We start from the raw sequence: 1,153,433 nt of genomic DNA on the forward strand, positions 1-1,153,433 counted from the left end.
TCCTGCCTGAGCCTCCCGAGTAGCTGGGATTACAGACGTGCACCACCAGGGCCAGCTAATTTTTGTATTTTTAGTAGAGATGGGGTTTCACCATATTGGCCAGCCTGGTCTCAAACTCCTGACCTCAAGTGATCTGCCCATTTTGGCCTCCCAAAGTGCTGGGATTACAGGCGTGAGCCACTGTGCCCAGCCACAATAGCCATTTTGCCTAAGTTTTATTTTAGAATCCTGAGTAAAAGCTGTGACCTTCTAGCTTCATCTACTCTCTGACATTACCTGAAACCTTAGCCTGTGTGGCAAGTTCTATTACAGGATTCACATTTCCTGATTTCAAAATTACTACACAGCAGTGGTAAACAAGACATTGTGGTAGCGCCATAAATAGCGTGATGGTTTGAATGTTTGTGTCCCTTCCAGAATTCATATTGGAAGTTATTCCCCAATGCAGCAGTTTAAGAGGTGAGGCCTTCAGGGGTGATTCGGGCATGCGGGTTCTGCCCTCATGGATGGCATATGGGGAAATAGGCTAGGCCCTTTTTTTTGTGCTTCCGGTCTTCCACCATATGAGGTCACAGCAGGAAGGTACCACCCTGGAAGCAGAGAGCAGCCCTCGCCAGACACCAACTCTACTGGCACCTTGATCTTGTACTTCTTAGTCTCTAGAACTGTGCAGAAATACATTTCTGGTCTTTATTAATTACCCAGTCTCATGCATTTTGTTATAGGTGTCTGAATGGACTAAGATAGATGGACATGTAGACCAATGGAATAGATTTGAGAGCCTAGAAATAAACCCATATGTCTGTGGTCAAGTGACTTTTGACAAGGGTATCAAAACCATTCAGTGGGGAAAGAATAGCCTTTTGACAAATGATACTGGGACAACAGGATAGCCACCTGCAAAGGATGACATTGAACCCTCACCTTACACAATTTAAAGAAATTAATTCAAAATGAACCAGAAACCTAAATGTAAGAGCTGAAACTAAAAAATTTTAAAAATAAAACATAGGTCTAAATCTTCTCAACCTCAGAGTTGGCAATGATACGACAGCAAAAGCACAAACAAAAGAAAAAATAAATTAGACTTCATCAAAGTTAAAAACTTTTCCTTTTTAAAGGACCACTTTATTTATTTACTTATTTTTTTGAGACAGGATCTCACTCCGTCGCCCAGACTGGAGTGCAGTGGCGCGATTTCCGCTCCAGGTTCAAGCAATTCTCCTGCCTTAGCCTCCCAAGTAACTGGGATTACATGCATGCGCCATCACATCCGGCTAATTTTTGTATTTTTGTAGACACAGGGTTTCACCATGTTGGCCAGGCCCATCTTGAACTCCTGGCCTCAAGTGATCCGCCCGCCTCAGCCTCCCAAAGTTCTGGGATTACAGGCAGGAGCCACTGCTCCCGGATAAAGGACCATTTAAAAATGTAAAAGGACAACCTCCCCCCACCACCCCCCCGTTGAGAGAAAATCATTCTAAATCAAATATCTGATAAGGGACTTGCATCTATAATATACAAAGAACCCATACATTCAATAATAAAATGATTACTAACTCAAACAGTAGACAAAGGATCTGGACAGGCATTTTGCCAACAAAGATATACAAATGGCCAAAAACACATTTAAAAAAGCTCAACATAATTAGCCATCATGGAATTGCAAATCGAAATCGCAACAAAATATGCTACTTTACATCTACTAGGGTGGCTGGACTCAAAAATTCAGATGATACCACGGTTGTCAAGGATGTGGAGAAATCAGACCCCTCATACGCTGGTGTTGGGAATGTAAAATGGTTCAGCCACTTTGGGGAACAATCCAGAAGTCCTTCCAAATGTGAAACTTTGAGTTAACACATGACTTAGCAATTCCACTTCCAGGTATGCCCAAAAGAAATGAACATATGTCCACAACAAAAGTTGTACACGATGTTCGTAACATATTATTCATAATAGCCAAAAGGTGGAAACAACCCAAATGCCCATAAACTGATGAATGGATACACAGGTGGTATCTCTACACAATGCAATATTCTTCAGCCATGAAAAGGAAAGTAGTGGCCGGGCACGGTAGCTCATGCCTGTAATTCCAGCACTTTGGAAAGCTGAGGTGGGTGGATCACTTGAGGTTGGGAGTTCGAGGCCAGCCTGACCACCATGGAGAAACTCTGTCTCTACTAAAAATACAAAAAATTAGCCGGGCATTGGCCAGGAGTGGTGGCTCACGCATGTAATCTTAGCACTTTGGGAGACCGAGGCGGGCGGATCACGAGGTCAGGAGATCGAGACCATCCTGGCTAACATGGTGAAACCCAGTCTCTACTAAAAATACAAAAAAAATTAGCCAGGCATGGTGGCGGGTGCACACCTGTAGTCCCAGCTACTCAGGAGGCTGAGGTGGGAGAGTGGCATGAACCCGGGAGGTGGAGCTTGCAGTGAGCCAAGATCCCACCACTGCACTACAGCCTGGGTGACAGGGCGAGACTCCGTCTCAAAAAAAAAAAAAAAAAATTAGCCAGGCATAGTGGCACATGCCTGTAATCCCAGCTACTCGGGAGGCTGAGGTAGGAGAATCCCTTGAACCTGGGAGGTGGAGGTTGCAGTGAGCCAAGATCCCGCAACAACACCACAACGGGAACAATAACAAAAAAAAGAAAAAAAAAAAAAAAAAAAAAAGGAAAGTAGTATGACACATGCTAAAATATAGATATATTTTGAAAACATTATGGTAAGAAAGAAGCCAGTCACAAAAGACTACATATTATGTGATGTTATTTATATGAAATATCAAGATTAGGGAAAGCTACAGAGACCAAAAATAGTTCAGTAGTTCCTGAAGACTGGGGTAATGGGGTGGAGGATGGGGATGGGATAGGAGGATGACAGCTAAAGGGTACAGGTGATTAAAGTAGACAAGGACAGCCACTGAGAGAGCTGGTATCCAAGCAGCTTGGAGGTGAAGTCCTGGCCCCAGAAGGCACTGCTATGGAAGCCACACGTCTCCCTTGAGGGTGCATCTGGAGATCTCAGTATGTGATGCGCTCTCGAAGGGCATATTTCCCACCAGCCATGCACAGCAGAGCACCCCAGTGCCCCACAGATCCACCTTCTCATTGTGTGTTCTCCCTGCCATCATTTCTGGGGACATGGAGTTGTCTGATTAGGCTGTCTCCACATCTTAAATTTTTTGAGATGGAGTCTTGCTCTGTTGCCCAGGCAGGAGTGCAGTGGCATGATCTCGGCTCACTGCAACCACCGCCTCCCAGGTTCAAGCAATTCTCCTGCCTCAGCCTCCCGAGCAGCTAGGACTACAGGTGTGCGCCATCACACCTAGCTAATTTTTGTATTTTTAGTAGAGACGGGGTTTCACCATGTTGGCCAGGCTCATCTCGAACTCTTGACCTCAGGTGATCCACCTGCCTTGTCCTCCCAAAGTTCTGGGATTGCAGGTATGAGCCACCGCGCCCAGCACACATCTTAAATTTCTATTCATGCTGCAATCCACTACAACATGGTATCTGCCTTCTCTGTTACACACAAATGAACCTTTTCAAGAGCACCCACTTCCATGTTGCCAAGTCCAGTGACATTGTGTGTTCTTATAGCACTTCGCTGTGACCTCTTGTTGGCACTGACTTGGTCCTTATTCCCTAGCTCCTTATACACACTTCTCTTTTGTTATCTTTCAAATGTTTCTCTCCTGATTTCCCCTGCACCCAGTCCCTCTCAACTCTCTTTGCTGGGTTTTCCTCTCCAACTCAACCTTTATAGGGGTACCTCAGGGCTAGATCCTAGACCCCTTTCTTTTCTTTACTTACATCTTTCCCTAGATAATCCCATCTGTTTTCCATTGATTTCAATGCCATCTAATGCTAATGATTTTCAAAGCAAAGTCATCATACCTCCCAAGAAGTCTTTTCTTAATTTTGGTCTTACATCAAATTGTTGACTTAATATTTCTATTCAAATGTCTCAAAAGTGGCTGGGCACGGTGGCTCACGCCTGTAATCCCAGCACTTTGGGAGGCCAAGGCGGGCAGATCACCTGAGGTCAGGAGTTCGAGACCAGCCTGGCCAACATGGTGAAACCACGTCTCTATTAAGAATACAAAAATTAGCTGGGTGTGGTGGCACATGCCTATAGTCCCAGCTACTTGGGAGGGTGAGGCAGGAAAATTGCTTGAACCTGTGAGGTGGAGGTTATAGTGAGCCGAGATCGTGCCACTGCACTCCAGCCTGGGCAATAGAAGGAGACTCCATCTCAAAAAAACCAAACCAAACCAAACCAAACCAAACTCACAAATGTTTCAAAAGTGTCTTAAGTCTAATATGTTCAAAATAGAATTCTTGAAACTGTTCTAGCTAACTAAATGGCAGCCCGTCTTCCCAAGTCAGAAAATTAGAATTTATTTATCATTCCTTTTTTCTCCCTATCCCACATTCAATCCTCAACAAGGTCTTAAGAATTCTACCCTCCCATTCCACTCCTTCCTCAATATAAATCCATGTACTTCTTTTCCCAGCTGCTATCACCTCAGTCTAGGCCATGATTTTCTTTTTCCTGGACAACTGCAACAGCTTCCTAACTAGGGACCCTACTTTGATCTTTTGATAACTTCCAACTTTTTTGTGTGTGCGGTAGAAAAATTTTAACTTAAAAAAATTTTTTTGAGAGATGGGGTTTCACTATGTTGTCCAGGTTGGTCTTGAACTCCTGGATCAAGCAATCAGCCTGCCTCAGCCTCCCAAAGTGCTCTGGGATTACAGGTGTGAGCCATTGCATCCGGCCGACATTCTTAAAATACAAATATAACTATTTCATTTCCTGACTAAAGAATCATCAAAGGCCGCCCACTGCCCTGAGAATAAAACCCAAATTCTTCATTCTGACTTGCAAGGCAAGTATAATCCCTGCCTATCTCTCTGATGTTGCCTGACTTCTTGATATAGTCTTAGGTCATTTCCCTTGAGCTTATTAATCCTCACCTCTTTGATTTTTTTTTTTTTTTTTTTTTTTTTTAGTAGAGATGGGGTCTCGGTATGTTGCCCAGGCTGGTCTCGAACTCCTGAGCTCACATAATCCTCTCACCTTTGCCTCCCAGAGTACTGGGATTACAGGCATGAGCCACTGCATCCAGCAGCCTCCCTGATTTTTATTCTTTGCACTCAACAAGCTCTTTTCTGCCTTTGGCTTTTACACGTGTTATTTCCTTTTCCTGAAAAGCTTCTCCCCCACATTTTATATATCCAACTCCTTTTTGTTCGTTAGATAATAAAATGAATATCACTTCTTCAGAGAGATCTCCACTGATTATTATTTTTTTCTTCTTTTTACCTAAATTTTATCCTTGTTTTTCTTTTAAAACTTTTTAAAAGCACATATAAAATGCTTATTAGGTGTGTGATACTATTCTATTCACAACAATCTCAGAATTAGATTATATTATTATCTCCTTTTTGGATACGAGGCAACTGAGAAACACACAGCTAGTAAGTGGCAAAGTTGGATCTGACCCAAGTAGAGTAGCTTGTGCTTTTTTTTTTTTTTCTTTTGATGAGTCTTGCTTTGTCACCAGGTTAGAGCACAGTGGCACAATCAGTTCATTGCAGCCTTAATCTCTTGGGTTCAAGCCATCATCCTGTCTCCGCCTCCTAAGTAGTGCGGACCACAGGCATGTACTACCATGCCCAGCTAATATTTTTTAGTTTTTTGTAGCCATGAAGTCTCTCTATGTTGCCCAGGCTGGTCTTGAACTCCTGGCCTCATGTGACCTCCTGCCTCAGCTTCCCAAAGTGCTAGGATTACTAGTATGAGCCACCACACCCAGCCTAAGAATGCTTTAAGAAATTATTTTCTATATTCCTGTCATTGATATATATATGCAATACATATGGCATATACGAAAAAAGAGGGGAATGCCGCACTGGAACAGCATGGTATATAGGAAATAAATTTGGCTGGGCATGGTGGCTCACATCTGTAATCCCAGAACTTTGGGAGGCTGGGGTGGGAGGATCCCTTGATCCCAAGAGTTCGAGACCAGCCTGGGCAACATAGGCAGACCTCGTCTCTACAAAAATTTAAAAAATTAGCTGAGTGTGGTAGCATACATCTGTAGTCCCAGCTACTCAGGAGGCTGAGGTGGGAGGATCGCTTGAGCCCAGGAGGTTGAGGCTGCAGGGAGTCATGATCACGCTACTGCACTCCAGCCTAAGTGATGGAGACCCTGTCTCAGGAAAAAAAAAAAAAAAAACAAGAAAATAAGTTTATCTTCTTTACGTTAAATACCAACATTTAAGGATCAAAGTTCAACTAAGCAACATCTTAAAGTGTGAGAGTGTGCAAGACATGCCTGAAATCAGACAAAAGTGACAAGTGACAAAAGTGTATCAATCAGAAAAATGGGGCAGGATAGAGCATAGGGGCTGGGCCACAATGGAAATTTAGAAAAAAGGAAAGTCACAGAGGCAAACTCTGTTCTTAGTCTGATCCAAAGGAGAGGGAAGTGCAGGCAATCTAGTCCAAGTCTTATGATCCCTTTGGAAGGACTATGCTTACAGTTCATACAGTGAGGAATGGCCAGGGGCTTCCTGGAAAGGCAGGTTAGCAACCTGCAGTTGCAGGTTCCATCTCTTTTCTCTTCAGCAGTTCATCATCATTCATCAACGTGTCAGAGGTCAGATGCCACAGGAGCACACAGAAGGGGCTTCCCACCTGGAGTGTGAGATAAGGAAAGATAGGTCGGATGTTGTAGTCATTATCATCCGCTTCTCTACAAAGCTGGAATTTATGGTAGCTGCACATTTGGAGTGTTTTCTCCTTTTATTTATTTATTTTTAGATCAGACAATCACAAGGGAATATTCTTTTGTTTTATTTTCAGATCAGACAATCACATGAGAATATGCTGTTGTGATCATTGGCGTTTAGAAGGAACCTTGTCTGGTTTGTGAAGCAATGGAAAACACATCCAGACAGCCTGTTAGTGGAAGTTTTGGAAGGGCACTGTCATTTGCTTTTCCTCCCACGCCATCAACAAGTGTCTTTTTTTTTTTTTTTTTTTTTGAAATGGAGTCTCTGTTGCCCAGGCTGGAATGCAGTGGCTGCACCCTCTATCTCCTGGGTTTAAGCAATTCTCCTGCCTCAGCCTCCCAAGTAGCTTGGATAACAGGTGTGCACCACCACGCCTGGCTAATTTTTGTATTTTTTTGTAGAGATGGAGTTTCACCATGTGGGCCAGGCTAATCTTGAACTCCTGACCTCAAATGATCCACCTGCTTCGGCCTCCCAAAGTGCTGGGATTATAGGCTTGAGCCACTGTGCCCGGTCAACAATTGTCTTTTTTTTTTTTTCTTAACCAGGTACACAATGATGAGAGAGTTGAGTCCTGCTTTCTAACTTAGAAAACGCATGTGTGTTGAACACCTGGCCACGGAGAAACAGTTCCGGAAGAGGTGCCATGCAGAAGAAGAGAGGGAAGGAACTGGAAAGACCCACCGATCTGCGGGTCTCACCGCCTCCCGCTACACAGAAATCGCTTCTTTTCTCTTCTATTGCGTTCTTTCCTCTTGATTCTCCACCCTTCTCCGCTCTTTCATTTCCTCCACTCTTACTTTGCTTTCACCTCCTTTTGCAACCGTTCATCATCACTCTTTATGTAGATGAATGTGATTATCTTACAAGCATGTAATATTTAGTTGCTGGGTTTGTATGAGTAATGAGTGAACCTGAAGCCAACATGATGAATCCCGTTTAGTGCTCCAGAGTTAAGATTCCAGAGTTGCCTGACTTTGGGAAAATCACCCCATCTCCCTTTGCCTTTCTTTCACCCCCTGTAAACTGTGGATAATGGCTCCTACCTCAAAGCATTGTTAGGATTGGAGACAATGCATGTTACATACTTAGAAGAATGCTTGGCACGGGTCTCAAGAACTCTTAGCTCTTAGTGCTTAAAAAATGCTTATTGTAGGGCATCGCTGGTATCTTATATAGGGCATTTCATGCAGTTTTCCTTTATTGAAGACACAGAGCAAGGTGCTTTGGTGGAAACTATTGGGGCAAGATATACAGTACCTGGAGAGGTTTCCTGGGTGCATGTATTATGGAGATTTTTTTTCTGAGCGGATAGCGCTCTTGTGATACGCTGGGCGAGAGCGAGCAATATTTAGCGGACTGTCCTGAGAGGATGATAAGGTTATTTGGTGAGAGTGTTAGATGGCCCAGGCCAGACTCGGGAGAGGCAGGGAGAGAGGGGGACGACGGACGAAGGCTCCTTGGGGGTGTGTCTTGAAGGCTTTGGAAACCCAGCGTTCTTTTGGGGGCAGGTGGCCCAGAGAGCCTTCTGCGCGCCCAGGGGACGAGGAGGATGCGCGGGCCGCGACCGCGAGAGTTTTGTTTGCTTTTCTCGGGAGAAAGCGTTCCAGGCAGTTTTCTGAGCTTCGGCCCTCTACGTAGCAAAAGAGCCCGGGCGCCCACGCCGCTCTCAGGGTCTTCTACCGCCACCGGGACAAAGCCCTAGGAGGAGCTCCCGCCCCCGCGAGCCGGACAGGGAGGAGGCTCTCCCGCCGCGCGAGCCCCACCGCTTCCCAGTCCCGGGCCCGTCGCCTGCGCCTCCGCTTGGCGCGCCTCGCGGTGCAGCGGGCGGTGGCCCCGCGCGCCCGGCGGGAGGCGCCTCGGGATGTTTCCGTCTGGTCCTTCCCTCCTCCCCCCGCGCTGACTCCATCCGCTCCCCGCCCCCTGCTCGGAGCCGCCGCCACGCGGGAAGGGAGGGAGCCGGCCCCGAGACTGCATCATTCCGCACCGGCTGCTGCAGGGCCAGAGGGAGCAGGTGGAACGAGCGAGCGAGCCGGAGCGCGCCAGACCCAGGGCGAGACTGCAGTGACGCGGCCCGGGAGACATGGCGGCCGGGCGTCTCTGAATAAGCAGAATCCGGAGCCCCTCGCTGCCCCCGGCCGCCGCATCCCGGGCCATGCCGCACGGCTGCTGACCGCACGCAGGGGCCGGCCCCGAGGACACATGCGGCGGCCTCTGCCGCCTCGCCCCTGACCCTCTGGCCTGTTCTCCATGTTGCATTTCTCGTCAGTTTCTCGGGCGGTGTAGCTGCCGCTGCCACCAGAGCCGGCGGGGTATCGCGCTGCTCATTCATCCAGAGTACTTTCTTTTCCATTTCCACCCCTCCCTTCCCATTTCCTTCTGCCTTTCCCCGCCAGCTTTGCATCCATCTCCCCGACCCCGTCACCCTCTCCTGCTTCCATCCACCGGGGCTATGGCCGCAGAAGAGGTATTGCAGACGGTGGACCATTATAAGACTGAGATAGAGAGGCTGACCAAGGAGCTCACGGAGACCACCCACGAGAAGATCCAGGCTGCCGAGTATGGGCTGGTGGTGCTGGAGGAGAAGCTGACCCTCAAACAGCAGTATGACGAGCTGGAGGCTGAGTACGACAGCCTCAAACAGGAGCTGGAGCAGCTCAAAGAGGTGAGTTGCCTGTCACCTCTCCCCTTCCTGGCCGCACTCCCCCCACCCGCAAGGCCCACTCATCATGATCAAGAAGTCATGAAGGAGGTGATTGAAAGGGCTGTTTCTTCTTCTAGGGCCCTTTGTTGATAAGAGAAGATTGAAAGATTCCATTGTTTTCTCCCCCAAGAGAAAAATTGCCAAAGAAATGAATATATAAGCTGGAATTTGGGAGGCAATGGCTGTTTGGCCTGCGGGGGAGGGAGATTCGTAAGAGTCTTCAAGTCTCAGCACTCTAAGGCGACATTCAAGTGGGTTGGAATGTATAAATCAAACTTCTCAAAACCGCTGTTATCTCAAACCCAGGTTTCAGCGACAATTTCATAGTCCACAGAAGTGATGAGGTTTGTGCCTGAGGACCCACAATTTCAGGATGTAGACTGTATGGTACCTCAGCTTTCCTCTAGATGTAACCGCTCCTTGGTGAGAGAGGGAACTCCGCACCAATCCCATTTGACAAAGGCTAGGCAATCTTCATTCTGCTTGGCTTTAGTCATTCTTGTCATTGGGCTGCAGGAGAAAAACAACTTTGCTGGGTGATCCCATTGCCTTGATTTCACCTCGGAGGAGGCTGGGCCATGCCCAAGTCTTATGAGGTCACCCTGACTAGAAAAAATTGAACTCACCTACAAATAGTCTGAAAGAGTGGTGTATATGAAATACGTGGGTAGTGTTGCATTTCAAATGAGGCTCTTCTGTGGTTGAAATGATATATTTATAAAACCAGAATATCATAAATGGGTGATGTATAATGTCTGTCTTCAGTTTTTTTGTATTTGGCCTCTTTTAAAGCCTGTCGCATGTATGGGAGAAAACAATGAACGTGCTTTGATTTCCTATCAAGCACTCTTAAGAACATACATATTGTTTAAGTAACTCGGTCTATTTTACCTGATTCTTGAGGCACTATGGGTAGCAAGTAGCCGCTTATAAATTTAAATGTAATATACACTCCTTTTCTATGCGTCAAGTCCTTATTTTTAGGTGCATATTGACATTTAAATGTTAATTATTGTTTGGCATATAATATCACAAATCTATTTCTTATGAGTTTGGTTTTTCTTGGGAGGGGTCTTATTTTATGCTGTTACAGTTAAAAAAATGTGATTTATGACATAATGAATCAACTTGCCTTCCAATTTAGCATGTAATATGGTAAGCATTTATACTTGTAGATATGTCTTATTTTATTTGGATGCCTGTCTACCAAAAAATAAATGTACCGCCTATGATTAAAAATCCCAGCTAGGAATCTAATTTTTGTGTGTGTCAGGCTGTACATTTCTAGTTCATGTTTTACTTACCATGTACCTGTCTGGTCTTAACAAGAGCTGGAGTTGTTTATATTTTCCAACTTAGATTAGGCTGACATATTTAAATGCAGTGATGCTAAACCTCATGAAGTGAGGAAGCAGGATGATGACTGTAATTCTCAGAGATGTTTTGATGCTGTCTATACCTATCAACACTGCTTTGCCAAGACAGGGAAGTGCAAACCAGAAAGTGGTAAGCCATCACCTTCTTGATAAAGGAGATGGACTTAATTTAATGAAATGTACCTGTTACTGACTTTCCTGCTTGATTTAAACAATCCTTCTAGGGATATTTCTGTCATTGCACTTACCTTGCATAGCAAACCTTAATGCAAGTGTGTTTTGCCTTTGCTACACTGTGAGCTTTGCATCCAAAGTCTTTAACACAAAAGCTAGCACATGGTGGGCATGAAATATTTTATGAAAGAATCAGTTTGTACCAGAAGAAGGCACACTTTTGTCAAGCGTTCAGTAGTCAATATTGGTTAGTGTTAGAGAAATACTAAGAAAATTAGGATGTATAGGAAGTGACAGATGTTAATAAAACTACCTGTATTAGTTTCACCAGCAGTAATTAGAAAAATGTGAAAAAAATGTTTTTTAGGAATAATGTAACTGCGTTTTCTTAATACAGAATGATGCAAATACCAGCTAAAATTTTTTCTATAAATATTTTAATGTGTATTTTGTTCTGTATAGCAGGAGGTTAATAAAAATTTATCAGCATTATTTTTACTAAATGATTATTTTAATATATTTATTTTCAGTTGCATTTAGCATAAGTGAAATTCAAGATTCCTAAAAAACTGGTTTATACAGTTATATAAAAATGTATTTTAGGTAATTATTATAGTTGATTATTTGATAGTGAGGCCTATTATTTTTATTCTTTAAACATGGAATATACTTTAGTTGGAAATATAACTTAAATTAGTTAAATCGATTTCAAGTAATATTTCTTGTATGAAAAGTAAATCCAAAATAATTGTGCAAACTGAGGTGTTCCAACACTAATATTATATAGAAGTCAGTTTTGAAAAATATATTTTGTGAGTGTTTTGATTTTTCAAAAGGAAGTTTTGCTCATTATCAGGTGTATATAGTAAATGATGTTGCATTGTATCTATAAAGCCAAGCATAAAATAAATCTGGCTTATTTCTGGGATCTTTGAACAAATATGATTTATTTAAAAATAATTGAACCAGTTTATGGGAATGTCAACAGAAAACTACTGTATTAAGTCCAAGTTGGACATTAGTAATTTGCAATGTAGCAACATGGCTCAGTCTTTGCAGGTCATTTTGTTTTCCAGAGTCAGTACCCACCAATGTTGCCACCTTCCTTCCCAGGCTAGGTACTGCTGTGACAATAATGCAAGTGGGCAGTGTTGCCTGAAGATGTGCAAAATCAAGAAGATGAAATTCATTAAATTTTTTTCCTAGTTATTTCTTCTCTTAACTCAATTGTTTTTTGACCTGGCCTGATGTTGTTTAGTGCTCTGCATGGACTACTGTAATTCAGCTCACAAAAGAACACACTTGAAAGAAAAACACTAAGGATTTGAAAAAAGGATGACTTCTGACATCATCAGAATGTTCTCCTTTTCATGATTCTTTGGGCAGCTGGACAGAGCAGTATGTCCACTGGAATACTTGAGTCTGGTTTTGTGATTTCACAAATAACACTTGCTCTTCAGTGACCTGAGTGAGGGTCACCCACATCCAGTTATGCTCAGGGCCTGGCTGATTATATGTTTGGGATGTACGTAAATCAGCACTGTGAGCCTGTCACCCAGGCCAGAATAGTGTTTGAAGAAGAGTCATAGCTCCAAAATAACCTGAAAACTAAAAATATACATATATAAAAATACCCTAGATCTGAAACTTAAGAGTTTTTTTGAACTTAAAAATGGTTGAAATTTAAAATGTTGTAAAGTTGAAAAAGAGCCCCTTTAGAAAGGAATGATTCAGCATTACTGGTGGCATTTTAAAAAGGAAATGTATCTGTGAGACAGCTTTAGAAAAGTTTTGCAGCTTGGATACCGTAAACTATGCACTAATGAGCTTCAACCCATTTTCTTGCTCATTTTGTCAACCCTGACACCAAGGATAGTTACCAGCTGCTGAAGAAGCACTTTCTGGACATTGGGCAGCTTTTCCTTTTGTAGCCAACTCTATGCTTTTTCAGGGTTATAGTTAAATCATTCAACACAAAAATATGTACTTATACAGTTTCAGAGCCTGTCACATTGGTGACCTGATGAATGCCATTTAATTACCTAGATTCATCTTTAAGCAGAATCGTTTTCCCTTCAGATGCTTAGAAAGATTGTTAGTTTCTTTTACATCTTTAAGTTCTAAATCACGAAATCATATGGCAAGAAAAACCCCAGATTTCTTTTCCAATCTATAAATAAACATAAAGAGAAAGTTAATACTTAATTGACCTGAACTATGATTTTTAACTTCTCTCATTGTTTTTATTTTTTTATTTTATTTTATTTTATTTTTGAGATGGAGTCTCGCACTTTCACCCAGGCTGGAGTGCAGTGGCACAATCTCGGCTCACTGCAAGCTCCACCTCCCGGATTCACACCATTCTCCTGCCTCAGCCTCCCAAGCAGCTGGGACTATAGGCGCCCGCCACCATGCCCAGCTAATTTTTTGTGTTTTAAGTAGAGATGGGGTTTCACTGTGTTAGCCAGGATGGTCTCGATGTTTTAAAAGAAAATATATTTACATTTATCATCAAATTAATCTTAAAATCTAAAATACATTAAGATATGCTTTTGGAAACTGTTACAAACAACCTCAACAAACAAACATCATCGCTTTCAATCACATCTCTTTTTTTCTGGACCCAGTTGCTCTAACTTGCACTACCGCTTCTTTTTTTTTTTTTTTCTTTGAGATGGAGTTTCACTCTTGTTGCCCAGGCTAGAGTGCAATGGTGTGATATCGGCTCACTGCAACTTCTACCTCCCAGGTTCAAGTGATTCTCCTGCTTCAGCCTCCTGAGTAGCTGGGATTACAGGCATGTGCCACCACACCTGGCCAATTTTGTATTTTTAGTAGAGACGGGGTTTCTCCATGTGGGTTGGGTTGATCTTGAACTCCCGACCTCAGGTGATCCACCTGCCTCAGCCTCTCAAAGTGCTGGGATTACAGGCAACTGTGCCTGTCCCGTTCTTTTTATTTCAAATCAAGATTTCGTCTCTGGCAAAGTTATTTCTCAGATATAACTTAGCAAGAATTTATCATCTTTTATCACATTCCCCATGTTTATGTGAGTATGTATGACAGCAATGGCTTGAAGATTTCTTCAGAACTTTTTGCTTGCAAATATTTTGCCCTATCATCCCCTTAAATATACTTGTACTCATGGATATTGCTTTCCAAATTTGAAAATAAGGTAATTAATTACTTGCATGTTGAAATATACATAAAGGACTTGCCCACACATAAGATTCCACCTGTAATTATGGCTTTGAGGAGAGGAGGGCATGAAGGGCTTCATAGTCTTAGTATTAAATAATTCATTATGCTAAAGGAGAATGCATGTAAAGTCAAGTGGCAGGAGATGCAATTGGGAAAGGGCCATGGCCACATTTTGTCTTTGTCTTGGGGATGTAGAGCCATTGAAAATAAATGAAACAGTCACTGTGTTTAATTTTACCAGTCTTCAAAACAATTCAGAGGGCTTACTACTCATTTTTACTGATAAAAAGATAATAAAAATAATAAAGCATTGACTTAACGTACAAGGCTTCATTTAGAACTAGGTTCTTTACAAGCCTTGCCTGTAATTCATGCAGCAATCCTTACACAAGGTAAGTGTTGCTTGCATTATACAGAAGAGGAAACTGAGTCTTAGAGAGGTTTAGGTCTCTTCCCAGGGCCACAAGACCAAGTGATGAAACTTGGAAGAAGCCCACTTTTTTTTGCACTGCGTCGTACTGCCTTAGAGTGTGAAACATCTCTGCCTAGTCTACAAACGCAATATAGAAGGTTATGGTGATGGTCGTAATGGGTGGATTGAGGCTGTGCAGTGGGATAGGCAGTGGCAGTAGGGATCGTGAGGAGGGGGCACATCTAAGAGCTATTTGGGAGGTAGGGTGGAACAGGCATTGGATGTTACTATAGGTGGAAAGTGAGGAAGACAGTGGAGTTGAGAATCTTCTCAGGCTGGATAGGAGGTGGTTCTATTTACAAAGGAAGGTATTATGGGGCAGAGCAGTTTTAGAGGGTGAAACTGATGCTCAAGTTACATGAGTTTTAGTTGTTTTTGACACAGGGTGTCTCTCTGTCACCCATGCTGGAGTGCGGTGGTGCTGTCACAGCTTACTGCAACCTCAACCATCCTGGCTCAAGTGATCCTCCCACCTCAGCCTCCCAAGGAGCTGGGACTGCAGACCCATGCCACCATGCCTAATTTTTTTTTTTTTTTTTTTTTTTTTTTTTGAGACTGAGTCTCACTCTGTTTCCCTAGGTTGGAGTGCAGTGGCAGAATGATCTCAGCTCACTGCACCTTCCTGAGTTCAAGCGGCGATTCTCCTGCCTCAGCCTCCCAAGTAACTGGTACTACAGGAGCATACCACCACGCTTGGATAAATTTTTTGTTTTTGAGATGGAATCTTGCTCTATCACTCAGGCTGAAGTGCAGTGGCCTTATCTCAGCTCACTGCAACCTCCACCTTTCAGGTTCAAGTGATTCTCCCGCCTTAGCCTCCTGAGTAGCTGGGACTACAGGTGCCTGCCACCATGCCTGAATAATTTTTTTTTTTTTTTTTCTCGAGACAGTCTCGCTCTGTTGCCTAGGCTGGAGCACAGTGGCACAATCTCGGCTCACTGCAACCTCTGCCTCCCGGGTTCAAGTGACTTTCCTGCCTCAGCCACCACCACGCCCGGCTAGTTTTTGTATTTTTTTTAGTAGAGATGGGGTTTTACCTTGTGGGCCAGAGTGGTCTCGATCTTCTGACCTCGTGATCCACCCACCTTGGCCTCCGAAAGTGCTGGGATTATAGGCGTGAGCCACCGCGACCAGCCTAATTTTTGTACTTTTAGCAGACAGAGGATTTCACCATGTTGCCCGGGCTGGTCTCAAATTCCTGAGCTTGAGCGATCTGCCTGCCTTGCCCTCGTAAAGTGTTGGGATTACAGACGTGTGCCACCGTGCCCAGCCACATAAGTCCTTTTAGTTCATGTTTTCTTTGCTGGGGAAGCACGCATTGCATGATAGAGTCAGATACTCAACTTTCTTTTTTTTTCTTTTTTTGAGATGGGGTCTCATTTTGACACCCAGGCTGGAGTGCAGTGGTGTGATTGTGGCTTACTGCAGCCTTGACCTCCTGGGCTCAAGCAGTCCTTGTGCCTCAGCCACCAAGTAGCTGGGACTACAGGCGCACACCGCCATGCCTGACTAATTTTTGTTTTTTTTTTTGTAGACACGGGGTTTTGCCATGTGGGCCAGGTTGGTCTAGAACTCTTGAGCTAAAACAATCTGCCTGTCTTGGCCTCCCAAAGTGCTAGGATTACAGGCTAACTTTCAATTTAATAAAAAAATTAATTTGTGCAATTGGTTGTTATTTTATAGAAGCCTAATTTCTAGAGTATGGGATATAAACAATTTAATAATGTTTTCACCAGTTAGTTTGATTGCTTTCTAAATTAGGAAAAATGAAAACAAACAATGGGCAAAGAAGCTGACTGGGGACAGTGAGGTCTAAGAAGGCAGTCTCTACTCACCCTTTAGGGTTATGGGGGCTGGGAGCAACAGTCCTCACTGCTCACTGACTAATCTTTATTAATCTTATTTAATCTTTACTGAAGATGCGTTAGCATTTTTAATTTAAATGGTTTTTTTTCCCCTCTTTTCTTTTGGTGAGGGGTGTGGGAGGTAGGGGAGTCTCGATGTGTTGACCAGGCTGATCTTGAACTCCTGGCCTCAAGCGATTCTCCCTCCTCGGCCTCCCAAAGTGCTGGGATTACAGGCAGGAGCCATTGCACCCAGCCTTTTCCATTTTTCATTTCAAGAGTTTGCTTTTTAAGAATTACAATTGTGTAATCATGACAGTTTTTATTGCAGTACTCCAAGCTAGAGAAAAGCATATATAAATTAATAGTTTTCCCTTCTTCTCCCACAGTTCTGTCTGTGTTGTTAACACTTTGCTGAGTATTCTTCTGTACTTGTTTTAAATGTCTTTAAACATATAGTCAGGGTTTTTGTGTGTGTGGTGTTTTTTTTTTTTTTTTCTTTTCTTTTCTTTTTTTGCTGTTTTCTTCCTTTGTTTTTATAAAAACAGGATCTTGCAGCCTGGTGTTTTAAATTTAGTAGTATGTCCTTTCAAAAGGCAGGTATTTCTGAGACAAGCCTGCATTTTTAAAGCACTGGTGAAGTGCGAAGAAAATGAGACCGATTAGGGAAGAAAACCAGAGAAGCTTAGAGTTTGGGTGACCCTGGGGATGTGGGAAGGTGGTGCAAATGGTACCCTGAGGGTAGCATGGATGGTAAGTGAAAGAGAAAAAGGTGTAGGTTTGCGTAAAAGAAACTGATGGAATTTGGTTGCCCTATAGCAGACCCATGCAATGGTACCAGGGGAAAAGACGGACAGTTTTGTGGGTGAATTAGCAGTGATTTTGATTCCTTGTCTTGTTGGCTGCTGATGGAGATACGTGTATCAGCAGAATACCTGGCTGGTTTCCATGGCCAGCAAGAGCCAGTCCTGCAGTGTGACCACATCCTGTCCATTCTGGGTCTTGGTGGCAAGCCAGGATGATTCAGGCAGTTGGGCTTTATTACGTTATCCCTTCTTTGCCCTCTGAAAGCTGAGTTTTGAAATAGTTAGGATCTTATACAACATCTCAGATTCAGCATGCTGTGCACGAGGTGGGGAGAAAGGGGTACAAAAGAGGAAAATGTTCAGTGAAGGTGTTCTTATTACAATGGAGGGAAATATGAAAATGGAAATTGATACCTTTTCCTCTTGGGATTTAATTATGTCTATAAAATTAAGGTGTTGCAATACATAATCTCTATGATTTTTTTTTTTACCAGCTCTAAATCTCTGAGATGGCTGTATTTTAGAGCTGTCTGTTCTGCTTATTTACTATCTGTCCTTTACATTTCAAATTCATTCAATATTTTTCCAAAGTACAGAATAGTTTTGCCTAGTTGCAGTAATTTTCACCTAGGCCTCAGGGATCTTCCATCATCTGTTTTACATATTTTTTCTCCTTTCTTTTTCCACTCTGGTCACTCAGTTCTAGCCAAGATAATCCACCTTATTTTAGCACTTGTGCTATGTCCCTCTCTCTCTCTCTCTCTCTATATATATATATATATATACACACACACATATATAATTTTGAGATGGAGTCTCATTCTGTCACCCTGGCTGAAGTGCAGTGGTGCGATTACGGCTCACTGTGGCCTCAACCTCACAGGTTCAAGTGATCCTCCCACCTCAGCCTCCAGAGTAGCTGGGACCATGGGTGCACACCACCATACTGGCTTTTTTTTTTTTTTTTTTTTCACCTGATTTTGTTTTTACTGGAGGCTCAGGTGGCCCAACTAATTTTTAGAAATTATTATTTGCAGAGATGAGGTTTTGCTGTGTTGCTCAGGCTGGTCTCGAACTTCTGGGCTCAAGTGATTCTCCCACCTCAGCCTCCCAAAGTGTTGGGATTGTAGGTGTGAACTACTGCGCCTGACCTTCTCTCTCTATATATATTTTAACCACTTTATAGTTCCCTTTGTCTTTGAACACTTGGTCCACACTCACTTTTCTTCTGGATTCATGTTTTCTGATCTCACCTATTATGTTGTAGAACTGATATGTTAGGTTTGTTTTCATTGACCCATTTGTGCTTGGCTTCAGAGAGGAGAACAAGACCCTGTGAGTCACTGGGAGCCAGATTTTGGATCAAAATAAGTCAGTTTCTGACAAGTATTGTTGTAAAGTAATGGAATGAGGCAGACTTCTTAGGAAGTAATGAATTCCCTGTCACCAAAAGGGAGAAGCTAGTGAGCCACTTGCTGAGAATACTCTATGGGGGGTTATCCTTGGGAAGGGTATATCTGGAATGATCTCTAAGATTCCTTCTTATTCAGATTTCTTTGATTTTATCATTCCAGGTGTTCCAAATACTTTCATAAGTTTATGTTTTTTATACTCCTTTTCCCACCACCAGAGCACGGTGTTTCTGACTTGGTTAGATTTTTCTGCTTTAATGTTTGGCATTTCACACTATTTGATGACTGTAAACATTTGGAATGTTTTCAGAATGTCTCAAAACTTTATTTTGATTTATGTTTTTGCTTTATTTTCAGAAGAAAACTAATGGGTAATATAAAGCTTTAAGATGAGGGTATCTCTAAATTTGGAGAGCTTTCAGTGCAACTGTGCATTTTGAAGCTACATGGTTGCATTGAGGGAGGTCTACAGCCTCCAGAATCTTCCTTTTCACACACACCTGGGCACATGTACATGCACATGATTTTATATTTTGTCATTTACACTTAGCCCTGTGTGTGTGTGTGTGTATATATATATGTATATATATATATTTTTTATAGACCGTGTTTTGCTCTTGTTGCCCAGGCTGGAGTGCAATGGCACGATCTCAGCTCACTGCAACCTCCACCTCCCAGTTTCAAGCAATTCATCTGTCTCAGGCTCCTGAGTAGCTGGGATTACAGGCATGCTGGGATTACAACCACGCCTGGCTGATTTTGTATTTTTAACAGAGACAGGGTTTCTCCATGTTGGTCAGGCTGGTTGCGAACTCCTGACCTCAGGTGATCTGCTCGCCTCGGCCTCCCAAAGTGCTGGGATTACAGGCATGAGCCATCGCACTGGCCTGCTTAGTCCAACATTTTATAATCTGCATTGTCAACTAGTCAGTCCCCAGAATCTGTGGGTTCAGCATCCTTGGATTCTGCATCCTTGGATTCAATGAACCTTGGATTGAAAATATTTGGAAAAAAATTGCATCTGTACTAAACGTATACAGGCTTTTGTTGGTCATTGTTCCCTGAATAATTCAGTATAACAGCTACTTCCATGGCATTTACATCGTATTAGGTATTATAAGTAATCTGGAGATGATTTAATGTATACTGGAGGATGTGTGTAGGTTACATGCAAATATTACACTATTTTATCTCAGGGACTTGAGCATCTGTGGATTTTGATATCTACAGGGGGTCCTGGAACACCCATACCCTCACAAGACTGAGGGATGACTGTGTTTACATTATATACCACTCCGATACTTTCTTTTTGCTTTAGATTGCCCATTACCTCTTCATCTGTTTCATTTATTCATTCAAAAATTTGTATTGAGTGGCTACTGTGTCGGGCGTGGTTCCACTTGCTGGAGATACAGCGTTAAACAAGACAGACCCGATGGAGCTGCCTGGGTGGAGCTTATGTTTCAGACTGGGAAGAGAGTCAACGAACGAACATCCACACATATTTCAGTTGTGAGAGGTGCCATGAGGGAAGAGACAGACTGGCTGGGGAAAGCGTGATCAGGCAGTCTTCCCCAGGAGGTGAGACTTGAGCCCAGACCTGAATGATGACAAGGAGCCAGTCATGTGGAGACTGGGGAATGTGATTTTTAAGAAGAGGACAAGTGCCAAGATCTGCGAACTCCGTTGTAGTTGTTAGGGGAAGTGATGGGTTACCATGCTCTGTAAAAATGACCATTCATATCTGAAATAATGACCATTCTGTAACATAGTGTATTGCTTATTAGATTTTTCTAATGAGGTATTGGGTCTCAACATTGGAAATGTTTGAGCAGAGCCCGGATATCTTCCTGAGGTCTTCTCTGAGAAGAGGTGGGTGGGAACCAGTGACTTTCAATACAGACTGTATGTTAGAATCACCTGGGTGATTTATAAAACTACTGCTGCCTGGACGCCACTCCGGGAGAGTTAAATCACTCCTTGGGAGTGGAGCCTGGCTTCAGCATGTGAATCCCTCTTCCCTTAGAGATACAGCCAGGGTGAAGAACCCCTCTTCTATATTTCCAACTTGAGGACTAAATGACCCTATGGGCGTAGAAGTGTTTAGTAAGAAAATCTGGTTCCAGGCACAGTGGCTCATGCCTGTAATCCCAGCACTTAGGGAAGCCAAGGCGGATGGATCATACAAGGCCAGGAGTTTGAGACCAGCCTGACCAACATGGCGAAACCCCATCTCTATTAAAAATACAGAATTAGCTGGGCCTGCTGGCATGCGCTTGTAATCCCAGCTACTCGGGAGACTGAGGCATGAGAATCGCTTGAACCCAGGAGGTGGAGGTTGCATTGAGCTGAGATCGTGCCACTTCACTCCAGCTTGGGCGACAGAGCAAGACTCTGTCTCAAAACAAAACAAAACAAAAAACTGGGAAGTTTTGAGCTAATATATAAACCTTCATTGTATAGTCTTTTAAAATTTGTTGTTTCTACTTTCTGAAAATGAAGACATTAAATCCTTTCTGAAAACCAGAAAATATCAAAAACTTAACTGCATTAGACAGAGATATATGTTAAATTTGAGTGCATTTAATTTTCTATTCTTGAGGACTGCTTAAAGTTTCTTTTAAAAGTTCTCTCTTATTATGTCTATTTATTTTATTCTGTTTGCAGTTTTTATGCCAACTTTACACATTTGTAAATAGAATATTTAAAAAGGATTTTTTTTGAGGGATTGATGTCTAACTTCTGGGTGACTTTTAGTTCTTCTTTTGGTTATATATCTTTACTGTTTTCCAATATTTTAAGGAGAAAAAGCCTACTCTAAAATGTGATATTTAACTGCTGTGTTTCTGTCTTTAAATTTAGAATTGAAAATGATAACCTATTTACATTTATGGGAACAATAACAATATGTGTACAATAATAGTAGCAATTTCCTTAAGAATGTTTTGTTGCAGTTTGGCGTGGGTCTATAATAGAAGGTTCAGAATGATGGGTCTTTGTTTTTCTCTTGCATACTGCAGAGTAATGTGGAATCAAATGCCACTATTGAAGAGCTCTTAGTCATCAATTTTTGAAATTGAAAGAGGTTTATATTGTAAGAAGGATGGGCCCTGTTGATAAGCCTCACTGATTGCTATTTTGTAGATGGTTTTAGGGGATACTTTGAAGTTGACCTTGAGTGAGGTTACTGGATGGAAACAGGATGAGTTTAATCTTGTGCATGACTTCTTTTGTTGAGCTGGAGATACTATTATCTTGCAGATTATCTCTTCGGCACGCACGACCATTTTTTTTTTTTGTCCTTTAAATCACAAACTGGCTTTCTTTTTGCTAATGTTGGTGTGCTTAGATTCTTTAAGCTCCAAATCTCAAGAAAATATAGGAAGGAAAATTGACCATTAGAAAGAGAGAGAAAAAAAAAGAAAAAATATAATGTGCTCCAAACCAATTATAAATAGCTTTTGAATTGTTGGCTCCATAGATAATTTTTTTTTTTTTTTGAGACAGAGTCTTGCCCTGTTGCCCAGACTGGAGTGCAGTGACGTGATCTCGGCTCACTGCACCCACCACCTCCTGGGTTCAAGTGATTCTCCTGCCTCAGCCTCCCAAAGATTACAGATGTGTGCCACCATGCTGGCTAATTTTTTGTGTCTTTGGTAGAGATGGGGTTTCACCATGTTGGTCAGGCTGGTCTCGAGCCTCTGACCTCGTGATCCACCCACCTCAGCCTTCTAAAGTGCTGAGATTACAGGCATGAGCCAGGGCGCCTGGCCTCCATAGATAATTTTTAAAAGTCATACCAGATCTTAATTAATGTTGGCATTAAAAACTAATGGTGGCTCACGCCTGTAATCCTAGCATTTTGGGAGGCCAAGACGGGTAGATCACTTGAGGTCAAGAGTTCAAGACCAACCTGGCCAACGTGGTGAAACCCCGTCTCAACTAAAAATACAAAAATTAGCTAAATGTGGTGGTGCGTGCCTGTAATCCCAGCTACTTGGGAGGCTGAGGCAGGAGAATCTCTTGAACCTGGGAGGCGGAGGTTGCAGTGAGCCGAGATCACTCCATTACATTCCAGCCTGGGCGAGAGTCTCATTCTGTCTCAAAAAAAAAAAAAAAAAAAAAGGCTGAGGTGGGAGGATGGCTTGAGCCCAGAGGGCAGAGGCTGCAGAGAGCCAAGATCGCAATACTGCACTCCAGCCTGGGTGACAGAACAAGACTCCATCTCAAACAAACGAACAAATAAATGAAAACTAACTATTATCTTGCAGATTATGATCTAGTGATCTCAACAACAGAAGATCTCAGTTTGTCAATTATTTTTGTTTTTTTTTTTGAGACAGGGTCTCGCTCTCTTGCCCAGGCTTGAGTGCAGTGGTGTGATCTCAGCTCATTGCAGCCTTGACTTCCCAGGCTCAAGTGATCCTCCTGCCTCAGCCTCCTGAGTAGCTGGGACTACAGATGTGAGTCACCATGCCCAGCTAATTTTTTTGTATTTTTTGTAGAGACAGTGTCTCACAATGTTGCACAGGCTCGTCTCAAACTGTTGGACTCAAGCCATTTACCTGCCTCGGGCTCCAAAGGTGCTGGGATTACAGGTGTGTACCACTGCACCCAGCCTCAGTTTGTTAATATTTTACAATAATTTAGAAGTAGAACCCTTTCTTAAGAGCATTCTCAGGTCTTCTACCTTAATTACTGTAGTTATTTCCAGTCATGTTTTATAATCAACTGCTATTTTTCATTGTGGCAAAATAAGTAATATATTTTTGTAAATCATGTTGAAGTGCTTGGGACAATACAAACACTTACTTGCTAAAATTTAGACCAGGGTCTCAAAACAATTACATTTTTAGATAATGGTCACAGTAAGTCTTCTCGGGAAAAAGCAATGAAGAAAACTCTAGACGAATGAGATTTTAGTCATCATTAATCAATGCCAAGCGAAAAAATCTTAAGATGTATTTAAATTTGTGATGCCAGTGTGATTCAGAAATTTGAAAAATGGATTTCAAAGTAATGCTGTGAGCAGATAGGTCATTGCGTAAACATAACTAATGGTTCATTCATTCATTCCTACAATAATAATTCAATGTCAGATTTGGGTGTTGAGAATACAGCAGAGAACAAACACAACAGAAGGTCCATATTCATGGAGCCTACGTTTTGTGGGGGAAGAGAGATGATAAACAAAATGAATGAGTAAAGCAGATAGCATGTTAGATCGTCCAAAATGCTATGGCGGGAAAAAACCCTGGGAATAGGGAGATAGCATGTGAAGTGGAAGAGGGTTATGATTTTCAATAGAGTGGTCAGATAAAGGCTCATTGAGAAGACACAATATGGAGACTATGTGGCTGGAGGGGACTGAGCTAGGGGGTGAATAGTAGGTGAGACCAGAGGGGGCCACATGATGTAGCAGCTTCTAGATTATTAGGACTTTGGCTTTTACTCTGAGTGAGATGGGAAACTTTCAGAGAGCTTTGAGCAAAAAAGTCACAATGTTCTGTGCTTTTTCCCTGATTGAGATAACTTCTGCATACATTCAAGCAAGACTAAAACCCCCTTCCGGGAAAAGGAGTTTTCATTAACTAAGTGTCCCATGAGGTATACGGCATTCTCTTCCTTCCCACCATAGCAGGTGTTTAATAGATGGTTATGGTATTGCACTGATTTAGATTGGGAAAAAAATAAAGATGAAGTTATTAAGACAGTCAGTTCTGGTCGGGCACGGTGGCTCACGCCGGTAATCTCAGCAGTTTGGGAGGCTGAGGCGGGCAAATCACCTGAGGTCAGGAGTTCAGGACCAGCCTGGCCAACATAGTGAAACAAAAAATAAGCCGGGCGTGGTGGCAGGTGCCTGTAATCCCAGCTACCCCGGGGTTGAGCCAGGAGAATCGCTTGAACCTGGGAGACGGAGATTGCAGTGAGCCGAGAATGCACCACTGCACTCCATGCTGGACAACAGAGCAAGACTCCATCTCAAAATAAAAAGACAGCGAGTTATTTTAAAAGAGGTTGGAGTAGACCACTTGTTTTAAAAATAACCATTTGTGTGCCTAGATTAAACCCATTTATTCAAAAGACACTGTGCTGACTTGCCTGGTTCCTTGTACCTGAATCTTTACCTAAGTGTCTTGAACTCTCTGTCCTTTATTCTCCATAATATGAGCCATCCAGTAGACCCTAGCCAAAGGGGGCATACAGACAGTCTCAACATTGTATTACTGGTTCTGTGCTACAGCTGTCATTCAGATTCCTGAGAAAATGGATTGAATGCTTGTTATTCATTTATTTATCTATTAAGTCTTTAGAGAGCATCATCTATATGCCAGGTATTATGCAGGCTACACAAAAGTTAGGAAGACATGATCTTTATTTTTAAGTTACTTATTTGTTGTTGGAGGCAACAGAGATAAACAAATTGTGATATTTTACTGGAAAGAATATGGGTTTTTGAGTTAAGAACAGACTATGTTTGAAATCCCTTTAGCAGCTCTGTGTCCTCAGGCCAATACTTGAAATGATGTGAACGTTGGTTTCCTCCTCAGTAAGATGGAGAACGATAATAACTACAAGTGGTAAGGAAAAATGCACGTGAAGGATTTAATATGGTACCTGACACATGACAAGCACTTAATAAATGATGGATGTGATGGTGACAATAATAGTAATAATAATAAAATAATAATGTGTTGATTGTGCTTGATAGGAGTGGAGGGTAGCAAACCCAGTTTGAATCAGAGTAATCTGTCTGATCAGGCAACATTTGAAGGGGCTTTGAAGAATGAGTAGGGATTTTCCGGGGAGAGAAGAGGGGCAAAGTCGTTCAGGAAGATGAAACAGCTTGTAGAAGAGGGAAGGCTGGAGAAGGTGCTGCTCGTCAGTGTCTGTGTTGTTGCAGTAGGAGGGTAGATGGAATTGGGTGAGAGGGGAGGTGAGCCTGGAGAGATGGTTTGGGGCCAGATGGGGAAAGCTGTGTGATGGGGCTTGTGAGTTTCTGCCAGCCAACACTTCAGCATAGCTGACTGTAACAAAGTTGGGAAGGCCTTGCTTTAGAGAGCCAGGCCCGGAGTACCTCTGACTAACAAGGAGTCTGGGAGGATCTGCTGCTCCCATGCCATCGTTTGTGTGTTTTAGAGTCTGTTTGAACCTTCTGGGCTCCCGTGAATTAGGGAGTGGCAGCTCCTCAGTCTAACTCCTATTGTGAACAGGTTGCCTAATTGGCCCTTTGGTTTGGGCGCCCACTGTCCTTCCGCGTGGTTGGATAGATGTTGCTCCCAATGACCCTGATCTCTTACAGACCCCTCTGATTCTTCACTCTTGGCTTTGAGAGCCCCTGATGCCCTGCTGTCTTGACTGAGCTTCTAATGGTTGATCAGACCCTTGAACGTTGAGTTCTTTCCATACTGGACTTGAATATTCTCCTGCCCATTTGATGTGTTAATTAGGATTCATTGGCTGTTTCCCTGCTCTGGTCTTTTCTCTCTGTTGCAGCTGGTTCAAGTTTAATCTCCATTTTCCTTCTCCTCTGGGAAGTTTCCCTTATGCCTCTTGAACAGGGTCGAGAGCACTTAGGAGCTCAAATTTACACTGTATATCATGAGAAAAGCATTGAAAGTTTCAAAGCAGGAGAGTGACATAATTAGGTTTATGTTTTAAAACGAATTTTTGACTTTAGATTCTGGCAATACAGTGGTCCTGTGATCTAAGACCTCTGACTAACCTTCCTGCTGGCAACAATTAAACATGCTGAGTGAAATAAAAAAGTAGCCCTTAAATGGAATGAATGAGTTGACTACTTGGTGAGGATGCTCAGAGGCTAAAACTGAATTAAAGCAGGAACTCTTAGAAGTAAGCAGTGTGTTGACTGGGCACAGTGGCTCAGCCTGTAATCCCAACACTTTGGGAGGCCGAGGCGGGTGGATCACTTCAGCTCAGGAGTTTGAGACCAGCCTGGGCAACATGACAAGACCCTGTCTCCACAAAAAAAAAAAAAAAAAAAAAAAAAGTCAAAATTAGGCAGGCATGGTCGCACACACCTGTAGTCCCAGCTACTTGGGAGCCTGAGGTGGGAGAATCGCTTGAGCCCAGGAGGTGGAGGTTGCAGTTAGCTGAGATTGTGCCACTGCACTCCAGCCTGGGCAACAGAGCGAGATTCCATCTCAAAAAACAAAAACAAAACAAACAAACAAACAAGTAAGCAATGCATCAAATCTGACTTTTGCCTTGAATGCATTTGCTGAATCAGTATTGGTTCAATACTGAGCATTAGTTTTCTGGCCACTTAGAGTAGAGGAAATAGGAGATAAAGCCTAGAATCTCCCCAGATTTGGGCTCCAGAGGACCCTACAACCATTGTGGGGGAAATTGGATGTGGTGGGAAAAACTGTATACGTCTTCTCAGACTTCATACCCCACCTGTGGGCTCTCACTACGGTTTGCAGACTGTTCACACCAAGTGTGTGTAGGAGGGAAGAAATCTTAGGGTTAGAATGAGAGTGAATGCAGGTTGGTCATGCCTGCAGCTCTCTTTGAAGACACTTGCTATCATGGCAGGCTAGAAATAGTCACCATAGATAGTATTCTAAAAAAAAAAAAAGGAGGCAGCGGGGCATGGTGGCTCACACCTGTAATCTTAGCATTTGGGGAGGCCGAAGTGGGTGGATCACTTGAGGCCGGGAGTTCGAGACCAGCCTGGCCAGCATAGTGAAACCTTGTTTCTACTAAAAATACAAAAATTAGCTTGGGATGGTGATGCAAGCCTGTAATCCCAGCTACTTGGGAGGCTGAGGCGGGAGAATAACTTGAACCCGGGAGGTGAAGGTTCCAGTGAGCCAAGATCATACCACTGCACTCCAGCCTGGGTGACAGAGTGAGACTTTGTTAAAAAAAAAAAATACCCTGCAGAAAATAAAATTGCAAAAATATAAATATACAAGGAACAGACACCGTTGTCTCCACATCCTTGTCATCACTTCGTACCTTGTGACTTTAGTTTGCATTTTTGTGGCTGCTTATGAGGTCATGCCTCTTAAGTATTTACAGGCATTTATGACTATCCTGCACTGAAATGCATTTCATGTCTTTGCTCATTTACCATTGGATTGTTTATATTTTTCTTACTGATTTGTAAGAGTATACACCTATACTCATATTCTGTATACTAAGCCTTTGTAGTTATTTAGATATGTAGGAAATATCTTTTCCTAGTCCATGGGCTGTCTTTTCACTCTTTCTGTGGTGTCCTTTGACGAGAGAAGTTTATAATTTTAATTTAGTTGATTTATCACTCTTTTGTGTTTCTAGGTTGTGTTTTCCTATTCTTAAGAAATCCTTTCCATGAAGTCATAAAAACATGCACCTATATTGTCTTCTGAATATCTCATGGTTTGCCTTTTATATTTAAATCTTTAATTCTTCCTGGAATTGATTTTTGCATTTGGTGTGAGGTAGAAATCTAATTAAATTTTTTCCTATGATTCTGCCCCACCCCCCAATAGAATTAGCTTATGATCTCAGTACCACAGGTTACTGAACAATCCATCTTTCCTGCACTAATTTTCAGTATCTGCTTTGTGATAAATTAAGTTTTTATATATGCATGGGTCTATTTTTGGACTATTCTGTTACATTGGTTTGTTGGTCTGTTCTTGTGCAAATGCCACACTGTCTTACTCTTACCATTTTAATATAAGTTGTTGGTAGCTGATGGAATAATTCTTCTTATTTTGTTCTTTCCCTGGAGTCACTGGCTTTGGAAACCTTCCTTGCTGTCATAGGCTCTTTGCTTTGGAAAGCTCTCAACATTTACAAGGAAGTGACAAGTGTGAACGAAGGCAGATCACACTGTTTATTTCCATTTCCCCAATAAACATTAAGGAGGAGGATGTTGAGGGTCTGGTTGTGGTTGTCTTAGACTTTGCACATGATTTTATAAGCAAAGCAGACAAGCTCCAGCAAGGGAACTCAATTGTCTAATTAGATGTTACTAGAAATCTTACTGGGGCTGTGATCTAATTCTTTTTTTTTTTTTTTTTTTGAGACAGACTCTTGCTCTGTTGTCCAGGCTGAAGTGCAGTGGCGCGATCTCAGTTCACTGCAGCCTCTGCCTCCGAGGTTCCAGCGATTCTCCTGCCTCAGCCTCTTGGGTAGCTGGGATTACAGCATGCCACACGCCCGGCTAATTTTTGTATTTTTAGTAGAGACGGGGTTTCACCGTGTTGGCCAGGCTGGTCTCAAACTCCTGACCTCAGGTGATCTGCCCGCCTCCGCCTCCCAAAGTGTTGGGATTACAGGCGTGAGCCACCACGCCCAACCTGATCTAATTCTTAAGAAGTCACTTTGGAGAAAAATATTATTTAAGGGCTTTTCAGAAAGTATTAAAAAAGGTACAAGTTCTAATCTAACATCGCTCTTTGTGATTTTTGAGCAAGCATATGTGTATTTCTACTTAAGCATCTGAAATATTGCCTATAGTGTTGAACAGATTCTTCCTTTGGTTATTTTCCTCTTATCTCAGTCACTGGAAGAACAAATGCCTGTACTAATTCTCTATATACTTAAATGGTCTCTTTAGGTATAAATAACCTCATAATCACATAAAAGTTAAACTTTTAATGGAAAAGGCTCAGATGAAATATTACCTAAATAGGAATTAATTGCTTTTTATCACTTTACATTATTTCATTTTTAGTATTATGAAAAATATAATTGTTCCTTTTCCTTAAAAAAATTCAACATAATTTGTGCTCAGTTTTAAACCAATAATTTTCCCCATATGTTTATAGTTTATATTTTCAAGCCACAATACTTGAGTTTTTTTCCTGTCATAATATTGTCAATATGAGAAATGTATTGTTAAAAGTCTTTTAAAACTTCTTTTTATTCCTTTTTTTGTTTTGTTTTTTGAGACAGGGTATTGTTTTGTTGCCCAGGCTGGAATGCAAGGGCATGATCTTGGCTTACTGTAGCCTCAACCTCCCAGGCTCAAGCAACCCTCCCACCTCAGCCATACAAGCAGCCAGGACTACAGGCATGCACCACCATGTCCAACTCTTTTTTTTTTTTTTTTGGGACAGAGTCTTGCTCTGTTGCCCAGGCTGGAGTGCAGTGGCATGATCTTGACTCACTGCAACCTCTGCCTCCCGGGTTTAAGAGATTCTCCTGCCTCAGCCTCCCCAGTAGCTGGGATTATGTGCCATTGTGCGTGGCTAATTTTTGTATTTTTAGTATAGACGGGGTTTCACCATGTTGTCCAGGCTGGTCTTGAACTCCTGACCTCAAGTGATCTGCCCGCCTCAGCCCTGCAAAGTGCTGAGGTTAGAGGCCCAACTAATTTTTTAAAAAATTTTTGTAGGCCGGGCATGGTGGCTCACGCCTGTAATCCCAACACTTTGGGAGGCCAGGTAGGCAGATGACCTGAGGTCAGGAGTTCGAGACCAGCCTGACCAATGTAGTGAAACCCTGTCTCTACTAAAAATAAAAAAAATAGCCAGGCATGGTGACACGCATCTATAGTCCCAGCTAACTGAGAGGCTGAGGGAGGACAATTGCTTTAACCCAGGAGGCAGAGGTTGCAGTGAGCTGAGATGGCGCCACTGCACTCCAGCCTGGGCGACAGAGCGAGACTCCGTCTCAAAAAAAGAAAAAAAAAAAAAAAGCAAGGTGGAGGAATAATAGGACTGGCAGGGGTGCTGGTTGGGGTGGCTATTTGAGAAATGATGGCCAGGCATGGCCTTTCAGAGGAGATGATGTTGGAGCTGACTCCCAAGTGGTCACAAGGAGCAAGGTGGGGAACTATTTCAGTTCCTGGGTCAAGAGTAACAGTAAGTGTAAAGATCTTGAGACAGGGGCCGAGCACTGTGGCTTATGCCTGTAATCCCAGCACTTTGGGAGGCCAAGGTGGGCAGATCATGAGGTCAGGAGTTCGAGACCAGCTTGACCAATATGGTGAAAACCTGTCTCTACTAAAAATACAAAAATTAGCTGGGTGTACACTTGTAATCCCAGCTACTCAGTAGGTTGAGGCAGGAGAATTGCTTGAACTCAGGAGGCGGAGGTTGCAGTGAGCCGAGATCGTGCCACTGCACTCCAGCCTGGGCGACAGAGCGAGACTCTGTCTCAAAAAAAAAAAAAAAAAAAAAGAGATCTTGAGATGGGAATGAACTAGGTTTTTGTGAAAATGGCAAATGGCATTTTGGGTACTGCGAGCCTTTGCAGCGTGGAACCGTGCTGTGCACTGTGGGACTGTGTGGCTCAATGCAGGACGGTTAACATCCCTAGTCATTGTAATTACAAAAACATAGTCACACATTCTAGACACCCGCTCCCTGCCCTGACGCCAGGGGGGCAGTACTGTCTTCAACCAGGACTCCAAAAGACTCCAGTGTGGCAGTTGTTGGGGAGGGGGAATGTGAGAGGGGCAGTGGAGAGGGAGTCAGCAAGCAGGTTCTCTGAGCCCTGGCAAGAAGTCTGGATTTTATTTTAAGCTGCCTGAGTGATGTGATTTCATACATGTTTTTAAAAGATCACTCTGGTTATTCCTTGCAGACAGTGGAAGATTGAACCAAGTTAGGAGGCTATTGCAGTAGTTCAGGTAAGAGATGATGGTGGCTTGGACTGAGTGAGAATCTACTTGAGGGTAAGAAGTGATCTGATTCAGGGTATATGTTGAAAGATTTGCTAATTAATTAAATATGGGAGGCAAAAGAAGGTGGAGAAATCAGGATGGCTCCTAGGTTTCTTATAAGGAGCTAGGAAGAATGTAAAGAAATCATATGATAAGATATAAAAATGAAGGAATCGCACAATATTTCACACTTAAATTTACGAGATGAAATATTGCTTATTTGAATTTGAAAATTCTTATGGATACCAATATTGATACTTTGAAAAATAATTTTAAGATGAGTCTCCTGGCCAGGTGGGGTGGCTCATGCCTGTAATCCCAGCACTTTGGGAGGCTGCGGCAGGTGGATCATTTGAGGTCAGGCATTTGAGACCAGCCTGGCCAACATGGTGAAACCCTATCTCTACTAAAAATGCAAAAATTAGCTGGGTATGGTGGTGCACACCTGTAATCCCAGCTACTCAGGAGGTTGAGGCACAAGAATCACTTGAACCTGGGAGGTGGAGGTTGCAGTGAGCCAAGATCGTGCCACTGCAAGTCAGCCTGTGCGACAGAGCAAGACTCCATCTGGGGGGGGAAAAAAAAAAAAAAGATGAGTCTGCCAAAATGTTTCTCATTTGGAAGGGATTCATGACTTTGCCAGAAAAACAAGCAGCATTCTATAGTTATAATGCTCTATGATGTAATTTACTGGACCTAAGTTGGCTACCTTTCATGATGCATATTAAGTGTGGAGCCATATTTCTTAGTTTCTGTTATAAAGCTAAAATGTTAAGTCATTTTTATTCCTATAAAGTCAAACAAACTAGCCACGGATACTTTTTAACATTCTGTGAAACCAACTTCATCCAGTTACTGAAATGGATGCCAGTACTTTTTAAACCAGAGTTAAAATAATTATTTATAGGGAGCAATTATGCACTGTAGATTAGGAACATGGAGACTGGGGCATAAATATATTCTTGAGCTAGAATTAAAGTAAAACATGTGACTGATGGAAATAACAGCTTTCCCTGTGCCCTACCGTGGAACTTGGTAAGCCTTTGTTGACTCACTCGCACTGCTAGATCATGCTGTAGTGTCCGAGGGCCAGGGAGGCAAGTGTGCTAGTCCAAGTAAAAAGCTGACATGATCTTTGTCTGCATGAACAGAAACACTGTTTGTCATGTGATGATAATGTTGGCTTCTTGCTCCTGGAATATTGTGTTCCAGGTAAAGTGGTCCAGAGACCAATGGGTGGCAGGTACAGGGATACAGAGCTCAACTTAATATAAAAAAAGACCTTCTCTAATGACTAAGAGCAGAGTGAAAGTGAGCAGGCCGTCTGAGGAGAGAGAGACTTCCCTGTTGGCTTATCATGATGGTTAAGCACAAGCCAAAAAGCTACTTTGTAGGGATGTCAAGGAAGTGAGTCAGTTGTTTTCAACATCATGACTCTGTCATTGTGTGCCTCTCTCCTTAATACCTCAGAAATAAAGTCTTGATAAGAGTAGTGGCACCAGTCCTGTGGTTTGTTTTGCAGTGACTGCTTGGTTGTTAAACTCTTTAAGTGAAACACCATAGTGACGGGAGCAATGCTGACAAGCCTGGCCACCTTTGGTCTACAGCAGATATTGCAAGCTGGTATCCCGTGGCCACAGTCAGGTCTGGTGATTGACAAACATTTTGATTTAGGGAGCTGCTTTTTTCAAGAAGGAGAATCATATAAACTGGATTTCAGGCCAGTCTCAAAAAATTGGAAGATTTCACAGAGCCTTGGGCCCACATTTCTGTGTGGCATGAGAGGGCTGGAGCTGAATGAGTCCTCCTCTCCTCTCTTCTCCTCTCCCCTCCCCTCCCCTCCATTCCCCTCCACTCCCCTCTGTTCCCCTCCATTCCCCTCCACCCCACTCCTCTGCTGTCCTCTCCCTCCCCTCTCCCCTCCTTTTTCTTTTTTTTTTTTTTTTTTTGAGACGGAGTCTCGCTATGTCACCCAGGCTGGAGTGCAGTGGCGTGGTCTTAGCTCATTGCAGCCTCCATCTCCCAGGTTCAAACCATTTTCCTGCCTCAGACTCCTGAGTAGCTGGGATTACAGGTGCATGCCACCATGCCTGGCTAATTTTATATTTTTGGTAGAGATGGGCTTTCACCATGTTGGCCAGGCTGGTCTTGAACTTGTGACCTTAGGTGATCCACCTGCCTCGGCTTCCCAAAGCGCTGGGATTACAGGTGTGAGCCACCATTCCTGGCTTTTTTTTTGAGACAGGGTCTTGCTCTGTCACCCAGGCTGGAGTGCAGTGAGACGAACACAGCTCACTGTAGCCTAGACCTCCTGGGTTTAAGTGATCCTTACATCTCAGCCTCTTGAGTACCTGGGACTACAGGTGTGCATCACCACACCTGGCTAATTTTTAAATTTTTTGTACAGACAACACTTCACTATATTGGCTGGCTCGGTCTCAAATTCCTGGGCTCAAGCGATCTTCTGCCGTAACCTCCCAAAGTGCTGGGATTACAGGCATGAACCACTGCACCTTCACCTTTCTTTTAGAAACAGCACGGATCTGTAATTCACCAGAGTCCCCACCATTCCATCTCATCCGCGTTATCTCACTGTCTGTGTTCTCCCTCATTTACATCATCTGTCACTTACCTGTTGACATATGAGTTCTGACTTTTGATCGAGATGCTGACCCTCTCCTTCCCTTCTAGGAAAGGAAAATAAAGGGGGAAGGAAAGTGGAGAGGGACAAAGGAGAGGTGTGAAGGAGGATGATAGTGCAGGACCTGCATTCTCAGTTCTGCTTCTTAAATCTTGGAGCCGGCTGGGCGCGGTGGCTCAAGCCTGTAATCCCAGCACTTTGGGAGGCCAAGACGGGTGGATCACGAGGTCAGGAGATCGAGACCATCCTGGCTAACACGGTGAAACCCCGTCTCTATTAAGAAATACAAAAAAAAAACTAGCCGGGCGAGGTGGCAGGCGCCTGTAGTCCCAGCTACTCGGGAGGCTGAGGCCGGAGAATGGCGTGAACCCGGGAGGCGGAGCTTGCAGTGAGCTGAGATCCGGCCACTGCACTCCAGCCTGGGCGACAGAGCGAGACTCCGTCTCAAAAAAAAAAAAAAAAAAAAAAATCTTGGAGCCTATTTTTTCAGCTAACAACCAGTATAGGACTGATGTTTATTTTTGCATTAGATCATATATATAGGAGTACCTGGCATATAACTTTGTCCAACGTACACATTCGTTAGCTGGTGCTCCTCTGTGTTCCCCTGTAAAGACTGAGGCAGCTATAATGTTCCAATGCTCTGTGATTATTGATTTTCAGGTCTGTTTTCTCCATCAGATTCTGTGTGTCTTATTCAACTTTGTATCACCAAGCACGTATGTGGCGTTTTTTCTTTTTTGAAGGTAGGGACCATGGCCTCCTCTTTCTTTATTGGGCACTGTATAGATGTCATGCAGGTCTGAATGTCACACTGTTAAATAATTACTTAACAACTGACCAGGACTAAGGCTCTGGTCTAGAACTCCAAATCAGAAGCAAAAAGGAATGGTGCTGGGCCGGGGCATTTTCCTCTAACATCACCCAAACCCGGAAAACGAGGATCGTAAGCCCCTTCATGGGCCCAATGCAGGGCTGGGGCCCTTGGGCTAACCCTTTAGTGCCTCTGGCTGCATCACTGTCAGGGTAAGGTAACCAGCAAGGGGCTGCAGGGAGCAGCCAGCCAGGTCCAGACATGGACAAACATAATTGGAAGGAAGATAGCAAATGGACAGGTCCTGTCCAGTGTGGATAAAATGACAGCCCCTAAGGCAGGTTGAGGGGCAGAGGAGAGGCTGGGGAATCGGTGTTGTAGCAATGCAGGAGTCCTGTCCTGAGTGGCTGCTCAGGGTATTGACATGCCATTTCGGTAAATACATGAATTAATCAGTGAATGTTGAGAGTAGGGGGAGAGAGAATAACAGGGCATCCCCTTCCATAGATCCTCAGTCTTCTAGTCTCATCTTTCTAGAAGGATATTCACTCATACTCACGTGGTCCCCTTTGTGCCAGAGTTGAACATTCTTAAGAAATTAAGAAGGTGATTCTTTGCCAACCATATTTCAGTTCATTATTTAGGAGCTATATTATCAGCTTGGCTTATGGCTCCAGAAGTGGCCATTAATACCTGGAGCTAAAACACTGTTTTGGTTAGCATGACTAGTTTTCACTGAATATTTACTATTTTTAAGTTAAGTTTTTGTTTTTTTTTTTTTTTTTTTGAGTCAATGTCTCGCTCTGTTGCCCAGACTGGATTGCAGTGGTGTGATTTCGGCTCACTGCAGCCTCCACTGCCCTGGTTCAAGCAATTCTTGTGCCTCAGCCACCTGAGTAGCTGGGATTACAGGCGTGCGCCACCACACCTGGCTAATTTTTTTATTTTCAGTAGAGACAGGATTTCACCATGTTGACCAGGCTGGTCTTGAACCCTTGTCCTCAAGTGATCAGCACACTTCGGCCTCCCAAAGTGCTGGGATTACAGGCATGAGCCAGCGCACCTGGCCTAAAGTTAATTATTTTTATAAGCAAATTATTTTGCTTTTGTGACCCAAAGCAGTACTCTCAGATATTTAGTGTAGCAATTTATTACTCAGATATATAATTTTTTACAAAGAGAATCATAGCACAAAAGAACAAGGTAACGTGTTGTGGGCCAGATGTTCTGAAGAAGCACCTGACCTTCTGACATCATGTAAACATTTTGGTGTTTAGTCTCATCATGTGCAACCATTGTTACTTTTTGCTACTGTATCATAATAATACTTAGTTGTATCAGTTTGATTAAATGCCTCCTTTGTATGGTTCCCAGCAGCATGGCTACAGAAAGTATTCTCAAATTTATCAGGAGACCCAAGTTTTAATTTGGATTCCTTTTTACTGGAGGCCAAATGTAAAAACTTTTTTTTTTTTTTTTGAGACAGAGTCTCCTTCTGTCTTCCAGGCTGGAGTGCAGTGGCGTGATCTCAGCTCACTGCAACCTCCGCCTCCCAGGTTCAAGTGATTCTCCTGCCTCAGCCTCCCAAGTAGCTGGGATTACAGGCACGCGTCACCATGCCTGGTTAATTTTTTGTATTTTTAGTAGAGACAGGGTATTGCCACGTTGGCCAAGCTGGTCTCAGACTCCTGAGCTCAGGCAATCTACCTGCCTTGGCCTCCCAAAGTGCTGAGATTACAGGCGTGAGCCACTGTGCCCAGCCAAATATATAAAGTTTAAAAATAGCTCGCTTGTGTTCATTGCTTACCACATACTGGGTATTGTGCTAGATATTTAATATGCCAGATAGCATATGCCTCATTAGCCTATGAAGTAGAGGCTTTTATTATTACTTCCACTTACATGGATGAGAAAATTGCGGCACAGATAAATTAATTTGTCTAGCGATGGAACCAAAATCTCAGGCAGTGTGACTTCAAAACGTGTATTGATAGAAGTTCTCCAAGTGCTTTAAATATATTAGCTCATTCAGACTCACCAAGCTATGCATTTTTACTTTACAGAGTTGATATCAGTATTAAATAGGAATATGTATGTGTATGTATTTATATATGTATGCCGATGGTCCCTGAATTAATGATGGTTCATCTTAATGATTTTTGACTTTACAATGGTATGAAAGCACCATGCTTTCAAAAGAAACCATATTTTGGTGCCCACCCATCTATTCTGTGTTTCAGTTTCAGTACACCAGTCAACAAATTACATGAGCTATTCAGCACTTTATTTTAAATAGGCTTTGTGTTAGGTGATTTTGCCCAAATGTAGGCTAATGTAAGTGTTTTGAGCATGTTTAAGGTAGGTGAGGCTAAGTAAGCTATATTTGATAGATTAGGTGTATTAAATGTATTTTTGACTTATGATAGTTTTTAAACTATGATGGGTTTATTAGGACATAAGGTCATCAGTTGAGGAGCATCTGTATATGTATGTATGTGTATAGGTAGATATACATTCTATGCTATGGAAATTGTAAGTTCTAAATTGCTTCGGGCATTATTGTACATTCTTACATAAGATTGAAGAATTTTGTGATTTTGATTAATTTATATCCTTCAAAGTGACCAGGAAGGTAGAGTTTGCATGCAGAAAATTTGCATGTTTTTTAATTCCATAAAACAGTATGACAGTAAAAGCTTAGTCCTTCTTTATAAGTTTGTAGTTAAATTTTCATTTTGTTTAAACATTTTTACAAGATAAGAATTTACTCAGTGCTGTTATTTAGCAGCTGTGTGTATGACTTCATAATTTGGGGGGCTGTCTGTTTTGGGTTCTAAGCCATGTGGCTGCTATGGTGACTGCTTTAGAAACTGAATTACCTTTGCTGTGAAACAGATTTCAGTGCGTCATCCCTGTGTATAAGGCCAGGTTTCTTATATGGACTCACTCTGTTTCTGTAAATTTGTCTCTGAGAATTTTCAAGGGAGTGCTTTCATGGCTTCTTCTCTAGTTTTGTGTGTGTGTGTGTGTGTGTGTGTGTGTGAGAGATGAAAAAGTCAAAAGCCCTAAAATTAAATCAGAGTTTAATCCATGTCCCTAAACTAGATAAGCTGCTTTAGACTTTTCCTTATCCCTTACACGTCGCTCAGTAAATACTTGCTGATTGACTTTCAAATTCAGATTACTTTTATACTGGCATAAGGTGGGCACAAAGGGTTTTTTGTTTGTTTGTTTGTTTGTTTTAGATGGAGTCTCGCTCTGTGGCCAGGCTGGGGGGCAGTGGTGCAATCTCAGCTCACTGCAACCTCCTCCTCCCGGGTTCGAGCGATTCTCGTGCCTCAGCCTCCCAAGTAGCTGGGATTACAGACACGTGCCACCACGCCCAGCTAATTTTTGTATTTTTAGTAGAGACGGGGTTTCACCGTGTTGGCCAGGATGCTCAAACTCCTGACCTCGCGATCCGCCCGCCTCGGCCTCCCAAAGCGCTGAGATTACAGGCATGAGCCACCGCGCCTGGCCTGGGCACAGAGTTAAAAAAAATTACTGGTAACAGAAAACTCGTTGGCGTGTTTCAGTTTTCAGAGTTCTCTAGAAGGTCTTATACCAGCCGAGAAGCAGCAGAACCATCTGTCCGTGTACTGAGGACGGATCTCAGCAGCTCTCTGTTCAGTGGCTCCTGCCTTTGTAGTGGCTTCCCTTGCTGCGCTGTAATTAAGTCAGCCGGCAGGAGTTCCTGTATTGAGGGGGCCTCTCCCTGCTGGAGAAGTACCACTGCCTTTGTGTTACCTGCCATGTTATTGTGGAGTGGATAATTTTTTTTCCTGCATGGGTCTTGATTTAACAGCAGGATCCTCTGGGCTTCTTCCAAGAAGCACCACATTTCCCTGAAAATAAATGGCAGATGAATTATTTCTTGAGATTATGAAAATCTCTTAGATGAAAGCTTGCCTTTTTCTCATGTTCAAAACAATGCTAAATGCTTATAATTATACTCCCAATGAATTACTTCTTTCACTGGCTTCCTTTGCTCTGGCAAAGGTGGATTTTTTTTTTCCATGGCAGAGAAATTTTATAAAAATGTAATATTTTAGAAAATGCCAAAATGTCAAGAATACAATATCTTTGTTGTTGTTGTTGTTTTGTTTGTTTGTTTTTTGAGACGGAGTCTTGCTCTGTCGCCCAGGCTGGAGTGCAGTGGCGCGATCTCAGCTCAATGCAACCTCCGCCTCCCGGGTTCAAGCAATTCGCTGCTTCAGCCTCCCGAGTAGCCTCCATTGAAGGAAGTGCGATAATGTGGAGGATCTTTTATTTTCTACGCGCTCCGTATTTGATTCTGTGTTTACAGGAACTGTGTCTGCAGACAAAAAGCAAAATGTTGGGTTTTAGTTTCTTCAAGTGAATAAAATACTGCTTGCATCTCCTCATTCTCACAGTGTTCATATTACATACTTCGTGTGTGTAGTTTTGGCATTTAAGGAAGCAGAGCTAAAAAATACAAAGGACAATAACTCCTTCAATAACATGATATACACCAGAGAAAATGTGGCGACTTAGATTCTGTGATGGGAAACCCGGGTTTTTTTGGTGTACTTGAAATCTTCCGTAGAACGTACATGTTTGCATGGCCCAGAAAGGAAAACACATTGGAGGACTTTGCACTAGTTCCATTCTAATTCTGCAAAATTCTCACAGATTCAGGCATCTGTTAACCCTTCGAGGGCATACAAGTTCAGAACCATGTTTTCTGTTTTGTGTCTTTCCCTTTGGCAGAGCGGTTACCTTTTCTGAGCCCTTGGCTGGCTTTCTGTGAACATAAGGCTCTCCATCTGCCGCTTTAAAGTGAAGATTTATAATTCAAACAAGACAGCCTTTCGATGTTGCACTCCTGTCTTATAAGATATCAACTTAAAGTTAAGAAAATGGAATTATTCAAGGCCTTGGTATCCAGTTTATAGCTTATTCAGAATTTATATTTCTGATTTATTTTTTTGTCCTGAAGACTGCCTGTGACTAATTTGTGTTTTTGTTATTAAGCTAAGATTATATGAAAAATATGGCAAAAACAAAATTCTATATTTCTAATGCCCCATGAGAAATCTGATTTAGAGGCCCTTCCTTTGGACACACTTTGGTTTTTTTTTGTTTTTTTGTTTTTGTTTTTGAGACGAAGTCTTGTTCTGTCACCCAGGCTGGAGTGCAGTGGCGCAATCTCGGCTCACTGCAAGTTCCGCCTCCTAGGTTCAAGCGATTCTCGTGTCTTAGCCTCCCAAGTAGCTGTGACTACAGGCGCCCGGCACTACACCTGGCTAATTTTTCTATTTTTAGTAGAGGTGGGGTTTCACCATGTTGGCCAGGCTGGTCTCAAACTTCTAACCTCAAATGATGCATCCGCCTCAGCCTCCCAAAGTGCTGGGATTACAGGCGTGAGCCACCGTCCCCGGCCTGGACACTCTTTTTGAATAGTACTCACCACAGATTCCTGAAGCCAGTGGTTTTCTAGCCTTTTTAGTCCCTGTTCGTTGTAAGCCTCTTGAGTCTTGGTGATTCTTGTTTCGTTTGTTTTTGTTTCTCCCCAGAGCCTAGCACGTAGTAGGTGATGAACAAACGTTTATCGAATGTGTGGGTTCAATCATAGTCTATTTTTTTAAAAAAGGTATAAATCTTATAAATGTTGTACATTTTGCTGAACAAAAGAGGAGAGAATGGATTCTTTTCAAATACGGAGGAAAAATTAGGGAAAAGAAAGATTGATTGAAACTCTATTAAAGTATGTCAACATAAAAACATATTGATAGCCTGGTGTGATGGCTCACGCCTGTAATCCAGGCATTTTGGGAGGCCAAAGTGGGTGGATCACTTGAGGCCCAGAGTTCGAGACCAGCCTGGCCAACATGGTGAAACCCTGTCTCTACTAAAAATACAAAAATTAGCCAGGCGTGGTGGCAGGCGCCTGTAATCCCAACTACTCTGGAGGCTGAGGCAGGAGAGTCGCTTGAACCCAGGAGGCAGAGGTTGCAGTGAGCTGAGACCATGCCACTGTACCTCTAGCCTGGGCAAAAGAGCGAGACTCTGCCTCAAAACAAACAAACAAAAAATAAATACACCCATCTATGTATCTATGTATCTATCTATCTAGATAAAAAGTCATCTAATTTTTCAAATTAAAAATGCTTTATTGTTATTTATAGCTTGATTGTTTTTCTACAAAAAAGGCAATTACAACAGCTTTCACTTCACATTTGACTCTTGCAGCATTCTTTTTTTTTTTGAGACGCAGTCTCACTCTGTCACCCAGGCTGGAGTGCAGTGGCACGATCTCAGCTCACTGCAAGCTCCACCTCCCAGGTTCACGCCATTCTCCTGCCTCGGCCTACCGAGTAGCTGGGATTACAGGCACGTGCCACCACGCCCAGCTAATTTTTTGTATTTTTAGTAGAGATGGAGTTTCACCGTGTTAGCCAGGATGGTCTCAATCTCCTGACCTCGTGATTCGCCCACCTCGGCCTCCCAAAGTGCTGGGATTACAGGTGTGAGCTACCGTGTCCAGCCGCAGCATTCTTGTAAAGAGATCTCACACCATATTTGAGGGCTTCATTAGTTTTTCTAAGCCTTAAAAAAAATTTCATCATTAAGATTATTCTCTCATGAAGCACCCAAATTATAGACAGCCTTTCTTATTTTCTTTTCTTCAATTGTTAGCAGTCTAATGCTACCAGATCTTTATCTGTCAGGGACTTTTGCTGTTATTGGAGTCATCTCTTGTGGACTTTATGAAACCTTGCATGCAGCACAATTTGAAACTTCATTGTGCATTCAATTTGCATTGCCTTTGCTGTGTTCACAGTGGCACTCCATGAGGCTTAACTATGGTGACACTGATGCTACAAGCTGTTAAATAGTTCTCTCTTCTCAACCTATTCCCCATCCTGCTTTTCTTTTCTTCATAGAACTAATCACCTCCTGATTATATTTTTTGTTTGCCTTTTGTCTATCTCCTGTCATTCTTTTACCAGACCATCTAGTCTTATATGTCTGTATAACTTTTCTGAAGAACATCTTGTGGGAAATATACCATATATACAGAAAAAGTGCACAAACATGAATGTACAGTTTAACAAATAATATAAAGCTGCTATTCATGTAGCCACCACCCAAAGGAAGGAAGTAGAATATCATAAGCACCGCACAATCTCCATTTGTGCCCTTCTCCATCGTAACTTTCTCTGTCCCAGACAGCCATTGTCCACAACTTGTCATAATAATTTATTTGATTTTCTTTTATAGTTTTATCACATATAATTTAGTTTTTGTCTGCTTTTTGAACTTTACATAAATGGAATAATATTGCATATATTACTTCTTGCTTTTTCTTTTATTTAACTTTTTTTGTGTGTGTGAGATTCTCCAGGTTGTTGTACACACTGTTAGTTATTTCATTTTGTTATGGTATAGTATCCCATTGTATGATTGTACCACAGTTTATCCATTTTTTAGTTGATGGGTTTTGACTTGCTTTCACTGGGCTATTATGAGTAGTGCTGCTCTGCAACTGTTGTGCATATAGCTGGTGAACATGTTTGTGAATTTCTATGAACGTGATCACTGTGGTGTAGAATTGCTAATCTTCAACCTTCCTGTATTTTCCAAAGCAATCATACCAATTTATTTACCTTTCAGCAGAGTATGAGAATTCTCTATCCTCACCATTATTGGATATTGTCAGATTTTAAGATTTGGCTGAACTGGTGGGTGTATAATATTATCCTGTGGTAGTTATAATTTGCATTTCCCTAGTTACTAATAAGGTTGAGCAATTTTTCATATTTTTATTTCGATTTCCTAATTTATGAAATGCCTGTTTAAGTCTTTAGCCATTTCAGATATTATCTGTGTTTTCAAAATTACCTATAGGAGTTCTTTGTATAATATATATTCTGGCCCCTAGTCCTTTATTATTTGTATGTGTTTCAGATATCTTCATCTATACAGTTTACTCTTTTTGTGGTGTCCTTTGATAAAATTCTTAATTTAATATAGTTAATGTAATTGAATTTATTAATTTTCTCTTTGTTATGTATTTTTTTGTCTTTAAGAAATTTTTCCCTGTGTAGGGAAGAAAGACAAAAATTGTCTTTCATAATTAGTTCTTTAACTCTTCATAATTTTAAGAGTATATAAATTATTGTGACCATCTTTGAATTTACAGTAGTTGAATTGCATATATAGAGGCTTGAGTTCTTAAATTATTCTTTCCAGGGTGAATATTAGCATATCACATTAGGACAGTGGGGACAGTGACTTTTTTGCTAGTGAAATCTAAGATTTCTCCTTTTCTGCTCATGAAAAATATTTCTGCTTAAATTGTAATGAGTGTACAAGAGGCATAAATCCACAGTGGGTACGAATGTCAAAGAGTATGGTTTAAACCAGCAAAATATACCTTCTTAGATATAAGAAACATTTTGTCAAATAGCCCCTGGCATCATCTGGGCTAAATGAAGAATCACTAGGACATATGATACAGTGAAACTATTCCACTTATAGTAACAGCACTTAGTAATTGCTTTCATTAATCCAGGCAGGTTAATATTCTATCTACTTGTGTAACAATGTCAAAAAATCTATTATCTACTGACACCTTTTATATAGCAAGTTAAGCTCCTGTTTCTTTCATAAAGATCGAGATTCAAATATTAATCCAAAGTACTCAGAATCACTTTCTCTTCCTCACTTTTCTGATACCCCCACTGGAGAGTGACTGATCAGTGGGTTATCTGTCACCTCAGAGCTCAGAGTGCCCCTCTTTTCTATTCAAATACAAAGTCATTCATTTGCTTTGATGAACAAATAGCTGTGGCATTAGTATGGGTGGGGGCAAGTGCTGTTGTCTCTTATCTAGGAAAGAGTTGGTTCTTTTCTGATGGTTGAATAATATACTTAGGTATAGAAAGAGACCTGAGTGTCTTGAAAGCAGCATTCTTTCATTTTTGTCAATGTTTTAATCAACACCCCTATGCATATATTATCTTCGCATATTTTAGTACTTTGTGTTAGACTTCTACTTTGCTTCTGACAAGGGACAGAATAAAGAGGAAGAAAGAATTTTGTAAAAGAGCCATAATGTTAAGTACATCCATTCCATGCCCACAGCCATACATCACGGAAGTCACAAGGAGGGCTGTCTGACATGAGATAATGATGTGGATGTGACAGAACATGGTGGAGGAAAAAGCCACAGACAGGTACAGAGTAGGAAGGATGAAAGAATTCATTGTGGCTGTCAAAATCCTGTGTTCGTGTTCCCAAATCCTATTTCTTTTTTCTTTTGACTTGTGATGTATTGACTGTCAATTAGTTATCAGGTACTATGTTCAGCCCAGTTATTGCACAAGAGATCCTGAAAATCTTTAAGTAGCTCCTGGACTTGGAAGAGGGAAGGAAGGAGGAGACACTAAAATAATTATAATATTTTACTATTATACACAATAATATGCAGAATGCATTTGGAACATAGAGAGCCAGTAGCTTTACACAGAGATAGCAACTTTTGAGCTGAATTTTAGAGGACCAAGTTGATAGGATGTGATGATCAGGTGAGGGGTTAGGGAAAGGAAGTTTTTTAGTTTGTTTATTTTAAGGCTGGAGTGAATATTATTTCTATAAATGCAGGATTTTAAGGAAAAGGACAAAGTGTCAGAAGGCAGCAGATTTCTATCTTCTGTATATTTGTATATCATGACAATACATTTATAGATACACTTATTCTTGTATGTAAATAATTCATAGAATGTTTGTCTTTATCAGTCTGAATTGTCAGCTTTGGTTATAGAGAATTGAAACCGAGTGTTTACTGAACATTTACTATATGTGAGGCCCTGTATTAGGTGCTGGGCATGCAGTGATGAGCAAAACAGGGGTGGGTCCAGCTCTTCTAGAACTTAGAGTTGAGTGGGAAAAACAGGATTAATCAGATTTCCATATTTATAATTAGAAATGACATATACATATGAATAAAGGCTCTCTCAGAATCCAATCATTCTTCCCTTTCACTCTTCTTCCTAATCATACTACCAGCATAGGCTGACAGTTATTTATCAGGCATAGTCAGCAGCCAGCCTTGCAGTGTTCTCTTGCATATTGTTAACAATTAGTGTCACACGGTCACTGTTACATATTGCCTCACATTCACTGTAGCTTCCAAACCCTGGGCTTGGGAGAGCAGGTGGATGGTGATATCATGAGCTCAGATAGAGATCATGGGAGAAAAGATTTGAGATGTTTTTAAAAAGTGTTTTGAGCAGATGAAGTTGAAGAGTTAAAGGGAACTATGGTCAAGTGGAGGTGCTGGGTAGGCAGGTGCAAATACACTTCTGAATCTCAGGATGACTAATGAAAAAGCAAGAAAACGAACAACGAGGAACTATTAATATGTGTTATGCTGTGCTTATGCATTTTGTCTCGTTTCAAATCATTGTATTTAAGTAGTTCTTAAAGTCATGGGAGTGAATGAGATTAAGTAGAGGAAGAAGGAAGAGAGGTACAGATGGAGACCTGGGGAGTGCCAGGCCTCAGAGCAGGCAGAGGAAGGGCATGCAGTGACAGAGCCCTCGAAGTGTGGCCAGAGAGCAGTGATGAGGAGAACTAGAGAGTAGCGCATGGAAACCAGCGTGGAAGCTTTCTTATTTCTTCTTCTCCTTCTGCTTCTCTTCCCTCCCTCCCTCCCTCCCTCCCTCCCTCCCTCCCTGCCTTCCTTCCTTCCTTCCTTCTCCTTCTTCTCCTCCCCCTTTCTCCTCTTCCTCCTCCTCTTCTTCTTTCTCTTCTTCTTCCTTCTTCCTCCTTCCTCCTTCTTCCTTTTTCTTTTTTAAGACAGTCTTGCTCCGTCATCCAGGCTGGAATGTAGTGGTATGATCATAGCTCACTGCAGCCTTGACCTCCCTAGGCTCAGGTGATCCTCTCACCTGAGCCTCCTGAGGAGCTAAGACCATAGGTGTGAGCTACCATGCCTAGCTAATGTTTTAATTTTTGTAGAGATGGGACCTCCCTATGTTGCCCAGGTTAATCTCAAACTCAAGTGATCCTCCTGCCTCAGCTTCCCAAAGTGCTGGGATTACATATATGAGCCACTGTGCCTGGCTGTGGGAAGCTTTCAAGAACGAGAGACCAATGTTGCCAGACAGGCTAAGTAATATTAGGACTGGAAAGCAGCTAGATGGAGAGACTCACAGGAAGAAGAACAGAGAATTCTGAATTCTAAAATCCACAACACTCATTTCACTGAAAGGGCATTCAGGTAATGGTGGTGGATTTTTTTTCCTTAGCCGTCATTTTGGGTATTTGATTAATTATCAGACCATTATATTTCCTTCTTCTTGTTAGTTATGATTTACTAAGAAGATTTTTTATGCTATTTAAAGTTAAATGATCTGTGATTATAACATCATTCATTATTTACCTCAACTGCTCACTCAATTTTTTAAAAACATCTTCAAGGCTCCTCTCTTCAGAGTTTTTATGTTGATAATTTAAAAAAATCTTTTTCAAGCTTTCTAGAAACATGAATAAGTACACAATAATTTAGTTAATGTGGGCAGTAAATACACAGGCGTGATAGTGAAATGTCTTCTATGAACTAGAAAATAAGGAATAAATAGACACTTAAAGGTCAGAGTAGAGAAGGAAACTCAAAGAGACAGAGTGGCTCCAGGGCAGCTTGATTTAACTGTACAGTACTCTTAAGAAAAGTATTCATATCTGTATCTATACTGCAGTAGGCCAGGTGCTGTGGCACATGTCTCAAATTGCAGCACTTTGGGAGGCTGAAGTGGGAGGATTGCTTGCGCCTAGGTGTTTGAGGCCAGCCCTAGCAATATAGGGAGACCCCCATCTCTACAAAAAATAAGAAAAATAAGTCAGTTGTGGTGGTACACACCTGTGGTCCCAGCTGCTTGGGAGGCTGAGGTGGGAGGATCACTTGAGTCTGGGAGGTTGAGGCTACAGTGAGCCATGATCACACCATCACACTCCAGCCTGGGTTACAGAGTGAGATCCTGTCTCACAAAAAAACAAAAACAAAAACAAAAAAACTGCAATAATCAGAGGTGAGGTTGTTTAAAAAGGGAAGCAGAGAAAAAAGAGAATCTGAGAAGCAGATACTGGCCATATTCACTGAGGTGCTAAGCAGGGGTGGGCACCCTGCCTGACTCTGTAGTGGTGATTTCTGATAGGCCTGTGTTGTGGAGACAGACACACCAGGTTTTCAGGGCCTGATGCAGTTACATTCGAATTAGGCAAATCTCATACTGATTCTGATTCCATGTTCCCCGCAACAGGCACCCAGTAAAATGGCTTTCTGGAGAGTGTGCCTTTGAGCAGAGAATGTGATTATCCCACTGTCCTTCTCTGACCTCTCGGCAGTTATATAATTCTTACTGTAAAATAAAGGTCTATTCTGGTTTTGTGCATCAGTCTCCTGTGGGTTTAATTCACATGCAAGAGCATCCTCGAGCCTGAATGAGCCTGGAATGGAATACAGTTCCCCAGCCCATGAATCATGATGTGAACCATGTCAAATTCACCAAGTTATGCTCCCTTTTAAGGTCACTTGGCAGACAGGCAGGTAGGAGCTTTCCTGGTGAACCCTCCCTGTATGACCATGCAGCTTTCCCCTGGGAACTTTTACAGGTTGCTGCTATTTTTAGAAAAATGATAGAATATAATGTTGCTGGGCACAGTGACTTATGCCGGTAATCACAGCAGTTTAGGAGGCTGAGGTGGGAGAACCACTTGAGGTCAGGAGTTTGAGACCAGCCTGGGCAACATGGTGAAACCCTGTCTTTACTAAAACTACAAAAATTAGCTGAACCTGGTGGTGCATGCCTGTAGTCCCAGTTCCTCAGGAGGCTGAGGCACAAGAATCACTTGAACCCAGGAGGTAGAGGTTGCAGTGAGCTGAGATCACATCACTGCACTCCACCCTGGGCGATAAAGTGAGGCTCTGTCTCAAAAAAAAAAAAAAAAGAGTTCTGTAATTGTAAAAATGTGACATACGCATTCTCTAATGTGCAATGAATAGTCATTTTTAAGCATTTCATACATTGTTCCTGTACTGCAGTGGGTCTCCTTGTGCTCAACTAGATGTGATAGGCCATTTCCATATAATCTCATCCTCTGAATAAGGAACCATGATGCTCCTAAACACATACTAAATATAGATCTTGGGTAATATTGGAGTCAGTGCTGGTCATCAATGAAAAGATTTTCTCTGTGATGATGGAGGAGGTCCACTATGAATGATAGCATTAATTTTGCTGTATGTTCTTGCATCATTTGTATATAATAATTCATAAACTTTATAAGTTGTTAATATATAAGTTACAGAATTTAATAATCTAACCCACCTTTTATATATTTTCATATACATTATGAGGAAACCATATTTTTTTGAAGTCGAGAAATGTATATTGCTTCATGTTGCAAAATTTGTATGCTTTGTCAAAGAAACCTTGCCAGAAAATAATCTGAAATGTAGAACAATAAAGTTGTGCTATAGATGTCTTAGGTGAACCAAGAGAAAAATTAGTGTCAGCGTTAAAAAGAGACAAGTCAAGAATTAAGGCAAAACATTGACCCTGTCTGACTTAGGAGAATTCTGGTCATGTGATCCTAAGAAGAGAGAGTAACTGACAGTTCTGGAGACTGGGAAGTCCAAATCAAGGCATCAGCAGATTCAGTGTCTGGTGGCAGCTTGCTCTCTGCTTCACAGATGGTGCCTTCTTGTGGCATCCTCACATGGTGAAAGGGAACAAACAGTCTCCCTCAAGCCTTTTTTGTAAGGGCACTAATCCCATTCATGAGGGCAGAGCCCCTACTTGTAATACTTTGTATTCGTTCATTCTCATGCTGCTAATAAAGACATACCCAAGACTGGGTAATTTATTTAATGGACTTACAGCTCCAGGTGGCTGGGGAGGCCTCACAGTCATGGCAGAAGGTGAAGGAAGACCAAAGACACGTTTTACATGGCAGCAGGCAGAGGGCGTGTACAAGAGAACTCTCCTTTATAAAACCATCAGATCTAGTGAGACTTACTCACTGTCACGAGAATGGCACAGGAAAGACCTGTCCCCATGATTCATTTACCTTCCACCGGGTCCCTCCTACAACACATGGGAATTATGGGAGCTACAATTTAAGATGAGATTTGGGCGAGGACACAGCCAATCTATATCAACTATCATACCTCTTAATACTATCACATTGGGTTTTAGGTTCCAACATACAAATTTTAGGGGGACATGAACATCTGGACAGTAGCAATGCTGGTCCATCATTTTGGTCTGTCTGAAGGTTTTATCTAGGCAGGGAAAAGTGTATATTTTCTCCTTGATCTTGAAAATTTAGCTTGGGCTTGCTTTGTACAAACATGAAGATCCTCGGAGAAGCCCAATCAATTTTAGAGAGGCAAGTGGATGAAGATAGGGATTAAAAGAATTGGGCTTGGCTGAGCAGAGAGACTGATGATCTGAAAGGACACCTAGGTAAAATGTTTCTTTTTAGCTTTACAAATGCCCTGCTTGTTAACATTTATGAATTCATGTACTTGCTTTTCCGTGCTATAGACAGGTAACTTCCAGGGCTGGTGTGCTGCACGAGTTTGGGGAGTAGGGATGGAAATGGTTATGCAGTGCAGACCTGCACAACCTGACACAGGGGCCTTGGGTCAGTCCATGACAGTGGTGAGTGTATGATACTCTGATATCTTAAAAAAATACATAAGAATATATAGGCTGTTGTTCAAAGATATTGCAGGGACAAGAACGCCTTCTGTAGGTAAAGAAGGCACATGAGACTCATGGCAAATTCATTGACTCTTCTGTCTGAGCATTTTCTTGTCATTTTCATTATAGCCCTCCTTGTAACCTTAATAGTACCATGCTTCTCAGCAATTTTGGTACACCTTTGTATTTCAGCAAATACTTGACAAAAATGTAGGATCCACTGGCTTATGTCTTCTGTGTAGGCATCAAAACAGATGGTAGTGGGGTTGTTGGGAAGATGGTAGCAGACAGGGTTGCTTAAAGATGTAAGACTTCAGGCTGGGCGCGGTGGCTCACGCCTGTAATCCCAGCGCTTTGGGACGCCGAGGCGGGCGGATCACGAGGTCAGGAGATCGAGACCACCCTGGCTAACACGGTGAAACCCCGTCTCTACTAAAAATACAAAAAATTAGCCGGGCGTGGTGGTAGGCGCCTGTAGTCCCAGCTACTCCGGAGGCTGAGGCAGGAGAATGGCGTAAACCCGGGAGGCGGAGCTTGCAGTGAGCCGAGATCGTGCCACTGCACTCCAGCCTGGGCGACAGAGTGAGACTGCGTCCCCCCCCACAAAACAACAACAACAACAACCACCACCACCACCAAAACAAAGATGTAAGACTTCTTTGATGTCCAAGAATACTGAGATTTATATGATTAGAAATTTACGTACGAAGCTGGAAAAAGTGGAGCATGTTCCCACATAGAAGCACAGGTTCCCTTGGCCAGGCGCAGTGGCTCACGCCTGTAATCCCAGCACTTTGGGAGGCCGAGGCGGGCGGATCACGAGGTCAGAAGATCGAGACCATCCTGGCGAACACGGTGAAACCCCGTCTCTACTGAAAATACAAAAAAATTAGCCGGGCGTGGTGGCGGGCACCTGTAGTCCCAGCTTCTAGGGAGGCTAGGGCAGCAGAATGGCGTGAACCCGGGAGGCGGCGGAGCTTGCAGTGAGCGGAGATTGCGCCACTGCACTCCAGCCTGGGCAACAGAGCGAGACTCCGTCTCAAAAAAAAAAAAAAAAAAAAAAAAAGAAGCATAAGTTCCCATCTCCCTCGGAGGCCCTCATACAGAACTGCAGCTGCCTGTGATGCAGCCTGCACAGATTCCTCCAGTAGATAGTCACTTTCCTTCTTTCTTGGCAGTATTGTGCCCTGACAGCCCTTCTGATGGCTCTGGAGCCTCTGGCTGCGTGCCTCCCTGCTCACCAGGTGCAACTTGTTAATTACTTGTATGCAATATGATCATTGGATTATGGTACAGCTTTGGCTAAGTCACTTACATTTTTCATTCATATTAATTTGGAGACATGCACGTGCCAACCCAAGTACAATAAATGGCACAGTATTTATTGCAAGCACTAAATAGATACATCGAAGGTTATGTTCTCAGGCATCCCTAGCTTATAAGTGTACATTATGTTGATTTCATATTGGGTGATGACCAAACACACTTGGTCAAATCCTCCCTCTGGGAGTTGGAGAGACATAGAAGGAAAGGAACAGAAATGCCAGTGGTGACAACAGAGACAACAGAAGAAAGAGGAGCAGGGACTGAGAGCAACTGAGTCAGAGTACACTGAGGCATACGAGCAATACCTGAGTGGAGTCTGTGGTTGCAGGGTATCCCTACCTCTGCCTGCACATCTGCTGCTTTCTTCCCTACCCCAGTCTCCCTTTTTCTCCTTCCATGTGGCCATAGTGGAAGATGGAGGCTACACAGTCCTGAGAATAGATGTCTTCAGTTCAAGCAGTCAGCAGAGATTTGTTTTTTGTTGTTGTTTTTCATTTTTGTTTTTTGAGACAGAGTCTCACTGTGTCTCCCAGGCTGGAGCGCAGTGGTGCGATCTCGGCTCACTGCAACCTCTGCCTCTCCCAGGTTCACGAGATTCTCCTGCCTCAGCCTCCTGACTAGCTGGGACTACAGGCACACGCTACCATGCCTGGCTAATTTTTGTATATTTAGTAGAGATGGGGTTTCGCCATGTTGGCCAGGCTGGTCTTGAACTCCTGACCTCAGGTGATGCACCTGCCTCGGCCTCCCAAAGTGCTGGGATTACAGGCAGAGACTACTTTTTTTTTTTTGAAACAGTCTTGCTCTGTCACATAGGCTGGTATGCAGTGGCATGATCATAGCTCACCTTAACCTTGAACTCCTGGGCTCAAGTGATCCTCCCGTCTTAGCCTCCCAAGTACCTAAGGCTACAGGTGCATGCCACCATGTCCATCTAATTTTCTTGCCATGATGCTCAGGCTAGTCTTGAACTTCTGGCCTCAAGTGATCCTCCTGCCTCAGCTTCTCAAAGTGTTGGATTACAGGCGTGAGCCAGTGCACCCGGCTGAGACTGGTATTTTCAAGTTTCAGTTCTAGCTGCCAGGGATAGAGAAATTGATTGGCCCACCAGGGACCAGGTGTTTGCTTTTGGTTGATTTTGCTATAACCAGGGAGACATTTGTGTATATAAACTTGGCTGCTGAGGCCCAACCCTGAAAACATAGAGATTTGAGCAACATTAGAATAAATTCTTTTATTTATGGAGTTATTTCTATAGGCATATGTCTTTTATTTTTCTTTTTAAGAACCTTTTATTTTTCTTTTTAAAAAATCAAGTCTACTTAATATAATAATAATACAGTCAAAGAAGTACATAACAATGTATGGCTGGATTTGATTTCTTATCCAATACCTGGATGTGAGAAAAGATTGTTCAGTTACATTCCAGAAGCTTCAGTAGCAAAACTGCTCTTTTTTTCCCCCAACTTTTACTTTGTATTCAGAGGGTACATGTGCAGGTTTTTTACTGATGTTTTTTACTGTCATGTCATGCTGAGGTTTTGGGTACGAATGATCCCATCACCCAGGTACTGAGCATAGTACGCAATAGTTTTTCAACCCTTGCTCTCCTCTCTCCCTCTCCCCTGTAGGCATCCCTAGTGCCTAGTGTTGCCATCTTTATGTCCATAAGTACCTGATGTGTAGCTCCCACTTATAAGTGAGAACATATGGTATTTGTTTTTCTTTTCCTGCATTAATTTGCTTAGAATAATGACCTCCAGCTGCATCTATGTTGCTGCAAAGGACATGATTTTGATTTTTTTTTTATGGCTGCATAGTATTCCATGGTGTTTATATACCACATTTTCTTTATCCAAGTCACTGTTGATGGGAACCTAAATTGATTCTATGTCTTTGCTATTGTGACTAGTGCTGTGATAAACATGTGAGTGCCCTTGTCTTTTTGGGCATTAATAGAGTGGTTTGTTTTCTTTTGGGTATATACCTGAATCTTTTCTTGTTAAGTGAGTCAACAAGGCCCACCTGGCGGAAGAGGAAACCCAAGAACATTAAATCAGTTAAGATGGAGGCCAAGGCGGGTGGATCACTGGAGCTCATGAATTCAAGACCAGCCTGGGTAACATGGTGAAACTTCATCTCTACAAAAAATGCAAAATTAGCCGGGCATGATGGCAAGCACCTGTAGTCACAGCTACTCAGGAGGCTGAGGTGGGAGGCTGGCTTGGACCTGGGGGCAGAGGTTGCAGTGAGCCAAGATAGTGCCTTTGCACTCCAGCTTGGGTGATAGGGCCAGACTTTGTGTGTGTGTGTGTGTGTATATGATGTTTATTAGCCCTCCAATGCTTGAAATCAGGGGTTAGAATCAAGGCTAATCAACTCTGGTCTGGTCACCATCACTGAATGCTTGGGGTAGCCATGTGAACATTGTTTATTATTGTATACTCCTGGGAGAGTCCCAGGGATGAGCTTTTATAAAATTGCAGACGGGAAGGGGACTCTCACCTTGGAGAGAATTAAGCATGTCACCCAGTTGCCTGACAAGTTATTGCTGTGCAGGCAAAAAACAGACAAAAGACTCACTCAACTCTAAGATTTTTTTGATGAAGTCAATATTATTATTTTTCCAGTACTCAATATTTTGGACCTAACTCTTTTTTTATTACTTAATGTATATGTTCTGGGCTTCGTAGACTCTCTGGAGTGACCAGAAAATCTTGAAAAATAAAAGACGAGGTCTACTGGGGAGCTGTTCCTGGATGATTCTGTTACATGCTCTTGGTTAAGAATCACTGCTCTGGTTTTCTTCGCAGTCCCTCTTACTCACCACTGTTAGATCAGTTCTTTAAACACCACTTAAACTCCCACTTTTGTCAGCAGCCTCCTCTTGACAGTCAAGCTCCTTAGTTTGGCATGTAGCACTCACCATTACTCTGTGTGAGTCCTGAATTATGAGCAGCCAGTGTCTCCTTATTTGTCACATTCGTACTCATTTTTATGACTTTACAGGTCTTGCTGAAAATTCTTCCTTAATTTGCCTTAAGAACCACCTTTTCCACCAAGCATTCCCAATGAATGTAGCTTGTGGTGTTCTTTCCTTCCCAAATTCCTGTTCTCTTATCTCTACTGCTTATAACCCAATACTTGATTGTATATTGTCTTGTATAAATGAAGTCTTTTCTGTCAAAGTAGATGTTCATTTTCTTAGGAGGAGGAATGTCTTTGGTGTCCTGTACAGAATCTAGCATAGCCTGGTACTCAAAGTCACCTTAATCATACACTAAATGGTATCTTTACTGATGGGTTGTGGCTAAACCTGCTGCTTTATCCTGTATCCAATTAAAATGATCCCTCGTCAGGTTCTCCTCTGATTCAAACATTTTACCCCACATTGTTTCTGCAATTAGGCAGAAAAATAAGCATCTGTGAAGTCAACCTTTTTGCTTTTCTTACTCTGAAATGTTGCTTTTTTTTCAGTAAGTTGTGGTTTTTAAAAAAACCCAGTTATTTGAATGACATTTATTATTTTTTCAGGTAATAAACATATTTTAAGTTTTTAAATCCACAGTGTAGATAAGGCCCTAGAAGCAAGTGTAGACTTCGTCCACAGCTGTACTCCATCAGCCACTGACAGTCTCATTGCATTATTTCAATGGCACAAGCAATCATTTACACTTGTTATTACCCAGGGGCATTTCAAACTGTTACTGAAATGCATCCATCCCTGGAGTAACCATCTGTGAATGGTAATGCCATAAGGTAGAGAGACGAAATCTAATTGATATGCAGAAAGGAGAATTTCAACTGTCCAGCTATGGAGATTCAAATTCAACCTTTAGTAGGCTGAGGATTTCAGCTAAATTTTTAAAATCATGATATCTAGTTCAGTCACTCATCTTTTAGGTTTCTCACAGATTAAAGTACAGCCCTCTTCATTGAAGTAAGAACATCTCAAAGTCAAAAACACGTTTATTGTAAAACAAAACGCTACAGAGAAAGGAAAGTTCTTGTAAAATACAAGGAGATTGCTTTTATTGCTATATAATAGCAAAGCAGCAGTACGTTTCCTTGGTTTTCACACTTGTTTGTGCCCCCAAATCCCTGAGAGATAAAAAGGGAAAATAAGAAAATGCTTTCATATTTCAGTTGCATTAAAACATAAAAAAAAATTGGGAGCAACATTTGTTAATATCTTAAGATACAGTCATTTACATTAAGTGGTTTTATAAAAGTGATTGATAATCTTTTAAAGTTATCTCCCCCTTTCTTATGACACGTAACCCTAAAAGAGGGTCTTTTAAATTAGCTGTCAGGCAGGATGTACCAGGCCTTTCCAGTGATCCCAGCTCACCTGGAAATATCTAGCAATTCTGCAGACCAGCACATAGGTCTGTGTGGACACATAACACCTTTACAATGGAGTAAGGTCTTGAAATAGCCCTGCTGTTGCTGCCATTGAGAGAGAAGTATTCTCCTGAGGTATTCCCCAACAGCTGGAAATGAAGTAGCAGCTCTTGTCAGTTTGTGACAGAAGCGGATTATCAGACATTTGTAAAGAGACAACAGCAGAATCAGGCCTTTTTGCAATAAAATTACACACTTAAATATGATTGCTCCTCCAGTGTGTCATATGCAGTGTCAAGGCACGCTGCAGTTCAGACAGCAGGCAGACCACTCTGTTTGAATGGCGGGACAAACATACCTTTGTGTGTGAGGTGCCTGCACTTGTCCTCTTTTTCAGGGACGACACAATGCCACTTTCTCTGCTCCTCAGCATAGCTCAATTCCAGCTCCCGGGATGAATTAATAAAGAGATATAGCCGAGGGCAGCCTTAGTTGGGGCTCAAGTTCCCAGCTGTCACATTACTGAAATCTCAGGATGTGCGTACAGTAATTGAAGGAAAGCACATTAGGGTTATATTGACTCGGAATGAGGCACTCTGGGATATCACTGTGAACAGCATTTTGGGAGCTATTTGGAATGGAAACCTAGATCATTTCCACTAAAATTCCAACATTTGCTTTTTGATCTTCTGGGCTCCAGGTACTTATTACTCTTTCCTGAAGAGCTGTTAACTGGCTGTCAAGTTTACATTTTGAAATAGTGCTGTGATGGCATCCCTATCCTTGGTATTATTTACCCCACGGAGGAGATGTGTGTATTGCAGAACACTGATGTTTAGATCAACCAAGAGAACTGCTTGAAACAATCCTAGAAGCAGTCAAAGCTACATTTTATGTTCTTCATATATTATTTGAAAATTACTAGTGGTCAAGAAACATTCCAACTGTTTGAATTCTCCTCTCCAAACAGGAAAATTCTGTAAAATTGTTTTTCGTATATATGCGTATAACACACACACATTTTACAACACACACATACACATATAAGCATATACTAAATGAGTTAGTAAATATACAACACTTTGAACTGTTGCCTGGGATATAATTACTGGTATATATGTGCTAGTTATTATTTTTCTAAATCAAAGGTCTGATTTTCGTAGGGTTAAAAAATAATAAAATTGGATGTTAATTGGTATAAGTTTTGAAAATATTTCATATTGATTCAGGAGATGAAACTGTCTAGAAACCACCCTTGTCTATTATATTAAGTCCAGAGTCTTATTTTCAGAGATAAGTACTTGATCCCTACTTTCGTGTGTCCATTTGAATTTCATTTTTTAATGCATATGTCTTTTAATACTACCCTTTATTATAGATGCAGATGTTAATAAAGAATACAGTCCCATTTGTACAAATGCCAAGGAGTTTACTTTCTCTTGAAGGGATGAAATGTTGGTAGAGCAAATGCAGGTGTATTGTTATGATTACTTTTGGATAGTTTGTATTAACAGATTTTCAGACACATTCCTAAAGATTCTGGGGGGCTGGAGCAAGCAGGCAAACAGAGGTCCACACACTCTATGTGTAAATAGTAAAAGTGATCAATCAAGGGTGCTCTCCACCCTTTCTGCTTCTTCTGGAAGCTACCAAGATTCCTGGGTGCCCAAGGATACCTGTTGGGTGGTTGCAGGGACCACCTAACCCCAAATCTCCTTGCCACCATTTCCTTCATCCTCTCAGCATGACAGCTTGTTTCCTACTTTTCCTCTTTTTCCCTCTTTTTTCTGTCTTTGGCCAAAGCTTAGTGAATTTTACCTTAGAGATTTTACTTTTAACCTGTTCTCATATTTTAAAGGTTTCCACGAATTCACTGCAGTGTGTTGATGGTTGGAGGTGGTGATACAGTTTCTTGGTTAAGGTGTGGTCTTTGGAATTTGACTTCCTGTTTAGGTCCTGGCTCCCCACTACTAGCTGTGAGACCTTGGACAAATTACTTAACTTCTCTGTGGCTGTTTCCAGATATAAAATGAAAAAAAGCAACACCTTAAAGTTTTCCTAAGAATTAAATGAGGCTGGGCTCAGTGGCTCACACCTGTAGTAACCCCAGCACTGTGGGAGGCTGACACAGGATGATGATTTGAGCCTAGGAGGTGGTTTTTTTTTTTTTTAGATGGAGTTTTGCTCTTGTCGCATAGGCTGGAGTGCAATGGCACAATCTCAGCTTACTGCAACCTCTGGCTCCTAAGTTCAGGCGATTCTCCTGCCTCAGCTTCCCGACTAGCTGGGATTACAGGCGCCCACCACCTTTCCCGGCTGAGTTTTGTATTTTTTAAGTAGAGATGGGGTTTCGCCATGTTGGCCAGGCTAGTCTTGAACTTCTGACCTCAGGTGATCTGCCCGCCTCGGCCTCCCAAAGTGCTGGAATTACAGGTGTCAGCCACCATGCCTGGCCCAAGCCCAGGAGTTGAGATCAGCCTGGGCAACACAGTGAGACCCTGCCTGTATAAAAAAGAAAAATTAAAAAATTTAAAATAAAAAAAATTAAGTGAGTTAATATGTGGAAAGAATACTTCTGGTATATAGGAAACACTCAACAAATATTAGCTATTCTTTTTCTTGGGACTCTGAAGGTGGCAGACTTGGTCCCTGTTCCTGTATGGAGAGAAGCCCATGTATTTTGTTTGTGGACAGTCATCTGTGATTCTCACAAATGGCTTTGCTTCCTTCTCGTGTGGCTTTCACACTTATGCAGAGCTTTTATAGAGCCTCTGGTGCATCCTGCAGTGTGAAGTTTACCTTCCCACCTCTCTATCTCCACTGGTTTATGAGCCCGTCAAAGATAAAAATTGTGTTCTTTGATTTTGTTTTCCTAGGGCCTTGCACAGTGCTTCCCACTCTTGATTAAGCATGCTTAAGAAATGCTTGTTGAATGAGTACATGAAAGGGGGGCCAATAACTTGTATGGTTATTTGTACGCCATCAAACTTTTTTTTTTTTTGAGATGGAGTCTCGCTCTGTTGCCCAGGCTTGAGTGCAGTGGCTCTTTCTTGGCGCACTGCAACCTCTGCTTCCCGGATTCAAGCAATACTCCTGCCTCAGCCTCTCGAGTAGCTGGAATTACAGTTGCGCACCACCATGCCCATCTAATATTTGTAGTTTTAGTAGAGATGGGGTTTCACTACCTTGGCCAGGCTGGTCTTGAACTTCTGACCTCAGGTGATCCACCCATGTTGGCCTTCCAAAGTGCTGGTTTATAGGTGTGAGCCACCGCGCCTGGCTCATCAAACATGTTTGATTTATCAGTTTCCCAGCATATAAACTAGCTGCCAAGATGTGTATTTTCTTCAGAAGCCATGTGGAGAGAGTAGGGGACACAGAATCTGCTCTTCAGGCATGTTGACAGCAAAAAGTGACTACTAGTAGGCCATGAGGGATGGAAGAGAGAAATACTATAAAAAGCACAGTGGTCTGGGGTTATTTAAGGACGGCACAGTAACACACTACACATCCCAGGACCCCTTTCAGGCATCACTATAATATCATGGTATAAGAACTGTGTCCTCTCAGTCCTGTTCAGCTTCAGCCACTACTCTTTGTCTATTAATGCAGCACCAACCACTTGGTCCCAAAGGAACGTTCTGGCGAGAAGTGTGCAGAGAGAATCAGTTCGCCAGCAAGTGCGATTCTGCAATTGTTTGGCTGCCAGAGACCAGATATTTGGTGTGTCCGTCATTACTGGGTGTCTGTGTCCCCAAGCCAGAGTCATCATGTTGACCCTCCCCCTGAACTGGGGCTCTGGTTGAACTCCCACCTGTTTACCTGGTGCCTTAATGTTCTTCTCCAGTGATCTTGCCATCCCCTTCCCGGAGAGGAAAGAAAGCCGTTAATTTCTACCTGTAGTTTGGGTTCTCCTTCAAGAGAAATTACAAAACTGCCTGCCCTGGACCCAGAGCTTTCCTTGTTTAGGATGAGTTGGCTTGACAGCCTGAGGTTTGAATCCAGTCTCCACCATTTCCTAGTTAATATTCACTCTCAGCAAATATTTAACTCTCTAAGCGTCAGATTTCTCACCCAAAAATAGGGATAATAATATCCTGTTGTTGTGCCCTTAGATAACGCATATGGCATCTAACAAATACTTAGCATGTGGTTTAGTCTGGCACATACTTAGTTTTCAGCAAATGGTAGCTGCTACCCCTCCCACGGCCACGGCCCAGCTACTGGAATAGCTCACTCTGGATACTGTTCACTTCTGGATCCAAGCCTACCTTTGCCAGGCGGCCTCATCTAATCCCTTAGAGATGTCCCCACAGCAAGGGAATCTCTCCTAGCATGCTTTCCATGGCCTGTTTTAACAAGATTTTTATAATTCTCCAGGTTGTTAAGAAAAGGTTTTATCTTTAAAATGTTAAGCCATTGTTAGCTAAGCTAGCTTAAAAATTCTATTGTATACTTTAGAAATATTTCCACAAATATGGCTAAAATAAATGTAACCACTCTTAGAGAGGCAATGTTCATTTTTCTTGAAATGGAAGTGCCTCACTTTTTTTTTTTTTTTTTTTGAGACGGAGTCTCGCTCTGTCACCCAGGCTGGAGCGCAGTGGCCGGATCTCAGCTCACTGCAAGCTCCGCCTCCTGGGTTCCTACCATTCTCCTGCCTCAGCCTCCCGAGTAGCTGGGACTACAGGCGCCTGCCATCTCACCCGGCTAGTTTTTTGTATTTTTTAGTAGAGACGGGGTTTCACCGGGTTAGCCAGGATGGTCTCGATCTCCTGACCTCGTGATCCACCTGTCTCGGCCTCCCAAAGTGCTGGGATTACAGGCTTGAGCCACCGCGCCTGGCCTCACTTTTTTTTTTTTTAAGGGAACCTCAATACAGTCTGAAAACCAGGTGGAAAGTGTGAGTTTTTCAGTATCAAGTGTGGTTAATAAGAGTTAACTGACTCAAATTACTTTTAATCCTTATCATCTGATATGAAAACCATGGTGCCCCTTAAAATTGCTTTTCTATCTTATATTCATTCATTCATGCAGCAGTTTAGGGTTTATTATATACAAGGTAGTAAGGTGGGTAGAGATTCCTACTTGTAACTGTTGAAACATTTTTTATTAAGTTTCAGGTATCATACACACATATACAGATACACACACATGTGTTTTGTTTTTTCCCCTCTTATTAAAACTTAACACATGAAGGTAGATAATATGTCAATTGTACTTAAGCGCTATCTAAATTTGTTTTATATGCAACAAGACTATGACATAACCTTGTAAATATCTAACTTCATTAAAAACACACATTTATACAGAATAGGTTAACTCTATGGCTCTCTGAGCAGTATCTTAACCTTTACTCTGGAAGCCTTAATGACACAATAATATCTAATATTGCCTATAACTTCTTTAGATCTGGAAAGAAAAGTGATATAAATGTCATTATGTCTTGAGACTCACCTGAATGCAATCTTTAACATGACTTACTGAGCCCCCAACATGGTAAAAGATCTGAGCCTGAAAACACTCCTTGTCGAATCATTGCTCATCATAGTGCTGAGTAGTAATCTCTCTGGGCTGAAAGATGGCATGCCGTATAACAAATGAAAGGGAGCTGACACTAGAAAGAACATTAGTGAAATCAATATGATTCAGCCAGAGACACAGACTCCATTAATGGTATGTCAATATGACCAATTATTTCCACAGCACTGACATCAGGACTGTGTTTTTTTTTTCTTCATCTTTAGGAGAGAATAATTTTACTTACCGTAATTGTTGAATTATAGCCATTGGCCGAGAAATTCTTGGATGTTTTACATTGTCATCGTTACCAGTTTCAATTTGTCTTTATTTGATATCTAAACTCCTGATCATAACTTACCTTAGTTTGAAGGTTAAGATCAATAAACTGGACCACACATTCAGTGAATTGTGAATTCTAGAAATTCCTATTGGTATCCACTGCCCAAGGAATAAGAAGTAATGGAGGCAGGCAGAACTTGAAGAGCAATCAGAGATTGTAAATATAATCAGAATTGAATTCGTATAGTTATTTTGTTAATTTCTGCTTCCTCAACTAGATGGTAAGCTTCTTAAGTGCAGGGAAGTGTATATTTTACTTGTCATTGTATTTGTCATCCTATGCCATGTCTATCACCTGGCATAGAAGGCACTGGATGAATATTTTTTGAATAATTTTCTAACTTTTCATGAATTTTTGTTCAATTTTCTCATATTGGGAAGCTGCCAGTTTTAGAGTTATACCAACACTGCCATAATAAAAAAAAGCCACCAAGATCAGGAAACTGCAGATATTTTTGCAGGTTCCAGAACCAGCAAATGAATGCCCCTTACCATACCCTTCAGTACCCATGAAGTAAGGGAATGGACACTGCAACTTCTGGTAGCACCATCACAGAGAAGGGAAGTGCCTTCATGACCAGGCTTGATGGCAGCAACAGCCATCCCTCAGTCTCACATCCCCCTTATCCACCCGCTTATCCACCCCCATGCCTGTGTCTGATTGGTGGATTCTAAACCACCCTCAGAAATGTAGCTGCAAAGGAGTCTGAAATGTGCAGGTTTTAATATTCCAGCCTCTGCTGGAGAGAAGGCTCATCAGAAGGAAGTTGGAATGGATGTTGAGTGCCAATCTACTGTATCTATTCTACTTCCTTAAAGCTTACATTCCATTAACAGTCTTTGGAAGAATGTAATATAGGCGAATATTTTTCGGTACCAAAAAATAACTGACATGGATAAGTGACATGGGGCAGTGATTAAGTATGGGCTCCAGAGTGATGCTGTCTGAAGTCAAATCGTCTTCTACCTCTATGGGAATCCATTTCCATATCTATAAAATGGGCATCATCTTTCCTCAAAATATGGCTTTGAGGAATAAATAAGAAAAACAGTATGATATGCCAAGCAGAGTGCCTGGCTAATGGTAATTAATCAATAGAGGTTAGCTATTATACTTCCAATCCTTATTCTTCAAATTTTTGTTTTCCTGGCAGGAAATGGAGATTCTTTAATTAAAATTTAAAATTTGAGGTTGGGTACGGTGGCTCACGCCTGTAAACCCCGCATTTTGGCAGGCCGAGGCAGGAGGATCGCTTGAACTCAGGAGTTTGAGACCAGCCTGGGCAACATAGCAAGACCTTGCTCTACTAAAAACAAACAAAAATTAGCCAGGTGTGGTGGTGTGTGCCTGTGGTCACAGCTACTCAGGAGGCTGAGACAGGAGGATTGTTTGAGTTTGGGAAGTGGAGGCTGCAGTGAGCTATGATTGTGCCATTGCACTCCAGCCTGGGAGACAAAGTGAGACTCTGTCTTAAAAAAGTAAAAAATAAAAAATTTGAAATGTCATAGTTTTAAATTATGGTTTTAACATACTCAGTTGAAAAGGACTCTTCCAAAGCCTCATGAATATCTCTTACACATGTGGAATGATAATGCAGGGGTCTTGAGTTCTGAGGATTGTTCCAGTATTTCTACTTGCTTCTTATTAGCTCCACACCTAATTGAGAATGATTTTCATTATAATAGATTTTCATATGAGTGTAATATTTTATTGTTTAATTCTTCCTGCCTTCTTTTCATTAATTTATGCAGCATTTGAGGGTTTATTAATGTACTAGGTACTGAGGTGGATACGTACTTCTGTTTTATTTGAATGGTATAAATTCTTATTTCTTTAATAATATTTTTATTATAAGACTAATACATGTTTATTGTGGAGAATTTGACAATAAACAAGTGTATAGAGAGTAACATTAAATCACCTATAATCATACTCTGCAGGGCCAACTGTTGCTAACAAAGTGATATTTTCCTCTAGTGTTTTTCCTGCATATCCTTACTTTTCAAAAAGACAGTATATATTCAGTTTGGTATCCTGCTTGTTCACTCAAGACTGTATTATGAGCATGTTTCTGTGCCATTAAATATTCTTGGAAAACATTTTAATGGCTTGATAATCTTTTATTATATAAAATATAAAAATTAAAAATTGCTGTTTCCAGTTTTCCAGTATTGTAGTCATGTCTTTGGAACATAGATTCTGGTGCTCACCACATATTCCATGTGGCCCTTTCTATTTCCCACCTTCCCGTTTTGTTGAGTTAGAATCATGAGACTGGTATGAGTCAGTGGCCCATGAACAGAATCCACTAGTACCACTCCCAGGCCAATGCTCAGAACCCAGGACCCCTGTGTTATCATTCCACATGTGTAAGAGATGTTCATGAAGCTTTGGACTAGTCTTTTTCAACTAAATATGCTAAAACCAAAATGTAAAACTATGAAATTTCAAATTTTATTTTTTTATTTTCCTTTTTTTAAGACAGAGTCTCACTTTGTCTTCCAGGCTGGAGTGCAGCAGCACAATCATAGCTCACTGCAGCCTCCACCTCCCGTGTGTTTCCTTTCTTCCTTTCTTCTCTTAGTGAAACGAACTTGGAAATGGCATATGGCAGATGGCACAGCTATAAGTTGGAGGAGGAACTACCAGTCTACTTGCAACTTTAGCTGGGCGAGAAATAGACTGATGTTGAGTTAAATCATTGAGACTTACGGATTTGTCCATTATAGCAGCTTGTGTTAATTATCCTGGTAATGTGTAGAATGTATCTTGTTTACCGATGGCATTGATTTACTGTTATATTTTTTAAGGAATCTTTGCGGTTTTAATGGCCATGCTATTATGCCGCAATTCTCATTAGTGCACTTAAAAATCAGTTCTTTCCACCCTGTAAACTGAAAATAAATTAGAATATATGGTTCAAAATTGAAAGACTAAAGAAAGTTTACTACCATGCAATCCTATCTTTGTCTCTTTTCTCTTTTTTATTGGCGTCAAACTATTCATTATTTTAGACTGCAAAATTTCCACTGCACTTAGGAAAGTGAATGGATTGGGATTATTTCCTGCAGGTAAATGAAACTTTATGGTATTTGTAAGAGAGGCAATTAGGATACTTAGAGAAAGCCAGATATAACCTGTCCCTCCGTATCTTTTCCTTAGTTGTGAGGGTCAAATGGGGCACATTGCAGTCTGGATTCAGAAACCCCTTTCAACGGCACATAGATAGTTAAAGAGAAAGCTTGTTCTTCAAGGGCCGCTAAGGACAAAAGTGAATCCATTAACACTCTAGGAAGCAATGTGACTACTGGAAGAAAAACATTCAAGAGGTAAAATGGATTTTAGAAGGTCACAGGAGCCAATTGTCAGTGTTTGTACTCTTCATCAAAATTATTTTTAATGAGCTCCCTGACAGCTGCGCGTCCTGACAGCACGGGTGAAGGGGCTCGTCTGGGGTCATGCCCATGCCTGACACTGCCCTAATTAGCTGAAGCACAGGGAGGTCTCTTGAGAAAGATCCAGAAGGGACCATGATAAATCGGGCAAAGTATTCCTTGAGAGCCTGAGGTTCACGTGAGAGCTCAGAGGAATTACAATAAAGATGGATTAGGAAAATGGAATATTAGGAGGGGAAAGACTAGAGTTACTAGAAGAGATACTTGAAAAGAGATTCTAGGATTTACTGGACAGGTTTGTTTAAAAGTATTTGAGTTGGCTGGGCGCGGTGGCTCATGCCTGTAATCCCAGCACTTTGGGAGGCCGAGGCGGGCGGATCACGAGGTCAGGAGATCGAGACCATCCTGGCTAACACGGTGAAACCCCGTCTCTACTAAAAATACAAAAAAATTAGCTGGGCGTGGTGGCGGGCGCCTGTAGTCCCAGCTACTCTGGAGGCTGAGCCAGGAGAATGGTGGGAACCCGGGAGGCTGAGCTTGCAGTGAGCTGAGATCGCACCACTGCACTCCAGCCTGGGCGACAGAGCAAGACTCCATCTCAAAACAATACAAAACAAAACAAAAATTAGCTGGACATGGTGGCACATGCCTATAGTTCCAGTTACTCGGGAGGCTGAGGCAGGAGAATCTCTTGAACCAGGGAGAAGGAGGTTGCAGTGAGCCGAGATTGCGCCACTGTACTACAGCCTGGTGACAGAGTGAGACTCTGTCTCAAACAAACAAACAAACAAAAAGTATTTGAGTTGATGTTCTGTCAAAACTCATTTATCAAGAGGATTTGGTTTGAGGCAACCAAACCTTGCCTCAAACTCATTTATAGCTCAGCGGGTTTGAGGATGTGCAAGGATTCATCTGTTCAAAAGCAACACACGATAAAAAAATGCAGAACACCTCAAAACCATCAAGAAGTACCTGCGGAACTGTTCAGGAGTCCTAAAGGGGCTCATTCTAAGTGGAAAATTATTGTTACTCTTAAATTGAGTTGTTTCTGTGAATTATGAAAAAGGCCTATCTCAGTGAACAGACCATGTTGATCATACTATGAAGCAGAGATTGCAGAGATTTTATTAAACTGCCCTACTTCTCAGTCCAGAGCTGCTTTACTCCTTCTCCCTGGGACATTTAGCGATGTCTGGAAACATTTATTTTTTTATTTTTATTTTTCATTTTTTTTTGGAGACGGAGTCTCGTTCTGTCACCTAGGCTGGAGTGCAGTGGCGCAATCTCGGCTCACTGCAGCCTCTGCTTCCTAGGTTCAGGCGATTCTCCTGCCTTAGTCTCCCGAGTAGCTGGGATTACAGGCACCTGCCACCACGCCTGGCTAATTTTTGTATTTTTAGTAAAGACGGAGTTTCACCACATTGGTCAGGCTGGTCTCGAACTCCTGACCTGAGGTGATCCACCTGCCTCTGCCTCCCAAAGTGCTGGGATTACAGGTGTGAGCCACCATGCCAGGCTATCTGGAGACATTTTTGATGGTCACAACTAGGGGGGATGCTTCTGGCGTCTAGTGGGTAGAAGCCAGGGGTGCTGCTAACCATCCTACACTGCACAGGACAGGAAAGAATCATCCAGCCTCAAATGTCAGTAGTGCCCGGGCTGAGAAAGCTTGAGTTAAAGTAAACCTGAGAGCCTGTATTCAAATGAAAAAAAGGGATAAGACTAGAGGAGAGTAAACCTGTCCACATTTGTAAGCCTCTACCAAGCGCAGTGCCTGATGTGGGATTATAGACAGGCGCCTGCCTCACTGAGATCACAGCATCAGTAATCCCTGTACTGTATGTAGTTCCGGATTGGAATCCTTGACTGAAGGCAAATTCTCAACCTCTCTAAACCTCAATTACAAAAAAGAGGGCATGATAGTGGCTCTTGCTTCATAGGTTTTTGTGAAAATTGAATAAGAAAACATCAGTAAGGATGTGGCATGGTGCCTGACAATCTTTAGATGCCCAATAAGTGGTAGCTGGTATCAACATAGAAATAAAATTGAAAAGATGTACACAAAATGTTTGCATTGGTTCTCTTTGGGTAATGGGTTTTAACTTTGTTTCTTAGATTTAAAATTTTTCCACCATAACATGTATTGCCTTTATAATAAGAACGTAAGGTTTTAAATTTTTCCGCCATAACATGTGTTGCCTTTATAATAAGAACATAATTAACTTGTTTTAAGTTGATTCAGGAAGCTTCTGATTCCATATCATAAATTATAAATGTTCTCTTCTATTTTCCAGAGTCAAGTTTAGACTATCTAGATCATGAAATCATCAGATATTTTCAGCTACTACCTAACGCATGAGTGTGTAGAATGCTGTGGCTTTCTGTTGTTAGAATGAAATGAAAGTGAAAAATATAATGCTTATCAATATTCTGAGGTAGCAAAAGCAATGATGCATTTATGATAGACTGGAGAGTGGATGATAAGATTTGTTTTTGCTGAACTTTTTCATACATATTTGTGTTTTGCTTAGACTTAAAAATTGTTTCTTTTTCTATGAGCACATAGCAATAACTGGGAAGTGGCTGAGAACCATTCTCTCTTTTTTTTTTTTTTTTTTTTTGAGACAGAGTGGCTCTCTGTCACCCAGGCTGGAGTGCAGTGGTGAGATCTCAGCTCACTGCAACCTCTGCTTCCTGGGTTCAACTGATTCTCTTGCCTCAGCCTCCCAAGTAGTTGGGACTACAGGTGCACACCACTATGCCTGGCTAATTTTTGTATTTTTGGTTGAAATGGGGCTTCATCATGTTGGCCAGGCTGGTCTCAAACTCCTGACCTCAGGTGATCTGCCCACCTCGGCCTCCAAAGTGCTGAGATTACAGGCGTGACCTACCGTGCCTGGCCTATCATTCTTATTTGACAGGAATTTCCCTATTGCTGGGTGCTATGTGATTGAGGGAAACCCAGAAACAGCTTTGTGTTGTGGTTAACAGCACAGATTCTGGAGCCAGGCTTCCTGGTACCAAATCTCAGCCCTACCACTTACTAGCTTTTTGACTTCAGTGAAGTTTCTTAACTTCCTTGTGATTACTTCCCTCATCTTTAAAAAAGGAATAATGTCCTCAATAGGTAACATGAAGGTTAAAAGGAGATGGCATGTGTGTATGTATATACCTGTGTGTGTGTATATACCTGTGTGTGTGTATGTGTGTGTACAGTTGTGTATCTCATTCCTAAACAAAACCTGGCTCATAGTAGGCCCTATATAAGTGCTTGCTACTATTAGTGAAAGTTGGATATATTTTTTAATTTCTATTTTTCAATCTTTTGCAAAGAAGGAAAACACAGCTTTGATAAAGGTAATTTTGGTAGACATTGGTAGACATTCTCTAACATGTAAACTGCTTGTGTAAACTGGGAAATACTAGATTGCTCTAAATTAACTAGTTCTATATTAATTTTTTCAATTATATTGGATTGTGTTCTGTGTTTTTATTTTGTTTTGTTTCTTGTTTTCTACTCACATGGTGAGACCTGGCTTGGGTAAGTCATTTCTTTGAAGAGCCTCAGTTCAGACTAAGGGGCAAAGGCAGATGAGGGTCCAGGGCAAGGCATGGAAGCCAACTGCTCAGTGGTTTCAACCCGGGCTTCATGGGAAAAGGATGGGAGGGTGGGGTGCGGTGTCCTTGAGGTTGAGGTGAGAACAGTTGCCTGAGAACAGGAACCAGAAAGTCCTAACAGTAGTCGATCACTGATAACATTTGTGATGAAAACATTTCAGGCCCAAACTGCCTCAGCCATGCTGAGCAAGGCAGGAACTTGGGACGTGAACCACTGTCTTAATCGGGTCCACTGTGGATCCAAAAGGGACCATTGAGGGCCAGGCACGGTGTCTCACTCCTGTAATTCCAGCACTTTGGAAGGCCGAGGTGGGTGGATCATCTGACGTCAGGAGTTCGAGTCCATCCTGCCAACATGGTGAAACCCTGACTCTACTAAAAATATAAAAAATTAGCCGAGTGTTTGTGGCGGGTACCTGTAATCCCAGCTACTCGGGGGGCTGAGACAGGAGAATGGCTTGAACCCAGGAGGCAGAGGTTGCATTGAGCCAAGATCACGCCATTGCACACTCCAGCCTGGGCAACAGGAGCGAAACTTCATCTCAAACGAACAAACAAACAAAAAAACACAAAATGGACCGTTGAGAAAAATCCTTGCTTTGTGCGCATCTGTTGTGAGGAGATGGGACAGCCTTGCCCCTGTGTGGATCCTGCTCAGGAGCTTTAGTTTCTGTAGCAGAAGGTGGCTCTGCGATTAACTCTGCGGAGTTTAAGGATCTGGGTTCAATGAGCACTCCAGGCTCTGATGGGGAATTGTACCTGGAACTGTTAATTATCTCGTAAAAAGATCAATGGAAAAATTATTTTCAAGAAAAATAATAGATAAAATTTACTCACTCTGATACTTAGTACAATAAATGTTTATTGAACTGTTGAATCTTTTCTAGGTATATGAAGTTTTATTTTCAGGCTAGTGGCTTTTGAATTCTGCCACAGGAGAATTCAATTCTCCTTCTGAGGTCTTCTGAGGAGGGGAGAGAGTGGAAGGAAGGAAGGGAAGAAGCAGCTTGGCCTGGACCCATTTTTTCCATTAATTTTTTTTTTTTCTTAGTAGAGACGAGCTCTCTACTATCTTGCCTAGGCTGGTCTCAGACTCCTGGGCTCAAACGATCCTCCCACCTCGGCCTCTCAAAGTGCTGGGATTACAGGCGTAAGACACTGCCCAGCCTGGACCCATTTTATATATTAGACTTTTCTAGAAGGTTCTCTTTGAAGAAAAGTTTTCTCTGCTAACCACACTTTGAAAAATTATTTCTGTAGGAAAATGATATATTATCTTTGGATCACCTAGGTCGCTGGACAGCTTTCATTAGAAAGTTCTACCCATGTGGCTTTAGCTTCCAAAGATACACTTCCTTTTTTTGAGACAGGGTCTCACTGTATTGCCCAGGCTGGTCTTGAACTCCTGGGCTCAAGTGATCCTCATGCCTCGGCCTCAGCCTCCCAAAGTGCTGGGATTACAGGCATGAGCCACTGCGCCTGGCCCCCAAGATACTTTCACCAAACTGTGTTTCAAAGTTACGCTTTTAAATTATATTTAAAGTTCATATAAGAACAGGCTTAGCTGTGACACTGTAGAGGCGAGAATATGGAATTGACATGGGTCCCTTTCACACTTGTTCCCCACACAGGGCCCACATGAAACCTGTCCCTGAGTTTAATCCTAAGAAAAACCTTGTTTCACTAGCAAATAATTCGCTTCTCTGAGAAGGCAAATTGATTATTTATTTCCAGCTTTCTCTTAGGCATCCTGAAATTCTGAGCTCAGTTTCATGCTCTGAAAAAGAAAAAATAGCTGCTAGAGTCACAGAAATGGTATTGACTTTTTGGATTGGCGTATTTGTTTTCTCTGTTCCTTACCTATTTCCCCCTATTTTTCTTACTTCCTTTCCATTTTATTTTGTATGCCTCTTTGTAAGCTGCCTTAAATGCTTTTTGGATTGAGGCAGGATATACATTCAATAAATAAAATATGTCTAAACCACTTATGAACAAAACCTTCTCGGGCTGGAGCCTAAACATTACTTATATAAAAAGACCCGATTCCCCACCTTCTCCAAGAATATTATTTAGTCATTTCTCTGCATTGTACTCAACTCTTTAAAGATTATAGAACTGTAGTTAGCGTATTAGAAGGCTTGTGGATCTAGATTCTATGTCCTCAGCAGGTGAAGTATTTTTTATGCAATGCCACGGTACGGATTCTAGAGTTCTTAGTTGGGCTGGCATAATTTTGTGTGACCAGAATTCGGCAGAGGGTCTTTATCAGTTTGGGGAGAGATTAGCGGAGCATTGAATTTCAGAGTTTGACATGACATTAGCGATTCTCTGGTCCAGTGATTCTCAACCAGGGAGACGTTTGGTTATTTCCGGAGATACTTTTGGTCACAACTGGGGTGGGTGCTGCTGGCCTCCAGGGATGGAGGCCAGGAATGCTGCCAAGAACGCTGCAGTGCACAGGACAGCCCCTACACCAGCATGTCACTACTGCTGAGGTTGAGAAGCCCTGATCTAGCCAATCCGGTCATGTTTCAGACCCCAGGGAGTTTAAGTGACCTGACCTTCAAATATAAGATTTAATAGTTAATTGCCCAAATTCATTCTTAAAATACAGCAAAACGATGAGAAATTTCCCTTCGAAACTGAGAACAAGACAAAGATGTCTGTTATGATAGACCGTTCTCAGAAGTTTACTGCTCCTCCTGGGGACGCCTCTCAATAGGCAAAATCTACATTCCTGCCTGTTGAAAGCAGACATGGTTACTTGACTTCTTTGGGCCTATGAAGTGTGAACAGAGGCGACACACATCACGTTCAGGCAGGAGACTTAGTAACACATGCCTGGTGTCCCATGCCCTTTTCCCTCTGCCAGTGTTCCAGGGAGTAGCCGGACTGCCAGCCTGGGTCTTGGAATCACGGCTGGGTCCCGATAGCGATGCTGTGGGAACTAGAAATAAAGCTTTGCTGTTGTTTTAAAAATGGAATCACATTGTAAATTAGGATCCTGGGGAGCGTGGCACTAGGTGTGCTTATGCAGAGCTAGATGGGGATGCTTTCCTTTCCTTATCACTTCAAGTCCGCAGACACAGCCTTCAGGGCATTCTTCTTCTGTGGTACCTCAGTTGGGGCACCTTGTCTGGAGTACACAGTAAGGCTATGCTACAGTCCTGCTATGACTGAAATGGCAATATGAGTGCTTTTCTTTTTTGGTGGTTTGTGTATTTATGTTTTAACAATTATAAACTAGGCTAGGCACAGTAGCTCACACGTATAATCTCAGCACTTTGGGAGGCTGAGGCGGCTGGATCACTTGAGGTCAGGAGCTGGAGACCAGCCTGGCCAACATGGTGAAACCCCATCTCTACTAAAAATATAAAAATTAGCTGGGCATGGTGGCGTGCACCTGTAGTCCCAGCTACTTGGGAGGCTGAGGCAGGAGAATTACTTGAACCCAGGAGGCGGCGGTTGCCTTGAGCTAAGATCATGCCACTGCACTTTGGGTAACAAAGCAAGACTTTGTCTCTCTCTCTCTATATATATGTGTGTGTGTGTATATGTGTGTGTGTGTGTGTGTGTATACATATGACATTGCTGATATATACATATATACATATCAACTGCTGACATTGAGCATTATACAGTAAGACAGATTTTCCTTCCTTGTTTCTTTGCATCAATTTTCTCTGCCTCTCCCTCCCTTCCTTTTATGTTTGCTTCAGTCGGGACCGGGCACGAATGCACACATTGCTCTCTGGCTTGTATCTATGTGGTAAGTCTAGAATGATCAGTTACCCAAAGAGGAGGGAATCAGTGCTAGTGAAGGATGTAGGCTGTGGTTAACTGGAGTTCCCAAGTAGCTGGATCTTTTGTGACAGGAACTGGCTAGTTTGGTTTTATACCGGATACTGGTTATATAGAGACGAAAAGACAAGATTCCTTCACTCAAAATAATCTTACCTTAGAGTCTTGCAGGGAAATTGATTCGCAAGCAAGCTGCTTTGCCCCCTTACTCTAAACTCACACTTGAATCTCTGATCTTAACACTTTGATGGTGAAGAAAAAGCCCTCCAGAGAAAAGGTAGTAAGAGATCCAGAATCTAGAGCCTTTCCCAAGGCTTCAGGTAGATGTGGTTGAATTCACCTTGTTCTCTCTTGTCCCCTATTCCCACAGCTTTAGGTGTTTTAAAGGAGTGGAAAACTCCCAAGACACAGGGCCACTCTGTCACTCCTGACGTGCACTTGTAGGGGAGTCCAGAGTGTTTACTAAACATAAAACCTCCAGGGTTTTTATGAATGGTCAATGTTACTCTCAGAAAGTGCTGACCTGGGTAGGACAGGTTGTTCATCCATTCCTTTGTGTGCTTACCATGTGCCAGGCACAGTTCCAGAACTGGGGATCCACTGCTAAATAAGACCGATAAGGTCTTTGTTCTTAAGGTGTTTCCATGCTAGACATTAATTATATTAATCTCAACTCCAGTTGATGCCCTAGGCCAAGCTATCCTCTATTCTCCTTCTTATCTTTAGGCATTTTTCAGTTGTTAAACCAACATCACCAGGATGACAGCATAACCCAACTAATACCAACAATATAAAGTGCCTGAGTTCACCACCCGGCTCAGCTCCCAGCTGACTGCCCCGGAGTCCCGCTCTGTTCAGGCAGAGGCAGAATTTCTTTTGTTTGTTTTTTCTTTGGAGACAGTGTCTCACTCTGTCACCAGGCTGGAGTGCAGTGGCACAATCTTGGATCACTGCAACCTCTGCCTCCCCGGTTCAAGTAATTCTCCTGCCTCAGCCTCCTGAGTAGCTGGAACTAAGGCTCACACTGTCACCCCTGGCTATTTTTATTTTTGTATTTTAGTAGAGACGGGGTTTCACCATGTTGCCCAGGCTGGTCTCAAACTCCTGAGCTCAGGCAGTCCGCCCGCCTTGGCCTCCTTGGGAGGGATTACAGGCCTGAGCCACCGCGCCCGGCCCAGGCAGAGTTTTAATTGACCACCATCTATTGTCCGACTCCTAGAAACTTTCACCTGGATTCCTTAAAGTGATGCCTTGCTGACCTGATTGGATAACTCAGTATTCATTGCTGAGTAGCTGAGGTAAGCGTAATGTTCACTTATTTCTCAGCTATCTATGAGAGCTGTAACTTACATTGTGATCATTCTGGCAAATGTTCTCTAAAAAAGAAAACAAAAAAATAACAGCTAGAGTCATGTTCACCTAGTTTTAACATCTTAAGAGTTTTGCTTCTTCTACGTTCAGTAGCTCAAAGACAGAAAAAAACACCCAAAGACAGCAATTCTTTACTCTAAACCCAATATTCTTCAACTTTCTAGAAATTATTAGCCACTTACTTTATTTTGATTTTCATCTCTGAAAAAGTATTCAGACTTATATATAGTTGCCAAATGTGTTCATCAAACACTTCTCTAAGAAATTTGTGTCTTTTTGGAATTCAGTCAACATTTTTTGGATAAATGAATGTGAACTCTTTAGGAATTACTTATTCCACAAATGATGTCTTACCAAGATTTCCAGAAACTATTTTCATATTGAAACAAAAACAAAACAAGACAGCACTCTGCTTCTTCCCACAGAGTTCTGAGACAGCTTTTACATAATAATCTCGAACATATTGTAATCTTGTTTATGACAGAAATAAAAAGGCATCATCACATTTTTGTTTTGGAGAGTTCATTGTTTTCCCTATGAATTCATAGGAGATCTTTGTCTATTGTAAATATTATCCCTTTGTCTTGAAAATAGCTTTCCCTTCTGTACTCTTTCTCTGTGGGCTTTATGTATCTTTTGTCTTATAAAATGTAGGATGGGTACAGAGTCAGATGTATCTAGTTTTTCCTTTTTAGTGTCATTATTTTTTGTTTTACACAAAAACATCTGCCTGTTGGTAAGTTATATAAATATTCTTAAATTTCTTCTAAAGTTTTAATATTGTATTTTTCAGTTAAAGTGTAATCCGCTGAGCCAGGTGTGGTGACATACACCTGTAGTCCCAACCACCTGGGAGGCCAAGGTGGGAGGATTGCTTGAGCCCAGGAGTTTGAGGCTGCAGTGCACAACGTTCACACTACTGCACTCAAGCCTGGACCACAGATCAAGACCCTGTCTCCAAAAAAAAGAGACAAAAGTTTAATCCATTGGATTACTCTTTGTTTTCTTCCAGTTAACCATTGTGTCAGCATAATCAAACTATTTTGCCCTATGAAATGAGTTGCTATCTCTTATCTATATTCACATCTTTTCCCAGATTTTCTGCTCTGTTCCACTGATGTATTTATAGGCCAGTATCATAATGTATGAAAGCATTGTCTTTAGTGGAAATTTTTAAATAGTAATTATTCCTTTCATTTTTTTATTCATAATTTTCTTAGTTATTTCCAGATCTTTACTTTTCAATAAATGTATTTTTAAATCACTTAAATAATTCAGCTCTAAAACCTCATTGGCAGTCTAATTGGAGTGAATCTTCTGATTCACAAGCATGAAATGTATGTATTTCCATTTATTCAAACCTTTTAGTATTTTAAATATGCGTTCTATTGTCTTTTTCATGTAGGATGTATACCTTTCCTAAATATTTTATAGTTTCTTATAAGTAGAATTTTAAAATTCCCCATTCTATGTGGTTATTGTTACCATAAGACAAAACTATTGATTTTTTCCTCTTTATTTTCTAGCATTTATTATTTGGAAGCATTTATTAGTTGACCTTTTGGGGTCTGTTTTCTCTTTTTAATGTGTAAGCACAAGGTAGATCATGCTTATTTTGTTTACTAGTTTATCCCCAGCATTCTGGCAGGACAAAGAATGAATGCATGAATGGATATCCGAAAAAGCATTTGAGGGGAGATTCAACAATGTACACTACTTTCCCTTTTCTTCTTACCTTGTGTTTCTAACACATACTAAGCTTTTTTTTTTTTTTTCTTCTTCCAAAATGGGGTTTTGCTCTGTCACCCAGGCTGGAGTGCAGTGTCACGATCTTGGTGCACTGCAACCTCTGCCTCCCAGGTTCAAGCGATTTTCCTGCTTCAGCCTCCTGAGTAGCTGGGATTACAGGTGCACGCCACCAAGCCCAGCTAATTCTTGTATTTTTAGTAGAGACGGGGTTTCGCCATGTTGGCCAGGCTGCTGTCCAACTGCTGACCTCAGGTGATCCACCCGCCTCGGCCTCCCCAAAGTGCTGAGACACAGGCATGAGCCACCAATCCCAGCCCATTCTAAGCTTTTAACATCCTTAGATTACTGTTCCAAATAAGTTGGAAAGATCCCCCAATTTTTTACTTAACTTTTTAAAAACAACTTTATTGAAATATATGTTATATGTCATAAAAATCACCTATTTCAAGATGATTTTAGTATTCAATAATTTTTAGTAGCTTTATTGAGTGATGCAACCGTAACATAATGATAAATGTTCAGGTTTAGAACATTTTCATCCTCCTAATAGGATCTCTCATGTCCATTTATAGTTAATCCCTGTTTGCACTTTTACCCCTATCCACAAGCAATCATTAATTTATTTCTTGTTTCAATGGATTTGCCTATTCTGGACATTTCATATAAATGAGATGGTACCATATGTGAACTTTTGCATCTGACTGCTTTCACTAAGCATAATGTTTTCAAGGTTCATCTATGTTGTCGCCTGTGTCAGTATTCTGTTACTCTGCTGCTGAATAATGTACCCTTGTATGCATGTACCACATTTTGTGTATCTGTTCATTAGTTTTGGGACATGTAGGTTGTTTCCACTTTTTGGTTATTATGAGTAATGCTCCAGTGAACTTCACATGTAAGTCTCTGTGTGGACATACGTTTTCATTTCTTTTCAGTAGGTACCTAGGAGTGGAATTGCTGGTTCATTTTATGGTTTTTGAGAAATTGTGAAACTATTTTCCAAAGTGGCCACACCATTTTATATTTCTAGCAGTAATGTATGAGGGTTCCTATTTCTCCTTTCTTAACGTTTTTCTCCAGGTTTAATGATTGAGGTATCATTTACATTGAGGTATAACTTACATATGATAAAATGCTCGGATCCTAAGTGTACAGTTCAATTGTTTTTGGACACATGTATACATGCATGTATACAACCACTGCGTCAATCAAGATATGAAACATTTCCATCACTCGAGAAAGTCCCTTGTTCCTTGCCCTCAGATTTTGATTTCTATCATTCTATCCTACTGTTTTGATTTCTATAATTGTAGATTAGTGTTTATTCCAGAATTTCATACAAATCAAATTATACAGTATGTACTCTTTTGTGTTGTCTTCTTTCACTCAGTGTAAAGGTTTTGAGTTTCATCAGTGTTATTGTGTTTATCTCCGTTGTTTGTTGCTTTTTATTGCTGAGAGCACTCTATTGTATGAATGTCCCACATTTTTGTTTATGCAGTTACCTGTTGATGGACATTTGAGTCATTTTTCATTTATAATTATTAGGAACAAAGGTACTATTAAACATTTGTATACCAGTCTTTTTGTGAACATTATTTCATTTTTCTTGGGTGAATTCCCAAGAGTGTAATTGCTGGGTCATAGGGTAGTTACATGTTACTTACTGTTTTTTATCTAGTATTAAATCACTTTACAAAATTCTTCAAGAATTACAGTTTTTTGGCCGGGCACGGTGGCTCATGCCTGTAATCCCAGCACTTTGGGAGGCCGAGGCAGGTGCATCCCTTGAGGCCAAGAGTTCAAGACCAGCCTGGCCAACATGATGAAACCCCATCTCTACTAGAAATACATAAATTAGCCGGGTGTGGTGGTGCGCACCTGTAATCCAAGCTACTTGGGGGACTGAGGCATGAGAATCTCTTGAACCCGGGAGGTGCAGAATGCAGTGAGCCAAGATCACACCATTGCACTCCAGCCTGGGCAACAGAGCTAGACTCAGTCTCAAAGAAAAAGAATTATAGTTTCTAAAATACCGTGTCTTTGATTTTCTAAATTATTTTACAATTTGCTGATAGGTATAATTTTGAGTTAGATCTTTATCTGTTGATCTGGAGGAGTTTCTGGGACTTTTTTTTTTTTTTTAAATGAAGCACATGAGTTGCCCAGAAATGTGTATAGTATAATCTAAATTTTGTAAGACAGGCAATAACATGTATGTACATGTTCACAACTCTATAGGCAAAGGAAAAGATGTGAAAGATGTTCACTGGGATGCTAACCATGGTTTCGTGGCTGGAGGGGTGGAGGTGGTTAAGGGGAGGTATAGAGGGTTGAGTTAAAAAAAAAAATGAAACAAGGATAAAGAAAACACATTATTAAAGCTAAGATGATTTAGTAGAATATAGATATTTATATAAAATATTTATTGCAAAAACTTTTTAATGATAAAAATATTGGAACCAGCGTAAAGATGAGCTTACCAAAGTTTTTGCAGCTGTTAAAAATAGTGATATACATGTGTTTAGAATGTATATTAAATTCAAATTCAGATTGCAAAGCAGTATGCATACTGTGGCCCTGACTATTTTGTGCTAATATGATTGTGATTATCGCGTTGTTTTTTTTTTTTTACTTTTTAAATCTTATGGGGGAAAAAGCAGGAAAAAAGCATATTTCTAGAAGTATGAATCACTGAAACACAGTAATATTCCTTAAATTATACTTTTCTTGGGATAGCTGTAATTATATAAGATTTAGTCAAATCTTTAATTAGATGGTAGGCTGACTGAGGGTAGGGATCCCTCAAGATTCTATGTGTCACCCTCAGAGCTCAGAGTCATTCTGACTCATTCATAACATGAAGAGATCACCGTTGAACACAGTCCGTAGGAAAGTAAGAGCACAGCATTAGAGAGATCCAGGTATGAGTGTTAAAGAAGAGCAGGCCCTGGTCAGAGTATTCTCCACTTGACATCAATCAATTCTCCACTTGATTGACCTGGAGAGTACTTTGACAGGGCCTGCTCTTCACTTACGTAGGCTTGGTGCCTACCTTTTGCAGCTGAACAGGCTTGGCTCCAGTTCTTGCTGGGACTTAAGCTACAGTTGCAGGGAAAACGCAGAAAGCCAAGATAGGTCAGGAATGGGATGAAAGGGGACTGGCCTGTTGGCTAGGTCAGCAAATTTGTCTGTGATTTACCGAACTAAGCTCAGGATTTCACTTGGTTAGAATTTGATTGCCTTTCATTTGATTCAAGTTGGAGCCACTGCTCCAGGCTATTCTATCTGGTGGATGGACCATAGAAGCAGGGATCTCATGACTTAGCAATATTAAAACCTCAGGCAGGTGGCTGCTTGTTGGTCTGAGCAGCCTCTAAATTTGTATAAAAGCCTGGTGGCTGGCTGGGTTGGTAAAAATGGCAGTTGTCCCGCACGCTGACATTGGGGGTTACTCTGCACTGCTGCAGGTTGTCCTGGCGCATTGCAGGCCGGGCATCATTTCTTGGTGGAGGACGTCACTCAGTTTGGAACCCTGAGCTGTGGCGCGTGAGGCTCTTGCGTCACATTTGTATTTAAGGAGTTCACACTTCATTTTAGGGAAAACATCTGTTCCTTGGTTAAAACAGCATTGCACTTTTAACAGAGCAGCCACCTTTTTCCACATACGATAAGACAGGTTTTGGACATTTGGAGTATTAAGCGAAAAGAGCACTATATATTTCATAGTTCTTTAAAGACCATTGACATGTAAATCAATGTGTAAGAAGATATCGTTTAAGAGGGGTTATTGCACATGGTGGAAGGAATGCTGCTCTGCATTTATCTGTGTGAAGTCATCTGCCTGTGCGTCTGAAGAAATAGCAGGCTCTGCTGCCGCAAGTGATGAAGCAGTTCTGTGGAGAAACACATTTACACCAGTTTCTGGATGCCATTCCACCAGAAATAATTCCAAGAATATGCTTATATTTTACATAAATGATAAAATCAATTTCCAGGTGAAGTATACATTACAAAGGAGAAACTTGGTATTATTATGTATTAATCCATATTAACTAAAGTTGAACCTGACATCAAAATATTGATCCCTTCTTAAAAGAGACAAAAACACTTGGAGTTAAATTGTTTTGCTTCCTCTTTGTGCTAGCCGGTGCTTTAAGTCTAATGATGTGATGATTGGATAGTAAGGGAGTCTAAATCTCGACTTTCTTGATTCCCAGTGTGCTAACTTTCCTAAAATTGTGGGAATAAGCGAAATATTTTTCATAGCAATAATAAGGATTTTTAAAAATTATGTGATGATTGTGTGTTAGACTGAAGTAATTAATACCTTTGTCATAGGGGCCGGGTGCAACGGCTCATGCCTGTTATCTTAGCACTTTGGGAGGCCGAGACAGGCAGATCACTTGAGGTCAGAAGTTTGAGACCAGCCTGGCCAGCATGGTGAAGCCCCATCTTACTAAAATTACAAAAATTAGCTGGGCATGGTGGTAGGCACCTGTAATCCCAGCTACTCAGGGGGCTGAGGCAGGAGAACTGCTTGAACCCGGGAGGTAGTGGTTGCAGTGAACCAACATTGCGCCACTGCACTCCATCTTGGGCAACAAAGCAAGACTCCCTCTCAAAAAAAAAAAAAAAAAAAAAATCTTTGTCATGAGGCTAAAGAAGATTTAAGGTGGAGGATTTTTCCCTCGCACTAGGTAAAGAAGCAAAGCCCTGCTTATTCAGAGCCGGAGCCCAGATTTGAATTTTTTAGACTTTCATTTTCTCCCTTTATGAAGTGGCAAAGCCAGTTAAGTATAGATGTGGCCTCCTATGTCCCTGAGCTTCTGGGTGCAATAATCAGCTCTGTGACTCCTCTCAAAGAATCCAGAGGATTTCCTGCCTGGACCTTGAAGTCACCTCCCTGCTACATATTTCCCAGCTCTGGTTTTTCACCTCCTCAGGATGAATGTCTTCTTGAATGTCCTCTGAAAGAGTCTCAGCTGCACTTAACCTTTCATCAAAAGAGGGACTCAGAGGCCTTAAAATAGGCATCAGGTACACACTGTATTTATGATTTGGGATTAGGCCTATTTTTTGGTGTTTCCCGTGGTCAAATTTTTAATTTCTCAACTTTATTGGATTTTCAAAGATACCCTCCCTTGGTTCTCTTCATTGTCTTCAAAGGATTTCCTCGGCAAAGTTACCCTAGTCTTAACTGGAAGAGCATGGCTTCCTTGAAGAGTCTAAAATAAGCCTTTTCCTTGAGTAACACCCAGCTCTGGTCTTGCTAAGTTACATTTTTCTCCTAACCTTTTCTTAAATCCTCTGCTCACTAGTTCAAAAATGTTATTCTGCCTTCCAGAACATCACACTTTGTAAACATTTTGTTAATAATAAAAGCCAGCATTTCTTGGATACTGGTTTTGTAACATACATTATCTCATTTAACCCTGTGATATTATTCATTAAGGAGCATTTGCTTTCTTAGGTCTGCAGCATCAGTCACTCCTCACCCATCTGTATCCCAGCTTTTAACAGTTTATTACTGCTCTTTCCTATCACATTCTCTTGTGGGCACCGGTTTTTTTTTTTTTTTTTTTTAAATTATATCTTTAGAGGAGTTTCAGGAGAGAATAAAAATAAATATATTTTTCAATCCATCTTTACCCAGAAATGGAAATATTACTTTTTACAATGGAACTAGAAATTAACTTAAGAATGTTTTTGGCGTTTGGAGACATGCATAAAAATACTAAAGAGGTGCTTATAAAAAAATTCCACTTTTGGCCAGGAGGAGTGGCTCACGCCTGTAATCCCAACAGTTTGGGAGGCCGAGGTGGGTGGACCACTTGAGGTCAGGAGTTCAAGACCAGCCTGCCCAACAATAGTGAAACCCTGTCTCTACTAAAAATACAAAAATTAGCTGAGAGTGGTGGCATGTGCCTGTAATCCTAGCTACTGGGGAGGCTGAGAGAGGAGAATCGCTTGAACCTGGGAGGCAGAGATTGCAGTGAGCCGAGATCATGCCACTACACTCCAGCCTGGGCAACAGAGCGAGACTCTGTCTCAAAAAAAATTTACTTTTTACTATAAATTTGTCATATTTAATGCCATGGTGTATTATAGTTCTGGCTACAAAATGAAAACAATTTATTTTTAAACTTGATTTTTTTTTCTCCAATTAACATTTGAAATCATTAAAAGTTACTAGCAGGAGCCTCTCATTTTATGCATATAAATGCAATAAAACAACTGGTTATCTTATGCTCTGTATGAAGGGTAATATTTTAAGTGCATTTTCAAATTCAGCTAAGCTAGTGATTCTATCAGAAAATATCATTTTTTCCCTCACTGGCTTTTGAAACATAATTAGATTTTCTGAGCAACTGTTGCTTATAATTGGAATTTGCTTATTATAATTTTAACAGAGAAAAACACTGACCTATGTAATTTTAGCGCAATTAAATTTTTCTCCTTATGCCTATGTGTACCTCATCAATTCAGCAAAAGCAAAACCTGATCTAGAAGTCCCTGTGCAGCAGATTGCAGGGAAAGAAGTAGTCAGCTGATTTGTCTGGGCCATAAAACCATGGTGTCTGGCAGAATTGTGATAGTAATTGCTCTAAGATGCATTCTGTTTACAAAGACTAATGTTGCAGCTGCTTTTAATTAGCTGCTAGAAATGAAAAACTGTCAGGGTATGCTTGTTAGATCTACCTGAATTTATTCCATTGCAAATAAAGCAGAATTTAAAGAATATCAACGTAAAACAGGAAACTGCTCATTGTAAACCAAGTTCAGAAAGGTAGTGGTAAATATCTGAATGTATCCTTTTGGTTTTATGGGAAGCAGAAAAACCTGATTTCCTATGGCACAGACCATTGCATTCTGTATTATATTGTATGGTTTTCTTTCTTTTTTTTTTTTTTTTTTGAGACAGAGTCTTGCTCTGTTGTCCAGGCTGGAGTACAATGGCACAATCTCAGCTCACTGCAACCTCCACCTCCCGGGTCCAGGCGTTCTCCTGCCTCAACCTCTCTAGTAGCTGGGATTACAGGTGGGCATCATCATGCCCAGGTAATTTTTGTATTTTTAGTAGAGATGGGCTTTCACCATGTTGGCCAGGTAGGCCTCAAACTCCTGACCTCAAGTGATCCGCCCACCTTGGTGTCCCAATGTACTGGGAAAATAGGCATGAGCCACCATGCCTGGCTGTTTTCTAAATTTTTTTTATATGTAAATTTCTGTCCTGAGCAGATGATTTACTTCCAGAGAAAAGGATCTTTGCATTCCCTACTGTCTGGCATTATGCATAATAAATATATACTGGCAAATACAGTATATACTGGTAGTATTTTTATTTATAAAAGTATGAGAAATTGCTTTGAGAAAATCAAAGGGTTAGAAATAAAAGAAAATTAAAAGCATTATTACAATTTATCATGAAATTTGGTGAATATTACAGAGCTTTGTTTGTCCACTGGATTAGAAAATTCAAGTTTCTTTTTTCTTTTTTTTCTTCTTTTTTAAGAGATAGTGTCTTGCTCTGTTGCCCAGGCTGGAGTGCAGTGATATGATCAGAGATCACTGCAACCTTGACCTTCTAGACTCAAGCAATCCTTCCACCTCAGCCTCCAGATTAGCTGGAACTACAGGTGTGCACCAGTGCACTCAGCTAAATTTTTTTATTTTTTAAATGTTTTGTAGAGACGGGGTCTTGCTTTGTTGCCCAGGCTGATCTCAAACTCCTGGTCTTAAGTGATCCTCCCTCTTTGGCCTCCCAAATCCTGGGATTACAGGCATGAGCCACGACACCTGGTCTTAGGTTTCTTAATTTTATTTCTCTGTGTTTCTATAGGCTTTTAGGCCATTTTACTAATAGTTATTTTTAAAACAAATTTTTTTTTGATACAGAGTCTTGCTGTGTCACCAGGCTGGATTGCAGTACAGTGGCACGATCTTGGCTCACTGCAACCTCTGGTTCAAGCGATTCTCCTACCTCAGCCTCCCTAGTAGCTGAGATTATAGGTGCATGTGCCATCATGCCCAGCTAATTTTTGTATTTTTAGTAGAGATGGGGTTTCACCATGTTGGCCAGGCTCGTCTCGAACTCCTGACCTTGTGATCTGCCCACCTTGGCCTTCCGAAGGGCTGGGATTACAGGCGTGAGCCACCGTTCCCAGCCTACTAATATTTTTTTTTTTTTTTTTTTTTTTTTTGAGATGGAGTCTCGCTCTGCCGCCCAGGCTGGAGTGCAGTGGCCGGATCTCAGCTCACTGCAAGCTCTGCCTCCCGGGTTCACGCCATTCTCCTGCCTTAGCCTCCCAAGTAGCTGGGACTACAGGCGCCCGCCACCGCGCCCGGCTAGTTTTTTGTATTTTTTAGTAGAGACGGGGTTTCACCGTGTTAGCCAGGATGGTCTCGATCTCCTGACCTCGTGATCCGCCCGTCTCGGCCTCCCAGAGTGCTGGGATTATAGGCTTGAGCCACCGTGCCCGGCCGCCTACTAATATTTTTAAAAAAGGAATATTGATTTTGTAGTTGTATGGCAGACACAGCTGACAGCACTAACTAACTTAAGCTTGCTCTGAGAATGACCTTGCATGGCAGATGCACCTGACAGCAAAATTTAAGCATAACCTGAGGATGACCGTGTAGCCTAAGAAGAATGTGTGTTCGGAGTTCCCAGCTAATAAATCCAGGAGTGGCCGATTGGGAGAGTCATTCCTTATCTATGAGTAACATCTGAACCCTCAGCCCATCCTGTGGAACACAGGCCATATAGGGGATTGAGGCCCTTTGTTTTTGGTTAGATAGAGGTTGCTACGAGGAGGGTGCTAAGCAAAAATGCTGTATAAACCGCATGCTTTTTACAAGCAGTTGCTGTTCTCTGGTCCAGCCCGTCACCACTGGACCACCCTGTATGTAAATCGTCTCAGTAAACCCTGTCTCATTTACTGACTCCAGGTCTCTTCTTTGGCCTCTCAAACATGGCACCATCCCTATTGTAGCCATTCTAGTCCAGCATGGCAGTGGTCAGTTGAAGAAGGCTGAGAATTTAGGGTGCTGTGAAGTGTTTAATCATCTATCATAGTATCTAATTTAGTGTCTCTCAAGGAAAAAACATATTTGTTGATTTGATTTCATGCCAACACTGATGTTTTTTGCTGCTCTATGGCCTTGAGTAGTCAGGCATTGCCTGTAACCAAAAGGATATATGGAAAATAATTGTTTTCTTTTTTTTGTTTTTGAGATGGAGTCTCACTCTGTCGTCAGGCTGGAGTGTAGTGGCATGATCTTGGCTCACTGCAACCTCCACCTTCTGGGTTCAAGCAATTCTCCTGCCTCAGCCTCCCGAGTAGCTGGGATTACTGATGCATGCGACCACACCCAGCTAATTTTTGTATTTTTATTAGAGACGGGGTTTCACCATGTTAGCCAGGCTGCTCTTGAACTCCTGACCTCGTGATCCACCCACCTCACCCTCCCAAAGTGCTGAGATTACAGGCATGAGCCACACCATGCCCAACCAAAATAATTGTTTTCTATCCTTAATGAAGACCTAATGAGAATTTGCCTAGAATAACGGCAAAGAAACTTAAAGTCTTCAAAAAAGCAAAGTGAGGATGATAGGACTCCTCTTGCCTGAAACTTTGGAAAAAGGTAGATGAATTACAACTAAGTCATCTTTTAGCTCTGCTTTCTTGATCTTCATTCAAAGTTTATGACACCTAAATTATCTTCAACTCATAAAATGTGCTTTATGATTTAATAGAAAAGCTATAAGCACATGTCAAAATTAGTTCTCATTAGCTATATGCCTATAGAACCAATTTTGTGATTTTCAATATGATATGTTCAATTCTAGAAGGTTATTTATAAATCGGTTGGTAGGAACCTGTTTTATGTATAAGCTGCGTCCAGGTGGATGGCTTTTCACCCTTTTATGTACCTGGACCAATAGTACCAGAGACCATGGGAGCATAACCACCCCATAAGAACTCCACCCCTGCCGCAGCCTTCACTATTTGGCAGGGGAAGCAGAGACTGCCATCTTTAAGCCACTGGTAGAGCCCCTTTCACATGACCTGGGAGGTAATTTCACAAGCAAAGAAGTCTAAAGTAAAGGTTGTATCTAATTTAAATTATTGCTTTTGTCATATTCTCTACCATTCACAGGAATGTTTTATTATTAATCAAAAATCATAAGCAATTTATACTCTTGATTATTTCGAAAGAGCCACATCCACTGCTATGGTTTTGAAACCTTATTAGTCAGCTTAGTTGTGCTGTGGTAACAAACCCCAAAATTTCAAGGGCTGACAACAATAAAGGTTTATCTTTCATGCTGTACATTCATTGCTGGTAACTAAGACACTATTCCATGTCACTGTCATTCTGAGATGTGGGCTGAAGGAACATCACCTCCCTGAGGTTTTGCTAGTGTTTTAGTAGACAGAAAAAGAACACAATGGGAACACACACAATGGTTCTTAAAGCTTCAGCTTCAAAGCAGCATATGTCATGGCACTCACACTTTACAAAGCAAGTCAGATGGCTGCTCTGGGGACACACAGTCCTGCAGGAGAGGGGCTCCCAAATCAGACAGCCACTCCTAGCATCAATGACACAGGGATCTATAGTCCTTTCATGCGGAGGGGTAGTGAATCCACCACAGTTACAAAATCTTGAGACTTGCCATAAACAAATTCTCATCTGTTTGTGTGATGAGGTCCGGGTGATGGCCCCGTTCAGTAGCAAAGACAGTGCACTGTGCTCAACACGCCATTTCATCTTCTCCCTGGGTTGATAGGAAGATGGTCTTCTCAACCCCTTTGCATCTGTGTGGGGCCAGGAGACTAAACACTGCCAACTGATTAGGGAGGAATGACATGTGGCACTTCCAGACCTAGCTCACAACTGGCAAAATCCACTCTCCCCCGACTCCTTGAGCCTGTCACTCCAAATCACTGCATAGAGGCAGTGTTTCCAGGAGAGCCTCGCCTGACCAGAAATGTCTGCTTTGAACATGGTTAGAACAAATGAAACTTTTTTGTGTTAAAACACTTGAGACTCTGTGGCTCTTCATGACTGTGTTACCCTATCCTGACCTTGCTTTGTGGTTTATTTAATGATGCACATTTACTAGAGTGATGTACATTCAACAGTGAGGTGGCCACATACAACATATCCCTAAAACATTGCTGAAAGTACACAGCTGTTTCTACTGTAAAAATATATGAGTGAAGAACTGAGTTTTGAATTTTGTTTTAATTCATTTAAATTTAAATGGTCACACGTGGCTAGTGGACCACAGAACCTTAAGCAGTAGGAAGGTTTTGGCTACGTGATGTGTGATCAATCTTTCCACTGTCTTAGCAATCTAAACATAAAACCAACATGTCTAAATTTCACACTTTCTAGATGATGAAGAGTCATAAAATGAACAGAAAGTCTTTATATGGTGTTTCAGGGGGACACTTATGACATTGGAGTGCTGGTCAAAGTTCTGCATTATTTTTTATTTGTTTCCAAATATGGAGTGCAGAAAACCAAATGGTGGAATGGACATTTTTACCAAAGTGATTGTGGTCTTTAACGATGTAAAATAAAAGACCATATTCATGTCTGGATTTCTTTCATTGCGAAGTATGTGAGATGTGACTTGACAGCTTTGCAAATGTCGTGCCTCTGCTTAAATCTCTGCATTGTATTTATGGAAATGTTTGAGATGCTGGAAACCATTTAGAGGTGTTATAAAAGACTATTTCTTGAGGTCCAAAAGACTTCAAAATAGGAGCTGAGTGGTATAATGGAAAGAACATTGGATTAGGAGCCAGAATATCTGGGTTATGTTGCCTACTCTCTCACTAACTGGCTCTGTGAATTTGGGCAGGTTATTTGAACTCTCTAGGTCTCTGTTTCTTCTATGCTGAGTTTATGGGCTTAGATTAATCACCCACCTCTAAAATTCCCTGGTTGAATTTAGGTCAGGTCTTCTTAATCATTTGTTATTCACACATGGAATGTGAAGTATTAAAACTGAGCCCACCCATGTCAATATAACTTAACTTTTTGTTCCAGGAAATTCGTGCCCAGGAAGATAAGACGGTAAATTAATAAATAAACTCACTGTTTGCTTTAGGAAAGTCTTGCAAATCAATTTATCAGGACAAACAGTTTGCTCATCTGGACAAACAGTTGTTTTATTAAAACAATATGTTGCTCACCTGGGCAAACAGCTTGACGAGTTTGTGAAAGAATGTCACTATGCAATGTGGTTTTGAAAATGAATGTATGGGCTGGGCGCGGTGGCTCACGTCTGTAATCCCAGCACTTTGGGGAGGCCAAGGCGGGCAGATCACAAGGTCAGGAGTTCGAGACCAGCCTGATCAACATGGTGAAACCCCATCTGTACTAAAAATACAAAAATTATTTGGGCATGGTGGCGCCCTCCTATAATCCCAGCTACTCAGGAGGCTGAGGCAGGAAAATTGCTTGAACCTGGGAGGCGGAGGTTGCAGTGAGCCGAGATCGTGCCATTGCACTCCAGCCTGGGCAACAGAGCGAGACTCCATCTCAAAAAAATAAACAAATAAAAGGGAAAAAAGATGAATCTATGGAAACAGTAGACACTGTTTCCAAACGAAGGGCAAGGATGTAAGAACTACCTATTGGGTACTATGTTTATTATTTGGGTGAGGGATTCAGTAGAAACCCAAACCTCAGCATCACACAATATATCCATCTAACAAACCTGCACATGTACCCCTGAATCTAAATTTTGTTGTTGTTGTTTTTTGAGACTGAGTCTCGCTCTGTCACGCAGGCTGGAATCTACTATAAATGCTTTTTTTTTTTTTGAGACAGTCTGTCTCTGTTACCCAGGCTGGAGTACAATGGCACGATCTCAGCTCACTGCAACCTCCGCCTCCTGGGTTCAAGCAATTATCCCACCTCAGCCTCCTGAATAGCTGGGATTACAGATACCTGCCATCATGCCCGGCTAATTTTTGTATTTTTGTAGAGACGGGGTTTCACCATGTTGGCCGGGCTGGTCTTGAACTCCTGACCTCACGTGATCCACCCACCTCGGCCTCTCAAAGTGCTGGGATTACAGGCATAAGCCACAGTGGCCGGCCAACTATAAATGCAATTTTATTTACTATTTAACTGGGAGTAAAATGTCTTCGTATGTAAGTCTAGGTATTTTTCCAACTAGCACGGGACTCTAGATAGTTTATATACTGGTGAGATTGATTACAAGATTAGTGAGCACATCATAGACATTGAGTTAATTATGACAAGAATGAATAAAACCAATTTTCTGTGTCAAACGTAGTTTACAACTTTATGTAAATATTTATCATATACATTGTAAGAAATTCAGTTTTCTGTAACAAAATACATAGTCTTAAGTTTACAGTTCAAAACCCATAGAGGTTCCGTGACATTACTTGCCAACATCTACGAGCTACTTACTAATTTGATGAGAGACAGAGTATGTGCACATTTAAACTTAAGGCAGAAATTTGTGTCTGTTGCCTAAGTGTTCTTTGTTCACTGGGCTTTGAAGACCATCAAATAAAAGTACTTCTTAACTTAGTGTTTTTGACACTGAATCTTGAATTCTTTTTTTTATTGAAACAGAATCTCACTCTGTTGCCCAGGATGGAGTGCAGTGGTGGGATCTCGGCTCACTGCAATCTCCGCCTTGTGGGCTCAAGTGATTCTCATGCCTCAGCCTCGGAGTAGCTGGGACTACAGGCGCCCACCACTATGCCTGGCTAATTTTTGTATGTTTTTAGTAGAGACGGGGTTTCACCATGTTGGCCATGCTGGTGCATCCTGAATTCTTAAATTACCAGTATCAAAGTTATTTTTCTTGAACCTTCTAAGTATCTTTATCACACGTGAGTTCTTTCTTTAATTTTAACTAAAGCCTAATTAAAACATTTTCAAGTTTATAATTTTTATTTTCTCATGAAGCCTGATAGGAAAAGCTTTGCCCTTAGGCTCATAGTTTTACCTGAGGAAATTCAACAATGGATCTGAAAGCAGCTTATTGAGGACATGCAGTTAGAACTTAAGAAGAATGTGCCTTTAAGGAGGAATAACCCTGAGAAATAGTTCCATGACATTTAAATTCTATTGCTCTGTCAGAGTCATTCTGACAGTTTTTTTTTTTTTTTTTTTGAGATGGAGTCTCGCTCTATCACCCAGGCTGAAGTGCAGCGGTGGGATCTCGGCTCACTGCAAGCTCCGCCTCCTGGGTTCACACCATTCTCCTGCCTCAGCCTCCCGTGTAGCTGGGACTACAGGCGCCCGCCACCAAGCCCGGCTAAGTTTTTGTATTTTTAGTAGAGACGGGGTTTCACCATGTTAGCCAGGATGGTCTCGATCTCCTGACCTCGTGATCCGCCCGCCTCGGCCTCCCAAAGTGCTGGGATTACAGGCGTGAGCCACCGCGCCCGGCCCCCTGACAGGCTTTAAGTTTCAAAGTTACCAGACAGTGTGCAAACAAACTCACCATCTGCTGAGCTTTACCTCACTGTTAACTAGCCTGTGGTAATGTCTTTCTCTTCTTCTCCTCCACTTCCTCCTACTCCCTTTCCTTGCCCTGTCAATATTGGATATAATGGCAGATCAGAAATGGGGTGAGACATAAGGTGAAAACCAAAGAGAATTGTGCAGAAGGTTAAGGGTTAAATAACATCAGGCAGACCAACCATGTATAACTAGACATTAGAAGTTTAGCTGTAGTATAAAAGTTAAAAGACAAAAGTATTAAAAATCGCTATACCTGCATAATTTGTTGATGAATACACAGTATAAAAAGGTGTAAAGTGTGACATCAACAGCATAGAATGGTGGGTGGGGGATAAGTAAAAGTGTAGTAATTTTTTTTTTTTTTTTTTTGAGACAGGGTATTGCTCTGTTACCCAGACTGGAGTGCAGTGGTGCAATCTCGGCTCACTGCAACCTCTGCCTCCTGGGTTCAAGAGATTTTCCTGCCTCATCCTCCCGAGTAGCTGGGACTACAGGTGCGCACCACCATGCCAGGCTAATTTTTGTATTTGTAGTAGAGACAGGGTTTCACCATGTTGGCCAGGTTGGTCTCCAACTCCTGACCTCGGGTGATCTGCTCACTTTGGCCTCCCAAAGTGCTGGGATTACAGGTGTGAGCCACTGCTCCCGGCAAGTGTAGAATTTTTGTTTGCAATTGAAGTTAAGTTGTTACCAGTTTAAACAGAATGTTATGTTTTATGTAAGGTCCATGGTAACCTCAAAGAACTTATCTTTAGTAGAAACACAGAAGATAAAGAAATGAATCAAAGCATACCCCTACAGAAAAAAATTTTAAGTCACGAAGGAAGACTGTAAGAGAGGAAGAAAGGAACAAATGAACTGCAAAACAGAACAGAATAGTTAAGTCATTAACTCTCAATAATTAGTTTAAATATAAATGGATTGAATTCCCCAACCAAAAGATAAAGAGTGGCCAAATGGATTAAAAGAAAACCCAAGATCTAACAATATCCTAAGAAATTTACTTTAGACTTAAGGACATACATATGCTGAAAGTAAAGGGATGGAAAAAAATATTCCATGCAAATAGTAATCAAAAGAGAGCAGGAGTGGCTTTATTTATATCAGACTAAATAGACTTTCAGTCAAAATCTGTCACAGAAGACAAAGAAGATCACTATATAATAATAAAGAGGCCAGTTCATCAAGAGGATATAACAATTATAAATATATATGCACCCAACATTGAAGCACCTTAATACATAAAGCAAATATTAACAGAGCTGAAGGGAAAAAACAGACAGCAATACAACAATAGCAGGATGCCTCAGTACCACTTTCAACAATGGATAGATCATCCAGACAGAAAATCAATGAGGAAACAGTGGCCTGAATAATATTATAGACCGAGTGGACCTAACAAACATACACAGAGCATCTCATCCAATAACAGCAGAATACACATTCTTCTCAAGGACACATGGAACATTTGCAAGGGCTAGATTATATGTTGGGCCACAAACAAGACTTAACAAATTTAAGAAGATTGGAATCATCTCCAGTACCTTTTCTGATTATAATGATATAAAATTAGAAATTAATAACAGGAATTATAATAACAGCAGTGCTGTGGAAGGAGAGTTTGATACTAGCAGAGACTGGTTCATGAGATTTAAGGAAAGAAGCCATCTCCATTACATAAAAGTGCAAATAAGCAGCAAATGCTGATCTAGGGGCTGCAGCAAGTTATCCAGAAGATCTAGCTAAGATTATTGGTAAAGATGGATGATTTTGAGGGGTTCAAGACTTCAGTGGAGGAAGGAACTGCAGATGTGGTGGAAAAAGCAAGAGAGCTAGAATTAGAAGTGAATTCTGAAGATGTGACTGAATTGCTTCAATCTGAGGACAAAACGTGAATGGATGAGTACTTGTTTCTTATGGATGAACATCTTTCTTTTTTTTTTTTTTTTTTTTTTTCTTTGAGACGGAGTCTCGTGCCGTCGCCCAGGCTGGAGTGCAGTGGAGCGATCTCAGCTCACTGCAAACTCCGCCTCCCGGGTTCACACCATTCTCCTGCCTCAGCCTCCCGAGTAGCTGGGACTACAGGCGCCCGCCACCTCGCCCAGCTAGTTTTTTTGTATTTTTTAGTAGAGACGGGGTTTCACTGTGTTTGGAAACTACTCCTGGTGAAGATGCTGTGGACATTGTTGAAGTGACAACAAAAGATGTAGAATATTTCACAAACTTAGTTGATAACCAGTGGCAGAGTTTGAGAGGATTGCCTCGAATTTTGAAAAAAGTTCTACTGTGGGTAAAATGCTGCCAGACAGTGTGGCCTACTACAGAGAAATCTTTCATGAAAGGAACAGCGGATCAATGCTCTAAACTTGTCGTCCTATTTTAAGAAATTGCCACAGCCACCCCACCCTTCAACAGCCACCAACCTGATCAGTCAGCAGGCATCAGTAATGAAACAAGACCTTCTACCAGCAAAAAAGATTGTGACTCACTGAAGACTTAGATGATCGTTATCATTTTTTAGCAATAAAGTATTTTTAAGGTATGTGCATTGTTGTTTTAGACGTAATGGTGTTGCACACTTACTAGACTACAATATAGTGTCAATATAACTTTCATGTGCACTGGGAAACCAAAAAATGGATATTACTTGTTTTATTGTGATATTTGCTCTGTTGTGGTGGTTTGAAACTGAACCTGCAATGTATCAGAGGTATACCTGTATTATAGCTAATACCAAATAAATAGAATCATAAGAGACTACTGTGAATAATTATATGCCTACAAATTGGATAACATAGAAGAAATGGATCAATTCCTAGAAACAAACAACCTACAAAGACTGAATCATAAAAAACTAGAAAATATAAATGACCAAATAAGTAAATAGATTAAATCAGTAATCAAAAACCTCCAGCAAAGAAAAACCCCAAACCAGATGGCTTCTTTGGTAAGTTCTACTATGCGTTTAAATAAGAATTAACACCAATCCTTCTCAAACTCTTCCAAGAAATTCGAGAGGAGGGAACACTTCCAAATTCATTTTATGAGGCCAGCAACACCCTCATACCAAAGCCAGATAAGGACACTACAAGAAAATTCCAGACCAATATCACTGATTAACATAGATGCAAAAGTTCTCAACAAAATACCAGCGAACCTAATTCAACAGCACACTGAAAACATTATACACCATAATCAATGAAATGTATCTCTGAGATACAAGGATGGTTCAAATATATGCAAATTAGTAAATGTGATATACCACATTAACAGGATGAGGGATAAAAATTGTGATCATCTCAATAGTTGCAGAAAAAGTATTTGACAAAATTCAACATCCTTTCATGATTAAAAACTATTAACAAATCAGATATAGAAAGAATATACCTCAACATAATAAAGGCCATTTATGACAAGCTCACAACTAACATCATACTCAATGGTGAAAAGCTAAAAGCTTTTCCTCTAAAACCAAGAACAAGGGAAGGATGCCTACACCCACCACTTCTGTTGTACATAGTACTAGAAGTCCTAGCTAGAGCAATTAGGCAAGAGAAAGAAACAAAAGACATCCAAATTAGGGAGAAGCTAAATAGTCTCTGTTTGCAGATGTCATGATCTTATGTATTAAAGAACCCTAAAGATTCCACAGTTAGAACTAAGAAATGAATTCAGTAAAGTTGCAGGATACAAAATTAACATACAAATATTAGTTGCATTTCTGTGTACTGACAACTAACTATCCAGAAATTAAGAAAACAATCCTATTTACAATAGCATCAAAAATAATAAAATAGGCTGGGCGCAGTGGCTTATGCCTGTAAACCCAACACTTTGGGAGGCCGATGGGGGCGGATCACATGAGGTTGGGATTTCGAGACCAGCCTGACCAACATGGAGAAACCCCATCTCTACTAGAAATACAAAAAAATAGCCAGGCGTGGTGGTGCATGCCTGTAATCCCAGCTACTCGGGAGGCTGAGGTAGGAGAATCACTTGAACCAGGAGGTGGAGGTTGTGGTCAGCCAAGATCATGCCATTGCACTCCCGCCTGGGCAGCAAGAGCAAAACTCCATCTCAAAAAATGAAATGAAATGAAATGAGCTCAGGAATACCAAGGAGGTGAAAGATCCGTACATTGAAAACTATTAATGAAAGAAATTGAAGGCTTGGGCAGAAGGATTGCCTGATTCCAGGAGTTTGAAGCTGCAGTAAGTCATGATTGTGCCACTGCACTGCAGCTGGTGTGACAAGAGTGAGACCAAAAAAAAAAAAAAAAAAAAAAAAAAATTAGAAATTGAAGAAGACAGAAATAAATGGAAAGGTATCCTCTGTTCAAAGAGTGGAATAATTAATATTGTTAAAATGTCCATACTACTGAAAGCAATATACAGATTCAATGCAATGGCTATCAAAATTTTAATGGCATTTTTCACAGATATCAGAAAAACAATCCTAATATTTGTATGGAATCGCAAAAGACCCCAAGTAACCAAAGCAATCTTGAGAAAGAAGGACAAAGCTGGAGGAACCACTTCCTGGTTTCAAACTACATTACAAAGCTCTAGTAATTAAAACAGTATGGAACTAGCCTAAAAAACAGCCACTAGGACCACTGGAACAGAATAGAAAGACTAGAAATAAACCCAAACATATATGGTCATCTAATCTTTGACAAGGGTGCCAAGAATACACAATGGGGAAAAGATCATCTCTTCAATAAATAGCATTGGGAAAACTGAGTATCTATATGCAAAAGATTGAAATTGGACCCTTGATTTACAACATATACAACAATTAACTTCAAGTGAATTAAAGACTTAATTAAATGTGAGATCTGAAATCATAAAACTCTTGGAAGAAAACATCAGTGAAAAGCTTGAGCTTGGTCTTGGCAATGATTTTTTTGGAAATGACAATAAAAGCACAGGCAACAAATGCAAAAATAATGAAATGGGACTATGTTAAACTAAAAAAACTTCTACACAGTAAAGGAAACAATCAGCAAAATTAAAAGCCTAAAGAATGGGACAAAATATTTGCAAATCATATGTTTGATAAGGAGTTAATATCCAAAATATATAAGGAATTCACATAAAGGATTTCACACAACTCATTAGCAAGAAAACAAAAAGCCCAATTAAAAAATGGGCAAAGGACTTGAATGGACGTTTTTCCAAAGAAGACATACAAATGGCTGACAGACATGTGAAAAGTTGCCCAAGATCACTAATTATGAGAGAAATGCAAGTCAAAACCACCATGAGATATCACCTTGCACTTGTTATAATGGCTTTTATCAAAATGACAAGAGATAGTAAGTGTTGGCAAGGATGTGGAGAAAAGAGAATCTTTGTATATTGTTGGTGGGAATATCAATTGGTACAGGAATTGTCAAAGAACAGTATGGAGGTTCTTCAAAAAGTTAAAAATACAGTTGCCATATGATTCAGCCATCCCACTTCTGGGATGAAATGAAATCTGTGTCTCAAAGAGATATCTGCACCCCATGTTCATAGCAGCACTATTCACAATAGCCAAGATATGGAAACAACCTAAGTATCTGTCAACCAATGAATGAATAAAGAAAATGTGGTGTGTATACACAATGGAATATTATTAGCCATAAAGAAGAGAGAAATTCTGCCATTTGCAAAAACAGGAATGAACCTGGAGGACATGATAGTAAGTAAAATAAGCCAAACACAGCAAGAAAATATTGTTTTGTCTTACTTATATGTGGAATCTAAAAAGTTGAATTCTTAGTAACAGAGTAGAATGGTGGTTGCCAGGGGCTGGGGGTTAAGGGATTTGGGGAGATATTAGTCAAAGTGTACAAACTTTTAGTTTTAAGATGAATAAGTTTAGTGGATCTAATGTTCTGTTGAACATGGTGAATATAGTTAACAATACTGTGTTTACTTGAAATTAGATAAGAAGATAGATTTTAAGTGTCATCACTGCAACCACACACAGATGATAACTCTGGGTGGTGATGGATATGTTAATTTGATTGTGGTAGTCAGTATACACTGTATATGTATATCAAATCATCATGTTGTACCCCTTGAATATGTACAACTTTTCTTTCTTAAATAAGAACTTTAAAATTGTACAAAAGACATTTACAAGCCACACTTACTCATCTTGGGAAAAGCCATCAGTCATTCAAAGCAAAGCATCCTTTCCTTTTCAAGATTTTACTTTTCTTTTCTTTTCTTTTTTTTTTTTTGAGACAGAGTCTCAGGCTAGAGTGCAGTGGCATGATCTCAGCTCACTGCAACCTCTGCCTCCCAGGTTCAAGTGATTCTCATGCCTCAGCCTCCCAAGTAGCTGGGATTACAGGCATGCTTCACCATGCCCAACTGATTTTTGTATTTTTGGTAGAGATGGGGTTTCACCATGTTGGCCAGGCTGGTCTTGAACTCCTGACCTCAGGTGATCTGCCCACCTTGGCCTCCCAAAGTGCTGGGATTACAGGCATAAGCCACTGCTCCTGGCCTCAAGATTTTACTTATATTTTAAATGTCTGCATCTTGAATTTCAATTCTTATTCTCCCTAGAAGCTAAAAGCATTGGCAGAGTTTTGGGTTGGGGTGGAAATATTTGGGCCTAAACAATATGAAGTTGGAAATAAATTCATATTGTTTGAAGAAAATAATCTGCTTATGATTATCAATTTATTATAATCAGGCCCAAAGAAGGAAACGAAAAGTCTTAATATTTTCTTAGTGAAAAAGTGGAGGAAGTAACTGACGAAGTAATTTTGGCTCTTTACCAGGGATGCTTCATATAAAAGAAGGGAAACAATTTCCTTGACAACCAATTAATATGTACAGCTTAAGGCTATGACTGTATTCCACAAGAAATAGATTACACTTCTGAAGTCCGCACATCTGAAGATAACTTATTATAAACTAGCTAGGAGATTTTTTGATGATATGATACAGATCAGCAATAAGTAAGACAGAAAGGGGGCTTCACCCAGCAAGAGTTAGGATTTATAGTCCCAGTATGCCCATTTTACATATTGTGAACTTTGCTAACCTTCACCTTTATGAACAAGCTGTGAGTGACTCTCCAGCACAAAGCTTTCAGTATCAAGCATGCATATATTAAAAAAAAAATATTGCCAGGCACGGTGGCTAATGCCTGTAATCCCAACATTTTGGGAGGCCAAGGTGGGCGGATCACCTGAGGTGGGGAATTCGAGACCAGCCTGACCAATATGGAGAAACCTCGTCTCTACTAAAAATACAAAATTAGCCGTGTGTGGTGGTACATGCCTGTAATCCCAGCTACTTGGGAGGCTGAGGCTGGAGAATCGCTTGAACCTGGGAGGCAGAGGTTGTGGTGAGCTGAGATAGTGCCATTGCTCTTGTTGCCTGGGCAAGAAGAGCAAAACTCCATCTGAAAAAAGAAAAAAAAAAAATTATACTGATGATTTGGAGGAGAGCACCAAATACCCTTAAAGTTTTTACGGCACAGACTTTCTAGTAAATCTTCTTATGAGGGGATGATTATGGGAATTATATATATATTCCAAAAATATTGGCAAAAATAATGAAGAACCTGAAAGTCCTCCATGGTCAGAGTTAAGGTTAGGGTCAGGGATGAATGTTGCATTAGTTGGCAATAAAAAGCAGCCATTGTACAGTTTGACAGGCCTGTGTGAATATCCTACTTTGTAGCTGAGTGTTCTTGCTTGTTAATCTGCTTCTCCTACCCCGACTCTTTTTTTTTTTTTTTTTTTAAACTGGTGGTTGAGAGACGCTTCCAAGCCTACCTATTTTATTTACCACTTCCTCATTAGTTTTTTGGGCTTCTTAAAATGGTCCTCCACTCTTACGGCTTCTGGCTGTTTGTACACAAGAACTGTCCACCTCTCTCCTCCCGTCAAGGGTGTTGCTAAACCTATCATCCTCAACCTGAAGCTCCTTCCACTTCCTTCTTGCCAGTTCACTATCAGTCATTTCCTGAGACTGACATCACAAAAGAGTCATTAGATTTAAGCCCTGGTTTCAGCAATTACTGGACCTGTTGTGATCCTAGACAGGGTTCTTAACTTTTAATTTTCCATGACCTTTTTTCCCTTTGACATCCCAGTCCGAGCTGTCGACTTTTGCATTTACTGCTCATTTCTTACCTTTATTAATATTCCATTTTCCCCTGTTAATAGTATATGCTGTGAAACCCAGGAGAAGTCAATATTACTATGGTCTTGGGTAGAACTGAGAGATAAAGACATGAATTTGAGGCCGTTGGGGGATGAGTTGCAGAGAGGCATAAATACGAGGCAGAAAATAAGTTACGAGTGAGAATACAACTTATTGATAGCTTTTGTAAATTTCTGGCAAAAAAAAGATATTGAGGATGATTAGAGTTGAAAAATTATATAAGACATCACTTAGGATTAGGATTCAGTCACATTTTATAGAAAACTCAAATGAGAGTTGCTTAAGCATGAAAGAAGTTCAGAGGTAAGTAGTTCAGGGCTTGTATGGCAACTCCGTGGTCACAGGGGCCCCAGGTTCCTTGTCACATTGTTTTCTCCCATCCTTGGCACTGGCTTACATACCAAATGTCTCCTCATGACCACAAGATTCTCCTGGTGTTCCCAGACCAAACTGAGGGTTGGGCTGCTATTTCTCGTGGCCCAATAACGAGATGTAGATGAACTGGGGAGAAAGAGAGTTTTTATTTCTGCAACCGGTTATAGGGGGAAGGCCTGAAATTATCACCAGACCAACTCAAAATTACGGTTTTCCAGAGCTTATATACCTTCTAAGCTGTATGTCTACGTGTAAGTGTGCATTCATCCAAAGACGTAAGAGATTAACTTATTTTAATATTTAACTAAGGTCTGAGTCCTGAAGACCTTCCTCTGGAACCTCAGTCAATTTACTTAATCTAAATGGGTCCAGGTGCTGGGGTGATTACCCTTATCACGTCTCCTGCTAAATCAGGGAGGTTTGGGGAGTTCCTTCAGACCCCCAATAAACTTGTTTTTGGAGGCCTGGGGAGTTTCTTCAGACACAAAATAAAACTCGTTTAATCCTAAATGGGTCTGGTTAAGAATTCCTTTGTTATTTTGTTATGCTTTAAGGCCCAGGAAAGGCCTAGGCAAAACTCTTGGTGGGCTTTTGTTACATTCCAGCCTTTGTATAAGGGCACTGGCTTTTTTAGCTTTTAATATTTAACTTCACCACTCAGTCAGTACTGAAACAGTTGTTATGGAGGCCTGCGTTAGTGAGGCCTGGCCTGCCACACTGGTGCTCTAGCTATTATGTCCACGTTCCAAGATGGAAGAAAGTATAATGGCAAAAGTACGTATGTCTCAGCTGAATCAGTTTGCTTTAAAGAGCTTCCCTGGCTTCCATCCACTTAACTTCTGCTTACATTTCCCTGAACACCTCTAGAAACCAAGGAGGTTGGGAAAGCTTTACGCTGAGGACGTTGTCACGGCAAATAACACATTTTAAAATCAGAAAGTGGGAAGAGTGGATATTGTGTAGGCAACTCACACTCCCTTCCACCACAGTCGACCAGGATAGAGATAACTGGATGATGATTTTGCTCTAGTTGAGCTTCAACAAGCTCGTGGCTCCCTCTCCTTAAACTACTTTTATATTTTCTAACTTTCTCTAAGTTCAGAGCCAAGGTTTCACATTATTTTATGAATGTTTCTTGACAAGCTCATCGTTTCTGGTGTTTTGCTGCAATTCTGCAGTAGATAGTGTGGTATCTTTGGTGGACAGATGGAGGGCCACCAGGCTTTGAATAGCAGCGGTGCTACTTAGAAGCTGACAGGTTATGAACCTTAAATGCTACCATAGGGAATAATGTGGTTATTATAAATGATTTTACTGAACCTTATATGCAACAGTAAATAATGTTATTATAAATAATGATTGTACTGAACCTTATATGCAACATAGGGAATAATGTTATTATAAATAATGATTATTAGACTGAGGTAGTTTTTAAAAAATTCAAGTGAAAGATCACATTACTTTACATGAGGACTAGAAGACACATTCAAAAGATACGGTTGATTCAGTTTGTTAACCAATAAGAATATAAGTGTCCAAATACAGAACAAAGGAAACAATATGTCCAAGAAACATTTTTCTTTTCTTAATACTAAAAGCCTCTTGATCTGTTTCCTATATCCTAGTCACAACTGAATTTTACGAAAATTCAGGTCATGTTGGTAGCTCCCTGTCAATACTGCTTTTTGCTACTAACTGCAAGATCAGGAATGGTCCCTCATTACTTTCATCTTGGCTTTCAAAAGAGCCTACTGTAATTTTTCTTCTGAAATAGTATGAAATAACTTTTTTCCTGAAAGAAAATCTCCTTTCTATGGTTCTTTCTTCTGAAACAAGGCTTTCCTTCTCTGAGCTTCCAGCTAGAATAATTTCCTCTGAGATACTCTTATCTGGGAGGATTGTAGGATGGTCACAATGCCTCAGCTGATTTCAGTTAATTTTCTTGAGCTGAATCAAATGAATGTCTTAACAAGTTGTCCTTTAAAAGGATAGATGTGCTTTTATACAAAACTTGCATTTAAATGAAACCACTTGACTTCTTCATACAATGTAATGAAGCCTTAGTGTTCCAGCAATTTGGCACCTAAATGCATAGGCCCTCAATAAATATTGAAGGGAAGGAGGATGGTAGAAAGAGAGAAAGTGGGAGCAGGGAAAATTAGGGGGAAAATTATTTTTTCTTCCTTGAGATAGGTTTCATTTTTAATTGGGAAATGGAATGTGAAATGTATTACTTTCAAACTTGAGGACCCAGAATATAACTTATGATGATTTAAGTTTTCTTCCTTTTATTTACATTTTAATGATAAAGATACTCATTGGCCAAGACCCAGAAAAAATAGTTTACCTATATTTTATTCGTATTTATTTAAAAAAAAAAAGCCAGAATCTATGGAAAATCTGGAGAATTTATTTCTGGTTATAATACTGAGAAAATGTGTGCATTTAAGTTTTGCTTCTGAACAGATATATTCTGCTAAGCAAGCAATCTCCACACATACTTTTCTTATGCTGATTCTTAAAGTCTCTGTATTTGGTTGGCGGCTTTAGTAATAAGAGACTAGCTTTTAACACAGCCAGAAGAAGCTGATGTGAACCACCAGAAATAACACTGATCATATATAATACTTATGGGACAGTGGTTGCCCACCATTTTTGAACCCAAGATTTCCTGACATTTATCACTGTGCCAACAAAAAGAAAAACTAGGAACCTCGGGAGGACTTAGGCAGAGGAAGCATGGACAGCTGCCAGCCTGGGCAGATGGCGTCTGTTTGGTTGAGCCAGGTTCAACAGGAAAGAAGATCAGGTCCTAGTTTGAGACCCAAAACCTGGTGAGTAAGAACAAGTGTTCAGGACTTCAGGGGGCCCAGTAGGCAATTGTGGGAAAAAATCTGGAGGTCCTGAACTTGCCCAAATTATAGGGGTAGGTGAGAAAAGGTAATCCAAGGGGTAATTTTTTTTTCTACTTTTTGGTATTACCTATATTTTCTTTAACAATTATATATATTACTTAAAGGAAAAAATTCTAGGTTTTATATATGTATTTGCTTCTTTTATACAAAGTAACATTGTTTTCATTTATAGATTGCCATTAGGATACCTTAGTAATGATGTCAGTTATGATGCAGATATTTCAAAGTTTATTGTTTATTTATTTATTTTTTTAGAGGCAGGGTCTTACTCTGTTGCCCAGACTGGAGTATAGTGGTGTGATCTTGGCTCACTGCAGCCTCGACCTTCCAGGCTCAAGCAGTCCTCCCATCTCAGCCTCCCAAGTAGCTGGAACAACAGGTGTGCACCACCATGCCTGGCTAATTTTTCTATTTTTTGTAGAGATGGGGTCTCGCCATGTTGCCCATGCTGGTCTTGAACTCCTGGGCTCAAGAGATCTGCCCACCTCAGCCTCCCCAAATGCTGGGATTACAGGCATGAGCCACTGCACCCTGCCCAAAGTTAGAATAACTTAATGAGTAAGGTTTAGATGATGTCAGATACCCCTTTTGTCTCAGGGGAACTGGCTCCTACTTAGATATCTTAGGACCATTAGTGGGACATTATAGGATAGCCTAGAAACAGAAACATTCATGTCAGTGTGATTTATGGCTAAGTTGGCACTCGACATCAGTGGGATAGGAGGGGTAATACATTAAATGGTGCACGGGAAATTGATTATTCATTCAGAAAATAATTGAAATGGATCTGTACTTCATACACAAAAATCAATTTCAGGGAGATTAAGGGACTTAAATTATAAAAGGCAAAACTTTGAAACTTTTGGAAATAGTACAGGAGAATAGCTTTATGACCTTGGAGGAGGGAAGGATTTACAAATAGTGTTAGCTATAAGGCAAAGGTTTGGTCATTGAACCATCTTAAAATCAAGGAAATTACTTCATCAAAAGACATTGCTAAAAGAGTAGGAGAGAAAATCCACACACTGGGAGAAATATGTGCCATACATATGTATGGCAGTCACACCTGACAGCAACAACCGAAGCATACCCTGAGAATGACCCTATGGTCTAAGACGAATGTGTGTTTGGAGTTCCGAGCTGAGGAACCTGGGAGTGGCCAACCCAGAGATTGATTCCTTATCTATGAGGAACATCTGAACCCCCGGCCCATTTTGGATTAAAGGAGGGTTGCCAGGTGAAGGTTGCAGGAGGGGAGCTAAGTAAAAATGCTATATAAACTGCATACTTTTTAGAAACAGTAGTGGTTCTCCCGTCCAGCATGCCACCACTGGGCCGCTGTGTATGTAAGTCCCCTCGAGAAGCCCTAGATCTCATTTGCCGGCTCTGGGTCTCTCCGGCCTCTCGAACCTGGTGCTATCCCTATCAAAGTCAATAGGGGTCTGGCACAATAACATGTAACTAACAAATCATTAAGAAACAGAAACCTGTCTTTTAGAACGTGGAACTTCTCTTCATCAAAAGCACTGTAAAATGAGTTAAGAAGCAACCCATAATACTCGAGGGAGATATTTGCCATACATGTAACTGACAAATTAATAAAGGAAAAAGGTACTCTGGAGAAAAATGAACAAAAGCCTTGAATAGAAACTACACAGAAGTGGAAATGTGAGGTTGGGTGTGGTGGCTCACATCTGTAATCCCAACACTTTGGGAGGCCTAGACAGGTGGATTGCTTGAGCCCAGGAGTTTGAGGCCAGCCTGGGCAACATGGTGAAACCCTATCTCTACAAAAAATACAAAAATTGGCTGGGTGTAGTGGCAGGCATCTGTGTTCCCAGCTACTTGGGAGGCTGAGGTGGGAGGATTGCCTGAGCCTGGGAGGTGGAGGTTGCAGTGAGCTGTGATCATGCCACTGCACTCTAGCCTGGGCAACAGAGAGACCCTGTCTTTAAAAAAAAAAAAAAAAAAAAGTGAAAATGTGAATGGTCAATAAAAATGTGAAACTACTTAACTTTATTAGTAGTCAGGGAAATGCAAATGAGAAGCACCAGGTGATACTGTTTCACACTCTCCAGGGTGGCCAAAATTTTTAAGTCTTAAAAAACAACCATAAGGATGTAGAGTCACAAACAGGAACCCTTAGACACCGCTGGTGGCAGTTGAATTAGTACAGCCACTTTGGAGAACTCTTCAGCCTTGTCAGGAAGAGTTGAAGCTGTGTGTAATCTACAACACTGCCCACATTCCAGAGCAATGCTTCTCAAGCCTGGCATCATATATTAGCCTCCCAAAATGAGCATGTCGGAAATACTTACACCTGGCCCTTACCCCAGACCTGTGATTCCCAAATGGTATGCCAAGATGCCCTGGGGAACCACAGCAAACTCACAGAAGACCATGGGATATCTTAAATGTTCAAGGGGAACACGGTGTTACTTGGCATCTGTTGAACACAATGTGAATTACTAGCTCAAGATAGTTCAGTTCAGTCTCAGTGTTACCCCACACAGCATCCCTTTCTATTATGCAAAGCTGGGTTTTCAGTGGTTGCTGTAACAAAAAGCAGGTATCATGAAAATCAATATGGAAGAGGAAATAAGGGTGGTAGACTCCAATATGATTCCAAAGTTTAAGAAGTTGTGTAGTGCCCAACGAGTGCACACATTCCATTAATAAGCAATTGAGGTTATTTAAGAATGAAATAAAACTTTTTTCTTTGGTATTTTCGTACAGATTTTTCAAACAGCTACTGCATTGTTAGGACAAAAAGACTTGTTGAGGTTTTTGGACCTAACTACTTAAATGAAATTGTTAGGAATTTGTTCTAGGGGTACCTAGAACCCTGAAAAAATTGAGCCACCTAGTAGTGTCCCTTGAACCAAGAATATTTAGGAATCTCTTTGCCAAATTAGTTAACTCAGAATATTTGGAGATGGAATCTCTATGTCTTTGTTTTTAAAAAGCTCCCCAAGTGATTCTAATGGGTTCCTAAGGTTGAGAACCACTGCTTGAGAAACTCTTGCACATGTGGCTTAGGATAATGCTACTCAAATTGTACCTGGGGGCCAGTGCTGGTTTGCAAATTATTTCCTACAGATCTGCAGCAAGATAAGTAGTTTATATGAATCATGCTTTCAGTGAATAATGGTACAGTTTTTGTAATCACTTGTCTTCTGATTAAATTTATTGAAATATAATTTCATGTCAAATTTTATGATGGAAATATTGAGGCTTGTATTTTGTGCTTTTTTCTCATATTTTTCTAATATTTATGATTTTACAGCTTTGTTGATGTATAATTGATCAAATTGCACTCTTTAAATTGTGCAATTTATTATATGTCAATTTTGACATATGTATATACTTGTGAAATCATCAACACAACCAAGATAATGAACATATCCGTCACTCTCTAAAATATTTTCTCGTCCTTTTGTAATCTCTCCCATATGCCCCTCCATATCCCTTCATAATCCTCCACTCCTGTCCCCTCCCCAGTGCAACCACTGATCTGCCTATTGTCACTATAGATTCGTTTGCATTCTCTAGAATTTCATGTAAATGGAATTTTACTGAATGTACTCTTGCTTTTGTCTGGCTTATTTTACTTAGCATAGTATTTTGCAATTCAGCCACGTTGTTGGATATAATAGTTTACTCCTTTTTATTGCTGATTAGTATTCCATTGTATGGATATGTCACAACTTGGTTTTTTATTCACCAATTGATGGATATTTCAGTTGTTTGCATTTTGGCTGCTGTGAAATTTGTGTATAAATCTTTATGTGATGACATGCTTTCTTGAATAAATAAATACCTAAGAGTGGAATGGTTGGATCACATGGTAGGAATATGCATATAGTAATTTATTTTTATTGTATTTCACAAATAAAAAGCATTAGCCCACAATGATTAGAAATAAAACTCTCCCAGGCTGGGAGCGGCAGCTCATGCCTGTAATCCCAGCTACTCAGGAGGCTGAGGTAGGAGAATCACTTGAACCTGGGAGGTGGAGGTTGCAGTGAGCGGAGATCACACCACTGCACTCCAGCCTGGGAGACAGAGCAAGACAACATCTCAAAAAAAAAAAAAAAAAAAAAAAAAAGAAAAGAAAGAAAGAAAACTCTTCCTTCAGCAAATGTATTTTGAAAAGTACTAACCTAAGTGATATGCCGAAGAGTGTTCATAGCTACATTGTTTATAATAGCAAAATACTGGAAACAATCCAATCATCCATTGTCAGGAGAATGGATTATTAATATGAGGTATATATCCAGTAGACTATAACAATGAAAACTACATTAACGTAGCTGCAGTTTATCTGCTACATTAATGTAACTGCTACTACATTAATCAGAATGAATACACGGAATTTAAAGTTGAGTTCCAAAAGCAAATTGCAAAAGAGTGCATATGGAAGGATTTCATCATATGAATTTTACAAACAGTATTTTACTACAATATTAAACAGCATTTTATTTATAGAAACATACATATATGGTTAACTATAAAGAAAATGGTAATACAAAATGCAGGATAGTGTTTCCTTGGGGAGTGGCCAAGGGTACAACGAGAGAGAGAGGACCGAGGAAGGACAGACAGAGGCCTTTGAGGCTAGTGGGTCTTGGTCCCTTTCTTAAACTACAGGAATTAATTTTTAATGTTACATTTTGTGCTTATATTTTGTCATACATTTTTTGTGCATATTCAATATATAACCACAAAATACAAAAAACTCTCTGAACAGTTGAAAAGGGAGTTTATTAAGCAAAGAGAGGTACAAATTACGAACCATCAGGGTTAGAAAAAAATCCAGGCTTTAAATAAATATATATCTAAATAATAGGCTATTGGGTATTATCTTAGAAAAACCTGGGGTATTAACACCAGGTTATCATAGAATATTTAGTTAAGAAGTATAGAAAATATGATATGCTATTTACTTGAATGATACTCAGTAGGCATGTAATGTGATGATTAAATCAGTTAAGAATATGTGATCGATTTAAAAAATAATCTCTTTTAAAATGCATGTCTTTTGTTTTTATGATTATTGAAAAATGGTTTTCAGAATACAAAATAAGAATCAAAAATTGGTAATTAGATATTCTGTGTTTCCCACATGGATGGAATTTATAATTGGATGGAAGTTAGGTTAAAAGCTAGAAAACACTGAGGAAGTTAAGAAAGAATTAAAAATTCCCGTTAAGAGAAAAAAACAAAAACAAAAAACTGCGTCCTTTGCTAATATAAACCGTAAGAGCCTATGCCAAGTTTCTCTGTGTTTGTCCTTGTACATTTTTAATGACTTAATGAGAAAGAAGATACGTCAGGACTCCTTTCCTAGCAGGAGGTTGAGTCTTTCACAAATGAGTAGGGAGCTGCTCTCGTAATGAGGTGAACGGCCACCTGAGTCTTGGATAAGTCCAAGGAAAACCTTTACACCAGAGGAAGCAACAACTTGCCCGTGTTCAATCTGAGACTTTCCAAGGTCGGAAGAGAAGAGGATTGGCATTGATATTTAATAAGCATTTACTGTGTCCGAGGCATTTTGGTACGAATTTTATATCTCTTATCTGATATCCTTGCCTTTTAGGACTAGGCTCTTCTTACCTTTAAGGTAGATGTTATTGTTCTCATTTTACGCATGAGATAACTGAAACATAGAACTTAAAAACCTTGCCAAAGATTTCAGAGGAGGCATTTGCATTAAACCCCAATGGATTTGATTCCAAAGCATGTCGTCTTTCTGCTAATAATAGCCAACAGTCATTGAGTACTTACTATATTTGTACCAAGGTCTGTTCCAAGTGATACATAGATTTTCTCTTTTAAGCCTCATGGCAGTATGAGGAAAGAAGCTATTATTATCCCCATTTTACAGATGACAAAATGGAGTCACAGAATGTTATGTAATTTGCCCAATGTCACACAGTAAGTGGCAGAGTTGGTCCAGCTCAGGAGCCCACACTCTTAACTTCTTTTGGCCTTTTATGAGTACATCTGCCCTTTCAAGGATCAGGCTTGCGTCTGTCAGGGAGACCTAATGTCTCCTATTAACTTTTGAGCCATCTGCAACATGGAAACTGGTTTCTCCTGGCTGGGCACTTCTGGGTCGCCTGGCCTCCTGTGAGCTCCTCTTTTCTAATTGAATCTACTCCCTAAGACTCTTTGCTGCTGGAATATGCAGCAGTAGTTTGAGAGACGCTTCTCAGTCAGTTCTAATATGTTTAGCTGGGTTCTTCCTATTTTTTGTGCTTCATCAGATCCTTTGGGCTCAGTGTTTTCTTTCTTTCTTTCTTTCTTTTTTTTTTTCTTTTTTGAGACAGAATCTCACTTTGTTGCCCAGGCTGCAGTGCAGTGGCACAATCTCGGCTCACTGCAACCTCTGCCTCCTGGGTTCAAGCGATTCTCCTGCCTCAGCCTTCAGAGTAGCTGGGACTACAAGCACCTGCCATCACACCCGGCTAATTTTTGTATTTTTAATAGAGATGGGGTTTCACTATGTTGGCCAGGTGGATCTTAGGTGATCCACCCGCCTCGGCCTACCAAACTGCTGGGATTACAGACGTGAGCCACCGCGCCCAGTCTGGGCTCAGTATTTTTCATGGAATAAGGATGAATCATTAGAAGAGCTTTCATACCTCTTAAACTCTCAAATTCCATGCCTTAATAAGGATTTTTATTAAGACTTCGTTTAAAACAAACAGTAATTAAGCATCATTTTAACCATTTGATGTGATTATAACTCATATGCTTTCTACTCCAAAAATGTTTGAAGTAGAAGAAACCAATACAATGGGATAAGCACAATAAAAATGCAGAACAATGTAGAGAAAACAGAGATAATTACACCAAAACCTTAAGGTATTTTCGTTATTGCTATTGAGCATTTAATGCTGAATTTCCTGTCTGCTGAGGCAACAGAAAGGTAATTGGTCAGATAATTTTTGTTATGTGTTCAAGTAAAGTAAACCAGTTCATTGGGGAGGGAGTACCATGTCAGGCCACTAGGCAACCTTTTTCTTCCTACAAGTTAGATTATGTCTGAATATCCTCTGGAGCACTCAGATCTTAAAATACTTCAGAAGAGACTATAAAGAATGGCCAGTGATTGTCTTTAAAGAGGCACCATAGCAGTGCTATAAGCACTGGGGGAAAGGCCAGGTTCGTTCTTCTCTGGGGGAAAGGCCAGGTTCTAGGTCACTCCCTCACTTTGTTCCAGTCTCTGCCCAAAGGTCACCTCTTCCCTGACTGCCCTTTCTATATGAGGTTCCCACTGAACACACCTGGGTTGCCCTCTATTCCTGTCCAACATAGTAGTCACTAGCCATATATGACAACTAAAATTAATTAAATGACATAAAATAAAAAATTCAGTACTTTGGTCATACCAGCCACATTTCAAAAGCTCAGTAGCCGCGTGTGGCTAATAGTTACCATATTGGACAACACAGATACATCATCACAGAAAGTTCCATTGGGTACTGCTAGCCTATGTTCTTATCTTGCCTCCATTTTCTTCTCAGAACTTTTTCAACACTATGCCACGCCATGCACCTAATGATTTGTTTATGTTCCACTAGAATACATGCTCTGGATCGCAGTTTTTTGTTTTTTGTTTTCCCAGAACATAGCTGAATCCTCCAGTGCCTAAAGCAGTGCCTGTCATAGTACAGTGCTTTGTAAATACTTGCCGAGTGAATGAATAACAAATGAACGAATGAATTTTAGTATTATTTTGCAGTTTCAAATCAAAAGTATTTTGTCTAATGTCATTGGGTGACCTAGTACACGTTCTGCCACAGTTCTTAAGATGAACGAATGAAAATTCTGTGACCAAAGAGAACATTTTAAAGATAAAGTGATATTAGATATACTAGTCAAATTTTTATTTCTTTTATCTTTCATATTATAAAGAATAATGGGTAAGAAATTTCTGTTTATTAGTTAACATATCATCCTGAATATGAACACATAAAATATCAATTTTCTTTGCATTAAGAAGTCATGTAAGTAGAAGGAGAAAACAAAGTACTTATTAAGTAGCTAACTGGACTTACAGTCACATCTAATTTAAAGCAAATTTGCTCCATGCAATGGAATATACTAAAAGTGATGTTGTGCAATTATAGCTACAGGCATGACAAGAAATCATAATACATTCTAAACGTATATAGAAAAATGTCAGTTTACTTCAACTTATTTTAAACAAAAATTACCCTTGAAATGATTGCAGTACCTAAAAGGAATTTGCGATCTGAACAAAATATAACTAGAAGCACGACTACCCTAAAGCTCCTATAAATACAGATTGAAGCTAGTTTTATGATTTCAGCCAAAAATGCAGCTTCAGTAACCTTGAAAAACATTGTTTCCCTTCTATCAGGCCTGGCTTTGTCAGGAGATACTCAGGAGGTGATGGAGGAAGGAGGTACCTGGTGGAGCCAGACAAGTCTGGTAAATCAACTTTAACAAGTAGCCAGATGATAGATATCAGTTGGGTGTCATGCCCAATTCTAGTTGCTGACAGTTAGGAATTAGATTAAAATAGGAGTGTTTCCTCCTTCCCCCTCCCTTTCTTAAAAGCAGCCATTTTCTGAGTAGTGTTCTTAGTTCTCAGTGGATTTTCAAATGCGGATCATGAGGCACCTTGAGCTTGTGCAGGATTGGTGTTATTTTGCTATTTCAAGTAAAAAACATGATGGTTAGTGTCCTTGGATAACCTCATATACTTTCATTGTTTTTCAAATCAGGTCCAGTGAAGGGCCAAGTTCTTCATAAATATCATGGCTAATTTTGGAAACCCATATGTTCAGTTAAGGTTTCTGAACTGGAATAAATATGAATGGAGGATTTATCAACATTTGGATATTTGCAATTTCAATTCTTGATTCTTTTTTGAAAATCTATTCTGGGTCTGTATCTGAAATGTTTATCTCCTTTGGTGCTAGATCCAGAGTACACTTTTTGAAAACTTTAAATCATGGGTGGAATAATAAAGTCACTTGCTCTTAAGACTTTAGGGGTTGTTTTAGCTGGCAAGAGAGCATTGCCTGTGTGCTGCAAAAAATACGAGAGCCACAGAATGGCCAAATTATTGCTTTTACTCTGGCAGAGTGAAGAAAATGGCCTTGTGACAGACATTTCCAGTTTCCTGTACGTAGAAATGGGGAAACAGTTGTGGAAAAAAAAAAAGCCAGCTGGGGTTCTTGACAGTTCATGCTAATTTTAAATTGTACTAATACTTGACTATATAGTGAGGAGTCCTGTGCAGGGTGATGATCTGTTGAAGACTCAGCAGGCCACAGTGGGGAGAGGGAGAGAGGCTATCAGACGCTTCCCCTCCAGAGGCCTTTTAATGGGTACTGAATTCAGAATTGACCTCAGAATCTGATCATTACTGATGCAAGCGCAAAGTCAACATCATCTGCAAAGATAATTTCTCATCTATTCATGAGTACCTGTGCTCATCACCACATCTGGAAATCTGACTACTCAAATAAGAATTTCTGTTGAGAGACTGAACAAGCCAGGCACCAGCAATATTTTACTCTGTATGTACAGATGGACATCGATACTGGAATATTTCTGTCTCATTGATGCTTAGGGACTATCTTTTGATTTTGATCCATGTCAAGATTCTAAGGTAGTTTAACTCAGACATGGGTTTTAAGTGCTTTTTATTTTTGTTTTTGTTTTTTTAAATTTCTGTTTCTGTGAGTGTAATTTAGGGAGGAGTACCAGATTGTTTTTATAAGTTGTTTCTTACATTGATTAACACGTATCTTTTCCGCCTTAAGGTTTATAACAAATATGAAACTAAGTTTCACAGGTTCATTCCAGCCTAATCTTTTTATAGATGATAGCATAGTCCAGAAGCAATATGCTGCGACATTTTATTTTATTTTATTTTATTTTATTTTTGAGACAGAGTCTCGCTGTGTTGCCCAGGCTGGAGTGCAGTGGCATGATCTCGGCTCACTGCAACCTCCATTTCCCAGGTTCAAGTGATTCTCCTGCCTCAGCCACCCAAGTAGCTGGGATTACAGGCATGCACAAACACGCCCAGCTAATTTTTGTATTTTAACAGAGACGGAGTTTTGTGATGTTGGCCAGGCTGGTCTCGAATGCCTGACTTCAAGTGATCTGCCACCTCGGCCTCCCAAAGTGCTAGAATTACAGGCATTAGCCACCGGGTCTAGCCTGCTATGACATTTTAAATTTCAAAATGTAATAAAATCACAAGTTATGCCAGAAAGCCACAGTACTTCTCATTGAATATAGTATCTCCTTGGTGTTCGTGTCCTTCTCTTCTTTCATAACTCTGTGTGCCAGTATTTCACCAAATCTATCAACTCTTTTAAGGCAGAGACTACATTTATTTATTTTTTAACTTTTTGTTTGAAATAACTTTAGACTTAGAAAAAAGTTGCCCCAAAATACTACACTGATTTTCATGTACCCTTGATGCAACTTCCCCAAATGTTACCATCTTACATAACCGTAGTACAGTGAAGGAAACAGAAATTGATGTTGGTACAATAGCATTACTAACTAACCTAAATAACTTATTTCAGTTTGCCGATTGTCCTACTAGTGTCCTTTTTAAAGCCCAGGATCCAGTCCAGAATCCCATACAACACTTAATTGTGATGTCTTGTTAGTTTCATCTAGTCTGGAGGAGTCTTTCTATAATTTTTGCAACTTAACTGCTTTTGAAGAGTCCTGACCAGTAATTTTGTACAACATCCCCAGTTTGAGTTTGTCTGATGTTTTCTTAGGATAAGAATTACCATTGAAGTTACGTTGTGCCCTTCCCAATGGTTTTTTGTTTTTTGTTTTTTTTGAGAAGGAGTCTCCCTCTGTTGCCTTGCTAGAGTGCAGTGGCACAATCTCGGCTCACTGCAACCTCCGTCTCCTGGGTTCAAGTGATTCTCCTGCCTCAGCCTCCTGTATACCTGGGACCACAGGCACACACCACCACACCTGGATAATTTTTGTATTTTTAGTAGAGACAGGGTTTTGCCATGTTGGCCAGGCTGGTCTCGAACTCCTGACCTCAGATGATCTGTCTCCCACCTCTGTCTCCCAAAGAGCAGGATTACAGACGCGAGCCACTGCCCCCGGCCCCCAAAGTATATCAGAGGGTAGATGATGTCAGTATGTCTCATTGCTGTTGATCTAAGTTTTGGTCACTTAGATAAGGTGGTGTCTACCAGGCTTCTCCACTGCAAAGTTACTATTTTTCCCATTAGAATTGATAAGTACCTTGGTGGGAGACGCTTTAAGACTCTGTAAACATCCTGTTTCTCATCATACTTTTGCCCATTAATTTTAGATTCTATTGATGATTCTTACCTGTAACGATTATTAATGTTTGCTAAATGCTGATACATTTTATTTCCATCATTCCTTCTATTTTATTAGAATTCTATTGTAAGGAAGAGCTGTTCTTTCTTCTGCCATTTATTCATTTATTGTGTTAATGTGGAGATATAATTACTATAATTTTTTTCTCAAAATATCTCAGATTTGGCCATTGGAAGCCCCATCAGACAGGCTCTTATCTCCTTTTGACACATCCCCGTCATCTTTTAAATGCATTTTGTAACTCTGGCATCACAAGATGTGTCAGTCCTAGAATCAGTAACTTCTCCAAAGACCCTAGTTCTTTGTACTGGAGATTGGTATTTAGAAACAAAATCTGGGTGCTGGATATGCTCATTGCTACTGGTATATCATTGCTTCTAGGCCCTCTCCTTACAGTGCTAGGAAATAATGTGTCTGTATATACACATACACGAACATGTTTCTCTCTCCCTCTCTCTCCATATCTGTATACCTATGAATATTTATCTACCTATTAAAAACAATAAGTTTATCCACTTACTGATACTTCCACTTACAACTCAATACCACTAGTTTCCTTTTAGATATCTCTTTTTCCTTACTCACGGCTTTTTCTCCAACAATTAGAAACCTGGCATTCATTACCTACAATATATTTACCTATTTGCTCAACCCTAGTATATATGTAAAGAAGTTTCAGAACTGTGATTTCCATAATCCCTATGAGAAACAAGTTTACCAGAAAGACTATATAGTGTTTGGGTACAGTCCTTTTTGTCTAGTCTTAAGGTATATAATAAAAGTACTGATTTCCAAAATTAGGTTAGATATTTTCTTTCTTACCTCTTTCATGGTGGCTGTTGTTTTTCATTTGTAATACAGCTAGGTTCTTTTGTTACTGTTTGTGTTCCATTTTGGGTTCCCTCAATACTGACAGGTTGGTTTTAATTATTATTTATTTGGGGGATGTGAAACATGACTATAGTTCTTAGAGTCTGAACTCTGTGAAAAGGGGCCGGGCACGGTGGCTCACGCCTGTAATCCCAGCACTTTGGGAGACCGAGGCGGTTGGATCACTTGAGGTCAGGAGTTTGAGACCAGCCTGGCCAACATGGTAAAACCCCTTCTCTACTAAAAGGACAAAAATTAGCTGGGCGTGGTGGTGGGCGCCTGTAGTCCCAGCATGGGAGGCTGAAGTAGGAGAATTGCTCGAACCCAGGAGACGGAGGTTGCAGTGAGCCGAGATCACACCACTGCACTCTATCCTGGGTGACAAGCTAGACTCCATCTCAAAAAGAAAGAAGAACTATGTGAAAAGGCATTTCAGAAAAGTGTCATCCCACCTATCCCTTCTGTCACATCTTGCTCTCCCATTCTTCCCACCCCATTCCCACCCACCCCATAAGTAACCCGTTTAGTTTCTACTTTTTTTCTCCTGTATTTCTTTTTGCACAAATAAACAGACACATATGTTTTCTTATACAGAGATGATATTCAGTGTCTTTTTTTGTGGTACTGGGCAATTTAAATGCTGTTTGGTAATTTTAACTTTTTTTTTTTTTTTTTTTTTTTTGAGACGCAGTCTCCGCCTCTGTCGCCCAGGCTGGAGTGCAGTGGCCGGACCTCAGCTCACTGCAAGCTCTGCCTCCCGGCTTTACGCATTCTCCTGCCTCACTCGGAGTAGCTGGGACTACAGGCACCCCACCGCCTAGCTTGTTTTTGTATTTTTTAGTAGAGACGGGTTTCACCTCCTGTGCCAGGGATGGTCTCGGGACTCCTGACCTCGTGGATCCGGGCCTGCCTCGCCCTCCCAAAGTGCTGGGATTACAGGCTTGAGCCACCGCTACCGGCCGGTAATTTTAACTCTTAAGGATACTGTTTATAATTGGACTGTCCTTACTGCCAATATATTAGAAAGCACACTAAATGATTGTTTTCTTTCTTGTAAAATATTTGTGGAATTTTTTAAAAAATGAAGATGACATGAATTTTGATGGGCTTATTAGCACTGAACTATTTCTTGATAAGAGTTGTCGAAAAAAATGAGAACATAAAGCAAGCAACTTTTTTCAAGTTATCTTTAATGCATTACATCTTTTTTCGCAAGGTATTTTAAAATTTTCTTTTTCCTTGTTGAGTGAATTGAATTATTTCAAGCATCAATGAGAGCTGCTAGACTGTTATATTTCGGGGGTCTTGCACAGTAGCTTTTCTTACACATAAAAGCAGAAGAAAACATTTTCCCAAGTCTGAAAAGAGGGCTAGGATGCATTTCATTGTGCACTCTGTTTCTTCCCACATACTCTGCAGGCATTTGGGCAGTCCTTCTCCATCCACCGGAAGGTTGCTGAAGATGGAGAGACTCGGGAGGAAACGCTTCTGCAGGAGTCAGCATCAAAGGAGGCTTATTATCTGGGAAAGATCTTGGAGATGCAGAATGAGCTGAAACAGAGCCGGGCTGTGGTCACTAATGTACAGGCAGAAAATGAAAGGCTCACCGCTGTCGTGCAGGATCTGAAAGAGGTAAACAAACGAATTCCCTATGAGAGATTTGTGAGAGGGAGAAATAAGAAAGTTCTCTCCATAGCAGAGAGGAATAACACTTTTGATTTAATCAGAGGAGCTGTATTAAGCACAAAACAACTAATACTGAGCTAGCAACTTTTCTGTATTTTTTAGTGAAATGATAGCTAGCTTGTTCTGAGATGAGCTTTTCTCTCTTTTATTGTTTATTGATAATTAAGTTTTGTATGTATTGTGGACTTGGGAATTGGCCTTACTATTTCTGCAAAGGTGTTTTCAAAATACAGTGACCTTAGCACTTCCTCCCTGCATTACCTGGTTTAATACAATGTGGAGAAGAACGGTTGGCTGTAATGCTCTGTATCAGCCCCAATTCCAACTGACGGTGGTGTTGGCTCAGGGCACTGCTCACAGGGAATGACAGCCTAGGCGAGTGTCCTGAGAAGTCTTCGAGTCTGGTGATGCAGATCCCCAAACTATTTTTCTGGTTATAGAGAAGGCAGCAAATTACGGCTGGAATGAATTAGGTCAGGGAGTCTCTCTCGGTCTGTGAGTGTTGGGCATCCACCGAACTCACTATTCCTTGTTAGATTTTCCAAGGCAGCATCACCTGCCATATCATTTTCAGACTGGCAGAGTCATCCTTTAGTGGATGATGTTGGAAACAGAGATAGCCAAAAGTAGCTTTATCCATCAAACCCTGTAAGAGCATTTTTGGAAACTATATTCAATCATTCACTCCGTATTTTGATATGAAAACTGTAGAAGAGACGCAGACGTCCTCTAACTCCTACACCAATGCAGTGGTGATTGACAGGTCCACAACCAAATGGGCTCACTAGTTGAGCATTTTAGTGATAGAAATATGTAGGATGAAAATATTCTTCAATATTGTAAACTATAAGAGAAGTAATCCACATTTGAAATAAGTGACATATTGCAAATAGGGTTTCACTTTTATAAGATATAAGTTGTCCGGAATTTATTGGAATTTTCTAGATAATTTACATTTACACATGTTCATATTACAATGAACTAATGAATACTGACAGCAAGGTTTCTGGTTTACTTATCTCATTATCTTTGGATATGCCCAAATATAGCAATATGACTTGTGAAGACAGAGAAAGGATCCAGTCAAGTGGAAGTTAGTGTTGAGTACTGAGAAGAACATGAGACAGTTTTCAGGATACCAGGGCCTCCTCATTTCCCTTCGACGTGAACAACTATTAAAACCCCAGCTACTCTTTGGTTCCTTCTTTCTGAGACAGGGTGTCACTCTGTTGCCCAATCTGGAGTGCAGTGGCACATTCCAGCATCCACTGCAGAAGTGGACAGAGGGTCATGTGGAGCCAAAGCCCACCATTCTGGATTAAGCAAGTCACTAAACATTTGCAGGGAGCAACCTCAGCAGCCATGAGCAGCAGGGTCACGTGCAAGTTGGCAGAGAGGGCGTGGCATAGGCAACATGAGGACCATGTGCACATGCATGTAGGTGGTTTATGGAGAAGAATGTGACCAATGAGTAGAGCAGTCTTGATGGCTAGTTGGGTGGATCCTCTGAAAGCTGCAATCCCCGTTGTGTAGCAGCTGCAGCTGAGCCAAGAACAGCCAAGGTTGAGGATGGGGCAGGGAATCCACAGATGCTTTTCTGGGTGAGTCAAGGTGGTGATGATTGATGGAGCATCCTCACTTACCCAGCCGCGCTTGAGGGCAGTTCCAATGAGTAGATTTATGATGAGTGGCAGAAGTTAATTAAGCATGAAGTTACAAGTTAGGAATGAATGGAGGCAGCAAAAGAAAAACAAATTGAAGAGCCTTTCATTCAGATCAGTTCTCAAACTTGAAGGAACATCTGAATCACCTGGAGAACTCATCAGCCCATGAACATGGGGCCCTCTCCCAGAGATTCTGATTCAGTAGATCGAGGTAGGACCCAATAATTTGCATCTCTAACAAGTTCCCAGGTGATGTGGGGGCTGCTGCTCTGGAAACCACATTTTAAGAACCACTAATTTAGATTTTTTGGCCTGTCAAAGTTGAGGAAGGCTCACAATTGGGACATTGCTATGAGCACCATGATCTCCTGAAGAAATCAATTGGTTGTGACCCTTCAATTTTTATGCATTTTCGATAGTAGATTTGCAGTAAGAGAATAACTTGTTATATCCACATTTAGGTATTTTTGATCTAAAACAGCTTGAGGCACTTTAGCCTATGAATGTGTTTCTTCAGATTTGTCAGGTAACTAAAAGAAAATAAAAAGTCTCGTGTTTCATGTGTGCCAACAATGTATTTGTTAATGTTCTTTCCGATGGGGTGAGAGCTGGTAATATTACTATAACCCTGAGTTTTTGTTTTTGTTTTTAATCCAGCAGATACATTTTATTTCGCTGTACCTAAAAGAATTATTATTAACATTTAGAGCTAACATAAAAGGAGAATAGGAATAAATTCTATTTTTTGGTGTATTGATACAGACTTTTAATGGTTGGTATTAAGTTGAAATCTCAGATTTGATTTCCTTGTAAGCTCAGTTTTATTTTTTGTACTATATGCATTAACTGATGTACAGCGATTGGAAGAGAGATCATGTAACTTAGAACAGTTATGACATAATGGACCATGAGAAATGTGCAAGGATAACCAACCCAAAATATAGTAAATGATCAGTTTGATAGAAGCTGTGTATTTAATAACTTAATTAATGGGATCATTTTTCTTTACTAAAGGGACTCATTTCCTGTTTCAGTAGTATTGTTGTCCTGGCAAAGGTGTGTGTGCATGCATATGTGTTGGATGCAGTGTGAAAGATTTACCTGTGTGTGTGTGTGTTTGTGTGTGATTACAATGTCAAATTCTCTTCCATAAATAGTAGTTACAGGATAGTATGGTGAAAAATGGAAAAATTACTGAATTAGGTTTTAGAAAATCAGTATTCTAGTCAGCTCTGCTGAAAGTTTTAGTATTAAATTCATGATGTTTGTAAAATTTATATTAAGATTATATTGATATAGAGTGAATACGTAATAAACATAAGCAATTATCATTAATAATGTTCTGCATCCTCCAAAAATATCATTGACAATATAACTCATTATGTAGATCTATATTCTTAGGGTAAGAGACATGAGATAAATATCTCTTTGAATTTATCACCTCAAAAATTCTTTCTATCATGATATGAATCAGGCAGTAGAATTACACATTTTTATTTCTGCCTTGACTGTTAAGAAGCTCTGGGGCTATGCTTAAGTATAAAACACTAACCTAGGTTTTTTTTAAAATCTATTTCTCACTTTTAAACATTTTTATTAGCCTTATTGTACATATGAATTTAGTGGTAAACTGCTTTAAATAATTTTACAGGCCGGGCGTGGTGGCTTATGCCTGTAATCCCAGCACTTTGGGAGGCCAAGGTGGGTAGATCACAAGGTCGTGAGCTCAAGATCAGCCTGGCCAAGGTGGTGAAACCCCATTTCTACTAAAAATTTAGCCAGGCGTGGTGGTGGGTGCCTGTCCCCAACTACTCAGGAGGCTGAGGCAGAGAATTGCTCGAACCCGGGAGGCAGAGATTGCATTGAACCGTGATTGTGCCACTGCACTCCAGCCTGGCGACACAGCGAGACTCTGTCTCAAAAATAATAACAACGATAATAATTTTATAAAATCCAGGGAGTATAAAGAAAAACTGGTCACCCAAATTGGAGAACCAAATTAATAGTTAAACTTAACCTAATTAGGAGTTAATCCTACAGGGCCAATCATAGACAGAGTGAAGAAATCTCTGAGTTCTCTTGACACAGCATTATTTTGGTAAGAGCATAAAGAAAGCAGATTGCTATAGGGTGTAAACAGATATTTAGTAAGTAAGTTTGAATTTCATTTTTTCTATCTTCAACCTGTGGGTATAATATACTAGAAGGTAGCCTAAAATTTGGGTAATATTTACTTTTATACTTATTTGTACTAAACTAAACTAAAATCCACATTTTAATGAAACCATAATGAAACCATAAAATAGGTTAATGAAACTTAATACAACTTAATGCTCCCAATTACCAGTTAATATCTCAAATACAAGATATGTTAGAATTGGCCGGGCGCGGTGGCTCAAGCCTGTAACCCCAGCACTTTGGAAGGCCGAGACGGGCGGATCACGAGGTCAGGAGATTGAGACCATCCTGGCTAACACGGTGAAACCCCGTCTCTACTAAAAAATACAAAAAACGAGCTGAGCGAGGTGGCGGGTGCCTGTAGTCCCAGCTACTCGGGAGGCTGAGGCAGGAGAATGGCGTAAACCCAGGAGGCAGAGCTTGCAGTGAGCTGAGATCTGGCCACTGCGCTCCAGCCTGGGCGACAGAGCGAGACTCCGTCTCAGAAAAAAAAAAAGATATGTTAGAATTAACTGCAATATTTACAAAGTATACAAAGCAGTTATGCAGTATTCCTAACCAGAATTGGCATATATGTGATAAAAAGATGTCACATAAGATAGGTGCCTTCAGGTGGAATGCAGAAGATTGGAGTTATCAAATGAATTATTGACCTTAGTAGAGATTAAACCTATAATTTAAAGTGAAAATAACAACATTTATTGAGTGCCAGACAGTGTTCTAAATACCTTACATGCCTTAACTGCTGAATCTTTCTAACAACCCTACTGAGGCAATTCCTTTTATATTCTACCCCTATTTTACTGATGGGGCACATGGATCAAAGAGAGGTCAGATCACTTGTCCAGAGCACATGGGTACCAAGTGACAGGCCATGATCTGAACTCAGGAACACTGGCTCTGATGTGCCATTCTTTGCCATGTCACCGTAGCTGCCAAGAGCACAGGTTTCCCTCTTCCGAACCCTGCCTCAAGCTAATGAAATTTCTAGAAAAGTATATGAAGTTTTAATACGATAGCTGCTATGGTCTGAATGTGCCCCTTTCAAATTCATGCACTGAAACTTAATCATCAATGTGATAATATTAAGAGGTCAGGCACTTAGTTGGTGAATGAGATTAGCGACTTTATATAAGGGCTGGAGGGAACTAGCTAGGCCTTTTGGCCCTTTTGTCCTTTCCAGCGTATGAGGACACAGCATTCATCCTCTCTGGAAGGCACAGCAACAAAGTGCCATCTTGGACAGAGAGAGCAGCCCTCACCAGACACTGAACCTGCCAGCACCTTAATCTTAGATCTTCAGCCTGCAGAACTATGATCAATAAATTTGTGTGTTTTTAAAAATTCTTCTTCTACAAGGTTTCTTCTATAAGGTTATTTTGTCTGTGTTGAAAATCTATTTTTTAGTTTAGTTTACCTTTATCAATGATCTTAGCTAGATCTGCTGGATCACTTACTGCATCAGTTAATGACATCAGCACTTGCTACTTCACCTTGCGCTTTATGTTATGGAGATGGCTTCTTTCCTTCAACCTCATAAACTAACCTCTGCTAGTATCAAACTTTTCTTTTGCAGCATGTTCACCTCTCTCAGCCTTCGTAGAATTGAAGAGAGGCATCCGGGTGCGGTGGCTCATGCCTGTAATCCCAGCCCTTTGGGAGGCTGAGGCGGGTAGATCATCTGAGGTCAAGAGTTTGAGGCCAGGCTGGCCAACATGACGAAACCCTGTCTCTACATTTTTAGTAAAATTAGCTGGGTGTGGTGGTACACGCCTGTAATCCCAGCTAGAGTCAGGAGAATCGCTTGAACCCAACAGTCAGCGGTTGCAGTGAACCGAGATCACACCACTGCACTCCAGCCTGAGTTACAGGAAGAGACTTTGTCTCAAAAAAAAAAAAAAGAATTAACGAGAGCCCTTGCTCTGGATTAGGCTTTGGCTGGTTTGATCTTCTATCCAGACTTTTCTTCATGTCAGAAATGAGGCTGTTTCGCTTTCTTATCATTCATGTGTCAATGGAGTAGCACTTTTAATTTTCTTCAAGAACTTTTCCTTTGCATTCACAATTTAGCTAACTTAGCTAACTTAACATGGCTAATTTGGCATATGCTTCATCATTTCTTCCTTTCCTTGAAAGTATGATTCTTTCACTTGGACACTTTGAGGCCACTGTGGGGTTATTAATTGGCCTAATTTCAATATTGTCTTATGTTAGGGAACAGGAAGGCCCAAGGAGAAAGAGATGGGGAATGGCCGGTCAGGGGGGCAGTCAGAACACACATGTTTATGGGTTAAGTTTGCTGTCTTATATGGATGTGGTTCATGTCAATATAACAGAGAAAATAATAATGAAAAAGCTTGAAACATTGCAAGAATTACCAAAATGTGCCACAGACACACAAAGTGAGCACAGGCTGTTGGAAAACTGGAGCCAATAGACATGCTCAATGCAGAGTTGTCACAAACCTTCAATTTGAAAAAAAAGAAAGAAAACCTTGCCAAGCTCGATAAAACTAATCACAATAATATAAGATGTGCCTGTATTTGATACATAGGAGATTTGGTAATAGTGTGGAATTAGAAATCAGGAACTCTGGGCTGGGCGTGGTGGCTCACGCCTGTAATCCCAGCACTTTGGGAGACCGAGGCAGGCGGATCATGAGGTCAAGAGATCGAGACCATTCTGGCCAACATGGGGAAACCCCGTCTCTCCTGAAAATACAAAAATTAGCTGGGCGTGGTAGCGTGTGCATGTAGTCCCAGCTACTCAGGAGACTGAGGCAGGAGAATTGCTTGAACCCAGGAGGCGGAGGTTGCAGTGAGCTGAGATTGTACCACTGTACTCCAGCCTGGCGACAAAGCGAGACTCTGTCTGAAAACAAAAACAAAAACAAACAAACAAAAAAACCCCAGAAATCAGGAACTCTGAGTTCAGGTCCTAGCTCAGCCATTTTACCGGTTGTGTGATTAAACTTCTCATTTCCTGTATAAACATTATCATACTAACACCTCTCCTACACCTCATGATTTTTATGCAGATAAAATGAGATGTTTTCCATGAAAGTGTCTTATAAGAAATAGAGGACTTTGTAAATGATATTTACTGTTTCAAAGTTTGGTTGTCAAACTTATTCACACATAGGAAAACAGAAGCTCTATTTGATTGGAGCAGCATAAGAGGCCTCAGCACCATCTGACAGTAGCAAGAAGTCATGGCTGACATCCTGACACCAAAAGAGGAAATGGAACACACATTTACAAAGAGGAGAGCCATCTAGGTATCTTCCTATCACTATAAACACCCTTTCATATCTGGCTAGTCCATGAAAAAATCCTTGCATTATTACCTAGTACAGCACTGGATGTTCTTGCCGATGACCTGAATCATAGGGAAAAGATTGAATTATTTAATGTATCCGGTAAAAACCAAAGTATTTCTTACAGTCTTTGATGGTCATTGGGAGCTGTGGTTACACATAGCTGAGTGAAGCTGACATTTCTGTGAAGGCATGGCTTGGCTCTAGCTGGAAAGTTTTCTGTTTCCTGGCCTGCCCCTGTCTCTCTCCTCCTCTCCATACTTGGTGGGAATGGACCTCGTACCTCTCTGGAATGATGCAGTGCACCAAACAGTGGAGAACTTTCGTTGTTTTTAACTGATTTACGTAACTGATTATAATATCATAGCTAACATTTATGGAGCTCACCATATGCCAGGTATGAAGCTTAGCACTTTACTACATTCATTATTGCATTTAATTCTCTCAACAAACTTGCAGCGCGTATGCGATTCCACAGGAGAGAGCTATATTTCTTTTGGTTGAAAAGTTCTTTCTAACACTTGCTGAGCTACAGTAAACAAATACGTCTATTAATGCCATTGGGAATTTGAAAGCAAAGTCTTAACAAAATATAGACAATTCATTTTTTAATAGTTGTGATTTGATTATGCTTTTGGGGAAAATCAGATAACAAAATGGGTTTGTTTGTAAGGATTAGTTTGCAATTTAGGCTCATAGAATTTTTGTGTGTGTGTATACAGTTCTATCAATTTTATTTTATTTTATTGAGATAGAGTCTTGCTCTGTCCCTCAGGCTGGAGTATAGTAGTGCAATCTTGGCTCACTGCAACATCCACCTCCCAGATTCAAGCGATTCTCCTGCCTCAGGCTCCTGAGTAGCTAGGATTACAGGTGTGCACCACCACACTTGGCTAAATTTTGTGTTTTTAGTAGAGATGGGGTTTCACTATGTTGGCCAGGCTGGTCTCGAACTCCTGACCTCAAGTGATCCACTCACCTCAGCCTCCTAAAGTGTTGGGGTTACAAGTGTGCGTCACTGCACCTGGCCAGTTCCATGAATTTTAACTCGTAAATAGATTCATATAGCCACAACCACTATCAGGAGGCAGACCAGTTTCACCACTTCAGAAACCTGTCTTGGTCAGTGCTACTCTTTGTAGTCAAAGCCACTCCTACCTCAGCCTCTGATAACCAGTGATCTATTCTCTATCACTACAGGTTTTTTTTTTTCTTTTTCTTTTCAGGAATGTCATGTAAGTGGAATAAAACAGTATGTAACCTTTTGAGATTGGTTCCTTTCTCTCAGCATAATGCCTTTGAGATTCATGTAAGTTGTTACATGTGTCAATAGTTTGTTCCTTTTTATTGCTGAGTATTATTCCACTTTATAGATATATTGTGGTTGCATTAATCAGTTCACCTACTGAAGAACAGTTGAGTAGTTTTTAGATTTTGGTGATTACGACTAGAGCTTCTATAAGCATTCACGTACACTTATGTTTTTGTGAAGTTTTCATTTTTCTAGAGTAAATACTTAGGAGAGTGGGAATGCTAGGTCATATGGTAAGTGTATGGTTAAGTTTTCCAGAGCAGCCGTACCATTTTGCTTTCCCACTACCAATGTGTAAAAGTTCCTGTTGCCCCTATTCTTTCCAACCCTTGGTATTGACAGATTTTTTTGTTGTTTTTGTTTTGTTTTGTTTTTGGTTTTGTTTATTTTTGCTTTTTTGAGATGGAGTTTTGCTCTTGTTGCCCAGACTGGAGTGCAATGGCGTGATCTCAGCTCACTGCAACCTCTGCCTCCGGGGTTCAAGTGATTTTCCTGCCTCAGCCTCCCAAGTAGCTGGGATTACAGGCACCCACCACCACACCTGGCTAATTTTTAAATATTTTTATAGAGATGGGATTTCACTGTGTTGACCAGGCTGGTCTCAAACTCCTGGCCTCAGGTGATCCACCCACCTCGGCCTCCCAAAATGCTGCGATTACAGGCGTGAGCCACCATGTCCGGCCCAGCCTTGACAGTATTTTTACAATTTTAGCAACTCTAATAGGTGTGTAGTGATACCTCATTATGGTTTTAATTTGCATTTCACTATTGACTAAGAATATTGAACATTTTTTGTGTGCTTGTTTGCCTTCCATGTATTCTCTTTGATATATTGTCTTTTCAAGATTTTTGCCCATTTTTAATTGGGTGTTTCTTTTCCTAGGTAAGTTTTTTGGTTTTGTTTTGTTTTGTTTGTTTGCTTTGAGACGGAGTCTCGCTCTGTTGCCCATGTTGGAATGCAGTGGCGCGATCTCGGCTCACCGTAGCCTCCACCTCCTGGGTTCAAGCGATTCTCCTGCCTCAGCCTCCTAAGCAGCTGGGACTACAGGCACATGCCACCATGCCTGGCTGATTTTTGTATTTTTAGTAGTGACAGGGTTTCACCATGTTGGTCAGCTGGTCTCAAACTCCTGACCTCAGGTGATCCACCTGTCTCGGCCTCCCAAAGTGCTGGGATTACAGGCGTGAGCCACTGCACCTGACCTATTTTTAAATTTTATATTAATATATTAACTGGATTTTTGTCAAATAATTAGAGAATTCTCTTTAAATAACCATCTTCTCACTTCACACTTGGTCTGGGAAAAAATGAGAGCAAATTTCCGTGCATCCAGGGAGCATATCACCAGCCAGGCATGAAGCTTAAAGGGAGAGTGCAGGCTGAGTGGCCAGCAGGCCATGGGCATCCCACAGGGCCAGGCCAGGCCCCAGGCCTCAGCGACCCTTCTCCCAGCCCACCTAGTGGCCCTCAAATTCCATGATGGGACAGACATGCATTCTCCTGTCCCAGCTGAGAAGACTCTTCTAGACGGAAGGGAGAGGAGAAAAGGCAGAGGAAAGAAATCCCAGAAGCACTAGCAGGGGAGTACAGGGGCTTCCTCCCCAGATGTGGTGGCCTTGCTCCTGACACCACCCAACCCCTGGAACTCTTCAAGGACGGGGAAGGCCAGTGTGCCTGGGGCTGGAGCCTGGCTGGGAAGGGAATGTGGGCTCACAGTTTCTGGATGGTGGCCTTCCACAGCTTGGCACAGACCAGGGGAAGGCATGTGAGGAGGGCCTGGGGAGGTCCTGGGGGAAGATACACAGCTCAGGAGGTTGAGTGTAAAGTGGCTGCCAGACCAAGGGAGCTGGATGGACTGTGAAGGAGGAGGTGGCTGGAGAACCTCCTCCATGTGAAGCTACTAGAGCAAAAATAGAACAAGGGGGACACCTGTGCCCCAGAAAAGAGCCCTAAAGATGGTAACAGGGAGCATGGCTGAGCAGCACCCTGGATTCTGAATTAGTGTGGGAAGCTGGGGGGCACCTCTCCAGAGGCCAGGGGCCTCTCTCTTCCTTCATCACCAGTTGCTGGTAACTTTACAGTCAGACTTGGAGGAGGAACAAGGCCCTCCGTCGCCTCCCCTCGCCTCTGATGCTGCCCCAAGGGGAGGGGTAGGAGCAGGCAAAGAGGCTGGGAAACGGAGGTGGGAGGGAGTCTACTGCGTCTTCTTATTTTCAGAGGAGGGAGCTGTAATAGTGTAGTGGCAGAGGCTGGTTCCTCAGTATGTAGGTGTTGTGTGGGTTGCCCAGCACTGACAGCTGCTTCTGCAGCTCTGACTTTAGCTGCCAGAGCAGAGGGGCCAGGGCCAATGGGGCCGCTGACCAGAGGTTCCATGAGCCCAGATAGGGCAGTGACAGGGAATGCAGGCATCCCATCGCTCCATCCACCATGGGAAGTCCTGGATAGAACTCAGATGGGGACTGTGGATTGGGGCAGCCAGAAGGGCAAAGGTATGTTCCATTGGTGATTGGCAGAGGAAAGACATAGGCTCTGTTGGGTATGTAAGAGTACCCATAGGGTCTGTTGGGGGCCTCACCCCTGGAGGCTTGAAATGCCACCTGTAGCATTCATTGTCCAAACTGCTATAAGGTTAACTTGTATGAAGCCCAGCCTTCCCAGCCATCTCCTGCTTCACCCTTCACTGTTCTTTTGAAGTAGTTTGCAGCAAAAAGGCTAGTTGATGTCACAGTCCTTCATCAGGTGGAAAGGCATCTCGAAGGCCATCATGGAGTTCTTCTTCTTGGACAGAAAGATGAGCGGTAAGGTGTAAGGTAGACGATGGCTTTCTTGGTCCCTTTGAAGGACTCTGGCAAATTGTTCATGTCATTGAACATAAGTTCCACATGGACATAGGACATTAGGATGCTCTTGGTGTTCTTGATCACTCTGCCACCCTTTGAGTGATTCTCATTGAGTGCCGTGGTCTCTTGGAAAGGGGTCCTAAGACTTTTAATGCAGGGCCTTGAGTTCAATTTTGCATAAAGGAGTCGGTTTAGATTGAGGTTCCTTTTTATGGCATATAAATGTCCAATTGTCCATTTGTTGAAAAGACTACTCTTTCTCTGTTGACTTACCTTTGCACTTTTGTCAAAATTTATTGGCCATGTTTGTGTAGGTCTATTTCTGGAGTCTGCATTCTGCTCTATTGTTCTGTGTGTCTATCCTTTCACCAATACACACTGTCATGAAGTCAGAGAGGTAACAGGAAGCCAGATCGTGTAAGGCCTTGTAGACCATTGAAAGGATTTAGGCTTTTATCTTAAGTGAAATGAGAAGATATAGGAAGGTGTTGAGCAAAGGAGTAACCTGACTTTATTGAGGCAAGGATAGGAATGTGAGGTTACTGCAGTCATCCAGATATGCAAAAATGGTGGTTTGGACCAGGATGATGGGCAGAAGTGGTGAAAAGTACTCATATTCTGAATAATTTTTGAGAGTGGCCCCAATGGGATTTTCTAATGGGTTGAATGTAGAGAATGAGAGATAGGTATGAGAAAAGAACTCTAGTCTGAGTAAACCCTCAGACTTGACCAACGTGAAAAATGGAGTTATCAACTGAGATGGGAAAACCTTCCAATGAAGCACATTTAAGGAAGGAAGGTCAGAAGTTCAGTTTTGAACATGTTAAGTTTTAAATTTCTATTAGAGGTCCACCTGTGGATGTTGAGTGAATAGTGGGTAATAAGGGCCAAGACTTTGGGAGAAAGGTCTGGGAATTGAGGTATACATTTTGGATCCTGGCCAGGCGCCTGGGATCACGCCTGTAATTCCAGCACTTTGGGAGGTCGAGGTGGGCAGATTAGCTGAGGCCAGGAGTTTGAGACAAGCCTGGCTAACGTGACAAAACCCCATCTGTACTAAAAATACAAAAAATTAGCCAGGCGTGGTGGTGTGCGCCTATAATCCCAGCCACTCAGGAGGCTGAGGCAAGAGAATTGCTTGAACCCAGGAGGTGGAGGTTGCAGTGAGCCGAGATTGTGCCACTGCACCCAGCCTTGGCAACAGAGTGAGACTCCATCTCAAAACAAAAACAAAAACAAAAAATTTTTGGATCCATCAGTAGATAGATGCTATGTAAGGCTGTGGCATTGGTGAAATCACCAAGGGCAGATATGTAGAGAGAAAAGGGCAAGCACTGAGCCCTGGGTCACTGCAGCATTGAGAGGTGAGGGGAAAAAAAAGAAACTGGTAGAGGAGACTGAAAACTAGTAGTGAGGTAGAAAGAAAGTAGAGAATGTTTTCTGAAATCCAAATAAGAAAATGGTATCCAGGAAGTAAATGATCAACAGTGTGGATGCTGCTAACAGGTCAAGCAAGATGAGGACATATATTGACCATTGTGTTTAGCAACAAAAGGTCATTGGTCACCTCAGTGAGAGAAGTTTCCATAGAGTGTTGGGAGAAGAAGCCCGAGGATGGTAGGTTTAAGAGAGAATAAAAGGAGAGGAATTGCAGACAGAGAATAGAAGTGTTTTTCATGGAGTTTGTTTGCAAATAGGACCAAAGAAATGAGGAGGTAGCTAGGGGACAGATGGGCTCACATGCAAGTTATTGGGTTTTGTTTCTTTTTAAGATGGAAGAAATAACATTTGTGAATGCTAATGGCCATGACCCCATAAAGTGGGAAATTTTAATGATGTAAGAAGAAAAGACAAGAAAGCCTAGAGCAATTGATTTCCTTGAGTAAAGGAGAAAGGGATGGAATCTAGTCAAAAATGGAGGATTGCCCTTAGAAGGAGCTAGAAAATTTAACGTAGGGGAATGCTTGGAGAAGCAGAATATGTGGATGCGGATGCCAGCACATGGGTAGATGTGAGTGAAGCGAGTCCTCTTCAGCCTGCTTCCATTTCCTCACTGCGGCGGAAGCAAGGTCAGCAGCTGAGAGGGAAGGTAGGGGCGGGACTGAGATTTGAAGGGACAAAAGTGGGCGATAATCACCCGGGAGAGTGAACCACGGGAGTCGTGGGAGTGAGTGCCTGCCGTGGGAGAGAAGATCCCTCGAAAAGAGGAATTCAGGGCTGGGTGCAGTGGCTCGTGCCTGTAATCCTAGCACTTTAGGACACTGAGATGGGAGGATCGCTTGAGCCCAGGAGGTTGGGGCCGCAGTGAGCCAAGGTCACACCACTGCACTCCAGTCTAGGCAACAGAATGAGACCCTGTCTCAAATAAATAAAGAAGCAAATAAATAAATAGGAATTCAAGAATTGAGATCATCTCTGTGGGTATTGAGACTGCCAGGAATTAAGACCAGAAATTCTAGAGATGATGGCAATGGCAATGAGAAATGAAGGGGAATGAGTTGGTGTTTGGTAGGTCACGGTAACAATGCTGGATAGTGGATGATAGAATCCGATGACATGAGGTTTAAAGCACAGGAGTTTTAGAGAGGAGAGAGGGAGAATGAAAGCAGCCACATGGAGCAAAAGGGGCATCTGTCTCAGGCCCAGTGGTATGGGAGTGAAATAGTCAGCACTTCAGAGGGCTGCGGGGAAACAGTGTCCTCAAGGGAGAGTCAGGTTTCCGTTAAAGGAAGGTGCAGTATACACATCTGTGAAATTATCATGCTGACTGCTGTTATCTCATCTGCTCATAGAACTAGTGAATATTGATTGGTCATAAAATGCATGCATTATTTTAAGGAGCATGGACATTTAATTTCTCTTTTAAGGACTTGGAAATATTTTTTTCCATGATTTGGAAAGTGGTATTATATTTGTCAATGAGAAAGAATACAATAGCTTTTTAATAGCTCACAAAATGATGTCAGTTGCTCTTTATTCAAAAATATCTTTAGCCTTTTTGAGGTTATTTTGGGGAGATAATAAAGACAGGATCTTCATAATCCCAAATATTTTGGAGAAAACTTCAAAAATTAAAGCGTATTTAGGCTGAGCATGGTGACTCATGCCTGTAATCCCAGCACTTTGGGAGGCCAAGGTGAGCGGATCACTTAAACCCAGGAGTTTGAGACCATCCTGGACAACATGGCAAAACCCTGTCTCTACAAAAAAATACAAAAACTAGCAGGGCATGGTGGTGTGTACCTGTAGTCCCAGATACTTGGGAGGTTGAGGCTGCAGTGAGCTGTGATCATACCACTGCACTCCAGCCTGAGTGACAGAACGAGACCCTGCCCCCCACCCCTCCTCCAAAGAAACCATATTTAAATATTTCTGGAATCCAAATGTTGAACATCATTTGGACACAGTTTCAAAATGGTACTAATTCTTTTAATTTGTGACTGCTTTATTTCTGCATTAGACAATGAGAAGGGGCCGAAACTTCTGGCCTGATATGACAGTGACATCAACCTCTTGTGTAATAGCCTGTCGTTAAGCCAGTGCCAAATGGAAAATTAAATGGGAAATGGCAGAGAGCATTACCCAGGACATACTGTAGAAATGGCAACTCTGGCACTGACATAGGTTTTAAAAAAATTATGTTTTAAAAGTAATCTTGTTGGGAGGCCAAGGCGGGCGTATCACTTGAGGTCAGAAATTTGAGACCAGCCTGGCCAATATGGTGAAACCCCATCTCTACTAAAAATACAAAAATTAGGTGGGCGTGGTGGCGGGCACATGTAACCCCAGCTACTCTGGAGACTGAGACAGGAGAATTGCTTGAACCTAGGAGGAGGAGGTTGCAGTAAGCTGAGATTGTGCCATTGCACTACAGCCTGGATGACAGAGAAAGACTCTGTCTTTAAAAAAAAAAAAAAGTAATCTTGCACATTCCCTTTACTGTTTTTCCAAGGTCATTACATTTTTATCTGTTATTGTTCACCATTTAAAACTAAGCAGTGAAAAGCAGCCTACTTTTTAAAATGTAGAACTGGTATGGTGTACTTAGCATATATATAAGGATGTCTGTCCTCTCTCTTGCCTCCCTCCCTCCCATTCTTCCCCCTTGCTCTTCCTTCCTTCCCTCCCTCCCTCCCCTTTCCTATCTTTTGAATAGGGTCAAAGACCAGTTTTTAACTTCTTGGTCCATAAGAATGAAGATCTGTGCACAATCCATTTTGTACATATTGATTCTTGGACTAAAAATAGCTTGATTTGGTTTCAAACTTTTTCTCCCACCCTAAGTTCAGGTTTTGTTCCCTGTGCAGCCTGGTAGGCGGAGAAGTGATGCATAGTCAGCATTTCATCTGAGATGCTTACTGGACAATTTTAATCTTTTTTTTTACATCTTGACCTCTATTTCCAAAGAACATCCCAGTTGGCAGGTCTAGCCTGATTAAGATTCCATTCAGGCATTTAATTCTCCTAAGGGAATTTACAGCTTAATCTAACAATCAAGGATACCAGAATCTACTCAGGAGTTAATTTCTTGAAGGTTATAGGAAACATATACTTGAGCAACCTAATGAATGAGCTTAGTGATATCATAATGAATTTTTATATATAGCTCAAATTACACTTTTTAATGCATATCCAACAAACATATTTTTAAAAACAAATACTGTAGACTGAACTGTATTAGCTGTATTAGTAGATCCAAATTTAACTTACAATTTGAATTAAGTTAGAACACTATGCATCTCATAAGACAGGCTATACATTGATTCTATTTAGCCAGCTTCCATATCACCACTTGTTCAGGAACATTAAAAGTACTTATTTAGAAACAGTTTTCTGATATAGTTTTGGTTTCACTAAGACAGCTTTTTAAACAGCAAAATTAGGCAAGATGTGGTGGCTCACGCCTGTAATCCCAGCACTTTGGGAGGCCAAGGCGGGTGGATCACCTGAGGTCGGGAGTTCGAGACCAGCCTGACCAACATGGAGAAACCCTGTCTCTACTAAAAATACAAAATTAGCTGGGTGTGGTGGCTCATGCCTGTAATCCCAGCTACTTGGGAGGCTGAGGCAAGAAATCACTTGAACCTGGGAGGCAGAGGTTGCAGTGAGCCAGGATCACGCCACTGCACTTCAGCCTGGGCAACAAGAGTGAAACTCTGTCTCAAAAAAAAAAAAAGCAGAATTATAACTAAACACCACTTTTTTTTTTTTTTCTCCCTGGAGTCAGAGTCTTTCACTCTGTTGCCCAGGCTGGAGTGCAGTGGCACAATTTTGGCAATCCTCCTGCCTCAGCTTCCTGAGTAGCTGGGACTACAGCCATGTGCCGTTACACCTGAATAATTTTTGTATTTTTTGTAGAGATCACCCCATGTTGCCCAGGCTGGTCTCAAACTCTTGGGCTCAAGCAGTCTGCCTGCCTCAGCCTCCCAAAGTGCTGGGATTACAGGTGTGAGCCATGGTTGCCAGCCTAAACATCTCTTCTGAGGCTATCACACTATATATTATTCTCACAGCCTACAGTAGATTATAGACATCTAGAATATAAAAATCTATTTCCTGATAGGCTTAACACACAATATTCCTACCGTTGTTTGAAAACATACATATTAACAGAGTGACAATATTTACAGGCAGAATTACTCATGTGTCTTATTGTAGCTTACACGAGAGTATGTCTGTCTAAGAATGGGATAGAGGTTGGTCTGTAAAAACAGGTGGCTCACAAGCTTTTTGGATAGTTAACTCAGTAGTTAGAATGAAGGATGTAAAAGAACCTGTCAGGATAACACCTGCTCTCTTGCCCTCAACAATTAATGATAATGAATCTAGGCCCGGAGTGGAACAAAAATCTTGTATCATCTTTGAATTAGTCTTTCGCTGGTAGTGCCTTCCAATGAAATGATGTTTCACAACCTTTTCTTCATTATCATCTCCGAAAAGAGCCTTCATGGCTATTTTTTTTTCCTAGTTGCCACAAAATTAAATACAGGCATACTGTGTCTTACTGTGCTTTGCTTTCTTCCTCTTGGCAGATACTGTGTGTTTTTTTTTTTTTTTTTTACAAATTGAAGGTTTGTGGCACCCCTACATTGAGCAAGTCTACTGGGACCATTTTCTTTTCAACAGCATATGCTCCTTTTATGTCTGGGTCACATTTTGGTAATTCTTGCAGTATTTCAAACTTTTTCTTTCTTTTTTTTTTTTTTTTTTTTTTGAGAGAGAGTCTCCATCAGCCACCTAGGCTAGAGTGCAGTGGCGCGATCTTGGCTCACTGCAACCTCCGCCTCCCAGGTTCAAGTGATTCTCCTGCCTCAGCCTCCCAAGTAGCTGGAACTATAGGTGTACGCCACCACACCTAGCTAATTTTTTTGTATTTTTAGTAGAGACGGGATTTCACCATGTTGGCCATACTGGTCTCAATCTCTTGACCTTGTGATCTGCCTGCCTTGGCCTCCCAAAGTGCTGGGATTACAGGCATGAGGCACCATGCCCGGCCCAAATGTTTTAATTATTGTTGTATCTGTTATGGTGATCTGTAATCACTGTCTTTGGTGTTACTACTATAATTGTTTTGGGATGGCATGAACTGCAGCCATATAAGACTTAATTGAGGCCAGGCACGGTGGCTCACGCCTGTAATCCCATCACTTTGGGAGGCTGAGGCGGGCAGATCACAAGGTCAGGAATTCGAGATCAACCTGACCAACATAGTGAAACCCTGTCTCTACTAAAAATAAAAAAAAAATTAGCTGGGTGTGGTGGTGGGTGCCTGTAGCTCAGCTACTTGGGAGACTGAGGCAGGAGAATTGCTTGAACCTGGGAGGCAGAGGTTGCAGTGAGCCAAGATCATGCCACTGCACTCCAGCCTCAGCGATAGAGCAAGACTCCATCTCAAATAATAATAATAATAATAAATACTTAATTGATATTTCATCCATAAACGTTGTATCTGTTCTGAGTTCTCCACCCACCGGCTATTTCCGATCTTTCTCCTCCTCCTCAGACCTCCCTATTCCATGAGACACAACAATATTGAAATTAGGCCAACTAATAACCCTACAATGGCTGCTACATGTTCAAGAGAAAGGAAGAGTGGCACGTCTCTCACTTTAAATCAAAACATAGAAATGATTATGCTTAGTGAGGAAGGCATGTTGAAAGCCTAGATAGGTCAAAAGCTAGGCCTATTGTGCCAAACAGCCAAATTATGAATGCAAAGGAAAAGTTCTTGAAGGAAATGAAAAGTGCTATTCCGTTGAACACACAAATGATAAGAAAGTGAAACAGCCTCATTGCCAATATGCAGAAAATTTGAGTGGTCTAGATAGAAGATCAAACCAGCCATAACATTCCTTTAAGCCAAAGCCTAATTCAGAGCAAGGCCCTAACTCTCTTCAATTCCCTGACGGCTGAGAAAGGTGAGGAACCTGCAGAAGAAAAGCTTGAAGTCAACAGGGGTTGGTTCATGAGGTTTAAGGAAAGGTAGCATCTTCATAACATAAAAGGGCGAGTAAACAGCAAGTGCTGATGGAGAAGCTGCAGCACATTATCCAGAAGATCTAGCTGAGATCATTAGTGAAGGTGGCTTCACCAAATAACAGATTTTCAAATGTAGGTGAAATAACTTTGTATTGGAAGAAGATGCCTTCAGGCTAGGACTTTCATAGCTGGAGAGGAGAAGTCAATGCTTTAGAGTTTCAAGGGACAGACTTTTGTCCCTTGGGCTCTTGTTAGAGGCTAATATAGCTTGTGACTTTGAGTTGAAGGGAATGGTCATTGAACATTCTAAAAATCCTAGGGCCCTTAAGAATGATACTAAATGTACTCTATCTGTACTCTATTAATGAAACAACAAAGCCTGAATGACAGCACATCTGTTTATAGAGTAGTTTATCAAACGTTTAAAGCCTGCTGTTGAGACCTACCACTCAGAAGCAAAGATTCCTTTCAAAATATTACTGTTAATTGACAGTGTACCTGGTCACCCAAGAGCTCTAATGGTATAAGGGGATGACTGTTGTTTTCATACCTGCTAACACAACATCCATTGGGCAGCCAATGGATCTAGGAGTCTATTATATAAGAAATACATTTTATAAGGACATAGCTGCTCTTGATAGTAATTCCTCTGATGGATCTGGGCAAGGTCTATCGAAAACCTTCTGGAAAGGATTCACCATTCTAGATACTATTGGGAGGAGGTCAGATTATCAACATGAACAGGAGTTTCAAAGAAGTTGATTCCAAACTTCATGGTGACTTTGAGGATTTTAAGACTTCAGTAGAGCAGGCTGGACATGGTGGCCTATAATTCTCAGCACTTTGGAAGGCTGAGGCAGGTGGATCACAAGCACAGGGTTTGACACCAGCCTGGGCAACATAGCAAGACTTGTCTCCTAAAAAAGAATTTTTTTTTTAAAGACTTCAGTAGAGGAAGTACTGGTAAATATGGTTGAAATAGCCAGAGAACTAGCATTAAAAGTGAAGCTTAAAAATGTGACTGAATTGCTATAAACTCATGATAAAACTTGAATGGATGAGGAGTTGCTTCTTATGGATGAGCAAAGGAAATGACTTCTTGAAAGGGAATCTATTCCTGGAGAAGACACTGTGAAGATTGTCAAAATGACACCATAGGATTTAGAAAATCCCATAAACTTAGTTGATAAAGCAGGGGCAGGGTTTGAGAGGATCAACTGCAATTTTGAAAGAAGTTGTACTTGAGTAAAATGCTATCAAACAGCATCGCATGCTTCAGAGAAATCTTTCTTCACAAAAGGAACAATCAGTGCAGCAAAATTAATTGTCTTATTTTAAGAAATTGTCAGCCGGGCGTGGTGGCTCACGCCTGTAATCCCAGCACTTTGAGAGGCCAAGGCGGGTGGATCACCTAAGGTCAGGAGTTCAAGACCAGCCTGGCTAACATGCTGAAACCCCATTTCTACTAAAAATAACAAAAAATTAGCCTGGCGTGGTGGCATGCCTGTAATCCCAGCTACTTGGGAGGCTGAGACAGGAGAATTGATTGAACTCGGGAGGCAGAGGTTGCCGTGAGCCGAGATCATGCCATTGCACTCCAGCTTGGGCAACAAGAGCAAAACTCTTGTCTCAAAAAAAAAAAAAGCTGGGCGCGGTGGCTCACGCCTGTAATCCCAGCACTTTGGGAGGCGAGGCGGGCAGATCATGAGGTCAGGAGATCGAAACCATCCTGGCTAACAAGGTGAAACCCCGTCTCCACTAAAAATATAAGAAAATTTACAGGGCATGGTGGCAGGCGCCTATAGTCCCAGATACTCGGGAGGCTGAGGCAGGAGAATGACGTGAACCTGGGAGGCGGAATTTGCGGTGAGCCGAGATTGTGCCACTGCACTCCAGCCTGGGCGACAGAGCAAAACTCCAGTTCAAAACAAAAAAAAGAAAAAGAAAAAAGAAAAGAAAGGAAGTTGTTGGCTGGGCGCTGTGGCTTACACCTATAATCCCAGCACTTTGGGAGGCTGAGGTGGGTGGATCATCTGAGGTCAGGAGTTTGAGACCAGCCTGACCAACACAGAGAAACCCTGTCTCTACTAAAAATACAAAATTATCTGGGCATGGTGGCACATGCCTGTAATCCCAGCTGCTCGAGAGGCTGAGGCAGGAGAATCAGTTGAACCCAGGAGGTGGAGGTTGCAGTGAGCCAAGATCACACCATTGCACTCCAACCTGGGCAACAAGAGCGGAACTCCTTCTCAAAAAAAGAAAAAAAGAAATTGTCGCAGCCACCCTGCAACCTTTAGCAACCACCACACTTATCAGTCCTGGCAGCCATCCACACTGAGCCAAGACCTGCAACCAGCAAAAAGATTATGACTCAGTGATGGCTCAGGTGATCGTTAGCATTTGTTTGTTTGTTTGTTTGTTTGCTTTGAGACGGAGTCTCGCTCTGTCGCCCAGGCTGGAGTGCAGTAGCGCGATCTTAGCTCACGATCATTAGCATTTTTTAATACTCAAGTGGTTTTTGGTTTCGTTTTGTTTTCTTTTTTTGAGAAGGAGTTACGCTCTTGTTGCCCAGGCTGGAGTGCAATGGCGTGATCTCAGCTCACTGCAACCTCCACCTCCTGGGTTCAAGCGATTCTCCTGCTCAGCCTCCTGAGTAGCTGAGATTACAGGCATGCACCACCACACCCGGCTAACTTTGGATTTTTAGTAGTGGTGGGGTTTCACCATGTTGGTCAGGCTGGTCTCAAACTCCCAACCTCAAGTGATCTGCCCACCTCCGCCTCCCAAAGTGCTGAGATTACAGGCGTGAGTCACCATGCCCGGCCCACTCAAGCATTTTTAAATTAAGGTATGTATATTTTATATATGGTATTGCACACTTAAGAGACTACAGTATAGTGTAAACATAACTTTTATATGCTCTAGAAAATAAAAAATTCCTGTGACTCACTTTATTGAGATACTTGCTTTATTGCAGTGGTCTGGTACCAAACCTGTAATATCTCCAAGATATGCCTGTACTGAAGAGTAAGATTTTGTCAGAGTTTAATCTTGAAAAGACTACAAACCACTGTAATAACCTAAGCATGTTTTGATTCCCCAAGGACCAATTTTCACCCATTTGGGAGCTATATTAATTTTCTATGGCAGCTATAACAAAGTACTGTGAATTTTGTGGCTTAAAACAACAAGAACGTATTCCCTTATAGTTCTAGAGGCCAGAGATGCAGTTCACTGGGGTAATGTCAAGGTGTAGGGTCATACCCCCTAGTAAGGCTCTAGGGAAGCGTACATTTCCTCTTCCAGCTTCCATCTTTTTGCGGCTTCCAGACTTGCATTCTGTGTATTCACTGACTCACGGCTGCTTCCTCCATCTTTCAAAGCCAGCGGCCGTGTAGCATCTTGTTTCAGTGTCACGTTGCCTTTTTCTTCTGTCAAGTCTCCCTCTGCCTGCCTCTCATGAGGACACTGTGATTACACTTAGGGTCTACCTTGCTAATCCTGGATAATCTCTCCATCTCAAAATCCTTAATTTAATCCCATCTGCAAAGCTTGTGTTACCATATAAGGTAAGAGTCACAGGTTTCCAGGATTAGGAACTGGATATCTTTGGGGACCAATACTCAGCCACAGAGGTGATGCCACTCCCCACCCATTAAAAATGCATGTTCTACAACACTAAGGAAGAAAGAAAATAGGAAAGAGGAGTAAAAGATAATAAATGTGTAACTTTGGCTACAAATCGATTATTTATTATATCTTTTTCTATTTGGGGCACTTGCTATTAGAACAAAGAGAGAAGATATATTTAAAATTAATAGGATTCAGAAGAGTAGAGTTGATGATGTTCACCTCATTGCGATGTACTCACCCATTCATTTATTTCGCATTACCCTTTCTGCCTGGGGCCAGTCAGCAGAGGAGGGCAGTGAGTCACTCCAAGGTCAGACAGTATTATTACCCTCTTATTGTGATGGGCAAATCCACCATTAAGCTTCAGATTGAGAGAAATACCATTGAGTTGGCAAATGCTTTCGATGTGTACGTGCAGAGAGTCATATGTATCTACGATTTTCCAGACACTGGCAAAGAGAAATGGAAACTCTGTGCTGTATTTTAATTGGCTGTAAAATGTTTCCTTCAGAAATTACCATTCCATTAAGCACCTACTCTGTGCAAATGCTTTGCCAAGCACTGCTGGAAATAGCTGCATGTATAAGGCCATGCCTGCCTTTATTAGACTCTACAGGGGAATAAAATGAAGTTACAATGTATTCTAATACTAAAATGCAGTTCTCTCCCCATGGACTGCACCTTTCAGGATAGTGGCCTGAATCAGAGCAGAAAACACCTGCTGGACATCCTCCAAGTACACAGCCTGATTAGCGCCCTCTGGGAAACATGGAGGCAGATACTACTTGGCTCTCCAGCCTAAGGGAAGTCTTATTAATTAAAGACTTAAAGCCAGGTTCTTCTGTGTATGGTTATGCCTGTCCTAGATGGCCTTGAAATTGATCTGTTCTCTATTACCAATCTGTGAGTTGTACTCCTGTTTGAAATGAGTAGAGGTCAGAGCTATGAAGGTTGAATTCAGCAAGAATTTTTATGAAGTATAACCAGAGTTAGTGCTCTGCTCTGACTGCTTTTGGAGACAGACTTTCCCCAGTATATCCCATCAAATCACAGACTAAAAGCAGTCTATTTTCCCTCATTCTTGGCCAGATAGGACCTGGGCACCTGAATTTTTTTAAACTAGATTTCCAGGAAATTTTATTGAAGCCTAACAGTATAACATTTCATGTTGGATAAAGAAGATGCACAAGGTGGGACGTGGTAAGACACACCTGTAATCCTAGCACTTTGGAAGGATGAGGCAGGTGGATCACTCGAGCTCAGGAGTTCAAGACCAACCTGGGCAACATGGTAAGATCCTGTCTCTCAAAAAAAAAAAAAAAATTAACTGGGCATGATGGTGTGCACCTTTAGCCCCAGCTACTCGGGAGGCTGAAGTGGGATGATCACCTGAGCCCAGGGAGGTCAAGGCTGCAATGAGCAGTGATTGCACCACTGCACTCCAGCCTAGGCTACAGAGTGAGACCCTGTCTCAAAAAAAAAAAAAAAAAAGAAAGCTATATGCCATATGCAGTGGCTCATGTCTGTAATCCCAGCACTTTGGGAGGCCAAGGCGGGTGGATCACTTGAGGTCAGGAGTTCGAGACCAGCCTGGCCAACACTGTGAAAACCCGTCTCTACTAAAATACAAAAAAAAAAAAAATTAGCTGGGCTTGGTGGCGGGCACCTGTAATCCCAGCTACGAGGGAGGCCAAGGCAGGAGAATTGTCTGACCCCAGGAGGCGGACGTTGCAGTGAGCCGAGATCATGCCACTGCACTCCAGCCTGGCTGACAGAGTGAGACTCCATCTCCAAAAAAGAAAAAAAAAAAGATTCACAAAAGAAAACTTATATTAAGTACAATTTAATAGAATTTCTTACAAGTTTATTACCTAAAACTTTGCAAATAATTGAAGTTAGAAGCTTTGGATTTTGCTTTTAGAGCTAAGTGCAGATTTTGCAAATGCATTCATTTTCTTATTTGCCAGGGTTTAACTCTGGTTACGTACATGTTAGCTGAATAACCTTAGGCAAGTAAATTATCCTCTCTGGGCCTCAATCTTGTTAGCTATTAAGTGGGAATAATGACAATTCCTAACTCAAGGATCTGTTGTGGGGATTAAATGAGTCCTTACATGTGATGTACTTGAAATAGTACCTGGTGCAGAGTTAGGGCTGGGTGAGTGTTAGCTATTGTATTATTATTTCATGCAGTTTGCATATATTTTTTAAGTGTATTTAGGGTTCCTTTTTTTTTTTTTTTCTTTTTTGAGACAGGATCTCACTCTGCCCAGGCCGGAGTGCAGTGGTACGATCTTGGCTCACTGCAACCTCCACCTCCCAGGCTCAAGAGATCCTCCCATCTCAGTCTCCCAAGTAGCTCGGATTACAGGCACGCCCCACCATGCCTGGCTAATTTTTTTTTTTTTTTTTTTTTGTATTTTTGGTAGAGACAGGGTTTTGCCATGTTGCCCAGGCTTGTCCCAAACTCCTGAGCTCAAGCAATCTGCCCGCTTTGGCCTCCCAAAGTGCTAGGATTACAGACATGAGCAACCGCGCCTGGCCAGGGTTATTTCTTAGGGAAAGCATTCCAGAAGTATAATTACTTGATCAACTGGTAGAAGACTTTTTAAATTTATATTTCATCAATTTTACACGTTTATTTATTAGGTTTTAATGTTTCTACTACTTGTGTGTGCCAAAAAATTACTGATTTTCTCAATCCTTTTCTATGAGTAGAAATCCTTTCCACTGATTTGTTATTTTCCTTTTGATTTTATTTTCCTTTTGACACCCTGAAGGTTTAGTGCTCCTGTTTTAAAATCTACTGATTGTTTCTTATGAGATTCCTTAGAGTGCCCTTAGGCAGATTATCTTTCCCACTCCCTCCTCTTCCCTTCACTCTTCTCAAAACTATAAAAATATAACGCTCATTTCTACCTGTTTTTGTGGCTTTTATGCTTTCAATGTATTCATCTACATGAGATTTAGTTTGATGTGTGGAACAGCAAGAGAGTTTAAATTAAGAATCTTCCTATAAATGGCTAAATGTCCTAATGCCATTTACAGTGTGGTACCCCTCCTGTGATAAGAATATTACATTCTTATCCATATTAATTATTTCTTATTCAAACTTACCAGTGGCATTTAAGAAATCAATAGTTCAGTTGTTTATAGGTAAGAAGAATCATTCGTTATCTGCTATTTCAAAATTAATTGACTTTCATAGATATTTTCTGAAATGAATATGGAAAACAATTATTTTTACAATGAGACTTGGAAAAAAATCAATACTAAGTTTCTTTTGTATATAGGATAGAGAGCCAATAATACCTATGCCTAAAACGTTCCAGTCTAGTTTTTTGTCTACTAATAGGTGCTCAGTATGACGGAGCTTTTCTTGAGGACCATTTGACCCTGTGTCTCTCTTTGCCCTTCCCCTTATGAAAATAAGCTGACCCCTACATCCAATCAAATCATCACAGCAGGGTGTTCCTCATTTTTAATGGAATGTCAGCCTTGCCTCCCGCTTGCCTGGTACCCAACACATACAATCTCTTTTCAGTCTGCAACACACAGTACTTGAGGCTGTCATTAAAGAGAGTTACCTCCAATTGCCTACTTGTTATTCTATTCCTATCAAAAACCCAGCTGACAGATATGCAAGGGGCATAGCCCAAGTGACATGTAATCCATCAATCTCTCCATTTTTTCTTAAGTCTTAGCTTTCTCTTGACATAGGCTTTTTATTTTTTTAAATTTATTTTATTTTATTATTATTATTTTTTGAAATGGAGTCTCGCTCTGTCACCAGTCTGGAGTGCAGTGGTGCGATCTTGGCTCACCACAACCTCCACCTCCTGGGTTCAAGCGATTCTCCTGCCTCAGCCTCCTGAGTAGCTGGGACTACAGGCACATGCCACCGTGCCCGGCTAATTTTTGTATTTTTAGTAGAAATAGGGTTTCACCATGTTGGCCAATATGGTCTCAATTTCTTGACCTCGTGATCCGCCCATCTCGGCCTCCCAAAGTGCTGGGATTACAGGCGTGAGCCACCGTGCCCGGCCAACATAGTCTGTTTTTTAAAATACAAGCTCGTCTGAACCATATAATGTGATGTTTTAAAATATGGACTCTGAAGACAAAGCGTGGGCTCACAATCAGGCCCCACCACTTATTTTCAATAGAATCTCGTCTGAATCTTGTGATCTTTCCAAGCCTCAGTTTTTTCACCTGTATAGTAGGGATAAAAATAATAGTAAACAAATAAATGTATTTCTTTTGAATATCTATTAGTATTTTAAAAATCAGATAACTAGCATTATATAATTCTATGTGCTTTATTTTTTACTTGTTTGCTGGGAATCAAAGAGCTTAGGTTTTTTTGTGTGTGTGTTTTTTTTTTTGAGACGGAGTCTCACTGTGTCCCCCAGGCTGGAGTGCAATGGTGCAATCTCGGCTCACTGCAAGCTCTGCCTCCTGGGTCCACACCATTCTCAAAGAGCTTAGTTTAAAGCTCAACTCAAGTGACTACTTGAGGGTTGGTCAGGATATCTGCTGTTATTTGGAACACAAGCTGTTTGCCCAGGACTAAGATCAATTGATTTTCCTAAAGCAAACAGTGAATTGAATGTAATCCAAATCATCAGCAGGAACAAAGGAGGCCGTATAGCTTAGCAGTTAAGGCATGGGATCTGAAGTCAAACAGACTTGGGTTTGAATCATGGCCCTGAACAAGTTATGTGCCTCTCTCTGCCTAAGTTTCTTCTGTTAGATGAGCATAATATTGCAATATAGTGTTACTTTGAGAATTAAATGAGGTAATGCAAAGCTCTTAGAGTAGTTACTAGGATAAGTGCCCAATTGGCCATAGTCTAAGAAAAAAGGATGAGCCGAGCGCGATGGCTCACGCCTATAATCCCAGCATTTTGGGAGGCTGAGGTGGGCAGATTGTTTGAGGTCAGGAGTTCGAGACCAGCCTGGCCAACATAGTGAAACCCCTTCTCTACTGAAAATACAAAAATTAGCTGGGTGTGGTGGCACATGCCTGTAGTCCCAGCTACTTGGGAGGCTGAGGTGGAAGAATCGCTTGAACCCAGGAGGCAGAGGTTGCGGTGAGCCGAGATCATGCCACTGCACTCCAGCCTGGGTGATAGAATGAGACTCTGTCTCAAAACAAAAGGAAAAAGGATAAAATCACAACTTGGAGCGGAAAAAGCCAAAGGCATATTTAAAGATTTGAGTATTGGGTTAAAACAAGTTTTAACATCTGGAAAGAAAAAGCATCCATCAACTTTTCTTATCAAGAAACATGAATTATAGCCAGGTCCAGTGGTGTGTGCCTGTAGTCTCAGCTGCTTGGGAGGTTGAGGCGGGAGGATCACTTGAGCCTGGGAGTTTGAGTACAGCCTGGGCAACATAGTGAGAACCCATCAGGAAGGAAAAAAAAAAAGTTGATTAAAAAAAGAAAAACAAAAAAGGCCAGACACGGTGGCTCACAATTGTAATCCCAGCATTTTGGGAGGCCAAGGTGGGAGGATCGTTTGAGGCCAGTAATTAAAGACAAGCCTGGACAACATAGTAGGACTCCATCTCTACAAAAATTTTAAAAATTAGCCAGGCATGGTGCCGGGTGCCTATAGTCTCAGCTACTTTGGAGGCTAAGGCAAGAGGAATGCTTGAGCCTAGGGGGTCGAGGCTGCAGTGAGCTGTGATGGTGTCAGTGCACTCTAGTCTGCAGTACAGAGTGAGACCTTGTCTCAAAAAAAAAAAAAAGAAATCGTCTTTACAGTTATTTGATTATTTGTAGCTTTTCAATGTTTATTGTTTTTACTTTCCTTGCCCCAATATTCTGCATTCATCATATATTCATTAGGCACTATCTTTTTGTCAGAGACTGCTGTAGGCACAGGAGATAGAGCAAGAAACAAGACAAAACCCTTGCTCACATGAAACTTACAGTCAAGTGTGTGAGATGGACATAAACATAATACTGTGCTATCATGTTGTAAAATGGGACCCCTCATTGAGAAACTGGGTTGGTTTGGGGGTGGGGTGTATGACATCAAGAGTTCTGGTTTGATCATGCCAGGCACCGTGGCTCACACCTGTAATCTAGAACTTTGGGAGACTGAGGCGGGTGGATCCCTTGAGTCCAGAAGTTTGAGACCAGCCTGGGCAACACAGCAAAACCTCGTTTCTACAAAAAGTACAAAAAGTAGCCCAGTATGGTGGTGTATGCCTGTAGTCCCAGCTACTGGGGAGGCTGAGGTGGGAGGATCACTTGAGTCATGGTGACAGACTCGCTCTGTCACCCAGAGCGAGACCCTGTCTCAAAAAGAAAAAAAAAAGATGTCTATTGACCTCCAAGTGGTGAAGAAGGTAATTGGATACACAAATCTGGGTTCAGGGTAGAGGCTGGTCTAGAGAAAGAAATTTGGGAGTCATCAGTGAATAGATGACATTTTAAGCCATGGGCTCAGAGGAGATAACCTAAGGAATGGCGAGAAGATGTCTAAGGATCCAGCTTCAGATACTGTGGTGTACAGAAGCAGGTAGAGAAAAGGAGAAACCATTAAAGAAGACCTCTGTTGGGCTGGGCATGGTGGCTCACGCCTGTAATCCCAGCACTTTGGGAGGCTGAGGTGGGCAGATCACTCAAGGTCAGGAGTTCGAGACCAGCCTGGACAGCATGGAAAAACCCTGTCTCTGCTAAAAATACAAAAATTAGCTGGGTGTGGTGGCGCACACTCACTTCACTCTAGGCCGTAGTCCCAGCTACTCAGGAGGCTGAGGCAGGAAAATTGGTTGAACCATGAGGCAGAGGTTGCAGTAAGCCGAGATTGCACCACTGCACACCAGCCTGGGCGACAGAGTGAGACTGTCTCAAAAAAACACAACAACAACAACAACAAAAAAAAAACAAAAAACAAGAAGCCTGAATTTGGTGGCTCACACCTGTAATCCCAGCACTTTGGGAGGCCGAATCGGGCAGATCACCTGAGATCAGGCATTAGAGACCAGCCTGACCAACATGGTGAAACCCCGTCTCTACTAAAAATACAAAAATTAGCCAGGCATGGTGGTATGCGCCTGTAATCCCAACTACTCAGGAGGCTGAGGCCGGAGAATTGCTTGAACCTGGGAGGTGGAGTTGCAGTGAGCCAAGATTGCACCACTGCACTCCAGCTTGAGGGACAGAGCAAGACTCCATCAAAAAACAAACAAAAAACGCCGAAAACCCAAGAAGACCTCTGTCTTCTAAAGCAGCCACCTAGAATCCTAGAGAAAAATGTCTTTCCAAAAGGAAGAAATACAGAACTGTGTGAGTAAAATGAAGCTAAGAATTAATTACTGGATTTGGCAAGATGGAGGTTACTGATGACTTGGCAGGAGAGTTTCCCTGAGGTGGTGGGAACCAAGGTCTGATGAGAGTAGGCTGAAGAGCAAATGTGGGGAAACAGATGGCAAGAATCAGCAGTTCATATCAGGATTTTGCTGTGAAAGGCAACAGAGGGACGGGGTACCATTATTTTCATTTTGTTTTGTTGTTGGTTTCTGCTGCAGTGGTAGTTGTGTTAATGGGAGATGTATATTTTAAACTGATGATCCTTAAAGAAGGAGAAATTGATGAAGGAGAGAGGTGGGAGGGATAATTGCAAAAATGAAGTCCTTGAGCAGTGAGATCTGCTTCCTTATTATGCATATAGATGAAACCTTAAAATATAAAACAGACTCTTGTGCTGATTTTAAGAACTCTAAGTTAGAAGAGGGTGTGGAGAACTGGGAAGCTGGGGAGCCCATGATGCAGGATTTTTGCACTTCAGCTCAGCTAGGTTCAGGCTCTTGTCCCACAACCAGGAAGAATTAGGCACGCGGACACCAGAGGGTTAGTAGAGTAGAATTTATTAAGAAAGAGGAAAGCTCTCAGCGGCTCCACCCCATCCTTCTAGTGCGCATGTGAGCCCTTAGGCTGAGCTGCTCCATACTGATTTATTTCCCTTACTGCACATATGTTAAGGAACGGAATTTTCCACTGTGGGCATGTTTAGGCAAGCCCCTTGTGCAAATTCCCATATCTGCACAAAATATCTGGTGTAAGCATTTGTGGGGCGGGTTGGAGGTTCTGTAGGGACCCTTCCCTTACTGTCTGCCTAAAGCAAGCTGGCTAACTTCTTACACCTTACAGCACCAGTCTTTAGGGAAAGGAACCTCAGGTGGATAGGGTAGAGTATAGCAACAGCTGGCGAGAAAAAAAAGATTTGAAGAAACAAACTCTGTGGTGCCCTAGGGAGCAGATGTGGGATGGAAAAGTGAGGCTGGGCCTTAACTCACAAGAAGCCCAAGGTGTACAGGGATCTCTTTATAACAGAAAGTGTTCCTATATATGAGTTATTTGAAATAGCTTAATTATACCACTATACTATCATTAACAATGGATAAATGTACTTCAAAGTAATTTATTAGTTCGTCTGTGAATATGTCTTTCCTTGTCTCTTTTCCCCCTCACCTAGAATATAAACAAGAGAGAAGAGAACTCCTGATCTGATTTTAGTGGAGGAAGGTGATACAGATCATTATGGCTGTAAGGGGAGGATTCCTGTATTCCCCAGGTGTCCTGAAACCATTCACATGGAGCCTGAGTTAAAATACTCTGCGTTTGGGAGTGTCTTCCTGGAGATCACTAAGGGCTTCAGGAGTCCTTCAGATGGAGTTTTCTTTTCTCTCTCTCTCTCTTTTTTTTTTTTTTTTTTTTTTTTTTTTTTTTTTAGTATTTTAAAATGTATTTGGTTAGTTAGCAGCAGTATGCCAAAGTTGTTCCATTTTATTTTGTTCATTCTTATGTGCAAGTGTCTTCCAATATGATTTGATAATGCCAACAATTTGCAAATGATTTTATTGCAGCATGACTTTGGTTCCCAGGAATGCTGAAGCACAGGTCCTAGAACAGAGGCTTGAAAAGGAAATAAAAGGGATTTGATCATAAATGCTTCTGAGGTTGGCATGCCAGACCATTTTGAGCTCAAATAGGAGACGAAAGAAAGGATGTTGGGAAATCCTGTATGGTGGAGAGGCTGAACTGTTGCAATGAAAAGACAAGAAGCATATTATTATGTTAATTCCACCACCCTAGATCTGCAGTGCTGGAAGGACTGCCAAAACTAAAGCTTGTCCTACACCACGTTAATCACAAAGAAATTCTGTTTAGACGTTGAGTTAAACTTTCTCAACTGTATTCAGTACAGGATTAAGGGTTGAGATGGGGCATTCTGCATTTATGCTGTTTCTGTTCCAATCTGGGTCTCCTCATGCATTAGCTTTGTGGAGCTTGGGCAGGTAAATCCTTTGTGCCTCAAAGAAATGGAGATGATGATAATACCTACCTCAGTGGGCTTATTGTGAGGATAAAATGCGATTAATAGAAAATAATTAGAATGATGCCTGGGATACATACTGTTCATTAAACATTGTATATTTTATTATTAGTGCACTGTTGTATAATAGGATGGCTATCTAGAAAACATCATGCAACTGGTAATGCACATTTATCATCTAGTTAATTGAAAGAGGTAGTGATGGGACAGTGATGGCAGACATCGAATGCTCAGGGATGAAAAATGAGACAGGTTTTATCTTGTTTTGTTTTATTTTTGCCTCTCAGGTATCCACCTACTTTTCAAAATTGTGTTATTTTAATCCTTATTACATACAGACATATTCTCGGTAAATTTAGACCACCATATGGAAGTATAAGGATGAAGCCAGGCGCAGTGGCTCATGCCTGTAATCCTAGCACTTTGGGAGGCCGAGGCAGGTGGATCATTTGAGCCTACGAGTTCAAGACTAGCCTAGACAACGTGGATAAATCCTGTCTCTACAAAAAAATAGAAAAATTAGCCAGATGTGGTGGCATGTGCCTCTAGCCCCAGCTACTTTGGAGGCTGAGATGGGAGGATCACCTGAGCCCAAGGAGGTCGAGGCTACAGTGAACTGTGATCATACCACTCACTTCACTCTAGCCAGGGTGACAGAGTGAGACCCTGTGTCAAAAAAAAGAAGTATAAGGATGAAATCATAAGCTTAGGTCCTAGTTCTTTTGAGTGAGTTAGAACTGATACAAAATTTTCTCCTTTTGGAATTTTATTTTTCTAATGTTTACCTCATTATTTTCTGACAATAATAGAAATTATCCTTAAGTTTATTGCCATTACAAAGGGAATCGTACTTCTTTAAAATGCCAATTAAGAATATCTTCTTGTGTTCTTATATATATTTTTAAGCTATATATGCATATGTTAAAATATTTAAGTGAAATGGGAATGACATAAAAATGAAATCTTCCTCCTCACTACCTCAACCTCCAGTCCCACGCTATAGAAGTAAGTACTTAAATTAGTTTGCTGTAACAAATTACCACAAACTTTGTGGCTTAAAGCAACACAAATCCATCTCATAGTTGTGTAGCTCAGCAGTCTGAAATACGTCTCACCGGGGGGAAAAGCAAGGCATCAGCAGGACCGGTTTCTTCCTGGAGGCTCTAGGGAAGAATCCTTTTCCTTGCCCTTCTCACATTCTAGACCCCACTATTAACACTCAAATATTGTTTCAGAAATGTTTAATGCTCCTTGATTTTTATCACTTAATTGTATATTTTCAAGAACCCTCCATTCTTTTATACACAGTTACATACTGTTCTACTGTATGGATACACCAGACATTATGTGTCCAGTTCCCTGTGTTAATGGAGTCTTGGTTTATTTTCAGGTTTTTATTTTCATAAATTATATCGTAATAATATCTTTATACTTTCATATTTATGCATTTTGGCAAACAGATCCATGGGATAAGTTGTTATTGGTGTAGTTTCCAGGTAAAGCAGGAGGTACATTTACACTTTTGATACTTTTTAAATTGCCTTCTCAAAAGACATCTATTATCCTTCCCTCCAATGATGAGTAAGAGTTCACATTTCCACACAGTCTTGCGGTGCTTGGGAGTTTGTTTTTTTACAAAACTTTTTAAACTTTACCACTGCTATATATATAACATATAGTATATCTTTTTATATACTATATATTATAAATGTATAATATATAATATATAACATAATATATAGGATATATATCTTATATATAATATATATACACCTTCTCTTTTTACTTTGTTTTACTTTAGTTATAAATTTGCCATGTTTGGAGGTTTTAGATGGTCTTAGCGAACCAGTTTCCCTAGAAGCAACATCCCTTCAGTCCGATTCACATAAAAAATGTGACTTAAACACCATCTGATGTTCAAGCAGTTTATTGTAGCAGTGCTCTTACAAGTCAGATAGTGGGAGCAGGTGGGTGGCATGGGCCAGATTCATTCAGAGGTCAGATGGCCGACCGCCTGTCCAGGATGGTCTCTATCTGGAGACTATCCTCAGAGTTTCAGAGATTCTTCCCCTTTCTTCTACCTGCGTTTAGTTCAGTCAATTACCAGACGTTTCTTTCATAAGAGGAGGTTAAGCTAGTCTTATAAGGGTAAGCTTTGTTAAAGGTTTACAAGAGTTGCATCCGTGATGAGGTGGCCTTATGTCCTGGAAATCCCTGGGCCAGGGTTGGAAATCCCCAGGCCAGGTGGCCTCACACTGCTAAGTGGCAGATAGTGTCAGTCCTGTGAGAGCTTGTGCATGCCTTATAGCTATCATTAATCTTGTAGTCATATGTCTCCTATAGGATGCTACGCAATTGGTTTTAGCATCTTACTATGGTTTTGTTGTTGTGTGATTATTTTTGTTTTCTTTTGTTTTTTGTTTTTGTTTTTGAGACAGGGTCTTACTCTGTTATCCAGGCGGGAGTGCAGTGGCATGATCAAGGCTCATTGCAAACTCCACCTCCCGGGTTCAAGTGGAAGGCAGAAGACCCTCCCACCTCAGCCTCCTGAGCAGCTGGGACTACAGTGCACACCACCGCACCCGAGTAATTTTTGCTTTTTTTATTTTTTGACACAGAGTCTCACTCTATCGCCCAGGCTGGAGTACAGTGGCCGGATCTCAGCTCACTGCAAGCTCCACCTCCCGGGTTTACGCCATTCTCCTGCCTCAGCCTCCCGAGTAGCTGGGACTACAGGCGCACGCCACCTGGCCTGGCTAGTTTTTTGTATTTTTTTTTTAGTAGAGACGGGGTTTCACCGTGTTAGCCAGGATGGTCTCGATCTCCTGACCTCGTGATCTGCCCGTCTCGGCCTCCCAAAGTGCTGGGATTACTGGCTTGACCCACCGCGCCCGGGCCAATTTTTGCATTTTTTTATACAGACTGGGTTTTGCCATGTTGCCCAGGCTGGTCTTGAACTCCTGGGCTCAAGCAATCAGTCTGCCTTGGCCTCCCAAAGTGTTGAGATTACAGGTGTGAGCCATCGTGCCTAGCCAGCATCTTATACTGTTTATTAGCTGTTTGGATTCCTTTTTGTTTGAATTGCTGCTTGTTAATATATTGGCCTTTTTTTCTGTTACATTATTAATAATGCCAGGAATTATGCTAGTTGCTATGCAAGATGCAGACTTGAGGGAAACCTGGTCCCTGCTTTCAAAATGCTTACTTTCCAAATCCGAACTCATTGTTTGACTTTAATGCCCCACTGGACTTGTCTAACAGCATTTTCCATTTTCCCTTTCAAAAGGACTCAAGATTTACAAATTTAATTTGATGATAAGAGCTCAAGAAAGACTGTGGATTCTTATTTTATTATTTTTATAGTAAAAAGGATCAGACTCTTTCCTCTTTTAAGAACAAAAAGAAAGCAGAAGTGAATATTAAGCTTCCAATTAATGTTTATTCATCACAAATAGTAAGTAAATAATGACAGAAGTAATTCCTTAGTCACTCTTTAGCACATTTCTGTTTTATTTTTAACATTTTTCATGATGTGAGATTTCCTAGATTTGTTTTATTTTCTGCTTCCCTCTAACTGCAATACAAGCTCCTTGTAGACAGGAACCACACCTGTCATAGTCACTGCCAAATCCCACCTGCCATAATCACTGCTGTATCCCACTTGTCATATTCACTGCCATATGTCATCTGCCATATTTACTGCTGTATCCCACCTGTCATATTCACTGCCAAACTCACCGCTATATCACCGTCAGACGCTTCACCTGCCACCTTTCCATCTCACCGCTATATTCACCGTCAATTCCCCACCTGCCATATTCACTTCCGCCGCACTCCCCACCTGCCAGCCCACTGCCGCACCTGCCAGCACCACCGCTTCTGCCCACCTGCCATAATCACTGCCGTGCCCCACCTGCCATATTCACCGTCACGTGTCTCCACCTGCCATAACAATCACCGCCGCGTCTCTACCCGCTGTTCACTCGCCGCGGCCCCACCTGCCATATTCACTACCGTGACGCCCCACTTCCGCTATAATCACCGCCGCATCTCCACCTGCCATAATCACTGCCGCACTTAACACTCCGCTATAATCACCGCCGCATCTCCCACCTGCCATAATTCACCGCCGTGACTTCACCTGCCGTAATCACTGCCGTACCCCACCTGCCGTAATCACTGCCGCCGCACTCCCCACCTGCCGCACCACGCTACATACCCCTGTTCCGCCGGATTCACCGCCATGTTTCACCCGTCGAGATTCACCGCCGCGGCTCCCCACCACCCGTCGTATTCACTTCGCCGCATCTCCACCCGTCGTATTCACTCTCCGCCGCATTCCCACCTGCCGATCTTCACCGCTATATACCCCACCTGCCGTATTCACCGCCGCACTTCACTCTGCCGTGATTCAGCATACCCCACCCGTCGATTCACCGCCGCACTTCACCCGTCATGTTCACCGCCGTTTCACCTGCCATATTCACTGCCATACCCCACCTGTCGTATTCACTGCCGTACCCCACCTGCCATATTCACTGCCGTACCCCACCTGCCACACTCACTGCCGTCCCACCTGGCTATATTCCCTGCCGTGCCCCACCTGCCATATTCACTGCCGTACCCCACCTGCCGTATTCACTGCCATGTTTCACCTGCCATATTCACTGCCGTACCCCACCTGCCATATCTACCGCCGCATTCTACCTGCTATATTCATGCTGTATCCTGGCCTAGGCTCCAGCATTCGTAGATGCTCAGTGAATGTTTGCTGAATAAGCAAAATAGAAAATTTAAATATCTTAACAGGTACCACGTTTTGACATAATCACGTATAACATCTATTTAGAAATCCCTAGGCAGCACAAGCACATAAATAAACCCTGATCTTCCCCAAGATCTTTCCTCCTCTGTTCAGCATGCTGTATCAAGAGCAGCACATTTGTGTGTGTCACAATCTCATTCAAGTGGGACAGTCACATCATCTGCCCCTTGCTGAATCGAGTCTTTGAATTAGATGAAGGAAATTTGGGCCAAGTCTTCTGGAATTTAGTGACTACTATTATCTAGTTTCCCTCTGGTACAATTAGAAATGAGCAATGAACCAATATATAACCTTGCTTAAAAAGCAATTTCCTTTACTATTCTCCTTGTTTAATTAGTCTGTTTTGTTCTCCCTGAGCTTGAGAGGCATTTTTTCTCCCAAAGCAGCAGCATTAAGTAAGATGCATTCAGTGTTTTGATGAGATTCATTCATTCTCCTTGGACTAGATCTTGGCCACTGTATTAACTTGGGCTGCCATAACAAAATATCACATATCACAGACCAGGTGGCCTAAACAACAGAAATTGATTTCTTACACTCCTGCAGTCTGGGAGGTCTAAGATCCAGGTCTCTGCTGATTGATTCCTGCTGAGGGCCCTCTTCCTGCTTGTGACAGCCGCCGCCTTGCTGCATCCTCACGTGACTTTTCCTCTGTGCTTGCATGGAGAGAAAGAGACAACAAGACAGATTCGCTGATGTCTCTTCATATAAAGGCACCGATTCCATCAGGCCACTGATCCCATCATCCCCCAGCCTCATGGCTTCATCCAATCCCATTTACTTCCCAAAGGCCCTATCTCCAATTACCATCACATTGGGAATTGGGGTTTCAACATAGGAGTTTGGGGGAACTCAAACATTCAGTTCATAACAGCCACCGTGTGCCAGTCATCTGGACAGAGTTTGAAAAAGCCCTATCCGTGCCAAAATCTTACCTCTTAAGGTAGTAGAGGCATAACTGCTAATGTGAACCTTTAAAAATGTTCATTTATTCTACACATATTCCTTGTTTATGCCATATTACTCACTGGCTTAAAAAGCTTCTAATGATGAGGCATGGAACTTGGAGAAAGCACCCAAATTTTCTACCGTGTTCTGCAAGGCTGTGATCAGACACCTGCTTACCTCTCACACTGCTCCAGCCACACTGGCCTGCGTGCTGCTGCTTTCTCTCTTAGGGCCTTTGCTCTGGCTGTTCACTCTCCTTGTGGTGCTTTGCCCCAGATGGCTAACTCGTTCTCATCATTCAGGTCTCAGCTAATTGTCATCTTTCATAGGACATCCCTGACACCCAATCAGAATTACTCCCTTGACCTGCTGGCCTGTGCCAGATACTTTGCTGGATATGAAGACACAAAGACCAGTAGTGTAGCCAGGTATATTAAATATTTACCCTTAATAAATGTTGACTTGTTATTAATAATAGAGCATATTAATATTATTAATTAGTAATTAATAATTTATTAATAGAGCATATATTGAACACCTAACTATTTGCAAGGCACTGTGCTAAGTCTTTGCCATTATTATTATTATCATTTTATTTTTTATTCTTTTAGAGACAGGGTCTCACTCTGTGGCCCAGGCTAGAGTGCAGTGGTACAATCATAGCTCACTGCAACCTTGACCCCCTGGGCTCAAGCAATCCTCCTGTCTCAGCCTCCTGAGTAGGCAGGACTACAGCATGCACTACCATGCCCAGCTAATTTTTTAATTTTTTGAGACAAGTTTTTGCTATGTTGCCCAGGCTGGTCTTGAACTTCTGGCTTCAAGCAGTCCTCCCGCCTCGACCTTCAAAAATGCTGAGATTACAGGCATGAGCCGCTACGCCTAGGCCTTTGCCATTATTTATCTAATTTAACCCTCACAGCTATCCTCTGATAAACATATGATTATCATCCCCACTTTGGGTCAGATCATAAAACTGAAACTTAAGGAGGTCAACGCACCTGCCAAAGGTCACACACAGGAAAGTAACAGAACTGAGATTTACCCAGTTTTGTTGAGCTTCAGGTTTTAAAGTCAGAAAGATTCCTCTTTTACAAAATGATAGAAAAGGTTTTTTATTTTGAAAAATTGAACAAATAATAGATAAGAAGGAAAACTGTAAAAAGAGACAGTGATGACTAATCAATGATAAAGTTGTTTTGTAATCACACAGACCTTGGTTTGAATTCTGACCCAGCCACCAATTGGCTGTGTCACTGTGGATTCAAGACTTCTCTTATCTTTTGTTTTTTATCTGTAAAAAGGAAGTTATGAGCATTACATGAAATAAATACTGACATGAACAGATTTTCATTCAATGTTAGTTTGATTTTATTGAATAATAATAACAAATTGCAGCATCTAATTATGCAGTTCATCATCAGATACAAATAAGCACTTAATTTATTTTTAATGATATAAAATCTTTTCTGGCCGGGTGTAGTGGCTCATGCCTGTAATCCCAGCACTTTGAGAGGCCAAGGCAGGCAGATCACAAGGTCAGGCAATTGAGACCATCCTGGCTACCATCCTGGCTAACATGGTGAAACCCCATCTCTACTAAAAATACAAAAATTAGCTGGGCATGGTAGCGTGCGCCTGTAGTCCCAGCTACTCGGGAGGCTGAGGCAGGAGAATCGCTTGAACCCGGGAGGTGGAGCTTGCAGTGAGCAGAGATGGCACCACTACACTCCAGCCTGGCAACAGAGTGAGACTCCACCTCAAAAAAAAAAAAAAAAATTTCTAAGCATCACTAGGATCATATATACAAATTTTTCAGAAATTTCAAAAATGTAGAGAAAAGGTTGGACATTTTGTAAGGGAAGTAAAAATATATACATGTAAAATTATATTTGTTCTGGAATATAAAATATGTTATTTGTATTGCTCACTATAGATCTAGTGATTGTAAGAACTTATGTAGCATTTTATCAAGCCTCCTTATCTCTTTAGAGACTTCAAAGACTTTAGAAAGGTATGGAGAACATCAAATGTTGGTCAAGATGGTAGTCAACAGGAACTCTCAAACATTGACATTAGGCATGTAATTTGGTACAACCATCTTGAAAAACTGGCCTTGTCTAATAAGGCTAAAGATGTATAGATCCTAAGATCTAGCAATTCCAATTATAGGTATGAACCCTAGAAAACCTTGCACTTTTGAGTCAGAAGATGTAGACAACAAAACTCACAGCAGCACTGTTTGTAACACAGAAAACTAAAAACAACTCAAATTACCATCTACAGTAAATAGAATGTATTACGGTAAATATGGTTACACAATGGAACCTTATGTTTGTGCAATTTATTCAAGTGGTTGCATGTGGCCACAGTTCATTTCATTCCCAATATATATGTTATAATATATAGATGATACATGCATGTGTGTATACATATATTTCATTGTGTGAATATACTACATTTAATTTTTCCATTCTGTTGTCATTTGACATTTAAGTTGTTTCAGATAGTTGACTATTATGAAAGAGCTCCTATGAACATCCTTGTTCATGTATTTTGGAGCATGTGTATGAGCATTTCTGTTTATTATACGCCTAGAGGTAGAATTACAGCAGAGTATGCTTGTTCAGCTTTAGTAGAGACTGCCAAACAAGTTTCCAAAGTGGTTGTACCAGTACACAGGCCCAATATATGAGGGTTTGCTTACTCCACAGCTTCACCAATATTTGGTATTTTTTCATTTCAGTACTTACTTTCATTTTCATTTCATATTTCAAGACTTTCAGTATTTTATTTCATTTTGATGTGTTTTCATTTTAGTCACTCTAGCGAGTGTATAGTGGTATTGTACTATGGTTTTGATGTGTATTTTCCTTATGACTAATGGAATTGAAGACCTCTTAGTATGTCTCTTGGTCATTTGATATGCTATTATTTTAAAGTAATAAATATAGGGTCCAGCCCTACGGTGCTTAGCGGGTATTCTCCCCGTGTGTGGAGACGAGAGACTGTAAGAAATAAAGACACAAGACAAAGAGATAAAGAGAAGACAGCTGGGCCTGGGGGACCACTACCACCAAGACGCAGAGACCATCAGTGGCCCCGAATGGTTTGGCATGCTGATATTTATTGTTTACAAGACAAGGGGGCAGGGTAAGGAGGGTGAGTCATCCAAGTGATTGATAAGGTCAAGCAAGTCACGTGATCATAGGACCGGGGCCCTTCCCATATAGGTAGCCGAAGCAGAGAGGGAAGACAGCATATGTCAGCATTTTCTTCTATGCACTTATCAGAAAGATCAAAGACTTTAAGACTTTCACTATTTCTTCTACCACTATTTTCTAAGAACTCCAAAGAGGAACCAGGAGTACGGGAGGAACATAAAAGTGGACAAGGAGCATGACCGCTGAAGCACAGCACCACAGGGAGGGGTTTAAGACTGTGGGCAGGCCTGGATAATATCCAGCCTCCCACAAGAAGCTGGTGGAGCAGTGTTCCCTGACTCCTCCAAGGAAAGGGAGACTCCTTTTCATGGTCTGCTAAGTAACATGTGCCTTCCCAGGCACTGGCATTACTGCCTGACCAAGGAGCCCTCAAGCAGCCCTTATGTGGGCATAACAGAGGGCTCACCTCTTGCCTTCTTGGCCACTTCTCACAATGTCCCTTCAGCACCTGACCCTATACCCGTTGGTTATTCCTTGGTTATATTAGTAATACAACAAAGAGTAATATTAAAAGCTAATGATTAATAATGTTTATACTAATTATTAATGTCCATGATCATCTCTATATCTAATTTGTATTATAACTATTCTTATTCTATTTTCTTTATTATACTGAAACAGTTTATGCCTTCAGTCTCTTGCCTTGCCCCCTGGATAATTCTCTGCCCACAAATAAAGGATTATTGGAAAAATTACTTAATAAGGTTGATTATGAACTATTGAGAGGTGACAACATGCTAGCAGCCCTTACTCTCAGCACCTCATGGGCATCCACTCTGGCAGTGCTTGAGGAGCCCTTCAGCCCACCACCGTAATGTGGGAGCCCCTCTCTGGGCTGGCCCAGGCTGGAGCCGGCTCCCTCTGCTTGTGGGGAGGTGTGGAGGGAGAGGCGTGGGCGGGAACCAGGACTGCCTAGCGCTCACAGGCCAGTACGAGTTCCGGTGGGCAGGGGCGCGGGCTCGGCGGGCCCCATACACTGAGCGGCTGGCCAGCACCCCCAGCCTAGGGCAGTGAGGGGCTTAGCACCCAGGCCAGCAGCTGCGGACGTTGCAGCCGGTTCCCCCAGCACTGCCGGCCTGCATGCACCTCTCTCAAATTCTCGCTGGGCCTCAACCACCTCCCCGGGACAGGGCTCGGGACCTGCAACCCGCCATGTCCAAGCCCCCCACTCCACGGTGGGCTCCTGCGCAGCTGAGCCTCCTCGAGGAGCACTGCCCCCTGCTCTGCAGCACCCAGTCCCTTCAACCACCCAAGGGCTGAGGAGTGTGGGTGCATGGCAGAGGACTGGCAGGCAGCTCCGCCCACAGCCCCACTGAGGGATCCACTAGGTGAAGCCAGCTGGGCTCCTGAGTCTAGCAGGGAAGTGGAGAACTTTTATGTCTAGCTAAGGGATCGTAAAGGCACCAATCAGCACTCTGTGTCTAGCTCAGGGTTTGTATACACCAATCAGCACTCTGTGTCTAGCTCAGGGTTTGTAAATACACCAATCAGTACTCTGTATCTAGCTAACCTAGTGGGGACTTGGAGAACTTTTCTGTCTGGCACTCTGTGTCTAGCTCAGGGATTGTAAATGCACCAATCAGCACCCTGTCAAAATGGACCAATCAGCGCTCTGTAAAATGGACCAATCAACTCTCTGTAAAATAGAGCACTCAGCAGGAAGTGGGTGGGGCCAGATAAGGGACTAAAAGCCAGCTGCCTGAGCTAGCAAACTGCAACCCGCTGGGGCGCATTCAACACTGTGGAGGCTGTTTTCTTTGGCTCTTTACAACAAATCTTGCTGCCACTTGGTCTTTGGGTCCACGTTGTCTTGAACAGCTGTAGAGGCGCTGCCTTTAAGAGCAACACTCACTGCGAAGGTCTGCAGCTTTACTCCTGACAGCAAGACCACGAACCAACCAGAAGAAAGAAGCTCCAGACACATCTGAACGTCTGAAGGAACGAATTTTGGACACACCATCTTTAAGAACTGTTAACACTGCAAGGGTCCACGGCTTCATTCTTGAAGTCAGCGAGACCAAGAACCCACCAGTTCCGGACACACTATGTAAAGCAATGTATCAGTGGACTGAGGCTTGGTCATCTTAATGGTGACACCATGACTTGAGAATTTCAGTAGCTGAGACGAGGTTTAACTCTTGTTCCTGCTGCATGTCTATTTCCAACAGTAAGTGGGTCTGCTCCACATCAGCATCATTCTGGCAGCTTCTATGAAGGGACAGCCTTAATATGGGGCATTGCTGGTCCTCAGGCAGAGATAAAACAGAGATGGCAGCGCAATGGACCACACACAAGTTCTTAGAACTTTGGCTCAGAAGTGGCAAACACTTCACTTACACTCACATTTCATTGGCCAGAGCAGATCAGACGTCCAGGACTGATGTTAATGAGTGGATTATATAATCTAAAGGCAAGGGCTTGTAGGAAGAGGCGGTCAATATTTGTGAACAAGAGAATGATCAGTGACATCTTTCTGCAGAGTAGGCTTATAAGAGTATTACTCTAGGATAGAGAAAACAAGCTGTATGTCTGTGGGCTGTTTTCAACACACATATATATACACACTACACTTTATTTTTGGTTTTTTGTTTGTTGATTTTTTTGAGACGGAGTTTTGCTCTTAATTGCCCAGGCTGGGGTGCAATGGCTTGATCTCGGCTCACCGCAGACTCTGCCTCCCGGGTTCAACTGATTCTTGTGCCTCAGCCTCCCGAGTAGCTGGAATTACAGGCATGTGCCACCACGCCCAGCTAATTTTTGTATTTTTAGTAGAGACGGGGTTTCTTCATGTTGGTCAGGCTGGTCTTGAACTCCCAACCTCAGGTGATCCACCCCCCTCGGCCTCCCAAAGTGCTGAGATTACAGGCGTGAGCCACCGCGGCCAGCCTCACTTTGTTTTGTTTCGTTGAACTGGCTGCCAACATTTAAAAATTATGACATTTAACAAAGATGCAGATTTCTGGCTTCTTTTGGAAATCCTAAGCTATAGCAAGAATCATCTGGAACTGAGTTGTAGCTGCCCTTCTGGTGGGATGTGCACTCTCTGGTTTTCCGTGACTGTATCTGCCTGTCTTCTCTGCAGCAGTGCCTTTCAAAGATTTTTTACGTAGCTCACAATAAACAATACATTTTACATTGCTACCCAGGACTCACATGCATGCATATATGTGTGTTTGCATTCATATTTAAGTATAGATATGCATATACATATACATTCCAAAGCAAAATACATCAAGGAAACAATGCTTACCATTACTCATTGCAATTGTCTGTTCTGTTCTATCCTACTGTATTCTAGTTTTTTTTTTTTTTTTTTAAATGCTGGAATCAACTCCCTGAATTGATTTCACAAACCACTTCTGGATCATAGCCCATAGGTTGAAAACCTTGTTGTCGATCATGTTACTTGTCTGTTTCTCCTCTAAATGCTATTGGTTAGTTTTCTAGCCTGGATTCCTGTCTAAGCCCTTTAGGGTTAGACAGGAATTCACCGTGTGGGTGAGCAGCATCTGCTTCCCTTCACTTAAACCTGGGCAATTACTGGTTTTGCCCAAGGGTCTTAAAACTTAAACTGCTTGAATATCTGGCAGTTTCCCCGCTGACTTTTCACTTGTCTGATTTCCTATTTCAATAAAAATAGCCTTGTAGGCAAATATGCCACTGGTTCAGAAAATCCCAGTTTCCTGACTGGGCTGAGGAATCAAGGGCAAATGAAAGTATTTTGCCCTTCCTATTTCTTCTTTTCTTCCCTTGACCCAGAAATTCACCAGTTGTCCTAGGGCTGTTCCGGCTTGGTGCTTGTTGGTCGCTTGGATGTTCCCTTCTGCTCAGATCTTTGTGGGCTCTCACTGGTGTTTGTATGCATATAGAATGGATATGTGCATCCCGTTGTAGGGACAGTGTATGGGGATGTAAAGACAATAAGTAAAAGTCTGCCGCCCACTAAGACACAAGCAGCACTGCTATAAACCCCAGTGGAAAAAGGTGGTATTATAGAGAAAGAAAACCGTGTTGTTATGTTTTCATGGAATTCAGTGAACTGCATTTTGGGGACCAGTGCCATTTTGATGCTAGAGCTTCCACCATCTTTGTGGTGGTGTTTCCTGGAAGAGATTCTACTACTGAAGTGGTGTTGGCACCAGGTTTACCCAGCAAAATCCGGCAGCAAGGCCTGGTGGAGCTTGGCAGAAAGGAACTCACTGGGACCATCAGAGACAGTAGTGAGGCCCCCTTGTGCCAGTTAGGGGGCATCAGAAACCCAAAAGTGGACTTTACCAGAAAGGGTCGGGGCAGACGAGGAAGGAAATGGCAAATGCCTTGATAGGCCATGTTTGTGCGTCCAGGAGGACAACTCATGGGGACTCTCAGAAATAATTGTCGGGGTGAGGTGAGTGCATACTTGGATAGAGATGTTAAAGTACCTAACAAGGGCAAGAGCCAGTAATATATGGGTTGTTATTGTTAAATGTGACCCCATTTTAAGTCCTGGGTTTATATAACAAGGTTATTTATGCTTGTTATATGCTTTATGTGCATTACCTATAAATGTCCTTAAACTTTTATCACTGTGCACATGCAGCTCATTACCAAGAATCCATGAGCACTGTCTTCAAACCCTCCCCATTGCCTTGACATTGGCTTTTTCTTAATTCTGTCTCTTTTTTTGGCCACTCTGCTCTTGATCTCATGTCTACATCTGAGCCTGAAATTGGAGAGTCCTTGGCTACTCTATAATCTGAGTTTTCTACTTCCTGCTTTCCCTACTCAGTCTCCCATTTCCTTCTCCAGCCCCATCCCTGGTACTAGCAAGTCCCTCCCTGATGTCTTTGCCATCCATTCCTTTCAGACATCTGCCACCCTTCACATTAGCAAAATGACAAAAAAATAAGAATAAGGTGAGTATAATAGATTGCATAGTGGCCCCCAGAAGATACACCACAGAGCTCCACACATACTAACCCTTGGTCCCTCAGAATGTGACTTATTTGGAATAAGGGTCTTTGCCAATGTAATTAAGATAAAGGTCTAGAGATAAGTCCGTCTCCTGGGTTACAGTGAGCCCTAAAGCCAATGACAAGTATCCTTATAAGAGACAGCAAAGGAGAAGGTGGCCGTGTGAAGACAGAGACAGAAGTTGGAGTTCCGCTGCCATAAGCCAAGGAATGCCAGGGGCACCAGAAGCAGGAAAAGGCAAGGAAGGAGCCTCCCCTAGAGCCTTCTGAAGGTGCATGGCCCTGCCAGCACCTTAATTTCAAGTGTCTGGCTTCCAGAGCTGTGAGAGAACAAATTCTGCCGGGAAGTAGTGACTCACGCCTGTAATCCCAGCACTTTGAAAGGCCAAGGCGGGCAGATCGCTTGAGCTTAGGAGTTTGAGACCGGCCTGGCCAACATGGTGAAATCTCATCTCTATTAAAAAAAAAAAAAAAAAAGAGTTAGCCAGGTGTGGTGGCGCACGCCTATAGTCCTAGCTACTTGGGAGGGAGGATCACCTGAGCCAGGCAGCCAAGGCTGTAGTGAGCTATGATCTGGCCACTGCTCTCCAGCCTGAGTGACAGAGTGAGAGCCGGTCTCAAAAACAAACAAAAAAGCCACTAAGTTTGTGGTAATTTATACCAGCAGCCCTAGGAAACTGAGACAATGGGTGACCATACAGCACCAAAGGACTTCCATTTCATGACTGGTGAACATTTTATAATCCCAGCACTTTGGGAGGCCAGGATGGGTGGATCACGAGGTCAGGAGTTTAAGATAAGCCTGGCCAAGAAGGTGAAACCCCGTCTCTACTAAAAATACAAAAATTGGCCAGGCGTGGTGGTGGACGCCTGTAATCCCAGCTACTCGGGAGGCTGAGGCAGAGAACCGCTTGAGCCGAGAGGCGGAGGTTGCAGTGAGCCGAGATCACGCCACTGCACTCCAGCCAGGGTGACAGAGAGAGACTCCATCCCAAAAAGAAAAAAAAAAAGTATTCCAGAAAAGAATGTGAGAACATGTTTCAAGTATTAACAAATAAAAGAATGCGTGCTAAATAATTATTTGCAACACATCATAGTGCCAGTTCTCACCTGGCAATAAAGTACTCCAAAAGCTAATTCGTAAGCAAATTGAGACTCAGAATGCATATTTTTCCTGCAGGAGTCATGTGATATATTATGGATGTTTTCCAATTTTAATCCATAATAACCATTTTAATATTAATCATATGCAGACTATAGTTTTCTTGAAGTGGGGGATTGTTCTATTCTTTTTAAATTTGTTTACCACAAGAAAACATCTGCAATTAGAGTAGTTCATTTTTTAAAGCACCATACACTAATATTTGATAGCAGCTGTTTTAGAGTCAGATTGCAAGGCTTCACATCCTGGCTCTGCCAGTTACAGAATGCAAATCATTAAGCAAATTTACATAATCTCTGTGTGCTTCAATTTATTTGTCTATAAAATTGTGATAATAATACCTGTCTCACAATGCTGTTGTGAGGAGTAAATGAATTATTATGTATTAAATAGTTAGAACATTACTTGCATGTAAGGATTCAATAAATCTTAAATATCGTTATTAGCTCTTAAGTATATCTCTTTAACTAAATTATAAACTCTGAGGAAGAGGCAATGTCCTATCTTTTTTAAAATCCTGGCATCTACACAATTTCTTGCATATTGTATGCATTCAGTGAGTATTTGTTGAACTACTAAAAGGAATGAATGAATGGCTATATGTTTACAATACCTTCTCCATAAAAAAATACATGTAGAATTGATAACATTCTAACATTTGTTACAGTAAAAAATATTTTTAGAAATTAGATGGAATTTTTTTTTTTTTAAGACAGGGTCTTGCTCTGTCGCCCAGGCTGGAGCAAAGTGGCGTGATGTCAGCTTACTGCAACCTCTGCCCCCTGGGTTCAAGGGATTCTCCTGCCTCAGCCTCCCGAGGAGCTGGGACTACAGGCACGTGCCACCACACCCAGCTAATTTTTGTGTTTTTAGTAGAGATGGGGTCTCACCATTGTTGGCCAGGCTGGTCTCAAACTCCTGACCTCAAGTGATCCATTCACCCACCTTGGCCTCCCAAAGTGCTGGGATTACAATGTGAGCCACCACACCTGGCCTAAATAGAATTTTTAAGATGTCAGAGCAAAAAGGAAATTATCACCAGTGTGAAATTCTTCACTGTATTTTAGCCCCTAGGAGGCAAAGACCTTGTCCTATGTTTCTTTGTAACTGCTGCATTTTGTGTGATGTTTTGCAGAATAGACATGTGCGGCCTTGTACACAGAAAGGGCTTAAGCAAATCCTTATGCAGATTCCTGGAGTTATTTTTCTGTGCTAGTTGCTCCTTTCCAGAATTCCACCCTGCATCTTCCAGCTGCCTCAGCCTCCTGAACTCAGAGCCCCCTCTCCTTACCTCCACTAGGCCTCTGAGGTCTCTGGGTTTCCTTCTTGCACCTGCAATGTATACATTGCCGCCCAGCAGAAGGCCCAGGTGTTTCTCACGCTCGTCTCATCTGTTTCCCCTCTGACAGAGATTAGTCTTACAAGGCCTCGTGTTCAGTCTGAAAACAGCTGTTTCATATACTGCGTTCAGTTTTCTAATTGCTCACAATAAAAAGCTAAGTCCTTTCTTACTTCATCATGGCTAGAAGCAGTTCCCATGCGAATGTCTTGGTTAAAAGAGAAAAATGTATGAGGTAACTATAAACTAAGACTTTCACATCAATTCAATTGTTTTTTTTTGTTAAGAATTACAGGGCTGGGCACGATGGCTCACACCTGTAATCCCAGAACTTTGGGGAGGCTGAGGCGAGAGGATCCCTTGAGGCCAAGAGTTTAAGATCAGCCTGGGAAACAGAGTGAGACCCCGTTTCTACAAAAAAAAAAAAGTAGAAATTAGCCAGGCACAGTGTCGCATGCCTGTAGTCTCAAGCTACTTGGGAAGCTGAGGCAGGACGATCAATCCCTTGAGCCCAAGGGTTCGAGGTTACAGTGAGCTATAATCGTGCCACTGCATTTAGCCTAGGTGACACAGTGACATCCTGTCTCAAAAAAAAAAAAAATGAAAAAAAGAAAAGAAAATTACAGTATAATTCTTCTGTGTTGAAGAGCTTCTGCTGGACAAATTTTCAGTCTTGGTCAGCAGTTTAACTCAAGAACAGACTCTTCTATCTTCACTTCCACCTTAAGTGAATTAGAATGGAGAAGAGAATTCTAAAGTATGAAGAATGTACGCTGTTCTCTGCCCCAATTACACATCTGTCTCACAGCTTGTTAGGCAGCATGATGAATAAGTGTGTCACTGCTCTCCATTGATTTGTGCCTCCATTTTTATATCCATAGTCTATAGAGATTTTCATTGCTTCTCACAAATTGGTTTAAACTTTTAATGGTGATGTATACAGATTTCCTTATCTAAGCACAGACATGATTTCTATTTAGGTCATTTCTGTGCAGTCATTTCCTCTTCCTAGGTCATAGCCCTGTAGTTCTATCATACATAAACTGTCTATTTTAATAGAAACCTGAAGCAGTGGTGGGAGGAGGGGAACGGGAGTCATTTTATCAGAAAGATGCATTGGATCTGCTGGAGAGTGTTCTTGTCTTAGAAACACTAGAAATTCTATTTTTTGGAAATTTCAAATTTTACTAAAATGTGGTCATTGTCAATTACGTAACAGGGGGTTTCGTTTTCAATATAGTGACTATCAGTAATAGTGCTGGAAATATGATAACAGGCCACATTCTAAAAATTCATTTCCTCTTTAATTAGGACCTAACTCTTGGAAGCTCCTTTATGTGAGCTGCCACAAAATCATCTTAAATCACATCATCTAAAAGATATTTTGGGAAAATGCATGGTCTCAAATGGAAGATAATGACAGCTGAGATAGAATTTAGAATGAGCCCCAGCACTTTGGGAGGCCAAGGAGGGTGGATCACTTGAGGTCAGGAGTTCGAGACCAGACTGGCCAACATAGTGAAACCCCGTCTCTACCAAAAATTTAAAAAGTTAGCCAGGTGTGGTGGGGCGCACCTGTAATCCCAGCTACTCAGGAGGCTGAGGCAGAAGAATCACTTGAACCCAGGAGATGGAGGTTGCAGTGAGCCGAGATCACGTCACTGCACTCTAGCCTGGGCAATAGAGTGAGACTCTGTCTCCAAAAAAAAAAAAAAATTAGAATGACCACGAAGTTGATGAATAATACCTCAGTCTCATTCTAGTAAGAAACCGTTCCTCCTTGTGGGAATTAGAGCCCTGCCCCAGAACCCTGACTCTGAGGTTTGAATTCCGTTATGTACTGACAGTCCCCAGTACACTCATGGTTCTATGGTGCCAGCACAGGAGTGGCTGATGACAGAGGCTGACATGTCATGCACATCATTCTGTCTATTTCATTGTTTAGTGTCTCTTCCTTGGTAAATGCTCTCTGATAGGTGTTACCAGGCAATACAAAGATCACACGCCTGATACTACTATGTGTCCATCCATTTGCCTCTTTCCTAGACATCTCGTCCGTAGCCTTTCAAACTTTCTCCTCCTGGATCCCTGCATATGTACACAGTGTATATAATGAACTGTAATTAAATCAACTACATAATTTACTTATTGATTAGGTCTCTTTTAAACTATTTCTTGTGAGTTCAAGAAAGCAGAGATCTTTGTAGTTCTTTTGTTTTGTATTTTAATTACTACTGTATCCCTAGCACTTATAATAGTGTGTGGCAGATAACAAGTACTCAGTAAATAGTTACTGGGTGAATCCATACTAAATATAAATCTTTGTCAATTATTATATGTGTGAGAAATATCTATTCCTAGTTAGAGGCTGGTCTTTTCATTTACTTTATTGTAAATGATGTTTGAATGAACAGAAGTATGGAATTTTAATGTAGTTAAATTTATCAATCCTTCCCTCTATATTAAGCTATTTTTTGTTTCTTATTTAAGAAATTCTCTGCTGCAAAGTGATAAATATGTTCTGGTATATTTTCTTCTAGCCCATCTTTCCCCCACTGATCTGCAATGACATTTTTGTTGTTAGTTAACTATTATTATCAGTGAGTCTGTTTCTAGTCTCTCTATTTTGTTTCATTGTCTGGCTATCCTTTTTAAAATAAATTTTTTTAGAGACAGGGTCTAACTCTGTTGCCCAGGCTGGAGTGCAGTGGCACAATCATGGCTCACTACACCCTCTAACTCCTGGGCTCAAGTGATCCGCCCCAGCCTCCTGAGTCACTGGAACTACAGGCATGGGCCATCACTTCTGGCTAATTAAAAAAGTTTTTTTTAAGAAATGGTGTCTTACTATATAGCCCAGGCTGCCCTCAAACTCCTGGCCTTCCTCCCACCTCAGTCTCCCAAAGCACTGGGATTACAGGTGTGAGCCACTGCACCCGGCCTATCTATTTATTTTTATTTACCACTATTTATTTTTAATTGCTGGACAGTTTGACAAGTCCGGTTTGAGCTAGTTATAATCACATCCCATTTGCAAGGGTTGTTTGTCTTGTTCAAAGGACAATGAGTACAGCCAATGTCAACAGAAGTTGTTTTTCTTTCTTCAAAGAGAAGGGATGTGCCAGGATGGAGAGTGCCTGCATTCCTGCCCGTCAGGGTACTATAGACACTGAGCCCCAGATATGAACAGATGTGCAACTTCTCTTGGAGAAAACAAAATAAAAAGTGTATCATTGGTCCATGTTCAACTGCCCATCATAAAAACAGAAATACATCATTGGATAGGCAACTTCATTCAAAAGTCAGTGCCACGGCAAGCAAGAAATTAGAAGCTTATTAAAATAAGATAGAATTTTGAGCTGGGCACAGTCGTTCATGCCTGTAATCCCAGCACTTTGGGAGGCCAAGGCGGGTGGATCACTTGAGGTCAGAAATTCAAGACCAGCTTAGCCAACGTGGCGAAACCCTGTCTCTACTAAAAATACAAAAATTAGCCAGATGAGGTGGGGGGTGCCTGTAATCCCAGCTACTTGGGAGGCTGAGGCAGAAGAATCACTTGAACCCAGGAGGCAGAGGTTGCAGTGATTTGGGATCATGCCACTGCACTCCAGCCTGGGTGACAGAGCAAGACTCCGTCTCGATAAAAATAAATAAATAAAATAAAAATAAAATAAGATGGAATTTTGACCCATTGAGAAAGAATTAATAATAATAATTACATCTAATTTCTGGACATTGAATAGCTAATAAGCCAACCTACTTACGAGCATCTGTTTTCTGGATGAGCTTCAACTGTTGCAAGTGGATTTTTTTTCCTTGGACTACTGGTTGTCAAACTGTCGTGTGAATCAGAAGAGTTTAATACAGATTGCTGAAGTTTTTGATTTGTAGGTCTGGGATGGGACTTGAGAATTTGCTTTTTACCAAGCGTCCGTGTGATGTTGATGCTGCTGGTTCTGGGACCACATTTTGAGAACCTTTGTTGTCAATAATGTGCCCACAGCTGCATTATTATTTTTTTATTTTCCCAAGAATTAATGCCATCAGATATAAATAGTATATATTAATACTGAATGACATATTAGAAAGATTTGTTTAAAACGTAATATTGGGAATAGAAACATGAATATTTTGAACTTAAAATAAATGTTGCAGTGATTTTTATTAAAGTAATATGAATATTGACCTCCAAAACTTTGATGATAGTGTTTGATTCTTTAACGTGAATTACTTTCTTACATTGTGAAAACTTAGAGCATATTCTTCCTCAGGCCTAAGTGCTGTATAGGAATTATTAAGTGAGTACTTTTAACAGTAATTCTCCATATGCAAAACAGCATTTTTACTAGTCTGTACTTACAACTTTCAAATTTGCTTTCATCCAAAAGGAAGAGAATTAGAGAAATGATTTTAGTAAGAAATACTAAAATCAAAAAGATAGGTAATATTTAAGCAATCATTGTAGTATTCCCAACAGTGTTATAGATGAAATTTTAAGTTCTCTGGGTTATAACTTGCTTTCTGATGCCATTATAAACCTGATGGCTGAGACACTGGTCTATCACCCATTAGGAATATATGCTGAAATTCTTGGCTTTCAGTTTTTAAAATACGGCTTAATTTTATGTTTGCTTAAAATTGGTTTGTTTTAGCCGGGTCATATCTTGGGTCCCACACATATGCTTACTCACAATGCTTATGTCAGGCTGAGCACGGTGGCTCACGCCTGTCATCCCAGCACTTTGGGAGGCCGGGGTGAGTTTGAGCCCAGCCTGGCCAACATATCAAAACCACATCTCTACTAACAATAAAAAAATTAGCCAGGCCCAGTGGCACTCACCTGTAGTCCCAGCTACTCGGGAGGTTGAGGCCCGAGAGGCAGGAGAATCGCTGAACCGAGGAGGCGGAGGTTGCAGTGACCGAGATGTCACCACTGCACTCCAGCCTGAGCGACAGAGCCGGACTCCCTCTTAAAAAAAAAAAAATTATTATTTAGTTTTATATTCTCTATCTGTTCATGAGAAAGACTAAAATAATGATGAAGAAAACATTTTAATATGGTATATGAATAGTAATAAAATAATATGGTATGTCTCCAAAATCGGAATCTAATGGTACCGTATTTGTATTATAGCTGATTCGTTACAAAAAGCAGTCCTGGCTTACTGGAAAATTCACATTTTAAAAGTCGATCAGTTGCATTGTTTCTGGAGAATGTTAGCTTTACTGAAAGTATAAAAGTTTCATTGTTGTAGACACCAGGCCCTAATAAAAACAAGTAAAAGAAGAAACAGTTTGTTACAGGTAGAACTGAATAAGTGAGGTACCACTGAAGAATTAAAGATATCTCACACATATTTTGATTAATTAAATGGTGAATAAGAACTTGTTTTATCTCATTATTCAAGTCACTAAAATGTTAAACAGGTAAAACAAAAAGGCAATTATTACAAGTTTTTACGTAAAACTGTAAGATTTTTTAAAAAGTAAAACACTACCCCATACGCACTGAGTTCATTTGGCTGGTATTGATTCTGAATATATATTTTATAAGATTTCTTTGGCCTTGACCTGCAAACTAAACACAGACATTTTCTCAATTAGTCATTTTCAGGTTTATTGCCTAAGATGCTAATTGAAATTCAGGGCAGGGAAAAATACATCATTGGCCTTTGTATATCTTTGAAAGGCCTCCTGATGGGACCCTGCTCCGTATAAAGACTTCTCTTCTCTGCAGACTGAAAGGGACCCTGTGTGTGAAGTGTGTTCAGTGGGGTCTTCAAGGAACAACATAGAGAGCAGCTGTTGGCCAGCCGGAAGCCACCATGCGCTGTCCTCAACAGAGCAACTCCAGGCTGTATGACCCCCGTGCAATTAGGCACCAAAAGAAGATGCTCACACTTTCCAAAATCCTTTCCCAGGGCTGGGGGAAGGGAGCCAGACTTGGAGCCCCTATGTGGAACTTAGTCTCCAAGGAAAGAAAGCATGTTTTCATCCTCCAAACACTCATTTTCTCCCTGAATTAGTGTCCTTTCTTTGAACCATATGAGACTTTGCTCAGAGCTGGAGGGTATGGCCCCTTGGTTCTGTTTCCACAGTGCTTCCAGCCCTATCCCGTTTGGACGCCCCCAAAATGAGGAGCTTATCTCTTTGATTTTGTGAAAGAAAATGCATAGGTCGTCTATTTGGGGCTTCTGAAAGTTGTTAGGCCCTGAAGAAGGTTGACTGGGAGACTGAGTGGGGAGTGACAGAGCATGACCTTAATTACTGACCTTTTGTTATAGATTAACTTCCTTCCTATTTTATTGTTCCTGGCTCAGACCAGATAGCACTTGAGATAAAAGACCCCTTGACTATTACATCCTTAATGTGGAATGTTAAACACTCCCTTCCTCAAAGGAATCACTGCCTAAAACCAGTCAGATTGCTGTAACTATGCACTAACCTTGTGTGGAAAATGCTGTCATCCTGTTAAGCTTCCCCAGACCTTGCCTGTGTAAACAACCCTCAAACCTCTCAGATTCAGAGCACTAACCCCATCTTTTTGAAGTCCTCCTGGGTGACCCTCCTCAAACTTTGTGCTCAGTACCTTAATCCTATTGCCTGGATCACGATTTAAAGTTGATAATTTTCAGAGAACTCTTCATTTTCTCCTTGCATATTTTATTGTTTCCTTTCTATCTGTTTTTCTTTTACTTACTGCCTGAAGCCAAGAGACAATGTCAAGGTTTCTTAGTGAAAGGAGCTCATACTTAGGGGTTCCTGGGTCAAAACCTACATCTCTCATTTCTTAGCTCTATGACCTACCCGTTTCCTTAATCTCTCTGGGCCTCAGTTTACCCATTATTGTAGTAAAATATGTACAAGTTACTTTTATTTAACTACTTATGCCATATTTAATTCCCAACCACTAATATTACATATTAGTTATATATTGTTAAATCGTAATGTTCTTTCACTATCTCTTTTATGACTGAGAAATTTCTTTCCAATGTATAAATCATATACATGTTGCTCCTGGACCAAACTGAGGGTCAGGCTACTATTTCTCCTGGCCCAATAATGAGATGCAGACAAACTGGTGAAGAAGAAAGTTTTTATTTTTGCATCTGGTTACAGGGAGAAGGCCTGGAAATTATCACCTCACCAACTCAAAATTACACAGTTTTCCAGAGCTTATAAACCTTCCAAGCTATGTGTCTACATATAAGTGTGCATTCATCTAAAGACATAAGTGATTAACTTCTTTCAATCTATAACTAAGGTCTGAGTCCTGAAGACCTTCCTCTGGAGCCTCAGTCAATTTACTTAATCTAAATGGGTCCAGCTGCTGGGGTGATTACCCTTATCTTGTCTCCTGCTAAATCACAGAGGTTTGGGGAGTTCCTTCAGACCCCCAATAAACTTGTTTGTGGAGGCCTGGGGAGTTTCTTCAGACCCACAATAAAACTTGTTTATTCCAGTCTGGCCAACATGGTGAAACCCCGTCTCTACTAAAAATACCAAAAAGTTAGCCGGGCGAGGTGGCATGCACCTGTAATCCCAGCTACTAGTGAGACCTGGCCTGCCACAATATGGTTAGGGAAACATATTAAAACATTTTTAAAAATCAAGATTTTTTCATTTCAATGGACTTGTAATTGATTGAAAAGTTTATTTTGAGTTCCATGGTCTTGTAGACTCTTGTAGAGGGTTTAGATTGGAAAATAAGTAATGACAGTGAAGCAGTTGTTATGTTCGTATAAAAGAAAGAAAAGAAAAACCCACAAGACTTTAGTTGGTTTTAAAAGTCTATCTGCAAAGATGTAGTTTATAGAAAAATTCAGTTCCAGATGTTTCTCATTGTTCTGGAGTGTGTGAAGAAGAGGCCTAAGAATATTCTTAGGAAGGCAAAAACTTTCAGATGCAGTCCATATACTTGACACCTCTGTTTCACTTTTGCTGACTTGTATAGTCTGATTTTTGGTCACTGACAGGCTCAGCATCATGAGTATGCAAGATGTAAGGGAGGCAGGACCTTGTCCTTTCGGTGGTGTCTTCCTGGGTGGCTGCCAGAGTTCATCATTATTGCACTCTACTCTCATAGCCTCAATTTCTGTTTTTGTTTGCTTTTACTGAAATTGGGGTAGTGACACAGAGTGAGATCACTGAAAAGACTCACAAGATTCCCAAGGGTATACTGGTAGAGTATAAACGGGAGGATAAGGTACAGCAGGAGAAAGCAAGCGCCAGCAGACACAGAAGGGGCTGAGACTTCTGCGAGCAGCGCCTTTCCTCAGGCTCACTGGGTGTGCTCTGTGTTCAGGTGTGAACCCCCAAGATGCGTGTTTTCAGGGAAGCCAAGATACAAGTATACAGAAAAGCCTTTATACCCCCGTCACATTGCTAAAACTGGATGATTAAACTACGTACCAAGCCATCTATAAATTTCAGTAATAATGACCAGCTAGCAGAGGGTGCCTCAAGGCAGTTTCAGACTTTAAATAACAGTAGAAAGCACTAGCTAGTCCATTTCATCCTTACCATTGTTGCAGAAATTTCTCCTTAGTTCAGCTAAAACCGGGTTCTTGTCACACAGCCGGAAAAGATTAGGCTCAGGGACACATAGAAGGGTGAGGGGCGAAAAGGAGAAAGAACTCTCAGCAAAGCGAGGGGGAGTCTTGCCAACAGGCGCTCCTCCTCACTGATTCAACACCAGGCCACCACACAGGAACTGAAGAGGCCAGGCTCCTCCCACTGAACGAGAGTGAACTTCTCTTGGCTCCACCCTCTTCCCCTAGTGTGCAGGTGGGCATTTTTCAGAGAGAATCAGCTGAGAAAGGGCAGGCTTCATCTGGGACCAGGACTCCAGTTGTTCAGCCTTCAGGCTGTTTTAGACTTGAAGGCAGGGTTTCATGGGGGACCTTGGTAAGGAGAGTTCTTTTCAACACTTCAATGTAGATTGTAAGAGGTAGAAAAAAAATTGATCACATTTAACATATAGTTACTTAAAACACACATCTTTGAGTTTTCTAGACTTCTAATATAGTTGTAGAAAATCGGAGTGGCAGCCAACTTAAGACGACAGATCAATACCTCGAAGTCTGTAACTTTAATAAGAACATTGGAAGTGAAATTCTGTATTAGTTACCCTATTGTACTCACATTCATGGAATACTGAAAGCCTTCATACAGGAAAGATTCTGGAAACACATTTTGATAGTCAGGGTCACAGATATTGCTCTGTCTCAGTAACCAGGTTTTCTACTTAAGAAAGTTATTTAAAAGGCAATGAGTGGCCGGGCACAATGGCTCAAACCTGTAATCCCAGCACTTTGGGAGTCCGAGGTGGGCAGATCACGAGGTCAGGAGATCGAGACCATCCTGGCTAACACGGTGAAACCCCGTCTCTACTGAAAATACAAAAAAATTAGCCGGGTGTGGTGGCAGGCACCTGTATTCCCAGCTGCTGGAGAGACTGAGGCAGAAGAATGGTGTGAACCCAGGACGCGGAGCTTGCAGTGAGCCGAGATCTCTCCACTGCGCTCCAACCTGGGCAACAGAGCATACTCCGTCTCAAAAAATAAAAAAATAAAAATAAAGGGAATGAGTATTCAAAATGTGAGCAGCTATTGCTACCATCAGCTCCAGAATCAGTTCTGAAGAATTTGTAGGAAGTCATCTTGAAAATAATAAAGCAATATGTTTTTCAGAAATAGCATTCACTAAATCATAATCTGAGGCCACTTTACTGAGGCATTTATATTTATATTATTAATTTGTTATTTACACAGAAAGGGAAACTATGACCTAAAGACAGAGGTACCAATAATCTGATTAGTATTAGCCATCCCATTCCAACAACAAATCACTTTAATAAGGCATTTTTAGAAGCAGCAAAGCATAGTGGTTAAGAACATATGTTCTAGAACTAGACAGTCTGGGTTTGACTCCTGATGCCACTTATTTTATTCCAAAACTTTGGGCAAATTATTACATAACCTACCCATGCCTCAATTGGCCTAACTGTAAAATGGGACTAATAATGGTGTCCAACTCATAGGATTGCTATGCAGGCTAAAAGGTTAAAAGAGTTTTATATTTCTAAAACAATGTGCTTGTAATAGTCTTGGCACATTGTAAACATTGTTTAAGTGTAAACATTGTGTAAGTGTTTAATAAAAACAAATAAATTCGTGCTTATAATTGAAGATTGCCATATAAGATACACATTCTAGTGATCTATATGTTTATCATTAGATATATGATGTATATACACACTCATATTTCAGTCCCCTGAGGGATTAACTTTTAATTCCTTGATTTGCAAATCAAGTTGTAAATTACATGTATAAATAAAGTACCTTTGTAGTGATTTGTTCATTATAAAATTATGCTAACTATGTTGGTTTTCATGTGGAATAAGCTAGCTTTATAAATAAAGTTTGAAAGTAAGTAAGGTATAAAGGAACCCTGAAGGGATAGATAAGATACTAGGAACAGTGGTTCGGGAGTGAGGATGAGAAGTAGACTGATGTGGAACAAGATGGGAGTTAGATTTTTTTTTACTCACCGTCTATATTTTTATAATTTCTGGGTCTAGAATCAGCATCTCCTCATCCTAACTTGTTGGTATGATGAGTTAGAGTCATATCTACCTGCTGTTAGTTTTTTCAAAGAATCTTCAAATGGCTCCTGATGCTAAAGGAAATTCTGAAGGAGCACTCTCCAATGCAGTTATTTCCTACAGAAGCTTTTAAGGGATTTTTTTTTTTTTAAACTGCCTCTTTTTAAAAAAAAAAAAAAATGTCAGCTTTTATTTTAGATATAGGGGTACATGTGTAGGTTGTTATATGGGTATATTGGACCCAGGTAGTGAGCATAGTAACCAATAGGTAAAAAAAAGACCTCTTAATCAAGAGGGTAGCTCATTACTATTTACAAAGTGCTTTTAAACATTCTTTTTCGTTTTTTTCTGACAACTCTGGAGTTGAAAAGAAAAGCTTCCCCCCTACTTTTAGAAGAAAACTGACAGTCCCAGAAATGTTTTGGTGTAAGTCAATCTAGGAACCCGGGTCCATGTCCAGAACTGTTTACCACTCACCTCTTTATAAAACAGTAACTGTGGCCAGGCACGGTGGCTCACTCCTGTAATCCCAGCACTTTGGGAGGCCAAGGGAGGTGGATCACTTGAGGCCAGGAGTTCGAGACCAGCCTGGCCAACCTGGTGAAACCCCATGTCTACTAAAAATACAAAAATTAGTTGGACATGGTGGCACACACCTGTAATCCCAGCTACTCAGGAGGCTGAGACAGGAAAATTGCTTGAACTGGGGAGGTGGGGATTGCAGTGAGCTGAGACCACGCCACTGCACTCCAGCCTGGGCGACAGAGTGAGACTCTGAGACTCCATCTTAAAAAACAAAAACAACGGTAACAGTTACTTCTCTGAAGCTGTTATTTTTTATCCTGTCACATATACCAAAGACTTCATTTGGGTAACTATATTCATGATTATTTTAAGCTTTCTTTTTCATTACCAATAGTTGGACTAACCTTTATTTTCTGGATGGTAAAGATGTTTTATAGTAACAAAAACAAACAGCTAAATCAGTCCATCCAGGTACCCTGTTAAAGCTTCAAAGACTCTGGATCAGAATAATCTCTACTATAAACACATACCTAAAGAATAAACAAAAATGCTATTGCTAATAACTCTCAGTCCCTTGAGGGATTAACTTTTAGTCCCTTGATTTGCAAATCAAGTTGTAAATTATATTAATACCCCCCTTTCTGTACCTTTCCTTTGGGATGATGCTTATCTAGCGTTTTGCTATCTTGAATACCTTCTCCTTTCTCATCCCTATATTTTTTCATTCTTTATTTGAATATAATTCCATTTTAACACATTACCTTAATGCATACCATTATCTACATTTTTGCTCACTTCTTTCCCTTTCACAGCACCTCTTCTCAATAAAAGTCTATATATAGTGTGTTCCCATGGTGATGGGAACTAAAATTACTTATAATCAATGGTTTCTATGTTGTTGCTGCTGCTTATCTCTTGGGTTAGGCCACTCTTTACAGCCAAGTCACAGTTAAGTCTGTGTAGGTGAGATGAAACCATATTTGCCAGAGATTGAACTACTTCTGGAATATTTGTGAATCCGGCCTTCACCATTATTGCACCATCTAGATTTCACATCTGTTTAGTGTATTACCAATATTTTCTTTTTCCATATAATGAATTCTTTTATTGCAGTAATTGTGGTATCAGGGCACCATGCATATTCATAGTTATAAGAAGATATTATCAGAGAAGAAAATTGTCATACCATCATTCATTATGGTGCTTTGCATCTTTAAATTTTAAACAGAGAAAGAGAAAGAACAATCAAGCTAGTAAGCAAGAGAGAACCAATCTACTTTGGGCAATGACCAATGGTTTCTTGATTTCAGGGTAGATTATAGAAAAGAGAAAAGATTGTAGCATTTTATATCTGCAAAAGCTTATTCCAAAACAAATCAGTAAATCCAAGTTACAATACCCAGGTCAGAAAGTCACATTTTTATTAATAAAAAATAACTTGCAGGCTGGGCGAGGTGGCTCACGCCTGTAATCCCAGCACTTTGGGAGGCTGAGACCAGTGGAACACGAGGTCAGGAGCTCGAGACCATCCTGGCTAACACAGTGAAACCGCATCTCTACTAAAAGTACAAAAAAAAAAAAAAAAAAAAGCCGGGCGCAGTGGCAGGCACCTGTAGTCCCAGCTACTCGGGAGCCTGAGGCAGGAGAATGGCGTGAACCCCGGAGGTGGAGCTTGCAGTGAGCTGAGAACACGCCACTGCACACCAGCCTGGGCAACAGAGCGAGACCCCGTCTCAGATAAATAAATAAATAAATAATAAAAAAATAACTTGCAGCCCATTGAGTGAACTTTAAATGATCATGCTACTTTGTGAAATAGAATATCACATTACTAGATCTGCTGTGTGCTGGACAAATGCCAGCACTATGCAGTACTTTGCTGATATAGTGTGGAATAGATTTTGTGCTGCAGCAAAGCTGTCTATAGTCTTCAAAAAACAAAGGTTATATGAGCATTAACCAAACTGTTTAAAATCTTACAGTTTCAAAGGACCATATGTTCTATGATTCCATTTGTATGAAATTTCCAAAATAGGCAAATCTATAAAGATAGAAAATAGATTAGTGGTTGCCTAGGACTTGCGGGGATAGAAGCATTACGGGGTCGGGGCAGCGGCCTTCCCTAAAAGATACAGAATTTATTTTCTAGGTGATAGAAATGTTCTAAATTGATTGCAGTGATGGTCACAACTATGTGACAATATTAAAAATCATTCAATTGTATACTTTAAATGAGAGAATTTTAAGTATATGAATTATATCTCGATAAAGTGATACTAAAAGAAAGATCTGCCCCAAAAAACTTTCCTGTAAAAATACATGTTCCACCCATTTAAAATGCAATGTCAGTATTTATTCATCTATTTTATTGCTTAAAATCATATGTGTTCTTTTACTATCCTTTTGCACAAAGAAGAAAAAATATAGATCAGAATATAAGAAGACAAGTCATTTATGATTGATTTTGCACCACTTATTTCAACTGTTTAAAATAAAAGGGCAGATTTTATGTTGCTGTCAAGGTTTTGCTTGTGATAAGTGTTTGAAGTGAGGCACTGAAATGTGAACTGGTTGTGAGATGGGCTCTCCTTGGCTTCTAATGGAGGCAGGTATCCCATGGGACAGATGCTTGTATTGCTTCAAATTCATTGTAGGAAAATTAACCCTTCATGGTGCCACTTTCTTCAGAGCAAGGTTTGCATATGAATTAAAGTGAAAATTGCCAGACTCGGTGGCTTACACCTGTAATCCCAGCACTTTGGGAGGCCAAGGCGGGTGGATCACCGGGGTCAGGAGTTCGAGACCAGCCTGACCAACATGGCGAAACCGCAACTCTACTGAAAATACAAAATTAGCCAGGCATGGTGGCGCATGCCTGTAATCCCAGCTACTTGGGAAGCTGAAGCAGGAGAATCGCTTAAACCCAGGAGGCGGAGACTGTGGTGAGCCAGAATCGTGCCATTGCACTCCAGCCTGGGCAACAAGAATGAAACTCTGTATCAAAATAAATAAACAGTGAAAATTATGCAGTATGGGTTTCATTGTAGTTTTACTACTCTTGTGTAGAGGAGGAAAAATTTCTCTACTACCTTCTTACAATCTCAGGCTAGGCCTAAGAATTAAATTTCTATAATATAGATTAACAGAAGAAAAGCATACAAGTTTTATTATAATTTTACATGTACATGAAAGTCCTCACAACACAATGAAGACCCAAAGAAGTGACCAGAAGTAGCAAACTTATATGTCTTTTAGACAAAGAAATGATAAATGTGTGAATAAGTGATAAGACAAAGCAGTTTGGATTAGAGGCAGTAAATTGTGAGGAAGTCACTAAAAGTATAGAGGGGGAAACTAATGGAAGATGAGGGATATTTTAGTAAGTTTGTACAGATCTATTTCAGAGGCAATTCCAAGTCTCTGGTGATAAAGATGTTCTTTTCTTCCTGGTACAGGGAGGGCACCCTTCTCCTGGAAATTTTAATGGTGTGTTTTTAAGTAGAAAGGGGGAGGTCAAAAGGCTTTCCTGCATCTGCTATTTCTCCATTGCTTTCAGCTCTAAATAATCAACATGCCAAAGTGGCATATTTTGGGGTGGCATGTCCTGAACTCCTTCACTTGTTTACTCACTTATTGCTAATCAGGACTTGATCATCTTTGTCTCACCCCTTTTTACAGCCGTGCAGCCCTATGCTTTTTATTTTATGCCATTATTTAAATCTGATATTCCATTGAGTTCTCTACAGTTGGAAGGGGTCTAGGTTGGGCTACCTTTGGATTGTTCAAAATGCCTTTTTAAAAGGGCAGAGGTCTTATGGTCAAATCAATTTAGCAAATGGTGCATACCACATCTTGCTCTTAGAAAGTCTCAGTGCTCACTAGCATATTAAAGGTTCTGAGAAATCCAGAAGAAGAAACAAGTATGTAACTTTATTTAACCTAATATTTCCCAAACTTATTTTTAGTGACTCATAGAAACACTCCGTAGAACTAGCCTCTGCGGAACACACTATGGGAAATAGTGTTCCGGAGTCATAAGTATCTCCCCCTTTATCACCTTACTACTCTTTCCCAGCTATGACAGATCTTTTTATATTTCTTTTTTTCTTGCCGAACATGTTTGTTTTAAGCCACAATTCAAACTTGCTACATTTACTTTTTCCTGGTTATTGCCCAGTTGTTAAGTCTGGATTGCCCTGGGAAGATGCTGATTACATGGTGCTCTGAATACCTTTCATTCTTCACCAGTAACTCTCCTAAAGATTTGTGATGCACACATTACTGCCCAGCAGAGAACTGAGCTTGCCTCGTTGCAGTCTCAGAAGACAACCCTTCTGTGTCCATCAGCTTGTTATTGGCTGGCACCACAGAGATGTATTTCTGTGTCCCTCATTAATTGTAACCAACCCTAAGAGAGACAAGGTGTATCAGGCATGTATATACCTTACAATGGATAAGTTTGTCAGATACTTTCCCTTAGTGCATATTTTTTAAAGAGTATATTTTTTAAAGTATAAATACACATGGAATGGATGTAATCAATAAGGGTTTTTAAACACTGGAGAATTTTACATGGGGCCTGCTTTGTAGACATCCTTTTTTTTTTTTCAATCTATGAACTCAAATATATGAAATCTATCTGTACCCTCCTTCTTTTGGCTGCCCAACTAAGCTCATCCCAACAACGCTTCCCAGCTTTCTTCAGGCCACCACCAATCCAATCCAGGCTGGAAGTGATGAGACTGAGCTGTGGAATACAAGGAGTGTGCATGGGGCACTCTTCTAGATCTTGGGGATATAGTAGTAAACCGTTACTGACAACATGCTCTCACGGCTCTTAGATCAAGTGGGGGAAAGATAGCCAATAAACACACAAAGAAATCAAATCTTGATAAACACTTTTCAGATCACTAAAATCAGATTATGTGAGTGTGACCAAGTGACTGCTATAGAAGGAATGGTCTTGGAAAGCTGCTTTTGGAGATGAGAGTTAGGTTGAGGATCCTAGTGAAAAGACTGTGAACAAGGAGAAAGAAATCCAGGCAGAGGAGACAGCTGCTGCAAAAACTCTAAAGCAAGACCCAGCTTCAGGTCTTCTTCTCCTTCTCCTTCTTTCTTTTCTTCTCCTTCTCCTTCTTCTTCCTCTTCTTCCTTCTTCCTTCTTTCTTCTTCTTTCTTCTCCTTCCTTCTTGCTTCATCTTCTTCTTCCTTCTTTCTTCTTCTTCTTTCTTCTTTCTTCTTTCCTTCTCCTCCTCCTCCTCCTCTTCCTCCTCCTTCTTCTCCTTCTTCTCCTCCTTCTTCTCCTCCTCCTTCTCCTCCTTCTTCTCCTCCTCCTTCTCCTCCTCCTTCTTCTCCTCCTTCTCCTCCTCCTCCTCCTCCTCCTCCTTCTTCTTCTTCTTCTTCCTCTTCCTTTTTTTTTTTTTTTTTGACACAGGGTCTCACTCTGTTGCCCAGACTGGAGTGCAGTGGCATGATCTCATCCCACTACAGCCTCCACCTCCTGGGCTCAAGTGATCCTCCCACTTCAGCCTCCCAAGTAGCTGGGACTATAGGCACACGCCACCATGCCCAGCTAATTTTCGTATTTCTTGTAGAGTCTGGGTTTTGCCATGTTGCCCCGGCTACACCTTGAAGTCCTTTGAACCAACAGAAGGCCAGGGAGGGGAGCAAAGTGGATGAGAGATGAGTGGGAAAAAGATACCTCCTGAGCTCTTTCAAGGAGGTCAGGGCAAGTCGCATAGGGTTTTGTTAACCCTGACATGGATTTGAGAATCATTAGCACACAAGTAGGTATCTAAAGCTGGAGGCCTGGATGAAGTTGCCTTTGGGAAGTGAGGAAACAGCAAAAGGAGAGGCTTGGTACAGACCTGGATGGCTCAGCCTTTAGAGGTTGAGCAGAGAAGAGGGGACTGCAAAGAAGCAGCCAGGCAGGTGAGAGTTCAGATGTCTGGGAAGCCATAGGAGAAAGTGTTTCCAAAAGTAGTGGCACATGCTGTTGAAGAAGTCCAGAGAGAGGAAGATACAGAGGTGGCCACCAATCCAATGACAGCGTGCAAGTTGTCAATGACTTTGACAAGCCCAAGTTCGGTGCTCTTTGGGAGGATTGGGGAGGAATGTGGTTTAAGAACAGACGTTCATGACCATAGAAGTGAAAATATGAATGTAAAGGTTAAGGTTTGTTTGTTTTAAGATGGGACTTACTGTCTTTAAACCGTCTGCAGTAGAATGGAAGAAACTATTGATATGAAGGTGGGGATAGAAGCCATATCTCCTTGGGGTTTTTTCCCCCTTAAGGAAATATGAGGCAAGGTTTTCAGGGAGGGAAGATGGACTGATTGTAGGAAGAGAGAGAAGTAAATAACTTGCTATCCTGTGAACACATATGACCACTAGACAGTATTTACAGCCTAGTAGAATTTGGGAGATTCAGGACTTTTTGATTTTTTTAAGTCCATCACTCATATCAGTGATTTTGACCAAATTTAGTTAATACCAAAGTCAGGATCTGAACCTGGGGATGTCTTGTTCAGAGTCTGGGCACTTTACCAGTCCACTCCACTACCTCTCCATGAGTTACAGCTGAAACCAGTCCCCAGTCAGCACAGATCTGTCATTTCTCCAGTTCTCCTCAGCTATGAGCATGCATAGAGAAGGCAGAGAGTTAGGTTTTATTACCAAAAGAGAGAGAAGAGACAGAATTAAATGTGTTTACAAGCCAGTAAGTATGCAATGATGGTGAAATCAAAGAAGTGAAGAATGAGTGTTGTAGATAATGAGCAAATTGGGAATCAAAGGATAGGAAACGATGAGGTGGAAGAGTGAGTGGTTTGATTGGAAGAACTGGAGAGCCTGATTTGGAAGAATCAGAGGTGCAGTTATTGGTGATAACATGACAAATGATATGGGTGTGAGTGGCTCATGTGGGTACAGGAGCAGATCACCTGTGTTGGGAAGGTGGCGGATTGAGAAGTCTGGGCCTGTCCCATGGATCTGACATCCAGGGGTCCCAGCCTTCTTGTTTTCTACAAAAGAGAAACTCAGAGCCTTGTGCCCCTGGAATTTTCAAATAAAGCATGTCCTTGTCCCAAGGTATAGAGAATAGCAGCCGTGCAACCAACAATGTCATTGGGCTCACTTGGGCTACAGTGGGTCGCCCTTCTCCTTCCCTGCCCTCCCTCTACCCCGAAACTTTCCTTACCTACTGAAGGTCTGGCCTTCTTGGCCCCAGCACAGAAATCCCTGTGGGATGGGGAGCAAGGGGAAGTGTTGTCCACTCCTGTCTGCAACAAAAGAAGAGTTCATTTTTGGCCCAATGAACGACACTGAATATTAGGGTCTTAGACTGCCAGAACTCCTGGCAGTGGCACTCCCTGGGAGAGAAGCGAGAAGGCCTGTTCCCACACCCCCCTCTCCAGCTTTCTCCACCTGGACCAGACCAGCTGTTCTCCTTTACTCCCCTCTAGGATCCAGAAATTCCTGGTTTGACTATTAAAAGTAACACTACTTACAATTATTTATAGGATACGTCGTTAACTCTCACATTCACTTTGTTATAAAATTTCTTTTTTCTATAACAACTCTAGGTACTTTTATTGTTATTAGGCCATTGTTCTTTACTCTTTGTTTTCTTGTATTATCACATCAGTCAGCTACCAAATCCTGTTCATTCTAACCGAGATGTTCCCTCATCTGTCCCCTCCGCAGCATTCTTTATGTCTTCTCTCATGTTGGGCCATCAGAGCAGCTGCTTAATTTGTTCTGTTTGACCTTTCTTGCTAAAGTCCACCCTCGCGACTCTCAACAGAGTCACTGGGCAAAACATAGGTCTGATCGTGTGGCTGCTTTGCTTAAAAGTCTTTGATGGTTCCCCAGATTCCTTTGTTTAAAGTAGAATTTCCTGCGGGATCTGTCTCAGGTTACTCTGCTCCAACCACACTAAACTGCACTGTTCCCTAAACCACAGCCTAGTTAAGAACTTTAGAGATTCCAAGCGCTGACTATACTTTGGTTCTTCCCACTACTTCAGAGGTTCACAACACTAGACTAATTTAACATTTTATTTTACAAAACAGCACCGAACTTAGGCATATGCGGAAAAAAGCTGTTTTCCAGATTTTTCTGAGTTTCTGTCTTCTCTTTTTCTTTTGATCACTGCCTCAGGTTCTCTGGGGCTCTAAGGAAATCCTCAGTCTGACTGGAGAATTTTAGCACTGCCTGCAACACAAATATAAGGCTACTTCTGTTTGAAGGTTTATCTCTGGCTGGAAAATCTGTCCTCCTCTATCTCCATTTAGTTAACCTTCACTTTTCCTTCAAGGTTCTACTCAATGGTAACTTCCTTTATAAAGCGTTCCCTGGCTCACCCAGGGGTAATCAATTGCTTAGGCTTTTGCGTGTGAACTTCTGCTTGTGTTATCATAAATTATCTGTATGTCTAGCATCCTTGCTCATTTTCCCATGTTATATCATTAAATCCTCACAGTTACGTAACATCTAATCTTAAGTATTAGGATTCCCATTTTGCAGATAGTAAACAGGGGTTTGTTCCCACCTAACCAAGCTATTATTAGTATCTAATGTGACAGTGGGTATAATTAATTTATAAAAGACTAAGAGCATTATAACTCAAGGCAGTGTTATTTTTAATATATGACTCTTTGTGTGGTGACAAGTGTTCATCTGTATTTTTTCTTCTTGCCAATAGTGAAGGAAATTTATGATTCCTAAAGAAATATTTTAATGTTAATTAAAATAAACTATAAGAACGCTGCTATACCCAGGTGCAATGCAAATAATGAGTTGAGTCTATCCCTGCCATCTCAAGCTAATCCCCTCTCCCCTGAGGAGCTGGGACTCAGCTCCCTGGAGGTGAAAAGCTGAAGCTTTCCCCTGTTGTGCCATTTTCTCCCCTTTCTCTCATGCATTATTTTTCTTACTCTGATTATTCTTGATGGGAGTTTTTAGCAGAGCTCAGCATCATCTTATCCCAGGAAGAAAAAAAAAAAAAAATTGTAGGAGAAAATGTATGATGAGTGGTGCAAAAAACAACAGTTGCAATCTTTTAAACTTATTGTGGAATTAGAGAACATGCCCCTAGAATATAATCACTGGCAATTCAAAAACCAAGGATTTTTAGCAAAATAAATAAGACCAGTTTTCTTCCTCTGGGCCTTGTTTCTGTTTATCTCAGTGAGTCTTTCACCTGAACCAGTCTTTGCAGCCCAAACTCTTCCTTTTCCTTAATTAGCATCAGGAGTTTTCATTAGTTATTTTACGAGTTGTTAGTGATCCTCATTAGCTTTGCTGTGGACTTAAATGTTCTTGACATTAACTGTTTCACTGCGTAAGATTTTATGGTTAATTCCCAGAGTATATAAGCCAGATTATTGGCTGTTATATTTTTTACAATGTATATATTCCCATTTCAGAATCTCTTGTATCTTAACATTTTTCTTTACAATTTTATATAAATGATTGGCATCCAGTTCCTTGGGTTCCTGATATCTTTTTTATACATGTTACATAAGGAAAAATAAGTAAATATATATATCAGTCGTTCAGTTTATAGATTTTTCAAGAAAGAAAAAAATTAAGATAATATGTTTCTACAAAAAAAGAATTTAATGAAATACTGCAATTTGACTTTATAGCCAAATTAGGGGAACACTACTGTTTTTCATTCTACACTTATTCCACACTGTGCTCCAAGTATTGCCCAAGGATCAGAAGACAGAAACCAAGTAACTTGATAATATACTGAAGAAGAATTATAACAGGTCATGTTATTTCAGAGATTTAGGTGTATTTTATTTCAAAGTGCATTGTTCTCCCTTTGTGCCTCCTTCTCAAATAACACAACACAGGAAGCTCTCATCTATGTAAAAATATTTTTGTGTGTGATTAACCACTTGTATACCTGTTTTATTATTCCTTCCATGGTCATCGGGGCCTAAAATGTGCCAGGTATTAGGGACATAGGATAACAAGACAGAAAAGGATCATTATATTCAGATGCAAAAAGAAATGTAAGAAATATAAAATGTATAAAAAGTAAGTAACCAGTTTCAAATAATAATCAGTGTCATTCTGTCAACACTTATTTTCTAAGTACATACTCTATGCTAAATACTGATCTATAAAGTAACTCTGATGGGAGAGTGGAGAGGGAGAGGAGCTATTTTATATTAGTTGCTCAGGAAGGTTTCTCTGAGGAGATGACATCTGAAATGAGACCTAAATAACAAGTAAAAGCAGAAGAGTTTTTCAGCTGAGGTTCTGGGAGTCTGTGGATAGATTTCAGTTCTGTAAACTTGGATGGGAAAAATAATTACATCTTTATTTTCATTAAACTCAGACTGAAATTTAGCATTTTCTTCTATTTGAATATAGACAAGAAACCTCAGTAGTAGCACTTGTTACTTTGTTACCAGTAGAAAGTATAGTTGTTTTTTTTTGAGACCAAGTGTCCCTCTGTCGCCCAGGCTGGAGTGCAGTGGTGCGATCTCCATTCACTGCAAGCTCAGCCTCCTGGGTTCACGCCATATTCCTGCCTCAGTCTCCCCAGCAACTGGGACTACGGGCGCATGCCGCCACGGCTGGCTAATTTTTGTATTTTTAGTAGAGATGGGGTTTCACCATGTTAACCAGGATGGTCTCGATCTCCTGACCTTGTGATCCGCCCGCCTCGGCCTCCCAAAGTGCTGGGATTACAGGCATGAGCCACCGTGCCCAGCCAAAAGTATAGTTTTTTAAAATTATATCTCAGTTTTCACAGGTGTCTTGGAATGTTATCATTGCTTTGAAATTATGAGATTTCTTAGATGTGACACTAGATCTGATTCTAATTGTGTTAATGAAGCACATGTATTACTGTATTGATTATATATTACTGGATAATGAATGACCCACAATTTGGGAGCTTTAAATAATAACCCATGATTCTGTTGGTCAGCAGTTTGGGCTGTGCTCAGCTAGGTGGTCATTTTGTTTCGTTTTGTTTGAGACGGAGTCTCACTCTGTCACCCAGGCTGGAGTGCAGTGGTGCAATCTCATCTCACTGCAAGCTCTGCCTTCCAGGTTCATGCCATTCTCCTGCCTCAGCCTCCTGAGTAACTGGGACTACAGGCGCCTGCCACCACACCCAGCTAATTTTTTGTATTTTTAGTAGAGACAGGGTTTCACTGTGTTAGCCAGGATGGTCTTGATCTCCTGACCTTGTGATCCGCCCGTCTCGGCCTCCCAAAGTGCTGGGATTACAGGCGTGAGCCACCGCGCCCAGCCGAAAGTATAGTTTTTTAAAATTATGTCTCAGTTTTCACAGGTGTCTTGAAATGCTATCATTGCTTTGAAATTATGAGATTTCTTAGATGTGACACTAGATCTGATTCTAATTGTGTTAATAAAGAAGCACATGTATTACTGTACTGATTATATATTACTGGTTAATAAATGACCCACAATTTGGGAGCTTTAAGCAATAACCCATGATTCTTTTGGTCAGCAGTTTGGGCTGTGCTCAGCTGGGTGGTTCTTTTGTTTTGTTTTGTTTTGTTTTGTTTTGTTTTGTTTGAGACGGAGTCTCACTCTGTCGCCCAGGCTGGAGTGCAGTGGCGCGATCTCGGCTCACTGCAAGCTCTGCCTCCCAGGTTCATGCCATTCTCCTGCTGCAGCCTCCTGAGTAGCTGGGACTACAGGCGCCCGCCACCACATCCAGCTGATTTTTTGTATTTTTAGTAGAGACGGGGTTTCACTGTGTTAGCCAGGGTGGTCTCGATCTCCTGACCTTGTGATCTGCCTGCCTCGGCCTCCCAAAGTGCTGGGATTACAGGCATGAGCCACCGCACCCGGCCCTCATCTGGGTGGTTTTTAAGGACTTGCCAGGATTGTTCATGTGGCTGCAGTCATCTGGCAGCCCCACTGGGCCAAATAGTCCAAGACGGCCTTCCTCCCATGCCCAGCACTGATGCTGGCTGCAGGCTGGGCCACATGACTCCAACAGGCTACCCTGGGGCTCTTCACATAGTCACAGTGTTACAAGACAGCAAGAACATGAGCCACAAAGCCCCTTGAGGCTCAGGCTCAGAACTCCCCAGCACTTCCACTATCTTCTGTGGGTCGAAACAAATCCAAAGGCCAGCTCAGTCAATTTGAGAGGCAATTCCATGGGTTGTGGCTTCAGGGAAGTGTGATTAATTGGAGGCCGTTACTATACTTATCTATCACCTACCAAGTTCTAATTTTTTTTTTTTTTTTTTTTTCCCCGAGACATGGTCTCACTCTGTCACCCAGGCTGGAGTGTAGTGACATGATCATGGCTCACTGTATCCTTGACCTTTGGGGCTCAAGCAGTCCTCCCACTTCAGCCCCCTGAGTAGCTGGGACTACAAGTGTGCACCACCATACCTGGCTAATTTTTGCATGTTCTTTTTTTGTACAAAATAATCTTCTGGATGGGGCTCCCCATGTTTCCCAGGCTGGTCTTGAACTCCTGGATTCAAGTGATCCTCTCATCTCAGCTTCCCAAAGTACGGGGGTTACAGGCATAAACCACTGTGCCCAGCATATGTCATAATTTTAAAAATTATTATAATAAGTTGGCCAGGCTTTGTGACTCACACCTGTAGTCCCAGCACTTTGGGAGGCCAAGGCAGGTGGATCACTTGAGGTCAGAAGTTCAAAACCAGCCTGGCCGACATGGCGAAATCCTGTCTCTACTAAAAATACAAAAAATTAGCCAGGTGTGGTGGCAGGCACCTGTAATCCTAGCTACTTGGGAGACTGAGGCACAAGAATCACGTGAACCTGGGAGACGGAGGTTGCAGTGAGCCAAGATCGTGCCACTGCTCTCCAGCCTAGGTGACACAGCAAGACTCTCTCTCAAAAAAAAAAATAATAATAATAATAAAATAATATATATAAAAAATAATTTTAATGTGATCAGTGTTTTTTATAATTTTGTCTTTTACACTTTTTAAAATATTATTCTGAGAAGAGGTTCATAGGCTTCAGCACTTTGTCAGAGAGGGTCATGGCACAATATGAGGTTAAGAGCCCTTGATCTAAAGTCAGGGAGTTCTGGAAAGAGGAATAAAGAAGCCTCAAGGCAGAAGCAAGCCGACATGTCCAATGGGATGGAGGAGCAGAAGGAAAGCTCCTGTGGCCAGAGCCAAAGATTGAGGGGCAGAGTGGTTGGAGACAGAGGTAGGACCAGATGTGACTTCGTTGAAAGCTTTTGAAACTTGCAGAGGGACCTTCACTTCCCCACTGCAACACACCACAGAGTGTGAAAAGTAGGTATTGCATGTAAATTGTATTTTGATTTTTTTGGGGTCATTGCTAACTTCTTTTAGTTATCTAGGCAGAAATAAGGAAACTCTTTTTTGCTATTCCATATATGTATTGTGATATCAGAGTCTGTTGTTTAGTTTTTTTGTTTGTTTGTTTGTTTGAGACAGTCTTGCTCTGTTGCCAGGCTGGAGTGCAGTGGTGCAATCTCAGCTCACTGCAGCCTCCACCTCCTGGGTTCAGTGATTCTCCTGCCTCAGCCTCCCGAGTAGCTGGGACTACAGCCTCCATGCCCGGCTAATTTTTGTATTTTTAGTAGAGACGGGGTTTCACCATTTTGGCCAGGATAGTCTCACTCTCGTCTCAATCTCCTGAACTCGTGATCTGCCCTCCTCGGCCTCCCAAAGTGTTGGGATTACAGGCGTGAGCCACTGTGCCCAGCCCCAGAGTCTGTTGTTTCTAAAGGATGATGACTGGGCAGTAGCTTTCTAGAGCTGGGAAAACCACATTTCAACAGGATTACATACCAATATTTACTATTTCATAAATCTAGGCATATTTGCTTAAAATAGTCTCCTTTAGAGAGGCAAGAAACAGAAGCCCATTTTTTGTTTGTTTGTTTTTAGGAAATTCATATAAGCCATTGGTAAGCTTCTTTTAAGTTGGCAAACTCTATTTTCAGAAGACTTCTATGTTGACACTTGTGACCTATAGTAGAACAGAATTGCTTTAAGAGATCAGCATTGATAAAAGCAGAGGGAAGCTGAAAAGGGAGGATTAGGCTAAAGTCAATTGGTGGAGTAGGCATATGTGAATTACTCAAGTGTTGAAGAAATGACTCTGTTGGAGTTACCAGTTTATTATAACGAGAGCTAAAGTGAGAAATGCCAGACTGTCTAGAAGCATTCTGACTAACAAGGAGCTCCAACCCCTTATATATAAATGAGGTTACATATAGCAGGTTGAAAGCAGGTTTCCAAAACAACCAGTTAGTTTGTATAGCTTCAGGATTGATGATTACATTCCATAGGATATTACATTAAATTGATGAAATCTGCACATCTCCAGGGAAGTCCTTACTAGATAGCCAGTGAGCTTTTATGATGATAAGATACATAATGGATAAAAATTTTCTGATGCCAGAAAAGCTTCGGCCCTGCTCTAGTTAGGATCTATATTCATATTATCACCAGGTCAAGTGTCTTGCAAACTTTCTTAGCTTTCGTTCTTATCAGACTACAGTTCATGATGTGAGGTATCAAAGACTCTCTCCTTAACCAAGCTTCAGTCATGCTCTGCTAATATCTCTTTTGGACCAGGCTTGAACCTTGCTCCACCCCCAGCTTTGGCCTGCCCAGCCCAGCCTTAGCAAGGAATTCTGCTAAGTCATCTCCAAACCCTAGCTATCTAATTACCCTTGATATCTGATCAAGTTCTTCATCCTCCACCTTTTTGATGTCTAAGTCCTTGGACTGCCTTTAGCAAGAGTCCTGTTAGGCCAGCTTAGCAAGAATTCCCCTGCCCTTGATGTGTCCTTTCAGCAATTTCCCATCCTTTGACCTCCTCACGCTGTTCTTGGCTGTAAATCTTCACTTGCTCTTGCTGTTTCAGAGTTGAACCCCTTCTTTTTCCCCTCCAGTTGCAATGGTCTTGAATGAAGTCTTCCTTTCCATTTTAACAAGGGTCAGAATAACTTTTTTAACATCTGTCTTCATACCACAGTCAACAACCGCTTATCCTCCCCAAAACTCTGAGCTAACATCACTACTTAGAGATTACAGTGTCTGCCTATTTTATTAGCTGGAACTGCATCAGTGATTTTGGAGCTGAATTTTTCATTTTTTACATGTAAGATTATGTGTTTATAATTTATTGTTTTCACATAAGCATAAACAGAACTAGGAAGAGCTGTACTCGGGAGTCAAGTTAGAAGAAAAAACATCACCATGTTCAAATAGGCAACTGAACATGCCTCTGAAAACCAGAGGCAAAGGCAGTTATTTATAGTTAACATCTGTAGAATATGGACCGGGTGTGGTGGCTCACGCTTATAATCCCAGCACTTTGGGAGGCCAAAGCAGGAGGATTGCTTGAACCCAGACATTCGAGACCAGCTTAGGCAACATGGCGAGACCCCACCTCTACAGAAAATTTAAAAATTAGCTGGGCGTGGTTGATGTGCACCTGTAGGCCCAGCTACTCAGGAGGCTGAGGTGGGAGGATCACTTAAGCCTGGGAGGTCAAGGCTACATCGAGCTGTGATCGAGGCACCTGGGCAACAGAGCAAGACCTTGCCTCTACCCCAAAAAAAAAAAAAAAAAAAAATTAAATTTGTAGAAGGCTGGGCACAGTGGCTCACACCTGTAATCCCAGCACTTTGGGGGCTGAGGCAGAAGGATTGCTCTCAGGAGTTTAAGACCAGCCTGGGCAACATGGTGAAATACCATCTCTACAAAAAAATACAAAAATTAGCCAGTCATGGTGGTGTACACCTGTAGTCCCAGCTACTTAGGAGGCTGAGGTGGGAGAATCGCTTGAGCCTGGGAGGTCAAGGCTGCAGTGAGCCGTGATCATGCCACTGCACTGTAGCGTGGGTGACAGAGTGAGACCATGTCTTTTTTAAAAAAAAAAAAAATCTGTAGAATATGAAGCAAGATGAGAGACATTTGAAAGCACATGTAGGAAAATCAGGTGTTCTTCTAGAGCTGGCTCTCTGTTACGATAGAGACCTTTAAAATGTTTCTTCTGGTGCTTGCAGATGTCACCCTACCCTCCCACAAAGATAACAATGCATTTACTTCTGTCACTAGAGATTAGTTTTGCGCATGTATTCTTTCCTTAGGGCTGCCGTAACAAAGTCTGGGAGGCTTTAAAACAATAGAAATTTATCGTCTCACAGTTCTGGAGGCCAGAAGTCAGAAATCATGGTGTCGGCAGGGCCATGGTCCCTCTGGCAGCTCTAGGGAAGGACCTTTCCTTGCCCTTCCTGGCTTCTGGTGTTTGCTGGCAATCCTTGGTGTTCCTTGGAGTGTAGATGGGTCACTTCAGTCTTTGCCTCCATGGTCATGTGGCCATCTTTTCCCTGTGTTTCTTCACATGGTCTTCCCACCCCACACGCAGAGGTATGTGTCAGCTTCTGTGTGGCTGAATTTCCCCTTTTTATAAAGACAGCAGCCCTATCGGATTGGGCCTATTCTAATGATCTCATTTTAATTTTTACCTTTGTAAAGACCCTGGGAGTTAGGACTTCAACATGTCTTTTTTGGGAGACAATGGAACCTACATAGCATGTTTTTGAACTTTACATGCAGAATCATTTTGTATGTAGTCATTTGCATCTGGCTTATTTCAGTCAATATATTAGTGAGAGTCATCCGTGTTGCCGTAGCAGTTTCTATTCATTGTCAGTCCTGCCCACCACTATATCAAGGCTCCGCAAATTATGGTGTGAAGGCCAAATGCATCATGACTCATTTTTTTCCCATATGGAGATCTAGGAATTACATAAGAAAATGTGGTTTTTGGTTTCTATGGTACTTTTTTGCATATTTCTCTTTGTTTGAATTGGAAACAAATCTAATTAATCCTTAATTAAAAGAAAACTTTTCTATCCCATCTTTCCATGACTATGAATATGTTACATGTATAAATGTTTATATCTACTATGTGGTCATTATACAGTTTGAACTAAAACATAGCTTATACTTGCCACGTAAGTTTATGGAAAAAGTTAAATATTTTTTTTAATTGATTGATTTCTATCCTGTAACTTTACACATAAGACCTGGTAATACAAGCTTGTTGTTAAAAAAATAATAATAATTGAAATTATCCAGAAGGACATAAAATCAAACTAATAGGCTCCTCTCCTTATCCCTGTGGCTTGCCCAGTCTAATCCTTTATAAATCACCACTATTGACAGTTTTCTGGATATTCTTACAAATATTTTTTCTGACATGGAAGTGTGCATGTATCTGTATATGTGTATGTTCCCTGTATTTCTAACATACCTGGGATCCTAATATGCATACTAATCTATAACTTGCTTTTTACATTTAATAATATATTATTATATTGTGTATATATATAATATATATATAATATATTATTATATAATAATATATTGTGACTACATTTCCATTTTAGTACAATAAAGTTTCTCTTCATTCTTTTTTTCTATTTTTGAGATGGAGTCTTGCTGTGTCACCCCGGCTGGAGTGAAGTGGCCTGATCTCGGCTCACTGCAACCTCTGCATCCTGGGTTCAAGCAGTTCTCCTGTCTCAGCCTCCCGAGTAGCTAGAATTATAGGTGTCCACCGCCACACCTAGCTAATTTTTTTTTTTTTTTTTGTATTTTCAGTAGAGACAGGGTTTCACCATGTTGGCCAGGTTGGTCTCGAACTCCTGACCTCAGGTGATCCACCTGCCTCAGCCTCCCAAAGTGCTGGGATTACAGGCATGAGCCACTGCACCCAGACTTTCTCATTTCTTAAAAATAATGTTATAATGTTCCATTCAATGGATGCATGATAATGTGTTTCCCAAATAGCAAACATTTATACTGTTTCCAATTTTTTGTGTAAGTATACATGGATTTATCTTTTTATTTACTTCTATGAAAACATTTAAGAATGATTTTTAGATGTTGAATTGCTGGATAATATATATGTGCTTTTAAGTTTTTGGCAGATATCACTAAATTGCCATTCGACTAAAAGGCAGTAACAATTTACACCCCATGAGGTGTTTTTATTATTATTTTTAATGACCAGGACTTTATACCTTGTAAAATCTGCAATAAGAGAGTTATGTATTAACTGTTTACTCTGTTGTTTCAGAACAATGAGATGGTGGAGCTACAGAGAATACGGATGAAGGATGAAATCCGAGAATATAAGTTCCGAGAGGCACGGCTCCTTCAGGACTATACTGAATTGGAAGAAGAAAATATCACGTTGCAGAAACTAGTGTCCACGTTGAAGCAGAACCAGGTAAGGTTTAAGAAATTTTTTGAGTTATACTGAAGATGAATCTATATCTTCTGACCACTAGGGTTAAATCTCCTCTTCATTTCTCAGGAAGGAACTTGTCAAAATTTATTGTTTACTCTTTAATCTTCTCTCTATAACATTTATGTACTGAAATGTCCCAACCCTCCTATTTCAGCTAAAATATAGAAAGAAAAAATGCAACTGTAAGTAGTATAGTGTACACTAAAGTTTTATTGAATAAGAAAAAGAATTTTAGTTTGTATTTTAGTTCTGCATTCATTTATTTCATAAGACAAATGTATTGTAACAAATTTAACCTGACAGCTTCTCATTAAAAGCCTGAGTCTTAGCCGGGCGTGGTGGTATATGCCTGTAATCCCAGCTACTTGGGAGGCTGAGGCAGGAGAATCACTTGAACCCGAGAGGTGGAGGTAGCAGTGAGCCCAGATTGTGCCACTGCCCTCCAGCCTTAGTGACAGAGTGAGACTCTGTCTTTAAAAAAAAAAAAAAAAGCCCAGGTCTCTACACTTGTCTACGAGCTTAAGGTCTTCCTACGATCACTGGTCTCTCACGCCCTAAAAATTTTTTCTGTAAATTGCTTTCAAATAATAGAGGGAAATGGATTATGAAGTATAAATCAAGAAGAGCAAAATGATAAGAAAAAGAGGCCAGGCATTGTGGGTCACACCAGTAATCCCAGCACTTTGGGAGGCCGAGGTGGGTGGATCACCTGAGGTCAGGAGTTTGAGACCAGTCTGGCCAATATGATGAAACCCTGTCTCTACTAAAAATACAAAAATTTGCCAGGCATGTTGGTGGGCGCCTATAATCTCAGCTACTCAGGAGACTAAGGCAGGAGAATTGCTTGAACCCGGGAGGCGGAGGTTGCAGTGAACCGAGGTTACACCACTGCACTCCAGCCTGGATGACAGAGTGAGACTCCATCTCAAAAAAAAAGAAAAAGAAAAAGAAAATGCCTGTTTTCTTTTTCAGCTGTAACCTGACTACAAAGTTACATTCGTACATTTAAATAATTTTTTTGCTGTAATGGGGCTTTGATAGCTTAATTTTCCTGATTGGTTTGCATTGTGGATTTTCAGAGCTATTAATAATGATTGAATCTGTAATTTTAGAAGAATTTATTTATGAATACAGTTGAATCAAGTAGTTAAGCAAAGGTGAATTGGATGTTCGAGTTCTTTTCAAGGTTCTTCCTCAGCGACACCTCTATTCTGGTTTAAACGCTGTTGCCACCTCTCAGTTCAGATCAACAGCCTATGTGCCAGGTGCTGTGCTAGGCTGGACAGACACAAGAATCTGTAGGGCATGATTCTTGTCCTGTGTAAACTTAGAAGCCAGCCCAGATGTATGCTTTTACCTCACTCCCTTCCTGAGTTGGTATCTACATGATACATTGATTGATTGATCAATTGATAGATAGAGATAATGTTTTGATAGATATAAGCGTTAAAAAGGAAAAGAAAAAAAATCTAGAAGAGAAAAATCCATGTAGTGGCACAATTAAAATTTGATTTCCTTTTTTTTTTTTTTTTTTTGTTTTTGCGACAGAGTCTTGCTCTGTTGCCCAGGCTGGAATGCAGTGGCGCAATCTCAGCTCGCTGCAGCCTCCACCTCCTGGTTCAAGCAATTCTCCTGCCTCAGCCTCCCGAGCAGCTGGGATTACTGGCATGAGCCACCACACCCAGCTAATTTTTGTAGTTTCAGTAAAGACAGGGTTGTACCATGTTGGCCAAGCTGGTCTGAACTCCTGAGCTTAAGCAGTCCGCCCGCCTCAGCCTCCCGAAGTGCTGGGATTACAAGCACGAGCCACAGCGCTTGGCCAAAATTTGATTTCTGATCATTGCCACTTCCCCCAGATTTGGAGTGCTGGGAGGAAGACATGTAGGGGGACAGTTTCAGTCCATCAAAAAAGGGCTACTGGAGTATCCCCATGTGTTTCTGCCTCATTCCTTCTGTAAGCTCTGAATCCTCATATGTGTGCTGAGGGGGGCCATTCCAGAGGCTCCCCAGGTCTTGATTTGGCTGGGAAAAGTGAGCACACAGTGGAGAAATGTAGACTTTGAAAAATACATTTGTAAAGATGCTTCTCGAATACTTTTTAAAATAAGAAGGGTTTTGTTTGTTCATTTGTTTGTTTTTGAGACGGAGTCTTGCTCTTTCACCAGGCGGGAGTGCAGTGGCGTGATCTTGGCTCACTGCAACCTCTGCCTCCCGGGATCAACCGATTCTCCTGCCTCAGCCTCCTGAGTAGCTGGGACTACATGCATGTGCCACCACACCTGGCTAATTTTTTATATTTTCAGTAGAGACGGGGTTTCACCGTGTTAGCAAGGATGGTCTCAATCTCCTGACCTCGTGATCCGCCCACCTCAGCCTCCCAGAGTGCTGAAATTACAGGTGTGAGCCACCGTGCCTGGCCTAAGAAGGGTATTTTTTGTGGTCCTTTTTTTGGTTATTGATGAAGCACATAGAGGATTTGAAACAAATTTACTTGAAGTGCAACTATTTGAAGTGGCCCTTCCTTCCCGATTCCTACACTCCTCCCTGCTCTCTAGAGCATGGTGAGAGCACCACCAGCAGCCTCCTTGGAGAGCCTTCCGTGACCGCATGTGTAGACTGAGGGACTCAGGAGGTTAATGAAGGCCAGTATTAGATATTCTTGAAAGACTGCCAAGGTATCCCTTGAGTATTCATTAACCCAGATGCCGTTTCTGGGAGAATTTGTACTGTCATTCCTGTTGTGAGTTTCCCCATGCCCTCCTTCCAGTAATTGAAACATGGGATCCAATGGTTAACTCAGAAGTTTTTTAAAAAGGAGGGGGAACTTACACATTTTTTACTTCCAACATGCCATATGCTAATTTTCCCAATTAAGTGTCCAATTAATTCATTCAAAATCATTTTCTACACAGAGCGCCATTCTGATTTATTCCCTGAAATTGGAGGAACTAAAATGCCACAAGTCTCTCCCAGCTAAGAAAATGCTGTGTTTGTTTCCCGTAGTAATTGATCTTTATTTATAGATGCTAGCATCTATCGTAAACTCTTTCTAATCAATAAAGGTTTTTGGTTTTTTGGGTTTTTTTGAGACAGGGTCTTGCTCTGTCACCCAGGCTGGAGTGCAGTGGCTTAATCTCGGCTCACTGCAACCTCTGCCTCCTGGTCTTGTGACTCAGCCTCCTGAGTAGCTGGGATTACAGGCGTGTGCCACCAGGCCCAGTTAATTTTTGTATTTTTAGTTGAGACAGGGTTTTGCCATGTTGGCCAGGCTGGTCTCAAGTGATCCGCCCACCTTGGCCTCCCAAAGTGCTGGGATTACAGGCATGAGCCACCATGCCTGGCCCTAATTAATGAAGTATTAAGTACAATGTTTTATGTACAAATGCCACAGAGTTTTTTAAAGAGGCGATAATGAGTAGCATTCAGTCACAAAATTGGGTTGTGTTACTTTGTACTGAGGTTCCCCATGCGTTGTATAGTGCTTCAGCCTGGTTTGATGTTTCTAAACAGCAAAGTTATTACCATTTTAAAATGCTTAGTTCAAAGAATTTTTCCTTCTGAAGTATTATTTTTCTTTTAGCTATTTATTGATTATTTTCTAAGTACGGTGTAATTATTAAGTAACACCTCTTTCTATAGTCTATTTATTCATTTGTTTACATTCCATTTCCTTCCACTAACATACAGCACCTGTGATAGAGCCTGATCCATAGTAGATATTAGATAAATACTTGTTGAAAGAATAAAAAAACTGGCCAGGCACTGTGGCTCAAGCCTGTAATCCCAGCACTTTGGGAGGCTGAGGAGGATCACTTGAGTCCAAAAGTTCGCATCCAGCAACATAGGGAGACCTCATCTCTACCAAAAGCAAAAAAAAAAATTAACCAAGTGTGATGATGGACACCTGTGGTCCCAGCTACTTGGGAGTCTGAGATGGAAGGATTGCCTGAGCCCGGGAGGTTGAGGCTGCAGTGAGCTATGACCAGACCTCTGTACTCCAGCCTAAGCGATAGAGTGAGTCCCTGTCTCCAAAAAAAAAAAGAAAAAGAAAAGCAACAATTCATTCACACTTCTATTATGAAACATTTCCTCCAATGTCAGGTAATAATATATAAGAATATCGCCCCGGGCGCAATGGCTCATGTCTGTAATCCCAGCACTTTGGGAGGCCGAGGTGGGCAGATCACAAGGTCAGGAGTTCGAGATTAATCTGGCCAACATAGTGAAACCCCGTTTCTACTAAAAATACCAAAAAAAAGTAGCCGGGCATAGTGGCGGGTGCCTGTAGTCCCAGCTACTCGGGAGATTGAGGCAGGAGAACCACTTGAACCTGGGAGGCAGAGGTTGCAGTGAGCTGAGATCACGCCACTGCACCCCAGCCTGGGTGACAGAGTGAGACGCCGATCCATCACCAAAAAAAAAAAAAAAAAAAAAAGGCCGGGTGCGGTGGCTCATACCTGTAATCCCAGCACTTTGGGAGGCTGAGGCGCATGGATCACCTGAGGTCGGGAGTTCAAGACCAGCCTGACCAACATGGAGAAACCCCATTTCTACTAAAAATACAAAATTAGCCAGGCGTGGTGGCACATGCCTGTAATCCCAGCTACTAGGGAGGCTGAGGCAGGAGAATCGCTTGAACTTGGGAGGTTGTGGTGAGCCAAGATCGTGCCATTGCACTCCAGCCTGGCCAATAAGAGTGAAACTCCGTGTCAAAAAAAAAAAAGAATATCATAAGGTAATATCATAAAAAACCTAGGAAATGTATTCAATTCAGTTTTATTTCATTTAACCAGTATTTCAGGGGTATCTCTCTATGAGATCATTTACTTTTTAGAGACAAAAGATATAGTCACTGGCTCAAAGAGCTTGTAGTCCCAATAGGGACTTGTAGCAATTTGTGTAAATGAATATTAAAGCCATATGTTAGGTTTCGCGACATAGGGATAGATTAAGATCTTTAGAGTTCCTAAGCTCTGAAAGGATTGTGATATCTAACCTTGACCCTCATGTAGTTAAAAATAAAGTTATTAAACTATGAAGTTGCTATAAGGAATGCTAATAAAGCACTTACTTTTCCTATGATGACTGCTTTGACGTTGTCTTTAAAATATCAAACACCAGTTTTAAGTCCCTTGTTCTGTTTCTTGCTTCCTCTGCCTTGCTGGGGCTCTAATCATATGGTGCAGCCTTGCAACAATGGCACAGAAAGGAGTGATGAGTTTGCCTCAGTGGGCACCAAAGACTTCACAGTTAGGATGAGATTCTTAACTTAGGTCTTAAAAGAGGAATAAGAGTTTTCCAGGTGACAGCCTTTTCCCAGGCGGAGAAACATGAAACAGCTGGGTGAATAGTAGGAGCTTGTACCACATTTGAGTGAGTGGTGTGAGTGAAGCTGCCCAGACAGAAAGAGATCAGGGCCGGGCGCAGTGGCTCACACCTGTAATCCCAACACTTTAGGAGGCCAAGTCACGAGGATCACTTCAGGAGTTTACAGAGACCAGCCTGGGCAACATAGTGAGGACTGTGTCCACAAGAATTTAAAATGAGGCAAGAGGATGGCTTGGAGTGCAGGAGGTTGAGGCTACAACGAGCCCGTGATTATGCCACTGGACTCCTGCCTGGGTGACATAGCAAGAGATCAGGTTTTCACGGGGGAAATCTAGGCCATCAATTGAATAAATACTACTGAATTTTTAAACTCTGCCATGCACCAAGCTAAATTAGTAATCTTCCAGGTCAAGCCCAGAGTTAGCAAACTTTTTTCTGTAAAGGGCCAAGATGAAGTAAGTATTTTAGGTTTTGCTGGCCATATGATCTCTCTTGCAACTACCCAGCTCTGCTCTGGTAAAAGCAGCTGTAGACAATATGTAAACAAATGAATGGGAGTGTGTCCCAATAGAACTTTCTACACAAAAATAGGTGGTGGGCTGGATTTGCTCCAGAGTACATACTATTGTTGGACAACCTCTGGTCTAGGCCATCAGTTTAACAAAGACTGCAGCATAACAGGTCTACAGTGCAAACTAATGTCTGCAAATATAAGCTTATCACATAATCTGGGGCAGTCAGAGGGTTGGTTGAAATACTAGGAAAGGTTGGAAAGAGGTGTCCTATGTTGTCCAGGGAAAAAAAAGGAAAGGTTGGGAGGAGGATGACTTTACAGTATGTGTGCGTATATATATATATGTGTGTGTGTGTGTGTGTGTGTATTTTTTTTTTTAGACAGAGGCTAGCTCTGTTGCCCAGGCTGGAGTGCAGTGGCACAATCCAGGCTCACTGCAAGCTCCGCCTCCCGGGTTCACGCCATTCTCCTGCCTCAGCCTCCCAAGTAGCTGGGACTACAGGCGCCTGCCATCACGCCCAGCTATTTTTTTTTTTTTTTTTGTATTTTTAGTAGAGACGGGGTTTCACCGTGTTAGCCAGGGTGGTCTCCATCTCCTGACCTTATGATCCGCCCGCCCCAGCCTCCCAAAGTGCTGGGATTACAGCCGTGAGCCACTGCACCCGGCCTGACTTTACAGTATTTAAGCAGGCCTGGAAGAAACCATGACATAAGAAAACACAGTTGTCCGAAGAATTTCCAAGTTGCCTTTCTTATAACCACACTGAGGGCAATCCTTGCTTCTCCTTTCATAAGGGGGTAAAGGCCCTTCTGATTTCCATACTTCTTAATCCCAAGTCACCTGCAAAACGGTTAATCATGTTGAGCGTGCTTTTATGGATGCCTCTCTTCCTCTACACTTCATCCTCAGTTTCCCCCTGCTTCCTTGCTAACAATTGAGATTCTATAATCAGAGAATGAACCGTTCATTTCACTGCCAGAGAGAGTGAAAAATGCACGTTTGTGCTTGAGGTAACAACCTAGTTGAAACGCAGTCAGTCAGCAAGTGTAAAGGAAAGGTGGCTGGATCCTGTAGTGTGGGAAAGGTTATTTGCTAGGTGGAAAAGGTTGAAGACAGCCAGTCACAGGGCAGGAGCGGCAAACTCAAATGACCACAAGCAGCTCATAAATAGCATTAAGTATAAGATGTAAAGAAAAAGTAGAGGCCAAATGCAGTGGTTCACGCCTATAATCCCAGCACTTTGGGAGGCTGAGGTGGAAGGATTGCTTCAGTCCAGGAGTTTGAGACCAGCCTGGGCAACATGGTAAAACCTTGTCTCTACAGAAAAAAGAAAAAAAAGAAAAAGAAAAGAAACGAAAAAAGCCAAGCATGGAGGTATGCGCCTGTAATCCCAGCTACCCAGGAGGCTGAGGTGGGAGGATTGATTGAGCCTGGGAGATCAAGGCTGTAGTGAGTTGTGATCAAGCTACTATACTCTAGCCTGGGCAACAGAGCAAGACCATGTCACAAACAAACAAACAAAAGAAAAAGTGGATGCAAAAGGAACAGCCACTGCTCACTTACAGGTGATTTTTGTCTTCTGTGAACGTAGGCCCGGTGTTGCCTGAATTTTTTATTTTTTAATTTTTATTTATTTATTTTTTTTGAGACAGAGTCTTGCTCAGTCGCCCAGGTTGGAGTGCACTGGCGCAGTCTCGGCTCACTGCCAGCTCCACCTCCTGGGTTCACGCCATTCTCCTGCCTCAGACTCCCGAGTAGCTGGGACTACAGGTGCCCGCCACCACGCCCCACTAATTTTTTTGTATTTTTAGTAGAGACAGGGTTTCATCATGTTAGCCAGGATGGTCTTGATCTCCTGACCTCGTGATCCGCCAGCCTCGCCTCTCAAAGTGCTGGGATTACAGGCGTGAGCCACGACGCCCAGCCCAAACTTTTGAATTTTTAAAAAAGAAGTTAGAAGTTTTCAAATGTTTGTGAAATCATCAGTTTTCTAAATATTGGCAATCAATTCCAAAAGTTTTGTAACGTGTTACAAGCCAAATAAAGCACATCCATAGGCTCGATGGTCTATGGGCACCACTTGTGATCTCTGCTCTAAAGCATCTGATATCTGAATTGGTGGAAGGGACATGGGAGCACACACCTGCTCGGGGAGCCCACTAGAGTACAGAATGCAAACACAGGGACACATGCCTTTGAGCAGGTCGCTGATAGCCAGGGGCTGTCAAGTTATTATGTGTCCCAGGCCAAGTAATAAGTTCTTGGACTTTTGAAAAGTTATTTCATTTCCCTGCCATCATGTTTGTAACATGCGTTTATAGTGCCCAGTTATCATTTTTCCCAAAGTGCAATTTTTCTCCCATGAAGTACTCATCATCTTAAGTAATGTAGTGGATATGAACCCAGAAATTCCTACTTGATTAGGAGGCAGTTATTGGTAGTATGCCATTGATAGATTTGTTAATTTTTTGTTATATTTATTCAAATGTATGTTCATGGTAGAACAATTAGCACTTTCTAGTTTTCATTCTAAATAATGGACATTATAAATAATGGTCTCCAATATTGTCTCTTTTGAGTAATTCTATCAGGGACATGTTGAAATTCCAATGACTTTTTTTTTTTTTTTTTTTTTTTTTTTTGCCTTAGAGGCATGTTTTGTACATAATGTATTTTTTTTTTTTCTTTTTTTCTCAAGACAGGGCCTCACTCTGCCACCCAGATTGGAGTGCAGTGACACCATCAGGTCTCACTGCAGCCTTGACCTCCCTGGGCTCAAGTGATCCTCCCACCTCATCCTCCCAAATAGCTGAGACTCTAGGTGCACGCCACCACACCTGGCTAATTTTCTTATTTTTTGTAGAGATGGGGTTTCATTATGTGGCCCAGGTTGGTCTCAAACTCCTGTGCTCAAGCAGTTCACCTGCCTTGGCCTCCCAAAGTGCTGAGATTACAGGCCTGAGCCACTGTGCCCAGCCCTCATAATTCATTTCACACACCATAGTGTGGTGAGCACATTCTTTCACTGAAATAACAGTATCCATAGTCACATATACAACTAGCATTGTTAGAAACATCTGCTATACGTATGTCTTTATGAGTTGCATTCTACTAGAGCACCACAGTGTTCCAGTGACCACTGAGTGCTAGTTTATCATCAGATTTCATTGTTCTCTTCTGACAGTGTATTTCTCAATTTTTACCTGGGCCCAGTGCTGCCCAGAGTAAAGGCTACATTCTTCACTCCTCCTGGCAACCAAATTGCATAAGACCAGTACCAGCCAATGGTATATAACAAGTGATGTGGGTAACTTTTAATGTCCTTAAAGGAAGAGAGTGTGCCCCTTATTTCGTCCCACCACTTAGAACATTATCAAATGGCAAGCCACCTTAGATAGTATGGTCTACACTAGAAGGCCATACAACAACAGAGAAAGAGCCTGGCTCCTGGATGACCTTATGGAGCAGAGATTCCCTACTAGTCCTTGACTGTCTACCTCCGTACTGTTACATAAGGGAAATACTTCTGGCCGGGCATGGTGGTTCACGCCTGTAATCCCAGCACTTTGGGAGGCTGAGGTGGGTGGATCACAAGGCCAGGAGATCAAAACCATCCTGGCTAACACAGTGAAACCCTGTCTCTACTAAAAATACAAAAAATTAGCTGGGCGTGGTGGCGGGCACCTGTAGTCCCAGCTACTCGGGAGACTGGGGCAGGAGAATGGCGTCAACCCAGAGGCACAGCTTGCAGTGAGCCGAGATTGCGCCACTGCCCTCCAGCCTGGGCAACAGAGAGAGACTCCATCCCCCCCAACAAAAAGAGGAAAACTTCCATCTTGACTAAGTCACTCTTGTTTAGGTGTCTGTTACATCAGCAAGCTTACATCCCAGCTAAATCTCTACCCTAATCTTTGCAAGACAAACCATTGCATTGAGATTATGTAAAGGGATGTGGGGAGAGAAAGAGAAATATATGATGATGATACTGGTCAATGTTCCCTATTCTTAAGTTTTTAAAGTATTTTTTAAAAATTCAAGTTCAAACTAATATATATGCTAAAATCAATATGAAACTAAGCACATAGTTTCTATGTGCATCTAATATCATGATTACTTTATTGTACTTTTTCTAGTTTATTTTTTCATTCCTCGTTGTTCTTTATTCAGCAAATACACACTGAACAGCAGACTTCTGTTTTAAACACCATGAGGGAACACTGAAGCACTATGAGGAGCAATGAGGTGGATAAAAAAATACTTCCTTTCTCTAAGAAGATTACAGTGTACTTGTGGAGATAAAATGTTTCTTAAAAGGTGGCATGTGATAAGTGCCATGGAAAAGATCCCAAGGAGGCATGTTGGCTCACAGAAGTCATCCCTGTCACCCGCGGGCCTTCATGAGGAAGGTGTTGTTTGAGCAGGTTTATTTTGATTACAATTCAAAAGAATATTACCTCACTAACAATATATGGCCAGGTGCAGTGGCTCACACATATAATCCTAGCACTTTGGGAGGCCAAGGCCGGAAGATTGCTTGAGCTCAGGAGTTCAAGAGCAGCCTGGGCAATACAGTGAGACCCGTCTCTGCAAAAAATAAAAAACAAAAAACAGTAAAATGGCCAGGCGTGGTGGCACATGCCTGTGATCCTAGCTACTTGAGGGGCTGAAATGCGAAGATCACTTGAGCCCGGGAGGTTGAGGCTGCAGTGAGCCATGATCGTATCATTGCACCCCAGTCTAGGCAATAGAGTGAAACCCTGTCTCAAAACAAACAAACAAAAACAACATTGGTATTTTTTGTTACTGGATAGTTTATGTAACTGTTCTTTGAGATTCTGTCTATCCTTTAAACACATAACCGTGATCTTTACATTTTCATCTTACTCTCAAACATTTTACTGAGATTATGTTATTATGATCGTTCAACAAATTTATCTCTGGATATAAAAATTTCTTCATTATTAATAAGGCACTAAAACAAAGTAATGGTGATGATAGTCTTTTCTTAGATTGCGAATATTCTCATAAATTGTTACAAAAAATATTCCCTATTTATTAGGCAAACAGTGCCCCCTTTTGACCACTGGATCCTATAAAAGAAATCCTAAGACAATAGACTTTTCATCTGTGCTAAAAATTGAATTACATAGAGAGTTATATAGATTTATATTATATCTAATTATATATAGCATATTTATGTTATGTCACTGTAATACATAATTATGTATTTTACATATAGTATATAATTTCTAAAGAAACTATCCTATATAACTTTAAGGATATACTGTGTGCTTTTTATTATTTATTTTTTAGACTCATGTTAAACGATTAGGTCCACTAGAGTGTTTAATGGCAGTTTTGTAAGATCCACATTTTAGTTTTATGAATCTTCTTTATCCCGTCTGATTCAGGTTGAATACGAAGGCTTAAAGCATGAGATTAAGCGATTTGAGGAGGAGACGGTACTGCTGAACAGCCAGCTGGAAGATGCCATCCGATTGAAAGAGATTGCTGAGCACCAACTAGAAGAAGCCCTCGAGACTTTAAAAAATGAAAGAGAGCAAAAGAACAACCTGCGGAAGGAGCTCTCGCAGTATATCAGCCTCAATGATAACCATATCAGCATCTCAGTAGATGGACTCAAATTTGCCGAGGATGGGAGTGAACCAAACAATGATGACAAAATGAACGGTCATATCCATGGGCCTCTTGTGAAACTGAATGGAGACTATCGGACTCCCACCTTAAGGAAAGGAGAGTCTCTGAACCCTGTCTCTGACTTATTCAGTGAGCTGAACATTTCAGAAATACAGAAATTGAAGCAGCAGCTTATGCAGGTAAGAACTTTGTTTGGGGCCACTAGAGTGAATTTCTTGTAGATTGTATGTAGCATGTTGTGGGACTCCTGATTCTCACATTTCACTTCCAGATTTCTTTTCTTTTCTTTTCTCTTTTCTTTTTTTATTTTATTTTCTGTTCTGTTCTTTTCAAGACAGAGTCTTGCTCTGTTGCCCAGGCTGGAGTACAGTGGTGCAATTTCAGCTCACTGCAACCTCCACCTCCTGGGTTCAAGCGATTCTCCTGCCTCGGCCTCCTGAGTAGCTGGGGCTGCAGGTGCCCGTCACCATGCCCGTCTAATTTTTTGTATTTTTAGTAGAGACAGGGTTTCACCATATTAGCCAGGATGGTCTTGATCTCCTGACCTCATGATCCGCCCGCCTCAGCCTCCCAAAGTGCTGGGATTACAGGCGTGAGCCACCATGCCCAGCCCCAGATTTCTTTTCTAATATTGCTTCTTCAATTAGAAACTTTGAAAGTGCAATATTTAAAAAAGACATGACAGAAGGGGTGTTAAAGAGAGATGCAATCTCTCATTTGCATCACTTCAAGAAATGAACTTCTGAGAGCCACAAATTGAGTTCCAATGAAGTCTGAGAAAAGACAGAAAAAAAAGGTTCCTTGGGCCAGGCACAGTGGCTCACACCTGTAATCCCAGCACTTTTGGAGGCTGAGGCTGGCGGATCACCTGAAGTCAGGAGTTCAAGACCAGCCTGGCCAACATGGTGAAACCCAACTCTACTAAAAATACAAAAAATTAGCTGGACGTGGTGGCGGGTGCCTATAATCCCAGCTACTCAGGAGGCTGAGGTAGGAGAATCACTTGAACCCAGGAGGCAGAGGTTGCAGTGAGCCGAGATGGCCATTGCACTCCAGCCTGGGCAACAAGAGTGAAACTTCATCTTAAAAAAAAAAGAAAAGAAAAAGAAAAAAGAAAAGACAGAGCCTTAATGCATTTCTGATTAACAAAAGAATTCAAAAGCTTTATATACAAGTAAAATGATGGAAACCATGCAGTTTTTCATCACAAGCAACTGTGTATATAGCTTCCAGATTTATGGCTACATTTCACAGGAATACTTGAAGCCTTAAAAGACATAAAGGACTTCCTATGTACAAATTATCCAGGATACCATATGATTAAAAATACAGAACAGGTATAATCTAAGACCAAAGGATTCTTATTGCAACATGAGTTAAACCTTAAATTTTTAGCATCTTCAAATCAAATGTCTTGTGAAGAATCCCAGCCTTTAACCTTATTTCCTTGTGAAATCGCTTTCTAGTTTCGAGTCTTGCCTTCCTGCCACACGTAATGGAAATGTTGTTTAAGGAACAGCAGCATGACCATCACCTGGGGGCTTATTTATACAAATTGTTGAGCTCCATGTAGATCTACTGAACTAGAAATCTGGTCTAACAAGCTTGTTAAGTGATTAAATTTGAGACTTAATCTTCAATCTCAATCTTATCCCTCCAAGGTTCTTCATGTATAGCTGATAATTAGAGGCTGTTAAGCCTTTGGCAGTCATCTGCCTCCACAGAAATAACTGGAAAAAGTGAAATTAACAGAAAAAAGTAAAAAGTAAGAGAATAGAGAGCCAATGATGTTGATTTGTTAACCCGTTTATTTTCTATGTCTTTTTGCTCAGTTTACACTAATACAACTAGATTGAAACAGAAAACATACTTCCTTGTGAAAAAGTTTTACATGACAGATATATTCATAAGAATTTGTGCCCCCCAGATTGAACAGCATTAAATAGAAGTTATATGAGTTTTTTTTAACTCTTACGTTGGTGGCTTTGAGATAAAAAGTTAGTGGGTTCAGACTTTTTGTTTCTTCTTTTTATTTTGGTGGCAGTGCAGAAGATACTAGGAAAAGAGACTTCTATGCATAAAACAGCACAACAGTTTTCAACCAGGTCTTCTGTTGGCTGAAAGCTCAGAGCTGTGCTCAGATTTAATTCTAAATGTGATCTGAATTGGGTAATACAAAAGTCTAAAAAGAGGAGAAGTTCAATAAAAAGAATGGTGGAAAACAAGTAAGTTCTCAGCAGGAGAGTGGCTCTCCTGAGTTCTCAATAGACTGTCGTTTTCATTTGGGTTGGGACAGTTCCTCACTGCCGGAGAATGTTTTCTTCCTTGAGAAGGTTTAGCGTCTCTGATCCCAACTCATGAGATGCTGGTTACATTTCCCCAGTTGAAGTGATGACCAGAAACTCCTCATGTATTTCAAATGCTCTGAGAGTCAGTCACTAGTTGATAGTCATTCTTAGAGGACAGCACTTTACTTTCCCATGGAATGGGATACATAATACCTTCCTCATTAGAGTGGCACGAGGGTTTATGAGTTATTATGCAGAGTGCTGAGAACAGGGACTAGCGCACAGTAAATGCTCAGTAATTAGAAACTGTTATCATTATTTCAACTCCCTCGGTCCTTTAATTTATTGGGCACTCACTTTATAATAATTTAGATAATTATTATTAACTATTCTTTTTGGGCAATTAGCTCAAGGATAATCATCCCAAAAGGGACTGATGTGGATACTGGCAGGAATATAGAAAAATAACAGTTAAGTCTCATGGTGCAAGAAGGTCTGAAAAAGCATATTCATTTAGCAAAATGTTAGGGTGAGGAAAACTTTGCTGGATAAACCCTTCCTCAGTCTACCAGAAAGCTGTGTCCCTTCAAATGTTTCATCAACCCTTAACTGATGTTGACAGTTTGCAAAGATGTAGAGGGGCGCAGGTAGGTCCTTATATCCCCAAGTTTGCTCCAGATTTAGTTGTGAAAACCAGGTTCAACACAGGAAGGGCTTTGCAGCTTCCAATCTCATACTAACAACACTAACTGTAATTTTTTTTTAGGTGGAATATCCATTTATCTTCTTGTAATCAGCATTTTTAAAAAGCATATCAGCTTTTCCTAAGAATATATTTCATTCAAATGAGTAAATTCATGAGAAGTATACCTTCTCATGAATTATTTCTTTGTAATACAGTTTTTTCCTTAGCCACACATCTTTTTGGGTTGAATTTATGTAAATAAACACATTTAAATAAACACATTACAAAAACATTACCGGATACGTTGCCTAGAATTCATTGTAATTGGCTTTGATGTTAATAAGGATTAACAATAATATGGCAATTCTGATCAATGAGAGTACTCTACACCTGAAATATATATGTGTCAGTACCATTGTTCTGGAAATTCTGAAGAGGAACCAGTCAAATGTACTTTAAGTATAGCTATCTGGAATGCTTGGGCCAGGTGTGTTTTAAATTTAAGTTTCAGATTATAGAAAGGCAATATACAGTATATACCATATAGATTGTGATATCTCCACTGGGATCAGATGCAGCATCCGATGACCAAGTAATATTAACATTTCTGCAGTGAAACATGAGTATTCACACTAAGAATAAGATGAGAACCATTAAAGGCCTCACACCAGTCAGGGGCAGCTTGGCTGCCCTGGGAGTTTAGGACTGTCTGAATATTGCCAAGTGAGTTTTATCATAACCACGTGAGTTTGATCAAACTTGATTTTGAGCTTTTTGGATTTTGGAGTTGCGGGTATTGTAGGAATAGCACTGTCCTGTTGGGCAGCTGTCAGTTTTGCGCACCTCAGCTTACAGTGTCGACATACTTGGGACGTGACAGTTTGTGTTTTCTCTTTTTTTATTATACTTTAAGTTGTAGGGTACATGTGCACAACGTGCAGGTTTGTTATGTATGTATACATGTGCCATGTTGGTGTGCTGCACCCATTAGCTTGTGATTTACATTAAGTGTATCTCCTAATGCTATCCCTGAGCAGTTTGTATGCTCATAGTTCCCTTATCTCTTAGGATTTCTCCTGGCCTGGATCCACAACACTGCACGGGAGAGAAGGCCTTGTGCCTCTAAATCCAACAGCTGCGCTTAGCTAACAGCTCGTGACCGTGTAGAGGGGCACAGGCAAGGCTATAACACCCTGATCCAGGTGATATGCAGCATTTCAGGTTTTCTTCCTTTTGATCAAGTCCCCCTTTGATAAAGTAAGTTGAAGAGATCTATAGTACAACATGGTGACTGTAGTTAATAACAGTGTATTGTATTGAAAATTAAAGAGTAGATTTTAAGTGTTCTCAGTGTTGTAGAACCCCCAAATGTAGGTCGGTGTGCTGGATGGGCAGTAAGCCAAATACTGACACATCAGTGCTTAGCAGTAGAGAAAGGTGTATTCATTTTGGCCAAAAATGACATTGTGGGAGAGACAATCTGTCAAATCCTACCTGCCTTTGAACGTAACTGGGGGTTTTTGTGAGTAAGGCAGCTTTGCAGGAGATGAAATCCCCCAAAGATCAAAGTTGTTTGCGTCCCTCAGCTCAGTCAAACTTCTGGATGCCGTCCAGGAGGTCTGCATGACCTAAGGATCATTGTTCTTTGAAAGGAAAACAAGTTCATTAATCTTACTGGCAGCCAGGGTTAGGATGCAAAGTTAGTCAATTATGAGTGACTACCGTCTACCGAATGACTATGTGCAAGCAGTCATGCATGGAGGAAGAAAAGGACAAAGAGAAAGGAAAATAAGTAAAACAAACGTTTAATGATTTTGATATTATAGGTTCAGTTACGTCACCAAAAACATGATAAGTATGTCAGGTCATGCATGTCACAATTAGCTCAATTTCCACTTTGCCTACATATTTCAAAACATCAAGTTGTACACAATAAATATGTACAATTTTTGTCAGTTAAAATAAATACTTTTTTTTTTTTTTAAAGAACTCCTTTGAAAACAGCATACCTAGTTCCATACCCTTTCGGCCTTTTCTTCTCCTATAAGGCTCAATTTATGCACATGAATTATGTTTTCCCATCCATAGATATTTATTTAAACTGGTTCCAGGGAAAAAACAATGCCTCTGTCAATGAAGAAAGTCAAACTCTGTAAAATATTTTAACAGACTTATTTTGAGCCAAATATGAGTGACCATGGCCCATGACACAGCCCTCAGGAGGTCCTGAGAACACGTGCCCAAGGTGGTCGGGGTACAGCTTGGTTTTATATATTTTAGGGAGGCATGAGACATCAATTAAATATATTTAAGAAATACAGGCGCCTGTAGTCCCAGCTACTCGGGAGGCTGAGGCAGGAGAATGGCGTAAACCTGGGAGGTGGAGCTTGCAGTGAGCCGAGATCCGGCCACTGCACTCCAGCCTGGGCGACAGAGCGAGACTCTGTCTCAAAAAAAAAAAAAAAAAAAAAAAAAAAAAAAAAAAGAAATACATTGGGCCTGGTGCGGTGGCTCACTCCTGTAATCCCAACAATTTGGGAGGCCAAGGTGGGTGGATCATGAAGTCAAGAGATTGAAACCATCCTGGCCAACATGGTGAAACCCTGTCTCTACTAAAAAAAACACAAAAATTAGCTGGGCATGGTGGTGCGTGCCTGTAGTCCCAGCTACTTGGGAGGCTGAGGCAGGAGAATCGCTTTAACCCAGGAGGCGGAGGTTGCAATGAGCCGAGATCATGCCACTGCACTCCAACCTGCGACAGATCAAGACTGTCTCTCAAAAAAAAAAAAAGAGAAAGAAGAAAGAAATACATTGGTTTGGTTCAGAAAGGTGGGACAGCTCAAAGCGGGGGCTTCTGGGCTATTGGTAAATTTAAACATTTTCTGGTTGACAATTGGTTGAGTTTATCTGAAGGCCTGGGATCAATGGAAAGAAAATGTTCAGGTTAAGATAAAGGATTGTGGAGACCAAGTTTTATTGTGCAGAGGAAGCTCTCAGCAGACTTCAGAGACAGCAGGTTGTAACATGTTTCTTATTGCACTTAGAAGGGTGCCTGCCTCTTAGCTGATTATCTCCTGGATCCGGAAAGGAAGGAAGGAAAACAAAGGGGGAAGGGGATTCTTTACGGAATGTGGATTTTTCCCACAAGAGGCTTTTCAGGGCAATTTCAAGGTATGGCAAGGAAATGTATTTTGGTTTTCTTCCTTTGCCAGTGTCAGATTGGAAAGTAAATGTTGATATACAGGGTTAAATAAAACCCATCCCATGAGAACTTATGGTTTGTAGGGCATGACTCCTCAGACCTCTTAAATAGGAATTTGGGCAATCTAAAAAAAAAACAGAGCTTAGTGCTCACCTCTGCCTTAATTATCAGGAATGTTGAGTGAGTTGTTTTGCTTCTCTGAGGCTCATTCAAAAGGGGAAGGTAATAAATTAGCCCCACCACTAGTCTCTGCCATGCCTTTGTTGGAGAAAACTATGGGAAAAAAAAAAAAAAAATCAGGTCTCCTTCTTCAAGCCATCATACTGCCATCTGCTGGGAAATGGTAATAACAAGTATGACAATTTATAGCGACTACAATTTAAATAGCGCCTCCTGGAGTTGTTTCCATGCAACCTGCAGACTTCTGCCTTGAAGCCCTGGTAATAATGCCATGCCTCTTCTGTAGAATTGTGAAGACCGAATGGGATGGTAAATATGAAACTGTGTATAAGTCATAACATTTTGTAAATTATTATTGTCCTGAAAACTGCCATCAGGTTCCAAGATGCCAAGAAGGTCCCCAGCATCACTTTGTATAAACAGTCAATACATAAATTATAAAATGTATGGGAAAGGCAAGTGATGGTAAACCTCTATCTAAATTAGGGAGAGCTTTTTCCCAGAACAAATTAGAGTGAATATTTTACTGAACTGTATGCCTTCCTAGGTTATGGAATAACATACAGGAATATTTTAAACTTAGCTACTCATGCTAAGTTTCACATAACACAGAAACATATACACAAAAAATACAGTAAGAAAACATTTTGATTAACCTCAAAGTCTCTATAAACTTGACAACAGTCTTTGATAGTGAGTAGCTCAATGAGTGTCATCCTTTATTCATGAGAGAAGTTTTTCAGCATATTATTGGATAAATTATTTTGGTGTTTTGGTGCCCTCAAGACCTCATTATTTCAAATAGGTTGTAATTGACATTTTCCAGTGACAGTCAAATACCTTAATTAGTTTCATTAGAATGAAAATAAGTAGATACTGTCTGGAAATACTAACTAAATTACTGAATCCATTTAAAGGAGTCCTGTATGCTTGTGCTGAAATTTCTGTCTTTGATAAATAGCCTCTAACTTTACATCTGCATAGAGTCAAACTAAGAAGGGGAAAACTCTGGATTTTTTTTTTTTTCAGTATTACATTGGATATGTAATTTCACATGTAGTGTGAGAAGACAGTAATGTTTCTGTAAAACTAAAATTAATATATTTTGTTGCATCTTCATGGATGTGGAAGAAATAGATTCCTATTATGTTTTGACCTAGTCTGTTAAAGGCAATTTTAATTTTTTCTATAATGATTGATGTTAAGTGGTGATGGTAATTTGTTATATGTCCCATAAGAGTTCAAAGCAATTTTTATATATTTGCTTAATTGGTTGCTGCTTATAACAACTGTATGGGGTAGAGGGTATTATTATCTTCATATTATAGATAAGGAAACTGAGGCACGACTGTGTTATGTCATTAGTTCAAGGTCAAAAATCTAGTAAGTGGAGTTGCTACACAGAGAGAGTTGAACAAGTCAAATATTATCTCTGCTTAAAGACTCACAGAATATTTATAGGATGATATTGATTAAAACAAGATTGGTCAGTTCTTGGGTTTTGAAATTTAAAGTGACAAGTATAATTATTTCCTAGTACAAAGTTGACAACTTAAGTGGTTAAACTATTACAGATTTTATAGTTAGAGGTTACCTTTACAAACTAGTTGGGCGCAGTGGCTCATACCTGTAATCCCAGCACTTTGGGAGGCCAAGGCAGGAGGATAGCTTGAGGCCAGGGGTTCGAGACCAGCCTGGACCACATGGCAAAACCCCATCTCTACCAAAAATACCAAAACAAATTAGCTGGGCATGGTGGTGTGTGCCTATAGTCCCAGCCACTGGGGAGGCTAAGGTGGGAGGATTGCTTGAGCCTGGGGGGTCAAGGCTGCAGTGAGCCATGACCATGCCACTGCACTCTAGCCTAGGTGAAAGAGCATGACCCTGTCTCAATAAATACATAAAATAAAAATAAATGGAATCATACAATGTGTGGCCTTTTGTGACTGGCTTCTTTCACTTAGCGTAACATTTTCAAGGTTCGTCCATGCTGTAATATATTAGCACTTCATTTTCATTTCTTTTTATTGTCAAATAATACTCCATGGTATGGATATACCACATTTCATGTAACCATTTATCAGTTGATGGACTTTTGAGTTGTTTCTATTTTTTTAGCTATTATCAGTAAAGCTGCTATGAACATTTATGTACAAGTTTTTGTGTGCACATATGTTTTAATTCCCAGAGGGAGTTAATTCTGGAGCTGGAAATGCTGGGTCATATGGTAATTCTATGTTTTACCTTCTGAGGAACTGCTAGTTTTGAAAACAAATTGAGTGTACCCTTTTATGTCCCCACCAGCAGTGTATGAGGGTTCAGATTTCTCCACATTCTCACTAACACTTGTTATTATGTGCCTTTTCAATCATAGCCATCTTGGTGGATGTGAAGTGGTATTTCATTATCATCTTGACTTGTATTTCCTTGTGAGCATCTTTTCATAAGCTTATTGGCTCTTTTATATCTTCTGTGGAAAAATGTCTATTCAGATTATTTTTTGACTGGGCTGTCTTTTTATTTCTGAGTTGAAACAGTTCTTTACAGATTTGGATACAAATCCCTTATCATAAAAGTGATTTATGATTTGCAAATATTTTCTCCCATTCTATGGATTGTCTTTTCACTTTCTTGATGGTGTCCTTTGATGTACATAGGAGTTTTTTTTTTTTTAAAGAGATGGGATCTCACTATGTTGCCCAGGCTGGAGTGCAGTGGCTATTCATAGGCACAATCATAGCACACTGCAGCCTCAAACTCCTGGACTCTCCTGGTCTCAAGCAATCCTCCCACCATAGCCTTCTGAGTAGCTGGGACTACAGGCGCATGCCACTATGCCCAGCTAAAAAAAACTTTTTAATTTTGATGTGTCTAGTTTATTTTTTTTCTCTTGTTGTTTGTGCTTTTGGTGTCATACAAAACTGTTGTCTAATCTAAGGTCATGAACATTCATAGCTAGGTTTTCCTCTAAGAATTTTATGTTTATCTCTTATATTTAGGTCGTTGATCCATTTTGACTTAATTTTTGAATATGATGTGAGGAAGAGATCAACATTACTATTTTACATGTGAGCATCCAGTTGTCCCAGCACCATTTGTTGAAAAGACTATTATTCTATTCTTTCCCCCATTGAATTATCTTTGCACCCTTGTCCAAAATCAGTTGGTCATAGATGTATATGTGGGCTTATTTCTAGACTTTCAATTCTGTTCCATTAATTTATATGTCTGTTCTTATGCCAATACTATAGTATCTTGATTATAGTTTTTTTGTAGCAATTTTTGAAATAGGAAAGTTTGCTAGTTCTTTCTCAAGAAGTGTCTTCAGGACTGTTTTGGCTATTCCAGGTTCTTTGCATTTCCATATAAATTTTTTGACCATCTTGTCAGTTTCTACAAAGAATCCATCTGAAATTTTGTTGGAGTTTGCATTGAATATGTAAATCAATTTAGGTAGTATTGCCATCTTAACTTTCAGTTTTTTACCCAAAAACAGAGGCTATTTATCCCTTTATTTAGGTCTTCTTTAATTTCTTTCAACAATGCTTTATAATTTTCAGAGTTCAGATGGTCCTTAACTTGTGATGGTTTGACTAAACTTTTTGACTTAACAATGGTGTTAAAGCAATACACATTTAGTAGAAACCATACTTTGAGTACCTATACAACTATTCTGTTTTTCATTTTCAGTACAGTAGTCAATAAATTAAATGAGATAGTCAGCATTTTATTATAAAATAGACTTTGAGAGGGGCTGGGCATGGTGGCTCACACCTGTAATTCCAGCACTTTGGGAGGTTGAGACAGGTGGATCATCTGAGGTTGGGAGTTCGAGACCAGCCTGGGCAGCAAGGTGAAACCCTGTATCTACTAAAAATACAAAAATTAGCCGGGCGTGGTGGTGTGCGCCTGTAGTCCCAGCTACTTGGGAGGCTGAGGCAGGAGAATCACTTGAACCAGGGAGGTGGAGGTTGCAGTGAGCTGAGATTGTGCCACTGCATTCCAGCCTGGGCAACAGAGTGAGACCCTGTCTTAAAAAAAACAAAAAACAAAAAAAACTTTGAGTTAGATTATTTTTGCCCAGCTGTAGGCTAACATAAGTGTTCTGGACACTTTTAAGGTAGGCTAGACTAAGCTATAATGTTTGGTAGGTTATGTGTATTAAATGCATTTTAGACTTATGATATTTTCTTTTTTTTTTTTTTTTTTTTTGAGATGGAGTCTCACTCTGTCGCGCAGGCTGTAGTGCAGTGGCACGATCTTGGCTCCCTGCAACCTCCACCTCCTGGGTTCAAGTGATTCTTGTGCCTCAGCCTCCTGAGTAGCTGAATACAGGCACGTGCCACCACACTCAGCTAATTTTAAAAAATTGTTTTCAGTAGAGACAGGGTTTCACCATGTCGGCCAGGCTGGTCTCAAACTCTTGATCAAACTCAGGTGATCTGCCCGCCTCATCCTCCCAAAGTGCTGGGATTACAGGCATGAGCCACTGTGCCTGGCCATACTCATGATATTTTCAGTTTACAATGGGTTTATTGAGATGTAACCCCATCACAAGTTGAGGCGCGTCTGTATACATTTTGCACTTCTTCTGTTAAATTTATTCCTGCCAGGTGCAGTGGCTCAGGCCTCCCAGCACTTTGGGAGGCTGAGGCAGGTGGATCACCTGAGGTCAGGAGTTTGAGACCAGCCTGACCAACATGGAGAAACCCCATCTCTACTAAAAATACAAAATTAGCCAGGCGTGATGGCGCATACCTGTAATCCCAGCTACTTGGGAGGCTGAGGCAGGAGAATCGCTTGAACCCGAGAGGTGGAGGTGGCAGTGAGCCGAGATTGTGCCATTGCACTCCAGCCTGGGCAACAAGAGTGAAATTCCATCTCAATAAAAGAAAAAAATTTGTTCTGAAGCATGTTATTTTTTGATAGTGCTATAAAAGCAATTATTTTATTCACTTTGTTTTTCATTGTTCATTGCTAATATATAGAAATACAACTGATGTTCATATATTGATCTTGTATCCTGCAACATTGCTATACTTGTTTATTAGTCCTAATAGTTGTTTTTTAGTGGATTCCTTAAGAATTTCTATTAATACATACAAGATCATGTCATCTGCAAATAAAGATCATTTTACTTTTTTCTTTCCTTAAAAGATATTTCCTCAATACCTTTTATTTCATTTTCTCACCTAAGTTCCCTGGCTAGAACTCCAGTACAATGATGAATAAAAATGGCAAGAGCAGCCATCCTTGTTTTGCTGTGGGTGTTTCACAGATGCCCTTTATCCGGGTGAGGGAGTTTTCTTCTGTTACTAGATTGTTGACTTTTTTTTAATTATCACAAATGGATATTAAATTTTGTCAAATGCTTTTCCTTCATACATTGAGATGATAATATGGTTTCATGTATTCTATTAGTATGGTATATTATATTTATTGACTCTCAAATGTTAAATCAACATTGTGTTTCTGTGATTGCATTTGGTTATGTTGCTGGATTCAGTTTGCTAGTATTTTGTTGAGGATTTTGTGTCTATATTCATAAGAGGTCTTGGTCTTTAGTTTTCTTTTCTTGTAATTTGTTTCTCTGGGATGGAGAGGTTGTTTGTTTTTTAGTTTTTTTTTTTTTTTTTTGAAACAGAGTCTTGGTCTGTTGCCCAGGCTGGAGTGCAGTGACATGATCTCAGCTCATTGCAACCTCTGCCTCCCAGGTTCAAGCAATTCTCCTGCCTCAGCCTTCCAAGTAGCTAGGATTACAGGTGCCCACCACCACATCAGGCTAATTTTTGTATTTTTAGTAGGGATGGGGTTTCACCATGTTGACCAGGCTGGTCTCAAACTCCTGACCTCAAGTGATCTGCCCGCCTTGGCCTCCCAAAGTGCTGTTTCTCAAGTTTTGGTATCAGAGTAGTACTCATCTCATAAGAGTTGGGAAGGGCCCCCTCTCCCTACATCTTTTTTAGTCTTCATCCAGTTGACTGACTTTTGTGTGTTCATGTGCATGAGAGAATTTTCTTTTCACCACACACTCTAAAGTAGACACTTTTCTTTTAACAACTGATGAATTCCCTCATATAGAGTTTCTTTGTTCTATCTCAATCTTTTTTCATAGAGTTCTCTTTCGTTGGGGCACAGACATGCATTATCAGAGTTGTTTCTCTTCAAGCAGAGAAGAACAAATTATTTATGAGTTCCATTTGTGCATATTGATGCTATGTATACTGTTACAAGAATCACATCATCATTTAAGTGTCAAATTGAGGGTCAAAAGACTTGGCTGGACAGAGTGGCTCTCACCTGTAATCCCAGCACTTGGGAAAGCCAGATTGGCAGGATTGCATGAGGCCAGGAATTCAAGATCAGTCTAGGCGACAAAAGGAGACCCCATCTCTACTTATAAAAAGTTATTGAGGCTGGGCACGGTGGCTTACGCCTGTAATCCCAACACTCTGGGAAGCCGAGGCAGGCAGATCACATGAGGTCAGGAGTTTGAGACCAGCCTGGCCGACATGGTGAAACCTCGTCTCTACTAAAAATACAAAAATTAGCTTGGTGTGGTGGCACGTGCCGGTAATCCCAGCTACTCGGGAGGCTGAGGCAGGAGAATTGCTTGAACCCGGGAGGCAGAGGTTGCCAAGATCATACCACTGCACTCCAGCCTGGGCAACAGAGTGAGACTCCATCTCAAAATAAATAAATAATAAAAGGTAAACACTCACTGAAGTAAAAAATAATTTCTATGGGATATAGTAACACCAATAATAATAGTAAACACATGTTTTATACTTACACTAGACCAAATAGTTTACAAATACTGAAGTCAGATTTTCTGGCAAAACAACCAACTCTACCGTGAAAAAACAAAATCTCCAGTTCCAGACAGAAAATGAAGATTGTAGGAAGAGAAATAAGACAACTATTCTCAATCACTACAGAAGATTATAATAAACCCCTCAACTCTCTCTCGGATAAATTCTTTACAAATGGAAATTAAAATAGTAACGCTTAAAATGTGGAGTAATTTTAAGCTTTAAAGTGCTTTGCATTTTATTCTTTCAAAGCACTAAATCTAAAACAATTTAGGCCAGGTGCAGTGGCTCACGCCTATAATCCCAGCACTTTCGGAGGCCAAGCCGGGTGGATCACCTGAGGTCAAGAGTTCGAGACCAGCCTGACCAACACGGTGAAACTCTGTCTCTACTAAAAATGCAAAAATTAGCCAGGCATGGTGGCAGACGCCTGTAATCCCAGCTACTTGAGAGGCTGAGGCAGGAGAATCGCTTGAACCTAGGAAGCAGAGGTTGCAGTGAGCCGAGATCGTACCATTGCACTCCAACCTGGGCGACAGAGTGAGACTCCATCTCAAAAGAATAAATTAAATAAATAAAGTAATTAATTTAAAAAACAGTTTAAGCATCTGCTCTTTGAAATCCAAATACAATTTAAGGTACTCTAAGCCTTAATAGCTAAGTGAAAATATAATGTTGGAGTTTTACAAAATTACCTGTATTTTAGTAATTTTTTTGTCAGACCAAACTTAATTATCTGGGAGAAATATATATAGACAGATAGATAGATATGATACATGTGTATAATATATATTTACATATGTGTGTAATATATGTGTAATTTGGATACAATTTCCTATTCAATTGATTTCAGCAGAAACGTATTAAATATAGAAAGCAGTACTGTATAGCAGCAGTCCCCAACCTTTTTGGACCAGTGATCTGTTTCATAGGAGACAATTTTTCCACAGATAGGGTGCAGGTGGTTGGAGGGCATTAGATTCTCATAAGGAGCATGCAACCTAGATCTCTCGCATGCGCAGTTCGCAATAGGGTTTGCACTTCTATGACAGTCTAACGCTGCCACTCATCTGACAGGAGGCAGAGCTCAGGCGGTAATGTTTGCTCACCTGCCACTCACCTCCTGCTATGTGGGCTGGTTCCTAACAGGCCACAACCCGGTACTGGTCAGAGGCCTGGGAGTTGAGGACCCCTGTTGTGTAGGGAGGAAGCATACATGCAAGAGACAGTGTTCTATTTGATGTTCTCTGGAGATGCTGTCATGAAGACACTGTAGACTTACCTTTTTTAGGCTTAGAAAATGTTTACATTCAATCTGAACTGTCAGAGTCCAGATTGAAGACTGTTCTAAAGGCATTACCTTATTCGTCTTAACACTTTTGCTGCTAAAACAAGCTTCAGACACATTCAGTACATTTTGTTTTGATCCAATGTTTATTTGATTCAGAGGCTTTTCCTTTTGAAGGGCGTTTTGGAAACAGTCTTATCTGTAATCATGTGTACTAATCGAGTAATGCTTACACTTTCCAGTGCAAAGTTGCTTAATTTTCAAGGGAAAAAAGGGAAAAACACTTCTGACATAATCAGTTTTCACTGAGATTGCATAGATTAGAGATTTTCCATCTCCTTTGTGAAAAATTCAAATGACATGGCTACTCATCAAATACCATATTACATAATTACCAGGTTTTTCACTGAAAACTATTACCCAAATAGTCTGGGTAAGCAAATTCATCATCACCTCTGGAGATACACTCTATTATAACTAATGAAATCCAGCTAAGATTTGTATTCAAATATTTCCTGACTCTGAAATGAAAGAGTTGCTTTTCTAAAATTTTCAAAATTGTGAAAACAGATGTGTTTGCCATGTAAAAACATTTTGGCTGTGGGAGGTGCACCACAGCTAAGCAATTGTTCACAATAGCTAACACTGTAGAACCTTCAGCATTAAATTCACTATCTCACTTCATCATCGAAATTTCCTATGAAGTGTTACTGTGCTCCTTGCATAGGTTACCAAACTGAAGCTTTCTCAGAGTCACATAGCTAAGTAAATGTCGGTCCCGAGATTTGACTCCAGTATTCTCTGATGCCACAGGCCCCGTTCTTTACCTGCAGTACTGTCATTTGTGAATAATTTGGTTTCTGCAGCCATAAAATGTAATTTGTGAGTTGCTTTCCTTTCATAGATATGGGCAAACACCATGTCATAAGATGAGAGCTATAACTTAAAAGCCTCTAAATAACAACTTGAGATAACAAAACCGTTATCTTAAGTTCTAATATATGTGATCATACTATACAGGCAGTCCCTGGAATGCATAGTAGTCCGGGACAGTAAAAAATGATCATGCAAACTGAAACCATGCAAAACAAACTTAATAATTAATGGGGAAATTTACAATTGTGTTGTGATCTTTAAATATTTTTGTGAAACATTAAAAAGTCTCTTACTGTTATTTATAAATACATATAGAAATGAAAATATAGTAAAATACTTAGTACTTCATAATTTAAAACATTAGGAACATTGAGAGTTAAACTTTTATTTCTTTGTAAACAGTTTATCAAGTGTATTTTGATCTTGCCTTCTTCTATAAAACTTAGGGTTCGATGCGGTGGCTCATGCCTGAAATCCCAGCACTTTGGGAGGCCAAGGTGGGCAGATCACGAGGTCAGGAGTTCGAGACCAGCCTGGCCAACATGGTGAAACCCTGTTTCTACTAAAAATACAAAAATTAGCTGGGCGTGGGGGCGAATGCCTATAGTCCCAGCTGCTTGGGAAGCTGAGGCAGGAGAATTGCTTGAACCCAGGAGGTGGAGGTTGCAGCAAGCAGAGATCATACCACTGCACTTCAGCCTGGCGACAGAGCTAGACTCCATCTCAAAAAAAAAAAAAAAACTTAGGACACTGAGCAAGAATCTTTTCTTTGCTTTGGCAAATTGTCCTCCTCATTTTTAAGTTTGGATCATCTTCCAACATTTTATCCTCTGCACTTTCAACATCTGGAAATATCTTTGCGAGTACCTTTAATGTGCCAGCATCACTTCCTCTTTGACATTTTCATCCTTTTTGCAACTACCGTACTGTACTTTTCTTTTTCTTTTTCTCTTTTTTTTTTAGACGGAGTCTCACTCTGTTGCCCAGGCTGGAGTGCAGTGGTGTGATCTCGGCTCACTGCAACCTCTGCCCCCCGGGTTCAGACAATTCTGCCTCAGCCTCCCTAGTAGCTGGGATTACAGGTGCATGCCACTATGCCCGGCCAATTTTTTAAAATATTTTTAATAGAGACGGGGTTTCACCATCTTGGCCAGGCTGGTCTTAAACTCCTGACCTCATGATCCACCCACCTCGGCCTCCCAAAGTGCTGGGCTTACAGGCACAAGCCACCGCACCCGGCCATACTGTACTTTTTCATTTAATAAATTGAAAAAATTGCCTCCACTAAGTTTCTTTGGGTGCACATCTAAAGTCCCTCAAACAGCATTAGTGTCAACATTTCCATATTCAGTTATTTCTTCTATAACTCCATTTAGGTAGTTTCGGGGATTTTTTTAGAGGCAGGGTTTCACTATGTTGCCTCAGCTCCTGGGCCCAGGCAATCCTCCTGCCTCAGCCCCTGGAGTAGCTAGGACTACAGGCACACCCCACTGCACCTGACTCCATTTATGGTTTTTTTTCAAATTTTACTTCCAGCATTGTCACTCTTTGTTTCTTTGCTGTGCTTTCTTTCTTGTTGTAATCCATTTTTGTAAAACATCACATGGATTTATCACTAGGAGACAAGACAAGGCAACTATATCCTTAGCCGTCTGTGAGTGAACTGAATAACAGACACATAGTAACCAATCACTGGTTGACTTTGAATGAAGTGGTGTCATTTGCCATAGGTCATGATGTTATGTAGTGATTTTATAGACTGAACAGCTGGCAGCGAAGATTGTGCATTATGCATGGCTCACAATCAATCTATTTGGTCATTGAAATTTGGACCATGGTTTGGGGAGTAGCTGGTGTTTTAACTAAAGCATAGTAACTGAAACTTATGCATATTAGAACCTTACCAAGAGAGGACTACCATGATAGTTAATGAGGGGCATCAGGTTCCACAAAGGATCATAAAAATACTACTCTACTGTATTATACATTTACATATATACATGTATATCCTAAAGTAATAAGCTAGTTTTAAAATATTAGCCATACTTAATGATTAATATTTATATATTCTAATTATAATAATTTTACTTGCCATTTAGGGATTTAATGTATGATCCAGGAAGTTTGAAAGTTTGAATTGGGCCGGGCGCGGTGGCTCATGCCTGTAATCCCAGCACTTTGGGAGGCTGAGGAGGGCAGATCACGAGGTCAGGAGATCGAGACCATCCTGGCTAACATGGTGAAACCCTGTCTCTACTAAAAATGCAAAAAAACTAGCCAGGCGTGGTGGTGGGCGCCTGTAGTCCCAGCTACTTGGGAGGCTGAAGCCGGAGAATGGCGTGAGCCTGGGAGGCGGAGCTTGCAGTGAGCCGAGATTGCACCACTGCAGTCCAGCCTGGACGACCGAGCGAGACTGTGTCTCAAAAAAAAATACAAAAAAAAAAAGAAAGTTTGAATTGATATCTTCCTTTAGATATAAAGACATTCAGCATCAATTCATTGCTCTTAAGGCAGATCTCATGATGGTTTATTTTTCAAAAAGAAGAAGAAAAGAAAACACAAGTGCAGAAGGATATGAACACCATGATACTTCTTATAGAACAATAATGTAAACAATATTATTTGGTTACTGAGAAACAGTTACATTATAAATGCAAAAACTCATAATTCATAATATTTACCCATATGGAAGGAGAGAAATGCTTTAAAATTTTTTCACGGTGCAATTTCTTATATACCTATGTTTAATGAGACAGTATTTTGTATGGACACCTGAGTGTTTTTCATCACGTGGTAATACTTCCTGTCTACATAAACATATCACATTATTCAAATTAATTGCTAATATTTACAGTTCCTATTTTGGACTGAAGGAATTGAATTGACTTATAAATTGTTCTTTGAGCTCTAAAATTCCGTATGTATTCTTTGACTTTTATATGAAAAACCATCAAAGCTGGGCATGGTGGCTCACGCCTGTAATTCCAGTACTTTGGGAGGCAGAGGCAGGGGGCTGGCATGCGCCTAGGAATTCAAGACCAGCCTGGACAACATAGCAAGACTCTGTCTCTACACACACACAAAATTAGCCAGGTGTGGTGGTGCGCACCTGTGGTCCTAGCTGCTCAGGACACTGAGGTGGAAGGATCACTTGAGCCTGAGAGGCAGAGGCTTCAGTAAGCCACAATTGTGCCACTGCACTCCAGTGTGGGTGACAGAGCGAGACCCTGTCTTAAAAAAAGATAAAAACTGTCAAATGTAGTGCATGTTTGTTTTGGGGACTAAATGCTTATTTTTAAGAGGATGGTTAAAGTACTCAGCAATATTTAGTAAGTTAAAGCCTTAGGTTTTAAACCTGATTTGGGGTTGAGCTCTGGGAAGGAAAGGATGATTGATTCATAGGCACCCTGATACAGTCACTTAATGATCTGAAAAACAGATGTACTATAAGGCACTCATAAAAATAACACCAGTCCTATGCTTATCTCTTAAAGTCATGTTGTTTTCTGCAAGGTGTTAAAAATGAAAATAAGATTGTTCTAATAACATTGAAGTTTCATGAGTATGTGTGTATGATACAAGTGAAATTGATGGGTAACTACTTGCAGTATAATTCTTTTAGAATTATGTACTTTTAGATTGACTTACCAGAACTGCTGAAATAAAAAACACTCCATTTTAATTTGAAATAGTGGGAACATTGGCTCTGCTGCAGTGATTTTTAAGTGTATACATGCCCGACTGTGAATGGATTAAGTTCATCATTGGTGCTGCATTGAGGTCATTCAGAGACTTTCTTTTGCCATTGCAGGTAGAGCGGGAAAAGGCCATTCTTTTGGCCAACCTACAGGAGTCACAGACACAGCTGGAACACACCAAGGGGGCACTGACGGAGCAGCATGAGCGCGTGCACCGGCTCACAGAGCACGTCAATGCCATGAGGGGCCTGCAAAGCAGCAAGGAGCTCAAGGCCGAGCTGGACGGGGAAAAGGGCCGGGACTCAGGGGAGGAGGCCCATGACTACGAGGTGGACATCAATGGCTTAGAGATCCTTGAATGCAAATATAGGGTGGCAGTAACTGAGGTGATTGATCTGAAAGCTGAAATTAAGGCCTTAAAGGAGAAATATAATAAATCTGTAGAAAACTACACTGATGAGAAGGCCAAATATGAGAGTAAAATCCAGATGTATGATGAGCAGGTGACAAGCCTTGAGAAGACCACCAAGGAGAGTGGTGAGAAGATGGCCCACATGGAGAAGGAGTTGCAAAAGATGACCAGCATAGCCAATGAAAATCACAATACTCTTAATACGGCCCAGGATGAGTTAGTGACATTCAGTGAGGAGTTAGCTCAGCTTTACCACCATGTGTGTCTATGTAATAATGAAACTCCCAACAGGGTCATGCTGGATTACTATAGGCAGAGCAGAGTCACCCGCAGTGGCAGCCTGAAAGGGCCTGATGATCCCAGAGGACTTTTGTCCCCACGATTAGCCAGGCGGGGTGTGTCATCCCCGGTAGAAACAAGGACCTCATCTGAACCAGTTGCAAAAGAAAGCACAGAGGCCAGCAAAGAACCAAGTCCAACTAAGACCCCCACAATCTCTCCTGTTATTACTGCCCCACCGTCATCTCCAGTATTGGATACAAGTGACATCCGCAAAGAGCCAATGAATATCTACAACCTTAATGCCATAATCCGGGACCAAATCAAGCATCTGCAGAAAGCTGTGGACCGGTCCTTGCAACTGTCTCGTCAAAGAGCAGCGGCTCGGGAGCTAGCCCCCATGATTGATAAAGACAAGGAAGCCTTAATGGAAGAGATCCTCAAGCTAAAGTCCCTGCTGAGCACCAAACGGGAGCAGATTGCCACATTGAGGGCGGTATTGAAAGCCAATAAGCAGGTAATCTCATTCTACTGGTGAAAGCATGCTAGTTAAAGCTTTCTTAACTAATTTATTCCCTAATTTATTGAGTATCCAGTATCATCAAGATGAGAGTTCAGATTCTTGGTCAGTGGAGAAATAAAACCATGTCCCAGTGTCAGATCAGAATGTCATAATAATTATTATTTTTAAATGAGTGAATGGATGAAATATCTGTGCCCAGCTAGGTGGAGGCAGAGGTGAGGAAGTTAAAAACACAGGAGAAGATCCAGATGCCTTTCCGCAGATGTAGAAAGGCAGCTCAGGCGGTGCTGGGCTGAAGCCTGGCAGTGAGTAGCTGTGGAAACAGGAGATGGAGGGTGGCAGAATAGGCTGGCAAGACAGGTTACACCAACCAGGGAGATACAGCAAGAAAGACAGACACCCAGCAGACAGCCGGAGCAAACAGAGGGAAATCTGGGTGCAGATCATGAAGAAGGTCTGATGGCCAATAACTGGACCCCGGCTCCAAGGTTGGAGCTGGAGGTTCAGATTCAAGACTCAATTTCTAGGGGTATAGCAAGAATTTTTTGTTTTTGTTTTTGTTTTTTGTTTGTTTGTTTTGAGACAGAGTCTCACTCTGTTGCCCAGGCTGGAGTGCAGTGGCGCCATCTCAGCTCACTGTAACCTCCGCCTCCTGGGTTCCAGCGATTCTCATGCCTCAGCCTCCCAAGCAGCTGGGATTACAGGCGTGTGCCACCATGCCTGGCTAATTTTTTGTATTTTCAAATAGACAGGATTTCACCATATTGTCTAGGCTGGTCTTGAACTGCTGACCTCAAGTGATCCGCCTGCCTCGACCTCCCAAAGTGCTGGGATTACAGACATGAGCCACCACACCCAGCCAAGTATAGCAAGATTAAAAGGAGTGTTTTGTCCTTCATCCCAAACCTAGAGAAACAAGAGTGCTAAATAAATGAACAAGTCAGGGATGAAAGGCAAGACAACTGTGAGGAACTGAGTTACAGAAACAAAGCCAGACAGATTGTTATCAACAAATTAAATAGTTTGGGGCCACTTTAGCAAGCAAATGAGAGAGAGTGTGCGTGTGAGAGAGTATGAGAATGATCTCTACCTGTGCTAGTGACCACGTATCTGAAATTTAGGTTCATATGGGATGTTAACTCACATGGGTCAGAGCTTAAGTAATAGGGAGCTTTTCCTAGCTATTGATCCTGTCCTTCTGGACAAGTAGTAATGTTACAACATGAACCTGTCTAATTCCCAGCCCTCTTTAATGACTGAAATTGTTTTCCACCCTTGAGTTTTACCTGGGTGGGAGTGCTGCGAAATATAAGCAGGAAAATTCTTTTCACCTTTATTTAGTTTATCTGAAAAGATAGCCTCAAAAGACACATATTTGAGAAAGGTGCTGAATAAGTGTTGGTGTTGATAAAGAGAAGCAACAAAGCACCAAATGCCCTCTTGCAAACGCAAGCAGTGCCAGTGAATAGTAGGTCAGGGGAGCTCTTGGTCTTTAGAGATTGAAGGTTAATTTCAGATTCAGAATGCCTTCTCCATTTGCCATTATCTGGGGAAAACCACGCCCTTATTGTGTCATCTACAGTGCAGCTTTCGAGTCCTCATCTCTAGTTCCCATAAATCTATTTATATAATTGACATCTATACCATAAGCTATAATACTGTTTGCACTATTAACATGTTTTATATAAACCTAAGGGCAAAATACGACTTTATTTTGTGTTGTCACTTTAGAAAAATAGAAAAGATTAGAGTGAATGAAGAGTTTGTGAGAGATCTGACTCCAATTTCAGGTCAGAATAAAGGAATTTATTATTATAACTCTGCTATAATTTAAAGACTCAATGATTCAGAGTGGTCATAAATAACCAATACCATATTAGATAAGGCTTACATAAACTTTATCAAGGACATGCTATCCTAGGGCATTCTTGGTCAAGCCATCCAAATAACTTCTCTGACTTCTTCCTAAAGGTTGAATATTAACAATTTAGGGCCGCGTGCAGTGGCTCACGCCTGTAATCCCAGCACTTGGGGAGGCCAAGGCGGGCGGATCACTTGAGGTCAGGAATTTGAGACCAGCCTGACCAACATGGAGACACCCCGTCTCTACTAAAAATACAAAATTAGCCAGGCGTGGTGGTGCGTGCCTGTAATCCCAGCTACTCGGGAGGCTGAGGCAGGAGAATCGCTTGAACCGGGGAGGCGGAAGTTGCAGTGAGCTGAGATTGAGCGATTGCACTCCAGCCTGGGCAACAAGAGTGAAAATCTGTCTTAAAAAAAAAAAAAAAAAAATCAAGATGCTTAACTGAAACAGAGGTATAGATAAGGACACTTGGCCCACCAACAGAGACTAATTTGTGAACCAGCATTCATTGATTACATATTTTCTGGGAGGCAGTAATAAAATAACATATTTTCAGGGATGCAAAAATAAATGACATACTCTAGTAGGAATTCCACAATTGCCTATAGCTATTTATAAGATAGGACTCATCAAGCGCTTTAGAGTGATGTAAACAGTACCACGGGAATTCAGAACAGAGCAAAGCATTCCTAGCTGAAGTTTTATTTTCACAATTTTTTGTGGTACAGGTTGAGTATCCCTTTTCCAAAATGTTCGGGATGAAAAATGTTTCAGATTTTGGATTTTGGACATTTGCATATATATATAATGAGATAACTTGGGGATGGGATCCAAGTCCAAACATGAAATTTCATGAGACAGGGAACAAGAAATTTCATGTATTCATATATACATAGCCTGATGGTAATTTTATACAATATTTTTAATAATTTTGTGGCTGAAACAAAATTTTGACTGTGACTCATTACATGAGGTCAAGTGTAGAATTTTATGGCATCATGTCAGCACTCAAAAGGTCTGAGATTTTGAAGCATTTTGGGTTTTGGATTAAGGATGCTCAACCTGTACCATTTGCATTACATTAGAGTTACAGTCTATATGGACTCAGTAAATTAAATGAAAACCCGTTTCTAGTGATGCATTTGGTCTACATGTTCATTATGTTGGGCCTGTTGCTGTGATGCTTATGTGCCATAAATAACTTTAAGTATTAACAGATGACATTCACTATATTTAGACATTGTGGAATGTTCATTTTTAAGGCTAAGGTGAGAATTCTAGGGTAAAAAGGAAATCTCCCTGTTTTAAAATAGGCATTCTACTATACAGCCATAAGAAAGAATGAGATCATGTCATTTGCAGGGACATAGTTGGAGCTGGAGACCATTATCCTTAGCAAACTAACACAGGGACAGAAAACCAGATACCGCGTATTCTCACTTATAAGTGGGAGCTACATGATGAGAGCAAATAGCCACATAGAGGGGAACAACACGCACTGGTCCCTATTGGAGGCTGAAGGATGAAAGGAAGGAGAGGATCAGGAAAAATAAAGAATGGATACTAGGCTTAATACCTGGGTGAAGAAATAATAGGTACAACAAACCCCCATGACACACATTTACCTAGGTAACAAACCTGCACATCCTGCACCTGTACCCCGAACTTAAAATAGAAGTTAAAAATAAATAAATAAAATAGGCATTCTGTAGTCTCTATGAATCTTCTCATTTACTTAAGGATTTTTTCATAGGCACAGTGCCTTCTGATGAAGTCAGTAAATGTTTATGAAGCACCATCCATCTAGCACTGTGCTACATGCTGAAGATTCAAAGACTAACACATGGTCCCTGCCTTCCAGAAGACTCAGCCTCCTGGGGATGTCAGGATAGAAACACAATGACAGTTCAGCATTACACGTGCTGTAATCCAAGTTATGAGAACAATGCAGAGGAAGCAACTAAGGTTTCCTAGAGGAGCGGAAAAGACTTCACAGAAGCAATTATACTTTAGTTTGTTCTTAAAGGGTAAGGAGTTGTTTTCCAGAGGAGGAGGAAGTAATTCCAGACAGAACAGTAGGTAGAGAGGCTTAGGAATGACAAAATAGAATGATATATTCAGGGAATGCTCACAAAGGTCTACGTGGCTGGAAATAAGACTTTTTTATTTAGAAAGTCAACTTTGGAGTGTGTGGAGAATGTGGTGAATGCAGACATCAGCAAATCCAATGAGTTATGGATACTTAAAATTACTTAATTCTGGAAAAACTTTGCACAGTCTATGGACAAACAAATCTACAAATAAAACTGAGGCTTTAGGGTATTTGTCACAAACAATAAATGAGTTTGTATTTCTATTTCAGGTCTAGCTCTTCTGTTATCCCCCTCTTTATTCCCCTTAGATACTGACCATGGGACTCTGTGCTTACAAATTTGTTACATCTACATTTTCACAACTTAAACATACTTTTCTGTTTTAAATGAATATGTGTCTAAGCTTTTTAAACACTAAACAACTGCCGTTTTTCCCTCGGTCAATTTCTGCATTGTGGATAATTTTCTGAATGTGTAATATTTCTGAAGATTCCTCCAAGTATTAACACTACAGAACATACAAAAGTATTTTATGAGTAAAGTCTCATTTTAATCTGAATTTAAATCCAATCAAAACTCGTAAGAAACTACTTCGAAACCAAAACAGTAACAAAGTACCCCATCCCAACATTGATTTAATTAAGAAAGAATTTATTTCTATAGATGTTGTCACTTTGCATATGAAGGTTTCAAGCTGCCCATTTCAAGCCCCAAAAGAAATGTTAAAAACCAGGGTAGTCTTCCTGGGAAATCCCATTAGTAATGGATTTCTCTACTCGTAATGGGGTTTTTCATTAGTATGGGGTATTTGTATACATTCTGAAAAGTTATAGTTTCCAGTTCATAAAAATAATGTGTTCCCAGTTTGGCTTCAACATGCAAACTATGTGCTATGCATCAAACGGGCAATCCCTAAGTATACACTGATTTTATGCATTGATTCAGTCAGTGTGTTTTTTTACTTATGTGTGTGCCAGGGTAGCTCTTGATTTGAAACACTATGCCCAAATCCTAGATTCAAACAAATGTTTTAACTCATTCAACATTTCGTAACCCCTACTTTTATGGAGATTTTTAAGGAATTATATTTGACTCTTTCATTGTTTGGACAAATTGTATGCAAATTAGAAAGTAATTAGTTCTCTATCACTTCTTTTCCTTAAACATATAACATGGATTTATAGTTTATCATATACTCATATTATAAATTACAATGGTGTATGTCTTTTATTCTATGTTTTGGCCCCACAGAGCACAAGTGACAAAATTTGAGTTCTAACATATTCCAATTTGATTATTCCAATAGAAGCTCTGCTTCTTTACGAAATAATTAGTAAAATTTTTCTTGTATAAAGTTTCATTTTGGCTCCCTCCTTGTCCTGAAATCCCATACTTTCAACAATCTGCATTAAATATTTATTAAACTACTGGCATTCTCTTAGCTCCTGATACTGACTCTGGCTCACAAAGGGCTTATAGGGCAATTTAACTACATTATGAATTCACAACACATTTTGACATTAAAGAAAAACTTTCCTCTGTCCGAAGCGCATACCTATGTTTATATAAAATGTAACCAAATCAATTTCACTTTCCTTTTATAAAAGAACATAATAGGCCCAGCATGAAGCAATCTGTGTGATGGATTTTCCTGATATGAAAATTGTAAGCAGTGTGATTTTCTGCTTTAGACAGCTGAGGTGGCACTAGCTAATCTCAAGAACAAATATGAAAATGAAAAAGCAATGGTGACTGAAACCATGACGAAGCTTAGAAATGAACTGAAGGCTTTGAAAGAAGATGCTGCAACCTTCTCCTCCCTGAGAGCAATGTTTGCAACAAGGTAACAGTATTTTCTTCCTACGACTGGGTGTGGTAGGTGGGGAAAAGGCTTTAAAATTCACAGCCCTGCCTTTGTGCATGTTGAGTGTATTCAGTGTGTAGTCTAGGATGGCTAAGTGTGAAGAAAATCTGTGGAAGTCCACTCTGATGTATCTAAAATTTTGCAAGCCTTCTGTGCTGTTTTCCAGAGCCCCCTACTGAACACTCTGGATCCAGAAATTCTATTACATAAAAATATTTTGTAAGTGAGTTAATATTAATAGATTGTTTCTAGAATTTATGCACCCCAAAGAGACTCGCCTTCCAAATAAAAAGCTTTCAATAAGGGGAAAAACCCCACTTCCTAGAATAGCTAAATATTATCACCTCTGAAATAGAGTTCTGTGAAGGAAGTACATGAAAGTATATAAGAGCACCTTACCTTTAGTACTGTGTGAGAAGATACTGTCATAATGAAGGTTAATAATCATCATACCAACTAATTACTTAGAATTTTTTTTTTTTTTTTTGAGACAGAGTCTCACACTGTCGCCCAGGCTGGAGGGCAGTGGCGCGATCTCAGCTCACTGCAAGCTCCACCTCCCGGGTTCACGCCATTCTCCTGCCTCACCCTCCCGAGTAGCTGGGACTACAGGCACCCGCCACCACGCCCGGCTAATTTTTTGTATTTTTACTAGAGACAGGGTCTCGATCTCCTGACCTCGTGATCCTCAGCCTCCCAAAGTGCTGGGATCAAAGGCATGAGCCACCGCACCCAGCTTTTTTTTTCTTTTTGAGACAGAGTCTTGCACTGTTGCCCAGGCTGGAGTGCAGTGGCGCGATCTCGGCTCACTGCAAGCTCTGCCTCCCGGGTTCACACCGTTCTCCTGCCTCAGCCTCCCAAGTAGCTGGGGCTACAGGCACCCGCCACCACACCTGGCTAATTCTTTGTACTTTTAGTAGAGACGGGGTTTCACCGTGTTAGCCAGGATGGTCTGGATCTCCTGACCTCATGATCCACCCGCCTTGGCCTCCCAAAGTGCTCGGATCATGGGCGTGAGCCACCGCACCCGGCCATATTTTGTTTTTAAATGTGAAGTGATTGTTAAGAATGTATTTGATTTGAAGTTTTCAGAATCTTGAGATTTTCAGTATACTGTTGAAATACATATTTTGCTGTCACAATGCAGTGTAAAAAAAAATTACTTTTTTTTTTGAGATAGGGTCTCTGTCACCCAGGCTGAAGTGCAGTGGTGCCATCTCGGTTCACTGCAGCCTGGACATCCTGGGCTCAAGCAATCCTCCCACCTCACCTCAGCCTCCCGAATAGCTGCGACTGCAGGCTTGCACCACCACTCCCGCTAATTTTTGTGGATTTTGTGGAGGCAGGGTCTTGCCATGTTGCCCAGGCTGGTCTCAAATTCCTAGGCTCAAGAGATCCGCCCACCTTGGCCTCCAAAAGTCCTGAGTTAGGGTATGAGCCACCATGCCCGACCAAATCCCACCAATTATATATCTTGTATGATGCAAACTTAGTGCAAAATTCACAAATAATTACTATGTCTTTACTGGCAGAATTCGTAAATAATTTACACATAGCTGATACATGTAAAAGTGTTAAAAACAAACAAAAAAAGATCTCTTGAGCTTTATAGGAGTCCCCCAGAAACTGTTCAGCTTTTTTTGTATGTTAGGAGAGTACAGGCTTAAGCTCAGACCTTGTGATTGAATCTCTTGGAGATGGCAGTGAGAAGGCTGAGTGCCTGAAAGCCCACAGGGGTGCAGAGGAACTGGAAGGAACTGGCTTCTGGGTCTCAGGGCATGACAGTGTTTGGGGAATAGAATGTGTTTACCTGGCTGCTATGGTAGACAGGATAGAGAATAGGAATAGGGCACAATGTCCCCCTCTTTGATGAAAGAATCAGGATTACATTTGGAATCACGAAAACATAAATTTCCTCTTTGAGAAGGAAACTTTTAAAAATGTCAAAGGACATTTCAAGTCTGAATCTGATTTATATAAGAATTATTATCCCCTAGCCAGGCACGGTGGCTCACACCTATAATCCCAGCACTTTGGGAGGCCAAGGCGGGTGGATCACCTGAAGTCAGGAGTTCGAGACCAGCGTGGCCAACATGGTGAAACCCCGTCTCTACTAAAAATACAAAAAGTAGCCGGGCATGGTGGCACACACCTGTAGTCCCAGCTACTCAGGAGGCTAAGGGAGGAGAATTGCTTGAACCTGGGAGGCGGAAGTTGCAGTGAGCTGAGATCATGCCACTGCACTCCAGCCTGGGTGATAGAGCAAGACTCCGTCTCAATAATAATAATAATAATAATAATAGTTTTTTATAAAAAGGAATTGTTATCCCCAAATTGTCCATTTTCATATACTTTTTTTTTTGGCGTGAACAATATTTATTATTCATATTTTAGTGGGTAAATAAATTCAGAAAAAAAAAAAAACTCAGAATGAGCTTTTTCCCCACGCCACCTCTATCTTCCAAATGTATATGTGCTCAGGTTTTGCCTTTGGTAAGGAAAAAAGATCACTAAGCTTATCTTCCTTCTTTGGCACAAGTATGAAATCTGAATAAAGATGTTTCGGACAGCCTGCTATATCTGTATCAAACCTTGCGCAATTCTTGGTTTTTGCAGGGTTTTCTGTTTTTTGTTTTTTTGACAACTCATTGCTCTGTCATCTGGTTGAGAAATCATTGAAAATACTCAGTTTTCTAATTCAGGCAAATCAGTCAAATTGACAAGAGCAACAGCTGCAATCTGTACTAAAACTAAAACGTGTAAATACAGATAAGGAAATGTTTTCTTTATAAACATTATTATTTTGGATATTATAGGCATAGCCTATAATAAACTTGTTACATTCCTCCAAAGAATAAAATGTTATACAGTAAAAAGAGCTACTGTAAGACACTTCAGGTACTGTGGACATTGTGGGAGACTTGACCGTTACTCTGCTGTTACACGGCAGCCCCACAATAACTCTGTCCCTGGGGTTTAAGACATTGCCTATTAAGACTGTCTCCATATGGGCTGGGTGCAGTGGCTGATACCTGTAATCCCAGCACTTTGGGAGACTGAGGCAGGAAGATCACTCGAGGCCAGGAGTTCGAGACCAGTCTGGGCAACATAGTGAGACCCTGTCTCTTTAAAAAATGATCATCACTGGGCATGGTGACTCATACCAGTAATCCCAGCACTTTGGGAGGCCAGGGTGGGAGGATCACTTAAGGTCAGGAGTTCGAGACCAGCCTGGCCAACATGGTGAAACCCCGTCTCTACTAAAAAATACAAAAATTAGCTGGGCATGGTGGCACACTCCTGTAATTCCAACTACTTGGGAGGCTGAGGCATGAGAATTGCTTGAACCTGGGAGGCAGAGGTTGCAGTGAGCCAAGATCACGCCACTGCACTACAGCCTGGGCAATACAGCAAGACTCAGTCTTAAAAAACAAACAAAACAACAAGAAAATAATAATAAATTTTTTTAAATGTCCTGTCTATCCTTCATTGTATGGATGAACATACATTCCAATTTTCTGCTATTATAGGTTATCTACATTCTATTGCTAGATCTTTAAACCAGTCTTCTAAATTTCTAAATTTCGGTCAAATTTATTACTTTTCAACTTAAGTCCAAATTCAGTTTCACCAAGATTTTCCCCTGACCCCTTCTCCGTTTTGGTTGCAGATGTGATGAATATGTCACCCAGTTGGATGAGATGCAGAGACAGTTAGCAGCCGCAGAGGATGAGAAGAAGACTCTAAACACTTTGTTACGAATGGCTATCCAGCAAAAACTCGCCCTGACCCAGAGGCTGGAGGACTTAGAGTTTGACCATGAGCAGTCCCGACGCAGCAAAGGCAAACTTGGAAAGAGCAAGATCGGCAGCCCTAAAGTAAGTGGGGAGGCATCAGTCACCGTGCCCACCATAGACACTTACCTCCTGCATAGTCAGGGCCCACAGACACCCAACATTCGGGTCAGCAGTGGCACTCAGAGGAAAAGGTATGCATGCAGCGATCTTCATAGTACGGTGCAGTGGCCAGATTTTAGTTAACTGCAAAAATGAATGTGCTCTTGCTGTGGAGGATGGAGGAGGGGAAGGAAAAGAAAAAATGGGAGCTGGCATATAAATGATCCTTGCTAATGTGGGTCTTTCCCGATCAAAACCTTTTTGATAATTGTGTTTATGTAGTCCTTTCTAACCCCCTGCCCAATCCCTCCTCTTGGTTAATCGTAATATAATTTTCAAGTGTCTGTTAATATTTTTGCTACTCTTTGTATGTGTAAATGTGCCTCTCCCTTCCCTCCAACCTAAGAATTAGTAGATAAAGGTGGATATTAAGAATGAAGCGTGTTCTACCTGGGTTATAATTTTAAAAGTTGTTGTACCTTTGGAAATGGTGCTGTTTATCAGCTTCTCTTTAACGGGGCAAGGATATGAATATGTTCTCTTAGGGTAACTTTTGTCCATATGACCAAAATTGATGACGGACTGAAAGGGCATGTCTATATCTAGATAAAATGGGGTGGAATACGCACAGTCCTTTTCTTGACAGTGGTTTTTGTGCTTTTTCATTTGGCATGGGAATATTGCCCGGAGAAACCACTTGTAAGGTTTTTAGGGGCTTGATTGTGTGACCTTTTTCCAGAGTCCTGGCTGTTGAGTTACTTACCATGTATTTTCGGTTAATGGTAACATTTTTATTTTAGGAGCTTTCATTAAAGACTCAAATAATATATTTTCTATTTGTGGTTCAAGCTGACTAACTGTAATAAATCTCTTTTCCAGTATCCAGAACAGTTTCCAAATAGGGTTGTATCCTGATGTGGAAACTTAAAAAAAAAAAAAATAGCAAAAATATTGATTTACATATTTAAACAATGAAATGCCAATATAAATAATGTTGTCACTGGTGAGGCGTTGAAAGGTAATTAAAGTAAAACTTTTTTGTTTCCTATATGTATTTTTCTTGGATCTCCTGCAAGACAATTTTCACCTTCCCTTTGTGATCAGAGCCGTCCCAGGACTTCAGGGGCTTCCTACCTACAGAATTTATTAAGAGTTCCCCCTGATCCCACCTCCACAGAATCATTTCTTCTGAAGGGCCCCCCCTCCATGAGTGAATTCATCCAAGGGCACCGGCTCAGCAAGGAAAAAAGGTTAACCGTGGCTCCACCAGGTAAACATTTTTTCCTTGGGTGCATGTGATGCAAATGATTAGTTGAGTAGACTCTCCCCTTCCTTCCAGTCACTCAGGCCCACCCATCCGCAGAGTCTACCTTTGATGATGTGTAAATTCCTATATGTCAAGTAAAAACTTCCTTACACTTAGCTTCCCATTTCCTCCTTTACTCATATTCCTTAGAATGACAGACCTCCATTTAACAGCCAAAGATGGCAAATGAGAGTTGGAAGGACTGGGATAGGAAAAGGGAAATGAGCAACAAGCACAATACATACACACTTGGATCCTGTTTGCAGTTTGGTAGCTCATGGCGATTCCATCTTGGTCAGATTTGGCCAGTTCTCTCTTATCATTTTTAATGTAATTTCCGTAAAGGGAGCCATATGTATAACAAGGCTTTTGGGCTGATTTCCTTTTGTAGTGACTCAGAATGTCTCCTCAATCATTATATTGAGAATAAAAGTAAAACCCTCTAAGATTTTGCTCCTCAAGAACATTTAGGTCTTAGTATAATGTTCTTGTAGATTGCAAGCCCCCGTTGGTTAATGCTTACCAACATGCTCACACTTAGCTTCACTATTTTGCATTTTTCTTCCTTCCTTCCTTCCTTCCTTCCTTCCTTTCTTTTTACTTGTTCTATGAAGAGGCCTAAATTGAAAATGTGACATATGGCAAATAGAGAAAATGTGACTTCTTGCAAATAAAAATCATCCTTTTGAGGAATCCCTGCATGTGAGTATAGGGCAGAAGTGGCAAACAAGGAGCCCATAAACCAAAGTAAGCTTAAGGGCAGCTGTTATTTGACTATTGCCAGAAAATAAAAAATAAAACTAATTCAAGTTAGTTATCGACAGTTAAAAATTCAAGAGATTTTGTATGAGCATCAGTATTTCTGGCCTCTTTTGGAAGATTTTGAATATCTGGCAGCCCTAGGTCTGCATTCACGCATGTCAACACCTGTTGGAGCTCTGTAGTGGCTGTTGCTGTTAGGGCAAGCTCTGCACTTTGCCACAGTCCCCACTCCTTATTACTTATACCCAGCCTGCTATCCTCATTTCTATTCTCTCCTGGCCCCTCCTGTAGTCTTTGAGTTTGCCACCGCTGAAATAGAATTTATTTTTTCATTTTACCTTAATTCCTTTTTGCAAACCTCAGCCTTTGAATCTCTAATACTTTCCTTATCTGATTCATGGAATCAGCCTACTGATTGGGATTAAAAGATGTGGTGTAGAAACTGATAGTGCATTTCATGTTCTAAAGGTGTTTGAGGAAATTGGTAGTGATAATGCGTTGGAATGGTGTAATAGCCAAAATATACACCTAAGAAGAAAAAAAGTAAAAACTGCTTGGTGTTTTTAATTTCATAACTGATTTCCTATTGTTTTAGACCTCCTTGGAAGGTACCTTGACGTATTCTGTGAATCACCAAAGTGGTAATGATTTATCAGGATACCTAACTCGGATAAAACCCACAAAAGTCTTCTTTTTAGTGTTCCAAATGGATTTAGTAGAACTATCTACTGGAACTTAGAAAAGAAATTGGTATGATTAATAAATAACTCCTATTGTTGTTTAATTAAAAAGATAACATCTCAGTAAGGTTAAAAATAATCAATGTTAACAACTTTTCATTTTTGTATGACTGGTTTTTGTTTACATGGATATATATTTTATATTGTTATCATTACATTGTTTAAGCCATGAACATTATATCACAAGCTTTTCCATGTTGCTATCTAGTCTTTTATTTGTTAAAGTCATTGTATCATAGATTTTGTTTCAGATGCTGTTACCACATTAATCACTACTTCCCCTCGTCCACTGAGGTCGTTTTTCATTGTTTGTTATATTACAGAGTACTGCCGGGAATACCCTCATGCACTCAGCTTCTCATCTATTAAACGTTTCTCAGGAGTGAGATCACTCAGTTAAAAGTTGAACATCTTTATGTTTTTGGCTCCATTCTGATGTTGCTGTCAAGAAGGGTATATCAATGTACTAAGAGCCCATAAAACACTTTCCCGTTTTCCCAGATTGGGAATCTTTCTGCTACTTTATACACCCTGTACGCATCTTACAACTCTAAAGTCAGTTAGCATACACGAATAAGAGTACCAGTATATTGTCTTAAACTCTTTAGTTTTGAACAACCAGAAAATACCTTAGAAATTGACCTTAGAAATGATTACTATTTATGAGATTCGAGGCTGAGTGTGGTGGTTCACACCTGTAATCCCAGCACTTTGGGAGGCCGAGGCAGGTGAATCACTTGGGCTCAGGAGTTTTAGACTAGCCTAGGCAACATGGTGAAACCCCATCTCTACAAAAAATACAAAAATTAGCCAGGTGTGGTAGTGGGCGCCTGTAGTCCCAGATACTCAGGAGGCTAAGGTAGGATCCCTTGAGCCAGGGAGGCGAAAGTTTCAGTGAACCGAGATGGCACCACTACACTCCAGCCTGGGTGACAGAGTGAGACACCGTCTCAAAAAAAAAAAAAAGAGTAGAGATATAAGGAATGTGGAATTCAGAATCACCACCAGACCGGAAGATCACGCTGACAGCTTAACATATTGATAACCTTTATAATTCTCACCATTTATGTAAAGTTAAAATAATAAAAGAGGAAAGGAAGTAAAGCTGTTATTATAGCCTTAGGAATTTTTAATTATGTATCATGGAATCAACCAGATTAACGCTTAATAAATTCTTATGAGTCTTAGCAACATTTTCTAAAAGGTCCTAGTTCAATGAATTACTATAGAAAGTGACCGACCATCCACACCAAATAAATTGTAGCTTCTATAAATATCTGCATTATTACCAATATATGTTATTTTCCCTCAACTGAACTATATAGGGTAAAACATATCAAACATTCATTATGATGCTTTTACTATATAAAATCTTTTCATTAAGCCAAGAAAGATAAAATATGCCATATATGACCAGTCTCATGTTCTATATAAGAAATATCATAAGCCTATGGGAAATAATAGATTTTATGAGTATTTTTAAATTCATGAGTTTAACCATTATAAAATTTGCTAGCTAGTAACAGTATCTATTAGTCATTTTAAACAGAAAGTTCTCTATTAATTTGTCAGAATGTTTTTGATAAGCTAAAAACTAAAATATATTTCTAAAATATATTTTTAATACATGTTTTTAGGTGATTTTTAAATCACCTAAAAATATTTTTATAATATATTTTTAATACATGTTTTTAGGTGATTTTTAATTATTCTAATAAGCAAATATGGGCTTTATTTTTATATTGAGGACCGTTGAAGCAATTATCTCAACTAAAAATGAAATTAGTTTAATTTGTTCTTAATCCTTCAGTTGAGGAATTGAGAGAGGTATGTCTCATTTAAAAATTTAAGACACAGAACATAAAATGTTATTTATTCTATATAAGAGATACTTTCAAATAGATTTTATTTCTATGAGATGGTAAACGGAAAACCTCATCTCCTCAAGTACACAATTTCTCAATTCTAGAGAATCAACTATAGGGTAGGCCATTGATTTTCAACATTAGTAGAATGTTTTATACTAATTAATGCATTACCTGATTGATTTGCTGCATTAGTACAACCTTTTAAGGGAAAATTCTGGCGTTTCCCTCTGGGTGGCTCAGCTTCTGCAACCTCAGCCCTTGCAATTCCAGTGCTTCTGGTCATGGCTTGCTTGTTGATTTTCTTGCTCTTGACGTTATCCTTATGCTGGCACACAAATTCCAGTGTCCTTCCACATGCTTATCTTAGTTTTCACAGTTTCATTTACCAGCTGATCTGAGAAGTGCCTATCAACCTTGATGACCTTGACTCAAAAGGGACCCTCTTGTCATCAAGGAGTTTGTAATTAGGCAGCAGATTGTATGTCTTCACAAAATTGTTGCCTATTTTTTAGTCAGCATTTTATCTTGATTCCTTAACTACCTAGGCCTATATCCTTCTCTTCCTCCTTCTTCTCTTCCTCCTCCTCCTCATTTTCTTCATCATGATCTTACCATTTAATCAATAATTACAATCAGCCTGTCAGAATATGTAAAAGGAATCCGTGTAATTCACAGGCAGGAGTTGTTATTTCTGTAGTAAAGACCTGACTGCAGCATTTACACAAGATAAGTAGGAAATGGCAAACCTAGAGAAGCAAGTTTGAACTCAGTCTGGAAGTAATAGCCTAAGCAGCTTGCTCTTCACACTGTGTTTCCCATGTCACGCTTTTCCTCTTAGATATCTTGCTTCTCCCTATCATTTCAATCTCCTCCCTTCCTCTGTTCCTCCCTCCTTCATCCCTCCCTCCCTCTCTTTCTCTGACACAGTGACTCAGCTAGTTTAAGAGAATGGTATTATTTTGAAGTCTGAAAATGTTTCTGTGACATTTTACACTTTACTGTTTTTTTAAAGCAACTCACAGAAGTGTATTAGCCTTAGATAATCGCCCCTTGAGATACATAGTCAACCATACACACCGACATGTTCGTAGTAAAAACTGCCTTTATGTTTCACTGCATTCAAACAAGTAGATATTTGTTTGTTTCATGTATTGCAAAGCCTGTGTTCTTAAGCATGTACCAAAATCACATTTATTTCATTAATCCATTTACTCATTCACCAGAATTTAACAAAATTTAGTGAATATCTACTATGTGTCAGGCACTTTTCTTGGCTCTTGATATACAATGATATTCAAATAAAACTCATAGTCTGGTAGGGGAGGTAGGAGACAAAGATGTACTGATGTTAATAGATATTCCTGGAATAAATAAAGGAATTAGGGCGGTTAGGAACATCCTTCCAGAAGAAATGCAACGCTGGCCATGAAAGGTGGCTATACCGTAATAGGTAGAAGGTAACCGCGCAGGTTTGGGTCATGAGAAGAACCTTATAGGAAAGGAGGTCAACTTGCCCCAGTGCCAATGAGCTCAGCACTACAACCTGGTGCAGGACTTGGAAGTAATAGAAAGCGAGGCTGCGAAGGTGGACAGGGATCTGAAGACAGAGAGCCAGGTTAGTGAGAGCAGACCTTACCATGGGCATAGCTTAGCAGTTTTAAGAATAGGATCAGATTTTCATTTGCTAAAATCACCCTGATGACAAGGTGGAGAATGGATTAGATGTGGGTAACATCTAAGATAAAGAAGCAGGTACAGAGACTCATAAAATATGCAGATGAGAGATAGTGGAGACCAATCAAAACTGTGAGGAACAGGAATGTTTAAATATATCCCAACTTACAATTCAACTATATATTTCATCAGCCAGCATGTCCTGTGCACACACGACCTGCTCTTACTGCTTTCCATGTTCTGTGTGTGGAAGGAGCTCAGTCAATCTTGTTTGAACTAATGGCCTCAGTGTTTTGTACTTTATAAATTATATTTTTTCCTATAGAGGCTTTTCTATTTATGTGTGTTCCACTTCCCATATCACTATACTTTCTTTTTCCACAGGATTCAATTATCGAAGTAGTAGGAGTGAAGGGGTAGTCTGTTGAAACCTGTAATCTTTTAGGCTTGTATTTTCTTTGAACATAGTTTCCACAGAATTCTTCCCTGTAGGGGAAGGCCCAGGCACTTCTTGATGTCAGAATATGTTGTCTTTAGTTTGGAATCTGCCAAAACAAAAGTTAAATCAAAAATGTTAATTCCTGTCACCCCAGCATTTCGAGAAGCCAAAGCAGGACGATTGCTTGAGCCCAGGAGTCCGAGACTGGCCTGGGTAACATAGCAAGACCTCGTCTCTCCATTAAAATTTAAAAATTAGCTGGATGTGCTGGCATGCACTCATAGTCCCAGCTGCTCAGGAGGCTAAGGCGGGAGGATTGCTTGAGTCGGGGAGGTCAAGGCTGCAGTGAGCCACTGCACTCCAACGAGTGACAGAGTAAAAAGAAGAAGAAAAAATATATTAATTCACAAAATTGTCAACCACATGTTGAGAAATATATTTTTAAACTTGCTGTATATTTTTCAATAGGTAATGGTTCAAAAATGTTTAAGTACAAAGTATACAGTAGATGGTAGATTTCTGCCACAACTGTGCCCTCCCAACCAACCTTGTGTATTTTTCCAGAAACATTCTATACATATATAAAGAAATGCATATAAATATATACATATATAAAAACAAATATGCATTTTACATATGTATCAATACCATTGGCACAACCACAGACACTATGCTTGCCGGGTTTTTTTGAATTGCTGTATCTGGGTTCTTCTTTCCTATCCATTCATCTTTTTGTTTCTTTTGAGTCAGAAGAAGTTACGAAGGGGAAGGAAGACATGCTTGAGCTCTTTAAGAAAGCTTGGAATGTTTCTATGTGTACAGTAGAAATATTTCTTGCCAAATGATAAAATGACAGCTACAAGAATGTTTGTATTCAGAAGTATTCAATAGAAATATGATATAAACCACATATGTAAATTTAAATTCTCTAGTAGTCTAGTAGTCATGTTAGAAAAAGTAAAAAGAAGTCAGGCGCCATGGCTCATGCCTATAATCCCAGCACTTTGGGAGGCCAAAATGGAGGATCACCTGAGCCCAGGAGTTCAAGACCAGCCTGGGCAACATGGCAAAACCATGTCTCTACCAAAAATAAAAAGATTATCCAGGCGTAGTGGCATGTGCCTGTAGTCTCAGCTACTCAGGAGGCTGAGATGGGAGGATTGCTTGAGCCCAGAAGATGGAGGCTGCAGTGAGCCGTGATCGTGCAACTGCACTCCAGGCTGGGTGACAGAGCAAGACCCTGTTTCAAAAAATAAATAAAATAAAAAGAAACAGGTGAACTTAATTTTAGTAATAGATTTGAACTGATACACTATATCCATAATGTTATCATTTCAACATGGAATTCATAGGTGGCTAACACCTATAATTCCACTTTGGGAGGCTGAGGTGGGTGGATCCCTTGAGGCCAAGAGTTCAAGACCAGCCTGAGCATCATGGTGAAACCCTGTCTCTACAAAAACTACAAAAATTAGCCAGTCATGGTGGTGCATGCCTGTAGTTCCAGCTACTCAGGAGGCCAAGGTGTGGGGATCCCTTGAGCCCAGGAAGCAGAGGTTGCAGTGAGCCAAGATTGTGCTAGTTCTCTCCAGCCTGGGTGACAGAGTGAGACCCTGTCAAAAAATATATATATATATATACACACACACACACACACATATATACATACATACACATTCTGTTTTTCTTATTCAGCCTTTGAAATTCAGTATTAGGCACTTACAGCATATCTTGATTTGAACTAGCCACATTTCAAATGCTCAACGGCCACATTTGGCTAAGGGCTACTGTATTGGATGGTGCAGTTCTAGAACTTCTTACCAATAGTTTTTACTAGATAGAATTTCCACACAGAAATCTAAATTTGAATAACAACTGATTTTAAAATAAAATTTAAGATAGCATGTATTTCATTTTTCTTTTTTCTTTCTTTTTTTTTTTTTAGACAGAGTCTCCCTCTTGTTGCCCAGGCTGGAGTGCAGTGGCGCAATATTGGCTCACTGCAACCTCTGCCTTCCAGGTTCAAACAATTCTTCTGCCCCAGCCTCCCAACTAGCTAGGATTACAGGCATGTGCCACCATGCCCAGCTAATTTTGTATTTTTAGTAGAGACGGGGTTTCTCCATGTTGGTAAGACTGGTCTCAAACTCCTGACCTCAGGTGATCCTCTCGCCACGGCCTCCCAAAGTGCTGGGATTACAGGCATGAGCCACCGCGCCCGGCCCTCATTTTTCTTTTAAACTGAAATATTGGAGCAAACATTTGCTATTTTGCTGATTATGCTTTGTCTCTGATTGCTGGCAATGCTTTTTAAAATAGATATATATTAAATGTTTGAGCCAGGCGTGGTGGCTCATGCCTGTAATCCCAGCACTTTGGGAGACCGAGGCAGGCAGATCACGAGGTCAAGAGATTGAGACCATCCTGGCCAACATGGTGAAACCCCGTCTCTGCTAAAAATACAAAAATTAGGCTGGTCGTGGTAGCACGCGCCTGTAGTCCCAGCTACTCGGGAGGCTGAGGCAGGAGAATCGCTTGAACCCAGGACGTGGAGGTTTCAGTGAGCCGAGAGCACACCATTGCACTCCAGCCAGGGCAACAAGAGCGAAATTCTGTCTCAATAAAACAAAACAAAAAAAAGTTTGTACCTGTATACCTTTTTCATACATCTCTTATTTGTTACTAGATTTCTTTGTCGGTATAAGAACGTAACTACTTAGATATATCCTAACAAAACATATTCCTTAAACATTCTTAAAACAGTATAATGACTTTTTTAATTACTGTAATCAAGTTGTGAAAGCCCTTGTTTCTTATGTTAAGCAGAGAGTGCCTTAAAAAGGTTTAAAATACATCCTGCCAGTTTTAAATAGCAGAATTTATCGACACCGTATATAGACTGAAAACACATCAAAGTCTTTCAAGATTAATTATTTCATGTATCTTCCTTCTTCCCACAGTAAGAGAGAAGATAAAGATAATACTGAGTAAACCATTCTATGCTACAAATTGGACCCAGTCAACAAAAATGCAATACTTAGTAGAACATCTATGACCACGGTCCTGTTCGTGTTTTTGTTTTGTTTTATTTTTGTTATTGTTTACTGTTCTCTCCTCTGTCAGGTATTCCTGCCCAGAAATTATGTTTCCTTAAAAGATTTCATATTCAAAACCTGAGCGTTGTAAGCAAAATAAGCTATGATGAAAGGATGAAACTTTTTAATTACTGAAGAGATCAATATGAAAAACTCTGTAGCAAGAAAGTGTATATTATATTAGATCATACTTTTCAATCCATGTTGACTATTTTAGTATCATTATGTAATTTTAAAGTCTTTTAGATTTTGTTAAAATTTTATTAAATCCATGGAAATTGTAAGTTCCTAATACATTTAAATCCTTAGGAGGAAAAACTACAATTTTTCTCTAATATATCCATAAAGGAAAGAAGTACTTATTTGATATTCTTAATTGTTACATATTTAAGAGCAAGAGTAATTAGTTCGTACTTATGTTCACCTAAGTCCACCCATACAGTGCTAAAGATAGCGGCCTCCAGAAGGTGACTGTGTCCAGACGAGTAACAGGGAAGAAAGGGTGGGCTGAGACATACATGAGGCCCAGGACATTCCAGGCAAAAACTGTCTGCCTCTCTTGACTCTGCCCAAACCCCAAATGATGCTTTCTAGCTCATATATATATATCTCAGCAGGCAGATACTCAAGCTGAAAGAGACATTTCCAGGATTCGTTTCTAGATCACAGATACTGCCTCAGACTCACTGAAGTGACCAGCCTCCACCCAGTAATAACAAACTAGTCTAAATCCAGAATAAAACAATTATACATTTTAATCTCACCACCTTCTACCTGTGTGTGCTCTCCATGCTCAAGACAGAGAATAGCCTTTATTCTACCAACCAGCAGTCACTAGCCTACAACACCAAATCCACAGTTTCTTTGGTATCTTCCCAGGGAGTTGGGTGCTGAACAATCTACCTATAACATTGCCTCGCCTTCATATCCCAAAGCTCTGCAAGCAAAGAAGAGTTCTGTTGGGCAGCTAGGGCCATTTGTTGTAGTCCAGAGGAAGAGAGGCATCAGTATCTTCTATGCTGTCCTCATACCTATTTAATCCCATCTGCTGACATCAGTCTATTATATTCTACTATTTACCCCCACTGTACCTACATAACAACCACCTCTATTACAACAAACCCTCTGATTATAAGGCATTAGCTGAGATGGTATATCCAAACTATACCTTACAAAGGGACTTCTCCTATCTGCAAAGAATACTAAGAAAACATATTAAGAGAAAGTCACAGTAGGTACCCAGGGAAGCCAGTCTCTAGGTTAACCAACTACTTATCTGTCCATTTCTCCTCATAAATGTAAAAGGAGAGCCTACAGTGAAGAAATCCCGGAAGGGCATCTCCCAGGTCTGCGACTCTCTGATGCTATGAATTCAAGTTATTCTGTCCATGACTGGCTCCGGAGGTCACTGTGTAAAATCTGTGCTTCTAAATAAATGTTATGATATTTCAGCACCATATAGTATAGTTCCCAAGAAAAGGGAATGTTTTTTCAAAAAAAAAGGAAAACTCCCATTAATATGTAAAACAAACTTTTTGATGATTTAAAGTGACTATGTGTTGTGAACTGAGTAGACAAGGCAGGAAGGAGTAGTGATGTTCCTGAGTTCTTGCTGAATTCTGACAACGTGCCAGCACTTTGATTTCTCTCTCAAAATGGGCAGGATTTGATATCTAAAAGTATACCGATATTGTTACATGGCATATGGAAGCCACTGATTTAATTCCGGAATGTCCGTCAACATGACAGCCACCTAAAGTGCTCTGAGGCATTGTAAATGGTTAGGAAAATTGACCTTTCTACACACTGAATCTGGCCTCAGTGGTTCTCCTGAGCTCTGAGGGAGCTGGGCAGGGCAGCCTGAGCTCCAGCTGTGAGCATAGCTCAACTGATGTGCAGTTAGAATGTTCATGGAACGCCCAGGCTTGCTCCTTCCCGTTCCTTTACTTTAAATGATGTAGTGAGCTGGGCGCCGTGGCTCCGCCTATAATCCCAGCACTTTGGGAGGCCGAGGTGGGTGGATCACTTGAACCCAGGAGTTCGAGACCAACCTGGGCAACATGGTGAAACCCTGTCTCTACAAAAAATACAAAAATTAGCTGCCTATAGTTTCAGAGGAGGCTGAGGTGGGAAAATTGCTTGAGCCCAGGAGGTGGGGGCTGCAGTGAGCTGTGATCACACCACTGCACTCTAGCCTGGGTGACAGTGCCTAAATAAATAAATAGAAAGAAAGAAATGATGTAGTGAAAATATAGTTTCATAGCACTTATACCTACACTACTTAAAGTGACCTAGTAATTAAACTTATATAGCTCATCAACCAGCAAAGATTCCTGGTGCACCACACTCATTATAGAGCAGGGAAGTATTGCTGCCACCCTCTGGGATTCCTCTTGCATAACTCTGTGTTCTGTCCTTCACACACCCATCTCTTTAGTCGTCTATTGATCTTATTCAGTTTTCCTGGCAGTTTCCCTAGTGTATTTTGCCGGAAAGGTACAAGAGGAAAAAGGAAAAGCACAACTCAAAATGGTTGACTATTCCATTCTTTGTTTTCTTCAAAAAGTGTAAAGTCATAAAGATGCCATGGAACTACTAAATTCATTGTCCTTTGTCACCTCTCAGCCAATAATAGTCATTGATATACTCTCCATACCACAAATTTAAAGTTTTTTTGTGAACTGTACATGCAATAGCCAAGTTTATTTTAACTTTAGTCTTACTGGATCTCCCAGATTTTCTTTTTCTTTTTTGGCATATAGATGATTTATGTCACTTCAGTGTGCCCAGTCCACACATGAGATCTTCTGAGGGACCGCTTCTGGTGCTGGCCCTCTTGTGTGACTGAATTAGTCAGTGATGATTCTCAGGGCTAGATTAGATTGTTACTCTTAAAATAATTACTTAAAAAAAAAAAAAAATTCTATAACTTGAAAATTTTGTGGCTGGGTGTGGTGGCTCACGCCTGTAATCCCAGCACTTTGAGAAGCCAAGGTGGGTGGATCGCTTAAAGTCAGGAATTCGAGAGCAGCCTGGCCAACATGGTGAAACCCTGTCTCTACTAAAAATACAAAAATTAGCCAGGCATGGTGGCGCAGGCCTGTAATTTCAGCTACTCAGGAGGCTGAGGCGGGAGAATTCGCTTGAACCTGGGAGGTGGAGGCTGCAGTGAGCGGAGATGGCACCCACTGCACTTCAGCCTGGTCAACAGAGCAAGACTCTGTCTCAAAAAAAAGAAAGAAAAAAGAAAAGAAAAATTTGCATTTAAGACTTATATAAAAATACATATATTTGTTTTGCAGAATAATGATCTAGAGCAGGACTGTCATTTTAACTAAAGTTATTTTTGGCCAGGCGTGGTGGCTCATGCCTGTAATCCCAGCACTTTGGGAGGCCGAGGCAGGCGGATCATGAGGTCAGGAGTGCAAGACCAGCCTGGCCAATATGGTGAAACCCTGTCACTACTAAAAATACAAAAATTATCTGGGCATGGTGGTGCGTTCCTGTAATCCCAGCTACTCAGAAGGCTGAGGCAGGAGAATTGCTTGAACAAGGACGCGGGAGGCGGAGGTTGCAATGAGCCAAGATGGCGCCGCTGCACTGCAGCCTGTACTACAGAGCCAGACTCCGTCTTAAAAACAAAAACAAAAGTTGGCCAGGCGCAGTGGCTCACGCCTGTAATCCCAGCACTCTGGGAGGCCAAAGCGGGTGGATCACAAGATCAGGAGTTCGAGACCAGCCTGGCCAAGATGGTGAAACGCCGTCTCTACTAAAAATACAAAAATTAGCCAGGCGCACTGGCGGGCGCCTGTTATCCCAGCTACTCAGGAGGCTGAGGCAGGAGAATCGCTTGAACCTGGGAGGTGGAGGTTACAGTGAGCCAAGATCATGCCACTGCACTCTAGCCTGGGTGACAGAGCAAGACTCTGACTCAAAAAAAAAAAAAAAAAAGGTTGTTCTTAGTGAATATAAAAATTGGTGTTTTTGGCCAGGCGCGGTAGCTCACGTCTGTAATCCCAGCCCTTTGGGAGGCCGAGGTAGGTGGATCACGAGGTCAAGAGATGGAGACCATTCTGGCCAACATGGTGAAACCCCATCTCTACTAAAAATACAAAAAAATTAGCCAGGCATGGTGGCACGTGCCTGTAATCCCAGCTACTTGGGAAGCTGAGGCAGGAGAATCATTTGAACCCAGGAAGCTGAGGTTGCAGTGAGCTGAGATTGCAACACTGCACTCCAGCCTGGCGACAGAGTAAGACTCCGTCTCAAAAAAAAAAAAAAAATTGGTGGTTTTTTGTTTGTTTGTTTTGTTTTTTAGTTTAAGGAGACACATTTCCTCATCTTAAGGACCTTTTTGCTGCTCTGATGCTGATCATCTAGTCCATATCTAGTCCATTCTTTTGCTGTAAACTGAGCCTTGCCTCCCAGTTCTTCATTGCACTTCAGATTGTGTCTTACTACAAAGAGAAAATTAGTCTGTAATCAGCTTGGATCATAAGAACTGGAATTGTACATTTAGAATAGAAGCCAGGGATGTGAGGCACACCCATGATCCCAGCTACTCAGGAGGCTGAGGTGGGAGGATCACTTGAGCCTGGGAGTCAGAGGCTGCAGTGAGCTGAGATCGTGCCACTGCTTTCCAGCCTGGGTGACAGAACAAGACCCAGTCTCTAAAAAATAAAAAGAAGAAAAGAAAGAAATTTAAAGTAGGAAGGGCTACCGTTTGCTTCTGGCCAAGCTTCACCTCTAACCATAGGGTCTTTTAAAAGACTAGTTCTGAGGTCCTTTACTCTGAGAAGGTATTTATGGAATAAGCCGTTATGTATTGACATTAGAATCAGTTAAACATAAATTTTTTTCTCTTTTTATGCACTACTTGACATCAAAAGCAAAAAGAGGTAAGTTGGCTATAAACCTGAAGGTGAACCTTATTTTTCTTAATAGATTTGTTCCTGAGTAGCTTTGCTTCAGTTAAATTTCTACGAATCAAATACTTTTACATTAGGAAGATGGTCATTGGAAATTCTTATTCTTTTCTTTGAAAATGAATAAGCATCTTCTGTAAACTTAGATTTTCAAGATATCTAGTATTTAAACATTTTGCTTTTCCTTTAACCAAGTTATACTTATGGTTTAATTTGCTTGTGAAGACAAGGCATTTTGAAACTTGAGATAACTGAATTGTTTCTCCCACCAAAAATGTGGATTACATGTTATAAGTATTTCCTGTTTCCTTAAAAATGAAAAAAAAAAAAAGCCAAGAAACAACTGACATTGGTGAAAGTCTATAATTTTCAGATCCATTGATTTACGGAAGAAGATGCCCTGAAACTCTCAGAATATTTTCTAGCGTAATTTTTTTAATGATTAAAAGAAATGAAGAAAATATTAAACAAGAAGATCAAACACATTTCATTGAGTGGTGTCTCATGTTTTCCTTGTTTGGGATCTATTTTTATAATTGATCTTTTTAGTGAATTATTGGTTGTAGTTTAACTTATTTCTCTTTTCTTTTTGATGATGCATCAATTCTGACATTTCAGAGGTACAGCTGGTCTTCATTAGATATGTGCTGTTACTGACTTTGCTTAACAAGAACAGACCATCGTACCACCTTGAGTTAACTCTGTGCCAGCTGGCGTTGCTCTTGAGAAGGTCATTTCTAAACAAAAGGTTATTTTTTGAAGGTTTTTAATTGGTGTAAGAATCTGGCAGCAAAATGTACTTTTACCTCTTGGTGCCACTGTATTTAATTACCCTCACCCCATTTATCCTCCATGTATTTCCTACCATAGGCTATTGATAACACACATGCTCACGATTTAATTGTAAGTTGTTCAGAAACAGAAAGCTGACTGTACTGCAGGGCATTTTTATATTTCTCTTTTGCAAGATTTGAAATAAAAATAGATTTTTGCATGAATATTGCTTTGTTTTATCAGCTAGTCATCCGATATTCATCAGGACAGCAAATGGGAAGATGGGTGAAAAGTTTTGTCAAATCTATAACCACTGAAAAATCTAAAAATGCTCCCTCTCTACTTAGCAAGGCATGCTGTCATTCTACATTGTTGAAGACGACTTTCATGCTTGTCACTGCAGTGTGATGAACTATATGCAGTTGTTATTTATGTGAAGGAAGAGCCAGATGCTTTTTAAGATTTGTCACCAGGTCTTATTTTTGCATTGTCTATATTGAAACTTTTTGATGTGTTTCAACAATTCCTCCTTTTTGTTCTCTGGAAATTTATTAATGAAGAATGATTGTTTCTGACTATCAAGAGCATACGCTATCATAGACTTTGCTGTGTTAAAGACTGATGTAAATATGTCTGAAGTGTTTGGTGATATAAATTAGCAGATTTCACCCCTGAGAAGTCAGAAATTACACTATCATCTGTGGGTACTTTCAGAATAACTAATGTTTTAACGGGATGTAATACGTTTGGTGAAAAGGGATGAGATAGCCAACTTTATGTGTTTGATTATAAAATGCTGACAGTGCTTCACAGCTCTCCATTTTTATTCATATCAGTGTACCATTAAATTCATCATTAGATTTCTGAAAGTAGTTATTTTCTAGCTACTGTTAATATTTATGTAAATGTTTCTATCTCATGCTCTTCTTCTTTTATATATAATATTTCCTTCTCAGTTTTTTTTATTATTTCTAAACTCTCTATATGTGCGTTTTTTAGTTTATTTGTTTAGGAATACATAGGACTGTTTAAATGTTCAAGTTGTTACTACAAGGAGAATGTACTTTGATGCTTCTTTCCATTAACCTTTCTGTTAATTCACTAACATTATTAATCATTTTGTAGATTTAGTGAGGAATAATTTACTGTTTATGTTATCTGGCACATCTTAAATGATGGCAATTTAAAAATTATTTTCAAGGTTTATATATCAAAGTCTTACAGTTACCAAAGAAGAAGAATTGATCATCTGATAACACTAAATTCACCTTAAAATCTTTATCAGATAATATTTATCCATTCTTATTCCTTTTGTTAGAAAGATGTTGTTACAATGACAGGAATGTCTAAATTGTAAACTCTCCCTTCAAGTGAATTAATTAAACAATGACATTGATGATACTAATAAATAAATCCAAGGATTTTTTTAAGGGAGGTGGTTTGCACCACATAAATTCCCTAGCAAAGTGTTGTGGGGAATTGAAGAATTATAAGGCAGGGTCCTGCCTGCTCTCAAGGAGCTGCACGGTGTGGCTAGGGAGAATAGATATACTGCAAGGGAAGCAGGGGTCTAGAGTTCTATAAGAAATGCCAAAGGAAGCTGGGCACAGTGGCTCACGCTTGTAATCCCAGCACTCTGGGAGGCTGAGGCAGGCGGATTGCTTGAGGTCAGGAGTACAAGACCAGCCTGGGCAACATGGTGAAACTTCGTCTCTACTAAAAATACAAAAATTAGCTGGGTGTGGTAGCGTGCACGTGTAATCCCAGCAACTCAGGAGGCTGAGGCATAAGAATCACTTGAACCTGGGAGGTGAAGATTGCAGTGAGCTGAGATGGAGATCACGCCACTGCACTCCTGGGTGACAGAGCAAGACTCTGTCTCAAAAAAAAAAAAAGAAAGAAAGAAAGAAAGAAATGCCGAAGGAGATGAGAGAAGTGCTAAAGGAGTCTGCAAGAAGCAGACACCTCCTTTTGGGGTGACCAGAAATAATGACTGAAATTTGACTTTGCATGGTCTGATAGACAAGAGCATTTCCGATGAATATAATGATAGGAGGAATAGCTTGTTGAAATGAATTTCTCCTATGATCCATTTTGACCTTTCTTATTTCATCATTGTTAATAGCATTTACTTTGTTTCTTGAAGCTGAAAACCTTAAGGGCATTCGATTCCTCCCTTTCCTTTGTCCATCATGTCTAATGGATGGACTCAGGGCTGCATGCTTTCACAAACATTCTCTCACCTGATGTTCACGTGAACCCTGCAGGATTGGTGTTTAATGTTCTCACTTAACAGAAAAACTGAGGCTCAGAACAGTTAAGTCACTTCTTCAGTGTCCCTAGCTACTGGTTGTTGGAGCTGGAATCTAACAGAGAGACAGAGGTCTTTCTGATGGACTCTAAATTTCATGCTGAAATGGAGAAGAGCTGAGGAGCACAGAGGAGAGAGAATAGAGAATAAAGAGGGCTAGGTGCGGTGGCTCATGCCTGTAATCCTAGCGCTTTGGGAAACTAAGGTAAGCGAATCGTTTGAGCGCAGGAGTTCAAGAGCAGCCTTGGCAACATGGCAAAACCCTGTCTCTACAAAAAGTTAAAAATAATAAGCTGGGCGTAGTGGCACTGGGGAGGCTGAGGTGGGAGGATTGCCTGAACCCGGGAGGCAGAGGTTGCAGTGAGCCGAGAGCACACTACTGCAGGCTAGCCTGGGTGACAGAGTGAGACTCCATCTCAAAAAATAAAAGAAGAAAGCTGAGAGGCCATAGGAAATGGCTGCAGAAGTATCATTGGCAAATGCAAGGAAATTATTGTGGTGTACCCTCACTTAAGACCCCAGTGCATGTAAGCGTGTTAGTAACTGATTATGGAGAGCACCTTTGTGCTATTTTCAGAATTCCTGGGTGTGGGAGACTTTTATAACTGTGCAACTTTTCTATCTCCACATCAGTGCACAGTATATGGACATTTATGTTTTCTGCTAACACAACTCTTCACATTCCGCTCCCGTCAGTTTAGTTTTCCCCAGTACCACTGTTTTGACCACTTTCACACTTCTGTCTACAGTGCTTTTGCTAAGAAGGAATCGGCTAAATTCGAATGCAGATTCTCCTTCTTTTTTTTTTTTTGAGACGGAGTTTCGCTCTTGTTGCCCAAGCTGGAGTGTGATGGCGCCATCTCGGCTCACTGCAACCTCCACCTCCCGGGTTCAAGCAATTCTCCTGCCTCAGCCTCCCGAGTAGCTGGGATTACAGGCGCATGCCACCACGCCCGGCTAATTTTTTGTATTTTTAGTAGAAATGGGGTTTCACCATGTCAGCCAGGCTGGTCTCGAACTCCTGACCTCAGGTGGTCCACCTGCCTTGGCCTCCTAAAGTGCTGGGATTACAGGCGTGAGCCACCACGCCCGGCCCCAGATTATCCTTCGTAATTTGTGCTTCCTGCCTTTTGTATACATCTTTTTCACTTTGAGTTTCCTTGAATTAAAACTTTTTAATTCAACTCTTGGATTGCTTAGTTTTGAATAATTTGAGAGAATTTGGGCTGTTCTTGGTTTATTTAGACCGAAGAAGTACTCTCGGCAGAGTAAAAAGGAGCACTAACTGCTTCTACTTTGCAGCAAGAATCAAAGACTGTGTTAGTATGCAGGGGCTTCCATCACATGACCACAGACTGGATGCCTTAAACAACAGAAGTTTATTTTCTCACAGTTCTGGAGGCCCGAAGTTCAAAATTGAGGTGTCTGCAGGTCTGTTTTCTCCTGAGGTCTCCCTCCTTGGATTGCAGAAGGCCACTTCTCACTGTCCTCACGTGGTCTTTCGTCTGTGCACTGCATCCCTGGTGTCTCTCTGTATGTATTAATCCTCTCTCCTTTACAAGGACACCAATCAGATTGGATTAGGGCCAGCTCTAACAGTGTCACTTTAAGCACCTCTTGTAAAGGTCCTGTGTTCAAATACAGTTGCATTCTAAGGTTCTGAGAGTTAAGGCTTCAGTATATGAATTTAGGGGAACACAATTCAGTCTATAACATCATGGGCCACTCCACTGAAAGGGCGTGTATGGACAGCCAGAAACCTGGGCACAAGTTCTCACTCTGCCACTCTCTCCATGGGACCTAAGAAAATCACATAACCCTTCTGATCCTCAGTGTTCTAGTCTGTAAAATGGGGATTATGGCTACCAATCTCAGTTGAATTTTGTTTGTTTGTTTTTGTTTTTTGTTTTTTGTTTTGAGACAGAGTCTCGCTCTGTCGCTCAGGCTGGAGTGCGGTGGTGCAATCTCGGCTCACTGCAGCCTCCACCTCCTGGGTTCACGCCATTCTCCTGCCTCAGCCTCCCGAGTAGCTGGGATTACAAGCAAGCACCACCATGGCCAGAATTTTTGTTATTTTAGTAGAGATGAGGTTTCACCATGTTGGCCAGGCTGGTCTTGAACTCCTGAACTGAAGCTATCTGCCAGCCTCAGTTTCCCAAAGTGCTGGGATTACAGGCATGAACCACTGCTCCTGGCCTCAATTGAGTTTTCTAGGCACTAAAAAGCTTTTGTTCATTATAAAAGTCATACAGAGGCCAGGTGCATTGGCTCACACCTGAAGTCAAGAGTTGTAGACCATCCTGGCCAACATGGCAAAACCCTGTCTCTACTAAAAATACAAAAATTAACTGGGCATGGTGCTGTGCACCTATAGTCCCAGCTACTCACGAGGCTGAGGCAGGAGAATCGCTTGAACCCAGGACGTGGAGGTTGCAGTGAGCCGAGATTGCACCACTGCACTCCAACCTGGCAACAGAGTGAGACTCCATCTCAAAAAAAAAAAGGTAATACAGAAAGTGACCTTGCATAAACTTAGTTTCTCATTTCTAAACAAAAATAAAATATATCTCAGAGTTTTTACAAGGATTCAAGAGCTTTTGCATGCAAATTGTCTGCAAATATATATATATAGCACTTTTTATAAGCATTACATATTACCATTATTTCTCATCCATTCTTCTTTCTTCTACATTTCTTCTGCCTGCTCTCCCTTTTTTGTCATTGCCTAAAATTTCAATTAATGAATAGTTTGGGAGAACATGGCCAGATTTGGAAAAAGAAGGAAGAGAGGTATCTTTTCCTTCCCATAAGGACTAAAAGAGGATGTCTCTGTGCTTTGATCATAACTATGGAGTGTTAATTTTAGGACAATCTATAACGCTCTGTCAATTTCCTAGTTAACGCTTTCAAAATTAAATGTTCTTGCTTTTCTACTGTTAATCATCTGTTCTTATTGAAAGGTCTTTAATGAATATTGACTGTTTTCTCCAAGTTTATAAGATTTTTGGTCTAAAGTGGTTGTCTTAGTCCATTTTCTGTTGCTTATAACAGAATACTTGAAACTGGGTGATTTATAAAGAAAAGGAATTTGTAATTTGCAATTATGGAGGCTGAGAAGTCCAAGGTCACGGCAAGAGCCTTCTTGCTGGTGGGGACTCTGCAGAGTCCCAAAGTGGTGCAGGGCATCACACGGCAAGGGGGCTGGACGTGCTAAGTCAGGTCTGTCATCCTCTTATAAAGCCACCAATTCCACTCCCATCATAATCCATCAGTCCATTAACCCATTAATCCATTAATTCACGAATGGATTTATCTATTCATGAGGGCAGACCCATATGATCCAATCACCTCTTAAAAAGTTCCACCTCTCAATACTGCCACATTGGAGATTAAGCGTCAACATGAATTTTGGAGGGGATATTCAAACCATAGCAGTGGTATCTATTTGAATGTATTTACTTTCAAATAGATAGTAGCAGCAATGTTCTATGATAGCAGTTGTTCAAATAAATGTATTAAACCTTTTTTATAAACAGTCTTGGAAAGAGCACACCAAGTTAGCAAAGATAATAACTAAGAGTCTCATCAAGAGGCATGCGTGTTCCTTGTATCATCAACTTCCATTTCTCCTGCCTATTTTTAAGAATATAAGGCCGGGTGTAGTGGCTCACCCCTGTAATCCCAGCACTTAGGGAGGCCGAGGTGGGTGGATCACAAGGTCAGGAGTTTGAGACCAGTCTGGCCAATATGGTGAAACCCCATCTCTACCAAAAAAATATAAAAAAGTAGCCAGGTGTAGTAGCGCATGCCTGTAATCCCAACTACTCGGGAGGCTGATGCGGGAGAATTGCTTGAACCCAGGAGGCGGAGGTTACAGTGAGCCGAGATCACGACACTGCACTTCAGCCTGGGTGACAGAGTGAGACTCCGTCTCAAAAAAAAAAAACAAAAAACAAAAAAACAATATAAGTATATGAATTGCCCATTTTCAAAACAGGAAAGGAAAAGAAGAAAGCACACATCCCTTTTTTTCTCACTTTTCTTGTTGAAGGAAAGAGACTGAAAAATCATGAACTTACGAAAGATAGAGGAAGAGGTGCCTGAGGAGAAATAGAATATTTTTAAGTAAGAGGATTAGTACCTATATATGTCAGAAGAAGAAATGTAGAAATACAGTTTTTTACACAGTGGAAAAGAAAAGTTTCTCTAAACTGTAGACCAACAAACTTGAGCCTCATCCTGGGCAAATTTCTGGAAATGGATGAGTTACAAATGCTCTCCATAGAATGGGGATTGTTAAAAGCCAGTGTGAGTTCGTCAAGAATGACTTGAACTGGACTACCCACATTCTCTATCTCATAAGACCAGGGAAATGGTAAAATAATGTGTCTGAACTTGGGCAAGCAACTAACCAGACATTTTTTAAAAAATATTCTTGAGACAAATGAGAAATCAATTCTAGAGGATAATATAATTGTGTAGACTCATAACTAAGTGAATGATATATGCAAAGGGTCCAAATTCATTGACTTATATTTATGAAATATGATCTTCACATAGCGTGACCTTATTATTAATTGCTAATCTTACATAAAGTTATCAAGGTCATGATTCTCACATTTTCTGATTTGAGAGAGAAAAAAATGCTAAATGACGGAATAGGATCCAAAATATTCATCAGATAGGAAGAGGTGAAATATTTCACATGTATTTTAAACATAAAGTTTAAATGGATACGAAATATTGTGCTAGAATTCCAAGCATTATAAGATGGAGGAAGAATGACTTGATAGCACTATCTGTAAACAAAGCCAGCTCAATGGAAATAGCAGTGTGATATGGCTGTCCAAAAATGCCATGAGGTTTCTGCTGTTTTAATAGAACTGGGATGTCTCAGATGAGACAAAACAGTGCCACTGTACTTTTCACCAGGCATATCTTACCACACAGGATTTCCTTTCTTATCACCGCATTTTTAGAAGGATGTGCACAAACTGGAACAAGGTCAGAGAGCAAAAGAAGATTGAGGGAAATTGACATCACATCTTAAAAGGAAGAAATGGGGTTGGGCCTGATGGCTCACACCTATAATCCCAGCACTTTCAGAGGCCGAGGCGGGTAGATCATTTGAGGCCAGGAGTTTGAGACCAGCCTGGCCAACATGGTGAAACCCCATCTCTACTAAACATACAAAAATTAGCCAGGCATGGCAGCACATGCCTGTAATCCCAGCTACTCTGGAGGCTGAAACACAAGAATCACTTGAACCTGGGAAGCGGAGTTTGCAATGAGCCAAGATCGCGTCACTTCACTCCAGCCTGGGCAACAGAGCGAGACTCCACTCCAAAAAAAAAAAAAAAAAAAGAAAGAAAAGAAAAGAACTTGGATACTTGGCCTGAGGAAAACTCAGAGGACAGAGATAGTTTTCATGGGAATATGTGGAGCACCCGGAAGTGTTTGTGGTCATGAGGGAAAGAGATGTGGTGTAGAAAGTACGATCTCATGAAAAAGTAGGGATGCATTAGTTCTCAAGTCAGGAAAACGAGGAGGTGGGCTCAAGCAATGCTACAGGAGACTGTTTGCCACAAATAACTGCTGCTGTGCCTGCCCCAGAGCACTTAGGCCCCAAAGAAGCCACCTCTGCAGCCTCACTACTCATCCTGGCTTGGTTTGGTCTCCACAGATGGGCTTTCACCCACATGGTGCTCACCAGTGCCCACTACTGCCATCTGGGCCAGGTGTGAAGCCAAAACATGAAAGTGTTCCCTGTCTCCTACATGAGCTGCTCCTTCCCATCCCAAACAGCCACCAGTGGGCTCCTGGACTCCCTAAAGCATTGACTTTTAGAAAATTTGGTAGTTTGGCTGGGCGCAGTGGCTCACGCCTGTAATCCCAACACTTGGGGAGGTCGAGGCAGGTGGATCACCTGAGGTCAGGAGTTCAAGACCAGCCTGGCCAACATGGCGATACCCCGTCTCTACTAAAATTATAAAAATTAGCCAGGCATGGCGGTGTGTGCCTGTAATCCCAGCTACTCGAGAGGCTGAGGCAGGAGAATCACTTGAACCCGGGAGGCGGAGGTTGCAGAGAGCCGAGATTATGCCATTACACTCCAGCCTGGGCGACAAGAGCGAAACTCTGTCTCAAAGAAAACAAAAGAAAATTGGTTAGTTTTCTAAATTACATTGAAAATTTTATAAATAATAGAAGCCCGAGAGAAAACCACACAGCAAAACTTTCTCTCCCTGCCAATGAAATGTAATATCTTCAGCCACCTCTTTTTAAAAACTGAATATTATCTTCATTCGTCTACCCTTCATTTTGCTTTGTGTTTTTGAGAGCGTTGGTTGCCTTAAAATCAGTATCTCAAATCTCTGGCGAAGTTCCTTCTGTTTCTTTGACTCTATGACCCTGATATTTTCTAGAAGTAGCTGGTGTCAACTTGAGAAGCATCCAGAGGAGTGAACAGAAAAGCAGCCTTAGCATTAAAGACGCTAAATTTAAATCCTTGTTCTGCCACTTCCTAACTGTGTGACCTTGGGCAAGTTAATACACATAGTGATCTTGGATTAATCAGTGGAGGCTTGTAGAGCACCTACTGTGATGGCAAATTCTGTGTTTGTTTCTGGCAGGAGAGATTATAAAAAGAAGTTAAATAAAAATATATATATATATATGTGAGACTATGATATACTCCCATATTATCAAAAACACTTATTTTCCTCAATGTAGGAATAGTGCGAGCCTGTCGACCCAGCTGTTTTAGAGGCTGAAGTGAGAGCATCACATGAACCCAGGAGTTCAAGACCAGGCTGGGCAACATAGCAAGACCCTGTCTTAAAACAGATAACAACTGTAAAGTCTATAGGAAAGATTACATCACGTTGATTCAGAAAATAGTTTCCTCTCTTGTTTCTCCCTTTCTTTTCTATCTTCCTTCTACATGAGGCCCTTGTTTATGGAGGAATGTCATACAAGGGTACTTTTCTTGTGCATATCAAGACAGACCTATAGATGCTTTGAGCTATAGTATTCCATATTCATCCCTGCCCTTGAGGCATTAGTAATCTCTTGAGCTGGGCACGGTGGTACACACTTGTAGTCCCATCTACTCACGAGATTGAGGCAGGAGGATTGCTTGAACTCATTGCACTACAGCCTGGGCGACACAGCAAGAGCTTGTCTCTAAAAAAATACATAATCTCTTAAGTATGCTATGACATTTCTCAAGCCTGTGGCCTTATATAAATGTACAGCATTTTCTAATTCCATTCTGATCATTTCAAATAAACACTTTAATTTTATGAAAAAATGTCTTATTACTGTTACTAAAGACCATAGAAAGTTTGTAGTTACAAAGAAGTTACTTGACTAACTCATTTTGTTAGATGCCAGCCTAGATATCACAACCTCCAGGAAGTACTCCCTTATCTCTTAGATTTAGTTATGTTAATTAGATTTAGTTGTGTATGGTTAGTTAGATTCAGTCTAATTTAATTTAATTAACTTCCGCTATGAGGTCCTGTAACACCCTACACTTTCCCTATCATAGGAGGCAATACAGTGATAACTCTGCAAGTTCAACTCGGCCCTTGGACCATACAGTCCTGGATTCAAATTGTACCTCTACCTCCTAGTAGAGTTTGTCAAGTTACTTAACCTAAGTTCCCCTTTCCTTATACGTAAAGTGAGATTAATAAAACAGGGTTATAGAAGAGAATGTATATTAAGTGCCTATACAGTGCCTGACACATCGTAAGCAATAAATAAGTACTAGATGCTGTCATCATCACCATCACCATCATCATCACCATCACCATCATGACACTTCATTGTAGTTGCTTATTAAATATGCTTATCTTCCTCCATGAAGCAGAGACCACATTTTCTCTGTTCACCTTTTTCCCCCTGCTGCCTAACACAGTTTCTGACACAAAAATAGAAGTTTAGTAACTTGACTGTTGAATGGTTTAGACAAACCCTGGTGGCCAAACACCAATGGCTTTGTGGGTTCTACAATGCCTGCTGCTCCTTAATGCACATAGCTGTCATCTTTTATGCCTCCCAAAGCAACAAGTTCCTTCAAGAGTGGCCTAGTTCCTTCAAGAATGAGCCTAGCAGAATAGATCCTAGATGGAGCAGGGGAGATCACTCAGAGCCAGCAGCATCTCAGAGCTACAAGGGGCTTCCTCAGCCTCCCAACCTACCTCCTTCATTTTACAAAGTACGTGCTAAGACACATCCGTGACTCAGCCAGGCTACAATTGACACAATGGAGGGCTGTAGACCTGAGAACAGGGATTTAGAAGACAATTGAGTCAGAGCAATGTAGCTACATTTTAGTTTAATTTTTTAAATCTATCACCATTTTATCTATGAAATTTGTTTTTTATTCTTTAAGGATAACATGTAGCTAAGTGCTTATAAATAATAAATGCAAAATCATAATAATTAGCTTGGCTAGGAGCAGTGGCTCACACCTGCAATCCCCACATTTTGGGAGGCCGAGGCAGGAAGACTGCTTGAGGCCAGGAGTTCAAGATCAGCCTAGGTAAAATAGCGTGACCCTATCTCTACAAAAATTTTAAAAATTAGCAGGGTGTGGTGGTGTGTGCCTGTAGTCCCAGCCACTCAAGAGGCTGAGGCAGGAGGATCACTTGAGCCCAGGTATTGGATGCTGAAGTGAGCTATGATAGCCACCTAGGCAACAGCATGACATCCTGTCTCAAAAACTAAATAAATAGGCCGAGTGCAGTGGCTCACAGCTGTAATCCCAGCACTCTGGGAGGCCAAGGCGGGTGGATCACCTGAGGTCAGGAGTTAGAGACCAGCCTGGCTAACGTGGTGAGACCCCATCTCTACTAAAAACACGAAAAATTAGCTGGGCATGGTGGTGCATGCTTGTAATCCCAGCTACTCGGGAGGCTGAGGCAGGAGAATTGCATGAACCCAGGAGGTGGAGATTGCAGTGAGCCGAGATTGCACTATTGCACTCCAGCCTGGGCAACAAGAGCGAAACTCTTGTCTCAAAACTAAAATAAAATAAAAAATAAATATTAGCCAGAGATGATGTTACTTCTAACGAAGGAAAAAGTAATATTCACTACAAATATGAAGAATGTCTACCACCTCTCTAGCATTTCATTAAGGGAGTACACTGTGGTTCTGATCACCTGCTTTCTGAATTTTATCATAAATTATATTTTGAATGAATAATAATCTGTGACTGTATTGGCAAAAATAGTCAAATATGAGATATTTTTAAAAGATGTAAGCCATTTGAATACTCTAGTTACTCTAATTCTAAGGATCGCTATTCCACAGAGGCCACTACTCTGCTTTAGAAGAGTTTCATTATACTTCCCTAGCAATGTAAGACATGAGGAATCCAGAGTGGTTTTTACATCCCTTGCATTTACCCAAATACACCATCAGAGGGCAGCGCACACCTGGTTAACTTAAAAACTGCCTGTGGTGGCCTTATCAAAATAGTTGTCAAATTAGTCTAAGACATTCCTAAATTACCACTCAGATAGGCAGGAAAGCTGTTGGAAAAGACAAAAGGAGCAAAGATTTTTAAAAAGACAAAAGAATGCATTCCTTAAGACTCTGAGTTTCTACAAAAGGGAATCTGGAGCTAATCAATGCTGCAAAATGGGATAATAGAGTTAAAAAAGGAATTTTCTCAATCTGAGAAAACAGATTTGTTACATTTGAAAGACTTTTACTGCATATGATCATCTGAACACCAGCTACTAAACAAAAATCAGATCTCCTTGTTCCTGTTAAGATGTGCTAATTAGTAAGATGGCAACAAAGCCCACCATATAAAAGGGTCCCTTCAGTAATGTTTTCTTGAGTGAACAAAAATCAAGCCTGCCTTATATTGTATTCTGCTTTGCATCACAAACAGTTTTAGCGTATTTCTGGAAAAGCATCAGCAGTTTTTTTGAATTTTAAATTCTGGAATTATATAACTATATAGGCAGGCTTTTTTATAATAGAATATATTAGCTTTAAAACAGGTGATATTTAAACAGAAGACTTTAAATGTAAAAATCAGTAGAGCCTCGTTAAGGCTGTAAATCCAGAATTTGTGATAATGTGGATTAAATATTATTTACATAACATATAAGGAGGCTGGGCGCAGGGGCTCGCGCCTGTAATCCCGGCACTTTGGGAGGCCGAGGCAGGTGGATTACCTGAGGTCAGGAGTTCGAGACCAGCCTGACCAATATGGTGAAACCCCATCTCTACTAAAAATATAAAATTAGCCAGGCGTGGTGGCACATGCCTGTAATCCCTGCTCCTGTGGAGGCTGAGGCAGGAGAATCGCCTGAACCCAGGAGGCGGAGGTTGCAGTGAGCTAAGATTAAGCCATTGCACTCCAGCCTGGGCAACAAGAGCAAAACTCTGTCTCAAATAAACAAACAAACACATATAAGGAAAGGGATTTGCTAAGCAAATGCATAGTCTAAGCAGTGGGCAAGAGGAAATGCTTCAATTATTTAAGAATTTTTAAGTTTAATTCTAATCTTGTTTGCAAAAGAAATATGATGTATATGCATTTCTAACCAGCTTCTTGCATGATTCTAATATAGTCACCTAGTACCAGTAAACAGACTGCTCTTTGATTTTTTTTAGAACACCAGGCACTGCTTTCTTGGAGTAGATGATTAACCCAGCTAAAGCTTGATTTTTACTAGCTAGCACTTTGTTAACCTAGTGTGTTATATTGTGTGACTTTAAAATGATAAAAACAAAATAAAGTGGAGTTCTTATTCAGGTTAGTGCTCTAGTCCAAGTCACTAACAATTTACTATGTAATAGACATTCTAAGATTTCTGCCAACGATTCTACTTTCAATATATGAAATCAATTTTCAGAAAACTGTAAAGATGATTTCCTCGTTCAATTAAGATTCTACTAATTATAGAAAAGATTATATTGCACACTTTTCTCAAGTTACCTATGGGACTGACTATATGTCCATGTGTCCTGACAGTAAAGTCAGTTATCTGAATACGTTCCATTTTGGAGTAACAGATCTAAGTGCTAAACAATTCACCACCACCACATTCAAGTTTAGAACTGGAAGATCTTTCATTATATTAATAGACCCTTTATTTTTAGATATAACAAAATACCAAAGATAAATGACCACATATGTCCTAATGTACTTGAGAAATCTCGCTACTAATGCTGTGTCACTAATTTTTTAGTACTGTATTTAAGAAAAAACAAAAAAAAACCCTGTCTTTTCTATTGGCATCATTCAAGAAAAAAAAAAAAAAAGCTGAATCAGGATGTTTCTGTGTGAATGCACATTCCTCACTAAATCTCTCAGGCAGCTGCTTTAGTCACTGTTACTAACACCTTGCTCTGTCATCTCTTTGTATACATGTCTAATTTATCAGTTTCTTGTAGATTGTCAGCAGCCTGCTGCCTCCGTACCGCCACAGTGCTCACAACTAGCCGGGAGGCAAGACTGCCCGACTGTCAGGTAAATTCAGATGTCCTTTCCCTTCCCACCCAGCTGCATGTCAGATCCATAGACCCCAGCTCCACTTTCCAACACCTGAACTGCCTAGGCATCTTTATGTTTTGCTATATTTTATTTCAAGTGTGGGTTACATAGACACACATTGGACACCTGTAGTCCCTGTGTTCCCAATGGGAATACAAGAGAGCTGGGGTTTATTTTGCTGGCTGCCAGCTGGTAGTCTACAGGCTGCGTTCAGCCCCTTTGTCTGTGTAAATACTTGGATTAGTCCACTGTTTCATTCCTTTCCAAAAAATAAAAGCTGGAATTGTTATGATGTTTGTCCTACTTTTCATTTTCTTTTGTCTTTAAAATATATTTATTTTCCTATAGAATCCAAGGGACACCAATATACTAATTGACTTGCTTTGATTCCTATACATTATATGTATTAAAACATCACTCTATACTCCATGAATATGTACAATTATTATTTGTCAATTTAAAAAAATAAAATCCCCGCTACTCAGGAGGCTGAGGTAGGAGGATCAATCGCTTGAGCCTGGGAGTTCAAGGCTGCAGCGAGCTATGATCACACCACTGCACACCTGCCTGGTGAGTAAGATCCTGTCGCTAAAAAACAAAACAAAACAAAAACCACAGTAAAATAAAATGTTTAAATAGGCCAGGCGTGATGATTCACACCTGTAATCCCAGCACTTCGGAAGGCTAAGGCAGAGGGATTACCTGAGGTCAGGAGTCTGAGACCAGCCTGGGCAACATGGTGAAACCCCGTCTCTACTAAAAATACAAAAATTAGCCAGACGTGGTGGCACATGCCTGCAATCCCAGCTACTCAGGAGGCTGAGACAAGAGAATCACTTGAACCCGGGAGGTGGAGGTTGCAGTGAGCTAAGATGGTGCCACTGCACTCCAACCTAGATGACAAAGAGAGAGTCCATCTAAAAAAAAAAAAAATTAAAAAATTAAAAAGATATGTATCTCAGGCCAACAAACAGGAAGATAGGAAGAATACAAAGGATTAGATACAAAGGCTGGGTGCAGTGCCTCACGCCTGTAATCTCAGCACTTTTGGGAGGCTGAGGCAGGAGGATTGCTTGAGTTCATGGATTTGCAGTTACAGTGAGTAAAATCACATCACTGCACTCCAGTCTGGGTGACAGAGCAAGACCCTGTCGATAGATAGATAGACAGACAGACAAAACAGCTGTGTAACAGTGTTTCTGTGTTTCTGTTCTCTGTCCACGCAGTAGCCTTGGTAAAAACTAAATTTGAAAGGTAGAGGAAAACATTGTAGTCAGCATTCAAAAGAAAATATTTGCTGTGACAGTGAACTTTATGTGAGATTACTTGAAAAATTGTAAAAGCAGGTTTGCACAGTCCCTGAACACTAACTGGAGAGTTTGCTGACAATTCCGATTCCAAAGGAAAGCTTTCCGAATCAGTCATGAATTGCCCTCCATCCTGGTGAACCTCCACATAGCATCTCAGCATTCCATCAGGACCTCGCCTCCATCCTGGAATCTTCAGCCACCTGGCCTCTGATGGTGCCAGACTTTAGTAGTCTGGTTGTGGTTTTCATTGTCTGCTCAGTGTTGTCTCCTTATCACAGCTGTTGCCCTTCTACCAGCGGAAGGCTTCTTTTGAGCAGGGGCAGGCCCAAACACTTTCCATGTGTGTCTGAGGAGTAGATGTCAGTAGCAGGCTACACGTGGTCGGGGTCAGAGCCAGGGGAGCTGGGGTGCCACAAGTGTGGAAGCACAGTGGCAGCTGAAGCCCAAGTGTCACATGGTCTCAGAGCCGATTGTGCAGCCAGTTTTATCAGTGGAACGTTGAGTTAGCACAGAAAGGTACATTACTGGCCAGGTGTCGTGGCTAACGCCTGTAATCCCAGCACTTTGGGAGGCTGAGGTGGGAGGAGGGCTTGAACCCAGAACTTCGAGACCAGTCTGGGCAACACAGGGAGACCGCCCCCCACCCCAACCTCTACAAACATTTTTTTAAAAATCAGCCAGGTGTAATGGCACATGCCTGTAGTCCCAGCTATTTAGGAAGCTGAGGTGGGAGGATCGCTTGAGCTGGTGAGGTCAAGGCTGCAGCGAGCTGTGATTGCACCACTGCGCTCCAGCCTCGGTAACAGAGCGAAACCTTGTCTCAAAAAACAAATAAATAAATAAAAAGAAAAATACATTATAAAATAGGTTACTAGCCAGCAGTTTCCAATTGGTGTCTTTTAGTCGATTGTTCCCACCACCTTCAGCAACAGGGCTTTAAGAAAGATTCTTCGCGGCCGGGTGCGGTGGCTCATGCCTGTAATCCCAGCACTTTCGGAGGCCGAGGTGGGCGGATCACGAGGTCAAGAGATCGAGACCATCCTGGCTAACATGGTGAAACCCTGTCTCTACTTAGCGGGGCATGGTGGCGTGTGCCTATAGTCGCAGCTATTCAGGAGGCTGAGGCAGAATAATCACTTGAACCCGGGAGGCGGAGGTTGCAGTGAACCAAGATGGTGCCACTGCACTCCAGCCTGGTGACAGAGCGAGACTCTGTCCCAAAAAAGGAAAAAAAAAAGAAATAATGATAGTATAATTATAGATTTATCTCAGTTATGTAAGTAACTGAATGTAAATATTCAAACTCGTCTCAGTGGGATTCTACATGTGTCGCGGTTAAGAACATAGGCTCTTCACCTACAGTCCATTCTCTACCAAGCACCCCCAGCCCTTACCCAGGGCCTGGGTCAGTGCTGGGCACATGACAGCTGTTCACTGAATATTGATTATACCCGAATGAGTGAATGAGCTCTGGAATCAGGTTGCTTGGGTTGAAATCCCACCTCTAATACCCACTAGTTGTTTAATTTTGGAAAATTTCTTGTGCTGGCTAAGATTCCATTTCTTCACTTGTAAAGTTCAAGTGACAGTAGTTATTGGGGGAATTCAGTGAGGCACACTCCTGGCTTGGAGTGTCTGCTCGGGAACTGTTATCAATACTCTTTTAGTATCTTCCCATTCCTCAAGACAAAGATCTGCAATCTCTCAACCTCTCTAATTTGCTTGAAGAAAGCATGGAGCAGGCTACTGTTTCGTTTGCTTGTTTGTTTCAGATTGGGTCTGGCTAGGTTGCCCAAACTGGACTTGAACCCTGGGCTCAAGCAATCCTCCTGCCTCAGAAGACTACTGCTTTAAGTGTTTCCATTAAGTAGGAAATTGAAAGGCTAGCAGGAGATTTTTTTAACTTTTTTTTTTTTCCACCTTGCTTGTTTTTTGAGAACCAGTTTGACTAAACAATTATGTAGTCTAGTTCCATCTGTTCTGAGATTAATGAATTTAGGTTGCTTACTACTGCCACAGGGATGATTTACTTCAAAGAAAAGCAATTTAATGAATTGCAAATATTTCCAGCTTCTCAAATGTTTCCAGTTTCTACCCGCATGAATACAGCCTGATCTAGAGCCCAATTCTACTGTTCCCCATCGTGGTCTGCATAAAGAAATGATTAAATGCATATAGATCTGAAAAGGCTCCTTTTCAAAGTTGCTGGGATGATGACTGACTCTCTTCCCACCCATAACCCACTGCTAAATGGGTCAATGTTAGTATTTCATTGCCCTTTTTACTCCTTCTTGGCAGAAAAGTTAACCCATAGCCAACATTCAAATTCTTAGTATAAACCAGACAAGGTTTCAGTTCTTTTTTTTTTTTTTTTTTTTTTTTTTGAGACAGAGTCTCCCTCTGTCACCCAGGCTGGAGTGCAGTGGCACGATCTCGGCTCACTGCAAGTTCCACCTCCCGAGTTCACACCATTCTCCTGCCTCAGCCTCCTGAGTAGCTGGGACTGCAGGCGTCCCCACCACGCCCATTTAATTTTTTTGTATTTTTTAGTAGAAGGCGGGGTTTTACCATGTTAGCCAGGATGGTCGATCTCCTGACCTCGCTGATCCACCAGCCTCAGCCTCCCAGTGCTGGGGATTTAGAGGCATGTAACCTCCCGTAAGGGGTGAGCCAGTTATTACACCCATTTTTTTGTTGTTTTTGTTTGGTTTAGTTTTTTGGCTTTTGTTTTTGTTTTTGTTTTGAGACAGAGTCTCCCTCTGTTGCCCAGGCTGGAGTGCAGTGGCATGACCTTGACTCACAGGAACCTCCACCTCCTGGGTTCAAGCGATTCTCCTGCCTCAACCACCCAAGTAGCTGGAATTTCAGGTGTGCGCCACCACACCCAGCTGATTTTTGTATTTTTAGTAGAGACAGGGTTTCACCATGTTGGCCAGGCTGCTCTTGAACTCCTGACCTCCAGTGATCTGCGCGCCTCAGCCTCCCAAAGTACTGGGGTTACAAGCATGAGCCACCACCCCTGGCCTTACACCCATTTTTATGTGATGAATTCAAGGTTTGGGAAGGTAAAATGACTTGTTCAAGGTCACATATCCTGAACACAACTGAGCCCAGTGACTCCTACCTACCACCACAGGTGGCTGCACTGCAGAGGAGAAATCTGTTTCAGTTACACTGTGAGGAACAAAGTGAGAGTATGTAAATCACCCACCATGATTCCTTTTCCCTCAAACGAAAAGGAATATGTGTTTAATGGGAAATAGAAGATGTGCTAAGAATGTTGAGTTATTTCACATCAGGTGTTCTGTTTCTCATTTTGAAAAATGATTTTCAGTGCTGGGTGTGGTGGCTCATGCCTGTAATCCCAGTACTTTGGGAGGCCAAGGTGGGCGGATCACCTGAGGTCAGGAGTTTGAGACCAGCCTTGCCAACATTGTGAAACCCCATCTCTTCTAAAAAGACACAAATTAGCTGGGCATGGTGGCAGGCAACTGTAATCCCAGCTCCTTGGGAGGCTGAGGCAGGAGAATCACTTGGACCAGGGAGGCGGAGGTTGCAGTGAACCAAGCACTCCAACTTGGGCGACAGAGTGAGACTCTATCTTAAAAAAAAAATTATTTTGTACTTCCCTCAGTTTATACATATATTCAAACAGCTTTTAAGGTGAATGAATTTTTCAATAAAAGAGCATTTTCTCGCATTTAATAATGTAGAACTTTTCAGTTGGGCACAGTGACTCACCTCTGTAGTCCCAGCACATTGGGAGGCCAAAGTGGGAAGATGACTGGAGCCCAGGATTTCCAGACCAGCCTAGGCAACTTGGTGAAACCCTGTCCTTTAAAAAAAATACAAAAATTAGGCATAGTGGGCTGCATCTGTAGTCCCAGCTAGTCAGGAGGCTGCGGTTGGGGGATCGTTTGAGCCTAGGAGTTCAAGGCAGCAGTGAGCCGAGATTGTGCCACTGTGTTCCAGCTTGGGTGGCAGAAGAGGACCCTGTCTCCAAAAAAAGAAAAAAAGTAGAACATTTTCATGTATACTTTGTACAGGCTGATTCCATTGTAGAGCTAAATTATCAAAACTGTTTATAGATAATAGATATTATAATATGAAAGGAATGCCCAAGGTTTATAGCCTTGGATATAATATTGAAATATATAAAGTTGTTTAGTATTTAACACTTTCCTTCTATCAAGTAGTTTTCCACTTGGGAAAAAAAAAAAGAAACTTCCTGAAGAGGTATCCAATTTTCTATCTTAGTAACAGTTTCCTAAACTTGCTGTTTACAACGTGATCTACCTATGTAAAGTAAAATCAATGGTAAATGTTGAATAACAAGTGGACTCTTGAAAATATTTAGCAATCACAACTGAAACTGAATTCATTCTATGACTTAAATGATTATAATTTATCAAATATTTATATCCAAGAAATAGTATCTTAACCTGTAAGCCAAGAACGTGTGTTTTACAGGTTAATTTACACATAATATACACCATGGGATTGCAGCATTTTATGCAAATTAAAAATATAATACTATAGATAATAACTCACTTTATATGAGAAATCTATCTAAAGGAGTGAAAAAATGTTTAAATCATCACGAATGATGTAAGGTCAAGATGTGAGGCAAAGAGAGTTGTAACCCATATTTAAGCTATTGTTACACACTTCAGCTGGTCAAGCAGAAATATTTGTCCTCCTTTATCAAAAAGAGTACCGAGGCCAGGCGCAGTGGCTCACGCCTGTAATCCCAACACTTTGAGAGGCCAAGGCGGGCAGATCCCAAGGTCAAGAGTTCGAGACTATCCTGGCTAACACAGCGAAACCCTGTCTCTACTTAAAAAAAAAAAAAAATACAAAAAATTAGCCGGGTGTGGTGGCATGTGCCTGTAGTCCCAGCTACTCGGGAGGCTGAAGCAGGAGAATCGCTTGAACCTGGGAGGTGGAGGTTGCAGTGAGCCCAGATTGTGCCACTGCACTCCAGGCCGGGCGACAGATTGAGACTCTGTCTCAAAAAAAAAAGAGTATTGGATTACACAAGGTCTTCAAAAACATATCTTTCTTGGGCGGACATGGTGGCTCATGCCTGTAATCCTAGCACTTTGGGAAGTTGAGGCAGGCTGATCACTTGAGGTTCGAGTTCAAGACCAGCCTGGGCAACATGGTGAAACTCCGTCTCTACTAAAAATACAAATTAGCCAGGTGTGGTGGCACAGGCCTGTAATCCCAGCTACTCAGGAGGCTGAGGCACTAGAATTGCTTGAACCCAGGAGGCAGAGGTTGTAGTGAGCTGAGATCGCGCCACTGCATTCCAGCCTGGGCGACAAAGTGAGATTCTGCTCAAAAGAAAAGAAAAGATAAAAACCAACCCCATATCTTTCTTGTGTAATGTGACCATTCTGTGTTACTTGCCATAAATCACATTGCATAATATGTTTAATTCCCTAAAAAGAAATTAGTTCTGGTGCTGACTTCCACAGCACATACAGTAAAATTGGAATGATACAGAGACTAGCATGACCCCTACACGAGGATGACACAAATTAGTGAAGCGTTCCATATTAAAATAAAGTGAAAAGAAGAAATAAAACACTTAAAAAAAAGAAATTAGCTCTAAGTCATGCATATTTACAGAAAGAAACTGTTAGGTCCGTGGGAAAGTCTGACCTGTAACCTGCTGTTTCCCAGGCCGTCAAACTCCATTTGGAGGGTCAAGCATGAATCTTGCCATACATTATTTTCTGTTTTCTTTTTTAAAGATTTTCTTTTCTGTTTTTGAGACGGAGTTTTGCTATTGTTAACCAGGCTGGAGTGCAATGGCATGGTCTCGGCTCACCACAACCTCCACCTCCCGGGTTCAAGCGATTCTCCTGCCTCAGCCTCCGGAGTAGCTGAGATTACAGGCATGTGTCACGACGCCCGGCTTATTATTATTATTATTATTATTATTATTATCATTATTATTATTATTTGTATTTTTAGTGGAGACAGGGTTTCTCCATGTTGGTCAGGCTGGTCTTGAACTCCCAACCTCAGGTGATTCGCCTGCCCCGGCCTCCCAAAGTGCTGGGATTACAGGCGAGAGCCACTGCGCCAGGCCTAAGATTTTCTTAATTTATTTATTTATTTATTTTTTATTTTTTATTTTTGAGATAGAGTCTCACTCTGTCACCCTCAGGCTGGAGTGCATTGGCGCAATCTCGGCTCACTGCAAGCTCCGCCTCCTGGGTTGACGCCATTCTCAGTAGAGACGGGGTTTCACCATGTTAGCCAGGATGGTCTCTATCTCCTGACCTCGTGATATGCCCGCCTGGGCCTCCCAAAGTGCTGGGATTACAGGCGTGAGGCACCGCGCCCGGCCTTATTTTCCAATTTATAAATGAGGCCAGGCACGGTGGCTTGTGTGTAATCCCAGCACTTTGGGAGGCCGAGGTGGGCAGATCACTTGAAGTCAGGAGTTCGAGACCAGCCTGGCCAACATGGTGAAACCTCGTCTCTACTAAAAACATAAAAAAATTAGCCAGACGCGGTGGTGGGCACCTGTAATCCCAGCTACTCGGGAGGCTAAAGCAGAAGAATTGCTTGAACCCAGGACGGGAAGGTTGCAGTGAGCCGAGATCGTGCCACTACACTCCTGCCTGGGGGACAGAGTGAGACTTTATCAAAAAATTTTACAAATGAAACTATGCACTATTTTCTTAGGCTTTTTGTTGAAGCTCCAGTTCTCCCATGTTTACTTACCACATTTTAAAAATAGGTAGGAAAAATAATTTTTATCAGTGCTTGTCTTTTTTGTTGTTGTTGTTGTTGTTGTTGTTGTTGAGACAGAGTCTCGCTCTGTCACCCAGGCTGGAGTGCAATGGCGCGATCTCAGCTCACTGCCAACCTCTGCCTCCTGGGTTCACGCCATTCTCCTGCCTCAGCCTCCCGACTAGCTGGGACTACAGGCGCCCGCCACCAAGCCCGGCTAATTTTTATTGTATTTCTAGTAGAGACAGGGTGTCACCATGTTAGCCAGAATGGTCTCAATCTCCTGACCTCGTGATCCGCCCATCTCGGCCTCCCAAAGTGCTGGGATTACAGGCGTGAGCCACCGTGCCGGGCAATCAGTGCTTGTCTTAACCAGTACAGAACAGCAAATCTTCTTTTAAACTAAACTTACAGCACTTTAAAAAGTTTGGGAAGTAAGAATAACCTCAAGCCAATCAGATATTTTACATAATTGCGATTTTGTATTAAAATGTAAGAGATATAAAGGATAATTTCAATACCAAAGATAAAAATTATTTGTTTAATACTAATTTTAATGACTCCAACAATATTAGCTTTAAAAAGCTATGCTTAAATAGTAATAATGAGCCTTGAATCATTCTCTCAAACATCACTTCTGGCAGAAACGAATTATATAGTACTGACTTTCATAGTTTAAGGGAAAATAAGAGTTTTAGAAAAATACTCATCTTTTCTAATTAAAAAAAAAAAAAATCCCATGTTGTGATTCCCCCACTGCTAGTCTCATTTTTTTGTTTGTTTGTTTGAGAGGGAGTCTCGCCCTGTCGCGAGGCTGCTGGAGTGCAGTGACACCATCTTGGTTCACTGCAATCTCTGCCTCCTGGATTCAAGCAGTTCTCCTGCCTCAGCCTCCCAAGTAGCTGGGACTGCAGGCACACACCACCATGACCAGCTAATTTTTTTTTTGTATTTTTAGTAGAGACAGGGTTTCACCATGTTGGTCAGGATGGTCTCGATCTCTTGACCTCATGATCCACCCGCCCCGGCCTCCCAAAGTGCTGGGATTACAGGTGTGAGCCACTGTGCCCGGCCACTAATCACATTTTAGAAGGCCCAAACCCAAATGTGTTTTGTCATTTTATACTAGGAAACTCAAATGATTTTGCTTCTTTATTCTTCAAGATTATTCATCCAGACACTGATAGGCCTGAGCACGGGTTCATTCAAACTAGAGGTTATCATAGGCGGTCATTTGGAAAGCTACTATATACTTAACAAATGTGAAATGTTAGGCTGGACTCAGTGGCTCATGCCTATAATCCCAACACTTTGGGAGGCTGAGGCAGGTGGATCACCTGAGGTCAGGAGTTTGAGACCAGTCTGGCCAATATGGCAAAACCCCGTCGCTACTAAAAATACAAAAATTGGCCGGGCATGGTGGTGCGTGCCTGAAATCCCAGCTGCTTGGGAGGCTGAGGCAGGAGAATCGCTTGAACCCGGGAGGTGGAGGCTGCAGTGATCTGCCTGGGTAAAAGAGCGAGACTCATCTTAAAAAAAAAAAAAAAAAAGGTGAAATATAAAACTCTTCTGTATTTTTTATACCTCCAAGCCCAAGCAGGAATCCTTAGAGCAAATTAGACTTCCACAGGCAAATTCTTTATCCTAGTGAATCTGGATCTACCAGATAACTATAGAATCCTCTAAACTCCAAAGCCTTGTCAACCTACCAGTACCACCAGCATCAGTGGGAGCTCATTAAAAATGCAGAATCTCAGGTCCCACCCCACACCTAATGAATCCAAATCTGCCCTTTATACTGAGATCCCCAGGTAATTTGAATGCATATTAAAGTTTGAAAAGAACTGATCTCATGAAATCTTACAGCTAACGCAGAGACCTAGGAGAACAACACTGTGCAAAAATTGAAAAGAACTTCTGTAAAATGCTGGGGGCAAGAAAAGAGAAAAAAAAAAGAGTGCCTTTCATATATCATTTCCTTAATACATTTCATTTTTCTTTTTTATGCCTTGTTTTGAAAAGCCACCATTATCTTGGCATGCTTTAGATGGAAACCATTTACTGTGCAAGATTTCTGTTCATGTTCTTAAATGTATGCAAAAATAACTTGTCTAACCCCTACTACTGTGCCTGGCCCTTTGAAATGTGTTTCTTGCTGACGTGCTTGTTTCTCCTTTCCAGTCCTGACACAGCTCTCCCCGAGGAGCAGCCACATTCCAGCTCCCAGTGCGCCCCTCTCCACTGTCTCTCCAAGCCTCCTCACCCCTAGTCTTCATCTCCTGTGGACGAACATCTGGGGTGGAAGTTTTGTAGCCACACACAGGATACTGCCCAAGATTCAGCGGGTGTTTTCTTCTCAGTTGTTAGATGTACAATTGGATTAATGTCCGTCATTTTGGAAGACGAGAGAAAGTTGAGAAGAACACGAAGCACAGACCCTGATGTGATAAAACATTTGTGGTTTCTCTGAGTCACAGATAAACTTCTGCCATCAAATGGCTACAGTTCATTTAAGTTTAAAAAAAAGAAAAGAGAAACAGGAAACATGTCTCAGATGGCTGGCTTTACCTCGATAGCATAAGAGAGACCTAAGACATGTAAAATACATGTATTGTAATATCTTTCCTCACACTCCAAATTCAGCTAGGGAAGTTGATTCCAATATTTTTGTCATTGATATTTATTTTGTACTTTGTTTGCCACATGATTTATGTCTATAAAAATAATTTCTCTGAAGTGAATTTACTTCATTTATTTTCAAATAAGCATAATTTGCTCAATTAAGTATGAGTTTGAATTTAGTTTGAAATCTGGAATTGGCCAGACTGTGGTCATTTTTCTTGCACAAAATGATAAATGAGGTGCATCAGAATGTTAACAATAACTGTATTTTGCTGCTACGCTGGTATTGTTTATGCACTTATTTTCTAATCAGTAGCTTATTAACTGCTGGGTTTTGTTTTTGTATTTTTAACTAGAGTTCTTCACTGGACATTACTAAGTAAATCTAAGAAAGAGACTAAGTTATGATTTATTGACTTATTCAAGTTTTGATGGCATCTTTAATTTTATTTTTTCATCGCAGTTGAGTAGATGTACTGGTGCTGCTCCTTTGTATGTGTGTATGTGTGTGATAACGTTAAAGAAGGCTCAATAACTTGAAGGGAAAAAAATGGTGTGTTTATTTAACGACCAGGATTTTTTTTACTTCTCCCAAAATCAGGGTCCTACTGAGTCTTTCCTGATAAAAGGTATCAAGTACAAATAGGAGAATATATACATACATAGATGTAAGATAGCCTTTAATTAATTAATTTACCCAGAGAGTGTTCAAAGTTTGATTAAAATTGTATGTTTTGTTGTTGTTAGGTTTTTTCATAACGAATCTTCCTTGCCAAAAAACAATAGATAATAAACCTTAGCTCATTGTCTACTTTTGACAAACACTCAGGTGCCTACAAACATTCTATTATCTTGAGATAATACATGTTCCTGGTTAATTTACAGATTCTGCTGGGTAACTTTTATGACTTGATTTAAGGCAGTGGATTTTCATAGCAAAATTTATTTTGCACATAATCTGACAAACAAGGAAAACAGCTAACTGAGCTGAAAGGTCTAACACTCTTGGGCTCCTTAACCATCAAGTGCTGCCCACACAATTGCTCCTAGCCCTGATTCCTTGTCTTTGTCAGGTAGCCTTAACTTATTTAAAACCATAAGGGTTTACCTTTTCATGTAAAGACATCTGTAACTTCTCTTCAAAACAAAAATGACCCTCACTGTTAACACAAAGGACAGTTACCAGTGTAGGGCACTGAAAAAGGAGATCCAGGAGCCACTCAGCTCACTGAGCGGACATGGGTGGCACAGAAATGCAGTGGTCCATCAGAGACCAAATGGTAAGTCATAAAGCACATTGCAGGAGCTTTTGTCAGTCATACACCTATTAAGTAGTGGTCGCTGTTACCAAAGCAACCAGGACGTTTTGTGTTCTTTATATGAGTGCTATTTTCCACAGTGTCATTTATTATGCAACGTGGAGTAAAGAGTTGAATTCTTCACCAAAATAGGGATTCAGGTTAAAGTACAGAAACAAACAGAAACAAAACGATTCGACACGAAGGTCCTAACCATAGCAGCCTAACCTTCCGCTCTTTTCTACCTGCATGGCCTTGCTGTTCCTAAACATTGTCTTCATTTCACTGGTGGTGTGTCTGTCTGGTACCAGTATTGGTGTGACTGTGGATTTTATCAGAGTTCAATGAAAGAAAGCTTACCCCTGCCCTCACTTTTTGTTTTTTTATTTTTCCCCCTTTGTCAAGCACCATGTATTTGGACCTGACAAGTGGCATAGCTGCTAAGCTGACTTTTAATAAAAACTGTTTGTGCCTGAGGGAAATATATGCCTTTTTAAAACGTACCTCAGAACATGTTCCTATATCACTGCATCGGTTTTGTCTGGGGGACTGGGAGTTCAGCAGGAAGTACTGTCTGTGTGTGAGGACGGGGCAGTACTGCTGGTCGGCGATGTTGTATTTGCATTCTTTATCCCTAACTCTGGATCTAGGACTCCATGAAAAGCCGGGTCACACACAAAACATGTATTTCTTCCAATACAAAGTGTATTATTACGTCTATTATAAACTAGTTTCATTTCAGTTATTTATCTTCATAGAGTGGGAAAGGCTTGTTCTGAAATACTAATTCTATGAAAATAATAATTTTAGTGAATCTTTGCCAAGAAGTTATAGAAACTTGGAAATACATTTCTCATTTTCAGCACAAAATTAAGTGATAGTCCCTAAGAAGTAAGAGAGAATAACATGTATTTACACTGTGGCATCATTTAGTATAGTTTAAACTGAGCCATATCTCTATTTATTTAGAGGCATTTAAAATGAATCAATATGTGTAGTGTTGATAAAAATCAGTATCTGTAAAGATAACATCAGGAATTCAAAAGGAAATTGAAAAGTGGAAGAACTAGTGAGAACCGAAAAGAATGAACCTCTTTAAGACTGATTGAAGACATACTTGGAGAGGAAAAATAAACAGCAGAAATACACTAAAAAATACTGGCTAATTATTGCAAACACAGTGAGCAAAGATTAATGCTAACTAAGTAAAAGTAGTTGGCAAAGTAAACAGGTAGTTTTTAAAAAGTAAGCACAATTACAATATTGAAAAGAATAGTACGGAGAAATGCTTTTCTCCTGAGGATTTTCCTTAATCAAAAAATAAGAAGAAGCAATAAATTGTCTTTGGCCTGAGTGCTGAGTGGCATAAATAAAGGAGCTTGGCTTGATCTTTCTCGTCCACACATAATCCATTAGATCCCATTCATATATCCAATTCTGGATTCTAATAAAAGGAATTTGGAGAATTTGAGAAAAAGGAAAACTGTTAAATAAGAGAAGACCTATTTAGAAATTATACTTTAGTCTAACCAAGAGGAGGTACAATAGTGGTCTTCAAGAAAAGAACATTTAACAAATGATAGATATCAGCTAAGATATTGTTACTAAGTCTAGAATGAAAAAGGCTTCAGTGTGAAGGATGTATACTAACTCTAGGAAAGAGATTTTTAACACTGGGAAATTAACATGGAAATTGATAATCATAAGGAATAGTTGTTTTTTAAAAATTGAGTATCATTGGTGGTCTAGTAAGTATTAAGTGGCAAGATAGGAGAATGCATTTCAGTTCTGAGAGCTCATAATCCTGTGATTCTTTTAAGTTTTAAGATACGTTAAAGTTTTATTGGTTAATCATAAAATATTTTGTATTTGAAAATAGGATGGCAATCTTAATTTTTCCAAGATATTGGTTGGAAAAAAAGAAGGATTGTTGGTATTATTTTTTCTTCCAGCTATATTCTATGGTATCTTTAATATTGTTCAGAATATAGTACTTTTACTAAAAAACTTCAATTGTCGGAGTCTAGAAAACAATGTCCTCAGGAATACTTCAGAAATATAAGGTATGCAGTCCCTCAGTGGGGGCAAATGCATTTCAGATTTTGTCTTTATTTAGAAGGATCTTCAGTCTACGACATTTGCTTTTTCGTGCTTTGGAAAATATCCTTGTGCAGAGAAGTCCTTCTGTTTGAAACAAGCAGGAAACATTGGTCCAATAACCTAAGAATATGGAAATTTCTTGATATTCTGTATTAATTAAAGTTCTCTACATGTCTCAAATGGAGATCACAAAACATGAAAAGGAAGAAATGAAATACCTTTTCTTCTGGGATGAGTGTCAATTTTAATGTATAATTGTCATAATCAGTCAAAAGTTACAATCTGTCCCTCAGTGACATCGGGGGAAGCTGATGGATTTCCAGTAAGGAGCTGTGGTGGGTTCAACCTCAGGCTGCCACAAATACATTGATATGGTAGGTAGGAAGTAGGACTACATTTGAAAGAAACTTATAGGATAAAGTTCACAATTTTAAAAAGGTTGCCCTCCAGTTTTTTTGTTTGTTTATAAACTAGAGTGATTGTAAGTAATCCTTACATTTAAGGCTGCAAAAAATGTACAAGAATACGTTTTCAAGTAAAGGGAACATAATTCTTCAAAAAGCTGTTGAACTGGAGTTATGATAGGTTATGACAGATAGCATGATCAGTGCTGATACTGACAAGTACTTTTTTATCTTAAAATCAACTTCTATGGAACTACAAGATCAATCTAGCTCCCGAGTGACCTTTTCCATTGTCTGTAATAATGCCCTCGGATGAGTTGTGTCTAAAATTAAGTTCATCTTTATTTATATGCCAACTTAACTGCCAGAGTCCCTAATGTATTGCATTTGTAACCTGATCCTATTATGTTACTACCTGAAAGATTTCATCTAGACATGTCTTTCGTCCGTATTATTCAAAGTGTAATTGAAAGAGATATTTAGTATGTTCCCCAACTGAGAATTTTCCAGAATATTCTACTCAAGAAGAAGAAGAGCAATTAACTGCCTTTAGTGTAAGGGCGAGAGTGCATAGAAATATGCAATGTAAAATGTTTGCATGAATTATTTCACATCATGTAAGCTTTCCCATATTCATAAGATGAACACTATAGAAGTCTCATTTCTCTGTGATCTTCTGTCCATTAGGAGTGTAAGGAGATTGTTATCTATATCTAGTCTCCTTTCCATATTGAAATGCATGGCTCTAATCCTTGGTGTATTTTTATCCCTTACTTCTCGAGTTATTTAAAATTTGCCCTGTTTAAACTGAAGCCTGGATAAACTGCTGAGCCAGATTATTCCTGTGATTGGAATTTCATTGCTGTAGAACACTCGTTGAGAACATATTTTTTACTTTTTTTCTTTCAGAATTATTATTCGATCATTTTCTCTAATGAAAACACCGAGAAGTAAATCTGGTGCTTCTTAGTGTAAATATGTTTTTCTTTTTAAAAAACCATTTTAAAACAAAGATGAGAGAACTATAAAGTAAGGGGAAATATCATTTTATTTAAAAATAATTATTCAGTGATAGATAATGGAGATATAGAATGAACCATTGGGTTCATAGGTATGATTTATGCAGCCAATCTTAGAGGAAATACATCATTTTAACATTATTCCCACGAAATGTTTAAGCTCCATGGTTTGACTATGAGAGTCAAACAATTATTATTTGAAAATCTCATGACATTTTTATAATCTACTCTGTTTTTATTTGCATGATTATGCTTACGTGATGAACCATCCATGATTCTGATGCTGTATTTCTTTCCAGTATTAACATGTGTATTGTGTGGCCAACCTTGATTTGTACACTGTATTATTGTTGTAATGATTCAACTGTTCCTACATTTAATTGCAATTTTATTATTATGCCTTTTGGGGTTAAATGATGTGAAGTGTTTCCACCTACTGATAAATACCATATGAAAACGTGACTAAAAGACTGATCTAAGAAACTTTTTTGTTGTTATTTTTAAAAATATGAATTTCAAAAGAAATGTTCTCAAAGACACATGCATTTGTTTTAAATTCAAAAAATTCTTATGAATTGATTATTGCTTGTACTTTAACTTTTTTTATTGTAGACAATCCTAAGTGAATAATGTCTCATGGGAGAATCCACATCATATGTGCTTGTATTTGTGTAATCTGATCATGCACTCAATGGTTGGAAAAGGCACTCCAGTGCTAAGAAAATAACCAGAAGCCAATATGTCGATTCTTATATCTTGGTTTATGTTACCAACTGCATATGGTGTAATGCATAACTTTTTCCAGTAAATAAACTGGTTATTTTTTGTTCATTTCATTAATGCTGCCTTTTTATCAATTTGAGCAGTTTTTCTGTATGTCGTTTTGATGTATACTTACAAAAAGGATAAGAGTATATGAATTCAGATATGATCTACATGTTTATTCAAAGTGAGGACTTATTTGAACTAAAAATTAAATTCCTTGCTTTAACAACAATTCTTTTTTTTTTTTTTTTTTTTTTTTTGAGACGGAGTCTTTGCTCTGTCACCCAGGCTGGAGTGCAGTGGCGAGAGCTCGGCTCACTGCAAGCTCCGCCTCCCGGGTTCACACCATTCTCCTGCCTCAGCCTCCCGAGTAGCTGGGACTACAGGCGCCTGCTACCATGCCCGACTAATTTTTTGTATTTTTTAATAGAGACGGGGTTTCACCGTGTTAGCCAGGATGGTCTCGATCTCCTAACCTTGTGATCCGTCCGTCTCGGCCTCCCAAAGTGCTGGGATTACAGGCGTGAGCCACCGCGCCCGGCCTTAACAACAATTCTATACATCCTGATAAGTAATGTGCATCAACTCTGCTAATTCCCTCCAGTTATCACCTCTTCTACTTGTAATCTTTTCTAGAAAGCTGTTTTGGCAGGAGGATATACTTGGCTGAATTCGATTAGAAATGTAGCAACATGAAGAAAATGCTTGTTCTAAAACAGGAAACATTATTTTGATGAAAGAAGAATGAAGTTTGTATGCATTATTTTGGGAGACAATTTGTCTTTGTTCTCTTTCCTCTTTGTTCTTTTTGGAACAGCAGAGTTCCAAAACTTTGAGGGAGGTTAATTGACTAGCTCCTCCTACAAATACATATTGTAGTAAATCAGCTGCTTTGGGAACCATCCACTTTGATTGATTTTATTTAAAGGGTGGAGGAGGGAGAGAGCCAGATAGAATATGGCATTCTGGTGAGTTAAAATATCTAACGCAGGCCGGGCGCGGTGGCTCAGGCCTGTAATCCCAGCACTTTGGGAGGCCGAGACGGGCGGATCACAAGGTCAGGAGATCGAGACCATCCTGGCTAACGCGGTGAAACCCCGTCTCTACTAAAAAATACAAAAAAACTAGCCGGGCGAGGTGGCGGGCGCCTGTAGTCCCAGCTACTCGGGAGGCTGAGGCAGGAGAATGGCGTGAACCCGGGAGGCGGAGCTTGCAATGAGCTGAGATCCGGCCACTGCACTTCAGCCTGGGCGACAGAGCGAGACTCCGTCTCAAAAAAAAATAAAAATAAAAAATAAATAAATAAATAAATAAAAATAATAAAAATATCTAACGCAATCATTATAGCTAATCAAATTCATGCCACACGGGCAGCCAACATCCTGGCTAAAGTTGTCTGCTCACCTGCTACATAAATATAGCACTAGAAATAATGTCAACTTTTCTACAAATCTCTCCTTTTTCTCTTCCAAAAGAACTATTGTTTTTCTCTGAGGTTGGATCTATAAGTCTATTTGATACTTGACTTTCTCTTACATGATAAAGCTGATAGTCTGTCACATTCAAAAGCAAAAACAGCTGGATGCATCAAGAGAGTCTCCTCTTATCTATCTGTTTTGCAGGCAACTTGGGCAGCCTATATTGTGAAGGCATTGGGAGGATTCCTGCAACCCATAAGAGATGAGAAAGAGATCAGAATTGGTGGGAACTTGAGGGAGTCTTGCTCTCTCACCCAGGCTGGAGCGCAGTGGCACGATCTCGGCTCACTGCAACCTCCAACTCCCTGGTTCAAGCTATTCTCCTGCCTCAGCCTCCTGAGTAGCTGGGGTTACAGGCACGTACTACCGTGCCCAGCTAATTTTTGTATTTTTAGTAGAGATGGGGTGTCATCATGTTGGCCAGGATGGTCTTGATCTCCTGACCTCATGATCTGCTCGCCTCGGCCTCCCAAAGTGCTGGGATTACAGGCGTGAGCCACCACACCCGGCCGAATTTTCTTTTTTTTCTTCCTTTTGAAACATGGCCTCACTCTGCCACCCAGGCAGGAGTGCAGTGGCATGATCTTGGCTCACTGCAGCCTCTACCTCCTGGGCTCAAACGATTCTGCAACCTCAGCCTCCTAAGTAGCTGGGATCACAGGCATGTACCACCATGCCTGGCTAATTGTTTAATTTTTTTTTTGTACAGATGAGGTCCCACTATGTTGCCTAGGCTGGTCTTGAGCTACTGGGCTCAAGTAATTCTCTCACCTGAGACTCTGAAAGTGTTGTAATTACAGGCATGAGCCACATCGCCCAGCCAGGAAAGGATTTTCTTAGTTTTTGGTTGTACACATGCTGACTAGTACCTTGTAGGAACTCAGTCAATTTTGAATTAGAGTAGTTGTTCCTGAGAAGTGAGTTTCTTGGCTTTCTTGATATCTAGCTTTCTCATAAGACATCCAGAATTGAGTTTACAGAACCTAATGTCACCTACTTAAATAATTACAGCAGGCACTACATATCAACTAATTGGGGGAAATGGCCTTTAAATTAAGTGAATGCTTATTCCTATCATTCTTTCTTAGTGAATCTAAAAACTGGATCTCTAACACTGTAACAGGAGGCTAAGTACGTATGATGAAATAATCTAAGAGTTGTTCTTCTTTTTTGTGTGTGTGACAAGATCTTGCTGTGTTGCCCAGGCTGGAGTGCACTGGCGAGATCACAGTTCACTGCAGCCCTGACCTCACAGGCTCAAGTGATCCTCCCACTGCAACCTCCTAAGTAGCTAGGACCACAGGTGCACACCATCATGCCTGGCTACTTTTTTATTTTTTGTAAAGATGAGGTCTTCCTATGTTGCCCAGTCTGGTTTCAAAGCCCTAGACTCAAGCGATGCTCCTGCCACGGCCTCTCAAAGTGCTGGGATTACACAGGTATGAGTCACCATGCCCAATTGAGTTTTTTAAACAATCTATGAATCAACTACACTTAAATGCTTTAGAAGACCGTCAGAATAATTAATCCACAAAATAACTGTCAAGGAAGATAAATCTCTGGGAAAAATATTGCCAGTGTCAAAAGTAAACAATTTATAATATAATTTGAATGTAGGAAGCAACGTAAAGATAAATCATAACTATATTGGCTTCTTGTTAAATAGTAAAGAAACGTTAAAGTAAGAATATCTTGTTTTCTTTTTTTTTTTTTTGAGACAGAGTCTCGCACTGTTTCCTAGGCTGGAGTGCAGTGGCGTGATCTCAGTTCACTGCAAGCTCCGCCTCCTGGGTTCACACCATTCTCCTGCCTCAGCCTCCCCAGTAGCTGGGACTACAGGTGCCCACCACCACACCTGGCTAATTTTTTTGTATTTTTAGTAGAAATGGGGTTTCACCATGTTAGCCAGGATGCTGTTGATCTCCTGACCTCGTGATCTGCCCGCCTCGACCTCCTGAAGTGCTGGGATTACAGGCGTTAGCCACTGTGCCCAGCCTTTTTTTTTCTTTTTTTTTTTTTAAGATTTATTTAGTTAGTTAGTTTTTAGTTTCACTTTTGTTGCTCAGGCCAGAGTACAATGGGGCGATCTCAGCTCACTGCAACCTCCACCTCCCAAGTTCAAGTGATTCTCCTACCTCGGCCTCTGGAGTAGCTGAGATTACCACCATGCCTGGTTAATTTTTTGTATTTTTAGTAAAGATGGGGTTTCACCATGTTGGCCAGCCTGGTCCTGAACTCCTGACGTCAGATGATCCACCCTCCTGACCTCGGAATACAGGTGTGAGCCACCACGCCCGGCCCCTCATTTTCCTTATTATCTATATCAGTAGGGGATAAAAGAAAGATAATTCAGTAAGTTAGCTTCTGTTACTACTAAAGTCAGGTGAAAGACTGTAAAAAGTAGGATAGACGTATGTTTCATATGCCAAGATGGGCTTGTCTATATAATTTGCTAGTCCCAGTGCAAAATGAAAATGCAGGACTCCTTGATCAAAAAATAGAAAGAATTTCAAGACAGTGACAGTAATGCATTAGGTCAAGCATGGGGTCCTTTTAAGCACAGGGCCTTGTTTGACTGCAGGGATCCACAGGCCTTGAAGTCAGCCTTGCCCCAGAATATGCTGAAATAATGATTCAGGATCTCAACACTGAATGTAGCTATTCAGAAACTGGGCTTTGTTGACCAGGCGCTGTGGATCACGCCTGTAATCCTAGCACTTTGGGAGGCCAAAGCAGGTGGATCACGAGGTCAGGAGTTTGAGACCAGCCTGACTAAAATGGTGAAACCCCGTCTCTACTAAAAATACAAAAATTAGCCAGACTTGGTGGTGCGCGCCTGTAATCCCAGCTATTCAGGAGGTTGAGGCAGGAGAACAGCTTGAACCCGGGAAGCAGAGGTTGCAGTGAGCTGAGATTGCACCACTGTGCTCCAGCCTGGGCGACAGAGCAAGACACTATCTCAAAAATTTAAAAAAAATATATATATATGTGTGTGTGTATATATATATGGATATACACACACACACATATATATAGAGGAAACTGGGCTTTGTTTGTAACAAAATAGATTTCTAAGTTTCTGTGCTTGGAAGGAAAAATATTAACGTGTTTATGTCCTGGGGAAAAATATTTAATGCTAATATATCAAAGAGATCTAAAGTTGAATCTTGCAATACTTCCATATTCCAATGAAGCCATAGCGTGTCAACTCAAAATTTCTAAACCCTGACACGTGTATCAAGTCATACTAAGATTATAAAAATCTTTAAATCTTCAAAAAAGCAGCAGTAGACATTTTAATTAGTGTATATTAAAGTAAAACTAATTTAAGAACCCTACTGCTACTTTTATAGTTTGATGTCCTTTGAAGTTGTAAAGTATTAATAGTGTCAGTCAAATGTCACAGGAAGGTTTGCCTAACTGAAAAGAGCTATTAGCCCAAGATTAATCAGTAATTCATGACAACCTTTATTCCAAATAAATCAAAAAAGAAATTATTTACCTCATTGAAATTCATTGATTTAGAATATATGGGTGCTTATGTGTAGTAAACCACCCTATATGTAAAAAGGGGAAAATATAAAAATATATATTAAGTTTTTCTTGTTTTGGATAAAGTAACAGTGGACACCAATAAAAAAGGTTATCTGTAAAAGAGCAAAGGGTATGATAAAAGGGTGGAAGCCAGACTCTTCCAGTGTATGAATGCCTTTTTTATATATTGTTTTCAACCACGTAAATAAATGATTTATCCAAAGAAAAAAAATTAAGAAAATGTGGGCTCTTAAAAATTTCACAAGCCAGAAATAAAAGCACAAAATCGGCCGGGCGCAGTGGCTCATGCCTGTAATCCCAGCACTTTGGGAGGCCGAGGCAGGCGGATCATGAGGTCAGGAGATCGAGACCAACCTGACTAACACGGTGAAACCCCGTCTCTACTAAAAATACAAAAAAATTAGCCGAGCGTTGGGGCAGGAGCTTGTAGTCCCAGCTACTTGGGAGGCTGAGGCAGGAGAATGGCGTGAACCCTCCGGAGGCAGAGCTTGTAGTGAGCCGAGATTGCGCCACTGCACTCCAGCCTGGGCGACAGAGTGAGACTCCGTCTCTAAATAAATAAATAAATAAATAAATTTTAAAAATTGTGTTTAAATTCTAACCCTGGCACTTACTAGCTCTGTCACTTTAGAAAGGTTCTTACCCTCTCCAAGCTTAAGTGGTCTCGTTTTTTAAATGACGATTAAAAAATGCCTACTTCGGCTGGGCTCAGTGGCTCATGCCTGTAATCCCAGCACTTTGGGAGACCAAGGCGGGCGGATCACCTGAGATCGGGAAAAAAAAACCGGCTGGGTGGATCACTTGAGGTCAGGAGTTTGAGATCAGCCTGGCCAACATGATGAAACCCCAGCTCTAAATCAGCCAGGTGTGGTGGCGCGTGGTTGTAATCCCAGCTACTTGGGAGGCTGAGACAGGGAAAATTGCTTGAACCTGGGAGGTGGAGGTTGCTGTGAGCCGAGATAGGCCGCTGCACTCCAGCCTGGGCAACAGAGCGAAACTCAGCAAAAATAAAACAAAAGCCTACTTGGCAAGGTTATTACAAAGATTAAATGAAATAACATATATAACATCTTTCAAACAGTGTTTAGTCTTTAGTAGCTATTATTATTACTAGAGTTTCACTCTTTTTTTTTTTTTTTGACATGGAGTCTAGCTCTGTCACTCAGGCTGGAGTGCAGTCGCCTATCTCGGCTCACTGCAAGTTCAGTCTCCCGGGTTCACGCCATTCTCCTGCCTCAGCCTCCCAAGTAGCTGGGACTACAGGCACCTGCCACCACATCCGGCTAAATTTTTTGTATTTTTAAAATAGAGACAGGGTTTCACCGTGTTAGCCAGGATGGTCTCGATCTCCTGACGTCGTGATCCGCCTGCCTCAGCCTCCCAAAGTGCTGGGATTACAGGCGTGAACCACCGCGCCCGGCTAGAATTTTGCTCTTGTTGCCCAGGCTGGAGTGTAATGGGCGATCTCGGCTCAGGGCAACCTCCACCTCCTGGGTTCAAGCACTTCTCCTGCCTCAGCCTCCTGAGTAGCTGGGATTACAGGCATGCACCACCTCGCCTGGCCAATTTTTTGCATTTTTAGTAGAGACGGGGTTTCACCATGTTAGCCAGGCTGGTCTCTAACTCCTGACCTCAAGTGATCCACGCACCTGGGCCTCCCAAAATGCTGGGATTACAGGCCTGAGCCACCGCGCCCAGCCGATACTACCATTTTCTGTGTCTCCTCCATCCATGGTACATATATAATAGGAACTTCCAAAAGGTATGAACCCTCGTTTTGTTCCCTAATATATCTTAAACCCCTAGAGTAGAATCTGGCATGAAATAAGCTCTCAATAACAGTTGCTGAATTAACGCATGTATAAATGAATGAATGAATTTCATGTGTGTCAATATATAGGACTCCAATTATCTAGGTACTGTGTTATTAAAAATAATATTAGTGGCTGGGCGCAGTGGCTCACACCTGTAATCCCAGCACTTTGGGAGGCTGAGGCGGGCAGATCACCTGAGGTCCGGAAAAAAAAAAAATAGCTGAGCGCAGGGGCATGAGCCTGTAATCCCAGCTACTCAGGGAGGCTGAGGCAAGGGAATCGCTTGAACCCTGGGGCCAGGGGTTGCAGTGAGCCGGGATCGTGCCACTGCACTCCAGCCTGGGTGACATAGGGAGACTCTGTCTCAAACAAACAAACAAAAAAGAGTTGTATAATAATTATATAGCTATCGTAGTATGTTAGATTATGAAACTGTAATGTAAAAATAAAAAGAACAGGGAAAAAAGATTGTGTCAGATTGGGGTAGGGAGAAAGTAAAACAGATTATTAAATGGGGTGATCAGGTTAGGCCTCATCAAAAAGATGAAACAAGAAAAAAATCATTCTTTTCGTATTATGGTTGCTTCAGTTTTAAAAAATATTAAATAACCTATATTCAATTTTTTTCCCCAAATTTTGTAGAACTAATTCTCCATCTAAAAATACCAGGCCAGGTGCAGTGGCTCATGCCTATAATCTCAGCACTTTGGGAGGCCAAGGCAGGAGGATCAATTTGAGGCCAGGAGTTTGAGACAACCATAGGCAACATAGCGAGTCCTCATCTCTATAAAAAAAATTAAAAAATTAGCCAAGCATAGTGGCATCTGCTGGTAGTCCCAGCTACTGGAGAATCTGGGGTGTGAGGACTGCTTGACACCAAGAGTTTAATGCCACAGTGAACCTTGATCATGCCACTGTATTCCAGCCTGGGTGACAGAGGGAGACTATCTCAAAAAAATGAAAATAAAAATAAATATCAAACAACAGTTAACATTAAGTAATAGCATTCTCAAAAAAAAGTCTTTTTAAGTTGTGTAATAGTTTGGCATAACCATTACAAAATATGTATATATAGATATAGATATAGATATAGATTTTTTAAGAGACAGGGTTAGCTGGGTGCGGTGGCTCATGCCTGTAATGCCAGCACTTTGGGAGGCCAAGGTGGGCGATCACGAGGTCAGGAGATCAAGACTATCCTGGCCAACATGATGAAACCCTGTCTCTACTGAAAATACAAAAACTAGCTGGGCGTGGTGGTGCGCCCCTGTAGTCCCAGCTACTTGGGAGGCTGAGGCAGGAGAATTGCTTGAAACCGGGAAGTGGAGGTTGCAGTGAGCTGAGATCATGCCGCTGCACTCCAGCCTGGGCGACAGAGCAAGACTCCTCTGTCTCAAAAAAAAAAAGTAAATAAATAAGAGAGACAGGGTCTTGCTGTGTTGCCCAAGCTGGACTTGAACGCCTGGGCTCACTCCTGCCTCAGCCTCCCAAGTAGCTAAGACTGCAGCTGTGCACCATTATGCCCAGCTAATATGCATATATTTTATTTCATGACAGTGTTGCTTTAAAATCCCAATATTTATTTTATAAATCATGCCTTCTTGAAGCTTTGGGACTTGTCCACTAAGGTTTCTCCTTTAAATATTTGTATCAAATAATTTAACTCAACTGGTTTATTGATAACTGTAACTCCTCTTTTTTTTTTTTTTTTTTTTTTTGAGATAGAGTCTCGCTCTGTCATTCAGGCTGGAGTGCAATGGCACGCTCTCAGCTCACTGCAACTCCTGCTTCCCGGGTTCAAGCCATTCTCCTGCTTCAGCCTCCCAAGTAGCTGGGATTACAGGCTCACGCCCAGCTAATTTTTTGTGTTTTTAGTAGAGACAAACTCCATGTTGGTGAGGCCGGTCTCAAACTCACGACCTCAGGTGATCCGTCTGCCTCGGCCTCTCACAGTACTGAGATAACAGGCATGAGCCACTGCGCCTGGCCTTTTTTTTTCTTTTTTTGAGACGGAGTCTCATTCTGTTGCCTAGGCTGCAGTGCAGTGGCGTGATCTCGGCTCACTGCAACCTCCACCTCCCTGGTTCAAGCAATTCCCGTACCTCAGCTTCCCAAGTAGCTTGGATTACAGGAGCACATCACCAAGCCCAGCTAATTGTTTTGTCTTTTTTTTTTTTTTTTAGTAGAGATGGGGTTTCACCATGTTGGCCAGACCAGTCCCGAACTCCTGACTTCAGGCGATCCGCCCACCTTGGACTCTGAAAGTGCTGGGATTACAGGCATTAGCCACTGTACCCAGCCAACTGTCAATTCTAAGGGACTTGTAATTGACTGTATAAATAATCTTTGAGATAAGTCATAATGTTATTTTTCAACATAGAGACAGAAACTAGGCTATTTTTTCTTCTAGTCCTTAATTCCAACTCTCTTCTCCTTGAATGACCCTTTCACCCAGATTTTCTATAAAATTAATGGCATCTTTTAAAATATTTTCTCATAGACTTCCTAATACAAAAGTAAGAACTATTATTACGTTGCTGGTCAGGTGCGGTGGCTCATGCCTGTGATCCTAGCAGTTTGGGAGGCCGAGGCAGGAGGATGGATTGCTTGAGGTCAAAAGTTCAAGACCAACCAGGCCAACATAGCAAAAACCTTTCTCTAAAATAAATAAATAAATAAAAATAAAGAAGTATTATTTGCCTGGGTGTGGTGGCTCATGCCTGTAATCCCGGCACTTTGTGAGGCCAAGGTTGGTGGATCACCTGAGGTCAGGAGTTCAGACCAGCCTGGCCAATATGGTAAAACCCTGTCTCCACTAAAAATACAAAAAAATGGCCGGGTGCGGTGGCAGGCGCCTGTAGTCCCAGCTACTCAGGAGGCTGAGGCAGAATGGTGTGAACCCGGGAGGCAGAGCTTGCAGTGAGCCGAGATCGCGCCATTGCACTCCAGCCTGGGCGACAGAGCGAGACTCTGTCTCAAAACACACACACACACACACATATATACACACACAAATTAGCTGAGCGTGGTGGTGGATGCCTGTAATCCCAGCCACTTGGGAGGCTGAGGCAGGAGAATTGCTTGAACCTGGAAGGTGGAGGTTGCAGTGAGCCAAGATCGTACTATTGCACTCTAGCTTGGGTGACAAGATGGAGACTCCATCTCAATTTAAAAAAAAAAAAAGAAGTATTATTACATTGCTAAGCTTTGCATTACTTTTTTTTTTTTTTTTTTTTTTCTGTCTAGTGTTACCATTTTTCTTAGGTTTATATAGATTCAAACTTCAAAGTTGGCTATTTCAGCAGAATTACCAGAAATTAGTATATATTTAAAAGTCAGTGTTTGCTTTATTCACATGAATAGTTGTCCTAATTCTGGGTTACTTTATTAGAATATAAAGGCCACGGTACTTAATATGTTTATGTAATATGGAAAGGGCATCATCACATTTTATACCTAGGTAAGTACTAGGAGTACTTAACAAATATCAAACAGTCGGGTGTGGTGGCTCACACCTGTAATCCCAGCACTTTGGGAGGCTGAGGCTGGCGGATCACTTGAGGTCAGGAGTTCAAGACCAGCCTGGCCAACATGGTGAAACCCCGTCTCCACTAAAAATGCAAAAATTAGTCAGACATGGTGGCGGGTACCTGTAATCCCAGCCACTTGGGAGGCTGAGGCACAGAGAATTGCTTGAACCTGGGAGGCGGAGGTTGCAGTCAGCTGAGATCATGCCTGGACTCTGTCTAGACTCCAGACAAAGTAAGATTCCATCTCAAAAAACAAAAATAAAAACAAAACAAAATAAATATCAAACAAATAAATATCAAAGATGAGAATAAAGCCTAATTGGTGAAAATCTTCCCTACTAAAAGTCTATTCAATTATTTCTTGTGAAGAGTTCTTTTTCTTTTTGCATCAGTGGAATCTAAAAAATTTCTTTATGATCAACTGAGCAAAATTATACCAACTATCAAACATGAAACACTGGAATATGTGCTGAAGTAATGGCATTCTCCTGGCACTTGCAATCCTATACTGAAGTATACCCATGCTTCTAAAGCAATTCCATTAATTTAGGATGTAAAATTCAATATAATATAGTTAAAATATGTTCTAGAGTGCATCTGATAAAGTTTGAAAACAGACTTGCAGAGCCTGTGACAGTGTGTATTTTCAGATGGAAAAACTGTGCCTAAGGTGTTGTTCAAATTATTCAAGAACTGATTGTGTTCTTAAAGATCTCCTAGATAAGCAAATACACAGGATGATAATTGGCTAAGTGATAATCACACCAATTAGGCTGCGGAGGCAGTGTCAGATTTTTAAGTTCAAGATCCTATTAACAGCCTAGCCTTACTCATTATACTTGTCAACTTGTCACTGGCAGAGGTTCTCTGTGTCCTTGGACAGGATTTGCATCTCTGCCTCACAGACAGGAAGTTTGGGAGACATCTGCTCAGTTGAGGATAAAAACTTTAATTTCACCTGGAATAAATTAGCTTATTTTTTTCAGATTGGCCACAGATACAGGTCTGCCAGTCCCATTCATTCATTTATTTCTCAAATGTTTGCTTCTCTTTTTCTAGTAATAAAGTAATATATATTTCCTGTAGCCAGTTTGAAAGATACGGAAAAGTGGAAAGGAAGCAATACAATTCACCCATAATCTCTCTCAATGAAAACTGCTGTTAATATTTTGGTGCCTTTCCTTGAATCATGTTGAATATACAATTTTAAATCCTGTTTTTCACCTTGTAACACTTATGGTGAATATTTTTGTAGGTTATTAAAAGTTTGCAATTACAATATTTTTAAGGTTGACAAAATATTCATAGGATGAATAAATTATACTTTTTAAAAAACAAAATATTCTCCTATATTGGCTACTAAAAAAAAAGAAAAAAAAAAACCCATAAATAGTGATGCCATTAAAATCAATCTTTCTTTCTTTTTTTCTTTCCCCTGTAGAGAGAAGGGCTCATGTTCTTGCCCGGGCTGGTCTCGAATTCCTGGACTCAAGAAATCCTCCCACCTGAGCCTCCCAAAGCATTGGGATTACAGTCAGGAGCCACCGTGCCCAGCCTTTTTTTTTTTTTAAGGCTAGTTATGGAAAGCAATTGGAGTGGAGAAGAAACAAAGAAACAAAGAAATCTGTAACTGGTTGTCATCAGTCTGTTGTAAACATCACTGGAGATGGTACTTGGGTGAATGACTATTTGAAAAAAGGTGGGGTGGCTTCCAAGATGGAAGCGATGGCTGGAGAACTTGGCTTGAGCTGGGGTACTTGGAATGGTGTCTTTTTGCCTCCTATCTGTGTGATTTTGGGACACAGCCTCTTTTTTATTAGACTAGTGAATTTTCAAATGCAGATAAGCAAGTCAATTTAAAATGTATTTTTTTGGTCAGGCACTGTGGCTAACGACTGTAATCCCAGCTCCTTGGGAGGTCAAGGTGGGAGGAACTCTTGAGTCCAGGGGTTGGAGAGCAGTCTGGTCAACATAGGAAAACCTCATCTCCACTAAGAATAAATAAACAAATGCTACTACTAATAATAATTAGCTGAGTGTGGTGGCATGGGCCTGTAGTTCCCGCTAGTGGTGGGGCTGAGGCAGTAGGATCCCTTGAGCCCAGGAGGTCCAGGCTGCAGTGAGTTGATAGGGCCACTGCACTCCAGCTTGGGTCAGGGTGTGATCGGTATCTAAAAAACAAACATACAAACAAAAAAGCATTTCTTCAACTTAGTATTTAGCTGGTGTTAAAAACAAAAACATGACTTGATAATTTAAAAGGACTCTAGGCTGGGCGCAGTGACTCCAGCCTGTATCCCAGCGCTTTGGGAGGCCAAGGCAGTAGGATTGCTTGAGCCCAGGAGTTAGAAACCAGCCTCGGCAACATAGCGAGGCCTCATTTCTACGAAACCTACAAAAATTAGCCAGCAGTAGTGGCGCGCCCCTGTTGTCCCAGCTACTCAGGAGGCTGAGGCAGTAGAATCGCTTGAGACCAGAGGGTCGAGGCTGCAGTGAGCTATGATCACAACACTGCACTGCAGCCTTGGTGACAGAGCGAGACCCTGTCTCAAAACAAACAAACAAACAAAGTAAAAGGACTGTAAATTGTATTCCTAATTAAGTCCTGAATGGAGGGTCTGCTGCTTTTCTGGAAACCTGTGGATTGTTACCTCTACCCCTGCTCGTTTATTTCCACACCCCTTATTTCATTTTCTGTCCCTGGCAAAATGTTTGGTTCAGTGGAGTAAGGACAGACTTCAGTGCGGAGACTCCAGCTCTGCGGTGTTACGTGACCCCACTGTAGGTTCAGCACCTTGCTGATCTGAAATACTTATTCGGTAGTTTTAGGACATAAGATTAAGGGTTCAACACAACGGCTTGAGACACATATGCGACCCTCAGAGTGTGGGTCTGCGAGAATGCAAGCACTCTGGACATGTAGCTGACTTCTTCCCGACTGCACTGCGTGGCCCGCAGGTGAGCGCGGCCCCCAGCCTCGCAGCACCCCAGGTGTGCGGCCGCAGGTGCGCGCCCGCGCGGCTCCCCTCCGCCGAAGGGCGAGGCAGTAGCGCGGCGGGGCGGGGCCGGCCAGAGCGAACCGGCTCCAGCTCCCGGGCCGCGCCCAGGGCGGTCCGCTGGGCACTGCAAGTTCTTGGCGGCTTCCCCGGCCGGAGGAGGCGGCGGCGGCGGCGCCAACAGGCTGAGCCCTCTGCGCTCTCCTTCTCCCGCCCTTGGGGGCCTGCTGGCGATTGGCTCCAGAGGAAGGGGTGGAGGCAGCCCCGGCCTGGCCACTGCGGTAGCGGCTTTGAGTGAGTGCGGGAGCTGCAGAGACCGAGACGCTGCGGCTGCCGCAGGAGGAGTTGCAGCCAAACTCGTCGCGACGCCCGGAGGGAGCGTCCCGGGAAGGAGAGGGAGAGGAGGCACTCGCTGAGGAGACGCCGCAGTAGAGGGCGCCTCCGGAGTCGCACCGAACCTGGGCATGCAGGCGACGCCCCCCAGGGGCCGCTCGCGGCTGGACGGCAGCGGGAGAAGTCGCGGAGCGGCGGTCGAGCCCGGCACGATGAGCGACGAGGGCGGCTCCAACTTCAGGCGGGTGGCGATCCGGCGGAAGTCCAACCCCTCCTACCTGCCGCCCGGGGTCCCCCGGCCCTGGAGCAGTCCTGCGTCGCACCTGGGACGTGCGGGGACGGCTGCCTTCAAGGGCCAGGTGCCCTCAGGCACCACAGGTAAGCGCCTCGGGGCGCGGGGGGAGGGTGGCCCCGGCGCGTAGGTGCGAGTGAGGGACGCTCTCAGCGCCCTGCAGGTGCGCCCTCTCCTCCCGCTGCGGAAGTAACTGGTTCGAGAGACTCGTCGTGGAAGGCTGCGGTCGGCCGCCCACTCCCTTAGCTATGCTGTCCCTTCCCCCAGAGGACCTTGGGCAGGAATCCGCCTACCGCTGAGCTTGCCCTGGAGGTCACTTCTCAGAGAATTCAGAAAGTAAAGGTATAATTCTTTCTTTCTCTCTAACTTTTGTTAGGAATTGGAAAGACCAGTTTTCTAGCTACTGAAGCTTAAGCTGCTTCGCTAAATTCCTGCTTTGGGCAGCCGTGGTGAAGGCCTAATAGGGTGAAGGGGAGGCTGATGTCCACCCAGGTCCGACAACTTAGGTGTGGTGAGCAAACCTCCTTAGTGCCTGGGTTTTCTTAAAGGGACGTTTGACTCCCAGGCTGTGTGTGAAAAGCGGCAAGGAAAGCTGTTCCTGGTATCAGAAAACGGAATCATTATTGCTGTTTTCGTGTTAATAGGTTCAGATGTCAGTAATGCGGTGTTGTGATTTCTGAATTCTCATCGAATAAGTCCTCAAGGTGATCTATTCAAGGCCAAATAATTTCCCCCGTCTTGTAAATGTGTTCCTTCTCCCCAGGCGAGTTTGAAACTAGGGATTTCTTTTTTCTTTGATTTGCAAAACTTCATTAAAATCCCCTCCCCTCCTTTATGCGGTAACCAGAGATGTCTGCTATGTAGACCAGCTTACGAGGCAAAACTTCATTTAAGCAGCAGAAATACAAATAATTCTAATTATTTTCACGCATTTCATTCTGATTAAGCAAATATGACGATTTAAATATGACAAATTTTAGAGCTTTTAAATGTTCCCTTTTAGTCCTGGTTCTGAAGTTGTAGTAGGCATAGAGCAGAAAAACATGATGAATTAAAAATATATAACTACACTAGATAAGGGCAGAAATTGTGAGGTGAGAACATATGTAAACAAGTAACTGAATTACAGTGCCTTCGGTCTTTCCTCGTCTACAGAATGAGGACACTAGTGAAACAGTTTCTGAACTCTCTTCCAGTCTTAGGTATGATTCACTCAAACTAATGGGAGTGCTGGAGTGCAGTGGCATGATCTCAGCTCACTGCAACCGCTGCCTCCTGAGTTCAAGCGATTTTCCTGCCTAAGCCTCCCGAGTGGCTGGGATTACAGACGTGCGCCACCATGCCCAACTAATTTTTCTGCTTTTAGTAGTTGCCCAGGCTGGTCTCGAACTCCTGACCTCAAGTGATCCACCCGCCTCAGCCTCCCAAAGTGCTGGGATTACAGTTGTGAGTCACCGCTTCCAGCCTCAAATTGCTTATCATTTTACTTAAAATCACCTGGCTTAATTACAAACCCATTGAGTAGGTGAAAAGAGGAAGTGCCCTCTTAGCGGTAAGGATAAAAAGGAGTTGTGGCAGTCTACAAATCATTTCTACAAGGTGGCTCTGCTTTTTTTGTTTTCCATTCTCTCTCTCTCTCTCTCTTTTTTTTTTTTTTGAGACGCAGTTTTGCTCTTGTCCTGCAGGCTGGAGTGCAGTGGCGCAATCTCGGCTCACTGCAACCTCTGCCTCCTGATTTCAAGATTCTCCTGCCTCAGCCTCCTGAGTCGCTAGGGTTACAGGTGCCTGCCACCACGCACAGCTCATTTTTGTACTTTTAGTAGAGACGAGGTTTCACCATGTTGGCCAGACATTTTTTTTTTTTTTTAAGAGACGGGTTGCTTGGCACGGGGGCTCACGCCTGTAATCCCAGCACTTTGAGAGACCGAGGGGGAGGATCGCTTGAGCCCAGGAGTTTGAGACCAGCCTGGGAACATTTCAAAACGCCGTCTCTACAAAAAATGACCCGGTGCAGGCTGAAGTGGGAGGATCCCTTGAGCTCAGGAGGTGGAGGCTGCAGTGAGCCATGATCGTTTCACTGTATTCCAGCCTGGGCAACAGAGTGAGACCTTATCTCAAACAGAGAGAGAGAGAGAGGGAGAGAGAGAGAAGGGGAGAGGGGAGTCAGAGAGAGATGGAGTCTCACTGTGTTGCCCAGGCTAAGGCTGGAGTGCTATGGCTATTCGTAGGTACAATCGTAGCTCACTACAGCTTTGAACTTACGGGCTCAAAGCTATCCTTCTGCCTCAGTCTCCTAAGTAGATGAGTCTACAGGCACACACCAATTTTTTTTTTTTTAATTCAGAGAAAACCCAGAGCAGTTTTTTTAAAATGGAGAACCTAGCAATACCTTTTCTAGATGTGTTACATTGTTTCAATATTGTTAACTGGCTGAAACTCAAAATTCTTGTTGCTATTTTCAGGGTTGAAAAGTAATTATCTTAATAGATACAGCCGTTCCCCTTTCCATAATAAAATCTGTAGTATCTGTGAGAGAATGATCTAGTGTTTTGAGAAGTACTCTCAAACTACTGGATGACCACACCCTGTTCACTTTGGGAAGGGTAAAAACTATTTTAGAAAATGCTTTCTTCTGTGACTCAAATCTGCCTCCCTATTAGTTCAATAGTCTCATTGAACTATTTATCATTAGATAATTCTGTTCCTCCCCCCTCATCAAAAAGTAAACCAGATTTAAATTACTGAAAAGTGCCAGTTCATTCTATAGCACCTAGAAAAATATTTATATATGAAAACCACAAAATTTAAACGCATTACAAAGTAGGCATTACTCAATTGAAACATTACTTTCCCTTTTAAAGAAGAAGCAACAAAAACTGAAAACTCAAGAACTTGCCAGATAATTGTGCTTAGCATTGTTGTGTCATGTTCTATGGTTTTAAACCCTGCTGTTTTTAGAGTTCTATGCTTTTTGGCAAAAATAATAAACTGTACCAACTGTATCCTTCGTGTATTCCTGAATGTGAAGCTCCCCGTTTAAGTGAAACAGAAAGGTGAAGCAAGTAAGACATAGGCTTTGGGGTTATATAGCACTCACGTTCTAGTCCCTCTTACATAGCTAGCTGTGTGAATTGGACTGTCTCTTACTTTCTAAGTTTCTTCATCTGGACAATGGAGATAACAGTCCTTATAATCAGTGCAGTGGTGCACTCCTGTAGTCTCAGCTACTTGGGAGGCTGAGACAGGAGAATCACTACAAGCCATGAGATTGAGGATGAAGTATGCTATGATTGAACCCATGAATAGCTACTGCACTCCAGCCTGAGCAACATAGCAATACACCATCTCTTTTTTTTTTTTTTTTTTGAGACTGAGTCTTAATCTGTTGCCAGGGTGGAGTGCAGTGGCATGATCTTGGCTCACTGCAACCTCCACCTTCCGGGTTCAAGTGATTCTCCTGCCTCAGCCTCCCAAGTAGCTGGGACTACAGGCACATGCCACCACACCCAGCTAATTTTTATATTTTTAGTAGAGACGGGGTTTCACCATGTTGGCTAGGATGGTCTTGATCTCTTGACCTTGTGATCCTCCCGCCTCAGCCTCGCAAAGTGCTGGGATTACAGGTGTGAGCCACTGTGCCTGGCCAAGACTTCCTCTCTTAAACACACACACACACACACACACACCCCAACAAACAGTACTTAATAAGACTGCTGGCAGGATTAAGTAAAATTGTATAGGTAAATGTCTGACACAAAGCAAACAGTATCATCACAAGGAGTCATTATTTTTACTCATCTCTGTGTCCCCAAAAGTCTACCACTAGTACTGGCATATAGGAGACATTCTATAGATACTTAAATAAATTAATGAATTAATGCTGTCCCCCATGATGTTCATAATAGCTACTGTTCATTGAATGCATTTTCTTTTCTTTTTCTTTTTTTTTTTGAGACAGAGTTTCGCTCTTGTTGCCCAGATTGGAGTGCAATGGCACGATCTTGGCTCACTGCAACCTCCACCCCCGGGGTTGCAGCAATTCTCCTGCCTCAGCCTCCCAAGTAGCTGGGATTACAGGCATCTGCCACCATGCCCAGCTAATTTTCGTACTTTTGATAGAGACAGGGTTTCACCACAGTGGCCAGGCTGGTCTCAAACTCCTGACCTCAGATGATCCACCTGCCTCGGCCTCCTAAAGTACTGGGATTATAGGCTTGAGCCACCGCAACTGGCTATTGAATGCATTTTCTTTTCTTTTTTTTTTTTTGAGACAGAGTTCCGCTCTTGTTGCCCAGGCTGGAGTGCAATGGCCTGATCTTGGCTCACAGTAACCTCCGCCTCCCGGGTCCAAGTGATTCTCCTGCCTCTGCCTCCCAAGTAGCTGGGTTCACAGGCATGTGCCACCACGCCCGGCTCATTTTGTATTTTTGGTAGAGACAGGGTTTCTCCATGTTGGTCATGCTGGTCCTGAACTCCTGACCTCAGGTGATCCGCCCGCCTCGGCCTCCCAAAGTGCTGGGATTACAGGCGTGAGCCACTGCACCCGGCCTATTGAATGCATTTTCTACACTGAGAACTGTATTGTGGTACACACAAATATGCTTGTGTATAAATTTATAGCAATTCTACCAAGTAGGTAACATTATGCTCATTTTACAACTGAAAATTTGAGACAGAGAGTTTTACTAACTGGCTTGGCATTATTAACTGGTAGTTGATTAGCCAGGATTCAAACATAAGTGCGTTTGGCATCAGAAGCAGTGCTCTGACCATATTCATAAAGTAGTCTCTTTGGAAAATGAGTTCGCTTCTTTAGTCCTAGTCCTAAGCAAGTTGCTAAGAAGTGCTATGAGAGCAAAGAGGGTAAAAGACACCAGGTTGTCTTTAGGCATGGAGTAGGGGGAACATTTTGACTATTGTGGCCCCATAAATGTAAAGATCTAGAAGTCATTTGGTTACCCTCTCTCAAAGTGGTCTTTTCCATTATAAAAAATTCATACATTCAGGCCAGGCATGGTGGCTCACGCCTGTAATCCCAGCACTTTGGGAGGCCGAGACGGGTGGATCACGAGGTCAGGAGATCGAGACTATCCTGGCTAACACAGTGAAACCCCGTCTCTATACAAAAAACTAGCCGGGCGTGGTGGTGGGCGCCTGCAGTCCCAGCCACTCTGGAGGCTGAAGCAGGAGAACGGCGTGAACCCAGGAGGCGGAGCTTGCAGTGAGCCGAGATTGCACCACTGCACTCTAGCCTGGGTGACAGAATGAGACTCCGTCTCCAAAAAAAAAAAAAAAAAAATCACACATTCAAAGGAATATAAATACAGGCACACACAAAGTAAGTTTAAAAATTCTTTGTTAAGTCTACTGTATCAGTTTAGTCCATTTCTAAGTACTGTTACACTTGGATTTATTTCTGCCATCTTATTTCATGCTGTATTTGGCCCAGATTTTTTTAAGCCTTTTTCTTTTCTATAGTTGAATATCTGAAGCCCTTGAGGGTAGAGGAGAGTCTCTTTTTTAAAAAAATTTATTTATTTTTGAGACAGGATCTTGCTCTGTCACCTGGAGTGCAGTGGCATAATTATAGCTCACAGCAGACTCGAACACCAGGCTCAAGCGATCCTCCTGCCTCAGCCTCCCAAAGTGCTGGGATTACAGGTGTGAAGCACCACACTTGGCCAGAGAGTGTGTCTATTGAATGTTCCTGCTGACTCATTCAAGGTGGCTTATTGCCTTACTATTCCTTAGTTTTATGGGAATTCTTAAGGGTCTGTATTGAAGATGCCTTTCTGTAGCAAATATTTGTTTTTACTTTCAACCCAGCTTTAATTTATTAGCCGGCATTTCCCTAACTTCAGGGTAGTGTAGTGTAGGTTTGCTTAGGGGACGCTTATTTTTCCACTTAGGCTTGGTATAGGTCTACAGATTTTCTGTTTGCTTTGGTGGAAGGCAGGTTTTTTTGTTTTTTTTTTTTGTAATAGAAGGTAGCTTGAGAAAAATCTGCCTTACAGTGTTCCCTTTGTTTTTGAGATGGAGTCTCACCCTGTCGCCCAGGCTAGAGTGCAGTGGTATCATCTCAGCTACTGCAACCTCCGCCTCCCGGGTTCCAGCGATTCTCTTGCCTCAGCCTCCTGAGTAGCTGGGACTACAAGCGTGCGCCACCACGCCTGGCTAATTTTTGTATTTTTTAGTAGAGGCGGGGTTTCACCATATTGGCCAGGTTGGTCTCGAACTCCTGACCTCATGATCCGCCCGCTTCAGCTTCCCAAAGTGCTGGGATTACTGCAACCTCCACCTCCCAGGTTCAAACGGTTCTCCTGCCTCAGCCTCCTGATTAGCTGGGATTACAGCGTCTGCCACCACACCTGGCTAATTTTTGTATTTTTGTAGAGATGGGGTTTCACCATGGTGGCCAGGCTGGTCTACAACTTCTGACCTCAAGTGATCCGCCCGCTTCAGCCTCCCAAAGTGCTGGGATTACAGGCGGGAGCCACCGTGCCTGGCCCAGTGCTCCCTTTTATGGAACCTTAGTCCCAGGCCTCAGGTTCTGCTCTTTCCTATTGTGAAAACCCAAGGCCGAAACTTCGGTCCTCTGCAAGGCTTTTAGTCCCCTAGGCTTTCAGGTTCCTGGCAATGGCTTTGCCTCTTGGGCAGTGTGGTCTTACAAGTTAGTTACTTGTGTTTAGGTTTCGGGTTTTTTTTTTTTTTTTTTTTTTGCTTGCCTTTGGGCACCTCCTTTATTTTGTTATGAGCTCAGGAATGCATTTGTTGTATCTGAGCAGCTGAATATCTGTTTTAATTTATTCAACATCTGGGTGCTTTGCGGTGAGGGACTTTTTACATTATTTACTTGGTAAACTTTCTATATAAGTAGAGTTTTGTTTTGTTTTTTCCTGGTACTCTCCATGGCTGGAATGCTCACATTTTCAACATATACTCCAGTATCCTGAGAACTTCTAGAATACTAATTTCATCTTCGGGGAAGAGGGATAGAAATTTTGGTAAGAGCAATACAAAAAAGTACTATTTATTGAATTCTGGCACTGAACCAGGACTATGTGTATGTTACCTCTAGTTCTTATAACAACCCTGAAAAAATAGGTAGTATTATTACAATTTTAGGGAAGGAAAAACCAAAGTTTCAGAAAGTCCTTTTGCAGTACCCTGCACCTGGTAAATTTCGGAGGCAGGATTCAGACTTATGTCACTAGCTTCAGTGCTTTCATGCCTGTTAACACCTGTTCTTAAGGTTTTCCAGGGCTTTGAGTGGCCAAACGTAAAGCAATACCTATAGGTCATTTGCATTTATATGTTAGAGCTAATGTTATTTGTAACATTAACAAATATATATTATATTTTTAAATAAAAGTATCTTTAGTATTATTAGAATCATACAATGTTCTAAACAAGTAAAGATGTACATTAAAATGATGGATGGTATGCATGTACATGAATATCATTAATTATCATTAATGCTTCTTAGAAGCTCCTTAAAGATGGGCTCTGAAATTGGAACCAGGAAAGGTTTCTTATATTTCCTTCCAAGAACAGTTTAAAGAGCAGTCAGTGTTTTTTTTTGTTTTGTTTTGTTTTTTAAGAAGGAGTTTCACTTTTGTTGCCCAGGCTGGAGTGCAATGGAGCGAACTCAGCTCACCACAACCTCCATCTCCCAGGTTCAAGCGATTCTGTTGCCTGAGCCTCCTGAGTAGCTGGGATTACAGGCAAGCGTTACCATGCCTGGCTAATTTTGTATTTTTAGTAGAGACGGGGTTTCTCCATGTTGGTCAGGCTGGTCTCGAACTCCCGACCTCAGGTGACCCACCAGCCTCGGCCTCCCAAAGTGCTGGGATTACAGGTGTGAGCCACCGCGCCTGGCCTAGTCAGTGGTCTTTTAATGAATAGCCATGTAAACTTGTGGACCTAAGAACACTGAGAGAGACTCTCATTCCACAGTCACCTGCTTGCTTGCATTCCTTTTCTCTGCTGAAGGAAATCTAGGTTCATGGTTTTAACTGGTGACAGAGGAGAGGAACTGGAACTTGTTGAGGGAACGGGAACTTGATTGGGGGGCTGCCTGCGGCCACCTGCTATTGGAGTCAGTCCTTTTTTAGGGAGATAACATACATATAGTTCTGGTTCAGAACCAGAATTCAATCAGTAGTAATTATTTGTATTGCTCTTACTGAAATCTCTTTTTTTTCAAATATGCATTTGCTAGAAAATTGATTGAAAAAGGATTAGAACATGATGCATTTATTTTTTATTTTATTTTATTTTTTTATTTTTTGAGACGGAGTTTCGCCCTTGTTGCCCAGGCTGGAGTGCAGTGGCGTGATCTTGGCTCACCGCAACCTCTGCCTCCTGGGTTCAAGTGATTCTCCTGCCTCATCCTCCTGAGTAGCTGGGATTACCAGCATGCACCACCACGCCTGGCTAATTTTGTATTTTTAGTAGAGACAGGGTATCTCCATGTTGGTCAGGCTGGTCTCGAACTCCTGACCTCAGGTGATCCACCTGCCTCGGCCTCCCAAAGTGCTGGGATTACAGGCATGAGCCACTGCGCCCAGCCTACATGATGCATTTAAATATATGGATGTGGGGCCGGGCGTAAAAAGGTCTATTAGATAATGCTGATGATCTGCTTGGTTTCCAGATGTCATTCTGCCAACTGTATCAGAATTACTTGGGATTGCTAATTAAAAATTCCTAGCCACACCCTTGACATAATGACTCAGAATCTGAGGGGGTAGGGTTAAAGAAGCTGCATTTTTTTTTTTTTTTTTTGAGACAGAGTCTTGCTCTGTCACCCAGGCTGGAGTGCAGTGGCGTGATCTTGGCTCACAGCAACCTCTGCCTCCCAGGTTTAAGCAGTCCTCTGCCTCAGCCTCCCAAGTAGCTGGTATTATAGGCGCCTGCCACCATGCCTAGCTAAGTTTTTTTTTTTTTTTTTTTTTTTTTTTTGAGATGGAGTCTTGCTCTGTCGCCCAGGCTGGAGTGCAGTGGTGCGATCTGGGCTCACAGCAAGCTCCTCCTCCTGGGTTCATGCCATTCTCCTGCCTCAGCCTCCAGAGTATCTGGGACTATAGGCACCTACCACCACGCCCAGCTAATTTTTTGTATTTTTAGTAGAGATGGGGTTTCATTGTGTTAGTTAGGATGGTCTCGATCTGACCTCGTGATCCACCCGCCGCGGCCTCCCAAAGTGCTGGAATTACAGGCGTGAGCCACTGCACCCGGCCAATTTTTGTATTTTTAGTAGAGATGGGGTTCTACCATCTTGGCCAGGCTGGTCTTGAACTCCTGATCTCGTGATCCACTTGCCTTGGCCTCCCAAAGTGCTGGGATAACAGGCGTGAGCCACCACGCCCAGCCAAGAAGCTGTATTTTTAACAAGTGCCCAGACGATCCTGATGTACAACCCGGTTTATAAGCTTCTGTGCATTCCCAAACATGGGTAAACCCCACTTTGGTCCTGAGGACAGGCAGCCAAGATTTGCTTGGAATAAGACAAGGAGTGCTATAGATAGTCCCTCAATACATAATCTGGGCCCTCTGTACTTTCTGGCAGACTTTTTGCTCATTTCTGTTTGACTCCTAATTGCATTTTTTGTATCTGTTACAGGTCTTTCCTACTTTGTTGTTTTGTCTCAACTCCACCTTCTCTCTCTTGAAGTAGACCTGAATTTGTGCCGATATACAATTTTTATCAGACTGGGGTATCTGAAGTGAGCTCAACTGACCTGTCACTTCAGACTTGATTTATAGTCTCCTTTATTGCAGCCCTCTCCTTTTCCTAATCTGGCAGGTAAACCCAGTCCTCAGAGACATTTCTCCTCTGTTACCTTCCATGGTTTGCCCCTTTATTCTCATTTATAGGGTATTTTTTCCCCTCCCCTCCCCCAGTGAGGTAATCCTAGATTTTATTTATTTATTTATTTATTTATTTATTTTTGATACAGAGCCTCCCTTTGTTACCCAGGCTAGAGTGCATCTTGGCTCCCTGCAACTTTCACCTCCCAAGTTCAAACGATTCTCCTGCCTCAGCCTCCTGAGTAGCTGGGATTACAGGCCACACCATCACGCCCAGCCAATTTTTTTTTTTTTTTTTTTCTGAGACGGAGTTTCACTGTCGTTGCCCAGGCTGGAGTGCAATGGTGCGATCTCAGCTCACCGCAACCTCTGCCTCCCAAGTTCAAGCGATTCTCCTGCCTCAGCCTCCTGAGTAGTTGGGATGACAGGCATGCGCCCCCATACCCGGCTAATTCTATATTTTTAGTAGAGACAGGGTTTCTCCATGTTGGTCAGGCTGGTCTTGAACTCTCAACCTCAGGTGATCTGCCCACCTTGGCCTCCCGAAGTGCTGGGTTTACAGGTGTGAGCCACCGCACCTAGCCTAATTTTTTAATTTTTAGTAGAGATGGGGTTTCGCCGTGTTGGCCAGACTAGTTTTGAATTCCTGGCTTTGAATGATCCACCTGCCTCGACCTCACCATCCTCCCAGTGACTTAACTTACTGTGTGGGACCTCCCTTGCTGCCCTCACTTCTTCATCATCCTCACCACTCCCTTGTCTTCTTTTGGACTGACTTGTATTTACAACATTGGATTAGCAATTTTAAGGTCAGCAGTGAATTCCCAAGTAGCATTCAGCGCCTATTTTCAGCCCTTCTTAATTTTTCTGTGACATTTATACCTTCTTAAAGCTCTTGTCTTGGTTCTGATGACCTGAGATATCCTGATTTTCTTACCTCATTGGTTCTTCAACTTTCTTCCTCTGGCTTTTCCATTTTCTCCTTTCTCCTCTTGTCTTCTGCCAGCATCCCCTTTTTCTCCTCTCCCCAGCCTTCCTTATCATTGGGGGTCCCATCTGCCCTCTGGGAAGGTTCAGCAGAGAGTATCTATAGCTACTTTGTGTTTTCAAGAGCCTGCTTAATGAACATAAATGCCCCAAGGGCACCAAATCACAATTTCTTTTAATATTGCAATCCAGCCCCTTCTCCTGACTTTCCTTGGCAATTTTCCTAACCTTGCTCTTGTTTGGCTTCAAAGTTTTTTTAAAATGGAATCTACCTGCCACCCAATGAGCTACCAGTTCTTATCAGTTTTCCTTTATTTCACATTGAATGTTTTTGCCTTATTTTTGGCCTATTTCTCAACAATAGTGTTACTATTCATTCTATGTATCTCTTTCCTCGCCCCAGTAATTTTTCTTTTTTTTTCCTTTTTTTTTTTTTTTTTGAGTTGAAGTCTCACTCTTGTCCCCCAGGCTGGAGTGCAATGGCATGATTTGGCTCACTACAACCTTTGCCTCCCAGGTTAAAGCGATTCTCCTGCCTCAGCCTCCCAAGTAGCTAGGACTACAGGCGCCTGCCACCCCGCCTGGTCAATTTTTATATTTTTAGTAGAGACGGGGTTTCACCAAGTTGGCCAGGCTGGTCTCAAACTCCTGACCTCAGGTGATCTGCTCGCCTCAGTTTCCCAAAATGCTGGGATTACAGGCATAAGCCACTGCGCCCAGCCTCCCCCCAGTAATTTTTCTTAAATCTGAGTATGTATCATATCTTTGCCATAGTCAAAAACCTTTCATGTCTCCCCAGCTGCCTGTTACTGATGTCTGTGATGGGATCCGGAAATGATTGCCTTAGTGATTGTTGGTTAAACCTTACCAGTAACCCTTGGAATAGGTATATCTTTTAAAAATCGACACAAATATTTAATCTTATTTGAACTGTGAAAGCTAGACTAGTCATGCATTGATCACACTTTAGAAGTTGTGTGTATGTTTGTTTTGAGGAATATATTTGGCATCATTTGGTCCAGTCGCCGTAGCTCACATCTGTAAAACCAGCAGTTTGGGAGGCCATAGCGGGAGGATTGCTTGAGTTCAGGAGTTCAAAATCAGCCTGGGTAACACAGTGAAACCTTGTCTTGTCTCTCAAAAAAAAAAAAAAAAAAAAAAAGAAAGTAAAAAAATTTGCCAGTATGGGCCGGGCGCGGTGGCTCATGCCTGTAATCCCAGCACTTTGGGCGGGCCGAGGCAGGCAGATCACAAGGTCAGGAGATCGAGACCATCCTGGCTAACACGGTGAACCCCATCTCTACTGAAAATACAAAAAATTAGCTGTGCATGGTGGCGGGCTCCTGTAGTCCCAGCTACTGGGGAGGCTGAGGGAGGAGAATGGCGTGAACCTGAGAGGTGCAGCTTGCAATGAGCCAAGATCGCGCCACTGTACTCTAGCCTGGGCGACAGAATGAGACTCCATCTCAAAAAAAAAAAAAAAATTGCCAGTATGGCCTGTAGTCTTAGCTACTCAGGAGGGTGAGGTGGGAGGATTGCTGAAGTCCCAAAGGGCAAGGCTGAGGCTGCAGTGACCTGTGATCATACCACTGTATTCCAACCTGGGCAATGGAATGAGACTCTGTCTCAAAAAAAAAAAAAAAAAAAAATTGGCATCATTTGCAGGTCATTGTCTTGAATTTGTCATCTGTTCTTGAATTGCAGTTGGCAGTGCAGACATTAGCACCAGCAAGTGTTCTGGGAGCCCACAGTCAACTTCGTATTATTGCCTCACTTAAGCGAGAATAGAGTGAAAACAAACCCAGTTGCTGTGGGCCTCACACATGCACATCCGTTCATTGAAATTAAACTGTCAGCCTTCATCAACTGTAGTGTCTGTGGAAACCAGGGAGCTACCATGGTTCTAGGAACTGCACTGAGCCTCAATGTAGCTTTGAACAAAATGCCAAATGTCCACCCTACTCTGCAAGGCTGAGGTTGTCCCCTGGGGCCTCTGGCAGGGTTTTGTTTTAGGCCACATGTTAATAATAGTCTTAAAAGGTACAATGACTTTACAATGAACTCTTTTGTTTTTTTGAGAAAGTCTCGCTGTGTTGCCCAGGCTGGAGTGCAGTGGTGAGATCTTGGATCGGCCTCCGCCTCCCGGGTTCCAGTGATTCTCCTGCCTCAGCCTCCCAGGTGGGTAGGATTATAGGCACGCGCCATCACGCCTGGCTCCTTTTTGTATTTTTAGTAGAGATGGGGTTTCACCAGGTTGGCTAGACTGGTCTCAAACTCCTGATCTCAGTCAATCCACCCGCCTCAGCCTCCCAAAATGCTGGGATTACAGGCGTGAGCCACCGTGCCTGGCCACGCCTTATATTTTTAAAACATACAGGCGGGGTGTGGTGGCGCCCGCCTGCAATCCCAGCTACACAGGAGGCTGAGGCAGGAGAATTGCTTGAACCTGGGAGGCGGAGGTTGCAGTGAGCCGAGAGCACGCCGCTGCACTCCAGCGTGGGGGACAGAGCAAGACTCCGTCTTAAAACAACAACAACAACAACAAACACATGCTAGGAGGTGAAAAGTCTGCATGTGGAACCATATAAATTATAAGATACCCCAAACTGAAGAATATTGAGGGGTCATTGCTTATCAAGTTGCAAGTACAGAGTGGTATAAAAATCAACTCAAAAAGGCATACTGGTTGGGTGCATTGATTCATGCCTGTAATCCCAGCACTTTGGGAGGCGAAGGTGGGCAGATCAGCTGAGGTCAGGAGTTCTAGACCAGCCTGTCCAACATGGTGAAACCCTGTCTCTACTAAAAGTACAAAAATTCACAGGGTGTGGTGGCGGGCGCCTATAGTCCCAGCTACTCGGGAGGCTAAGGCAGGAGAATCGCTTGAAACCAGGAGGCGGAGGTTGCAGTGAACTGATATTATGCCACTGAACTCCAGACTGGGTGACAGAGCAAGACTCCATCTTAAAAGGAAATTTAAAAAAAGGCACATAGAGAAAAAGCATACAAATTTATTAACATGCACACGTGACAATCACAGAATGATTGCCCAGTGTCCCAGTGGGGCCCAAATACTTACATAACCTTATTTCAGAGGGGAAGAGGAGATAGGGAATATTGGTATTCTGCTGAGTAATAATTGATTACTGTGGAGAATGAATGGATGAGGGAACAGAGATTGATGTGTAAATGATTCTCTTTGGAAATGGAGTGATCCCAAGAGGCAGATGTTATTTTGTAGAAAGGTCTGATTAGGTCTGGTTACATTCTTGGTCATTTTTTCTACAGTAGATAGTGAGATAATGGAGGGAAGGAAAAAGTATTGTTTTTGTTGGGTCTGTCTGGTGTTTATGTAGACAGAGGAAAAGTCTATTCCTAATACCTGTTGATTTCTAAGGACTTTTAATTCAAAATACTCATTATCTCAGGAGGCCGTGTTTTGGGATGGAAATTCCTTGTGTTCTTCAATTGGAAGTTATCAAATTGCTGTAGGCTGGTTATGGTGGCTCACACCTGTGTTCCAGCACTTTGGGAGGCCTAGGTGGAAGCATTGCTTGAAACCAGAAGTTCAGGACCAGGCTGGGCAATAGGGAGTCCCCTTTTCGTTTTTGTTGTCGTTGTTTTGAGATGGAATCTCGCTCTGTCGCTAGGCTGGAGTGCAGTGTCACGATCTCGGCTCACTGCAACCTCCGCATCTTGGGTTCAAGCGATCCTCCTGCCTCAGTTTCCCGAGTAGCTGGGATTACAGGCACACCCACCATGCCCAGCTAATTTTTTGTATTTTTAGTGGAGATGAGGTTTCACCATCCATCAAGATCAAGGATGGTCTTGATCTCTAGACCTTGAGATCTGCCTGCCTCAGCCTCCCAAAGTTCTGGAATTATAGGTGTGAGCCACTGCGCCTGTCAAGAGACCCCTTTTCTAGAGTTTTTTTTTTTTTTAATTAGCCAGCCACGGTGGTGCATGCCTGCAGTCCCAACTACTCAGGAGACTGAGGTGGGAGGATTGCTTGAGTTTGGGGGGTCAGGGCTGCAGTGGAGCCATAATTGCACCACTGCACTCCAGCCTGGGTGACAGAGTAAGACTCTGTCTCCAAAAAAATTAAAAAAATTTTAAAAATCATAGCCAAGTTTGGTTAAAAATAATTACCAGCAGGGTGGAGGCTAGGGGAGGGATAGCTTTAGGAGAAATACTTAATGTAGATGATGGGTTGATGGGTGCAGCAAACCACCATAGCACATGTATACCTATGTAACAAACCTGCACGTTCTGCACATGTTCCCAGAACTTAAAGTATATATATATATAAAAATTACCAAAAACCCCTTTATAGAAAAAAAAGCTTTTAACAAAATGATCTTCGTTTACTCTGCAGGAAGTTGACTAACATGTAACATTTACATGCTGTGTAAATTATGCTGTCATATTAATGTGATGTGTAAATTATGCTGTCATATTAATGACTTACCAGTACGTTAGCAGTATTGGTAATTTTCATCCTAGAAAGGGGAATATGATGCATAATTTAATACCACTGTTGTGTCTAAGAGGAAGGCACACTTAGACTGTGCTGCATCCATCTTTGGGGAAAACTGAACATGTAATTTGTGCCCTCAAGGTCATCTGGGAGCTTGTGTGTACTGGCTTATGCATCTGGTGGGAGCAGCAGCCTGCTGGCACAATCTGGAAATCTCCCTAAAATGTATAAAACCAAGTTATAATCCAACCACCTTGGGCACGCTTTCTCAGGACCTCTGGAGACTGTGCTTCGGGCCATGGTCACTTATGTTTGGTGCAGAATAAAGCTTAAATATTTTACAGAATTTGCTTTTTTTTGTCAACAAGATTGAAGGCAATTGTATTCTTTGGGGGTCCAGTTTCTAGGTAGATGAAAGAACTACAGAGAACAGCCTCATCCTGTACTTTTGGAGAGGAAGATAATTGAGAGATAGGGGAGCGAAGGTCAGAGAGCCTTTGAGGCTATTTCTTTTTTTGAGACGGAGTCTTGCTCTGTCACCAGGCTGGAGTGCAATGGCGTGATCTCGGCTCACTGCAACCTCTGCTTTCCAGGTTCAAGTGATTTTTCTGCCTCAGCCTCCCAAGTAGCTGGGATTACATGCAAGCGCCACCACGCCCAGCTAACTTTTGTGTTTTTAGTAGACATGGGGTTTCACCATATTGGCCAGATGGTCTTGATCTCTTGTGTGATCCACTCACCCGGGCCTCCCAAAGTGCTGGGATTACAGGCGTGAGCCACCGTGCCCGGCCCTTTTTTTTTCTTTTTTTTTGAGAAGGAGTTTCGCTCTTGTGACCCAGGCTGGAGTGTAATGGCGTGATCTCGGCTCACTGCAACCTCTGCCTCCTGGGTTCAATCGATTCTCCTGCCTCAGCCTCCTGAGTAGCTGGGATTATAGGCGCCCACCACCACACCCAGCTAATTTTTATATTTTTAGTAGAGATGGTGTTTCACCATGTTAACCAAGCTGGTCTCAAATTCCTGACCTCAGGTGATCCACCTGCCTCGACCTCCCAAAGTGTTGGGATTACAGGTGTGAGCCACCGCACCCAGCCTCCTACTTCTTCTTTTTTTTCTTTTAATACTTACTTATTTTTGTGGGTATAGAGTTGGCATATATATTTATGGGGCATATGAGATACTTTGATAGAGGCATGCAACAAGTAATAATCACATCGTGGAAAATGGCTTAACCTGTGAAGCATTCATCGTTGTATTACAATCCAATTACACTCTTTTAGTTATAAAATGTCCAATGAAAATTATTGTCTGTAGTCACCCTGTTGTGCTATCAAATACTAAGTCTTATTCTTTCTATTTTTTTTTTGGACTCATGAATCATCCCCATTTCCCCTCCTCCCCAGCTACACTTCCCAGCCTCTGGTAATCATTCTTCTACTATCTCCATGAGTTCACTTGTTTTGATTTTTTAGCACCCACAAATAAGTGAGAACATGCAAAGTCTGTCTTTCTGTGACTGACCTATTTCACTTAGCATAATGGCCTCTGGTTGTATCCATGCTGTTGCAAATGATATTTATTGATATTTTGTATTTTATTCATTTCAAATGTATTTATTTCTGCTCTGATATTTATTGTTTGTTCTAATTTTGGGTTTGGTTTGCTCTTGCTCTTCTAGTTCTTTAAGATGCATTATTAAGTTATTTATTTGAAGTTTTTCTTCTTTTTTGACGTAGGCACTCATAGGTATAAATTTCCTTCTTAGTACTGCTTTCACTGTGTCTCATAGATTTTGGTAGTTGTGTTTCCATTATTATTTGTTTCAAGAAATTTTTCAGTTTCCTTTGTAATGTTTCATTGACGCACTGTTCATTCAGGAGCATATTATTTAATTTCCATGTGTTTGTATATGTTCCAAAATTCCCCTTGTTATTTATTTGTAGCTTTATTTCGTTGTGGTCAGAGAAGATGCTTCATATCATTTCAGTTTTTTTGAATGTTTTAAGCCTTGTTTTGTGACCTAACATGTCATCTGTCCTTGAGGATGATCCATATGCTCAGAAGGATGTTCTGTAGCTGTTGGATGAAATGTTTCATAAATACTTATTAGGTTCATTTGTTCTATTCTGCAGATTAAGTCTGATATTTCGTTACTTATCTTCTGTCTAGAAAATCTGTCCGGTGCTGAAAGTAGGGTTTAGATGTCTCCAGCTATTACTGTATTGGGATCTGTCTCTCTCTTTTTTTTGAGACAGAGAGTCTAACTCTGTCACCCAGGCTGGAGTGCTGTGGTGTGATCTTGGCTCACTGTAAGCTCTGCTTCCTGGGTTCTCCTGCTTCAGTCTCCCAAGTAGCTGGGACTACAGGCGCCCACCACCACGCCTGGCTAATTTTTTGTATTTTTAGTAGAGATGGGGTTTCACCGCATTGGCCAGGATGGTCTCGATCTCCTGACCTCGTGATCCTCCCACCTCGGCCTCCCAAAGTACTGGGATTACAGGCGTGAGCCACTGTGCCTGGCCTCTTTCTTTAGCTCTAATAATATTTCCTTTATATCTAGGTGTTACGTCGTCTTGCTGCATGGACCCCTTTATTATTGTATAATGACCTAATCTGTGTTTTCTTAAAGTTTTTCTCTTGAAACCTATTTCATCTGATAAGTATAGCTACTCCTGCTCTTTTTTTGTTTTCATTGGCATGGAATATCTTTTTCTATTCCTTTATTTTCAGTCTATTTGTATCTTTATAAATGAAGTGTGTTTCTTTTAGGCAACAGATCATTGGGGCTTGCTTTTTCATCCATTCAGCCACTCTGTGTCTTTGGGTTGCTGTGTCACCCAGGCTGAAGTGCAGTGGTGCAACCTCAGCTTACTGCAACTTCTGCTTCCTGGGCTCGAGTGATCCTTTTCTTCAGCCTTCCAAGTAAAGTAGCTGGGACTACAGGTGCATGCCACCATGTCCAGCTAATTTTTGTATTTTATTGTAGAGACAGGGTTTCCCTGTGTTGCCCAGGCTGATCTTGAACTCCTGGGCTCAAGCAATCTGCTCACCTTGGCCTCCCAAAGTGCTGGGATTACAGGTGTGAACCACTGTACCTGGCCAACTTTATGTCTTTTGATTATAGAGTTTAACTGATTTACAATCAATGTTATTATTGGTAGGTAAGCACTACTCCTACCATTTTATTTGTCTTCTGGTTGTTTTTTGGTATTCTCTTCCTTCTTTCCTTCTTTTCTGTCTTCCTTTTAGTGAAGATGATTTTCTCCAGTGATATGCTTTAATTTCTTTTTATTTTTTGTGTGTCCATTGTATGTTGGACATGCACACAATGGACACACATAAAACACAACAATTAGTATTTGACTTGCAAATATTATCTTGTAACCCATTATTTTAAATGGATGACAACACTGATTGCAGAAGTAAGCAAAAAAGAAAATGAATAAAAACTATACACTTTAACTTTCTCCTCCCCTTTTAACTTTTGTTTCTTTTTATGTCTTATTGTTCTGTCTGTATCTTGAAAAGTTGTAGTTATTATTTTTGATTGGTTCATGGTTTAGTCTTTCTACTTAAGAGTATTTCACACACCAAAAATTTCCACGTTGTATTTCTGTTTCTCTGTGTGCCATTACCAGTGAGTTTTGTACCTTCAGATGATTTCTTATTGCTCATTAACATCCTTTTCTTTTTCTTTTTCTTTTTTTTTTTTTTTTTTTTTTTTTGAGATGGAGTCTTGCTTTGTCACCCAGGTTGGAGTTCAATGGCATGATCTCGGCCCACTGCAACCTCCGCCTCCCAGGTTCAAGCAGTTCTCCTGCCTCAGCCTCCTGAGTAGCTGGAACTACAGGAGCGTGCCACCACGCCCAGCTAATTTTTGTATTTTTAGTAGAGATGAGGTTTCACCATGTTGATCAGGCTGATCTTGAACTCCTGACCGCCGCCCACCTCGGCCTCCCAAAGTGCTGGGATTACAGACGTGAGCCATCGCGCCTGGTGTAATGTCCTTTTCTTTCTGATTGAAGTACCCTTTAGCATTTTTTGTAGGACAGGCCTGGTGTTGATAAAATCTCTCAGCTTTTGTTTGTCTGGGAAAGTCTTTATTTCTCCTTCATGCTTAAAGGATATTTTTGCTGGATACACTATTCTAGGTTAAATTTTTTTTTTCTTCCACACTTTAAATATGTCATGCTACTCTCTCCTGGCCTGTAAAGTTTCCACTGAAAAGTGCTATGTGTATTGGAGCTCCATTACATGTTATCTATTTTTTTTCTGAGATAGAGTCTCACTCTGTCACCCAGGCTGGAGTACAGTGGTACGATCTTGGCTCACTGCAACCTCCGCCTCCCGGGTTAAAGTGATTCTTATGCCTCAGCCTCCTGAGTATCTGGGATTACAGGTGCATGTCACCATGTCTGGCTAATTTTTGTATTTTTTGTAGAGATAGGGTTTCCCCGTGTTGACCAGGCTGGTCTCCAGCTGCAGGCTCACTAATTTCTTCTGCTTGATCTGTTCTGCTAATAAGAGACTCTGATGCATTCTTCAGTATGCCAATTGCATTTTTAATTTCTGCATAATTCTTTTTAGTTATTTCAGTCTCTTTGTTACATTTACCTGATAGAATGATCAGTTCCTTCTCTGTGTTATCTTCAATTTCTTTGAGTTTCCTTACCACAGCTCTTTTGAATTCTCTGTATGAAAGGTCACGTATCTGTTTTTTCCAGGATTGGTCCCTGGTGCCTTACTTTGTTCTTTGGGTGAGGTCATGTTTTCCTGGATGGTCTTCATCCTTATAGATATTTGCCTATGTCTGGGCATTGAAGAGTTAGGTATTTATTGTAGCCTTCACTGTCTGGGCTTGTGCCCATCCTTCTTGGAAAGGCTTTTCAGGTATTTGAGGGGATGTGGGCCCAAACTGAAGAACTCTGTGGTTCTTGCTGACTTATAGAAGTACCACCTAGATGGACTTAGATAAGATCTGGAAGAATTCTCTGGATTACCAAGCAGAGACTCTTGTTCTCTTCCTTTATTTTCTCCCAAACAAATGGAGTCTCTCTCTGTGCTAAGCCACCCGGACCTGGGGGGTGGGGTGTCACCAGCACCCCTGTGGCCACCACACCTGGGACTGCACTGGTTCAGACTTGAAGCCAGGACAGCACTCGATCTTGCCCAAGGCCCACTGTAAACACTACCTGGCTACTACCTAAGTTTATGCCAGGCCCTAGGACTCTGCAGTCAGCAGGTGGCAAAGCCAGCCAGGTTCGTGCCCTTCCCTTCAGGGTGGTGAGTTCCCCTAAGCCCCGGATTGGTTCATAGATGCTGTCTGAGAACCAGGAATTGAAGTCAAAACCTTAGATATTTACCTGGTGTTTTGTTCTACTGTGGTTAAGGTGGCACGCGACCCACAAGACAAGGTGCTTCCCACTCTTTTCTTCCCCTTCCGCGGGCAGAAGATCCTTTCCCTGTGGCTGCCATCACCACTGGCTCATGGCGGGGGGGTTCTGCCAGGCCATCACTGATACTCACTTAAAGCCTAAGAGCTCTTCAGTCAGCTTGTGACCAATGCTGCCAAGTCTGGGACTCACCTTTTGGCTCAGGGCAGGTCCAGAAATGCTGACCAAGAGCCTAGGCCTGGACTCAGTGACCTCAGAAGCCTGCTTGCTGCTCTACCCTCTGTGGCTGAGCTGATACCTAAGGTGCAAGACAGAGTGTCTCCTTTATTTACCCCCTGCTTTTTTTTTTTTTTTTTTTGAGACGGAGTCTTGCTCTGTCACCCAGGCTGGAGTGCAGTGGCCGGATCTCAGCTCACTGCAAGCTCCGCCTCCCGGGTTTACGCCATTCTCCTGCCTCAGCCTCCCGAGTAGCTGGGACCACAGGCGCCCGCCACCTCGCCCGGCTAGTTTTTTGTATTTTTTAGTAGAGACGGGGTTTCACCGTGTTAACCAGGATGGTCTCAATCTCCTGACCTCGTAATCCGCCCGTCTCGGCCTCCCAAAGTGCTGGGATTACAGGCTTGAGCCACCGCGCCCGGCCTCCTGCTTTTCTTAAACAGGAGTCTTTCACTGTAGCCATCACAGCTGGGAATGTGCTGGATCACACCTGAAGCCAGCATTTCTCAGAGGCCAGTGCCTATGGTATATTACCTGGGTAGTGCTGTTGATAATTCAGGGCCCTGGGGCTCCTGAGTCAGCAGGTGATAAATCCTGCCAGGTTTCCTCTGTGACAGGGCAGCACTGAGTTAAGTTAAAGTCCCCCAGTCACTGCATTCTCCCTCTACTAAATGCACAGACTTCTCCCCACCACACAGCCACTGCTGGGGTTGGGGGAGGCATGGCAGAAGCACTCCCTTAATTGCCCTGGCTGGTGTCTTAGTAGGTCATGTGCCCCCTACCCCAGTCCACTGGCTCTGGGCCCAGCCCAGCACTAGGACTTGCCTAGGAATTGCGGTCCTTGTGGCCTAAACTGCCCCTCAAGACTTTTTAGGGCCCCAGAGCACTCTGGCCTATGGTTGTGAGGCTTGTGGGAACTCAAGCTCTGACTGCTGTGGTGGGTGATTTCCCTCTGGCTAAGGCCAGTCCAAATGCTTCTTATGTGGTTAGATGTCATCTGAGTGCAGCCTGGTTCTGCTTTTCACTGACAGGACAGCACTGAGTTCAAAGTAAAGCCTCACAACTGCTGTGCTCTCCCTCTCCCAAAAGCACAAAATCTGCACGTGTGGCCACTGCTGGGAGAAGGGGGAAGGCTGGCATTGGCCCTTCAAGACTGTCTTTCCTGTCCTCTTCAATGTCTCTTTCAGTGAGAGGAAGTTAAAACCAGCTACTGTGAATGTCCACCTGATTTTTGGTTCTTTGAGATGGGTGTCTTTTACATGCAGTTAGTTGTTAAAATTTGGTGTTCCTCCTGGGTGTGAGGGGGGTGACAAACAGTGTAGGCTTCTTCTATTCCACTCTCTCGCTCTGCCCCTGTGGCTGCTGCTTTAGTTCAGCATGCCAAAGTGCTGTATTTTGGGGTATTGTTTTTCATGCCCCAGCAGTTCCTTGTGGCAGCTTTTGTGTATCTCTAATCTAATGCTTGTCTCATTGGATCATGTTTGTTTACAAGGATCTAGCACCTACTACAAGTTACTGCCCTCGGTGCAAGCTCTTCTGGGCATGTCTTTCCATTCCCTTTCAATCCCTCTGGCTTAGCCCTTGCCTCCCTAGCACCTTCCAAAACTGCCTTTTGTTGCTGACCACTTTCCTCAGTCCTTCCTTCTGTGCTGTCTTGAGCAGCCTCAGTTTTATGTTTAGAAAATTCCCTAAAACCCACACAGTTTCCTGCATAAAGCCTGGCTTTCTCCCACATCACTGATTCCCTGGTGACACTCAAGTGACAGTTGGTCATCTTTCATGACCCACATGTCTCCTGGTTAGGACCTGAGATCAGCCCTCTTCTAGCTTTTCCTGACTAGAAAAAATTCCTCCTGCTTTCAGCCTTGTCAGTCACCTCAATTTCTTCACCAAACTTGTCTTTGTTTTTGCTGTGTCTGTATAGCCCCTAATTCTGTAGTCATCCATTGCTCCTCAAGGGCCTCTCAAAGTCCATTCAGGGGCTCAATAGATATTGAATAAACAGAAGAACCCCAAACTAGTTGGTACATTTTGGTTCAATGTAATAATTATTTTTTACTTTTTATTTTTTTAAAGAGACAGGGTCTCCACTCTGTCGCCTAGACTGGAGTATGGTGGCATGATCATAGTTCACTGCAACCTCGAACTCCTGGGCTCAAGTGATCCTCCTGCCTTGGCCTCTCAAAGTGCTGGAATTACCAGCATTAGCCACCATGCCCAACCAAACATAAGAATTTTCCACCAACATTGTCAGAAAGTGGAATTCGGGTCCTGCAGTGATCATGAGTTTCTTAATAATGAGGATATTCAAGGAGAGGCTAGATGACTTATTGACTTTGCTATAGAGGAGACAGAATGCCAGATGTAATTCTTTCTGACCTGTAATCCCAGCTTGCAAACTAAATAACATCAGTGGTACTCAGCTTTCCTTGTGTGTCTACACCATTCACATACTCCCATCAGCAATGTGTAGCAATTTCGTGCTGGGGTGTGTTATAGAATAGTATACATTTTGTTCTCTTCGAGTATTCACAGACTGGACTTTCTTTATGTCCCTTTTAGTTTAACAGTTCCAATATTCTTGGCGTCCTTTCTGATGTTGTAGTAGGGCCTGATTTCAAGAGCATGTTGGGCTGTAGGACCCGGCTGCTCCTCCACTGGAAGCCCCCAGAATGCTTTGTTACGTTGTCAGGAATTTCTGTTTCTTTATCTTGTAGCTTTCTCTATCCTATCCCATTTCCACTGTCCTTTCTTCTTTCATAGCTTTTTTCTTCCTCTTCCTTTGCTCATTGTTTTTTCACTATTAGGACTTGGCTTTTTAGGTCAAGACTCCTAATAAAAGTACTCCTTTCTTCTGCTGTTGACTTACCAGTCACATACGTGGTGCTGTCTCTAGTGGGCTTTGCTTTAAAAACAAAAAACAAAAAACACCATGAACAAAAGCAAAACAAAAGCAGCTATGCATGTTTAGAAGCTGGATTTTAGTTCACAGCTTGTATAGAAAAAGATGAGACTATAGGCCGGGCGCGGTGGCTCATGCCTGTAATCCCATCACTTTGGGAGGTGGAGGCGGGCAGATCACGAGATAAGGAAATCGAGACCATCGTGGCCAACACGGTGAAACCCTGTCTCTACTAAAAAGAAATGAAAAATTAGCCAGGCGTGGTGGCAGGTGCTCGAGTAATCCCAGCTACTTGGGAGGCTGAGGCAGGAGAATGGCGTGAACCCAGGAGGTGAAGGTAGCAGTGAGCCGAGATCACGCCACTGCACTCCAGCCTGGGCGACAGAGCAAGACTCTGTCTCAAAAAAAAAAAAAACAAAAAAAGATGAGACTATAAAACATCTGATGCTTGGAATATTGCTGTTACTGTTTTCCATCTCTTTTACTTAATCTATTTCATTAAATCTAAAATGTGCATTTTTTTTTTTTTTCCACATTTAAGCATCTCTGAAATTGGGAGCTTTTTTTTTTTTTTTTTTTTTTTTTGCTCTGTCGGCCAGGCTGGAGTGCAGTGGCGTGATCTTGGTTCACTGCATCACTGCAAGCTCCGCTTCCCAGGTTCACGCCGTTCTCCTTCCTCAGTCTCCCGAGTAGCTGGGACTACAGGCACCCGCCACCATGCCTAGCTAATTTTTTGTATTTTTGGTAGAGGCGGGGTTTCACCATGTTAGCCAGGATGGTCTCGATCTCCTGACCTCGTGATCCGCCCGCCTCGGCCTCCCAAATTGGGAGCTTCTTAAATTGGCGGCATTTTAAAAATTATGTGACATTGAAATGTAGATTGGCCTAAATTTTAAAATGTAATTGCACAATATTTACTGCCTCTGCATAATAGTTTATTAAATACTCTCCCAGACTATATAACTGAGAAAATACACTAACAAATTCCCCTCCCCCTTTTCTAAATTAAAAACATACTATATATGAATATCATTTTCATATATCTTGCTACTTCCTTAGCCTTCTTAATGATAAACTTGAGTCATAGCAGCTATTATTTATTGACTACTTACTTTTTAGATGCTGTTCCAAGTGCTTCACGTGTATAAACTTGCTTAGTCATCACAAGTGGGAACTATCATCCTCACGGTACAGAAGAGGAAGCAGAAGCCCATACGGTTTAAATACTTTCTCCAGGTTCACATGGCTAGTAGGTGCAGGAGTGAAGATTTAAACCCGTGCTCTTAATCTCTGTACTTTTCTGTCTGATGTAAATTTCTTATTGCCCATTTTTAGTATCACTGAACGTGAGGATATTGTTTATCTTTAGCAATGGAAAAATCATTTCCTCCTGATATTCTTTATCCAGTTTATCTAAAGTCTAAAAAACAAAACAACTGGTTTGTCATTGGGTGAACCCCAAAATTGGGATTCAGCTGGAGAGGCCACGTGGGTTCTTGTGTTCCTCCAGGAAAGAATTCAAGAACAAGCTGACAGAATAAAGTGAAATCAAGTTTATTAAGAAAGTGAAGGAATAGGCCAGGTGCAGTGGGTCACTCCTGTAATCCCAGCACTTTGGGAGGCCGAGGCGGGCAGATCACGAGGTCAGGAGATCGGGACCAGCCTGGCCAACATGGTGAAACCCTGTCTCTTAAAAAATACAAAAAATTAACCAGGCGTGGTGGCAGGCACCTGTAATCCCAGCTAGTCAGGAAGCTGAGGCAGGAGAATTGCTCCAACCTGGGAGGCGGAGCTTGCACCACTGTACTACAGCCTGGGCAAGAGTGAGACTTCATCTCAAAAAAAAAAAAAAAAAGTGAAGGAATAAATAAAAGGCTGGCTACTCCATAGGCAGAGCGGCCCCATGGGCTATTGGTTGGCTATTTTTATGGTTATTTTTGATCATATGCTAAGCAAGGGGTGCATTATTCATGAATTTTCCAGGAAAGAAGCTGGGAGTTCCTGGAACCAAGAGTTCATCCCTTTTTTACACCATATAGAGTAATTTCCAGGAGTTGCTGGCATCTGTAAATTTACTGTCATGGCACTGGTGGGAGGGTCTTTTTTTTTTTCTTTTTGTCCACCTTTTCCCTACTTCTACCATTCTACTCTCTACTTCTATGAATTTGACTTTTCTAAATTCCACACATAAGCTGTCTTTCTGTGCCTAGCTCATTTGACTTAACATAATGTTCTCTAGGTTCATCCATGTTGTTGCAAATGACAGAATTTCCTGCTATTAATTAATTTTTTATTATACTTTAAGTTCTGGGATACACGTGCAGAACGTGCAGGTTTGTTACATAGGTATACACGTGCCATGATGGTTTGCTGCATCCATCAACCCGTCATTTACATTAGGTGTTTCTCCTAATGCTATCCCACCCCTAGCCCCCCACCCCTCAACAGGCCCTGGTGTGTGATGTTCCCCTCCCTGTGTCCATGTATTCTCCTTGTTCACCTCCCACATATGAGTGAGAACATACGGTGTTTGGTTTTCTGTTCCTGTGTTAGTTTGCTTAAAATGATGGTTTCTAGCTTTATCCACGTCTCTGCAAAGGACATGAACTCATTCTTCTTTATGGCTGCATAGTATTCCATGGTGTATATGTGTCACATTTTCTTTATCCAGTCTATCATTGATGGACATTTGGGTTGGTTCCAAGTCTTTGCTATTGTGAATAGTGCTGCAGTCAACATACGTGTGCATGTGTCTTTATAGTAGAATGATTTATAATCCTTTGGGTATATGCCCAGTAATGGGATTGCTGGGTCAAATGGTATTTCTGGTCCTAGATCCTTGAGAAATCGCCACACTGTCTTCCACAATGGTTGAACTAATTTACACTTCCACCAACAGTGTAAAAGCATTCCTGTTTCTCCACATCCTCTCCAGCATCTGTTGTTTCCTGACTTTTTAATGATTGCCATTCTAACTGGCATGAGATGGTATCTCATTGTGGTTTTGATTTGCATTTCTCTAATGACCAGTGATGATGAGCTTTTTTTCATATGTTTGTTGGCCGCATAAATGTCTTCTTTTGAGAAGTGTCTGTTCATATCCTTTGCCCATTTTTTAATGGGGTTGTTTTTTTCTTGTAAATTTGTTTAAGTTCTTTGTAGATTCTGGATATTAGCCCTTTATCAGTTGGATAGATTGCAGAAATTTTCTCCCATTCTGTAGGTTGCCTATTCACTCTGATGATAGTTTCTTTTGCTGTGCAGAAGCTTTTTAGTTTAATTAGATCTCATTTGTCAATTTTGACTTTTGTTGCCATTGCTTTTGGTGTTTTAGTCATGAAGTCGTTGCCCATGCCTATGTCCTGAATGGTATTGTCTAGGTTTTCTTCTAGGGTTTTTATGGTTTCAGGTCTTACATTTAAGTCTTTAATCCATCTTGAGTCAATTTTTGTATAAGGTGTAAGGAAGAGATCCAGTTTCAGTTTTCTGCACATGCCTAGCCAGTTTTCCCAACACCATTTATTAAATAGGGAATCCTTTCCCCGTTGCTTGTTTTTGTCAGGTTTGTCAAAGATCAGATGGTTGTAGATGTGTGGCATTATTTCTGAGGTCTCTGTTCTGTTCCATTAGTCTATATATCTGTTTCAGTACCAGTACTGTGCTATTTTGGTTACTGTAACCTTGTAGTACAGTTTGAAGTCAGGTAGCACGATGCCTCCAGCTGTGTTCTTTTGCTTAGGATTGTCTTGGCTATACAAGCTCTTTTTTGGTTCCATATGAAATTTAAAGTAGTTTTTTCTAATTCTGTGAAGAAAGTCAATAGTAGTTTCATGGGGATAGCACTGAATCTGTAAATTACTTCGGGCAGTGTGGCCATTTTCATGATATTGATTCTTCCTATCCATGAGCATGGAATGTTTTTCCATTTGTTTGTGTCCTCTCTTATTTCCTTGAGCAGTGGTTTGTAGTTCTCCTTGAAGAGGTCCTTCACATTTCTTGTAAGATGTATTCCTAGGTATTTTATTCTCTTTGTAGTAGTTGTGAATGGGAGTTCACTCATGATTTAGCTCTCTGTTTGTCTATTATTGGTATATAGGGATGCTTGTGATTTTTGCACATTGATTTTGTATCCTGAGACTTTGCTGAAGTTGCTTATCAGCTTAAGGAGATTTGTGGCTGAGACTCTGGGTTTTCTAAATATACAATCAGGTCATCGGCAGACAGAGACAATTTGACTTCCTGTCTTCCTATTTGGATACCCTTTATTTATTTCTCTTGTCTGATTGTCCTGGCCAGAACTTCCAATACTATGTTGAATAGGAGTGGTGAGAGAGGGCATCCTTGTCTTGTGCCGGTTTTCAAAGGGAATACTTCCAGCTTTTGCCCATTCAGTATAATATTAGCTGTGGATTTGTCATAAATAGCTCTTATTATTTTGAGATATGTTCCATAAATACCTAGTTTATTGGGAGTTTTTAGCATGAAGGGTGTTGAATTTTATCAAAGGCCTTTTCTGCATCTGTTGAGATAATCATGTGGTTTTTGTCATTGGTTCTGTTTATGTGATGGATTATGTTTATTGATTTGTGTATGTTGAACCAGCCTTGCATCCCAGGGATGAAGCCGACTTGATTGTGGTGGATAAGCTTTTTGATGTGCTACTGGATTCGGTTTGCTAGTATTTTATTGAGGATTTTCACATCGATGTTCATCAGGGATATTGGCCTGAAATTTTCTTTTTTTGTTGTGTCTCTGCCAGGTTTTGGTATCAGGATGATGCTGGCCTCATAAAATGAGTTAGGGAGGATTCCCTCTTTTTCTGTTATTTGGCATAGTTTCAGAAGGAATGGTACCAGCTCCTCTTTGTACCTCTGGTAGAGTTCCGCTGTGAATCTGTCTGGTCCTGGACTTTTTTGGTTGGTAGTCTATTAATTACTGCCTCAATTTCAGAACTTGTTATTGGTGTATTCAGGGATTCAACGTATTCCTGGTGTAGTCTTGGGAGGGTGTATGTGTCCAGGAATTTTATCAATTTCTTCTAGATTTTATAGTTTATTTGCATAGAGGTGTTTATAGTATTCTCTGATGGTAGTTTGTATTTCTGTGGGATCAGTGATGATATCCCCTTTATCATTTTTTATTGTGTCTATTTGATTCTTCTCTCTTTTCTTCTTTATTAGTCTGGCTAGTGGTCTATTTTGTTAATCTTAAAAAAAAAAACTAGCTCTTGGATTTATTAATTTTTTTTCATGGTTGTTCATTTCTCTATCTCTTCAGTTCTGCTCTGATCTTAGTTATTTCTTGTCTTCTGCTAGCTTTTGAATGTGTTTGCTCTTGCTTCTCTAGTTCTTTTAATTGTGATGTTAGGGTGTCGATTTTAGATCTTTCCCACTTTCTCCTGTGGGCATTTAGTGCTATAAATTTGCCTCTAAACACTGCTTTAGCTGCATCCCAGAGATTCTGGTATGTTGTTTCTTTGTTCTCATTGGTTTCAAAGAATTTATTTGTTTCTGCCTTAATTTCATTATTTACCCAGTAGTCATTCAGGAGTAGGTTGTTCGGTTTCCATGTAGTTGTGCAGTTTTCAGTGAGTTTCTTAATCCTGAGTTCTAACTTGATTGCGCTGTGGTCTGAGAGACTATTTGTTATGATTTCCATTCTTTTGCATTTGCTGAGGAGTATTTTATTTCCAAATATGTGGTCGATTTTAGAATAAGGGAGATGTGCTGAGAAGAATGTATATTCTGTTGATTTGGGGTGGAGAGTTCTGTAGATGTCTATTAGGTCTGCTTGGTCGAGAGCTGAGTTCAAGTCCTGAATATCCTTGCTAATTTTCTGTCGCAATCTGTCTAATATTGACAGTGGGGTGTTAAAGTCTCCCACTATTATTGTGTGGGAGTCTAAGTCTCTTTGTAGGTCTCTAAGAACTTGCTTTATGAATCTGGGTGCTCCTGTATTGGGTGCATATATATTTAGGATAGTTAGCTCTTCTTGTTGCATTGATCCCTTTAGCATTATGTAATGCCCTTCTTTGTCTCTTTTGATCTTTGTTGGTTTAAAGTCTGTTTTATCAGAGACTAGGATTACAACTCCTGCTTTTCTTTGCTTTCCATTTCCTTGGCAAATATTCCTGCATCCCTTTATTTTGAGCCTATATGTGTCTTTGCATGTGAGATGGATCTCCTGAATACAGCACACCGATGGGTCTTGACCCTTTATCCAATTTGCCAGTCTGTGCCTTTTAATTAGGGCATTTAGCCCATTTACATATAAGGTTAGTATTGTTATGTGTGAATTTGATCCTGTCATTATGATGCTGGCTGGTTATTTTGCCCATTAGTTGATGCAGTTTCTTCATAGTGTCAACGGTCTTTACAATTTGGTATGTTTTTGCAGTGGCTGGTACTGGTTGTTCCTTTCCATATTTAGTGCTTCCTTCAGGAGCTCTTGTAAGGCAGGCCTGGTGGTGACACAATCGCTCAGCATTTGCTTCTCTGTAAAGGATTTTATTTCTCCTTTGCTTATGAAGCTTAGTTTGGCTGGATATGAAATTCTGGGTTAAAAATTCCTTACTTTAAGAATGTTGAATATTGGCCCCCACTCTTCTTCTGGCTTGTAGGGTTTCTGCAGAGAGATTCGCTGTTAATCTGATGGGCTTCCCTTTGTGGGTAACTCGACCTTTCTCTCTGGCTGCCCTTAATATTTTTCCCCTCATTTCAACCTTGGTGAATCTGCCGATTATGTGTCTCGGGGTTGCTCTTCTCGGGGAGTATCTTTGTGGTGTTCTCTGTATTTCTGAATATTGGCCTGTCTTGCTAGGTTGGGGAAGTTCTCCTGGATAATATCCTGCAGAGTGTTTTCCAGCTTGGTTCAGTTCTCCCCATCACTTTCAGGTACACCAATCAAACGTAGCTTTGGTCTTTTCACATAGTACCGTATTTCTTTAATCTTGTCTTATGCTTTATTTCATTAAGTGGTCTTCAATCTCTGATATCCTTTCTTCCACTTGATTGATTTGGTTATTGATACTTGTGTGTGCTTCACGAAGTTCTTGTGCTATGTTTTTCACTTCCTTCAGGTCATTTATGTTCTTCTCTAAACTAGTTATTCTAGTTAGCAATTCCTCTAACCTTTTTTCAAAGTTCTTAGCTTCCTTGCATTGAGTTAGAACATGCTCCTTTAGCTCGGAGGAGTTTTTTTATTACTTGCCTTCTGAAGCCTACTTCTGTCAGTTCATCAAACTTATTTTCCGTCCAGTTTTGTTCCCTTGCTGGTGAGTTGTTGTGATCCTTCGGAGAAGAGGTGTTCTGGTGTTTGGGATTTTCAGTCTTTTTGCACTGGTTTTTCCTCATCTTCGTGAATTTATCTGCCTTTGGTCTTTGATGTTGGTGACCTTCAGATGGGGTTTCTATGTGGACATCCTTTTTGTTGATGTTGATCCTCTTCCTTTCTGTTTGTTAGTTTTCCTTCTAACAGTCAGGCCCCTCTGCTGCAGGTCTGCTGGAGTTTGCTAGAGGTCCACTCCAGACCCTGTTTGCCTGGGTATCACTAGTGGAGGCTACAGAACAGCAAAGATTGCTCCGTATTCCTTCCTCTGGAAGCTTCATCCCAGAGGGGCACCCTCCACATGCCAGCCAGAGCTCTCCTGTATGAGGTGTCTGTTGACCCCTGCTGGGAGGTATCTCCCAATCAGGAGGCAGGGAGTCAGAGACCCACATGAGGAGGCAGTCTGTCCTTTAGCAGTGCTCAAGCACTTTCCTGAGAGATCTGCTGCTCTCTTCAGAGCTGAGAGGCAGGAATTCTTAAGTTTGCTGAAGCTGCGCCCACAGCCGCCCCTTCCCCCAGTTGCTCTGTCCCAGGGAGATGGGAGTTTAAACCCCTGACTGGGGCTGCTGTCTTTCTTTCAGAGATGCCCTGTCCAGAGAGGAGGAATCTAGAGAGGCAGTCTGGCTACTGGGAGTGTCTTTTAGCATGCTAATTAGCATACATAATTATAATTAACTGTAATTGGCGCAAGGACAACCAGAGGTCTCTTTTGTCGCCATCTTGGTTTTGGTGGGTTTTGGCCCGCTCGCTTCTTATCCTGTTTTATCAGCGAAGTCTTTGTGATCTGCAACTTGTTAAAACAAGTCCTGCCAAATTCCTATCTCAGGTTTACTGTAGTTAATGAGGAAAAAAAAAAAAAGGACATTTTCAAGGAGAAACAGAAACATTATTAGAAAAGATTCTGGGCTGGGCATGATGGCTCATGCCTGTATCCCAGCACTTTGGGAGACTGAGGTGGGCAGATCACCTGAGGTCAGGAGTTTGGGACTAGCCTGACCAACATGGTGAAATCCCATCTCTACTAAAAATACAAAAATTAGCCGGGTGTGGTAGCAGGCATCTGTAATCCCAGCTACTTGGGAGGCTGAGGCAGGAGAATTGCTTGAACCTGGGAGGGAGAGGTTGCAGTGAGCTGAGATCACCTCACTGTGCTCCAGCCTGGGTGATAAAGTGAGACTCTCTCGAAAAAGGAAAACAAAAAAAAAAAAAGGAAAGAAAAGATGCTGGAGGTGGAAACAAGAAATAGTTTCCTGATCTTTGCTGGGCAACTGTACTTTTGGTAATACTTGATTAACTCAGATCTTCTATTGCTTTCTAGGAACTTATATTACTAGATTATATCATATATCATTAGCAGGGTAACAGTTACCTACTAAATTTTGAAGTTATATGAATAATCTTTATTTTCAAGAATCCTGTGAATTTTATATGTTCTGCAAAAACAGCTAAAACTTCATTCCTCTTTTACTCTATTTACAAAAACTGTAATGGATTGATACATATAATTGCATGTGTGTAAAAGTAATATTAATATATTAATATCATGATCTTACTGGTATATGTTGGCAAACCCACTTTAATTTTTCTAAGAAAATTAGGTAAGCTTTCCCCACTCTTTTAACATCTTAGTGTAATAAAAAATTGAGAGTATTCACACCCAGAGATACTGTCCAAAATAGAAGAACTAGCTTCAGGACTAGGAACTGACTAGGGTGCTAATTAGAGACCCTCTGTAGTCCTTTTATAGAAAGTGGTAAACTCAAGCCATTGCTTGTGAAAGCATTGAAAAGAAGGGAAGAGGAGAAGGGTTCTGGAGGAAGCAGGAGGAAACTGCCAATGATGGCAGTCATTGTTCTGAAGTCAGTGTGGTGCCCAATCTAAGCTGATTTTCATTGAGGGCTAATGTCCATTTCCAGGTTTTGGAACTGAATGAACAACTGGTATGTTTTTGTTAACGTGGGAGATTCGCCTTCGCCACATAATGGGCATTGGAGAGGTCGAAAAAAGGAATAAAATATTAAAAATCATGTAACCCCCACCTGTAGGGAGCAGCTGTCATTGTATAATGTCATGAAACCTCTCTGATTAGCAGGCAGCAGGTGTGTTAGGTCCTTCTCTGCCTCTTGATTATAGCCCCTTTCTGTAAACTTCCAGGAAAATTATATTGACAATTGCATGTATCACTGATTCATGCACAAGCCTTTATTTCAGAATATCCACTTTTTCAGATCTTTTGTCAATTGTCCATTTCTGGCATAGATCCTGGGTCCCAGTGTAATTTATACTGTTTTTCATTTGGAAAAGGGCTTTTTTATTCTCACTCCTTGTTTTGAGTCTCAAAGCTAGTTCCTTACATTCAGTTCCTGCAAATGCTGTAGTGGCATATTTAGAAGATAGGCTTTGTGTGGACTTTTGGAAAAGTTTAATAGTTTATGTCTGCATGTTTTTCTTTAATCTCACCCCTACCCGTCCCCAACAAATAGATTAAGAAAATAATTTCTGAACCGGGCGCAGTGGCTCACACCTGTAATCCTGGCACTTAAGAAGGCTGAGGTGGGCAGATCACTTGAGCCTGGGAGGTGGAGGCTGCAGTGAGCCAAGATTGTGCCACTGCACTCCAGCCTGGGTGACACAGCGAGATTCTGTCTTAAAAAAAAAAAGAAAATAAGGCCAGGCGTGGTGGCTCACGCCTGTAATCCCACCACTTTGGGAGGCTGAGGCGGGTGGATCACGAGGTCAGGAGATCGAGACCACGGGTGAAATCCCGTCTCTACTAAAAATACAAAAAAATTAGCCGGGCGTGCTGGCAGGCGTCTGTAGTCCCAGCTACTCGGGAGGCTGAGGCAGGAGAATGGCATGAACCCGGGAGGCGGAGCTTGCAGTGAGCCGAGATCGCATCACTGCACTCCAGCCTGGGCGACACAGCCAGACTCCGTCTCAAAAATAAAAAAAAAAAAAAAAAAAGAAAATAATTCCCCTTTTTTTTCTTCTAATATTTTCTCCTTGCTCCTGTGTTAATTGATACAATTACACAAATAGAATTTTATGGTAAACCTGAAAGGTGTGACTAATATGAAGTTTCAGGTATTTGAAACCTTTTAAGTTTTAAAAAGTATTGGGCCGGGCGCGGTGGCTCAAGCCTGTAATCCCAGCACTTTGGGAGGCTGAGAGGGGCGGATCACAAGGTCAGGAGATCGAGACCATCCTGGCTAACACGGTGAAACCCCGTCTCTACTAAAAAATACAAAAAACTAGCCGGGTGAGGTGGCGGGCGCCTGTAGTCCCAGCTACTCGGGAGGCTGAGGCAGGAGAATGGCGTAAACCCGGAGGCGGAGCTTACAATGAGCTGAGATCCGGCCACTGCAGTCCAGCCTGGGCGACAGAGCGAGACTCCGTCTCAAAAAAAAAAAAAAAAAAAATAAATAAATAAAAAGTATTGAGCTCATCTCCTTTGAACCTTTACTTAAATGGACCTTATGGCCTTCTCTGGGCATCTTATTTAAAATTGGGAATCCTGGTCGGGCACAGTGGCTCATGCCTGTAATCCTAGCATTTTGGGAGGCCAAGGCGGGTGGATCACTTGAGGTCAGGAGTTTGAGACCAGCCTGGCCAATATGGTGAAACCCCGTCTCTACTGAAAATACAAAAATTAGCTGGGCATGGTGGCACACGCCTGTAATCCCAGCTACTCGGGAGGCTGAGGCATGAGAATCTCGCTTCAACCCAGGAGGCAGAGGTTGCAGTGAACCAAGATCGCGCCACTGCACTCCAGCCTGTGTGACAGAGCAAGACTCCATCTCACACACACAAAAAAGGAAGGTAGTAATAGGGGTTGGCCCTTCATTTTATAAAGTTGAGAGCATTATATACAGAGAAGGGTTCTTCATCACTGTCTTTAGTCATTTGGTGAATCCCTTTAACATGAACATGAACCTTCATGTTAACATTGTAATAACAGTGACTATACCTGTCTTGTTCTTTGCTGTCTCTCCAACACCCAGAAGAGTTCTTGGCTCATGTTATTTGTTAATTAATTGAATGAGTGAGTGAATGAAATCCTAGAGTGCTAATTTTCAAAGTATATATTTTAATGCCAGCTCAATATATAAAAACCTAGTTTACATAGAAGCTTTATCACCTTCTTGCCCCTTTAATATTTTCTTTGCCTGGTTTCTGCATTTTTCTTTTTTTTTTTTGAGACGGAGTCTCGCTCTGTCGCCCAGGCTGGAGTGCAGTAGCCGAATCTCAGCTCACTGCAAGCTCCGCCTACCGGGTTCATGCCATTCTCCTGCCTCAGCCTCCTGAGTAGCTGGGACTACAGGCGCCCACCACCTCGCCCAGCTAGTTTTTTGTATTTTTTTAGTAGAGACGGGGTTTCACCGTGTTAGCCAGGATGGTCTCGATCTCCTGACCTCGTGATCCGCCCGTCTCGGCCTCCCAAAGTGCTGGGATTACAGGCTTGAGCCACCGCGCCCGGCCTGGTTTCTGCATTTTTCTAGAACAAGAATTTTTTTTTTTTTTTTTTTTTTTTGAGACAAGGTCTCACTGTCACCCAGCCTGGAGTGCAGTGATGCAATCTTGCTTCACTGCAACCTCCACCTCCTTGATTCAAGCAATTCTCATGCCTCGGCCTCCCAAATAGCTGGGACTACAGGTGTGCACCACCACACCTGGCTAATTTTTGTATTTTTAGTAGAGATGGGATTTCCCCATGTTGGCCAAGCTGGGCTCGAACTCCTGGCCTCAAGTGACCCACCTGCCTCAGCCTCCTGAAGTGCTGGGATTGAGCCACTGTGCCCAGCCTGGAATAAGACACTTTAACATAAATTTGCTTGTGAGCTGATTCACTTTAAAAATACTTTTTTTTTTTTTTGAGTCGGAGTCTTGCTCTTTCACCCAGACTGGAGTTCAGTGGCTCGATTTTGGCTCACTGCAACCTCTGCCTCCCAGGTTCAAGCAATTCTCCTGCCTCAGCCTCCTGAGTAGCTGGGATTACAGGCACCTGCCATCATTTTTGTATTTTTGTAGAGACGGGGTTTCACCATGTTGACCAGGCTGGTCTTGAACTCCTGACCTCAAGTGATCTGCCCGTCGCGGCCTCCCAAAGTGCTGGAATTATAGGTGTGAACCACCGTTCCCAGCCTAAAGGTACATTTTTTAAATGTAGCTTTCAAAAGTACATGTTTTATGTAACAAAGCATCCTCTAATTCTAGCTATTGAAGTTAGCCATATCACTGTTAATTGTTGCTTTCAGACAAAGTTACCTCTTTAAAATTTTTTATCATGGAATGCAATCAAACATCCTTCTACAAAGTAAAGGAATTGGCTACCTGAAAAAAATATATATATATAGACAGACGGAGTCTTGCTCTATTACCATGCTAGAGTGCAGTGGCACGATCTTGGCTTACTGCAACCTCCACCTTCTGGGTTCAAGCGATTCTTCTGCCTCAGCCTCCGGAGTAGCTAGGACTACAGGCATGCACCACCACGTCCAGCTAATTTTTGTATTTTTAGTAGAGACGGGGTTTCACCATGTTAGCCCACCTCAGCCTCCCAAAGTGCTGGGATTACAGCGTGAACCACTGTTCCCGGCCTGATAATATATTTAAACCTGAATTGCACAAGAAGCTGGGCCTTTCCCTTGATTTTCAAAGTTCCTCACACATCCTGTGTCTTCCTAGCTCTTTTATGATGTTCTAAAACTTTGTCGCTGCTTATAAAATGGAGGAGTGACTTAATGGTAATTTGTTCTGTGTGAGTTTGCATTATCTAATGCTTCTAATTCATAGAAAAGTTGATTATCCTGTGATTAGAGAACAGAGACTCAGGTGAGCAGTAATAGTTTTAAATACACACAGTTTTTTACGGCTAGAATATTGAAAATAATTTCTTTCCTCCCTTCAAGTTGGATAAATTTTGTACACATAAAAAATAAGTTTGAACTTGTGGGCTAAATTCATTTCTTAGCTCCTTAGAAATATTTGGCCTTTTCAAAGAAGAAAGCATTAATTACACTGTATTCCTCAGGAAGGTTATTTCCTTCATGTAAATTATGACTTTTGTGCTTCTGGTAGCTCTGTGATTTCTTCATGAATGTAATTAACTTAATTGCCTTCTCATTGCTTTATGCTAGGAAAATGGGAAAGTACTTTAAACTTTTGTAGATATTGACGTTTAGAACATGGTTAACTTGTTAACAAGGTACACATTTATTCTGATGCAAAAATCTACACAATGCATTGAGACACCATATTATGTTTTGACCAGATTTTGTCAGTGTACTATATATGAGTGAGAGGATTGAATAAGATGCAAAAAATCAAATATAATGGTGAATGATACAAATTTCTTTTCTGAGAGGAGCAGCTTTGCTTCATTTCTTTTCTTTCTTTCTTTTTTTTCTTTTTTTTTTGAGACGGAGTTTCATTCTTATTGACCAGGCTGGAGTGCAATGGCACAATCTTGACTTACCGCAACCTCTGCCTCCTGGGTTCAAGTGATTCTCCTGTCTCAGCCTCCCGAGTAGCTGGGATTACAGGCATGCGCCACCATGCCCGGATAATTTTGTATTTTTAGTAGAGATGGGATTTCTCCATGTTTGTCAGGCTGGTCTTGAACTCCCGACCTTAGGTGATCCGCTCACCTTGGCCTCCCAAAGTGCTGGGATTCATTACAGGTGTGAGCCACCGTGTCCAGCTGCTTCATTTCTTTAAAGTGAGATAAAACTGGTTGAAGATCTAGCTCAGGAGTTAGATAGGCCTGGGTTCAAGTGCTGCCTCTGTTAATTTGCAGATTTGGGTGAGTCAGTTTCTCTCAGGCTGTTTATTTGTAAAATCAGGATAATCAAAGTTCTCATTTCAGAAGTTCTGAAGGATTAGAGTAATGCTTATAAAATGATATATTTACATATTCAGTACTCAGTAAATGCTAGCTACAATTAAAAAAGTGTGTGTGTTTTAAATGACTAAGTTGGAATTGGCCTTTTTTGTGTGTGTGTGGTTTCCATCATTCAAACTTATTGATACTCATTAACGAATATAATTTTGTTGATTTTCTTTTGGTGCATTATAACACTTTTTGTTAGTGATTACACAATGTCGATCATTTATTTATTTATTGTGCTAAATACTGCAACCTCTGAATTGCAAATTTTTACATGGAATTTCTGGCAGTGATGGGTGGCCCCTGCTTTCTGAATACATAAAATTCAGTCCATGGTTTTCATATTCCTTTGTTATTCTACCTACTGCTTTAAAATACATTCAAATAAAAAGATGTAAGTTACTTGCAGTGAGTGAGTGCCCAAATGCAACAGCAAGGAGAGCTGAGAACATAATTAATCAATACTTTTGTGTTCAGAGAATAAATAGTCTGAAACCGTGGGACTGAAGCTTGCTCCTTAGGGACTTTCTCAAAGTATCCTTGGTGGACATAAGGTTACCCTCACTCAACAGAAGGACATATCTGCTGCAGGGGGAGGACACAGAATGATGATTTCATTTACCTAGGGTATTTTCCTTCTGTAAATGTCTGGAACAAGTTGTCACAGGACACTGTGATGTACAGTGCAGCCCTCCTATTAGAATAAATAAATTATGTGGTTGGACTGGAATGCTACAGACACACTATGACTGGAAGTAGAAGGAGAGAGAATGTTTATTTAAAATACAGCACACATAAATAATAAATAAAAGTTTAAAGCTTAATCAGCAACAGCAACTGGACCAGCCTCCCCTGTTCCATTCATAGTTCTTTTCACAAACACCTGTATCTTTTCCTAAGGATAAGAAGTGGCACAAGGAGACAAAAGGCTTTGGAGGGAAATAAAATACCTTGTTGTGAGTTTGTGCTTTTCTGAAACAAGAAGGCAAAGCATGTGGGCATTGAATGGCTGCAATAAAAGACTGCACAGTGACCACACACTGGCAAGCCTCAGGTTTCAGAGGAAACACTGGAGCCAGCAGAATGCCAAAGCCTTATTTCTCCCTTGAACCAGTTCAGTATTATGAACTGGTTGTGGTTCTCCCGCTTTACTTTTACTGTTGATAAATTTCTTAATAAGCTTTTTCCCTATCCCTTTTCCCTTTAATCCTATGTTAAAGGTGTCTTGGGTCTGGTCTTAAATCAATTTGGTTATGACACTAGGTCCCAGAAAAAAGCTGCTGTCTCATTAGCAGCTTGGTGTGTTTGAAATTCATGTTTGAACCGCACAAAGAACCTACACTACCAGTACAATTACTTCCCTGCATATAAAAAACAAAAAAAGGAGGCCAGGCGTGGTGGCTCATGTCTGTAATCCCAGCAATTTGGGAGGCCAAGACAGGTGGATAGCTTGAGATCAGGAGTTCGAGACCAGCCTGGCCAACATGGTGAAACCCTGTCTCTACTAAAATTAACCAGGCGTGGTGGCGGGCGCCTGTAGTCCCAGCTGCTTGGGAGGCTAAGGCAGGAGAATTGCTTGAACCTGGGAGGTGAAGGTTGCAGTGAGCCAAGATTGCACCACTGCACCCCAGTCTCGGTGACAGAGTGAGACTCCATGTCAAAAAAAAAAAACAAACATTGGGAAAAAGAAAACAAATCACACAGAACACCAAGGGGCTGCTGAACAATGCAGGAGGAATGTAAATACATTCTCTTTCCGGTCAGACATTTGGCCAGACAGCTGATTACAAAACATCGGATGACTTCAAGTTGAAGGTATGAAAACAAAAGGTTATACCTCAAAAAAGAAATGACTGTCCATTGAGGCAGAGTAGTGAAGGTCTTGAAGAAGCTGGGACACCCATAAAAGAAAGAAGAGCCTTCTGCTCAGGAAAGCCACTTCAGCTACACGTGGCTGAGGACGGAGGCTCTTTATGCTCCCTACATGATGAGCTAGGTGAGGTGTCCGACAACACCCAGATGTGTTAATGGACAACGTGGCCCAGGCCTTTTTAAAGATGTTTGATAAAGCTCATGTAGCAACTACCAGGGCTTCGCTACACAGATATCTGTGGTATTCATTGAGTAAAACCAGCAGATTTCACATAAGCAGATGTTTTTATTTGTTCCTAAAGTCTTAGAAAGTGATGTTATATTAACATATAATATGAATTCCCTGTTACTCGTTGGATGGTTTGCATTTGACCAGTGTGTTTTCATTTTTAGTAAAAGTAAAATTTTTTCTAGACATAATCCTGCTAATTGACGTTGCATACTATTTCATCTCACCCTACATACCACACATACCACTGATACATTGTATATACCACTGATAACATTCTTGGCCACTGTGAATATTATTTTTTTACATTGTTATTGGTCTCCAGTGTTGTAGGTAGGACTATGCAGGAATGGATCTTTTCTTTGAAACATGGTCTTGCTCTGTCCCCCAGGCTGGAGTGCAGTGGCACAATCTCAGCTCACTGCAGTCTCTACTCTCGGGTTCAAGCGATTCTTCTGCCTCAGTCTCCTGAGTAGCTGGGACTATAGGCATATGCCATCATGTTGGGGTAATTTCTATAGTTTTAGTAGAGACTGGGTTTCACCATGTTGGCCAGGCTGGTCTCGAACTCTTGACTTCAAGTGATCCACGTGCCTGGGCCTCCCGAAGTGCTCGAATTATAGACGCGAGCCACCACGTCTGGCCAGGAATGGTTCTAGAACCATTTCTTCCCATCTTAGAAAACACTGAATTCTCACTTGCCTTATTGAAATGGTTTGGAGACGTATAGCATCTAACAATACTACACTTCTATAGAGCGGACTTGGGATAACAGTAACTCCTAAGGCATCAGCTGAAGTTGACAAAGGTAAAAATATCTGCTGTTAAGATAAAGTTGAAAACTCTGTACTTCCTGTACTTTATTCAAAATGTTAGCCTTCTCTTAGCAAATTCTTCAATAAGCTTTCTTTTAGGTTTCAGCTGCTCAAGGCAAGGCAGATGAAAAACTAGGAGAGGTATGTGAATGTGAATATCTGTAAGTAAGTGGACACAGGAGGATGCTTTTAGTTGTTTTTTTAATTGTCAAATTTTATATACTATTCACATACAACATGTTTTTTTCTTGTTTGTTTGTTTGTTTGTTTTGAGACGGAGTCTCGCTCTGTCGCCCAGGCTGGAGTGCAATGGCACGATCGCGGCTCACTGCAAGCTCTGCCTCCCAGGTTCACACCATTCTCCTGCCTCAGCCTCCTGAGTAGCTGGGACTACAGGCGCCCGCCACCACACCGGGCTAATTTTTTGTATTTTTAGTAGAGATGGGTTTTCACCGTGTTAGCCAGGATGGTCTCGATCTCCTGACCTCGTGATCCGCCTGCCTCAGCCTCCCAAAGTGCTGGGATTACAGAAGTGAGCCACCGCGCCTGGCCCTACAACATGTTTTAAAATATGGATACATTGTGGAATGACTTGATCGATTTGACCAGTGTCTTCATTTTTTGATTGAACTAATTAACATATGTATTACCTCACTTATAATTTACTAATAATTATTATAGATATCATGTTGTAAAATAGATCTCTTAAACTTATTCTTCCTATCCAACTGAAATTTTGTATCCTTTAACCAAACATTTCCCCAAAACTGCACCCCCAACTCCCAGTCCCAGGTAACTACTATTCTACTCTCAAATTCTATGAGTTTAACTTTTTTAGATTCCACATATAGTTGAGATCATGCAGTATTTGTCATTCTGTATCTGGCTTATAACATAATGCTGTCCAGATTCATTCATCTTGTTGCAAATGATATAATTTCTTTATTTTTAAAGGCTGAATAGTATTCCCTTGTGTATCTTTGCCACATTTTCTGTTCATCTGTTGCTGAACACTTAGGTTGATTCCATATCTTGGCTATTGTGAATAATGCTGCAGTGAACATGGGGATGCAGATAACTCTGCCATACTGATTTCATTTCCTTTGGATACATACCCAGTTATCCAGTAGTGCGATTGCTAGATCATATGGCCGTTCTATTTATAATTTTTTGAAGAACCTTCATACTGTTTCCCGTAATGGCTATACTAATTTACATTCCTACCAGCAGTGTACAAGATTTCCTTTTTCTCTTTGTTCTTGACCTTTTTCAAGAACAAGTTTATTACATGGGAGTTTATTACATGCCTTAAGGTAGTCTTCTTTGGGTTAAATCTGCTTGGTGTTCCATAACCTTCTTTTACTTGGATATTGATATCTTTCTCCAGGTTTGAGACATTCTTTGTTATTATCCCATTGAAAAAACTTTCTGCAGCCTATCGCTCTCTCTGCCTCCTCTTTAAGGCCAATATAACTCTTAGATTTGCCCTTTTGAGGCTAGTTTCTAGATTCTGTAGGTGTGCTTCATTTTTTTTTTTCTTTAGTCTCTTTTGTGTCTTTTCAGATAGCCTGTCTTCAGGCTCACTAATTATTCTGCTTGATCTATTTTGCTAATAAAGGACCCTGATGCCAATTACATTTTTTAGCTCTAGAATTTCTGCATGATTCTTTTTAATTATTTCAATCTCTGTTAAATTTATCAGATAGAAGTATCAGTCCCTTCTCTGTGTTATTTTGAATTTCTTTGAATTTCCTCAACACGGCTATTTTGAATTCACTATCTGAAAGGTCACATGTCTCTGTTTTACCAGGATTGGTCCCTAGAGCTTTATTTAGTTCATTTGGTGAGGTCATGTTTCCCTGGATGCTGTTGATGCTCGTAGATGTTTTTCAGTATCTGGGCATTGAAGAGTTAGGTATTTATTGTAGTCTTCCCTGTCTGGGCTTGTTTGTGCCCATCCTTCTTGGAAGGCTTTTCAGGTGTTTGAAAGGATGTGGCTGTTGTCATCTAAGCTGTTTCTGCTTTAGGGGGCACCCCAAGCTCAGTGATGCTGTGGTTCTTATAGACTCATAGAGGTTTAATACCACCTTGACAATCTTGGACAAGATTCAGTAAAATTCTCTGGATCACCAGGCAGAGACTCCTGTTCTCTTCCCTTACTTTCTCCCAAACATAGAGTCCCTGTCTCTGTTCTGAGCCACATAAAGCTGGGGTTAGAGTGACCCCTGTGACCACCACCACTATAACTGAACCCCTGTGGCCACTACCACTATACTGCATGGGGTCAGACTTGAAGCCAGGAGAGCACTGGGTCTTGCCCAAGGCTTGCTGTAACTACTTCCTGGCTGCTGCCTATGTTCGCTCAAGGCCCTGGGGCTCTACAGATGGCACGTGGCTAAACCAGCCGGGCCTGTGCCCTTCCCTTCAGGGCGGCAAGGTCCCCCATGCCCTGGGTGGGGCCAGAAGTCAGGAACCAGAGTCAAAAACCTTAGAAGTCTACCTGGTAATCTCTTGTTTTGCAGCTGAGCTGGCACTCAGACCACACAATGCAGTCCTTCCTACTCTTCCCTCCGTTTTCCAAAAGGCAGAAGAGCCTCATCCCGTGGCCGCTGCCACGCCTTGCCACGGAGCACTGCCAGACTCCTGCTGATGTTCCCTTAAGGCCCAGGGTCTCTTAAGTCAGCCTGTGGTGAATGCTGCCGGGCCTGGGACTCACCCTTCAGGGAAATGGGTTCCCCTCTGGCTTGGGCAGGTCCAGAAATGCCATCCAAGAGTCAGAGTCTGGAACCAGGGACCCCAAGAGCTCGCTTGGTGCTCTACCCTCCTGTGGCAGTGTTGGTACATAAGGTGCAGGACAAAGTCCCCTTTACTTTTCCCTCTGCTTTTCTCAAGCAGCTTTTTTGCCCTGTACCCATCACAGCTGGTAATATGCTGGGCCTTGCCTGAAGTCGGCAAGTCTCAGTGGCTCACCCAAGGCCCTCAATGGAGTACCTGGGTATCTCTGCTGGTTATTCAGGGTCTAAAGTCTCTTCACTTAGCAGGTGATGAATGCTGCCAGGACTGGGTCCTTTCCTTCAAGGCAGCGGGTTCCCTTGTGGCCCAAGATGTGTCTAGAAGTGTAATCTGGGAACTAGGGCCTGGAACAGGGGCCTCTTGACTCTGACTGGTGACTCTGACTGGTGCCCTTTCCTGCTGTGGCTGAGCTGGTATCCAAGATGCAAGATAACGTCCTCCCCGCTTTTTCCTCTCCTAAAGTGGAAGAAGGGGGTCTCTTTTGGACTTGCAAGCTGTGCAACCTGGAACTAGGGGAGGGGTGATGCCAGCACTCCCTTGGCTGCCCCAGTTTGTGTCTTAGTGTGTTGCTTGTCCCCCTAGTCCACTGTCTCTGGGCCTAGTTCAGCCCTAGGACTCACCTAGAAGTTGCAGTCCTTGTGGCCTAGATAGACTGCCTTTCAAGTTTACTTAGACACCAAAAGCACTTTGGCCTTAGGTTTGTGGGCACTGGGATTGCGATTTCCCTCTGGCTAGGGCTGGTTTAAGTGCTCCCTCTGTGGGCAGGGGTCAGCTGAGTTTGGTCTGGTTTTCTTTTCTGCCCTAACAGGACAGCATTGAGTTCAGTGCCCCACAATTGTTGTGTTCTCCCCCAGTGTCCAGAGATACTCTCCACGCCATGCCGCTGCTGCTCTCAGGGTGGGGGAAGGGTGGTGCTGGCAATTCAGGAGTGTTGTTTTTGTTGTGTTTTTTGTTTTTTTTTTGAAATGGGGTCTCGCTCTGTCATCCAGGCTGGAGTGCAGTGGTGCGATCTTGGCTCACTGCAACCTCCGCCTCCCAGGTTCAAGTGATTCTCCGGCTTCAGCCTCCCAAGTAGCTGGGACAACAGGCATGTGCCACCACACCTGGCTAATTTTTTGTATTTTTAGTAGAGACGGGGTTTCACTGTGTTAGCCAGGAAGGTCTCAATCTCCTGACCTCGTGATCTACCCGCCTTAGCCTCCCAAAGTGCTGGTATTACAGGTGTAAGCTACTGTGCCTGGCCAGGACTGTTTTTTCTGTCTCTTCAGTGCCTATTTCAGTGATATGAAGCTAAAACCAGGTACTGTGAGTGCTTACCTGACTTTTGGTTCTCACAAAGGTGTTTTTTTTTCTTTGTAGATCGTAGTTAACTTGGTGTCCTTGTGGTGGGGTGGGGAGATAGATGGAGCTTTCTATTCTGCCATCTTGCTCTGCCTCTCCCATCTTTCATCCTTTTTTTTTTTTTTTTTTTTTTTAAGAGATGGAGTTTCACTCTGTCTCCCAGCCTAGAGTACAGTGGTGCGATCTCACTGCAACCTCTGCCTCCCTGTCTCAAGTAATTCTCCTGTCTCAGCCTCCTGAGTAGCTGGGATTATAGGCACACTACCACACCCAGCTAATTTTTTGCATTTTTAGTAGGGACAGGATTTCACCATGTTGCCCATGCTCGTCTCGAACTCCTGAGCCCAGGCGATCCACCTGCCTAGGCCTCCCAAAGTGTCGGGATTACAGGCATGAGCCACTGTGCCCAGCCTTCCATCTTTTTACTAGTAGCCATTCTAACAGGCGTGAGGTGATAGCTCATTGTGGTCTTAATTTGTGTTTCTCTGATTAATGATGTTGAGCATTTTTCATATATCTGTTGGCTGTTTGTTGTCTTGACAGATGTCTGTTCAGGTATTTTGCCCGTGTTTAAATTGGGTTGTTTTCTTGCTGTTGAGTTGAGTTCCTTATGTGTTTTGGATTTAACCTCTCACTAGATGTATGATTAGCAGATATTTCCCCCATTCCATAGGTTGTCTCTTTGCTCTTATCGTTTCCTTGGCTGTGCAGAAGCTTTTTAGTTCAGTATAAGTTCATAGTAAGGGTGCTTTTAGACACAGGCACAGTAACAGGAGTTATGTCTGACAATCAAGAGTAGAAAAATTGGCCAGGCCTATAGTTCCAGCTACTTGAGAAGATTACTTGAGACCAGGAGTTTGAGTCTAGCCTGGGCAACAGAACAAGACTCCTGTTTTTTTTGTTTATTGTTATTTTTAGAGATGGGATCTCATTCTGTCTCCTGGGCTAGAGTGCAGTGGTGCAATCATAGCTCACTGTAGCCTTGACCTCCTGGGCTCAAGCAATCCTCCTGCCTCAGCCTCCTGAGCAGCTGGGACTACAGGCATGCCACTACCATGCCTGGCTGAGATCTTGTGTTTTAGGTTTTTTTTTTTTTTTTTTTTTTTGAGGCAGGTTCTCACTCTGCCACCCAGGCTGGAGTGTAGTGGTGCGATCACAGCTCACTGTAGCCTCGAACTCCCAGGCTCAGGTGATCCTCTGGAGTAGCTGGGACTACAGGAATGTGGCATCACACCTGGTGGTGGCGAAACATGGAGAAGCCCTAATTTTTTTTTGTATATTTTATAGACACGGGGTATCGCCGTGTTGCCCAGGTTGTCTTTCTCTTGAAAAAAAAAAAAAAGCCAGAATGAAAGTGAATGGTACAGCCTTCAAATTGAGTGTTTTATGTTTTATTATGACAATTTTGAAGAAGGAAAAATGTTTATTTCAAAGAGCCTAAAACCAAACTAAAGCAATAAGTTGTGATTTTTAAAAAATTGACAGGTTGACTTATTTTGAAAAACAATTCTACGGAGATGTAGTTCGCATATTATACAGTTCACCCATGTAAAGTGTACAGGCTGACGACTCCTCTCCTCTCCCCTCCCCTTCCCCTCCTTCTCCTCCCTTCCCTCCCCCTCCTTCCCCTCCCTTCCCTCCCCCTCCTTCCCCTCCTCTCCCCTTCCCTCTCCTCTCCTTTTCTCTTTTTGAGACAGAGTCTCACTCTCTTGCCCAAGCTGGAGTACAGTGGTGCCATCATGGCTCACTGCAGTCTCGACTTCCCAGGCTCAAGCAGTGCTCCACCTCAGCCTCCCAAGAAGCTGGAACTACAGGCATGAGCCACCACACCTGGCTAATTTTTAAATTTTTTATAGAGACAGAGTCTTACTATGTTGCCCAGGCTAGTCTCGAACTCCTGGGCTCAAGTGATCTCCCACCTTGGCTTCCCAAAGTGCTGGGGTTACAGGTGTGAGCCACTGCACCCAGCAGACAGGCTGATTTTCAAGATAGAAAACTTTGGTTTGTTTTAATGCAGTTCCATGGAACTCTGAATTAAGCAATTTTTGTTTTTGTTTTTGTTTTTGTTTTTTTTGAGACGGATTTTCGCTCTTGTTGCCTAGGCTGGAGTGCAATGGTGCGATCTCGGCTCATGGCAACCTCTGGCTCCCAGGTTCAAGTGATTGTCCAGCCTTGCCTCCCGAGTAGCTGGGATTACAGGCGCCTACCACCACACCTAGCTAATTTTTGTATTTTTAGTAGAGAGGGAGTTTCACCATGTTGCCAGGCTGGTCTTGAACTCCTGACCTCAGATGACCCACCTGCCTCAGCTTCCTAAAGTGCTGAGATTACAGGTGTGAGCCACTGTGCATGGCCTAAGCAATGATTTTTGACAAGAATTTTCTCCTTTCAAAAGTGCTTAAGTGTGGCAAAGTGAGACCTGAGGTAAAGATAAAGGATGGGTGGGCATTTCTTCAGAATTCAGCAAAAAGATTTGCCAGCCTTTAAGTAGACATGCCGTTCCAAATTTGTAATAATGTAAATGCTTTCTACCAAATTGTGTAACAAATAGATTTGAAATGGTGATTGATATTAATATATATGTTTGACTTATTAGAATATCATTCACCAACACTTAGCAAAATTGAGATAGAAGAACAAGGGTCGTTGATGAGTAAGTTCCATGCAGACATGTACCTTCCTGTAACATTTACCAGATGAAGACTTTTGGGTGTGTGCCAAAAGTGATGAATTAGCCATGAAAGAATGTGAGACAGAGCCGGGCACGGTGGCTCACACCTGTAATCCCAGCACTTTGGGAGGCTGAGGTGGGCGGATCACGAGGTCAGGCGATCGAGACCATCCTGGCTAACACGGGGAAACCCCCTCTCTACTAAAAGTACAAAAAATTAGCCGGGCGTGGTGGTGGGCACCTGTAGTCCCAGCTACTCAGGAGGCTGAGGCAGGAGAATGGCGTGAACCCGGGAGGCGAAACTTTCAGTGAGCCGAGATTGCACCACTGCACTCCAGCCTGGGCCACAGAGTGAGACTCATCTCGGAAAAAAAAAAAGGATGTGAGACGAAGTGTGAAGGTAGTTCAAAGGTCCTTAAAGAGACAGAAAAGCTCACCCTTGCCTTCGTAAGATTTGCTAGAGAAAGAAGTAGGTGCCTATTGAAGTATTTAGAGAAATCTCAGTTTGGCTAGTCCTTACAAGAAAGAAATCCTTTGAAAGGAATACAATATTCATAATGTGACTGTTTTAAAATAAATTTTTATATGTCTAATATTTGTAAGAAGTCCTTATTGAGGTTTTCCTCTCTTCATCTAATTTTGCCATTTCTGTGGTATAAAATAGGTTTTTAGGAAATTTGACTTTGATTTACTCTTGGACCATTGCTTAGGAATGATTAGGTTGCAAATTGGGGATTGTCTGAAAGACAATGGCTTTTTATTTGGGTGAGGACTGAAGAACACATCTCATGATAGGATTATTGAATAAAATCTGTTGTTTCTGTGAATGCTGAAAATGGCAGTTGGAAAACATATTTATTGCATTTCATCAATGGGCCTCTGTGCATTGGCTGTTTTGGAACTGAATTTACACATTTCAAATGGTCATATAAGCAGTCATTTTGTGGAAGGAAGCATAATTCAAGACTGGGAGTTGGGCTATACTGTGAGTTATGAAGAAGACACACACTATTTCCAAGGGCCTAAAATTTCTTTGTTAAACACAGATTCAAAATAATTGTAAGGACCTTCTACCTATAGAACAAATTTTCAAGAAAAGTCCAAAGACTGGAATTTTATTTAAAATGCATTTGTTTGCAGCTAATTTAAATGTTAGTTTGGACTGGGTGCTGTGACTCACACTTCTGTGAGCACTTTGTGAGGCCAAGGTGGGCAGATTGTTTAAGTCCAGGAGTTCGAGTCCAGCCTGGGCAACTGGAGAAACCCCCGTCTCTACTAAAAATTCAAAAAGTTAGCCCAGCATGTAGTCCCAGCTACTCGGGAGACTGAGGTGGGAGAATCACCTGAGCCTAGAAGGTCAGGGCTGTAGTGAGCCAGAGATCAGGCCACTGCACTCCAGCCTGGCCAACTGCAGTGAGACCTTGTCTCAAAAAATAAAAATAAAGTGTTACTTTGTTTTGTGGACCAAGGGAAACCTGCCTGTGGGCTAGGTCGAATGGCCTAGACAAGATAAGGTAGAAAAAGTAATATCTTTTTTTTCTCACTCATTACAAGGTTCATGGCTGGTGCACTGCTAGAGTCTGAGTGTTTGTGTCACCCCACCTGCCCCTCCCCACCCCACCCCAGTATTTTTATGTTGGAACCTGAAGCCCAATGTAATAGTAACTAAGAGGTGAAAGCTTCAGTATGCTGAATACAGGGGTTATGTCTAATGGCAGTACACAGGGTCGGGGGTACTTAGCAAGGCCTATTTGTTCAGATTCTTTTCTGTGTCCCTGTGTCTACAGAGATAAAGACATTCCTTTCCTCCAGGTATAGGAACGGTTCCTGAAATGAGGCTATTAAGACCTATTCAGGGAAAGGTCAGTTAGGTTTTATGGTCTGCTTCAGGGGAGAAGAGGCAAGGGAACAGGGAACAAACTTCCTGCTTCTGCTGTTTCCTCAAGTGCCAACGGGCCATATTTTGGAGTAGCATGTCCTGAGCCCTATCAACAGCGTGGGCATGATTCTGAGGAGAAACAGGACATCAATACCCATTCTACAAGCTTAAAGCCTAGTGTTAATGCCTAGAGCACGTAGAGACAACAAAGACCTGCAGTGGGGACATTGAGGAATAGCGCATACAGGAAATGATGTTGATCTCGTTCCTGGAGCACAGGTAGGATTTAGCAGTGGTGCAATGAGGGGCATGCATCCTGCCCAGAGCCGGAAGCACAATATGGTTATTGTGAGCAGCAGACAGTTCAGTGTGTTAGCAGCCTTGGGCTGTGGAAAAGTTCCAGGTAACAAAAGGATAAGGCAAAGCTGCGCCTTTATTTTGTTTGAGTCCCTATATACACTCAAACCCCCCCAAAAATAAATCATACAGGTTAAAGGAAACTATGAAAATACAAAGCTGTGAGAAAGCTGCTTTAAGGCATGTCTCCTAGCTCATCCAGACCGTTGATTCCTTTGAGAAAACTTTTCTGTCTAGTGGAGCTGCCACTGTTCTATAGGTAGTCACTCATTTTATCTGGGGAGTCATTGGGCTGAAAATAAAACCCTTGCTTGTACTCCTTACCTTAAAAAGGATATTGGCTTACGATTGGACAAATTTAAATCTTTGGTCCCTTAAATTTTGTTATTCCTTCACTGGACTTTCATGTTTTAGAACCACTTTTACATTTCTCAGTGAGTAGTTTATGGGGTGTGGTTGGTTTACTCAAATAGAGGCTGTTAAAGTTATTCTTTTAACCTTTAACCTTTCCAGAGTTAAAGTTTATTGTCATTCTTTTTAACCATTAGATTCCCAACTTAAGGTGACACAGTTATAATATTTACAGTATCATATTGTATTGAATGAGATGGCCCATTTGTAATATATGAGATAACCTGATACAACTCAGAATTAAATGTACAACTGAAAGGTTTAGCATTCTAGTCTTGAGCCATCCAAATTTGCTCAGTGACACAGGTCAAATCACTTATGCTGAATGACTTGCTTTGTTATTTGCCTAAATAGAGAAGTGTAACTTGGTTAAATACTTGATAGGGCAAGGTCTGAAACATACAAACAGTTTGTACACCATGTCTGATTTGTTCACTTGAGCCCTTAGCATCTCGTACAGTGCTTCACACATAGCAAGCACTCAAATATTTGTTGGTTGAAATAAATGTAAGAGAGAAGTACACCTGTTTTTCCTGTGGTCATTATTAGAGGCAGAAGGTGTATATTTTCACTGTTTGTTTTTGTGTCTGTGTTGGGGAAGGAACAGACCCTAAAACCTTTACCCATTACAGAGGGAAAGAATATTGGTACAAGACAAAGAACTGTTCAGCAAAAATAGATTTGAATGTCTGATCTGTCCCCAAATCTTCAGATGCTGCAGATGTTAACCATGGCCTCTTGGATGCCCTCACTTGCTCATTCACTCACTTTGATTGATTCATAAGATGAGCTTGAGTTCATGCTAGCAAGTAAGCCATGATCTTAAGAGGGAAAATGACTGGAAGCAGGTCACAGTGCAATATGGTGTTAGAGGTATTAGGATGGATGGATGTAGAAAGTACAGTGAGAGTACAAAGAAGGGAAGGGAGCCATCATTTTTGTCTGAGCAAATGGAGCGGAGTCATATGGACTCATAGAAAAAGGGGTGCTTGCCTGGGCAAGGTAGTTCACGCCTGTAATCCTTGCACTTTGGGAGGCTGAGGCGAGTGGATCACCTGAGGTCAGGAGTTTGAGAGCAGCCTGACCAACATGGTGAAGCCCTATCTCTACTAAAAATACAAAATTAGCCAGGCGTGGTGGCACGTGCCTGTAATCCCAGCTACTTGGGAGGCTAAGGCAGGAGAATCGCTTAAACCCAGGAAGCAAAGGTTACAGTGAGCTGAGATCGCGCCACAGCACTCCAGCCTCGGCAACAAATAGTGAAACTCCATCACAAAAAAAAAAAACGAAAAAGGGGTGATTGAGCTTGGACTTGAGGTAGGAATGTGTGTTAAGCAGGGGGAAGGAAAGAAGATAGAAGGGAAGCAGTCTGGTAACACGGGAGCAGCCTCATCACTTCCTGTAGGCTGCAGTATAGGAGAGGATGTGTGGGAGGGAGGGCAAGGTAAAACTGGGGAAAACCGGAAACCATGAGACAGCTCCTGAGACAGATTAGACTGTTTCTAAAGTGTGGTTAGAACATGAATACATTAAATAATATGTTAAATAAAACCTTTGTTCCACTAAGTGAACTAAATGTTTTATTTTTATGTAACTTAATCATCTTCATAATGCTCTTGGAGAGAGAGACAGTATTAACATTTATAGACTGAGAAACTGAGATAGATAAATCAAAGTCAGGTAATTACACTAGATGTGGTTCCTATATATTATTTTTTAATTTCAAAAACCATCTCAAATATACAGAAAAATTTTTTCCTAATTGATTTAATAGTAAGTTACCCACTTGAAGCCCCATCATTTCTGTATATTTAGTGCCTTTTTTTTTTGTCTTAACAAACAAGGACATGCACCTACATAGCTATAATACAGCTATCACAATCAGGAAGTTAATCTTGATCTATTATTACCATGTAATCCCCAGATCCCATTTAAGTTTCACCAGTTGCACCAATAATGCCCTTCATGGCAAAAGGATTAATTTCAGGATTATCCATTGCTTTTAGTATCCTGTCTATTTAGGTTCCTATAGCCTGGGACAGATCCTTAGTCTTTCCTTGACTTTTATGACCCAGAGGTGAAAGGCCACATGTTTTGTAGAATGTTCTTAAACTTGGGTTTATCTGAGGTTTCCTCGTGATTGAATTCAGGTTGGACACCTTTGATGGGACTGTCATAGAACTGATGCTGTGTTCTAATTGCATCTTATCAGGTGACTTATGATTTCTGTTTGTGCCATTATTGATGCTGTTACTTTGATCACTTGATTAAGGTCGTGTCTGCCTGGCTTCTCCAGTGTGAAATTTCTTTTCTTCTTTGTAATATTTTGTGGGGAAGTACTCTAAAACTATGTAACTATTTCATTTCTTTTCTTTTGAGACAGGGTCTGGCTGTGTTGCCCAGCCTAAAGTATAGTGGTGCAGTCACACCTTACTTCCTGCCTTGACCTCCTGGGCTCAAGGGATCTTCTTACTTTAGTCTCCCAAGTAGCTGGTTCCACAGGCATGCACCACTCTGCCCAGCTAATTTATTTATATTTATTTATTTATTTATTTTATTTTATTTTTTTGAGACAGAGTCTTGCTCTGTCACCGAGGCTGGAGTGCAATGGCGTGATCTCAGCTCACTGCAACCTCTGTCTCCCTGGTTCAAGCCATTCTTCTGCCTCAGCAGAATGTAGCTGGGATTACAGGCACGTGCTACCATGCCTGGCTAATTTTTGTATTTTAGTAGTGACAGGGTTTCACCATATCGGCCAGGCTGGTCTCGAACTCCTGACTTTGTGATCCGCCTGCGTCAGCCTCCCAAACTGCTGGGATTACAGGCATGAGCCACTGCACCTGGCCTATTTTTATTTTTTAAATTTTTGTAGAGACAGGGTTTTGCCATGTTGCCCAGGCTGGTCTTGAACTCTCGGATTTAGGAGATCCTTCTGCCTCAGCCTTCCAAAGTGCTGGGATTACAGATATGAGCCACCACACCAGGCCAACTGTTTTTCTTATCACACTTTAAGTTTATTCACTTGTATCAGTGTATACTCACCATTTCCTAAAAATTGTAATCTTTTACTCCCCTTTCAAGCTGGCTTCTGTTCTCTTTTAACAAGTTATTATAATTCTTTGAGCATGTCTAGCTGACACAAAATGTTCTAGGCTCATCTTATTCTTCCCTACCCTGGTACTAGAATCAGCCATTTCTCCAAGAGCCCTGGTTTCTTAGTGGAAAGGGACGTATACAAACCAAGATCTGGCTGCTAAGTGTAATCAAAGGTTGTTTCTCCTTTCAGGCTTTCTTGGTGAGCAAAGGTAGGGAATATATTCATATACACGTACACATTTACATGTTGTCTCTCTCTCTAAAAGTCATGAATTGTTCCTACTGACGTATCCACTTCTAATCTTACCACAGGATTCATTCCAGTTTTCTCCCTTGCCCCATTTGTAACTTCTTTTCCTGAAGATGAGAAACCTGGTTCCTTTATCCCTAAGTTACTTACTTAGTCAATTCTGCTCTGTGTAACCAGTCTCCCATTGCTGCTGCTCCCTCCCTCTGTGCAGATGTCCTACACACTTGGGCCCTGCCTGACATCCTGTGCTGCAGTGACCCCCACATGGACACACCCTCCTCACTTGGCATGCACTTGGTTCTCTTTTTAAGTGTGACACGTCTACAAGGACTGGACTTCTCTTATAATTTGGGTGAAGCTTTGCAAAGAGCAAAAGTTCTTATTGAGGTCTTGCCTATCTCCCTTAACCTTAAATTGCATTTTTTTGGTCAGTCCTTCTATCTAATTAACTTTCTTTTTGTTTGTTTTGTCCTTAACTACAGTAGTGATGAATATATTTACCGGTGGGTGTTGATTCTCGTATCAATGGGTATGTACATTATTATTAGACAGCTTGTGATATGTTACATAAATGTTATATGTAGTACTTTTTAAGGTGTAAGTAGTAAAGCTATATGTTTCTACATCAACATAAAATGCAAAGGTGTTAGACACTGCTTAAAAGTCCCATGTGTCTGCCTGTGATCCTCATGATTATGGATTGCATAGAGTCTGTAATCATATCAGAATACCCAATATAACTAGACTATCACAAAACTTATGATTCTCTGATTTTAAAATTATATCGAAGAGCTCACCAGTAGTGATTTAGTTTCTTTTGTGTTTGTTATTCCTTAGAAGGATCTTTTTTTTCTTTAAAAAATGCATGAGGTTTGAAAGTTACTACTTAAGGCCAGGTGTGATGTCTCACACCTGTAATCCCAGGAGGGATTCGGAAGGCCAAGATGGGTAGATCACCCAAGGTCAGGAGTTCGAGACCAGCCTGGCCAACATGGCAAAACCCTGTCTTTACTAAAAACACAAAAAATTAGCCGTTGTAGTGGCGGTGCTGAGATCACTCCATTGCACTACAGCCTGGGCACCAAAAGCGAAATTCCATCTCAAAAAAAAAAAAGAAAGTTACTACTTAAGATCATGCTGATATTCTAAAGATAACAATAACAGAGTTTCTTACCTGCCCAAGCTATGTTCCCATGGATATCCTTCTTCAAAAACAAGTCACTTTGTTGGAAAATAGAACTTCCTGAGTGTTTTTTATTCTATGCGCTTACCCTAATTTATAGCAAGCTACGTAAATGTGGGCACTCTGGGAACAATTGTTTAATTACTCCCAAGGTTCTGACTAATTAAAAAGCATGCTGACTTTAGAGTTCTTTTTCTTCTTTACATTTCCTTTTGTTAAGTCCATTCTACTGAAGTAACTCTTCTGGGAAGCCATCCTGTTTCACTATTATTTTTCAGTGATCTGGGAAACAGTTGTATAGGAAAAAGATTTATGTCTTTGCCTGTGATCGATAGAAATTTTTGTGGAATTCTCATTGCTAGTAAGTACCAGACAGAATTCAGATATCATCTCTCATTCATAATGAATCTAGAGGTCAGTGTTGCAGCCATAAGTGGGCAGATAAATGTTCTTCCAAAAGCAAGTTAATGCATTCATTTGTCTACAAATGAATTATTGATAGACAATATTTAAATATTGGTAGACAAGTAGGAAACTACTGAAGAAGTTATTAATCTGAGTGTAGGTAGATCAATAATCTGAGTGTAGGTAATCTGAGTGTAGGTAAATGCAGTTACACTGCATGCAAAGTAATACAACTGATTGAATTGGTTAGATTTACACAAAAAGTAAAGCTGCAGTGATCACATGGTAGGCGAATGATTTTATTTGAGCATTCTCCTTGCTTTGAATTCTAGTCTACTATTGTCCTTTGAACCATATGACTCTTAATAGCCAAGAGTGTATTATGGTAAAGAATGAGCGGGGTGCAGTGGCTCACGTCTGTAATCCCATCACTTTGGGAGGCTGAAGCAGGAGGATTGTGTGAGTGAGCCCAGGAGTTCAAGACCAGCCTGGGCAACATACAGATACCCTGTCTCTTCAAGTAATTAAAAAATTAGCTGGGCATGGTGGTACATGCCTGTAGTTCCAGCTACTCATCAGGCTGAGGTGGGAGATCGCTTGAGCCCAGCAGGTCGAGGCTGCAGTGAGCAGTGATTTTGCCACTTCACTCCAGCCTGGGCAACAGAGCGAGATTCTGTCTCAAAAAATAAGAATGCACTAGATACACAATTTTATTGAACTTTTTCTATTATGGAAAATTTCAAACTTATGCAAAGTAAAGACTGGTATGACCTCCATTTACCCATCATCCAGCTTTGATAATTATTAACACATCCAAATAATTTTATGTTATAAAGATTTATAAAATTTAGAATAAATATATATATATTATAATAATAATTATTTTTTTAATGTAGAGCTTCACTCTGTTGCACAGAGTGGCCATCTTGGCTCACTTCTAACTCCACCTCCCAGGTTTAAGCAATGCTTGTGTCTCAGCCTCCTGAGGAGCTGGGATCACAGGTATGCACCACCATGCCTGGCTAATTTTTGTATTTTTAGTAGAGATGGGGTTTTGCCATGTTGGCCAGACTGGCGTCGAACTCCTGGCCTCAAGTGATCCACCCGCCTCAGCATCCCAAAGTGCTGGAATTACAGGTGTGAGCCACTGCTCCTGGCCTAGGATCTCTTATTTATCATTAGTCCTGGATAAGTACTCCAGTTTGGCTGATAAATTGTGTGCTCATCCTACCAAGAAGCAAACTGGTGTTCAGACAGACAATTAACTTGCCCAACTTGCTTAGAAGAAGCCTAACCTGGGTTCGTTGTTTCAGGCTTTCAAAAACTTTTTTCTGTAATTATTACCATACTTTATTTTTTAGATATTCATTGATCTCATTCTTTAGACTGAGGAGGGCAGGCTTACACCTGTTGTATTTACTAATCCACACCCAGTACCTAGCTGAACAACAGATGTATAGAGTTCATTAAATATTTGTTGAATGAATGGATCAAAACTATTTTATATTAGGAGTCTGATTTGCATCTAAAAACATTTTAGGTGGCATTGTTTATTTCCTTCCCATCAAGAATAATTCTGTGGTTTTCCTTTAAGTGGACTCTTGCCACCAGGGAAATATTGTGGACTCCATCTCTGTGAGTGTTTAGCTGTTAATAAAAAGCCCCAACTGAAGATAAGATGTGAAATGATAAAAAAATGGTTGGTTTCCTAACCTGGTAGCCAGTTATTAAACTCCTAACAGCATTGAGGAGAAATAGGCACATTGATAACGAGACATAAGAGACAAGTTCTCTGTGTTTCAGGAGCAGAGCAATGTTCTTTTCTCTAACAGTCACACTGAATGAGTAATATGGGAGTGACTTGAAGGAATGAGCATTTGTACTGCATGCGAGGGTTTTTGCTTTTTCTAGTGCCTTCATTAAGGGATTAGCCTTTTGTTCTTTGAAATGCAAAATCTCAGTTGCCCAAAAAGCAGAGTGGAAATGATTAGGCAGCATCCTCTCTTCCTTAAGAGAAGTGATCTTTCTTCCATCACTTAAGACGTTTTCCTATAGTTGAGGATTTTATAGCAAAGATAATTTTTTAAACCATGTTACTGGTTAAAAACATTTTTTTTTGTTGGTCTTAATTTCATAAGCATATAAGGTTAGGGCCAATTACTAGTCTTTTCTAAACTTTTATTTTTAAAAAACCACTAGTGCTTTAAAATACTGTCAGTGTGATAGGTCCCAGCTGCTGATTCCTTCCTATCAAATGATTGTTTTAAGTTTTGATTCCTGTTTTCCTTTGACTGTAGTAGTTTTGTTTTACTTTTAAAAATTAAATTCAACAGGATCATAAAGCATGCTTTTGACCAAATATTTTGCTGTTATCTTAAATTGACTGCAGTATAATTTAGAGTCTCAGAACATTTTCTTTTAAATGGTTGCCTTTTTCCATCCTCAGTGTTCTTGTTCTGGCAGTGTATCTTGTGATTTTTAAATTTTTCTTCCTTTCTGGGTGAAGTGTGACAGAATTTTAAAGTCTTTTTTGAAACATCTGGTGATCTAAATACAGTTTAGGGGAGCTTTGACCTACTTAGAATGGTTCTTTGTGCCAGAGAGCATGTTTATTCCCAAGGTAACTCTGCTACAGAATTGCCCATGTGAATGCATTGAGACTTGCAACTTGCCAGATCTTTTATTATACAAACACAATGAAGCAGCAGGCAGCCAAAAAGAAATGAGGAAAATTGCATTGTTCTTGTACTTCCTTGAATTAAGAAGTTTATTCATCTTGGTATTTTCTACAGATTTCTTTGACAATAATATTGTGAATGAGGATTTAGCAGCAGCAGTTGATTGCATATGTGTTCATTGTCAGTATGTTTGCTCTGTTGAAACACCTTTATGCATTTTGTTCAGTAGGAGATCATACTTACACATAAAATTTTTTATTTATCTTTAGAGCTTTTTTAGACATGGCTATATCATGAAGTATAGTAGTATATTCGTTTTAGACAGTTTATTTTAAAATATCAGGATAATTGTATTTAAACGTATAGTATAGATTTTGAAATATTTACATTTATTAATATTCCATTTCTGTGATAGCAGAATATCTATGCCATTTCTTTTGTCTCTTCAAGGTTGGATCATTTGCCATAGACTTCCCTAATCAGCTCAGTATTTTAACATACAAAGGTATTTACCCAGAAACTAGAAAATAGAGTCCCTTAAGATAATAAACAAGACATATTCTTTGCAGTTTTTGTGAAGACTCAAATTTGAGAGTGTGTAATTTTTGTTAAAATTAGACTTTTTGTGAAATAGAGGTGTTTTTATGTACTTTTGGCCTCTAGGAGGCAGCATGATCTAGTCTAAGATTTCTGTATCCTGAATCAGGAAACTTAGTCCTCTGTCATTTTAAGAACTTTTGTGTATGAAAATATTTGCCTTCTGAATCATAAAGTTTTGCTATAAATGAATTAAATAATAGCGGATCGTCACAGAGCCCTAGACTAGACTTTGTGATCCTGTTATTCTCTTTGTGAATACTTAAAAAGCAAAAGGAATTATTGTGATTGCTGTAGCAGTAGAATAACAATAGAAAAAGTAATCATTTCAATGGATGAGTGCATTTTCAGTTTGCAGACTGCTAGTCTCCATCCAGCCTTCTCAGTTGTGTAAAACCCTGCAAGCATTACTGTCATTAACAGCTGAGGATATCTTTTTCTAGCTGATGTTTTTGCTAAAATAATGTGTCAAGTGTTTATTTAAAGATAACATCAGTAAAATCTTAGCAAATGTTATAGCTCTCCTATAGTTATTACTAAAAGCTATCTAAAATTGCTTGAAATTCAGGAGATACATTGTGCCCATTTTTTCACTGTAAGAGTGTATACTTTTCGTATGTGATTAGAATGTACCCATGTGACCATTGCCATAGTTTGTGGCTTCAGGGGAATAGAGACTAGGCATGTATTGTAAGGGGACAGTGGATGAATAGTTATCCTTTAGTCGATCTATTTTTCTTTACTTCTTTCTGTTTTCGTAGCACCTGGCTAATTTCTATTTAGTGGCTCACATGAGACTACTGTAGTAAAAGGATACTGCCCCTTGGTTGTTGGAATTGCCAGCTTTGGGAGAATTTATTCTGCTCAAAACTTTAGGTTCAGAAGGCAAAGTAACTTGTGAGAGGATTTACCTGTAATCTTATTAATGAGATTGATGCTGCCAAATATTATCATTAATTTAATTTTGGATCTATTTTGATCAAAATGTTATAAAGTTCAGGTCATGCTCTCATGCCCTAGAATGTACTTAATCTAGAAATATTTGACCAAAGTAGTCAAAAGCTGTACTGAAAGAATTGATAAATGTTTAGAAAAATTAGAGCTGCCGTATATTTCTAAATAATTCCAGTAGATCCTCGTCCACAAAAAGATGCAGTCCTTTTTAAAGGAACAAATAACCTGCCATTTTCTTGTTTGAGTGATCTGAGACTTCCATCTCCTCTTTTGTATTTGAGACATAAATGTCTTCAGTCAGCTAATGAGCTGGGCTTCTTTTGCTTTTTCTGTAAACACTTATTTGAATGTGCATTGTTTCTGCATTGACAGGATGATATTTGGGACAAAATGAGAATGGGAGAACAGGAACTGGTGTATCCTGTTCTAAGCTCTGTAATGAGCAGGAGTGGACTTGATGAAGGGATTGAATTATTTGAAAACCTCTAGATTTTACAAAGCAGAATAAGGCTTCTATCCTGAATTTTGTACTTATCTCTACATTATGTCATTAGAAAGTTTCTTATAAGCAACAGTAAAGTTTTAAGTATTCCATTTTAACATTGTTTATAGTTTTTTTTTTTTTTTTAACTAGAAATCAGAGATACACATGTGAGACATTTTCTATTTTAGCCAAAGTGTGCCTTGGCTTGTTTTTGTCTGTTAACTTCGTTCAGGACTGTAACACTTGAAATAATAATGCCTAAAGATGTCATGATCTTAAGATGAAAAACTGTAGTGACTAGATTTTTCTTTTCTTACTAATTACCACTGTGTTTATTTTGGAACTAGCCTATCTAATGCATGCCACAAGTATATGTCACAAATATAGTGCAGTGTGCAAGGAAAATTTTAATATCTAATTGCTGGGGTCTTTTGCAAGAAAAGACAGTTTGTGCTTGGTTTATTAAATTAGTATGGAATAATATGTACTGTTAACAGTGTTTATTGAGCTTCTGAGATATCTTCAGTGGACTCAGAATACAAGGATTGCTTCTTGTGGGTATGTGTTTTATGTGTAAATGTGTAAATAAATGTTTACTGGACTCTTACTAAAATGATCAGTTTATCAGGTACTATTAAAAATATTACATTGTTATTTGTGCCTGGAACAGTGTGTAACATATAAAAATAGAATGCAAATTGCAGTGGAAACCAGAAACAGAGTCCCTAGGGTCGAAAGGGACCTTGGAGAATATGTGGTGCCTTAATCTTCTAGCTCTGCTCCAAGGAGCTTGGTTGTGGAGTTCTGCTAGTGAATTTAAATAAATAATTAATAATTAATGACAGGATTGTTTTCTTTCAATTAGATAATATAATTTCCTCATTTATGATTTTTTTCACCTTTTTTTTTTAAATTTTCATTATTTTCTATCATTTCTCTGCTTGGGAGTACTAACCTGAATTCAAAGTGAAATAACAGGTACAAATGAATACAGATTAAGAGGGAAGACTCAAATAACCAATTTTTTTTTGTAGTCTTGTGTGCTGATAGCTGTGATTTTTTTGTTTTTCTTTTTTTCCTTTTTTTTTTTTTTTTCCATTTGAGACAAGATCTCATTCTGTTGCCTAGGCTGAAATTCAGTACTGTGATCACTGCTCACTGCAGTCTTGACCTCCCTGGGCTCAGGTGATCCTCCCACCTTAGCCTCCTGAGTAGTTGGGACTACAGGCGCGCGCCACCATGCTCATTTTTGTGTTTTTTTATAGAGACAGGATTTTGCCATGTTGTGCAGACTGCTCTTGAACTGGGCTGAAGTGATCCTCCTGCCTTAGCCTCCCAAAGTGCTGGGATTACAGGCCTGAGCCAATGTGCCCGGCCTGATTTTTAAAATTTTTAATATATATAATATGATTGAATTTTCTATTCATAAGATATCCCCTGTGTGTGATAGAACTGAACTTAGCTGGTAAATAAATATTTTATTCCACTGAAACGTGTTAAGCAAAGAGCATCGTTTGTTAATTTCAAGTGCTCCATCGCCCATAACAATGATTAGAACTAGTGATTTGGTCCAGTAATCTCTTTTACCAATTAGGCCCAGAGAGATTGACTTTCTTAAGGTTACTTGACAAATTAATGGTAGAGTCCAGGTTGTATTCTGTGGCTTACAACTTAACATTCATTGTTCTAAATTTAACAGCAGTACTTCACAGGTACAACTGAATTTGGAGGGAGTTTTTGTTTAGGAAGCATTCACCCATCATACAATCCTCATTTTTACCAAAGAGGAAACAGGCTCATAGAGTTTGAAGGATTTGCCTAAAGTTTTCCTGAAGCTTCTCCACTAGTTAGAAAAGAAGCCAGGTCTTTTCATTGGAATTATCAATCCTTTCCTTATGTAATTGGCTATTGGTAGGAGGAAAATTATTAACAGGAGTGATGATACCTTCAGAAATCTCTTGAGTCAACAATTTATTAGAATTAATAATTTTCAAGTATTTAGATAGCAGGAAGAGTTGGCCAGCGAAAGATTATTAATTTGGTTAGTAAATTGTGTTTATTTGGGATGTTTGACACTGCTTTTTTTTTTTTTTTTTTTTTTGAGACAGAGTCTCTCACTCTGTCGCCCAGGCAGGAGTCCATGGGTACACGCTCTGCTCACTGCAACCTCACCTCCCAGGTTCAAGCGATTCTCATGCCTCAGCCTCCTAACTAGCTGGGGTTACAGGTGTGCACCACCACACCTGGCTAATTTTTGTATTTTTAGTAGAGATGGGGTCTCGCCATGTCGGCCAGGCTAGTCTCTTAACTCCTGGCCTCAAGTGATCCACTGCCTTGGCCTCCCAAAGTGCTGGGATTATAGGCATGAGCTACTGTGCCTGGCCAGACACTGCTATTTATAAGGATCATAAAATGTAAATTTAAGGCACTCAAAAATGCTTCTGCATTTGGATTTATCTCCTTCACAAATAAACATTTGATTCTTTTGTGCTATTCCCGAAATAAAAATACAAATAAAATAAAAACTTAAAAAAGATTTGAAAAAGAAATGTATTTAAAAATCTAAAAGTGTTTATAAGTAGGTTTTTTTTTTTTTTTTTTTAAATTTCAAGACAGGGCCTCACTGTGTTGTCCAGTCTGGAGTGCATGGTGTGATGACAGCTTACTGCAGCCTCCATTTCTCGGGCTCAACAATCCTCCAGCCTCAGCCTCCTCAGTAGCTGGGACTACAGGCACATGGCACCACAGCTGGCTGATTTTTTTTGTTTTCTGTTTTTGGAGAGATGTGGTCTCATGTTGCCTAGGTTGGTCTCTAACTTCCTGACTCAAGTGATCCCCCCAACTCAGCCTCCTGAAGTGCTGGGATTAAAGGCATGAGCCACCATGCTTAGCCTACTTGATGATTATTGTTTAGGGAGACTAGGCCTCTACAGCCGCAAATAAAATCAGAACTATCACAGAGATTCTTTGAAGTCTGAATTTACATCCACTGTTATTATGTATGAACTTTGCCTGACATTTTATCATGCCTTGAGATATTAACTAGTATTGTGAAGCCAATATTTAAAACTACTTTTCATTTTATCTTTGTATCATCTTATTAAAAGTGCTATTTTTGGCCAGACATGGTGACTCACGCCTGTAATCCCAGGACTTTGAGAAGCTGAGGCGGGAGGTTTGCTTGAGCCCAGGAGTTCAAGACCAGCCTGGGCAACGTAGTGAGACTTTGGCTTTACTAACAAAAATAAAATAATTAGCCACTGGTGGTGGTGCGTGCCTGTAGTGCCAGCTACTTGGGAGGCTGAGGCTGGAGTCTGGAAGATACAAGGCTGCAGTGGTACCACTGCACTCCAGCCTGGGTGACAGTGAGACCCTGTCTCAAAAAAAAAAAGAAAAAGCTATTTTTGAATATTTTATAATATAGTAGAGTAGTACATGTATAGAATTTATAAGTGGACATATCCTGGAGTGGAGAGTCAAAAAGTCAATGGATTGCATGATGAAAAACTTGAGACAACTTAGAGAAAGACACTGGAAAACTAAGGCAAAGAAAGATTGGTCATTTGAGGATGGGTTTAGATTCTAGTAGGTACCAGTGATTATATGATTTCCTTTGCATATGTTATGTGACATGATGTTAATAATCTTCTGAAATAAATATTTCCACTTTATAGTCAGTAAGACTGAGGCTCAGAGAAGTATAATAACCTGCCCATGGGCACAGTCACTGTATTGCAGATTCTGTATTTCAGCCTCAGTCTTCTTTCTAAACTCACTCCACATTCTGTTTCTATTGAATTAACTGGGCATTTGAAAATGCCATTAGCTGAGATAAGGAATACAAGTAACTGATATTCTCCAGATTACTAATTGAATTTTTTATAAGAATGTATTTGTACTAACCCTACTTGAGACATCTAATACATATATAATGTGTGCTAGTTGTATCTGTGGTCCGTAACTTATTCATCATGTTGAAAGTTAGTATTGATTCTTCTAAGTTTGTGTTTGATAACAGAATATTCAGTTATGGCAAAATATTTTTCCTTTGGGAAAATATCATATTTTAAATTAAGATGATGTACAAAAAACCATAATAAATATTTAAGCAATTAAAACTGGTATAAATATGAAATTTTCTGATTTTTTTTTTAAACGCTTTTCAGATGAGAGTTTTCATGGTCCTATATGATTCATGATATCACCAAGCTCTAGTAACAAAAGTGTTGATTAAAATGATTTCTTCAGTCTCAGGAGCTCACGTGTTGTAGAAAAATGCCACAATGCTTAAGAGGCTTTTACCTGAAGAAATTAGTAGTAACATTTCCATTTATTCATCTGTTTTTCTATTTCTTTTGACATGTTTTTGCCAGGTAGTTTATTTAATGTGAATTTAGCAGAAGTGGAATTTGAATCCACGTATTTGCACAGAGCACTGAAAGCTCCCATAAAGCAAACAGAAGGCGGCTTCCAGGGAGAATTTCAAGAATGTTGTGCATTTTTAAAATGTAAGTGTCTGCTGTGCTCTGTTTCCACAGTTTATGCCCTTTCCCTTGTGACTATTACCCTTTCTTTTCATCTTTGCAACAGTTTTGTTTGTTTGTTTGTTTTTGTTTTTGAGAAGGAGTCTTGCTCTGTCACCCAGGCTGGAGTGCAGTGGTGCAATCTCAGCTTACTGCTACCTCTGCCTCCCGGGTTCAAGCAATTCTCCTGCCTCAGCCTCCCGAGTGGCTGGGATTACAGGCGCCCGCCACCATGCCAGGCTAATTTTTATGTTTTTAGTAGAGACGGGCTTTCACCATCTTGGCCATGCTGGTCTTGAACTTCTGACCTCGTGATCCACCCGCCTCAGCCTCCCAAAGTGCCGGGATTACAGGCATGACCCACCACGCCTGGCCTTTATAATAGTTTTAACCGTGACCTTTTAAGTTATGGATTTAGTTTGGTTTCTGCATAATATCAGGTGGTTTATAGCAAGTAAACACTGCATATCTGTGATTGGAAAGTTGGTGGGAAGATTACTTTTCCATTCTTGATGTGGCAGCCTTAAGTGCCATCACAGTTTGTTCTGTGGTTTGCCTTTTTTTTTTTTTTTTGGTGGGTGTCAGATACAATGATGCATGCAAAACTTTTAACCCAATGTCCAGTGCAGAGGTAAGTGCTGAATACTTAATTGCTATTATTCCTTTATCTCCTATTTTTGACTAGCTTCCTTTTCTGGTTCAAGGCAATTAGCTTCTATTATCATTCATTCGTGTATTCTCTCCAGGGTTCACTCATCTTTTACATAATTGCCATTTAGACCCTGCATTTGTTTTTATCTATTTCTTTTTTTATTGGTGAGGAAGCCACTATATACTTTTATTTAAAACTGAACTTAAATTTTATCCTAATAGAATTCCAAATATTTCTATAAATAGACAAAATACTGGAGGCATTTATATGTGCAAAAATGCTTGGGACCCTACTTAACTGCTCCCTTGCCCCTGATTGCTGCAAGAAAGTAGAAGCAGGGTGACAATAGAGGGAATGCAACCAACACTAGCCAGGTGCAGGGCTCGGCTGTTTAGTATACATTATGGAATGTGTTATCCCCAGTTTAGGTTGGAGGAAACTGGGCTTCAGAGAATTTAAGTAACAGGCTCTCGAAGGTTGTACCACTAATAACTGACAAAGTAGGGATTCCAAGCAAGATTTCTGATTCTGGCACTGTTGCTCACATAGTGGGTACTTTAGAACAGTGACTTTCAATTTTTTTTTTTTTTTTTTTTTTTGAGAAGGAGTCTTGCTCTGTTGCCCAGGCAGGAGTGCAGTGGCGTGACCTTGGCTCACTGCAACCTCCACCTCTCTGGTTCAAGCAATTCCGCTTCCTCAGCCTCCGAAGTAGCTGGGATTACAAATGCATGCCACCAGGCCTAGCTAATTTTTTTGTATTTTTGTTATAGACGGGGTTTCATCATGTTGGCCAGACTGGCCTCAAACTCCTGACCTCAGGCAATCTGCCTGCCTCAGCCTCCCAAAGTGCTGGGATTGTAGGCGTGAGCCACTGCGCCCGGCCGACTTTCAAATTTTTTAACCACAGCCCAGTATAACACTGTGTGTATGTGTGTGAGTGTGCTTGTATGTGTGTTTGAAATAAAACTTTTTCAGGTGCTTGTACACTGATTTTTTTTTTTTTTTTAATCAGAACCACTAATGAGATGAGACCATAGTTTGTAAAACCTCATGCCTTCGAGAAAAAGATAGGAAGACATTTTCTTTTTCGTTTATTTTTCTGTCTTAACTGAAGACCTTCCAGGCTGGCAATATCCAAGGGCCAGATTCAAAGTGAGAAGGTTATATACCTCTTGAAATATGTAAGGTTGGATAATTAGACCTTGATGCTTAAAATAGTGCTTTCAGGCAGTGGAATTTTCATCAGCTCCCCCCACATTTACTTGTGCCATTGCTGTAATACAAAAGCAGTGAGAACAGCAAGAAAACGCAGTGTAAGTACTGTACGTCATGGCAAATATTCTTGCTAAAACTTCTACTCATCCTGTATTTCTTTTGTGGGGGGATTTTAACCTAATTTCTTGCAATTTTTAGATCAGTGGGCTTGTGTTAACTCACATCACTTAGAGAATACACTGGAGACAACTTTAGAAATCAAGTGGGAGCTCTTGAATGAAAACTGCTGCCTCAGATGCTGACTGAACTGAGCAACCAGTGTTGAACAGGTGCCTTCTTGTTCATAACTTGGTGTGTATGCTCTCACTTGCCTCCTCATAGGTAGCTCTGAGACCAGATGGAATTTTCTTCTTTCACAATAACCATTACCGAAAAACAAGCAAACAAAACCCAAGAGCTGAGATAGCTTGTTCTAAGTCACATGTGACTAGTAGAAAAGAGTAAAACTTCAACCCACGTGTGGATTTCATACTGAAGATCTTAAAACAAAAACCCTTTCATTATGTAATTAAGAATGTCAAGAGTCACCTTTGTTGTGGATGAAAACACCAACTTTTGGGGCAACAGATTAGGTTAGACTATAATATAATAAAGTATCATTCAGTTTTCATTGTTTAAAGGTAAATAATGTATTCTTCTTGACTTTGAGCTTCAGATATCTCAAATGTCTTCATTTGGAGAAACATTGATACAGTCCCCATAAATATGTATTTTTTAACCCTGTGCAGTGAACCTGGAAGCCTGGGTAAATGTCCCTGTTTTATGATGTGTCTTCACTGTTTTTGTTCTGAAAACCTGTGAAATAGGGGGAGCAGGTGGTGCCATTGTTGGCAACACTGAGGTTGCCCCAAGAAACTTAGGCCCCAAGTTTCTTTTAACTTTTGTGTGAGAATTGAAATGAGAACTCAGGCTTTCTGACCACTGCCCATTTCTTTGCAGAAGCATTAGTCCATGTGGGCAGAAAATGAAATGTTGTGGTTAAAGTCAAGAGATAAAAAATGGCAGAGGAAGATTTATTTGCGATTTATTTGCTACTTGGATTTAGAATGTAGCCTTGTGAAGACTTTGTCAATGTTGTATAAAGTGATCCCATGAAGAAAGAATTCAGTAAAATTCTATATTTAGAAGACACTAATTTAACGTAGCCACTAAGTAGACAACTCAGTAGGTAGAAATATTCTTAAAAATTCTGATTTCCTTTAGGCCCCAAGTTTCTTTTAACTTTTGCTAAGCACTTATTTGCATGTGTCCCAGTGAAACATGTTACGTATGTACATACTGGATTAGTCATGTTTTTGGGTTTTGTTTGTTTATTTGGTTGGTTTTTTGAGACAATCTTGCTCTGTCGCCAAGGCTGGTGTGCACTGGTGTGATCTCGGCTCACTGCAACCTCCCTCTTCCTGGGTCAAGCAATTCTCCTGCCTCAGCCTCCCAAGTGGCTGGGACTACAGGTGCGCACCACTTCACCTGGCTAATTTTTTCTATTTTAATAGAGACGGGGTTTCACCGTGTTGCCCAGGCTGGTCTTGAACTCCTGAGCTCCAGCAATCTGCCCACCTCGGCCTCCCAAAGTGCTAGGATTACAGGCGTGAGCCACTGCACCCGGCCTAGTCATGTTTTATAAGTGTTTTTGGCCCCAACCACCTGAAGTTTGATTCCACAAGGGGTTAAAGAAAAAGGACAAATGCACATAGGGTGTTTATATTATATGCTCATTGAAAGGCTGATTGAATAATAATAGAAGAGTAAGAATGGATAAAATTTATTGAGAGCTTCTGTGTACCAGGTAATATTCAAGGTGTTTTATGCATTTTATCTCAGAAAAATCTCGTCTGAAGATAGATGCTATTAATTACTTCAATTTTTATAGATGAAGAAACCAAAGCACAAAAAATACAAGTTAATATTAAGGGTCATAGTTTCATAAATGATAGAGCAAGTGTAATGTGACTTACATCCTGTGCTAAAATAACTGTGTTATGCTGGTCCCTTATAATAGACATGAAACTAAGAGTTACTAGAAAATGGGTCCTAATCATAATTTTATCATTAAAGTTCGAGCTTGTACAAGTCAATCTCTTTTTTTGTTTCGTCATCCTAAATTGTGCTGTTCTACCTACAACTCCAGTTTCTGATTAAATTGTGATGTAATAGGGATTAAAGCCAGAGTAGTGGCTATAGGCTAGGATACATTATGGAAATTAGAGGAACAGGAGGAGTAAAAACAATAGAAAGTGTTAAAAAATGCAGTTGACTTTTGAACAGCTTGGGGGTTGGGGCAGTGACCCCTGTTGAGCTGAAAATTCACATATAACTTTTGACTCCCCGAAAACTTAGTTTACTAATAGCCTACTATTGACCAGAAGCCTTACTGATAACATAAACAGTCGATTAATACATATTTTGTATGTTATATATATTATATACTGTTTTCTTCCTTGTCTTAAGAAATTGCCATAGTCCCCCCAGCCCTCACCTTTAGCAGCCACCACCCTCACCAGTCAGCAGCCATTAAAATCAAAGAAAGAGGCTGGATGCAGTGGCTCACACCTGTAATCCCAGCACTTTGGGAGACTGAGGTGGGCGGATCATGAGGTCAAGAGATAGAGACCATCCTGGCCAACATGGTAAAACCCTGTCTCTACTAAAACTACAAAAATTAGCTGGGCGTGGTGGCGCACACCTGTAGTCCCAGCTCCTCCGGAGGCTGAGGCAGGAGAATCACTTGAACCCAGGAGGCAGAGGTTGCAGTGAGCTGAGATTTGCACCACTGCACTCCAGCCTGGCAACAGAGCAAGATTCTGCCTAAAAAAAAAAAAAAATCAAAGAAAGACCCTCCGCTAGCAGAAAGATTATTACTTACTGAAGACTTAGATGATCATTGGTATTTTTTAGCAACAAAGTGTGAGTGTGTATTTGTGTATTTGTTTGTTTTTTGAGACAGGATCTTGCTCTGTCACCTAAACTGTAGGTACAGTCACTGGTCACTGCAACATTAGCTTCCTGGTCTCAAGTAATCCTTCTGCCTCAGCCTTTCAAGTAGCTGGGGCCACAGTCATACGCCACTATGCCTGGCTGCTTTTTAAATTTTTGTAGTGATGGTGTCTTGCTATGTTGCTCAGGCTGGTGTTGAACTCCTGGCCTCAAGCAGTCCTCCCACCTTGGCCTCCCAAAGTGTTGGGATTATAGGCATGAGCTACTGTTTCCAGCCTAAAGTATATTTTAATTAAGGATGCCCATTGGTTTTTAAAACATAATGCTATTGCACATTTGCCAAACTACAGTATATTGTAAACATAACTTTAACTTTTATATTTACTAGGAAATGAAAAAAGTTTGCAACTAGCTTTGAGGTATTTATTTTGTTTTGGTGGTCTGGAACTGAACCTGCAATATCTCTGAGTGTGCCTGTATATATACATATAAAAAAATGTATTGTAAGGAATTGACTCATGAGATTATGGAGGCTGACAATTCCAAATCTGCAGTGGGGTTGGCAGACTCAAGACCCAGGAAAGTCAATGGTGCAAAACAAGTCCAGAGGCCATTTGCTGGGGGATTTGCTCTTGCTTGGGAGGCTGGTCTCTGTTCTGTTCAGGCCTTTAACTGATTGGATGAGGCCAGGAGTTTGAAACCAGCCTGGCCAATATGGCATAACCCTGTCTCTACTAAAAATACAAAAATAAGCCAGAAGTGGTGGCACACGCTTGTACTCCCAGATACTTGGGAGGCTGAAACAGGAAAATTGCTTGAAGCTGGGAGTGGGAGGTTGTAATGAGTCAAGATGGCGTCACTGCAATCCAGCCTGGGCAACAGAGTGAGAGTCTGTCTCAAAAAAAAAAAAAAAAATTTAGCAATCACAGCCCCTGTGGAATGTGGTACAGGCAAGGCCTTTTTAGAGGGCATCAGCCCTCACCACCCTACTCCCAGAGCTTCTCTCCAAGCCCAGCATTTTTAGCTGTATTTTTGCACATATATTTTATTAGGTAGAAATATATTTTATTAGGTAGAAATCCTAAAACCTATTCAAACCAAATAAAAATAGGCAAGAAAGCATCCTATTGTGAAACAGTTACAATGCAAAGAATTTAGGGGAGTGGTGAGTTAAGAGGATGTGGGTAGAGTTTATTATAATTGTGTGGATTGTCACCTGTCATAAGGATTACAGTTTGGCAAAAGAAAAATAAACCTTTTCTTCATTTTGAGCCTGGAATGTATGTTACTATACACAGTGCAATAGGGGCCTTATTAGATCTACAGGAAAATTCTATCTTCATTCTAAGGGAGAGTAGCTGTGGGACCTTAGGAACCCTGGCTGTACTACCCAAACACTGGACAAGTCTTACCTCTTTTGATGCTGCTAACTCTTCAGAGGAATTCCTTGTGGTGGTATATCACTCGCTGGTTGAAGAATAAATGCATAAAACGTAATTAAAGTCTATATAGCAGCTACTGTTTAACCATATTATCTCATATAAACCTTGAAAGGAGCTAATAAAGTGGAGGGCATAGTTATATTACTGCTCTTACAGAAACAGCAACCACAATTTTAAGTCTTCTAGTCAGTGTAGGACAGTGTTTTGTATATAGGTGCTTAATATAAATGTTTGATTTAAAACCAATCTTGTTCTATTTTTGTAATTGTTTTCTTTTTTCTCTTCCACTGGTCTTTAATTTTAACCTTTGGCCGGGTGTGGTGGCTCACGCCTGTAATCCCAGCACTTTGGGAGACCGAGGCGGGCAGATCACCTGAGGTCAGGAGTTTGAGACCAGCCTGGCCAACGTGGTGAAACCCCGTCTCTACTAAAAATACAAAAATAAGCCGAGAGTGGTGGTGGGCGCCTGTAATCCCAGCTACTTGGGAGGCTGAGGCAGTAGAATTGCTTGAACCCAGGAGGTGGAGGTTGCAGTGAGCCGAGATCACGCCATTGCACTCCAGACTAGGCAACAGAGCGAGACTCCATCTCAAAAAAAATTTTTTTTAAATTTTTATTTAATTATAATTTTTTTTTCCCTGAGTTGGGGTCTCACCCTGTCACCCAGGCTGGAGTGCAGTAGCACCCTCTTGGCTCACTGCAACCTCAAACTCTTGGACTCAAGCAATCCTCCCACCTCAGCCTTCCAAGTAGCTGGGAACTACAGGTATGCCTCACTATGCCCAGCCAATGCTTACCTCTAATTTTATTCTCAATCATTGTCTACTATATGATGAATACTATATATATATATATATATATATTTTTTTTTTTAAAGAAAAAGTAACAGAATTTAGATCTGTCCCTTGAACTTTTGACAGATTAATTTATCTTAATATCAGAGTGGAAGTGAGTACTTAATACAAAATACCGTCTAACACCTTTTTAAATAGAATACTGGCTGGCTGGGCACAGTGGTTCATGCCTGTAATCTCAGCACTTTGGGAGGCCAAGGTGGGAGGCTTGCCTGAGCCCAGCCTTTGGGACCAGCATCTCTAAATAAACGTAATTAGCTGGGCGTGGTGACATGTGCCTGTAGTCTTAGATACTCCTGAGGTTACTTGCTTGAGCCTAGGAGTTGAAGGCTGCAGTGAGCTATGATCGTGCCATTGCACTCCACCTGAGTGGCAGAGTGAGACCCTGTCTCAAAATAAAAATGAAGTAGGGTACTTTTTTTATAGCTTAGATTTTTTGTTTGTTTGTTTAATTCTAGAGAGGAAACCTTTCTGTAGTGTAACTTGCAAAAGAGTTAGTGTTTTTCTTTCTCAGTGATCTCTTACAGCAAATGCTCATTAATTAAAAATAGCTGACCAACACAGGAAACAGCTCATGTAGCAGCTTATGATGCTGTTCTAAAAACAGACTTGAGCTCTCGGGTACTAGAGAAGCACGAATATTGAAAACATTGCGAACAAATTCAGGTAAAAGTATGGTGTGTTCTAAGAAGGATCCATGTGCCTTTACGTTAATAGTTTTCTGATTCTAAAAGTCGTGTGCTTACTGTTAAAAAGATAGTATAGGGGCTGGGCGCGGTGGCTCATGCCTGTAAAGCCAGCACTTTGGGAGGCCGAGGCAGGCAGATGGCTTGAGTCCAGGAGGTTGAGGCTGCGGTGAGCTGTGATCGCGCAACTGCACTGCAGCCTCAGCAACGGAATGAGACCCTGTCAAAAGTAAAAAAGGATATTGTAACCATGTATTTTGTAGAAGATGAAATTCGCACCCAATTTATAGCATTTATTTATTCTGGTGGTTTCTTTTTTTGTTTTTTTTTGAGACGGAGTCTCGCTCTGTCACCCAGGCTGGAGTGCAATGGCACGATCTCGGCTCACTGCAACCTCTGCCTCTGGGTTCAAGCGATTCTCCTGCCTCAGCCTCCCAAGTAGCTGGGATTACAGGTGCCTGCCACCACGCCCAACTAATTTTTGTATTTTTAGTAGAGACAGGATTTTGCCATGTTGGCCAGGCTGTTCTCAAACCCCTGACCTCAGATAATCCACCCTCCTCAGCCTCCCAAAGTGCTGGGATTATAGGCATGAGCCCGGCCTATTCTGGTGGTTTCTATCAGATTTTTAAAATACATATTTTAACAGTATATACTTTTTCTTTAAATGGAATTATACTGTTTATCCAACTTGTTTTTTTATTTATATATATTAGAAAATTTCCACAGAAATCTTTTAAAATTCCCTATCTTGCTATCTTTTTATTATTTATTTATTTATTTATTGAGACGGAGTCTTGCTCTGTCGCCCAGGCTGGAGTGCAGTGGTGTGATCTCGGCTCATTGCAACCTCTGCCTCCTGGGTTCAAGGAATTCTCCTGCCTCAGCCTCCCAAGTAGCTGGGACTACAGGTGTGCGCCACCATGTCTGGCTAATTTTTTTTGTATTTTTAGTAGAGACGGGGTTTCACCATGTTAGCCAGGCTGGTCTCAAACTCCTGACCTCAGGCAGTCTACCCGCCCCAGCCTCCCAAAGTGCTAGGATTACAGGCGTGAGCCACCGAGTCCAGGCATTTGCTGTCTTTTTAAAGACAACATAGTATTTCACTCTATACCTAGACTACAGTTCGTTTAAACCAATTCTCTTTTTCTTCTTTTTTTTTTTTGAGACGGAGTTTCACTCTTGTTGCCCAGGCTAGAGTGCAATGGCATGATCTCATCTCACCACAACCTTTGCCTCCCAGGTTCAAGCAATTCTCCTGCCTCAGCCTCCTGAGTAGCTGGGATCACAGGCATGCGGCACCATGCCTGGCTAATTTTGTATTTTTATAGAGATGGCGTTTCTCCATATTGGTCAGGCTGGTCTTGAACTCCCAACTTTAGATGATCCACCCACCTCGGCCTCCCAAAGTGCTGGGATTACAGTCGTGAGCCACTGCATCTGGCCTAACCAATTTTCTATTAATAGACCTGTGGGTTGATAATATTTTATTTAAAAACATTTTTTTCTTGAAAGTCACCATTTTTAGAGCAGATACACTTGTCATTGAACAAATACGTAGTAATTTAATAGTATAATATAGTCACATTTTACTATGTGTCTAGAAGTTTTCTAAGAATTATCCTGCACGAATTAGAATAATTCTACAACTTTATGAGGGAGTTGCTATTACCTCTTCCAGAGTTCAGAAAGCCTCCAGGTTCCCTATGTGCCATCTTGACCCTCCCTGAGATGGACCAAAAGACAGGGTGATTGGATCAAACATGTGAGGGCTCCTAAATCCAAAGGAACAGGCGGAAGGAAGTATCTGCCTCAGTACAAAAAAGCAGAGCTTACAAGTTTTTGCCGAGGTATTGATGCCAAAGTATTCGCTGATTGCCATGACAGGTTTCAGAAGAACTGGTTTCTTAACCCTTCTGACTGCTTCGAAGGTTTCTTTTTTCTTTTTCTTTTTTCTTTTTTTTTTTTTTGAGATGGAGTCTTGCTCTGTTGCCTAGGCTGGAGTGCAGTGGCTTGATCTTGGCTCACTGCAACCTCTGCCTCCCGGGTTCAAGTGATTCTCCTGCCTCAGCATCCCTAGTAGCTGGGAGCACAGGTGCACACCACTGCACCTGGCTAATTTTTGTATTTTGGTAGAGAGACAGTTTTACCATGTTGGCCTTGCTGGTCTCGAACTCCTGACCTCAGATAATCCGGCCTCCTCGGCCTTCCAAAGTACTGGGATTACAGGCATGAGCCACCACGTCTGGCCTGCTTTGAAGGTTTCCTTGGCTCTTCCCACCAATTGATTGGTGTCTGTGTAGTCCTTGCTGACTTCCACATTCTCTTGTGAATTTAATTGATACACAGGGCCTTGCCTTAGATTGGGCTGTATTCTGGTCTGCCATCAAGACATGTCAGCTAATGCTGACATGTCCCATCCTTGGGTGCTCTTCCCTGATGGCCTCCATAGCTGCTTGTTGTTTTCTGCTGAAAATGGAAACTTTAAATATTTGTTATTAATTGTTTAGACCCTGTGATGGTTAATTTTAGATGTTTCTCTTTCTCTGTCTTTCCATTCTTTTCCTGTCCTTGGACATCAGAACCCCGGGCTCTTTGGCCTTTGGACTAATTAGGGGCCTGCCAACCTTCCCACCAACCCCCACACCAAGCTCTCAGGTCTTTGGCCTCAGACTGAGAATTACATCATTGCCTTCCTTGGTTCTGAGGCTTTTGGGCTTCAACTGAGCCGGGCACTGGCATCCCTGGGCCTCCAGCTTGCAAATGGCCAGTTGTGGGACTTCTGAGCCTCCATAATCACGTGAGTCAGTTTCCCTAATGAATTCCCTTTCATCCATCCATCTCTCTCTATCTGATCTATATCCTATTCGTTATGTGTCTCTGGAGAACCGTGGCTAATATGTACTCTAGAAAAGCCTCCTGAGACTTAGAAGCTATGTTTCCTTTGTTTAAACGTTGTTGAATTGATCACAGATGTAATGCATTAGATTTTTCAGAAGAAAGAAAAGGTTTATTCCACATTACATCTCTTCAGAAGCCCACCCAAAGGGGATCTCTGTTTTGGCTATTTATTGCAGTGTAATAAACCACCCTAAAGCTTAGTAGCTTCAACTAGTGATTTATTATGTCTCATGATTCAGTGGGCTGACCAAGCTGTTCTTCTGGTTCATGTGGTGTTGGCTAGGTGCTGGAATGGCTGTGTTCCTCTGAGACTTGGATGGGTGCTCAGCTGGGACCCGGTGGATGCTTGGGTCACTTGTGGAGTTGTATCTGGATTCCAACAGGGAGGCAGTGGATGCTACCCTACACAGTTAAGGACTAGGCCCAGAACTGGGACAGCATCATTTCTGCCATGTGTTAATGGTCAAGGCAGTAATAGGCCCAGCCTACATCAATGTGGGAAGGGACTAAACCAAGATGTAAGCACCTAGACATGTAGTTCATTGGGGATGATCACCAAAATAACCACTGACCAGAGTGTGCTCTCTGGCCCTTCACACATGCACGATAGAGCAGCCCACACAAGTCTCTCTCACTCACTCCATTACTACATCAACTTGACGGGTCTAGGATCTCATCCTGTAAATCAGGTCCAGGTGCAGGTGAGGCTCCTTGAGTGCAGCTCATCTCAAACTGAAGACCTATGAACTAAAAGGACACATTATTTTCCCTTCTTCCCCACTTTCCACCCCAACATATAATGGTAAGACAGGGACAGGAAAATTGCATCACATATTCCTCTTCAAAAAGGTATTAGGGGCTGTGGGCCGTGCGCGGTGGCCAATGCTTGTAATCCTAGCACTTTGGAAGGCTGAGGCGGGCAGATCACGAGGTCAGGAGACTGAGACCATCCTGGCTAACACGGTGAAACCCCGTCTCTACTAAAAAATACAAAAAATTAGCCAGACATGGTGGCGGGCGCCTGTAATCCCAGCTCCTTGGGAGGCTGAGGCAGCAGAATGGCGTGAACCTGGGAGGCAGAGGTTGCAGTGAGCTGAGATTGCGCCACTGCACTCCAGCCTGGGCGACAGTGCGAGACTCTGTCTCAAAAAAAAAAAAAAGGTATTGGGGCTGTGGAGAAATCAGAGCCCTGACACACTGCTGGTAGAAATGTAAAATGGAACAGTTGCTTTGGAAAACAGTCTGGGTAGTTCTTTGAAGGTTAAACATAGAGTTGCCATATGATCCAGCAATTCTGTACCTAAGCATATACTCAAAAGCAATGAAACCTTAGTTCCACAGAAAACATTGTACATAAATGTTTATAGTTGCAATATAATAGCCGAAAGGTGGAAACAACTCAAATGTCCAGCTGATGAATGGATAAATAAAAAGTGATATGCCTGTATGATAGAATTTTTTGGCCATATGAAAGAATAAAGTATTCCTACCTACAACACGGATGAATCTTAAAAATGTGCTAAGTGAAAGAATCCAGTCACAGAAGAGCACATATTGTGTGCTTCTATGTATATGAAATGTCCCAAACAGCCAAATCTATAGACAGAAAGATTAGCGTTGCTTAGGCTGGGAGGGCTGGAATGGGGGAAGGTGATAGCTAAAAGGTATAACTTTTTTGTGCTGGGAGAGGTGGCTCATGTCTGTAATCCCAGCACTTTGGGAGGCCAAGGTGGGTAGATTGCTTGAATCCAGGAGTTTGAGAGTAGCCTGGACAGCATGGCGAAACCCCATTTCTACAAAAAATACAAAAATTTGTCAGGCATGGTGTCACGTGCCTGTAGTCCCAGCTACTCCGAGGCTGAGGCAGGAGGATCGCTTGAGCCCAGGAGGTTGAGGCTGCAGTGAGCCATGATTGCACCATTGTACTCCAGCCTGGGTGACAAAGCCAGACCCTATCTCCAAATTAAAAACAAATTTATTTTTGGTGTGATGAAAAAGGTCTAAAATTGATGGTGGGTGTATGTATCTGTGAATATAGTAAAAACCTTGCCATTGTAAACTTATTTAAACAGAAAAAAGCAGCAGATGTGACTGGGAGACACATGGCCGTGACTGGTACATAGCAGTTCTGACATTTAGCTCGATCTATATCCTTGTTGAGGAACTAGTTCACTACCGGGTGCCTCTCTTTGGCCCTCATCTCCATCCCTAGGCTCTTGGCTGTCTTCTGATTCTTTCTTTTCCACAAGAAATGGCCCGTGTTTTTTGGCCTCTTCCTGTCCAAATAGGGGTGCTAATATTTTTCATTTTTAACTAGCTCTATTAGTCCAAGCTGATGGTGTTTCCACTGGTATATTTCTCTGAAATGCCTTTTGGGTTTTACCATAGATCTTTTAGGTGTTCACAATATTAGATAACAAATACCCCTACAAATCTTTTTAAGATAGGACTTTCTTTACCCTGGACTGCCTTTGTATCAGACTGTCATGTGAAAATGACCTTTTATTGTCAAAAGCTCTACTGTCTGGTTTAGTTGGTACTCAAAGCACCCACTTAAGATTCTTTAAAGCCTTTTGGTCTAGCTATGTGATTCCAAAAGCATGGGTGTCTGTACCAGCAGCATTTGTATCACCTGGGAACTTACAGTTGAAGTCTGCATCCAGACTTGCTAGATGAAAAACTGTGATGATCCATCCCAGCAATCTAGGTTTTAATAAAATCTCCATCTGAGTCTGATGCATATGAACTTTTAGAATCACTGGTCTAACAGAAAGTCCACGAGCAACCACCTAACATCTTCATGAGGTCTCGAAAAAGGGTCTTACCACCACATCCTAGAGGCTCTACTGGTAGCACGGGATTTGATCTTTGCCCTAAGGCCATTTCTTATTTTGAGTGGTTTTAAGCTTAGCTGCTGAAAAGAGGAATTGTTTTATTTTTTAACCCATGAAGTCCAACTTCTTTGTATTTCCTCTGAATTCTGCTTAAAAAGGAACCAAACAGTTCCTTTTCGAATTCATCTCACTACTCCTGTATTTTATTATAGGCAGCTAAAAACAAGCCAGTTGGCACTTTTGACATTCTTGGAATTCTCCTTAGTTGGGTCCATGAGTTCATTAGGGACCCTTTCTGACCTCCATATTACTGTATGAAACAGGTCTGCTGCTTTTTCTTGGGTCTCCATTTCTTCAGCCACCAGTAACATATCTATACTGTTTTTCAAATCTTTACTAACTGTTGTCTACCACCTGGACCCAAAACCAGTACATATTTTGAGTTTTTGTTACAGCAGAGCCTCACTTCTGATACCAAATTTTATTTTGGTTATCTGTTGTTGCATAATTAATAATTTCAAAATTTAATGGCTTAAAACAAGTATTTTCTTGAGGATGGTCTTGCAGTTTGGCCAGAGTTTGGTAGGAATGGCGCATCTCTGATCTGTGTGCTGTCAGCTTGGGTGGCTTGATTTGATTTATTTCCAAGATACCTTAATTATATGACTGTCAAGTTGGTCCTACCACCTGAGGTTTTAGTTGGGATTGTCAACTGGGGCCTTAATTCTACTCCACACAGCCCTTCCTGATGCATGTTGCTGCTTAGACCTTCTCACAACGTGGCAGCTAGACTCCAAAAAGCAGGAAGCAGAAGTTGCCATGCCTCTAGCTAGGTGGAGGGTTATGGTGCCTGTAATACCAGCTACTCAGGAGGCTGAAGTGAATGGATCATTTGAGGCCGGCCCGGGTAACAGTGAGAACCTGTTTCTAATTAAACAAACAAACAAACAAACAAAAAAGAAGTTGCCTGGACTCTTAAACATTAAGCTCACAATTGGTATACAGTGGAATTTCTGGTCTTTTCTGCTGGACAAAGCAGTCATATACCTAGCTCAGATTCAAGGAGGTGGAGAAATATACCCCATCTCTTAGTGGGGGTAGTGACAGAAGACACTCTTGGCTTAAGGTTATGAGTTGGTGAAAAGTAATTGTTTACTACTTGAAAAACTTGAAGATCTGGCCAGGCGCGTGGCTCGTGCCTGTAATCCCAGCACTTTGGGAGGCCAAGGCAGGCGGATCACCTGAGGTCAGGAGTTCAGGACCATCCTGGCCAACATGGCGAAACCCTTTCTCTACTAAAAGTACGAGAATTAGCCGGGCATGGTGGCGGGTGCCTGTAATCCCAGCTATTCAGGAGGCTGAAACAGGAGAATCGCTTGAACCCAGGAGGCAGAAGTTGTAGTGAGCTGAGATCATGCACTGCACTCTAGCCTAGGTGATTAGAGTGAGACTCTGTCTCAAAAAAAAACAAAAGAAAAAACCTTGAAGATCTGGAAAGAGGTAGCAAGAAAACCTTTCCATATAAAGAGCCTCTCTTGATATCAGTTTGTTGAAATTTTATTTTAATATGGAACACTTCACGAATTTGCATGTCATCCTTGTATTCTTCTCTGTGTCATTCCAATTTTAGTATATGTGCTGCCAACGTAAGCACTATTGGAAGAAATTTTAAATGGTATATTTCACAGATGGACAGAAGTCATTTTAAGTTCCTTGCCAACAGAGTAACACTCTCCAGCACCATTGGTTGTGTCAAAGTTTGTGTGTGACAGGGAAGTGTGAATGCATTTATACATCTTACTTGATCTTACCAGTGAACTGTGTATTTTTTTAAAATAAAGCTTGCCTTATACACTACTCAATGTAGAGAAAAGAGTCCCCTTCCACACACTCCCCTCCTCAAAATAGCAACCAGATGCTCAAGAGTTGTGAACAATGAGAGGCATAATCTGGATGCATTGTAGAAATGATTGTGGTAAACCAAAGAGGGAATAATGGGATGACAGAAGCCCAGGGCCTTCTATCACTTGGAACTTTCGTGGTGCAGCTGTTTGTAGATTGCTAGGAGATGACAAAACAGATGGCAGCAGAGGTTGCCTCTGCCTTTGCTTATTCACCCGAGTCATCTATTAGGTTTGCTCATACGAGATAGTAAATGGCTTCCTGAATTTGTTAAGCACTTAGACTAGTAAATTTCTCCATGTCTTATTTGGAGTTCTATTTGGAAAAAAAAATATCAAATTAATGCCCTGTGACAACAGTGATTCAACAGAGTTTATATCCATCTTTCATAGAATCTGATTAGTATTAAGTCTTTGACCTTTATTTTGTTTTTTATCATATTGTTGTACTTTTGATTTAATGCTTTTGTTTCTGTATACATTTTCTTCATAGCATCCGTAAGTTGTTGGTAAGTATTGAAATAACTTAAATATTTTTCTTCAACGTGATTGTGTTTTTTAATGAGACAGAGTCTCAGTCTGTTGCCCAGGCTGAAGTGCAGTGCCCCGATCTCCACTTTCACTGCAGCCTCCATCTCCCAGATTAAAGCAATTCTCATGCCTCAGCATCCTGAGTAGCTGAAACTACAGGTGTATGCCACCACACCCGGCTAATTTTTTGTATTTTTTGTACAGATGGGGTTTCACCATGTTGGCCAAGCTGGTCTTGATTTCCTGACATCAGGTGATCTGCCCATCTTGACCTCGCAAAATGCTGGGCTTACAGATGTGAGCCATTGTGCCTGACTTCTTGTTAAATATTGAAATAACTCGAATATTTTTTCTTCATTATAATTGTGAAAATGTTTGGGATAGCACAAGCTTCCCTTAGTTGCTTGCAGTTTTACTCTGCCACACCTGAGTAGTTTGCAAGTGTATCTTCCATCCTCCTCATACCTTACCAAGTCTGGTGGAGTAACATATTTAGTAATGATCTTATGGGTAGCGTGGTTGAGGCATGATCACAATTATGATCCGTGTCATATGAATCTGCATGAGGAATCCTTCCAGCTCCTTCTTGATATTCTCCATCCCAGTGTCAAACTTCCGTGGCACGATACCATTACCAACTGTTTCAACAACGATGCCCACACTCTTGGTTTCTAGAGATTATTTCCTTCTGTATATGCGCAAATTATAGCTCCGTTTGCTTTGGGATATGCTAGATACTTATCAATCCGTCAAGCAATTATTATATGTGAACTAGTAAAATGTTAACTAGGAGACACAGAAGTGAACAGGAAATGTTCACTGTAATTGGCTCCTTGGTCTTCAGTCTTCACAATTTTTCAGTCAGATTTGAAAGCTGAATGTAGTTTTCTGAAGGCTTGGAGTATATACTTGTGCTGTTTTAGAAGGTCTCTGAGTTTTTTTGGTGCTCTTGCCTTAGAACTATACTTTAGTCATATTTAATATTGTTTCATTTCCTATTAAATATGACTAAAGTATAGTCATATGACTAAAGTTTTGTAAAACTTGCTGTGTTCTATTTTATTTTTAATAGAGATGGGGTCTCGCTGTGTTGCCCAGGCTGGTCTCAAACTTCTGGCCTTAAGCAGTCCTCCTACCTCAGCCTCCCATGAGTTCTTACTATTTTAAACTTCTGTTGTTAAGAATGTATTCTTGCATATAATTTTTAAATTATCCTTTATTTCCCCTGGGTAGGTACATAACTTTCTGATTATATTCCTTAATTAGCCCAGCAGTGAGAGGTCTGTATTTTCACAGACCTCTCACTGCTGGGCTAATTAAATTTAATCCTCTAAAGATTTTTCCATACATTTCACTCTTCCCTATAGTTTTAGTAAATTGTCCAAATAGTTATATTTGTTTACTATTTAACAGAATTTATTTTTTCCACTTGACCTTCTCTGCAGAAATCTAAGAAAAATTTATAAAGCATTATTATTTTTTCTTTTTTCTTTTCTTTTCTTTTTTGGAGACTCAGTCTCTGTCACTGTGGCTGGAGTTCAGTGGCACAATCTCGGCTCACTGCAACCTCCACCTTCCAAGTTCAAGTGATTCTCCTGCCTCAGCCTCCCAAGTAACTGGGACCACAGATGCATGCCTCCACATCCAGCTAATTTTTTGTATTTTTTTATAGAGACAGGGTCCTGCCATGTTGCTCAGCGTAGTCTCAAACTTCTGGACTAAGTGATCTGCCCGCCTCAGCCTCCCAAAGGGCTGAGATTACAGGCATGAACCACTACGCCCTGGCTGTAAAGTCTATTTTTCAGCATAGTCTGCTTATTTGCCCCAAATGGATATACTTGTTTGTTTGTTTGTTTGATTGTTTGTTTTTGAGACAGAGTCTTGCTCTGTTGCCCAGGCTAGAGTGCAGTGGCGTGATCTCGGCTCACTGCAAGTCACTGCAAGCTCCGCCTCCCGGGTTCATGCCATCCTCCTGCCTCAGCCTCCCAAGTAGCTGGGATTACAGGTGCGTGCCACCACGCCAGGCTAATTTTTTTGTATTTTTAGTAGAGATGGGGTTTCACCATGTTGGCCAGGATGGTCTCAATCTCCTGACCTCGTGATCTGTCCACCTCAGCCTCCCAAAGTGCTGGGATTACAGGTGTGAGCCACCGCACATGGCTTTTTTTTTTTTTTTTTTAATCTTGAGACAGGGTCTTGCTCTATTGCCCAGGCTGGAGTGTTATGGCACCATTATGGCTCACTACAGCCTTGATGTCCTGGGCTTAAATGATGCTCTCACCTTACATTCCCAAGTAGCTGGAACCATAGGTGTGCACGGCCACATCCGGCCAATGTAAAAATAATTGTGTGTGTGTGCATGCTGAGATGGAGTCTCCCTATGTTGCCCAGGCTGGCCTTGAACTCCTGGGCTCAGCATCGTCCCACCTCAGCCTACCAAATTGCTGAGATTACGGGTGTAAGCCATGTGCCCAGCTTGTGTTTGTGTCACTGCAAGACCGGCTTGCAATAAGCTGAGATAGTGCCACTGCACTCCAGCCTGGGTGACAGAGTGAGACTCCGTCTCAAAAAAAAAAAAAAAAAAAGCCAGGCTTGGTGGCTCATGCCTGTAATCCCAGTACTTTGGGAGGCTGATGCAGGTGGATCATGAGGTCAGGAGATCAAGACCATCCTGGCTAACATGGTGAAATCCCTTCTCTACTAAAGATACAAAAATTAGCTGGGCATGGTGGCATGAGCCTGTAGTCCTAGCTACTCAGGAGGCTGAGGCAGAAGAATTGCTTGAACCTGGGAGGCGGAGCTTGCAGTGAGCCGAGATTGCACCACTGCACTTCAGCCTGGGCAACAGAGCGAGACTCCATCTCAAAAAACAAAGAAAAAGAATACTTAAATACTGTATTGGTGTGTAAATTATATCTTTAGTATGTAAGTTAAAAGACAAAAGGCAAAACTCCACCTGTCAAAAAAGATTTTTTAATAGGAGGAGGGGGCAGTGAGTGGAGTAAATAAATGGAGAGACATGCTGTATTCATGAATTGGAAGGCTCAGTATAGTAAAGATCTCAGTTATCCCACATTTATATAAAGGTGTAACACAATTCCTATAAAATCTCTAGCAAGATTTTTGTAGCTAAACACAAGATCATTCTAAAGGTTTACATAGAAAGCAAAGTAGTAGACTGGGTATGGTGGCTCACCCTGTAATCCCAGTGCTTTGGAAGGCCAATGCAGGCAGATAACTTGAGTCCAGGAGTTTGAGACCAGCCTGGGGTAACATGGGGAGACTTTGTTTCTACAAAAATACAAAAGTTAGCCAGGTGTGGTGGCTGTAGTCCCAGCTACTCAGGAGGCTGAAGCAGGAGCATTGCTTGAGCCCAGGAGACTGGCTACAGGGAGCCAAGATTGTGCCATTGTTCTCCAGCCTGGGTGACAGAATGAGACCCTGTCTGCGGGGAGAAAAAGGCAAGGTAACTAGGATAGTAAACAGTTTTGAAAAAGAAAAATGTATGTGGGATCACTCTATTCACTTTTAGGATTTATTATGTCACTACAATCTTCAAGACTGTGATATTGGAAGAGAGATAGACAAATAGAGGAAACAGAATATAGAACCCAGAAATAGACGTGCATAAGTACAGCCAGCTGGTCTTTGACAAAGGTGCAAAAGTATTACAGTTGAGGAAGGATGATCTTTTTAACAAATGGTTATAGAGCAGTTGGATGTCTGTGGACAAAAAAATAAAAATACCTCAGCCCCTACATAAAAATTAGCTCAAAATAGATCATTTATTAAAATGTTAAACATAAAACTGTAATACTTTTTTTTTTTTTTTTTTTTTTGAGACAGAGTCTCACTTTGTCACCAGTCTGATGTGCAGTGGTGCGATCTCGGCTCACTGCAACTCCCTCCTGGGTTCGGAAGTTACCCTCCTGCCTCAACCTTCCGAGTAGCTGGGACTACAGCCTGTGCCACACCCAGCTAATTTTTTGTATTTCAGAGACAGGGAGCCACCATATTGGCCAGGATGGTCGCAGATCTCTTTGACCTCATGATCTGCCCACCTCAGCCTCCCAAAGTGTTAGGATTACAGGCGTGAGCCACTGTGCCCAGCCAAAACTGTAATATTTTCTAAAGTAATACTGTAATACTTTCTAAAGAAAACATAGGAGAAAATCTGATAAAAAGTTCTTAGCCATGACACCAAAAGCATAATCCATCAAAAAAAGTTGATAAATCGAATTTGATTGAAAGGAAAGGCTTTTGCTTTGCAAAAGTCTGTGTTAAAAGGTAGAAAAGACAAGGTTTAACCTGGGAAAAAAACCACTTGGAAACTCTGTAGTTGACAAAACATTCTATCTAGACTATTTAAACAGACCTCAAAACTCAACGGTAAAAAAAAAAATCAATTAATTAGAAAATGGCAAACAACATAATGTCATGTTTCCCCACAAAGGATGTACAGAAGACAAACGAGATAAGCATGTGTGAACACTTATGATAATCATAAGACCTCGCAGTTATACTTCTGGGCATTTATTCCAGAGAAATGAAATGTTAGAGCCACACAAACAAGTTGTACATGAATACCCATACCAGTTTTATTTGTAATAGCCAAAACCTATGAACAATGAAAAATTTTGTTTTTTTGAGTCAGAGTCTTGATCTATCATGCAGGCTGGAGTGCAGTGGTGCGATCTCGGCTCACTGCAACCTCTGCCTCCCGGGTTCAAGCGATTCTCCTGCCTCACCCTCCCAAGTAGCTGCGATTAGAGGGGTGCACCACTATGCACAGCTAATTTTTGTATTTTTATTAGAGACTGTGTTTTACCATGTTGGCCTGGCTGGCCTCAAACTCTGGACCTCAGGTGATCTGCCCGCCTCAGCCTCCCGAAGTGCTGAGATTACAGGCGTGAGCCACCTTTCCCACCAAAATGTTCTTTAATACATGAATAGCTAAACTAACTGTGGTACATCCACACAGTGGAATTCTGTGCAGCAGGACAAAGGAATGTGAGATTGGTACCTGCAAGAACTTGAATGACTGTCAAGGGCATTATGTGGAGTGCAAAAAAGTAATCTCAAAAAGTTGCATACTGTGTGATTCCGTTTATATAAGAAACATTCTGTAAGTGACAAAATGGTAGAGTTGGAGAACAGGTTAGTAGTTGCCAAGTGTTAAGGATACTGGGAAGCAGGGCATTGGGTGTGACTAAAGAGGTAGTTCCAGGGAACTCTGTTGGAATGATTGTCTGTATTTTAACTGTGGTGATGATTACACAAATCTATACAAGTGACAAAGTGGTATAGAACCAAATACATTGTAGCAATGCCAGTGTTCTAGTTTTCATATTGTGTTATGGTCTTACAAGATGTAATGATCAAAGGAAACTGGGTGAATGGTACACTGGACCTCTCTGTCATGTTTTTGCAACTTCCTATGAGTCTGTAAGTATTTCAAAATAAAAAGCTAAAAGATATATCCAGACTTTAGACCTATGCTGTCCACTAGCCACAGATTGCTTTAAAAATAACATCAGCCGCCGGGCGCGGTGGCTCAAGCCTGTAATCCCAGCACTTTGGGAGGCCGAGACGGGCGGATCATGAGGTCAGGAGATCGAGACCATCCTGGCTAACACGGTGAAACCCCGTCTCTACTAAAAAATACAAAAAACTAGCCGGGCGAGGTGGCGGGCGCCTGTAGTCCCAGCTACTCAGGAGGCTGAGGCAGGAGAATGGCGTAAACCCGGGAGGCGGAGCTTGCAGTGAGCTGAGATTCGGCCACTGCACTCCAGCCCGGGCGACAGAGCAAGACTCCGTCTCAAAAAAAAAAAAAAAAAAAAAAAAAATAACATCAGCCAGGTGCGGTGGCTCATGCCTGTAATCCCAGCACTTTGGGAGGCTGAGGCGGGTGGATCACAAGGTCAGGAGTTCGAGACTAGCCTGACCAACATGGTGAAATCCCGTCTCTACTAAAAATACAAAAATTAGCTGGGCGTGGTGGCTTGCACCTGTAATCCTAGCTACTCGGGAGGCTGGGGCAGGAGAATTGCTTGAACCCAGGAGCTGGAGGTTGCAGTGAGCCGAGATCATGCCATTGTACTCCAGCCTGGGTGACAGAGTGAGACTCCATCTCAAAAGCAACAACAACTACAACAGCAAAAACATCAGGCCAGGCGTGGTGGCTCCCGCCTATAATCCCAGCATTTCGGGAGGCCCAGGTGGGCAGATCACTTGAGGTCAGGAGTTCGAGACCAGCCTGGCCAACATGGTGAAACCCTGTCTCTACTAAAAATATATAAATTAGCTGGGTGTGGTGGTGTGCACCTGTAGTCCTAGCTACTTGGGAGGCTAAGGTGGGAGGATCTCTTGAACCTGGGAGGCAGAGGTTTGCAGTGAGCCAAGATCATGCCACTGTACTCCAGCCTGGGTGACAGAGCGAGGCTATCTCAAAAAAAAACAAAAAAAAAAAACAAACAAAACCTAAGTTACTTGAAATAAAAGAATAAAAGTTAATTTCAGTTCCTTGATCACACAAACCATGTTTCAAGTGCTCACGTGGCCACCTTATTATATACCATAATTATAGAACTTTCCATTATTGCATAAAGTTCAATTGGGCAGTCTGCTTTAGATAAAACCCTCTACAGTAGTGCCAGTTGTCACATGTCTTGGTACCTACACATTTCTTAGAGAACAGTCTCAAATTTATAAATCAAAATAATTGTCTATACCAGTAAGATTAAATAGAATAAATAAATTTAACAAGCATTTTTTTAAACAGTGCCATGACTTTCAAGGCCACATTCTATATTTTAATGAACAAAGGAAATGAAGTATTTGCTTCATGTTTGAAATAGGAATAAGGTGTTTTTCCTTATCTGCCAAAGTAGTTGCTGTCTTTTTCCGTAATCACAATATAGCATATTTAGGAGATGGCAAAACAGAGACAGATGGGTAGGGAAAAGAGAAATTCTGGCATGAAAAGTATTTTGAATATCCCATACTTCTTGTTTTCTATTTCTTAGTGACCAGCTTACCAATGGTAGCTTACCATTGCAGAGGAAGTGTGATTTAGCAACCAGACCTTAAACCAAAATTCTATTTCTGGCTCGAAGTGACCTTGAGGAAGTTACAAATGTGTTCTTCTCATTTGTACAGCGAATAAGCAAATTAAGATCAAAGCAACTCTTGCTGAGCGGACTGTAGGACTGCAAGATATGTTACTCTAAAATGATCCCACTATTCCAGATTATATATAAAATGATTTGCTTACAAGTAGATTAAATGCAGAGTTTTCAGGAATTTAGTTATGCAAAGAATCACATGAGGTAGAAAGAGGAACTTTACCAGGCATAAAAATTTTTAAGTTTTGAGTTTGGGGGGAAAATACAAGAAAACGAAAACATATTGTAAAAGTTTTTATTTCATCCCAGGTTGACAAACTTTGGGAGGATAAGCAGACATTCTGCACTTTAGAATCAGGTTTTGAAGTTTAAATAGTTGAGGATTTGCATTCCAGACCTGCCATTTACTATCTGGAAAGTTACTTTCTCAGTTATAGATGATGTGTAGATTTTCTCAGTTTCAACACCTAATAATGACTTTTTGTTGAGGTGGTTATGAGGAGAGCACATAGCAAGTTAAGTATACTGCTATGATTACTGATAATCTTAATTTTATCAAGATACAGAATATAATAGTGGTATTAGGAAAATATGAATAGCTTAGTGTATTCTCTTTTTATGAAGCTTTATTTTTAGCCATGTGATAATTTTTTGTGGGTAGCATACTAATTTTAGCTTGTAACAAATTGGTTAAAATCGCAGTTCCTAGAGCCATTCTGAATTTTAAGTGTGTGTGAGTAAATTGATCAGGATCTCTTGATTTAAAGCCAGTAGGGATAAATCTGTACTTTGTAAAATCTAGAAGGCAGAGAATCTGTGCATAGAACTCAGAAAAACAGCACAATCACACATCTATGAGTGCAATTTTATTTCAGTGTAATCCCTGCAGCAGTTTTCTACGGCTAGATCCATGTAATCTCTGAATGAATAGTGAAAGGTTTAGTCAATTGTAAAGATATATAAAAATCTACAATATACAATGTCAAATTATCAGAAAATATTCCATGTAACTTTTCTTTTTCTTTGCCCTCCAAACTGCCAAAATATTGAAAAAGAGGTCAAGAACAAAAGGCAGCATACTCATGAGGATCCTTCTGGCCCTGGTTCCCAGTAGCAGTGCAGGACACTTCCAGTTTTAGCCCATATGGTCAGTTTGAAGTTTCCCGCAGTACTTTTCTGAACTAGAGAGAGGGAACCAAAAATGCTGACATCCTCATTTGACATCTTCACTCCAGCCTGTGTAAGTGCCAGCGCTTCCTGTATAAAACCTATCCTGACTGTAGAGGACACCTCCAGCCCTCAGCTGACCTGGATGAGGATGATGGCTGGAATTGGTGAGGTTTGGAAAGCATGAGCCCTCAGATGGACACCACCGCAGTATATGAACATGCTGTGTCTTATTCCTATACCTTTCACTTCATAAAGATCAGCTTTTAAAGTTTATGAAAATAACATCCACTGACAGCAAGTGATTGTTGGAGGTAGGTTAGTAGCTCTCAAAAGCACCACTCCGTTGCAGTATTATACTAGATTATGGTGTGTTCGAGAAAGAGTTAATTATTTAGATGTATAATGCCTTGGAAATTACACCAAAGAAGATCTATTGGAAGCTCTGAATTGTACATATCTTGTCTCCCTCATACAGTATGGCTTTATCTTGACTGCCTTATCAGTCTTGGCCTCAATTTTCTTTTTTTTAATAGTTGACTCTTTTTTATTATTATACTTTAACTTCCAGGGTACATGTGCACAACGTGTAGGTTTGTTACATATGTATACATGTGCCATGTTGGTGTGCTGCACCCATTAACTTGTCATTTATGTTAGGTATATCTCCTAATGCTATCCCTCCCCTTTGCCCCCTCCCCACAGTAGGACCCAGTGTGTGATGTTCCCCTTCCTGTATCCAAGTGATCTCATTGTTCAGTTCCAACCTATGACTGAGAACATGCGGTATTTGGTTTTCTGTTCTTGCAAAAGTTTGCTGAGAATGATGGTTTCCAGGTGCATCCATGTCCCTACAAAGAACACGAACTCATCCTTTTTCATGGCTGCATAGTATTCCATGGTATATATGTGCCACATTTTCTTTTTCTTTTTCTTTTTTCCAAGGAGTTTTATTTATTATCCAAAATAAGAAAGTAAAAGAGTATGATTAAGTTCCAAGACTTGTTTAAAAAGTGTCTACTGGAGCTAGACCTGGTGGTGCATGCCTGTAATCCCAGCCACTTCAGATTGGCCTCAATTTTCTTATCCACACAGTGGGAGGATTTCTAAATGGCTTAAGACTTTATGATGTTAGTGTTACTTCTCCAAGTAGTTTCCTCCATGCTTCCACTTGTTGGTTCATAAGCTATATCAGGTATCTGTTTTACTATACCCATCAAAATTTTCTCACATACTCTCAAAATGCTTTAAGGTAATACACAATTTTTAGTTTGTGATTCTTGTAGAAACATAATAATTTTAAGAAGTGATACTACAAAGTTGAACTGAGTCTAGGTATTATGGTTTGATTCTGACTTCAACATTTAAATATTACATGAAAAGGGACACTTGTGTTATTATGTAAATGTTGAATTTACATGGTCATTAATGTTTAGGTGTTTTGAAACATCTGTTGTGTGATAAATTAACTAAAATATCCCTTTTAGGCTAGGTGCGGTCGCTCATGCCTGTAATCCCAGCATTTTCGGAGGCCAAGGCAAGTGGATCTCCTGAGGTCAGGAGTTCAGACCAGCCTGGCCAACGTGGTGAAACCTCACCTTTACTAAAAATACAGAAATTAGCCAGGCATGTGGCGGGCACCTGTAATCCTAGCTACTCTGGAGGCTGAGGCAGGAGAATCGCTTGAACCTGGGAGGTGGAGGTTGCGGGGAGCCGAGATCACACCACTGCACTCCAACCTGGGTGACAGAGGGAGACTCTGTCTAAAAAAAAAAAAAAAAAATTCCCGTTGTATTTTTTAAGAAATGGTGCCTCGCTGTGTCGCCCAGACCGAGGTACAGTGGTATGATCATAGCTCACTATGTAACATCAACCTTCTGGGTTCAAGTGATCCTCCCACCTGTTGAGTAGCTGGGATGACAGGCACGTGCAGTAACACCCAGCTAATTTTTTAAAATTTATTTTTGTAGACATGGGGTCTCACCACGTTGCCTAGGTTGGTCTCTAGTTTCTGGCCTCAAACATAAAACATTCATTTTAATCCATAATTTTAATTTATAGGCATAACAAGGATGAGAAATTTGCCTACTAATCAGTGTCTTCCTCTTTTAAAAACCTGACATGTTTTTGTATAGAAACTACTTGGGATTGCTAAGTAACCCGCATAGCCATTCCTGGAAAAAAATGGAAGGCCCTTTTTTGCTTTTGGGAATATGGAGAGCTTATACACAGTTTCACTATTCAGCATTGCTTGCACTATTTCTTACAATTTTCTGATGTCTGTCAGAAAGAATTCCGAGATCTTTTAAGACCTATTTTTTTTTTTTTTTTTTTTTTTTTTTTTTGAGAGAGTCTCTCTCTGTTGCCCAAGCTGGAGTGCAGTGGCGCGATCTCTGTTCACTGCAAGCTCCGCCTCCCGGGTTCAGGCCATTCTTCTGCCTCAGCCTCCTGAGTAGCTGGACTACAGCACCCGCCACCACGCTCGGCTAATTTTTTTTTTGTATTTTTAGTGGAGACGGGGTTTCACCGTGTTAGTCAGGATGGTCTCGATCTCCTGACCTCGTGATCCGCCCACCTCGGCCCCCCAAAGTGCTGGGATTACAGGCGTGAGCCACCGCGCCCGGCCAAGACCTATTTTTAAAGGGAAGTTTGTTATAAGCCTAAATGCCATAAATGTAATAAAGTCATGTGCATTTGGCGTCATACTTCCTAGTCCACCCCCAGTGTTCTAGAGCTCTCTCACTACATTTTGAAACACCTTCGTGGAATTTTGAAATGCATTACTTGCGTAGTTCCTTGAGGCTGCATCACTGCTAGAAGACTTATGAAACAGAACTCTGTACTTCCCATTAGTTAGTTCTTTATCATGTTGAACACTAGAAGTGTAAGTGTCTAGTGTCTAAATACAGAATGCCTATAGTTTCTACCAATAAATTATGGATCCAAACCCTTGCTCCAGAAGCAGGAAATAGGTTAATCAGAAGATTGCTGGATGTTATGAAAGGAATCTTTTATGGGGGGCTGTGAGTATTGTTTTGCAATTGCCATTTCTGAAATATCTTAGCTTAAAACATTTGGATTTTTTCACTATGCAAAGTATAAAATAAATGAAGTAACTGGTATTTCTCTTTGTTCACTATTAAGTGACAGTAATTTGTACCATTATGGAAAAATTACTGTGGATTTTCTTTAGAGTAATTCAGTGCTGTGGTTTTAGCACAAAGGTGTGTTTTTTCTTATCTTCATGATCCAGGAACAATTACTTGAGGGAATGGCATTTCTCCCTGTGGGTTTGTGGCACAGAGTGTTTCCTGAGAGTAGTGGAAGTAAGTGCAACCACTGTTGACCCTTGTCATCTCAGTCTTTTTTATTATAACCTCTTTCCTTCTACTTTTTTCACTTGTCTTCTATTTCTAATATTTAAGATTTATGCTTTAGCCAGTTTCTTAAAACCTGTGTACCTAATATTCTCTTGGTCATCAATTATTTGAGGATAAGAATTCCCCCTACTGTTAAAACATTAGCAAGGTACATTGGTAATTCTCAGGCTTAAGGATTTCTTGAAATAACATTATCTGATTTATTGGGATCTGAAGCATAGTTGACTCGACTAGATACTTCTATCATTGTGGCTTAAGTGATCTTGTAGTCTTTTATAGTTAACTGAAAAATCATTTTAGGTGGATGTTTTTGTTCAGAGAAACATTTTAAATTTTAAACCAATATTTTTGTTGAGTAGGAAGGAGAAAAAAGTAAATATCCAAGTATCAGCTACTACAACATTTTGAGGTGTTTTTCCTCTTTGTAGCTATTGTTTTGTGAAACTGAGGCTATACTATGTGTGGATTTTGAATTATGCTTCTCCCTCTAACCCCCACCAAATATCATTAAATTATTTCAGGTTACTAAAAATTCTTAGGAAATATCCATTTCAGTTGCTGTACTCTATTCTGTTACAGGGTAGTACCTTAATTAACACATCCACTATTATTAGATATTTAAAATTTTTCTACATTTTGTTTTATAAATAACCGTGAGAAGAACATGAATTTGTAAGATTATCTTGCAAGGTGCCTTTGGTTGGGGGGAGTCTCATTGTAGTTGTATTCTTGATTTTAAGATATCAATAATGGCTTGACCTTAGATTTTTAAGCACTAACATTGAATTAGGATTTTAAACACATGTGTTGGGCATATATTTGTTTAAACTTATGAATATTGCCCTTTTTACACTTTTACTTCTATGTGACAGGTAGCGATGTGCTTACCATTTTAAAATTTATGTTATTATTATTGTTGTTATCATTATTATCATTTTTTAAGAGACATAGTCTCACTCTGTTGCCTAAGCTGGAGTATAGTGGCCTGATCTCAGCTCACTGCAACCTCTGCCTCCTGGGTTTCAGTGATTCTCGTGCCTCAGCCTCCCAAGAATGACAGGTGCATGTCACCATGCCTGGCTAATTTTTGTGTTTTTAGTAGAGATGAGGTTTTGCCATGTCGGCCGGGCTGGTCTTGAACTCCAGACTTCAAGTGATCCGCCCGCCTCGGCCTCCGAAAATGCTGGTATTACAAGCGTGAGCCACCATGCCCAGCCAATTTATATTATTTATTTATAGAAACAAGGTTTTCTCACTATGTTTTCCAGGTCGGACTTGAACTCCTGGGCTCAAGCAGTCCTCCCACCTCAGCCTCCCAATAGCTGGGACTATGGGCAAGTACCATCACACCTGCCTTAGCCACTTTAAAAATGTGGATTCCATTGCTTTTTTCAGAGAGACAAAATGGAGTGGAAGCCAAAGAACTTATTCAGATAGCTGGACCCTTGAGAAAACTAATAGAGGACTTCAACTAAGGCAAGCTTTTCTATGTTCCCAGTCTTATATGAATGAAAACTAGATCCATGCATGGGAGATAAATCAAGCCTGGGCTGTGAAAATGTTGGTAACTGGAAAAACAGAAATTCACAAAGCTTTTGGCCAGTTTTTCTTTGTTTTATTAGGTTATCAATGGCCTTAGATTTTCCCAAATAATTCAGCCACAGGAAAAAAAAAAAAAAAAGAGAGAGAGAGAGAAAAGGCTTTTTGTTTTTTAACATTGTGACATTGTAAAAAGTTTCTGTGTCACAGACTTGCACCAAGATGGTGTACTGAGCTTTCTTGTGGAATGAATAGAACTGAGTTTAGAGTACTTTGAGTTACTTATAAATTCTTAAGTGTGTCTTCTATTTAAAACTTACAGTCATAAAGATAATAATAGAAGAGAAATAGCTAGGGTAATATGATTATACGGTCAGAATTTGGAAGTTTGAAGCCTTATCTTCAAGTAATTTTAGATCAGAAAATTTGAGGGTTTTTTTTTTTTTTAAATTTGACTTCAAGATCTCAGGGGATTTCTTTTTTTATTTGCCCATTCTTTGTGTTCCCTTTGTGAGCTTAGATGGTGTAGTGTAGGCAACAACCTGATTTTTTTTGTTTAAAAATACATTATCTGATTTGTATTAAATCCCAGATATATGTTAATATTAAAAATAAGTTGGCTGAGCACAGTGACTCACGCCTGTAATCCCAGCGCTTTAGAAGGCCAAGATGGGCAGATCATGAGGTCAGGAGTTCGAGACCAGCCTGGCCAACATGCTGAAACACCGTCTCTACTAAAAATACAAAAATTAGCTTGGTGTGGTGGCCCTTGCCTGTAGTCCCAGCTAGTCAGGAGGCTGAGGCAGGAGAATCGCTTGAACCCGGGAGGCGGAGGTTGCAGTAAGCTGAGATAGTGCCACTGCACTCCAGCCTGGGTGACACGGTGAGACTCTGTCTCAAAAAAAAAAAAAAAAAAAAAAACAGTGGGATTTATTACAGAACCTATATTTTATTCTCTATGATAAGTAGTGAGTATATTCATTTGTAAGACTAAAAGTAGACTCAGAGTTAGTCTGAAAACCACACTAATTCTTTTTCCTCCTATATTTGCCTTCATTTTCTTTTCTTTTCTTTTTTTGTATTTCATGCATCTCAGCCTGTCATATGCTTCTCTTCAGCGTATGCCTATAGTGCACATAAGTCTTCTAAGGATCAACTTTGTAACTGAACCAACTGGACTCCTGTCCAGGAGTTTATACCCTTCTTGGCATCTCTCCTGCCCATTTGTTTAATCTTTCCAACTCATTTGATCCTCTGGTATTAGAGCTGACAGCTGCAGTTGCATATGGAGTTCATAAAGTAGCTGAATAATAAAATGTCATGACCCAGTTCTTGTACAGTTTCACTGATGACTAAATCAACAACTCTTTTCATATTCAAGTGGGAATGATCAAACTGTGTAATTTTCTTTGGAAGTTCCCATATATTCAATGAGTAGTTTTACCTCCTATGTCTTTCTGTAGCAGAAATGCTACAGACTTATTTGGCAGGTCAGGTGGAACATTATCTTGATTTTACAGTTATCTTGATTTTACGAGAGGAAAGTTTGTGTATAAAAGGGGTTGATGAGTGATTCTGAGTGATATTGTATCTGCGAACTCCTTGTATTATTGCTTATTGAGCACCTATTAGACACGGTGGTTTGTGTTATATACACATTATTCCTGATCCTGAGAACAATCTTATAAGATAGGTGATAAGACCCTATTTTTCGTGTGGAGAAAGCAAGCTCAATGAGGTTATTTTATTTATATTGAAAAAAATCAAGACTTTGGCCTATTAAAAACATTTTTTTGTCTTGTTGAGTTGTCCGAGTTCTTCATGTATTCTGTATGTCAGAGATACGAGCTAAACGTGTTTTTCTCCTCTAAGGCTTTCTTTTTCATACTTGGTATCCTTTGAACAGTTCCAGTCTTTTCCTTTACCATTAGGTCTCTGTGTCCTGTTTTAAAAACTTTGCCTACCTGAAGGTCATAAAGGTATTTTCCTATAGTATTTCCAGAAGCTTTACTGTTTTACCTTTCACATTTAGGTCTATGGCTCATCTGTAATTGATCTGCATGAATGATGAGAGGTAGGAATCAAGATTCATTTTTTTGCCCCATTTGGAGTGACTATCCTTTGCCCACTATATTTTAGTGGCAACTTTGTAATCTCTACAGTTTTGACTAAAAATTCTGACATTTGACATTTCCAGAATCTAAACTATCTCAGATGCTTTTTGTAGTTTTTCTTAAATTGTCTCAGGCATAGACTATGTTTTCTATTTTATCTAGTATAGTATAGTGAGATAAAATAGAAAATATATATTGTAGGAAAAGAGATTTTTATCAGTCTTTTTTTTTTTTTTTTTTGAGACAGCCTTGCTCTGTCACCCAGGGTGGAGTGCAGTGCTGGGATCTCGGCTCACTGCATCCTCCACCTCCCAGGTTCAAGCGATTATCCTGCCTCAGCCTCCCGAGTAGTTGGGACTGCAGGTACCTGCCACCACACCCGGCTAATTTTTGTATTTTCAGTAGAGACAGGGTTTCACCATATTGGCCAGGCTGGTCTTGAACTCCTGACCTTGTGATCCACCTGCTTCGGCCTCCCAAAGTGCTGGGATTACAGGCATGAGCCACCACGCCTGGCCTTATCAGTCTTTTTTAATGGGATGGCAGCAGCTGGGATGTATACATTCCTGCAGGGAAAGAGAAGGAAATGGCTTCACATTGCTAGGTGGAAGCAGTATGTGTGTTTCTGGGTATAATCTTCCTAGCTGCACTTTTCCCATAAATTTCTTTCTACTAAAAATCATGAAAGTTTGGATTATAGTTCCTTTCACAGGAGTAAAAGCAAGTATCAGAGGAGTCATCCATTCAAAACAGAGTTCTTCAACTGCAGTATCTGATGTGTTCTGTGTGTGCGCTGGGGTGTCTTTTCAGTCAGTCTACACACGGTTCACCCGACTGGAGACCTTTTACCCTGCCTGATTTGTTTTGTTTTACTCACTCTTTTCAATGACCAATTTGATTTTTAAGTAAGCACTGAGGCAAAGACTTCCATGAAAGACTTTTGGTTTTGGCTGGTACGAAGAGTAATGGATGCTGGAATACCTTCTGCCAGTTAAAAAATAAAAATAAAAAAAGAACAAACTATAAAATTGGAAAGATATATAGGCATTATAGGAACATATTAGAAACAAATTATGAAGATGTAAGCTTCCACCTTAAGGAAATAATTAAACTCTAAGTAGAGAGAGAAAAGTCGAATAGCCCTACATGTACTAAAGAAAATGAATTTGCAATTTAAGATCTTCTAGTAAATAATGCCATAGTGCTGCCAGTCCAGGAACCGCACTTTGAGAATCATTGTCTTAGGCTTCTGAGGTCTATAAGCCTCTTTTAATTGTCTGTGTGTGGTATAACATTCTTGGTAAATGTTTGTTGAATAGAATTGAGAGCATGACATGGTACCAGGTACAGAAAGTCCCATCCCTTGAAACACCTAATAATTTTTTTTAACCTTTTTTCCTTGGTAAGGAACTTTTGTCCTTCTCTCTAATGCATTTCAGAAAATGTATGTTCCTGCTGATATGGTAAAGGTTTCATTTCTTATGTTTGTGAAACTATATCTGAATAAGAATGCCTCAGGGTTTCCTTGGTACATATACATCGTATACGTCACTATAGCCCATCATGAACATTGTGAGCTATAATGTTCCTAGGTATGCTACTTTAACTGAAAATCTTAAATCCTGTTTTATAAGTTAAACCAAAAGTAACACTGATCCTCTTTCTAGCAATGGCAATTTGTTATTTTGGTCTAGGGGCAGTGGAAGTGTAGACTGGATTATGTCTCTGCATGTTTTTGCCATTTCTCTGGCATTACAGTTCCTTCAGATACTGCGTTGTCCATTTTTAAAAGAAAAGAACCAAATTATAGCATCCCAATTGCTTGTTAACATTCATGAGTTTTATCCAGCATGAATCACTATTCAGCTGATGGTTGAAAATTTTCTAAAGTGAACAGCACTTTGGAGACTATTAAAAGCCTTTTTAGAAAGATAGTGACTCTGGACAATGAATTAGCTTAACTTGCAGGAGGAAACTGTACATCAGCTGAGAGGTCTTCTTTGAATCAGGTGGCAAGCCTTCTTGGGCAGAGTGTTTATTTAAAGAAACTTGAAATGAATGTATTGACATTTATTGGGCTGTTACAGAAATTAGGTTCATAAATAGTGCCAACCTCTATGAAATAAAAGTTAATTAAGTGGCTTAATTACACATCAAAGTCTCCTTTTAACCGCAACTACCTGACATGATTGAGAAAATACGAAGCAGACTCTTCGGTCGAAATCATTTCGTAAAATTTGTTACAGAGCACAATATTCAGAAAAACCCTAATTCTGATATGTGTCACACAATACCTTTCAGAAATGCACCAAAATGCTGATTGTGATTATGTCTACACAGTGGTTTTATAGTGGATTTTAATTTCTTCTTTTTATCAAAACAATTGATGTTAGTTGCAACTCATATTTTAAATATACTTACAAATATGTTCCACAGAGTGTGTCTTTGAAATTGCTATAGTTTATGATAAAAGTGTTAGAGCAGGATGTACAATATGCTGCTTTATAAACATAATACATTTGTGATATATTCATGTGTAGAGGTATATGAATGTATACCAAAATGATAGGAAAAGGTATCATTGGGAGTTACCTCTAGATGATGGGAAATAAGCTATGTTGGTTATATTTTTGGTTATTTCTCTTATAATTTTTAAAATAAAACCTTAATTCCTGGTTCACAAAGTTTTTTAAAAAGCAGTTGCAGCAAGCATGGGAATCAGTATTTCTTCTAGCTTTAGCAAAGGTGAAAAGCTGGTGCTGTGCCACCTCGGACAGCCTTGCCTTCCAGGAACAGACAGTGAAGGTGGAACAGACTCTAAGAGAATGTAGTTGGATGCTTATGGACTGGGCAGCTATTATGGACACCCAGGCCTGCTGACTCTATTTCAGTTTTCAAGGTGAAAACTCTGGTCTGAGCACATTGCACCCGGTTGGGATTTAGATGACTGCCAGATTTAGGTCACGAGATGTCTGGGTCACAGCCAGGAAGGTAGAAATCTAGCATCAAAGTCACTGGGCACTCAGCGTCCAGCTACCTGGCAATATAGCAGAGAAATAGGGAGATATGGAAAAAGGAGTTTTTGTTTTGCTTTGTTTTCCTTAGTTTTTTAAATGTTTCACTTGATTTCCAGTTTTGTTAAGAATGGACTTCTCTTTCAAGTTTCCTCAAAAAGCATGGAGAAAGTCAGTGACCTCTGCAGGGTCCTCATTGTCTCCCAGGCTGTCACACCGCTTTCCTTTGAGCCCTACTCTGTTGTCCTGGAGAAGGTGTGGTAATCTGATGAGCCAGGGTTATTAGTCCTGGGACATAGGCTTCCTGTCTGGCAGCTCATCAGGACTAGAAAGCATTCTTGCTGCTTGACCTGCTTCAGACACTTGTCACCCACCTCCACTCCATTAGCTCAGATGTGTCAGTGACCCAGGTCCACGGTTACCTCCTGAATAACCAACAGTGATGCCGCCCAGGCTTAGCATTACCTTCATGCCCAGCCGTTTTTTATTTGTTCCTTCAACAAAGATTTAATGAGCACCTACTGCGTGCCAGACACTGGAGATTTCTTGGTAAACAAGACAAAGCCCCCTGTCTGTATGGATTTTACCTTTTAGGGTAGGAGCCAGAAATTAAAGCAAGGGAAAAAGAAATGTTCAGTATAATGTTGGGCAGTGATACCTTAAACAACAAGCAAGGCATTGGAATAGATAGAAAGTACAGAGGTGGGAATAGTACTCCTATTTTTGATAGGGTGGTGGGGAAGGAAACACCTGAGGAAGTGGCATTCAGCAGATTTGAATGAAGTGTATTGAAGAAACAAGAGGAAGATCTGGATGAAAATGTCTTAGGTAGAGGGAACTGCAAATGTAAAGGGTCTGAGGCAGGAATGAGCTTTGGTAGTCAAACTTCATCAGGGAAGTGTTTTTTAAGAGTTGGTCTAGCTATGTTGCCCAGGCTGGAGTGCAGTGGTGTGATCAATGCAGCTTCAAATTCCTGTGCTCAAGCAATCCTCCCGCCTCAACCTTGCGAGTAGCTAGGACTACAGGTGTATGCCACCACACCTGGCTAACTTTTTTGTTGTTGTTGTTGTTGAGATGGAGTCTCGCTCTGTCGCCCAGGCTGGAGTGCTGTGGCTGGATCTCAGCTCACTGCAAACTCCGCCTCCCGGGTTCACGCCATTCTCCTGCCTCAGCCTCCTGAGTAGCTGGGACTACAGGCGCCCGCCACCTCGCCCGGCTAGTTTTTTGTATTTTTTTTAGTAGAGACGGGGTTTCGCTGTGTTCGCCAGGATGGTCTCGATCTCCTGACCTTGTGATCCGCCCGTCTCGGCCTCCCAAAGCTGGCTAACTTTTTTATTTTGTTTTTGTAGAGATGAGATCTCGCTATGTTGTCCAGGCTAGTCTTGAACTCCTGGGCTCGTGATCCTCCCTCCTTGGCCTCCCAGAGGTGCTGGGATTTTGCAAAGAAGTGTTAAAATACCTACACAACTGTTCATTGGACCAATTTGTGAGGGATGGTGAAGTCTTTTACCCACCTCCAGCCATATAATCAGTAAAATATTATTTAGTTTGCTTTCTTATTTACAGAGATTAAGAGCTTGTAGCCATTCAGTCGGATTCCATGTCTAAACTGATAACTTTATATTTTAACAATGAATTGCTGTGCAGTAATATCTAAACACATTTACTGGTGATATCTGTTTTTATGAACATCTGTTCAGTGAACATTTATTGATCTTACCCGATTTATTAGATGTGATGGAGGAGAGAGCAGGACACAGAGTTGCTGATGAAAGAAGTGTTCAGAATCCTGGAGAACCAGGAGAGTTGGTTATGAGAAGGCCAGGGAGGAAAGGTCAAGAAAGAGGGCGTGGTTGGCACCCAAGAGGGTCCAGGATGCGAGAACTGAACCCGACCTATGGGTTTGGAGCTGAGATGTCACTGCTGGCCTTGCTGGGAGCAGTGTCAGTTGAGTGCTGGGTCAGATAGATGTGGCTGAGGAGTGACTAAGAGGTGAGAAGTGACTAGACCTCCCACCCTTTTGATAAGCATAGAAAAGCAAGAAAGGAATGAGCTTAGACAGCTTGACAGTAATATGAATGGGGCCAAGAGGTTTTTTTCGTAAGAGACGTCTGTGTTGTTGTTTTTTCACGATAGGAAGTCAATTGTTTGACATTCTGTCTTCACAGAATAGAGTCCCCCCACCCCCCACTTTTAAACCTGCTTAATACTTCTTACAGCTGCATAGTTTTCCAGATATTCAAAGAGGTTTCACCTACATGATCTCATTGATCTTCCTGACAGGATGGTACCAAATATTATGCCTGTTTATTTCTGAAATGAAAGCCTCAAAGCTTAGAGATTGTAGCTTAGAAATCACCCTGCTAACAAGTTGTTTTGTTACATACTCTACCTAGCCCAGAGTTCGTGAACCTATATTCACAGCATTAACCAATCATGATTTGCCCCATATTTAACTGGTTATGCCTTGGTTATCTTAGAAAAGAACCCAGAGCATTTATGAAATAAAACTTGCAGGGCGATTAAGAAGCTTTTCAGGGCTGGGCCCAGTGGCTCACGCCTGTAATCCCAGCACTTTGGGAGGCCGAGGCAGGCGGATCACAAGGTCAGGAGATCTAGACCATCCTGGCTAACACGGCGAAACCCCGTCTCTACTAAAAAATACAAAAAATTAGCCGGGCATGGTGGCGGGCACCTGTAGTCCCAGCTACTTGGGAGGCTGAGGCAGGAGAGTGGCGTGAACCCGGGAGGCAGAGCTTGCAGTGAGGCGAGATTGCACCACTGCACTCCAGCCTGGGCGACAGAGCCAGACTCTGTCTCAAAAAAAAAAAAGAAAAAGAAAAAGAAAAAGCTTTTCAGAACCCCCTCCACCACCTCCTTCCAGATCCTCCGGCACACACACATTGATCTCACCCGCCTTGCATATCACTGCTGCATATCTGTTTGTGTGCATGCATGTGCGCACACACACACTCCGCCTACCCTGCATACATACCCTTGCTGCATACAAAACCTCAAATTCAGTTATCTTCAAATGTCATAATTAGATACACCTCAGTCCTAGTCTCAAGGGACGCTTGGCCACCCTCGCTTTTCTTTTTTTTTGAGACGGAGTCTCGCTCTGTCGCCCAGGCTGGAGTGCAGTGGCGCGATCTCGGCTCACTGCAAGCTCCGCCTCCCGAGTTCACGCCATTCTCCTGCCTCAGCCGCCCGAGTAGCTGGGACTACAGGCGCCCGCCACCGTGCCCAGCTAATTTTTTGTATTTTTTAGTAGAGACGGGGTTTCACCGTGTTATCCAGGATGGCCTCGATCTCCTGACCTCGTGATCCGCCCGCCTCGGCCTCCCAAAGTGTTGGGATTACAGGCGTGAGCCACCGCGCCCGACCACCCTCGCTTTTCAATACTTTATTCTTTCTGGGATTTGGGCTTGGGGTAGAAAAGTAAAGTTAGGATTGATTTTAAAAGATCAGATGAGAGGTCATAAATAAATCCCTGGTATCAACAATAAACATTCAAGTGATCATTACATTTTTGCTGAATTTGCTTTCTCTCTTCAAAAATGCAACCCTGTAGAACTTGAGTGAAACAGTTTTTGTTTAAGTTTGAACCTAAAGCCATAGTTGTTTGCATGCTTTGGTCCTTTAGGATATTTTTTGAGCAGCAAGGATTAACCATTCAGCATTGGGTTTTATCAGAACAAAGCTTGAATTATACTTTTTATTCTGGCCTGATCTCAGCCCTAAAATATGAAGCGAAGGTTCATAATGTTGGTAATTTATTAGCTTTTACAGAATGTCTGTGTGATATATCTTTGCTGTTTACCTGGTGCTATACATCTATTTTATCTTGTTAGCTCCTCTCCCCAACCCCCTACAACAAAAGTTAAATGTCTTTATTTCTCATACATATCAAAAACTCATCAAGAAAAAGGGGTAACGTATGCTTTTATGTCTGTGGAGTTTAGAATGGAACTTTGCATATTATTAGAAGCCTCATTTATAGAACGTTCTTTATTATTAGCCCTTTTTCTGTTTTACACTCCATACATATTTTAGATTTGTTAATGTAATTAATACATCTATATATGTTATACATATGTCTTACATATATCCTTGTAGAGTCTTCATTTTCATGTATTTCAGAAATTTTCTTAAGGAAAGAAGAATTAAAATATCTAGATTTCAATTATCTATGAATCACTTTTTGAAAAAAAATGTGGATAAGAATTAAGAGTGTGGAAGGCAGGGCCTAGGTGCTTGTGTAATTTCCTCCCACCTTTGTTTTAGAATCAATATTAAGGATTTGGAAGGATAGGGAATATTACTATAATGAAGACAGTAACAAACAATCTAATGATGTAAAGAACTAAATCTCATTATTCTTATTTGACTAAGCCACATTATCTTTCAAACTTTAATTAAAAATATCCCTCGGGCATTGGTAGATCTGGGTGAGTTTTTTGATGGTTGGACATGAATAGAAAAGGGCTAGAAATATAAGACCTCCTCACATAGACTTTCCTAGTCAATGTTGGTTGTTTTTTTGGCAGTGTATACTTGGGCAAGTCCTGGAACAACAAGTACTTCTCTGAAATGCTAACCACATGAGAGGAATGAAAGGCTTGAGCAGGAGGTATTGCTCCCACTAAAAAAGTTTCTATCAAATTAGGCTTTAGATTCTTAACCTTAACCCCTTGCAAACTGGGCAGAAAAGTTCGATTTATTAATATTTCAATGTGTTTTATCTTCCTTATAAAGTACTCTGTACCATGCAAATACATTTTTGCTCTAAGTCACTTTTATGACATGAATTATAAAAACCCCATTAAATTAAAACAAAACAAACTCATAGAATATTCACCAAAAATGCAAAATTATTGGTAATATATAGAAAATATCTAAGGAGATGCCACCTCTTTATAGATACTGTATTTTGTGGTTTCAATATCTGTAATTGGTTAGCTCTGCTGTTTAGGCTTTTTGGGTTCATTGATATGTTTGATCCCCAATTAGGATAGGTAATTTGAGTGTTTCATAGTCACAGGCAACACTAACAATATCTGGTCAATTCATAATATAAACTGTTTGTCAAGAAGGAGTCTCAGCAAGAATGGAAAGAGAACATGGAAAGACAAGTAAAACCAGTAGCAGAGCTCGTGGCATTTTTACTGAAAGTACACCCTAAATTGCATGTCATTGTGCAGGTACAATTGCCATTTCAACTGGTACTTGAGCAATACCTCCTGCTCAAGCCTTTCAGTCATACCACATGTAAGGGTAGTATGCAGAAGTATGTTATTTTAAATTTTAATATGCGATTTCCTTCTGGAAAATAAATGTTTCTTGTCTTTGCTGCTTCAAGCTTTTTTCTTCTTCTCGACTCAGTAAGACTCTCCTCTAACGTTTATTCTCATTATTTTAGAGCTGAAGAGAACTTTGGAGATGGTCTAAGCCAGCGTCCTCCTTTTGTGACTGAATTGCACAGGAGCAGACAGAGTAAATGTCTTGCCTGTGTCGTAGGGCTGGCTAAACAGGAACTGGAGTCTGGGTTTCTGAATTTGTAATTAGGGAGTTGTAGTTGGACTCCCTAATTATAGAGGCTAAGGGCTTAAACACATAACTCCCAAAATTATGTGCCTAGGTACTTTGGGTATCACTGCCAACTCACAGGAGTGCTGTCTGCAGGGTATTTAAAAATTTCAAGGGAAAAACAACAACATCTATCAAATACTGTGCAAACTCCTACCTCTAGATAGTTCCCTTTTAAAAAATATTTGATTGCAATATATTTCTTTTGATAGTGGCATATTTTGCGGAGTCGAGGGTTTGGTGGGTACCATGATAACAAGCTGGTGAAAATCAACTTGGGAGAGGAAATGAGGTTTGCGATGTTTAATAGGATCCTATGGTATGAGAGGTTGGCAGGGTACATCCACATCCCATTAGTAAGTAGTAGGAGTGATTTAGGAATAGAATAAAAGTGCGATTTTTTTTCTTCAAATTATTATTTGTTATATTCTCAAATGTTGCTAAGTTGCTAAGTCAAAGGTAGTTATTCGTTTTTTGTTTGTTTGTCTGTTTGTTTGTTTTCAGACAGAATCTCTGTCGCCCAGGCTGGAGTGCAGTGATGTGATCTCGGCTTACTGCCACCTCTGCCTCCTGGGTTCAAGTGATTCTCCTACCTCAGCCTCCCAGGTAGTTGGGACCACAGGCATGCACCACCATGCCCAGCTAATTTTTGTATTTTTAGTAGAGACAGGGTTTCACCATGTTGGTCAGGCTGGTCTCGAACTCCTTACCTCGTGACCTGCCCACCTTGGCCTCCCAAAGTGCTGGGATTACAGGCGTGAGACACTGTGCCCAGCAGTTATTAGTTTTTTTGTACCAAACAACTTAATCAGTGGAACTCTTAGTAATTGCTCCTGCCCCGGGTCACTGTGCAGAAGTTACTGAGATGCTCTGATTTGAAAAGTTTGGGAACCTCTGATTTCCTGGGTAAAGCCTCTTACAAAAGGAAAGAGAAAGGAGGAGTAAGGGCAAATGGAATTAGGCATATTCAGCCACGAAGGGAAATGGAAAAATGCTCCCGAGATTATTCCATCTCTGCCTAGCTGGCACAATGGCTGCAACAGCAGATATTCAAGGCAAAGTTGCCGCCTGCCCAGTATTTGAGAAAGATAAATTATCAGGCTCCTGCTTCCAACGCCTTTTTATCTTAAGAACCTTTATGGAGATTGTTGGCTGTTGGTCACATGCCCTACACTTAGGTTTCAGGCCCTATAATTAGATTCCGGGCAGTGTGGTTTGAGGGGGATACTATAATGATGATAATACCAGAACACTTGGAGGTGAACTTGGAGCTCCAGAGGACGTTACTATTCCTTACTCACCTTTCATAGATCTGCCTTTATTTTTCCTTTCTGAGTCATTTTTTCCCATGGCATCAATTCTCTAAAAACTGTGTGCCAATTCTTTTTAGTTTTTTTATTGTCTCACTTGTTTGTAGATCTTCCCAAGAACATGGTGGAGTGAACATTAAAAAATACGTATAGGAGGAGTAAATATATTTTTAGAAGATTATAAAATTATAATTTGACGTTAAACATTTTGGAAACTGGAGAAGAAAAATAAGTTCAATATTTCTTCCTCACAGGTACTCTGAAAATTTTGAAGCCTAGGTAAGCCTGGCCTTTTGTTGCTAAGATTCTCTTCTCTGCTCGGCAAGAATCCTGTAATCCCAACACTTTGGGAGGCCGAGGCAGGTAGATAGCTTGAGCTCAAGAGTTCGAGACCAGACCGGCCAGCATGGCGAAACTCCGTCTGTACTAAAAATACAGAAAAATTAACTGGGTGTGGTGGCATGTGCCTGTAGTCCCAACTACTTGAGAGGCTGAGGCAGGAAGATCAGTTGAGCCTGGAACGTTGAGGCTGCAGTGAGCCAAGATTGTGCCATTGTACTTCAGCATGGGTGACAAAGTAAGAGCCTGTCTCCAAAAAATATATATATATTTTTTATATCATTGCAAATGCATAGTGTTTATTCGTAGTGGGTATTCAGTTTTGTATTCTGTTTTTCCTCCCACTTCTGGGAGGTGGTGTAGCGTAGTGACTTAGATTCAAGCTTTGGTCTCAGACAAATGAGGTTCTCGTTGCAACGGTGAGACCAAAGGCAAAGAGCTTAAATTCTGAATCTCAGTTCTATACCTAAAACATGAAGATAATAATCCCTACTTCATAGGCCCTGTGAGGTTTATATAAAATATTTGTAAAGTGTTTATTATAGTGTCTAGCACATACTAGGGACCAGTAAACAGTACTTGTTAATATAAACATTTCCCCTTTGCCACATAGTCTTTCTGATCTTATTTTATTTTATTTTATTTTGAGACGAAGTCTTGCTCTGTCACTCAGGTGGTGGAGTGCAGTGGCGCGATCTCGGCTCATTGCAACCTCTGCCTCCCGGGTTCAAGAGATTCTCCTGCCTCAGCCTCCCAAGTAGCAGGGACTACAGGTGCCCGTCACCACACCTGGCTAATTTTTTGTATTTTTAGTAGAGACAGGATTTCACGTGTTAGCCAAGATGGTCTCGAGATCCTGACCTTGTGATCCGCCTGCCTTGACCTCCCAAAGTGCTGGGATTACAGGCGTGAGCCACCGTGCCTGGCCATGACCATATTTTAATAACTGCATAATAGTGTGTCAGTTGTGTATACATTAATATTTGCATCACCATTCTTCTAATTCTGGATTCTTAGGTACCTCTAAATTTGCACTAGAATTTTAAAACAGTCTTTAGTCATTCATCAGATTTACTAAATTCACACTGTGTACAAGGACCTTGGCTTGCTGTTAACAAATGGTTCACAGTGGCACTGTCCCTGGCCTTGAGGTGCTCACAGTCTGAAGAAGAGATGTGTACAAATAACTGTGCCCTGTGGTAAACACCATCAGTGTCCAACTTACTGAGAAAGTGTAGAGGAGAGAACAAAAATGTCAGACTCTGCCTGGAGAGCTCAGGGAAGTCAGGAGGGATTGTAGGAGATAAGTGAGTTAATGTGGGTGGGGTCAGGTTATCAAGGACTTTTTAAGCCATCATACAGATTGGGACTTCTATTCCCATTAAAATGGGAAAGCCAGTTTTATGAAGAGAATTGACCTTATCTCAATGGTATTTTAGCCTGTAGGGTACAAGATGGGGGCAGAGAGTCTAATTAGGAAGTTAAGGGATCCAGGTGAGAGATGGTGTGGCCTACACCAAGGGGGAATGGTGGAGGTGTAAGAAGTGGCTGAATTTGAAGAAATACCCAGGACACGAGGGGACAGATGGATATAAAATGTCAGAGAGGAGTGAAGGATGGCCTCCCAGGCTGAGTGACTTGAGTGACTAGAAGGATAGAGTTGCCATTTCCAAACACAAGGAAGGATACAGGAGGACCAGATTTGAAGATTAAATGGGGAATTGGGTTTTGGAATGTTATATTTGAGATGCCTTTTTTTTTTTTTTTTTTTTTTAAAGAGACGGAGTCTCACTCTGTCGCCCAGGCTGGAGTGCAGTGGCACTATCTCAGCTCACTGCAACCTCTGCCTCCTGGTTTCAAGCAATTCTCCTGTCACAGCCTCCTGAGTAGCTGGGATTACAGGCACGTACCACCAATGCCCGGCTAATTTTTGTATTTTTAGTAGAGATGGGGTTTCACCATATTGATTACGCTGGTCTCTCTATCCGCCTCGGCCTCCCAAAGTGCTGGGATTACAGGCGTGAGCCACTGCACCCGGACTTGAGATGCTTATTAAACATCCAAGTCCAGGATGTTCAATAGGTAGTCAGAAGTAAGAGTGTGGAATTCACAGGGAGAGAGGTTTGTCCTGGAGTCATATATTTGGGAAGTATTAATGTATTCATGGTATTTATAAGATGTTTTAAAAACGTGGTACAGTTACTTCACCCATCATTATTACTATTACAACTCATGTAGAATTTTCTTTCATATTTTTATGTTTTATTTATTTATTTATTTTTGAGATGGAGTCTTGCTCTGTCTCCCAGGCTGGAGTGCAGTGGCACGATCTCGGCTGACTGCAAGCTCCACCTCCCGGGTTCACACCATTCTCCTGCCTCAGCCTCCCGGGTAGCTGGGACTACAGGCGCCCGCCACCACGCCCGGCTAATTTTTTTTTTGTATTTTTAGTAGAGACGGGGTTTCACCATGTTAGCCAAGATGGTCTCGATCTCCTGACCTCGTGATCCACCCGCCTCCGCCTTCCAAAGTGCTGGGATTACAGGCGTGAGCCTCCGCGCCCGGCCTTTTAAAATATTTTTGAGACGGAGTCTTCATCTGTTGCCCAGGCTGGAGTGCATTGGCGCAACTTGGCTCCGCCTCCCGGGTTCAAGCAATTCTCCTGCAACCTCCGCCTCCTGGGTTCAAGCGGTTCTCCTGTCTCAACCTCCCAAGTAGCTGAGATTACAGGCATGCGCCACTACGCCTGGCTAATTTTGTATTTTTAGTAGAGATGGGGTTTTACCATATTGGCCAAGCTGGTCTCGAACTACTGACCTCCTGATCTGCCCACCTCGGCCCCCCAAAGTGCTGGAATTACAGGGGTGAGCCACTGCACCCAGCCATTTTTATCTATTTTTAAAAAATTTAAATAAACGTTACAGTCACTTTGTTAAATTGATTTTTTAGAGTATGTTGGAAATTTTACTAGGAGACTATTTGGTAAATTGGGAAGACTTGGCATCTATAAAATGGATATTCTTATTCTTCAACACATTATGTCGCTGTTTAGCTTTCCTTTATTTCTCTTAGAGTTCATTTTTTCCCCCAAATAGTTCACACACATTTCTAGATAATATTATTTCTATACTTTTTGTTGCCATTATGAATCCAGTCTTACTGGTATTCTGATAGTTTTGCCCTTATAAAGGAATTATATTGATATATTTGTATATGATTACCTCAGTAAACTTCTGGTACTATACGTAATATTGTACTTCATTCTTTTAATTTTTTTTGAGGGGGGGCTAGGCATCTATAAAATGGATCTTATTTAGGAGAAATAGAATCATATCATCTATTTGAAATAATTTTTGTCTTTTTCCTTTTGGTGTTCATGTCTCATTTCTGGTTTGTGCCAAGAAAAGAACTTTGAAATTAAGATAGGGAGTTACTATAGAGTAAGGAGGTAATTAATACCTAAAAGTCTAGTCACAATACACTGTTTTTGTTTCATTTTCTTTTTTGGCTTATCCTAATTATTTTCTTTGCCATTTATTTTTTATTCTTTATTTTTTATTTTCTTGGAGACAAGGTCTGTCTATCACCCAGGCTGAAATACAATGATGCAGTCATGGCTCACTACACCCTTGACCTCCTGGGCCCAAGCAATTCTCCCACCTCAGCCTTCTGAGGAGCTGGGACTACAGGTGTGCACCACCACACCTGGCTAATTTTTAAAAAAATTTTCTGTGGAGACAGGGTCTCACTGTGTTACTCAGGCTGGTGTCAATAATGGACATTTTGAGTGCCTATAGTTTTATATTTTCTAGATTTATAGTTTACCTCTAATAGTTGGTTTTTATGTGGTATATTTGGTTTTCAGCCAATTTGATCTTCCAAGGACTTAATCTGTGATTCCTTCATGAAGACCAGGGGGTGGGCAACTGTTCAGCAGAATCAGTGTTTAACCTTCATATGCTGAAACAGAGTAAATTCAGTAGATAGTATAAAATTAAGATATTTTAATCCTATAACTGGGTAGGACTCTAGATGAAAATTTTAAATCCAGCACTGCCTCTCCCCACAAAGTTCAATTAATGCAGTAAAAATGAATGTATGTTTGCCCAGAAATTATTCATTTATAACACAATTGATTTTTGAAAACTTTATTTTCAAATTAACATTTTTTCCAAGTTTGAGTATTATATTTGTTTTAAAAAATCCTTATAAAAGCAGTTTCAGTTCTGATGTGGATTCCAAATCATAAAACAACTTGCTGATGAAGCTTACATTTCTAGAATGCTTTATCTTTAGTTTTCAAGTTAACTTTGAGGTTTTATTTTCTGTTTGTCAAGTCAAGCCTCTTGTGACCTTTCTCCCTGAATGAGCAGAGCTAGCTATCTGAAATGTCAGGAGTTTGTACCACCAAGGGTAAATTTGCTGGAAAGCTTTTAGTTGGGCTGCACTGACTTGTTTAAATAGCCAAACACCTGCTAGGCAAGCCCTGCGCATGTGAGTGGCTATATATGTTCCTTCCTTTAGGATTTGCAAGGCTGGAGCACAAAGACAGCGATTGTTACCCAATAAGCAGTAGTCACACACTTCTACCAATCGCCTTAGGAGGGCTGGTTACCATGGAATCCACCATCTGTTCACTCCCCACCGGAATGTGATTATCCTTGCTGGGCTGGGAACTGGGGAAAGCAGGGGAGCCTGTGCTGGGTGAGATTATCTGCAATGGACCGGGTTAATGGGAGGCTTGCTTTGGCTCGCTGGAAGAACAAATGAAGGGAGTTTTACTTCAGCCATTTGTGACTTCTGGCCAAGAGGAATAAATTCAGCTTTTATAAGGTAAGTAACCCTAGTAATATGTATCCAGTTTGTAGTACATTTGTGTGAGGGCATTATCTCCATGTGGTCCAAGGAAAGTGAGCTCTAAGCTCTTTTTAAAGAAACCTCCAGCGTTATACACCTCTCTTGTATTGATTTTATGCAGTTCAATAATGCCTGTGCAATTACATGTTGATTTTGGAAAAAATGGGAAAAAAATTAATCTTTTAAACTGTTTTCTGCTTGTGAAATTGTTTTGTGACTCCTGAAAGTGGCAAAAGGACAGTCATTTTTAATGGTTTTTCAGAATGAATTACACTGGTATCTTTCTGAAATACGCCCATGGCCCCAACGTATTCAATGCCTGTTCTTATTATTTGAAAAAATAACTCAGGTCAGGGACGTTTGTAGGTTATGATTTAATTAATGATTATTCTGGCCCACAGGACTGACCCACCATTACTAGCTGATGTTTTGAAATGTGATGTTTATGCAGTTTTATTTTGCAATGCTTTGGCACAAGTTTCAAGGGCCTGAGCATGTGGAAACAATGTGGCAGTGCTTTAAGGCATGCATGCAGGCACCGTGGTAAAGGAAGGGCAAGACGAGGAAGATCAGCTTCTATTTCAAGGGCTTCCTTTGTTTTTCTATTTCAACAGCCCCTTAAAATGTGTGTTGCATATTGTGAGCAGTAGAAGGAGATTTGGGTCCTAACAAACGGATGACTGACATTTTTCTGTGTGGCTAAGAGGTTGGTAGCTCAAACAAGGGACTTCTATGTCCTTTGTAAGGCAGCATTGTATCCCCTTCCCCAAAACTGTTCCCTAAAATATAAATGTGAAAAAACAAAAAGAGTGCTGTCTATATTCTGGATACTTCTTTTGTGTAAGTTTTTTTTTGTTTGTTTGTTTTTTATCATTGAAACCATAGGGCCAGTGCTCTGTGAGTCTAACTGGGTCTGCCATTTTTACTTGATAGAGGGATAGAGGAAAGGTTGCAAGGAAAGGCTTGGCTCATGCAGGTTCAGCCTTTCTAATTGTGCGGTGCTGCTGTCATCTTGGACATTCATGTCAGTGGCTGCCTGGAGAGTTAGAAAAGGTTATTGCTAATAGGCCCTAATTGTTTCATTTTCTTTTTAAGATGATAATGTAAAATTAGATAACCTCATATTAGTCAAGGACTCATGTTCTTACTTCAAGAACAGGTTTTTAGGCCAGACAGTTGCGAGTTCTTGGTGTTAATTGTAGTTGACTTTAAAATTGTTACCCTCTTTTGTGCTTACTGGTGTTTATACATCATTATTACTACTTTTAAAAAGTTTTTTTCTTAATGTACAAAATTAGTTTAGCTACATACTAGCTCTAAGAAGCATGTTTTAATAATAGTAGATACATGTCTGCCTCAAAATTTCCTTAGCATAATCTAAAAATTTTCAAGCCAATGTAATAGTATTGGGATAATTTTTTTCACCCATAAATGTCAGTCTTTCATAAGCAATATAAGGCTTGGGAGGAAATTCGGTAATTTGAAAGTCTCGTGTATGATTAGGTGTTCATGTTGCTTTAATTACCATTATCTTAGAATCCAGAAAAAGGCTGTGAGTGAATGGGTCTGAAGTGTGTGGCATCTGGGTGCTTGGGATGTAGTTACTTAGAGCAATTGAGGTGGGCTAGATAAATCTGTACACTTCTCAAGTTCCTAGTGTTGGTGAATTTACTTACTCTTTTCTTTTTGTGATTGAGGTAAAGTTTTAAGATTGTGTTTTTAATTGGGTGTTAATGTTAGACAGTATCCCAGCCTGTTGAGTATTGGCAGGCATGTGTATATTTTCATGTGTGAGCATGTTACATTGACCAAGTTTCCAGAGTAACAAGTAATAAAACCACAGGTTTTTCAAAATGTTTTTAAAAAGCTTTGTCCAATCCACCACTAACAAGAAACTTAGTGGTTCTTGAGGGTAACCCTTTACAAAAATAGGTGAAGAGTGGGCAGCAGGGACAGTCCCTGGAACATCTGTGATCCCAACCAGGGTACCTATGGGACAGGAGTGCACTGTCATATGACTGTCCTGCACATGAAGGACCTGGTGAGAGGTCCACTTCCACTCACAACACTGTCAGCAGTGAGACCTGCCACTGTGCACACAGCTTCTTACGGTAAGGAATTTAGAATTGAGAATGTACTGAATTCGCGGATCCACTGTGAAGCACTGCTTTCTGATTCTCACCATCCGTACTTGTGGGGGTGAAGAGAGTTGCTAGATTTCCGAGGTGTCTGTGCTTTCTTCCAACTTTTCCAACTGTCTGAGGGCTTGATGATTTTCAATTCTTCAATATGACTTAAGACCTTCCTAAGTGATGAGTTTATATTTATGCTTGTAAATATGTAAAACTAACCTTATTTGGTTATTTCATGTAAAAGGATTGTGTAGATGACAATATGAGACTTTGAACAGAGTACTTAGAAGGATTCAAATCCATGAACGTTGAGTAGGCAGCAAATCAGCCAGCTTTAGTTCAGCACACACAGTCAAATCTTTCTGCCCCTTTGACACATAATGCTGGAATGTTGCCTGACATAACAAATTCAGACATGTAAACTCTAGACTTAATTAATGGCGATTAAATTTCTTAGTTTTTCATACTATGTTTTGTGGACACATTCATTCTGCCTAGCCTAAATTGAGTCCTTCAGTTTCTTTGCTTTTGAGGTACAGATTTATAATCCATTTTTTGAAGTTAAGTATTTTTGACCATTGTGGTCCATTTGGCCCTAGAGCTGTCTGAGATGATGGAATGCTAGGGATCTGAAGTGGAGGAGCACCTGCAGATGCTGTCATTGCTAATGCTGCTGTGTTCACATGTCCTTGGGATTGAATCTGTTCGCATTTTTCATAATTTTAAGAAATAAATGTACTGAAAATTGCCCTTTTGCTGTCTCCCACAATGCCATATTACCATGGGTGCAAGAAATGCTTGGAATGAGTTAATTGTGTGCATCAGCACAATTTTGCATTGCTGCATTAGATATACATTTACAGGATGGGGAGCCTGGAAAGCATGCGTGTGAACGATGTGAACTTACACCAAAGCTATAGCTCAAAGCCGGTTTCATTTGGCAGGATTTTTCTCTATATGTGTGCCAGTTGATTTGAGTATCGGCAGCTGTTTCTTCTGAGTTGTCGTCTTCTGTTTTTTTAACTGCTCTTGAGCTTCTGTAAACTAAAAAGGCAAACTTTCCATAAATTGGCAATAAGTAGGTCTATGCAGGTTGATGTAGATTGTTGGAACAGCTTCTGTATGGCACTTAACCTTTTCTTGCTCAGTTGCTGGCACTTTAACCCCAGAAATAGCTTGATGGAGTTACATGAGGGTGCCTAGCATACCTTATTCTTAGAAAAGTTCCATGTTTTACAAATAACCGCCACTCTGTACGGCTAATTGTTCTTTTGTAACAAACCTGTTGAATTACTGACTTCCTGTGTAAGTAATAGTTCCTTCCTTCCTTGTCTGCCTAAATCCTGTATTCTTTTTTTATTTTTACCAATTTACTCGTCCTAAACTCAGATTAATGAAATTATGAGATGTAGTATGTTCCCATAAGGCAAACAGACTGAATCTCTGGGATGTTTTTAGATCCCTGTTATACATCGCTAGATGTTTATTTTCACATAATTTAAGGGTGCCAATCTAAACAGGATTGTCTGCTTTTTAATGCCCTCATTTTAGAGAAGAACCTGGAGCCCATAAAGATTAAGTAGCTTTTCCAAGGTCAGGAAACCTGTGAGTTACAGGAACAGCTAATGTTGGGTATTGCATGTTGAATGCAAACACGTAGGGCAGTATCAGCTTAACATCCTACATTGTTGTCCTTAAGAGGAGCACAACATTGGGGTGTTACCCTCAGATTCCACAGATGAAATGTTCAGTGTGCCTAGGTGGAATACACCTTTGAAAGATGATTTTCTCCGTAATCAAAGTCATAAGAAACAGTTTGTCATTATACATACCAAGCTTTTACAAAACATAACTGCCAAGCCAATTGGACACTTACGTTTCTCAGCTTGCAGGCATTCTCCCTTCTAGCCCTATCTATATGTGAAGTAAAATGATCAGAGTGCTGCCTAGTCATTGTGGATCCCAGAGCAAGTGGGGGAGGGAGGAGCCTGAGGAATGACTATGGTCCACTCTAGGACATATCTGTCACCTGGGCAGCATATAGCATTCCTGTTGTGGGTTAGTACAACTTTCCTGTGGACCTTTCCCGCAGGTATACGACCCGCACTTGCGTACTTAATCGGCCTTTCCTCTGCTCCCTGCACCAACCCACAGGCACCTCCTTGCTCAGGACCACCCTACCCCCTAAGGAGACATTCACTGTCTTCAGTATTAACGTTGCATTCATTCATCAAATATTTCTTGCACGTTTACTCTATGCCATTCCTATTGCAGATGTGGAGGATACGGCATTAAGCACAATGGGCAAGATGTTAGTGAAATTTACCTAGTAGTGGGAAGAGACATAATACAAAAGTAAAGAGATAAGTAAACAACTTAATTTCAAATAGTGGCAAGTATGTGATGACAAAACGGGCTGTGTTAAAGAGGGAGTTGAGGGTGGCAAACTTTAGATTGGGTAACCAGCAGATGTTTATCTAGGGCAGTCCCATATAAGCTGAGACGCAAATGATAAGGAACCAGCCACGTGTAATCTGGTGCAGTGAAAGTGTGTTGCTGTTATCCTCAATTTATGGAGGTAGAAACAGAGGAAAGCCAGTCATCAGGATCGTATAACAATCATGTTAAGTGAGTGCTACAAAGCCACACTGCATGTTATCTTTACTTCTCTTTCAGGACTTAATCCCGAATGTGTGTTCTTTTTCAAAGTCACAGTTTATTGGGAGAGCACAGGAAAGCATTTACCAGTGGTTAAGAGCAGCAGTTTTAAAGTTGAGCAGACCTGGGGCTAGGCTGGTCTCTCATACTAGCTACCTGGATGTCTCTAGGCCAGTCACTTAACTTCCTTAAACCCCATCTTCCCCATTTGTTAGAACTTGTGGGGTTATCCTGGGTATTAAGGAGGTTATGTTCAAAAATTCAAGTTGTTCTGAAAATGATGGGGATTACTGTGATGTTCTCTTAGGGGCATCATTAATAATGCCTGAATGTTGAAATATTTGCTACTCTTGGCAGTGAAAGCTTGGTAGGACTATCAGCCCACAGATTCATGTATTCAGCAAATCCTTTCTTGGTGTTCACTCTGCCCTTGCTAGATTCTGGGTGAAGAGCAGGACCAAGACATGCTCTGCACTCACACAGTGCTCAGCTAAGAGTATCATTTGCATTCAGTGTGATTGACATAGCAGAGGAGGAATGAAGGGTACAGAGGGTACGGGTTCCTCGGCTGTGCACGTGAGGCGCAGCTGAGAATTCTGATCTGAGGATGCTAAAGCAAGGAGATATGATGGGCCAGGAAGTGCAGTCTTTGGGCTAAGGCAGGGCAGGATATGCAAGTGGAGATACTGCCTTGCACAGAAGTTTTTACTGTATCCTGTAAAGAATGAGGAATGTTTGAATACTTTTGAAACATTTGGGAATAGATCTTCAGTTTTATAGTCTGAAAAAGATAACTGGCAGTTTAAATGATGGAAACATGGGAGGGAACAATCTCCAAGGACGCCAGAATTCTCTTCTTTATCTTTTTCATCCACAGCACGTAGACTTTTTCTTTTATTTTCACCACCACAATATAGTTGTCATATCTTATTTTTGGTATTTAGATTCTGAAGTCAGCACAGAAAGCGGAACTTGAATGAAGTCAAAAAAGCTCTTGAAAAATCCCTTAGGAAGGCATAGGTTTGTAGATCAACTCTCTTCCTGTTAAGTCCAACACTGTATGTGTGTTTTTTTAGCATTAGAAGATTGCTGCTTCTTGGGTTGAGCATGAGATATAATAATAACTTTGCTTGCATTTAGAGGTCATGCTATATGAAATAGAGTCCTAGAATTTAGCTCAGTGTGCTGAGACCTCACACTTGGAGAGTCACCAAGTGACTCATGTGAACCAAGAGGAATTGCAGGAGCAGCAGGTTCATGATTTCTGTCTGTCTTACTCCCACTACAAGGCACATGAGCATTGGGTCAGATTGCCTGGACAAGTTAAACTATTGCACCCGCATTTGGGTGCATGCGCACACACTATCACACACAGCTGTTTTCTGTGTCTGCAAAGTGTATATAGTTCACTTTGAGCAAGTTAAGATGCAACTACTCTAATTGCAATATATACCAACTTTTGGTGTTTTCTATATGTCAGAGGCTGCAAAGTATATTCATCCATCTAATGGTTAACTAATATTTGAGATAAGAGATTTATCCTCATTGAAAAAATACAAATGTTGTTAGGAGGTATAGTACCTAGGATTTCCAAGTTCACCAACATTAAGTGATGAACCAGGAAAAATACCTCGATCTGTTCTGGCCTCAATTCTATGTTCTTAACTTTTATCCTCTTTTTTTTTTTTTTTTTTTTTTTTTGAGTTAGCCATTCCATTAACCTAGGCAAAATAATAATATAGGAAACATAACTACCACAGTAGCAGCGAGAGTACAGAAATAAGACTCTAAAGAGATGAAAAGAGAATTAATGAGAAATGTCTTTAAGAAGTCCTCAGGGTTAGTCATTGTCAAAGAACATAAACGGAGGAAGAAGACACCATTGGCTAATGTATGAAAAAAATTATATACAACTTGTAAGCAAAGAAATACACAAAATATTCATGCTTATATCGGCAGAAATTTTCCAAATGCTCATATTTTGGATTGGCACCCTTGTATACTTCAGATGACACTGTAAACTGATGGAGTTTTTTGGAAAACAATTTGGTAAATACGTTTTATCTTAATCAGAGAACACATGGCTGCAAGAAATAGAATCCCCCTGTAATTTAAGAGAAAAGAGGATGTATAGAAACAACATAAACGTGTCTCACGGAACCCAGGGGCAATAAATTCATCCATGCCTCTCAAGAAACTGGACCCTGGACAGCTACATCTCCGTCCCTCTGGGTGTGTGACCTCTCAACCCCACTACTCTGCCTGTGTGCCTCATGCTGTTTGCACTGGCCTCTTAGGATCCCTCTGTGAATGGCAGAAAACGTGGCCACCTCTAATCTCAGATTATACCCTTTCCAGTGCTCAGTAGAAACACACAGGTCTAACTACAGATGCCCTGGAGAGACTCCAATGGGCTAAGTTTTGGTCATTGATTACCTTTGCTAGTCAGCTGTGGCCATGGAACATAGGAGTCTCTTGGCCTGTAATAAGCAAATAGAATACAACTACTACCTTATCAATAGCTCTAAAAATGTTTTTCACTCTCCTAATTCCAATTTTAGAAATCTACCACTAGTAAGTTGCTGAGTGATTCAGTGAATGATTTATCACATCACATCAGGTGTTTTAGTGGGAATGGGAAGAAGTGGGAAGCTAGTAACATGTTCAACAATAGGAAAATAGCTAAATAAATTACTATACATTCATTGGATTGTAAGTTATACAACTACTAAAACATCTTCACAAAATGTGGGAAAATGCTCATGACAAAATGTTAAATGTATATAATGTTGTATATGCTATGTTATGCTTTTTATATAACAATAAAATACTAGAGGGAATTACTAGAAATTCTAGTAATGACACTAGTTATTTCTAGATTTTAGGATCACTTTTGTTTTCTTCTTTACAAGTTTTTTGTAGATTTTAAATAATGAACAATGACCTTATAGGAATTTTACTATAATAAAAAAGTGAACTAATATAAAATGCTCAAAAAAGACATTATAATCTAGTAGGGACGATAAACCTGTTGTAAGTAATAGTAACCAATGCAGGCTAGTATTTAATTTGTGTTATAGATTATATAGTAAGAACTTAAGGATGAATTTCCTGGTAATTAGACTGTTTCACACATGGAATGTCCTGTTCAAGAACTATTTTCCTATCACTGGTGGTATTTAAATATAAATTAGACACTTTGTAAGATATATTGTAGAGAAGATTCATCTATCAAGTATGTGGAACTAAATGACTTCAAAAGTATTCAACCCCAATGTTCTGTTGGGAATGTAGAATTTACTTTGGAAAGATTATTTTTAAAGTACTCAAGTGTTAGGGGAAGATACTGTAATAATACAAGCTGAGTACCTTTTATGAAAGAGATGTGAAATTATATAGAAGTCATCAGAGTCTATAGGATTAAGCAGGAGGATTGAGCCAGATCTTGAAGAGGGTGATAGGCAGGGACTAGATTATAAGAGGGAAGTTATTTTAAGGCTTAGGTAGTAATTGGTGCTAAGGCAGAGTTAGGATTCAGCCAGTTATGGATGAGGGATAGTAACCAAATTGCTTGCCAAATGGCAGAGGCATTTATTTTCCTTGTTCACTCTCTAGTGAGATGAGCATGAAGTGGTGCAAAACTTAGATTGAACAAGAGAGCAAAGGGAAGCAACCATGGTAAATCTACGTGTTTGTGGGCTTAATTATATTCTGGGAAGAAAAACTTTAAGGGCCATCTGTGTGATTTTTTTTTTTTTTTTTAGGACAGAGTCTCACTCTGTTGCCCAGGCTGGAGTGCAGTGGTACCATCACGGCTCACTACAAGCTCAGCCTCCCAGGTTCAAGCAATTCTCCTGCCTCAGCTTGGGACTACAGGCGCCCGCCACCACGCCCGGCTAATTTTTTGTATTTTTTTTAGTAGAGATGGGATTTCACCATGTTAGCCAGGTGGTCTCGATCTCCTGACCTCGTGATCTGCCCGCCTCAGCCTCCCAAAGTGCTGGGATTACAGGCGTGAGCCACCGTGCCTGGCCTGATTGGTGTGATTTTTATGTTTTGGTGGTTATGTTAAATGATGGCATTAACAGTACATTAACAGCTGTGCTATAAAAATCAATCTACTTATTTAACTCACACATTAAAATTCTTTGAAACTGCACAGAACTATAAAGAAACCGAGAACTTTTAGTCTTACTGTATGTTATGTGATCATCTTTTTTTTAAGTAAAGCAGTATTAAAGATATATTTTTTCTGTTCATTAGAAAAAGACAGTCTACAGCCATACCACCCTAAATGCATTCGATCTTGTCTAATCTCAGAAGATGAATTTCCCTGAAGAGTAAGCTGATTTTAGAACTGAAACTCAGCTTAGCATTTTGTGTGAAGCTGATTGTTCCCCCTATTTAAAAAAACATGGAACAGATGTAAAATTATTACTATAAAATGATTAATATTGCTTTTCTTTGAATTATTCTTTTTTATGATTGTGTACATAGAAGTCTTTTCTGTGATGCTTCTCAACTTCTAAACAAATTCTGGTGAGTGATCCTAAACTGAAAGTTGTAGCCAACTTGAGGGCTCGAAGAAGTACAGTGCTTGTGGCTGGGCGCAGTGGCTCTCGCCTGTAATCCCAGCACTTTGGGAGGCCGAGGCTGGTGGATCATCTGAGGTTAGGAGTTCGAGACCAGCCTGGCCAACATGGTGAAACTCTGTCTCTACTAAAAATAAAAAATTAGCTGGATGTGGTTGCACGAGCCTGTAATTCCAGCTACTCGGGAGGCTGAGGCAGGAGAATCGCTTGAACCTGGGAGACAGAGGTTGCGGTGAGCTAATATCGTGCCGTTGCACCCCAGCCTGGGGGACAGAGTGAGACTCTGTCTCAAAAAAAAAAAAAAAAAAAAAAAAAAGAAGTAGAGTGCTTGTTCATGACTCTGAGCTCATTTAGTCTCAGCCTTCGGTTTCTGTTGCTCCATCACTTGGGACTCACATGCGAAGTCCTTATCAGGTTTTGTCACTGTCCCCTTGTCACAGAAAATTGTCAGGGTAGTGGTTTCATCTCTTGGAAGGACCCAGGTAGGTGAACAGCCAGTAAATCCAATAGCTTGCCTGCCTGAAATGCACAGTTGATTGGAGACAGGCTGCTCCAGGGCCTACCTCTTTCTCTCCTAGAGAGCATTTATGTTTTAACAGTAGGAAAAATTGAGTTATTTTGGCCACATGGAAGTAAAGAGCCTGTATTCTCTTAATTACTCAGAGGCATAATACCTTTCAGAAAGGCTTTTTATTGTTTGTAAACCTTGGCAGAAAGAGGGAAGGGCATGGTATCTGCATAAAATTTCTAGTGGAGAACAGATTAGATGGAGTCTCCTCACATCCAAGTTAGGTAGATTTATATACTTACCCAGGCAACCTGGACATTCATTTAAACATTTAAGGGTTTATGTCCAAAGCTTTGCTGGGCCGATAAAGATACAGTCTTGCTTTCAGTAAGCTCACTTTAGAAACTACAATGTATGATGCAAGGTCATAATACTGTACAAAGGTACATGCAAAGTGCTGAGATTGCGCAGAGAGAAGGGAGGACTCATGGCTAGGCCAGAGAATCAGAAATACATCACCTTGGAGATTTTAGGAGGAAGTAAGATCTCCTACATGGTGAAGGGCATTTCATATCAAGGGAACAGCACACATAAAAGCTTGAAAACTGTAAAAGCATCGTATTTGTTTAGAGTACAAGAAATTAGTTTAACTAGAGTATTGGAATTAGGTGTAGGAGTGGAAAGGTTGGAATCTGTAAGATAAATGGCACCAGATTATGTTAGTCTACGCTGTAAGTTAGGTGTGGGACATGATCCAGTAAGCAGTGGAGGGAGCTCTCTGAGAGTTTTAAGCTGCCAGGCAACATGGTTCTTTATACATTTTGGGAATATGACTCTGATGGAACTGCAGAGGAGGGGCTAAGGTTGCAAGGTGCAGGAGCCTTGGCATTTTGATGAGGAGCAGATGGTACAGGAGAAAGATGATGAGTTCTCTGAGTTAAGACTGGCACAAGGATGTAGAAGAGAGAAGGAATTCAGAAATTTATAGGATTAATTGGATGTGTAGATGGGGTAAAGGAGTGGAAAGTGTCAAGAACAGCTCTGAAGTTTCCAGCTTGGATAGCTGACTAGATGATGCATCATTGTCTAATATAAGGAATAATGTGGGGGAAGCAGACTCGGATCCTATGTTTGACTCAGGAATGCTAGTAAATTCCTCATCACCGGTTTATAATAACTGGTTTAAATGTATGTATGAAATTTGTATTCTTGGCCAGGCGCGGTGGCTGACGCCTGTAATCCCAGCACTTTGGGAGGCCAAGACGGGTGGATCACGAGATCAGGAGATCGAGACCATCCTGGCTAACACGATGAAACCCCGTCTTTACTAAAAATACAAAAAATTAGCCGGGCGTGGTGGCAGGTGCCTGTAGTCCCAGCTACTCGGGAGGCGGAGCTTGCAGTGAGCCGAGATCGCACCACTGCACTCCAGCCTGGGCAATGGAGCGAGACTCCGTCTCAAAAAAAAAAAAAAAAAAAAGAAAGAAATTTATGTTCTTTACAATTTTGCAAATAAATGCCATAGAAATCCAATATATTCATGTCTGATAAACAGTATTAGCTTCCATTTTATGAAAACGTAAAGTGTAACAATAAAAAGAAAATCAAATATTTCAAAACAAACTCCCATTCCCATTTTCTCTTCATACATCACACTTCAAATTCTACAACTCTCTACCGTTTAAAATTAATTGTTGCCTATCAACAGGTGACTGTACCCTTGCTGTGCGGTGAAAGCAGAGAATAAAATAGGGATCTTTTGAGCTCACAATATAACTTGGAAAAACTAATGGATATATATTCATGTTATCCAGTCAGTCAAGTAGTTTGTTTAGTGATAGACATTTCAGTCGTACAATACAGAAGCAGTGTGAATGCTGACGCAAGAAATGGCCATAAGATGTTGATTTTCTTATGTATGAAGTGGTTGAATGTATGAAGTGGTTATGTATGAATGTAAGAAGTGGTTCAGTGTTAATTGGACTTCTTAACTATAATACCACTTTTTCAATAAACCTTTTCCCTCAGCAACGTTAGTCTTCCCTGAGCTCTTGAAGCTCTCATGATTTTTATCTATCATTAACGAGTTGGCTCTTATCTTGTCTCTCTCCCCAAACAGATTGTGTTTCTGAGGCCAGGAAGCTGTTTCTTTTTGTTTTGAGACAGGGTCTTACTCTGTCTCCTGGGCTGGAGTGCAGTGGCATGATTGTGGCTCACTGCAGCCTCGAACTTCTGGGCTTTAGCAATCCTCCTGCCTCAGCCTCTTGTGTAGCCGGGACTACAGGTGTACACCATCATGCGTAGCTAATTTTTTTTTAACAGAAGGATGTATTTTATGTATTTATAAAAATTCAATGTAAGATAAAGTTAACATCTCAAATCAACGGCCCGAATTGCAGATTGTTTACTAAACATTGTTGGGAAAGTGTACTATCCATTTGTTTAAAAGGAATACATACCTTAACTAAAAATAAATTTCATATTGCTAAATGCCTAGCTAATTTTTTGTAGATATGTGGTTTTCGCCATGTTGCCCAGGCTGATCTTGATATCCTGGACTCAAGCTGTCTGCCTGCCTCAGCCTCCCAAAGTGTTGGGATTAAAGGCTTAAGTCACTTCTTCCAGCCCCAGGAACTATTTTACTCACCTTATATCCCCAGCTTTTGGCTCAGCACAGAACCTATACTAATATTTAGATTGAACAGAACTAAGGCTAAAGGAAAACTTTAAAGGAACTTATTAAAATTACCAATCCCATTTCAACAATGGGAAGATAAGGAGTGGCACCACACCATGGGATTAGAACAGGGACGATACCACCTTGCTCCAGTTCCACTGTCCCTGGAAAGGGCCCCACTCCAGTAAGAATTTCACAGCTCCTGCTCAAATCTTATGGTTCTTGCTCCATTCTTGTCCAGATTTCTCTGATTAGATTGGGTGCTGTTGAAGGTCATAGGTTTTTATCCTGGTCATCGTTGTGCTCCCAGATGATTGCACGAAGCCCAGCACATAGAATGTGCTAGATAAAGCACCTAATGGAAGCAATGAGGAAAAGAATGAGTCTTAAGCAGACTTCTTAAAGTGTTTGAGAATCACTAAGGAATTTGAAAGGTATCATAGACAGTAGGGCTGAGTTACAATCAACAATAATCTTTTTAAATGAAACCAAAGTCTTATTTTAAAATACATATTTGTTTTGGTTTGAAAATCTGCTTTCCTGCCTGTCCCTCCTGTTCTTTTCAGATATCTGCACTGACATTGAGCATTGCACATGCTGTGCCACTTCAAACAACTTCATTTCCTTGTTTCCTCTTGAATTAATTATGAATTGCCTGTACCTCCTTTTACATAAGTAATAAAAGAGACGTGGGCAGATGGAAACTATTTTTGCAGGTATATGTAGGTACTTGTGTCTTTTGAATGTAAAAATGATCAGGGATGGATACGGACCAAAATCCCACAGAGGAAGATAGGCTAAATTGAAAACTGTGGTTCTGAATGCAATACACCTTTTTAAAGGGCAGGCAGATAAGCTTTAAACAAACGTGACAATCGTATTGAAGAAGTTGAACCCAGTCTTCAACCAGTAACTTGATTTTAATAAATAACAAACTGTTAACCCAAATTAGTGCATGATGTAATAACTAAAATTGCCAAAAGCAAAGCCATTCTCAGAAGCCAGGAGAAAAATAACAGTAATCGGGGGGTGGGGGGCTGGGCATGATTAGAATTAGGCAGCAAGCTGGAACTAATTTCCCTTTTGCCTTTTAGGCAGGATCTCACTGTTGTCCAGGCTGGAGTGGAGTGGCGCGATCACAGTTTACTGCAGCCTTCACCTGGTCAGCCTCCTGAGCAGTTGAGGCAGGAGGATTGCTCCAGGTGCACGCCACCATGCCTGGCTAATTTTTTTTTTTTTTTTTTTTTTTTTGTAGGGAGGGAGTTCCACTCTGTTGCCCAGGCTGGTCTTGAACTCCTGGGCCCAAGTGATTCTCTTATCTCAGCCTCCCACAGTGCTGGGATTACCGGCATGAGCCACCATGCCTGGCCTAACTTCTCTTTTTGAGTTGTGGTTAGTATCATCAGTATTTCCTATTTACTTTGAGTATTGGTGGACTTTTAGACAGCATCTCGATTAATAGGAATAATGGTAATGGTGACACTGACAGAAGTTATCTGTTGTAAACATATATGCTTACATTGATGCATATGTAAACTGTAAAATGTAGTTTGATTCTGGGACATCAACTATGATACTGAAAATTTCATTAAACTAAGGATGCCATTAAATTCTAACATAAAGGTAATGATAATTTAATAAGGATATATGTGTAAAAAAATTAATCTCCATATAATAAAGACACAATTTTTTTTTAGACTTCGACCAGAAAAAAATGACTTTAAATTATAAAATTCAGTGCTGAAGACATCATTGTCTCAAGCACTCACAGTAGCAGGTAAATTGAAACAGCAATGGAGAAGGCAGCATGGCAATACCTATTGCACACCAAAAAACTGTGTATCATCCACCTGTGATGCTTTGGCAAGCTATCTTTATGCAAAGAGCTATATGCATAAAGTATGAAATGATGAAGCAGTCTGTTGGCACTTTTGGTGTAAACTCTCACATTTAACATAGAATAAAGTTTTATTTTAACAGAATAAATATCTCAGTCAGGTATGGTGGCTTACGTGGTAAAATCCCAGGGTAGTTATTAGGTGAGTTGTTTGTAAATGATAAGAGTAAAAATTGGCCAGGCGTGGTGGCTCACGCCTGTAATCCCAGCACTTTGGGAGGCCGAGATGGGCAGATCACGAGGTCAGGAGATCGAGACCATCCTGGCTAACACAGTGAAACCCCATCTCTACTAGAAATACAAAAAATTAGCCAGGCATGGTGGTGGGCACCTGTAGTCCCACCTACTCAGGAGGCTGAGGCAGGAGAATGAATGGCTTGAACCCAGGAGGCGGAGTCTGGGTGAGTTGAGATTGCAGCACTGCACTCCAACCTGGGCAACAGAGCGAGACTCCGTCTCAAAAAAAAAAAAAAAGAATAAAAATTATTTTCTGGTAAAATGCCACTGATCTATGAAGGTACCAAAAGTTTAATTCATTATTTAAATGAGGAAAAGAATGGGAAACTTGGTACTTTGATTTAAGATGGTAATTTTATCTAATGAATACATACCTAAGACATAATATTGGGAATATCACTCTGTAATACTGTAGTAGATCTGGAAATGACCATAATTTAAATCGGGCAATTTCAGGTCTGGCGTAGTTAGTGGGTACCCAAAAAGTTCCTAGATGCTTAGTAAAGCTTCTTTATTAACACATTCAAATCAGCAAATATTTGTATGCCTTCTTCGTGCTTTGAGCTGAGCTTATTTTGGGTGCCAGAGCATAATTATAAAAATAGTTTTGTTAAACTGTTAGGTTAATTCTAATTGTTCTCTGTTTTAAATGGCATTACATTCATCTTTATGCATATAGCTCTTTGGTAGGATAGCTTGCCCAAGCATCACAGGTGGATGACACACAGTTTTCTGGTGTGCAATAGGTATTGCCATGCTGCCTTCTCCATTGCTGTTTCAATTTACCTGCTACTGTGAGTGCTTGAGACAATGATGTCTTCAGCACTGGATTTTATAATTTAAAGTCATTTTTTTCTGGTCGAAGTCTAAAAAAAAATTGTGTCTTTATTATATGGAGATTAATTTTTTACACATATATCCTTATTAAATTATCATTACTTTTATGTTAGAATTTAATGGCATCCTTAGTTTAATGAAATTTTCAGTATCATAGTTGATGTCCCAGAATCAAACTACAGGATTAGGTAGTCTTCATATCTAGACTGATGTGTAGAAGACATGCCAGGCACGGCTGCTCGCTCCTGTAATCCTAGAATTTTGAGAGGCCAAGGCAGGAGGATCGCTTGAGCCCAGGAGTTTGAGACCAGCCTGGGCAACAAGGTGAAACCCTGTCTCTACAAAAAAATTAGCTTCGCATGGTGGCATGTGCCTGTAGTCCCAGCTACTTGGGAGGCTAAGATGGGAGGATCACTTGAGCCTGAGAAGTTGAGGCTGCACTGAGCCAAGACCATGCCGCTGCACTCCAGCCTGGGTGACAGAGTGAGACCCTGTCTCAAAAATAAAAAGTTTTGGAAAAATTCAACTTGAAATCATTTTGGAGATTCCCCCCAACTCAACCCCCAATATCGTTAGTGGTTTTTTGCATGTAACATTTACTGTTTATTCCGCCTACTTTCTGCCGTCATCATGGTTTTAACATTGGCACTATAGCATATTTATGTCAGCTTTATGATTTACTAAGTTTTAGGACTAACTTCAGGATTGACATGTGTAGATGACATGTACGAGATTCTTGTGAAAGACTATCTGTCTAGGAACACGACTACTGCTTACATTCTAGGAAATGCCTTCTATGGAGCAATGTTCTATGAAGGGTGGTGTGCCCTACAGTGCGCAAAAGATGAACGCTTGGAGAGCAGGAAGCAGGTACTAGACCTTGGAGTTCAAAACCAGCCTGACCAACACAGAAAAACCCCGTCTCTACTAAAAATACAAAATTAGCCGGGCGTGGTGGCACATGCCTGTAATCTCAGCTACTTGGGAGAATCGCTTGAACCGGTAGGCGGAGGTTGTGGTGAGCCAAGTAAGCGCCATTGCACTCCAATCTGGGCAACAAGAGTGAAACTCCGTCTCAAACAACAACAACAACAAACCAGCCCTAGCATTCCTAATATTTTTGTCCTTTTTCTGGCACTTTTTTTCCATCTATGTGTCAGGTACATCTAATCTATATGGTATATGTGTGGAATTCTGAGGAGAGAGAGTGGACAATGCAAGCTCACTTGTCTGTTTTTGTGTCCATGGCATTTTAGATAGTGGAATTCTGGCAATACTTAGTAATAAGTGACCACAAACATAAGTTAATTAATGGCACGATACTTAAACAAGTTGTGAAACTAAAGATATTGCATCTTTTTCTTTACACACACACACACACACACAAAACATGGGCCGGGCATGGTGGCTCACGCCTGTAATCTCAGCACTTTGGGAGGCCGAGGCAGGCAGATCACCTGATGTTGGGAGGTCGAGACCAGCCTGACCAACATGGAGAAATTCGTCTCTACTAAAAATACAAAAACTAGCCGGGTGTGGTGGTGCATGCCTGTAATCCCAGCTAGTCGGGAGGCTGAGGCAGGAGAATCGCTTGAACCCACGAGGCAGAGGTTGCAGTGAGCCCGAGATCATGCCATTCACTTCAGCCTGGGCAACAAGAGCAAAACTCCATCTCAGGAAAAAAAAAAAAAAAAAGCCCCGCCCCCCACCCCCGCCATGTGCCCATTTGCTAACTTTCACGTGAAGACAAGTGTCCGTCAGTAAATATTTAGCAGGTTCTTACTTAGCAGATATATTTGGAAAACACAATCTGTCCCTTTGAGGTACAGGTAACATTTGAATGAGTTAGAAAGTGACTGCAATCAGGAGCAGCAGAAAAGTACACTATAGACAGAGTATTTGTGAAATGATTGGAAATGTTCCATTATTGTGTAATTTTATCACTACAATGGATGTATCTTTTATTTTTAAAATCTTATTTTTAAAAAAGCTTTTTTCTGCAAGTATACTCAAACTTACATACAGATCTTTTTAACTATCTTTTAAAGTCTTTGGCCAGGTACACTGGCTCACACCTGTAACTCCCAGCAACTTGGGAGGCTGAGGCAGGAGGATCACTTGAGGCCAGGAGTTCAAGGCCAGCCTGGGCAACACAGCAAGACCATGCCTCTACTTAAAACTAAAATTTCTTTTTAAATAAACTAATACAACAGCTTTAAAGAGATTTTAAATGTTTTTGAGTTTTAGCATTTACCTTAAAAGATTTTTAAAAAAACAAGCAGATTCAGTCACATTGTTCTCTTAACAATAGTATTTTTACCTTTACCTTGCCCTATTTTAAGTTCTATTGTGGGATTTTTTTTTGAGATGGAGTCTCGCTCTGTCACCCAGGCTGGAGTGCAGTGGTGTGTTCTTGGCTCACTGCAAACTCTGCCTCCCAGTTGCACGCCATTCTCCTGCCTCAGCCTCCCAAGTAGCTGGGACTACAGGCGCCCACCACCACACCCGGCTAATTTTTTGTATTTTTAGTAGAGACGGGGTTTCACTGTGTTAGCCAGGATGGTCTGGATCTCCTGACCTCATGATCCGCCTGCCTCGGCCTCCCAAAGTGCTGGAATTACAGGTGTGAGCTGCCACGCCCAGCCTATTTTTGTGTTTTAAAATGTGTATCTTAATGCAGGAATGCTTGTATTTAACTCACACCTACATTATGTGTGAATATACATACTAGCGGGTCCATGCCCAGGTTTTATTCTGATAGGGATGTGCCCTCAAAAAGTTTAGAGATAAAGTATTCTAGAAAGCCTTCTCTTACCCTCTGCTCTGGACCTCCAGCAGTCACAGAGCCTCAGCCAAACTCGTCGATTACTATTTTGCTTGTCTGCTCTCCCTTTGGTTCCTCAAGATGGAACTATTTAGTGAGATTGTGTAAAGTGTTTGAAACAATGTGCATGGGACCCATAATAATGAACAGGACAGACACAGTCCCTGTCCTGTAGAAGCTTTGGACATGGTAGGGAAGACATGCTAAAAAAGGACATTGCAAGTCAGGCGCGGTGGCTCATGCCTGTAATCCCAGCACTTTGGGAGTCCGAGGCGGGCGGATCACGAGGTCAAGAGATTGAGACCATCCTGGCCAACATGGCAAAACCCTGTCTCTACTGAAAATACAAAAATTAGCTGGCATGCCTGTAATTCCAGCTACTCGTGAGGCTGAGGCAGGAGAATCCCTTGAACCAGGGAATCGGAGGTTGCAGTGAGCCAAGATCGTGCCACTGCACTCCAGCCTGGGACAGAGCGAGTCTCCATCTCCAAAAAAAAAAAGGACATTGCATGAATATTTAATTATGTTTGTGTGGAAGTATTCAAAGGAAACCCACAGGGAATAATTATACTTATTCATATGTAGAGACCTTAAGGTCACAGGAAGTGAAAAAGCTGGTGTGGCTGAAGTGATGGGCAGGACTTTATAAAAAATTCCCAAGTCCCTAACAATGTGTCCCATATAGTATATTGAGTCCCATATAGGGGCTCAGTAATTCTTTGTAAATAAACAAATACAACATCTTTAGAAGGAATTTTAAATGTTTTTGAGTTTTAGCATTTACTTTAAAAAATATTGTTTTCTAGTTTGCCATAGGTTACTCTAATTTCTACTGTTTTAAACTCGAATCCTTACCCATTTGTGGCAAATAACATTTGCCTCTGCTATCCCGTGCAGAAGATGAAGATAAGCCATACTCCCTGAACAGTGAACTGTTTACTAATACAAGATTATTTATCTTAAGTTCCACTACTGATGAACTGTTGTGTCTTAAAGCCTATGTAGATATTTTATAATCCTTAGCATAGTACTGAAGAACTGTTTCAACATGATTACTAAAGTTGACAATATATAGATTGCCAGAATAATAATTAGAAAATTCCAAATAAATAAATGTGTAATTTATTTAGTACCCATTTAAAAGTGCATATGATGGAAATGAGCTGTTTTTTTAAAAAATTAGTTCCTTTTTTATCTTTGACCTTATTTCCTACCACAAATTCAGTAACTTATGAAGATATTTAAAAGCTGCCTAAATTTGGATCTACTAATATTCTTTTTTCCTTGGAATTTTATTACTGTAATGTACTTCTGAGATTGTATTAAAAAAGAAAGTTCTGAGATTGTATTAAAAAAGAAACTGCATGTGTAAGATTATCATTATCTGGTGGGTGGGGGTGGATACGTAGAGTGGATGATTTGCAAAAGAAAGGAAGATCCTCGTTATATTTAGGGTATCTTTTCTTTCCACATTCTGAATTTGGCCTTTAAGAATATTCGGGCCAACACAAAAGGCCCAAATCACTGCTGTTACCCCAGGAAGCTGTGCATTAGGGTTTTGGGAGAAGGAGGACGATAATTAGAAGAAATTTGGATCAGGCAGCTCATCAAAAAATAGAGAAATGGGCCAGGTGCGGTGGCTCACGCCTGTAATCCTAGCACTTTGGGAGTCCGAGGCGGGTGGATCATGAGGTCAGGAGATGGAGACCATCCTGGCTAACACGGTGAAACCCTGTCTCTACTAAAAATATAAGAAAATTAGCCAGGCATGGTGGCAGGCGCCTGTAGTCCCAGCTACTCAGGAGGCTGAGGCAGGAGAATGGTGTGAACCTGGGAGGTGGAGCTTGCAGTGAGCCAAGATCATGCCACTGCACTCCAGCCTGGGCGACAGAGCAAGACTCCGTCTCAAAAAAAAAAAAAAAAAAAAGAGAGAAATGAAAGCCTTCCTTCTTTTCTCTCAAGATAGTAGCAAGTAACTGGCTGTACTTTATCCTTTGTCTGACCTGGCAGGGGCAGAACCAACATTTTATTTTCTTTAAGTCTCAGAGGAGCCTTTTCTGGAAGCTGCATGGTTATTTCAAAGTTGGAAAAAATAATAGGTTCCTGTGGAAATTTATGAAAACATTTTTCTTGACTTCCTTCTCAAAACCTTGGGTGATTGATAGAGGGAGCATGGTTTAGGAGCCATATTTTGAAAGCAAAGTGGCAAGAGATGAGGGGTAGAGCCTTCAGGCTTTCTGTGAAATTAAGATTGCGTTCTAAGTGCAGTATGCAGCCACTGAGGCTTTTGGCAGGCACTGATGAACACTTCTGTAAACCACAGTGAAGTTTGCATGTCTGCCGCCAATTTCCTTTCTACAAAGCCTGAAATAATGTCCTTTCCCTCCTTATGATGCCTAATGAAATCCTACTTATCCTTCAATGTAAAGTTCAAGCTTCCCTTCTTCAGTGAAGGAGGTAGTTATCTAGATATTTAGGAAGGAGAGCATGAACTGAAAAGGGAACCTTCTGCATAGTGGAGTAACTGTAAACCCCCTCCTGGCTCAGTTCCTCAGAGCAGAGAGTGAAAAAAGAGAACACAGAGAAATAGTGCAAGCAGTGGAGTGTCTATCATAGGGTTGACTAAGCATGAGCATACAAGTTGGGATGCAAGGAGAGGCTGCTGAGGTTGGGAAGCATAAATTTATGGCAGAGAATGTTTGCAATTTTTGAAAGTGTGATAAAATATTTATGACATTTACTATTTTGAATATTTTTAAGAGTGTGGTTCTGTGGCATTAAATACATTTATGTTGTAGTCCAGCCACCACCACCATCCATCTTTAGAACTTTTTCATCCTTCCCAACTGAAACTCTGTAGTCATTCAACTAATGTAGTAGTTTTAAGCTAGCAATACATGACAACCTTAGAACTAGAACTGGTGGACAGAGGACTGTGTCATGGTAGGTATGCATGAAAGAGATGTGGTTAAAGGACTCTAAAATCCTACACAAAGCATTTACTGTTTGCAGGTGGATGAAGCTGAGGGACTGATAAGGAGGGATGAGGCAGAGAAGAGAAATAAACTTGTATCTGGTTGCATTTAAGTAAATGATTCACATTCAGAAAATACATAGCTCTGGGCCGGGTGTGGTGGCTCACGCCTGTAATCCCAGCACTTTGGGAGGCCAAGGTGGGCAGATCACGAGGTCAGGAGATCGAGACCATCCTGGCTAACACGGTGAAACCCTGTCTCTACTAAAAATACAAAAACAAAATTAGCCTGATGTTGTGGTGGGCACCTGTAGTCCCAGCTATTTGGGAGGGTGAGGTTGGAGAATGGCGTGAACCCGGGAGGTGGAGCTTGCAATGAGCTGAGATCTTGCCACTGCACTCCAGCCTGGGCAACAGAGCGAGACTCCATCTCAAAAAAAAAAAAAAAGAGAAAATACATAGTTCTTCCGGTATGAATAGCCACCTGGCATTGATCTACTGGAATCCAAAGAAATTAATAGTAAAAATAATAATGGTTATAATTAAACACCATGTTTGTTCTTAGAAGTAAGATAAATTGGCCGGGCGTGGTGGTTCATGCCTGTAATCCCAGCACTTTGGGAGGCCGAGGTGGGCGGATCACGAGGTCAGGAGATCGAGACCATCCTGGCCAACACGATGAAACCCCATCTCTACTAAAAATACAAAAAATTAGCTGGGCGTGGGCGGGCGCCTGTAGTCCCAGCTACTCGGGAGGCTGAGGCAGGAGAATTGCTTGAATCCACGAGGCAGAGGGTGCAGTGAACTGAGATTGCACCACTGCACTCCAGCATGGGCGACAGAGGGAAACTCTGTTTAAAAAAAAAAAAAGATAAATTACCTGGATTAGTATAAAAGCAAAATTTGATAAGAGACAACAGATTTGGAGAAAATATTTGTGATATGAACTCCTTCAAAGACAGCTATAATTCAGTTAAACAAACAAAAAAAAAATGTGGCCGGGCACGGTGGCTCACACCTGCAATCCCAGCACTTTGGGAGGCCAAGATGGGAGGACTGCTTAAGCCTAGGAGTTTGAGACTATCCTGGACAACATAGGGAGACTGTCTGTACAAAAATGTGAAAAATTAGCTGGGCATGGTGACATGTGCCTGTAGTCTCAGCTACTTAAGAGGCTGAGGTGGGAGGATTGCTTGAGCATGGCAGGTCAAGGCTGCGGTGAGCTGTGATCATACCACTGTGATCCACCTGGGTGACAGAGTGAGACTCTGTTTAAAAAAACAAACAAACAAAAAAGAGTGCAGAGATTACAGAAGTTTTTTTAGAAAAATGGCTAATAAATATTTATAAACATAGAAATTGTTGATTAGGAAAATACAAAATTTAAACAATGAAGTGCTGTTGTTTAGTATGAAATATTTTACGCATAATAAGTTGTGTGTGTATGTATATATCTCTAAAGATTGTTTAAAGAACAAGAGCAAAACAGACTTTAAGAATTAGGATGTTACCAATACCTTTGAAGCCCCTGTGTTCTTCCTTTTTCTACTGTGCCTCCCCACCAGAGGTATCTGCCATCCTGAAATTGTTGTCTAGTGTACCTTTGCTTTTCTCCCCTCCAGAATGAGGGTTTTGTGACCCAACAATCTGATTAGAGTCCTGCCTTGGGCAGGTGCAAGGAGGGCAAAGAGAGATTATTTTCTGAGGTGTAAAGTACCCCAGCCTCATAACAAGGCCGTGAGAGTTATGAACCGGAACTGTGGACAAAAATCATAACATCACACCACGTATGGTTATGTGTCTATAACAACATTTTGGAATGTTTTAAAACTACATACTATATGCAACTGGAATTGTGCTTTATTCTGTGTACTTTATTCACTACACATTGTGAGAATGGCCTACGTTGATGTGTAGCTGTAGTTCATTTGTTTTAACTCAGATATAGTATTACATCACATAAATATACTATAAATTTACTTATCCATACTCTGTCAACTAAGAGTAAAGATTTTAAAAATTAATAATCTAGTGTAGATTAATGGTAAAGGGCAGAGAGGATATATATTGATATCATCCCTTGCAAGGTAAAGTTTTCAGTAAGTTACCAAAATTTAAAATTCAGACACCATTGAGCTGTCAAGTCCACATCTAGTAATCTATCCAAAAAAAATTTGTGCAAATATAGAGAAATTTACTAGGATGCTCTTTTAAAAAAGTAATAAAATTATGTTTGTTAATTAAATTAAATGAATTACAATAGAGTTAAACCATGGAATATTATGCAGTGTTTAATGTCAGGCTGATCAATACATATACGTTGAAGGGTGTCTGACAGGGAGCCTAGCCTATGGAATGCTGACAGGAGCAGTGAGCGAGGATGGCGCGCTCCCTTTGCAGTCCTGCCCCTACTTGACCAGGGGCACCACACACATCCAGAATCGTTTTCTTCCCAGAGCCTGGCCAGGCATCTCTCTCTCTTTTTTTTTTTTTTTTGAGATAGAGTCTCACTTTGTCGCCCAGGCTGAAGTGCAGTGGCGCAATCTCGGCTCACTGCAACCTCCGCCTCCTTGGTTCAAGCAATTCTCCTGCCTCAGCCTCCCAAGTAGCTGGGACTATAGGCGTCTGTCACCATGCCCGGCTAATTTTTGTATTTTTAGTAGAGGCGGCATTTCACCATGTTGGTGAGGCTGGTCTCGAGCTCCTGACCTCAAGTGATCCGCCTGCCTCGGCCTCCCAAAGTGCTGGAATTACAGGCATGAGCTACTGCGCCCAGCCCCAGACATCTCAAGTATAACAATAAAATCCTAATCCTTAACATGGTATCTTGTTGGAAGTCATCATCTGTGTCATGGTTATCTTAGTTTTTTCTTTTTTTTCTCCCCTTCTTTCTTTTTTGAGACAGAGTCTCACCCTGTCACCAGGCTAGAATGCAGTGGCACGATCTCAGCTCACTGCAGACTTCGCCTCCTAGATTCAAGTGATTCCCCTGCTTCAGCCTCCTGAGTAGCTGGGACTACAGTTGTGCCACCACACCCAGCTAATTGTTGTATTTTTAGTAGAGATGGGGTTTTACCGCGTTGGCCAGGATGGTCTCCATCTCCTGACCTCATGATACACCCGCCTCATCCTCCCAAAGTGCTGGGATTAACAGGTGTAAGCCACTGCACCCGGCCTATCTTAGTATTTTAATGTAGTAAGTCAACCACGGTGAGGGAAAATGCTGAAAGAGGAAATATTACCAACTGAAATCCTTATAGATAAGATCAGAGAGATTGTAAATTGGGGTTTAGAGATCAATTTCCTAATTTAGATTAGTATAATGTTTTTATTCTCTAGTATTATGTATTTTTTGGTAGAAGAGGATCAAGGGAGGATGACATCACAGATAAAATTTCCTTTTTCTTTTTCCTATTTTTTTTGGTGACAGTCTTGCTCTGTCACCCAGGCTGGAGTTCAGTGGTGTGATCTCAGGTCACTGCAACCTCTGCCTCAGCCTCCCAAGTAGCTGGGATTTCAAGCACGTTCCACCACACCTGGCTGATTTTTGTTTTTCTTTTTTAGTAGAGACAGGGTTTCACCATGTTGTCCAGCCTGGTCTCAAACTCCTGAACTCAACCGATACTTCGGCTTCAGCCTCCCAGAGTGCTGGGATTACAGGCGTGAGCCACTAAGCTGGGCTGGTAAGGTTTCTTCTTAACAGTACTAAGTTGTCACTCAGCGTGTGTGGGTTGGGGGATTGGTTCCAGGACCATCACCCTCATATCGAAATCTGTGCTTGCACAAGTCTCTTATATAAAATGGCATAGTGTTTGCATATAACCTAGGCACATCCTCGCTTATACTTTTTTTTTTTTTTTTTTTTTGAGATAGAGTCTCGCTCTGTCACCCAGGCTGGAGTGCAGTGGCATAATCTCAGCTCACTGTAACCTCTGCCTCCCAGTTTCAAGCAATTCTCCTGACTCAAGCCTCCTGAGTACCTGGCATTACAGGTGCGCACCACCATGCCTGGCTTACTTTTTGTATTTTTAGTAGAGACGAAGTTTCACCATATTGACCAGGCTGATCTCAAACTCCTGACCTCAGGCGATCTGCCTGCCTCAGCCTCCCAAAATGCTGAGATTACAAGTGTGTGCCACTGTACCCGCCCTTCCCTTATACTTTAAATCATCTCATAATATTTAATACGGTGCAATGTAAACACTATGCAAATAGTTATATTTTTTTAATTTTTATTTTTTATTGTTGTATTGTTTTTATTTGAAATCGTATTTGAATATTTTTGATCCACAGTTGCTTGCACCTGCAAATGCAGAAACCTTGGATGTGGAGGCCAGCTGTACTCTGTGTGTGTGTGACTATAAGTGAACATATAACTAAAGAGGTGATAGAAAACTTTTTTATTAATTATTTTTAATTAAAAAAAGATGTTCAAGGATAATAGATTTGCTTTGAAGATTTGTACCAAAATGGCTTGGTACAAAAATATTCAAGCAATAGAATTTACTTGGCATACGTTCAAGAATTTCTATGCCTCATTTTATTAAGCCTCAGAGACATGCAAAATGGAAATTATGCATCTTTTTTTTTTTTTCTTTTTTTTTTTGATACGGAATCTCACTCTGTTGCCAGGCTGGAGTGCAGTGACACAATCTCGGCTCACTGCAATATCCGTCTCCCGGATTCAAGCAATTCTCCTGCCTTAGCCTCCCAAGTAGCTGCAACTACAGGCGTGCACCACCACGCCCAGTTAATTTTTGTATTTTTAGTAGATATGGGGTTTCACCATGTTGGCCAGGATGGTCTCCATCTCTTAACCTCGTGATCCACCCGCCTCGGCCTGCCAAAGTGCTGGGATTACAGGTGTGAGTCACCGCACCTGGCCTACTTTCATTATGTTTTCCTACTCCATTTTCTATATTATCTGTTAGTTAAATACTAACATTTACTAGGAATAATTTTGCTGTTACTTTTTTGCTAGTATGTGCTTATTTGTACATAATTTATTAAAGCTGACGTTGCCGGCCGGGCGCAGTGGCTCACGCCTGTAGTCCCAGCACTTTGGGAGGCTGAGGCGGTTGGATCGTGAGTTCAGGATTTCAAGACCAGTCTGACCAACATGGTGAAACCCCATCTCTACTAAAAATACAAAAATTAGCCAGGCGTGGTGGCACTTGCCTGTAATCCCAGCTGCTCAGGAGGCTGGCAGGAGAATCACTTGAACCTGGGAGGCGGAGGTTGCAGTGAGCCAAAATTAAGCCACTTCACTCCAGCCTGGGTGACAGGGTGAGACTCTGTCTAAAAATAAAAAAATTTAAAAAAAATAAATAAAGCTGACATTGCCAATGGTATGTTAGGTTAATTGGGAAGTCTTCAATTATATGACAGCTAATGTGCCAGTTAAGTTTAAATAAAAATGGTAAGGCAAACAACTTAGTCTTCCTTTTATTTTTAAACATTGTAGATTTATAGGTTTTAATTCAGGAAGTGCAGGTTGCATATAAAATTCTTGATTTCAGATCATTTCCATGGAAAATGGTAAACTATTGAATATAATATAGGTAGGCTTTTATTTAAAATTTTAATATAATGAAAAAGCATTATTATGAAATATCATGTGTGCTGGGCACGGTGGCTCATGCCTGTAATCACAGCACTTTGGGAGGCTGAGGCAGGCGGATCACTTGAGGTGAGGAGTTCGAGACCAGACTGGCCAACATGGTGAAACCCTGTCTCTACTAAAACGAAAATTAGCCAGGCCCAGTGGCACGTGTCTATAATCCCAGCTATTAGAGAAGCTGAGGCATGGGAATTGCTTGAACCCAGGAGGCAGAGGTTGCAGTGAGCTGAGGTCACACCACTGCACTCTAACCTGGGTGACAGAGAGTCCTTCTCAAACAAAGAAATATCACGTGAATGTTTGGCAGAACTTGGTTAAGTTTCTTATTCAGTGGAATATGTACAAAAATAACATCTCTACAAGGAGGGAGAAGTGAAAGGGTTGGATGATAGCCACTAAGTCTTCAGAGCATGATATCATAAACTTCAGCTTTTACAAACGGACAATGTATGCGGAATTAATTAGATCACTTTTAATAAATTTGCCAACTTTTTTGTAAATCACAGAAAATGAATTTGTGATTATCTCTACTGTTGACGATGAGAAGTATAGTGGATATACCAAAAGTCATTTAGTGTTGAGTTTACACTATCTATGACAGTTAGTTTCCTAGCCTTTTTTTTTTTTGAAACGGAGCCTTGCTCTGTCGCCAGGTAGAGTACAATGGTGCGATCGTGGCTCACTGCACCTCCCCTTTCCAGGTTCAAGCAATTCTCCTGCCTCAGTCTCCCGAGTAGCTGGAACTACAGGCGCACGCCACCATGCCCAGCTAATTTTTGTATTTTTAGTAGAGACAGGGTTTCACCATGTTGGTCAGATGGTCTCTATCTCTTGACCTCATGATCCACCCACCTTGGCCTCCCAAAGTGCTGGGATTACAGGCGTGAGCCACCGCTCCCGGCCCAACTAGCATCTTTTTTAATGAATGAATTGTTTTTATTTGCTTCTAAATTTTTTTAAAATTAAAAGATAATTTGCATACATTAAAATTCAACCTCTTTAGGGTACAATTCTGAATTTTGACAAATGCATACAGTCATGTAACCACCACCACCACAATGAAGATACAGAACAGTTCCTTCAGTTCCAAAATTCTGTCATGCCCTTTTATGAAAAGTCAGTTCCCTTACCACCAGCCCTGGCAACCTTGGATCTGTTTACTATTCCTATAGGTTTGTCTTTTCCAGAATGTCTCATTTTATCATATATGTGTAGCCCTTTACGTTGGCTTCTTTCTAATGCATATGCAGGTATCTTGTGTTCATCCCTTATTATTGCTTTGTGGTATGCCATTGTATGGATGTACCACAGTTTGTTTCCCATTCACTACTTGAAGAACAAGTATGCATTTCTAGTTTTGGGTGATTATGAATAAAGGCTCTGTAAACATTTTTGTCAATGTAAATACTCCTTTTACTTAGGTTAAGTACCTAAGAGTTAGGATTGCTGGCTCATAGGGTAAGTGCATTCCCACCTGGTGAGAAACTGCTATTGCTCCTATTGGGTAGCCTAGAATTTAGTGTTAAGTTTGTGGTAGATGCTGCAGATTATTGCAGATTGTCCACTTGTGGGCAATTGAGAGTCAGTCATAATTGTTATGTTTTATTTTAGTTACCACTTTCTCCTGCAAGCCATGTTTTGATTTCTGGCCTTCATCTATAAAGATTCAAAAGTGAATGCAGTAGTGTCCCGTTTTCCGCAGGGGATGTATTCCAAGACCATAGTGGATGCCTGAAACTGCATATAGTACTGAATAGTATATGTACTGTTTTCTCCTTTACATCCATACCTATAATAAAGTTTAATTTATAAATTAGTCACAGTAAGAGATTAACAGCAATAGCAATAAAATAGAACAATTATAACAATATACTGTAATAAAGATTATGTGAATGTGGTATCTCTCTCAAAATATTGTATGTAATATTTTCAGCCTGAAGTTGATCACAGGTAAAGGGTGACTGCTGTACCATTATATCTTAATTTGTTGTACAACGATGAATTTAATATCTTAATGGTTATCATTGTACTAGCATGAGTGGTCAAGATTTTTAACCTCCTGAACTTAGTTTTCTCTTCTGCAAAATGGTGATAAATTATCGCTACCTTACAGAGTGGTATTATTCTGTAAGATGGTGATAAATTATTACCCTGCAATGAGGACTTTATGAAATTCTACATGGAAAATGCTTAACATAGCAATGGGCACAAAGCACATGTTAGCTTTTTTTTTTTTTTAAGTGTTTGTTTTAATACCAAACCTGAGATTATAATTTAAACATTCCTATCAAAGCTCAGGAAGTACAGACAGACGCTGGGGCATTTTTGTGACAGGGAAATAGTCTGGTTTTTACATTACTGAAATTTGCCAAGGCTAAGTGGTCTTGGAATCAAACCTAAACAGTTTCTCTGCCACAGTGAAATTTAAACACATATGGGTGGAGTTTGCAAAGGAATTAAAAACAATTCGGGTTTCTTCTCTTTGACTTATTTTCTCCATGTACTATTACCCTATTCTGTATTAGATGAATTGTAAAGCTTATTTATTCATGCCTTATATACACATTTCTATTACTAAAAAAGTACCACTTTCATTAAAATGATTGACAACCCCTGTGTCCTGATGGGGAGCTTGTGTTGAAGTGGGAGAACAAACCCCTTACACCCCATCCTCGCCTCGGCATTGTATTGGCTCCTGCCTGACATCCATCAGCTTCTAGCAGGCGTGCAATTTACAAGTCCTTTAATCCTCCCTAACCCAGCAATTCACTGCCCCAGTGGCTCTCAAAGTGTGATTCCTGTAGTGAAGGCCCAGGTCAGCGGTGTCACTGTCTCCTGGGAGCTTGTTAGAAATGCAAATTATGTGGCCCCACCGTACACTGAATCGGACTTTGATAGGGCATTCAGTGATGTACGTCTTGATAACCCACTAGGTGATTCAAGTGCACACTAGAGAGAGGGAACCACCAGAGAAGAGGGGGTTGGAGAGGTTATTTTCCCCAGTGAGGGAGAATGTCTGTAGCCTGTTCACTCATTATGATTTTATAAATATTTTAATCTGACATTTTCTTTTGTTTGTTTGTTTGTTTTTGAGATGGAGTCTCACTCTGTCGCCCAGGCTGGAGTGCAGTGGCGCAATGTCAGCTCACTGCAACCTCCACCTCCTGGGTTCAAGCCATTCTTCTGCCTCAGCCTCCCGAGTAGCTTGGATTACAGGTACCCCCCACGACACCTGGCTAATTGTTGTATTTTTGGTAGAGATGGATTTTACCATGTTGGCCAGGCTGGTCTCGGAACTCCTGACCTCAGGTGATCCACCCACCTCAGCCTGCCAAAGTGCTGAGATTACAGGCATGAGCCACCGTGCCTGGCTGTAATCTGACATTTTCTGATTTTTCAAGGCTGTGGGAAATTGTTAATGTACTGATTGCAGTATGTAAAATTATAAAGACAGATAAAAATGAGTAATAAATATTTTACCAGTTAAACTATGTTTTGAAATAACATATACAACTTGTTTTCCTTAGGAAATATGTATGTAGTAGTTATTAATTCTGTATTATTTAGTCACTGAAATCAATGAGCTGTGCTGGAAAGGAAAACATAAATGGGAAAATGGTATTTGAGGTCATTCAAAATGAGATTTTAACATCTTAAGCTTGTGAATCATGAATCTGTAACCAACATCTTGGTCCAGGGCAGTAGCCCTGTTAAATAGAAACAAACTGTTTTTCCGTTAGCTTTTTAGAGCATTACTAATAGTTAAGGCATTAGTCCATTTAGAAATCACCCTATTCCCAGCTGTACTTTGAATGCTTTTAAAGGTTCCATGTGCCTCAGTTGTTTACTTTACTTTGATAAATAGAAGGCTCTCTGTGCTCATATACTCCGTCTCATGCAGTGCGCTGCAGCAGTCCGTCCTCTGGGGAGGTGTGGCATGTTTTGCATGAGGTTGTCCTTGGGCAGTTAAGTTCGAAGAATGCACTGAAGTCATAGTGCATTGGTCTGAGCTCCTGGCAGATCCTGTGTGATCTTCAGCCTCCCCGAGGCTTTACAGCCAGGAGTGAGATTTTATCACATGAACTTTAAAACAGTAAAGCCAAATATCTTTTTATTAAACCAGAGTAGATTAATTATCAGTATATGTGAAATCATGTCCACTGATCAAGGTAAGTGGTTTCATTTTCTAGTAGATATATTTTTTTCTTCCCCAGCGTGGATCACTTTGTAACACGGCATGCTGAGGGGTGTAAAAGTGGCAGAGTTTGGTTTTATTTTAAAGTTAATAGAGCTCACATTGGTTTTCAACTTCAAGATTAAAATATATGCTATTGATGGGTTTGACTTTCCTGGAGGCTTCTTCTGGGCTAACCAGATACAAATGTGTTTGATAGTTATGTTTCTCTGGCTTATTTTTATTAACATAAGTAAAGTTTGGAAATTCAGTCACTGAGGGGAGAAATACAGAGAAAGAAAGAAACGGTTTTCTCTTTTTCCTTCCATTTCTGGTGTGAACAAATGTTAAGAAATATTTGCTACTAATCTTTTTTCTAGTGCTACTGCATGGAGCATTGTTCTGTTAAAACAAACAAAAATTCCCACCATCCCAGTCTTGTTTTGGTGAAGTTCAGGGGAGTAAGTATTATTTGTTTTTCCATAAAAGACAACATTGTAGAGATAGGCACGAGTTTGTTTTTTAAAAATTGTTAGTGGTAGTAGTAGTAAGCCACTGTGGTCTCTTTGAATGTTGTAGAGAGTATATTAATGAGAAATTGAGTCTTTGAAATAGAAGTGTAATTCTACTGTGTGATAGAAATGTAATCATGTGACGGGAAATGTCTGCTAAAAATATTTTTAATAGCTGAAATGGGTTCATTTTGTTTATTTTTCCATTCGTTTTTGACTGGATATAAGCCTCGCTGAAAAATGTCTACATTGCTGAACAAGTTAAACTAAAACTTAGAACCGGCAGCCCTCACAGTTATCAGTATTCTTTCTGATGGTGGTGTGGCTCTTTCCTTCCTTAAGTGTCAGGGGCATACGCTGAGTGTGGAAGCCCAATGTTGGGGTTGGTGACAGCACTGCCTCGGGAGAGCTGAGGCGCCCCTCCTGCAGCTGCACAGCTGGCTCTGTTCCCAGGTTCTAGTAGCTGCGGGAGGGTTAAGCAGCCCAGTCCATGCCTGCCCCTGCTCCCTCCGTCACTCAGGCAGAAGGCTGAATTCTTTTGCAGGCGTTCTACCACTCTTGCATCAAGTTTGGAGGTCTTGTGATCTCTCCAAAATTTACCATCATACTCTAAATATGAAATAAATTTTTTAAAATGCTGCAAAAGGGAAGTGTTTTCACCCCAAGCAGTGAAGTTTTAGGTTCTCTTTTTCCTGAAATAGCTTCTGTCCCGTCTCATTTCATCTTTAGTTAGAGATGATTGGAGAGACAGTATTCCCTCCTGGAAGGCAGCTCTTAATTAGGGAGGAAAATCCTTCTAGAACAGGAAGATGAAGCTTGAGAGGTCAATGTTGATAAACATAGAGAAATTGTTGGCTCTTGTTTTCTGCTTTAATGGACAGCACCCTTTAGAGAGTGGCCACTACAACAGTACAGGCTTTTTAAGTTCCTTTTTAGGTTTTTAAACTGAGAAGATAGTAATATAGCACTTCCTGCCTACACTACTGGATAATTTTGTTAAATCATCTAAGAAAAATTGTAAATATGCGTATTTAGTACACATGTTATTTACAACAGTTTTATCTTTTTTAAATGACCTGAAAAAACTTCTTTTTCTAAAGCTTATGCTTTCAGGCAAACTCCTTTCATGTGAAAGAAATGAAATATGATGGAGTATGATGAATGACTCAATAGGAAATATTATGCAGTTCTTTGGAAGGATGATAACTTGGTATTCATTTAATAAACATCCAAATGTACGTGTAACCTGAACTGCAAACTAGGATTAAGATTTAAATTTAATCGATTCTTCTTAGATACTAGAATAGACTTGAGGAGGTCAAGAGTAGATAGGAGATTCCTGGAATAATCTAAGGAAAAGTTGAGTTCATTTATTTCAAAAATAAAAATGCATTTTCTTAGATGTTTTGTAGACCATCCCTGCCCACTTCCTGAGCCACCTTCTGATAACCTTTACTATAGGCGCCTTTTATCTTTATAAAATAACAAGCTAATTTTTATTGGCTGAAGTACATTTATAAATGTCTTCACCCTGGTTTGTGTGTGTTCTCTGATTTATCTCCCACCACAGCACCTGCTAAGCTCTGGCTGGAACAGGTCCTTCCATTTTTATTCCCTGGCGAATTGACACAGTTAGTTGGTTATATGTTTTAGCAGGCAGAAGGAAAATACTTATGAGAAGAAAAATAGTGTTGATCATAGAATTTGGTCATTCTACATGGTGGTTATTATAATAAATTTGGCCTGGCGAAAATGGGTCCTTCACCTTCTTAGAGAATAAGTACACACACATTTTTTTTTAAATTTAAACAAAAAAATAAAAGACTGTGTCACTGTGGTCTTGTCTTTTCCATGCCATTATAAAGCAGTTCTTTCTTTCTTTCTTTCTTTTTTTTTGAGACGGAGTCTCACTCTGTCACCCAGGCTGGAGTACAGTGGCGCTAAGCTCCATCTCCCGGGTTCACGCCATTCTCCTGCCTCAGCCTCCTGAGTGGCTGGGACTACAGGCGCCCACCACCACACCCGGCTAATTTTTTGTATTTTTAGTAGAGATAGGGTTTCACCGTGTTAGCCAGGATGGTCTTGATCACCTGACCTTATGATCCGCCCAGTCGGCCTTCCAAAGTGCTGGTGGCATGAGCCACCGTGCCTGATCATAAAGCAGTTACTATTTCTTATGCTCAGTCCCAAAAACCTAGTCTTCCTTGAGTCATTTTTCTCTTACATACAATCTGGCAACAAATCTTGCTTCAAGATCTATCAAATTGACTATGTCTTATTGCCTCTACTGCTTCTTGCCCTGCTTTAGGTTACCCACAGCTTTCCCCTGGATTGGTTCTACTAGTCTCCTATCTACCCTTGACCTCCTGGAGTCCATTCTCTACCTAACAGCCTGTGTGCACCTCTAAAAATGAAAGGCAGATAATTGCCACTTCTCTGCTCGCAGTCCTTCAGTGGATTCCCATCTCTTTCAAAGGAAATCACCTGTTCTTTCAATGATGTGCAAGGCCCTACCTTCTCTAGCCCCTATCCCTACCCCCTTAACTTTCTGACCTCAGCATCAAATATGCTCCCTAGTCTATCCATGTTGTATTCCTTATTTCTCTTTGAACATATCAACTGTGATTCTACCTTAGAATTTTTGTAGTGTTTACACTTTGCTTGGAATGCTAATCCTCAAAATATGTTATGCCTTATTCCCTTCATGTCTACTCAGCTAACACTGTATTAGTGAGACCTCCTTGTCCTCCCTGTATATAGGATATAATAATATCTTCTCATCTAATAGCACTCCTGTTCCTTCACCTAGCTGTACTTTCTTTATAGCACCTTTTTTTTTTTTTTTTTTTTTTTTTTTTTTGAGACAGGGTCTTTCTGTCATCCAGGCTGGAATGTGGTGGCGCAGTCTTGGCTCACTGTAACCTCTGCCTTTCAGGCTCAAACGATCCTCCCACCTCAGCCTCCATAGTAACCAGGACTTACAGGCACATACCACCATGCCTGGCTAATTTTTATATTTTTAGTAGAGACATGGGTTTTGCCTTGTTGCCCAGGCAGGTCTCAAACTCCTGAGCTCAAGCAATTCACCAGCCTTGGCTTTCCAAAGTGCTGGGATTACAGGGGTGAGCCACTGTGCCTGACTCTTCATAGCACTTTTACCATTTAGCATGTTCTACAGATTTTTTGTTGTTGTTGTTGTTGTTGTGGTGGTGTTCACTGCTATATTCCTAGGGTCTAGAAAGGTAGCTAATAGGTAGGTACTGGGTACTTTGTTAATATTTGTTGATTGAATACATTTCAATCAACAAATAAAGTAAGGAGGAGTTAGTGAGACTGGAATCTGTGGCTGAGCCCATACATGATTTTGGATGATGAATTAATGGGCTGTGTTGTAAGACAGAAAAGAGATGAGGGAGAAGCTTTGGGGTGTGAAACTAAAAAATCTGGAGCGATACTGTCTGTATGGAGAAAATTGTGGCCAAGATTTTTTGCTATTAAAGATGTACTTAGTCTGGGCGTGGTGGCTCACACCTGTAATCCCAGCACTTTGGGAGGCCAAGGAGGGCAGCTCATGAGATCAGGAGATTGAGACCATCCTTGCTAACATGGTGAAACCTTGTCTCTAGTAAAGATACAAAAAATCAGCTGGGCATGGTGGCATGCACTTGTAGTCCCAGCTACTCAGTAGGCTGAGGCGGGAGAATCACTTGAACCCAGGAGGCGGAGGTTGCAGTGAGCCGAGATCGTGCTATTGTACTCCAACCTGGGAGACGGAGACTCTGTCTCAAAAAATAAAAAGATAAAAATAAATAAAAAAGAAGTACTTAATGTTTTGTATTAATGATGTACTTGCCCCTCTTTTTGTTTTTTCTCTTCCTACATTTAAGTCATTTCACTCTTTGAAATACTCTTGTAGGAGGGTGATAGGAAAAGTAAAAAGATTGAATAAAAAATAATCTAGAAATGGTTCCTTAGTAGTTCCTGTAAGGCTTGATGTGGAATAGAAAACCAGTACATGGGCCAGGTGCAGTGGCTCACATCTGTAATCCCAGCACTTTGAGAGGCCTAGGCAGGTGGATCATCTGAGGTTGGGAGTTCAAGATCAGCCTGACCAACATGGAGAAACCCCGTCTTTCCTAAAAATACCAAATTAGCCGGGCGTAGTGGCACACGCCTGCAATCCCAGCTACTTGGGAGGCTAAGGCAGGAGAATCACTTGAACCTGGGAGGCGGAGGTTGTGGTGAGCTGAGATCGCGCCATTGCACTCCAGCCTGGGCAAGAAGAGCGAAATCTGTCTCAGGGAAAAAAAAAAAAAAAAAGAAAGAAAGAAAAACAGTACATGAATTAAAGTGTAAGAATTATTTGTGTGTTTACACTTCATGTAGTTTATTTCTAAATTTATCTAGATAATTGGAAATTGACCTACATTTTAAAATCTGTAGCAACAGTTAACATTAAAAAAAAAAAAGTTCCCTTCCCCAAATGCAGTTAAAATCTGTGAACTGCTGTTTGCTATTTGATAATATACTTGATCTGAATAGTAATTATACATTATTAGATTACATGACTTCTTAGAAATATGGAATCAATTTTGGCTATAGAAAAAAGAAATTATGCAAAGCTTGAAAATAATTTTGTTATTTTATAAATGTAAGACCCCTAATGACTATCAGTAGAGTTACCGATTTATTAGAAATAGCAAGTTTTTCTCTAATACTGCCCAGTAAAATTTTTTTTATTTATTTCCATCAGAGTTACTAATTTAGAGTATAAAATAGCAAAATAAGAAATATCAAGGAAAAAAGGTATTTCTGGTAACTTTTTATCTAAAATTGACCATTTAGATACAGAATGGTAACAAGACATGCTTAGGGTTAGGACATATAACTGTATTCACTATACTCAGTCCTAAAAATTTTGTAATACCTCTATCTTCAAGGAGGTTTAAGTTTGCCTCCCTCATACTCCTCTAAAAGCAATGACTATGGAAATGTCATAGGAGAGGTACAAAATATGTTTGAAGAATAGAAAAGGAGGAACAACTAACGTTTCATTGATTCCAGGAAATTTCCTCAAAAAGGGTAACATTGGAACTAGATATTGATGAATTTGTTTAAACAAAGACTTTCTGTCTTTTGAGCTAAAAGAACTAACGTATGCAAAAGCAGAGAGAAACATACGAAAAGAGAACCACGTTTTCCAGGAATGGAGAAGATGGGAATGTGGCTAGAGCGTTAGGGCGCATAGTTCCGAGTAGATGGATATTAGGCCCTTCAGGAGATTGACACCTTTTTTTTTTTTTTTTTTTTTGAGACAGAGTTTTGCTTTTGTTGCTCAGGCTGGAGTGCAGTGGCGTGATCTTGGCCCACCGTAACCTCTGCCTCCCGGGTTCAAGCAATTCTTCTGCCTCAACCTCCCTAGTAGCTGGGATTACAGGCATGCGCCACCACATCTGGCTAATTTTGTATTTTTAGTAGAGACTGGGTTTCTCCATGTTGATCAGGCTGGTCTTGAACTCCTGACCTCAGGTGATTCACCCACCTCAGCCTCCCAAAGTGCTGGGATTACAGGCATGTGCCGCCACGCCCAGCTAATTTTGTATTTTTAGTAGAGACGGTGTTTCTCCATGTTAGTCAGGCTGGTCTCGAACTCCCGACTCAGTTGATCCACCCGCCTCGGCCTCCCAAAGTGCTGGGATTGCAGGTGAGATTGATGTCTTAATGTGAAGGGTCCTTTATGCAAACTAGAGGTTTTGAGGTTCCCCCTCCCCACTGGGCCTTGCAGTTCCATTAAATAATTTTAAGCAAGGGAGTAGTAAAATTGGTTATATCACTGAATGAATAAAATTGTCAAACTTTTTATTTATAGGAGAAAAATTGTATTGGATGTAGCCAAATATGGCTTATGTAATGCAATTTTAAAATTCAGAATTGGAAAATTGGTTATCTTTGATTAACTGGTTCATTTTCTTTTCTTCCTAACTTCTTTCTTCTGTCAGCCAGAAAAAAATATAGGAAATAATGGATAAGCTAGAAGCAGTATTTGCTTTTTAAGTTTTGCATCACTGAAACAATCCCCTACACTGTTAGAAGCCTAACACACAATGCTATTGTGCTCTGGGTCTAGAAAAAATGTGAGGCCTGCTAGTCTGATTCTGCAGCAGGGAATAAGGAAAGCCAATACTTAACTTTGTAAGCTACTAAATATTAAATGTTTAGTAAAACGGGGTTTATAGTAATTTTTTTTGTGATGGAGTCTCACTGTGTTGCCAGGCTGGAGTGTAGTGGCGCAATCTTGGCTCGCTGCAACCTCTGCCTCCCGGGTTCAAGCGATTCTCCTTCCTCAGCCTCCTGAGTAGCTGGGATTAGAGGTGCCCGCCACCACACCTAGCTAATTTTTGTATTTTTAGTAGAGATGGGATTTCACCACGTTGGCCAGGCTAGTCTCAATCTCCTGACCTCATGATCCACCCGCCTTGGCCTCCCAAAGTGCTGGGATTACAGGCATGAGCCACCGTGCCTGGCCAGTAATATTTTTCTTAAAGAGAGAATATCAAAATAAAGAGGAGAGTCAAGACTGGAGGGTATCACCAAGCCTTTTTTAGGGAGTCACCTAATTTGTTAAGTTTTTCTTAAAATTACCAACCATCTAAAAGAAGAATTTTGATCTGTATCTATGCCTAAGAGATGTCAGTAGAGCAGTAAAAATATTTCTCTAATTTATAAGGAAGTTAAGTAACTTTCCCACAGTCATAAAATAATCATGTCAAAAATTTGACCTTTCAACTACTAGTTTTAGTAATCCACCCTGCTTTTTTCCTCAGAAAAAAAAAAAATGTACTTCCCAGATAAACATCACCTTGCGTTTCACCGCAGGTCTGGGTGATCCTGACCTTGGAACAAGTGATAGTGTTGGTGCATTTAAAGTAGCAGCTTTTGGGTGACTGGCTGGTCCTGAGGAGTTTTTCCTACTTAGCAGTGTTCATTTTATCTATTACTGCCATGAAGCAAAATACAGGTTTGAAAAGTTGAATGAGCAGTGTTGGTAACTGCAAAACAAAGTGTTGCAACACAGGAGGCTGAGGTAGTTTTAAGCAGATAAAGTCTACAGAAATTAGTTTACAGAAATAGTGTTAGGCTGGGATGTTTTGGCCACTAGATTTCAGATTTAGAGAAATCAAGTTTAGAAAAATAAACCAGCAAAGTAGTACAAAATTAATAGCAACAATGTCAGGAAGAATTTGCTTATGAAAAGGATCTATTTTCCCTTTTGTGAAAAGAAACATTTGTTCACCCTTGGTTACTTATGATTGAGATAATTAAAAGCAATTTTATTTGGTTTTAGTAGCCTCTTTGTGAAAACTTATGAAATATTAGGCAGTTTGATTTTCTTCTCCTCTCTGGACCTGCAGATAAATTTGTTGTGAATAAATGGAAAATAGTTTGGCAGTGGGCAGAAGCACGGGAAAAGCCAAGAATCTGGTCGATTTATAAACCAGACATTGTGAATAAATGAGTTGGCTACAGCTCTTAGAAAAAGGCTAACTTTTGCCCTTCAAGTTCTTTTCCTACATCTGCTTTTATTTCTTTCACACTTTATGAAGTCAATAAAAATTTTGATTTCATTGTTACAGAAGTTTCTCCTTGTATAGGAGCTTTTCATGCCTTCTGTTGGCCATAAATAATTTACTTTTGATTTCTCAAGGCTCCTGATTGGTGACTTTTCATATAAGGGGATGCCTAGGTTGTTTCTGATATTATCTCTTTGTACCCAGAGAACACCTCTGACACCAAATGGAGGGTCTTCCTCCCAGCAACAACCAGTTCTTCAACTCTACCTGGAGTTCACGTCAAATCCCATAGGTGAAACGCTGAGTCCCACAAGACTATCTCCACTTTAGATGCCAGTCACAAGTCTCATGCACCCCATAATTCTGACTCATTCACTGTAAATCAGAAGTTCCCATGAACTCCTCATCAGGTTTAATAATTTACTAGATTGGTTCACAGAACTCAGGAAAGCACTTTACTGACATATGCTGGTTTATTATAAAGGATACTATGAAGAATATAGATGAACAGCCCGATGAAGAGAGATTAATACATAAGGTGAGGTCCAGAAGATTCCTGATCTTGGGTGCTCCTGTCCCATGGGTTAGGGTAGGCCACCCTCCCTGCACATGGATGTATTCACCAACTTGGAAGCTCTCTGATCCTTGTCATTTAGAGGTTTCATCATGTGCACGTGATCAATTATTAACTCAGTCTCCAGGCCCTCTCCCTCTCCAGAAGTTGGGAGGAATGGGTCTGAAAGTTCTATGCTTCTGATCATTACTTGATCTTTCTGGCAACCAGCTCCATCCTGAGGCTACCTAGGGTTGCACCAAGAGTCATTTCATCAAAACAAAAGAGGCTTCTTCCACCCATGAAGCGTCAAGAGATTTAAGAACTCTCCGTTAGGAACAAAAGATGCTCCTCTTTTCCTCACCACTTAGGAAATTACAAGAGGTTGTTGTTGTTGTTGTTGCTGTTGTTGTTTTGAGACGGAGTCTTGCTCTGTCCCCCAGGCTGGAGTGCGGTGGCGCCATCTCACTGCAAGCTCCATCTTCCGGGTTCACACCATTCTCCTGCCTCAGCCTCCCGAGTAGCTGGGACTACAGGTGCCCGCCACCAGGCCTGGCTAGTTTTTTTTTTTGTATTTTTAGTAGAGACAGGGTTTCACTGTGTTAACCAGGATGGTCTGGATCTCCTGACCTCATGATCCACCTGCCTCAGCCTCCCAAAGTGCTGGGATTACAGGCGTGAGCCACCGCACCCAGCCGGAAATTTTGATTTAAGTACTGCCCTTTGTCAGAAACCAGAGACAAAGATCAAGTATATATATTTTTATTATGTCACAAATGGATTCTAAAATCAGATAATCTTACTGTTACTTACCTGTGAAGAGGACTTCATACTTTGTACATAAGTACTGGCCATGACTTAAACAAGAGTCACATGGTGCTATGAACTTAAATAATTACTAGTAAAATTTAGCCAGGGCCAGGCGCCATGGCTTATGCTTGTAATCCCAGCACTTTGGGAGTCCGAGATGGGCAGATCCCCTGAGGTCAGGAGTTTGAGACCAGCCTGGCCAACATGGTGAAACCCTGTCTCTACAAAAAATGCAAAAATGAGCTAGGCATGGTGGTGAGTAACTATAATCCCAGCTACTTGGGAGGCTGAGGCAGGAGAGTCACTTGAACTTGGGAGGCAGAGGTTGCAGTGAGCCGAGATGGTGCCATTGCACTCCAGCCTGGGTAGCAAAGCAAGACTCTGTCTCAAAACAAAAAAAATTTTTTTTTGGCTGGGCGCAGTGGCTCATGCCTGTAATCCCAGCACTTTGGGAGGCTAAGGCAGGTGGATCACTTTGAACTCAGGAGTTTGAGACCAGCCTGGTCAGTATGGTGAAATCCCGTCTCTACAAAAAAATACAAAAATGAGCCAGGCATGGTGGCTCACACCTGTGGTTCCAGCTACTCGGGAGGCTGAGGCTGAAGGACTGCTTGAGCCGGGAAGTGGAGGTTGCAGTGAGTTGAGATCGTGCCATTGCACTCCAGCCTGGTGACAGAGGGATACTCTGTCTCCAAAAAGAAAAAAAAAAATTACTATTAAAATTAATTTTCATGGTGTTTTGGTGAACTTTAGCTTACCAGCTTAAAATTATGGAATTCATTTCATATAGCTTCCACTGTAAATACTAACTTGATCCAATCCTGTTAATAACACTAAGCACTGTGATTCTCAACCATGACTGCACAGTGGGATTGCCTGGGAAGCTTTAACATACACTGATACGTGGGTCTCACACCCCAGAGATTGACTTAAGCGGTTTGGGGTGCAACCCAGGTACTGCAGTTTTCTTTCTTAAAGTTCCACAGATGATTCTAATGTAGTCATGGTTGAGAACTACTGACCAAGAAGCATGATTTTTTAAGGTGGCTAACCCCTTCTGGTCTACTGGTTTACATGCAGTAGAGATAGTTGGGGAGATAATTTTTGCTTAAAATAGGAAAGCAACTGACACAATCATGTGGTAGGCATGCAGGGTTTAGAACAGTAAGAAACTAAAGATTATACCATACAACACTGTGAATTTATTATATACATTCCAGAGTGGGTTATAAGCGAAGATGTGCTAGATCAACTGTGTATGGTGCTGCTAATGAGTTCACAGAAACCTAGAGGTTTTTACTTGCCCAAGGTCACACCACTAGCTGGGGACACAACCAAAACTGGAAAATTACAGCAGTAATTCATAGTTTGTTGCCTTGATTATTTAGGTCAAGTTCTGTAAACTTTTTCTGTAAAGGGCCAGATTGTAAAGATTTTAGGCTTTGCAGGCCATATGGTCTTTGTTGCAACTACTCAACTCTGCTAACATAGTAAAAAGCATCACACCCATTATGTAAATGAATGAATGTGTATTTTAGTAAAACTTGATTGACAGAAGCTGGATTTGGCCTGTGACCTGTAGGCTGCAGATCCCTGATTGAGGATTGTTTGAATCTTCCCGCTGGAAAGTTGGCTCCTTGAGAGTAGGCTGAAGACGTTACTGGTCCCCCGTGGTGCCTTACTTCCTGGTACTGTTACAGTGCCCTGTGTTGCAAGGTGTTAGATGAGTGCTTGTTGAATTCATATCTAGTCAGCTCTTAACTTTTTTTGTTGCTTCTAACCCTTCCAGTAGGGGAAACAGTTGGCACATATTCCAGCTTTGGAGAGGAAATGCTTGAAGTCTGTAGCAGGGTATAATTGCTGAATTCTTCAAGCGAATTAAAGATCTGAATTTGCCCTAGGGCATTTATAATTATCTTAATTTCCTGGAACAGATTCTAAGAATTCATTTTAAATCTGAAAGTTTTTCTTAAAATCTGTTTTATGATACACTGTCTTTAATTATTTTTGTGAATGTTGTTAGTTTCTCACAACAATATTTATTTCAATTCATTTGGACCTAAGATCTTTGTTGTACTTGTGTGTGGCCAGTAGACTCTTTAGCAAAATTAAACAAATGCTAATGGGTTCCCACAGCCACCCAAATGTTAGAAGTACGGCCCCAGATTATGAGCCCGTTTCTCTTTTTCTTTTCTTCTTCTTCTTATTTTAAAGAGATAGAGTCTCAGTATGTTGCTCAGGCTGGTCTCAAACTCCTGGGCTGAAGCCATTCTCCCACCTCAGCCTTCCAAGTAGCTGGGATTACAGGCATGAGCCACCACCCCAGACATGAACCCATTTCTAATTTCTGATGCAAAACAGATATTGACCTGACAACAGGGCCCTTGGTTGTGGTGGAAAGAGCAGTGACCTTGGAATTAAAAGCCCTGTTGTGACTCATGGCTTTGCCCCTTTTAACCAACCCTACTTTTTTTTACCTGTAGTGTGCAGGTATCTGTCCCACTCTTTAGGGATGCCAAAGGTGAAATGAGGTGTGCTGTCTATGTGACAGTGCCTTGTGAGCACTTTTCTGACGTCTCCCTAAGGAGGTTTGGGTCAGGCCTAGCAGAAACTACAGCCATAGAGCACAGAGGGAAGTAGCACTAGACTAGCATAGAGTGAGTCTATGGGAGTGTGCCCACTGGTTTCCAGAGAGAATGTCAAAGAGTCTACAATGGGGAGGCCTCATCAGCCTCGATTTGAGAAGCAAGTGTAGGTCAGAAATGGGGAGCAGAACAAGAGGAAAAGAGGAAGGTCAGGAGTCTGCAGAGCTGAAGAGGTGGTAAGTGATTCAAAGCTGGAAACAGGCAAGGTAATCTGGAACTCTGTCTTGATGTCCATTGAGTTATGCTAAATCGAGACTCGTGTTCTTCTTACCTTATATTTCTTAAATTGATTTGTTTGATGCCCTGGGTATTTTGAAGCTCCTAGTTGCATAATCTTGGCTGAAATAAAGGCACAGAATTAGGGCAAATAGCTGCAGTCACTTGTGTACCTGCTGAGTGAAAGCCAAAGAATCAATAGCTAGAATCTGTGTCCACAAATTGCTTACAAACCACATGTAGATATGACATTTAATATCAGGCAAGGCTAGGCACGGTGGCTCACACCTGTAATTCCAGCACTTTGGGAGGATCACTGGAGCCCAGAAGTTTGAGACCAGCCTGTGCAAGATGATGAGACTCAGTCTCTATAAAAATGAAAAAAGAAAAAAAAATAGCTGAGTGTGGTGGCATGCATCTGTAGTCCCACCTACTTGGGAGGCTGAGGTGAGAGGATCACTTGAGCCCACGAGTTTCAGGTTGCAGTGAGATATGGTCTTGCCACTATATTCCAGCCTGTCTGCATGTGAAAACAAAAAATAAAGACACGCGTGCGTGCGCGCGCCCACACACACACACACACACACACACACACACACACCAGCCTAACCACTTACCACCTCTTAATCATCTTTATAATGGACATAAAAATGCCTGCTATACTTTACATCATAATATTCTTGAGTGGAGTAAATAAAATAATGCATATAAGGTGCTGTGCACAATGTGCTTGGCTCACAAGAAACACTTAGTATTATTAGATATGATTTCTAGCAGTATTACTAACAGTAGTAAGAATAGTAGTAGTACTTAAAAAGCAAGTTTGCATTAGTTTTAAAGCAGTATGAAATCCCAAGTTTTTTAAGACGGAGTCTCACTTTGTTGCCCAGGCTAGAGTGTAGTGGTGCAGTCTTGGCTCACTACAGTCTCTGCCTCCTGGGTTCAAGCGATTCTGCTGCTTCAGCCTCCTGAGTAGCTCTGATTACAGGTGCGTGCCACCACATCCAGCTAATTTTTATTTGTATTTTTTAGTAGAGACAGGGTTTTACCATGTTGGCCAGGCTGTTCTCAAACTGCTGACCTCAAGTGATCCTCCCGCCTTGGCCTCCCAAAGTGCTAGGATTACAGGGATGAGCCACCGCACTCGGCCTCAAGTTATAATTGTTAATATTTTTGTGACATTCAGGATAAATACTTTTTAGTATTATGCTACTGAAGGGCATGTCTCAGGATCGGTGTATCCTTTCCTGAAGCTATATGTTACATTGCATTTACACAGAGTTGTCTTGGTGTCCAGAGAACAAATCAGTTGAGACAAGGCCATTTTGAAAACTATTTTTTTCCAGGGAGCATACCTTAGTGCCCTGTTGGGGCGTCCGTGTGTGAGGGGTATTTGGATTATAGGTCTTCAGTGTGAAGGCAAGCTTCTTATCAAATGAAGTGTTTTGTCTGACCTTAGAGTTTAAACCCACAAGGAGGTAACAAAGCAAAGGGCTAAAACATCTTTTCGCTACTTAGAATTACAGGCCAGAAATTTGCTTTTGTATTCTGAGATCTTATGATACTTGTCTCAATGAAGTAAAACTGCATGCATTATTCTGCATTTCCATATTACTATTCTCTGTATTGGTAATTATTACGATACTTGCTTCGTGTACTTAAAGCAGCATGCAGATTTATTTTATAACCACTTCAAGGAAAGAACCAATTCCTTTGGAGATTTCCTGTGGTTCCTAAGTTGCATGCCTCCAAGTCTGTTAGGTTGTGGGATTTTGCATTTGAGAGAAATGAGGGAGGTGGAGAGAATGAAGAGAAAGTGGACTGGCAGAATTACAGAATGTGGTTTCATCTGATTTTTTAGGCTGAGGACTACTCCATTTTTAGATTCCATGCATAGAACTCAGGCATCCTCGGGTCCTGCCCCACTGCTGCTTTGTGGTCAGAACACCGTGAGATCGTGCAGCCTCAAGGCTGGGAACATATGGGATCAGGTCCAAGAGCAGGTTGGAGTTTGAGTTCATGATTTCAAGGTCAGAGTCGTGAGGGCACCTCAAGATGATTACCGAGAAGTCAAAAGCACGTGCCAGTAATTTCAATGGGAAAGTCTGGGAAACAGCCAAAACATAACTGTCAGGAACGTGGGACGGAGTCCCTAGGGCAGCTTTTCCCAAAACATGTTCCAAGATATACTAGCTGTATGGGATGTTGACTTACAATAATATGTGGTGGAAAGGTTTTCTAGACAAACACTGAGTTCAGAGTTAAGCAGGTTTTTTCTATTGCAGAGCTTGTCAGAGCCTCTGATATGCCCATTAATATTGTAAGTATACAAGATGTAGCTTTAAAATTGGGCAAATAACAGATATTTCATACAGAATCCTGGATGTGGCCAAGAGTGATGAGAGAGGAGGGATCCTCTTGTCAGAGTAGCACTCCACAGAACACACTTAGGGAAAAGTTGTCCCAGGGCCTGTGGCGTGTGCTCTGAATTCATTGCTGTGACCTTTTCTCCTGGCTCCTTAACTCTGGGGTTCGGAAGGAACCAGCAAACACCCAAAAAAGTTATCTAGGCTCTTATTGAGTGCTTCCCCCTCGTCCTCCATCTGAGTCACTTGGCTGATATTTGTTGCTGCTATTAACAGAATTCAGGAAATCAGCCATTCTTAGAGGAAGAAGGACAAGTGAGACCACAAACAACAAAACATAATGAATGGATCAGAGCCTGTGTATAATTGGCCCTGAATTAGGCAAACAGGCTTTCCCCACTCCCTTAAAATGAAAATAAGATGAAAATTTTGAAGAAAGTACCAAAGTGACTATATCTAATAATGTAACAATGAGGTTGAAAAATGAGGGCACACTGTATGTTTAGGGATGGCTGAGGCTAATGAATGTCAAGACAGACTGCATCTTTGACAGCCTCGCCTCACTGGCTCCTGAAATCATCACACACAAAACAGTATTCTTCTTGCATTCTTAAAGTGAAAGGCACTGTTTCCCTGTCACACTAGCAATGCTGCGAAGTAAGTGTCATCCTTGCCTCCTCCTTGGCCCTGCCTTCTACAGCTAGTGCCCCTGCCAGTTGTCTCCTCAGCACGTCTCCCGTATTCCTCTTCTTCTCCCCCTCGGCACGACCTTGCTTCTGGTCTCATCATCCTGTGCCTGGGCTGATGCCTTTGCTTCCCAGCTGCAGTCGGCTGGGGATGGATGGGGGGTAAGGCAGGCATTCCAGATATTTATAGAATTGTTCATGTCTCTTTTCCCATTAACCATGAGTTACTTGAGGGTGAAGATAGTGTCTTATTTGCCTTTCTGTCTCTAGTAATTAGCCCAGTACCTGGCACTTTTAATTAAGGAGTTATCACTCAGTACTTTTAAATAGGGAAAAAAAGAAAAAAAACAAAGAATGGAATAAAGTAAAAGCTTGATAGGTTTTGTTACTCTTTTTGCAGTTGATCATTGGCTATTCTTAATGCTTGTAGAACAGTTAGCACTTTAGCAGCATACAGATAAGATATATTAAAATCATACATTGAGTTTTTAAAAAGTAGGTGGGCGTGGTGGCTCATGCCTGTAATCCCATCACTTTGGGAGGGCGAGGAAGAAGGATCACTTGAGCCCAAGAGTTTGAGACCAGCCTGGGCAACATAGCGGGACCCCGTCTCTACAAATTTTTTTTTTTTTTTTGAGATGGAATCTGGCTCTGTTGCCCAGACTGGAGTGCAGTGGTGTGATGTAGGCTCACTGCAAGCTCCGCCTCCCGGGTTCATACCATTCTTCTGCCTCAGCCTCCCGAGTAGCTGGGACTACAGGCGCCCGCCACCACTCCCGGCTAATTTTTTGTATTTTTAGTAGATACGGGGTTTCACTGTGGTCTCGATCTCCTGACCTCGTGATCCACCCGCCTTGGCCTCCCAAAATGCTGGGATTACAAGCGTGAGCCACCACACGCGGCCTACAAAAATTTTTCAGAAAATTAGCTGGGTATGATGGTGCACCTGCCGTCCTAGCTACTTGTGAGGCTGAAGTGAGAGGATCACTTGAACCTGTAAGGTGAGAGCTGCAGTGAGCTGTAACAGTGCCACTGCACTCCAGCCTGGGCGACAGAGCAAGACCCTATCTCAAAAAAAAGCCAAAAAGTTCATAAGTACTTAAACATGCTTTTCAGAAAACGACTAATTATCAAAAACTAACGATTGCGATAATAGCAAATGAAGAAATGTCAAATGGAGGAGAAATGGAAAACGTTTATAGAATCCAGGACACACATTTACAAGAATGTGAAATACTGTGAAAATAATTTGGAGGAGAATTATGATTAAATTATTTGAGACTTGAATTACCTGCAGTAAATTCAGCTGCATATCGGTTGTTAGGCATTTTATCATTACTAATCCTGTTACCATCATTATTGAATAAGAGAGTCATACTTAATATACAAGGTCCATACATTTGTAAATAATTCATTATTATGTTAGTTTGCAAGAGTCATGATTTTGCGAGAATTTATCCAGAACGGTCGATTGGTAATCCCAGAGAGTAGCAGAGGCACTGGGCAGTGAAGCTAACAGCAGGTCCTAAAGCCAGCATGAGCAAGTGCTGGGTGGTAAGAAAATAGAACTCAGGTAGTTGTGAGGTAAATACAAGCAGACAGGGCAGACCTAGAAGGAGACAGGAAGTAAGAGGCTTTAGGAGGCTGAAGGAGCAGAGACTCAGGAACACTCCCCCGGCATCATGCAGCATTATTACATAAGTGTTAGTAATTTCAAATAATTATAACTATTTTAGATATACCATGTGCTAGCTACTGTTGTAATATGCTCACTAGAATTTACTGCTTTAATCCTCACAGCAACCTAGGTGGATACTATTATGAATCCTATGACTTTTCATTTATAGATGACAAAATTGAAATACAGGGAAAGTAAGTCATTCACCCAGCTGATCATCAGTAAATGGAAAAGCCACGATTTGACCGCAGGAAAATGAGGGTTTTTTGACAGGGCTGACTTGAAGAACGTTTAGATTGCTGTAGAACTGTATTTAGTGCTTAACGATATACAATAACTGATACAATTGGTATCCAAACAGCTGAATGTCATGCTTTTAGGGATCAAGGAAAGCTGCCTAAGTGTACATGTACCTAGCATTTGAGTTGCCTTTTGATACAGATGATCATACCAGAAAAGTATACCATCAGTTTTCAGGCCTATCTGCACAGTAATATGCTTGGAGTTCTTCATGATGTCAAAGCTCAAAACTATTTCACTGTTCACTGATATCAAAGCTCAAAACTATTATGACTCTTAGGCTCTGGCAAAAAAATGTGATGGTTTAAAAATTCGGCATTTATCTTATCCTGTGGATGGGCAACTTCTCAGGCCCATTTCTCACCACCAGCACAGCAATAACGCAAGGTGTTTTAATAAATCTATTGCCCAGTCTCTTCCATATGGCTATGCTTAGCTCTAAAAGAAGGAACCAAGAAATGGGTGTTATGCTGAATTGGAAACAATTTTCAGATAAAGCACAGCAGTCTGCAAACCTCCTCCAGCTCAAGATGGTGTCAATAGAATTGCCTTTTTAAGCAGGCAGAAAAGACACATGTACTTGATTGTGGTTTCTCTTTACTGCCACCTTCCACTCTGGTCATCACTACAGACACAGAGTAATGTGTGTACTGTAAATAGCTAGATCTTTCTGTAATCTTTATTTGTTTCTTTGTTTGTTTGTTTTATGAGATGGAGTCTCACTCTGTCGCCCAGGCTGGAGTGCAGTGGCTCGATCTCCGCTCACTGCAACCTCCGCCTCCTGGGTTCAAGCGATTCTCCTGCTTCAGCCTCCTGAGTAGCTGGGATTACAGGTGCCCGCCACCATGCCCGGCTAATTTTTGCATTTTTTTTTTTAAATAGAGACAATGTTTCACCATATTGGCTAGGCTGGTCTCGAACTCCTGACCTCAGGTGATCTGCCTGCCTTGGCCTCCCAAAGTGCTGGGATTATAGGCGTGAGCCACCACTCCCGGCTTTAACCAACATTCTTAGTTGAACACAGCAGAAAGGGGAACCTCCATTATCACATGGAACTCAGGCAGTAGTGAGGGTAAATATGGGTGGGAGAGCTGCCTTCCTGCTGCAAGTTCAGTCTCCTCCTAAGAAAACAGCATGCCAAGGTACAACAGAGCACACTGGCCAGCCCCAGTGCAGGAGTCATCATGGAGTGTGTCTTTTTTTTTTTTTTTTTTTTTAGACAGTGTTTCGCTCTTGTTGCCCAGGCTGGTGTGCAATGGCACGATCTTGGCTCACCACAACCTCCACCTCCTGGGTTCAAGCTATTCTCCTACCTCAGCCTCCTGAGTAGCTGGGATTACAGGCATGCGCCACCACGCCTGGCTAATTTTTATTTGTATTTTTAGTAGAGACAGGGTTTCTCCATGTTGGTCAGGCTGTTCTGGAACTCCCTACCTCAGGTGTTCCGTCCGCCTTGGCCTCCCAAAGTGTTGGGATTACAGGCGTGAGCCACTGTGCCTGGCTGGAGTGTGCACTTTCAACATGTCTGTGCAGGGACACATGGTCTCTAACAATAAATGACCATCCCGAGAGTGGTGGAGCAGAGTATTGGACCTCTAGAGCCCACATTTTTATTGTAGCAGTATTCAGTCTTCTTATAACAGGTACTATGGCCATGGGTCTTATCAGCTCCTGTTGAAAATTGGAATTAGGACGAGCATAGCAGGTTGCATTCTAACAGAATTCTAACTTTTAAGGTGCCACAGACGACAGTATTCTTTAGAAATCTTAGTGTTATCCTTTTCATCCTTTTGGAGTAGCAAACAAAAGGCACTCAGTAAATAATATGGAGTCTAATTTGGGGAAAACAAAATATTTCTAGTCTGAAAATTATTGTTTTAAAAATTATTTTTGTCTTTAGAGGCTGTACATTTATGTCAACTGCATGACCACATTGTTGATATGCTTAAGAAAGATAACAGTCAAGATTGCCTTTTTACACTTTATATTTGTGCTCATCCAACCATGAGACCTTTAGAAATATTGAATATCTGCAGTTATCTCCCTTCAAGTCTTATTTTGAGTTTATATTACTTTTGAACTCAAAAGACCTCAAGCCATTTGATTTACCTGACAGTATAACATTCTTTAATTTTAAGTAGCATTGTATGATGAGTCTGAAATATTGGCAGCTTATAATGCATATAAGTTAGTGATCCTAGTAAATGTAAATAAAATAATAAACAGAAACATGCTGGGCATGGTGGCTTATGCCTGTAATTCCGTAACTTTGGGAGGCTGAGGGAGGAGGACTGCTTCACACTAGGAGTTAGAGACCAGCTTGGGCAACAGAAACCCCATCTCTACAAAAATCTTTTAAAAATCAGCTGGATGTGGTGGTGCATACCTGTAGTTACAGCTACTGAGGAGGCTGAGGAGGGAGGATCACTTGAGCTCAGATTGAGGCTGCAATGAGTTGTGATTGCACCTCAGTCTAGGTGGCAGAGTGAGGTCCTGTCTCAAAAACATAATGATAAATGAAAATAATTATAATAACAAACATTCAGGCAATAACTGGGATTTTTTTTTACCATTGCTATTTTTTAATCAAGACAAACATCTGAAGAGTTCCACAATTCCAAATGCTTACAAATCTGCTTCTGGATTGTGAAGAAAATCATTTGGGTATGTGTAGCTTTTAACTTTTTTTTAAAAAAAACTGAATATTGAGGATTTGTGTAGAATAACTTTGAATGTTTTGGATCTTAGATTTAAATGGAAATATCAAAAATTTTATATAGGTTGGGCTCTAAACTACATATTTCCATATTGCCAGAATTTAGAAAACATCTTTTATGAAATAGAAACTAAGAATTTTGGCAAACAGAGAAACTTGCCCAAAGTCTCCAGAATTCATTTGTTTGACAAATATGTATTGAGCATCTACCCTGTGACAGGTGGTATTCCTGGGATTTGTCAGGAGCACCATTGCTGTCTTCCTGGAGCTTACATTCTAACCAGGGAAAACTGACAATAAGCAATAAAAAAATAAATGATGTAGTTTGTTAGAAAGCTATAAGTGCTACAGGAAAAAATAAACTATAATGTAGGGTTGGAGTAGCAATAAAACTACATAGTGTGGTCAGGGTAGTTCATGTGGACAAGATACAATTTGAGCCAAGATTTTAAAAAGATAAAGCAATTAACCTCAAAATAAAATCAGGGGGAAGAACATTCTAGCACCAACTAGTTTGCTCAGCCTGTTGGAGGAATAGCAAGGAGCCAGCATGCCTGGAATAGAATGCCCAAGGGGCAATAGTGGCCAATCAGGAGAAAGTAGTAATGGGGCTAAGGCCAGATCCTGTAGAGCTTACAAAGCATTGCAAATAACTTGAGATTTTACTCTCAGTAGAATGTGGATCCACTGGAGAATTTTAAGCACAGTATCTGACTTGAGTTTTAAAAGGGTCTCTCTGGTCCTGGTTTGAAAATATGGACTGCACTGGGAACAAGGGAAGGAGCAGGGATCTTATTGCTATAATTCAGTTAAAAATCATGGTAGTTTAGGCCGGAATAGTAGCACCAGAGATAATGCTAGATGGTAAAATCTGGAAATATTTTGGAAGTAGAGCCACCAGAATTTCCTGGGGAATAGGATGTAGAGTATGAGAGAAAAAGAGGATTTGGGGTGTTTCCAAGGTTTTAGCCTATGCATAAATGGAGTTGTTGCTCTTGAGTCAGAGAAAACCTTAAGGAAGTTAGTTTTAGATAAGAGTTGGGTGATGAGAGGTTCGGATATGAATCTGTTGATAGTGAGATGGCTCTCAGATATACTGGGGAAGATTCTGGTAGGCAACTGTATGCGTAAATCTGGAGGCGGGCGAGGTCTGCAGTGGAGATTTAAGTGTAGGATAATCTCAGCATGTGGAAGGCATGGAATTGTGGGTGCAAGTGGGAGATGAGAACCAAGCACTAATGCAAGTGCACTTCAATATTTAATTTTTATTTTAAAAGACAAGGTCTTTCACTCTGTTACAGCTGGAGTACGGTGGTGCCATCACAGGTCACTGCAATCTCAAACTCCTGGGCTCAAGTAATCTTCCCAAGTAGCTAAGACTATAGGTGTGCACCACCATGCCCGATTAATTTTTTTTTTTTTTTTTTTTTTTACTTTTTGTAGAGATAGTGTCTTGCTTTGTTGCCCAAGCTAGTCTCAAACTCTGATCTTAAGCAGTCCTCTCTCCACAGCATCCCAAAGTGCTGGGATTACATGCATGAGCCATCACGCCTGGCCAGGCGCTTTAATTTTAAAGAGTCTTTAATATGGTTTCTTGCCCTATCAGAGATAGAAACAGCTTAATATTTCTTGACTTTTCCTTGGTTAAACAAAGGGTATGCTTTAAAATTTTTTTAAATTTTAATTGTGGTAGAAAGCACTTAAAATTTGCCATAACCATTTTTAAATGTACATTTCACTGTCATTAAATACATTCACCACTGTCATCCACAGAACTCTTCATCTTGCAAAACTGAATTCTGCACCCACTAAACAATAACCCCCTTTTCCCCCTCCTCCCAGCTCCTCAAAATCATCATTCCATTTTCTGTTTCTATGATTTTGACTATTCTAAGTACCTTTTAAAGTGGAATTGTACAGTATTTCTCTTTTTGTAACTGGCTTATTTCACTTAGCATTATGTATGTCCTCAAGATTCATCCATGTTGTTGATAGAATTTCCTGCTAGGTGCAGTGGCTCACACCTGTAATCCCAGCACTTTGAGAGGCCAAGGTGGGTGGATCACCTGAAGTCAGGAGTTCGAGACCAGCCTGGCCAGCATGGTGAAATCCGGTCTCTACTAAAAATTAAAAAATCAGCTGCACGTGGTGGTGGACGACACAGCCTCCCAAAGTGTTGGGATTACAGGCGTGAGCCACTGCTCCGGGCCTGCTTCTACTTTTTGACTATTGTGAATTAACGCTGCTGTGAACATGGATGTACAGATGTAAGGGATATGCTTTTCCCCCCCCGCCCCCCAAGATGGAGTCTCACTCTGTCACCCAGACTGGAGTACAGTGGCACAATCTCGGCTCACTGCAACCTCCGCCTCCCAGGTTCAAGCAATTCTCCCACCTCAGTCTCCTGAGTAGCTGAGATTACAGGTACCCACTATCATGCCCAGCTACTTTTTGTATTTTTAGTAGAAACGAGGTTTCACCATGTTTCCCAGGCTGGTCTTGAACTCCTGACCTCAGGTGATCTGCCCACCTCGCCCTCCCAAAGTGTTGGGATTACAGGCATGCACCACCGTGCCCAGCAGGGATATGCTTTTTTAAAAGTCTCTGTGGTATGTATACTTTGTGACTCTCATAGATTTTTAAAAATATGAGTAATATATAAATACATTTTTATCATAAAAGATTTAAATCATATAGCTATTTAGAGACCAAAATATGAAAATTCTCATTCATTCTCTCACCTCACCTCCATCTGCAATTCCCAAAGTTACATTTGGTGTGTTATCTTCCCTCTCTTTCAGTACATTTCTATACATTTGTCTATATCTTATTCTTTTTAAAAACTGAGATATTATACATATTCTATAGTTTAATAATGTCTTGGAGACCTCTCAATTATTAATATTTTGGAAATCTTCCCAATCTGCTGCATATGTTCTATAGTGTTATGTTTACCTTTACATGTTCAGGGCTGTTACCGTAGATGAGAGTCCTAGAAGTGCAGTTCCTGGGTTCAAGGAACTTTCTTTAACTCATCATCAGATTTTCTTTTTGAAGAACCTTTGTGGCTTGATAATTATGTTTCTAGAAAATTTATTATTCAGGTTTAGAAGTTTGGGGAGCTGTTTGAAATAACACTCAAATGAATTTCCTGGCTTTGGATTCGTTCCCCTTAGCAAGAGAGTTGTAAACTGTGAGTTTTATAACCTTAATGACTTTTTTTTAAAAAAGGCAATTGATCTCTTAATCTAGGTGTTTTAGCTATCATATGGGAGATGTAATCTGCAATCTGTGGGACAAATGGGGGAGTTTTGGGAGTTATGATAGAAGACTGTTTAGTAACGTTTTATAATGTTTTACAGTGGAGGAACCTGGTAGATGCCACCTCATCAGCCGACCAGGGTTAACATCACATGATAATCATATTGCTATCATGCAGTGATATTAATATAATAAAGTGAGATGGGTGCATTGCCTCTGTGATATTCTTCCCCCAAACCCATAACCACAGTCTCATAATGAGAAAATAACAGAGAAACCCAATTTGAGGGACATTCTACAAAATGCCTGACCGTGTTCTTCAAAAGTACCATCCATGGTGCCAAAAGTCATGCAAGACAAATCTAAGTAATTCTCACAGGTTGTAGTACACTAAGGAGACAGTGAAAACTAATTGCAAATAAAGTGGGTTTTGGTTTTTTAAAGTATGTTTATCCTAATGGACAATATGCTCCCATAAAGATCGTCTACCCTAGAAAACTGTGTCTTCCCTCTTAAATCCAAGAGATCCTTATCCCAAAGGGTGGACTCCATTGAGATCTCCTGGGCTAGAGACCCAGTGCATGGATGGATGAGACAGTATAACCAGACTGTAAGCAAGACCGTATAAAGATGTGATCTGAGCTCATGGACACTGTGGCAAGAGGTCAGGCCCGAAGAATCAGAGAACTGAGTGGACTTTGCAATGGATAGCCAAAGAGACGGTCCAAACTTAAAATGCAAAAGAATAATTCAAGAATGATTTGGTAAAATATAACATAACAGCCTATAACAGAGTCTTGAAAATAGTAGCCAAAAGTCACCTTAACCTAATCATAAGGCATATCTACCACACAAAAGCATGACTTAGTGCATGACTATTGAAATGCCAAAAAAGACAGATAAAGGAAAGTTAAGCCATAGTGGCAACCTCTGCAGATGGAACGAAGGAGCTACATGCAGTCAACACTGAGACCAATTGAGAATATTTGCAGTTAGCATATGTCTAGGAATTCCTGTAGGTATTACAACCCAGCAAGCATAGGTCAGCAACCCAAGGTCAGAGTACAAAATGGGTTAGTACTAAAAAGTGGCTAAAAAGATGACCAGCCCTCAAGAGGAGACAGTATTTAAATCATATACCTCTCCTTCCCCATGCTAACTAACATACTGTAATTTGTTATAGCTGTGTCTAAGATAACTATTTATAATTATAAATCAGCCCTACTGGTTCTTCTTGATACTGTAATTTCTAGTCAAAAAACCTCTAGAGTTAATGTAAAACTTCTTAAATGAGAGGACCATCTGGTTACAATTTTGGTTTCAATTCCCTGTTATGCAACTGGCACCCAAATAAGGACTGTTTCCAAATATGAGTAGGCTAAGTCAGTCATAAACAAGCAAAAAGTTTCAGTTTTTGTTGCTATTATCCAAGATGTTAGCAGATGAAGTGTTTAATGAAAGGGTGCTTCTTTTAGGCAAACTTCTTTTACCATGATTTGTTTAACCTATACCAGTGGTCCGTACATTTTTTCCTGTAAAGGGTCAAATAATAATAATTATTATTTTTTATCTGTGACTTTATATTTAATTAAAATATTCCCAAAGCCCCACACGTCTTGTCTTAGGAAACCAACGATTCCCAAAAGGCATCAACCTGCTGAAAAAGGTTAACAGAACATAGCATCTATGTACTTTAAACCCTGGCTGAAAAGAGACTGAATGTGGTGGCATACTTTAGCTCTAGAATGTTGAGGATGAGAATAATGTTGTAGTTACTTTAGTTTGATTTTCATGTATAGTACCAGACACTGAACAAATCTGCTTTAGCAGAAAAATATGAAAATACATAATAATATGTGTGACATAGTCTAAATAATGCATTTCCTGTTTAATGTATTGTTGAGATTTGTATGCTAGCTATTTGGATCCTCTTGGCTTGGGTTCTTCATTCCACCATATACTTTATTTTTCTTTAGGTTTTTGTGTATTTATGTATTTATTTTTATTTAAAACGTATTAATGTTATTTTGATTCACAAACTATAATTCTATCATTTTGGGGGCACAATGTTATGTTTTGATATATATATACAAAGTGGCATGATTAAATCAAGCTAATTACATATTTGTCATCGTGCTCACCATTTTTTATGGGGAGACACTTGAAATTTACTCTCTTACTTTGAAATACATAACATATTATTATAGATTATAGTCATCCTGCTGTGCAGTAGATCTCAAAATATGTTTCTGCTTTCTACCTGAAACTTTGCACCCTTCCATCAACAACTCCTCATTCCCTCCCTCCCCACCCCCACCCCACCTCAGCCTTTAGTAGCCATGATACTCCCTACTTCTTTTTTTTTTTTCTCCCTCAACATCAATTTTATTTGGCTAAATATCTGTGGAATGTACTATAATATTACAAAGTCCTATCTTTCTTTTTTTTTCATTTTTTTTATTATTATACTTTAAGTTCTAGGATACATGTGCATAACGTGCAGGTTTGTTACATATGTATACTTGTGCCATGTTGCTGTGCTGCACCCATCAACTCGTCAGCACCCATCAACCAGTAATTTACATCAGGTATAACTCCCAATGCAATCCTTCCCCCGCTCCCCCCTTCCCATAATAGGCCCCGGTATGTGATGTTCCCCTTCCAGTCCATGTGATCTCATTGTTCAATTCCACCTATGAGTGAGAACATGTGATGTTTGGTTTCTGTTCTTGTGGTAGTTTGCTGGGAATGATGGTTTCCAGCTGCATCCATGTCCTACAAAGGACACAAACTCATCCTTTTATGGCTGCATAGTATTCCATGGTTATTATTTATGTGCCACATTTTTCTTAATCAGTCTGTCGCGATGGACATTTGGGTTGATTCCAAGTCTTTTGCTATTGTGAATAATTAACACGTAGAACCATTATTACTTGCCCGTGTCTTTATAGCAGCATGATTTGCATAATCCTTTGAGTATATACCCAGTAATGGGATTGCTGGGTCCATATGATGCACTTCTAGTTCGAATATTGATGAATCCTTCATACTGTTTTCCATAATAGTTGAACTAGTTTACAATCCCACCAACAGTTAATAAAGTGTTCCTATTTCTCCACATGTGCTATCCAGCACCTGTTGTTCCTGACTTTTTTAATGATTTATGTATTCTGCTGGTGTGAGATGGTATCTCATTGTAGTTTTTGATTTGCATTTCTCTGATGGCCAGTGATGGCAGAGCATTTCATGTGTCTGTTGGCTGTATGCATGTCTTCTTTTGAAATGTCTGTTCATATCCTTGCCCACTTTTTGATGGGGTTGTTTTTCTTATTGTTTGAGTTCTTTGTAGGAGTTCTGGATATTAGCCCTTTGTCCAGATGAGTAGATTCCAAAATTTTCTCCCATTCTGTAGGTTGCCTGTTCACTCTGATGGTAGTTTCTTTTTGCTGTGCAGAAGCTCTTTACCAGTTTAATTAAGATCCCATTAGTCCAATTTTGCTTTGTTGCTGTTGCTTTTGGTGTTTGGAGCATGAAGTCCTTGCCTGTGCCTATGTCCTGAATGGTATTACCTAGGTTTTCTTCTAGGGTTTTATGGTTTGGGTCTAACATTTAAGTCTCTAATCCATCTTGGATTAGTACCCATGGAAGGTAAGGAAAGGATCAGTTTCAGCTTTCTACTTATAGCTAGCCAATTTTCCCAGCACCATTTATTTAACGAGTCCTTTCCCCATTTCTTGTTTTCCTGGGTTTGTCAAAGATGGGAGATGGCTGTAGATGTGTAGCATTATTTCACCCAAGGGTTCTGTTCTGTTCCATTGGTCTATATCTCTGTTTGGTACCAGTACCATGCTGTTTTAGTTATAGCCTTGTAGTATATGGTTTGAAGTCAGGTAGCATGATGCCTCCAGCTTTGTTCTTTTGACCCAGGATTGTCTTGGAAGTCACGGTCTTTTTAGTTCCATATGAACTTTAAGCGTTTGCAATTCTGTGAAAACTCATTGGTAGCTTGATGGGAGTGGCATTTGAATATAAATTACCTTGGGCAATATGGCCATTTTCATGATACTGATTCTTCCCTGTATCCTAATTATGGGTATGTTCTTCCATTTTGTTTGTCCTCTTTTATTTCAGTGAGCAGTGGTTTGTAGTTCTCCTTGAGGTCCTTTACATCCCTTAGCCAAGTTGGATTCCTGAGTATTTTGTTCTCTCTTTGAAGTATTGTGGGCTGGAGACAGCTTCAGATTTGGTTGTGTTTTGTATGTTACTGGTGTATAAAGAATGCTTGTGATTTTACACCTTAATTTTTGTACCCTGAGACTTTGCTGAAGTTGCTTATCAGCTGCAGGAGATTTTGAGCTGAGATGATGGGGTTTCTAAATATACAATCATATCTACAGAAACCAGAAAGGGACAATTTGACTATTCTTTTCTAACTGAATACCCTTGATTTCTTTCTCTTGCCGAGCTGCCTAGCCAGAACTTTCAACGCACTATGTTGAATAGAGGGTGGTGAGAGGGCATCTCTGATGCCAGTTTTCAAAGGGAATGCTTCAGTTTTTGCCCATTCAGTGAGTATTGGCTGTGGGTTTGTCATAAATAGCTCTTATTATTTTGAGATCGTTCCATCAATGCAAATTTATTGAGAGTTTTTAGCATGAAGGGCTGTGAATTTTTCAAAAGGCCTTTTCTGCATCTATTAGAGTCATCATGTGGTTTTGTCTTTGATTCTGTTTATATGCTGGATTCACGTTTATTGATTTCGTATGTTGAACCAGTAAGGGATGAAGTCATGATCATGGTGCATAAGCTTTTGATGTGCTGCTGGATCTGGGTCTGCGAAGTATTTTATTGAGGATTTTGCATCAGTGTTCATCAGGGGATATTGGTCTAAATTCTACTTTTTTATTGTGTCTGCTTTTTGGTATCCAAGGATGATGTGTTGGCCTCATAAAATGGGTGCAGGGAGGATTCCCTCTTTTTTCTATTGATTGGAATAGTTTCAGAAGGAATGGTACCAGCTCCTCCTTGTACCTCTGGTAGGAATTCAGCTATGAATCCATCTGGTCCTGGACTTTTTTTGGTTGGTAGGCTATTAATTATTGCCTCAATTTCAGAGCCTGCTGTTGTTGGTCTATTCAGGGTTTAACTTCTTCCTGGTTTAGTCTTGGAAGAGTGTGGTATAAATTGTCCATTTCTTCTAGATTTTCTAGTTTTTTAGCATTAGAGGTGTTTATAATTGTTATTCTCTGATGGTGGTTGTATTTCTGTGGGGTCGGTGATGATATCCCTTTTGCAATTTTTTATTGCATCTATTTGATTCTTCTCTCTTTTCTTCTTTATTAGTCTCTTGCAAGCGGTCTATAATTTTGTTGTCTTTATTAAAAACCAACCTGGATTCATTGATTTTTGGAGGTTTTGTGTCTCTATCTCCTTCAGTTCTGCTCTGATCTTAGTTATTTCTTGCCTTCTGCTAGCTTTTGAATGTGTTTGCTCTTGCTTCTCTAGTTCTTTTAATTGTGTTGGGAGTGTCAATTTTAGATTTTCCAGCTCTTGTGGGCCTTTAGTGCTATAAGCTTCCCTCCACACTGCTTTAAATGTGTCATGAGATTCTGGTATGTTGTATCTTTGTTCTCATTGGTTTCAAGAACATCTTTATTTCTGCCTTCATTTTGTTATGTACCCAGTAGTCATTCAGGAGCAGGTTGTTCAGTTTCAAGTAGTTGGTTTGATTAGTTTCTTAGTCCACAGGTTCTAGTTTGAATTGCTGTGGTCCTGAGAGACAGTTTGTATTTCTGTTCTTGGCCCATTTGCTGAGGAGTGCTTTACTTCCATTATGTGGTGTTTTGGAATAGTCTTTGATGTAGTGCGAAGAATATGTATATTCTGTTGATTTAGGGTGGAAGTTTCTATAGATGTCTATTAGATTCTGCTTGCTGCAGAGATGAGTTCAATTCCTGGATATCCTTGTTAACTTTCTGTCTCGTTGATCTGTCTAATGTTGACAGTGGGGTGTTGAAGTCTCCCATTATTATTGTATGGGAATCAAATAATTATTAATAGTATTTTTAGCCTTGCAGCTACATATGGTCTCTATGTATTTGTCATTGCCTTTTTGTTTTTTTAAACAAATGTTTAAAAACGTAAATGTTCTCTGTGTCCTTCACCATGTTTTCATGCTTTGTGATAGTGGCTGAAGTTTAGAGACTTGTTTTAATAAACAATGTTCTGAAATGTTGATCTAATTGCCTCTGGCAAAAGATGTGTAATCATGACTTTTGATGAACTTATTTTAAAAATAGATGCACAGTTGATCTCTTATTGCACACATTTTGGCAAATTCATGAGAGATATTCTCTATAAACGTGACACTTGCAAAACCTACCATACCCTGAAAGTTTGCTGTCTAGAAATTAGTGCCTAGTTTTCATTCACATTAATATTTAGGTAAGACATGTTTTATTTCTAAATAGACTGTCAAACTTTTTTCATATTTTAATGTGTAATAGTGATGACCTTTTTAAAAAGACTCAGTGTAATTCGTTTTCTCATTTAAGCCATTAACTGCCCCCTTTGAATAGTATTGTTGCTGCTTTCTCTTATAAATTGATGATGTCTCAGGGTCTCAATTTACAATTACATTAGTTTCTTCCTTGAGTTTGTAGTTGAGCTGTGGCTCTGCACTGTTTGGGCCTGTACAGGCATCCTTCACAAGTCCCCGGCAGGTGGCCTTTAGCAGGCTCAAAGGTGGCCTTTAAGCCATTCTTAGTGTCACTGTGAAAACCATCCAGATTTTCCCCCAAAAAGGCCAAGTAGTTGCATGATGTGTTGTGGATTTTAGGGATATATTTTGCCTATTTCACATACTTTTTTCCAAGAAGATAGGTGAGCTTACACATTTAAAGGTTTGAATTGTTTTTCTTCTGTTTATAATTTTATTTGAGATGGTGTCTCACTCGTCACTCAGTTTGGAGTGCAGTGCAATGGTGTGATCAAGGCTCACTGTGGCCTCAAACTCCCAGGTTTAAGCCATCCTCCCACCTCAGCCTTCTAAGTAGCTGACACTATTGATGTATGCCTCCACACCCAGTTAATTTTTTTTTTTTTTTTTGGATTTTTTGAAGAGACAGGATTTTGCCGTGGCTGCCTAGCTGGTCTCAAACTCCTGGGCTTAAGTGATCTCCCTGCCTCAGCCTCACAAAGTGTTGAGTGGCGTGAGCCACTGCACCCGGCCTTTTTATAATTTTAATAATAGTCTGTCAAATAATCCTTCATTACTTTTGCTTTCTAAATTCTCATTATATTTTACTTTTTTTTTTTTTTTTTTTTTTTGAGCGGGGTTTTTTTTTTCCCCCCCGCCCTGGGTTAAGTGGCCGGTTTTTTGCTCCCTTCAAGCTCCCCCTCCCGGGCTGGCGCCATTCTCCTGCCTCAGCCTCCCGAGTAGCTGAGACTACAGGCGCCTGCCACCTCGCCCGGCTAGTTTTTTTTTTTGTATTTTTAGTAGAGACGGGGTTTCACCGTGTTAGCCAGGATGGTCTCGATCTCCTGACCTCGTGATCCGCCCATCTCGGCCTCCCAAAGTGCTGGGATTACAGGCTTGAGCCACCGCGCCCGGCCCTCATTATATTTTACTAAACAATGCTTAATCTCGCTGATAAACCATTTTAGCAGAAGGGTGTCTGATGAGTACCACCCCTCCCACCCCAGCTTTTTTTTTTTCTTTTATCAAAGTTACAAGGTCTCCCTCTGTTCACCAGGCTGGAGTGTAGTGGTGTGATTATATCTGACTGCAGCCTCAATTTCCTGGGCTCAAGAGATCCTCTCACCTCAACCTCCCCAGTAGCTGGGACCACAAACATGCACCCCTATGCCCAGCTAATTTTTTTTTTTTTTTTTAAAGTAAAGACAAGGTCTCATTATGTTGCCCAGGCTGGTCTCAAACTCCTAGTGTCATTTAATTTCTGTTTTGGTATCGGCTCTGAAAGACCTGTTGAGAAGGTACTTGGAACTCTTGATATTTTCCAAAATCTGTTTTACTAAGATAAATTTTAAGGAGAGCAACAGAAAATAAAGCACAAAGGTGGTTTTTTTGGTTGTTTATTTATTTATTTATTTTTGAGACGGAGTTTCACTCTTGTCGCCCAGGCTGGAGTGCAGTGGTGCAATCTCGGCACGCCGCAACCTCCCCCTTGTCCCGGGTTCAGGTGATTCTCCTGTCTCAGCCTCCCAAGTAGCTGGGATTACAGGCGCCCATCACCACACCCGGCTAATTTTTGTATTTTTAGTAGAGACGGGGTTTCACTATGTTGGCCAGGCTGGTCTTGAACTCCTGACCTCAGGTGATCCACCTGCCTTGGCCTCCCAGTGTGCTGGGATTACAGACATGAGCCACCGCGTGGTTTTTAATCAATATTGTTTAATAATGAATTGGATTAAGAGAGGTGGGTTTTTTTACTCAACAGAAAGTTGATTGGGTTTTTTAAAAATAGCTTCTCTTGTTTTCAATAATTAAGGCTTAAAAAATCTCTAAGAGTTCTCTTTGAGATATTTGGATTCTATAAAAATGAAACGCTTTGTTTCTTAACCAAATGATAATTCCTTAAATTGCATTATTTGGTTCAATTATAGTGAATTTCCTGGTAGAAATTTTATTTTCTCTGAAGCAGAGTCAGTCATCTTAATATCACCATGTCAACCAGAAAAGAAGGAAATCTAATATGCATAATAAAGGGAGAACACTGACACATGACTTCTTTAAAAGTCTCTGAAATTCAACATATAATTTTTTATACCAGAATGTGAACAAAAATTTAATCTTTTCCTCTTCATCTATGTCTCATGATGTATTTATGTGATTTTAAAGAACATTTTGGGGTTTTTTTAGTTCTATGTAAATGTGACCATGTTATCTGTATAATCTTGCCATCCCTTCTTTGGAAAACATGGGTCACTGTTAAAGTATGTCATGGATGCCGATGTGGAGTCTGAGTAAGCCTAGTGGGCACGAGGGTGTGTGTGGACGTGGGCGCGTGCGTGTATTTGTTCGTTTCTAATCGAGCCATTCTTCTAGAGTCTTTAGGTCAGCTGTCACGTTGGGCTTTCCTCCTTTGTTCTTTTGAGTTGCTCTATGACTAGCCACAGACCTAACACTAAAAAGGAAGGCTTTTAACGGATTAATTCCGTCCTTTCCTTCGCCTACATTGTAGCAGCTGCGTTCTGCCCTTTCTGTGGCCCTGCAAGGAGAGGAGGCCTGTGTATAACAGTCTTCTGTCAACATCCATTATAAGATTCCTAAAGCACATGGAATGAGATAGTTCCCAGGAAAACTCTTTGTCAAGGCCAGTCCATGTGGGAAAAATATTTCTGTGCTTAGTCTTATAACGATGACTTTTTGTTTTATGGGGTCAGGAGAAATTTGACTTATAAGACAGCATTGTGCTATGCCTCCATACTTACCTGCCCTTTCTTTCTGAACTCTTGCAGGTAGCAGCAGTACCTGTCCAAAGATCGCTTTAATTCCGCCTTGCTCCATAAGCAGCACAACCACACTGGTTGGTGAGAATGTATCTGAAGAAGAGGCTCAGGGAATAAATGGGAACAGGCCAGCGAAACACTCAGCTGCAAGTCCAAAGCCACAAGGTATGCTCATTGAGGGTTTGTGATCAGGGTGGGTACTTCGTTGATCAAAGAAGGCTATCCAGAAAAACGATGGCCACAAAGAAAGTGTTTTAAGCTAGAAGGAAGCAATTGGGTACATTATTTTTTAGAGAATAGTCCATGTGTGCATCTTCTCAGGCAGAGGTTGCTATTTGCTCTGCTCCTGAAACAACATACATTTCTCTATTATGGATCTTTTCATGTTGCTGAAATTCTTTGCATGTCATCTTAACGGAACTGTGATCTCTTTATTATGCCTGACCTAGCACAGGGACTTACTGTCTGTGTTATAAATGTGTTTGGAGCTACTGTTAGAAAGAAATGATTTGCTAGATGTCAGCATTTGTGAAACATAATTCTAAAACAGCACTTCATGTACTTATCAAGAACATGACTTGAAAATATTAAGGAGGTGGGGCCTGAAAACACCTGATAGTATTTTTATACTTCCACTTTCTGTGGTATACAGTAACAGCCCTTCATTCAGGATTCTGTGGCCAGTGAGGGTAAAGAAAAAGCCATAATGGTAGGAAGCTTGAATGATTTTTTTCAGTGACCATTTCCTTTTACAAATAAATTTCCAGTGAACTTGGTATTAACTTTGAGAAGCAAAAAATTACAGTTTTGATGATAGAGAGCAAGGCCTTTTGAAATGGAACACAAAAGCTAAGCTACCCTGTGGTTTAATGTGTAGTTTCTTCCTTATAGATTTTCATTTATAATGAATGCTAAACAGATATGAGAAACAATACTGGGCATTGTCAGAGTTACTACAGTTGGGAAAAATCAATTTCTATTTTTGCGTATTTTGTGTTTACTTAGGTCTCTTTCCTGTTCTTGCAAAGAAAAATGTATTCTAGAGCATACATTATAAAATAAGTGGTGTTATTCCTTAAAGTTGTATGTTTTAAGGATTTCTGAAAAAAAATTTTTAGAACAAGTTTAAAATGAATCTTCTAGATTATGGGATATTTGTCTTGTTCTCACTACAGTTATATTTGTGGTGATATGGAATATCACTATCAAGCAAGGTCAGATAATTGATGATTCGGATGAGTAGCCTATTCATGATCTTACAACCATTTCTTTTGACTACACTGCTGCCTTATAGCATTGATGTGAATATAAGCATATGACTTTTTTTGATCATGATTTGAGCCTTTTTATTTCCAAAATATGAAATTCCATTTCACCCATTAGACCCGAGTTGACAAAGATCCAGTGTGAGGTAAGAATATTAATAATGAATACAATTCTAGTTGATGTAATTTTCCTGATCAAAGGAAGAATTTCATTACTTAAAAAGCCTTTATTTTTGAAGATGCACTGCAATACTTCATTGTTTTCCAAAGTCGGTGTATTGAGAGATATAATAAGAGTGTCCTTCCTGAGCTGCGTGTGCCAAAATAATCCCCTTTTTAAGTAGACAACACTAACCTTGCTTTTGCTGTTTTGTGGTTATATTAAAACCTCAGTATAGTTATTTAAATACATATATACTTCCTATCTTAAATATGGGCTAATTATGTATATATACTTTTCTAACTAAAGGGAATATTTGCAGATATTAAACAAATCACAGAGTACTTTATACTTCTTTTTCAAAATACGTTCAAGTGGTGTTTGGCCTTTCCCTGATACCCATGGCTAAAGTTCTAACCCCACCTTTCACCCTGTCCTTTTATATTTCCCTTTGCTGTAGTCTGTTCAGGCTGCTGTAACAAAATACCATAAATTGGGTAGCTTATAAACAACGGAAATGTAGTTCTCACAGTTCTGTGGTATGAAAGTCCAAGATCAGATTCAGGGTCTGATGAGGGCTCGCTTTCTGGTCCACAGATGGGTCCAAGAGCAGATTCAGGGTGTAATGAGGGCCTGCTTTCTGGTCTGTAGATGGCCATCTTTTCACTATAACTTCACAGGGTGGAAGGGGTGAGAGCTCTTTCTGGGGCTTCTTTTCAATGGCACTAATTTAATTAATGAGAGCTCAGTCCTTATGACCTAATCACCTCCCAAAGGCCCCACCTCTTCATATTGTCACCTTGGGAATGAGGATGTCAACATGTATTTTGGGACACAAACAAACACTCAGACCATAGCACTCCATACGAACTTTATTTTTTCTCATTCTTTACAACCTGAACTGCTGTATATTTTACTCATCAGCTCAGTTTTTTCTGCCTATGTGTCCGCTCACATAGTACATAACCAGTCTTCAATAATACTGCTATATTGCTACATTTCTTCCCCTTTGTTTCTGCTATTGTTTAAAACTTTGAACATGTGCCATGTAGCGACCAACGTCCCTGAAATGAGGCTACATCTTAGTATTGTCAGATGAGCTGCTACATAGATTGGTCAGTAATTCAATCAACAGTACCCAATAATGAGTGTTTGTTTAGTGGAGAGAGCTAATTTTAATTTCTCCTAACATTTGGGTGACTGAGGCAGAGAAGAGAAGGGGGTGCTAACAGGGACCTACCGCGTGGAGCAAGGAATTATCACCCTGACACCTTTGTTCCTGCCTCACTGCAAATCCCTTACAAGTTGTGAATGGTGAGGTTGCTGGGGCTTCAAGGTCACTGTGTGGGGTCCTAACAAGGGAAGGGGAGTCAGGCTGGCAGGAGCAGGGGAAAGCAGAAAGAAAAAGCAGATAAACTGTTAAGTCTGCCTTTCTTCCTGGTCCAGGGCACGTAGCCCTCCTGTGCAAATAACTCACAATCTTCCTGCACTGACTTATCACCAGACACGTGGCTGATAGAAAAATGGAAATTAGCTCACTGCAACCTTGGCATCATCGGTACTGCATGTAGCCCTCTCCAGCACCATGCTGTAAAATCCCCAGGAAACCTTTGTCTCTTTGTAGTCAGCTTCTCTCTTGCTGATCTGCCTGTTGCTTTCTTGCAGTGTATTTTCGTATTTTGTCTAATAAATATGCCTTTCTCTACCTACCTGTCTTGGTGAATTCCTTTACTGCCCGTGCCACCAGCCCCGGATAGTTGCTACCTACAACACTATGTTGTTTTAGTTTAATTTAGGACTCTTATTCTAGGTGAGTAGTTCTCAAGCAGAGACAGTTTTGCCCACACTTGCATATCCTCTCCCGACAATAGGACATTGGTAGTGTCTGGGGACATTTCTGCTTGACACTGCTTGTGGGAGTTGCTACTTGCAGCCGGTGAGTAGAGAGTAAAGTTGCTCTATATCCTGCAATGCACGGGACAGTCCACAACTAAGAATTCATACAAACTATAATATCAGTTGCTGCATTTGCAAAACTCTGATCTAGATAAAAATAAGCACATAATTATGTCTTTTTTTTCCTTATGTAGATTGCTAAGAAGATTATAGTTATAATTTATTGTGGGGTTTTTTGTTTTTTTTTTTTGTGAAAGAGATGGTTTTATTCTGTCACCCATGCTGGAGTGCAGTGGTGCAATCTCAGCTCACTGCAGCCTCTGCCTCGCAGGTTTAAGTGATTCTCCTGCCTCAGCCTCCCCAGTTGCTGGACTACAGGCATGGACCACAACGCCCAGCTAATTTTTGTATTTTTTGGTAGAGATCGGGTTTTACCATGTTGGCAAGGCTGGTCTCGAACTCCTCACCTCAGGTGATCTGCCTGCCTTGGCCTCCCAAAGTGCTGGGATTACAGGCATGAGCCACCATGCCCGGCCTATTGTGATAATTTTAAAAGGGGAAAGTATTGCACATCTTTATTAGTGGTGATTATGTAGTAATGTCTCTGGAACAATATATGGTTTATGTTTATTAATTACCAGTAAGTAAATATTTTTGAAGAATTATTTTTAGGTTTTTAAAAGGTGAATGAGCTAAGTTTTATTTTAAACCTGAAAAAGGAATGACCAGAATGGCAGCCCTTTGCATGGTGTTTCAAAATCAGCAGAAAGAAAGATAAATTTTAGATTAGAGATTGGATAAACTTGCATTTGGATCCAAATTGAAATACGTAGATTTCGAAATGGATTTGTTTCATAATTAGAGCTTGTTTTGCCTTAGCCTCAGAAAATACCCTAAGGCCTTGGAAACAATGGCTTATTCACTTCATACCAATCCTAATAGTCAAACAAATTACTGAGCAACCTCCAGCATAAGTCTTTCTTCTTGTTCACCACTTTTAATACTGGCCTGTTTCCTACCATGCTAGACAGTGACTCAAAATAACTCCTTTAGTAATTAAAGTTAATAGTTCTTTTTCTCTTAACAGCTTTTATCCAGAACATCCTCCGTAATTCCTGATTATTTTTATAAAGTGCAAATTGTCACATAATGTCTCAATCATTAAATGCTTTAAAGAGCCACATTGTTGTTTGAGTAACTTACATAAATATAGAGTACTTAAACCTATTCATTAGCTTCTAAAGTAAAAGTCTATGTATAATGATCCATTCTTTTAAAAGTGTAATATTATAATGCATTTATACATAGCCAGCTTTTGTTGTTTCTGTTTTTAAAAAGAAGAGTAATTGAAGACTACTGACTTAAACTGGCAATTAGTTTCTTTTCATTCTAGATAATCACTTTGAATAATCAATTTTTTTTCCTATTTACATCTGTAAATTTGGGTGTAATAAAACCCAACTTATTTATAGTCTAATAGAGATCTCAAACTTCACATGTATGAAACTGAACTGCTATTCTCCTCTCCAAAAATTGCTTTGCCTGCTATGTCACTTGACCACCATTCCATCCTTCTGGTAGTTGAGACCCAAGGCTTCAGAGTCATCCTTGCCTCCTCTCTCTTTCTCTAATATGTCTCACTTAATCTTATCAGGAAATCTACTTTAAAAATATACCTAGAATCCAAGTATTTCTCACTGCCTTTTCCTAAGCACTGTGATCTCTTGCCTGAATTTCTACAATATCCGCTTAATTGTCCACTCTGCTTCTCCCCTGTTCCTCCTCTACATTCTCAACACAGCTCCCAGAGTGATCCTGCTGAAAGTTAAGTTATATCATGTTACACTTCAGCTCAGAACCCTGCAGGGACTTCTCATTTCATGCAAAGTCAAAATAAGTGGTCCAGAGTCTACTTTCTCAGGCCTCTCTATGCACTACTTTTGTCCACATGCTCGTTCTGCTCCAGTCCTGCTGGCCTCCAGACCCCAAGTGTCCCTGGCTCTCATTCCACCTGCTGGAAAGCCCTTCCCCAAACAATTCCTTCCACTTCAAGGCTTACTCAAATCCTGACTTTTCACGGAGGCCTAACTTTGAACACCCTGTTTAAGACTGAAATCTGCCCTCCCTTTGACTTCCCACACCCTGGATCGTATTGATCTTGTTCTTTTAGCCCTCACCACGTTTTCTTCTAGCACTTACCTCCTTCCGATAAATGATTTACTTGATATTTTTTTGTTTATTTTTCCTTTGCTCATTCATAGGCTCAAGTGCCTAGAACCTAGTGGATATTCAATAAATATTCATTTAATTAATGAAAAAATGAAACGCCCTATATAGAGGTATGAGGATTGTTCTAGGATATATATTTTTTGAATGCTGAATTCTTAGTGGTTTTATAAATTTATACTCTCATCAAAAATGTTGTGTTCACATTACTTGATATCTTCACTGATACGTGGTATTGTCAGATTTAAAATTCTAGTCAAGCCAGGCATGGTGGCTCACACTTGTAATCCCAGCACTTTGGGAGGCCGAGGTGGGTGGATCACGAGGTCAGGAGTTCGAGACCAGCCTGGACAACATGGTGAAACCCCATCTCTACTAAAGATAGAAAAAATTAGCCAGTCATGGGGGTGTGCACCTGTAATCCCAACTATTCGGGAGTTTGAGGCAGCAGAATTGCTTGAACCCAGGAGGCGGAGGTCGCAGTGAGCTGAGATCACGCCATTGCACTCCAGCCTGGGTGAGAGGCTGAGACTCTGTCTCAAAAAAAAAGAAAAAAAGTAAAAAGAAATGCTCAAATTGTAGTCAATCTGATTTGTCTGAAATAGTATCAGCTTATGGATTTAATTTGTATTTCCCTGAAATACTAATAAGTGAGTGTGAACACAATTTTTCCTGTCTATATCCTTTGAGTTGTTAGGTCTTTTAGTTAATAGTGCATAGTGGTTTTTAAATTTTATTTATTTATTTACTTATTTATTTAATTTTTTTTTTTTTTTTGAGATGGAGTTTTGCTCTCATTGCCCAGGCTGGAGTGTAGTGGCACAATCTCAACTCACAGCAACCTCCATCTCCCAGGTTCAAGCGATTCTCCTGCCTCAGCCTCCCAAGTAGCTGGGACTACAGGCATTTGCCACCACGCCCAGCTAATTTTTGTATTTTTAGTAGAGTCAGGGTTTTGCCATGTTGTCCAGGCTGGTCTTGAACTCCTGACCTCAGGTGAGCCACCTGTCTCGACCTCCCAAAGTGCTAGGCTTACAGGCATGAGACACTGTGCCCGAGTTTTTTTATTCTGATTGTTATCCCTTTCTTCCTTATATATAATACAAAAGTCTTATCTGGGTCGGTAAGATCCAGTTCTTCACAGGGCCTTGTAGAAGAGCCAAGGACGGCTGAACAAAGAAAGGGGCAGATGAAGGGCATTCTTGCATTTTGAAACTTTGTATCCTGCCACAAAATTTCACATAGATATTATATGGTTATCTTAAAAATAGATGTCTCATATATGTTAATCTTTTGCAAGTACAAAGTGCTTTCATAGGTAGGGTTCTTTCATGTGTTTTTGAATCCTTTTCTAGTCATTTACTTCTCAAAGTAGCTGTGTGTTACTTTTTCAGTCTTTGATAGGAGCAGTAAGATTAAATATGAATTCATTTTATGAAATAGTAATTTTCCTTAAGAGCTGAATGTTGCTGGGCACGGTGGCTCATGCCTGTAATCCCAGCACTTTGGGAGGCTGAGGCAGGCAGATCACCTGAGGTCGGGAGTTTGAGGCCAACCTGGCCAACATGGCAACACCCCATCTCTACTAAAAGTACAAAACTTAACGGTGTGGTGGCAGGTGCCTGTAATCCCAGCTACTCTGGAGGCTGAGGCACAAGAATCACTTGAACCCAGAAGGCGAAGGTTGTAGTGAGCTGAGATTGCGCCACTGCACTCCACCTGGGTGACAGAGTGAGATTTGGCCTCCAAAAAAAACAGTTGAATGTTAACCTATAATCATGAGTTACAAGAAGTATTGAGCCGAAACAAAGATGAGACTCATTTCCTGTTCATCAAGGAACTCAAAAGTCTAGGGAGGCAACCCTGGTTGTAAAATATTATAAAACAAAATGGCCGAATGTTGGTTGAGAAGATATTTGAAGATTTTTGAGGCAGGATGGGAGGGCAAGAGGTGGAAGAGTCAGGGAAGCCTTCTGAAAAAGAGTTGATGACTGAGGTGAGCCTTGTGGGGATTAAGGGATTTTGCCAAGTGGACCATTCTACGTATGTGCCAAAGCCTGAAGGCCTGAGAGAACCTTCCCAAGCTTACAATGGAAGATGCAATTCAGTGTGGCTGGAATCTAGGCCACATAGGGGGTGGGAGAGTAGAGATGAGGCAAGCAGTAAGAAAGTTCCCAAGAAATCTATTTCAAAAGAAAATGAAGCCAGGAGAGGTGGCTCTCACCTGTAATCCCAGCTACTCTGGAGACTGAGATGTAGGATCACTTATGCCCAGGAGTTTGAGGTTACAGTGAGATATGATTGCACCAGTGCACTCCAGCCTGGGTGACAGTGTGTGTGCGTGCATGTGTGTGTGTATTTATACCCACATATACACACACACATATAAGATAAAATAGAAAAAATGAACCTACTGTGGTGGCCTTCCAATAGACATGTTGTTTTCATTTAGCTCTAGATATATAATAAGGTTCTTACAACATGATTCTGCAATTGTTCATATCCTAGCAGAATTGTACTTAGCGGATCTTATTCAGCTAAGTAAATGTTATAGTAGGTATGTTGGATTCAGGGCACCTTTTACCTGAAAAGCTTACTTGCTCTAGAGAGCTTAACAATCAAGTAGGGAAAGACTGTGTTTGCATACTGCACCGTTCTCAGAGTGTGAAACACAAATCTGGAAATGATTTTGCATGTTTTAAATGTCACACTATTGATCTCTAGAATTAATATTGTGTCTGAAGAAAGGAAAAAAATCTAAATAAATAAATAATTGAAATATCAAGAAGAGAAGGAATCGGAACTTTAGGGTTTTCCATTCTCATCGTCTGTAATGCCAATAGAGACTAATAATAAACTGCATCCTTAGAATATTGCCTACAATTTGTAATCTTTTCCCTTCTTATGTAACTAATTTGGGAAATCTTTTTTAAAGTGAATAATTATCTATTTGATAAAATCGTAATTTCTTTACCCCTTGATTTTTATTTTCTTTTTTTGTTTTATAATATAGTGTTCATAATCTGGATTATGTTGCTATACAAAGGATTTACTGGTCCTTTCTAATTCGTGATCTTGTATATGGTTTTATGTCAGTTTACTTACCTTTTAGGTCTCCAGCTGGGCCTACGAATTAAACTGACATAACAACAGATTGGCGGAACAAAAACATACAAGAGATATAAAGGCCGTTGGCTGTAATTTGTTTGGTTGCCCAGAAGCTAAGAAAGGCGGCCATGAAGAGAAATTTAGTCTCAATAATTTGAAGTATCAATTCCTGGGTTGCTCCTGCCATCTGTTGTCATTTCCTCTGGGTACGGACTATTAGATTGAAACTCTCTGAGATCTTGGTTTTTAACTGAAATTGGATTTTTTTTGCTTCGTAAGTACATAGCATACAAGATTTCTTTTTCTTTTAGTCCTGCGTTAGATATTCCTCGGTTAACTCCATAACTTTGGGAGTTGAAAGAATCATTTTCATTCATCAGTTAGGTATTCTGAGCCAAAGTATCTGTTATTGTTATTACATTATAAATGATGAACAAGTGATAGAATTTTTTCTAAGACAGTGTGTCTAACTTTAGCCATTCATGTATCATCTTCAGATTTGTCATATCCATGTACCATTTGTTCTTTTTTATTTAAAATATGTATATTTACTGATTTACTATACATTTGCATTTTCTCCCTTGCTGAATTTAATACCTCCTCTGTGCTTCTAAAATACCCAGTGTTCACTTGTATCAACATTGTTAAAGTGCCTCTCCACTAGTATATGATCTCCATTTGCCAAACATAATGCAAATAGTCACTATAAATATAGCTGTGATCAAAAGTAATATATTCCTTACCTTCATCAACTGCCTTGTGGAAGAAAGAAAAAAACTTCAAACCTGTAATATATTTACTATTTCACTGCAGCTTTATTATTTAATCCTACTCAATACTGATTAATAAGTATACCACAAATTGTGATAAGCAGTTTGGAGAAAGCACACAGTGCTTATGAAACAGTTTAAGAGATGGACATAATTTAGACTGGGAAAGTAGGTGGAGTCATCCCTGAGAAAGTGATGGGTATCATTGACGCATAATAAATAAGGCACGGTTTAGTGAGTAAACTCTAGGTAGATGAATGACGATTTCAAAACGATTTTAGCACACAAAATTATATTCACTTCCTTCTTTTAGTATTCTAGTTAAGAATGTTGGATTATTCATAACCTTAAGAGGTTTGTTTTTTTTGTTGGGGGGGTGGGAGATTTTCCTGTTTTACTGCTTTAGTTCATATTTACTACTCATAATGTTAAAAGGGTTTTTTGGTGGGAGATTTTCCTGTTTTGCTACATCAGTACATATTTATTCTACACAGAAGTTTTTCTGTAAAATTAACAAATATTACACTTATATCAGCCCGTTTGTTCTCAAATAATACTACGTTAATCACTCCCCCACACATATGTTGGAAAATATCATTTTCACAAAAGAAGCATGCCATTTTTAAATTGAGATTTTCTTCTTGTTTATATTGAAAGAGAATTAAGTGAATTAATTGCTCCACTTGTAGTTCATTGTGACATTTTTTTCCTTCCCTATAATAAATTGATAACTGGCACTGAAATGATGAAATCTAGGCCAGTGAGCATGAGCCAACTGTCAGCTAACTGAGTTTATAAAAGAGATGAGATCACTAAAAACCAGGGGAACCAGCTGGGGGAAAATGGGGCATGTAATTAGGAGGCGACATGATTCCTCACCCTTCTTCCAGAAGGTAAGAAGAGGATTTAAGGAAGAGAAAAGATGATTCTATTTGATCTGTCAACACTGCTTATTAAAAAATACTCCATGTTATAGTATTTTATCCTGCATGTTAATCTTAGAGAAAAGTAATACTGGTTTTCCAAAGTGATGTAATTTCTCTACCAATTGGGTACTTATCATCTACAGTGTGTTAGGGAAACTTCTGTAGATTTTAGTATTTCATGAAATGATCTGTATTTATCCTATTAATTGATTGAAGGACTTGTGAAGAAAGTAGATGATTTGTGGTATACTGATGCAGGCCAGCCGTCTTAAGCCGTTTAGTGTTGTTATATGTGAATACCTGAGGCTAGGTAATTTATAAAGAGCCTTATTTGGCTCACAGTTCTGCAGGCTGTACAGGAAGCACAGTGCCAGCATCTGCTTAACCTTTGGTGAGGGCCTTAGGCTGCTTCCACTCATGGCAGAAGATATAGGGTAGCTGGCATGTGTAAAGATCACATGGAGAGAGAGGAAGCAAGAGAGAGATGGGGGAGGTTTCAGGCTCTTTTTAATAACCAGTCTTGGAGGAACTAATGGAGCAAGAACCTATTCACTATGGCAAGAATGGTACCAAGCCATACGTGAGGGATCTGCGCCCATGACTCAAACCCCTCCCATAGTTTCCACCTCCAACACTGGGGACCAGATTTCAACATGATGTTTGGAGGGGACAAATATACAAACCTGTAGCACCAACTCTGTTACCCCAGGCCACTTAACCTCTCTAAGCCTTCATAGACATAAGAGGAGAATAGTGGTACCTACGTGAGAAAACTATAAAGTATAACATTTCATCAAAGATCAAAGAGATAAAGTGCTTTTGTTAAATGGGAAAAAGATGCTATATTAATGCAACACTGTATTACTGTTGTTTGTTGTTGTTTTGTTGGCTTTTATGTTGTTTAACTTGTTAGCTGTGGATTTGGGTATATCAACTATCACTCTATTAGAAAACCTGTTTTGTAGCAGACAATGTATCTCTAGGATTTAGTTTTAAATTTAGCACCACCTTTACCCTGTTGAGATGAATAACTGCTGTGTTATCTGTAGATCTTAGAATGCTTTAGCCTTATGTAGATTCCGAGGTGTTTAATATTGCCATATTTAAGATACAATAAAATTAAAAGAGCCACTTAAGTTTGGAGATGGGATTTCCACAAGGCACAAAGCAAATGTCCAAAATGAACAAAGTCTTTTGGTTGTGGTTTAGTTCAAAATTTGACTCCCGCCCCCTTTACAATAGTTTTATAATGCTGAATATTTTGCACCCAGGACACCAGAATTTTTATTGTTATTGAACGAAATATCAGTGAAATACTGAATTCTATTCTTTTTCTACAGTGCCTCCAAAGCCATTACACCTGCAGAATTCACCTTCGTCCAATATACACCAAACCCCCAGGCATAAAGCTTTACCTAGTGCAAAACCAAGGATGGAGGAAATTAAACCTGCCCCTGCTTCTTGTGTCTCAAAAGAAAAACCCAGTAAGGTATCAGATCTCATCAGTCGCTTTGAAGGAGGCAGGTAAGAGCTAATTTACAATGGGAGAAGGCAGGGGAAGAAGAAAGCTGATTTTCGAAAAAAATGATAGCCATAGTCATAGATTTTCTAAATAAAAAGCATAGTATCTTATTCCATTAGGTTTGATAGGCCTTTAGAAAGGGTGAGTTTTTAAAACAAATGACTGAGTCTTACCCTAATGTGAACTGTCATGTGCTATGTATTAGCTAGATGCAGCACTGTAGGCCACCAGCTTTTTCATGAAATTGTGTGCTTTGGTATCTGTGTGGTTTCTCTTGTTTCCTCTGTATCTCTGTGTGTCATTCTCTACGTATTACTCCTTGTGGCTCATTCTGTGGGGTGCTGGATATCTGGGTTGGAAAGGCTGAGCGGGCCCCTGTCTCTTCGTTTCTCACTTTGTGTGTTTGTGAATGTGACCCCTGTGGGCTTGTCTCCTCCCTGGGGCCGTCTCTTCTTTCCATCCCATTTTCCATCCCATTTTATTTAATGTGGGTATTCTATACCCATTCAGTCCCTGTTTCCCCTCTCCATATACTCCATCATATGCTAGGTTTTGCAAAGAGATAATATTACCAATGGCAAAATGTATGCTAAATTTCAGTTTTGTATTTATTAAATATAATTTATATTCTTAATCCCAATGTTTGAAAGTAGGTGAAATACTATATTTCTCATTTAAAGATAAATGGAACCCATATAAGTTGCTTTTCTCCTTATAAAAATCTCAATTGTTTATTTTTTCTTAGTCTTTTGATAAAAAGGAATTTTGTCACTGACTTAAATATAATTTTAAACAATGTTATGAGTAGGATCTTGGTCACCAAAATCTATGTATAACTAAATAGAATGTGTATAACTTCACTTTCATCCTTGAAACCAAATATTTTCATTCATTCCAGTGTAATATTTGGGACTTATTTCCCATTAGGGTGATTTTATTATTTATTTGTGGGATTTACTGTTATTTATGTAATGAAATCATAGCTTGGAAATAGTTTGAGTATCGTCTGGGAATTGTGACCAAGCACAAAACCTGCAGTGTCCCTCGTTTTTAAAATGGGTCTAACAGATGTTGGTTCTTCCTATCAATTTCCTGTGACAACTCAGAACCCCCCTCTATTTTACAAAGTTACAAGTTCTGGAGAAAATTAACTTAGAAGCCTGTCTTCAATTTTCATTCCTGATAAATTTTAGGAACTTTGGTGATAAATATTTCAACTTCAGCATCTCTTCCTCTGAAGTAGGATTTATAGGACCTTTGCTATCTTGAATTACAGTGATCTTTACTAGAATGGTTTAATTCCATTTAAAACATTTTTTTGCTGCTCAGGGTATAAGTTGACTTAATAACAACAGAGTGACCCCTCGTGTTTGCAGATTCCAGGGGCTATGCCCAGTGACTGCGTAATAGGAGGGCCTGGAGCCCTGATCCCTGTCATAAGGCATGTCAGAGCCTGCATCCCTAGGTTTCAGGGATAACTCTCTGAAACCTGGAAAGGGTCAGTATTCAAAAGACTGCGTCCTCCATTTTGGTTAACCCACTCTGCATTGTTTTAGATTCTTCTACATGTGAAATGTTTGTACTTTTAATCATTCAAGCTTCACAAATTCAATCCTGTTTTGATGCAGAGGTTGAAGGTTTAATTCATCTAGGGAAAAATGTTCTATAATTTATGATTTTTTTTAAGCAAATTTATTCTGAGTGCAAATTGGGTATAGTGTATTTTGGCAGGTCTGGTGAAAAAATATTATTTGTGGTAGAGTCCACTGCCAATACAAAAAACAATGATATGTTCTCAGTGAGGTATTACCACTACAGACTGGCCCCAAAAGTGTTTGAGTGGCTTAATACTGCATTGGATCTATAGGACTTGAGTAGGAGATTTGTATTTACTGTTGAGTGGTGTCCTTGCCCTTGCAAGGGTTGTTTTCAGTTTTAACCTTTCTTATGAGAGCTTAGACTAGCTTTGTAAAATAGAGGGAGGCTCTGAGTTGTTACAGGAAATTGATAGGAAGAACCAACAACTGTTAGAGTGGAGTCTGGTCAGAATGGTCATAGCATACTGTTGTTAAGACCTTACCCGATTGGGTGCAGTGGCTCGTGCCTATATTCCCAGCACTTTGGGAGGCCGCAGTGGTTGGATTATCTGAGCTCAGAAGTTCGAGATCAGCCTGGTTAACATGGCAAAACCCTATCTCTACAAAAAATACAAAAATTAGCCAGGCATGGTGGTGCACGCCTGTGGTCCCAGCTACTTGGGAGGCTGATGTGAAAGGATTGCTTGAGCCCAGGAGGTCAAGGCTGCAGTGAGCCGAGATTGTGCCACTGCACTCCAGCCTGGGCAATGGAGTGGGACCCTGCCTTAAAAAAAAAAAAAAAAATGGCGGGCGCCTGTAGTCCCAGCTACTCGGGAGGCTGAGGCAGGAGAATGGCGTGAACCCGGGAGGCGGAGCTTGTAGTGAGCTGAGATCCGGCCATTGCACTCCAGCCTGGGCGGCAGAGCGAGACTCCGTCTCAAAAAAAAAAAAAAAAAATCCCAAGTAACACTAGTTTGTTAAGATGAGAGATTTGGAGCAAGTAGATTTTCTTTAATTTTTACTGTGGTTTCCTTCTTTCTTTCTCCTATTCCTCCTTCTTTCTCTCTTTCAGAGTAAGAGAGAATACTCTTTTTAACTTAGGAAAGACTTTAAGATTTTAGAAATAAGATTACGTTTCTACAGACCTGAACATTGGTGATTTTTGTTTTTGTTTTTGTTTTTGTTTTTTTTGAGATGGAGTTTCGCTCTTGTTGCCCAGGCTGGAGTGCAATCGCGCAATTGCGCAATCTCAGCTCTACCTCCCAGGTTCAAGCAATTCTCCTGCCTCAGCCTCCCAAGTAGCTGGGATGACAGGCATGCACCACCACACCTGGCTAATTTTTTTTAGTAGAGATGGGGTTTCTCCATGTTGAGGCTGGTCTTGAACTCCTGACCCCAGGTGATCCGCCCGCCTCATCCTCCCAAAGTACTGGGATTATAGGCGTGAGCCACCGCGCCTGGCCAGAACATTGGTTTTTCCCATGGACACTCCAGGGTCAACTGTTTTCCCCTTATGGTTTGGCATCCACAAAGCAGCAGGAATCTTCCAAGTACTGGTTCAACTACTGCTTTTACTAACTCCTTACCCACCTAATCCTTCCCAGTCTCCTTCTCTCCCTCCCCACTCATACCCTTGATGTCACTTACTGTGGGGCATTTGCAGCTCTCATTCAAAGCCATTCTTTAGACAAGACCTGAACGTGCTTAAATTTGTTTCAGAGGATCTGTTGAGGATCTTTTCACCAGGGAATCCAGAGACTGATGCAGGCAGGGGAAGGAGGACAGTTTGATTCAAATCTCTAAAGACTACTTGGGAAATTGTAGAGCCAAAGGTGTCCTCTTCGAGGGGGCAAATCTCAATTGAAGAGTGAATAGCATTTATTTATATTGCCCACCTCCAACTTTTATGTATATGACATTTTCCCCTACTCAATTTATCCTTTCTTTCCTCTGGTGTTGGACTTTACCCGTATCTTTTTTCCTCCTTCGTCACTTTCTTGCTGTCTACTTTTATTCCTTGTTTCATTCTCTAGTCCAGATCAGCTGTGACCGGGAAGGGTGAAGTGAGAGCAAAGGTGACACATCTCAGCATTGTCCTTGGAACTGGGCTGCTTGCTGTTCCCTTCCCCACCTCCCTTTATCCTGTTACCTGCACTGGGGAAGATAATCAACCCTAGACTTTCTTCCCACATTTTGCCTGCAGCCTATTCACCTGATGCTCATTCTGTCCTTCTGCTGCAGTACATCATAACTTGGGGTGAAGACCATGAGATTTAGAGTTGGATTCATGGTTTGACTTCTGGCTTTTCTGCTCGTTACATTGTGACATTAGCCACCTTAATTTTCTAAGCCTAGATTTCTCTATGGGATCCCTGTCTTTGGAATTATTGTGAGGAGGAAACAAGGTAATTATTGTAAGGGGCTTCTTGTAGTTTGTGGTTCTTAGTAAGCACTTAATAAATGTTTCCGGCTGTTATTATTGTCACAATTATCATCATTATCATGGTTATTCAAAGCTCATCAAATATTTATTGAGTACTTCCCCTGTGTCAAGCACCATGCTAAGAGGTAGGAATAAAGCAGAGAGGAAATCTACACCCCCACCGAGTTTTAGTTCCTTTATTTCTTCTCATTTAGGTCACAGGAATCTTTCAAAGAATATAGCCCAAAGTTTTTTGTTCCATTCCCCACTTCACTCCCAGAATCCTAGATTAAAATCTATACAAATATTTCCACAGGAATATTGTTATATATTGGGAGTAAGTTTCATTCTCCTATTAGGACTACTATTATGTCAAGCAGTAATAAGGACTTTAAAAAAAATAAAATAAGATGTGGAGTTAGTGATGGAGAGTGCTGTTATGATAGATGAATCTAGGAAAACCTCTTTGGAGAGGTGATACCTGAGCAGAAACTCGAATGATGAGAAGAAATACCAGCGTTTTGGGGGAGATTGTCCTAAGCAGAGAACAGCAGCTGCAAAGACCCAAAGACACATATACTTAGTTATTAAGAATGGGGAGCAGCAAGGAGTATGGCAAGAACACAGTGAGTTAGGGAAGAATGGAATCTAATGAGGCCAGGCACTTTGGGAACTAGAGTATGTAGAATCTCATAGGCTGTCACTGGGACTTGAATTTTCCCTTGAGTGTGTGAAGAAGCCGTCAGAGTTTTGTGACTGACTTGTAGAGGTTCTAGTGGAGGGGATCAGAGTGGAAACAAAGAGACCAGGTAAAAAGCTATGACAGCATGAATAAAAAAGCTTTCAGAGTGTTCATTATGCCTTCCAAATAAAAGTAACTTTTTGGTTCACAATTTGTTCATGAATTAAGGACTGGCTATACCTATTTAAAAATGTTAAGAAACATCACTAAGTAAAAATGTTAGGAAGAGATGATATATACTAAGTATTATATCTAAGTCTTTACTAACTAGTCACATTATTAAACACTGCAAGGATCAAGAAAAGTTAAGTTATAAATAAAATAAACAGCCCAAGGAAGTGTTCCAGTCCCCATAGGTAGACTCAGGGTCATCTTCTTTATTTAAATCTTTATTTAAATGTGGATAGCATCCCCAGAGACTTGGGGCTACACTGAGAATATTCAAATCCATGTTTCTAAAACCATCAGAGATAGAAAAAAAATTAGCAAATATCCCTTTTCAACTGGAATAAACTTGTCTTAATTCTAGAACTTTTCCATGCTAATGTTTTCATGCTTCCTTTGTGTTTTATCTTTTAGCTCATTATCAAATTATAGTGATTTGAAGAAAGATTCTGCTGTGAACCTCAATGCTTCTAGAACCCCAGGAAGGCATGGATTGACAACCACACCTCCACAAAAACTCCTCTCCCCGCAGTTGCCACAGAGGCAGGGAAATGAGACAGATAAGACTCAGGGTGCACAGACTTGTGTGGCCAATGGTGTAATGGCAGCACAAAACCAGATGGAATGTGAGGAGGAGAAAGCTGCCACTCTTAGCCCAGATACTTCTATTCAAGCTTCTGAACCCTTGCTTGATACGCACATAGTGAATGGAGAAAGAGATGAAACTGCCACAGCTCCTGCATCACCCACAGCAGATGACTGTGATGGAAATGCTTCTGACAGTAGCTACAGGACTCCAGGCATAGGCCCAGCGCTCCCCCTAGAAGAAAGAGGGGCAGAAACAGAAGCCAAGGTACAAAAGAGACAAAATGGGGAAAGTCCTCTGGAACTGGAGCAGCTGGACCAGCACCATGAGATGAAGGTAGAGCATGAGACTAGCTCATAAGCAGGGAAAACCCTGCCTGTTCGATTGTTGTCTTAAAACTCTACTTTTTTTTTTTTTTTTTTTTGAGAGGGAGTCTTGCTCTGTTGCCCAGGCTGGAGTGCAGTGGCGTGATCTTGGCTCACTGCAAGCTCCGCCTCCTGGGTTCACGCCATTCTCCGGCCTCAGCCTCCCGAGTAGCTGGGACTACAGGCGCTCACCACCACACCCAGCTAATTTTTTGTATTTTTAGTAGAGACGGGGTTTCACTGTGTTAGCCAGGATGGTCTGGATCTCCTGACCTTGTGATCCGCCCACCTCGGCCTCCCAAAGTGCTGGGATTACAGGCTTAAAACTCTTTATTTATTGCACCCCTGAAATGTATGAATCAGGTCACCCACACTGGCAGTTAAATGATTTTCAAGCTCTGGTTGCTGATGAGTATTTCCCCTGTGCTGTAAGCAGATATTTCACTTTTTCTTTTTGTGTAGTTTCTGTTAATATCTCTTTTGTAATTTCAGGAGTCAGAACAGTGTGGAAACTTTAATGTAGTAAATCCACAAACGTATTGTTTTTACATAGAAAGAAAATGTTCCTTGTTGTTCTAGATGTTGGTGCTGTATCCCTAATACTTATGGGCCAAGCAAGAAGAAATTGTATAATCTTTGTTGTTCAGAAGTTTCTAATAGAATAAATAGTAGACCTGTAAGATGAACTTGCCACTAGTAAATGTTACTTTTAAGGACATGAATATGGAAGTATTAAATTATTCAACAGATTATATTTATAACTCTAGGCTTTTAATTTTTTTAAGTTTTCTAATTAATACCCAATTTTGTAATAAATGGTATAGTCTTTGAGTTAGAAGGCCATTTAAAAATCATTTTAGAGCCAGGCATGGTGGCTGATTGCTGTAATCCCAGTACTTTGTGGGGCCAAGGCAGGAAGAGTTCCTCAGCCCAGTAATTCAAGACCAGTCTGGGCAACATGGCGAGAGCCCCTATCTACAAAAATTTTAAAACTTAGCAGAGCATGGTAGTTCACACCCGTGATCTCAGCTACTCGGGAGGCTGAGGTGGGATAATTGCTTGAGCCCAGGAGGTCAAGGCTGTAATGAGCCATGATTGTGCCACTGCACTCCAGCCAGGGTGACAGAACAAGACCATGTCTCAAAAACAACAAAAGAAAAAAAAAAAAAATCAGGCCGGGCGCGGTGGCTCAAGCCTGTAATCCCAGCACTTTGGGAGGCCGAGACGGGCGGATCACGAGGTCAGGAGATCGAGACCATCCTGGCTAACACAGTGAAACCCCGTCTCTACTAAAAAATACAAAAAACTAGCCGGGCGAGGTGGCGGGCGCCTGTAGTCCCAGCTACTCGGGAGGCTGAGGCAGGAGAATGGCGGGAACCCGGGAGGCGGAGCTTGCAGTGAGCTGAGATCTGGCCACAGCACTCCAGCCTGGGCGACAGAGCAAGACTCCCTCTCAAAAAAAAAAAAAAAAAAAAAAAAAATCTTAGTTTAGCAATTCATTTATAGAAGCAGAAATAGCCCCAGAAAGCTTATGATTTTTTTTTCAAGGTCACACTGTTTTTTGAATAATAGCTCACAACCTCATGCTGTGACTCCCAGGCCAGTGTTGTGTCCCTGAAGCAACACATCACAAACTTAAATGGCTAAATGCAAGAAATGTCACTAAATGAAGCAGCTATGGGTAATAAGCTGGTGGGATTATTGAGAACTGGACATTTCTGTCCTTTCTAAAGAAGGAAGTGATTTGATGAACTGCCTGGATGGGGTTTCTGCCCATATGCACAATGTCAGCTAAGAAAATGCTGATTTGCTGGTGAAATATGTACTGACTCTGAAGCAGAGAAAGTTTAAAGGAGGAAGTAGGTGGGAGAAAGTGAGTCATACTCAGTAACATCTGAAACAGTAAAGAAACAGGACATTGCAAAGTGAATCCCTATACCTCAATACAATGATAGATTTTAGTGTATTTGTTCATAAACCATGATGGAAGGAAGAGAAGGTTAGAACCCAGAAAATCTTTTACTACTGTTGGGATGATGCCACCAGCAAGTATATATAAAATAGTAAGAGCTGTTCTTACAAAGAAAAATATTTTAAATGGTGATGATGCCTATGGTTGTTGGATGGTACTTTTCCTTCCCTTCACATATTATTATGGATGCATTTTCATAGATGAACCTTACACTTCTTTGGGAGAGATTTTATAGAATTTTCCTACTGAACTAGTGAAACATAGAATAGTACTACTGGCCTTTCTCCTGAATGGGCCTTTACACAGTGGCTGGCACATGCTGTATGTGGGAAGAAAAAGCAAAATTTCTCTGGCAAATACATCTCTCCTGTTAAAATGGAATGTTAGGATTTCGTATCTGTGCTGCAGCAGTGTGTTCACCTTTGCTGCGCTGATGTTTGTTATGTTGCCTTTCCTTGTTCCTAAATACAAACTTAAATCTTAGTATTGTTAAGATGGTAAATTTTATTAGGTGTGTTTTACCACAATTAAGAAAAAAATCTTAATAAAAATATCAGTAGTAATATAGTAGACCAAACGATTAGAACAAAGAAATCTCAATTCTACTTCTAGTTTGTCCATTAACTTGCAGTATGAGCTTGAACAAGTCAACAATTCTTTGTGTGTTTAGTGAAAGAATCTAACTGTATATAATCTTAAGGCCCTATCTTCATGTTGTAAAAGCCAACTCCCCCCACTAAAAAAAAAAAGAAAAATCTTAAGGCCCATTTCAGTGACTGTGTACTAATTCTATGCTGTGATATGTAGGTATATTCCCTTGCTAGCATAGCACACCAGATTATCAGCTGCTGCTTAAGCTATCTAATGTGTTGAACTTCTAAGATACAATGGAATATTTTTAGTTTCAATATGCAGACAACTGAAAAACTTTAATCTTCCTGGAAGTGGATATAGATACTGACTTCAGAATAGTCTTAAATATGTTTTGTTTAAGCTAGTGTTAGATTTGATGGCATTTCCCAAATGCCCACAGGAGTGGGAAAATGAAGGGATAGGGAATGAAAGAAAGGAGAGCAGCCAGGTGCGGTGGCTCACACCTGTGTAATCCCAGCACTTTGGAAGGCCGAGGTGGGTGGATTGCTTGAGTCCAGGAGTTGAAGACCAACCTGAGCAACGTGGCAAAACCCCATCTCTACTAAAAATACAAAAAATTAGCTGGTGTGTTGTCATGCACCACCAGCTACTCGGAAGGCTGAGGTGGGAGGATCGCTTGAGCCTGGGAGGTAGCACCACAGCACTCCAGGCTAGGTGACAGAGTAAGATCCTATCTCAAAAATTATATATGTGTGTGTGTGTGTGTATATATATGTATATATGTGTGTATATGTGTGTGTATGTATGTATATATACATATATCTTAAAGGCAGCTTTTCTTTATTCACTTAGAACTGAATGGTGAACTCAGAAAATTCTTTTTTGTGGCTACTCAGTTTACTATGTTCATAATATAAGAAAGAAAAATGTGAAAAAATTGAACTGTTCAATTAAAAAATTCAGTGTGCCAGGCTCACTCTCCTCGGCACCAGAAACATAGAAATGGACTAAACAAATCCTATCAACAAAGCCTCAGTCCGCTGAGGGGTGAGAGACATACATAAATGGACATAATGTGGTACAGTAAGTGCTTTGGAAATACAGATGACTGGGCCAGGTGCAGTGGTTCACACTTGCTATCCCAGCACTTTGGGAGGCTATGGCAGAGGATCTCTCGAGCCCAGGAGTTCGAGACCAACCTGGGCAACGGGCAAAACCCCATCTCTACAAAAAATGTAAAAGTTTGCTGGGTGTGGTGGCACTTGCTTGTGGTCCCCGCTACTCAGGAGGCTAAGGTGGGAGGATTGTTTGAACCCAGAAGGTCGAGGCAGCAGTGAGCTATGATCCTGCTACTTCACTCTCACCTGGGCCACAGAGCTGAGACCTTGTCTCAAAAAAAAAAAAGAAAGGAAGAAAGAAAAAAAGAAGGAAATGCAGATGAAGAAGCAGTTGTGCCCCAGGAGTGATAGTTGAGGGCCAGGCTGCTGAGAAGCAGTTGAAGTATCCTTGAAGCAAGGATGGGAGATTGCTGGGTGAGATCAAAGATGTGGTGGGATGGGGATGAGTGAAAGTGTGAGCAATGAGTAGAGGCAAGATTGTAGATGCTGCATTTGGGGGAATATTTCTGACTGCATAATCAGAGGTCAGAATGGCTAGAGAAATTAATGTAGAGGTACAAGGCTAGATTTAAAAGAGTAAGCTAAGAACAGACTGCAATGACCTTTTGAATGCCTGTTAAGAATGTACATATTTTTTTCCTGAAAACATTAGAGACTTTTTTTAAACGTTTGAAAGTTTAAAAAGTTTAAAAATCTTAAATGGTTTTTAAAACCTTTTAAGTTGCTAAAAGTTTACAATTTTCATTGAAAAAGAGGAAAATTGGCAAAGCACAGAAAATACGCACAAAAACCACACCCGTAATTCTACCAGTGAGAATTGCCTAGATATTTGATATTCTAGCTTGTTTTTCTGAGCTGTTTGAAAAAACATACTTGATCGCATAATGTATGGCCACTCTATATCCTGTTTTGTTGGGTTATACATAGGTATTTCCCTCATATTAATTCAGACTTTCCATAAGCCTAATATTATCTGGCCTCAGAAACAATTGAAGCATGGAAGTGACATGATGACACATGTGTGGGTTTTTGAAAAATGAGTCAGATGAAAGGGAAAACAGATGGAGCAGGACACGTGATTAGGAAGCAACTGCACTAGTCCAGGTGTGAGATGAAGGGGTCCTGGATGAGGCAGAGGGTGAGAGACAAGGAAGATTCTGAGGACCTTGTGGGTAGATGTGGGGGTTAAGTCAGGTTTAACTCCTAGGCTGGATGAATTGGCAGATGGTGTGCCATTGAATGAGCTACAAGAGAATGGAAGGCAGAACCTATTTTATGGGCAAAAAAAAAAAATTACATTTTAACATACTGAAATGAGGGGCTTCTTGGAAGTCCGGGTGTAGATGTCTCACAGAAATGGAATATTCTGGGCCTGGTGCAGTGGCTCACGCCTGTAATCCCAGCACTTTAGGAGGCCAAGGTGGTGGGATCACCTGAGGTCAGGAGTTCAAGATCAGCCTGGCCAATGTGGTGAAACCCCATCTCTACTAAAAATACAAAAATTAGCTGGGTGTGGTGGCACGCACGTGTAGTCCCAGCTACTTAGGAGGCTGAGGCAGACGAATTGCTTAAATTGTGGAGGTGGAGGTTGCAGTGAGCCTAGGTCGCGCCATTACACTCCAGCCTGGATGACAGAGTGAGACTGTTTCAAAAAAAAAAAAAAAGGAATATTCTGGAAGCATTACGATTTACAGGTTAAGCATGAAGGCTTTGGAATAAAAAGACCTGAGTTCAAATCCCAGCCCCATCACTTACTAGCTAGGTGACCACTGACACATCACATTTTTTATAATTAAAAATTTTTAATGGCTATTTTATTTTATTTTATTTATTTATTTTGAGACAGGATCTCAGTCTGTTGCCCAGGCTGCCAGGCTGGAGTGCAGTGGCGCTATCTCGGCTCACTGCAACCTCCACCTCCTAGGTTCAAGCAATTCTCCTGCCTCAGCCTCCCGAGTACCTGGGACTACAGGCATGCGCCACCACGCCTGGCTAATTTTTGTATTTTTTGTAGAGACGGGTTTTCACCATGTTGCCCAGGCTGGTCTTGAATTCCTGAGCTCAAGTGATCCACCCGCCTTAGCCTCCCAAAGTGCTGACAGGTGTGAGCCACCGTGTCTGGCCAGACATATCACTTTAACAAACTCACCAGGCCATGGCTTCCTGACATGTTGAAATCATCTAGATGACAGGAAGGAAAGTAATGGTGTGGGTTTGAGAAAAGGAAGTAGAGTTGCTAATTAGGTGAGTTTTGTACTCTTACACTAAGTTTATGGTTCCTGCAAAACATCCATTTGGAGATATTAATTAAGCAAGTGGAACTATGGATCCAGAGCCCAGGAAAGGGTAAGAATGTAAGAGGATGTGCATGAGGGTGTGATTAATGTTGGCAAAGCAGAATGTGTAGGAACAGGAAATGGGCCAGGAGTTGAGCCGTGAAGCACAAACAATAGAAAAGGATGTTTAATAAATTGTCTAAGAGGAAAAAGAAGAGAGAACAGTGTTTTGGAACCACAGGGATGGAGGGGAATGGGGTGGGGGTGCAGGCATATTGGTAAGCTTTAAGGAAAAAAGTATGGTCAGCATTTAGAATATGGAACTAGGATTTAACTTGGAGACCTAGGCCTTTAGTAGGACTTGATAGCTAACTAGCTGTATACCAGTATATAACTTGGTGAACTTGGGTAACTGAACAAAGTTGAGCAAATGTATATTGCACTTAGGCTATGGGCAAGGCACTGCAGTAAATCCAAAGAAGAAACTTATAGTTGAGATGGAGAGTTAAGACAACAAATGACCATTACTCAAGATACCCTGAGATAAAGAGAAAAGGCCTCACTCATAAAGCTAAGTTTACATCATGGCTATTAGTGTGAATTCGCTGTTGTTAGCAGAAACAGAGAAGTCATGGAGAATCTAGGATGGACTGAGGGACCACAGCACCAAGGTAGCTGGCAGGCTTTGTGATTGAAGTGTCTATTTGGGCAGTGCCCTGTCAAGACCAGTAGGAAGTCCTCCGGGTGCAAGACTTGGAGCTTGGAAAAGGTGGCTATTGTGGCGACTGTGACCATGATTCTGAGAGCCTCGGGCAAAGACTGTAGGGCCAGTCAGAAGTCTTCCAGCATTGCTGAGTGGCCTGGAATTCAAGAAAGAGAAAAAGCAGACTTGGAGCGAGAATTAGCCAGGATCAGCAAGTCAGCAGTGCCAAGAGAACAAAGGATGGGGTTTAACAGAATGTTGAGTTGAACCAGGAGAATTGGGAAAGATCAGGTGCTTGGAGGTCACAGCGTGTAGAAAGACCCAGTTTAGTGTGAGTGTGAGAGAAATGGAAAGCTAAAATCTTGCTTTATATGGGTTTAAAAACAAATTAAAAAGCCAGATACCGTAACCTAGTGGTCAGGAGCACAGGCTCAAGAGCCAGGTCCTCTAGATTTGAATCCCACTCAACCAGTTACTAGCTCTGTGACCTTGAGCAGATTACTTCAACCTCCCTGTGCCTCAGTTTCCTCATCTGTAAAATGGAGATAGCATATCTACCTTGTAACATTATGAGGTATAGATCATGTACTAGTTGTAAAATGCTTTAGAACAGTGCCTTGGCACATAAAAGCTATGTGTTTATTAATTAAACATCCTGTTTCCTCACTTGTGAATCAAGATCAATAGACTGGGCCGGGCGCGGTGGCTCAAGCCTGTAATCCCAGCACTTTGGGAGGCCGAGACGGGCGGATCACGAGGTCAGGAGATCGAGACCATCCTGGCTAACACGGTGAAACCCCGTCTCTACTAAAAATACAAAAAAACTAGCCGGGTGAGGTGGCGGGCGCCTGTAGTCCCAGCTACTCGGGAGGCTGAGGCAGGAGAATGGCATAAACCTGGGAGACAGAGCTTGCAGTGAGCTGAGATCCAGCCACTGTACTCCAGCCTGGGTGACAGAGCGAGACTCCGTCTCAAAAAAAAAAAAAAAAAAAAAAAAGATCAATAGACTGAAGACCTGAGATGTCATTTAATAGATCCAAATTTCAACACATTCTGCCAGGTTAATATGAGCCCTCTCTTTCAGTTCTCCCACTGTGGGATACACAGAGATCAGTTTGCATACCACCTCTTTTTTAACCTAGGGTTCCTGTATTTTGTTTCTCCTGCTTGAGGACCATTGGTTGTTACCACATGATGTACTCTCATTAGTGTGTACAAAGTTCTGACTTAAGGGAATTAACGTAAAGCATTTATAAATGACTGAGATACTTTGATGACTGAGTCTTTAGATAGGTTAATTCATTTATTTAATGTGTATACATAAACTCAGTTTTTTTTTTGGTGCCTGTTCTTTAATTTCTATAAAACTCAAAGGACTCTTTAGTGTAACTTATATTACGTGGATTATAAGAAGACCAAAGTTGTTCTCTCTTCACCACCACTTACTTCCTGTCTGATCTTGTGCAAGTAACCAAACTTTTCTTCTTTGTGCAACCTCTATTTCCCCCTCCTCCCCGACATGTCACGAAAGAATGTAATTGAAACCTTCAGATTAAAAGCTCTCACTTTTTTTTTCTTTTTTTTTTTTTTTTTTGACATGGAGTCTCGCTCTGTCACCCAGGCTGGAGTGCAGTGGTGCGATCTTAGCTCACTGCAAGTTCCGACTCCTGGGTTCACGCCATTCTCCTGCCTCAGCCTCCTGAGTAGCTGGGACTAGAGGCGCCCGCCACCACGCCCTGCTAATTTTTTGTATTTTTAGTAGAGATGGGGTTTCACCGTGTTAGCCAAGATGGTCTCGATCTCCTGACCTCGTAATCCGCCCATCTCAGCCTCCCAAAGTCCTGGGATTACAGACCTGAGCCACCGCGCCTGGCCTAAAAGCTCTCACTTTTAAGTCCTTGAACCCAGGAGGCAGAGGTTGCAGTGAGCTGAGATCGTGCCATTAACTGTCACTCATCTGTTCGCCCGTCTGGTTTCAAGTTTTGAATTGGTTAGTGTGGAAGACCTAAGTTTGGGAACATATTGGTGGTGGGTCACAAGGAGGCCTGGACTTACCTCCCAAAGCTTCTTGCAGGATCATGCTGAGCTGACAGCCTGTTGATGCTTATGACACTATATTATAAAGCAAAGAATGCCGGGCACAGTGGCTCATGCCTGAAATCCCAGCACTTTGGGAGGCCGAGGTGGGTGGATCACCTGAGGTCACGAGTTCTAGACCAGCCTGGCCAACATGGTGAAACCCCGTCTCTACTAAAAATAACAAAAGTTAGCCGGGCATGGTGGCAGGCACCTATAATCCCAGCTACTTGCGAGGGCCGAGGCAGGAGAATCACTTGAACCCGAGAGGCCGAAGTTGCAGTGAGCCGAGATCGTGCCTTCGCACTCCAGCCTAAAGGACAAGAGCGAGACTTCGTCTCAAAAAAAAAAAAAAAGCAAGGAATAACATATGCATATCATAAGTGAGTGTTCTCTCTCTCTCTCTTTTTAATAATGTGAGTCTGGTGATAAATTCCTTACTGTTAACAAATCTTTCTTGAGACCTCATGACCCTTTTGATGGCATTTATGACATGATCTTATTTGAACATGAAACCTGTGTTTTATTCCTCTACCTTCTGGTTTTCTTGTTCCCTAAATCCAGAGGGATTTCTCCTCGTGCAAAAGGCTGTAGCAGAGCAAGAACTTGGTTTTCACAGACCTGGGTTTGAATCCTGGCTCAGTCACTTACTAGCTGTGTGACTTTAGGCAAGTTACTTAACCTCGTGATGACACAGCTTCCTCATCTATAAAATGAGAGTGATAATACTGCTTCACAGGTGGATTGAGATTATATGAGATAACTCATGTGCAGCACATAGAATAGTGCTTATAGTAAGTACTCATTAAATGGTGGTGTCAGCATCTCTCACTTGTAATAGCTTCCTTGATTTCCCAGCTCCTTACTTTCATGATAAAGAATCTGCAGAATTTTGGAATATCACAGAATAAAGATGTCTAATACAAGTAATAGATTAGACCAATTATGTGACATTCAAATGTCCTTGTGACCTAATTTTAATTTAACAGCCTGCAGCCCCATTGAAGACTTCAGTATGTGGCAAGACATATAAAATGACATATCAAAGTGTTGATGCATCTGATAAATTGTGGTACAAAATCAAATATTCATTCCCTAAGTTGACTCAACTTCTTTACCAGAGAATAGGTTTTAGGGACCACAGAGACATATGTACCTATACAAAGGGTACACCCTCTTTTTCCATAGAAGAATATAATTAACTGACAGCAGATTTGAGTAGAAACTTGCCATGATTAATAATTGTTCATTCATGTCCTGTAAAAACCTGATAATTTACTTGTTTTGACTATAACCTCTAATAAATAGATAGGAAAAGCTGCAAAGCCTTTTAGTAGCTTTTAGTATATGTTTTTAGGGAACTTCTTCCTACCTAAAATGAAATCACATATGAGAACATGTGCTGAAGAGTCATAAAAAATAATATTGTCCGATTCATTTTAAAATAATTGAAGATTTTGCCTTTGAAGCATTTCTCAGGAAACTATAATTGTTTTTAGCATTTACAACATTCTTCCCAGAAGATCTGCTCCCCAACTTGGTACTTTCGAGGCATGTAGCAGGGTGGATGGCACCAAGATTTTGAAGAATGAATCACTGGTGCCGCCCAAGTGTTTCTGCCTATACGGTTAATGAACTCTGTGAGCTGCAGTGCGGGCCCTTTGTTCTGCCTCCAGCCGTATGGGAGAGTCATGCCAAAAGGTCTGAAAAGAGCTGCAGGATCTGGTAACATCTGCAAATGAGGAGGCAGGACTGACACTGCAGTACATTCATGAAGTAGTGGGCTACAGTGACTAACAACCAGGCTGAACCTAAGCCCAGAGAGAAAGGAGCAGATCTCTCCTAAAGGGTACTGGAGGTGTGAAGGCAGACAGTAACAGCCTAGGAAGTGCGTTACACAGAAAGAGGAAAGTTAATTGCATACTCTATTATTGTTAAGAGGAGTGTGACTTTTGGTGCTGATAGCTTAGATATCCTCTCGTGTATTTTTATTTTGAGGCAATACTCTGGGAATCACCTTTCAATTTATGAGTATAGTATTGTGTGTGTATTTGTAAGTTAAAAATTAATCTATTTATTTATTTATTTTTCATTTTTTGAGACAGAGTCTCTGTCGCCCAGGCTGGGGTGCAATGGCGTGATCTCGGCTCACTGCAGCCTCCGCTTCCTGGGTTCAAGCGATTCTTCTGCCTGAGCCTCCTGAGTTGCTGGGACTACAGATGTGCACCACCATTCCCAGCTAATTTTTGTATTTTTAGTAGGGATGGGATTTTAAAAGCATCTTACTTTTGATATCCCTATTTAAAATAAAGGGATATCAAAAGTAAGATGCTTTTAAAATCCCGTTTTTGAAAAACTATAAACTATACTTTAATTATAAATTATGTTGAAAAGTCAAGCTTTTTTCCTTAGACTTCAATAGAAGAAAATGGGATTATATATTAAATTAATAGTGCATGACTATTACTGTTTCCCAAAGGATTGCAAGAATAAATGGCTTCATGGTAAAGTGCCAAGCACGAGTAGTGGTTATATAACTTTGAGGTGCCCGATGTTGAGAAACAGTGTTTACCTATTTAGCTTTCCTAGTTAACAAAAATCCGGCTACAGCCCCAATGTACCAGCAATTTTAAAACTACTTTATTATTTATATGTAATTCTACTATAGTAATAAAGCCCCATGCATGCAAATAAATCATCTGTTTCTCCTTAAATGTACTTATAGATGAGTTTCCTTAAATAAGTTTTTCAAGTTGGAGGCCACCATATTATTACTTCAAAATGACTGTATTTTGTATACCTAATAATTACTAAAATGCTGAAAAGTCTCTTTTTAATAGAATTTATATTGGAAAAAAAGAATGTATAAATTAAAGTATATAGTAGTATCACTTTTCATTTTCAGGTGGATTTTGTAAGCAGATAGTTGGTGATTTGTCAGTCTGCCTGTTTACAGGCACATATCACAGTCTTGGGTTTTGTTGAAAGAAAGATGATAGTGAGCGCCAAGGTATATCATGAATAGTAACTTAAAATCGTGTACTTGCCTATATGATACAGTTACTTTCTAACTCTGACCTTGGGTAAGTAACCTGTCCTCTTTGAGCCTCTGGATTTTGTTTGTTGTATGTGTGCTATCTGTAAAATAAAAATAATAATGGTATTTATTGTTGTAAGGATTAATCAGTTTATATAAAATAATTATAACGGACTCTGGCATACAGTAATCAGTGAATAAGTGTTAGCTTTTATTATTATGGTGATATTATTGCTGTTTTGGTTGACCTAAAGCAAGGCACAATTAGTCCGTGATTTACTCATCTCCATCTCAAAATCCGTAGTAACTTTTCTGCAAACCTATATGTAAATGAGTGATTAAACCGTATGTTATCAGCAAACTTGCTTTTTGCTTATCTTTGTGTTGGCTTTGTCAGGGTTAAGGACCTAACATGTAGAAGACCATCTGTGTGGAGAGAGCATAGCTTTTGCTAATAACTGCTGGCATCCCCCTTGGATTTTGCAAAATCTGACCAGGATATCCACAATTGCCAAGTTCAGCTAAAGCATGCTTTGCAGTCAGCAGATTGTTCTGATAAGCTTCCTATTTAAGATCCTGTAGGATTGTGGAAGACCTCAGGGGTGACTTCATTGCATAGCAGTAATGCATAGTAAGATCTGTTAGTTAACATATTCCCTGATTCATGAAAGATGTATTATTTTATCATGGCACAAGTTCTGCCAGGTTGCTGTCTTTAAAGATATTGTCATAATTAGAATCAGAACATAGGGTATGAGTGAGTCAAAACGATACATCACCACTATCAGAATAAAACCAGGGGCTTGAAAAGAACAAACTACTGCTACTAATAACAACATGCATGTATTTCAAATGAATTTTGCTGAATGACAGAAGCAAGACTAAGAAGGCACATGCATTTACATGACATAGAAAAGGAAAGATCAGTAGGTACCAGGATCTGGTGATAGGAGGATAGAGGGGGTTGATTGCAAAGGGGCACAAGAATAGTTGAGGCATGAGGGAAATATTCCATATCTTGGTTATGGTAGCGGTTATATCAGAGGTTCTCAGCCTGTGGGTCACAGACTGGTACCGGCTGGTCTGTGGCGTATTAGGGATGGGGCCGCACAGCAGGAGGTGAGTAGTGGGACAGGCAAGCAAGCAAGTGAAGCTTCATCTGTATTTCCAGGCTTGCTCCCCATCACTCACATTACCATCTGAGCTCCACCTCCTGTCAGATCAGCAGCAGCATTAGATTCTCATAGGAATTTGAACCCTGTTGTGAACTGCGCATGTGAGGGATCTAGGTTACCCACTCCTTATGAGAATCTAACGACTGACGATCTGTCACTGTCTCCCATCACTCCCAGATGGGACTGCCTAGTTGCAGGAAAACAAGCTCAGGTCTCCCACTGATTCAACATTATGGTGAGTTGTATAATTACTTCCTTATATATTACAATGTAATAATAATAGAAATAAAGTGCGCAATAAATGTAATGTGCTTGAATCATCCTGAAACCTCTCCCCACTCCAACCCAGTCAATGGAAAAATTGTCTTCCACAAAACCGGTCCCTGGTGCCAAAAAGGTTGGGGAAGTCTGGGTTACATTATCATATGCATTTGTCAAAACTCCTGGAACTATGCACCAAAAAGGGCGAATTTTACTGTTTATAAATTATGCCTCAACCGTTCTTGCTTAGAAAAGCAAAACAGGCCGGGCACAGTGGCTCATGCCTGTAATCCCAGCACTTTGGGAGGCCAAAGCAGGCAGAACACGAGGTCAGGAGTTCGAGACCAGCCTGGCCAGCATGATGAAACCCCATCTCTACTAAAAATCCAAAAAATTAGCTGGGCATGGTGGCATGCACCTGTAGTTTCAGCTACTTGGGAGGCTGAGGCAGGAGAATTACTTAAACCCAGCAGGTGAAGGTTGCAGTGAGCCGAGATCACACCACTGCACTCCAGCCTGGGTGACAGAGTAAGACTCCGTCTCAAAAAAAAAAAACCACAGCAAAATAAAACAAAGGGCTTACAACATTGATACAGGGGAGTATTTCCTGTGAATATGAAGGACAGCATATTCCTGTATCTTCCTCTGAAATGTTGATAGGTATCTTACGTATTTACTATGCATTTATGTTTACTTATTACAGTTTGGAAAGTCACATTTTTATCCCACAATGTATTTAAGTTTTATCTCTTTCTCCTTATAAGTAGTAATTGCTTAAAAATTACTTAGGTTTTTAAATTTCATGGAGTATCCTGCATATGTTTCATATATCAATCAGGATACTTCTGGCCACAAGTAACACTTAGCCTGGCCTAAACAATAATGAAGTGTGTTGGTTTCATTCCTGTGGTTATGGGCTGGTTGCTCATAGCACTTAAGCCTCCATATACTCTCATTTTCTGGGAACCCCAAAAAGAGACGTCTTCCCATTGGCTCTGCCTTAAGAATAGGAAGCTACCTATTGCCAAAGCCTTCAGTGTGTATTTCCTCATATCTCATCTCCGGAACCAATCACTATGTACTTGGATTCTTACGCTATTCAGGGCTCCACCTTTTGATCTGGAAATAAGGTCTGTTTCCCTAGAGGAACTGACTGTATAGTAGTAATATATACACTAACCCAACCTGGATACTATTAAGAAATGAGGGGTGGGAAATATGCCAAGCTGGCAACCAACAGTGCCAATACTTTATCCCGAATTGTATTAAGTTAAACCAAAACTTTGACTAATTGTGCAACTAGATGACTACATAGTTCTTATATCTGTGTTTCTGAGACCACAGATTATTTAAACAGTATTATATTGCTTTACCTGAGGACTTCACCTAAAAATACCTCATTTCAATGCCACTGTAAGAAGCAACACATTAACTTTATATATTAGAATGGATCTTGTATGTAAAGTGTAAAGCATGAAGTAGATCTCATGAGGTGAACACAGTGAAGTATTCATAGAACTTAGTAGCATTTATACACAGTTTAAAATGTAGTATTTATACATAAGTTAGACACTGGCTTAAAATATACTTTGGTCTACTTTGCTTCTAGAGTTTTACCTATACTTTATAATCTCCTACAGAGAAAGGGAGGGTATTTCAGCAAAGTAGTAGATAGAAAGTTTTCAATACAAAGATTTGCATATGAAACACAAAATGCCTTCTAATAGGACCAAACCCAAGGGCTTTGAATAGTTGAAGAAGGCTCCATGGACAAGAATTGGAAATGCAACCATCAAAAGAAAAGTGTCTTAGACGCCTAGAGAGCTACAATAGCAAGAGCATATGCCAGGCAGAGGATGGAAAGAAGAAAGGTTTCGAGATGGTCAGGGACACATTTGGATGGTAATCAAACATGCATTTGAGTGATGTGTTTGGAGGGAATGGTGCCTGTGATGATAGAATGAGAAGGAAGTTTGAGGAAGTGAGTAGAGATCTGAATAACCCTGAATGTACACAGTATGGATTTTATCCTGTCAGTGAGGAGAAGACGAACGAAGGCTTTTCTTTCTGTGAAAGTAGAATTATGTGTGCAATGCAGTGTTTTGTTTTGTTTTTTAAGTTTAGAATTTTCTTTTCACTTTAAGATAAATAACCCTAGAAAGTACTTGGAAGGAGCCAGGCGCGGTGGCTCATGCCTGTAATCCCAGCACTTTGGGAGGCTGAGGGGGGCAGATCACCTGAGGTCAGGAGTTCGAGACCAGGCTGACCAACATGGAGAAACCCTGTTTCTACTTAAAATACAAAATTAGCTGGGCGTAGTGGCTCATGCGTGTAATCCCAGCTACTTAGGAGGCTGAGGCAGGAGAATCACTTGAACCCAGGAGACGGGGGTTGCAGTGAGCCAAGATCACGCCATTGTGCTCTAGCTGGGCAACAAGAGGAAAATTCTGTCTCAAAAAAAAAGAGAGAAGTACATGGAAGGATATAACTTTGTTATATATTTTTCTCAGAGCAGAAATCTTAGCATATACATTAGAAAGATTTCCACAAAACAATTGATAAAATACAAAAATAATAACATTCAGAGACAATGGCTTAATTATTTGGAAATACTGTTTCTTTTTAGTATTTATAAGGATTAATTCATTCTTGACAATGCTTTATAAATGTGGAACAAAGAAAAGTTTTAGAAAGATTTCTCATACAGCAATATACAAGGTAAGAACCACAAAATATTGGAATCAGACCATTTGATAGCTATTGATTGGGCTGGGCTTGAGAAGAGATGAGCAAAACAGGGTGGCAGTGTTGACAGATTAAAGGATGAATGCTAAATTTAGACATAGTATCATAAGTAGGACTTGGTAACAGTTAGGATGCCATAATAGAGAACAAAGTTTAATTCAAGATTCCAAAGCCAGGTAACTGTACCATTACCAGGAGGAGAAAATTAGGAGTTAGTAGTAGGGTAGAGGTTTCTCAGAAAAGATGAATTTGGGCTTGTGTTGTCAGCATGTCAAAGTAGTAATAAATGTCCAGCGATAGTTAGGTATGTGATTGCTACTCATTCATTCATTCATTTGTTCAGCAATATTGTATTGAATACCAATGTTTTTATTGAAGCATTGTAGTAGGCACAGGAGATACAGCAGCTAGCAAGAAAAAAATGTTTCTGTCATCATGAAACTGGCAGGGTTATATAAATATATTTAAGGGTTAAATAAATACATACTGAAGAAATAAAGTGGGATTTAATGGAAAATAATATGGGCAGACAGGTGAGGGGGAGCGTAAATGAAACATGATTAACAATGAGTTGATACTTGTTGAATCTTGATGGGCATGTGGGAGTTCACTTTACTATTTTCTGTATTATTTGATTGAAGTTTTTCTTTCTATTTTTTTTGAGATAGGGTCTTGCTCTGTCGCCCAGGCTAGAGTGCAGTGGCACAGTCATGGCTTACATGGCCTCAACCTCCTCCCATCTCCACCTCCCAAGTAGCTGGGACTATAGACATGCGCTACCACGCCTGTGCTCAAGTGATCCTCCCTCCTCTACCTCCCAGTGTGTTGGAATTATAGGCATGCGCCACTGCGGCTGGCCTAATAAAATATTTTTTTTATTAAATAAAAACTTAATGAATGTATAGAGCTGATAATCAGACAAGATGTCTGAGTGATAACATTTCCAAAGAGTAGCCTGAGAAAGATGGAAAAATGAAGAAAGAGGAATGCTAGAAACTGAAAAATATAAAAGATTTCCAGGAAAAAGGTAGATACGATAGTGGTAACTGCTGCAGAGGTCAAAGGAGAAACTATAGTTTAAATCCAACTGCTTACTAATTTCTAGTTTTGTTCGTTTCTGATTTGACATCTCTTGATGGCTGAAAGAACTGAGTAACTGAAAAGCTTGAGAAAACTGTTTCGATCAAATCATTTGAAGAGGTGTTTTTTACTTTAGAAATATTGTCCAAGGTATCTTTCCTAATGTGTGAATATCTGTTCAATTTTTAGGAGACTAATGAGCAAAAACTTCACAAAATAGCCAATGAACTTTTGCTTACCGAAAGAGCTTATGTCAACCGACTTGACCTCTTAGATCAGGTAAGATTTTCTTTCGCAGAATTATTTGATATTTTGACATTGTACATCATTTTAACCTAGTAATGAAAGTATTGTAGAAACTGCATGAAGGAAGGGCCTGTTTTTGACTAGTGAAAAGTACTTGCTCAAGGAAATCTCTAGCACTTTCAGCTTGGTCAAGTATGGGCATTTTCTAATTTGTAAACAGTAGAGGTTTCTCTCTGTGTGAATCACAAAACGTGTTTATCAAGTGTCCTGTAAACTTAAACACTAGTCTGTTTCTTGACCTTTCATTGTCATCCTAAGAACCATGTTACCATTATAATCTAAGTAAGATATTGATGATTCTAATGCTAAAAATCATTGATTCTGTTTGCCTCATTTGCTATCTAGCATTATGCGAGTGATCTGAGCTGGTGTAGTCATAGGGCCAGAAGGGATTTTGAAAGTTCACTTGTTCAACCTTGTATGAAACATTTAATATAGTAGCTGGCATAAAGTTGCCCAGCTGATATTGGTTTAATGTGTGAATCTACTTTATTGTGTTTTGTACTTTCATCATGGAACCTTGAGTATCATTTCAAATATACACTTGGAAAGTCTAAGAACATATTATAAGAATAACTTTTGAAAACTAAGGCATCTTTTTTTGTGTTTTGGTTTTTTTGAGACGGAGTCTGGCCCTGTCGCCCAGGCTGTAGCGCAATGGCACGATCTTGGCTCACTGCAACCTCCGCCTCCCGGGTTCAAGCGATTCCCCTGCCTCAGCCCCCCAAGTAGCTGGAATTACAGGCATGCACCACCAGGCCCGGCTAATTTTTTGTATCTTTAGTAGAGATGGGGTTTCACCATTTTGGCCAGGCTGGTCTTAAACTCCTGACCTTGTGATCCTCCCACCTCGGCCTCTCAAAGTGCTGGGATTACAGGCGTGAGCCACCACCCCCGGCCACTGAGGCATCTTAATCCTGTATCAGCAATAAATAGGACAAATGGTTGATTGCCCATACAGACTCCTTGTTAGAAGGGAAAGCTGCCATGTTAGAGTGTTACTTGTAAGAATTGTCCCACTTCTGCTGCTGGAAACTGGAATTTCATGGAAACAGGCAATCCTGTGTGTACCTCCTTATCATTAGTTTCAGAAGTGAACTGCTTGCCTGCTAGGGTGAGCCGTGGGAAGCCATTTTAAGGCTTATGCTCTTTGAAAGAATGAGTTTATGGGTCACATATTCATTTTTAAAGGAATTTCATCATAAGCCAAAATCAAATAATGTGAAGTTTGTACTTTTGAAACAACTCTCTTCCTTATGGGAATTACAGACCTGAAATTTTAGATATTCCCATAGTGGACGTATTTCTCTTCTCTTATCAAGTTATGTGGTTTTTTAAAGCCAAATAACTCGTTAGCCACTGTTGCTGACCTTTTAGAATTCTAGAGTCCTAATTACTACAGTAACCTAACTATTGGAGCCTCTAAGGACATAATTTTTTGTTCTTTTTGCCTCTCAAGAAAATACAGTGGAGGTGAATTTAGAAAATTAACAACCATCTGGATATTATGAAGGAATAGACCTCCTTCTGCCTACATGTAACAGAATGGCAATTAAGAGGTATAGTAACCTTAGTGAAGCATAGCTAAGACTGAAGGTTTGGGGGTTTTTTTTGTTGTTTTTTTGTCTTCAACGTACGTGTTACTATGTGTAGGAAGAGACTTTTCCCCCTGCGTATCAGTGTTTTATGTTACTGTGCATTATTATTTACTAAAAAGCAAGTAAATATCTGAGAATTGAAATATTCCTTTGTCCATTCATTGGCCAGATATTATGCACTTATTCTGTTGTGGGAACTAAATCATGATGTTCCCCTTTCCCAAGGAGCATACAGTTTTAACAGGAAAAATGAGACTTACATCAGCAAACTACAATAAAGGGAAATATGTGATAAGTGAATAAGTCTTTCAAAACATAAAGAGAAGTGAAAAATACCACAATTATTGTGTGTACATAAAGTGTTTTCACATTTCTTAACTCTGGCTTATGGATAGGAAGGGTAAATTCTATTAACCTCAATTGGAAATTTTCTAGCACAGAAAAGGTGAATTATTCACCATAATATTCCTATGGATAGGAGCATAGCCTAGATTAGAATCAAAACTTCCTGATTCTTATTCCTGATTCTTCTAAATCAAAGCATATACTCCTAAATTTCAAAGGATTTTCTTGAACCGTAAACTTTTCCAATTGCTCAATAAAAAGTTACTAAGAGCCCACTATGTGCCTAGCACAGTGCTAGGTGGTTAACCAGTAAATGTGAAGTAATGCTTACATTATTCTTTTATTCAGGTATTTTATTGCAAACTGTTGGAAGAAGCAAACCGAGGCTCGTTTCCAGCAGAGATGGTGAATAAAATCTTTTCTAATATTTCATCAATAAATGCCTTCCATAGTAAATTCCTCTTGCCAGAGCTGGAGAAACGAATGCAAGAATGGTAAGAGGAGTAGATAGAAAATGATATGTTTAAGGCAGTCATATAAGATGCTGTATTTTTCAGCTTTTAAATTGAAATAGAAATGCCACACACAACTGTAACTAGACATTTATGCTAAATTTTTACATTGAAGACTACTGATAGAAGTTGTGGTACAAAGGACTTCATGTCTGCTCTCCAAACTATCATTTGGCTAGTGAAGACAAGATATCGGGTCATGTGGAGCCTCAAGAATTCCAGAACATCTCTCTTTGCTATGACATTCCTATAGTCCCTTTAAAAAGGTGCTGCATTGTTCTCTACCAGCCTCATAGTACGGTGAATGAGATAAAGCACAGAGTGTATGTAGAATGTGATGACTTCCTCTCTAGTCCTGTCAGTTCACTCATTCTATAAAAAATCTTAATGTGCCGGGCGTGGTAGCTCATGCCTGTAATCCCAGCACTTTAGGAGGCCAAGGCAGGCGAATCACTTAAGCCCAGGAGTTCAAGACCAGCCTGGGCAACATGGTGAAACTCTGTCTCTACAAAAAATACAAAAAACTAGCCAGGCGTGGTGGCGCGTGCCTGTAGTCCCAGCTACTGAGGGGGCCGAAGCTGGAGGATTGATTGAACCTGGGAGGTTGAGGTTGCACTGAGCTGTGATCATGCCACTGCACTACATGACAGAAAGAGACCCTGTTTCAAAAAAAAAAAAATTTTTTTAATGACTTGTTTTTCTATATTTGATACAGGGAAACTACTCCTAGAATTGGAGACATCCTTCAGAAATTGGCACCATTCCTTAAGATGTATGGAGAATATGTGAAAGGATTTGATAACGCAATGGAATTGGTTAAAAACATGACAGAACGTATTCCCCAATTCAAATCAGTGGTTGAAGAAATTCAGGTAATAGGACTGTTTCATTCAAAGCTATAAATTACTATTGCCATACAAATTATACAGTCTTCTAGATCTAAAACTGAGATCTAGAGATCTGAGACACCTAGCCAAAATTCATACTACGCGGAGTTATGCAAGATCATCTCTGCAAAGCTGAAATAGACATCAATCACATGCTGCATACTAAGCAATAACTTCTCCATTTGCTTTTGAGACCAGCAGAGGATGATTTTTATTAGGGTCTACATAAATTTACAAAATGAGTTCACATTCAGGTCTGTGCCTCTCTTGCATTATTTCAGAGGTTGAGTTGTTGGAAGGAATATAAAGAATGATTGCTGTAAACCTTGAGATTTGGGAAACTAATCATTCTTTTTTTGTCACTTGATATCTGTATCCTCATTTTCTTCTGTGTCACCAAACCTGAATAACACACTTTAATAATACCGTAATAATTTCCACTTGATTCTCTAGCCAAAATTGTTAATATCATATTCTTTGATATAGTTGATATTGAAGAGGCATATTTTAGATCATCTAAGATTCTTGGCGTGGGACTTCTTTTGCTCCTTGACTGTCTTATTTTGTGTCATAGGAATTTTTTTAATTGTACCATTTTAATTCCTCTAATTGTCAACGATTTTTTGAGTTATTTTCCAGTGGTTGCTTTTAGGATTATAGTATGCATCTTAATTTTTCACAATGTACTTCAGATTATACTCACCTTAATTCTTGTAAAATGTAGACACTTAGTTCCAATATAGCTCTGTTCCCTCCTCTATGCTCTGTACTGTTAGTGTCCTGTATATTACGTTTTTTGTATGTTGTGAGCCTATAATACAGTGCTACAATTGTTATGGAAGGATATGAGAAAAAATGTATCTATAAGTCTATTTTATACTAACTTTTATATTTGCCCTTTCTAGAGTAACTTTCTTTCAGCATACATGATTGTTGTTTCTTATAAAGTAGGCCAGCTAGCAATGAATTCTGTCAGTCTTTTTGTCTGGGACTACACTTATTTTTTCTTGACTACTGAATGAATGAAGAATGAAGTGCTAGATTCAGAATTCCTAGTATATGGGTTTTTCCTTTTTTATTTTCTATTTTGCTTCTATAATTTGTGTTTGTTTGTTTGTTTTGAGATGGAGTCTCGCTGCTCTGTTGCCCAGGCGTGAGTGCAGTGGCGCGATCTAGGCTCACTGCAAGCTCCGCCTCCCGGGTTTACTTACGCCATTCTCCTGCCTCAGCCTGTAGCTGGGGCTACAGGCGCCTGCCACAACACCCAGCTAATTTTTGGTATTTTTAGTAGAGACGGGGTTTCACCATGTTAGCCAGGATGATCTCGATCTCCTGACCTCGTGATTCGCCCACCTCAGCCTCCCAAAGTGCTAGGATTACAGGGGTGAGCCACCACGCCCAGTCTTTGTTTCTATTATTATTATTATTATTATTATTATTTTAGAGATAAGGTCTTGCTCTTGTCACCCAGGCTAGAGTGCAGTGGCCCAATCACAGCTCACTGCAGCCTTCAACACCTGGGCTCAAGCAATCTTTCCACCTCAGCCTCTCAGGTAGCTGGGACTACAGGCATGCACCACCACCCTGGCTAAATTTTAGATTTTTTTGTAGAGACAAGGTCTGGCTCTGTTGCCTAGGCTGGTCTTAAACACCTAGACTCAGTCTCCTAGAGTGCTGGGATTACAAGCATGAGCCACTACACTCAACCAGTATATGGGGTCCCCACCAGCACTTTGAATATGTCGTTCTCCTGCTTTCCATCCTCTGTGGTTTGAGATGAGAAGCCAGCCATTGATTGTATTGATATTCCCATGTATGTGATGAGTCACTTTTCTCTTGCTGCTTTCAAGATTTTCTCTGTGTTTTGGCTTTCAACAGTTTAAATATGATGTGTCTGGGTGTGGACCTTTTTGTATTTGTCCTAGTTAGGGTTGGTTGAACTTTTTGCATTTGTGGATTGATTTTTTTTTAAATCATTTTCAGAAGTTTTCAGCCATTATTTCTTCAAATATTTTCTGTCCTTTTCACGTTCTCTTTTTTTTTAATCTTTTTACTCCCATTACACAAATTTTATGGGTTCCTTTTGTTTGTTTTGGATATGGTGTCTTGCTATGTTGCCTAGGCTGGCTTCAAACTCCTGGGTTCAAGTGATCCTCCCAATCTCTCTTCTATTATTCAGATTGTATAATTTCTACTAGTCTTTCTTCAAGTTCCCTGATTCTTCTGTCATCTCAAATCTGCTGTTAAGCCTATGGTGAATTTTTCTTTTCAATTATTATATTTTTTCACATCCACAACCACAACTTCTGGCTAGTAGAGTTATTGGCCCTCACCCCTCGCTCACCTCAGGGATCTTCACTTCTACTGATGTTGTGTGTGTTCCCCACCATTCCAAATTGAATGAGCCCTTTTCAGCCTCAGCAGAGGAGCCGCCAGTCCTCACAGCCCATGCCACCCTGACGCCCCCTTCCTAGTGACTGAGCTGGGAGAGGGACAGGAGCAGCTGCAGGCTAGCATGCCACAGATTCTCACCGTTCTTACCCAAAGTTCAACAATTTTTAAAGCGTAAACAGATTTCAGATCGTTGCATGCCTTTTAATCAATTTCTAAAATGCAGATATTGTTTTGTCAATTTTATCTAGCTTTATAGCTGCTTTAATTTTTTTTTTAATTTTTGGAGATAGAATCTCGCTCTGTCGCCCCAGGCTGGAGTGCAGTGGTATGATCTCAGCTCACTGCAACCTCTGCCTCCTGGGTTCAAGCGATTCTTGTGCCTCAGCTTCCTGAGTAGCTGGGATTACAGGTGTGTGCCACTACACCTGGCTAATTTTTGTACTTTTAGTAGAGATGGGGTTTCGCCATGTTGGCCAGGCTGGTCTCAAACTCCTGGCCTCAAATGATCCCCCAACCTCGGCTTTCCAAAGTGCTGAGATTACAGGCATGAGCCACTGCACCTGGCCTATAAGCTGCTTTTAACAGGGAAGATTTGCCAGTCTCTTCATTCAGCTGTAGCCAAAAAGCCTGCCTCATCCTCTTCACTCCTTTTTTTTTTTTTTAACCTTCTTTTCTTTTGTAATTAAACACTCACCTACCTTACTGGGCTCCTTTGATTTTTACTAGCTTCTTTGGCTAATTCTGAAACGTGGGCAGAGCATAAAGTTTGCCTTCTACAATCTTTCTTTTCATGCTTTTCAGTGATATCTTATTTCCACATGCCTTTAACTATCTTGCCAGACAGGTTCCTCTAGGGTTGCTGTTTCTAGTCTAGTTCTCTACTCCCAAACTCCAGGTACAAATAGCTGAGCATGTGAACATCTTGTCATCCAAACAAAGTCAACATTTTTTCCTATTTTTAGCTCCCAAGCATTTTTCTGTCTGACTTTTTAGGCCTTGTGTAGAGTAGATAATTATTCTGATATGTATTGGATTTATTAGGTGACACCATTATCCTGTCATTTACCAGAGCTTGACAACTTAGCTTTATCTTTGATTTGTTACATGTCTTCATTCTCTGTATGTGTTCATTTGCCTGTGAAATAATGTATTCCAATTGCTTAGCATAGTGCTTGTTGCATGGTAAGTGCTCACTAAATGATAGTGGTGATGGTAGTGATAGTGGTAGTTATTGTCTTATCATCCTCTGAATTCTGTCTCTACAATGTCTGTCTTCTCCATATTATGACCAAACGACATGGCTTATGAAAAGAGTGGTAGATTGGGAATCAACTAACCTAGTTTAGAATTCTAAGTCTGCCACTTACAGTCACTTGACCGTAGAAAGCCACAGTTTCTTCATATAAAATATTTAGGATCAGTAATACTTTCCTTGATGTACATAATAGATTTTGGGAAAATCAAATGACATATTTAAATTTATATAATTAATATCTTAAACTTTATTAAGGAAATCTATTATTCTCTTAACTTCTATGCCAATTTCAGGCCCTTATTATTTTCTTCCTGGTCTGTCGTAACAACTTCCAAACTAGTTTCCCCCGTCCCCCTAAAGCTACGCTGTAGTAGATTAATCTAATAGAGCTCAGATCTAATGATACAACTGTCATGCACAAAAATCTACATTAGATGAAACAAGTCTAAACTCACCTTGACATCATTACCTCATATTACCTTTACTTTACATCTTCTATTTCCCTCTACTTATCTTTTTTGCCAGGAAAACCTCTCTGTCCCTTTCACTGAACATACTTCATGCTTCGTTACTGTGGGCCTGTTCTCTCCTGGACTTGCTCCCTGGTCTGTCTTTTTCTCCAAAACCTGCACTCATCAGAGGTTGCATTAAATGTTCCCTTCTCTGTGAAGCCTTTAGTTACTTGTTTGCTTCAAATGCAAACACTGTGTCTTAAGATAGCTTTGATGCCTTGCAGTGTCCTGATCGTGGTGTGAGTTCAGTATATATTTTAATGGGATTTCTGCTTTGTTTAACAGGAACAAGAACATTTCTTATTTTTTCCTCTCTTTTGTTAACAGCTTCTTGGAAGCAAGTGATACAGACTTAATTTTGCCCTAAGAAATGGAGTTCTATTTACAGAAATTGGTTTCTAATGAAAAAGAATGCTTTGAACTGATGAAAAATTAAAATTTTCTGACAGATAAGATGCCCAGATCTTGTTATTCTTCTTTGTGGAGTCTTTTTTAAGTTCAAAGGCAATGACATTTATCATAGCCTTATTATGAAATAGTTTCTGCTGAGTCCAAAGTCATTTAATACAGTTGTTCTTAGCAAACCTCATTAAACAGGCACATCTTTTGAAACATCTCTATAGAATGATTTAATGATGTGACTTCACAAACCCTTGTAGTGACTAATTGAAGTGGTTGTCAGCAATCTGGAATTTTCTTGCTTAAAATTCTGCTTGATTTTTTTCCCCCTTTCTGTTCTTACACCAGATTGGTAGTTCTCAACTTCAGTGTTATAGAAATATCAGGTGTTTTAAAATGCATATTCTGTAGCTGGGAATGACGGCACATGCCTATAGCTACTTGGAAGGCTGAGGTGGGAGGACCACTTGGGCCCAGGAGGCAGAGGTTGCAGTGAGATCACACCACTGTGTGCCTGGGCAACAGAGTGAGACTCCATCTCAAAAAAAGAAGAAAAAAAATGCGTATTCTCCATCTCCTTCCCCAAAGATTGTGATGTTATAGATTGAAGTGGGGTTCAGAAGTCTGCTTTTTTTTTAAATTTTTTAAATTTTTTTTATTTTTTATTTATTTATTTATTTTTTGAGACGGAGTCTTGCTCTGTTGCCCAGGCTGGAGTGCAGTGGCCAGATCTCAGCTCACTGCAAGCTCCGCCTCCTGGATTTACACCATTCTCCTGCCTCAGCCTCCCGAGTAACTGGGACTACAGGCACCCACCACCTCGCCCGGCTAGTTTTTTGTATTTTTTAGTAGAGACAGGGTTTCACCGTGTTAGCCAGGATGGTCTCGATCTCCTGACCTCGTGATCCGCCCGTTACGGCCTCCCAAAGTGCTGGGATTACAGGCTTGAGCCACCGCGCCCGGCCATTTTTTTTTTATTTTTTTGAGATGGAGTCTCACTCTTCACCCAGGCTAAGTGACATGATCTTGGCTCACTGAAACTTCCACCTCCTGGGTTCAAGCAATTCTCCTGCCTCAGCCTCAGCCTCAGCCTCCGCATAGCTGGGACTACAGGTGTGTGCCACCATGCCTGGCTAATTTTTGTATTTTTAGTAGAGGCGGGGTTTGGCCATGTTGGCCAGGCTGGTCTCAAACCCTCACCTCAGGTGATCTACCCATCTCAGCCTCCCAAAGTGCTGGGATTACAGGTGTGAGACACTGCGCCCGGCCAGAAATCTGCATTTCATGCAGGTGATGGACAACTTTGTCAAAAAATATTGTCCTTGACGAAAGTTCTGTTTTACAGTGAGTTTTTAGACTCGCTAACCTAATTTTTAAATGTTTCTTAGAAAACCTTTCTCATTACAGAAACAGAAAATCTGTGGGAGCTTAACTTTGCAGCATCACATGCTAGAACCTGTTCAGCGGATTCCCCGGTATGAGATGCTCCTTAAGGACTATCTAAGGAAATTGCCTCCTGATTCCCTGGACTGGAATGATGCTAAAAGTAAATGCTTTTTTTGTTTTCTATTATGGAATAATCAAGTGGCCAAGCAGCCTTATGGTTTCAAAGGGAAATATATCTCACAGCTACTTTAGTCAAATGTTGCTGTTAGAAGATAATTTCATTGGAAATTGTTATCATCACCTCAGTTAGGCAAGTCACTTTTGAGCCAAAATGACAAGTTTAGAACCGTGCAAATCACATTTATTTTTCTGGTTTCATGTTAGTCACTGGCTCTGAAATATAAAATTATAGACTTAAAGACATCTAGAATAGCAATACACAATTTCCTTGTCAGAGGAAGAATACAACCATTCAGAATTACAAGTGCTGCTGTTTAATTAGATAGGTTGGTACATACCAAGAAAGCTAAGGTGACATTCACTATGTAAAAATAACCTAAGCAGAGTTGGTTCCACCTGCCCTAACATGCCTACCATAACAGGAAATGGTGCTTTTTATTGTCCAGTAACATTTTCTCCAAGAAAACTTTAATTCTGTTAGATGTCTTATTTTTTCATTAGATTATAATGAAAGGGTTTTTTTTAAAGGCTTATAAGTTTCAATAATACTTTACCTTTTTCTGTACTTTTGTGAATCAACTGTAAAGGCATGAATGAAAATTTAAGAAATAGCAGTGGCTTGATATTCAACAAGCAGTAATGGTACTTGTGTACAACCTTAAAACATTGCTACCTTCCCTTGTAATTTCTTGTTTTCTGTCATAAGTGAACCTTGATGAGAGATGAAGTACATAAAACATTTTTTGTCTTGGATCTTTAACCTTTTCATTATTATTATTATTATTATATTATTATTATTATTTTGAGACAGAGTCTCACTCTGTTGCCCAGGCTAGAGTGCAGTGGCACGATCTTGGCTCACTGTAACCTCCACCTCCCGAGTTCAAGCCATTCAGCTAATTGTTGTAATTTTAATAGAGACGGGTTTTCACCATGTTGGCCAGGCTGGTCTTAAACTCCTGACTTCAGATGATCCACCTACCTCGGCCTCCCAAAGTGCTGGGATTACAGGCGTGAGCCACTGCTCCTGGCCCTGATCCTTAGTCTTTTCTAGAACACAGGCTGTCTCAGATGTGTTTCTCCCACCATTTGAGTGACTGATCACAGAAACTTCTCTTCTCCATTCGCCCCTTCCATAGTGTAGAATGAACTCGACTTGCCATCTCCTCAAACCAACTACTTCCTGGGAACTCTGCCCTGTCTCCACTTCCATCCATCTTGCCTGACTGCTTGATTTGAGTGGCAGATCTAGTGGTGGGGGTGGGGGTGGAAACACCACTGCTCTTCCTCGAACTCATCTCTAGAGCAGTGGCTTTATCCCGTCTTATTTTGTCTTCCTGTATCCTGGATCCTGTATCAAGTGCACAGCATGGCCCACATCAGAATAGTTCTTTAAAATGTAAATTAAAATTCAGTGTCTTCTATACTCAGACTTTGGTATCCCCTTAGATGCCCATGTCAAAAATGAAAAAGTTGGTGACATGGTCTGGCATTTTATTCCTTTTCGTTTGTTTTTCATTGCTACTTACACTAAAATTCTAAAGAGATCACAGAAGAAGGGCTTTTGGTGACCTAAAAGTAGAAGCAAAAGCAGCAAAAGTGCATTCTGTCCAGCAGTGCACAGAAGACAAAAAATGTAGTTGAAAAGTCTCAGGGTTGTTGTGGTAACAGAATTAGGCAGGCCAGTATTCACAAAACAAAAAAGAAAGGAAGAAAACGGGACGTGATTTAGGATTGAGAGGTTTTCCCTGCGGTCAGTCCCGCAAGAGGTCTCAGCATCCACAGCACTTCACCAGCAGCCCCTGGAGCTGCCATGATGTCCACACCAAAGAGTTCCCATTCCCAGCTGCCACAGCAACAAAACCCTCCAACACTGGCCTCAGAAGATTCCCTTTCACCCGACCCAGGCTAGAATTGTGAATGTATTTTCCCAGAGAAAGTAGGCTATGCTTAGTGGTTAATTTGCTCATACAACTAGTAAAATACTTACTACTCCTGAAATATTTTAGAACTTTTGAGTCAGAAACCTGGGTTTAAATCTGGCCCTCCAATAGCATAGCTGTGTGACCTCAGCCAAGTTGTATTACTTCCCCATTTCATTCATCTGCCAAATGAAGCTAAACTACTTAATGGTTTAAGGCTGTGTAAGAATTGATACTGTAAGTACCTGGCAAAGTACCTAGTATGGAGTTAGTGTACGCTGTAAGTTTCAAAGTCTTTGAGTATAGAAGAAACTGAATTTTTGTTTACATTTTGGAGAACTATTCTGATTTGGGCAGTTCTGTGCACTCAATACAGGATCCAGGATAGGGGGGAGACAAAATAAGTTGGGCTGGGGCCACAGCTCAAGAGATGAACTAAGGAAAAGCAGTGATGTTTCTATCTCTGCTTATTAATTTTGATGGTTCATTAGGGATTAATTAAACCTGTGAGCCTAATCATCATGTGTGACTTTTCATAAGGAAATACGAAGTTTCAAGTAATCTGCTTACAAATGAACTTTAGAAAGTATACCGTTTATAAATGGAAAATGCCACTATTTTTGTTGTATCTTTGGTCTCAGACTTCTTAATTTAGTAAGTTATTCAGCTATATAGAAGCACAGAAAGGACAAAGCATATTTATTTACTTTTCTTTTTTTCCCATTTAGAATCACTTGAAATTATATCTACAGCAGCAAGCCATTCTAATAGTGCAATAAGAAAAATGGTAAGTGGTTTTCGGAGGAAACAGGAGCCTTCTGATTAGACAATTATCAATAATACTGCTTCAATACTATGTAGATTTGGACCAAAGTGAATTGAAATAGATGAACCAAAAAGAATGTTTATGAAATGTTTAATGTTATCTGGAATAACTCTCTGCACTTGCTAATAACTGATGGAATTTATATCAAAATGTATGCTTACTCCTAATCCCTTCTGAATTTACATTTTAGTTAAGGTCACAGTATTATTAAAGCTACTAGGTTGAAACTTGCCTGTATGTGATCTTGCTGTTTTAATTTCCTAGGAGAACCTAAAGAAACTCTTAGAGATTTATGAAATGTTGGGAGAAGAAGAAGACATTGTAAACCCTTCAAATGAACTAATAAAAGAAGGACAGATCCTCAAACTAGCTGCTCGGAACACATCGGCACAAGAACGCTACCTTTTCTTAGTGAGTATTATAGTGTTACAAGTCATGTAAGAACTATAGGCCGGGCGTGGTGGCTCACGCCTGTAATCCCAGCACTTTGGGAAGCTGAGGCAGGCGGATCATGAGGTTAGGAGATCGAGACCATCCTGGCTAACACGGTGAAACCCCGTCTCTACTAAAAATACAAAAAATTAGCCAGGCATGGTGGCGGGCGCCTGTAGTCCCAGCTACTCGGGAGGCTGAGGCAGGAGAATGGCGTGAACCCGTGGTGAACAGTGGTGCCGAGATGGCACCACTGCACTCCAGCCTGGGCAACAGAGCGAGACTCCATCTCAAAAAAAAAGAACTATATATAAAAATGTGGCTGGGCACAGTGGCTCATGTAATCCCAGCACTTTGGGAGGCCGAGGCAAGTGGATCTCCTGAGGTCAGAAGTTTGAGACCAGTCTACTAAAAATACAAAAATTAGCTGAGTGTGGTGGCAGGTGCCTGTAATCCCAACTACTCAAGAGGATGAGGCAGGAGAATTGCTTGGACCTGGAAAGTGGAGGTTGTAGTGAGCTGAGATCGACAGAGCGAGACTCCATCTAAAAAAAGGAATTATATATAAAAATAGTTGTATACAGCGTGGAAAAGTAGAATGTTTCCTTATTCACCAAAGCAATTATATCTAACCTGTTGTAGTCAACATTCCATTTAGGGGATATTCCATTTAGGGATTCCATTTAGGGAAATATTCTAAGTAACGTATTTTTCTGTAATTTTTCTGTATACTTGGTATGGATGGCCAGCAGTAGTGGCCCATCTGGAGCAGTGCTGCAATGATGCTGGTTGCAGCAGGAGAGGCATGGCCAGGGCAGCTACCCAGTCGCAGCTGCTGACCCAGGCATTCCTGGGAAGCCCCCTGTACCCCTGCAGGCTCAGAAATGCCTGCTCCCACTGCCTGGCCTCTCCCCGCTCCCAATGCCCATTCCGATTTCGGAGCAAATTTGGGGTCAAGCCTGGGTGCTGTTGCAAACCAGCAGGGTGTGCACACACTGGGGACAGTGCTGATATGCCAGCCCCCTGGTGTCTCAGCCTCTTCTAGACTTTGGGTGCCAATGAGCATGGGAGGGAAGCCAAGGGGGTGCTGAGGGTGGCTTGGTGTGGCCCTACATGTTCCCCAGTGCCAGCAGTGGAAGCCGCTTGCGGTATGCTTGGTCCAGCCATAGCTTTGCAGGGAGCCGGCACCCATGCTGGTGCCTGGAAATGCTCCCCTTGCTGTAGCTGGCATGCCTGGCTGTGCGCATGACCCAGAACCCATGCTCGCTCATTCATGTACCCCTTGCTGCTCCAGGCTTGCCCTTGGCAGGTGTGGGATCTGGGCTGGTAGCACAAGCCAAGCGCAGCCTGCCAGGCCAAATGGGCAGAATGAGCCCAGCAGGCCCAGGCAGATCTCAGGCAAAGGAGCCACTGGCCACAAAGGTTTACGGCTGACAAAGCAACACCCCAAGGATCCTCTGACGGTATAATTTACTTCAGTGGCGCATACTGACAACAGCTTAACTTTACACATGTGGGATATGATACTTTCGGAAATGCTCCTTTTGCTCGTTTCAGATTTTCTCTTTCATTCTCAGGTAATTGGGTACCATTTCCTGGATATTTTGTTGGTGTGTCATTTCCTGACATCAATTCTCTTCCTAATCCTCTGTAGTCGCTATTTTTAATCTTTCTAGGCTAAAAATATATATAGGCCTGGTTGTAAGACTTATGTCTAAAATATCTATGGGAAAAGTACATGAGTTCTCTAGATAGTTCTTTCTCACTGCAGTCAGTCCTTGGCCCTTTCTTCACTTCCTGGAAATGACAGTCTGAGGCTTATCTCAAATATAAGAGCACTTCCTGGGGCATCCAGACCATTTTTTTTTTTTTGGACTCTGTCCACCTGACCTTTACTCTTTGTTATCCTAATGAATTTCAGTTCCTTTCTGTATCTAATAAGATGATAATAAGAATCATCATAATAATATGCATTGACAAAGAATAAGCTAACATTGAATGGTAGCTTAATAAACGTTAGCTTTCATTCTGATTGTTATTAAAGAGAAACAGACACATGGGTGAAAAGGCTGCCTGGTGACTGGCATACAGTACATTCTTATGATGTTATTCATGTCTGACTTTTCTGCTGCGAGGCAGTCATCTCACCCACCATGGCATGAGTTGTCATGGGGGCTTAGAGACTTCTGTGTCTGATTCCAGTCTCCACTGAAAGGAAAACTTAGGAACTAATTGTCATGCAGAGGGGTGTTCAGTACAAGGGGTCTTGACAAAGTTCATGGAAAATGCATATTATGAAAAAACTATGCATAGATTTCAAAGCATTTTGCAACAAAATAAACCCATAGTAACTTACTATAACATGTCCAAACAGTATCTGGTTTGAGGCACTAAGAAGGGTCAGTTTGAGACCAGGCACAGTGGCTCATACGTCTAATACCAGCACTTTGGGAATTCAAGACAGGAAGATGGCTTGAGCTTAGGAGTTCAACACCAGCCTGGGCAACATACAGAGACCTCCCTGTCTCTACAGAAAATTTAAAAATTAGCTGGGCATGGTAGCTTGCACCTGTAGCCGTAGCTACTTGAGAGGCTGAGGCAGGAGGATCTCTTGAGCCAAAGAGTTCCAAGGCTGCACTGAGCTATGACCATGCTACCCAGCCTGGGTGACAGAGTGAGACCCTGTCTCAGAAAAATAAATAAATAAAAAATAAAGACATCAGGTTGAATCAAAGCAACATGAATTCTGTTAAAGTTGAAGCAAGAACAAACATCAAACTTACGGTGAAGCTTGGATGCAAAAATGACAAAATCATTGATTCTTCATGAAAAGTTAATGGAGACAGTGCCACAAAGAAATCAGCAGTTTACAAATGGGTAACTGATTTTAAGAAGCGTCAAGACATTGTTGAAGATGAAACCTGCAGCAGCAGACCATCCACATCCTTTCGCTAGGAAAAAATTCATCTCGTTCCTGCCCTAATTGAAGAGGACTGACAGTGAACAGCGGAAGCAGTAGCCAATACCACAGACATCTCAGTGGGGTTCATCTTGCACAAGTCTGACCGAAAAATTAAAGTTGAGCAACTTTCCACTCAATGGGTACCAAAAATGTTGCACCCGGATCAGCTGCAGACAAGAGCAGAAGTTTTGGTGGAAATCTTAAATAAGTGGCATCAAGCTTCTAAAGCATTTCTACAACAAATTGTAACAGGAGATGAAACATGGCTTTCCCAGTACAATCCTGAAGACAAAATACAGTCAGAACAATGGTTACCAACAGGTAGAAGTGGTCCAGTCAAAGCAAAAGAGGTCCAGTCAAGAGCAAAGGTCGTGGCAAGTGTTTTTTGGGATGCTCAAGACAATATGCCTGCTGACTTTCTCGAGGGCCAAAGAACAATAACATCTGCTTATTATGAGACGATTTTGAGAAAGCTAGCCAAAGAGTTTCGCAGAAAAACACCCAGGAAAGCTTCTCCAGAGTCCTTCTAAACCATGACAATGTTCTTGCTCATTATTCTCATCAAACAAGTGCAATTTTTTTAGAGTTTTGGCAGAGAATCATTAAGCATACACCTTACAGTCCTGGTTTGGTGGCTCTGACTTCTTTTTGTTTCCTAATCTTAAAGAATCTGTAAAGGACACCCATTTTCTTCAGTTAATAGTGTAAAAACTACTGCATTGCCATGGTAAAATTCTCAGGACCCTCAGTTCTTTAGGATGGATTAAATGACTGCTATCATTGATTACAAAATTGAACTTGGTAGAGCTTAGGTTGAAATAAAATTTTTTCTTTTAATTCCATTTTTCCACAAACTTTTAAAAGTCTTTTTGTATCAGTCATGTTTTTAAAAGAATTTGGTCGCTATATGACCCACTAGTTCTACTCCAAGTTTTTATAATTCAAGAAAATTGAAAACGTGTGTCTGCACAAAAACCTGTACATCTTTGTCCATAACAGCATTATTCATAGTAGCCAAAAAATTTGAGACAACCTAAATGTCCATCAACTGAATAGATAAACAAAATGTGGTATGTTCATGCAATGAAATAGTATATGTCGAGAAAAAGGAATAAAAACTTATAAATGCTACATGGATTAACCTTAAAATGTTGTATCAAGTGGAAGATGCCAGTTACAACAGACCATCTACAGTATTTATATGAAATGTCCAGAAAAAGCAAATGCATAGAGACAGGATGTAATTAGTGGTTCCCTAGTACTAGCAAGGAATGGAAAATGGATACGAGGTTCCCTTTTAGAGATGTAAAATGTTCTGTTACAGATATCCTAAAAACCATGATTTGTACATTTTAAAAGAGTAAATTTTATGGTATGTGAATATCTTCATAATTTAAAAATGTGTATTTTTACCAGATTAACTATAAAAGTTCTCATTTGTGCTCAACAGAAGTACTTCCTTCACAGGTAATATAGAGAGCTAGATAGAAAACAAGGATGTGTCATGTTGGGGTTCAGAGTCCTCTTCAGAGGTCTGTTATAAAAGATCAGATGATTGCCATCGGAAAGGCAAATCGGGGTGGGGTGGGGGTGTGGCATATGAAGCGGGAAAGCAGTGGGAAAGCACCAGCATCAGGAGGCAGAGGAGCAAGCAGAAAACGTGGGCAAGAGCCTTTATTGTGGTTTCTGCAGGAAGGAATGGGCAAGACACAGCATCAGGATTAGGAATGGCTAGTTGGAATAATTTCTTTAGGGCTTAGGGGCCGGGCTTAGGGTCTGTTGTCCTGGCCCTGAGGTGACTGGGGCAGGAGAATAGTGGCCCAGAGAGTAGGTGTTCAATACAGGAGGTGACTGCAGGTATGAGTTCTGAATTGGTTGATTTCCACATGAAAGGCGTGTTACTCTCTCTAGGAATTGGATAACCCTGGGAGGGGCAGTCCTGTCAGTGTCAACAAGGCCTTAAGATGCCTAAAATCAAAAATACATAAATAAAAAGACATGCTTAATACACTATTCTAGACAACATAACCGGGAGCCAATGTCTTTCCTCTGTCTTTGCCTTTTAGGTGCTAGGATCATTTTCCTTTCTCCTCTTCCTCATTAATGTGACAGCCTCTGCAGTTAAACTGAGCTCTGGGTCTAACCAATTGCCTCGGCCTAATTTTCACATTTGGGAGTTATTTTGGAAAGAGGTTTATGTTGAATATCTTGGTGCAGAGCTGAATTAAACAGCTCTTTGGAGGACAGGTGGCAAAGAACCTTGGGGAAGATGGCAGTCAGTAACTGAGGAAAAGACTCCTCCTGTTCCAGCTACTTTAAGCCATCAAACATATCATGCCATTGCCTCCCAGGAGAATGAGGTCATGTGGCAGGAATTTTAGGAGAGCCACATTCATTCTTTGAAGACCATCTTAGAAACATTTCCAGTGTCATGTTGGTTCTTTTCATCCACCGTCTCCAGTGCTGTGCTTGTCACAGAATCCTGCCTCGCCAGTGCACATTTATTCCCATGGAGCCTCTTGTTCTTTTGCTTGTAGAAACTTCAGAAGCACCATTTTTATTTTTTTTTCTCTAGAAAGGTAATGAGGGCTAGTTTTCTGTTTCCTACGCTTGAGATATTACATTTGTCTGGAAAACCAAACTATATTTAGAATCCTCTATCTGCTTTTAAATGATCTTCATGTGTTTGCATGTTTTCATGCCTCCACACCATACTTTTTCATGTTTTTTTATTTTAATGTAGGATGCTGTTTAATGTAAGCCATTTCATGTTGCTATCACAGAACACCTGAGACTGGCTAATTTATAAGGAACAAGGGTTTATTTTCTACAGTACTGGAGGCTGGGAAGTCCAAGATTGGGGGGCTGGCATCTGGTGAGGGCCTTCTTACTGCATCGTAACGTGCAGAAGGCCGGCATCACACGGTGAGAAAGAGAGAGAGCAAGAAATCCAATTCATGGCCTCAAGCCCTTTTATAATCGGCGTTAGTCTATTCCTGGATTAATTCATAGATTACTGGAGTCCTCATGACCCAAACACTTACATTAGGCCCCACCTCCCAACACTTCTGCATTAGGGATTAAGTTTCCAACACATACTTTTTACACATTACTACGGCAGGTACTCTTGAAATAAACTGTCTGACATCCAAAAGTTTAAAAAAAATAAAATAAAAGCAGCAAATGACCCCGCAAAACAACCAAGACATTTTATTCTTGGCTCTCTGGAGTTGTTCTGTTCCTTATTTCCTTGGAACTTGATAGAGTCAGATTATTTTTCCCTTATTTAATCTTTGAACACAGAACAAGCACTAGAAATGTTCTCAACCAATATCCTATTACCTTTGGAAACAAACATTGATGAAATTGTTACTGGTGAGAAAACAAAATTGAATTATTTCAGTCAAACATATTTTTAGAGGCTTGAAATAAATACTTGAACAGTAGAGTTCAAGAAAGACCCTCCCTCCCTGTGTTTTTAATAATATTGAGGTTTATTGTTTGTTGTTGTTTTTTTTTTTTTTTTTCAAGACAGAGTCTACATCTGTCATGAGCTGGAGTGCAGTGGGCGCCAATCTCACAAACCGCTACAAGCTCAGCCTCCCAGGTTCATGCCATTCTCCTGCCTCAGCCTCAAGGTGGCTCAGGACTACAGGCGCCCGCCACCCGCCCGGCTAATTTTTGTATTTTAGTGAGAGACAGGGTTCACTGTGTTAGCCAGGATGGTCTCGATCTCCTGACCTCATGATCTGCCCACCTCGGTCTCCCAAAGTGCTGGGATTACAGGCGTGAGCCACCGCGCCCGGCCGAGGCTTGTAGTTTTTATCACAACCTAGGACTTGTAGAAATTGCCTCGCTAGTCTGAGATTGCTTCACTGATCACTACTTCTAAGCTGTGGGCATGAAATAAAAGGGAATCTCCTACCCTAAAAGGGAAAGTCGATGTTCTTCATACCATAGTTGCTATAATTTCTTTTTTCAGCATGAGGGAAAACCCAGAGGGAAGTAATTATTTGTGAAAGGTGGTGGTGGCTTTTGCTACAGGAGCAAGGTTCATGGAGGGAACAGGACGAGCTACTTGGTTTCTTCCTATATATGATATCTTCTTTGTAAGCAATGATTTCTATCGTGCAGGAGCTCCCACCTTCACCTATGCAAAGAAGAAAAGGATATATGTGAAGTCCCATTTAGGGAGAATATAATAGAGGGAATATAGTCCTGAAAGCATGAAAGGGAAGGAGAAACATACACATTTATAAGATAATCTGTCATGTGAGCATAACTACAAATAGTAAATGCTAAAAACCTTCATATTCATGGACTTGTTTCTATAAAACAGCATGAGTGCTGAACTTAAAAGCCAACTTGAGGACAAGTATCAGATAACTCACAAATTTTATGCCATACCATTACATTTGTCACTCAGTTTGCAGGAACAATTTGATTATTGTTGATGGCTGGAATGTGTGACCTCTGTCCCTTGTGCTGGTGGCTCTGCAGCTCCTGCAACATTCACAGCTTCAACCAAATATCCTCCTGAGAAGGCCTTGATAGAAGTGTTAACAGGAAAACTTAGCAAGCAAGCTGTGGCCTTAATCAGACGATGATATGGATGGTGATAAAAACCTTTTGGAGCTTTTTTTCAGATCTCTAAAATCTATGTATAATGAGGGTGTCATTGCCAGATTCAGATACAGTGGACAGTTAGTGATAAAGGCCTACACCCCAAGAGGATATATTTGAGAGGCTGAGACTGGAGGATCTCTTGAGCCCAGGAATTCAAGACCAACCTGGGCAGCATAGCAGTACCCCATATCTATTTAAGGAAAAAAAAAAAAACAGCTCTGTCTTTTTTTCCAGTATATAGGTTATATCTTTGGATATATCTGTAATGTGATCATTACAGATGTAATCATTTATTTCTACATTCTCCAGTGTGGAACTGAAATTTATAACACTGGATACAGGAACTTACAAAATGAGAAAACAACTGTGAGAAACTAACATCCAGAATGACTATTACAGACCGTCACATAAACCTGTTGGAATGTTTTACATACCCATCAACCTTTCTTGTCTTCACAGCAATGTGAAACTGAACAGAGGGCCTAGCAGGGCGGATCTAGACTCAAGTCCCAAGGAGAATAAAATGAGAAGACTTGTTGAATTTAGGCACTTAGTCTGTGCAAAGCACTGTTCTACATACTTCACATTTGTTCCATTTAATCTCAGCAACCTGTGAATTTTACAGATAATGACCTCGAGGCATGAGGGTTTGCACAGCTCATAAGAGGTAGAGTGCAGGTTCGAGAGCTGCTTGTCTGGCTTCAGAGCCTCTGCTAATGATAGTACTCAGCTGAAAGTAAAATTTTAGAGAAAATTTGAAGAATTTATAAATTGAGAAATCTTGATGAAGCAAGTAAAATAAAAACCATGTTGAATTTAGCCCACATGCTATTGGGAAAGTAAATTTTAAAGCAATTTTATTCCCTAATTGCTCTGGTCTTAGAAAATACATGTAACCCTAGAAACAACTTGAGAAGTAATAAATATGAAGAAGATGAGTATAGACCTTCTCTCAGGAATCTGCCCTCAAATTAACACAAATATTTAGGGTTTTATTTCTTTGCATATTTTAACATAGTCAAAAGTGAACTAAATAATTTCATAAAGTCTTTGAAAGTGAATTTCTATCGTGTCAGCCTTCTAACATACCATTTTTCATGCAATTAATAGCCCGTGCTTTTTTTTTTTTCCTTTTTTGAATGGACTCTCACTCTATCACCCAAGCAGGAGTACAGTGGCGTCATCTCGGTTCCCTGAAACCTCTACCTCCCTGGTTCAAGGGATCCCACCTTAGCCTCCTGAGTAACTGGGACTATATGTGCGTGCTACCACACCTGACTAATTTTTGTATTTTTTGTAGAGACAGGGATAGTCTTCATTTTTAAAGGTACATCTTGTAAAGAATAAGGCACTGCCTTTAAAGACCTCTAATAAAACTGATGGCTTTTCAGAAAAATCATATGTGGTAAAGTCTTTTTTTTTTTTTTTTTTTTTGAGACCGAGTTTCGCTCTTGTTGCCCAAGCTAGAGTGCAATGGCACAATCTGAGCTCACTGCAGCCTCAGCCTCCTGGGTTCAAGTGATTCTCCTGCCTCAACCTCCCAGGTAGCTGTGATTATAGGTGCACGCCACCATGCCCAGCTAGTTTTTTGTATTTTTAGTAGAAACAGAGTTTCACCACGTTAGCCAGTCTGGTCTCGAACTCCTGACCTCAGGTGATCCACCCCCCTCAGCCTTCCAAAGTGTTGGGATTACAGACGTGAGCCACCGCGCCTGGCCCGTATGTGGTAAATTTTTAAGCAAGACTTAAGGATTCATAATACTATTCAAGAGCACTGTGGGATCACAGAGACCTTGGCCCTGTGGCTTGCTTTTTATGTAGGGTTTAATGTCCAAACCCCACATGTTCTAATGAGATTTGAACTAATAAATAGGCTATTTTTTAAAAGCTTAACATTCAACAGTCCGGTTAAAAAAAAAAAAAAAAAATTGCTGACCAGGTGCTATGTCTCACACTATAATCCCAGCACTTCCGGAGGCAGAGGCGGGAGTATCATTTGAGGCCAGGAGTTAAAGACCAGCCTGGGCAACATAGCTAGGCCCTATGTCTACAAAAACAATTTTTAATTGAGGCCAGGCGTGGTAGCTCAGGCCTGTAATCCCAGCACTTTGGGAGGCCAAGGCAGAAGGATTGCTTGAGTTCAGGAGTTCAAGACCAGCCTGTGCAACATAGCAAGACCTCATCTCTACTAAGAAAAACTAACTGGGCATGGTGGTGTGTTTCTATAGTCCTGCCTACTCAGAAGGCTGAGGCAGAAGGATGGCTTGAACCCAGAAGTTAAAGACTGCAGTGAGTTATGATTGCACCACCGTACTGCAGCCTGGGTGACAGAGTGAGACCCTATCTCCAATGTAATAATAATTGCTAAATATTACTCTCTTCTTCTAACACCTAGTTTTAGACTTGCCCTCTAAGATACATCAATGAGAAATTCTTGTGTTTAAGAACTTAAAAGGTTAAGAAATTAAGCTCCTGGTATATCAAAAGGTCCTTAGTAATTTGTTGTGAATTTATTGAACTAATTTGCTTAGTACAGTAGTACAAAACTGTTGATTTAAATGAATATCAATAAAATATGTATGAGTCATGAATGGGAAATATATTTTTCAAAGTGCGAGAATATGATTTTTTATACAAGCATAAACCTCAATGTTTTAGAAAATAATTTTTCTCATGCAGGCAGTACTGTGTTCTCTAGAAATTACTTAGAATTTTTGTCTAGGGCTGCCTTTAAAATTGATCAGTTTCCGACTGGGCACGGTGGCTCACACCTGTAATCCCAGCACTTCGGGAGGCTGAGGCGGGCGAATCACGAAGTCAGGAGATCTAGACCATCCCAGCTAACACGGTGAAACCCCGTCTCTACTAAAAATACAAAATAAGTAGCCAGGCGTGGTGGCAGGCGCCTGTAGTCCCAGCTACTCGGGGGGCTGAGGCAGGAGAATGGCGTGAACCCGGGAGGCAGAGCTAGCAGTGAGCCAAGATCGCACCACTGCACTCCAGCCTGGGCAACAGAGCAAGACTCCGTCTCAAAAAAAAAAAAAACACTGATCAGTTTCCCCTATTTATTTTCTTTTCTGATATATGTTCTCCTTCCTTGCAGTTCAACAACATGTTGCTGTACTGTGTGCCCAGATTCAGTTTGGTAGGCTCTAAATTCACAGTTCGAACCAGGGTTGGCATTGATGGAATGAAAATTGTAGAGACTCAAAATGAAGAATATCCACATACTTTCCAGGTATCTGGGAAAGAGAGAACACTGGAACTGCAGGCCAGGTAAGGGAACCATTTCTATCACACTGCTTTCCAAAAGCAAGCATCAGAATGAATCATTAGAACAGAATGGCTCTGAGGGTTTCCCCCAAGTGAATACTGCGGATCTCTGGGACTCTGGTTGGATATAAATGCAGAGCTGTAGGTTCTTGAAAAGCAGGAGTCATGTCTCCTCTCTCTCAATTCCTCCATAGTGCCTAGGACAGTGGTTTGTTGACAGTAAGCGTTCAGTAAATTGATTAACTCTTCAGAAATACAGGGTACTCAGAGGATGAAATTATTGCCATCAAGCCAGTACCTTGACTTACAGGAAAAGGTTCTCTCCTAATCCTTCCACCCCTCCTTTTGGTCCACAAATATTTATTGATGCTTGTTATTCCATGCTAATCTCTGAGTCTTTCAGATACTCTACATTTTAGGGCCTTAGAGGCACTTGAATGGAAAGAAATGTTCGTAAGAGGCAGGGTGGTAAGGGTAAAACTTCTCCCACCATAGTTGCAGAATACATGAAGGGAGCCATTAGGGACTCAGGTGGCCTCTGACAACCAGGACTTCTAGAAGGTATGGCTCTTATTATATTTTTATTGGGAGACAAAGGTTTGGAGTTCTGGCTAACATTCCCCTAGCCATAACCTTTTTTTTTTTTCCTTACTTTTTTTTTTTTTGAGATGGAATTTCACTCTTGTTGCCCAAACTGGAGTGCAATGGCATGATCTCAGCTCACGGCAACCTCTGCCTCCCAGGTTCAAGAGATTTTCCTGGCTCAGTCTCCTGAGTAGCTGGGATTACAGGCACCTGCCACCACGCCTGGCAAATTTTTTTTTTTTTTTTTTGAGACGGAGTCTCGCTCTGTCTCCCAGGCTAGAGTGCAGTGGCCTGATCTCGGCTCACTGCAAGCTCCGCCTCCTGGGTTCACACCATTCTCCTACCTCAGCCTCATGAGTTAATTTTTGTATTTTTAATGGAAACAGGGTTTCACCATGTTGACCAGGGTGGTCTCGAACTCCTGAGCTCAGGTGATCTGCCCGCCTCAGCCTCTCATAATGCTAGGATTACAGGCATGAGCCACTGCACCCAGCCCGTAACCATTTTTAAAGGATTAAAAAGTCCATGAGAACCACTGCAGTTGATCAGAGCTACCTCATGCATGAACCTCTGGAATACAGAGTGCTGTCAGGTTTTGAAATACCTGCTTTAGAAAACAGTCATCCAAGCTGGGCTCGGTGGCTCACGCCTGTAATCCCAACACTTTGGGAGGCTGAGGCGGGGGGATCACTTGAGATCAGGAGTTCTAGACCAGCCTGGCCAACATGGCAAAACCCCGTCTTTGCTAAAACTACAAAAATTAGCCAGGCATGATCCCATTACTGCACTCCAGCCTGGACAACAGAGTGAGACTCTCTCAAAAAATAATAATAAGTCATCCATTTATTGTTCTAATGCATGGCCTGGTAAAAATTTAGATGCTTCAGGGGGTCACAGAGCAGAGGGTGAAGAACCAATCCTAGCTCTAGTGGTGTCAATATCCCAGAATCCATGGAGACTCAGAATATTCTTCTGGTCGTTTCCACCATTAGCTTATGCTTCTGGCTGCTCAGGTGAATTTACCCTGAATATTCGTACTTAGTAACTGCTTAAAAGCTGAAATTTCAGATTTTAAAAAGAGAATAAATCATTTTAACAGGTATCTGTACCCACGGAGTCCAAGAATTGGTGAATTTACAATTTTGGAATGTGGGCAGGCTGGGAAAGTTTGAAGAAACAGCCCGTTCTTTGATTTTCCACAGAGAATATGTATTGAACTTCCTTTTCCTCAGGGAGCAGGTAGCATTTGAAACTTGCCTTTGAGTGTCATTGTTTCCCTACCTCATGGTGGGTTTGGGCCCTAGCCCCTCAAACCCAAGGGCAGAATATATGATGCTCTGCTGAAGGCTCTTGACGGAGTCCTCACTCAGTGGTTGATTTACTGAGCTAATGGCCCTAATGGCCCTGGCAACAAGGAACACTATCAACAGTTCTTTTTTTTTTTTTTTTTTTTTTTTTTTTTGAGACAGAGTCTCGCTCTGTTGCCCAGGCTAGAGTGCAGTGGCATGATCTTGGCTCACTGCAACCTCCATACCCTGGGTTCAAGTGATTCTCATGCCTCAGCCTCCCAAGTAGCTGGGACTATAGGTGCCTGCCACCAAGCCCCACTAACTTTTGTATTTTTAGTATAGATGGGGTTTCGCCATTTTGGCCGGGCTAGTCTCGAACTGACCTCAGGTGGTCCACCCACCTTGGCCTTCCAAAGTACTGGAATTATAGGCGTGAGCCACCGCACCCAGCCTCATCAATAGTTCTGATCATCATAGTTTTCATTGCAGAAAGAATGAAGGCATTGCTGACTCTGAAATTTCAGCACACTTCCAATCTGCAAACCCAAGAGATGTATGTAACTACAGGGGAGATATTTCTAAGGTTTCTTAGTTTGCCTGAACGGATACTTTCAGTCCTCCTTTAGCCAGTTGGGCTATTTTCTCATCAAGATGGGGCTAACTGGTGAGGAATTTTCTTAAGTACAGGTAGTCATCACTTTATAACATTCCAACACACAGTACTGGATACTTTCCATTTCTTGTTGGAAACATGGTTATTCTGTCAAAAAATTTTTATTTAGCTAATCTCATTGCTGTAGTTATATTTGTGCTTATATGGTGATATTGAACATCTGAATTAAGTGATTATTTTTGGTATGATCTATCATGCTCTTTTTTTTTTTTTTGAGGCTGAGTTTTACTCTTGTCACCCAGGCTGGAGTGCAATGGTGCAATCTTAGCTCACTGCAACCTCCTCCTCCCAGGTTCAAGCAATTCCTCTGCCTCAGCCTCCCAGAGTAGCCAGGATTATGGGCACATGCCGCCACACCCAGCTAATTTTTTATTCTTAGTGGAGACAGAGTTTCACCATGTTGGCCAGGCTGGTCTCAAACTCCTGACCTCAGGTGATCTGCCCACCTCAGCCTCCCAAAGTGCTGGGATTACAGGCCTAAGCCACTGCACCCAGCCTGTCATGCTCTGTTAAGAATGGGACAAACACTGAAGTTCCAAGAAAGTCAGAGTGCCATAGGAATTATGTGGAATCAAAACTTGGGTATATATTTGGAGATACTGAAAGAGTATTTGATTCTGAAGCTAACTGGGAAAAAAGGACCCCACTTTTCTTGCTAAGGTGTGAGTCAGCCTCAAGACTGAAGTACTTTTGTGCTGCTGCTTCTACTTTCAAAAAGATAAAAAGTATTCTGTTTTATATACAGAATACCATTATGGTTTTCTATTGCTAAGTGGAAATAAAAATATAAGGGGGAAAACAATCTACCATAACTAAAAACTAAAATGAAAAGCTATAAAGACTTGTTGGGTTTCTCTGCATTTGAAAGGCTAAAAGCAGCTAGCAAATAACTGTGCTTCCAGGGCAACAGAGCTGTGGTGGCAAGGCAGAGCAATAGGGAGAGTTTTTTAATTTTTAATTTTTTTTTTTATTTTGAGAAGCAAGATTGAAGCCCCCAGGTGAACAACGAGCAGAAGCTTCCACTTGGCGGACACAGATTCCAGCAGCATTCCTGGCACATCATGGTGTTCAATAATCAATTTGCTGGAAAGATAGATTGTGACACAGAAACAATCCTTCAGCTAGCCTCATGCATATTTCATAACTGTGGGCAGCCAGGTGACCTTCAGACTAGAATTCAAACTTAGCCCCTCTACCAAGCACATACAAACAGATAGAGCACACTCTTTCATCCTCTTCAGAATTTTTCAATTTGGAGATCTTACCCAGTTCAGACTCCACTACGGAGGATTTTTCAAATGCGGTCTGTGATAGCAGCCAGCAACATAAGCTACCTGCAAGAAAGAGGAACTAACGTTTGCCTTATAGGGAAAAAGGGAACCTGACGACAGTCAAGGAAATTTGTTTTCTAAGGATAATTACTAAACACTGGGGTCTCTTCATCTGTAACACCTCCTTCCTATAGGCATTTAAAATTTTTATATGCTTTTCTTTATCTAAAAGGGGTTAGGTTTGGTATTGCCTAAAGCCTTCTAAGAACTGGAAAATAAAATCAAATTGTTTATCAAAGGAAATGTTAAATAGTTCCGTAAGGCTTTACGGAGATATTTTAGATTCTCAAAGATAATTACTATCTCTTCTAAGATGGGCTGTGATTAGTAGCCTTTAGTAGCCTTCATGTGTTTTAGAAAACTGGAAGATTAGCTGTTGTATATTCAGTATAATGCTATATATACAGTCACCTGATATATCTAACCAGATGATGGTGATTAGACTTCATGTCTGGACAGTATATTAATGGAAGCTAAACCTAACTAGCCCCATCAAATTTTATGTGTACCAAAGTCAGTGAATAGTCTGAACCTGTTTTTAAGATTTTTATTTGTTTAATTGCCAGAGATTAATTTTTATTATAATTCCTTCCATAACATCCCTGAATTTTCCAGAAAGTTGGAACAACATGAAAGCATAGTTTTATTCACTGGCTGTGAATCATTAATGTTCTTTACATTCACTTTAATTTTGTTTTGTTTTAGTTCTGCGCAAGACAAAGAAGAGTGGATCAAGGTATGCCTCATTTCTATTTCCTTTTCTTTCTTTTTTTTGAGACAGAGTCTCACTCTCACCCAGTGTGGAGTGCGGTGGTGCGTCATGTCTCACTGCAGCCTGTGCCTGGGCTCAAGCAATTCTTGCATCTCAGCCTCTCGAGTAGCTGGGACTATAGGCGTGCACCACCATGCCTGGTTAATTTTTTTTGTATTTCGTAGAGATGAGGTTTCGCCATGTTACCCAGGCTGGTCTCAAACCCCTGAGCTCAAGCGATCTGCCTGCTTCAGTCTCCCAAAGTGCTGGGATTACAGGTGTGAGCCACCGCGCCCAGCTTATTTTCACTTTTGTTTTTTAGTAACATCTCTGTGTATACAAATGTGCATATATTGTTGTGTGTGTTTTAATATGCAGTCATCAGAACAGGTTCACTTAATTTTCAAAATGATTCCTATCATAGATATTTGTTTGATAAAGTATATTCGTTGGTTTATATGAGAAACTTTAATGTGTGCTTTGAATTTTACTTATACTTTAGGCCCTTCAAGAAACCATCGATGCTTTTCATCAAAGGCATGAAACCTTCAGAAATGCAATTGCAAAGGATAATGACATTCACTCAGAGGTTTCTGTGAGTTGAATTAAATTCTTAACTTCAAGCTCTTTCATATCTTTGCAGGTGCAGAAGATCTGTCTAATCATTTTGTTCTCCAGCCTTTTCCCTTTACAATGTCAGAACTGGCTGGTTAGACAGAATCTCGTTCTTTCTTAGATGAACACAATAGTGAGTGACTTTTCATTCTACTTGAACTTCTTTGAATTTTTCTTATTCTTTTTTTTTTTTTTGAAACAGAGTCTTGCTCTGTTGCACAGGCTAGAGTGCAGTGGCGCAATCTTGGCTCACTGCAACCTCCGCCTCCTGGGTTCAAGCAATTTTCCTGCCTCAGCCTCCCGAGTAGCTGGGATTATAGGTGCATGCCACCATGCTGAGCTAATTTTTGTATTTTTAGTAGAGAGAGGGTTTGCCCACATTGGCCAGACTGGTCTCGAACTACTGACTTCAGATGATCTGCCCACCTCAGCCTCCCAGGGTGCTGGGATTATAGGCGTGAGCCACTGCACCTGGCCTTGTTCTTGAGTTTCAGAACATGGTTTGAGCAATATAGTTAAAGTTCTTTCAAAAAATAATAATAAAAGGGAATTATAGTTTTTTCTATTAAAATTGAATCTTTCTTCCCTTTTTAGACTGCTGAGCTAGGGAAAAGAGCCCCAAGATGGATCCGAGATAATGAAGTGACAATGTGTATGAAATGTAAAGAGCCTTTCAATGCACTGACACGAAGGAGGCATCATTGTCGAGCATGTGGATATGTAAGTGAGATTTCTTGATCATTAAAGTTGCTAGTAACTATATAAGTGATATAAAGTCATCAACTTGGGACACACAAAAAAATGACTTTCAACAAATCACTTAATAAATTTATTTTGGTGCCAACTATGTGCAGAGAACTGTGCTGAGCCCCGGAGAAAAAACGTTAGACAAAAGGTTCCCTGGCTTTACAGAGCTTACATTGTAATGGAGAAGACAGACAAATGAGAATTTCAAATTACTATAGATGAAATAAAACAATTGAGAAGTTAAAAATGGACAGTATTAGTAACAGAGGAAGATTTGGAACCAATTTTGGTGAGAAAAAGAGACCTATCTGAGGGGTTGGTATTTAAGATGATGCTTAAAAGACTGAGAAAGGGGCTGGGCGCAGTGGCTCACGCCTATAATCCCAGCACTTTGGGAGGCCAAGGCAGGCAGATCACCTGAGGTCAGAAGTTTGAGACCAGCCTGACCAACATGGTGAAATCCCATCTTTACTAAAAATACAAAATTAGCCAGGCATGGCGGCACGTGCCTGTAATCCCAGCTACTTGGGAGGCTGAGGTAGGAGAATCACTTGAACCCAGAAGGCGGAGGTTGCAGTGAGCTGAGATCGTGCCATTGCACTCCAGCCTGGGCAGCAAGAGTGAAACTCTGTCTCAGAAAAGAAAGGTAAAAAAGGGGGGGGGGAGTTGAGAAAGAGCCGATAATCAATAGAGACAGGGAGAAACTTCAGACAGTGAAAGTCTATATGCAAAGCCCCTGAGCTAGGAAGGAACTTGGTCTATTCATGAGACTGCCAAAGGTCGTGAGGCTGGAGCATGATGAGTAAGAGGAGGAATGTTAGATAAATAATGGCCAAAGGATGTGTGTGAGAAATAAGAATAGATGGAACCCACAGTACAAGTAGATGTGCTGGCTTTGATGGGGAGAGGAAAACTTCCTCCATTATATCAGAAGGGAAAAAGAAAAAGATGGGTACAAATGTGGGTGAGTTGGCGTTTTTGTTGCTCTGGTGGTGAGAAATGAGGGAGTTTAGGTGCAATATGTGTTTATTTGTTTTTTTGTTTTTTTGTTTTTTTTTTTTTGAGACGGAGTTTCGCTCTTGTTGCCCAGGCTGGAGTGCGATGACGTGATCTCGGTTCATCGCAACCTCCTCCACCTCCCGGGTTCAAGCAATTCTCCTGCCTCAGCTTCCCTGGTAACTAGGATTACAGGCATGCGCCACCACACCTGGCTAATTTTTGTATTTTTAGTAGGGATGGGGTTTCTCCATGTTGGTCAGGCTGGTCTTGAACTCCCGACCTCAGGTGATCCGCCTACCTCGGCCTCCCAAAGTGCTGAGTTACAGGCGTGAGCCACCACGCCTGGCTAAATACATTTTTTTTTTTTGAGACAGAGTCTCGCCCTTTTAGCCGAGTTGGAGTGCAGTGGTGTGATCTCGGCTCACTGCAACCTCCACCTCCCAGGTTCAAGTGATTATCCTGCCTCAGCCTCCCAAGTAGCTGGGATTACGGGCGTGTACCACCATGTCTAGCTAATTTTTTGAATCTTTAGTACAGATGAGGTTTCACCATGTTGGCCAGGCTGGTCTCGAACTCCTGACTTCATGATCTGCCCACCTCAGCCTCCCAGAGTGCTGGGATTACAGGCATGAGCCACCGCACCTGGCTCCATTTAGGTGCAATATCTGTATGTTCACTGAAGAATGAAGTAGAATCATCAGTTGAAAGTGAAGGGGAAGGAGGAAGAGATGGGGAGATTCAAGAAAGAGGACTAAGCGTGAAAATTTTCTCTGGGCGGAGAAAGGTGAGCCTAATAGAGAAACAAAGTTGGACTTGGGCACCTGTTAGAAATTTACAGTTATAAATTTAAGGGGACACTAGTCAGTTTAATGGCAGTGATTTTTCTCTAACAAGATACAGCAACTCAGGCCAGCGAAGGCAGATAGCAGGATTTATCCAGAGTAAGTACAATGAGAAAAACACTGGAAGAGAAGGGAAGTATTTGCATCAGAGAGTTAATAATGAATAAGAGAAGTCTCAATTGGATAAAAAGAGCAGGAAAGCTGGGAAACAGGCTGATGGTTAATGAGAAAGTGGTGGGGTCTGTGGACAGAATAATTTTGGTAAGTTCAGAGATGTATGGTAGCGGACGTCTTGGGGCCAATGAATTAGAAATAAGAGAGATGTTGGTAAAAAAAAAAAAAAGGGATATGTGAACCTGGCATGCCAGATATGGTTCACCCTCTGGTGGTGACAGTCCCGGGGGTGACCATGAGATTGGACAGAGAAGGTAGACTGCACGGCGCTGGCAGCAGAGATATAAGGCAGTAGAGCTGGGCTTGTCATGTGAATGTTGAAGTCCACAGACATTGTGGTAGAGCAGAGAACTATGATCTGTTAGTGAGAAATTCCTGAGTGAGTGGGTGTGGGGCAGATGATGAGGAGATGCTAACTCAGTAGGAGAGATGGGTAGAGCCAGACGATGATGGGCCTCAGAGCTGCCACGGGTTTTTGAAGGCAAGAAGAGTCAGGGAATACACGCCTCAGTTCTCAGCCCTGAGGTCTCAGAGGTGACAGAAGGTGAAGTGAAAAAAAAAAAAGAAAGGGCCGGGCGCGGTGACTCAAGCCTATAATCCCAGCACTTTGGGAGGCCGAGATGGGCGGATCTCCTGAGGTTGGGAGTTCAAGACCAGCCTGACCAACGTGGAGAAATCCCGTCTTTACTAAAAATACAATATTAGCTGGGCGTGGTGGTGCATGCCTGTAATTCCAGCTACTCGGGAGGCTGAGGCAGGAGAATCGCTTGAACCCGGCAGGCGGAGGTTGCGATGAGCCAAGATTGCGCCACCGCACTCCAGCCTGGGGTACAGAGCGAGACTCCGTCTCAAAAAAAAATTATGTACAGAGCAATATGTTTGGGGATGAGGCTGAGAAAATAACCAGAGAGCTGGGCATTTTCCTGGGATATGAGATAAACAGGAAAGTGGGGCATGACATGGAGTGAATTCTACTGGTGTTTGAGATAAGGGTAGGCACCCAGACCTATTGCTGTGATCCCAAATGTTTCCCTTGGTGGCATGGCAGCCTAAAGGATGGTGCTTCCTGATAATCTAAAGAACCATGCTTCACCCTGAAGATACACATGTTATGTATTGGAGGACACAAGCTGCTTGATATTGGAGCAAGCACTGCAAGACTGGCAGAAAACTGAGGCTGGAATGGTGTAGGTAAGAATCAGGTCATTGACAGCCAGAGATGCCATGGTAAGATGCTTAGATTTGATCACACTTTTTTTTTTTTTTTTTTTTTTTTTTGAGACGGAGTCTCGCTCTGTAGCCCAGGCTGGAGTGCAGTGGCCGGATCTCAGCTCACTGCAAGCTCCGCCTCCCGGGTTTACGCCATTCTCCTGCCTCAGCCTTCCCGAGTAGCTGGGACTACAAGCGCCCGCCACCGCGCCCGGCTAGTTTTTTGTATTTTTTAGTAGAGACGGGGTTTCACCATGTTAGCCAGGATGGTCTCGATCTCCTGACCTCGTGATCCGCCCGTCTCGGCCTCCCAAAGTGCTGGGATTACAGGCTTGAGCCACCGCGCCCGGCCTGATCACACTTTAAAGGGAATTGGTTCAATGAAGAAAGAGCTGAGAAAGACAGGGAGTAAGTAGTCAGGAATGACTTTAATGTTAAGATTTGGGTGACTGGATAAATGGCAGTGTACTATTGACATAAGAAATAGAAAAATGAAGCAAGTTGAAATGAAGGGGAGAGGAGCAGAAATAAAAACAATAGCAGTTACCATTTATGATGCACCAGTGCCAGGCATTGTTTGAAGTGTGTTGTGTATACTGTTGCTTATGGTTTCTCAATTCCCCTGTGAGGAAGGTTGTATTTTCTCCATTATATAATTCAGAAATGGACTCTTAGAAAAGTTATGTTATTTCTGTTATTTGTTTTTCTTTTTTCTTACTTTCTTCCTGCGGAATTCAGTTCAGATATATATATAACATTACCTCATTCCATCTTCTATGTCTCTCCTGTTTTCTATCTCTGTGTCTCTTTCTATAGCATTTTATTCATCTCTATCTCCTGTTTTGTTCATTTACTCTCCAGTTGTAGCAAATCTGCTGTTTTGTTCATTTTTAATTTTAATTATTTCCAAAAGTTTTTTCCTTCCAAATCTTCCTGACCGTTTCTGATCGTTTTTGTTGTTTGCCACTTGATGTTTCCAAACATTTCTTACGTAATTTTCAAATTTGTGTCTAATAATGCCAGTAGCCGAAGACATTTCAAGGGTTCCAAATCTGTTGTTTCTACTAAATTCTAGTTCCTGGAGACTTGCTCTCTGCTGTAATTAGTCTCTTCTCATTGTGAGCTCGTATTTGGTTGATACTTCATCATCTTCCTTTCATAAGTTTTGGCGTAGTGACCAAGTCTCAGACCCTTGTCCTCCAGGCCCCATGGACTGTCTCCTAATCCCAGGACTGTCCAACCCGAGCTTTGTTTGCTCCATTCATTCACCATTACAATTTCAGCTTATTGTATGTGTGTTGTTTTGTTTGTTCATTGGGTTTGGGGGCCTTGGAAAGTTCTCTTACTTTAATGTAAAGAAGTAAAGTATTACAATTATTTGCTGAATTTTGTCCAGGATCCAGTTGTATTATAGTAAAACTCTTCTCAGAGTATCTATCTAGTCTGTCATACTGACAGCAGCAAGAGTCAAAAACATATTTAATCGTGGTTATGTATTTCATTATGACTGTTTACATAGTCTTTTTATATCCTAAAGTTATATAAACTTCATCTGGGCATGGTAGCTCATACCTATAATCCCAGCACTTTGGGAAGGAGGTTGAGGCAGGTGGATCACAAGGTCAGGAGATCAAGACCATCCTGCCCAACATGGTGAAACCCTATCTCTACTAAAAATACAAAAATTAACTGGGTGTGGTGGCGTGTGCCTGTAATCCCAGCTACTCAGGAGGATGAGGCAGGAGAATGGCTTGAACCCAGGAGGTGGAGATTGCAGTGACCCAAGATCACGCCACTGCACTCCAGCCTGGCGACAGAGTAAGACTACATCTCAAAAAAAAAAAAAAAAAAAAAAAAAAAAATTAGCCTGGTGTGGTGGCACACGCCTGTAGTCCCAGGTACTCAGGAGACTGAGGTGGGAGAATTGCTTGAGCTCTTGACGTCAAGGCTGCAGTGAGCCAAGACACACCACTGCGCTTCAGCCTGGGTGACAGGCCCCAGGTCTTGACCCCATCTCAAAAAAATAAAAAATGAAAAGTTATATAAACTTCTATAAAAACTTATAATTTTTCTGGTTTTTGTGTTTCTTTGACACTTTATAAATTCCCCTCTTGTTTATGGAATTTCAGGTTCCTTATCCAAAAATATGTTTCTGATTGTAAGTTAATAACTATATTGCTAATATTTAAATGCAATGATGCTACATGTTAACATAATTTGATCATGATTTGGTCAGCCATTGAGCTGACTTTCATATGGAAAAAGTGAGGAACGAACCATGGAATGAAGCTGGAGAGACGCAGTGGCAATTTTTGGAGGGCCTTGTGAACCAAGTTAAAGATCATAGCCCTTCTCGTAAAAGGAATGGGAGACAGAGAACAGTAGGTGTTCACAGTGTTCTGAGCGAATATATTGTGTGCTTAAGTGCAACAGTTCTTATTGATAGTTGTTTTAGTTATTCTTCCTATTTTCCTCAGACTTATTTTTGACTCACTACAGTACTTTTGTGATCAAAATTAAATTGAGAGCAAACAGCTTTTTTTTTGAGACGGACTCTCGCTCTGTCACCCAGGCTGGAGTGCAGTGGCGCGATCTCAGCTCACTGCAACCTCGCCTGCTGGGTTCAAACAGTTCTCCTGCCTCAGCCTCCCGAGTAACTACAGGCGGGCTTCACCATGCCTGGCTAATTTTTTGTATCTTTAGTAGAGACGGGGTTTTACCATGCTAGCCAGGCTAGTCTCGAACTCCTGACGTCGTGATCTGCCTGCCTTGGCCTCCCAAAGTGCTGGGATTACAAGCATGAGCCACCATGCCTGGCCCAAATAGCTTTTTTTTTTTTTTTTTTTTAAAATCAGGGTAAGACTTTTAAAAATCTATCATTGAGTTTGCCTGAAATTATTTTTGCTTTTGGCCTACTTGCCTTCAGTAAGCAAACAAAAAATGTGTTTGCATGTGCATTGTCAAAATACTGTGCTATGGTTTGAAAACAAACAAAAGGGATGGTATGTGTTTGCAGATACAGGTATGTCTAATTCTAAATCCCAGAGTAATTTCATTGTAATTATGAGCAAACAGTAGACCATTTTTATCATGAATTTTAAATGCTATAAACCTACACCAAAAATTTGACTAATATATTTTCTTTAATACAATTTGTCTACTATAAATTGAGGGGAAAATATACTTCTATAAGCAAGAAGATAATTTGTTAAACTAGAAGATTTTAAACAATTATTCTATAATAGTAAAAGATTATCACTAAGAAATCATGCACATTGGCATCATAGTCATTCATTCATTGATATTCTGTAAATGTTTATTGTGTGTCTGGTGAGCAGAATACTCAGACAGTCTATCCTGGAGCTTACAGCCCTGTAAGGGAGATAAAACAATCAAATAATAATGCAAGAATATAATTAAAAACTATAATCAGTGCTATGAAAGAAAATGCAGGGAGCACTGTCTGGGATTTGGAGGAGTCCTCCTTGAGGAACTGGAATTTGAGCCAACATCTGAAGGGTGAGCACAAGTTAACTTAGTGAAGCAGAGAGGAGAGAGGCAGTGAGCATGGCCTTTGGGAACTGTAAGAAACCAGTGTCACTGAAGACACAGAGTCCAGAAAGAGGGCAAATTATGCAGGACTTTGTAGGCCTTGATTAAGAGTTGGTTCTTTAGCCAAGAGCAAAGGAAAGACTGAAGGATTTTAAATAGAGGAGGAATAAATCAGAGTAGCTTTTTTTTTTTTTTTTTTTTTTTTTCTTGAGACAGGGTCTTGCTTTGTCACCCAGGCTGGAGTGCACTAGCACTGTCTCCACCTAGGCTGGTCTGGAACTCCTGGACTCAGGCGATCTGCCCTTCTCAGCTTCCCAAAGTGCTGAGATTACAGGTGTGAGCCACCACACCCAGCCAGATTAGCATTTTCCACTGTTTGGAAGATATTATAGCTTGGAGGAGGCGTAAGAGTGGAGGCCTGTAAACCAGTAAGAATGCTACAAGGACCAGTCACAAGTAGAAAAGTAGCCATGGACTTGGGTTCTTATAAGGAAGTTGTGGAAAAATAGATCGAAGAAATATTTAGGAAGTGAAATCAGCAGGACTTTGTAAAATGGAAAATCCTTGAGTAAGATCGAAAGAGATTTTGGGGATGACTCCTGTGTGTCTGACACAGGACCAGTTGTATGACTGCCCCATTTCCTGCAATAGAGAGGACTGTGAGAGGGGACTGGGTTGGGAGGAGGGTGTGAGGTGGGGTAAGAGAGACCAGGGAAGGTCGTGAGCAGTTTGGAAAGGATATTGATGAACATCCAGAAGTATGAAGAGTCAAGATCTAGACTAAGCCTTTGAGTGACTTCTGCCTTTAGAGGCCAGGAAAAGAAGGAGGAGTGAGCAGAGCTCGTCACAAACAGGGTTGAAACACCATGATACGTACTTCTAGTGTTTTAGAGGGATGTTCTTTTTCTAACAAAAATCTGCCTTCTATGCTTAACATTTTCTCATTTATTATTGCCTATAACTGATTACTGCTTAAATCATATCCTTTAAATATGATTACTGTTCATTTTTCTTTTAAATTTAAGGTGGTTTGTTGGAAATGCTCCGACTACAAAGCTCAACTTGAATATGATGGTGGTAAATTGAGCAAAGTTTGTAAAGACTGCTATCAAATCATAAGTGGATTCACAGACAGTGAAGAAAAGAAAAGAAAAGGAATTTTAGAGGTAAGAAATATTAAATATTGGGTATCTTTTAGATTTTTTTTTTTTTTTGCTCTGTCGCCCAGGCTGGAGTGCAGTGGTGCGATCTCAGCTCACTGCAACCTCAGCCTCTCAAGTAGCTGGGATTACAGGCCCACACCACCGTGCCGGGCTAATTTTTGTATTTTTAGTAGAGATGGGGTTTCCCTATGTTGGCCAGCTAGTCTCAAACTCCTGACCTCAGGGTTCTGCCCACCTTGGCCTCCCAAGGTGCTAGGATTACAGGCATGAACCAACGCACCCAGCCTAGATTTTTATAGAAGAAACAGAATCCTCTTACCTATGAGGAATACAAATAATATCTTTTTGTTATTTCTTTGAGTGTTTAACAGTTTGTGTAATGAGCAAGATTTATGATTTTGTTCTATTTTGCTGACTTTTGGGATTCTGCTTGGATGCATAGAAAAGGGGAGCCGCTATTTAAATCAACATGCATTTAAGAATGAAATACATTGATTTCATGGCAGTAGCTATAGCCAAATATTTCAGTATTAATTGGCATCTCTTCTAATACCCAAATTATTGTAGTATATTTTCTATAAAGGAAAGCTTTTACTCTCAATTTCATCATATTGGCTTTACAAACCACTTTAGATAAAAGTGCTATTACCTGACAGACTCTTGCAACTTATTATAGTAAAAAATCTAGTTTATTATAGTCATTTAATTGCCAGTGATGGTAATCTGATAACTGCATTGAAATATTACTGAAATGTTTCCCAAGTTAATTTGACTCATGTTCTAGAAAAAATTCAGACCCCCCCATGCCTGAGAACTATAATGCAGCTTATCTGAAATGAGTTTTACATCTAGAAATATTAACAGTATAAGGGATAGGTTATATAATAAGGCCTTTGTGGCAGTAAGTTCAAGGTAGCCTGGAAAGTCTATAGAAGAATAGGCTCAGGATCAAAATGCTATGTATCTAAAATCATAGACCTACTTGATTTAAGAATTTCTAAAGAGGCTGGGCGCAGTGGCTCAAGCTTGTAACCCCAGCACTTTGGGAAGCCGAGGCGGGTAGATCACGAGGTCAAGAGATCGAGACCATCCTGGCCAAATGGTGAAAACCCGTCTCTGCTAAAAATACAAAAATTAACTGGGTGTGGTGGCGCACACCTGTAGTCCCAGCTACCTGGGAAGCTGAGGCAGGAGAATCGCTTGAACCCAGGAGGCAGAGGCTGCAGTGAGCCAAGATCGCACCACTGCACTCCAGCCTGGCGACAGAGTGAGACTCCTTCTCAAAAAAAAAAAAAAAAGAATCTCTAAAGAATCAGTATTTATTGAGCATTTACAATGTGCATGCGTACAAGTATACCTATACACTTATAAGTGTACAAAGGACACTTCTGTTAATTGAAAAAGGATGGCAAACTTCAAGGTCCATTTGAGGCTAAGTGTAAGCCTACACACTAAAGTCATTCTTCTAGGGTATAGATGTTACTTGTATGGCCTACCAAACCGGAGCTTTCTCAGGCAGTAAGGATGGAAAGGCATGCTTCATTGGACATCAGGAACACAGCCTCAAGATTTAATAGGAACAACTGATGAGACTGGCACAATATAATGAGTCAGGGAAATTGGTTTAGGGTCAGCTTCAGGCTGTATCTCTGAAAACTCCCTAGCTAGTTTTTTAGAGAACCTTATACTTGGGCAAAAATTAATCAATTACTTATTAGGTCAACTCATATAATGAAATAAATATATAGTATGAAGTCCATACATAGGAGATAAGTATGTACATGCACACATTAACTTAAATGCATATTTGAGACTGATTCTGTACCAGCTAGTATGTTATATGCTCTAGAACAGTGATCAACACACTTTTCTTTAAAGGGTCAGAGAGGAAATATTTTAGTCTTTGCAGACCAAGAGGCCAAACCAGGGATATTACATACATATTTGTAAGAAGAGAGAAAACAAATTTCCACAATTTTTTTTTACAAAATTAAAATTAGAATATATTTATTTAGGTTTTTTAATAATATGGATCGGCCGGATGCGGTGGCTTATGCCTGTAATCCCAGCACTTTGGGAGGCTGAGGCAGGTGGATCACGAGGTCAGGAGTTGGAGACTAGCCTGGTCAACATGGTGAAACGCTGTCTTTACTGAAAATACAAAAATTAGCCCATGCAGTGGCGCATGCCTGTAATCCCAGCTACTCAGGAGGCCGAGGCAGGAGAATCGCTTGAACCTGGGAGATGGAGGTTGCAGTGAGCTGAGATCGCACCATTGTACTCTAGCCTGGGTGACAGGGCGAGACTCTGTCTCAAATAATAATAATAATAATAATAATAATAATAATAAGGATCTACTAATAAGAATGGAATTATTTGGGGGAGGATAACCTTTCACTTAATTGGAATCCGAAGTTAGTGTTCCCTATCATCAAATTCATTGTAAGTGGTTGCGTGAAAAAACTTTCCCTGGCTCATGGGCCATACAGAAACAACTAGTGGGCTGGATTTGGCTTGTGGGCTATCCTTTGCTAACCAGTGCTGCTTTAAAAACTGTCCGTGGCCAGGTGTGGTGGCTCATGCATGTAATCCTAGCACCAAGGCTGAGACAGGTGGATCACCTGAGGTCAGGAGTTCAATATCAGCCTGACCAACATGGTGAAACCCCATTCTACTAAAAATCAAAAATTACCTGGGCGTGGTGGCATGTGCCTGTAATCCCAGCTACTTGGGAGGCTGAGGCAGGAGAATCACTTGAACCTGGGAGGCGGAGGTTGCAGTGAGCCAAGATTGAACCATTACACTCCAGCCTGGGCAACAAGAATGAAACTCCATCTCAATAAATAAATAAATAAATAAATAGTCCATGATGAAGCATCAGTTTTTTTCCCCGAACTATCACAGATCAATATTTTTGTAAAATACACCATAGTGTACTTGGGTATCATCACAAATTCAAATTGTTATAAAAGTTTAACACTTACTCCTACTTTGTGTGCTTACCAGAAACTGGTAACAAAACCATTTGCTAACCTGGAGACCAGTATGGATAACACTAAGTAGGAGTACCTGAAGAGTTTCAGAGATAGAAAATAGAAGCAAACAGTTTCCATAAGGCATATAATAAAAACTACCATTTAGTTAAATGGTTTTGTTCCCTTTTTTAGCATTTTTTTTTTAGACAGTCTCACTCTGTCACCCAGGCTGTAGTGCAGTGGTGCGATCTCAGCTCACTGCAACCTCTGCCTCCCCAGTCCAAGCGATTCTTATGCCTCAGCCTCCTGAGTAGCTGGGATTATAGGCATGTGCCACCACACCTGGCCTTTTTTTTTTTTTTTTTTTTTTAGTGGAGACAGGGTTTTTCTGTGTTGACCAGGCTAGTCTTGAATTCCTGCCTCAAGTGATCTGCCTGCCTCTGCCTCCCAAAGTGCTGGGATTACACGTGTGAGCCACCGCATCCGGCCTGTTAGCCAACAATTTTTATATTAGGAGGCAAAACAGAAAAATTAAATGGCTCTATGTATTAGTCTGTACTCACACTGCTATAAAGACATACCCAAGACTGGGTAATTTATAAATAAAAGAGCCTTGGCCGGGCGCGGTGGCTCACGCCTGTAATCCCAGCACTTTGGGAGGCCAAGGCGGGTAAATCACGAGGTCAGGAGATCGAGACCATCCTGGCTAACACGGTGAAACCCCGTCTCTATTAAAAATACAAAAAATTAGCCAGGTGTGGTGTCGGGCGCCTGTAGTCCCAGCTACTCGGGAGGCTGAGACAGGAGAATGACGTGAACCCGGGAGGTGAGCTGAGATTACGCCACCACACTCCACCCTGGGCAACAGAGTGAGACTCCGTCAATAAATAAATAAGAAATAAATAGATAAGAAAACGTACAATCATGCCAATCAATCAAATCCTAGCATGCCAATGTGTGATCTTGGGAAAGCTGTTTAAACTCTGAGCCTCAGAAAAAATGAAAATACTAACTTCTCAGTGTTGGTGTGAGGATTAAATGAAATAAGACATGTACTGAGCTAAGAAAAGTGCCTACATAGTAAGCAATCAATAAACATTTAACTCTTTAAATACAAGGTCTAGTTATATAAAGAGCTAAAATTGGCTTAAATATTTTCCATGTTAAAATGTTTAAACGATAATTGCAAATGAATCTTTTGGACAGTCCAGGGAGACATTTTATATAAGCACATTGTACTTTGTGAATATTTCCTTTTAGTTGAACGACTTCTCTATCTGGTTTGTTGTGTATTCATTCTTTCTTTCCATTATATTTTTCTAGATTGAATCAGCAGAAGTATCTGGAAACAGTGTGGTGTGCAGCTTTCTTCAGTATATGGAGAAGTCAAAACCTTGGCAGAAAGCTTGGTGTGTGATCCCCAAGCAAGACCCTCTTGTGCTGTACATGTATGGTGCACCCCAGGTATCTAAACCACATCTGTCTGAAGGGATAGATGCCCTTGGGGGCAAGGGGAAGCAAGTGGACAGTGGACTCAAAATCTGTAGAACAAGAGTTCAGGCAGTTTCACTGTTTCATTAAAATTGAAAAATAATGAGTAAAGTTCAAGTTTGTTGTTTAAGCTGATTGATTCATTTTATAGCCTATGTTTTCTTCAGTCTATGGATCGTCTGTCCCCTTTCTTGTCTCATTCAATGGGTTTGAGAAAAGATGAGTTGAATTAGGAATGAGCATGAGGAGGAGGGGAAGTAAGATGGGAGAAACAAGGCTTTTTAATGATAGGAAACATTAAGAAAAGACTCTTTAATTTTGTTTTTTGTTGTTGTTGTTGTGTTGTTGTTTTCTTTGTGATAGCATTTTGCTTATATCACCCAGGCTGGAGTGCAATGGCGCCATCTCGGCTCACTGCAACCTCCACCTCCCGGGTTCAAGTGATTCTCCTGCCTCAGCCTCCCGAGTAGCTGGGATTACATGTACCCACCACGGCAACTGGCTAATTTTTATATTTTTAGTAGAGATGAGGTTTCACTATGTTGATCAGGCTGGTCTCGAACTCCTGACCTCAGGTGATCCACCCCCCCCCCGGGCCTCCCAAAGTGCTGGGAATAAAGGCGTGAGCCACCGCGCCCAGCCAATTTTGTTTTTTTATTTTATTTTTTTCTTCTTGCTCAATGGCTAGATACCTGAAAAAGGTGTTTAAGAGGAAGGGGAACTTAAAATCAATCTTGCATTATCATTCAGTAACAATTTTTTGAGAACCCACGTATATGGATCTGAGATAAATCTATGGGAACAATGACATGCAGGTTTAGCTTTTAATGAGAGCAGCACCAGGTCCTATGATTGTGTTGTGCTTGAAAAATCAAATGTACAACACTTAAACCAGTTATGCATTTACTCTGAAATATAAAAATTTTAAATATACCTATTGTATTTCAGTCTATAAATTAAGGGCTGGTAAAATTATTTTATTTTGAAAATAGACTGAAAATGACAGGCTATATAGCTTACTCTCCTTTATTGCTTTTCCTATAAGCTTTCTATGTCCATAAATAAGTTGATGAGGGAATGAATGAATCACCAAATAAAACTGCCTTTAGTAATGAGATTATCGTTAATGTTTGCTGATTTAATACAGTATGATGGTGGTTGTTTTCTTCCCCTTTTCACTGAATGAAGAGTTGAATGGGCTCTTTCACAGAGAGGAGGGTGTAGTGTCTCTGAGTCCTACCTGATTTGGGCGTCAGCTCTCCTTCATTCAGCTAACATTATCAGTGGCCTCACATACAGGCTCTGTACTACGCAGTGGGATTGCCCTCTGTGCCCATGGAGAACTCACTGTTTAAGTCTGTTTGGAACAGTGGTAGGAAGAGAGATTTAGTAGGAGCAAGGGACACATTTAACAAGCGAATACATCTCCTGCTTTTAATGTCTGATGTTTTTGTTTTAGGACGTCAGAGCCCAGGCCACCATTCCCCTTCTGGGCTATATGGTGGATGAAATGCCAAGGAGTGCAGACCTGCCACACAGTTTCAAACTGACCCAGTCTAAGTCTGTGCACAGCTTTGCTGCAGACAGTGAGGAACTGAAGCAGAAGTGGCTGAAAGTCATCCTTTTAGCTGTCACAGGTGAGACACCAGATGGTCCAAATGAGCATCCAGCTACCTTGGATGATCATCCTGAACCTAAGAAAAAATCAGAATGCTGAACTCCTCAGGACCAACCACGGTGTGGAGGTCTCAAGACTTACAGCTCAAGACATTCCCAGCTCTTCTTACACATCTGCTAGCACTTTATGTTGAAAAATATAGGCTCATAAATGCATCTTTTGAGGACTGTTTTCCTATGTTTATGTACTCTTAGTGAAATTAGTGTGCAGAGTCATTCTACCGATAAAGTTTTGAAATAATGTGAAAACTGGAGCATTTTTTGAGCTATTCCTTGAATATGTGCTTTTTTGTCTTGAAGAAATGGTATCAATTGATTCTGTCACTGTCAGGTTAGAATGAGCACTTTGATTTAAGAAATCCTTTCATGTCTTCTCTTTCACATGTAGGACCTGGAACCGTTTGAAAGATATACCTCCATGTTACCAAAATAGATCCATGGTGAAAAATACAGGGACAGTTTAGGCTATTGTATTAACTTATTGAATTTAGTTTATAAATCTTTAGCTGCATAAATGATGTCTGTTCTTTTAAAACAAAAGGACAAATTGTTGTGTTCAGATTTTGGATTTATGAAGAAGAGATAACTTGTTTTTGTAGAAATACTCCTAAGAATATCTTCAGTATATAGCAATTATGTATATATAGTATTGAATATATATATATATTATACATGCTTTTCTCTTTAGCTTTGGGTTCACATTCATCTCTAATTTATTTTTTAAATATAAAGCATGGTTTATCTTGGAATTGAGCAATGTTCTAAACTGAAGAAATGTTTTGGTGATTTATGTTTTGCTGATTGGCATTTGAGGGTATTGATATTTTTATAATAAGCGGTAATTTATGTGGCATGGGATATATTTGTGAATTCCAACAAGACTTTTAAAGTACCATTTTTTGTTTCTGTGCCTATTTAAAACAGTGCCTCTCTTAGAAGGTGCTATTAATATAAGATGAGGGTTCAGTTAATGCTTCAGTCTTGATTATTCTAAGATTAAAGTGCATTTTGGTCACTGGGACAGTCAAAGTTGTACAGGTTATTTTACCTTTTACAATCCTATAATTGTTACAGTAGTTAACATCAGCATGTACAAAAATTTTCACCAAAACCCAAACTTTATGAGACACCTGACCTTTTACAGAACTAGGATATGTGGAAACCACATTTATTGTAATGTTTTTCTTTTCCATAAGATGATTGAGCATGGTTAAATGAGGTCTCTATATAATGAGCACTTAAGATAACTGTGTGGGGCTTTTCCTTTGTCCGAATGAAACAAAATCCACATGTGATAACCTATGTTTGGGGCAGGAGCTGGTCACATGGTTCCTTGTCATGAAGGCTGCTCTTCACTCTGTTGTACTCGTGATTAAAATCTCACACTGTTTACTATTTAACTTAATCCTTTTCTCAAATTAAACCTTTTTTTATACTGTCATACCCCAAGCATTCTCACTTTTTAATGTACCAGTCTGCTAGAAATCTACAAGAATGACCCCACTATCTTTAGTATGTAAGGATTACACCTTAGATGTAGAATAGAACTTGAGACTGCCACACATTTGTTCAGGCCTTGTTACTTTATGAAATATCTTATTTTTTCCACCCCAGAGGAGCAAGTGAACCAATTATTGCTGACATAATTAGGTTCCCTTCCTCCATAAAAGGAATATCAGCCATGATCATTAACATTAAACCAAATACACGGAGCCAGAAAGAGATAAAAGTGGCTTCTTAGGCCCTATTAAATCAGGGAAAGACTAGAAGAAAATTGACATTGCTTCTCTTTTTTAATGGCCAACGGGGTATGTGTGTGATATATACTCAGAGTGGTTTTTTGGAAAATTAAACTATAGCTATAGACGATGCTTTGGTTTTCTTAATCTCAAGAAAAGAGAAGCAATGGAAATATAGAATGATTAGCAGGGGAAGAGGACTTTTTAAAGTGTGGCTAGAACAGTGGTAATGTATGGGCCAATGGGAAGATTTATGAGTCAGATTATTTTTGAAAACTATTTTCAAAAGCAAGAAGACTACACTTTCCCTACCAAAACAGAAGTAACATGAACACACTTAAGTTTTGGCTCAATAAATATCAATGTTACTTAACTTAGATCATTGAAAGAATACTCATGTAAAGATAATGTTTATTATCATGCTTTTAACAGTTATTATCTTTAATTTTTTAAATGAGAAGCAGTAATACTAGAAGAGAATTTCCGGTTATCTGGTCACCATATTCACTTTCCACCCCACATTCTTCAGCTAAACACAAAGAGAAGCAGTGAAACAACCTTACCTGCTTCTCTCTTATTAAAGAATCACTGATGTTTTTACTCAATGAAAGGTAAAGGAATTCTGTTAGCCATTTATTAAACAATTCAACCAAGAGACCTCAAAGTGTGATTGATGATAAGAATAATCAATGCCTTTTCCTTTCCAAGATACTTGAGCAGTTATGACAAGCTGAACCTAAAAATATCATTGGTTGCTTTCCCATTAAAACCAACGTTCCCTGTGGGTCTTAATTCTTTATTTTCACCTATTTGGTGCTTTCCAAGTCATCTTTTCTTTAAAGTGCCCTTCCTCCAAACTTTACAAAGTACTTCCTTGACAGAATTGCTGTTCATTACAAAACATTTCAATATTTTAAGCTGAAATTTTGCTTTTGCTGAAAGCCTACCATTTGGCATGTTAAGTATGAAATATAGTGCAGACTTTTATCTTGGTTTTAAGTGGGGCTCGATAAGAAAAAACACCAGCCACTTTTGTAATAATGGCATCACAGTGTCATCATGTATGCAAGCAATAAAACTCTTCAGGGTATGGTTTTATACCAAAAATTTAATATGAAGGCCTCTTGCCACAAGAATATAGAGAATTATATTAACTTTCTAGATGTGATACGGTAATTCAAATTGCAGAGTATAAGGAAGGGAGATGGGAAGGGGCATCTTTCCTTGGATTTTAAATAACTATCAAGAACAGTTTTACTTTAACAAAGTAAACGGATAGAAAAAGCACATTTTATTTTCCATGAAGTTTAATTTGACATCAGGTTTGTGTACCTATCTTCACTAGGTGACTTACCCCAATTTTTAAAAAAATTATTAAACTTTTTACAGAAACTAACCTTTTAAATGTACCCTTTCCCCATATATATACACATACACATTAGGATTTTTTTTTTAAGAGCACTTGTTCTAGTTATAAATGTATAAAGAAAATGATAAAGTTTGTAGTACTGCAGGGTTGTTAAAGATTCTTTGATGCCTTCTAAAAACTTTTATCAAAAATTCTTTTGAGTTCACAATTCTGTTTTACTTTTCCTTGTCCCTGCTTTTGGAAACAGGATTGTTGCTTTTGTTTTCTGGTTCTATTCAAAGCCTTAAGTTCTTAATCTGAGCATATTGTCTGTGATATATTTCTGATGATCTTTCTGGACTAGATACATCCTGAGTAGCAAGCACCAACCGGAGCAAGTAAACTTCTAGGGAACAAGTGTCTTGGGTTTTACAGGTATCTTTGCTATAATGCAAAGTAGATTAATGAAGATTTCCTATATCATATGATATTTGTGTTAGTGGGTCTAAGATTAAGCACATGGTATTTATAAGCTAAAATTAAAAGGCAAGAATGTCTTAATGTTTTCATTCTTAAATTTTGTATTCTCCAAGAATGTATTAGTATATGAACTGTGGCCAACCAGTTCCTGTTCTTTGGACTGTATAGACATCTGTAGTGGATCGTGTTGCTTCCTCATTCTTACCAATTTTATTAGAATCAAACTACTTGTTATTTTCATACTATTATCTACTATAGATTCTCAGCTTTAGAAAATGACTATGATACATAAAGACCACTAGGTCAACTTAACCCTTTCTGTGAATTTATACATGTATGTATATATGTAAAAACACTGTTGATTTCCAATTCTGTCTTTCCATAGAAATGAAGTTTTTCTATTGAAATTGTTTAACTTAAATATTTTAACATAAATTATTACATGGATCTTTATGTATAATTCATCCTTATATATACCCCTTAATCACATAGTCATGAGAAGATAACTTGCTTTCTTTACAGAAAGGGCAGAAAGGAATAAGATAAGAAACAAGCAAGAATGAAGAGAGATGTGGGGGAGAGACTGCTGGTCTCCAGACCACAGAAATGTATTTTAAAATAAGAGGAAATATTTTAACTGCAGAAGGGATATAAAATATAAATCTTTGTAATTACATGCTGATGGGATCCATTGCACCCAGGTTTTTGACCTTGGCCTGTAGATGCTAGACTATGATATCTTGTTACTCTTTTTCTCCTTTGGGCTTTTACAAAATAATTTCATTCTCAGATCATTTTCTGTACTGTTTACTGAGGCAAAAAAAAAAAAAAAAAAATCTGAAGTCAATCATGGTCTTCTACTTTCTGGACTAAGCATTTGGCAGAATGCAGTATCTTTTCTTGTGTTTTGACATGAAATAGCACATGGCTTCTACAAGATAGTTTTAACTTGTTGGGGTCACTGGGAGTTATATGATGATCAACCCCTTTTCCTAAAATTCATTGTGGTAGTTTTAGTGGAAAACGTAAATCAAGAAATCTTATATCGTATTTTAATAAATGAATACCAAATACATAGTGAAATATAGGTTTGGGAAGAAACTAGTCTGTGGGGACCATTGTGAGAGAATCACATTATATATTACACAGTATATGGATATTGGAATGTATCACTGGGGGGGTTCTCTTCATTAGCAGAACAGTCATGTCTACCTGTATATAAGACTTTTTTTTTTTTTTTAACCAAACTAGCATTTCATTTTGTGAGTGACAATTGACATTTAAAAGTAACATAGGCCGGGCATAGTGGCTCATGCCTGTAATCCCAGCCCTTGGGAGGCCGAGGTGGATGGATCACTTCAGGTCAGGAGTTCGAGACCAGCCTGGCCAACATGGTGAAACCCCGTCTCTGCTAAAAAAATAAAATAAGCATATCTGGGCCAGGCGCGGTGGCTCACGCCTGTAATCCCAGCACTTTGGGAGGCTGAGGAGTTTGAAACCAGCCTGGCCAACATGGCAAAACCCTGTCTCTACTAAAAATACAAAAATTAGCCAGGTGTGGTAGTACATGCCTGTAATCCCAGCTACTCGGGAGGCTGAGGCAGGAGATTGCTTTAACCAGGGAGACCGAGGTTGCAGTGAGCCGAGATTGCACCACTACAGTCCAGCCTGGGTGACAGAGTGAGACTTTGACTCAAAAAGTAGAATAAGCGTTTCTGGATTTTTCTTTTGAATTCTTGACTGTAAGTTTGAGAATGTATGTTTTTGGAATTCTACAGTTGACTCAAGTGTGAAAGTATCACAAGTAATTTTTCTTTTCTAGCTATGTGAATGTAAAATACTTGCAGATAATGTATATATTGTGTAACATATGTATATTTGGTCATAAAAGCAGATAATTGGAAACATTGTAAAATTAAGCACTTTAATTCCTATTAAATATTAAACATTTGTATCTTGTAAATAAATACATCCTTAAATTAATTCCAAAGCTTTACATGTTATTTCAACTCATGTTCAGTTCGCAGTGATTTTGGTTGTCTGCTCAGGAAAATTACTCCAGTAAGGTACTGATACTCCTACCTCCAACCTACCCTCTGCCAAAAAAAAAAAAAAAAAAACCTGTGTAAGTCTTTCAAGAATAAAGCTTAGGACAGACTCAAAGTTCTCCAAGTGTAGAAACAGTGGCTTCTGTTTGTTATAGCTCCAAGTCTGGATCTCCAACAACCGACAAAACAGTGCTGCTCCATACCCGAGGAAGCGATTGCTTTGCTCCATAGTTTGTGGTATTTGCCTGCATTCTAAAGGCTTACCCAGTTGGCCCACAGTGTCCGTGGGAGACTGGTTCCAGGACCACCCACAGGTACCCAAATCTCATACTCAAGTCCCTGAGCTCTCTCAAGTCCCTGAGTCCCTGCTCAAGTCCCTGCTCATACTCAAGTCCCTGAGTCAAACCTCTGTATTGGTAGGTTTTGCATCCTGATGGAATACCATGTTTCATCCACATTTGGTTGTAAATGTGGAACCCATCAATGCAGAGGGCTATTTATTGAAAAAAGCCCACATATAAGGACCTGTGCTTCAATCCTTTGTTGTTCAAGGGTCAACTGTATAGTGAAACAAGCACGAAAAGAACTCGAACTGTTCAGGCCGGGTGCAGTGGCTCATACCTGTAATCCCAGCACTTTGGGAGGCTGAGGTAGGCGGATCACGAGGTCAGGAGCTGAGATGGCGCCACTGCACCCCAGCCTGGGTGACAGAGCAAGACTCTGTCACAAAAAAAAAAGTCTTAGTCCTGCTCTTACTGGTCATATGACTTAGACAATTTACCTAAATCCCAACTATAAATTCTTGTGGTCATTACAAGAACCAACGCACTTGGTGACTATGAAACACCATGCAAATAGTATGTCATGGAACACTTCCGAGTTTCATACAGCTACTCAATTGACTTCAGCCTTTTTAAGCCCTGAAGAGGAATCCTAATTACTTTCACTGTGATTTCATAACTAAAACATTTCCAAGGATAACCCTTCATAGAAGCCTATTAGCTTTTTTAGGACACAAAGAACTAATCAACAATTTTTAAATTGATGCTTTAAAGCAATTGGCATCAGCTGAAGGATTCTGTAAACTAAACTGCCCTTGGCTCACCAAGGGACCCAAATGTGGTTTGGGTCCACATTACATCAGAGTGGCATAATTCAAGGCTTCTCAAACTAATGTACATATGAATCACCTGGGGATCTTGTTAAAACTGCAGACTGACATAGTGGCCTGCGATGCAGTTCTAACAAGCTCCTGAGTGGTGCTGCTGCTCCTCAAACCATCACTGGAGTACCAAGCTTAGAGTTGGAAGGACTTAGTGTCCGAGACCATTGACTAGAAATCCCTGGCTCTACCACCTATGTTTGGACCTTGAAGACTTGTGAGACTTAAATGAGACAATCATACATTGTCTGGCCCATATGAGGTATTCAGTTCATAATTGTTAATAGAGATAATTTTTGTTAATTCAAAAATGTGCAGCCCTGACTGCACATTTGAATCACCTGCAAAGTAGTTAGAGCCATTCCCTGGTCCCCGTCCCTGTCCCCCTCAAAAAATTTTATTTATTTGTCTGGATTGGCCTCTGAGTAATAGTCGGTTCAAAAATTCCCCAGGTGATTCTGATGGAAAGCACTGAATGAATGTTTATTCGGTACTTAGTTCTGTGCTAAGTACTATATTTACATTATCACATAAAAGCCTCACAATAACATTCTAAGATTCAGATAAGAAAACAGATTTGGCCGGGCACAGTGGCTCATGCCTGTAATCCCAGCACTTTGGGAGGCAGAGGCAGGTGGATCACTTGAGGTCAGGAGTTCAAAAACAGCCTGACCAACATGGTGAAACCCCGTCTCTACCAAAAATACAAAATTAGCCAGGCATGGTGGTGCGCACCTGTAATCCCAACTATTTGGGAGGCTGAGGCAGGAGAATTTTTTGAACCCGGGAGGTGGAGGTTGCAGTGAGCTGAGATAGCACTATTGCACTCCAGCCTGGGCAACAAGAGTGAAACTCTATCCCCACCCCTCCCCTCCAAAAAAGAAAGAAAACAGATTTAAAGAAGCTAATAATTTGTCACTCAGCTGTTGATGTCCTCTCTTCTACCCTTACCCATTTTAAATCCAATGTTCAGTCACTGATCGCTCCCTCTCATTCACTCACTTCCTTCGCCACGTCTAGCTTTGTCTTGCTTGGCAAAACCAAATCCCCAGTTTACTGAGTTCTGTTTTCATACTTGTACCCATGTGGCTGAACAGAGCAGATTGGTTTCACCTAAAATTCATTACTAGGTCATCACTACTTCCTCCTGAGACCTCCACTGTATCCCCAATCCATCCCAATAGATGACCTTCCTTCCCACTTTAATAAAATATAAGCAATTGGCAGGGCACAGCCTCCCACAACCATACCTTTTTTTTTTTTTCCCCCCGAGAAGGAGTCTCACTCTGTCGCCCAGGCTGGGGTGCAGTGGCGCGATCTCAGCTCACTGCAAGCTCCTCCTTCGGGGTTCGCCATTCTCTCCTGCCTCAGCCTTCTGAGTAGCTGGGACCACAGGCGCTCGCCACCACACCTGGCTAATTTTTTGTATGTTTAGTAGAGACGGGGTTTCACCGTGTTAGCCAGGATGGTCTCCATCTCATGACCTCATGATCCACCCGCCTCAGCCTCCCAAAGTGCTGGGATTACAGGCGTGAGCCACCGCGCCCGGCCAACACAACCATATCTAAGCCACCTATTACCACTTGAGACCATATACTCTCTCTCTCCCTGCCTATCCACGTTCCTCTCCTAATCGGTCCCTCACCTGTGCACAGTATACAATTCCCCATTCGCCTGCCATTCCCCCTTTCTCATGTAATGTCAGATTCCCTCTTGAATCTTATTAGCGAAAACCTGCTATATAATTCTTCGCAATGTAAGCCTCTTCACTCCTCTTTTCCTCCCATTAGCAGCAACACTCCTTGAAAGACTTTTCTATACTTACTGTCTCCAATTCCTCTCTTCCCATTCTTTCCTGAACGGATTCCAGTCAGCATTTTGCACTCACCATGTCACTGAAACCGCTCATATATCAAAGTTACCAGTAACTTGTATGTTGCTAAATTCAATAGTCAAGTTCTCAGTCCTCATCTTAGTAGCACTTGACCTACTTGATCATGCTCTCCTTAATTTACTTTTTCCCTTGGTGTGTAGAACCCCAAACCCTTGGGGTTTTTTTCTATTTATGTATTTATTTAGAGACGTCTCTCTATGTTGACCAGACTGGTCTTGAACTCCTGGACTCCCATCTCAGCCTCTCGAAGTGCTGGGATTACAGGTGTGAGCCATAGCGCGCAGCCCCAACCCCTGATTTTCTTCTCTTGGACCCTTTCTTGGTGTTCTTTGTTGTTTTTCACACCTCTCAGGGGTGTCTCAGGCATAAGGATGTTCTGAATTATCTCTTTTATCTGCACTCATTCCACTAGTAATCACACATACTTTCATATTTACATGCTGTCAACTCTGAACTTTATTTATTTTTATTTTATTTTATTTTATTTTATTTTATTTTATATTTATTTATTTATTGAGATGGAGTCTCGCTCTGTCATCAGGGTAGAGTACAGTAGTGTGATCTTGGTTCACTGCAACCTCTGTTTCCCAGGTTCAAGCGATTCTCCTGCCTCAGCCTCCTGAGTAGCTGGGACTACAGGCACGTGCCACCAAGCCCAGCTACTTTTGGTATTTTTAGTAGAAACGGGGTTTCACCATGTTGGCCAGGATGGTCTTGATCTCGACCTCGTGATCCACCCACCTTGGCCCCCCAAAGTGCTGGGATTACAGGTGTTAGCAACCGCTCCTGGCCCCAGTTTTGTTTTTATTTATTTATTTTTGAGACAGAGCCTTACTTTGTCGCCCAGGCTTGAATGCTCACTGCAACCTCTGCCTCCCAGGCTCAAGCAATCCTCCCCACTCCAGCGTGAGTGACAGAGCAAGACCCTGTGTCAAAAAGAAAAGAAAAAAGAAAAAAAAAAAGAAAAAGAAAAAGAAAAAAAGGACTTCAAAATATAATGGTGAAAATCTTAGTCAACCTTTGTACAGTGGATTCTTGTTTTTAAAAAATCAGTCTCAGAGGTAGGCATCATGCCTGTAATTCAGCTGGGAGGCTGAGGCAGGATGATCACTTGAACCCAGAGTTCGAGACCAGCTTGGGTAACATAGCAAGACCTGTGGCTTAAAAAAATAAAATTAGGCTGGGCGTGGTGGCTCGCGCCTGTAATCCCAGCACTTTGGGAGGCTGAGGCGGGCGGATCACGAGGTCAGAAGATCAAGACCATCCTGCCTAACACAGTGAAACCCCATCTCTACTAAAAATATAAAAAATTAGCCAGGCATGGTGGCGGGCGCCTGTAGTCCCAGTTACTCGGGAGGCTGAGGCAGGAGAATGGCATGAACCCACGAGGTGGAGCTTATGGTGAGCTGAGATTATGCCACTGCACTCCAGCCTGGACGACAGAGTGAAACTTCATCTCAAAAAAGGAAAAAAGGCCGGGCGCAGTGGCTCAAGCCTGTAATCCCAGCACTTTGGGAGGCCGAGCGGGTGGATCATGAGGCCGCAGATCGAAAGACCACCCTGGCTAACATGGTGAAACCCCTGCCTCTACTAAAAAAATACAAAAAATTAGCCAAGGCGGGTAGAAGGAGCCTATGTAGTCCCAGCTACTTGGGAGGCTGAGGCGGAGAGAATGGCGTGAAACTCCAGGGGGCGGAGCTTGCAGTGAGCCGAGATCGCGCCACTGCACGGCCTGGGAGACACAGCCAGATTCCGGCTCAAAAGAAAGTTAAAAAAAAAAAAAATATATATATATATATATATATATAGAGAGAGAGAGAGAGAGAGAGAGAGAGAGAGAGAAAGTCATATAGGCTCAGCCCACTACCACCACAATTATCACAGCACCTGGCCTGTGAGGAAACTAGAGGCTGCTGACGACTGTCCCAGAAGGAGCTGGAAGTGCTGAAGGACAGACGTCCTGAGGAAATGGGACTGGCAGAGTGCAGCTGGCAAATAGTTTGGATAATGAGCTCCTAGGCTACCGTCACTTTCTTATAGAGGAAGTGATTCATGCATTGTTTTGTCCTGCAGGTAAGCAAAAACAGAAAACCAGTTTGCCTACCCTCTTAGTAAAGGAAACTCTCTGCCTTCATAAAATAAGATTAGGGCCTCATAGCCTGCTGTGGCATTTTCACAAAAATTGCTATTTTTAGATGATCACTTAAATATGTCATTATCGTACACTGAACAAAAATAATTACTGTGCAAAAAATTAACTTAAAAATTGTTTCCACATAGAATCATGTTATGTTTAAAAGTGGGAAAAACGTATGTCATCTGAAAATCATCTTGTGGTTTTTCACTATCTGCTGAATTTGTGAGTATGTCTATGTATATGCTTGAAGACTGGAGAACAGGAAGGCACAGAATGGATATAGAGTGAATGAACCAAAGGATCTAGGCCCACAGTTATAAAAAATAGGAGAAAGAACCCTCAATAAAAAATAATTATTTGCGGCCGGGCGCAGTGGCTCACGCCTGTAATCCCAGCACTCTGGGAGGCCAAGGCGGGAGGATCACCTGAGGTCAGGAGTTCAAGACCAGCTTGGCCATGGTGAAACCCCGTCTCTAATAAAAATACAAAAAATTAGTCGACTGTGGTGGTGCGCGCCTGGAATCCCAGCTACTCGAGAGGCTGAGGCAGGAGAATCACTGGAACCTGAGAGGCAGAGGTTGCAGTGAGCCAAGATCGCGCCATTGCACTCCAGCCTGGGCAACAAGAGTGAAACTCCGTCTCAAAATCATAATAATAATAATAATAGTTATTATTATTATTATTTGCCCCTTTGGCAGGCCAAGGTGGGAGAATCATTTGAGGCCAGGAGTTAGAGACCAGACTGGGCAAGATACTGAGGACCCCCCTATCTGTAAAAAAATAATAATAGTTGGCTGGGCATGGTGGCATGTGCCTGTAGTCCCAGCTACTGAGAAGGCTGAGGCAGGAGGATCGCTTGAGCCCAGGAGTTTGAGGCTGCAGTGAGCTATGATTGCACCATTGTATTCCAGCCTGGGTGACACAGTGAGACCCTGTCTAAAAAAAGAAGAAAGAAGAAAGAAAGAAGGAAAGAAAGGAAAGAAAGGGAAGAAAGGGAGAAAGGAAGAAAAGAAAAGAAATGAAAAGAAAAAAGAAAAGAAAGAGAAGGAAGGAAGGAAGGAAGGAAGGAAGGAAGGAAGGAAGGAAGGAAGGGAGGGAGGGAGGAAGGAAAGAAGGAAAGAATTATTTGCTAAAAAAAAGTCATGATGCTTTCCTGAGTATACCTTTTTGCAGAGTTTTGACTTTTGAAGCATCTCAGTGTTTTATAAACAGACACACACATGCACACACACCCAATTGTGAACACTCCCCTCCCCCATGGAGTACGAATATAAACAAGTGAACATACCCGTATATCAAGTAGTACCACATGAAAAACGTAACTACACTGAAGAGAAAAGAACTAACTCAAACTTTTGCATACAGTATGTGGACTCAGAATGCAAACAAATATTGAACTCTAGATCACTGACTTGTTTTTCCCAGTGGTAGAGCTTAGTATTTCTAATGTGTTTGTTTGTTTTGCTGAGTTCTAGAACTCAGTAAATGTGATAGTTCATATTGAGTGTCGATTGGATTGAAGGATGAAAAGTATTGTTCCTGGGTGTATCTGTGAGGGTGTTGCGAAAGGAGATTAGCATTTGAGTCAGTGGACTGGGAGAGGCAGACCCACCCTCGATCTGGGTGGGCACCATCTAATCAGCTGCCAGCACAGCTAGAATAAAGCAGGCAGAAGATGGAAGAGCAGATTTGCTGAGTCTTCTGGCCTTCGTCTTTCTCCCGTGCTGGATGCTTCCTGCCTTTGAACATCAGACTCCAAGTTCTTCAGCTTTTGAACTGTTGGACTTACACCAGTGGTTTGCCAGGGGCTCTGAGGCCTTTGGCCACAGACTGAAGGCTGCACTGTCTGCTTCCCTACTTCTGAGGTTTTGGGACTCAGACTGGCTTCCTGGCTCCTCAGCTTGCAGACGGTCTATTGTGGGACCTCACTTTGTGATTGTGTGAGTCAATACTCCTAATAAATTCCCCTTTATATATACATCTATCCTATTAGCTCTGTCCCTCTAGAGAACCTTGACTAATCCAGTAAATAAGTATGCTGAGGATAATGGGAGCCAAGTTTCCTACTGTCAGAGAAAGCAGATATAGATGTGGAAGGGGGAACATAATAAATCTTATGTTATTGGAATGGAAAATAGGTATTAATGGTTTAGATAGGTATAAATATAGATATAATACATATAATACTTATGTAGGGGGTTATATATATGTACATATATACATATTTTCTAGCTGTCTGCTGTGAGGGTCTAGAAGTAATACCCCAATTTTGTTTTTGTATTTTGTTTTCTAAACACCATTTTCCACTAAAAAGAACCAGCATTCCTTGAAGAAATGGTTGATCCAAGGGCTTGGGCAGGAAAAATTCACAATAAGCCTGGAATATTATATTGTACCAGAAAGTAAGAAAGGGCCCACAGAATGATGGGGACATGTCAGAAGAACCAGGAGGCAGCTTGAAAGGTCTCCCACTGGCAACATATGGGACATTTAAACAAAAAAATTAACAAAAAAATTTAAAATGATGGCAATGGATTATAAAATCCATTGAATAAAATAGGAACACAGGAATCCAAACATATGAGAGAATGAATAAATAAATGATAAGAAAAAATGCTTATAGTAGGATGCCAACAAATAAGTGTAGAAGAAATGATGAAATGAAAACATTAGCAATTGACAGAACAAAGGAATCATTCAGAGTCATCAACGGACATTGATGGGTAAAAAATTCTTGACCGGGATATCTACATAATCTCAAAATATGTCTCCATAAAATTGCTGTTTTATTTTGTTTTGAGACGGAGTCTTGCTCTGTCCCCAGGCTGGAGTGCAGTGGCAGGATCTCAGCTTACTGCCGCCTCCAGCTCCGGAGTTCAAGCAATTCTTGTGCCTCAGCCTCCTGAGTAGCTGGGACTACAGGTGGGGGCCACCACGTCCAGCTAATTTTTTTGTTTTTAGTAGAGATGTGGTTTCACCATCTTGGCCAGATTGGTCTTGAACTCCTGGCCTCAAGTGATCTGCCCACCTCAGCCTCCCAAAGTGCTGGGATTACACGCTGAGCCACTGTGGCTGGCCCATAAAATTCTTATTCATTACGAGAATAAAAATAGTAACTTTGCGGTAGAAAAACTTTGTGGACAGCATCTTAACCAAGTTAACATTACCAGTAAGGACAAACTGGTCTCATGTATCTCTTGATATGAAGCACTGAGAGGACACATCACATCTGTTGTTTTCCTGCTAAAAGTGCAATCTATCTGAGTATTTGGGGCTACATGAAAAAATAAATAAAAATTTTAAGGTGTAATCTAATCATGAGGAAATAACAGACAAACCCAAATTGAGGAACATTCTATAGAATACCTGGCCTATATTCTTCAAAAATGTTAAATTCATATGGGGACGGTGGCTCACACCTGTAATCCCAGCACTTTGAGAGGCCGAGACAGGCAGATCACGAGGTCAGGAGTTCTAGATCAGCCTGGCCAATATGGTGAAACCCCGTCTCTACTCAAAATACAAAAATTAGCCGGGCATGGTGGTGGGCGCCTGTAGTCCCAGCTACTTGGGAGGCTGAGGCAGGAGAATTGCTTGAACCTGGGAAGCGGAGGTTGCAGTGAGCGGCGATCACACCACTGCACTCCAGCCTGGGTGACAGAGTGAGATTCTGTCTCAAAAAAGAAAAAAAGAAAAAAATTAGGCTCATGAAAGACAAAGACAGACTAAAGAACTCTTTCAGATTAAAGGATAAAAAGACATGATAACTAAATGCAATGTGTGCTGGCCTTAGGCCACAATTTCTTCTTTCTTTTTTGTTTTTATAAAGGATATTATTGAGACAACTGTTAAATGAATAACATCTGTAGATTAGATCATCATACTGTAGCTGCTAATTTTTCTGTTTTGATAATTGCACTGTGGTTATGTAAGGAAATGTCCATGTTCTTGAAAATATACACTGAAGTATTTGAGGATAAAGACACATCGTGTCTGTAATTTATACTCGAAGGGTTCAGAGATGAGAGAGAGGGAGAATGATAGAGCAGAAGCAATGTGATAAAAATGTTAAAGAATCTGGGTGAAAGGTAAACTAGAGTTCTTTTAATATATTTATAACTTTTCTGTAAGTCTGAATATATTTCAAAAAAGTTGAAGTTTTTGAAGAAATGTAAATTAAAATGAGATATTACTACACACCTGTTAGAATGGTCAACATCGAGACACTGACCACAAATGCTGACAAGGATGTGGAGCAACTGGAACTCTCACTCATGGTCAGTGGGAAGGCAAAAGGGTACAGCCACTTTACAGTTTGACAGTTTTTCTTACAAAACTAAACTTATATGATCCAGCAGCACACTCCTTGTATTTACCTAAATGAGTTGAAAACTTATGTCCACACACAAACCTGCTATAGAGCAGCTTTATTCACAATTGCCAACACTTGGGAACAACCAAGACGTCCTTCAGTAGGTGAACAGATCGACAAATGTGACAAATCCAGACAATGGAGTATTATGCAGCACCAAAAAGAAATTAGCTATCAGACTATGAAAAGACATAGAGGGACCTTAAGGGCATTTACCAAATGAAAGAAGCCAACTAAAAAGGCTACATATTTGCTGGGTGCAGTGGCTCTTATGCCTGTAATCCAAGCACTTTCGGAGGCTGAGGCAGGTGGATCACTTGAGGCCAGGAGTTCGAGACCAACCTGGCCAACATGGTGAAACCACGTCTCTACTAAAAACACAAAAATTAGTTGGGCGTGGTGACGCACACCAGTAGTCCCAGCTACTCGGGAGGCTGAGGCATGAGAATCGCCTGAACTCAGGAGGTGGAGGTTGCAGTGAGCCGAGATCGTGCCACTGTACTCTAGTCTGGGGACAGAGCAAGACTCTATCTCAAAAAGAAAAAAAAATATATGGAGACATATTTTGAGATTATGTAGCTATTCTGCTCAAGAATTTTTTACCCATCAATGTCCATTGATGACTCTGAATGATTCCTTTGTTTTGTCAATTGCTAATATTTTCATTTCATCATTTCTTCTACACTTATTTGTTGGCATCCTACTGTAAGCATTTTTTCTTATCATTTATTAATTTGTTCATATGTTTGGATCCCTCTGTTCCTGTTTTATTCAATGGATTTTATAATCCATAGCCATCATTTTAATTTTTTTTTTTTTTTTTTGAGACGGAGTCTCGCTCTGTCGCCCAGGCTGGAGTGCAGTGGTGCAATCTCGGCTGACCGCAAGCTCCGCCTCCTGGGTTCACGCCATTCTCCTGCCTCAGCCTCCCGAGTAGCTGGGACTACAGGCGCCCGCCACCACGCCTGGCTAATTTTTTGTATTTTTAGTAGAGATGGGGTTTCACCGTGTTAGCCAGGATGGTCTCGATCTCCTGACGTCGTGATCCGCCCACCTCGGTCTCCCAAAGTGCTGGGATTACAGGCGTGAGCCACCATGCCCGGCCACATTTAAAATTTTTATGTTAATTTTTATGTTTAACTGTCCCAGATTTTGCCAGTGGGGGACCCTTCAAGCTGCCTCCTGGTTCTTCTGACATGTCACTTGAGCCTAGGAGTTTGAGACTAGTCTGGGCAAGATAGTGAGACCCCGTCTCTGAAAAAACAAAGAACTACATATCATATGATTTCAACTATATATATGACATTCTGAAAAAGGTAAAACTCTGACACATTAAAAAAATCAGTGGTGGACCGGTTGTGGTGGCTCACGCCTGTAATCCCAGCACCTTGGGAGGCCAAGGTGGGTGGATCACTTGAGCCCAGGAGTTCAAAACCAGTCTGGGCAACATAGTGAGACCCTGTCTCTACAAAAGATACAAATTAGCCAGGCGTGGTGGCACGTAGTCCCAGCTACTCGGGATGCTGAGGTACGGGAATCACTTGAACCCTGGAGGCAGAGGTCTCAGTGAGCTGAGATCACACCACGGCACTCCAGCCTGGGTGACAGAGTGAGATGCTGTCTCAAAAAAAAGAAAAGAAAAGAAAAGAAAAACTAAAGCAGAAACAAAACAAAACAAAACAAAAAACCCACATATGAGATTAGAGCCCAAAGTCCAGAGAGGAACAGTTTCTCAAACTCTTGCTTCAAACAGCCAAAGTAAAGATTAATGTCTATTAAATTAAAAAAAAAAAAAAAGCCTAGCTGGTTTTTTTTCTTCTTTTCTTCTCTGTGTTTTCCACTTTTTCTGTCTAAAAATTTAAAGTCTAAGAAGAAACACATTATTATTAGGGAACCACCAATATCCACTTTATCCATCTAAGAAAATGATTGCGCCAGCCCACTAGTAGCAGTTGGCCACCTAGGATAGTTTGCCAGGAGTGGTAACCAAGGGCCAGGTCCACCCTTCCTCTCAGCTTTGGTGTATTATCCGGCAGTGGAGCTGGGCTCCACACAGAAGAGAGAATGCCCAGCTCCTACACTTCACATTACTATTTGTTAGCTGAGCCCCAGTTATCCTGTGTGTGTTGCTTAGGTCTTTGGGCTCAACAGATTCCTTGGAAAACATAACAACCAAACACAACACATAATTCCTTCAGCTTCTGCCAACAACTCACTGTTTATAGGGCTATGATGTGGGCCATGGGGCCAGCCTGAGATCAGGAACAGATGGGACACGCAGGCTACCAAGTAAGGTAATAACTAGGCACCCTTTAAAATCAATATTTGAAATGGTTGCTCAACATGTATTTATTTTATTGGGTTTTTTGTTTTTGAGACAGGGTCTCTGTCACGCAGTGGCACAAACGGCTCACTGCAGCCTCAACCTTCTGGGCTCAAGCAGTCCTCTTGCCTTGGCCTCCCAAAGTGCTGGGATTACAGGCATGAGCCACTGTACCTGGCCTCAACATGTATTTAGAGCACTGAAGGATGAACAAAATAGTCAGACTTCTAGGGGAGAGCTGGCAACCTTTCCATTGTATCTGGGCTCTTCAGTTTGGGGGAGAGAGTTGTGTATATTTACCACTCGCCAAGTGAAAAGACGTGGATGGAATCAGCTGGAACTAGTTTCACTAGAAAGCTGTTTAGGAATCATTTATTGTTGCTCAAGAGTGCCCTCTAAGGGTTTCAAACTATGATAAGTGACTAACCACATTCTGTGCTCTACAGGAGTTCCGGCAAATACTACTTTCTCCGTATCACTATGGTTTCAGCGATGCCTAAGTGCTCAATGATATTTTAGCATCCCTTATAGGACGGCAACACCGGCAGCTCCCCAGCCAGCCCCCTTATCCTGCTCTGCTGGGAGGAACAGTCTACACTGCGGCCGCCCCATGGTCAAATTGCCCTTGCTCCTTGATTCTGTCAACTTATTCTTCTTTTTCCTTAAAAGTAAAGCAAATTTCTCCAACCTTATCCACAATAGAACTCACGACCGAATCCAAGGGATAGGACTGTCGCCAGCTCACCTTACTGGGGTCCTCATATAGGTGTTCCCTTTTCTTTTCTTTCTCCTTTTCTCTCTCTTTCTTTTTATTTTTTTATTTTGTTTTATTTTATTTTATTTTGAGTCGAGTCTCATTTGTTCCCAGGCTGGAAAGTGCAGCGGGAAAAGGGATCTCAGCTCACTGTGGCTCCACCCCAGGGTTCACGCCGCATTCTCCGCTCCTCTAGCCTCCCCGAGAAGGGACTTACAGCGCTCACCACCTGCCTCAAGAATTCTTTTTTGTATTTTTAGTAGAGACGGGGTTTCAATTGCAGTTATCCAGGATGGTCTCTGGATTCTCCTGATCTCATGATCCTACTTTGGCCTCCCAGTGTTGGGATTACAGGCCCTGTTTCTGCCCGGGCTCGCCCAGACGGGTTTCACCGCTTTTAGCTTGTATATCCCCACTGACTCCTCATGATCCACCCACCTCGCCCCTCCCAAAGTGTTGGGATTGCTACTCCGCCTCCCCGCCCTCGTCCCCATTTTATGAACCTTTGTGATAACGTTGAGGAAAGTCCATTGGTCTTAAGGGTTGCACTCACGCCCAGTACCACAGCCCTGCAGCTGGAAGACTTCTGCTCTGCCCTCCTGTGACAGCACACCTCCTGTTGCCCACTCCAGCCTCCGGCAGCTTCCAGTGAGGGACTCTCAGGTAAGCCTCAGCCTGTTGTTCGCTGTCTAGACTGAAAGCAGAGATAGCTATCTGGCTGGAAAAGAGAAAGAAATTAAGGGATCCATAAAAAGCCTTTCTAAAACAGCCAAATGTTTATAAAGGAGAAAGGAAATTGGGAGGTGGCCAGGGCATGTTCCTGTTCTTTGCCTTCTCACACGACGGAGCCGTGTAGTTCCCAACCTAGTTTCCTACCTCCCCTTTCTTCCACACCTGGGGACATTTGGCAAAGTTCGGAGACATTTTTGGTTGTCACAAAGGGAGTGGTGATAGGGAGGTAGTGTTACTAGCATCTTGTGAGTAGAGGCCCGGGAAGCTGCTAAACATCCCCAAACAATGATCTGGCCCAAAATGTCAATGGTGCCGAGGTTGGGAAGCCCCACCCCAGAGCCTCCACTTCTCTGGCTACCCATTCCCCCACTCCCACCACTCCTCAGACAGCGATGGAGGACAGCCAAGATTGCCAGCTGTGACTTTCTCTGCAACCCTGTCTTCTTTTCTCCTGTCCCTCTGTCCAGTGATCTGCTTCCCTCGGCACCAAGTGGAAAGATGATGGCATCTGACCAGAAAGTTTTCTGGGCCCTGAGTAACTGCCTTACATTCTTAGTATGTAGTGGGTGAATCTTTAGTAATAAGGTCCCTTGAGCAAAGTGACGCCTTATCTCTAGTACGAAATCTGGGAACTCATGGAGAGATTAAAAATAGCCTCAATACCAGTGGACTGGGAACGTGGTCCCTGTCCTTAAGTGGCCTTGCACCATGATTGCTAAACTTTTCCAGAGCCATCTATTTCTCTAGCTTAATTTAACATCTTTTTTTGGGGAGGGTGGGGGGTGAGTCAAGTTTATTCTTTTTTTGTTTTTCAAGACAGAGTCTCACTGTGTCACCCAGGCTGGAGTGCAGTGGTGTAATCTCGGCTCACCGCAACCTCTGCCTCCCAGGTTCAAGCAATTCTCCTGCCTCAGCCTCCTGAGTAGCTGGCACTACAGGCGCCTGCCACCATGCCAGGCTAATTTTTGTATTTTTAGTAGAGATCGGGTTTTGCCACGTTGGCCAGGCTGGTCTCAAACTCCTGACCTCAGGTGATCCACCCGCCTCCGCCTCCCAAAGTGCTGGGATTACAGGCGTGAGCCATCGTGCCCGGCCAAGTTTATCATTCTTAACTTGACCCTATCTTTCCCACTTTTGACTCCAACACTGCTCAGAGCTGCCACATCTACCCCATAACAGTTGTGCCACTGGGAGGTGAAGGGGATATATCACAAAGTCAGAAACTTTGGGAACAGCTGAGATTAGGTTGTACATCCTTCAAACAAGACAAACTACAAGAAGGGCCCAATCACTGCACACAGGGAGTGTGAGGGGGGCAATGCTCCCTTGATAGTGGCCAAATGTGTGAGTTCCTGGCTTCCTGGGCTCTGTCATGGCCCAAGGTTGGTAAGAAGGCCAGTGATGTTGTGAGTAGGCTTCAGTTTCTACAGGGTGGTGGGGCATCATCTACCACATGAAGGGGCTGCAGCAGGTCAGAGATGTGCAATGCCCATCCAAATTGACGTCCTGACGCCCCTGCAAGAGCTCAGGTTCGGACAGCTTTGGCCTCATCTTCCAGCTCATCTAGGAAACGCTCCTGGGACACCATGTAGATGGTGTAAATATAAATAGCTAACACCAGGGCCCGATGCCTGGGCTGCTGTAGGAGTGACCTCGGCCACTGGGCAAGCTGTACCTGCCACATGAATTGCAATCATGCAGAGTCAGTTTGCCCTGAGTCGGGTCAATGCACTGAGCAAACAGGGCCTTTCCTCCTCCCTTCGCTAACAACTCCTTAAGGTATTTCCTCAGCTTTGCCATTCCCTTGGGCCATGATTGAGAGCCTCCAGGCCAGGCGTGGTGGCTCACGCCTGTAATCCCAGCACTTTGGGAGGCTGAGGTGGGCGGATCACGAAGTCAGGAGTTCAAGACCAGCCTGACCAACATGGTGAAACCCCATCTCTACTAAAAATACAAAAATTAGCTGGGCGTGGTGACACACGCCTGTAGTCCCAGCTACTTGGGAGGCCAAGGCAAGAGAATCGCTTGAACCTGGGAGGTGGAGGTTGCAGCGAGCTGAGACGGCACCACTGCACCCTAGCCTGGGCAACACAGCAAGACTCCGTATAAAAAAAAAAAAAAAAAAGCCTCCAATAACCACTCCCCATCCCGACAACATGTCATTATGATTAGTGTTCTTATTGAACTTGTAAATACAACTGATGTTAGCTGCTATTTGATAACTAAAGAAATTAAGAAAATGTGTGCCTTAAAGAAAGGAGTCCCCTGTGGGGTGTTCTGGTTTTGTTTTGTTTAAATGATTAAGTGATTAACATTCATATCTGAATATATTTTATCACTATTTCATTACATCTCATATTCCTTGTGGACTGTTGGGTAAGGCTGACCCTGTAGAAAGGACTTTAAAAGATTTAACAGTGACAAAAGGACACAAGTGTTCTGACTTTAAAACCTCTCTTCGGCCGGGCGCGGTGGCTCAAGCCTGTAATCCCAGCACTTTGGGAGGCCGAGACGGGAGGATCACGAGGTCAGGAGATCGAGACCATCCTGGCTAACACGGTGAAACCCCGTCTCTATTAAGAAATACAAAAAACTAGCCGGGCGAGGTGGCGGGCGCCTGTAGTCCCAGCTACTCGGGAGGCTGAGGCCGGAGAATGGCGTGAACCCGGGAGGCGGAGCTTGCAGTGAGCTGAGATCCGGCCACTGCACTCCAGCCTGGGCGACAGAGCGAGACTCCGTCTCAAAAAAATAAATAAATAAATAAAACCTCTCTTCAATACTCCTATACTGGAGGTTAAACACACCTCATCTGTGCAGTGGTGAGTTGGGAAGGAAAGAAGGAAGTAGCTGATGCGTGCTCCATTCAGAGACCCAAACACGGTGCTAAGTGCTTCTATCTACCATGTTTTGGGAACATGCTAAGCATCTGTTTACTCCTCGCAATCCAGTAAGGTAGGATGAGGAAATTTAGGCTCAGAAACTTAGAATTCCTCAGGGACGTATTAAGTAAGGAGTGGCAGAGGCAGATTTTAAGCTCAGACATATCTTAGCTTCAAGGCCCACACTGGATAGTAACAGCTACTATTATTGGGCACATTTCATTATACTGGCACGCTGTCAAGCCTTTTATTTATTTATTTTTATTTTATTTTATTTTGAGATGGAGTCCTGCTCTGTTGCCAGGCTGGTCTCAATCTCTGGACCTCATGATCCACCCACCTCGGCCTCCCAAAGTGCTGGGATTACAGGCGTGAGCCACCGTGCCCAGCCATACCTAAGTTTCTTAATGGTAGTTACCACTGGGGAAAAAGGTTTGATGAGGTGTCAGTTTAGGTGACTATTATGTCATATATATCTATCTATATTTTGAAACAGGATTTCACTCTGTTGCCCAGGCTGGAGTGCAGTGGCATAATTACAGCTTACTGCAGCCTCAACCTCCTGGGCTCAGGTGATTCTCCCACCTCAGCCTCTTGAGTAGCTGGGATTATAGGCATGAGCCACCATGTCCAGTTAATTTTTAAATTATTTATAGAGATGGAGTACCATTATGTGTCCCAGACTGGCCTTGAACTCTTGGGCTCAAGCAATCCTCTCACCTCGGCCTCCCAAAGTGCTGAGATTACAGGTGTGAGCCACTGTGCCCAACCAGGTGACCTTTATCTCCCCTTCATTTTATAATTTACCTTTATACGATTCATTTTGTTTGTTTGTTTTTGAGGCAGAGTCTCTGTCGCCCAGCCTGGAGTGCAGCGGCGTGATCTTGACTCACTGCAACCTCTGCCTCCCTCGTTGAAGTGATTCTCCTGCCTCAGTCTCCCAAGTAGCTGGAATTACAGGCGTGCGCCACCATGCCCGGCTAATTTTGTATTTTTAGTAGAAACCAGGTTTTGCCATGTTGGTCAGGCTGGTTTTGAGCTCCGGACCTCAGGTGATCTGCCTGCCTCGGCTTCCCAAAGTGTTGGGATTACAGGCGTGAGCCTCCCCGCCTGGCCCTACGTGATATATTTTAATTTTTTTTTTATACTTTAAGTTATAGGGTATATGTGCATTTTGATTTTTAAATTAATTCCCACTGTTTCTTTGAAGTGAAAAAAGTCTACAAACAGGCTTCAGAGAAGCTTCCAGCTTGATGACACATCCTTGTTTGGGTGTGTTCTAAAGGTCGTCTAAAGGTAACTGGATTGTCAACATGCTAATGTTTTATAATGAGACTTGGAAAGTGAGATGTGAAATCTACAACAGCAGTTGGCAAGGTGGGTGGGAGTGAGGGCAGGAAAGTGGCTTTCAGAGAACCTGAATAGTTTAGCGGGCCAGAGGTGTACGCCTCAGGTAGCTCTGAATTGCTGATCCTGGGAGCTGATAATCTGAGTAAGGGGAGGCCTGGGGAAGTCGGAATATCTAGGCGAAACTCAAAGATGCTTCTAGGGTCTTTGGGTTGATGTCAGAGCTTGGGATGACCTACCAAAGAGTGCAGCTGGGTCTCAGACATGACAGAAAATAATTGTGAAAGCCTAATTAGTAATTGACCAAATTTAAACAAATTCTGCTAAAAGTCACATTTTAAAATGTATGAGTTGGTTTTGTGTTTTGTTTTGTTGGTTTTTTTTTTTTTTTGAGACAGAGTCTGGCTCTCACCCATGCTGGAGTGCAGTGGCACAATCTCTGCTCACTGCAAGCTCCACATCCTGGGTTCAAGTGATTCTCATGCCTCAGCCTCCCACATAGCTGGGACTACAGGTGTGCGCCACTACACCCGGCTAATTTTTGGATTTTTGGTAGAGATGGGGTTTTGCCATGTTGGCTAGGCTGATGGATTCTTGGCCTCAAGTGATCCGCCCACAAGTGCTGCGGTTACAGGTGTGAGCCACTGAGCCCAGTGGGTTGTTGTCGTTGTTTTTTGTTTTTCTGATGGAGTTTCAGTCTTGTTGCCCAGGCTGGAGTGCAATGGCACGATCTCTGCTAACTGCAGCCTCCGTCTCCTGGGTTCAAGCAATTTCCCTGCCTCAGACTCCCGAGTAGCTGGGATTACAGGCACCCACCACCACGCCCAGCTAATTTTTGTGTGTTTTTTTAGTAGAGATGGAGTTTCACCATTTTGGCCAGGCTGATCTTGAACTCCTGACCTCAGGTAATCCACCTGCCTCGGCCTCCCAAAGTGCTGGGATTATACATGTGAGCCGCTGTGCCCGGCCTGTTTTTGTTTTTTTTCATCCAGAGTTGCAAGGAACTCCTAAATCAGGGAGGTTCTGTCAAATTGAGCATGAATAGAACTGAGTTCTGGTTCTCTCTCTGCTAGTAACTGGAGCTGAGAAGTTGAGCTCAACATTTAACCTCTCTGAGCTGGTTTCCTCATTTGTAAAATACTGCAGTTGGACTAAAATTTAAGATGATGAAAATTCCTAATGTTCCTTTAGGCTCTAATACCATGCAATTCCTAGTGTTCTTATTTTCCTATTCATGGTTCCCCTGACTTTCTTTGCCTTTGGAAAACCTATATTTGGTATCATATGTGAGTATAATTGATTGTACGTATAAATATACATAGCCACTTAGATTTTTCTAACTTTCCTTCAAGTGCTTGCTTAAGATTGATGCTGCAGACCAAGTCTTCTCTTAATTCCTCTTCATCCAGAAGGTCCTGATGTCTCAGGCAAAGCTCCTGGGCATTAGTTGATCCCATAGGCATAAATAAGGTGGCTAGAGGGTTCAGCACAAGTACTAACGTTACCGATGAAGGGGGTCCAGGTTTTTAGCGTCTTGAACAAAGAATTAGACAAAACACACAAAGGAAGGAAAGATGAAGCAACAAAAGAAGAGATTTATTGAAAACAAAAGTACACTCCACAGAGTAGGAGCCCCCAGAGTACAGGGGCTCAAGAGACCCCTTACAGAATTTTCTGGGGTTTAAATATCCTCTAGAGGCTTCCCATTGGTTACTTTGTGTACACCCTATGTAAATAAAGTAGTGGGCTGGGCGGGGTGGTTCACGCCTGTAATCCCAGCACTTTGGGAGGCCGAGGCAGGCAGATTGCCTGAGCTCAGGAGTTCGAGACCAGCCTGGGCAACACAGTGAAACCCCATCTCTACTAAAATAAAATAAAAAAATTAGCCAGGCGTGGCAGCGTGTGCCTCTCCTGCTTGAACCCGGGAGGCAGAGTTTGCCGTGAACCGAGATCACGCCCCTGCACTCCAGCATGGGCGACAGAACAAGACTCGGTCGCCACAAAATAAAATAAAAATAAAGTTAATAAAGTAGTGGCCTGCAATCAGTCTGATTGGTTGCTTTCCACAACCAATCAGAGGCTGAAGTGAAGTTACAAAGTTACACTCCTATGCAAACTTCTGATTGGCTGCAGAAAGCAACCAATTTGAAACCATGCTTTCAATTGAAACCATACTTTCAGTTTTCCATCTGCCACACAGAAAAAAGGGGGAGGGGAGTTGTAAAGGGAAAGCAGAAAAAAGGGGGAGAGAGGTTGCAAAGGGAGTAGCCTCTGGTCCTTTTTTTACTTAGGTGTGGAAAGTTGGGGTTTTCTTTTTGATTTCTTTCTAGAAAGTCAGCACGAATTGGCCGTAGGCTCCCTGCCTCCAGACCCTATTCTCCTGCCTCACTAACAAACGTATTAAAATCTCCTCTTCAAGATTCGAAGTTTTTATTCAGGCAAATAGGCTGGCTGATTTCAGATAAGGTCTTGTAAGCATTGCACTCAGGCACTAAGAAGGCATTTGTAGGGTTTGTGTCTGCCCTGGTCCAATGTTCACTCTTGGAGTCTGATTTCTAACCCTCAACGCACATGCCCTGTATTACGACCAGATTTGATCCTATAACTTCACTTCCATACAGGTAGGAATACTATTATCAAAATTAAAGGACAAAAGGGATATTGAGAGAAAATGTTTGCAACATATATAATACAGCATATTTGCCGCAATAAATACAATAAACTCATGCAAATGAGTGTTTTGAAATATCATTGTAATGGGGGAAAAAGTGGGCAAAGAACATAAATAGGCAGTTCATAGAAAAATAAATACTGGGGCTGGACGTGGTGGCTCATGCCTGTAATCCCAGCACTTTGGGAGGCTGAGGCAGGAGGATCACGAGGTCAGGAGATCGAGACCATCCTGGCTAACATGGTGAAACCACGTCTCTACTAAAAAAATACAAAAAATTAACCGGGCGTGGCGGTGGGCGCCTGTAGTCCCAGCTACTCGGGAGGCTGAGGCAGGAGAATGGCGTGAACCCGGCAGGCAGAGCTTGCAGTGAGCCGAGATCGCGCCACTGCACTCCAGTCTGGGAGACAGTGAGACTCTGTCTCAAAAAAAAAAGAAAAAAGAAAGAAAAAAGAAAAATAAATAGTGGGCCAGGAGGTGTGGTGGCTAATGCCTATAATCCCAGCACTTTGGGAGGCCAAGGTGGGTGGATCACATGAGGCCAGGAGTTCAAGACCAGCCTGGCAACATGGTGAAACCCCATCTCTACAAAAAATAAAAAAATTAGCTGAGCATGGTGGTGCACACCTGTAGTCCCAGCTACTCAGTTGGCTGAGGTGGGAGGATCACTTGAGCCCAGGAGGGTGAGGCTGCAGTGAGCTGAGATCATGCCACTGCACTCCAGCCTGGACACAGTGAGACCCTGTCAAAAAAAAAAAAAAAAAAAAGAAAAAAGAAAAATACTAAAAAATACGCAAGAATTCTCCAATCATGAAATACAAATAAGAACAATGATTCCTTTTTGGGGGGAAATAATTGCTTTTTAAAACATTTCTTTAACTTTGTAAGCTATAAATTAGCAAAACTAAAAATAGTGAAACTACTCTAGGATGAGTGTGGGGAAACATATACTCCTGTATACTTTTGCCATAATGTAAACTGGCACAATTTTTTGGAGGGCAAACTGGCAATACCTATTCAGATTTTAAAGATGCATAACTTTTGACTCAGCAATTTCACTTCTAGGAATCTACCCTACTGAAATACTAACATAAGTATGAAAATATACATGTACAAAGATATTTTCTGCAACATTTTCCATAATAAAAATTCAAAGCTATCTATAATCTATCAAGAGAAAAACTGCTAAATTATTATAATCTTTACAAGAAAACACTAGGCAGCTCTTGCAAAGAATATTTTGGGACTTTTATGTACTGATATAGAAGCTATCTAAATAAGCGAGAGGGGAAAAAAATAAGCTGGGCGTAGTGGCGGGCGCCTGTAGTCCCAGCTACTCGGGAGGCTGAGGCAGGAGAATGGCGTGAACCCTGGAGGCGGGGCTTACTGAGAAGCCATGATCTCAGTACATGGCTTCAAGTTTTGTTCAAGTTTTGTCAAAGCAGGGGAAGAGACCTAGAGGGTTGAGCAAGGGTTTTCACTGACTTAGTCCAGAAAAAATGCACGTCACTTCTGTTCACAGTTATTGCAGAACTAGTTATGTAGCCCTAACGCAACTGCAAAGGAGGCTGGAGAATACAGCGAACATATTTGAGGAATTACTAATATCTGTCATACTCCTTGTTATGAGTTGGACTTGATAACTTCACAGTGGTTATCAAGTTAAAATGAGGTCATTCGCATAAGCCCTAATTCAATATGACTGGTGTCTTTATAGAAGGAAATCTGGGTTGGGTGTGGTGGCTCATGCCTGTAATCCCAGCACTTTGGGAGGCCAAGGTGGGTGGATCATGAGGTCAGGAGATCAAGACCATCCTGGCTAACATGGTGAAACCCCGTCTCTATTAAAAATACAAAAAATTAGCCAGGCATGGTGGCAAGCGCCTGTAGTCGTAGCTACTCGGGAGGCTGAGGCAGGAGAATGGCTTGAACCTGGGTGGTAGAGGTTGCAGTGAGCTGAAATCATGCCGCTGCACTCCAGCCTGGGTGACAGAGCGAGACTCCATGTCAAAAAAAAAAGAAAAAAAAAGAAGAAGGAAATCTGTGTATGGAGATGATGTGAACACACACAGGAAGAAGAGGCTGGGTGCAGTGGCTCATGCCTGTAATTCCAACACTTTGGGAAGCCGAGGCAGGCAGATGACGAGGTCAGGAGTTTGAGACCATCCTGGCCAACATGGTGAAACCCTGTCTCTACTAAAAAAAAATACAAAAATTAGCTGGATCTGGTGGCGGGTGCCTGTAATTCCAGCTATTCAGGAGGCTGAGGCAGTAGAATTGTTTGAACCTGGGAGGTGGAGGTTGCAGTGAGCCGAGATCACGCCAAAGCACTCCAACCTGGGCGACAAGCGAAACTCCATCTCAAAAAATAAACACACACACACACACACACACACACGAAGAAGATGCCATGTGAAGATGGAGGCAGAGACTGGGGTTATGCTGCTACAAGCCATTAAATACTTGAAGTCACCTAAGTGCTAACTGCTAGGAGAGAGGCATGACAGATTCTCCCTTACAGCCCTCAGTAGTGTTGGATATAAAAATGTTCTAGGAATAAATGCTTGGTGCAGCGAAGTAAAACTAGCACTTAGGCAAAAGTTTAATTACCTCGGCAAGGCAATTTACTTCTGCAGAAGGGTGCTACCTGTGTCTATCAAGATTGTAAGGGCACAGAGAACAAAGGAAACCAGGATTTTTTTCTATCTTTAATGCAGTCTTTACTTCTGTGTCCCTTCCCCATGGGCTGGGGTTGGACTGCATAATCTGAGCTGACTTGATTGGCTACTTGTATATATATTTTTAAATATAGAAGGGGAGGGGGACATGAGGTACAGAGGTGGAGCATGTGAGACGTGCAGTTTTGGGGGAACAATGGGTGCAGGTAACCAAGGGAACAGATGTGAGTTATTGATTAGAGCTGATAGGAAAGGGGTAGCCTGTTTTACAGTAACTAGGGGCAAGGAGGAACAGGAAAGTTGAGTTTGAGAACAAAAGACAAGGAAGTTAGTAGGCTAAATTTTTGAAGAGAAACTCAGAGAAATTCATTGTATCTTACTGTAGGAACCAATTCTTGGGAACCTTGGTCTTAGACTTCTAGCCTCCAGAACCATGAGACAACACATTTCTACTGTTCTAAACCATCGAGTCTGTGGTACTTTGTTACAGCAGCCCCAGGAAACAAATATATTCCACTACCAAGTTTACACAGAAAAAGATTCATTCATTCATTCATTCATTCATTCATTCATTCATTCGACAGTCTTGCTCAGTTGCCCAGGCTGGTGTGCCGTGGCGCCATCTCGGCTCACTGCAACCTCTGCCTCCTGGGTTCGAGCGATTCTCAAACCTCAGCCTCTCCAGTAGCTGGAGCTACAGGCGTGCATCATCATGCCCAGCTAATTTTTGTATTTTTAGTAGGGACGGGGTTTTGCGATGTTGCCAGGCTGGTCTTGAACTCCTGGCCTCAAGTGATCTGCCTGCTTTGGTCTCCCAAAGTGCTGGGATTACAGGTGTAAGCCACCACACCCGGCCAGAAAGATATTTAATATGGGAAATTAGATGCTTATAAATCTGTTAGAGTGCCTGGGAAAAACAGGTGTTAGCTAGACATGCAGGAATTACTTCCCGAACAATGTCACAAAATCAGTACACCAGAAGTTACTGTATATTTATCATAAGCGACAGCTGGTTCTCAGGATCTTTTTATCTCGACTGTTATCTGAGAATCAGGAAAATATCATCAGAACCATTAAGTCCAGAACCACGTCATGCTTCCCATAATCTTGCATCCCAGAGTAGATGTCCCTTTTGTTTGCCATAGTGTACTAGGGAGCCTTTAGATCTGCAAAGGTAGTAGTTAACCAAGGGCTAAAAGCGAAATTTCTCTTCACCATAAAATATGAGCAAATTGAGTTTGCCTGGGGGAGACAAAAAAACAGAAAAACAGAGAAGGGAGATATGAAAAGCTTCTAAGAATGTCAAACAACATTTGAGAACCTGGAGTGAGGGCCGGGCGCGGTGGCTCAAGCCTGTAATCCCAGCACTTTGGGAGGCCGAGACGGGCGGATCACGAGGTCAGGAGATCGAGACCATCCTGGCTAACACGGTGAAACCCCGTCTCTATTAAGAAATACAAAAAACTAGCCGGGCGAGGTGACGGGCGCCTGTAGTCCCAGCTACTCGGGAGGCTGAGGCCGGAGAATGGCCTGAACCCGGGAGGCGGAGCTTGCAGTGAGCTGAGATCCGGCCACTGCACTCCAGCCTGGGCGACAGAGCGAGACGCCGTCTCAAAAAAAAAAAAAAAAAAAAAGAGAACCTGGAGTAGAGTTGTAAAGAAAAGAGGCTAATGAGAAGGCTTGATAAATGGGGCAGGTGAAGTTGTTTAAATACAGGAACGCCTAACATATAATTTTCAGTTGTCACTGCTGTGATTTAAAATCACCGTTGCTGGGCGCAGTGGCTCACGCCTGGAAGCCCAGCACTTTGAGAGGCCAAGATGGGCGGATCACCTGAGGTCAGGAGACTGAGACCAGCCTGGCCAACATGGTGAAACCCTGTCTCTACTGAAAATACAGCTGGGCGCAGTGACTCACACCTGTAATCCTAGCACTTTGGGAGGCCAAGGCGGGCGGATCAACTGAGGTCAGGAGTTCGAGACCAGCCTGATAAACATGGAGAAACCCCATCTCTACTAAAAAGTACAAAATTAGTTGTGCATAGTGATGCATACCTGTAATCCCAGCTACTCAGGAGGCTGAGGCAGGAGAATTGCTTGAACCTGGGAGGCAGAGGTTGTGGTGAGCTGAGATTGCGTCATTGCACTCCAGCCTGGGCAACAAGAGTGAAACTCTGTCTCTCAAAAAAATACATAAATAAAATAAAATACAAAAATGAGCTGGCATAGTGGCCCACGCCTGTAATCCCAGCTACTTGGGAGGCTGAGGTGGGAGAACCTCTTGAACCCAGGAGGCAGAGTTTGCTGTGAGCTGAGATCATGCCACTGCACTCCAGCCTGGGCTACAGAGCAAGACTTGATCTCAAAAATATACATAAATATAAATAAAATAACTCTATTATCTCAAATAGTTACTAAAATATGCCACATGTTTTGATGGTAGGAGGATAAAAAGAAGGGCTATGTTCTATTGGGGTGTGGGTGTGGAGCAAAGGGAAGAAATCAGGACCATATCTCAACTCCCAAGTTATTTTGTCGTTTACTGCTCTTAATTGTGTTGTCACACTGCCCTCTCATGGTCCATCAGTATCTCACTAGATTCAATTTCTGGCTTCTGAACCATCTGGCCAGTTCCACCATCTGCAGACAATTTCCTGCACCTGCTAACAAAGTATGTGTTAAGCTTGAGGCCTAGGGAGTAGCAAATTGATTATAGCTGTTTACTTTATCATCTTTGCAAAACATGGGCAGTTTCCAAAATATGACAAAGAGGCTTCCCCAACAGAGCTGAATATTTTATATTAACATTAGATCCCCACTAACCACTATGATTTGAAGGTGCAGATACTGGCAACTTGGCTGTGATTGATGGTCAAAATGTTGGCATAAAATAATACTGGACACATGCGATAAAAATAGTCTGAATGACCTTTTCCAAGATCGATTAATTTCCAGTTATTAATTTAATCCAAAATAAACTTCCTTTCATTAGGGATTTTAAGTTAGAACAAAGCCAGGCTACTCCCTAGCTAAGTAACTTGGCACCTGTTCTAATGAGGAGTCCTATGCCAAGCCAGACTCATATGTGTTGGCAAGATTTGATTGCCAATCCTGGTTGCAATTATATCAATTCAGAGCCGCTTAAATCCTTGTTATTTCAGATTTTCCAAATAAAAAAGAAAAGAAAACCCCATATCCAGTAGACTAATATTATGTAACAAGCTTCATATGAGGTAGTGGGGGAAACCAGCTAAATAAGATAATCACTTCTGCCCTTTGTGAGCTCACTATATTGGTGAAGGGGGAGGGCATATTAGTGCCATATCCACAGTTCCTCCCTGCTCTCCGGCAAAATATATTGCCTGGCTAAGATCCATATGCCTAACAAGTACTTCATCAATATGTGTTGAATTAATGAAGAAAGGAATGAAGACACGAGGCAGAATGTGTAGAGGTTAAGAGTTTGCCGCTGGGCATGGTGGCCCACACCTATAATCCCAGAACTTTGGGAGGCTGAGGCAGTGGATCACCTGAGATTAGGAGTTTGAGACCAGCCTGACCAATATGGTGAAACCCAGTCTCTACCAAAAATACAAAAATTAGCTGGGTGAGGTGGTGTGCACCTGTAATCCCAGCTACTGGGGAGGCTGAGACAGGAGAACTGCTTGCACCTGGGAGGCAGAGGTTGCAGTGAGCTGAGATTGCACCACTGCATTTCAGCCTGGGCGACAGAGTGAGACTGTCTCAAAAAAAAAAAAAAAAAGAAAAGAAAAAGAAAAAGGAAAAGTTTTGCCAAAAAGCCCCTTTTCATCCCATCTCTGCCACATACTAGCTATGTAAATTTACCACTTCACTTCAATCCCTGGAGCCTCTGTTTCCACATCTCTAAACCTACTTCATGAGGCTATGATAAAATGCTTAGTATTGTGCCTCACATACAATAAGCACTTAAATAATAGTTCAATAATACTGTGTGAAAAGGGCAACAAAGAAAAATGGAGAAATTTGTGTGGTTAACTATGGGGATTAGAATTCTGATATTATGTGCTGTGCATTTAAAAACATGGGGAAGTTGGCTGGGTGTGGTGGCTCATGCCTATAATCCCAGCACTTTGGGAGGCTGAGGTGGGTGGATCACGAGGTCAGGAGATCGAGACTATCCTGGCTAACACGGTGAAACCCCATCTCTACTAAAAATACAAAAAATTAGCCGGGAGTGGTGGCGGGTGCCTGTAGTCCCAGCTACTCGGGAGGCTGAGGCAGGAGAATGGGGTGAACCCGAGAGGCGGAGCTTGCAGTGAGCTGAGATTGCACCACTGCACTCCAGCCTGGGCGACAGAGCGAGACTCCATCTCAAAAAAAAAGAAAAAAAGAAAAAAAAATGTATATATGGAAGTTACTGAATTTGGGGACGTTCTTCAAGGTGAATAAAGAAGTTTATTCTTGCAAACCAATTTATTCCTTGGGATAGGAAACATGATCTCTGGAGACATTGACTCACGTGCTTACAGTTCTATAACCAGAGAGAGAACATATTTTTGTTCAAATTCAAGTTAGGAAATTCTCAGAGAAGGCTTCTAAATGGTCCTGCAGGTCCATCCCTAGACCAATCACCTTACCCAGGTGCAGTAGGCCCTCCAGCAAGTCCACGTCCTAATCCCTGGGGCCTGTGGACTATGTGTCTCAGGAGAGACTCTGGAGATGTGATTAAGGGTACAGGCCTTGAGACAGGGAGATTATCCTGGGTTGTCCAGGTTGGCCAATCTAATGATGGGCTCTTAAATACAGAGAAGCTTTTCTGAGAGTCAGAGGCCTGATGAGAGCAGAAGAGTTAAAGAGATGCGACAGGCCGGGCGCAGTGGCTCACGCCTGTAATCCCAGCACTTTGGGAGGCCGAGGCGGGAGGATCACGAGGTCAGGAGATCGAGACCATCCTGGATAACACAGTGAAACCCCGTCTCTACTAAAAATACGAAAAAATTAGCTGGGCGTAGTGGCGGGCGCCTGTAGTCCCAGCTACCCAGGAGGCTGAGGCAGGAGAACGGCGTGAACCTCGGAGGCGGAGCTTGCAGTGAGCCCAGATAACTCACTCTGGTCTGGGCGACAGAGTGAGACTCCGTTTCAAAAAAAAAACAAAAACAAAAACAAAGAGATTCGACATTGCTGGCTTTGAAGAGGTTGGAAGGAGGTCACCAGCAAAGAATGCAAGGGGCCCTTAGAAAAGACAAGGAGGTGGATTCCCTGCTAGAGGCTTTAGGAGGGTTTACAGCCTGGTGACACCTTGATTTTAGTCCAGCGAGACCTGTGTGAGACTACTGAACTATAGAACTGTAAAACAATACTTTTTTTTTTTTTTTTTTTTTGAGATGGTGTCTTACTCTGTCACCCAGGCTGGAGTACAGTGGTGCGATCTTGGCTCACTGCAAGCTCTGCCTCCCGGGTTCACACCATTCTCCTGCCTCAGCCTCCTGACTAGCTGGGACTACAGGCGCCCACCACCATGCCTGGCTAATTTTTTGTATTTTTAGTAGAGATGGGGTTTCACCGTGTTAGCCAGGATGGTCTTGATCTCCTGACCTCGTGATCTGCCTGCCTCGGCCTCCTAAAGTGTTGGGATTACAGGCGTGAGCCATGGTGCCCGGCCACATTTTTGTTGTTTTAAGCCACTAAATTTGTGGTAATTTGTTAAGGCAGCAATAGGGAACTAATATACTAGAGAAGCAAGGCAGAAATCAGGGTCCCAGGTTTCAGTTCCTCCCCAGTTCTCTCTGCCCCATATGCCGTGAGGCAGCTTGCTGAATGAGATCCCCTAAGGCCTCCACCACAGCACACTCACCTCATTCCACAGGAATAAACTGTGTGAGAGAATGAAATAGATGATGTAGTGATAAGATGTAGAGCTCTGATTCTGCCTGAGCCCCTAGTTTCAGTCATTTTTTTTTTTTTTTTGAGATGGAGTGTCGCTCTGTCACCCAGGCTGGAGTGCGGTGACGTGATTTTGGCTCATGCAACCTCTGCCTCCCAGGTTCAAGCAATTCTCCTGCCTCAGTCTCCCAAGTAGCTGGGATTACAGGCACTCACCACCCCCTCCAGCCAATTTTTGCGTTTTTAGTAGAGATGAGGTTTCACGATGTTGGCCAGGCTAGTCTTGAACTCCTGACCCCAACTGATCCGCCCATCTCGGCCTCCCAAAGTGCTGGGATTACGGGCCAGAGCCACTGCGCCCAGCTCTTCCAGTCATTTTTGAGGCAAGTTAGTTCAGAGTTAAATTTCTGTCACTTGCAATTAAATTATCCTGCCTAAATCATAACGCTATGATGAGAGAGGGATGGTTGAAGGGGAAGAGGTGTTTTTTTGTTTTTGTTTTTTTTTTTGAGATGGAGTGTCGCTCTGTCACCCAGGCTGTAGTGCGGTGACATGATTTTGGCTCATGCAACCTCTGCCTCCCGGGTTCAAGCGATTCTCCTGCCTCGGCCTTCCGAGTAGCTGGGACTACAGACACATGCCACCACGCCCGGCTAATTTTTGTATTTTTGGTAGAGATGGGGTTTCGCTATGTTGGCCAGGCTGGTCTTGAACTCCTGACCTCAAGTGATCCACCACCTTGGCCTCCCAAAGTGCTGGGATTACAGGAGTGAGCCACCACGCCTGGCCCCAAATCAGTTTTTCTTTTCCTTCTGGTGAAACACACTGTGCACAGTGTAAAAATCCTACCTTATGTCATTTTTAAGTTACCAAATTGGAGCCACTTTCAAGTCTTTATCATTTCCTGTTTCTTTTCTTCCGTGCCAGATTAACTCAATGTTCTAGAGTCTAGACAGCTACTGGACAATCCTACTTAAGACTGATTGGTGGTGTTAGTGATAGGAAGACTTTTGAGCACTGGTCACATGATCATTTTTCCTTCTAGAAAAAGATGCATGTTTATAAAAGACTCTGGATGTTCCATCCTAAGAGGTAATGTATAATTTAAATGAAAACATATAATGGCATGCAGCATCCATTATATTTTACTTTTTGGAATATATGTAAGTTTGCTTTTCTAATTTTGTCATTAGCAAAGAGGAAAAGACTGCATCCATTGTTGCCACAGTTGTAGTTCTATCAGTTTTGCTCCAGGGCACCTCAGTCCTTTAAAGCAGTTACTGAGTATGCCCCTGAAGCTTTACCATGAGCCTGCTTCATACTTTTTTGTCTGTCTTTTCTTGTTAGGAAGAGTAGAGACTGCTCACAATTTTCTCTTTCCTTTTTCTTTTCCTTTTTTTTTTTTTTTTTTTTTTGTTTGAGACTGAGTCTCACTCTTGTTGCCCAGGCTGGAGTGCAATGACATGATCTTGGCTCACTGCAACCTCTGCCTCCTGGGTTCAAGCAATTCTCCTGCCTCAGCCTCCTGAGTAGTTGGGATTACAGGCATGCACCACCATGCCCGGCTAATTTTTGTATTTTTAGTAGAGACGGGGTTTCTCCATGTTGGTCAGACTGGTCTCAAACTCCCGACCTCACGTGATACGCCCACTTTGGCCTCCCAAAGTGCCGGGATTACAGGCATGAGCCACTGCGCCCCGCCTTCTCTTTTCTTTAGAAGAAAACGAAAGCTCCATCAACAGAGGGGTGAGAAGCAAAGGGGGTAATATCTGACTATTATGCAATATTATATTTGGTAGAAAGTCAAGAGACTTGGAATAAAACTGTTTTTTGGAGTTCTGAAATTTTTGTCTTATTTTATCTCTGCAATTTTTTTTTTTTGAAAATAATCAAACAGAAGATATTCACAAAATCTGTCAAGATGCCAAAACACCACTATTGGATCTTTAGGTCTTAGCTTATTTCATCCGTTTGTTCACAAATATTTATTAGGCACCTGCCATTTGTCCTGCTGAACAAATCAAGCGTGTTCCCCGCAGCAACTGTGTACAGCTAAGCAGGTGAATAGCACCCACTGGAGTTGCGTAGTGCACAACTTCCACTACTGCTGGTGGTCCTTGTCCTCATGGAGATTAAATTTAGTAACCTCTAGGAAGTCTTTCTCGAACCTCTCTCCTCCCGCTCTGACTGGAAAAAGTGCTCTTCTTATGTTTTCTTTTTATTTTCTTTTTCTTTTTCTTTCTTTTCTTTTCTTTTCTTTTTTTTTTGAGACAGGGCTCACTCTGTCACCTAGGCTGGAGTGCGGTGGCATGATCACAGTTCACTGCAGTCCCCACCTCCCAGGCTTAAGTGATCCTCCTACCGCAGCCTCCAAAGTAGTTGGGACCACAGGTGTGCACCACCATGACAGGCAGGCTAATTTTTTTGTATTTTTTGTAGAGACTGGGTTTTGCCATGTTGCCCAGACTAGCCTTGAACTCCTGACCTCAAGTGATCTGCCCATCCCAGCCTCCCAAAGTGCTGGGATCACAGACGTGAGTCACGGCATCTGGCCTCTTCTTATGCTTTCCATAACACAACCAGTCATAGTACCTTACCCAGTTATAATGGTGTCATCACCTGTCTCCTGTGTTAGACTGTAAACTCAGGAGACTGAGATGATGACTGTCTTGTTTGTCATTTTCTAAGGACTGGGATGCATCATGATTTAAAGAGTCAAAAATCCCTGTCTTCTAGGAGCTGATAATCTAGCAAGGGGATAAAGATAGTACACAAGTTCAATATGCAGTATGTTAGAAGGAGATAAGTGCAATGGAGAAAAATAAAGTAGGTGGGGAGGGGGGCTTTCTCCTCACCTGCTTTATTTATTTATTTATTTATTTATTTAGAGATGGAGTATTGCTCTGTTGCCCAGGCTGGAGTGCAATGGCAGGATCTCGGCTCACTGCAACCTCTGCCTCGTGGGCTCAAGGGATTCTCCTGCTTCAGCCTCCTGAGTAGCTGGGATTACAGGCCTGTGCCCCCACACCTGGCTAATTTTTGTATTTTTATAGAGATGGAGTTTCACCATGTTGGCCAGGCTGGTCTTGAACTCCTGACCTCAAGTGATCCGCCCGCCTCGGCCTCCCTAAGTGCTGGGATTACAGGCATGAGCCACTGCCCCCGGCCTCTCCTCACCTGCTTTAATTCTTTACTCAAATGTCACCTTTTTACTTTGAGATAGGAAATCTTTGGAGGTTTGGAGTAGAGGAGGGAGGGATACTATCTGTCTAAAAAGAAAAACAACATTTATAAATATAACAGTATGGGCTGGGCATGGTGGCTCAGGCCTGTGATCCTCTGGGAGGCCAAGACGGGTGGATCGCTTGAGGTCAGAAGTTCGAGACCAGCCTGGAGCTAACATGGTGAAACCCCGCCCCCCACCCGTCTCTACTAAAAATACAGCAATTTTCCCAGCGTGGTGGCAAGTGCCTGTAATACCAGCTACTCAGGAGGCTGAGGCAGGAGAATCGCTTCAACCCAGGAAGAGGAGGCTACAGTGAGCCGAGATTGCGCCACTGCATTCCAGCCTGGGCAACAGAGTCAGACTCTGTCTCAAAAAAAAAAAAAAAAAAAAAAAGAACAGTATGAGCAAAGAGCGAGCAAGGCAGTTATCAGATGTCTACAAATAAAGGTTTATACATAATATCGATAATAAATGCCTAGCTTCCCCTGTAAAACTCCAATACTCTTTTTTTTTTTTTGAGACGGAGTCTCGCTCTGTCGCCTGGGCTGGAGTGCAGTGGCTGGATCTCAGCTCACTGCAAGCTCCGCCTCCCGGGTTTACACCATTCTCCTGCCTCAGCCTCCCGAGTAGCTGGGACTACAGGCGCTCGCCACTTCGCCCGGCTAGTTTTTTGTATTTTTAGTAGAGACGGGGTTTCACCATGTTAGCCAGGATGGTCTCGATCTCCTGACCTCGTGATCCGCCCGTCTCGGCCTCCCAAAGTGCTGGGATTACAGGCTTGAGCCACCGCGCCCGGCCAACTCCAATACTCCTAATATTTTTTTTTCATGAACACCGCCCCCACGCTGCTCGGACTCCTGCTCTTTTTTTTTTTTTTTTTTTTGTCTTTTTGTAGAGATGAGGTCTCACTCTGTTGACCAGGCTGGTCTCGAACTCCTGGCTCAAGCGATCCTCCTGCTTCCGCTTCTTAAAGTGCTGGCATTACACCGCGCTCGGTCGTTTTTTTTGTTTGTTTGTTGTTTTGAGACGGAGTCTCGCTCTGTCGCCTAGGCTGGAGTGCAGTGGCACGATCTCTGCTCACTGCAAGCTCCGCCTCCCGGGTTCACGCCATTCTCCTTCCTCAGCCTCCCGAGTAGCTGGGACTACAGGCGCCCGCCACCACGCCCGGCTAATTTTTTGTATTTTTAGTCGACAGGGGGTTTCACCGTGGTCTCGATCTCCTGACTCGTGATCCACCCGCCTCCGCCTCCCAAAGTGCTGGGATTGCAGGCGTGAGCCACCGCGCCCGGCCTGTTTGCTTTTTTTTTTTTTTTTTTTACGAAACCCCTGGAGAACCCGCGTATTCTAACCCGGGCTAGTTTTTTTATTTTTGCAAAGTAACACCCCGCACATTCTAGTATCAGCGTACAGATTTTTTTGCACCCAGTTTGGTTGTCTGCGGCCATAAGCTCTTCTTTAAGCCTTTCCAACCCGTTCTTCCAGAGAAAGTGTCTTCATAAGGAAGTGACATTGGATAATTGACACACATCATTGTGCTTAACACATATTCACACCCGGCACTGTCACATCCATCGTGCCTTGAGCACAGGCATAAATATATGGTTTTCCTCCTGCGCTCCCCGCCCGCTCCTAGCCTTTGACTAGAGCCCGCGCAGCATCCCAGCCCCAGGCAAGGGCCTGCCGGTGCCCGCGCAGCCTCCTGGAAGCCGTGGGCATTAGCGTTCCTCCTCGCCAGAACTACAACTCCCAGCAGGCCTTGCTCCTCTCCACCTCCCTCGCAGCGCATGGCCTGCCGGGAGGGGGCAGGTAGCCGGCGGGCCCGGTCCAATGGGTGCCGGCTTCCGAGGAGAGGGAGGAGGAAAGGAGGAAGGAGGCGAACTCTGGGCCCCGGCCCCATTCATTGCCGCGGCCGGCGGGCACTGGGGCCCCGTGTTTTCAGAGTCATGGAGGCGCTAATTCCTGTCATTAACAAGCTCCAGGACGTCTTCAACACGGTGGGCGCCGACATCATCCAGCTGCCTCAAATCGTCGTAGTGGGAACGCAGGTGAGAGCAGCAGGCGGCGTTCGCTCGGGCCAGACCCCCGGCCGCAGGCCTGGTCGGTGCTGCGGCAGTGCCCACTCCCGCGCCAGCCTTTGCGGCCTGTGGGAGGAGGGCCTTGCTGGGGGCCCCAGGGCTCTCCGGGCTCTACCGCACCCGCCCGCCCGGGGCAGCGTTGCATCGAGGCGGAGAATCCGGGGCCCGGCCAGGGGCGGAGCCGGCGCGGCGGGCCTGGATGGCCCGGCGGGTCCCGGGGGCAGGAGAGGGAAAGATGGGCCGGCGGGCGGAACTAAAGTCCGCTGGGACCGGGCGCGGCCTCGTCCGCTTGCCGCTGCCTCCAAGGGCACCTGGGGGACGCGCGGGGCACTCGGGGCCGCGCTGGGCTCGGTGGATTGGCTGTTCCCATCTCGGTTGGCTTTCGTTCGACGGGTGTTTTATTCTCCCTGCCTTGCCCAGGGACTGCAGAGTTAGTTTTGGAATCGCGCTGTGGAGGCTGAGAGACGCTACCGTGCGTGAGCGCCAGTGTTTTCCTGCAGTGTAATTCCACCAGGTCTCGAGAACGCCGAATAAGCATTTAAAAAACAAAACAAAACAAAACGTGTATCTAGAGTTCTGCGGGTGTTGGGAAGGAATGTCCCATTTTTCTGCGTAGGCTGTGGTTTTTGTCTTCCACAGTTTTGTGATCGTGCCCTAAATTGGGCATCAGTTTCTCCGGTCTTCTCATAGCTAACTCATTTTTTTAAATGCAGAAATGTTGAGGAAATAAATGTTATTTCTAGAGTGACAGAGAAGGAGTATAAATTTCCTTTTCTCTGCCTGCTGCTTTTATTGACCTAGGAATCATAGGACTTCGATTAGAGTTCAGAGAAACGGATTTTAGAAATTAGTATACTGATTTTAAGTGCCTTCATTTCTTAATAGTATGTTTTCTATTGAGAAGGTGACGGTTTCCCCATCATTTTCCATGAGGTACATAGTATAGGGTATAAATATTATGAGAAGGAACTTAATGTTCAAAGTATTAGTGGCTATCCAGACACTGGAAACTATAGACATCCTGTACTCATTTGTTTGTTTGCTTGGCTTTTAAATAGTTGAAGCAATAGAAATTGTTTTAGAAACACATTTCCTTGGTCTGCGATAGGATTGGGAAAGATTCTGCTCAATCTTGCCTACATATTCTAGTATTTGTAACACTTAATATTTATAATGTTTGGAGACTCAGAAGCATCAAACATAAATTACAAGGAATATTTTTTATTGAATATAATTTTGTTCAGTCAGGGACATGTAGTAAGTGCTCTAAATATTTTGAATAAATATTGCTCACTCTAACCACATAATGTTTTAAAACACTGGTACTTTTATCATCAAAAACCAGTTTTTGTAAAAAGAATTAGAGATAATATAAATTGAGTCTTTGATAGTCAGTGATTCAGAAGTGTCTCCTAGCTGCACACTAGAAACTTTCCATATACCTTTAAAAGAGATTCTCAGTGCTTTATAAGCATGAAGAAGTAAAAGAATTAGGGATATAGTGTGTCAGCATAGTTTAAAATCAATACTTTTTTTCTTTTTGCACAAAATAGAGTTTATTTTGGTCAGTAAACCTGTTGGCAAAATACAGAGTGGCAGGAGAGAAAAGTAAAGATCCCATCCTTCTGAAAGCCATTAACGTGCAGAAGCCATCCTAGTACTGACAGTTATATGCTATATCTGCATGTTGATGTTTGACATTTCTCAAGAGGTCAGTTTTTCTGCTTGATTTAATGAGGGTTATCTCCATCTAAGTTCTTATTAACTGATAATCAGCCTTTTACTCAAGTACAGAAGACATACAGAATAGAAATTATCCAAGGTAGGCAGATCACTTGAGTCCAGGAGTTCAAGACCAGTCTGGGCAACGTGGGGCAACTCCATCTCTACAAAAAATACAAAAATTAGCTGGGTGTGGTGGCGCGAACCTGTAGTCCCAGCAACTCAGCTGGCTGAGGTGGGAGGATCACCTGAGCCTGGGAGGTTGAGGCTGAGGTGTGTGCAGGAGTGCATATCACTGCACCCCAGCAGAAAGAGAGAGAGAGAGAGAGAATAGAAACTATTTCCTCCCCACACCGCTGCGCCCCGCGCGCCCCCCCGCCCCCACCGCCTTTTTTGTAGTGTGTTGGGGAAACAAGAATATCTTCTTGGTTTGGATACTAGTATACCATTACTTTGTGATGTCTGCCATTTTTACTCTTTGCTATTATGTAACATATATATACCTCACATATTTAATGGAGTAGTTGTAGTGAGTGAATTCCAGACATATAAGTGTTTTGTACTTAGTTCTGCCTAGTAAACCTATCGGCAGTAATCATGTCTTCAGAATACAGGTTTAAATTCGCCAAGTACTATGGTGTGTGGCGTGTGCCAGTAGTCCCAGCTACTTGGGAAGACTGCCTGAGTCCAGGAGTTTGAGGCTGCAGTGAGCTATGATTCTGCGATGGCACTCCAGCCTGGGCAACAGAGTGAGACCCTGTGTCTTAAAAAAATTAAAAAACAACTACAAGTGTAGTGTCTATCCTACATATTATCCATACCTTAAATGGCTTCAGTTTCTATCTTGTTGAACTTTTTGGAATAGTGATTCTCAGACTTGAGTGTTTATTAAGAATCACTTTGGGTTTAGGTTTAGGTTTTTGTTTTTGTTTTTTTTTGTTTTTTGAGATGGAGTTTCGCTCTTGTTGCCTGGGCTGGAGTGCAATGGCATGATCTCGGCTCACTGCAACCTCTGCCTCCTGGCTGCAAGCGATTCTCCTGCCTCAGCCTCTCGCGTAGCTGGGATTACAGGCATGCGCCACCATGCCCGGCTAATTTTGTATTTTTAGTAGAGATAGAGTTTCTCATTGTTGGTCAGGCTGGTCTCAAACTCCCGACCTCAGGTGGTCCGCCCGCCTCAGCCTCCCAAAGTGCTGGGATTACAGGTGTGAGCCACCGCACCCGGCCAAAGAATCACTTTGAAAATAAGTTTCCTGGATCCTATCCCCAGAGATTTTGATAATAAGCCTGAGGTGGGTGAGGGACCATAGGTGATTCTGATACAGATGGTTCCTAGATCTTAATTTGAAAAACATAGTGAATCATTGGGTTTTAAAATGCATGATACTGGAAAAAGCAGGAAAATTAGGGGAAGTTGAATCTATGGCATAGTACCATCCAGTACCATGCTGACTTTGGTGGCATTCTTGCTCTAATATATCACTTCCCAGGCAAACATTGCTGACTTCTAAATGTTTTAAACTTTGTTTTTATGAAATGCCCAAGTAACACTCATTTGGGGGCTAGGGACTTGGAGGAGTGGAGGTGAGGGACTCATGTTTACAGCTATCAATCATTCACATGTTTTATGTGTTAGCTAAATAAATTGTTTTTCTTTTTTGCTAGTAGGGACCATCTGTGAAATGAACAGACATAGTGGGGAGAGAGAGAAGGCTGATGATACTTTTAGACCATGGTGTACTTTGCAGGTAGAGGAGATAAGACTTAAAACAACTTTTGTGACTCAACTTGGGAAATTTAATCCTATTTCTTTTTTTTGTTTTGTTTTGTTTTTTGTTTGAGACGGGGTCTCGCTCTGTCACCCAGGCTGGAGTGCAGTGGCCGGATCTCAGCTCACTGCAAGCTCCGCCTCCCGGGTTCACGCCATTCTCCTGCCTCAGCCTCCCGAGTAGCTGGACTACAGGCGTCCGCCACCTCGCCCAGCTAGTTTTTTGTATTTTTTAGTAGAGACGGGGTTTCACCGGGTTCGCAGGAGGGTCTCGATCTCCTGACCTTGTGATCCGCCCGTCTCGGCCTCCCAAAGTGCTGGGATTACAGGAATCCTATTTCTTAAATTAAGAATTGGAAAGGGGAGCCATCCAGGTATGTAATCTAAACTACCACTCAATATAGGTATCTGAATACAGATGACATTAACCTGAGACTCTGGCTTAGTGTTCCTAGTAATGTACTTTACGCTTTTCCTTTTATTTCAGTGATTTCGGCATTCCATCTTCAGTAATTCAGACAAATGTAAAAGGAAAAACAATTTGGATTTTTATTTTTATTTTTTGAGGGTCTGGCTCTTTCACCCACGCTAGAGTGCACTGGTATAATCCGTAGCTCACTGTAACCTCAAATTCCTGGGCGCAAGCAGTCCTCTCGCCTCAGCCTTCTGAGTAGCTGGTATTACAGGCATGCACCATTATGCCTGGCTAATTTTTTTAAAAAAATTTAAAATCGCTGCCTTACTGTGTTACCAAGGCTGGTTTCAAACTCCTGGGCTCAAATGATCCTCTTGCCTTGGCCTCCCAAAGTGCTGGGATTATAGGTGTGAGCCACTGCACCCAGCCTAAAAATAATTTGGATTTTATTTTACTTGTTTTTGAGGGGTAGTCTGGCTCTGTCTCCCAGGCTGGAGTGCAGTGGCTAGATCTCAGCTCACCGCAAGCTCCGCCTCCCGGGTTCACGCCATTCTCCTGCCTCAGCCTCCCAGTAGCTGGGACTACAGGCGCCCGCCACCACGTCCGGCTAATTTTTTTGTATTTTAGTAGAGATGGGGTTTCACCGTGTTAGCCAGGCTGGTCTCGATCTCCTGACCTCGTGATCCTCCCGTCTTGGCCTCCCAAAGTGCTGGGATTACAGGCATGAGCCACCGCGCCCGGCTATTATTTATTTTTTTAGAGATGGAGTTCCGCTTGTTGCCCAGGCTGGAGTGCAGTGGTGCGATCTTGGCTCACTGCAGCCTCCGCCTCCTGGGTTCAAGCGATTCTCCTGCCTCAGCCTCCTGAGTAGCTGGGATTACAGGTGCCCACCACCATGAATGGCTATTTTTTTTTTCTTTGTTTCTTGAGACGGCGTCTCGCTCTGTTGCCCAGGCTGGAGTGTAGTGGCGTGATCTCTGTTCACTACAACCTCGCTTACCGGGTTCAAGTGATTCTCCTGCCTCAGCCTCCTGAGTAGCTGGGATTACAGGTGCAGGCCACCATGCCTGGCTAATTTTTGTGCTTTTAGTAGAGACTGGATTTCACCATGTTGGTCAGGCTGGTCTCGAACTCCTGACCTCATGATCCACCCGCCTCGGCCTCCCAAAGTGCTGGGATTACAGACGCGAGCCACTGCGCTTGGCCTAATTTTTGTATTTTTATTAGAGACAGGGTTTTACCATGTTGGCCAGACTGGTCTCAAACTCCTGACCTCAAATGATCTGCCTGCCTCAGCCTCCCAAAGTGCTGGGATAACAGGTATGAGCCACTATGCCCAGCCAATAATTTGGATTTTAATTACTAATTTCCAAATCAACTTTAAAAAAATTAACATTAAAAATACTGAAATATTCATATAACACAAAATTCACTATTATACACAACTCAGCAGTGTTTAGTACGTTCACAAAGTTGTACCACCATAGTGTAATTCCAGAATATTTTCATTACCTGAAAAAGAAAACTCCTGCCCCTAAGCAGTCACCCCCATTTTGTCCTCCCCCAACTTCTGACAGGTTTTGATTTTATAAGCCCGACATGGGTGAGGGACCATCGGTAACTCTGATACAGATGGTTCCTAGATCCTAATTTGAAAAATATATTAGTGAATCATTGGATTTTAAAGTGCATGATACTGGAAAAAGCAGGAATCGCTGGCAACCACTAATCTACTTTCTGTCTCTGCGGATTTGCCTATTTGGGATATTTCACATTAGTGGAATCCTATAATATGTGATTTGATCTTTTGTGCCAGGCATCTGTTGCTCAACATAATTTTTTTTTTTTTTTTTTTGAGATGGAGTTTTGCCCTGTTGCTCAGGCTGAAGTGCAATGGCATGACCTCAGCTCACTGCAACCTCCACCTCCCGGGTTCACGTGATTCTTCTGCCTCAGCCCAGATTACAGGCATGGTCTACCACACCCAGCTACTTTTTTTGTATTTTTAGTAGAGACGGGGTTTTGCCATGTTGGCCAGGCTGATCTTGAACTCCTGGCCTCAAGTGATCTGCCTGCCTCGGCCTCCTAAAGTGCTGGGATTATAGGCATGAGCCACTCAACAATGTTTTGTAGGTTTATCCATTATGTAGCATGGCAGAATAATAAATATTCCATTGTATAGATACAGCACAGTTTATCAGTTCATCAACTGATGGATTTTTGGGTTGTTTCTATTTTTTGGCTATTTTGAATAATACTGCTGTGAACATTCATTTACAAGTTGTGTGAATGTGTGTTTTAAATTCTCTTGAGTATATACCTAAGTAGACTTGCTGGGTCATATGATAATTCTTATGTTTAACTTTCTGAAAAACTGCCAAACTGTTTTCTATAGTGGCTGCACCTTTTTTTTTTTTCGAGTCAGGGTCTCACTCTCTCCCCCAGACTGGAGTATAGTGGCGCGATCTTGGCTTACCTCAGCCTCTACCTCCCAGGCTCAAGCGGTTCTCCTGCTTCAGTGTCCCGAGTAGCCAGGATTACAGGTGCGCGCCACTACTGCCTGGCTACTTTTTATATTTTTAGTTAGAGACGGGGTTTTGTCATGTTGCTCAGGCTGGTCTCAAATCCCTGACCTCAAATGATCCACCCACCTCAGCCTCCCAAAGTGCTGGGATTACAGGTGTGAGCTGCCGTGTCCAGCTGTGACTGCACCATTTCACACCCCCTTTGGGGTTCCGGTTTCTGCACGCCCTTCTCAACAGTTTTATTTTATTATTATTATTTTTTGAGATGGAGTCTCGCTCTGTCGCCCAGGCTGGAGTGCAGTGGCGCGATCTCGGCTCACTGCAAGCTCCGCCTCCCGGATTCACGCCATTCTCTTGCGTCAGCCTCCCAAGTAGCTGGGACTACAGGCAACCGCCACCGTGCCCGGCTAATTTTTTTTGTATTTTTTTGGTAGAGACCAGGTTTCACCGTGTTGGCCAGGATGGTCTCGATCTCCTGACCTCGTGATCCACCCACCTCGGCCTCCCAAAGTGCTGGGATTACAGGCGTGAACCACCGCGCCCGGCCAACACTGTTATTGTCTTTTTTTTTTTTTTTTTTTAAAGCGCTAAATCATTCTGCAATTCTTTATTTGAAAAACAGCATTTTTTGACCCCTATCCTTCTCTTATGGCCAACTCATTCATAGTTTGATGTCTCTCTCTTTTTTTTTTCTCCATGAGCACTGCGTTCTACATTTTAGCATTTATTGACTGTAGTTTAATTCCTTCTGATGCATTGTTTTCTTGTGTTTTTCGATAAATGTGTTTTTCCCTTTTTTTGTATAGATTATGAGCTGCTGCTTTTTTTTTTTTTAGCTTAACAAAATGGAGGTGAAATTTGCCGAACATAAAATTAGCCCTTTTTCTTTTCTTTTTTTTTGAGACGGAGTTGCCCAGGCTGGAGTGCAATGGCACGATCTTGGGTCACTGCAACCTCTGCCTCCCGGGTTCATGTGATTCTCCTGCCTCAGCCTCCCAAGTAGCTGGGATTACAGGCATGTGCCACGCCTGGCTAATTTTGTATTTTTAGTAGAGACAGGGTATCTCCATGTTGGTCAGGCTGGTCTCAAACTCCCGACCTCAGGTGATCCACCTGCCTCGGCCTCCCAAAGTGCTGGGATTATAGGTGTGAGCCACTGTGCCCGGCCAAAATTAGCTTATAAAATGTATAATTCTGTGGCATTTAGTGCGTTCATGATGACATGTCTGTCTAGGTCCAAAACAATTTCATCACAAAAGAAAACTGTACTATTGAGCTGTCTCTCCCTCTTCTTTCTTTTCCATTTAATGGCTGAGTAATATTCTATTATATGTATAAACCACGTTTGGTTTATTCAATTACCTATTGATGAGCAGTTGGGTTATTTCTACCTTTTGGCTGTTGTGAATAGTGCTGCTATGAACAGTGGTGTACAAGTATTTGAGTACCTGTTATCAGTTATTTTGGTATATACCTAGGAGTAAAATTGCTGAGTTCTAAGGTAATTTTGTTTAACTTTTTGAGCAACCACCAAACTGTTTTCCACAGCAGCTACCCCATTTTAAAATTCCCACCAGCAATGTATGAGGGGTGCAGTTTTTCTGTATCTTTGTCAACATTTGTTATTATCTGTTTTTGATTACAGTCATACTAATGGGTGTAAAGTGGCATTTCATTGTAGTTTTGCTTTGCATTTTTCCCTAATGACTAATGGTGTTGAACATCTTTTTGTGTGCTTGTTGGGGTTGTCTTATTGTTGAATTGTAAAAGTTCTTTTTTTTTTTTTTTGAGATGGAGTCTCGCTCTGTTGCCCAGGCTGGAGTGCAGTGGCGCCATCTCAACTCACTGCAACCTCTGCCTCCCGGGTTTAAGCGATTCTTCTGTCTTAGCCTCCCGAGTAGCTGGGACTACAGGCGTGCACCACCACGCCTGGCTAATTTCTGTAGTTTCAGTTGAGATGGGGGTGTCACCACATTGGCCAGGCTGGTCTCGAACTCCTGACCTTGTGATCTGCCCGCCTCGGCCTCCCAAAGTGCTGGGATTTACAGGTGTGAGCTACCATGCCCGGCCAAGAGTTCTTTATATATTCTGGATACTAGACACCTAACAGTATGTAATATACAAATATTTTCTCTCATTCTGTAGGTTTTGTTTTTTTTCTTTTCCTTTTCTTTTTTTTTTTTTGAGACACAGTTTTGCTCTTTTGCCCAGGCTGGAGTGCAATAGTGTGATCTTGGCTCACTGCAACTTCTGCCTTCTGGATTCAAGTGATTCCTCTGCCTCAGCCTCATGAGTAACTGGGATTACAGGCTCGTGCCACCACATCCAGCTAATTTTTGTATTTTTAGTACAGATGGAGTTTTACCATGTTGGCCAGGCTGGTCTTGAACTCGTGACCTCAGGTGATCCGCCCGCCTTGGCCTCCCAAAGTACTGAGATTACAGGCATAAGCCACCACACCCGGCCTTGTCTTTTTACTGCCTTGTTAGTGTTCTTCAGTATGTAAAAGGTTTTGCTTTTGATTAAGGCTAATTTATCTTTTTTTTTTCTTTTATTGCTTGTGATTTTGGTGTCATATCTAAGGCATTGACAATTCCAAAGCCATGAAGATTTATTTATTTTTTGTTTTTTAATGTTTGTTTCCCTAATTATTTTATAGTTTTGACTTGTATATTTAGGCTTTTGGTCCATTTTGAGTACATCTTCGTATGGTATAAGGTAGGGGTTCATTTCATTTTTTTGCATATGCTTCTCCAGTTGACCCTGTACCATTTGTTGGAGAGACTGTTCTTTCTCCATTAAATAGTCTTGGTATTGCTGAAAATCAGTTGACCAAAGATTTTTTTTTTTGAGACAAGGTCTCACTTTGTCACCCAGGCTGGAGTGCAGAGGCGCAGTCTCGGCTCACTGTAACCTCTACCTCCTGGGCCCAAGCGAGTCTCCTGCCTCAGTCTCCTAAATAGCCTAAGTAGCCTCCTAAGTAGCTGGGACTACAGGCGCCTGCCACCATGCCTGGCTATTTTTTTGTGTGTTTTTTTTTAGTGGAGATGGGATTTTGCCATGTTGGCCAGGCTGGTCTTGAACTCCAGACCTCAGGTGATCCACCTACCTTAGCCTTCCAAAGTGCTGGGATTACAGGCATGAGCCACTGTGCCTGGCCAGCCAAAGATGTATTATATGGGTTTATTTCTGGATTCTCAGTTCCTTTCTGCTTTGATTACTGTATCTTTGGAGTATATTTTAAATTTGAGAAGTGTAACTTTCCCAGCATTGTTTTCCTTTTTCAAAATTCTTTTGATTGTTTGGGGTCCCTTGCCATTCCATATGAATTTTATTTTATATTATTTTATTTTGAGAGGTAGTCTCACTCTGTGCCCAGGCTGGAGTGCAGTGGCACAATCTCAACTCATTTGCAGCCTCTGCCTCCTGGGTTCAAGTGATCCAACCACCTCAGGCTCCCATGTAGCTGAGATTACAGATGCCCACCACCACGCCTGGCTAATATGTGTTTTTTTTAGTAGAGATGGGGTTTTAACCATGTTGGCCAGGTTGGTCCCAAACTCCTAACCTCAGGTGATCCGCCTGCCTTGGCCTCCCAGAATGCTGGGATTATAGGCATGAGCCACTGTGCGGGCCCCATATGAATTTTAGATTTGGCTTCTTCATTTCTGTAAATAAGATGGTTGGGATTTTGGTGGGGATTGTGTTGCCTCTATAGGTTGCTTCAGGTTTTATTGGCATCTTAACCATTTTGAGTTAGAATTTTTGATTGGCAGGGTTTTTCTTTCAGCACTTTATCTTACTGCCTCTGGCTCCTATGGTTGGTTTCTCTCTCTCTCTCTCTCTCTTTTTCTTTTGAAAACAAGTTTATTAAAGTAAAGGAATAAAAGACTGACTACTCCATAGGCAGAGCCGCTGTGGCCCCTATGGTTTCTGATGAGAAATCTGTTGTATCTGTTGTTACTCTTATTGAGGATCCCTTGTTCATGACTCATAGCTTCTCTCTTGCTTCTTTTAACATTTGTCTTTGTTTTTCAACAGTTTGATTATAATTTATCTCAATGTGTGTATCTCTTTGTGTTTATCCTGCTTTGAGTTCATCGAGCTTCTTGGATGTATAGATTCATATCACTTTTTCATGCTTTTATGGAAGAAGTGGGGATTTTCATGGATGATACTTCTGCTATTCAAGTTCATAGCCTTGTCAGATATCTGAATCTCTCACTCTTCAGTGATCCAGAAAGTACTGGACCTACAGTTTTATAACCAAGAAAAAATTCCTTCCTAAGGACTGTTAAGTCTGCAGTATTTTAGAAAGTTTGGATTTTGGATATTAAGTTCATGTAAGAACGGCATTTTAAGTCGAGTGTGGTGACCTGTGCCTGTAGTCCCAGTTACTTGGGAGACCTGGTGGCAAGACTGCTTGAGCCCAGGAGGTGGAGGGCTATCGTTCACTGTGATTGTGCCTGTGAGTAGCTGCTGCACTCCAGCCTAACCAACATAGTGAGACCTAGTCCCTTAAAAACAAAAAGCACTCCACATATTAACTGCAAATTATGAAGTGGTTTAAACTTCATATATATATTTTCTCATTACATAGAGGGTTTCAGCTATATGGAAGATACATTTTAGTTTAGCTATTTTTATTTTTTTTGAGACAGAGTTTGCTCTTGTTGCCTGGGCAGGAGTGCAATGGTGTGATCTTGGCTCACCGCAGCCTCCATCTCCTGGGTTCAAGTGATTCTCCTGTCTCAGCCTCCCAAGTAGCTGGGATTACAGGCATGTGCCACCACGACTGGCTAATTTTATATTTTTAGTAGAGACAGGGTTTCTCCATGTTAGTCAGTCTGGTGTCGAACCCCCAACCTCAGGTGATCCGCCCGCCTCGCCCTCCCAAAGTGCTGGGATTACAGGTGTGAGCCACTGCGCCCAGCCAAGTTTAGCTGTTTTAAGTACCATAAGATTAACATTTCTAAGGATATGCTTAGAAATATTTTATTTAAATAAGTGAAGCAATTATTAAGGAAACCTTCTGTAAATCTAAAATTATTTCAAAATAAAAAGTAAAACATTAAGAGAAGTATATCTTTACTATATTAATGTCAAAATAAAGAATTGAGAGAGCTGCCTTACACAATGAAAAATTAAAACTTAGAAGTTAAATAAGGAATCAGCTTTGGTTAATGTGGTATGAATGAACATTATTAACTCCTCAGCCCCAACTGATGCTGATTATTAGGGAAGAGCTGAAAATACAACAAAACATCATCTCAAAATATAAATTCAAAACACTAAAAATCCCAATACAGTGCAATTTGGAAGAAACTAAAACTAAAAGATGACACTGAGACCAGGCACACAAATCTTTAGCTTCTAAATATAATTCAGGATACTGAATCAGCTTTGGGAGTTTGTGGAGGAAAAAATCTGAAGGCCTTGTAGTGCCAGTGGAGCCCTATTTTCAGAGCAAGCTATCTGTGATTTTTGCCGCTTTAGAACTCTTGTAGCTACTCGACTTCCTGGGAAGAGCCTAGACATTGGATGTTTAAATCACCAGGTGGGGAAAAAAGCACTGATAGAGCCAATTGTTGAAGAAGCCAGTACCATTTATAATACAGAATCTAGGTGAGAGGTAAAACATTGGGAGCCCGCAGATGTGTTTCATTTAGTCTGTGTGTGTTGACACATACAGTATTAAAAATAAATGAATTGGTTGCCAATGTTTAAAAATTGGTGGATTTAGTTGAAAGGCCCAGATTTCTGGTTTTGCCTTAAAAAAATCAGAAAATCTGATAACCCTTCACCCGTATTCCCAGTGGATTTGAATAATGCCTGCTTTAGGTGGGTCAGTTAATATCTAGTTAGCCACAGCTCCTATTGCTCCCAGTTGCCTTTCCTGCTTGCCAGTTATCATCGTATATGTGCTGCTCTTTCTTTATAGTGTAAAATAAGCAATGAAATATTTTCTACTTCTACATCTGCATCAAAAGTGGGAAAGTTGAAGACTACTGGGTTATAATTCATCCCTGTTACTTGTTACCTAAGTATATCTGGGCAAGTTACATAATTTTTCTAAATCTCAGCTAACTCATCTATAAAATGAGAATTAAATAGTAACCATCTAATAAGAGTTGTTAGACTTAAATGAGGTAAATCATTTAATGTTAAATGTTTGATTAATGTTAGCCATTACTACTGATTAAAATGGCTGTACATTTTAAGAAAAATGACTATTTTTGGGCAGATGTTAGAAATATTCTTATTTTTCATATAAAAATGTCAGGAGAATACAATCTGATGGCATTAAAAAAATCACTTTACTGAAGTATGATTGACATTCTGATGTCATTTTGACCAAAGTCTGGATTGATTTATTCATTGCATGTGTGAGCAGCTGAGTTTGTAACTTCTGTATTAGTTTGCTGGGGCTGCCATAACAAATTGCCACAGACTGGGTAGCTTAAAAAGCAGAAGTTTATTTTCTCACAGTTCTGGAGGCTACAAGTTCAAGATCAAAGTGTCAGCAGGTTTGGTTTCTTTTGTTTTTTTTGTTTTGTTTTGTTTTGTTTTGTTTTTTTGAGACGGAGTCTCGCTCTGTAGCCCAGGCTGGAGTGCAGTGGCCGGATCTCAGCTCACTGCAAGCTCCGCCTCCCGGGTTCGCGCCATTCTCCTGCCTCAGCCTCCCGAGTAGCTGGGACTACAGGCGCTGCCACCTCGCCCGGCTAGTTTTTTGTATTTCTTAGTAGAGACGGGGTTTCACCGTGTTAGCCAGGATGGTCTCGATGTCCTGACCTCGTGATCCGCCCATCTCGGCCTCCCAAAGTGCTGGGATTACAGGCTTGAGCCACCGCGCCCGGCCGGTTTGGTTTCTTTTGAGGCCGTTTTCCTTGGCTCGTAGATGGCTGCCTTCTTGCTGTGTCCATGGTGTCTCTGTGTCTGAATTTCCTCTTCTTATAAGAATGTCAGTCAGGGCCGGGCGCGGTGGCTCACGCCTGTAATCCTAGCACTTTGGGAGGCCGAGGCGGGCGGATCACGAGGTCAGGAGATGGAGACCATCCTGGCTAACACGGTGAAACCCCGTCTCTACTAAAAATACAAAAAATTAGCCGGGCGTGGTGGCGGGTGCCTGTAGTCCCAGCTACTCGGGAGGCTGAGGGAGGAGAATGGCGTGAACCCGGGAGGCGTAGGTTGCAGTGAGCGGAGATCGCGCCACTGCACTCCAGCCTGGGCTACAGAGCGAGAGTCCGTCTCAAAAAAAAAAAAAAAAAAAAAAAAAAAAAGAATGTCAGTCAGTTTGCATTATGGGCCCATCACCCCAATAGCCTTGTTTTTTTAAGATGGAGTCTCGCTCTGTTACCAGGAGTGCAGAGGCATGATCTCGGTTCACTGTAACCTCTGCCTCCAATCAAGCGATTCTCCTGCCTCAGCCTCCCGAGTAGCTGGGACTATAGGCGCGTGCCACCACGCCTGGCTAATTTTTGTATTTTTAGTAGAGACAGGCTTTCACCATGCTGGCCAAGATGGTCTCGATCTCTTGACCTCCTGATCCACCCGCCTTGGCCTCTAAAGTGCTGGGATTACAGGCGTGCTCTACTGCGCCCGGCTGGACTTGTTTTAACTTAATCGCCTCTTTAAACGCCCTGTCTGCAAATATAGTCGTATTCCAAGCTACTGGGGGTTAGGGCTTCAACTTATAAATTTTGGGAAGACATAAGTCTGTAACAACCTGTCCTAAAAAGGCAGATCAAAAACATATGTTATGGACTTCATTAGAGATAAGAGATTAAAGGTGAGAACTAAGAGAGCCAAAAGCCTGATCATAGATGATTGGTTAAGAGCACTTGGAGGAGATGAGGAGAGAAACAATAATCATAACAGATAAAAGACAAAAGTTCCCCAGAGCTGAAGTACAACATCTTCAGGTCTGAATTGCTGCACGTAAATATTGAGAGAAGAGACATACCCTGGTTAAATTTCTGAAATTAAAAGAATACTGCAAGCTTCTAAATTGAAATAGTAGGGGGGGAAAAAGCTTTCTTACACGGGAAAGAGAATCAGACTGGCATTAGACTTCCAATCTGTCACAGTAAATGTTATTGCATGGAGAAATGTTTAAAATTTAGAGTTCCTAGGGAAATTGTGATTATAAAATTCTGTATTCATTCATACTATAACCATTTTCTCTTTTTTTATTTTTGGGTGGTGATATATATTTCAGTTTTTTAAAATGTTGCTCATTCCATTCTATAGAATAAGATTTACATTTAAGCAAAATTAATTAAAATCTAAGCAGAGAGATCAAGTTAAGCACAGGCTCCAAGAAGTCCTGCTGGGATCTCAGGAATAGAGACAACATGTTAAAAGTTTTGGTTTGAATGTATTGAATTTTTTTGTTTGTTTTGTTGCATTCTGGAGTCTCCAAAAGTCAGTCACCATGAGTACCCATTAGGTAGGTGATACTTATTTTAACAGCAACCTAAACTGGGGTTTATGAGCTATATTTTCCAAGAAGTGACTCAGTCTAATTCTGAAATGACCAAAGCAGTTCATATGATTTTATTCACATTTGAACTCCATTGGAGTCAGGGATGAAATGTCATCTTCTATTCCAAGAATGAAGCCTTCAGATAATGTCCAGGTGCTTCAGAACTAACTAGTCATCATAAGAACACAGAGTCCATAATTTCTATAATGTGTAGTTTTTTTGTGGTTTCTAGAAGCATCAAATGAATCACAGTGCTACCAAACTCCACACAGAACCAGTCACAGTGTCCTTCCCATCCATCTTAACATGAGGCTCATTTTTACATTTCAGATATTTGTACATTTTCACAGTGTAATAGGGACATATGTCAAGTAGAAGTTCCACTCACTATCAATCATGAAGTAGCTGTAATCTGTATATATATTTTTTACACAGTCATGTGAAATTTATATACACACATATAATCCTGGTTTGTTCACTTATATTGCTATATAATGGTCCCTTATAGGAATATATCCTGTTGAAATTTGCGTGTTCCCCAGTGTTTGCTATAGCTGTTTTTGTAAACAGTGGTACTGCGGATATTCAAATAAATGTCTCATGTTTGAGAATTTCTCTAACAAATCAAGGTGTGGAACTGCCAGATCATAGGGTATATTTATTGGATATTGCTATTGCTCCTCAGGATGGCTATAATTTACATTCCCATCAACAGAGTTAAGTTTGTTTATTTATATCTGTACTTTGTATAGTCACATTTAAAATTTTTGGTACCTCATTGTGGTTTCTATTGCATCCTCCTGATTACTAGTGAGTGTGAGCATCTTATCATGTTTCTTGGCCCTTTGAGGTTTTGTTTTGTGAGTTTTCGTTCATATCTCTGCACATTATTTTCTGTTAGGTATTTTTAAAAATTTGATTTGTGGGAGTTATTTATACATTTTGGTTACCAGTTACTTATAGATGGCAAATGTTTTCCCTGAATTTTTTCTATGAGGAAAAGAAGTTTTAATTTTATTGTGGTTGAATTATCTTTTCTTCTATGGTTTTGTACATTTTGTATATTGTTTAAGAAGTCATTCTCCTTTATTTTGTTTTTTTTTTTTTTTTTTTTTTTTTTTTTTTGAGACGGAGTCTCGCTCTGTCGCCCAGGCTGGAGTGCAGTGGCCGGATCTCAGCTCACTGCAAGCTCCGCCTCCCGGGTTCACGCCATTCTCCTGACTCAGCCTCCAGAGTAGCTGGGACTACAGGCGCCCGCCACCTCGCCCGGCTAGTTTTTTGTATTTTTTAGTAGAGACGGGGTTTCACCAAGTTAGCCAGGATGGTCTCGATCTCCTGACCTTGTGATCCGCCCGTCTCGGCCTCCCAAAGTGCTGGGATTACAGGCTTGAGCCACCGCGCCCGGCCTTATTTTGTTTTTTAACAGCTTTATTGAGATATACTCTATATACCATAACATTCCCCATGTACAATGTGTAATTCAATGTTTTTTTTAGCATATTTATAGAGTTGCACAACCATCACTTTAAACTTTTCTTTTCTTTTTGAGACAGGGTCTCACTCTCTTGCCCAGGCTGGAGTGCAGTGGCATGACCATGGCTCACTGCAGCCTCGATCCCCTGGGCTCAAGCGATCCATCTGTCTAAGCCTCCCTCGCATCTGGGACTACAGGCATGTGCAACCTTGCCTGGCTAATTATTTTTTGTAAAGATGAGGTTTTATTATGTTGTCCAGGATGGTCTTGAACTCCTTGGCCTCAAGTGATCTGCCTACCTTGGCCTCCCAAATTGCTGGGGTTACAGGCATGTGCCACCTCGCCTGGCCTTTCTATCACCTTTAAACTAATTTTAGAATATACCATCATTCCGGAAAGAAACCTCATATCTATTAGTAGTCACTCCCCATTCTTCTTCACTCTATCCCTAAACAGCCACATAATCTACTTTCTAGCTATAGATTTTGCCTATTTTGGACATTTATCCTTTTTTGAGATGGAGTCTTGCCCTGTCGCCCAGGCTAGAGTGCAGTGGCGCAATCTTGGCTCACTACAACCTCCGTCTCCCGGGTTCAAGCAATTCTCCTGCCTCAGCCTCTCCTGAGTAGCTAGCTGGGAGTACAGGCACGTGCCACCGTGCCCGGCTAATTTTTATATTTTTAGTTAAAATGGGGTTTCACCGTGTTGGCCAGGTTAGTCTTGAACTCCTGCCCTTGTGATCTGCCCGCTGTGGCCTCCCAAAGTGCTGGGATTACAGGCGTGAGCCACCGCGCCTGGCCGTATTTTGGACATTTCATATAAACAGGATCAAATAATATGTGGTCTTCTGTGACTGACTTTAACTTAGCAGAATAATGTTTTTAGGTTCATCGATGTTATAGCATGCATCAGTACCTTACTCCTTTTTGTGACTGAAGTATAAAATAACTTTTATAAGACTCAACATTAGTCTTGGTACTTCTAGGGGATTAAATATCCATATTAGGGATCCTGGGAAGATGACAGCAGTGATAGAATAGTTTCCTAAATGTCTATATGACTTTCCCCTAAACACAGAACAAAGAGGAAAATCAAAAACACATAGAAAACGTGTACAGGAAAATTAGTTGACTATGTTTCTCTGCAAACGCTCAAGTACCAGCAGATTGGGAACAAACCATTGTTATCCATGCTGGAAGAAGCAGAAGGAAGCAGTGGCACATCTGATGGAGTGGAGAATTGTGAATAACCCAAAGGCAATCACTAGAAAGCTTTTTAAAGGGCCGATTTTAGAATACCAGCTGAAATGGGAATTTGGGAAGGGTGTTGCACACATCGACAATGGGTGCGTGAAAGAGATCAGTTGTAAAGTCTGAAGGGACTGGCGTTCCTTCATGAAACTTGAAAAACTAACCAAAGCTCCCTTCCAGGCCTACTCCTCACAAGAAGAAGGAAGTGAGGATACAATTGAGTATCCTCTGAAGAATACAGACAGACCAAGGAAAGAGAAGGTCCAGATAAAAGCAGGGGAGGTGAACAGGGCCAAGATATCTCAGAAAGCAAGAAACTATACTTTTGAATACTATATGAAAACAATAAGAGGGAGTTTTAGAGTATAAAGGCAGAATGGCTATTCAGAGCCAAGCCTCTTTCAAAAGTCAACACTATGAAATGATTGTTGTCAAATCTCATGCAAATTTTTGAAGAAAAACAAGATCCCTCTAGACAAGGAGATGAAAGTACACCAGAAAGACAGAAAACAAAGAAAAACTGAGATATTAAGACAAAAGGCAAGAGAGAAGACACTACAATGATAAGACATTTCAAAAAATTAATTTGCATAAGAAAAATTTAAAAATTAAGTGATAGTGAAGTATTATAAATAAAAGAAAATGACTGGACATGGTGGCTCACACCTGTAATCCCAGCACTTTAGGAGGTTGAGGCAGGAGGATCGCTTGAGTCCAGGAATTTGAGACCAGCCTGGGCAACATGATGAAACCTGTCTCTACAAAAAATAGAAAAAATAGCTGGATGTGATGGCATTTGCCTGTAGTTCCAGCTACTTGGGAGGCTGAGGTGGGAGGATCACCTGAGCCTGTGAAGGTTGAGGCTGTGGTGAACCATGCTGGCGCCACTGCACACCAGCCTGGGCAACAGAGTGAGACCTTGTCTTGGATAAATTAAATGAATGAATGAATGAATGAAATGAAACAAAATTTATTTTAGAAATGAAGACAAATTAGAAGGAACACAAGAGCAAGTAAACGTAACAGATAATACCTCATGAGGGAAAGAAGCTGAAAAGGAGAAAGACATTAAAAATGAAGATATGTAAAAAGAATTTTGTAGAAATTGACACATTGGAAACAAGTAAAGAAAATCCAGCATATGTATATTATGTGTCCCCAAAGAAGAAAACGATAGCAAGGGAACAGAATGGGTACTAAAAATTACAATACAAGATAATTTTAATGAAATAAAAGTAGATGGGGAACTAAACTTTGGAAGACTACAGCACATACCTAAGAACAGTGACACGGTAGACCAACACTGAGGCATAGTCTAGAAGAATTATTGGACTTCAAAGGAAAAATAAAAATCCTTCAGACATAGAGGCAGAAGTCACAGAGTCTCTTACCTTTATAAGTAAAGGAAAATCAGGGCCAGGTGTGGTAGCTCATACCTGTAGTCCCAACACTTTTGGGAGGCCGAGGTGGGGGTATTGCTTGAGCCCAGGAGTTTGAGACCAGCCTGGGCAATATAGTGAGACCCTGTCTACACACACACAAACACATACAATATAGTGAGACCCTGTCTACACACACACACACACACGCACACATACGCATGCACACGCTGGGTGTGGTGGTGTGAGCTTTTAGTCCAAGTTACTTGGAAGGCTGAGAGGAGGAGCTATTGAGTCCAGGAATTGGAGGCTGCAGTGAGCTGTGATTGCACCACTGTACTCCAGCCTGGGCAACAGAGCTAGACAGTGTATTAAAAAAAAAAAGAAAGAAAAAGGAAAAAAAGAATCAGATTACTGTCTTTTTTTTTTTTTTTTTTTGAGATGGAGTTTTGTTCTTGTTGCCCAGGCTGGAGTTCGTGGCACGATCTTGGCTCACCACAACCTCCGCCTCTGAGTTGAAGTGATTATCCTACTTCAGCCTCCTGAGTAGTTGGGATTACAGGCATCCGCCACCACACGGGCTAATTTTTGTATTTTTAGCAGAGACGGGGTTTCACCTTGTTGACCAGACTGGTCGCAAACTCCTTACCTCAAGTGACTGCCTACCTTGGCCTCCCAAAGTGCTGGGATTACAGGCGTGAGCCACCACACCCAGGCTGGTGTACATGTTCTTATCTTAAATATGGAATTTCATTGTCTCCTTTCTCTTGTGACAGTAGGGAGACCAAGGTGGGCAGATATACACCTTGTATAATACACTTTTGTAAAATACAAAAATTAGCCGGGTGTGGTGGCATATACCTATAATCCCAGCTACTTGGGAGGCTGAGGCAAGAGAATCGCTTGAACCAGTGAGATGGAGGCTGCAGTGAGCCACAATTATGCCACTGCACTCCAGCCTAGGTGATAGAGTGAGACTCTCTAAAAAAAATAAAAAATAAAAGTCACAAACAATATGCTAGAATTTGAAGAATATTGTTCCCATTAGCCCTTCCTGGGGAATCTACTAGAGAATGGGTGTCAGAATCAGAATGACTAGAGACATGTTAAAGACTGGTGATTTGTATTACACGTAACTAAGACCAAATGAGGGTTTGAAAGAAGATATGGTCTGTAAAGGGGTGGGAAGGAGAATGGAAGGATTATATACAAAACATTTAAAAAACTACTTTCAGTAATAATGGTGGTGGTGGTATTGTTGGTGTTCTTATTTTGAGAATCTTTGTGTAACATGAAATAAAAAGCAAACAAGCAATTGTGTTGTTCTAATTCTGTCACAAACTGTGTAATTGAGAACCACAGCTCTTGTGTGGAAGAAAGAAGATGAGATGACTGATTAGAGGAATGTATGTTTGTGTTAGGGGTGGGTGAGGGTTGCAAGTGTCGGTAGCCGAAATAGAGAAAAAAGCTAACGTTTAAATTCAAGGAGCTTTTTTAAAGAACAGATAAACCCTCCTTTCACCAGGGGGAAAAAAGAATCCCAGGAAGAAGAAATTAGAAATATTAAAAAAAATCAATTACAAAGCAAAATCAGCAAAATATTTGGCCAATCAATTTAACAGTCATTTGGAAAGTCTCATAAAAAATAGAACGTAAAATATTAGAAATAAGAAAAATGAACAAATTCTGAGGTTATTATGAGTAGTTATGCCTATAAATTCAAAAATCAGAGAATTCAGTTTTTTTATGGACACATTTTATCAGACATACAAAGAACAGGAAATGTCTATATGTTGTTAAAATTATTTCAGAGTACAGTATCAGAGTACAGGAATGAAATGATGGAAAGCACCCTGTTTTATTTAATGAGGGGGCTACCCTGGATATCACAACTGCAGTTTCTCAAATATGTCTTATATTCTTCAATTTAACTCTCCAGATCCATTCAGCTTTTGTGTTTTCCATCATAGGGGACCTTTCTGGACAACATGAATGAGCCCCTATGTCCTCTGTCTTCTGATTTGGATGTGGAAATGAGGAGCCCTGGCAGGGAATTGGAGGAAAGAGGAGAAAAAAGTCCCGGTCTTGATTCCCCATCTCATACATTCTGTATGTAGGAGCCTTGGGCTGGCTGGCTGTGTCAGTCTTAGTCCTGGTCCTTCCTTTTAGGCTTTGGGGTGATGAGAGCTGCTCTCCTGTTACTAGCCTGGGTTACCGCAATATCCTTTGTGATTTCCTGTAGGCCTCACCCACAGCTTTGTAAATAGTCCCTTTGTAAATAAACCCTCTTTAAATTAATCTAATTTGAGTGGGCCATCTGCTTCCTGCAGACCCTGTCTGACATAACAGATGAAATCAGGATTTTTGTATTTGTAGAAAATAAATTTTTAAAGTACAAGTTTTGACTAAGAAAAAAACAGAGTACATAATATACTGTATAGAAAAATAACAGTTTATTGCAAACTTAAGAAAAATGACAAATTTAGAAATATTTAAAATGTATAATAGAAGTTTATATATTATTTGATTATTCCATAAGCTGTTAGTATTGATAATTTTTATTATTTAGTAATTGGATATTGGTATGTATGTATGTTAAATTCCCTGAATGTAAGTGGTATGGTGGCTGGCTCCTGGAATCCCAACTACTCGGGAGGCTGAGGTGGCTTGAGGATCTCTTGAGGCCAGAAGTTAGAAGCTGCAGTGAGCTATGATCACACCATTGCACTCCAGCCTGAATGACAGAATGAGACCCCCATCTCTTAAAAAAAAAAAAAAAATCCTGAATGTGATCATTATATTGTGGTTTTATAGAAGAATGCCCTTGTTCTTAGGAGATGCATGCCGCAATGTTTAGAGTGGAGTATCATGATTTCTGTAACTAACTCTCAAATAGGACAGCAAAAGGAGAAAAAGTCTTTGTGTGTACATGTAAGGAGAGAGAGACATAAAGTAAATGTGTGAAAACTGTTAAGTGGTGAATTATGTTAAGATATATGAGTATTCACTGTTACCATTCTTGCAACTTTTTTTGTGGCATTGAAAATTTCAAAATAAAAAGTTGGAAAATATTTAAAACAACATACAATGAAATACTTATTATGGATAAATAACTTTATTATAAACTAATAAGAAATATATAAAATGCTAGTATTCGAATAAGCAAATCACTAAAGGAGAAATATAGAAAGCCCTTAAACAAAAGGATGCTTGACCTCAATAATAAAGGAATGCAAATTTAAATGAGCTGTCAGTATCCATCTAGCAAAGTAGCAAAGATTCAAAAAGCAATGCTTTGGGAGTCTGAGGCGGGCAGATGACTTGAGGTCAGGAGTTTGAAACCAGCCTGGCCCACATGGTGAAACCCTGTCTCTACTAAAAATACAAAACAGCTGGCCGTGGTGGCACACGACTGTAATCCCAGCTACTTGGGAGGCTGAGGCAGGAGAACTGCTTGAACCCAGGAGGTGGAGGTTGCAGAGAGCCGAGATCGTGCCACTGCATTCCAGCAGCCTGGGCGACAGAGGAAGACTCCATCTCAAAAAAAAAAAAAAAAAAAAAAGCAACGATGCTTAATACTGATGGGGCTGTAGCAAACTGAACAAAGTGGTAACTGTTGGAAATATAGCTTGATGCCATCTTCTCTGCAGTCTGGCAGTATCTATGAATGCTTAAAATCTGTATGCTCGTCAATCACAGCAATTTAACTTAAATGAACTAAATCTAGTGAGGTAATAGGATAAGTGACTAAGGTTATATGTATAAGCACATTGCAGCATTGTTAATAACAGCAAAAACCATCTAAATGCTCATCAGTTCGGGTTTGGTTTTACACATAGTAGAATATTGTTTTAACTATTACTTTTTTTTGAGAAGGAGTCTCACTCTGTGCCCAGGCTGGAGTGTGATGGCGTGACCTCGGCTCACTGCAACCTCTACCTCCCGGGTTTAAGCTATTCTCCTGCCTCAGCCTCCCGAGTAGCTGGGATTACAGGCACGTGCCACCATGCCCAGCTAATTTTTGTATTTTTAGTAGAGACAGGGTTTTGCCATGTTGGCCAGTCTGGTCTCGAACTCCTGACCTCAGGTGATCTGCCTGTCTCAGCCTCCCAAAGTGCTGGGAATTAATACAGAAGTAGTTAATGTATTGATATGGAACAATATCCCTGATTATTACATTAAAAATAAAAGCAGGTTAGGCCAGGAGCAGTGGTTCATGCCTGTAATCCCAGCACTTGGGAGACTGAGGTGGGAGGATTGCTTGAACCCAGGAGTTTGAGACAAGCCTGGGCAACATGGCAAAGCCCCACCTTTACAAAATACAAAAATTAGAATGGTATAGTAGTGCGTGCCTGTAGTCTCAGCTACTGGGAAGGCTGACGTGGGAGGATCACCATATCCTGGGGAGGTCAAGGCTGCAATGAGCTGTGATCGCACCACTGCAATCTAGCCTGGGTAATAGAGTGACACATTGTAATAATAATAATTAATAAAAATAGAAGGTTAGAGAAAAAGATATGCATTACTGTCCCATTTACAGTAAAATAACTACATATTATAGGCATAATTTTATATATACCAATATTATGTAGGTTTTGAAACCTGGTTGGTCTCCGAGTATCAAAACAGGTGGGAAAATTATGGGAAAACAGGGCTTTTATTTTCTGGTTTTGGCTTAAAAACAAATAGATCATGTAATAGGAAATAAAATTATCTTTCATTTAGAAAGTCTGTGGCCGGGTGTGGTGGCTCATGCCTGTAATCCCAGCACTTTGGGAGGCTGGGGCAGGCGGATCACCTGAGGTTGGGAGTTCAAGACCAGCCTGACCAACATGGAGAAACCCCGTCTCTACTAAAAATACAAAAAGTTAGCCAGGTTTGGTGGCACAGGTCTGTAATCCCAGCTACTCGGGAGACTGAGGCAGGAGAATAGCTTGAACCCGGGAGGCGGAGGTTGCGGTGAGCTAAGATCATGGCCATTGCACTCCAGCCTGGGCAACAAGAGCCTCTGTCTCCAAAAAAAAAAAAAAAAAGTCTCTGCACTAATTAAAACAATTCTGTATGCTGGTTTGTTAATATAGTTTATTGAATTAACAAAAAAATGTGTTAAGAAACTCATTTTGCTCTTGTATATATTCTGTCTCCAGAGCAGCGGAAAGAGCTCAGTGCTAGAAAGCCTGGTGGGGAGGGACCTGCTTCCCAGAGGTACTGGAATTGTCACTCGGAGACCTCTCATTCTGCAACTCGTCCATGTTTCACAAGAAGATAAACGAAAAACAACAGGAGAAGAAAATGGTAAATTTCAGATTTGAGATAAGAATTATTTTACAGCTCTTCATTTTTGATCTGTTCTTAAAAAGATATGAATTGGTTAGACAATTAGAAATTAGTGGCTGTAGCATAAACAGAAGTCCTGTGAGAAGTAGTATGCATCTTTCTTAATGTAAAGAAAGAGTAGTTTTTGTTTTGTTTTGTTTTGGTTTTGAGATGTGAGTCTCACTCTGTTGCGCCGGCTGGAGTGCAGTAGTGCGATATTGGCTCACTGCAGCCTCCACCTCCTGGGCTCAAGCCATTCCCCTGCCTCAGCCTGCCAACTAGCTGGGATTACAGGTGCCCACCACCACGCCCAGCAATTTTTTGTATTTTTAGTAGAGACAGGCTTTCACTTTGTTGGCTAGGCTGGTCTCGAACTCCTGACCTCAAGTCATCCGCCTGCTGTGGCCTCCTAAAGTGCAGATCACGATGTCAGAAGTTCAAGACCAGCCTGGCCAATATGGTGAAACCCTGTCTCTGCTAAAAATACAAAAATTAGCCAGATTTGGTGGCACACGCCTGTAGTCGCAGCTACTCAGGAGGCTGAGGCAGAAGAATCACTTGAATCCAGGAGGCAGAGGTTGCAGTGAGCTGAGATTACACCACTGCACTCCAGCCTAGACGACAGAGTGAGACTCAGTCTCAAAAAAAAAAATAAAAAAAAAAAGAAGAAGAAGAAGAAGAAGAAAATAGGCATTGTCCTTTATAACCGTTCTTTTTTGATTAAATTGAAAATATGTTAGGGAAAACTGTGTCTATCAGCAGATTTTAAGTTGCTTATCAAATATGTATCGTGTGGTAATTATATTAGTGAGGTTTGAAATGTTGAATGAGAGTAATGTATTTAATCTTCCTATTTAGTTCAGTATTTGGCTCAGACTTTCTTGTTTATAGAACTCCGGGCCGGGCGCGGTGGCTCAAGCCTGTAATCCCAGCACTTTGGGAGGCCGAGGCGGGTGGATCACGAGGTCAGGAGATCGAGACCATCCTGGCTAACATGGTGAAACCCCGTCTCTACTAAAAATACAAAAAACTAGCCGGGCGTGGTGGCGGGCGCCTGTAGTCCCAGCTACTCGGAGGCTGAGGCGGGAGAATGGCGTGAACCCGGGAGGTGGAGCTTGCAGTGAGCCGAGATCGCGCCACTGCACTCCAGCCTGGGCGACACAGCGAGACTCCGTCTCAAAAAAAAAAAAAAAGAACTCCGTAACATAGCTCTAATTATTAAATTACTTTTGCAGCAGAGTACCATATCTGTTACTTATCTGCAGAGATCTGTTTTCAATGCAGTTTTATTCTACTTCTTATTCTGATTTAAGATAGGACGATAGTATTGACAAAATTGAACTTATTTTAATTTCTGTGTCTGATTTTTTTCATTTACTGTAGGAGCTGTTGGTGGTGATGAGTTGAATTTTTTTTTTATGGGGAAAGAAAACTTCATGAGCATCTGCTATGACTCTAGAATGTTAGTCACTGAAGCAAGTTAGTGTAGTTGTAGATGTTGCAAGTAATATTTTTAGATAGATTGCCAGTGGATATATGGGAGCGTTTTAATTATATTAGGTAGCTTCTGGGTATGTTATTCATCACTTTGCATTTCTCTAATACTTACTGAAGTTCTGAACCTTGAATTTAATCATTTTGGATTAATCTAGCGTTCACCTTCAAATGTATAGAATAACATTTATAGAATTTCATCCCCACTAACTGATTTCATCAAATTTACCAAACACCTGAAACTAAGACCTTAAGAAAGTATATATTAGGTCTGTCTCTCTCTTTTTTTTTTTTTTTAACTTTCATTTTCTTCTGTCACCTTGAGAGGGCCGGTGATATCCTGTCTCTCAGAAACTATTTGAATTTTGGGCAGTGTTTCCTTAGATAAAATTGTGCTTGTTAGAAAAGGGTGTACATTTCAGCTATAGAAGTGTCAGCTCCTTGGTATCTCTTTGTTTTTATGTCCACTATGTTTTTTTTTTTTTTTTTTTGAGACGGAGTCTCGCTCTGTCGCCCAGGCTGGAGTGCGGTGGCCGGATCTCAGCTAACTGCAAGCTCCGCCTCCCGGGTTCACACCATTCTCCTGCCTCAGCCTCCGGAATAGCTGGGACTACAGGCGCCCGCCACCTCGCCCGGCTAGTTTTTTGTATTTTTTTTAGTAGACACGGGGTTTCACCATGTTAGCCAGGATGGTCTCGATCTCCTGACTTCGTGATCCGCCTGTCTCGGCCTCCCAAAGTGCTGGGATTACAGGCGTGAGCCACCACGCCCGGCCTATGTCCACTATGTTTTGTTGATGTCTCCTCTTAGTGGTTGGTCAGTAAATCTGCCTACCTATTGTTTTTTTCCAAGCTTAGTGCTGATTTTGTATATACATTTGCCTAAAATGGCAACTCAACTACCCCAAACACAATATAGATTATATAAATTTGAGTACTAGATTTCACATGTTTTATTCTAGGATAGACAGTTCCTTAGTTTTTCATCAGAGCTTCTTTATCCTTGGAATAAACAATTCTAGCATATCATAAATCATCCTAACCCAGAGAAAATTAGAAACCATGAAGCAGATAAACAATATAGTTAGCTAGAAGAGTGTGAACTACCTGACAGCCTGATAATAAGAGAGGAGAAAGGGAGGAAAATATTAACTTTCCAAAAAAAAAGAAGGAATCAGTTACTAACATTTTGTGCAGGGATTTTAGCCAGTGAAGGCTTAGATACATGACAAAGACCTAGGTTACCAATAATAGATTGAGTAGTACATTCTAAGATGACATGGAGAAGTATAATCCATTTTAGATGTAGCTCCATCAAAACTGGCTAAAGTAAAACATTTTAGTGTTTAATATGTATAATTCAACTATCAGGAAATTTATTTAGCATAGGATTCTTCGTTCTGTCAACTGTGGGATAACTGAGGTGTCAATATGTACATTTATGGTCATCTCAGCTTGCCCCTTCTGCCAATGTGAAAGAATTTTCTGTTAAAATTTTATTAAAAACAATACTAAACCATGTTTTAGAGTGGAGTGGTGGTTCAGTTTGAACAGAACTCCACAGTTATCTTTCATATATTTGTAAGAAATAAATCAGGCTTTCCTCAGCTTTCCTTTGAGACAAAATCCAAAAGTAGCATGCTGATTAAAGGCCAAAATTGTGCCATATATGATGCTTCTGAACAGTGTCAGTAGAAATTGGAAAAAAAAATGTGAAAAAAAAAAAGAATTTATTTTGGGGAGAAAAGTTGTTGAACTAAAGCAAAAGCTTTTTTGTTTTCTTTTTAAAAAATGCAAACATAGGCCGGGCGTGGTGGCTCATGCCTGTAACCCTAGCACTTTGGGAGGCCGAGGCGGGTGGATCACCTAAGGTCAGGAGTTTGAGACCAGCTTGGCCAACATGGTGAAATGTCATCTCTACTAAAAATACAACAATAAGCTGGGCGTGGTGGGGGGTGCCTGTAATCCTAGCTAATCGGGAGGCTGAGGCAGGAGAATCACTTGAACCCAGGAGGTGGAAGTTGCAGTGAGCCGAGATTGTGCCATTGCACTCCAGCCCAGGCAACAGAGCAAGACTCTGTCTCAGAAAAAAAAAAAAGCAGACATACCTGTTTCACAGAATAATGCTTAAGATCTTGGTATAATTTGAATTATTACCCCTATTTCTTTAAGTAACCTATTTGTAAAAGCAATCAGTTGCCCCCTCAAAAAAGCAGTAAAATTATACATCAGAATTAAAGGAAAGAGATAGGATTAATTTTTCTGCATAAGGTGCTATGATACACGTAGTCGTCTCCCTTTGGGTTGAGTCCACAAAGGTGAAGAGTTAACTTTCTGCAGTGTTCTATTAAATCCAATATATGTTTCAAGTAAAATACCCTTATACAGTCCAGTCTTAGCCAATGGGGCAAATACTTACATATACTTAACTAACTTTTAAGGTTTTGAAAGATGTATGTAGTATATTTTGTAGATTTTTAAAAATCAGGCAGTTTATCTTTTCCCATAGTAGGTTATCAGATATCTCAGGCAAAGTTTTTTTTTTGAGGCAGAGTCTTGCTGTGTTGCCCAGGCTGGTGTGCAGTGGCGCAGTGATCTTGGCTCGCTGAACCGTCCTGGGTTCAAGCAATTCTCCTGCCTCAGCCTCCCGAGTAGCTGGGATTACAGGTGTGTGTCACTAGGCCCAGCTAATTTTTGTATTTTTAGTAAAGACGGAGTTTTGCCATGTTGGCCAGGCTGGTCTCGAGCTTCTGATCTCAGGTGATCAGTCTGCCTTGGCATCTCAAAGTGCTGGGATTACAGGTGTGAGCCCCACACCTGTCCCAAATTTTTGAATAGTGGATTGATTGTGCTTCATTTGTGTCAGAGTTAGAAACAGTGGTGACATAACTTTTTTATTATTAATTTTAAAAATTTAATTTTTATTTTTTAGACTAGTCAAGTGCAGTAGTGAGAAGGGGGGAAAGAGTAGAACAAGGAGTTCCATCTGTAACTGACTGAACAATCAATTGAGATAACTACCTTCAGACAAGGCAGATATAGCTAATTATATTGGAAAGGTTTTTTCCTAAAAAAGTTATGGCAAGCAATATGCTTTGTTTCTGTGACTTAAAAATATTATATACGTCCCTCTAATTCTAGTTGTAAATTTTGAATGATTGAATGCTATGTGCATTTGAAATGTGATCAGGTTTCTGCACATTTGAATTTTTAATAAGGTTTAAAATTTTAGGGATAAGCACTAAACTTATTCTGTGCTGTTTCTCTTTAACTACAGACCCTGCTACATGGAAAAACTCAAGACACCTTTCTAAAGGTTTCCTTTATCCATTTGCTTTTGACCCTTTTTTTCTCTTATGCCTGCATGTGTGCTTATGTACTATTACAGGCTGTGTGCATTTTTTTTTCTTCCATTTTTATTTGCCCATCCACATTGATTGCAGGTTTTAGTGGTTCTTGTTATTTTTTTGGCATTGCATCAAAATGCAAGCTTTTTTGGTGGTGAATGTAATTTATTTTATTTTTATTTTTGAAGACGTGCTTGTGAAGTCAGGCCTTTTTAAATATAATAAGATAAAGTAGAAACAGTTCTTTGGTATGTAGTACTTGCATTTTGTGAGTTCTGTTCACCTAGATTACTCCAGTCCTCCAATGAGACTTCTTGGAAGAAGGTACTAAGCTACAAGTAGGTGAGCATTTTATCTGCAAAAAGGATCCGGTTTTATTTACCTTTATCCCACCAAAGCATTGACTGACTCTTCTATTTATCTGAATATCTTACAATCATTTTTATTTAGACTTCAGGTGGCTGATATGCATTATTCAATAAACTTATTAAGATATTTTAACCTTCTCTAAATTTGACAAAAGCAAAACAGCTGTGTTTGGAGGAGATTAAAGTTAGATTATCTTTCCACAATTAAACAGTTCTAGTTTCTCTAGGAAAAACAGAATGTATCTTGCTCTCCAAGTTTTAGACTACTTCACACAGTGCAACAGTGAATCTATTTTCCTCTTTCAGCAAGTACAAGAGGAACAGACCTATGCCTGGAAACTAATGGAGAGTGGCAACTCCTTACGCTGCATATACCAGGGTTCTTGTTTTTTCTTTTCTTCCATTTTATTTCTTTCCTGCCTCCAGTTCCAAGGGAAAAGTCTTGACCCTGGGGAAAAATCACCTTGAAAGTGTGTGTAAATTACAAAGCAGCTAGCTCTATAATAATGAGAGAGCTCTTTAAAGGAACAGCAAATTGTGACTCTACAGGTAACCAACAGGAAACCAAATTTTTAAAAAGAACTGAAGAATTAGCTGTTTCATTGACACATTGTAAAATTTTTCCTTGAGTCATATGTGTAAATCTGTTACATACGTTTTTTGCACTACTCAGTGGGATTCTTAATTTTTCTTCTTAGCCCCTAACTTTACTTTCGTCAGAAAACTGCTTTTATACGTAAGATGTTTAAAACTAAAGAATATTCCTTTTACTGTAATATAACTTCACCAAAAAAATGAAGAGAAATAAACAATTTTATTTGCAAAATCTAGATTTCAGCTGGTGGGAAGACATGTGAGCAGCTCTGCCTGAAGTTGGTCATGTTTTTGAAATACACCATACAATTTTTAAAATATAATTTAGCAGAAAATACAATTTTAGAAAAATATAATTTAGCAGACTTTAAAATACTTGTTAACTTGTACTTAATGGCAGAATTAAATACAAGTTAACAAGTGTTTTATTATGTTGCCTTTTTGAATTCCTAAAGATAAAAAGTAGTTTCCATAGTTTCTAATAAATGAGTTTTTCTTTTTCCAGGGGTGGAAGCAGAAGAATGGGGTAAATTTCTTCACACCAAAAATAAGGTAATCACACAAGCGTATAATGAAATAATGTTGAAAATAATATTTTGTATGAATACTTGATAATTTAGTTTCTAATCATTGGCAATTAAGTTATTTTGAAGTAACTATAACTATTCCTTATAAAATCTTAGTAACGTTTCCAACCACAGTTTATTGGAAAACACTTGAAATTGAGGCTGATTTTCTCTGTGATTTGGTGATTCTTAATTGTTGTGGGATCAGGAAGCTTTGAAAAGTTCATAATGGCCAGGCATAGCGGCTCATGCAAGTAATCCCAGTACTTAGGGAGGCTAAAATGGGTGGATCACTTGAGCCCAGGAGTTCGAGTCCAGCCTGGGCAATATAAGGAGATCCTGTCTCTGTAAAAACTAAAAAAAATTAGCCTCGCATGGTGGTATGCACCTGTAGTCCTAGCTACTTGGAAGGCTGAGGCAGGAGGATGGCTTGAGGATGTAAGGTTGAGGCTGTAGTGAGCCATGATTATGCCAGAGTCAGACCCTGTCTCAAAAAAAAAAAAAAAAGCCAAACAGACAAACAAAAAACAACTCATAAAAAAACTATGAATCCTTAGCTCAGAAAATGATATGTATACATTTGAATTTATTTATTCTCTGAAGCAAATACATAGACATCCTTGAAGTATATGGACTTCCCCTCCAACTTAAGAACTTTTGATCTTATTTTGAATATTATGCTTTTTTATTTCGAAAACTTTTAGCTTTACACGGATTTTGATGAAATTCGACAAGAAATTGAAAATGAAACAGAAAGAATTTCAGGAAATAATAAGGTAGGCATCTTTTTAGAGCTAGAAGGCATAAGCATCAGTAAATATATAATTGAGGTATTCTGTAGATAATATGTGAAGGGCATTGTAAATTCATACTCTTGATCTTAGCCAAAAGGCCGAGAAGCGATGGACATTGAAAATTCATAATGGACTTTGAAACAAATGGAGTATTTTCACAAATATGTAGAACTTTGCTTAAAATCCCTTTTCTTTCTTAAAGCTTTCATATAAATCAGGTATTTTATTTAGATGTTTATTCTTGTTCCTGTCATGTACATACCACATTATTATATAATTCTACTTAATATTGCTACAATAAGTTATCTTTTTCTGAAGGATTGATTGTACTCCAACTCAGGAAGCATTGTATCACTTATTTATATCTTTTGAGGAGTTCTTTTTCTTGCCTGTGTATGGCTAGATTTGCTTATGAAAGCAAAGAGAGACACTGGGAATTTTTTTTTTTTTTTTTTTTTAGTGAAAATGAAAAGTAATACATTAGCAACTGGTTATTTTCTTATTTTCTGAGATTGTGACAATGCAAAGTAAGTTAGGTATCTAAGATACTGTTAATCTTGACACTAGGTACTGTCACTCCCTTGCCTGAATCCTGCTGTCTTCTGTCTTCTCTCTTCTTTATTCCTATTATTTTTCTCTTTACATTTTTACATATATCTCTTTAAATTTTTATTTCCCTTCCTTTTTGTTCTTAGCTCCATTCTTACATTATCCAGAGGCACATTTAATCCCACAAGTGGGCCCTAGCCTAGTACTAATATTCAACAAATATTGAACCCTTGTATCTGCCAGTTACTGTGCTAAAAGATTATTTCCTGACAGAAAGGCATTTTTAGAGTCATGTTAACTCTTTATGACTGTTCAAGGTATTTGTTGCTGTTACACAGTGACTGACTGACGTTTGTCCATTATTGAACTCTAGGCTGGTTACCTTTGAGTTACTGCTACTGCTGCCATACTTCCCTGAATTTCTAGAAACCATGTTGTGTAGAAGGGGTTGGAAAAGTGGCCAGAAACTAGATTAGCTTGTCATCATTCCTCTAATTATATCAGGGATATTTTTGGCTTTTGGAATGTTATTGATCATAACATCAGTCTGAATTATCTCTCCTACAGTCCCCATTTACTTACTGAACTCAGCAATTGGTGGTAATTTTACACAGTACCAGAATTTAGAGTGTTGTGGTGATTCAAAAATGTTTTTAGTTAACTAAACTGAATGTCATTAAAGATTGAGTCTATATACCTACAAGATGTTTAATTTATGTTGAGGATATAATTTACTTACCTAGCAGCTTTTCATCCGCAGTGTCTAAAAGATGAAAAGTCCCCCAACCCCAAATCTATGAAACATCTCTTCTTTCCCAAATCACGTATGTAATGAAGTAAATGATACTTTGATCTTATATAATTTTTATGTCAAAATATGTAAATGACTGCATATGCCTAACATAAAGCCCTGAAGGATTTAAAATGTCTATGAGATTGGAGTTGTAAAGGCATTGGGCAAAGCTTTGTATTGGACATGATAGGGGAATGCCATGGCAATAAAGGTCCTGAGAAATACACAACCTAAATAGGTATGCCAGGTATTGACATCTGTTGGCTTTGGAACACTGGAGTATTTAAAATGAAAAAGTAGCACAAAGTAATCTAAAATAGCAAATATAATTGTATAGGGAACATGGAGTAAAGGATATTAAAAACTTGCTGGCAAATTAGAATTTTCAGTGGGTTAATGAGGGAAAACGTAAGGTGGATAAACAGATGATGAGAGGATATATTAAAGGGTAAAGAAGGGCATGTACAAAGATGGGGTATAAACATCTCATAAGTGTCTTTTTACATGTAGTTGATTTAATCCTAAAACTTGCAGAGGGCCAGTGGTGAAGAGGAGGGAGCCTACACAGTAATCTTAGTCTACAGGAGAGAAAATACATGTATCTCTCACTATCCAAATTCTTACTAGACATTAAAGATTTAGATAAACTTCTTGAGGAATCTCTTACCATACACATTCTTGCCACTTGATATTCAAAGATCAGGAACCAAGCTGATCTGGACAACTTGTTATCTATGCCTTACCTTCTGAACTTGGAGCCTCATAAATTTGGATAGCGGGGAATACATTATTCTTTTATTCAGTGCTAAATCTATTAAACATGTTTAAGGAATGGTATATGCCAGCCTGGGCAACATTGTAATGCCCTGTCTCTACAAAAAATTTTTAAAAAATTACCTGGGCATGGTGGTACACACCTTATAGTCCCAGCTACTCAGGAGGCTAAGGCAAGGGGATTGCTTGAGCCCAGGATTTTGAGGCTGCAGTGAGCCATGATTACACCACTGCACTCCATCCTAGGTAATAGAGTGAGAACTTGTCTCAAAAAAAAGGGGAAAGGTGTATGTTTATAATCAAGAGAAAAGAATGTAAAATAATACATGGTATATAATACATGTGTATATAATATGATACAGGGGTGGAGGTAGGCTTATAACCTGTTAATATGGCTGGCTACCTAACTTCCCATGTGTTTCATCAGGTTTTGATTGTTAAAAAAAGTTTTTGGGATCATTACTTAATTCATTTTTAAAAGCATCAATGTCTATGTACTTGAAGTTTATTACTTCATAGTTCATTGAAATTTTAATGTGATTTTTATATAATATTTTAAAATTTATTTCTAGGGAGTAAGCCCTGAACCAATTCATCTTAAGATTTTTTCACCCAACGTTGTCAATTTGACACTTGTGGATTTGCCAGGAATGACCAAGGTAAGGAAGGAATAGTTGCAGATTTGGTCAGGTTGTTTTCACTTCCTTGACATCCCATATGAGAATAATCAGCTTCTTTTTGAAATCACTTTGATCTGTTAGCAGCATTTGATAACGCTGAGCCCTCCTTTCTCCCTGAAATACTTTCTTTACTTGGCTTCCAGGATACCACACTCTACAGGTTTATCTCCAGTCTCACTGGCCACTTCTTTTCAGTCTCTTTTGCTCTTTCTTCTCATCTCCCCAATGTCTAAACAGTAAGTGCCCCAGAGCTCAGTTTGTGGACCTCTTGTTTTCTCTAGGTACACTTTCCCCTTGATGATTTCATCAGATTTTTTGGCTTTAACTACATAAGGCTCTGTATATTGATGGCATTCAAATATCTCCAGACTTGTGTATCTAGTTCCTATTCAACATATATACTTAAATGTCTAATAGACATTTCAAACTCTAATACCAAATTCCTGACCTGTTCCTCAACTAGATTTGGTCCTTCTGTAGTCTTCCCTCATTGCAATAAATAGCAACTCATGCCATTTATTGGCAACTCATTAAAAAGCTGAGTTGATTTTTAATTATTAGTTCCTTGCCCATCTCTGTTTGGTGTGATGGCTTATCCTGTAATCCCAGCACTTTGGGAGATCAAGGTGGGAGGAATTCTTTGAGCCCAGGAGTTCGAGACCAGCCTGGGCAACATGGGGAGACCATGTCTCTACAAAAAGTACAAAAATTAGTCGGGCAGGGTGGTGCATGCATGTAGTCCCAGCTGAGGCAAGAGGATTGCTTAAGCCCAGGAATTTGAGGCTACAGTGAGCTATGATTGCATCACTGCAGTCTATCCTGGCCAACAGAGTGAGACCCTGTCTCTAAATAAATAAATAATAAATAAATGGCAACTCCATTCTGCCAATTGCTTAGTCAGAGTTTGTAGTCATCCTTGACACAAATTTATCCCACATCCCACTTCCTGCCAGCAAATCCTCTTGGCTCTTCCTACCTTTATAGTATATCCAGAACTCAATCGTGTTTTATAAATTCATAGCTACTATCCTAATCTAGCCACTATCATGCCACCTAGATTACTGCACAATAATAAATAATAGGTCTTCCTCATGATCTCATCTTAGTAGACAGTGATACTATTAAAGTGAAAATTCGATTGTGTCATCCCTTGGCTCAAAACCTCTCCAGTTGCTTGTCATTCCTTGACTTAAAACTTCTCCCATTTCACTCAGAGTAAAAGCCCAAGTTTTTACAGAGATCTGAAGTATCTACTTGGTACGTCCCTATTCTTCTCCTAACTCCTCTTGCTTCAGCCTCCTGCCCTCACTGTTCACTCTCTTTGGACTGTTTTTCCCCCACATATCTGTATGTACCTCTCCCTTATTGGCTTAATTTCTGCTCATTCTCTTAAGTGTCAGTTGTCTCAGTGAAGTTTCCCTGATTACTGTATTTAAAAACATAAACCAATTTAAAACATTAAAATCATAATCCTAATGGCCAGGTGCAGTGGCTTATGCTTGTAGTTCTAGCACTTTGGGAAGCTGGGGCAGGAGGATCATTTGAGCCCAGGAGTTCAAAGATACAGTGAGCTATGATCGCACCATTGCACTCCAGCCTAGGTGATAGAGTGAGACCCTGTTTCAAAAAAAAAAAAAAAATCATAATCTTCTCTAATCATTCCCTAGCCTGCTGTTCTGCCTTATTTTTCCATAGCCCTTACCACCACCTGGATACTATATATATGTTTTTGTTTATTATATGCCTGCTATTACTAAAACATAAGTTCTATGAAGACAGGAAGTTTGGTCTTTTTAAAATTCGCTACTGTAACATAATCTGACATGACCTGAAATCACGTTCAGAAAAGAGCCTGAAATAGAGTAGCCTGCCAGTAAACACTTGATAATTGAATGAATGAATCAATGAATTTGTATCTAGCCAATCCACACTGACCAGTTCTTAACAGGGGATTGTATTAAATTAACTTTTGATATTTGCAAGAGTTACAGTTTGAGACTCGACACATTACCAGAATCATAAATACCACTGTAGTATATTATTAATGTCTTTATTTTTATTTTAACTATTTGTAAACGGATATACCTATATTCTGTGGATTAAATGTGGGTAAAAAAGCTGAGCTGATTTTTAACTATTAGTTCCTTGCTCATCTCTGTTTGGTTTAGGTGCCTGTAGGTGATCAACCTAAGGATATTGAGCTTCAAATCAGAGAGCTCATTCTTCGGTTCATCAGTAACCCAAATTCCATTATCCTCGCTGTCACTGCTGCTAATACAGATATGGCAACATCAGAGGCACTTAAAATTTCAAGAGAGGTAGATCCAGATGGTAAGGACAGATGTTAATATTTAATGAGATGCTTATTTTACAATGGTAAATCTACCCTTGAGAAAGGAATTTTTCTCTTTAAAAACAGTATCTCTAGTTGTTAATACAAATTTAAAAGATAATGCTTTCCTATTTTTGTTTATAAAAATAGAAATTCTGATGGAAAATAAGGTTATTAAATTGCTATACAGACTAGGCAAAAATATTTCACATCTTTATTTGTAATGGTTACCTAATAATTTTAAAATAATACAGTGGCTTTGCAAAAAGGATTTCTTGTTTTGCAACTTAGGTATTTGAATGGCTGGCTTTTAAGAGTAAATCACATAGCCAGGTGTGGTCACATGTGCCTGTGGTCCCAGCTACTCAGAAGGCTGAGATGGGAGCATTGTTTGAGGTCAGGCGTTCAAAGTCAGCCTGGGCAACATAGACTCTGTTAAAAAAAATAACACAGTAGATAATCATTGTAGATTATTATGGTACAGTAGAGAATTATGGTATCTACATTCTGCAGAGGTAGAGAACATTTAGACATGCTCAAGGCAAAGGGGATTTTTAGAAATGATGGTAAAATCCTTTCATGAAGCATTTTAACCCCAAGGATTAGTTCACACTGTGGGTCACTGATGCTTGACTAATGATGTAGTGCACATCTCGTAGCATTTATAAAATGCTGGCTTGTAAGAGAGTGGTTACTATTGTTGCTAACAAATGTCTGCATGGCCTCATATAGAAACCATTTTTTTCACCTTACTATTTAGAGGGTCTGAAGGTTGTGTCGTGTTTTTCTTACCCTGCTTTGAAGAATAATTTCAAATAAAAATTTGATATGAAATAGTGCTAAGACTGACAATAAAAAATCCCATAAGCAGGGTCACTTTAACACTTTTTTTTTTTTTGGATACAGAGTCTTGCTCTATCACCCAGGCTGGAGTGCAGTGGCGTGATCTCGGCTCACTGCAAGCTCTGCCTCCCGGGTTCACGCCATTCTCCTACCTCAGCCTCCCGAGTAGCTGGGACTACAGGTGCCCGCCACCACGCCCAGCTAATTTTTTGTATTTTTAGTAGAGACAGGGTTTCACCATGTTAGCCAGGATGGTCTCGATCTCCTGACCTTGTGATCTGCCCGCCTCGTTCTCCCAAAGTGCTGGGATTACAGGTGTGAGCCACTGCGCCTGGCCTCAAAATTTTATATTTCAAGTTTTTAAGAAACTTTTTTTTACCACTTGAGTAAATAATGTTCACTTCAGTTAAAGTAAAAGATAAACTTTATCAAAGAGTTTATTTACATTTATTTTTATTATTTAAAGTAGGCTGGGCTCAGTGGCTCATGCCTGTAATACCAGCACTTTGGGAGGCAAGGCTGGTGGATCACTTGAGCTCAGGAGTTCGAGACCAGCCTGGGCAGCAAAATGAGACCCCCATCTCTATAAAAAATACAAAAAAAAAAATTAGCTGGGTATGGTGGCACTGGCCTGTGGTCCTAGCTACTTGGGATGCTGAGGTGGGAGGATGGCTTGAGCCTGGAAGGCAGAGGTTGCAGTGAGCCAAGATCATGCTATTGCATTCTTGCCTGGGCTCAGAGCCAGACCTTCTTAAAGAGCAAACAGAAAAAAACCTGTTAAGCATTTTATATGTATTAACTCTATTTTAAACTGACCCTCGAGCCATAAATATTGTAATATTTTTAATCTAATCTTTTTTTTGTATTGGATGTAGGGTCTTACTCTGTTGCCCAGGCCTGGAGTGCAGTGGCACAATCATGCCTCACTGCAGCCTCGCACTCCTGGGCTCAAGCGATCTGCCCGCTTCAGTCTCCCAAAGTGTTAGGATTACAGGAGTGAGCCACTGCCCCTGGCTTGATTACTAATCTTAATCTAGTAATACATCATAAGGAAATAATTGGCCTAGTATTATTTATAGTATTAAAATTTTGAAACAACTTAATACGACCAACAGTTGGAAGGATTAAGTAAATTATAACAGTAAAATATGAAATAATTAAAAAGGATGATTTTGTTGATTTGGAGCAATACAGAAAAATGCTTGGCGTGGTGGCTCACACTTGTAATCCCAGCACTTTGGGAGGCTGAGGTGAGCGGATCGCTTGAGGCCAGAAGTTCCAGAGCAACCTGGCCAACATGGTGAAAACCCATCTCTATTAAAAATACAAAAATTAGCCAGGCATGGTGGTGCATGCCTGTAATCCCAGCTACTGGGGAGGCTGAGACATGAGAATCATTTGAACTCAGGAGGCGAAGGTTACAGTGAGCCGAGATTGTACCACTGCACACACACAAAAAAGAAAAATGCTTATGACTAAAAATTGTACACTATGCAGAGCAGTTGAACTCATACATTGCTGGTGGGAGTGGTATAGTCATTTTGGGAAACAAGTCTGGCAGTTTCTTGTAAAGTTAAATTAGCAGTCCCATTCTTAGGTGTTTAATCATGTTAAATGAGAACCAGTGTTCATATAAAAAACTATATACAAATGTCTACAGCATCTTTATTCATAATTTCCAAAAACTGGAAACATCTCACATATTTCTCAGATGAGGAGTGAAACTAAAGTATAGTACATTCCATACAATGGGACACTACTCCGCAATAAAAAAGAATGGACTATTAATATACAAGAACATGGATGAATCTCAACTGCATTATGCTAAATGAAAGAAGCCAGACTCAAAAGGTTATGTACTATCTGATTTCGTTTATATAACATTCTAGAAAAGGCAAAACTAGGGATGGAAAATTGGTTTGATTGGTTAGCATAAGAAAATTTGGTGGGGGGCAGCAGTGTCTTGAGTTGGTTGTGAAATATCTCTTGGCATTTGTCAAAACTCTTAGAACTGTACACCAAAAAGGAGTCAATATTTTTATTTTAATTTTTGTTTTTTGAGACAGGGTCTCATTCCATTGCCCAGGCTGGAGTGCAGTGGTGCAATCACGGCTCACTGCAGCCTTGACCTCTTGGGCTCAGGTAGTTCTCCCACCTCAGCCTCACCTGTAGCTAGGACTACCATACCCTGCTAAATTTTCTATTTGTTGTAGAGAGAGAGTTTCACCACTTTGCCCAGGCTGGTCTCGAACTCCTGGGCTCAAGCAATCTGTCCACCTTGGCCTTCCAAAGTGTTGGGATTATAGGCATGGGCCATATCACCTGGATGTAAATTTTATATAGATTTTTAAAATGCTTACAAAATAGCCCTAAGAGTCAACAAAAAATTGCTTGTGAAAAAAATCTATTTTTTTATATATACTATCTATATCTATATATCTATGTCTATATCTATATTTTTGTGAGACGGAGTCTTGCTCTGTCATCCAGGCTGGAGTGCAATGGCACGCTCTCAGCTCACTGCAACCTTCGCCTCCCGGGTTTAAGCAATTCTCCTGCCTCAGCCTCCCGAGCAGCTGGGATTATAGGCGTCTACCACTACGCCTGGCTAATTTTTGTATTTTTAGTAGAGATGGGGTTTTACCATGTTAGTCAGGTTGGTCTCAAACTCCTGACCTCAGGTGATCCGCCCGCTTTGGCGTCCCAAACTGCTGGAATTACAGGCATGAGCCACCACACCTGGCAAAAATGTTTTTAAAAATTGTACACAATGTTTAAAATTATTTTTTAAAAAGTACTGGTAAGAAAGGCATTACCAAAATGATGACAGAGGTAATACTAAGTGGGATTATAGATGAGGGTTTTCCTTTATTAATGCTTAATAGTTTTATTTAATGGATCATTTTCTTTCTTTCTTTTCTTTGCCCTTTTCTCTTTTTGCATTTACCAGGTCGCAGAACCCTAGCTGTAATCACTAAACTTGATCTCATGGATGCGGGTACTGATGCCATGGATGTATTGATGGGAAGGGTTATTCCAGTCAAACTTGGAATAATTGGAGTAGTTAACAGGTTAGCAGTTAGAATGGGATAAGAATCGGTAGCATTCTCACTTCAGAGCAAGTCTGAATTTCTAAAATCTGTTTGAAATGTGATACTGTCCTGTATTTTTTCTCCCTTTTACTATGATCTTGGTATTGCTAAAGAATCAATTGCCCTAAAGGGAGAAAAGAGATACAAATTTTTTTTTTTTTTTTGGAAACAGGGTGTCTCTGTTGCCTAGGCTGGAATGCAGTGGCGTGATTGTGGCTTATTGTAGCCTCGACCTCTGGGCTCAAGTGATCCTTCCACTTCAGCCTTTCAAGTAGCTGAGACTACAGGTGTGTACCACCACACCTGGCTAATTTTTAATTTTTTTTGTAGTGACAAGGTCTTGCCATGTTGCCCAGGCTTGTCTCGACTTCTTGGGCTCAAGCAGTCCTCCAACCTTGGTTTCCCAGGTGCTAGGATTACAGGCATGAGCCACTATGCCTGCCCCCAGAGAAATTTTTAATGGAAAATGTTTCTAAAGTAAGCAATACCACAAAATGGAAGAAATGTTGTAATAGCCAGGCTTTAAGAATTCTTGCCTATCATGTTAAGCAATGTATGAGGAGGTACTGGGTAAGGGAAAAATTACCTAATGTATACACAGTCGAGAAAGAGTTTAAGGTGGCAGGATTTTAATAGATTGGTTTAATCCCTAGCATTAGTGATTTTGTGTAATTGCCAGGATGTGACTTGGAGAAATTTTATTAAAGGTATCCTAATTATAAATAGTTGGTATTAAAAATTGGAAAAAGGAAACTATTATTGAGTGTCTAATTACGTTTTAGACACTCTATTGAGTGTCTAATTACGTTTTAGACACTCTACTGTGAGCAATTTGCAAATGGTATCTCTTGGAATCCTCACAGCATCCCCTGAGGTAGGTGTTGATGTCTATTTTATAATCAGAAACCTCAGGTTATACATTTAACCAAAAGTCACATGGGTAGTGAAAGAGCTGGACTCGGATGAATCTCTCTTTTAGTCCAAAGCCTTCATATGCTAGGAAACCCTGAAATTATCATGAAATCTGAGTTCTAGTCCCAGTTCTTCCATAAACTAGATACAATGTAGGTTTAAATGACACCTAATGTCTTTGGGTCTCAAGCCTTTAGAAAATGAAAATGTTTTTACTACCTGATATATAAGATCCATTCCAGTTGTCTGCTTCTATTTTAATGTCCTTCCATCCCATCCCTCCTGTCATTCTCCCATCCCCACGCTCAATTCCAACTGTGTCTTTTTTCAGGCAAGGAGGTGGCGCAACACTGTTCATTATTTGTAGATGATTGTTCTTCAAATTAACTTAATTATTTTTGGGCGAAATTAGTTCCCTGGCATGGATAAAATATACAGTTGACTAAGATACTCTTATATTTTTATACCTGTCTATACCTGTTACTTACTGTTTTTGTCTATAGTTAATGGTAATAATGAGGCCTACTCTATTTAGGCACTAGTTACTTATAATTCACTTAGTTCAAGTCTTGGCTATGCCAGTTAGTTGTGACCTTGGGTAAGTTAGTCTCTGTGAGCCTCAGTTCCTTGCTATACAATGGGGTAATAATACCTGTCACATAAAATTATTGTGAGAATTAAATAAAACAGTCCTTGTCAGGTATTAGAGAATAATGGCTGGTGCTGTCATCATCTGAGGTAGGAAGAGGACAACCATTAAGCTGAATAGTTTTGTAATTTTTTCAACCTCAGGAGCCAGCTAGATATTAACAACAAGAAGAGTGTAACTGATTCAATCCGTGATGAGTATGCTTTTCTTCAAAAGAAATATCCATCTCTGGCCAATAGAAATGGAACAAAGTATCTTGCTAGGACTCTAAACAGGTAATTTTTTTACCTTTTGGAAATGAGATGTGTTTGTTTTTACCAATAGGTGTCTGAGAGGGTTCATTTTCAGTTCCTTACATTTTCATACTGTTCCTAACAGCTTCACTTATGGTTTCTTACATAGTAGGTTCCTGAAGAGTAGATGTCTCTATTTTTATTGGGGTGGTTGACATTACATCATCATGTAGTCTAGAATGAATGTTCAAGTGATTTTAAGATGTTTTAATTATGAAAATTTTGACAGTTAATTTAGTTTTGTGGATAGAACTAGAGATGACTTCATTTGCACTTTGCATTTCAGCAACTGCATTAAAATTTGTAATTTTCACATTATCTATTCTTAACTTAGAATGTCTTTTATTTACCAGGAAAGGGAGATGGAAAAACAAAGAAATAGAATGTCTTTTATTCCTATTCACTGTAGAAATAACTTAAGTTGTATACGTTGGATTCTGAATACCCATTGATGGTGGGGGACTAGAAGATGTTTCTAGATTATTTATAAATGACTGAAGTGGAAGCCATTTTCTCTTACTTTTATTCCTTAAAGACTGATAGATTTGGATCTTAATAAGGTTGATTTTTACTTTGCTGTCATTTACTAATTGTAAATGACAAGTCAATGAAACCAAAATTATATAGGAAGAATTGATTGAGTGGCTTGCTTTCTCTGTGGTAACTGCAGTAATATGAAAATAATTTGCATTTTTTTTCCTTTTATGATTTAGGAAAAACGAATACAAATTGTTTTTTTCCTATTTACACACAGTTAATCATTATGGCACATAATGCTTCTGAGAGCAGACACACGGGGAGTTTTCCCCATACATCAAACAAGGAATTCTCCAGGGGATTGTAGCTGAATGTCCTTTAATTCAATGCTAACACTATTTACCTGGCGATAGTGTCAGCTCCCACAGTTTGAGAGTTCAGTCCCACAAGACTGCCCCCAAGTCAGATGCTAGTTGTAAGCACACGTTGTAGCCTGTGTTTCTGACTGATGGACTATAAGTCAGGGTACCCATGACTCCCGTTTCATGTTTGATTAATTTGTTAGAGTGGCTCACAGAGGTCAGGGAAACACTACTTAACATATACCCATTTACTAGAAAGCATATTAGAAAGGATATAGGTAAATAGCCAGATGAAGAGATGCACAGGGCTGGGCATGTGGGAAGGAATGTGGAGCTTCCGTGCCCTCTCTGGGCACACCACACTCCGGGAACCTTCACGTGTTCTACTCTCTGAAGACTCCGTGAACTGCATCCTTTTGAGTTTTTATGGAAACTTCACTGGCCACTGGTGATCAGCTCAACCTTTGGCCTCTCTCCCTTCTTCTGAGGCTGTTCTGGTGACCAGCTCCCATCCTGAAGCTATCTAGGGACTCCCAGCCACCAGTCATCTCATTAACATGCAAAGACACTCTAAACACTCTTATGCTTTTGGAGAGTCGAAGGATTTTAGGAGCTGACTGCCAGGAAATGAAGACAAAGACCAAATATATATTTCACAGTATCACATTTGCCAGGACAAATTATTTGATAGGTTTTCCCCATTTTAAAAATTTGACTTATTTTACTTTTAAATCCTTCCTTTCTAAAAACCTTTTTTAGGTTACTGATGCATCACATCAGAGATTGCTTACCAGAGTTGAAAACAAGAATAAATGTTCTAGCTGCTCAGTATCAGTCTCTTCTAAATAGCTACGGTGAACCTGTGGATGATAAAAGTGCTACTTTACTCCAGCTTATTACCAAATTTGCCACAGAATATTGTAACACGATTGAAGGAACTGCAAAATATATTGAAACTTCAGAGCTGTAAGTAAGAAATGTTTCTGTAGATTTGGTTACCTAGAGTGCTAGGTCACTTTTCCTTTTGTGAAGATGACTTCAGCTCAGATTATCTGAGATTTGTTATCTATAAAACAAAAATATAATTTTGTAGAGATAATAGGATGATGTCTGGTTGTGTGAAAATATGTTTTGTAAATGATGTAAAGCAAAGTAAAATTTTCATGTATTTGTAAAACTATTTTAATAAGAAAAAATATTTCTTAATTTAGCTTTTAAAGTGTTTGTTTCTTTAGTACACACAGTATAATTGCTCATAAAAAATTAGAAAATGCAGATAAGTACAAATAAAACATAAAAACAAAATTACATGGTGATGTGCACCCGTAGCCCCAGCTGCTCAGGAGGCTGAGGTAGGACAATCCCTTGAGTTCAGGAGTTCAAGGCTAGCCTGGGCGACATATTGAGACTCCCTTTCTCTCTCTCTCTCTTTTTTAAAAATTAAATCCAAATTTTATTAAGGATTTCAAGTTACATACTTCAAATTTCTAGAATGGAATGGAATAATTTTGGAACTGGAAAAATGGCATAAACACTGACATCCCTTGAAACTTCAATTTTATAAAGAAAATTCTTCGGCAAACCACATCCCCATTATGTAACAAGACTAGGTATTGTTACATAACAAGACTAGGTATTGTTACAAATTGTTACACCTTCACTTTGGCAATAGCTATTTCCTAAAAGAATGAAAAAGATGATTTTGCTACCTCAGTTTGTTAAAAATGGGATTCTGGCCAGGCACAGTGGCTCATGCCTGTAATCCCAGCACTTTGGGAGGCTAAGGTGGGCGAATCACCTGACGTCACGAGTTCGAAACCAGCCTGGCTAACATGATGAAACCCCATCTCTACTAAAAATACAAAAACTAGCCGGGCGTGGTCACAGGCAGCTGTAATCCCAGCTACTTGGGAGATTGAGGCAGGAGAATCTCTTGAACCTGTGAGGCAGAGGTTGCAGTGATCCGAGATGGTGCCACTGCACTCTGGCCTGGGCAACAAAGCAAGACTCTGTCTCAGAAAAAAAAAAGTGATTCTGTCTTTAAAGTTCAGAAAAAGCTGCACTTAGATGAACTACGGTTACCAAAAACAAACAAACAAAAAAAACAGTGTCTAATCAAAGCAAAGGAAATCATTTTGAAAATAAAGAGAACAAAGCTGTTATAATTGGTTAAGGATTTCCAGTAGTAAGTTAAAATCTCAGGAGAGGAATGGATAGCACTACAAACAATGTGTTCACAAGACCTTAACACCAACTTCTCAAAAAGGAAGTTTTCATCACCTCTAAAAATGAATTCAATGTAATTTTGTTAAAAGCTGGAAATCTAGACCTTCCTATAATGACAATCCAATAGTCCACCCTCACCATCGTCAAAAGAAAGTTGCCTCAAAATCAACAGTAATTAGCCTGAGGTATTGTAAATGTGGCTCTACAGTCTGAAATTTAATGGCATCTTTTGTCAAAAATAGTCTTATTTCCACTTTACTCTCATGACTACAATACTATAGTGCTCTCCCTGTAGTACTACAACGCAGTCATACAGAAAAAAATTCTTTAACCTTGTGAAATAGTGCATCCATCCACTTCTATAAAAATAGGAGCCACACTGGCCGGGCGCGGTGGCTCACGCCTGTAATCCTAGCACTTTGGGAGGCTGAGGCAGGCGGATTACGAGGTCGAGAGATCGAGACCATCCTGGCCAACATGATGAAACCCCGTCGCTACTAAAAATACAAAAATTAGCCAGGTGTGGTGGTGCATGCCTGTAATCCAAGCTACTCAGTAGTCTGAGGCAGGAGAATTGCTTGAACCCAGAAGTTGGAGGTTGCAGTGAGCTGAGATCACACCACTGCACTCCAGCCTGGTCAACAGAGAGACACTCTGTCTCCAAAAAAAAAAAATTTATATATATATGTATATATATATATGCGCCACACAAAGATCACTAACTGATAATTTAGTTGATAACTGAACTGTTTTCTTTTTTTTTTTTGAGACGGAGTCTCGCTCTGTCACCCAGGCTGGAGTACAGTGGCGTGATCTCCGCTCACTGCAAGCTCCGCCTCCCGGGTTCGCGCCATTCTCCTGCCTCAGCCTCCCGAGTAGCTGGGACTACAGGCGCTGCCACCTCGCCCGGCTAATTTTTCTGTATTTTAAGTAGAGACGGGGTTTCACCGTGTTAGCCAGGATGGTCTCGATCTCCTGACCTCATGATCCGCCCGTCTCGGCCTCCCAAAGTGCTGGGATTACAGGCTTGAGCCACTGCGCCCGGCCGTTTTCTAGTTTAGTTATCAAAGTGTGGTGTGAACAACATGCTGAGTGTCACACTGGCATTACAAATAGGCCCAAAATTTTGAGCTTTTAACGAGATCAAGAAACATTTTATGAGATTTAACTCAATATGCCTTAACACATCCGTGAGGTAGTTAAATAAACAGTACTACACATTTTAATACATAGCAAACAGAAGCATGGGTAATTGACACACTCATACTTTAAGCAATAAGAATTAGAAGAAACCACAGAAGCTTGGGGCCTTCTCTCTAGCTCTACCCCAAAGAAAATGAACTTTAACTTTTTTTTTTTTTTTTAAAGCATCATATCGCTTAAAATTTTCTTCTTCTTCTTCTTTTTTTTACACTTGCTTATTAGTATAGTATCTCTTTCCAAAGCTGGTACCCTTTTCACTAATGTGGTAAAAACTGAGTATAACCCATAATTCAAGCTAGGCCTCTGCTTCTACCTGAATTGGTACAAAATTAAGACATTATCTTGTAAGAACTAAAATTGTATTTGAAATTTTTATTTTAGGCTACAAAAACAAGCAAACAAACAATAAGTAACTTGAAAATAGGTCTTGTCAAATGATGTAAATTCATCCTTTCCAGGGAAGCAGAAGGTAGATCCTGCTACAAAGAAAAGATGCTTAGTTAATGGAGGTTAAATTTAAAAGTATAGTTAAATTCAGGCTAACTTCTGAAAATCCTGTCTTATTCATCTCACTGTTGTACCAGTAACTATACTGAGTCAGGTTACTTTACAGTTAACTATTTCACCTATAACACAATAATCCATTAACAATCTAATACAGTTATTGGGTGTGGTCATACTGGAAATTATTAAATTCTTAACCATATAGTTGTCTTGCCCATTTTTTTTTTTTCTTTCAGACCGAGTCTTGCTCAGCCACCTAGGCTGGAGTGCAGTGGCATGATCTCAGCTCACTGCAACCACCATCTCCTGGGTTCAAGCGATTCTCCCGTCTCAGCCTCCTGAGTAGCTGGGATTACAGGCACCTGCCATCATGCCCAGCTAATTTTTGTATTTTAGTAGAGATGGGGTTTCACCGTGTTAGACTGGTCTTGAACTCCTGACCTCAGGTGATCTGCCTGCCTCAGCCTCTCAAAGTGCTAGGAATACAGGCATGAGCCACTGCACATGCCAATTTTTTTTTTTTTTAAACGATGAATTGTCTTAGTATAAGTCCCTGCATTTCTGTAACAAAGTAATGAAAGGCATAGCTAATCCAAGCAGACTTAACCCTATTCAACAGACAGCTGAAAATATACTTTGGTTCTTCAAGGGAAAAAATTCCGGAAAAAAAAAAAAAAGTGTTTCCTTTAACAGTTGTTAATTTTCATAGCTGTACTCCAAGAGCTACATAAAAAGATTCCAGAAGAACCAAATTATTAGCAATGAATGAACATGTGTGACAGAATTTGTGCATTCAACATATCTGGCAGAAAAACTAGTGAAAATGCTAGCTAGAACAAATTGGTCTTTAAAATATCAGTTTCCTGTCCTTTAAAACAAAAATGACCTAGTCTACCAAGAAAATACAAAAACATAAGGCAGTAAGTAAGAGTTGTGTTTAGGCTATTACAGTGCAGGTTATCCTCAAGGCCACATATATCCTGCTTCACTGCTGCCTGCATTCTGCTGGGTTTTGATCCTTCTTCAGGTCATAGTCTGGATCATTTCCCTCATCTCCTTCATCTTCCCCTTCCTCATCTGCTTCTTCACCTTCTTCACCATACTCATCATCATCATCTTCAGTAACTCCTCCAGTAAACTGTAACACTGATCTTGGGATTACATGCTCACATAAAAAGTGACCAATGTTGAAGTCTGCAGCGAGGACAGCTTCAGCATCATCATCCAGATCTCCACTCTCAGGAACTTCAGGAGGGGCAAGAAAATTAAAGCAAGAGTCATTGGAAACTGTTTTGGTCACAGTACGAATTGTCCCATGTACCTTGTGTTTCTGCTTCTTAATGGTTTTCAAAGTGACATTCTTTCCTTTTTTCCAATCTATTTGGCCCCCTGTACAACCCATAATTTCTGGTCCATCAAAAGAAAAGGGATCAGAATCATCTGGTTCTGGTTCTAACCTTATCCTACATGTCTTTGTCAGCACTTCATTTGTAAAATATTCACTGGGTTCAAAGTGAAATTCTAAGACAAAACTCTTCGGCTGGCCAGCATCTGAGAACTTCACTTTAGTATCTTCGAAATGCTTCAGAATAGGTTCATCATGTTCCTGAAGCATATCACTGAGTAAGTCAACATTCTTAAAAACAGGTAACCAAAATTCAGGAATTCCTTTGGGGTCTTCTTTTTCTTCATCCTTTTTCTCATCTTCAGTCTTGGCCTTTTCTTTCAACTCCTCTGAAATCTCATCTTCCTCATCTGGTTTCCATTCACATTCTTCATAGGTTCATAAATTGCATTAATAATCATAAATTGCTTATCAAATAGAGGCTGATAGAGAACAGCATACTTTCTTTCAAGATTGTGAACTTCCTCATATAATTTGGCTTCTATCTGTGCACTTACGCAGGTTTTTGAGAGTATTCACTCCTCTTTTAACTACCCTAGCTAGGCAGGTTGTCAATGTCTGCCATGTTGTAAGAACTCAAATATCAGAGGCTAGTATGGGGAGCCAGGCGGGTGGAGCTGTGCAGGCAGTGACTCAGGGCAGCAGCGGTGGTGGGAGGAGCAAGAGGAGGTGGTGGGAGGAGCAAGAGGCAGCGCTGCAAGCAGATGGCGCTAAAAAAGGAGACCCCATCTCTGAAAACGAAAACAAACCCTTAATTTCACCAACCCGAGATAATTCCTAAAATTTGGCATTGAACTAGGCATTTTTCTATGCATCTATAACACATAGATGCCTGTACTACATATCTTTAAAAATCAGATGCTATACCTATCTTGGAATCATTTCTTAAATCATGTAACAAATAACTTTCTATCTCATACATTATCAGTCTGAAGATTTGCATAGTATTTTACTTTTTAGATATACCCTCATTTGTTGGGCCAGTCTCCTACTACTGGATAGTTTGTTTTCTGTTATATACACATATAAGCTGTGATGGACTACCTGCATCTATCTTTGGGGCTTGTGTCCAAGTAAACACTGAGGATAAATTTGTAGAAGTAAGTTTATTAGATTAAAGGATATAATATCCTTAGAATCTTTCATTACATATTGCATATTGTTAGCATATTGTACTGTTTTACTACTAGCAAGAACAACCATTTCTCTAAAAACATCTTTTTATTCTGAAATAATTATAGACTCACAGGAAGTTGCAGGGTGATGTACAGGGAGGTCCCACTCACCCTCCACTGTGTACCCTTTCCCCAACTTCCCCCACTGTTGGACATCTTGCATAACTACAGTACAATAACAAAGTGAGAAAATGGACATGGGTACAATCCACAGAGCTTGTTCAGATTTATACGTTAACTCATTTGTGTGTTTGTGTGTGTGTGTGTGTGTGTGTGTGTGTGTGTGTGTAGTTCTATATACTTTAGTATAACCGAGATGGTCTTCAAATGGTCAACTCCGTCAAGAGAGTATTTATCAGACTAATTATTGAATGGTTATATATATGGCATATTGAAAAAAATAAAGATGACCACAAATGGGCCTTTAAAGAGTTTAGTGGGTAAAGTAGGTCAAGGTAATACTGGGCTTGATTAGGCTGCAAAAGTATAACTTTTATTTAAATACTTCTTATTGTTATATATAATTCATATTCAGAAAAGTACATATAGCGTATATGAACACTTTATAAATAGTTAATGAACCAATTATCTGTGTCTACCTAATGAAGTGTTTCAGACACTGAAGAGAGACCATTGACATTTATTTCAGGGTTTGGGAGAGCTCCACATTTAAGAAGGCATTTGAATTGGGCTCTGAATAGAATTTGAGAAGCCAGTAATGACAGGGTGTTTCAGGCTTGGGAACAGCAAATAATAATGGAAGACTAATGTTTTTGTAGAACAGCATGTGTAGTGATGGGACATAATAGGAGATAAGACAGGAAGGGTGTCTAGGAACAAGACTATAGATACAAAGTCTTTTCTGTCTTGCTCTGTCGCCCACTCTGGAGTGCAGTGGCGCGATCTCGGCTCACTGCAACCTCTGCCTCCCAAGTTCAAGTGATTCTCCTGCCTCACCCTCCCCAGTAGCTGGGACTACAGGCGTGTGCCACCATGTCTGGCTAATTTTTTTTTTTTTGTATTTTTATTAGAGATGGGGTTTCACCGTGTTAGCCAGGATGGTCTCGATCTCATGAACTCATGATCCACTTGCCTTGGCCTCCCAAAATGCTGGGATTACAGACGTGAGTCACTGCACCCAGCCCTCCCCCCCCCCTTTTTTTTTTGAGACAGTCTCACTCTATTGCCCAAGCTGGAGTGTAGTGGCGTGATCTCGGCTCACTGCAAACTCCGCCTCCTGGGTTCAAGTGATTCTCTTGCCTCAGCCTCCTGAGTAGCTGGGATTATAGGTGCGCACTACTATGCCCGGCTAATTTTTTGTATTTTTAATAGAGATGCTGTTTCACCATGCTGGCCAGGCTGGTCTCGAACTCCTGACCTTGTGATCCGCCTGCCTCGGCCTCCCAAAGTGCTGGGATTACAGGCATGAGCCACTGCGCCCAGCCAAAATTCTTATCTATTAAGCAATTACTCCTCATTCCCCTCTCCTCCAGCCCTGGTAACCTCTAATTTAATTAATTAATTAATTAATTTTGAGACAGCGCCTCACTTTATTGCCGAGGCTGTAATGCAGTGGCACAGTCTGGGCCAGTCTCTGCCTCCCAGGCTCAAGCAATCATCCTGCCTCAGCCTCCTGAGTAGCTGGGACTACAGGTGGCCACCATCACACCTGGCTAATTTTTGTATTTTTTTGTATTTTTAGTAGAGACTGGGTTTCACCATGTTGGGCAGGCTAGTCTTGAACTCCTGACCTCAGGTGATCTGCCTGCCTTGGCCTCCCAAAGTGTTGGGATGACAGGTGTGAGCCACCGTGTCAGGCCAAATTTACTTTCTGTGTCTGAATTTGCCTATTGTAGATACTTCAGATAAATTGAATCATTCAGTATTTGTCCTTTTGTGCATGGCTTACTTCTGTTAGCATAATATTAGACTAGTACCTTTTACCTGAGCTAGTATAAAAAGGTACTCAATAGTGGTTGTAAAAATAGAGAGGAAGGGATGATTGGGGAGGCATTATAAAGGTATTTGTACAATTCAACTGGACTTGAATTTGAAAAAGATAATACCAGGGTTTCTAGTTATTAAACAAGATAGGAAACATAAGGTGCTCAGTAACTATATCAAGAGATTTTATTTGTCTAAGGCTGGGTGCGGTGGCTCATGCCTGTAATCCCAACACTTTGGGAGGCTGAGGCGGGCAGATCATGAGGTCAAGAGATCGAGACCATTCTGGCCATTGTGGTGAAACCCCATCTCTACTAAAAATACAAAAACTAGCTGGGCATGGTGGCGCATGCCTGTAGTCCCAGCTACTTGGGAGGCTGAGGCAGGAGAATCACTTGAACCCGGGAGGCGGAGGTTGCAGTGAGCCAAGAGCCCACCACTGCATTCCAGCCTGGGCAACAGAGCGAGACTCCGTCTCAAAAAAAACCAAAAAAACAAAAACAACAACAAAAAGAGATTTAATTTGTCTAAAGCAAGAGTAGGGCTGGGCACGGGTGGCTCATGCCTGTCATCCCAGTACTTTGGGAGGTCAAGGCGGGTGGATCACTTGAGGTCAGGAGTTTCAGACAAGCCTGGCTAACAAGCTATGCTTATTTATTTACATATTGTCTGTGGCTGCTTATGTGCTTAATGGTAGAGTTGAGTAGTTGCAGCAGAGACTGTATGACCTGAAAAGCCTAAAATACTAACTATGTGACCCTTTATGGAAAAAGTTTGCCAACCTCTACTTCAGATTGTGAATCAATGGAAATAAATATAAGGCACTGTTTCCTATTCTCAAGGAGCTTATATTCTAGTTGAGGAAAACTAGGGCAGCGAAAAGGTGCTTAGCAATTCTTAGTTAACTGTTGTTTTATGTCAGAACATGTATTATATTTACAAATATATATATATATACACATACACTTATCATTTAATGATTCCTTTTCCCATTTAAAAAAATTAGAGAAACTAGTTCATAATGAGTTGAATTAGAACACATGGTAATGGGAATGAATGAAATTGTTTATCTGAGGCTCTCTCAGAAAATAAGATGAACTTAAAGGTCTAGAAAGACTTCTAACTTGTATCTTCTTTCCCCTTTCACAATGCCAGAAACCATATACTTCATTGCCTTTCAGATGCGGTGGTGCTAGAATTTGTTATATTTTCCATGAGACTTTTGGGCGAACCTTAGAATCTGTCGATCCACTTGGTGGCCTTAACACTATTGACATTTTGACTGCCATTAGAAATGCTACTGTGAGTATGCTTAGCTTTTTAGACTGTAAAAAAAATGAGGTTAAAGTTTTTCTTACCCATATACTATGTCTTTTTAAACTTAATTATACAGTTTATTTTGCTCTCATATTTGAAATTAAAAAGCATTTTGCATGAAAAATACAAAAAATGTGACTTAACCTTTGGGAAGCACTGAAATTACATATATAATAAGAGTTCTAAGTTTTATTTTCTCAGGGTCCTCGTCCTGCTTTATTTGTGCCTGAGGTTTCATTTGAGTTACTGGTGAAGCGGCAAATCAAACGTCTAGAAGAGCCCAGCCTCCGCTGTGTGGAACTGGTTCATGAGGAAATGCAAAGGATCATTCAGCACTGTAGCAATTACAGTACACAGGTAACGGAGAGAAATGTAACAGGTTTCACGTAAACTAGAAAAGAACATGAAGTGGTGGTTTCATTGGGTGGAAGGAAATGTGTAAGATGGGATACAAGGTAAAATCTGTAGTTCCCTTACCTGAAAGTGATTTGAAATAGGATTCTTAAATGTAGGCTCTAAATCTAATTCAGTATTTCTGTGATCATTAAATAAAAGAAAATGACTGTTGGCCTGGCATGGTGGCTTATCCATGTAGTCTCAGCTATTTGGTAGGCTAAGGTGGGAGGATGACTTAGTGAGACTATGTCTTAAAAAGAAAAAAAACAAACTTACATTTTTCTTTCATCTACCATTTATAGGAATTGTTACGATTTCCTAAACTTCATGATGCCATAGTTGAAGTGGTGACTTGTCTTCTTCGTAAAAGGTTGCCTGTTACAAATGAAATGGTGAGCTACTATAGCATAGATCATTGTAATTACTGTGAGTCAAAGTTTAAATTTTTGCTTGACTGCTTTTCAATAAACATTATATGGTTACTTTAGAGTTTAGGCATAATGTTTTCCAGTGTATTGGGAGGAAAAAGAAGTTGAGTTTCAGTCTCATTTTAAAGGAAAATTTTTAATAATTCTAGTATAAAGTATATTTTTTCTTCATATTTTAATCGTTAGCCTACAGACATGGGTTTTCTTGAAAATAGATTTATGATTGAGGGGTGTGAATAGCTTTGCTGTATTATTTAGTACCACTGATCTTAACAGAAAATTAGTTCCATCTTTAGCCTCAGTAAACTGAGCCTTTATAGCACACTCTTACTTTGAGGTACATCGGCGTAATCTGGCCACTTCTGCAGTTTGCTTGTTATGACCTAATAACTATAATATCATAGTTGCTTGCTACTATTCTGTGGGTTGCTGCTATCCACACAAATAAAAATGCTGAAATTGGCAGAAATATGGGATAAGCATTTAAAATTGCCCTTATGCCTCTAATTGTTGGCTGGGTTTTTGTTTTTTGTTTTTCTTTCTGATCACTAAAAGTGCATTTGGGTCCTTGGCTCAGGATGGTGAGCCCCGTGGAGGTTACTAAGAGTACAAAACCATCCTTGGAATGTAAGTGCTGCTGCTTGGCTGTTTCTTTAGTGAGGACACCCCTCAGATTCTGATGTCTAAGACTGAATATAGCACAGAATCATTGGACCTTCATTTTAATAGACCCTTTTTACCCGGTTCTGGACTGATAAGTGCCATTCTGATACCTGAGATTTGTTAGGACAGCACATAATAAAGGGCTTAAGTTTATTCTCTCTGTAAGACTTAGTGGTGTGGTAGCTCACGCCTGTAATCCCAGCACTTTGGGAGGTCGAGGTGGGTGGATCACCTGAGGTCGGGAGTTTGAGACCAGCCTGGCCAACATGGAGAAACCCCATCTCTACTAAAAATACAAAATTAGCCAGGCGTGGTGGCGCATGCCTGTAATCCCAGCTCCTCGGGAGGCTGAGGCAAGAGAATCACTTGAACCCAGGAGGTGGAGGTTGCGGTGAGCCGAGATTGCGCCACTGCACTCCAGCCTGGGCAATAAGAGCGAAACTCTATCTCAAAAAACAAACAAACAAACAAACAAAGACTTAGCAATTCTGTAGAGGTCTGGATAAATTAATTTTAACTTTTCTTTTTTATTTTCCTCTAAGGATTTTGAACTACATATAATATTTTAACTAGGTGCTTTATAGTTAAGGCTAACCAGTCACTACCTCAGGTCTTTAGATGTATCCTTTACCCAAATAAAATTAACATTTTTAACTTATGCCTGGTTATGAACTTATTTTCTTATTGTTGAAAATGAACTTAAAAAGTGACATGGAATAGTGAATGATCTGAAGTTTTAATAGCAAAGTTGCATAAAGCATTGGAATTAAGATTTGCATCAAATAGATGACTATTTTTCCCTAATAGTAAAATACTTGTAGTTACTTTAATGTTATTGTTCCCTCTTAGAAATGCAGTTTTAGATGCTGAAATGTAAATAATTTTAAAGCTAGAGTAAATTATTGTTTGACATAAGATTTATCAGTTGGAATATAATTAGCAAGTAATTTAGGCATAAGTTTCCTGTACTTTTTCGGTATTGTCTGTTTCGTAAGTTTTATATATAAATTTCTCAAAGTAAAATATGGTTGATGTATTTTTGTATATAGCCTAACTTACCTTTTTTCTAGGTCCATAACTTAGTGGCAATTGAACTGGCTTATATCAACACAAAACATCCAGACTTTGCTGATGCTTGTGGCCTAATGAATAATAATATAGAGGTAAATATAATTCTTACACTTTTTCACAGAAAAATCTGTTGTAACTCAGTTATATCAAACTTACTTAGCGCGGAGTAATGATAAAATAGACATGTGCCACATTAGTGCCTGCTGCATGCCAGGAAGTATGCTGAGGGGATTACATTGTTTTCTTAATTCTCAAAACCACCTGGAGGCATTATTACTTTCTGCTTATGAAATTGAAATTCAGAAAGAATCTGAGAATTCATTGATTTGGTGTGACTAGCTCTATTTTGGTAACTTATAGTTTATACAGGGGAAGTGTGTAAAACAAAGTGTTTAAAATTGTTTTCATTTGGCTCTGAAAGCTGTGAAGGGAACACTCAAGAATTGACCAACTTAGCATAAATTTGGAAAAGCAGAGTGCTTTTTTCACCAGTACTGGGGTGGCTGCATTTCATAGATCTTTTCTTTCCTTTTCATGTTAATGTAACAAATTGAGTAAGATCTCAGATGGAGCCAAGGCTGGTGGACAGAGCAATTGATCCAGAAGCCATTTTTTTCCTCTGCCACTTTTCTCCAAAAATAGTACATTTTTCTGTTACTCCCTAATTCAGTAAGACCTCAGAGTCCCCTTCTATATCAAATTTCCTCTTCTGCGTATGCATGGTGAGAAAATTGTAAATATGCAGTTCAGAAGCTGGAAGGGATCCTGTGTTATTGACTTCAATTCCAGTTAAAACAGATGGGGTGGTCAGGCGTGGTAGCTCACACCTGTAATCCCAGCACTTTGGGAGGCCAAGGCAGGTGGATCACCTGACTTCAGGAGTTCGAGACCAGCCTGGCCAACATGGTAAAACCGTCTCTACTAAAAAATACAAAAAATTAGCTGGGGTTGGTGGCAGGTGCCTGTAATCTGAGCTACTAGGGAGGCTGAGGCAGGAGAATCACTTGATCCCAGGAGGTGGAAGTTGCAGTGAGCTGAGATCGTGCCATTGCACTCCAGCCTGGGCAACAAGAGCAAAACTCTGTCTCCAAAAAAAAAAAAAAAATGGGGAGCTTGAGGTTTACAGATAGCAGTTATTCCTTTGGTGCTTATTTTGCACGGCACTATTATAGGAAACAAGCACCTTCTTAACACAGGTATAGGGAACTCATTTTTGGTTACATAGCTGGGGGTGATTCCTGTTATCAGAAAAAATTCCAAAATGCATACATGAGTAGGCTCTTCAAAACACGCTAGATAACAGTTATGTTAAAAATTAGCATGTAGACACTTAAAAGGATTTAGTTCTTTTTGCATTGAAACTAACATCATGAAAAACTTGTGTTTGTGATAGTTTTGTTACACTGACAAGGTCATATGTGATATGATTTCAGATTAGTATTTTTCTACAAATGAATAGGTTTGTGGTTATAATGACTGTGCCAGAGAACTTTATGTGGATATTTTCATTTAATCTTTACCATAACCCTGAGGGCAGGCAGATCATGTCATTAACAGATTAGGACACTAGGGCTTCAAAAAGAGTTGGTAAGCTGTCCAGTTAGCAACGCAGGTACACCAGGTCTGCTGGGGTCCGGGAGCAGCTCAGATCATAACTGGTTAGTAACAGTCTAGGGTGAGAATTCGAGATACTGTGCCTTTTGCTTTGTATCCCTGTTCAAAACGTACATTTTATCATGCTAATTTTTTATTTTGAAGATTGTTAATATCTATACTTTTACTATCTGTTATTTTTTATTACTGAATACCCTCCCATGAAAAAATAAAATTGGGCCAAGTTTCTGGCAAAAAAAAAATTTCTTACACATGGAACATCATTGTGGGCTGGGTGCGGTGGCTCACGCCTGTAATCCCAGCACTTTGGTAGGCTGAGGCAGGCTGATCACCTGAGGTCAGGAGTTCAAGACTAGCCTGGCACATGGCGAAACTGTCTCTACTAAAAATACAAAAATTATCCAGGGGTGGTGGGTGCCTGTAATCCCAGCTACTAGGGAGGCTGAGGCAGGGAGAACCAATTGAACCCGGGAGGTGGAGGTTGCAGGGAGCCAAGATCATGCCATTGCACTCCAGCCTGGGCAACACAGCGAGACTCTATCTCAACAAAAAACAAAAACAAAAGCATTGTGAAGCTTTGTTAACTTATAGTTTTTTTGCAAGTTGAACTGTGTTCATGAAATACTTTCTACTTAGGGGCAATTTTGACTTTAACCTAAATAGTTTCTACTGTATTTGATGCTGCCTGTGAGAGATCCACCATTAACATCTACAGATTTCTGTATCTTCATAATTTTTTTTTTTTTTAAAGACAGTCTCACTCTGTCGCCCAGGCTGGAGTGCAGTGGCATGAACTCTGCTCACTGCAACCTCCGCCTCCTGGGTTCCAGCAGTTCTGCTGCAGCCTCCCGAGTAGCTGGGATTACAGGTGTGCACCACTATGCCTGGCTAATTTTTATATTTTTAGTAGAGACAAGGTTTCACTATTTTGGCCAGGCTGGTCTTGAACTGACCTCAAGTGATCTGCCCACCTTGGCCTCCCAAAGTGCTGGGATTACAAGCATGAGGCACTGTGCCTGGCCAATATTTTCATAATCTTTTACCTATCTATCTTGGTGCTTGGATATAGCAGATGCTCGGGACATTCTAATTTGAATTTAACAGTCTCTTTAGCTTTGTACAAGTTACTTTGATAATATTAGCAAATTAGAACAGTGGGCAATTGATCAGTCTGTTAAAGTAGCCAGGTTACAGAAAGGACTTTCAGTTGTCAACACTATTTCTTGGAGATAGGATAAAGAAATGGAACATTTTTATGGGATAACGTCAACCACAGATACTTCTTCAAGATACAGTTTTATGAGGGGAGTTGTTTGAATTTAACACAAAGGTGTTCAGGTTAGAGTGACTTTTAAAGTCTTTGTGGAGTTTTCTGTGATCTCTGGACTTCAAATTCCACATGGTATGTTGAAGGCTTATGTTCCACATTTATGTGAGGACAGGAAAGGGGGAGAAGATGTCACTCTGTTGCCCCTCATTTGAGAATCTCCAGTACAGGGAGCCACTGTTACTGACACTGTATTGTATCCTTCAGGTGTATGGGCAGAAAAAAAAAAAAGATTGAGAAGCTTTGGGTTAAATGATTTATTTATTTTAAAATATGATAATTATGGCATGAGTCCCAACAGTGAGAGGATGTATCTCTAAGTTACTCCACACTTTTCAATTAACATGAACATTTTTTAGTAGGCATATATCTCAATACTAGGATAATCACTTTTGTTCTGCTCGATTGTGTTTCTTAGGAACAAAGGAGAAACAGGCTAGCCAGAGAATTACCTTCAGCTGTATCACGAGACAAGGTAAAAAAAAAAGTTTTAAATGCATATTCCCAATACCTAAAGATAGACTGATGAGCTCAGAATATTATTCAGTTCTAGGAGTAATTGTTTCTTCTTTTCCTCCCTTTAACACTCCATTGGAACTGAGTAAAGACATACAAGTTTAAAATGGGTTTTGAGTGATTTAAAGATAATAGTATTTTGAATTCACTGACAAATGCTTAAAAGTAGGTTTAAGGGTTTATTTAAGCATTTAAGCATCAAGTTTTTAAAAAAAATTTAGTCAGTGACTTTATCAACTTTGTAAATAGTTGAAATGACTACATATTTTATTATAATAAGAGGGTTTCTTGGAAAACACAGTATACACAGAATAGAGTTTTTAATTACTAGTAATACTTATAATAGTTGTAATACTAAAGTGTGTATAAAAATCTTTTACCTTGACTTCTTTGCCAGAAAAGAATCTTATCAAATACCAAAAATAAAAATGAAGCTTTTGGATTTGGATTCTTATTATGTATTCATCTGAAGGAAACTTTTAACAAAGGTGACAATGGTGAAGGAAATAAGGCAGAATAAACAATTTTATCTCCCATGATTATTTTCATTTTTCATGTTATTTTACGATTTTGTTACAGAAGGGAAAAATTCACATTTATAGAGTGTTCCTGAATGCATTTTTGCATCCTTGATTTTTTTTTCCCCCCTGCATTTTTTGCCTTTAGTCTTCTAAAGTTCCAAGTGCTTTGGCACCTGCCTCCCAGGAGCCCTCCCCCGCTGCTTCTGCTGAGGCTGATGGCAAGGTCTGTTCTGATTCTTAATCTAAGCCTGCATGCCTAGTTCTTTGGTACAACATAATCTTCTGGAAACAATACACTGAATAGAAGAATATTAATATGGGATACCATGCTAAGGTCAGATCACTTTAGTCTAATATATATTTTAAAATTATATAACAATGCAATGCATAGTTTATATTGTTGACATGCTTTTGCTTGCAATATAGAAGATGCACACAGAAAAAGAAGTAATTTAAAGAGGAAATTATCCTGCACTTTTAAAATTTCAATCCATTGGTATTTAAATTTTGCTTGTTAAATTGCATGTTTTAACATATCTTTCAACAGTTAATTCAGGACAGCAGAAGAGAAACTAAAAATGTGAGTCTCTTGCTTCAGAATGGAAATGTTGGTACCTTTGGTTCTCACTGAAACACTGTCTGTAACACCATTAAATAACCTGTTTGTGTAGTGGTATCTATTTCTTGTCTGTGTTATGTTCTTAATGTTCCTTTTATCTAACCGGTGGAAGATGGCGTTAAACGTTTTAATTAGTAACAATAATAGGCTTTCTCACTGTTTTCTGTGACCTTCAAGAATAGTTTTAAATTTTGATAGGAAATTTAACATATTTTGATAGGAAATTCAGAGATTTCCTAGATTTCAGAGATGGAATTGTATTTTTGGACATTTCCTTTCCTCTTTAAAGATCTTGAGATCTGTTCAGTACTAATAGATAATCCTCTAATCTAATGCTTCTTTCTTATGCTTCCAGTTAGTTTGCACTTGTTACCCTATATATAGCTTCACATATGCTTCAGAAGCTTAAGCAAATTAAAAACAAACAGGGGGACTGTGAGAGTTTGAGACTGTTTTCAATTCTTGATAACTATTTTAGAGGAAAATTAAATAATGTATAAATTATTCAGACTCATTGCTATTTCAAGATTTTCTGCCATTTAGCTCCGCTCCTTAATTATCCAGATTTAAAGTTCTGAACTTGAGATAAAGGTTTATAAATGTCTTATCTTCTCTCAGCCCCACTGTGCTCAGATATTAAGCGAACCATCTAAATCACTGCACAAGTTTTATTTCATTCATGACATCACACTGAATGTGCTCACTCTCCTTAAGATTTCATTTGGTATGTTATTCATGTATAGAAACCTAATTACTCATTTTTAAGTTAATGTGTAATATAAATATACCAATATTTATAGTTCACCTTAACTGACATATTAAAGACAGATTTAAGCAAGTATTTTGATTCAGAATGCTACCCCAAACTACCATTTTTCTTACTGCCATAATCCTCTATTAAATTTATATAATCCATTTTTAGATTGTAAGCTCTTAAAGAATAACTAAAAAAAAAAACCCTCTTAAATGTTGATGAATTGTTTTTCCATTATAAAGTCATTTTTGACTTTTAGAAGTCAAGATTAGTAAATTTTCTAGAAAATAAGGTGTAAAAGCACTTGTGATTAATGTGATAGCACTAGATTTCTTTCTGCAAATCCTTAAGAGTACAGAGGTTGAGGGGATTTCTGTTGTGTTTATCACATTCCACATTTGAAACAACTCATAGTGACTGTCAGCCTACGAAAAGCAAATGTAGTCTTGCTTTTTGTTAAAGAGTTCCTACTGATACCTTATGGCATTTTGTTGACTATAGGAATGTAAATTGAGTTGAAATACATAAACTCTTAACTTCAGAGACATAAGTTCATGGAACTTTTAGAGTTTAACAGTGTTTATGATTACTTAAACTGAATGGCAGTTCTTTGTGCTTTTAACGAGTAGTTTTGATTTTAAGGGCAGCATATACTTTTTCTACAATTTAGTGTTTGAAGGGTGGGAGAAGAGGAATGATTTTGAAAAGCTGGTGAGCGAATGATAAAGAAAAAAGGAATTAAATAGAACATACATTGGTTGATGCCTTGCAAACAGTTTACAGCAGAACCTCTTATTTAGCTAGGTCAGGGTTTCAGTTATACATGCTACCTACTGTCTCCTTCTGACCTCATTATCTGTATGAATAAACTTCAGATGGGTACTGGATGTATATTGACTACTGTCAAATAAAATGAACTTTGTTTTAGTTAAGGTCAGATATGATGTGGTTGGTATAGGTTTTGGAACATGTTTTTTCAGGTTGCATCTGGAGGTGGTGGGGTTGGAGATGGTGTTCAAGAACCAACAACAGGCAATTGGAGAGGAATGCTGAAAACTTCAAAAGCTGAAGAGTTATTAGCAGAAGAAAAATCAAAACCCATTCCAATTATGCCAGCCAGTCCACAAAAAGGTCATGCTGTGAATCTGCTGGATGTGGTAAGCCATGACAATTTGGTTTAGGTCTAATAAGATGACCAAGTTAGTAGGAAATTGATTAGACAGAAAGAACTAAAGTCTCAAAAACTTACATAACTTTCAGATGTTAAATGCTGCCATTTCAAAGTGTCACAAAAGTAACATTTTCCTCCCCTCATCCCTATTTAGCCAGTTCCTGTTGCACGGAAACTATCTGCTCGGGAACAGCGAGATTGTGAGGTTATTGAACGACTCATTAAATCATATTTTCTTATTGTCAGAAAGAATATTCAAGACAGGTTAGTATTACTTAATATAAATCACAGGCTGTAATACTGCTGGATGATTCTATGATCTGTTTTGAAAAATACATGTATTTTTTAAATTTTAGGTTTTTATTCTAAATCATCGAGTGGATTCTCTGATAGTCCTTTGGTAACTTGTAGCAAGACTCAGTTTGTTAACACAGAATGACTAGGACCTCATGTATCAGCTAGAAAAAGCTATTAAAACGAATCTTTTGTTCTATATGGCTGCCACATTTTGAGTCATTTAAGAAAATGTTTTTTTCCTAAATTTTAATTCAGTAGTTTCATTAACTATTTTGGCTAGTAACACTGACTTGCCTTTTTAATTTAACTTGGTTTTCCAAAGCATCAAAATGAATGTCTTTTACTAAGAAATATGTATACGGTTTCTCGTTCAGAATGTTTTTGCATGTGTCTACTCCCCTACTGCATCTTCTCCTTCATGTTGCCTGGTATGTCATTTCATGCAGTAATAGGGAGAATACACATTTAGTTGTATGAAGTGATCTATTAGAAAATATTCTGTATCCAGTTTTTGGTAATCTGTCAGCAGCTAAGATGAATTTTACTGCACACAGTAATAAATATACTTCATATTGACATAAATGATTTTGTCTGTAGAACCATTTATCTTTTTTGCTTGTAGACTTTTTAAACCTGTAGCTTGTGGTAGAAATAATAGTTCCTAGTGTTTTACACTGTGGGCCTGAAGAAAAAATTCCATTTGTCTCCTTCATTGCCCCCATCCCCTGCAGAGGGTGTTTTTGTTTTGAGATGGAGTCTCACTTTGTCGCCCAGGCTGGCGTGCAGTGGCGTAGTCTTGGCCCACTTCAACCTCCGCCTTCAGGGTTCAAGCGATTCTCCTGCCTTAGCCTCCTGAGTAGCTGGGATAACAGGTGTGCAGCACCATGCCTGGCTGATTTTTGTATTTTTAGTAGAGACGGGTTTCACCATATTAGCCAGGCTGGTCTCGAACTCCTGACGTCAGGTGATTCACCTGTCTCGGCCTCTCAAAGTGCTGGGATTACAGGCGTGAGCCATCGCACCTGGCTCACTTAATGTTTTCAAGCCTCATCTGTATTGTAGTAAGAATCAGTATGGTCATGCGCCACATAACATTTTAGTCAACACACAACATATTTGAATGTGTTCCCATTAGATTATAATACCATATTTTTGCTGTACATTTTCTATGTTTAGATACACAAATTCTTCCCATTGTATTACAGTTCCCTATTCAGTACAGTAACATGCTGTACATGTTTGTAGCCTAGGAGCAATAGGCTATCCCATATAGCTTATGCGTGTTGTAGGCTGTACCATCTACATTTGTGTAAGAACCCTCTGTGATGTTCATGTAATGAAATCATCTAATAATGCATTTCTCAGAGCATATCCTTGTCATTAAGTGATGTATGTTTTTATCTGTGAATAATACTAGATTATAGAGATATACTGTGTTATCCATTCATCAGCTGATGTTTGTGTTTTTTTCACTTATTGGCTATTATGAGTAAATGCCTATTGAAGAGTTTTGAAATAAGGATGATGGAAAGAAGGTAAAGTAGCTCAGCCTCTCGAGTAGCTGGGATCACAGGCATGTGCCACCGCGCTCAGCTAATTTTTGTAGTTTTAGTGCAGATGGGGTTTCACCATGTTGGCCATGCTGGTGTCAAACTCCTGGCCTCAAGCAATCCACCTGCCTCAGCCTCCTGAAGTGCTGGGATTACAGGCATGAGCCACTGCGCCCGGCCGAGAACTGCTTTTCTTAATGTTTAATTATAATTAAGCAAAAATATAAAGGGCGATTACGCCATTAATGAAATATCCAAAGTAGTAGAGTGTTCTTACTTAACTTTATTTCATGAGGTTATTTTCTAAGCCCAGATTATTAAAAGTAGAATTTTGGCTAAAATTCCGTAATTTGGTTTTGTTTGCAGTGTGCCAAAGGCAGTAATGCATTTTTTGGTTAATCATGTGAAAGACACTCTTCAGAGTGAGCTAGTAGGCCAGCTTTATAAATCATCCTTATTGGATGATCTTCTGACTGAATCTGAGGACATGGCACAGCGCAGGAAAGAAGCAGCTGATATGCTAAAGGTACTGTGAACCTTTGGAATTTTTATACTTGGGTAGTAGATAGAAACATAGAAATAGTGTTAAATGCAGTTTGATTCTTGGATGTATATAGTCTTTATATTCTAGCTAGGCTTGTTTCCTATTGGTACTTGATAAAAATCTTTTTTTTTTGAGACGGAGTCTTGCTCTGTAGCCCAGGCTAGAGTGCAGTGGTGCCATCTCAGCTCAATGCAAGCTCCGCCTCCCGGGTTCACGTCATTCTCCTGCCTCAGCCTCCAGAGTAGCTGGAACCATAGGCACCCGCCACCATGCCCGGCTGCTTTTTGGTATTTTTAGTAGAGACCATGTTAGCTAGGATGGTCTCGATATCCTGACCTCATGATCTGCCCACCTCAGCCTCCCAGAGTACTGGGATTAAGTGCTGGGATTACAGGCGTGAGCCACCGCACCTGGCCGGTACTTGATTAGATTCAAATTCCAGAGAAGATATTGGTTAGTTATAAACCTACCACATATACACTGGAAAAATCACCCCGCATAATTCAGATTAATTTCATAACTTTGTAATAGCATTTAAAATTTTTATTTCCTTTAATGCAGGCATTACAAGGAGCCAGTCAAATTATTGCTGAAATCCGAGAGACTCATCTTTGGTGAAGAGAACTATGTAATACTGAGACTTTGTTGACTCAAAACTTGCTAGTTACTGCCTACCTGAGTAGAATCTTATTTATGAACTCCTGTGTATTGCAGTGGTATGAATCTGCTCATGTGAAGACTGGCTATAAACTGAAAAGTGTATTCCATCTTACAGAACGAATCACACATTTAATCCAAATAATAAATGGCTGTTTCTAAAGTTTCCCAGTATATGTAAAATACATCAAGTCTGTCTTGTGACAGTTTCATCTGAACTTAAAAAGAACTGTTAATGTTCTAGCTGTGCAAAGCAGTTTGCCTGTGGATAAGATGACCTGTGTAATAATCTTTGTTAGTAGTCTCAAAGCTGCTGCCATAGTCCTCCAAGAAGAAAGCACCAAGACAACATTTCATATGACTATAATGCATGTACTATATAAGCTGATCTGGCTTTGAAAGATGTGAGTTGGCAAGTTCCTCACATAGAGTCATTGTATTCCACCTGTCCTGCAATTTAGTTTTTCTGAGCTTCTCTGCAGCCTTTGATGTGTTTTTAAGAAAGCTGAATGCACAAGAGGATCTGTGACACTGACATGGATGTGGTGTGCATACTGTGTAGTTACATAGCCCTTCCAATTCTGGGTCCATTTGTGCTAGCAAATTAAAATATGCTTTGCTTCATACTTAAACCTGAAAGCTGGAATGTGTACATTAATTCCTACATTAAAAACAGCCATCTACCCTTGATTATCTAGAAAGACTTGGTAATGATGGCCAGTTCCTTTTAGGTTTTAGAAAATCAAATGATGACCTAAATTTCCCTTAATTTGCAAATACAGTAGTAATTAAGGTACATCTCTCTAAAGTGGAGCACTTAAACCAGGCTCTAAGATTCACTTTGAGGTGGAACTTAAAACCAATGTACTGTATGTATGCACTGGTAATAACTACTTTTGCTTCATACCAACAAAATGTATTAGAATAGTATGAAAGTACTGGAGGAGCTGAAAGAAAAACACCCAAGGCCGGGCGTGGTAGCTCACGCCTGTAATCCCAGCACTTTGGGAGGCCGAGGCAGGCAGATCACCTGAGGTCAGGAGTTGGAGACCAGCTTGGCCAACACGGAGAAACCCCGTCTCTACTAAAAATACAAAATTAGCCGGGCATGGTGGCGCATGCCTGTAATCCCAGCTACTCGGGAGGGTGAGGCAGGAGAATCACTTGAACCCGGGAGGTGGACGTTGTGGTGAGCTAAGATAGTGCCACTGCACTCCAGCCTTGGCAACAAGAGCGAAACTCCGTCTCAAAAAAGAAAAAAGAAAAATACCCAGATACACATACTCCTTCAGATTTAAGCTGCATTTATGGGGTAGTGATGAGGTTTAGAACATATACATATTTTGTTAAAATTCCCCAGATGATTCTTGGTATGAACCACAACATTATAAATTTTAAGATATACTTAGAAATCCTTAAGACATCTAGCCCCATTTCTAATAGGAAACACATTTATATTGCAGATAATTTTTTTTTTTTCCAGTTTATGACCCGATATTTATGAAGGACTACTGGCAGGGAAAATATGAATATGTTAACTTTAGCTTATGGCACCAATTTACTAAGGAACAACAGGCTCACCAACTGATCTCAAACATAAAAAACCCCACATCATCAGTCTGATCCGATATGGTACTACTTTGAATCTCTTACTAGTACCATCTTGAGAGAGGATACATGCTCCCAAAACGTTACCACACTTAAAAATCACTGCCATCATTAAGCATCAGTTTCAAAATTATAGCCATCCATGATTTACTTTTTCCAGATGACTACCATTATTCTAGTCTTTTGAATTTGTAAGGGAAACAAAAACAAAAACAAAAACTTTTGATGCACTTTCTCAAGCACATCAGATTTCAAATTGAAAATTAAAGACATGCTATGGTAATGCACTTGCTAGTACTACACACTTTGTACAACAAAAATCGGAGGCAAGAAACTTAATGGAAAGAGAAAAACCTTCCTTTGTTGGCCCTTAAACTGAATCAAGATCTGAAATGTAGAGATGATCTCTGACATTTATAACATACCTGTATGTTCTTGCTGTGTAAATAAAATTGCTGGTATGAAATGACATTAAAGTTTGTCAAAAAATGAATTCTTAACTTTTCTCCCAGAGAAAGGGAGAGAGAGAAAAGAAAGAGCTTTTTAATACCTAAATCTATTTTGGAACATAACTGTATAGAATACCAAACATTTTATGACTTTTTTCCTACCAGATTCTGACAGTTCACCAAGGTATTATAACACCTCCATTTTTGCGTATGAAGACAGTGACTTGCTCCAAGTAATCCAGGTAGTAATGGCTAGAATTTGAACACTAAAGCCATGCTCTGCTGCCTGTAAGGTTTTCAAAAGAAATCTGATTAATCATTTCGTATGTGATTCACTTGATCCTCAAGGCAACAGGGAGGCCATTGCCTTGATTTTTCAGATATGGAAATAGTTCTGGAGAATTAATTTGCCTCATGTTTGCAGAGCTAGCTCAGTCTTGATTCCAAATCCTTTAAGTTTGACCTGAAAACTTGCCTTACCTGGATACTTTTTGATATTCTCATATGATTGCATATGATATTGCATCTCATATGATGGGGTGTAACTTTTTAATTTACCTCAAGTTGGAATCTGTTTGGGGGGAAAAGTTGAAACTTAAAACCAATTTAAATTTCTAAATTTAAAAAAATATTGCTACCATAGGAATCCACTGACAAGGCTTAACGTGAATAGAATTACACTGGAACACAGGCAAGGAACTAGAAAACGGAATTAGAAACTTTCTGAAAAGTCACATACTGATTTTTGTACTATTCTTTGTAAAGAAACTACTTCTTACTGTAATTTCTCAAAGCAACCATAGCCTCATCTAACTTTTCTCCTTTTTAGGGAGAACTACATTTGCTCCCTGAACTATAAAAAAATCAAATTTCTAATCAAAGTTTTTAATACTAGTTTTTCCATTTCTAATGTGGACACTAGAGGCTCTGTTGATTTTATAAACAACTATATAACATTAGTGAGATCGGTGCTCCATATCTGATACAAAAGCAGCTACAATTCCTTTATTTTTTTGAGACAGAGTGTCACTCACTACTCATGCTGTCTCCCAGGCTGGAGTGCAGTGGTGTGATCTCAGCTCACTGCAACTTCCATCTACTGGGTTTGAGTGATTCTCGCAGCTCAGCCTCTTGAGCAGCTGGAGTTACAGGTCTGCCACCATGCCTGGCTAATTTTTATATTTTCAGTAGAGACAGGGTTTCACCCTGTTGGCCAGGCTGGTCTCAAACTCCTGGCCTCAAGCGATTTGCTCAGCTTGGCCTCCCAAAGTGCTGGGATTACAGGTGTGAGCCACCGCACCCTGCCTCACAATTCCTTACACTACCTCTTTTTCATTGTTCCTCGTCACTACAAAAAGGAGAGCAGGAAGGATAAGATACGAAAGCCAGCATTTCTTTCTCTTCTGAAGTATAATTTTAAAAAGAGATTAACGCTGAAAGTCATGGTTTTTTATGGTAATCAAGGTTTGCACATCAGAAAATAAAACATCCCATCATTAAACAAATATTTATTAACCAGCCCATAAAAATAATGAAGTTACTCACACTGAGTCCTAGTCCGTTCTATTTTTCTGATTTGCATAAGCAAAGGTCTAAGTTCTGGAGCCAGCCCTTCAGAGGTCTTGAGAATGAAGGATGGTTAAGTTTATTTGGACAACATGAAGGACTTTTCATCATAACTGAAGCCATTTTATAATGTAGAAGTTTCTTTTTCCTATTTTAAGTAAGGAAAGTCCATTCTTGAGAATATGTTGTCCAACAACTAAAACACTCTCAGGATTTGTTACTTGTCGGTGATTGATGCTGACTCCGCCTTCTGTTATCATTCGATACCTAAAAAACAGAAACGTTTAGTAAGTAGAGAGATCCAATCACTGTTGATCTGTCCCCCAAAACAGACTGTTCACTTAGATTTCAGAGGCCCTCCAATTGAGAACATGTGGCCCTGGACTGTTACCTTCATGTTTGCTCTATTATTAATAGATTCTGCCTCCCTTTAATGCTCTTTGTTTTTTGTTTCTTTTTGAGACACAGTCTTGCTCTGTAGCCCAGGCTGGCGTGATCTCAGCTCACTGCAACCTCCGCCTCCTGCGTTCTAAGTGATTCTTCTGCCTCAGCCTCCAGAGTAGTTGGGATTACAGGTGCACGCCACCACACCTGGCTAATTTTGTATTTTTAGTAGAGACGGGTTTCGCCATGTTGGCCAGGCTGGTCTCAAACTCCTGACTTCAGGTGATCCACCTGCTTCGGCCTCCTAAAGTGCTGGGAATACAGGTGTGAACTACTGCGCCTGGCCGGAATTTATGCCTATGCATCTGAGATGCAAGGCATAAAGGTAAATTTCTTGTTTAGCGGAGAAAAAGAGCTGGCATATCTCACTGCTTTTGCTAACTATTCAGTTGGTAGTGGCTTTAAAAACGAAGTGAATAGGAATAATGGAGAATTCCCCCCCACCACCTTGGGGGAAAAAAAAAATCACAGAAAAGAAACTTCCAAAAATAAAAGAGAACAATGTTGCTTTCTATCCATGAGACACAAGTCACAACTACAGTGTTAGCTACTGTTGCTTTCAGTAAACTATCCATGAGACACAAGTCACAACTACAGTGTTAGCTACAGAAATCTTTAGGAAACTTGCTTATGAAGCTGGAAAGTCCTTGCAAATTATATTGAGACTATGCAAATAGCAAATTGTTAAAATGAAAAATTTTCTTAAAAATGAAATTGGTTGGTTTCAGAAATTGGAGATCCATAGCTGATCTAATACATCAGATTACTAACCAAAATTTTTGATGGCATATATAAAGTTAAATAAATTTCACTGGAGTTATTTATCATCCAACTAATTCACTAAACATTTACAGAGCTCTATGTGCTAAATATAAATGGTATTGCAATCTAGCAGAGAGATAAAGACAAATAAATGAACAATGACAACACACTGTGATTAATGCTGACCTAGGAGAAGCTGGGCACGGTGGCTCACGCCAGTAATTTTAGCACTTTGACAGGCCGAGGCGGGCAGATCACAAGGTCAGGAGATCAAGACCATCCTGCCTAACATGGTGAAACCCCGTCTCTACTAAAAAATACAAAAAAAATTAGCCGGGTGTGGTGGCGGGCGCCTGTAATCCCAGCTACTCGGGAGGCTGAGGCAGAACTGCTTGAACCCAGGAGGCAGAGGTTGCAGTGAGCTGAGATCGCGCCACTGCACTCCGGCCTGGGCAACAGAGCGAGACTCTGTCTCAAGAAAAAACCAAAAAAGACCTAGGAGAAGTTGTTCTAGGAGCACACTGGGTAGGTGAGGGCTGAACATTTCACTGAAAAAACAGATACTTAAACTGGGAGTTAAGCTACCTTGACAATCGTCAGGAAACGGGAGCAGCTAGAAAGAGGTGAGATCTGTGAAGTCAGGGCTACAGCATGGCTAGATCTTGGAAGTCCTTAATAAAGATAAATGGTGGTTTTCTCTCATCTGAATGTGTTACCAAATAAAATTAAGAAACAACTACTGACATAGTTTTAAAAATATTTTTATACCTTTTTTTTGGGGGTAGAGACGGAGTCTCACTACATTCTTGACCACACGGATCTCAAATTCCTGGCCCCAAGCAATCCTCCCACCCCCGGCCTTCCAAAGTGCTGGGATTACAGGTGTGAGCCACCATACCTGGCCATGGACATGGTTTTATAAAACTCATCAGTAAAAGATTTTCTACTTAAGGCAGATTCCTTTTTTTTAGAAAGTATTATTTTACGTTGTCTGCTGGTTTCCAGATCATGTTCTATGTTTTATTTAATTAGAGCCCTGGCTAAATCAGATGTAGTGTCATCTTCAGTAGTGGTAAAGCTTCCAGTATTAGTGAACACACCATAGTAACGCTGAGAAGAAAACAAAATCTGCTTCCATAGTGAGGAAAATTATTTGTCTCAGTGACGTACTCTAGGGAAGTATGTGACACCAGCCTCAAATTCACTGTGTATTAAACCAGCAGATGAGGGAATCACTAAGGTGGAGTGGTAGGTGGTGCACAGGGAGATACAATGGGTGCTTTCTCCAGGCAGAATAATCTAGGACTCTTTAGGACAGAGGCAAACAATCCAAGACAATTGAAAGAACAGCAGCTATAACAAATGTCATTCATAATCACGGCCATGAGATGGCTGATAAGCATTTGACTTATGTGTGAATTCCTGTAAAAGAGGCACCCGGGGGCCTTCTGGCTACTCAACACTTTCCCTTCCATGTCACTGCTCATTTAAAAATGGACAAGCATCAATTATATGCTGAATTATTTTTTGTGAAACACCTTATTCCTTAATACCTCATAACTGAGGAATTAAAATATTCTACTCAATTCCTGAATAGAAAATGCAATTCTCAAGGGGATTATTATATAGTTTACAATAATAGTCTTATGACGTTAGTAGGTCAGTGCAAAAGTACTTGCGGTTTTGGCCATTATATGCTCATTTCATTTTCAGAAATTCAGATAATACTATCGATAGGTAACCTTTCCCATCCCTGAATATAAAGAGGATACAGACTATGAGAGGGGCTGAGTGAATCTGTTACACAGGGCCTCTGTTTCTGCGTCCCTCTAAAATTGTGACCATATCCCTAAGCCGTACACTGATGCCAGTATATTTACTGAACAACATGTCCCTCAAATGCACTTTTCCAGTGTTGAAGGAAAGACTGGGTTAGATGTAGTAAGAGACAGTATATGAGTATTGTACTATTATAGAAAATGTAAGGTATTTTCAAAAATAAGTACTCTCAGGCTATACTTTATTCTTGGACTAAACTAACTTTTCTAAGGAAGAGATGCCACTAAAGCATTGTCAGGAAAACACCCTCTCTGGAAACACATGCTGTGAACTGTAACATTTTATTTATTTATTTATTGTTTGAGACGGAGTCTCGCTCTGTCACCCAGGCTGGAGTGCAGTGGTGGGATCTCTGCTCACTGCAAGCTCCGCCTCCCAAGTTGACACCATTCTCCTACCTCAGCCTCCCAAGTAGCTGGGACTACAGGTGCCCGCCACCACGCCCGGCTAATTTTTTGTATTTTTAGTAGAGACAGGGTTTCACCGTGTTAGCCAGGATGGTATCCATCTCCTGACCTTGTGATCCGCCTGCTTCGGCCTCCCAAAGTGCTGGGATTACAGGTGTGAGCCACTGCTCCTGGCCTTGTGAACTGTAACACAGTTTAATGGTGAATTAACTGTAAATCTAAAAGTTAAATAATCTTACCCTCGGGGACCATCTGGAATGGCATTTGCTTTGCGGCAGGTATCTAGGACACTTGTTCCAGGATCGAGAAAAAATTCAGAAAACGGAGCTTCTTTAAACAACTCTTTTAACTCCTGATCAGACATGACCTCCAGTGCGTCTATGCTACTGTGATAAAGGGCTTGTGTACACCTGGAAAACACATTTTAAGAGCCACATTATATGTTTATTCAAATACATGTTCTAATACCCATTAACCAATTATAGAGTGTCCAAGTTCTAGACTAAAAGTTTTTTTTTTTTGAGATGGAGTCTTGCTCTGTTGCTCTGGCTGGATTGCAATGGTGTGATCTCGGCTCACTGCAACCTCTGCCTCCTGGGTTCAAGCAATTCTCCTGCCTCAGCCTCCTGAGTAGCTGGGATTACAGGCGTGTGCCACCACGCCCAGCAAATTTTTGTATTTTTAGTAGAGATGGGGTTTCACCATGTTGGTCAGGCTGGTCTCGAACTCCTGACCTCGTGATCCGCCCACCTTGGCCTCCCGATGTGCTGGGATTACAGGCGTGAGCCACTGCGCCCGGCCTAGACTAAAAGTTTTTTAAACATCTATCTGGTAAAATTCATGAACTTAATTCAAGATAATCCTTCTTTCCAATAAACAGGGGCTATTTTAAATTGCTAAGTCAAATACTGACAGTCCTTGTAATAAACGACAAGATAACCCTAAAACAGCATACCTCCTACTTTTCTCATGTCCATCCACTAAATAACTATCAGGTGTTAATTATACTAAACGACTACCTTTTAGCAGAATCCAATCCTTCTCGTCCATGAACAAGCTTTGTTACTTCTGCTGCCAGTCGTTTCTGAGCACCCCGCCTTTCTGGCTCTTTGACATGCAGCTGCATGATATGATCAATCTCTGGAAGGGGCAGGAAAGTGAACAGCTTCAGATACCTTTGGGACAAAAAATAAAGAGTTACACTTACATCACATACCTAATTTATATGTCCAGCTCCTTTACCCTTTAAAGTTTTCCTGCTTATTTTTAAATATGAAACAAACATACAGAAACATACTGAACATAGTAGGTCCCATGCACACATCACCCAGATTTAAGGTGTTACTATTTTGGCATCTTTGTTTTCAATTTCTTTTTTTTTTTTTTTTTGAGATGGGGGGTCTTGCTGTTGCCCAGACTGGAGTGCAGTGGCATGATCATGGCTCACTGTAACCTCAACCTCCTGGGCTCAACCAATTCTACCACCTCAGCCTCCCAAGTAGCCGGGACCACAGGCTTGTGCCACCACACCTGGCTAATTTGTTAATTTTTTTTTTTAAAGACAGGGTCTCCCGTGTTGCCCAGGCTGGTCTCAAACTCCTGGGCTCAAGTGATCCTCTTGTCTCAGCCTCCCAAAGTGTTGGGATTATGGGTGTGAGCCACCACACCCAGCCTCATGTATCCTTTTTAAAAGGAACAAAATAGGCATAGATGAAGGCCCCAGTCCAATCACGTTCCCTGCCTTGCCCCCAGAGATAACCATAAATCTAAGTTTATGTGCTGCCATCCTTCCCAAGCATGTTTTTATACTTTTATGTGCATGTGGCCATAAAAAAAAGTACTGTGTAATTTTAAAAACTGATATAAATCATCATGCTCTGCATAATGATGCTCCTGTCAATGACGGACTGCATCCATCCGCGATCCCCAACCATTTTGGCACCAGGGGGCGGCAGGGAGGGAAGGTGGTTTCAGAATGAAACTGTTTCACTTCAGATCATCAGGCATCTGTTAGATCCTCATAAGGAGTGCGCAACCTAGTCTCTTGCATGCGCAGTTCACAACAGGGTTTGTGCTCCTATAGGAATCTAATGCCACAGGGGATCTGATAGGAGATGGAACCCAGGTGGAAATGCTCGCTCGCCTGCCCCTCAGCTCCTGTTGTGCGACCCTGTTCCCAATAGGCCACGGACTGGTACAGTCTACCAGTGGTCCATAACATTATAATACCATAGTTTACAGTACCTTTTCTACGTTTACGTATACAAATACCCTCGTGTTACCATTGCCTTCAATAGTTAGTACAGTCATGTGCTGTACATGTTTCTGCCCTAGGAAGGGTACACTGTATAGCCTAGGTGTGTAGTAGGCTACGCTATCTGTGTTTGCGTGGGGACACTCTATGATATTTGCAATGATGAAATCACCTAACAACACATTTCCCAGAACATATCCCTGTTGTTAAGTGATATATGACTATTAATATCATCCTATATGTATTCTCTTTTTAAACTTTTTCTTTGGTGAAATACCTAACACACAGAAAAAAGTACATTATTCGCAAAGATACAGCTTAATGAATCATAAAACATCTACGTAACCATTACTATGGTCAAGAAATACAATATTGGGCTGGGCGCGGTGGCTCATGCCTGTAATCCCAGCACTTTGGGAGGCCGAGGTGGGTGGATCACGAGGTCAGGAGATTGAGACCAGCCTGGACAACATGGTGAAACCCCATCTCTATTAAAAAATACAAAAAAAGTCCCAGCTACTCAGAAGGCTGAGGCAGGAGAATCACTTGAACCCGGGACGTGGAGGTTGCAGTGAGCCGAGATTGCGCCACTGCACTCCAGCCTGGTGACAGAGGTGAGACTCCATCTCAAAAAAAGAAAAGAAAAGAAATACAGTATTGCCCTTACCCAAGAATGCGCAAATATATCACACACCCCTCCAAGTTAATCACTATTTTGCCTTTGATAGTAATCACTTCCTTGTCTTTCCTGATACTTTTAACATCTCAGTATGCCTCCCTTAAGAGCATCACTTAATTTTGCCTGTCTGTAGGATTTTATATAAAAGGAATCATACAGAATTTATTTTCTGGCACGTTGATATGTTTAGGCGAGTCATCCATGATTCTGCATGTACAGCATTCCATGCTATGATTATCCTACAACGTGTTTTTCTGTGAACTTTTGTGCTGTTTCTATTTTTAGACAATTGCTATTAATGCTGCTCTGAATAGCCTCATATACCACTGTTGGTGCATATGTGCATTAATTTCTGTTGGGTATATGCCCAGAAGAGGAACTGCTGGATCACAGGTTATGTGCACATTTAGCTTTAGTAGGTACTGCCAAATGTTTTCCCAAAGTGGTTCTATACGTTTATTCTTCCACCACCTTGGAACAGTCTTGTCAGCACTTGGTTCTGCCAGCTCTTTTGTTTAGCCATTCTGGAGGGTGCATAATGGTATCTCGTTGTGCCCTTTATCTTGTATTTTTTCTTCTCAGTATGAAGGCTAAGCACCTTTTCATATGTTTTTGGCCTTTGGACAGGATCTTTGTGAAGTACCTGTTCAAATCTGTTTCCCTTGTTCTGCTGGGTTGTCTTTTTCTCACTGGCTTAGAGAAATTTCTGTTTTTAACATTAAGATAACTATGTTTAATATAGTATTTACATAGTTTTTTCATTTTTAATTTTTGAAATTATTTAAACAATTTTTTGTGGGTATACGGGTGTATATACTTATGGGGTACATGAGATGTTTTGATACAGACATGCAATGTGAAATAAGAAATTCTTTATATTAATTTGAATACAAGCCCTTTATCATTTAGATACATGTACTGAAAATAGCAATCTTTTCCCACTCTTAACAGTGACTTATGATGAACAGATCTTATTTTTAATTTAGTCTAACTTATCTATCTCTTCCTTTTGTGTCCTGTTTAATAATCTTTCTCTATCTTAAAGTCATAAAGGCATTTTCCTATTTATCTAAAAGCTTTATTGTTTTGTCTTTTGATATAGATTTAGGTCTATAACCTACCTGGAATTGACTTTTGTGTACTATGTAAGGTTAAGTTTCATTTTTTTCCCCCACAAAGATATCTAACTAATGGAGCAATATTCACTGAAGACTGTCTTCCCAAACTACAATGCCACCTTTGCCAGAGATAAGGAGACCATATATGCTAGAGTGTGTCTGGATTCTCTAATCTGTGCCATTGGTCTTTAAACGTGTACCTTTAAACCTAAAGGTCATTATTAGAAATAATGAGTTTGGCAAAGTTGCTAGATTTAAAGGTAATATATATAAAGTAATTGTATTTCTAAACACCAGAACCAGATAGAAAATGCAATTTTCAAAAAGATTATCAATTATCTAGGCTGGGTGCGGTAGCTCAAGCCTGTAATCCCAGCACTTTGTGAGGCTGAGGAGGGTGGATCACTTGAGGTCAGGAGTTCAAGACAGCCTGGCCAACATGGCAAAACCCTGCCTCTACAAAAATACACAAATTAGCCAGGCATGGTGGCACATGCCTGTAGTTCCAGCTACTCAGGAGAATCGCTTGAACCCAGGAAGTGGAGGACACTCCAGCCTGGGCAACAAAACGAGACACTGTCTCAAAAAAAAAAAAAAAAAGATTATCAATTCTCAATACATCAAAACCCCAGGACTATATCGTCAAACATTCTAGGACTAAATCTAAAGAGGAAAAAACCATAATTACTGAAATTTTATAATAAGGCATGATAATCTTCCACGCTGTTCTTCAAAAACATCTTGGCCAATCTTAGCCCTTTTTATTTCTATGTCAATCTTACAATGAGCTTGTCAAGTTCCACAAAAAGCCGGTTTAGATATGGTTGGTGCTGTACTAAATGTGGATCAAATCCAGAACTGGTATCTTGGCCGGGTGTGGGGGCTCATGCCTGTAAGCCCAGCACTTTGGGAGTCCGAGGCAGGTTGATCGCTTGAGTCTAGGAGTTTGAGACCAGCCTGGGCAACATGGTGAAACCCCACCTCTACTAAAAAAAAAAATACAAAATTAGCTGGGCATAGTGGTGTGCACCTGTGCCTGGGAATTCCAGGCTACAGTGAGCCAAGATTGTGCCATTACACTCCAGCCTGGGCAATGGGAGTGAGATTCTGCTTCAAAAAAAAACAAAAAAGAACTGATATATTTTTGTACTATCAATATGGTCTAACTCTTCATTTATGTAGGTCTTTATTTTGCTCAATAGCATCTTTTAATATTTTGCAGGAAAGTCATTTATTATTAAGTCTTAAAGAATTATTCCTAGATTACTTTGATGTTAGAGTATCAAAATATTTTTTTCACTTTTTGTTGTAGGTATGTTTGTTTCTCATTAATTCATATTCTCCCAAGAGTTTAAGGCAATTTAATTTAAGGAGAAAATCATTTCTTAAGAGAGTCTTTAAAGTCATATTTGTGAGAGAAGACAAAGGAAAAATAAGGGTAGTCAAGTTTAAGATGAAAGGACTGAAAAAACTAGAATATGCAGGTGATAAAATCCTAAGAACTTGCTAGATATAGATCAAAAAGTTGGCTCTACATTTTCTAGCCATCCACTGTGGTTTTTCTGCTTTAACCAACAAAGTGTTTAACTTTAGAACACAGTAAAAATTAGTCTTCTATGATGTAATGGTTTATGTGCAGACAGCAACTAAGTTAAAAACAAAAAAACTATAAAGTGTACATAGATTCAATGGCTAAAATTATATCATGAGTTTATGGTGTCAATTTTTCTGAGCCCATTATTCAGAACTCACCTTTCCACTGAATCGTCTGGTTGCCTGACAAAGAATTGATACAATTCAAATGGAGATGTCTTATCTCTGTTTAGCCAAACAGCGTTGCCAGCAGACTTTCCCAGCTTTGCTCCAGTTGTACTTGTAATTAGAGGAACGGTGATTCCAAATACATCTTCTCCAGTCAACCTATGCATAAAGAACAATTTCATTATGTGCCTCAAGCAAAGTCGTGGTAGGTTCTACTGTTCACCTTCCAGATTTCTTTCTGGTTACTTGCTCCAGGAAAACTTCCTTGACCTCCTAAATCTGAATTCTTGTCCTTCTTATGTACTGTTACAGTACTCACCCTATTCATTCTGAATCTCATGAGTGGTTCCAGGCAGTTTCTAGGCAGGCCAAGGGGAAGTGCTACTTAACAATGGACTAGAGATTTTGAAAGGCTGAGTGGGAAGGAGAAAACTGGGTGAAGGGGTGTCAGGAAGAGACACTAAAGGAAATGTTCTAAATGCCTTTTAAACATGTGTTTTACTCTGTAGCACATGAGCTAGCCCTATCCTTCACCTCTCTCAAGAAAATGCTATTAGACCCGCATTACTTGTCAGTTATTTGGAGTTGAAAAAACTTTTTGAGATACCAACCAAGGACTAACACTAGTTCCATGGAGGGTGCAGAGCTAAAGCAGAGGCTAGCTACTCAAGGAGGTCCAGTCATGTTCTAGTATAAACACACAAAAGCAGTTTCTCTAATTAGAAAGGACGACTTACGGGAACCAAAACAGACCGACCAAATCTTCACTAGTGGTCTGTTTCTTGCAGAGCTCTAGAATACACGGTTTCCTTTTTTTTTTTTTTTTTTTTTTAGATGGAGTCTCCCTCTGTTGCCCGGGCTGGAGTGCAGTGGCGCTATCTCGGCTCACTGCTAACCTTCGCCTCCCGGGTTCAAGCCATTCTCCTGCCTCAGCCTCCCGAAGAGCTGGGATTACAGGCGTGCATCACCACGCCCAGCTAATTTTTAGAATACACCGTTTACTCTTAATACCCTTAATTCAGCCCTTTAGTTCTTATTAGCCAGTGTTATTAACGCCATTATAGACCCTTAATGGGGATAAAACCAACAAGAGCTGGAACGAAGGGCAGCAACCTACAATCCTAAGAGTAAATCACAGGCTACTAGTGTGTAAATTATTTGGTCCCAGGATTTCCCCAGGGTCTAAAGGCACTTACTTGTTGATGAACTCATATCCAGACATAATGTTGCCTAGTTGATCAGATCCGCCCAGCTGGACCCTGCATCCATAACGCTGGAAGAGGTAATAGAAGTCATAGGCCTGGAGCACCTGGTAAAAGAATTCGGCCAAGCTCATGCCCTCCGCGCTCTTGAGCCGCAGCTGCACGCTCTGCCGGCTCAGCAGCGTCCCCATGCGGAAGTGACCCCCAACTGCCGCCAGAAAGTCCACCAGGTGCTGCTTCTGGTACCAGGCCGAGTTGTCCAGCACAGTGAAGCTGCCCCAGGAGCGCCCATCAGTGAAAAGCTGCTGGTGATTAGCCGCCAGAGCCTCAAGCCCTAGGCGCAGGGCGCGCGCGTTGGCTCGCACGCGCTCTGTCTCCAGCGCCTCGCGTTCCTTGGTACGGCCGCTCGGGTCTCCCAGGCGCGCGGTGGCGCCTCCCACCAGCGCGATCACGTTGTGGCCCGCTCGCTGCAAATGAAACAGGCCCAGCAGCGCAAGAAGATGGCCCACATGAAGCGAGTCTGCCGTGGGGTCGAAGCCACAGTAAATGGTTTGGGGAAAACTCGCCGTGCCACGGTCGAAGAGCTCTGGGAGTTCTATTTTCGTCCCCGTCTCCGGGAAGAAGTCCTTGAACAGACCTCGAGCCTTCTGCGCTGCCAGTAACCCCTGAGGGCCCGAGTGGGCCTTACGCAGCCCCAAGGGCAAGAATACTGAGAGATTTAGGGTACCAGACCAACGGCCCCAGGAAAAGGACCGAAAGATGGGCGCCGCCATATTGATGGCGGCACGAAGGGAATGCTGGGATTGCAGAGGCCCCGCCACACCCACCTGCTTGCCGCTCCTAGGGAAGGTACGTCAGTGTTTTTCTGCGCATGCCCAAGGCGGTTACGTAGTTACGGAGCTTGCGCTCTCGGTAGTTGAGTTCCGACTCCAAGTGGCGATTCCGCCTGAGAGCCGTCGCTTTAAGTTCCCTGAAACTTAATTTCCCCATTCGCAGTGTGGATCTGCTTGATAGTTCCTACCTCATAAGACTGTTGTGAACCTTAAGAATTAAAGCATTTGGCACATAACGCTTCACAAATGTTAACTTGTATTTAAATTTTCACGTAAAAAGATTGTGATGCGCAAGTTCTTTGAAGTCTTGGTTCCGTGCAAAAAGCTGCTCACAGAGGTTGAGAAAGGTTAGGAGTTGGTTTAACTTCACGGAGAGAGAGAGAGTTGCTGCTGAGACGCAGGCAATTTCATAGTACCGATTCCCCAATTGCACCTCAGTCCCCAGTATTCATCAGCTCTTCCAGGAGGTGGCAGTCTTGTCCAAGCTATAGCAAGAAAAACTCAGTGCAATAAAGTACATGTATCAAGTGCTATGGTTTATTTATTTATTTTAAATACAGCTAACTAGGTTGGGACACAGCTTAGCATGAGTGGATTCAAATTAGTATTCACATCGTGCAGCTTTACAAGTGCTCTGAATACTCACCAGGGATGAAGTGCTTACTGGCAACTGGCTGGCAGGTGATCTAGCTTCAAAATCCCACGTTAGAGCCTGATTTCTAGGACCGCTTTCTTTATTATTATTATTATTATTATAATACTTTAAATTCTAGGGTACATGTGCATAACGTGCAGGTTTGTTACATATGTATACTTGTGCCATGTTGCTGTGCTGCACCCATCAACTCGTCAGCACCCATCAACTCGTCATTTACATCAGGTATAACTCCCAATGCAATCCCTCCCCCCTCCCCCCTCCCCATGATAGGCCCCGGTGTGTGATGTTCCCCTTCCCAAGTCCAAGTGATCTCATTGTTCAGTTCCCACCTATGAGTGAGAACATGCGGTGTTTGGTTTTCTGTTCTTGTGATAGTTTGCTCAGAATGATGGTTTCCAGCTGCATCCATGTCCCTACAAAGGACACAAACTCATCCTTTTTTATGGCTGCATAGTATTCCATGGTGTATATGTGCCACATTTTCTTAATCCAGTCTGTCACTGATGGACATTTGGGTTGATTCCAAGTCTTTGCTATTGTGAATAGTGCTGCAATAAACATACGTGTGCATGTGTCTTTATAGCAGCATGATTTATAATCCTTTGGGTATATACCCAGTAATGGGATGGCTGGGTCATATGGTACATCTAGTTCTAGATCCTTGAGGAATTGCCATACTGTTTTCCATAATGGTTGAACTAGTTTACAATCCCACCAACAGTGTAAAAGTGTTCCTATTTCTCCACATCCTCTCTAGCACCTGTTGTTTCCTGACTTTTTAATGATCGCCATTCTAACTGGTGTGAGATGGTATCTCATTGTGGTTTTTATTTGCATTTCTCTGATGGCCAGTGATGATGAGCATTTTTTCATGTGTCCGTTGGCTGTATGAATGTCTTCTTTTGAGAAATGTCTGTTCATATCCTTTGCCCACTTTTTGATGGGGTTGTTTGTTTTTTTCTTGTAAATTTGTTTGAGTTCTTTGTAGGTTCTGGATATTAGCCCTTTGTCAGATGAGTAGATTGCAAAAATCTTCTCCCATTCTGTAGGTTGCCTGTTCACTCTGATGGTAGTTTCTTTGCTGTGCAGAAGCTCTTTAGTTTAATTAGATCCCATTTGTCAATTTTGGCTTTTGCTGCCGTTGCTTTTGGTGTTTTAGACATGAAGTCTTTGCCCATGACTATGTCCTGAATGGTACTACCTAGGTTTTCCTCTAGGGTTTTTATGGTATTAGGTCTAACATTTAAGTCTCTAATCCATCTTGAATTAATTTTCGTATAAGGAGTAAGGGGGAAAGGATCCAGTTTCAGCTTTCTACTTATAGCTAGCCAATTTTCCCAGCACCATTTATTAAATAGGGAATCCTTTCCCCATTTCTTGTTTCTCTCAGGTTTGTCAAAGATCAGATGGCTGTAGATGTGTGGTATTATTTCTGAGGACTCTGTTCTGTTCTATTGGTCTATATCCTGTTTTGGTACCAGTACCATGCTGTTTTGGTTACTGTAGCCTTGTAGTATAGTTTGAAGTCAGGTAGCGTGATGCCTCCAGCTTTGTTCTTTTGACTTAGGATTGTCTTGGAGATGCGGGCTCTTTTTTGGTTCCATATGAACTTTAAAGCAGTTTTTTCCAATTCTGTGAAGAAACTCATTGGTAGCTTGATGGGGATGGCATTGAATCTATAAATAACCTTGGGCAGTATGGCCATTTTCACGATATTGATTCTTCCTATCCATGAGCATGGTATGTTCTTCCATTTGTTTGTGTCCTCTTTTATTTCACTGAGCAGTGGTTTGTAGTTTTCTTGAAGAGGTCCTTTACATCCCTTGTAAGTTGGATTCCTAGGTATTTTATTCTCTTTGAAGCAATTGTGAATGGAAGTTCATTCATGATTTGGCTCTCTGTTTGTCTGTTACTGGTGTATATGAATGCTTGTGATTTTTGCACATTAATTTTGTATCCTGAGACTTTGCTGAAGTTGCTTATCAGCTTAAGGAGATTTTGGGCTGAGACAATGGGGTTTTCTAAATATACAATCATGTCATCTGCAAAGAGGGACAATTTGACTTCTTCTTTTCCTAACTGAATACCCTTGATTTCTTTCTCTTGCCTGATTGCCCTAGCCAGAACTTCCAACACTATGTTGAATAGGAGTGGTGAGAGAGGGCATCCCTGTCTTGTGCTAGTTTTCAAAGGGAATTTTTCCAGTTTTTGCCCATTCAGTATGATATTGGCTGTGGGTTTGTCATAAATAGCTCTTATTATTTTGAGGTACGTTCCATCAATACCGAATTTATTGAGAGTTTTTAGCATAAAGGGCTGTTGAATTTTGTCAAAAGCCTTTTCTGCATCTATTGAGATAATCATGTGGTTCTTGTCTTTGGTTCTGTTTATATGCTGGATTATGTTTATTGATTTGCGTATGTTGAACCAGCCTTGCATCCCAGGGATGAAGCCCACTTGATCATGGTGGATAAGCTTTTTGATGTGCTGCTGAATCCGGTTTGCCAGTATTTTATTGAGGATTTTTGCATCGATGTTCATCAGGGATATTGGTCTAAAATTCTCTTTTTTTGTTGTGTCTCTGCCAGGCTTTGGTATCAGGATGATGTTGGCCTCATAAAATGAGTTAGGGAGGATTCCCTCTTTTTCTATTGATTGGAATAGTTTCAGAAGGAATGGTACCAGCTCCTCCTTGTACCTCTGGTAGAATTCAGCTGTGAATCCATCTGGTCCTGGACTTTTTTTGGTTGGTAGGCTATTAATTATTGCCTCAATTTCAGAGCCTGCTATTGGTCTATTCAGGGATTCAACTTCTTCCTGGTTTAGTCTTAGAAGAGTATAAGTGTCCAGGAAATTATCCATTTCTTCTAGATTTTCTAGTTTATTTGCGTAGAGGTATTTATAGTATTCTCTGATGGTAGTTTGTATTTCTGTGGGGTTGGTGGTGATATCCCCTTTATCATTTTTTATTGCATGTATTTGATTCTTCTCTCTTTTCTTCTTTATTAGTCTTGCTAGCGGTCTATCAATTTTGTTGATCTTTTCAAAACACCAACTCCTGGATTCATTGATTTTTTGGAGGGTTTTTTGTGTCTCTATCTCCTTCAGTTCTGCTCTGATATTAGTTATTTCTTGCCTTCTGCTAGGTTTTGAATGCGTTTGCTCTTGCTTCTCTAGTTCTTTTAATTGTGATGTTAGAGTGTCAATTTTAGATCTTTCCTGCTTTCTCTTGTGGGCATTTAGTGCTATAAATTTCCCTCTACACACTGCTTTAAATGTGTCCCAGAGATTCTGGTATGTTGTATGTTTGTTTTCATTGGTTTCAAAGAACATCTTTATTTCTGCCTTCATTTCGTTATGTACCCAGTAGTCATGCAGGAGCAGGTTGTTCAGTTTCCATGTAGTTGAGTGGTTTTGATTGAGTTGCTTAGTCCTGAGTTCTAGTTTGATTGCACTGTGGTCTGAGAGACAGTTTGTTATAATTTCTGTTCTTGTATATTTGCTGAGGAGTGCTTTACTTCCAATTATGTGGTCAATTTTGGAATAAGTGCGATGTGGTGCTGAGAAGAGTGTATATTCTGTTGATTTGGGGTGGAGAGTTCTATAGATGTCTATTAGGTCTGCTTGCTGCAGAGATGAGTTCAATTCCTGGATATCCTTGTTAACTTTCTGTCTCGTTGATCTGTCTAATGTTGACAGTGGAGTGTTGAAGTCTCCCATTATTATTGTATGGGAGTCTAAGTCTCTTTGTAAGTCTCTAAGGACTTGCTTTATGAATCTGGGTGCTCCTGTATTGGGTGCATATATATTTAGGATAGTTAGCTCTTCCTGTTGAATTGATCCTTTTACCATTATGTAATGGCCTTCTTTGTCTCTTTTGATCTTTGATGGTTTAAAGTCTGTTTTATCAGAGACTAGTATTGCAACCCCTGCTTTTTTCTGTTCTCCATTTGCTTGGTAAATCTTCCTCCATCCCTTTATTTTGAGCCTATGTATGTCTCTGCGTGTGAGATGGGTCTCCTGAATACAGCAGACTGATGGGTCTTGACTGCTTTATCCAATTTGCCAGTCTGTGTCTTTTCATTGGAGCATTTAGTCCATTTACATTTAAGGTTAAGATTGTTATGTGTGAACTTGATCCTGCCATTATGATATTAACTGGTTATTTTGCTCGTTAGTTGATGCAGTTTCTTCCTAGCCTAAATGGTCTTTACATTTTGGCATGTTTTTGCAATGGCTGGTACCGGTTGTTCCTTTCCATGTTGAGTGCTTCCTTCAGGGTCTCTTGTAAGGCAGGCCTAGTGGTGACAAAATCTCTAAGCATTTGCTTATCTGTAAAGGATTTTATTTCTCCTTCACTTATGAAACTTAGTTTGGCTGGATATGAAATTCTGGGTTTAAAATTCTTTTCTTTAAGAATGTTGAATATTGGCCCCCACTCTCTTCTGGCTTGGAGAGTTTCTGCCGAGAGATCTGCTGTGAGTCTGATGGGCTTCCCTTTGTGGGTAACCCGACCTTTCTCTCTGGCTGCCCTTAAGATTTTTTCCTTCATTTCAACTTTGGTGAATCTGGCAATTATGTGTCTTGGAGTTGCTCTTCTCGAGGAGTATCTTTGTGGCGTTCTCTGTATTTCCTGGATTTGAATGTTGGCCTGCCCCACTAGGTTGGGGAAGTTCTCCTGGATGATATCCTGAAGAGTGTTTTCCAACTTGGTTCCATTTTCCTCCTCAGTTTCAGGCACCCCAATCAGACGTAGATTTGGTCTTTTTACATAATCCCATACTTCTTGCAGGCTTTGTTCATTTCTTTTTCTTCTTTTTTCTTTTGGTTTCTCTTCTCGCTTCATTTCCTTCATTTGATCCTCAATCGCTGATACTCTTTCTTCCAGTTGATCGAGTCGGTTACTGAAGCTTGTGCATTTGTCACGTATTTCTCGTGTCATGGTTTTCATCTCTTTCATTTCGTTTATGACCTTCTCTGCATTAATTACTCTAGCCATCAATTCTTCCACTTTTTTTTCAAGATTTTTAGTTTCTTTGTGCTGGGTACGTAATTCCTCCTTTAGCTCTGAGAAGTTTGATGGACTGAAGCCTTCTTCTCTCATCTCGTCAAAGTCATTCTCCGTCAAGCTTTGATCCATTGCTGGCGATGAGCTGTGCTCCTTTGCCGGGGTAGATGCGCTCTTATTTTTTGAATTTCCAGCTTTTCTGCCCTGCTTTTTCCCCATCTTTGTGGTTTTATCTGCCTCTTGTCTTTGATGATGATGGTGACGTACTGATGGGGTTTTGGTGTAGATGTCCTTCCTGTTTGATAGTTTTCCTTCTAACAGTTAGGACCCTCAGCTGTAGGTCTGTTGGAGATTGCTTGAGGTCCACTCCAGACCCTGTCTGCCTGGGTGTCAGCAGCAGAGGCTGCAGAAGATAGAATATTGCTGAACAGCGAGTGTATCTGTCTGATTCTTGCTTTGGAGGCTTCCTCTCAGGGGTGTACTCCACCCTGTGAGGTGTGGGGTGTCAGACTGCCCCTAGTGGGGGATGTCTCCCAGTTAGGCTACTCAGGGGTCAGGGACCCACTTGAGCAGGCAGTCTGTCCCTTCTCAGATCTCAACCTCCGTATTGGGAGATCCACTGCTCTCTTCAAAGCTGTCAGACAGAGTCGTTTGCGTCTGCAGAGGTTTCTGCTGCTTTTGTTGTTGTTTACTGTGCCCTGTCCCCAGAGGTGTAGTCTACAGAGACAGGCCGGTTTCCTTGAGCTGCTGTGAGCTCCACCCAGTTCGAGCTTCCCAGTGGCTTTGTTTACCTCCTTAAGCCTCAGCAATGGCAGGCGCCCCTCCCCCAGCCTCGCTGCTGCCTTGCCTTAGATCGCAGACTGCTGTGCTAGCAATGAGGGAGGCTCCGTGGGCGTGGGACCCTCCTGGCCAGGTGTGGGATATAATCTCCTGGTGTGCCTGTTTGCTTAAAGCGCAGTATTGGGGTGGGAGTTACCCGATTTTCCAGGTGTTGTGTGTCTCAGTTCCCCTGGCTAGGAAAAGGGATTCCCTTTCCCCTTGCGCCTCCCAGGTGAGGCGATGCCTCGCCCTGCTTCAGCTCTCGCTGGTCGGGCTGCAGCAGCTGACCAGCACCGATTGTCCGGCACTCCCTAGTGAGATGAACCCAGTACCTCAGTTGAAAATGCAGAAATCACCGGTCTTCTGTGTTGCTCGTGCTGGGAGTTGGAGACTGGAGCTGTTCCTATTCGGCCATCTTGCTCCGCCGCCCCGTGAGCCTTTCATACATCTCTAGGACTGCTTTCAAAACCCCTGGACTCTGAGTTGGGGGCAGACTGGTTTGCAGGAGGGTTACTGGAGTGTGCTCTTAAGAACAACGCCTATAATGGAGTGAAGGAGGCCGGGTTGGGCGGAGGGAGAAAGAAGTTGAACTGTGAACAATTTGTAATAGAGGCCTCAGGCAATCCAGTAGGGGCTCTGGAGCCGGGATTTCCTTTCAGAGTCATCCTGAATTGAGGCCACAGGGCAGACCTTTAGACCCTCTTACTGACTGCTCATTAAATGTGGGATGTTTCTGGGGAGGAAGCAAAACGCTGGGTAAGGCTTTTGGAGAGGGAGATGTGCAGAAAGGGACTCAGCTGTGAGCCATAAGCAACCAACACTCCCAGCAGCTGGGGGATTGAGTGCCTTGGTCCTGGGGCTGGAGTCTGGGCCATGTTCCAAATCATTCCCTACAGGACTTTTCCATTTTTTAACGTTATAAAGTCATCTAACAAAATGAAAACTTATTTTAATAATTAGTTTCTTTGCATGTATAATTATCAGTGAATTAGTTTCTCATTGCCAGATAGTAACTTCAATAGGATTTTGAGATACTCATTCAATAGACTATTAAACATACTCCGAACTGCATAAGAAAATAGAGTGTGTTCTTTCATGTTATTCAAAATATCTTAAAATTTGCAATCATAACCTGTTGATCTGAGTCTTTTTTTTTTTAAGTGTCACTCGGTTGCCCACACTGGAGTGCTGTGGCAGGATCATGGTTCACTGCAGCCTTGAACTCCTAGGCTGCAGAGATCTTCCTGTCTCAGCCACCCAAGCAGCTGGAACTACAGGTGTGGACTACCATGCCTGGCTAATTTTTATTTTTTATTTTTGTAGAGACGGGGGTCTCACTGTATTGCCCAGGCTGGTCCTAAACTCCTGGCCTCAAGCAGGCTTCCCAACTCTGCCTCCCAAAGTGTTGGGATTACAGGCATGAGCTACTTCACAAGGCCAATCTGCAGTCGTATGGTCCACCACTTTGATCAGAGACAGATTTCAGTAGGTATGGCAGGCAATTCTCCTGAGCACATGTAAGTAAACTGACATCTGGGCCACTTGTCACCTGAAAGCCAAAATCTCAAGAGCTGTAGTGAAAGTAAAGTGAGTTTGATTCAAGAGGCCAGCAACCCCGGGGGAGGCAGTGAGCTAGTGTTCGAAGACCACCTCTGGTGTTTAAGGGAAATTAGGAGAAAGGATTATCAAAATATTTTTGTGAAACATGTACAGTCTCAGGTCGGCAGTAAATCATTGCTTTCTTGGTCAATATTTTGTGGCTTTCTGCAGGTACCATCAGCCTATTCTTACCAGGTCGGTCAGCCCATTCACAGAGATGCTGACCTAGGTGTTTTCTTTTATCTCTGTTCAAGATCCTGTTTTCCTGAGGCTGATTTTGGTGAATGATCTACAAACTCAAGCAAAGCAATAATTGTATTCAAGTAAGCAAGCTTTCCTCTAACATGGAATCAGTACTGTCACACACAGCAAATGGTGCTTTCTATTTAGTACCTTAATACATAGGACACACATGTGTTTCTGGTGACACACAACTCTGGCTTTTACAGATGTGTTAGTAATTTGAAAATCCTACTTGTTACAACAGTATGTACCAATGTCAGGGTTACTTGATGACCTGTGCTTAATGGAGAATAATTCTGTGGATGATGAAAAATAGAAAATTTCTACTTGGGATTAAAATTTATTACAGAGTATAAAGTGAGGAGCGCCTCTGCCCAACCACCCTCTCTGGGAAGTGAGGAGCGCCTCTGCCCAGCCGCCCATGTCTGGGAAGTGAGGAGCGCCTCTGCCCAGCCGCCCTGTCTGGGAAGTGAGGAGCGCCTCTGCCCGGCTGCCCTGTCTGGGAAGTGAGGAGCGCCTCTGCCCGGCTGCCCACTGTCTGGGAAATGAGGGGCGCCTCTGCCCGGCTGCCCTGTCTGGGAAATGAGGAGCGCCTCTGCCCAGCTGCCCTGTCTGGGAAATGAGGAGCGCCTCTGCCCAGCTGCCCTGTCTGGAAAGTGAGGAGCGCCTCTGCCCGGCCGCTGTGCAACCTTCCAAGTGTGAAGTGACAGCCTTGTGTGTGATCTTTTCTGTCTTCCCCAAGTTTGCATTTTCGATATTAAAGTTTACTTTTTAGTTAAAAGTTTAAAAAAAAAAAAAAAAAGGTGGTGTCGGGCCGTGAACAGTGGCTTATGCCTGTAATCCCAGCACTTTGGGAGGCTGAGGTGGGCAGATCACTTGAGATTGGGAGTTTGAGACCAGCCTGACCAACATGGAGAAACCCCATCTCTACTAAAAATACAAAATTAGCCAGGCGTGGTGGCGCATGCCCGTAATCCCAGCTACTCCGGAGCTGAGGCAGGAGAATCGCTTGAACCCATGAGGTGGAGGTTGCAGTGAGCCGAGATCGCACCATTGCACTCCAGCCTGGGCAACAAAAGGGAAACTCCATCTCAAAAAAAAAAAAAAAGAAAAAGGAAGGTGGTGTCACAGGAGGTGCTAGACGAGACTTGACAGTAGCTCAATGACAGTAACAAGCAACAATTTTGGAACACACGGTCAGACCCACTGCTTTCTTTTTATAATTCGTGTTGGTATTATAGGGAAATTGGGCTTTGTCCCAAAGACAGGAGCGAGAGTAGAAGATGGGACTTTCAAACCTTTGGAATTATATCCATGGCTAAAATTTTATGGGATTGCACCCATGGTTTGCATTTGGGTTACAAAAAAGTGACTAAGTTAATTCTTGCTGTTTTTATTGGCTGAAAAAGTGAATGAACAAGGGTTAAAAAGTATTTTTAAAAATATGATTTATCTCAACTGTAATAACTTGAGGTTAACTGGTCTTGAATTAGAGGCACATGTGTTTTACAGTTACCTTTTCCTGCAACAAAATGCCACATAAATGTTCTCTTTGAAGGGATCCCTGTTTTAAATGGCTTGGTTTTCAAAATGTAAACAACTATAAATATAATAGAATTCAAAAGACACAGAGTAAACAGTAATGGTGTTTTAACTGATCTCTACTTAATTTTGAAGCATTTCTCTATCTGTAGCATCATATGAAATATACATTCAGATTACAGCAGAGATCTGGTTAGGGCTGAAATATGAGCTGTCCAAAGGTCACAGCAAATGATAGCAGAAAGAAGTCTGAGGAATTCTGATCATTATAATCACTATAAAATATAATTCTTATTTGTGTTTTCTTTTTTTTTTTCCCTTGGAGAACATTATTGGTGACATAGGATGCAAAAGGGAGTGGATAGGAACAAGAAATAGAAATTGTAGGTTACAGCCGGGCATAGTGACTCACGCTTGTAATCCCAGCACTTTGGGAGGCTGAGGCGGGCAGATGACCAGAGGTAAGGAGTTCGAGACCAGCCTGACCAACATGGTGAAACCCCCGTCTCAACTAAAAATACAAAAATTAGCCAGATGAGGTGGTGGGCGTCTGTAATCCCAGCTACTCAGGAGGCTGAGGCAGGAGAATCACTTCAACCTGGGAGGTGGAGGTTGCAGTGAGCCGACATAACACCACTGTACTCCAGCCTGGACAACAGAGTGAGACAACATCTCAAAAAAAAAAAAAAAAAAAAAAAGAAAAGAAAAGGAAAGAAAAAAAAGAAATTGTAGGTTACTTCAGAAAGGCCATGGCTTTTCTTCCAGTTGAAGTATTTCCATGACATTCCTATCTCCTATTACTTGGGAAGAATCATTTCTAAAGATTGGTTTCATGCCTTTGTTATCTTTGGATAATAATTTATAACTCAATCTGCCTCATAATTACATCTTCTCACACATGACTTTCATGTTGCTATTTTTCTTGAAACCTACATCTAAAGTCCTAAAGATCCTCCCACTCTGCCCATCCTTACCTGCAAGGCAATTGCTCTCCTTTCATTCCAAACTAATTTCTTTCAGGAAGCTCCTCTGCATTAGGTGGGGCAAGGGAAGCATGCTTTTACTGTCCAGGTTCATCATGCCCCTAAAATGTATTAAAATGTAAAATCAATAATGCTCACCCTTCCCACACACACACAAAAATGTAAAGACCATTAAGTTCTATTAAAATTTATAGAAATTTATGTGAGCTAAGTGTCTTGAAACCTAGTCTATGTCCCTTGATTGAAGTGGCTTTAATGCTTTTTGAGCTGATGGTCATATTAACATCCAAAATTTTTTTATAAGAGATTAGTTTATTTTAAGATGCTGATCGTAGGAGGATAATTAGACAAAGAAACATGTTACTAGATGTTTCCTTTCTATATTAGAGTTTAGAGAAGGATACCCCAAGTTTGTTTGTTTGTTTCTTTCTTTCTTTCCTTCCTTCCCTCCCTCCTTTCCTTTCCTTTCCTTTCTCCTTCCCTTTCTCCTTCCCTTCCCCCTTCCCTCTTTCCCTTCCCCCTTTCCCTTCCCCCTTCCCTTTCCCTTCCCCCTTCCCCTCCCCCTTCCCCCTTCCCCTTCCCCCTTCCCTTCCCCCTTCCCTTCCCTTCTCCCTTCCCTTCCCTTCCCTTCTGCTGTTGTAGCCAGTGGAATAACCTGGAGGTCTCAGCATTGCCTTAACTTTATGCACCTGGTCCCATACCATATGGCTGGATAATATTTTGAGATATTTATGGGTTTAAAAAATCTTTCATCTTCCAGGCCGGGTGTGGTGGCTCATGCCTGTACTCCCAGCACTTCGGGAGGCTGAGGTGGGCGGATCACGAGGTCAGGAGTTCAAGATCAGCCTGGCCAAATAGTGAAAACCCGACTCTACTGAAAATACAAAAATTAGCCGGGTGTGGTGGCACATGCCTGTAGTCCCAGCTACTTGGGAGGCTGAGGTGGGAGAATTGCTTGAGCCTGGGAGGCGGAGGTTGCAGTGAGCTGAGACCACGCCGTTGCACTCCAGCCTGGGTAAGAGTGAGACTCCGTCTCAAACAAACAAACAAAAAACCTTTCATTTTCCACTTTTCATTTTAACTATGCATTTGTAGCAAGTTGTGTGTGTCAGTGCCTTGGGGAAGGTGCAAGGCAGGGAGGAATACAGAGTCATCTGGAACTCTTTGTATTTTCTGTTTCCCAAAGTCAGAAGCCTAAGATAGGATGAAGTTTAAGGAAATAAGCTTATCGAAGAGAAGGAGGTAGGATTCTCCAGCTTAAAGAGAATGCCCCTGCCCCAAACCTGGGCAAGGGAGCCCTGGCTATGGCCCTGGTTTGCCAGAGGAGCTGTGCATTGCTCTCTGTCCTCAAAGGGACAACCTCCTGCTACACTTCAGACCTGGGGCTCCTGGCTTCGCCTAAGGTTCCTCTGCTTCATTTGAGGCAGGAGAGCCCCTGAGTGCCAGCTGGAGGTCTCAGAGAACTATTGAAGGCTTGGCCAACAAGGATGGCTAGAATGACCAGAACCAATTGGAAATTAGAGATATTATTTCCTGGGGCACGTTGATCAAATTTTGGTAAAACCCTAGAAGGGGGAAGGAGGCTAATAATGATGGAGAAACAATTTCCTACCATTCTAGTGGGTTAAGGACATAGATGTTTGCTTATTCATTTAACAGATATTTATTAGAATTATTTGATCAGTCAGGCACTGTTCTAAGGGCTTAGGACACGTTCGTGGAAAGAAAGATTCCTGTCCTCATGGAGATAACATTATTCTCTGAAGTTATTTTTCTCTGAGCAGTTTTATTCTTCACTTCCTCTTTCTTCATTTCCTCTTTCTGATTGGGCTCCTTTTCCACCCCCAATTTTTGGAGCAGAGAAAGAGTGACTCCTAGATAGTTGTTGAAGAACATTCAGATTAGGAGGGGACTGTGGGAGAAAAACATTTGTTGAGAATAGGACCAAGGGAAAGACATCCCTTGTAGGAGGGTGGTGATTGGGGTATAGAGTAGAATTCAAACAGTTTTTCCCCTTTCAATGTGCAATTGTGTCTCCCTTCGCTCCTGCTGCGGTGAAATTTTCTCCTCGCAGAACCCTTTCCCGAACATCCACCCCTTCTGCTCTGAGCTTGGTGACAGCTGCCGCAGTCCCCCACCAGCATGTTCTTTCCCAGGCCATGTTGTCAGGACTGTAATTCAGCCATGATTGGCAAGCAACGCAGTCCGCCCGGCTGTTTGCTAATGTGATGAGAAAAGCAGGCTTCCCTCTTAGAAACAGGATCTTGGAGACACTATTGTGATTGCATCTGAAAAGCTTAGATCAAACGGATAATGTCTTCAGTGAAGATAATTTTGGAATTTTCCTATTTATCAAGTTACCATAGTAATTTTCTGGTCCCTCTGACAGAGAGTACAAGTGAATCAATCAACTCATCATTGGCCCTCCGTCAAGGCCAAGTGGATTCATATCTCCGTTGGAGAAGAAACAAAACAATAAGCAATCAGTCTGTGTTTTGTAGAGCAATTCCATTTTGATTAAAATTATTTTTGTGTTTTTTTTTTTCAGTGTCTTCAATATGGACTTCATGTGTTTCTGTTATAAGCACTGACTGGTTAGCTATCAAAATGAGCAACAAGTCTGGAAACATCTCACTCATTAATGTTCTGTAACATCATAAGGGGAACAAATACCTTGAATTTACATAATGTTTGCAGAAAAGTCAAATATTACTTCCTTCATTCTCACAACCATAACAAAATGTGCTTCTGAGTGGTGGTCCAAAGACCATTGGACTAGCAGTCACAGACATGAGTAGCTGTCTCAGCTTGACCTTGAATACCTGTTCCTCCTTAGATAAGTCATTTAACACATTAGCCTTGGTGTCCTCATTTTAGAAGTAAATGGGCTGGGCTGGACGTAGTGGCTCACACCTGTAATCCCAGCATTTTGGGAGGCCAAGATTGGCGGATCACTTGAGGTCAGGAGTTTGAGACCAGCCTGGCCAACATGGTGAAACCCCATCTCTACAAAATACAAAAAAAAATTAGCTGGGCATGGTGGTGGGCGCCTGTAATATCAGCTACTTGAGAGGCTGAGGCAGGAGAATCGCTTGAACCTGGGAGTTAGAGGTTGCAGTGAGCAGAGATCATGTCTCTGCACTCCAGCCTGGGTGACAAAGTGAGACTCCCTCTCAAAGAAAAAAAAAAAAAAAGAAGCTGGGTGCTGTGGCTCAGGCCTGTAATCCCAGCACTTTGGGAGGCCGAGGCAGGCAGATCACTCGAGGTTGGGAGTTCGAGACCAGCCTGACCAACATGGTGAAACCCTGTCTCTACTAAAAAAATACAGAAACTTAGCTGGGCATGGTGGCACATGCCTGTAGTCCCAGCTACTTGGGAGGCCAAGGCAAGAGAATTGCTTGAACCCAGGAGGTGGAGGTTGCAGTGAGCCGACATCGCGCCACTGCACTCCAGCCCTGGTGACCGAACAAGACTGTGTCTCAAAAAAAAAAAAAAAAAAAAAAATCAATCAATAAATAAATTCATCTATTTTCTCCTCTACTGAGGTTTGCTTAAGCAGTAGAGGTCAGTTTAAGTCCATGCTTACATGGCTGTTATTAGAGGGAAACTGTATTATGACAAGTTTTGAAAAATTAAGATTGAAGATTTAGAAAGTGATAGTTAACCAATGAAACATATCATGTTTGCAGAAAGATCCAATGAAAATCCAAGCAGCTTTGCTCAGATCCAAAGAGTTTTGATCACCATTGACCTCATTCAAAGCTGCCCATGGGTGGGAGACCAACCTGGAAGGGTGTCACTAACAGAGGTAGCAAATGAAAACAACTCCTCTGTATTCTCATAGCTATTTTTTTCTAAAACCAAAGGAAATCTTAGATACCCATGCCTCTCTTCCCATTATATGTCTCACGTAACTCTTCTCCAAGCACAGTTTAAGGAGGTTTAGGGGAGTGGCAATCAGGGACACGATGGTGTCAGATGGCGACCAAATATCTAGCATATAGCATCAATTGAGACACCTTTCCAATGGACTTGTAACATTATGTCACACTATATATTTGAGAAAGCTTCCAGTAAGTAGGTGAATGTAGCCCTGGTTTATATGCCTCTTGTCCCAGCCTAATTATTTATATGACCCCTTTTATTCTCAAAAATGTCCTGTTTTGGGAATAGATTATACAGACATTCTATCTAACATTTCTACTCTGGAAAACAAGTTAATTTTAAAAATGGGTATTTTTGAAACAGGGTCTTGCAATGTTCAGGCTGGAATGCTGTGGCATGATCACAGCTCACTGCAGCCTCGACCTCCCAGGCTCAAGTGCTCCTCCCACTTCAGCCTCCTGAGTAGCTGAGACCACAGGCATGTGCCACCATGCCTGGCTAATTTTTTTAAAATTTATTTTTTGTAGAGACAGGGTCTCACTACATTGCCCAGGCTGGTCTCAAACTCCTGACCTTAAATAATCTTCCCACCTCGGCCTCCCAAAGTGCTGGGATTACAGGCATGAGCCACTGTGCCTGGCCTAAAAAATTTTTGAGTTAAGATTTTTAATGCTTTGTGTAAGATTTTATTATTATTATTATTATTATTATTATTATTATTATACTTTAAGTTCTAGGGTACATGTGCATAACGTGCAGGTTTGTTACATATGTATACTTGTGCCGTGTTGCTGTGCTGCACCCATCAACTCGTCAGCACCCAACAACTCGTCATTTACATCAGGTATAACTCCCAATGCAATCCCTCCCCCCTCCCCCCTTCACTTCACAATAGCAAAGACTTGGAATCAACCCAAATGCCCATCAGTGACAGACTGGATTAAGAAAATGTGGCACATATACACCATGGAATACTATGCAGCCATAAAAAAGGATGAGTTTGTGTCTTTTGTAGGGACATGGATGCAGCTGGAAACCATCATTCTTAGCAAACTATCACAAGAACAGAAAACCAAACACCGCATGTTCTCACTCATAGGTGGGAACTGAACAATGAGATCACTTGGACTCGGGAAGGGGGACATCACACATCGTGTAAGATTTTTTTTTAAGAATTTTACTTTATTTTAGATTCAAGGGGTACATGTGCATGTTTGTCACATGGGCATATTGTGTAATGGTGGGGACTGGGATTCTAGAGTGCCTATTACCCCAATAGTGGGCACTGCACGTGATAGGTAATTTTTCAACCATTGCCTCCTCCCACCCTTCCCCCTTTTGGAGTCCCCAGTGTCCATTATTTCCCTCTTTATGTCCATGTATACTCTTTATTTAGCTCCCATTTATAAGTGGAATCATGCAGTATTTAATTTTATGTTTCTGAGTTAGTTTACTTAGGATAATGTCCCCCATGTTGCTGCAAAGGACATGATTTCATTATTTCTTACTGCTGCATATTATCCCATGGTGCATATACACCACATTTTAAAAATCCAGTCAACCATTGATGGACACTTAGGTTGGTTCCATGACTTGGCTATTGTGAATAGTGCTGTAATGAACATATGAGTGTTGAGTCTTTCTTATGGAATGATTTCTTTTGCTTTGGGTAGATACTCAATAATGGGATTGCTAGGTCAAATGGTATTTCTTTTTTTAAGTTCTTTGAGAAGTCTCCATACTGTTTTCTATAGAGCTTGAACTAATTTATATTCCCTCAAACAGTGTATAAGCATTCCCTTTTCTTTTCTTTTTTTTTTTGAGATGGAGTTTCACTCTTGTTGCCCAGGCTGGAGTGCAATGGCACGACCTCGGCTCACTGCAACCTCTGCCTTCTGGTTTCAAGTGGTTCTCCTGCCTCAGCCTCCCAAGTAGCTGGGGTTATAGGCATGCGCCACCACGCCCGGCTAATTTTGTATTTGTAGTAGAGATGGAGTGTCACTACATAGGTCAGGCTGGTCTCGAACTCCTGACCTCAAGTGATCCACTTGCCTTAACCTCCCAAAGTGTTGGGATTACAGGTGTGAGCCACTATGCCCAGCCACGCATTCCCTTTTCTTCACATGCACGCCAACATCTGGTGTTCTTTGACTTTTAATAACAGCCATTTTGACTAGTGTAAGATGATATCTCATTGTGGTTTTAATTTGGCTGCCTGCATTTCTCTGATGATTAGTGATGTTGAACATTTTTTTGTTGTTGTTGTTGTTTTGTTTTTTGTTTTTTTTAATTATACTTTAAGTTCTAGGGTACACGTGGATAACGTGCAGGTTTGTTACATATGTATACTTGTGCCATGTTAGCGTGCTGCACCCATCAACTCGTCAGCACCCACCCAAACTCGTCATTTACATCAGGTATAACTCTCAGTGCAATCCCTCCCCCTCCCCACTCCCCATGATAGGCCCGGGTGTGTGATGTTCCCCTTCCCGAGTCCAAGTGATCTCATTGTTCAGTTCCCACCTATGAGTGAGAACATGCGGTGTTTGGTTTTCTGGATGTTGAACATTTTTTTCATGTGTTTGTTGGCTGCCTGTATTTCTTCTTTTGAGAAATGTCTGTTTGTATGGTTTGCCCAGTTTTTAATGTTGTTTTTTTTAAAAATTTTTTTAGTTTATTTATTTATTCATTTTTTCTTGTTGAATTGTTCCTTGTAGATAGATTCTGGATATTAGTCAGCAGGATAATTTGCAAATATTTTCTCCCATTCTACTCATTGTCTGTTTACTCTGTTGATTATTTCTTTTGCTGTGTGAAGCCTTTTAGTATAATGAAGTCCCATTTGTCTATTTTTGTTTTAGTTGCATTTGCTGTTGGGGTTTTCATCATAAATTATTTGCCTAGGCCAAGGTCTAGAAGATTTTTTTCTAGGTAAATGAATAAGCAAATCACACATACACACAAATCCCAACGGCCAATATAATACAAAAAATATTCAGGCTCGTAAGTATTCAAAGAATTGTGGTTTAAAGGCACATTTTCCTCATGTAAAATGTTTTGGTGTTTGAAGTGACACCAAAGTTTGGTAATGACAACTAATAATAGCAACAAACAATAGTGAATTCTATGTGCGCTGAGCATTGCATTAAGTGCTTTACATGCATTGTTTTCTTGAATTTTCACAAACATCCAGAAAGCAATTGTTTTTATCTAGCTCACAGATGAACAGATTTACTAACAGTAGAATCCAGATATTTCTGACAGCAAAGGACATCACCTTAGCCACTCTGCACAAGATCTTTATGTAGTTTTTCATTCAAGAGGTATTTATTATGTGTTGGGCCTATATTAGGCTCTAGGAATTTCACTGATAAGAAGACAAATGACTCTTGTCCTTGTAGAGCTTATAGCTTAGCAGGAGCTTACGGATGGTACTGGTATTGCTGCTCAGGTTTGCTGCGAGATGAGCACATCGGGCAGTCTTAGTCTGATACCATTCACGCTAGTTAGATTGGAATGACATTTATTCCTAAATCCTTCTATATGCTTTTCTGTGCTGCAGGTCCTAGAAAGCTGAAAGCTCCATTTCCCAGATTCCCTTGCAGGTAGGGTTCTAAACATGAATGAGTTCCTTGAATTAGATATACTCATGAGAAATTGGTGAGGCGGAGGCCATCCTTCTGACATCGTTTCTCCTGGGAAGCAAGTTGTGGGAATGTATCAGGAAGTGAAAGAGGTAACTCAGTGTTCTTGCCTCTGGTGTCCGGCTTCATGGGTTTTGAGAGGCAGTTATGGAAGTAGGAGAAGCAGCTACCCCTTCCTATCCCAGCTTTATGATCTCCTAGTCACTGGGACACAGTAGGTCCAGTGGCAGCCCCTTGACTCCTGCTCCTTTGGCCCTTCCAATAATCATGATTCCTTCTTGATTGCTCCTTAAATACCTGGGGTTGTTTCTTCCTGTGCTGAATGTTGACTGATCTACCAATTCTCATTTCATTCATTTCACTCTCCTGGTGCTGATTCCATGTTCCCCAAATAGCCATCTGATTATGATTTGAAAGGCAATGTTGTGTAACGGCTAAATACATAAGCTTTGGAATCAGATTTGGGATCAAATCCTCTACAATGATCATGGGCAAGTCATTTAACCTTTAAGAACCTCAGTTTCTTCACTGCAAACCATGAATAGTGATTCTAATGCACTTCAAGGGTTGTCGTGAAGATTAAATGCCACCTTATATAATAAGTACCTGGTATATAATGAAATTGTTAAATCACAGTTGTGTTATTCCTGTTGTTATTACTAATGTGTGTCTGACTTTAACATGCTCTTTGGAGTTAAAGCAGAGGGTAGGTCCCTATGACTTCATCAAAGACATCACTGCTACTATCTATTCATAAGATAACTTATTGTAATTAAAAATCATCTAAATTTTAGAACACCTTTTCCACAACACATATAATGACATTTACTTGTATGACAAACACGTGAACTAAGGGTATAACCCGTGGTTTTATCTTCCATTCCAGAAAGCATGTGTCTTAGTCCCTTTCTGTTGGTTATAACAGAATGCTTGAAACTCAGTAATTTATAAAGAAAAGAAATTTATTTCTTACAGTTGCAGAGACTGAGATGTGTAAGGGCAAGAGGCCACATATAGTGAAGGTCTTCTTGCTGGTGGGGACTCTCTACAGAGTTCTGAGGCAGCACAGGGCACTGCATGGCCAGAGGACTGAGTGTGTTAATGTGCTAGCTCAGATCTTTCTTCCTCTGCTTATAAGGGCACCAGTTCCCTTCCCAGGATAACCCATTAATCTATGACTAATCCATTCATGAAGGCTGAGCCCTCATGATCCAATCACCTGTTAAAGGCCACACCTCCACACCTGTTAAACGTCACACCTCTCAATACTGCAACACTGGGGGTTAAATTACAACATGAGTTTTGGAGGTGATGTTCAAGCATAGCAGCATGTTAGAATTCACATGAGTAAGAATGAAATTGTTATTGCAATACATTCAGGTATGTATTTGTATTTACGTATTTTTTGTTATTTATGCTGTTATTTGTTAAATTAAAGCAAACGATTCACACAGTTTTATATGTTACCATTTTACAGGTGCCTCAACCAATGAGAACATTTCTTCAATGTTCCTGATTGCTGCTGTCTGTTATTTATGTCATTACAACTGTTGTTCACTGATTGGATTCCCTTTACAGATGCTGCGGACTGGAAAGCTCAGATGATGAGCTGACCTTATTTTATTCTTTTCTCACTGTGATCAAAGCCCTGAAAAGCCTGTTATTGAATGTCTAAAAACAGTTGTTTCGTGTATCTTATTTTTTCAGTTGTTTATAGTGAAAAGACAAGTCTAGCAAACCAGTTACTCCATCCTGGTGGAAGTAAATGTGTCTCCATAAATATTTTTGGTTGAATGAATGATAAAATGCCAAAGAACCCTTAGAACTTTATCCCTGTTTTCTGCCAAACTTCATTTGTGGTCTTTTAGAGATTAAAGATACTTTTCCTTTAGGGCTAAAATTTCAATTATCGCTCCTGTCCCTTTGATCTTTTCTCTGCAGTGCCTAAATCCCAAGTCACCACCAGGGTGGTATTCTGTAGCTTAGTGTAGAAAAAAAGCTATGGTTATAAGGATTTTTTTAGAACGTAAATATGTGTAGTTTACTAAATTACAATAAAACCATAGAATTTTATCTGGCTTAGAGCCTGTCCTGAGCTTCCTAAAATGTCTAGTGTCTTATTCTCATACAGTCCTCTGCCTTCATTTCACTAATCCTGGACACCAAAGAAGCAAATGTCTTCCCATCTGTTTTCTCTAATTCTTAGCCTGGAGCACTGGTCCAGTGACCTCCAAACCTTTTTTCATCATGTACCCTTATCAATAAAGTTTGGGCAGCCAATATTTCAATGTATGCATGTATTAAACGTATCCTACTGAAAGAATATGTATTATGTACCTAATAAAACATCCACAAAGTGAACTGAAAATATAAAATTAAAAATTCTAATTTTTCCATCTTGTATCCCAGTGGATAAATTTGCACCCTCTAAGGAATGCTTATTCCCCATTTTAAGATGAATGCCTTGCAATGCTGAACAGAGTGCAAATGAGCCAACCCCCTGCAGTGGTAAATCTCCTTTGGCTCCCCTCTTGGTAATATTTTAAAACTAGAGTTTAATGGTTTTTTTAGTTTCTTAATGCACACACATAATCCTTCTTACTTCAGACCCCAGCTAACTTAATCCTTGATTTTTCTTGTTCTCTTTGGATTTCCATCGTATTTCTTTCCTTTTGCTCTCCCTTATTTGTGGTCTTGTTTTCTCCCATCATAGTTTAACATGTAAGAACAGAGGTATTCATGCTGACTTTATGAGATAGTGTTCTTGGCAATATTGAAATGATACACAAAAAAACAAGGAGGGAGTGATTTCTTTCAGAGCCCACTTGGATTCTGCCCAAGATGGAAAGGACCTGGAAGCTATTCAAAGACTGGATAAGTTGCTAATTGGGTGGAAAACTGGAAAGTAAATTGGGATTTCCCACATGCAAAAATACATAAAAGAGATGTGAATAGAAATAAAACCTGTACTACTTTTCATTATAAAAATGACACTCTAATACATAATAAGAGCTGTGATTTTAGCCATTTGACCATCCTATCCTGGGATTAATATCAAAAGCCTATGAGCCAAATATGAGGCATTTAAAGACAGGTCCAGTTTTCTTTCAGAAGACAACCATTGTTACCAGCTTCTTTTGCATTTTTTCAGATATATCATACATAAGACTAATAATAACATCCCATATAGATGCTTCTGCATCTTTCTTTTTTCCATTTAACATATCTTGGCAAAGTTTCCAACCAGTACAGGAAGAACAACTGCATTCTTTTAAATAATCTCATAAAAAGCTCTAACTTTATTTATTTAACCAATACTATTGATAATCAATAGCACTAGTCTTTAGTTGTTACAAACACTGCTGTTTGAATACTCTTGCATATGCCAGTGTACATAGGTACTAATGCATTTGTAGTATTAATTCCTAAAACTTCCACTACTGATCAAAGGGTATGTGAGTTTTTACTTTTAATAGGTAGAAGCCAGCAATAAATGAGACTGAGTAATGTGTCCTTTACAATGCCAGGCATAATGCTTTATTGGTAGAAAGAGCTCACATATTCATTTATTGACCCAATTAACTGTTGTAACAGTCAAATATAGGAAGAAAGGTGAAAGATATGGTTAGTATGTAATCTTTAACACAAAACATGATGATGATTCTCAATAATAAATTCAAAAGCAACTCATGTTAGATAAATGAGTTTCTGGGTTTATCACTTCCTTGTCCTGAGTTGGGCACAGAGATAACCCAGAGGTAAGCCCTGCTTCTAAACTCCACCCTAAGCCTATAAACTCTGCATCATACATCTGCAGTGGCTCTGACTTCAAAAAACATTTGCTTTAAGAAAGAAGGGTGGGTGGGCATGGTAGCTCACACCTGTAATCCCAGCACTTTGGGAGGCCAAGGCAGGAGGATCACTTGAGGTCCAGAGTTCAAGACCAGCCTGGCCAACATGGTGAAACCCCGTCTCTACTAAAAATACAAAAAAAAATTAGCTGGGTGTGGTGGTGCGGCCTGTGATCCCAGCTACTCAGGAGGCTGAGGCAGGAGAATTGCTTGAACCCAGGAGGCTGAGGTTGCAGTGACGCACCACTGCTCTCCAGCCTGGGTGACAGAGTGAGGCTCCATCTGAAAACAAACAAACAAACAAACAACCCCCCCCAAAAAAACCCACAAAAAACAAAAAACAAAAAAAAGCCTAAAGAAAGAAGGGTAATGTTTTCTGGTTTTTACTTTTTTTCGTTTTGGGAGGTCGAGGTGGGCCGATCACTTGAGCCAAGGAGTTTGAGACCAGCCTGGAGAACATGGCAAGACTCCATCTCTATTAGGAGGGTGTGGTGGTGTTGGTGTTGGTGGGAACATATGCCTGTGTTCCCAGCTACTCTTGAGTCTGGAGTGGGAGGATTGCTTGAGCCCAGGAGGTTGAGGCTGCAGTGAACTATGGTTGTGTCACTGCACTCAAGCCTGGGTGATAGAGCAAGACCCTGTCAGAAAAAGGAAGGAAGGGAGGGAGGGAGGGAGGGAGGGAGGAAGGAAGGAGGGGAAGGAAAGGAGGGAGGGAGGGAGGGAAAAGGGAAAGAGAAAGGAAAGAAAGAAACAGGAAGGAAAGGAAAGAAAGGAAGAAAGAGAGGGAGATAAAGGAATCAAGAATGGTAATGTTATATTTTATAAACCAAAAAGCAAGAATAAATTATTTTTACAGGAACTGTTTGTTCCTCATCCGAACAAACAGTTCCTGTGAAAATAATTCCCAGCACTTTGGTAGGTCAAGGCGGGCGGATCATTTGAGGCCACTAGTTTGAGACTAGTCTGGTCAACATGGCGAAACCCTAGCTCTACAACAAACATAAAAATAAGTTGGGCGTGGTATGCATGCCTGTAATCCCAGCTACTTGGAAGCCGGAGGCACGGGAATCGCTTGAACCCAGGAGGTAAAGTTTGCAGGGAAAAGCAAAAAACAAAAAAACCACCACCACTACCAACAACAAAAACTTGCTTTGTTCTTCCAGGTGTGCTGCCTTGGCTAAAAAGACACTATTGTTAATGCCTCAAATGAAGTTAATTACTGAGTAGAGGATATTGTTCAGCATTATCTCTGGTGGAAAGCATTTAGGGTATAAATGAAATCCTATTGGCAGGAAAAGATGATATCAAGAAGCCTAGAGTTTGGATTGAAAACATACCAAGGCTAAGGAGTGGACAGTGGCTGCAACTGTTGCTCAAGACCACTGGTGCCTGAAATTGGGATTTGCATAAATATACCCAAAAGCCAGCATACCAAATGGGGGAACCATTTGGGGAAAGGCACAGATCATTATTAATATCATCTCTCTTTATGGTTATATCAGTTCTATTAGAACTTTGAAGTCTCTGCAGTGGACCAAGTCTTTGCCCTGTAACACAACACAGAGCCTTGCCTTGCTTTGAGAGCTAAACATGCTGCCTTGACAGGATTCATCCACATATCAAATGCAACTTAAAGCAAGAACAGAGGACAGCAATGCTCTGTTCTGGGATAATGAGCCAGTTCTGTGTTCCTACTCTGTGGATACCTTTTTCTTTTAAAGATTCTGTGATGCTGATCCCAATCCAAACAGGTCTACACTCGGTTCTACTCTTGTTTTTCATAGCTGGTGTAAGCCTTGAATCCAGCCTGGATCTTGTACTGCCCGATAATGCTTCTCCTCAGTTGAGGTCATTGCATGCAGACCTCTTAGCCAAGATCTTGTGGCTAGGGGCTTTAATTCTTCACTCTGACCTGCTTACCCAGGGTTTGAATTTTGTGGGGATTCTCGGGTGCCGGTTAGCTCAACACTTGCATTTTGATCTCTGCGCTGCTGGTGAAAGTCCTGCTAACTAGATGTCTCTTTTCTCTGAGAGCTGGTCCATGCCAACCCTTGCAGCCCTTGTCCTGCTCTGCAGCTTGACCGGCCTGAGAGCGTTCGGATGAGAGTCCCTCTGAATCGGGGGAGCCATACATTGAGGGTAAGAAATGGGCTTCGGAGTAAAATAAAGGTGGTCTTGAATCTCAGCTCCATTTTTCTCTGGCTGTGACTTTCAGCAAGTTATTTAGCCATTTTGAGTTTCAGCTTCATTATCTAAAATATGGTGACAATAATGTCTACTTTATGAGGTTGTCGACAAGAAACATATCATGTGTAACATTTTTGGCAAGGGTGGACACACCTTCTGTCCTTTATTATTTATTGTAGCTCTGTCCTGCAACCACTTTTGACCTGAACTGCTTTTCTCCTCCAATCAGTGAGGATTGTAGTGGTCTAGATGACTTGTATGTCCTCAAAAAGAGACAAAGGGGAAGCATTCTTTTTTCTTCTCTTCCCATGAGAGGTGTGTGGACTCTTCCTCTGCATGATGCTGAGTAAAAAGATAGACATGTTTTTAAGCTCCCGGTAATGGCCCAGTCAATCCTCTCAGTAGATAAGAGGGAAGGACTCCTATGGGATGTTCTGGTCCCAGCTCTCCTCCTAACAACGACCTTTAACTTAGGGCCCCACTGGCTGTGAAAATGTAGACTTTCGGCAGACTGCCCAGCAAAAAGCTCACACGCCCATATTTCTTATCATTTGCTTTGGATTTTATAGCCGTGTAAGAGGAAGCAGATTAGAAACTGCTCTTTCATAATGAATATACCTACATTTAAAAGGCCAATAAATGTTAGTTAAAGACCAAGAAAACAAGATACAAGGAAATGAGACTATTTTGTGCAAACAGCCATAAGGAAAAGTAACAAGTACATTTGCAAGCATTGCCAAGCAATCACAAAAGGAATTTTCTTGTTTTGCACCCAAGAGAGATTCAAAACTGTTTGTTATTATTCTTTTGCAAAAAGCTTTTAGGTCTGAAGACCATTATTAAGTTTGCCTTCTGTCACTTCTTACTAAGGTTAGTAATTCTAGTTTTTTTTGTTTTTTTTTTTTTTTTTGAGATAGAGTCTCACTCTGTCACCCAGGCTGGAGTGCAGTGGTGTGATCTCAGCTTACTGCAGCCTCTGCTTCCCGGGTTCAAGTGATTGTCCTGCCTCAGCCTCCCGAATAGCTGGGACTACAGGTGCATGCCACCGCGCCCAGCTAATTTTTTGTATTTTTAGTAGAGACGGAGTTTCACCATGTTAGCCAGGATGGTCTCGATCTCCTGACCTTGTGATCAACCTGCCTTGGCCTCCCAAAGTGCTGGGATTACAGGAGTGAGCCACTGCGCCCAGCTTTTCTCTCTTTTTTTTTTGAGATGGAGTTTTGCTCTTGTCATTCAGGCTGCAGTGCAGTGGCACAATCTCAGCTCACTGCAACCTCTGCCTCCTGGGCTCAAGTGATTCTCCTGCCTCAGCCTCCTGAGTAGCTGGGACTACAGGCGTGCACCACCACACCTAGCTAATTTTTGTAATTTTAGTAGAGATGGGGTTTCACCATGTTGGCCAGGCTGGTCTTGAACTCCTGATCTCAGGTGATCTGCCTGCCTTGGCCTCCCAAAGTGCTGAGATTACAGGTATGAGCCACTGTGCCTGGCTGATCTTAGTTTTTGAAAAGCTTTTAGATGGGCCAGGCGCAGTGGTTCATACCTGTAATCCCAGCACTTTGGGAGGCCAAGGCGGGTGGATCACGAGGTCAGGAGATTGAGATCATCCTGGCCAACATGGTGAAACCCCGTCTCTACTAAAATACAAAAAATTAGCTGGGCGTGGTGGTGCACACCTGTAGTCCCACCTACTTGGGAGACTGAGGCAGGGGAATTGCTTAAACCTGGGAGATGGAGGTGGCAGTGAGCCAAGATCACGCCATTGCACTCCAGCCTGGAAACAGAGTGAGACTCTGTCTTAAAAAAAAAAAAAAAAAAGTTTTTAGATGGTCTTTCCCCACAACTGTTTGATTCTATTTTGAGTTCTCTTCAAAAATATCCACATTTTTAAGGGGAATAACCTAGAAGTAATCACAGTCTTCTTGTGGGGTTTAAACCATTGCTGAAGATAGTCACAATTCTCTTGTCTGATGCTTTATCACCTGGAAGACTAGAAACCAGTGTTTCTGAAATACCAAAAACAATATTCAACCTAATCTTTGATCTAAGAGTACCCCTATCCAAAAGAAAGCAGTTTAGCAGCTTTGAGAGATGTTGTTGGGCTATCACTAGTACTTGTGTATGTGCCCATGGGAATTCAGAGTTTAGGGAAAGGGAACTGTCAATCAGTGGCAAACCTAAAAGACTGGTCATCAACAATGCTAGTTAATTCCCTTTCTTTTATAAATCTATGGAGGGAATGAAGAGAAGAAAGAGAGGAACATATATGGTAACAAAATCATAGGATAATTTAGAGCTGGAAGAAATGTGCTGATCTTCTAGCCAAAATGTTTCATTTAATAGGTGATGACCTAAGACCATGCTGGCAGGTGTAATGTATTTATGACATAGGTATCATTTTAGTACCAATTTACAGATAATGAAGTTGAGGCAACTCAGATGTTACATGGGAGGGCTGGGATTTGAACCTAGATTTGGTGGGCTTCAAAGTCTAAGTTTTTAGCCTCTGTACTATCTCATATACGTATATCTATGAGGTCTTTTCTTGCATTGATGTAGCTGCTTTTGTTTATAATGAGTGACTGCATTTACCCCATGGCTTTGCCCATATTCCCTAAAGGATTTAGGTGGTTTTAGTGCAAGAGACATACACATATGTTTAAGAGACTTGGTTTAATGCTTGTGCTTTTCCCCTGTGTAGAATTTTACTATGTGCCATGGCACCATGGCACAGGAGAAAGGTCCTGGGAATCAGAGAAAGGTACAGAAAGGCCAACCTGAGAGTCCTTACCAAAAAAGAAAAAAGTGGGTAAGATGTGGGTAGCAAGGGCCAAAGGATACTTCTAGTAAATTAAGACATTAAAAATAACACTACCCTGCTTTACAATGGGCAAAAGTAATAGTCACACTTTAAAGTGTGGAAACAATGAGAAATCATACTGGTAAAGGTGGTAAGTTGAATGGAGCAACTGACCCAAGGATGCTACTAGGAAAGAGTAAAGGACTCACTGTTTTCCCAAGGCCTGGCTTGAGGTTTTAAACATTCCATACATCTTTAAGTGATAACTAGGCGGGAAGAGAAGGAGGAAAGAAGGAGGCCCTACACAGTATAGATTGCAGAGGCAATATTTATTTCAAAATACAAGGACTGTATCTTCATTGATTCACCTATTCAATGATTAACATTTATGGAGTGCCTATTCTGTGCCCAGCCTTGCTTGAGAAGCTGAGTGTCCACAGATGACCAAGACACCAATACTAACTTCAATCCACCAATACTAACTTCAATCCACTTATTGCCCAGCAGGGGAAACAGACAGTGAACGGTAAAGTAGCTGGACTTTAGAACTTTAAAACAATTTGAACAACCAACTCTGCTTGGGGTATCCGAGACATCACAAAAATTTCTTTTGATTTACATCTTGAGGGATGAAAGGAAGTTTGCCAGGTGAAGAAATGGGGGAAAGTATATTTCAGGTGAACAGTTCTGTGTGAGCAAAGACATAGAATTATGAAAGGACTTGCACGAAAGATCTGGAGAAATGTGACAAGTTCGTGTGGCTCTAGTTAGTGGACTGAGGGTGGCGGCTAATTTTTGTGTTTTTGGTAGAGACGGGGTTTCATCAGGTTGGCCAGGCTGGTCTTGAACTCCTGACCTCAGGTGATTTGCCTGTCTCGGCCTCCTAAAGTGCTAGGATTACAGGTGTTAGTCACTGTGCCTGGCCTCTTAGTGCCATTTTTAGAGAGGGAAAATTTTGCCGGATAAATTCCCGAGCCAATGGAGTTTCTAGAAATTCTGGGTGGGTAGGTTTCCAGAGTTCACGTCTGAATGAACATTTTATTCATAAAGATTGAAGGAAGGAGACAAACGATAGTGAGGGTTTACATTTCGAAACCCAGCAGCCTTCAGATAATTTCTGTACTCTTTTCCACTCTCAGCCAAAATACAGGCTTTCCACTTCTCTCAAAATTCCCCGTTTGTTGCATAAATTAAGAGTCCCCCTCAGAGCTCATCTTGTTAAGCAGAACTGACCAAAGGGGGGAATCTTCTATTTAACACAGTTGGGAAGGTCCTACCTGATTTTCCAACAAGACTGAAAGATAAATGCTGGTGTCACACTCCAGATGTCCTGTCCCTTTGACTTTTTAATTCCTTGCCTCTAAATATCAGCCCTTAACCAGCAGCCTGGTCATAGCAAACTGAAGTTGTATCATTTGCATTGGTAATATTTCTTTAAAAAGTAAACTTTAGGCTTGTATATTTTATTTTGTTTTAATTCCATTTAGGAAAGAATGCCTCAAATCCTCATATACAAATAAAACTGAAAATTCCGTCATAGAATTTGTATTCTAGAATGTTAAAACATATTTGTTACTATTAGAGACCGCTGATGAAAAACATCTCAGCAAGAGGTTCTTGACAATAGTATGCACTTTTGAGAAGACGCTGTAAAGAATGACATCTGTTTTCAGTGATATGTAGCTGGCATTTAGTCAACCCTAAGTATTCTAATATTTTGCAAGTTTATGTCATCACATGTGTATCCTATTGGGGGTCAAGGGCTGAACCTTTATATTTTCACCAGTCTGTGTATATGGGCTTCCCCAGGAAGAGGGCATGCCCTTGGGCTGTTTTTTTTTTGAGATGGAGTCTCGCTCTGTTGCCCAGGCTGGAGTGCAGTGGTGTGATCTCAGCTTGATGCAACCTCCGCCTCCCAGGTTCAAGCAATTCTCCTGCCTCAGACTCCCAAGTAGCTGGGATTACAGGCGCCCACCACCACGCCTGGCTAATTTTATATATTTTTAGTAGAGATGGGGGTTTCTCTATGTTGGTCAGGCTGGTCTCGAACTCCCAACCTCAGGTGATCTGCCCACCTTGGCCTCCCAAAGTGCTGGCATTACAGGCGTGAGCCACCGCACCCAGCCTGGGCTATGGCTCTTTTCAGCCAAAGGGTAGTCCCTGAGAGAGACTCAGCTGAGAGATGGTGCTGCCAACACTCCCAGGAGCTGGGCTGTCTGTTTCAGACCTAGAACAGAGGATCTTTAGTGGCGCACCATGGCCTCTACTAGAGATATGAATCTACCACTTTTGAATCATGGCAGCCCATCTTTAATGTTTAAATGAGTTTTGGGGCAGGAGGAGGAAGTGGGGAAATGCAGTCAGAGCTTACAAAGTAGCAGATGTACGGGATGAAAAAGTCTAGAGAGCTAATGTCCCACATGAAGACGGCAGGAAATTAGACTGTGCTGTAGCAGGGATTCCTGCTAAACGAGTGGATTCTAGCTACTCCTGCCACAAAGCAACAAAAAATTGGGAAACTATGTGAGATGATGGATATGTTCATTTGCCTCACTGCAGTAACCATTTTACTATTTGTATGTATCCCATAACATCAGGTTGTATACCTTAAATATACATAACTTATTTAAAAAATAAAACTCGTTTTATACTTTTAAAACATGACATATATCACACTAGAGAACTCGTACTTTATGTGTAAGTATTAGACCATTTTCAATACCTTGGGAGCCCCTGACAAATCTCCCCAGTAGAGGTAACTGCTGACCTAGGTTTGGTGTTAATTTTTACTGGCAACTCTTCATAGCTTTTTTATTTAAAAAATGTTCAGTCCTGCTCCTTCTGTACCTTTATAGCTTTCCAAAGCTAGAAAAATATGTATGATTAATTTTTGTAGTTTTGTTTTTGAACTTTAAATGGAATCACACTTACTTTATACTTTTGTCTTTTCCTTAACATAAATTTAGATTTATTTTCATTGTTGCTTGTAGCCACAGCTCCTTCTTTTTCTTTACTGTATATTATTCTGTTGTGTGATGATTTATTATGTTAATGCCATTGATTTGCTCTATATAGTCTTCTGATGCTGGTTAAACTTTTGGTGTAACTTGTCTAAGAAAATTTGCATTTTAAAAGAGATTATATTTAATCAAAGCCTTAATCTCCAATTGTTGAATTTCAGGTACTATGACAAACCAGATACAAACATCTCATTCAAGCAGGAACGTTTTTTAGGGGGATAGGAATGTCTTCATTATATCACTTCCTTAGACTCCATTTGTTACTGTAGGTAGCTAGTTGGGCAAGAGCAGGGCAGGAGAGGGCTCCCCTTGCCCCCCACACACCACGTACACATCAGGAATGTCAGATGACCAACAGATGATCGTCAAATGGTCGTTAACGGTCTCTCTAATAACTGGTCACAGCTGACACTAGGGAACAGCAGTCTCCTAATAGATAGGAAACACCTGAACCTGGTGACCAGCCGCTTCCCCATCTCAGGAGTTGGGCGCATGGGAAGTAACACAAGACCCCAGAAACAAGCTAACTTATAAAATCCCAAGTCAAAATGTCAAATGGGGCACATGTCCTTCAGGTTGCCCAGGTGGCCCTCTTCCAAGTATACTTTCCTTTCTTTCATTCCTGCTCTAAAGCTTTTTAATCAACTTTCACTCCTGCTGTAAAACTTGCCTTGGTCTCTCCTTCTGCCTTATATCCGTCGGTCGAATGCTTTCTTCTGCCGAGGCAAGCACTGCGGTTGCTGCAGACCCAGATGCATACTTTTGCTGCTGACACATTTATCCCCAAATAATGGTTGTTTTTTGTCAGGACGTAGTAACATTAAAAAATTCAAACACATTATAATTGTTTGATAAACTCTATGTCACTTGAAAGACTGTATAAGGTAATGTTTTCTTAAAACTACAAAGTCAAAAGGATAAGCAAGAATCAATAACGAATTGTGGAATACAGAAATAAATTTTGTGTACGGTCACCACATAAATAACCTTGACCATCATTTTTGAATTTTAATGCTGTGATTATCAAAGGTGGGGTCTGAGCCCAAAACACAACTTTTCAAAATAATGAATCATGGGCAGTGAGTCAAGAAATGTTGAACTTCAGCCCACAACTCTAAGAATGAGGAGTTTTGGCTAACTGCTTGGGTTTTTGTATTGTACTAATGTTGTGAATAGTATTTCAAAAAAAAAGATTAATTTGCTAAGCATAGTATTGCTAGAAATGACCTTTCTCTTACTGTTTTCCTGATACAGAAGAAATTCCTGCATGAAATCTCAGCTTTCAGTGATAAGTTCCAGTAGCTAAAGACAGAACAAATCAATAGCTTTAAGCATCTGCTTGCCAAAATGTCAAACTCTTGAAAGTAAAAGCCCCAGTAGGGGCTTGTTCAGAAATGATTTTAAAACATCTCGAACTGCTAAGTATTCTCGATCGAGGAAACATGTCTTTGAAGTAGGATGTAAATTCCAGACCTGGAAGTGCTCTTCATTTCCCATGAGCTCAAAGCTATTAAGCTTTCAGGGGCAATGGTTTTTCCCTAGGAGGAAAAAAGGAAGTTTTTCTTTTCTTTTTAAAGGAGTATTGTTCTCTAAATTTTAATTTTCTTTAGATTTTTTGGAATCAGGGCCAAAAGTAAGCAATGTCCATATAATGTTTTTAAAAAGGTAATGGCTGATGAGATAGGTAATAAAGTAAAGCATAAAAAAGATTAATTGCAACGTGTGTGTGCTTGCAGGATTCAATGAACTCTAATGAGGCAGGAAAGAGATTAGTTGCAACCTCAGTTTGGGGTGTGTGTGTGTGAGCGTGTGTATGAGAAAGGTATGCACCCCATCTAAGATAATACAATGGTGTAAGAGGTTGGGTAAGGAGACTAGGTAGCAAGAAAAAGCACATGCTTCAAAAGTCCCATCACTCTACAAAGAAAAATTTGTGGGAAGGGGAGAGAGGGCTTCTGTAGCTTAGGGAGAATTGAATGGAACCAGCAACCAGACCCCTTGTCCAGGGCTAGAATCTCTGTACCTAGATCTGCGGCAGCTTTTTCGTCCTTGATTTCACACCAACTGGACTCAGCTACCCTGAGACTATAAATCTGCTTTCCTTAGTTATAGGTAACGATATAATCCCACAAAGACTCAGAAATTATAACAGAAATTAGGACAGAAATAAAAAAATAATACTTCTATGTACACTTAGTGTTCAGTTTTAAAATCATCATTATAATCTGCCTATGTATGTTATTTAACACATCTAATCTATTTAAGATAATCTGAAATTTTGTAGTTGGGATTTTAATGTTTAATATTTGTCTTGTGATTTTCATGATGAAAGTATTTGGTTTATAAATAGTATTTGAATATTTAAAGGCATCAGATGTATTATCTCTCTACGCTCAGGTTTCTCAGGTTGGTAAGCACCATTTAAGTGTTTAGGTGAGTTTGGTTTGTTAAATGTCTGGGTCTACCCTGTTAGGTGTGAAGGCCTTGAGATACACTGAAATTATGTTATTATAGTTTAACATACTTAACTATTTACCAATCTATTACTAAATTTAATTAATTAAGGTGTTAATTATTTGGGGGTAAATTACTCTGTTAAACATATCCATTATTAAAATATTAATCTAAGATCAAGTAAAAGCCTTATAGAAAAAACTACTAGATTTATATGTGAAAATAACCAGATATTTAAGCTTAATGTTTAAAAAATAAAAATCTTTATGACATACTAAAGATCTCTTTATTTATTAATTATTATTATTTTTTGAGACGGAGTCTCACTCTATCCCCCAGGCTGGAGTGCAGTGGCATGATCTCGGCTCACTGCAACCTCCACCTCCCGGATTCAAGTGATTCTCCTGCCTCAGCCTCCTGAGTAGCTGGGACTCTAGGCATGTGCCACCACGCCTGGCTAATTTTTTGTATTTTTAGTAGAGATGGGGTTTCACTGTATTAGCCAGGATGGTCTCGATCTCCTGACCTCGTGATCTGCCCACCTTGGCCTCCTGAAGTGCTGGGATTACAGGCGTGAGCCACCGCACCCGGCCAAAGATCTCTTTATTTATTTATTTAGAGACACAGTCTCACTCTGTTGCTCAGACTGGAGTGCAGTGGCATGATCTCAGCTCACTGCAACTTCTGCCTCCTTGGTTCAAGCGATTCTCCTGCCTCAGCCTCCCTAGTAGCTGGGATTATAGCGCCCACCACCACGCTCGGCTAATTTTTATATTTTTAGTAGAGATGGGGTTTCGCCATGTTGGTCAGGCTGGTCTCGAACTCCTGGCCTCAAGTGATCCACCTGCCTTGGTCTCCCAAAGTGTTGGAATTACAGGCATGAGCCACTGTGCCCAGCCCAAAGATCCCTGTTTTAATGTTGTAAACATTACCAAAAAAAAACTCCATTAACAAACAAGATTAGGCTTTTCCGGTAAATTAATTATTCTAATTCCTAGAAAATAAAAGTGGTTAGAATATGTACCAGGGTTTAGTGCAGAAAACACAATTCACTCTAGATATTTGCAGAAAGTATTTAATTTTTTTTTTATTTCCATAGGTTATTGGGGAACAGGTGGTGTTTGGTTACATGAGTAAGTTCTTCAGCAGTGTGATTTGAGAGTTTGGTGCACCCAACACCCAGCAAGTATTTAGTACAGGAATCTGGGTGCTTGTATTATACAACTGTGGAAAGGGCTGCAAGAGCAGAAGTCGGGGCAGGCTGCTGCACTTCCTGCCACCACATCTGCCACTGTCAAGGCTGCCGGCACTCAGGAAGCCGGTGACTAGAGGCTGGTGACTTACGCTGGGACCTCCTCCCCAGCCATAACAGCTCTTGGAAAACGGCCTCCACCTTCCTACCCAACTAATCCTACTGGCAGCACCTAAGCTGCGTCCAAAACCCAGCTGTGAGGGGCTGAGAAATCTAGCCCCAGGGATACAGTAGGAAATTCAGAAGTCAAACAGGGTGCCGAGTGCCCAAAGGCAAGATTCATGAAGCAAAAATCCCACAAATCCACATAGGACTGTTTATTATGACTTGGCAATGTTTCCTAAACACAACATGTACATGAAAAGCTGGATGCCTTTTGTCAAACATTGCCTCTGTCAGATACATTGTATTAGGCAACTATGGTTTCCCTGCAAGTCTTTAAAACATGTGACCTAAGTTTGGCAGAAAACCATTTCCTCTTGACATCTATCAGCAAATACACTGCAGCAAACAGACTTCGCTTGCTACATAGTATTTTCCCCACCCCTCATCTTTATTAAGGTGTAAGTGACCAATAAAAAATATATATGTTCAAGATGTATAATGTGATGTTTTCATATATGTATATACTGTGAAATGACAACTACAATCAAGCTAATTAACAAATCTATTACCTTAGCTTTTTTTGGAGAGACTATTTAAGATCGCTTTCTTAGAGAATTTCAAGTATACAATACAGCATTAACTAGTTACCGTGCTGTACATTAGGTCTCCAGACCATATGCACCTTAAAACTGCCAAGTTTGTATCTGTTGTCCAACATTTCCCCATTTCCTTACCCCTAACCCCCAATAACCATTCTTATAGTGATAATATGACTTTCTTTTTTTTTTTTTTTGAGACAGGGTCTTGCTCTATCACCCAGGCTCATGCAGTGGTACGAACACGGCTCACTGCAGCCTTGACCTTCTGGGCTCAAGCAATTATCCTGCCTCAGCCCCCTGAGTAGCTGGGACTACTGGTGTGCACCACTACGTCCATCCAGTTTTTTGATTTTTTTTGTAGAGATGGGAGTCTCACTTTGTTACCCAGGCCGGTCTCGAACTCCTGAGCTCGTGACCCTCCTGCCTTGGTCTCCCAAAAGTGCTGGGATTACAGGCATGAGTCACCATGCCTCACCGAGTATGATTTTTAAATTTTTATTTATTTTTTGAAATGGAGTCTCACTCTGTTGCCTACACTGGAGTGCAGTGGTGTGATCGTGGCTCACTGCAGCCTTGACCTCCTGGGCTCAAGGAATCCTGCCACCTCAGCCTCCTGAGTAGCTGGGACTAAAGGCATGCACGCCACAATGTCTGACTAATTTTTTGTAGAGACGGGATCTCCCTGTGTTGCTCAGGCTGGTCTTGGACTCCTGAGATTGCAGGGAGTGCTGGGATTACAGGCAAGGGTCAACATGTTCAGCCTATGACTTTTTAGATTCCACATGTAACTTAGATCATTCAGTATTTGTCCTTTTGTGACTGGCTTATTTCACTTAGCTCAATGTCCTCAAAGTTCTGCCATGTTGTAGTGTGTGACAGGACTTTCTTCATCTTTAAGGCTGAATAGTATTATCTATCTATCTATCTATCTATCTACCTACACATACATACATACCACATTTTCTTTATCCATTTATCCATGACAGACACTTCGCTTGTTTCCATATCTTGGCTATTGGCTAGTTATATAGTTTTATAAATTATTTTAGGTACTACTTTTTTTTTTTTTTTTTCCTTACAGGTATGGTTCCCAAGGGAAATTTGGCATCATTAGGTCAGTTCTGTTCCTTTCAGTTCCCTCTTGGACTTGTAGTGTCTATATAGTAGAATTAATTTCAGAGCATGGCTGAAGACTGCTTTGTAAAGAGCATTATCAACAGGATAAAGGGATCTAAAGTCCAAAATTAACTCACTGAATTCAATTCTCTGTGTATTCTCACTAGCAGGTTAATCTTCTAGTTGGTGTTCTAATCTAGGACGGACGCATTGTGTCTTCTGGGTTTGGAAATTTAATTTTTTTTTTTTTTTTTTTTTTGAGCAGCAGCAAGATTTATTGTGAAGAGCGAAACAACAAAGCTTCCACGGCTTTGAAGGGGACCCGAGCGAGTTGCCCAGGGAATGCAGTCTTTATTCTGAGTAGCATGTGCTCTGTTAGACTTTCTATTGTGTTGGAAAAAGGAGAAAAAGGGTATGGTGGAGGCAATGAGAGTCTTTGTCACATCTGACTTTCATATGGACAGAAAACATGTGCTGGCTCCAAGCTATCTTCCAAAAAAAAATTTTTTTTTTTTCCAGAAAAGTAAATCCATTATTACTATTGGGCTGACCTAATTCATTATTTACCCTGGGTAGTACAGATGCTTTTTTAAAACTAGGAAAACATATTATTTCCACCTGGGTTAGCGAGACCACATTGTCTCCTGCTGCAACCCTCGCAGCAAGAAGGGGAGTCACCTCACTTTGTGTCCCTGGAAGACTCCTGATTTGAGTTCTCCAGAAGGATGGGGTTTGGCGTGGAAATGGGGAGCTCAGGAACTGTGGGGTTGTGGATAACAGATCCGCAAGAGAAGTGATTGAAACCTGGAGCCATGAGGAGAGGCTGCTGGGAATGAGGAGATGAAGCAGGTACATTTCCCCTGCCCCTCATCATTTCCTGTTTTGCCACTGTGGAATTTGCTTTCTGTTCTGGGATGATCCCTGGGACCCGGTGAAAGGCATGGGAATGAAACGGGTGGTGGTGGTAGGGTCAGGGGTGGGTGGAAGGGGCAGGAGGCAGATGTTCAAGCCCGGGGGTCCCTGGGTGGCAGCCAGATCTACAAGCGGAAGGAAGTAATCGCTACCTTTTCTTGCGTGCCCAGGTGGCAGACATTTTGACATTATCTCATTTTATTCCCTCAACAATCCTACAAAGAACTGAAGTAAAATGGACACCCAGAAAGTTAAAGTGACTCTGCAGAGTCACACAGCCAGTCAGAGACAAAGTCAGAATTCAAATTCATGTTCTCTCCACTGGGCTACACTGCCAGGGCTGATGTCTCAGTGGGGAAACTAGACTATCCAACAACCTCAGGCACAGGCCAACTTTCTTTCAGAATGATTCTGTCAATGAAGGTACAACTTCGGGTCCATAATTACAACTTACAGGTGAGAAATGGTAGATGTCAAGCAAGGGAGACAATGGAAAAGAGGCACCATAGCTTCTGAAATGACTTTTCCTCCACTCCCCGTTGTAAAACTGAGCATCGCTTTTATTCTTCTCCCTGAAATCACGCGGCTAACTGCAGTTCCTAGCTCGCCCATCATTCTTTACCCACAGATTTTCATGGACTGGGTCCTAAATGGAACACAACAATCATAGTAGAAAAATTTAAATAGACACAGCTGCACGGTTTGAAAAACCAAGGTGCTCTTATAGGCCAGGTGAAATCAATTTGCTAAAAAAAAGTTGAATTCTTCCTTCATTGAGTGTCTCTGTTATCCAGTTATCAATGTCGGCTGACTAGTCTACAGCCTTTTTTTCCCCCCTTGCTCAGTAAAACACTCCACAAGCCTCAGGGGAGGTAGGCCCAGCCTTGGGTGAAATGTAATTGGCTTAAAGGCATAGTAGTTGCACCTTTCTCACTAGAAACTGGCTTAGGAATGGATGTGCAATGCAATTCTGGGCAATAAGAAATAAAAGATATTTGATGGAGACTTCTAGAAAAATTTACTTATAAAAGAGGTGCAAGAAAGGTATATACTTCCGGCCTTTGGACATGGCTCTGTGAAGATGGAATGTTTGGAGCTGCTGCAACCATTTTGTAAACATGAAGAGATTAACTGGAATGCAGAAGCCAAGATGTCATGGATGGTACAGCTGAAAGACAGAAGGGTGTGGTGGCTCATGCCTGTTACCTGAGCACTTTGGGAGCACTTTGGGAGGCCGAGGTGGGGCGGATCACGAGGTCAGGAGATTGAGACCAGCCTGCCCAACATAGTGAAACTCCGTCTCTACTAAAAATACAAAAAATAGCCAGGTGTGGTGGCAGGCGCCTGTAATCCAGCTACTCGGGAGGCTGAAGCAAGAGAATAGCTTGAATCCAGGAGGTGGAGGCTGCAGTGAGCTGAGATTGTGCCACTGTACTCCAGCCTGGGTGACAGAGCACGACTCTGTCTAAAAAAAAAAAAAAAAAAAAGCAGGGGACTGAGTTCGTGATGTCTTCAACAAGCTGCTGTAATAACCAAGCACAAGCCTAAACCTGGCCTTCCTGTTACATGGGATAAAAACATTTATTGCATAAGCTATTTTGAACTTTTTTGTTACTGAAATGCAATTGAAGCATTCCAAGTGATAAACTGAAGAAGGAGAAATAAAACATAAGATAAAGAATTGGGTCACTCTAAGTATGAGCTACCAAAAGAAATCGGAATGTGTTACTTAACATGTTCACGCATAATTCTTATATAAAACTGTTAAGGCAACCCCACTAAAATAGATTGCTTCTATTTTTTAAATTAGGAATTGCAAAATCTGCAATTAGAACAAAGGGCAAAAGAAACAAAAGTTTCTAAAAAAAAAAACTTTGTTCATTTCTCAAATATTAGAATTACAGGTTTTCTAGGTTGTTGTTCTTACCATTAATTCTGATTTAACTCCTGGCTAAAACTGAATGATTTTTTAAAATAATTCTCTGCTTCTCACTCCAACCATGTCTTATTTTATAAGACACCTATTCTAGATGATCCGTATGGGTCTAGGGCTCCTTAGCCCTCACCAAACAGTTGATAACTTTTTGTTTCTCAAGTGAAGGATACTGTGAGCGGTGAAAGTGTCCATCATAGTGCAGCAAATTTCACGAATCTGTGAGCACTTCTTCATAAAGTTACATCACCGGTCCTCAGCTCCAGGAGTAGGGGTGTTCAATACATGTTGAAAGATGGATGAAAAATGAAAACACTTTTTTCTTAAAATCCCCAAACCAAAAAATACCCAAAGGATTGTTATTGGGAAGAACATCCAATTACTGTGAAGAAAATCCCCAAGAGTTTGGACTTGTTTTGTATTCCTTGCCAGGTTTATTGCGGGTCAGCTGCTTACAGGAGAAATTCAGGCTTCTAAGAGATGTAATTGTTTCTTGATGTGAGAGTAAAGAGATTTATTTATCTGATCAGCCAGATGCAAGAATGCCAGTCACTGCTTCCATCTGCTTCTCTGGGCTAATAACCACCTTGAGTTATCCACCTGTCTAGATCTGCAGCACTTCAGGTGGGCATGAAACAAAATCTTGAGGAAATGACCCTCAATCTATTGAAATCACAGATTTTCAGATTTTACTAAGGTTGTTCAGGACTAACACTGCATATAGTTGCTGAGGCTTAGCTTGATGAACTGTACTGAGAGCCAGATAAACACCCCTTGTCCTCTTGCATATGGCACAGGTGGATGTTGGTCAGAGTTCACAGCAGCGGCATAGCTTCAAGAGTTGTCTAAGAAAAAAAGGGCTTACAGCTTCAAAAAACAGGTCTCTGACATGCAGCATAAGCTGTCCCTCCTTGGAAATTTTACAATTACAAGGCACTCATGGCATTCTGAGAAGTCATGCCACAGTCAAGAATCTTTTGATCTTTGTATAACTATGTTTTTTTTCATAAAGAACATATTTATTTAAGTATAGGATATTTCTTTTCATGTAGCACTTTACCCACAAAGGACTCATGTTCTGAGGAATGGACATTCAGAGTCACTTGCCTGGGCCATATTTGTTTTCCTCATTTCTACCTGGCCTTCTATTGGGGCTTTTAACTGAACCAGCTTTATCTACAAAGAGAAATTCACAAGAGATGAACTTAAAAAGAAAAGCAAAGACCTCCAAACCAGGGAATTCCAAGTAATTTAGTTAGCATTTGTATTAGTTTGTTTTCACACTGCTATAAAGAAATACCCGAGACTGGGAAATTTATAAAGGAAAGAGGTTTGATTGACTCACAGTTCCACATGGCTGGGGGAGCCTCAGGAAATTACAATCATGGCCGAAGGGGAAGAGGCATGTCTTACATGGTGGCAGGCGAGAGAGAGCAAGAAAGAGCAGGGAAAACTGCCATATAAAACCATCAGCTCTCATGAGAACTCACTATCAGCAGAACAGGATGAGGGAAACCGCCCTTATGATCCAATCACTTTCCACCTGGTCCCTCCCTCAACACGTGGGGATTATAATTTGAGATGAAATTTCGGTAGGGACACACAGCCAAACCATATCGGCATTTATTGAGTAGATACTATTAGGCACTGTTTCAAATGCTTTGTATTTATTAACATAGTTAACCCTCAAAACAACCCAATGAGGTAAATCCTACTGTCACACATTATAAATAAGGAAAGCTGAGGCTCAGAGAGAATAAGAAATGTGCCTCAGCTAGTAAGTGGAGAAACCACAATTTGAGCACAGGCTGGCTGTTCTAGAATGAACCCTCTTAACCATGATGTCATACTGCACTCTTTACTCTCCAAAGGTAGCAAAGCCAAAGAGACTTCCACTGTTGACCAGCATGGAGACATGAATTGTTCACGCTTGGCTCACAGGGGACTCGCAGAGAGGAGCCAGACCGTCTGGGTTCACAAAGCCCCTCTGCACTTTCCAGCTATGACTTAACCTCTGTCTGCTTCGAGGTTTTCTTTCTCATGCTTTTTAAAATGTTAAAAAAGAGGCCGGGTGTGGTGGCTCACACGTGTAATCCCAGCACTTTGGGAGCCTCAGTGGGGTGGATCACGAGATCAGGATATCAAGATGAGGTGAAACCTCGTCTCTACTAAAAAGACAAAAAATTAGCTGGGCGTGGTAGCATGTGCCTGTAGTCCCAGCTACTTGGGAGGCTGAGGCAGGAGAATCACTTGAACCTGGAGGTGGAGGTTGCAGTGAGCCAAGATAGCGCCACTGCACTCAAGCCTGGGCCACAAAGCGAGACTCTGTCTCAAAAAAAAAAAAAAAAAAAAAAAAGAGAAAAGGATGATTTCATGAGGCTGTGAGAAGTACTCAATATATGTCCACTATTACCCTGTCAAAGCTAATCTCATAATAGCCTCCACCTATTGATCCTGGTTTCATCCTCTATACTATGCCAGAACAAGCCTATCATCTTCTCTACAGTGGGCTTTCAAATATGTACAGAGAGGTGACACAACACCCTTCTCAGGCTAAGGACTGCTGGATCCTCTCACTGAGTCTCCCAGGCTAGGGCCTTCACGGCACTATCCCTTCTCATATTTTCAACAATTCTTATGCCAGTGCTTGGGATTTTGGATCTCTCTTTCCTGAACATCATATCACAAAGAATTTTCTTATAGTCCTTCAAAGGTTAACATTTACTTCATAAATGATGAAACTGTTCTATAAACTAAAACATGAAACTTAAAGCAGAATTTTATTTTGAAAAGTTTGTTCCCTTTTTTATCTATCTTCCCTCCCACAAGAAATACTTTAATGCAACAGTGAGTCTTGAAAAGAGCCAGTTATATGGTCATGTTGAGAATTAGTTGAGTGTACAACTCCATGTTTTTCTTTTCTGTCACATTAATAAGAATTGAGTCTTTTTCATGCAAGATGATACTTCGAGGAGGATTTGACCAAATGCCTTCTAAATTCCCTCTTAATCCTGAGATTCTGTGATTTGAGGCTTCTTCTGCAATTGAACATTGAACACAATGTACACACATACTGAAGTCCTCCTTATTCCAAAGCGGTAAGTTCATTAGACATTTTATTTAGGGGAAATCTCATTTTATAACTATAGTATATAGGCGCACACACACACACACACACATATATAGGTGTCTATATATAAACGTGTGTGTGTGCGTGTATATAGATATATATCTCCTATCTCCTGTTTTCTTCTAAGAAATTGCTTCTTCAGAAGGTGATTAAATTGGTTTTATAGTGGTTTATCTAGTCCTGCTGCTTATTCTCCCACTTGACATGTTAATCCCCTGTCTATTTTATCAGATAACCCTTTGGTTATTGCCATCAGATCTAAACAAATGTTTCCAGTGATGGAAATCTAGGGCAGCAGCCTCCTTCATTCCAGAAGACCATGAAGCATTCTTGACAGACAGCAGCCCTTTGGAACAAATAAACACAAATAAATAAAAAGGCCCAGCTTTGCCCATTAGTTTCTCTGAAGGCATGGGCGAGGTCTGGGACACATAGGAAAACAAACATATTTATATATAGACCTGTGATCAAAACTGTTCATTCACAGAAGAACCTCCCTGAGAGGTGTTCACAAACTGTAAAGTAGTGAGGTGTTTGCAAACAGAGTGGACAAAGCAGCACATGAAAATCAAATGTAGTCTGTCTTTTCGCAGTCACAGAATCACCCAATAATATACTAAAATCTAATCACAGCTAACACGTCTGCATGTGTCTTCATTTTTATGGACACCATCTAGTCCCACCATTCTTACAGGAAATGTCTCTTGGTAAAAAATTTAGGATTTTAATTAGGGGGAAAATATAAGTAATTACAAAGTATCAAACCCTTAGTAATTGAAGTTTACAAAGTTAAATCCTCAAATTTCATGTCAATCATACCATATATTCCAAGATACACAAATAAATCAGATATACACAGACACCAATGCAAGTAACACTACTTTTGTCTCATTTTGTATTTAATATCAAAGGCTTTATTAATGCCTTAAAAAACACAAAAAGTTATTGAACATACATTTATTATCTGGAGGAATAAATGCACTCCAAATGCTTATCATCAGAACTCTGGAAAAAGACATATAAATTCTCTCCAGTATTTTAAAAATTGGTATCTAAATAATTTCATTTTGAACTAGGTTAGTAACCTAAGTTGTCTTCATTCAGCTTTTAAAATTGAAAAAAAAATTGTTTCAAATACAATAAAGACTTAAGTACACATTCAAAATTTATTTTCTATTACACCTTTCTGGCCAAAGGAGTTGAAGAATTTTTTTCCTTATCTTACTTAGGACAAATGTTGCTAGATTTTAAAAAATGTATATAACAGAATAGTAGTTGTAAAGACTAACTCTATATGAATGGTTTTAATCATAGCGCAGTTAAAATAACATTTAATATAGATTCATTTCGCTGGATGATGTCACCTTTTAAAACATCAGTATTTCTCATATCATTTCTGGATGGTCTTGACACATTCTTATCTCTTCTTCAACATGACTTCTTCATTTTTTTTCTCTAGAGTTTTCTTGAGTTAAAATAATGGCTTGAAGAAGATCATATGAGATCTAGTGGCTCTGTGATATTTCTTAAATGCTGGGCAAAGCTGGGCTAGTTGATAATGTAACTCATTAAAATGAGCTGTATTTTCAGTGCCCCAGGCTGGTTGGTTAGTCTGATAGAAGGCCTTAGTTCCTCTTGCAGATAAAGATAGAGTCCATTCTTCTACTAGTCCAGGGCAGTGGCCAAAGAAGTCCAGGAAAGGCATTACACGGAATGCCATTGTTTAGAAGGGATTTGGATTTAATGGCATTGTTATAGGTAAAGTATTTCCTGAGCAAAAATCTCATTCACTGAGTGTTTGGGGGAATGTTAAATTTTATAATCATAGTTGCCTTTCTCTGTGGAAAAGATTTTATTTATTTATTTCTTATTTTACTTTAAGTTCTGGGAGGAAAAGATTTCTTTAATTTGCCATGATCACTTCCTCTCAATTTCTTTTTCTTATAGTCATGCATACTCTGTAATCTAAATTTCTTAAGTTTATTTAAAAATCAGAGGGAAAAAAAAGGGGATAAAAACAAGCACAAAGTAAAGAAAGAAACCAATAATTTTGCCATTATACTTTCTCCTGGATAACTGCAGATATTTATCATTTCTATTCTGTTTCAACACTGCAGAACAATACACTCGTGGCCCAATGGTGAAGCAATGTGCACGAGTGACCAAGCATGGGAACCGGAAAAGGAATATAAATGTAAATCAAACTTTTAAAATCCCAGTAATGCAACAGCTTCTTTCCTTATTTATTGGATTAATGTCCCTTCCACATGAATTCCCATTTTGGTTCCAGGAGGCCATGCACCATAAGCTCTAATAGCAAAGACGACTATTTGTAGTGCCTGTAGCCAGTATCTACTGGTGGCAAACTCGCAAAAGTCTTCTGGAAGACTCATAAAATTATGTTCTATTTGTTTTCTGGATTCAGGGGACCATGGAAATAGAAAAGGATAGAAACAAGGCATGCTTTTGAGGTTTCTTGGGCTGGGTAGTAGAAAAATAGGTGTTTTCCTTTGGGGATTTTTTGCAGCTGAGAATGCTTTGTCATTTTCCTCAGTCTTTAAGGGAGTGGTAGGCTTTGGCAGTCCGGCTGTTGACGAAATCTGTCTTCTTAAACTGAGCCTTTGGAATAAGGAAACAGAAACGTGAAAGGTAACAAAACTGGCACACTAGAAAATGCAGTTTTTTAGTGATTTCTTACCAGGGTCAAGTCAAGTGGGCCATTATTACCTGGCTCTGTTAACTATGACACATTCCTTATTCATGTTCTTACCTTCTTGTAGGCATGGTGGAGTTCCGTGTGTGCCCACAGAGAGTACAGGAGGATGGAAGCAGCTTTACTTGCTTTGTTGGAGGCATAGCTGAAAAGAAAAGGACATTCTGAGATCAAGGAGAATGAGTGAGGCTTCTGCATGCTGCCTCTCGGCGTTCTGTAAGACCTCTTCACTCTTCAACTGCTCCTCCCCAGCAGCCGTCTGTGAAGTCAGGCCACTCAGTGACCAGACAATTAGGCAGCAAACTCTGGAAGGAGGGGACCATATTTGTTTTTGTTTTCTTTTTAAACCACTAGCGCAGTGCTAATAAAGAAATAGTTTATAGGCCAGGCGGGGTGGCTCATGCCTGTAATCCCAGCACTTTTGGGAGGCCAAGGTGGGTAGATCACGAGGTCAGGAGATCGAGACCATCCTGGCCAACATGGTGAAACCCCGTCTCTACTAAAAATACAAACTCTAGCTGGGTGTGGCGGTGTGTGCCTGTAATCCCAGCTACTAGGGAACTGAGGCAGGAGAATCACGTGAACCTGGGAACGGAGGTTGCAGTGAGCCGAGATCGTGCTACTGCACTCCAGCCTGGTGACAGAGTTAGACTCTGTCTCAAAATAATAATAATAATAATAAAAAAATAAGCAAAGTAGTTTATAGAGAAAAATCCCTGATATTTATAAGGAATATATCTTTAGATATGTTATAAATTCTTGAATTATTTATAGAATATAATCTATATTTGTATGGTTATAATGTATGTTTATAGAATAAAAATGCATGAAAGCATGACTGAAAAATACATATGATTTTGTGACACCATGAATGTAGGAGTAATTTTTCAAGTCAATAAAATAAATTCTTGTGGCAGCCCCTGTTAAAGCAGTTTCAAAATCTCTTTACGTTTCTGTATAGAGCAAATGGAAAACTTGTTCCTGCTATAAATCCAAGTCACCACTGCATTTGAACTGTACTTAGTATTTCATATTCTGCTTTTTTTTTTTGAGATGGAGTCTCACTGTGTCACCCAGGTTGGAGTGCAGTGGTGCCATCTTGGCTCACTGCAAGCTCCGCCTCCCAGGTTCAAGCGATTCACTTGCCTCAGCCTCCTGAGTAGCTGGGACTACAAGCGTCCACCACCACGCCCGGCTAATTTTTTGTATTTTTAGTAGAGACCGGGTTTCACCATGTTAGCCAGGGTGGTCTCAATCTCCTGACCTCATGATCTGCCTGCCTCGGCCTCCCAAAGTGCTGGGATTACAGATGAGAGCCACCGTGCCCGGGCCATGTTCTGCTTTTAAATTTATTCTAAATGTCCCACTTCAGGCTTAGATCAGTGCTGCCTTAGATCTCTTTCTCTTCTATCACCTGATTAGCACATGGCTGACTTTTTTTTTTTTTTTAAAACAAAGACTTTCCCCCCCTCCCATAGCATAGGCATTTGTAAACATAAAACCAAAACCAGAGAGTGCAAAGATGTACAGAGAAGAGCATGCTGTGTTCCTTCAAGAGTGAAAAGCCTTTCTCTTCCATACTAGCCTGGCAGGGAGGAGCAGTCAAATCAGCCTTCACAGACTTGTTAGTACCTCCTGGACTTTTCAGAATCACTTGGTAATAACTGAAGGGCAAATAAATCCATCAAAGTGATGGGTCTCTAATATTCAAAAGTGTAAAAAGTTATTAAATTCCAAGGCTGTTATATTCATAACGTTTGTTTATAAGTTGGTTGTTTGATACTTGGTATTCTTTTATTCAAAGATGTAATGTTATAAATGATAATTAGTTCCCAGGCTAGCCTACAAATGATAGGTCAGATATATAACACTCTAGTAAGGAAAGAGCAGCAGACACCACTGGCAAGAAGCTGCTTGTTAACTTTTGTTTTTGAAACAGAGCATGTGAGGACTCACAAGTGGACACACAGGGCAATAAACAAGTAACAAAGTAGCTCACCCCCCATCTTGCTAAGCTACCAGAAGTTTCCAAAAGTAATTGCATATTCCCATGTGCAACAATTGTTATATCTGAATACTCAAATAATGAGCATCATACTATCTTATGGTGATTTGCCTGGAAGTTTGGATGACTGTTTGGAAGAAGAGTCATTTCTGTTTTCCAGCAGTAATTCATTCTCTCCACAAAGACTGAGCAACTCTAGATACTATCTGCCAGCCTGTGGCGACAGGTGAATATTCTTGGGGAACTGACGCTCCAGCCAGTGCTCAGGGCTTGTTTTAATCTGACTCTGAATGCAGTCTTCCTTCCTCATGTGCACTGCAAAGTGGGCTGCAGGGTAGAAGGGACCTCACTTGGGTGGGGCTGTGGTGGAGGTGACATGTACATCCCTGAACAGCCAAGCACACGTTTCTTCAGTACAGATGAAGTCATCTGCTTTGTAACTCATTAGCACTACGCTATAGTGGCCATTTCTTTTCTTGTTTGGTTATTTACAAAAGTAACTTGTATCTATTTGTAAAAAGTCAAACAATTCCGAATTGTATAAAGAGAAAAAGATAATCTTCATGCCCCTTTTCAATCTCATCACTCTAAATTAACTAATAGTAAATAATTTGGTTAAACAAGGTTTTTCATTCTCCTCACTTTTTTTTTTTTTTTTTTTTAAATAGGGCAAAGTTGAAAACAGGAACACATTGGACCTTCTATTCTCAAAAGGGAATAAGATGTGGAAGAGATAAGATAGAGAAAAAACTGTGAAAGCAAGACTTTCTCATCAGGCTCCCCCCACTGCTTCTCCTGTGCCATCACTGCTGCTGCTGCTGCTTTTTTTCTTCTTTTTTGAGACAGAATCTCACTCTGTCAACCAGGCTGGAGTGCAGTGGCATGATCACGGCCCATTGCAACCTCTGCCTCCTGGGCCAAAGCAATTCTCAAGCCTCAGTCTTCCAAGTAGCTGGAATTACAGGCACGCACCACCACATCCAGCTAGTTTTTGTATTTTAGTGGAGACAGGGTTTTGCCAGGTTGGCCAGGCTGGTCTCGAACTTCTGACCTAAGTGATCCACCTGCTTGGACCTCCCAAAGTGCTGGGATTACAGGCATGAGCCACTGTGCCCAGCCCATCACTGCTTCTTCTAAGCCACCTGGTGTGACGTTGCCTCCTAAGATGGAAGTGAGGAAAAGGGCACTTATCTGTCCAGAGGACTCCTGCTTTGCCTACATTCTGCTGTTATTAAATCACGGCTGTGGCTCTGGGAAACTAATTCATTAGGCCAATACAATGCTGGAATGCACTACTAAGAGAAGCTCTGGAGTCTGACCCTCTCTCGACACTTCAGAAGAGAAGGGACAAGCATGTGGTGTGGTGGCTCCAGTTCTTTCCTTGGCTGGTCACTGAGGGCTGGCCAGACGATCTGGCCTGGCTTTGCGTCCTGTTTGCCGCCATGTTGCACATGATGACCCTGACTGCACATTCATAACTGGGCTGTTTACAAACAGGGTGGTGAGGGGAAAGGGAGGCCGCTGACGGGCAGAGGCTGAAGGACTTACGCATCGCCTGCACTGATGGTCATAATTTTCTGGATGCCCCCGGTGTTTAGAAGGTCCCGTGCATTCTGGTAACTGTTTTGGATTATGTTGTTCAATGTGTAACAGGCAGAAGCTGTAGTTTCAATGAGAAGGTCAGTACTTGGGACTGTGTCAGGAATGATGGAAACCAAATCGGGGAGAGTTTCTTTGGCTACAAAATGAAAAAAAAAAAAAGAACACTTGATTTAAAAGATTGTTTCTTAATCCCAAAATCCCAATACGTTTTGGGTAATGAACATTTTTTTTTTTTTTGAGACGGAGTCTTGTTCTGTGCCCAGGCTGGAGTGCAGTGGCACGATCTTGGCTCAATGTAAGCTCCGCCTCCCGGGTTCACTCCATTCTCCTGCCTTAGCCTCCCGAGTAGCTGGGACTACAGGTGCCCGCCACCACGCCTAGCTAATTTTTTTGTATTTTTAGTAGAGAGGGGGTTTCACTGTGTTAGCCAGGATGATCTCAATCTCCTGACCTTGTGATCAGCCCGCCTCGGCCTCCCAAAGTGCTGGGATTACAGGCGTGAGACACCGCGCCTGGCCAAGAACATTCTTAAAAAGAAACACAGCTGGTTAACAACACATGGAAAGATGTAATTTCCCTAATAACAAATTTTTAAAAATATTTGAAAAGAGGATACTCTGTGCTCAGCACATTGAAAATCTTTTCAGAATGTAATTTGGCAGAAATGTCAAGAACTTAAAACATTTTCATCTTCTTCAATTCGGTCATTCCATGTCTAGGAATACATCTTAAAAACATCACTTTGAAAATGGAAAAAGCTTTCTACAGAGATCTTTATGACAGTACTACACGTAAATGAAAAACTAAAAAGCCTGAATATCCTAATAATAGGAATATGATTAACTAAAACACACCTGCAAAGACTATTATTCATCACAAAACCTATCTATGAAGCATGTGTAATAAAAAGAAAATAATTATGCTAATAGTGTATGTGAAAAATCTGTATATTTATTTATATAAAGAATACATAATATTATTGGCCAGGTTTGGTGGCTCACACCTTTGTAATCCCAGCACTTTGGGAGGCTGAGGCGGGTGGATCACTTAAGGTCAGGAGTTCAAGACCAGCCTGGCCAACATGGTGAAACCCCGGCTCTACCAAAAATACAAAAATTAGCTGGGCGTAGTGGCACCTGCCTGTGCCTATAGTCCCAGCTACTCAGGAGGCTGAGGCACAAGAATTGCTTGAACTTGGGAGGGAGAGGTTGCAGTGGGCAGAGATCATGCCACCATACTCCAGCCTGCGCAGCAGAGAGAGACCTTGTCTCCAAAAAAAAAAAAGAATACATAATATTACCAAAAAACCCACATAAGAAACCTGAGGAAAAATGTTAATAGGAGCTGTTTTTCTACAACAGTATTAATAGTGAACTAAAATCATTTTCTTTTTTTTTTTTTTTTTTTTTGAGACGGAGTCTCACTCTATCGCCCAGGCTGGAGTGCAGTGGCGTGATCTCGGCTCACTGCAAGCTGTACCTCCCGGGTTCACGCCATTCTCCTGCCTCAGCCTCCCGAGTAGCTGGGACTACAGGCGTCTGCCACCATGCCCAGCTAAGTTTTGTATTTTTAGTAGAGACAGGGTTTCACCTTGTTAGCCAGGATGGTCTTGATCTCCTGACCTCGTGATCTGCCTGCCTCGGCCTCCCAAAGTGCTGGGATTACAGGCGTGAGCCACTGTACCCGGCCAAACTAAAATCATTTCTGAGGCCAGGCACAGTAGCTTATGTCTGTAATCCCAGCACTTTAAAAGGCCGAGGCAGGTGGATCACTTGAGCCCAGGAGTTTGAGACCAGTCTGGAAAATATAATGAGACCCTGTCTCTATTTTAAAAAGTACAATTAAATAAGTGAATAAATAATAAATGAATAATCTTTGCTTCCCAAGGTTTTTTTCAATACATAAGTAACACTACCATTCTAAAAAGAGAAATAAACTATTTTAAATGTACTTTTCTACTATGTATATAACTTCTTGGTTGTAAGTTTGAGTTTGGCTTTTTTTTTGTACTAATAAGAAAAGTATTAAAAAAAATAGACACGTCACTTTCACAATTAGGCTACAGAAAATAAAAAAGACACATAGACCAATGGAACAGAATAGAGAACCCAGAAATAAAGCCAAATACTTACAGCCAACTGATCTTTGACAAAGCAAACAAAAACACACAGTGGGGAAAGGCCACCTTATTCAACATATTCAACAAATGGTGCTGGGATAATTGGCAAGCCACATGTAAAAGAATAAAGCTGGATCATCATCTTTCACTCAAAAACCAACTCAAGATGGATCAAAGACTTAAATCTGAGACCTGAAACCATAAAAATTCCAGAAGATAATCATGGAAAATCTCTTCTAGACATTGGCTTAGGCAAAGAGTTCATGACCAAGAACCCAAAAGCAAACGCAACACAATGCAAAATAAGTAAATGGGATTCAATTAAACTAAAAAGCTTCTGCACAGCAAAAGAAATAATCAGCAGAGTAAACAGATATCCCACAGAGTGGGAGAAAATATTCACAAACTGCATTCGACAAAGGACTAATATCCAGAATCTACAAGGAACTCAAATCAGCAAGAAAAAAGCCAAATAATTTCATCAAAAAGTGGGCTAAGGACATGAATAGACAATTCTCAAAAGAAGATATACAAATGGCATATGAAAAATTTTTTTGATAAGCTTCAAACAAACATGAAAAAAATGCTCAACATTACTAATTATCATGGAAATGCAAATTAAAAGCACAATGAGATACTACCTTACTCCTGCAAGAATGACCATAATTTAAAAATCAAAATATAATAGATGTTGGCATGGATGTGGTGAAAAGGGAACACTTCTACACTGCTGGTAGGAATGTAAACTAGTACAACCACTATAGAAAACAGTATGGAGATGCCTTAAGGAACTAAAGTAGAACTACCATTTGATCCAGCAATTCCACTACTGGGTATCTACCCAAAGTAAAAGAAGTCATTATATGAAAAAGACACTTGTACATGCATGTTTATAGCAGCACAATTCACAATTGCAAAATATGGAGCCAACCTAAATGCCCATCAACCAACAAGTGGATACAGAAAATGTGGTATACATACACCATGGAACACTACTCAGCCATTAAAAAGACAGACATAATGGCCTTTGCGGCTCAATTGGATGAAATTAGAGACCACTATTCTAAGTGAAATAACTCAGGAATGGAAAACCAAATATTGTATGTTCTCACTTATAAGTGGGAGCTAAGCTATGAGGATGCAAAGGAATAAGTGATATAGTGGATTTTGGGGACTTGGGGAAAGGTAGGAAGGGGTGAGGGATAAAAGACTACACATTGGGCACAGTGTGCACTCCTCAGGTGACAGGTGCACCAACATCTCAGAAATCATCACTAAATAACTTATCCATGTGACCAAACACCACCTGTACCCAAAAACTTATTGGACAATTTAAAAAGGTATTACTATTTGACAAGTCCACTGGAACTTGTCCTATGGTACATATTTTGGTCAATGCGAACTTGTGCTTAAACTTTTTGTAATAGTTATTTTCATGTATGTTTTCCTCTTTTTCCTCTAACCACTTTAGACTCTTCTTAAAAGATAGAGAGCATGCATCTTTTGCTTTTGCTGATCCCCACAGTTCCCGAATATGTGTTGCATTGATCAGGAATTAACAAATACTGCCTAATTTTATTGTGTGCCTTCATCTGTGTTCACGTGGCATCTTGAAGCACATTTCTCTCTCTGTGATACTGGATTGTAATGAATTGTGTGACTGTCTCAACCTCAAATGAGGCTGTGGGTTCCTTGAAGCCAATTATCTTACTTATTTCTATGTTTCCAGCATTGATCATCATTCTTGAAATGGACAAGTACTCAATAAAAGGCACTGAATGATATGTCATCATAATACCTGGACCTGATTGACAGGTAAGACATACCTTCCTCTCACAGGCCTGAACTCTTTCTTTTTGACTGTGGTTCAAGCACACAGCATACTGTGGAGAGCTCAGTGTTCATCTAAAGCCAGAGGGCTTTAGTTTCAGTCCTGGTTCTGCTACTTTATGGCTCTATGGCCTGAGCAAGCTATTTAACGTCTCTGTTTTTCCCTAAGTTGCAATGTGAGATAATAATGTCTATGTCACAGGGTTATTTTGAGGGAATGAATCAATGCATGTTAAGTGTATTATAGTACTGCGCATGTGGTAAGCTCTCAATGGATGCTATTATCAGAAGGCTTCCTCCTTTTAATAAGTTAAACTACAGAATGAAAGCCTTGACTGGCAAAGTAGCACTGTGAGATACATACCTGTGTCTTCTGTGTGAAATCTGTTATTCTGTTACCATGCCCCATTGCCTGTCTTTAAGTTTTTGAGAAAATGTAAGTTTCAAGTTTATTTCTCTAGATGTAAGTAAAACGTAACAACTTATTGCAGGTGAGAACAGGGAAAGTTACCTGGCTTAGAAAGCTCTGGTGAGAAACACAAAGCGTGTATTCAAGATGATTTTCACTTATGTCTGGCTATTAAAATTCTGAATTAAGAGAAGTCCTTTTACTTATATATTTGACATGAAGCCAATTTGGAATTTTAAAATTGCATTTATCTTGCTGAAGCCTCTTCTCTCTGTTATCCTTAAAGTGAAGTGTATCAACAGAATCATCTACTATAAACCAGGTGGCTACGGCTATACCTTCCCAACATTTAGGGGACTGCAGAGCCTGAGGCCAACAGCATTCCTGCCCTGAAGGTACATGCTTAATGTGTACAGTGCCATTGTTTACCTTGGCGGTGTTTTAAAGATGGAGTCAATTTTTCATTTGGGAAAAGAACAGAAAAGGGAAGGATAATACACCTCTATTGAAGTTCAGCACAAAAGACCACGGGGAGAGCATTTTAATAATTTTGAGAGTGCCTATGGCAAGGTCTCTTTCAGATTCACTGAGAATGTTCCAGGTTGTCTCTACTCATAATGAGCATGAAACCATTGTATAAAACCTCCTGTCAAATGTGCGGCTGGTTGGCTTTGAAAATGACATTACTAAAACATAACTGCAGCCTTCAATATCTCTGGGGCTATCTGTGTGCATATTTAAAAATCTAATCCATTAAAACAAGCAAAATATTGTTTATATTTTTTGTGAAATGTTGTGAAAAACTGAGTTTGAGTTGTTAGAAACGACCTATTTATACAGCATTACGAAGCATATTTAATTTTAGCATTATCTTTCTATCATCTCATTTTGTAATTTTCTACTTGATACAACAAACATTTATCACATACTTCTTGGTATAAGCAAATAAATAAAAAATTATGTTATTTGATAATGTAACACCGTTATCATCCCTGTCAATAATACAGTCAAAGGCAAAATATGTCTCATCGCAGTTACCCAAAAACAGATGCCAAATTTGCTATATTCAGTGACTCCTTTTTTGTCTTTCTATTGTGATTATCTGCTTATCCATTTTTTTTATGTCCAACACACTGCCAAACTACTAAAGTAAACTACCACTACATGTGTTTTTCAAATGTTCTAGAATTATGGTGCTTAAGAGAGCCACTGAGAGAACGTTCTGAAAGACAACTATATGGATTAGAAAGACTTCATTGGATGGTGTGACTGAGGGTGCCACCCAGTGAAAAATATCAACAGTATTACTTATCTTGTTAATTATTAGTATGCTCTAAAATTTTTCTTTTGTAGTAATTTTTTTAAAAATGTCGGGTATTTAAAAAAATCTCTGGTGAGATCCACCGAGAAAGCCTCTTTGTGATATCTGGCGGCAGAAAAGGCAGGCCAGTTTATCACCTACTCCTTACTCCCATTTCCAGTGCATCTTTGTGAACGGGAGGGGATACAGACAACATTTCATTGCACTGTATCTTCAGCATGTACATATTACACATAGATACTTATACCGACTCACCAATTTCATTCTGCAGAGAAAGATTCCGGGACAGATTTCTTAGCAGCGAGATGGCTGTCTTTTTCACACTTAGGTCACCGACATGCAGCATCTTTCGGGTGTGCTGCAGGCCATTTTCCTTCTGGACAACTGCCTGAGCCACTGACGTCGGCATCTGTTTTGTGAGACACATCTTATAAGTGCTATTGTGTTTGATTTCATGATAATATTAAGTTTTCTGTAGATTACCAGAGGTTGATGAAAATGTTTTATTTTATTTTTATTTTATTTATTTATTTATTTATTTATTTTTTGAGACGGAGTCTTGCTCTGTCGCCCAGGCTGGAGTGCAGTGGCGCGATCTCGGCTCACTGCAAGCTCCGCCTCCCGGGTTCACGCCATTCTCCTGCCTCAGCCTCCTGAGTAGCTGGGACTACAGGCGCCCGCCACTGCGCCCGGCTAATTTTTTGTATTTATTTTGAGACGGAGTCTCTCTCTGTCACCCAGGCTGGAGTGCAGTGGTGCGATCTCAGTTCACCACAACCTCCACCTCCCAGGTTCAAGTGATTCTCCTGCCTCAGTCTCCGGAGTAGCTGGGATTATAGGTGTGTGCCACCACACCCAGCTAATTTTTTTGTACTTTTAGTAGAGATGGTGTTTTATCATGTTGGCCAGGCTGGTCTCGAACTCCTGACTCAGGTGATCCACCTGCCTCAGCCTCGCAAAGTGTTGGAATTACAGGAGTGAGCCACTATGCCCGGCTGAAGATGTTTTAAAAATTAGAACTGTGATGAAACTAGTCTAAATTAGGTTTTCAAGTCAATTACTAGATAAAAACTGTTTATTCAGTACATTTAAATGCAATCTTGGGGCTGGGCGTGGTGGCTCACACCTGTAATCCCAGCACTTTGGGAGTCCAAAGCTGGCGGATCACCTGAGGCCAGGAGTTCAAGACCAGCCTGGCCAACATGGTGAAACCCTGTCTCTACTAAAAAATACAAAAATATTAGCCAGGTATGGTGGTGCGTGCCTGTAGTCCCAGCTACTCAAGAGGCTGAGGCAGGAGAATCGCTTGAACCTGGGAGACAGATGTGGCAGAGAGCCAAGATCGTGCCACTGCACTCCAGCCTGGGTGACAGAGCAACACTCTGTCTCAACAAGCAAACAAACAAATAAATGTAATGCAATGCAATGTTGGATTTAATTAGGTTATTACATTTTTTTTGCATCTGTGTTTATAAATAAAATGGATTAACCTTTTCCTTGTACTACCCTTTTCACTTTTAGAATCAAGGTTATACTAACATCATTAAGTTAGTTGGGCAGTATTTAATCTTTTTCTATCTCCTTTAGCTGTTTGTGTAATACAAGAATAATCTCTTCTTTGGGGCTTGGTAGAATTTAGCCATACAGATTGAATATCCCTTATCTGAAATGCTTGAGACCAGAAGTTTTTTTGGGTTTTTTTCAGATTTTGGAAGATTTGCAAATGTACAATGAAATATCTTGGGGATATCTTGGGGATAGATAGAACCAAGTCTAAACATGAAATTCATTTATCTTTCATATGCACCTTATACTCATAGCCTGGAGGTCATTTTATACAATATTTGTAATAATTCTGCGCATGAAATAGTTTGTATACATGGAACCATCAGAAAGCAAAGGTGTCACTATCTCAGCCACAAACATGGACAATCTGTGGTTGTTTGGTATCACCATTATTCCTGACTCTGAATTCATATACTACGATAGGCTATCATTTTCTTACACCTGTACTCAACAGTTAAAAATATGGTATGCCATTAAAACAGTTAAAAAAAATAACGTGTTCAGGTAACTAAGCAGCACAGTAGCATCACCAGAATACCTGTCTCAGCAGTCTAACAGCGACAGACAATGGCAGGCTTTCTGTCTCTAACTACCATGCTGTGTTTTGATGCAGAGGTTATTGTCTACTGTTTTTTGTTTGTTTTTTTCTGGTGAGAAGAAACATGAAAAGCAATTGAGGGATGAGGAACTGGGTCCTTTAGGGATGAGGAGGCATTCTGTTGGATGGTTTTGCAAAATGTTGCCTCTAGAGTCATCTGCCTCATTAACAATGGCTTTTTTTCCTTCAACTTTTAAGTTTGGGGTACACGTGTAGGATGTGTAGGTTTGTTACATAGGTTAATGTGTACCATGGTGGTCTGCTGCACAGATCATCCCATCACCTAGCCCGGCACACATCAGCTATTCTTCCCGATGCTCTCCCTCATCCCCCCAAGTCCCCAACAGGCCCCAGTGTGTGCTGTTCCCCACCAAGTATCCATGTGTTCCCATTGTTCAGCTCCCACTTATAAGTGAGGCCATGTAGTGCTTGGCTTTCTGTTTGCCAAGGATAACGGCTTCCATCTCCATCCATGTCCCTGCAAAGGACATGATCTCGTTCCTTTTTATGGCTGCACAGTATTCCATGGTGTGTATGTAGGACATTTTCTTTATTCAATCTATCACTGATGGGCATTTGGGTTGATTCCATGTCTTTGCTATTGTGAATAGTGCTGCAGTGAACATACACATTCATGTATCTTTATATGAGAATGATTTATATTCCTTTGGGTATATACCCAACAATGGAACTGCTGGGTCAAATGGTATTTCTGCCTCTAGATCTTTAAGAAATCACCACACTGTTTTCCACAACAGTTGAACTAACTTGCCCTCCCACCAATGGTGGAAAAGCGTTCCTTTTTCTCTGCAACCTCACCAGCATGTTGTTTTTCTGACTTTTTAATAATCGCCATTCTGACTGGCATGAGATGGTATCTCACAGTGGTTCTGATTTGCATTTTTCTAATGATCAGTGATGTTGAACTTTTTTTTCACGTTTGTTAACCACATGTATGTCTTCTTTTGAGAAGAGTCTGTTCATATCCTTTGTCCACTTTTTAATTTTTTTTTTTTTGTCTGTCTTCTAAATTTGTTTAGGTTCCTTGTAGACGCTGGATATTAGACCTTTGTCAGGCAGATAGACTGTAAACACTTTCTCCCATTCTCTAGGTTGTCTGTTCACTCTGATGATAGTTTCTTTTGCTGTGCAGAAGCTCTTTAGTTTCACTGCATCCCATTTGTCAATTTTTGCTTTCATTGCTATTGCTTTTGGCATTTTTGTCATGAAATCTTTGCCGTTGCCTATGTCCTGAATGGTATTGCCTAGATTTTCTTCTAGGGTTTTTATAGTTTTGGGTTTTACATTTAAGTCTCCATCTTGAGTTAATTTTTGTATAAAGTGTAAGGAAGGGGTCCACTTTCAATTTTCTGCATTTGACTAGCCAGTTCGCCCAGCACCATTTATTAAATAGGGAATCCTTTCCCCATTACTTGCTTTTGTCAGGTTTGTTGAAGATCAGATTGTTGTAGGTATGCAGTCTTATTTCTGAGTTCTCTATTCAATTCCACTGGTCTATGTGTCTGCTTTTGTACCAGTACCATGCTGTTTTGGTTATGGTAGCTTTGTAATACAGTTTGAAGTCAGGTAGCATGAGGCCTCTAGCTTTGACCTTTTTGCTTAAGATTGTCTTGGCTGTTCGGCTCTTTTTCAATTCCATATGAATTTTAAAATAGATTTTTTTCTAATTCTGTGAAGAATGTCAATGGTAGTTTAATGGGGATAGCATTGAATCTATAAATTACTTTGGGCTGTAGTTTATTGAGAGCTTTTACCTTGAAGGGATGCTGAATTTTATCAAAGGCCTTTTCTGCATCTATTGAGATCATGTGGTAGTTCTGTTTGTAGATCATGTCTGTAGTTCTGTTTATGTGATGGATCACATTTATTGATTTGCAAATGTTGAACCAACCTTGCAGCCCAGGGATGAAACCCACTTGATGGTGGTGGATACGCTTTTTGACATGCTGCTAGATTCAGTTTGCCAGTATTTTACCGAGGATTTTTGTATCGATGTTTGTCAGGGATATTGGCCTGAAGTTTTCTTTTTTTGTTGTTGTATCTCTGCCAGGTTTTGGTATCAGGATGATGCTGGTCTCATACAATAAGTTAAGGAGGAGTTCCTCCTTTTCAATTTTTTGGAATAGTTTCAGTAGAAATGGTACCCACTCTTCTTTGTACCTCTGGCAGATTTCAGCTGTAAATCTGTCTGGTCCTGGGTCTTTTGTGGTTGGTAGGCTATTTATTACCACCTCAATTTTAGAATTCATTATTGGTCTATTAAGGGATTTGATTTCTTCTTGGTTCAGTCTTGGGAAGATGTATGTGTCCAGAAGTTTATCCATGTTTTTCTAGATCTTCTAGTTTATGCATATAGAGGTATTTATAGTATTCTCTGATGGTTGTATGTATTTCTGTGGGGTCAGTGGTGATATCCCCCTTATCATTTCTGATTGTGTTATTTGATTCTTCTCTCTTTTCTATTAGTCTAGCTAGCAGATCATTTTATTAATTTTTTTTTTTTTTCCAAAAAAACAGCTCCTGAATGTGTTGATTTTTTGAAGGGTTTTGTGTGTGTGTGTCTGTATCTCCTTCGGTTCCACTCTGATCTTGGCTATTTCTTGCCTTGGGGTTTGTTTGCTCTTGGTTCTCTAGTTCTTTTAGTTGTGATGTTAGATTGTTACCTTGAGATCTTTTTTTTTTTTTTTTTTTGAGATGGAGTGTCATTCCGTTGCCCAGGCTGGAGTGTAGTGGCACAATCGCGGCTCACTGCAAGCTCTGCCTCCTAGGTTCACGCCATTCTCCTGCCTCAGGCTCCCAAGTAGCTGGGACTACAGGTGCCCACCACCACGCCCAGCTAATTTTTGTATTTTTAGTAAAGACAGGGTTTCACCTTGTTAGCCAGGATGGTCTCTATCTCCTGACCTTGTGATCTGCCCACCTCGGCCTCCCAAAGTGCTGGGATTACAGGCATGAGCCACCGTGCCTGGCCACCTTGAGATCTTTCTAGCTTATTGATCTGGGCATTTAGGATTACAAATTTCCCTCTTAACACTGCTTTAGCTGTGTCCCAGAGATTCTGGTACACTGTTTGTTCTCATTAATTTCAAATCACTTCTTGACTTCTGCCTTAATTTCATTATTTATCCACAAGTAATTCAGGAGCAGGTTGTTCAATTTCTATGTACTTGTGTAGTTTTGAGTGAATTTCTTAATCTTGAGTTCTAATTTGGTTGCACTGTCATCTGAGAGATGGTTTCCTATGATTTCGGTTCTTTTGCATTTGCTAGGGAGTGTTTTACTTCTAATTATATGAACAAGTTTTGGCTAAGTGCTATAGGGTGAGGAGGAGAATGAATATTCTGCTGTTTTTTGGTGGAGAGTTCTGTAGATATCAGGTCTGCTTGATCCAGAGCTGAGTTAACTCTTCTTGATGAATTGAACCCTTTACCATTATGTAATGCCCCTCTTTGTCTTTTTTTGATCTTTGTTGGTTTAAAGTCTGTTTTGTCAGAACTAGGATTGCAACCCTTGCTTTTTTCTGTTTTCCATTTGCTTGGTAAATTTTCCTCTATCCCTTTATTTTGAGCCTAAGTGTGTCTTTGCATGTGAGATGGAAGACAGGACACCAATGGGGTTTGGCTCTTTATCCAGCTTGCCATTCTGTGTCTTTTGATTGGTGCATTTAGCCCATTTACATTTAAGGCTAGTATTGTTATGTGTGAATTTGATCCTGTCATCATGACGCTAACTGGTAATTTTGCAGACTTGTTTATGTGGTTGCTTCATAGTGTCACTGGTCTGTGTACTTCAGTGTGTTTTTATAGTGGCTGGTAATGGTTTTTCCTTTCCATATTTAGTGCTTCTTTCAGGAGCTTTTGCAAGGTAGGCCTCGTATTGATGAATTCCCTCTTCATTTGCTTGTCTGCAAAGGATCTTATTTCTCTTTTGTTTATGAAGCTTAGTTTGGCTGAAAATGAAATTCTGTGTTGGAAATTATTTTCTTTAAGAATTTTAAATATTGGCCCCCAATCTCTTCTGGCTTGTAGGATTTCTGCTGAGAAGTCTGCTGTTAGTCTGATGGGCTTACCTTGTAAGTGATCTGGCCTTTCTCTCTGGCTGCCCTTAACATTTATTCTTTCATTTTGACATAGAATCTGATAAGTATGTGTCTTGGAGATGATCTTCTCATAGAGTATCCTACTGGAGTTCTCTCCATTTCCTGAATTTGAATGCTGGCCTGTCTTGCTAGGTTGGGGAAATTCTATTGGGATGATATCCTAAAGTATGTTTTCCAACTTGGTTCTGTTCTCCCTGTCTCTTTCAGGTACCCCAATCAGTCGCAGGTTCCATCTCTTTACATAATCCCACATTTCTTGGAGGTTTTGTTCATTCCTTTTCATTCTTTTTTCTCTATTCTTGTCTGCCTGTCTTATTTCAGAAAGATAGTCTTCAAACTCTGAGGTCCTTTCCTCCGCTTGGTCTATTCTGCTATTGATACTTGTGATTGCACGGTGAAGTTCTCATGTTATATTTTTCAGCCCTATCAAGTCAGTTATGTTCCTCTCTAAACTGGCTATTCTGGTTATCAGCTCCTGTATTGTTTTATCATGATTTTTAGCTTCTTTGCATTGGGTTACAACGTGCTCCTTTATCTCAGCGAAGTTTGTTGTTTCCAACCTTCTGAAGCCTACTTCTGTCAACTCAGCCATCTCAGCCTCATCGCTGTTCTGAGTCCTTGCTGGAGAGGTGTTGTAGTCATCTGGAGAAGAAGAGGCACTCTGTCTTTTTGAGTTTTCAGTGTTTTTGCATTGATTCTTTCTCGTCTTTGTGGGCTTATCTACCTTCGACCTTTGAGGCTGCTGACCTCTGAAGGAGTTTCTGTGGGGTCTTTTTTGTTAATGTTGTTGTTGTTGTTTTCTGTTTGTTTGTTTTTTTCTTTTCACAGTCAGGCTACTGACTGTTAGCAACCACAGGCTGCTGTGGTTTGCTGGGGAACTGCTCCAGACCTTAGTTGCCTCTGCTTTTCCTGTACTTGGAGGTATCAACAGTGAAGGTTGTGAAGCAGCAAAGATGGCAGCCTGCTCCTTCCTCTGGACACTCCATCCCAGGGTGGGTACTGACCTGCTTCTGGCCCAAATGCTCCTTTCGGAGGTTTATTGAAAGGTCTCACCTAGTCAGGAGGAATGGAATTAGGCACCTGCTTATAGAAGCAGTCTGGCTGTAGACCAGGTATGCTGTGTTTGGGAGGACCCTTCCTCATCCGGACTGCCCAGACTCTCTAGAGTAGGCAAGCTGGAACAGCTCAGTTGACCGAACCACAGAGATGGCGGCCTCCCCTCCTGCCGGGAGCTCCATCCCAGGGAGAGATCAGAGCTCTCTGTCCATATAAGCCTGGCTGGAGTGATTAAAGGCCCCCCACAGGGAGGCCCTGCCCAGTGAGGAGGAATGGATCGGGGTCCCACTTTAAAGCAGTTTGGGCACAATCTGGCACAGCAGCTGTGCAGTGTTGGGGGTGTATCCCTTCCTCATCTGGACCACCCAGACTCTCTGGAGCTGGCAGGCTGGAATGTGCAGTTGACCAAACCATAGAACTAGTAGCCACCCCTCCCCCAGGGAACTCCCTCCTGTTTCAGGCAGACTCACTGTGTTGCCATTGGCTGGCTGGAATTCCCAAGCCAGTGGGTCTTAACTTGTGAGGTGCTGTGGAAGTGGGGCCCGCAGAACAATGCTGCTTGGCTCCCTGGATTCAGCCCCCTTCCTAGGGGAATGTACAAAGGGATCTGTCACCTTGCTGGGAATTCCAGGGTGGAGTATGTAAAACTCTTGTCTCTGTGTGTACCTGTGCTGAGGCTCCACACAGCTCTGTTTATTGGATCCAAGGCCTTAGTAGTGTGGGCTCATGAGGGGATCTCCTGATCCACAGGTTGCAAAGATCTTTGGGAGAAGCATGGTTTCCTGGGCGGGTTGCACAATCAGTCACTGCTTCCCTCCGCTGGGGGTGGGGGTTCCTTTGGCTCCGTGAGGCTCCTGGGTGGGCCACTGGCCCACTCTGCTTTTCTTTATTCTCTCCGGGTCAGGATGATTGTCTAGTCAGTCCCAGTGTGAGAACCTGGATATTTCAGCTGAAGGTGCTGAATTCACTCGACGCTTTCATTCCTCTCTGTGCTGTGGGCTGCAGCTGCTTCTAATGGGCCCTCTTGGTCCCCAACTCAACAATGGCTCTTATTTTAGCAGTCTCTCTTTGATTTTATAAATAGAATGAGTTGTTCTGTTATGAATGCCTGCTGCTCTAGTTCTTCAATAAGCCCATCACACAATTTCACCCTGTCATCTATAGGCACTTTTTCTGCAGTGTTAACAACATCACTATTATCATGATTACCTTATTCAGAATCATTTTGGCCATTCCACCATTGGTCAGTGAATGAACAAGTGGAGCCTTGTTATCAATGTTAAAAACTTCTTTAGTATTCACTTCTTCCAGCTTACTGACGGATTATGAAGTCTATTTTTTTGCAAAGGTAAGGAGTTCAGCCATCTTTTTTTTCTCACTTGACATATATAATCCTTCAAAGCCACCATCTTGTTTATCATTACCACTGGACATAGCTGTAGGCCAGAGTTGTGCCAGGCATGCACACCTGTTTCAAGCAATGGCAACAGCATATAGAGCATCCTCAGGCTAAACTCCTTTTGAACACTTTCTCACACCCACACCTCTGTACACCGCTGCTAGCCAGCATGCTGTTCAAGAAAAGTGTTTTTTTAATCTACTCTTTATTGATCTAAGGATACTCTGGTCACATGGCTAAAATGATGAAGTCACATTTGAGGGAAAGTACATAGAATAGACATTTTTAAAATGAGAATTTCAGCTGGGAGATGAGCAGAACAGTTGTCATGTAATAACAAAATCTTGCAGTCATCATCCAGTCGAGTCTCCCTGCAGCAAGCATTAGCCACTTGGTACCAAAAGTTTGTGAAACCAATCAAAAAAGATGTCCCTGGTGCTCCATGTCTTTCTGTTAGCATAATAACAGACTGGTAAGAAACTTGCTCCTTGAAAACAGTGAGGACACAAGTTTTTATCTATCACCCCACTTATGTGTGCCTGATGCATTAACACATCCCGGCATATTCTGTCCTTGGCAGCCTTAATTCTAGTAGGTGCTGTTTCATCAGCTGTAGTCAGTGTCTTTCTGAGGCAATGATGCCAAAACAGTGATGTTTCATCAGCATTATAGACTTGTTTTGGCTTCAGATTTTCATTAGGCATGACTGGCAAACTCAATGAATTTCTTCACTGCTTTGTGATCAGCAAATGCTTTATCATCACAAATCTTTAAAAATGTAATGCTGTGTCTTTTGTTAAATTTCTGCAACCAGCCTATTGATTATTCACATATCCTTTTAATTTTCAGTTCATCAAGATCTTTGCTTGTTTCATGGTCAGCATACCATTATGTGGCATGTGTTCACTGTGACAGATCCGCACTTTCAATACATGATCAAGATCTTCATGTTTGACTTTATGCAGTTTTCTAATTTTCACTAACTTCTGTGAATCAGTTTCAGCACAGAACTTCAACAATGTATCCTTCTGTTTCTTCAGGTCATATATGGATGTTTCATATACTCCTGTCCAGTTTCTCCAACAGCTTGGCTTTCTGTGCTAGAGGTAAACATAAATGCTTCCTCTTTTTATCAGTTACCTTGAGGGGTATTTGTAGGTCATTTTTTCATTTTCAGCAATACCTTTATACCACAGAGCAAAGAGTAAGCAAGCAAACACAGTTGAGTCATGCATGTAGGTCTTGGCTCCATGTGGGGCATTGTGGAAAACCTGCCATCAGCATGCCTGGCCTGCACACATGCCATTTTGCTATCCTTTGTGGGTGTGCTTGCTTGCATGGGGGAAACTGGGTGTCTGTGGAAAAGATATATGGCAGCTGAAGGGAGCTGGGAGGGATTTGTTTTTTTTTTCTTTTCTGCTTGGGGATGCCGAGTAAACTGTGTATTGTGTGCCTGCGTTTTGACTTGACTCGCCATATAAGGTCAAGTATAACATTTTCAACGCATGATGTCATGCTGGTGCTAAAACGGTTTTGGATTTTGGAGCATTTCAGAGTTTGAAAATTTGGATTAGGGATCCTCAACCTACATTGCTGCATATCTGTCACTCACTTCCACGGTGACATGGAATCTGTGTTCACCCAGAAAGCTAACTGAGCTGAGAAAAAAAATCTTACAGGGAGATGTCTTTCATTATCATTTCAGTTCATTTACCGGTTGATAATTAGTCATCTTTTCTATTTCTTCTTGTTCAAGTTTTGGGAATTTACACAGGTTAATTAATTTACACTTTTTTTTTTTTTTTTTTTTGAGACGGAGTCTCGCTCTGTCGCCCAGGCTGGAGTGCAATGGCGTGATCCTGGCTCACTGCAACCTCTGCCTCCCGGGTTCACGCCATTCTCCTGCCTCAGTCTCCTGAGTGCTGGGACTACAGGCACCCGCCAACACACCCAGCTAATTTTTTGTATTTTCAGTAGAGACGGAGTTTCACCGTGTTAGCCAGGCTGGTCTTGAACGCCTGACCTCAAGTGATCCACCTGCCTCAGTCTCCCAAAGTGCTGGGATTACAGGCATGAGCCACTGCGCCCAGCCATTATTAACTTTTAAATGGGAAAACCCATCACTATTTCCATACAAACGACCTGCCAATTGACTTTCTGTAACCCACTTAGAAGTTTGGATCTATATTCGGTCAAATCTGTGTTAACTGATCACAGTCCTTGCATTTGTTATTCCTGGCTGTAGCTGTAAACTATCGCAAGCACAGTCAGTCTGAAGGTGAGAATTGTATTTTTGAAAATATAAAATGTCTTGACTTCCAGGAGCTTACTAGAGAAATAAAAAAGTGTAGCCTGCAGATTTCAAAACCAATTCATCACAAGATTGAAGGTTATAAATCTAAATAATGGTCAGTGTTAGCCCAATAGTGACCAGACAAACATAAAACAAAAATGTAAACAAAACCAAAGCAAAAAACTAAAAACAAAACCCCAAAACAAACAACCAAACAAATAGTCTAAGCCATAAGGACCCCTTGTGAACTCTCATATGGATGTCTGGATTTTAGGAACAGGATTATCAGATCAGTGGGAGAAAATATATAAACATTGGGAAGTAGAATCATTTCAAGTTCATTTTGGGCCTTTGGATATGACTTTAATGTTAATCAACTTACTTTAAACTGAGCCTGCTTAATATATAATGAAACAAATAATTGTCATGTCTTATTGTTTTTATAATTTAGTCAGTATCTTTTTTTCTTTCAATATTAAAAACAGCAGGAAGAAGCTAGGCCTGGTGGCTCATGCCTGTAATCCCAGCACTTTGGGAGGCTGAGGTGGGAGGACTGCTTGAGGCAGGAGTTTGAGACCAGCCTGGGCAACATATTGAGACCTTGTCTCTACAAATGATAAAAAAATTTAGCCCAGTGTTGCGGTATGTGCCTGTGGTTCTAGCTTCTTGGGAGGCTGAGGTGGGAGAGAATCATTTGAACCCTGGTGGTCAAGGCTGCAGTGAGCCATGTTTGCACCACTGCACTCCAGCCAGGGTGACAAGGCAAGACCCCATCTCGGGAAAAAAAAAAAGGGGGAGGAAGAAAACATGTAATTGTTAGATACAGTTGCAATACTCTGTTTATTAGTTATTAAAACATATCTTTTATTAGACTCTCAAAGTGTCCATGACTCAAAGGAATTTAATTACTATTTTATAATGTTTGTTCTATTATAAACAAATAAAAATTGGTCTTTCATTAATTTGCAGAACATTCTGTTAGACTATTTGCTCTCCTCTGAGAAGAATCCTTCCCCTGTAGCCATCCAAGGAGGAGACTATTGGACACCACTCCTGTATCCTGGACCAGGAGGGACATTTGGCACTTCTCTCTCTTCCCAGCTGCACTTCAACACTATTCCATCTTCCCTCAAATGCATAAGTCCTGTTCTTCTGAGTTACCACCGTCCAGCTGTATCACCCCCCACAGCATTTTCTTTGCTATCACAAGGCCTATTGTTCTTTCCTCAATATTCGCTGGAGGCTTTGGAGCCCAGTTCACAGCCTTCTCCATCTCCTGTTCATATACCTCATCAAAATGATTACCTCACAGTTCCTAGACTCCCGCACAGTCCCTGACTTCCATCTCTTCCATACATCAGCCACTCACTTCCATGGTCACACAGAGCCTGTGTTCACTCAGAGATATGTTGCCTCCGAAAACATAAACTCAGCAATGTCAGGCTCTGAACACATTTTCCCATTCTCCTTGCTCTCCCTCCTACCATGTTTCTCTTCAGCCTCATCAAGAACTTCAGTCCCTTTACCCAACCTTCATTCCTTACACCTCAAGATATCAGTTCTCTCCTGTCTTAAATTTCTTATTTAGACTACAGTGCACGAACCATCGCATGAAATATTATCTCTCCAGGCTGGGCACTATGGCTCAAACCTGTAATCCCAGCACTTTGGGAGGCTGAGGAAGGCAGATCACCTAAGGTGAGGAGTTCGAGACCAGCCTGGCCAACACGGTGAAACCCTGTCTCTACTAAAAATACAAAAAATTAGCTGAGTGTGGTGGTGGGCGCCTATAATCTCAGCTACTTGGTAGGCTGAGGTAGGAGAATCACTTGAACTTGGGAGGCAGAGGTTGCAGTGAGCTAAGACTGTGCCACTGGACTCCACCCTGGGCGACAGAATGAGACTCCATCTTAAAAAAAAAAAATTCCAGTACTCTCAACAATCTTGTCAGTCTAGCTTATTATTTTCTCACCCATCAAAACTGCAATACGGGGTTCATTTAACTTTTTTCTTTTCTGATTTTATACTTGTCTACCAAATATTGCTAGGGCAAACAGTGCATTTGCAGAAGAACCAATCTGCAAATTATGGCCTCCAATCTCTACAAGGAACTCAATGTTGCTAGTAAACTTGCTGTTTCTTAAACACCAGTGGGGGTTTCAAAGCCTTACACCAGAATCACCCTTGTAAAATTTAATCTGATTATGTTCCACAGCTCAGATTTAAACCCTTTCATGATTCCCCATCGCCTTCATCTTAGTACGGCTCAAACAGTCCTCTGTAGTCTGACATTTTACTTCCTTCCTTACCACTACTCCCTAATTCTCTAGATTACAACTCTCCTAAACTGCCTATCTCTCCTACTAGACCATTCATTAGCCTCTTGAAAGAATGTATCTTATCCATCTTTTCTCCACCTCAGTGCCTTGTATGGTACCTTGCACACGATAGGTCCTATACAAATGTTTACTGACCTGAATTGTATAAATAATATGCTATCAAGTTTCCCTGAAGATTTATCATCTCAGAAGGTACTTGAAAACAAGATGAGGAATCAAAGTCACAAAATATTTCTTACAATTTTTGTTTTCTTTTAAAACATGAGAATTTCTTGAGAATTAAAATCTTGCTTTATAGACATATCGTACTACACTATTTAATGATATATGCTTAGATATAATAAAGAGCATTAATGTTTTCATGTTAATTCATAAGAACAATCATTGAAAACATGTGACTGTAGATGAGGTCTGATTCCTTAAATGCTGTTTGCTCAGCTTGGGGACAGCATGGCAAAATTTCACTAATTCTGATTCACTGAGGGAAATGAGAAAGCGTGAAGTAGGATGACCTTTATAATTTGCTCCATAAGGAAAATAAGCAATGAGCGCTACCAAATAGAGATTCTATATTCTAGCTTTTATAAATATGTGAGAATGACTGTTATTTAGCTGGTCAACTGTTTGCAATAGCACTTTTAACTTATATTGCCTTGATCATTAATGAGGTTGAAAAAATGTTTTCAAATGTTTATTGGCCTTGGAAAAAAATTTCAACTTTTAGATTCAGGGGGTAGATGTGCAGCTTTGTGACATGGGTATACTGTGTGATGCTAAGGTTTGTGATATGAATGATCCCGTCACCCAGGTAGTGAGCATAGTACCCAAGAGTTAGTTATTCATCTCTTTCCCCCTCCTTCTCTCCCTCTTCTTGTAGTCCCCAGTGTCTAATGTTGCAATCTTTATGTCCACGAGTAACCAATGTTTAACTCCCACGTATAAGTGAGAATATGTGGTATTTGTTTTTCTGTACCTGCATTAATTCACTTAGGAAAATGGCTTCCAGATGCATCCATGTTGCTGCAAAGGACATGATTTTACTCTTTTTTATGGCTGCATATCATTCCAGGGTGCATATGTACCACATTTTCTTTATTCAATCCACCAGGGATGGGCACCCAGGTGGATTCTGTGTCTTTGCTATTGCGAACAGCATGGTGATGAACCTATGAGTGCACGTGTCTTTTTGGTAGAATAATTTATTTTCCTTTGGATATCTACTCAGTAATGGGATTGCTGGGTGGAATGGTAGCTCTGTTTTAAGTTCTTTGAGAAACCTCCAAACTGCCTTCCACAGTGGCTGAACTAATTTCTATTCCCACCAACAGTATGTAAGTGTTCCCTTTTCTCCTAAGCCTCACCAGCATCTGTTGCATTTTGACTTTTTAATAATAGCCATTTTAAGTGGTGTGAGACGGCGTCTCACTGTAGTTTTGATTTGATGATTAATGATGATTAGTGATGATGAGTGTTTTTTCATGTTTTTTGGCCACTGGCAATGTCTTTTTTTGAGAAATGTCTGTTCATGTCTTTTGCTCCCTTTTTTAATGGGGTTATTTGGTTTTTGCTTGCTGTATTTTTTAAGTTCCTTACAGATTCTGGATTTAAACCTTTACCAGATACATACTTTGTGAACATTTTCTCCCATTCCGTAGGTTGTCTATTTACTCCCTTGATAGTTTATTTTGCTGTGCAGAAGCTCTTTAGCTTAATTAGGTCCCAGAATAGACAACCCAGCAATGAAGCTCCACACCTACAGCCATCTGGTCTTTGACAAAGCTGACAAAAATAAGCAATGGGGAAAGGACTCCCTATTCAATAAATGGTGCTGGGATAACTGGCCAGCCATGTGCAGAAAAACAAAACTGGATCTCTACCTTTTACTATATATAAAAATTAATTCAAGATGGATTAAAGATTTAAATGTTAAGACCTCAAAATGTAAGAATCCTAGAAGAAAACCTGTGAAACACCATTCTGGACATTGGCCATGGGAAAGAATTTATGTTGGCTATTTCAATGTTATCTTTCGCCAAGTGTCTCTTAAGTCTCTTGTCCATTCATTTTTCTATTGGGCGGTCCATGTTTTGTTTATTTATTGTTATCTCAACTCTTCTATATTTTCTGGATACCCACATTTGTTACTTACATATGTTGCAAAAATCTTTTCCCACTCTGTGGTTTGCCTTTGTAATGTCTTAACATGTCTTTTGATAGCATAAGTTATTAACTTAGTCAATTTAGCAAATATTTACTTTAAGGTTAGTCCTCTTTGCGTCCATTTTAAGGAAATCTTTCCCTATTCCAGGTCATGAAGATATTCTTCCATGTAATTGTTTAGCATCTTTATTGTTTTACCTTTTATATTTAGGTTTCATTCCTGTTGGTATTTACTTTTGGGTAAGGTATGCAGTAGGGTCACAGTACCAGCCCGCGGACCGTTAGGAACCCGCCGCACAGCAGAAAGTGAGCAGTGAGTGGGCATTATTAGTGCTTAAGCTCCACTTCCTGTCAGATCCGTGGTGGCATTAGGTTCTCATAGGCGCACGAACCCTATTGTGAACTGCACACGTGAGGGATCTAGGCTGTGTGCTCCTTATAAGAATCTAATTGATCTAAGGTGGAACAGTTTCATCCTGAAACTCTCTCTCCCCAGCCTAGTCTGTGAAAAAACTGTCTTCCATGAAACCAGTCTCTGGTGCCAAAAAGGTTGGGGGTCGCTGAGGGAATCTGTTTCATTTTTTTCTGATCGATATTAAATAAAGGGCTTTTAAAACTATTTATTTCAGGCTGGGCACAGTGAGTCAGGCCTGTCCCCAGCACTTAGGGAGGCTGAAGAGGGCAGATCACTTGAGGTCAGGAGTTCGAGACCAGCCTGGCTGACATGGTGAAACCCGTTTATATTATAAATACAGAAATTAGTTGGGAGTGGTGGCACATGCCTGTAATTCCAACTACTCGGGAGGCTGAGGCACGAGAATTACTTGAACCCAGGAGACAGAGGTTGCAGTGAGCCGAGATCGTACCACTGCACTCTAGCCTGGACAACAGCATGAGACTGTATCTCAAAAAATTAAGACAAAAGAACCAAACTTTATTTCAATGACTTTTAACTTTTACTATGCAATGTTTAATCTTTTAATTTATATTATATTTAAAGAGCTTGCTAAATAAGTAAATTTTATTATTCCATCCTTTTGCTACTAGAGTGACTAGTAGCAAAAGGATGGAATGACTATTATATCTGAACTAATAAAGCTTAAACTAACATACTTTTACTAACTAGAAATTACTGTCATAATTTTTGTATGTAAATTATATAATCTGTCTTTTAGGAAGCTATTTCAGCTTGGGTTCTTTGCCAAGTAAAGTACACCGTCATTAATTGTTCGGTGCTATCTCAGTTACGATCATATGACCAATGGACTTGATATTTTCTGGTACTATGTGTATGACCTAATTTTCATGTTTTCCTCTTCAAAGATTCCTTGTTTGAAATTATAAAGCCAGATATCTTATCACAGCATCTAAGCATACAAAATTAGGAAAAGTAATGATTTAAAAAAAACACATATGTCAAAATTTTAAAAAGCATCTCGTAACTTAAAAAAATAAAGGGAGGTTGGGTGCGGTGGCTCACACCTGTAATCCCAGCACTTTGGGAGGCTGAGGCTGGTGGATCACCTGAGGTCAGGAGTTTGAGACCAGCCTGGCCAACATGGTGAAACCTCATCTCTACTAAAAATACAAAAATTAGCTGGGCGTGGTGGTGGGCACCTGTAATCCCAGCTACTCAGGACGTTGAGGCAGGAGAATCGCTTGAACCCGGGAGATGGAGGTTGCAGTGAGCTGAGATCGCGCCACTGGACTCCAGCCTGGGTGACAGAATGAGATTCCATCTCAAAAATAACAATAATAAATAAAAACAAAATAAAATAAAATAAAGGGGCCTCATATTTGTCCCATGCTGCTAATGATTTTCTCTTATAAATCTCCAATCAAGTCCAATTCTAACAACCTTGAATATGAATCAGTATCAGTTGAGTGTAAGCTTCCTTTTAGGGATGGCCTGTTAGGCCCCTTAGGTATGACTATTGGTTACTTCCTTGCCTTTAGGAGAGAGTATAGGTCTCCCTTTAAACACTCCCTCCTGAAGCGAGGGAAATAGCCAATAGTCATACCTAAGGCTAGGTATGATTCTAAATGCCTTGATACAATTAGGGCATGAAGGTATCTTCCTTACTTAGGTCCTTTATGGACCTGGTACCTTAAAGTTTTCCTAGTACTTTAAATTTCTGTTTTTTATCCCAGTAAGACTATTACCAAACACAGGGATTTGTCTTATTTACTGCTGTGTAACCCACACCATAACTGCTAGTGTCTGTTATGTAATATGCTCAAAAGAATGTGTGTTCAGCAAATGAACGTAGGAACTTAGGGACTACGTAATACAATCATATTCAGAGCTTAAGTGGCACAAATATCCCTGTAACCTCAGAAAAATGAAAGCACCCCTGGTCTGGATTCTGTGGGAGGCTCTTGGAATGGAAGAAGCTAAAATCCAAGCTTAAAGGGTTAGCTTATATTGAACTAGACTCCAGACCACAGCAAGCTTAAACACACACACACACACACACACACACACACACACACACCCCTATTTAATTTTCTTTTATGTTAGCTGGGAATTAATAAGAGGGCTTCTGTAGTTCAGCAAAGTAAGATAAATGGTTTTGGGAAACCTAGCATAGGAAAATGGGAAATAACATGATTCATTAGTGTCCCTGTGTCATTAAGGGCTCCCTGGTAGTTATCAGTTTCTTTCTCAATGTACATTTTGCAGAAAGCCAAACAGACGAAAGTTTGGTTGCATTCTTAACCACAATGCTAAGGTAAGAGAAATACTGGTGTTAGCATTTCACAATTTTATTCAAAACAGAGAACAAGCTTCTGTGTAAACACACATATTAAAGAATAATATGGTTTCTCAAGTAAAACATAAATATTTTTTGCTACTTACAAGAGTCCTTTTCTCTACAGAGATAAGTGGAGACTACACAGATAATGAGCTATTTGGGGGGAGTTCATTCTAATCGTTTCATGATCAAGGCAAATAATACAAGCTTAGTTTAAATCATTAAATACTTATAGAATACCTTAAATATAGGAAGGGTATAAAATACATGGGGAAGTGAATAAGCTTTTACTGTTTTAATTATTTTGACTTTGCTGGTATAAAGTAAGTGCATCTGGAAAGAGGATCAGCTCTTTATTTTGTAGCTGAATTTCTGGGACACAAAAGCACAGATGGCCTTTCCAACTCCACACTGCAGTAGACATCTGCTGTTGTTTTTGCCTTCCCAGCACTTTTTCCTCCTTCCTTTGGTAGTAACAGTCTCATTTTCCATTAGGAAGCACTCCTTTACCAGTTCAGCCCATGTGGTACAAGGGGTAGTGGCCCTCATCCAATCAAACCCATCCCCTGGAAGTGCAAATCTGGGCATATGACCCAGACTTGGCCAATTAGAACATCGCAGCCTCAGAGACACAGGTACTGGTTCAGAAACGGGCAAGAGGCCCAAGCCAGCCCGTGAGACATACTCTCCAACTTCTTAACAACACTCTTGGGAAAATGGTAGTTTGTTTCTTGTGGGGGACACATTGGGCTGATAAAATGTGAGCCTGAAATAATTCATGGCTGTCTTTGTTACCCTATGGACAGAACCTTTGAGAACAAAACCAGCAGAGGAAAACCAAGCCCAAAAGATGAAGAAAGTCATAATTGTAATCACTGATGCACCTAAGTCCAGTCATGACAGAAAGAAGACCCACCCTGGACTTTTCAGTTCTATAAGCCAAAAATTTCCTCTTTTTTGCTTAAACCGGTTTGAGGCAGGATTCTGAAATCTGTAACTGAAAGAGTACTGACCAACAGCAGCCTGACTTGACTTCACATAAGCTGAGACTGAAACCCTCTGTAATTTCTGAGAACTGTCTTGACTAAAATAAGAAACCTTTGTCTCTTACCTCACTGTTTCGTCTCTGAAATGAATGTAGGTATGTCTACAATATCATTATTTTAAAAAGTAGGAAATCAGGCCCAATACTCACTGGTCCACTTCCGGCAGTGAGGTTCTGGAGAGCTCCTAAGGATGCTTCCTGTGTGTAGTTGCGGACACTCTTGGCGATCAGTGACAGATACATCCTTATCACGATGGAATGCCACAGCCACTCCACACCCTTGGGGTTGCTCTTTTCCTCTGGCATCGGCATGTCCTGGTATTGCTGACCACACACAAAAGGAATCCAGAATTAAGGCATGTCAGGTGATGTCTACAATTTCACACTCAAACCAGGAGACCAGAAATACTGTCTAGAAAGGCTCATAATTTGCATAAGCCCTTGAAATAGAAATTTTAAAAGCAAATACATACAATTTCTAATCACTTAACTTTTAGCCCATGATGATTATTTCTCCCTAGTAACACCCCACACCCCGAACTTGATATTTCTCCCAGTGAGAGAAAATTCAGAGAATTAAGCATAGGCCATTCTAGAATGGTTTTCAGGCTGCTGTTGAGCTAAAAGCTAAATTAGTCACAACCACCCTGCAGATAAGAAAAACAGGCCTGTTCCCTCAGTCTTGTGAAAGTGTCCAGGATAGCACCAGGGTTCTAAATTTACCAGCTGATCTCCACAAATACCATGATACTCAGAGAAGGAGGGGAGGTTACATTCTTTTAGTTTTCATATCAGTATGGAAATAAATATGTATTCCTTCCTATGAGGTTTGCTTTTAGTATGTCCAAAGTTGGTTTTCAGAATGCCCAAAGCCAAATATCAGGGCTGACTTTGATAAAAACAATTTATATACAATTAGCTATGCTGCATTAAGCTTCTTTCCTAACCTGTAAGGCATAAAGCAGTATGGTTCATGGGTAGCAATGAAAATCTGGAGCCAGGCTGCCTGGGATTGTATTCAATCTCTTCTACTTATTTGCTGAATTATTCCGGGAAAATTAATCTTACTGTGTCTCTGTTTCCTCACTGGTAAATGAGGGTATTAATAATACACACCTCAAAAGGTTGATGTAAGAATTAAAATAACTTAAAATAGTGCCGAGATATACCAAGTACTTAGACATACACATATACACAAACACAGAATCTCTCTCATTATCTCCCTCTCTTTCTCATTCTTTCAAAAACTTCCCAATATACCTCTTTTACTTTCCTGCTTCGACTGCCAAAACACCCAATACTTTTGTTGTTGTCAGTCTGGATATTCCGGTTTTGAATATAGATATTCTGGGAATATTTCTCTGGGAGCTCTGCCTCCAGCTGGTAGGAGAGGTTATGAAGAATGCATACACAATTCTCTGTGGCCTGAGGAAACAGGACAAGAATATTGATCGTATACATATAGACATCCTTGCAGGTGTGACATCACAGGACGCAGGCTTTAGCTCTTACAAGGTTTACCAGATGCAACTGGGTGTGCTTACACTGCGGGATGCCTGGGGGAATCGCAATGAGTATGTCTAGAAAAGCTAATGTTATCATGAATAGTCAGGAGTGCGATGCTAAGAAGTAGAGGCTAAATTTCTTAAACAATGGAGAGTCTTTTTAGTTTACTTTCTAAAGAGTGTGTCCAGAACAACTCTATAGTTTAGATACGTAACTTACTAGCTATGCTGAGTTGGGAGAAGAGGAGGAGATACTGTTTATAGGGACCAACTAGGAGGCTATTGCAATAATTGGAATGAAAGATGCACAATGTAGGAAAACAGTAGAAGCATCAGAGGGAAGTGGAAGAACTGAAAGCCTTTTCAGAGGTAGAAAGCACATGATTACTCAGATTTCCATCTTCTTTTGGTGGATGGTGATGATTATTAAGAAGGATTATAGGCCGGGTGCTGTGGCTCACGCCTTTACAGAGCACTTTGGGAGGCCGAAGCGATGGATCACCTGAGGTCAGCAGTTCAAGACTAGGCTGGCCAACATGGCGAAACCCTGTCTCTACTAAAAATACAAAAAAAAATCAGCTACGCATGTTGGTGCACACCTGTAATCCCAGTTACTTGGGAGGCTGAGGCAGGAGAATTGCTTGAACCCAGGAGGTGGAGGTTGCAGTGAGCCGAGATTGTGCCACTGCACTCCAGCCTAGGCTGGGTGATGGAGCAAGACTCTGTCTCAAAAAAAAAAAAAAAAAAAAGAAGGATTATAAACAGAAGGAGCAAGTTTGGGAATGAAAAAAGAGATACATTAAAATTCATTGCTGAACATGTAGCATTTGTGCTCCTTTCAAATATCCACATAGTGAGGTTAGACAGACAGACAGACATTGGAGCCTGGAAAATAGAAAAGGCAATAGGTTTTAATATTTCTAACGATGTATGGAAAAATCTTAGGCTCAGCAATTGAGTCAGTGAAGAAATCCAAAACCAAGCAGCTATCTTAAGAATATTCTGAAACATCTTAGTAAGACAGAACAGGATAGTTATCTCTTGAATCACCTTGTCATCTGGCTGGTAATCTGCAATGGTTCCTCTGACATAATGGACCAGTGAGTCAATGAGTCCGTCACATCTTCTCATTGCTTTTCTCCCATCAGGGCCAGCAGAACTCATGTTTCTACCAGAAAAAAGTAAGCAAAAAACCGTAAAGTCTTAGGCTGTGTATCCAACAGGCCTTTGTTTTGAAGTTTTACTTGACGCTTCTTCCAAGTGTTTGGAAACTGGCAAATATGTAAAAGTGTGACAGACTTGCCCAGTCAACAAATCACTGACTGCCTAAAGGATCAACTATGAACATACTTTCTAAATATTTCCAAACAACACGTAATCGTGTCATAAGTCTTCCGTCTACTTCACTCCAAGCACCATGATCAAAACATTATTTACTTAATCTTCGCTCCATTTTGACTGTTTTGGATATGAGGCAAATGTTTTTGTAACTAGAACGAGAGCAAATGGCACATTAGACATTATAATATACTGGATGCCAAGTCCCAATTTGCTCTAATTTTAACTCTAAGTAATTTAAAGTTGCTCTGGGCCTCAGTTTCCTCATTTGTAAAGACAGTGTGTTGGACTACATTCTTTGTGGTTTTCTAAGTTTCAGTATAAACTGTTATTGACAAATATTAAATCAGATGCTCTAAAATATGATTATTTTACCATTAAAATGGCAGAGAGATGTTACAGAAAACATGGAAGAGTCTGCAGTTGTAAGGCTTCAGTCAAGAGTATGGCCCATGAACATCTTTACACTTCTCTATTTCTAATATGGCTAAGTCATGACACCTTTCTACAAACACTAACTAAACCTACAATTGGAAGTTGTTTACTGAGAAATGAAACTTATCAAATACAGGAAAGTAATGCATTTGGGGATTACAGTGCAGATTCACATCATGTTTATAGTCTGGTATTATTGTTACTACCTTCCCTTAGATTAAGTTTTTCTTACTAGCATTAACTACTTAAACATATTTTTTTTTCCAAAAGTGTCAATACCTCAGTCAACAAGAATGACAAAAAAATAGGGCCTTCAGGTTTTTAAAACTTGAGAATCACCTCTATTCCCAACTTTGTTAAGAACTGTCCCTACAAAATGTATCAGATTTTTTTTTTTTTTTGAGACGGAGTCTCGCTCTGTCACCAGGGCTGGAGTGCAGTGGCGCGATCTCAGCTCACTGCAACCTCCACCTCCCGGGTTCAAGCGATTCTCCTGCCTCAGCCTCCCTGAGTAGCTGGGACTACAGGCGTGCATCACTACGCCCAGCTAATTTTTGTATTTTTAGTAGAGATGGGGTTTCACCATGTTGGTTAGCCAGGATGGTCTCGATCTCTTGACATTGTGAACCACCCGCCTCAGCCTCCCAAAGTGCTGGGATTACAGGCATGAGCTACCACGTCCGGCCCAGATCAGTTTCTTTTACTGGTAGGTAGAATATCCAAAATATGTTCAGGACTTTTTGTTTACAATGTGTTAGTGTCATTCTGAACATCAAAAAGAACTGCAACTTCGAGACATTTTTGAGCCTTATTTTCCTCATCTTTAAAATAATATAGGCCAGAAGCTGTGGCTAACACCTGTAATCCCAGCATTTTGGAAGTCCAAGCCAGGAGGATTGCTTGAGCCCAGGAGTTAAAGACCAGCCTGGGCAACATGGCTAAACCCTGTCTCTATGAAAAAATACAAAAAACTAGCTAGGCATGGTGGCATGTGCCTGTAGTCCCAGCTACCTGGGAGGCTGAGGAATAAGACTGCTTGAGCCTGGAGGTTGAGGCTGCAGTGAGCCGAGATTGTGTTACTACACTCCAGCCTGGGTGACAGAGCAAGACCCTGTCTAAAAAATTAACAAAATAAAGTAATATAATGTAAGTGATTTCCAAAAGGCCTTCTGCCTCAAAATACTGCTTTCAATGCATATTTGTCAAAGAAACAAAGGTGCCTAAGCATTATATCAAGAACTAAAGGGAGCTGGGCGCGGTGGCTCACGCCTGTAATCCCAGCACTTTGGGAGGCTGAGGTGGGTGGATCATGAGGTCAGGAGATCAAGACCATCCTGGCTAACATGGTGAAACCCCGTCTCTACTAAAAATACAAAACAAAAATTAGCCGGGCGTGGTGGCGGACGACTGTAGTCCCAGCTACTGGGGAGGCTGAGGCAGGAGAATGGCGTGAACCCGGGAGGTGGAGCTTGCAGTGAGCTGAGATCATACCACTGCACTCCAGCCTGGGCCACAGAGCTAGACTCTGTCTCAAAAAAAAAAAAAAAAGAACTAAAGGGAATGAGAGGAAGATACACAATATTATACCTTGCTTTCAGGGAGATCACATCTATAGGTTGAACTCTGGAAACTAACAAAAACCGACTGTTTTAACCCTCAAAAATGGCAATTTCATGATTCAACCTGACAGTTGAGGAGATAAGACTAACATATCTAAAACTAAGAATATACTAACAATTTAACGGCTGCTGAATTGATATAATGAAAGCTTTTAACAAAATCTCTTATGTGACTGATTCTCATTTGACCCTTCTACTTCCTTATTAATTTTTACTGTACCTGAAAAACTTGGACAGTTTGTTCATTAAAAAAAAATAATGAATGGGTTCATAAGCTGGAAATAAAACAATTTTTTACTTAGCTTTTTTCAAAGAAATGATCATTTCAGCCAAGATCCTCTATCTACTTTGTGAGCCCTTTAAGAATCATGGGGCTTCAGAAGCTTGACAGAAACTGAAAAAGCATCTTTTCCAGTCTCCTTATTTTATACATGAAAAACTAGAAGCCAAAAGAGCTTCCGTTACTTTTCCCAGTGACAGCAAATTAGTGGTAAAGTCAGGAAAAGAGGGCTGTTCTTTATTCTGCACCCAGGGTGGCCCAGAACACAGCAAACCCCATCTAGCATTCATTCAGTCTGCAAATACCATATGTCCCCAACTACGTGATGTTATCATATGTTTAAAAGCTTCTCCTTGGCCTTTTCAACCTCTAGCCGGGATAAATGGCAGTAGTTTAAAATTGCTTTGACAAATCAAAAGGTCTTTCTTCCTGGCTAAGCCCACTGCGTACCTTGCAGATGGATGACTTAGCTTTGTTTAACTCCAGGGTGTTTATTTCGGGTTGGAGTGGTAAGTCAAGTTGGCAGTACTGCCAGTTCACAAGTACTAACTGTTGTCTTGCTGTTTGGTATTATCCAGACTCTACTTGCTTGAAATGGGACTTATCAGGGGTTTCTGGCAGCCGATACTTTTGCTGACAGAAAGTGCATGGAACCCCATTGCTCCAGCATATCAAAAATAGTTCCCACCTTACTCAACTACACAGAAATATGAATGATAAGGGCAGATTATTTTATACCGCTGCATCCAGGAATAGAAGTCATTAGACAGAAAGTAATTTGTTATTGTACCACCCTGAAAATAAGCAATAACTATAGAAAATGATACATCCATCTTAAAAAATATATATATTTTTAACAGCTAGTACTTAAGCTTGAGGGAATCAGAAAATTAACATGGCTATCCTTAGGCAGAATTGATCTTTTTTACAATGTATCTCTTGAATCATAAGAACTATTTATTGATTAGTTTCCCATACATTACCCAATCGTGGCTCAATAGAAAAATATCTCAAAACTATAAGTGAAATACACTGAAACAATGACCTTATTGAAAATTAAAAGAGAATGAGCATACAAACATGGTAGCTACTCAATAAAAAGTGCTTATTAACAACAGAATATATTAAAAATGTGTAATTTAGTGCCTGTCATTTGCATTTGATTAAACAATGGGTTTATTTCCCCTGGTATAATCAAGCCTAGGTCTGAGTAAATATCTGGGTACCTTTAGGAAAACTAAAACAGTATACTGTTATATACTGAAATTTAAAAACAGCTCCTTGGACTAGGGGTTGAAGGCAAGGGGCCAGAGCCTTTGGAGACGGGGAGTGAGGAAGGAGACAAACTACTCTTCACATAAAGGCAGGAATTATTTGGAGTTCTTCACCTTCACTGGTCCCAAATGGGAAGACACCAGCTTGACTTGTGGCCAGTGCTTGATATTGGGAAGAATCTCTCCAGCAATGTGACTTGTAATGGGGGAAGAAATAGAATTTGAACCTCTGTGTGTCTCTGAAATGGTCACAGAGCTTCACATATTTAGGAGGATTCAGGTGTTTTATCAGAAAGCAAATCTGTGACTTTTCACTCCCTCTAGGACCTCTTATCTCACACATTCCTGAGTGTCACAATGAAAAAGAGAAAAGAAAACACAACACCCGGACCTTGCTAGAATGAAAAGGAAGAATGGTATGTTAATGGTTGAAATTAATGACAGTGTGACTAAATCTTAGATTCATATGGTAAACCAAAGAATGGGCAGTGACAAATGAAAAAAAAAAAAAAAAAAAACAGCTGCAATTTAGTGTTTGCACTAGACCTTATGGTAGGCAACTTACAACTAGCATGATCTGTAATTTTCACAAAATTCCTGATATTAGGGTACCCTAGAATTTCATGCTGGGAAATTCTGACCTGTGATTCTCATTTAAAATCAGAATTAACTGCTCTAACAGGATTGTTACAGGCTCTTCCATATAAGGTAGGATATAAGCTAGTCTGTCTGTGGCTATGTGCAGGGGTGCTGTCAAATATGCTTAATTGACCAGCATTGAAAGGAAGTTTGTTACAATCCCAGAACATCCAAGCTCAGTGTACAGTGTGTGGTCAGCTGGCCTGGAGAAACAACGAGCTGAAAGAGATGGTGAAAGTAAAAGGCTACAGTTAGTTTCCAGGACATGAAATGGCCGGGAACAATAATGTCTGGTGCATCTTTTCAAGACGCTTCACCACCAGACAAAATAAGGAACTTTAGGAGGCAGAATTTTTGTTTTGTTTTGTTTTGTTTTGTTGTTTTTGAGTTAGTCTCACTCTATTGTCCAGGCTACAATGCAGTGGCATGATCATGCCTCACTGCAGCGTCAACCTCCTGGGCTCAAGGGGTGCATGTGCCTCAGCCATCTGAGTAGCTGCGACTATAGGCATGCACCGCCAAGTCCAGCTAATTTATTTTTGTAGACAGTCTCATTATGTCGCCCAGGCTGGTCTTAAACTCTTGGCCTCATGTGATCCTCCCACCTGGCCCTCAAAGTGCTGGGATTACAGGTGTAAGCTACTGTGCCTGGCTTAGAAATTTTTTTTTTTTTTCAAATTTTTTTGAGACAAAGTCTCACTCTGTTGCCCAGGCTGGAGTGTGGTGGCACAATCACAGCTCATTGCAGCCTTAACCTCCTAGGCTGTAGGGATCTTCCCACCTCAGCCTCCTGAGTAGCTGGGACTATAGGCGCATGTCACTATGCTCAGTGAATTTATTTTTTGTAGAGACAGGGTCTCATAGTGTTGCCCAGGCTGGTCTCAAACTCCTGGTTTCCAGGAATCTTTCTGCCTTGGCCTCCCAAAGTGCTGGGATTACAGACGTGAGCCACGGTGCCCAGCCAAAATTTTGTTTTTTAAATAGGACTATTGCTACTTGATAATGGGTATGGTTTTTACCAACACACAGTTTATGTGCATGTATCATATACAAGGCCTGGTGGCTGTGGGACCAGTCTTTTTTTTTTTTTTTTTTTGAGACAGAGTCTTGCTGTGTTGCCCAGGCTGGAGTGCAGTGGTGAAATCTTGGCTCACTACAACATCTGCCGCCAAGTTCAACTGGTTCTCCTTCCTCAGCCTCCTGAGAAGCTGGGATCATAAGTGTGTGCCACTGTGCCCAGCTAATTTTTGTATTTTTAGTAGAGACAGGGTTTCACCATGTTGGCCAGGCTACTCTCAAACTCCTGACCTCAGGTGATCCACCTGCCTCGGCCTCCCAAAGTGCTGGGATTATAGGCATAAACCACCGCACCTGGCCTGGGACCAGTCTTGAAGGTCTAATCAGCACTCTCTGAGAGAGTGATCACCTCAATGGTTTTAAAAAATTATGCACGCATCACCAACAACTATAGGCTTCCTAATACTGTGTAATGTAAACTGTATGGTAAGACCCTAAGTGGTACCAGTCAGAAAAGCACTTGGTAGGCAAAGTTAAAGTCTATTCCAAGACTAAGTAGGTACTTGACAAGACATCAGCTGATACGCAGGCATCCTTCTTCCTCTTGTTATTTAAGATTTAGGCTTGGGCTTTTGTTTAACTCCCACCTGATACATATCAAACAGTTGGGCCTTGTCTGTGATTAACTAAGAGAAGCAGCACAGTCAGCTTGTGGTTGCACATGACAAAAGGGAAGCCTCATTTGAACTGGCAAGAGGAAGAAAAACTCGATGCCAAAAGAAGGCTTGTCTGTTACTCTGAAGTCAACATTATTTCCTGAAGGTATCAACAAACATCAGCCAAAAGTCAGCTGTTCATTCTGCAAATAGAGCAACATTGGGAGGTAGGACAAGGCCCTACAACCTACACATCCTGGTCCTTTCCGGACAAGCAAAATTAATGGAACAAAGCTATGTTGTCATCTATTCTGTACCATGAAACTAGAAGGTGGTAGAGGAGAAAATCTAACCTTAAAAATCCTTTAGCTCTGGCCAGGCACAGTGGCTCACGCCTGTAATCCCAGCACTTTGGGAGGCCGAGGTGGGCAGATCACCTGAGGTCAGGAATTCAACACTATCCTGGCCAACAAGGTGAAACCCCGTCTCCATTAAAAACAAAAAATTAGCTGGGTGTGGTAGCACATGCCTGTAATCCCAGCTACTTGGGAGGCTGAGGCAGGAGAATCGCTTGAACCCAGGAGGCAGAGGTTGCAGTGAGCTGAGATAGTGCTACTTCACTCCAGCCAGGGTGACAGAGTGAGACTCCATCTCAAAAAAAAAAAAAAAAAAAAAAAAAAAAAAATCCTTTAGCTCTGCTTTCCTGCATTTTCAGGTTTTCCAAAAGCATTCTGAATAGTTAATTCAGCCAGTAATCAACTGGCTGGCAGGCTACATTAATTTCCTCTCAATTAGCTAGAATATGTTATGTAGGACAGAATCCCAAATTCCATTTAAAATAATTCCATTAATTATAAACAGCAAACTGTAATTTTAAAAATATACCGAAGAGCTACTGCAACTTGAATAAGCATTCTTGACGCATAAAGGAGATATCTGGAATGTCAGACTAGGAATAATAAAGATGTTTAAGACCTAAAGTAAAATAATATGATGCTTAGATAGTCTGTACCTTCAAGACAGGCAGAGATTTTAACCACAGGATAGTGACAAAATCGTCAGTTGCTTTATCCCAATGTATCAACCCACTCACTTTTTATAATAATGAATAAAAACAATTTAGTAGTCATTTTAACTATGACGATAGTCTTACATTTTTTGGAAAAAGACCTTCAGTGTCACAAAATACAGTTCATAAAACACCAATTTGAGCTATATAGATATTTTTCTTTAAACATGAAGATGGTATTAAAAGTCTCTGATAACGACATTCTTGTGAATTCTTTTTTTTTGCCCAAGACTCAACTCATAAGCTAACTGATTAAGAAAGCCCAGCAAAAAGAGTCCACTTGATATAATGAGTAAAAATTAATGTCCTGTTTCCTTCCCTGATTTTTCTTCCTCTGTATTGTTCCTATTCATGTATTTTCAGGCAGTCAATATTTATGCACTGATTGATAAGAATAAAGAGTTTCTTTAGCAAAGAGAAGTGTTACATAATTTCTGTAAAGTACAACTTTTAATCTGGGCCAATTTGGTAAAGATACGAATAGGACAGTGGAAAATGTTAGTCTGAAGAACAGGGACCTTCGTAAAGGGGTCAGTTGGTTGTACATGTGCTGCTTGAGGATTTCAGTGAGACATGTACTCTTAAAAACACTGGGTTCAGGAAGACCATGGTTGACCAGGTAAGCATAGTCATATTTGTTTTGATTTTGTTTGCTTTAATAACTTAAGAACTGTTGAGATATTTCAAAATAATGGCCTAAAACCCTGAAGCTTAGTTCATAAAACAATCATTTTTAAAAATCAGGATCTTATTTACCCATTTAAATACCACTTCCACCTTTTAAATTTACTTAAAGAAAAAGTTGGCCAGGCACGGTGACTCATGCCTGTAATCCCAGCACTTTGGGAGGCTGAGGTGGGCAGATCACAAGGTTAGAAGATCGAGACCAACCTGGCCAACATGGTGAAACCCCGTCTCTACTAAAAATAAAAAATTGACTGGCCGTGGTGGCACACACTTGTAGTCCCAGCTACTCAGGAGGCTGAGGCAGGAGAATTACTTGAACCCAGGAGGCAGAAGTTGCAGTGTGTGCCACTGCACTCTAGCCTGGCGACAGAGTGAGATACTGTCTCAAAAAAAAAAAAAAAAAAGATAAATTTACAAAGTAATTTAATTAATTAAACCATGTACTTATTTGTATATCTAAAGTAACCAACAGAAAATATGGTTATGACCGGTTATGATAGTGTAACATTAGAAATATTGCCAATTCCATATTTACAAACTTCATATTGCTTATGTTTACACATGAAACATGAAGAGTTTAAATAATCAGCCAAATAACTGAGGCTGAAGATGATGATTCAATTGTCTTTCTATTTCTGGGAAAGCCAGTCTCAGGGCTGAACTATCTAGATACTTTCATCAAGTTTCCATTTTGTTTGCACTGTCTCATCTAGCATTACTCTTCTAGTTTTATGGTTAATTCTTCTCCAGAAGTAAATGCATTTAGATTGTGATTTTCAATAGTAAGTTCTGGCCTCTTTTGGGGGCTACATCTTACAAAAAAGAAAAATAGCTATTTGATAGTCAAGAAAATTAGATCCTGATTTACTTATCTTCTTAATTATCTGGGATTATGCACAAGGCTAGACCAAATAAGTCATGAGTATTCAGAATAAGATGTGGATGAGCAAAGGTAACTAGAATGAAAATGCATACAGGCTGGGCGCCTTGGCTCATGCCTGTAGTCCCAGTACTTTGGGAGGCTGAGGTGGGCGGATCACGAGGTCAGGAGTTTGAGACCAGCCTGGTCAGTGTGGTGAAACCCCCGTCTCTACTAAAAATACAAAAACTAGCTGGACGAGGTGCCAATGCGCTTGTAGTCCCACCTACTTGGGAGGCTGAGACAGGAGAATCGCTTGAACCTGGGAGGCAGAGGTTGCAGTGAGCTGAGATTGTGCCATTGCACTCCAGCCCAGGTGACACAGCAAGATTGTCTTCAAAAAAAAAAAAAAAAAAAGAAAGAAAGAAAAGAAAATGCATAATCACGAAAATGTAGATGCAGTAAATTTCTAAAGTTTGGTACCAAGATATACATTAAAAATTATATTCAGTATATGGTTTTTTGGTGTATATGTGCTGGAGAAGACAGTTGTAACTGAATATATTAAAAATGTACATGGAGACATTCATTTTTCAGAGAGTAGCTTGTACTGATATTCCAAAACAACTTGCCCTTAACTCTGTGACTAATTAGAAACAAGATTGATAGTTACAGCTTTTCTTTCTAAAGGTACAGTTTGCTTCCTCTGACAACTCCCCATTCCAGCTAGATTTCCAGTGGAAGAGACAATGAAAGTTTCTTTTAAGAATTTAAATAATTTTAAGTAATAAAATGTAATATATAAAAGGATATTATACATTCAAAACACATTTACTATAGGATGAGAGGTGGGAGAAAGTGAACTTTATGTCATTTGTAGGAGAAATGCATTACAAATTGCTTTTCGCCTTTCACCAGCATACACAGGCATAAAATGCATTGAGAAAAAAAGAATATGTTTTATAATGTGTACTGACAAATTCTGGGTAGACCTTCATAAAGCAGACTGCATCTTTATCTTAAGGTGGCAATTTTATAAGCCTTTTCTCATAAGTAGATGGTCAACAAAATACAGTAACTCAGGAAAATGACTTTTTAGGGCTTTATGAATTCAGATTTTTAATATGACTATAGTATTTAAGAATGCTGGAGATGACCTAATGATAGAATGATGATCTGACGACTGAGATGGACATTCAAACACCTACTCATCCTTTAACAGTTTGACTTTCTCCAGAAAAAATTCCCAACTCCCAAGGCAAAGTGAGTGAAGCAACTCAATGCTTTGATAACAGTTTATTCATTCCTCTCTTTAATCTCTTACCAAAAGGATTGTCACGATCTCTTCAGGTGCCATTTTCCTCCACTAAACCCAGAGTTCCTCCAGGGCAAAAATAGGTCCCATTCCATTTTGAAATCTCAGAAATTTAAATAGTGGTTTGGATAGAGGAGGCCTTCAACAAGTACTCAAGCAATAACAAAAGGGTTGGATAAGAGGGAGAATAAATGAAGACCAGTGGCAGATTCCCAAGAAGGCTGGACTAGCTGTCATTCTCAAATTTCTGATCGCTGGTTCTATAACTGTCGAAGAGTCTTGGGGACTTAATTTCTTCCCCTGAAGAATGAGGCCACTAACAGAAGCTCCCTAGATGTGTTTGGTTTTGACCTAAGTGTTTTCCAGAACCCGACTCTCACTGCTCTTAGGGCAAGTGTTTTTCCCCTTCTCTAGTCTGACAGAGCCAGCCCATTCCTCATGTCTTATACCTGCCCACTTAAGTGCCTACCTGAGCCCTGAGGCATTTTAATTTATTACCTCTAAATTGCTTCCAGTTCTTGTCCTTTAAGAGAAGAAAGAAGCTGCGGGAGGAGGAGGGGAGAAAGAAGGAAAGAAAGAAAGAGGAGGAAAGAAGCTATAAGAATAATAAGCAGAAATGATGGTAAATCTTTGGCAGCAATTTCAGACTTATCCCAGATAATAACCATTGGTTTTATTTATGCTACATTCAGAGGTTTTCCAATCAGTGATGTGGAAAATAGAGTTAATAGTCAGGTTACACCAATTCCCTAGGATAAGCCACAGTATAAATTCATACTAAAAAAAAAAAAAAGGACTCACAATAGGTGTGTGTGTGTCTAGGGGGGTATAGAATCAAAGAAGACAGCCAATGCATTTTTTTTTTTTTTGAAGTGGAGTCTTTCTCTGTGGCCCAGGCTAGAGTGCAGTGGCGTGATTTCGGCTCACTGCAAGCTCCACCTCCTGGGTTCAAGCGATTCTCCTACCTCAGCCTCCCGAGTAGCTGGGATTACAGGTGCCCACCACTATGCCCAGCTAATTTTTTTGTATTTTTAGTAGAGATGAGGTTTCACCATGTTGGGCAGGCTGCTCTTGAACTCCTGACCTGTTGATCAGTCTGCCTCGGCCTCCCGAAGTGCTGGGATTACAGGCATGAGCCACCGTGCCCGGCCTACTTTTTTGGTAATTTAAAATTCTAAGCCTATTATATAAATATTTTGGAATTTGAAATATTTGGAAGAGCAATCTGATAATTGCAATACATATTTTAACTAAGTTATACTTCTTACTCCAAGTAAATAAAGGATGCTGTGAAAAAAAAAAAAAGAGATATTTTAGCAGCTTTTCTCCACTGAAGAAAGAAAAAGAATGAGGAAAAAAAGAAAAAGAGGAAAAAAAAAGAAAAAAAAAAGAAAGAAGAAGAAAACATGCTGAAGTTTCATTATACCGTCTAAGAAAACAAAGGAATTGCTTCTTCTTTGAAAAGGAGTGTTTATGGAGAAATATGCCTATACCTTAGTTACCTATGTTGTGATGTTAAAGTAATCAACTAATGGAAATTCAATGCTAGCAGCTTGCTGATAAATGTTTAACAACCAGCTTTCTGGGGCTGTGGTAGGGGGAGACGTCTGACTTGCAGAGTTTGTCAATTTCTTTCTTTCTTTGTTTTTAGAGATGGGTCCATGTTGCCCAGGCTGGACCTCTGGGCTCAGGCAATCCTCCTGCCTCAGCCTCCCAAGTTGTTGGGACTACTGGCACACACCACTGTGCCTGGCTTGTGTTTGCCAGTTTCTTACTAAAATACTCCCATCACGGCTAGTCTCAAGCTACCAACATGGCGTCACTGAACACGGAATGATGCTGAAATGCCAAGAATCCCTCTCACTTGCCGGCTCCAACACACTGGAGTGTACAATTTATTTTCCTCTCCTATCTTGGATTTTACCAGTCATTAAGCTAGTGTAGTATGACTTAAGAAAAAAACCGGAAACTTTACGTGGGCACATGGTTATCCCTGTTGCAAAATTTGTATCACCTTTCAGTGAGTGACTTCAGTGGTGAAAAGTACATAATTCCAAAGGGCCCTAAAGAAAGCACCGATGCCTGTGGTAAATGCTGTTGCAGGCACATGCTCATCCTAAAGACAAATGATCCGGTACATCCCCAAGGTGGTGGACCTGACAGTGCTAGTCTTTTTTGAAGGATAAATTATGCATGTTCTCTTAGAGGAGTGACCTCACTATAGAAGCTTCAGGTGGGCAGAACTGAAGTCACTGCTACAAGTTCGTTAGTTAAGCAAACATTCTACCTACAGAGCAGATTTGCTCAGCACCATTGCCACGTGCAGACCAGAAATGATCTCAACGTCAAGTCTGGTAAGTGGAGAAAGTCACTGGCGTATGCACAAGTTTTTCTCCAAAATAGACGGAAAGAATTTATTATAGTAATCTAAATCAAACACAATGCTCGAAATACTACTCAATTTAGTTCACTGTCGGCTCTGAATACATGTAGGGAGAAAATAACACCAATCAATTTGTGGCAATTAAGATATTCGGTAACATTCATGATTTTTAAAAATATAGCTAAGATTAACTCTTACTAGAACCAGTCAACATCTGTCTTAAAAATTTTTAAGAGTGAGCTGGAGACATAAATGAGCAACTACTTAGCAGACACCTCTATGTCCTGGAAATCAATGCTATGTGACTGCAGGTTCCATGGAGGTCCTTTCTTTTTTTTTGAGACGGAGTCTCGCTCTGTCGCCCAGGCTGGAGTGCAGTGGCCGGATCTCAGCTCACTGCAAGCTCCGTCCATGGAGGTCTTTTCTTACATTCTGACTCATATCCTGAATATTCTCCCGGTGGCCTTTCTATCCATTGTGATGACATCTACCCTGAAGTTGTCTACAATGCCATCTCCTACCTTGGAAAGGTGTCTCATTTCATATACTTCATCTTTGTATCTTCTTTGATTATATGAAATGCAGTACAGAGTTCTGCATGCACAGAACTTCAAAAAGAACAACACTGAAATGCTGATACAATGCCCATAATGACAACTGAATATGCCTGTAAATTGGCAATATCTGACCCTGTGGTGTCTTGAGACTATGAAGGGCAGGGGCTTTATCCACCTAAGCACAATCTGTGGACATGTGACAAATACTAATGTATCTAGCATACTAAGACCTTCGGCTTTGAAGACAAGCTTCCCGCATTTGAATTTCAACTGTCTACTGCTAGCCATATGACTTTAGGAAAATCACTCAACCTCTTTGAGGTTGTTTCCTCATCTATAAAATGAGGAAAACCTACCTTGTAGGGGCTGCTGCTGAGAATAAACTGAGAAAAACCTCATAAGGCATTTAGAGCAGTTTCTAGAACATAACAACAATAAATGTTAGCTATTATTGTTATAAATGAGATATACAGATGAAATCGGAAGGGACAGTTTAGTAAACATATATATTATGGTACTCACTTCCCAGATTTTGGCTATATTCTGCTTTTGGAAGGTGAAATTCAAATAAGTGTTCTGGACTGTTTTGCAAACACTGTTTAAAACAGTGCTATTCTGACTAGAGTGTATTCAGCTACTATATGTTCTGAAAAATGTGTGCCAACCAGGGCATTGCTACAACCAACCAATGTATATCTTCTACTCATCAATCGTAAGGGGAGACTACAGGAAGAGATTTGTAACTAGCATCGTTGCCTTTAGATTTTTACCTTCACAATACACCTTTCCCTGTTGATACTATCATTCTTCTTCTTCCCACAAAAATTATCGTATCTCTGTCCTCCATACTAGCTAATTTTGCTTACAGAAGAAAAAAAATTAACTCCTGTTTCTCAAAGAACTAAAAATAGAATTACCATTCAATCCAGCAATCCCATTACTGGGTGTATATACAAAGGAAAATAAATTGTTCTACCGAAAAGGCACATGCGCTCGCATGTTCATCACAGCAGTTCACAATAACAAAGACATGGCTAGATGCCTATCAATAGGGGACTGGATAAGGAAAATGTGGTACACATATACCATGGAATACTACACAGCCATGAAAAAGAATGAAATCATGTCCTTTGCAGCAACATAGATGCAGCTGGAGGCCATTATTCTAAGCAAATTAATGCAGCAATAGAAAACCAAATATCGCATATTCTCACTTAAAAATGGGAGCTAAACACTGGATACAAATAGATACAAAAATGGGAACAACAAACATTGGGGATTTCAAAAGCAGGGAGGGACAGAGTAGGAAAAAGAGTTGAAAATCCATCTATTGGGTACTAAGTTCACTATTTGAGTGATGGGCACATTAGAAGGCCAAACCTCAGCATCACACAATGTACCTGTGTAACAAACCTGTACGTGTACTTCCTGAATCGGAAATTTAAAAAAAAGTTAACTCCTTAATGTGATCCTCAAGATCCCCACTATCTGGCTTTAGCCTATGTTTCCAATTTCTGTTTGATTACTTTCTACCACAAACTCCACACTCTTATCAGACTCGACTATTCACCAAATTCACCATGTATTTTCATTTATTCACTCATTCATTTATTCATTTTATTCACATACCTTGCTCACTTACTATATGCTGAAAACTTTGCTAAGGGTTAGGCATTAAAGATGGTTTTTAAATGCATAGGCTTAGCTTCTATGGCATTCACAATCTATTAATAGTAGAAAAGGTACGTAAACAACTATCATAATACAGCTATGTGACAAAATCAGGAACGGTGGTGACTTGCCTACAAACTCTCGTTTGAACCCTCAGGAACAAGCACTAGCTTTTGCTGGGGAAGCTGGAAAATGTTTCACAGAAAACATAAACTTTATCTTTGGTTTTAAATCATTAGGAGATTAAGTATTCAATAGGCAGATAATAGAAAATGTTTACCAGGCAAATACAATTAAATAAAGTCTTGATAAGAAAGTACTATGACATCTAAGGAAAAGCAAGTACTTCGGTGGGTATGAAGTATATTTGTGGGAAAAAAGGTGGTAATGAAGGTTGTGGATAGACTGAAAAGGGCTGTGTATACTGTCATGGACCAACGTGTCTTCCATTTTTGTTTGGTTCACCTAGCAAGTTCTTCCACCCTTTTCTTATGGTAATATATCTTGCTGTCCTTGCTATGAAAGCAGGTATCTGATCCAGGCTTGGACAATCCAGGTCAAAAGTGGCTCAAATGATGTGCCCCTTTCTGAAGCCAGGCCAGGAAAAAACTTTCCCTGTGATTGGCACAATCATTTTAAGAAAGACGTGCACTTTTTGTGTGTGTGGCTAAGCAAGGGCTGCCTATGATTAAGTTATTTAGCAGAGGCGGCTTGTTTGCATTTGCAGGAAATGAGCTCACTAGGAAAAAAGAAGAGCAAGAAGAGATGAGATACAAATAGAAAAAGAGTGAGTCCCAGGAATGCTGAATTCTGTCCCAAAAAGGGAATACGGCCATGGTTCCTGGTATACTTCCTTCACTTCCTCAAGTGACCTGCAATATCTCAGCCACATGGGCCAATGAATTCCTACTTGTTTCAGTGAGTTTAAGTTTGGTCTCCACCACTTTCAACGGAAACAGTCCTAATACATCTGCCATACTAAGAACTCTGTTTTATGTGGTAAGGCAATGGGAGCCGAAGAGAAACTTTAAGACGTGAAATGTGTTTAAGCAGGTGAACGATGGATCAAAAGTGCACTAGAAAAGCAGATTCAGTGGGCAGTACAGAAGATGGATTCAAGGAAGGCCATTTAGGCACTTCTTACGCCTTTCAAGAATGTGGTCCTTTATCTTTAGAGAATTTCTGACTACCGAAATAGTCCAGCAAGGCCCGGCTCACTTGACACCTCTTTTCTAGTGCCCTTCTGATCTCACCAGACGCCAGAATGGTCCTTTGTTCTGCATTCCCGCAGCACTTCACTTGCACCTTTGACATCTTAGTTCGCAAACTTCAGTGTCTGTCAGAATCACCTAGAGGCTTGTTAAAACTAGACTGCTGGGCCTGACCTTGAGCATTTCTGACTCAGGAGGTCTGGGGTGGGACCTGAGAATTCTAACAACTTCCAGGTGGTGCTGGACCTGTGGCCAGCTTTGAGAACTGCTGCTGTCTTCTATCTGTGTCCCCTGCTCCAATAAACATCCCTTACAGATATTCTTGTTTTGTATGTTTTGAGACAGGGTCTTGCTCTGTCACTCAGGCTGGAGTGCAGTGGTGCAATCAGGGCTCACTGGAACCTCAAACCTCCTGTGCTCAAGAGATTCTCTGTCCCAGCCTCCCGAGTAGGTGGGACTACGTGTGCACACCACCATGCCCAGCTAATTGTTTTCATTTTTTTGTGGAGACAGGGTCTTGCTATGTTGCCCAGGCTGGTCTTGAACTCCTGACCTCAAGTGATCCTCCTGTCTCAGCCTCCCAAAGTGCTGGGATTTCAAGTGTAAGCCACTGCACCCAGCCAAGGGTTTTCTTATTCATCTTTGTATAGCCTTCAGTAGCTAACATAATGTTTTATACAAAATTGGCATTTGATAGGTATTACTGTGTGATTAACTATGGAGATAAAATAAACATATTATCATAATAAATTTTTTCAGTTACCATCCAAATAGAGTCTCTCAAAAAATCAACTGTGTGGGCCGGGCACAGTGGCTCACACCTGTAATCCCAGCACTTTGGGAGGCTGAGGCAGGCAGATCACTGTACTCCAGCCTGGGCAACAGAGCAAGACTCTGTTTGTTTAAAAAAAAAAATACAAACAAACAAACAAACAAACAAACAAACTGTGTAACTAGAGAAAGAACCAAAGGCAGAACATATCCTGACTTCCTTGGGGCTACCTAATTTTTGATTACATCTTCTATCAGGGCAGGGTACAGGTAGCATTACCTTAGGCATCCAGTGACGTTGTAGAATATGTCAAAATCGAGCAAACCATTTGCTTTTGGGTAGTCTCCTTCAGGCCACCCAGAAAAGGGGATGATGATATTCTCGGTCAGCGTAAGCAATGCTTCTGTTATCATGAGATTCTTGAGTTTGTCATTAGATGACAAATTCCACAGCAAACCTAGAAAAGCACAGAGTTAACATGAAGACAGTGCAGGGTGGGAACAAAATGACTGCTGGCAAGTTCCCTGAAGGCCATCAACTCCAGGGCTATGACTAAGTCACAAAAAAATCTGGGGGTGGGGTGGGGCGGGCAGCCCCTTTCCCAAATGGAAGAACCCAATAAGAACTCATTAGATGGTGATGGAGGCTGACCCACGTGAACAATAAATATACGGCTTAGGCTACACACTGTGCAGGTTTAAACTCATCAGATAGATAAATAAAAGTCACACATACTTAAGCATTTATTGCTGTTTCTCTTAAAGGGCCCTACCACAAAGCTGACCTGACTGAGATAATAAAGTCTGGGCTCACCAGCAGGGAGGCTTAAAACGGTCCTATTGTAACTAAAACTTCAACATTTTTAAAGAGTTGTATTTTTTTCTCCCTTAGATACACATGGGAAAATATCTTCCCTATCTCCTTCCCCACTAACTGTAACTTTCACCTGACATTGTGCCTCCCAGTAAGAGCAGGGAGGGTCTGCAGAAAGCCTTTCTCCATGCCTGTCAACAGGAAGCTGATCAACATCACCAATTAATGTTATTGACTGCTACCCAATCACAGAATCACATCCTCCAGCTATTTATTCTGGCTACCTCATGTATAGTTTTATAGTTTGGCAGTGAAGGAGAGACAAGAGGATCTTCCCTATCTGCCAACTTGCATGGTCAAAGATTAGTACCTTCTTTACTCATTAAATTTTCTCTTTCCTCTTGAATCCCCCATATTAAAGAGAAAGACCATATGGGCTAATCTGAAGAAACTGAGATAATAGCATGTTGTAATTTCTAAGGTATATACTGTGACATAGAGACTGAGGCTGGGTACTGAGAGAGAACAGAAAGTGGTATATATATTTACGATTTTTTTTTTTTTTTTTTGAAATTTGGAGCGCGAATGCTTCAGATTCAGTGGAAGGAAGACTGTACACCGATTGCTTGCTATTCCAGGGACTCCCAGCAGGTGTAGAGTTGCCTCACCATCTTTTTTTTTTTTTTTTTTTTTTAGACTGGGTCTCACTCTATTGCCCATGCTGGAGTGCAGTGGCGGCTTGATCTCGGTTCATTGCAATCTCCGCCTCCCAGGTTCAAGTGATGCTCCTGCCTCAGCCTCCCAAGTAGCTGGAATTACAGGCGCCCTCCACCATGCCTGACTAATTTTTGTATTTTTAGTAGAGACGGGTTCCACCATGTTGGCCAGGCTGGTCTCAAACTCCTGACCTCAAATGATCTGCTGCCTCAGTCTCCCAAAGTGCTGGGATTACAGTCATGAGCCATTGCCTGGCCCGCCTCATCATCTTTCATACTGCAATAGGTTACCCTAACTCACTAATGCCCAGGAAAAGGAGAAGAAGGGGCAGAAAGAGAAGGGATGACTCTTCCCTTTCTACCCTATCCTCCTTGCTGCCCAGGCAACAATTCCTACTTCTTTTTTTTCCCTTGAGACGGAGTACTACTTTGTTGCCCAGGCTGGAGTGCGGTGGTGCGATCTTGGCTACTGCAACCTCTGCCTCCCAAGTTTGAGACATTTTCCTTCCTCAGCTTCCCGAGTAGCTGGGATTACAGGCACGCGCCACCATGCCTGGCTAATTTTTGTATTCTCAGTAGAGACGGGGTTTCACCGTGTTGGCCAGGCTGGTCTCGAACTCGACCTGGTGATCTGCCCACCTCGGCCTCCCAAAGTGCTGGGATTACAGGCGTGAGCCACTGTGCCTGGCCCAGCAATTCCTACTTTTTGTTTTGAGACAGAGTCTTACTCTGTTGCCTAGGCTGGAGTGCAGTGGCGCAATCTCGGCTCACTGCAACCTCCGCCTTCTGGGTTCAAGTGATTCTCCTGCCTCAGCCTCCTGAGTAGCTGGGATTACAGGTGCACATCACCACACGCTGCTAATTTTTTGGTATTTTTAGTAGAGACAGGGGTCTCACCATGTTGGTCAGGCTGGTCTCAAACTCCCGACCTCATGATCCACCCGCCTCGGCCTCCCAAAGTTCTGGGATTACAGGCATGAGCCACCACGCCCAGCCCAAAATTCCTACTTCTTAAATTGACTGTGGTCTGTGCAAAGGAAAGAGGAAGCATAGGTACTCGGAGCAGGCTCCTTTATGAACACAGCAAATGTGGCAGACTTGGCTGAACTCTGTGGCAATCATCATCTCCCCTGAAATAACAGTCTGTATAGTTAAAGCTTGGTAATTACTCAGTATACTTACATTTGGTCCAACCAATTAGAACACATTAGGCTTCAGGCAGTCTTTTGGGCTTAAAGAGTTTGCTTCCGCTGTGCAAAGGTAGCTACTTTTTGAAACTGTAACCAGATTTCCATTGAAGCCTACACAGAGCTTCCATTAGATACAGTGACACTGGGTCTGGTGTCTTGTGAGGACTAGATTTCTGACTTATGAGGAGGTCTTTTCCTGATCAAACTAGCATTTGGGGTTAAGGAGCAGTGTCCCTCAGCCACAGGTTTTGTAACACAATGACTTCATTCCTCCCACTTCTCCTTAAGAGGCCCTGGAAGAGGGACAGATAAAACTCAGAAGGTGGTTGAAAACAATTTAAAGGCAAGTCTGAGGTTGAATTTTGGTTACTAAGCTACAAAAGCAAGTTAGAAAGAAGAGAGAAATGAAGAAGAAGAAAAAAAGCTTCTTTAGTTCTAAATAAGCAAACAAATTAATAGTCTCTGCCTGCCAGAAGCTTAAGAACGTGAAGCATAATGACATTTCCTCCTTTTAAAAAGGACCACACAGGGCACTCAAAGGAAAAGTACACCTTACAATAAAAACCAGAGAGGATTAATTGGAACAAAGGGAGTGGAATTTTCCTTCAACAGTCAATATCCTTTAGAGCTTGGCATGCTCTGTTATTTCTACAAAAGTATACAATTTCGGAAGTTTCAGTATAATTTTAGAATTTCTAATATAGGATTTTGCATAGAAATGTCATGCCTGTCAAATTTCTGGGTGGCATGAAAGCTGTGAAAGAACTAAGATGTTCAGTAGAGATTCAGGATTACATATGCGTACACACACACACCCTCAAACAAAATCAGTGAGTAACCAACTACAAACTGGGAAAATACGTACAAGATGAGATAAAAGGTTAATATTCTTAATATATAGAGTTCTTATAAATCACTAAAAAGTGAAACACCAGTAGAAAAATTGGGAAGGTACACAACACAGAACCAACTGATATTAGGAGCTAATCTACACAGCAATCCATGTTCTCTAGTAACTAAAGAAATGCAAATTTAAACAACTAGATATCATTTCGTATCACCGGAGGAGGCAAAACCAGAACCAATGAGTGGAAATTCTAAAGAAGGAGATTTTGGCTCACTGAAAGGATAAACTTCTAAGAGAGCTTTGACGAAAACAGAAGGAACTACTTGTAAGACCCAGCTCTATCACTGGAGGGAATAAAAATTAGCTTATCCCTTATCAGAAAGTAGATGAGGGCTTTCACCCTGAAATTAAAGTGTTAGACTAGAGGAGTGGGTTCCAAATGAGCCCAGTGACAAAACAGACTCACAGTCTTGGGCCATGCCCCAAATTTGCTGAGCCAGAATCTCGGGATGGAGTTCAGGACTTGTATTTTAAAAAAATGATTCCAGTTTTGGGCATGACGAAACCAATGGACTAGATGATTCTGAAGAGATGTCCCTTCGATGATCAGATTCTGGACTACCTAATATAATATTTACAGTTTGGGTTTTCATGTATCTCATCTTTAACTGTTGGTCAATTTATTCATAGTGTCTTAATGTCTACTAGTATAGTTCTTTGTTGCAGATGGTCTGTCTGCCTGTAATTTTCTACCATGAGGCTCTCATTCTAGCCAAAAAGAAAGGGATCTGGACACTGTTAAGGGATATAATTAGAATAATTATCAATTATAAGAGACAATGATAACTCCTATTATCCAGAAATTTATTGCCAACTGTGATGTTTGCAAAAAATAGCTAACCAGTAAAGGGATCTTAGATATTACAACTCATGTTTAATACTAATGGCCTCAGCCGGGCACGGTGGCTCACGCCTATAATCCCAGCACTTTGGGAGGCCAAGGTGGGTGGATCATGTGGTCAGGAGATCAAGACCATCATGGCTAACATGGTGAAACCCTGTCTCTACTAAAAATACAAAAAAAAAAAATTAGCTGGGCGTGGTGGTGGGCACCTGTAGTCCCAGCTACTCGGAGGCTGAGGCAGGAGAATGGCGTGAACCAGGGAGGCGGACATTGCAGTGAGCCAAGATAGCGCCACTGCACTCTGGCCTAGGCGACAGAGTGAGACTCCGTCTCAAGATAAATAAATAAATAAATAAATAAATAAATAAATAAATAAAATGACCTCTAGGACAGAAAATATAGTAATTTAACAAATCTGCCTTAACACTTAGGCAGCAAAACTTCCAAATTTTCTGATTAAATAAATCCCTATCTTCAGTGACAAAGAATGAGGAGGAAAAGATGATGACAATGACCACTCGAACAAGGACAAGAAAGAAAACTGGTTCTTTTTAACCGTGGTTTTCAAAGGGGTCAAAGAGTGGGAGGATTTTGTTTTTTGTTTTTTGTTTTTTTTTACAATTTCCCTTACATAGATATACCCCTTTCACCTAAATTTTGCAAAACTTACCTGGAATATCAGGTTATTAAAAAAGTCATGTATTTCAAGTTACATATAAACCCAGGGTACCTTGTTATACATTATGAATGTAGAATAAAATAATATACAATTACTTAAAGTACATAATATTTTATAGCAAAACATTTTGAGTATTTTATTAAAATGTAGCAATCCAATTAAGTACTTCTACAAAACATGCAGAGATTAATACGCAGTTTCAGCACATTTCACTGACCATCACCTCTGACTCTTTCATATGTAATGAGAGAGGGATAAGAACCCCCGCTGCACTCTTACCATGACTTGTCCGTTTTCATCCAAGGTATATCCCTGCTCACTCCAGCCAATGCTCACTACTCAGTGACCTTGAAGATGAACTTCTGAGACTAAGATGTGCCGTTCTCATTTCAATTACGGGAACACTACCACACTCACTCAGTAAGGGAGAAAGAACAATCTCACCGGGGTAAGGGGAATGGGGGTGTCTTTGATCCTAAAGTTCTTTCATTAGAAGAGACGCTCCTAGGCTACTACTGGAAATGTCAGGAAAGTCAGTGAGTTTAGATTCGTTCCCAGTGATGCTAAACTTCTTATGCACGTGTAGAAACAGATGGTTCATTTTGTATATTTTGGCTAGAAAAATGAAGGTCTTATCTTAAAACACACCTGACTCTCTTACTGGTATGTATTCTAGGTATTTCCAGGCCAGAAGACTCTTTTTCACATTTGGTCAGACATCCACAGTTGTTGAGAAACTAACGTGAGCACCACAGCTCATTCTGCGATTAAATACACGGCATGGCAGAAGTGGCAACTTAATATTAAAGGATGCAAACGCGGCTCAGAGACGCCCCTTTCTTCAAAATTCTGCTGAAAGTCGGGAGGAAACTGAGAGTAAAGTATGGAAAGATGGCATTTGAAATGCTTCAGAGAAGTGAAGTTGAGCCAACTATTGAAGGATGAGCGGGTTCTCCAGGCAGTTTAAGTATGCAAAAGGATTCCACTCTAAGACAGCAGCAGAGACAGACACCAAGACAGAAAACAGGCATAGAGCAGAGCAGCAGGTTCTTTAGGATTTCAGAACTTAGGCTGGAAGAAGATGAGAGGAGACCCTGCTGCCAACGATCATCAGGCTCACATCGTAACACCTTTGTGTGGGATACTACAGAGTACGGGCTTCATCTCACGGGAAGCAGGGAGCACAGTGGGACAGTATGTTTATTAGAAAGACAACACTAGAAGCAGAATGGAGGATAGTCTGGCGATGTGCAATACTGAATCCCAGCGGCCAGGTCAGAAAGAGGCTACTACTGCAGGAGTAGAGCGAGAGATGAAGACAGCTTGAACCAAGGCAGAGACAAGAAGAGAGGGGGCCGGGCACGGTGGCTCACGCCTGTAATCCCAGCACTTTGGAAGGCCGAGGCCAGCGGATCACCTGAGGTCAGGAGGTTCGAGACCAGCCTGACCAACATGGAGAAACCCTGTCTCTACTAAAAATACAAAATTAGCTTGGCATGGTGGCTCATGCCTGTAATCCCAGCTACTCGGGAGGCTGAGACAGGAGAATTGCTTGAACCTGGGAGGCAGAGGTTGCGGTGAGCCGAGATCGCGCCATTGCACTCCAGCCTGGGTAACAAGAGTGAAACTCCTTCTCAAAAAAAAAAGAAAAAAAAATGAATAGAGAGGAAGGATCAAACAGGAACGAGGAAGAGCTCTCTGATGCGAGTCTCAAAGACTACAGAAATGAGTCATCACGTGCCTCAAAAGTAGGCAGGATGACAGCAAAACACTCAGATACAACTAGGTTCAAACCTGGGCTTTGTACTTTACTATTTATACAACCTTGGGCAATTAACCCCTCTGAGTCTCATACTGATCATATGTAAATCACCAATTATGCTTCCACCTCTTATGGAGTTGTCAGGAGAAACTGGATAAAAAAAAAAGAAAGCCCTAGCTTAGTGACCAACACATAATAGAGGTTCAGAAAAAAAAAAAGGTCTAAGAAATAGACCAGTAAGATTCACATATATACTTACTTTCTTTGTGTTTCTAAACAAAGATATAAACATGTCTATATTAGGTTAACAATTTATTTCCGAGGCCCAGAAAGCCCTTATTTAGCTCTTCTATTAGTAGAGCCACAGGGAGTAATTTAGAAGGATTTGTATCAAATGTTCAAATGTCTGTTCGGTTCAATTAGCATGTAATGAACACCCTCCAGGAGGGATGTTTGGCTTATACTAGAAATCCTGGGTGCTGTACAATCAACTTCCATTTATCAACTCTATAGCTGATCTAATGATGCCTGAATGGTTTCATATGGAATCAACATCACAGAATGTTCTCTGATGTTAGTCTCCTATTGCCTATGCAGGAGAAGAGGAACCGTGCTTCAATGGCTTGTTCCCTCGACACATGCAAGCACACACACACTTCCCAAGCTTTCTAACTACCAGGCACCCTAACTCCAAATCACACTATTTTCCATGTTTCCTCTAAATGACTGGCAGCTAGCTTCTTTCTGCCTCTTTGCCTTGCTAGTGATGCTCACTTTGCCAGGAATAACTTTCATCCTCCTCCTTCAAAACACCAATCCAAAGCCTATTCCTCTTTTAAGGTCCACAATGAAACATAACCCCATCAGGAAATGCTGTCTATTGCTGCTTTTGCATTACAACACAATTGAGAATTGCTACTGAATCTGTATGACCTACAAAGGCTAAAATGTTCACTGTCTTACCCTTTACAGAAAATGTTTGCTTACCTCTGCTCTATGTGAATGGAGGTAAGTGATGAACTTTTCCAGGGGCTGTAAAACTAGTAGATGGAGAAACAAAATCCAATGTGGGTGCAGTGGTGTGTCCCTGTAGTCCCAGCTACTCAGGAGGCTGAGGCAGGAGGATCTCATGAGCCCAGGAGACCAGCCTAGGCAGCACAGTGAGATCCCCATCCTTTAAAAAAACAAAAACAAAAACAAAAACAAACCCAAATCCACACCCTTCCTAGGCTGTGATTCTCAGTGCCCGACCTCTGAAAGCTGCTCTGTAAATGTTGGTTAAATGAATGGAATCACTTTTAATTTCTACAGGCATTTTACTACAAATCATGGATATGAAAAGAAATCCCTCATGGGACATGACAAAATGCTGGCAAGAGGGTAGCACGGTACTAGCCAGGCGCGGTGGCTCATGCCTGTAATCCCAGCACTTTGGGAGGTGGAGGCAGGAGGATTCCCTGAGGTCGGGAGCTCGAGACCAGCCTGACCAACATGGTGAAACCCTGTCTCTACTAAAAATACAAAAAATTAGCTGGGCGTGGTGGTGAGTGCCTGTAACCCCAGCTACTTGGGAGACTGAGGCAGGGAGAATTGCTTGAACCCCGGAGGTGGAGGTTGCAGTGAGCTGAGATCGTGCCACTGCACTCCAGCCTGGGCGACAAAGCAAGACTCCATCTCAAGGAAAAAAAAAAAAAAAAAAAAAAAGAAAGTAGAGAGAGTAGCATGGTACCTCACATAGTTTTATAAAATTAAAATACATCAGAATTTAAAATGTGATATTTAGCAATATGGATACAGCTGGAGGTCATTATCCTAAGCAAATTAATGCAAAAACAAAAAATCAAATACTACATATTCTCACTTACAAATGGGAGCTAAACATTGGGTATACATGGACATAAAGATGACTAAAACAGGGAGGAAAGGATGGGGGCAAGGGTTGAAAAACTATCTATTGGGTACTACGCTGAGTACCTGGATGACAGGACCATTCGTACCCCAAACCTCAGCACCACACAATATACCCATGTGACACACTTGCACATGTAACCCCAAATCTAACATGAATGTTGAATTTTTTAAAAATGTGATATTTTAAGATACAAAGCGAGTAGAGACAATGACAAAGTCTTTATAGAGAAATTAAACCTATCGTATAACTAAATGAATAAGGTAGAAGAGCAAAATATATTCAATTCAATTTAAAACAGTATTTGTGGAGTACTTCCTTTAAAAGTATTTACCAGAACACTGTCAACTATTATACATAGTTAATTTAAAAAAAACCTCTTCTATGATATATATTCTTTGAGCATTTGTTTCCTCATCTATAAAACTGACATATAACACCTGATAATATCTAGAAACCCAAGGTTTTTGTGATAATTAAATTAGAAACTGTATGTATATCTCTGAGACACTGAAGATATTTAATAAAAATTTACTGATGATTGCACTCAGTTATGCCTCCTGCAATCTTTTTTAATTCTTTTGAGATAAGGTCTCACTCTGTTGCCCAGGCTGGAGTACAGTGGTGCAATCATGGCTCACTGTACCAAACTCAACCTCCTGGGCTCAAGCAATCCTCCCACCTCAGCCTCCCGAGTAGCTGAGACTACAGGCACACACCACTACCACGCCTGGCTAATTCCTTATTTTTCGTACAGACAGGGTCCCACTGTGTTGCCCAGGCTGATCTTGAACTCCTGGGCTCAAGCAATCCCCCTGCCTTAGTCTCCCAAAGTGCTGGGATTACAGGCATGAGCTACTGCACCCAGCCGCTCCTTCACTCTTTGTACTGTGTGCAGGGAGCACAAGTGGAGAGCTGATGGTGATAGCAGGGAGCGTGATTTTTCTGGAACATCAATAAATCATTTTCTCTTTTATCATATGACTGTTCATTTAAATGAAACTAGCCCCTTCTCTTCATGCTTAGAGGACATATTACTAACACTGTTGTTTTAATTCTATCTGATTAGTCCATCTCTCCAATTCATTGCATAAAAAGGAGACATTTGCTCAAATCAGTATTTGAACAAAAATGTGAAGTAGACAATTAAAAAAACAAACATATCCAGTTACTCTTCTTTCTTTAAGGTTGCAGTGAGCTAAGGAGGTGGTACTGAGAGGAGTCCAGATAATGGAAAGATTGGGAAAAACAGCTTCTAATATTTGATTAATTTGATTAAATTGATTCTCCACATGGGAAAACTACGTGACTCTCCATTTCATTTTTTTTCTATAGATCCAGCAAGCCGGTTGTTGAGCAAATAATACGAACAACTGAGTGTGATTCTTGTCAGTTTTCTTTAGAAGGTTTAGGACACCTGGGTAACAGTGAAACCCTACATGTTCTTAAACTACAAAGTGGGCTGTTAGTGAATTTAAGCAGAATTTTTATTACAGTGAGTCTTGTCAAGTTGTTTTAAAGACATTTAGTCAAAGGCGCATAGAGTTCCTAATTAAGAATATCAAGCAAAAGCCACAGAACATTTTCCCTTTCAGAAAAAAGGAATTCAGGCTGGGCGCAGTGGCTCATGGCTCATGCCTGTAATCCCAGCACTTTGGGAGGCCGAGGCGGGCGGACGAGGTCAGGAGTTCGAGACCAGCCTGGCCAACATGGTGAAACTAAACTTTAGTAGAAACATGGTCTCTACTAAAAATACAAAAATTAGCTGGGTGTGGTAGCACATGCATGTAATCCCAGCTACTAGGGAGGCTGAGGCAGAATTGCTTGAACCCCAGAGGTGGAGGTTGCAGTAAGCCAAGATTGTGCCACTGCACTACAGCCTGGGTGATAGAGCAAGATTCTGTCTAAAAAAAAAAAAAAAAGGAATTCAAATATGGCTCAAATCTGGAGTCTAAGCCAGCAGGTAACCATGTTCCTTTAAAGCCATCTATAGCATAACAATGAGCCCATCAATCATTTGCTCCAGGAAACTTAAGAAAAAGAGATGACGTAAGGCATCTGGCTGGGGTGCAAATGTGTTACGTTCTACAATATTCAGTAAGCACTACCTGTTATTTGTTTTTTAGTCTCCAAGTCTCTGGTTTGCTTCAGCACCTGGAGCAGCCGAGGTATCCCATTTAGTTCAGCCACCTCCAATTTGTTGTCATTGTCTTCAAATACTAAGTTTCTCAAGGCCCCACACACAGCTCGCTGAACGTCTTCATTCTGAACTTTTAGGAGCTGCAGAAGCTTGGGGATGCCACGAAGCTGGTTAACCTGCGGAAGAAGTAGATGCACATTTCTAAAATTAATTTTGATGTGGCATCAAGACATCCAATGTAATACAAACAGATGAAGTTTACTGATGCTGATTAGAACCTTTCTTCATCAACAACTATGTGTAGCACAACTGAGATTCTTGTAGAATATACCCCAGCTATAAGGCAGTTATCTGTCATCAAGGAACTTACAGTAAATTCAGGAAGTTAAGACTGAAACCTATGAAATAATTGAAGGGGAAGATTAAGTGATAAAGGGTGCATAGGTACTAGTTAAACAAAGTTAAGTGATAAAAGCTTGGAGCATAATAAAAATGAAGAGAATTGGGAATCTAGGCAGTAAGGGAAGTTTTATTAAAGAATCCAGAATTACGTATGTTTTTTCCTAAGACAAAACTTTATAGTCCATATAAAATGAATAGCATCACTTTCATTAACAGAAGTAAAAATGCATTTACTATGTCAACCTCAGTAGTAATGCAAACTAACCCTAAATTCTTATACTCAATTGCATTGAGTATTTTAAAAGACTTATAAAACCTATGCAAGCAGTTTAAGCAGATAAAATAACTTTACACTTTTAAATGTGTTATTTAAAAAATATTCCTTCTCTCCAAATACGTAAGAAAGCGCATGCTATTAGAGAAAAGGCACAACCACCAATGGGAAACAAATTGATGGTTTAAATTTTGAAACCTATGGGTGTTTAAGAAGAGGCCAAATAATCCTAATCTAAACAAGGAGGTTTCCTGTTTTAGTCTGAAAATATTATCTAAAGAAATTAAAAGGCAGACACAGTGTTGGTGAAATGAAACATTAGGTTGTAGACTGAAGGCTTTCCTTCTCTTAGGCTTCCATTCACATTTGATTTTGAAACTTTTAAGTTGCCAAGAGCAGTTGGTAAAGATCTCATTTTCACTATCTTAATGCAGAAATTTTGAGGAAGTAAGTTTTCATGAATGGGCATGAGCTTCCCTTTCAGACGAAGTTTGTCACTTAGCAAGGACACCCTAACTGCCAGCAGTTTATGCTCAGCAGAGAGCTGCATGCCTGGCTCGGGGCAGATTTGCATATTTTCTATGTATCAAACTCTAGCCTCCCTTTCATAGACAGATAAATGGTATTTAGGACACAGGCTCCAATATTACATATTCTTTTGACAGGACTGGAGAAAAGTCTAGAAAGGTGGAAATAAGTATCAGAATTGTAAAACAATATAAATAATAAAAATAATAGCCACAATAACAACCACAATCATTATAATAAAGCAAAAATTACAACTCCTCTCCCTCCTACTTCTAACATTAAGAAGTGTCAGTATAGTGTTAGGAGTTTTATATACATTATCTAATTAATAGATTGCAAGAACCTTAAGAAGAAAGTACTCTTGATTCCTTTAAGGCTTCACTGGACGTAATAAGGAATAAATACTTCCACTTGCTGACTGCCTTCTGAGGAGACATTTGCTGAACAAGAGACAGATGGGAGAGTGGCCGCAGCAATTCTGTTGGACTGTGTCTAAAGCCATTTAAATGCATGATAAAGATTTCTTAGCTGGCTGGGTGCGGTGGCTTATGCCTGTAATCCCAGCACTTTGGGAGGTCGAGGTGGGCGGATCATGAGGTCAGGAGTTCGAGACCAGCCTGGCCAACAAGGTGAAACCCCGTCTCTATTAAAAATAAAACATTAGCTGGGCGTGGCAGTGCATGCCTGTAATCCCAGCTACTCAGGAGGCTGAGGCAGGAGAATTGCTTGAACCCGGGAGGCGGAGCTTGCAGTGAGCAGAGATGGCACCACTGCACTCCAGCTCAGGCGACTGTGAGACTCCATCTCAAAAACAAACAAAAAAGATGTCTTAGCTGTCAAGTAAATCTGGTCCAACAGATTATTTCATCATTTCATCTATTCCTCTTACAGGCTGAGTATCCCTTATCTGAAAATCTGAAATCTGAAATACTTCAAAATCTGAAACTTTTTGAATGCTAACATAATGCTCCAAGGGAGTAATTCAGATCTTGGATTTTTGGATTAGGAAGGCTCAACCAATGTAATGCAAATATTCCCAAATCTGAAAAACCCCAAATTCAAAATACTTCTGGTCTCAAGCATTTTGGATAAGCGACACTTAACCTGTATTATACTTCCTTAAAAGCAAAAAAAAAAAAAAAAAAACACACACACACATGAACACACCAAAATTTATGTTAAAACAATCTGTAATTCACATTTCCCTAATTCCCTAATTTTTATTTCATGGTAAGGTTTTAAGGTAAATTCATACTATCTCTTTTTTTTTTTTTTATACAGAGTCTCACTCTGTCGCCCAGGCTGGAGTGCAGTAACATGATCTTGGCTCACTGCAACCTCTGCCCCGTGAGTTCAAGCAATTCTCCTGCCTCACTCAGCCCCCCTAATTGCTGGGATTACAGGTGTGCGCTACCACGCCCAGCTAGTTTTTGTATTCTGAGTGGAGATGGGGTTTTGCCATGTCAGCCAGGCTGGTCTCAAATTCCTGACCTCAAGTGATCCACCTACCTTGGCCTCCCAAAGTGCTAGGATTACAGGGGTGAGCCACTGCACCCAGCCGGCTTCCTCCTTCTAATAAGTTAAATTACAGAAAGAAAGGCCTTGACTGGCAAAATAGCACCGTGGGATATATACCCGTGTCTTCTGGGCGAACCCTGTTATTCTGTTACCATGCCACATTGCCTGTTTTTAAGTTTTTGAGAAAATACAAGTTTACAATATAAATTCACACTGTATAAGCTACATGAATGCCAGATATACCAAATCTTCCCAGTAGCAGTATACATATCAGATGCAAAAACAAAATCCTATTTGTCCTGAGGTACTTTGGCAGCTTTAGACATATTTTATTAACTTAATTCTTAATTTATAAGTTGTCTTCTTCAAAATATGATGGGAAATGGCTTACTGGCCATATTGCATTTCAAGCTGCAATCATAGAATTAGTACAAAGTGACATATGGAAGCCTCCCCAGCTCAGAACAGCTCCCTTACCCTGTCACCTTTATCACCTTGGCTTTCAGCACTTGCTCTAGCCCGGAAAGGGAGAACTACAGACACAGCAGTGCTCCGATAAAGGCTGAAATCTGGCTACAGCTCTACTTACTGTATAACTTGACTCCCTCGTGTCTGGCACTTATCCCAAGTTTAAAAATAGGCTTTAGTTACTTTCATCGATTTTATCAAGCAAATGGATATAAATCCTGCTAAACGCAAAAAGTTAATGACCTTCTCCTTGCATTTAACTAAAAGATGGTAGGTGACGAATCCTATCCACAGTAGGACCAATGTCAAATATGCTGCTCTTGTCCTTAACATTCAGGGAAGCAGCTGGGACCAGAGAGGTTTGATGAGTTTCCCAATTATACTGAATCCTCGGGGTATTTTTCCCTCCTTTGGGAAAAGGAAAAAAGAAATAGACTAACATGCATGTTTCAGAACTTCAAAAAAGTTATCATTTGAGTTGGTTTCTAAATACATGAAAGGGCAGAGTCACATATGAGAATCTTAACTCTCTCTGTGGCTTTATTCTGATTATCTTTCCTGTCAATTACAAAATAAGTAAATGACGACGACTTCTGGTTGCAAATAAGTACAGGGAACACACGGCCTCTGCTGAGGCAAAGGCTCTCTCCAGCCCCGGAGCCTTTGCCCTCACTTCCTCCTCCTGTCTGGAAGGTTCAGTCCACTCTGCCTCTCTTCCAGCAAAGCCCTATTCATCCTGTGGGATCCAGCTCAAATGTCACCTCCTCTATGAAATGTCACTCCCTTTCTCTGCTTTCCCTCCCATTAGAATTAATCACTCCCTGTAAATTGACATAACCTTTCAGGAAGGCAAGTGGCAATATGTGTCAAAACTTTTAAAATATTCACTTCTAGTAACCTTTATTGGGAAACAATGTGAAATGAAGACACAGACTAACATGCAAAAATAGTGACTACTTCTTTTATAATAGCAGAAAATAAGAAACCATGAATATCCAGCAGTGGGGGAAGACTGGTTGATAGTTGTCACATACCCATATGTTGAGGTATCCACAGGTGAGGCAGACCTGACAAAGACACTATTAGCCACACAGTTCCCTCACTAGTCAAATGGGAATTACTGTGTAAGATGAGCAATTACATGTCAGGCACACAGCAGTCACTCAATATAAGGTTGCAACTACCATCACCTTTAACAAGTTAACTGAAACTGGCCATCAGAGAAATGCAAATCAAAACCACAATGAGATACCATCTCATACCAGTTAGAATGGCAATCACTAAAAAGTCAGGAAACAACAGTTGCTGGAGAGGATGTGGAGAAAAAGGAACGCTTTTACACTGTTGTTGGGACTATAAACTAGTTCAACCATTGAGGAAGACAGTGTGGCGATTCCTCAAGGATCTAGAACTAGAAATACCATTTGACCCAGCCATCCCATTACTGGGTATATACCCAAAGGATTATAAATCATGCTGCTATAAAGACACATGCACACGTATGTTTATTGCGGCACTATTCACAATAGCAAAGACTTGGAACCAACCCAAATGTCTATCAGTGGCAGACTGGATTAAGAAAATGTGGCACACATACACTATGGAATACTATGCTGCCATAAAAAAGGATGAGTTCATGTCCTTTGTAGGGACATGGATGAAGCTGGAAACCATCATTCTGAGCAAACTATCGCAAGGACAGAAAACCAAACACCGCATGTTCTCACTTATAGGTGGGAATTGAACAGTGAGACCACTTGGACACAGGAAGGGGAATACCACACAACAGGGCCTGTTGTGTGGAGAGGGGAGAGAGGAGGGATAGCATTAGGAGATATACCTAATGTAAATGACGAGTTAACGGGTGCAGCACACCAACATGGCACTTGTATACACATGTAACAAACCTGTACATTGTGCACATGTACCCTAGAACTTAAAGTATGATAATAAAAAAAAACAAAAAAAAATTGTTATAAAAATTCATATGTCATTTAAAAAATGGAATAAGGCCAGGCGTGATTGCTCATGCCTATAATCCCAGCACTTTGGAAGGCTGAGGCAGGTTAGATCACTTGAGGTCAGGAGTTCAAGACCAGCCTGGCCTTAGTGAAACCAGGTCTCTACTAAAAATACAAAAAATTAGCTGGGCGTGCTGGTGCAAGCCTGTAATCCCAGCTACTGGGGAGGCTAAGGCAGAAGAATTGCTTGAATCCGGGAGGCAGAGGTTGCAGTGAGCTGAGATAGCACCACTGCACTCCAGCCTGGGCGACAGAGCGAGACTCCATCTCAAAAAAAATAAAAAAAATAAAAATGGAATAAAACATCTATGCATTTCTACTTATAAACACAGGCAAAAAGGAAATGAGATTAGGGAATTTGGGAGAAGTGGCAAATGTATGAGTCATAAATAGGATCTGCCATTTTCTATGTTTTCAAATAACAAGACTGTATTTGTGCACACTTTTAAAAATTGAAATAAAAATTTTGTTTTGTGGGGACAAAGAAAGCTACATAAGCAATTTGATTGAAGATATGTAAATATATGCATTAAAAATTAGAGAACAAACCCAAAATGATAATGGGGAGATTATGGGTGCATTTTCTTTTATGTTTTTTAATTTCTCAAATTTCTTATCAAAAACTTGAATTTGTTTTATAATAAGTTTTTGCAAGATATTTATGGCAGTAACTACTTCAATAATGAGATATGAAACAGCATGAAAATAAGACCATGTTAAAAGGGGTCTTACGACTAAATAAGGGATTTATCTTTTATCCTGCAGGCAATGGGGGCAGTTATCGAAAAGGTCTCCCTGGGGTCCGTGAGGCATGAGACTATTAGGAATGGATAAGAATGGAGACAGGGATGTTAATCTGGAGATAGCTGGATTAACAGAAGATGGTGCTGGGACCAAGTCAGTAGCTCTGAGTAGGGAGGGAAAGATGTGGGTAGATTCCAGATACTTTTAAAAGTAGCGTTAATAGGACTTGAAGACTAAGTGACTATGAGAGGTAAGTTAAAAAGAAGGTTCACCACATGTTCTCACTCATAGGCGGGAATTGAACAATGAGAACACTTGGACACAGGATGGGGAACATCACACACCCGGGCCTTTTATGGGGTAGGGGGAGCGGGGAGGGATAGCATTAGGAGATATACCTAATGTAAATGATGAGTTAACGGGTGCAGCACGCCAACATGGCACATGTATACATATGTAACAAACCTGCACGCTGTGCACATGTACCCCAGAACTTAAAGTATAATAATAATAAAAAAAAGCTTCAAAGTATTCAAGTTTTGGTGTCAAATTACCTGGGTGAACTACCCTCCTACCGTTCACTGACAGGGAACAATATGCTTGGAGTTATTGCCTTGGGGCAGGCAGTGCACCATTATCTGATTGCATTATCAGGACGACTCTTGGTAGGAGAACTATTTCCACTTTATAGGTAAGAAAGCTGAAGCTCAGAGAAGGAAAATATCTTGCCCAAGGGCATCTATGTAATTAGGGTGCTGGGATTCAAATTCAGCTAGCAGTGACTCTTGAGAGTCCATGATTAAGCCACCAATGTCCTGCCTCCCAGCCCAACAGGAAGAACAAGTTCAGAGGGAGGGTTGGAGAGTAGAGAAGAAAAGCAAAAGAAGATAATAGGTTCAGGCTGGCACTACGGCTCATGTCTGTAATCCTAGCACTTTGGGAGGCCAAGGTGGGAAGACTGCTTGAGCCCAGGAGTTCAAGACCAGCTTGGGCAATGCAGGGAGGTCCCATCTGTATAATAAAAAATGTTTAAAAATTAGGTGGGCATAGTGGCATGCACTTGTAGTCTCAGCTACTCGGGAGGCTGAGACAGGAGGATTGCTTGAGCTCAGAAGGTCGGGGCTACAGTGTGCCATGATAGTGCCACTGCCCTGCAGCCTGGGCAACAGAGTAAGAACATGTCTGAAAAAAAAAAAAAAAAGAGAGAGAGAGAGAGAGATCAACAGTGTAAAACACCAAAAATCCTAATCAAACAAACAAAATGAGGACTGAAAAGCTGCTACTGGTTTTAAAAGTATTATGATTTAAAATTTTGATCTCTATGTCCAAATTATAATTTTCTTTCATACATACATTTAAAAACTATAGTACCATGTTTAATATAAGGATTTTTCAAATGTTCTTGGGTTATAACATTATAATTCTTAGGCTTTCTATGAAGCATATACATTTTTAGTTTTGTATATAATTTTCATGTTTTATCATTCTCAAAACCAGTCTTTGTTCTAGTTTTATCTCTGAGTAATGGTCAAGCCAGCAAACACAACTTCAATCCTATGTGTAAGCAAAATGATATTTTTAATCAAATTAGTAATTTAAGAGATAGTAGAAATCTAGCCCAACTTGGGCAACAGAATAAAAATTCCAGTAATTTGTAATATGAAATTGAAGCATACATAATGATGCCCAGTTTTTAAAAACTGGGAATAGGCCCTGGTGTGGCGGCTCATGCCTATAATGCCCAGCACTTTGAGAGGCCGAAGTGGGAAGACTACTTGAGCCCAGGGGTTTGTTGCCAGCCTGGGAACACAGGGAGACCCCATCTCTATGAAAAAAAAAAAAATTAGCCAGGCATGGTGGTATGTGCCTGTGGCTCCAAGCTACTTGGGAGGCTAAGGTGGGAGGAATGACGCCCAGAGGTCAAGGCTGCAGTGAGCCATGATCACACCATGCACTCCAGCCTGGGCAACAGAACAAGACCCTGTCTCAAACAAACAAACAAAACTCCCCCAAAACCAGGGATAAACAAATATTGAAAGATTTAAAGATATTTAAATCTAAATATTAAAACAAGTATTTAAATACTTAAAGACAAATATTTAAAGATTTACCTCTGACTAGCTATTAAAGGATCAATATTTAGCCCCATTCCCTTCACCTATATGCATAAAGAAGGTTCATCACTAGCTAAATATCTTCTAAAATCCTTACTCATTCTTCCTATGGAGCAAATAGGCAAAGGGTCAGTGAGAAATACTCCATAATTACACAACTTTTGGAACAGAAAAGTCTAGATGTAGGGATAGGTCTTTTAAAGCAATATCTAACATACAGACATCGAGATGAAAAATACTGAGTTTGATCTCACAAGAATTTTAAAATCTTGCATGATGAAAGATACCATAAACAAAGTTAACAACAACAACAAAAATAGAGCAGGAGAAACTATCTGCCACATAAGTAACAACAGATTAATATGTGTAATAGGTAAAGAACTGTAAGTCATTACGAAAGAAACGTATCTTAGTAGAAAAAATACACAATGGATTAAAAATGACAATTCACTGAAGAAATACAAAGTCAAAAACCACACCAAAAGGTGCTCAACTTCATGAATAATTAATGAATGCAAGTGACAAAAAAAAAATCAGCAGAAGCTCTTTTGTGTGACCTTTCCTCAACCGAACTGCAAGGTTTACCAACCACCTGCTCTTTTCCCTCTGTGAAACCTCCTTGATTCTCAGAGTACTATCAAAGCTGGTAGGTTACTCTGTTTGAGCCTTTGCACTTCTATTTCTACCAGTTGAGTTACATGTTTACCAATAGTAATTTAGGTTTGTTTCCCAGTGTATTTATGTCAATTGTATTTGTTATAATTATGTAATTTACTTACCTATTCTATAAATGGATGGAATATAAGTATAGAAAGAGTACTTATTTCGCTGAAAATTAATCTGAATATTTTGGAAAGACTAGATGAAGGTGAAAAGCTTAAGAGAGCTCTGTAATTAGTGGTGGATAGAATTAATGTAAGAGACTAGGATTTGAACTCAGATGAATTAGTTCCATTAAGTTCTCATTCCACTTTAAACTTAAACTAAAAATGGCAGATGATCTATAATGGGCATAGTTTATGCATGCAAGATGACGACAAATTCTAGAAAAGTGTTTATCACTTTAAAAAATAATTTTCTCAATAACTTTTTTTGAGTGTTTGTATGACAGAGTCTCTCGCTGTTGTACAGGCTGAAGTACACTGGCATGATCCTGGCTCACTGCAACTTCTGCCTCCTGGGTTCAAGCTATCCTCCTGCCTCAGCCTTCTGAGTAGCTGGGACTACAGGTGCGTGTCACCACGCCAGTTAATTCTTGTATTTTTAGTACAGATGGGGTTTTGCCATGGTGGCCAGGCTGGTCTTGAACTTCTGACCTCAGGTGATGTGCCTGCCTTGGCCTCCCAAAGTGCAGGGATTACAGGTATGAGACACTGCACCTGGCCCTCAATAACTCTTTGGACAACTACTAGTCTTGATTTCAAAATATAAGAAAATTTCTATGATAATGAAATGCCTATTTTTGCTTCTCAGATTAACAAAAACAAACAAAAGAATAATACCTTGTGGTAGTAATGGTACATGGAAATGAACACTCTGATAAAATGTTGATGGGAGTGTAAACTTGTACAGTTTTTCGGAGGACTTATTGGGGAGTTATTTATCAAAATTAAAAATGACTCGATAGTAATTAACAACTCAACTTACCTACTGCCTGAAACAAAAATTGGACAAAGCATACAATGGTTTCAATAACTGAATATTAGTAAATGATGGATAGCGATCCCTTAGATATCACTGCCTTGGGAGAGTTCCCAGGCTACGGGGCAGCGAGAGAAAACTTAAGTGAAACTCAATAGAGTTGAGGGCACAGAGCTCAGAGTCTGAGAAGACCAAAGGGGCGAATTTGTTCGGAAAAGAGTACCACAGAGAAAAGAGCCGAACAGAAAGGGAGCTCCTGAGATCTGCAGAGGACCTGCCCGCTAGTATTCAGTAGAGTATTAATTAGTGCACATGGTATGAGGAAACTGTCTGAGGCCAGGGAAATAATCATCCAAAAGGATTTAAGGGAACAGCTCCCCATGTTCACACAGGCCTAGGAACAATGACTATTTTTGTCAGCCAGCCAGAAAAATCTCAAAAATTCCTGCTACATTAGGTAGAGTTCTCAGAAGTGTCTTGCCTTAAGAAGTAGGGATTAATGATCTCTAGAATAAATGCTGCTCTGGTTCCACTTAACGAATCTTAAAAGTAGAATTTGAGTGCAAGGAGAGGGAAAGCATTAGGACAAATACCTAATGCATGCGGGGCTTAAAACCTAGATGATGGGTTGATAATGCAGCAAACCACCATGGCACATGTATACCTATGTAACAAACCTGCACACTGCACATGTATCCCAGAGCTTAAAGTAAAATTTTTTTAAAAAGTAGAATTTGGTCTGGGCGTGGTGGCTCAGGCCTGTAATACCACCACTTTGGGAAGCCAAGGTGGGTGGATCATGAGGTCAGGAGTTTGAGACCAGCCTGGCCAGCATGGTGAAACCCCATCTCTACTAAAAATACAAAAATTAGCCCAGCATGGTGGTGCGCGCCTGTAATCCCAGCTACTTGGGAGGCCGAGGCATGAGAATCGCTTGAACCTGGGAGGTGGAGGTTGCAGTGAGCCGAGATCACACCACTGCACTCCAGCCTCTGGGACAGAGCAAGACTCCATCTCAACACAAACAAACAAACAAAGTAGAATTTGAAAGGATCAAACTGTTTCCAAGTACCTTAACTGCACCCAGAACAAAGCTCAATGACCCATAATGTGGAGAAAAGCCAATCAATCAAAAGCTACCTAGAATAGACACAGATGTTAGAATTAGCAGATAAGAACATTAAGGTAGCAATTTTATCTGTCTTCCATATGTTCAAAAATCTTGAGCAAAGATGGAACATGTTAAATAGAAACACATAAGACATAAAAATACTGAAATCTAACTTTTAGAGATGAAAACTACAATGAAGAAAAAATACACTGAATAAGATTAATGGCATATTAAACACATATTAATGTATTAATGGCATATTAAACACATATTAAGAGATTAGCAAACTTACAGCATAGGAATTGAACTTGTCTAAAAACACAGAGAAAGAAGACTAAAAAAGAAAGACCTAAAGAAGCCTAATATGTATGTGATTGTAGTTCCCACAGGAGGAATAGAAAAAATGTGACATTTTTCTAATTTTGATGAAAAGTAGAAACTCACAAATATATGAAACTCAGTGAACTCCCAAGCACAAAAAACTAAGAGAAACTACACTAAGGCACATGTGACCAAACTGATCAACACCAACAAGAAAGAAAATCTTAAAAGCAGCCAGAGGGGGTTGGAAAAGACACATGTATGGAGGAAGGAAGATAAGGATGACAGGAGATTTCTTGTCTAAAACAATGCAAGTGATGCAAGTGAGAAGACAGTGGAGCAACTTTCCTTCTTTCTTTGAGACAGAGACAGGCTGTCACCCAGGCTGGAGTTGCAGTGGTGCGATCTCAGCTGACTGCAACCTTCGCCTCCTGGGTTCAAGTGATTCTCCTGCCTCAGCCTCCTAAGTAGCTGGGATTACAGGCACCCGCCACCATACCTGGCTAAGTTTGTATTTTTAGTAGAGACAGGGTTTTACCACGTTGCCCAGGCCGATCTTGAACTCCTGGCCTCAAGTGATCTGCCTGCCTCAGTCCTCCAAAGGGCTAGGATTACAGGCGTTAGCCACCGCACTGTGGCCAACTTTCAGTACTAATATTTAGAAACGGTCAACCTAGAATTCTAAAGCCAGTGAAAATACCTTTCAAAAGCAAAGATGAAATTCTTTCCCAGACATACAAAAGCTGAAAAAATGCAGGTTTGCTGGTGATGAACTAAAATATTTTTAAAAAATTCTTCAGGCCGGGTGCAGTGGCTCACGCCTGTAATCTCAGCACTTTGGGAGGCCGAGGTGGGCGGATCACGAGGTCAGGAGATCGAGACCGTCCTGGCTAACACGGTGAAACCCCGTCTCTACTAAAAATACAAAAAATTAGCCAGGCGTGGTGGCGGCGCCTGTAGTCCCAGCTACTCAGGAGGCTGAGGCAGGAGAATGGCGTAAACCCGGGAGGCGGAGCTTGCAGTGAGCCTAGATCGTGCCACTGCACTCCAGCCTGGGCCACAGAGCCAGACTGCATCTCACAAAAACAAAACAAAACAAAAATTCTTCAAGTAGGCCAGGCGCAGTGGCTCACACCTGTAATTCCAGCACTTTGGGAGGCCGAGGTGGGTGGATCACCTGAAGTCGGGAGTTTGAGACCATCCTGACCAACACGGATAAACCCCGTCTCTACTAAAAATACAAAATTAGCCAGGCATGGTGACACATGCCTGTAATCCCAGCTACTCAGGAGGCTGGGGCAGGAGAATCACTTAAACCTGGGAGGCGGATGTTGCGGTGAGCCAAGATCGCACCATTGCACTCCAGCCTGGACAACAAGAGTGAAACTCTGTCTCAAAAAAAAAAAAGAAAAAAGAAAGAAAAGAAAAGAAAAATTCTTTAGGTAGTCTGGGCATGGTGGCTCATACCTATAATCCCTGCACTTTGGGAGATAGATCACTTGAGGAGGACCCAAGTGGATCACTTTGAGAGGCGGGTGGATCACTTGAGGTCAGGAGTGAAAGACCAGCCTGGTCAACATGGCAAAACCCTATCTCTACTAAAAATACACAAATTAGCCAGGCCACGTAGTGCCCACCTGTAATTCCAGCTAGTCAGGAGGCTGAGTCAGGAGAATTGCATGAACGCGAAAGGTGGAGGTTGCAGTGAGCCAAGATCACGCCACTGCACTCCAGCCTGGACGACAGAGCGAGACTCCATCTCATAAATAAATAAATAAATAAATAAATATTCTTGCTTCACCATCTTGGATCCTGGGGAGGCCTGCTAGGAACAGGACTTCTAAAAGGAAATACGTCTGGAAAGCAGGCTGTAGTCCAAAGCCATTTTTGCTGGCTATAAGTGGGGTCTCCAGAACCAAAGGGAACACATCTCTTCTTAAAATTAAAGGTGTTTATGCCCGAGAGGAAACAGAATTCTATTTGGGCAAGAGATGTCCTTATGTATACAAAGCAAAGAACAACATGGTGACTCCTGGCGGCAAACCAAACAAAACCAGAGTGATCTGGGGAAAGGTAACTTGGGCCCACGAAAACAGTGGCATGGTTTGTGCCAAATTCTGAAGCGGTCTTCCTGCTAGAGCTATTGGACACAGAGTCCAAGTGATGCAGTACCCCTTAAGGATTTAAACTAATGAAACAATAATAAATAAAAGTGGGTTTGTAAAAAACAAAACAAAACAAAATTTTAGGTAAAGGTAAATGATCACAGTATCTACACAAACAGATAAAGAGCACTGGGGCAACTTAGATCAAATGGACAAATCCCTTGAAAGACACAAACTACCAAAGTTCACTAAAAAAGCAACAGATAGCCCAAATAGCCCCGCAGCTGTTAAAGAAACTGAATTTGTAGCCAAGCCTTCTACACATAAAAAACTTCAGGCTAAGATGGCTTCACTGCTGAAGTCTACCAAACATTTAAGGAAGAAATAATACCATTTCTAACCAAACTCTTTCAAAAAACTGAAAAGAAGGGAATACTTCCTAGTTAATTCTATGAGACTAGTATTACCCTCAACTCAGAATCAAAGACACTAAAAGTACAGATCATGTCTTTTATACATACAGACATAAAATTTCTTAACAAGATTTTAGCAAATCTAGTCATAAAACCTACAAAGTGATAGTACATCATAACCAGGTGGGGTTTATGAATGGAATAACATTTCAAAATCAATCAAGGTAATTTACCATAATGGCAAAATTAAAAACCCTAAAAAATTTCAATAAATGCATAAAGAGCATCTGACAAAATCCAACATCCATTTGTGATTCAAAAACTCCATTAAAGCAGGAGTAGAAGGGAAGTTCTTCAACTTGATACGGTCATTTATTAAAAACCTACAGGGTTGGGCGCGGTGGCTCATGCCTGTAATCCCAGCACTTTGGGAGACTGAGGCGGGCGGATCACGAGGTCAGGAGATCGACACCATCCTGGCTAACACGGTGAAACCCCATCTCTACCAAAAATACAAAAAAAAAAAATTAGCTGGGCATGGTGGCGGGCGCCTGTAGTCCCAGCCACTCAGAAGGCTGATGCAGGAGAATGGCGTGAACCCAGGAGGCGGAGTATGCAGTGAGCTGAGATCGCACCACTGCACTCCAGCATGGGCGACAGAGCGAGACTCTGTCTCAAAAACAAACAAACAAACAAACAAACAAAAAAAACCCTACAGGTAGCATAATATTTAAGAGTGAAAGAAAGATTGAATACTTTTGCCCTGAGATCAGAAACAGGATAATATGCCTACGCTCACCATTTCTTTTCAAGATTGTAGGAGAGGTTCTAGCCAGTACTCTCTCTCTCTCCATAGATATATATACACACACACACACAAAAATATATATATTACATATATATTATCTATTCTATATACTGGCAATGAACAACCAAAAATATAAATTAAAAAGTATCATTTATAATAGGAGCTGGAAATATGATAAACTTATGGATAAATCTAAGAAAAGACATGAAAGACCTCTACAGTAAAAATTATAAAACTCTGCTGAGAAAAACTGAAGACCTAAATAAATGTTAAGATGTACCATGGTCATGGGTCACAAGACTCAATATTGTTAAGATGTCAATTTTCTCCTTATTGATCTACAGATTCAGTGCAATCTCTAACAAAATCCCAGCAATTATTTTTTAAGAAATTGACAAGCTAATCAGCTTCAGATGGAACTGCTGAAGATGTAGAATAGCCAAAACTTTGAAAAAGAATAAAATGGAAAGACTAACATTACCTAATTTCAAGACTTACAAAACTATAGTAATCAAGAGAGTGTGGAATTTGAAAAAGACAGACAAATAGTCTTCATCTTTGCTGAAGACTAATTACTCTGGGATTATTACCTAACGTGTCTGTTTCTCTGAATCAGATGATGAGAAGTTGGCCCCTTTCTGGGTAAAGGCTTTTTGAAAGTAAGACGTGGTTGACTTGAGTCATATTTATTTGCACTAGGACGTAAGCATGTTTCATATCCCCAGTTTTACATAGTATCCTCAAAAAATCAATTTTCTCAAAATTCATTTAGGAAATAATACTTGGGAATAGTAAACATTCAAAAATAATCTTACAGGCTGGGTGTGATGGCTCACACCTGTAATCCCGGCACTTTGGGAGGCTGAGGTGAGCGGATCACTTGAGGTCAGGAATTGGAGACCAACCTGGCCAACATGGTGAAACCCTGTCTCTACTAAAAATACAAAAATTAGCTGGGTGTGGTGGCAGGTGCCTATAATCCCAGCTATTCAGGAGGCTGAGGCAGGAGAATCACTTGAACCCAGGAGGTGGAGGTTGCAGAGAGCCAAGATTACGCCAGCCGGGGTGACAGAGCAAGACTCCATCTCAGACAAAAAAAAAAAAAAAAGTCAGCTGGGTACAGTGGCTCACACCTATAAATTCCAGAACTTTGGGAGGCCGAGGGAGACAGATCACTTGAGGCAAGAAATTCAAGACCAGCCTGGCCAACATGATGAAACCTCGACTCTACTAAAAAAATACAAAAATTAGCCATGCGTGGTGACACATGCCTATAATCCCAGCTACCTGGGAGGCAGAGGCTGCAGTGAGCCAAGATTGTACCACTGCATTCCAGTCTGGGAAACAGAGTGACTCCGTCTCAAAAAAAAAAAAAAAAAAAAAAGACAAACAGATCAATAGAACAGAATACACAGTCCAGAAATAGACTCACACATATTTAATCAATTCCTTTTCAGCAAAGATACAAAGACAATTCAGTAGTGAAATAAAAGTCGTTGCAACAAATGACACCTGAACAATTAAATTTACATATATCAAAAAAAGGAACTTCAGTCCACATATTACAATATATAAAAAATTAACCACAAATGGACCATAGAACAACTACAAAATATAACATTTACAACATTTCTAGAATAAAATATAGATTATCTTCTAACCTTTGAATAGGGAACGATTTCTTGGATACACAGGAATCTCATTAAATCTCATTAAAATGAAAAACTATTAGGAGAATGAAAAAACAAAGCGCAACTGGGAGAAAATATTTCCATATATATCTGGAAAAGGTCTTGTGTATAGAAAATATTCAAAAACTGTCAAAATTCAGTAATAAGAAAACAAAACACAAAAAAATGGGCAAAAGAATTGAATACACATTTCACCGAAGAAGACATATAAGTGGCAAATAAGCACATAAAGAGATGTTCTGGCTAGGTGTGGTGGCTCATGCCTGTAATCCTATCACTTTGGGAGGCCAAGGTAGCCGGCTCCTTTGAACTCGGGAGTTGGAGACCAATTTGGGCAGCATGGTGAAACCCCGTTTCTACAAAAAATACAAAAATCAGCAAGGTGTGGTAGTGCACCGGTAGGCCCAGCTACTTGGCAGGCTGAGGTGGGAGGATCACTTGAGCCCGAGAGGTGGAGGTTGCAGTGAGCCTAGATTGTGACACTGCACTCCAGCCTGGGCAACAGAGGCAGATCCTATCTCAAAAAAAAAAAAAAAAGTTCAACCCCTTTATCATTGGGGAAATGCAAATTAAAATCACAATAAAACACCTCTACAAACTTACAGACTAACATTAAGGCTCACTATATCAAATGTTAAGATAAGGAGGAACTGGAACTCTCATAAATTGCAAGTGGGAATGTGAAATGGCACAGCTACTTTGTAAAATGGTTTCACAGTTTCTTAAAAAGTCAAACATACACCTATCATACCATCCAGGCATTTACGCCTGCGTATTTACTCAAGAGAAATGAAATCATACGTCTACATGAAGTCTTGTACACAAATGTTCACAGTAGCTTTATTTGTAATAGCCAAAACTTCTGACACACACGACATAGGTAAATCTCAAAAGACTTACTCTGAGTAAAAGAATTCAAACCAAAAAAAGCTTACATTCTATATGATTCCATTTATACAAAATTCTAGAAAATTCAATCTAATCTATAGTGACAGAAACCAGATCACGACTGGGCATGGTGGCTCATGCCTGTAACCCCAGAACTTTGGGAGGTCGAGGAAGGGAATTGCTTGAGCCCAGGTGTTCCAGACCAGCCTGGGGGCAACATAGTGAGACCCCCATCTCTACAAAAAATACAAAAATTAGCTGGGCATGGTTGTGTGCACCTACAGTGCCAGCTACTCAGGAGACTGGGGTAGGAGGATTGCTTGAGCCCAGAAAGTTGAGGCTTCAGTGAGCTGTGATCGCACCACTGCTCTCCAGCCTAAGTGACACAGTCAGATCCTGTTTCAAAAAATAGAAAGCAGATCATTCATTGGTTGTTTTGGGAGGCTGTTAGTAGGTTAGGGGCAGGTGGGATATATGGATTACAGAGGGGCACAAGAAAACACTGGAGGTAATGGATGTGTTATCTTGATTGTGATGATGGTTTTATAGTGTCAAAACATGTCAAAACTATGTCAGATTGTACCCCAATAAGGTTGTTAAAAAATGAATCAACAAAACTGATACATTTAACAACAGTAATCTATGCAGCATCTTGAAAGAATGAGGTAAGATTAATATATATTGAAGATTTCCAAGATATAGTGTGAAAAAATAAAGTACTGTAAGTAGTAAGTTATCATTTATTATTTCATGTTTTAAAAAGGATACTCAATCAACTGTTTCAACAATTGTTTCTATGTGTATAAAATATCTCTGGAAAGACAAAAAAAATGATATATGTGTTTGTGTGTAAGAAAGACTGAAAGAGAACAGAGAGAATATATAGGCTGGAGTTTAGAGTAGAAGAGACTTACTTTTCACCGAACACCTTTTCGAGCTGTGATTCCTTCTCCCTCATGAATGTATCATTTTTTATTTTCTTTTTTTTATTTTTATATCACTTTTTAAAACAAATATAAAATAACCTATTGATTCCATCTCTGAGGATCTGTCCTACAGGAACAAAGAGTCAAACGACATATGCACAAAGCAATTCATTGAACAACTGTTACAAATGTTAATGGAATCATTGAATGAAAAAAAGTTGCAAAACACTCGCCGCTGGGGAGGGTTCTAAATGGAGAGGTTGGGGAGACAGGAAAAGAAAGGGGAAGTTTGCGTAGGGACTTACTTTCTGCATTTCCGATTTGCAGGAAATATTTTTGGTAATGAGTGGCTGTTTCCTTTTAAAGTAAAAGACCTCAATGAAATTTTTGTTTGTTTATTTTTCCTTTTTTAAGATGAGTCTCACTCTGTCGTCCAGGTTGGAGTGTCATGGTGCAATCTTCGCTCACTGCAGCCTCCGCTTCCTGGGTTCAAACGATTCTCCTGCCTCAGCCTCCAGAGTAGCTGGGATTACAGGCACCTGCCACCACACCCAACTAATTTTTGTATTTTCAGTAGAGATGGGGGTTTCACCGTGTTGGCCAGGTTGGTCTGAAACTCCTGACCTCGTGATCCACCTGCCTCGGCCTCCCAAAGTGCTGGGATTCTAGGCATAAGCCACTGCGCCCAGTCTCGATTTTTAAAAATTTAAATAAAGTACTGGTTTCAGTGTGCAAGGTCATCATAATAGAAGTGAAAGTGTGTTGCGTTTTGCAATGGACTGAAGATGACACTCACCCTCTTCCGAGCTTCAGATTTCTGGAAGCACTCATGCTGTATGAAAGTGGCTGCAGCAGAAATCCTGGACAGCGGTATGTGGTCTGCATCGAGCATACTCACTGCTCGCTCCAGAGTCATCTCCATGTCTGCATTCCTAGACAAACAGGCACAGATTCAGCCAGATTCCAGACCTCCCACCTCCTGCCTACCGACCTGGTCTTCCACAGATGACTCAGCTAATACTGGGAAGCACTAGAACATCTGAACCTTGGCTTTTCTTCAGCCAAAAGAAAAATCAGCACCCAAGATTGGAAGGCAGAGGGACTACTGGCTAGAAATTCTCCAGCTCTGATCAGACGGGAGAATTGGATGATGTCATTCGATTGAATTATACCATATACCAAAGAAAGAAGCTGAACTTTTAAAAAGAAATATGATGCCGAGGTGGGTGGATCATTTGAGGTGAGGAGTTCAAGACCAGCCTGGCCAACAGGGTAAAACCCCATCTCTACTAAAAATACAAAAAATTAGCTGGGTGTGGTGGTGGTATACAACTGTAATCTCAGGAGGCTGAGGCAGGAGAATCACTTGAACCAGAGGTGGACATTTCAGTGAGCAGAGATAGTGCCAATTCACTCCAGCCTAGGCAAAAGAATGAGACTCCGTCTCAAAAAAAAAAAAAAAAAAAAAAAGGAAAAAAGATAAATATGTGTCCTATGATTCTTACATCTTTAAAAGCAACTTTAAAGGCACAGTAAGATTTTTAAAATAATTCAAAAGAAATCTGTTTACAGAAATTAAACATTATTTCTAGGCTGGGCACGGTGGCTCACATCTGTAATCCCCGCACTTTTGGAGGCCGAGGCAGGAGGAATGCTTGAGTCTAGGAGTTCAAGACCAGTCCTGGCAACATAGTGAGACCCTGTCTCTACAAAAAAAACAAACGAAAAACCCAAAATCAGCTGGGTGTGGTGGCATGTACCTATAGACCCAGCTACTTGGAAGGCTGAGGTGGGAGGATCGCTTGAGCCTGGGAGGTCAAGGCTGCAGTGAGCCTCGGTGACGCCACTGCACGGCGCTCCAGCCTGAGCAATAGAGCGAAACTCTGTTTCAAAAACAAACAAACACACAAAATAATGACTAAAGACACGCTTAAAGGTAATATAGGGCTGTTCTTTGGCTTCAAAGAGGGTTATACCAGACTCATTCCAGGTAATAAAGACACTGGAGACATCCTGAGAAGGAGTTTTCCAATATCTACTAGCAAGTACAGTGAGTAAATACTCTTTTCTATTAGGCTAACCCATGAATACATGCACATGTGTACAGGTGTGAGTGTGTGCAGCGTTGTGAAGGGTGTGCCTGTGTGTGGGTGGGTGTGGTACAGGTGGGGCGATAAGGAGTAATGTGCCTCATGACTAAACACTAATACCCCCTGCTTCTGAAACACATGTTCAAACACAGAAGGGTTACCTCATAAGTATAAAGGGTATTAAAAGTGAAGCAGAAAATTGCTGGCATCTATACTGAGAATTATATAATGATCTCATATTTTTAATGTGCCTCACACGAGTCAATTATAATTGGTAAAAAAAAAAAAAAAAAAAAAAAAGAGCAGGCTATTACCATTAAAACTAGAATTTGAGTCACTTTTATCTAATATTTTTATCTAATATACACACACCTTTTAAAGGAGAGGGAAATATTTTACATTCATGGACTCTGAGGCCTTTACAGAGAAGTCAAAACTCTGTAAGTCTAGTCTCAAGCTCAGTGGCAAAGTCTTTACCAGCCATCACGGGTGTATTAACTGATGAAAAATCATTCGTAAGAATAGCCTTCTGTTATGCAGCTTTTTAAAAAAAAAAAAAAAAAAGATTGAGCCATTAATCCATCTCATAAGCCATACATGACTCAGGAAAGTTTGAATTTCCCATCTCTAACACCCACAAATAATTCCATTACTCTAATCCTTTATTTTCCTGAACATGATTCACCTAGAAGCTCTGTGTTCACACTTAGGCAATCCAATGCGATTTCACTTTATCACTAAAAAAATTCCTAAACTAAGTGAAGACTTCCTCAGCAAGGTTTACTACAGCTGTCAGGGGGTCAACTTTCTGTCTGACAGTCTATCAAGTCCAACTCCATACATTCTGGCCCAAGTCTGACTCCATTTCCTGTCATCCTCAACCTCTTTTCCTTCCCCTCCTTGGATCTTACACCCCTCCAATCACACCGGGCTTTTAACCCTTCTCTAAACACTGCCACCTTCTTCACAAGCCACCTTCTTTTACTTTTCCAGCAAGCTTATCATACTACCTAATTCGTACCCATTCTTCAAGACTCAATTCAAATATCTTCATTTCTTCTTGTTCTTCTTTTTTCAGAAAGACACAGTCCTGTTCCGTTACGCAGGTGAGAGTGCAGTGATGTGATCATAGCTCACTATAACCTCAACCTCCTGGACTCAAATCATCCTCCCACTTCAGCCTTCTGAGTAGCGGGGACTACAGTTGCATGCCACCACACCTGGCTAATTTTTTAAATAGTTTTTTTTTTTGGAGACGGAGTCATGCTCTGTCACCCAGGCTAGAGTGCAGTGGCACGATCTTGGCTCACTGCAACCTCTGCCTCCCAGGTTCAAGCAATTCTCCTCCCTCAGCCTCCCCAGTAGCTGGGATTACAAGCGCCCACCACCACACCCAGCTAATTTTTGTATTTTTAGTAGAGATGGGGTTTCACCATGTTGGCCAGGCTGGTCTCGAACTCCTGACCTCGTGATCCACCCACCTCAGCCTCCCAAAGTGCTGGGATTACAGGCGTGGGCCACCGCGCCTAGCCAAATTTTTAAATTTTTGTAGAGATGAGGCCTCGCTATATCGCTCAGGCTGGTCTCTAACTCCTGGTCTTAAGTAATCCTCCTGCCTCAGCTCAAATATCTTCATTTCTGTGAAATCTTTTCTGTGCCCTTATCCCGGCTAGAGCTATTCTTTCCTCCTCTATTCTCCTACAGCATTCTCCCATTCCAGCCCCTTTTCTCTCTCTTCCTCCCTCCTTCTCTCTCTTCCTCCCTCCTTCTCTCTCTCCGCACTCACTTATAAAACATTTCTTGAAGCCGGCAGAAATGTGGCTTGAAGAAATGGCGATGGGCCTGGGCTGGAGGATCAGGAAGAGAAAGCTGTTCCCCAGCCCCACTGACCCCTGAACATATTCTCCAGAAGTGAGTCATTTCAACAATTTTTAAAATGATATCAGTATAAATTTAAAAATGTAAGAGAAAGCAGTGTAAAATACCACTGGTCGGAATATGAGACATTACGGGGGGTGGGTAGGGAAACCCCAGTAACTTGGCCGGGGAGCGGTAGCTCATACCTGTAATCCCAGCACTTTGGGAGCCCAAGGTAGGTGGAGTACTTGAGCTCAGGAGTTTAAATCAACCTGGCCAACATGGTGAAACCCTGTCTCTACTAAAAATATAAAACATTAGCCGGGCATGGTGGCAAGCACCTGTAATCCCAGCTATTCGGGAGGCTGAGGCAGAAGAATTGCTTGAATCTGGGAGGTGGAGGTTGCAGTGAGCCAAGATCGTACCATTGCACTCCAGCCTAGGCAACAAGAGTGAAACTGTCAAAAGAAAAAAACAAACAAACAAAAAAAACCAAAGCAAGACAACACTGTAACTTGTGTGTGTGTAATCCCCCAGTAGCCAGCATTCCTGCCAACTAACAACACAGCCCTGCCCGGGCTGGTTCCCATGATATTAGAATATGGCTACACCTCTGAAGGCAAAGCAAACATAAAATAATGAATGGATAGCTCCTACAAGTGTTGTCAGATGCTCAGTAAATGCAAATCCTCACAAATATTTTAAAGTATGATGAAAGCAATGCTTTGGAAAGATGACTCTGGATATGTGTTCCTCGAAAGAAAGAGACAGTGTTGAGGACACTATAAAAGGTTCAGCAGAGGCAAACAAGGCTTGAACTGGGCTGTTAAAAATGGAAATGGAAAAAAAAGGTATAGTCGAAAGAGATGAAAAATCAAAGAACTAAAGCAGGTAGTAATTAAGATGATGTGGAGGGAAGTCAATATGCTCTGTTTTCTGCTCTGCAGTGCTCTTGGTCACAAATTTGACTGTCAGTCCTAGAGAAGATCCATCCTCTCTGCTTAGTCTCCCTCAACTAATCCCAAAGTACAATGCTCTTGTGGGTTTTGTTTGTTTGTTTGTTTGTTTTGCTTTGAGACAGGGTCTCACTCTGTTGCCCAGGGTGGAGTGCAGTGTCGCGATCATGGCTGACTGCAGCCTGGACCTCCCAGGCTCAAGTGATTCTGTTGCTTCAGCCTCCTGAGTAGCTGGGACTACAGGCATGCACCACCATGCCCAGCTAATTCTTGTACTTTGTAGAAATGGGGTTTTGCCATGTTGCCCAGGCTGGTCTCAAATTCCTGGGCTCAAGCAATCTGCCAGCCTCAGCCTCCCAAAGTGCTGGGATTACAGTTGTGAGCCACCATGCCCAGCCCTGCTCTTGTGTTCTTTAAATTTCTGTAGACACTAATATGTATCACACAACCTAGCACTTGACGACATATCCTATTTTTCACTGCTCTTCTCCTAGACCATCATACATCCCACTCAATTTTCATCTTTAATTTTATTTATTTAATTAGTTTTTTGGAGACTAAGTCTTGTTCTTTCACCCACGCTGGAACGCAATGACACGATACCAGCTCATTACAACCTCTGCCTCCTGGGTTCAAGCAATTCTCCTGCCTCAGCATCCAAAGTAGCTGGGATAACAGGCATCTACCACCATGCCTGGCTAATTTTTGTATTTTTAGTAGAGACAGGATTTCACCATGTTGGCCAGGCTGGTCTCGAACTCCTGACCTCAAGTGATCCGCCCACCTTGGCTTCGTAAAGTGCTGGGATTACAGGTGTGAGCCACTGTGCCTGGCCCATTTTCATCTTTTGTGATGCTTACTGGGAAGGACCTACGAAGACCCTAATACTCATTTGCAGAACCATCAGTCTCCAACAGGTCATAAATCATGGTTTTAGAAAAATTCATCTAGAATTTTTTTGTGGTGATTCTTAAAACCTTTTTCATCAGTTTGATTTAGAACATGGGTTTCATCAGTTTGTCTCTCTTATACTCCAAGTCTCAGTTTTTAGCTGCATTAGTAACCATTTAACCACCTATTCTTCTTTTGGAAAGCCAGGTCCATTGTTTAATAACTTAGGTCATTATGCAGGTTTATGGTTTTATCCAGTTAATATTCAACGTATATGAAAGAATACTCCTTTACATGTGGGAGTTTCACTAGGCATAAAAACTTAAATCTCCAAAACAGGGGCTGGACAGAGTTTGACAATGCAGGACCAAGGAGAACACAGTGTGTGGTCTCAGGGCAGGTGTCCCAGGAGCAGCCTGGGGAACTGAAACGAGGCGTGGAGCCCAGCAGAGGAAAGGGGGAGGTCAGGTAGGCACAGGCACCACCGTGGGCATCTATCTTCCTCATTACATGAAATATTTCTGGTTCCCTCTCCTTTTCACAGACAGCTAAATTTTCCTTTCAAAATCAGAGAAAAAAGTTGATTTCTATGATTTCTACTCTCTAGAATTTGGGGAAATCTCAGGAAGAGATTTCTTACTCATTATTTTTAAATTTCTTGACCCCAAGTGTTCCTTCTATTCTTTGAAATATGATTAAATATTCTAATACAATTTACCCTGTCTATTAAAACAATAATCCAAAAATAGTATGACTAATACTTCTAGAATTTGAGCAACAAAAGAACCTAGATGGCAAAAAGTAAAGCTTATACTTCATTTCTCCTTTCTTTAATTCCTTCATTCTTTCACTATATACTTATTTATTTATTGAAATAAGATCTCATTCTGCTGCCCAGGCTGGAGTACAGTGGCACGATCACAGCTCACTGTAGCATCAACCTCCCTGGTTCAAACAATCCTCCCACTTCGGCCTCCGGAGTAGCTGGGACCACAGTTGGGAACTATCATGCCAGGCTAAGTTGTTTATTTGTAATAGAAATGGCGTCTCCCTATGTTTGTCCAAGCTGGCCTCAAACTCCTGGGCTCAAGCAATCCTCCAGTCTGGGCCTCCCAAAGTGCTAGGATTATAGGTGTGAGCCACTGTGCCTGGCCTCATCATATATTTATACAGTGCCTACTATAGACCTACTTCCATTTTAGGGTGCTGAGAATATAAAGATGATTGAGCATTCACAAAAAGCTCAAAGTCCAGAGGGAGAACAGATAAGCAAATGAGGAGCCACAATATAATATTCTGATAGAGACACTCACACAAGGCTCACAAGGCTCCCATCTGGGGCACCTAAGCTAGACTGGGAAGGAAGGGGTCAGAAAAAAGGCGGTATCTGAGCTAAATCCAGAATTATAACTAGTCAGACAAAAATAGAGCTGCATATGTAAAGGTCTGGACTGGGGGGAAAGAAGGAAAGAGAGAGAGAATGAATATGGATGAATATCTTCCATTAAGGAAAGTAAAGAGGTTCCAGGTGGTTTGGGTATTGGTATGTGGCTATGTTTGGGGATGGTGGTGGCAAACGGCAGAGAAGAGTAGAAGGAGAAGAGGCTGAAGTGATGAGCAGAGCTGAAAACACAACAGGCCCCGTATGTCATGCCTAAAAGCATGAACACTTAGTGGAATTATGGAAAGGTTATAAACTGGGGAGAGAAACAATCAGACGTGGAAAGATAATTCTGACAGTCCTAGAGAACGGTTCTGACTGAGCAAGACCAAAGGCAGAGAGGCCTGTGTAATGGAAATGGAAAGAAGGATAAAATTCAAGACCCATTATAGAAGGAAAAATATGGCTTGGTGATAGGTGACCAGAGAGGGAGAAGATAGGAATGACTTCCAGGTTTGAAAATAGTAGACTACAGCAGGAGGAGACGGGTGGAAGTTGAGCACAGGGAGATGAGTTTAGTTTAAGACATGCTGAGTTTGAAATATGTAGGAGGTTGTTACATTTTCATATAGGTCCAGAATTCGGCATCGAGGATGGAATTGCAGACAAAACTTTGAGAACTATAAGGATAAAAGTGGGGTACACAGGGCCTCTCTGGAAGAGCACCAAGGCTTGGAATAGAAGGGTTACTGAAGATGCCTCCTTTGGGCAGGCAGAAAGGGAGCATGCAGAGAAGACTAACAAAGAATGGCTGGAGAGCTGAGTGGAAACCCAGGAGAAGCTAGTGCCCTGAAAACCAAGGGATGAGAGAATTTCATGGTGTCTCAAACACCACCCGCAGGTTGAGTAATATAAGGACTGCTTATACTACTCAATATAGCATCAGCTTAGAATGTAGCAGAGAAGGCAGTTATTGCTACATTTGTCAGGAGACCGTTTAGGTGGAATGGAGGGGACTGAAATCATGTTGCAGTGGGTTGACGAGAGCCTGGGAAGTGACAGGGTGGTTCAAGAAGCAAGGGGCACAGAGATGGAGGAAGAGAATACCAGTTGTTGAAGGATGTCGGATAATAATTTTTTTACTGTTAAAATCATTTTGCTAAAATTGTGGCTATCACAAATCCTAGACTATGGTAGGCATTCCATAAATTTTGAATTACCTGTTTAAAAGCCTATATCAGCTTTTTCCTCCATAAACAATGACCTGATACACTTTCTCTCTCTCTCTCTCTTTTTTTTTTTTTTTTTTTTTGAGACGAGGTCTCACTGTGTTTTCCAGGCTAGAGTGCAGTGGCACAATCTTGGCTCACTGCAACCTCCATCTCCTGGGCTCAAGCAATCCTCCCGCCTCAGCCTCTCGAGTAGTTGGAACCACGGGCACACACCACCACACCCAGCTAATATTTGTATTGTTTGTAGAGATGGGGTTTCACCATGTTGGCCAGGCTGGTCTTGAATTCCTGAGCTCAAGTGATTTGCTCGCCTGGGCATCCCAAAGTGCTGGGATTACGGGCCTGGGCCACTGCTCCTGACTCATTTTTCCTCTTGCTAAGTATGCTCATATTGCCAAAGGTCATATTGCCAAAGGTCTGGCAATATGAGCATAAGAAATGTTAGAAATCTTGCTGGGCACGGTGGCTCACACCTGTAATCCCAGCACTCTGGGAGGCCGAAGTTGGTGGATCACGAGGTCAGTATTTCGGGACTATCCTGGCTAACACAGTGAAACCCCGTCTCTACTAAAAATACAAAAAATTAGCCGGGCGTGGTGGCAGGCACCTGTAGTCCCGCTACTCGGGAGGCTGAGGCAGGAGAACGGCTCGAACCCCGGAGGCAGAGCTTGCCCTGAGCCGAGAGCGCCACTGCACTCCAGCCTGGACCGCCAAGAGAAAAAAAAAAAAAAAGTTACAAATCTCATGGTGAATTTTACATCATAAAAAATATTTCCTGTGTTAAGATTAGATTAGCCCTCATCATTTTGAGAAGTAGTTCACCAATGATGCCTACCTGGTCAGTGAGCATGCTGTACAATTTCACTTGAAGGGATGTTTAGAGGTAACAACTATCATTAGACAACTTTAGCAATCAAATGACAATAACATATCTAATGTTTTATCCTAATCATGTTAGATGGTTATTGCAGGAGTTACTGATCTAATCAGCCATCCATTTCTCAATCTTTCTCTTAGTAACGTGCTCAGTTTATAAAATTTGTGCTCAGGCATTAAACTTGAATAAGGGTTAAGTTCCAAACACTAAATTAGTCAAGCTATAAAGTAAATAGGAAGGGAAAGGAAGGATTTAAAAATTCAGTTATTTTAATAATTTAGTATGGGCAAAAGAATACCCCTTCAAATCACTGACACTAGAAATGCAAAAGGTACCAAGTATCAAAGGAAGAAAAGAGACATCTACAAGTCAGCCATCTAGCCATCTTTCCTTAGCTCTTTTTACAGTGATAGTTATCAAAATGGCATTTGAGGTTCACACTTAGCACTAGGACTAAGCATTTTTTCCTTTTATTTCATGGGATGATGAAGAAAATACACGTGCAGTTCTCCATTTCTTGGCCTACTTTGGAGTTTAGAGCAGATTTTCATATGGCTGAGGGGTAGGGTCCCTTCAGCCAGCATCTAATCTGGAACAGATGGACTAAATGTCACATTTCTGCACAAAGCTGCCATGTGAGCAGGTAGCCTGGCCCCTGTCCCCGAGGTAAATAGGCTGATCTGTCAATTAGGCAGCTGCCTGAAAAGTCATTATTTTAATCACTTATCTCTGGAAGCCTTTCTCTCAAGCCCCAGAAGTGCCAGCTCATGCTGTCAGGGCTGTGGGAACAGAATGTGCTGGCAATGACTGAGCTGCAGAGTCAGGAGGGGACTTACCCCAGCTGGGAGTCAGTGAAAGTGCTTCTCTCGGTGAGCAGATTCCCACTTCCCCCTGCCGCCGCCTGGCCAACGGTCAAGTGCGCTCTCCTCCCGCTGGAATCCACGGCGACACTGGGCCCAGCTTCCCTCAGCGTGCGGGTGCTGTGGAAGGAGCTCTGGTGCCAGGAGGACCTGGAAGCCCTGTTCTGAGTGAGGGGCTGCAGGGGCACCAGCGGCCTGACCTGCCCAACGGTGAGCCCTGCCGTCAGGTAGTTCTCTTTCTCCAAGAGGTTGCCCATGCTGCGGCTGGTCCCTGGCCTGGGGTATGTGAGCAGGGCCGGGTTGGCAGGGATGCTGTCAAAAACGGTGTCGCTAACAGAACCATGCTGGTACTGTCTGTGGTACGTGTCAAAGTGGCGCTGCCTGCTTGTGGTGCCAGCACGGCTGACCCCCACAATCTCGGAACGAGCATATCTCGGTGGCACTAGGAGGGCGGCCCGCCTGCTTTCTTGGTGGCGCAGGGTATGCCCAGCCTGGCTTCTCTGGCTGTACTGGTAATCGCTGTGTGTGTAGTGAGCCCTCTCTGGGCTGCTGTCAGGAGAAATCTCCAGCCTCCTCAGAGGATGCCTCAAGGACCTTTCTTCCACCGACTTCTGGGAGCTGTACTGTGCTGTTCCTCTTCCCCAGCGACCTTCATAAGTGGCCGTTGTGCCAGCCTGCACATGAGAGAAATAAAGTTTAAAGGAGGCATAAATCAGATTTCAACTTTGCTGAGGACTAATTACTCTGGGACTATTACCCAACATGTCCGTTTCTCTGAATCAGATGATGAGAAGTTTGCCCCTTTCTGGGTAAAGGCTTTTTGAAAATAAGACTTGGTTGACTTGAGTCATATTTATTTGCACTAGGATGTAAGAATGTTTAACATCCCTAGTTTTCCATGGTATCCTCACAAAAATCAATTTTCTTAAAGCTCATTTAGGAAATGATAATACTTGGGAAAAGTAAACACTCAAAAATAATCTTAGGAAGTTTGAAAATATTTTCATGGTAATCTGATCACTAGGGTTACATTCTTTGATATCCTACCTTCAGCATGTCATAGGTTTTAGGAACAGGGGAACGGCCTCCAACAAAATCATTTTCAACCAGGTGTAGGTTGTAGACATATTCAGGAACACTGCTGGTTCGGTGAAGATTTCCTGCAATCAAGAAAATATTAAAATAACTCAGAATATAAGTGGGCTAATTAACATTTCCAGACTGCATAACAACGATGTACTAAACTTTAAGTAATGGACGCCAAGAACAAGTATTAAATGTACATTAATGTTTTTAAATGCTAGTTTCACACCACCCTGGGATATGGCAAGTGATCAAAGGTTATCAAAACATTCTCTACAAAAGTTTTTCAGCTGGGCGTGGTGGCTCACGCCTGTTATCCCAGCACTTTGGGAGGCAGAGGCACCTGAGGTGGTGCCTGAGGTGGATCACCTGAGGTCAGGAGTTCGAGACCAGCCTGGCCAACATGGTGAAACCTATCTCTACTAAAAATACAAAAATTAGCTGGGCATAGTGGCAGGCACCTGTAATCCCAGCTACTCGGGAGGCTGAGGGAGAAGAACCGTTTGAACTCAGGAGGCAGAGGATGCAGTAAGCCAAGATCACACCACCATTGCACTTCAGCCTGGGCAACAAAAGCGAAACTCTGTCTCAAAAAGAAAGTTTTGGCTGGGTGTGGTGGCTCACGCCTGTAATCCTAGCACTTTGAGAGGCAGAAGCGGGTGGATCACCTGAGGTCAGGCATTCAAGACCAGCCTGGCCAACATGGTGAAACCCCATCTCTACTAAAAATACAAAAAATTAGCTGGGCGTGGTGGCGGGGACCTATAATCCCAACTACTCAGGAGGATGAGGCAAGAGAATCGCTTGAACCCAGGAGGCGGAGGTTGCAGTGAAGCTGAGATCACTCCATTGCACTACAGCCTGAGCAACAACAGCGAAACTCTGTCTCAAAAAAAAAAAAAAAAAAAAAAAAAATTTCAAAATGAAAGTTGAATTTAAAAAAGAAAAAGAAGGGAGAGGAAATTCACAAAAATCTAAAAATGTTCGGTGGTTATAGTGCTGAAAAATTTGGGACTCATTGTCTGGTTTAGGTGGTCTGGACTATAAAATTCAGTTTCCCAAGTCACAGAACTCTGTTCCCAGGGCAGGAATTCGGAAGCTTCTTATAATAAGCAGGTGTAGGCAATAAATATAATGGTGACTCAGCACTACTAGATAAGACAGCTTGTATAAACAACAGGGTAGGCTGAGCGTGGTGGCTCACACCTGCAATCCCAGCACTTTGGGAGGCCGAGGTGGGTGGATCATGAGGTCAGGAGTTCAAGACCAGCCTGGCCAACATGATGAAACCCATCTCTCCTAAAAATACAAAAATTAGCCAGGTGTGGTGGCAGGCACCTGTAATCCCAGCTACTCAGGAGGCTGAGGCAGGAGAACCCAGGTGGTGGAGGTTTCAGTGAGCCAAGATAGTACTACCGCAGTCCAGCCAGGGCGACAGAGCAAGACTCCATCTCAAAAAAAACAAAAAACAAGGCCGGGCGCGGTGGCTCAAGCCTGTAATCCCAGCACTTTGGGAGGCTGAGACGGGCGGATCACGAGGTCAGGAGATCGAGACCATCCTGGCTAACACGGTGAAACCCCGTCTCTACTTAAAAAAAATACAAAAAAATTAGCCGGGCGAGGTGGCGGCGCCTGTAGTCCCAGCTACTCGGGAGGCTGAGGCAGGAGAATGGCAGGAACCCGGGAGGCGGAGCTTGCAGTGAGCGGAGATCGCGCCACTGTACTCCAGCCTGGGTGACAGAGCGAGACTCCGTCTCAAAAAAAAAAAAAAAAAAAACAAGAAAAACAACAGGGCAGATCAGCATGATCAAGGGAAACATGGATCAACTTAAGGCCAACGCTGGGGTTGAGATATTTGGCAACAGGAGAGTTAGGCAGGAAAGGAAATCAACCTCTATACTCCATCCAAATGGCTGCTTTTGTGGAATCACCTGGCCCCTCCTTTGTTTGGTGTTCTAATAGCCAGCCCACTCTCATGAAAACAGACAGGAGCCAGCCCTTTGTGCTCAGCTCTGTGAAGCCTGCAGGAATTCAACGGATGCCTGTCTCGTACATCTTCAAATACTCCTCTCTGAGGAGTGGGGAGTAGTGGAAAGCAGTATATAGAGTCCCTCTTCTGCCTCCTTTATCCTTCTCTCAGCTTTTTTTTTTTCTTTTGAGTTTTCTCTTACTGCCTTAAAAAAGGGCTAATCAAAATAATCAACAATCTCCAAAAGCCAAGTAATATCTACTTTCTTATGTTTAACTGAAATTTCTTTTTGTCATGTAGCATATTTTAGAAATCGGAGGAGAATATACTCAATTAACTCTTCTAGGCTTTAGAGACTCATGAAAGATGTTGAGAATACAGCAACACAGGCAGCTCCTTTCCAGTGCAATGGGAACACATCAACATAACTTTTCCAGTAAACTGTTATAAAGACAAAATTTCAAAATACTGACGATACATTCAAGGGGAGGGAGAATGGTAATTTGAAATTATTTTTGCCAGAGAGCCAAAAAGTCTAAATCCATCCCAAATTATGTTTGTCCACATGTCCTTATTTCCTACAGCCAAACGATCTGCCTGATAAACAATTTTCAGGCCTCAAGGAGTCTTGTGAGGAGGCAGTGACAGGCTTGTAACTGTCACCCTGGAGACAAGGGCAGCTGAGATAAACCAGGCATCTCCTGTTTCCAGGGGCTTGATTTCTCCACAAGGGCTGGCAAAAGGTCAGGCAGCCACTTAATTTTTTATCTCTATGGCAAAGAACGGCTGGAATTTGGATCTTAAATAAGGAAAAACAATTTTTTTCCCTAAATTTTATTGGAGATGGAGTATCACACTATGTTGCCCAGGTTGAACTCCAACCTCTGAGCTCAAGTGATCCTTCTGCCTCAGTCTCCCTTACTTGAAAGCAATCTTTTCCATGACCCCACAGCCAATTTAAGAGAGAAATCAAGGACACATTAAGAATTGGATCCTTAAGGACGCTGAAATTTATTATTATAAATAAGTTGAAAACAACTCATATTATTATTATTGTTATTATTTTTTGAGACAGAGCTTCGCTCTTGTTGCCCAGGCTGGAGTACGAAGGCACGATCTCGGCTCGCTGCAACTCCACCTCCTGGGTTCAAGGAATTCTCCTGCCTCAGCCTCTGTGAGCCACCGTGTCCGGCCTCATATTATTGTTTTACGTTAGCTGAGGCTCATGCCTAGGCTAACCCTTTATCCTCTACTCTGCACTTCTCTCCTCCCCAGGCCACTAGGGAGGTAGGCCTGCAAGGGCCCTGCTGGTGTGGGAAAGGAGGCTAGCAGGCCAGGTACAGGGAATGTAAAAAGGCTCTAATCCTGAAGAGTCTGGGGGCCAGAGTACCCTCAGCATTGGGAATATGCAGAAAGGGGAAGGGGTCGGGGTAGGGGGAGTGGTTGGAGAGAGTGCTTACACTACCCCCACCCCCAATAAAACAATCCTTTGTACAAAGGCTGTGGCCAGGCAGAACATTATTAGTTAGCTGATACATAAGAAATCCAATTTACTGTCTTTATAAAAATTAGTTTAGGGCTATCCATGTTCAAACCTTTATACCACATGATAACTGAATTAGGAAAGTCTGGGACAATCTAGAATGGCAAAATACTAATGGTCATTTATGGACCGTAGCTGGAACCATTAATTCCTGTTACTGTATAATAAAATGGCAGGTGATGAAAGCAGGCAATTTTAGGAATTCAAGAAAAATTCTGTAAATCAGCCCCTCTAGCCCATCATCACCTGGAATACACCCTTGCCCTAATTTCAAGAGTAGGTAGATATTCAGGAATAGTTAATAGCATGCTTCTTCCATCTTGAAGCTGAGATTCCTGCAAAGGTTTTCTAAATGTGTAACAATCTTTGGACAGGACCCAGTGAAACAGTATATCCTATCACATAGCTAATTAATCAGTGTGTTTTATAATCAGGCTTATTGAACTAAAATGTTTAACTGATGTTAAACATTCACGTTGTTGCTGTGAGTTTTAAGGCTTTTTAAAACAACTTGTGTGAACTCCTTACATTTTAATGTGACTTTTCTTTTAAGGAGCTCAAATTATTTTATGTTCCTTTATAATATTCTGTGATGCGGAGCCAGCTACTATCATCTCTGTTTATAAATAGGGAACCTTAAATTACCTGCTTTACATTGCAAAGAGATTTAATAGTCAGGGTTGAACTCTGCGTTCCTCCTTTCCCCGGTCTTTGCTGTCTGACTGCATGGTGGCTACTATGATATTGTCATTTATCAAGGCCTTAGAGGGATAATTATTATAGTTTTGATATGAGGACAAAAAAATTATTTTCTCTTGGCAGGGCGCGGAGGCTCATGCCTATAATCCCAGCACTTTGGGAGGCTGAGGGGGGCGGATCAAGAGGTCAGGAGATCAAGACCATCCCGGCTAACACGGTGAAACCCCATCTCTACCAAAAATACAAAAAAAAATTAGCTGGGCGTGGTGGCGGGCACCAGTAGTCCCAGCTACTCAGGAGGCTGAGGCAGGAGAATGGCAGGAACCCGGGAGGCAGAGCTTGCAGTGAGCCAAGATTGCGCCACTGCACTCCAGCCTGAGTGACAGAGCGAGACTCCATCTCAAAACAAAACAAAACAAAAAAAAATTATTTTCTCTTTTCTCTAAAACTTTCACTTATGAAACTCCAAATACTCTGTAAATATTAATTCTTTATTTGCCAACATAAGTTCTTAGAAGAAAGCTGCTTCTTCAGTTTTCAGATGAATGAATTGAGACTGGTTTAATGGTTCCCCAAATAACAAGGTAGTTGGAAACAGGGAAAAAATAAGATTGAATTTTTAAACCACAGACACTCTTCCTGTGGAATACATATGAAAGATGTGACTCCAGATATTCAGCCTGCAGGTTGGCGCAATCAATGGTTTTTCTGGATAAATAGCCAATCTCAAACAACAAATAATGCAGATTAATTTGCCTAGGCAGTCATGAGTTTGAGATCAGTGTGGTGGATTAAAAGTGAATTAACGGCTGTGTTCTAAGATTTTAAAGAAATTTTGGACTGAGTAAAATTTTTTTAAAGTAAATACTAATAAGGATGGAAAATGAATTTCTTTAAGTCATTTTCTGTTCAATCAGAGAATAAGATGATATCATGATGACTGCTGAATATATAAAATAACTCAGCCATGTCCTTTTCTGAAAATAGAAGCAAACAAAAACATACTATACACACAGGTGCATCCTGCTTTAAACAAATCCAACATGAAAATCCAGATTTTCTTACACTGAAAATTAAGGTGTGATTCTATTTCAAAGGATGTGTTTATTTCGAAAAAGAAGTAGGCATACTCCCTACGTTGAAGAAATCCATAGACTTCACCTGGAACCCCTATTCTACCACTTTGTATGTGTCTGGACAAATCAGTTAGATGCCTGTTTTCCATAATTCCAGCTACTAACAGGACTGCTGAGAGAGGTTTACCTGAGAAAGCATACACTCAAACGCTTTCAAAATTGTGAAGTGATGGGTTTCAGGACATGTCATCCCAAAATACGGTACTTGGCATTTGAGGAAGCAGCAGGCGCAGGAAGTGTACGCTTATGCCTTCCTCTCATCCCTTCTCCCTTGAAGCAGACCATATAAAATCAAGCTGACCTTCCTTTGAATTAGGTCAAAGACTTATTCCAGAAGGATCCTCCCTATACCTGGAGGAAAGGAATGTCACAATGGGAAGAATCTGAACAAACAAGCCTTGCTAAATTCCCTCAGTTTATTACCATTAGATCAGGCCCACCTTTGTCTCATCAGACTTCTGTATGACTGTATAAAAATATAGTCTTCTGCCAGGCAAGGTGGCTCACGCCTGTAATCCTAGCACTTTGGGAGGCCCAAGGTTGGCGGATCGCCGGAGGTCAGGAGTTCAAGACCAGCCGGGCCAGCATGGTGAAACCCCGTCTCTACTAAGATTACAAAAATTAGCCGGGCGTGTTGGCAGGCAGCTGTAATCCCAACTACTCGGGAATCTGAGGCAGAAGAATTGCTTGAACCCAGGAGGCAGAAGTTGCAGTGAGCCAAGATCACGCCATTGCACTCTAGCCTGGGCAACACAGTGAGACTCCATCTCAAGAAAAAAAATAAATAATACAGTCTTCCCTGTTTCTTTGGGTCTTCATTTCTGAAAACTCGCACGTCACATAAAACTTACAATAAATAAATTTGTTATGCTTTTCTCTTGTTAATCTGTCTTTTGTTATAGGGGTCTCAGGCATAAACCTGGTGACAGGTAAGAAAAGAAAACTTTTCTCCTCTACTCAAGCAAAATGCAAAAATGAGATAAGGTTTTTAAATAGAATTTGAGTCATAAAAATTTGTTTTTCACATTTTTTCATGAATTGGTCTATTCTAATAACAGGGATAAACTAGTGTGCATGCTTTACACTGTGTTGTAGAGCAGCTTTTTTTCTGCTAAGTTTACCATTGGTCTTGAATTGGACTTTTTCTGGTTTTTGATTGACCTGCCACTGAGGAGCTCGATGACATTACTGTGTTTTCCAGCCATTCATTTCACTCGCACAGTGCATAATGTGCTTTCGATGTTTCCTAAAGAAGGGGATGTTTTACCAGGAAATATTTCAAATCAACATGGGCTCAGGCAACATTACCTAAATTGTTTTTTCTAAAAATACCACGCACATATTATGGAGCCCATTTTAAGGAAAATGAAGTAGGTAGTTGCAGAGCAACTTTAAACTCCACCCTTCTCAAATAACAAGCAATTCAGGTCAAACCAATTGCGGGGTGGGGGGGTAATGGTGAGGGAGGTCTGTTTGGATGGTGGTAGGATTCTAAATTCCTCAGAAGATTGCAGAGGTGAAGCCTTCACAGGACAATGTAATTTTCTCCCTTTCCCAATCTGAATGTTCATTGGAATGATATGATTCCTAAGCAGCTGTTATGGAAAAAAAGAGCTTTGTGTTTGGTCACCAATACAAACACCGCTCGAAATAATGAATTATTGTTAGGGTTAAAAATACTCAGTTGAGGCCAGGCACAGTGGTTCATGCCTGTAATCCCAGCACTTTGGGAGGCCAAGGTGGGCAGATCACTTGAGGTCGGAGTTTGAGACCAGCCTGGTCAACATGGGGAAAGCCTGTCTCTTCTAAAACACAAAATATAAACCCTATCTCTAAAATACAAAAATTAGCCAGGTGTGGTGGCAGGCGCCTGTAATTCCAGCTACTTAGGGGCTGAGGCATGAGAACTGCTTGAACCCAGGAGGCAGAGGTTGCAGTGAGGTGAGACTGTGCCATTGCACTCCAGCCTGGGCAACAGAGCAAGACTCCATCTCAAAAAAAACAACTAAGTTTATTTTCATAATCATAGTTTTGTGAACAATTTTATTATGTAATTGGTTAGATTTAATATATTTATGAAATCAAATTGACAAGTCTCTATTGCCGTTCCATTACCTGTTTCTGGGCATATTTTTAAAAAACCAACTGCAGTTTCTCTTACAGTAAGCAGATGACAGAGAATTGCTAAACAAGCAAGACCTTTATACAGCCTGCTTCTGTTACAGAGAAGAGAGGAGCACTCACATTCAGAAAAGCATCTTTTCTTTCAATCTTCTAGCACTGAGTGTGGTTTTAAAAAAGTGATTTGGTTCACGCTGAGCTCTAAAAGGAGGATTTCTGGAGTTGAAGATGCATGTAGAGGGCCCCACAGAAACAGGTGTGGTTAAACGTAAGCACAGAAATCAGCAGGTGTTCACTACTAGTATTGATTTAAACGCTGCAGGTAATTGGGCTAACAGCCATGAGCAGTTGTCCTCATAGTGTGGATTCACGATGGTCTTTTAGAAGGAAAGAGAGCCTGAAAGTCTAAAAGCTATCGTCCTCCTGTATTTGGTCTTTCTACAGTAATCTCTGGCTTGCAACAGCTCTTATTCTCCACAAATCTTAAAAGATTTAACTTCTCCCATTACAGTAAAGTTGAGGACATGTTATTCCAGGTAAGACAGGGGATCCTGACACTTATTAGGAGGAATTTGTGTAACAATTCATATTTCAATGGATCCTTAAAGTCATTTACTAGCAAAAGTAGGACTTTAAAAGAAAGCATAAAATATGCTGAGACTTATCAAAGACCGTAAGTATGCCCGTACTCCTGAGTTGGTGAAGGAATTTTTTTTGTTTTTTATCTGCCTGTGTTGGCATAAAACATAGGATTGATTCATTTCCTTGGACTTATATATTTTTTAAAACTATATTTTATCTTCTATTCTTACTTTCCGAGAAGAACAACCAGATATTGGTGGAAACCACAACAGCCCAAGTAAGCTTTTGCTTAGGCTGGAAAATAAGTAGAATTTGTTGGTTTAGAAAACTATAGTTGGCCAGCTGGGGGTGGCTCACACTAGCAATCCTAGCACTTGGGGAGGCTGAGGAGGGTGGATCACTTGAGTCTAAGAGTTTGAGACCAGCCTGGGCAATATAGTGAGACCTCATCTCTACAAAAAATTTAAAAATTTAAAAATTAGCTGGGCGTGGTGGCATGGGCCTGTAGTCCCAGCTACTTAGGAAGTTGAGGTGGGTGGATTGCTTGGGCCCTGGAGACAGAAGTTACAGTCAGTTGATGTTGGACCACTGCACTCCAGGCTGGGTGACAGAAAGCAAGACTCTGTCTCAAAAGGGAAAAAAAAAATGGGAACACTATGGTGAACGCTTGTTTCAAAGCAGATGAAAGTCTAATAAAGTTTTATACTATTGAAAATTTAACCAACAGTTGTACAGTGCTGTATTTTGTGACCGGTTAGCTCACATAATCAATCATGGGAAACAACTTGGTGTATCAGGTATATGCTGAAAAGCACTGGCTACGAGTTCTTACGAAGCTGAATATGCCGGGGAGAGAATAGCTCTCCTGCAAGAGTGGGCCACATATTCCACATGCCAGGGTGCAACTGACTAATCCATCGCCATTATCACTCAACACGATACACCGGCCACTACAGTCCTTATTTTTCAGGAGGCCCGCTAAGCAATTCAAGAACTATCCTCTGATATACCAATTTATGACATTTGGGGGGCAATCCTCAAATTACTGCTCTAGGTAATGACAAAAATACATTTTAAGTGTCCCCCTCCCACTTTTTTTATTGAGATGGAGTCTTACTCTGTTGCCCAGGCTGGAGTACAGCGGTACGATTTTGGCTCACTGAAACCTCTTCCTTTCAGATCAAGCGATTCTTGTGCCTCAGCCTCCCGAGTAGCTGTACTACAGGTGTGTGCCACCACGCCTGACTAATTTTTGTAATGTAGTAGAGATGGAGTTTTGCTATGTTGGCCAGGCTGGTCTCAAACTCCTGGCCTCAAGAGTTCCACCCACCTCAGCCTCCTAAAGTGCCAGCACTTTAGGTGTGAGCCATTAAATGGCCCTTTTATATTACAAGTGTTCATGTCATATTTTGTTTGAGGTATTAGAATATGTAATTGTAGAATCTGTTATTATAAACTGGTAATTTGGCATCCTGGCGAAGAATTAAATAGAAATATCCTGGAAGTATCTAAATCTGTTCATTTCTCAGTCAGGTATGGTGGCTCATGCCTGTAATCCCAGCACTTTGGGAGGCCAAGGTGGGCGGATCACTTGAGTCCAGGAATTCAATAAAAGCCTGGGCAAAAAGGCAAAACCCCATCTGTACAAAAAAATACAAAAATTATCCGGGTGTGGTGGCATATACTTGTAGTCCCAACTACTCAGGAGGCTGAGGTGAGCGAATGACTTGAGCCCAGGGGGCAGAGGTTGCAGTGAGTCAAGATGTACTCCAGCCTGGGCAACAGAGGCAGATGCTGTCTCATGAATGAATGAATGAATGAATGAATGAATGAATACACTGTTCATTTCTGTAACTGTCTTTACTGTGGCATTCCTGCCAGTTTATTTGCTGAGTTATCTCATAAGACTTTAAGGCTTGTAAGACTTTATAACTTCAATGGCAAATATCACATTATACTCCCAATAGTATTTAAAAAAGTGAATTTATAGAACTCACAAATTATTTTTTGCTTTAAAATACTTACTAGAGGTTTTCTTTGTAATGACTTTCAAGTCATTATATTTCCCCTGACTCTCACTTGCCAGGGTTAACCCTTCCCAAGTGATTCATAACTGCTATCTCAACTTTTTTTTTTTTTTTCCCAAGACAGTTTCGCTCTTGTTGCCCAGGCTGGAGTGCAATGGTGCAATATCAGCTCACCGCAACCTCTGCCTCCCGGGTTCAAGTGATTCTCCTGCCTCAGCCTCCCAAGTAGATAGCATTACAGGCATGTGCCACCACGCTCGGCTAATTTTTTTTGTATTCTTAGTAGAGACAGGGTTTCTCCATGTTGGTCAGGCTAGTCTCGAAGTCCCGACCTCAGGTGATCCACCTGCCTCAGCCTCCCAAAGTGCTGGGATTACAGGGGTGAGCCACCACGCTCAGCCTCTTATTTTTTTTTTTTTTTTTGAGACAGGGTCCGCTCTGTTGCCCAGGCTGATGTGCAGTGGTGCATTCAGAGCTCACTGCAGCCTCGAACTCCTGGCCTCAAGCGATTCTCCTGTCTCAGCCTCTTAAAGTGCTGGGATTACAGGAAAGAGCCACTGTGCTTGGTCTGTTCCTACTTGAAATCCACCAAATCTGTCAAATGTATTTTCACAAAACTCCTGTACTTTCATGTTTCTTCCCTGTGGAAACATCACAATTATCAAATTCTTTAACTTGCATTCAAGATCAGAGGAGAGGGGTGAAGGAGGCTGCCTATAAGGGACACAACTGAACTGAGTTAACCAGGCAAGAGAAGGAAGGGAGGGAGACAGGGAGGGGTAGAAGTACCAAGCAAGATAAACTGCCCGTGTGTTTGGTAGGGAGCAAGGGTGGTGGCCCCAGGGATGAAGTTTGAGAAGTTGCAGGCATCAGATCACGAAGAACTTGGAATGCTGTGTTCAGTAATTTTACTCTTGTAGATAACAGCAAGAAACTGAAGGAATTTAAACTGGGAAATGATGCAATGAGATTTTAGAAAGTTCACTCTAGCAGCTGTGTGGAGAATGGATTGGAGCAGAGCCACATTAAAGCAAAAAGAGGTTATTTTCTCTTCTAAGGAGATTTTGACAGAAAGAACTGTATCTTACACTACCACTTCTAGCACAGTCTTGCATCAGTACTTGACAAGTTAATTGTTGATTAGTCAGATTACCTGTACATTAGAAATACCCTAGTTACACAAATTCAGTTTGCGCTTATCATTCAGGCAAGTATCTATTCTGTGGCTCACCAGCATGGAACTAAAATGTGAGTATGATAGTCACATATATGCTTTTATCTTGGGGTAGATGGAAGGTGCTCAAATAGTTTCGACTGTTCTCTGTCATTCTGGGTATATGGAGAGGAAGAAAAGTTGCTTCCCCCCAAACATAGGCAGACTTTCTTCTTAAGTTATTAGGAAAGCAGACTTTGGGCCAGGTGCAGTGGCCCATGCCTGTAACCCCAGCACTTTGGGAGGCCAAGGCGGGTGGCTCGATCAGTCAGGAGATCAAGACCATCCTGGCTAACACGGTGAAACTCCATCTCTACTAAAAATACAAAAACTAGCCGGGTGTGGTGGCACACACCTGTAATCCCAGCTACTTGAGAGGCTGAGGCAGGAGAATCGCTTGAACCCAAGGAGGTGGAGGTTGCAGTGAGCCGAGATTGCGCCTCTGCACTCCAGCCTGGGTATAGGGCAAGACTCCATCTCAAAAAAAAAAAAAAAAAAAAAAAAGAAAAAGAAAAGCTGACTTTGTTCATTTTGGCAAGGTTGTTCTACATTTGAATAATGTATGCTTACTATCATTCTTTTATCTGTATGCCTTGTGTATTTGTCTGTAATATTTTGGTGGCCTAAAATAAGTTTATATTATCTGTCAAGAAAAGTTCCCATTTGTTTTCATTCTTCCATGAAAAAAAGTAATCAAGATCCAATAAGCTTGATGCGCCCCCCTCACCCACCCCATGAATAATTTACTGAGAGATTCAGAAAAAATAATCCTAAGCTTCAAATGAATGTTTTCATCCACAAAATCTGGAAATCAAGGAACTGCAGAACTTTGATTGTGACTGCTTTGATTAACTGATGTCGTTAAGTCTAAAGCTGATTATTCCAAGAATATAAATATGTGAATTATTTTAATAGTAATGGCAGGTTGTATTTTCAAATGCTTAAGGTTCTTTTTTCCAACTGTCCATTTTTATTTAAATCTACATACTGAACTCTCAAGCTTTTGTCTTTAAACACTTTAAGAACATTACAACTGTTTTTATGTCCAATATCTAATCACCAGAAATGGCATTATAGAAAAGATACACAGGCTGGGGGCGGTGGCTCACGCCTGTAATCCCAGCACTTTGAGAGACAGAGGCAGGCAGATTACCTGAGGTCAGGAGTTCGAGACCATCCTGGCCAACATGGTGAAACCCTATCTCTACTACAAATACAAAAAAATTAGCCGGGCTGCGTGGGGGGTGCCTGTAATCCCAGCTACTCGGGAGGCTGAGGCAGGAGAATTGCTTGAACTCAGGAGGCAGAGGTTATAGTGAGCCGAGATTGCACTACTGCACTCCAGTGTGGGCAAAAAGAGCAAAACTCTATCTCAAAAAAAAAAAAAAGAAAAGAAAAGATACACAACAGGTTTTTAATGTTTCTATTATGAGAGCACTTGATACTCTATTTAGTAGTCTTACTCTACTAGTCAGGTGAGCCAGGTGGCTCACTCTAATAGAAAAATAAAGTTTTCACCTAATTTATTGTCGTTCCCACTTGCATTGCTGCCTTTTGCTGCTAATTTACTTCCCCAGGAGAAGTAGGGTATTTATCTTCATATATTTGCAGACATGCACAAAATACCTGAAGAAGTCCAACATTTGTCTCAGAATTGTATAATTTAAACTTGTTGAATGTCATCTGAGATGGAAATAAACCATCTTATAGGCCTAATCATCTGATTTATAAACTCCAGAGGTTTTAGCAACATATTTATTATATTTCATTACTATCATAGATAGGTTGCCAATAGTATGCTTGTTCTCTCAGAGAAAAAAAATCAAACTTGTAATAATTTGTATTGATCAGACTAGGAATTCAACTGTCAGGTAAAATCAATGTAAAAATATGTGAAGATAAAATAATGTAAGTATGTATAGCCTTATTTTAATAACTGAGAAAAAACTGTAAAGTTGCTATCTAAAACTGGAGAAACTGTGAACTACAAATACCTAGAATATTTAATACAAGTAAGCTATCCTCTGTTCCCATGACGGTGGAACTCCTAGCACAGGGCATACAGATAACATTAAGGTCTTTTAAAAGCCTAAATGAACAGTCTTCCTCCCTTTAAGGTAATTTCCTGCATCTTATCTGTCACACATAGAACAATGTACTTTCATAATCAAACCTTGTTACTCTGGGTCTACTTGTGGTTTCTTACAGTTCCATGAATTCTGAAGCATCCTTACTTTACCCTCACACAAAACTTCACCCCTAAGAGATGTGTTCTAAACATTTCCAGGGGTGTGAAGTTTGGTGTTTTTTTTTTGTAACTACCATTTTGTTAACATTCTATTTCATTTGACTTACTATAATCAGAAGGATTTCTTTAAAAATAAAAACAAAAGATGACCACACACTTTTTTTGGACTTACCGAACTCAATCTGCTTGGCACTGGACAAAAAGTGGCTCACAGGCCATATTACACAGACACAGAGGTGCATTTAATCCAGTGTGCTACTGACACCTCACATTCAGAGCAGAGGGCCATGACCTTGCCACCCGCCATCTCACTCTTTTTTTTCCTTTCCCGATCCCTCCTACTTTCTGAATGATTAGTCACCTTGCTCCCCAGAATTGCTTCATTCCTGGGATTCCTTTTTGTCAAAGGAAGAATTTATGCAGAATTTGAACAATGTCTAACTTTTTTTTTAACAGTAGCACCTGGTAACTACCTTTCCTTTGCTACCCTGAGCAAATTTTCAATTCTCTCTCCAGAATTCACTTTTTTTTTTTTTTTTTTTTGAGATGGAGTCTCACTCCATTGCCCAGGCTGGAGTGCAGTGGCATGATCTTGGCTCACTGCAACCTCTGACTCCCAGGTTCAAACGATTCTCCTGCCTCAGCCTCCTGAGTAGCTGGGATTACAGGCACGCACCACCACACCTGGCTAATTTTTTTTTTTATTTTTAGTAGAGACGGGGTTTCATCATGTTGGCCAGGCTGATCTCAAACTCCTGACCTCAGGTGATCCACCAGTCTCGGCTTCCCAAAATGCTGGGATTACAGGCATGAGTCACTGCGCCTGACCCAGAATTCACTTTGATCACAGATACTGAAAAGCAGCTTCACCAAGGAAATCACCTAAGATAATAGCGTGCCTCAAGTTTTATGGTGGATTTTCAAAGAGGCTGTAAATTGCATTAGGAGATTGTTCAGTGTCCTTTACAAGTAGTAAATACAATTTAAAACACAACTTTCTCTCTACTCAGATACCCCGGGGGGAGAACTGTGTAACAAGTAGTACTTTTAAGGCAAGTGTAATAAATAGGATACGGACACTTTTAATTTTTCCCTTTGCCAATACTTGCAATTCTTAAATGTCTTCTGTTTATTTTAGGAAAATATTTTAACTATTAGCTACAATACAGACTTACTTCACAATGCTGCTATACACCTCTGAAGACCCCCTTCCCAAAGAGTTATAGCCAACTTTAAAATGTTCAGCACAATTAAAAATAACACCAAAAGTCACTGAGTGATTTACAATGAAAATCACTAAGGCATTGGAAAGAAGTCAAAGGGTTAAAGACCCTTGCGAGATACTTATCAACAAATCAGCCACATTTATCTCATCTCTGTTTTCAGCAGGTTATCCACTGTCTCAGCCACACAGGTTTGTCAACAACTCAGAATTCTCCAGGGCCCTGCAGCTAATAGCAGTTAACATCAGGGTCTTTTCTTCCTGGAATTTCTTATGTTGATACAGGATTTTTTCCAGACCAGCACTGTTTCAACAATTGCTTGTCTGTTTCAACTTGAGAGACAGGATAATAATATGGAAATAATAAAAATTATAGTCAGAACCACTACGAGCCCCCAGACCTTTTCAAAGAATTTAAATTAAACAATACATAGGAACCACCCCTGGTAATTGTTTCATGGCATGCTAATGTTAAATTCCTTTGAAGCTGATTTCCTTTTTGAGTCTCAGAAAGCTGAGGCTTTAAAGTAAGTAGGTGTTGTTTGCTGCCTTATCTCTCTGCCTGATTTGTACTTCTGTGTAGGCTGCAGAGTGTATTTCAGCTTACTGGAAAGCTGCTGTTGCAATCAAAATATTTCAAACGCTTTGTTCCTTAGTTGGAAGAGCCAGTCAAGTAGTTGCCCCAAGCATCATAGCAGAAGGACCAAGATAGCGCCCTTTGTTCTACCATATCAACTCTGCGAACTGTGAAATATTCATTCTGTTCCCTCTTAGAATGATTTTTCTCCAGTCACCTCCCTATGTCCAGTCCTACTGAATTTTTGAGCTCTGCCTCCAGAAGCTTTTCAAAATTTTCTACTACTAGGAGTAACTTACTTTTTTTTTTTTTTTTGAGACGGAGTTTCGCTCTTTTTGCCCAGGCTGGAGTGCAATGGCGGGATCTCCACTCACTGCAACCTCTACCTCTCCGGTTCAAGCGATTCTCCTGACTCAGCCTTCCGAGTAGCTGGGATTACAGGCATCCCCCACCAAGCCCGGCTAATTTTTTGTATTTTTGGTGGAGATGGGGTTTTACCATGTTGGTCAGGCTGGTCTCAAACTCCCGACCTCAGGTGATCCTCCCGCCTCGGCCTCCCAAAGTGCTGGGATTACAGGCATGAGCCACCATGCTCGGCCAATTTACACTTCTAAACTCCATTAATATATTAGCCATTCTTTTAGGTCACTTACTACTTTTTATTTGGTAATGTATTTTTCTAGCAGTTGACTTCCTTCTTTAAACTTTTTGCTTTAAAGCAAGCAGAGTCTTTGTGTTTAATTCAGCACCTGCACAGTGCCCAGCATGAATAACATACTTATTTGATGCTTGCTGAATTCACCACACAGGTGGTGCATTACATTGTAGAGAGAACAGATTGTGTGTGGAGTTGGGATTAAATTTCCAACCAATGCTGACAGACACATACTTCATATGTGAGATGGATTCTCATATCTATCTCGCACAATTGTTTCAAGAATATAGTGAAGATTCTGGAATAGGCACATAGTAGATGCTCAGCAACATTCCCTTTTCTTCTGTTCATGGCTCCATTTATGGAAGAGTTGTATCTGCTTGTTCTCTTCCTGGCTGGCCATTCTCATGGATAAGAAAGAATATCTAATATGCCTCCTGTGTCCCCCACGCAGAGGAAGCTGATTTGATTTCAGTTTAGCACTGGACCTATGGGCACAGAGAATGAATGGGTGTGATGGCTCCACTCATCAAAGACTGGCCTCACTCATCCTGGAATCTTTAGTCAGACTCCTAAGTCTAAATATAAGGTCTTTCCCTCCATGTATTGCAGCAGTTCTGTGTTTTCTAGACCTCCCCAGCCTTTCAGAAATTCCTCAATTTTATTTAAAGAAAAACGGGAGGGGGCCATGGAGAGGCTTAGCATCTAACAAATCCCACTTTGTATTAATCATTTTAAAACTTAATGATAAAACTGATAAGTTTAAAAATCAGGTTTGGGAGTTTAAATACCAGCTCTGCCACTCACCATCTATGAGAGCTTCAGTGTTACTTAACTGCTTAGTTTCCTCATCTGTAAAATGAGGATTAAAATACTAGCTCACAAGTTTTTAAATATATATATCTCTCAAATGAATGCAAACCACATTGCCCAATTCTTGGCACATACTAGGCCCTCAGTTATATTAACTACGATCATTGAACATCTTCTCTTTACCTTTCAAGTATGTTAACATTGACTACCTGATCCTGTCGGATTCTTTTACACGAACAGTACAGCCTCCCAGACGCTGCTGTTTGAAACCTGTGGTCTGGCCTGTTAGAATTTTTCTATTTTCCTAGTAGAAATTAGAATGGGTTAGCCTACATTCGCCAATGCCCAAGTTTACTTCATACAGAAACAATTGCACGTTGCAGGAGACAGATATTCCAACTTAATTGCTCCATTTCTTTCCTCTCCTTTTTGCTATAATAAGCCAACATAGTGCTTTTATAATGCAAACTCACACACACAACAAGTAAAACAAGGGTTACTGAGTTGATCCGATCACCTGACTTCAGCAGGGGAGAAAAGGATACATCATGATCTCTAATTTTTACAAGTGGCTTGCCATCTTCTTTCCCTTCACCTCCCCCGTCTATCAATCACGAACATAGTGTGCGTGTGTGTGCTTACACCCTTTTCACCTCCGGGTTTAATTTTTTGGAGGGATCAGCCTTGCACCACACCCGCATTGGTGGGGGTGGGAAGCGCAGCTAGGCGGGCAGGGCTGTTGCCGGCAGGGCCAAAGTCCCCTACCTCCCCCTCGGCGTGTTTGTTCCCTGGACCAAAGCCTCCTAGCCACTTTCTTCACTCCCTAGATCCACAACTCGCCTCCTCAGAGGGTGGAGCGTCCCGAAGTACTAGCACAAGACAACACAATCCCAATTTATAGGTTGTAGGAGCGCCAGTGCTGTCGGGTTTTTTTTTTTCCCCAAGATATTTATGGGGGTCATGAACTATTTAACAAATCTAATAAAAGTGAAGGACTCCTTCTCCCAGAAAAAGATCGTACACACCAAAATTCTGTATAGCATCTCAAGGTGTTTATAGACTCCCTGAACCTCCAAATTAAGTCCGCACCACCGAGGGGTGCGGACGGGCGGAGTAGAAAAAGAAAGGGGTGATATCTTGAAGTGAGGTCTTTAACACTGATAGATATGTACAATATTTAATATACATAGGTACCTATATGACGAAGCTGAGCAATAGGTTATGGAAAAGAGTGCTTTCCACAAGCAAGTCGGTCACACCGAGGACGGCGAGCAACAGGTGGGCAGAACATGGGGTCCCGCACTCCCAGCACGCGGGGTGAGGGCGGGATAGGAAGAGGTGACGGGGTGCGGGGCAGGAGGCGGCGCCGGGGAGCGGCGGGCTCCACTCACCGTTGCCCACGGAGCTGCGGCCCTTCCGGGCGAGGGTCTGCTGCACCTGCTCCTGGATCCGCAGGCTCTTGACTGTCTGGCCGCCGCGGCCGCTGCTCCCCGCCAGCTTCAGCTTGGCCTCGGAAGGCAGCGCCAGGCTGGAGCTGTCCAGTTGTCCCAGGATCTGCTGGCCCAGGACGGTCCGGATGTAGCCGTACTCAGCTGGGGCGCCGGGGGCTGCCATGGGGCCGGTGGGGGCGACCGAGCCGCTCGCCTGCCTTGGGACTCGCGGGCGAAGCAGCCACGGAGCTGGGGGCGCTGGCGCGAGCCCCGCCCCGCTCGGGTCCGGCCCCGCCCCTGGCCCGCCCCCAGCGCCGGTGAGAGGCCCGGGCCGGGGGGAGCTCGGCCTCGTGGGCGGGACGCCCGGACTTCCCTGGGGAGGGGGCGCGGCTCCGGCCGGGCACGCGCAGTCGGGCCCGGGGAGCGGGGGCGGGCCCTGCCGCGCGCGCGGACACCTGGTGACTTGTACCCGCCTGCGGGGAGGTGGGGAGAGAGGTGTGGTTCGCCCGGGGTCGCGCACGTTGTCGGAGTTCCAGCGGATACCGCCTGCCCTGCCGGGGCCGCGCCCCGCTCTGCCCACGCCCCGCGCTGGACAGGATGGATTTCCGCTTGATGCAGGGAGGGGCTGCCCTGCAGGCAGGTGCGCCCTGGAGAGTCACTCCTGTTCTTAGACTGAGGCTTGCCTGCGGGATCCCCGAGCGAGTAGTATGTCTGGTTAGTCAGGCTTTGTCGGACTGTTGGAAACGTTTCCTGGTTTTCCTGGACCCAAGGGTGAGAAAGGGCTATTTGGTCAGGCGGAAAGGGCAATATGAGGGAAATGTGCCAAGAAGATGACATGTGTGAAATAAAAGACTTTCTAAAGAGAGTGTTTTTTTCTTAGTACAGCTTCAGGACTATGTACTTTTTGCACAGATGCAGTCCCAGAAACATATGTTCTTCCTCATTGAGAGCTTCTGTTTTCTCTTGAAGATACACGAATTGTACCCGGTACTCTTGCTCACCCATTCCTCTCTTACGAACACACCCACACAGAGAAACTCCAGCAAGAGGCTCTAGAGAAGAAATGAATTTTAATAGACGATGCTTTTTTAATAGCCCTTTTAACGTTGATTAAGTCCTCTTTATTGCAGGTTCTTTATAGAGAGATCCACAGAGAGGGCCTCCAACTTTCAATCGAATCTTCCACAACTTGTATTTATCGTGCTATTAATTATGTTTCACCGCAGTTGACTACTGAGAACTTGAGAGCTAAGCTCAACAGAAAGGATCCTTGACCTTAAAGTTTACAACCAAAGCCACTTGTCCTGATTTTCCTCTTTGGACTTAAGAGGCAGAAAGAAAAACATGTATCCCTGGTATTAAGTAAGATAATCTTCCCTTTGATTGCTTGGGTTTGTATGTTCACTTTCCCTCAAATCACTCAATTGCTGCAAAACCCCACTTACTCAAATCTGGAGTGTTTGGCGAACGCAGCTTCCCTCGTCTCCATTTTCCTACCCACACCCTTCTGCCTTTAGACACACACCGAATGCTTAGACACACAAGGCACAGGTGTATGGCCTCCCTTTTTACATGAGCGTCCAGGGAGTGAAGAGGAAACCAAAGGACTGAAAGCCTGGACAACACAGTGGTGACAGTCCTGCCATCTTTTGTCAGCAGGCCACGTGGCTAAGTGGGAGCCATATGGATGTGAGTCCTGAAAGCAATTGCTCCCACCCCAGCAGATGGACCACTATTTAAGCAAATTACACCTTGCGTAAAGCTTGGTTATATAGCCAGATGGAAACATCCAACCATGATGCTGAAACGTAATTGACAAAAGAGGGGTAAACTGAAGGTAAATGGTGATAGAAATGTCCAGCAACATTCCTGGTGTTCTCTCTCTCTCTTTTCGTGGCCTCTTCTGGCAGAGTAGAGTCTGCTGCTTTGAGAGACAGTTTTAGTATCTGTCCCTACAGGGTCAGTTGGGGGCATTCCTTGTTATTTTGTACCTGAAGAGCCATGACTTAAAATGTCAGCTCTGCCTCCAGTTAGATTCCTCACCAGGAGAATAGAGAGAAATTTTTCTCATTTATTTTAATGAGCCAAACCTCAGATACTTTTTTCCTCTCAAATTAATTTTTTAAAATTGTGATGTTCGAATTGATTATCCTGTTGGGTAGGTACCAATAATTGGGCACATAGAAATCTTGATGTTGGATTGTTAGGTGATTTGAGGGGAGGGAAGGTGATTAACAGCACAGCTTGTGAGTGAGGAAAATCTAGGTTTTAACCGTAGCTTACCCCTTGTAAGTATATGGCCACAAGCAAATTTCTTTAGATTTTTGTACCTCTGTACATTCTCTTATCTACAAATGGGAGCAATAAAAGTATCTACTACATAGTTATATTAGTCTGTACGCTGCTGTGAAGAACTACATGAGACTGGGTAATTTATAAAGAGGTTTAATTGACTCACAGTTCCTCAAGGCTGGGGCGGCCTCATGAAACTTAGAATCATGGCAAGAAGGCACCTCCTCACAGGGTGGCAGGAGAGAGAATGAAAGCTGAGCAAAGGGGGAGAAGCCCCTTATAAAACCATCCACCCCATAAGTCAATTACCTCCCACTGGGTCCCTCCCATGACACATGGGGATTATGGGAACTACAATTCAAGATGAGATTTGGGTGGAGATACAGTCAAACCATATCAATAGTGTTGTTGTAAAAGTTAAGCAATAAGTAGTACATTAGACATGTTCAACATCCCCCAGAGATCCACTTCCTTTTTTTTTTTTTTTTTTTTTTTTGAGCTGGAGCGTTGCTCTGTTGCTCAGGTAGGAGTGCAGTGATGTGATCTTGGCTCACTGCGGCCTCTGCCTCGTGGGTTCAAGTGATTCTCCTGCCTCAGTCTCACAAGTAGCTGGGACTACAGTCGGGCACCACCACACACCAGGTAATTTTTGTATTTTAAGACTGGGTTTTGCCATGTTGGCCAGGCTGGTCTTGAACTCCTGACCTCAGGTGATCCACCCATCTCAGCCTCCCAAAGTGCTGAGATTACAGGCATGAGCCACTGCACCTAGCCCAGACATCCGCTTCCTTTCTTTTTTTAATTTTTTATTTCCGTAAGTTTTTGGGGAACAGCTGGTATTTGGTTGCATAAGTTCTTTAGTGGTGCCAGAGATCCTCTTTTCTTTTTTTGTTTTTTATTTGTGTGTGTGTGTGTGTGTGTGTGTGTGTGTGTGTGTGAGAAAGGATCTCAGGCCAGGTGTGGTGACTCGCATCTGTAATCCCAGCACTTTGGGAGGTTGAGGCAGGAGGATCACCTGAGGTCAGGAGTTTGAGACTAACCTGGCCAACATGGTGAAACCCCATCTCTACTAAAAATACAAAAATTAGCCAGGCATGGTGGCAGGCACCTGTAATCCCAGCTACTTGGAAGGCTGAAGTCAGGAGAATCGCTTGAACCCAGGAGGCAGAGGTTGCAGTGAGCCAAGATGGCACCATTACATTCCAGCCTGGGCAACAAGAGCGAAACTCTGTCTCAAAAAAAAAAAGAAAGAAAGAAAAAAAAGAAAGGGTCTTACTGTCACCCAGGCCGGAGTGTGGTAGCACAATCTCTGCTTACTCCAACTTCCATCTCCCAAGAAATCCTACCACCTCAGCACCCTCACCCCCATCGCCAAGTAGCTGAGACCACAGGCGCGTGCCACCACCCCCTGCTAATTTTTGGGTGTTTTTTTTTTTTTTTTTTTTTTTTCTGTAGAGTCGGAGTTTTGCCATGTTGCCCAGGCTGAGATCCCCTTTTAGACCACCTCACTTCTTTCAGGTCTCTGCTTTTTTGTCAACTTACTGGATGATACCCTTTCACACACAGTCACTCTTTCCCTTCTCTGCTTAATTCTTCTCCATAGCAATTATTTTAATCACACATACTTTATGTTTCACTTATTTAATTGTTGATTGTTTCCTTGCTGGCATATAAACTCTGTGAAATCGGGGATTTTGTTTTGCTTACTGCTGTTCTCCAGGACCTAGAATAGGTAGGAAATAGGAATACATGGAATGAATGAATCCTGCATAAAAGCTCTTAGTACATTACATGGCATATAGTAAGTGCTTAACAACTGTTAGTAATAATGATTTAGGCTTTCAAACTCTTGGTAACTCTTATCTTTTAAAAAGTCACTTAGGACTGGGTGTAGTGGTTCACACCTGCAATCCCAGCACTTTAGGAGGCCAAGGCAGGAGGATGCTTGAGCACAGGAGTTTGAGACTAGCCTGGGCAACATAGGGAGACTCTGTCTCTGCAAAAATAAAACAAAACAAAATAAAATTAGCTGCTTGTGGCAGCAATGCACACCTGAGGTCCCAGCTACTTGGGAGACTGAGGTGGGAGGATCACTTGAGCCTGTGAGGTTGAGGCTGCAGTGAGTCCTGATTGCTACTGTACTCTAGTCTGCGTGACAGAATGAGACCCTGTCTCAAAAAACCCACAAAACAACAACAAAAAGTCACATAGATACCATTATATACTAGATAGTCTGCTAATTAGCTATGTAATCGTCTTTATAAATAAAAAACAAACTAAACCAAGATGCAGTTTAAAATTTTTGAATACTCACAGAATGCAATGATTCAGTAGAACAATCTCTTTGAAAATCAGAAAAACAACTTACAAGGATGTTTTTACCAGGCACAGTGGCTCACGCCTATAATCTCAGCAATTTGGGAGGCCGAGGCGGACGGATCACAAGGTCAGGAGTTCGAGACCAGCCTGGCCAATATGGCGAAACCCTGTCTCTACTAAAAATACAAAAATTAGCCAGGCATGCTGGCCAGTGCCTGTAATCCCAGCTACCTGGGAGGCTGAAGCAGGACAATCACTTGAACCCAGGAGGCGGAGGTTGCACTGAGCCAAGATCATGCCACTGTATTCCAGCCTGGGTGACAGAGCAAGACTCCATCTCGAAAAAAGAAAAAAAAGAAAAAAAAGGATATTTTTAGAGTTGAGAACCTCACCCACAGGGTGAGGATGTATGCACACTCTAGTGTTGTGCTCCTAAATGTAGCCTAGATGTGCTTATATTCCAACAGCGAGCGGGCCCTGTCATGTTCTTCTCATTTCTTGGGAAAGCTGCCTACCCAACTTCCTAAACTGTGAGCAGACCCTGAGATAACAGCTACCCTCTAGCTAACAAAGCGAAGCACGGGATAAAACGCTTCCTTTTATTGAATGCTTTTGCAGTGTTTGGCTGTTCTACGATCTGCTACCTTTTGGTATTTAGGTTCCGTTTTTAAAACTCTTTCATTTCTTTGGTTTTCATTTTCCACCAGAATCTGAAAAAAGAAAAATAAAAAGGCAAAACCACAGGAATGTTGAAGTGGAATGTAAATAACAGATAACCAAATTATGAGGCTACAGTTCCTTTTGCTTTGAACCTACAGTAAGGACTCAGAAATTCTTGAGTTTAAACCTTGCATTTTTATTTGATTTATACACTATATAGCCTCAAAGCGCTAATCATTTATTGTTTTAAAATCTACAGTTAGGGCTTCCACAGAATAATCTTTATTTTCTTTAACCATACATAAATTCCTATATGAGAAATTTTAATATGCAAATAATTCAGGAAGTTACTGGAAGACTAAATATAGTATAAATGTTGGAGCAGAAAGAATATTTTAATGGGGAATATTAAAGAACATTAATGGCACCAAAGCTCTTTGATTTATGTTTAAAAAATAATAAACTAACATTCTCATGAGTGTTAACTTACGTGAAGTATTTTCTGCCACTATCTCTAGGCTATTAATATATATTGCTTTTTAAAAAAATATATCCTAAATTAGTGTAAGGGACCTGGCAGGTAGAAAATTTAAAATAAACCTCAGAATGTAGTCCCTCTTTTAGCAAACAGATATGTTGCCAAGGCAATCGGTAGCAGTTTTATGATTAACTACATGTAATGAAACGGAATCAGGGCTAGAAAAGGAAGCTATTCACATGTAAGATGCTGAACACTGCTCTCTGATGGGGACTTTCAGCAGCAGTGGGGGTTAAGGTGTTTATATGTCATTCAGATGTTCATTTTGTCTGCAATTTTGGATATACTGTAGGCGTGTAGGTTTGAAACCTATTCTTTTTGAAAGACCCCAAATGTGGTGTAGGAGGTGGAAATCAGGTGGGCAACCCTGAGGGCTGGCAATGAACAATTTGTTCATAGTCACGGAGGCTTCAAAACAGTCCCTTTAATCATGACTCATGGGCATGCAGAAGCACAGTACATTAGTTAAAATGAATACCTTCTGGATGGATGACCACAGCTGCCCCATTAATGGCTGTCAGGTCTTTCACCTGATGTTCAGAGATGCTGAAGGGCGGGCACAACACGGACAAGTCCTACCATAGGTTCTTGGCTTTAGTAGGAACCATGGTCAGAACTCCTTTGTCTCTACCATAGAACCCAGCACTGAGATAGCTAACAGGTGCTCAAATGAATAGTGAATAGAGTGTAATATCTCACCTATAGGTATTTCAATTAATTCATTTGCCTGTGGGCCCAGCTGCAGCTGAGCAGGAGGAAACATCCTGAAGGACATGGCCTGGCCTGAAACAATATGCCAAAGTGACTTGAGTGCCGGCTATGGGAACACAATGTTTAGTGATTGCTAAGCTTATGAAAATGTCAGAGAAACTCAGTAGGATTGATTTTCATAACTCTGTAGAGAATATAGCACCTCACTGTCATGCATTGTTTAAATAATACTGCACTATATATATTTTTTGAATTGTTTGGATATTATCTGTATATATCCAAACAATTCAAAAAATATTATCTGTATCAGATATTGTATCCAATATTGGATATTATCTGTATCATTGATAGTATTGGCCTCTTAGGATGGGCAGAACATTCACTTAGTTACTAAATATAAGGTACTTCGATCTCCTAGTTTATAATTAGTGTATCAGTTATCTATAATTGCAAAAGAAAAACATACACACATAAAACAAAAAACCTTCCCAACATTTAAGAGCTTAAAACAAAAATGATCTCTTTTTCATGATTTTGTGGTTGATCCAGTTCTGCAGGCCTGGGCTTTTTTCACTTTTGTGGCTAAGGCCAGCAGGTGACTTGGCTGGGGCTGGATAGTCTAAGACAGCCATACTCATACATCTGGGATTGCAACTGGTATGACTGGAACAATTACGAGGACTGAGCCTCCCCTTCCATGCAACCTTTCATCCTGCAGTAGGCTAGTTTGGGCTTCTCCACAAGGTGGTCTTGGGTGGGAGTAGCATTCTAAGACAGCGAGAGCAGAAGCAATCTAGATCTCTTTAAGTCTAGATTCCCAGCAAAATGTCATCTTGACAGACTTCCGTCCTTCTTTCCTTCCTTCCTTCCTTCCTTTTTTTCTTTCTTTCCTTCCTTCCTTCCTTTTTTTCTTTCCTTCCTTCCTTTCTTCCCTTTCTTCCGTTTCTTCCCTTTCCTTCCTTTCCTTCCTTCCCTCCCTCCCTCCCTTCCTTCCTTCCTTCCTTCCTTCCTTCCTCTCTTTCTCTCCTTCCTCTCTTTCTCTCCTTCTCCCCTTCTCTCTTTCTCTCTTTCTCTCTTTCTCTCTTTCTTTCAATGGAATATTGCTTTGTAACCTAGACTGGAGTACAATGGCATGATTGTGGCTCACTGCAACCTCTGTCCCCTGGGTTCAAGCAATTCTCCTGCCTCAGCTTCCCGAGTAGCTGGGATCACAGACACCTGCCACCATGTCTGGCTAATTTTTGTATTTTTCGTAGAGACGGGGTTTCACCATGTTGGCCAGGCCGGTCTCAAACTCCTGACCTGAGGTGATCTGCCCTCCTCAGCCTCCCAAAGTGCTGGGATTAACAGATGTGAGCCACCACGCCTGGCCTCATTTTGACCACACTCTATTGATTGAAGCATGTCACACAACCAGCTCAGATTCAAAGGACAGGGAAAGAGATATCACCTTTTAAGGGAGAAAAGACAAAGTTATATTACGAGGGGGATGCATGTAGGGATGGGAGGAAATATTGTGGCAGTCTTTGCAAACCATCTTAACACCTTAGTGCTCAATAAATGGTAACTATTAAATTATTTTTTATTTTAGAATTGGCATATCTCTCAGAGGTTGTCAGGATTATTATTACTTTTTGATGGCTGGAGGAAATAAATCAAAGGAAGGCAATCTTGATTTACCCATTATGAGATACATTATCTCTTACATAGCTCTCTGCCTGTGATATCAGTGGAGCTTAAGCTCTATTCACAGGAACCTTGGGTATCTAGAAATCATGACATGTTTCACTAGACATGAAGCAGTCCCTGCTGTTCCTCTGCTGGTTCAAAAGTGAGTGGAGTTCTAATTTGCTCCCCATCTTAGTAAGGTCACTGATGCTTGAACAGTCACCATCTTGTATTTTATTCAAAGTACACTCATTAATAATAGAAAATACTAAATGCACAATTTAACCTCAAAGCTGACTAATAGTATGCTTTTATCGTGGTATCCCTACTTACAATGATAAGAGAAAAATACATGATACCTTTACAACAGTAAGAAGGAAAGTGTGCTATTCATTTGGAGTATAGCTGTTGTATTTCATAATAATAGCAATTTATTTGTCCAATCTCATTATTTTACATTGCTTTCCCATTATGTTCTGTTCTCTTTTATTAGGTCTGCAGTAGGATCCTAATTTAAAAATTGTCCAAGTGAGGCTGAGAGGTAGGGATTCCCTTATTATTTCTTGAAGAAATATACCTGTGCATTAATTCTTTCCACTTCCTGGAATATGTTTTCCGCAGATTTCCATGGGCTTCACTTGTTGTCATTCAGATTTGTTTAACTATCTCTTCCTCAGAAGGAATTTCCTGGCCAACAGTCTGAAGTAGCCACCTTGTCACTCTCTGCAAAGTACTTAGCATGCCTGATAATTTTCTTGCTTGTGGAGGTATATGTGTTCATATGTATTATCTTTCCTAGTAGAATGTAAGAGCTAAGCAAGCAGAAACTGTGTCTTGTTTACCAATTCTTCTGAAATTCTTAGAATCCATACATATAGTAAGCTTACAAGATATGTTAAATGAATATTAACAGAAAGATATTTTACTTTTAGTGCTTCTCTACTTTTTTCTTTTTGTTTTTTAGACAGAGTTTCACTGTGTCACCCAGGCTGGAGGGCAATGGCGCTATCTTAGCTCACTGCAACCTCCGCCTCCTGGGTTCAAGTGATTCTCCCGCCTCAGCCTCCTGAGTAACTGGGATTACAGGCACCCGCCATCATGCCCAGCTAATTTTTGTATTTTTGTAGAGAACGGGATTTCAGAATGTTGGCCAGGCTGGTCTTGAACTCCTGACCTCAGGTGATTCACCCACCTCAGCCTCCCAAAGTGCTGGAATTACAGGCGTGAGCCATCATGCCTGGCCTGCTTCTCTCTTTTTAAATAGAGTTTAAATTTGGGGACAAACCTTTTTGTATTTTTCTGAAAGATGGTTTATAATGAAGATGAGATTCTGAGACATTTATATTATTTCATTATTATTGTTTTACTTAATGCTGTGAATAACAGTGTGTTAAGTGAAGGTAAGTTTAAGCAATCACCTGTGTTCCCAATCTGTTTTAATTCTGGAACCTGAAACCCAGAGCTTAGCGCTGAGTTCTGGCAAATCTCCCAGAACCACCACCCTTTAGTTAGGGCTTCTGTGTCAATTCTCTAAAGGGCAAAGGCCTTTTGGGAAACTGGATTTTCATGGTTTCAGGGATAGGTCTAAACAATACATACTTCTGAATCCCCAAGTTCATTTGTTTTATCTTTATAGCCCAAGATTTCCTGCAGCAACTGAAATTCTCCAATATTTTCACTGGATTGAACTAAGGTCAAATTTAAAACCTATTCAGTTACACTGTTTTTAAGCTTAAAGTAGTGTTCTTGCTTAGGTAGCAGGAAACTTTTTCAAGGGATATTCTTGGTACAGAGCCAAAGTCAAATAGAAATCCCAGTGGTTGCCTTGTGATACAGAAGAGGATGTAAGAACATTCTTCTGTAGTTGTGATTGTGGCAACAGCTTCTGTGAAAATGGTTCAAATAAGACTGGGCACGGTGGCTTATGCCTATAATCCCAGCACTTTGGGAGGCTGAGGCCGGCGGATCACCTGAGGTCGGGAGTTCGAGGCCAACCTGGCCAACATGGAGAAACCCCGTCTCTACTAAGAATACAAAATTAGCCGGGCATGGTAGCGCGTGCCTGTAATCCCAGCTACTCGGAAGGCTGAGGCAGGAGAATTGCTTGAACGCGGGAGGCCAAGGTTGCGGTGAGCCAAGATCGAGCCATTGCACTCCAGCCTGGGCAATAAGAGTGAAACTCCATCTCAAAAAAAAAAAAAAAAAAAGGAAACAGGTTCAAATGATGTGCTAGGTATTTTGATTAACCTTGGGAATATTTCAATTTTGTCATCTTCAGCAGAAAAAAATGAACTTTTGAGTCATGAATAACAAGGCAATTATTGACTCAATAAACAAAATGTCAGGAATGTTATCGGAAAAGTATTAAGTGAGGAAATTACCCCACTGAAGTCTTCATTGCTTAAGTGGTCAAGACAGCATTCATTATCATGGCATTCCAAGACCTTCCTTCTGGGCCTCACTTTACCAAGCTGACTTTATCTCAATGTATGGAACTCTTCAGCATAAACGTTCAAAAGCAGTCAGGCCAAAATTCTTATGATATCCTAAATTATTGGTGCTCATTTCCTTTTATTTTGGTGGCTACATAGTTGATTTCTGCCCATCTTCTGAGATCCAGTTCATGCTTCCTCTCCTTAGCAAGGCTGCCTTCATCTGCCCTCATGGATTCTTCCTGGCCCATTCCCTAGAATCTTTCTAGTCATGTTTTTGGTTCCTGATAATCAAAGGAGATGACATAATATTTTTAAAGAGCTCAGCCTAGTGTCCTGAAAAAAGATGCCCCTTTTTTTGTTTGTTGGCCTATATAACATACTGAAAACAAAAACTGGGGTATTAAAAATGAATAATAAATGCACGAGGTATGAAGAAATATAGCATGATGGTTTAGAACATAGCCTCTGAAGTTACAGAAACCTGAATTATTTTCCTTACTAGGCCCCTTACTACTTGTTTAACTTTGGTCAGGTTGTTAGACTTCTCCAAGCCTTATTTTCCTACCTTGAAAAGGAGGGTAATACATAGGACACGTTTAATAGGGTAAATGTGACAAGTGAAATAACAGATATGAAAATTCTTTACAAATCATAAAACAAGTGAAATAACAGATACTAAAATTCTTTACAAATCATAAAAGGGCTGGGCGTGGTGGCTCATGCCTGTAATCCTAACACTTTGGAAGGCCGAGACGGGTGGATCACCTGAGGTCAAGAATTTGAGACCAGCCTGGCCAACATGGCGAAACCCTGTCTCTACTGAAAATACGAAAATTAGGCTGGGTGTGGTGGCTCACACCTGTAATCCCAGCACTTTGGTAGGCTGAGGCGGGTGGATCACCTGAGGTCAGGAGTTCGAGACCAGCCTGGCCAACATTGTGAAACTCTGTCTCTACTAAAAGTACAAGAATTAGCCAGGCGCGGTGGCACGGGCCTGTAATTCCAGCTACTCAGGAGGCAGGGACAGGAGAATTGCTTGAACCCGGGAGGTGGAGGTTGCAGTGAGCCAAGTTTGCACCACTGCACTCCAGCCTGGGTGAGGGAGTGAGACTTTGTCTCAAAAACAAAAAAAATCGTAAAGTGCTGTATTAATGTTAAATATTATTTTGTATATTTTAGAATTTTTAGATATGTGGCATTAGAGTAACAGATTTTTTTTTTTTTTCCTTTTTTTTGAGACGGAGTTTCACTCTTGTTGCCCAGGCTGGAGTGCAATGGTGCCATCTGAGTGCACTGCAACCTCCACCTCGTGGGTTCAAACGATTCTCCTGCATCAGCCTCCAGTAGCTGAGATTACAATGGCATGTGCCACCATGCCCAACTAATTTTTTGTGTTTTTAGTAGAGATGGAGTTTCACCATGTTGGCCAGGCTGGTCTCTCAAACACCTGACCTCAGGTGATCCACCCACCTTGGCCTCCCAAAGTGCTGCGATTACAGGCGTGAGCCACCACGCCTGGCCTACAGATTCTCTTTAAGCCAGCAACATGCAAGGCAATAGCTGTTTTGAACTTGGCATCCAACGAGAAGAAGTCACATTCTTTCCCTGGAGGGGCTTTCATTGTAGATAGGGGGACAAAATTTGTCTCCTCATGAAGCAAAAATATGTCAAAAGTGAAATAAAAATAGTATGCCAAAAATTACTCAAGGCAAAAATAAAGGAGATGGTACAGGGCGTCAAAAAATTGGAAAAATAAACACTATTTCTGAAGTCCCAGGAGTAAGAGATTGCTTTCAGATTGGCGTAATCAGGGAGGATTTGTAGAGGCTATGGTTGGGTGTTAAGTGAGCAGGGGCTTGAAGGTAGGTAGGATTTGATTAGGTGGAAAGTGGGTAGAGGGTATGAGAGAGCAGAAGTGTGGAAGTGGAAAAGGGTAATAGTTGGAAGGTTAACAAGGAAACCAGCCTGCCTAGAGTAATTCAAGCTAGTGTTCCCAGACTCGGTTGAATATTAGAATCGAAGTGGAAACTTTAAAAAATTATACAGATTTCTGAGCTCCACTGAAGATGAAATAAATCAGAATCTCTGAAGTGTGGGGTCTGGAATCTGTAGCTTCAAAAAGCTTTTAAGTTGATTCTAAGGAATGGCCAATTTTGGAAATCACAGATAAAAAGGATCAGTAGATTATAAGCAATAAACTTAATTAAGGTTCAAACTCCAAAGGTCTTGGATGTTAAGACTGTGGATTGTATTTAACAACATCCTCAAGCTTTAGTAATGTATCAATATTGTTTAGAGGGAAAAATGTCTCTGGGGACTCTATAAGAAAACCGCAGAATTCAGTGGAGAGTCACAGAAATTTTGGGGGGACTGACCGTGCTCAGAGGTATGATTCTGAGATATCAGTCTATTTGTCACCTCTGGAATGGGCTGGAAGAAAAAGAAAGTGGAGATGGATTTATAAACTAAGAGACCGCAGGTACAGTGTAGGAATGAATGGGATCAAAAAGAGAATTCAGGGCTCTAGAGCATGTGTTTCCTCAGCCAGACACAGAGGAGGGAATGGAAGCAGAAGCACTTGTTATAGAGGGTGGATATTTAGCACCATCATTCATAAGACCCCTGAAAAGTCTGGTTGTTTAGAAGGTTAAGACTGCTTCTTTGGCCGGGTGCGGGGGCTCACGCCTATAATCCCAGCGCTTTGGGAGGCTGAGGCAGGTGGATCACCTGAGGTCAGGAGTTTGAGACTAGTCTGGCCAACATGGCAAAATCATGTCTCTATACTAAAAATACAAAAATTAGCTGGGCATGGTGGAACACGCCTATAATCCCAGCTACTCGGGAGGCTGAGGAGAATTGCTTGAACCCAGGAGGCGGAGGTTGCAGCCAGTGGAGATGGTGCCACTGCATTACAGCCTGGGCAAAAGAGCGAGACTGTCTCAAAAACAAACAAACAAACAACAACAACAAAAAAACCACTGCTTCTTTTAGGCTAGATGTGGTGGCTCACACCTGTAATCTTACACTTTGGGAGTCAGGCAGATTGCTTGAGTCCAGGAGTTTGAGACTAGTCTCGGCAACATGGTGAAACCCCATCCCTAAAAAAAATAGAAAAAAATTAGCTGGGCATGGTGGCGTTTCCCTGTAGTCCCAGCTGCTTGGGAGGCTGAGAAGAGAGGATCCTTTCAGCTGAGGGAGGATAATTTCAGCCTTGGGGACATTGAGGCTTCAATGAACCATGATCACACCATCGTACTGCAGCCTGGGTGACAGAGTGGGACCCAGTCTCGAAAAAAAAAGACTACTTCTTTTCCCTTCTCAGTCTCCTATAGCTCTTGACACAAGCAACTCTTATAATACAGAAGAATTGTGGATCTATGTAATAATATATGTAAATTAACTGATAGGAGACAGTTTTTCAACTGATTTTCTTGGGAATTCCAAATTTCTAGTCCTGTTCTTAAAAAGCTATTCCTGTATACATTTTTCTGGCCAGTCTATAAATTTCAAATAATGGTTTTACCACAGACTTTTAGGGATTTCTGAGACCCTTTCAGAGAGTTCTGCAAAGTAAAACTATTTTCATAATAATATAGATACTTTATCTACCTTTTTCACTGTGTTGACATTTGCCCTGATGATAAAAAGCAATGGTGGGTAAAACTGCTGGCAATGGACAAGTAGTCATTGTATTCTTCATTGCCACATCCTTGCAGTAAAAAAGGAGATACCAGTTTTATTTAGAACTGTCCTTGATGGAACCATAAAAATTATTAATTTTGTTAAACCTTGACCCTCAAGTACCTACCTTTTAAAAATTCTAGGCTGAGCATGGTTGCTCACACCTGTAATCCCAGCACTTTGGGAGGCCGAGGCAGGTGGATCAGCTGAGGTCAGGAGTTCGAGACCAGCCTGGCCAATATGGTGAAACCCTGTTTCTACTAAAAATACAAAAATTAGCCAGGCGTGGTGGTGGGCACCTGTAATTCCAGCTATTCAGGAGGCTGAGGCAGGAGAATCACTTGAACCCGGGAGGGAGAGGTTGCAGTGAGCTGAGATTATGCCATTGCACTCTAGCCTGGGCAACAAGAGTGAAACTCCGTGTCAAAACTAAAAAATGTTCTATATGATGAATTTAGAATTACACATGAATTACTTCTGTCGCACTTAGAAGTGTGAGGATTGTCTTGAGGAGAAGCATTTGTGCAGTGTTTGAGTTCTAAGTGAAACTAGCACCTTTGTTCATTTGATATCAATTTTTACTTGTGAGAATGACTGACACAATACAGTTATTCAGGCTTGGGTAATTGGCAAGTATTTTCTTGAAAATTAGTGAAGTAAGCATGTCAATTCAAGGATATCAACTACAAATATTTGTTATAAATTTCAAGATTCAAGGTTTTAAGTAAAAAATTAGAATTTTGGAAAACATGTGTCTTAGTCCATTTTGTGTTGCCATAAAAGAATACCTGAAACTATACAATCCAAGAAGAAAAGAGGTTTATCTAGCTCATGGTTCTGCAGGCTGAGAAGTCCAAAGGCATGGCCCTGGCTTCTGGTAAGGGCTTTCATGTTGGATCACAACGTAGTGAAGAAGGTCAAAAGGTAAGCAGACATGTGTAAAGAGGGGAAAATATGAGTGTTGTCCTGTTTTTTTTTTAATTTTTTATTTTTTTGAGATGGAGTCTCACTCTGTCACCCAGGCTGGAGTGCAGTGGTGTGATCTTGGCTCACTGCAAACTCCACCTCCCAGATTCATGCCATTCTCCTGCCTCAGCCTCCCCAGTGGTTGGGACTACAGGTGCCCGCCACCATGCCTGGCTAATTTTTTGTATTATTTAGTAGAGACGGAGTTTCACGGTGTTAGCCAGGATGGTCTCGATCTCTTGACCTCGTGATCTGCCTGCCTCAGCCCTCCAAAGTGCTTGGATTACAGGCGTGAGCCACCACGCCCGGCCTGTTCTGGTTTTATAACAACCCCTTCTCACAAGAATTACTACATTCCCAAGAGGACTAATCCAGTCTCTTAAGAGTGAGAACCCACTCACTACTGGGAAAACAGTCCAAGTCATTCATGAAGTATCTGTTCCTATATCCCAAACACCTCCCAGTATGCCCTACCTCCCAGGGCTGCCATACTGGGAATCAAGTTTTAACATGAGTTTTGGTGGGGACAAGCAAACAGCATCCAAACCATAGCAATACGCATCTATCACCACTGTGCTTCCCATATTTTTCTTTTTTTTTTTTCTTTTTTGAGACAGAGTTTCGCTCTTGTTGACCAGACTGGAGTGAAATGGCGTGATCTTGGTTCACTGCAACCTCTGCCTCCCGGGTTCAAGCGATTCTCCTGCCTCAGCCTCCTGAGTAGCTAGGATTACAGGCATGCACCACCACGCCCGGCTAATTTTGTATTTTTAGTAGAGATGGGGTTTCTCCATGTTGGCCAGGTTGGTCTTGAACTCCCGACCTCAGGTGATCAGCCCACCTCAGCCTCCCAAAGTGCTGGGATTACAGGCATGAGCCACCATGCCTGGCCAGCTTCCCACATTTTTCTAATGAGATTAATGGTTATATTAACAAATAGGATTTTTTTTGCCGTGTATAATACATGTATCAACATGTGGAGGAGACACATAACTCAAGGTACCAACATCTATAATGTTATGATCATGCATGATTGAAAGATCTATTCAAAGTGCAAAATAGACAGATTTTAATGTAATTGATTAAGAAAACTTAATTAATATAGTTTCAGATTCCACATTACAAATAACCTTTTTTTTAATTCTTTAGACAGAGTCTCACTCTGTTGTCCAGGCTGGACTGCAGCGGTGTGATCTCGGCTCACTGCAACCTCCACCGCTTGGGTTCAAGCAATTCTCCTGCCTCAGCCTTCTGAGTAGCTGGGATTACAGGTGTGTGCCACCACGCCTGGCCAACTTTTGTATTTTTTGTAGAGATAGGGTTTCACCATGTTGGTCAGGCCTGGTCTTAACTCTCAACCTCAAGTGATCTGCCCTCTTCAACCTCCCAACTTACTGGGATTTCAGGTGTGAGCCACCGTGCCCTGCCACAACCAACCTTTAAGATTCTTCTATCTGTTGAGTTTTCATGTAACATTAAAGCAAATGCCCACATTATCTGAAAAGGCTATAAAGCTACTTCTCCCTTTTCCAACTACCTCTTATACTATTGCATTGGGGATTAGGTTTCAACCTATGAATTTTGAGGGGACATAAACTTTCAGACTATAGCAGGTATATGTCAAAAGGAACTGAAAACTGATAGTCAAACAAATACATACGCACACATTTTTTTTTTTTTTTTTTTTTTTTGAGACAGGGTCTCACTCTGTTGCTCATGCTGGAGTGCAGTTGGCATGATCATGGCTCACTGCAGTCTTGACCTGTCAGGCTCAGGTGACTCTCCCACCTCAGCTTCTTGGGTAACTGGGACCACAGGTGTGTGCTACCAAGCCTGGCTAATTCTTTTGTATTTTTTTGTATAGATGGGGTTTTGCCATGTTACCCAGGCTGGTCTCAAACTCCTGAGCTCAAGTGATCCACCCACCTTGGCCTCCCAAAGTGCTGGGATTATAGGTATGAGCCACCACGCCAGGCCCTCACATGTCATAGCAGCACTATTTACAGTAGCCAAAAGGTGGAGACCCAAATATCTATCAACAGATAAATGGATAAACAAACTGTGATATATATATATATACATTAGAATATTATTCAGCCATAAAAAGAAATGAAGTACTGATATATGCTGTAACACGGATGAACCTTGAAAACATTATGCTAAGTCAACGAGCCAGACGCAGAAAATCAGAGATATGGTTTGGCTCTGTCCCCACCCAAATCTCATCTTGAATTGTACTCCCATAATTCCCATGTGTTATGGGAGGGAACCGGTGGGAGATAATTTGAATCATAGGAGTGGTTTCCCCCATACTGTTCTTGTGGTAGTGAGTAAGTCTCATGAGATCTGATGGTTTTATCAGGGGTTTCTGCTTTTGCATCTTCCTTATTTTCTCTTGTTGCCATGATGTAAGAAGTGCCTTTTGCCTCCTGCCATGATTCTGAGGCCTCCCCAGCCATGTGGAACTGTAAGTCCAATTAAACCTCTTCTCTTTGTCTTCCCAGTCTTGGATATGTCTTTATCAGCAGCATGAAAATGTACTAATATGGTAAATTGATACCAGTAGACTGGGGCATTGCTGAAAAGATACCTGAAATTGTGGACGTGACTTTGGAACTGGGTCACAGGCAGAGGTTGGAAGAGTTTGGAGGGCTCAGAAGAAGACTGGAAAATGTGGGAAAGTTTGGAACTTCCTAGAGACTTGTTGAATGGCTTTGACCAAAAGCCTGATAGCGATGTGGACAATAAGATTCAGGCTGGGGTGGTCCCAGAGGAAGATGAGGAACTTGTTGGGAACTGGAACAAAGGTGACGCTTGCATGTTTTAGCAAAGTGGCATTTTGCCCTTGCCCTAGGATTTGTGGAACTTTGAATTTGAGAGAGTTGATTTAGGGTGTCTGGTGTAAGAAATTTCTAAGCAGCAAAGCATTCAAGAGGTGACTTGGGTGCTGTTAAAGGCATTCAGGAAGCAGAACATAAAAGTTCAAAAAATTTGCAACCTGACAATGTGATAGAAAAGAAAAACCCATTTTCTGAGGAGAAATTCAAGCCAGCTGCAGAAATTTGCATAAGCAACGAGGAGTTGAATGTTAATCACCAAGGCAATGGAGAAGATGTCTCTAGGGCATGTCAGAGGTCTTCACAGCAGCCCCTCCAATCACAGGCCTGGAGGCCTAGGAGAAAATGGTTTCATGGGCCCGGCCCATGAAACTTAGGCTGTTTGCAGCCTAAGGACTTGGTGCCCTTTATGTAAGCTGCTCCAGCCATGGCTGAAAGGGACCAACATAGAGCTTGGGCTGTGGCTTCAGAGGGTGCAAGCCGCAAGTCTTGGCAGCTTCCACATGATGTTGAGTCTATGAGTGCAAAGAAGTCAAGAACCGGAGTTTGGGAACCTTTGCCTAGATTCCAGAAGATGTATGGAAATGCCTGGATGCCCAGGCAAAAGTTTGCTACAGGGGCAGGGCGCTCATGGAGAACCTCTGCTATGGCATTGTGGAAGGGAAATGTGAGGTCAGAGCCCCCACACAGAGTCCCTACTGGGGTACCACCTAGTGGAGCTATGGGAAGAGGGCCACCATCCTGCAGACTTCAGAATGGTAGATCCACCGATAGCTTGCACTGTCTACCTGGAAAAGCCACAGACACTCAATGTTAGCCCGTGAAAGTAGCCGGTAGGCTGTACCCTGCAAAACCACAGAGGTGGAGCTGCCCAAGACCATGGCAACCACCTCTTGCATCAGCGTGACCTGGATGTGAGACTTGGAGTCAAAGGAGATCATTTTGGAGCTTTAAAATTTGACTACTCCATTGGATTTTGGAGTTGCATGGGCCCTGTAACCACTTTGTTTTGGTCAATATCTCCCATTTGGAACAGCTGTATTTACCCAATACCTGTACCCCCACTGTATCTAGGAAGTAACTAGCTTGCTTTTGATTTTACAGACACACAGAGGGAAGGAACTTGGCTTGTCTCAGGTGAGACTTTGGACTGTGGACATTTGGGTTAATGCTAAAATGAGTTAAGGCTTTGGGGGACTGTTGGGAAGGCATGATTGGTTTTGAAATGAGAGGACATGAGATTTGGAGAGGCCAGGGGCGGAATGATATGATTTGGCTTCATGTCCCCACCCAAATATCATCTTGAATTGTACTCCCATAATTCCCACGTATGGTGGGAGGGACCTAGTGGGAGATAATTTGAATTATAGGGGCGGTTTCCCCCATACTGTTCTTGCGGTAGTGAATAAGTCTCATGAGATCTGATGATCTCGGGTTTCCGTTTTTATATCGGGGTTTCTGTTTTTATATCTTCCTCATTTTCTCTTGCTGCCTCCATATAAGAAGTGCCTTTCACCTCCAACCTGACTCTGAGGCCTCCCCAGCCGTGTGGAACTGTAAGTCCAATTAAATCTCTTTTTCTTCCAAGTCTCGGATACGTCTTTATCAGTAGTCTGAAAATGGACTAATACAGTCATATATTGTATGATTCCATTTATATGAAACATCTGGAATAGGTAAACCCATAGAGACAGAAAGCAGATTGGTGGTTGTAGGGGGCTGGAGGGGAATGGAATGGGGAGTGACTGTTCAATGGGTATAGGGTTTCCTTTTGGGGTTATGAAAATATTTTCGAACTAGTTAGATGTGGCAATTGTACAACACTGTGAGTGTAATTATGCCATTGGATTGTTTCTTTTAAGACTGTTAATTTTATGTTATATAAATTTCACCTCAATTAAAAAAAATCACAGCTGGATGATCACCAGATATAGGCCCTAGCACTCGGCAGGGATTCAGAATTTCTTTTTTGGTTTTACTCAAGTAAGCAAAATGAACAATATCTGTTTTCTTTCTGTTGGCAGTGTTTCGAGTATCTGGTGCTAGTATAATCATTATTTTGGCTATTATCAGACTTAGCAATGCAATTTTTGCTTTGATATTCTTCCCAGTTGTTGTGTCAGGAAGAAGGGAGAATTAGGCAGTGTGCTAAAATCAAATCAGTATTTCTTACATAAATGATTGGTTGGGTGAGTCTGTTTTTAGTCACACATCTCCTTTGAAGTCTGAAAGCAAGCAAGAAATTTGAGATTGTTGACATTTCCTACAGAAGAGCTAAAATGTACTGTTATTGAAAGACCACAAGATTTATCAACTGAAAATACATCAACTTCAACACCTTCAATTTATTAACCAAAGGTGGGGGTCACTTATTGCGTTCTTTGTCCAAGGTACAGGTTGTTCTGTCCCTCACTCCTAGCAAAATTTTGTGAAATATCTTTATTGGATTATTGAAGAGCAGTTGGCTTACGGTTCTGTGGTTTGCCCCTGGCTTTTCTTCCCTAGCAACCAAAAACAATACGACTCATCAATTTACTCATCATAAAGATATAAGATGCATCTTATATCATTATACAGAGCCTTTTTTTTTTTTTGGAAACAGAGTATCACTGTATTGTCCAGGCTGGAGTAGTGGTACGATCTCAGCTCACTGCAATCTCTGCTACTGGGGTTCAAGCGATTCTTGTACCTTAGGCCTCTGAGTAGCTGGGACTACAGGTGCGCACCACCATGCCCAGCAAATTTTTGTATTTTTTGGTAGAGATGGGATTACAGGCATGACCCACTGCACCTGGCCATTATATAGAGCTTTTTATATTTAACTTTTAGTCTAATTTTCCTTGAAGTCTGCACACTGGACAATTAATTGGTCAGCAGCAAGGTGATAGTTCTAGTAAGACAAAGCAGCATCTAAAGGAGAGAGTGAAAACCAGACAAGGTATTTACATTAGTATTTCAGACTTTAAGATTGAGTTAATTAAGGGTGGAGAGGCACTATTTTGGCTTAAATTTCTTCATCTGTAAAGGTATGTTAATGGTATATGCACATAGAGTTTTGTGAAAAAATATGTGTATGTGAAATGTTTTATATAGAATCAGGAATATAATTGGCCAACAAAGGATGCTTTTTGTTTTCTAATGAGGGATAATGCCGCTGATGAGCAGTTAAGATAGTGCTCATCATAGAAGAGAGAACCAAATGACAAAGGGATGTGAGGCCAGCTCAGCTTTCCTTCAGTTAGAAAATAGACATAGAGGTAAAGCATAATATATAATTATTGCTATGAAGCTAGTAGCAACATGGCAAAATCCCGTCTCCACTAAAAATACAAAAATCAGCCGGGCGTGGTGGTGGTTGCCTGTAATCCCAGCTACTCAGGAGACTGAGGCAGAACCTAGGAGGCAGAGGTTGCAGTGAGCGGTGATGGCGCCACTGCACTCCAGCTTGGGTAATAGAGCAAGACTCTGTCACGAAATAAAATAATAAAATAAAATAAAATTGAAACATCGTTACCTTTTAAAAATATCCATATCCATGAAAAGAATATAACCTTATTCCCCTGGTTCCTGAGACTGATTTAGGACGGCACCAGCTTCTTTTCTCCTCTAAAGCAGGGGCCGAGCTACAGCAGTGACACCAAGTGGTTGTTTTAGGGGATTTTCCTTTTCATTTGGGACTTTGTGATTTTTAAATGACTGAAATAAGATGTTGTTTGCCTTCTTTTTCTTTCCCGTCAGTTAGAGCATGTGTTCTTCAGTTCTTGCATACTTCACTCACCAGAAATGCTGAAAGAATGAATAAAGCAACAAACAGGATTTGACCCTGACATTTGATCTTTTGAGGACTTCCAATATAAACACCTTTGTTTAGTTGTTTCTAGGACCAGGTGGTTTCAGAGAATTGAAAGAAAGCCTAAACTAAGCTCTACATGCTAAAACTATGATGATGATGATGAAACTGTCAGTGCATTTAAAATTATATGACTCATAAAAAGAGAGCACTGTGAACTTAAAAGTAAGAATGCTGCAGACTGATGCCAAGAAAACTCAATGAGTCTGTGATGAAGGTCAAGACTCCCTTCATAACCATCTGTGGTAAGCTAAAACTTCAGTATCCAAAGAATAACAATGCTTAAAATGTCTTGCTTAGGAAAAAAAAAAAGTAAAAGTAGGTTTAGAAAGTTTGTGTCTTAGTTTGGGCTGCTATAACAAACTACTGTAGACTGGGTGGCTTATAAAGAAAAGCAATGTATTTCTTGCAGTTCTGGAGCTGGGAAATCCAAAATCAAAGCACTGGTGTCTGGTGAGGGCCTGATTCCTCACAGACAGGGCAGATAGGGCCATGAGTTATCTGTGGTCTCTTTTTTGTTAATTATAATTTTTTGGTTTTTAATTATTTTTGAAAAAATAGAGATGGGGTCTCACTATGTTGGCCAGGTTGGTCTGGAACTTCTGATCTCAAGCAGTCCTCCTGCCTCAGCCTTCCAAAGTGCTGGGATTACAGGTGTGAGCCACCGTGCCTGGCCTGGAGTCTCTTTTATGAGGGCACTAATCTCATTCATGAAGGCTCTTCCCTTATGACTCCAGCCCAGGTTGGAGTGCAACGGCGCGATCTCGGCTCACTACAACCTCTGCCTCCCGGGTTCAAATGATTCTCCTGCCTCAGCCTCCTGAGTAACTGGGATTACAGGTGCCCGCCACCACACCCAGCTAATTTTTGTACTTTTAGTAGAGACGGGGTTTACCATGTTGCCCAGGCTGGTCTTGAACTCCTGACTTCAGGTGATCCACCTGCCTCAGCCTCCTAAAGTGCTAGGGGCCTCCTAAAGTGCTACAGGCGTGAGCCACCGTGCCAGGCCTACTTTCAGGATTTTTACCTGATAATAGTATTCACCAAATATTTCTTTAAGCGGCGATTTCACCAGTACATTTATACTATGACTAAGTTGATAAATATTTGATATACAAACTTTTAAGAAATACATTTGCTAAGTAATGTGGACACACCCAAATTACAAACAAAAGAAAGAAGAGGAAGTTAGGCTATTAACTGACAGGTAGACAAGAGAAGTATATGTAGTTATGCAGAGGAAGAACAGTCAATTATAAAGAAAAGCACATGGAGGAAATGGGATTACTGTTGGTTCTGGGGACCATCATTGTGCAGGTGGAACCAAGAGATTTGGTTGAGAACACTCTGCTAAAGACAGTGCAGCTATCTTAGCCACTAATCACAGGCCAGTGTGGGAACTGCGGGACATAGTCCTCAATGCCCAAGAAATGTTGGTCGCTTTTCCTCCTCGTGTTTCTCAAATGTCATTTTACTTATCTTTTTTTTCATTATATCTGTCCTGTGCTTCTAAAATCTGGACATAAAATGAAACGTTTTATTTTATTTTTGAGATGGAGTTTCATTCTTGTCGCCCAGGCTGGAGTGCAGTGGTGCAGTCTTGACTCACTGCAACCTCCGCTTCCCGGATTCAAGAGATTTACCTGCCTCAGCCTCCCAAGTAGGTGGGATTACAAGCATGTGCCACCACACCCGGCTAATTTTTGTTTTGTATTTTTAGTAAAGACAGGGTTTCACCATGTTGGCCAGGCTGGTCTCAAACTCCTGACTTCAGGTGATCCACCTGCCTGGGCCTTCCAAAGTGCTGGGATTACAGACGTGAGCCACTGCAGCTGACCCTTCATTTTAAATCGTAGCTTTTACCACCTTCTATCTGACGGAAATAACTAGTCCTCAGTTTATTTCCTTAATGCTTACTAATTTTATGTCACCAGTAGTTGGCAGATACATTTTAGAAAACTGTCAAGAGAAAAATTGGTATAGAAACTAAAAACAGCAGTCAGCTGATCCCGTGGGCCGTGGACTTGCTGCTGTAGACAATGGAATGATCAGAAATAATAAACAGGGCAAGAACTTTATCTATTTTTGAGCTGAGTGTTCTAACATTTATGAATGACTAAGTGATGAGGCATCAATCTAAAATGCCTCTGCATTTCACATTAGTATGTGAAAAACTAGTAGGGATTAATGAATATTTTTCTTTAGCTTCTGAGTAAGAAACAGTTCCAAGATGAGGAAAGAATACCTTGCTTTGCCTTAAACTGAGTGTTTCTAACTCTGAAACTCTGGGAACTTTATAAATCCCTAACACATGGTTTAAAGGCCACAAATAAGAGGACTGAGTTTTTACTTTTACCCAATTAGATGCTAAAGTGGCCTGAACAAAATCACATATTCTTGGACTATAGACTGGAGCATAAAAATTTATATCATAGCCAATAATAATGACTGTCCTTTTGCCAAGCCATTGTACTCCTACTCCCTCTACCCCCATGACCCACGAGTGTTTCTTAAGCACCCACTAAACATGAGAGAAAGCAGCAAGACTGGGAGCACATCGTGGACGGCTTGATATTTTCTTCAGCAATAAATGGGAGTTGTCAAGAAGACAAAAGACACCATCAAGCCTGTGCTTTGGGAAGATGTAACTGTCAGTGGTGTGTAAGACATACTGCTGGAGGATGAGGCCGAAAGTAGGGAGACTGGGAAATACCATGGCTGATAAAATGGAAAGGAGGGTAGAAATTACGAAGGTGGCTTCTGTGAACTACTGCTGTCTTTTGCTGTTTTAATTTAGAAAGAATGAATGTTTAAAAAATAGTTGAGGCTGGCTGCAGTGGCTCACGCCTGTAATTCCAGCACTTTGGGAGGCTGAAGCAAGGCAGATCACCTGAGGTCAGGAGTTTGAGACCAGCCTGACCAACATGGTGAAACCCCATCTCTACTAAAAATACAAAAATTAGCCAGGTGTGGTGGCACGTAGCTGTAATTCCAGCTACTTGGGAGTCTGACACAGGAGAATCTCTTCAACCCAGCAGGTGGAGGTTGCAGTGAGCCAAGATCATGCTACTGCACTCCAGCCTGGGCAACAGAGTGAGACTCGGTCTCAAAAAAAAAAAAAAAAAAGTTAGTTGAATGCATATTGGTCATTTGTTGAGGGGAGGAAACAAAGATGATGGTGAAGTTTCAAGTCTTAATAGCTAGGTGTATTAGTCAGGGTTCTCTAGAGGGACTAATAGGATGGATGTATATATGAAGGGGAGTTTGTTAAGGAGTATTCACTCACACCATCACAAGGTGAAGTCCCGCAATAGGCCATCTGCAAGCTAAGGGGTAAGAAAGTCAGCCTGAGTCCCAAAAACCTTAAAAGAAGGGAAGTCGACAGTACAGCCTTCAGTCTGTGGCTGAAGGCTCAAGAGCCCCTGGCAAACCACTGGTGTAAGTTCAGCAGTCCAAAAGCTGAAGAACTTGGAGTCCAATGTTTGAGGACAGGAAGCATCTAGCACAAGAGACTTAGCCAGTCCAGTCTTTCCAAGTTCCCCTGCCTGCTTTTATCCTAGCTGCACTGGCTGCTGATTAGATGGTGCCCACCCAGGTTGAGTGTGGGTCTGCCCTTCTAGTTTACTGACTCAAATGTTAATCTCCTTTGGCAACACCGTCACAGGAACAATACTTTGCATCCTTCAATCCAATCAAGTTGACAGTCAATATAAACCATCACACTGGGTTAAGCCCAAACTCATTCTGTGTCCATCAACATTTGGTCCTTCTCTTGACTTTGCTAAAATTGTCTGTGGTTCATGCTTCCCTCAGTTTCTTAGGGAAAATCAGGCTCAAAATCTTGATGTAATGGTTCATTTCTTTTCTCCCTCTCTTGCCTTCTACAACCAGTTCCCAAGTTTTGTTCTCTTGATTGGGCAGTAGCAATGACTTCTTAATGGTCAGGGCCAACACATAGATTTATTTCACCTTTAACCTTTCTCACATACTACTGACACTTCAATTTTAATCTTCAAATCATAACTTTGAACTTTTTTTTTTTTTTTCCGAGACAGAGTCTCGCTCTGTCGCCCAGGCTGGAGTACAGTGGTGCAATCTCGGCTCACTGCAACCTCCACCTCCTGGGTTCAAGTGATTCTCCTACCTCAGCCTCCCAAGTAGCTGGGACTATAGATGTGCACCACCATGCTCGGCTAATTTTTTTTGGTATTTTTAGTAGAGACAGGATTTCACAGTGTTAGCTAGGATGGTCTCGATCTCCTGACCTTGTGATCTACCCACCTCAGCCTCCCAAAGTGCTGGGATTACAGGCATGAGCCACTGTGCCTGGCCAACTTTGAACAATTTTTTAAAAATTTTATTTTAAGTTCAAGGGTACATGCACAGGTTTGTTGTACAGATTATTTTGTCACCCAGGTATTAAGCCTAGTACCCATTAGTTATTTTTTCTGATTTGTCTCCCGCCTCCCGACCTCCACCCTCTGTTAGGGCCTAATGTCTCTAACTACCATGCTGTGTTTTGGTTAAAAGGTTACCGTCCACTGTATTTTATTTTTTCAGGTGAGAAAGAAACATAACAAGCACTTGAGGCACCAGGAACTGGGTCCTCTAGGGACGAGGAGGCATTCTGTTGGACGGTTTTGCAAAATGTTTCCTCCAGAGTCATCTGTCTCATTAACAATGTTTTTTTTTTCTTCAACTTTTACTTTAAGTTCAGGGGTACATGTGCAGGATGTGCGGGCTTGTTACATAGGTTAATGTGTGCGCATGGTGGTGGCTGCACAGAGCATCCCATCACCTAGGTATTAAGCCCTGCATTCATTAGCTATTCTTCCTGATGCTTTCCCTCTGCCCTCACCAACAGGCCCCAGTGTGTGTTGTTCCCTACTGTGTGTCCATGTGTTCTCATTGTTCAGCTCCCACTTATAAATGAGAACATGTGGTGTTTGGTTTTCTATCCCTGCAGTAGGTTGCTGAGGATAATGGCTTCCAGCTCCATTCACATCCCTGCAAAAGACATGATCTCATTCATTTTTATGGCTGTATAGTATTCCACTGTGTGTATGTACAACCTTTCCTTTTGCAGTCTCTCACTGATGGGCATTTGGGTTGATTCCATGTTTTTGCTGTTGTGAATAGTGCTGTAATGAACATATTCATGCATATACCTTTATAATAGAAAGATTTCTATTCCTTTGGGTATATACCTAGTAATGGGATTGCTGGGTCAAATGGTATTTCTGCCTCTAGATCTATGAGAAATCACCACACTGTTTTCCACAATGGTTGAACTAATTTACACTCCTACCAACAGTGTTTAAGTGTTCCTTTTTCTCTGCAACCTCACTAGCATCTGTTATTTTTTTTTTGACTTTTTATTAATAGCCATTCTGACGTGTGTGAGATGGTATGTCATTGTGGTTTTGATTTGCATTTTTCTAATGATCAGTGATGTTGAGCTTTTTTTCAAATGCTTGTTCACAACACATTATGTCTTTTGAAAAGTGTCTGTTTGGCTGGGCGTGGTGGATCACGCCTGTAATCCCAGCACTTTGAGAAGCTGAGGCGGGCTGATCACCTGAGGTCAGGAGTTTGAGACCAGCCTGACCAACATGGTGAAACCCCATCTCTTCTAAAAATACAAAAATTAGCTGGGCATGGTGGTGCACACCTGTAATCCCAGCTACTGAGGAGGCTGAGGCAGGAGAATCACTTGAACTTGGGAGGCAGAGGTTACAGTGAGCTGTGATCACACCACTGCACTCCAGCTTGGGTGGCAGTGTGAGACTCCATCTAAAAAAAAAAAAAAAAAAAGAAGATCACATTTCATTTAAGTCAAGGAAAGGAAGAAAATGTGGTTAAGAGTGCCAAATACTGTAGAGGCAAAGAAAAACGAAAAGAGACTAAAGGATTCTATATGTAACAGTTAAAAGAGTCATTGATGATTTTTTTTTGAGACAGACATCTCATACAATCATAAAGCTTTGGGGCTGAAAGATCCTACAGAGATCTAGCTCTCTTTCTCCTTCTGCTCCCAAGGATCCTAGAGATTCTTGGGTGTCAATTTTTCCACATTTAAAAAACTGGGAAATGTTTTCTTGGGAAAACTGACACCCAAGAATTTGAGGGGTTTGCCCAGTCTCTAGGAGCACTATCTAATACTCTATATATCTTTCATTTCAGACTTGTGCCTTGTATTGTATTATTATTTTTTAAATAAAGAATTTCTGAGATAATCTGCCTTTTTTTTTTTTTTTGAGATGGAGTCTTGCTCTGTTGCCCAGGCTGGAGTGCAGTGGCGCGATCTCAGCTCACTACAACCTCCACCTCCTGGGTTCAAGCGATTCTCCTGCCTCAGCCTCCCAAGCAGCTGGGATTACAGGCATGTGCCACCATGCCCGGCTAATTTTTGTATTTTTAGTAGAGACGGGGTTTCTCCATGTTGGCCAGGCTGGTCTCTAACTCCTGACCTCGTGATCCACCTGCCTCGGCCTCCCAAAGTGCTGAGGTTACAGGCATGAGCCACCGTGCCTGGCCTGCTAATCTGCTTTCTGAAGCACATCAATTTAGGGAATGTAAAAGTCTAAGAGGCAGCTTTTGATAAGATAAACTGGCACTGAGGGATGAAAGAGAAGAACATTACTCATAGCATGGTTGTGGATATAACAAGCTCTATAATTTTAAAGTTCACAATTTCTTTTAGTATCTCCCATCATGCAGAGGAAGTTTCTTCTGTACATCTTATCACTGGAATGAGGTTCTATGTGTTGAGATAGATGAGCAGGGGGAGAAGAGATGGCTTGTAGAGTAGGTAGTGTCCATGAATGATTCCTTTTCTCTTTTATTTACTTTTTTATTTTTCTAGAGATGGGGTCTTGCTATGTTGCCCAAGCTGGTCTTGAACTCCTGGCCTCAAGTGATCCTCCCGCTTCAGCCTTCCAAAGTGCTGGGATTACAGATGTGAGCCACCACGCCCAGCATGTTTCCTTTTCTATTCTAGAATGAGGAGGGAAAAAGCTAAAATGCCCTGGGTGGAAGAGTGACTAAGGAGTGAGGAGGGAAGGAGTGTGGATTGACTATTTATAAAATAAGTTTAGCAAAGAATAATGAGAGGTTTCTAGGAGTGGAAGATAATGCAATTAAGAAGAAAAAAAAAAAGAGAGAGAAGGGTAAAAACACAACCTTTACATGACATTTCTCGTTCTAGTTCAGTCCTCATTCCTGGGTCCCCTTCTAAGTCCTTTCCTTATCGTTTCCTTTCTTCTTCAGACTCCCTTTGAACATTTACTCTCTCTATGAAGTTGTTCCTAACTCTAATCATCATATTATATATTTCTGTGTACCCCATTCATGACTTTTTAGAATTATGAATTATTGTATAACTTTGTATGTGTTATGTGCTTCTGTTCGGTTTTAAAAAGTGTAGTCTTTCAGAGATCAGTATGACTCATGTTTACTGTATCCAACCCTAATAGTTCTTACTAGACACACATACACGCCATCCCCAACCCCACACACGGCTACTGAAACATTGCTCTTATGTTTTGCCATCCTCTCAAGCTGTCTTTAAGCCTTTCATCCATTTGAAACAGGACTGAGCACCCTGTGTGACAAAGTGATAGAGATTAAGTGAGTCAGATATGACTCTGGCTGGTGTGGGGCTGATTTCTGCTCCTGGAGTCTCAGATAGTTTTGTGGCAGACGTAAAATGTTCATCTACGTAGCAAATGTGGCCTGTCTTCCCTCTTGCTAACTGAGTCTTGCTATTATTGAGGTTTTGGGCAGCAATGGGCTCAAGGAAGTTAGACCTGCCACGTGGTGCAAGGGCTTAACCCCTAACTGATTAAAGCAATCACGTTCACCTCATTCTTTGCCAGTGGGAAGGGGTGGGCTTGGTTCTAGTTATGGCAATGGAATATACGGCAAGCCTCCTGAGAGTCTGTGAGAATCATTTTATTTCCTTGATAATAGAGAAATCATTGGGGGTGGGGATACTTTCTGACTCTCCCTTTCCTTTTTGCTAAGTACATCAGTAGGAGGAAGTACGGCTTGGAGCTATGGCAGCCATCTTGTGACCTTGCAGTAAAAACCAAGAGAATCTCAGTGACTCTGCCCGGGAGTGCTGACAACTTTGAGCCTCTAAACTGCCTGGGACCACTTACCTCTAGACTTTTTGTTCACCATAAGTTATATCTTTGTGGCTTAAACCTCTACTAATCAGACTTTTTTCTTTTTGTAACTTGTATCTGAAAGTATCCTAATGGAAGCCTTATCTATGAGGGAAGGGGCAGCTAGATGCTGAAAAGGCGAGTTTCAAAGCTGAGTCAATTCAGAGAGCTTGTCTACTAAGGGAAGTTTGAAATAGTGCAGCGAGTGGAAGAATATGAATTATTGTTGGGGGCTGAGAGTAAAGGGACACAGGCAATGTCCCCAAAGTCTAGCTGATGTGTGGCACGCAGGATCACAGTAAATACTTACGACATCTTGAATAAGGGAATGTGCTGAGTCCCTTGAATAAGGGACAGTGCTGAGTCAATTTTAACATGTGTGATAAGGGTCAGGAAAGTCAGAAGCTAGGAGAATAAAGTACAGGATGAAATGCATTTTAAGGAAAGAGTCAGGATGAGTAGCTTAGAATTAAGGTTAACGTGGACTCTGATGTGACAGAGAATATCTCATCTTTTAGGGGAGCTAAAGCATGCATATAAGTATAATGCACTGAGAAGATAAATGAGAGATATACATAAAGGACTATAGAAATTTAGAGGTGGGGGATGGGCACGGTGGCTCATGCTTGTAATCCCAGCACTTTGGGAGGCCAAGGTGGGCGAATCGCTTGAGGTCAGCAGTTCAAGACCAGCCTGACCAACATGGTGAAACCCCATCTCTACTAAAAATACAAAAATTAGTCAGGTGTGGTGGCATGCATCTGTAGTCCCAGCTACTCAGGAGGTTGGGACAGGAGAATTGCTTGAACCCGGGAGGTGGAAGTTGCAGTGAGCTGAGATTGCACCATTGCACTCCAGCCTGGGTGACAGAGTGAGACTCCATCTCAAAAAAAAAAAAAAAAAAAAAAAAAAAAAGAAATTCAGAGGTGAGAAGGAGTTTTATTTGAATGAATCAAGAAATCAAGAGATGATATTTGAGATGGATTTCGAAAAACATGATTTGACATGCAGAGGAGAGGAAAGCTGTGCAAAATGACAAGAGGAGCAAAGCCGTGGCATCAGGGGCGGGAAGTAAGGCAATAGGGTGCCATTTCTCTTTTTTTCCTTTTTGTCCATTCACTCAAAATCATCTCCTTTCCTTTCTGTTAAGTGTTTAGGCTTTGTATTTTAACTTCATTAAAAATGTTTAAATTGCGGTAAAATGCACATAAGAATGTACCATCTTAACCATTTTTAAGTGTACAGCTCAGTGACATTACATACGTTCATTTTGTTGTGCAACCATCACCACCATCCATCACCAGAACTCTTTATCTTGCAAAACAAAAACTCTGTACTGTGAAAGAGAAATACATCTATGTATCCCAAACTCATGAAGCCAAAGGGAAAAGTTAAGCTGGGAACTGGGTCATGCAAACCCCTCCCCTTTTGGTTCCCAAATAAGATGGCTACAAGATGAAAAGTCACATACCTCCCCGATATTTTGCCCACAAGGAAATTCCTAGTGAGTTCCAAGATCTTTACCCTAAGGTGTTTCTGTTAAAATTTCACCATGGCAATGTAAATTGATAGCTTATCTTTACAGGTACAGTCACCCCCCTGCCCACCAGCCACAAATGCGTATCTGATTGTTCTCCTGCCCCATTTTGTCTATGTTATCTTATGTAAAAATGCAGATTTCCTGGATTTTTCCTCTGCCCCCTTTGTCTGTGTCATCTTATATAAGAAATGCAGATTCACTGAGCCAAACAAAGGAAAGAATATTTTTCCCTGCCCTCCTCTTACATGAAAATTGTGTACTTCTCAATATCCCACCCTTTCCCCTTTAAATTTGTAGCCCCCCAGATCATCTTCAGAGAAGACATAGACCTATCTTCTGGGCGTGCGTCTTTAACTTTGGCAAATAAACCTCTTAAAATGATTGAGACTTGCCTCATCATTGTTCTAGATTGACAGTACCTATTAAATAATTAGTTCTCCCTCTTCTCAGCCTTTGGCAACCACTATTCTACTTTCTGTCTCTGTGAATTTGACCACTCTAAGTACCTTATATAAGTGAAATCATACGATACTTGTCTTTTGGTGTCTGGCTTATTTCGCTTAGCATAATATCCTCAAGGTTCCTCCATGGTGTTAGTGTGTGTCAGAGTTTTCCTCCTTTTTAACGCTGAATAACATTCCATTGCACACATACATCGTATTTTGTTTATCTGTTCATCTGTTGATGGATAGTTTGGTTGCTTCTACCTTTTGGCTATTGTGAATAATGATGCTATGAATGGCATATCTCTATCAGACCCTGCTTTCAATTCTTTTGGGTTTCTACCTAGAAGTGGAATTGATGGATCATGTGTTAATTCTATTTCCAAGTTTTTGAGAAACTGCCATACTGTTTACTGTAGTGGCTGTGTTGCTTTGTATTCCCACCAGTGGTGCACAAGTGTTCCAATTTCTTCATATCCTTGCCAATACTTATCATTTTTTTAATAGTAGCCACTTAAATGAGTGTGAGGTGTTATCTTATTGTTTTGATTTGCATTTCCCTAATGATTAGCAATATTGAGCATCTTTTTATGTACCCATTTGCATATCTTCTTTGGAGAAATGTCTATTCAAATCCTTCATTTTTTTTTTTTTAATTTTTCTCTCTGCCTTTGCCTTTTTTTTCCCTTTTGAGATAGAGTCTTGCTTTGTCCCCCAAGCTGGAGTCCAGTGGTGCAAACTTGGCTCACTGCAATCCCTGCCTCCTGGATTCAAGTGATCCTCGTGCCTCAGTTTTCCGAGTAGCTGGAATTACAGGCACCCGCCACCATGCCCGGCTACCTTTACTCATTTTTTAATTGGGTTATTTGTATGTTGCATTGTTTCTTTTCTTTTTAAAAATGCCTGGTGTTGAATGTTTAAATCCTGTTGAGGCATGTGGGGAAAATTGGCACAGACCACCTGTAAAGCCAGCCCCAGTGGCAGGCCATTATCCAACAGGTGTTCAAGCTCCTGAGTAATGAAATAGCTGAATATTGTAGATGAAACAGTCTTGATCTCAGATTCATTAGTAGAGGCAGTTTAAAATAGTGGCCAGGAGCAAAACCTATAGAGTCAGATATGCCATCACTTATTTTCAGTGTGGTCTTGGGCAAGTCTTTCAAACTCTGTAAGTTTTGATTTTCTCATCTGCAAAAAGGAGAAACTAATAATAGCTATCTCACAAGATTATTATAAGGATTAATGAAGTAATATGTATAATATGAGCTCAGTACAATAGTAAGTAATCAATAGATGATATTATTAATATTGTATTATTTTGTTATTATTATTTTAACCTTTGGTGTTGCTTTTTCAGTACTTACACTTAACTCTTAACTCTCCAGTTATCCTTAACTTAATCTTAACTCTCCAGTTCTCCTTGGCCATGGCTAACAGATCTCAGTCAGGAGATGGTGGTAGCCACTGGCATATCAGTGAGCTGGGATTTTGGGACCTGGTTCAAATACTAATGCTAGTGTTCTCAATACTTACTTATTGTGGCCTTCTTATTCAACATTGTCTTCTTGGCCATATCCCTACACACATTTTTGACACTATTGAGTAGCCAATCACAGTGTATCCCTGACACAGCCTGATGACTATAGGACAAATAAATATTAAATGGGGTATGTATTATATAAAAGACTCAATATGTAATGGATATTGTACATGAATGGCTGAGAACTGAGAACTGTTCCAAAGTAGAATAAAATGAGTAGATTTCAATTCACTCTAACTTAAATCAACAACAGCAAAAACAAAATTATTGAGTATTTATTTTATTTTAAATATGTCGAAAGGCACTAGAAATATAAAAATAAAAAATTGAGCATTTATTCTCAAGGAAGTGACAGTTTAGTAAAAGAGAAACATGAAAACAATTACAATGAAGGACAACAGGTATAGGGATAGGAAAAAAATTACAAGGTAGAGGAACACCACAAAGTAGGAGAATTGGATTGAGCATCTAGATAGGCTGGTGAGGTCTTCATGAGGAGCGTGACACTTGATCTCAGAACCAGACAGTTGGGCATCACATGAAAGGAACTCCAGAGAATGTCGTACGTGTGCAGGGTTAACAGGGTTAATAGTGAGATACCAGCTAAGAAATTGGAAATAAGAGTATATTGCCAGGCCGGGCGCGGTGCCTCATGCCTGTAATCCCAGCACTTTGGGAGGCCGAGGCGGGTGGATCACAAGGTCAGGAGTTCGAGATCAGCCTGACCAACATGGTGAAGCATCATCTCTACTAAAAATACAAAAATTAGCCGGGTGTGGTGGCACATGCCTGTAATCCCAGCTACTCAGGAGGCTGAGGCAGGAGAATGGCATGAACCCAGGAGGCAGAGGTTGCAGTGAGCTGAAATCATGCCACTGCATTCCAGCCTGGGTGACAGAGCAAAACTGTTTCAAAAAAAAAAAAAAAAGAGTATGTTGCCATCTGAAATTTCAGGTAATAGAGTAGAGCATTGATTCAATTTAATACATCTAAGATGGGTTTGGAGGTTCTGACTTCTGGAAAATCTTCCCAAGGGATAGGGCTGCTCCTGGGCAAATAACCTGATGCTCTTCATGAGATGTTCTTGCTCAGCATTTCCCAAGCCCATGTCCTGCAGAAGACTTTTCTTCAGGATGCTAAAGGTAGTGTAAGGAAGCTCCATGTTCAAATAATTTTGAAAAATGCTATGTTAAGTAATGTTATACAACTTTTAAACGTAAGATCCCTTAAAACAAGTTATGACTCTCTAAGAGGGGATATAATGTGTAGCAATTTAGTATAGATTTCTTTAAAATCTGTAAGTCTGTGAAGATGTTATTGTTTATGTGTCTTTGTATGGGTCTGTATGTATTTGCTATGTGTGTGTGTCCTGTGTGTCTTTGTCTTCCTATTTCTATTTGAGAGTGTGTATGTGATATGGTTTGGGTGTGTCCTTACCCAAGTACCATCTTGAATTGTAGTTCCCATAATTCCCTTGTGTTATGGGAGGGACCCGGTGGAAGTGACTGAATCATGGGGCGGTTTTCCCTGTGCTGTTCTCGTGACAGTAAGTGAGTCTCAGGAAATCTGTTGGTTTTGTAAGTATCTGGCATTTCCCCTGCTGGCACTCATTCTCTTTCCTGCCGCCCTGTGAAGAGGTGCCTTCTGCCATGACTGTAAGTTTCCCGAGGCCTCCCCAGCCATGGGGAACTGGGAGTCAATTAAACCTCTTTTCTTTATAAATTACCCAGTCTTGGGTATTTCTTCATAGTAGTGTAAGAACTGACTAATACTCTGTGTGTGTGTGTGTGTGTGTATGTGTGTGTGTATGTGTGTGTGTGGGTGCATGCACGTGGGTATGTCTGGATGTGTTTCTATCTGTCCCAGGATGGTATTTGTATGTAAATATGGAGGAGACCAGACTAGCAGTAAAGATAAAGGGAAAGGAAAGCAAGTGTCACCATGGATGTTGGAAGTTTCAAGGTATAATGTAAAAAGCAAGATCCTACTGAGTACAATTGGGTTAAGTCTGCAATGTATTTTGGTTTAAAATGAATAATGAATTAGAGATAATTTGGTCTGTGCATTTAGTACAGGTTAAAATAATGTTTTTATTTCTAAAATATTTCTAAAACTGTCTCCTTAAGCCTGATAAAGTAATTGAGCAAAAAATAACTAAACTTGCCTGGGCATGGTGGCTCACGCCTGTAATACCAGCACTTTGGGAGGCTGAGGTGGGCGGATCACCTGAGGTCAGGAGTTCAAGACCAGCCTGGCCAACATGGTGAAACCCCGTCTCTGCTAAAACTACAAAAATTAGCCGGGCAAGATGGCGCATGCCTGTAATCCCAGCTACTTGGAGGCTGAGGCAGGAGAATCGCTTGAACTTGGGAGGCGGAGGTTGCAGTGAGCCGAGATCACACTACTGCATTCCAGCCTGGGTGGCAGAATGAGACTCCATCTCAAAAACAAAAACAAAAACAAAAAAAAACACACACTAAAAAACAAAAACAACAACAAAAAAACTCATTTCTCGGAATAAATATTCAGCATATATTTATTGGGTATGTACTGCATGCTAGGCATTGTTCTAGATATTGGATATGTTATAAGAAACAAGAAAACTTCTTGCTGTTATTTCATGAAGCTCATATTTAGGGGGCAAGAGTCAGTAATCCAATGACTATATAAATAAATGAAGTATGGTGTTAAGTAAAGGTAATAGCTATGAAGAATATATAGCAGGTAAGAGATCAGAAGTGCCAAGGTTACTATTTATTTTACGCATTTTGTGGTGCCTTAAGTATAATTTTCTTCATGTTTTTTGTGTTTGGGGTTTGTTGAGCTTCTTTGATGTATGGATTCACAGATTTCACCAGATTTGAAAAAGACTTAGCCATTATTTAGATAATTTTTCTGTCTACCCCACCCTCTTACATTTACGTTAGGCTGCTTGAAGTTGTCCTGCAACTCACTGATTCTCTGTTTCAGTTAATTTTCAGTCTTTTCTCTCAGTATTTCATTTTAGTTTCTATTATCATGCTTTCAAGTTTACTAGTATTTTCTTTGGCAGGGTCTAATCTGCTATTAACCTTAACTGCTATATTTTTTATTTGATATATTGTATTTCATCTTTTCAAGTTTGATCTTCTTTATATATGTCTTTCATTTCTCAACATACTCTATCTTTATCCCCTTGAACATAAGAAATATGTATGTATGTTTTAATGTCCTTGTCTACTAATTCTATTGCTTATGTCTTTCTGAGTCATCCTATTGATTTAACTCCTGACTGTTGGTGGTGTTTTCCTGATTCTTTGCTTTCCCGGTGGTTTTTGCTGGATACTATTCATTTTGAAGTTTACCCATTGAGCACTGGATATTTTTTATTCCTATCAATATTCTTGAACCTTATTCTGGGATGTAATTAAGTTGCATGGAAGAGTTTAGTTATTTTGAGGCTTGATTTTAGTCTCTGTTGGGAAACACCAGAGTAGCTCTTAGTTTAGGACTAACTTGGCCCCACTGTGGAGGCCTTTGCTTCTGGGAGGGAATGAATGTTTCCCAGCCAGTGTGAGTTCTTTTCCTTCCACTTTTCTTTGGTTGTTTTTCCCCTGGTTTCAAGTATTCCTCACATACACACGCTGATCAGTACTCAGCTGAAGACTTGAGTTGTCCCTCTGCCGATCTACAGAGTTCTCAGTTCTCTCTCCTCTGGTGTTCTGCCCTATGAACTCTATCTGCCTTCCTGGACTCTCAACTCTGTCTCTTCAACTTCGAGTGATCCCCAGGCTTCTCCTGGGTTTCTTTTTCCATGTTGTGGTCTGGAAACTCTTCAGGAAGGAAACCATGAGCAATTACAGGTTTTATTTCACTTGCTCTTCCTCTCTCAGGATTAATGTCTTTTAAAATTTTTGTTTTATTTTTTATTTTTAGAGACAGAGTCTTGCTTGTTGGCTTAGTCAGAGTGCAATGGTGCAATCATAGCTCACTGCACCCCGGAACTCCTGGGCTCAAGTGGTCCTCCCACCTTAGTCTCCCAAGTAGCTGGGCCTACAGGTGCATGCCACCATGCCAGGTTAGTTTTTTTATTTTTTGTAAAGATGAGGTCTTGGTATGTTGCCCAGGCTGGTCTTGAACTCCTAGGCTTAACTGATCCTCTCGCCTCGGCCTCCCAAGGAGAGCTGAGATTACAGGCGTGAGCCACTATGCCTGGCCTTTAAGGTTTACTGTTTCATTTTGCCTAACGTCTAATATCTGAACACTGTTTTATACATTTCATCTTGATTTTCAGCTATTTTAGACATGAGAGTATATCCAATCCCTGGTCATGAGGACTCTCAAGCAGAGGTATGGAGATGTCCACATGGTGAGGAACTGAGGCCTCCTGCCAGCAGCCAGCATGAAATTGCCAGTTATGTAACTGAGCCAATTCTGAAGCAAACCTTTCAGGTTTCAGATGGCTGTAGCTCCATCTGGTATCTGAACTTGCTACCTCATTGGAGATTCTCAGCCAGGACCACCTAGTTAAGCCACTTCCAACTTTCTGGCCAGTGGAAACTGTGAGATAATAAATGTTGATTGTTATTTTAAGTTGCTAAGTTTTGGGATAATTTATTATGTGACATTAGATAACTGTTACAGATTAGAAGTGAAGTGCTGTCATAACAAAAATTAAAAATGTGGGAGTGGCTGTGTGCAGTGACTCACACCTGTAATCCCAGCACTTTGGGAGGCTGAGGCGGGTGGATCACTGGAGGTCAGGCGTTTGAGAGCAGCCTGGCCAACATGGCAAAACCCCATCTCTAATAAAAATACAAAAAATTAGCCTGATGTGGTGGGTGGGCGCCTGTGACCCCAGTTACTTGGGAGGCTGAGGCAGGTGAACCCAGGAGGTAGAGGTTGCAGTGAGCTGAGATTGAGCCACTGCACTCCAGCCTGGGCAACAAAGTGAGACTCTGTCTCAAAAAAAAAAAAAAAAAAAAAAAAATAGTGAGAGTGGCTTTGGGAACTGACAGTGGACAGAAGCTGGAAGGATTGTGAGGAGAGTGTAAGTCAAAGCCTGAGGTGTCTTGAAGAGATGCTTGGTAGAAGCTTGAAGACCTTTCAAAAGACTGCCAGTGAGGGCTTCATGGAATGTGGAAAATGTTTCTGGAGACTGGAGAAAAGGGGGTCCTTGTTGTGTAGTGGTAAAAAGTATAACAACACTGTCACGTGAGGTAAGACAGAGAGTAGAAAATATACCCGATGAACTGGGTGATCTAGTTAGGGAGATTTCCAAACAGAGTGTTGAAGGTGCTTCTTTATAGTAAAATGAGAGGGAGTGGGAGACACGACCTGCTATGGGCCATGGATCTTGGTGGGGCGGGGGCTGGGCTAAAAGGCATATGCCTGACCCTCCTGCATTAGAGGGAGAGAGAAAGAAACAGGTGGCTTTAACACTTAAAAGGTTCTTGTTTGTTTGTCTAGGAGTAGAAGAGCATGGTGCGAAGTCTGCCATCTTTTGTCAGGAATATTGGGCTGGTCATGGTGGCTCATGCGTATAATTCCAGTAGTCAGGGAGGCCAAGGCAGGAGGATCACTTCAGCCCAGGAGTTCCAGATCAGCCTGGGCAACATAGGGTGACCTCATCTCTGCAAAAAATAAAAAAATTAGCCAGGTGTTGTGGCACATGTCTGTGGTCCCAGCTACTCAGGGGGCTGAGGTGGGACGATTGCTTGAGCCAGGGAGATGGAGGCTGCAGTGAGCCTTGATTCTGCCACTGCACTCCAGCTTGTGTGACAGAGCGAGATCCTGCCTCAAAAAAAAAAAAAAAAAAAAAAAATCTGTAAACGTGAAGAGACAGAAATAATGTGTGTGTGTATGTGTGTGTGTGCGCGTGTGCGCGTGTGCGCATGCGCTGTGTGTATTTGTGTTAGATAAAGGCCATTTCTGGTGATCTGATTAACTTTGTGGTTTTTCAGATTTTAATGCACGTTTCAGAGCTTGTGAATAATGCTGTATTTATTTAATGAATTCATTATTCTAATGAAATAAATTTATTTATTTATTTGAGACAGAGTTTTGCTCTTATACCCTGGGCTGGAGTGCAATGGCACAATCTCAGCTCACTGCAACCTCTGCCTCCCGGGTTCAAGTGATTCTCCTGCCTCAGCCTCCCAGGTAGCTGGGATTAGGCACGTGCTACCATGCCCAGCTAATTTTTGTATTTTTAGTTGAGATGGGGTTTCTTCGTGTTGGTCAGGCTGGTCTCGAACTCCTGACCTCAGGTGATCTCCCTGTTTCAGCCTCCCAAAGCGTTGGGATTACAGGCGTGAGCCACTGCACCTGGCGCTTATGTAATTTTGAAAAGAAAAACATGAATCTATTCCCTGCTCATTTCCTTCCACATTGACAAAATGGATTTTCCTGGGTTTAGGAATGCTTTGCTTATAAATCAATTAATTCCTTTATTTTATTTTATTTTATTTTATTTTATTTTTTTTTGAGGCGGAGTCTCGCTCTGTCGCGCAGGCTGGAGTGCAGTAGCCGGATCTCAGCTCACTGCAAGCTCCGTCTCCAGGGTTTACGCCATTCTCCTGCCTCAGCCTCCGGAGTAGCTGGGACTACAGGCGCCCGCCACCTCGCCCGGCTAGTTTTAAATCAATTAATTCTTGAAATATTCATGATATTACTTTCCACTGTGTCCCTTGTGTTTGGAAAATATCTACAGCTGCAGAGTGGGGTGTGTCCTGGAGAGCTTCCTGTGTGCACTGATGATCATAGTCTTTAGCTCAAACATAGTACTTCTTGGTTCTTTATGCCAAATGGAGGACATTCAAAATATTCTCTTTTCCTCGTGCTAAGATATCTGAGGTGCTGAAGTCACCTGTGACAGTTCATAATAGTCTCTCCATGTTAACTGCGGCTCCAGTTTAACGCGATCTTGGGACTGCTGATTATCACAGGAGATGTTAGAGGACAAAATACCAATATAAGGGTCTCAGCCTCTTTCTCTGTGCAGCTCATTGCTTCTGATAATGAAAAGAATTTTTCTCAGGACCTTTTCTTGCAATATATCCATATTCTAAGCTGAAGTTATGTTTATCACACATGCAGGAAATTAAAAAACAACAGCAATCATAGACTGGATTGTTGTATCTCCCTTCTCAAAGGAATATTCTTTATTTCTGAGCTGGAATAAGTCAAATACTTCCTCATGATAAGGCTGAAACAAGGTAACCCCATTGTGACAGTAAGTTAGTAAAGTTCCTGCCAGCTCAAATCTGCCTCTGCGCTCTGTCCCCATAATTACATTTTGCAGGTTAGATATTTGAAATTGTTCACACCAAGGTTAATATTAATAGATGAAAATAATTCCTGAGTTAAAGAATTCAGGTGGGTAGGGGATTAATCTGTGCCTTGATTGTTATTCAGGCAGTTGGAAATCAATGTGGAAATTATGCAACGAGAAATTACTCCCCAGTAGGTACTTTGTGAAAAGGTTGTGCTGTATCAAATGGCACAGTAATAGATACCGCATAAATTTAAGATGCAATTGAGGCTTGAGTCTCACAGGGAGATGGAAATGCTTGGATGACAGAATGATAAGTGGCTGCATTAAGCATTTTAAATACTTCATTTTCACCAAGTGCAAAAACTGAATGATCATGTCTCCTCAACAGCTATTGGCTTCCATTGATGTCATTATTTTCTGACAATGATTTAACATGAAAGATACGTATGTTTTCCAGGAAGCATCCCCTCTGATAAATAGAAGCATAAATGAACAGTAAATCCAAAGGGAAAAACATAAACAAATTAAGTAGCAAAACCATCTCTATCCCTGCCTATAACTGGAAACCCTAGTTGATGTTGCAGTTCTTTAACATGTATTTCTTAATTCAGAATTTTGGTAAAGTACAGTAGCCTCATAGTTCCTCTTGATAAAATTAATATTTGAATGTATTTGTTATAGAAACATGAATATACTCTTTTTTAAATTTTTATTTGTTGAGACAGAGTCTTGCTCTGTTGTGCAGGCTGGAGTGCAGTGGTGCAATCTCGGCTCACTGCAACCTCCAGCTCCTGGGTTCAAGCAATTCTCCCGCCTCAGCCTCCAGAATAGCTGGGATTACAGGCGCGTGCCACCACGCCTGGCTAATTTCTGTATTTTTAGTAGAGACGGGGTTTCGCCATGTTGGCTAGGCTGGTCTCGAACTCCTGACCTCAGCTGATCGCCCAACTCGGCCTCCCAAAGTGGTGGGATTACAGGCATGAGCCACTGTGCCTGGCTTGAATGTACTCTTAAATGGAGGTCCGTCATAGACTGAATTGTGTCCCCCCAAAATTCACATATTGAAGTCATAACCCCCATTACCTCAGAATGTGACTACATTTGGAGACGGAGTCTTGAAAGAGGTAAAATGAAGTAATTAGGCTGGATCCTAATCCAATATGACTGGTGCCCCCACAAGAAGAGCATATTAGAACATGGATATGCACAGAGGGGGAGATGGTGTGACGTCATAGGGAAAAGGTGGTTATCTGCAAGCCAGTGAGAGAGGCCTCAGAAGAAATAACCTTGTTGACACTCTGATCTCAGACTTTTAGCCCCCATAACTGTGTGAAAATAAAATTTTTGTTGTTTAGTCACCCAGTCTCTGCACTTCTTATGAGAACCCTTGCAGACTAATATAAGGTTTCAAATGAGAAGGAATGGGAGAGTCTAGGAAACTTGATATCTCTGGAGAGGCTTACATTTTTCCATATCTCTTACATATCTCTGGAGAGGCTTACATTGTTGGAGGAGGTAGGAAATGAAGGATAGGGTAGTTGAGAGTGAAATTCTCATTCTCCTTATTCAGGAGATGCCTCGGCATAAAAAGGTAAAAAACATCAATATGTTTTGAAACCAAAATATATCCAGTAATACAACTCATTTTAAGCACAAGGAAAAATTACAGAGCAATAGTATAGGATGACTCCATTTGTATGTAAATTTAGATTCCTGTTAGTGCCTATGTTAGACACTGAAAAAGTGCTCCCAATTAAGCATGGCGGGTGGTAAAGTTCTTACTTAGTAAAGTAAGAAAATCATGATCATGTGAATAGAATCAAACATCTATGATATACTTTGGATATCTGTCCGTGCCCAAATCTCATGTTGAATTGTAATGTCCAGTGCTGGAGGTGGGGCCTGGTGGGAAGGAAGTGCTTGTGTCATGGGAATGGATCCCTCGTTGCTTGGTGCTGTGTTAGCGATAGAGAGTGAGTTCTTTGGAGACCTGGCTTTTGTAAAGTGTGGTACCTCCCCCTCCACTCTCTCTCTCTTGCACCTGCTTTCCCAATGTCAGGTGCCTGCTCTCCCTCCTGCACCTTCTGCCATGATTGTAAACTTTCTGTGGCCTCCTTAGAAGCTGAACAGTTGCCAGCATCACGCTTTCTGTAAAGCCTGCAGAACCATGAGCCAATTAAACCCCTTTTAAAGCTAAATTATCCAGTCTCAGGTATTTCTTTCTTTCTTTTTTCTTTTCTTTTTTTTTTTTTTTCACAGTCTGGATTTGTCGCCTAGGCTGGAGTGCAGTGGCACGATCTTGGCTCACTGCAACCTCCGCCTCCTGGGCTCAAGTGTTGTAAAAGCTTATTTAACAGGTTACCTCTGGCTGATACTGTTTTTTTGTTTTTTTAAATTTTGAGACAGGGTCTTGCTTTGTTGCCCAGACTGGTCTTGAACTCCTGGATCAAGTGATCCTCCCTTCTCAGCTAGGATTACAGGCATGCACCACTGTGTCCAACTTGATGTAATTCTTTTTTTTTTTTTTTTTTCCTGAGGCAGGGTTTTGCTGTTGTTGCCCAGGCTGGAGTGCAATGGCATGATCTCGGCTCACCGCAACCTACGCGTCCCAGGTTCAAGTGATTCTCCTGCCTCAGTTTCCCTAGTAGTTGGGATTACAGAGATGTGCCACCATGCCCGGCTAATTTTGTATTTTTAGTAGAGAGAGGGTTTCTCCATGTTGGTCAGGCTGGTCTCGAACTCCCAATATAAGGTGATCCACCCGCCTTGGCCTCCCAAAGTGCTGGGATTACAGGCATGAGCCACTGTGCCCGGCCTATAATTCTTTTAAATATGTATTTTGCTGGGTGCGGTGGCTCACACCTGTAATCCCTGCACTTTGGGAGGCTGAGGCTGGAAGATCACGTGAGTCCAGGAGTTCGAGACCACCCTGGGCAACATGGTGAAACCTCGTCTCTACTAAAATTACAAAAATTAGCCAGGCATGATGGTGCTTGTCTGTGGCCCTGGCTACTCAGGAGGCTGAGGTGGGAGGATTACCTGAGCACAGGAGGTCGAGGCTGCAGTGGGCCGTGGTTATGCCACTGCATTCCAGCGTGGGTGATGGAGTGAGACCCTGTCTCAAATGAATAAATAAATAAAATTAAAAATAAATAAATAAATAAATAAATAAATAAATAAATAAATAAGTGTTTCAGCATTGGAAAAAAATCTGGTGGTAAACTAAGTGTACATTGATTTCTGTAACTGAGTTCTTACCATGGGTTAGGCAATATTATAGGCACGATAACATATGGAGAGTAAGACAGACAAGGCCTCTAATTTACAGTCCATATTCTAGGGGTGCTATTGTTAGTGAAGTGTATAATAATCAGTGAGTATGTAGTGTAAGCTGTTATGATATTATTTCCAGAATCCCTGTCTAGGAATCATTGAAAAGGAATTATGTTTTCTAGACATGGGCACTAGCAGAATGCTAGACTTACAATATTTTCTCATGTGATAATAGGCAAGTTGCTTCCTCTCTGTCTCAAAATTTCTTTTGGAGAATAATCTGTTTTTCCATTCATCATAATCTTAAAATGGACTATCATTAGGGCCTTTAATTCTTTAATTTGTAGGCTGGCAGTGGAGGCTGGTTAGGACCTATATTAAATGATAGTCTACAGACCACAGGACGCTTATTTATGAGTTGTTAGATTTTATTTTACCTTTAATAATCACCATCAGGAGTTTTCCTTTTTTTTTTTTTTTTTTTGAGATGGAGTCTCGCTCTGTTGCCCAGGCTGGAGTGCAGTGGCACGATATTGGCTCACTGCAAACTCCGTCTCCCAGGTTCAAGCAATTCTGCAACAGATTCATGAGTAGCTGGGATTAAAGGTGCATACCACCACGCCCTGCTAAGTTTTGTATTTTTAGTTAAGTTTCATCATGTTGACCAGGCTAGTCTCAAACTCCTGACCTCAAGTGATCTGACCCGCCTCGGCTGTTTAAAGTGCTGGGATTACAGGTGTGAGCCACCACGTTCGGCAGATTTCCTTTTTAAAAAACATTTTAAAAGGCTACAGGCACGTGCCACCGTGCTTGACTAATTAAAAAAAGAAAAAAATTTGGCCCAGCGCGGTGGCTCATGCCTGTAATTCCAGCACTTTGGGAGGCCGAGGTGGGCAGATCTTGAGGTCAGGAGATTGAGAGCATCCTGGCTAACACAGTGAAATCCCGTCTCTACTAAAAATACAAAAAAAAAAAAAAAAAAAAAAAAAATTAGCCATGCGTGGTGGCGGGTGCCTGTAGTCCCAGCTACTTGGGAGGCTGAGGCAGGAGAATGGCATGAACCTGGGAGGCGGAGGTTGCAGTGAGCCGAGATGGTGCCACTGCACTCCAGCCTGGGCGACAGAGCAAGACTCCGTCTCAAAAAAAAAATAAATAATTTTTTTTTTTTTTTGTAGAGATGATGTCTGCTATGTTGCTAGCCGGGTCTTGAACTCCTGGGCTCAAGTGACCCTCCTGCCTCAGCCTCCCAAAGTGCTGGGATTACAGTCATGAACCACTGTGCCTGGCCAGGAGAGTTCTTAAAAGAATATCTATGTCCAGTGGAAAGTAATAGGCAGCTAACTCTTGAACAGTTAAAGTCTTAGTGTGCATATATATATATATTTCTTTTTTTGTTTTTCTGTACCATTATGATTTTTTTAAAATTATACTTTAAGTTCTAGGGTACATGTGCACAACGTGCGGGTTTGTTACGTATGTATACATTGCCATGTTGGTGTGCTGCACCCATTAACTCGTCATTTACATTAGGTACATCTCCTAATGCTACCCCTCCCCTCTCCCCCCACCCAATGACAGGCCCCGGTGTATGATGTTCCCCTTCCTGTGTCAAGTGTTTTCATTGTTCAATTCCCACCTATGAGTGAGAACATGCGGTGTTTGGTTTTTCGTCCTTGCGATAGTTTGCTGAGAATGATGGTTTTCAGCTTCATCCATGTCCCTACAAAGGACATGAACTCATCCTTTTTTATGGCTGCATAGTATTCCATGGTGTATATGTGCCATGTTTTCTTAATCCAGCCTATCATTGATGGACATTTGGGTTGGTTCCAAGTCTTTGCTATTGTGAATAGTGCCATGGTAAACATATGTGTGCATGTGTCTTTATAGCAGCATGATTTATAATCCTTTGGGTATATACCCAGTAATGGGATGGCTGGGTCAAATGGTATTTCTAGTTCTAGATCCTTGAGGAATTGCCACACTGTCTTCCACAATGGTCGAATTAGTTTACAGTCCCACCAACAGTGTAAAAGCTTTCCTATTTCTCCACATCCTCTCCAGCTGTAGTTTTCTGACTTTTTAATGATCACCATTCTAACAGGTGTGAGATGGTATCTCATTGTGGTTTTGATTTGCATTTCTCTGATGGCCAGTGGTGATGAGCATTTTTTCATGTGTCTGTTGGCTGCATAGATGTCTTCTTTTGAGAAGTATCTGTGCATATCCTTTGCCCATTTTTTGATGGGATTGTTTGATTTTTTTCTTGTACATTTGTTTAAGTTCTTTGTAGATTCTGAATATTAGCCCTTTGTCAGGTGGGTAGATTGCAAAAATTTTCTCTCATTCTGTAGGTTTCCTGTTCACTCTGATGGTAGTTTCTTTTGCTGTGCAGAAGCTCTTTAGTTTAATCAGATCCCATTTGTCAATTTTGGCTTTTGTTGCCATTGCTTTTGGTGTTTTAGTCATGAAGTCCTTGCCCATGCCTATGTCCTGAATGGTATTGCCTAGGTTTTCTTCTAGAGTTTTTATGGTTTTAGGTCTAACATTTAAGTCTTTAATCCATCTTGAATTAATTTCTGTAAAAGGTGTGGAAGGGATCCAGTTTCAGCTTTCTACATATGGCTAGCCAGTTTTCCCAGCACCATTTATTAAATAGGGAATCCTTTCCCCATTTCTTGTTTTTGTCAGGTTTGTCAACGATCAGACGGTTGTAGATGTGTGGTATTATTTCTGAGGGCTCTTTTCTCTTCCATTGGTCTATATCTCTGTTTTGGTACCAGTACCATGCTGTTTTGGTTACTGTAGCCTTGTCGTATAGTTTGAAGTCAGGTAGCGTGATGTCTCCAGCTTTGTTCTTTTTGCTTAGGATTGTTTTGGCAATATGGGCTCTTTTTTGGTTCCATATGAACTGTAGTTTTTTCCAATTCTGTGAAGAAAGTCATTGGTAGCTTGATGGGGATGGCATTGAATCTATAAATTACCTTGGGCGGTATGGCCATTTTCACAGTATTTTTTTTTATTATACTTTTTACATAGGTATACATGTGCCATGTTGGTGTGCTGCACCCATCAACTCGTCAGCATCCATCAACTCGTCATTTACATCAGGTATAACTCCCAGTGTCATCCCTCCCCCCTCTCCCCTCCCCACAATGGGCCCCGTTGTGTGATGTTCCCCTTCCTGTGTCCAAGTGATCTCATTGTTCAATTCCCACCTATGAGTGAGAACATGTGGTGTTTGGTTTTCTGTTCTTGTGATAGTTTGCTCAGAATGATGGTTTCCAGCTGCATCCATATCCCTACAAAGGACACGAACTCATCCTTTTTTATGGCTGCATAGTATTCCATGGTGTATATCTGCCACATTTTCTTAATCCAGTCTGTCACTGATGGACATTTGGGTTGATTCCAAGTCTTTGCTATAGCATTTTCACAGTATTGATTCTTCTTATCCATGAGCATGGCATGTTCCTCCATTTGTTTGTGTACTCTTTTATTTTGTTGAGCAGTGGTTTGTAGTTCTCCTTGAAGAGGTCCTTCACATCCCTTGTAAGTTGGATTCCTAGGTATTTTATTCTCTTTGAAGCAATTGTGAATGGGAGTTCACTCATGATTTAGCTCTCTGTTTTCTGTTATTGAGTGTATAAGAATGCTTAGCCGGGCCGGAGCAAGATGGCGAATAGGAGCAGCTCAGTCTCAACTCCCAAGCCAGCGACACAGAACCGGTGATTTCTGCATTTTCAACTGAGGTACTGGAGTTCATCTCGCCAGGGGAGTGCGGACGATGCGGTGCTGGTCGCTGCTGCAGCCCGACCAGCGAGGCTGAAGCAGAGCCGAGGCATCGCCCTCACCTGGGAAGGCATGAGAGGAAGGAATCCCTTACCTACAGCCAGGGAACTGAGACACACAACACCTGGAAATCAGGTAACTCCACCCCAATATTGCGCTTTAAGCAAGCAGAGCACCAGGAGATCCATATCCCACCTGGCGGGAGGAGTCCCACGCCCAGGGCCTCCTCATTGCTAGCACAGCAGTCTGTGATCTGACAAGGCAGCAGCGAGGCGTGGGGGAGGGGCGCCACCATTGCCTGAGGCTTAAGTAAGGTAAGAAACAAAGCTGCTGGGAGGCTCCAACAGGTGGAGGTCACAGCAGCTCAAGGAAACCTGCCTGTCTCTGTAGACTCCACCTCCTGGGGACAGGGGCACAGCTACAACAACAACAACAACAACAACAAAGCAGCAGAAAACTCTGGGCCTTAAGCGACTCTGTCTGACAGCTTTGAAGAGAGCAGTGGATCTCCCAGCACGGAGGCTGAGATCTGAGGGAACGAGACCAGACTCCCTGCTCAAAGTGGGTCCCTGACCCTGAGTAGCCTAACTGGGAGACATCCCCACTGGGAACGATCTGACACCCACCTCACAGGGGTGGAGTATACCCCTGAGGAGAGCTTCCAAAGCAAAAAGTCAGACAGGTACACTCGCTGTTCAGAAATATTCCTATCTTCTGCAGCCCCTCTGCTGCTGATGAAACAAACAGGGTCTGGAGTGGACCTCAAGCAATCTCAACAGACCTACAGCTAGAGAGTCCTGACTGGTAGAAGGAAGAAAACTGTATCAAAACAGGAAGGACACCTACAAAAACCCCATCAGTACATCACCATCATCAAAGACCAAGAGGCAGATAAAACCACAAAGATGGGGAAAAAGCAGGGCAGAAAGCTGGGAGATTCAAAAATAAAGACACATCTCCCCGGCAAAGGGCGCGGCTCATGGCCAGCTGGATCAAAGCTGGGCGGAAATAGCTTTTGTGAGATAGAGAGAAGAAGGCTGATCCATCAAATTTCTCAGAGCTAAGGAGAATTGCAGTACCCATGAAAAAGGAAACCAAAAATCTTGAAAAAATTAGGAAGAATTGGCCAGCCTAGGAAGTAATTAATGCAGAAGAGGAAGGTCATAAACGAAGTAGAAAGGGTAAAACCATGACCGCGAAATGCATTGACAAATGCAAGCTTGTGCCGACTCGATCCAGCTGGAAGAAAGGTATCAGCGATTGAGGATCAAATGAGATAGAAATAGCTGAGAAGAAAACAAAGAAAAAAAAGAAAAAGAAAAAAAGGAAATAGACAAAGCCACCACAAAATTATGGGATTATGTAAAAGACCAAATCTCCGTCCCCGATTAGAGTGCCTGAAAGTAGAGAAAATGGAACCAAGTTGGGAAAACACTCTTCAGGATATCATCAGAGAACTTCCCCAACCTAGTAGGGCAGGCCGGCATTCAGATCCAGGAAATGCAGAGGCATGCAAAGTACTCCTCGAGGAGAACAGCTCCAAGACACTATAATTGCCAAGATTCACAAAGTTGAAATGAAGGGAAAAAATCTTAAAAGGAGGCAGCCAGAGAAAGGTCAGGTTACCACAGAGAAGCCATCAGACTCACGGCAGATCTCACCGGCAGAGAGTCTCCAGAGCCAGAGAGTGGGGGCCAATATTCAACATTCTTAAAGAAAAGAATTTTGACCAGAATTCATATCCAGCCAAACTAAGTTTCATAGAGTGAAGGAGAAATAAAATCCCTTTACAGATAAGAAAACCCAAGATGCTTGGGGATTTTTGTCACCACTAGGCCTGCCTTACAAGAGACCCTAGGAAGAGCACTCCAGCATGGGAAAGGAACCTTGGTGCAGCCATTTGCAAAACATGCCAAGATGTAGAGACCATCCGAGGGGCTGGGAAGGCACATCAACTGGCAGGCTGAAGCCAAAGCAAGTTATATCATAATGGCAGGATCAAGTTCACACATAACAATCTAACCTTAAATGTAAATGGATTCATCTCCAATTAAAAGACACAGACTGGCAAACTGGATGAAGTCAAGACCATCAGTCTGCTGTATTCAGAGACCCATCTCACACACACAGAGACATACAGGAAGGCTCAAAATAAAGGGATGGAGAAGATTTACAAACAAAATGGAGAACCAAAAGCAGGGGTTGCAGTCCTGGTCTCTGATAAAACAGACTTTTAGAAGCCATCAAAGATCAAAGAGACAAAGAGGCCATTACACATAATGGTCAGGGATACATTCAACAGGAAGAGCTAACTATCCTAAATATATATACTTAATACAGGAGCACCCAGATTCATAAAAGCAAGTCCTTAGAGACTTAGACAAAGGAGACTTAGACTCCCATACAATAATAATGGGAGACTTCAGCACTCACTATCAGCATTAGACAGATCCAGCAGAGACCAGAGAGATTAACAAGGATGTCCAGGAATTGAACTCATCTCTGCAGCAAGCAGACTGTGAACACACATCTATAGAACTCTCCACCCCAAATCAACAGAATATACATTCTTCCTCAGCACCACATCCATTACTTACTCCAAAATTGACCATATAATTGGAAGTAAAAGCACTCCTCAGCAAATGTACAAGAACCAAGAAATTATAACAAACTGTCTCTCGAGGACACAGTGCAATCAAGCTAGAACTCAGGACTAAGAAACTCAATCAAAACCGCTCAACTACATGGAAACTGAACAACCTGCTCCTGAATATTTCACTAGATTTTATAACAGAAATGAAGGCAGAAATAAAGATGTTCTTTAGAACCAATGAGAACAAAGATACAATACCAGAATCTCTGGGACACATTTAAAGCAATTAATGCAGAGGAAATTTATAGCACTAAATGCCCACAGAGAAAGCAGGAAAAGATCAAAATTGACACTCTTATACTTAATTAAAAGAACTAGAGAAGCAAGAGCAAACACATTCAAAGCTGGCCAGGAGGCAAAAGAAATAACTAAAGATCAGAGCAGAACTGAAAGGAGATAGAGACACAAAAACCCTCCAAAAATCAATGAATCCAGGAGTTGGTTTTGAAAGATCAACAAAATTGACAGACCACTAGCAAGACTAATAAGAAGAAAAGAGAAGAATCAAATCGATGCAATTAAAAATGATAAAGGGATATCACACTATTACAAATACAAACTACCATCCAGAGAATACTATAGAAACACCTCTCACATAAAATAAGCTGGAAAACCTAGAAGAAATGGATGAATTTCCTGGACACTTACACTCTTCCAAGACTAAACCAGGAAGAAGTTGAATCCCTGAATAGACCAATAGTAGGCTCACAGAAATTGAGGCAATAGTGTAGCCACCAACCAAAAAAGTCAGGACCAGATGGATTCACAGCTGAATTCTACCAGAGTATAAGGAGAGTTGAGCACCATTCCTTTAAAAGAGCTATTCAATCAATAGAAAAAGAGAATCCTCACTCATTTATAGGAGCCAACATCATCCTGATGATACAAAGCCTGGCACAAGAACACAACAAAAAAAGAAATTTTAGACCAATATCCCTACCAGTGAACATCGATGCAAAATCCTCAATAAAAGCAATACCTTAGCTACCATGGGGACATGGGATGCAGCTAGAGGCATCATCATTCTTGCTCCGACTATCCCGCAGAACAAACAAACACCGCATGTTCTCACTCACTTAGGTGGGAACTGAACCATGAATCAGCGGACTCAGGAAGAGACATCACACACGGGCTGTTACTATCGTAGGGGAGGGAGGGGGAGGGATTGCATTGGGAGTTATGCACAGGGATATAAATAGCAAAGGAGTTGATAGGTGCAACAGACTAACATACTTCGTATACATATGTAACAAACCACATGTTATGCACATGTACCCTACAACTTAAAAGTATAATAATAATAAATAAAATTTAAAAAAAAAAAATAAAAGATGCTTATCATTTTTTGCATTGATTTTTGTATCCTGAGTTTGCTAAGAGTTGCTTATCGAGCTGGGGAGATTTGGGCTTGAGGATGATGGGTGTTTTTCCTGAAGTATGCTATCTATCCTCCATGTCTCTCATGCTTTTAGTTGGGCAAAGAGCTGGGAGGCTCCTTTTGAGAGCTGGCTGAGACGGGGATGCCTCTCACTTGTCCTGTTCGGCATGGTATTGTTGGAGTTCTGGCCAGGGCAATCAGGCAGGTGTGCATATATTTATTGATAAAAAAATTTTTGAATTACTTTTCATCTCATTACACTGAAATGAGGCACATATTAATAAGTGCCTCATAAAGGAAAACCAGTAATGACAAGAGATGAAATGTATTGAGTAATTAACCATACTCCAGGTACTCCGCATTTCAGTTTATTGAATCTTCACAACCACTGTAGGATTTAGGGACTGTTATCCATCCTGTTTTTCAGATGAAGAACGTGAGGCCCAAAGAGGGGTTAAGTAACTTTCTCAAATACAAAATTTACTTGGCCATGCACACTGGTTCTTTCCTGTAATCACAGCACTTCAGGAGACTAAGGCGGGAGGATCGCTTGAGCCCAGGAGTTTGATACTAGCCTCGGCAACAACAACAACAAAATTATCTGGGCATGGTGGCATGTGCCTGTAGTTTCAGCGACTCAGGAGACTGAGGCTCAGGATTACTTTTGCCCAGGGGGAGTGAGGCTGCCAGTGAGCCATGATCACACCACTGTCCTCCAGCCTGGCAACAAAGCAAGACTCTGTCTCAAAAAAATTTTAAATGATGTTTCTCATGTTACTTCCTCAAGCTGATATATGGATTTATTTTAGGTGACAAGCTATGCTGGTTTGCCCAGGATTGTTCTGGTTTTAGCACTGAATGCGCCATGTCCTAGGAAAACCTTCAGTTGCTGGCAAACCAAGATGGTTGTTTACACAGATATTTCGTTTAATTATTTAAATCCTGTGTTGATTAGACTATTGTTATGGGAGGGTGCTTCACTAAACTCATCCTCACAAATGGTTGCTAATTTCAGGGTCAGAGTCCCACTGAATTCTCTAATCCAATGCCTACCTATTTCACTATTATGTCAAACCTCACTCATTTTCATTCCATTTACAGTGACTCTTTGCTGATAACAAACGTTAACTTTGGCATAAAATGTTTACGTAGGAGAATCCTGAAGACCCTACTCTGGGGCATGGGGGTGTGGAGATAAGCCAGACAAGGTGAGTCAGTGCTGAATGGCATAATACAAGAAATGTCCCCAAGGGCCAGAGTAGACAGTGAAGCCATCACGTACACATCACTGTTATTCTCATTCAAGTCTGCTGATGATCAGGTGTTCATTTCTGCTGCCTGAGTCAACCTGACTAGTAATGTTTTGAGATTCTCAATGGGGAGTAACTCTAGACAGAGTCTCAAACATGTGGGATGGTATTGAAACTACAAGTTTAAACTTGATATGTGAAATACATTAAGATTATTAGACAACATATCAGTAATGGAGTGTTAGCTTCAGTGCTAAGTGGGAAATTGAAGCAGCCCTGTTTGTTGTTGATTGCCATTATCTAGTGTCTTTCATTTACCCAACAATTATGTGTTGAGTAATTTCTGTAGACAAGAAACAATGTTGGTGCTAAAAGGAATATAAAATGGAATGATATTCTATCCCTTCCCTCAAGTAGCTTATGTCCTAATAAGGAAGATGATGCATTCTCCTAAATGACCAAGGAACCTCTACCTCAACGAATCTCATGGAAAGAAATCATAACAATTAAATTATTGGGCATATTGTGGAGGGACTGTTGTCCAGATTAAAAATGTAAACTTTATTTAATAGGTGGTGGGAAACTATAATTGCTCTTCATCTCACCCTGATATACAGATTCATTTGTTATTATCCGTCTTTCCTCTCTAAAATGTAAATTCCATTGCAGTTGAGACTTTGTTTTGTTTTATCGATGTTATTGCCAGCACCTAGAACCTGGCACCTGATAAATTCTTAAATATTTGTTTATTGTTGGATGGATTACTCCAGAGGTTCTCAAACTTTCTTTGTTGCTGGTGCTCTTTGTGCCTTAGAGACTTTTTATGGCACCTCTAGGCAAAACAAAAACAACACAAAATTAACCGTTCTATTGATTTTCAAACAGTACTGTATTTGCTTTTTAAAGAAATCACAGTAACCGTAGAAACTCAGCTTCAAAAAGATTTGACATCAATGAAAGGAATGTAGTGCAATCTAATGGTGAAACTGATTTACTGTAGGCTAGTAGTTCATGCAGGGCCTGACAGATGTCAAGATATGCTTCACTTGAAAACTTAAAATAGCTTGTAGTGGCCATGCAAGTTTTCTGCCGTGCCCTTTGGCATCTTGGTGCACAATTTGAAACAAAAATATTATTTTGAGTCCCTATGTCTTCACTCTTCTTCTATAGGACATATTTCTATGGTCCTACAAAATTTAGAAATTTTAGTGAGATTTTGCTTTTTCCAGCTGCTCTAGTTGCTGGGCATAAGCCACTGAATAGATCACAAAGACGAAACTGATTTGTGTGTTAAGAATACCAAAATAGGCCAGGCATGGTGGCTCACGCCTGTAATCCCAGCATTTTTGGAGGTTGAGGCGGGCGGATCATGAGGTCAGGAGACGTTTGAGACCAGCCTGGCCAATATGGTGAAACTCCATCTCTACCAAAAATACAAAAATTAGCCAGATGTGGTGGCGCGCACCTGTAGTCCCAGCTACTTGCGAGACTGAGGCAGGAGAATTGCCTGAATCCGGGAGGTGGAGGTTGCAGTGAGCCAAGATTGTGCCACTGACTCCAGCCTGGGTGACAGAGCGAGACTCTGTCTCAAAAAAAAAAAAAAAAACAGACAAACAAACAAAAAAAAAACCAGTGCCAAAATAAGTACATGAGATGGATCAATTTATTCTGATAACCATACCAGTGTAATTCGATCAACATTTTTATCTAATCTTATTACAACAATGTTGTCGTAAGAACACTATTCCTATGAGATGGTCCAAGAAAAAGAGACCAATATTCAAATAAAGGTGTGAAATTTGCATATTACTGTATTTGTACTCAGTAAAAGTGACATTAATTGCAAGTCTTGCTGTTGATTTAATAACTTTTGCAGAAAAGGGTGGGGCATGGTGGCTCATACCTATAATCCCAGCAATTTGGGAGGCAGAGGCCATCAAATCACTCGAGCCGTGGAGTTGCAGACCAGCCTGGGCAACATAGCAAAACCGTGTCTTTACAAAAAAACTTAGCTGGGCACGGTGGTGTGCATCTGTAGTGCCAGGTACTTGGGAGGCTCAGATGGGGAGGATCACCTAAGCCTAGGAAGTCGAGGCTGCAGTGGACTGTTATTGTGCCCACTCCAGCGTGAGTGACAGAATGAGACCGTCTAAAAAACAAACAAAACAAACAAAACACAAACCCTTTGAGAAGCCCTACATTTTTTAAAAAAGGCTTATTTTTGTTTTACTTTGAGTTACCCAAAGTTACTCGACCACAGTGCCTTTTTTCATATATCACCTATTCATATATTGTGACTCCAATGATTAAACGTCAGAGACGTTGGAACCAGAGTGACTCCATATTGAGTAGGGGCTCGGTAAAATGAGACTGAGACCTACTGGGCTGCATTCCTAGGAGGTTAAGGCATTCTTAGTCACAGGATGAGATAAGAGGTCCGCACAAGGTACAGGTCATAAAGACCTGGTTGATAAAACAGGTTGCAGTAAAGAAGCTGGCTAAAACCCACCAAAACCAAGATGGCAACGAGAGTGGCTCTGGTCATCTTCACTGATATACTCCCACCAGGGCCATGACAGTTTACAAATGCCATGGGTCAGGAAGTTACCCTATGTGGTCTAAAAAGGGGAGGAACCCTCATTTCCAGGAATTGCCCACCCCTTTCCTGGAAAACTCATGAATAAGCCACCCCTTGTTTAGCATATAATCAAGAAATAACTATAAAAATGGGCAACCAGCGGCCCTTGGGGCTGCGCTGCCTATGGAGTAGCCGTTTTTATTCCTTTACTTTCTTAATAAACTTGCTTTCACTTTACTCTGCGGACTTGCCTCAAATTCTTTCTTGTGCAAGACCCAAGAACCTTCTCTTGGGTCTGGATTGGGACACCTTTCCAGTAATAATACTACAAGAAACGCTGACTTGACATGCAGTAGTTTAAAAATGTATCCACACCATTTGATTCAAAGGTGTTAAAAGAATGTTTTTAGAACACTGAATTTTTTCAGATCGGATTTCCCACTAGATGGTAGTGTTACAACATCAAAATCCTTCACAATAATGGCCTAGCAGCTCTAATTCAGTTCCACAGTTACTGAGTGTCTGCTGTGTGTAAGATACTGTTTAATTCTATGTAGGCTAATGACTGCTGAAACAAGGATCCAGGCCTTTTCATTCCCAAGCAATGCTGTTTCCCTTATACCCTGCATACGCACTTAAGAGAGCAACTGCCCAGTGTCCTTAGCGAAGAGTCTTTGCAAAGCTGTATATTTATAACCTTGCAAAAGAAAATTTTCCAAGGAGTTTATACAAGAAGGCACATCTGTTTATGGGAATGCAAAAGTAGATGCACAAAAGCTCCACAAAACCTAAAGAAAATATTTCATGACCTCCTAGATCCCAGGAAGGTGAGGGAGATAGTCTATTCTAGAAAGAGTTCAGCTCCAGGAAAAACAGAGCAGGCCTAAAGCAGTTATAACACATATGAGTAATACATATACTCTAGGTTACAGTGTGATGTATGGCCTGGACACCTATCTTATGATTTGGAAGCTACTTGCTAGGCTGGTGTGTAATGTTGCAACAAGAAGCAACCTTAAGGGCTAGCTAGTTTGAGACCTCTATTTTGTAAATGAAATAGCTGAGATTAAGGGAAAAATAATGTGTTGGGATCACAGAAAGATCTCTAGAACACACATGAACAGGGTAAAATCTAAGCAGATGTATCTTTAGATCATTATTCTGGCTGCCACTATTTCAGGGACCTCTGATCTATGCTTTTTTCCATGAAGTAAAACACAATTTCAGGGCTGGTACATTGTGACTCTTGCTGCCTGTCCACAGCTTGTTTTCTTCATGATCCCTGTATTATGAGCAGAAATCTATCTGATTCACAGAACTCTCTAAGTTGTCTATTGTGGAGTGGAGTCATCTCTCCATCCCCGGAGTCTGGCATGGTGCCTAGCACCTGCTCAGGAATCTCATAGGGATGGATGCATCTATTTTGACCCATCCCCTCATCACCATATAAACTACAGACAGATAGCTATGCTGATGTGCTGGGGGTGGTTAGTTTGATAAGACCTTCAGAGCTCTCCTTCATTTTTGGTTGATTTTTTTTTTTTTTTAAAGACAGGATCTCACTTTGTCACCCAGGCTAGAGTGCAGTGGCATGAACGTAGCTCACTGTAGCCTCGCCCTTTTGAGTTCAAGTGATCCTTCCACCTCAGCCTCGCCAATAGCTGGGATCACAGGTGTGTGCTACCACACCCAGCTAATTTTAAAATTTTTTTGTAGAGATGAGGTCTTGCCATGTTGCCCAGGCTTGTCTTGAACTCCTGGGCCCAAGCAATCCTCCTGCCTTGGCCTCCCAAAGTGGTGGATTACAGGTATGAGCTGCTGTGCCCAATTTTGGAAACATGCGTTTTTAAGAATAAATTTTTGGAAATAGCATTGCCATTCCTCTGCCACCCCTCCATCATCCCATATGGCTTCTGTATTGTGATTTTATATTTACTTTATTTTACTTTTTTGGAGACAGAGTCTTGCTCTATCACCTAGGCTGGAGTGCAGTGGTGTGATCTTGGCTCACTGCAAACTCAGCCTCTTGGGTTCAAGTGATTCTCCAGCCTCAGCCTCCTGAGTAACTGGGATTACAGGAGTATGGCACCACACCTGGCTAATTTTTAAAATATTTTTAGGAAAGATGAGTTTCACCATGTTGGCCAGGCTGGTCTCAAACTCCTGACCTCGTCATCTGCCTGCCTCAGTCTCCCAAAGTGCTGGGATTACAAGTGTGAGCCACCGCGCCCGGCCCATGATTTTATATTTATAAACTCCTTCTTCACTATGATATTTACACACATATTTCTAGTTTCACCTAGTATTTTTTCATATTGGCATTTGAATCTTTAGTCATTCTAGATTTTATTTTTGGGTCGTTTTCTAACACCATTCATTAACTTATCTGTCCTTTCCTCACTGTTTTGAAGTGTTATATTTGTCACGATTTTAAAAAATATATAATTGGATCTGCTTCTAAAATTTTATTATATTTTACAAAATTATATTTTTATTGCTCTGATTTCTTCTTGTGAAGAGAATGGTATGCATTAATTTTTTTCTTTGGAACAAATGGATAAACACATTTAATAAATATTGTTACTATTTAATATGGAGATGGTTAGCTAAGTGAACAATATATTCAATATTATATAAATTGACAGACTTATGAAGAAGTAGTTTTTATTGCTGTAAAAGCTTGAGATTATGGGAGGTGACCGGGGACTGTGTGGTCACCTGAGCTGAAGGGGTTGCACATTTCTCAGGTAGATCTTGCCTATGTTTGGGAAGCATAGTAATCGAGAATCAGTCTAGAAAACACATTGTCTCCTCTTCTGGAGACATCACTTCATATTTAAAGACTGTTGAAGGCAGTGAGGTAGGAGGTGAAACTTGACTCCAGAGGCGGGGCTTGGACACTGGACCAGATTGTGGACTAGCTAAAAATAGCTGGGGCAGAAGCAGTTTTCAATCAGACAGGCCCACCAGTGTGCCATGGCAATGCCAGGGAGTTACTACTCCGTTCCAGGGTAAATGACCCAATGATCCAAAAGTTATTACCCCTTCCCTAGAAATTTCTGCAGAAGCCACCCCTTAATCTGCATACAATTCAAAGTAGTTGTAAATTGACTGCAAAACTGCCCTGAGCTGCTACTCTCTGCCTAGGGTAGCCTTGCTTTGCAGGAGCAGTCACAGGGCTGGAACACCACTGAAGCTGTAACACTACCTGTTCAATAAAGCTGTTTTCTTCTACCTCTGACTTGCCCTTGAATTCTTTCCTGGGGGAAACCAAGAGCCCTCCGGGGCTAAGCTCCACTTTGGGGCTCTCCTGCCCTGCATCAGTAGGACCAGAATAATCCTCAAGAGCAAGATCAAAATGTTCTCATTTTCAAGTTTCAGAAATAGAACAAGAAAAAAAAAAAGCATAGATAATAATAGATTGTGTGAGTTCATTATGAGGATTAAATGAGATATCAAAAAGTTATCCAGCCCAGATTAGATGACTAATGATATTACCTTTTCTAAAAGAAGTTCTATGTTATCCTTGTTGGCAATAGAGACTTTAGTAGGAATATAGAAAAGAAGAAATTCCTCAAAATATGGAGCTGATCAGTCTTCTTCCCATTTGATAAAATAACAACTGCATAGATCAAAATAAGCATTAGATTTACATTTTTTGAAATGTGGAATGTTTTCCTCTCTCTGTAACTCTAACATGGAATATGCACCTAATGCTACACACTTCACATGAGAAGTCTGTGCTTTGACTGTATGGATAGAGTAACTTTTTTGCTTGTTTTTTGAGGAGGGAGGATCACATATACCTTTGTTAGTAGTTCTGTAGGTTAGGTCAAATGTACAGCTCTTTAATTTGGAAGCATACTGTAGAGCTCTAGCAGATATCTTGTTAATGAGAAAATTACTAATAGGTTAAGCTAGGATGTGTTGATTTTTGTTCTTGCGGAGGAACTGTCAAAGATGCTATCTATCACTGTAAGTCTGATGCCCCAAGGTTGGAAACCACTGTACTGAGTTCAACAGTTTTTGTATCAAGTCAAGAGTTTTGCACATCTTTTGTTTTGCCATTCAAAAACCATACCTTAGCCAGCTAAGAGGTCCAGCTTGAGGAGCTGTTTGTCAAAGACATATGTAGGAACTGAGGTGAAATTACAAACATGGAACAGACTTGAAACCACCTGCCATAGATTGTTTTATCAGAACAGAACGCTTAGGTAGTGAGAAGTTAAAAACCTTGTGTGGTAGACTGACTGCACGAACGACTCACATTCTCTGCCCCGTCTCTATCTGTGTTCTTTGCCAGGTAACTTGTGGGCCCCTGCACTCTGATTTTGAGCTCATGCAATTGACTTGCTTTGTCCAATGAGATGTGGTAGGGTGACCAGCTGGTCTGGTTTGCTTGGAGCTGAGGGTGTTTCCTGGATGTGGGGTAGACCAGGAAAATCAGAATGAGTTGGTTATCCTAAGACTTAGGAAAGTGACCAGGCAGAGGCTGAAAATGCTCTTTTGCTGGTGGCTCTTGTACTCATCCTGAAGATTCCAGGTTAGCCTGCTGGAATAGAGCTGTATTCTCCGAGTTCTTTCAGCGAATGAGTTCTAGATCAGCTGATACTTAGTGGACCACACACAGTGGCATTCATGAGCTCAGCCAGGTCATGGAAATTCACAGCCTCCTGAGCTGGATACATATCTATTGTTAACATGCCACTGAGGTTTTATGGTGGTTTTTTATGCATTATTGTGCAATAAATGATATACCTTGTTACATTTATTTAACATATAGAGACATTATTATAATTTGTTGACAAATTAGAAAATGGAGAGTGGAAGGGTCCTTAATCTGTAAAATCTGACCATTCTAAGTTTCTGTGTTTGAATTTTTATTATAATTTAGGTATCATTATCTTCATATGCCCAGAGGATCGAATTGACTATGTTTTTCAGAATATAGCTGAAAAGTCAGGGAGGTAGCTTAGCAGAACTCAGTGCACAGAGATTTGGGAATCATTTACCAGTGAAATCTGTCTTGTTGCTTCATGATTGTTGGCAGTTCTTTGTGAATTGCTCTATGCTCTGGACGAGGTAGCCTGGTCTTTCCATTTCTCTTTCTTCTCAATCTATGGCAGGTGGTTTCAAGTCTGTTCCATGTTTGTAATTTCACCTCAGTTCCTACATATGTCTTTGACAAACAGCTCCTCAAGCTGGACCTCTTAGCTGGCTAAGGTATGGTTTTTGAATGGCAAAACAAAAGATGTGCAAAACTCTTGACTTCTCAGCTTCTTCTCTTCATTATTTGAAGTCATGTTTCACCCTTGTGGAAATTTGTGTGTTTCACTTTTCACTAGAACACCTGTTTGAGTGGTCCATTACCATTTATTTTCTGGGTTATGCGAAGCTGATGAAAAACAGAATCCCGAACTGCATAAGTAATCACCCCTCTCAGCTGTCTGATGAGGAAACTGAGATTTGCAAAAGTTATATCATTTTGCCCCTCGAGTACTCAGCAAATTAATTGGAGAAATAGGATTAGAATTTGAGACCATTGACTGCTAGTCTAAATGTGCTTTAATAATCTCAGGAGTGTTTCCTCAGGGACAGAGAAACATTCCTTCTCCTCTCCCCTCCTCGCAGCCTTCTCACTATAGAGGACTCTGGCCTGTCCTCCCTTCCACTCCCCTCAGCACAAAGGTTTGGTGTTGCCAATCTCATTAAGGTTAAGTTTAAGCCACTTTGCTTTTGTAAGCGTAAATAAAAAATGAGAAAGAAAAAAAAATTCCTTTGTGCAAAAGGGAAAGACACTCCATCCTTTTCCTCAGAGCATTTTCTTTAGAAAACTTGGGATTGTAAATTCTTTCTCTGTCCTTTTAAGATGTATATAAACTGTTTTTTTTTTTTTTTTTTTTTTTTTTGAGGAAGAGTCTTGCTCTGTTGCCCAGGCTGGAGTGCAGTGGCGCAATCTTGGCTCACGGCAACCTCCGCCTCCCAGGTTCAAGCGATTCTCCTACCTCAGCCTCTTGAGTAGCTAGGATTACAGGTGCCCACCAACACACTCAGTTAATTTCTTGTATTTTTGGTAGAGACGGGGTTTCACCATGTTGCCCAGACTGGTCTTGAACTCCTGACCTCAGGTGGTCCGCCCTCCTCAGCCTCCCAAAGTGCTGGGATTACAAGCGTGAGCCACCCATGCTCAGCCAAGATGTATATAAACCTTTTAAAACCTAAATAAGCCTCCTGCCTGCTTTACCACCCAGGACGTGTTTTTAAAGGAACAGGGAGCTATCTCGTTGAAATGTAATCATCAAGGAATATAGTGTTTCTATCTCTCAGTTTCTGTGAGATGTGAGGAGCTTAGTTTCATGGATGCCTCACTCCTAAACTACCTCCAGTTATAAAGATATGAGAAATTTATCTTTCTTTTGGATAAAGCCAGTTCGCAAACGCAAATGGCCACTGCAATTACCAGGTAAAACTGGGATGTGGGTGACCAATAGTTCTGTCTCTTCCTTGGGGCGTAGTTATTGTTAATCTTGAGAACGTAGGTAACGTATGTAACAGGATGTGTCTGCTTTAAGGGTGAGAGTCTTTTCCGAGTTTGCAATCTTAGTGGAATGGCTGTGATATGTGTCATATTCTGGTTTAATGCTTATTTGATAATAAAACTGTGTCTTTTCTCCTCTACTTTTCTGAGACGTTTTTTGAGTTGGCAGGGTATTCTGTTTTTAATTACATTTTTCCAACACATGATAAGTAGTAGTGAGACAGAGGGAGATAACAGGAACAAAAGTTGCCTAGACTATGGAAGAATTTTTAGGTGGCTTTGAAGAGAGAAACAGACTCAAGAGGCACTTAAAGTAAGAGGGTGGGTGGGAGAAGAAAAAGAGAATGTCCAACAAGTATTATTAGGCAGGATATGTAGCTTCTTTCCTTCACAGCATTGAAGAAATAGAAGTAAAGAACTTGGATTAAAAATTGAAATTATTTTTGCTAACATGGATCATGATTATTGACTATATTGGGTTAAACATTGAAATTGCTTTGGTTATATTGTTTTGTTTTTTTTGTTTGTTTGTTTTTGACCCATAACATCACTCTGGGCCTGAGCAAAACAAAGCACAGTTTATAGCAATACAAGTAAAATGAAGATTTATGTTCTGAAATTTTATCTTCCTTCAGCTGCATTCAGATAGCACACATGCCTCAAACTATTTAGCATCCCCTAACTAGATTTATCTTCCAAAAACACTTGAACAAACATATGAATTGAAAGGTGAACAAAGAGTACAAACAGGCAATTAAAAATTCATACCATGAGTACATGTATAAAAATTGTTGAAATGCACTAGTAATTAAGGAAATGCAATTTAAGATTACAATGAGATGCCAGTTTTTACTCAACAAATGTAAAATGATAATTTCCAATTTAGACAAAGGTATGTGAAAATGAGAATTTTCAGAATTAAAATTGATGTAACTTTTTTTATAACTTGCACATTAAAACATGTGTATTTCATCCACAATTTTTCTTTTAGAATTATGTCCAATAAAAAAATCCGACAATATTCTTACATTATGTCTTTTAACATAAACAATTTGAAAATGGGCCGGGCGCGGTGGCTCACACCTGTAATCCCAGCACTTTGGGAGGCTGAGGCTGGTGGATCACGAGGTCAGGAGATTAAGACCATCCTGGCTAACACGGTGAAACCCCATCTCTACTAAAAATACAGAAAATTAGCTGGGCGTGGTGGTCGGTGCCTGTAGTCCCAGGTACTTGGGAGGCTGAGGCAGGAGAATGGTGTGAACCCCGGAGGCGGAGGTTGCAGTGAGCTGAGATCACGCCACGGCACTCCAGCCTGGGCAACAGAGTGAGACTGCATCTCAAAAAAAAAAAAAAAAAAATTGAGAATGCTATAATTGTCTGGCAATAGATTTGATAAATTATGGTATACTCATATAAAGAAATATTATTTAACCATTAATATGATTTTTAATGTTCATTGACTTGGAAAAATAGTCTCAATATGTCAAACCAGAAAAGTAGATTTCATAATAGCACGCCTAGTATAATCTATTTTCTTTAAAAACATTTTGAAGAACATATACCAAAATGTTACATGAGGCCAGGCACAGTGGTTCACACCTATAATCCCATCACTTTAGGAAGTTGAGGTGGGTGGATTGCTTGAGGCCAGGAGTTCAAGACCAGCCTGGGCAACATAGTGAGACCCTGTTTCCACAAAAAATAAAAAAATAAAAAATAAATAAGCTGGGCATTGTAGCAGGTGTCTGTAGTCCAAGCTACTCAGGAGGCTGAGGCAGGAGGATTGCTTGAGGCTTCAGGGCAGGAGTTCAAGCCTATAGTGACCTTTGATTGCACCACTGCACTCCAGCCTGGGTGACAGAGAAAGAATCTGTGTCTCTCTTAAAAAAAAAAAAAAAAACAGAGAGAAAGAAAGCATTATTTCTAAATCTATGTATTTTTTATGTTAATTTGCTTTTTTGGTAAGAGCTTTATTAGGCTCAGCAACTAACACAGGAACAGAAAACCAAATACCGCACGTTCTCACTCATAAGTGGAGGTGAACAATGAGAACACATGGATACAGGGAGGGGAACATCACACACTGAGGCCTGTTGTGGGACGGGGGGGCAAGGGGAGGGAGAGCATTAGGACAAATACCTATTACATGCAGGGCTTAAAACCTAGATGATGGGTTGATAGGTGAAGCAAACCACCATGGCACATGTATACCTATGTAACCTGCGCATTCTGCACATGTATCCCAAAACTTGAAGTAAAATTTTAAAAAAGTTGCGAAGTTACAAATGTCATAAATATTTGTCCAGTACCTCTTGGTGTTACCTTGTTAGAAGCTAAAGATATTACAATAAATAAAATAAACTGCATATATTTTTTAAAAAGAGCTTTATTGGAACATAATTTACATATACCTGTGTTATTTTTACATTTCTTTTGTTAGGTTTCATCAGAGGTTTTATGAAGCTATTGTTATTATTTACTATAGCGGATTTTTTTTTTTTTTTTTTTTTTTTTGAGACGGAGTCTTGCTCTGTTACCCAGGCTGGAGTGCAGTGGCCGGATCTCAGCTCACTGCAAGCTCCACCTCCCGGGTTTACGCCATTCTCCTGCCTCAGCCTCCCGAGTAGCTGGGACTACAGGCGCCCACCACCTCGCCCAGCTAGGTTTTTGTATTTTTTTAGTAGAGACGAGGTTTCACCGTGTTAGCCAGGATGGTCTCGATCTCCTGACCTCGTGATCTGCCCATCTTGGCCTCCCAAAGTGCTAGAATTACAGGCTTGAGCCACCGCGCCGGGCCTATAGTGGATATCTTTTTAAAAATCCCCTCCCCTCCCCTCCCCTGCCCTCCCCTTCCCTTTTCATTCTTTCTTTTTTTTCCTCTCTCTCTTTCTTTCCCAGGCTGAAGTGCAGTGGTGCAATCATAGCTAACTACCACCTTGAACTCCTGGGTTCAAGCAATCCTCCTATCTCAGCCTCCCACATCACTAGTGTGTCTGGAATTGGTGGGTTCTTGGTCTCACTGACTTCAAGAATGAAGCCAGGGACCCTCCCGCTGGGTGTTACAGTTCTTAAAGATGGTGTGTCCTGAGTTTGTTCCTTCTGATGTTCGCACGTGTTCAGAGTTTCTTCATTCTGGTGGCTTGGTGATCTCGCTGAATTCCAGAGTGAAGCTGCAGACCTTCGTGGTGAGTGTTATAGCTCTTAAGGCAGCCCCTCTGGAGTTGTTTGTTCCTCCCTTCCGGAGTTGTTCATTCCTCCTGGTGGGTTCGTGGTCTGGCTGGCCTCAAGAGTGAAGCTGCAGACCTTCGTGGTGAGTGTTACAGCTGGTAAAGGTAGCGTGGACCCAAAAAGTGAGCAACCGCAAGATGTATTGCAAAGAGTGAAAGAACAAAGCTCCCACAGTGTGGAAGGGGACCCAAGTGGGTTGTTGGCTGGCTGGCTTGGGCAGCCTTTTATTCCCTTATCTGACCCCACCCACATCCTGCTGATTTGACAGAGAGCTGACTGGTCCATTTTACAGAGAACTGATTGGTCCATTTTGACAGAGTGCTGATTGGCGCATTTACAATCCCTGAGCTAGACACAGAGTGCTGATTGGTGCATTTACAATTCTTTAGCTAGACACAGAGTGCTAGACAGAAAAGTTCTCCAAGCCCCCACTAGGTTAGCTAGATACAGAGTACTGATTGGTGTATTTACAAACCTTGAGCTAGACACAGAGTACTGATTGGTGTATTTACAATCCCTTAGCTAGACAAAGGTTCTCCAAGTCCCCACTAGACCCAGGAGCCCAGCTGGATTCACCTAGCGGGTGGCACACCAGGGCTGCAGGCAGAGCTGCCCGCCAGTCCTGCGCCTGTGCGGTTACAAGGGCGGGGGGAGACACGGGGGTGGTGGGGTGGTCCCTGAGCCCTGTCTCTCAGAGAGGAAGCTGAGGCCTGGCGAAAATTCCGGCGCAGCGCTGGCGGGGCAGAGCTGCTGGGGTACCTACCTGGCACACCCTCTGCAGCTGCTGGTCTGGGTGCTAAGCCCCTCACTGCCCGGGCCAGTGGCTCCAGCCCTCCACTCCGAGTCTGGGGCCGCCGAGCCCACGCCCACTTGGAACTCCCGCTGGCGTGCTAGTGCCAGGCGCAGCCCGGGTTCCTGCCCGTGCCTCTCCCTCCACACCTCCCCACAAGCAGAGGAAGCCGGCTCTGGCCTAGCCAGCCCAGAGAGGGGCTCCCACAGTGCAGCGGCAGGCTGAAGGGTGTCTTAAGCATAGCCAGAGCGGATGCCAAGGCCAAGGAGGCGCTGAGAGCCTGTGAGGGCTGCCAGCATGTTGTCACCTCTCACTAGGACTACAGTCACCACCACATCTGGCTTCTTTTTTTTTTTTTTTTGAGACGGAGTCTCACTCTGTCGCCCAGACTGGAGTGCAGTGGTGCAATCTTGGCTCACTGCAACCTCTGCCTCTTGGGTTCAAGCAATTTTCCCGCCTCAGCTTCCTGAGTAGCTGGGATTACAGGCGAGCGCCACCATGCCTGGCTAATTTTTGTATTTTTAGTAGATACAGGGTTTCACCATATTGGTCAGGCTGGTCTCAAACTCCTGACTTGGTGATCTGCCTGCCTCAGTCTCCCAAAGTACTTGGATTACAGGTGTGAGCCATGGTGCCCAGACATATCTGGCTATTTAACAATTTTTTTGTAGAGACAAGATCTTGCTATGTTGCCCAGGTTGGTCTGGAACCCTGGCCTCAAGCAATCTTCCTGCCTCAGCCTCCCAAAGTGTTAGGTTTATAGGCATGAGCCATCATGGCTGGCCAAAATTACATTTTCTAAATCTAATATAGGAAATGCTTTTGAAGTACGTTTATAATTAAAAACTACTTCCACTCAAAACATTTTAGTATTGTTTAAAGAATTTATTACATTAAAAAAAGACCTCTAATCAATTGTTTTTCAGTACTTTCACCAATTTTTAGCATTGTTGGGGAACATAAAAAGACATCACTAAGCAAATGTAATACCTTTGGGACATCAGCTTTCAAACCCATCCACAATCTGATTCTAATTCTAACACTTTAATTTATTGATTGGTTATTTGGCTGATTCTTTTCACAAACACTTTATTTGCCAGATACTTTCCTATTTTCTTTTGTACTTGGACCTTCCATAACCTTTGCTGCAATTTAAAAATGCTCTATACATTGCTGCCTCCCTGCCCATAGGGATTCTTATAAATCAAAGTTCATTTATTCAACATCTACTATCCATTAAGGTACACTTAGGAACGAATTTTTTTTCCCAAATATTCTAATTCATCTTTCTTCCATTTGAAATAATTCAGTTTTCTACTATTCTGTCTAAAGAGAGTATATACTGCGAGAATTCAAGTTACCAGCTTTGGGATTAAGGTTGACTGAGGAGTTCTGATGGTGACAATTGTCCCCAGTTGAGGATGGAGTTATGCATCTGACCTTGCTGCCTGCATGGTAACCCCTTTCCATCTTGTTGGCCTAGACATGTGCTTAACTTGGGAAAATTTACAACTGAATTTAAGATGTAATAGAGCGGTTAATTCCAATCCTAAGGTAAAACATTATGGCCCTGGAGGATCTAAATTTTGATTGTAATATTTTCAAATCTGTTTATAATCAACCTAAGTGCATTTCTTAAGGTGTTCTTCTAGATCTAATTGGAATTTTATAGTTTACCCCTATATTTTAGAATTAGTTCCACAGGAAAAAGCCCATGAAAAGACCATCCATGACCCACTTATATCCTTTTCCTTCTTTTCTATTGGGATCCTCTGCTATAGCAGCACCTGTTACCTTTCTTTTTTTTCTTTTATTTTTTTTTTTGAGACAGTGGCTCGCTCTATCACCCAGGCTGGAGTGCAGTGGTGAGATCTTGGCTCACTGCAGCCTCTGTCTCCCAGGTTCAAGAGATTCTCCTGCCTCAGCCTCCGGAGTAGCTGGGATTATAGGCATGTGCCACAACACCCAGATAATTTTCATATTGTAGTAGAGGTGGGGTTTCACCATGTTAGTTAGGCTGGTCTCAAACTCTTGACCTCAAGTGATCCACCTACCTCGGCCTCCCAAAGTGCTGGGATTACAGGCGTGAGCCACTGTGCCTGGACTGAACCTGTCTTCTAATAGTTTCCTTCCTGTCTGTTTGCTTGTGCAATGTCTTCAGCCTCTATTGCGTTCCTTGTTCTTTTTATTCATTAAAATGCCACTAAATCTTATAGATTTGGCTCAAGACCCATTTATGTCATTATTGCTAATTAAATTGGGTCTAAATTGATTTTTTTTTTTGAGGGTCTTGCTTTGTTGCCCAGGTTGGAGTGCAGTGGTGCAGTCTCTGCTCCCTGCCACCTCTGCCTCCTGGGTTCAAACTATTCTCCTGCCTCAGCCTCCCAAGTAGCTGGGATTACAGGCATGTGCTACCATGACTGGGTAATTTTTGTACTTTTAATAGAGGTGGGGTTTCACCATTTTGGCCAGGATGGTTTTGAACTCCAGCCTGGAGTTCTTACCAGATAGGAAAGGCTAGATTTTCTTACCAGATTGGAAAGGCTACATTGTACCATGGCAACAAACAGTCCAAATTTGAGTCACTTAACACAAAAGTTTATATCTTTGTTGGATTTCATGTTCAACATGGGTTGGCAGTGGGGATCACTCAGTGAAGTGACTTGAGGACTCAGGGTGAAGGGGACTATTTTGACAAGTGCTTCCATGATCACAGAAGCAGTGGAGAGGGACCATGCCACACTGACGCTTAAACCTTCTGCTTGGAAGTAAAGCACTTTCTTTGTACTCATATGAGTACATATTCCATATTCCAAAACAAGTCACATGTCCACGCTCAACTTCAAAGAGGGACAGGAAGTACACACCATGTACCCTGAATGGAGAGAGTCGGAAAGATATGGTGAATAATAATGAGATGTATCTTTCACAGAACTTATAGTGCTACATGTAAAACAAATTCCCAATGAACAGATGCTTGTTGAATGAATATTAGTTTGCCTAGGAAGGGAATTAGGGCCCACAGTGAGCTACTCAAATAGCTCCTCTATTTGAGTAAGTTTACCGTAAAGGGTTTCATTTTGATGGGTAGATGGAAAGTTGTTATTACGTTTATTTAGTAAGTTGTTCCAAGCGAATGTGAAACACTGCGACTGTGCCACAGAAGCATTGCATTTTAATGTAGGGAGGGTACTAATAGGTCATCCAGTCCTTGGTCTTATCTAGCCCTCCTCCATGTTTTCCTAAAGTGGTTATTCAGCCTCTACTCTAGCACCTCTGTTACTAAATAGACTAAAAGTTCGGCAAGAATTTCTTACTGAAATAATTAGACTTCAGTAGAGTCTTCTATGTAGGTTTGTGATTTACAAATTTATACTTCTCTGTTTTACTTTTACAGTGCTTTCAATTTGGCTCTGCTCATAAATCTTGCTATCATGCTAACAACATGAAGGACATTATTAGGAAAATAGAAAGCAATTGATGCGTCCTACTCCAACCTGTGGGTGAATTGTTGCTTTAATGTGGTTGTTCTGTTTTATGCCTAGGCTTTGTCCTACCTTGGTGAATACTGAGGCATAATGCTGCAATTTAGCCAGGAGAGCACCAGGTGGTACATAATGTCATCACTGAAGATGCCGTTACTATGGCATCCAGAACCCTATTCCAGCTCTATGCTTTTACCATCTTTCTCTGTTTTCACAGAGGGACAGAAGCTGCTGCAAACCAGATTTTAATATTTAAAGCATAGCTAGAAGGTTTTGTTCTTTGTCAGGATAGGTGTTCTTTTCCATCATTCTTTTTTTGTCAAGCAGTCTCACCATGCGTAATCCTCAGCTTCCTCTGGTGTCGATAGAATATTTTAAAGTATTAACCATTGTAATCTGACAGTTGAACCTGAGAAAGAGAACGAACCTCTGGGAAACATACTAGTGAATAGAAAGTTGACAGCCTTCTGTGCACTGTGGAGTCTTGCTGGTAAATTAAATGATCGTCCTTGTTTCTAACAACCTTAAAATATATAGATTGTTTAATTGGTTCTCCGGACACTGAAGGATAATCTTCCACATGGAAAATCTTTAAGGAGAACTTTTAATACAACAAAGGTTTATAACATTAATGTTCCTCTTCATTAATCCTAACAAACTTTACAGCGATAACTCAATGATAAAGTGGATATTTTAATATGACCTTTAAGAAAGAGAAAATGGAAATCTGAATGTCACAATCAGCATTTCCCTAAGTCTGTTCTGCAGGATGTTATTGAATGCTATGCAACAAATGATTTCACTGAAAAACATTGAGTTAAAGTAAATTAAGCTGATTTACTTACTACAAAAATTCACAGGAATATTTTAATGCACAGTGTGAATTTCTGAGTTGGCTAACGGCTGGAGTGCAGTGGCACTATCACAGCTCACTGCAGCCTTGACCTCCTGGGCCCAAGTGATCCTCCTGCCCAGCCTCCTAAGTAGCTGGGACTACAGGTGCATGCCACCATCGGTTAATTTTTGTATTTTTTGTGGAAATGAGGTTTTGCCATGTTGCCTAGGCTGGTCTCAAACTCCTGAGCTCAGGCTATCCACCCATCTCAGCCTTCCAAAATGCTGAGATTACAGGCGTGAGTCACTGTGACCGGCCTCGTTTTTCATTCCTGTTTCACCATGAAAAAATTTTTTTTAAAGAGTAATTTAATGGTTTCTTATTCCCCCAAACACATTTTAGGAAGACCTGCCCTAAATTCAGCTGTTATACCTAAGTAAAGCATTTCTCACTTAATTAAGCAATGTGTGTACAACCAGATGAAGGCATAATTATTGTAGATAACAATGGATTAACATGCTATGGCATAGTACAGATTATTGAACAGACTCACTGATTCAGCTGCACGTGCCAGGAGATTATCAGAAACTTGGACTTCTTGTGATTTGAGGGCAATTGAGCAAGCTCCATTGTGAAGACGCTATCTCCTCATGAATATGAAATGTAGGTACTGACCAGTTGTGTGCTTAACATGGTGGGATACAGTCTTGTTCTTAGTTTGCTCATATTCTCATTGGAAAGGGCAGTTTTACACATATGAAAAGTGAAATATCAACATAATTAAAGATTGAATTGAATTCTAAATGTGTTCTGCAGGCAAAAGTCTGTCAGACTTCAGAAAAGGGAGAGATTAGTGGATAGGTTAGAAGGCTTCAGTAGTAGGTGAAATTTGGATTAACTTTGAAGAATTGCTTAAGATTTCCAGAGGCTGAATTGGACGATGAACTCAGTAGTTCTCTCTCCTCTGCCCCCAAATATCTCTCCCCGATTATCTTATTGATGACTTGAGACATGATATATTGAATTATAGAGCATGCCACCAGATAATCCAGACATTTCCATACTGCGCCACTCATCTCTTGTAATCTAACAAAATATTTGCTCCATCTAAAAATGGCATATACACTAATTCCTGAAAAGAATGAGGAAAAAGGCAGAAAAATAGTGTAGGGAAAAAAATTTAAAGCAGCTTTGCTGCTTCTTTGAAGATAATCCTTTGTAGGTTTCTATATTTCAACTATAGCATAAGAAAAATTGGTACTATTTCAAGCCATATGGATTTATAAAATCTTTTGCTATTTATTTATTACACAATTAATTATACAAAAAATGAAAAATAAAAATAAAAGAATTAAAAAATGAAACAAAAACGTAAAAATTTTACGGCCAGGCATGGTGGCTCATGTCTGTAATCCCAGCACTTTGGGAGGCTGAGGTGGGAGGATTGCTTGAGGCCAGGAGTTTAAGACCAGCCTGGACAGCACAGCGAGACCCTGTCTCATATTTAAAAAAGGAGTAAAAGTTATAAGCCCCGAGATAAACAGCAAACACATAGAAAATTATACATACAATTATAAATCATTCCATGTATGTATTCGGATATATATCCATATCAACCTATATATGGAAAGCTATATAATATATATGAAATATATATCTATGTTTGATCTGTATGTATTTTAAAAAATGGGATCATTGTGTTTATGCTGTACTGAAACCTGATTTTTTTTTGTACAACAGTATTAGTCTACTTTAGTATGTATCTATTTTTTATCCATGATCTGTTGAGCCCATCCCCTATTGTTAGATTTTTATTATTTTATTTTATTTTTTTGAGATAGAGTCTTGCTCTTTTTCCCAGACTGGAGTACAGTGGCGTGATCTTGGCTCACTGCAACCTCCACCCGCTGGGTTCAAGCGATTCTCCTGCCTCAGCCTCCTGAGGAGCTGGGATTACAGGCATCTGCCACCACGCCTGGCTAATTTTTGTATTTTTAGTAGAGATGGGGTTTCCCCATGTTGGCCAGGCTGGTCTTGAACTCCTGACCTCAGGTGATCCATCTGCCTCAGCCTCCCAAAGTGCTAGGATTACAGGTGTGAGCCACCGAGCCCGACCTATTGTTAGATTTTTAGATTGTTTATTTTATAGATTTGACAAATGCATATTTTCGAAGAAGTAATTCAAATGATTGAATTATAACTGCGTTCTTAAAATGAAAATCATCCAAGGTGTAAAAAGCACTATTGTTATTATTTTTGTTGCTAACCAGTCTTGGTGCTATGATATGACAGACCAGCAGCCAAGGCCCTGTGACACACTAAGAGTTTCCTAAGTTATGTCTCCTCATTTCTCAAGTGTGTTTTATAGTACAAACAAACAGTGCCCAAACTCTGAATTAGGATATTTTATTTTCAGTCTAGTTTAGAAAAAGCAGTATTTCTTTATCCTTCACTTCTTTATGTGGAGGGAGTAAAACTCCTTTTGGACACCAATGACTGCCATTTTATCCTCTTTGGGCACTTCAAATATTCTGATTGCACCTGTGTCTCAGTTACTGGCGTGGAGTCAGTCACACGCAGGGAAACTCTGACTGTTTTTGTTGTTTTTAAGCTCCCCCTGTGCCAGAGAGAGAGAGTGAGAGAGACAGGAAGAGAGTACAATACACCGATATAACAGTGGTTCTCAACTCTTGGTACACCTTAGAAACACCTGGAAACTTTAATAAATACTCTTACCCAGGCTCCTTAGGACAGGCTGATTTAATTGGTCAGAGGTGGATTCTAGGCATTACCATTTTAAAAAGTGTCCAGGTTTCCAGGTGATTCTAATGAACAAACAGTTTGAGGACCACTAATGTAGAGAAACCAATTATATATAGAGAGAGACACTAGAAATGACTTTTAATTTTCCCACAGTAGTAAGAAAGAAGCAATTTCAGAACAAATAGAATAACATAATGTTTTACTTTACAATCTAAGGAACAAATCCATAGAATGCATCATTTAGAAAGGTGGTGCAGGGAGAAAACAGAATAGGTGCCATGGGGTACAGACAAAATGATGTGTTATAGATTGTTTAGAAGGAAGTTGAGGTTGTTTAGAATGCATGTTTAGCCTTTGGGTTTGCAATCATGAAAACGATTACATTTTTCTCTTCCAAATGTCCTTTTGATTCAGACTTACATACAATATCAAGCGGAGAGAACCACTAATTTTACTCATATGGAAACTTATAATATTGCATCTCTTTTGCGGTCTTATCACAGGATTCTTGAGTTTGAAAGAGCCTCTGGAGTAATGGAATTCATGCTCCTCTTACACCTTTTTTCCCCCAACTTAAAAATTATGGAAAAATTTACGTAAAATAAAATGTATCATCTTAACCATTTAAAACTCCATTTATGCTTTTGAATCCCTGCTATGACATCCACAGTAAATAGTATACATCTTTTGCTTAAATAATTCTAGTGACAGGGAAATTATTACCTCACATTTAAGGAACATCTCTAGTTGTTAGAAAATTATTTCTCTACTCATAAAAATGTGATGTCTTATAACGTCCACTTCTTTCTCTGTAGCTATCTGAAGAAAAAAAATATTTGTAGAGGTAATTGCTCCAAGTAAATCAAATAAAGGAATTAGCGATTCTTTTCTGTGTAGATGAAAAGTATAAACACTGTAAAATTACAAAACACTGTAAACTTTCTTGTGAAAACTTTCATGTGAAATGAGGTATTCTAATTAATCGTATTTTAAGTTAATTATAATTAATCATATTTTAAGTTAATCAGAGTACAGAGTTGTCCATTGGTATCTGAAAGGGATTGGTTTCAGAACCTCCCATGGATACCAAAATCCACGGATGCTCAAGGCCCTGATGAAAAATAGGCCTTGCGTATTTGCATAAACCTCTGCACGTTCTCCTGTATACTTTAAATCATCTCTAGATTACTTATAATATCTAATCCAATATAAATGCTATGTAAATAGTTGTTCTATTGTATCATTTAGGGAATAATGACAAGGAAAAAAAGCCTGTACATGTTACAGTACAGATACAGCCATCTATTTTTTTCCAAAGTATTTTCCACCTGAGCTTGGTTGAATCAGGGATGCAGAACCCATGGCTATGGAAGGCTGACTATAATTCAGCTTAGTAAATCATGAGTGCCTCTGAGTTACAGAAATACAAAGAAATGTGAAACAAATAACCATAAATAAGTGAATTTGTAGTTGTTTGAACTATTTTCCAACTAGAGCAAGCTCTCTCAATCAGAGAACAAGGGTTTATACTTGAATTTCTCAGATCAATATATTTACCAGTGCCTTAGACAAAAATACAAAAAGCACATTTATCAAATGTACAGATAACATAAATCTGGGGATAGGATGAGAATGTGGGCGAATGCAGATTGCTGTAATGTGCCTAAAGGGAGCCTAAGATGAAAGGAAAAATGTGTGCTCCAAATTTTTGGTAAAATTTGGAAGATATTTTATGAAATTATCTTCCCATATTATAAACCAAACGGAAAAGGAAATAAAATCTTGACAATAAATGCCATGACTACATATAAAGCTTCGCTTTGTTCAGTGTGTTTGCATGTCATTGCCAGCTCTCATAAACACACTGGGATAGGGGCAGGGAGCCTTGATGGCCCCTGGGAACTGCAGGGGGCTTGGAAACTATTCCCACTGCACGATAGTGCTGGCTCATAAAGCAAACAAATGAACAAGAATATTCTACTTTCACTTAAAATGTTGATGTTTTATTTAACTTAGATTTTTGGCATTGATTTTGAGTTTTTAAAGGATTGCCTTCAAATATTAATTGTCTTGATTCCTTAGAGCTTAAATTTTGTGCTTGAGGTGAGTGCCTTACTTGCCTCACCCTAATCCCAGTCTTGGGATATTACATTGAATAATGATTCATTGAAATATTAGTCAGCTAGTATGAATGAAAGTAGACTAACAAGATGAAATTTCTTTGGGATAAAAGTAAATGTAAACATTTAGAAAACTGACTTAATACATTCAGGTTTGGGAATTTATGGTTTAGCATCAGTTCATGTGAAAAGGAATTAGGAGCTTCAGTTGACTGTAGGCTCACTATGTACTACCAGCGTCACATAGTTATTTAAACCCTAATGAAATTTATTCTGCAAAGAATAAGAAATTGCAAGGCAACTTTATTGTTCACTGATCAGGCCATTGGAGAACTTGTAGGTTCTGATTTAAAGATAGACTTTGACAAAGTAAGGCATATTCCAGGGACTAACATGAGGGAACCTGGAAATTATATCATAGGAGGAATAGGAGGAAAGGGAAACATTAATTCTGGGAAGAGAAGCTTAAAAGAAGAGAAGAGGATATAGATGTGTAGCCTCCATGACAGTTATAGTTCAAATAGAGGTTGAGTTATGTGGAGGAAAGTTGTGCTTTGGCCGAGAGGGTGAATTAGATAATTTCTAATGTTTTTTTCCATTTTAATGATTCTATTACTCTGTGCCAAAAAATTACTTAGCAATCCACTTTGGAATGAACATGGTCTTATCTGCTTTGATCTTAGAGGTTCATTTACTGACCCACCTACCCATTCCTGCTCTCCTACTCAATTAAGATGGATTAAAACTAGAATAATTACGTTTGCGATGAAAGCTATTAGTCTGAGCAGATTATCTCCATGATAATCTAATTGCATAGCTGCAAATGACTTTGCATAAATGAGCATTATGACAGCCCACTTCTTTTCTTTTCTTTTCTTTTTTCCCGAGACAGAGTCTTGCTTTGTTGCCCAGGCTAAAGTGCAGTGGTGCGTTCTTGGCTCACTGCAACCTCTTCCTCTCAGGTTCAAACAATTCTTGTGCCTCATCCTCCTGAGTAGCTGGGATTATAGGCCTATACCACCACGCCTAGCTAATTTTTCTATTTTTAGTAGAGATGGGGTTTTGTTATGTTGCACAGGCTGGTCTCCAACTCCTGGCCTTAAGTGATCCACCTGCCTAGGCCTCTCAAAGTGTTAGGATTACAAGCGTGAGCCACTGCGGCTGGCCTGACAGACCATTTCCTGTCATTCTTTGTGCAGAGTATAAACTGTAGCATTTTAGATGAAACTTCAGTATTAGGTTTTAACTTTGATTATATTCTTCTTAGCAAAGAAGGGGCAAGTTGTAATTTTACCTCCTAGAGAAGTGCAAGTAAGAAAGCAGGGTCAATAAAGTATCATTTATCTCTTTAAAATAAGCATACTTCTTTCTTTAGTTCAGTGACAAAATGAGAGATGATATATGTGTGCATCAGGTACTGAGATAATAAAAAGCTTCAAGAAGCAGAAGTATTACATACTTAAGTAATGGTATTTAATGGGTTTAAGTCCTTTCCAAAATTAACATCTTCTTTCATCTACATTTATTTTCAAGCTATCTCCTCTGACAGCTGACTGTATTTTTTTTTTTTTGAGACAAGGTCTTGCTCTGTCATCCAGGTTGGAGTGCAATAGTACAAATGACAGCTCTCTGCATCCTCAAGTTTCTAGGCTCAAGTAGTCCTCCCACTTCAGCCTCTGGAGTAGCTAGGACCATAGGCATGTGCCATCTTTTTTTGTTTTCGTTGTTGTAGTTGTAGTGACAGGATCTTGCCATGTTGCCCAGGCTGGTCTCAAACCTCTGGGCTCAAGTGATCCTCCTGCCTTGGCATCCCAAAGTGCTGGGATTACAGGCATGAGCTGCTGCACCTGGCCCTGTTTCTTATTATACCTAAATATTTAAAATAATTTACTTTTCTCATATCCCATAAAGTAATGAAAGTATTTAATAAATCCTGAAAATTTCCCTTAGAAAGGCAAAAACCATGCATATTGAATAATGAAAACCTTAATTACTTATGAACACTATAACTCACTTATAAGTACCATTATTAATGGAGCTCTGATCTTATGATTTATCATCCTTCAGGCTATTGCTAATATTTATCTCTATGTGAAGTTGCAAAACTGTGAAAGACTATAAAGAGCTGAGTGTAAACTCATTACCCCTGCTTCAAAAACCATTCATTTATTCAAAAGGTATTCATGAGGTGCCCACTTTGTGCTGGACACTGTGCTTGGTGATGGGCCTGAATTGTGAACAAAGTGGACAAAGTTACTCTCATCATGAAGCTTGGGGCATAGATGATAAAAGGTTAACACATAAGTGAATAAATAATGGAATTCCAGGCATTGATAAGTGTTGTAAAAATAATGTAGAAAAGTGATAGGGTAAGGGTAATCTAATTTTGACAAGTAGAAAGATCTTTTCAGGAGGTCCCATTTCAGCAAAGACCTGAATTAGATGAGCTAAGGAAAAGTAAAAGGATATGAGACAGGGATGTGGTGGCCACATTCTGAGATGACACCGGTGGTCTTTGCCTCCTGGTATTTATGTTCCTATGGAGTTCCCATCCACACTGCATCAGGATTGGTTTGTGTGACTGGCAGAATACAGTGAAAATTGTGGTGTCCACACTCTGAGATTAGTACATAAAAGACATTGCCATTTCCCCCTTGATCTCCTGGGACATTCTCTGGGAGAAGCCAGTTGCCATATCATGAGGACACTCAAGCAATTCTATGGAGGCGATGGAACCGAGGCCTCCTGCCAACAGCCAGTACCGGCTTGCCACCTGTGTGAGTGAGCCGTCTTGGAGGCTCCCCAGCCAAGCCTTCAGATGATGGCTGCCCTGGGTGCATCTTTCTGCAATCTCATAAGAGACCCTGAGCCAGAGCACCCAGCTAATCCCCTCCTGAAATTCTGATCCACAGGAACTTGGGGATAATAAAAGTTTATTTTTTAAATAATAAAGTTTTGGGATATGTTGTTATGCAGAAATACGTAACTAATAAAAGGAGAAATCGCAAGAGTAAAATCAGAGAAGAACAAGCTTGGCATGTCTGAGGGATGAAAAACAGGCAGTGTGGCTGGAGATTTGTTGGGAGGGTGAGAGTGGCTGGAGATTTCTATTCATGACCCGTTTTGTTAAATTATAGAGGATAACCAAAATTTCATATGTACTCAGCACATACTGTGTGTTCACAGTTATTTATCTTCTTGGCTTTTGTAATTTATAGTAAATCATATATTTAAAAAATCTTCATTAGAAATCTATGTACAGGATCAGATGAGGGGGCTCACACCTGTAATTCCAGCACCTTGGGAGGCCAAGGCAGGCAGATCACTTGAGGTCAGGAGTTCAAGACCAGCTTGGCCAACATGGTGAAAATTTTGATTGGTGTCCTTTTTGATTCATAATTAAGCCAAATTTTCTGTCTCTACTAAAAATTAAAAAATTAGCCAAGCAAGGTGGCGGATGCCTGTAATCCCAGCTACTTGGGAGGCTGAAGCAGGAGAATTGCTTGAACCCAGGAGGTGGAGATTGCAGTGAGCCAAGATGGTGCCACTGCACTCCAGCCTGGGTGACAGAGTGAGACTCCATCTCAAAAAAAGAAACCTATGTACAATGTAAAATATTGTATTTCAGCTGTGGTCAGGTTACTGTACTTTCCAGCAGATACGTAACACATTTTTTTTCTAAAACAAGATGCTTTGGATAGATTAGACATCCTAAAGCATGACAAAGCAACTTAAATGCTCCAAGGATTAATATTATATAGAGTGGAAAATAGATATTTAAAAGAAGTCCATGTAGTAATATTTGGTTATCACTAATAATCAGACACAGATGGAGTCTTTGAGGATAAAATAAAAACACAGCAAATGATTTTTTTTTTTTTTTTTTGAGACAGAGTTTCGCTCTTGTTGCCCAGGCTAGAGTGCAATGGCGTGATCTTGGCTTATCGTAACCTCTGTCTCCTGGGTTCAAGCGATTCTCCTGCCTCAGCCTCCCGAGTAGCTGGGATTACAGGCATGCACCACCACACCTGGCTAATTTTGTAATTTTAGTACAGATGGGGTTTCTCCATGTTGAGGCTGGTCTCAAACTCCTGACCTCAGGTGATCTGCCTGCCTCGGCCTCCCAAAGTGCTGGGATTTACAGGCGTGAGCCACTGTGTCCCACCTGATCTTTTTATGAAAAAGGGAATCTTTGTCCTTTTTGATTCATAATTAAGCCAAATTTTCTTGTAGAAAATAGGTTATTGTTAAAATAGAATTTTGGATCAAGCCCATGTCTGTGGAAGATAAGAATAATTAGAAAATTAATTTTCATGTATTAGGGTTTTGTTTATGTCTAATAATCAATCATTTGCTAGGTTTTATCACCCAGGGAGTAAAAACAACTCCCCAAAGCAGTATTTTTCCAGCTTTTCTTACATCTCTATGGGAACACTAATCCTGTTTTAAATGTTTCACAAAGAATCTTGGGCGTTTTCTCTAGAAGTTGTTGCTCAGGTTCTCCATGAATTAGCGCTTTGATTACCACCAGTTCCATTTTCCTACTCTGGATCAGATGGAGATCCTCTTGTGAACCCAGTAAGCAGCTCTGTTGCTGATGCTTGCTGATTGCTCTGCTGGTGATATTACTGATGATCCATGAAGCTTATTCCAAGGAATACAATGTTCAGAGTTGAGACTGCTGATGCTTGCTCCAGGATTAATGAATAATATCAAATATCCGTGTCAAGATGCCACCTCTTCTGTTGAGAGCCATCAATATATCTGCCAAGTTTGCTATCCAATATCAAGAATCCTACGTTTGTACAGAAGCCGTTATTTATTGTTGCTGTTGCAGTCCCAGCATCCAATGTAGCTAGAACCTTTTATTACAGATGTCTAGATGGAAATTCAGTGAAACGTGTCTTTTAAGCATTTCTAGATTTGTAATTACAATGACCTCAATCTAGTAGTCAGTCATAGGTCCATGGAAAACTGGCCTGGATGATAATTTGATTGATCAAGTCATCAACATTCAGAAGCATTTTCCCTAAGCAAAATATTGTGCCTGGAGTCTCTTTTGTTGTATGAAAATTTTTTTTGGAGGTGTCTCCAAAACCTCATATAAACAGACCCATTGCTAATGTATCCTGCAGCTTTCTTTTGTTCCTTATATTGATAACAAGTAGTCAGTCATCTTCAGCATTGTTGATCCCCCTTCTTTTGTACTTTTCACATGTATTTCATTACCAAATTCTATGTACATTCTGCCAAAAAATTTCTTTCCTTTATAGCCTTGCTTTTTCCAATTCTACTGCACTGCCCTAGTTTAGGACTTCATCACATTCACAGAGACCAGCAGTTTCAAAGTGTTATCTGCAGATTTCGTGGTCCCCAAAACACTTATAGGGACTCCCAAACCTATTTTTACAAAAACATGAAAAAAAATTTGTCTTTTCAACTCTGTTGATATTTGTATTAATGATGCAAAGCAATGGTGCATCCTGAGCACAAATTAAGAGAATGCTACCAAACTGTGTGAGCAGCTGTTTGATTTGATTTGATTTTTTTTTGAGATGGAGTCTCACTCACTCTGTCGCCCAGGCTGGAGTGCAGTGGTGTGCTCTTCGCTCACTGCAACCTCCACCTCTCGGGTTCAAGCGATTCTCATGCCTCAGCTTCTCTAGTAGCTGGGATTATAGATGTGCACTATCATGCCCAACTAATTTTTGTATTTTTTGTAGTGGCGGAGTTTCACTATGTTCGCCAGGCTGGTCTCCAACTCCTGACCTCAAGTGATCTGCCCACCTCAGCCTCCCAAAGTGCTGGGATTACAGGCGTGATCCACCGCACCCAGCCCTATTTTATTCTTCATTGCCACACACTTACAGGGAAGAAAATGAGTTTCACTGAAGAATGGTTTTGATGGAGCAGTAAAAATTATTTATTTTACTAAATCGCTAATTTTACTAATCTTACTAAAATTATTAATTTTATTAAATCCTGTGAGTACACATTTTTTGGCCTCATTTTATTAAGTTCCTCAAATGATTTCAACATTTATATCCAAACGAGAGCCTCTGGTTTCCTGTATTTTTTTTAAGAGAGCAATAACATAAAAATAAAAACCTTGATGTTTAATACTAATTTTATATGATTCATTATAATTTGTATGATTAAAATTCACTTGCAGTTAAAATTAACTTAAGATCTTAGATTTCCCCAAAGTATCATGAAAATTAATATACTTATATTGGTAAAAAATAAAACACTGGAAAATAGATGGTAGTATGTACGGGTGTTTATGCATATATATATATGTATTTTTTATTTTATTTTTCACCTTTAAGCTCTTTTACTGGGCAAACATAAATTATAAGCAGTATTTTCTAGTATGTGTTAATTTTCTCTCCAGGTATTGAAAAGTATCATTTTATACTTTTATTTTATGCTCCCCCCCCCGCTTTTTTTTTGAGATGGAGTCTCACTCTGTTGTCCAGGCTGTAGTACAGTGGCATGATTGGCTCACTGCAACCTCCACCTCCCAGGTTCAAGTCATTCTCATGCCTCAGCTTCCCAAGTAGCTAGGATTACAGGCGTGTACCACTGTACCTGGCTAAATTTTGTATTTTTTAGTAGAGGTGGGGTTTTACCATGTTGGCCAGGCTAGTCTTGAACTCCTGGCCTCAAGTGATCCGCCTGCCTCAGCCTCCCAAAGTGCTGAGATTACAGGCACGAACCACTGCACCTGGCCTATTTTACACATATTTTTAATATTCTCTGTGACAATAGGAAATATGCATACCTTTTGCTATATACCAAAGTATGATGGTTGTATTGAGAAAAAGTGTTGTGTGATTGATTTGTGAGCTGAATTGCCTCAGATACGGGAGAACAAAGTACTTAGTGAGAAAATGGTACCCAGAATTTTAATGAGATCATCCCCAAGACTGACTTGGTGCTGAGCTCCCAACCAAGGCTGTTTCTATCCCTCTTTCCAGGACCAACATTAGATTCAGAGTCTGGAATAGGACTCAGGGTCACAAGGTCCTAATTTGAAGTAAGCAATGGCAAGGACCTGGGTGGAATATTGTTGCAGAATATTAGTAATATAATTATATTACTAATGCTGACAAAATCGAAACAAGAACAATTCTAATTTCTAGAAACATAGATATCAACTCGCTGAGTATATGTTAAGTAGAGAAAATAATATTAACATAAATTTGTCTAAAAGACTTTGCAGAAGAGTGGGTCAAAGTAAATTTCTATGTTAAGTGAAAAAGAAGTGAGTTTTGTGTCTTTAGCTGTTAATTTTTGTTGCTCTATATTTGGATTTTTAGAAGATACTTATTTGTTAGTGTATACAACTATAATATAGGCCCTTGAAAATGAAAAAAGGACTGTTATATTCCATTATTAACCAGTTTTAACTTTTAGTTGGACAAAAATATAAGGATTCCAGGTGATGGTATGTGACAATCCCTTATTTTGAGATTTATCTTCCAACAGAGTCCACAGCTTTGTGGGCGTTTGGAGCGTCTCTTCTACCTTATTCTACAAGTCCTTCACTTCTCAGTGGGAGCCCCTAGGGTTACCCATCTAGGGGTAATGTTTTTAAGGTTTTTGGGTGGATAAATACACTCGTTTTATGGACCTCTTTATCCTCTTTCCCCACTAACCAGACAATTTAACACTCTGCTCCTCTCCCTCAAAATTTTACCTTTTCATGAGTCATTCATTCCTACTGGGGACAGCTCTTTATAAACTGTAAGTGAGATTTCTATGGGACAACTGCCTCTTTTAGCATATCTCTTCTGTATCGTAATGCTACAATTACCTGTTTTTTTTTCCCTATCCAGCTTAAGTCAGATGACCAAGTGCCCTATATTTTTATAATGACTCACAGACACGATGGGTATTTAAAGAAATAGGCTTATTAGCATATGTTTTAGCATAAATTTGTGTGTGCATACACACACACAGACACACACACACAAACACATAAATGAAAAACACTGTGACAATTCTCCATGAATCTCTTTGTGTTTCTGAACATCTATGCCTTTGTTCTGGATTATTCTTTCAAGGATGTTCACATAGACAACAGTCTTGGTACACAGAGATAGTGTCTTCCCTAGGAACAAAGAGCGTACAGGCTTCTTGTTCATTATAAAATACTTAAGTTTCTGAAGCTTTGGTTCCTCTCCTGTAGTGCAACTCAGCGCGTATGCAGATGTTAGCTTCATGACGTTATCTGGTCTTCATGATGCACTGTGGCAATTAGGAACTTGGTACAAGGAAATGCTGATACTATTGCTGAAATAAAGTCCTTTGCAGGGGTGGGACCAGGGTGAGACAAGAGAGACACATAGGTGAAAAATTTAAGGAGACATTCTTTTTAAAGGCTGATCTGCACTTCCATGGATCTTGAGAGTAAGAGCCTCCTCAAATTGTTCACCGTAGGCACCTCTCTTGCCTTACTCTAGTCCCACTCTTTTGTGTTTGACCTAGGAGTCCCCTGTCTTCTGCAAATATGCGATACTGTGGCAGGCTGTTTTGTTACTTTGCAAGTAGAGTGAAATCTCAGACTCTTTGCGGTTCTTGTCAATTTTGGCAGTGAGGATGGGATGTGGATGAAGATATGGCTTTCTTGAAGAAAAACAATAAGAGCTGTGTAGGTTGATTAATAGGATTTGAAGGAAGTCCATGGGAATTGGTACCAAACGTAACGACTACATTGTATGATCACCTGAGCCATAAATGATCTTCCCATGATTTTCTGTTACTGTGGAGGAATTGGGGATGTGCTTGTAGGCCAAGTGCCAGGAAGTAGGTTCAACAACTGTTACATCAAGTGTGCCCTGTTTGCTAACTACTCTGGGTGGGGAGATTTCTTTGCCAATCTGGTGATTAACCTCAAGTGTGCTCCATTGTAATAACTAGTACTAAGATTTGTCCTGGGTGGGTAGAAACTTCCAACATCTTTCAGACAACGGTTGTAGAGATACATTTTGAGATTATCTTCCATCAGGGGTTACAGATTTGTGGGTGTTTGTAGTGACTCTTCTATTTTATTTTCAGGCCCTCAGTATCTCAAAGGGAGCTAAAAGGAGAGAAATCTGTGGTTGCTATAGGCAGAAATCAGGTGAATCATTAGAACTTTGGCCGGTTCTCGTGCGAGAGAAAAGAGCAGGATGCATATTGAGGAAGAATGGCAACAGCTGGTCTGTCTTATGGCTCAGTTAATCAGTTTATCATCCTAACCTTAGATCTATCTGGAGATGATGGTAAATTGCTCAGAATTTTTTGTTGCGGCTGCTATAAGGGGGTTTTGGCCTCTTAGAGCCGAGGGGAATTTTTATGAGACAGACGAGGAGTCCCTAAACCTGAAATAGATGATGTCAATAATGATAACCCTGCCGTTGTTTGCTTTGGGTCAAACAAAAGGATTGAAGTTCATTTGGAAAAGCAGCAAGCACCTGCTATACCACTTCAAACTGAAAGTGAATGTGCCTTGTTTATTGGCACAAAGCCACTCTGTCCCTCTGCGTCCCCTAATCCCTTTTTTCCCTTCTACCCTGAGCTCAGCTGGGTTAAAGAGGAAGGCGGAAGGTGACTAGGGATGGGGCTGAGGTCTCGCCTCATAAGGGGGACCAAAGGTCATTTGAAGCCACCCAAGAATGCTGAGAAACTGGAGCAGTGAGGGCCTTAAACTTTTATGATTTGATGGCTATTGGAGCCCAAGTCAATCTCCTGCTCACCCTGTGGGAGGAGGGGCCACTAAATTCATTTGATGGGGTTTGGGCAAGGTTCATAATAGGAAGGAAAAGTAGCATAACCTTGTGGTGGTTCCAATTCAATATACTGTTTTTGTTGCTTCTACATGTAAATGTATGGTAGGAATTGATCAATTTTTATATATATATATATGAAATGAATATCAATTTATATATATACATAAAATATGCTTATATTTTCCTATACCATAAATGTCAGAGGAAATTTTCTTCATTGGAGAAGAGTATTAGTACCTCTGGGACTCCAAAACTCTGATAAGCCCCTTGACTACAATTCTCTGTGATTGATGATATTGCCAGCTGGGACATCTGGCAAAGAGGGAGGCATGCCACTTCCATGATATGGTTACCAGGCACACTGTTTGAAAAGCAGCTACTAGATTGCTACTGGGCACTTTTTGAAACGTGAGCTATGGAGGCCTTGTGACTCTCTGGCTTGATACCCTATTTTGGGGTGGGTCAACTTGGACTGAATAACTCATAAAGTAGGAAGGGTCTAAGAATCCTCACTTGTCAAGTGGAAATATTATATTCAAGAATGCAGCTGGCTCATCGCCAGAGGATCTTTTCAGTTCACAGGTACTTTCTTGCCCTAGTCAGTTACACTTGGTAGATTGGTGATCCACCGCAATTTACACAGCAACCGATTATTCATGAACTTTTAGGTTTTCTCAAGTTTTCTCCATTAATACCATTGAATTTGTATTTTGGACTATGTCTGTATCTATAGGGAAAATTTCTAGCTGGAGAATTCTTGGGTCAAAGTACATGCTTATTTGGTTTTCATTCTTTTATTTAAGGTAACTAAACACTTTAGAGTCCTTATTAATGTCAGAACTGGCACTAATGTTGCTCTCAGTCTGTTTCTTACTGATGGTTAATTGAGGAATATTTGTAAAACTTAAAATACACAATTATACAATGAAAAACCTCTCTCTCACCCCTTTCCCTAGCCACCCAGTTCTCCTCCCTGTAGGTATCCAGGGCTATCCTTTCAGAGATATTTTGTTTAAATATAATCCAAATGCATTCATAATTTTCCCCTGCCCTAGTTTTTTTTTGAAAACTGAAATGATTATTTTAATACTGTTTTGTATCTTTTTTATTTTAATATTATGCTTTTGAGATATTTCCATATGGGTGTATGAAGAATCCCCTTATTAGTTTTTCATGGCTTCATAATTTTATGATATATGGGCATTCCTCACCATGCCCAATTGGTCCTAAACATTTTTTTTTAACTTAGCTGTCAATGATAGTACCATGGACAAGATGGCCAATTGGGTTTTTCTATTGCTGGATAATTAGTCTCAAGTTAGACTTTTTGTTTGGTGGCAATTTTTTGCCTCCCTTAATTTCTCAGTGATTGCACTTTATATAATGGGAGCTCCCTCACAGGTTTATGCACACAGTTAATAATATTAATACTCTTCATGGCCGGGCACAGTGGCTCATGCCTATTAATCCCAGCACTTTGGGAGGCTGAGGCGGATGGATCACTTGAGGTCAGGAGTTCTAGGCCAGCCTGGCCAACATGGTGAAACCCCATCTCTACCAAAAAATAAAAAAATTAGCCAGGCGTGGTGGTATACACTTGTAGTTACAGCTGCTCAGGAGGCTGAGGTGGGAGAATCATTTGAACCTGGGAGGCGGAGGCTGCAGTGAGTTGAGATCATGCCACTGCACTCCAGCCTGGGTGACAGAGTGAGACCTTGTCTCAAAAAAAAAAAACAAAACTATTAATAATCACCCTGTTTATTATCTGACTTATTTTACATTGTTCATAACACAACCTTTTTGCCCTTTTATCCCAGGTGCTGAATAAAGGGTTTCAAGGTTACTGTATGCCCTGAAATTGGGCAAGGAGCTTTAAGAGGGAACTTTAAGAGTTTGCCAGAGAAAACTCAAGATGTTTCTACATGAAGAAAATGGTTTCAGACATTTGACATTTTTATTTTTGGCCTACTCTTTGTGATGGTTGTTAGCAAAGACCTAGAGTGGTTGTATGGCTATTTGCAAAAGCTGAGTGTGAATTGATATTGGCTCAACTTGAAAACTTTGATATTTGATGTTTGTGTTCAAAATTGGAAATAAAGGTGTTTAAAAGGATGATATATGATTATGGGTGGCATATAAGACTTTGCAGAACTTACCTGCATACTTACATATTTTCTGCCAAAATAGTTGTTATGATGTTAACCTATGCTTGGCATGTTTATCTCCATACCTTCTTTGGTTTAAAGTTTATTCTAATTAAAACCCTAATTAGTAATATTTGTATTTACCGGTAGCTTAGCTGTCTGAGTGTAATCTCATTTTGTTTGTTAATTGGTTTGCATTATTAGCTCATTTTAAATTGCCAAGAAAAATCCTGAAGACAAGCGAACATAATTAAATTGGAGCATAGGTCACTTCTTACTGCCTCTTTTTCCAGTGAGCAGAGAACTTCTATAGACAAAAACAAGGTCTACTTTAAAGAGAAATAACTAAGGTTTGTATTTTAAGTAAGGATAAATCCTATTGTATTTAAGATGATAGTTGTGAAATTTGATTGTTATGAAATATGAAAAGGTAAAAGTGAGACTTATTTGAAGATTCATGCAATAATTTTCTTTTTTGAGCAACATTTAAGACTTCATAGGGGGTGCATTTTGGTAAAGAAGCAGAAACTTTAGAGTTAGATAGACCTGGGTTGGGGCTCGGATTTGACATTTACTGTTTCTGAGATCTTGGTTAAATTACAGGTTGAGTGTCCCTCATCCAAAACGCTCGTGACCAAGAAATAGGGGCTTTAAACGGGTTGTGAGTAAATAGACTGTCAGTAAATACGCTGTGAGCAAGAAAGTCTTGACTATCACTATAGATAAAACATTTGATGTGCAGATTTGCCTGATCTAACACATTTTTTAATTATAGAAATGTAATTCTGTATTTTCACAACTAAATTAATCTTTTCTCCTTCTGGTTAATTGGGGAATTGTTTTTTACCTAGAACAATAAACATATGATATGATCAAGTTCAATAATGTACTCTTCAAATTGATGAAACAGTTCTTCAACTAGTCTCACATAATTATACCGCATATTTGAAAAGTATTCATTTCTTATAATATGACATTTAAATCAGTGGTTAAAAATGAGCACACAGACAGAATATGCCAACAAATCTTGCTTTCCAGTGTGGCGGTGGAGAAGAGGTGGGAGGTAGGAGGGAGAAGGGGAATTGAGAGGTAGCTAAATCTCTAGATCAATGAAAGTAATTAAAAAACAATCTTGAAAAATTTGATAAATAATTAGTGCTAACAAACTCAATAGAAATCAAAACTAGTTAATATACTTAAACAGGAAAAGAGTCTCACAGATAAAAGATAGAGAATGGTCATTTATTTATTCACAAATATTTATTTAGTGACTATGATGTAAAAAATAGAGCTATAAACTAAAGAATATGTGGGCTAATTGAAAAAAATGTATTTATGGTAGAAAGAAGTGAAGTCAAATATTTTATTCAGTTTACAAATGAAAGCCTCGTAGATGTAGCTAAAATTACCATCCTAATTATTGTAAAAATTACTACTTTTGAAATGAAAATATGTAAAAACATGACAAATTTCCTCCACTCATTCAACTCCATTTTTCATAGTACCTTTTGTGCCTATCCTTTCCAATCTTTTCTTAAATTTTATACAGACCCAGTGAAAGACACATACGTTACACACACATATATACACGTACACTCTCGTTACCAATTTTCTGTATTTGTTCTTACACTGTTATAAAGAACTACCTGAGACTGCGTAATTTAGAAAGAAAAGAGGTTTAATTGACTCACAGTTCCACAGGCTATACAGGAGACTGTGGAGGCCTCAGGGAACTTATACAATTATGGCGGAAGGCGAAGGGGAAGCAAGCACGCCTTTGCATGGTGGCAAGAGAAAGAGAGAGACAGAGAGAAGGGGAAAGTGCTACACAGTTTCAAACAACCAGATCTCTAGAGAACTCTCTCAAAGGACAGCACTAGGGGGATGGTCCTAAATCATCAGAAACCACCCCCATAATCCAATCACCTCCCACCAGGCCCCACCTCCAACACTGAGGATCACAATTCAACATGAGATTTGGGTGGGGACACAGAGCCAAGCATATCATATACCTTACTTCACAAAAATGAAATCATACTATAATATTCTATAATACTAGCTTTGTAATTAATGTTATTATATTCATGGCTAGTGTCCTAGGAAAAAATGCTATGTTATAGGGAATGCATATTTTATAATGGACAAATTACTTTTACATAGGTTATATTAATTTAGATTAGGAGATTTCCAGGTTGCCAAACACTCCTGCTAGCATTGGATGCTATCTTCTTAAATCTCCCCATTTCCACTGGCAAAAATTATAAAGGTTTAAACTTTTTAGGTAGCCAAATCTGTGAGACTTTCCTTTACTAATTCTGGGTTTCCAATTTTACTTAGAAAGCCTTCCCCTCACCCTGCATCAAACAGTTGTAAAGTATTATCCTATCTGTATGTATTAATATTTTAAAAGATACATTGCTTACATTGAGTCTTAATATTTTGTTTTATGTATGTTGAGAGATTATAAATTCACTTAAATGACTTCTGAATTCACAACTAGTCGTAATACCTGACAGAGCAGGAGCATTGCCATCTTGGACAAGCCTCTCATTCTAAAGTTCACCTTAATAAAAAAGTCGCCTAAATCCAAAGGGCATCAGCATAATGGCTAAGGTCGGGATAACCATAAACCACAAGTAAAATCTCCAACCAGAAACATTCCAAACTCCTCCCTGACCAGAGACATACTAGCCCCCAGATAACCCCCCACCGGCCGGGAAGACGCCAGCCTTGAGATAACCCTGCTCCAAGCCAGAAAGATGTCTGCCCCAAGATAACCTCCCCTCTCCCCAGAGACATTCCAACCCTGTGACAAAACTTCTCCCTCACACAGAGACATTCCAACCCTGTGATAAAACTTCTCCCTCACACAGAAACATTCCAAGCTTCTAATAAGCCCCCTCACCCTAAAACCAATATAAACGCTTAGTCTGTAAGAGAAAGTGCTCCTGACTGAAACTGGCCAGAAGCCCCTCTCATTTTTTATTTAAAGTAAACCTGTCTTTAACTTCCAGCTGTGTTTTGTGTTTCTTTCCTCTTTAACTCTTACAATACCATTTACTGAACCATACATGGTCCTTTTTGATGTAAGAGTTAAAAAGAAATTGTTTAGGCAGATAGGGTAAGGAAGTCCTCAGTAAGGTTTTCCTTTTAATGAAAAGCAGTCCCCAAATCATTTCTTTTCTAACAAACAGCAGCCTTTAAAATCGATCTGCAGACACAGATAAGCAAGCTGGAAACTTGCACGGGTGAATACCAGTAGCTGTGCCAATAGGAGAAGGCTACCTGGGGGCTAGGCATGTTCAACCTGGTGGCTCCATCTTCTCTTTTGTCAACCACATGTACAGTAAGGAGCAGGCAACATGGCGCCTGCCAGATAGATTCCATCTGCATAATAAAAGATTAGGATTGGGTGGTCAGCTTCTTCCTGTGCTATGTAAATGGCACACCTAGTCTAGCCAATCTGTGGGCCCTGTGTAAATCAGATACCGCCTCCTCAAGCTCCTCTATAAAACCCCATGCATTTCAGTACTGAACCGGAAGATCCACTGAAGGCCCACTCTCTCTCTGTAGGAGAAAGAGCTATTCTCTTTTTGCTTTCTGTTGCCTGTTAAACCTCTGCTCTTTTTGTTTTTTTTTCTTTTTTGAGACAGAGACTCACTCTGTAGCCCAAGCTGGAGTACAGTGGTGCAATCTTGGCTCACCGCAACCTCTGCCTCCTGGGCTCAAGCGATTCTTGTGCCTTAGCCTCCAAGTAGCTGGGACTACACGCTACATTTTAGTTTTGTTCCCTCACTTTGCTTTTGTGTCCCCTTTTCTCTCTGTCTCCTCTGTCATCTCTCCCGTTACCTCATTTTCAGGGTGCATGTGTCTGTACACTCATACACAGTTCCTGTATCTCATGATGGTAGGGTGGGGTGCCTTTGTCTTTGTCTCTGTAACTTTCTGAATGTTTATGTTTTTTTCTGTTACTGACTCTAATTTTCTCCATTTTTCTCTTTCTCTCCTTCTGTCTCTTTCCAGATAAATGAAATGCTACCTGAAGTTTACTATTGTCTGTTACAGCAACATCCAAAGGACAAACCAAGAAACTAAGTATTCCACAACACAGTCACTGAAACATAAACCCAACCACTGCATTCATAACTCTGAAGGCAGCCCTGCTCTTGACCACATAGATCCTTTATGCTTTTATCATCACAACTTTGGAGAACAACTTCAACTACTGTTTTGAAAAAGTGTTAATGCATTGATTATTAATAGAGATTTGGGGCAAAAAACACTTACCTCTTCATCATTTTTGCCTCCTCCTTACTGGAAATAGAATTGGGACCAGCATTTAACAACAGGTAGAAAAAGGGAATATTCCTGGCTCAGACTTCCCAGATACCATTCAGACAATCTTGAAGAGATTTGGGAAGTCTCAATACCTCACAGTTTTTAGAGTTTTGACAGAGCAGAGACCTATTTTTCAGTGTGAAATCAAGGCCAAATAGCCCGGTAAAGTAGATGATGGTAGAACTTGCATTTCATGTTCCTTCTTTGTGGAAAGGATGAAAAACCATCAGTGATAATTTCCAGTCTCAGTTGCAGGGAGGGGTCTGGACATGAATCAGGTCCTGCTGATGAGAAGCACTTGAAGAGTGGGGAGGCAGAAGAAGAGGGGGTTGTCTTCCTGACAAGCATGCTCTGGCTGCAGGTTGACATGGCCGGCCTCAGCCTTTCCTTTTCTAGGCTCCGACTTTGTGGGTATGAGGCTTTCAGGGATGCCGCCGCAGCAGTGGGAGCAGCAGCTCCAAAATTCTGAATGCTAGCTAACTAGTGTGACTTTGATGCAGTAGTGGCTGCCTGACTTTAGTTTGTTCCATATGCTTGGGACAGGCCTGCTTTCTACCCATTGTACCAGTCCTCTTCACTCTAAAACCTGCTCTTAGTGGCCCTGCTCTGTTGCCTGCCACTGCTGCCTGGCCCGAGTGGTTCTCTGCACTGTAAAGACAGATTCCAGACGCTGGGAACTCATGCCTCAGACGCTATGTCCAGCAAAGGCTCTGTGGTTCTGGCCTACAGTGGCGGCCTGCACATCTCCTGCATCCTCGTGTGGCTGAAGGAACAAGGCTATGATGTCATTGCCTACCTGGCCAACACTGGCCAGAAGGAAGACTTCAAGGAAACCAGGAAGGCGGCATTGAAACTTGGGGCCAAAAAGGTGTTCATTGAGGACGTCAGCAGGGAGTTTTTGGAGGAGTTCATCTGACCAGCCACCCAGTCCAGCACACTGTATGAGGACCACTGCCTCCTGGGCACTTCTCTCACCAGGCCCTACATCGCCCGCAAACAAGTGGAAATCGCCCACTGGGAGGGGCCAAGTGTGTGTCCCATTGCGCCACGGGAAAGGTGAGCGATCAGGTCCAGTTTGAGCTCACCCGCTACTCACCAGCCCCCCAGATAAAGGTCATTGCTCCCTGGAGGATGCCCGAGTTCTATAACTGGTTCAAGGGCCGCAGTGACCTGATGGAATACACAAAGCACCATGGGATTCCCATCATGGTCGCTCCCAAGAACCCGTGGAGCATGGACAAGAACCTCATGCATGTCAGCTAGGAGGCTGGAATCCTGGAGAACCCCAAGAACCAAAAGCCTCCAGGTCTCTACACGAAGACCCAGGACCCGGCCAAAGCCCCCAACACCCCTGACATTCTCGAGATCTAGTTAAAAAAGGGGTCGCCGTGAAGGTGACTGACGTCAAGGATGGCTCCACCTACCAGACCTCCTTGGAGTTCTTCATGTACCCGAAGTCATGGGCAAGCACGGCGTGGGCCGTATTGACATTGTGGGGAATCGCTTCATTGGAATGCAGTCTCAAGGTATCTAGGAGGCCCCAGCAGGCACCATCCTTTACCACACTCGTTTAGATATCGTGGCCTTCACCATGGACTGGGAAGTACACAAAATCAAACAAGGCCTGGGCTTGAAATTTGCTAAGCTGGTGTATACCGGTTTCTGGCACAGAACTGAGTGTGAATTTGTCCGCCACCGCATCGCCAAGTCCCAGGAGCCAGTGGGAGGGAAAGTGCAGGTGTCTGTCTTCAAGGGCCAGGTGTACGTCCTCGGCCGGGTGTCCCCACTGTCTCTCTACAATGAGAAGCTGGTGAGCATGAACATGCAGGGTGATTATGAGGCAATTGATGCCACCGGGTTCATCAACATCAATTCCCTCAGGCTGAAGGAATATCATCGTCTCCAGAGCAAGGTCACTGCCAAATAGCCCCCTGTACAATGAGGAGGTGGGGCCTCCTCAATATGCAGCACCCCTAAGTACAGGTGCTAGTTGTTGTGATAGTTTGTAATTGTGACTTGTTCCTCCCAGCTGGCAGCGTAGTGGGGCTACCAGGCCCCAGCTTTGTTCTCTGGTCCCCCTGAAGCCTGCAGATGTCATCATTGAAGGGAAGGGTGTGGGGCAGCTGCGGTGGGGAGCTATAAAATGACAAAAGATAACCGCCCCCCCCCAAAAAAAACAACTGCTCTTAGTTTGGACAGTAAACTTAGTAACCCTATCTCTAATTCTTCCAATAATTTTGTAAGTACCTAATTACCTGCATTTAAATTCTTTCTGTTTGAAACGCCTAGAGTAGTTACTGTTTCCTTTATTGAATGCCAGCTGATGTCAAACACAGACAAAACCAGATGGTGGTTAAAGGTGATAAAGACAGATTTTATTCAGTACTAACTCTCGTAATAGGGGAGACTAGCCAATGTAACCTGACCTCAACTCTGCTGTAACGAAAGGTGGGAGACTTTTTAAATATTGGGGTGTGCTGAAGGAAAAACACTGACGAGTATGGGGCATTTGGTCTGTGTCACTAGGCTATCTAGGTTTGCTACTTGGTGCTTATCTGGAGGAGAAACAAACTTCTTGCATTTTTATTACAGGAGAAGTTGTGCAAGCTGGAGCAAGGGGCTGCAGATGTTAGACCCTTACCTTCACACGGAGAGGAAGAGTTATCTCCCTAATGCTTGCATTTCAGAGAGAGGGCTCCCAGGTCCTTGAGGAGACAGTTGTGCGTGGTAGAAGATTTATGTCTCGAGGGCAGAGAAAGGATTTATAATTGCAAGCTTTCGCAGGCATTTTAAGAGGGAGCTGAGGTCATAGTAGGAACAAAATCTTAATCTGCTAGAAGTCATACTAGGGTTTGGTCAAGAACAGAGTCTTTGTCATGAATGTACCTGAGATCATGAGATTTTGCTTGAATTACTTTGGGAATATACCATAGCTCACAAGGCATGGTATATAGAACTTGATTTGAGCAGTCATCTTTTTTGAAAATGACTACCAGAGGATCAGTGTGACCCAATTTCCAAGACCAAGAGGCACCTGGAGTGAGAAGTGTTGGTGTACATATTTACGAATCTAAAACAGTCTTTTCCTTTTGTATTGCTAGGAATAGCCTTTTCTATTTGTAATAAAAACAGCTGTTCTTTTTCTATTGGGTTTTGAAAAGATATTTACTTTAATCTCTTTTTTCATTTTGAGACGGAGTCTTGCTCTGTCACCCAGGTTGGAGTGCAGTGGTACAATATCGGCTCACTGCAACCCCCACCTCCCTGGTTCAAGCGATTCTCTTACTTTAGCCTCCCGCGTAGCTGGGATTACAGGCACGTGCCACCATACCTGGCTGATTTTTGTATTTTTAGTAGTGATGGGGTTTCACCATGTTGGCCAGGCTGATCTCAAACTCCTGGCCTCAAGTGATCCGCCTGCCTCGGCCTCCCAAAGTGTTGGGATTACAGGCGTGAGCCACTGCGCTAGCCTACTTTAATCTTTATCACCTCAATTTCTACTCATCCACATCCATTCCAACCAAGTAGAGAGGCAGTAAAGAATGATTAAAATATTATAGCTTGTGAATATAATGCAGACTGTGTGGGATCTTGTTTGTGACCTGAACTTTGAAAAGGGGCCTAAGGCACTGCTGTTCCTGTGACCAAGCCTCCACATTAAGCTTCCTGGCATTCTTTCTGAGTCTGGCCTGCTGGGGATTGCCAATTCTGTGTGCGTTTCTGATCAACCGTCAATATTTCAAGGCTAAGAATTTTGGGATAGAGGTGATGCATATTCCAAATCTCTAAATCATTTCCACTCAATACTCTTTATTATAAGTGGAAGAATTTATTTGTTCTCTGAAAGAGGCACAAAGCACATTTGATTATACCACTTTGCCTGACACTTGATTTATTTTACCAGTAGATCTGTTTTTAAAAATAGAAAGCAAATTATTATGCCTGAGTGACTTCAAAGCCTTCGCATCATTCCAATTAGCAACCATGTTGCTCCCATGGAGGAGAGAGAGGGGCTGAGGGTATGTGGGAGTGAAAAGGAGACAGGTAGGAGGGGAGAAGGAGTCAAAGAAATGACAAGGAAGGGCAAGTTGCCAGGAGCTCAATGGTTTGAAATTCTAGCCTGCATGCATTCCTTATTGTAGTTCCTCAACTAAATGAAAGCTTGCTTGTCTTGGAAAGAAAATTAAGAAGATTACAGTATGAAGGTACCAAGTAAAAGATCAGACACATTCCAAGGTGACTGGACTAGAATCTACAGAAAATATTTTCATAAAACATTTTCCACAGTCAGTCCCTTTGTAAAAACATGATTTGGAGCGAGTGGTATAAACACATAAAAAACACAAGCATTTCAATATTGGTTATTTTCCTCTTTATTTTGATTTTATTTTGAGGAGGCTAGAGAATGAAATAACGTCTTCGGAAACAGCTTAAACAAGTCAGTTCAAGACAATCTCTGGTAAGAACTAAATTATTTACTACTTTAATTTTCATAAGCTTTCTCACCATTAGTTTCATCTTCATGTATTATGTTTTTGTTGGACCAAGAAATTCAAGTATTTTATTTTTCTTTATGCTCTTTTGATTTCTGAATTCTTTGTTTCCATTAGTTTCATCTTCATGTATTATGTTTTTGTTGGACCAAAAAATTCAAGTATTTTATTTTTCTTTATGCACTTTTGATTTCTGAATTCTTTGTTTCTCTATGTAAGAGAGTAAAATAATCTCCAGACTAAGCCATTCTGCTAAGAACTTGGAATGCCTTGTTTTGACTTCCTGTGCTGAACTCTGTTTTAGTGTTCAGACTAATTTCCTTTGAAGAATGCTCCTCAGGCCCCAGTGCTTTTCCTGAGTTTCTGATGTGTCAAACTTATTTTCTCACTGGACCTTAAGGACTATCTAGGCTTATTGTTAAGAATTACAGATAACCCCGGAATTTGCAAGTATAACTGACATATACAAAATGAATCATACTTACTCTTCAGAATTGCATGGCTTATCACCTAATGCATTTTAAGGCACTACTATATTTTCTTCTTTTCTTCCTTTCTCTCTCTGCTTTCCTTCTTTCACTCATATACATAACAGTTACTATCAGCCAGACTGATAGTAGCTGGAGACAGTGAAAGGCAAAGCAGCGTTGAAATATCACTAGTAAATCTGTAAGCTTTACCAGAAAAAACAAAGGGTGGAATCCATAGACATACCCAGTTACTAAAAATCAGATATCATAGGAAAATGTCATTGGAGATATAGCCCCAGAGACTGTGCTGCAAACAGCCATCGTTTGAAAATGGAGTATATGTCTTTTATGAGGTCTTCTTAGCATAAGAGGTATATTTGTGAATATCATGACTAGAACACATTTTCAGCTAAGTAAAAGGTGACACTTCTTTCTTCCTCCCCTTCTCTCACCACTAACCCCACTAACTTAGTAGTTAACCCCATTAACTTCCTTAAATTTGCCCATTACCACTGACTATGAAGGAAGGTTTTGTCTTAGTTATAATCCCTCAAAAGTGGAATTGGAAAGCAGTACTTGGAGGTGGGTAGTTTATCTGGGGGGATTCCAGGATGCATAAAAGAAGGAGCTAAGAGAGTGAGCGAAGACAGGGAGTATGAACCTAGAACAAACAAAAAGGTCAGAATCTAGTTCAAAGAGAGTGTATTCAAGCCTAAAGGTTGAGAGGGGCCACCCAGGAGCATAGATTCAAGTTGCCCAGGATATACATTTTGGTTAGCAGCCGTTAAAAGCGGGTTTTTAAGGAAAAAGAAGAGGCAGTTCCTAAGTTGTTTACCAAGATTTACGTTAAGATTACTAAAGCTATTGGTAGGCTGTACATTGTTCTTTGTATCACATATTCCTGGAATTTGAAGACTGTGGGTGAGACCGTGCATCATGAAAAAGATGCTTTTAAACAATTGCCTCCAGGCATGGGTTCAGGCGCTGGACTGAACCATGTTTCTTAGTGCCTGGTAAGTTTTGTATACCCCAGGTAGCTCAGACAGCTCTAAGCTATTTTTCTTTTCTCAAGAGAAAAGCCACTTGAGGGTGCATTCATAGAGGTGGGTTACCTATATAGGCAATAGGGTTCTGTCTAGCTGGGGACACGCTCAGGCACTTAGACTTGTTCTGCTGAGGGACAAGGAAATTGCGGTATTTATCCACCTACTCCCTCTCCTCATTGGTTGAGGGTTGCTCTTCGTGTTGAATTCCTAGCATTTCCAGATTGCTTTTAAGTATGGATTGAAAGAGCCTTGCTTATAGTAGCTTTGTACCATATTATCAAGAATAGGAACTGCAAAGCACATCCAAAGGAGAAAAAAGTCAAGAGTTTTACACTGCTAGCTGTGCATGCAAGTAGCCTAAGCAATCTCTCACAGGCGAGAGAGAGCCCGCAGGTGGAGAGACAGACAGGGAAGGGTATTTGAGGTGGGAAGTTACCAACGTGCCCATTGTCCATACAACTACAGGAACTCAGAGTTGAGGCTGAAGGGATATGGAAGGGAGTGTGGCAACAGCATCTGCTGTGGTTCTTCAAGTCTTTAGATTTTTCACTTGGTGGAACTTGAACTACATTAAGATTGATGCTTCAAAGCCCCTTTAGTGGTTACTCTTGCTGGTAGTAAGTCTGCACATGCTAGGTGAAGTATGCCTTCATATATTGAACACACATGCTCTAAGTCTGCACTTGCTAGGTGAACTGTGCATTCATATATTGGAACAGTTATAGAGACAACTGTAAAAGTTTCCCAGTGTGAGCAGTATGGGGAGGGTCAGGTCTTTATGTCCCAGAGCCCATCACCACCCTCAGTGCAGTCTGCCAGCATCTTGCTCCTTTAAGAATCTCATTTTCAGACAAGCATACTACAGTGGTGAGTGAAATTATTCTCTGTAAAACTGCTTAGAGATTCTTACAGGAACTATTTCCCCTGTGTTAAAAACAGTGAAAAAAAAAACTTTAAAAAATAATATTTCCTTGGCAGTTACAAACTAATTGACATAACCATATTAACTTCTATATAATCATATTATTATATATATAATAAATATATTTACAATCACTCGGTTGGATAGGTTTAGCATGAAAATACATTTTAGGGTGGGTAAAATAGGGTGGTCAAAGCTATCATTTACGTCTGAATAGCAATAAGCTGTTAATAGTTCACCCAACCAGTTATAGCAAGATAAAATGTAATTCATAGGCAAAAAAGACAATGCCTGCTGCATAGTTTAGGAGGCTTTACCATAATTAGTGCATAAGAACCGAGATAATGATTTTGTTATTATGAGGGATGAGGTAAACCCAACCAAATTCCAAGATCTGTATGCATTTAGAGAATATTCTTTTTAAAGAGAACGATTTTATGTGCAGTACCCACAGTTGGGCACTTATAAGTAAATGGACATTTTTCAACTCTGTGCTATCTTCTGTATATTCTCTTTATGTACAGGCAGAAATTAATTCAGCAGCTAGTCAAGATCACCAACTACGTGTAGTGGTCTGTGCTACTAAAAATAGTTCTACAGTATTTAATTTACACTTAATATTTGGTATCTGGTGCTGACACAATCTATAACTGGGGAGAATTATGAGGAAGATCTGACAAATTTTTCTTGAAATAGGGTGAGCAGGAGGAATATTTGGTATATTTCTCCTGTGGGATAGTTTATTTTTTTCATGCTTATTTAATGTCTATTATGTACATCATTAAAGATGTAAAGATAATAGAACATGGTACTTTTGTTTGATGACTTTATCCCTTGGGGGAGACAAACCTGCAGTTTTTTTGCATCATATTTCCTGTTGCTTGGTGACAAAAACGCATTCTCTTACGTGCCTCTGAGGTTAGACCCAAGTGACTAAAGCCCTTATAAACATTTTCTTGGGTTAAGATTTTAAATTACATTTTCAGAAAGATTTAACCCAAAAACACTACTTTAGTGCGTTTTGTTTATTTCTCATCTTTGTAATGAGTGATTGGACTTGCTGCTATTTAAGTTCTCATATAGCTATAAAGAATTCTACATTGCAATATAAATGGGTTAGGGTACAGTGGAAAAGTCTCACAAGAAAAAATAAGTCTCCCAACCTGAAGATCTTCTATGACCACATAAATAATACTATGTACATTAGAGCACTTTTACTCAGGCCTAATGAGAATTTTCTAGGAGTACGCAGCTATGAAGTGTCACATTTGAATTATTCACCCGAATGAATCAACCTGAATTTTTAATATTTTGATTTACACCTATATTACACATTCATGTTACTTAGAAAGTTTACACAATTGCATATTGAAACCTCGGGAAAACAAAGGCAGTAGATTTCACTTTATATTTGTCAGATGTAGTGCATTCCTGGCATGCATATGATTAAATAATTTGGGGCAATTGTGCTTTGGATGTAATCAAGAACATAAAACTTGTCAGCAGTAGATGAGCTGTAAGAACTGGCTATGGCAGACCCCTGGGAGAGATAAATGTTTTATTTTGTCGTGTTTGGTATGCAGCATCATTTTGATTTTTATTAGATTAGTCTTTTCTTTTGACTTCTTTTCTTGCAGGCTCTTTCTGAAGGCAACATTATAAGGCTTCAAAAATAGCACAGTGAGCCAAGAGAAACTGCAAAGACACCGCTGTGGGATGGTGATTTGGATATAAAATTCTCTGAGCCAGGTGACATGTTTATGACTAACTCACGTCAGACTTACTCATTTAGTATTGGCACTATTTCAAGTAAAAAAGAATTCTCTTTTTCTAATCTTTCAGAAGATATTATTAATTTAAAAGATAGCTAAAAGGTGCCATGAGGTTGAGGACAAAAGCAGATGGCATATTCCAGTGTGTGTTTCTGTCCCCTGACATGGAATGGTCAGTGGAAATCCTGTGATTATTTTTTGCAGGGTATGATAAGCTGTTGGACCATCTTAGACAACCATCTAGACCCTGGAGCCATTGTAGTTTGGGTAAGAATGCTTAAGTAAGGGGTGGGGGACAGAGAAGGATGTTTTGGGGAGGGGTATCAATATTCTTTCTATGCTTTTGCACCCAAGTACCCGGGATATCTTCTAAGACTATGTTTATGCAGTACCTTCTATGTGTTAGACCACTGTGCCATGTACCTTCTTATGTTCTCCTATTTAATCCTTTCAGTGAGTCTTTGAGCAAACTCCTGTCCCTGCAACCGGAATTTCCCCAAGTTTTACCTGTCTGAGGGCAGAGATGAAGTCCTGTTAATACTAACACCCAAATTGCAATGACCCTTTGCCCCTCCCTGTGTGGGAGGACTAGCCCTTCTAGTCCTCCTCCATGCCTGTCTCAGGAGGGTCAGAAGCAAGGCTGCTTCGTTTTTTCCAGGCTGACTCCTGCCTTGCTGTGGTCAGCACTCCTCCTGCTGGAAATGCTTTCTCTGAGCTTTACTGCCAAGTAGATCTTCAATGGGCTGGGAGCTGCCCTTGGACCCCTTTGCCCAAGATCTGAATTGAGGGCAGTGGCAGCATGGGGTGCTGTAAAGGGCAAGAGGGATTCAGTTTAAAGGATGACTGCATTCCATCTCTGTGGAGCCCCTTGAAGTACACAGCTGATGTACACGGCTTGTGCTACTAATTCCCAGCTCCATCTCCCCTGCCTCCCTGTGCCCCACCAATTATTGCTTGTCAAGCTTCTGTTCCTAACTCCTCTTTTCATAGGGACTCAGGTCATGGGAGGAGACACAGGCCATGCCTCTTTAGTCTGTTCCTCTTTCCTATCCCTTCTTCTTTCAGGCATCCTAGCGCTGTCCTTTCTCCTCTACTTAGCCTTCTTTCTTTAGATCGAAGATCAAAAACTCTCAAGCATTTCAACTCATGCAGTGAACATCTGAAGGGATCACGGATCCACCAGTTCCACAGATTACCATACTCATTCCACAGATGACCCACTTGGGAATCAGCTGGGGAAGCCAGTTAAAAGAGTTCCCGAGCTGTGACGGAAACACAGGGCAGTGACCCCAGAGGGCACCCCACTTTCCAGTGCACAGGGTTAGACATTTCCTTGTTTCTGACTCAGCTCACTTTAGAAAGAAGACTTTTGTCATCAAAAACCATTCTCCATACCTAATATTTAATGATTCTGAGGAAAGAAAAATAAGAAGCCTAGAAAACTATTCTGAATTATAATGCTCGAAAACTTCATGTTATTTGAAAATTAATCATATGCAGGGGTACTGAAAGGCATCATACCAAGAAAATGGTACCTACAGAACAATGGAATCTGTCAGGAGAAACTTCCATTTTTATGACACTTTGAAGGAAGCAGTGATTTATTATTTCCAGGTATATGATTAATTTTTAAATGTTTTTAATTGTGTGTTTTATGCTTTGTTGAACAATGCACTTTAATCTACACATTGTAATTTGCTGGAACATCTGAGTTTGCTTCACAACTCAACTCTTTCAAGTTTCACGAAGGATACTGTGGTGCCCTGATCTCTGGCCAAGGCTCTATGGTCTGTGCTCTACTTTGCAGCCTATGACAGGTTACAACCACATTTATAGTAGAGAGGCCAAGACCAGCTGCAGTTTCCTTCTCTTCACTCCTTTGAAAATATTTGCATTGTAACTGCCACTCTTACTCCCACTGTGCTTAATGTCCCTGACAAAATATTAAGGCACCAGAATTAAGACAAAATATTAAGGCACTGTTTAACAGTAGTACAAACTGTAACACCTTATTGATGCTTTTACCTTTTAAAGCACTTTGCTCACATGATCATATTTTATGCTGATAACAATTCTATAGCTCGTAGCTGTGACACCTACGGATTTGTTGTGAGTCATGCCCAAAATCCTCTATGTTGTTGGTGTCCTGACTCACAATCCTGAGCTCTTTCATTGGACTCTGCTGACTTTAACAGATATGATCGGAGGCCTTGACAGAATGACTTGGTTAATATTTCTATCATGTTGAAAAGTCATTTAGAAAAAGCTGACAGCAAATTAGTCATTCGTTTCTGCATTTATTAATTAAAAATATTTTAAAACATGTATTTAGGTCTGTGGATGTATCTAGGACAAAACAGTAAAAAGAAACCTTCATTCTTATGGAGTTTATATTCTAGCAAGCAGTGAGTCCATATGCAAGCCAAATAAGTTGGATATATAATATGCAACATCATGATGGTGCCAAGAGAAAAATAAAGCAGGGATGGCGTTTGCAGTAGGCTGTAATTTTAGACAAGGTGCCCAAGGGTGGCCTCACTGAGAAGATGGCATTTGTGTAAAGACTCAAAGGAGAAAGACACAAAGGAGGTTAGGTTTTTATAGTTCATAATGTCATTTGGACTTCACCAGGGAGAATATTTACAGATGAGAAAAATAAGTGTCGGCCGGGCGCGGTGGCTCACGCCTGTAATCCCAGCACTTTGGGAGGCCGAGACGGGCGGATCACGAGGTCAGGAGATCGAGACCATCCTGGCTAACACGGTGAAACCCCGTCTCCACTAAAAAATACAAAAAACTAGCCGGGCGAGGTGGCAGGCACCTGTAGTCCCAGCTACTGGGGAGGCTGAGGCAGAAGAAAGGCGTGAACCTGGGAGGCGGAGCTTGCAGTGAGCTGAGATCCGACCACTGCACTCCAGCCTGGGCGACAGAGTGAGACTCCGTCTCAAAAAAAAAAAAAAAAAAAAGGAAAAATAAGTGTCAAGCATTTCCTAAGTTCATGCAGCCGATTAGGGTCCAAGCTGGACATAGAAGTAAAAAAAAATATCCCAACTCTTGTCCCTGTGGTTTCTATTGTTCAAACTCTGCCTCTATAAAACAAGACTGAACATCTTTAGTGGTTTGTAGAAAAATGGGTTTGATATTTTTATAATACAATTAAAAACCCCACTATTTTAATTAAAAATGCAGAAATTAAAGTCTTTTAAGAACTTTTATCACACTTGAGTCATATTCAATTACTCAAATTTGGTATAATTAATTGTTTTAACAACTTTTCATTTTGTCTATTTAAATTCAATTACATAAATTTTATTAAGTACCTGCTACATGAGCCAGAAATTGTTCTGTCCTATGAACAAAAGAGAAGGCTAAAAAAAGCCTGCATCGTCAAATGAGCTCTCAAGGAATTCATTTGAATACTTTTTGTGATCATGACAAGTTAAACCCTTGAGGTCCTCATTCCTGGGGTCTTGGTTCTGGGGATGGCCTATGAGACACAAATAATTTTTATTCCATATCCTCTTCCTAGGTACAAATCTTCAGGAGGTGGGTCCTCTGTTCTGGCTTGTAAAATCTCAGAAATATGGGTGTGGCTAATTGTTCCTGTTAACGTTTTTCTTAAGATCACTGGAAAACAAAATGCATAAAGATGTTCCCCAGCCCCTTTGATGCACATGACAAATAACAGTGCTTTTGGTAAATGAAAAAATTCCTTAATTGATTGCATTTTTAAGAAGGAGAAGAATGAAGAACACAGCTGCAGTTTTCTTTCCATAGTACTGAGCACTTTATGCAGGTTTTTTTTTTTTTTTTTTTTTTTTTAAAGCTAAGTAAATGGGCAAGTTTTACTGGATTTGCACATTGCTCAGAATTTTGTGGTACCTAACAGGCAGCAACATGGCAATGGTTTTCTAAGTTGCTGGATGGCACTGTATTCAACCTGGCCTCATCACCAGGCCTATGGGGGAACTGTGAACAAACACAGGATGCATCATTAGTCTACCTCCTTGTTGTCAAGGCAGCTGGAAATTGCGTTTTTACCAAGCCCCTTTGAAAAACAACCACTTCATTAGGCAACGGGCATGCTCGTCAACATCAACTGTACATCCTATAGAGTTCTCGAAGCCTCCTAGCTTGCCTTTCTCCCTCCCAAAAAAATAAGCAATTTTCTCTAACTCTGCCCACTGTTGTCCCTGTTTACTGAATTAGAATTGCCAGGTTTGGTAAGTGGCCTCCTGCAAATGTTGCAGCCACAAGTGGTTCTTGTCGCTCAGCTGCTGCGGTTCCCATGGCAACAGACGTGTTTACATTCACAACATTATTCACCTTTTTTTTTTTTCCACCTTTGCAATTCAGGAAGAAGAAAAACTGACATGTGGAAAGGGAAGATAGTGCCTTGAAAAGGGACAGGAAAGGAAGACGATTTTTAATTAGAAGAATTAATAAAATATTCAATACAGTGGAGCATGTTTGCTTTTAGAGGAAAGCAGTGAAGGCGGGGGCTGGTGGCTTTGTGAAAAGGGCTAAAATATTTTAAAGTCAGGAATAAACAGATCTTACTTCAGGCTTGAATAGAGATAAAATAGTCTATATTAAGAAGGTAAGAAGTGCTCTGGATTCAACTCAAGGAAAGATTATACATGAAGACAGTGGTTTTCACATTCTCCCATAGAGTTCTTCCTCCCTGATCTTAAGATCTTTGGACTCTATGACTGAGCTGGTGGAAATGAATAGTTTGGTACTGACATGCTTCAAACACTGCAGAGCAGGATGAATGCAGTTTCTCTGTGAAACCCCTTGGTTTCTGACTATGCTCTTCGTGTGTGTTTCCATAACTTACACTTAGGGTGAGATAACTTGTGGTTTGAGGAAAGTCCCGGTTATGCCTTGGGTCTGAAGTGTTTGTACTCATTTGTACCTGGAAATGGAAGCTGCGACCCATTTTTATCCCTGTGAGTGTTCTGTAGCTGATGAGTAGGCCAGTTGCAGGCAACAGAGTGCCATAAAATCATTTTTCTTCATGCAGCTGAACAGGAGCTAAAAAATTTAACATATGAGTAAGCTATTAACCTCTACTTAATTCACTCTTTAAGGAGGTGGGTACTGGGGAGGATTCTTTGATTTTCTTGAGTCGGGTGGTGACAGGAAAATGCAGAGATAAGGGGTAGATTGCTGGGGTATAAATCTACCAAGAAAAAATACATCTGACAGACAACTAATATCCAGAATCTATAAGGAACTCAAACAAATTAGCAAGAAAAAAACCAAACAATCCTATGAGAAAGTGGGCTAAGGACATGAATAGACAATTCTCAAACGAAGATATACAAATGGCCAACAAACAGATGAAAAAATGCTCAACATCACTAATGATCAGGGAAATGCCAATCACAACCACAGTGTGATACCACCTCACTCCTGCAAGGATGGCCATAATAAAAAAAAAAAATAGACGTTGGCATGAATATGGTGATAAGGGAACACTTCTACACTGCTAATGGGAATGTAAACTAGTGTATAACCACTATGGAAAACAGTGTAGAGATTCCTTAAAGAACTAACCGTAGAACTACCATTTGATCCAGCAATCCCTCTACTGGGTATTTACCCAGAGGGAAAGAAGTCATTATATGAAAAAGATACTTGCACATGCATGTCTATAGCAGCACAATTCACAATTGCAAAAATATGCTCATCGATCAATGAGTGGATAAACATATTGTTTTATATATATATATACACAATGGAATACTACTCAGCCATAAATAAGAGTGAATTATTGGCATTCGCAGCAACCTGGATGGAACTGCAGACTATAATTCTAAGTGAACTAACTCAGGAATGGAAAACCAAACATCGTATGTTCTCACTTGTAAGTGGGAGTTAAGCGATGAATATACAAAGACATACGAATGATACAATGGATTTTGGGGGCTCAGGGGAGAGGGTGGAAGGGAGGTGAGGGAGAAAAGGCTGCAAATTTGGTTCAGTGTATATTGCTTGGGTGATGGGTGCATCAAAATCTCACAGATCATTACTAAAGAACTTACTCATGTAACCAAATACCACCTGTTCCCCAATAACCTATGGAAATAAAAAATTAAAAAAAAATAAAGTTAGTAATAAAAATGCAAAGAAAATAATACTTGTAATTGCTGTGTGATGTAATTCCCCTTTGCTGACTTACCAAGCAGTCTTAGTGAAGACCTTGGTATTTTTCAGTGTTTATTTTTGAAGTTGAATTTTTTTTTTCAGTTATGTCATTATGGTGATATTGGCAATAAGGTAAACTTTGAGTTTTTCTTATCCATATTGACCATCAAAACAAATTTCTTGGCATCCCACATTGATAGAACTTAACTTGATTGACTCAGTTTTTCTAGATAATTGTGTGAGTATCTCAAAATCAATCCGTCAGGCTTGAATTTTACACAGTATCCATGCCTTGTTATTTTAGTTTACTGCTTCTCTGTCTCCTTAGAAATGTTTCTATTTCTGAAATCTCAGAGCCATCCCTGAATCCTTCTATCTAAGCTCAACCTATTTCTGTATCAGTCTTCTCCACTTCATTAAAAGGCATCAACATCCTCCTAGTGGTTCCCCTTCCCCAAAGCATCAGCTTTTGTGGTAGGTAACAGATGTCTATAAATTCTTTGTAGCTCCTCTCATCAAAAGGAATAATCTATTCCTCAGCTCCTCAAATCTGGACTAGCTTTGTGATCCTTTGACTAGTAAAATGAAGTGAAAATGATATTGTATGAATTTTAAGCCTAGACCTTTAGAGATCTTGCAGCTTCCATTTTCCCCATGGCAGTGTTTCTCAGCCTTGGCACTATTGCCATTCTGGGCCAGATAATTCTTTGTGGTTGAGGCCTCTTTTTTGTATTGTAGGATGTTTATCAGCATCCCTGGCCTCTATCACCAGATGCAAGTAGCAAGTACTGCCCTTCCCTTTCCCAAATTATAACAACCAAAATGTCTGTAGACATTGCCAAATATCTCTGGGGAATGGGGGCAAAATTGCCCCAGTTAAGAACCACTGCTCTATTGGAATGCTGCTGCCATGTGAACAAGGCTGGGCTGGGTTGCTGGAAAACAAGAGTAGAGATGAGCAGTCCCAGCGGGGCCCTTCCAGCCTGGCCATCACACCAGCAGGCTACTCAAAGCAGCTGGCTAGTTGCGTGTGGCCTGAGGTTGAATTCAAGTTTGATTTGTTCCAAATGGTTATCCAATTGTTTCTGCACAACTTATTTATTTTTTGTTAGGTAGAGTATACACATATGTGTATGTGGTCTTTTTTTGGGCTGTCTATATTATGTTACTATTATTCCATATTATTCAATTGGTTCACTCATCTTTGTATGTTTGTTGTAAAACTTGATATGATAGTTTATGTCCTCTTACTAACACCACCACAATGACTACCTCTCCTTTTCCTCTTTTAATAGTGCACGTGCTATTCTTGATTCTTTGCATTCCCCATACATTTTAGAATCAACTTGTTATATTCTCCCCAAAATTTGTTGTGGTTTTGGTTGGTAATGCATGGAAACTATAAATCAATCTAGACAGACTGACGTCTTTACAATATAAACTATTTCAATCTATGAACAAGATTTTTCTCCTACATTTTCTGGTCATCTTAATTTCTCTCCATAAAATTTTATAATATTTAGTATAGCACTCTTATTGTATTTGTTAGATTTATTCTTAGAGAGTTGATAGTTTGATGCTATTTTAAATGGCATCATTAAAAAATCATATTCTTAGCATTTTGCAGCTGGAATATATAAAGGCAATTGAGTTTGGCATTAACCTGTGTCCAGACACACAGCTAAATTCAGTTATTTATCTTTTTTTTTTTTTGAGACATAGTCTCACTCTGTAGCCCAGGCTGGAGTGCAGTGGTGCAATCTCTGCTCACTGCAACCTTCGCCTCTCAGGTTCAAGCGATTCTCCTGCCTCAGCCTCCCGAGTAGCTGGGATTACAGGCATGTGCCACCACTCCCGGATAATTTTTGTATTTTTAGTAGAGACGGGGTTTCACCATGTTGCCCAGGTGGGTCTTGATCTCTTGACCTTGTGATCCATCTGCCTTGGCCTCCCAAAGTGCTGGGATTACAGATGTGAGCCACTGCACCCAGCCCAGTTATTTATCTTAATATTTTAATTTTAGATTCTTTTTGGATTGTTTTACATATATAGTCATAACATATGCAAATATCCTTAAAACATATTTCTCTTCATTACCTTACTTCACTTATTGGGAGCTTGGTATAGTTTTATAGTGGTGAGTGGGCTAGTTTTAATAGCTTGATATGAATAACCAGTAAGCTGAAATATTATATGTACATTCTTTTATATTTATGTATCAGGCAAAATAATAATTCCCAACTTTGGAACATCTGGGAAGTTTTCTGTACAATTCTAGATGATGGTACTAGTAAAACTTGTGTATCCTGCTACTACTTGGGAAAGACATCTGTTATTAGGTGAACTTTCTTTGGTATTGAGTTAATCATTTGAATCACATTCAAATTATTGAAATTTATATTAAGTGCCAGATGTCAATTGTTCATTTTTTGCTTTTATTATTAATTGACACACAGTAATTCTGCATATTTACAAGATACAGAGTGATATTTTGATACACGTATATGATGTGTAATGATCAAATCAGCATAATTAGCTTAACCATCACCTCAAATATTTATCATTTCTTCGTGTTGGGAACATTCAAAATCCACTCTTCTAATGAAAATATAAATTGTTGTTAATTATAGTCATTCTACAGTGCTACAGAACACAAGAACATATTCTTTCTATCTATCTCTATTTGCTATACTTTTGTATCTGTTAACCAAACTCTTTCCTCTTCCCCTTCCCAGTCTTTAGTAACTATATACCACTTTCTACTTCTGTGAGATCAACTTTTTTAGCTTCCACGTATGGGAGAGAACATGTGGAGTTTATGTTTCTGTGCCTGGCTTATTTGGCTTCACATAATGTCCTCCAAGTTCATCTATGTTGCTGCAAATGAAAGGATCTCATTATTTTTTATGGCTCAGTAGTATTCCATTGTGTATATGCACCACATTTTCCTTATCCATTCATCTGCTGATGGACACTTAGGTTGATTCCATATCTTGGCAAATATGAATAATGCTGCAATAAACATGGGAGTGCAGCTATTTGACACACAAATTTCCTTTCCTTTGGGTATATAACCAGTAGCAGAATAACTGGATCATATGGTAGTTATTTATTTATTTATTTATTTATTTATTTATTTATGACATGGAGTCTCACTCTGTCACCCAGGCTGGGGAGCAGTGGTGTGATCTCAGCTCACTGCAAACCTCTGCCTCCCGGGTTCAAGCAATTCTCCTGCGTCAGCCTGGGTAGCTGGGATTACAGACATGTGCCACCAGGCCCGGCTAATTTTTGTATTTTTAGTAGAGACAGGGTTTTGCCATGTTGGTCAGGCTGGTCTCGAACTCCTGACCTCAGGTGATCCGCCCACCTCAGCCTCCCAAAGTGCTAGGATTACAGGTGTGAGCCACTGTGCCTGGTCTTATTTTTAATTTTTTGAGGAACTTCCATAATGTTCCCATAGTGGCTGTACTAATTTCCATTCCCACCAACAGAGGGAAGTAAAAGTGGAGTTTCCCCCTTTCCACATCCTCACCAACATTTGTTATTTTTTATCTTTCTGATAATAGCTATTCCAACTGGGATCAGGTGTAACTCACTGTGGGTTGTTTTTTGTTTTTGTTGTTGTTTTTTTTAACAGTGTCTTGCTCTGTTGCTCAGGCTAGAGTGCAGTGGCATAATCTTGACTCACTGCAGCCTCTGCCTCCTGGGTTCAAGTGATTCTCCTGTCTCAGCCTCTGGAGTAGCTGGGACTACAGGCGCCTGCTACCACACCTGGCTAATTTTTGTATTTTTAGTAGAGATGGGGTTTCACCACATTGGCCAGCCTGGTCTCAAACTCCTGACCTCTGGTGATCTGCCCACGTCAGTCTCCCAAAGTGTTGGGATTACAGGCTTGAGCCACCATGCCCGGCTTCATTGTGGTTTTTATTTGCATTTCTCTCATAATTAATGATGTTCAGCATTTTTTCCTATACCCATTGGCTATTTGTGTGTCTTGAGATATGTCTGTTCAGCTTATTTGCCCATTTTACATTAAAATTATTATTACTTTTTGCTTTTGAGTTGTTTGAGTTTCTTATATATTCTGGATATTAACCCCTTGTTGGATGAATAGCTTGCAAATATTTTCTCTTGTTTTGCAGATTTTCTGTTGCTCTGATGATTGTTTGCTTTGCTTTGCAGAATCTTTTTAGTTCAATATAATCCTGTTTTTCTATTTTGGCTTTCGTTACCTGCGTATTTGAGGTCTTAGCCATAAAATCTTTGCTCAGTCCAATGTCTTGAAGAATTTTTCCTGTTTTCTTCTAGTAGTTTCATAGTTTTGAGTCTTACATTTAAGTCTTTAATCCATTTTATTTTGATTTTTGTATATGATGAGAGGGAGGGGTCTAGCTTTATTCTTCTGTATATGGATCTCCAGTTTTCCTAGTATCATTCTTTCTTGACTATTTTTTTTCCCACTGAATATTCTTGGCATCTTTTTCAAAAATCAGTTGACTATAAATATGTGGATTTAGTTTTTGGTTCTTTATTCTGTTGCATTTTACTATGTGCCTGTTTTTATGTGGTACCATGCTGTTTTGGTTATGACAGCTTTGTAGTATATTTTGCAGTCAGGTAATGTGATGCCTCCAGCTTTGTTCTTTTTACTCAATATTGCTTTGGCTATTTGGGGTCTTTTGTGGGGTTCACATGAATTTTAAGATTGTTTTTTCTATTTCTGTGAAGAATGTCATTGGTGTTTTGATAGGGATTGCATTGAATCTATAGATTACTTTTAGCAGTACAGTCATTTTCACAATATTAATTATTTCAGTTCATGAACATGGAATGTTTTTCCATGTTTGGTCCTCTTCAATTTCTTTCATCAGTCTTTCATAGTTTTTCTTGTGCAGATATTTTATCCTTGGTTAAATTTATTCTTAGGTATTTTATTTTTTGTAGCTATGGTAAATGGGATTGCTTTCTTGATTTCTTTTTCAACTAGTTTGTTGTTGGTGTATAGAAATTCTACTGATTTTTGTATATTGATTTTGTATTCTGCAACTTGGCTGAATTTGTTTATCAGGTGTATTTTTTTTTTTTTTTTTGGTGGAGCTTTTAGGGTTTTCTATGTATAAATCATGTCAGCTGCAAACAGGGACAATTTGACTTATTTCTTTCCAATTTGGATGACCTTTATTTCTTTGTCTTGCCTAATTACTCTGGCTAGAACTGCCAGTACCATGTTGAATAAAAGTGGTGAGAACAGACATACTTGTCTTGTTCCACTTCTTAGCTCTGATTCATTGGCTTTCAAAATAATTATACAGAATTTCTTGATTCAGTGGTTTCCAAATGTGGCTGCACATAAAAATCACTTGGGAAGCCTATATAAAATAACAATACTAAGTCCCTTCCCAGACCACATCAGTCAGGATTTCAGAGGATAGGGCTTATGCTTTGGTATTTTTTGTTTTAAGGCATTTCAACTGATTCTAATATGCAGGCAGAATTGAACACTGTTTTAATTTCTGAGCTATTTTCTGGTAGCATCTTAGGCCTTTGAGGAGCTGTATTAACCCTTTCAAGCAATATGTCCAAGAAGGATTAATAACTGATAACTCAGATTTTAAAAACAGAGAAATAAATATATCTGTAAACAACGCTACTAGAAAGGGCAGTGTGTTTGTTTGAGAAGAATACAATAATCAAGTTGGACGGTGAAACTACTATAACAATAAAAATTATTATGAAATATTTATTTTGAAAGTAATTTTCTCTCTAAAATATCACTCATCATTTTTGTTCCCTTGATAATTGTCTGTAATCAGATCAAAGGGCTCAGTTTCTTTCCCTAAGTAACAGTAATAATCTATATTTTATTTCCACTTAATAATAGGAAAAGAGGACAATATGTTTTGAAATTATCACTCTCTGTATCAAGCTCTCCCTGTTGGCACATGGGTTGCAGTATTAAAGCCTTCATAAGCTTGAATAGCCTCTGTTTGTAGTTACTTCTACTTCAGGGAGATTTTATGGATGTAATTAAGCCAAAACTGTCAGAAGCTCCTCACAAGGATTGTTTTCAGCAGGGACTTTTGGTATAACAACAGTCTGAAAATTAGACTGACTTTAATCAGGATAATCTAAAATCAATTATACCCAACAGCATTGAACAAACATGTCAAATTTTGTTGGCTTGTAAACAGAGAATTCTTGCAAAGTAGATGCCTCTCTAAAGTGGGACTTTGAGTAGACAGCAAAGACCCTTCTTGCTAAGGATTCCCAGTCCTTGTGGGCAATGGTACCCTGGGCAGATAGCCCTAATGATGTGCCCTTGAGTGACTAATTTGACCCGGGAGTAAAGATCTCCAAGCTTTCAGAGATTTTGTTTTTCTTCACTATAAGCTTTCTAAAATATGTATCTTCATTTTATTACTTCCATAGTTGAGTTAAAGGTTTCTTTTTGAAGTCTGCTTTTAAATAAATTTTAATGTTGATCCTGGATGGGCTCTCTGAATATTCCTCAACTGTAGGTGGGTTGCTCAGCCTGCCTGTCTGCTTATACATCTCTCACCCCATCTACCTCCCTCCCAACCTGCCCCATTATGAATTTTACTCAAGACATTAATGGATGATCTGTTTAAGGTAGCAAGATAGGAATTTTATATAGCTTATCACTTAAAACTTTTCCTAAAAACATCTTCATACATTGTTTACTCTGCCCAAAGTTTCCTGCTTAGGGCAACTGATAAAATCCTCCCCGTCTGCCTGTCTTTCTGCAGTCTCCTCACCATTTTGCTGCTTTCCCTCTTCCTTTTCTTATTCTTTGCAGTGCTTACGTCCCATTGTGTTTGTTCACCCTCACACTGCTGTAAAGAACTATCTGAGACTGGGTAATTTTTAAGGAAAAGAGTTTTAATTGGCTCACAGTTCACAGGTTATACAGGAAGCATGGCTGGGGAGTCCTCAGGAAACTTGCAATCAAGGCTGAAGGCAAAGGGAAAGCAGGCACATCCTACGTGGCTGAAGCAGGAGGAAGAGAGAGCAAGGGAAGTGGGAGGTGCTATACACTTTCAAACAACCAGATCTTGTGAGAACTCAATCAGGAGAACAGCAAGGGGAAGTCTGTCCCCATGATTCAATTACCTCCCACCAGACCCCTTCTCCAACACTGGGAATTATAATTTGACATGAGATTTGGGTGAGGACACAGACAAATTATATCACCCATACTCCTGACAATTGTTCTTTCCTCTTCCATAGCAGTTCCCTGGCAATCATGGTTTATCACTTGTTTTCCTCATATAAATTAGACCCTCCAAACCCCGGAAACAAATGAAAACAAGTGACACATCATCTTTATGAGGAAAACAAGTGACAAATCATTGTATATGATTCTCTCATACACAATTCTCTACCTCATTGCATTTTTTACTTAGCAAACTTCACAAAGAGGAGCACAGTGTACAATTTTTGCTTCCTAGGGAAGCAAAATTCCCTTCCCATTCACAGTCCAATATCCCTTTCCCTTATTTTTCTTCTCTGAGGTAAATTAAGATTTTCTGTTTCATCTGAAGATGTTACTATATTTAGTCTGGTTATGCCAATCCATGTTTTTGGGGGTGGGGAGCATATCTGGGAATGAGCACATTCATACTGGAATTTAATTTTCTCCTTAAGGGTTCTACTCCTATAATTAGGGTTAAAATCTTCAGGATGTAGGTTGCCATTATATGTCTTTCTGTTGCAACCAGAGCCAATGTACAGCTATCTTTACTCCCCAATGGGGACTACAAAATGGCTGTAGATGGATATGTGGGTACTAAAAGCTGTGGGCAACTTGCCATACTCAAAGCAGATCATGGAGTTTTGTTTCTAGGCTGAGCCCTATGTTGACTCGGGACAGGAAAGATGCCAATCGCCTTAACTAGAACTGATGAACTGACTTACTCCTGTCCATTGACATCTTTCCTCTCATGGGCCCAACTTCAATAGGATGAGGTATACCTATGGCACTCAATCAGTACTTTAAACACTATTACTTTAGTTCTCATTAGCTTAACTAACAGTGAGAATTTAGGGAGCCCTCCAAGTCTCAGTAAATGTCAGTCCCTCAAATCACTCACAAAATTGGTTCAAATTTTTGGTTCAAGTGTGCCCGATTTTCTAAGCTATGCTTCACTTTTCCTGGCCTTCATTTGAACATATAGTGGAAGGAACGTTTATTTTCTTCTTGCTGACTCTTGATTATGAGTCCAAACTACAAATCCAAACTACGCTTCTTCCTATAATCTCCCCAAGGAAATGAGATCATCTACCATCTACACGGAGGCTCTGATGACTTTGAGTCCCTTAGTAACTACTATCCTTAGATCCCATAACAAGAAAGCTCCATACTGCAAAGTGTTTGTGTTAACTACACATTGTTTTAAAAATAGAGAAGCTTTATATCCAATACTCTGAGTTTTGCATCTCTGTAAAAAGTAGCAATACCTGGCACCATTGGATGTATGTTCCCATTGAACAGAAGTTGGCCAATGCCCCATCTAAAGAAGCAACTGCTTCTTTAGATGGGGCATCTGCTTTCCAGGTAGCAAAAGTCCTCACCACACCTAATTCTTTGATATCTGGCCTGCCTCGGTTATTGATATGACTTGATTGGTCCATAGAGGCATTTGAGTTTTCCACCTATGGTGTAGACTTTCACGTAGTCTGCAGTAATTTTATCTCTTGAGTGTTCCATCCTTGTAATGTACTTTAAACACTACTCAAAGTCATCTTCTTTTACATAGAAATCCTCGAGGTATTTCTGCATTTTCTCGTAGAAAAGAGGCTACACTGGTAGGTTCGCATCTGCTTTGTTACAAATTCCCCATCAGAAACAAGTCCCCAGGACACTTGGTGAATCAGGTTAAAGATTTAAAATAAGCCTTAGTATATCTGCCACCAACTACTTTTCCTCTTTGCCTCGCTTTCTCCTTCTTTGTCTTCTTTTCTCGCTTGTTCTCTTTCCTTATTGCACTTTCTTTTGTTATGCATTTACTAATCAGATGATTTTTTGTGTCATGCTTGTCTTGGCACAGGGTGATCACCAAAACCAGACAGTTTTATGATCATGAAGTTTAGATGGCAGAGAGAGAAGGAGAAAGAAAATTAAGTAAGCCTACATATTTTTCCTTTTTAAAAACTGATTTCTTTTAAATAGATAAAATTTTATACATTTATCATATACAACATGATGTTTTAAAATATATATACATTGTGGAATGGTTAAATCTAGTTAATTAAAATATGCATTACCTCACGGTTATTTTTTGTGGTGAGTACATTTTACATCCATTCTGTTAGCATATTTCAATAATATAACATATTGTCATTAACTATAGTCACCATGTGGTCCAATAGATCTCTTGAACTTATTTCTCCAGTCCAACTATAATTTTGTATTGTTTGACCATTGTCTTTCTAGCCCTTCCCCATCCCTGCAAGTGCCCCAGCCTCTGGTAAGTACTACTGGACTCTCTACTTCTATGAGATCAACTTTTTTAGATTCCACATATGAATGAGATCATGTGGTATTTGTCTTTCTGTGCTTGGCTTATTCTACTTAATATAATGTCCCCCAGGTTCATCCATGTTTTTGCAAATTTATAAGATTTCTTTATTTTTTTTTATAGCTGAATAGTATTCCATTGTGAACATACACTACATTTTCTTTATCCATTAATCTGTTGATGGACACTTAGGTTGATTTCATATCTTGGCTAATGTGGATAATGCTGCAATAAACATGGGAGTGCAGGTATCTCTCTGACACACTGATTTCCTTTCCTTTGGGTATATAACCAGGAGAAGAATAGCTGGATCATATAGTAATTCTATTTTTAGTTTTTTTTGAGGAATCTTCATACTATTTTTATAATGGCTGTACTAATTTGCATTCCCATCGCCAGTTTACAAGTATTTTCTCCACAGCCTTATCAACATTTATCTTTTGTCTTTTTGATTGTAGCCATTCTAATAGGAGTGAGGTGAGATCTCATTGTGGTTTTCATTTGCATATCTCTGATGATTAGTGATATTGAGAATGTTTTCATATACCTGTTGGCCATGTATATGTCTTCTTTTGAGCTATGTCTGTTTAGCATATTTGCACATTTTAAAATCAGATTTATTTTTTAATTTTTTATTTGCTGTTGAGTTGTTTGAGTTTCTTATATATTCTGGATATTAATCCCTTATCAGATGTATAGTGTAAAAACGCTTTCCACCATTCTGTGAGTTTGTCTCTTTAATCTATTGATTGTTTTCTTTACTATGTAGAAACTTTTGTTTGACGTAATCTCATTTGTCTGTTTTTGCTTTTTTGCCTGTGCTTTTGAGCTCATATCCAAATAAGCAACGCCATGGAGGCTTTTCTCTGTATTTTTTTCTATTAGTTCTTTACTTTCGAGATTTACATTTAAGTCTTTGATCCATTTTGAGTTGACTTTTTTTGTATATGGTGTGAGAGAAGGTCTATTTTTTTTTGTTTTGTATGTAGATATCCAGTTTTCCCAGCCTAATTTAGTCAAGAGAATTTCCTTTTCCCCTTTTGTATTTATGGCACCTTTGACAAAAATCTGTCAGCTGTAAATGTGTGGACTTATTTCTGAGTTCTCTATTCTGTTTCATTGGTCTGTGTGTTTGTTGTTATGCAGTATCATGTGGTTTTTGTTACTATAGCTTTGTAGTATATTTTAAAGTCAGGTGGTGTGATGCTTTCAGCTTTGTTCTTTTTGCTCAAGACTGCTTTGGCTATTCAGGGTCTTTTGTGGGACTATATGAATTTTAGGATATATATATTTTTTGCTCTGTAAAGAATGTCATGGGTATTTTGATAGGGATTACTTTAAATCTATGGATTGCTGTGGGTACTATGGACATTTTAACAATATTAATTCTTCCAATCCATCCACACAGGATGTTTCCATTTATTTTTGTCTTCAATTTCTTTCATCAATGTTTTATGATTTTCAGGGTAGAGGTCTTTCACATCCTTGATTAAATTTATTCCTAAATGATTTAACATTTTTGTAACTATTGTAAATGAGATTGCTTTCTTAATTTTTTTTCAGATAGTTTGCTGTTGGTGTATAGAAATGCTATTGACTTTCATATGTTGATGTTGTATTCTACAACTTTACTGAATTTGTTTATTAGTTCTAACAGTTTTTTGGTGGAATCTTTAGAATTTTGTACATATAACATCATGCCTGTAAGCAGGGACAATTTAATTTCTTCCTTTACAATTTGGATGCCTTTTATTTCTTTCACTCATCTAACTGGTATGACTAGGACTTCCAGCTATATGTTGAATAGAAATTTCAAGAATAGGCACCTTTGCCTTGTGGATATTAAGGGAAAAGCTTTCATGTTTTCTCTATCAACTGTGATGTTAACTGTGCATTGGTCATATATGGCGTTTAGTGAGGTGAGGTACATTGCTTCTATACCTAATTTGTTGAGAATTTTTTATTAAAATCCTGAAACAATGTTGAATTTTGTCTAATGCTTTTTTTGTATCTGTTGAAATGATCATATGGTTTTGTCCTTTATTTTGTTAATGTGATATATCACATTTATTGATTTGTTTGTTGAACTAGCCTTACAAATAAACACATTAAAAAATACTAGTAGTGAGGGACAGGAACACAGAGATTGTAGATTATGCTAAGGTTGTAGAATGTAACCTAGGAGTAATGGGAAAGCATTAAGGTTTTAAGCAGTTGTGAGTGTGTGTGTTTGATAGTGTGTATGTGTGACATGATAAGATCTGTATTTAGAAGTCATTCTTGATAGCATGGGGAGAATGGATTATAAGGAATCAGGGTGGATAAAGACAAACTAGTTATGAAGCTTTTGTAATAGTCTGGCTAAGAAAGAATGGCTTCTTGGATGAGTGTGAGGCAGTGATGATGGTGAGAGAGGGAAAGATGAAACAGACATTTAGTCATGTCCTTTTCAGCAACACGGGAGCAGTTGGAGACTTTTATCCTAAGAGAATTCATGCAGAAACGGAAAAACAAATACTGCATATTTTCACTTATAAGTGGGAACTAAACATCAGCTACTCATGGATATAGAGATGGCAACAATAGAAGCTGGGGATTACTAGAGGGTGGAGATAGGGGTACAAGGGTTGAAAAACTAACTATTGGGTATATGCTCAATGCCTGGGTGATGGGATCATTCATACTCTAAACCTCAGCATCACACAATACACCCATGTAACAAGCCTGCACCTGTATACCTTGAATCTAAAATAAAAGTTGAAAAAAAAGGGAGTTAGGAAGAAAGTCAACAAGACTATATAACAATGGGAAGTAAATTAGAGGAAGAGATCAAGGGTAGCCCCCAGGCTTCTGGGAGCTAGAATAAGACGGATGGTGCTGCCATCATTTTACCGGGGAACCTTACTCAGGTTTGAGGGGAAGATCATTATTTCAGTTTCAGAGATGTTGAGTTTAAGGTGCATTTCTGTTTTCCTTGTGGAGCTGGAGTGTAGGCTATGAGCAGGACCAACTACATAGTTTGCAGGGCCCATGGCAAAATGAAAATTTGGGGCCTCTTGTTCAAATATTATTAACAATTTCAACATGGCTATAGCAGAGCATTAAACCAAAGGTTGGCCCTTCCAACTTGAACACCCTTTGTGACTGTACAGATTGAGTGCCCTTGAAGGTGTTATGAATCTGCAGCTTAGAGGAGATGTCTAGACTAAAAGTATGCTTCTAGGAACCATCATGGTATAGATGACAATTGAATAAATTGTCTAAAGATATTTTAATGAGTGAAAAGAAAAAAAAGCCCTAAAGAATTTCAGCAATGTTGTAGCTGCAAAAGAGGTTCCTAAGAACGTTCACTTCTTAAGACATTGAAAGTTCATTTATACTGAGACACAACTAATTGCTAGAAAATTACTTAAAGAAAAAATAAAAAAATCTCTTCAATGTAGTTAACTAACATAATGTGGTATAAGCCTTGATTTTCTGCCTCATAGTTTAAACTATGCAATCTGTCAAGACGTCAGAGGCGTTTGAATCACAGTAACTTCATCTTAAATAGGGGCTGGGTAAAATAAGGCTGAGACTTACTGGGCTGCATTCCAAGGAGGTTAGGCATTCTAAATCACAGGATAAGAGAGCAGGCCAGCACAAGATACAGGTCATAAAGACCTGCTGATAAAACAGGTTGCAGTAAAGAAGCCAGCTAAAACCCACCCAAACCAGGATGGTGATGAGAGTGACCTCTGGTCATCCTCACGGCTCATTATACTCTAATTATAATGCATTAGCATGTCTAAAAGACACTCCCACTAGTGCCATGACAGTTTATGGATGCCATGGCAATGTCCAAAAGTTACCCCGGATGGTCTAAAAAGGGGAGGAGCCCTCCGTTCTAGAAATTGCCCACTCCTTCCCCCGAAAACTCATAAATAATCCACTCCTTGTTTAGCATATAATTAAGAAGTAACAATAAGTATCCTTAGTTGAGCAGCTCCGGCCGCTGCTCTACCTATGGAGTAGCCGTTCTTTTTTCCTTTACTTTCTTAGTAAACTTGTTTTCACTTCATGGACTCACCTCAAATTATTTCTTATGCGAGATTCAAGAACCCTCTCCTGAAGTCTGGATCAGGACCCCTTTCTGGTAACAAAAACATTAATTCCATGTCAGTATAAACTCTGTAATGTAGTTCCAGGAACCACTATGGTCTGAATCTTGGCTATGCTTGCCCTTGCCACCTGGGTCCTACTGTAGGCTTGAAGTCTATAACTGGAGAAAGGAATGTGACTGCAGCTTCCCTCTTTCTTCTTTTACCAGTGGATTACTGATTGCTATTTTTGACCCCTAGGAGGTTGGAGCCAGTATTGAGAGAGCCAGTAGAGGTAAGGAAATCAGAAGGCTGCTACAGAATGACTTGTGAGGTCAGTTTTATCTGTTATCTATTACTTAGAATATTGACTGAAACTTCCATTTTAACTTCTGTTATAAAAGAATGTAACAATCATGTCTCTAGCCTGAGGCATGATTTTTTTTTTTTAAGTCTTTGATTGAATTACTTAAGCAGTTCTTAACTAATTTAAGTAAAAGATGCTATGAGATCAGAGAGGTGAAATCTAGCCTCAGGGTTAGGAATGGCTTCCTGCAGCACAGATGTTACTAAGTGAGAAGACAGGGAAAAGGAGTAATAAGGTTTGAGCTAAGCTTGTTGGATTCAAAGGTATGGGTCAGGGAACAGGAGCACTAAGAGGACCCAGAGGCATTTCATGGAGCAGATCAGGAAAGCTGGGGAGGGATTGTGATGAAGGATGAGGCTGGAGAGTTAAGCAGGAGCTAGAGTCTGGTGAATGTGTTAAGGAGCAATGGGGAGTTGTTGCACGTTTACAACAAAGGTAATATGATCAAATTTGCATTTTTAAAAGATAGCCAAGGCTCCAGTGTGGGGAATAGATTGGAGGAACAAAGGAGAATGGTTAGAAGATTCTTCCAGTCATTTCTCTTCCATCAGTTGATATGGTTTGGCTGTGTCCCCACCCAAATCTCATCTTGAATTGTAACTCCCACAATTCTCATGTGTCATGGGAAGAACACTGTGGGAGGTAATTGACTCATGAGGGTGGGTCTTTCCCATGCTGTTCTGGTGACAATGAATAAGTCTCACAAGATCTGATGATTTTAAAAATGGGAGTTTCCCTGCACAAGATCAATCTCTCTCTTGCCTGCTGCCATCCATGTGACTTGCTCCTCCTTGCCTTCTGCTATGATTGTGAGGCCTCCCCAGCCATGTGGAACTGTAAGTCCATTAAATCTCCTTTTCTTCCCAGTTTCAGGTATGTCTTTATCAGTAGCATGAAAACAGACTAATACAGTAAATCGGTACCAGTAAAGTGGGGTGCTGCTGAAAAGATACCTGAAAATGTGGAAGCAACTTTGCAACTGGGTGACAGGCAGAGGTTGGAACAGTTTGGAGGGCTCAGAAGAAGATCAGAAAATGTGGGAAAGTTTGGAACTTCCTGGAGACTTGTTGAATGGTTTTGCCCAAAATGCTGATAGATATATGGAAAATAAAGTCCAGGCTGAGGTAGTCTCAGATGGAAATAAGGAACTTGTTGGGAACTGGAGAAAAGGTGATTCTTGTTATGTTTTAGGAAAGAGGCTGGTGGCATTTTGCCCCCACCCTGGAGATTTGTGGAACTTTGAACGTGAGGAAGATGATTTAGGGTATCTGGCAGAAGAAATGTCTAAGCAGCAAAGCATTCAAGAGGTGACTTGGGTTCTGTTAAAGGCATTCAGTTTTATAAGGAAAGGAGAACATAAAAGTTTGGACATGAAAGTATCGCCTGACAATGCGATAGAAAAGAAAATCCCATTTTTCTGAGGAGAAATTCAAGCTGGCTGCAGAAATTTGCATAAGTAACAAGGAGCTGAATGTTATTTACCAAGACAATGGGGAAAATGTCTCCAGGGTATGTCAGAAGTCTTCATGGCAGCCCTTCCCCATTGCAGGCCTGGAGGCCTAGGAGGAAATAATGGTTTTGTGGGATGGGCCCAGGGTCCTTGTGCTGTGTGCTGTCTAGAGGCTTGGTGCCCTGTGTCCCAGCTGCTCCAGCCCTGACAAAAAGGGGCCAAGATACAACTTGGGCTGTGGCTTCAGACGGTGCAAGCCGCAAGCCTTGGCAGCTTCTGTGTGGTTTTGAGCCTGCAGGTACACTGAAGTCAAGAATTGAGGTTTGGGAACTTCCACCTAGATTTCAGATGTATGAAAACACCTGGATGTCCAGGAAGAAGTTTACTGCAGGGGCAGGGCTCTCATGGAGAACCTCTGCTAGGGCAGTGCAGAAGGGAAATGTGGGGTCAGAACCCTAACACAGAATTCCTACTGGGGCACTGCCTAGTTGGAGCTAGGAGAAGAAGGCCATCATCCTCTAGATCCCAGAATGGTAAATCCACCTACAACTTGCACTGTGCACCTGGAAGAGCCACAGACACTCAATGTCAGCTCATGAAAGCAGCCAGGAGGGAGGCTGTACCCTGTGAAGGTAAAGGGGTGGAGCTACCTAAGACCATGGGAACCTACCTCTTGCATCAGCATGACCCGGATATGAGACATGGAGTCAAAGGAGATCATTTTAGAGCTTTAAGATTGACTACCCTGCTGGATTTTGAACTTGCATGGGGCCTGTAGACCTTTGTTTTTGCCAATTTCTCCCATTTGGAATGGCTCTCTTTACCCAATGCCTATAACCCCATTGTACCTAGGAAGTAGCTAACTTGCTTTTGATTTTACAGGCTCGTAGGCTCGTACTTGCTTTGTCTCAGATGAGACTTTGAACCATGGATGGAGTTAATGCTGAAGTGATTTAAGAATTTGGGGGACTGTGGGGAAAGATGATTTTTGAAATTTAGAAAGGATGTGAGATTTGGGAGCGGCCAGGGATGGAATGATAAGATTTGGCTGTGTCCCCACCCAAAACTCACCTTGAATTATAACTCCCACAATTCCCATGTATTGTGTGGGAGGTAATTGAATCATGGGGGTAGGTCTTTCCTGTGCTGTTCTCATGATAGTGAATGAGTCTCACAAGATCTGATGGTTTTAAAAATGAGTTTCCCTGCACAAGCTCTCTCCCTCTATTACCTGCCACCATCCACATAAGATGTGACTTGCTCCTTCTTGCCTCTGCCATGATTGTGAGGCCTCCCCAGCCATGTGGAACTGTAAGTCCATTAAACCTCTTTTTCTCCCAGTCTGGGTACGTCTTTATCAGCAGCATGAAAACTAATACATTGGTGGCCGGGCGCGGTGGCTCAAGCCTGTAATCCCAGCACTTTGGGAGGCCGAGACGGGCGAATCACGAGGTCAGGAGATCAAGACCATCCTGGCTAACACGGTGAAACCCTGTCTCTACTAAAAAATACAAAAACTAGCCGGGCGAGGTGGCAGGCGCCTGTAGTCCCAGCTACTCGGGAGGCTGAGGCAGGAGAGTGGCGTAAACCCGGGAGGCAGAGCTTGCAGTGAGCTGAGATCCAGCCACTGCACTCCAGCCTGGACGACAGAGCCAGACTCCATCTCAAAAAAAAAAAAAAAAAAACTAATACATTGGTTTACCTCCATAATCACACTTATTAAATGGATGGATTTCCCAGTCAAAGTGGGATTAAAAAAAATCTTTCTATGCATTGTGTTACTTAACTATCTTCTTCTAAGAAGCACGGGGAGAATTCAGCAAGCATTAGTGATATGTACAGGAGATGGAAGTACTGGGTAGAAGAGGGAGGTTCCCTGGCAAAGGCCCCACCTTCAAGCCTGGAAACCTGCGGCCCTAAATGGGAACGGACATTCTTGTTTTCTTGCCCAAAAGTTGCCTTTTGTTCCACCATGCCCCCCTATCCTGTACCCATATAAACCCCAGACCCCAGACTCCAGAAGGAGATGAGTAAGAGACAAACAGAAGAGCAGAAGAACACAGAACAGCACAGGAGAGGGAAGACAAGTATCTGAATGCTGAGAGGAGTTCTGTTGGTAGCGGTTGGAGAGGAGATTGGCTGCTGGATGATGAAACTCCAGGGGAAGATGATCTTCCCACTCCATCTTCTTTCTAGTTACCCATCCATCCTGCTGAGAGCCACCTCCACCACTCAGTAAAACCCCTGCATTCATCCTTCAAGCCCAGGTGTAATCAGATTTTTCCTGGATGCTGGACAAGAGCCTGGGATATAGAGAGCTGTTACACTGGCCCTCTGCCCTTACAAAAAGGCAGAAGGTCCACTGAGCTGTCTAACACTTAAGCCATCTGTGGATGGCAAGGCTAAAATAGCGCAACATAATACATGCCCACTTGGGCTTTGGGAGTCACAGACACCCACCCCTGGATGCTATCATTGGGCCAGAGCCCAGGGGTGCTCATCCTGGCTCCTGCACCTGTCCATCTGTGTGCTTTCCCTCCTGTAAGGGGTTTGAGTGTGCATGGTGGCTGAACAAGATGAGCCACATCCCTGTTGCATGTCCTGTGAAGGGCGTCAGGGAACTTTCCCCTTTCATTAGGATGTTCTCAAAGGGTCTTTAAAATAGATATGGACAGAGATTCAAAATATAGAACGTTCTTTAATCCTTTACTTGACATCTAGAGTCCCCCATAGACAGAAAATCAATGCCATTGATAAGCTCCAGCTTGAACCATGTGATCTCTTTTTATATCAGAAGTAGCTAAGAAAGATGCAGCAGATTCTTTTATACAATTCCCCAAGGATGGAGGATAAACTGTAGACTTCAAATGGTAATCAACAGACAAATGCGATAATCCTAATTTTCCCATTTTGTAAACATACTTATGAAACCACCTTAGCAAAAGTTTTATATCAGTGAGAAAATTATAACAGTAAGCTAAGCTAACCCAACCCCATCCTGCCTTTCCCTTAATTATTCCTAGGCTATTGGGCGAAGCTAACTTTGGAAGACATTTAGGCTATAGATTAAATGATAATAGGCCTTGCCCCAAATTCAACCACTTTTGTAAAACTAATGGGAGGCCATCAGGCTTGGGGAAGGAGACGAACTTGAGTCCTGCTAAGGTGCAGACATAGACAATTGCCAGCCATTATTCTTGAGGTATAAGAAATGCAACTTCCCCAATTACTCATGCAAATAACACCACTATTGTAGGTTGTCCTTTTAAGATATCTTTCCAGGGTTTTTGCATGTCTGACACTCATGGTTGCACGTGGACTGCCAAGCCAGCTCCTGTGGCTCCATCCTGAATCAATTCAGCATTTAGGAGGACAGCTTTGACCCCTTATTATTTCATCTCTGCCACAACAAATCAGCAGCAAGCGCCTGATACCTGACCACTTCTACCCCCTCCAAATTGTCTTTGAAGGACCCCTAACTGCCTTTGAAAGCAACCTACCAGCTTTGAACAAGATGAGAAATGACCTGAGTACAAACTCCATCTCCTACGTGGTGTGGCTGGCTCCTTGTCTTTTAAACTCTTTCTGTGCTACAATGCCATGGTCTTTCTTAATGCAGTGGGCAGGAAGAATCCTATAGGTGGTTATGCTTATTACTCAAATGTTCTCTTTGGTCTCATTTACTCAGCTTTGCTTGACTAATTGTTCACATAGGAAACGTTTCTTATCCATAAAGCCCAAATTAATGATGTTCTCAGTAACTGAGAATATTTTTAGTGTCCTTTCTGTATTTATACCATTTACATACTCTTTGGAGTAAATTTTTTTCAGATAATCTCTTGGCCAATTCCCAACCCTTCATATTGACCTTGCTATTCCCAATTCCCCTTTTATAAGTCTTAGAATTTTATAATATAATATTATAATTTTGTGTTTAATTAGTGTTTATTAGATTCTCCTATTTCTTGCATAGCACAAGAAAGTCCATATATTATCTTATTGATACAGGTGTTTTTGCTCCTTAGTTCAGCTAAATCTGGGTTCTTGTCTCATGACCAGGAAGAATTAGTTATGTGGACATCAAAGCATGAGTGGAGTAGAATTTATTAAGTGAAAGGGGAGCTCTCAACAAAAAGTAGGGTCCCACTAACAGGTTCTCACCTCCCAGTGGAGTCCCAAGACTTCCATACAGGAGCTGGAAAAGCTAGACTCCTCCCTAGCATAAGGTGCAGATTCCTGGCAGCTCTGCCCTGTTCTCCTCAGTGTGCATATGGGCATGCTGAGGCAAGCCATTGGTAGTATCAGAAAAGGCAACATTTGATTGGTTAAAAGGCATTATTCAGAAATAGTCAATCAGGAAAGGGCAGGCAAATAGGGCAGTTCTCTCTCTGAGTCACAGGTTCCGTCTGCGACCAGCAGTTTGGTCTTTCAGCCTTTAGGCTGTTGTGGGCTTGAAGGTGGGGTTTTGCTGGGGACCCTTCCTTCCTAGGCATTTGGCTGTCTCCCACCTCTATCATTATTACAAAATATTGGTTTGCTATGCTGTGCCTCAATTTAATTGAATTGGGTCTTTTCAATTGAATATTTTTAGGAGATCAGCAACTGGCTGACCTCAAGCTCCAAAAAACAAAAGGTTGCATTTTATTTCTGATGTTAAGGATATATTAGTACACATTTCCAATGGCTAAACCTGTTTTCCACACCTGTCCTCCCTCAGACCATGACCCTCTGACTAATTCACCTCTCTCAGTACATGGCTAGAAAGTGAATTCTTTCTAGATTTCTTTTCTTTTTTCTTTCCCTTTCCCTTTTTCTTTTCTTTTCTTTTTTCTTTCTTTCTTTCTTTCTTTCTTTCTCTCTGTCCTCTCTCTCACCTTCCCTCCCTCCCTCCCTTCTTTCCTTTCTTTCTCTCTCTTCCTCTTCCTCTTCCTTCTTCCCCTTCCCTTCCCTTCCCTTCCCTTCCCTTCCCTTCCCTTCCCTGCCCTTCCCTGCCCTTCCCTGCCCTTCCCTTTCTTTTCTTTTCTTTTTTTCTTCCCTTTACTGTTGATAGAAGATATTTGGGTAGAGATAGTATAAAGAAGCCTTCAAAAATAGTTGAATATATCCCTTGGGATTAATAACATTCTGTGTGTCTCCAGAATACAATTTCTGAATACAAGAGGAGCAAAAACACCTCATGATCATGATGTCATGATAATGACATAATGTCATAATGTCATGATCATGGCAACTCCTGATGTCTATAAAAAACACATAAGATTTTGGGAGCTTGGAAACTTATCTGTATTGAACTTCTGATCTGTTAATTCATGGAAAATCTCAATTGGTAGTTGTTTTCCTGTTGCCTACTTCTCTGGAATAGCTGCCTTTCAGAGAAGAAATGAATGGCACTAACTTTCTATTATAAATAATAAAGATGAACACAACTAACGAAGCTAAATAACATCCACTAATCAAAGCCCAATTAATAACACTTCAAGAGACAATTCTTATGTTTAAAAAACCTGGTTAAATTTACTTATCAGAAGAGGATTCCATTTACTACTAAAATGCCTTGTCATACTTTTGTACTCCTAAAATGTTTAAAAATTGTAAATTAAAATTTTAAATGAGGTAAAGGAATGAGTTTCACCTTAGAAGAAAAATAAACTAAAAACTTCATAATCAACAATATTTGCTTGTTCTTTGATTTTTAAAAACTTGATGTTTACCTAGACTGTTTATTTTTAATTAACAGTATTTGCCTTATTCAGATGCCTTTTCTCTGCTCAAGATTTGTATCTTTATCTCCCCTACAGAGGAAATGACCCTACAGAGTTTTTTAAGAGATTTATGATGAACAAATTGAAAAACTAGTGGGAACATTGGGGAAAAACAAGCGATCAGCCCAGTACAGTGCATACAATATTGGAGAATGGGGTTCTAGCCTCAGCTTTGCTGACAGCTAGCAGCAATACGATCTTGGTCAAGTTGAGGACTATTGTAACTTACCTTAAAAATGAGAGATTGTAGTAACAGGAGGCCCTTCACTTCTCACACATCTCTCACTCTATGTTTAGCTGGTTTTGCAGGGGCCTTTGAAAACAGTGTGCTGAGAATAGATAGGGCTCAAGGACAGTATCTCCAATTGAACTTTTAATGAACTCCCGTAGGCGCCAAGAAGGCGGACAAATAAGGAAGAGCATAGAGACAAGGAATTAAGCAGAAGGTTACATCTGGGTAAAGAAAGTTTGTTTTGCATTGTGTTCTTTCTGCTGACCTGGGGTTTATGGAGTATAAATAAAGTGAGGCGGAGGCTCTGGGTGTGGCCGCCATGTTCTCTGTTTGTCTTTGTCTTTTGTGTCTGTTCATTCTCCGCCACCCCCGGCACGGTCCTCAATAGGTTTAATCTTTCTAGCTCCAGAATTCCAATGCTCTGGCAATGAGAGAACATTTATAGAAACAGTGAATTATTTTGGTGTTAATTGACTTAGAGAAAAATTAGTAACGATGATAATACCATGTAAGGGAAAGGAATACAGAGCCAAGAGCTGGGGCATTGTTAGGAGTACTGGGGAGAAATGTACTATGGTGAGATTATGTCAGAAGAATAGGGGGATGATATAGTTTGGAAGTTTGTCCCCCTCAAAAGCTCATGTTGAAATGTGATCCCCCGATGTTGGAGGTGGGGCATATTGGGAGGTGTTTGGGTCATGGGGTCAGATCCCTCATAAATGGCTTGGTGCCCTCTTTGAGGTAATGAGTGATTTCTCACTCTATTAGTTCACTCGATAACTGATTGTTTAAAAGAGCATGGCACCCCTTCCTCTTGCTCCTTCTTTCACCGTGTGACATGCCGGCTCCCCTGCCCTTCCCACTATGATTGGAAGTTTCCTGAGGTTCTCACCAGAGGCAAGTGCTCATGCCATGCTTCTTGTATAGCCTGTGAAATTATGAGGGAAAGAAACCTCTTTTCGTTATAAATTACCCAGCCTCAGGTATTCCTTTATGGCAACACAAAACATACTACAACAGGAAAGAATCAAAAAGTGAGAGTGTGCTCCAGGCAGAGGGAGTCATGAAGAGTGTGAAATTGAGTAGGTGAGAATTGAGTCGGAATGGCTGAATTTTATGAGAGGGTCCTTTGAGTAATTAGAGATAGACTCCAGAGCATAGGCAGAGAAAATATATGAGGCAAGTAATTGTCAACTACTTGTACTAGAAAATAATTTAGGCTTGCCATGTGATTTGTTCTGGAGAATAAAATGTAAGTAGAAGTGATTGTGCCACTTATAGAAAAAGGTCATTTGCTAAATGATATTTTTGTCCCCCTCTCTCTCCTCTGTCTGTATGTTCAGGAAGAAAAGACTGTAGCATAATGAATCCAGACAGTGGAAAGAAAGCTAATTCCTTAGACACTCGTAGAGGAGAGCTAATGGACTACATTCAGGAGTACCACTAGACCACACAGGACTTCATGCAAATGAGAACTAAATTTTTACTGTAAGACACTGAGAGTTGGAGGTTGTTTCTTTTATAGCAGTGAAATAGCTGACCAAAACAGAAATTAGCCCCAGGAGTGGGAGCTTTGTAAGTATGTAATATTGGCTGAGCATCTACATATTTCTTGCTCTGCACTTATGCCAACACTTGATATGGTAAGTCTTTTAAACTTTAGCTCTTCTAGTAAGTTATAGCAGTATTTCATTGTGCTTTCAATTTGCCTTTCCCAAAGAATGAATGATCTTGATTATCTTTTTATGTCCTTATTTGTTATCTTTATCTTCTTTGAAGGAAAGTCTGTTCAAATCTTTTGCCCATTAAAAAAACTTGGGTTGTTTGTTTTCTGTCATCAAGCTTTGAGAGTTCTTTATGTTCTAGATACATATAAAGTATCTAGATGAGATATATAATTTCCAAATATTTTCTCCCAGTCTGTGCCTTGTCCTTCCATTCTCTTAACATTCACACACAGTGTTTGAATGTGAAATGTTGTAGTTGAATGTTGAGAGAATGGAAAGAGAAGCCACAGACTGGGCACATTCTCAAAATATTCTTTGCATTTTGAAGAACATGGAAAAGAAAATAAAAAAATCTCAGGACTCCCAAACTCATTATGCCAAAGGGAAAGTTAAACCTGGAGAGTGAATCACATAACACCACCATCCTTTTCCCAAATGAATAGCTGTTACTTCCCAATCCCGTATCAGAGCCATGCATTAGCCAGGCCTTAACAGAAAGGCAGAAGGCCTCAGGCATCCCTGGATGACTACCCTCACAAATTGTTCATAAGTAAATTATTTGCTGGCCTTGAAACCTTTAAAGATATACATCCTCCCATAAAATAAGGATGGACAATTGTAACTTTAACTCTGCAATTTAAGTCTAGCTCCTAAAACTAAAGTCTGTTAGATTTCACACTGATAATGTCAATTACAAGCTTATCTTCCCAGGTGCAGAACAAAGACAAGATGAGCTCAATCATTCCTCTACCTGCCAGAGACATCTGCATAATTGATTCTTTTACTCCCTTTTTCTTTGAATGTTTACCTTATGTAAAATGTAGATTTACTGGACACTAATTAAAATATCACAAAACATGAAACCATTTGCCTCATGCCCTACCATTCCACCCACTTTCTACATGTCTTCTCCCCTTCAAAGAAATGTATAAATACTAACTCTGCTACAAACCTCTTCAGAGAGCACAGGCCACAGATGCTTTTGTGACTTGTATTTTTTCTGGGCATGCCCTCAAGCTTTGGCTCAATAAACCTCAACTGACTGAGAATCTTGCCTCAGTCTCTCATTTTGGTTAATAAGCAGAAGTTTTAAATTTTGATGGGGGTGAGCAAGATGGCTGAATAGGAGGTGCTCCAGCGTCCAACTCCCAGCGCCCATGGCATAGAAGACCGTGATTTCTGCATTGCAACTGAGGTACTGGGTTCATCCTCACTGGGGAGGCCGGACGACAGGACTCGGTCAGCTGGGTTGCAGCCTGGACCAGCGAGAGCTGAAGCAGGCGAGGCATTGGCCTCACCTGGGAAGCCAAGGGAATCCTTTTCCCAGCCAGGGGAACTGAGACACACAACACCTGAGAGAATCCCCGGGTAACTCCCACCCCACACGCTTTGAGCAAAACAGGCACACCCAGGAGATCATATCTATCCTACACCTGGCTGGGAGGGTCCCACACCCACGAGCCTCCCTCACTGCTACTCCAGCAGTCTGCGTGATCCACCGGCAAGGCAGCAGCGAGGGGCTAGGAGGGCGCCCCGCCACTGTCTCCAGGCTTTTAAGTAGGTAAAACAAAGCCGCTGGGAAGTTCGAACTGGGTGGAGCCTGGCGCAGCCTGGCTGAAACCCACCTGTCTCTGTAGACTCCACCTCTGGGGCAGGGCACAGCAAATGGACACAAAGCAGATACCTCTGCAGACCCAAAACGACCTGCCCTGACAGGGCTTTGAAGGAGAGTAGGATCTCCCAACACGGAGGAGGTTGAGATCTGAGAAGGGACAGACTCTGGCTCAAGCAGGTCCCTGACCCCTGAGTAGCCTAACTGGGAGACATCCCCACTAGGGCAGTCTGATGACTTGGCCTGTGGGTGGGAGGGCACCCTGAGAGGAAGCTTCCCAGCAAGAATCAGACAGGTTAATTTGGTTGTTCAGGAATATTCTATCTCTGTGCCCTGCTGCTGATACCCAGGCAACAGGGTCTGGAGTGGACCTCAAGCAATCTCCAACAGACTAGCTGAGGGTCAGTCCTGACTGTTAGAAGGAAATCCTATCAAACAGGAAGGACACCTTGACACCAAAACCCCATCAGGACATCACCACTGTCATCAAAGACTAGAGGCAGATAAAACCACAAAGATGGGGAAAAAGCAGGCAGAAAAGCTAAAATCTAAAAATAAGAGCGATCCCCCGGGCAAAGTTGTTTTAGCTCATCAGCTACAACGGATCAAAGCTGGATCGAGGAATGACTTTGGGATTGGTGATGAGAGAAGAAGGCTTCAGTCCATCACCCCCAGAGCTTGGAAGGAGGAATTACGCACTCCAGCTTAAAGAAATCCAAAAATCTTGAAAAAGTGGAAGAATTGATGGCTAGAGTAATTAATGCAGAAGCGCCGCGTAACGAAATGAAAGAGATGAAATCCATGATAATGAGAAATACGCGGATAAATGCACAAGCTTCAGTAACCGGACCTGACTAACTGGAAGAAAGAGACCAGCCATTGAGGATCAAAATGAAATGAAATGAAGCGAAGAGAAACCAAAAGCAGAAAAAGAAGAAGAAAAGAAATGAACAAAGCCTGCAAGAAGTATGGATTATGTAAAAGACCAAATCTACGTCTGATTGGGGTGCCTGAAAGTGAGGGGGAAATGGAACCAAGTTGGAAAACAGGATATCATCCAGGAGAACTTCCTCAACTTAGTAGGGTAGGCCAATTATCTAAATCTATAGGAAATATAGAGAACGTATTTACAAAGATACTCTCGAGAAGATATAACCTAAGCATACATATAATGCCAGGGATCCACCCAAAGCCAATGAAGGAAAAATCTTAAGGGCAGCCAGGAGAGAAAGGCTCTGGGTTACCCCACAAAGGGAAGCCTCCACTGTGACTACAAATAAGCAGATCTCCTCGGGCAGAACCTCCCAAGCCAGAAGAGAGTGGGGGGCCAATATTCAACATCTTTAAAGAAAAGAATTTTAAACCCAGAACTCTTATGTCCAGCCAAAATCCAAGTCTTCCTATAAGTGAAGGAGAAATAAAAATCCTTTACAGATAAGCGTGTTTAGATTTTATTTCACTTCACTTAGGCCTCTGCCTTCATAAGAGAGACTCCTGAAGGAAGTAATTTGCACATGGAAAGGAAACAACCTGGCACCAGCAATCCCCAAAAACATGCCAAATGTAAAGACCATCGGAGGCTAGGAAGAAACTATACTGAATCCAATGAGCAAAATAAATCCAGTTAATATCATAATGGTGGCACCAAGTTCATACACATAAATAATCTTAATCCCTAAATGTAAATGGACTAAATGCTCCAATTACAGACACAGATCATAAACTGGATAGCAGAGTCATGACCCATCAGTCTGCTGTATTCAGGGAGTACCCCATCTCACACGCAGAGATATACATAGGGCTCAAAATAAAGTGGGATGGAGGAAGATTTACTAAGCAAAATGGAGAATAAAAAAAAAGTGGGGTTGCAATACTAGTCTCTGATAAACAGGACTTTAAACATCAAAGATCAAAAAGAGATAAAGAAGGCCATTATATAATGGTGGTGGAAGGGACTAACTAACACAGGAAGAGCTAACTATCCTAAATATATATATGCACCCAATACAGGAGCACTTAGATTCATATAAAGCAAGTCCTAGAGACTTACAAAGAGACTTAGACTCCCATACACACAATGGGAGACTTCTACCACACTCCACTGTCAACATTAGACAGATCAACGAGACAGAAAGCACAAGGATATCCAGGAATTGAACTCATCTCTGCAAGCAGACCTAATAGACATCTATAGAACTCCACCCCAAATCAACAGAATATACATTCTTCTCAGCACCACATCGTAATTTACTCCAAAATTGACTCACGTAATTGGAAGCAAAGCACTCCTCAGCAAAATGTGTACAAGAACAGAAATTATAACAAACTGTCTCCTCAGACTACAGTGCAACTAAACTAGAACTCAGGACTGGAGAAATCCAATCAAAACTGCTCAACTACATGGAAGCTGAATAACCTGTCTTGAATGACTATTACATTGCACATAACGAAATGAAGGCAGAAGAAGATGTTCTTGAAACCACAATGAGAATAAAGATATGGGGGCTACAACAGAATCTCTGGGACACATTGAAGCAGGTGTAGGGAAATTGAGGCACTAAATGCCTTACAAGAGAAAGCAGGAAAGATCTAAAATTGACACTCTAACATTGTACTAAAAGAACTAGAGAAGCAAGAGCAAAACACATCTGAAGCCAGCAGGAAGGCTAGAAACAACTAAGAGACTTGCTAGAACTGAAGGAGATAGAGACACAAAACCCTCCAAAAAAAATCACACAATGAACCAGGATATTTTTGAAAAGATCAACAAAATTGACAGACCACTAGCAAGCACTAATAAAGAAGCAAAGAAAAGAGAAGAACTCAAATCGACGCAATTAAAATGATAAAGGGATATCACCACTGACCCTACAGAAAGTCACAAACTACCATCAGAGAATACTATAAACACCCCACAAATAAACTGGAAAATCTAGAAGAAATGGATAATTTCCTGACAATTTACACCTTCCAAGACTAAACTACAGTGGTATTGAAGTTGAATCCCTGAATAGATCTCAATAGTAGGCTCTGGAAATTGAGGCACAAATTATCAGCCTACCAACCAAAAAGTCCAGGACCAGATGATTCAGCTGAATTCTACCAGAGGTACAAGGAGGAGCTGGTACCACCTTCCAAACTATTCCAATCAATAGAAAAAGAGGGAATCCCTAACTCCATTTTATGAGGCCAACATCATCCTTGATACCAGCCTAAGTAGAGATATTAAATGAAAAGAGAATTTTAGACCACATCCCTGATGAACATCAGATGCAAAAATCCCTCAATAAAAACACCGGCAAACCGGATTCAGCAAACACACGTTTCATCCTACCATGATCATGTTTCCATCCCGATTGGCCCAACATCCGCAAATGTGAAACATTATTCCAATCCGCATAAAACAGAACCAAAAAGACAAGAACCACATTGATTATCCCAATAGATGCAGAAAAGGCTTCTTGACAACAAAATTCAACAGCCCTTCATGCCAAAAACGCCAATAAATCTTGGTATTGATGGAACGTGACTTCAAAATAATAAGAGCTTATTTATGATAAAACCTACAGCCAATACTTTCTACTGAATGGGCAAAAACTGAAAAATTCCTGAAAAACTGGCATTAAGACAGGATGCCCTTCACCACTCATTTGGTACATAGTAAGCTGAAGTTCTGGCTAGGGGTAACTTGTGCGGGGTGAGAGAAAATCAAGGTATCTAGTTAGGGAAAGAAGAATAAATCTGTCCCTTCTTGCAGATGACATGGATTAGAGCATTTAGAAAACCCCATTGTCTCGGCCACCTGTAACTTCCTTAAGCTGATAAGCACCCCCAGCAAAGTCTCTTCAGGATACAAAATTAATGTAATTATGGTGATTCCGGAGACGAATTATGGATTTTCTGACGAGATTTTGTGACCTTGATTGACCAACGGATAAGGATCTTTGAGGAACGGCGAACGATTGTTTTATAAATAATATTATAATGGCGAAGAATCAATATCGTGAAAAGCCGTAATTGCTACTGCCCAAGGTAATTTATAGATTCCAATGCCATCCCCATCAAGCCACTAAATGAGCTCTTCACAGAATTGGAAACTGCTTTAAAGTCTCATATATGGAAACCAAAAAAGAGCCCTGCATCTCCCAAGACAATCCTAAGTCAAAAGAACAAAGCTGGAGGCATTTCACCACCTTGACTTCCAAACTATACTACAAGGCTACAGTAACCAAAACAGCACATGATACTGGTACCAAACAGAGATATAGGACTAAATGGAACAGAACAGATCCCCAGAAATAATACCACACATCTACAGCCATCATCTGATCTTTGACAAACCTGAGAGAAAACAAGAAATGCTGATTCCTATTTAATAAATGGTGCTGAAAATTCGCATACTACAAGTAGAAAGCCAAAACTGATCCTTTCCTTACCTCTACGAAAATTAATCTAAGATGGATTTTTAGGAGGACTTAAAATGTTAGACCTAATACCATAAAAATCCTAGGAGGAAAACCTAGGTAGGCACTATCTGCACATAGGCATGTGGCAAAGACTTCATGTCTAGGGCCGGGCGCCGTGGCTCAAGCCTGTAATCCCAGCACTTTGGGAGGCCGAGGCGGGTGGATCACGAGGTCAGGAGATCGAGACTATCCTGGCTACACATGGTGAAAACCCCATCCTACTAAAATACAAAAACTAGAATAAGTGGTGGCGGGATACCAGTCTCAGCTACTTGGGAGGCTGAGGAGAATGGTGTGTGAACCCGGGAGGGCGGAGCTTGCAGGAGCCGAGATCATGCCACTGCACTCCAGCCTGGGAGCACAGCGAGACTGGCCTCAAAAAAAAAAAAAAAAAAAAAAAAAAAAAAAAAAGACTTCATGTCTAAAACACTAAAAGCAATGCGAGCAAAGCTAAAATTGATAAAATGGATCTCTATTAAACTAAAGAGGCTTCTGCACAGCAAAAAGAAACTACTTATCAGAGGAATAGGCAATCCCACAGAAATGGGAGAATTTTTGTAATCTACTCATCTGATGCTGGGCTAATATCCAGAACCTATGAACTCTGCTAAACAAATTTACAAGAAAACAAACAACCCCACTCAAAAAAGCAAGCAAAAGGATATGAATAGATTACTTCCTCTCAAAAGAAGACACTTACAGCCAACAAAACACATGAAAAATGCCCATCATCACACAATACCGGGGAGAAAAATCAAAAACCACAATGAGATACCATCTCACACCCAGTTAGAATTTGGCGACCATTAAAAAAGTCAGGAACAGGCTGAGAGGATGTGGAGAAATAGAATACTTTTACACTGCTGGTGGGATTGTAAACTAGTTCAACCATTATGGAAAAATACAGTATATGGGATTCCTGGTTGATCTAGGGAACTAGATGTTCATATGACCCAGCCATCCCATTACCGGGGATATACCCAAGGATTATGCAAATTCATGCTGCTATAAAAAGACACATGCACACGTATGTTTATTGCGGCACTATTCACAATAGCAAAGACTTGGAATCAACCCAAATGTCCATCAGTGACAGATTACTAAGCAAAATGTGGGTACATATACAATTCATGGAATACTATGCAGCCATAAAAGCAAGATGAGTTTGTGGTCCTTGTAGGGACATGAATGCAGCTGGAACTATCATTCTTAGTAAACTATCACAAGAAATAGAAAACTAAACACCGTGAGCTGCTCCCTACCTATAGGTGGGAACTGAACAATGAGGATCACTTGGACTTGGGAAGGGGAACCATCACACACCGGGGCCTATCATGGGAGGGGGAGGGGAGGGATTGCATTGGGAGCTGAGTACCTGATAAATGACGAGGCTGATGGGTGCAGCACACCACAAGGCACAAGTATATATATGTAACAAACCTGCACGCTATGCACATGTGTACCCTACAACTTACAGTATAATACAATAATAAATAAATTTAAAAAAAAAATTTTGATGAAGCCCAATTCATTACATTTATTGTGATGATAGAATAATGAAGGTCACTAAATACTTAAAATGTACAATTTGACAAGATTCAACACATACAAAATCTTATCAAATTGTATGCTTTAAATATGTGCAGTTTATTGTTTGTCAATTGTACTTTGAAAAAGTTGTTTTACAAAGGGTGGGGGGAATAAAGAGAATTCAGTAATTCAGGGTCTTCAAGTGTTGAAAGCTAATTGCTTCTAGATCCTGTCAGTAAGAGAAACAGTCCTACAAACTTTCCTGTTAATTAAATGACTCAGCGTAAAGAGAGGACTAAGGATGTGGTCTTCCCATCCACTGTGCTATGTAGTCTCACAAAATCACAGTGAAATTGATGAGAGATATGCTGGGAACCTGGGGTGGGGGGAAGGAATTAATAAAATAAATGAGGCTGAGAATTATATCTAATATAAACGTTGAGTGTGGCTACCATCACATGGAACTAAGTGCAATCAGAGCTAAGAAGCCTACTAGGCTTTTGCAGGAATTAAATTGCCAAAGAAACCCAGAACCTATTAAAACAAAAGCCTTTTACTGTTCCGTATTTAGTTATTGTGTCTTCAGCATTCTACAAACAGAAGGTACCTTTGACAACTAAACAGTTCCCAAGATGGGCATCCTCATCACTATTCATTTCGGGTGCGGTCCAGGAAGATAAGGGGAGCTCCTAGAGGGTACAGCACAGGTCAAAAAGAACAGTGGGCAAAGCAGATCCTTGCAGAAGACAGCAATGGCAGAGTGCGGAAGTTTCTGTTCTGCCAGGGCAGAGAGACTTCACATTGTCTTCTCTTGAGAATTCAGAATTGCTGTTGATGAGTGACTACTCTCTGTTTCCCATTCTTCCCCTTTCTGTAGGGGTATCAGGTGCCAATGTCTTGACCCTGTACTACCATCATATCCTCAGCATGTGTCTGGAGGGGTAGAACCTGCATTTTAGTTTGTGGCAAACACCAGGAAGCTCCATGTCTGGATCTGATGGATAAGACTTAGAGACTGGATTCTCATAACCACTCTTTGAGGTATGCAAAATCATTTCTTCAATTTTACAGAGCAGGGAGTGCATAAACAACATGCCTGAAGTCTACACAGCTGGTGAATGAACACTGGATGCTGAATTAAGCTGGCTGAGTCTTTGGGTTGTCTACCTGAGGAGAGGTGTTTTCTATAAGTGGGAAGGAGGGAGCAAATGAGTATTTAGTGACTAAAGGGGAGAGTGTGACAGGGACTATCAATGCCACTGAGTGATGTCCCTGTGTTGCATCTCCATTTTCTAGCCTTCCTTGCAATTAAGTTGGCCATGTGACAAGTTTGGAAGAATAGAATATGTTATGAAGTGACATATGCCACTTCTGAGTTAAGCAGGTTAAATATCTGGTACACATTCCCTAATCTCTCTCTCTAACTTGCTCTGTCTTTCTCTGTCTTTCCCTCTCTTATTTGTGGGCTTGGAAGTAAAGGGGTCAAAGACGGCTTGATCACATGATAGATGGAGCTTGGATTCCTGAGTTTTAGCTGGAGGAATGCGGCCCTGCAGGGCTGCCCAGGCTTTGCTGGACTTTATGTGAATGAAAAATAAACCTGTGCTGTTGTAAGCCACTGAGATTTGGGGCTGTTTATTGCAAAGCCTAGAATTAATTACTCTGACCAAGACCAATGTTATAGTAATTGGGTAAAGGTGTCTATCACATTCTCCACATTTTCCCACAGTCTCTGTACTCAGTCACTTGGAAGATAATGACTGTGAAGCTATCAAGTCTTCACATTTTCCAAAAATTTATGACTCAGTTGCCTTTTTTTTTTTTTAAAGATGACAGCACTAATTTAAGCTATGTTTTTCTTTTAAAAACATAAAAACTTGAATGTCATTTTCTTTAAGTTGAAAAGTATGATATAGAAAGTCAGAGAAAAGGGGCTGGACATGGTGACTCATGCCTTTAATTCCAGCACTTTGGGAGGGTGAGGCTGGTGGATCACTTGAGGTCAGGAGTTTGAGACCAGCCTGGCCAACATGGTGAAACCCATCTGTACTAAAAATACAAAAATTAGCCAGGTGTGGTGGCACACGCCTCTAATCTTAGCTACTTGGGAGGCCGGGGCAGGAGAACCCCTTGAAGCCAGGAGATTGAGGTTGCAATGAGCTGAGATTTTACCACTGCACTCCAGCCTGGGCAACAGAGCGAGACTTCATCTCATAAAAAAAAAAAAAAAAAAAAAAAAAAAAGAGAGAGAGAAGAATTATTTCTGTATTTATGGCTTGGGACACGTAGCTTCTGATCAGATTTCTAAACAAGGACAAAACTACTGAAGGAGAAAGTATATATTAAAAGCCTAGAGCCTGAAGTCAAGTCTGTGTCCATTCACTAGTTGTATGGACTTTGGACAAGTCACTTAACCATTCTCTGCCCTGCATAATTATGAAAATGATTGTTCATACCTCAAAATGTTGTTATGATAATCACATGAGTTAATGTTGTATAATAAGGAACTTAGCTGGCCTTTGTCTCTGGTTCCTGATAGACAGTCTCTAAACCCTTGGAATTTCTCGAGTGATAAGAATGTCTTTGTTATTTATATGGGCCCCTTAGACCACACCTGAGTTTGTGCTAACACGGTGATACATGGTGGTCCTCTGGGTAGTTTCAGGATGGGGACTGCTTATGCCAAAGACCAACTATGTGATTAGGGGGTTGGAGTGGGGAGTGGAGGAGGGCTGGAGATTGAGCTCCTTCTTGTGGCCAATGATCCAGTTAATGACAGGGATAGAATGAAACCCCAATAAAAAACTCTGGACACCCAAAGCTTGCATGAGCTTCCCTGGTTAATTTTCATACACTGATGTGGCAGCAAGGTGATGCATTCTGATCACTCAAAAGCTTCACATTGAGGACCCTACCAGATCTTACCCTATGTGTCCTTACTTTGGCTTGCCCTGATTTGCGTTTATTGTAATAAATTTGTAATCTTAAGTATAGTGTCTTCCTTAGTTCTGTGAGTTGTTTTGAGAATTATGAAACCTGAGGGGGTATTGGGAACCAAAATTTTGTCTAATTGGCCAGAAGTGGCTTGGGGGGCCTAGAAATACCTTGCTTGCAGTTGGTGTCTAAAGTGAGAGCAGTCTTATGGGGGTACTGTGTCCTTACTCTGTGAAGTTTGACCTACTTCTGGGTAGTTAGTGTCAGAATTGTATTGTAGTTAATACATGTAAAGCTTTTAGAATAGTGCCTGGCCCAGAGTAACTTTCAGGGAAAGCTAGCTAATAATATAAAGCTCTAAAATAGTATTCATACAGGAGCACTTACTATTAAAGATGAACATAGAAGTACTGTATTCAGTGCTGAAAGGAACCTTGTAAATAATACAGTTTGATGTGATTTTGCCTTGTCTTAGTTCAAAAATCTTGTTAGTGCCAGGGCAAAGACTCAAACCCCAGTCTTTTAAGACAAAATCATTATATAAAGTGTGCTTTACTTTTCACATATTTTAAATGGGGCTAGTTCAACACAACCTATATCCTAGCAGTAGGAGCATTTTGGGAAATCTGTCCAACACCTATTTATTTCTCTGACAACCTCCTTCTGTGCCTCTAGGATGAGACCTGAAGCTGTGTTTCAACTATGCATGTTTGAATCCTTGGTCACAGTCAAAGGATTGGGGTGCATAATTGACCCAAGATGGGTCTGTAAAGTTTTTACTTCTCAGAATTCAGAATTTGATTTAAAAAATACCAGCTGGTCTTGTGCCCCAAAGATGAGGCAGCTGAGGGCCATGTATGGCCTAATTCCATGATGCCAGATGTGAAGAGAAAGAAAAATGAAAGGAGTACATAGATAGAGGCAAAATGGAGAGAGTGGTGATCAGGGTTATTGTTTTTCTTTTCTTTTTGTTTGATCCTTGTCTCTTTTGGGGCCAGGCTTCATCTCTTGCTCTTGGGTTTTGTGAGATAACCTAGTCCAATACATTCCCCTTGCTTGTTTATGCTTTTTTGAAATAGATTTTGTTAGTTGCAACTAATAGTCTTGATTAAGGATGGAATGAAACAAAAGTGCAAACTGCTTCTATTACGATTGCTATTGTGAATATGGGGAATGAGGAGGATGGGTGGTGCCAGATAAAACACTGGAGTAAGGTGGGCCATGGGCTTAGATTTAATAGGAACATTTTAACGGGATCTCTTAGAAAGCTCCAATGTCTTTGTTGAAACACAATTAAATTAGGCTCCTTTGAATGTGGATGAAAGGATGGTAGAGATGTGGAAGAATAAGGTTAAGCAAGCAATTGACAATTTTGCTTTCTTGCTCAAGATGGAATTGGGTTAACCAATAACTGTGGTGCACCAATGCAATTATAAAATATAATGAAACTGTTGGGGACAAATAGAAAACACAACAGGACCATGTCTTGGGTGACTGTACTGAATCAAAAATAGCATTTTTAGAAACAATTTTGTTATTATGAAGGAAAAACCAACAGCCATCACAAAGCTTATGTTCCACTGCATGTTTGAAAAGAAAAGATATTTGCCTTCTCAAGTGGCGGACCCCATCAGGCTGAAATAACCACTGTCAACAATGGATCTGAGAATCAAATCTGAGAAGGTAGAGATTTACCAGGCTGCCTCTCTTGACGACTGGAAAAGGATCAGAACTTATTTTTGTTTGGTGAAAAAGAAGTTCTAACAAAGCATACAAATAACATTCATGACCAAAGGAACTGCTTTTCAAGGTATTTGTTCTGCTAAAGAAGGCAAGAGGGGCACAGTTCTTAATTTAACATCACAGGTTGAAAAGATCACATTGGAAAGTGCAGTTGAATAAGGGAAGCACTTAATTGTACCCTATCTTTCTTTCTTCCATGCTTTATTCTTTCTCTTTCTCTCTTTCTTTTTCTCCTTTGTCAGACTTTTTTTTCTAAAATGTAAGTGAAAATATGAGATTCTGTCAATATGAAGATATCTTGCAGAGTGGCAAATTTTAAGGCAGAGGATGTTCCTTTCCCATATGGAGATTAAAAAGGGACTAGAAATTTTGAGCATCTTAAGTTCTGTAAGTTACCTGTGTACTTTTTTTTTCTTTTCACTTGTATTTTTGTTTTATAGGTCCTGTGTGATTTATGCTTTAAAGAGATTCTGTTTTGATGTGTTTCTAGGATTTTTTTCAAGATTTACAGCTCCTTTTAGCAGTTCTTGTAGTGTTGGCTTGGTAATGGTGAATTCTTTCAGCATTTGTTTGTCTGAAAATGACTGTATCTTTCCTTGGTATATGATGCTTAGTTTCACTGGACACAAAATTCTTTGCTGATAACTGTTTTGTATGAGGAGGCTGAAGATAGGGCCCCAATCCCTTCTAGCTTGTAGGGTTTCTGCTGAAAAATCTGCTGTTAATCTAATAGGTTTTCCTTTATAGGTTGCTTGGTGCTTCTGTCTCACAGCTCTTAAGATTCTTTCCTTCGTCTTAACTTTGGATAACCTGATGACAACGTGCCTAGGTGAAGATCTTTTTCTGATGAATTTCCCAGGTGTTCTTTGTGCTTCTTGTATTCGCATGTCTAGGTCTCTAGCAAGGCTGGGGAAGTTTTCCTTGATTATTCCCCCAAATATATTTTCCAAGCTTTTAGAATGGTCTTCTTCCTCAGGAACACTGATTATTCTTAGGTTTGGCTGTTTTACATAATCCTAGACTTCTTGGAGGCTTTTCTTTTCTTTTCTTTTCTTTTTTTGATGGAGTCTTGCTGTGTCACCCAGGTTGGAGTGCAGTGGCGCGATCTCGGCTCACTGCAACCTCCACCTCTTGGGTTCAAGCTATTCTCCTGCCTCAGCCTCTTGAGTAGCTGGGATTACAGGTGTGTGCCGCCACACCCAGCTAATTTTTGTGTTTTTAGTAGAGACAGGGTTTCACCATGTTGGTCAGTCTGGTCTCAAATTCCTGACCTCATGACCCACATTCCTTGGCCTCCCAAAGTGCTGGGATTACAGGCTTGAGTCACTGTGCCCAGTCTCTTTGTTCATATTTTCTTAGTTTGTGTTGGATTGGGTTAATTTGAAGACCTTGTCTTCAAGCTCTGAACTTCTTTCTTTGACTTGTTCAATTCTATTGTTAAGACTTCAGAGTATTTTACATTTCTAAAAGTGTGTCCAAAGTTTCCTGAATTTTTGATTGCTTTTTCTTTAAGCTGTCTATTACCTTGAATATTTCTGCCTTTAATTCTTGCATCATTTTTTGAATTTCCTTGCAATGGGCTTCACCTTTCTCCGGTCTCTCCCAGATTAGCTTAACAACTAATCTCCTGAATTCTTTTTCAGGTAAATCAGGGATTTCTTCTTGGTTTGGATCCATTGCTGGTGAATTAGTGTGATTTTTGGAAGGCACTGATGGGCCTTGTTTTGTCATATTACCAGGGTTGGTTTTCTAGTTCCTTTTCATTTGGGTAGGCTCTGTCAGAGGGAAGGTCTAGGGATGAAGGCTACTGTTCAGATTTTTTTGTCCCACAGGTGTTCCCTTGGTGTAGTACTCTCCCCCTTTTCCTGTGGATGTGGCTTCCTGTGAGCCAAACTGCAGTGATTGTTGTCTCTCTGCTGGGTCTAGCCACCCAGCGAGTCTACCCAGCTCTGGGCTGGTACTGGGGGTTGTCTGCACAGAGTCCTGTGATGTGAACCATTTATGGGTCTCTCAGTCATGGATACCAGCGCCGGTTCCAGGGAGGGTGGTGGAGGGTATGATGGACTCCATGAGGGTCCTTAGCTTTGGTGGTTTAATGCTCCATTTTTGTGCTGGTTGGCCTCCTGTCAGGGGGTATTTCTTTCCAGAAAGTATCAGCTATAGTAGTGTGGAGAGGGACTGGCAGTGGGTGGGGCCCTGGAACTCCCAAGAGTATATGCCCTTTGTTTTCTGCTTTCAGGGTGGGTAGGAAAGGCCCATCAGGTGGGGGTGGGACTAGGCATGTCTGAGCTCAGACTCTCTTTGGGCAGGTCTTGCTAGGGCTGCTGTTGGGGATGGGGGTGAGATTTCCAGGTCACTGGAGTTGTGTACCTAGGAGGACTATGGCTGCCTCTGCTGAGTCATGCAGGTTGTCAAGGAAGTGGGGGAAAGGCATCAGTCACAGGCCTTACCCAGCTCCCACACAAATGGAAGGGCAGGTCTCACTCCCACTGTGCCCCCAGCAACAGCCCCAAGTCTGTTTTCAGGCAGAGGGTGAGATAGGCTTGAAAACTTGCCCCAGGCTTTCCACCTCCCAGAGTATTTGGGGTGTCTCTCAGATCCTATGAGAGCAGTCCATTTCCTTCAGAGGGTCTATGGGTCCTCTCAGGATTGCTGTTTTTTTCTCGCAGTTGATATGGAGCTAAAAATTAGTGCAAGCCTCCACATGCTGCTCTGTCCATAGCTGCAATCTAGTCCTGCCTCCCGTCCACCATGATCCCCAAGCTCTGCAAATTGTATAACAAGAGAGTTCTCTTTACAAACATTTGTCCACTTTGCCTCATACAACCAGTTCTAGAATGAAATAAATAAGAAAGATGGCCAGCTATCATTTTCTTAAAGAATTCTAGGCAAAAGTAAAACAATCTGCTTTGATAGGGCATTCAATTTAGAAATATCTTCTTTATAAGTAACTTATACTTCTTCATGTAGTCAAGGGTATTTATTTAATACCAGGAATATATCTTCACTGGAGCAGAGCAGCCTTCAGTTGTCCATGAATCTGTGCCTTAGATAATCTAAAATGTATGAAAAATCACGCAACCTTTTGCTTTGGTGGATATCAAGTAGACTTTTCTCCCTGTGTTTGTAGTAACACATCTTCCATCTTCCTTGATTGGGGAAGAAAGTTAGTGCTTTGGTTTAAAAACCTTCATGTTGAGCTCTTAGGAAATTAGAGGAGAAATGAGTAAAAAGAATCTTAACAGATCTACTCCATAAAAGTTAGTAATTTAAAGTGGAAATAGAATGGAAATAACTACATATTACCTTTGCATTGTATGCTTTATAAGCCATATAATACCAAATTTTCTTGTCTTTTTTCATTATTCCTAATTTCCTATACTTTTCTGTTTTCTGTTGCTATTCACTTCTATGACCTTATCTTAACATAAGAGACTCAAAGTTAACATGACTTTTGAAGAGGATCTTGCTAAAATAAAAAATAAAGACAAATGCTTTATAACTTTGATATATTATAATCTGCTAAATACCAAAGTTGTAAGCTTTTAAAGAATGATCTATATTTTTGATACTCCAATTGAAGTTATTAAAAATGAATTCTATATTTAACATTGTATTACACATTTTCTATTATTTGACATTTAAAGTGTCAAACATGTTAGAAGTTTTGGGCTGCAGTGCTTTTTTCATGTTACCCTTTATATCATGAAGAACATGACTCTCACAGATTTTGACTGTTGAAGAGCTGGAAGAAATGAATTGGAGGAGATGGAAACATATTGCAAAGTACACCGAGTCCTGTCTTCTTGCAAATCATCCAGTTAAATCATGCAAATCTAAGTTCTAGTCATATTCTTATAGCTCTTTCACAGAAAAAGAAAAAGACACAGAGGTTAAGGAACTTGCTTATGTTCACATAACTAATAGGAACTGGGATTGAGATTCAAACCCAGGTCTCTCCAATTCCAAAGTCAATGCTCTTTATGCTACACTACATGACATTATAATTTAATGTGTGTCTATTCTTTTATAATGTTTGGGGTGCATTTCCATCTCAGGAGAAATTTTCTGACAATGGGGAAATCTGAGTAGGGAACTGATGACCAGAGTTAGGTTGTAATCATCAGCAACATGAAGGAATAAATATATGGATTCTTTAGGTATGTGTTAGGAAATTAGATTCATGATGGCAACATGGGCCGCTCCCTGTTCCACTCTCTCTTTGTCTCTTGCCATTTCAATGGAGTAATCACCCAAGTTTTCTAGTTGTGTTCTTCTTTAAAAAGGAACAGCAATGATTATTTCATTTTCCTCTGTTTACTTGTAATCTATTCAGAGAATTGGAAAGGCGTGTAATCAGTCCTGAAGTGGTTAACTTGACTCTTAGAAATCAACAGAAGTTGACAGAATTAGTGTTTTAACTTTCTTCTTTAGGGAGTTCTTTTTCTTTTTTGAAGGACTGCAAATCCCATTTCTCAAAATCTTTTATATAATTGTCTGTGATAGACAGCCTGCTGTTCCATGTCTCTCTCAGTTTAGATTCAATAGAGAATGATGTAAAAGTAACAAATGACAAAATCACTGTTTTACAAGAAGAAACATGACATTAAAACCCAGAATAACAAATAAGTTCAATATAGTTGAAATATTCCAGAGGTTAAAAGCTTTCAATGAATTCTATTAAAACTGAGAAGAAAAGAAGGCCATTTAAAAAAATAATTATTAATGTCGACAAAATCGCTTAAAAATATTCACTGACATATTATGCTAGTTTCTCTTAGTGTAAAATATGGGTTTGAAAAATGTGTTACTTCAAGTCTACAAATATTCTTTTGTAAAAGTAAAGATGGGTTTTTTTGCAGGGTAGGGTGCAGTTTATGGAAAAATAAGCTCAGAAATTGATTCTAAACATCTTGCAATTGCAAATATGAAGGCAAAGTCTCATTCTGGCACTGAGGTTGTATTGTTAATAGCTGATACAAATATTTTCTAGTTATTTTTTATTTTCAGAATTTTAATGAAAATTTTCTAATAATCAAATATCTTTGAAGCATCAATATTTATTTATTTTGCTTGTTTTACCGAAAATCTCTTAGAACTGTATTTCTGTTTCTTCAGTATATAGGAAAGCCCTAGTTCAGTTTTTGTTTTTGGTTTTTGCAACTCAGGTTTATTATTATAAAAGTCAGTTGTTGCATCACATGGAAATGCAGTATTACGACCAGGTGCTCCAACGACCCATTTGCCTGACTTCTATGCTTTGAGTGTATTTATTATTTTGAACATATTATTTAAAGATTTTCCATTGCCCTTTTTCCCCATTCTTAGATCTTCAACCTTGCTTTTTTGCTACTGTCAGTATAGCTGATTCTAGTAATTCAGTGTAAGTCCTTTTTGTCTAATGTTAGGTGAGATGGTTGATTATTAATTAAAAATTGGTAAAATATGGCTTACAAAAATGTTATATACATACAATATATATTTTATTTTAACCTAAAACATATAAACATTTCTGTTGGCCACTATTTTCATAGAGGCCCATGGCTTATTCCTTGCATATGGGTTCACTGATAGGAATTCTAAATTTTCCTACATAAATTGGATACATAATGTGTTATTTGATATCTCAAATATCATTGACCAGATATGAAATGAATTAAACTTGTTATAATTGTGTTTAAAATAAGAATTAGTGGATCATAAGTAAAGCAGCATATCATCAAACAGTATTGATTAATATTGAAGTTCCAAAATCTGTAGTCTTTTTCTGTTGTTACTGTAGCAATTTGCCACAAACCTAGTGACTTAAAATAACACATATATATTATCATATGGTTTTATAGGTCAGAAGTCCAACACACATCTCATTGAGCCTAAATCAGGGGTCAGCAGGGTGGCATTCCTTTCTTGAGGATCTAGGAGAGAATCTGTTTCCTGACTTTTTTTGCAGCTTCTAGAGGCTGCCCATGTTCTGTGGCTCATGCTTTCCTTTCTCCATCTTCAAAGCCAATAATGTTGCATCTCTCTGACCATTTTTTCCATAGTCACATCACCCTCTTTTCATAGCTGGGAGAGGTTTTCCACTCTTAAAGACCCATGTGACTAGATTGGACCCTTCCCTGCCTCCACATTATCCAGAATAATCTCCTCATCCCAAGGTCTTTTACTTAATAATATTTGCAATCTCTTTTGCCATGTAAGGTAACAGATTCACAGGTTGAAGGAATTAAGATACAGACATCTTTGGGAGGGGTTATTATTCTTCTTACCACATGTGTCAAACTGTTGGTAAATCAATCAAAAGTCATAGCACTTACTAGGAACTTTTGTTTTTGTTGTTTTTGGAAACCTAGATTAACTTAAGAGTCTAAATATGTGTCCCCAAATTCATATCAATCCCACGTGGAAAATAGTTTTGCTCCATCCCAAGGTCCCACAAATTCTCAATTATTGCATCAATTCATGGTATAAGATCTCATTATCTCAAAAGTTCAAACTCGTTATTTAAGTCATCTAAATTTAGTATGCATGAAGCCATTGGTATAATCCATCCTGGAGTACAATTTCCCTCCATCTGTGTACCTGTGATACTCAAGAAACAAGTTATCTGCTCCAAAAATACAGTGGTGAGGTAAGTACAGGATAACAGTTATAAACATTTCAGTTAGAAGACAGCTGCATATCCTATTATCCTTTTGTTTTATTCTTCCATTGCCTCCTCGGTAGTTTTCTAGCTTCTCTTTACTGCGAAATTCTAAGACACTTCTACATTTTTAGGTATTTGTTAGAGCAGTACCCCCCCAAATCTTATTCGACCCTTCACTACAACCCAGCTTAGGCAACCTATACTTTTTATTAACCATATGTTAGTTTTGCCTATTTTAGAACATCATGCAAATGAAATCATACAGTGTATACTCTGTTGGGCTTCTTCTACTTAGCATAATGTTTTGGATTTTTTTTTCGTGTTCTTAGTGTCAGTAGGTAATTTCTTTATATGCTGAGCAATATTCTGCTGTGTAAACACACCACAATATGTTTTTGTATTCTGTTGTTGAACATTTGGATTGTTTTCAGTTTTTGGTTGAAATAAGTTGGTAGGAACATTCTTTTCTTTGTTTTTATTTCTCTGGGGTAAATACATAATAATGAAATGCTGTGCCATAGTGTAGATGTATGTTTAGCTTTTAAGAAGTTGCTTGTATCATTTTAAACTTCTGCAATGGTATGGTATAAGAAGTGTGGTTGCTCTATTGGGATGGTCAACCTGCTTGGTTTTATCTTTTTGGGTATGGGTATAGTAACACCTCATTGTGGTTTTAATATGCTTTGAATTGATGACTAACGATGTTGAGCAACTTTTTATTTCCCTTCTTCCCCTCAACTACTTTTAAGACTTCCTCATTATTACTGGTTTTTACAAATTTGGTTAGGTTGTACCTTGACACAGTTTTCTTTGTGCTCATCTTACTTGGGGTACATTGTGTTTCTTGGTTCTGTGGACTGATAATTTTTCGACAAGTCTGGAAAATTTTCAGCCAATTTTTTTTTTAACATATTTTATTGCTCTTCTTTTAATGGAGCTTCACTTATACATGTGTTAGACCATTTGATAGTGCCTTATAAATCTTGAGACTCTTTCCTTTTTCCTTTTTGGCCTTATTTTCTCTCTTTAGTTTGTATATTTTCAATTGCTTTGTCTTTACACTAATCTTTTCTTCTGCAGTACCTGCAGAAGAATATATATATATATATAATTTATAATATATATATTATTACATATATAAAATATACATATTATATGTGTGTGTGTGTATATATATATTTTTTAGACTGAGTCTCACTCTATCACCCAGGCTGGAGTGCAGTGGCATGAGCTTGGTTCACTGCAACCTCTGCCTACCAGGTTCAAGGAATTCTTGTGCCTCAGCCTCCTGAGTAGCTGGGGTTATAGGTGCCCACCATGACACCTGGCTAATTTTTGTATTTTTAGTAGAAACGGGGTTTCACCTTGTTGGCCAGGCTGGTCTCAAACTCCTGGCCTCAAGTGATCTGCATGCCTTGTCCTCCCAACAGGTTGGGATTACAGGCATGAGCCATCGCGCCTGGCCAAAATTTTAATATATTCTAAAATCACTGTTTAAAAATGTTTTGTCTATCTATCACCTTTATTATTTCTGTATTTCTTATTTCTATTAATTGATTTTTCTCCTGGTTTTGGCTTACCTTTTTATGTTTCACTTATCTGGTTCTTGAGTGTTTAGATTTTGTACCTATTATTTAAAAGATTTTTGTTATGACAATAGTTATTTTTTGAAGAACAGCTTGATTCCTTTGGGCTTCCTCCACCCCACTGAGTTTTGTTAGTAAACACTTAGAGTTACTTTTACTCTAGGGCTAATTTAACATTGCTCCTAAGCTGTGGTCTTTCTAAAGTCTCTACCGAATGCCCCAGTGCTCAGTGAGGTTTCTCCTGGCTGGATGGAATTTAATATCTCCCAGTCCTGGGTAAGCTTTGGTAGTTACTTAATACTTGTTTTTTCCCTAGTAGCTGTTCTTAGCCACATATATCTTAATTATTAACTTATGTTAAGCTTATTAGTCAGCTAGAGATTTCTAGAATTCTCTCTTGCATGGCTTTTCCCTTTCAGGTATTCTGTTCTCCAAATTCTACCTACCTTGCATCTCAGAAGTCTGTGCTTTGTCTCTTCAACCTGGTGATACCCCCATAGTCCATGTTCCCTCTTTCTGTGCAGCAGTCTTGAAAGTGACTTCAGGCGAAAAGTTCAGATAATTGTATAGCTTACCTCATTTGTTTCCTCTTAGATGCCTATTGTTCAATATATGAAACCAGTTGTTTCATACATTTAATCCAGTATTATTGTTTTATATAACAAGAGGGTTAATTAAGTGCCTGTTTCTCTGGAATCTGGGTGGGAACCCATGATGAATTTTTGAAAGCATGTGTCAAACTGTTGGTAAATCAATCAAAAGTCATAGCACCTACTAGGAACTTTTGTTTTTGTTGTTTTTGGAAACCTAGATTAACTTAGAGTCTAAATTTTTTTCATAAGTCTTCACTAAAGATATTAAAATGAAAATTGCCATTAAGTTAATTACTGCACAATTTATTAGGGTGGTGCAAAAGTAATTGCGGTTTTTGCTATTACTTTTCATGGCAAAAACTGTAATTACTTTTGCCCCAACCTAATACAAATGATGCAAGATAATCTTTCTTTATATTCATTATCTTGATGACATCTGGATTCCCCATTTAATTGGAGATGTAAAAAAACTGGCAGGGTTCAGAGACAAGCCACTCAAATGCTTAAGAGATTATATTAAATGACTTCCTTGACATATATATGAAGAAAGATCAATGAAACTGAGCTTACTTACCTCTCGGAACAGCATAGTTACCAGAATCATAAATGTCATGATATAGAGGCTATGACCACTTATTCTTGAAGTCCACTAAGCCGATAAATATATTTAAAGCATAAAGGGAAGATTTGCATCATGTACAAAGCTAAATGTCCTCCAAAAGTCTGCTAAATACTGTAATTTGGGGGGATGTTGTGAAATCTTTCCCTGCCTGAAAGATGAGCAAACAGCATGGCTTCCTCTCTGCAAGGTAACTGAGACGTTGAGATTAGCAGTAAGTTAGATAAACGACCCAGGTTCCTTTCAGGCCTCTGATTTTAACAGTATTAAGGAGACTTTTCTTCTGCTTCCTGACAACTCCTGTCTAGATTTTATGAAATTGCTTCTCTTTTTTTTCTTTTATTAGTGGGAAGATGCTTTTTTGATATTCCTTTTCAGTTGCCTGGGGTCTTTCAAAACAGTAAAACAAGAGAGTTTTTAGCCTTACTGATTTGTTTTTTCTAAACAGGAAATTTCTTCCAAAAATATACACCAGCATCTATATTTGCATGCAAAATCAAATATTTCTGGGGTTCATTGCAGTACAGTCCAGGACAAACTGTCTCTATAATTTCTCAGGCAAAATTTTTGCTTAAAAGAAAAATGATAAATTGATATGAATTATTTTTCAAATATAAAAACAAGAACAATTTTCCAACATCTGCCAAATAGATTCCTTCAACTTTTTAATTATCAGACATCTGTTTGTGAAGAACAAATGTATTAAGAATGTGACTTTCTTTCAGTACTCCTTTTGAAAATTATCTCTAAATTTTCTTAAGATATTTGAAAATTATATTGGTACAAAATATATTTTTTCCTCCCGTAGGAATAGAGCTCAGTAGTTGTTTTTTAGCCAGAGGGCATGGTAATGTTTTTGACAATTGTTCTAAGGAAAGGATCAAGTTCAAATCCTTAGAGGATGTGTAAAGCAGTATTGGATTTACCAGGGAAGAGGCTTTTATACAGGACAAAGAATAGAGTCCTTGATTTATGACTATCTTTTTCTGTTTAGTATTTGTTCCATATTGTTCCATCTTCTATAAACATGCCTATTGGGTACTCTTTTACATAATATAATATGAATGATTGTGAAACTCCATGTTCCCTCAAATGTCTCCTTAATTAATTACTATAGCAATATAATCTTCCTATTTAACTCAATCATTAAAATTTGGAGGAAGGTGTGGAAAACAGGTGAAATGGTCTTTAGAATGCATCCATACACTTCAGAAGAGGATGTATTTGGCAGGGATCAGGAGGCAGAGGTAAATGCCTTCATTAGTTTCATTAGTCATCTCTGCAGATTACTTTACTGGATTAGCTAATTGTTACTTAGCAAGTTACCTGTAGAAATTGAGCTTGAATGGTAATATATATTTTTGAGGCAGGTTTATTTTGGGAAAATTTGTAACATAAAAAAGTACCTGTGATAGTGCTTCGTATGTGCCTGCAGAGATTAGTGGGAAGTGTGATTGAATCTGGGCAGGACCGGCAGGAGGAGGTAAGAGGACCCTAAAATGGCATTTCATTGTCAGGGCTGATTTGACAAATCTAACATCTGGTTGACAGTAGTAACACCTTCCAATTTTACCACTTTGTGCCCATCTCTTCTGATTTTACGAATTCAGTTGTAAAAGAGAACATTCTCAAACAGAAGGCAGAATGTTAATTATTATTATTATTATCATTATTATTATTTCAAGAGTATAGAGTATACCTAGATAAGTCTCTTCTGCTAGTGCTGCTAAAATAATGCCCCCTGGCACATGGTAGGCATATAGGAGATATGTATGGAAGTCTATGACAGCATTTGATGTGTTGATGCAGATGAATCGCTAAGGACTAGAGTATTGAAAACCAACTCAATTGGTATTGGTAAAAGTAGTTTTTCCATATTATGCTTAGTTGACAATTATAAGGATCAGGATCAGGACCTAGATGAGGCATATTTTGGATAACTACTCTCATGGAAGCACAAATAAGACATCCTGTTTGAATGTCTGTTATAGAACTTATGACATACTATGCATTAGTGTTATTTAAAAGCTAGACTGTGAGTGGCCGGAAGGCAGAAATGCTGTTTTATCAATCATTGCATTTGCAAAGTTCTTACTCTAGTGCTTTATTAGAGGGAGTTCAATCAATGCTTTCTAAATTGAATTGAATACAACAGCAGGCCCCAAGCTTTTTGGCACTAGGGACTGGTTTAGTGGAAGACAATTTTTCCACGGATGGGGGTTGGAGAGTTGGGGGGATGCTTTTGGGATGAAACTGTTCCACCTCAGATCATCAGGCATTAGCGTCTCATAAGGATCATGCAACCTAGATCCCTCATATGTGCAGTTCACAATAGGGTTCACACTCCTGTGAGAATCTAATGCCACCGCTGATCTGACAGGAGGCGGAGTTCAGGTGGTGATGCTCGCTTAATTGCTGCTTACCCCCTGCTGTGTGCCCCAGTTCCTAGCAGGCCACCGTCCAGTACTGGTCCATGGCCTGGGGACTGGGGACCCCTGGAATATATTATGTTGTCTCCTGACCTCTAGCTCAAAATAATTTGTTAAGTGAAATAATGGTATTTGATACATACTATTGCAATATACTCCAATTCTAACAACAAAAGAATTACTCATGGGATGAGTGGATTAGTGACTGAATGGATAGCATAGAGATTCATTCATTTTCTCACCTCAAATGTACAATAAATTAGACTCAGAGGATCTTCTCTTTAAAAGGCAAAACAAAACAAAAATCTCTGTTTTATTCCCTTGTGAACATAGAAATGCATGTAATTCTCTGTTACATGAGGAAAAAAGTTCCTCCTTTTAATATAAAGTAAGGCAATAAATGAACTTTATATATTGTATTCTGCAACTTTAAAAAAGATTGAAAAAATTTAATGTCTCCCTTCTCTATTTATCTCATTAGCCTTTAAAAAGGGAGATAAAAGAATCTTGCTAGTCATCTCAAAACCAAAACATATTCTGACTTTATAATAGCTTTTAGAGAGCTATGAAAAGGAAAAACATAATATAAAAAATGAGAATTTATTTACATCTTGAGTAAATAAATTGAGTGAAACATCATGATATATAAGTGATCTATTTCATGACCAACAAATAGTATATTCCCCAAAATCATGTTTCAAGTCTTTGAGCAACTATCCAATATATAGAGGTGAAAATTAGACCGATATTATAGATCTATGTTAAAATGTAAATTTGACAAAATAGTATTTGTTTTCTTTTTTATATTAAATAGCTGAAAATATAACCTATGAAATTTGTTCACTTACAATATAGCAGAATCGAGTGTTGATTTACTTGTTTCTTTCGACCTAATTATTTATCTGTACATTCTTAAGTACTTTGGTAATAACTATTTTGTATTTTTAGGTTCTCCTCAACGAAGAGAGAGCTCCTACTATTTTGTTTTCTCATCCCCTGAACAAAATTAGATCCACATTTAAATTCCACAGAGGTCTTTACTTATTGGCTCTGTGGTCCTGGACAAATTATTTGACTTTTTTCAGCTTCAGTTTCATTATCTCTAACGTTAACATAGTATTTACTTTGTAGTGTAACTATATGGATTAAATAATATAATATTGAAAATTCTTAGAGCATAGAAACATAATGATTCTTAAATGTTAGAGTCCTTCAAATTCTACATTTTATCTATTTAAACATTTTTATAATTTTTCTAACATAATTTGGCTCAACCAGTTGAAAAATATAAAGGTAAATGAGCAGAGTCTACTTTTCTCTTTGAGAAGCACATCTTCATATTTGAAAGGAATGATTTGAGCAGGCTTTCAATGAAATTCTTAGGCACAGCATATTCCCTCAAGAGGCACAAAACTCAATTGAGAAACTATCAGATAAGAACACTGAAAATGGAAATCAGCCTGCAAATTTGCTTCCTGTTACTCTCGCTTCTTACTGTTCACCACCTTCCTTTTTCCCGTGGCCCCTTATTCCACCCTTGAATTAAGAAAAAGGCGTATTTCTTCAACATAGAAGTTTTCACAAAAATAGACAAAAGGGATTGAAGTTCATTGTAAATAGGGAGGAAGGTGGAAATTATTTTGCAGAGGTTGGTGGGGAAGTTAAACACCACACCAACTCTTCAGTATTAGGCTGATATTAGAAAAGAGATGGTATGGATAAAGAAATCCTCAAATATTTCATTTTGTTTTACTTAAGCATTTGCATTATAGTCTTTACCGGTAATTTCCCCTAGATTTGTGGGAAAAAAAATCTATCTCTTCTTAAATATCTTAATGGAATGGCTGGCTTCATGAGTGGTGGAAATTGAAAGGAATGAATCTGACTATCACCTTACCCTCTTCTGATGTCCGTGTCATATGCTCACCTCTTATCCAACAAAGAAATAATAATAATGATAGCAAATATACATATAGCACTTAGTATGTACAAGGCACTGTTCAAAGTGCTTTCCTCATACTGTTATTTCATGTTTATAACAGTCTTGAGCAGTAGGTACTATTATTATAACTTCCATTTCACAGATTAATTAACTATGTCATAGCAAGGTTAAGTTACTTGCCAAGGTCACAGTGTAAGTAGTAAAGCCTGGATTTAAATGGAGACTCCAGAATCTTGCCTGTCAATCATTAAATTATTCTGCCTCAAAATGGTTGACAGATGGGAGAAGAGGAGAAAACCTGCAATATATGTTGACTATGGGAAGCACAGTAGCCTTTTTTGGACTTTGAGTGGTGTGCTACCTAAGGAGACTAAATGGCAATTCAAACATTGGAAGAGTGAAAGCTATTGTCTCTGTTAGGGTAGAAGAGTACTAGACTAGATACAGGTATTTGGAACCATGTGACTTTAAATAAATCACTTAATGTTTATTACATTTCTTTATTTTTCTGAGTTAAATGCCCATTGGGGATATTTGGGAATATTACATGCGAAAGTACTTTGAAAAGTAGAATCTTTGTGCAAAGTAAGAAATTGATCGAATATTTAAAAAAGTCTAACTAATGATGTTTTTGCTCTTGTCGTTCAAGTCTAGTGTATTGGTTTCCTTGTTCATAAAAGGCAGAAATTAAAGACGTCTAACCCATAGGATCAGTAAAAATACACTTATAGAGATATTACTAGGCACTTTATCCCTTCACCTTTCCATAATTCAACCTTATTTAATTTCACTGTTAATGTTATTATAATGTATATCAGATGTACACATTGAAAAAAATTGCCTTAGTGTCTGTCTCCAGTTCTTCATCCTTAAATTGTACTCTAACAAATTAGTTTCTGGATTTCCTTTCCAGTAGATACTATTGCTGTTCTCCAAGGTCACCAATGTTCTAATTGTCTGATTCTACACATGTATTTCAGAAACCATTAAGAATTAAAATTCTCCCTCACTGCTGTAATGCCTGGTATATATCTCTAATATGTGTTTCTCTCTTTATTTGGCCATTGTTGATTTATATGCCTCATTATTCTCACAAAATTCTGAGCTGCTTGAATGCAAGAGTTATTAGTTTGTCCCCCTTTGTAATCCTTGCTCAATTCTGGAAACACAGTAGATTTTTGCTAAATATGGATAAACGAGTAGTGAGTGGTAGGAGGTAAATCATATATCTGCTTCTTATTCATAATCCATTTGCCTGGCATCACTGAATGGCTTCAGGAAGGCATAGGAGGCCTGCTGTAAGCAGACTAATTTTAGGATGAAGCTGGGGTATACAGAATTAAAGCCAAGGAGAATCACAGACAGTTCAGTACATAATCAGTTTGAATCAATTGAATCTTGTGTCAAGTAAAAATTATGCTCACCCAAGAAACCACGAATGCTCACCCCATGTCTCTCACTCTCTTTCTTTGTATTGATTTATGAATGTAGCTTACAGAGAGCTGTTGCTAGGGGACAGACATCATTTGGAAAGAAGCCATGCAATTTGCAAGAACTGCCAACAAAAAAATATTACACAGAGCCCTGTTCCATTGTAAAAAACACAGCATATCATTACAAATAAGAATATTTAGTTCAGTTATGTCCTAATCCCATTGAAGGGGTGAGTGGACCCTGAAACCAGCTTGAATTAGGGCTCAGGACAGCATGAGGAGCAGGCTAGAAATTTCTGTGATTGTCCCTAAGCTATTAATTAATTCAGGTAAATATAGTTATTGGAGTCCATTCTGAGCAGGAAAGGGATGCACAGTGATTAAGATCCCCCTACACAAAGGAGTTTACAACCCAATGGTAGATAGTGACTCACCATTTTTGTAGGGTAATATTAACCAAATAATAGAAATTTCATTATTTGATTCAGTCTAATGCTACAAATACAATGTGGATTGCAACTGAAGATATTGAGCAGAAAATAGATTGGAAGATGGGGCGGTGGCTAAGGAAAGCATACTAGAGATGTCTATGCTGAGACTTAAACAATGTGCATGAAAAAGAGAATAAAAGAAGTGGAGAAGGGAGAGCCCAGCATTCCAGGCTGAGTAAGAAGAATGAACATAGACAGGAAATGAGAGACAGCAGGTTGGGCACAGGGGTTCACACCCCTAATCCCAGCATGTTGGGAAGCCAAGACTGGCAGATCACTTGAAGCCAGGAGCCTGAGACCAGCCTGGCTAACATGGCGAAACCCCATCTCTACTAAAAATACAAAAATTACCTGGGCATGGTAGTAGTGCATGCCTGTAATCCCAGCTACTCAGGAGGCTGAGGCCAGAGAATCCCTTGAACCTGGTAAGAAACAACAAAATGTGTGTAAGACACAGCACATCGTTTAATGTTGTAGTACAAAGTGTGAGGCAGGGGCCAGGCACGGTGGCTCAAGCCTGTAATCCCACCACTTTGGGAGGCCGAGGTGGGCAGATCACGAGGTCAGGAGATCGAGACCATCCTGGAGAACATGGTGAAACCCCGTCTCTACTGAAAATACAAAAAAAATAGCTGGGCGTGGTGGCGTGCACCTGTAGTCCCAGCTTCTAGGGAGGCTGAGGCAGGAGAATGGCGTGAACCTGGGAGGCGCGGAGCTTGCAGTGAGCGGAGATCGTGCCACTGCACTCCAACCTGGGCGACAGAGCCAGACTCCGTCTCAAACAAACACACAAAAAAATGTGAGGCAGGGTGATACAGTTTGGATGTGTGTCCCCACCCAAATTGCATATTGAAAGGTTATCCTCAATCTTGGAGGTGGGTCTGGTGGGAGGTGATTGGATCGTGGGGGCAGATTTCTCATGAATGGTTTAGCACCATGCCTCTTGGTACGGTCTTCGCAATAGTGAGTGAGTTCTTGTGAGATCGGGTCCTTAAAAGCGTGTAGCACCTCCCCTTTCTCTTTTTTTCTCCTCCTGCGTTCGCCATGTGAAGTGCCTGCTCCCGCTTTGCCTTCTGCCATGAGTAAAAGCTCCCTGAGGCCTCCCCAGAAGCAGATGCTGCTTTGCCTCCTAAAGAACTGTAAGCCAATTAACTCTCTTTCCTTATAAATTATCTAGTCTCAGGTATTTCTTTATAGCAATGTGAGAAAGGACAAATACACAAGGAGTAAGAAAAGAAGAACCTGAGCAGGAGTCAAGCTGTGGACGGGCTTGTATTCCACGTTTGTGTTGCCCCCACTACTAGACCCCCAAAATGACATTTTTCTGATAGTCTTGGGCTGGGACCCACATTTTCCTTTGTTTCTCTTTAATATCTCAAATGCATTCCCTTGTCTTTAAAACAGTGGCTAGATACAAATGCACTAAAATAAGAGCACAGGAGGCCTATATTTCAGTCCTAGGCTGTGAATTAATTGTCTTAAATATAATGCCTAATCTCAGTTTTTCCACTTGTGAAAATAAACTTTTAATGCTATTTTAAGGATAATTGTTTCATGTGAATAAGACAAATAATACTTTTACAAATGTCTTATAAATGGAAACAAGAAATCCAAATTAGGAATTGCTTTTGCATATAGTGTCCATTATTATCTGTATCTTTAACCTCAATTGTTTCTATAATTTCATGTATTCAAGGGTTCTTTCAGAAAAAAATAAGATGAAAGTATTGAGCGTTTTTATTAATAAATTAAACATTACATAAATGCATATTACATATGCATTTACGTTTGGAAATATACATATGTGTGTGTATATACATATATGGAAATATAAGAGTAAACATATAGGAATTTCATCAAACATTTGCGAATAAAAAAATTAAGTCTAAAATACTTGGGCCGGGCGCGGTGGCTCAAGCCTGTAATCCCAGCACTTTGGGAGGCCGAGACGGGCAGATCACGAGGTCAGGAGATCAAGACCATCCTGGCTAACATGGTGAAACCCCATCTCTACTAAAAAATACAAAAAACTAGCTGGGCGAGGTGGCGGGCAACTGTAGTCCCAGCTACTCGGGAGGCTGAGGCAGGAGAATGGCATAAACCCAGGAGGCGGAGCTTGCAGTGAGCTGAGATCCGGCCACTGCACTCCAGCCTGGGCCACAAAGCGAGACTCCATCTCAAAAAAAAAAAAAAAAAAAAAAAAAAAAAAAAAAACTTGGAAGTAGTCCCATTAAATCTAATACAAATTAGGAAAAATAAAGAATCATTATCATTCTTCAGTAATACTCTGTGTTTTTAATCTTGTCACTGAGTAATATTTATCCTTATATACAACACCTTCAGCACCTAGCATGGTGTTTCGTTTACACCAGGAGCTGAAAAAATGCTTGTATGAATGGATAAGAAATATTCCAGCATTCTCTCATTTCTCTTTTTGGTAGCATTAGTTTTTATTCTAAAGCATGTCATTACTTTTCTCACTGCATTACAGTTTATCCTCATCTTTACATGATTGTGTGTTTCATTAAGTGAATGAACTAATGTGGAAGTACCTTAAGAGATAGTTCTTCTCATGAATTTACTTTTAAGGTGACTGTAGTTGTAACTGGAGAAGATTTGTTTAAAACTTTGAAACAGAAAGGATGATCCTTACAGATAGATTATGTGAAATCAATCTAACAGGCTATGATTTTTCCAGTTTGAAGGCTTTCCTGTCAGAGTTCATCTCACAATTATGGTAGCCAGTGCTGTCTACTACATTGCAGTTGTTTACTTATTTTGGAAGATGATACTCTTGATACATAGTCAGTGTCATACCTGCTATTGAGGTTCTCAGAACAAGTTGCATTTCCTAGAAAAGATGTTTCATATAAAAAATACTTAGGAAGATGGCCGAATAGGAACAGCTCCAGCCTCCAGCTCCCAGCGTGAGTGACACAGAAGACGGGTGATTTCTGCATTTTCAACTGAGGTACTGGGTTCATCTCACTGGGGCATGTCGGACAGTCGATGCTGATCCACGGGTACAGCTCGACCAGCAAGAGCTGAAGCAGGGCGAGGCATCGCCTCACCTGGGAAGCACAAGGGGGAAGGGAATTCCTTTTCCTAGCCAAGGGAAATTGAGACACACAACTACTGGAAAATAGGGTAACTCCCACCCTAATACTGCACTTTACCAAGGGTCTTAGCAAACGGCATACCAGGAGATTATATCCCACACCTGGCCCGGAGGGTCCCATGCCCACGAAGCCTCCCTCATTGCTAGCACAGCAGTGTGAGATCTAACTGCAAGGTGGCAGTGAGGCTGGGGGAGGGGCACCCACCATTGCTGAGGCTTAAGTAGGTAAACAAAGCCACCAGGAAACTCAAATTGGGTGGAACCCACTGCAGCTCAAGGAGGCTTGAATGCCTCTGTAGACTCCACCTCTGGGGATAGGGCATAGCTAAACAAAAAGCAGCAGAAACCTCTGCAGATGTAAAAGTCCCTGTCTGACAGCTTTGAAGAGAGTGGTGGTTCTCCCAGCACAGAGGTTGAGATCTGAGAATGGACAGACTGCCTGCTCAAGTGGGTCCCTGACCCCTGAGTAGCCTAACTGGGATATATCCCCCACTAGGGGCAGACTGACACCTCACACCTCACACGGCTGGGTACACCCCTGAGACGAAGCTTCCGGAGCAAGAATCAGACAGCAACACTTGCTGTTCAGCAATATTCTATCTTCTGCAGCCTCCGCTGCTGATGCCCAGGCAAACAGCGTCTGGAGTGGAACTCAAGCAAACTCCAACAGACCTGCAGCTGAGGGTCCTGACTGTTAGAAGGAAAACTAAAAAACAGAAAGGACACCCACACCAAAACCCCATCAGTATGTCACCATCATCAAAGACCAAAGGCAGATAAAACCACAAAGATGGGGAAAAAGCAGTGCAGAAAAGCTGGAAATTCAAAAAATCAGAGCGCATCTCCCCCTCCAAAGGAATGCAGCTCATCGCCAGCAATGGAACAAAGCGGGATGGAGAATGACTTTGACGAGTTGAGAGAAGAAGGCTTCAGTCTATCAAACTTCTCAGAGCTAAAGGAGGAACTACGTAACCAGTGCAAAGAAACTAAAAACCTTGAAAAAAGAATGGATGAATGGATAACTAGAATAATCAATGTAGAGAAGACCTTAAAAGAACTGACAGAGATGAAAACCATGACACGAGAACTACGTGACAAATGCACAAGCTTCAGTAACTGACTTGATCAACTGGAAGAAAGAGTATCAGTGATTGAAGATCAAATGAATGAAATGAAGTGAGAAGAGAAGTATAGAGAACAAAGAGTAAAAAGAAATGAACAAAGCCTTCATGAAATATGGAATTATGTGAAAAGACCAAATCTACATCTGATTGGTGTGCCTGAAAGTGATGGGGAAAATGGAACCAAGTTGGAAAACACTCTGCAGGATATCATCCAGGAGAACTTCCCCAACGTAGTAAGGGAGGCCAACATCCAAATTCAGGAAATACAGAGAACACCATAAAGATACTCCTCGAGAAGAGCAACTCCAAGACACGTAATTGTCAGATTCACCAAAGGTGAAATGAAGGAAAAAATCTTAAGGGCAGCCAGAGAGAAAGGTCGGGTTACCCACAAAGGGAAGCCCATCAGACTAACAGCAGATCTCTCTGCAGAAACTCTACAAGCCAGAATAGAGTGGGGGCCAATATTCAACATTCTTAAAGAAAAGAATTTTCAACCCAGAATTTCATATCCAGACAAACTAAGTTTCATAAGTGAAGGAGAAATAAAATCCTTTACAGACAAGCAAATGCTTAGAGATTTTGTCACCACCAGGCTTGCCCTACAAGTGACCCTGAAGGAAGCACTAAACATGGAAAGGAACAACCGGTACCAACCATTGCAAAAACATGCCAAAACGTAAAGTCCATTGATGCTAGGAAGAAACTGCATCAACTAACAAGAAAAATAACCAGCTAATATAATGACAGGATCAAGTTCACACATAACAATATTAACCTTAAATATAAATGGTCTAAATGGTCCAATTAAAAGATATAGACTGGCAAATTGGATAAAGAGTCAAGACTCATCAGTTTGCTGTATTCAGGAGACCCATGTCACATGCAGAGACACACATAGGCTCAAAATAAAGGGATGGAGGAAGATCTACCAAGGAAATGGAAAACAAAAAAAAGCAGGGGTTGCAATACTAGTCTCTGAAAAAACAGACTTTAAATCATCAAAGATCAAAAGAGACAAAGAAGGCCATTACATAATGGTAAAGGGATCAATTCATCAGGAAGAGCTAACTATCCTAAATATATATGCACCCAATACAGGAGCACCCAGATTCATAAAGCATGTCCTTAGAGACTTGAAAAGAGACTTAGACTCCCTTAAAATAATAATGGGAGACTTTAACACCCCACAGGATATCCAGGAATTGAACTCAACTCTGTACCAAGTGGACCTAATAGACATCTACAGAACTCTCCACCCCAAATCAACAGAATATAAATTCTTCTCAGCACCACATCACACTTATTCCAAAATTGACCACATAGTTGGAAGTAAAGCACTCCTCAGCAAATGTACAAGAACAGAAATTATAACACACTGTTTCTCAGACTACAGTGCAATCAAACTAGAACTCAGGACTAAGAAACTCAATCAAAACCGCTCAACTACATGGAAACTGAACAACCTGCTCCTGAATGACTACTGGGTACATAATGAAATGAAGGCAGAAATAAAGATGTTCTTTGAAACCAATGAGAACAAAGATACAGCATACCAGAATCTCTGGGACACATTTAAAGCAGTGTGTAGAGGGAAATTTATAGCACTAAAGGCCCACAAGAGAAAGCAGGAAAGATCTAAAATTGACACCCTAGCATCACAATGAAAAGCGTTAGAGAAGCAAGAGCAAACACATTCAAAAGCTAGCAGAAGGCAAGAAATAACTAAGATCAGAGCAGAACTGAAGGAGATAGAGACACAAAAGCCCTCCAAAAAATCAATGAATCCAGGAGCTGGTTTTTTGAAAACATCAACAAAATTGATAGACCACTAGAAAGACTAACAAAGAAGAAAAGAGAGAAGAATAAAATTGACGCAATAAAAATGATAAAGGGGATATCACCACTGACCCCACAGAAATACAAACTACCATCGGAGAATACTATAAACACGTCTATGAAAATAAACTAGAAAACCTAGAAGAAATGGATAATTTCCTGGACACTTACACTCTCTCAAGACTAAACCAGGAAGAAATTGAATCCCTGAATAGACCAATAGCAAGCTCTGAAATTGAGGCAATAATGAATAGCCTACCAACCAAAAAAAAAAGTCCAGGACCAGACGAATTCACAGCTGAATTCTACCAGAGGTACAAGGAAGAGCTGGTAGCATTCCTTTTGAAACTATTCCAATCAATAGAAAAAGAGGGAATCCTCCCTAACTCATTTTATAAGGCCAGCATCATCCTGATACGAAAGCCTGGCAGAGACACAACAAAAAAAGAGAATTGTAGACCATTATCCCTGATGAACATCGATGCAAAAATCCTCAATAAAATACTGGCAAAACGAGTCCAGCAGCACATCAAAAAGCTTATCCACCATGATCAAGTGGGCTTCATCCCTGGGATGCAAGGCTAGTTCAACATATGCAAATCAATAAATGCAATCCAGCATATAAACAGAACCAAAGACAAAAACCACATGATTATCTCAATAGATGCAGAAAAGGCCTTTGACAAAATTCAACAGCCCTTCATGCTAAAAACGCTCAATAAATTCGGTATTGATGGAAAGTATCTCAAAATAATAAGAGCTATTTATGACAAACCCACAGCCAGTATCATACTGAATGGGCAAAAACTGGAAGCATTCCCTTTGAAAACTGGCACAGGACAGGGATGCCCTCTCTCACCACTGCTATTCAATATAGTGTTGGAAGTTCTGGCCAGGGCAATCAGGCAAGAGAAAGAAATAAAGGGTATTCAGTTAGGAAAAGAAGAAGTCAAATTGTCCCTGTTTGCAGATGACATGATTGTATGTTTAGAAAACCTCATTGTCTTAGCCCAAAATCTCCTTAAGCTGATAAGCAACTTCAGCAAAGTCTCAGGATACAAAATCAATGTGCAAAAATCACAAACATTCTTATACACCAGTAACAGACAAACAGAGAGCCAAATAATGAATGAACTCCCATTCACAATTGCTTCAAAGAGAATAAAATACCTAGGAATCCAACTTACAAGGTATGTAAAGGACCTCTTCAAGGAGAACTACAAACCACTGCTCAGTGAAATAAAAGAGGACATAAGCAAATGGAAGAACATACCATGCTCATGGATAGGAAGAATCAATGTGAAAGTGAAAATGGCCATACTGCCCAAGGTAATTTATAGATTCAATGCCATCCCCATTAAGCTACCAATGAGTTTCTTCACAGAATTGGAAAAAACTGCTTTAAAGTTCATATGGAACCAAAAAAGACCCTACATTGCCAAGACAATCTTAAGCCAAAAGAACAAAGCTGGAGGCATCACGCTACCTGACTTCAAACTATACTACAAGGCTACAGTAACCAAAACAACATGGTACTCATATGAAAACAGAGATATAGACCAACGGAACAGAACAGAGCCCTCAGAAATAATACTACACATCTACAGTCTTCTGATCTTTGACAAACCTGACAAAAACAAGAAATGGGGAAAGGATTCTCTATTTAATATATGGTGCTGGGAAAATTGGCTAGCCATAAGTAGAAAGCTGAAACTGGATCCTTTCCTTACTCCTTATACGAAAATTAATTCAAGATGGATTAGAGACTTAAATGTTAGACTTAAAACCATAAAAACCCTAGAAGAAAACCTAGGTAATACTATTCAGGACATAGGCATGGGCAAGGACTTCATGTCTAAAACACCAAAAGCAGCGGCAACAAAAGCCAAAATTGACAAATGGGATCTAATTAAACTAAAGAGCTTCTGCACAGCAAAAGAAACTACCATCAGAGTGAACAGGCAACCTATAGAATGGGAAAAAATTTTTGCAATCTACTCATCTGACAAAGGGCTAATATACAGAACCTACAAAGAACTCAAACAAATTTACAAGAAAAAAACAAGCAACCCCATCAAAAAGTGGTCAAAGGATATGAACAGACACTTCTCAAAAGAAGACATTCATACAGCCAACAGACACATGAAAAAATGCTCATCATCACTGGCCATCAGAGAAATGCGAATCAAAACCATGATGAGATACCATCTCACACCAGTTAGAATGGCAATCATTAAAAAATCAGGAAACAACAGGTGCTGGAGAGGATGTAGACAAATAGGAACACTTACACTGTTGGTGGGATTGTAAACTGGTTCAACCATTGTGGAAAACAGTATGGCGATTCCTCAAGGATCTAGAACTAGAAAAACCATTTGACCCAGCCATCCCATTACTGGGTATATACCCAAAGGATTATAAATCATGCTGCTATAAAGACACATGCACACGTATGTTTATTGCAGCACTATTCACAATAGCAAAGACTTGGAATCAACCCAAATGTCCATCAATGACAGACTGGATTAAGAAAATGTGGCACATATTTTCACCATGGAATACTATGCAGCCATAAAAAAGGATGAGTTCGTGTCCTTTGTAGGGACATGGATGCAGCTGGAAACCATCATTCTGAGCAAACTATCACAAGAACAGAAAACCAAACACCGCATGTTCTCACTCACAGGTGGGAATTGAACAATGAGATCACTTGGACACAGGAAGGGGAACATCAGACACTGGGGCCTATTGTGGGGAGGGGGTGAGGGGAGAGATAGCATTAGGAGATATACCTAATGTAAATGACGAGTTAATGGGTGCAGCACACCAACATGGCACATGTGTACATATGTAACAAACCTGCACGTTATGCACATGTACCCTAGAACTTAAAGTATAATAATAATAATAATAATAATAAATACTCAGAATACATTATAAAAACTAAGACTTTTTTACATGTAACTAAATACGCAATTTTTATTTTTCATGTAATTAGATAGGATTTACTCTTTTTGTAAACGCAGTTAACACTGAAGCTGCAGGGTTGTTTTGTTCACTGCTGTATCTCTCCAGGCCTAGAGAATTTCCTAGGATATAGTGAACACTCAATAAATATTTGTGACAAATACAGATCATAGAGAAAACTCAGGACAGGAACCCAGAGGAAGAACTAGCATTGTACAAATGGAGAGAAACTGTTTCTTGATGATAATTCATAATGATGATAATTCATAATTCATAATGATAATTCATAATTCATAATGATGATAATTCTTGATGATAATATCATAAGTTGTCTGCAATCACTATTAAAAGTCTTCATACAATCAAGTGCCTATTGTAGACTGGCATGGGACCAGAAAGAGAAGAAACAGAAAAGATTAGCCAATAATTCAGAATCTGTGAAGAAAGGAGAGAATTCAGGTAAGATCAGTCAGACATGAAGGGTTTCCTTACATGTGAGGAATGATTTCTGATTCCTCAGTAAGGAAGATTTGAAAACAAATAGCAGGATCCTATTATGTACAACTAAGTTTTGTTGTATGTATATTTATGCAGAAATCCTCAGTTTACTAAATATATACAGTTTTCATTTCATTTTATAGTTTCCATTATTGTTAATTAACACTCTCATAGTCTTTATAGAAATTCACAGAAAGATGAAAAATTGAATTTAAGCATTATTTTAGAAAGATAATCTCTAAATAATTGTCTCAATCTTGTGCCCCAAATAGACAGATGGAATATATGGCATTTCCTCCACGGTGGTGCCTAACAAGGCTTATTTCTGTTTAACATCCTTTTGTTGGTCTCTATATCAGAATTTGCCAGACGGCAGACTGCGGATAGAGGTTTAGATGATGACAATGTGACAACTAAAAGTTACCATTTGTATTAGCCACTATGCTGAACGCTTTACATGTATTACATAAATTACCTCATTTAATTCTCTTAAAAATCCTGCACTCTGCTCTGCCTTGCAACTCGGCAGAAAGTCCTTACAATCGAGAAAGCCCCCACCAGATGCAGCCCCTCCACCTTCAACTTCTCAGCCTCCGTAACTGTAAGAAAAAAAAGCTTTTTATAGATTAAAAAGAAACCTGCAATACTAGTAATAATAATAGCAAGTATCACAGTGTGTACTGCCTGTCAAGCACTGGTCTACCTATTTTGTCTGTGTTAACTTATTCACTTCTTGGAGTAAACGTAAGAAGAATTATTATTTTTCCCATTTTATAAATGAAAAACTGAGGCACAGAGATGTTAGCTATCTGTGAAGGATACACAGATGATAAATGGCAGAGCTAGAATTTGAAGCCAGGTCATCTGGTTCCATAACCCAAACTCTTAACTGTGAATATCCATCTCATATTCTTTAAGGTGACCCTGGCTTAAGAATTACCTTGTTTTAGGTACCCACAGCCCCCACCCCCCGCCTCACGCCAGCGTTCGCCCGTCTGCATGGGCCCCGGCTGCTGTGACCACTATGCCCGGGGCAGGAGCTGTGTTCAGACGGACCCCCCAACCCCCGATACGCACTCTGTGAGGGAGGCCCCGACAGATGATGCTTGAACCAGAATCTCAGGACCCTGACCAGGGAGCTGCCAGCCCAGGGCGCCGCTTTCCATGGGTCCCCCGCCCCCCTCCCTCCCCTCCCTCCCCTTCCTCCCCTCCCTGAGCACCCACAGTCTGCCTGGCCAGGCCTCCTGGCCGCCACGCAGAATACCTCGAACCAGGCGGGCTGTGAACCAGCCTCCAGCTCAACACCCGACGGGGGCCGAGGCCAGGCTGCTTCTCCCTGTGGACTCAGGGTCTCCTGCCCGGGAGGCAGCCAAGAGCTCAGTCCACAAAACAATCCGGGTATCAGAGGCCAAGACTCCGGGGTGGGATCAGGGTCCACCTCCTCACGGGGTATAGGGTCGGTTTTTCCCCAGAGCCTGGGTCCCTGTCTGCTGCTGGGCAGATGGGGTCCCTGGAGCCCTGGAGTGGAGTGGCGAGTCCTGGGGCAGTGCCTGTCTCAGAAGGAAGGGGGCCCTTGGCCAGCCACTCCCCAGCGACACTTTGCAACTCCTGGAGCACCCGCCAGGATCAAAGCCATGACGGGATGCAGGTGGGCTCCAGGCCTGCTGTGGGTGGGCACTGGTTCTCAGCACCGCTCACTGCCGCCGCTGGGCAGGCTGGGGACCAGCAGGCTCCTCACCCAACCTTGTCCCTCAGCCTGGCCCTGCCACAGAGAGGAACCCCAGACCATCGTGGGCGTCACCAGGGCTCAGCCTCTCCCACTTCCCCGCAGAAGCCCAGGGAGTGTGGATACCTGGACCTCTGAGCCCAGCTTCCTGTGTCCCCACCTGGCCCTCCTGGCCCCTCGCCCCCAGGCAGCCGGCCAGCCTAGCCCTCACTCCCCCTCGTACCCTCCCAGGGGCTTCCGGGGCTTTTACACCTGGGGAAATATTCCCCCTCCCTTTTGGCCTCCCTGGTGAATATTTTTAACCCTGTAAATATGGCCAGCTCGTGCCACACACAGACTATTTTATCAACTGTCAGCGCCTGTTCCTTTACGATAGGATTCTCCACAGTGGTTTCCGACTCAGGCTCCAATGGACCAAGTAAAAGCGTTTTGTTTTGCGAATAAATAACTAACTAACTAAATAAATAAATGATAATTACCTTGTTTTGTTGTTTCTGAAATCTTCCCCAGTTGATATTTTCAAATATCAAGATGAGCTAATGTATTTAGATTTTAGGTGCATCAGATAATCTATTTTCTTACAAATTTGCCTCAGAGAGTTGGTCAAATGCGTGTAGAATTTTCAGCTGAAATATAAAGTTAGACTCTTAACCATAACTTTAAAGGCCTATAAGCGTAAGTTAACTTTTAAGACATGTGAGCATAACTTAACTCTGTTAGTGGAAATTGAGTACAAATTCCATTTCGAGCTAATGATTCAAACTCTTGATTTCTAAAGCAGAAGATAATGGATTGATTATGAATAGATTAATCTGCTAAATCTGTATTTCTTAGCATGAATACATCCACTTTCAAAACTGTACAATTTGAGCAACTTTCCTTACTGTGTGTGTGTTTGCACATTCAAAATGGAATTGATAGTTACAAATCTTTAAAATAAAATTTAAAGATATTAGCTATCTAAACATTTAATTCTCCTGACAAAATTGAATTTCACTCATGCACATTTGCTATCTTTTCTCCGTCAAACTCATTTTGGTTTTTTTGAATGTATTGCTTAAAAGAAAATAAGTATCCATGTACTTATTTCCATGATGGATGGATGAACACTGCATGTCACTGTGTACATAGATACTTAAGGAAATTGAAAATAATCACTCAAACGATTTTTAAAACTTAATATGGAAATTAGAACATTAGTGTTCTGCCTTAACAATAATCTAAAATACATGGTGATTATTTAAGTATCCATGTACATAGTGACATGCAGTATTCCCATGGAAGGATATACACCCAGTGAAAATCTGCTGTTAGAATTTTACTTTTGTGATCACACATATGTGTTGCTAGTCCTGAAAGCTCTTTCATTGATGAATATTTGTGTGTGTGCGTGTGTGTGTGTGTGTGTGTCTGTGTGTGTGGTTTGAGCTGTCTTGGCTATTTCCTTCTGTAGCCTAGTAGATATTAATACTATATACTCAGGATATAGAATATTATTTTTGATATCAGTACATATAATCTGTCTTTATAAAAATCTCACTACTCCTTTCTGTATATACTGTTAAGAGTTCAACTTGAGAATATCTATTTGAGGTAGGTACAAAATAAGCAGATGATATCTTTAGGAACATTATAATCTGGTTTGCCAGGACAAGATGTCCAGATAGAAAACAACTAGAAAAGATTTGCTGTTTCCCCTTACTGGGAATATTCTGGTAGACACTCATATGACTTATTCCTTTAATCTATTTAGATATCTGCTCAAAGGTCATATCCACGGAGAGGACTTTCTGAACTGCCCTATCTATAATACTACCCATGTTATACTCTATCCACTTACTATGTGTCATTCCTCAACGGTCAGCTGACTTTATATTTGCTTGCTAGCTGTTTACCTCTAGTATAGAATTTCAAGGGGGCAGGAACTTTGTTTGGTTTACTGTTCTGCCTTCATCAGGTAGGGCAGTGCTTAGTTCATTAGAGGTACTCAATAAACCTTTGTTGAATGAAGACTGTAATGGGTATAAAAATTTAGGTTGTTTTATGTGGAAAAAGTGAGAGGTTTATGTGAATTATGCATATTTTCACTTTTTCAATAGGTATACAATCCAATCCTGGATATTGTTTTATGCTGACCCTTTTGAAAAGTTTTGGCTCAAAAATGACACATGTACCATCCATAGCATTGCAATGACAAGAACAAGTTAGAAGGACACAGCCAAATGTAAGCAGAATGTGGGCAGGGGAGGGTTTGTGGTGGTGGTGGAAAATGTATCCCGGCTGGGCGACCAGCCACTTCCCAGTGGCAACTTTATACTTTTTACTGTAGAACAGTGGCCCCCAGGCTTTTTGGCACCAGGGAACAGTTTCATGTAAGACAATTTTTCCATAGGGGTAGTAGGGGACCTGGATGGTTTCAGGATGAAACGGTTCCACTTCAGATCATCAGGCATTAGATCCTCATAAGGAGCTCGCAACTTGGATCCCTCGCATGTGCAGTTCGCAATAGAATTTGCACTCCTATAATAATCTAATGGTGCACTGATCTGACAGGAGGCAGAGCTCAGGTGGAAATGCTCCCTGGCTGCCACTCACCTCCTGCTCTGTGGCCCAGTTCCTAACTGGCCATAGGCAGCAGCCTGGGGGTTGGGAACCCCTGCTGTAGGAGGAAGAGTATATAATTTGTTGTGACCATCTCTGCCACAATTTGCCCCTTTGGTCGGCAAATTTCTGGGCAGAACATCCTCTGTTACACATCAAATCAACTCAGCTTTTTCTTGGGGAGAAAATTCCTCATCCATTGCCTTCCACGACTTTCGATTTCACCCATGTCTTCATATGACATGGGCATTGGAAGTGAATCTTCCTTCCATGAGGTTGGTTTCTTGCTGGTGCAAATCTGGAGAACCAAAGTTTGAGGCTCAAACACTTATAGACTTACCTGCTAAAATCAATAAGTAAGTAAAACCAACACATCTTGTTCTTTCTATCCATTTTCTCTAGAGCCACTGCTTCAATAGGAAAGTGGTATGTCTTCTAATTATTGTTAATGAGGACTATCAATTTCTATCATACAACACATGGGGTACTAGCTTTTGAGATTATGGTATGTATTTTCATGCCTTGTGGTATCTTCTTCTAATATTAAGCTAATCACCATTTATTTTAGATTATTGTTAAGGCAGAACACTAATGTTCTGATTTCCATATTAAGTTTTAAAAATTGTTTGAGTGATTATTTTCAATTTCCTCCCATGGCTTCTTACTCTACTGTCTTAATGTGATTAATAGTGTATAATGACCAAATTACAAGCAAGAGAAAGAAGAATAGAAAAAAAATAAGATGACATTTTAAATAGCTTATCAATGTTTACATAATAGTGAAATACTAGAAAAGAGATTTTCTTAATAATTATCTTTTAAAAATTTCAAGTAAAAGCTATAATGTTTGACATATGGAGATGGATCTCATGATTATAATTGGAAACTCAATGGTTTGTAGATTTATAGCAAGCATTCATAAAAAATTTCTTATTAACATACTCATTAGTTAAATTTACTTTTGATGATATTTCTTAGTCACATGAAATGTACACACATTTTGGGTTCTAAATGCCCTTCTCCTATGCAGGAGAAATTCTTTGGTCATTCAACAGCTAATCAACAGCTGGAATATATAAAGTTAAAAATGTGCCATTTGTATTTAGAGTTGATTCTGTGAAGATGATACTTTCAGGTTGTTCTAGTCTGGGCACCATTATAGTAACTACACTTGACACATGAGTCTACCTGATTCAGAAGAACTTTAACAAAAGTTGAAATACACTTTTAGCTTGGGGCCAGTGCCCTGAGCTTGGTAGTTACACAATAAATGTAGCACTTATTATTTTCATTAGACGTATATTTAGATATATACATCACTTACTCTAATGATAATAACTAATTCTTCCTCTTTAAAATATTAGGTAAACTCATAAGGCAGGACTGTCAAGGGAAATGTCCATACTGGAGATGAACAGGGATATTATTGCTTTCATGGCTTAATTCTAGTGATCCACTTTAGTCCATCTCAAACTCACTTTTTCTTTGTACAGTAACTGTCATTGCCTAAGCACTCTGAAATTAATTTATATTCACAATTGTTAAAAATTATGTCATGAAGAGAGACCTCCTCAGCCATTATTCTACTTGGTCTTTTTGGTATAATAAATTTGGTGCCATAAATACTTGTGTGCTGATAAAATGATGGCGAGGTCTCTGTTACAATCCTTTACAAAATGGGTTCTCTTACTGACATGGGGTTGTTTTGTTATATGAGTTCTTCTATTTGGGTTAATTATTATTATTATTATTATTTTTATCATGCCTGTCTTTTTCCTGCAGTATGTTTGGGATAAAAGGATTAATATCTACTTTTAATACAGTGGGGATACAAATCTTACTCATCAACTCATGTGAAAAAAATACATACTTTAGTTTATAAAAAGCACAGTTTATTTCATGCCCCATTTTGACATGGGGAAAAATGTAGTCTACATAAATTTAGGATTCTTCTCCTTTCACCAAGTACAAATAAGGTGCAATATTAAAGTGATGTATATCAGGTCCAGCCTTGGTTCCTGGTGGAGTGAGTATGGAGGAAGTGAGTTATATTTGATTTTCAATATAAGGTGCCCACAAGGATATCTCCTGAGATGCATTTCATCCCTTTTGATCTTTGCCAGCAATCTGTGCCAATTACACCAGAGGCATCCCTTGCGTCTATCTGTCTGACTCCTTCAGGAATCTGGTTCTTTCCATTCCATTAGCGTCATTCTCAAGGGCATGAGAATCTCTACAAGACTGTCCAAGTTCCCACTTCCCCAGATGTGATTCTGCCATCTTTGCTCCCAAGACTTTTCCCAGCAAAAGGAAGCAGGTCCTCTCTCTGAGAGCTGTAAATATCTGTTGGTATTCCTGATCTGTCTTCTCCTTCCTGGCTCAGGGGAAACTTTTCTTCATTTAAGGGACCTTCTTCTATCCTATGATTACTACTCACAAACTTAAAAACAAAATGCTTAGAGACCCTTTCTCTATCACAAGGGGTATGCTTTTGGAACAAAAATGCCAAGAGGATTCTTGCTAGCTACTTTGCTTACCTTGCTTCACTAGGATAAAGCATACCTGGATGGTTGGATGTAGGCAAAGTTCAAGAGAAGATAAAAAGGAAGGAAAATCAAGTAGGTAAACAACAATGACATTGTTCTACTACAATTACTTTGAGGTACTTTATTTTATGACTATTTCCTCTCTTTCCCCTTCCACCCATTACCTAAAAGATCTTTGCTCTGATTATTTCCTGCATTTTTCTTTCAGTTTTTCCTTACCCTGGATGCTCTGACTCCATGCATGGGTCTAATTCTTGCCATTGGAAGCAAAGACAAAACTTTGATGGTCAGCTTGTTGGCTGGCTAAGATGACTTCAAGTTTTATGTCATTTACAATCCTAAAATTGTTTTTTTTTGGTGATTAAAATATTTTTAGAATAAGATCTGGCTTTTAACTTTGTTCTTGCTGGTTGGCCGGAGGATCACTAAGTTAGATTAACCATTTTCTGATAGCCATGAAATCGTCCTTACTAGAGTAATACAGTGATGACCATATTTGGCTTCTTAGATAGGTCTGTCAAATACATAGAGTCTTCTACAGCTTGTTAAAAGTGGCAATATCCTAACTAGTCTTTTAACAACAAGCGTATTCCCATATGGATTGTTGATAGTTACTGAGAAAGAACAATTGTACTAAATATTTTTTTCTAAGTGGCAAAGCATAAAGATTTTAAAGTCTCAATTTCTGTTAGACAAATAAAATAACCAAATGAACAGGATTTTGAAATCCATAGAATTGTTTTCCTTTAAATTCAAAACAAAACAACAACAAGCAGAAGAATGTGGAATTTTTTGGTAAACATTGCAAATTAGTAGAAAAAGGCATGATATAATAACTGTCGGTTAAAAAGTGTCTCTTTATAGATCAACATTGAGCCACCATTCTTTCTGTTTATGTTGTCCAGACCAGTTGTCAGCAACATTTTCAGCACTGAAGAAATTATTTTATATGAGGTTTAAGCTATAGTTTTATATTCTATTTTTTAGTGTTTTTTAAAATAGTAGGTCTGTAAACATACTCTATGTACTATAGATGTCATAAGTTAAGTGGTGAAACAGCAGAGATAATGATCACCCTTTTCTAGGGTGAAAAGGTAGGGAAAATATCAGAAAGAAGCAAGGGAGCTTAAAGTCTTCAGAAAGGCTTCATGGGACTCTACATATAGATACCAAAACAATTGGCTTGGGACTTTTGGAAAGGTAGGTATGTTGCATTTCTCTAGACTTTTCTCTTGGTGCAAGGCTACTAGTAAGAAAATAAGTAGGAAAACTAAGTGAAAGATTTCTGTTTCCAGTTATATGACAGATTAGACACCTGAATTGATATTCCTGCTGACAAACTCACAAAATTATGGATAAAATGATTTCAATAGTCATAATGGATTAATGGTCTTGCAAAGGAGTAAGTCATTTTTTTGGTACCAAAAAACCCAGTGAAATTAAGAACTCAGAAGGGAAAGAAGGGAAATTGGAGCACTGAAGCTTGTTTTTATCATGAAGGCATTTGCTAAGCTCTGTACAATTGAGTTTTGCTTTACATAGCCACATTAACTACCTGAAATAAAATATAGTACATAGGGCTCAACCACAGTGATTAATTTAATAGAACATATTCTCCCACATGCCTGAAATATTACTCAACACACTCTAAGGATAAGAGTGAACTAGAAATAAACCAAACATTTATTTTCTTTATTTTGGCAAGAAAAAGTTACTGCCTTGAGATATCTACCTATATATCTATCTTGAAACTGTATGTGTGTGTGTATATATATAAAACTGTATATATAAAAAACTGTATGTATATAAAACTGTATATATATAACTGTATATATATAACTATGTATATATATCTTAAAACTGTATATATATATAAATGTTATTTATATTTATACACACATAGCTTTTATATATACATATATATATCTCCAAAACCTGGGTGCTAGATGTGAGCAGTAACACCCTGTAGCAATGAGTACATTTAGGACCCAGGTTTTGGTTTCTAATATTGTTCTCCAGTGAAAGTAATTCAGGTTATTTGGGAAATGACTGATTCTCAGATTCTAGAATTGGGGCAGGAAATCTGCAAGGTAAGTATCTTGTAGTGTCAGAAAATAAGAAAGAGCTTAAAGAAAAAAACAAAACACACATGCAAACTGCAATGATAGGACATGTCAAAGAGACACAGGAGCCAGCAGAAAGAGCTCCCAGTGTCCAAAATGAAAACAATTTGAGATACAAAATAAAGTAATAATGGATTATAATGCAGAGTATAAAGCAAATATCTATGTGTACATACTAATATTATCTTTTACACAGATGAATTCCAAATAATTTATGTAATAACTATACCACCAGAGGTCTAGAGCATAACTCCCCATTCCTTAAGTGTTTTCTGTGCATAGCGAATTCCCTTCAATGGGTACAGTATGGAAGCAGGGAAGAATAGTAGCTTTACAATAGGAACAGTCTAAAAAAACTACCTTAGCCAGATGATCAAGGTTAACAACATCAGTGATAAGTCATATTGCTATGTGCCCTGTTATTATGTGGTGAGAGTAGTACTTTACCTGTGTGGCCTTCCTTCCAAAAGACCATTACCTCAGTCTAATAATGAGAAAAAAATCAGAAAAATCCCAATTAAGGGAAATTCTACACAACATCTGACCAGTACTTTTCAAAATTTTCAAGATCATCAAAAAGAAAGTATATCTGTGAAACTGTCATACTCAATACCAGTCTAAGAGGAAATGAGGAGTAAACACAATCTGGTATTGTGGCTGGGATCTCGAATCAGGAAAAGGACACTAGATAAAGATCAAGGAAATAAAAATAAACCATGAACTGTAGTTTCATGTATCAACATTGGCTCATAATAATAAATGATGTTAGTAACAGAGATAACTGAGTGTAATATGTATAGGAACTGTCTATACTATATTCCCAACTTTTTTATAAATAGAAATCAATAGTAAAGTAAAAGATTCATTTAAAAAGTATAATAACTTAGAATTTTTCCTCAATGCTGAAAGACACTAATTCACAGATTTAAAAATCCAACAAACTCCAAAAAGGAAAACAAAATCCATATCTATACATATAAAAATATAGCTGAAGAACACAAAAGTAAAGAGAGGATCTCAAAAAAAGAGAAAAGACTTATGATATACAAAAATATCTTGTGCTATATTGTGGCAGGAAAGCAAAAGTAAGTAAAACAACAGCCCAATCTCATTCAAGAAGAAACTTGAAACAGTTTAAACAAAATATTGAATTCAACCAAGCTATATTCAAATAGGTTATTACATCATGACTAGGTAGTACTTAGAGAAATGCAAGATTGATGTAACATTAAACTATTAACTATGTTATTCATTATTTTATATTTTTTGAGACAGAGTCTTGCTCTGTTGCCCAGGCTGGAGTGCAGTGGTGCAATCTTGGCTCACTACAACTTTGGCCTCCCAGGTTCAAGTGATACTCCTGCCTCAGCCTCCTGAGTAGTTGCGATTACAGACATGTGCACCATGCCCAGTTAATTTTGTATTTTTAGTAGCAATGGGGTTTCACCATGTTGGCCAGGCTGGTCTTGAACTTTTGGTCATGAACACCTGCCTTGACCTCCCAAAGTGCTGGGATTACAGGTGTGAGCCACCGTGCCCAGCCTCATTATTTTGAAAGACTGTAGTAGAAAAGTGCGCTTTTGGGAAACTTGGGCTGTTGCTGCTGGGAAAGGGAGTGCTCCTGCAGACAGGGCTGGGAAGCAAGCAAGGTATGGGTACAATCCCTACAACGAACATCGGGAGCTGCCAGCAGACTGTAGGATGGAACTGCTCAAGGATGGGAGCACATCCTGGGTCCCACATCCTTTCGGAGACTAAACAGTTACAGCAAGATGCCATTTTCAAACCTAGCCTTTGGCAACTGCATGCTATCCTGGGACCCAGAGGTGCCAGGACTGGCATGTTACGGAAACTTGGGCTGTTGCTATCAGGACAGGGTGAGTGAGCTGGGAGCACTTCTACAGCCAGTGCTAGAAAGTGAGTGACGTCTAGGTGGCAGGAGCCAGTGCCAGGAAGCCAAGCTTGTGCTGCTGGGATCTGAGAAGGGGATGTGAGAGGCGTGTGGGTTGCTGTTTGGACTTGGTTGAGAGCTGGGAGTGGACTCCTGCAGCCTGGGTGGGGGTGGACGTGAGTCCTGCCTGGACTGGGGTATGAAGGGGATGCATGTTCCTTACCCACTGGCTCAGGCTGTGATCACTGAAGGTGGCTTCACTTTCTGTGGTGGTGGAGCTTCAGCATGGCTGCTACTGCCTCTCACCTAAGCACTCCATCTGGGACCTGAGAATTGCCCTGCCCCTGCTCTTTACTTCTGGCACCTACTCCTTCCACCGGGGGACCAGAGCACAAGTCCACCCAGCTGGACTTAGCTTTCCACCTGCTCCCTTCCCTCCCTCTGAGACAGAGCACACAGCTCAGGGTCCCGGGGATTGCCCAACACAATCTACCACCGTGGATGTCTGAGTGCTCCTTCTGGAAATCTGAGGTTGGGCCTAAACTTCTAGCCACTATCATCTCAGCTGGCACCTACCTGCAAGTACCACCTGTGAGCCTGGAGACTGGCCTGCCAAGCCCTTCACAGCCACCACCACCATCACCACACACTGCTTGGGACCCAGAGAATTGCCCTGTCATTGCTACTGTAATTCCCAATGTCACTCTGGCTGCCCAGTGGACTGAGAACCTGCTCACCTGCCTGGTCCACTACTGTTACTAGTAGCATCCAAGTAAGCCACCTGGAAGCCTAAGAATCAACCTGCTGGTAACTGCCAACACAGATGCCAGTATACACCATCTTGGGGCACAAAGATAGACACACTTACCCCACTGCAGCTACTGTTGGGGTCTGAAGACCAGCCCATTTGGCATCTCAGTCCCCAGCACAACTTAACCACAGCCTCCACTAATAACTGCACCCTTAGCCACTGAGGAAATCACAGATACCACTAACACTGTTTACAGCCAAAAAAATCACACAGAGACTGTACTACCGCATGCACGCAGACTCAAAACCAAAGTACCCTACCCAACCAACGACATAGATACAACTTCAGAAAAAGTTCTTCCCTACAAAAGTAAATTCAAAAATAATAAGAAGTGACTATTACATCAGATGTGCAGGTATCAATGTAAATACACAGAAAACATTAAAAAGCAAGGAAAAATGACATCTTCAAAGGAACACAATAATTCTTCAGTGATAGACACTAATCAAAAAGAAATTTTTAAAATCCCAGATAAATAATTCAAAATATTTGATTTTAAGGAAGCTCAGTGAGGTACAGGAGAATTCTGAAAAACAGTGCAAAGGAATCAGAAAAACAATTCAGGATATGAATGAGAAATTTACCAAAGAGATATTTTAAGAAAGAAATAAATATAAGTCTTGGAAATGAAGAATTCGTTGAAGGAAATACGTAACACATTTGAAAGCTTCAACAATTGACTAGATCAAGTGGAAGGAAGAATCTCTGAACTTGAAGAAAGAACTTTTGGAATAATCCAGATAGAAAAAAGAATAAAAAAGAATGAGTAAAGCCTTTGTGACATTTGGGACAACATAAAGTCAACAAATTTACAAATTACTGATATCCCCCATAATGAAAGAATAAAGAAATAATTAGAAAATGTATTTAATAAAATAATAGATGAAAACTCCCCAAATCTAGTCACAGATTTAGGATATTCAAATACAAGAGTCTCAGTGATTCCCAGGCAGATAAAATGCAAAAGGTCTTCCCCATAGCCCATTAAAATCAGACTGTCTAAAGTAAAAGTTAAAGAGCAAATTCTAAAAACAGCGAGAAAAAGCCTCTAGTCACCTATAAAGGAAGTTTCATCAGACTAACAGTGGACTTCTCAGCAGAAATATTACAGGCCAGAAGACAATGAGATGATACGTTCAAAGTGTTGAAAGAAAAATAAAACTGCCACCCAAGAATACTACCTCCTGCAAAATCATCCTTCATAAATGAGGGAGAAAGAAAGTCGTTCCTAGTCAAACAAATGCTAAGGGAATTTGTTGTCACTAGAATCGCCCTACAAAAAGTGCTGAAGAGAGTTCTAAACCTGGAAGTGAAAGGATAACATTTACCATTATGAAAACACATGAAAGAATAAAACTCAAAGGTAAAGCAATCATGCAAAGTAGGAAGAGAAAGCACTCAAATGATAACACTACAGAAATCTACCAATATACAATGAAAAACTATGAGGAAAATAAAGGAACAAGTAATTTATAAATCTACCATGAAACTATCAACAATATGACAGAAACAAAGCCTCATTATTTGTTGTTATTCAAATAACTATTCAATAATAATCTTGAACATAAACAGATTAAATTATCCTCTTAAAATATTAAATTGCTGAGTAGATAAAAAAAAACATGATCTAACTATAAACTGCTTACAAGAAACTCACCTTATCTGAAAAACAAATATAGACTAAAAGTAAAAGGGATGGAAAATGATATTCCACTCAAACATAACTAAAGGCATCAGGATTAGCTATGCTTATATCAGGTAAACCAGACTTTAAGTCAAGAACAGTAAAGAAAGACAAAGAAGGTTATATAATGATAAAGGGATCAAGCCAGCAAGAGGACATAACAATTCTAAATGTATATGTACCCAATGATGAAGCACTCAAATTTGTACAGCAAATGTTACTGGATCTAAGGAGAGAGATACACTGCAATACAATAATAGCAGGAAACTTTAACCCCAGTTCTCACCATTAGACAGATTATCTAGACAAAAAAAAAAAAAAAAATCAACAAACATTAAACCTAATTTGGACCTTAGACTGAATAGACCTAATGGACATGTACAGATCATTCTATCCAACAACTGGAGAATATATATTATTTTCTTCAACACACAGAACATTTTCTAGGATAGACCATATATTAGATCACAACATGGGTCTCAACAAATTAAAAAATAATCAAATTTATGTCAAGAATCTTCTCAACCACAATGGAATAAAACTAGATATCAATACCAAGAAGAACTGTAGAGACTACACAAAGACATAGAAATTAAACTACATGTTTCTGAATGACCACTGGGCCAATGAAGAAATTAAGATGGAAATAAACATTTCCTTGAAATGAATGAAAATGAAAACACAACATACCAAAACCTTTGGGATACAGCAGAAGCAGTGCTAAGAGGGAAGTTCATAGCAATAAATGCCTATATCACAAAGGTAGAAAAATTACAAATGAACATTTTAGCAATGCACCTCAAAGAACTAGAGAAGTAATAACAAACCAAACACAAAATTAGCAGAGGAAAAGAAGTAAAGATCAGAGCAGAAATAATGAAATATAGACTAAAAAAAAAAATCAAAGAATCAACGAGAAGAAAAGCTGGTTCTTTGAAAAGATAAACAAAATTGATGAACTGCTAGCTAGACTAAGAAAAGGAGAAGACCCAAATAAAAAAGTCAGAAATAAAAAAGGATAAGTAATACTTATATAATAATAATAACACCCCTGATGAACATAGACACAAGATCCCCAACAAAATTCTAGCAAACTGAATACACATCAAAAAGATAATATACCACAATTACGTGGGGTTTATACTAGGGCTGCAAGGATGGCTCCACATATGAAAATTAATAAACATGATGCATTATATCAATAGAATGACAGACAAAAACCATGTGTTAATCTCAATAGATGCAGAAAAAGCATTTGATAAAATTCAACATCACTTCATGGTAAAAATCTCTCAACAAACTAGGTATAGAAGGAACATATCTCAAAAAAATAAAGACCATATACAACAAACCCACAGCTAACATCATATCAGATGGGAAAAGGTTGAAAGCTTTTCATTTAAGAACTGGAACAAAAGAAGGATGTCCTCTTTCATTGCTCTTATTCAATATAATACTGGGAGTTCTAGCCAGAGAAACCAGGCAAGAGAAAGATAAAAGCTATCCATCCACATTGGAAAAGAGAAAATCAATTCGTCCCTCTTTGCTGAGGATAGGATTTTTTAAAATTTTTTATTTTTTATTGTTTATTTATTTATTTATTTATTTATTTATTTATTTATTTATTTTTGATACAGAGTCTTGCCCAGCCTGGAGTACAGTGGAATGATCCCGGCTCACCGCAACCTCCACCTCCTGGGTTCAAGCAATTCTTCAAAGAAGAAGTTGACTCTGTCTCTCTCTTTTGTTTTAAATTATCCTTGAAGTTCTGGGTTACATGTGCAGAACGTGCAGATTTGTTACATAGGTATACATGTGCCATGGTGGTTTGCTGCACCCATCAACCCATCACCTACATTAGGTATTTCTCCTAATGTTATCCCTCCCCTAATTCCCCACCCCCAACCCCCACAGGCCCCGGTGTGTGATGTTCCCCTCCCTGTGTCCATGTATTCTCATTGACAACTCCCACTTATGAGTGAGAACATTCGGTGTTTGGTTTTCTGATCTTTTGGTAGTTTGCTGAGAATTATGGTTTCCAGCTTCATCCATGTCCCTGCAAAGGACATGGACACATCATTTTTATGGCTGCATAGTATTCCATGGTGTATATGTGCCACATTTTCTTAATTCAGTCTATCATTGATGGACATTTGGGTAGGTTCCAAATCTTTGCTATTGTGAATAGTGCTGCAATAAACATATGCATTCATGTGTCTTTGTCATAGATTGATTTACAATCCTTTCAGTATATGCCCAGTAATGGGATTGCTGGGAGCTGACTCTCTATTTTAAAGATACAGGCATGTGTATGTTCATTGCAGCACTATTCACAATAACAAAGGCATGTTTGGAAAACCTACCTGGGGGAATATTTCAGGAAAACTTCTCTGTCCTTTCTAGAGACCTAGACATCCAAATACAAGAAGCTCAAAGAACACCTGGGAAATTCATCACAAAAAGATCATTGCCTAGGCACATTAGCATCAGGTTATCAAAAGTTAAGATGAAGGAAAAAATCCTAAGAGGTGTGAGACAAAAGGACCAGGTAACCTATAAAGGAAAATCTATCAGATTAACAGCAGATGTCTCCAGCAGAAACACTACAAGCAGGAAATCAACCTAGATGCCCATCAACAGTACACTGGATAAAGAAAATGTGGTACATATACACCATGGAACACCATGAAGCCATAAAAAGGAATGAGATCATGTCCTTTGCAGGGACATGATGGAGCTGGAAGCCATTATCCTGAGCAAACTAATGCAGGAACAGAAAACCAAACACCACATGTTCTCACTTATAAGTGAGAACTGAACAATGAGAACACATAAACACATGGGGGCGGAGGAACAACACACACTGGGGCCTGTTATGGTGAGTGGAGTGAGAGCATCAGGAAGAACAGCTAATGGATGCTGGGCTTAATACCTAGGTGATGGGATGATCTGTGCAGCAAACCACTATGGTACACATTTGCTTATGTAACAAACCTGCACATTCTGCACCCATATCCCTGAACTTAAAAGTAAAAGTTGAAGAAAAAAAAAAAAGAAATAAATTTCATAAGACTGTAGCTGCTATTGATAGGATAGTAATTCTTCTGGTAGATCTGGGCAAAGTAAATTGAAAACCTTCTGGAAAGAATTCACCATTCTAGATGCCATTAAGAACATTTGTGATACTTGGCATCACAATGTGTTCACTCCTTGTGAACAGGAGTTTTGGAAGAATTAGATTCCATCCCTCATGGATGACTTTGAGGGGTTCAAACCTTCAGTGGAGGAAGGAACTACAGATGTGGTGGAAATAGCAAGAAAACTAGAGTTAGAAGTGGAGCCTGAATATGTGACTAAATTGCTGTGATCTCATGATAAAACTTGAAAGGATGAGTTGCTTCTTATGGATGAGCAAAGAAAGTGGTTTCTTGAGATGGAATTTAGTTCAGTTGAAGATGCTGTGAACCTTGTTGAAATGACAACAAAGGAGTTAGAGTATTTTATAAACTTAGTTGATAAAGCAGAACGGTTTGAGAGGATTGACTCCAATTTTGAAGGAAGTTGTACTGTGAGTAAAATGCTATCAAGCAGCATCACATCATATACTATAGAGGAATCTTTTGTGGATGGAAGTCAATTGATGCAGGCAACATCATTGTTATCTTATTTTAAGAAATAGCCATAGCAACCTCAACCTTTAGCACCCACCATCCTGATGCACTCATCAGCTGTCAACATCGAGGCAAGATCCTTCACCAGCAAAAAGATTCTGACTTGCTGAAAGCTCAGATGATTATTAACATTTTGAATAATAAATTATTGTGAATTAAGATCTTTACTTTTTTCATGTAACTAACTCTTATTTATTTATTTAAAGAATGTTATTTCCCTACGTTATTGGGGAACAGGTGGTGTTTGTTTACATGAGTAAGTTCTTTAGTGGTGACTTGTGAGATTTTGGTGCACCCTTCACCTAAGCAGTATGCATTGCACACAATTTGTAGTCTTTTATCCCTCACCCCCTTCCCACCCTTACCCACTGAATCCCCAAAGTCCATTGTGTCATTCTCACGCTTTTGCATCCTCATCGTTTAGCTCCCACTTATGAGTGAGAACATACAATGCTTGGTTTTCCATTCCTGAGTTAATTCACTTAGAATAATAGTCCCCAATCATGCAGGTTACTATGAAGGCCATTAATTCATTCCTTTTTATGGCTGAGTAGTATTCCATCATATATACCACAGTTTCATTATTCATTCGTGGATTGATGGGCATTTGGGTTGGTTCCACGTTTTTGCAGTTATAAATTGTGTTGGTATAAACATGCATATGCAAGTACTGTTTTTGAATAATCACTTCTTTTCCTCTGGGTAGATATCCAGTAGTGAGATTGTTGGATTGAATGGTAGTTCTACTTTTAGTACTTTAAAAATTCTCCACACTGTTTTATATAGTTGTTATACTAGTTTACCTTCCCACCAGCAATGTAGAAGTGTTTCCTGTTCACCGCATCCACACCAACATCTATTATTTTTTAATTTTTTGATTATTGTCATTCTTTCAGGAGTAAGGTAGTATTGTGTTGTGGTTTTGATTTGCATTTCCCTGATCATTAGTGATGGTGAGCACTTTTTCGTATGTTGGTTGGCTATTAGTATGTTTTCTTTGGAGAATTGTCTATTCATGTCCTTAGCTCACTTTTTGATGAGATTGCTTATTTTTTTCTTGCTAATTTGTTTGAGTTCATTGTAGATCTGGATATCAGTCTTCTGTAAGTTGTATAGATTGTGAAGATTTTCTCCCACTCTGTGTTGTGTGTTTACTCTGCTGACTGTTCCTTTTGCTGTGCAGAAGCTCTTTAGTTTTATTAAGTCTCAGTTATTAATTTTTGTTTTTATTGCATTTGCTTTTGGGTTCTTGGTCATGAAATCCTTGCCTAAGCCAATGTCTAGAAGAGTTTTTCCAATGTAGAATTTTTGTAGTTTCAGGTCTTAGATTTAAGTTGTTGATCCATCTTGAGTTGATTTTTGCATAAGCTGAGAGATGAGGATCCAGTTTCATTCTCCTATATGTGGCTTGCCAACTATCCCAGCATTTTTTGAATAGGGTTTCCTTGCCCCACTTTATTTTTTTGTTTGCTTTGTTGAAGATCAGTTGGCTGTGAGTATTTGGGTTTATTTCTGGGTTCTCTATTCTGTCCCATTGGTCTATGTGCCTATTTTTATACCGGTACCATGCTGTTTTGGTGAGTATGGCCTTATAGTATAATTTGAAATCAGGTAATGTGTTGCCTCCAGATTTGTTAATTTTGCTTAGTTTTGTTTTGGCTATGTGGGCTCTTTTTTTGGTTCCATATGAATTTTAGGATTTTTTTTCTAGTCATTGAAGAATGATGGTTGCATTTTGATGGAAATTGCATTGAATTTGTAGATTTCTTTTGACAGTATGGTCATTTTCACAACATTGATTGTACCCATCCATGAGCATGGAATGTGTTTCCATTTTTTTGCGTCATCTATGATTTCTTTCAGCAGTGTTCTGTAGTTTTCCTTGTAGAGGGCTTTCACCTCTTTGATTAGGTATATTCCTAAGTATTTTATTTTATTTTTGTGGTTATTGTAAAAGGGGTTGAATTCTTGATTTTATTCTCAGCTTGGTCCATGTTGGTGTATAGAAGAGCTACTAATTTGTGTACACTAATTTTGTATCTGGAAACTAATTTGTATCTGGAAACTTTTTTTAATCAGTTCTAGGAACTTTCTAGAGGAGTCTTTAGGGTTTTATAGGTAAACAATTATATCATCAGCAAATAGTGACAGTTTGACTTACTCTTTATCTATTTGGATCCCCTTTATTTCTTTCTCTTGTTTGATTGGTCTGGCTAGGATTTCCAGTACTATGTTGAAGGGAAGTGGTGAGAGTGGGCATCTTTGTCTTGTTCCAGTTCTTAGAGGGAATACTTTCAACTTTTCCTCATTCAGTATTATGTTGGCTGTGGGTTTGTCATAGATGGCTTTTATTACGCTGAGGCATGTCCTTGTATGCTGATTTTGCTGAGAGTTTTAATCATAAAGGAAGCTAGATTTTGTCGAATGCTTTTTCTGCATGTATTGAGATAATCGTGATTTTTGTTTTTAAATCTGTTTATTGACTTTCATATGCTAAACCATCCCCACATTCCTGGTATGAAACTTACGTGATCATGGTGGATTATTTTTTTGATATGTTGTTGAATTTGGTTAGCTAGTATTTTGTTAAGGATTTTTACATCTGTGTTCATTGGGGTATTGGCATATAGTTTTCTTTTTTGGTTATGTCCTCTCCTGGCTTTGGTACTCTGGTGATGCGGGCTTCATAGAATGATTTTCTCTATCTTTTGGAATAGTGTCAATAGGATTGGTACCAATTCTTTGAATGTATGGTAGCATTCTGCTGTGTATCCATCTGGTCCTGGACTTTTTTTGTTGTTAATTTTTTAAATTACTATTTCAATCTCATTGCTTATTATTGGTCTGTTCAAGGTATCTAATTCTTCCTGATTTAAGCTAGAGGGTTGTATCTTTCCAGGAATTTATACATCTCCTCTAGGTTTCCAAGTTTATGCAAATAAAGGTGTTCATAATAGCCTTGAATAGTCTTTTGTATTTCTGTGGTGTCAGTTGTAATATATCCCATTTTGTTTCTAATTGAGTTTATTTGGGTTTTCTCTCCTTTTTCTTGATTCATATTGCTAATAGTCTATCAATTTTATTTATCTTCTCTAAGAACCAGCTTTTTGTTTCATTTATCTTTTGTATTTTTTTCTGGTTTCAACTTCATTTAGTTTGGCTCTGTTCTTGGTTATTTCCTTTTTCCTGCTGGGTTTGGGTTTGGTTTGTTCTTGTTTTTCTAGTTCCTTGAGGTGTGACCTTAGATTGTCTGTTTGTGCTTTTTCAGACCTTTTGATATAGACATTTAGTGTTATGAACTTTCTTCTTAGCACCACCTTTGCTGTATCCTAGAGGTTTTGATAGGTTGTGTCACTATTGTCGTTCAGTTTGAAGAATTTTTAAAATTTCTATCTTGATTTCATTTTTGACCCAATGATAATTCAGGAACAGGTTATTTAATTTCCATGTACTTGCATGGTTTTGAAGGTTTCCTTTTGGAGTTGATTTTCAGTTTTATTCCACTGTGGTCTGAGAGAGTGTGTGATATAATTTCAATTTTCTTAAATTTATTGAGGCTTCTTTTGTGGCCTACCATATGGTCTATCTTAGAGAAAGTTCCATGTGCTGATGAGTAGAATATATATTCTGTGGTTGTAGAATGTTCTGTAAATATCTGTTAAATCCATTTATTCCAGGGTATAGTTTAAATCCATTGTTTCTTTGTTGACTTTCTGTGTTGATGACTTGTCTAGTGCTGTCAGTGGAGTATTGAAGTCCCCCACTATTATTGTGTTGTTGTCTATCTCATTTATTAGGTCTATTAGTAATTGTTTTATAAATTTGGGATCTCCAGTGTTAGGTGCATATATATTTAGGATCGTGATATTTTCCTGTTGGACAAGGCCTTTTGTTATAATATAATGTCCCTGTTTGTCTTTTTAAACTGCTGTTGCTTTAAAGTTTGTTTTATCTGATCTAAGATTAGCTACACCTGCTTGCTTTTGGTGTCCATTTGCACGGAATGTCTTTTTCCACCACTTTACCTGAAGTTTATGTGAGTCCTTGTGTGTTTGGTGAGTCTCTTGAAGGGAGCAGATGGTTGGTTGGTGAATTCTTATCCATTCTGTAATTCTGTATCTTTTAAGTGGAGAATTAGGCCATTTACATTCAACATTAGTATTGAGATGTGAGGTACCATTCCACTCATCATGCTATTTGTTGCCTGTATACTTTTTTTTTTTTTCTTAAATTGTATTCTTGTTTTATAGGTTCTGTGAGATTTATGCTTTAAAGGGGTTCTGTTTTGATGTGTTTCCAAGATTTTTTCAAGATTTAGAACTCCTTTTAGTAGTTCTAGTAGTGGTGGCTTGGTAGCGGCAAATCCTCTCAGCATTTGTTTGTCTGAAAAAGGCTGTATCTTTCCTTCATTTATGAAACTTAGTTTTGCTGAATACAAAATTATTCATTGATAATTGTTTTGTTTAAGGAGGCTGAAGATAGGGCCCCTATCCCTTCCAGCTTGTAGTGTTTCTGCTGAGACATCTGCTGTTAATTTGATAGGTTTTCCTTTATAGGTTATCTGGTCCTTTTGTCTCACACCTCTTAAGATTCTTTCCTTCATCTTAACTTTAGATAACCTGATGCTAATGTGCCTAGGCAATGATCTTTTTGTGATGAATTTCCCAGGTATTCTTTGAGCTTCTTGTATTTGGATGTCTAGGTCTCTAGGAAGGACAGAGAAGTTTTCCTGAATTATTCCCCCACATATGTTTTCCAAACCTTTAGATTTCTCTTATTCCTCAGGAACACAGGTTATTCTTAGGTTTGGTCATTTAACATAATCCCAGATTTCTTGGAGACTTTGTTCATATTTTCTTATTCTTTTTTCTTTGTTGGATTGGGTTAATTTGAAAACCTTATCTTCAGGCTCTGAAGTTCTTTCTTCTGCTTGTTCAATTCTATTGCTGATACTTTCCAGAGCATTTTGCATTTCTACAAGTGCATCCATTGTTTCCCGAAGTTCTGATTTTTTAAAACATTATGTTATCTATTTTATTGAAAATTTCTCCCCTCATGTCTTGTATCATTTTTTTCACTTCCTTAAATTGGGCTTCGCCTTTCTCTGGTGCTTCCCTGAATAGCTTCATAACTAACCTTCTGAATTCTTTTTCAGGTAAATCAGGTATTTCTTCTTGGTTTGGATCCACTGCTGGTGAGCTAGTGTGATTTTTGGGTGGTGTTAAAGAACCTCGTTTTGTCATATTACCAGAGTTGGTTGTCTGGTTCCTTCTCATTTGGGTAGGCTCTATCAGAGGGAAGGTCTAGGGCTGAAGGCGATTGTTCAGATTCTTTTGTCCCATGGGGTGTTCCCTTGATGTAGTACTCTCCCCCTTTTCCTAGAGATGTGGTTTCCTAAGAGCCGAGTTGTAGTTATTGTTATCTCTCTTCTGGATCTAGCCACCCAGCAAGTCTACCAGGCTCCATGGTGGGACTGGAAGTTGTCTACACAGAGTCCTGTGATATGAACCATATGTGGGTCCCTAAGCCTTGGATACCAGCACCTGCTCTGGTGGAAGTGGCAGGGGGATGAAATGGACTCTGTGAGTGTTCTTGGCTTTGATTGTTTAATTCATTATTTTTGTGCTGGTTGGCTTCCTGCCGGGAGGTGGTGCTTTCAAGAGAGCATCAACTGTGGTAGTATAGGGAGAAACAGGTGGTGGGCAGGGCCCTAGAACTCCTAAGAGTGTATGTCCTTTGTCTTCAGCTACCAGGATGGGTAGGGAAGGACCATTAGGTGGGGGCAGGGCTAGGCATGTTTAAGTTTAGACTATCCTCAGGTGGGTCTTCCTGCAGCTGCTGTGGGGGATATGGGTGTGGTTCCCAGGTCAATGGAGTTATGTTCCTAGGAGGATTATGGGTACCTCTACTGTGTCATGCAGGTTGTCAGGGAAGTTGGGGAAAGCTGACAGTAATAGGCCTCACCCAGCTGCCGTACAACCCAAAGGGCCAGTCTCACTCCCATTGTGTCCCTTCCAACAGCACCAAGTCTGTTTCGAGGCAAGTGGGTGAGCAGGGCTGAGAACTTGCCCCAGGCTACCCACCCCCCAGCTGTGAAAGCAAGTAGGGCTTTCATGCTTCCCTTGCCTGTGGAGTCTGCACACCAGATTCACACCTTCTCCTGAGTTCTGACCAGCAAGCTTCTAGATTGGTTCAAATTGTAACAAAGTTCAGCTGGAGGTTTCCTTCTCCCAGTGGCCTTTCCCTAGTGCCTCTGGCCACCCTCCCCAAGCACCTCTGTGAGGCAAGGCAGAAATGGCTTGCTAGGGGATGCAGTGAGCCCACACGGATTTTCCTGCTGCTTCCTCTACCCCTGTATTTTGCTCAGCTCTGTAAATGGACTCAGCTCCAGGTAAGGCCAGAATCTTCTCCCATGATCTAAATCTTCAGGTTTCCCAGTGAGGGTGTGTGTTTGGGAGTGGATGATTCCCCTTTCCCACTTCCACAGTTTGGGCACGCACAGTATTTGGGGTGTCTCCCAGGTCCTTCAGGAGAATCTGCTTCCTTCAGAGGGTCTGTGGGTTCTCTTGACCTTTCTGATTTATTACTGCAGTTGTTCTGGAGCAAAAGTTCATGATGTGAGCCTCTACATGCTGCTCTGTCCATCTGAGTGGGAGCGGCAATCTAGTCCTGCCTCCCATTTGTTATGATCTCTCATGTAACTCAAGATCTTCGGTTTTAAAAGAACATAATGCTATTGCAAACCTAGTGGACTACAGAATAGTATAAACATAACTTTTATGTGCACTAGAAAACCAACAAGTTTGTGTGACTTACTTTATTGTGATATTTACTTTATTGTGGTGGTCTGGAATTGAACCTGCACCACCTCTGAGTCATTCCTGTATTGAAATGATTTTTTGGGGGCTAAGAATTCTAGTTTGGCAGTTGTTTTTAGTACTTTGAAAATGTGATCCATTGTTTTTTTTCTCACTTGCGTTATTTCTGAAGAGAAATCTACTCAAATTCTTGTCTTGTTACAATGTGTTTTGTTGCTTGCTGTTTTAAGATTTTTCTCTCTGTCATTGGTTTTGAGCAATTCTATCGTAACGTTCTTTCCTTTAAAACAAATTTATTGTTATTTTAAGTTCTGGGGTACATGTGCAGGATGTGCAAGCTTGTTACATAGGTAAACGTGTGCCATCGTGGCTTGCTGCACCTATTAACCCATCACCTAAGTATTAAGGCCAGCATGCATTAGCTACTTATCCTGATGCTCTGCCTTCCCTCACCCCACCTCCTGACAGACCCCAGTGTGTTGTTCCCCTCCCTGTGTCCATGTGTTCTCATTGCTCAGCTTCCACTTATAAGTAAGAACATGTGGAATTTGATTTTTTGTTCCTGTGTTAGTTTGCTGAGGATAACAGCTTCCAGCTCCATCCATGTCCCTGCAGAAAACATGATCTTGTTCCTTTTTATGGCTGCACAGTATTCCATGGTGTGTATGGACCACATTTTCTTTATCCAGTCTGTCATTGATGGACATTGGGGTTGATTCCATAATAGGCATTTGGGTTGACTCCATGAAGATCTGGCCCTACCTATAATTTCCATGCTCATCACCTTTGTTTTATGCTTCAGTCCTGTTGTATTCCTTTCAGCTTTTTGAAATCACTACACACTCTCTTCACTCCATGTTCTTTCTTGACTCTGTTCCTTCTATCTGGAATGCTACATCTCATGCCCTCCAATGTATGCTGCTTTGTGCTTTTGCTATGCCCTGTGATAGCGCCTATGTGCTTCCACTTTATTTTAAATTTTTGTGACCCAGGACAGGACCTTTAGCATAGTAGATATTAAAGAATTATACTCTAAATTTTAAATAAGAACTAATGGGAAGATAAACAAGCAACATTCTACTGAACAAAGTCTTTACCCTAAAAGATCTTGCAATTCTGTTAGGGATGGTAAATACAGACTAAACTATATCACAAGGCTGCAGGCAGTAAGCTAAGTGCTATAGAAGAGAAGAAAAGTACTGTGAGGGTTTAAAGGAAGAAAAGCCACAACTCATGAGAGATATTAGAAAGAGCATAAAGCAGAAAATGATGTTTGAAGTGGGCATTAAAAGAAGGGAAGGATACAGTTTCAACACACAGAGATGAGAGTGGGAAGGCCTGGATCATGCTGAGAGGCGACAATGTGCTAGCAGCCCTCACTCTCAGTGCCTCCTCGGCCTCAGTATCCATTCTGACGCGCTTGAGGAGCCCTTCAGCCTGCCACTGCACTGTGGGAGCCCCTCTTTGGGCTGGCCAAGGCCGGAGCTGGCTCCCTCTGCTTGCCTTGTGGGGAGGTGAGGAGGGAGAAGCGTGGGCGGGAACCGGGGCTGTGTGTGGCACTCACCGGCCAGCGCCAGTTCCGGCGGGGCACGGGTGCGGGCTCCTTGGGCCCCCATACTCGGAGCGGCCGGCTGGTGCCGCAGGCCCAGGGCAGTGAGGGGCTTAGCACTCCGGCCAGCAGCTGTGAAGGTTGCGCTGGGTCCCCCAGTACTGCTGGCATTGTGCTCAAATTCTCTCCGGACCTCAGCGGCCTCCCCAGGTGCAGGGATCAGGACCTGCAGCCTGCCATGCCCAAGGCCCGCCCTCCACAGTGGGCTACTGCAGGGCCCAAGCCTCCCCGCTGGGCGCCACCCCCTGCTCCCTGGTCCCATCAACTGCCCAGGCTGAGGAGTGCTGGTGCACTGCGCAGGACTGGCAAGCAGCTCCGTCTGCGGCCCCAGTGCAGGATCCACTAGGTGAAGCCAGCTGGGCTCCTGAGTCCGGTGGGGACTTGGAGAACTTTTATGTCTAGCTAAGGGATCATAAATGCACCAATCAGCACTCTGCATCTAGCTCAGGTTTTGTAAATGGACCAATCAGCTCTCTGTAAAATGGACTAATCAGCAGGATGTGGGTGGGGCCAGATAAGGGAATAAAAACAGGCTGCGGCAGCAGCAGTGGCAACCTAGCTTGGGTCCCCTTCCACACTGTGGAAGCGCTTTTCTTTTCTTTTCTTTTCTTTTCTTCTTTTCTTTTCTTTTCCTTCTTTTCTTTTCTTTTCTTTCTTTTCTTTTTTTTCTTTTCTTTTCTTTTCTTTTCTTTTCCTCTTTGCAATAAATCTTGCTGCTGCTCACTCTTTGGGTCCACGCTGCCTTTATGAGCTATAACACTCACTGAGAAGGTCTGTAGTTTCACTCCTGAAGCCAGCGAGACCACAAACCCACCGGGAAGAAGGAACAAACTCCGGACACACCATCTTTAAGAACTGTAACACTCACTGTGAGGGTCTGCGGCTTCATTCTTGAAGTCAGTGAGCCCAAGAACCCACCAATTCCAGACACAATGTCAGGAAATGTGAAATATTTTTTTCTTTTTTAAAATTGGAGTGAGGAGTACGGATAGGACACATGTAGAGAATGAGGCCAGAGAAAATAGCTAAGGTCACATCTTGGAGGGTCTTAAGACTGAGCTGAGGAAAGCATATTCAACTAAGTTACCAAATAAACCACTTACAGTTTTTGAGCATGCCAAGGATTGGTTTATTCTTTAGTCTTGGTTTCTATCAACCGGTTTATTTTCTTTAAAAACAATTTTAACTTTTATTTTAGGTTCAGGAGTGCATGTGCAGGTTTGTTATATAGGTAAATTGAGTGTCATGGGGGTTTAGTGTACAGATTATTTCACCACCCAGGTAATAGGCATAGTACCTGAAAGTAGTTTTTTGATACTCACCTTCCTCCCTCTACCCTCAAGTAGACCCTGGTGTTTGTTGTTTCCTTCTTTGTGTCCATATGTATTCAGTGTTTAGCTCCCACTTTGTTTCTATCACCTTATAATACACATCAGAGTCAAGTGCAGTGGCTCACTCCTGTAATCCCAGCAGTTTGGGAGGCTGAGGTGGGTGGATCACTTAGGTCAGGAGTTAGACACCAGACTGGTCAACATGGTGAAATCCCATCTCTACTAAAAATACAAAAATTAGGTGGGCATGGTGGTATGCGCCTGTAGTCCCAGCTACTAGGGAGGCTGAGGCAGGAGAATCGCTTGAACTCAGGAGTGGAGGTTGCAGTAAGCTGAAATCACGCCACCACACTCCAGTCAGGGTGACAGAATGAGACTCTGTCTCAAAACAAGCAAACAACATATCAGATAGTTTTTAAAAGAAAGACGTATAATAGATAATGATTTGTATTCTTATAGTACCTTACATCTTTAACCCCTATTCTTGCTTCTCCATCACTTCCCTAATAAGGACTAAATAACATAGTATAATCTGTAAACTTTCGACTTTTGTGGTTGCAGCCTTAGGCTTTGTCTATAAAATAACCATACATTTATTTTAAAACAACTCATTAACTGTTTTTTATGTGTAGATAAAATAACTCTTTGAAAAATTTACTTATTTCAATGGGCAAAAATTGCATATATTTATTGTGTACATGATGTTTTGAAATATGTATACAGTGTGAAATGGTTAAATTGGGCTAATTGACATATGTACTACCTCACATGTTTATCATTTTTTTGTGGATAGAATATTTGCAATCTTTTTTCTTCGCAATTTTCAAAAATATGATAGGCTGGGCGCAGTGGCTCTTGCCTGTAATCCCAGCACTTTGGGAAGCCGAGGTAGGTAGATCACTTGAGGCCAGGAGTTCGAGACCAGACTGGCCAACATGGTGAAACCTCGTCTTTACTAAAAATATGAAAATTAGCTGGGTGTGGTGGTGCATGCCTGTAGTTCCAGCAACTCGGGAAGCTGAGGCAGGAGAATTGCTTGAACCCAGGAGGCAGAGGTTGCAGTGAGCCAAGATTGTGCCACTGCACTCTATCCTGGGTGACAGAGTGAGACTCTGTCTAAAAATATATATATATTACATTAACGCATGTTGTATAATAGATCTCTTGAACTTATTCCCCCATCTAACTGAAATTTTACATCCTTTAACCAACTAGATGAAATAATTCTTAATAATTTATTAGGTAAAGTAATTTGTTGAATATTTTAAGCTCTTTTGATGATATAATTTAGACTGATCTTCTGTTTAAATTTCAATACAGTAACTATATGTCTTTAAAAAATTCTTTAAATAAGTATAAAATAAAAATTTAGAACTTAAAGAGCCCCCAATAAAAGAGAATGATTATATAATTATTATATATACACACAAGGACATATTTGACAACAAATAAAATGATGTTTTGAAAGAGTTTGTAATAACATAAAAATTTTCTTATTATTATATATTATGTTGAATAAACAACAACAAAAAGGACAGACATCATTTATATAGTATGATCAGAAATATGCAAAATACGTACTGAAAGGAAAATCACCAAATTGGTAAAGGTAGTTTGTCTTTGTGTTGTGAGTTCTTTTTTCTTACACTGCCCTAATTTAACAATTCTAGTCATGCACAACAATTCTGATCAATTTGTGTTAGGTATAATATTAAAATAATATTAATAGCCAGAATTAATTTTTTTCTCTCCATATAGTCTTGATACTCTTTACTTTACTTACCTCTTTCATCCATGTTGTCCCTGAAATCAGCTCAGATTATGGAATGGCAGTACATTTTAGAAAATGACAGCTTGTCCTCAGTTTTTGCTAATAATTTTTTGTTTGCAGAGAACTTCAATTTATGCCAGAGAGTGAGATCATGATAAAAAGTTTTTGCTATTAAAAAACATTTCTAGTATCTCTAGAAATGTTGGATAGTGTTTTTTTGAGCTTTAGAGATTAAGAAAAATATGTTTGACACATACACATCGTTAGCACTAATTATATGACAGCACCATATTAGTCATCAAGAATTTGTAAATATGACCAAAGCACGGTACTTGGTCCTAAGGAAATTATATTTATACAATATATGCAGACATGTTAGCAATAGTATTTTGTCCAGGAGAATAAAGTAATTGCTGTCAGAAATATAAAAACAATACATTCCAACAGTTTGGGGGAGATGACTGATGTTAAATAAATATTTACATACTGTCTCTGACACTGTGGTAGATGTTCTCACAAACATATGTGTGCCAATTTTATTTTGAGGGTAATAGATACTAAGTAAAATATCCAGGCTTATATATGTAGTATTTGAAATTAGGATTGAAATTCAGGGCTATCTGATTGGTTCCATCATAAGATTGTAGGAGTACTGGAGGCCTTACAAGACAAGGTGATATTTTAATTGGACCTCAGTAGTACAATATAATTTTGATGCATAGAAAAGAGTTCAAGAGAATTTCCAGGTTGAGAGAATTTATATCCTTGGTACCTCTTTCATGTCTTCAAGTTTCTATTCTTCATTACAGCATTGGTTACAATCTATATTTTAGGATGGCAAAAGTATACGATGATATCCTAGAATTTTTTCCTTTGAGTCCAGCCCTTTCAGGTTTTTTTCCTCTATTGATTAGCCTGATCCTTATAAAATCCTGTGAGTGAAAACTCGTATGAGAAAAATACAATTTATGTAATAGAGATAGCATTTTCAAGTATTTTTTGGTAGAGCTATGCTCCCAATTTACATTACTGTGCCCTCATATTTTTATTGCTAACCAGATTCTATATAATATATGTTAGATTGGGGTCACAATGAATTAACTTTAAGACATCACAGAAATATAAATCTTTCTATGCAAACAGCTAGAGCAGCCTAAGAATTCTGATTGTATGGGAGCCATCTCTTCAGTCTTTGAAGATTATGGCATCAATAAAAATTGTGTATAAAGCCATGAAAAATGGCTCTTTGGAGATGTGTCCTTTTGCCAAAAATCAATTTTGCCCAGCAGAATGTCTCTAACTGTGATCATAAAAGATAAAATCTTAGGGTAGGGAGGGAACTTAGCAGGTCATCTATTCTACTAACCTGTCTCCTGATAGGGCCACCCCTAATCCTATTTTAAAATATGATATTGTTTTGTTTTTTAAGATCCCCAGGAAAACAGAGATACGATTTTTTTTTTTTGGGTGCCCAATGAATGTCGAACCGTCTGCTAGGTAGAAAAACTTTTCATTTTAGTTTATCTTGTCCCTTGTTTCTTAGCAGATACTGAGTATTTATCCTGGCTTTCTTTCCCCTCCGCTCACTCTTACCTCTTTGATGCTGTTATGGACTAAATGTTTGTGACCTCCTCAAATTTATATGTTGAAATCCTAACCCCCAATGAGATGATACAGGAAGCTGTGGCCTTTGGGAGATAATTAAGAGGGTGGAGCCACCATGAATGAGATTAGCACCCTTATAAAAGGGATGCCAGAGAGCTCTCTAGCTCTCTGTCCTCCAAGTGAGGATACAATAGAAGTCAGGGCAGCCTGCAGCCTGGAAGAGGGCCCTCACCAGACCTGCACCTGCTCACACCCAGTCTCAGACCTCCAGCTTCCAGAACTGTGGAAAATCAATTTCTGTTGCTTAAGCCTCCCAGACTATGGGGATTTATTATAGCAGCTTGAGGTGACTAAGACAGATGCCCTTGACATCTTTGAAGAAGATTGTAAAAGTCATCCCTAAACTTTAATTTTAACCCTTAAAACCTGAATTTTTAAAATATTTCTTGTAGACATTATTTTCTCATAGATGTTCTATAAAAATCTTGAATTACGGGGCTGGGCATGGTGGCTTATGCCTGTAATCCCAGCACTTTGGGAGGTTAAGGCAGGCCAATCACCTGAGGTCAGGGGTTCGAGACCAGCCTGGCCAATAAGGTGAAACCCCGTCTCTACTAAAAATACAAAAATTAGCAGGGTGTGGTGGTGGGCACCTGTAATCCCAGCTACTTGGGAGGCTGAGGTAGGAGAACTGCTGGAACCCAGGAGGTGGAGTTTGCAGCGAGCCGAGATTGCACCACTGCACTCCAGCCTGGTGACAGAATGAGACTCTGTCTAAATAAATAAATAAATAAATAAATTTAAAAAATAAAAAATAAAAATCTTGAATGATGAAAAATTTTCAAATTTCATGTCATTTATTAGCCATGATGCCCAGAAAAATGTATACAGCAGTCCCTCTCCTTATCTGAGGTTTTACTTTCCACAGTTTTAGTTACTTGCAGTCAACTATGGTCTGAATATGTTAAATGGGAAATTCCAGAAATAAACAATTCATAAGTTATAAATCATGCTAGGTTTTGAGTAGGGTGATGAAATCTCACCCCATCCCACTTTGTCCCTCCCAGGATGTGAATCCTCCCTTTGTCCAGCATCTCCACGCTGTCTATGCTCTACCCACCCTGTAAATTGCTTAGAAGCCATCTGGTTTATCAGAGCACCTGTTGCTGTATTGCAGTGCTTGTGTCAAGGAACCCTGATCTGATGTGGTAATAACCCCAAAGCACAACAGTAATGATGCTGAGAATGTAGCTACACCAAAGAGAAGCCATTGAGTACTGTCTTTAAGTGAGAAGGTAAAAGTTCTCAAGAAGGAAAGACAAAAAAATCATATGCTGTGGTTGCTAAGGTCTATGGTAAAAACAAATCTATCCATGAAATTGTAAAGAAGGAAAAATATACTCATGCTAATTTTACTGTTGTACTTCAAATTGCAAAAGTATGGCCAGTGTGTAATAAGTGCTTAGTTAACGGACACTGTGCTATTGTATTGTGCTTGTTTGCAAAACTTGCTATTGATTTAGGGGTTATTCTGTCATTTACAGAAGTGCTTGCAGATCACCCAGCCCTTTTCCACCCAGGGTTTGTGAGTGTGTTTTTTCCTACATTTAGATGCTACCAGAACTTACAATGGTGAAGATAATAGTTAAATTGCATATAGCTTTTCACACGAGCCGATTCAGATTTGTAATAAATGAAACTGTAGGCACAGAGTCAACAATTTCTGAATGAGTCAGTAAACCAGAATGAGGCAACATTGGGAGTTTTCACTGCCAGGCTGGGGAAAATTTGACAAGGAAATGCTGGAAATAATCATAGAAAAAAACCCACTCATTTAATTAGTGGGAGAAAGTAAAGGAAAAGGAACTAAGTGTAGAATAAAGAACTCCAACATAGTAAGAAAAAGAAGTATTAACTCAGCGAATGTGGCAGAGCAGTATATTAAAAAATATATTAACAGATTCACCTCCTCCTGTTTTCCCCTATTTTGTTTCTCTTCTTTGGACTTCCGCACACTTAAGGTGTTCTTTACTCTGTTGAAGGAAAATTGGTGGAATAAGCCTAGAATACTGGAGTGCAGTAGATCTTGAAGGGTGACCTAAAACAGCAGCATCAGAAGTACCTGGGCACTTGTTAGAAATGCAGATACTCCAGCCCGGATCCAGACCTAATGAATGGAGCCTAGCCATCTGTTTTAACAATGCCTCCATGTGATTTTGATCCGGCTGAAGTTTGACAATCTCTGGTGTAGTGGATACTGTGGTGAGCAACCTCAACCCCCAATTCAGGACTGAGACACTTATTACCTTAGCTGGTAGGAGTGTAACTTACCCATGGCTCCAGGAGTTGCCCATGACTGAAAGGAGCGGCCTTGTCCAAGGTCACATTCCTCTTTAGGGTAGCACTTATACAGCCGCACTTAGCCAGTGATTTACTGGTGAGGGGGTTTGCAAGGTTCAGCGTTGGCTTCAATTTGGGGCATCTCTGAGGAGCCACACCTGCTTCATTGCCGTCTGTAAGATCAGCTGTGTCCTCTGTCGCAATCACATCCTTGTCCAGCTTCCCCCTTTTCTCAGTTCTGCTGCTTGCCTTTCCTTACAGCTGTTGTACCTGAGAGCAGTTCCCACATCTCCACCTTAGTGTCTGTTTCCTGAGGAACCTGAGGCCTCCTGGCTTTCATTTTCTAAAAGCCCACACCCCCATGTGGGAGTGGGAAGGAGTCCACACATTAGAACACAACACAGATTTGTGAGGAGCAACTCAGGAGAAAGGAGTTCCTGCTAAACCGGCAGGAAGAAGAGAGACTAAGGGGAGGTGATGAGTGTATGGATACTGGTAGAGCTGACTGAGAGGGACCCCACACCCACCTTGCTGGGAAGAGCCGGGGAGCAGAGGCAGCAGGGTTACATTTGAGGAAATAAAACTTTTGTTTGCCTTGCAGATTCCCATGACCTCAGGTGCATCACTGATGAAAGAAACAAGGAGATTCCTGAGGGGACCAGACAGAACAAAGGATGTTTCAGAGCTACCTTTATGTATTAAATACCAAGAACAAGATGGGATGACTTACACCTTAGAGAGACTCTTGTGGTCATGTGACATCGAAAATTGGCTAGATCTGGCAGTTAAATGAGTTTGATTGAAAAAAATTAGATAGAACTCTTTTTTCCCCTCACTACATCAGCTGCCAAAGGCTGGGTGCTCTAAACACTCCCTTCTCATTGGACCTTATTTGTTACTTGGCAAAAGAAGAAAAGCTCTAGTTTTAGGGAGGCTATAGTTTTTTCCTGTGTCATGATGTGACACAAAAGATTAGTTACAACATAAAATTATAATTTTTTACATTTGATAATGAACTAAGATTTCCACCCCACAGTACAACAAAAGTGGAGACTTTTTGTTGTTGTTGTTAGGCCAAGTGTATAAAAAACACAACAACAAAAGTTCCTTTCCAAAGACTCAGAGCACAGGTGCTTGTAACAGGCAGCCACAGAGGACTCCATTTTATTTGATCACAGTGGAGGTATCTATCGTAGTTAAAAGGTTGCAAACTAGAACGAAGTTAGGGAAGAGTCTATTCTTTACAGAATTTTAAGCATTTGTGAACAGAGACTACTTAGACAATGACATGTTTTTTTAACTTTTAAGTTCAGGATACATGTGCAGGTTTGTTACTTAGGTAAATGTATGTCATCACCCAGGTATTAAGCCTAGTACCATTAGTTATTTTTCCTGGTCCTCTCTCTCCTCCCACCCTCCGTCCTCCAAAAGGCCCCAGTGTGTGTTGTTCCCCAGTAAGTGTCCATGTATTCTCATCATTTAGCTCCTACTTGTGAGTGAGAACATGCAGTATTTGGTTTTCTGTTCTTGTGTTAGTTTGCTAAGGATAATGGCAATGTCACTTTTTGTACAGAGACCAGTTTGAGGAGGACTAACACGGATCATAAAAATAAAGGCCATGAAAGTGACAAATGTCTCTAACCAGGGTTAGAAAAGATGTTGTCCTTTTATGGATTTCACTAATATTTTAGGAAAGTGTGATTAGTTGTCATTAGAGCATGTTTTGTTGCTTTAGATATATGGTAATACTGAGAATAACACGAATTTTATTTACTGTGCACCTGCCATGTGCCAGGCGCTGGTTCTAAGTCAAAAGCGTGTATCAGCTATTGTTAATGAAGGCTCTCTGAATCAGGTGACCTCTCCAGTCAGGTGTAGTTATTATAACGCTACCCAAAGTGAATAGATATTTTAAGTATCATCTTTACAGAATAGAGCCTGAACAGGTATTGGGAATTCCTAATTTAAAAAATCCCTTTGGTTATTAAATGATTATAAAATTCTTTTGCATAGGAGAAAGAACTTAGAATCAAAGTTTGTGACTATTTGTTAGATTGATAAATGTTGTGAATGTAAATGCAACTCATAAGCTTGCTAAAGTGAAAGCTTACTATATACTTATGAATTGTTTTTATAACAACATTCTATGGAATTATTTTCTAAATTTCAAATACTCAAATGGATTTTTTGGGTTTAAAAAGATAATGTTGAAAGAAATGTATATTCTAGTGTTCGGGTATTGCTAGGGATTGACAATCTGTTTTGAGCCCATTCTGCTCATTCTATGGATATTGACATTCTATTGATCTCACTCAGAGAGTAGGAGGAAAAGGCACCAAAATCCTTAAAATGGAACATTTTTACTTTTTTTTGGGTAGTTGCCCCGTGATTCATTAACAAAGGTAAACATGAATGAATGGTAACCCATTATTATTTTAAATACTCTGTAAGTCCTTGCTATTTTAGTTAATTTATTATTAGTATATTATTTGCTCCTCTCTTTTGGTGTCCAGTGTTATAAACCATTTAAATTAGGAATCCTAACTAAAATGGATTTTGAAAGAAGATATTTTTAATTAGTTGTTTCTCTTCTCTCATTTTTAGTAAGTCTTAGATTAAGTCGAATAAAATTGTTTGTTATGACTTTCAGCTCTCTCTGATTGACTAGAGATACTTGTGGCTTCTATTTTTTTCCCTCAAACTTGAAATAAATGTCTATTGCCTACTAACTACATACTATATAATTTTGATAAACTATATTCAGCAGATATAAATACATTGTACAGAAGGACATTGATAACCCTGTCTTCCTGATCTGCAAAGGTATTGTTTTGGCTATATTGTTTTTCTAAGTTAACCCATTTGGGACAAAAAGTGTCTTTATTATGATGATTGGATGTCTTGGTTGCCCACCAAAGCAATTTCTGTTTTCTGCTGTCTCCCTGGCAGTGAGGCATGGTCACAAGACTTCAGTTCTTGTCAATGGAACGTGAACAGAAATAATGGGGCTGTTTCTGGGCTGTATTCCCTCCCTACAAACATGCTGTGATTCAGCCTCTACCACGTACATGAGGACAGTGTCCCAGGGGATCCCTGAGAACCAAGATGAAAAGAACCTGGACCCCTGAATGCAGCAGAGCAGCCAGCCTGACCTTTCTGGAATGTGAGAGAGAGATGCCTTCCTTTACAGTGTTTTCTTGCCACTGTATTGTTGGGTCTCCTTGACATACTTTTAACCTAATATAATATATTTCCTTCATTCCGTATCTGGAAATAATATTTTCAGAATATTATGGTGACTTTTTGAACTTGATTTTCTCATTGTTTCTGCAGGACAAATTTTTGAAGTTATATTCTTGTTTTGAGAGCCGCAGGTAGCCAGTTAAACATATTTTGATAAAGTGAATGAATCACTCTATAAATATTCTCCACTGTCTTTTTATGGGCTTACTACTGTGTTAAATATTAGGGGATGTAAAATGCCTACATGATATCATTTCTACTTACTTTGATGGAAAATGAATGTTTTCTACTATGTTATAAGCTTGTCTTCTGTATGTTTTAGGTAATCATTTTACTGAAAACATTATTTGAACTCACAATACACAAGGTACTATGTGAGAGGGTAAGAATAAAGACTAAAACACAGTCACTTCCCTCAAAGAACTCACAGTCAGAAGAAAAAATAGTAGCATTTAAATATACTTTGCAATTTCCTTTTGATAAATGTTGACTTCTTTGAACTTCACTACAAGCTAGTAAAATAGATTCTATTTTACCTCTTTATAGATGATGAAATGGAGATTTAGTAAGGATAATCAACTATACTTACTGATTGCCAATTACTAGGTCCTGTGCTTTGCCTTCTTGGGTCATTCTATATTGGAGATGGGAGAAGCAAATAAAAAGCCCTAGATGTTCTGGTGGTTCTGGGAGAGGCAAGGACATGCCGTGCCCCATTCCTGACGGAGCTTAAAGAAACAGCAAGACATAGGGAGCAGCTTTACAACATTTCCCGTGCTGCAGTGAGGGGCATGAATGGGAGAAGGATTCCCATGCAAGGAGCCTGGGACCATAGTGGGCCCAGTGTAACACATGGACAGTAGACTCCTTTCTGTGTGCTGGATGAAGGTGTGAAAGTGACACAGGGCTCTTGACATCTTAATTTCTTTTGTGCCAGCATAGTGTGGGGAGCTTCATGGTGACTGCCTGTACCTGAAGTAGCATAACAGAGAAAGCTCAACTCTGGGAACTGTTTCTGATAAGATTGAGAGCAAAGAATGGCAGCCTGGTAGCCTTCATGGGGTGACACCTGAAGATCAAAAACAAGGAGACTCATCAGATGCCCAGGTCACACTAGGATAAAGCGAGGAAGCCTCTGGGATTAAGTTTCTACTGCCTGTTAGGACAGACATGTTATTAGCAAGACCATCTCAACTGTTGTCCAGATTGGGACAGTTGAGGGTGAGAAGGGAAACTATTGATAATTATACCTGGATAGCACGTGTAAAGTGGAACTGTCCTCGGCAAACTGGGATAATGGTCACATTATTCCTAGAAAGGGAATTATGATAAATTGTAGAAAAACCAAACAAGTTATATTTTTCACACATATGAAAATATGTACTGAAATTCACATCCACCACAAAAGGCAATATTAGAGCAGAATCTGTCTTTGCAGATCACCACAAGGTATAAGGGAAAATGAGTTTTTCCTTCTCTCCATAATTTGCCCTTTTAAAGTAGGGGGCAGGAGGCTTCTATGCTGCCTTGTACTTTTCACTAATTCCTCTATGTGCAAAGCTGAATGATTTCTCTCTTGATGAGATGGCAAGGATCTGACAACATTTCACTTTCTCTTCTGAGAGGGAACACAGAGTTAAATGTCTCTCTTAACAACGTGGCCTGTCCTGCGTCTCTGGGTGAAAGCACTGAGTGCTGCTGCTTTCATTTTTCTGCCTCCATACAGATAATTACCTGGGTAGGCTTTGGACCTGTGGAAAGGACATATGCAGTTTAGAGTGGCTGGATTCAGTGTGGGAAAAATGGGAAGCTTAATTTTGGAAACATCTAACTAATATTTCCTTTTTCAAAAACTAATTTTTAAATGAAGACGTTGTAATTGTACATATTTATGGGGGTATAATTTAATGTTTTTAATACATATGTATGTTGTGTAATGATCAAATCAGGGTATTTAGCATGTCCGTCACCTCAAACACTTGTCACTTCTTTGTGGTGAGAACACCCAACAGCCTCTCTACTAGCTGTTTTGTAATATACAATATCTTACTGTTAACCATAGTCACCCTACTGTGCAATGGAACGGCAGAACTTATTCCTCCCATCTAATTGTAACTCTGTATCTGTTGACCAACCTCTCCATATTCTCTCCTCCTTCCTCCCTCCCCACTCTCTGCTTCTAGGAGACAACTTTTTTTTTTTTTTTTTTTTAATTTTAGATTTCACATGTGAGTGAGGTCATGTGACATTTGTCTTTCCAAGCTATATTTTTTATTCCAGCTCTAGCAGTAGAAACGTAGGCATTTTGATTCCTATCTGGTATCTGTGTACATTTCTAAAATTGTTTCAAATGTATTGAGATTCTTGCCTGGTGCTCCTGGAAAAAAAAAGCAAACTCATTAACAGAAGGGATTAGTCTAGTCTTTTGGAGCCATAACACGCAGCAATAGTATGTCCTGAGTGATTAAGACTCGGACCCAAGTGCAAGATATTCTACTGGAGACAGTTCTTATAATATGGTTTGCTTATGGGATGCAAGTGCCTTCCAGAACTTTGATTATTATGCTTGAGGGTATGTTAAAATATAATTTTAACTTTTGTAATGCCACCTTTTGGGAATTGACTCCACTGTTTGGCAAAGGATAAATGCCTTGTATTTCTTAGGGTTTTCAGCTTATTTTCTGGTTGTGGATGTTAGGGGAGACTGTATCATCCCTCATTCCTGAAGTTTTCCCTCAGTTAAGGGAGCACAATATTAATGTGGCAATAGTGGCAACTCTCCTTGCCTTTTATACTCTGCCCGGAAGTAACTCATATCAATTTGGAAGGATAAACTGAGTGTGCCCAGCTCAGCTGCTGCTTTTTTTCTCTTGTAATTAAGCGGTCTTCATGGAGCAGTTCTCTTCAGCTCCTCTATGCTTAAATCTCACCTGCTTCTGCTCAGCATTGCCTGTTACTAGTTAGGTGAATCTGCTTAACAATGGGCTCAATTAACAAGTCAAATTGTCTTTTATATTAAACTATGATCTTAGATATATAGTCTTTATCAATCAAAAGATGACATTTTTGATTTGCTCTCTGTTTTCCTCCTGTTGTTTCTGTATTCATATTGGACCATCTCAATGTCTCAACCGTGGAATGATAATGTTTTGGGTTAGGAGATAACTAATTTGTGGATATATCTGGGTATTTGCATCAAAGGAAAATTATTTTTGTGGTATTTCTTAGCAACAGTTAAGCATCATCAGCCAGATAGCTATACATCATTAAAGGGATCTTTATTGCCCCTTGGAGGGATGATAGGACTGACAGGATATTGCAAATGGAAAAAGAATTAAAATGCAATTAGAAAGTTCAGAAAGGAGGTGTTCATGTTTTGATTAAGTTGTGTGTTTTGGCTAAGTCCATCTAGTTTTCTGTTATGCCTTTCTCTTTCATCACAGTTGACCTTAGTGAAGCTTCTAGCCTCAGTCCCCAGGGAGGAGTTTGGCTGCTCTGGGTGCTCTAATGGAAGAGCTTTGTTCTCACACCCCTGTTGTATTAGTTTGTTTTGACATTGCTATAAAGAACTGTTGGAGACTGGGTAATTTATAAAGGAAAGCAGTTTAATTGACTCACAGTTCCTCATGGCTGGGGAGGCCTCAGGAAACTTACAATCATAATGGAAGGTGAAGGGGAAGCAAGCACCTTCTTCACAAAGTGGCAGGAAAGAGAGAGAGTGAGGGGGAACTGCCAAACACTTTTAAACTATTAGCTCTCCTGATAACTCATTCACTAGCATGAGAACAGCGTGGGGGAAGGCACCCCATGATCCAAACAGCCCCCACCAGGTCCCTTCCTCAACACAATTTGAGATGAGATTTGGGTGGGGACATAGAGCCAAACCATATCACCTGTCTTGGTAGGCACTGATAATCTCACCCAACGTTTCCTCAGTAATAACAGCTACCATTTATTGAGGTAAATGGTGTGTTCTGAGACTTTAAATAAATTATTTTATTTCATCTTCTTGACAATGCTACTAGGTAGATTTTTCTTATCAACATTTTTATTGATAAAAAATTGAGATCCAGAGAAGTTACCTGAATACAAGACAGAAGCGGATTTGAAATGGTGCCTCTCAGACTCTGAGATTCATATTCAAATGCTACCTAGGGGAAAATAACCAAATGAATATTCATTATCTGACTTTTGCCGTTGTGAGGTTATAGGGGGAAGCAAAAACTGTTTTGAGTGTTCACTAATGAACTGGTAGCAGAAAGTGGAAAACTGGTGTCTGAAACTCCGTTTTCTTTAGGTGGATAGGCCTGGAATAACATTTTTGCATCAGTAATACAAATTGTGCTGAGAGACTGTATCACTGTAAGTGTTGTCTTGGAGGAAGAAGGGCTTGATTTTCTTTTTGCTTAGTTCAAATCCTGTATGTTAAACCCAGTAATATTCAAAACGTTTATTATATAACATAGGAGCATAGAGTTGTAATTTTTTAGTATGATCACCTAAGGCAATGGTAGTCTGGTATGGCAAACATTGATTTCTAAAAAATTGAGCTGTCAAGTCAAATTCTCAAAAGTACAGTCATTTTTAGCATTTATGACATGGAAAAAGATAAGGCAATGTTCATTGTCAACGCAATTACATTTTGTTTCTGAGATGGAGGTCTGCAAATATATTTGCTTGCTTGGATCTAAGAAAGTACATTTCACCCCTGAGAAATTTTTATTTTTTCTTGTCCATCTCATGATTGTTTTCTCTGTTGTTTTAAGGAGATCAATTTTGAAGCTTTGTTTAGAATGAAGTTTCCTACTTTATTGTACTATGTACTTAAAGCAATGGAATGAACCCAGTGTTCTGACCAACAAGTTGAAGTGGATTAAATGAATTGGTAAGAGGGAAGTCAGGCAAGGACAACTGGCATAAATAAAACTGGCATTTGGGCAGCTGTTTTATTTTACTAATAATTAATTATTTCTGTTTTCCTGAAACACAACTCTAAGTCAAGGGGGCATTAGCTCTTGCCAGTCAAGTCTCTTATTGTACTAGACAGAGCTGGAAATAAAGCATGTAAGACAGCTCCCATTTGTGACTTTATCAGAGGAATTGGCTTCTAATACCTAGCACAGACCCTGCAGAAAGGCGCTCATAAAATATGTTTTGAATAATGGATATCACACATATAGGGTTATTGAGTGCTTACAAGATTCCCAGCCTGGGTTAAGCATTTTGCAGCTTGTGTTTAAAATACAAATACCTTTCAGCCAAAATTTATTTTATGTGATGCTACAGCAAGTGTATACCTTGTTTTAAAAAATAAATGAATTCCTAACATTTAAGGAATGTATTAAGCATGTACTACAGACCAGACCCTCAGTCTTCCCTCCAGCCTGCAAAGTAGATGATAATATTCTAATTCTGCTATTAAGAAAATGGAGACAGGTGAGTTAAGTAACTTACCTAAGATGACAAGCTGGTAAGAATACACCCTGAATCTCTTTGACAACAAGCTATTGGTTTTCCCATTATACTCTACTACATATAAAACTGTAGTTTTATAGACCCAGCCATCTTGTGAATGAATGGGAGGACTCCAATGTAAAGGATTCCTGCAGTATAATAGTCTTTTTGGGGAATGCATTTAAAAATAATGCACATTATTTCATGACCAAGAACCCAAAAGCAAATGTGGTAAAAACAAAGATAAATAGTTGGGACCTAATTAAATGAAAGAGTTTTTGCTCAAAACAGCGGAGTAAACAGACAACCCACAGAGTGAGAGAAAATCTTCACAATCTATACATCTGACAAAGGACTAATATCCAGAATCTACAACAAACTCTAACAAATCAGTGAGAAAAAAACAAACAATCCCATCAAAAAGTGGGCTGAGGACATGAATAGACAATTATCAAAAGAAGATATACAAATGACCAACAAACATGAACAAATGCTCAACATCACTAATGATCAGGGAAATGCAAATCAAAACCAAGCTCAACATCACCAATGATCAGGGAAATGCAAATCAAAACCACAAAACTCTCTTACAAGAATGGCCATAATAAATAATCAAAAGACCGTAGATGTTGGCATAGATGTGGTGAACAGGGAACACCTCTACACTGCTAGTGGGAATGTAAACTAGTACAGCCACTATGGAAAACAGTGTGGAGATTCTTTAAAGAACTAAAAGTAGAACTGCCATTTGATCTAGCAATTCCACTACTGGGTATCGATCCAGAGGAAAAGAAGTCATTATTTGAAAAAGATATTTGCACACACACGTTTATAGCAGCACAATTCACAACTGCCAAATCGTGGAACCAACCCAAATGCCCATCAATCAACAAGGATAAATAAACTGTAGTAAATATATATATACATGATGGAGTATTATGTAGCCATAAAGAGGAATGAGTTAACAGCATTTGCAGTGATCTGAATGAGACTGGAGACTATTCTTGTATGTGAAGCAACTCAGGAATGGAAAACCAAACATTGTATGTTCTCACTGATATGTGGGAGCTAAGCTATGAGGATGCAAAGACATGAGAATGATACAGTGGAATTTGGGGACTTGGGGGGAAGAGTGGGAGGGGAGTAAGAGAAAAAAGACCACAAATATTGTGCAGTGTATACTGCTTGAGTGATGGGTGCACCAAAATCTCACAAATCACCACTAAAGAACTTACCTATGTAACCAAACACCACCTGTTCCCCAATAACTTATGGAAAAATGAAAAGGTATGAGCATTGTTGAAAAAATGCACATTATGCTGTTTTTTGTAAATTTGATTTTTTATGTTAATTTAAGGGAACTATATCTCTAGAAATATTACTAGTATTATTATTTTTATTCATTTACTATTATTATTATACTTTAAGTTCTAGGGTACATGTGCACAATGGGCAGGTTTGTTACATATGTATACATGTGCCATGTTGGTGTGCTGCACCCACTAACTCGTCATTTACATTAGGTATATGTCCTAATGCTATCCCTCCCCACTCACCCAACCCCATGATAGGCCCTGGTGTGTGATGTTCCCCATCCTGTCTCCAAGTGTTCTCATTGTTCAATTCCCACCTATGAGTGAGAACATGAGGTGTTTGGTTTTCTGTTCTTGTGACAGTTTGCTCAGAATGATGGTTTCCAGCTTCATCCATGTCCCTACGAAGGACATGAACTCATCTTTTTAATGGCTGCATAGTATTCCATGGTGTATATGTGCCACATTTTTCTTAGTATATCACTGATGGACATTTGGGTTGGTTCCAAGTCTTTGCTATTGTGAATAGTGCTGCAATAAACATATGTGTGCATGTGTCTTTATAGCAGCATGATTTATAATCCTTTGAGTATATACCCAGTAATGAGATGGCTGGGTCAAATGGTATTTCTAGTTCTAGATCCTTGAGGAATCACTACACTGTATTCCATAATGGTTGAACTAGTTTACAGTCCCATCAACAGTGTAAAAGTGTTCCTATTTCTCCACATCCTCTCCAGCACCTGTTGTTTCCGGAATTTTTAATGATTGCCATTCTAACTGGTGTGAGATGGTATCTCATTGTGGTTTTGATTTGCATTTCTCTGATGGTGAGTGATGATGAGCATTTTTTCATGTGTCTGTTGGCTGCATGAATGTCTTCTTTTGAGAAGTGTCTGTTCATATCCTTTGCCTACTTTTTGATGGGGTTGTTTGATTTTTTTTGTAAACTTGTTTAAGTTCTTTGTAGATTCTGGATATTACCCTTTGTCAGATGGGTAGATTGCAAAAATTTTCTCCCATTCTATAGGTTGCCTGTTCACTCTGATGGTAGTTTCTTTTGCTGTGCAGAAGCTCTTTAGTTTAATTAGATCCCATTTGTCAATTTTGGCTCTTGTTGCCATTGCTTTTGTTGTTTTAGACATGAAGTCCTTGCCCATGCCTATGTCCTGAATGGTATTGCCTAGGTTTTCTTCTAGGGTTTTTATGGTTTTAGGTCTAACATTTAACTCTTCAATCCATCTCGAATTAATTTTTGTATGAGATGTAAGGAAGGGATCCAGTTTCAGCTTTCTACATATGGCTAGGCAGTTTTCCCAGCACAATTTATTAAATAGGGAATCCTTTCCCCATTTCTTGTTTTTCTCAGGTTTGTCAAAGATCAGATGGCTGTAGATGTGTGGTATTATTTCTGAGGGCTCTGTTCTGTTCCATTGGTCTATATCTCTGTTTTCATATGAGTACCATGCTGTTCTGGTTACTGTACCTTGTAGTATAGTTTGCAGTCAGGTAGCGTGATGCCTCCAACTTTGTTATTTTGGTTTAGGATTATCTTGGCAATGCGGGCTGTTTTTTGGTTCCATATGAACTTTAAAGTAGTTTTTTCCAATTCTATGAAGAAAGTCATTGGTAGCTTCATGGGGATGGCGTTGACTCTATAAATTACCTTGGGCAGTATGGCCATTTTCACGATATTGATTCTTCCTATCCATGAGCATGGAATATTCTTCCATTTGTTTGTGTCTTTTATTTCGTTGAGCAGTGGTTTGTAGTTCTTTTGAAGAGGTCCTTCACATCCCTTGTAAGTTGAATTCCTAGGTGTTTTATTCTCTTTGAAGCAGTTGTGAATGGGAGTTCACTCATGGTTTGGCTCTCAGTTTGTCTGTTCTTGGTGTATAGGAATGCTTTTGATTTTTGCACATTGATTTTGTGTCCTGAGACTTTGCTGAAGTTGCTTATCAGCTTAAGGAGATTTTGGGCTGAGACAATGGGGTTTTCTAAATATACAATCATGTTATCTGCAAAAAGGGAAAATTTGATTTCCTCTTTTCCTAACTGAATACCCTTTATTTCTTACTTCTGCCTGATTTCCCTGACCAGAACTTCCAACACTATGTTGAATAGGAGTGGTGAGAGAGGGCATCCCTGTCTTGTGCCAGTTTTCAAAGCAAAGGCTTCCAGTTTTTGCCCATTCAGTATGATATTGACTGTGCATTTGTCATAAATAGCTCTTATTATTTTTAGATACATCTCATCAATACCTAATTTATTGAGAGTTTTTAGCATGAAGCGCTGTTGAATTTTGTCAAAGGCCTTTTCTGCATCTATTGAAATAATCACGTGGTTTTTATCTTTGATTCTGTTTATATGATGGATTACGTTTACTGATTTTTGTATGTTGAACCAGCCTTGCATCCCAGGGATGAAGCCCACTTTGTCATGGTGGATAAGCTTTTTGATGTGCTGCTGGATTTAGTTTGCCAGTATTTTATGGAGGATTTTTGCATCCATGTTCATCAGGGATAATGGTCTAAAATTATCTTTTGTGTGTGTGTGTCTCTGCCAGGCTTTCGTATCAGGATGATGCTGGCCTCATAAAATGAGTTAGGGAGGATTCCCTCTTTTTCTGTTGATTGGATTAGTTTTAGAAGGAATGGTACCAGCTCTTCTTTGTAACTCTGGTAGAATTCAGCTGTGTATCCGTCTGGTCCTGGACTTCTTTTGGTTGGTAGGCTATTAATTATTTCCTCAATTTCAGAGCCTGTTATTGGCCTATTCAGGAATTCAACTTCTTCCTGGTTTACTCTTGGGAGGGTGGATGTGTCCAGGAATTCATCCATTTCTTGTAGATTTTCTAGCTTATTTACGTAGAGGTGTTTATGGTATTCTCTGACGTTAGTTTGTATTTCTGTGGGGTCGGTGGTGATATCCCCTTTATCATTTTTTATTGCGTCTATTTGATTCTTCTCTCTTTTCTTCTTTATTAGTCTTGCTAGCAGTCTGTCAATTTTGTTGATCTTTTCAGAAAACCAACTCCTGGATTCATTGATTTTTTGGAGGGTTTTTTGTGTCTCTATCTCCTTCAGTTCTGCTCTGATCTTAGTTATTTCTTGCCTTCTGCTAGCTTTTGAATGTGTTTGCTCTTGCTTCTCTAGTTCTTTTAATAGTGATGTTAGAGTGTCAATTTTAGATCTTTCCAGCTTTCTCTTGTGGGCATTTAGTGCTATAAATTTCCCTCTACACACTGCTTTAAATGTGTCTCAGAGATTCTGGTATGTTTTGTCTTTGTTCTCATTGGTTTCATGAACATCTTTATTTCTGCCTTCATTTTGTTATGTACCCAGTAGTCATTCAGGAGCAGGTTATTCAGTTTCCATGTAGTTGAGTGGTTTTGATTGAGTTTCTTAATCCTGAGTTCCAGTTTGATTGCAATGTGGTCTGCGAAACAGTTTGTTATAATTTCTGTTCTTTTACATTTGTTGAGGAGTGCTTTACTTCCAACTGTGTGATCAATTTTGGAATAAGTATGATGTGGTGCTGAGAAGAATGTATATTCTGTTGATTCGGGGTGGAGAATTCTGTAGATGTCTGTTAGATCCCCTTGGAACAGAGCTGAGTTCAATTCCTGGATATCCTTGTCAGAGACTAGGATTGCAACCCTTGCCTTTTTTTTGTTTTCCATTTGCTTGGTAGAGCTTCTTCCCTTCCTTTATTTTGAGCTTTTGTGTGTCTCTGCACATGAGATGGGTCTCCTGAATACAGCACACTGATGGGTCTTAACTCTATCCAATTTGCCAGTCTGTGTCTTTTAATTGGAGCATTTAGCCCTTTTACATTTAAGGTTGATATTATAATGTGTGAATTTGCTCCTGTCGTTATGATGTTAGCTGGTTATTTTGCTCGTTAGTTGATGCAGCTTATTCCCAGCATCAGTGGTCTTTACAATTTGGCATGTTTTTGCAGTGGCGGGTACCGGTTTTTCCTTTCCATGTTTAGTGCTTTCTTCAGGAACTCTTGTAAGGCAGGCCTGGTGGTGACAAAATCTCTCAGCATTTGTTTATCTGTAAAGGATTTTATTTCTCCTTCGCTTATGAAGCTTAGTTTGGCTGGATATGAAATTCTGGGTTGAAATTTCTTTTCTTTAAGAATGTTGAATATTGGCCCCCACTCTCTTCTGGCTTGTAGAGTTTCTACTGAGAGATCCGCTGTTAGTCTGATGGGCTTCCCTTTGTGGGTAACCCGACCTTTCTCTCTGGCTGCCCTTAAGATTTTTTCCTTCATTTCAACTTTGGTAAATCTGACAATTATATGTCTTGGAGTTGCTCTTCTTGAGGAGTATCTTTGTGGCATTGTCTGTACTTCCTGAATTTGAATGTTGGCCTGCCTTGCTAGGTTGGGGAAGTTCTCCTGGATGATATCCTGAAGAGTGTTTTCCAACTTGGTTCCATTCTCTCTGTTACTTTCACATAAATCAATCAGACGTAAATTTGGTCTTTTCACATAGTCCCATATTTCTTGGAGGCTTTGTTTGTTTCTTTTTACTCTTTTTTCTCTAACCTTCTCTTCTCACTTCATTTCATTCATTTGATCTTCAATCACTGATACCGTTTCTTCCAGTTGATCGAATTGGCTACTGAAGCTTGGGGATGCATCACGTCGTTCTCATGCCATGGTTTTCAGCTCCATCAGGTTATTTAAGGTCTTCTCTATGTTGGTTATTCTAGTGAGCCATTCTTCTAATCTTTTTTCAAGGTTTTTGCTTCTTTGCAGTGGGTTCAAACATCCTCCTTTAGGTCAGAGAAGTTTGTTATTATTGGTTGTCTGAAGCCTTCTTCTCTCAAGTTGCCAAAGTCATTCTCCGTCCTTGTTCCATTGCTGGCGAGGGGCTGCTTTCCTTTGGAGGAGAAGAGGTGCTCTGATTTTTGGAATTTTCAGCTTTTCTGCTCTGGTTTCTCCCAATCTATATGGTTTTATCTACCCTTGGTATTTGATGATGGTGATGTACGGATGGGGTTTTGGTGTGGATGCCCTTTTCTGTTGGTTAGTTTTCCTTCTGACAGGTAGGACCCTCACCTGCGGGTCTGTTGGAGTTTGCTGGAGGTCCACTCCAGAACCTCTTTGCCTGGGTATCACCAGTGGAGGCTGCAGAACAGCAAATATTGCATAACGGCAAATGTTGCTGTCTGATCGTTCCTCTGGAAGCTTCATCTCAGAGAGGCACCCAGCTGTATGAGGTGTCTGTCGGCCCCTACTGTGAGGTGCCTCCCAGTTAGGCTACTCAGGGGTCAGGGACCCACTTGAGGAGACAGTCTGTCCATTCTCAGAGCTCAAACTCCATGCTGGGAGAACCACTACTCTCTTCAAAGCTGTCAGACAGGGATGTTTAAGTATGCAGAAGTTTCTGCTGCCTTTTGTTCAGTTATGCCCTGCCCCCAGAGGTGGAGTCTACAGAGGGAGGTAGGCCTCCTTGAGCTGCAGTGGGCTCCACCCAGTTCTAGCTTCCAGGCTGCTTTGTTTACCTACTCAAGCCTCAACAATGGTGGGTGCCCCTCCCCTAACCTCACTGCTGCCTTGCAGTTTGGTCTCAGACCGCTGTGCTAGCAATGAGGGAGGCTCTGTGGGCGTGGGACCCTCTGAGCCAGGCGCAGGATATGATCTCCTGGTGTGCCATTTACTAAGACCATTGGAAAAGTGCAGTATTAGGGTAGGAGTGAGCCAATTTTCCAGGTGCAGTCTGTCACGGCTTCCCTTGGCTATGAAAGGGAACTCCCTGACCTCTTGCACTTCCCAGGTGAGGCGATGCCTCACCCTGATTTGGCTCACGCTCCATGGGCTGCACCCACTGTCTGACAAGCCCCAGTGAGATGAACCTGGTACCTCAGTTGGAAATGCAGAAATCACCTATCTTCTACGTTGCTCATGCTGGGAGCTGTAGACTGGAACTGTTCCTATTCAGCCATCCTGGAATCATTATTGAGCAGTGGTTTGTAGCTCTTGAAGAGGTCCTTCACATCCCTTGTGAGTTGGATTCCTAGGTATTTTATTCTCTTTGCAGCAATTATGAATGGAGGTTCACTCATGATTTGGCTCTCTGTCTGTATTGGTGTATAGGAATGCTTTTGATTTTCGCACATTGATTTTGTATCCTGAGACTTTTCTGAAGCTGCTTATCAGCTTAAGGAGATTTGGGACTGAGGCAATGGGGTTTTCTAAATATACAATCATGACATCTGCAAACAGGGACAACTTGACTTCCTGTTTTCCTAATTGAATACCTTTTATTTCTTTCTCCTGCCTGATTGCCCTGACCAGAACTTCCAATACTATGTTGAATAGGAGTGGTGAGAGAGGGCATCCCTATCTTGTGCCAGTTTTCAAAGGGAATGCTTCCAGTTTTTGCCCATTCAGTATGATTTTGGCTGTGGGTTTGTCATTAATAGCTCTTATTATTTTGAGATATGTCCCATCAATACCTAGTTTATTGAGAGTTTTTACCATGAAGGGATATTGAATTTTATCAAAGGTCTTTTCTGCATCTATTGAGATAATCACGTTGTTTTTGTCTTTGGTTCTGTTTATATGCTGGATTATGTTTCTTGATTTGTGTATGTTGAACCAGCCTTGCATCTCAGGGATGAAGCCCACTTGATCATGGTGGATAAGCTTTTTGGTGTGCTGCTGGATTCAGTTTGCCAGTATTTTATGGAGGATTTTTGCATCCATGTTCATCAGGGATATTGATCTAAAATTCTCTTTTTTTGTTGTGTGTCTACCAGGTTTTGTTATCAGGATGATGCTGGCCTCATAAAATGAGTTAAGGAGGTTTCCTTCTTTTTCTATTGATTGGATTAGTTTCAGAAGGAATGGTACCAGCTCCCCTTTTGTAACTCTGGTAGAATTGTACTGTGAGTCTGTCTGGTCCTGGACTTTTTTTGGTTGGTAGGTGATTAATTATTGCCTCAATTTCAGAGCCTGTTATTTGTCTCTTCAGGGATTCAACTTCTTCCTGGTTTAGTCTTGGGAGGGTGTATGTGTCAAGGAATTTATCCATTTCTTGTAGATTTTCTAGCTTATTTGAGTAGAGGTGTTTATAGTATTCTCTGACGTTAGTTTGTATTTCTGTGGGATTGGTGGTGATATACCCTTTATCATTTTTTATTGTGTCTATTTGATTCTTCTCTCTTTTCTTCTTTATTAGTCTTGCTAGTGGTCTATCTACTTTTTTGATCTTGTAAAAAAAGCAGCTCCTAGATTTTTTGAAGTGTTTTTTGTGTCTCTATCTCCTTCAGTTCTGCTCTGATCTTAGTTGTTTCTTGCCTTCTGCTAGCTTTTGAATGTGTTTGCTCTTGCTTCTCTAGTTCTTTTAATTGTGTCGATTTTAGATCTTTCCTCCTTTCTCTTGTGGGGTTTTAGTGCTATAAATTTCTCTCTACATGCTGCTTTAAATGTGTTGCAGAGGTTCTGATATGTTGTGTCTTTGTTCTCATTGGTTTCAAAGAACATCTTTATTTCTGCCTTCATTTTGTTATGTACCCAGTAGTCATTCAGGAGCAGGTTGTTCAGTTTCCATGTAGTTGTTCGGTTTTGAGTGAGTTTCTTAATCCTGAGTTCTAGTTTGATTGCACTGTGGTCTGCGAGACAGTTTGTTATGATTTGTGTTCTTTTACATTTGCTGAGGAGTGCTTTACTTCCAACTATGTGGTCAATTTTGAAATAAGTGTGATGTGGTGCTCAGAAAAATGTACATGGTGTTAATTTGGGGTGGAGAGTCCTGTAGATGTCTATTAAGTCCACTTGGTGCAGCGCTGAGTTCAATTCCTGTATATCCTTGTTAACCTTCTGTCTCCTTAATCTGTCTAATGTTGACAGTGGGGTGTAAAGTCTCCCATTATTATTGTGTGGGAGTCTAAGTCTCCTTGTAGGTCTCTAAGGACTTGCTTTGTGGATTTGGGTGTTCCTGTATTGGGAGTTCTTGAATTTTCAACCCAGAATTTCATATCCAGTCAAACTAAGCTTTATAAGTGAAGGAGAAATAAAATCCTTTACAGACAAGCAAATGCTGAAAGATTTTGACACCACAAGGCCTACCTTATAAGAGCTCCTGAAGGAAGCACTAAATATGGAAAGGAAAAACTGGTACCAGCCACTGCAAAAACATACCAAATTGTAAAGACCGTTGGCAGTATGAAGACACTGCATCAACTAACGGGCAAAATAACCAGTCAGCATCATAATGACAGGATCAAATTCACACATAACAGTATTAACCTTAAATGTAAATGGGCTAAGTGCCCCAATTAAAAGACACAGACTGGCAAATTGGACATAGTCAAGTCCCATCAGTGTGCTGTATTCAGGAGACCCATCTCACATGCAAAGATACACATAGGTTCAAAACAAAGGGATGGAGGAATATTTACCAAGCAAATGAAAAGCAAAAAAAGCAGGGGTTGCAATCTAAGTCTCTGATAAAACAGACTTTAAACCAACACTGTTCAAAAGAGACAAAGAAGGGCATTACATAATGGTAAAGGGACCAATGCGACAAGAAAAGCTAACTATCCTAAATATATATGCACCCCATTCAGGAACACCCAAATTCATAAAGCAAGTTCTTAGAGACCTACAAAGAGACTTACATTCCCACGCAATAATGACGTGAGACTTTAACACCCCACTGTCAATATTAGATCAATCAGACAGAAAATTAACAAGGATATATAGGACTTGAACTCAGCTCTGGACCAAGTGGACCTAATAGACATCTACAGAACTTTCCACCCCAAGTCAACAGAATATACATTCTTCTTAGCACCACATCGCACTTATTCTAAAATTGACCACATCATTGGAAGTAAAACACTCCTCAGCAAGTGAAAAAGTAGGGAAATCATAACAGTCTCTCAGACCACAGGGCAATCAAATTAGAACTCAGGATTAAGAAACTCACTAAAAACTGCACAGCTACAGGGAAACTGAACAACCTGCTCCTGAATGACTACCGGGTAACAATGAAATTGAGGCAGAAATAAAGATGCTCTTTGAAACCAATGAGAACAAAGACACAATGTACCAGAATCTCTGGGACACATTTAAAGCAGTGTGTAGAGGGAAATTTATAGCACTAATCACCCACAAGGGAAAGCAGGAAAGATTTAAAATTGGCACCCTAACATCACAATTAAAAGAAGTAGAGAAGCAGGAGCAAACAAATTCAAAAGCTAGCAGATGTTAAGAAATAACTAAGATTAGAGCAGAACTGCAGGAGATAGAGGCATAAAAAACCCTCCTTAGACAGTCTTATAAGTCTAAGAGCTTATCAGCAATTTTAATTGTCTATTTTCTTGTCTTTACCCTTCCAGACTTGAGAGTGGGGACTAGGTCTTGTTAACCATTTGTCCTTAGCAGCTAATATAGTAAACAACATATAAAAGTCACAGATATTAGCTATGTGGAAACTATTTGAACTAAAAACTGCTATGGATTGACATTTCAACTATCAAAATGGCTGAATAGCCACAGTAATTTTTTTCACATATTACTGGATTAAGTATAAATCAGAACATTCAAGATTTTCATGCCATTCTAAATGTTCTTTTATTTTTCGATCAATAGGATTCTCATATCAGAGTTGATCTAGTTGTCTATATTCTTGTCAACTATTTTAGACAATGCCTCACCAGTAAAAACCTACTCTTCTTTCTTTTGGTTTTAGAGCTATTTATTATAGATTTTTTTGATCCAAAAATGCAGAAATCAACAGGAGCCTCATTACTGGCGAATTCCCAGGACAACAGGTAAAACCACTTCTTTTTTTATTACTGTTCAATTGATGTTTGTATGAAGCAAATGATTATGAGCAGTGTGTAATGCTGAGGGAAAGAGGAGTTATTGGTAATTTTTGGAGGATAAAAGCTTCAAGAGCTTCTGAGAGAGATGTGCCTGCAATTTAGTTTCACAGATTTTGAAATCTGTTCGCTAATTAGTATGCAATTTTCTTAAAATTTTTTATCACCTCACAGAGAAGGCAAAAATCATGAACATCACAACAAACCGGAGAGCACTGTAAGTCACTGTCTGTTAACATCCCCCACTGACATATTCAGAAACATATCCAAGTTGTTATGGGATTCATACATACCCATAATGAGAGTGAAATTGTGAAGAACAATGAATGAAACATAAAATAACTGTGAAAGGGTTATTGATACTATTTGTAGAAAGCAGAGATGATGGAAAGAGAGAAAAAGGTATGTACATCCAGCATGAATGCTACAAATAACACTAATTTAGACATTGGTGTTTGCTAATAAAGTCTGCAAATGAATAATTTTTATAAAACTTAACGTGAACATTGATTTCTAGGCATGTGTTTCAGTTTCCAAAAAGTAAAAAGTTAGAATTCTTTATTGCTTAAATATACAAATTATACTATAGTATCCTTCTAATTGATTTTAAAACATGCTGTGTATTAATTTTATATATATGGAAATTACTGTGTATAATCCCTAAATTTTAAATTCTTAGTATTTTTCATTCCAAATATATATACAACATCAGGTTGCTCATGAGAAAATGTTACGTCTTTGAACCCACTTTAAAATTAAAAACTAGAAGTTCTTTTTGAGTATGTTGGTGTTTTTCATTTCTGAACAAGTTTAGATTGGGTGAAATGAAGTGTGTTTTGGTGGGTAACTGGCATGTAGATTGAATATGGTCTACATAAGATTGAAAAAAATGAAAGCTTCCATGTTAAGGATGGTTTCTTAACTGTTTACGTCAAAATCAACTGAGCATTTGCCTTAGTTATATTTTTCTTGTTTTCTTATGGTGCAGAATAATTATTAACTTTAATTTCTTGGAGGAAAACTAGGTATTTAGTACTATAGTCTGTTATTTAAAGCATTTACAAGAAATCAATTTTTCACCACTCAGGATTTCAGAATGACTTTCTTTTTATTTATAAATTATGCATTTTATTATTAGAAAATATTATTAAAATAGCGTTTGTTGTAAAGAACAAAACAATGCAAGAGTATATAAAGTGAAAGCTTAAACTCTACAAAACTCTTCCAATCTAAAACCGTCACAATTTCCAGAAGAAATGACTTTTATAGAATGAATGAATCTTTCAAGGAATTTTCCTATAAAATTGTGTTTCGGGAGATATTATTTTCCTATAAATAGGGATCATGGCATCTTTCCATAGGACTGTATTATTTCAATGCAATTGCCATTTCAAAAAAAAAAAACCAGTCTGTGAGTTTGACAATTTTTGGCTCAGAATTCTTGTATTTTAAATATATTAGTTAAGACTCTGTTAGCTACAAAGACAGAAAATTCAATTCAGATTATTACAAAAAGAGATTTTTCTTGACTCATAAAATTGAAATTCCTGAATAGATGCAATTTCAGGTTCGCCTTAACTCAGGGGCTCAAATGACAGCATTGTGTTATTTCTTTTATAATGCGTCCTTCAGCTCTAAATGTTGGTTACATTTTCTGACAGGCATAGCTCCATCATGGTAGGAGGGCAGCAGCAGCCTCTGAATCACAATGCAGTTGTAAAAATGTGGTGCAGTGGTGAAAAACATTCTTTAAGTTTAGCAGTGAAAAACATCCAAATGCAGTAGTGAAGAATATTCATTTCCAGAGTTGAATTCTATTGGTACTCAGCCTGACTTGGGTCACATACCTGTTTGTGTTAGTCCGCTAGGACCGCCATAAAAAATGCCACAGACTGTTCTTCTGAAGCCTATCTCTTTGGCTTGCCTATGCATTGTGTCCTTACATGGTCATTCCTCTGTGTGTCTGTGTACTAATCTTACCTTTTTAAATAAGGATGCCAGTCATAATAAATTAGGTCCCTTCTTAATGACCTCATTTAACCTTAATTACTGTAAAAGGCTCGTCTTTAAATGCAGTGACTTTCTGTGGTGCTGAGGGTCAAGACTTCAACACATGAATTTTGAGGGGATACATTTGAACCCAGGATAGCATTCCTACACAGCCATTGTCACCAGGGGCTCGTCCTAGGTCAATGGTACTTCTGGATTCAGCAGGAGAGTCGGGTGGACTGAAATAGAGAGGTGTGGGTCTAAGTGGGGAAGGGAATCCCTTTTCCTAGCCAGGGGAACTGAGACACACAACACCTGGAGAATCGGGTAATTCCCACCCCAATACTGCGCTTTGAGCAAACAGGCACACCAGGAGATCATCCCACACTCCGGCCAGGAGGGTCCCACACCCACGAGCCTCCCTCATTGCTATCACAGCAGTCCAGATCTACCGCGCTAAGCAGCCAGGCTGGGGAGGGGCTGCCTCCGCCATTGCTCAGGCTTAAGTAGGTAAACAGCTGCTGGGAAGTTGGAACTGGGTGGAGCTCACAGCAGCTCAAGGAAACCTGCCTGTCTCTGTAGACTCCACCTCTGGGGGCAGGGCACAGTAAAACACAACAAAGCAGCAGATACCCTTGCAGGACCTGAAACCACTCTGTTCGACAGCTTTGAAGAGAGAAAGCAGTGGATCTCCAACACGGAGGTTGAGATCTGAAGGGACAGACTCCCTGCTCAAGCCGGTCCCTGGACCCCTGAGTAGCCTAACTGGGAGACATCCCACTAGGGGCAGTCTGACACCCCACACCTCACAGGGTGGGAGGCCACCCCTGAGAGGAAGTCAGCAGCTAGCAACTGGACAGGTACACTTGCTGTTCAGAAATATCTCTATCTTCTGCAGTCTCTGCTGCTGATACCCAGGCAAACAGGGTCTGGAGTGGACCTGCCAATCTCCAACAGACTCCACAGCTGGAGGGTCCTGGACTGTTAGAAGGAAAACTATCAAACAGAAGGATGCTACCTACACCAAAACCCCATCAGTACATCACCATCAAAGCAAAGACCAGAGGCAGATAAAACCACAAAGATGGGGAAAGCAGGCAGAAAAGCTTTCGGAAATTCAAAATAAGAGCCATCTCCCCGGGCAAAGCGAGCTTAGCTCATCGCCAGCAATGGATCAAAGCTGGACGGAGAATGACTTGACGAGATGAGAGAAGAAGGCTTCAGTCCATCAAATTTTCAGAGCTAAAGGAGGAATTACGCAATCTAAAATGCTGTTAAAACTAAAAATCTTGAAAAAAAGTGGAAGAATTGGACGCTAGACTAATTAATGCAGAGAAGGTCATAAAACTAAATGAAAGAGATGAAAAGCATGATTAACAGAAATACGCGGATAAATGCACAAGCTTCCAGTAACCCAATTTCGATCAACTGGAAGAAAGAGTATCAGCCGCATTGAGGATCAAATGAATGAAATGAAGCCGAGAAGAGAAAACCAAAAGAAAAAGAAGAAAAGAAAATGAACAAAGCCTGCAAGAAGTATGGGATTATGTAAAAGACCAAATCTCCGCCTGATTAAAAGTTTGAAAGTGAGGGGGAAATGGAACCAAGTTGGAAAACACTCTTCAGGATATCATCCAGAGAACTTCCCAACCTAGGGCAGGCCAACATTCAAATCCAGGAAATACAGAGAACGCCACAAAGATACTCCTCGAGAAGAGCAACTCCAAGACACATAATTCAGATTCACCAAAGTTGAAATGAAGGAAAAATCTTAAGGGCAGCCAGAGAGAAAGGTCAAGTTACTCACAAAGGGAAGCCCATCAGACTCACAGCAGATCTTCGCAGAAACTTCCAAGCCAGAAATATGGGGGCCAATATTCAACATTCTTAAAGAAAAGAATTTTAAAACCCAGAATTTCATATCCAGCCAAACTAAGTTTCATAAGTGAAGGAGAAATAAATCCTTTACAGATAAGCAAATGCTTAGAGATTTTACCACTCAGGCCTGCCTTTACAAGAGACTCCTTGAAGGAAGTACCAACATGGAAAGGAAATTGTTCCTGCACCATTGCAAAAACATGCCAAAATGTAAAGACCATCGAGGCTAGGAAGAAACTGCATCAACTAACGAAAGCAAAATAACCAGTTAATATCACAATGCAGGACTGGGTTCACACATAACAATCTTAACCTTAAATGTACTGGACTAAATTGCCCAAATGAAAAAGATTACCAGACTGGCAACCCCGGATAAAGAGTCAAGACTCCATCAGTCTGCTGTATTCAGGAGACTCATCTCACACGCAGAGATTACACATAGGCTCAAAAATAAAGGGATGGAGGAAGATTTACCAAGCAAATGGAGAACAAAAAAAAAGCAGGGTTGCAACTTAGTCTCTGATAAAACAGACTTTAAAACCATCAAAGATCAAAAGAGACAAAGAAGGCCATTACATAATGGTCAAGGGATCAATTCAACAGAAGAGCTAACTATCCTAAATATATATGCACCCAATACAGGAGCACCCAGATTCATAGCAAGTCCTTAGAGACTTACAAAGAGATCAGACTCCCATACACAATAATGGGAGACTTCAACACTCCACTGTCAACATTAGACACAGATCAACGAGACAGAAAAGTTAACAAGGATGTCCAGGAATTGAACTCATCTCTGCAGCGTGCTGGGTGACCCAATAGACATCTATAGAACCTCCACCCCAAATCAACAGAATATACATTCTTCAGCACCACATCGTGACTTACTCCAAAATTCGACCATATAATTGGAAGTAAAGCACCTCAGCAAATGTACAAGAACAGAAATTATAACAAACTGTCTCTCAGACCACAGTAATCAAACTGCAGAACTCAGGACTAAGAAACTCAATCAAACCGCCAACTACATGTGGAAACTGAACAACCTGCTCCTGAATGACTACTGGGTACATCACTTAAATGAAGGCAGAAATAAAGATGTTCTTTGAAACCAATGAGAACAAAGATACAACATACCAGAATCTCTGGGACACATTTAAAGCAGTGTGCAGAGGGAAATTTATAGCACTAAATGCCCACAAGAGAAAGCAGGAAAGATCAAAAATTGACACTCTAACGCTGCAATTAAAAAGAACTAGAGAAGCAAGAGCAAACACATTCCAAAGCTAGCAGAAGGAAATAAACTAAGATCAGAGCAGAACAAGGAGATAGAGACATTGAAAAAAAAAACCCTCCAAAAAATCAATGAATCCAGGAGTTGGTTTTTTGAAAAGATCAACAAAATTCGACAATTAGCAAGACTAATAAAGAAGAAAAGAGAGAAGAATCAAATTGACGCAATTAAAAAATGATAAAGGATATCACCACCCAATTCCACAGAAATACAAACTACCACCATCAGAGAATACTATAAACACTCACTAAATAAACTGGAAAACCTAGAAGAAATGGATAATTTCCTGACACCATACCCCTTTCCAAGACTAAACCAGGAAGAAGTTGAATCCCTGAATAGACCAATAGGCTCTGAAATTGGAGGCAATAATTAATAGCCTACCAACCAAAAAGTCCAGGACCAGATGGATTCATTAGCTGAATTCCTACCAGAGGTATAAGGAGGAGTTGGTACCATTCCTTCTGAAACTATTCCAATCAATAGAAAAAAGAGGGAATCCCAACTCATTTTATGAGGCCAACATCACCCTGATACCAAAGCCTGGCAGAGACACAACAAAAAGAGAATTTTAGACCAATATCCCTTGATGAACATCGATGCAAAAATCTTCAATAAAATACTGCAAACCGATTCAACAACACATCAAAAGCTTATCCACCATGATCAAGTGGGGTTTCATCCCTGATGCAAGGCTGGTTCAACATTCGCAAATCAATAAACATAATCCAGCATATAAACAGAACCAAAGACAAGAACCACATGATTATCTCTAATAGATGCAGAAAAGGCTTTTGACAAAATTCAACAGCCTCCTCATATGCTAAAAACGCTCTCAATAAATTCGGGTATTGATGGAACGTATTCCTCAAATAATAAGAGCTATTTAGACAAACCCACAGCCAATATCATACTGAATGGGCAAAAACTGGAAAAATTCCCTTTGAAAAACTGGCACGTTATCAGATGCCTCTCACCACTCCTATTCAACATAGTGTTGGAAGTTCTGGCTAGGGCTCAGGCAAGAGAAAGAACGTAGTGTCTAGTTAGAAAAGAAGAAGTCAAATTATCCCTGTTTGCAGATGACATGATTGTATATTTAGAAAACTCCATTGTCTCAGCCCAAAAATCTCCTTAAGTTGATAAGCAACTTCAGCAAAGTCTCAGGGATACAAAATTAATGCAGCAAAAATCACAAGCATTCTATACACCAATAACAGACAAACACAGAGCCAACCATGAATGAACTTCCATTCACAATTGCTTCAAAGAGAATCACTAGAATCCAACTACAAGAGATGTTGACTCCTTCAAGGAGAACTACAAACCACTGCTCAGTGAAATAAGTAAAAGAGACACAAACAAATGGAAGCACCATACCATGCTCATGGATAGGGAAGAATCAATATCGGAAATGGCCATACTGCCCAAGGTAATTTATAGATTCAATGCCATCCCCATCGGGCTACCAATGAGTTTCTTCACAGAATTGGAAACTGCTTTAAAGTTCATATGGAACCAAAAGAGCCCGTGACTTCCAAGACAATCCTAAGTCAAAAGAACAAAGCTGGAGGCATCACGCCACCTGACTTCAACCATACCACAAGGCTACAGTAACTAAAACAGCATGGCACTGGTACCAAACAGAGATATAGACCACCGAACAGAACAGAGTCCTCAGAAATAAATACCCACACACTACAGCCATCTGATCTTTGACAAACCTGAGAAAAAACAAGAAATGGGGAAAGATTCCCTATTTAATAAATGGTGCTGAAAATTGGCTAGCCATAAGTAGAAAGCTGAAACTGGATCCTTTCCTTAATTCTTTATACTTAAAAATTAACTAAGATGGATTAGAGACTTAAATGTTAGACCTAATACCATAAAATCCTAGAGGAAAACCTAGGTAGTACCCATTCAGGACATAGGCATGGGCAAAGACTTGCTATGCCTAAAACACCAAAAGCAACAGCAGCAAAAGCTAAAATTGACAAATGGGATCTAATTAAACTAAAGAGCTTCCCAAGACAGCAAAAGAAACTACCATCAGAGTGAACAGGCAACCTACAGAATGGGAGAAAAATTTTGCACCTACTCATCTGACAAAGGCTAATATCCAGAACCTACAAAGAAATCCCAACAAATTTTACAAGAAAAAAACAAACAACCCCATCAAAAAGTGGGCAAAGGATATGAACAGACATTTCAAAAGAGGACATTCATACAGCCAACATGACATATGAAAATGCTCATCATCACTGGCTACCAGGAGAAATGCAAATCAAACCATACCGAGATACCATCTCACACCAGTTAGAACATGCATCATTAAAAGTCAGGAAACAACAGAGGTGCTGGAGAGGATGTGGAGAAATAGGAACACTTTTACACTGTTGGTGGATTGTAAACTAGTTCAAAACATTATGGAAAACAGTATGGCGACCAAGGATCTAGGAACTAGATGTACCATATGACCCAGCCATCCCATTACTGGGGATATACCCAAAGGATTATAAATTATGCTGCTATAAAGACACATGCACACATGTTTATTGCAAGTACCTATTCACAATAGCAAAGACTGGAATCAACCCAAATGTCCATCAGTGACAGATTGATTAAGAAAATGTGGCACATATACACCATGGAAATACTATGCAGCCATAAAAGGATGAGCCATACCTCTTTGTAGGGACATGGATGCAGCTGGAAACCATCATTCTTAGCAAACTATCACAAGAACAGAAAACCAACACCGTGATGTTCTCACCATAGGTGGGAACTGAACAACGAGATCACTTGACTCAGGAAGGGAACATCACACACCAGGCCTATCATGGGGAGGGGGAGGGGAGAGATTGCATTGGGAGTTATACCTGATGTAAATGACGAGTTGATATGCAGCAGACTAACATGTCACAAGCATAAATACATGTAACAACCCGCATGTTATGCACATGTACCCTACAACTTAAAGTATAATAATAATAAATAATAATTAAAAAAAAAAAAAAAAAAAAAAAAAAAAGAAAACTGGCCACTGCCATGAGCATTAGGGTGAATGGATTCTTGCCAGCCCAAACCAAAAAAAGTCCATTTCACTAAGAAAATACAGAAAAGGATTATAATGTCAGTAGCAGTTATTTTGTGACAAATGACTGATGAATAAATAGTAAAGGAAGAAATAGGTTATTGAATTAAACTTTACATTTTCACTTCATAGGAGAGAAAAACATTATTCTTTTTTTTTTTTTTTTTGAATTGGAGTTTCGCTCTTGTCCCCCAGGCAAGTGTAATGGCGCGATCTTGGCTCATTGCAACCTCTGCCTCCCAGGTTCACAAATTCTCCTGCCTCAGCCTCCCAAGTAGCTGGGATTAAAGGTGTCTGCTACCACACTCAGCTAATTTTTGTATTTTTAGTAGAGATGGGGTTTCGCCATGTTGGCCAGGCTGGTCTCGAACTCCTGACCTCAGGTGATCTGCCCACCTCGGCCTCCCAAAGTGCTGGGATTACAGGCATGAGGCACCACCTCTGGCCAAAAAACATTATTCTTAAGAAAAGGGCAAACTAGTAGAGTCATCAAAAGCACTTTCAACAAAGATAATAACTTGGGAATATGTCAGTTCTGTTATCTGTCTTAAACTTAGAGTAATCAAGTATTTTAGACTAGGGAAAAAGTAGTAATTAATATGGGGCTTTCTATAATGGGATATGACCTTGTTTATCTCCTTTATTTTATTTTTGGAAATACATGATTTTTTCTCCATAAATATAATCTTTTCTAATCCCTCACTTACAAAATAACACAAACAAAATGAACAAAACCTCCCAATACTCAGAGAAAGGAACACAATAGAACAGAAAGCATTATTGATGCCAAAATTTGGAAAGACTTAATTATTATAATATCCAAAGATCATGGCAAGCAGCACAGCATATTTTTGGCCAAATTAAAGATGATATCAGGAGCCAACACCCACATCTCCAGCTTCTTATAATATAATATAATATAATATAATATAATATGATATAATTAATAGATACGTTATAAAAATTTTTATGCCATGGAAGCTTCACCTTTTTTGAACCTACATTGAAAATGAACCTACAAAGAAAATCTCAATAAATTCTAGAAAGTAGAAATCATAATCTCTTAATATAGTTTAGTAAAACTAGACATACCTATCAAAAGTAAAAACAAATGAAACAGTAACTTTAACCAACTCTTAGGTCAAATAAAAAATAAAAACTGAAATTGTAGAATATTTTGAAAGTAAACTAAACATAAAATCTAAGGAAAAGAGAGTAATAATTATTCAGTATAGGATATTGAAAATTCAGTATAAAATATTGAGAAAATGTGTTCAAGAAAGCAAAAGGAAGAAGGGAGTGAATAAAGATGAAAACTTAAATTAATAAATTAGAAATACAAAAATAGTAGAACTGATATGTCCAGGAGATTTAATACAATAATAACAAAATAAACCTATTCAAATAGGTACCTTTCCACTTAGCCTCATCAAGAGGGTGGTGGGAAGAGGGGAAAGCATAAATACATCACTTCTGGGTGAGGACAGGGAATGACTCACCAATGTAGACATCATTAATGGGGCTACAAGAAAACGGTTTTCAAAATCGATGTTAATAGATATAAAAAACTCCTTGAAATGGATGGTTTCCCAGGAAATATGTTACCCAAATTAACTCCTAAATGGAGAAAAAAATGGAAACACTCAATAGTCAAGAAGAAAATTAGAAAGTTGTCAAGAAAACCACTACCTTCATCTGCATCTACCATTTTAAAAAACAGAGACTTTGCATGTCTACAGTGTTCTAGGAGCCTTATTTCTTATCTATAACATTGATTATATTTGATATATTGGGATTTGTTTTGTCTGGTCTAGATATTTTAATTGGTTTAAAACATTTATTTTTTGATTAATACCCTCTTGTCTCTGGAATACAATGTCTGGTTTGAAAATTGTTCTTATTAATCACACAATCTAGAATCACCTTGCTGAAGGGAATGTTGTTATTCAATTACTCCATTTCCAAATTAGGAAATTATCTCTTTTATTATGGTTATCAAGCAAGCTAGTGGTAGAGCAAGCACTAGAAAAAGCTGATTACCTATTCAGAGTAGAAGACATAGGAAAAAGTTGCTTTGCCAGGTGTTGTATGATGGGAAAGTTGCTCTTATGTAGTAATTCAAAGACAGGCTCTCCCATAAATACTTTAACCTTAGTTAACAGTCTGAAGTGTTTTCAGGTTCTTATTGCTTTAAAACAGAGTAAGGAAGCAAATGTGTAAAACTGCTTTAAAAACTTTCTGAGTTAGTAAAGCTATGATTTTTACTATTAAATATTATATTTATTTTTTATATTTAATTTAAAAGCAACTTTTAAAATTAGAGCTGAGGGCAACAGATATCGCAGAATTAAAGCTGAGGGTAACATATCTCAAAAGGTTTTAAAATTAGAGCTGAGGATAACAGATATCTCAAAAGTTGCAAAGTTGAGTGAATACACAATATTTGTAAGTGGTCCCCAAGAATTTCCAAGGGCCTTATTTTTATGAAAAAATGGAATGATCAGTGCACAGCCTAGGTAAATAATAATGCTATATCCTGACATCACTGCACCGTCAAAGTTGCCAAGAAAAGCAAGCTGGGAGGTAACTGTTGCATTTCCAAAAGATGAAAATGTTAAAGCTGTTTCAGAGATCTGTGGAAGTTATTTATATTCATCAAAGAGGTGCATTGATGAGGTGGTTTCACTGAATTAGTATTCTCCAAGAACTAGGTCCTTCAAGATTTAGGACACCGTGCGTGAGGACTTTGACTTCTTGTCTCCTGTTTTCTCTTCTGACAAAGGCTATGTTTTAGGACTGGGCCAAAAATCTTGTGAAGGTTAACCTTTGGTTGCACAAGTAAATCAGTATTATACATAGTTAATTTTTAACATTTTCTTGGAAGTTCCATGAGGCTAGGGATGTTTGCTTTTTTTGCTCAGTGTTCCTGTGCCCATAAGAGTGTCTATCACATAGGGCATGTTTAAGAGACATTCATTAAATGAATAAACACATTATTTCTCTAATATTACTCACTTTTTATTTTACGTGTGTCATTTAGGTTCCTATCGTCTCTTGCCTGGGTTATAACAGCAGCCTTCAATCTAGTTTCCTTGACTGCATCTTATCCCTGCCTTTTATCCTCTTTTAATCTAAAGCCACATCTAAAATGTAATGCTGATCTTGGTACTTTCTAGTCTAAAATTCTTCATGTGTTCTCACCATCAATTGCAGAATCAAGCAAAATGTTTTTAAGATGATGTATGAGGTCCTCTGTGATCTGACCTTAATCCCCTCTCCATTTATCTGTCAACACTCTCTTTCTCACACTTTATGTTCTAGCAACCACAATCTAGTCTATTGTTTTCTACACATACCAGAGGTTTCTCCCTTTACTCATTTCCTTCTGCCTGTGTTTTACCGCTGCTTGGAATGTGCATCCCCCACATACCTTTAAGTTTCAGAATAGGAGTGTTCCCCTGTAAAATATAACAATTCTGTCTCTTTTTTTACCCTCTGGCTGGGTTACTTGTCCAATTCAGGGCACCCATGGTAACTTAGGAATACTTCTATTGTAAAACTTTCCACATTCCTCTGTGATGGTCTGTCACACCCCCCAAATGACAAGCTTTTACAAGGCAAGGACAATTTCTTACCTGTTTTGATATTCCCAATGCCCTTCACAATAAATGGGAATTAGCAGGTTTCAGAAATTTATTGGTCTACTTTGTAGATGTAAGGGAAGAAAAAAGTCTTATCACTGGGGGTAGAAGGGGCATGCTCAAGATGGAGAGAATATGTACTCTATCCACACTGTTTTGTACAAAAGATTTTAGCCTAAGAACTTTATCCTCCTTAATTAAAAAAATTAAAGCTAAAAGAAAACAGTCCTAGTCCCTTCCCCCAACAACAACAAAAAGGAAACACTGGTTACAGGCTGAGAGGAAGAAACGAATGCAGCTTGGTGGAGAAAATTACTCTGGTTGCAGGTAGGGAGAAGGCAGGTGATCTGATCTATGCAGAATGTCATGAAGGCGACACATCACTTTGGGATACAGAGTGGCCGTGTTTCACAATTTAAGTGCTCATGATGCATAAAGTGGTCATGTGAATCCCACATAGATCTCATGTATTCTTGACCAAAGCAAATGTCTAATGAGAGTAACAGGGGGATCTGCTCTTAACATTTCAGACCTCTCTTTGTTTCCTCTGAGCCTTTTGGTTTACTTGAACCCTTGACAGAATATAGATACTTGTTGCTTGATAACATCTTGAATTTGTTTGATCAGTGTGGCAATTCATGGATATTTCTGGTTGCCTAATAAATATATATTTTATTTTATTTTATTTTTTTACTAACAGAACCCTAGTTTGTACATACCCTTATAGAGTGGTGGGTGTGTAACACAGGTGTGGTCAATGAAAGAGAAAGTAATAATTTTGGATGGGGCTTCCAGAAAGGTCTTTTAAAAGAGATAGACTTGGGTGGCTTGTCTTTTTAGCTTGCTTTCTTTATTTTTTAGTTTTTGAACATTTGCCAGTCTTCCTAGTTGAATGCAGATCAGCTATATTATGAACACGAATGAAATGGACACATGCTAAGTCTTGTGTTGCTGAAAGTTAGAAAAGCCTGGGTCACTAATGGCTTTTTGGAGCCACAGTATTATCCTTATACTTTTCATTTTGTAGAAAAAATATTATTCGTCTCCTTCAATGTATTAAAGCTATTACTATTCATGAAGCAGAGTCTATCCCTAATTGATACACTCTTTTAATGTTATTAGAGAGAAACTCCAGAGCAGGTGACTTTTATGTTTTTGACAACACTGTCTTTTGGTTAGGGAATGTGAGGCCAGAGGTCTCATATTGTTGGGTTAGGGCTGCAGCAATAAAATAAAATAACTTTATGTAATAAACAACACAATACCAGGAGTTTAGGAGTGAGCCTAAGATGTCTGGGGAGACAACAGAATGAGAAAGAAGTGGAGATACAGAGAAGGGCCACCTGCAGAGAAGGGTCCTAGAGCAACATGGCAGCAACATGGACCATGATGGGGAGAGTAGTCAAAAGCAAAAAAAACCACAACAAAACAACAAAAAAACCTGTAGAGGGAAAGGAAGAGGGACTTCAGAAACAGAGATGGCTAATATTACGTTTTATATTGTTGGTTTTTCTACACGTTTCCTTCTTTTAGCCCAATAATTTTAGTAAAATTCTCTGTTTCTCTGAGAGTAATAAAAGAGAGGGCAAACATCTATTTTGGGATAAGCTATGAAGGAGCAGAATAGGTGTGTGTGGGGGTTGCAAATTATTATGAAAGCGTGATAAAAATTTCAGATAAAGCAGGGAATCAGAGTGACAGGCATATGGGAGTAACACAATCCTTTGATAGTCCTCTAAGAAAAAGTTAGGACTCCTTAGTCCCCCAGACTTCTTGGTGTATGAAGAAGGGGCTTGTTGAGATATTAAAGGAGAAAGTCCATGACCCTACAATGTTGAAGAACTTGGGAAGTTGCAGGTGGCTAATACTTGGGTTCTATAGAAGAAAAGTGGCATATTTTCCCTACAGTTTTTCTGGGGTGCACTAATCTTCAGACCAGGTGCTTCCATTTAGGCAAGTCAGCACCTTGGGAAAGGATTTTCTTTTTTTTTTTTTTTTTTTTTTTTTTTTGAGACGGAGTCTCGCTCTGTCGCCCAGGCTGGAGTGCAGTGGCCGGATCTCAGCTCACTGCAAGCTCCGCCTCCTGGGTTCACGCCATTCTCCGGCCTCAGCCTCCCGAGTAGCTGGGACTACAGGTGCCCGCCACCTCACCCGGCTATTTTTTGTATTTCTTAGTAGAGACGGGGTTTCACCGTGTTCGCCAGGATGGTCTCGATCTCCTGACCTCGTGATCCGCCCGTCTCGGCCTCCCAAAGTGCTGGGATTACAGGCTTGAGCCACCGCGCCCGGCCAGGATTTTCTTGTAACTTTCACAGAGTGTCTCTAAAGCTGCTAAATTGGCAGTCTGTCCTGAATTATTTTTGCTTAATAACCCGAGGCATCATGTCCTGTAGGAAAGCTATTCGTTTTTCCCATGAGAAACCCACTGACATTCTAGAAAATCTGAATAACACCGCTTTTGAGTATGGTCTCTGATTTGTGGTGGCCTCTGAAGTAGAAAGTCAAGAAAACCTACAGATTACTTTTAAAGGAAGAGTATAACATTTAGCTTATTGTATTTGGATGTATTTGAACTCTTCACCTCTTCCCAGAAAAGAGTCTTCAACTGACTGACTGAAGAGTGTCATTACTGCTGTTATGTCTCATCTGCATTCTACATTGCATATTTCTGCATAATATTTCATTAATTGAAGCTTCATAATAATTTAGTCCTCTATAAAATATCTGAGACTGCTGTAGTGAAAAGTTTTTTTTTTTTTTGAGACAGAGTTTCGCTCTTGTCGTCCAGGCTGGAGTGCAGTGGTGCGATTTCAGCTCACTGCAACCTCCACCTCCTGGGTTCAAGTGATTCTCCTGCCTCGGTCTCCCGAGTAGCTGGTATTATAGGTGCCTGCCACCATGCCAGGCTAATTTTTTGTATTTTTAGTAGAGATGGGGTTTTGCCATGTTAGCCAGTCTGGTCCTGAACTCCTGACCTCAGGTGACCCACCCGCCTCAGCCACCCAAAGTGCAGGGATTACAGGTGTGACCCACTGTGCCCAGCCGGTTTGTTGTCTTTCTTTTAAATTTCTCTAATATTTACGCTTTTGTCATACAGGGTCCAATGAGGAGACAGAATGCACTCTTAAGAACTTTAAGCATAAGCAATTAATGCAGAAAATTAGGCCTTACAGATCATTTAGATGTAGTGGAATCCTCAGGGCTTCCCCTAGATTTTTGGCTTGAGTCAATCCACCAAAGTCGTGATCCAGAGGTCATGTTGTGTGGCTTCTACCACTGCTGCCCTTGGCAGCCCTATGCCCTACAATTGAATGAATAGACTATAGGAAGTGGAGTCTGCCAGTATAGTCCTCACATCTGTTAGAACTTGCTTGTAGGCCAGCACTGCCACAGAATGATATCTCCACCCATCTTTGGCTTTCCAAATTGCATGGGAACCAAACTCATTAATAGAATATAAACTGCCCTCATACTCATAGCCATGTGTGACAGGTGCCAATAGATGAGATCTAGCAAACTTCCTTTGGAGTTTCAGGAGATTTATGGTCCAGGATCTAAGGTACAATCAATCTTAGTGTTTTTGAACAGGTAAAGAATTACTGTTGTGGATGGTTCTCCCTGGGGTATTTACCATTAGCACAGAATTCAGTGCAAAACTAGGAATAATGTATATTAGGTCCCCTCAACCCTTCAGTGGTCAATGTTCCTAATATTCTATGTATTCTTAATTATCACAAAAGAAAAATCTACCTTTGCAATGGAAATTCTGGTGGTCATCAACTTGACAAATGTTCACACATAGCCACACTAATGGAGGGACAACTTAACCTTAAACGCTTTCTGTTGGGGTGCTAGGAGAGGTATGCTACATCACTGCTCATGTATTTTTGCCAAAATCAACCTGAATGTATTTAGGAGGCAAGAGACAGATCCAGAATTTGGGAACTTTACAAAATAACTTCCTGGACATTTAATAAATGCTGATATCTTGAAAAATTATCAAATCAACTCACCAACCAACCAAACAGGTAAGATGATGTTCTATATTATATATTAAAGAGACTGAAAAGTTATAACCACAAAAAGCCCATACAACTTGATTCAATTCTGAATTTGAAACATATGTTTGCTTGAGTGTGTATGTGTGTGTGTGTATGTGTGATATATGTGGAGTATGTCAGTTTTGATACAATTGTATAGATTTGAACATGGGTAGTTCATTGGATATTATAGAACTATGGTTCTTTTTTTTTTTTTTTAGAAGTAATGATGGTCTATGGTTATGTCGGAGATGCATGTTGTAGTCTTTGGGGTGAAGGGTCATGATGTGTACAACTTACTTTTAAGTGGTTTCACAAAATAAAGCTTACAGACACACACAGAAAGCGTATATGGTAAGTCCACAAGAAGTGTGTGTGGGTTTTCATTGTACCATTCTTTCAAATTTTATAAAATTTATAACTTCTAATGATAAAAGTTGGGAAGAGATAAAGAATTCTGTGTATTCTTTAAGCTTACCCTATTAAGAATATTAGCAGATGCTATTAGCACCAGTGGTTAAATGCTTAGAATGGCTTCTTCTTGCTTTTCTAGTTCTTTATTATGCATTGTTAGGTTGTTTATTTGAAGTTTTTCTACTTTTTTGATGTAGACGCTTGTAGCTATAAATGTTCCTCTTAGTATTGCTTTTGCTATATCCCACAAGTTTTGGTATGTTGCATTTCCATTTTTATTTGTTTAAATAATTTAACTTACTTTTTAATGTCTTCATTGACCCACTGGTCACTCAGGAACATATTGTTTAATTATCACATATTTGTATAGTTTCCAAAATTCCTCTTGTAATTGATTTCTAGTTTTATTCCATTGTGGTCAGAGATGATACTTGATATTATTTCAATTACTTTAAATTTTTAAAAACTTGTTTTGTGGCCTAATTTATGGTCTATCCTTGAGAATGATTCATGTGCTGAAGTGAAGAATGTGTATTCTGCAGCCACTGGATGAAATGTTTTGTAAATATCTAATAGGTCCACTTGGTCGATAGTACAGAATAAGTCTAATGTTTCTTTGTTAATTTTCTGTTTGGATGATCTATCAAATGCTGACATTGGGATGTTGAAGTCTCCAGCTATTATTGTACCGGGACCTATATTTTTCTTTAGCTCTAATTAAATTTGCATTTCATATTTGTGTGCTCCTGTGTTGGGTGAATATATATTTGTAACTGTTATATTCTCTGTTGAATTGACCACTTTATCATTATATAATGACCTTCTTTGTCTCTTCTTATAGTTTTTGTCTTGAAAACTATTTTGTCTGATATTAGTGTAGCTATTCTTGCTTTTTAAAATTTCCTTTGTCATGGAATTTTTTTTTCATCCCTTTATTTTCAGTCTATGGTGTCTTTATACATGAAGTGTATTTCTTGTAGGCAACAGACTTTTGGGTCTAATTTATTTATGCATTCAGCTGCTGTATGTCTGTATTAGATACTTTTGTCTGTTTACATTTAATGTTATTATTGATAAGTCAGGACTTACTTCTGCCATTTTGTTTAGTTATATCTTATACTGTCTGTGTCTTGAAACACTGTTCTAGCTATTATTTTTGATAAGTTCTTTTAGTGTTTCTACTCAAGATATGAGTGGTTCACACACTACAATTACGGTGCTATAATATTCTATGTTTTTTGTGTACTTACTATTACCAGTATGTTTTGTACCATCCAATGATGTCTTATTGCTCATTAGCATTCTTTTCTTTCAGATTGAAAACCTCCCGTTAGCATTTCTTGTAGCATAGGTCTGGTGTTGATAAAATTTCTCAGCTTTTATTTGTCTAGGAAAGTCTTTATTTATTTTTAATGCTTGAAGGATATTTTCACTGGATATACTATTCTAGGATGAATTTTGTTTTTTCTTTCAGTACTTTAAATACGTCATGCCACTCTCTCCTGGCCTGCAGGTTTCTACTGAAAAGTCTGCTGTTAGATGTATTGGAGCTCCATTGTATGGTATTTGTTTCTTTTTTCTTGCTGCTTTTAGGATCTTTTCTTTATCCCTGACCTTGGGAGTTTGATTATTAAATGTGTTGATGTAGACTTCTTTGGGTTAAATCTGCTTGGTGTTCTATAAACCTCTTTTACTGAATATTGAAAAGTCCTCTGTTGTTATCCCTGAATAAACTTTCTACCCCATCTCTACCTTCTTTTTAAGGCCATTAACTCTTAGATTTTCGCTTTTGAGGTTTTTTCTATATCTTCTAGGCTTGCTTCATTCTTTTGTATTCTTTTTCCTTTGTCTCCTCTGACTGTGTATTTTCAAATAGCTTGCCTTCAAGCTCACTAATTATTTCTTTTGCTTAACAAATTCTGCTGTTAAGAGACACTGACGTATTCTTCAGTATGTCAATGAAATTTCTCAGCTGCAGAATTTCTTTTTTTATTGTTTATGTATTTTTATATATTTATTTTTTATAATACTTTAAGTTCTAGGGTACATGTGCACAACGTGCAGGTTTGTTACATGTGAATACATGTGCCATGTTGGTGTGCTGCACCCATTAACTCGTCATTTACATTAGGTATATCTTCTAATGCTATCCCTCCCCTCTGCCTGCACCCCAAAACAGGCCCTGGTGTGTGATGTTCCCCTTCCTGTGTCCAAGTGTTCTCATTGTTCAATTCCCACCTATGAGTGAGAACATGTGGTGTTTGGTTTTCTGTTCTTGTGATAGTTTGCTGAGAATGATGGTTTCCAGCTGCATCCATGTCCCTACAAAGGACACAAACTCATCCTTTTTTATGCCTGCATAGTATTCCATGGTGTATATGTGCCACATTTTCTTAATCCAGTCTGTCATTGATGGATATTTGGGTTGGTTCCAAGTCTTTGCTATTGTGAATAGTGCCGCAATAAACATACGTGTGCATGTGTCTTTATAGCAGCATGATTTATAATCCTTTGGGTATATATCCAGTAATGGGATGGCTGGGTCAAATGGTATTTCTAGTTCTAGATCCTTGAGGAATCATCACATGTCTTCCACAATGGTTGAACAAATTTACAGTCCCATCAACAGTGTAAAAGTGTTCCTATTTCTCCACATGCTCTCCAGCACCTGTTGTTTCCTGACTTTTTAAAGATTGCCATTCTAACGGGTGTGAGATGGTATCTCATCATGGTTTTGATTTGCATTTCTCTGATGGCGAGTGATGATGAGCATTTTTTCATGTGTCTGTTGGCTGCATAAATGTCTTCTTTTGAGAAGTGTCTGTTCATATCCTTTGCCCACTTTTTGATGGGGTTGTTTAATTTTTTTTTGTAAACTTGTTTAAGTTCTTTGTAGATTCTGGATATTACCCTTTGTCAGATGGGTAGATTGCAAAATTTTTCTCCCATTCTATAGGTTGCCAGTTCACTCTGATGGTAGTTTCTTTTGCTGTGCAGAAGCTTTTTAGTTTAATTTGATCCCATTTGTCAATTTTGGCTTTTGTTGTCATTGCTTTTGTTGTTTTAGACATGAAGTCCTTGCCCATGCCTATGTCCTTAATGGTATTGCCTAGGTTTTCTTCTAGGGATTTTATGGTTTTAGGTCTAATATTTAAGTCTCTAATCCATCTCAAGTTAATTTTTGTGTAAGGTGTAAGGAAGGGATCCAGTTTCAGCTTTCTACATACAGCTAGCTGGTTTTCCCAGCACCATTTATTAAATAGGGAATCCATTCCCCATTTCTTGTTTTTGTCAGGTTTGTCAAAGATCAGAGGGTTGCAGATCTGTGGTATTATTTCTGAGGGCTCTGTTCTTTCCGTTGGTCTATATCTCTGTTTTGGTACCAGTACCATGCTGTTTTGGTTACTGTAGCCTTGTAGTATAGTTTGCAGTCAGGTAGCGTGATGCCTCCAGCTTTGTTCTTTTGGCTTAGAATTGTCTTGGCAATGTGGGCTCTTTTTTGGTTCCATATAAACTTTAAAGTAGTTTTTTCCAATTTTGTGAAGAAAGTCATTGGTAGCTTGATGGGGATGGCATTGACTCTATAAATTACCTTGGGCAGTATGGCCATTTTCATGATATTGATTCTTCCTATCCATGAGCATGGAATGTTCTTCCATTTGTTTATGTCCTCTTTTATTTCGTTGAGGTGTGGTTTGTAGTTCTCCTTGAAGAGGTCCTTCGCATCCCCTGTAAGTTGAATTCCTAGGTATTTACTTCCCTTTGAAGCAATTGTGAATGGGAGTTCACTCATGATATGGCTCTCTGTCTGTTATTGGTATATAAGAATGCTTGTGATGTTTGAACATTGATTTTGTGTCCTGAGACTTTGCTGAAGTTGCTTATCAGCTTAAGGGGATTTTGGGCTGAGACAATGGGGTTTTCTAAATATACAATCATGTCATCTGCAAACAGGGACAACTTGACTTCCCCTTTTCCTGATTGAATACCCTTTATTTCTTTCTCCTGCCTGATTGCCCTGGGCAGAACTTCTAACACTATGTTGAATAGGAGTGGTGAGAGAGAACATCCCTGTCTTGTGCCAGTTTTCAAAGGGAATGCTTCCAGTTTTTGCCCATTCAGTATGATATTGGCTGTGTGTTTGTCATAAATAGCTCTTATTATTTTGAGATATGTTCCATCAATCCTGAATTTATTGAGAGTTTTTAGCATGAAGGGCTGTTGAATTTTGTCAAAGGCCTTTTCTGCATCTATTGAGATAATCATGTGGTTTTTGTCTTTGGTTTTGTTTATATGCTGGATTATGTTTCTTGATTTTTGTATGTTGAACCAGCCTTGCATCCCAGGGATGAAGCCCACTTGATCATGGTGGATAAGCTTTTTGATGTGCTGCTGGACTCGGTTTGCCAGTATTTTATTGAGGATTTTTGCATCGATGTTCATCAGGGATAATGGTCTAAAATTCTCTTTTTTTGTTGTGTCTCTGCTAGGCTTTTGTATCCGGATGATGCTGGCCTCATAAAATGAGTTAAGGAGGATTCCCTCTTTTTCTATTGTTGGAATAGTTTCAGAAGGAATGGTAACAGCTCCCCTTTGTACCTCTGGTAGAATTCGGCTGTGAATCCGTCTAGTCCTGGACTTTTTTTGGTTGGTAGGCCTCGATTTCAGAGCCTGTTATTGGTCTATTGAGGGATTCAACTTCTTCCTGGTTTAGTCTTGGGAGAGTGTCCAGGAAATTATCCATTTCTTCTAGGTTTTCAAGTTTATTTGCGTAGAGGTGTTTATAGTATTCTCTGACGGTAATTTGTATTTCTGTGGGGTAGTTGGTGATATCCCCTTTATCATTTTTTAATGTGTCTGTTTGATTCTTCTCTCTTTTCTTCTTGATTAGTCTTGCTAGCGATCTATCAATTTTGTTGATGTTTTCGAAAAACCAGCTCCTGGATTCATTGATTTTTTGAAGGATTTTTTTGTCTCTATCTCCTTTAGTTCTGCTCTGATCTTAGTTTTTTCTTGCCTTCTGCTAGCTTTTGAATGTGTTTGCTCTTGCTTCTCTAGTTCTTTTAATTGTGATGTTATGGTGCCGATTTTAGATCTTTCCTGCCTTCTCTTGTGGGCATTTAGTGCTATAAATTTCCCTCTACACACTGCTTTGAATGTGTCCCAGAGATTCTGGTATGTTGTATCTTTGTTCTCATTGGTTTCAAAGAACACCTTTGTTTCTGTCTTCATTTCGTTATGTACCCGGTAGTCATTCAGGAGCAGATTGTTCATTTTCCATGTAGTTGAGCAGTTTTGAATGAGTTTCTTAATCCTGAGTTCTAGTTTGATTGCACTGTGGTCTATGAGACAGTTTGTTATGATTTGTGTTCTTTTACATTTGCTGAGGAGTGCTTTACTTCCAACTATGTGGTCAATTTTGGAATAAGTTCGATGTGGTGCTGAGAAGAATGTATATTCTGTTGATTTGGGCTGGAGAGTTCTGTAGATATCTATTAGGTCTGCTTGGTGCAGAGTTGAGTTCAATTCCTGGATATCCTTGTTAACCTTCTGTCTCATTGTTCTGCCTCATGTTGACAGTGGGGTGTTAAAGTCTCCCATTATTATTGTGTGGGAGTCTACATCTCTTTGTAAGTCTCTAAGGACTTGCTTTATGAATCTGGTTGCTCCTGTATTGGGTGCATATATATTTAGGATAGTTAGCTCTTCTTGTTGAATCGATCCCTTTACCATTATGTAATGGCCTTCTTTGTCTCTTTTGATCTTTGTTGGTTTAAAGCCTGTTTTATCAGAGACTAGAATTGCAACCCTTGCCTTTTTTTGTTTTCCATTTGCTTTGTAGATCTTCCTCCATCCCTTTATTGTGAACCTATGTGTGTCTCTGCATGTGAAATGGGTGTCCTGAATACAGCGCACTAATGGGTTTTGACTCTTTATCCAATTTGCCAGTCTGTGTCTTTTAATTGGACCATTTAGTCCATTTACATTTAAGGTTAATATTGCTACATGTGAATTTGATCCTGTCATTATAATGTTAGCTGGTTATTTTGCTCGTTAGTTGGTGCAGTTTCTTCCTTGCATCGATTGTCTTTACAATTTGCCATGTTTTTGCAGTGGCTGGTACCGGTTTTTCCTTTCCATGTTTAGTGCTTCCTGCAGGAGTTCTTGTAGGGCAGGCCTGGTGTTGACAATATCTCTCAGCATTTGCTTGTCTGTAAAGGATTTTATTTCTCCTTCACATATGAAGCTTATTTTGTCTGAATATGAAATTCTGAGTTGAAAATTCTTTTCTTTGAAAATGTTGAATATTGGCCCCCACTCTCTTCTGGCTTGTAGAGTTTCTGCAGAGAGATCCACTGTTAGTCTGATGGGCTTCCCTTTGTGGGTAACCTGACCTTTCTCTCTGGCTGCCCTTTATGTTTTTTCCTTCATTTCAACTTTGGTGAATCTGACAGTTATGTGTCTTGGAGTTGCTCTTCTCAAAGAGTATCTTTGTGGTGTTCTCTGTATTTCCTGAATTTGAATGTTGGCCTGCCCTGCTAGGTTGGGGAAGTTCTCCTGGATAATATCCTGCAGAGTGTTTTCCAACTTGGTTCCATTCTCCCCATCACTTTCAGGTACACCAATAAGACGTACATTTGGTCTTTTCACCTAGTCCCATATTTCTTGGAGGCTTTGTTTGTTTCTTTTTACTCTTTTTTCTCTAAGCTTCTCTTCTTGCTTCATTTCATTCATTTAATCTTCAATCACTGATACCCTTTTTTCCAGTTGTTCGAATCGGTTACTGAAGCTTGTGCATTTGTCATGTAGTTCTCATGCCATGGTTTTCAATTCTGTCAGGTCATTTAAGGACTTTCTACATTGGTTATTCTAGTTAGTCATTCATCTAATCTTTTTTCAAGGCTTTTAGCTTCTTTGTGATCGGTTCAAACTTCCTCCTTTAGCTTGAAGAAGTTTGATCGTCTGAAGCCTTCTTCTCTCAAGTCGTCAGTTCTCCATCCAGCTTTGTTCCATTGCTGGTGAGGAGCTGCATTCCTTTGGAGGTGGAGAGGCGCTCTGATTTTTGAATGTTCAGCTTTTCTGCTCTGCTTTTTCCTCATCTTTGAGGTTTTATCTACCTTTGGTCTTTGATGATAGTGACATACAGATGGGATTTTGGTGTGGATGTCCTTTCTGTTTGTTAGTTTTCCTTCTAACAGTCAGGACCCTCAGCTGAAGGTCTGTTGGAGTTTGCTGGAGGTCTACTCCAGACCCTGTTTGCCTGGGTATCAGCAGTGGAGGCTGCAGAACAGTGAATATTGCTGAACAGCAAGTGTTGCTGCCTGATTGTTCCTCTGGAAGCTTCATCTCAGAGGGGTACCGGGCCGTGTGGGTTGTCAGTCTGCCCCTACTGGGGGGTGCCTTGCAGTCAGGCTACTTGGGGTTCAAGGACCCACTTGAGGAGGCAGTCTGTCCATTCTCAGATCTCAAGCTCCATGCTGGGAGAACCACTACTCTCTTCAAAGCTGTCAGACAGGGACATTTAAGTCTGCAGAGGTTTCTGCTATGTTTTGTTTGGCTAGGCCCTGACCCAAGAGGTGGAGTCTACAGAGGCAGGCAGGCCTCCTTGAGCTGTGGTGGGCTCCACCCAGTTCGAGCTGCCTGGCCACTTTGTTTATGTACTCAAGTGTCAGCAATGGTGGGCACCCCTCCCCCAGCCTTGCTGCCACCTTGCAGTTAGATCTCAGACTGCTGTGCTAGCAAAGAGGGAGGTCCCGTGGGCGTGGGACCCTCTGAGCCAGGCACGGGATATAATCTCCTGGTGTGCCATTTGCTAAGACCCTTGGAAAAGTGCAGTATTAGGGTGGGAGTGACCTGATTTTGCAGGTGCTGTGTGTCACGGTTTCCCTTGGCCCCTTGCACTTCCTGGGTGAGGTGATGCCTTGCCCTGCTTTGGTTCTCACTCAGTGGGCTGCACCCACTATCCTGCACCCACTGTCCGACATGCCCTAGTAAGATAAAACTGGTACCTCAGTTGCAAATGCAGAAATCACCTGTCTTCAGTGTTGCTCACGTTGGGAGCTGTAGCCTGGAGCTCTTCATATTTGGCCTTTTTCAGCTCCAGAATTTCTGATTGATTCTTTTTAATTATTTCAATCTGTTTAAATTTATGTGTTACGATTCTGAATTGCTTCTTTGTGTTATCTTGGATTTCACTGAGCTTCCTCAAAACAGCTATTTTGAATTATTTGTCTGGAATATTACATGTCTTTGTCTCTCTGGGATTCATCATTGGTGCCTCATTTAGTATGTTTGAGGAGGTCATGTTTTCCTGGATGGTCTTGATGCCTGTGGATGTTCTTTTGTGTCTGGGCATTGAAGATTTAGGTATTTACTATAGCCTTCACAGTCTGAGCTTGTTTGTAACAGTCCTTCTTGGGAAGGCTTTTCAGGTATTTAAAGGGACTTGGATGTCATGATCTAAGTCTGTGGTCACTGCAGCTGTATCTGCTTTGGGGGGCAGCCTAAGCCCAGTTACACTGTGGGCTCTTACTTTATTATAGAGATACTACCTCAGTTGTCTTGTGTAAGAGCTGGGAGAATTCCATGGTTTACCAGGCAGAGACTCTTGTTCTCTCCCTTACTTTCTCCCAAAGAAATGGAGTCTCTCTTTCTGTGTGCTGAGCTGCCTGGAGCTATGGGAGGGATGATACAAGCACCTCTGTGGCCACCATCACTGGGACTGTGCTGGGTCAGACCTGGAGCCAGTACAGCACTGTGTCTCGCCCCAGGTCCACAGTAAGGCTACTGCCTATGTTCACTCAAGGCCCAAGGGCTCAACAATCAGCAGGGGTAAAATATAACCAGGCTTATGTCCTTTACTTCGAAATGGCAGGTTTCCCCTGGCCCTGGGTGGGTCCTGAGATGTTGTTTGGGAACCAGAGCCTGGCATCAAGAACCGCAGGAATCTACTTGGTACTCTACCATGGCTGAGCCAGCATCCATGACACACACACACACACACACACACACACACACACACACACACACAGATTTACACTCTTTAGCTTCCTTTTACCAAACAGTGGAATTTCTCCCTGTGGCCCCTACTGCTCCAGGCCCATGGCAAGTACTGCCTGGCTACCACCAATTTTCACTCAAGGCCCAAGGGCTGTTCAGTCAGCTATGGTAAATGCTGTCAGTCCTAATTCTCTACCTTCAGGGCAGTGGCCTCCCCTCTGGCCCAGGGTAGGCTCACAATTGACATCCAGGAGTCAGGCCTGGAATCAGGGACCCAGGGGACCATTTGTTGCATTACCTCATTGTGGCTGAGCTAGTACCCAAGCTGCAAGATAAAGACCCTTTACGCTTCCTTTTCCTTTTCTAAAGTGGAATAAGTCTCTCCCTATAGCCACAACAGCTGGGAATGTGCAGGTCATACCTGAAACTAGAACAGTTCTGAGTGTCACCTAAAGTTTGCAGTACTGCCTGGCTACCACTGCTGACTATTCAAGGTCAAGGGCTCTTTAGTCAGCAGGCCATAAATTCTTCCAGGAATGAGTTCTTCCCTTCAAGACAGTGGGTTTCCTTCTGGCCCAAGGTGTATTTAGAAATGTCCCTGGAAGCTAGGGCCCTCAGGACTCTGCCTGGTGCCCTATTCTACTGTGGTTGAGATGGTATCCAAGTTGAAAGACAAAGTCCTCTTTATTCTCCCTTCTCCTGTCCTCAGGCAGAGGGAAGGATTTTCTCCAGGAGTTGTGAACTGTACTGCCTGGAGTTGGGGGAGGGGTGGTGCAAGAACTCCCTTGGCCTCTCCAGCTGGTGTATCACTAGGTTGCATTCCCTCCAAGTCCACTGGCTCCAAACCCAGCACAGCACCAGGACTTGCCAAGGAATTGCAGTCTTTGTGGCCTAGATCGCCTTTCTAGTTCATTTGGGAACCCCAGGGTAGTTTAGCCCACAGCAGCAGGGCTTGCCAGAGTTTAGGTTCAGCCACAGTATAGTAGATGGATGATTTCTCTCTGACTAGGGCTAGTCTAATCGCTCCCTCTATGCAGGCTGGCTGAGTTCTGCTCTGTGTTGCTTTCCGCTGTTGACAGGGCAGCACTGAGTTCTAATGCAAATTCCCACAATCAGTGCACTCTCCCTCCCCCAAAAGCACAAATTCTTTCTTAGCACCATGTGCCTGCCTCCAAAGGGATTGAAGACAGGTGGTGTAGATGAATCAAGACGGTCTCTCCTACTCTTTCATTCTTAATATGATGTTAATATGATGTTCTTAATATGATGTTAAAACCAGGTTCTGTGATCACTCACCTGATCTTTCGTTCTTATAAAGGTGCTTTTTTATGCGAATAGTTGTTTAATCTGGTATTCCTGAGGAGAGGGGACAATTGCCGGAGGCTTCTATTTGGCCATCTTGCTCTCAATTTTACTTCTGTGTTGTCTTTTGAAGGCTATTGTAATTTGTATGACCCATCACTTCTCACGTGCCCAGTCTATGGCTCTGGGTTTATATCATTCTCTTAAGGAAAAGGCCTTACCCAGTTCAAGTCTCAATTTCAGCCACTCAGTTTCAGCCATAGGAGGATGATTTTCTATCTCTGTGAGTGCTCAATTACTCTTCAGTTTTTACAACAGCTTTAAATGGAGTAAGCATTTTCAGATTGGGGACTAAACCTTCTTCATGTAGTATGTCAATCTCATTTGTTCTGGAATTAACTGAACTTAGTGGATTGACAGTTCTCTCTCTTTTTTTTCTCTGCCCCCTTCTTTCCTCCTCTTCCCTGCAAAATAACTTTCAGACTTTCTTCCCTAAGCACAACTTATTTAAGTTCTTGCTTGTTATACAATTTTCAGCTCTTGCAAGAGAGAATCTGAGTTTTATTTGTTGTAATATCTTGCGTAGTCTGCATGTAGTGCCTTGTTCAAAATGGCTACTGAAGTGATGATTTTTCTTGTTCAAATGTATTATCAGTGTCACTATTTAATATTAATTAATAAGGATTTATAAAAATTAATTTTATTGTCCTCAGCAAGAAGGAACCCACTAGGCAGAATATCTTTTAATTTCAAAACACTTTACCTTGTGTAAGAATAGTTCTAGTTGCTTTCAAGGGTAATTTTCCTATTAAAATTCACTTATAGATAGGAATACAAATTGTTTATTGAGTAATCTTTTCAGAAGATATAAAGTTGCTAAATTAAAAGTGAGTTTCACAATGGAAATGTTATCTTAGCCATTAACTACAGCATGGATAATATAATTTAGACTTAATGGCCATTTTCTAAAATATCATTGATTAATATATCAGTAAAAATTCCATCAGGGCATTATAAAGTTGTGAGTAAACTAATTTGATCCCCATTTTTCCCCTCAGGAAGGAATGGAGATGTTAAAGCTCAGACTTTTCCTAACAGTTTGCCAATTTCTTGGTCACTTTTTACAAAGTGCTACTTTAAACATATTCCCAATGTGGTAGATTTATTTTAAGGGTATTCTAAATAGAGTGGATATATGGAAGATTACGCTGCATGTATAGTTTTTTTTTTTCCTCTAGCTAAAAGTCATATTTTGTTTTTATGGAAGAATTCATGAAAACAGTGTCATAAAATACTCTTCAGTGGAAGTAACTCATTTTAATAAGAGTTTAATGACATTAGGCATTATAGTTACAGAACCTGCTACATGATTTTTTTTGTGTGGTTCTTAGATCTTAAGAACATCACAATATTATTATTGGAAGAAACCGTATAGGCATTTTGGTTCAATTTTATCTACGATGTTGGAAACCTTTTTACCGCTTCTGACGGATGGTCCTCAATTTTGTGTTTAAACTTGTCTACTAATGAGGATTCTTTACTTCCTGAGGTGGTCCCTTTCTCTGAAATTTTTAGCTACTTGAATGTGTTTTGTGCTGGAAATAATGCAGTATGAACTCTGCACTTTTACTCACTGCTCTTCAAATATCCAAAGACATTTTTTTTTTTTTTTTTTTTTTTACATTACTGGTTTCCATAATACAGATCATTAGAACAAGAATTCAGGAATTAATGAATCTTTCTATTTATCCTTAGACATATTTGAATTTTGATTCTGCCATTTTCTTTCCAAATTTGTCATCTTCAATTTTGATATATATGTTTTCTATGTATTTACCAACACCACTGATACGATTGTTGAAAATTAATCCTTTATATATTTAAATTTATTTAAATTAAATCTTTTGGCCGTTTATTTTGAACTTCCTTCATTTGAGGCTTATCTTCATGCTCTGTGGAGGCAGAAGAATGAAATAGTTAAGAACATAGCCTTTACTAGTCTGCCTTGGTTTGCAGTCTGGTTCCATTAATAATAAGCTGTGTGATGTTTGTAAAGCTACTTAATCTTTCTTTGTTTTTGTTCATCTGGAAATTGGGAACGATAATTGTACCTGGTTCAGATAATTCATATAAAGATCAAGTGAGGTAATACATGTAAGTCACTTAAAATGATTTCTGACACTCAATTGTAGGCATGGATATATTTTGCTTTTTAATATTTTTCTTAATATTAGAAGGTGTGAAATGAACACGCTTTTGTGAAATGAACACGTGATGACTTCTGTTGTCTCATATACCATCTTCCTCAATCCGCAAGTCTGTTTTAACCTCTTTTCTATTTTTCGAAATCAAATTTTAAAAGTCAGGATGGCTGTTATTAAAAAGTCAAAAAAATAACAGATGCTGGCGAAGTTGCAAAGAAAAAGGAACACTAATGCACGGTTGATGGGAATGTAAATTAATTCAATCATTGTGAGAAACAGTGTGGCAATTCCCCAAAGACCTAAAAACAGAACTACCATTTGACCCAGTAATCCCATTACTGGGTATATAACCAAAGGAATATAAGTAGTTCTATCCTAAAGATACAAGAATGCATATGTCCATTGCAGTACTATTCACACTAGCAAAGACATGGAATCAACCTAAATGCCCATCAATGGTAGACGGGGTAAAGAAAATGTGGTACATATACATCATTGAATACTATGCAGCCATAAAAAAGAATGAAATCATGTCTTTTGCAGGAACATGAATGGAGCTGGAGGCCATTATGCTAAGCGAATTAATGCAGGAACAGACACCAAATACTGCATGTTCTCATTTATAACTGGGAGCTAAATAATGAGAACACATGTACACATTGGGGCCTACCGGAAGGTGGAGGGTGAGAGGAGGGGAGAAGATTGGTAAAAATAACTAATGGGTACTAGGCTTAATACATGGGTGATGAAATAATCTGTACAACAATCCCCCACGACACAAGTTTACCTATATAACAAAATTGTACATGTACTCCTGAAGTTAAAAGTTAAAAAATTTATTATGTACATATCCTGTGGAACATTGGGTCTTCAAAATAGATCAAGATGTTTTGCTGCTGGTAAATTTATTCCCAATTTATAGGAAGTACATCTAAAACTAACATATCAAATTTTCTCAGTTCGAATTTTTCTTCAATCTTAAAATTTCTTAGTACCTTAATCTTTTTCTGGGACTCTAAAGAAATAAAGCGGGAAGAAAGGATGTATGAAAATAGTCATGGTAGCATTTTTTATACTGTGATAAAAACTAAACAACCTAAATGTCCAATAATAGAGAAATATTTAAGTGAGGTAATATATTCTCTTGTCACAATATTACGTAGAAACTTAATTTATGTTTATATTAATAGTGGAGGCTTATATTAACATGAAAAATGTTTTATGAGTTACAGATGTATTTCTATAGAATAATCACACCTATGAAAAATAAACCAATTAACTAAAAATAATGCACAGAAAAATAAAAGAACAACTGAAATTTTAATAAAGGTTTTCTTTAGTTAGAAAAACTCTTAACTGTAATAGTGAGTATCAATAGATAGCACAACAAATAATTTTAAATAGAATAGTCATTAATAACTGATGGCAGTGTTTTTGATCTGGGTACATGTACGGGTAGTAATATGTGTGCTATAATATAACAATATTTTCTGCTTGCAATTTTTTTCTTAATACCTGCGATGGAATTAGATGTATTCAAATTTCATTTGTTCTGCAAAGGGCATCCTGTTCCACAGAGTCTTACAGCTTCCAGGTGCTTTGCCTAATAAAGAAATTTGAAGGCCATGGAGGTGCTTATTTCATCAGAACTGTAACAATTCAGATCTTCTTTGCTTAGTCAAGTCATGTGTGAGGATTTTGGACCTTTTATCTTTTCACACTGGAAAGGATGGAATTTCACCCCTGTTATTAAAGACCTCTGTATACATCACAATCACTTACATTTATTGAACATGTTTTGTGTTGCAGACAGACACAGCACTTTACAAAAGCCTTAACAAATTTAATCTTCACAATATTTATATGAGGAAAGCACTATTATTTTCCTTCTCACTTTATGGCCGAGGAAATGGAGGCACAGAGAAGTTAAATAAACTTGAGAGTGCCTAGCATATATGTGAGGCATAGGGCTGAGATTCCAACCCTGGCATTTTTGACCCTAGAGCCCACTATATTGTACCGACTTTCCTATAATATTACATTGCTTAAAATCTGACTAAGTTTTAAAATAACAGCTTTTCTTTTTTTTTTTAATTTCCTTTATTCCTTGTGTTATGAGCATGGTATCCATGGTGGTCAAAGATTTATGGAGTAACTTGTTTTTACTGAGAGATTCTTCTATAAAGAAACATGTTTCTGAGATTTTCCAGAAAATAAATGGTAACACAATAATTTGCAAAAAGGAGTTTATATTAATAAGAATAGCAATCTTTGTATATGTTGTGTTTTCTTTCTGTATAGGTATGCAAATCTATGTTTCTCTACTATTGAAAAATAATAGGTTAAACCTTAGGCCCTAGCTCATTACACCTTGTCATCTTGATTGCAAGGCAAGTCATTGCAACATTTTATTGAGGGCTATGTTACAGTGAGTACTATGCTAATTTTGTGGCTACTATGATAAATAGCACAAAGCCATAACCTCAAGGAATTCATAGTCTAGTGGCAGTGATAGATATTTGCCCACCATTCATCCAATGATCCAATAGGAGCCAGACACAGTGTTGTGTACTGCAACTCACAAGACAAGAAACTCAGAATGACAAAATAAGACACAGTCTCTGGTCTCAAGGAGATTTAAATAATTAGAATACAATATGATGATTACCAATGGGTTGCATAGGAGGTGTCTGCTAGCATTGGGAATGGACAAGAAAGGCTTCAGAGAGGAGATGATATTTGAATTCAGTCTTAAAGGATGAGTAGTTACCTCCCTTGTGGTCAAATTGGGAACAGAGTGCCAGAAAGAAAAATTATATTACTAAGCAGCGGCATAGTAAGCTAGGAGAATCTGGGGATATTAGAGTATAAGCAGTTAAATGTGGTTAGACTGTAAGAACATTTTGGAGGTAATAGAAAATGAGGCTAGAGTAATAGAAAAGGCTCATGTCATGCATAATTCATATTGACTTTGTCATAATAATTTATTGTACCATATATGGCCAGTACATATAAAAAACACACAGGATGTCTTGCTTATAGTATGGAGATTGTTTGACCCTAAATTACTTTTTTTTGAAATTTGTGCTCTTGAGGAATAGTCGGCTTAAGCATAGGTACATGTACTTTTGTCTTATTGTTTGAAAGATCTGGGTGATTTGGAAAAAAACACATAAACCATTCCAGGATTTTTATGTTACATTATAAGAAAACAATTAATATGTTTGAGATTTATATTTATTTTTTTGAAAGAATACAATTTTGTCTACTGAGAACATTCAGATCAGCTAAAGAGATTTTTCTTACAATTCTAAACAATCACAATAATTAAATATTTTCTTCAGGTATTGTGTGTTATTTTGGTTTTCTCTCCAGCCATCTCTGGTATTGCTTTTTCGATTATTAAAATGACTTGCATCTGTTATGACTTCGAGCCATGATTCTTTTTAGAGTTGACATTTTCAATGTATTTGTAATATCATTTGCTGTTTTACTTGCATTTTGTTTTTCTTATTATCAAACTGCCTGTTCCTTATTTGCAAGTCAAGAGTCTTTTCTCTAAGCAGGTTTGCACTTTTTGTGTGCCTAAGACAGAAAAACTGCTAAAAATAAAAAGCATTCAAAGGTGAGTTGAGTTCAATTGCTCAGTACTTTTGAGTTATTATACTTCCTTTTCAACTCCAGCAAGGTTCTCAGCTTGGTAAACAAGTGAAGATGGTTTTGTGGATCTTTTTTATCACAAGAGAAATATTTCCACACTACAGTCACTTAGAATGGGTTTTTAAATAGTTCAGATGGTGAAGTGCTTTGTCCATTTGGAACTGCTTTCTGCATCTGAAATCTCTGGAAGATGTCAGTGGGCATTTAATAAGTATTGGGTGATTCAATAATTGACATTTCCCCCACTATTTATCTACTAAACTTCTCTGTGACTGAATATTCCAAACTCCTCACAAATTCAAGAAGCCTACCCTATATTGGATTTTTCTTCTTCCCAAAGCATAACTGGAATCTTCCAATTTGCCTCTAATTCACAGTGGGACACCCTCAGGAAAATTATCTGGCGAGATTTTCTTCCTCCTTTTGTATTCTTACTGCTTTCCTCCAGGTCAGTGCGTTGTAGGTGATACTAAGAAAAACAAGACAGAATCCCATCTTCAAAGACCTTCAGATTGACTAGAAACTATTAACCAAGTCAATGTGGAACTCGATAATACACATTAAGATAGGTGGAGGTTCAAGTGAAGAAAAAGATCACTTTTAAAACAAAGATCAGTGAAAATATGGGACTTTGTAGGAGGTGTAGACTGTGTAGCAATGCCCTCCCAAGCAGAAGGGGCAAAATGAAACAGAAAAAGCATAGGAACTACTTGGAGGAACAGAAAATTAGTTTGGCTGGAACATTTGATTAGTGGAGAGTAATTGTAGAAAAAAAGGCTCAAATAATAGCTTGGGGCCAGATTATGGAGATTTAGAAAGCAAAGATTAGAGGGTAAGATTTAATATGCTAGGATAAAGTCAAGGAATTTGAACAGAGGAGTAGCATGAACAAACATATGCATTTAGAACATTTGGCAGCAATGTGTCAGCAGACTTGGGTAGGAGAGATTCCTGGATTGGAGAGACAGAAGATATATTGGTAGGAACTAATGAGGTTCTCAATGAGAAAAATGGAAATGCATTCTAGAGACATGTTGGTGGGGTTACCTACAGGACTGGCCATGTTTGGACGTGGTGGCATAGGGAGAGGAAGAAGCCAAGAATAAACTCGAGATGTCCTTTGAGACCAGAATAGCAGTGAAGCTATGAAAAGAAATCACATTTCAGGAAGAGGAGTTGGTTTTTAAAGGATGTGTTGATCATTTTAGTTTTGTATGTATGAAAGTGGAGAATTTCAGCGAGTTTCAAGTATAAATTTAGAAACCATAAGCATAGATGGGCTAGTTGAAAGCACAGAGAATGGTAAGATCATTAGACAGAAAGTAATTAAGAAAAAGTTTCAAAAAGAAAATTTGGGAAAATGCAGAAAAATAGAGAAATAGGCAAGTATCCTTGGAATTGAAATACATTGTGCTAAGAACTAACATGAAGGTAAAAAGAAGATGCCATAGGAATCTGTCTGGATCTTTTAGGGTCAGAGAAAGCTTCCCAAAGGAAAGGAAGGCTAGGTTGATACCCAAAGCATAATTAGGGGTTTGGCAGAAAGGGAACTGAGTGAGAGATAGAATGCATTGTGGATTTAGGGAATGGGCTCATCAGAGAGCCCCAGGAAGGCCTCAGTCTCTTGTGAGGTTTCTCCCTAGGAATCTGATAACAAGGCCTACATATTCCTTTAGGCATCAATCTCCTACAACTCAGGTTATATTTTTTTCCCCAAAGAAACTCTCTGGCTCAGAAAATCAGTCTATTCTAGAAGCTCTTGCACAATTCTGATCTTGCTTTATTCAAAACTGTACGTCCAAGTTGCACTGCAAAGGCCTTTACATTTATCTGGAGTTTTTGGATAATAAAGAAGGATTTTCATTAATAACTTCCACTCTATTGGCTATCAGTAAAAATTTAAACCTATGATTTATAGTTTTAGATCCTGTATTTTCTTTTAAACTTTTCTTAAAATATGCACTGTATCTAGAATTTCTTCCATGTCCATCCAGGGTTGGTTGGTTTGTTTTTCCATTGAACATTTGCTATGCTCTCTGATCATCTTCTGTTGTTTTTCTTTACATGTTAAGATGCATATCTTCTTTTATACTCATCAGCTCTCATAGCCTCACTAGAATCTTTAATATTTTTTTAAGTTATTTAAACTTATTTCATGATTCCATGAATAGTAATAAACATTGCTTAGGAATATTGTAATAGATGAATTGCTTCAATAATGCCAAGTAGTAGTAATCTGAATACTCCTAAAGTAATTAATACTGTAAATATTTGTTGCCCTGTTCAATATAATAGCCACTAGTCATGTGGCCATTAAATACTCGAAAGGGGGCTAGACCAAGTTGAGATGTGTTACAGGTGTAAAATACACATCAGATATCAAAGATTTTGTAGAAAAAAAGTAAAATGTCTCAATAATTTTTAATTTTGATTGCATGCTGAAATAATGCTGTAGAAATACTGGATTTATGACATATTATTAAAGTTAATTGCCTCTTTTTGGTATTGCCTTTGCTCTTTTTAACCTTTCATAGCCCTCATATATGTTTTTTTAAGTGTGGCTAGTAGAATATTTATAATTATATATGTGGCTTACATTTGTGGCCAGTATTATATTTTACTGGATAGCACTGTTTTAGGGCATGTTTGTAAAGTTGAACAAAAGTTGTCCCTCTTTAAACTCCACACCTACTCCTGTGGGGTAGATATTATTATTCCCATGTTATAGATGCAGAAACTGAGGTCTCATCACAGCTAAATAAGTGGTAGATAGGAGATCTATTTAGTCTCCTGTCTTAAGCAGAATGCTGTTTTATTAGGCAGAATAAAATGTTTTTAGTCTGAGAAGTGCACATTTTAGAATTTGCTTCTGTCTTTGCTTTCTTAGCAACTTTTTCATTTAGTATATGACACCAGAGATTGCCTTCATTATCACAGTCAGTGTTACAGGTATAGAACCTTTTACATAGGTGTGCACTGTCCAAATGAATTATGCATACCACAATATATGACATATACCAGAATGTGTGATGTATATCAAACTAGGTTCAAATGCAAAGCTAGAGAATGACCTGCATGTGGAAGTTCTTGTGGAAACTAAATGGAAGGACCCCTTTTAAATTCTACCTCTGTTAGAATTTAATGCATGTGGGCAGGCAGGGATATTGCCAATACTTTGTGATCCATTGGGATAAAAACTTGATACCAGTTGGGTGTCTAGCCTCTTCAGTTTCTAGCTGGAGCTTGGTGTTCTCATTTCCCAATAGAGCCCAGGTGGTGCTTCTATTTAATGAGTTGTAGGAAGCTCCTTTGGGTCTAACTTCATAGTTATTCTGCCCTTGCGTGGAAATGAGTCTTAGAGAAGTCTTGCTTCAATTTTTAAAATAAAGTCACTTGTTTAATTTCTTTTTTATTCAAATGTTATCATTCTTACAGCTGTCCCCTAAGATGGAAAAATTTGTAGACTACTCTCAGGAGAATCTTGATTCCTTTCTGCCCTTGACATGTTATTTTCATCCAGAGGCTCCTGAAAGAGCCACCATCGTATTCAGAGCCTGGGAGATTGTGTTTTCTTTTCATTTGTCCCACATTTACCTCTTCAAGTGTTAAGTATGCCCTGATATGTGGTTAAATCATTCATCTACTCATGTATTATTAATATCAATATAAACAGTTGAACATTGTGTACTGGCTTGTACTTTATCCCCGGAGATCAGAATGAACCAGCTTTTTATGTTTCAAATTCAGTAGAAGGTGTTTTTCAGGTTCTCTCAGGGAGTTTTGGTCTATTGATGTCAGTTCTATCCTAAGGCACATTTTAAAAACTATTAATATTATAACACATAGAAGGCAATGATGCTTGGTTGAAATTTTGTTCAAGGGATGTTAATATGTGTTTTAAAATATTTACAATTATTTTTTTCTTGGAACACTTGTATTTCCTTAGTCAAGCATGCACTATTATAACTAAATTTCTCAACAATTCTGAAGTTTTAGCAACCATTTGTAATATTTTATAAAATAATTTATGTAACAGGCATATATGTAGCATTGTGTCTATGCCAAGTACTGTTCCAACGGAATTAGGAAATATTAACTCACTAGTGCTGTCATTAAAAGATGCAAATATGTATATCCTGGTGACTTGAATGAATCGTTTAAAAACTGAGCACATTCTTGGATACAAAATGTTGCTTACTATTTAGTTAATAAGTATTATTTTTATTGTTTAGAAACGTGCAAAAACATAATATAGCACTGACTATATTTGAGGATCTAAGTTTTTATGAAGAATGAAGACTTTTACCTGTGAAACCATCTACCTATCCATCCATTCATCTGCCTGTTCATTTATTTACTGATTAATAATTTAGGATACTTTTTACTTCAAAAGAGGTTTTAATTAAGTTTGTGGTGTTTGAATATATAAAGGAACAAATGGCTTAAACAGAATACCAATCATGATCAGAAATAATTTAGAAAGAGGAAAATATTTGTACTGGGATTTATAGAGAGATAGTCACAACAACAACAAAACCCTACATGTTTCTGTTCTCTTCCTCTTGACAGAAGGGAAACAACACAGGATGAATCACAAGTTTTTATAATAAGAAAAGCAAATATGTGTTCATCTGGAGAGACATTATTTTCTTGGTATTAAATTCTAGGAGAGCATTTTTGGTGGTTTCTCACATAAGGATGTCAAGTAATAACATTTTCATTATGAGAACCAGTCTTCAAATGATATTACATGGTAACTCTAAAGACACTTTTATACAGGTAAACCATGCTTACATAATCCAGGTACACTGTCTCAGTAGATGTAATTTAATAACTAGAAAGCATACATAACACCCAAAAAAGTAGGCAGAGCACAAATCCTGTAGGTATTTATGCTCTCCAATGTCACTGTTTTCAGTTGGCCTCTAGCACACTCTTGAAGGCAACTAGTTTAAAGTAGTGCTTCTTGACTGGTGATTATACTTTGTTCTATTGCTTGGAGGAATTCAATATTTGACAGATAGTTGATATGTATTCTGCAGCATTGAATGATGCTGTGATATCTGTCCCTACAACGGTTAGTACTTCCAAGGTCCTATTCTCCCTGATTTCAAAGATGCCTCTCCATGCATTCCACAGTACGAGAAACAAATTTTATCATGGCCATTGTTATAAAGGGTGTTTTAATTTAAATTTGATTTTATTGGCCGGGCATGGTGGCTCACACCTATAATCCCAGCACTTTGGGAGGCAGAGACAGGTGGATCACAAGGTCAGAATTTGAGACCAGCCTGACCAATATGGTGAAACCCCATCTCCACTAAAAACACAAAAATTAGCCCGGTGTGGTGGCACACACTTGTAGTCCCAGCTACTCTGGAGGCCGAGGAAGAAGAATTGCTTGAACCCAGGAGGCGGAGGCTGCAGTGAGCTGAAATTGTGCCACTGCACCCTAGCCTGTGTAACAGAGTGAGACTCTTGTCTCAAAAAAATTGATTTTATTTCATGTTTTGGTCTGTCTTCTTTTGTCTCTGAGCAACTTGACAGCAAGTACTCCTCATTGCATCTCCAACATGTAGAATAAATGCGACCCATAGAAAGTATTCCATAGATATTTGGCAAATAAATAAATGAATGCATGAATTAATTTATCACTGATTGGTATTTCCTTCAAGACAAAGGACCATGCCCAACAGAGATCTGAAGGGAACCAATAACAACGTTCTGTAACATATTTTTGGGTTCTAGGATAATTTTACATGGCTACTTTTCAAATTTTTGGTAATTGCAGATAAACTCAGATTCAGCCAGCAGGCTGATCAGTGGTATTATATTTTGAATGAGATTCTGTTTCTCGGTTTTTGAGCATCAAATAACTTATTTGTCATGATTTCATCAAGTAAAGTTTAGTTTTTTCTTGTCAAATTCATAGAAGATGGATTTGTAATTTATAAATCTAAATGCCAGTTTATTGATTTACAAGAGGAATTTTTTAACTGGGAAAACAGAGTTATTGGTGGCATGGGGCTCCCATTTCTAGAAAGATTTTCACATAAATTACAAGTTAGAAGATTGTATGATAAACAAAAGCAGAAAATGATTTTGGATGCTCATGAAGCTACGTATATCTGGGCTATGGTAGCCAAGTGGATCACCCTTTTTGACTTGAAAGGCATTTTTGTCTAAGATGCTGCTCCAGTATATTGGCTAACTGATGTTTTTGGGGAAGAGATCCTGAATGCAGATCTAGCTGATGTTAACAGGTGTACCATGAAAAAGTAGTTTCATGATGAAATAAATCTAAGGAAAAAAAGGCAAACTATAGACTCTTCTTTGAGATTAACGGTTGACAATAAGAATCCTTCCATAAAGAAATTGTTTCACTTCATTTTGTCTAGGTTTCATTGAAGAACTTGAATATTAGAGCAATTATTCTTGGCCCACCTATAAACATGTATTCAACAAAAATTTATGGAGTAATGATTGTGGCAGACACTATGCAAGGTATCCAGGGGATACAGATCTGAAATAAACCAACGTGACCTGCAGTTTCCCAGCACTAGCAATGTAGTAGCAGGGATTGAGTAGAGAAGGAAACCCAAAACCAAAAAGTTATGACAATTTGTGATATGTCATATAAAGGAACTAAACAAGATACTGAGATTCTGAATCATGGGAGGGAACCCACTTTTGATGCTGCAGATCAAGTACAGTGTATATAAGGAGGTGAAGTATAAATTGCATAGTGTATAAACTGTGAAGGTGGAGGAAGCGCCAGCCAGAGAGTAAACAGGATTTAGACAGAGGGAACATCAAATGCAATAGAAAAGTATTCAGTGAAAATGAAGTCAGAAAGCCCTGCCTTTTGTGTCTTTAGAACCACATGGGGTTCCTGTTTGGTCATGGTCCTCTGGGGGAAGAGGTAAATTTCATCCTGGAGTGTTAAATTCAGGTCCCCCAAAGGACTTGAAAAAAGTCATGTCTACCACCTCTTGCTTGTAAGTAAGAATATGAAGAATTCTTTCCCAAACGCCCCTGAAAAAAAGTCATCCTACCTTTTGTGTCCAGTTTTTCCTAGGTATGCATCTCCCCAGAATGCAGGATTTTTCCCTGGAGTGGGGTCACTTGGTAAATATACTTTAGTTCTGGGATCTAAGTTTTTCCCTTTTTAATCCTCTTACTCCAAATGTAGGTTTTACCCTCCTACATTGTACAAATTAATTTCCTTTTATTGACCCAATGGTAGTAACAATGCAACCTTCCTGCATGGATGCAAAGAACATAATTGCAATTGTGTCCGGAATGGGTGGGTTCTGGGTCTCACCGACTTCAAGAATGAGGCCGAGGACCCTTGTGGTGAGTGTTACAGTTCTTAAAGAAGGTGTGTCCGGAGTTTCTTTCTTCTGGTGGGTTTGTGGTCTCACTGGCTTCAGGAGTGAAGCTGCAGACTTTTGCAGTGAGTGTTACAGCTCTCAAGGCTGTGCCCTGGGCACATCTGGAGTTGTCCGTGCTCTGCTGGCTTCAGGAATGAAGTTGCAGACCTTCGCAGTCAGAGTGACAGCTCATAATCCAGCACAGACCCAAAGACTGAGCAGCAACAAGATTTAGTGCAAATAGCAAAAGAACAAAGTACAGAAGGAGACCTGAGCGAGTTGCCACTACTGGCTCCAGCAGCCTGCTTTTTTATTCCCTTACCTGATCCCACCCACATCCTGCTGATTGGTCCATTTTGACAGGGTGCTGACTGGTGCATTTACAAACCTTCAGCTAGATACAGAGTGCTGATTGGTGCATTTACAATCCTCTAGCTAGACACAAAAGTTCTCCAAGTCCCCACCGGATTAGTTAGATACAGAGTGCTGATTGGTGCATCCACAAACCCAGAGCTAGACAGAGTGCCCATTGGTGCATATACAATCCTTTAGCTAGACAGAAAAGTTCTCCAAGTCCCCACCCAACTCAGGGGCCCAGCTGGCTTTGCCTAGGGGATCACCTGCCAGGGCAGCGGGCTGTGGGTGGAGCTGCTGGCCAGTCCCGAGCTGGGCACCTGCACTCCTAAGCCCTTGGGCGCATCGACCAGGCACCGTCTGAGAAGCCAAGGCGCCCGTCCCAGAGGCTCAGGCATGGCGGGCTGCAGGTCCCGACCCTTGCCCACGGGGAGGCAGCTGAGGCCTGGTGAAAATTCCAGCGTGTCCCAGCACAGGCACGCCGGCCCTGCTGGGGGACCCTGCCGACCCTCTGCTGCTGCTGTCCTGGGTGCTAGGCCCCTCATTGCCTGGGGCTGGCGGCGCCGGCCGCTCTGAGTGCAGGGCCGGCTGAGCCCCCCAGTGCTGCGCACAGCCCTGGTTCCTGCCTGCAGCCTCTCCCTCCACACCTCCCTGCAAGCAGAGGGAGCCGCCTCTGGCATCGGCCAGCCCAGAGAGGGGCTCCCACGGTGCAGCTGCGGTCTTAAGGGCTCCTCAAGTGCGACCAGGGCGCGCGGAGGCTGAGGAGGCGCCCAGAACCAGGGGAGGGCTGCTAGCATGTTGTCACCTCTCACAATGACAGTTTCCATGGTAATAACCTGGCTTCATTGTGTGTGGGTTCCTTTGCTGCCAGCTCTGGGTGGTCACCTTCAGCTCTAGCTTCCCTCTTATTCTGGAAAGCAGCCTAGGTGACCTGAATGACTGAATGCAAGGTGGAAAGCAGCCTAGGTGACCTGAATGACTGAATGCAAGGTGGCCAATTCTCCCCAAATGACTCCAAAAGCTCCAGTACTCTAGTTTTGCAGCTCATTTTAAATACCTCACTGACACCTCAAGGAAAATTGCCTCTTGTCTTTTATCTGGCCTCTCAACTTCTTCGGTCACAGGCTAGCAGAAGTGGGCAACTGATCTTCTGCTGTCCAAAGTTGAAGCTATATCGGAAGAAAGGCTGTGGTTGGCAATAGCTCCATTTTGAAGATTTCAGAAAGGTCACGAGTGGGGAGAAGAGACAATACAATGAACATTAAGAGGTGTGTCTTCAGGTCAAGTTCAATTCTACTTTAAAAGGTTTTCAGGGCTATGAAAAAAAGTTCTGGAGAAGCAAAATCAGCATTACTGGGAGGGAAAAAAAACTCACTTCTCTCCAAACGATGGGTAATTTCTTCTTGTCTAGAAAGAGCACTCTTCCTCTGGTTATATGGGCTGAAATCTATAACCTTAGTTATAATATTTTAATATACCAAGAAAAAGGGCAGTATTGCCTAAACCAATCCTAAAACTGGCATCAATTGTAAGGCAGGACATCTTTTCCTCCAACATTTCTTTTCTTTCTTTTTTTTTGAGACAGTCTCGCTCTGTTGCCCAGGCTGGAGTGCTGCGGTGTGATCTTGGCTCACTGCAACCTCTGCCTCCCTGGTTCAAGCAATTCTCCTGCCTCAGCCTGCCAAGTAGCTGGGAGTACAGGCACACACCACTGCACCCGGCTAATTTTTGTAGTTTTAGTAGAGACAGGGTTTCACCATATTGGTCAGGCTGATCTTAAACTCCTGACCTGAGGTGATCAACCCACCTCGGCCTCCCAAAGTGCTGGGATTACAGGAGTGAGCCACCGTGCCTGGCCCCAACATTTATTTTCTTAAAGACTTCAGACAGAAATCTTTCAAAGTTTACCATTTTCATAATATTATGGATTATAAATTACCATAAAAATAACTGGTATTATTATAAAAACAAAAATAATTCAACTTCGAACATATTATGTGACACACACACACACAAAAGAGGCACTCCTAATTTTATTTTATTGTATGTATTTATGTTGGTTTTCAGGAGTGGAGAGTTTAATAGGCAAGAAGGAAGGAAGAAGGCTCCCTCATACAGAGACAGAGGGAGGGGGGTTCCAAAGCCGAAAGAGGAAACCCCACCTGCCAGATACCAGCCAGGTACATGAAGAGACTGGAGGAGGCTGTGTTTGATTTGCGTAGGGCTCAGGGGATTGGTTTGACCAGGCATGTCATTCACATGGCCTGCAAAAAGCTGATCTTCCTACCCTAGCCTTTTAATATGCAAATGAAGGGTGCCATGATGTCTACAAATGTGTGGATATGTGGGGGCAGTCAGGTCGCCAGGCATATGTGGGGCAAGGGTAAGAAGAGGAGGGCGGGAATCACCATGTTTGGAGATACCCGTAATTTTAACTGCCATCTTCTCTGTTTCAATATTTTAACTGTTCTAAACATACCTAAACATGCCAGAAAGTGGCAAAAGGGCACATGGAATTTTCTCGTAAATCAGCTGCCTAGTGTCTTGATCCACATGGATTGTGGACCCAATATGCTCTTTTGGTTTAATAACCCTGCTTGAGTCTGCTTATCTTGATTCTGGCATAGCAAAACTTATAAGGGTATTAATCTAGCTAATTTCTTTCTGCTCTGTTCACTGATCCCACAGCTTCTCTGTATCCAGCCCAAACACGGAGGAGACCACCAGCTCCCCAACACCTATCTTGGAAAGAACTTGCGCAAATACTCCATTTCTAAAAATCTTTATGAAAAGTCGTAGTTTCCAAGATTGCTTCTTATCTTGTAGATAGTAGTTTTATGTTGATACATCAGATATCTTTATAAAGTGAGGATCACTTCATAAAGTGATCCTTAGATACCAAAATTGCTGATCTTCATCTAATCTTCTCAATCGTGTAGTAATTTTGTTTGTCTTCAGTTTGGGGTCTCAGATCCAAAGCCCCAGAGTGCCCAGGCAAGTCAAGACAGATGCAAAGGGGCCACATTAGTACAACAGGAAATGGTGCAGACTTCAGTGACAGGAAGTGCGCATGCTCCAGTTGAAGGGTTCAGCCTCCACTTAGCTAGAGGTACTAAGTGATTGGTGAGTGGCTAGATGTTCCACTTTTACAGGGAAACTTAATATTTTGTGTGAAACATTTTATTTTAAAATACGAGTAACATTCATTTTTTTTTTTTTCTGTTTCATTGTGACAAACTGGGTGAAAAAAATTTTAGGCCATGGGCTGTTCGTTTGTGGTCTCTGAGCTAGAGAATAGAGATTGTGGACTTACTCTTAGTGACTCTTTTATTTTGGAATTTGTCCACCACCCTGCAGTCTTTAGTTGTGAAGATATTTCTGAATTTGTGTTAAATGAAGAAAACCTAGACGCTAGAATCATGAAATGCAGAAACACTTAAAAACAGAAGACTGCAAAATTTAACAAATGACCTTTTTTTTTTCGAGACTGAGTCTCGCTCTGTTGCCCAAGTTGGAGTGTCGTGGGGCAATCTCCGCTCACTGCAAACTCTGCCTCCCGGTTCAAGGGATTCTGTTGCCTCAGCCTCCTGAGTAGCTGGGATTACAGTTGGGGGCCACCACGTCTGGCTCTTTTTTAAATTTTTAGTAGAGACGGGATTTTGTCATGCTGCCCAGGTTGGTCTTGAACTCCTGGGCTCGAGCGATTCAGCTGCCTTGACCTCCAAAAGTTCTGGGATTACAGGTGTGAACAACAGTGCCCAGCCATCAAATGGCCATTTTTGAAAGTAGAAAATCTTCTCTGAAACTTATGTTCAAATTAGCATTGTTTATGGGGTCATTCACTGAGAATCTTGTATTGAGGTGCAAGCCACTCTGACAGGAGCCTTGTGATGGAAATCATGCAGTGATGACTTTTCATCATCTGCAAATCATACAAAGATTAGCTTCTTCAGATTATACACATTAGCTTTAAAATGGGAACCTCTATATGTACTGTATGAATACTGGTGACCAGAAGAAAAATGGCCTGAATTTTATGAAACATAAATATGGTAAAATTATAGAATTATAGGATTATTATTAGAGCAAAGAGCAGCAAATATGTATCAAGGGAAGCAAATTATAAGACTTTATTGTAACTTACCATTGCTTTTTTATGCATGTTTCTGAGGTACTAGATCTCTTATAAGGAAGCCAGGGTCTTCATGCTTTTGTGAGCATTTATGTGTGTGTCTGATTAAGCGATTGCATGCTTCTGTCTTCTTTAGCCTATGCTAAACCGATTCTTAGTTATTTATATTGTACCAAATTCTTACATCTTCTTAGTGTTGCTAAACTAAAATTGAGAACATTTAGAGTATTCATGTTTTGGCTAATGGCAATTAAGAAACTAACTCTCTCACCGTATTTTCAGTAAAATATAAGCATAAAATACCCAAGGTACTTAACACTTTTTTTTTATTATAAAAAAAGCTGCATTAAAAAGTTACTGCATTTGAATAGTTTTCAGCAACTATTTTAACATTGATAATGAAGTCCTAGCCTTTATTAACACATATTGGTCTGAGGCCATTAGAAATAAGATACATGTGAGAGTGAATTTCAATCTGTAGTCTCATCAAAGTGATGGAGTCTCTATTAATGGTCTTATTTTACTATTGTAATTTTTCAGCAGAAAGGCACTAGATGACCTTGCACACATTCTGTAATAATGAGTTTCATTTACACATCTTTCTCTGAGAAGATGAAGTGATTACATTGAGAAGTACTAAAAAAAGGATTCAAATCACCTGGAAAGCAAATTCTTAGTCAATTATAACAGACTTGATGACAGCCTGCTATGTGCCGCATAGTTGTGCTTATAGTTCATTTAAAATAATAAACTTCTATAATTTGAGGTAATTTTTATGAAAATATTCAAAACAATTATTAATACCATAATGTTTGTCTTTAATATTTTTCTATCATAGGTAGTAAAAATAAATTTGGGCATTTTAATTTCATGTTTTAAACCAAGCAAACTGAAACTACTTGTAAAATTAATAATAAGAAATGATTGAAATTTAGAGTAGTTGAAGTGTATGTGGCCTGTTGAAAAATTAATATTGAATTTGTGAAGATTAATGACAGGGAAGGATGAGAATCTTTATACAACAGAAATCTTTGTTATCTTGTATATAGCATTAAAAGTTTGGTTTTTGTATCTCACTAGAGCTGGTAATTGGGAAGTAGTTAATGGTTTATTTTTGGGGTAGAGGTGTATCACCCATTTTGGGGTAGAGGTATATATGACTTTGGGTGACATACCTCTGGTTTTACCTGTATTTAGGTCATATTTGAAAGACATAAAGTCTTTTTTTACTTCAAACATTTGGGTTTCACATCAATGATTTGAAATATGTGTGGGCATCTATTTGTGTTCTTGTTTTACAAATGAGGAGTATGATTTGCAACAAGTGCATACAGCTAGTAAGTAGTAGAGCCAAGTCTCAAACCTGTGCCTTTAGATTCCAAGTTCAATTCTCTTTCAAGGGATTTAAAGTATTTGCCCAATATTATTTCCAAGAACAGTCCATTATTAGCTCAGATTGGCCTCCAACTCAGGTCTTTGACAAAATGTAAATTCCAAATTTCTTTTCTCCACTATCCCATACTTTTTTTGGGCATTCTTCTATAATGCTAAGGCTTTAGTTTTATAAATTATAATAAATTAATATGCCTCTGTCTGTAGGTCTTAGGTTTCCCTTGGGTAAAATCATGACATTGGGACTTTTGATTTTCTAAGCTTCCTCCAGCAATCTAGTGTAGGGTGTACTTGAATAAAAGATAGTCTACACTTGGGAGAACATGCATTGGCAACCTTAGTACCATAAATAATTAATATACAAAGAAGCATAAAGAGCAACTTACAAATCAAGTAGAAGAATATGCACATTAAAATATGCAAAGGACAAAAATGGGCAATTAATGGAAGGATTATGAAAGTGACCAATAAATTTAAGACAGAGCGCACAATTTCTCTGGCAATCAATAGCAAGGTTTTTGTTTGCCAATATATTAGTAAACATTAAAATTATTAATATTAAGTATAAACAGTCTCTTTTTATAGTTAGGAAGAGCATAAAATGAGTTAATTTAGAGAACGATTTGGCAGAATTGATAAAAAATCAAAATGTTATATATTTCAAGTTTTCCATTTCTAGGTATCTATTCAAAAAAATATTTGTATGTGTACATGAAGAGACATGTACAAGAGGGCTTATTGGAGCATTATTTGAAATACTAAAAAGTTGAAGGTCACCTACAATGTCTATCAACTTAAGGATAGTTAAATAAATTATGCTTTATATATACCATAGAATTTTATTCATCAGATTTTAACGAGGTATCTGTGAGCTCTCATGAGAAACACTCTAAAATAATATGCAGTTTAATTATGTTTATATATTAATACCTTCATCTCCTCTGCCAAAAAGCAACACAATTAGGTCTTCTCTATCTATGTAAAATCACAGAAAAAGGTGTGACAAATATTCACCATATCATTAATAGCAACTTCCTTTGATTTGAATTTCCAAATCATTAATAGCAAATCATTAATATAAATGAACTTGAGGGCATGGCAGTATGACAGGAAGTTACTTCTACTATGTATAATTCTTTGTTTTGTTTAGAAATAGAATAACCAACAATGCTTTTATATTTTATTTCTGAGGAATTGTTTTCAGGACTTGAGTTTGTTATTCTCTCTCTCATTTTTTTTTTTTTTTTTTTGAGACAAGGTCTCACTGTGTTGCCCAGGCTAGAGTGCAGTAGTGTAATAATGGCTCACTGCAGCCTCAACCTTCTGGATTCAGGTGATCTTCCAACCTCAGCCTCCCAAGTAGCTGGGATTACAGGAGTGTGCCACCATGCCCGGCTAATTTTTGCACTTTTTGTAGAGACAGGGTTTTGCCATGTTGCCCAGGCTGGTCTCAAACTCCTGGCCATATATCTGAGGAATTAAGTTTTCAAAATCTGGGTTTCTTATTCTCTGTTCATTAGATAAATAGGAACATGATGTGAATTTGTTCCATTATCAGTGGTTTTAATCTGCTCACTTGGCTAAGATGGTGTCTGTAGTATTCCTGTCAAAGGTACATAATCCCAGTCCAAGTACACCATCAAACAACCCAATTTGAAAGACTTTCTCTTAAAAAAATCAATTTAAAGAATTGCAAGAAAAAGATGGTAGAACGGTAAGAGATTAAAGATACCTGGCAATAAAATGCGATACATGATTCCAGATTTCTTTTGCAATAAAGAACAATACTGGAACAATTGGAGATATCTGAAGAAAGTCTGTAGATTAAAACACAATGATTAATAATTAATACCCATCTAGATATGCAATTCTAGGGTCACCGTACCTTCCTTTTATATAAATTTGGTTGCATTATTATACTATTTTCTAGCAATGAATGCTTCTAGTGAGAGGCTGACCTAGCATATGATTTTTGTTTTGTTACCTGGATGTCTTAAGATTTTTTCTTTGTTCTTGTAGTTCAGCACCTTCCTGAGGGTATGTCTCAGTGCCAATTCTATTGCATCAGTTTTTCCTGGAACATGATCTACTTCTTTGATGTGCAGATTAAGGCCATTTTTTTCCAGGATAGTTTTCTTATGTTTTAGATTAGGATATATTATCTGTTTTATTTATTCAGTTCTTTTCTTCAGGAAATCATAGCAATGATACCGTTGTTGATACCTTTACCTATGTTCTTTGTCTGTTATCATCTCTGTACTCAATTTGAAATCATTGTTCTGTTTTATTTTTTTTTTTCTGTGAATTGCAGAATAGTGTTCATTATGTTCTTGACTGTGCTCATTTGTGCATGTCTGTGCTTATGTTTGGCTACTAATTTGGCTTTGGTCTCTGTTGTGTTTTAATGTTTTCCTTCCTTTTCTCTTGTGAGCTCCTAAGCTCCCTTTTCATCTCTGTAGTCTCCTTGAATATTTGAACCTGCTCATTGACTTTTTTTTTTGAAGAAGAGAGTTCAGAGCTGTAACTTCTTTGAGAGAATAGAAATTATTTATTTGTCTGACTTTTCATGTTTCAATGGGTGAATTTCCATTTGATTTTTCTTTTTGATCTGCCTCTTCTCATTTTCCTTCCAGATTTTCTGCATATTTTGTGTTTGTTTATTTCTGATTATGACTAGTCCTCAAGTGGAATTCCTTAACCTCTGGAAGAATAGAAAGACTAGGAGAGGAGCATTGGAGAGGGGAGAGATCTATGACTATATTCAGTTACCATTTGTGATCCTGAACATTTCATCAAGTGTTTCGTGTTATTACTTTTTAAAATCTTGGGCACATCAGTTTCTCTAGGAGGAGGATGTGGCTCACAGCAAAGCTCTTCAGGGTATGGGCTTGCTGCCCTTTCTTCTAATCACCCATTCACTTCTGGTGATCTTTGCCTTACTAGAAATCTAGGGGGTCAGTAGTGGAAATAATGTGACAGCATGATTTGATCCCTGACATTTTGTGGTGATGTGTGAATATTTAAAGGAATCAAATCTTTACAGGACCATCTCTTCTTTTTCTGCTGCCCATCCATACTCTAAATTTTGACATTTTAGTTAGAGTCATAGGTTAAGTCTTTCTGGACAAAGGTACTTGTTTTGGAGGAATTCTGCACCTGCTAGAGTCCCAGGAGGCATGAGTTCATGCTCAGGACTTTGTCTCCTGGCCCCGATTCCATAATGTTTGGCAGGTAAACTTATTGTATGTGCTTTGGAATAGAGAGAGTTAATTCCTTGAATATGGATCATTTTCTCTGTTTTTCATTCTTACTATTGTTTTCGGTAAAATTTTTGTTGTTTGCAGAAAACTTCTGGGAACAAACAAAAATGCCTTAATTCAACAATGTAAACACAAAATTATTGAAGAGGTAAACTGTCATTTTCTGTATTCTTATCTTCTTTTCAAAATTTAATGGACTCTACGACTTATTATAGAAAGCAGAATGTGACATAAAGAAAATTCAATAGAGTGTGACATCTTGGGAGAAATACAAATAGTTGGATTTGTATCTTGTATAGGAATTTTACAATCTCTCTTGGATTTATGGGCAATACATTGTACGCTTATGAGTATGTGCTAACTACCATATGGACTTTGTTTGAACATTTGAAACTAATTTTGTAGTAGCAGATAGCCTAAATCTATAATTCTGCTACTATTTACTTTTGTGTACAATTTCATTTAATGCTAAATTATACTTAATGATTATAGTTCTTAACAGTAATTACAGTGGAAAATATGTAAACAGAATTACTTTTGCTTATGTGGTGGACTGAATTTTTAGTAAGAAAAAGAGATTTAAACACTTTAACAATGTAGGTGTGCCAGCCATAAATTATATTTAACATCTCAGTAATTTTCAAACTAAATCATTTAATGCTACTGAAATTATAGTAGACTTCTCAGGGAACTCCAGATGCCTTCTACCTCAGTCCATGTGCACTGCTACAACAAAACATCACACTGGGTACCTTATAAATGACAGCAATTTGTTTTTCACAGTTCTAGAGGCTGGGAAGTTCAGGATCAAGGTACTGGCAGATTTAGTGTCTGGTAAGGGCCTACTTTCTAGTTCATAGATGGGGTCTTTCTACTACATATAGTATAAAGGACCAGGCAGCTCTCTGTAGTCTCTCTGCAGTAATCCCATTCATGCGGGCTCTGCCTTCATGACCTAATTACTTCCCCAAACCATCTCCTATCACCATCAATTTGGTGATTAGTTTTCAACATATGAATTTTGGTGAAACACAAACAATCAGATCACAGCACCTTCCTTTATTAACCTCTTTTTATTCTTACGAGGGAATGTTGAGAGGCAAGTAACTTTCACAGCTTTAAAATTAAAAAAAATAAAGACTGAATATGAATGTTACCTTTGGTAGTTGGCAGCTTACACAATTCAGGCTAGTCCTCTTGCAAAGAAAACAAATCAATCTAAAATCAAGAAAATAATTCTTTAAAAACCATTTAAATGCACTGGAGAACAAACAATAACACAGAATGAATAAGCCAGAAACAGGAAAGAACAGAGGCCAGAGAGGAGAGGTATGTAGTTTGTGGCCAGTTTCCTCTGGATTTTTTACAGATTTTGCTGGAATGGATGTAACATGAACAGGGTGGGCAGTACAGCCTCCCTGAGCTTGAGTAACAGTGATTGGTGTCCAGGGCCATCCGGGGTAGGGAGGAGCAAAACTCCTTGCTTTGAATGGGCTCTAAAAGGGGTCGCATCATAGCAGTAAGGATGAACAAGGCGTTGCTATGGTTCTCTCAGGTGCTCATTTAGATTCACCTCACTTCATGGAAACTGGATGGAGGAGACCCCAGGTTGCTAGTGGCCCCGGATGCCTGGCAGAAGTAAACATCAATCCCCTCTAGAGGAAAATGACATAATCATAGTCCTCAAAATGTTATTTGCACAAGCAATTTTGCAAATAAAATGTCTGTATACAATAAAATGTAATTTGGAAACTGAGACTATAAGAGAGTACAAAAGAAAATAAATATTAATATGGACAATAGAAAAAGACTTATAAAGATTCTAGCTATTGGATCTGTCAGAAAAGACCTTAAAATATAAAATATTTAAAAGCATTGATCAAATGCCAGTGCATAACGCCAATGTCAAAAAAATTAAAATCCTCCGTAGTATTATCTGAAAACACATTGCCATCATGCTAGAAATAATAACAAAGATAATTAGCTAATCTCCAAATATTTATAAAATAAGAAATAGATTTCCAAATAACTAGAAGGACACAAAAGAAATCATAATGGAAGTCAGATAATATTTTAAACTAAATGATGATAAAATAATACCTATTAAATCTTGTAGATGCTGCTAAAGGACTGTTTAGAGAGAGAAATATATAGCTTTAAAATAATATACTAGAAAAATAAGGCTGATAAGCAATGAATAAGTGAAGAAAAAGCACAATAAATTAAACCAAATAATGTAGGAGAAATATATAATAAAGACATAATAGAAATTAATTAAATGAAAAATGAACATACAGTAGAGAATATTAACAAATCTAAAAGTTGTGTGCTTGATCAGAAAGATAAAGAATTAGAGAGCAAGAGAGAGAGAAGCACAAATAACCAATATTGGAAATATGAAAGGAGATATTGCTACAGATCCTGCAGATACTAGAAAGAGCCTAACAGAACGTTAAGGACAGAGGAATTTTATTTCAGTAAATTGGAATATTTGGATCATATAAATAAATTCCAAAAAAATGCATCGTAATAAAATTGATAAAAGAAGTATAAAATTTAAATGTCATTAAATGAATTAAAACTATAATATAATTCAGAATTATAAACAGAGACCCTACAACTATATGCTAATAAAGCTTAAACAGTGAAATCTGCCAAATATTTAAGGTCTTACACAATCACTTTCAAATATTAGAAAAAGGAGAAATATACCCAAATGTATTTTATGAAATAAGAGTGACCTTAATCAAAACCTGGCAAGCATGTCATAGAAAGGGGAAGTTATGAGACTAGCTTACACAAAAAAGTGGATGCAAAAATCCAAAATAAAGTAGTAATGAGATGAATATAAGAGCTAGAATGTACTGTGTGTGTGTGTGGGGAGAGACAGAGAGAGAGAGAGAAAGAGAGAGAGAGAGGGACAGAGAGTGAGAGAGCAAGTTACATGTGTATCTGTAAGTACTTGTGTAGATATTTGTAAGTATTTGTATGTATGAGTGTGTGTGTGTGTGTGTGTGTCGAGAGAGAGAGCGAGCACACAAATTATACCCCAGAATACAAAGGGTTTACCATTTAAAAAATCAATCAATGATATTTCTAAAATAAGATAATAAAGAAGAAATATTATATGATCACCTCAAGAGATGAAGAAATAATCTTTGTAAAATTCAGCATCCATTCATGGGAAACACTCTTAATCCATTTATGCCCATTTATGCTAGAGGTTGCAAATTTTTTTTGTGTGAAAAATCAGACCTTGACGATGACCTTGAGCAGTAGGATATAAATAACTCAGCAAGCTTAATGTTCCAATAATGGAAGACTAGGCATACATAGTTAATGAGCTAAGACCAGAAGTGACATTTTAAAATTTGATAAAGTATATCTCTCTACAAGAAACAGCATATTTAATGGTGAAAATTTGAAAGATTTTCCTTTGAAACTGGTAAGAAGACAGTTCTGTTCTCTATTCAGTTTGTAGAAGTCTTAGCTCATGCAGTAAAGAAAAAAGAAGTAGGGGTCAGAAAGAGAGAAATGAAAACTATTATTATTTATTGAAAATCCCAAACTATGCATGAATAAATAATTAGAATTAATAAAAAAGTTTAGGAAGTTTGCTAGATATAATGTCATATACAGAAATCAATTTATTTCTATTTACTTGTAACAGAAAATGAAATGATACAATTTTGCATATAAAATATTTTAATAATATATATTAAACACTTAAAAATAAATCTAACAAAAGATGTTTAAGAGATGTGTGTGTGTGTGTGTGTGTGTATATATATATATATATATATATATAAAAAACTATAAAACCTAATTGGGAAAAATTAAAGAAGACCTAGAATAATGAAGCAATATAATATATTTATGGATTTGTCTGAAGATCTGATGTTGTAAAAATACCAGTCCTCATCAAACAGATTGATAGATATGATGCAAACAAAATCTGAACAGATTTTTCACAAATCTTTTTATAGATTTTGACAAGATGATCCTAAAATTAACAGAATCACTGAAGACTGAAAAAGCCAAGGACGACTTGTTTAAACAGATAACATGAATTTATTAGAAAACAGCAATTAAGAGTAATTAAGATATGATAATGGGCAAGTATAGACAAATAGATCAATGGAAAGGAACAAAGAACCCACGAGGAAACCCTAACATACATGGACACTAGATGCATGACACAAATGGCACTTCAGAGAAGTTAAGACTTTTTAGTTAAATATCGGGGACATTGTTGAACACACATAGGTAAAAAAATTGAACTTGACTCCAAAACTACAAAATACCCAAGTGCTGCTAGTAGATTGTAGAAATAAAGGCAAAAGACAAAACACAAAGTGTTTAGAAGATAATACAATTTAAAAAAGATTATCTTCATGATCTTGGAATAGGAAGAAATTTCTTATGCAGGACATATGCAGGACCCAAAGGAAAAGATTGATAAATTTGACCATATTGAAATTAGAACTTCCATTGATTAAACAATACCATTACAAAAGTGAAAAGACAAGTCACAGATGGAAAGATGTTTGTAAAAATATAACAAGGAGCTCATAAGAATGGATTAACAAGATCGAGACCATCCTGGCTAACCTGGTGAAACCCCATCTCTACTAAAAAAAAAATACAAAAAACTAGCCGGGCGAGGTGGCGGACGCCTGTAGTCCCAGCTACTCGGGAGGCTGAGGCAGGAGAATGGCGTAAACCCGGGAGGCGGAGCTTGCAGTGAGCTGAGATCCGGCCACTGCACTCCAGCCTGGGCGACAGAGCAAGACTCCATCTCAAAAAAAAAAAAAAAAAAAAAAAAAAAAAGAATGGATTAACAAATTTTATTATAGTTACACGATAAAATAGACAGCAAGGAAAATTAACAAATATATGATATTTGAAAAACATGGGTGAATTTCAAAAATATAATGTTGAATCAAAGAGTTCATACATAAACTGATATATACTATATGATTCTATTAATGTGAAACTCTAAAAAACATGCAAAACCAAACAATTGTGTTTAGAGATACATACTAAAAGAAAAGACAAGATACATACATAGATACATAATAAAAATAAAGACAGGGAAGTGATTACTGTGAAACCATTGGTTTCCTTTAGTGACATTTGCAGGTGAGAGAAGGAATGGTGATGGGGATGGAAGGGGTGCTTTTGTGGTTTTGTCAATACTGTTTTTCTTGACATGGATTGTAGTTACATGAGGTGCTTTTAGGAACTGATATGTCTGGTGATATGGCTGTGTCCCCGCCCCAATCTCATCTTGAATTGTGATCCTCATAATCCCTATGTGTCAAGGGAGGAAACTGGGAGGCTGAGATAGGGGAATTGCTTCAGCCCAGAAAGTTGAGGCTGCAGTGAGCCATGATTGCTGCCACTGCATTCCATCCTGGTCAAAGAGTGGAAGCTTTCTTAAAAAAATTCATATGGAACCAAAAAGTAACCTGAATAGCCAAGGCAATCCTAAGCAAAAAGAAGAAAGCTGGAGGCATTAGATTAATTGACTTCAAACTATACTAAAGGGGTACAGTAACAAAAACAGCATGGTACTGGTACAAAAATAGACCCATAGACCAATGGAACAGAATAGAGAGCCCAGAAACAATGCCACACACCTACAACCATCTGATCTTCAACAAAATTGACAAAAACAAGCAATGGAGAAAGGAATCAGTATTCAATAAATGCTACTGGAATAACTGGCTAGCCATATGCAGAAGATTGAAACCGGACCTCTTCCTTTATCATATACAAAAATCAACTTGAGATGAATAAAATACTTAAATGTAAAACCTAAAAGTATAAAAACCCTGGAAGATAGCCTAGGAAACACCATTAGGGACAAAGAACCTGACAAAGATTTCAGGACGAAGATGCTGAAAGCAATTGCAACTAAAAGAAAAATTGATAAATGGGATCCAATTAAGCTAAGAGCTTCTGCACAGCAAAAGAAACTATTGAGAGTGTAAACAGACAACTTATAAAGGAGAAAACATGTGCAAACTATGCATCCAACACAGGTCTAATATCCAGAATCCACGAAGAACTTAAACGAATCAACAAGCAAAAAACAAATGCATCCAACAAAGTTCTGTTATCCAGAATCTATAAGGAACTTAAATCAACAAGCAAAAAATAGAGAACCTCACTAAAAAGTGGGCAAAGAACATGAACAGACAGTTTTCGAAAGAAGACAGACACATGGCCAATAAACATATGAAAAAATGCTCCTCATCACTGATTGTTAGAGAAATGCAAATGAAAACCACAATGAGATACCGTCTCACAGAAGTCCAAATGGCTATTATAGTCAGAAAACAACAGATGCTGGCCAGGTTGTGGAGAAAAGGGAACACTTACACACTGTTGGTGGGAATATAAATTAGTTCAGCCATTGTGGAAAGTAGTTTGAGAATTTCTCAAAGAACTTAAAACAGAATTACCATGTGACCCAGCAATTTCTTTATTGAGCATATACCCAAAGGAATAGAAATTGTTCTATCATAAAGACACATGTACATGTATGTTCATTATTCATTGCAACACTATTCACAATAGCAAAGACAACTCAGCCTGGATGCCCATCAACGGTAGACTGGATAAAGAAAATGTAGTACATATACACCATGGAATACTATGCAGCCATAAAATGAATGAGATCATTTCCTTTGAAGGGACATGGATGGAGCTGGAGGCCATTGTCCTAAGCAAACTAACACAGGAACAGAAAATGAAATATCACATGTTTTTACTCATAACTGGAAGCTAAACATTGAGTACATGTGTACACAAAGAGAGGAACAGCAGACATGGGGCCTACTTGAGGGTGGAGGGTGGGCAGAGTATGAAGATTGAAAAGCTACCTATGGAGTACTAGGCTGATTACCTGGATGATGAAATAATCTGTATGTCAAATCCCCATGACACACAATTTACCTATATAACAAACCTGCACTTATACCCCTGAACCTAAAATAAAAGTGAAAAAAAAAAGAAAAGAAAATGTGATACATATAAGCCACAGATGACTATTCAGTCATACAAAATAAAGAGTTCCTGTTCTTTGCACATAAATAGAACTTGGGGACATTATGTTAAGTGAAATAAGCCAGGTACAGAAAGACAAACTGCATATTTTTATTTTTGGGAGCTAAAAATTAAAGCATTTGAACTCATGGAGATAGTAGAACAATGGTTACCAGAAGCTGGGTAGAGTTGTGGGGAGGGGCAGTGGAGATGGTTAATGGTTACAAAAATATAGTTGCATAGAACAAGTAAGATCTAGTATTTGATAACACAGCAGGGTGACTACAGTCAACAATATTTTATTGTTCATTTAAAAACTATAAGAGTATGATTGGATTGATTGTAACACAAAGGAAACATGCTTGAGATGATGGATACCTGATTTAGTCTGATGTGATTATTATGTATTGTATGACTGTATCAAAATATTTCCTGTAGCCCATAAAATATACACCTAATATGTACCCACAAAAATTAAAAATTAAAATAAATAAACACAAACAAAAAGATGTTATCTCTAGTTTCTATAGAGAACCAAACATCTTATTATTCTAACTTACTTGGGTGACTACTGTCTTAAGCTAACATTACCTTTTTATCACATTGCTGATTTACTTCTCAAGGCTAGCTAGGTGTCTAGAATTTCTCTTGAAGGGGATCAATATTTTCCATTATTTCCATGCTTGGGGGCGCCCAGCAAGCCCCTAAAAGGGGTCCCTGCTCCATCTCAAAAGCACTCCGGTGGCTTCTTGTTCTCCACCTAGATTGAAATTCCATCTTTATCATGGCCAGCTAGGGCCTGCATGATCTACCTCTGTCATTTCTACTGCTCCCCATTGCTCCCTGTGCTCTGGATGACTGTCTCTTTGCTCTTGCTCTGTATGTTTTCAGGCTCTGTACTTTGCTGCTTTTAAAAATAAACTTGTCACCAGCTATTTCATACAGAGAATTCCGAAAACACACTTAGAAAGAAAAGAGTAAAAAGAAATACTTAGTAGTGTTCTTAGTCACTTATCTTCACAGTGTAAACAAAACATCTTTGTTTTAAGGATGCAAAATTCATTTCTTTGGTACATTTCTGAATAGTGCAGTTTCTTGCACAATTGTACAATGTGAAACTGTGCTTACTAAAAATTAACTTTCATTTGTAGAATCATGCTATTAAATAATTGTGTGTATTTGTTGCATTAAAAAAATAAAGATTACCTGGAAAGTTTTGATTTTGCCTCTTGCCTCTAAACCAGTGTAGCAACCAAGGCAGAAATCTATAGGACTCCAAACTTATTTTTATAGTACCAAACAGCTTTAGCATGCATTTTAGTTGTGATTTGCCCAGACCCCTTAAGCCAATGAGAAATCAAACTGTTGCTTCTTGTTATGGTTACAGTTGTGGAAAATCTGGGTGAAGCTTCAGGATGTACCGCTACTGAAATGACAGAAGGTATGCCCAACAAGACTACTCCAGATGACAAGAGAAATTGCTTCTACTAGGTATTTTATTTTATTTTATTTTATTTTATTTTATTTTTTTTATTATACTTTTAAGTTCTACGGTACATGTGCATAACGTGCAGGTTTGTTACATATGTATACTTGTGCCATGTTGGTGTGCTGCACCCATCAACTCGTCAGCACCCATCAACTCGTCATTTACATCAGGTATAACTCCCAATGCAGTCCCTCCCCCCTCCCCCCTCCCCGTGATAGGCCCCGGTGTGTGATGTTCCCCTTCCTGAGTCCAAGTGATCTCATTGTTCAGTTCCCACCTATGAGTGAGAACATGCGGTGTTTGGTTTTCTGTTCTTGCGATAGTTTGCTGAGAATGATGGTTTCCAGCTATATCCATGTCCCTACAAAGGACGCAAACTCATCCTTTTTTATGGCTGCATAGTATTCCATGGTGTATATGTGCCACATTTTCTTAATCCAGTCTGTCACTGATGGACATTTGGGTTGATTCCAAGTCTTTGCTATTGTGAATAGTGCCGCAATAAACATACGTGTGCATGTGTCTTTATAGCAGCATGATTTATAATCCTTTGGGTATATACTCAGTAATGGGATGGCTGGGTCATATGGTACTTCTAGTTCTAGATCCTTGAGGAATCGCCATACAGTTTTCCATAATGGTTGAACTAGTTTACAATCCCACCAACAGTGTAAAAGTGTTCCTATTTCTCCACATCCTCTCCAGCAACTGTTGTTTCCTGACTTTTTAATGATTGCCATTCTAACTGGTGTGACATGGTATCTCATTGTGGTTTTGATTCGCATTTCTCTGATGGCCAGTGATGATGAGCATTTTTTCATGTGTTTGTTGGCTATATGAATGTCCTCTTTTGAGAAATGTCTGTTCATATCCTTTGCCCACTTTTTGATGGGGTTGTTTGTTTTTTTCTTGTAAATTTGTTTGAGTTCTTTGTAGGTTCTGGATATTAGCCCTTTGTCTGATGAGTAGATTGCAAAAATTTTCTCCCATTCTGTAGGTTGCCTATTCACTCTGATGGTAGTTTCTTTTGCTGTGCAGAAGCTCTTTAGTTTAATTAGATCCCATTTGTCAATTTTGGCTTTTGTTGCCGTTGCTTTTGGTGTTTTAGACATGAAGTCCTTGCCCATGCCTATGTCCTGAATGGTATTACCTAGGTTTTCTTCTAGGATTTTTATGGTATTAGGTCTAACATTTAAGTCTCTAATCCATCTTGAATTAATTTTCGTATAAGGAATAAGGAAAGGATCCAGTTTCAGCTTTCTACTTATGGCTAGCCAATTTTCCCAGCACCATTTATTAAATAGAGAATACTTTCCCCATTTCTTGTTTCTCTCAGGTTTGTCAAAGATCAGATGGCTGTAGATGTGTGGTATTATTTCTGAGGACTCTGTTCTGTTCCATTGGTCTATATCTCTGTTTTGGTACCAGTACCATGCTGTTTTGATTACTGTAGCCTTGTAGTATAGTTTGAAGTCAGGTAGCGTGATGCCTCCAGCTTTGTTCTTTTGACTTAGGATTGTCTTGGAGATGCGGGCTCTTTTTTGGTTCCATATGAACTTTAAAGCAGTTTTTTCCAGTTCTGTGATGAAACTCATTGATAGTTTGATGGGGATGGCATTGAATCTATAGATTACCTTGGGCAGTATGGCCATTTTCACTATATTGAGTCTTCCTATCCATGAGCATGGTATGTTCTTCCATTTGTTTATGTCCTCTTTTATTTCACTGAGCAGTGGTTTGTAGTTCTCCTTGAAGAGGTCCTTTACATCCCTTGTAAGCTGGATTCCTAGATATTTTATTCTCTTTGAAGCAATTGTGAATGGAGGTTCATTCCTGATTTGGCTCTCTGTTTGTCTGTTACTGGTGTATAAGAATGCTTGTGATTTTTGCACATTAATTTTGTATCCTGAGACTTTGCTGAAGTTGCTTACCAGCTTAAGGAGATTTTGGGCTGAGACAATGGGGTTTTCTAAATATACAATCATGTCATCTGCAAACAGGGACAATTTGTCTTCTTCTTTTCCTAACTGAATACCCTTGATTTCTTTCTCTTGCCTGATTGCCCTAGCCAGAACTTCCAACACTATGTTGAATAGGAGTGGTGAGAGAGGGCATCCCTGTCTTGTGCCAGTTTTCAAAGGGAATTTTTCCAGTTTTTGCCCATTCAGTATGGTATTGGCTGTGGGTTTGTCATAAATAGCTCTTATTGTTTTGAGATACATTCCATCAATACCGAATTTATTGAGAGGTTTTAGCATGAAGGGCTGTTGAATTTTGTCAAAGGCCTTTTCTGCATCTATTGAGATAATCATGTGGTTTTTGTCTTTGGTTCTGTTTATATGCTGGATTACGTTTATTGATTTGTGTATGTTGAACCAGCCTTGCATCCCAGGGATGAAGCCCACTTGATCATGGTGGATAAGCTTTTTGATGTGCTGCTGGATTCGGTTTGCCAGTATTATATTGAGGATTTTTGCATTGATGTTCATCAGGGATATTGGTCTAAAATTCTCTTTTTTTGTTGTGTCTCTGCCAGGCTTTGGTATCAGGATGATGTTGGCCTCATAAAATGAGTTAGGGAGGATTCCCTCTTTTTCTATTGATTGGAATAATTTCACAAGGAATGGTACCAGCTCCTCCTTGTACCTCTGGTAGAATTCAGCTGTGAATCCATCTGGTCCTGGACTTTTTTTGGTTGGTAGGCTATTAATTATTGCCTCAATTTCAGAGCCTGCTATTGTTCTATTGAGGGATTCAGCTTCTTCCTGGTTTAGTCTTGGGAGAGTGTAAGTGTCCAGGAAATTATCCATTTCTTCTAGATTTTCTAGTTTATTTGCATAGAGGTGTTTATAGTATTCTCTAATGGTAGTTTGTATTTCTGTGGGGTCGGTGGTGATATCCCCTTTATCATTTTTTATTGCATCTATTTGATTCTTCTCTCTTTTCTTCTTTATTAGTCTTGCTAGCGGTCTATCAATTTTGTTGATCTTTTCAAAAAAGCAACTCCTGGATTCATTGATTTTTTGCAGGGATTTTTGTGTCTCTATCTCCTTCAGTTCTGCTCTGATCTTAGTTATTTCTTGCCTTCTGCTAGCTTTTGAATGTGTTTGCTCTTGCTTCTCTAGTTCTTTTAATTGTGATGTTAAAGTGTCAATTTTAGATCTTTCCAGCTTTCTTTTGTGGGCATTTAGTGCTATAAATTTCCCTCTACACACTGCTTTAAATGTGTCCCAGAGATTCTGGTATGTTGTATCTTTGTTCTCATTGGTTTCAAAGAACATCTTTATTTCTGCCTTCATTTCGTTATGTACCCAGTAGTCATTCAGGAGGAGGTTATTCAGTTTCCATGTAGTTGAGCGGTTTTGATTGAGTTTCTTAGTCCTGAGTTCTAGTTTGATTGCACTGTGGTCTGAGAGACAGTTTGTTATAATTTCTGTTCTTGTACATTTGCTGAGGAGTGCTTTACTTCCAATTATATGGTCAATTTTGGAGTAAGTACGATGTGGTGCTGAGAAGAATGTATATTCTGTTGATTTGGGGTGGAGAGTTCTATAGATGTCTATTAGGTCTGCTTGCTGCAGAGATGAGTTCAATTCCTGGATATCCTTGTTAACTTTCTGTCTCGTTGATCTGTCTAATGTTGACAGTGGGGTGTTGAAGTCTCCCATTATTATTGTATGGGAGTCTAAGTCTCTTTGTAAGTCTCTTAGGACTTGCTTTATGAATCTGGGTGCTCCTGTATTGGGTACATATATATTTAGAATAGTTAGCTTTTCCTGTTGAATTGATCCCTTTACCATTATGTAATGGCCTTCTTTGTCTCTTTTGATCTTTGATGGTTTAAAGTCTGTTTTATCAGAGACTAGTATTGCAACCCCTGCTTTTTTTTGTTCTCCATTTGCTTGGTCGATCTTCCTCCATCCCTTTATTTTGAGCCTATGTATGTCTCTGCATGTGAGATGGGTCTCCTGAATACAGCAGACTGATGGGTCTTGACTCTTTATCCAGTTTGTCAGTCTGTGTCCTTTAATTGAAGCATTTAGTCCATTTACATTTAAGGTTAAGATTGTTATGTGTGAACTTGATCCTGCCATGATGATATTAACTGGTTATTTTGCTCATTAGGTGATGCAGTTTCTTCCTAGCCTCGATGGTCTTTACATTTTGGCTTGTTTTTGCAATGGCTGGTACCGGTTGTTCCTTTCCATGTTGAGTGCTTCCTTTAGGGTCTCTTGTAAGGCAGGCCTGGTGGTGACAAAATCTCAAAGCATTTGCTTTTCTGTAAAGGATTTTATTTCTCCTTCACTTATGAAACTTAGTTTGGCTGGATATGAAATTCTGGGTTTAAAATTCTTTTCTTTAAGAATGTTGAATATTGGCCCCCACTCTCTTCTGGCTTGTAGAGTTTCTGCCGAGAGATCTGCTGTGAGTCTGATGGGCTTCCCTTTGTGGGTAACCCAACCTTTTTTTCTGGCTGCCCTTAAGATTTTTTCCTTCATTTGAACTTTGGTGAATCTGGCAATTATGTGTCTTGGAGTTGCTCTTCTGGAGGAGTATCTTTGTAGCGTTCTCTGTATTTCCTGAATTTGAATGTTGGCCTGCCCCACTAGGTTGGGGAAGTTCTCCTGGATGATATCCTGCAGAGTGTTTTCCAACTTGGTTCCATTTTTCCCCTCACTTTCAGGCCCCCCAATGAGATGTAGATTTGGTCTTTTTACCTTATCCCATACTTCTTGCAGGCTTTGTTCATTTCTTTTTCTTCTTTTTTCTTTAGATTTCTATTCTCGCTTCATTTCATTCATTTGATCCTCAATCGCTGATACTCTTTCTTCCAGTTGATCGAGTTGGTTACTGAAGCTTGTGCATTTGTCATGTATTTCTCGTGTCATGGTTTTCATCTCTGTCCGTTTGTTTATGGCCTTCTCTGCATTAATTATTCTGGTTATCAATTCTTCCACTCTTTTTTCAAGATTTTTAGTTTCTTTGCGCTGGGTATGTAATTCCTCCTTTAGCTCTGAGAAGTTTGATGGACTGAAGCCTTCTTCTCTCATCTCATCAAAGTCATTCTCTGTCCAGCTTTGATCCGTTGCTGGCGATGAGCTGCGTTCCTTTGGAGGGGGAGATGCACTCTTATTTTTTGAATTTCCAGCTTTTCTGCCCCGCTTTTTCCCCATCTTTGTGGTTTTATCTGCCTCTGGTCTTTGATGATGGTGACGGTAGGTTTTGGTGTAGGTGTCCTTCCTGTTTGTTAGTTTTCCTTCTAACAGTCAGGACCCTCACCTGTAGGTCTGTTGGAGATTCGTTGAGGTCCACTCCAGACCCTGTTTGCCTGGGTGTCAGCAGCAGAAGCTGCAGAAGATAGAATACTGCTGAACAGCGAGTGTACCTGTCTGATTCTTGCTTTGGAGGCTTCCTCTCAGGGGTGTACTCCACCGTGTGAGGTGTGGGGTGTCGGTCTGCCCCTACTGGAGGAGTCTCCCAGTTAGGCTACTCAGGGGTCAGGGACCCACTTGAGCAGGCAGTCTGTCCCTTCTCAGATCTCAGCCTCCATGTTGGGAGATCCACAGCTCTCTTCAAAGCTGTCAGACAGAGTCGCTTGTGTCTGCAGAGGTTTCTGTTGCTTTGTTGTTGTTGTTGTTGTTGTTGTTTAGCTGTGCACTTTCCCCAGAGGTGGAGTCTACAGAGACTGGCAGGCCTCCTTGAACTGCTGTGAGCTCCACCCAGTTCGATCTTCCCAGGGCTTTGTTTACCTACTTAAGCCTCAGCAATGGCGGGCGCCCCTCCCCCAGCCTCACTGCTGCCTTGTGGTTAGATCACAGACTGCTGTGCTAGCAATGAGGAAGGCTCCGTGGGCATGGGACCCTCCCTGCCAGGTGTGGGATATAATCTCCTGGTGTGCCCGTTTGCTTTAAGCGCAGTCTTGGGGTGGGAGTTACCCGATTTCCCAGGTGTTGTGTGTCTCAGTTCCCCTAGCTAGGAAAAGGGATTCCCTTCCCCCTTGCGCTTCCCAGGTGAGGCGATGCCTCGCCGTGCTTCAGCTCTCGCTGGTCGGGCTGCAACAGCTGACCAGCACTGATTGTCCAGCACTCCCCAGTGAGATGAACTCAGTACCTCAGTTGGTAATGCAGAAATCACCTGTCTTCTATGTAGCTCGCACTGGGAGCTGGAGACTGGAGCTGTTCCTATTTGGCCATCTTGCTCCGCCCCTGCTTCTACTAGGTTTTTAAGTCTCCTGAGAAAATCCTTTGAGTAGGTGGTTTGTAAAGCAAACCACATCAACCCAATTGCAGTCTGTACCTTGAGTGTCACAACAATAATTTAAAAATAATAGAACAGGAGGCAGGACTAGCTGGTAGCTCCTGCTTGGATGAACAGAGCAGTGTGTGGAGACACACATTGTGAACTTTTGCTCCAAGAACTTCAGCAGGAAAGCTGAGAGAATCCACAGACCCTTTGAAAGAAGCAAATCACTGCTGCAGGCTCCCTGAGATGCTGAAAAACTGTGAGTCTGCTTGCTTTCTGAAAAGACAGATTCATTGTCTGGGGAAAGTTCTCAGCCCTGGTTACCTGCTGTCTGGAAATAGACTTGGAGTTGTTGATGGGGCATAGTAGGAGTGAGACCATCCTTTAGGACTGCAGGCTGTGTGGGAGCCAGGTGAGGACTGTGACTGCTGGCTTTTCTCTGGTGACCTGTATGACTCAGCAGAGGCAACCATAATCTCCCTGGGAATATAATTCCATCGGACTGGGAACCATACCTGCATCCCCCATCCCCCACAGCAGCTACAGCAAGTTCCACCCAAGGAGAGGCTGAGCCCAGACATACCTATGCCTGCCCCCACCTGGTGGTCTTTCTTTACTCCCCCTGGTAACCAAAGACAAAGGTCATAATTTCTTAGGAGCTATCTGGCCCTGACCATCACCTGAGAAATCTGAATACTTAACCAGGTGTCCCTAGGGCAAGTTTGCATCCTCCCTATTGGACTTCAGCTGATGGGCTCTTGAAACGGCCATCTCCTGGCTGGAGGCCGTGTAACACAAAACCAATGCACTAAACAAAAAGACAACCAAGGACCCTCACAGAGTCCACTTCAGTCCCCTGCTACCTCCACAGGAGCAGGTGCTGGTATCCACGGCTACAAGACCTGAAGATAGATCACATCACAGGACTCTTTACAGATACTCCCCAGTACTTGCCCAGAGCCTGATAGCTCTGCTGGGTAGCTAGACCCAGAAGAGGAAAAACATTCACTGCAGTTCAGCTCTCAGGACTCCCTACTCCTAGAAGGGGAGAACACCACATCAAGGGAGCAGCCCATGGGACCAAAGAATCTGAACAGCAGCCCTTGAATCCCAGATGTTCCCTCTGATATAGTATGCCCAAATGAGAAGGAACCAGAAAAACAATTCTTGTAATATGACAAAATGAGGTTCTTTAACACCCCCAAAAGATTATACCAGCTCACCAGCAGTGGATCCAAACCAAGATGAAATCTCTGAATTGTCAGAAAATGAATTCAGAAGGTTGATTATTAAGCTAATCAATGAGGCACCAGAGAAAGGTGAATTCCAACTTAAAGAAATAAGAAACCTGATACAGGATATAAAAGGAAAATTCTTTAATGAAATAGATAGCATAAATAAAAAAAATCACAACTTCTGGAAATCAAGGACACACTTAAAGAAATGCAAAATGCACTGGAAAGTCTCAGCAATAGAATTGAACAATCAGAAGAAACAATTTAAGAGCTTGAAGACAGGACTTTCAAATTAACCCAAATCATCAAAAACAAAGAAAAAAGAATTTTTAAAAAATGAACAGATCCTCCAAGGAGTTTGGGACCATCTTAAATGTGCAAATCTAAGAATAATTGGTGTTCCTAGGGAGGAAGAGAAATCTAAAAGTTTAGAAAACATATTCGAGAGAATAATCGAGGAAAATTTCCCTGGCTTTGCTCAAATAATACCTGGGAAATTCATCACAAAAAGATCATCACCTAGGTACACAGTCATTAGGTTATCTGAAGTTGAGATGAAGGAGAGAATCTTAAGAGCTTAGAAGCAAAAGCATTGGGTAACCTATAAAGGAAAAACTATCAGATTAACAGCAGATTTCTCAGCAGAAACCTTATAAGCTAGAAGGGATTGGGGTTCTATTTTTAGCCTACTCGAACAAAACAATGATCAGCCATGAATTTTGTATTCAGAGAAACTAAGCTTCATAAATGAAGGAATGATGCAGTCTTTTCTAGACAAACAAATATTGAGAGAATTCACCACTACCAGGCCAGCACTATAAGAACAGCTAAAAGGAGCTCTAAATCTTGAAACATATCCTCAAAATACACCAAAATATACCGTCCTTAAGGCATAAATCTCACAGGATCTAAAAAGCAATAACACAATGAAAAAATCCCCAAGGTATTCAGGCAACAAGTAGCACAATGACTAGACTAGTACCTCACATCTCAATACTGGCATTGAATGTAAATGGCCTAAATGCTCCATTTAAATGATACAGAATGGCAGAATGGATAAGAATTCACCAACCAAGTTTCTGCTATCTTCAGGAGACTCACCTAATACATAAGGACTCACATAAACTTAAGTTAAAGGGGTGGAAAAAGATATTCCATGCATATGGACACCCAAAGTGAGCAGGAGTAGCTATTCTTGTATCAGACAAAATAAACTTTAAAGCAGCAGCAGCTAAAAAAGACAAAGAGGTACATTATATAATAATAAAAGGACTAGTTCAACAGGAAAATATCACAATTCTGGATAATATGCAACTAACACTGGAGTTCCCAAATGTATAAAACAATTACTACTAGATCTAATTAATGGGATAGACAGCAACATGATATTAGTGGCAGATTTTAGTACTCCACTGACAGCACTAGACAGGTCATCAAGACAGAAAGTTGACAAAAAACAATGGACTTATACCCTACAACAAATGGACTTAACAGATATTTACAGAACATTCTACCCAACAATTGCAGAATATACATTCTATTCATCAGCACATGGAACATGCTCCAAGATAGATCTTATGATAGGTCAAAAAACAAGTCTCAATACATTTAAGAAAATAGAGTTATATCCAGTACTCTTTTAGACCAAAGTAGAATAAAATTACATATTAACTACAAAACAAACTCCAAAAACCATGCAAATACATGGAAATTAAATAACCTGCTCCTGAATGATCATTAGATCAACAATGAAATCAAGATAGAAATTAAAAAATTATTTGACCTGAATGATAATAGTGACACAACTTATCAAAACCTCTGGGATACAGCAAAAGTGGCACTCAGAGGAAAGTTCATAGAATTAAATACCTACATTAAAAATTCTGAAAGAGCACAAATAGACAATCCTCATGGAACTGGAGAAACAAGAACAATCCAAACCCAAACTCAGCAGAAGAAAAGCAATAACAAAGGGCAGAGCAGAACTAAATGAAATCAAAACAAAAAAAAATTGCAAAGGATAAATGAAACAAAAAGCTGGTTCTTTGAAAGGATAGGGAGAAGATCCAAATAATCTCAATTAGAAATGAAATGAGAGATATTACAACTGATACCACAGAAACACAAAAGACCATTCAATGCTATTATGAACATCTTTACACACATAAACTAGAAAACCTAGAGGAGATGGATAAATTCCTGGAAGGATACAAGCCTTCTAGCTTAAATCAGGAAGAATTAGAAACCCTGAACAGACCAATAACAAGCAGTGATGTGGAAATGGTAAAAAAAAAAAAACCCAAAAAACCAAAAAACAAAAACCTGCCAACCAAAAAGAGTCCAAGACCAGACAGATTCAGAGCTGAATTCTATCAGACATTCACAGAAGAATTGGTACCAATCCTACTGACACATTCCAAAAGATGTGGAGAAGGAGGGAATCCTCCCTAAGTCATCCTATGAAACCAGTATCACCCTAATACCAAAACCAGGGAAGGACATAACAAAACAAAACAAAAAACTACAGACCAGACCAATATCCTGATGAAAACAGATGCAAAAATCCTCAACAAAATACTACCAAACTGAATCCAACAGCATATCAAAAAGATAATCCACCGTAATCAAGTGGGTTTCATGCCAGGAATGAAGGGATGGTTTAACATGTGTAGGTCAATAAATTTCCTACCCCACATAAACAGAATTAAAAACAAAAATCACATGATCATCTCAACAGATGACAAAAAAGATTTGACAGAATCTAGTACCCTTTGGTGATTAAAACCCTCAGCAAAATTGGCATAGAAGAGACATATCTTAAGGTAATAAAAGCCATCTATGACAAACCCACAGCCAACATTATGCTGAATGGAGAAAATTTGAAAACATTTCCCTGAGAACTGGAACAAGACAAGGGTGCCCACTTTCACCACTTCTATTCAACCTAATTCACCCAAGCCAGAGCAATCAGACAAGAGAAAGAAATCAAGCGCATCCATACTGGTAAAGAGGAAGTCACTGTTTGCTGATGATATGATCATATACCTAGAAATCCCTAAAGACTCATCCAAAAAGCTCCTAGAACTGCTAAATGAATTCAGCAAAGTTTTGGGACACAAAATTAAAGTACACAAATCAGTAGCTCTGTTATACACCAAGAGTGACCAAGCTGAGAAGCAAATCAAGAACTCGACCCCTTGCACAATAGCTGCCAAATAAATAAATAAATAAATAAATAGATAAATAACTTAGAGTATATCTAAAAAAGGACATTAAAGACCTCTACGAGGAAAACTACAAAACACTGCTAAAAGAAATAACAGACAATATAAAAAAAACCCCCACATTTTATGCTCATGGATAGGTAGAATCAAAATTATGAAAATGGCCATGTTAAAAGCAATCTACAAATTCAATGCACTTCCCTTCAAAATACCACCACCATTCTTCACAGAACTAGAAAAAATAATCCTAAAATTCATATGCAACTGCAAAAGAGCCAACATAGCCAGAGCAAGACTAGGCAAAGAGAACAGGTCTGGAGGCATCACATTACCCAACTTCAAACTATGCTATAAGGCCATAGTCACCAAAACAGCATGGTACTGGTATAAAAATAGGCACATAGACCAATAGAACAGAATAGAGAACCAAGAAATAAACTGAAATGCTTAGAGCTAACTGATCTTTGGGAAAGCAAACAAAAACATAAAATGGGGAAAGGACACCTATTCAACAAATGGTGCTGAGATAATTGGAAAGCCACATGTAGAAGACTTAAACTGGATTCTCATCTCTTATATAAAAAAATCAACTCAAGATGGGACAAAGATGTAAATCTAGGACCAAAAATCATGAATATTCTAGAAGATAACATCAAAAAGACCCTTCTAGTAATTGGCCTAGGCAGAGACTTCATGACTAAGAACCCCAAAGCAAATGCAACAAAAACAAAGATAAATAGATGGGCTTAATTAAACTAAAAATCTCCTGCACAGTAAAAAATAATCAGCAGAGTTAACAGACAGCCCACAGAGTGGGAGAAAGTCTTCATAATCTGTACATCTGACAAAAGACTAATATCCAGAATCTAGAAAGAACACAAACAAATCAGTAAGAAAAATACAAACTATCCCTTCAAAAAGTGGGCTAAAGATTCTCAAAAGAAGATATACAAATGGCCAACCAGCATATGGAAAAATGCTCAACATCACTAATTATCAGGGAAATGCAAATTAAAACCACAATGAGATACCACCTCGCTCCTGCAAGAATGGCCATAATCAAAAAAATAAAAAAGTTACAGAAGTTGGTGTGGATGTAGTGAAAACAGAACACTTTTATACTGTCGATGGGAAAGTAAACTAGTACAACCACTATGGAAAACAGTGTGGAGATTCCTTAAAGAACTAAAAGCAGATCTATCATTTGATCCAGCAATCCCACTACTAGTTATCTACTCAGAGGAAAAGAAGTGATTATACAAAAAAATACTTGCACATGCATGTTTATAGCAGCACAATTTGCAATTGCAAAAATATGAAACCAGCCCAAATGCCCATCAATCAATGTGTGGATAAAGAAAATGTGATACACCAATAGCAAAGACTTGGAATCAACCCAAATGTCCATCAGTGACGACTGGATTAAGAAAATGTGGCACATATACACCATGGAATACTATGCAGCCATAAAAAAGGATGAGTTTGTGTCCTTTGTAGGGACATGGATGCAGCTGGAAACCATCATTCTTAGCAAACTGTCACAAGAACAGAAAACCAAACACCGCATGTTCTCACTCATAGGTGGGAACTGAACAATGAGATCACTTGGACTCGGGAAGGGGAACATCACACACTGGGGCCTATCATGGGGAAGGAGGAGGGGGAAGGGATTGCATTGGGAGTTATACCTGATGTAAATGACGAGTTGATGGGTGCTGACGAGTTGATGGGTGCAGCACACCAACATGGCACAAGTATACATATGTAACAAACCTGCACGTTATGCACACGTACCCTAGAACTTAAAGTATAATAACAATAAAAAATAAATAAAAAAAGAAAATGTGATACACACACACACACACACACATCATGTAATACTACTCAGACATGAAAAGGAAAACATAATCGCATTCATGGCAACCTGGATGGAATTGGAGACCATTCTAAGTAAAGTAACTCAGGAATGGAAAACCAAACATTGTATATTCTCACTTATATGTGTGAGCTAAGCTATGAGGATGGAATGGCATAAGAATGGTACATTGGACTTCGGGGACTTGGGGAAAAGGGTAGGGGGTGGCAAGGGGTAAAAGACTACACATTGGGTATAGTGTACACTACTTGGGTGATAGATGCACCAAAAACTCAGAAATCACCACTAAAGAACTTATTCATGTAACCAAATATCACCCCCAAAATCTATTGAAATAAAAAAATTAAAAATTAAAAAATATACCGGACACTATGCTTACTACCTGGGTGACAAAATAATCTGTATACCAAACTCCTGTGACAAGAAATTTGCCTGTGTAACAAATCTGTACGTGTACCCTGAACCTAAAATAAATGTTAAAAAAGTAGCTACAGGCCAGGCGCGGTGGCTCACGCCTGTAATCCCAGCACTTTGGGAGGCCGAGGCGGGCGGATCACGAGGTCAGGAGATCGAGACCATCCTGGCTAACACGGTGAAACCCCGTCTCTACTAAAAATACAAAAAACTAGCCGGGCGAGGCGGCGGGCGCCTGTAGTCCCAGCTACTCGGGAGGCTGAGGCAGGAGAATGGCAGTGAACCCGGGAGGCGGAGCTTGCAGTGAGCCGAGATCGCGCCACTGCACTCCAGCCTGGGCGACTAAGCGAGACTCTGTCTCAAAAAAAAAAAAAAAAAAAAAAGTAGCTACAAATTACAAAAAACAAAATTAATATTACTATTAGGTTGGTGCACAAGCAATTGCAGTTTTTGCCATTATTTTTGGTAATGTTAATGGTTACCATAGGCTGTTTACCAAGTGCCAAATGCTATTATATATAAGATCTAACTTAATCTTCAGAACAAGTAGCTAACATAGATATTATCCGTATTTGCTAGAAGAGGAAACAGGTTTCAAACAAGCTACATTCAATATGGTTAATGAAACTAAGTGGCAGAGAAGAGCTTTGAACCTGAGTTGGCCTAATTCTGAAGCTGGTTGTTGATATGGTTTGGCTGTGTTCCTATCCACGTCTCATCTTGAATTGTCACTTGTTGTGGGAAGGACCCGGTGGGAGGTAATTGAATCATGGGGGCAGGTCTTTCTCATACTGTTCTCATGATAGTGAATAAGTCTCATGGGATCTGATGGTTTTATGAGGGGCTATTTCCTTGCACAATCTCTTTTTTTGCCTGCTGCCATTCATGTAAGATGTAACTTGCTCCTCCTTGCCTTCCACCATGATTGTGATGCCTCCCCAGCCACGTGGAACTGTAAGTACATTAAACCCTTCTTCCTGTATAAATTACTCAGTCTCAGGTATGTCTTTATCAACAGCATGAAAACGGACTAATACAGCTGTGCTCTCAACTTCCAAGTTAAACTGACTCCTACTGCCCTCTTTTTAATATTAAAATCTTGTCTTGATCCAAGTTGATAATTCCCTATCAAAGACGAACTCTTTTTTTCAAAAACTTTAAGTTCTGGGATACATGTGCAGGATGCGCAGGTTTGTTACATAGGTAAACGTGTGCCATGGTGGTTTGCTGCATGTATGAACCCACCACCTAGGTATTAAGCCCAGCATACATTAGCTGTTTATCCTGATGCTCTCTCCTCCTTCTCTCACACAACAGGCCTCAGTGTGTATTGCTCCCCTCCCTGTGTCCACATGCTCTCATTGTTCAGCTCCCACTTATAAGTGAGAATATGCAGTGTTTGGTTTTCTGTTCCTTTGTTAGTTTGCTTAGGATAATGGCTTCCAGCTCCATCCATGTCCCTGCGAAGGACATGATCTTATTCCTTTTTATGACTGCATAGTATTCCATGGTGTATATGTACCACATTTTCTTTATCCAGCCTATTGGTGATGGGCATTTGGGTTGATTCCATGTCTTTGCTATTGTGAATAGTGCTGCAATGAACATACACATGCATGTATCTTTATAACAAAATCATTTATATTCCTTTGGATATATACCCGATAATGGGATTGCTGGGTCAAATGGTATTTCTGCTTTTAGGTCTTTGAGGAATCATCACACTGTCTTCCACAATGGTTGAACTAATTTACACTACCACCAACACTGTAAAAGTGTTTCTATTTCTCTACAGTCTCACCAGCATCTGTTGTTTCTTGACTTAATAGTGGCCATTCTGAGTGGTGTGAGATGGTATCTTATTGTGGTTTTGATTTGCATTTCTCTAATGATCAGTGATGATGAGCTTTTTTTCATAGGTTTGTTGGCCGCATAGACGTCTTCTTTAGAGAAGTGTCTGTTCATGTCCTTTGCCCACTTTTCAATGTTTTTGTTTCTGGTAAATTTGTTTAAGTTCCTTGTAGATTCTGTATATTAGACCTTTGTCAGATGGATAGATTGCAAATTTTTTCTCCCATTCTGTAAGTTGTCTGTTCACTGGGATTATAGTTTCTTTTGCTGTGCAGAAGCTCTTTAGTTTAATTAGATTCTATTTGTGAATTCTTACTTTTGTTGCAATTGCTTTTGACATTTTCATCATGATATCTTTGCCCATGCCCATGTCTTGAATGGTATTGCCTAGATTTTCTTTTAGGGTTTTTATAGTTTTGGCTTTTACATTTAAGTCTTTAATCCATCTGGAGTTAATTTTTGTATAAGGTGTAAAGAAGTGGTCCAGATTCAATTTTCTGCACATGGCTAGCCAGTTCTCACAGCACCATTTATTAGATAGGGATTTTTTTTTTCTTATTGCTTGTTTTTGTCAGGTTTGTAGAAGATCAGATGGTTATAGATGTGTGGTCTTATTTCTGACACCTCTATTCTGTGGTCTTGTTTCTGACACCTCCATTGATCTACTTGTCTGTTTTTGTACCAGTACCATGTTGTTTCTATTTACTAAGTTCATAACATTGTACAATGCAAGTATAGTAGAATTCATTTATAGGAGACATTGTTTTTGCCAACAAAGTAATATGAACAAATAAATATTTCTAAAACTACAATTTCACTATGCTTTCTCCAAGTATGAAATTCTTTCAGAAAATGATTTCCTTCTTGCTTATTATTAAATATCATTTCACTTTAGAAACAGAGAGAGAGAGAGAGAAAGAGACAGAGAGAGAGAGAGAGAGAGAGAGTGTGTGTGTGTGTGTGTGTATGGTGTTTTTTTAGAAAAAATTTTTAGATAGAAAGCACATTGTTATTGCTGAAGAGGTCAGCAAATTTGAAACATTTGTCTTTTTGTGAAAGCATCATGTGTAACTCATCTTAAGGTTTGAGAATATTTTTAATACCACGTGGTGCCCTAAAATAACTATTACATATTTTTAAAGTTTTCAGGACATCTCCATATGATTTTAAAGCACATTAATTATTCTTTTAAGTAAGTATCATGCTTTTATGAGACTAAACACACTTAGCGTATCCTGTGGCACTTAAAAAAGGTATACATCTCAACATAAACAAAGAAAAAAAATGAGTGACAAGGCCTCTCTTTTCCTTATTGAACTCCCCTTCTTCCTTGAGAATAACAGAGAGCCATGTGTGACATATGACCTTCTAATACATGGAACACATAATGAGATGGCATCAAGTCATATATTACACATGAGTAAAATTTAGCATCTCTCAATGAAAGAACTTCATATAATTTCTCATAATTTATCACTATACTCTAATAGATTGTCTTTTACATACCCTGTTGTGGTCTCCCCTGACTTTTCAAGAAGTTGGCTTTTAAAAGGAGATTACCGCTGTAAATTTATTTTCCTTTACTGTGTTCTTCAAGACTGTCATCCAACACACTTCCTCCTTCATCCCTGTGGTGCACGTTTTTCATGCTTTATACAACTAAAAAAAATTATTGTCTTCACCACTAATGTAAACACCATTGAGTTTACCACCATCCACTCCTGGTCAGTTTCCTTCTCCCTGCTCGTCTCTTTCACTGCATTTTGTGGACCCCCCTTACTCACCTATCAATAAACTCCAACCTTTGTCTTTTTCTTGAACTGTCGTTTCCTACCTTATCTAGTCAATATGTGCTGCTTCAACTTTTTCTCACTGCTTCCTGTCTCCACCACTCTATTAAAACTGTGTGTTAATAACTAACCATTAATCTGATGACTATTCTTGGTTCTTACAGTCTTCTCCATAACTTTCGTCAGTGTTGGCTACATTCAGGTGCTTTGGATCTGGTCTTTCATTGCCTGCTGTTACACGGCTTACCCTCTTCTATTTCTATTTTTTTAAAAAGTAGGTTGAACTTCACGTAAGAAATTAGTGATTTTCAGTGTTCTTCACCAATCACACTGCTCTAAATTGTTCACCATACACAGAAAGTAAATTGGTTAAAAAATACTTTTATGATGGATCACTTATTGCCTCACCATAAGGACTATTTTCCAAAGATTTATAACAATGTTAACTATACTAGTTTAAGGCAAAATTGGAAAGGAACATAAGGACAGTGAATAAGTAAATAAATAGACAGTGGCAAGAAAAATTTGTTTTCTTGAATTATAGTCTACCAAATCAATGTAACAGGACCCTGGCAAGGAATAGAGTTTACAATATGAAGACTAGAAAGAATTCAGAATTGAGGGTCTTTCACAGAGAGATTAGAAATAAAGATTGGTAAAGATAGTGTGGTAGGTCTGGCCGGGACTGTTATGCTCAATCCCACTGAGTCCTCATGACACTGAAAATAATTGATGGCATGTGTGCACAGACTGGTTTCATTACATAATTGTAATATGTCTATGAACATAAAGATGCATATTTAAGATGCATAAAAATATTTGTTTTTTGGCTGGGTGCGGTGGCTCACACCTGTAATCCCAGCTATGTGGGAGGCTGAGGCAGGAGAATTGCTCCAACCGGGGAGGCAGAGGTTGCTGTGAGCTGAGATCATGCCACTGCACTCCAGCCTGGTGACAGAGCGAGACTCCGTCTCAAAAAAAAAAAAAAATTATTTTTTAACTTTTATTTTAAGGTCAGTGGTACATGTGCAGGTTTGTTACATAGGTAAATGTGTGTCATGGAGGTTTGCAGTACAGATTATTCTGTCATCCAGGTATTCAGCCTAGTACTCATTACTTATTTTTCCTGATCTCTACCTCTTCCCACCCTCTGCCCCAGTGTGTGTTGTTCTCCTCTATATGTCGATGTGTTCTCATCATTTGGCTCCCATAAGATGCATACAATTATTGTATACTCATGGCCAATGTAGTAAGATGATGGTGGTGGCATTATAGGACTGAACCCAGAAACCCAGATAAATCCAAGTTATATACATGCTTACTAAAGTCATTTTTTTCAAGCATTTGAACTTTATTTTAAATATTATAGTAATGATACTATAATGAGTCATTTTACTGTTGGAACAATTTTATTATAAGTGAGAACTGAACATGTTTGAAATGTTTTTGATGATATACTATACTATCTCTAAGCTTCTTGAGTGAGAGTATTCCTTTTCACCAAAGTTCCCATTTAGTCCCTGGGAGCACTTCATGGAATTTTCCACTTGAAGGTGATAGTTGTACTAGAAGATGCTTGAACTCTGTAGGCTTCAAGGATCTTTCCAACTGAAAGATGATGTTTTTCTAAGCCATATATTCTTTCACTTTAAAAGAATTGTAGCTTGATTATAGAATTTTTCCAGACGTCTAAATTGAGGAGGGAAAAATAAAAGCCAATTAGCCTTTTATGGTAGTTCTTAATATGTGTAATTTCATATAACATACAGTATGATATGAATATATATATATATATGAAATAAAGACTATGTAATTGTGATTTTCCCTGATTGTAAATATGCACAAGAGTGACTATTTATCCTGGAGTTATTTGGCAAAATCTTTTCTAATGTGTCTTTATGTGTTAAAAATCTTATTAACTATAGATGAATCACTGCTAATGGTTATCCTTGGACATCTGCTATGTAATATGGAATTTTGAATGAACATCAGCCCATCTGTGTCTAGTAAATCAAGACAAATCAACATCTGAAATTGATTCCTTTTTGTAACAGGGCAGCAGTAATAAATCTGGTTTTAGGCATTGATTGTTGATAGGGTCAACTATTATCTTGACTGTTAGATTTTCTTTCTTAGAATTTTTATGTGATCAATGTCAGTGTCTTTGACCACATAACATTTATTAGATAATTTACTCTTCTGTAGTGTCGAGAGATGTACTATTATATAAGTCAGGAATGGTGATTATTCCCACCTTCTTTCATCATAATTCTTAAAAGACACCTGGAAAGTAATCTTTCTATATTTCTGTCTTGGCAAACTGTACTTAACACATTTCAGCTGCAATTTAAATAATCATGTGAGCACTTTTCAAAAATGGTGACTTCCCTAGTGTTACAACATTGTCAGTGATAATGTGAATAATTAATACTTGCTGCTTTCACAGAGACTGTATTCTTTCAACAGATTTTCTCCTTATGAATTTGCCAAAGAAATAATGAAAAATAGTTTATGCTCCAACTTGCAATATTTAAAATAGCTCATATACAATGTGAAATTTAATTGTTAATGTGCTTAATATTAGCTACCTTATTGAAGGTAAAATGTAAAATAAATGAAAATCTATATTCTCTTATAATGACAAAATAGAATATATTTATTTAATGCATGATTGTTTGAATGTATTTTTTTTTTTTTTTTCTTTTTGAGACGGAGTCTTGCTCTGTCGCCCAGGCTGGAGTACAGTGGTGCAATCTTGGCTCACTACAGCCTCTGCCCCCCAGGTTCCAGAAATTCTCCTGCCTTAGCCTCCTGGGTAGCTGAGATTACAAGCACATGCCATCATGCCTTGCTAATTTTTGTGTTATTAGTAGAGACAGGGTTTCACCATGTTGGCCAGGGTGGTCTTGAACTCCTGACCTCAGATGATCTACCTACCTTGGCTTCCCAATGAAAGTATTTTTATATGTATGTCATTAAAAACTGATGGGACTTTATACTCTATATTTTTCAAAGTGCCACCCAATAAACCCAATATAATACAAAAAAAAACAGGTTTCTGAAATTATTATTTCTCTCTTAGTTTCTTTAAAATATGAAGGTATCTGGTATTTTGGAGAAATGACCTGCAAAGTGTACAAGCCCCAAAGCAGGTAATATACCATCACTGAAATCCATGGAAATCTAGAAAATATTCGTGGACACAGACCTCAGCTCAAATTAAGCAGGCTATAGGTTTATATAAGTATCACATAAGGAATTCTCAACTCCACTTACAGACGGCCTTGTATTAAACTAGTTTACAGCATGAATAATTGTATTATCATATATAGCAGAAATCCAGGGGTAGGGAGTACACCAGGCATAGTGTGGATTAGTGATGTCAGCAAGAATCCAGGATTTTTGTTGTTGTTGTTGTTAGTGGCTGCAAACATTTATTGTTTTTTGGAGTAGTGGGGAACTTATCTGACCCAGTAGCTGCCAATACTGCACCAGTCAAGTGCAGACAAGAGACAAGGAGCACACCTAAATTGAAGACTTTGAGGAGCATTTTATCTATAATTTATTTATTTAATTACATATATATATATTTTTCAAGTTCCGGGGTACATGTGCAGGATGTGCAAGTTTGTTGCATAGGTAAACGTGTCCCATGGTGGTTTGCTACACCTATCAACCCATCACGTAAGTATTAAGCCCAGCATATGTTAGCTGCTTTTTCTGATGCTCTCCTTCCTCCCACCCCCTGACAGGGTCCAGTGTGTGCTGTTCCCCTCTCTGTGTCCTTGTGTTCTCATTGTTCAGTTACTACTTATGAGTGAGAACACATAGTGTTTGGTTTTCTGTTCCTATGTTAGTTTGCTGAAGATAATGGCTTCCAGCTCCAGCCATGCCCCGGCAAAAGACATGATCTTGTTCCTTTTTATGGCTACATAATATTCCATGGTGTATATGTACCACATTTTCTTCATCCATGCTATCATTGATGGACATTTGGATTGATTCCATGTCTTTGCTATTGTGCTGCAACAAACATATGTGTGCAGCACAAGGATGTTTATAATAGAATGATTTATATTGTTTTGGGTATATACCTAGTAATGGAATTGCTGGGTCAAATGGTGTTTCTGGTTCTAGGTCTTTAAGGAACCGCCACTCTGTTTTCCACAACGGTTGAACTAATTTACACTCCCACCAACAGTGTAAAAGCCTTCCTATCTCTCTGCAGCCTCGCCAGCATCTGCTGTTTCTTGATTTTTTAATAATCTCCATTTCTGACTGGTGTGAGATGGTATCTCATTATGGTATTGATTTGCAATTTTCTAATGATCAGTGATTTTGAGCTTTTTTCCCATGTTTGTTGGTTGCATAAATGTCTTCCTTGGAGAAGTGTGTGCTCATATCCTTTACCTACTATTTAATGGGGTTGTTTTTTTTTTCTTGTAAATTTATTTAAGTTCCTTGTAGACACTGGATATTAGATCTATCCAGGATCTTTTGATGTATCTGCTAAACTGCCTTCAGAACCAGCTTCACCTGCTGGCTAATTCCTCGTCTGTGGTAGTAAGATGGCTCCTGTGGCATTCTGGGCTATCTGCTTTGTTTGTTTCATGTTCAGCATAGGAGTGTGAGAAAAATACATTTTTTTCCAACCCTGAAACATAAGTCCATCAAATTTTGTCATATACCCATGCTTGGATGAATAATACATTTCATGAGAATGTCATAAGATTGTAAGTTTAGATGAGACAGGATCAGTCCAAACCTAGGAATTGGGAATGGTTCACCTTCCTGGAAACTAATGACTGAGTGGGTAAGGTGGGACATGTGAACAAAATCAAGCTTTAACTGGGAAGAAGGAAGTGAAAAGATGGTAGCGCCTGCTGGTATTCTCGTAGGAACCTTAAGAGGTAGTTACTATATTTTCATCTCCATATTACAGATGAAGAAACAGAGATAGAGAGAGGTTAGGTGACTTGTCCAGTTGGTGAAGCTGGACTTTGAATGGAGCAATCTAATACCAGAGTCCACATTTGAAACTACAATTTTATGTGCCTTATGGTTCTGATCTAATGGAGGAGCAGAATGGCCCCAAATACCTCCTCTCTGGAGTTAACTTCAGGAGGAATTACATTCTGTGTTCGAGAGTTGGCTTTGGATTGGAATAGATTACCCAGGGTGATTCTCAACCAAAGCCAGAGCTGTGCACCTGGATAGAAGGAGAATCTAGAACCATACAAATACCAGGCAGCCAGGCCTGAGGTGACTTGCTGTCTGGAAAAAATAATGCCTTCTCAGAGTGATAAATTGTTCACTTTCCTAAGTGCATTCAAACAGTCACAATGTAGGAGAAAGTGAGGATTATTTTTTGCACAGTGAAGTTCTGTGCTTACAGACAATTGACAGTCAAGAAAAACACAGGGAGATAGAATAAATTAGAAAAATGCGTTTGAAATACAATGCGCATCTTTTAGCAGCCTTGTTATTCTTTTTGTCAAAATGCTTGCAAGTTGTCATAAAGTGGTTGCATAGATATAACAGAACAGGCATTAGAGTCAAGACTATGTAGCTTTAAATCTTGATTCCATCAACCTACTAACTGTATGATTGTGGGCAAGAAAATCTCTTGGTCTCTCCATTTATAAAATGGGAATACTATTATTACTCTCCTCAGAGGACTTCAGTGAGAATTAAATCTATATATTTGTAAAGTGTTTAGTATAGCAACTGATATATGGTAAATGCTATAGAAGTGTTTGCTATTCTTAATAATGGATTTATATTTCACGTAAATTAAGTCGTTACTATCCTACCACTTCTATAATAATCTTTGTTTGCAAAGAACATGTTTTAATTTAATACTTTTTTATGCTAGAAAAAAACAACATAGTAAGATAGTAAAGGAAACAAAACATTTCTCATTGGCAGTAAAACTGCCTTAGAAAATATCTTGTTTCACAAACTATATTCTGTTAGCTTATGGTTTGTCATTTGATTGGTGGCCTAAAAATAATAATATAACTGTCTCAAAAACAAATGCCTTCATTTTTTTTGGGAGATACAAACATTAAGTTTTTGTGATTTAAAAGGAAGAGAGATTTAAATGAGAGATCCAAGGAGCTGATTTATGACCTGCTTTTCTGGAAACAACTTCAAATCTCATCTACATTTGTTCCCGGGATCCCTGTTGTTCATTTATCTAAGTGTGTAATATTTTTAAAATAAGTTACAGATGTTTTCAGACAGAGTATGCAGCAAACCTGAAATTTAATAGAAGCTAAATTTGATATTCTGTTCATTTGATATTTAGAGTGAATTCTTACCACTTACTATGTGGATTGATGTTTGCTTTTTATATGTAGAAAAATATGTTAGTTTTGCAAAGACCAAGAGTAGGGAGAGAATGCACCTTAAAATCAATGGTATTGGATTAATTTGGTAGCCATATCAAAATTAAACTTGACCCCATTTGACACTATATTCATGATATATTGTAGGTGAATTACAGATTATGCACATCATATATGAAACAACAAAATAAAATTTTTAGGGAATAGCATAGGAGAATCTCTTCAGGACTTTGGGGAAGGAAAATGTTTCTTAAACAGTAAACAAAAAGTACTAGCATAAAGAAAAGTTTTATAAATTGTATTTGATTAAAATCAGAAACTTCTGCTTATGAAAAGATACTGTTAAGGGAGTGAAAAGGTAAGCAACAGAGTAGGAGAAGATACTTGCAATGCCGTATCTGTCAAATAATTTGTGTATGGAATGTATAAAGGTTTTCTATTAATATGACAATGACAGACAACTCAAAGGCAAAACACTTAAACAGGCACTTCACTAAAGAGGATATCCAATTGATTTTTAAGCATCTGAAAGGGTATCAAACATCATTAGTTATCATAAAAGTACAAATTGAAAGCATAATGAAATGTGTCTATGTACCTACTGGAATGGCAAAATAAAAAAGAACAAAAACTATCAGTATAAAATATTGGCAAACACCTGTAGCAACTAGAACTCTCATTCACAGCTGGAAGGAGTATAAATTGGTACAATCACATGGGAAAACTGTTTGACTTATTTGCTAGAGCTGAACATTCACAAGCTCTATGATCTGTCAATATTACTTCTAAAAAAGAAGGGCAATTCACTCCTGCCTGAAAGAAATATATACAAATGTTTTCTAAAACTGCATTTATTACAATAGTCATAGGAACATTTCCCATAGAAACCTCAATCTTGACACTATCATTCTATCAACATATTCATATATGTGAATATATATGTGAAATACTATTCAGCAATGAAAAGAACAAATTACATGTAACAACGTAAATGAGTACTGTAAACAGAATGTTGAATGAAAAAAGCCAGACATAAAAGTGTACATGCTGTACAATTTCATATGAAGTTTTAAAATGCAAAACTAATGTTTAGTGTTAGAAATTTAAAGGGCGGTTGCCAAGACCAGCTTGGTCACGGAGACACTAACCCAGTGGTGTTAGAGGAATTAAAGACACACACACAGAAATATAGAGTGTGGAGTGGGAAATCAGGGGTCTCACAGCCTTCAGAACTGAGAGCCTTGAACAGAGATTTACCCACATATTTATTGACAGCAAGTCAGTCATAAGATTTACTAAAAGTACTCCTTACAGGAAATAAAGGGATGGGCCAAAATAAAGGTATGGGTTTGGCTAGTTACCTGCAGCAGAAGCATGTCCTTAAGGCACAGATCACTCATGCTATTGTTTGTGGTTTAAGAATGCCGTTAAGCGGTTTTCCACCCTGGGTGGGCCAGGTGTTCCCTGCCCTCATTCCGGTAAACCCACAACCTTGCAGCATGGGCATCATGGCCATCACGAATATGTCACAGTGCTGCAGAGATTTTGTTTATGGCCAGTTTTGGGGCCAGTTGATGGCCAGATTTGGGGCCTGTTCCCCAACAGGTGGTTTCCTTTGTAGGGGTGGCTGATGTTTGGGAATGGTGTGAGGAATGCTACAGAATGCTGAGACCAGTTTGGTTGTAGAGACCCTAACCCAGCAGTGCTGGAGGAATTAAAGACACACACACAGAAATATAGACTGTGAAGTGGGAAATCAGGGGACTCAGAGCCTTCAGAGGTGAGAGTCCTGAACAGAGTTTGACCCACATATTTATTGACAGCAAGCCAGTGATAAGCATTATTTCTATAGATTATAGATTAACTAAAAGCATTCCTTATGGGAAACAAAGGGATGGGCTGAAATAAAGGGATGGGTCTGGCTAGTTATCTGTAGCAGGAACATGTCCTTAAAGCACAGATCGCTCATGCTATTGTTTGTGGCTTAGGAATGCCTTAAGTGGTTTTCCACCCTGGTTGGGCCAGGTGTCCTTGCCCTCATTCCAGTAAACCCACAACCTTCAGCGTGGGCGTCATGGCCATCACGAACATGTCACAGTGCTGCAGAGGTTTTGTTTATGGCATGTTTTGGGCCAGTTTATGGCCAGATTTGGGGGTCTGTTCCCAACAACAGAAGATGCTAATAATGTTTCATCGTATCTTAATCTAGATGGAGAAACATGGTGTATTCATATTTGAGATGTTTATAAAACTATACACTAAAATTTATGAACTAAAGTATGTTACCTTGAAATGATTTAAAATCTGTAGTGCTAGTGTACTCAAAACGAAAAAAAATTCCTGCAAACAACACATACTTTACTATGAGCTCAAGGGATGCCAATGGTTGCTCTCAAGACTGATGTTTCTACAGACAAAATAAGTTTTTAAAATTCCTGTGCAAATTGATCTGTTTGATATTATTCAAGGCATTAAATATGTATAGAGCATTTGCATTGAGCCTATCATTTTTCTAGGGCTATAGAGAAGCTATTTTAGGATGATAAAATATTCAGATGTAATTTAGATAATTAGAATTTTCAAAATAATAAAGTAACATGATAGTTCATGCACTCATAAAATTTTATTTACTTATTTATTTATTTATTCTATTGGGGTGAGTATAATCCATGTATGTTAGCTGAATAAGCCTACAGCTACAAAAATTCTTCAGGGTAATTGGAAAATATGGCAAATGTTGTGTCCAGACCACCTCCAAACCCTTTTGCCTTGACTGTCTAGTCTCTGGTTAAGGATAGGTATAGATACATGAATGGGATTAATTTGGATTATAATAAATGTGAAGAAACAAGGTGATAATCAAATCTGAGTGAGAAGACATAGATCCTGTCCTAGTGCTTTTGGGTTATTGGAGCAGGAGCACTGTGCTGATGGGAGAGGATGTTGCAGGAAGTCAGGGACCCCGAACGGAGGGACTGGCTGGAGCTGCGGCAGAGGAACATAAATTGTAAAGATTTCATGGACATTTATCTGTTCCCAAAATTAATACTTTTATAATTTCTCATGCCTGTCTTAGTTTAATCTCTTAATCTTGTTATCTTTATAAGTTGAGGATGTATGTCACCTCAGGGACACTGTGATGATTGTGTTAACTGTACAAATTGATTGTAAAATGTGTGTTTGGACAATGTGAAATCAGTACATATTGAAAACAAACAGAATAACAGCAATTTTAGGGAACAAGGGAAGACAACCATAAAGTCTGACTGCCTGCAGGGTCAGGCAAAAAGAGCCATATTTTTCTTCTTGCAGAGAGCCTATAAATGGACGTGCAAGTAGGAGAGATATCACTACATTCTTTTCCTAGAAAGGGATATTGATAATTAATACTCTGGGAAAAGAATTGCATTCCTGGGGGGAGGTCTATAAATGGCTGCTCTGGGAGTGTCTGTCTTATGCGGTTGAGATAAGGACTGAAATACATCCTGGTCTCCTGCAGTACCCTCAGGCTTATTAGGGTGGGAAAAAATCCTGCCCTGGTAAATTTGAAGTCAGACCGGTTCTCTGCTCTTGAACCATGTTTTCTGTTGTTTAAGATGTTTATGAAGACAATACATGTACAGCTGAACATAGACCCTCATCAGTAATTCTAATTTTGCCCTTTGCCTTGTGATCTTTGCTTTGCTGTTTGCCTTATGATCTTTATTGGCCTCAGAAGCATGTGATCTTTGTGACCTACTCCCTGTTCATACACCCACTCCCCTTTTAAAGTCCTTAATAAAAACCTGCTGGTTTTGCAGCTCAGGTGAGCATCACGGGCCTACCAATATGTGATGTTACCCCCCGTGACCCAGCTGTAAAATTCCTCTCTTTCTCAGACCGGCTGATGCTTAGGGAAAAGAGAAAGTGCCTATATTGAAATACTGGGGGTGGGTTCCCCGATAAGAGGAATTTATCTGGGAGGTCTTAGAATCTAAGGGTAAACTGCTGTAATGTCTTAGGCAGTGAACTTGCTAGGCTAGGACATTTCCAAAACTCTATCATGAGGCTAGTTTAATAGATTATTCCGGAAAAGCTAAACTGGTAAGGATTTGATTTCAAATTGCATAAAACATTTCTTTAGAATGTCCTTGACATGTAATTAAACAAGATGTGTCTCTTTCCTACAACGAGTAAGAAGAATTTTCATTCCAATGGTATAAGCATGAAATTTCTGTGCATAAAAGGTCATACCCTTCATTAGAGCATATGATCATTTATTAAGAATTTCATTATACCTGCTCTGACTGTCACAACAGCTCATCCAACATAGCAGTATGTCATCTTCTTGCTTGGACAAATTTCAAAATGTTTTAGTTTTGGCCTTGGGCACTGGCCATAAATTTGGTAAATAATCTTAGTCAAATATATCCAGAGAAACAATAGGCAAATACTTTTACTCTAGCTGGCCTGAGTTTCATATGCTAAAATAGCATGTCCTGTCTCCACTTACAAAGTAACAGTTGAATATGTCAGTTTAGCAATCTGGAAAGTAAATTTCAACACTGCCACCTTCTACCATCTTCTGTGGACCACAGTGTTCCTGAGCAAAGTCAGGCACTTTTTTTTTTGTCAGAAGCAATAGGACCTCACCTATAGTTATTCTCAAACAATATGGTCTCACCTATAGATATCTTTGCTTTTTAAGTATTATGTGTTTTATAAACATATTGGTAATTATTATTATGACTATTCATTTGAAAAATGCTCCTGAGTCACAAGAAATGTGACTCACAAGAGGCTTTTGAGTGTGGCTCCTCAGTCCTCTAATCAACCCTTTATTTTCACTGCTTCAGCATTCTAGAGCTTTCTCATATGTGTGACTTCTGCACAAAGAGAAAGAGATAAGGAACTGAGCACCAAAAGAGTTCTTAGCTATTCTTAGTGGAGCAACATAACAAGGAAGAGATTGAGTTGAGGATCACACATTGCTGGGTTCAAATCTCAGCCCTAACACATACTTGCTGTGAAGATGTGAGCAAATTGTTTAACCACTCCAAACTCCAGTTTCCCCATCTATACAACCTTCCTCATAAGTTTATCATGAAGATTAAGTGGATAAAAAGTATATAAAGCTATTAATATAGTGTTGGCATTTAATGAGTACTCAATTCATGGCTGGCTACCTGTGATGGAATCCTGGGTACACAACTTTCTATATGTAGACCTTGGGTAATCACTAAACTTTTCTTATCTGTTAAGGGAGCTAACAGGACCTACTTCCAGTACTGCTGAGAACAGTCAAGGAGATGACACATATTCAGCTCTCCCCAGGCTACCTGGGCCATAGAACAGGCTTACTGTTAGCTACAGCAATTGCATTGCCTGTACTTTTCCTTAAAGTAAGTAGCAGAACATGCACAGTAGGCTGTTCATTATTCCCTCTCATTACCAATTCCTCACTCAACAAGCTCTGAGAATAATATTGATAATAATAATATGGCAGGATATAGTTTTTCAAACTTTCTGTAAATCTAGCTTTTTGACCTTAATAAACAGCCTGTTATTGACTCTATTTTCTCATCTGTGAAATAAAGATAATGCCGCCTATTTTTTGAGCCACATATTCTTTATTAAATAATTGAAGGTAAAGCTCATAGAAGAAGATTTGGTATACAGTAATATCTTATTAATTTTAGCTTTAAAAAGTGTTTTCATCTGTATAATCTCATTTGACTGTAACAGGTGCTTTTCTAGGTGAGACTCTTCAGTAGGTGCTAAACCATATTGAATCTCTTAAAAAAGCTATACAAATAGAGGTCAATGCAGGCCACCTAAACATTTAACTTGAACTGGGTTTGGCATGGACAAGCCAGTGTGATTTTTAGCAGTAGAACAGTCCTCCTGTCTAAACATAGTCCTTCTCCACCTATCTGTCAGGCCTGAAAGTCAATAATGATGCAGGTATTCCTGGGGTAGTTCTAATTTAAACAACATCAATCATTTACACTTGAGTGTTGATACATTTTTGAGGACATCTCTGGAGAGTTTTGACAGGAGATGTGGGGGGGTTGGATAAAGCAAAGCATCATGAGTGCATGAAGATAGAGCATCTGAGTGCCTCAAGAGGGAGACAAGGACACTAAAAAGGAAAAAGGACATAAATCAGGAAGCTAAAAATGCTACATGACACATGTCACCTACTTAGCACATTTGCCTGTGGCTGACCTCAAATGTCATCTCCTTCCTAATGGACAGACTTCCTAACTGCATTGGCAGCTCCTCCAAGGATGTTTTTTGTTCTGTCCCTATAGAAAGGATAGTCTCACATGTATTCCAAACCACTGAGAGAAAATATGTGTTAAGCCACTGAAGAATGTTATTAATACTAAATAAGCCAGAATCCCAAATGTGCTTAATCCCAAGTGTGCTTCTGATACCATGGCTTGGAGAAAAACAGCAATTCAAAAATAAATCTTTAGTAAAATGGGGGTGACAATTATGTCTCATGTACTTTGGATGTATCTGTTAAATTTCTCATCTTTTGAACTCTAGGAATTGATGGAAAAGAGAGGAAAACTTCAAATCTCACTTTTATGTGCCCCGACTCCAGAGTTTCAGATTTTCCAGGTATGCAGTGCTGTGCTAGAGCACAGGATGTGATATGGTTCGAATGTTTTGTACCCTCCAGATCTTGTGTTGAAATGTGCCGTCCAGTGTTGGAGGGGGTGCCTGCTGAGAGGCGTTCAGGTCATCAGGGATGATCCCTCATGGATGCCTTGGTGCTGTACTCATGGTGATGAGTGAGTTCTCACCCTATGAATTCATGCGAGATCTGGTTGTTTAGAAGAGTGTGGCGCCTCTTCTCTTTCTCTCTTATTCCCTTTCTTGCCACGTGATATGGTTTGGCTCTGTGTCCCCACCCAAATCTCATCTCTAACTGGAATCCCCATGTATTGAGGGAGGGACCTGGTGGGAGGTGATTGGATCATGGTGGCAGTTTCCCCCATGCTGTTCTTGTGATAGTGAGTAAGTTCTCACAAGATCTGATGGTTTTAAAAGAGGTGGTTTCCCCACCCCTCTCTTTCTTGCTGCCTTATGAGGAAGCTACTTACTTCTCCTTTGCCTTACACCGTGACTGTAACTTTCTTGAGACCTCTCCAGCCATGTGGAACTGTGAGTCAATTAAATCCCTTTCTTTCATAAATTACCCAGTCTTGGGTATTTCTTTATAGCAGTGTGAGAACAAACTAATATGCCAAGTGACACACTGAATCCCCTTTGCTTCCACCATGATCACAAGCTTTCTGAGGCCCTCTCAGAAGCAGATGCTGACACTATGCTTCTTGTGCAGCTTGCAGAATGATGAGCTAATTAAACCTCTTTTCTTTATCAATTACCCAGCCTCAGATACTTCTTTATGGTAACACAAAACAGACTCACACAATGTGCCTTCAACAAGTGGCTGTCACCTGCAAGTTTTAGCTGTCGTAGAAGACTCAAAAGAACCAGACGTAGCTTTTTTCTTGCTCTGCATTTACTATGTCCCCAGAAGATGACCCTTAGTTACATTTTGGTTGGGGTTCGCTAGAAAGGAAGGAGACTAGAGCAAAGAAAGAAAAGGCAAAGGTGCTTTGGACTAAAGAAAAACAGTAAGTGTCTCCAAGAGTGAGAAAGAACCAGAGATTTAAGAATGTTTCACCTCAAAGCTTGTGTGCAATGTTTTGGATGGGAGAGGTACAAGTTGACTGTGTTGTCTAAAGCTGAGGTTGGTAGAAAGGACCACTGGGAGCAGGAATACTGGACGTAGCAAACAACAAAGAGCAGGACTCAACAGCAGCAATGGTAGCAGAAAGAGTAATAAAATTAATACCAAAGATTTGTCTTCTGTTTTATTCCAGGACTTGTCTTTCATTTTCTAAGTATCATAAAAGCTTCTTAAATTATCGTGAGACCTCAGGGAGAGAAGCAGTCCCCCAAACAACACTGGGACTAAGTTTCCCACACTTTTTACCTGAGGTCAGGAGTTCTAGACTAGCCCAGCCAACATGGTGAAACCCCGTCTCTACTAAAAATACAAAAATCATCTGGGCACGGTGGTACATGCCTGTAATCCCATCTACTTGGGAGGCTGAGGCAGGATAATCACTTGAACTTGGGAGGCAGAGATTGCAGTGAGCCGAGATTGCTCCATTGCACTCCAGCCTGGGTGACAGAGCAAGACTCTGTCTCCAAAAAACAAAAACAAAAACAAACTAACAACAACAACAAAAAAAACCAAAAAAATCTTGCACACGTTGGTAAATGGTCTCAGTGGCATATTTAGTTTGATTTGGAAAACAGAGTGATATTTTTCACACCGCTGTGTTGTGGAGCAAATTCTTTCCTATGCTCTGTGAGAACAAGATTCATGTGTCTTTGTCACTGTATTGACATCAACTGTGGAGTACCTGGTATATGAGATCTCAACAAATATTAAAATAAATAGGGCTAAGCACAGTGGCTCATGCCTGTAGTTGCAGAATTTTGGGAGGCTGAGGTAGGCAGATTACTTGAATCCACAAGTTCAAGACCAGCCTGGACCACAGGGTGAAACCCCATCTCTACAAAAAAAGCAAAAGTTAGCTGGGTGTGGTGGCACATACCTGTAGTCCCAGCTACTTGGGAGGCTGAGGTGGGAGAATTTGTTGAGTTTGGCAGGTTGAGGCTATAGTGAGCCATGACTGTACCACTGCACTGCAGCCTGGGTTGCAGAGTGAAACCTGGTCAAAGGAAGGAAGGAAGGAAGGAAGGAAGGGCAGAAGGAAGGAAGGAAAGAAGGAAAGAAAGAGTGGAATGACTAATTGGAAATACAGTAAAATTTAAAAGACTCAGTTGGATCCAAATTTTGTTTCTCATACTGGGTGAAGCTTTGGTGTAAGACAGAGCTTCTCAGTCTAGGCAGTAAAGTATTTGACATTTTTATTCAGATATTTCATGTGCTTGTGTGTGTGTAAGTCTTTCTGTGTGTTCTAGAATGTTTAACAGCATCCCTGGCCTTTGCTTAGATTATATAGGAAAAATCAGACATCGGAAAAGTAGAGTTGAATTTTGTATGTGAAATTGGTTTTCCACAAGTGATTTCTTTGAAACTGAAGTGTTTGTTACATGGAACTATCTGGTTTTCTGAGTTCATCTATCACATAATCTTATAAATGAGTTTGTGTGTATAGAATTTGCTTACACGTGGCAGTGATGTTTTAAAAAAACATCGTACTAAGATTTATAAGATCAAGGATTGAATTCTGGCTTTGCCACTTACTGCTTTTGGGACATGTTTAACTTTTCCATCTCTCAATTTTCTTTTCTGTGTTTGGGAAATGATTTTTAAAAAAACACTTCACAGATAGTTGTAAAAATCCAGCTACATAAACACAGCTATCATTTATTTATTGGCACACATTGATTATTTATGTTACACACTGAATACCTTGTGAAACACATATGTCTCTGAGAGTAGTAACTTAAGATGAGAAAGGCGGATGAAGACAGTGTAAGGTCAAGGAGGCGAAACTAAATTTCTCCTTCTTGCTCATAGTTTAATTGTGAATATGGGTAAATACGTGGAACCTATAATATTTGCCAAATAGCCATAACTGAAAGACTCTTTCCAGTTTACGTTTGTCAGAGAACTTCAACTTAAATAATTAGAGTCAAGGGAGTCAGATGGAATTAGTCTAGAAATGATGAGTATAGTCCTAGAGGCAGACAGGTCTGGCCAGGTGGAGATGGTTTTTAACAGATGGGAAGATACTGGTTGGTTTCTAGTACTCTCTGGCTAAGCAAGGACTTTGGGTAATATGGAGGTCCCTGGTGTTTTGGAATCGTGACTCTGTCACTGAAGGTGTGGGGTGATCCTAGGAAGACACTAACATCTGTGCCAAGCAGGTGTTGGCATTCTGATGTGTAAGAAGAAGGCATAGTTCTATGTCACCAACCTTGGGAATGTTTTGTCTAGTCTTATGGGAAATTCAAATAATGAAGACTTAATAATGAATGAACAACTGCCAAAGTATAAAGGTCACATTTATTTTTGTTTTACATATTGACTTATGGTCCTTGAACTTTCAGGAGATATATACTTTCATATACTGATATACTTCATCTCATATCTTTCTTCAGACTTGCAGTTCAATAAGTTCTTTATTCTTACAAGTTAAAATGAAAACTGACAACATTCAAAACCTAATTCATAGCTTAAAAATAATGGTCTGAGAAATAGGAGTATTGCACAACTACTATGTCATATCTAGAACTGTCCAGTAATGTAAGCACCTCTATCGAAATTGAAAAACATAATTTGGAGGAATGGTTCACCATTGCAACTCACAGAAGCAAGGCCAGTCCATTAGAATTACTGGAGGAAGCTTTAAAAGTATTGTACTAGACCCTACCTGGAAAAGATTCTGACTTAATAGATTTTGGATGAGACCCAGGAATCTTTATTCATTTTCTTCACTTAAAAATTCTCCCAGGTAATTTTAATACACAACATGTTTTTCGAGAAGTGTTACAAGAGAAAATTTTAGATACTTAGAAATATTGCTTTGAATTGTACTTAAAGGGCCCAATGAAGCTTTAAAAAAGTTTTTAGACCAATTGCTTTAGAACTTAAACTTCCACATGGCAGTTTTATTTTTCTCATGTACCTGAGAAATCAATCATATTCATTTGTCAGAATATAAATCCATAAACCTCAAAGCAGGGAGCTTGTTTCTGTGCTTCATGTTTATGATTCTGTTTCACCTACAATGCCTCTGATGTCATTATAATCCCTTCATCAATAGGCAAAGGACTCTGCAGACTTTGAAGGTTGAATTTTACATTCCTATCTTGGGCGTACTTTGTTCAGCCTATTATGGTGTAATGACCATCTGTCTGCTGCAGCGGATAAGTACTAGATGTCACCTGCACTTTCAGCCAAAATATAAAAATATAAAAAGTCTGGTAAAAAGGCGCTTGTAAATTCTGTCCTAACTCTCCCCTGAATTCCTGTTTGCGGTCATCCCACTCGCACAGCTGAATGATTATGATGCAGTGAAAACATCGTGGACTTTAGATATGAATTTGAATTTGAGCTTATTTTTCTCATTCATTCAACAAATATCTACTGTCTACCATGTGCCAGAGGCTATTCTCGGGCATAGAGATAAAAAACATGAGACTGTGTCTTTAGATAACTCATGGGCTTGCTGGCAGGAAACAGACAAGTAGACAGTTATTACCCAGAGTGTAAAGTGTCAGAAGGGATGGGAGCATAGGGCAGGAAGTCTGGAGAGGGAGACATAACATAAATTGGTGTTGGGGGTGGACCTGATTCAGAGGGTGTTGGAACTTTTAGGTAGTTCCTGGAGAAGCTTTGATATTAGTTTAAGTTTTAAAAAAATTTTAAGCTGTGGGAGAGGGGGCATGAGGGTAGTTTAGTCCAAACAAATATGTGTGTGGTATGTTTGAGGAAAGGCAAGTAGCTTGGGATAACTGAAGGAAAGGGATGTGAGGAGAAAAGAGATAACAAGTGAGGCGGGAACATTGGCAAAAGCTGTGTAATAAGAGCCTGTGGACTCTATTACAAAGGCAATGGAGAGTCATTGACTAGGGTTGACATGACGAGATTGGCATTTTAGGTCACCTTGAAGAGGGGCATAACTAAGCAAGCTATGGAAGTAACTCAGACTGAGGAGGCAGTGGTGCTGGTGATGCTAGTGAGGAAATGGATTTTAGGGTTATTTAGGAAGTTGCTTTGATTGGACTTTTATCTCTAATTTCATGCATGTGTGAAAAAGAGGTAGGGCTGGTCATGGTAGCTCATGCCTGTAATCTAAGCACTTTGGGAGGTTGAGGCGGGCAGATCATGTGAGCTCAGGAGTTTGAGACCAGCCTGGCCAATGTGGTGAAACCTTGTCTCTGCTAAAAATACAAAGAATTAGCCAGGAGTGGTGGTGTGCACCTGTAGTCCCAGCTACTCAGGAGACTGAGATGGGAGAATCACCTAAGCCCAGGAAGCTGAGGCTTCAGTGAGCTGAGATGGCGCCACTGTACTCCAGATTGGGCAACTGGAGTGAGACCCTATCTCAAACTAACTAACTAAATAAATGGGAGAGGTAGTAATGTAGGGTGCCCTGCAGTTTTCTGGCTCAGGAAACAGGGTGAATGGTATTGTCCTTCACCAATGTAGGGAGCATAGCAAGAGGAACCCTTTTGAGAGAGGGTGTTCTGGTTCACTGCTCTTTGAGAGGCCATTTGTTCAAAGATTGACCTAAGCCACCAGATGGCATGGGTTGAATTTTCCCTGTACTGTGTAGCTAAAGCAATAATAACATCAACTCAGAATCGCCAAAGCAAAATGTATTAGTATTTTTCAGATTAGATATGATGCAACAGCAACATAATATGTAAATATAATGTGTAGTAAATTGCACATAACATATTGCATAAAGCAGCTTTTCCTATGCCACTGCTGCCCAGCCATCCTGGGTTTGCATAAGACCTTAAGAAGTTGGCCGGAAAAAGAAATTAGAAAGAGGAGAAGACTGGTGCTCGGGCAGCGTATAGATACATCTTTCAGCCTGGAAGTCTTCCCAGCAATGTGGATGAATTAATTTTTAAATGTCTATGGAATTAAAGGTTGCCACATGTCCATTAACAGATCTGAACAGATATGCAAGGGTCTGTCCAATTTCTATTAATCTGAGAAGTGGTCTGTGAAGTCTCTATGGGGCTGGGCATCAGGATAGCCTGTGAAGTCTGGGATTTTGACCCTTAGTAGAGTCACAAGTGGGTGTAAGCCATACCAGGGTAAATAACTTTACATATATGACACCTGTGCCTTTATCTTAATCAGTGACCCTATCCTAACCTCGCTTCTTGGAGCCAGATTGATTCCTCAGATTATAGGAGCCCATTTTTTAGTGAAATAATTGAAGACATGTTGGCTTAGGGAGAGATTCAAGGGGCAACTGAGAACATAGGTCTAGATTTCAAGATGGTTGTATGTGCTGGATATTTAGGAAGACTTTTCTGTGTGTATTGTGAACATTATATTGGCTACTTTTGAGATCTCAAACTCATTTTTTTCTCAGTGTTTTAAGTGATCATTTACCCAAGCAATGTTATAAAGTCCTTTGAAGGGCCATTGTAGTATTATCATTTTAAGTCCAAATACACCTAACCTAAGAAGCACTGGTACTTGGATTTGTAACAGCACTTATAGATTTTTATGTTGTATAGGCAATAGGAAGTTTTCATGTAACTGAAGTGATTTTGCAAGTGGAGAAAAATAATTATGCAGAAATCAAACACTTTCAAACACTTAATTACCTTGAAATGTTTGTAGAGTTTAAATACAACTTATTAAGCTTTTACTTATACAGGTACTTTGTTTTGTGCTATATAGTCAGTCAAAAATATAGTAGGATCTTCTAAACATTACAACCTAACAAGCAGTAAAAAAGGGAAGACAAACACAGACATGACTATTCCTAATGAAACGATATGAAATGTTAGATGTGGGAGCCCACCACAGCTTGGCAAAGCTGCTGTAGCCAGACTGCATCTCCAGATTCCTCCTCTCTGGGCAGGCCATCTCTGAAAGAAAGGCAGCAGCCCCAGTCAGGGGCTTATAGATAATATGCCCATCTCCATGAAACAGAGCACCTGGGGGAAGGGGTGGCTGTGGGCACAGGTTCAGCAGACTTAAACATTCCCACCTGCCAGCTCTGAAGAGAGCAACAGATCTCCCAGCACAGCAACTGAGCTCTACTAAGGGACAGACTGCCTCCTCAAGTGGGTCCCTGACCCCTGTGCCTCTTGACTGGGAGAAAAATCCCAGGAGGGGTCAAGGGACACCTCATATAGGAGAGCTCAGGCTGGCATCTGGCAGCTGCCCCTCTGGGATGAAGCTTCCAGAGGAAGGAACAGGCAGCAATCTTTGCTGTTCTGCAGCCTCCACTGGTGATACACAGGCAAACAGGGTCTGGAGTGAACCTCCAGCAAACTCCAGCAGACCTGCAGCAGAGGGTCCTGACTGTTAGAAGGAAAACTAACAAACGGAAAGGAATAGCATCAACATCTACAAAATGGACGTCCACACAAAAGCCCCATCCAAAGGTCACCAACATCAAAGACCAAAGATAGATATATCTGTAAAGATAAGGAAAAACCAGCGCAAAAAGGCTGACAATTCCAAAAACCAGAATGCCTCTTCTCCTCCAAAAAAATCACAACTAGTCACCAGCAAGGGAACAAAACTGGACGGAGAATGAGTTTGATGAATTGCCAGAAGTAGGCTTCAGAAGGTAAGTAATCACAAACTCCTCTGAGTGAAAGGAGCATATTCTAACCCAACGCAAGGAACCTAAGAACCTTGAAAAAAGGTTAGAGGAATTGCTAACTGGAATAACCAGTATAGAGAAGAATATAAATGACTTGGTGGAACTGAAAAACACAGCACAAGAACTTCGTGAAGCATATAGCTGAATCGATCAAGTGGAATAAAGGATAGCAGAGATTGAAGATCAACTTAAAAAGCATGAAGACAAAATTAAAGAAAAAAGAATGAAAAGGAATGAATGAAGCCTTCAAGACATATGGGACTATGTGAAGAGACAAAACCTACGTTTGATTGGTGTACTTGAAAGTGATGAGGAGAATGGAACCAAGTTGGAAAACACTCTACAGTATATTATCCAGGAGAACTTCCCCAAACTAGCAAGACAGGCCAACATTCAAATCAGGAAATACAGAGAACACCACAAAGATACTCCTGGAGAAGAACAACCCCAAGACACATAATCATCAGATTCACCATGGTTGAAATGAGGGAAAAAATGTTAACGGCAGCCAGAGACAAAGGTTGGGTTACCCACAAAGGGAAGCCCATCAGACTAACAGTGGATCTCTGAAGAAACCCCACAAGCCAGAAGAGAGTGGGGGCCAATATTTAACATTCTTAAATATTTTTCAACCCAGAATTTCATATGCAGTCAAAGTAAGTTTCGTAAGTGAAGAAGAAATAAAATCCTTTAGAGACAAGAAAATGTTGAAAGATTTTGTCACCACCAGGCTTGCTTCACAAGAGCTCCTGAAGGAAGCAATAAATATGGAAAGGAAAAACCGGTACCAGCCACTGCAAAAACATACCAAATTGTAAAGACCATCGACACTATGAAGAAACTGCATCAACTAATGGGCAAAATAACCAGCTAACATCATAATGACAGGATCAAATTCACACATAGCAATATTAACCTTAAATGTAATGGGCTACATTAAAAGGCACAGACTGGCAAATTGGATAAAGAGTCAAGAGCCACCATTGTACTGTATTCTGGAGACCCATTTCACATGCAAAAACACACTTAGGCTCAAAATAAAAGGATGAAGGAATATTTACCAAGCAAATAAAAAAAAACACCAGGGGTTGCAATCCTAGTCTCTGATAAAACAGACTTTAAACCAACAAAGATCAAAACAGACAAAGAAGGGCATTACATAATGGTAAATGGATCAATGCAACAAGAACAGCTAACTATCCTAAATATATATGTACCCAATACAGAAGCACTCAGATTCATAAAGCAAGTTCTTAGAGACCTACAAAGAGACTCAGACTCCTACACAATAATAGTGGGAGATGTTAACACCCCACTCTCAATATTAGACAGATCAACAAGACAGAAAATGAACAAGGATATTCAGGACTTGAACTCAGCTCTGCACCAAGCAGACCCAATAGACATCTACAGAACTCTCCACCCCAAGTCAACAGAATATACATTCTTCTCAGTACCACAGTGCACTTATTCTAAAATTGACCACATAATTGGAAGTAAAACACTCCTCAGCAAATGCAAAAGAACGGAAATCATGACAAAAAATCTCTCAGACCACAGTGCAATCAAATTAGAACTCAGGATTCAGAAATTCACTCAAAACTACACAACTACATGGTAACTGAACAACCTGCTCTTGAGTGACTGCTGGGTAGACTATGAAATTAAGGCAGAAATAAATAAGTTCTTTGAAACCAATAAGAACAAAGACACAACATACCAGAATTTCTGGCATACAGCTAAAGTAGTGTGTAGAGGGAAATTTATAGCACTAAATGCCCACAGGAGAAAGTGGGAAAGATCTAAAATCAACACCCTAACATCAAAATTAAAAGAACTAGAGAAGCAAGAGCAAACAAATTCAAAAGTTAGCAGAAGACAAGAAATAACTAAGATCAGAGCAGAATTGAAGGAGATAGAGACATGAAAAACCTTTCAAAAAATCAGTGAATCAAGGATCTGGTTTTTGAAAAGATTAACAAAATAGACCACTAGCCAGGCTAATAAAGAAGAAAAGAGAGAAGAATCAAATAGACACAATAAAGAATGATAAAGGGGATATCACCACTGATCCCACAGAAACACAAACTACCATCAGAGAATACTGTAAACACCTCTACACAAATAAACTAGAAAACCTAGAAGAAATGGATAAATTCCTGGACATATACACCCTCCCAAGACTAAACCAGGAAGAAGTTGAATCCCTGAATAGACCAATAAAAAGTTCTGAAATTGAGGTAGTAATTAATTGCCGACCAACCAAAAAAAGCCCCAGGCCAGATGTATTCAAGCCGAATTCTACCAGAGGTACAAAGAGGAGCTGGTACCATTCCTTCTGAAACTATTCCAAACAATAAAAAAAGAAGGACTCCTCCCCAACTTATTTAATTAGGCCATAATCATCCTGATACCAAAACCTGGCAGAGACACAACAAAAAAAGAAAATTTCAGGCCAATATCCCTGATGAACATCGATGCAAAAATCCTTAATAAAATACTGGCAAACAGAATCCAGCAGCACATCAAAAAGCTTATTCACCATGATGAAGTCAGCTTCATCCCTGGGATGGAAGGTTAGTTCAACATGTGCAAATCAATAAACGTAATCCATCACATAAACAGAACCAGTGAAAAAAACCACATGATTATCTCAATAGATGTAGAAAAGAACTTCGATAAAATTTGACACCCCTTCATGCTGAAAACTCTCAATAAATTAGGTATGGATGGAAAGTATCTCAAAATAATAAGAACTATTTATGACAAATCCACAGCCAATATCACACTGAATGGGCAAAAGCTGGAAGCATTCTCTTTGAAAAACAGCACAAGACAAAGATGCTCGTTTTCACCACTCCTATTCAAGATAGTGTTGGAAGTTCTGGCCAGGCCAATGAGGCAAGAGAAAGAAATAAAGAGTATTCAGATAGGAAGGGAGGAAGCCAAATTGTCTCTGATTACAGATGACATGATTGTATATTTAGAAAACCCCACTGTTTGCACATGACATAATTGTACATTTAGAAAACCCCATCGTCTTAGCCCAAAATCTGGTTAAGCTGATAAGCAACTTCAGCAAAGTCTCAGGATACAAAATCGATGTGCAAAAATCACAAGCATTCCTATATGCCAATAATAGATGGAGAGCCAAATCATGAGTGAACTCTCATTCACATTTGCTACAAAAAGAATCCAACACCTAGGATTACAACTTACAAGGGATGTGAAGGACAAGGCAAACTACAAACCACTGCTCAAGGAAATAAGAGAGGATACAAACAAATGGAAGAACATTCCATGCTCATGGATAGGAAGGATCAATATCGTGAAAATGGCCACACTACCCAAAGTAATTTATAGATTCAATGCTATCCCGATCAAGCTACCATTGACTTTCTTCACAGAATTAGAAAAAAACTACTTTAAATTTCATATGGGACAACAACAACAACAACAACAAAAAACAGCCTGTATAGTGAAGATAATCCTAAGCAAAAATAACAAAGCTGGAGGCATCACACCACCTGACTTCAAACTATACTACAAGGCTACAGTAACCAAAACAGCATGGTACTGGTACCAAAACAGATACATAGACCATGGAACAGAACAGAGCCCTCAGAAATAACACCACACACATACAAACATCTGATATTTGATAAACCTGACAACAACAAGCAATGGGGAATGGATTCCCTATTTAATAAATGGTGTTTATTTATTAAATAGGGAAAACTGGCTAACCATATGCAGAAAACTGAAACTGGACCACTTCCTTACATCTTATGCAAAAATTAACTCAATATGGATTAAAGACATAAACATAAGACCTAAAATCATAAAAACCCTAGAAGAAAACCTAGGCAATACCATTCAGGACATAGGCATGGGCAAAGACTTTATGACTAAAACACCAAAAGCAATGGCAACAAAAGCCAAAATCGACAAATAGAATCTAATTAAACTAAAGAGCTTCTGCACAGCAAAAGAAACTATCATCAGAGTGAACAGGAAACCTACAGAATGGGGGAAAATTTTGCAATCTATCCATCTGATAAAAGGCTAATACCAGAATCTACAAGGAACTTAAACAATTTACAAGAAAAAACCCCATCGAAAAGTGGGTGAAAGATACATACAGACACCTCTCAGAAGAAGACATTTATGTGGCCAACAAACATAGGAAAAAATCTCATCATCACTGGTCATTAAAGAAATGCAAATCAAAACCACAGTGAGATACCATCTCATGCCAGTTAGAAAGGCACTCATTACAAAGTCAGGAAACCATAGATCCTGGAAAGGATTTGGAGAAATAGGAACACTTTTATTCTGTTGGTGGGAGTGTTAATTAGTTCAACCATTGTGGAAGACAATGTGGCAATTCCTCAAGGATCTAGAACCAGAAATACCATTTGTCCCAGCAATCCCATTACTGGGTATATAGCCAAAGGACTAGAAATCATTCTACTGTAAAGACACATGCACACGTATGTTTATTGCAGCACTGTTCAGAATAGCAAAGACTTGGAAACAACACAAATGCCCATCAGTGGTACACTGAATAAAGAAAATGTGACATGTATACCATGGAATACTATGCAGCCATAAAAAAGGATGAGTTCATGTCCTTTGCAGGGACATGGATGAAGTTGGAAACCATCATTCTCAGCCAACTAACACAGGAACAGAAAACCAAACACCACATGTTCTCACTCATAAGTGGGAGTTGAACAATGAGAACACATGGACGCAGGGAGGGGAGCATCACACACCGGGGCCTGCCGGTGAGTGGGGGATCTAGGGGAGGGGATAGCATTAGGAGAAATACCTAATGTAGATGATGGGTTGATGGGTGCAGCAAACCACCATGACAAGTGTATATCTATGTAACAAACCTACACGTTCTGCACATGTATCACAGAGCTTAATGGATGTATATATAAAAAAGAAATAGATATAGGTAACTTGAATAGCCCTATATCTATTAAAGCAATTACATTTTAATTAAAAACTCCTTCACAAAGAAAACTCCTGGCCCAGGTGACTTCATTAATGAATTCTTATGAGCATTTTAAAAATAAACGTTATCAATTCTACCCAAACTCTTCCAGAAAATTGAAGGTCAGGAAATATTAATAAAAAAAAGGAAATGTTAGCTGTACCAACATAGCTAAGCAAATTGTTATGTATTGGCCATTTGATATCAAATATTACTAATGTAATCAGGCAATTTACATGTGGAATCAATCTTACTTTCTAGTCATCAATAGAAAGAAGCAGCATTATTACATTTTTACCCTGATATTATTTCAAAATTTAAACAGATCTGTTACAAATAGTCACAGTGAAAAAGAGCAAAACCAAACCCAAGCCAAAAGCCCAACATCGTGTTTTTCCAGTTTCATTCTATCTTTATTCTCACATCCAAATGGGCAAATGATATTGCAACCTTTTAGGTTAAGTTACCTTGAACTTTAACTAAATTTAAGCTGACAATCAGCAAAATACTTTAAAAAACAAAGAGTTTACATTGTTTAAGACTTCCCAGTAGATCTCCTCTGTTCCCATTCAGAGCCTATGTATAAAGACTTTTAATATTTAATTATATCCTGGCAGCTTTGCTGGCAATGTGAAAGCTATCATTTCCTTTTCTTTGTTTCTTTTCTTTTTTTCTTTCTCTTTCTTTCTTTCTTTCTTTCTTTCTTTCTTTCTTTCTTTCTTTCTTTCTTTCTTTCTTTCTTTCTCTTTCTTTCTTCTTTCTTTTTTTTCTTTTCTTTCTTTCTTTCTCTTTCTTTCTTTCTTTCTTTCTTTCTTTCTTTCTTTCTTTCTTTCTTTCTTTCTTTCTTTCTTTCTTTCTTTCCTTCCTTCCTTCCTTCCTTCCTTCCTTCCTTCTTTCTTTCTTTCTTTCTTTTTCTTTCTTTCTTTTTCTTTCTTTCTTTCTTTCTTTCTTTCTTTCTTTCTTTCTTTCTTTCTCTCTTTCTCTCTTTCTCTCTTTCTCTTTCTTTCTTTCCTTTCTCTCTCTCTTTCTCTCTCTCTCTCCTTTTCTTTTCTTTTCTTCTTTTCTTTCTTTCGACAGGATCTCATTCTGTCCTCCAGACTAAAGTGCAGTGGTGCCATCAGGGCTCACTGTAGCCATGACTTCTTGTGGTCACGTGATCCTCCCACCTCAGCCTCCTGACTAGCTGGGACTACAGGCATACCACCATGCCCGGATAGTTTCTTTCCTCTTCCTCTATTGATTTCTTTCTTTTTTTTTTTTTCTTTTCTTTCTTTCTTTTTTTTTTTTTTTTTGGAGTTTTGCTCTCACTGCCCAGACTGGACTACAATGGTGCAATCTTGGCTCACTGCAACCTCTGCCTCCCTGGTTCAGGCGATTCTCCTGTCTCAGCCTCCTAAGTAGCTGGGATTACAGGCATGTACCACCAAGCCTGGCTAATTTTTGCATTTTTTTTTTTTTCTTTTAGTAGAGATGGAGTTTCACCATGTTGTTCAGGCTGTTCTCAAACTCCTGACCTCAGGTGGTCCACCTGCCCCGGCCTCCCAAAGTGCTGGGATTACCGGTGTGAGCCACCACTCCCAGCCCTCCTGGTGATATTTTTCATGGGAAAAATGATGTTGCTAAACAATTTGCTTATTCTGTATTTAGCCTACTTTTATGAAGAAAGAGGCTGACGTGAATCTACCTTTTTTTGCATTCCTATTAAAATAAACATTCGGCTAATATTATTGAGCTTCACTAAGTGGAAGGAAGTAGTTTGCTCAGGAGTGCCAAGAATATGGTGTTAATCAAAAGAGACAAAGTTTCTGCCCTTATGAAGATTACAGTTTCCTGAGATTTTAGCCAATGTTCTTGTCATTTATTTGCTTCTCTCCTTTTTTCTTATTTTGTGAACATTGTTGAGATTTAGAAAGTAACAGGGCACATCAGTCTCACTTCATTTTTCTTCCTTATTCTTGGAAGACTGCTGCCTGTAAAAACCACATTTCACACAGTATGCTTAAGGGGCAGAGCTCTATGTGTGGAGTAATGAGGTTATCTAATGCTGTCTGTGGCAAGTGGCAAATCTGTCTCATTCTGGGTTTTAGTACTAGGAAGCCCATTTTTGCTACATGCATAAGCCAAGTTCTATGATCAAGACTTTACTAATGATGAAGTTAATATCTTGATCTTCCTTTATCTGTCCTTACACAATTTTTTGGCATTATTTTACAAATAATCTATAACTTGGGCAGGGAAAATGGATGCTATTTATTGTCCCCCCCAAAAATATACACCAGCTTCTTGTGAATGCATCAGCAATATTGAGAGATAGCTCTAGGTGAGCAAAATGATTTTGACTAGCATATTTTTAGTTTGATGTTGCTTTTTCAAATTGGGTTTTGAACTTTGCCATGATTCATCTTGTTCCATGTGGCTGCATTTTACAGGTAGGTGTCCATTTTTAACTGTTATAACCCAGGCAGACAGCTTTACAATTAAGCACTAGTCATATTAGAGTTTTACACTGACAGTTTACTACAACTTAAGATTTTTTTCCCAAAGCAAGGAGCTCTTTTTACCTGGGAAAAAAGATGTTATAGAGATAGAGCAGTACTCGTGAGACTAAGCAAATGATGTATGAGTCTTACCCACTCTTATTGATAGTGTGGGACACAAAACACAAAATACTCTTAAGAAACTTGGGCAGGGAAAATGGATGCTATTTATTGTCCTCCCCAAAATATACACCAGATTCTTGTGAATGCATCAGCAATATTGAGAGATAGCTCTAGGTGTATTATATTTGAAATTGCCTATTTCATTAGAACTAAAGTGTGTTGATGCTAGTGTTTTCTTGATCTTTATAGAACTTGTCAGTGGAAGAATTTTAAAAAATTGTTTCATGAATGTTACATAGTTAACAGCAATTATAATAATGCCATTGATTACAAAATGTATTCCAAATTCAAAAAGGTAAAATAGGAAAAAGCAACATAAATCTTAGAATTGGTGAAATATATAAGTGATTTGAAGGTTATTAGAAGTGCTAAAATAATTAAGTTCTCAGTTGGGTCTCTAAGAAAATTTGTAGGACGATATAATGCTAGTCCACTGAGAATGCTTCTACCTCCGATATCACACTTAGAGTTATGTTAGAAGCAGGAAGCTATTGCCACCATTATACTTGCTTTTCATACCTAGAAAACTAGAAAATAAGCACTAAAACTCTGTTCAAGGAAGATGCACAGTTCCAAACTTTTTTTTGTCAAGAAACACCAGCTAATAGTCATAGAAGATGACCTCTGCTTTATGGTTTTTTTTTTTTTTTTCCCAATCTCACCAGAGTTCATATATTTGGTGGAACCTAATTTGCATCAAGAACCCTTGCTTCAAGGGAGTCTGGTAGATTGTGGTTGCAGCTTCTAACCTCTTTAATTAGAAGTATAGAATGGGGATTGAATGAGAGAATCCTCAGTATTTAGTACCTTAAGCAAAAGTGAAAGTCTCAGGAGGTGCTGAACAAGTGAGTCTTAGAGTGCAGGTTGTCACAAGTTGATCTTGAACTATCTAGGTGCATATATAGGGGCACCAAGAGTGCCTCAGTAGGTCCAGGTCAGGTACTCAGACTTAAGAAGTGGGTGCAGCAGGGGAGGGGGGTAGATTGTAGAGAAAAGATTGCCTCATGGGTGGTGTTATCCATCTCAATAGTATGAAAACAGACACGATTTTGTGAGTAATATGTTCTTTTTGCAGATCAGTAAGTTACTGATATCAACTTCCTATGATAGTCACCTAAGTTTGTTCTTAAGATGTCCCATCTTAAGTTTAAGTGAATATCATAGGAAAACAAATCCCAACAGCTCACTGTTGAACTTAAAACTCAACAAGATGAAAATAAACAGTTTGAAACTTTTGCCCATTTTGTAATAGAATTGTTTATTTTTGTCTTGTTGAGTTTTAAGTTCACTGTTGAACATATTTGAGAAACTTACACTTGATTTCTTTTTTTTGCCATTTGTAGTTGGTATTAAAAATTAGAATTTCAATTGCTCATTGCTGGTATGTATGAAAGGCAAGATTGACTTTTGTGTATTAACCTTGTATCCTGCAACCTTGCTATACTCCCTTATCAGCTCCAGGGTTTTTTTTGGTTGATTTTTTTTCAGATTTCCTACATAGACAATCATGTTATCTGAAAACAAAGACAGTTTTATTTCTTCCAACCTGATCTGTATACCTTCTATTTCTTTTTCTTATCATTTTGCTAGCTAGGCCTTCCAGTAATATGTTGAATAGAAATGTTGGGAGAAGACATCTTGTCTTGTTCCTGAACTTAGGGGAAAAACATTCAATTTCTTACCATTAAGTATGCTGCTATGGTAGGTTTTTATAGATATTCTTTATCAAGTTGAGGAAGTTCTCTAATATTCCTGGAAGTTTTTATTATGAACAGGCATTAGATTTTGTCAAATGCTTTTCTGCATCAATTGGTAAGATCATTGATTTTTATTCCTTAGCCTACTGATGTGGTGGTTTACATTGGTTGATGTTTAAATGTTGAATAAGTCTTGTTTACATAGAATAAATCTCACTTGTTTCTGGTGTACAGTTTTCTAAAAAATACATTGTTGGATTCAATTAACTAATATTTTGTTGAGGATTTTTAATCTATGTTCATGAGATCTATTGGTCTGTAGTTCTTTCTGTGATAGCTTTATCTTGTTATGATATTAAGGTAATGCTGACCTCATAGAATGAGTTAGAAAGTGTTCCCTCTGCTTCTCACTTCTAGAAGACAGTATGAATAATTGTATCATTTCTTTCTTAACTGCTTAGTACAATTAACCAGTAAACTCATCTGGGCCAGACACTTTCTTTCTAGTGAAGGTTATTAATTATTAGTTTATTTAATAGATTTGGTGAATTTAGATTATTTAGATTATTTATTCCTCTTAGCGTCTTGGTTTGTGTCTTTCAAAGAACTAGTACATTTCATCTAAATTATCAAATTTGTGGATATTCCTTTATGAACCTTCTTAATGTCCATGGACACAGTAGTGATGATCCTTCTTCAATTTTTGATATTTGCAATTTGTGTCTTCTGTCTTTTGTCTTGATTAGCCTAACAAGTGGTTTATTGATTTTATTGAAATTTGCAAAGAACTGGCTTTTTGATTTTTTAATTTTTTTATTGTTTTCTTGTCTTCAATTTTATTATTTATGTTTTAATTTTTAGTATTTCTTTTTTCTGTTTTAGGCTGAAATTGCTCTACCTTCTTTAGTTTTGTAAAGTGAAAACTTAGATGATTGATTTTAGATTTTTCTTCTTTTTCTAATAGATAAACTTAATGCATACATGTTTCACTACATTCCATAAATTTTGACAAATTTTATTTTCAATTTAATTTAGACAAAAAACTTTTTAATTTCTCTTGAGTCTTATTTTTTGACTCATTATTATTTAGATGTGTCTTGCTTAATCTCCAACTATCTAGGGATTTCCCAACTATTTTGCTGTTCTTGATATTCAGTTTAATTCCACTGTGACCAAAGAACATACTTGTGTAGAATTTATTTCTTAAAAACATTTTAAGATGTGCTTTATGGCCAAGAATGTGGCCTATCTTGCTGAATTTTCCATGTGAAGTTGAAAAGAATGTGTATTCTGCTGTTGCTAGGTAGAATAGCCTATAAATGTCTGTTAGATTAAGTTGACTGATAGTACTCTCCAAGTCAACTATATTCATACTGATTTTCTGCCAGTTTGTTCTATCAATTACTGAAAGACAGCTGTTAAATTCTCTAGATATAACAGTGCACTTGTCTATTTCTCCTTTCAGTTCTATCAGTTTTTGCCTTACATATTTCAATGTTTCATTGTTAGGTACAAAATGTCTCACTATGTTGTCCAGGTTGGTGTTGAACTCCTGGCCTCAAGTGATCCTTCTGCCTTGGCCTTATGAAATGCTGGGATTACAGGTGTGAGCCACTATGGCTGGCCTCCAGCTTTCTTTTTAATAGTCTCAGTATATATGTCTTTCTCTATCCCTCTACTTTTAGCCTATCTGAGTATTTATATTTAAGGTGGGTTCCTTATAGACAACAGTTATTTGGGTCTTATTAAAAAAGTCATTTTGACAATCTCCTTTAATTGGTATATTAGATTAGTTCCATTAAAAGTAACTTTGACATAGTTGGACTAATACCCACCTTGTTTGTAACATTTTTGTTCATGGCATTTATTATTTGTTTCTTCCCTTTTCCACCTTGTCTGCCTTATTTGGTTTTAATTTCCTTCCTTCCTTCCTTCCTTCCTTCCTTCCTTCCTTTCCTTCCTTCCTTCCTTCCTTCCTTCCTTCCTTCCTTCCTTCCTTCCTTCCTTCCTTCCTTCCTTCCTTCCTTCTTTCCTTCCTTCCTCCCTCCCTCCCTCCCTCCCTCCCTTCGATTTTCTTTCTTTTCTTTTTTTTGTTTTGTTTTGTTTTGAGACAGAGTTTCGCACTTGTTGCCCCAGTTGGAGTGCAATGGAATGATCTCGGCTCACTGCAACCTCTGACTCTTGGGTTCAAGTGATTCTCCTGCCTCAGCCTCCTGAGTAGCTGGGACTACAGGCATGCACCACCACACCCAGCTAATTTTTGTATTTTTAGTAGAGATGTGGTTTCACCATGTTGGCCAGGGTGGTCTCCATCTCTTGACCCCATGATCTGCCCACCTCGGCCTCTCAAAGTGCTGGGATCACAGGCATGAGCCACCGCACCCAGCCAATATGCTTTCTCTTTATCTCTTCTCTTAACATGTCAATTATATTACTTTAAAAAATGCTTTTAGTGGTAGCACTAGAGTTTCCAATATACATTTTTAACTAATTTAACTCTACCTTCAAATAAGATTATTCTACATCACATGTACCACAAGTATCTTAGAATATTCCCAATTTCTGCTTCCTATCTCTTATGACAATGCTGTATTTCACTTCACTTACTCATATGCTGTACTCACCCAATACACTGTCTGTCTTATCCATTAAGTAGTTACCTTTTAGATCAATTAAGAATAAAAAACTAAAAACTTTTATTTTACTTTCATTCATTCTTTCTCTAATGTTCTTGCTTTATGTAGACCCAAGTCTTTGATCCATATCATTTTTCACTTTCTTTTTCTATGACACACTTTTAAAATAAAACATTTATTGTCATTCAAATCTTCTGCTATTAGGGAGTTCCCTCAGTTTTTCCTTCTCTGTGAAAGTCTTTATTTCTCCCTTACTTTTGAAGGATAATTTGACTGGATATAGAATTCTAGATTATGTTCCCTTCAACACTTTGAGTATTACAATCTGCTCTCATCTTGCTTGTATGTTTTTTTCTGATGAGAAGTTTACTGTAATTCTTATCTGTGTTCTTCTAAAGATAGGTAAGGTGATTTTTTTCTTCCGGTTTCTTTCAAGATTTTTCTTTGTCTTTGGTTTCCTGCAGTTTGAATATAAAATGTCTAGGTGTGGATTTTTTGATATTTATCTTTCTTGGTCTTCTCTAGGTTACCTGGATCTGTGGTATGTTGTCTGTGAATAATTTTGGAAAACTCTCAGCCATTATTACTTAAAATATTTTTTCCACTCCATTCTGTCTTTCTTCTTCTGGTATTCTATTTACACCTATGTTACAACTTTTGAAATTCTCTCACAGTTCTTGGCTGCTTTGTTCTGGGTTTTAAATTTTTCATTCTTTTTTCTCTTTGTATTTCAGCTTGGGAAGTTTCAATTGATCTAGCTCTAAGCTCACTGATTATTTCCCTGGCCCTGTCTCATGTCCTGATGAACCCCTTAAAGATATTCTTCAGCGTTTTTGATTTCTAGTATTTCCTTTTGAATCTTTGTAGGGTGTCCATGTCTATGCTTATACTACTTATCTGTTCTTGTATGTAGTCTATTTTTGCCATCAGAACCCTTCACATATTATCGTAGTTATTTTAAATTCCCTGACTGATTATTAGAACATCTGTGTTATATCTGAATCTGGTGCTGCTGGTTGCTTTCTCTTTAGACTGTGTTTTTCTTGCCTCTTAGCATGACTTGGAATTTTTTTGTTGAAAGCCACATGTGATATGTTGAATAATACAAACAGGTTAAGTAGGCTGTTGGTGTGAGGTTTTATGTTAATCTGACTAAAATTGGCAGTGTGTTTATTTTTTGCTGTAGTTATAGGTATTAAAGGCTTCAGAGTCCTCTAATGTCCTTGTATTTGTCTTCCCTGTTGATATTGGGCTTCTGTAAGAACTCCTTGAAGAGAGAGAGTCTGGGTCTTGCAGCTTTTCACCTGTGATTCACTGTGATTATATTATAGCCTTTCAGGTGTGATGAAAGGGCATGGAGGACGTGAAGCATTTTATAATATTTTGATTAAATATTAATAATGCATCTCATCTGTGAATCTCTGGATTCACCTGTCTTTCCAGATTTGAGGGTGATTTTCCCTGTGACCTCAGTTCTCTTATTGATGGAAAAAAAGTCATTGTTTAGCTTTTTCTTGTTGTAAGGACAGGTGTGATGACTTCCACACTCCTTACCTGTTGGAGGTAAAACTGGAAGTCCTTCTGGTAGGCTTTTGTGGGAAATGTGACTGGACATAATATGGATGAGTAATAGAATAAGGAGAAAATTTTCAGTCTTGGAGTGAGTGATCTCAGAGTTATGTTAATTGAGGAGTTACTCAGGAGCATTTGAGTGCATTTTCAGGGCAAAATTAACACTGCCTATCAAGGGGCTCAGGCGGATTCCCACAAAAGAAGTTTATATGGTGCAGTAGCCTCATGAAAGTGGGAGGAGGACTGTTGGTAGAAACCGCTTATCTCTTCCTCTAAAGGAAATAACCACACCTTACATTGACTCTCGTCTGAATCATTAAGCTCAAATTGCTAAGAGATAAAAAACTGGGGAAATGTCAGGAGAGAACACTCCTTCCCCATGGCTGCTTCATTCCAGGCAACTCAATTAGCTTTAAACTCTGGGTTTATCTCTGTCCTCTCACTCTTCTCCAGGAACCAAAGAGTGGCTTACCCTTGATGAGTTTGGAAGAGAAACCAGGAGTGTATAGTTCAGCCCCTTCACTTCTCTTTGGAGCTGGTTACCTGTAGAAAGCACCCATTCTGATCTGCCCCTCCAAGTTGTTTAAAGAGTCAGGCCCCATCTGGGGCAAGACTGCAGTGTTCCATGTTGCCTGTACTCAGGTGAGCCTGCCTATTTCTCGTTTTGTAATTCAAAACTTTATTGGTACCCTGTACCTAAGCCATGTCATGCAAACTATGCTTTATCAGCAATAAAAGGAATATTATTATTTTTATCTGTTTGACTATTTTTAACGGATTTTTAAAATTTCTGAATGCTTTTGTTGCAGTCTCACCAATGCACCACAATGTAGTAGTCTCTCATGAAGTATTACCCAGAGTTCTTTGTCTCATGACCAAGAAAATTAAGGGGCATAGACAGAAAGGATGAGGTTGGAGTAAAAGTCGAATAAGCGAAAGAAGAAAGTTCTCCACCATGGAGAGGTGACCCAAAAGAGGGTTGTGATTTTACAGCCAAATACTAAGTCTCTTATAAACAGGCTAGTAGGGCAAGATATTTCATTTACATAAGACTCTGAAAACTGGTTGGGAGTAGGTGTTTCATTTGCATGAAGTGTGAATTCTTGACAGCTCCTCCCTGTCCCTGAACTCTTAGCTTAAGTTACCCCATGTTGTTTAATTTCCCTTACTGAATGTGTGTAAGGGGGAAGAATTCCCCATTGCTGGGTTCTGTGTTACTCCTCTTAGACATGTTTCAAGCAACCTCCCCTCCCCCTTCCCCTGTGCAAACTCCCTCATCTGAGTATGTCCAAAAAGGAAACAAATGTGCTCACTGAAGCCCACTGTGTATATGTAACCCTTGCTAGTTACACAGAAGACATCTTTATGGTGGACCTTGCCTCCTTATCTATGCTTGAAATCTGATGTTTTAGGCTGTTCTTTTGTTGATAAAAAAAGAATTCTATGGAGGACTTGTCCTAGTTATCCGCCTAATTGGTTCCTTTTTTTCCCCCCTCACTTTTAGATTGAACAGAAGAGATGAAAAGGTAGTATACAGTATTCTGGAATACTGCTGACACAGATTCCCCTGTTCTTAATATATTACATTACCATGGTAATTTTGTCACAACTAAGAAACCAACGTTGGTACAAAATTATTAACTAAATTCCAGGCTTTATTAGATTTCACCATTATTTCCACTAACGCTTGTTTTCTGTTCCAGAATCAATTTTATTTCTTGTTCTTTATTATTTTACTGTTTTTTTTTTTTTTGAGATGGAGTCCCACTCTGTCACCCAGGCTGGAGTGCAGTAGCACGATCTTGGCTCACTGCAACCTCTGCCTCTGGGGATCAAGTGATTCTGCTGCCTCAGCCTCCTGGGTAGCTGGGATTACAGGCATACACCACCATACCCAGCTTATTTTTGTATTTTTAGTAGAGACGGCATTTCACCATGTTGGCCAGGCTGGTCTTGAGCTCCTGACTTCAGGTGATCTGCCCACCTTGGCCTCCCAAAGTGCTAGGATTACAGGTGTGAGCCACCATGCCTGGCCTATTTACAGTTTTGAGATGGCCAGGTATTTTGTAAAATGTTCAGTCTGATTTTGTTTAATGTTTTTCTCACAGTTAGACAGACTCTGAATTTTGGGGAAGAATACCACAGAAGTGATGTGCCGTTCTCATCACATCATTTCATGGTACATGCTATCTACAGGAGTAATGACTGATGATATAAATCTTGAACCCCTGGCCAAGACAGTGTTTTCTGGATTTAGCCATTGTAAAGTTACTCTCTTTACCCCTCTTTTCTATACTCTCAGTCACTGATTACAGCTCACACTCAAAAAGAGGATAATGCTTAAATATTTTTGGTCTTATTTTGCAGTTAGTTTATGAATCAAGCAAAGCAGAGTTGATATTTATCAAACCACATGAAAGAAATTCCAACATGAGCAAATGTACACATACTAGTCACCAGCAGGATGAGTCAGGACAGCAGATCCGTTAAAAGGACAGAAGTGACATTTGTGGTCAGATGAAGGTCAGTGAACTTCAGGGACAGGGGCTTCTCTGAGAGGAGCAACTGGCAATGCATGGCAAGTTGTACAACATATAGTGTAGAGGCTAGAACGAAGAGGAGAGGCAGTATGTTCCCACTGGAGGATTTTAGTACATTGATCATCAGTTAAGGAATACATTTGCCCAAATTCACACCAGGTAATCAGTTCCTCAATAAGTTGCGCAATTGAAAAAGAAAGTCAATTTTTCTGTTTTGCTTTATATGAAAACTCAATGTTCTTTTGCTTCTTTTTCCACATGCACATGTGACTGATGGCCAGGAAAAAACCAAATGAATTAAGTTTTAAGGACAACCTCAGCCCCTGGGTCATCTTTGCTAAAGAAAGACAAGCGGGTGGGTGAACAGACAAATTAAAAACCTTCTACTGTCAACAAAGTTATCTCACTTTAGATCAAATACCAAGGGAACCAATTTAATTTTCTGCTGTTTTCATTTGAAGCTCTCTTCCTTTGTTGGTTATTGCTACTATAAAATTGATGTTATTTATAGCTTCTTAAATCCATAAGAATTATTGGAGGCTTAAAGGTGGGCCACTGGCTTGCTAGTTGTGTATTTCTTATCCTGTTCTATTTTTCCAAATAAAATAACAAATTTTTATACTTCCTTTCTAATATTTTTTGAAATTTATATTCATCAAAATGTATATCTGAGATGAAAGAGCTTCATAGACAAGAGGGAGAAATCACTAATATATTTCAAGTTAATAAGTGAATAATTAAGGTACTAAACCTGGAAATATTAAAATTTTCTGGACCTGCAATATTTTCCCAGAATTTCCTATTGTATTTGTAATGTCTTTGGAGAAAGTTATATATAGCTATGTGTTGTGTATGACTTTCCTTATACTTATTTTAATAATTTTGATTATATAAGCAATACACGCCCAATGTGCAAAAATTAAAAAAACACAGAATAGTAAAATGAAGACTATCTTGAAACTATTTTTTCAACAAAAATTTATGAAACGTCTATTATGAGAACTGTTTTCAGCACTAGGGACATAGCAATACACAAAACAGAGAAAAATCCTTGCCCTCATTAAACTTTCATTCCAGTGAGAGGAGATAGACCAAAAGAAATGCATATTTTGCGAAAGAACAATAACAACAACAACAACAACAAAAACAGTTTCTCAGGACCATCAAACTTGTTATGCCAAAAGGAAAGTTAAGCCTGGAGAATGAGTCTTACAACACTGCCATTCTTTTCCCAAATGGACATCTGTTACTTCCTAACCTTATGTCAAAGCATTACACATTGGTCAGACCTCCACAGAAGGGTAGAAAGCCTCATACATCTCAGATGACTGCCTCATTAACTGTTCATAAGTAAATCCTTTTCCGGCCTCAGAACCTTTCAAAATATATATTCTCCCCTAAAACAAGGAAATGTCAATTTTAACTTTAGCTTTGCAGTTGAAGTCTAGCTCCTAAAACGAAAGTCTTTAAGATTTCACACTGATAATGTATATTACAAGCTTATCTTCCCAGGTGCAGAACAAAGACAAGATGATATAAATGGTTCCTTCATCTGCCTTGAGACATCTGCATAATTTATTCTTCTTTTACTCCCATTTTCTTGGAATGTTTACCTTACTTTATGTAAAAGGCAGATTTACTGGGTACTAATTAAAGTCTCACAAAAATGTAGCCATTTTCCTCACTGCTTAACCCTCTCTTCCCACACGTCTTCTCCTCCTCAAAGAAATGTATGAATATGGAGCCTCCTGAAAACCTCTTCAGAGAGCACAGGTCACAGAAACTCTGGCTCAATAAACCTTGACTGATTCAGACCCTTGCCTTAGTCCTTCATTGTGGTTTAACATTTATAAAGGGTGTAATAAGTACTATGGAAAAAATAAAGACAGGAAGAAAGAACACGAGTATAAGTGGGAAATTTTAGCATTTTAAAATGGGGGTCAGGGGAAGCCTCTCTTAGAAACTGAGGAAAGACCTGAAGGAGTTGAGGGAGTGAGTCAAGGTTAAGCCTGAGGCAAGAATATTCTTGCCAGAGTAAACAGCAAGTACAGAGGCCCTGGGCTTTTATTTGAAGTGAGTTGGGAAGCACTAAAGGGCTTAAGCAGTGGAGAGATTTAGTGAGCTTAGTTTTTAAAACATCAATTTAGCTGCTCTGTGAGAACAGACTCAGCAGGACAAAGACGAAGGCAGGTAGACCAGTTACATAGCTGTTGACTAAGGTTGTAGCTTAGTGGTAAGTGCTTAGGTATCACATGTTTATTGATGATGGAGCTGACAAGGAATCCAGAGGATCCGATATGGAGTGTGAGGTTGAGTGAGAAGCGTTATGGCCACTGTTTGAATTGGTTCATGTTAACCCTCCTCTGTCTCCACCTACCTATACACAGAAAACTTTCAAGTCCCTAAGGCAAGTGAAAATGGAAAAAACAGAAGAGTTATATGATCAGTCGTAGTGAAGGCTCCTAATCACCAATGAGGTCTATTAATCTTGCTAAGATTTACACCTCCCACGGGCAGCAGCAGAGGAGCAAATGCAGACCTATGTGGAGAGGAGTGTGGTTGGCGAGCCTTTCCAAGCCCTGCTCATTGCCATTTCTCTAAGAGCAGTAGAGTGATTTTATACTGTTTTAAAATGGGCAGAAGGAGGAGCTTGAAAAATATCTCATTCTCTCTGAACTTTCTCTATTCAGCATCTTTGTTTAAAGAGAAATATAGATAGGTATTTCACCAAACAACTGAGAAAGAAGAAAAGAAAGTTTGCACAGAAAATGTAGAGAAAAACCTCAGCTCTGACTCAACTCTTTGATGGGTTGATATCAGAAATAGTATTTTATTTATATTTCTTACATATTTTACACATATGGGAAACAAGATAATGAAGTAGCAATAAAATTTACTTAAGGAAAGAGTCCCATCTACTACTTTATAATCTTGCATCTCACTCTTGTCCTATGCTGCTTTATTTTCAGTTTCTTCTCTCTCTATGGGCTTTCTGGTCTTGTTTCAAGGATGCTATTAAGTTTGCCAAATAGTTTTCTAAAGTATTCAATGTACATTTCTTCTTTTGGGTCTCTTCCCCGTGTCTGATTCACTTGGTATGTTTTTGTTTTACTCATTCGCAAATGAAAACAAATCTATTGAGCCTGAGAATTAGCCAATGAAGAGTGTTTTTGGAAATGGAGTGCCAAGGATTTGCCTTGAGTCCCCTTCTGTTTACTTGGATGAATTAATTCACTTCTGATTCTACAGCCGGAAGGGAGCTAAATGGGCTATCTCCTAGCTCAGGATCCAATAGTGTTTCATTTGTTTTAGTTTTACTGGACAAAACTAAGATAATATTCTCCCTCTGCTATCTGGACAGATGGGATGCACAGAATGCCACAATTTCCAGTTTTCACTGCTACCAGATGGTCTTCATCTTTGCCTCCATATTTATTTGTGAGGACTACACATTCCAGTTTGTAATGTACCACATACTGTCATTTTTTTTCCAGGTATTACCATCTCCCAATGCATGTGGAAAGGCATTACCATCTCCCAATGCAAGGTTCTGGACCTTGACTATCTTCAAATGAATCTCCATGAAATAAAGGCACACATACTTTTCTTTTAGATGTTGGATGCTTTCCAAAGCTGTATGGCAGGTGTTGTTTTACTGCTGGTGCTGACACTACCACGAACTGGAGCACCTATTTTTGCACATGCTTTTGACATAGCTACTACTTAAAAACTGAGCAAAAATGCCCTTCTAAGTATGGGTAACTTTGATGATTGCATCAATAAAATGTTACAGGGGCCAACTTGGTGAGAAGCCTACGGTGGCCCATCTGGCTCTGTAGTTCTTGACATCACCCAGCTCCAAATCAGAGTCCCTTGTAATGTACGATCATTAGAAGTGTATGGTAGACTATATGTGCAATTCACCAATCTATTTTTCTTTTATATTTATTTATTTTTTATTATACTTTAAGTTCTGGGATACATGTGCAGAACGTGCAGGTTTGTTACGTAGGTATACACGTGTCATGGTGGTTTGTTGCACCCATCAACCTGTCATCTACATTAGGTATTTCTCCTAATGCTATCCCTCCCCTAGCCCCCGACCCCCCAACAAACTCCAGTGTGTGATATTCCCCTCCCTGTGTCCATGTGTTCTCATTGTTCAACTCCCGCTTATGAGTGAGAACGTGTGGTGTTTGGTTTCCTGTGCTATTTTGCTGAGAATGATGGTTTCCAGCTTCATCCATGTCCCTGCAAAGGGCATGAACTCATCCTTTTTTATGGTTGCATAGTATTCCATGGTATATGTGTGTCACATTTTCTTTATCCAGTCTGTCATTGATGGGCATTTGAGTTTGTTCCAAGTCTCTGCTATTGTGAACAGTGCTGCAATAAACATACGGGTGCATGTATCTTTATAGTAGAATGATTTATAATCCTTGGGTATATACTCAGTAATGGGATTGTTGGGTCAAATGGCATTTCTGGTTCTAGATCCTTGAGGAATCGCCACATTGTCTTCCACAATGGTTGAACTAATTTACACTCCCACCAACAATGTAAAAGTGTTCCTATTTCTCCACATCCTTTCCAGCATCTGTTGTTTCTTGACTTTTTAATGATT

The 1,153,433-nt window shown here is 40.4% G+C and overlaps 5 protein-coding genes, 3 long non-coding RNA genes, 1 other non-coding gene and 4 pseudogenes across 30 annotated transcripts; 8 read left to right on the forward strand and 5 right to left on the reverse strand.

Moving 5' to 3' along the window:
• The first annotated feature begins 8,642 nt into the window (after positions 1 to 8,642).
• On the forward strand, positions 8,643 to 279,755 carry BICD1 (BICD cargo adaptor 1). Of its 6 annotated transcripts, none has more exons than XM_003906183.5 (10): positions 8,643 to 9,483; positions 114,805 to 115,017; positions 192,552 to 192,704; positions 203,980 to 204,405; positions 223,369 to 224,463; positions 230,118 to 230,269; positions 233,961 to 234,278; positions 235,263 to 235,456; positions 263,508 to 263,583; positions 273,849 to 279,593. In XM_003906183.5, exons 1-10 carry the CDS (start codon positions 9,271 to 9,273, stop codon positions 273,934 to 273,936), a joined length of 2,928 nt encoding a protein of 975 aa, XP_003906232.1. In that variant the 5' UTR covers positions 8,643 to 9,270; the 3' UTR covers positions 273,937 to 279,593. The 6 variants fall into 6 exon arrangements, 5 of the variants coding, with proteins under 5 accessions (XP_003906232.1, XP_031506277.1, XP_031506275.1 ...); XR_004176036.1 differs by having other exon boundaries at positions 8,754 to 9,483; positions 233,961 to 234,168; XM_031650415.1 differs by lacking the exon at positions 235,263 to 235,456 and having other exon boundaries at positions 8,794 to 9,483; positions 233,961 to 234,168; positions 263,498 to 263,583; positions 273,849 to 279,755.
• Positions 270,382 to 270,483, forward strand: LOC116269004. Its single transcript, XR_004176330.1, has one exon. It is a non-coding gene; the product is annotated as a U6 spliceosomal RNA (small nuclear RNA).
• A 13,796-nt stretch (positions 279,756 to 293,551) lies between the features above and the next one.
• On the forward strand, positions 293,552 to 552,974 carry FGD4 (FYVE, RhoGEF and PH domain containing 4). Of its 7 annotated transcripts, none has more exons than XM_009180494.4 (17): positions 293,552 to 293,959; positions 468,779 to 468,934; positions 480,461 to 480,644; positions 485,963 to 486,470; positions 503,726 to 503,815; positions 506,134 to 506,279; positions 507,013 to 507,169; positions 513,152 to 513,290; positions 515,961 to 516,019; positions 516,323 to 516,469; positions 527,182 to 527,354; positions 531,935 to 531,965; positions 532,483 to 532,575; positions 533,190 to 533,315; positions 541,144 to 541,284; positions 545,580 to 545,720; positions 547,207 to 552,974. In XM_009180494.4, the coding sequence occupies exons 1-17, from the start codon at positions 293,713 to 293,715 to the stop codon at positions 547,462 to 547,464; spliced, it is 2,796 nt and encodes a 931-aa protein (XP_009178758.3). In that variant the 5' UTR covers positions 293,552 to 293,712; the 3' UTR covers positions 547,465 to 552,974. The 7 variants fall into 7 exon arrangements, with proteins under 7 accessions (XP_009178758.3, XP_009178761.1, XP_021777865.1 ...); XM_009180497.4 differs by lacking the exon at positions 293,552 to 293,959 and adding an exon at positions 385,300 to 385,735; XM_021922173.2 differs by lacking the exon at positions 293,552 to 293,959 and adding an exon at positions 403,698 to 404,830.
• On the reverse strand, positions 373,551 to 373,643 carry LOC116269018 (annotated as a pseudogene).
• On the forward strand, positions 385,742 to 387,833 carry LOC116268856. The gene is made up of 2 exons (XR_004176037.1): positions 385,742 to 386,038; positions 387,488 to 387,833. It is a non-coding gene; the product is annotated as an uncharacterized LOC116268856 (long non-coding RNA).
• Positions 552,975 to 586,857: 33,883 nt separating the features above from the next.
• On the forward strand, positions 586,858 to 654,386 carry DNM1L (dynamin 1 like). Of its 9 annotated transcripts, XM_003906191.3 has the most exons (21): positions 586,864 to 587,123; positions 611,319 to 611,466; positions 616,258 to 616,296; positions 617,795 to 617,841; positions 618,560 to 618,631; positions 621,338 to 621,424; positions 623,614 to 623,776; positions 627,571 to 627,691; positions 629,417 to 629,548; positions 631,165 to 631,371; positions 640,044 to 640,164; positions 640,381 to 640,536; positions 640,878 to 640,967; positions 642,737 to 642,829; positions 646,097 to 646,153; positions 646,861 to 646,938; positions 647,263 to 647,295; positions 649,069 to 649,245; positions 649,414 to 649,523; positions 651,473 to 651,632; positions 652,212 to 654,386. In XM_003906191.3, exons 1-21 carry the CDS (start codon positions 587,022 to 587,024, stop codon positions 652,266 to 652,268), a joined length of 2,250 nt encoding a protein of 749 aa, XP_003906240.3. In that variant the 5' UTR covers positions 586,864 to 587,021; the 3' UTR covers positions 652,269 to 654,386. The 9 variants fall into 9 exon arrangements, with proteins under 9 accessions (XP_003906239.1, XP_003906240.3, XP_009178762.2 ...); XM_009180498.2 differs by lacking the exon at positions 647,263 to 647,295; XM_003906187.3 differs by lacking the exon at positions 616,258 to 616,296.
• LOC103875706 lies at positions 633,957 to 640,951 on the reverse strand. Its single transcript, XR_634600.4, has 2 exons — positions 640,852 to 640,951; positions 633,957 to 634,313 (listed from the first exon to the last, which is right to left on the reverse strand). It is a non-coding gene; the product is annotated as an uncharacterized LOC103875706 (long non-coding RNA).
• On the reverse strand, positions 634,974 to 637,990 carry LOC101018836 (annotated as a pseudogene). Its single transcript, XR_161916.5, has one exon. The product of XR_161916.5 is annotated as a nucleosome assembly protein 1-like 1 pseudogene (transcript).
• YARS2 (tyrosyl-tRNA synthetase 2) lies at positions 653,594 to 667,249 on the reverse strand. 2 transcript variants are annotated; one of them, XR_002515601.2, is made up of 6 exons: positions 666,391 to 667,249; positions 665,186 to 665,353; positions 660,402 to 660,557; positions 659,622 to 659,792; positions 655,910 to 656,197; positions 653,594 to 654,650 (listed from the first exon to the last, which is right to left on the reverse strand). XR_002515601.2 is itself a non-coding variant. In XM_021922178.2 (5 exons), the coding sequence occupies exons 1-5, from the start codon at positions 667,167 to 667,169 to the stop codon at positions 656,038 to 656,040; spliced, it is 1,434 nt and encodes a 477-aa protein (XP_021777870.1). In that variant the 5' UTR covers positions 667,170 to 667,249; the 3' UTR covers positions 655,857 to 656,037. The 2 variants fall into 2 exon arrangements, 1 of the variants encoding a protein (XP_021777870.1); XM_021922178.2 differs by lacking the exon at positions 653,594 to 654,650 and having other exon boundaries at positions 655,857 to 656,197.
• LOC103875705 lies at positions 667,132 to 687,290 on the forward strand. Its single transcript, XR_634599.3, has 2 exons — positions 667,132 to 667,245; positions 687,088 to 687,290. It is a non-coding gene; the product is annotated as an uncharacterized LOC103875705 (long non-coding RNA).
• A 22,387-nt stretch (positions 687,291 to 709,677) lies between these two features.
• Positions 709,678 to 818,352, reverse strand: PKP2 (plakophilin 2). The gene is made up of 13 exons (XM_009180503.4): positions 817,944 to 818,352; positions 799,712 to 799,824; positions 798,641 to 799,338; positions 789,317 to 789,452; positions 770,516 to 770,723; positions 759,867 to 760,044; positions 742,856 to 742,973; positions 741,561 to 741,725; positions 740,451 to 740,624; positions 721,224 to 721,377; positions 715,236 to 715,425; positions 711,740 to 711,827; positions 709,678 to 711,588 (listed from the first exon to the last, which is right to left on the reverse strand). Exons 1-13 carry the CDS (start codon positions 818,164 to 818,166, stop codon positions 711,520 to 711,522), a joined length of 2,514 nt encoding a protein of 837 aa, XP_009178767.1. The 5' UTR covers positions 818,167 to 818,352; the 3' UTR covers positions 709,678 to 711,519.
• LOC108581183 lies at positions 776,527 to 783,876 on the forward strand (annotated as a pseudogene).
• Positions 818,353 to 909,164: 90,812 nt separating the features above from the next.
• Positions 909,165 to 913,063, forward strand: LOC101019779 (annotated as a pseudogene).
• The last annotated feature ends 240,370 nt before the right edge of the window (positions 913,064 to 1,153,433 follow it).

Source organism: Papio anubis, chromosome 9, assembly GCF_008728515.1.
Source record: "Papio anubis isolate 15944 chromosome 9, Panubis1.0, whole genome shotgun sequence".
Taxonomy (NCBI): domain Eukaryota; kingdom Metazoa; phylum Chordata; class Mammalia; order Primates; family Cercopithecidae; genus Papio; species Papio anubis.

Coding starts and splice junctions, on each gene's coding strand:
- FGD4 (XM_009180494.4), top strand. CDS start 293,713: ATGCAGGCGACGCCCCCCAGGGGCCGCTCGCGGCTGGACGGCAGCGGG. Junction 516,470..527,181: donor AAGAACGCTACCTTTTCTTA/GTGAGTATTATA, acceptor CCTTCCTTGCAG/TTCAACAACATGTTGCTGTA. Junction 531,966..532,482: donor ACAAAGAAGAGTGGATCAAG/GTATGCCTCATT, acceptor CTTATACTTTAG/GCCCTTCAAGAAACCATCGA.
- DNM1L (XM_003906190.3), top strand. CDS start 586,863: ATGGCCTGCCGGGAGGGGGCAGGTAGCCGGCGGGCCCGGTCCAATGGG. Junction 627,692..629,416: donor ATAATTGGAGTAGTTAACAG/GTTAGCAGTTAG, acceptor TTTCAACCTCAG/GAGCCAGCTAGATATTAACA. Junction 640,537..640,877: donor GTAGCAATTACAGTACACAG/GTAACGGAGAGA, acceptor TACCATTTATAG/GAATTGTTACGATTTCCTAA.
- BICD1 (XM_003906183.5), top strand. CDS start 9,271: ATGGCCGCAGAAGAGGTATTGCAGACGGTGGACCATTATAAGACTGAG. Junction 234,279..235,262: donor AGTGGCACTCAGAGGAAAAG/GTATGCATGCAG, acceptor ATCTCCTGCAAG/ACAATTTTCACCTTCCCTTT. Junction 235,457..263,507: donor GTTAACCGTGGCTCCACCAG/GTAAACATTTTT, acceptor AGTTTCTTGTAG/ATTGTCAGCAGCCTGCTGCC.
- YARS2 (XM_021922178.2), bottom strand. CDS start 667,169: ATGGCGGCGCCCATCTTTCGGTCCTTTTCCTGGGGCCGTTGGTCTGGT. Junction 665,354..666,390: donor GGATATGAGTTCATCAACAA/GTAAGTGCCTTT, acceptor CTTTATGCATAG/GTTGACTGGAGAAGATGTAT. Junction 659,793..660,401: donor GGATTGGATTCTGCTAAAAG/GTAGTCGTTTAG, acceptor TGTGTTTTCCAG/GTGTACACAAGCCCTTTATC.
- PKP2 (XM_009180503.4), bottom strand. CDS start 818,166: ATGGCAGCCCCCGGCGCCCCAGCTGAGTACGGCTACATCCGGACCGTC. Junction 742,974..759,866: donor AACGTCACTGGATGCCTAAG/GTAATGCTACCT, acceptor TTTTTCTGGTAG/AAACATGAGTTCTGCTGGCC. Junction 740,625..741,560: donor GAAGCAGGAAAGTAAAAGAG/GTATATTGGGAA, acceptor GTGTGTGGTCAG/CAATACCAGGACATGCCGAT.